Source organism: Amphiura filiformis, unplaced genomic scaffold (assembly GCF_039555335.1).
Source record: "Amphiura filiformis unplaced genomic scaffold, Afil_fr2py scaffold_30, whole genome shotgun sequence".
Classification (NCBI taxonomy): Eukaryota; Metazoa; Echinodermata; class Ophiuroidea; order Amphilepidida; family Amphiuridae; genus Amphiura; species Amphiura filiformis.
The window spans coordinates 224,813-1,378,245 of NW_027305494.1; the positions used below are offsets into that span (position 1 = coordinate 224,813).

At 36.9% G+C, this 1,153,433-nt stretch overlaps 15 protein-coding genes and 3 long non-coding RNA genes across 20 annotated transcripts; 11 read left to right on the forward strand and 7 right to left on the reverse strand.

The window, feature by feature from the left end:
- Positions 1–73,964: 73,964 nt before the first annotated feature.
- Positions 73,965–75,390, reverse strand: LOC140143864 (uncharacterized). Its single transcript, XR_011857805.1, has 3 exons — positions 75,333–75,390; positions 74,439–74,489; positions 73,965–74,191 (listed from the first exon to the last, which is right to left on the reverse strand). It is a non-coding gene; the product is annotated as an uncharacterized lncRNA (long non-coding RNA).
- A 13,364-nt stretch (positions 75,391–88,754) lies between these two features.
- On the reverse strand, positions 88,755–90,604 carry LOC140143874 (uncharacterized). Its single transcript, XR_011857807.1, has 3 exons — positions 90,547–90,604; positions 89,927–89,977; positions 88,755–89,333 (listed from the first exon to the last, which is right to left on the reverse strand). It is a non-coding gene; the product is annotated as an uncharacterized lncRNA (long non-coding RNA).
- A 2,553-nt stretch (positions 90,605–93,157) lies between these two features.
- Positions 93,158–112,893, reverse strand: LOC140143865 (uncharacterized). Its single transcript, XR_011857806.1, has 4 exons — positions 112,855–112,893; positions 110,765–110,883; positions 93,646–93,733; positions 93,158–93,249 (listed from the first exon to the last, which is right to left on the reverse strand). It is a non-coding gene; the product is annotated as an uncharacterized lncRNA (long non-coding RNA).
- A 23,396-nt stretch (positions 112,894–136,289) lies between these two features.
- Positions 136,290–138,443, forward strand: LOC140143863 (uncharacterized). Its single transcript, XM_072165675.1, has one exon. It carries the CDS (start codon positions 136,388–136,390, stop codon positions 137,192–137,194), a length of 807 nt encoding a protein of 268 aa, XP_072021776.1. The 5' UTR covers positions 136,290–136,387; the 3' UTR covers positions 137,195–138,443.
- Positions 138,444–146,949: 8,506 nt separating this feature from the next.
- LOC140143857 (uncharacterized) lies at positions 146,950–151,147 on the forward strand. The gene is made up of 2 exons (XM_072165670.1): positions 146,950–146,971; positions 148,452–151,147. Exons 1-2 carry the CDS (start codon positions 146,950–146,952, stop codon positions 150,032–150,034), a joined length of 1,605 nt encoding a protein of 534 aa, XP_072021771.1. The 3' UTR covers positions 150,035–151,147.
- A 4,083-nt stretch (positions 151,148–155,230) lies between these two features.
- Positions 155,231–559,721, reverse strand: LOC140143866 (dystrophin-like). The gene is made up of 63 exons (XM_072165677.1): positions 559,559–559,721; positions 557,474–557,812; positions 557,075–557,162; positions 555,545–555,786; positions 554,687–555,016; positions 553,814–554,029; positions 546,368–546,481; positions 545,749–545,910; positions 544,915–545,079; positions 543,986–544,159; positions 531,493–531,633; positions 529,559–529,711; positions 527,067–527,228; positions 524,847–524,975; positions 523,951–524,124; positions 521,627–521,959; positions 520,195–520,377; positions 512,129–512,272; positions 511,213–511,371; positions 509,755–510,390; positions 508,515–508,817; positions 472,179–472,409; positions 469,505–469,771; positions 336,137–336,315; positions 328,382–328,535; positions 326,301–326,476; positions 309,404–309,554; positions 299,196–299,345; positions 297,712–297,903; positions 295,145–295,373; positions 293,068–293,276; positions 289,640–289,747; positions 283,974–284,091; positions 282,592–282,803; positions 279,700–279,854; positions 276,904–277,093; positions 221,680–221,852; positions 217,871–218,027; positions 216,038–216,149; positions 214,448–214,480; positions 207,519–207,688; positions 203,925–204,059; positions 201,015–201,240; positions 200,333–200,393; positions 199,591–199,727; positions 198,866–199,067; positions 197,746–197,831; positions 197,057–197,214; positions 196,156–196,362; positions 195,141–195,212; positions 194,493–194,628; positions 192,252–192,378; positions 191,443–191,506; positions 190,182–190,283; positions 189,326–189,529; positions 179,287–179,400; positions 174,074–174,142; positions 173,233–173,304; positions 168,725–168,816; positions 167,853–168,096; positions 167,208–167,385; positions 164,624–164,788; positions 155,231–163,334 (listed from the first exon to the last, which is right to left on the reverse strand). Exons 1-51 carry the CDS (start codon positions 559,577–559,579, stop codon positions 194,512–194,514), a joined length of 9,135 nt encoding a protein of 3,044 aa, XP_072021778.1. The 5' UTR covers positions 559,580–559,721; the 3' UTR covers positions 155,231–163,334; positions 164,624–164,788; positions 167,208–167,385; positions 167,853–168,096; positions 168,725–168,816; positions 173,233–173,304; positions 174,074–174,142; positions 179,287–179,400; positions 189,326–189,529; positions 190,182–190,283; positions 191,443–191,506; positions 192,252–192,378; positions 194,493–194,511.
- On the forward strand, positions 476,234–477,495 carry LOC140143873 (uncharacterized). The gene has a single exon (XM_072165685.1). The coding sequence runs from the start codon at positions 476,234–476,236 to the stop codon at positions 477,467–477,469; it is 1,236 nt and encodes a 411-aa protein (XP_072021786.1). The 3' UTR covers positions 477,470–477,495.
- A 198-nt stretch (positions 559,722–559,919) lies between the features above and the next one.
- LOC140143858 (utrophin-like) lies at positions 559,920–621,144 on the reverse strand. Its single transcript, XM_072165671.1, has 11 exons — positions 621,016–621,144; positions 613,623–613,717; positions 598,101–598,181; positions 590,613–590,728; positions 574,147–574,346; positions 572,015–572,170; positions 570,050–570,231; positions 569,415–569,559; positions 568,023–568,113; positions 563,844–564,082; positions 559,920–559,934 (listed from the first exon to the last, which is right to left on the reverse strand). Exons 1-11 carry the CDS (start codon positions 621,142–621,144, stop codon positions 559,920–559,922), a joined length of 1,449 nt encoding a protein of 482 aa, XP_072021772.1.
- A 5,002-nt stretch (positions 621,145–626,146) lies between these two features.
- On the reverse strand, positions 626,147–851,109 carry LOC140143859 (spectrin beta chain, erythrocytic-like). Its single transcript, XM_072165672.1, has 5 exons — positions 850,866–851,109; positions 657,010–657,071; positions 639,152–639,244; positions 627,378–627,455; positions 626,147–626,179 (listed from the first exon to the last, which is right to left on the reverse strand). Exons 1-5 carry the CDS (start codon positions 850,972–850,974, stop codon positions 626,147–626,149), a joined length of 375 nt encoding a protein of 124 aa, XP_072021773.1. The 5' UTR covers positions 850,975–851,109.
- Positions 696,500–697,760, forward strand: LOC140143853 (piggyBac transposable element-derived protein 4-like). The gene is given in 2 exon segments (XM_072165666.1): positions 696,500–697,351; positions 697,353–697,760. Coding segments are annotated over 2 exon segments (1,260 nt in total).
- On the forward strand, positions 720,801–741,011 carry LOC140143870 (uncharacterized). The gene is made up of 6 exons (XM_072165681.1): positions 720,801–720,853; positions 722,449–722,524; positions 727,577–727,786; positions 734,948–735,356; positions 736,399–736,809; positions 740,202–741,011. The coding sequence occupies exons 2-4, from the start codon at positions 722,450–722,452 to the stop codon at positions 734,969–734,971; spliced, it is 309 nt and encodes a 102-aa protein (XP_072021782.1). The 5' UTR covers positions 720,801–720,853; position 722,449; the 3' UTR covers positions 734,972–735,356; positions 736,399–736,809; positions 740,202–741,011.
- Positions 851,110–898,002: 46,893 nt separating the features above from the next.
- LOC140143868 (uncharacterized) lies at positions 898,003–912,657 on the forward strand. Its single transcript, XM_072165679.1, has 2 exons — positions 898,003–898,137; positions 910,581–912,657. The coding sequence occupies exon 2, from the start codon at positions 910,804–910,806 to the stop codon at positions 912,421–912,423; it is 1,620 nt and encodes a 539-aa protein (XP_072021780.1). The 5' UTR covers positions 898,003–898,137; positions 910,581–910,803; the 3' UTR covers positions 912,424–912,657.
- Positions 912,658–919,812: 7,155 nt separating this feature from the next.
- Positions 919,813–922,027, forward strand: LOC140143869 (uncharacterized). Its single transcript, XM_072165680.1, has one exon. It carries the CDS (start codon positions 920,116–920,118, stop codon positions 921,367–921,369), a length of 1,254 nt encoding a protein of 417 aa, XP_072021781.1. The 5' UTR covers positions 919,813–920,115; the 3' UTR covers positions 921,370–922,027.
- An 11,269-nt stretch (positions 922,028–933,296) lies between these two features.
- On the forward strand, positions 933,297–937,170 carry LOC140143867 (uncharacterized). Its single transcript, XM_072165678.1, has 2 exons — positions 933,297–934,102; positions 935,896–937,170. The coding sequence occupies exons 1-2, from the start codon at positions 933,310–933,312 to the stop codon at positions 936,792–936,794; spliced, it is 1,692 nt and encodes a 563-aa protein (XP_072021779.1). The 5' UTR covers positions 933,297–933,309; the 3' UTR covers positions 936,795–937,170.
- Positions 937,171–1,029,490: 92,320 nt separating this feature from the next.
- Positions 1,029,491–1,029,973, forward strand: LOC140143860 (craniofacial development protein 2-like). Its single transcript, XM_072165673.1, has one exon. The coding sequence runs from the start codon at positions 1,029,491–1,029,493 to the stop codon at positions 1,029,971–1,029,973; it is 483 nt and encodes a 160-aa protein (XP_072021774.1).
- A 93,577-nt stretch (positions 1,029,974–1,123,550) lies between these two features.
- LOC140143852 (EEF1A lysine methyltransferase 4-like) lies at positions 1,123,551–1,129,233 on the forward strand. Its single transcript, XM_072165665.1, has 3 exons — positions 1,123,551–1,123,742; positions 1,127,331–1,127,614; positions 1,128,478–1,129,233. The coding sequence occupies exons 1-3, from the start codon at positions 1,123,583–1,123,585 to the stop codon at positions 1,128,778–1,128,780; spliced, it is 747 nt and encodes a 248-aa protein (XP_072021766.1). The 5' UTR covers positions 1,123,551–1,123,582; the 3' UTR covers positions 1,128,781–1,129,233.
- Positions 1,129,234–1,130,426: 1,193 nt separating this feature from the next.
- On the forward strand, positions 1,130,427–1,131,536 carry LOC140143861 (melatonin receptor type 1B-A-like). The gene has a single exon (XM_072165674.1). It carries the CDS (start codon positions 1,130,427–1,130,429, stop codon positions 1,131,534–1,131,536), a length of 1,110 nt encoding a protein of 369 aa, XP_072021775.1.
- An 8,856-nt stretch (positions 1,131,537–1,140,392) lies between these two features.
- Positions 1,140,393–1,151,329, reverse strand: LOC140143871 (kelch-like protein 32). Of its 3 annotated transcripts, none has more exons than XM_072165682.1 (4): positions 1,150,596–1,151,329; positions 1,149,617–1,149,802; positions 1,149,080–1,149,154; positions 1,140,393–1,141,943 (listed from the first exon to the last, which is right to left on the reverse strand). In XM_072165682.1, exons 1-4 carry the CDS (start codon positions 1,151,211–1,151,213, stop codon positions 1,141,005–1,141,007), a joined length of 1,818 nt encoding a protein of 605 aa, XP_072021783.1. In that variant the 5' UTR covers positions 1,151,214–1,151,329; the 3' UTR covers positions 1,140,393–1,141,004. The 3 variants fall into 3 exon arrangements, with proteins under 3 accessions (XP_072021783.1, XP_072021784.1, XP_072021785.1); XM_072165683.1 differs by lacking the exon at positions 1,140,393–1,141,943 and adding an exon at positions 1,144,412–1,145,388; XM_072165684.1 differs by lacking the exon at positions 1,140,393–1,141,943 and adding an exon at positions 1,145,395–1,148,012.
- Positions 1,151,330–1,153,433: the final 2,104 nt, after the last annotated feature.

Here is a 1,153,433-nt window from a genome sequence, read left to right on the forward strand (position 1 = left end):
ATTGTGGTTTGGAAAATTACTCCCTTAAAATATCATTGATTAATGTTTTGCTTCAACTAGTTTTAGGCACGGGTTTCATTTGTTGTCGACGGAAATAATTTACATGCTAAGAAAGATTAGTATTTCAGCTAAATGGTGGTAGGTCCCTTTACTTCAATAGGCCTGTATTTACTGATTTATGAGCGATCTTCAAAAATCCATAAAAACAGGCAGTAGCTCTTAAACAAAACAATTTTTAATTTTTCGGAAAGGCTTCACACACATATATTAAAAATGTAAACAATTTGGATAAATAAAGCATATGAGGAAATTCATTTATCGACATGGATGTTTTCTAAAATTGGCCAAATTTGAAGCGCGCCCTTTTCAATTAACTGTTATGCTTGCATGCACAGTGTAGCAGAATTATTGTGCAGCCACTGTGACATACCTACTATAAGCGTATTTATAAAAGCTGCGTTACTTTTTGTGCATACTTTAGGTCAACGCATACCACAAACCGGTTAACACCATCAGATCTTTTCTTGTCCATCACAAGACAAAACCCCGGACGCTAATAAATGTGGAGTTATATACAAAATCAGTTGCCCCGAATGCATGGACACTTATGTTGGAGAGACAACAAGAGCCCTCGCCACCAGCATGACCAGGGTCAAAGAACATACAAGAGCCACAGCCCCGCTGACAGCGGTTGGTGAACATAAATCCAATCACAAACATGACATCAGTTTGGACAATGTAGAAGTTATCGGTAGTGAGGATAACTTCTGGAATCGTAAGATCAGAGAAGCCTTAGAGATCAAGACCCAAAGACTTACACTCAACAGGGATGCCGGATGCGTAATTACTTTCTGCAACCATATGCCGGATGCGTAATTACTTTGTGCAACCATATGGGGCCGCAATAGCTTGTAATTACTAATATGAGTCATATATATGTTAATTATATACGCTAATTTAAATATACTGAATATTCATACGATGATCTGCTGACACTTGACCACCCACCGGGTGGTCAGGTGACTGGAGGAGTGTAATCACTACGCTGAATGAAAACGCCGTGATGGCGCCGCAAGCTACGGGCTTATTCCCCGATAAAGTGTTCAAGTTTGGTCTCTGGAATGACAAAATGCCAACCACGAAGAATTCATAAAAATCATTCAGAATCGTAAACTTTGATAGTTTCAGAACACAAAACAATGCATGGGTGATTTTTCAACAATACATAATTTTTGAGCAATATTACTTGTAAAAACTAACCGACTTAATATCCTTCCTTGATCAGTCATCACCTAATGTACTAAAGTTTGGTATGGTATTTGGCTTCATTTATCGCGGCGTTTTATCAGAGGGGAGTAGAATATAGGTAACGTATCTGTGACGACATGAACGTAACCCATTAATAGACCTGATTTATTTTACTATGAAACCATTGTGTTATGTACCATATATATAATATATCTATGGAACCTGCTTGATCCATCACATATGAGAACAATCATCTAGCCAATTATTTTGACAGATTGTTATCCATTAGAAATATGGTAACGTATCTGTGAACAATATTGGCGACATAGTCTCAAAGAAAAATTTAATAACCCGTGTTGTGATGTTTTATACTTTATAATCAGGGCGTGATATCAGCTAATGAAAAGTACCTATAATCCACATTATACGGGACGCACTTTGGCTGGCGACATGGAGGAAAACAATGGATATGCATAATCAGCTTTAATGATTTATACTTTCTAGGCATGTTAAAACCTCTAGCCTCACACATTTTAGAAAGCAACTCCTAAGTATTACTTTATTAAAAAAAGGTCATTTCTTTCTGACGAAACAAGTCTGAATACGACTTGAAACTATGGGCGACACAGATTTGGCATTTTGAACACTTTATCGGAGAATGTGCCTACGTCTTTGCTCTACTCAGACTCTGAAAAGGTAACTTTTTAAGCTTTTACAAAACCTTGAATGCAAATTGCGTCCACGCGTGATTTGGTTTCAGAGTTCAGTCGGTTCAATCCTTTCTGCAGATGATTGGGTGGGAAATTGCAAGGCATCTTTCTAAAGATAAAGAGTGTTGCAAAAAATTTAGGAACAGTAATTGTGGAAAAAGGTTGGTGTCGCGACAAGAAGAGTGAAATGTTGTTATTGCTGTTTCCCCCAAGGTCGTGATGGTACGCAGACACGTTGACGTTTTCACATGGAATTCCGCACCGGACGTAAATGGCTTGTTAGAAGTGCTGCAAATAACTTCAAAAACAGCTACAAGGAAATGCAGCTAATCTCATGCGTATTGAGGTCAAAGGTTACAGAAGAGAAAAAAATATATTCCGTTATTTTGGGGAAATTCTATACACGCGTACCCACACACAATACCAAAACCCTATTTCATGTTGTTTAATTCACACTGCATTCCCTAACTTGGCACATCACTATAATTTGTTAATATTCACTAGACCTTCTATGCTTGGGCATAATTAATGCTATAACAGTATTTTGTTTTCTTATTTCTAAAATACATATACAAATGCATGTTTTATGGCAAAATACACAGAGGATTCTCGCAACGACTCTCTTAAACTTAGTTTGCGAGAATCAAAATCGGTTCTCTAATAGCACCCAACCTCTCATCTCAAGGTTTTATGTCAAAAATTAACATAACTTACCAAAACGAAAACTGAAATTCACGAGCTTCAAATTATTAGTAACTAACAAAAGGCTAGAATAAAAGATTGGTCACACCTGGGAGGCTACCACTTCAGAATAACAATGACTTACAAAACCGGATACGGATACGGAAACAGAAACTGAAAAGATAAAACGACGGATAGTATAGGTTACGAGCTGCTAATAGTCGTCAAGGTCATTTTGTGATCTTTCAAATTTGCGATACCGTCTACCACTAATTATCAATCTTGGACGTGTAAGAAATTCTTACGCGTCTAAAATCTTAGGCGTCTAAGATGTCATTGGTCAATAGTTAAAAACGCTTAAGATGTTTGGTTGTTTGGAATTTCTGGCCCTGTGATTCGTTGATTCAAGTCTACCGCGAAATTCTTAGACATCTACTAGGCACCTTAGACGTCTATAGGCGTGTAAGGTTAGGCGTATTTAGAAGGTATCCGCCATCTATACGCGCACGTGTATTACGCATTATCGCGAGATCATTGAAGAGCAACAAGCGTGCCGCCGTTGCGTGGCGGAGCGCACGCTGTCTTATATCACTATCTACTATTGTGTGATAATATATACCTGAAACCCAATCAAGTTGGGTGAATTCTTTACAAGACGCACCCACTCAATAAGAATCCTTGAAGTCATTGGCTTACTTTTCAACCTGATAGTCACCTTCACATCTGGTTTATGTCGTTCCTAACCCTCATCGTTCGTGATAATGCAGTCTGGACCTGAGACTACTATAAATCACTGTCAATCTCAGGGTTCGAAGTACCGATTGGCAGCTGTTGTCATTAGCAAAGGGAGAAAAAAATGGGAAAATGGCTTATTGGCACTTCTTTTCCGGATTCATGTTATTTTATATAAAGAATATGTATGCCTTCTTGTCAAAAAAGTAATAAATTATTTTCCTCATGTCAAGGTTATTACTTTCATCGTGTCCCCTTAATAAACTGGGCTCAAAAAAGAAACTTTTACAAAATCACAAACAGGATTACTTCACTACTCTACTCTAAACACATGTCAGTAACCAAGCAGTTGTTCAACTGACACAACAGCAAAATGCACTAACATGGAACAGCTTTCTGGACCACATTCACAGGTGAATAATTGGCACCCAGCAAAAGAAATCTGCGAGAATGCATACAAGATCCTTACCCAGGTGATTATTTCAGTGGAATAGTGTGGATCGGGGCTGCTTCTGCTTTTCACACACTTTCTTCAAGAAACAGGTCATGTTCCACACTATTGCACTTACTCACAGAATTCTTGTGTTGGGTGCCAATTATTGGGCTGTGAATGTGTTCCAGGAAGCTGTTCCATGTCAGTGCATTTTGCTGTTGTGTCATCCTGTGTGCAATTTTGGCACATTTTTATGGACAGGATTTTAAGATATGACCTTGTGAAAAACAATGACACTCCGCCCGGATTAAGAAAAGTTTCTTTTTGAGCCCAGTTTATATATATTCAAACTACACTTTCTCAAGCATGGCATCTTTGATTATACATGTAATTTCCAGATTACCCGCTGGTTCATTGAGATACATTCAGAGTTATCCATCCAATTTGAAGACTTTTTAGTTTCTGGTTCCAAACGCATTCAATTTCTAATATTTTTTTCAACTAATAAATAACAGCTGTATCATCTGAATACAAGACTAACTTGCTTTTGATATTGAGTTGGGAAGACTACTAGTATTGATGAAATTAATATTAAAAAGAGCAGAGTACCCGAAATCGAGCCTTGATGCACAGTGACTGTAACAGGTCGTATGCCTCAATTGTGACATGATCTGCTCCATGGGGGCCAAAAGGAGGCATTTTGAAAATTGACTTATTATAATTACTGCCTTATACAAAGATTAGGCTATTAAATATTGAACACACCAAAGGTCTATCATACATGGTTCTAAAGTTTTGAAGTTTTGTGATGTCTATTTTCTTATGTATTTTATTGTAAGTTTTACTCAATATTTTTGCCTTTATTTCAATTTCAAATTTGCCGCCTTTGGCCCCCATGGACCAGATCGTGTCACAATTATCGTTGTTTGCTTTCGGCCTTTAAGATCATCAATCAATATTGTCATTTAGAAATCGCAAAAAACAACATACTTTAAGGCACTGGAGCTAAACAAAATCCGCTTTGGATGTGATACCTCGTAGTCCAAGACACTTCTGCATCATTACTTAAATACTTAAATAAAGACTCTCCAAATTATTAATGTTGACCAGATCTTGTTGAAAGAGTCAAAAGTTTGACTAGAAACTTGACCGGAAATTATAAAATTGCCCACGGGTGACAATTTTACACCCACCCGAACCTTATTTTGTACCACCCATAAAGCAATATTCAGCAAAGAAATAAACTTTTTTTAAAGTTAAAACTCGAAAAAGCATTTAACCCCCTTAAGATCTCCTCCAATACTTTCGCTTACAATCTAGTGGTGCTGTCATGATGGCTTCTTTCTCTATCCACTCTACATGCTCTATGAAATGAAAAGATTAGCCACGATTGCGCTGACCGGACTTCCCATGGCTGCACCGAAGATCTGGCGAAATATTTGTCCACGAAAGCTGAAATACGTGGTTGTGAGGATAAATTGTAAGAGCTCAATAATGTCTTCAGTATTTAATTTTGTTCTGTCTTTGAGGGTTTTGCCGTCCCTTGATGATGTCAAGACATTTTTTCTATGGGATTGTTAGTAAATAGAGAAACGACATCATGTGAATTAAAAATATCACCATCGTCGATGCATATCCCCGTCATCTCCTCCGCTAGAGACTTTGAATTTACCACATGGTGGTCCGTTGTTTCATGGTTTCATTGCAGCTAGTTTAGTTAGCTTGATATATTCTGTGGCAAATATCCCTGAATGATGCTTTTAAAGCATGTCGATAACGCTGATTTACGATAAAATAAATCAATGGGTTAACAGAGGCATTCAAAACCATGAATGAAAATGCAATGATTACTAGAAAAGGAGTTCGTTCGTCGCTAAAAATATATATTTTAAATAATGAATAGAAGGCATTATTTATTATATTGAAGGCAAAAATAGTAGAACATAAACTAAATACCAAACCATTTACAATCACCATAATGGATGCTTGCCGGAGAGTTCGTTCAAATTCAGCCGAAGTTTGTAATACTTTGTTACGTTTTCTTTTTGTAAGTGTTCGCAAGATTCTTATATACATGAAATAGTTGCTCACCGACAGTATAATTATCATAAAGGTAGAAGAAAGATCAGCTATCTTAATGAAAATTCCGCGATGTGAAGAATTGAGCGCTGAGAGTTGTATTGTACTTGGGTAATTTAAATACTTGAGATCTGTTGGCCACAAGACACACGCTGATTGATAATCCAGATAGTATTGCAGTGAGACCAATGATCCTCCAAAGCCTAATACTAATACCGTATAAATCAGTTTCATAGTTCGCTTCAATCCTTTAAGGAGATGGTGTCTTATTGGGTGGCAAATTGCAAGATATCTTTCTAAAGATACGAGTGTTACAAAAAACAAGGAACATGTAAAGCAAGACCAAGAGAGTATACCTGCAATAATACTGACGATGTCTCCTTTACCATAACGAACAGGATAGATGAAAACATCTGGATAAAAAATGATTGCTAGACCCACCAACATGCCGAGATCTGTACAAGCTAAAGCAGCCAGAAAGATGTATGTAGAAGTATGTAGGGAAGATACCCGTGTCACAGTCCAGATGAATATCACATTACTTGTGAAGCCTACAAAGATTATGCCTGGCCAGATAAATCTGCAAACTATTGTTTCAGCAGGATGGTAAATGTAAAATATCAAATTTGACGAATTTCGTAGATCAATTGTTGTCGCACACGTTGAATTCATGGTAAGATACTGAAACTGGCTATAACTCTCTTAATGTGAAACTGTCGTAGCACTAGTAGTGAGAAGCAATTCGAAATAAACTGATGCTACAAACAGACATACACTAGTTGGCGTTGGTGACTATAAATTTACAGAGAAAGACTATTCTTGTGAAGTTTATGTAGGTACGAAATACTGGGTCTTGAGCACGATTAATTAAGGTGTGGTACTTGCGACGTGGTAGTAACATTATTGATTATTAAATGGACATATCTCAAAGGATACAACAAACACTTACTAATGGTAAGCGTTTTGCCAATTAAGTCACACGTAATTAATCATAAATTAACTTTTAATGGAATACAAGCAAGCTAAAGAGGCCTTGGATATTTATATGTATTCTGGATGTTCTGATGTAATTTTTTTTGTTCCTCTCCTAAATGTAATTGGAAATTAGCACACTTAGAACAATTGCTTACCAGGAAGATGCAAAAGTTGTAATTTTATTCAGTTGCGGCCATTTTTAAATCTTAATTTGGCGACCAACTTGGAGGGAAATAATTTAATTTTGGCCCTTGCTCCAGATTTGTTCAATACATAAAAAGCTACAACTAAGCCAAATTTGCTGCTTTTCCGGAAAATTGTACAATACTTTTATGCTGACGGGTCTCGTTTACAGCTAGCAGCGTCCGCTATATAAGACCTTGCGGAATGAAGTTACTTTAACTTTAACTTTAACGTCTAGATTATAGAGGATTATATATTCAAAACCACTCTGCCATTAAAGCCGCTTGAAGTTAAAGTTAACGCGAGAATCTATAGTGTGCCGTAAATTATGATGAAATACGTCATACTTTAGAACAATAGTTTGCCTATTTCCTCATAGACTACATAATTACCACTTATGTATTATCTAGTTAATAGACCAATTATTGGAAATCTAATTTGGTTTGGGTAAAAAACATGCTCCATTTTGCTGAAAATTACTGATTGAATTAAATCAAAATAAATTTTGTTCCAAACGTCACACTTGATATATAATTTTGTGTGTGCTCATGACGTACACCAAATCAGCTTGCGGAACCAAGTTTTTGGCTTGACTTCAACGCCAAGGGGATTAAGTTCCCGTAAAATGGTCTGGTTTTACTTGAGCCAGCAGTGTACGATATTTCTGGAAGAGTAAAGCAGGTGCATAACATTTTTATATATAACATGTCATAGGTTGTGCCTGGTAAGAGAGAGAGAGAGAGAGAGGGGGGGTAGGGAGGAGGAGAGGGAGGGCATTGGAAGTGGACAGGGAGGTGCTTTGCTGGTAGCCAAGGGGGGGGGGGGGCTCCCCGTGGGACATCTTCTCTTCCTTCTTGACCCTTCCCTTTTGGATGCTGGCCGCCGTGATATTTTACGCTTTTAGGCCTTTTTCTGCCATTTTAAGCCCATTTTTGTAAAAACGTTTCCCTTTGAGAATCGGCCCACGCCCTCCTAACAGAAAAACCCTGACAAAATCACTGGCGAGGGGGAAACAGGAGTGCGAGTGGGTAATTATAGGAGGGTCAAGTTTGAGAGAGCGAGTACAGATAGAGGGAGAAGGAGGGAAAATAAGGAGAATGTAGGGAAGGGGAAACAGGAGGGAAGGGGAGAGAGATTCAGAAGGAGGGAAAGAAATAAAGAATATGTATTTCATTAGGCTTTGCGAAGTAAATTGGAATATGGAATTGACAAAGCTGACGAGCCTTTATTAAATAATATTATATATATATAGGCCTATAACTATCGTAAGAATATTAATTGAAACGTATAGGGCCTAGCTAGTTTCAAAATAATATGATAAGGAGATTAACGCTGGGTCCCGACATAATCCATCTCGAGTTCATTCATGTTTACTCAAACGAAGCTCTTAAGGTAGAGTCTTTTGTCTTGAAGTGGGACTAATAACCATTTGACTAAACAAAAGAGAGACATTTGGATGTAGTTGGTAACAAGCTCTTACACATGCCCTTCTTTTGAACGCACATTGATACACATGTCCCGAGTTTAAGCAACAAGACGCTGTTGGTACAGAAACCAATCTGACGTTCGCGTTGAAGTGAATTTGAGCAAGAAATCCAATCAATATTTTTGAAGTTGCCGTTAAAGTTCCAGTAACTTCATTCCGCAAACTCTCTAATGTATTGAAACGAACTCTGAACTATATAATATTTTTCATTAAAAAAATAGCGATTTTGTTGCTGTTTTAACAAAATATCATCGATATAGTAAGCAACTCATTTACATACGATTTGAGACATGCATTGACCTAAGCTGGTGAACAAAACAAAATATCCGATTTGGGGTCAAAGGTCATTAAGGGGTCGAAAACAAAAATGGAAGTTTTGCAAACTACCGTAAATTTTATGGTATGACAACAATAATGGTACTTAAAGCACTTTTATTATTATCTTTATATCTCTCCGCCTTTTGGAAATTGAATAAGCAGGGTTGACATGATTTAAATCAATTATTTAAATCAATTGATTTAAATCACGATTTAAATCAACAGATTTTTTTTTTTAATCACCGATTTTTACAGTTTTTATCATTTTTGATCAATTTAGGTTAATCACTTTCTTGAATTGACTGTTTTACGTCATTTGTAATGCTTCTACACTTTTGGATACAATTTTTTTTATATATAAATATCTGATAGGATTGTGCATAATTCCTCTGGTCTATTTTACTTTATCATGGGTATAGAAGTTCTTGGAATAAAAAAAATCGATTAAAAAAATCCGATTTAATTCAAATAAATCGATTTTTTTTTTTTAAATTAAAAAAAATCGGGGAAAAAAGCGCCAGCCCTGTGTCAATTTTCACTGTTTACACGCTACTTACCCCAGGGATTTTGACCAATTGTTCTCAACTGTTGTGGCAGGCACTCTTGTATCATGATTATTAGTTGTATTATTAGTTTGTTTTTTTCTCAAAAGCATATTAGGACAAATATTTATTCCTAACATTAAATTGTGGGAGCGGGGCAGAGATATACCAAAAGAATGGCAAAGAGTACCAACATTTTATTCCAGGATTGTCCGAGTCAAATCCCAAATATTGCATATGTTTTCTGTTTTTACTCAATAACTCTGGAACGGAATGGTGTATTAACTTACTACAAGTAAAACAGTTAGCTTGATTTAGCAATTAAGGGCATACGATGTATTGTTGGTCGAAGCAGCCAAAAAAAAGTAGTTCATAGCATCTTGCGAATTGTAGGGAGCTTTAGCAAAAATTGCATTGTTCAATTAGTAGCGAGCGTGTAGAAGAATTCAAATATCACAGATATACTTTTGTAAGTGCTGTGGTTCTTGTGTTATGTTGTAAAGAGGGTTGACACAACAACACTTTTGTAAAACTTACATAACTCATTAACAACAATAACTTAAGCAAGTTTTCAAAGTATATGATTTGTAGAATGAAATTTTGCAAAACACCAAAGTGTTATTTTTCAATAATATATTGATTCAGTTAATAAAAATCGAATTTTAACCCATTGATTTAATAAAAAAACTCTTGTACACTCACTGGTCATAAGCAGCGCACCATTATAGGTTTCAAGGAGGCGTTGCATGAAAGTGTTTTGGGGGAAAACCTTCGCCCTCTAGTGAGACTGATGAGCAAAAAAAAATCAGTTTACTCACTCAACGCTGTATAAAGGTATACTTAAAATTAACAATTAAGCAAATTACCGCCGGAGCCGGTTAAAAACAAATCCGCCCAATCCAAATTTCCATACCATACCATTCCATACTAAAAATTGCAAAAATACTCTTAACGTGATCAAATGCACTTGTAAATATGAAAGTAATAGAATACATTTTTTCAATTCAGTATAAATATCAGTTGAGTGATAATTAAGTTGAAACACGATATTCAAATCGTTTTGTTTATTCACGTGTTCAATTGTTTGATATCCCTTTGATGTTTAAAATCAAATCTTTTTGTTGCAGTGACTAATAATGCTGGGACTAATTAGTTGCACGCATGTACGTAATATCAAATTAAACGACTGTGGTAAAAATCAATTCATCAAGAAACCCATTGGTCAGTTCGGATCAGGGTGAACACCTGATTTCAGGCATCACCGGTTTACTGAGTTTATTCCAGTATTATACTGTATTTATATGTATTCAGGATGTTCTGATGTATTTTTCCTTTTGTTGTTCCTGTTTGTACCTCTCCTAAATGCAGTTGGCTTAAAAACATCCCGCACAACTAAGCGTAAAGGAACCTTCTATCCTCAGTCGCAATATCGTTTATAATGAGCCACATAAGCAATTTATCACGGAGGATTTCAGAGTTTACGCACAAACGAAACCCGGAAGAGACGCTGGCGAACTGAATACAAAGGGCCAAACAACTGGTTACTTTTATCGGGTGCGGTAAATATAATGTGCTTCGTATGTACGGGCTATTATAATTTGGTGTGTGAAAGATGAGGATAACATTGTTGCAATTTGGTATGTGATAGATGGCAAGTAAATACCTAACGCCGTTGGTATGCAAAAGATGGCAAATGAATGCTCTTCAAATTCCTCTTATTGGACATGGGACCTTTCCAACGCTTCAAGTATTGCCGACACGTTGCTTTACACTGAAAAGGATTGGATTATCTTCCAGATTATATGGCCGGCTTTCATTACAATAGGATTTTGCAGTAACATATCATTTATTTGGACAGTTCTTCGTACACCCGCTTTACACACAGATACTTTCATGTACTTGGTAAACCTGGCAAGCATAGACTTATTCTCTTTGCTGATGGTAGGTGTTCCTTTTGTTGTGGATTATCAGAATAGCAAATTGAAATACGACGTTCCACCCGGATTTATTACTGTGAGAGGTTTTCTCTTCTTGGCCTCCCTAGGTTTCGTTACTCTTGTTTCATCAGAGCGTTTTCTAGCAATGTGTTATCCAATTAAACATCATGTTTTAAAAGGTACACAACGAACAAGAAAACTTATATTTGCAGTTTGGTTGATTGCTGCTGGTCTTGCATGTCTTCTGTTTCCTATGCAAGAAATGAGAATAATATGTATTGTATGGCCAAGCGGCAGTGCTTATTCGGGCTATCCCAGTACATATCATGTTTTATTTTATAAATGGAATGCGGATTTGATCTTCAGCTTCATTTTGTTCATTGCGTTTATTTCTTCAATGATATTAAATTTATACATGTACATAAGTATATATTATGTCCTGCGAAAGCGGTCACGTAGTCACTTGAGCACATCCACTGAGTTAGAAAAGCAGCTTCGTCAAATAGTTAATATGGTGGCCTTAACTGGAGTTGTATTTTTGCTGTGCTCTAGTGTGCAAGCGGTTTTTAATCTTATTAATATTTTGTTACATTTTAACATCGAAGTTGGCGTCTTTACAGTTGATAATTTAGCCCTTAACATTATCGCAGCATCAGTGTTTGGATTAAATACGTCTATCAATCCATTTGTGTATTTCATTTTTTATAAGCGATATAGAATGGCACTGAAAGCAGCATTGGTTTGTTGTACTACAAAACACAATGACGGCCAGAGCAAAACCGTTGCAGTGATTGACATGTCTAAGATATAACTAAACTGAACAATTCTTGCTTTCAACGGATAGACATGGTCAGTACAGGCGAACAAAGTAAACCTTGTATTCATTAATCAATTTTACCAATGGACCGAAAGTTTCACTCATCATAAGACCTGATAAATATGCGTGAAGCTTTCACACAATGAATAAAAACCTATTGGGCCCATGATCAATGAGAACGCTGCACCAATTTCAAATTAAAGACTATAGGCTAATATTTTGCGGTCGTAAACTACAGCCAGACCGGTCGCGTTTTGTCATTTCTCACAGCCAACTAAGGCAGGTATTGATGGAATGAAACGTAATCCAAGTTATTTTCATTTTGGATATTAATGTGAACATCGATCAAAATAAAACACCTTGTATATTTTATGAATCCTTTTCCTACTAACGTATTTCGTTCCTAACCTCAGAACTTTCATCAAACATGCGAAACAAAGCATCATGAGTCTTGGATACCGTACCAGATAGCCAGACAACGTTGGCCCAACGTTGGCAATGGTCGGCATGGTCGCGGTCGGTAAGCCGACGCCAAGCCAACGTTGGACCAAAGTGTTATTTTTCAATAATATATTGATTCAGTTAATGAAAATCGACCAACAATACCTGGTATACCCTTAACCCTTGTTCACTCACTGGTCATAAGCAGCGCACCATTATAGGTTTCAAGGGGGAGTTGCATGAAAGTGTTTTTGGAGAAAAACCTTCGCCCACTAGTGAGACTGATGAGCAAAAAAATATCATTTTACTGACTTAACTCTGTATAAAGGTAAACTTAAAATCAAAAATTAAGCAAATTACCGCCGGTGCCTGTTAAAAACAAATCCGCCAACCCAAACTTCCATACCTCCTGAAAATAAAATGGTGCGCCACTAAAAATTGCAAAATACACTTGACGTGATCAAATACACTATTATATGAAAGTAATAGAAGACATTGAATTTAAGAGAGATTGGGACTTCGTCCTGTACAAAATGCCGGTTTGATACGTTTTTTTTAAAATTCAGTATAAATATCAGTTCAGTGATAATTAAGTTGAAACACGATATTCAAATTGTTTTGTTTATTCACGTGTCCAATTGTTTGATATCCCTTTGAGTTTCAAAATCAAATCTATTTGTTGCAGTGACTAATAATGCAGAGACTAATTAGTTGCACGCATATGTACGTAATATCAAATTAAACTACTGTTGTAAAAATCAATTCATCAAGAAACCCATTAGTCAGTTCGGATGAGGGTGAACACCTGATTTCAGGGAATAACCGGTTTACTGAGTTTATTCCAGTATTATACTGTATTTATATGTATCCAAGATGTTCTGATGGGTTTTTTTTCCTTTTTTTGTTCCTGTTTGTTCCAGTCTCAAATGTATTTGGCTTAAAAACATCACATACATCTATCAGATTATAGCGGAAAGAGACCTTCATTCCTCAATCGCAATATCATTTCTAATGGGCTATAATAAGCAATTTATTACGGAGGAATTCAGTGTTTACACACAAACGAAACCCGGAAGAGAAGCTGGTGAACTGAATACAAAGGGCCAAACAACTAGTTACTTTTATCGGGTGCGGTAAATATAATGTGCTTCGTATGAACAGGTGTGTGAAAGATGAGGATAACATCGTTGCATTTTGGTATGTGATAGGTGACAAGTGAATGCCTAACGCCGTTGGTATGCGAAAGATGGAAAATGAATGCACTTCAAATTCCTCTTACTGGACATGGGACCTTTCCAACGCTTCAAGTATTGCCGACAAGTTACTTTACACTGAAAATGAATTAGTTATCTACCAGATAATATGGCCGGCATTCATTACAATAGGATTTTGCAGTAACATATCATTTATTTGGACAGTTCTTCGTACACGCGCTTTACACACAGATACTTTCCTGTACTTGGTAAACCTGGCTATCACAGACTTATTCTCTTTGCTGATTGTAGGTGTTCCTTTTGTTGTGGATTATCAGAATAGCAAATTGAAATATGACATTCCACCAGGATTTATTACTGTGAGAGGTCTCCTCTTCTTGGCCTCCCTAGGTTTTGTTATTCTTGTTTCATCAGAGCGTTTTCTAGCTATATGTTATCCAATTAAACATCACATTTTAAAAGGTACACAACGAACAAGAAAACTCATATTAGCAGTTTGGATGATTACTGCTGGTCTTGCATGTCTTCTGTTTCCTTTGCAAGAAATAAGCAAAATATGCATTGTATGGCCCAGCGGCAGTGGCTATTCGGGCTATCCCAGTACATATGATGTTTTATTTTATAAATGGAATGCGGATTTGATCTTCAGCTTCCTTTTGTTCATTGCGTTTATTTCTTCAATGATATTAAATTTATACATGTACATAAGCATATATTATGTCCTGCGAAAGCGGTCACGAAGTCACTTCAGCACATCCACTGAGTTAGAAAAGCAACTTCGACAAATAGTTAATATGGTGGCCTTTACTGGAGTTGTATTTTTGCTGTGCGCTGGTTTGCAAGCGTTTTTTAATCTTCTTAATATATTGTTAAATTTTAACATCGAAGTTGGCGTCTTTACAGTTCATAATTTAGCCCGTGACATTATCGCAGTATCAGTGGTTGGATTAAACGCGTCTATCAATCCATTTGTGTATTTCATTTTTTATAAGCGATATAGAATGGCATTGAAAGCAGCATTGCTTTGTTGTACTGCAAAACACAATGACGGCCAGAACAAAACAGTTGCAGTGATTGACATGCCTAAGATATAACTAAACTGAGCAATTCTTGCTTTCAACGGATAGACATGGTCAGTACAGGCGAACAAAGTAAACCTTGTATTCATTAATCAATTTTACCAATGGACCAAAAGTTCCACTCATCATAAGACCTGATAAATATGCGTGAAGCTTTCACACAATGAATAAAAACCTATTGGGCCCATGATCAATGAGAACGCTGCACCAATTAAAAATTAAAGACTATAATATTTTGCGGTCGTAAACTACAGCCAGCTCGGTCGCGTTTTGTCATTTATCACAGCCAACTAAGGCAGGTATTGATGGAATGAACAGTAATTCAAATTATTTTCATTTGGGATATTATGTGAACATCGATCAAAATGAAACACTTTGTATATTTATGAATCTTTTTCCTACTAACGTATTTCGTTCCTAACCTCAGATCCTTCATCAAACATGCGAAACAAATTATACGAGTCTTGGATACCGTAATACCTCATTATCGGATGTCTTATATTCATGATATTTCTTATGGACATGTACATCGTTTTGTTTGAGTACATCCATTATGTAAAAGCTTAAAATGGTATATGCTATATTACCAAATCTATCGCTACATATATCATATGTATCTATGCCTACGTATATAACCAAGCTATAGGAGTATGTATGGCATCATGGAATCAACTATCAAGAATCAAAGATCAAAGTGGTCGAAGTCATTGAGCATGGACATGTACATCGTTTTGTTCGAGTACATCCATTATGTAAAAGCGTACATGGCGTGGTATTAGCTATATCACCAAATCTATCGCTACATACATCATCATATGTATCTATGCCTACGTATATAACCAGGCTACAGGAGTATGTATGGCATCATGGTATCAACTATCAAGAATCAAAGATCAAGGTGGTCGAAGTCATTGAGCAGAACCTTCAAGTAAAAAGTACCTGATCTTTTCCAAGAATGCATGGACAAAGAATTCTATAGCAAAGAAAAATAAATAAAAAAAAAATTCTGCCCTTACTTGTCAATTCATGGAAATCCTCCAAGTGATAACCAAAACTGTATATTCATATTTCTGACATCTGGGTATGGTTCTTTCAAAGTTTAATTGTATGCACTTTATTTCTTGAACTTAAAACTTGGTCATTATTAGGTCATATTTACTATATAAAAAAGTAATTTAACAAAACTGTGTGACTAATACTCTTCACATTATGTATAATCAGAAAGACTTTAATTAGCAAACCGACGATCTAGTGGCACAGGTCTCTTAAGTTCCTCTCGAAGACGTCTCCAAAACAAATACTGTCCATATCCATCACCTGGCCATTTTAGGCACTGCACTTTACAGAGTAATTGTCTAAATAACAGAGTCTTTCTATTATTTGGTATCTCTTCCAAGATAACAAGAATCATCACATTGCGATTCTCTTCCAGGACTCTATAATGTGCCAACTCTAATTCTTTATTACACCAGTTGTCTTCAAAAAATTGTGGTGAGAGTATAACAAGCACCTTGCGGCTTCTTTGCATGTGAAGAGATATTTCAACTAACTTTATTCTTCCAATATGCATGTCCCGACTCCTTAGGAAAAGTCTGAAAGGTTCTTCTCCTTGCTCAATATTGGGTAGAAGCTCTCCATGTACCCAATCATCAGCACTACCTTCATGGTAGGGGACATAGGCATCATATCGAGGAATGCCATTCTCATCATCATCGATATGGTCAATATTTTCAATCAGACGGTGTTGTTGGTTTCTTCTTCTGTTGAAGAGCAGGAAAAATCTGTACTTAATGTGCCACCAATAATGCACTGTCAAAATGATTAACAGAATCAGAACTATGGCGCAAGCAATACTGATTGAAATATACTTCCATAAGTGGGATTCACAATCCAAATTGATCTCTGTGATGCTAATTCCCTTTGCTGTATCAGGGGAAAAACATTGAAAATAACTGAGTTCTGATTTATCTTCTTGCAATAACTGGTTGATCAATAACAAGTTGTCTCTTCATGTGGGAAAAACTGAGTGCATTCTATTCGGGACCAGATCAAAATTGGGCAAGGTCGGTGATTTTCAGATTTCCTACAATAATCAAACTATCAAAGCTCAAACGTCCATCAAATACTTGGGAGTGACACTTGACCAATACCTCCCTGGAGACATTATGGTTAGCTCTATAATTAACAAAGTTACTGGCAAACTCAAATTTCTTTACAAACATGTTCAATACCTCAATCAGAATTTACGGAAAAATCTCTGCTCTGCTCTGTTACAATGCCATATAGACTATTGTTGCACACCATGGTATTCAGGCCTTAACAAACACTATCAACGCAAATTACAGATTATCCAAAATAAAATGGCTCGTTTCATTTTCAACTTGTCTCCCAGAGAGCATATTGGTCAGGTACACTTAGATTCCATTAAGCTTTTGAAAATCCATGATAGAGTCAAACAACTCAGACTCAATCACATGTTCAATGTTTTCTATGCAATGGGTCCCACTTATTTTGATCAATTTTTCACTAACCACTGTCACCCACACTCACCGTACCAGATCTAGCTCACATAATTTCCATGTCCCTAGAGTCAGTGGCCTTGCTTCGAACTCCTTCTTTTACCAGGGTACCCTTGACTGGAATTCTTTGCCTATTCACATCAGGTCTATCACCAACAAGAATTCCTTCAAATTCCATGTCAAAACCCATTTATCTTCAACCTCAATGAACCAGGAACTGGCTGAATATATTTAACTTATTTCTCGTTTGTCCCCTCTTTTGTGGCTCTGTTTTCATCTCCCTTTTGCAGGCACCTTTTCATTTTGGACCCCATTGGAAATAAGTTGGCATATTTAGCCAACTTTATGGGTTATCCTGGCTCTTTGACTTGGTTGTGTGTTTCTTGTGATGATGATTGATTGCTTATATTTGTTATTTTCTGTATTGTTGTCAATTTTGCCAAATAATAAATAAATAAATAAATAAATAAATAAATAAATAAATAAATAAATAAATAAATAAATAAATAAATAAATAAATAAATAAATAAATAAATAAATTAATTAATTAATTAATAAATAAATAAATAAATAAACAAGTGGAGGACAAAAGTAAAGTAAAGTAAGTTACATACCAAAATATATTTGATCAATTTTTCAGAAATATGCGAAAAAGAGGGCGCAATGAGGGGCCTCTTTTTTTTGGGGGGGGACACCCTGTACTTTTTTAGGTCCGGTGGTTCTTGAGTTATGGTGTAAAGAGGGCTGAACACTTTTATAAAGCGTACATAACTCATTAACAACATAAATCAAGCAAGTTTTCAAAGTATATGATTTTAAGAATTAACTTCTGCAAAACATCAAGGCGTTATTTTGGAATAACATATTGATTTATCGACCAACAATAATTAGTCAACCTAAGGTGTGGTATTTGCGACTTGGTAGTTTATATAGTATTGATTATTAAATGGATATGTCTAAAACGATACAACAAACACTTTTAGACATGGTAGTTTTGGTACTTACATTATTGATTATTAAATGGACGTTTTGCCAATTAAGTCACACCTTATTAATCATAAATCAACTTCTAATGAAGTGCAAGCAAGCTAAAGAGGCCTTTTAAAGAGGTAGTTATATTTATTTTCTGATGTAACTTTCCTTTTGTTTCGTGTTCCTCTGTTTGTTCCTCTTCGAAATGCTAACACCACAAACAACTAAGCATAAAGAGACTTTCTTTCCTCAGTCGCAATTCCATTTATGATGAGCCACATAAGCAATTTATCAAGGGGAATTAAGTATTTGCACACAAACGAACTGAATACAATTACAAAGGACCAAACAACTCGTTACTTTTATCGGGTGCGGTAAATGCAGAAAAGCGAATCTCGGTAAATGCAGAAAGCCAAATTACGTTACCACGATATAATTGCTTTATTCCGTGTGGTAGTAACTGCATAGTTGCCGGGCATAGTTGTCCAAGATTCTGCCCAATGCGCGGTAAATATAATGTGCCTCCGATCCGTATGAATATACTCACCCTGTTACAATTTAGTTTGTGAAAGAAGGATAACGAATTTTGTGATAGATGACTAGTGAATGCGTAACATCGTTGGCGTGTGAAAGATGGAAAAATAATGCTCATCAAATTCATCTTACTGGGACTTTTCCAACCCTTCAAGTATACCCGGCGGGTTACTTCACAATGAAAATGAATGCGTTCTCTTTCAGATTATATGGCCAGCATTCATTACAATAGGATTTTGCAGTAACATATCATTTATTTGGACAGTTCTACATACACCGTCTTTACACACAAGTACTTTCCTGTACTTGGTAAACCTGGCAATCACAGACTTATTCTCTTTGCTGATGGCAGGTATTCCTGCTGTTATGGATTATCATAATAGCCCATTGAAATATGACGTTCAACCCGGATTAAGAATATAATGAGAAGTATCCTCTTCTTAGCCTCCTTGGGATCCGTTACTCTTGTTTCATCAGAGCGCTTTCTAGCAATATGTTATCCAATTAAACATCACGTTTTAAAAGGTACACAACGAACAAGAAAACTCATATGTGACCATCCAGCACAACTGAGCCCTGAAGTCGCCAATCATCATTTTTGAGAATAAGTAGTGAAAATCAATAAAACAGTCAATAAATCCTTTGTTTCCTATTGTTTATTGTTAAGTTCAATGGAGCATATCTCTATAGTGGCACTGGCGACATCCGGGCTCAGTTGTGGTGGATGGTCACATATTTGTGGTTTGGTTGATTGCTGCTGGTCTTGCATGTCTACTGTTTCCTCTGCAAGAAATAAGCAAAATATGCTTTGTATGGCCAAGCAGCAGTAGTTATTCCGGTTATCCCAGTACATATGATGTTTCATCTTATAAAAGAAAATGCTGATTTGATCTTTCTCTTCATTTTGTTCATTGCGTTTATTTCTTCAATGATATTAAATTTATACATGTACATAAGCATATATTACTAGATTTCGCGGTTCTCGGGTTGGGCGGTTCTCGTGATAGGCTTATCTCTAATTACCCAACACCCGTTACCCATAATTCTTGTCGTGACCTTTCAAACTACTACGATATACGTCTCTCAATGATTAAGACACAACTATCAACTCTGTTTTGTAGCTGTGACGCTTACTTCGGAACCCATACTCTGAAAACCCATCGTTCGCCTCTTCCAAGCCCTGTCCTGCTACCACATCGGAGGACCCAAAAATACCCCGAAATTATAGTAGTGTCTGGATAGAGGCCGTCAATACAATCGGGAGAAATGTGAATGGTTATTAAGGCCTTGCCATAACTGATGATTTTTATGTTAATCATGTCTTTAAAATAGGCTATTGGTCCTATGAGATACACCTGTTAGTCACACTGTAATGCTTTCCGATGCGCACACCCCCGTTGATACTCCGCGATAGCACACCGCCGCGAGCACGCGATACGCACCGCGGGTACGCGATATCGTAACGCGCGAACGCGATATCACTCTGTGATTAGTATTATGATGTCCTGCGAAAGCGGTCAAGTAGTCACTTGAGCACGTCCACTGAGTTAGAAAAGCAACTTCGTCAAATAGTTACTATGGTGGTTTATACTGGAGTTGTATTTTTGCTGTGCTCTGGTGTGCAAGCGTTTTTTAATCTCCTTGACATTTTGTTAAATCTTAACATTGAACTTGGTGTCTTTGAATTTGATAATTTAGCCTCAATCATTTTCACAGTATTAGTGTTTGGATTAAACGCGTCTATCAATCCATTTGTGTATTTCATTTTTTATGAGCGATATAGAATGGCATTGAAAGCAGCATTGGTATGTTGTACTGCAAAACACAATGATGGCCCGGATGCCAAAAACATTACAGTCGGGTAGAACTTTGCTTGTGAGTGTTAAGTTGGATATGACTGACATATTTTGTTTAAATGTTGTCATCTAAGGTATAATGAATAAGAATATCGTAGAGCATTCCGAGAATTTCAGGGTCAAAGTTTACGCAGGCGTCAAAACTCCAACTTGTGTCAATTTGGTCAAATCTAATTCCAAAATATTCAAGGATTCAGAAAACATGTAGTTTGACCTACCTACAGCCAATCAGTCTTGAGTTATTGGTGATAAGGGCAAATGTTGGAATTTGGGCTACATAACAGGAGTCAAAGATTTTTAAAAAAATGGTCGCACAATGTTTATATTGTTATAATAATTCAGAAAAGAAACAGTTTGCACTAACTACGATGTCCCGTTACCATGGTAACACAGCAAAGGAGTTGCTTGCCATATGGAGTCCGATTGATGTTGACGCATTTTCCCGCGTTACTTAGGTAACGAAATGTTGCATATTTATAGTGAAAGCTATTCTTTTTCTTAATTATTATAATAAGACACACAGTTTGAGATAATTCTTATCGAAATCGTATAATTTTGTGTGTGTTTGACCAATGTTGACCAAATTTCCACCTCTTGCTATTTGCTATTATAGGCCATTGTAGGTCAAACTACATTATTTTCTGAATCATTGTGCCCTTAGGACTATTTTTGTATAGCTTTTAACCAAATCGGAGCGATTTTGAGTTTTAACCATATATAACCTTTGACCTCATATTTCTTTTATTGCTAAGGGTGCTCACTCGTCACCTGTCATTTTTGATCTCTCAAAATATTAGGAATTAACTTTAAACAAGAAAATGTTTGTCATACCCAACTTTACACTAAAATCAGACCTCTTCTCATGTCCCTGTCAGGTCAAATTGGGTTGGCATTACTTTAATGTAGTAGCCTCTGAGGACAATTGTTTTTTGCCTGGCTTCGGCCGAATAAAAAAGAAAGAAAGAAATGAAAGGAAGAAAAAAATACCCCCACATCCACCCCACCCACCCCCATGCACTACTAAAAGCCAGCTCATCAGTGTCGTGTTTGTATGATACACGCAACTATAAGGCAAGCATTGATTAAATGAATCGTGATCCAAATTATTTCCATTTGGCATTTTATGTGATCATCGATCGAAATGAAACACCCTGTATATAATTATGCATCTTTTCCCTACCAACGTATTTTGTTTCTAATAAACCTGAATCAAACATACCAAACAAAGCGTTGCGAGTCTTGGATACCGTAATACCTCATATCGAATTTCTTATATTTATAAATTCTGATATTTGTTAAGGACACGTACAACCAATATGTAAAATATATTCTGGTATCCTAGTATATTACCAGCTCATGCGTCAAATTTATCTATGACTACGTATACTAGCAGGCTATTGGAGGCCGTATGACATCAAGATATCAACTATCAATAATCAAGACACCGTTGATAAGTTGTATGAACGGATGGGTTGTTTCTTGGTCAGAACTGGATCTTTGTAACGTTTTTCAATGTGTTATCATATATTCTTTTAGTAAAAGAGAAACGATGGAAATAAGTAATACATTATTTTGATTCTGGAAAAAACAAGACGTCTTTTTTCCCTGTGACAGGGTCGACGGCTAAATACATCTCTGCTGACAGCTCTTGATCAACATGAATACAACGTGTGTGACAACGATTGATCTACGAAATGCAACGAATATATTTCACTTTGTATACCTACCAAGTGAAATAATCTTGTTCACATTTATATGGCCATTTGTTATATTTGTAGGTTTTATCGGTAACCTGATATTCATCTGGACTGTGATATGTGTATCTTCTCTTCACACGTCTACATATATTTTTCTAGCGAGTTTAGCCGGTACGGATCTTGTCATGTTGATGGGTCTCGTTATGGATTTTTATCCAGATATTTTCAGTCACCCGCTCCGTAATGGGAAAACAGACACGTTTAATGTTTTTGCCGGGACGCTATCTTGGTTTAGTTTTATTACTTCATTGTTCTTCGTAACACTCGTATCATTGGAAAGATATCTTGCAATTTGCCATCCAATAAGACACCATCTTCTCAAAGGATTGAAGAGAACGCTGAAACTGATTTGTATAGCGTTAGTTATAAGCGCAGGTATATCAACGGAGGCATTGTTTTATTATCAGGACTATTCACCAGCATGCATTTTATGGCCAGAGAACCCTGACTTTTCAAATTATCCAAATACAATACAAATACCAGCATTAAATCGCGGCATTTTCATAAAAATTACCGATTTTATTGCTGTTTTAACAATCATCATCGTTATAGTGAGCAACTGTTTCATGTATATACGAATATTTCAAGCACTTGCAAAACGAAAACGAAATAAAGTTTTGCAAACTTCAGTAAATTTGGAGAAAAACATTCGCCATGTATGTATGATGGTAATTATTAATGGTTTGATATTTTATGTGTGTTCTACTATATTTGCCATTAGTATCATTAGTACCTTCTTGTATTCAACTCTTCAAATTCATCTTTTCAGTGGCAGCCAGAGTTGGTTTTTTAAAGATATTACTTTTTCAATTTTAGTCTTGAATGCCTCTGTCAACCCATTGATTTATTTGATCGTAAATCAGCGTTATCGACATGCTTTAAAGATATCACTCAGAGTTATTTGTCACAGAAGATACCAAACTAACTAAGCTATGATTAGAAAATGACTGTATATATAGTAAAAGAATTCTTGTTATTTATCTGTTAAGCTTGATATTTTATTTTAAATGAAATGGACTATGTCGTTTACAATCCATGAAGTCACCCATTCAGGTAACCCCATTCGATATTCACAATCCCTCTGTGGATGGCTAAGGTCATTTGTTCCATGGATTTCAACTGTATATATAAAAACGTGTAAGATTATTATCCGTCTAACCTTACACGCGTAAGATTTCATCTTACACGTGTAAGATTGCATCTTATACGTATAAGATCGCATCTTATACGTCTTAGAATCTAGCGGGATGCTTAAATTGGCGAATCATATAATACAGAATCCATATTTAAACCCCAGACAACCTATCATTTTACGTGTATTCATCTTCGACCAATGAAATCTCGCCATAGCATTTACTTATACCCGTAGGAATTTTATTAGGGATAAAAGGGATGGACGGTATTCCAATTTGACTGGTACGACGAGCGCCGAATAATCTCAGCCTCGATATCGATATGTACCGCGGTAGTTATCGTAAAGATGATTATTTTACTTCCACATCTTGAAATTATACGTATAAGATGCAATCTTACGCGTAAAAGATGCAATCTTATACGCGTCAGATGCAAGTAATCTTACACGTTTATCTTACATTTTTGAACCATTTGGCCATTCATTGTAATAGCCCAATGTGTTTAGTAACTCTCTCCAATCGAGTTTCTTCCCGAATTACTTTTAGCACATAGGGGCCGATCAATTTAACGCCAGGGTGGTAGGAAATGGGAAATTAAAGAAATGTTCAGACGATCAATAGCACAATTTATCCATCTTGAGTTCACTCAAACAATCTGTACTCACACTATTTCTCACATACATTTCTTCAATACTTAAAGAAGTACATGTAGGATTTGATCTGACCGGTGTTTGTGAAATAACTATCAGCATTTTTCAGTGTTTGATTCATATTCGTATTAAAATGTTTCTATATTCAAATTTCATGTTCGCCTGTTTTTCGTGAAAATATTCTTTGTATTTCTGTTCCCACCCATCTCTTCTGGCGTAGTATACATTTTATCGTTGAAATAAACAAACAAACAAACGAACTCTTTCGAAGGTGATTTTGATTTGTAAGGTAATTTCAAAAGTGGAACCTTAAGAACTAATTTTTTTTCTGGAAGAAGTTGTTGTTTTCGTAAAAAGTTGATTTTAAGATGAAATAGACAAGCAATTAAATGATGACTTTTGAAATAAAGAAGAATGTTGTTTGTTCAACTGTATAGAGCAGAAAATTATGGACCACAAAAAAACAATTGCGGATACAGGTCGGAATCTAAAATGCAAGTGTGCCATAATACTTATGAAGAAATAGGGTTAGGGTTTGGATACGGTGTAGCAATATGTAGATAAGGAGAGGACCCAGTTTGGATCCTATAAAGAATGCTTTTGAAAAAGGCACTGTCGGTTGTTACCAAGGGATTAGCACAGCGTTTTTGCACGCGTTTTCTGTTTTGACTTGCAAATTTTCAACTTCAATAATTATATGTGGTGTGGACTCTGTTCTGCTTTCCAACAATTAAATTTGTCGGTGAGGTATATTTTTGCCGCCAAATTTCCCGCAATACACTGTGTTTGGTGCACTGTCAAAACACGATAAAAACGTGAAGCTATTATACTGACCTCAGTGACCTGCCAAGTATAAAATTATAAGACAAGGCTATTAACAGTGCACTTCGGTTATATTTATAAATGCGCTTTTATAAATACGCGTGTGACCACCTCCGAGCTGCCATAACAGATTATAGACAGTAAGTCTCGAAGTGACCTCCTACATAGCGAGTGGTCTTCCTGTGTGTTTCAATGCAAAGGCGGAACAACATGAGACTGCTGTGCAGCAAGTTTGTCTATTTTGTTGAACTTTGTGATTATATTGTAAACGTTTCCGTCGTTTAATTTGTTTCCGTCGTCAAATACTTTCAAAATGTTGTTTTTGATAACATATTACAAATTCGGAATTGCAAAATGTGTAATAATTTTGCAATTCAATTAATACTTAAATTTGATGATATTTATCTACAGAGTTCCTATCCCTTTCTGTATAGTGGTCAATGCATGAGGATTTGGTCACGCTTGCTGGTCTCGGTATGTCGTGCCCGTGGGTCACGTGCGTATTTATAAAAGCGCATTTATAAATATAACCGAAGTACACTGATTAAAGAAATAATCTCAGAATATATTTGAATAGTTCATCTCAATATGATGACGACAGATTAGTAATTAGGTTTATAATTAAAGACAGAGATAAAAACAATTTATCGCGTCTGACGTCACTGTCAATTACGATCCTTGATTGGTTTACACAGGTTAATCAGCGCGTAAAAGGAAGACCGATCTATCTGGTGCTGATCGGAGAAAAGGAATAGCAGCAAATGGCGAAAAAGTTCGTACTTTTACAAGGCAACAAGCAGCTTTTCTAGGCATTGTGGACATGGTGCCTTCACCAAAGAAAGTTTCCTAGTATAAAGACCTAACTTTTGAGATGGTTTGCATGTCGAAAGGTGCAAAATCAACAATAAGGCGCCCGGTTATAAATCCGCGTTCAGCAAGTCATCATCACGACACTTGTAAACAAACCGTGCTCGAGTTTGATTGACAGATGACGTCAGACGCGATAAATTGTCTTTATCTTTGTCTTTCATTATAGTAATAAAATTCGGTTTAGTTGTTTACAAGTTACGCATACCTTAATTTTAAGTGCTACTTTTCTTGATAAACCTGCGATAATAAACGTGGCAAATTGACGCCACGAGTGGGTACGTGTTGGTGAAATTTCAAAGACAAACAATATTAGTCAATAGTAAGCTTTTAACTTCTTTTGAAATAAAATTCGGAATAAATATCGATCGAGTGATGTAAAGTTGGTGCACGATTTTCAAATCGTTTTGTATATTCGTGTCCAATTGTTTGATAACCCTTTGAGTTTCCCAATTAAATGTATTTGCCGCAATCAAGAAGAGTTGTTAGTGCCACAACTCAACTAATAATCTGGGCTAATTAGTTGCACGCAAATTTATAAGTGAACGAGTCTGGTAACAAATTAATTCACGAATAAACCTATTAGTTCGGATCAGGGTGAACACTTGATTTCAGGCAACACCGCTATACTGATTTTTATTCCAGGCTTATACCGCGGAGATATGCTGATGGTGTGTGCTCCATCCTCGCTTTCTACTTTCTGACATTGTAATATATAAGTATAACTGCAAATCAATCTAGATAAACAGAATAGATGGATGCAATCAATAAGATCACATTAAAAAGAGACTTTTGACACTGCACCAGATACAAAGACGTTAATAACAGCAGCGGTAAGCAGGTGAGGTTACAACCATGAATACAACGTGTGTGACGACAATTGATTTACGAAACACAACTACCTTAGTTCTCTTCGTCTATCTTCCAAGTGAAATAATATTTTTCAAATTTGTCTGGCCATGTATAATCTTTATAGGTTTTACTGGTAACATATTGTTCATCTGGACTGTGAAAAGCGTATCTTCTCTACATACGTCCACATACTTGTGTCTTGTAAGTTTGGCTTGTACGGATCTCGGCACATTGATAGGTCTTGGTATCGACTTTATACCAAACGTTTTCAGTCAATCAGTTCGTCTTGGCAAACTCAACACCCTAAAGATATTTGCCGCGACACTTACATGGTTTTGTTTCACGTGCTCTTTGTTATTTGTAACACTCGTGTCATTCGAAAGATACCTTGCTATTTGCCACCCGATAAAACACCACCTTCTAAAAGGACTAAAGCGAACTTTTAAACTGATTTGTACTATCCTAGTATTGAACTTTGCAGGATCATTGGTGACATTGCAATATTATATGGATTCTTCACGAGCATGTGTTTTGTGGCCAACAGATCCTGAATTTACCAATTACCCAAATACAATTCAACTGTCAGCGCTCAATAATCAACATCGTGGAATTTTCGTTCAAATAGGGGATGTTGCTTCAATACTTCTAATTATGACACTCTCAATTTGCAACAGTTTCATGTACATAAGAATCATGCAAGTACTATGGAAAAGATCACGCAATAAAGTATTACAAACCTCCGCAGGTTTAGAAAAAATCATCCGCCAAGCATCTGTAATGGTAACTGTAAATGGTTCGATATTTTGTTCGTGTTCTACTGTCTATGCCATTACTACATTAGAGAGGGCATTTTATTCATTATTTCAAATTAGAATTTTTAATGACAGACAAAGTTCATTCATGAGAGATATTTCTTTTTCTGTCATTCTCTTTAATGCGGCTGTCAACCCATTAGTGTATTTTATCATAAATCAGCGTTATCGGCATGCTTTAAAGACAACATTGTATAATATCTGCTATAGACGATAACGAGTTAGCTACAAACCAGGATAAGTTGAATGGGTTGCCATATCCCCTGACTACCTGTGGCTCCCGGTCCCCGCACTCCGTGCATCCGCGAGTATTCATGCTCGTCGAAAATTTCGCGAAATAAGGGGTGTATTCAGATGAAGAAACGCGATTCGCGAAACACAAAAAAGGGGTATTTTTTCAAACCACGTGTTCGCGAAATTAAAAAAAAAGGGTATTTCCACCGAGCAGCCGCGACGCGTTTCTGCCAGAAAAGAGTTTATTAGAAATATCATTCGCGTTTTAGTGAAAATAGGGGTATTGTCGAAGGGCACATAATTCGCGAAATCGCTAAAAAAAGGGGTGTTTTCCCCTAAAAACTTCGCGAAATGAGATGCAAAAGGGGGTGTTTTTAAAGTTCACCGACAAGCATGAATACCCGCGGATGCACGGAGCGCGGGGACCGGGCTGTGGCTATACCACTGCTGTCGTACTAGTAGAGTGCAATTCAAATTAAACTGATAGCTTCAAACAGAAAAGCACTTGTTGGCGTTGGTACCCACACAATTACAGAGAAAGTCTAGTTTTGAGAAGTTGATGTAAGTATGAGCACTGGGTCTAGAGCACGATTGAGGCGTGGTTCTTAGTGACTTGGTAGTTACATTATTGATTATCAAATGGACATATCTCAAAGGATACAACAAACACTGACTAATGGTAAGCGTTTTGCCAATTAAGTCACACGTAATTCATCGATTAGCTTTTAATGAAGTCATCCAAAGAGGCCTTGGGTATTGTATCCTATCTGTTCTAATGTATTAATTAACTTCTGTTTGTTTATCATCTGGTTGTTCCTCTGCCCCGTCCTCTGCTAAATGTATTTGGCTAACACCACACACAACTAAACGTAAAGAGGGCTTCTTTCCTCAGTCTGAATTCCATTTACAATGAGCCGCATAGGCAATTTATCAAGGGGTGTTAAGTAACTGCACACAACGAAGCCCGGAAGAGAAACTGCAGCTGAAGCCAGTGAACTGAATGCACAGGGCCAAGCAACTGGCTATATTTATCGGGTACAGTAAATGTGTAAATGTGTATGTCTCATATGAATATACACACGCTATTACAATTTGGTGTGTGAAAGATGGATAACGAATTTGTGATGTATGACAAGTGAATGCGTAACGCCCGGGGCGTAACGCCGTTGCTATGTAAAAGATGGCAAATGAATGCTCTTCAAATTCCTCTTACTGGACATGGGACCTTTCCAACGCTTCAAGTATCCCCGACACTTTGCTTTTCACTACAAAGGAATGGGTTATCTATCAGATTATATGGCCGGTGTTCATTACAATAGGATTTTGCAGTAACATATCATTTATTTGGACAGTTCTTCGTACACCATTTTTACACACAAGTACTTTTCTGTACTTGGTAAACCTGGCAATCACAGACTTATTATCTTTGCTGATGGCAGGTATTCCTTCTGTTATGGATTATCACAATAGCCTAATGAAATATGACATTCCACCCGGATTTACAACTGTAAGAAGAATCTTCTTCTTAGCCTCCTTAGGATGCGTTACCCTTGTTTCATCAGAGCGTTTTCTAGCAATATGTTACCCAATTAAGCATCACATTTTAAAAGGTACACAACGAACAAGAAAACTCATATTTGTGGTTTGGTTAGTAGTTGCCGGTATTGCATGTATTCTGTTTCCTTTGCAAGAAATAAGCAAAATATGCATTGTATGGCCAAGCAGCAGTAGTTATTCCGGCTATCCCAGTACATATGATGTTTCATCTTATAAATGGAATGCGAATTTGATCTTCAGCTTCATTTTGCTCATTGCGTTTATTTCTTCAATGATATTAAATTTGTACATGTACATAAGCATATATTATGTCCTGCGAAAGCGGTCACGTAGTCAGTTGAGCACATCCACGGAGTTAGAAAAGCAGCTTCGTCAAATAGTTAATATGGTGGCCTTTACTGGAGTTGTATTTTTGCTGTGTTCTGGTGTGCAAGCGTATTATCATCTTCTTACTATTTTGTTAAATTTTAACATCGAAGTTAGCGTCTTTACAGTTCATAATTTAGCCCGTGACATTTTCGGAGTATCAGTGGTTGGATTAAACGCGTCTACCAATCCATTTGTGTATTTCATTTTTTATGAGCGATATAGAATGGCATTGAAAGCAGCATTGGTATGTTGTACTGCAAAACAAACGGACGGCCTGGATGCCAAAAACATTGTAGCCGGGTAGAAGAAATGGGAAAGAACAAAAGGCGTCACAAAATAAAGAAATGGGAAAGAACAAAAGGCGTCACAAAATATCACCCCAACACACAGCGTCATGTTCTAAAATCAAGTTTAGTCTCGTCATATCTGTATCGTCGGAAACTTATTGGTATTTTAACACATAAACCAAACATAACTAAATAACTGACGTGGTTGAAGAATATATCAGCTATCACATAATTTTGAGAATTAACTGCTCCGTTTTTGAAATAACAGAATTTTACGAAACTACCTCATTTTCAGCCCGTTCGGAGTCAAATATCTGTCAATGACAATAGATGCCTCATGCGCTGATGATGCGCAGTGATTAGCACTCCGAATACAGATCATCCATTGATATTTGAAACCGTAGAAATGTTTGAAAATAAGGGACTTTCGTACAATTCTTATATTTCACAAACGGTGTTAACAATTGTCGCAATTAAAAAAGTATGTGATAGCTGATTTATTCATCAATCACACCGGTTATTTTTTCTTATGTTTAGTAGTGGCATTAAAATTACCCAAACAATTAAGTTTCCGACGATACAGTACTTTCAGGCTCACCTTGTACAGGCAACTAAGGCAACTAAGGCAATGAACCGTGATCCAAATTAATTCCATTTGGCATTTTATGTGATCATCGATCGGAATGAAAAACCACGTATATAATTATGAATCTTTTCCCTACTATTTTGTGCGTATCGTAACAGACGACAAAAATAGAGCAAAACCTTAACCAAACTCCATACCAAACAGAGCATCGCAAGTCTTGGATACCGTAATACCTCATTGTCGGATTTTGCATATTTATGAAAGCGGCACGCTTTGTCTGTAATGCCTACAAGCGTGAAACCAGTGTTATTCATATCCTCCGTGAACTAGAATAAGAAAACTTGGCCACAAGACGCCAAAAACCTCGTCTCACCATCATCTTCAAAGAATTCAACTCATTGGCACCATCAAATATTACCAGCCGCAAGCTCACACTTAAAGACCAAATTGGCAGATCAACCAGAAACAATCACCCAAAAAATCTCAAGAGAATCAATGTCAACAAAGACTGTTATAAACATGCACTCTACCCATACACCATTCCGGAATGGAACCTCTTACCCGCTGACGTGAAGACAACAGAAAACCTGAAGTATTTCAGATCTCAACTTGACAATATTGACCTCGAAGAACTCTCTAGGAAGGCTCACTTTAATAAGTCAGCTGCATGCATGACAACGCTGCATGTTTAGATAGCCACACCAGGCGTTTTCGTGCAGGATAAGCATTCTGAAGGTTCTGAAGGTATATTACCAACTCCATCGCTCCATACACCATATGTCTTTATGACTACGTAATAGATCAGACTATAGGAGAACATATGGCATCATGGTGTTAACTATCAAGAATAATCAGAAAACTCTAAATAGTTGCTTGTGACACCGTAGATAAGTTGTATGAACAAGTTGTTTCTTGATCGGAACTTGCCACGGGACCATTCTGACCAATGTGTTATCATATAGTTTTTTAGTAAAAGAGACACGATGGAAATAAGTAATATTTTGATCCTGGCAATATTTCGACTTAAGGCACGTCTTTGTTCCTATGACAGGGTCGACGGCTAACTACATATCTGCAGACATTTCTTAATCAACATGAATAGAGGTTGTGCATATGACGTATCATACCGTAAATATGGCGGACTTCTCAAATGCATTCAACAAAAGCATGATTGCAATCTACAGCGAGAGTTCGTCTCACACACATATCAAAATGCACTACGATCAAATAGGTTGATGACAACATTTGATTGAATGGACTGCACTGCGCCATGATTACGGTGAAGGACACAGGTTCAAATCCTTTGTTTGGAGCCAAAAGACATGATAAACACAGCCAAATCAAAAGTCTCCAGTAGCTCCATCCCCATTTACTCAGAGTCTGATGAGTTTATGGCAAAATCATTTTTATAACAATTTTCTATACACTTTCCTTCGAAGGTTGATACCAAGTTTAATCATCGTGAGCAGAGGAACCTTTGTTTGGAAATTCGTGCAATTTTAAAAATGACACAGGGAATTGTATCACGTAGCGGAACTAGCGTGAGTGACAAGAATTACGTCGCCTGAATAGGCCGGCAGGTTAAAGGTATACCCATGCATGTCAAAATGCAAACCAAATACCCCGCTCTCTCAATTGCGCGCAGGTAAGTGTACAATGATTCCTGTACGGGTTGCTTCAGGCCACATAATAAGCTGATACCATGCATTGACTTTTGCGTGGTCAATTCGTAATTTGTCATTTTTGAAATTGCACGAATTTCCAAACCGGCTCCTATGCTCACAATGATTAAACTTTTGATATCAAATTTGGTATCAACCTTCGAAGGAAAGTGTATAGAAAATTATTATACAAATTATCTTGCCATAAACTCATCAGACTCTGATTAAATGGGGCGGAACTACTGGAGACTTTTTAATTTGGCTGTGTTTAGATAAAAGCATGCAGGGCTTCCTATATCAGTTCGGGGGCACTCATAATTCGCGGACGTCTCTGATATCAAATACTCTTGAAGCGTCATGTCACATAACAGTATCATATTTCAGAGACGTTTCATATATCACATACTCCCTAGTTTCAAAACCCAGTCGCAAACGATATTAGTAATTCTGGTTAACGTGCCGGTGCAGTGGGAATAATTTTGTGAGTAGGCCTTATCAGGTTGTAGCTAGCCCAAGTTGAGTGCCTGCTAATTTTACTATCCAATTCATGAATTTGAGCGCATGCTCGGGTACTCTTGGGATTTTTTTTTACTTCAAAACATTTTATTTTGGCCATTGCAATCTTAGTGTGTTCTGGGACCATTTGTCAGAATTTGCACAGATAGATATAATTTTTGCACATATTTGCTAAACATAGGGAAGCTTATTCTAATACACTCAGCTTCGTTCCGATGTGCTGCATCGAGTGCCCAGCTGTCAAAAAAGCTCGACGTATATCACAGACTCCCCGTATGTGAAATCACCGACCCGTCTTTGAAATCAGAGACGTCCGTGAATTACTAGTGCCCCCGAACTGATATACAACGTGTGTGACAACAATTGACCTACGAAATGCAACGAATGCATTTCACTATGTATATCTACCAAGTGAAATAATCTTGTTCACATTTATCTGGCCGAAGTTGGTTTTAAAAAATATTACTTTTTCCATTATGGTCTTGAATACCTCTATTAACCCATTGATCACCAAATCATGCCTATTTATGACCAACCACCGCAAAGTACTGCACACTCCGGAATGAGAGTAGGAGTGCCGCCAGCCCACAACGCAATGACGTCCCCCGATCGGAAGATGAGACGTCCAAAACGCGAGCAAACTACCGGACCCGCAAAACAAAATTCACCAATACTATTACATGTATAAGCACTACATATCGTCACCCTCACAACAAAACTGCCCAAGTCACTCCCACATGCCTCCCACTCGCAATCCTGACCCTCCGAGCAACAAACCCATAACCAATCAAACCCCCAGCCACCCTCCTCATCAACCCGTGGAACACATCTCTGTGATATATTCCACAAGTCAATGAAGAATGCGGCCGGAAACCCGATCAATCACGGGTCCATCACTCAGAAGATCAATACCGCAAATGAGAAACATTAAAAAATTACCCAGGCAGCCCTGTTATGAGGTTGACGATATGGAAATTGAGCAGCATGGCCTGTTGGGCAGATAGCACCCTCGGGAGGGTGGGTCGGAGCAGCAAAATTGACAGAACTAGGCGGAAAACAAGAGAACCCTGGCAGGGAAAGCCAAACAGTGACAAGAAGTCACTTTTCAAAGTGGCTAACCGTATGGCTCTCTACAAACACAAAACAACAAAAGGCCTGAAGGACCCCCCCGGACGAAAGAGCACAACTCCAACCAGGCCAGGCAGCTCATATGAACATCTAAAAATTTAAATAAAAAATTATGTAAATTATAAAAAGAACATCTTGTGTTCGCTCAAACAATCTGTACTCACACTATTTCTAGCTCACATGTATGTTTTAAATGCTTGTGCATGTACATGTAGGATTTGATTTGACCGGTATTTATTAAATATCTACAAGCATTTTTCAGTATTTGTTTTTGATATATATTCTCATTAGAATATTTATGTATTCAACATATTAAAATTTCATGTTCGACTATTTTTCCTGAAAAGCTTCCGTTTCATATGTGAACTTGATGTTGCCGGTTTCATCGATTTGGTTGATTTGCGCGGTTAATTTCTCTGCCTCAGGGGAGGATAACAAATCGGCAATAACGGATCATGTCTCCGAAGAAAACCATGTTATTTGATGGGACCAGTCAGAAATTAAGGACAGAGACAGAATAGAAAGAAAAGATATATCAAAGAAGCCATCTGGATAAGAAAGAAGGGGGCCAAAACACTCAACAGAGACGAAGGGAACCACTTTCTTCCGCACAAAGAGCTCTAAAACAAACAACCCAGCTATCCGTAACACTACGCTGTAATAATGGGCCGCAATATATCACTAACCGCATCGTCCGAGGCAAGGTTCATTATTGTCAGGGTTAGGGGTTATGGTTAGGGTCTTATGGTTATGGTTATGGTTTATGGGTTATGGGTTATGGGTTATGGGTTAGGGGTTAGGGTTAGGGTTAGGGTTAGGGTTAGGGTTAGGGTTTAGGGGTTAGGGTTTAGGGGTTAGGGTTAGGGTTTAGGGTTAGTGTTAGGGTTAGGGTTAGGGTTAGGGTTAGGGTTAGGGTTAGGGTTAGGGTTAGGGATTAGGTTCATTTGTTCATTAGTTCATTTGTTCATTTGTTCATTAGTTCATTTGTTTAGATCTTTACTCCACTAACATATTGGATATTAACGATGAATACAATTTTACAGACTAGCACAATTATACGCATTTGGTGGGAAAAGCCCGCTTATTCTTTTCACAATGACACACCATTAGACAATGTCGGCAAAATTTTTGGAAATGATTTACTAAAAAAAAAGATGAAAATTGTGCACTTTTTTTTAGATAGTTTTGGAAAAAAAAACCTTTTAAAACCAGTTTGTCATGAAATTTGGGCAATCAATAAACCAAAATTGAAGAAAATACACCCCGATTCTAAACTAAATTCTAAACTAACATCAACGTATCGTCATTTCCACTACCCACCCCGGACAGAACGTCATTTAGACTTTTAGACTCATTTATGCCGGATACACATTGACTACGCTTTACAAGTCGTCACTATACAATAGTTTCAAACCATTGAAATTTATTAAATACACTTATTATTTGTGCATCGTTATCAATTTTGTGGAAATTTATAGCTTTTGAACTGCTTTGGTCATGGTAAGTGTATCACGCGTTTCAGGTTGGGCAGAAAGTTTCTCTCTTAGATCAGTAATTAAAGATGCCAATGTATATAAATATGGGTTAATAGCTGAATTGATAGGTATTATAAACACTACGGACCAAATGTAAGCTTCTAATGGAATCACTACGAGACCCGTTTGTGAGAGCACGCTCATAATGATTACAGGAACCCAGCATAGAAAATCAGTCCCAACAATCAAAGCCATATTCTTAGCTAATCTAATTTCGTAATCGCTGTTCCCTTTTCGTCCAACTCGCCTGGCAGATTTTCTCACTTGAATGAATAGAAATACATAACAAATTAGCATTGCAATGAAGCACGTTAAATTGACACCAAGGAATATTACAATAGAAAAATACCAAGCAGGTTTTGTATCTTTTGCAACTGGCAGATAGAATGACACTTGACCAGTATCTTCTCTTTCCTCGAAATCATATCCAGCTGGTCTTGTAATGAGAGGAAGACCTACACATACGTCAGAAAGATCGTACAGATCGGAATCAGGACCTGCTTTTAAAATGGCCCAAAAACTAAAAGCTATGGTTACAGACCAAATAATGAAGGATACGATTTTGGTTGACATCAATGTTAATCTTCTCTTTATACTTAAAGGGAACCCTGCCCCAAGAAGCCTATCAAAACTGATTACTGACAAGAAAAATACCGATGCCTCACTAGATACCAAACAGAGAAACCCTGCAAATCTACAGATAACCCCGGACCGCCACGCGTCAGAATAAATGAAATATTCGTCACCAAAATACACATCGGCACTAGCTATTAACAACATGAATACACCCATCATGAGGTCAGAAAAGGCTAAATTACCAATCAGTAAATTTTGTATCGATGCAACAGTGTTAGTTTTCTTAACATTTAGCCGCCAGATTATGACAAATAGGTTACCGAAGAGGGCGCTAATGCCTAGAATCCACATAAATACTCTTAGAAGTGTATTTTGCATCATACTTCCACAGTTAAAGAGCGGTGGCTGCGGCGACAGGACAGTGCAACTTTTGAGATTGTCAAAATTGCAGCATATGCGATGATCGTCCACAAACCTGAAAAATCATTTAAAATCAAATGAACAATTTTAACCTATATTTGAAATTGTTTTTCATTAATATTTTGGGTAATAGTTTAACGATATTTTTTATTTATTTAAATTTTAAATATACACCTCTATGATGTTACGATACAAATAATAGAAATAATTTTATTGGAAAACCAAGAACCACATTCGCCTGTTACATGACACGTTAAAGGTAAGTATATCATTTTCCATGAAACTTACATAATCTCTAATGTAGTAAGTCCATCAAATGAATCGATTTCAAATGCCAAGCGGTTTTTTACTCCTATTACAAGAACGCTAAATTGGATAAACAAAATCAAACATAACGTCAAAATGCAGTCAAGATTAAAAATAATTTAAAGTAAACACGTCAAATAAAAAAATTCCGCAGTTATTTGATATTACGAGTGCATCGTTTTGTTTAGCAACTTTTGAAAATGGACCAACTTTTTATTATACTGGTATCAATCTTTCCCAATTTAGAGTGTTTGGTAGCAAATGTGGTATCAAATTGGAGCTAACACGATTTTGCACACACTCTTATTAAATAAATTGTCATAACAAGATCAGGTTTTGGTGTAGGACGTGTTACATAACTTCGGACTTTCTTTATTTGAATTGAAATGTTTATAAGATTTCTAAGAAGACATTAAATCCAGTGTATGCAGAAATCCTTTTACACAAAAATTATCATTAATCTGTCATTGCCAACGCGCACTTATCGACAGCCCGCATGTATAATATGCGCACTGACGATGACGTAGTATTGATTTCTCTGCAAGGGTCAATTGTCAATTCAAATATCATTGTCAGTGTTTGTACTGGTATTTACAATATAGTATTAGTATAAGTATTAGCATTAGTATTATTTTGAGAAATTAATAGTATTACTTTCGTTTAATGTCATCTTGTGTATTTTTTAACTTTTACCTGTCAATAACTGCGATTCATATTAACATTCTATAATTCAAACTTTCAAGCCATCAAAGATAGGTTCTTCAAGAGGGAGAGCTATAACCAATGCATTGCCCGGATGCATTGCTCACAACGCCAAACCAAAATTTGAAATAATTTCGTTCAGAATTTAATTATAGGTTAATAACTGCGCATTAGTTATTTGGAGGGCATTGTGAAAAATCTAAATCATTGTGAAAAATCTAAACATTTTGCCTTTGGAACCGAGGAATATAATAATAATTACACTTTATACTTGTGAAAAGCTAAACTTTAATCAAGAAATAAACTTACAGAGTGTGGATATTCTGCAATCCCAGGAATGCTCCACTCTTTATTACCTTAAGAGGCACGTCAGACAGAAAGCTATAAAAAGTATAAATACGTTGAGATAGTGAATTTCCGATGGCACTATCCAAAGACACATTACATTATTAGCCTTGTATCTGTACACATGGGACAACTATTAATCCCATCAAAACTTTTAAAGGATTTAGAACGAATTTGTTCTTAAATTTGACGTTACAATTTCATTTCATTTCACATAATAACTTACAGTTTTTGAAGCGCTACCATTTCAAAGAAAGTCTTTTCCCCAAGAGTTTCGATTGGATTATGAGATAGATCCCTGAATCGGACGAGAGCAAACATCATCAACAAGAAAGGTTAGATATGAAAAACAAAATGAAATCATTGCAAAAATAATTTTACAGCTATTACCTGTATGCTTTCATAAGAATTTAAACTATACATTACGTAATGAGGATAATCTACCTTGTTAACACCAGTCTGCAATAGACATACCAACTGTGATGATATTTTCTTGAAGATGTTCATCAGGACAGTTCAATATACTTAAATTTGTATAGCCCCTCATTTTTGTACATTGTAGTGCCCAGTTCCGGATGAAAATACCACTCTCTTTGCTAACAGTCTTTGCCTCAACTCAATCACATAATTATTACCCACAACTATGACAACATAATAAGTTATAGTTATCGCATACCTGAATTCCTATTGTATATACTGTCCCAGAAACATTACCGGGTAAATTAATCACCAATCTTATTCTGCATCTTATACATAATTTTATTTGAATCAGTTGACTGGTTGCGAAGAAATGAGTGATTACACAACGCATGCGTCAATTCACACACTCAACACTAGTTGTTAACATGCCAATGTACTTTATATTTTGTTTGCTGAAATCCTTTTGTTCTCCTTAAACAATATGTTTCTTGCAAAACATTAAATTAGGTTTTGTTTAAATGTGAAACACAATATTAAAAATTAAAGCCTGACAAAAACATTATAGAGTGAAAACTTTTACTTTTAGCCATTACCGATTTGTTTTCTTGGATACATTGCATGCAATTTGAGATCGTTACATATTTTTTAAAGTTAACCCTACCCTGAACCGCTTAATGGGAAAACTAAGTTCAAATACTGTCAATGATCACTAAAAACATATTTATCTATATGCAACTCGCAAAAAAGAAATAAAATTGTTCACAATCTTGGACGCGCAGTCCAAATATGCTTTTCCTGATACACACGCATGAAATCAGCAAATAATGTTGGTATTTTCATTGTTTACTGAATACCTTAAAAGCAACATAAGTATTGCAATAAAAACTTACAACCATGTAATTGATTCTAATCCCTGAAATGACAGCTGTTTAATAGCGACGATATTGTTCCGTAAAAGTGATCTGCATTGAAAACATAAAACAAAACAAAAGACAATTCATTAATAATTATTAATAGGATTGGCTTTTTGCAATGAGATGGAATAACAACAGCTACTTACAATTTAGAAAGCAAATTTATACTTCTACGCTACTCAAATTTGGTACACTCACCGGAGCGCTTTCACCGGGTCAACCGGCGTCTTCAGCGGATGTTATTTCTCTGAAGATTGTTGTTGCTAGTGATGTAGTACTAGGACACCTCCGATGACGTCACAGATGTTGATGACGTCAAACTTGAAGATGTTGCTAGTACTACATCACTAGCAACAACAATCTTCAGAGCAATAACATCCGCTGAAGACGCCGGTTGACCCGGTGAAAGCGCTCCGGTGAGTGTACCAAATTTGAGTAGCGTAGAAGTATAAATTTGCTTTCTATTTACGTTTACCGCTACGTATGAATATACATCATTATACTTACAATTTGTTTGTTCTCCCTTAAACACTGTGATGTACGGGCAAGTGTAGCTTAAGTTATTGCTACCACGATCTCGTATCTTAAAATGTATCCTAAGTAAATCTAACCCTTCGTTTACCCCTAAAATAATACAAAATGAATATACATCATTATACTTACGTATGAATATACATCATTATACTTACAATTTGTTTGTTCTCCCTTAAACACTGTGATGTACGGGCAAGTGTAGCTTAAGTTATTGCTACCACGATCTCGTATCTTAAAATGTATCCTAAGTAAATCTAACCCTTCGTTTACCCCTAAAATAATACAAAAGTAAAAGATAACTACGTGCTTGTTTTTTTTTTTCTCTCTCTTTTTCATTTACTGTGATATACTTACAATGCATTTAGGTTCCGGAAGGACTTCAAAACACCAGGCTCGAGTGATGACACATTACCACCTTCCAAGTTTCTGAATAATTAAATTATTGGTGTCAATATTTCTGTTGTTTCCTTCAACAAATGCTAATATCATACATGCATACTAACTATCATGCATATTGTAAGTTACTCGGGTCTATTTACATCCTCTGCATAATTATAGTTAAATTCTTTATCTGCTTTAACAAACAAATTGACAAAATATATCATTTTTAGCATAAAGGGTGTCTGAAACTGGTTGTTGAACAGAGTTGTGAGAGTTCACTTAAATAATCAAAACAAAATGACATAATACAAGCTTACAATGATTTGGAAATTGGTGGAACATCTGCCAATGCCACCTTTTCCCATCCATCAGCACAATCCACTTTAAAATACTCAAAAGAAGCATAGGTACATGCACAATCATCGGGACATCGCTTTTTGTCTGAAAAAAATTAATCAAATCGTTTATCAAGTAAAATCAATTTCCGGGTTTTTTTTTATTTTACAATGTTTACGTATTTATATACCGCTGACCTGTTATTAAAAGGGAGACATTTATGACACAAACACGTCATGCAAAGACTTCTTTGTTCAATTGACAAGATTAGTTTTAATTATTGGTTAATTGTGTAGTTACGCCATCATCAGTGTTAAGCGTTGTGTTTGTAAGAATTGCATGTCAAGTACCTTACACTCCATTTTCACTCTATCTCTATCTCATTCTTCATCTCTATATTCACTGCATTTGATTACGTCGCATAACATATTGTCAGTAAAATGTCCATTTGACATTATACTGATGTCACACGTTATTGTACAGCACCCACTAATACAGTTCAAACTCTATCATCCCCTGACATTGCCTGAATATCCTAATCTGTATCCCGCTAATTCTGAATGCTCCTAACTATATGCTCATGGAGACGGCTATCCGACGATTAAGCTTATAGACATGGACCTGTAATGTATCGTGGATACAATTTCGTTTCGTTTAAAACTTATTATGTCAAATATCTTAAACAAAGTCAATTGCTTTACCACAATGAGTTTCATCGTCACCATCGTAGCAATCCACATTCCCATCGCAAACTCGATTTAATGACACACACATAGCTACATTGGATAATTGCGATTCATCACAAAGATATGCCGTAGGACAGGTTACGTAAGCTGTGATGAAGTAAAACACCGTAGAGTATTTATTGACGATAATTAGTGTGATATTAACACAATCTCGTTCTGCAAGCAGACACAAACTGACTCTCTCAGTATTGCTATCTTTTTAAAGGACCTCTCCTCCTCCTAAAGTCATCGTTATCATCATCATCATGATCATCATGATCATCATCATCATCATCATCATCATCATCATCATTATCATCATCATCATCATCATCATCATCATCATCATCATCATCATCATCATCATCATCATCATATCATCATCATCATCATCATTATCATCATCATCATCATCAATCATTTATTGATCCCTATCTCTAGAAAGCGCTTACCACAATGCTTCTCCTCGGCTAAATTTAGACAGTCATTGAAACCATCACATTTAGCATCAGGGTCAATACAGATGCCTTGACCACAATCATAATCATCAGGGTCACATTGACCTTAGCAAAGAAATAAATGAATAAACAAAGGAAGATGAGTTAACCACTAAATGATAAATCCATATTTAAAAGCAATTAACTTGTTGAAGATCATAAAAAACGGTGCATTATATATTTGTTTGTGGCTGTGAATGCCCACTTTATGTCTACATTATCATGATTATATCGACAGGTCTCGAAAATGAAAGTACGTAGTTACCACAACCCAAACACTCAAAATGATTCCCCATGATTTTCCGTATTCAAAATCTGCTCCGGATCGGAATCATTTGTGTACGGTGCCACAACTTATGTCTCTTACCCAAGAGCCCATCCACTTGCATAAACATTAGTAAAAATCCGACGTCAACACCCGATCTATCTGTTTTCATCTGGAGCCACGCGTCATCATTGTAAACTACAATTGTACGGATCTTCACTTGTCCAGTTAGAGCTACAATTTGCGATTCGGGTCTTACTAGTTTGCCTCTTCCAATTTTCAGAACATCAAATCCATCTTCCATACTGAATTCAATCACATCAATCTTTACTAGTCTGAGGTTTGTAGCAGACACAATCCATAGGCAGGATAAATCGTTTGGATACATCAGAGGAAACCCTGGAGACTTGAAGGTGACTAGTTCTATATCTGATCCAATATGAAAAGATGTGGGACCACATATTCCTTCCAATAAAGAACACAAACAGTACAGTTCAATTTATTTTATATACTTCAAATACATTTGATTATATTGGTTTGTGTATTACTGCATCTAATACGAATATATGTATACTACGCACAAAAAGTATCCGTGTACTTGAAGACACTAAACTTAAATTACCAAATAAAGTAATCACTAGATGGATGATTTTGTTCTGCATAGTTTGCCACCTCACAAATATGCGACTTTATTCCCTCAGGTGTTGATACCAAATTGATTGGGAAAATAGAGCATTCCAAAAATGACATATTTCTTCCTTCAGGGTGATTCCCATTGGCTTTTGTAAAGGGCTCATTGAAGCGTGACAGGCAACCCTCACTCGCAGTGCTCGATCTTTGTCACTTTTGAAATGCTCTAACTTGGGGAAATAAATTCGCAAAGTGCCGAATGAGGTATCACAAAATGCAAACCCAAATGACCATCATATTGATTCCTTTATTTGATAATTTAAGTTGATTGACTTTGAAATATTCCTTTTGATTTACGGATACTTTTTGTATGCAGTATACATGAATCAAGTAGCGTATTGTTCATCTCGTAGAATCCTTACCGCATTCTCGCTCATCAGACCCATCAGGACAAAGTTCCTTCCCATCACATCTTTGGTATCCATGTAAACAGATCAGAGCAGAGGATGTGTTTTGACACGTGAACTCACCAGCCTGACATGAAACTTGATGTAAAAATACACAGGATAAACAATGAGCATGATGAGTAAATGTATAAAACCGCAATTTATGATTAAATATTTTTGACATTTCCATGAAATGTTCATACACTTAACTTGGATTGCGAAGATCTGACAGGGGGTTCGTGCCTCTCTTCTCCCACTGATTGGGCTATTATACTAATCTAAACAAATCCAATATTTGAAGTTGTATATATCAATAACAGTTTTGTGCTTGCTGCCGGCGAAGTGCAGGAAGTGGACACGTGGTCATTCAATTTGAGAAAGTGTTACCACGAAACTGTCATTGATCGAAGTAATGTAACATCAAATATTGGATTTGTTTAGACGAATTCTTAATATATATTAACAAGTAATTTCAAAAACAAATCCTTACCATTTTGTGGAGACGATATCATTTCGAACCAAAATCCTCTAAGATGCTCAAAGCTGTAACTCCACGAGTCAAATATTATCAGTACACTGGATGCATTAGCTGTTATTGAACTCGGCGCTGTTTCACCGGTCACAGTCATTATTGTTTCTTCGGTAATAGTGTTAAACGAAACGAAATCGTATCCATGATATAGGTCTATGTCTGTAAGCTTAATCGTCGGATAGCCGTCTTCATGAGCATATACAGTCCAGGAGCATTCAGAATTAGCAGGATACGGATTAGGATAGTCAGGGGATGATAGCGATTGGACTGTATCTGAATTTAAATTATAATCTTGTTCACCACAAACATCTGCAACATGAATTGTTTTGCAATACTGTAATTAGGATAACAAAATACGACTGGGTAGGACTTGACCTGACCTCATCCTCGTTCAGATTTGTGTTTTGTTTAATAATTGCAGATTTTGAGGGATTTGTGTTTAATGTTCCGTTTCCCGTCAGGGTATAAATGTTTAATACAGATAATCGAAGCTCAACAACATTAAGTAACTTTTTAGCTGAACTCGTCTCTGTCTTACAAACATCAATAGAAACCTGAGATATTGAAAAACATAATTAGCTTCAATAGAATATTAAACATTTGAGGACAGGGTCCATGACGTCAATTTATGTGTATATACTTATGATCCCAAGGTTGCGGGTTCGAGCCTCCGGGTCTGACAATGCCATCGTTGTGCGCACCTAAATTGTCATTACCTCGCTATTTTTATGTCTGAAATGGTCCCGATATATGTGCTGGGAACAGGTAAACAAGACTCATTGGCGAGCCAACACAAAAAGTTCTACAGAGGAGTTGGCCCAAAAGTCATGGGAAAAGACATGATCACTTCGGACTTAATTATTATTACCTACCGCATCCTCTCTCATCCGAGCCATGCAAACACTGACGTTGATTATCACATAGAAGTTGTCTATCCAGACAACCATAGCCAGATTCGCACATAAATTCTTCTGAACTACACGGCACTGTTGATTTTAGAAAAAAAATAAGAACATCACAGCTACCATGATTAAAACAGCGATAATACTGATAATACTCATCGTCATCTTCATCATATTTTCACAATTCAATTGAAATAGTAGTTTTATGATGCTAACCTAAAAGAAATTCACAAGGATTTTGAGCATCATATAGTCTGTCAGACGTGTTTAATATCCATATTAGCTCCACAATATTTACTTGACCTTGTTCAATGCATTCGGACCTTTTAACAAAACTCTAAAATTGAATGTAATATATCATAATCAATTAGTAGAAACCAAGGTTTGGTAAAATCAATACAAGGTGAGGTACAATTCATCTAAAAATTATCACATTAAATCATTACAAGAAGAATGCTCACCCCATGTTAACGATGCTTCAAATTTAATAACTATACCCCACCAGTCACCAACAGGTGCAACGAGGTTTAACCACATCGTAGAGGAATTTATAGTTAGAGTGTTTGGTGCTGTGAATCCAGTTACGTCAAAAACTTTGCTATTAGAAGAGATGTTATGTCCATAACCAATATATAGAAAATCTTCGTTAGTCACAAGGTCAATGAGAATGAAATGCACGATGATGTTAGGACTATCTATCGCCGTGATAAACCACTGACATTGCATTTTTGGGTAGTTATATGGGAATGCTGGATAGGTCTGTATTAAAGCTCCTTGGGAAGTACTGACGCTTACTTCGTCTTGGCCGCAGAAGTCTGCAATGATAAGAGAAGGAATGATTGATTTATAATGCAGTGGTTTAATTATAGAACTATGTCCAGATATGCCAGAGGGAGGGGAAGGGAAATGCGAACCTGCAGCCTGAACATTTACCATTATTAGAGAGATTGCGATGTTCCACGTACGTTAATACGGTGTTAAACACCAGAGAGCTCTGTGTATTGTGTATAGGAAAACGGACAGTAACTGCTGTATGCTTCAAAAATAGCTAAATACGTGACCTCGCTTCGATACAGGAGAGTGGTTTTGAATAGATCAACGTACGTCCGATGTCTACGTTTGGAAATCGCAATGTCTCTATTATGTCCTAAAGGACCTGACAGTCTAGTCTGTACATTATTCTACTCAGCTTGTCTTATGTCAGTTTGAATATTCTGTTAAAGCCTTAATGTACGATCTTTTTAAATTTTTAGATTTTTCTTTTTTCTTCCAAAATGATAATATGCAATCATTATGAAAGTTCCCAATACATTTGGACGCGAAAAACATTGGGAATTTGCAAAGAAGCAACATCATAAATTTCGCCTCTATCACTCGTAACATCTCGCACTATTTGGATTAGGACAGCGAATGCGTCCTCAGAGTTAGTCTCCTACGCGGCCAGTTTGGTTACGCTCCCTCCACATGTGGAGGTAGCGTAACCAAAGTAGTTTTGTAGGAGACTACGGTTTGCGATCGTGGCGGACATAAAATCATAATCTAAAAAATTATGATTTTATGTCGGACCAACAGAAAATCATCCTGTTTTACTACAAATAGGGCGAATTTGACAGTTTGCTCATAGATTTAAGTTAGAACATGTGTAAGTATTACAAATATGCCAAAAAATCGGGTTTGAAAAAATAAAGGTAAATTCTGAAAAAAGATCGTACATTAAGGCTTTAAAGGAAAGCACCGCTCCAGCTCCATGGCGAACCAATGCATGATCAAACGCTATTAGAAATCGATAGATAGATCGGGTGTTTACGTCGGACAAGCATCCTGTACCTGTTATCTAACATTTTATAGTAAAGCCAAGAATTCTCCGCGTTGCGGAAATTCCGCGAAAATCGCGGAATTCGGAGGTAAAGCGGAAAACGCATTTCTGAGAAAAAAATAAAAAAATAAGCAAAAATGACCTAGAAAAAGAAAAAAAATACAATTGAAAAGAAATAAATAAAATAGTAAATGAAATGGGTCTTCAAAATTCATCAAAATAAAGTAAAATCCGTCATAGATTTACCGTACAACGCCTGTCCTACCTCCCATTGCAGCCATGATGCCCGATCAGTTTATTCTTGGTAAGATTCTTGTGAAATTTTATTATCTCAGAAATGTACTAAAATTACAAAGCGGAGAAAAGCGGAATTTAGCATTTGTAAAGCAGAAAATTCTTGGCTTTATTTTATAGTTTCTAATAAGTGCACATCTTCATTATAGCATAAGCCTGCTTTGAGCTTACCGCAATTAACCTCATCCGAGCCATCAATACAATCTTCGTAAGTATTACAAACAAGATAATGGTCTAAACATACGTTGGTTGAATGACACTTAAAGTTCCAAGGATCACATCTCGCTAAAGAAGGATAAACGAAATAATTGAAATTATTATATAAATGCATTTATACTGGAAATAATTTATAATTTAAAACCAGGTCCACGTTTCTTCTACCATTCTTTGTTTGATTGTTTTCAAGCTATTTGACGCCCGGGTTTGACGTCACTTAACATGGCAAATACAACTTTCTTAAAATACAATGCTGTCTTGCATTTACGGTAATACCTACGACGACTTCAGACACTACGAATTAATCATTAATGATTATACTTTTGCTCAGACCCGTATGCAGGATTTCATTTGGGGGTGCTGATTTTGAAAAAGTGGACTTTTTTCCAAAGGGGGGAGGGCGATTTTGTGAAAAGTGTACCTTTTTTGTCCAAAAAGCGTAAAACACCTGATTTTTTGGCTCGCTACGTTCGCAAATTCTGACATTTTGGGACATTTTGTATACTTTTCCAAATTTGGGGGGGGGGGGGGGGGGGGGGCGCACCCCCCCACCCCCCCCTGCGTACGGGCCTGCGGTTGCTGCATTCGTTTGTTGGTTACTTCGTTTGTTTATGGGTAGGGTGTGTTTCTCACCTATTTCATTCACACATTTGATTTGTATGTTAATTCCTCGTAACACCCAAGGATCGTCATTCGACTCAAATCTTATCCACATTAGACGGTGAGGTACAGCCACCGAAACTGGGACATATATATTTGAATACCTCCTGATAATGTTTTCTTGTATCATATTATGAGTTTTGCCGATAGTGATATAATCCAACGGTACCAGCCATTGTTGGATGAAATCTATAGAATATACATTATTGATGTCCGAGGCCGTGAAATACCACGTGCAGTTCATGTTTGCTTCGTAGTAGTCGGGGTAAAAAGGTGTAGTGAGATATATAACTTCGCCAGCCGCCATATTAATCCATTTTTGGTCGCATTGTTCTGAAACTTTATAACAAATTATGATAATGTTAAGGGTACATGCCCATGAGTTTCATTCAGGGGCGTGTTTGTAAAACGGCACAGCGCATTAGTAAAAAGAATAAAAAATACTAAAATTTTCACCGGGGTTCGAACCACTGCCAATTTCACTGAATGCTAAAGATGCCTATGCTGTGCCACGGTGACTGTGGTTAACATTCGGCGATTTTCAAAGATATACATATCAACACGTTTCTAGTGTATTGAAAATCATTTTGATTTTGATTTTGGTAGGAATACGGTCATAGAAAGACATATGACTCTACTTGTCTGTTTGTTTTTCATTTAATACAAATTAATTTTGATGAATTGAACTGGTACAACTCTTAGCACTCGTGATAAACGACGATTAATTTAGTAATAATAAAATGAAAACGCTGGGTCATTCAGGACATCATTTGTAATTTATGTCAAAACCCGGGGAGGACCACACACATCCGTGCTGCATGTATACGTGCTCAATCGATACTCAATGATCCAGACAATAGCGTTTGAATATACCGCCCTGCTTGACACATCTTGTCACTTGCGGGAAGATATACTATAGGCCTACCCTAATAGCTTACAATAGATACCCCACCGTAAATAGCTCTGTTCGTTATCTCGCTGTGCTAGTTTATACACGCAGCGTACGGACTTTTGAACCATATTTTGTTCAAAAATGATAGGAAGGGACTGTTTTCAGCTAAAATGTTGGTTATCAGCAGATGCTTAATGATACCGGGAAGTGTTGCAGAAAGGTAAGCGTACTCTTTATCTATTCAAAATATGTATATCAATAAATTTAAATTTGAAATCCAAAAAGTAAATGTCAGGTCAAAATTCTCACCTTAGAATTATTGTGAAATAAAATCAAACCAAACTTAGGCTCCGCAAACAACGTCCAATTATTCCCATTGGTGTTTGCTACACGTGCATATAATAAATTATGATTTGGGGCTAATTTGAGAAGAGTTAATGCCTCGAGTTTCAAAATACACCGAGTGATGTTTTTTGATCAAAAACATCGACAATTCAAGACTCTGTAAAAACAAATCAAGAATTTTCTGGGATAAATGCAACTAAGTGCAATGAAAGTTATGATCTAAGCTACCAGATGCATCATTAATTTCCTGACTATGATATTTAGTTGTGGGAAAAGATTACTTTAATGTTTTGGCGGGATTATTTCCCGCCAAAAATTTCAACCAAAAAGAGCATGTAGCCTTAAGTACTCTTAAAGGGCAGGTCTATTGCAAAAACAAGTTTATCTCTATTCGAAGAGAATAATTATTACATTACAAATTGACACTTGTTGCAATTTTTTGTGCGTATTTCTCCTGAAAAGGGAGAAATTGTGTGGTACGTTTGAAGCGTACGTGTTCTCCCCCCGTTTGGCTGATGACGTAGGTAAATGAAGCGGGCACTTTATCATGCTCTCATCATACAATCACAATCACTTTAACAGGTTTGACATTAGCGACAATGAGTTGTACTATCACTTACCATAACAATGCTGCATAACAATATGCACACTATTGTTCTCATTTCGGGAACAACAGTATTGTCACTATGCGTTTGCTTTGTAGTACTTCATCCAACTGAAACTATAGCATTGTAATATACAGGGAAATCAGATACATGAGTTTGTGGACTTAACACGGTTTATATGCTAGTCTCAGATGAAATTCTAAGCTCAAATTATGTATTTTTTTAGGCCTAATATTTCTCATGATATTGATATACATATGAATTGTAATATCACAACTGTCTAATATATATATATTAAAAAAAAGAAGCGGCTGATTTTATCCATATGTTTAAAAACCATTAAATTTGTAATACTTAATTTGGGGTTTTTTCTGTGAACAACAACAGTATACGTTCTGTCCATTGAGAGCGTTTATAGTCCCTTTTCTCAAAGCGGGCACATCTCCTTTCATGACGTCACCGTTTTTCTAGGCCAAATCTGTCTCGTTCGAAGGAACTCACCGCTTAAGTTGGTTTTTGCAGAATATCAATTTTAAACGTCTTATTTTCTCAAAAAAGGAGTCATTTTCATTGTCCTCATTAGCTTGCCAATGATATGATGTTGTTTTTGCAATAGACCCGCCCTTTAAGTTTCACAATAGTTTAACTTTAATTAACGGTTATGACAAGATGTTGTGACACGGACATTTTTTTTTGACGAGTTGTCAGACATTAAGCCTTTATTATAGAGAAAAACACATATTCGACAACATTGTGACGCGGACTTGCCATACATTTGGTGACCTTTCAAGCACATCAGCATGTCAGCAATATATAACGTGCTTCACTTTTTTCAAGTCAGAAGAAAATATTTATGTTTTAGATGTATATAATGGACATCATGAATTATACATGTACTCACAGCATCCCCACTCATCAGACCCATCTATGCATTGCCACTGACCATCGCAGACCATGGACTGATCAACGCATCCAGATCCATACTTAGCACACCAGAAATCGTCGTTGGTACATATAACTGAACGAAAGGTTACAAACAATTGAATACATGAATACAAAACCCACCCAAGTCCATGGGAAGTGATTTTGAGAGAAAAACATGTGTATCATTTTAATTCCTTAAGTTAGATTTACCTGGTCAATATGGTAAGTTTTACGTGCAAATGAGTGGATTAAACTGTATAAAGTATGACGATTAGCATTTCAGGGACTTTGAAGGGTTCATTTTCAATTTTGGACTTGGGTGGTTTTTGAATCATATACAAAAACAACAACGTGTATCAGTAAATTGCAGGGGACAGATGGTAGCGTCATAACTGGTAACGATGCAATTTTAGAAGAAGAAGTTAATTTTTATTCTAATTTATATGCTAGTTGTAATGAACATGGTAATGAAAATATTCTTCATAAAATTGGAATCACTGAAAATGATATTCCCAAAGTGTCCAACCAGGATTCAAAAATGTGTGAAGGTATTATTTCATATGGTGAGTGTATGAACGCTATCAAATCTATGCCTAATGGGAAAAGCCCAGGATCTGATGGGTACCCCATTGAATTTTATAAAGTGTTTTGGAACCAAATTGGGTCTGTTTTAGTCAAATCCTTTAATTATTCTTTTAATTTAGGGCAATTATCTGTTAGCCACAGAAGGGGTATAATTTCACTGATTCCAAAAGATGGTAAAGATGAACTTTTGTTGAAGAATTGGAGGCCAATTTCTCTCTTAAATGTAGACTATAAAATTGCTGCTAAGATAATAGCAAATAGATTGAAAAAGGTTTTGAGCTCTGTAATTTCAAGTGACCAAACAGGGTTTTTGCCAGACAGATACATCGGTGAAAATGTCAGATTAATTCTAGACATTATTGAGCATACTGATACAAATGATATACCAAGCACACTTTTCTTTATTGATTTTGAGAAAGCGTATGATAAATTAGAGTGGAATTATGTGCAAAAGTGCCTTGATTATTTTGGCTTTGGTAATGATTTGAAAAGATGGATTAAATTATTCTATACACAAATAAGCAGCTGTGTAATAAATAATGGTTATGTTTCAAAATATTTTCAGTTGTCCCGTGGCGTTCGTCAAGGATGCCCATTGAGCTGCTATATTTTTATTTTATGCGCGGAACTGATGGGTATTGCCATCAGATCCAACGACAACATTAAAGGTATCCAAATTGGTGATGGTAACTGTGTAACAATTTCCCAATTTGCTGATGATACCACTCTTGTCTTAGATGGTTCAAATGAATCCCTTATGAATGCTATTAATGTTATTGAAAATTTTGGCTCAATTTCTGGTTTAAAATTGAATGCTTCCAAATCTGTTATTTTGAAGATTGGCTCATTACAGAATGATCAAGATCATATGCTTCCAGATAAGACCTATCAATATACAAAAGGTCCTGTAAAATTTCTTGGTATTATGATTTCACTCAACAAGGATGAGCTTATTAACATTAATTTTGAGCCTCAGTTAAAACAGTTAAGTACAATTCTTGATATATGGTCTCAGCGTGATCTTACTCCAATAGGCCGAATCACTATAATTAAGTCTTTAGCTTTGTCACAGCTGACTTACCTCTTCTTTTCCGTCTTACCGACTCCACCGAATACATTCATTAAAAAGATTGAGCAAATTTTATTTAAATTTATTTGGAATGGTAAGCCAGACAAAGTTAATAGAAATGTGTTGTACTGTAAAATAGAGGATGGTGGTATGAATATGACTAATATTTATAACTTCATTGATGCCTTAAAATGTGCTTGGGTTAAAAGGTTTTTAGATGATGAGAATAAAAGTAGTTGGAAATATTTGTTTTCAAATGAATTGTTAAAAGTTGGTGGGGATTGGATTTGGTTGTGTAATCCCAAAAGTCATATTAACTTCAGCTATGACAAAATTTGTAACACCTTTTGTGTGATGTGTTGAAATCTTGGTTTAAATTAAGGAATATGGATCATGAAAAAACAGATGAAGTTTTATGGTACAATTGTAACATAAGAATTAACCGAAAAACTTTATATTTTAAGTCCTGGAGTAGTAAAGGTGTCAATTTTGTATCTGATTTAATTATTGATGGGCATTGGATGTCATATGAAAATTTCAAAGATAAATATGATATCAAATGTAATTTCTTAAAGTATCTGAGTGTGATAAATATTATTTCAAAAGCCTTTAAAAGTCAGCTGTTGGAAAGTAAACACAACCGTGAGCTACAGCTGATGTCCCAAATCAAGAATGCAAAGAAAGTTACCTCATTTGCATATCAATTACTTTGTCATACAGTTCATCACCCAATCCCTAAAGCACAACAGAAGTGGAAGGTTGAATTTGAGGTCAATGATATGAATTGGAATTTGATTTATGCTATGCCATATAGATGTACATTGGATACCAAAACACGGTATTTACAATTTCGTTTTATTCATAGAATCCTTCCAACAAATAAGTTTCTCTATAAAATTGGCTTAATTAATGAGTATAAATGCTCCTTTTGTAAAGAGGAAGAAGAAACCATGAAGCATTTGATGTGGTCATGTAAATTTGCCAAAGCAATGTGGAGTGATATTTTGGCTGGTTGAGAGAATTAAGTATTACTGTGAATATTACCTATCGGGAAGTATGTTTTGGTACTTATGATGACAAATATGCCACTTTTTTGAACTTGATTCTATTATTGACGAAAAGATTTATTTATAAATGTAGAGTTCAAGAAATTAACCCTATCTTTAATGATTTTAAAAACTGTTTTTTTTTCATTGAAAAAGTAGAGAAGGAAATTGCAAATAAAAAAGATACTTATGGTTATCATGTAAAGAAATGGGAGCCATTATTAATATTAAGATGAGTTCTGTCCAAAAGATGTCAGAAAAAAAGGTGTTTGTAATAATTTTGGTATCGTGTTTGATGGTTGTTTGTAAACTTGTGTGTTTTATTTTATTTTGTATGCAAATAGAAATATTAAGGTACATTGTATTTACTTTATGATATTATTGCATTTGCATTTTATGTAATGTTTGTGAGTTAAAAAATAAAATAAAGACCCTCACGGGCTTTGAAAGACAAAAAAAAAAAAAAAACGTTGGAATGAGATTACCACTAGTCAGATAATACAAAATAAAGCACACAGGTATGTATAATGTTGATAAGCATTCTGCCATGTAATATAAACCACACACGTTCCTTTATTAAACCCATTTTTTTTTTCAAAAGTCACTCTCCAGCAATAAATGTGTTACAAGTGGACTTTTATACATACTGGATTTCAATCAATGTGTTACAAGACTCAAATCACGGAATTGGGTGGTTCTTTCATACATGCTATTTCTCACATGCTCAATAGACACAGATGATGAATTTGAGTTGTTCTTTCATACATATGACAGGCCTATGTATAGCAACAATTTCCCATGCTTAACTCAATTTTGCCAACGTATGGACTTGGGTGGGTTTTGTATTCATATATTCAATTATATTTACGACTTTTAGCTGAGGAGAGGAGTGGATATACTTCATTTATCTTTTGGTTTTTATAATTTAATCAATTAGAAATATCGCATTTTCTTGACCAGAGTGGTTAAACAGACGCATAGTCCGTCTCATGATCAAACTTGCGCGATACTCACCGCAACTGTGATTGCCCAAGGCACAATTTTGAGTGCATCTGAAAACTCCATCTATGCAAGCAATTCCACTTGTGCATAGAAAATTATCAGAATTACACGGAGCTGTATAAATTATAGTTAGTATAGTAAAATAAAATATTATGAATAATGTATTGCTTCTTTGATAAAAAGTTTTTGATAAATCACTTGTGTGTCAAGAGGAACGTTGTTTGTTTGATATTGAGAATGCATATTGTACCTCATCAATATCATTAATTTAATAGACTTCGTTATTTTCGTAAACAATACTAAGACATCGACAGGTTTTAAGATTTTGTTTAATGCATATGATTAGTTTGAATTGTATATCTCAGAGTGTATCGTACAATGAAATGCTTGGTGGATGATTTGATGCGTTTCTAATAAGCAAGACTTACGATTTAATGCAAGCATTTCTACTTGTATCATGAAACCTCTCTGGCGATACACGCGATCTGTTACGAACTCCATCCATATGTGTCGTTCTTCTAATGCAAACATACTACCGGATGGTAGGATACTATTTCCAAACCATACCCTCTCATCACGTGTCACATTCGGCCCTCTTCCGAAGCGGAAAACATCTCCCGTTTTCGGAAACACGATAAAGTCAAAGAAAGTTATAACAAAACTACCATCTCCATGCGACGTGAAGAACCACAGACACTGCAGGTTGTCGCTGTAGTACCTCGGATACCCTGGTGATGACATGTTTCCTGATTCTCCTGGGGCTAAGTTGAAACGTTCGGTCTTACATACTGTCAAAAGTGAATTGGAATATTAAAGTATAAGATAATCTCTAATCGAATATGTGTTCGCATCTCAACAAGAGTGCAATAAAATTAATCCTGACATGTATTATTCGGATCTGAACCACACTATCCAGTGATAGGATACAGGGTGTGTCACAAACAAATGTTACATTCGAAATTTTTTTTCAAAAACTAAAACCAGTTTAGCGTAATATCATTTCTTTATTTGATCAAGGAGAGAAACCAGTCACAGACTAACTCCTTACCAGCATGACCAGCAGCGTAGCAAGGATTTAAGTGTGTGGGGGCAAAGACAATTTTCGTTCCGATTTTTTAATTTTTTGTCCTATTTTTAGGCATTTTAAGGACACTCTACTCTTGGCCATCCTAATTTCATCCCTGAAAATTTTCTATTGCCCCTGCTCCCTACTTATTTCTTAACTGAAGGACGAAGTGCTCTCATGGATCTTACAGCCGATTCTAAATATACCACAGGGAAAGCTAGCGGAACTCTGAAATAAATCTACATTATGTTGTCAATTGAATTTACACTTTTCAATACAATATAATACAATACAATACAACACAATACAATATAAGTCGCCACCAAGAGCGAGTACTCTAAACATTGCGCAATAGTCCCAACGAAAATTGAACACTGTACACTTCTTCAGCACATGTCTTTATTTGAACATACATAAAGATGCCTGATACAATACAAGTCGCCACCAACAGCGAGTACTCTAAACATTGCGCAATAGTCCCAACGAAAATTACTCACTGTACACTTCTTCAGCACATGTCTTTATTTGAACATACATAAAGATGCCTGAAAGGCAAGATAACTTACCGCAATTTTGATCATCGGATTTATCAATACATTGTTCAAATCCATCGTATCCATGTAAATAACTAGCAAATTCACATTGAGCGCTCCAATGGACGCACTGATTGCCTGTATCACAAGCATGCTCTCCATTCTCACATGTTGACGCTGGAAGAAGGGGGAAAAATTGGTTGTTCTTTGTCAATTCTATTGAATTGAAAATTTTGAGTATAGACGAATCCAATTTCACGCATTCCTACACCTCAATGGCAGCCATTAGCCGGGTCCCCGTCGGCTCTGTCTCACCTAAAATGTGAAATGATGCGGCCTTGGAGGGTATTTTAAACTGTATTCTATCACCCGTGTTACACGTAGACAAAAGAATGATGACAGTTTACAGCACAAAGGAATTTAACGTCGAATTTACAGCGGGTTTAATCCACCCAATTGGGCACTCACAACACCTGTTTGGTGCATGCGGGGATCCAAAAATGGCCGACCAAATCCTGACCATGACTTGGCTCGTTGGATTCGTCTATACATTTCTTTACACCAATGTGCACACACAACTGAATTCAAATATCATGAAAGAGTCATATTGATTTTAACACAAAATCTGAGCCTACCATCAAGCGGTCGAAGTGTCTCAAATACTGCGCAAAGGATGACAAGCATTACTTTCAACGTCTCCATTACAATATCCAATAGACCCTTACACTATGGAGTCACCCATTTAATTGAAGCAGTATGTCTACAAGAAAGACAAAGTAATATAGGCTAACACGTATGACGACAGTGTAAAATTGCCTAGTAAAAAAATCAGAAGGGATGCACTAGCAATACAATTTATTTATTATCCAACGGAAGCACTGGGTGACTTCATACATCTGTACATGAGAGCGGAATCCATGTTAAAATGCATCAATGCGTGATCCGCATTCTGGAAATGACCGCGTAGTCATCGCGTTGTTTTTTGTTTGTTTTTTATAATGAAAGACAGAGATAAAAAGACTTCTTCGCGTCTGACGTCAGGGCAAAGGCGCGCTGTGATTGGTTGCCTCCATGCGCAGTACGGCATTTTCTGTCAGACGCGAACTATATGTGACCGTCCACGGCGAATGAGCCGTAAATTCCTCCCCGCTCAATTTTGTTTTATTTCGTGTTTAAAAAATAAACATCATAAACTTAAAAATGGTATATCATTTGACTTCAAACGATATCCAGAAGTGGGGTTATGGTTTGTTAAACTTTGCTCCTTCAACAAAATTATAGTTTTTTTCATTTCTACGTGTGTCTCTATTTCCACATTGCTGGCAATAAATATCAAACAGTCATAATTGGCGGTCATTTCAAATCATCCCCAAGTCAACGAGGTTTAAGAAGGTTCTCTCATTGTTAATTGTTGGTTATGCATACCTATACAAATAACCCACCACTTGAAAAGGATTTAGCAAAAGCAAACAAAGACCAGAGTTATTAAAAGTTCTATAGCCATCTAAGGTAGAAGCTTATTATCCACTTCAATAATAGGATTATTGATTGGTGTTGTGACTATCAAAATAAGACAGATGTCGCCGCCAGCTTTAGTGACCGATGAATACGACCTTCGTACACATTTTACACCATAACTCTGAATACAATTTAGGGAATTTACGGCTCGTTTGTGCTGCCGGGTCACATATAGTCTATATATCTACCTCGAGTCACCTTCACTAGCTTTGAAGTTTAGTGTGTTCTGCGTTAGCTTAGCAGTGATTGCCCGTAGATGTGCTGTATTCAGGAGAGTGTTTTCGCCAGCCCATTCGGGGCTGGATCTGTTTCAGGTTTGGGGTCAGTTTACTCAAGAGATTATATTTTAGTGGTATTGGAATGATTTTTTTTTTTTACTTTTTGTGGTTAAATTTTTTTAAATATTTTAATTCGATTTGTTAGGAAAAGTAAGTATGTTTTGCCGTTTCAACGAACGAAAACGAGTGAGTATTTCCAAAGTTATATTTGAATTATTTATGGCTTAAATATTATACGTTTATGCCTAAATGTAAGGATATCGTCCATGTTATACAGCATATCACCAATGACCATGATGACGTGAAAGCCTTGCACGATGAAGCTATGGCGATTGTGACGTATTAGGGAACAATCATAAAGTTGAATGACGATGTTTTATGTACGAAGGTGTTTTTGTTTATTTTGGTTTAGATTTTAATATTACACGTGTTAGGGAAGAATTTATAGTAAGCATTGTTGTTATTGGACGTCGTCGAATTGATGGTTGGTTTTAAACAATTGATGTTCGAGGCAAGTTTTTGTCCGAGGTAAGTTTTTCCTAGTCCTTCAAGAATGACTCTCGGCTTGAGAAGTTTAAAACTATACTAGTATTGAGGCAAAGCCGAGAGTCCTTCAACTTCCACATAAAACCCCCTGCTGTGAGCATCACTTCATAATCAGTGACCATCCAAAGTCAGATTTGACAAATGATGTATTACATACCAAATTTGGTCATTCTAAAATCAAACCCCGCCCTGTCTAGTGCCTGGGAACTTCTTAGACACCCCTGCTGTGAATGGCAACACACAATTGGTAGATACTGTGAACTGATGAGTGATGACCAATTATAAATGTTACAACCAAACTGAAGGTCAATAATACTACAACTTAAAAATATGATCCCTGCTAAAACGGTTTATGGAAGTAGAATTGTGAATAAATATAAAATGAAGAATTTTATTGAATATCTCTTCTTCCCGTCACAGAAACCAAACGCAAATTTATATTATTTATGTTGTAATTGTACTTTTGGAAATATCCCCCTATTTGCCCATTCATTTGCCCCCTCATGCCCCCCGTCAGAACTCTTTGCCCCTGTTTCCCCAGTAAAAAACCCTAATTACGAAAATTTCACCTTATTGCGGTAATTTGGCCCAAAATGTGTTGATTTCCCCCCTGAAATTACATTGCCCCTCAATGCCCCCCCAGAAAAAATCCTGGCACCTTAACATTTTCCGAAAGTCAGCTAGGTGCGTGCCGGGGGGGGGGGGGGCTTGAGGGCTCGAGTCCACTGTCTCCAAACTTGGAGACAGAGAGAGAAAAAAGAGGAGGAAAAAGAAAGAGTGAGATGAAAAAAATAGGAAAGAAAAAGGAGAGAAAGAAAAGAGGTAAAAAAAAAATATTGGTAATAAAATTCCTTTAAAAGGGAAAGCCAGCCTCAATGTAGAAGAGGTCTTGTAATTAGTTTTGGTCAATGTGAAAGGCATTTTTAGGATCACGGCTTACTACATCCATGTTACATGACAGTCCACCAAACCATCAACGGTGAGAAGATGTACACTGAAACTGCAGAAAACATTAACTCCTAATCTCCTGTCAACTCTTTAATTCATTATTGTTCATTATTATTAATTCATTATTGTTCTCTAAATTGTTCTGTTCTGGTTTTATTTGTCTTTTCAGCTTTTTACCCACGATATTTCAATTTCCAATTTTTAATACCATAACTTACGAACTCAATTTCTTCGCTTAGGAATGTCCGATTTTATTGGGGAAAACGGCGTTGTGGAGCAAAATAGCTCTTTATGTGAAAGCCTCCAAATTTATAAGCTGTCCAAAAGATGTCTGTTTTTGACATGATACGCCACATTTCTTAAAGACCCATTCAGTGATCTCAGTGCAAGAGTAAAAAAATTAAAATTGTTTATAAATTGCTTAAAAGAGAAGGATAGGCCTAAGTCATTCAAATTGTCATTTGGTATTTTTGAAATGCCAAATTTGAAAAAAAATGAAGAAAACAGCAGTACTGACGAAGTTCAAGCCCCGCCATTCAAATACTTGTAGCTAATTTTAGATACTGGCAGTGTCAGTATCTAAAAATACAGATTCGTGTAAAATGTCTTATTTTGTCTTAAATAGGCCTACACGGCTTTTGGCTGAACCATTCGCAGACTTAGCACATCTATGTAATAACAAAGGTACGGTACCAAAATTTTGATGATTTTACGATCGTCCGGATGAGCAAATCACTGAATGGGCCTTTAATATTAATAATAGATAAGCTGCCTTTAAAAATATTATTGACAATGTTGAGAGTAGGAATTACCTTGAAAAATGTCTCAAAAATACAACATGCCAGTTATATTCCGGTCAGACAATATTTTAAACATTAATAACATCATAAACCCAAATCGTGAAAAAATCACCCCGGGTAGATTTTTGGCTATTTCTCCATTTACGATCCTGCCCAAAAGTGTCTGCTTTCGATATACCACGTCACAAATACTACACTGCACTGACTGCAGGTTTTATTTAAAAGGGCATTTCGTGATCCACAGCATCATCCCTAACTTTTCTCAAAAAAGTTGAGATTTTTATATCACTGGAAACCTCTGGCTACATAATGTTTATGTACAAAATATTTCTTGCAGATTAATTCGTTAGCAAAGTAATCGTGAAATTTGAATTTCGTTCTGGTATACCAGAACAAAATTGCAACACATTGTGTACACATAACCATGCATAACTCGTAAAGGCAAAATCGGCATCAACTGAAATTTTTTAGAATAAGCTTTTTTGTGGATATCTACTGAAAAATGTCATAAAAGAGGATGCTAGGATCACGAAATACTCCTTAAATTCGCCATATAACATAATATAAACTCACCTTACATGTACATTTTTTATTTTAAAATAATTTGATATTAATTCGCAATGTATAGTTTACTATATGATAGATGGTGGCAAGAACATTTATAAAGGACTGATTACTCACTGCAATCTTCACTCTTGTGTGTTTTGACTGTAAGTTTATGAATCAAATAAAAAAGATAGAAAGTAGCTTCACTTATGTTATGTGTCATTTTATTTATAACATAGAAGTTATTAAATTAATAAAGTAAGACAATTTATTTATCTATAAGTGCATGTCAAATGGGTACATTGTTCAATACTATAGGCCTACATGCATAAATTATGCCCATATTATAGTTAGGCCCTAAAAACTTTATTTTGCATCGGATTTTTCCCGTTGAAAAGGCAAAACTGATGTTCATGATAGCAACTATTTCATCAATAGCATTTTGAGTCATTTTTATCCATAAAACGACACAGGATAGGATAGATAATTCCTTAATATCATGTGCTTGCCACTATCTACTTTATAGTAAACTATATACATTGCGAAATAATATAAAATTATTTTAAAATAAAATGTGCATGTAAGTTGAGTTAACATAGCGAATTAACTAACAACTGCAGTGTATTTCTTGATTTTAATAATAAGCATGGGTAAAAAGCAGTAAAGACAAAAATACAGAACAATTTGGAGTAATGAATTAAAGAGTTGACAGGAGTTATAGGAGTTAATATTTTTTGCTGTTTCAGTGTGCATGTTCTCACCATTGATGGTTTGGTGAACTGTCATGTAACATGGATGTAAGCGTGATCCTAAAAATGCCTTTCACGGTGACCCAAACTATTTACAAGACCTCTTCTGCATTGAGGCTGGCCTTCCCTTTTAAAGGGAATTTTTATTAAATACATGTACACAGCAAAAAGAATGCGTTAAAATTTCTCACCTTTGTCAGTCAGAAACAGCATTGTAACATTACACTTATAATTGCGTTATGTTTTCATTACTCCCATGTCGTCATACGGTATTTCTAGTTTGTACATTAGTTTTCAAATAATTATTATATTAGATTAGGCTACCTGGCAAAAATTTAAATGAATTTCAAATTAAAATCGAAAAAATGTCTCAATAACTTGACAACAGAAAAACACTGAAATTTGCTTTCACAATATACTGGTAAATGTGAGATATGTACCAGTTCGATGTACTGAAGGTAAAATTTTAAACTAATGTGGCTCACGCAACTTATCGTCAAAAGGGATCAAAATATATTTGAAAAATATTTACGTTCATTGGGTTCTGTTTTCTTTGGTCCAAAATATAAACGACAATGATCCCATATTAATAGCGATGCCCAGGTAAAAACAAACTTGGAAGAACGACGACAACGACAACGACGATGATGATATGATGATGATAAAACTTACTTGTTAAGTTAGTTGCAAACTCACGAAACACTCTATATCGCAATAATCACAATTAAGAGCTTCGTATTTTATGATATTTAATTTCAAAATACACGGGATTTCTACATGTTGATAAATATCTTTTATGGCTAAATTGTGTAAATTGAGGAAGCATAATTGAGGAAGCACATCATAATGAAGCATAATGCATCACATCATAATGTGATTTTACAGATTATGATTTTTATGCCGTTAATTGTTAGATCCAATCACAAATCATTCATTGAGTTTGAGAAAGTTTTAGCACTTAATGTCACATTGAAATGGACACTAAAATTTACCTGATATTATTTTTACTTTTATATTTTATTTTGTACCATTGAGTTAATTAATTATTAATGAACTAGAAATATGAAATTAATCAACAGATGTTCAGCTATAATTCAGTCTTTTTTCCCTAGTCCATACCCCCAAAAAGTCGCCACTACCGGGGATTGAACCCGGCGGGACCTCATTTTAATGACTTATCCTTATGCCGAGGATCACTGATACTAGTAGTTCCTATAGACGAATCCATTTTCACGCCTTCCTACACCTCAATGGCAGCCATAGCTGGGTCCCCCCTTAGGTCTATCCCACCTAAAATGTGAATTGATGTGGCCTTGGCGTATCCAGGATTTTTGAACCGAGGGGGGGGCATAACTTGTAAATGTAACGACGGAAATATTTTTTGCCGACAGCAGTTGTAATTTGTTGACCCAATTTTGTTTTGCATGGTAAAAAAAAGGATAATACGCAATACCAACATAAAAACAAACAATTTTTATGTAAAATTCAATTTCATTCACAATTTTTCATCATTTTGTTGATAATTCTCCCCTTTTTCCTGTCACATTCACATCTCTCATACCACATTATTAAAATATTAAAATTGTAATATTAATATTGGTATCTCAATTGTAAATTATTTGGCATTGAATTGTTACTAATTTATTACAAAATGTTTTTTTCTATATCATGTTATTTATGTGTATGCTATATTATACATTATGTATATTATATGTGTGTTGAGATGAAAATAAAACTGAACTGAACTGTCCCCCTGGGTGAATAATAGCCTATTGTTAACCTTTTTTCACCGACACCTTCCGTCTACCTACGGCCTTACATGAACCGACGGCCATGACGAGCGGGGGAACCGCCCTCCCCCCTGCCCCCCACTGGCTACGCCATTACTTGGCGGGGATATTAAACTGCATTCCATCACCCGTGTTACACGTAGACAAAAGAATGATGAAAGTTTACAACACAATACAATTCAACATCGATTTTAAGTGGATTTAATCCACGCAGTAACAACACCACCAGTTTGGTGCAGACAGGACCCAGTAATGGCCGACTGAATTCTGACCATCACTTGGCTCGTTGGATTCGTCTATAGAAGATTATTCCAACCAATGACGTAAGAGTAGTGCATTTCCAAATTACCTAAATCTAATTTCAGACTTACCAATTACATTCATTATTGGCATTATAAGTACCAACATACCTTGAACTGAGTTCAGTGACTCTTCGGATGGTCCATGGTATCGCTAGAAACAAGACATTGTAGAGTAGAAAACTAGCCAACTTGAAGGATTTACGTGTCGAGGCGACTCGTCTACAGGTGCAATATCATCACTGTGTGATTGTTATACAACTTGCAAGTTAAGGCTTTATATGGCGTAAAAATCAAATCGATAGAGGGCTTTGAACTTGAGAATATGATAGTTAGATGTTGTTCTGAGGAACTAAAATTATGTGCATTACACAATAATATTTCTACATCATCATCATGAGTCGGCTGCGGAGCAGGCGACTACAAGCTTTCTCCAATTTTTGCGATCTTGGGCAAGCGAAACAATTTTGTTTGGCTGCAGCATCCCTTCAGTATCTCCCAGGAGGTGCTGGACATACTGTAAGTACAGTGTGCGCGGCAGTCTCGGTTTCCTCTTCCGTGTGGTGGAATATAAAGGGCAATTAATATTCTTTTACATGCTCGTCATCTTCAAGACGCAGTATATGGCCGAGAAATTTGAGTTGATGAATCTTGACTCTGGCAACCAGTGGAGTGGTGTTGGTCAGATTGTAGATGGTTTCATTTGGAATCCGATCCACACGCTTGATGTTTAACATGACTCCTTGTAATATTTCTACAAGGCAGAGGCAATTTGGGGGAAATTAAAAGGTACGAAAATGTAAAATCGTTAAAGAACATACCATGATTGCGGCCACTTGATGAAAACCTGACACATTTTGCCATAGATATTAATTTTTAGACAAGATATAGCACTCAATTCAAATTAAATTTATATTTCATGTTTGCCTCTTATTTTACATTGTCATTTTCTTTGTCTTTTTCATTTGCTTTTTTTTACTCGTTTCCGTTAATCACTTTTGCTTACCAACGCAATTGAAGACCTGAGCGCAAGAAGAACGTAAGTCCACTTGACATGAAACTAGGCCAACATGAATCTCTATTACAACAAAATACCTTTACAATCTTGTTCCACCCATTAATTAACTTCCACTTTCTAAAGTGCTGAGATAATTTCTCTCTATTGTGTTTGGTTATGACTTACAACATTATTTGTACAAGTCACCAAATCGCAATAATAATTGTTTTTACAGAATTACTCTGACACCTTAGACAAATATAGTATTAAAATAATTGGCATTAGATATATTTGTAGCTTAATTAATGTTATCAAGGAACTGTACATTCTTATTACGTGTTTACATTCACAAAGGCTCATTGGTCTAATCATTTTTAATAATTATTATTTTTTTACAAATTTATCGCATGCAATAAATGTACAAATAACTGTAAAATATCACGAAGGCGTTAACAACTGATCAGACGAATAGATCTTATTTAACATTTACATAAGTGGTGTCGATTTGAGGAACTATTCTATCCTCATAAGCCGCAACTTGTTTCTTTTGATCAATGTTAACATAGTCGTGAGTTGGTTGATCTACCACAGTCTCGTGATTGACAGATGTTGCATTCAGGGTAGCATATTCTGATTGCTTTACTTCATCAAGATTGAGGTCTGCATAGGAATCCGTCCCATTGGCAGATGTGATATTTTGAGTGTCTGAAACTTGGTTGGTGTTTTGCAAAGAGGCGTACTCCTGAGATCCAATATCACGCTTGTTCAATCCAATGTAAACATCTTGGACTGTCGAATTGTCATTCTTAGTTGTCACTTGATCATTGTCATTCGTATTATTCCGTTTAAATTTGCGATAACAGAATATACCACCACATATACCGAGCAAAAATGCTATGGTAAATACGCCAACTCCTACTCCAATGACTGTGCCGATAATCGAAGCGCTCGCTTTTTCATTTTCCTCTCCTATATCTGTCACAGAGCCAATATTGTTTGTTGAAGAGACAGTAAAATATAACTTCCTTGTATGTGATGATTTTGTTGGGGCAATATTATCTGGGGTAGTGGATGAAGCATGCAGATCTTCTGAAACTTGTGTGATTGAATTTGTAGTAATCTCGAGTGGAATAACAATGAGCAGAATGTGATCTCGGATGTCATATCCTATATCAGTTATTATACAGGTTACCTGCGTGCCATTGTCGCTCATTTGCACATTTGTGATTCTTAGTAGATTTGGCTCAGGATAACCTAGTCGTGAAGGTTGAATCGCAGGGTTAGTTATCCACGTAATGCTGTGTTGTAAACCTGCAGCGCAATTTATAACAACATGAGTTCCTTCTAATACCTTGAAATGATCTTTTTGAAACAGTTTGAGATTAAGGTTACCAAAGTTGCAATGTCTTGATCTACTGTTGGAATCAATTATCTGGCATTGATAGAAATGACCTTGGTCAAAAGCCGTAACGGTAAATGCATGAATACCTTCAATTAAACTACCATTCGCATGAGATATCGCATTTGAAAGCACAAAGCCATCACGGAACAGTCTGATTGTCACGATTGGGCTTCCAGGAGTTGAAACACATTTTATGGTTGTATTGGTGAATATCAGTAGCCTAAGGTTGCCTTCTTGTGGATAACACTTCGGCCATTCCTGACTAGGAAAGTAACCAGGAGTAACAGTCCCATCTATGTTAATATATATAACTGCAGACGACACTTCAACATAATTCATAATATCACCTTGTGCAATGAGACACTTGTAAAGACCATTATGTCGGCTAGTAAAATAAGCGGTATTAAGATAAAAATGGCCATTTCCATTAGAATTAATACTATAATAGTCTCTCTCCATGTAAAATTACCTGTCATATCCAAATCAGTATATAGTCCGTTTTGGTTCCATACTATGACTCGATTCTCAAGCTTCCACAGAATACCATAGTCACGGGTAAGACGAAAACCAGTAATTACACAATCCAGTTGGAAGGGGTTGCCTTCCGTTGGAGTTGACGGTGTCACTGTGGTAATGGTTACTGATAGCTGTCCAAATGTCAACGGGAAGCGTCCGGTACAAATAAGAAATGAAATTATACCAACTCTTACTGTTACCAGAAATACGTTTCTTAGAATCATCTTGAAGCCGTTTGACTATTCGATAAAATAAGAACGATGTGGCAAATCTGCTCGACGATGTGGTTAAATTAATTTTAAAATGTCATACTCGTATAATAATATAAAAAAATGCTTCATATTTATGAACAACAAAATTAATCACCCAGTTGAAACTACATACAATTCATGCGATACCATGTCAATACAACTGAGTTTATTCATCCATTTAATGTACATTTCTTAAACTATTGAACTTTTACGATTGCCTTTCACATGTAAATATTTGTTAGTTTCCTAGGTCAAAAAAGGAAGAATTAATATTAGTTATGTACAGTTTAGGATTTGTCGTTTTGGTTTTGTTATAATAGATAGGGCCTATAGTACGTTTAAGGGACCCTTGGACTATGTTTGCCAGAAGAGAGGTAGAAGGTTAGATTTGAGGTGCATGTGCTTGGTTAGAATGTTAAATGAAAGTTTATACATGGCCTAGCACCTACGGACATGCGCAGACGTGTGACAATGTTAACCTTGCGTGCATGCTTCATTATCATACCTAATTCGTTTATTTACACACACCACATGAGAAGCATATTCGAAAGGCTAGCTTCGAGCGACGTCGCAATAGATGCTAGTAGATGCAAGTATGAATACAATATCATCCAAGAGTATAATCTCTTATCTTTAGGTCCGAGAAGTACTAAAGTTTGTTAATGATGTTCTATACACGTCAGTGGGGAATTATGCTATGCCACCGCATCCGCAGTAGGCATATATGGTACAATGTCATTAAACACTCGGACAAGTATTCAGAATCAAAGGTCTTTTGACAGCAACGGTTGAGTACGCAATCTCTAAACGCTGCATAACTATGATAGAAAGATTTGCACTACAGACCTTTAGTTCAGGCAACGCACACAGAATAATTTGTTTACTCCCCAACAGGCATTACAAACGCAGTTAATTAAACATGTTTAACGCCAATTGGAAAAATCACACAAGTACTAACCAATACTTTGTAATTCAGAACATGTTCAGAAGCACATACTGCATTAACTCTAACTTGTTCCCACAAAGTATTCTTCACACAATTGATATATTTCCCCCCGGGATTTCCCCATGCTATTATAGTTGATATCAGAGCCTTCATCAACCATCACACAGGTATTTCGTATCTTTAAACATGACAGCGAAAATATCTGTGACATTATTTCCCGCTTGAAAACTTTCTTTGATAAAGAAAAGGTGGAGGGAATCCCCATTTTGTTTTAGACTATATTTTCACTGATACAAGTTATAGGCCTATGATGTAAGGTATTAAAAGAAAAGAAATAAGTATAATATTGATCAAATCAAGAAGAAATCAGAGATTTTTTTCCTACTCGCTCATTACACACGAGGCAGGCCTGTGTTATATGATTGTAAGGCCTACGATAAAAAAAAAGATAATATGCTAGTTACGCTAAACAAGAGACTTTTCGTGCTTGGCTGATCCTCACTTGATGAAGGTCATATTGATTTATCGTCTACAAAGATGCCTCCTCTCCAGGCCAATGGTACGTTCAAATCGATCGGTTGGACGTCCAAAGGTCCCATGAACGTATTATAGTAGCGATTAGAACTACTAGTCTTGTTCTGGTGGGTTTGAGAAAAGCACTTTATGCCACATTTGAACGGTGAATAAAATGCCAGGTACTGAAGTGCTATCTGATATTTTTACTTTTATATTTGTTTATATATACACCATTGAAATGAGTTTCGATTGAATTTGTTTTATGATGATCAGTCACGTGTGCAATCTGTATAGGGAGTCTTGGTTATAAGAGGGCCGAAACTCCCCAAGACAGGTAGCAATCAACTTAAAAATCCAAAAAATTGATCTTAGTGGTAATTTATTAAACGTCGAAGTGCCTTCTTTCATTTCTGAAATTGTCAACAAAACCCACCAATCCCTTAAAAACGCTATCCGTGATGTGCTAAATCTAACAAATCATCGAAAATCAGATTTTGAATAACTGAATAATTAAGACCTAATAAACATGATAAAGGTAGCAGTGGCGTACCGTGGCCGCCAAAACCCCGGGGGCTGAAGAAAATTCAATTTTGCCGCCTCTTCCTCAAAAGCCCGAAAAGGTTGACCCAATTTTTTTTCTCGGTTGTTTGAAAAAGTGAAGAGCAAAAAAAAAAAAAAAGTTTCAGGCGCTAGCGCCCTAAAAGCAGCGTATTTTGATGTATAGTACCATTTTTTCACAAATTGTTATGCTTTATCAAATTTTTCCGCCCTTTTTTATTTACTAATTCATTTTGCCGCCCCCTTCATTTTGGCCCCCCTATTTTGGCTGCCCTTCTTCTTCCGCCGCCCTTCATTTTGGCCGCCCCTGCTTTTTATTCCAGGGGCTGGCGCCCCAAAGCCCCCCCAAAAAAAAATACGCGCATGGGTAGAAGGTCGCATTTCAGCCACCTTTTGAGGCGTTTGTTAGTACGGATACATTTTGCTACAATGCAAGCAATAGAATAGTGAATAGAGCGTCAAATTTATCAACACTTACGTTTTCTTCCCTTTTGCTAAAAGGAAATCATGATTTAGGGCACTTGATGAATATAACAAATTTTGTCATAGACATGTGATAACAACGAATGCCAATTATTGAAGAACTATCCAATCCAGGATAGCCTTCAATGCAAATTGAATTAATGTTATATGTTTGTATCTTCTTTTCCCCTTTCTTTTTCTTTTTCTCTTTCTTTTGCTTTTTCTTCTTCTGTTTCTTTGTCATTTGCCTCGTCTTTTCCATTTGCTTTTACATTTTGTCTTTCATTGTTCTGCGTCTTGTTCTTCGTCATTTGTCTTCTTCCTCTTCTTTTCTTCTTTTTCTTCTTTACTTTTTATATATTACTATTTTATTGCAATTGTACTTATTGCTATTCATTGAAACTGAAAGCGAGAATGTTTCCACTTTAAGCATTATCTTTATCAATATGACTGATATCATTTAATGATAAAAATCATAACTTTATGAATTGCCAGTACGGGTGGCTCGTATAATCAAAACAGCATTGATAAAAGAAGAAAATAATACACATAGGCCTATATTTTGCTATACTGATGTCATAAATGTTATTTTGTAATTGTTTCTACCGTATTAAACCATTGCTGTGACGTCAGTCTATTCAATAAACTGTAGATTATTTTCTACGAATCAACACTTTTCTGCACGAATCTACAGTTAAGTGTGGATTCGTACAGAGAAGTGTGGATTCGTACAAAACATGTAATCTACAGTTTATTGAATAGAATTACGGCTGTTTCTAAATTAAGTGATAGGAAAAGGAACATTATCATAATATCATGAACAAATAAAATAAAATGAACGACATTAAGTTAAGGGGGTACTACACCCCTGTGGTAAATTTGTGACTATTTTTGCATTTTTCTCAAACAATAATAACACACTAGTAACAAAAGTTATGTATATTATTGGGGCAAGGAATCCAATTACTACACTGAAATTTCAGTGACTCAAGACAAGCGGTTCAGTATATATAATAGGAAACGAGGTACATCCTGGCGGTACCTTATTTCTTATCATAAATAACAAACCGCTTGACGTGGGTCACTGAAATTCCAGTGTAGTAATTGATTCCTTGCCCCTATAATATACATAACTTTTGTTACCACTGTGTTATTAGTTTTTGAGAAAAATGCAAAAATAGACACAAATTTATCGATGGGTGTAACGTGTTAAGGAAATTATGAAACCATTTTACACTAAAAAATACAATCAATACAATACTTTATTTGTACATGCGCTGAACTTATGTTTTTCCAAAATTATATAATAGGCCTACCGAGCTTTTATAATTGTATAGGCCTACAAAATTTGTATGTAAAATAATAACGCAAATTGTGCATTTTGAGTGTAATTCGGCCATTACACTTTCATTTGTGTCATAAATATATTATTCCGCCAAGATTTGCCTAGACCTATGTTCTTCTTTTTCAACTTATTATATATTATCTTTTGTCGTTTTTTTTTTCTTTTCTGTTCTTTTTTCTTTTTCTTTCTTTTTTTATTTCAGTCGCGTACGTATTTTTTATTTAGGAAACTTTGCTACATAATAAACATTCTGTATCAATGCATTTAGGCCTATCTGTTTATTTATTTGTTTGTTTTGTGCATGTTTATTAATGATATTAGCCACCGTATATCTTTTTTCTGTTTAATTATTTATTTGTCTTTCGTGTACAAACAAACTACATTTTGTTTCATCTGGTGGTATTTTGGCATGCTTGAATATTTACCCATATCGATCAGTAGCCAGTAGGCCTATCTGATAATTAAATATTATAATGATTAAATATTATAAATATTTATTATAATTACATATTTTAATAATATGATGAGTATCATTTATTATGAAATGTAAAGCTTTGGATACTCTGAGACAGGTTTTTCTGTCTGATATTAAGTCTATTTAGAATACCACAAACTTAAGTAGGGTAGGCATAACTATGATATTTTTATTGGTATTTATGGGTGGCTGGAAGTTGAGATCGGGGCTTTTTTCCGCGTCGAAGTTTTGTTGTGGTTTCTTTTTTATTTGTTTGTTTGTTTTTTGCCGCTTAAGTTCAGGGACATGTAGGTATTATGGTTCAGACCAACCAAATAAAACGGATTCTTCCTCTGTTTACACATTTAAAATGGGACACATGCTTACCTTTGTTCGACTAATATAGAATCATGTTTTAGGTCCTTTTCCCTTTTCGAAAGACATCTTCAAAACAAATCCCGTGAATCAACAATATCCTTTGAATGATTCCATCGAATAATTGCAATTATCCAAATTGCATTTCAACGAAGATAACAAATAATTTCCATAATTGCATGGTTGTTCCTAAACCGAACACTCGATTCACGGAGAAGAGTTTCATTGCTTTGTATCCTTACTTCTGAGTAGTTTCGATAATTTCCGTATATGGCAAATAAAACAAATCATCATGAAGATCTCCAATAAAATCGTGTGTAGTAATATACAGAACGCAACACAGGTCTAGCTACCTTCAGGTGCAACGAACGCCGTAATGATTTGTTATTGACCATTTGATATGAACCCGTGACTATTATGGCAATTTTCCTTGTTATGCAAAATAGAGACCTATTAAACGCATCAGAAGTGCATGGCTATTGATTGTATAATCACTTGAAGGACATTAAAATTATTTACGAATCTACAGATATAGAAATTACAGGTATGTCCAGTCTTGCGTGCGTGAGATACCTTGTAAATGTAAATATCAATAATACGAATCAACAGATAAAGAAATTACAAATGTGGAACAATGTAATGTTTGCTTTCTCCATTTATTATTACTAGTAACTTACGAATTCACAGCTTTAGAGAATATTATTGTTAGTATAAAGCAATGGTTTAAGTCAGAGAATACACTCGAAACTGTTGATTCTTGAAAATAATCAACTCGCTCCGCTCGTTGATTATTTTTCAAGAATCAACAGTTCCTCGTGTATTCTCCTTAACTGAGGGTCATTTGTCTGCTATTTTCCTGTACATTTTTGCATTTTGATATTCATTCACCGATTTTACTCCTTTATCCCGTTCATTTACTTTGGATTCATAAATCTATAGTATTCAAAATATCCTACATACGTTAATGATATTCTCGTTTCCGTTAACGAATTATTAAATTATAGTTTTAAAATGTCTGATATTTACCAGTCCTCGAAGTAAAGCTACAATGTATAAAGCTAATGATATGTTTTTAAAGTGTATGTAGCTGGGATGAAAAGCCGATGATCAATTAAAAAATTTGCCTTTTTATATTGATGATACACATTTTCCCCCAAAAGACCTACCATAGATCTTTTTGTTGCTTTTGGGGGAAAATCCATATCTTCAATACTAAAGGTCGAAATTTTCAATTGATCATCAGCTTTTCATCCCAGCTACATAGTACATACACTTTAAGTATATATCATTACATTTATAAATACGAAATTTGGCTGATTCCAATTATGTGCAAATTGCAACATTTTAAATAATACTGAAGTTAAATTAATATTTAAAAAGATTGTAAATAGGTTTCTCTATTGTCCAAGTACCTTCCTGTGGGGTTTTTATGCAGTGGTCAATGGGGATTTGCTATTTTTTTTGTTTTTATAAATTGTAGGAAAACTGGGCATATTAGGCAAAAAAAACATGTTTGTTTCCTGCAGCAGGTCAAAAAAGTCAAATGCGAAATGCGGTTCTTTATTTTTATTTTGTTTTATAATCCATGTCTTCAAATGAAAAAAAAAACCTTTTTTGCTGCAAATTGGAATGGAAATTTATAGTGGGTCTCTCCGACACAAAAAAATCATATTTCTTCATATTCAAGAATATTTATGATCCCCTTTCAACCTGCATATTAAAAAAGGATTAAAAAAATTAGTGATGTTTTCTCCAGTACTTTTTCACTAAGCTCGTTTGTTGTGTGATGTGTAAATGTTTACTCCAATAGTGTTTTGTATTATTTTTTGCGATTGTTTCCGGGTTTTTTTGTTGTTGTTTTTTTCAAAAGTGAAAAAAAAATCTAAATGCGCAAAGAAGCCGTCAAAAACGAAATACGCGCGTGCTACAGGAAACAAACTTGTTTTTTTGGCCTTATATTACTATAGGAAACTAAATATTTGGATGGAATCCTTGCATCGAGATACATAATTTGTATTTTATTTATGTATTTTGACCCGATCGGTGGATGTAGAAAAATTTGACCTATTCAAAAGTTTGTTGATCTTTGACTTGTTTCAACGATATCTCCAAAACTAAACGGCTCAGATTATTGAAATGATTGACTTTTTCTATCAGGAGGAACATTTTGAGGTAATATTGACTTGATTTAAAGCAAATTCTTATATACTGTGTCCTCCATGGGACCCCTTTGGGCATATTTTGTTTTAATTGGAATTTCTTAACATGTTCTCCAGACTCGTACAAGTTAAAAACAATATCAAATATAAAGTGGGCACCATTTTCCATTTGAGCATAAGTCTGAGAGTGACTAGATCTTCATTCGCTGCATTGTCTTTTTTAAAGGGAGTTTTTGTTTATTTTTGCCAATTATACCCTTGTTCAACTTGAAAGGAGTATACTATTTAGTGATTCTAGCATGCTTTTATTAGGCTAAAAAAATAACCTATAAAATTGTTATGTCTCAAAGCCGCTGCATGTGTTCGTTTTTCTTTTCATGTCAGCTGAAACGGCAAGTTCATTTTTTATTTCCCTTTCTTGTTATATTTTTTGCCGCAAAATCATGAAATTCTGATATAAAATTGGATGGTTTGAACCCAATACACAAATTTATTGGTCGAGCTATAGCGAGACCAATAAATTTTGTATTGGGTGAAAAAACCATCCAATTTTATCATTATTATGTTTTCAGAATCTTTTCTTGGTCAAAAACATGACTTTTGGTAAAAAAATGTAATTTTTGGGTCAAAAATGTGATTTTTGGTCAAAAATGTGATATTTGGTCAAAAATGTGATTTTTGGCCAAAAAATTGTGGAAAACAAAATTTTTGGGTCCAAAGTTTTGAGTCCAAGTGTTGATTATATTGGACTCTTCAACTCTGTACAAAGTATAGGAAGGAATATTCTGAGAACATAATAATGAGACAAAGTCGGAAGAAAAGTTACTTGAGTGTTTTCAATGACAGAAGAATTATAAAGAAAACTAGTGCATATGTATGATGTTGATCCCTGTCAAAACCAACATATGACAATTAATAACTTCAATATGGGGAGTCACACATAGGTCTAACAATACTTTATCGGAATCCTTATTATTGGCAAAAGCTTGTTATGTTCCTGGAATTGGGTTACAATATCATCTTTCTGGGAAAGTGTCAAATACTCGGGTATGGTGTTCCCATTACTGTACGGTGTTGATTTTCTTCACTCTTCACAAATTCCGCTACACCAGGACGGTGGCTCATCCTGTCATACCACGCCTTCAATATTTTGAAGTTGTCGAGAGCAGTAGGCAACAGCTTAAATTGGACATTGATGAGGTGAAACATGTTGTAGTCCGCAAAGGAAATCTGAAAAGTTGGGTAAAATGCATTTTAAAGGATGTCTCCGGCAATCATAACATTATGTCTTATAATGTTAGAAAGATAATTATCAAGCACAAATCACATGGTTTTATTTAAAACAAACTCATATTTACCATAAAAACAGCCGGGTCTCAACACGCGAATTTCAAAATTCCCGCGCCGAAATTGTCTAGTAAGCAGGCAACAATACTAGTGCTGCAAATCGTCAAAATGTTATTTCCTATAAACTTACCGCTTCAGATGCAATAAAAGACTTCCCATCGTTGACTTTCTTCAAACAATTCTATTGGTGTACACAAACCAATTTTGATTAGTATCCAATATAGGAGAATAACTTATAGTTTTATAGTACATGTACAACCTACCCTGATACTAACCCTCAAAATCCATTTACCCCGTATGAACTCTTACAACTCCTACAGGTAGGCCTGTCAACCCGAATGGTTAAGCTATTAGATATTATAGTCACGTGTAGTTTATACAAATCATTGGAAATTAGCTTTAAAACAGCCTAAAAAAAACCGGTCATTTGTATGGTCCCAGGTTTCAATTCAGATTCTAAGCCCGTAACAAATGCTGTTTCTTGTGAAGAACCACATACTCATACTGCTTATATTTAACATTCATAAATGATACAACTAATAATAACTCCAAACAAAAATTTCCTTCAATCATGCATGTATGATATTCATATTGTGTTAAGTGGCGTCACTAGGATTTCATCGGGAGGGGGACAAGGAATATCTCTAGAGTGGTTAAAAATCCGAAAATTTGTCTAAAATTAGTCATTCTCTTTGCCTAAAATATTAAAATGTACTAATTTCTTATTTTTGCTGGGGAGAGTGGGCACTTTATCGCTACTGCATATGCAAGCTGTATCAAAATGATTGGTACCCATCTGTTTTCATTGATATAATGGATGATACTGCCACATCAAAATTCAACATAAGATCCAAATAATTTGTAGGTTAATTATATAACATGTCATAAACTATACATTCTGGACATTTCAAGAGTATCCAACATTGTATTTGGTAGAGACAGGCTTTTCAAAATTGACGGGTACAAATCATTTTGATACACCCTGTATAGATGATGGATTCTCAATAATTTACCACGTACTAACCTCATAAAAGCCCATCCACAATGGGATTTTCTTGATGTACTCCTCTTTGCCCGTTTCCTGTATAATAAAGAATGATATAGGTTCCTCTATCAGATACAAATAAATTGCATATTTTAATAATCCCTCATCATTAGTGATATTTGCTTAAAAACGCGGCTCGTTTGATGAAATAGTTTTGGAAATATGACCTTGGATGTAAAAATTGAGACATGTATCTTAAAAGGAAAATTTCTTACCAATATTAACATTTCCATTTTGATATTCTATCAGTGCTTTCTAATTCTTATCATTAGAACTTCAAATTAAAATGGTGACAACTTCAATATCTGTTGTCAATTAATTTCAACTTAGAATGTCTGCAAGAGACCTCCCTCATTCCTGAAGGCAATCCATCCATCCAATCTTGGTATCTTTACATAGTTAAAGCCTTAATGTACGATCTTTTTTAATTTTTAGATTTTTCTTTTTTCTTCCAAAATGAAAAAATAGTTAATATGCAATCATTATAAAAGGTCCCAATACATTTGGACATTTGGAAACAACATCATAAACTTCACATCACCATGATCACTCGAAATATCTCGCACTTTTTGGATTAGGACGGCGAGTGCGGCCTCAGAGCTAGTCTCCTACGGAGCCAGTTTGGTTATGCGACATCTACACATGTGGCTCCGTAGGAAACTACGATTTGCGATCGTTCCGACATATTATCATAACCTGAGAATTTATGATAATATGTCGGACCAACAGAAAATCATCCTGTTTTACTACAAATAGGGCGAATTTGACAGTTTGCTCATGGATTTTTGAAAAAAATAAAGGTATATTCTGAAAAAAGTTCGAACATTAAGGCTTTAAAGAGAACTGGGGAAAGGGAGGATGATTCAGTATGATGTTTCTGGAATTCTCGCATCAAGCGATATTGTTACAGCACTTACCCAATTGTCCCAGGCAAGCCGAACTACTGCTTCAAACAAATCCTGTACTCCATCATTAACCATATCAATATACGCAGCCTCCTTTGGACTGCTGCCGTATAGACCTGCCAATATAATATGTGGTGCTGTTTAAGCTTGTGTAATTCTCGTCTCATCAGTCTACTTAATACGCACAAAAAGTCAGTGGCATAACTTTGGGTCAGGGTGCCCGGGGTCGAAAGTAGATCGGGTGCCCTGACCAAGGGTGTGCATGGTGCAGAGCAAATCAATTTAGGTATTGAAAGCCAAAGACCTATCGGAATAACTTACAAATAGTGTTTCAGATCAAATTTGTTTCATGTTTCAATGAACTTCATATTATTTTTTTTTAATTGCCCAATACCATTAGAAAATTACACAATACCACTGGGTAAAGGCATTGTACTAATATATCCAACAAATGGACAAAAAGTACCCAATAATGTAGTAAAATAATTGTACCCAATATCATTTGGTGAAATATTTTACCCAACAAATTGGTTTGTTTTTCTGGCGTTATTTTGATCCTCAAAATGACCCAATAATATGTTTAGGCAGATGTCAATAATTAAACTCAAAATCATATTAAATTATCTGTTTGGTCGTAAGGATCACAAAAAATATATAAGTTTGTGCGGGCAAATAAATAAATGTTGATATTTTTATAGCGCTTTATGCCGTAAACAGCCTCAAAGCGCGTTACATTTATTCCGCCGTCATTAGAATATGTCGGAACCACGTTTGCAGCCTACAAATAGCGCAGGGTTCATCAATACAACGACTGTGACTACTCCTACAACTTCCCATTGCACCTGGGTGGGGTGAGGCAAGCGAGGCAAAGTGCCTTGCCCAAGGGCACAACACGGTGGTGGGACGGGAACTCGAACGGTTGTTTGATGGGATCATTTATTAGTTTTTCAAACAAAACATAATGTATCATCCAAATTTTAGGCTTAAACAGCTAAAAGCGATATCATGCTAATGTATACCGATGCTTTTGAGTCATTCGCAACTTTGATTTCCCTCTTTTACAAAATTATTCACGTTTATAGCATTTTTAAAAGCTTTTTCGGATATAAAATGTGCCTATTAATGACAAAATTGGTGGCGCTATTTAGTTACTGGAAATTACAAATACAATACAAATAATTCCTTTTATAGTTTGATCAAATATGTTTATAAAATGTCCTTGTTGCTTGTTTCACCTATTCCAGCTGTTTTAATGGCAGTATTAATCACCTACCTCTTTCAAATAGAGAAATATGATTTAGGATACATAGCGCCATCATTAGTTTGCATTTATTTAATAATGAAGCCAATTCTATATACATCAAACAACCGTGCGTCGATGCACGGTACGCCTCTAGCCCTGATAACGTACCGTGTTTTCGTCCAAGGTATCTCAAGATTGCATTGGACTGCACAAGCATGAAGTCTCCGTCATAAAACATCGGCAGCTGCTGGAAAGGCTGATACAAAATTATTAATATTAATATTAAAATGGGCAGAAGCTGGTGTTGTTCGAGACTATGATGTTTGTTTGTTCGCTGTAATTGATCCTCCCAAAGGCACTCGCGAACAATCCCATGGGTATAAGGAAAATAAATTTGTTGCTGTTTATTTCTAGTGTATTATTCAGAGGGAAATTTCAAGTATCCCTGTATAGTCCTACCCGCAGAAGATTATTATAAAAATAATTATTACTATCTGCTGAAAACAGTAATTATGTACGTAACTTGCTCTTTTCTATCTATCGAAGACCGTGAATAATTAGGCACTTTTATATTGTTGTCTACAGAAGCAGTGGCGTAGATTTCTTTTTGACACTGGGGGATGGGTTGGAAAAAATTTCTTGAACTATAGTAAATCCGGCATAAGTTTATGATACAAATGCGCGCGAAAAATGGGCTTTGGGGGCTAAAATGGCCAAATATGAGGTTAATTTAGTCATAAACCCACATACAGGTGTCAACATTGGGGGGGTGATTTTATGGACCATCCCCCTGGTAAAATATGGGGGAGATAAATACCCCATCCCCGGATCTACGCCTATGTACAGAAGAGAGTAATCATGTAATGTATTATTGTTATCCACTGAAGACAGTATTATCTAAATTACTATTTATACTATCTACTGAAGACATTAATTATTGCTATCTACGTACATCAGATGTCAATTAAATATTTAATTTTATATTGCTATCTACCAAAGATAATAATTGTATAATATTTCTATCTGGTGGAGACAATCATTATAAAATGTAGTACTTTTGTAGTAGTAATAATATAAATTAAGTATATAATTTGTCATTGCTATCTACTGAAGACACTAATTATGATGTAAATATTGCTATCTACTGAAGACAGTAATTATATAATTTTATTACTGTCTACTGAAAACAGTAAAATTTATTAATACTATCTACTGAAGATATCAATCATAAAAGCAAATTCAAATCCTTAATCGAAAAAAAAATACCCAAAACTCACAAATCAAAAGCAATATATATTTGTAACAAACAGAAAATGTGCCAAGGTCATTATTCAAACACATGAGTTGGTAGGTTGGTTCAGGCGGTGTCGGCACCAAAGCATTAGCGCCAATCCGGCTTGAAATGTGTATGGGGTGCACCCGGTCAAAATTGTTTAAAAAGTGGCTGAAAAGTATGGATGGCGGATACCTTCTTAATACGCCTAAGATAATGCGCCTAACCTTAGACGTCTAAGATGCAATCTTAGACGTCTATTGCATCTTAGACGTCTAAGGTTAGGCGTATTATCTTAGGCGTATTTAGAAGGTTTCCGCCATCATGGCGGATACCTTCAAAATGCCTAAGATAATACGCCTAACCTTAGACGTCTAAGATGCAATCTTAGGCGTCTAAGAATTTCGCGGTAGACTTAAATCAACGAATCACATGACCAGAAATCCCAAACAGTCAATCATCTTAAGCGTATTCAATTATTGACCAATGAAATCTTAGACGCCTAAGATTTTACACGCCTAAGATTTCTTACACGTCTAAGATTGATATGTTCGTGATGGACGGTATCACCAATGTGATAGCACGCCTAGCTCGCAAAGCACCCTGGAAGACAGATACCATGCGCAGTGATCGATCATAAAGTACGGCGGGATAATCAGTTCAGTTCAGTTTATGTACAGGCTTTATCAAAATGATTGGTACCCATCAGTTTTGATGGTTATTTAGAGGCCTGCTTCTTTGAAATGCAACATAGGGTCTTCTTAAAATGACCATAGTTTCTAGTTATATGACTGTTTATGACATTAATCAACAAATTATGTGAATCCTAGGTTGCATTTGATATGGTAGTCATGTCTATATCTCTGGTAACTGATGTGTACCAATCATTTTGATACAGCCTCTATAGGCCCAAGTTTCAAATATTTTATTCACTGTTATCAGGGAAGTGCCATTAAAATCCGACAGAATTATGGCATATCGCCGCCCCATTTTGTATCAGATAGTAGATTAGGTTGACCAAATAACACGACCGCCAACCACAGGCGCTATGATTGAATTTGCGATACCGTCCATCACTAGTCACGGTCAAATGGTCAATCTTGGACGTCTAAGAAAAATCTTAGTCGTGTAAAATCTTAGGCGTCTAAGATTTCATTGGTTAATAATTGAATACGCCTAAGATGATTGGTTGTTTGGGATTTCTGGTCCTGCCATTCGTTGATTTAAGTATACCGCGAAATTCTTAGACGCCTAAAATTGCATCTTAGACGTCTAAGGTTAGGCGTATTATCTTAGGCGTATTTTGAAGGTATCCGCCATCATGGCGGAAACCTTCTAAATACGCCTAAGATAAAACGTCTAACCTTACACGTCTAAGGTTAGGCGTATTATCTTAGGTGTATTTTGAAGGTATCCGCCATCCATAGAAAAGAACAAAAAACGGTTCATTTTGCCGAAAGGTAGGGGGACACATCCCCCTCCCCCGGATTGACGCCCGTGCACCAAAGGATGATGTGGGGATATTTACATGGGTTTGCGGCAAATTTTGCAGCAACAGTCGGTTGATACCGTGACGTGAGACAGTGAAATTGATCTTCGAACTTTTTTAATATTGTGTGTTATGTTTAGATCTATAATTTCTAGAACATACCAAAGTTGGCTTTAGTTCTCTCCATCTTGCACTGTCGATCGTCGGCAAATATATAACGGATTCTTCCTGATAAGACAGCCCTTGGTCTTCTAACAATAATCTGATGGCTTGAGCTCGACCTAATTATGTAAATATATACGTGTATCCAGGGTGATAAGCAAATATGAGGTCAGTTGCTTGTCACTGGATACATGCTAGCAGAACGGTAAACTGCATATCCGTCTTTACACGCTTTTCAATGGGAAATGAACTTTGCTGCTTGGATGATGTCACGAGAGGTTAGCCTTATTGAAAAGCGTGATTTCAAGACTGCCAGGATCACCCCTCTGTACAAAAAGAAAAGTAAACTGGATGTTGGTAACTACCGCCCAGTGAGTGTTCTAAATTGTGTTTCAAAGATCTTGGAAAAGAGTGTTTATGTACAGGTTAAGGATTATTTGACACATAAAGATCTTATTTATCAGTATCAGTCTGGTTTTAGATCAGGATTTTCAACAGAGACTTGCCTTATATACTTAACCGACTTTGTCAAATACCAAATTTCTCAAGGAAATTATGTTGGAATGATGTTACTGGATGTCCAGAAAGCATTCGATAGTGTCAACCATAGTATATTATGTGATAAGCTTGAAGCTATGGGCATCAGCTCTGGTTGGTTTCAGTCATATCTGTATAACAGAAAGCAACTTGTCTGCATTGATGGACTAAAATCCTCTCTCCACACTATAACTTGTGGCGTCCCTCAGGGTAGCCTGCTGGGCCCCTTGTTGTATTTGTGTTACAGCAACGACATGGAGATTTCAGTGCAGAACAAGTTGCTACTTTATGCTGACGACAGTGTTATCATTGCATATGACAAAGACCCCAAGGCTGTTGCTGATATGCTTGGCTCTGATCTTAAATCATGCAATCAGTGGTTAGTCGATAATAAACTGTCTCTTCATGTTGGCAAGACAGAATGTATTCTCTTTGGCACCAAAGCTAAGTTAAAGAAAGTTCCTGACTTCTGTGTTGCCTATGATGATCATGTTATCAAATCTCAGGAGAGTATCAAGTATCTTGGTGTTTCAATAAACAATACACTGTCTGGTGAAAGCATGGTTAACTCTGTCATCAAAAAGGCTTCAGGTCGCCTTAAGTTCCTCTACCGGCATTCTCACATTCTCAATCAAACTTTGCGTAAAAATCTTAGTTCTGCATTGATTCAGTGCCACATGGATTACTGTTGCACATCTTGGTATAGTGGCCTCACTCAGAACCACAAAAATAAACTGCAAATTACTCAAAATAAGGTTGCTCGTTACATCTTGAAACTTTCTCCCAGAGATCACATTGGGCAACATGAGCTAAACCTTGTGAATCTCTTGAAAATTTGTGACAGAGTTAAACAGCTGAGGCTTAACCATGTCTTTAACATCTACCATTGTCAAGGTGCACTTTATCTTAATCAGAATTTCACTAGAACATCAAGTGCTCACTCTTATGGAACCAGATCAAGTGAATCCAATTTCATTGTTCCTAGGGTAAAAGGTATCGCCTCAAACACATTCTACTACAAAGCCATTTTGGACTGGAATGATCTCCCATCAAACATCAAGGGATTGCCTACCAAGTCTGCATTTAAACAAAGTGTCAAACAACATCTAGCCAGCAACTCTCTCAGTCAAGAGATGTCTGATTTCACTGTGTAGGCATTTTTTTTTGGTTTCCCAGTTGTTCTCTCATCTTTTCTTGGGACCCCATCGGAAATAAGCTTGCCTTTTCTGCGGGCTTAATGGGTTATCCTGGCTTGTCATTTTTTTTGTCCGTGTGCCTTGTTCCTAAATGGCTTTGTGGCTGATTAATTTAAGCTTTAAATAATTTGTCACATTGATGTACTTTGTAATGATTTTTCTGTCTCTATAATTTGTTTTTGTATTCTAATGATATTGCCTAATAAAAAACAAACAAACAAACAGTAACGACGGATATGCAGTCGACCGGCCTCCTAGAGTCATATAGCGTATTATAAAAGGTTTATCAATCAACTGCAGGTGGTCCCAGTATGGGGTCAAAGGTTACTTGGGGTCAAATGCCAATTTCAAGATAGTCGAGTCCATTCATGTTTAATCAAACAAAGCGCCCAAGGTAGAGCTTTTTGTCTTGATATCCGGGTTTGATGTGACCAACAACCCACTTGACCAAATAAGCGGGAAACATTTTGCGGTAGTCGCTTACACATGCCCTTCTTTGATCGCCCATTGATACACATGTCCTGAGTTTAAACGACAACCCACTTGACCAAATAAGCGGGAGACATTTTGCGGCAGTCGCTTACACATGCCCTTCTTTTGATCGCCCATTGATTCACATGTCCTGAGTTTAAGAGACAAGACGCTGTTGGTGCAATAACCAATCAGACGTTCACGTTGAAGTAGATCTGAGTAAGAAATCCAATCAATATATGTGAAGTTGCCATAGAAGTTGAAGTAGATTTACAAACTTCATTTGGAAACTCTCTGTTAACAAAAAAACTCGACAAAAAATGCGAACAAAATTAACTTTCTCATCACTTCAGCCTAAATAAAAGATACACGTTCATTTAATAATTTATTGAGCTATTCCAGAAAGAAATACACACGCCCTACAGCGGAGTAAACTTTTCAATTGCAAAGAAATGTCTGGGTATCCAGATTTTCTTTCTGAAAACACCTGAAATTCCAGTTGCCAATGTTACTGCAAAAACCTTGGATATGCAATTAACATTATTAAATGAAAGTTTTTAGGTTTATTTTATCAATTTCAAGTGAAGGAACACATATTAGTGTTTTTAAGTATCAACAAATCTCTATTCAGGCTTGGACGAAAGTGCCTCTCATGTCTAGTGTACTTCGGTTATATTTATAAATGAGCTTTTATAAATACGCATGTGACTCATGTGCACGACATACCACATGTACCAAGACCAGCAAGCGTGACCAAATCCTCATGCATTGACCACTATACAGAAAAGGGTAGAAACTCTGTAGATAAATATAATCGAATTTAAGTATTAATTGAATAGCAAAATTATTACACATGGGGGGATTCCGAATTTGTAATATGTTATCAAAAACAACATTTTATAAGTATTTGACGACAGAAAAAAATATTCAACGACGGAAACGTTTACAATATAATCATAAAGTTGAACAAAATAGACAATTATGCTGCATCATGCACAGTAGTCTCATGTTGTTCCGCCTTTATGCATTCAAATGTATAGGAAACCCACCCGCTATGTAGAAAGTCACTGCCTACACGCTGTTATGGCAGCGCGGAGGTGGTCACGTGCGTATTTATAAAGCGCTGTTTTGTGTTTACAAATATAACCGGAGTACACTGATTACTCGGACTATAACGTACCTCTTACATCGAAGTAGATGAGTTTGTACGGCTCTGCCACTGCATAAATAGAAAATATTTAGTTATTGCTACGATATGTATATGAATGAAATTTATATATAAGACTGTTTCTCTGATTTTGTTAAAATTGTAATAACGTTTCAAATTTACATTTAGCTCGAGCTCTCATTAAAAACCAATACTTACTAGTTTTATGTTAATTTCAAAAATTACACTAAGAATGGATATGCAGGCTACCGCAACAAGTGCAATTCCTCCGACGTACGTGTTTACATTATCCTCCAATTCGATAAAGAAATTATATTATTTATATGATTAGTTTGATTCAAACAATAACCTTTGTACACTGTTTTCAGTAACTTGATAACTCAATATTTACAGAGGGTCACTATCGGTGGTCAAAACCACTATCTGTGGTCAAACCCGGGTGTCAAACCACTATCTGTGGTCAAACCCGGGGGTCAACCACTTCCAAACCAAAAGGTTTGTTAAAAAGTATAAACAACATGAAGCGGTATAGGCGTACTATAAATAAAAGTTACGGGTATTCGAGTTAAGGTTACAGTAACCAAATGAAAAGGGGTAAAGAATGAAGAAGGAAAGAAAGAAACTAATTAGGAAATGTAAGAAAAAGGAAGCTAAAATAAAAACTAATCAGGAAAAATAAGAAAAAAGGAAGCTAAATAGAATTAATTAAATAACATGGAAACGGGAAATCACAACCTAAGCAGCAAATATAAAAGATGGGAACAAAGTATATAGAAAAAACAAAGAAAGAAGCTAAAAGGGAAATAAAAGAACGGACAGATTAAAAAAAATAATGGGAACGAGGCCGGTTAAATAAAGAATTAACATGGAAACGGGAATCACAAGCTAAGCAGCAAATATAAAAATGAGAACAAAAAAAATGAAACAAAAAAGAAAAGAAAGAAGCTTAAAAGGAAATAAGAAGGGACAGATTTAGATAAATAGAATTTACCTTTAAAAAAAATTCTACCTGTTCAGAAATTCGTTTCTCTGAGGGTAGGGGGTCTTAATCGTGATCATTATATGGTACAGAACATATAGAGTATTCAATACGTAATGCAATACGCAGAGATGTATCGTTCGAGTCCGGACTCGGACTCGAGTCCGACTCGAGTCCACTTTTGTTGGACTCGGACTTGGCTCGGACTCGGACACAAAAAGACTCGGCTCGGCTCGGACTCGGACACAAAGGGACTCGGACTCGAAGCCGAGTCCGGTCCGAGTCCTGTCCATTAAATCCATGTAAAATGTGAAATGATAAATCTAAAAATGTCAAAATAGATCTCATATTTGTTGACCATTGTGAACATTTTCCAAATTAATTGGGGGCTGTCAAATCTGTGATCTGCCATATATCCTCAGCCCATATCCAGCAAATTATTTAGATTTATCTGTCACTTAGCAGAATCATAATTATTATTGTTATCATTAATTTAGTAATGAAATAATTGATAATTAATTAAATGCATAATTTGAATATTTGGACTATAAAAAATATCTAAGAGTTTTTTCATGGAACTTTCCAATCCATTAAAATTTAAGAGAGAAACATGCACATGCACTGGACCCTACATCTCAGCTCCCACTCAGTAAATTGGTAGGTCCATGACAGGGCTACGGTGTCTGTAGTTTGTGTGTGCTCACTACTCACAGCACATTTGTGTGGGACAATTTTGAAAAGATGTTTAGAATTAAAGGTGAATTTCTGTTAGTATGATTATTATGATGATGATATGATAAAGATGATGACGATGATGATGCAGAGATGCCAACATTAACATCCAGAAAATAGAGAGGATTCAAACAAAAATAGGGAGACTTTCAAAATTACATGCAACTTCAAGGGCACAAAATTTGCCAGAAATAGGGAGGTTGCCAAATTTGGGTGTCAAAATGGATAAATATGTTTACAATAATATGGAGCCTCCCTCTAAAATGTATTTGAATACATTGCAATTCATTTACACATCTTTATGCTTCACACAGCCTAGTGAATTTCTCTAGTCCTGAGTTTACATGTAGTGTGCCACACACACACAAATACCCCCACATGACTGCTGTCTGATACAGGTGGTCTGATACATGTAGATTTTACCTTCAGGAGTTACATGTAGCTGCTCATGGGTATGGGTCTTTGAAGTATTGTGTGCACCATGTATACGGTTGGTTGACCTGGGTTGAGTCTTTGAAATGTCAACTGTGTGGGGAGGGGTGGGTGGTGTTTGGTAGGGTGGGTGTGTATAGGGAGTGCGGTGTGTGGTGTGGTGTAGTGAGTGACCTTTGACCAATGACCTTCTCTTTCTGCAATTTATCATCAAAATGCCTTTAAATTATGCGGAAACTTTGAAATTGTCTTTTTTTCAGCAAATTTGTATTGTAAATTTTCAAATTAGAAACAAAATGTAAAATTTTGCTCCATTATTTGGAATAATGACCCATTTTTTCAAAATTTTATACAAAATGACCACCTTCTTTCAAATTTTTATACCCAATTACACTAGCTTTTTCATTTTGTTATACCCAATGACCCATTTTTATACAAATTCCTACTAAGCAATGCCAGTAGGCAGATACAGGTCACATTCAAGTTGAATGACCCCCCCCCCCACCTCCGGTCATGGACTCTGACCGAGTCCGGACTCGAGCCGGACTCGAGTCCGGACTCGGTCTTATTTTTGTTGGACTCGGACTTGGCTCGGACTCGGCACCCCGGACTTGGACTCGAGTCCGGACTCGGACACAAAAGGACTCGGACTTGGCTCGGACTCGGATACAAATGGACTCGGCTCGGCTCGGACTCGGACAAGCTGGACTCGGGTACAAGTCTGGCAATACGTGGCACTATTAAGAGAGCTCAATTATGACCCTACCCTCAGATATGTGAGGGGCCGGGAGATCATCTTTTATGCGGTTACATTAATGACTTTCCCAAACTCCCGGGATACATTGAGGACATCTATACTCACTAATGTGACGTATAGACCCAAAACACATCACGTATACAAACCCATCTCAATATGTAACTTTTTTAATAACATTTCTGGTTTACTGGTGGACACACGATAGATCGCCCAATAAAGACAGTTCCAACCAAAAAATGCGTAACTACAGGCCCTATGGAAACAACAAGTCCTTTTGTGACACGTCCATTAACCCATATAATAATAGTAATCAATGAACTAAATATCCACCACAACAGTCAGTTATCGGGTCATACGGTTTGAATAGATTGACCTTGATTTCCTTTTCACAGGACTCGCTAGTATTTTGGAGATGGCTGAAAATGGGTCTTTCAAATATTACATTTTTTTTTGTCTTTGAATGACAAATTGGTTGAAAGACCTACATGTTTCAGCAGGTAAAGGACCATTACATCTACTAGAATGCTAGCTACATCCTTACAAAATCAATTCTCGAGCTCTGCATATGACTACACTACCTGCAGCTAGTGCTACGGTACTGTGGTAGATTCGCATTGACATGATTGTGACTTGGGCAGCTCTCTTTTTGACTTATGGCTGAAGAATTTGACATGCACTAGGCTATCAACAATTCAAACCTTGAATCAGAACTTGATAATCAATCTTTTCAGATATTAATGACGTTGATTCCACACAGAATAAGGAAGTTTCAATTGTTTAAAAGATCGCTTTGACGTATAACTGCCGAATTCGACACCCGTGTCATTTCGCAAATTCACAAAGAAAACACTGCATATGAATCATTGGCAGTTCCGTTTATACTAATTTTCGATGTGTACGTAGGCCTAACTTGATAACATGAAATTCATTTTGCGCATATTCGTTTGCAGCTCACATATCTAAAAAGTACTAAAACATAGGCCTACTCACGTTTCTGAAACTGATGTTCACCACAAACGTTTGTTTATATTCTTCCTACACAATCTGCCTCGCCTTCAGTTTTCCGTTCCGCTAAATTGGAATTAGCCGAGCCATCAACGCCATCAACGGCAAAAAGGTGCCAATTATAAGAATCGTCTATAGGGCAAAGAAGCGACTGAGCAAGCGCGATAAACCAAGTTAAACTTTGTTGTTAAGTTTCTATCAAACTTATAAATGCTACATTCAATGGTCGTCACCTTATGAATCATATCGTAAAAAAGGTAAAGATAAATAAAGGAGGCGAACCTGTATAAAAACAGTGAACGGAGCGGAGTGCCCATCTTTCTTTCATTGCGATTGGGCCAAACTCCTCCATGTAATATTGCTGTAAGGGGATCGCTACACCTCCTCCACAGCGAATCTACCTTCCCGGCATTAAAGAATGCCGATACCCATTTATACACATGGGTGGAGAGGAGTAATTGAGATCAAGTACCTTTCTCAAGGGCACAACACAATGGCGTCGCCGGGGCTCGAACCCGCAACCTTCCAATTATGAGTTGGAGCCCGTTCCGCTTGGCCACCGTAGGCCTACTCCATCATGCAGTTATTTTGTGCATTTTCAACGATGTATCTACGTCGATTTCGCACGTGGACTATCTTCAAAAATAGCTAAATTTTGAATACTTCAACGTACGTCCGATGTCTACGTTTTGAAATCGCAATGTCTCTATTGTTGTCACGAAACGGTGAATACAAAGTTCATCATGCAGTTATTGGTAACTACATGTATGCACACAACACAGTGGCACTCACAATATAGGCAATTGACCCCTACTGGTAGCGCTGTGTTGTAGATATAGGATAAAAATCTTTATCGTTTCGATTTTTGCAACAAGAAATACCATATTACTTTCGGACTTGTTAATGTTATCTTAGAATATCTACCTATCTTGTTGACTTTCAAACTTTTGAAGAAAAAACACTGAAATATAAAGTCATTCCAGACATAAAAGATGAAAATTAGTTACATGATCATTTATTTGTGTCATGATTAACACTTTTATTCAGCCATTTACACAAAATATCGGTTAATACGCCATTTAGGGTACAGTTTTGGTTAAACGCCATTTAGGGGGTGATTTTGGTTAATCACGCCATTAAGGGGGTACTACACCCCTGCCCAATTTTGTGCCTATTTTTTGCATTTTTCTCAAAAATTATAGAGCATTGATGACAAGTAAGTTATGTATATTATAGGGGCAAGGACTGCAACTACTGCACTGGAAATTTTATTTCAGCACAGACAACAGTTGTGGAGTTACAGTCAAAAGCTACTTGAGCTACAGATAGGACAAACTATACTTTATCGAAATCCGGAATCCTTGTTAATAGCAAAATTTTGCTATGCATGTTTCTGGAAACGGGTAACAAAAGTATGATATCTTCCTTGGAGAGTGTCAAATGGTCGGATATGGTGTTCCCGTTACCCTACGGCGTTGATTTTCTTCACTCTTAACGAATTGCGCTAAACCAGGACGGTGGCTCATCCTGTCATACCACGCCTTCAATATTTTGAAGTTGTCGAGAGCAGTAGGCAACAGCTTAAAAAGGACATTGATGAGGTGGAACATGTTGTAGTCCGCAAAGGAAATCTGAAAAGTTGGGTAAAATGCATTTTAATTGTAATGTTAAAATTGTAGTGTATAGGTTAAGCCTGTATTATCATGCGACCCAGGAAAATGCCTGTTTGTATATAGGTAAAATTGTTTATTATTTTATTTATTTTACCATTTTTATATGCGCCAATACAATCAGTGGCGTAGCCAGTGTGTGTGTGTACGGGGGTGACCCCCTCTTCCTAGCCGCCGGTTCTTCTAAGGCCGTTGATACACGAAGGGTGTTGGTGAAAAAATTGAGTCCAACATTAGCCCAAATACAAAAAATATTTCCGTCGGTAGGCCTACATTTACAATTACGGTGTTCCCTTTCGGTTCCCAAAACCTGGCTACACCACTACATATGATCCAGGGTAGTTATGGGGTGTATGTGAGGGGGGGGGGGGTGAGTTCGATATCCCGAAGTATAAAAATGAGAAAGAGTGAGGGGAGACTGAAAAAGAAGGGAATCGAGTGTCATGTAGGGCTTAGGCCTATAACATTTTTGATCAGTAAGTAGGCAACAAGTGCTACAAATCGTCAAAATGCAATTTAATTATTATATTATTTCGTTAACCATGTTATCTTACCGTTTCAGATGCGATAAAAGACTTCCCATCGTTCACTTTCTTCAAACAATTCTATGGAATTAATACACGGTTTAGTAGAGTCATTACTACACACAAAACAATTCTGATTTAATATCCAATTGCACATAATTGTAATTATATAGTAGAAGACTTACTAGAAGTAGAATTATGTTACAACCTTTACATTGGCCTATACTGTATAGCTAACTTTATACCATCGGAACGGACTTCTATTCGCTACTTGCACGGTTCCGCCATTATGCACTATGTGCGGGGAGAGCCTCGAACTGGCAGCATACATGAATGGGAATTGAACTAGTCATAACGTTCTGTGTAAGGTTACATAATTCTTCCTTTCATGTATGCTGCCAGTTCGAGGCTCTCCCGCACATAGTGCATAATGGCGGAACCGTGCAAGTAGCGAATAGTCCACTCGCCCATCGAGCATGTAAGCTCATGTAGCTATCAAGAAACCCCCATGTATCAATTTGTGCACAAAAGGGGTTGTACATCCTGCGGGAAATGGGGGTACAGCCCTTTGGTAGCGCCACTGCAGCTGCACTGATAGGCCTATAGATGATGTGTCTCAGATTCTCAATAAAACACCACATACTACTCACCTCATAAAAGCCCATCCACAATGGGATTTTCTTGATGTACTCCTCTTTGCCCGTATCCTGTATAATGCATGAATAAAGATATAGAACCACTAAATTTACTTACGAAATTAAAAGATCAGATTATCATAACAACGAAACGGTAAATCTTGGTGGGGTTCTATGTAAACTTAACATAAAATTTTACTCTCTTTTCAGTCTTCATTTTCATTTTTTTTTAAATGTTTTTAAATGGCGTATGAAAAATTTAAATAGATACTCTACTCTTCTGTACTAAATCAATTGTGAACCAAGTGGGTATCAAAAAAAATCATAAATATTTAATTATTCCTTTACCTATCTGACATTACAGTTTTTACACAAAAAGTATTTATTTGAAAAACCTAACACTCGACTATTTTCCGGAGAGGTCACAGGACTACCGTGACCGGTGCAATAATTAGCATTAAGTCAAGTGTTTTTTTACGTATTTTAGAAACACTTGGCCAATGGCGAATGTGATAGAGCTCAGTCTTCAAATTATAGTCATATAACGACCAACACAAGTTGTAACAAAATATATTTATACAATTTAGAAAAAAAAAAACAATTATAGGCAAACATGTCACTCATTGTAAATTGTAATTATATAATATTTATTGTTACAGTGTGATGTGCCCTGAGTAATTTAATTTAATTATTTAACTTTGACACGCTGAAAGTATTTCATGAGATGGGAAACCCCCTTGCACTTGTAAGAGTTGGTCTGTAAAGTCATTCTGGGATTCCCCTTAAATTATTGTAAACAAAGTCAGATCTATGTTTGGAACTTGAAAATCCCCAGTTCAGTGTATTGCACCCGTAGTATCCCCCCCCCCCCGGATTTAATGTGAAAAGTTAATGTGTATAATTAACCTTGGGAAATCCCTTGGATTGTGAAATGGAGATCATTTTGGAAATTCCCCCAGGAAGTAAATGTGACAGAATGGTCTATTAATAGATTGGGAGTATAAAATGTGAGAGCTTGAGTTTGCTGATTACAGAATGTCATGGGAGATTGTAAAACTCCACATGTGTGTGGTGGTCTTCGTGCTTAAAAAAAGAGTACATTTTAACCAGTTTACATAGCCAATAATTGAGCTATTTTTAATACAGCAACGAAGGAGATTTCGGGTACACAAATGTGCTCTTCCTCATCAAAGGATTAAAGTTCTTCTGTCGAATTGCTGGAGTTTGCTGGATTTATGAAAACCACATATCTGTCAAATACAGCGGAGCAGTGTTAAAAAATCCTGTTCCCTGGAGAAAGAGTGATTGGTGAAAGAAACACCATTTTTGGAGAAAGCAGCGCAAGGAGATAAATATTTGGAGAAAGCGGCGCAAGGAGATATATTTTTGGAGAAAGCAGCGCAAGAGGATTTCATACGCAAGGATAATTATAAACGCATGTGTACAATGGACTTCACTGATATTCGCAGGACAAGTGAATAAGGATATACACATCAGTCGTCCAGAACATTGCAAGAACTCTAGGATCACCAACAAGAAGACCGCTGGTTAAGTACTGATAGAATAAAACTGTGATTGTGTGGTTTTATTGTATATGCAATTGTTGTTACATGTACCAATCATACTTTGTTTTCAATTAAAGACTTAGGTTTTGTTCGCTTAAAGGAAATCTGTACCATAAACTAATCAATGGCTATATAGTTGCAGTAATAATAAAAACGACAAACAGTAAAAGTCCCAAGCTTATATACGTCCAAATAAAGGAGAAATTCTTAATTCCTTACGACAATCAGCGATCAGTTTGTAATCCATGGTGGCGGCCATATTGATACCCGATGTATTTTATTACGCTGTAACGGTACCCCGATTTTGAAACCAGCGAAATCCGTGCCACCAGCCTCGTCCCTCGTGAACTTTGGTGACACGAAGCGAATACTACCAAAGTTCAGATTCAACATTCGTTCAAAAGAAAACGCGACAATTTTTACCCATAAAACTACAGAAGAACATAAAAAAATGTATTTTAAGTAATATTTATGATCAACAATGTCTTTTGAGAACGAAAAGTAAAAACAGCACTAAAAACCAAAATTCGCTGTGGGGGTCGCGAATGCCATAGCAACACACGCTCGCCGGCGCGGGTCTGTGTGAAAGGTTACACTACCGCTTGTGGCAGAAAGGATTCGCAAGCAGCTATCATGGCGGCTTCCATGAATCGCAGAAACGAAGGATTAAAAGTGTTTTTTCTTTGTTAGGAATATTCCGAAATTCATTATAGACCGTCTGGTATGTTTAATTTAGGGGTATATAACTATATTAGCCATTGATTAGTTTATGGTACAGATTTCCTTTAATCAAACAGTGTATTTGTGTTGTGCATTCGTGTGAGTTCGGGTAAAAGGTGATTTTTTGAGTCCGTACGACTCGTAACAACAGTCTGTAGATAAATGACTATCATCATTGAAGACTGTGTTTCGCAGTCTACATGCACGAGATCTCCCGCAGTCCTGATGTGAATCCATTCAGTCTAGGGCTCTTGGTATTTTTACTTTGAAAAACTAGGGAAAGAAAGGGTGTCTCCTTAGTCTATGTTTCTCAGGTGATACTGACTTACCCAATTGTCCCAGGCAAGCCGAATAACTGATTCAAGCCTATCCTGTACTCCATCATTAACCATATCAATATACGCAGCTTCCTTTGGGTTGCAACCGTATAGACCTGCCAATATAATATAGTGATGTGTGTTTTAGGAGTGTAAATGTGCTCCTTTCATTCTACGGGTGTGTGGGTGGGATGTGTGTGTGTGTGGGGGGGGGGTGGGGTGGGGGGTTGTATTGTTGACCCATTTTAAAGTTAAATTTGGCAACGCTCCCAGTAAATAAAAGTAGCGGGTCAGCGGGACGTTTAGTTACCCCCCCCCCCCCTCCCCGTCACTTCACTCTCTGGCCCCGGCATATGGGGAAGGGGGACAATTGGTCTGAATGGTCAAAAAGCGTATGAAAAGAACAACAAATGGGCCATTTATTTGCTGAAAGGTGGGAGACACGTCCCCCTGTCCCTATACCCCTGGATTAACGCCCATGAGCCCTGGTACGCCTAGCCCTGATAACATACCGTGTTTTTGTCCAAGGTATCTCAAGATTGCATTGGACTGCACTAGCATGAAGTCTCCGTCATAAAACATCGGCAACTGCTGGAAAGGCTGAAAGAATCCACAAGGCTGTTCATGATACTTGATAGCTATCATCATGTGAATGAAGTTGAAGATTTGAACTGAATTTCATAAACTATACGAATTTGTATTACAATATTGAACCATAACAAGTACATGAAGAAGGAAATACAAACCGGCCGGCCAGCGCGGCGGCTTAGACTTGAAATGCTATAGTATTAATTACTAATTTATCAATGTTCATCGAAATTTGCTAGTGGTATTGTTCACGCAAATATTGATGAACTATTTTAGCCCCAATCAAGTCTGAGCCCGCGAAAAGTTTCAATTTCATACTATTTTAACCAAAAATCAAGGTATAATACCGAATTATTGCCTATATTTTTACAGTAAGCCAACTTAGACCAGGGAAGTATTTGCTGAAACGTGTGTGTAGGGGTGTGTGGGGTGGGTGTGGCACACCGACATCGCCTGGTTAATAATTACTTGGTACAGCAGAAACACTAAAATCAATACCCGGGATCGATACACGTGGATGTGCTATGCACGATTTGATATTCAGACGATAAATCTTTGGTAGAAAATGGTGAATATTTCCCGTAAGTTTTTTTATTCTAATTCTATTTTTCCTTGCACTTGAATATATGTGTTGAAAGGATATGATAGTCGTTAGCTTGCGTATTGCGAAAGAACCGTGCGTATTGAGCTCAAAGACTGACAAAAATTCTGATTTTATATGTGCCGAACTATAGCGCAGCGTAGGCCACTCTTGGAGGCAGTCTAAAAGCAGATGACCTTATGGCGCATACCATGCTCACTCACACAAAGAGAGGTCAGTCACCGGGCTATTGTCATTAGCCTTAGTCGGATGTCCCTCAGCCCATTATGCATCTCAAAACTATTAAACAGGTCGGAACAAAATGGCCATGCGTGGCTGTGGATTCAACCTACCGTGGCGATTCCTGCCTTGAAGATATCGGGGCGATGACACTGTGTGGGGTGTGTGGGGGTGACATTTGATATTGTGTCCCCCATCCCAAAATGTGGAGAGGACATGCCCCCACCCTCGATTGACGCTCACGCTTATCATTAATAATACCACAAATAAAACGGATAAACATCACGATCAAGGTCAAGGACGTTCATCACTCGGTCAGCGATATTTGATAATTTACCATTTCGTTCTTTAAGATATACGAATTTTACGAAAATGACTCATTTTCAATCCGGTCCGTTCCACAGATTGAAATATCGACCAATACGCCTGATACGCAGTACCCCTAGCCGAAATATACAGCAAAAAGTGTATCAAAAGTGTATCAAAGTGTATTAGAACTGTATCAACTGGCAATTTGATACAGTTTTGATATACAAAGGCTGTATTGAAAATGTATCAACTACTTGGTGGTTGTACTGGCCAACACTCCTGAAAATGTATCAACTACTTGGTGGTTGTACTGGCCAACACTCCTGGCTGGAGTCAGACGGTCAGGGTGGTGTCTGCGCTTGTAGTTTTGCTTATTGGTCTTGCTTGATTGCTTGATTTCTTGTGATGCCGATACCGTAGTGTTCCTGTAATGCCGATTTGAAGACTTCTGGTTTTATGATGTTAGTGATGGGTTCTGGCAAAGAGTTCCAGCCAGCTATTGTCTTTTCGAATATTATCTTGTGTTAATTTGGTTGTCCCCCCTGTTATCAGGTATTTCAAACTTTTTCAGCAGCTGGTCTGCTCAGTGCAATTTTTTCTGTGATAGCTACTTCATTTTCATTTTTATCTATTTTTTTCAAATATTTAAATCCAATCTTCTTGCAAGCAGCTGGTCTGCTCATTATGTATTCCCCCATTTTTAAATTAAGCCCTTTTAAAACAGCTGGTATGTTCTGTGTAATCCCCATGGTCTCATTTTTGTTTGGTATTAATAATTATTTCTAATGTGCAATATTTGATGTTTTTTATGATTTAAAAATGTTTCTCGTGTGCAATTATTCTAAATGTAATTTGGTGTTTTTACAATTTCTAAATGTGTCTTTAAAATGTTATTTGATGTTTTTATACTATTTAAATCATATTGTTAAGGGCTGGGGTATGAACGTTTGGACAGTATCTATGTTGGGACATCAGAGCACATCAGACATATCGGATTGCATTCTGAATACGAAGAATGTCATTCTGATATCAAATAATTTTGATTTTTGAAATTCGCAATTTAATACACATTTTATGGCAAATCATTAAAATTGATATTTTTGATATTTAACAGTACTTGAAGTAAACTTTATAAATCTGATGATTAATACTTAAAGTGTATGTAGGTGGGATGAAAAGCCGACGATCAATTGAAAATTTTGACCTTTCGTATTGAAGATATGGATTTTTTTCCCAAAACACCAAAAAAATTAGGTCTTTTTGGGAAAAAATCCATATCTTCAATATAAAAGGTCAACATTTTCAATTGACCGTCGGCTTTTCCTCCCTGCTACATTCACTTTAAGAATATATCATTAGATTTATATAATTTACTTCGAGGACTGTTATATATATCAAAAATTTGAAAAATATCAAATTTTTATAATTTGTCATAAAATTGGTATTATATTGTGATTTTCAAAAAATGAAAATTATTTGATATCAGAAAGACATGCTTCGTATTCAGAATGCAATTCGATAGGTCCGAGGTGCTCTCATGTCCCAAAAAATACTGTCGAAACGCAATAAACGCTCATTTTAGATCCCTTAAATTCATGTAATTCAGCCATTTGGCTGCAATGTGTTTTTTTAATAAATATACTATACTATTTATATTTGTCTTAGGCACATATGAATATTTATAACAGTCTTTGCGGGTTTGTAATTTAGAGTAGAAATTTGGATGTTGGTGCCGGGAGAGACGCTGGACAGGCTGCAGGAGATTTCCGATGGGCAGAGATAGGTGACCTTGTCTTGCTTGCTGGAAAATGCATAAACGCCTGATTTTTCTTCTTGATGATAGCTCCTCGAGTGAGAGATCTTTAAGCATTTGTGTGACACATCCTCTCTGTTTGAGTAATCGCCTACTATAAAACGCGCAGCTCTTCTTTGCACGGATTCAAGTTGGTTGATGTTTTTGTTGGTATAATTCAAAGGATCCCAAACTGAAGAGGCGTACTCTGTCAATGGACGAACAAATCAACTGAAAATATAGGGTATCAAAAGTGTATCAAATTGAACGTTGTCAGTTTTTTAGTGTAGGCTATGCAAAGTGTATCAAATTGAACTTTTTGGGTAGCTAAATTTTTAGATGTATATCAAGAGTGTGCATCGTCACGCAGGTCAGACGTGTTCGTGTTTCTCTCTGGCGAAAAATCACTTTATCTCATTTCCCGGAGATATTTCACGGGCTTTTCAACCTTCTGTTTGAAAGTTTGCTGATCATCAACTACTGTGAGGTCAACTTTGAAGTTTGGAACCTCATTTTTATGCACTTTTGGACCAAAATATCATCACCTGGGTGCCGCCCATGTTGTGATACTGCCGAATTCAGAAACCTTCTGCATTGTACACCGTCAACACCAGTAGGCGTGACAACAGTACAAGTAGGCCTACCATTGATTTCTACTGTGCATGTACCAGTGTGTGTGACAACGAAGTTATCATTAGCCGGCCATCGTACCATCAAAAAAAGCACGAAATTCATCTAGCTAAAAGGTGAGATCTTTCTAATTTTATTTTCATAAAAATCCGGTGGTCATAATTGCTTCAAGAAACAAAAGTATAGTTGTTGTTGGGAGGACAGAAATTAAGTCTACGGCACACACCGTCGACGTCCTATACGATAAATATAAATTTAATACTCCGTTGGTGAGCGACGGGCGAGTGGTAGTGAGCGACAGGCGAGTGGTATTTCACTGAACGCAAGAAAAGGAGTTCTATCTGATTGGCTAGCAATCGATCGCATAGGTCGCTCAGTAGTCAACTACAAACTCATGCATTCAATTCGATTGAAATCGATTATTCTATTATTGACGAAGATAAAGAGCGTGATAGTGTGTCAATAATGTACATTGTATTGCACCTGGTTTTACCAGCATTCCTTTATAAAATAATTTTCTCAAAGAGTTGAATATTATCAAAATTTTTACTCAGGATTTCAAATTTTTTACCCGCAAATTGCAGTTAAACATATCCACAGCAAAATACCGGTCCTCACTAATTAGTACATTTAATTTCCAGTTAGTACATTTAAACGAAACCTGTGATTTACGTGACAACAAATAAAATTTTCTTACAATAGAAATATCATATGGGATACTGATATGGTAGGCCGCAACCGCCACAACGTGGAGCTGCTACGCGTAGCTGACTTTTTTTGTTCCGTGGAGCCAAATTGACCAATCATGTTAGAGTTTTTCATTACTCGGAGGTAAAACTGACCAATCAAGTACGACTTACTCATTACGTGAAGCGAATTTAGTCATTAAGAATTTGCCAGACGAGCTTCACGTAGTTGCAAGATATCCTCGGTCACGATAGTTATGATTCAAAAAGTAATTTATGAAAAGTACGAACCGACTTATTATTAAGATGGACATGCACTCACAAGAAACTCATACAGTATTGTACACAACTATATAGCTAGGCAGAGTGGTGGTAAACCATGCACACAATTCTGCGATCTGCAGTGTATCGCCGGGAGCTGATTTGTACATCTTGCGCGGCGTGGCCTGCGGAATTCGACCTTCAGCAAACCAGTTCGGATTTACTTTATATACTAGTAGTAGGCCATACATACTGTAGTTACGGTACTGCCCGTTTTCCTATACACAATACTCAGTGCGCTCACCATTGACGCGTGACCTAGTGTATGTTAGAAGTATTATGCCATTGCCTATATGACGTCACTGTGTAAAAAATAACCAGTCAATATTTAAAGTATTCTCTGAAATTCTAGAAAATATAGTTTTGTAACATTTCCTAAATTTTAGCTAATTTAGGTGTTTGGAAATATTGGTACTTTTGTGTTTTAGGAAGGATATGTAAACGACAGATAACACCAAAAATATGAACAAATTATTTCTAAACCGTGTTAAGTCTGCAAACCATTATGCTTCTCATTTTCAAGAACGCTGGTTAACAATAAGCAGACTATTGTCTCATTTCGTAAACAAAAGCCCAGACAGTATTGTTACCTTGCGTTCGCTTTATAATCATTCACCCAACTGAAACTATAATACCAGCTCATTGTTCATTGCACAGGTAAAACAGACACAAGTGCAGTGTGTATTTAACCAGAGAAGATCTGATGTAACATAGTTGAGCTGTTTTCATTGAGTGTTATCTTGGTTTAATAGCTTTTAATGGGGTTTAAGTCCTTCAAAGGTCGTGGTGAATTCTACTGTAGACATGACTGCATCATGATTATTTTAAAGTCAACAACATTCAACAATATGATCACCGTGATAGTATGACAGTATCAGTACCGTGGGTGTCAGTGATCCTGGCCTGACACAGTAGACAAACAAACAAACACGCCACACACATGGCACATGCATGCAAGGTAACATTGACTATACACTAATCAAACAATGGTATTGATCCTGTACAACTGTTTGTGGTTTATTTACATTCGATTCATTTAAAATCCACATAGTAAACATTAATTTTGGCAAGAGTTTTCTCTCTGGAACGATGATGCATCAACTGGCTCCGCGTAATGAAAAGATCTAACATGATTGGTCAATTTAGCTCCGCGAAGCGAAAAGTAAGCTACGCGTAGCAGCTCCACGTTGTGGCGGTTACGGTCAGCCATATACTGATCATGCGAAAATCGTAAAACATAGAATAGAAACAGTGTGGCCGGCTCTCAAAATCTCAAATTGTATGCATAGCCTGAGTCGCACGGCCTATCTCGAACAAAATAGCTCAAAATCACCATGCGTAGTTGTTGAAAAACGTGAGGATTTATCGTACTACCACGGCAATTTTTAACACGAAGATATAGGGATGATGACGGTGTGCGGCATCACGGATGTACCAGTCCCGTACCAGTGCGTAAAGAGGCAGACAGATATCCACCAGCAAGAAAGAAATCATCTTCCAACCAGCTTATCACAGTGCGTACCAGGCAGATAGCCACTAGCAAGAAACAACCCATCTTCCAGCCAGCTTATCAGCAAAAAAGCACGATATTCATCTAGTTAACAGGTGAGATCTTTCTAATTTTATTTTTAAGAAACTTCGAAGGACTCGAACCCAAGTCTACACCATAACAAACAATTTACGTGTACGTGATTGAATATATCAGTTCACCAAGTAGTCTACCAATTCAGCATCAAAGTGGTTACGTAATTCTCTTGGTTACCGGATCACGCTATTTTGGTATGCCTTCGAGTGCCATATACTTTGTGTGGTGATCGTTTCGATCGTGGTTCATTACTCAAGAGCGTGATCCCGTTGACATAGCAACATTACGTAACTTCGATACTGAATACAAATCAAGAAGGACTATTGATCTCTATTATCAGTGTGTGGCAGTCAGACAACCAACACAATGGGAATTGGAATTGGCTTGTGGCGTGCAAGAATAGGCTGTTTTATGTATCGCGGGAAAGCTAAGTCCATCTATTTTGGCATATTAGTCAACCATGACCGAGTCACGCTTGCATTACGCTTATGCACATTCTTTCTTTTGTGTGTTGCAATGGACGTAGAATCTAACCCAGGACCTATTACTGAATTGCGTAGCCGTAATACTACAGACATCGGAGATACTATCCTGAAAGAGTTGCGTGAATTTAGAGGTTCAACCGAAGCATCGGTAGCCACAATCAATAAGAAAATTGACGGCTTAACGGGTGACCTTAACAAATTGAAAAAAGATGTAAAGGACGCCAAAGATGAAGCGGCAGCTGCTTATGAGGAAGCCGACAGATTGCGAGAAGACGTTGAGAAACTTCGTAGCAAGGTTGACCAGCTGGAGGGCAATCCAGAAGAGAAACCTGATCTTCCACGGTGTGGAAGGAGATAAAAACGAGAGCTGGGATACTTCAGAAAACAAAGTAAGGGGTATCATAACGGACAATCTGGGCTTAGATGGCAAGGACATATCAATAGAAAGGGCACATAGACTAAAAACAAAAAAACAAAATGCACCAATAATTGTGAAATTCAGTTTTTATCCGGATAGGAACATGGTGCTCGGCGCGGCAAGCAACTTGAAGGGTAGCGTCATTTCAATACAAGAAGACTATACTACAAGGGTAAGGGATATACGCCGCAACCTGCTACCATTCTTAACAGAAGCAAAAACTGCAAAGAAAAAAGCAAAGTTAGCCTTTGATAAATTAGTTATTGATAGTCAGGTTTACAGATGGGATGAAGGTACCAAGAGACCCGTAGCCATGGAAACAGCATAGGATGCTGGCCAAAGCCCGAAGAACATGAACAATGATCATAGTTGCCAAATTTGCGCTGACAATTCTCAGTTTGATGATATGTTGTTATTTGATTCATTGTCAAACTACAGCGAAGTTAAAAAGAAAAAAAGTGTTAAAAATGATATGAAAGATGAATTGTGGGAATATAAGATGAAAGATGAGTGTGATACATGTGATGTAGAAACTGGCAGTGAGGTAAATGGGATGAAAGTAGGTGGTGAAAAAGAAATGAACGATGAGAGTAGTGGATACAATAGTGAAAATGAAGAAAGTACTGAACCATCCATTTTTTCAGCTTGTGATAAGGTTAATTGTCATGATCAAAGTGATAGTAAACAGAAGGAAAATGACACTGATCAAACCAAAGCTTCTGAGGGTGATAATAACAACAATACAGGGGATACAGGTCAGAATCTTAGTGATAATAATAATGACAATGAGACAACTGATCAAAGTAATGGTTGTAATAGCAACGTGAGTGGTGTTACAGATAATAGTGATGCTACAAGCTTCATAAAATCTCATTTTATTTTTTGGAATATCAATGGTATGTCATCAAATATTGGCGATTATGATTTTGAAGCATTTTTGCAAACGTTTGACTTTTTATGCTTTGTTGAAACATGGGCATCAATAATCAATGAATTTGATATTACAGGTTTCGACCAGGTTAGCACTATTCGAAAGAAAGCAAACAATGCAATTAGGAATTCAGGTGGAATATCATTTTATTACAGAGCTAACTTGGATATTGCTGTAGAAAAATTATCTAGTAGCTCAGATAATATCCTCTGGGTCAAAATATCATCAAATGATGGTATTGCTTTAATTGTGTGTATTGTTTACAGGTCACCCCATAACTCCCCATTTACTGTTAATGAAGATATTTATGACATTCTCGAATCTGAATACTCTAATTACCAGTCTCGTTTCAGTGAATTCAAGTTCATTATAGTCGGTGATGTTAATGGTAGAACAGGTAATGAGGACGACTTTATTGAAGGAGATGAATGCCCTGATGGTTGGCTCCCAGAGACATATGAAGAGGATGAAGAAATGTGTAAGAGAAAAAATTCTGACAGCACAATCAACAGTTTTGGTAAAGATTTGTTAAATTTTGCAAAGGAACTGGCTTCAGAATTGTGAATGGAAGAATTAATAGCCAAGCTTCCGGATTATTCACTTTTATTAGTCATCAAGGCAAGAGTGTCGTCGACTATTTACTTACCAAACCAACTATTTTCCCGCTTATTACTGATGTTGCCATTTACAACAGAATTGAGTCAGATCATATGCCCATTGTATTTAACATGCATTCTGAGAACCATTTGGACAATGAGAATGTTAACATTTCAGATAAAGAAGATGATGATGAGGCAGGCACCACCATGAATAACTTATTGAAGCGCTTTGTTTGAATACCAATTGCCTGCATTCATTTATGAAAAGATGGAAACATCCAGACTTCATCAACATGAATAACAGGTTTAGAAAGGTTTTGCGTGAACTTCATATTGACCAGGCAGTTTCAATTCTTGGTGACATGTTCTACTTTGTTGGAAAAAGTATGTTCCGACAACAAAAGCAAGTTAGAACTACTGCAAAGAAACAAGACAGCTGGTTTGATGCCGAGTGTTTGCAGCTTAAAAATACGGTTCAGCGAAAACTTAACAGGTTTAGATTGAGTCGCTCAGAAGAGGCTTTGTCAGAATATAAGATCATTAAACAGCAGTATAAAATTCTTTTAAAGAAAAAGAAATATTTATTCAGGAAAGAGAAGCAACAGGCTCTTCTTGATTCCCTCAACAGTAATGATATCAAAACTTTCTGGGCACAAATAAAGTCACCTCCTAAAAGTGTATCTGATCGTATATCAACCAATCAGTGGCTGCATCATTTTAGAAATCTTTTTATCCCAGAGAAAGATGATGCCAGTGATGATGATATTGAAATCATCGAAAGTGAGTGTCCTCCTGATAACCACTCCGAGGAGGCCAATAAAAGTGACACCGAATGGGATACGTTTCTTAACACTGAAGTAACTGAGGATGAGGTAGCTAATTCTGTGAACTCTTTGAAACAGGGCAAAGCGACTGGTATTGATGGCATACCTGCTGAATTTCTTAAACATTCGCCAAAAGTTTTGCTCGATATGCTTGTAAGTTTATTCAATGCAATATTAAGCTCTGGTTGCTTTCCCTTGCAGTGGGCCACTGGGCTGATTGTCCCCATTTTTAAAAAAGGTAAACGTGATGAGCCCAGTAATTATCGGGGAATATCACTTATTTCAGTTCTGTGTAAAGTTTTCTCGGGAGTTCTCCTGAATAGATTGAACTTCTGGGCAGACGCAGTGAATTTCTTTTGCCAAGAACAAGCTGGTTTTAGAAAAGGTTATCGCACAACAGATAATGTTTTTATTATGTATACAGTAATTAATAGATACTTGTCTCGTAAAAAGGTCGATTATATATTGCTTTCGTAGATTTTCGTAAAGCTTTTGATTCTGTGAATCACCAACTGCTCATTTCTAAACTAAAAGATGCTGGAATTACAGGTAACATCCTTGAAGTGTTGCGTTCCATGTATATGCAATTAAATGCACATGTTAAAACTCCTTATGGAGTCACAAATTCTTTTCCTTGTTTATCAGGTGTTCAGCAAGGGTCTGTATTATCACCATTTCTTTGTTCCTCAACAGCTTGAGTCAACAGCTGAATTCTGCTGACATCCAGGAAATCCAACTTGGCGACGCATATATAAACCACTTACTCTATGCTGATGATCTAGCACTGATCAGTGATACAGTATTTGGACTGCAACGACAAATAAATATTCTTGCTAACTACTGTAAAGTATGGGGTCTATCAGTCAATACTGAGAAAACAAAAATCATTGTTTTTCGTCGTGGTGGTGTATTAAAGAGATATGAAAAATGGTATTATTTAGACGAGCAAATAGACACTGTTAATTCATTTAAGTACTTAGGAGTTACATTCAGTTCGTCTGGATCATGGATCAAATCACAAGAGTATTTAAGACTAGGGGTCTGTTACCGTCAAGCAAAATTTTAAATATGTGGACAAACTCAAAAAAATAGAAATCCTTGATTCTTTTAGCATGGAAAGGGTTTAGGGGGGACATTTTAAAAATGACATTTAAAAAGTTGCATTTGGCCTGTTGGCATGGTAACGGACAAAACAAATATTAGTCGAAAATGAACAAAATTTACAATTTTCATTTTTGAAAAACGGCAAAGTTTGGTCGAATGCCACAAATATATAAGATGTGATATAATTTTTTAATTTTTTTCTTCAGATAGGAGCATGCTTTGGTAGTCCTTGCAAATGAAGAAAGAGCTTGTCACTCTTTTAAAAGATCCTTTAATTTTAAGTAGAAAAAACACATTTTTGGGCAAAAATTGTAAATGTCATTTTACCCCAACATTAAAGGGGTGTAACTGTAAAGAAGAAGTTGATATTTTGTAATTGTATGGTGGCATAGCTAGAGTGAACCCTTGCTGACAGATATATAGTTTCAAAAAATTGGGGTCTCAACTTCTAAAGAAGTTCTGGCTTTTAAAAGTACCAAGTTTTTGAAAAAATGTGTATTTTTAAGGGAATTTATGGCAAAAAAGACAAGTTTCGCTTAAAAGGATTGTGTTTAAATAACCGTAATGAAATAATTATTGAATATATTTCTATTGATGAAAAGATTAAGTGACTTCTTAAATTTGAGTCTCAGTTTTAAATGGTACAAAAAAACTATATTATACATACAGGCCTTTTAAGCATGTTAAGCAGATTAGACAGATCGCAGCGCTATTCAAATACAGATGGCAGCGCTTGGAAGACATGTTGCTTTTAGCATCAGACAGCTAGCTACCCAGTACAAACAACAGAGTTCACCAACTTTACGAGAACACCAATTAGGGGCTGTGCAATAATGATAAGCCCTGTAGGAAGGGTGAATATGGGTGGGGGAGGGGGTGTCCAAGACTTTTGGCAACCCCAAAAGGGGGGGGAGCAATTTTGGCAGGTCAAAGGGGTCAGGGGTCTAGTACATGAACCTATACCATGGTTCCTAGCCGTCGCAGAGGAGCTCATAGGGTAGTGTCAATATACCGGTAAACGACATATCTGATTTGCCCAGGTTTTTGTAAGTTTGCCACTGCTTTTAGCATCAGACAGCTAGATACCCGGTACAAACAACAGAGTTCACCAACTCTACGAGAACACCAATCAGGGGCTGTGCAATAATGATTTGCCCAGATTTTTGTTTGCCACTGCAAGCTAGGTGGTGGCAATGGACATTGGAGCACATTTACGGGGCAGACTATACTACAGACACGCTCTGATAAGGGCTTAGAAAAACAGTGCAGAAATGTTCAAATATGCCAAATTCTTTGCTCACTACGCTTGCATTATACAATGTATAATATACATGTACATCTAGACCATTATTATAAGGTTTGCAAATTGGGAACTCAAGCATATGTCATGTGCGGGGGGGGGGGGCAAAGATTTGTTGGCAGGCCGGAAGGGGCAAGCAATTCTTTTTGGCACGCCGTTTGGAAGTTTTAAGCCTAGCCCTCAACATCAGGACGCATGTAAAGTTTCATCTCCAGCAGATGGATCTTCAGGGAATTCAACATCAGAAAATGTAACCAAGAAACATTTGAAAATCATCAACATCATGAACTATGTGCTGCTTTTAACATCAGGCAGCTAATATTGCTAACCCAGTAGAATCAGCGGTGGACACCAATTCTACGAGAACACCAATCAGCAATAGGAAGTATGTGAAGCGTTATCTTCAGTAGATGAATCTACTAGCTACGGTGGATTCAAGAGGTATTGCAAATGCTATTCAGTTACCCAAGGAAACATGTACATCGACATACATAAAGCATTGAAGCATTGACGCTAGTAGCTCACATTCAGTCAGGAAAATATGACAAAATTACAAACATCAAAATTAAAAAGCCTTCTAGCCAAGATAAGAGGAAATACAAACGGACAGCAATGCATTCTTTCTGAATCAGAGATATGATTAGGTCATGAATTGGCCCTAAAGGTTATATACCACTAATAGGCCTGGGCGATACATGAAAATACGACGAGTAACTATTTGTTTGCATGGCATCTGAAAAGACTGCTTTAAAATCGCTGAAATTGACCAAGTAATATAGCCAAAAAAGTACTTTTTAGGGTTTGATGCTTCAAAATGGTATATTTTCTCTCATTATATGACATTTTTGTTGTAATAGTACCAAAATTCATACGCACGGCTACGGTTTTAGTAAATATTCGCCCTACCATATTGTTACTTTCAGCTTCGAGTGCGCACTGCCATTTTGAGGTGTTTACGGTTCAGTGCGTTAAAACAAGAAAAGTCTCAGGTCAACCTATGTTGAGTTTTTGATCATTTGGCATCTAAATCACATAGTTTCACCTGATATTAGTGGCATTTAACTGTGAGAGTTCTGAATATGAGAAACGTCCACCCGAAATTAGCCATTTTGCCATTGAAACCCGTGTAATACATAATTAGTGGTATTTAACCTATAGTCAGCAAGAAACAAACAAACCCAATTTCCAAGAAGCAGAAAGAATTTATTATTGATGGGTATGAGCATGGAGAGGTCACTGGGAATCCGGGCTGGGAATAGAGAGACCCTTCTGCTGTTGCTAAGCAAATGCGTTTTTTGGCGGATGTAAAATAGCAACAAGAGGGCATTTAGCATGTTTAGCAGGCCTACATCTGAGACGAGTATCTGACCCCACAACACACAAGTAGTTTTTTTCCGAGAGATCAATGATGAACTTGCAGATCCTGCAGATACAATGGTATATCAAGAGTGCCTAAAGGAAGCGGTGCAGAAACCAGAACTTTATCATCCCATTACTCCTATTACTTTGGGGACAAATAGATTATTTAGAGTACAAGATGACAAACTTAGCAGTGTCAGCATCAAAACTCTCACAGACATCTGTCAGGCACTGTTCATGATCTCATTAGAAAATCCCACACATGAGCGACTCTGTTTATAATTCTAACAATCTACACAAAGTATAGACTTGAGCATCACTTTATGATGGGTTGGCAATGGCTTCACCATGTCCACATTTAACTTTTAAAAAAAAACCTGTGACATTGCATTTTAAAAACAATAATTCAAGTGCATTGTCCAGTCCCCCATGTTTTTATAAACATTTTTCTATTGTTTTGTACAATGTTTGATCTTTCTTACATTTGAGATTTGTTTTCAGTATCATGCAGTCTTAGAACTAAATTTATAGATAACATTGTATAAAACAAAGAAAAATGTTACTTGGTATGTCAGTTGCTGTTGTTGCTATAAACCCCAGATAAGGTAGAAACAACTGGTAAAAAGGACTTTAATATTATAAATCCACAAAATTATCACATTCTCATTATGTTTAAACCATATTTAGATTATTGGTGAGGTATTTCAGATAAAGTCAATCAATGAGTCCAGTAGTGAATATAGACCTAAATAAGAAGTAGAAATGATTATTATACATGGAAAACCCCTAGCCTACTCCAGAGTAGTGACCAACTGAAATATAATGTGTTTTATTTGGTTTCAATAGTTATAATCGATTTATCCATTGTTTAGGAAGAGTAGAGATTATAAAAGACAGATAACCACCACCAAGAAATTAATGCCCATGGTAACCATTTTGCGCCCAACTTTGCACATGTTTCATACATTAAACCATATGGCTGGGGGAGGGGTCACTGGCAGTTTACTAAGTGAAAATTACTTAAATAAATGATAACCAATGGTTATGATGGGTCAATGAACTATTCTGGGTATGTTATTTGCAAATCACAAGCCAATAAAGGATTTTTTATACTGTGAAAGTGCTATGTAATTAGCTCATTTTATCGAAAATAGCGAACTTTCTTCAAAGTAAAACTTCGTTATGGGGTAAAGACCCCAATTTTTTTATTGGTTGGTTGATCATCCCCATTCATAGTCATTCTCATCCAACCCCTGACTTTAATCAGCAAACTTCTTCTTGAGAGTTATTGAATTTCAAAGTTATACCACTTTTACTAATGAAAAAATTGCAAAAAGAGGGATTTTGCATTGCATATTACACAATATTCTAGGTGGGTGAGAAAACTGGCAATACTATTTTTGTAATGTCTAATACATAGGTATTTATCAGCAGCAATTTAAATTGTTCCATACTTCTAGCAATTTCATTAGTGCTAGCTAGAAAAATGTGTCTTTTTCGAACTGTAAAATTGAAAAAATGAACTTTCCCTGTGGCAATCTTCAAAGAACCGTTACCATGGCAACAAGGGATTTTCGAATTTTTGATCAAGTTACAAAATCATTAGACCCAAATACCTTTCCTATCACAAGATTTAGGCAAATTCCATGAACCTTTATTTTTGGCTTTGTCCGCATATTGCTGAATTGATCCAGACCCCCAGTCTTAAGTGTACAGGCTAAGAAAGCCCTTTTTAGTGTTAAAAGCATTGCCAGTAAATTTGGTCGCCTACCTCCTGATGTAATGTGCAAAATTTTTGATACTAAAATTGCCCCAATTATGTTTTATGGCTGCGAATTATGGGGAACAGATGAATCAATGTTAATTGAAAGAGTACATTTAAGTTTCTGCAGGTACCTACTCAACATACCAAAAACAACTTCTAGTGATGGTGTGCGAGGTGAATTGGGCAGATATCCTTTGTTTATTCAAACTCTGATGAGAGTTATCAAGTATTGGCTATATATTCTTGAATTAAGTCATAAGAGAACATTATTTCAGTGCTATAAATTTCAGTACAACAAAGCCGAACGTGGCCAGGAGTGTTGGGCACTAGCTGTCAAAAACATTTTGTTTTCTAGAGGATTTGGTCACGTTTGGATTGCACAAAGTGTTGCCAATAAAAATGTTTTTATTTCACTTTTTAAGCAACGTTGTACAGACGTAGAACTACAACGTTTTGATGAGTCTATGCGTACTAATTCTAAGTTAAAATATTATTCAATCTTTAAGACTGATATCATATGTGAAAAGTATTTATTTATAATTGAAAATGTTATGATGAAGATTTTGTTGACTAAACTCCGACTGGGTAGTTTGAATTTGGAAGTAGTTTTAGGAAGATATGAAGGTATACCACGCGATGAACGTCTCTGTAAATTATGTGAGTCTGGATTGGTCGAAGATGAACTGCATTTTGTTCTAGTGTGTGATTATTTTAGGAATGAGCGGCAACGTTTTATACCTAGATACTATCGTGAAAACCCAACTGAACTGAAGTATTGCCAATTCATGCAGACTTCTGATAGCAGGATCTTGAAAAATCTGTGTAAATATCTATTTAATGCATGTAAGAAGAGAGATATATACTTTCGTCAGTAGATGTATACGTTAATATTGTTTATGTAATTTACAATGTATTTTAGGGCCGGAGGCCTTTATATACTGAATAAATTTCCCTCATTTGAGGGAATTGAATTGAATTGAATTGAATTGTGTATCAAATTGGACTTCGTCAAATGGATTTAGTTCATTTTGAGTGGCTAGAGGTGTATCAAAAGTGTATTTAATTGGACTTGCATAACTGACTTTTTGTTGTGTATCAAAAGTTTATCAAAAATGTATCAAAAGTGTATCAAATTGAAAAAATAACTGATCACATGACTAGATCATGACTCATCATTTTCAAATTTGTGGTACCAGGAGTTGCATTTGGAAGTATGCTGTATTTTAGAGCAAATTACGGTATTTTATTTATCATGACGAAAGATACATCAGGGCCTATGTTACAATGTAACTGCAATCAGGGACTGTGATCAAAAAGGAAATTTTATTAATTTTGTTCTGATACAGTAACATAATTGATATGCTTTTGATATATGCATCAAATATGTATCAAATGAAAGAATAAGAATTAGAACGCTAATTTGATACAGTGCCATATTTGATACACTTTTGATATAATTATGTATCAAATATGTATGAAATGAAAGGATAAGAATTGGAACGATGTTTTGATACATTTCATTACATACATGTATTGTGTATGAAATGAAAGGATAAGAATTGCAATGCTAATTTGATACAGTTTTAATATAATTTTGACACATAAAAGTGTATCAAATGAGTGTTCCAATCCAATTCAAATACATTTTATTTGATACATTTTTGATACGTATCTAAAATGACGTATCCAAAGTGTATTAAATTTCAGCCCGGGACTCCAGATACAGGTACGCATGGGCGTTTCCCCTCCCACATTTTGTGATGGGGACACAATATCAAATGCCCCCCCCCCCCCCCACGTTTCGGCAAATACTTCCTTGGTCTAAGTAGGCTTTATACTGTAAAAGAAACACGCAATATTCAGTATTATACCTTGATTTTTGGCTACAATAGTATGAAATTGTTTTCACCCGCAACGCTCGCCAAGTTGACCTTTTTGGCCGCCCCAGTACCCCATCCCTTTACAACTACGCCCCTGAGCAGAATCCTGGCAAATTGTATCAACAGTGGTTATGACGTTAGACAGTGTAACTGATCTTCAAACATTTTAAAATAACAATATTATTATTATTATTATTATTGGATTATGTTTACATCTATAATTTTTAAAACATACCAAAGTTGGCAGTAGTTCTCTCCATTTGGGAGTATCGAACGTCGGCAAATATGCGTAGGATTCTTCCTGATAAGACAGTCCTTGATCTTTTAGCAATAATCTGATGGCTTGACCTCGACCTAGCATGTAATGTATGTAAAAATCACTGACAATATAAAGTATTCATTAGCTATTTTGCTGAACCTATAGATGAGTTAACCTCAAAGATTATCAACAAAGGCAAGGGACTGGTATATCTATATGCTTGAGTGAATCCCGGTTGCTTAATGTATATAGAATTGGCTTCATTATCCTAAATCATATTTCTTTATTTGCAAGAGGTAGGTGATTAATACTGCCATTAAAACACCTGGAATAGGTGAAACAAGCAACAAGGAAATTTTATCAACATATTTTATCAAACAATAAAAGGAATTATTTGTAATAAAAGCTTGAAAGAGTAATTTCCAGTAATTAAATAGCGCCACCAATTTTGTTATTGATAGGCACATTTTGTATACGAAAAAGCTTTAAAAAATGCTATAAAAGTGAATAATTTTTTTAAAGAGGGGAAAATAAAGTTGCGAATGACTCAAAATCATTTGTATACATTAGCATGATATCGCTTTTAGCTGTTTAAGCCTAAAATTTGGTTGTACATTATGTTTTGTTTGAAAAACTAATAAATGATCCCATCAAACAACCGTTATATATTACCACTGCACTGTTCAATAGCCTCATTGTGATGTGGCGGGAGTTTTAAAAACACGAGCCCTAAACAAAATATGATGCGCGCGCATACTGTCAGGCAAAAAACAAAAGAAATTGTGATGATGCGTGCGCATACTGCCATTGACGTCAGAAGTCAACTCATATCTACTAGGGCCTACAGTATAAAAATAAAATGCTTATTAATCATGAAAGTAGATTGTAAACCATCAAAATGAGGTAGACTACAGTGTATTTTCAAGTAGTGCACCAGTATGCCTATATTGGAACTCTGTGCCCGTGGAAGTTCACAAAATATAGGGGTGGTGCAATAATTATGTGTACCCCCTGGATGGTGAATTATAGGGGGGGGCAAATATTTTGGCAGGCCAAAAGGGGGGGGCAAGCATTTTTTGGCAAGTAGAAAGGGGGGGGTCAAGCGATTTTTGGCAGGTCGAAAGGGGGGAGGCAAGTGATTTTTGGCACAGATCTCTTTGGCACCGTTCTCAGTTCTATATATCCCTAAAAATCGCTTGTCCCGCCTTTCGACATGCCAAAAATGCTCCCCCCGTGTTTTGACCTGCCACCCCCCTAATTCGTGGATACACAAAAATCATGTTATCTAGCGAAAGTGCCAAAAAATTGAAATTGTTTATAAATTGTCTAAAAGTGAAGGCTATTATATTGCCATTAGGTATTCTTAATAGCAGTCAAGTTAGCTCAATCGATAAGGCGTTCGACTGTGGTGCGAGAGGTTGCGGGTTCGAACCCTGGCGGTGCCTAGTACGCTCACGTGGAAAAATTGAGTTAGCTTGAAATTCCCCTGAACAAGGAACTCACTGCTAATTTGTAACCCGTACGAAACTCGGGGAGCTGATCCTGGTTGCGAAGGTTATTTGTGGAATGTATAGGGTGTGCGCTCTTGAAGCAGCAAAGTCCCTGATTTGTTGTTTAATGGTTTGTGGAATGATGTGGGGCCGTAGTGGTCAGCGACAACCTGTAAATTGTGCTGAGGCTTGTGGATCAACGTCTACTGCGCTTTTTTTTTTTTTTTTTAATGAAAAAAAAAAATAGCAAAATGAGAAAACAGCAAAGTTGAGGCACCAATCAAATACGTGTAGCTAATTTATATACTGTCAGTATATAAATTACAGATTCATGTAAATTGCCTTATTTTGTCTTAACAATTCTTAAATACACAGCTTTCGGCTGAACCACTATAAAGCAGGCTATATGTCGGCACATATCTATGACAATTGTACTAAAATCTGAATTTCTTAGATCGTCGGGATGAGCAAATCACTGAATGTTCCAATTTTGGAGTTCCATATAAATAGCGTGGTCTCATTGAAGAATTAGGGGCACAACATATTTTCACCTTTCCTTTCAATATGTTTCCATACCTTTTACATCGAAGTAGATAAGTTTGTACGACTCTGCCACTGCAAAAAATAGAACATGCAATATTTAGTAATATAGTTGTATATACAACGTTTCAAGTTTACATTTAAAGGGGCATTTCGTGATCCACAGCCTCATCCCCCACTTTTCTCAAAAAAAGTTGAGATTTTTATATCACTGGAAACCTCTGGCTACATAATGTTTATGTACAAAATATTTCTTGCAGATTAATTCGTTTAGCAAAGATATCGTGAAATTTGAATTTCGTTCTGGTGCACCAGAACGAAATTACTGGGAGCAGTGAATACACATAATCATGCATAACTCGCGAACGCAAAATCGGAATCAACTGAAATTTTGGGAATAGGTTTTTTCGTGGATATCTAATGAAAAATGACATAAATAGAGGATGCTAGGATCACGAAATACTCCTTTAAGTCCTCTCATCAAAGTATTCTAGCTAATACTTACTATTTTTATGTTATAATCTCAAAAATGATTGCGATGCATATATGTACCGCGTATAATACCGCTACAAGGTTAATTAAGTGCATTCCTCTCACGTAACGAACCATTCACGAATCGTGTGATAAGGGAGTGTTCATAATATTTTGGTGGGGTGAAAAAATTGGAACCTCGGATATCAAAAAAATAATGATCACCCTAAATAAAAATTCCTTTAAAAAAGGAATGGGGCGCCCAATGTGAGCTTGGTCGTGATGTGGTGAATTTCATGGTGTTTAGATTTGGTATTATTATCTCTTGCAAACCCGGTGACAATCACCCTAAAAAAGGACGGATTTTCTTCTGATCCCCCTTTTTACGGTCTAACATTTTTTGAACCATTATTCATATCCTAAAGAGGAAACCAACATATACGAGGGTTATTCAAAATGTTATGTTTTCACCCTAATATCTCAGCTTTTGCAAATAGTAGCCATTTCATATTTTCCATGATTATAACCTAGAACCTTATCTAGTTATTGAGGAAAGGTTTGTTTTAATTTCTGTTTCTATTTGTTTTTGGCGATTAAACCAGGATTCGGTGTCGCGAAAATGGAGAAAATCTGTACATATTTAGACAGAACAGAAGCAGGTCCGTAGCCCCCAGCCCCCAAAAACAAAATTTGATGTTTTATTGGGATGCGGTTAACCTTATTCTTCGCATCGCAAAAATCCGAAAAATCAGTAATTTATTATAGATGACCAAAAAAAAAAAAAAAAAGCGGCTTCCCCACAACAAAGGCCGTTGTTTTTTAACAAAGAAACGATAACAGCAATTAAGAACTGACTGCCACCCTGTCCGCCACCAGACCGTTTGGAGTTTCTTATTCATGTTATTATGAATGTATAAACTATAATGTTTACAAGTGTATGTGTATCATGGTATAGAAAAAACTGTATAGGGGCCTAATGTGCGCACATTTTGAGCTATTTTGTTGATTTGAAGCTTTATACCTACTTTTACCCTTGTTTTGATCTGCGATTTGATCCCCTCTCAGGGACTGAATTTTATTACCCCCTCCAGTGGCTCCGGAACCGGGGGAGGGCCCCGGGTAGACTTCTCCGTAGTCCACTTGCCAATTGTGCACTACTCTGGCTATTACATTTAAGCTTAAAACTCTGATTTATTTAATGAGTGCACAATTGATAGATTTTCACAACTGATCTTTTCAGTCACCGTACGCCCTCTGTTTGTTAGCTTCCCAAGTGGTTTTTCGGATAATAAACTGGCAGATTCTAAAATTAGAATTGTTCAGTATTGAAGTGTCATTATAATTATGCCATTATGATGTGTTGCATTCAATAATATAAGCCTACGTAGGGCCTATACTTTACTTTTACTGTCACAAATATAATTATATAGCCTAAACTTTTTCATAACCATTTTATACTAGTATTTTGATGTAGGCCTACTAAATATCAGTATAATTTCGAGTTCAACTGAATGCGTTCATCATGATTAATAACATTTTATTTATCAAAAATCGACTATGGCATAGTCTAGGCCACGGGGGAGGGCGGGGCAATAATTTTGGTCAAGCTATATAAGGACCCACAATGTTTTGACCCTCCTGAATTTTCTAACCCAAGATTATTTGAACACTCCCTAACATGCCTAAAGTAATTATTTTGAGTAACCCCATGCTATATTGTACTTTGTACTCAATTCATGATTCAATTCATGATATTCACAGAGTGAGAACAGAACCGTTGACCGGAGAACCCTCCACTCACTAGGATCCACAACATGCTCATCTATCAAGGCACAGTTCTTTAACCCCAATACATTTGTACATTCATTGAACATGTTGAATGACCTTTGAACATTTGAGTTCAAAAACTCACACTCTGCAACTTGAGGTCAAATTTTGCACCATGATTGTTTAATTGAGGTTATTGAACTATGCCATTGGGATGAGGCCATTGTGGTCCATAATGACTGTATGGTAGTCTTGGTTAAGTAAACCAACCCGGCAACACAGTACCTGATTATATTTTGACCTTTAACTAGCATGGACTTGTCAACCACATGCTCTGGCTAGGTTATAATACCACATACACATTATGATAGTCCTATACTAGACGGACTATCCTAAATCGAATCCCAAATATTTGGCATATATGTAGTGGGGCAAAGACCGTTTTTTCTGCCTCCGCAGGAGGTAGTATGCTTTGAAATTTACACCTAAAATGCCGCACATTGCGCGGCATGTAGGCCGATTGTACAAATTTATATTCTGACAAGTACTCTAATTTCCGCCCAATATCGAGAGCCCAATATATATCCCCACCTCTTTGCGCCATACATAAATTCGCCTATCGCCATTTCCGAATGTTCAAAAAGGTAATCACGCTTCCTCAGCATGTGCAATAAATAAGCATTAAAATTAATCTTATTCTATAGGGATTCTAGAAACGCCTAGCACGTGGCGCCAATGGCGTGGGTCTATCAAGTTAATGAATTATGCATTAGAATATTTTCAAACTCATATGTTGTATAATTGAAGACCGAATTAAAAAAGACTAGCTTGCGTATGCCGTCCTGTAAACCAGACCAAAATGCCATACTGCGCAGGTCAGCAACCAATCACGGCGCGCCTTTGTCATGACGTCAGACGCAAACTAGTCTTTTTTAATTCGGTCTTTAATTATAGGTTGTAGCCTCAGCGCTCATCAGCAGCCACACCACCTCAATGCCTTCGGTGTGATCAGCAGCTTTATCGTTGAAGACAAGTTGGAAAACCGTTATGCTGTGGCAATGGGAATACACCTCAAACAAGGTTTAATTTCATGATTACATGAAACCTGATTATTAATGCAAAAACTTTGGCTGGAGAAGTTGAAGCTGACGTTCATGGCGACACTTTGGATGTGATAATTTGACATCATGGATTGTTTTGTGCAAAATTGGAGGTATTTTTGTGCCACGGCGAGTCAGCAGACCGACTGGCATGCATGCTAGGCTCGACTAGGCCACAATCATGATCCGATGCATTTGAACTGCAATGTATGGTGTGATACGCCTAGCCGCGCCTATGGCCGGCTTCATTGCTGCCCGGGCATTGCTGTTCAAATACATGTACTAAAGTATTGCAATTTTATTGCGTTGATATAATTCGGAATAATTCGTTTTAAAGTATTTGCTTCCCCAATTCCCATGCGTGGTTGTGTTTTATGTTCTACTGAGTACTGTTGCAATATTTTTGCATGCATACCCATGACCGTTTCAAGACTTTGACTGAGAAATTTGCGTTTTGTTTGTTAAGATAAAAATAAAAATAAAATGCAAGAATCATCTTTCCCCACACAATACTTCTTACAAACAAGGTGTTGATATTGGCCCTTTCGATGCAAGACAAAGCACAAATGAAGGAAACAAAACAAAACAATAATGTTTTTGATTTTTATTCAATTACACATACAAAAGAGTAATGACCTATAAAAAGACCCCCTAAATATAATAATATTAATATTATTTTAGTCCTGAATACAAAATATAATAAACAAGCATTAAAAAAATCTGAAACGTTACAATCGTAATTTTCAGTCAAAAAATCCACGAGAAATGACTCTTGATACAACTTGGGCATATATGCATTTAAAAAACAGAAACGGCTGCCTGCATCTGGAACTCTTCATATCTGAAAGTTTGAAGGTCTTATTTCATACATCAGAATTATCTGCAAGATTGCAAGATGGCTTTAGGTGACCGTGGCCCTATTGGCTAATGCACAAATTTAGATTTTCTTTCTATTTAAATAATATGTTAAAGCTTATGCCCTGTAGATTACATTCGGTTCTTGAGATATGGCCTGTCAAAATGGTGCGAACCCAAAACAAAAAATTGGCAACAACTTTCTTTTTATTTTCTATATTTTGACAAGTCCAGTTGCCAGATGATTTTCTAATTACATGTATGAATTATGCAAAGTAAAGATTTCAGATACAATTAAAAGAGCTATAGTAGGCCTACTGAGGCATGGTACATGGGTAGAACACACACTGTAGACCTACTACAAAATTACGGTTGCGTTTTGGCAAATTTCAATTTGCATAATTAATTTGGGCCACTTATTAGAAAAGTTGATTAGGGCCCTAATTAATTATGCAAATGGAAATTTGCATGGAAAAAGGCATTCATGGGTTTTATATCTTATTTTGTAGCCGATCTGAACATTGGGCTATTCCAGAAAATAGATGCACACCCCCTATAGAGGAGTTCGGATATCCGGACTTTTTGTCCAGTCGTGACTGTTGGAAATCCAGACTTTTAAAGTGCCCAAAGGCAAAAAATCCGGCAGAAAAATAGTTTAAAATCAGAAATCCTCAATTTGAGAGCTCATTTTCAACATTTCCGTGATTTTTCCTTCATTTTATTGGATTTCCAAGCTTTTTCCAGTAACATTGGCAACTGGAAATCCAGTTGTTTTCAGAAAGCAGACTTGGAAATCCAGACATTTCTTTGATTGAAAAGTTACTCCTCTATAGGGGTGTGCACCTATTTTCTGAATAGCCCATTCTACTTTGTACAATTCTTGCATATATAATTAGAAAATAAGGCCTACCTGACATCATTGCATATCAAAAATAAAAGAAATTTGTTGCCAACTTCTTGGTTTCGCGCCATTTTGACAGGCCATATATTTTGGTAACCGAATATCCGATTAAAATAAAATTTTCAGTCTTGTAATCAGGAGAGAATGGACTCACATATTTCAATCAGACAAAAATCTATATCCAATAGCGTTACCTTAAAGCTAGCATTATAAGTGTCTCCTTAACTAATAACAAAAGGTGCCCACTGGTATCTTGGAGGCATTGTCTTTTTTAAAGACATTTCTTGTTTCAAGCAATTTTTTTCCAGGCCTTGTTGAGGTTGTCGCCTCCGTTCACTAGTATTACAAACGCATTTGCGATGAATTGCTTTGCGATGCCGATATATCGATTACTTTTTGCCGCAACTCAACGCAACTCGTCGCATTTCCAAGTTAAGGTCCGTTCATACTACCACCGCATTTGCGATGCGTTGCTTTGCGATGCGGTGCGTTGTCGCACCGCATCTGCTGCATTGCGATATCGCAATAAAGTTAAATACATTTTAAAGGTTCGTTCATACTACCACCGCATTTGCGATGCGTTGCTTTGCGATGCGGTGCGTTGTCGCATTGCATCATACTGCAAGTACTGCATTGCGATATCGCAATAAAGTTAAATACATTTTAACTTGTAAATGCGACGAGTTGCGTTGAGTTGCGGCAAAAGTAATCGATATATCGGCATCGCAAAGCAACGCATCGCAAATGCGGTGGTAGTATGAACGAACCTTCCTACGTGTTCGGGGCCTACATGTTGGGGTTCATACCCAGGCTACTGTCAATAAGTGATCAAACGAAAGTCGCGTGAAAGCGCCTACTGAAACGAAAAGTACCTGTTGTTACCATAAAACCCAAGGGTGTGATTGAGTAGCCGTAAGCACAAAAGGCACACATTAGCCGCTGATGTACAGTTCGTTGTCGCCCCACTGACTTTAGGTGCTTCAAGTCGTGTTCACACGGTCGGACTTAAGTCACTTAATTCCGGTAATAAGTCACTATTACCAGTTGTAAGTCGCTTATTACCGGTAATAACTCACTTATATATCCGACTGTGTGAACACTACTTCATTTAAATAAATTGAATGCGCTTGCTGAATGATTACACATCAAGGCTGTCATGTCTGCATGTCTATAGTAGCTACTATGTAATGGTAATAGCTACGTATACATGTAACATTATAATAAGTATACCGGTATAGGCCTATATATTTTATTTTAAGAAGGAGAATGTCATAAACAGTGGCGTACTGAAAGGCAGCTCTTCTGTGAGAGGTCTTGGGGGATGAGGGAGGAAGAGGTGGAGGAGGGGATATGAAGAATGAGAGGAGTGGAGGAAGAGGGAAAGAGGAAGAAATGAAGAGAAATAAATAAATAGAACATGATGCAGTCATGTCTACAGTAGAATTCACCACGACCTTTGCAGGACTTAAACCCCATTAAAAGCTATTAAACCAAGATAACACTCATTGAAAACAGCTCAACTGATTAAATCAGATCTTCTCTGGTTAAATCCACACTACACATGTTTCTGTTTTACCTGTGCAATGAGCAATGAGCTGGTATTATAGTTTCAGTTGGGTGAACGATTATAAAGCAAACGCAAGGTTACATTGGGAACAATTTGTTTACGAAATGAAACAATAGTCTGCTTATTGTTAACCAGCATTCTTGAAAATGAGAAGCATAATGGTTGCAGACTTAACACGGTTTGGGAATAATTTCTTCATATTTTTTGGTGTTATCTGTCGTTTACATATCCTTCCTAAAACACAAAAGTGCGAATATTTCCAAACACCTAAATTAGCTAAGAATTTAGGACATGTTACAAAACTATATTTTCTAGAATTTCAGAGAATACTTTAAATATTGGCCGGTTATTTTTCACAAAGTGCCGTTAACTAGGCAATTGCCTATACTTCTAACATTCACTATTTGTAGAGGTCACGCATCAATGGTGAGAGCACTGTGTATTGTGTATAGGAAACGGACAGTAACTGCAGTATGAGTAAATAAATAGAAAGGTAAGGAAAATGATAGGAATGAGAGGGGACAAAAAGTAAGAGGGGATGGAGAAGGGAAGGGAGATAAGAAGAGGGAGTGATACTTTAGCAAGGAAAGAATAAGTACAGAGAAAGGAAAAGAAAGGAATGACAAATAAATGTAGGCCTTATAATAATTATTATAGAAACAAAACACAGCCCCCACATAGGCCTAACACTAACAGCACTATAGGCAGCCATTCGACGATGTCAATGCCTTTATGCGTTACGTATTTAAAACGCCCAGTCAGATGTATTTTACACCTGCCAAGCACAAGTCACCCAATTTCGAAAATTGGACGTTGAATGTACACTCTCATGAATATTGATTGGCAACATTTTCCAATATGTTAGCGCTCAAATCGGACACAATAGAACAATAGACCATTCAGTGCGTTGCCTGTACGGCTTGCGGGGCATGTACGGCTTCCTGCATTCCATTTGAACCCGCCGGGCTATTCAGTTCCTGTTTTCCTCGAGTCGAGACGTCCATTGTTAAACACGCATTTGCGTAACACCAAGGAGAATGATTCCAAGAAGCATATGTTTGATGTGCCTCCAAGTGGTTCCAATTCAGTACCTGTAGATGATGCTGATTTTCAATCAGCTCCACAACGATCTAAACGATCCCATAAAGTGCCTACATTCTGGGATTGGAAGCTTTGGGCAGTTGTGTGTCTGTAGCAGATACCCATGAATCTAAGGGTAGTTCAGTTTACACTCAATCTCGTATTGATTTGGACAAAAGACAATCCCGTCAGAAGTGCCTTGAAGAACTTATTGCATTAAGGAAGTACCGAAATGACTTTGTTGAAAGTCAATACCAGAAAGCTCGTATTTTCAATGGTTACATAGACGCCACCGACTTGGACAAGAATCGCTCGCATCAAGAACGGCCAGCAATCTTGAACTCGACAAAACAAGTGCAACTAAAGCAGACTATGGTACTTTTGAAGTGAGATGACGTCAACAGGAGAACTTTGTTGAGTCTGAACAGGTGTATAGTTCGTGCCAGAAAGTTCATTCTAGACAACACCGACTTGGTCAAGAATCAATCGCATCAAGAAAAGTCGGCAATTTCAGACTTGACTATAGACAGCCCCATCTGGAGCAGGATTATGGTATTTCGGAAGTTGGAAGGTGTCATCAGGAGTACACCACCTAGTTTGAAGTTGTGTACAGTTCTCATCCGAAAATTCATCCTGTTATCTCCAACAATACCAATTTAGCCATGAATCAGTCGCATCAAGAAAGACAGGTAATGTTGAATTCACCAAGATAACCCCAAATGGAACAGAATTATAGCACCTCTGACGTAAGACGGTGTCATTCCTTCATTTCTAATGGTGATGTAGACAACGCCAATGGTGGAAAAAGAAATAAGGATATTCAGAAGTATTTTTAGGCCAGGCCAGCCTCCGATGCCAACAGCGACGCTGCCACGACAAACAAGCTGCCTGCAAGCTACAGTGAAGTCACCAAGTTGAAAATGGTACGTGTGAGATCGTGAGAAAAGCCGTGCCAACAGACAAAGTCAATACTCTGTTCTCAAATTGCAGCAAAGTCACCCTGTCGAATGAAGGCGGTGCTGTTACCCCCGGGGGGGGGCACTTCAATATGAAATGGATATAGGTGTAGGGCTGGCACTTTCGCACTAAGGGGCATTCGGTGAGAGCAAAACGTAAAAAATATGGGGTCATTGGGTGAGAGCATGATTTTTGGCATTCGGTGAGAGCAAAATGTAAAAAATATGGGGTCATTGGGTGAGAACATGACCTTTTTTCAAATGGAATCTTTGGGTGAGAGCCGAAACAGCGCCGCAAAAACCTCGAAAATCGAATTTCTAGTTCTAAATGGCTTCAAATTTCATTGTTTTTTCAAAATAAGTAACAAAATCAGTGATAAATGAAAGTTGCTGTTCAAATTGAACTTGTAAGGGTCTTTGGGTGACAGATCAAATGGAAAAATATGGGGTCTTCGGGTGACAGAGCATGTGTTCGTAAAAAATATGGGGTCTTTGGGTGACAGCGATGCTGAAAAGGGGGTCTTAACAGCCCTACATACGCGTCACCTCCAAAGTTGGAGTGCCCCCGGGCTGTTACCACGTTGAGTGAGATGAGAGCAGTGAAAGTCATCATGTTGTAACTATAAGTATTATCATGCATGTAAACTTATGTACCAACGAGAGGGAAGTGCAATGTAAAGGTAAAACTGTAGCTGATGTAGATGTTACACCTGATATAGCTCTTGATATTTCTGAAAACGATAGCTTCTATGATGGAATAGTATCACCAACAAAGGCTGCAACACTAAATACGCATCCAGATCACCATCGTTTTTATGGATGACAAGCCTCTGCAAGGATCGTTGGAAAGAACAAGGGGAGCGACCCAAGATGCATCGCATATCAGAATTGCAACAATAAATATCCAAAATGGCACCGGCAACATGGTCTGCCTTATTGATCTGCTTGGGGAGCATGATGTGTATGTGTACAGGAACACTGGCAATTTGAGGATTGAATCCCATAAGGGCTGTGCAATAATTATGAGCCCCACTTCGGGGTAAAATTTCCGAACGGCTCGCCAAAAATCGCTTGCCCCCCCACTCTACTCTAAACACATGTCAGTAACCAAGCAGTTGTCCAACTGACACAACAGCAAAATGCACTGACATGGAACATCTTCCGGGACCACATTCACAAGTAGAGTATCGAAGTAATCCTGTGTGCAATTTTTGTTCATTTTTATGGAGAGGATTTTAAGATATGACCTTTCTTTTTGAGGCCAGTTTATGTTACGAGCACAGCGAGCAGGAAAATTTGCATATTTAAGCGTTTCCGTAGTGTTTTCCTAAGCCTTTTTAGAGCGATTTATTTAAAAGGCACCCCATGAATGTGTGCCAAAAATCGCTTGCCCCCCTCTCAGCTTGCCAAAAATTGCTTGCCCGCCCCTTTCGGCTCGCCAAAATTTCTTGCCCCCCCAATTTTACCCTCCCCAAGGCTCATAATTATTGCACAGCCCCTAAGTGTTTTGCAAAATGTGTTGACAGCAATGATCCTATTGACCCCTCAAAACGTCCTAGGGGACATGGTGGTGTGGCCATCTGCATGGGATAGCATAGTAACAAAGCAACCTGATGGTGACTGGAGGTTTGCTGTGATTACAATCAAGGGTAAAAGAGCAAACCTCTGTATAATCTGTGCATACATGCCTTGCAGAGGAAAAGGCCACGCAAGTGCTGAAAATGAACACTACCTTGATATGCTGTGGGCAATCATCAGCAAGTACAGCTCCAAATACATTGTCATTATCTGTGGAGATCTTAATGCAAATCCTGTCAACCTTAAGGACTCGCGTGATAAGGCCCTTGCTGGCTTCTGCGGTGATCATGGCTTGGTTACCACCAAGGACTACTATTATAATAGTGGCAACTCATTTGTGCATAAATGTGGCCAGGGGGAGTCAAAAATCGATCATTTCCTTAGTCTTGCATGGCAATTAAGAGGATGTTATTGACTACGTGTATAAGGCCAACTATCCATCAAACACTTTGGACCACCAACCTATAGTTGCCATACAACGCTATGAATGGGACAAAATTGACTTGGCCAAATACAGGTGCCTTCAGGAAGAGCTCAGCGAAATCTAGGACTTACTCCTAAACACAACTAGTGAGATTGAAAGCCTTTTGATGCATGTTACAAATGCAATCAAGAAGGCAGCTGATGTGCAGAAGAGGCATAAACACAGAGTCTGGTCACCTGAAATCTCCAAATGTGTGAAGGAAAACAAAGTTGTTTTCTGGGAATTGAAGAATACCAAGACTGAAGCTGACAAAATACTTCTGAAGGCAAAGTACAAGGAGGCTAAGAGTAGACTATGTAGTGCACAGCGTAAAGAACATGCCCTGCAAAAGATTGATGATTATAACACAATCATGAAAGCGTCTTCAGAAGATGAAATACTTATGTACAAGATGATCAGAAGACATAGAAATTCAGCGAAGACTATGCAGTCTGATTTGATGGTTGATGGAGAACTTGTCACCAATCCTGATGAAGTGAGATCTGTATGGGCTAATCACTTGGCTACCCCATCACTGGATGATGCAGCTTTACAAATTCAAATCTGAGACAGATAGCAGTGTTGCTGCCATCATCATCATAGTCATTAGTACTTACTTGGCTGGGGAGACTACTACACCCTTTTCTACTGCTGAAGTTACGTCTGCTGTTTCAAAACTAGAGGAAGAAAGCGTCCGATTTAGAAAACTTGTGTGCTGAGCATATCATCATGGGAGCACACAGCGCGACTCCAGTCCGAGTTGTGCTTTTTAACTCAATCCTGGAGCTGTCTTACATCCCAACAAGCTTCAAAGAAGGAGTGGTTGTTCCAGTACCAAAGAAAGGAAATGACCATCGTCTCACGGATAATTACAGGGGTATAACCATCACATCTATCATCGGAAAAGTTCTTGAGCATGCAATCCAGCATCGTCTACGAGGGCAGATAGAACACAAGCAGAGTAAACAACAAAGAGGGTTCACCAAGGGTTTATCGTCCACTAATGCTGCTCTTATCTTGTCTAAAGCCATCGCTGAAGCAAAAGATAACAACAATGAGCTGTTTGTCGCTTCACTGGACGCCAAGAAAGCGTTTGTTGTGGTCTACCAGAATGTAATGCTACACAAGCTCTTCTTTGAAGGTTTGGACCCCAGTCTATGGAACCTGATGTATAATCAATACCAAGATGCATCAAGTAGAGTCAAGTGGAATGGTTCTTCTGTCTAGAGCCTTCAACCTGGAGCAGGGTGTAAGGCAAGGTAGTGTTCTCTCTACAGACTGTTATAAGGTTTTCATTGATGGTCTACTCAAGGCACTCGAGAAGTCTAGTGTGGGTGCAAAGATAGGCAATATAATGTGTTGGTTCTCCAACCTGTGCCGACGATGTTCTCCTCATTGCAGAGTGTATGTCTGATCTACAGTTTATGCTGCAAGTTGTGAATAATGTAAGAGCACTGCCTTGATCTACAACTCCAAGACCCCATTGAGTGTGTGGCAGAAATCGCAGCCCTTTAGACTCGGTGATAAACCCCTTGAAATCTCTACTAGCTACACTCATCTTGGAATTCTTCGCTCGACAGAGAAAGAAAACCTCCAGTTTGTCGAGGAACGTATCCAGCTGGCAAGACGAACTTCGTACGCTCTGATGGGAGTAGGCCTGCATGGTAACAATGGAGTTCCTCTCCTTTCAGCCATTAAGCTTTTGACCATCTATGTTGCTCCAAGATATCCGCATGACCTTGAAGCAGTAAACATCCACCAAGGTGACATCGCCAAGCTAGAAAAATATTATAAACGCATCCTTAAGCAGATCCAGCACTTGCCAGGCCGCACGGCAGTATACTGCTCGGCTCGCCCTGTTTGGAGCAGTAGCCAGTGGCAACAGTATCGAAAGAGAAATTTTTGCCTACAGACAGATCAGTACAAAAGACGTTAAATCTAGGCAGTTGGTTCATCATGGTCAACTCTGTTCTCTCCCGATATGGGCTTCCGGATGGTTATACTATTCTTTCCAACCCTCCAAGTAAAAATGTGTGGAAGGAAGCTTGCATCAGTGCAATAGAATCTTACTGGTATAACAAGCTTATTGAGGGTTCGAAGCACATAACATCTTTGCGTTACATCAGTTGGGATCCCAAGAGTTGCCTTAAACCCCATCATGTCGATCTGGACAACTGTAGTTCCAAACACCAAGGACGTCCAACGAGCTGCCATCAAAGCCAGGCTAATAACAAGGACGTATACCCTTCAAGAGCAGAAGGCCAGGTTACCAGGAACAGGATGCTACATGTCCTCTTTGTGAGGAGGAACCTGAATCTACCGAGCTTACAAGCCACCAGGCAAGTACATCTTCAACAAGTGCGTGAAGCAGTATCCGCCGTTATGCAGATGTACAGGGTGTCCCCCAAAAAAGAGGCCCCTCATTGCACCCTCTTTTTCTCCTGTTTCAGAAAAGTTGATCAAGTATATGTTGGTATGTAAAGAAGCCTTTACCTGTTAGCATTAATAAATCGAAACAATTATTTCAATCGGCTCATCACTTTTGCAGATATGCCCTTTTAAAGAAATATATCAGTTTTTCACTCTGTCCACGGAGGAGGTTTAGCTACTTCAAAGATTGAAAAGTACATATACCATGCATGAAAATATTCCTCGATGATAACTTTGTAAAATAACAACTTTTTTTTAGGGAATGGGCTTTACCGGTGGGCTTATGGTTATGTATTTTGTTAAGTGTCATTAATTTGGGCGCAATTGATGTGGGATGGGACCTCTTTGGCTATACTTGCAATTACTTATGTTTTTCTTGGTTATTTTATGCCTTTTTGTTTTATTATGTTTCTTACTTTCTTACTTGTTTCTTTTTATTGACAACATAAGTCATTTCTCTTTTTGGAATAAAAGGTAGCCCTGAAAAGGGCTGTTTAGTTTGTCTTTGGTTCTTTTGAAGTGAGTTTACTGTGCTGCTCTACCCTCTACCTGGTTGCCTCCTTGACGAATACAGGTTTCAGCCCTAGTCCTCATTGCATCAATTGTGTTGCGTAGCAACCTTGTGCGGCGGATACTTGCGAATATAGCAGTAATACGTTTGCAAAGATCTTGGATTTTGCCACAAATGAAGAAATCAAGTGATGTGAGGTCTGGTGATCTTGCAGGCCACTCCACAGCATGACCCATCCCAACCACTCTGTTTGCTATCCGTGGACAGAGTAAAAAACGGGTACTTGTGTTTAAAAGGACATATCTTCAAAAGTTGTGAGCTGATTGAAATAATTGATTTGGTTTATTAAAGCTAACAATTAAAGGTTTCTTTACATACCAAAATATGTTTGATCAACTTTTCAGAAATAGGCGAAAAAGAGAGCGCAATGTGGGGCCTCTTTTTTTGGGACACCCTGTAGTATGGAACACTAGTGCATGCAGACACATGACACCCTACAGCTGATCCTAGATTGCACTTTCCTAGGAGCACTGCCAACACCACCCAGCGGTACTGTCCTGAAAAGTATTGAGTGTGCAAAAAATTAACCATGAGGTTGTGCTTTACCCTGCACCACTCGCGTGAGGAGATCATGAAAGGACAGTAACATTGTCGTCGCCTATTTTGGACATATATTTTTGGCGCTTGGGTCGGCGTATATATATTGGTTTTTTTCGTCAAGCAGATGAACTTTTTTGTTGATGGACTTTTATGTTTGATGTTTCTTCGCCCAACCAATCCCCCCATCTACCATGGCAACATGGGCGCGTCTACAATAGACGGGATTTACGTGAAGATTTGAAGCAGGCGAGAGTGTCGGCTGAAATTAATTCGGGATGGCGCTGTTCAGGAGTTCGTATCTCTCAAGTTTGATATAAAATTGGATCGATTGAGCCCATATTTATTGGTCGAGCTATGAGATTTCGAATATTTCAAAACTCATAGCGAGACCAATAAATATTGGGCGTAAAGCATCCAATTTTATCATTATTATGTGTTGGATCCAATATTTTCACACACTTGGACTCATCAAAGCATAATAGTGTCTTAACTTGTCCCAAAAAATCATATTTAAATAAAAATGTAATCTTTATTAAATACACTTTGTTCGATCAAAATATTAAAAATATTGTTACATGGGGTAGAAAAACAAACTTACTTTCTTATATCTTCCCCCCCATTTTTGGGGTATGTTCCCCCGGCATTTTGAGGTGGCGGGTCTTTGGGAGCTGATGGCGTACCGGTACGGTCTTTTGGAGCTGCATACCGGGCTGCGAACAAGTAAAATGGGGTCTTTTTGAGCTGCGAACAGTCAAAATCAAGGGTCTTTCTTGACTTTTGGTTGAAAATCGCCTGAAAAAATAGAAATATGAGGATCGGAAATTTTAGGGTCTATACTTACTTGGTATACTTATACTTACTTGATATACTTGGTTGTCTAGTCCTTTATTCCTGTTGGGAGGACTCCCATGATTCTCTTAAAAGATTCCACAGTGGATGCAGAAACAGCTTGATCTGGTAACTTATTCCAATGCTTAACCACTCTATTGGAGTAGAAGTGGTTAGCAAGCTGAGTTCTGGAGCGCCTTTGGAACAGTTTCATGGAGTGACCTCTAAGATTTTTTTGGGGAGAGAGAAAAACTTGTCTGCATCAGTCTTATATAGTCCATGAAGGAACTTATATATATGTGTCAATCAAGTCAGTCTTCAATCTTCTGCTCTCCAGAGACCCCATGTAAATGTCGTTCTTACAAAGACGTAAGCATTTAGTCTGCACCTTTTCGATAGCCTCATAGGGGACTCCACACGATGCATATTCCAGCGCTGGTCGCACGAGAGACTGGTACAGGATTGAGACTTTCTTCTCATCTAGACCAGTGAAGCAGCGGCGAAACATAGCAATCTTCCTGCGGGCCTTTTTGACAATATCTTGCACATGTGTAGAAGGGGTTAGGTTATTACAAACAGTGATCCCAAGGTCTTTCTGACTTTCCACTTCCTGCAGATATACTCCGTTGAGGGAGTACTGCTAACTCAAGGCTGCTTTGATGCGAAGAACCACACATTTTGCAAACTCCAGCAACCACAGCTTGGACCATGCAGCAAGAGCATTGAGATCACTTTGTAGTGCGTCGCAATCGGCTTTAGTGTCAATACAGTTGTACACCTTGGTGTCGTCAGCAAACATTTTGGCGATGGAGGATGAGATCATATCAGGAATGTCGTTTACATACAGGAGGAAGAGCACCGGCCCCAGTATGGAACCCTGTGGTACGCCACTGGTGACTTTTTTCCAGCTGGACGCTCCATTTCTTAAAATCACTCGCTGTCTCCTACAACTCAAAAAACCTCTGATCCAGGATAAAAGGTGCCCCCGGCCACCAAGGTGCTGCAATTTATATAATAGGCCTAGGCGGGCATGAGGAAAAGGTGTCGAATGCTTTTCGAGAATCTAAATAGATAGCATCAACTCCAGTATCTTCGTCGTGTACGCTTTAGTCCAATCAAATAGGCACTCCAATAATTGGGTGACACACGAACAACGCTTTTGAAAACCATACTGATGACAAGAGATCAGGCCATTGTTCTGAATATTATCCATTATCTGATCATATATGATCCGCTCCGAAAGCTTGACTACTTGGCTGGTTTAATAAAGAAATTGGACGATAGTTTTTTTGTATTTCTGTTTTTATTGCCCTGTAAAACTGGACGATACCGGTAGTTGTTTATAGGGCTCAATCGATGATCCTTTTTCGAAGAGAGGGGTGATATTCGCATCCTTCCAATCTTGCGGAATCAGTCCAGATTTCATGGAGGAGTTGAAAAGCATGCTGAGCGGTACGTCAAAATCTAACACATTTTTAAGAATGTTCACATGGAAACCGCTTTGTTCAAGTGAAGTTTTATTTATTTAGTGGTGTGCACCCATAAGACCAGCCTTGCCCATGGTGCAGTGAGCCCTTAATTAATAGTAATCTGGATGACGAGCTATATTTACAGCATTTGAAGTTTGGGGAAGAAAATTTGCTGTTTTGTCACAATATTCTCTGGCTGTTTTGTATGCAGTTAATTTAAGGTAATTAATAACAAGAATTAGTCAATTAGATGCCTGTAGTAAATAAGGCATACTCATAATGCGAAGTACCCGTACGTATTCCTTCTAATAACGTTCGCTGTTCGTATCTTTGCACTGCTAGTCTTCTTAGTACGTTAGTTCTAGTAACTATGTCCGTAGATGTCATTATGTTTATGATAAAGACTGAAGTCTTGCTGGCAAGACTACTTAGTACGTATGCCTGCCACATCCACATACTTGTGCATAATACGGAAGGCCTGGTCGATTTGTCATTGTGCCCATTTAATGTTTAGGCCTATATGTTAAACTGTATGTTATACAAATTGTACAGCTATCATTTCTACCCTATGACGAACCGACATACCTGTAAATCAAATTGCCTGCAAAAAACTGGTCATCGCTGGTATTTTTCATAAAGAAAAACGACACTTTTTCAAAAGACGTACAAGCCTCCCCACGCATGTACATAAACAAGCCGTGATCATTGTTTAATTGTCACCTGCAGCTGTTACAAGAAAACTTTCTGCATAAAATTACCTGGGGTTATCAGGCCTGAGACACACTGGCGCTAGTTTGAGGACAGTTACAGTGAGTTACTAATGTCATGCAGAAAATGTGTGATGGGTCGCCATTTTGTGACTCGTGCAAGCTAACACAAACAAATTATTGGACTTAATAATCTTTTCAAGTTTTAATAAAACGTGCATCTATCATGATAATATTACATTTTATTATTTGAATTACATAAGCTATGTCAATTTTGTGTTCATGTTAAAGCTCCACCTAGTATCAAGGTCTTCTTCTGCGCATTGGTTGTGCGCATTAACTAGCCTCTAGCACAAATCCTGTGCACACGATGGTTGGATGGGCGGTTTACACAATAGGAATTGCGATGCATCCTAAACTGGATCGTTTCCGTGTATTCGCATTGCATGGTGGGTAATCGCCTGCCAGTTTGCGTAGCTCCACGTTCACAACAGTTTAAATTCAACACAGGTAAATCCATATAAAAATTAACATGAACACAAAATTGACATAGCTTATGTAATTCAAATATTGGGCGTAAAGCATCCAATTTTATCATTAGGGATCCAATATTTTCACACACTTGGATCCATCAAAACATAATAATGGTTAAAATTGGACTGAAAAATCCGGTGAAAGATTGGTGGCAATTTAGTATTTATAATGCATGATTACAGGACCCGTGATTGCTGGCATCGCATCACAGTGTGCTACACAAACCAGCATTGTTGCGATACAAATTGCTACACTGTATCGCACGCTTGCGATGCAAATATTTGACTGTAAAATGCTGTAATATAGGCCTAACTTTTCTGTTCAATTAAATTCACTTGCCACTTTCCAGCAACAGCACAAGAAACTTCATATAATTTCTCAAATCTTCAATATTCCAATAGCGGTCTTCGTTCGTTTCCATGTTTTGCTGTGCATGAAAATATGTAAACATGCCGGCATGCGGCAGTGCATATTTTCCATGGTATGCTCATGAGCGTGTTGCATCGTGCATGTACGATTAACTTTCACCTCCGTCCTACGTCACCTGACCTCATCTAGACTTCTGCATTTGTCGCTACAGGGGTGGCATTGCAACATTACGACTGTTTGTCAGCTAATTTGTTTATTTTCCTGTTGCTTTCTAAATATTCTGTTACCACAATAACCATAGCTTTTCGAAATTATGTGAAAAGTACTTCTAATCTAATAATATTTTCCTAAATTTTCTCGGAAGTTCTCGCTGTTTCTTTCCAAAGTTAAAATAATCTCATACCTTCAGTAGTTGGTACAAACACCCAACCTGGGTCTGTACATGCACGCTATGTCTGCTACACCTGTTATCGCTGCATAAATTATAATCATAATGAGATGTTCGACAGTTCTAAGTAATTTGAGTTTTTTGACGGCTTTTATCTTGTGGGAAAGTAGTTCGACAACAAGTCAATAACACCAATTTAATGATGATTTATGGACTTTATGATTACTTGTTGGTTAGTGTTACTATTGGTAAGACAATGACTAACATTTTTTCACATTTTTCGCAGTTTATATGTTAGTATTTGGTTGGTTTTGGTGCGAATAACTAGCACTTTTAAAGTAATTTTTTAACACAAAAATATACTTGCATTAGTCGACTTTTGGTTTTCAATAGTCGTAGTCGCGACTATCAGTAATAGTCGCGACTAACGACTATTGGCGACTTAGTCGCCCAACTCTAGTAAATAGGCAGGCCGTTATGCTAAACTGTCCATCTTAACTGTAAGTTCGGCGATGAACTGGACACATCACACAGTGACGTGTGATGTGTCCAGCCTGGATATATCTTCTTAGGTGCACTGTAGGCCTATGTGCATAGTACAACAAGTCATACCTACATTGTAGAATATTTTCTCAATTTGAATTTTATCCTTTCTAGGTATGACTGCTTTTACCGATCATGATATGTGCGCCATGTTTTTTAGGTTCTGCGATTGCCGATTACATAGGAGAGCAACTGGTAACCAGCGATCTAGCGAACCTTTGCAGTATCTGGCCCGAGGGGGGGGGGGGAGCACTTCAATATGAAAATGTGAAAAATATGGGGTCATTGGGTGAGAACATGATTTTGGGCATTCGGTGAGAGCAAAATGTTAAAAATATGGGGTCATTGGGTGAGAACATGACCTTTTTTTAAATGGAATCTTTGGGTGAGAGCCGAAACAGCGCCACAAAAACCTCTAAAATCGAATTTCTAGTTCTAAATGGCTTCAAATTTCATTGTTTTTTCAAAATAAGTACCGGTAACAAAATTAGTGAAAAATGAAAGTTGCTGTTCAAATTGAACTTGTAAGGGTCTTTGACTTTGGGTGACAGATCAAATGGAAAAATAGGGGGTCTTCGGGTGACAGAGCATGTGTTTGTAAAAAAATATTGGGTCTTTGGGTGACAGCGATGCTGAAAAGGGGTCTTAACAGCCCTACATACACGTCACCTCCAAAGTTGGAGTGCCCCGGGTATCGGGCTGCTATTCAATAAAAGATTAAAGATACATGTATGTCCATTTCAGACCAAAAGGTTAGTCAGTCTGTAAATAAGTAAGATACACTATATGTAGGCTGATACCATTTCATGGTTCAGCAAATACCATTTCATGGCCCCTGTGTGGCAAAAAAAACTGACCACCGCCCAAAATTTGACCTTTTTGCTTATAACTAAAAGAACGGTATGTTGCAGGTAGGTCAAACTATACTTTTTATGAATCCTTGCAATGAGAGGAATAATTTGGTGTGCTTGTTTATGAGATTTGAGCAACTTTGAAATTTGACCACTGTGTTGACCTTTAACCTTGAATATGGCGGGAGTGCCGAGAAATATTTTTTGTTAACATCTTGTATGTGTTATAGGACCATAAAAGGAAGCTAAAAAAGTTGGTTTGGTAGAGTCCTGGGGGGGATGCACATTAAAACCTGGTAGATAAACCGACTAAAGGGTGTCAGATATAGGCATACGTGTCAATTCACACTGATCACGTGTGCGATCAGTTTTCTGCAAAAGCGATTGAGTATAAATCCCTAGGCTAAAGGCATCTTTAGAAATGACCGACAATTGTGTTTTCTCAAGTGGATTTTATTAGCGACCTGACACACATTTGTATTGGTTCGATCAAGCATTGAAATACTTTCAACTTTTTCAAGTTTTTCAATGTAAGCAGGAATAATAGACAAAGGGATAGGCATCCTAGTCTGCTGCCCTCTTTCGAAATATGTATCCTAGGTCTCACAATAGGCGGATTAGCGGCCATTTTGTCTTCGACATGATTTTATTCATGTGTCCTTATATTTTAGTACACAAATATATAAGTTAACAGGTTTACTATTTTAAAATTATATTTTGAGTATATTCTGTAGTAAATAGATCAAATGACGATGATTGTTTAGGTATTATATGCTTGATAGAATTAAACTGTTTGACCAGCTAGTATTCTCCTCCGCCGTCAGTGTGATTCCAGTCACTCCACGTACAGTGTTGCGAAGGTGGAGGAGTCTAAAGCTGTATTGACGAACACGCATGCGTTAAAAAATATGTAGCCTAGGTCGAACAATAGCGTGACGTAGTTTCCGGCATTGTTCCTATGCACTTTCACCCTCCTGATGTAAGTGCCTGTGGCCTCTGGCCTAGTAGAAGTAAAAATGGATACTATGGCCAGATTTCTAGGGCTACCCGTACTCAAGTCCCAACTTCAGTAACAGCATTTATCATGTTTGTCATGAAACATCGATGATTGACGTCGTTCATGGCTGTAGCCCTAGAACTCTGGCCGGGCCATGATATATATGTCCTACTAACCGTTTTTTACTTTTACTAAGTCTAAAGTCAGAGACACTTTACATTTAAAAACTGGTAGAGCATGCTTGAACAATCCAGTACAAAAGTAAGTACGGTACTTCAATGCTTGATCAAACCAAATCAACCAATACAAATACAAATGTGTGCCAGGTCGCTAGTAATAATACATATAAATAAAACCCACTTGAAATTGAGAACATGCAATCGTCTGTCATATCTAGAAATTCACAGAATCGCATGCATGATCAGTGACAAAATCGCCGGCAAAGAATGATAAATGATAAAAACATTGAACGTCTATGCAAGAAAAATGGTAGGTCCTTATGCTGACCTACATGTATACAAGTAGCATGTGTAGCCCAGCATTTAGTGTTATGATACACATTAATGTTTATAAAACCTCGTCTACAAGCATATAGTGTGTTTTTGATGAAAGCTAGATTAAAACGAGACAGCCGTAAATATGCCAATACAATAGATTGGTCTTACAATAGTATTTGTTTGTATATGTTTATATCGATAATTAATTTGCTCAAACTCCATAATAATTTTGTCGATGGTTGGCGTCTGGATTAATTTATCTTTCATCAAAAGCACTCTATATGCTTGTAGACAAGGTTTTACGGTATTCCAAAATGTGGTACGTTGTCTGTCTATGCTTGTCATGCGGTATTTTGAAGTTGCATATTATAATAATTGTTCACATGGATACCAACAAGTTAGGTGAGTGACTGGTCTAAGGTCCTGTATCCATAGGCTCAATATGCTCAATCCATGATACTGCGGCATGGGTTCGAGGCCCACCTCTTCCAAATTCAATTTCCTTTTTTTTTAAATTTCATATTAGGGAAATGGGGCTGGGGGTATTTATGTATGGCGTAGGGAGGAGTGAGCGTGAAGTGAGAAAAAAGATGATTGAATAAATACACATAAATAAAAAATTCCTGGGAACAAATACAAAATGTACAATGTAGGTGTACTATGTGATATTTTGTTCCCATGATGGACAAACCTCTTACCAGTGTATGCAAATAAAAAGTTATCAATCCTAGATGTGTATGATCCATCACATTAAGGGCTCATATTGAAATTCCCTTACACAGGAAGGTGTGCGGCGCTGTGCGCCATCCTGCAGCTTTCCTGTGCTAACCTTCTTTTGTTAAAATCCTGGGCAGGGTGTATCACTGATGCATATAATCCATCCGTTTTATGACCGAGCTTTCCTGAGGCGCGCGCTTAGCGAGGGGAATCCTGTCTTCTTTCTGTGTGAAAACGTGGTAGGGTATTTCAATATGAGCCCTAAGAAATAATACTGATTGGTGGATAGGGGCAACAGGTACCAACAGCCATTTTCAAAATTTGATTGGGGGCATATCCTCTAGAGCTATAGCTGGACTAAGCTGGTGTATGTACCCCAAAGATGTTACGCATATTTTGCATTCCCAATACTTTTCCCCTACTAATTAGTTTCCAGCAACAAACTATTTTATCATGGTTAAGATCAAAGGTGGGATAAAGGTATGCTACTTGTAATTTTGGACTGCCTATATAAGCTCATATAATTATTGCAGTAAATTTTGATTTCTGTTTCAGATATTTTAACATCCAGTGATCTGCTCTTTTCACGGTTACCACAAGCAATACATATTATTACAGAGCTATACAGCTAGACACCAGTGTACCTGCTATTTCAATTGAGAACATTTAGAGCAACTGATTTATTTTCCATGGTGGTTTCTAAGCGAGTACAGAGACTTCCCTTCCAAAGCTCCAAAAAAACCTGGAATACATTTTTGTGCTGATTGTATGCTTTCGTGTAAGCTCAACTATAGCGGAAAAAAATGTACGATGGAAATCAGACAAACAAATATGAAACCGTTCAAATGCAAATTTTGTACTATCAACCTTCATTCACTTGACAGATCAAAAACTCACGTTGACAGACATATGATCAAATATGTACATGCTCATATAGGTAAAAGCTGTGTTTATTGTCAAAGAAGTTTGTCAAAAAATGGTGTTCTTCAAAGACATTTGAAAATTCACGAGATGGATGGTGACTACCAGAATGTTTCATGTGCTCCTAGTCAAATAGGTGCCAGCAAAAAGAAACTGTATCGGTGTGTGTATTGTCAGAAATGTTTTGCACAAAACAGTAATCTCTCAAATCACATTAAATCTCACACCGAAGACCTGGCACAAAAAGAGAAATCTTACCATTGTGAATATTGTCACAAATATTTTGCAACTATTAGCAGACTTAAAAGACACATCAGAAATCACACCAAGGAAAAACCAATGTGAGTATTGTCAGAAATGTTTTGGACGGAACGATAACCTCAGAGAACACAAGAGAGTCCACACCAAAGAGAAACCTTACCAATGTGAATATTGTCATAAATATTTTAGAACTGTTAGTACATTTAAAATGCACATTAGAACTCACACCAAAGAGAAACCTTATCAATGTGAGTATTGCCAGAAATGGTTTGCTGATAATAGTATACTTAAAATACACATTAGAATTCACACCAATGAGAAACCTTATCAGTGTGAGTATTGTCAGAAATGTTTTGCACAACACGGTAACTTCACAAGGCACATCAGAACACACACCAAAAAGAAACCATATCAGTGTGAATTGTGTCAGAAACATTTTGCAGATAATAGTTCACTTACAAGACACATTAGAACTCACACCAAAGAGAAACCTTACCAATGTCAATATTGTGAGAAACATTTTGCTGATAATAGTTCACTTACAAAACACATTAGAACTCACACCAAAGAGAAACCTTACCAATGTCAATATTGTGAGAAACATTTTGCGGATAATAGTTCACTTACAAGACACATTAGAACTCACACCAAAGAGAAACCTTACCAATGTCAATATTGTGAGAAACATTTTGCTGATAATAGTTCACTTACAAAACACATTAGAACTCACACCAAAGAGAAACCTTACCAATGTCAATATTGTGAGAAATATTTTGCTGTTAATAGTTCACTTATAAGACACATTAGAAGAACTCACACCAAAGAGAAACCTTACCAATGTCAATATTGCCAAAAATGTTTTGCTGAAAACGCTAGCCTCACAAAACACATTAGAACTCACACCAAAGAGAGACCTTTTAAGTGTGATTATTGCCAAAAATGTTATGCACGAAACGATGGCCTCACAAAACATATTGCAACTCATCATACGAAAGAGAAACCCTATCGGTGTTAGAACTCACACCAAAGAGAAACCTTATCAAGACTATTGTCAGAAATGTATTTGTGAAAAAAATGCTACATGAAGCTAATTCTCAATACACATCAGAACTCACACCATCAAAAATTGGATATTGCAGTTGTAATCCTGTGTAGATGATCAATGACACCTGTTCCATCTCATTCCAACTGGAATAGCCAAATATGCTATATACACACAAAGAGTAATTAAACTCAAAATATACATAACAAGAAATGTCTTTAAAAAAGACAATGCCTCCAAGATACCAGTGGGCACCTTTTGTTATTAGTTAAGGAGACACTTATAATGCTAGCTTTAAGGTAACGCTATTGGATATAGATTTTTGTTTGATTGAAATATGTGAGTCCATTCTCTCCTGCTTACAAGACTGAAAATTTTATTTTAATCGGATATATGGCCTGTCAAAATGGCACGAAACCAAGAAGTTGGCAACAAATTTCTTTCATTTTTGTTATGCAATGTTGTCAGGTAGGCCTTATTTTCTAATTATATATGCAAGAATTATACAAAGTAAAATGTTCAGATCGGCTACAAAGTAAGATATAAAACCCATGCCGCCTTTTTCCATGCAAATTTCCATTTGCATAATTAATTAGGGCCCTAATCAACTTTTCTAATAAGTGGCCCTAATTAATTATGCAAATGGAAATTTGCCAAAACGCAACCGTAATTTTGTAGTATAGTGTGTGTTCTACCCATGTACCATGCCTCAATAGGCCTACCATAGCTCTTTTAATTGTATCTGAAATCTTTACTTTGCATAATTCATGCATGTAATTAGAAATTCATCTGGCAACTGGACTTGTCAAAAATATAGAAAATAAAAAGAAAGTTGTTGCCAATTTTTTGTTTTGGTTTCGCGCCATTTTGACATGCCATATCTCAAGAACCGAATGTAATCTACAGGGCATAAGCTTTAACAAATTATTTAAATAGAAAGAAAATCTAAATTTGTGCATTAGCCAATAGGGCCACGGTCACCTAAAGCCATCTTGCAATCTTGCAATCTTGCAGATAATTCTGATGTATGAAATAAGACCTTCAAACTTTCAGATATGAAGATGTCCAGATGCAGGCAGCCGTTTCTGTTTTTTAAATATAGGCCTAAGTTGTATCAAGAGTCATTTCTCGTGGATTTTTTGACTTAAAATTACGATTGTAACGTTTCAGAGTAACAAATTTTCGTATCAGATTTTTTTATGCTTGTTTATTATATTTTGTATTCAGGACTAAAATAATATTAATACTATTATATTTAGGGGGGTCTTTTCATAGGCCATTACTCTTTTGTATGTGTAATTGAATAAAAAATCAAAAACATTATTGTTTTGTTTTGTTTCCTTCATTTGTGCTTTGCATCGAAAGGGCCAATATCAACACCTTGTTTGTAAGAAGTACTGTGTGGGGAAAGATGATTCTTGCATTTTATTTTTATTTTTATCTTAACATACAAAAAGCAAAATTCTCAGTCAAAGTCTTGAAACGGTCATGGGTATGCATGCAAAAATATTGCAACAGTACTCAGTAGAATGTAAAAAACTGACATATATACATACCACCAACGTGACCAACCACGCATGGGAATTGGGGAAGCAAATAGGCCTACTTTAAAACGAATTATTCCGAATTATATCAACGCAATAAAATTGCAATACTTTAGTACATGTATGTATTTGAACAGCAATGAAGCCGGCCATAGGCGCGGCTAGGCGTATCATACCATACATTGCAGTTCAAATGCATCATGATCATGATTGTGGCCTAGTCGAGCCTAGCATGCATGCCAGTCGGTCTGCTGACTCGCCATGCGGCACAAAAATACCTCCAATTTTGCACAAAACAATGCATGATGTCAAATTATCACATCCAAAGTGTCGCCATGAACGTCAGCTTCAACTTCTCCAGCCAAAGTTTTGCATTGATAATCAGGTTTCATGTAATCATGAAATTAAACCTTGTTTGATGTGTATTCCCATTGCCACACAGCATAACGGTTTTCCAACTTGTCTTCTACGATAATGCTGCTGATGAGCGGCGCTCATTGAGTGCTGAGGCTACAACCTATAATTAAAGACCAAATTAAAAAAAGACTAGTTTGCGTCTGACGTCATGACAAAGGCGCGCCGTGATTGGTTGCTGACCTGCGCAGTATGGCATTTTTGGTCTGGTTGACAGGACGGCATACGCAAGTTAGTCTTTTTTAATTCGGTCTTCAATTATACTACTTATGAGTTTGAAAATATTCTAATGCATAATTCATTAACTTGATAGACCCACACCATTGGCGCCACGTGCTAGGTGTTTCTAGAATCCCTATAGAATAAGATTAATTTTAATGCTAATTTATTGCACATGCTGAGGAAGCGTGATTACCTTTTTGAACATTCGGAAATGGCGATAGGCTAATTTATGTATGGCGATAGAGGTGGGGGATATATATTGGGCTCTCAATATTGGGCTAAAATTAGAGTACTTGTCAGAATATAAATTTGTATAATCGGCCTACATGCCGCGCAATGTGCGGCATTTTAGGTGTCAATTTCAAAGCAAACTACCTCCTGCGGAGGCAGAAAAACTCACATCACACAGAAACCTGGTCAGTAGTATAAGAAATGTGATATGATCTTATAGGACACAAAATCATGTCACACCCAAAAGACCAGCCGCTATCATGGATAGAGTGTACTTCCAGCGCCTTGTTAGACACACACTTGGGTCCTTATGGGACCAGGCTCAAGCAAACTGCTCAAGCCAATCTTAAAAGCTTATTATAAGCATGCTGGCCTGTATGAAGAATAAACTGAAAGAAACAGAACTAGACATTGTGCTCATAGAGCACAGCCATTAGCCAGTGATGTTGATCTTTTTATGACCTTTGACCCAGATTTGTTCATGTGACATTTGTACCACCAGCCTGTCGTACATGGCTATTTCCTGTTCAAGACATCCACACATGACGGATCTATAGTATTTGAAACATGATCAAATTGTGGATAATAGCTCAAATTGTGTAAAATAGATATACAAGTTGCATATAATTTTACCCCTCTTGATCCACTCTACTAGATTCAGTGGCGGCACCACAGGGGGGAAAATGACCCCCAGTCAGAACCCTTGCCCCCCCTGTTACAATAAATTACAATAAATACCACTTTTTGTGTCAGTTTGCGCAAAAAAAACCCTGGCGCCGCCACAACTAGATTTATTATAGTTAAGTACATGTAATTAAATATTACCATGAATAAGAAAAAGTTGAACAAGCTCAATACGATTTTGTCAAAGATCTTTTATTATTGGACTTTTACTGTGAAAGTATTTTGCCATATAGTGCTCTTGCTCTATGAAAAAGGACATTAAAACAAAATAAAAGCACTGGCACCGAAGTATGTGCTCAGTGGAAAAGAAAAAAAAAGGATATTTACCAATTACTAGTAATCACCCCCTTTTCCCCAATTTCACTCCCAGCTGGACAAGCCCATCCCATGATTAACCACAGTAGACAAGTTAAAAAAAAGAATTATTATGTAATAATGGTATATGGAATCTATTGGCACACTTTTCACACCATGCTGATAGCTCTATAATAGGGTATCAGCAGGGGATAATTCAGCTGATAATTGGAGGGATTAGTGGTTTTGATAGTTATTCCTTTTTTATAGAGCAATCAGACTATATAAATTATTGTAAATGTGCGGCTATGTGCCTAAATTTTTTAATCAGCTAGAACCACAAATGTCAGGTGGTGGCTTCTCAGTGGCGTAGGGTCATAGGGGCACGGGGGCCATTGCAAAATTTAGAAAATCCCAAAGGAAAATTGCCGAAAAATGGCTTGTGCTCCCCAATCAGACCTGGTGCCCCCCATCATGGTCGGTGCTCCCCATCATGGTCGGTGCCCCCCCAATATGATGACCCATGCTTATGCCACTGTGGCTTCTGATTTTAATGACCTATGGATGGCATGCATTTGACCCCAACCATTTAACAATTTATTAAGTAATCTCAATTAGTTGTTTTTGCATGATATGACCAATTATGGTCGTGCAATCGGGCAAACTTACACAACCTTTGACCTCCGATGACCGCATTAAGGTAGCTGCCTCGGATACAACCCGGGGTACTCAAGTTTGGTTTTGGTAGGGACGTGCGCTGAGATTTTGGAAGTAGACCCATAAATATACCAATTTTTCAAGAAATTTGGACCCATTGATATACCAAAAGTCAAAATTTTCAGACGAAATTACCCAAAATTGTCTTAGTTTTTACAAATTTTCCCAAAATTTTGGGACAATTTTGGCTAGATTAAGGAAAAATTGGGCTGTTTTCGGAAAAAAATTGGCGAAAATTTTGAAAAAAGGACCCATTCATATACCAAAATAGGCTTTGAAAAAGGGGTCATTGATATACCAGAAGGCTGAAAATGCTACCCATGTTTATGTGCACGTCCCGTATGGTCATTTGTACTGAGTACCCCTTCCGGGATACAACACCCTTGCAGAAAAATAGCTCCTGTGTCTGATCAATCAGGTCTATTCATTTAAATCTTTAACATAACAAAGAAAAGTATTTTCCCCACCTATTTTAAGAGTCTTATAAGAATTGTAACAATTCTTATGTTTTTCTTTATTTTTGAAAATTCCTTAATTTTGACAGTTTTTGATTTTTTTTTGCCCACTTAGGAAGGAGCTATGGTTACCAAACTTTCAGGGATAGTAAATAAGCTTAATATCTAAATTCTCTTGTCAGTTTTTTTGGGTAAAGTGTTTACTTTTTGAAAAAAAATATTTTTTCCATTTTTAATTTTAGGGAATGTTCAAAACACTGTAACTTAAAATAGAAACACTTAATTGGAAAAAACTGACGAGATAATTTAGATATTAATCTTATTTACCATCCCTGAAAGTTTGGTAACCATAGCACCCTTCCCTGTTGGCTAAAAAAATCCTAGAATTTAGGTAATTTAGTGTTTCTAGAAAAAATCAAAAAATCATAAAAAAGTACCAACATTTCTGTTAAATATATACTTAGGTAACACTAAGTTAGAAAACAAACTTGGTTTGTATTATTCTGTGATATATTGGCAGCAAAATGAAACTTAAAACTTAAATATACAACTGCTATAAAGGAGAGAAAAATCAGTTTTAATAAAATCTTTGTTTTCAAAAATGTTGCTATTTTGAGAAATTGGCAAAGTGCCAAAAGCCCTTCCCTGTAGTAATTCAATGGGATTTTGAGATGACAAAAAATTGCGTAACTCAAAAACGCTTTGTTGGAAAAAATTAGAACTTGGCAAGTAAGGTTTTCTCATCAATACACACATCCTATATCATTTTCAAGGAGTTCTGAGCATGACACCGTAGCCGATACAGCCACCTTAAGTGTAGTTTTTTTCATGTTCCCCCTGCGAAGGATTATTTTCACCAATTTTGGGCAAACATTAACACTTGACATCAGTATATCTCAGATAACCTTGGATTTATTTTTTCATGCTTCACTTATAATGATAATTTGCATTTTGCACCAAGTGTAGGCCCAATCAGCCAAATTTTGACATATGACCCCCATATAACATTTGACCTTAGAATTGAATTGAATTGCTTTTTTCATGTTAATGCTGGTTGTATCAAGGATTTTTTGCACCAAGTTTAAGCCTGTGAAATGCATAGCTGGACACACAGAAATGGATACAAACAAGTTCTGTATTAAGCCAAATTAAAAAAAAAAAGGTTTGTCTCAATTAAAGCTCCCGCGTGCATTAGTAAAAAAAAAATCTTCTTTTTTTTTCAGAAAAAGTAAAAAATATGATCGAAATCTTGTTTTGACAATTTTAGACACCTGCTCTTAGATTACTTCACTTCATTACAATAGCAGCATCACTTTATTGTTCAATACAAAGTATAGGACTTTGAGGTTTTTTCACATTTGAACAAAATCTGTGGAAAGAAAACAACGCGCCACATTTCGTATTGGTTTTTCAGAGTTGGAGAGTTAAAAAAAAAGGAAGGTTTTATTTCAAACTCTAATGGTGACCCGCAAGTCAAATTGCTAGAATTGTACATTAAACACAACTAAACAGACACAATGCAATTTGCAGGCAGCAGCTTAATCAGCGCCAATATTGCAACATTGAAACAAACAACTATACAAACATCCAATTCAACCCAACCCCATCCCCCAGAAGGCAATGAGGATAAAGTGCCTTGCCCAAGGACACAACAACACGTTGGCACGAGCGGGGCTCGAACTCGCAACCTATGGATTATGATTTGGGCGCCTTATCCACTCGGCCACACGTGCTCCTACAGTTGTGAGACAAACCTTTTTTTTTAAATTTAGCCTTACCAAGAAGTATGATCGTGCCGTCAGTTGAAACAAGCATTCACTAGTCCAATAAATTTGTGATAACGGTATTTAAAACCAATTTAAATAGCGCTGATCAGCCCAGTACTTAAAATCAAAGTTGCTGCCAACAAATTTATGAAGTACAAATGTTTACATAAAATTATGTTTGATCAGCATAGCAAATATTTGTGAAAATTGTGATTGGGTCCCTCCACTTTGGAGGAAAATTGAACAAGTTACCATCGACTAGTATCTAATTACAAAATTGTCAAGGCTTTTGTCCAAACTTGACATACAGTACATGGTGTGTTTATGGGATGTATGCAGGCGGTGGGGGGGGTGCCTGCTCTAGATGGTCGTTTTATTGCAAGGAAACCCAAAACGTGGGTCCTGAATTTTTGACATAAAAATGATCCCTCAACATGGGTCCCGATTTGAAAAAAAATCGTCACAAACTGTAGAATCAGCTGTTTTTAACAAAAAATCCCTAGACACATGGGTCCCGATTTGAAAAAAATCTGTTAAATCAGAAATTATGAAATGGGATATTTAATATTTTTCATATGGCCCATATGGGCCTACTAAAGAGAATAATGCCCGGGGAATAATGATCAAATGGAAAGGGCCGAAGTCTTGTAAGACTAGTTAAGCCTCAATACTACTTGTTTATTTCACTAACAAGGAGTGGTTTCGAGTAAGCAAAATAAAAAAAGCCCTTGAAATCGCTCCCTGTAAGCGAAATAACAAGTAGTGTTGAAGTTTTTTCATTATTGTGTATGCTGTGTAGTCGGGATAGGGCGACGCTAAGGTATTTTGTTAATAAGGGGCAATGTAAATGTGAAGATTATAATCAGGGGCGTGACTAGACTCAATTTTTTTGAGCCAGGGCGCTCAAGAATCTATAAATTAGGGGAGGTTTAAAGTAGTAACTATACTCAGGGCGTAAGGCCACAAAAAAAGGTTTGTCTCAAAGCTCATGACGCTCATTTGTAAAATCGTGAGATTTGGAAAAAATGAAATGCGGAATTTGTTTTTATTACATAATTTTTTTTTTTTTTAGTTTTTCCAGAAAAATTCGGCGAATAAAAAAAAAAAATCGCATTTCACATTTATTTTCAAACCACTCGTAAGCTTTGAGACAAACCATTATTTTTTTTTTTGGCCTAACTAGACCTGACCTTCCGGGGAGATTGAAAAATTTCCCAATTTCTGATCAAAAATTGTAGTATTTATGTGCGAGTGGCTTGCCGCGAAGCGTTAAACGGGTGGGGTCCATTTTACAGGCAGAAAAATAATGAATAATGAAAAAGTTACCTCACTTGTTTTCAGAAATTATGTGATGGGAAACTCAAAATTGACTGTTAGGGGCCTTATCATTACTCCCGGGGGTGCACTTAACTTTAGAAGTGACGGGGATGTGCGGACAGCAGTTCGAAAATAGGGGTCTTTCGGTGAGAGACTAGACACCAAGAAAGGGGGTCTTTTGGTGAGAAGCTCCTCAAAAAGGGGGTCTTCCAGCGAGACTGGGGAAAATCTTACCAAAAAAGGGGGTCTTTCTGTGAGACTGGGTAAAATTTGGGGTCAAAATATAAAAGTTGATACAAGAGAAAGTCATCAAAATTTGAATTTTTTTTAAATATGGAGAAAAATAATTTAAAAACGACGACCTGTCATGGAAATCACACACATCCCATGTTACAAAAATTGTCTCGAAATACAATGGTATCATTAGGAAGGTTAGACCCTTTCTTCCCCCTGATTCTTTGATCACTCTCTACAATACTCTTGTTTTCCCCTCTCTTAATTACTGTGCCATGATCTGGGCTGACAAAAACAATTCCCATCTCCATATATTTTTTTGATGCAGAAGAAAATTTTCAGAACATGTACCTATTCAGTTTGGCTCGCCCACACCGACCCCTTATTCAAGTCTCTCAGAACGCTTAAAATCCAAGACCTCTACATTTTCCAAACTGCCCAATTTATGTTCAATTACCTTCATGACCAACTACCATCTCATACTACTGACCCAGACTATTTTATAACCAACAAAGACATCCGCATCCATGGCACCCGTTTTTCGAATGACCTTAATGTAAGCCTTACCAATACCAGGCTGGCTGAAAATATCCTTCGGATTCAGGGTGCCCTGCTCTGGAACTACCTCGACCAATCATTGAAACAGTCTCCAACATTGGCTATTTTCAAACATAGACTTAAAGATTATTTAATCGAATCTTATACCACAACTGATTAAGGGTATTTTCAAACTTTCCATCTCTCTTGGGTCTGTCCCGTTCTGTCCTGTCTTGTATTGTTCAGTCTGTCCATACCCCATTAATTTATTTGGCACAATATATTTGATCCCGATCTTGTCCAAATTATCTTTATGTGAAGGAATCATACGCTTCTCCTTTCATTCAGCTTTGTGTCAAAATATGTGATTTATTATATATTTTTTTATTATTGTACTTTTGAATATCTGATTTAATGATTCCGTTAAATTAAATTTCATTTATTCTTATTTCGGCCACATGATATCATCATTGTAGTACATATTAATATTGTAGCGTAAGTTAAATTTCCATCTTGTTCAGATTGGGTGCCACAAGCTTCACGCTCCGCGTCTTTGCGGCATCCACATCTCTTCACTTCTCATGTCCTTATATTGTATTTATCATTAAAGGAGAATTTCGTGATCCTAGCATCCTCTTTTTATGACATTTTTCAGTAGATATCCACGAATAAAACTTATTTCCAAAATTTCAGTTGATTCCGATTTTGTGTTTGCGAGTTATGCATGATTATGTCTATTACACTGCTCCATAGACAATGTGCACCAGAACGAAATTCAAATTTGGCGATATTTTTGCTAAACGAATTAATCTGCAAGAAATATTTGGTACATAAACATTATGTAGCCAGAGGTATCCAGTGGTGTAAAAATCTCAACTTTTTTGGGAAAAGTGGGGGATGAGGCTGTGGATCACTTAAATGCCCTTTAAGTATTTCTTATCTTGCATTTCCATTTCTATAACTTTTTGTGAATTGAGATGAAAACAAATAAAACTTGAACTTGAACTTGAAACAGGGTCATTCAATGAGAGATTATTAGAAATTTGTCAAAAATTCTTAGGGGGTCTTTTGGTGACAGGAAAACAAAAACGGGAGTCATTGGGAGTTCAGTCAAACAAAAAAGGGGGTAATTGAGTGAGAGGGAGTTGAAAAATGGGGGTCAATGTGAAACAGGGTCATTCAATGAGAGATTATTAGAAATTTGTCAAAAATTCTTAGGGGCGGGCTTTTGGTGACAGGAAAACAAAAAAGGGGGTCATTGGGAGTTCAGTCAAACCAAAAAAGGGGGTCATTGAGTGAGAGGGAGTTGAAAAATGGGGGTCAATGTGGCCGTTAGTGAGTGCCCTCCCCGGGTCATTACTCACCACTTCCTTAATTTATATCAGTACCAGTATATATAGGTGATGAAATTTAGACATTTTTACCATGCAGCTTTGTACTACAACTGATTCCTATAGGCCTATTTCTGAAAAATGTCTTTCCAGGGGATGGAGCATATTTACATAGTCATTTGTGTTAAGTGTCTCCCCTACCCCCCGATGTAGTGATGAATTTTCAAACTGCGATTAGGGCAGATTCCTTAAGATGCTACACCTATTTTCAATCCACAAAATACATATTTATACTTTCCACCAACATGACCAATGCAGTTTAAGGTATTTTGCTAGTCTTGGAAGCAATTAATTAAATTTTGGTTTAATAATTAATCACTAAAATAATTAAAATGCTAATAAACAAAATATAAAATCAAGTCTCTTACAACATATTATGTTATTGCATCGATATGACAATGTATATTTTCCACCAATACATCAGTTTTAAGCAACAAGCTCTATATTATGGGTGTAAGATGTGTAACTAATTTAATTGTAACATTTTAGACTGTCTGATAATAAAGCCTGCTCATATAATTATTGTTGAAATTTTATTTTTTATTTCAGATACTTGTAAACATCCAGGGATCTTGCTATATATTTATGGTTACCAAGCACAACATGGATAAATAAGCTAGAAACCCTGCACGAATTGCTTTGCCTACTAAGTACTTGAATAAATGGAGAGCATTCAGAGGAACTGATTTTTTGTCTACACCTTTTAATATCTTGACACTTCCTCATTTGCTCCCCCTGTTCCTTTTTAAAGGAATTTTTTTGTGGTGGATTTGAGGTGGGCACAATTTACTTCAACCTTGTGCTTATGTTTTTAAGAATGGTTTTTGAATCTTGAGAACCAAAATGATGGAAGCCAGACATACCTATATAAAACCGTTCAATTGTAAATTTTGTACCATCAAGCTACATTCATTTGACAGATGGAAAACTCATGTCGACAGACATATCATCAAATATGTACATGCTCATAATGGCAAAAGCTGTACATTTTGTCAAAGAAGCTTGTCAAATAATGGTGTTCTTCAGAGACATTTGAAAATCCACAAAATGGATGACTTTTTAAACCACAGTATTACATGTGCTCGCAGTAATTTAGCAGATGCCATCAAAAACAAACTGTATCAGTGTGTGTATTGTCAGAAATGTTTTGCACAAAAGAATATGCTCGAAATGCATATCAGAACTCACATTGAAGAGAAACCATATCAGTGTGATTTTTGTCAGGAATGTTTTGCACGAAGCCAAAATCTCAAAACCCACATCAGAACGCACACGACAGATAAACCTTTTCAGTGTGAGCATTGTCAGAAATGTTTTGCAAAAAGATATGTCCTTAAAATACACATCAGAACACACATCAAAGAGAAACCTTATCAATGTGAATATTGTCAGACATGTTTTGCCCAAAACATTGACCTGAAAAGACACATCACAACTCACAATAAAGAGAAACTTTATCAATGTGAGTACTGTCAGAAATGTTTCAGCCCTAAAGCAAAATCTCAAAACCCACATCAGAACTCACACCAAAGAGAAACCTTATCAATGTGAATATTGTCAAAAAGTGTTTGCACAAAGTACTCAACTCAAAATCCACATCAGAACGCACACTAAAGAGAAACCTTATCAATGTGAATATTGTCAGAAATGTTTTGCAGTAAGGAGTAAACTCACAAATCACATCAGAACTCACACCAAAGAGAAACCTTATCAATGTGAATATTGTGAGAACTGCTTTGCACAAAATGATACTCTCAAAGCCCACATCAGAACGCACACCAAAGAGAAACCTTATCAGTGTGAATATTGTCAGAAATGTTTTGCACAAAAGAGTGACATCACAAGACACATCAAAACTCACACCAAAGTGAAACCTCATCAATGTGAATATTGTAAGAAATGTTTTTCTCAGAGTGGTCATCTCAAAACCCACATCAGAACGCACACAAAAGAGAAACCTTATCGGTGTGACTATTGTCAGGAATGTTTTGCATATAATAGGGACCTTAAAGTACACATCATAAGTCACACAAAAAAGACGCGGCATCAGTGTGAATATTGTCAGAAATGTTTTGCACACAAGGGTGAACTCAAAACACACATCAGAACTCACACCAAAGAGAAACCATATCAGTGTGAATATTGTAAGAAATGTTTTTCACAAAAGGGTAGCCTCGCAAGACACATGGCAAATCACACCAAAGAGAAAACTTATCGGTGTGAATATTGTGAGAAATGTTTTTCACAAAGTAGTAATCTCAAATCCCACATCAGTATGCACACAAAAGAGGAACCTTACCAGTCTGACAAAAAGACGCAGCATCAATGTGAATATTGTCAGAAATGTTTTGCATATAAGGGTACACTCAAAGACCACATCAGAACACACACCAAAGAGAAACCGTATCAGTGTGAATATTGTGCTAAATGTTTTGCACATAACACTGCCCTCACATTACACATCAGAACTCACACCAAAGAGAAACCGTATCAGTGTGAATATTGTGCTAAATGTTTTGCACGTAACACTGCCCTCACATTACACATCAGAACTCACACCAAAGAGAAACCGTATCAGTGTGAATATTGTGAGAAATGTTTTGCACGTAATACTGCCCTCATAAGACACATGATAACTCACACCAAAGAGAAACCTTTTCAATGTGAATATTGTCAGACATGTTTTGCTGAAAGGAATCAACTCCAAAACCACATCAGAACGCACACCAAAGAGAAATTTTATCAATGTGAATATTGTGAGAAATGTTTTGCACAAAGGGGCGACCTCACAAGACACATCAGAACACACACCAAAGAAAAACCTTATCAATGTGAATATTGTCAGATGCGTTTTGCAGAAAGGGGTATACTCAAAAGACACATCAGAACGCATACAAAAGAGAAGCCTTATCAGTGTGAATATTGTCAGAAATGTTTTGCACGAAAGGATTATCTCATCACCCACATCAGAACTCACACAAAGGAAATCGTGCAAGTGGGAGTGTAATCGTTAGAAGTGTTTTACACAAAATGGTGCCCTTAAAGGCTTAATGTACGATTTCCTTCAAATTTTAAATTTGTCATTATATACTCAAAATGCTGAAATAAAACTATTAATAATGATCGGGAATGGTTTCTGCCCATTTTGAGCTGAAATAACGAGGTAACGTGAAAGAAACACTGCTTGTTATTTTGGCTGTTTAACACGCAGTTCTATGGGCGGACATAAAGTCATAATTTTGAATTATGACTTTATGTCGAACTTTGCTCTGTTTACAGTACAAACACAACACATTTGGCTGATTCCATTTAGGTGCAAGTTGTGACATGTGTAAACATTACAAATATGCAAAAAAATCAGGTTTGAAAAAAAAAACCAAATTCATATTATAAGATCGTACATTATGACTTTAAGGTGCACATTAGGAACTCACACAAAAGAAAAACCATACCATTGTGGGTATTGTCAGAAATGTTTTAAATGCCCTGACCTCGGGAGACACATCAGAACTCACACCAAAGAAAAGCCTCAGAAAAAAAGTGAATGTCAGGAATATTTTGCAAAAAGATATCATATTCATGAAAATGCATACCAAAGAGAAACCTTATGATAGACTGATTCTATTTTGGAAAAATAGTGTTCCTAGCAGCAAGTTTGTGTAAAAGTTGGCAACCAGCTTATTTTTGTTAATTTAGGTATGCTGACCTTGAATCTGCTGTCTGCCAAGCAATATTTTGAGCAATAATGTATGATCTTATAATATTGACATATTTATAATGTACATGTCCCAACTTACACCTAAATGGAATCAGCCAAATTTGTTGTGTTTGTAGGTCAACAGAGCAAAGAATTATGACATTTAAATTATGTCCTCCTATAGAACTGCATGTTAAATGGCCAAATTAACCATTTCTTTCACTTAACCTTGTTATTTCAGCTCAAAATGAACAGAAACCATTCCCGATAATTATTACTAGCATTTTGAGTGTATAATAAATTTAAAATCTGAAGGAAATCATACATTAAGGCTTAATGTGATGTTTGTGCGTTTACGACCTATCATTAAGAAGTTATAAGGCACATAAGGTCACAGGTCGATTTGCTTAATGTGTATGGGTCAGAAGTTTTTTGTAAAAGTTGAGGCAAATTGTTTCGCCTATAGCTTAAAGGTTTCAGTGGGGGTTTTTGGAGTCAAGAGGTTTTAATATAGCTTGCAAATTTGGCAGACAAAATTCTTGAATACAGCATCCCGAATTAACCAAAATAATTTGGTTGCCAGTTTTTACGCGAACTTGTGCTGCTTGATGTTTTATATGTTCCAAAATAGACCAATATGTGACATGATCAAGGGGAATGAGTCACATGTCGGCCCTTTTCGAAAATGAGTTTTACACTTGTTTTTAAAGAGGACATTTAGAGCTTTCAGAAACTGAAAATCCCATGTTGATACGACTTTTCTTTGTGAAGTTACATCAATTTATCAGTCGCTGAAAACAATATAAAACAAAAGAATTGTAACACTTTCTTTGCCAATATCTCAAAATCAATATTAGCGACATCCGACTCATTTCCCTTGATCGTGTCACATATATAGATGGTCGCATGTCATAAGTTGGGTACAATTTCCATTACATGATCAAAAATGACAAAAAATGTATTTTTTGATATGTTGTATATATTGACAACATCTAACATTTACCACCACTTTTAACCTTAGCACATGCTTAATTTTTGAGATTAATACACAGGCGTCTATGTAAATCTCAATTTTCAAATGCATTTTTCTCAAATCGGACCTCAATTACGAAAATGACTAAAATTTTTATTTTACGCAAGAATGTCATCAGATTTGGAGGATATGTTCTCAATACATTACTGCTTGAAATGAACCATTTAAAATAATTGTACGTATGTTAATTACGTTGCGGAGGTCAATGACCTTTTTACGAGTAATTAGCGAGATGGTTATTCTATTATTGAGGAAATTAATATCAAGAAGAGAAATGTAGTTAGCATATTGCTAAAAATACTGAAATTCAACTATGGTTTCATTAAAAATGAAAAAAATTGAACATATAACCCTTTAAGGTGGTACTACACCCTTGATAAATTTAGTGAATATTTTTGCATTTTTTCTCAAAAAATGATATCACACTGGTAACAAAAGTTATGTACATATTATAGGGGTAAGGAATCCAGTTACTACACTGGAATTTCAGTGACTCAAGACAAGCTGTACGTTATTTATGATAAGAAAAGAGGTACCGGTACCGCTAGAATGTACCTCATTTCTTATGAACCCCTTGTCTTGAATCACTGAAATTTCAGTGAAGTAATTGGATTCCGTGCCTCTATATAATATAATATAACTTTTGTTACCAGTGTGTAGTTACTTATTTGAGAAAAATGCAAAATTAGTCACAACTCACAAAATTTATCAGGGGGTGTAGTACCACCTTAAGTAGTCAGTAATTGTTTTAGTTGTACAAATTCAACATTCAGAGCTGTCAATACATCATACCCTCACTAGATTTGAAAAAGTAACCAGTAGTTTTGACATGCTGCCATGTGAATTTTCACATAGGCCCTATTGCACACTCCTGCATCCGCCTGCTCTACATCTGCCTGCTCCTCCACCCCTGGCATTTTTCATTTCAACTGATGTGATTTTTTTACTGAATGATGTATATAATTATATGCTTCAGTAGACTATAACATTAGGCTTAAAATGAGGTATCAGTCACTGCTGTAGGATATGGGGTTACGGAAAGCCAATCAAATTTGTATCACAATTTTCAGAAAAGTGTAATCCCTCCACCCTTTTTGCATACCCAACTTATGACATGCGACCAGATATAATTCTTTGTATTTATGCATGACCCATTGAATTTAGTAATATATAGCTTGCATTAATGACAAAATAATGAGCACATCCTTCAGAAGCATTCTGTGTTCATTTATAGTGAAATCATATAAGGGCTCATATTGAAATACCCTACCACGCTTTCACACAGAAAGAAGGCAGGATTCCCCTCACTAAGCGCGTGCCTGAGGAAAGCTCGGTCATAAAACGGATTATAAAGATGGATTATATGCATCAGTGATACACCCTGCCTTTTGAAGTGGTCCAGGACGAATGGGAAGAAAACAAACTGACTATGGCTCCATGCACAACCCAGGAAAGCGCGCTCCTAATTTAAGTGGCTAATTGCAGTGTTATAATCACACAGGATTTAACAAAAGGCGGCTAGCATAGGAAAGCTGCAGGATGGCGCACACCTTCCTGTGTAAGGGAATTTCAATATGAGCCCTAAATGAATGAAGAAATGAGAATACTATATAACTGTATTTGATTCGCAATAACCTCATGAATAAATACGATGCGCGTGATCCAATCATATATTTTCAAACACAGACGGTTGCAGGTTATTGAAATTTGATATAATGACAGTATCTCATGATGTATGATACATTCATACACTTTGTGACATGTTATGCACTCTGCTTGCCATTATATCATGCACCTGTGACAGTATATGGTGATTTGACCCCCAAATGACTTTGGCATTTTTGTCTCGCTTCAGGGATCAAATCGTCGCTGTTTGGGCATAGTGTCGTATGACGATTTTTGGGCAAAATGAGTTATATAAACTTTTAAACTCTATGAATGAAACTATATATATTCACAAAGGTTTGAGACCTAAATGTAATTAGTTAATGACGTTTGGCATTAATTTAATAGTATGATACAACATGTTTTTTATGTAACACCCCCCTAAATCCTCATTCTGTGTTTTGGCACACAGTCGTATCATAGTCGTATCATGATACGTCGCGATAGGCCACCGTGTATCTGCAGTTTCCTACTGTTTCGGCATACTGTTGTATCACATGGCGAATCATATATTTTTACATCTAGGTTGTCAAATTGTGCATATTTTGGCATACTGCCATATGACTGAGTTTGCAGATTAATTACTTCTAATTAGTGAATGAATAAATAGTTTGTATTATGTTGGGAACAAAGGCAAATATATTATTCATTATATTTTTTGATAATAATAAACATATTTTACTTTGGTGCTCTCCAGTGGGTCTTCAAAAATTGGACAAACTTTAAATGCGATTTTCTCAAAACTGCATTTTTCGTCATAAGACAGTATGCCAAAACAGCGACGAAATGTTCCTGCCCACTGTGCTCGCAATGTACATCTAGACCATAAGGTTTGCAAATTGGAATCATAAAAATTTGGCATGTGATGCAACGAGGGGCTGGAAAAGGCATACAAACCAGGGGCAAGTTTCCCACGGCTCAAAATACTGTGACAAAAATTGACCAAAATTTGTAGTTTTTAATATCTTCCCGTTTTAGGCTACTTATTCTAATTTTTTTGGCCCATTTTAGCGTTAAAATTGACAATTTTTGGTGTGATTCATGCATATTTGTCCTTTTAATAGCAGGACAGAGGAACGATTTGGAAGTCTTACTCGACCTGGTTCATCCCTGGGTGAAACTCATACTAATTTGCTCATGCATATGTACATGTACACTAATCATCCTATAGTGGGAATTCCAATTGAATGAACGCATCTTTCAATAGCGCGACGATTTTTGCGTATAGACCACTTGACATCATTGTTTATCAACAAAGGCGAGGGATTGGTCTGTCGATATGCTCGAACGAATCGCTTCACTGTTCAATGGCTTTCTTGTACTATGAAATGTGGTGGGAGATTTAAAATACACATGCCCTGAGCAAACTGCGATGCGCACGCACACTGCAGGGCAAAGAACAATGGAAAGTGCCATAATGTGTGCGCATACTGCCGGGCAATGACGTCACATGTCAAGTGGTCTATACTGCGCAATGTATGCTAGCATGTGCGACTGTGCGTGAGTAAGGTCTTGCGTTCGTGTTGTTGTTTGAAATACGCGATATACGACCACATTTGGATCAGGTACAGCTGCGTTCATTCAATTGCAATTCCGACTGTAAATGTAGCCTTGGTTCAAGGCATCTGGCCTCTTGGATGGTGTTTTTTTTGTTTTTTTGTTTAAGAACTTTACAGTGTTGTGAGTATGACATAAAACTGGTTAGAAACCCAGAGCCCAGACGCCTCAAACCGAGGCTATCCTAAGTGACGCATGACAAGGAACTATTTTGACTACATCAACTAAAAACACAACTGACAACATAATCCTTTCGTTGTATGGTATATTTTTATTTTTGTTGTGGTATTGACAAATATGTTTTTGAATTTTACAAAAAGAAATCTACTGATAAGATAATGAGGGATACAAACTAACAAAAAAAAATCAAAACTCAACAGGATGGCTTTTGAATACAACTTCCCCACTCCCTCTGTAAATGAAGTGATATTGATGTTTGGAGCTCAATTTTCAAAGTAAATAAATAATAACAATATTGTACTACAATGGTCTTTGGGATTTTGTAAAGTGGAGGACTTTTGAAACCACACTCTTCCGAGGATGAATTCAGTATCTAAGAAGCCCGGGGCAGGGGGTACTCAGCACAAATGACCATATGGGGACGTGCCACACATTATGTATTACATTTTCAGGCTTCTTGTATATCAATGTCCCAAAAGGAGGTTCATTTTGCAAATTGTTCACCAAAAGAAGGTTAATTTTTCAAATTGTTCACCAGAAAAAAACCCAATTTCACCTAATTGAATTTCAAATTTTGTATAAACTTTTGTTAAAATGTGTTGAATGAGGCCAAACATCTAGCCTCGGACATAAAAATATGTCAAATTTACTTGGAAACTTGGTACAATTATGGGGTCAATGTTCAGATTCTTGGAAGTACATCCTACCCAATCCAAACTTGAGTCCCCCATGGGTGCTGTTAGTACCATGAAATAGAGAGATTCACCAATTTGATGGAGGCCAACCTCCCTTCCTTTCAGTTAAAGTGTAAAACAAAATTGTGTAAAAATTGCTTTAAAAAAGTAATTAGGCAAAAACAAGGTATTGAAGCCCTGTTCAAAAGCTAATTTCTCTACATAAATCAAGAAATTACAGATTCATGTAAAATGTCTTTTGCCTTTAATACACAGCTTTTGACTTAACCAATGTATCAGCCAAAGGAGCCAACATCTGAATTTCGATGATATGTACGATCCTCCAGATTAGCAAATCACTGAATAGCCCTTTAATACTAAATTGAGTTCAAGCAAATGAGGGTGTGGGTGAATCAATATTAACCCCATGAGAACTACCTGCTAATCAGCCAAAAAGAAGTTTTCATTATAGATTGGACCAATCAGCAACATTGTTAGAATAATTTCACCACGCAAAAAAATAAATAAAATTGGGGTGAATTATTTGCAAAACTCCATTCTGATTGGTCATTAAAGTGAAGATATCACATAATTGACCAATCGGAGGCAATGTTAGATCGGCAGGTAGTGCTCAGGGGGTTAAGCCATCTTTGTCATCAGAAAAATTTCCAAGCTCATTTTACAAAATAGCACTTCCTGTCAATCTGTCTCAATACCAGTATTTATTTGCAATGTGTAACATTGACTTGTTAAAAAACACAAGGATTTTAATTATCAAATTCAGTCAGGCATTATTATAAAATGTTTCTTTGTACAATGCTATATACACATTGTTTATACATTATTAATTTCTTAAATTCCCTTTTTTGTCTTTCAATCATACATACATGATTATAAATAATACTAAAGGTAATTGCAAGGAAAGGGTTTAGTGAATTTCAGTGAAAAATAAGTCTGAAAAATATGGGTAAAATTGTTTGTTCATCAACAAAGTTATATAAAATGCTAGCACTTTGGATTTGTGAAAAATGTTGAATAATATATTTTACATTTTTCAGCAATCAAGTAAATTACAACCAAAGAAGGTATCTTACACTTCCCACAATGCATTTCAATTTTCTCTACTGATATGCACTCTAGTGCAACATGGGTACAAAAAGTACCTGAATGAACAGTCCATCCAAATCTTGCAAAATATGTTTATTCTTGACTATCAACCCATGCCAGTTTATTCTCAACATAAAAACATGGAAATCTGTTCAAAGTCATGTGATGTAGTGAGGTAATGCATTTTATATGCATTTCATGTTGCAAAGGATTCTGGGAAGGGTAAGATATCTTCATTGAATTACATGGTATGTTTATGAATCAAACACAGAACCTTTTCTTTACAGGGTGTGTAAAAAGCAATATCTGCGGGTAGCTTAGGTTTGGTTAAGTATGACAAAATCTTCATCATATAATCAAATTCCTATCACATCTCTTAGTATACAATCGCAGCAGCTGATAGGCGTATCCCATCATGCTCTGCGGTATCATAGTAGAACTGCACATGCCATAGAAAGTGTACACAAAATCCCTCACTTCAACTTTCAATTACTCGCTTATATCAGGGGAGTTAAGACTTTTGTTTGAAAGAAAAAGATCTTTAAAGTATTGTGAAACTCCATAGCTCACAATATTTATGCCGCTCTTACTTCTATTTTGTATGTATTTGCTATGGAGCAAGCAGATAGAGTGCAATGCATGATGAGATACTCCCTTCAGCTGCTGTGATATACAATACTTGTATCACTAATGTATTTCCACTTGTATGTTTCAACATATTCAACCGTCAAATTTTTCTTAAACTCAGGAAAACAAAAATAATAATAGTTTGACAAGAATATAGAACAAAGTTACATAAATACACTATAATGCAAGTCAACATAAAATATCAACAGAATAATGGTTCATAAATAGGAAGATGGACGACACTGGGATATACATAAAATAAGCTGAATGAACTATAGAATAATTGAAACTAGGTATCACAAAGCATGAGAATAAATGATAAACATATACAATGTTCACCATAACTTCTGCATGACCATCACATTTCTGATATAGTGTAAGCTGTTACACTTAAATTACTACCAAATCAACTCATCACTGGTTTAATAAAATATAAATTGTCTGTTTTCTCTAATTAATTGGCTATACTAATAATATTTTCTTCTTGATGCTTGTCAATACAGTAGTGGAAGGAATACAATTTAGAATTCAGAATTTGTGTATGAATGTGTAATACTCTATTTCGCATTCATGATATAACCTTCCTCAGTACCATAGCTCAGTTGGAAAGAGCCCCAAAGGTTCCAGGTTCAAGTCCCTGTTCACAGCCCTAAAGGTTCCAGGTTCAAGTCCTGGCCAAAAAAAGTTTGTTTTCATTCCTTCCCTAATTTTGAGAGAAACAATAATGTGTGATCATCCAATCAGGGAGTCTATTTGGTGTTGTTGCAAGTGTAATAGTTCTGGGAATAGAAGATCACAGATCAAAGCGTCGAGTGGACCAATTTTCACGTTGCATTTCTAAGAAGCTTGCAAATCTATGAACTACATGCAAGTCAAACTGAAATTCTGGTGAACACTGCCATATTATAATAGGCCATTAAGCAGCACCATAATATTGACAATAGGGCCAACTGCTGAATATCACAGACTGCATATAGTGGAGTTAAAAAGTCTTGAACAAATATTGTAGCACCCATGGTGATTAAGCATGTCTGCTGTATTCTGCAATTTGCCCTAGATGATACATTTGACATCAACTGTCACATTCAAGAGCACAATAGATATTAATCAATCATTAAATTAGCATGTAAATATTCTAGAAACACTCTATGACGACTCTTTCTTCACACTCTATGACGACTCTTTCTTCACAGTAAATTTTCAAGGCATTTGGAAAATGTGATTATACATGTACACCCAAGAATATGGGTGACATTTTCCATAACTTAATATTGAAAGTATTTACTAACAGTAAATGCTTATGTTTGTTATTAAGAATGTCATTTTTCCATAAAGGGGAAGAACTGTCATGAGTGAAGTTATAATTTCAATATTTTTGTATAATTTGCAAGCCCATACCATTCATCTTATCATCACATGGTTTGAAGAAAGGGAATAATGCATTTACTGGTTACAAACACAAGAAATTTATTTTAATAATTTTCTTGTGTTTGTTTAAAACACCCAAGCAGGACAAGAAAAGAAAGATTATAAACATCTTGAAAAAGATTTCTACATAATGTGATTCTTAAAATATTTTAATCAAATTTTAAATGGGCGTAAATAAAGAGATGGAACTATAACATGATCTTCTATATCTATAGCAATGCAACCTAATGAAAACACAAGCTTAACCCCATGAGAACTACCTGCCGATTGGTCAAAAAGAAGTTTTCATTATTAATTGGACCAATCAGCAACATTGTTAGAATAATTTCACCACGCAAAAAAATTGGGGTGAATTATTTGCAAAGATCCATTCTGATTGGTGATTAAAAGTGAAGATATCATGTAATTGGCCAATCAGAGGCAATGTTACACCGGCAGGTAGTGCTCAGGGGGTTAATTAAAAGGACAATCAGAGATTTTCTGTACAAAATACATACACCCCCTATGGAAGACATGATCTTAATCTCCCACTCAGGGGGTGTAGACTTCAAATGCAGTCACCAATTCAGGTAACCCCATTTGAAATTCACTCTCCCTGTCTGGAAGATAAAGATCATGTCTTCGAACGGGGATGTATGGATTTCATCTGGAATAGCACCATGATCATCAAAGGAGCACATATTGGTCCATTTGATCCTATAGCTGAATGCTTATTTCATAAAGCACTGCAAACTTGGTCAGTCTTAATGGCCCTCGCTGGGTCAACCGCATTCATTCATTTTCATGCATGGGTTCTGAGTTCAGCAGCTTGAGCAAGAATATAATTAATTACACTAACTCCAACTTAAATCCAGATTTCGTCTTCATCACATTATTCCCATTTAATACGCCATTTATTTAGCATATTGTATAGCATGGTTGTTCCAAAGCCAAAATCTGAATTTTGATGAATTTCTTTTGAGGAGTATTCTGTTGCAGCAAATCATTGACTATCCCTTTAAAAACAAGCAGACTATAGGAGTAGATTACTTAAGGATTATATGCACCTTTGGATAGGTTACCATGGTAACTGGTTTGTTATGGTTACTGTTAGTCATTGACTTGATTTATTTCCTTCGTTGGACCTTTGAAACTTCACAGCCTTTGTTAAAGTTGAACTCAAACTTGAAATAAACAAATTAAAAATCTGAATAAATTAACACAATTTTGCTTATGAATACTTTATTTTCATTATTTACCCATTCTTAACACAATCATTATCCACGTTTAGACCTACTGGTCAAAAATATGGACACTATAAAATGATCATTTGAATCATCTATACAGGACTGTATTTCTAGTATCTATATCTATATCCACATTTTTACAAATTAAAAAAATGTCAATTGACGGGTTGGAAGATCACGATACAAGTTATCAGCAAATTCGTTGTGACGTTTGTATTATGGTTGGAGACACACACAAGTTTGGGTTTATCTACAATCTAGAAATGCTCTGTTTTGTTGGAATCATTAAAGGAATGTCATGTATGATTTCCTTGATAGTTGAGAACAACCTGTTGCTATGGTTTCCATTCTAATTCCATATGGGTTATATTAGTCTTATACATAGGGTAATTGTGAGCAAAATATTGAACAAACAGTCATGATTTTGGTAATTTACTCATTCATTATCCTACAATACTATGATCAGAAGCAAATCGGCAGTAACCTTTGTTACTGTCAATATCAAAATATAGACTGTGGGGCGATATCTGTCCTTTTTGTTCAAATTTTCTACCTGCAAGAAAGTATCAATAATCTTTGTTCACATTTTGTGTAACATGACAATGTGTCAGTTTTGTTCAAATTTGTGTGCAAAGAATGACAATATTTATCATTTAAAATTTGTGCAAAGAATAATAATTATAAGTAATTGTTCAAATTGTGTGCATTAAGATTGGCAATTTGTGACCTTTTTGTTGAGATTTATGTGCAACAAACAGCCAAGTTTCAAGGGCAAAATCGCAAAGAAAGGATTACAATGTTAAGGATATAGTCATTATGAATGTTATGTGGCCTGCCTATTTGGTAATGATCAGAGTATTGACTTGGTAACTTAAGCCTTTGATAGCTTCATTATTTTTATCTTATATAACTTAAAGATTCATTATTTATCACATAACAAATAAACCCCATGCCTTTCTTACAGGGTGCCTGATTGGTTCATTACATGATATTATCATCTGTGCAACCAATATCAAAATCAAGCTTGTTCTTAGAGGCTGATAATTCCGTCAATACTACCCACATGGATAAATTAACAAAATGGGAACATGTTTGAGTTCAGAAGGGCTTCTCCAATGAAGATTTGTGCATCCTTATCTAGAAATCTAATAATTTACACAGTAAGACATTTGCAGAATAAATAAATTTATCTGTATAAAGTTTGGCACCATTTTGTTCATGATCATAATGGTCTATTTCATAAGTTACTATCAAATATTATATTTACAAGAACACCATGTTTCAAAACAACATGGGTTAGCATACATGTCAAGCATGCTAGCTGTGTTCAAAACATACAAAATTTTATTAATTTTACAAGAATTTATTCGCTACTTTTGTTGAAAAAGATTTAACAAAACATTTCTTCCTCTTCAAAAGGAAAAGGGTGTTTCTAGAACTTTGACATGGAGTGTGTTGTATTGGCAAAAACCTTGTTTTTTATCTAAAAAAGTGGCTCCCTTCTACAGTTCATTTGTCATAATTAAGATGAATACCAAAATATTTTTGAATTTTTAGAGTCCAGAAACCATTCCATTATGAGGCATATTTAATGCTAACTAGCAACCACAGGTCTGTTACACTCTTAGAAAACATTTCAAAAATAGTTCTTTATTTGTTCTCTCAGGACCATTGGTGGTTCTTAAAATGAACCATACAAGGATTTTTGGAACACTCTGAGGAACTTTTCACAGTCTATGCAGAACCTGTAATGGTTATGCAAAGTGTTCTAGAATTTCCATGAACTTTTTTGAGGTCTCAAGTGCAAGGGTTCCCTCACAAGAACACTTTAGAACCATTTTCTCAGAGTGTATACCAGAAGTGACCTCTTAATGACCTTTGACCCCAAATCTGTGTACACCCCATAGGTATATTAATACAATCATTTTTCATACTTTATTAACAGCTTCTGTCAACTGCCCAAATATCAAAATATGCAATTCTACAAAAACACCTTTTTTCAATTTCAATATTTCTTTAAAATAAAATCTACTTTGTCTTTCAGTTTCACAACTTTGAGTTTGTTCAACATTGTCAGGTTTATTACAACTGCAAATTGAATGAAACAACACTTCTTATTTAACCGTTTCTTGGATCATTCATTGCAACAATTATAAAATACCCTTTTTGATTAATATCAATTGATCATCGATATTATTTTGTTTTCCAAGACTTTATTACCAAACAAACACAGATAATTGGTCCCAGGGTGAAGATACAAAAATTGACTCCTGAATTCCAGACAAAAAAACTTGAATGAATACATACATCCTCATTCCTTAGGGGCAAAGTTCAATACAAACAATAACTCCAGACATCTGGTGTGTAATAAGTAACATTTTATCCAAGTATCAAAAACATGTCATATCATTAATTTTGTTAGTATGTTAAGTAAACACACTATCAAAGGAACTCTCCCCTTTGTCAAATCAGTTACTCTATCATGACTTTACCAGGGATCTAGAACATCAAAGTTTGGTTCATCTTTCAAATTCCCTATGTATTATGATCAGTGTTGAACTCTGCCCCTAGCATGAGCTATTGTAAACTACACAGATCAGGTAGTTGAGTAAAAATGCAGCACATACTGCCATCTTATGATTGTTGCTATGCCAACAGCTGCCATGCCAACATGGATAGAAATTTGAGTTGTTTTTTCCAATCATTATTAAGTAGATTCCAAAAGGGTGTCCCACAATGCACCGCTTTCATAATAGTTTTGTTTTCAAGTTGATAGATGATGAGAAATATAAAAAGTGTGTTCAAAACACGTTCATAATGCGCACACACACTATCACATCTGTAAACATTTGCAACATCCGCATCTGCACCAAAAAAGCTTAAGCTGTTGTATATCGTTGTTGGTTCAAAGTTGTTGGGCGGATTTATAGGCAGTTCGTATAATATCGTCTGCGTAGTTTATTGACTTATTGATTATGGAAGACCTTATGGTGATGTAGTAGATTTCTCGTCTCTGTCGCTTGTTTCATCATCCGTCATTACGGTTACCAAGGTACCAACGGCTTTGCCAATATTATCAGCACAGTGGAATAAATTGCCTACTCTATTAGGACCTGGAAGGGAAAAAATGAAAAAGAGATGTGGATATTGAAAATGAGCTGTCTGTTTCTTAGTGTAATTAAAATCATTTACTAGAAATTAAACAAATTTTTAATTGCATAATAATAAAGCTTTGTTTTTTGTATAATTTATCTTATAGAAACTGAGATTTTCTGCAAAATGTTTACCTCATTTGTTGTCTTAAAATTGAGCAATAAGGTTGGATTTGACAACAATGATAGAAAAGAGTTTATTCACATAACAATCCTGCTTTAGTAAACCACAACATATCACCACCTGTTGTCTGCTCAATTTTAACCCATGAGAACTACCTGCCAATTGGTCAAAAAGAAGTTTCATTATCAATCGGACCAATCAGCAACATTGTTAGAATAATTTCCCCACACAAAAAATTGAGGTGAATTATTTTCAAAGCTACATTCTGATTGGTGATTAAAATGAAGATATGTAATTGACCAATAAGAGGCGATGTTAGATCGGCAGGTAGTGCTCAGGGGTTAAATAAAGAAGAATGTAGGCAAATGGAGACACTGGTGATGATAGAATTTCAAAAGGAGGTTAGACATGGAGAGTCTGGACAATATCCTGCCTGTGTGTGTGTTACTCCACTGACAGTACCTCTGGATTGTTTTCAAACATTAGCTTGATATAGCTTGCTGCTTTGCTATATGTGCGTGTAATACAATTGCATGCGCTAAGAGCTACATACATGTGCAAACCTGCGTGCGCTCATGCTGAAAATGAAAGATGCCCATTGTTTCATTTCGGGCCTCCAATGAAACTCAATACAGAGGTGCACTATTTTGGGGCGCCATGTGACAATCCAATATGGCTGATTTCCCAAATGACTGGGCTATTCCAGCTGAAAGCCATACACCCCCTATGGAAGACATGACTTTTAGGGGGTGTAGATTTCAAATGGAGCCACCCATTCAGGTAATCCCATTTGAAATTCACACTCCCTGTGAAGAAGACTAAGTTTATCTGTACCACAGAGGATATGTGAATTTCAACTGGAATAGCCCATCACACTGCACATGCCTATACAAGAATCCATCAAACGTTTTGGGCTTTTGGCCCTCTAGTGGTGACACCACAATTGATTTCGCATAGGAAATTTGAATGCTTGGATTTTCAAAACAGGATAATACTGAATACTATGTGTGCATGGACCTTCGTCCTTGGGACACCTCAGTCATGTCCAACTGGCTGCTGAACATTGAATCCATGTTTACAGAGTCTCCCTATAGTTTAACCTCTTTGCACTCTCTCTATACCATACCTGTAGCACCATTCTCTTCAGGGAAACTGTTCAATTCCTTGATGACCTGATCCAAGTCAACCTTTCCCCCCTGACCTCCTGACCCTGCACCGGCAGGTTCCCCTTCTTTGGGGTCATCTTTGAGGTGGGGAGGGGTGTGAGGGGAAGGCTGGGGGTGATCTTCACCTGGGGGTAAATAAAGATGCAAAACAAAAGAGGAAACACAACTTAAAATACATGCAGGAAACTATAACATAACTCAGCCAAGCGATATTTCACAGCTTTTAAACTTTCAAAATAATAAACTGAAGCACTTACGCAAAATAAGATATACAATCAAGTAACATGGGGTTACAGCATTACAAAGCTTTCAAATCAACTAGTTTGACCATAATACTTCTAGTAGATTTCTTGACATGTATATAGGCTATATTACGTGTGTGTAGGTGTGGATGTGCGTAATATATGTATGTTTGTGCTTTTGATAGTGGATGGCTGTTGGGTATGTGTGATCAATCTCTTGTGACAGCATTCTTGTGGGGTACTGTGTAAGTTGCAGCAATAGCTTGTGGGATACAACTTCTTTGTGGGCAATAAATCATGGATCCCATAAAGTAAAAATAGTTTGTCGATTGAATGCGGTTTCAGACGTCTGCGTTTGCATAGTCCTAAACTTTGTCCACGTTTGAAGGCAAACACCCATAGGGGTGGGGTGGGTATGTGCATTTGTAAAGACCTGTAAATGAGGACACACACCCAAAATACCATGATAACGGATATCCCTTTCCCTAAAGTTTCCTCAGGGCACATGCATTTTAAATTGCCCACCACATTTCATATAGTACAGCGGTTCGTTCAAGCATATCGATAGACCAGCCCCTCGCCTTTGCTGATAAACAATGATGTCAAGTGGTCTATATAAGCCAAGCAAACTTTACCAGCATATTGCAAATAAGGAAAAAATGCAAGACCATGTCTCATTTGCCTGTGTAATGTCAGGATGTTGGATAGTAAAATGTCAAGTGGGTCCATGGTTTCTTGCTCAGCTTTGGGTGTGCAACGCCCTCCGCAAGTAGGTGTGTGTGTATGTACTATTGCATGCAACTTATTAGATATAATTATAAGTCCATGTTAAACCAATATCTGAGCTAGCGTAAAAATTCACCATATCCATTTAGCAGCATTTTCATGTTATTGTAACTATATCAAGCATTCAAATTTGCAAACAATTTTTACAGCAGTAAAAAGAGTCAACTAAAACGGCATTTCGTTCCTTTGCATTTTACTTGCTGAAGAGTCATACTAAAGCAAGATACAAGCAAAATTAACTGAAAACTTTTTTTGCAAAACACGATTGTACACTGTGGGTTAGGGTTAATCTGAAACTATAATAAGAATTAAGAATGGGATATTACTGGAAGTCACAATCAGTGATTTTCTTGACAAAATAATTTGCTCCACTAATGATTAATGAAGAAAATAAAAAATAACAAGAACTGTTTTGTAAGTCAACAGGTTAATGCAAGACGACACCCCATCTGCAATAGCTGCTATCTGTCATATTCTTAGATGGTGTTCAATATACAATGCAGAACCTGCTGAATGTTTATAAGGCAGCTATTGCATATAGAGGCTCCTTGTTCTAACTCCTCAGAGTGTTGACGGTTATCACCAACATCTACTACTCGCCAAAGTTTCCGAATATTCTAACTTGGGATGAATATATTGAATGAGTCACGTGTCAAATACTATTGTTTCTAATGAGGATATTAAGAGCTTTCATAAACTGAAAACCTCATTTTGATACGACTTTTGTTTGCAAGTTACATCAATTTATCAATCACAGAAAACAATATAAAAAAAAAGAATTTTATCTTTCTTTGCCAATATCTCAAAATCAATATAACTGACATCCGACTCATTTCCCTTGATCGTGTCACATTTCTGCTTCTTCCAAAAATTTGAATTAGATGAATGCTTCATTGTTCTGGTTAATAAATCACTGATTGTTCCTCCAAAAAGGCAGGAGGGGATGGGGTAACTATTGGGATACATATCTTAAAATAATCTACAATGAGCCTCAAGAAAAAATCACCTGTAGATTTCTCTATTGAAATCTAAACCAAACGAACTTTACAGTTAATACAAAAAATACTATGAGCAAGTTGACATTTTCAGCATATATGTGATCTAACAAAATGAGCATAAAGTTGACAAAATAATGTTGTGAGATATTCCTGATTTAAAATCCTTATTTTATACCCTTTAACTTCAAACTAAACTTGTTAGGATGGCTTGTTGCTTTGGTCTTCAACAATCAATATTTCCTCCATAATTTCTTTGTTTTTTGTTTAGTTTTGTCATGTTTAATGGGTGGTCTATTCTATAGTGCCCTGGCGAATTTATGCTCATTTTTGTGGGAGCAGGTCACATTGGATAGCTTAACCACCCTTAACAGACCCATAGGAGTGGAGAGGTTAATATTGAAATAGGTTGATTTTCCATGATTCTTGCAGATTGAGGATGGGCAGTGCCCTCTGCCCCCCTCTGGCTCTGCCAAGGGGACACAGACTTATTCTACTTCATACTACATATCCATTCTTACCTGCCATATCACTGTCATAGTCACTTGTTCCCCCATTTGTTGTTGTTCTGTTTGGTTCTAAGGGTGGAACGGCTTGAGGCACTCGACGGGTACGTGGAAGAGAACTTATGGATGATGTGGGTGAGACAGCTGGGGTGGTACGCAATGATGAGGCTTGTGAGTGGCTACGATCCTGAGGCTGTTAAAAGAATTCAATTTTATAATTATGTTATACATGGTGCACTGGTTTAGACAGAAGCTCTATTGGACAGATGGAATCAAAGAATCCACTGCTTAGCATCTTGCAGTGGATAGCCAGAGTTAGAACAACATCATCAAAAGGGTCACAATGGGTTAGTCATGACCCATAGGATGATGATGCACTGTTTTACATGTAAGAGCAGGAAGGAAAAACATGTGCATACATGTGTTTGCAGACATGATTTCAAAGTGATACTATTTTGTGAGAAGTCCTCAAAGTGACCATGTCTGATCATAAAATGATTTAAAATTCTATTCCGAGCTGGAATTTTTGTTAAGCGAATATACAATTTTAGTTAGTTCCCACTCAGTTGTTGCTACATGTCTACCCAACTGATCATATGTATCCTAAATTAATTTCAGATAGGTTTTAAGACTTAAGAGATCCTTGATTTACTAGCTTACCTGTTCAAGTAGCTGTCTTAACCTCTGTAACTGAGCTTCTAACTGCCTATTGTGATCCTCAAGGATCTGCATGCGGGCCTCCAGACGACCTTTATGCTGCCTAAGAAGCTTGGCTTCTGCCACCAGCTCTGTGTCTCTGTGTCCCGGTGACCTGGTACGCTCATCTGGATACCCTGATGAATCAATCTTACTTTGATCATCTGTACGTAGCACCTTTAATCTATCCAATTCTACGAGGAGAGTTCTGTGAACAGAAAAAAAAAGTTTTGTGCATGATATTAAACGATGATGGAAGTGTACGAGTCATTTGTGTGGCTCATAATTTTCCTGCGGTTGGGTTGGTAGGTTCTGAGACTAGAGGTAGGAGAGTCATGGAAGAGATATTGATGGTCTGAGGAAGAGATGTGAAGAGATCCACCATGTTTGCATGTAGTAGCGGTGGCAGGATTTTTTTCGTGGGGGGGGGGGGACAAAGTTCTGACTGGGGGAATTTCCCCTGGATTATTTTATCATGTGCACAGGAAACTTGATCTTAATGTGTAATTCACTGTGGTTGACAATTCAAGCCAAGTTGTATCCTGTATGCTGATCCTGGTTGCGATGATCAATATAGGGTGTGCATAAGCTGCTAAGTCCCCCGGGCTGTAGTGGTCAGTGACAGACAACCTGTAAAGTATGTGGAGGCTTGTGGATCAACATCTAGGCATTGTGCCTGTACGTAGCGCACTATAAATCACAGAGGTTTTTTTAAGTGCTATGTGTGTAAACATTCTAACGCTGAAGCTTGTATGTATCGTGATAAATGGGTAATTTATTTCTCTACATATCTTAATATCCTCTTAATTACATAAAACTTTTTCTATTTTTCTTACTTGTTTTCTTCTTCCAGTTGAAGAATTTGACATTCCAAATCGGGTCTTTGTTCAGCATCAATAGCAACCACTATCTGCGCTGGACTTCTTGGCTGTAATGCAAACACAAAACACACACATAAATTATCTTCAAAATGATCTTGCAAATGAGCATCAAACTTGGTTAGTATCCCTTAGTGTGTAGTATAACAAAACCGGAAATTTATAATGCAGAGTGAATAGAATGATTAATATCAATGGTAAATTGTGCTGGAGGAGACAACTGTCGTTAAGAATCAACATGCCAGCGCTGTACTAACGCAAATGTTATTAAACAGTACTCGTGCATTTAGTCCACAATAGCAGAAAGATAAGGTGTTGTGTATTTGCTTAATGTCATGAATGTGAATATTTTCAACAGCATAGTGTGATGCCATTGTCAAAGATTTCCATATTTTGACACTAGTGAAATATGATTTGCATTGAATGATACATAAAGCAATGTGAACTTTACCAGATATGCCAGCATGTTTCATAACCGCACAGGGCCGTAACAAGCGGGGCGACCGGGGATGCCAGCCCCACTTTTTGAGGAAATTGGTATGTTTTTCTTTTATATCTCTATTTTAATTTGGGCATATATTTGTAATTTGGCTGTCGCACATTTGTGATGGCCGCCCCACATTTTTCAACCTTGCTACGGCCCTGTAACCACATGTCTACCATTCATTGTTCTATTTTTGGATAATCGAAAGACTTCCCCCATCTTATTTGACAGGAGCCTATATCCAAATATCAATATCTAGAAACACTAAGCTTCTGTGGGCAATTCTCAGATTGGGCATGGCAGTTCTTGAAGACCACAGTACCTCAGTCTTTCTACATTTTGATACTAAAGAAAAGGCCCCTTACTATATAGGTGTTGTAATAAGTAATCAGAAGTATGGATGGCAGTGGCATACCAAGCAAGGGAAGGGATGGGCAAACCACAGCTCGAAATATACTGTGACAAAATTGACTAAAATTTGTGATGTGCATTATACTTTTGGCTTGTTTAAAACCAGAAATAACTTATTTTGGCATTAAAACTGCAAACTGCTGTGAAGTCATCTGGGGAGGGGTCAGCAGTATAAATTTGCCATTTTCCTTTCGGGAATCATGACCGATACGCCACAGAATAGAGAGAAACTACAAGTTAGGTTAGTAATTTGTAACATACCATTTCCACTATAGAGTTATACTATAGTAATACCATGGTTCTCTTAATTAATGTACCTATAAAGACTAAATTAAAAACACTTCTTAAAGTCATGCAAAAAGTTTGCAAACTATTTTTTCCCAATCACTGGTTAGTAAAGTAAACTATTTTCTCTAGCATTAATCATTAACCCTATGAGAACCACCTGCCGATTGGCCAAAATGAATATTGTGTCCAAATTTGAACCAGTCAAGGAGGGTATTAATAAGATCATCTGCAAATGCAAGTTTGACCATAAGCCTAGTCATAATTGGCCATTTAAATGAGTATTTCAAGTAATCAACCAATCAGAAATGCTGTTAGATAACCAGTAGTGTCCAGGGGGTTAATACACTACAAGAAACTCAAATATAAATTTTTTCAATTTATCCAAAAAAAAGTTCCACCATTTTGACAAATCTTTTTCCCAATTAGAAGAGCTTATACTTGAGTCTACTATAACTATATACTGATAAAAGTGGTCATTTTTGCAGTCTAATTTGTTGTGTTTTGCAGATTTTAAACTACTTGCTAGTTTTTAAATTAAAAATTTTTGAGTTTTCTTACATAGACCTATAGGTCTACATGAAAGAACATATTTGTACATTTTTATTTTTGCAGTAGCTTCACTGAGTGTGAAAAACATCAAACTTAAGGTTCTGCGAAAATGTTCACTTTTACGGTATTATTATTATTATTAATACAAAATATGAAATTTCATTGAAAATACTACAAATCAAACATACAAGTTAAGTTTTGCAACTTAGTAATTAATGAACATGTTATTGTAATGCACAAAACGTTAGTCTAGTATGGTTACCAACAAAACATAGAAGCATAATAGCTATTGTTTAAAAAACAGGAGAGTAACATCAACCAGTCTACAGAATAAAGATTTTTTGTTAGAGTCAGAAGGCTGCAAGAAGAAAATGTTAGTGCAATAGCACTAAAATGATTTCACTGTGGATTTACTACATTTTTTGATCACTTGCAAAAAAGTTGCTCACAATTTGATTGATGAAAATTATACACCTCTATGTAAACTTGGATATACTTTCAAAACACTGTCAAATACTTTTTGAATACTTTATTATACTTTTTTACTGTGAGGTATATTTTATTTGAGCTCATGTAAATGAACTGACTGTAGGAGTTGCTGTAATTTATATCTTGAAACTTTTTTGCAAGTAATCTTGAACTTTAATTTGTAGGTTTATATTTAAAGTAATATAAACCAAATTAGGCTATTCCAATTGAAATCCCTACACCCTCAATATAAGGCAAGACCTTAATCTTCCACACAGGGAGTGTGAATTTCAAATGGGGCTACTTGAATGGGTGACTCCATTTGAAATCTACACTCCCTGTGTGTAAGATTAAGGTCATGTTGTCCATAGGGGGTGTATGTATTTCAACTGCAATAGCCCATTTGATTGTAAGAGCAATTTACCAGTTGTGAAACATCACCTCCTAATTGCTTACAAAAATATGTAATCAAGTCATGTTCCTCATGATACTTCAAGGAGAAATATAAAGCAAATTTGAACAAAAAAATGTCCAAAAAATACATAAAATTGTTGTTATGATAATGAATTACTGTTAAATTTGACCGCATTATGACTGTCATATTTATGAAGAAGGGTTTTGTGTGAAATGAATGAAAGCAGACTGCAATGTAGCTGAAGCCAATGAAAGGTAGTGGCCAATACTATGGACCACAATGGTCTCATCCCAATGGCATAGTTCAATAACCTCAATTAAACATCCATAGTGCAAAATTTGACCTAAAGTTTTAGAGTGAGTTTTTGTACCCAAATTTTCAAAGGTCATTCAATGAATGTACAAATGTATTGGGGTTAAAGAACTGTGTCCTGATGGATGAGAATGTTGTGGATCCTAGTGCAATCACCATTATCATAAAACACCCAAGTGAAAGGAGTAAAGGCAAAGAAACAAGATGCATAATTTAGTTGTAGTCTTTGGCAAGGTTCTTCAGCGGCAGTCTGCCAATTTGGTGCAGTTTAGTTGGGTTCTGGCTAATTAAACTGCATCATCATATCACATCTGGGGGGGGGGGGGGCACTTACATTACGTGATGGACACCAATGCTCATGTATGGACTCTTGAAACGCACCCTAAACGAGTATTACTCAGCGCGTGCAAAACATACCCTAAACAAGTATTTTGCCATTTTTTTAACACTAAGAAAGTAAAAATTCATGTTCAGGTTCTTGTTTAATATGAGTAGTTTGATGTTTCTTACCATTTTATCCTACGATGTGTTCTGATAGTAGCCAAACATAGCCTTTTTTTCACCCTTTTTATTTTGACATTAAACTTTGGTACCCTATTAAAGCAAGTATTTTGCTTGGAAAAGTATACCTTTTTTCCTGATTTTTGGCGTTTTTGACACCCTAAACAGGTACAGCGCTATACTTGTCCAATGCTGAAAAACAACCCTTTTTACTTGTTTTTTTACAAGAGCATGGTGTCCACCTTGAAATACAAGTGGCCCCTCCGGGATCACATCGACAACTCATTCACCAATCAGTCTGCATAGATAATCTGACAAAACAGATGGACTACGCTAAAGGACCTTGCCGAATACTATAAGATACTTTGCATAGTGAGTTTTGGGGCCGCTTTTGTAAACACATGAGATATCTCTGTGTTAAAGTGGATGCACAAGATGAATTCACTTAGGTTAGCTTAATGCAAGTCAAGAATAGTATTAGCAACCAACACCAGCAAAAAGAAAGATGAGAAAGCACAAGTGATTACAAAGTTAGAAATAATTTCAACAATTTCACATGATTAAAGTATTTTAGTATTTGAATTAGATGGTAACAGTAGCATAAGAAGAATGTTCCAAACATTCTAGAGGAAAGCTTAACCCCATGAGAACTACCTGCCGATTGGCCAAAAAGAAGTTTTCATTATCAATTGGCCCAATCAGCAACATTGTTAGAATAATTTCACCATGCAAAAAAATTGGGGTGAATTATTTGTAAAGCTCCATTCTGATTGGTTATTAAAGTGAAAATATCATGTAGTTGACCAATCAGAGGCAATGTTAGATTGGCAGGTAATGCTCAGGGGCTTAAAATAGGGAAACCTGAAAAAGATAAGATATTTTCAAGCAGGTAACGCTGAAAAGGTAAGTATAATGTCAAGAATTCTGAGTAAGCAGCACAAAACAGTTGGAAAGCTGGAGCAAAAGCTGAAGAAACTGGAGTATAGCAGAAAAGCTTAACATGATTTAGTTTGGGATGTCGTAAGCGTTTGACATTACCAGTTGTTGGACGTCACCGCCAAGGTTTTTACAGTTCTCAGCAATCAGATCATGCTCATCTACATCATCATGCTACAAGGGAGGGAAAACATAAAACAGAACAGCATGAACACTCAAGGATCAAGGATATCAAATCAATTACCAGACCAACATGTTTCTTTGTAAAGTGAAAAATGAAGCTTTTATGCATGTTACTCAAATTTGAATGTAAGCTATATATTCTTGTATTTGATTTTGAAACTTCATATAGATCAGGTATTTTTGAGTTTTAAAAACTCTCCATATCAAAACAGATACAAAGTTGACGAGTGGATATTCATACGTAGTGGTAGATAAAATGATTAAAGAGTTTAACTTCAACACTACACTATTTTTAGTTCACCTGGAACGTTTTCACTAGTTCGACTAGCGTCTTCAGCAGATGGTGATGCTGTGATGATATCTTGTCTACGATCTGGATATCCTTCACTGATGACGTCATATGATTGACAGAATGACGTCTATGTCGTAGACAAGATATCATCACAGTATCACCATCTGCTGAAGACGCTAGTCGAATTAGTGAAAACGTTCCAGGTGGGCGAAAAATAGTGTAGTGTTGAAGTTAAACTCTTTAATCAGATACAAAATTGTAGTTGGTTATTGGGGGAAGCAATCAGTTAAAATTTTGATCAACTAATTTATTTTTCTTACAGCTCTAAATTTATAAAAGGGCCTACTAGAACTCAGTCAATCTAACTTATCAGTTTGTAAGTAGGCTAGCTAGTTTAGTCACTATGAAGTACAGTACATTAAGATTAGCATCCGCAAGTTAGTTAATTATAACAAAGCCACTAATTACCGGTTTAGGACTTGCGTTGACAATTTCACTAGCTTTTGGAGTAATTGTTTCCTCCACTCCGTTTTGATGCTTCACATGAAAACAAACAAACAAAAAAAGCAAGACAAACATTTTAAATTGGGAATACAAAAACAAGGGAGGGAGATAGTTTTCAGCAAACATGTATCTTTCTGGTTTAATCTGCAAGTTAAATCAAGTTACAACTAACGGTTGTAGACTGAAGCAATTAAGATTAATATATTATATTATCGCCATGTGTATCACATAGTGATGGATGATAAAATTGGGTGTATCAAATAGTGACGTCAATCACAAATGCAACAAGAAATGAACATCAGGAAAACATTGAATAGGTGAATATTAATGGGCATTGAGGATAAACTAGCAATTAATATTTAGCAATTTGCATTTCTATTAAAAAGTTATTTCCAGAATATAAATTGTTGTACATGTGAAATTGTACATCTCACACATGTAATAGACTGCCATTGAAGTTATTTATCACAGTGTGAAACTTTTTTTTCAACAAATCTCAATATCCGTCACTATGGATTTTACATGATTGTTCATATCCGTCAGTATTTGATACACCCAATGATATATTTGCCTGTTTCAGTTGAAATCCAAACACCCCCTATGGAAGACATGGCCTTTATCTTCCACACAGGGAGTGTGAATTGTAAATGGGACAACCTGCATCCATTTGGAAAGCTACACCCCCTGTGTGGGAGATTAAGGTCATGTCTTTCTTATGGGGTGTATGGTTTTCAGATGGATATAGCCCATTACAGCTTTTTGTCAGGTTGGCATTTTATTTTTTACACATATAATCATTAATAAATACAGTAGATCTGAAGTCAAATTCATCACAATCCTATTAAGCCAGAAGGTTAAGAAGGTAATTTTATTAAGACATTTGACAGCTGTTACTTGCTTATTAGAGGGGCGCTAATTACATATTGATTGATCAGCTCGTAATTGGCAGGTCTTATAACATCATAGATTAATATCAATATATTTTATTTCAGGAATTTTCTTGTGACATCTTGCCAGAAGCATCACAAATTATTAATTGAAAGTCCTATACTTTGCCTATACTTCCTTAAACATTGCACAAGAGAGACCAGATAGGTCAACTTTATCACTCTTAATATGGGTCTACTTTTCAATGTACTGGTAAAAGCCTAACAATTCCTGTTGATTACACGCTGATCAAACTACAGAATATTGTAAACCAGCTGTATAATACTATGAGTAGTCTTGTACTGTAAAAGTGGTTATTTCTATGCCATTATTTGCTCAAGGTGACAATTACAACAATACAGTTAGCAGCCTGCACAACCGATTCTTTAGAAATGCTTAGTCGCGCTGAAAGTCGATCGATACATGTTAAAATCAGCACAATTCAGAGATACACCTTTTTGCTATGAAATTAATTTTCTCGGTCAAATATAAAGCAATATTTTTTTTTTCTTCAGTAATGTCAGTTAAAAACTTGGTGCTTGGATATACATTTTTTTACAAATCCTGGTGTTAAAATTAAGCATCAAATTGTGTCTTTTAGTGTGATATTTTGATTTTTATAGGCCTTCAGTTCGCACACGCCAGCTTTTTACGGAATTCATTTTTAGCGTCTCAAACTAATATAGTTTGCTAAAGAAAGATATTTCCCACCTCTGTAAAGCACATCGTGTGGGTCTATATATTATAGTTTTGTTAGAATTTCCGCTTTTATTTTACCCTTTTTCCTTCCTACTCCGAAAATGTCTAACTCAGTACTTTTATCTCGAGAGCAACCAACAGAAATAGTCGATATTTCCTCTGTTGTTTATCCAGGTCAATTTTCCATTGAAAGCAACCAGCGATTTGGTAGCCCAAATCCCCAATTGAGTGTTCTGGTTAAACATGATCAGTAGGAGCGCTTATAGGCCTGGGAATTTCTTTTGCTATATTGAAGTTCTAGCAACACTGTAGCCATGCCGGTATTCCTATTAAACCCAGGGATATCGATCCACAATGCTAGTATTAGCCTATAGATTTCACTCGTTGATTTTGAAAATGGTCAGCCGGCAGTTAAAATAGTGAAATGAAAACGCAAATTCTGACAAAACTATGATATATCGCTCACGGTGATGTGCGTTAGAAAGTTGGGAAAAATCCTTCATCAGCGAACTATCTTACTTTGAAAAGCTAAAAGGTTGATCCAAAAAAGGCTCATGGACAGAGTTTAAGCCTATCAAAATCGAAAATCTTACACTAAATGACTAAATTTCACGCCTAAGTTTAACACTAGAATTTGAAAAAAATACAGTATCAAGCACTACAATTTTTCCTGACATTTACTGAAAAAATGAAAATGATTGCTTTTCATTTGGCCGAGAAAATTAATTTTACATCGAAAAGGTGTAACTAAAAATTTAGCTCATTTCAACACCAAATTCGATCGTTTGTATTGCCTCATTAAATGACTGAGTGAGCCTTGCCAAACAAAAGAATCGGTTGTGCAGGCTGCTAACTGAATAATCTAGTTTTGAAATGAATGGACTCTTTTTGTTTCATAAATCAACACTTTGTATGTTTTTTCATAAAATTCAGGAGATCAAAAAACTGTAGCACAAAAATGTCAACTTTTACAGTAAGCTACCTATTGTTTGATTATTAAAATATATTGAAAATACAATGTCAAAAGATCTGTTAATACTGTGTACCACATAAAAATAAACAAATTTAGAGTAAAAAGTAGACAACCATATTACAATGTAAAAATGATGAGTTGACATGAAATGTGTAGTTCCCCAAGCCAAACTGATACAAGCAGACTACAGCAACTAGGATCCACAACATACTCATCTATCAGGGCACACTTCTTTAACCCCAATACATTTGTACATTCATTTGATGACCTTAGAAAATATGGGTACACAAACTCATACTCTGCAACATGAGGTCTAATTTTGCACTATGAGTGTTTAATTGAAGTTATTGGACTATGCCATTGGGATGAGGCCATTGTGGTCCACAGTGATAATCAAGACAACATGGAGGTATTAAGAAACATAACATCTACAGCCACCAAAGACTTCAGAAATGCAAATATTAGTATAAAACTCAACCAAGACAAAAGACAAGAACAATAAATGCACTGTCACCGAAGATTTTCAGAAAACAAAATTTCAACAAATTGGTTTTAATTCCAACATACTACACCAAAATGGAACTAAAAACGGTGAGATTTAAGGTGGTACTACACCCCTGGCCATTTTTTGCCTATTTTTGCATTTTTCTCAAAAATTATAGCGCGTTGGTGATAAGTAAGATATGTATATTATAGGGGCAAGGCCTAACTACTGCACTGGAATTTCAGCAACTCAAGGCAAGTAGACCCACCCCTCCAAAAATGAGTTTGAGATACTAAGACAAAATATTAGAAACATTTTAACAGCAACCAATTGCTGTAGGAATCAGAACATGTTTCAAAAACTTTCCCTTGTGGAGCTCAAAATTTCACATTTGCCCTTAAACTGTACATCAAAAATAGGTCCAACTATACTTTTTCTGAATCCTTATGATGAAAGGGATACATTGGAATAGTTTGACCAGATTTTAACTTTAAAATCTGAAACATGTACCATCAGCCATTTTATTTTTTTTTTGCAAATTATGCCCCTTTCCTCTGCAAGGATTTTTAAGACTTAGTATGGTGTTCTGGGATATTTATAGAAATGCTTTCTAGTGAAAGAAATTCTGTTACAATTAATTTCAAGTCGAGAGAAAACCCAGCTAGATTGGCTGATTATCGGGGTTAAAATTGAGGATTCAAATATATCAGCTTAACGCGGCTGTGTACTCAAGACGTTGTTTCTTTCGCAAAATTGAGCTTTTTTTAATATTTGTTACTTTGTTATGTTTTTTATAAATACAAGGAAAGAAAATCCAGATTTATAAACTCCAACTGCGCTTATTTTATGGATTTTATTTCACTATTTCATTCGTGTTTGCAATTTTAAAAGAGAGAAAATCTTTGTTGTATCAGCGGAGTGACACGCAAGCAACAACGCATCGCTACGCGATCGCGCAATTTGTTAACGCACAGATACGCTTACGCGTCGCCGACGCTTATCTGCATGCGTGGCGCATCCTTTGGAAACACTAATTTCAAGTGGTCAAATGGCTCCGCTTTAGCTGATAAAATGTGGGTTTTTTCAAGTTCTTTTCCTCGATTTGAATATCAAGTTATGAATGGATTTCGCTCAAACTTCTCAACGGGCTGTGGATTTACCCGATGTTCACATAATATAAGGTAGAAAAGCGAAAACTGCCGCATTCTCTTGTGAGATTCGATGAAAGGGCAAAATGTGACCACTTTAAACTTTAACGGCCATTATTTCAATGTTCATTTTCTCGGTAAAATGACGATTTAGGTACACGATAACTCAATAAATACAGCATCTATAGGTAAGCAAATATGATCATCGTAAAAGCATGATCGACTCAAGAAACGGTTTTCTTTTTTTTTATATTTTGGTCTATTTCCGATTTTAGGCATCATTTTGTGCAAATAGGCGTTTGTGAATTTTAAAAGTTCAATTTGATGCCTTATATGGTCAATATCTCAAAAACTAAGGCCAATATCAAAAAATAAAAAACCGTTTTGGAATGGAGCCTCAAGATTGAGCTAAAAACAAAATAAAATATTTTGGAAAGAGTGTTTTTTGTTATGATGTACCTCACAAATATTGCCAAAAACTCACTTTTTGTGATTTTCTTCATAATTGTTGTTTTTACCCCAAATCTGTATTTATATTAAGATTTATTGATGTCTTGCCTTTATAAAATGTATACTTTTATATGTCTTATGCTGAATAATTACAAAGTTATTGCACTTTTACTACATGCATGTCTGAGAGTACACAGCCACCTTAAAGCAAAATGCAACAACCAATGAGTGACAGCAAAAGAATTCAACTAGACTTTGACAAAGCAATATTAATCACAAACCACTTAGACCTAAATGTTATCGGATTATTGACCACCAAAGAAAAATCCACCAAAGAAATAATTATAAGGCATAAATGTTATTGGATTACTTATTTATAACCATCAAAGAAAAATCATATAAATAATTATGAAATGATTATCCACATCAGCAAAAGAGATTAATATTCAGACCCAATATGAGATGGTTTATGATGAAGTTTTTCAATTTGATTTACCGGTTCAGTGGAGTGGCCACTTGAATCAAGTTTTTGACAGTATTGTGCTATACGCTCATGTTCATCCTCAGCGTTAGCTAAAAGATCATGTTCATCCTGATCGTCAACTCCTTGCTTCAGGGGCGAAACAGAGAAAACAATAAACTAATAAAAACAATACGAACAAACAAAATACATCGAAGAAATGTGACAAAATATATGACATTTATCACAGATATTGAATAAAACTGCATCAACGTGGGGGATATTGATGAAAATATTACACATTATTCTTTGGATCACCTCAAGTTTGGTAGTTATGTACTTGTGTATGTCACCAGTGGAAGTATCGAATCTTGTGCATGAAGTAAATCACACAGAGTGTACACTCACACATACAAGGGTGGTTTGTTGGTATGCTTGCAGCACAAAATCATTGACGTCGCTACCGAACTTGAAGAAAACCAATGTATACGAATGGGATACTAGATGAATACTACACTAGGATCTGAAACATTCTCATCTGTAGGGCACAGTTCTTTAACCCCAACATGGTTGCACATTCACAGAATGACCTTTGAATGTGTTGGGTACAAAAACTCATCCCCCAGAACTTCAGGTCAACGTCTATGCTACGCTTGTTGTATGGAGATCATTGAACTATGCCACTGGAAATGAGACCACTTGGGCTATTCCAGTTGAAATCCATACACCCCCTAAAGAAGACATCACCTTAATCTTCCACACAGGGGGTGTAGATTTCAAATGGAGTCACCTATTCATTTGAAATTCACACTAGTACTCCCTGTGTGGACGATTAAGGTCATGTTTTCCATAGGTGTGTGGATTTCAACAGGAATAGCCCATTATGACTCCTGCAGTGCTATCTGAGAAGAAAATATAACTGTCCTTAAAATATACCAAGAATTCTTAATATCCAATAGCATTTCACAGACATGAAGAAAATACAAAGAAGTATTTGGTATAATTGAGAAGAAGCTACATGTATAAACATCATGTTAGTAATGACAATCATGATACAGACTTTCTCCAAATTCATTCTTCTGGAATACTGGAATAGTATGAAAAACTTATGCAGACAAATACTCAAAAATAATTCTGAATAAATTGCAAGACTAAAAGTAAAGGTTCCATAGTGAATACATATGATTGAAAGCTGTGGAAAAGTTTCACATGAGATAAAATAATATAATTAACTCCCAACATCATCTACATTCATAACTAAGTTTAGAGAAAACAAAACAGGCTATCCAACTTCCATGGAACATCATCATAAATCAAATATATTGAAGCATCGCTGACCCTCCTGAGTGTGAAACGCATAAATGCAAAAGACATGCTACGCGCAAAGGTGTGGCGCAAATGAAATGTTTCCGACAGAAAATTTTAACTATGTTCAGCTATCACCACCAAGTCATGGTACATGATATTTGTTTCCATGTGAAATGCATAACTCCCTGAAGCAGGCATGAGAATGATCATCCATGAAAAAACCTGAAACGTTTGAAAAGGCCTGAAAAAACGCATGAAATGAGGCCAAAAACGGGCTGAAATTAAAAGGAAGTGCAGAAATTTGGACCACAAAAAAGCAGGAAATCCAGCAAAAGCAGGAAAATTCTCATGCCTGCAGAAGATGAAAACTGTCCTAGTAACAGAATACACCATAGTGACACCCTATGTACGTAAATGTTTACAATGCATGATCGGTGGTTTCTGTGTAGGCTTGGTAAAGTGATCACTTAAAATGATAACTGCATGGTTTCTACTTCTAGAAAAGAAGTTTGCAATGAAATGATCCTATTTTCACGCATTGAAAGTGATGTAGGACATTAACGTTGAATGTATGTTTGCATAGTGTAGCTTCTATTAATTATGATATATTTTTAACGATAGTAGTATGATTGTTTCTTATTTAAGTTTTTTGAAATAAGAATGTTTGTATGTATGCACTGATGCTGGACATAATGTAGATAAACCAGGGTGTATCATGGGCTGATATGAAGTTTGCATGTGAATTTCAGCTTACTGTTTTCAAAGTTTCAGCTTGCTGTTCTTGTAATCTCTCTTCTTCCGATGATTGCAGCATGATTTGGGGAGTTTCAGTTTTCTGTTCCAGCAACCGTTCTTCAAATGTTGGCAATGTAATATCTGGAGTTTCAGCTACGGGTTGCTTTTTGTCTGCTAGTAACTGATCTTCTGTAAATGATTGCAGCATGGTTTCTGGAGTCTCGGCAGGTTGTTCCAACAATTGCTCCTCTTCCAACGACTGCAGTGTGATTTCGGTAATTTCGGCATTCTGCTGTTTCTTTGCTTCTAACAACCGCTCTTCTTCGAATGATTGCAGTGTGATTTCTTCTTCCACCAAATTGCAATAGTTTGATATAAGCAGATGCTCTGTGTTATGAATGCTTGGACCTTGCTCGTTGAGAATGTTTGATCTTTGTACAATCAGTGAGTGTTCCGTAGAGAGCTTGATGGAAAGCAAAGCAAGGAAGCAAATAAGATTTGGGAATTGCAACTAGCATTGTATGATTTTTATGTTTTTATATTTTTATCACCATTTCAATTGCATATATGTGATGGACATGTTTTTTGCATTCACTTTGATGACAAAACATTATTAAGCAAACAAAATGGTAGCAACTCAAGCAAAATGAATATCAAATTTGAAGTTGTAAAATAAAATAAAGTATTTTTTCAGATATTTAATTGCATATGTGCAATGGTATGTAACTTTTTATTTGATTTTTACAAAAATGTTGATAAATTTCTACAATTTTAACTAATAAACAAAATCAATGCATACAACATGGAATTAGAATTTTTTTATGTTTTCAAATTTAATAATGTTGGCCATGATTTGTATATGCAGTGACTCTTTACCGGTAGTTTTTCTTCTTTTTCCAGAGTTCCAGCTTGTTGCGATATCATCACATGTTCCGCTTCCATTTTAGACGTCTCCTTGGCGAGGGTTTTTGACTGCTCATTTATGATGTCATGTTCTTCATTAGCATTTTGTGACTCAAGTACTTGACAATTTTGAGCAATCATTTCATGATCTCTTGATGGCTAGTTCAAATAAAAACATCAAAATATTATTGTATTATATGAAATTAGAAATTTAACTAATGCTGATATTTCTTCAAAACTTAAAATGAAGGTGTGTTTTACATTTTATTTTGTTACAAAATTTGAAGCTTTTTAATGGCGAAATGTGAAATGTTGGTAATATAAGAACTTTTTAATGAATGTGTGATCAAATTACCAAAATTGGTCCTTCATTTTGTAATGTTTGCCAGTGCTTCACTATCAAGGCATGCTCAGATGCATGTGACTGTAAAATAAAAAGCAGATGAAAATAAGTTTTAATTTCCTTTTCTTTTTTCGTGATACATAATGGTGGTCTTGATGATAAATATGTGTGTATAAATCTTATTTATGATCAAGTTATGAGCACATTTGAAGTTGAATGCAACTAATAGTATTATTTGCGATATTTTAGATGGATTCATTTATGACTTGTGAGTAGTTTCCTTAAATATTGTTTTGAAGTGAGTGACGATAATCAAATTATTGTTACACTTGTAGTGACTTTTTGACATGATGTACGATGGAAGTTTGTAATTCAAGTTTACCGGATATTTTTCTTCAATGTCAAGCGTTTCGGCTTGCTGTGAAATAATCTTATGTTCTTCTTCCATTTTGCCTATTTCTTTCATCAGTGATTTGGACTGCTTACTAATTAGGTCATGTTCCTTGTTAGCATTTTGTGACTCCAGAGCTTGACACTTTTGTGATATTACTATGTGCTCTCTGGCAGGCTAGAAAGAAAACAAAAGGTTGTTTTATTATCCAAGGTATTGATTTATATGAAATTGTTGATGTGTAGTTTGGCATATATTACAAATGCATGGATTTTTGAAAAAATTAGATTTTATAAAATGCTGTCTGATTTAGGAATATGAAGTTCAGCATGATATTATTAGCATAAATGGTTGAATCTTCATTTTTGTTACAGTTTAAACTGTTTTAGATGATAGCAATGTAAATATATATATATATTTTGAACATTGAGTTGTGCGAGTAATACAACACATATGTTATAATATAAAGACAAGATTTAATTGATGTCCAGGAGGAAAACAATGTTGAATTTGGTCATGATGACTGATAAGATGTATTAATTTGTTACAAATGTACGATGAACCAGCATATTAGATGTCTATTATTTTAATAATTTTATTTGATGAGTACGCAATGTTTACAGCAATTTAAATTGCTGATGTAACTTTTATAATGTGTATGTTGGAATTGGGAGATTAGTAGATATTAGTAGTCTTGTTGACTTTAAAATGTAATATTTTCTCTGCATTAATATAATATTTTAACTGATGAATGTAGTGGGTTTTTATGGCGATATATTGTTTTTACCAAGTCAGAGTCTTCTTGTTCAAGTGCTTTCAAGTTATGTGCAATTAACTCATGCTCTGCTGTATTGGACTGAAAACAAAAAGTACCGCAAACATTTGATCTTAAATAATAATTTAAGTTAGCAATTATATTCTCCTCAAACAGATGGGAACATATAATGATGTATAATCATTATAACATCCACTGAAGACACTGGTTGACCTGGTGAGAGCACTCAGGTGAGTACAATGTATAAAAAATCTGAGTAGCGTAGAAGTTTAATTTTGCTTTCTATTATAGGCGGTGTAAATATTCCTTTCTATGTTTACATTCCTCCTTCATTTTTCCATTCTCTTATCCTTTCCTCACTCTCCTTTATAAGTTTTCCTCCTTTCCTCTTCTTTTCACCTCTTCATCATTGCCCAGAAATCATTTTTACATATGTTCTAAAAATAAATATTAAATTTTGGATTTATGCATACAACTACGCTTACTTGCTCCTGTGCACACATATATCACTCCTGTTTGTTTGCCTCCATTCCAAGAGCAAGAGTCAATCTCTTAGTTGCTTTCATCAACGTCTATTGACCGAAACGCAAGTTTTATTTACAGATAAGACATCGCCACAAAATTCCTTCTTACCACCTGTGCTGCTTCCGAGTTGACATTTTGTGCTTGCTGTGATATAACCACATGCTCTAGATCAGACGCTTTAGATGTTTCCTTGACAAGAAGTTTTGAATTATCTTCAATGATTTCATGTTCTGGATTAGCACTCTGAGATTCCAAGAGCTGGGCATTTTGTGCTATTGAATCGTGATTAGTTGTAGTCTAAGAAATAACAATAGATCATTATAATCATACGAAGTCTTACTTGATTTATTGAATGATTATATGATTGATTGAGTGGCTGGTTGATTATCGACGGATTCATCCGATTGAAGTTCATTGATACTTGTAGAGTAATAATATATGGGTAGTGTTTTTATTTTTTGTGAATAAAGCTTGCTGATCAAGATAAATCGATAGATCAATAGATGTTCAGTGATACTTGCAGCGATGATAATGTGTATAGGCCTACTATTTGACTGATTGATCAATTCACAAATTGATTGATTGATGTTCTTGGTAATGAATATAATGCATTTTCATATTTGAGGGCAAAGTTTTGCTGATCAATTAATTGATTGATTAGTTGATGATCAATGATGACAGTGGTATACATGATCAACTATTTTTAAGTTTCAAGTAACTCCTTGTGGTAACAGCAATGACTAAATTTCATGTGATACATGCATGCAAATGTCTCGTTCGTTTCTAAGGAATTACTCCAGTCGGAATATATTTTAGTGTATGTCCCATGTGAAACCTTTGACATGGATCCAATGAAACCATCTTTTACAACTTTTCAGGATGAAGAAATTGTTCTGGTTTTGATAGCACCAAGGAGCTATGGAATGCGGGTGAATGAGGTGACAAAATTTGAATAAGATAATCAGATTTTACCGATACGTCTTCTTGTTCAAGCGTTTTCAAGTGCTGAGCTATTAAGTTATGTTCTGCAACATTAGACTGAAATATAATCATATTATTCATATAAAGTTATCAGTCATTCATGTAAGGTCACTGGTCATTATATAAGGTCATTAATGTGGGTCAGTGTTTGAGGCAATGATCTTGGGTAAATTATGCGATATAAAAATATGTGTTGTCTTAGTTGAAGATTGGTTCCAAACATGCAAACATTTCTGAGGAAAAATAGATTTTCATGAATTTGGAACCAAAGCTAGTCCTTCAATCATAAACATAACATAATGATAAGAATATTCATTTGTTGCAAGTGATCTGTCAGGTCAGGCCAGCATAGTATTAACAAGCCAAGTCTTGAATCTGATTTTAAATCCCTTTTTGAGAAATAAACTTTAGGACAAATATACTTCATGTACATATATGATTAAAATTCTGATCTGTATTTTAGGAAGGAAAGTATATCCTTATTTTTTTCTTTTACAATGATTTCAGTGTGATGATTACTTTTGTGTGAAATGGACATGATTTTTGTTTTTACCCATTCAACAGCCTCCGTGTTGAGAATTTCAGCTTGATGCGAGATAATTTTGTGTTCTTCTTTCACTTTGCTTGTTTCCTTAATCAATGTTTTGGACTGCTCACCGATGATGTCATGTTCCTCATTAGCATTTTGAGACTCAAGAGCTTGACTATTTTGAGCAATCATTTCATGGTCTTTAGAAAGCTACAAGAGAGAATGAATAAAACTATTTTATAATGAAAAGATCATTTTTTAAATAACTAATAGTTGATAGTGATGATGTTTTAACTTCTTATATGCATGAAATGCCTCAATGATTTGGATCATCATTTTATTGAGATTTTTAAATTATTCATTTCGTATGATAATGATTGAGCGAGTGACATGAACATTTTGGTTACAAGAAGTTTGACAAATTTACCGCATTTGATCCTTCACTTTCTAAGGTTTGCGAGAGTTGCTCTATCAGGTTATGTTCTGCTGTATTGGACTGAATAATAAAGAGTTACGTTTTTAAAATGTGTCCTTGAAGTAACAAGATCACAATTTGAACATCACATTTTTTTATTCAATTTTATGGATGATGGTATCATTTAAGAAAATGTAAATTGGTACTGAACATACATGTAAGCTTGTCATCATTATGTTTTATTACTGATTTCTCACATCTTTTGGCACAAAAAGCACAATTTCGTCAGGTGTCTATTGGTATACAAAGACTAATCACTATTCAATTTTGATCAGTTTTACAGATAAGCGCCACAATTATACATATGTCTCTAACTTGCTATGGATTTAAAATATGACTCAACCCCCATGTGAAATTGGAAAGTTTGAAAATACATAGTTGTTTCAAGAATGGGAAGTCATATTGCGTCCCAGGATTTATAGAAAACGTTTTCAATATTAGTTGAATATAAAACAGACTTTAAGACTGACTTATTGGCTATATATATTCCATTTAAAATCCACACTACCCCTTTGGAAGATTTTGGAAATATGTTCCATAGAGGGAGTATGATTTCAAATGGAATACACATTATGCAGCTCCATTTGAAATGCACCCTCCCTGTGGAAGATTCAGGTTGAATCTTTCTCAGAGGGTGTAAGAAAATCAAATGGAGCTGACTAATATACTAAATCAATTGGAAATTCATACTCCCTCTGTGGAACATATTTCCAAAATCTTCCACAGGGGTAGTGTGGATTTTAAATGGAATAGCCCATTCTTTCAGTATCAAGAGAGTCAAGTCTAGACACAATGCACCTGTGCCTCATAATTTAATTCTGTGCTCTGCATACTAATTTAATAATAGTGGTTGCTTGTATCAAGCCATCCAAACAGGGAACACATACGACTCAAGATCATCTCCTTGAACTAAATTGTATACCGAGGCGAGTATATTTTCTTTACCAAATGTGTATACCGAGGCGAGTATATTTTCTTTACCAAATGTGTCATTTTCAAGATGAGCATAATTATGAAAGTGATTTGGTTATGGTTTTTAATGGGAATGTGATGGTTTACCAATTGTGTGGTTTCTATGTCGAGCACCTCTGCATGTAGTGATATCTCCTTATGCTCCTCTCTCACTTTGGATGTTTCCTTGACAAGGACTTGAGACTGCTCATTGATTATGTCATGTTCTTCATTTGCATTTTGAGACTCAAGTATTTGCGAATTCTGCGCTATCATTTCATGCTCTCTACCAGGCTACGGAAAATGAAACGCAATCATGTTAAAGATCACACTTTGACTGACCCCTGATGAATTTAATAATAATAATCTAAAATATTCTTTATTACGATATATTAAATGGAAAATGTCATAGGTTTTAATGTTACAAACTGTAATTGCTGCTATGTCTATGGATTTAATGAAACTTTTGATGATGCGATGTTTGTGTGGAAACAAGCATGATCATATTACCGAAAGCGGCACTTCAATTTCAAGTATGTGCGAGTGTCGTACAATTATCTCATGTTCGGCTGTGTTAGACTGGTCGGGTAGTGTTTCAAGTAACTGACATTTTTCTGCGATCATCTCATGGACATAGTCTGTCCCATTCTATAATGCAAGTAAAGAGGTGAATACAATATGAAACTGTTGCCGAAACCTTACAATACTGACGCACAGGAATTAGCCAGCCAGGCTGCAGCAAATGTCTCTAAAGTAGCCCAATTTCTAAGCAAAAACATCCTCCAATTGCCCCAATCTACAAATGTGGGTGTTTTTTACTGAATCAAAAAAAAGAAGCCACCCAATTGGGCAAAAGAACTTCTGTTGTTACTTGACCAATCAGTGAAATGTCCATACGACTCATTAGAATGGTAACATTACACTCAACTCCAATAAAGACTTACAAAATCATCAAAACAAATGGAAATTACCCGATTTCCAAATATGCTCCACACTTTTGACATCACACAAGTGGCCCTATTTAAAAAATGGTATGGTATAGTTTTCTTAGCCATGAAAAACATTATTTCAAGCCTTTCTGTTGTGCGACTCAACTGCAGAATTGGCAACATTAAGCTCACTGTTGTGACAGGAAAAAATTAGGTGACAAAAAAAGTGTCACACATGACATGCCTATGTCTCATGTAGCAATGCTTAACTCTCTTTTCAAGCAGGTGTCGACTGCAGACAACAACCTTCAAAATTTGTTTAAAAATTCAAAAATTTCATAAATGTAAATTTTTATGACCATATTTGGAATCAGCATGAAAAATGCATTAAATGAGTACAAACAAGCCTAGTATTGGTTCAGTAGTTCTTAAGATAGCTCTTGATATTTTGAGAAAATATTTCAAAACTTGAACTTTTTCTGTTGAAGTGCATGGCTAGCATGCAGAGCATTAAATGCACATGTTTTCATGCTATTCTTTTATTTTAATTATTCTGAAAGGAAAGATGTTGACAGAATAGCAAGATGATTCGGTCAAAGTAAAAATGTAATGCCTCAGGGTACTTAGTACAAATGACCATACGGGATGTGCCGCAAATATGGGTAGCATTTTCGGCCTTTTGGTATATCAATGACCCCTTTTTCTAAGCAAATTTTGGTATATGAATGGGTCCTTTTTTCAAAAGTTTTTGAATTTTTTCCAAAATATCCCAATTTTGCCTCAATCTAGCCAAAATTTCGAAATTTTCCAACTAAGACAATTTGGGTTAAATTTTGACTGTTGGTATATTGATGGGTCCAAATTTCTTGAAAAATTGGTACATTTATGGGTCCACTTTCAAATTCTCAGCGGCACACCCCTACCAAAATCAAACTTGAGTACCCCTCCCCTGGGTGCAATGCATACATTGAAACTTGAAATTGATTAATACATGTAAATTGATGAACTGGAATTGGAAAATATTAAAGATTAAATTAAAGGATCATTAATCTACGGGCATATGGTGAGAGTATATAATATATATCAGTCAAATGTGTCAGTCGATTTGGGATGCTTTAGCACAAGAAAAAAGTTAGTCAAATATATGAAAGATTTGGTAATAACAGTACAGAAAAGGCTAATAATGGAATAATATAAGTTAAGTAGGGGATAATTTGGATGAGGTTTTACCAAATGTGGTGGTCCGTGTGAATAAATGGAGTTCTGCAAGTACTGGGGAGGTTCTAATTCATCATTAGGCGTAAGATCTTCCGCAAAGTCTTTGTCTACCGTTTGAGATGATGATATTGCCATGTTATCTGCATCGCATGGCTGCGATGGGTATTGCGCTAGTAATGAGCACTTTTGCATGATTAGTTCATGTTCCTCGTCACACTGAACAGAAAAATATACATAGGATTATAAGAATGTGGTATCAATAGCATTTAACAATAGCCTTTCTTTTCAATTTTAACAATAGTTTGAACTAGTCCTTTCTTTTTCAAAGGTATGGTTATATCTAATTATCACTGTGAAGATCAGACCCAATGGGCTATTCCAGGCGAAATCCATAACCCCTATGGAAAACATGCCCTTAATCTCCAACACAGGGTGTAGATTTCAAATGGAGTCCCCCATTCAGGTAACCCCATTTGAAAATTGCTCCCTGTGTGAAAGATTAAGGTCATGTCTTCCATAGGGGGTGTATGGATTTCAACTGGAATTGCATATTACACTATTGAAGTCATCATTTTACAATTACAAGAAAATATGCTGCTACTAAAAAAAATTGTTTTTTATCTTTGGAATAAAATTACAGCTGAGATGAACATTTTGTGATTTCTTAGTCCTCTTTTTTATTTAAAATCACAAGCAGACTCAAAGAATCATTGCAATTTTCATTTAACAAATTCAATGGTTCGACCACGATACAATTCTTCTAATGGTAGAAGTGGTCTACAAATTTACATGTCAATTTATGTAATGGTAAAGGGATGTATGGATGGATATAGCTAGAGAGATGACAGAGGCGTAAAATAAAATTTACCAAAAGAGAAACGTCCAATTCGAGTGCCTGCGACTGTCGTACTATGACCTTCCTGTCATCCTCGAGAAATTGCGGTGCTGGGCCTACGACAGTCTCAGAGTGCTTGAACACAAGTTGAACACAGAAAACATTACATGTCAACAACAAAAAACTTAACTCAAATATTGATCTACATGTCAAAGAAAACGATGCAAAATAAAAATTGCCAATTAACAGAAGTTGATAGCTATAATTGTATGATTAGACAGGGTTTTAGCATACAGCCATACATTTTTTCTGCACTATGAGCATTTCTGAAACAACAATTAATTACGGTATAAAATTAAGTTTTAACTTCATTTGAACTTACAAAATATAAAACTAAGAGCAATTTAGACTGCTATGTTACCAAATTTCGGTAAAGCAACATACAATAGAATTCCGTCTACAAGCATATGCCTCTCAATGAGGGTTTTTTTACTAGACGAAAGGCAGACAGACACCCTCCACAAAAACATTATCTTGAGTATGAGCAACCGCTTATTACTGATACAGGCAGCTGTACAAACATGTATTATTGTCAGGAAAATCGCTTGTAATGATTCTGTGGACGGTGTCTGCCTTTTGTCTCTCTCGTCAAAAAACACTCATTTAGAGCCATATATTGAGGCGGAATTCAATGGTTCTTATACATAATATTATGGGCATTTGTGCCTAAACATCAAGAACAAAGGGCATGAAACAATATACTGACAGTCGATGAATCCAAGGTCAGGTGAACCACTCCTGTTGTAATACGTTGTAATATACATGTCAAGTGCTCAGCGCAACACTGCCTTATCTCCATTTCAGAACAATAGGTTTTTCCAGTGATAACATCCCAATAATGTCACAGAGTAGTGACACATAGCCTTATCTCCACTTACAGGCTTATGTTACTAGTCCAACACAGACTCAAGTGAGACAAGAGGTCAAAATAGGAATGAGGCAGTTTTACACCGAGTTCCTGATGCAGAAGTATCAATTGCTCTCAGTTTCTTAGTTTTAACTTACAAATTACATGATACAAAAATGAACATAATGTAATACACTGTCATATTCAAAGACACACAGAGTTACCTGAGAATGACTGTTACAGATCCTATAGATAACTGCTAGAAATGCAGGTCATTCAAAGGTCAACTTTGCACAACATGTAACCTCATACATACATCACAGTTCTTGTTAGTACCATATATGTGTCTTTGAGTATGAACTGTGGCAGAGAGATGAGTTGACTTACCACTGCTGAGACATCCCCTCCAAGGCTCTGACAGTACTGCTGAATCAGCTGGTGCTCATCATCACTGCAAAATGCACAAAGAATAAAGCATATCAAAAGCATTGTCACCCTTTCTAGTGTTGTACACAAGGACAAGGAGTACTGTAAATGTATTTTAACATTAACTTGGGCAGTTATTTATAAACCACATATTTATAATATTCGTCTTTCAGAGCTTATCATGTTTGCACAAAACAAAGACAACTTTTTAGAGCATGTTTACCTGTGTCGTTCAATCAATAGCCCATACTTTTCCCATAAAAAAGTGTGGAAAGTAGTACGGTATGTTCATCTTGTAGGAAATTTATCCAAACTTTTCACTGAACTTTCTGCCAGTGGCAGCGCTACAGGGGGGGCATGGGGAAATGCCCCGAAAAATTGGAAAAGATGGGTGAAAAGCCACTTTTTAGCCAAAATTAGGTGAAAATGCCCCTCCCCAGTCGGAGGCTCTGCCCCCTTTGCCCCCCCACAGAAAAAAAATTTCTGGCACGGCCACTGCTTTCTGCAGGTCTAATGGCTCTCATGTTGCAGATCGTGTTTTTAGTCAAAGGCTGAAGAATTGTTATTCCTGGATACTGAATGCTAGTTACACAGTTGCTCAGAAAATGTTTGAAAAGATGAATACACTACTTTTCCCAAAATACAATTTTTAAGAAAGAGAATGATCCATATCTTACTGGATTTCACTCAAATACATCTGTTATATTAAGCGTTGTGTTAATATGACCATGTCACAAGTTTTCTTCCCATCTGATAATATAAATACTTACAGATCTGGAGTTGATGCATTCAATGTGAAGGAGCCCTGTTGTTCTACCTCAGCCAAGCGACTTGCGTGAGAGCTCTAACCTGGTATGCATATCTTGATTGGCCATTACTTGCGGTGATGCCATGGGACTAAGAAACAAAACAAAATGAAAATCATCAAGTCATTTATTTCATAATATAGGCCTATGTAGGACTGAAAAGCCAGATTGGATGGTACATGAGCTATTTTTCACTATTCTCATCATTTAAAATCATTTTTTTCATACAAAATCAGGATTTTCACACTTTCCTGTACAAAAATATTGAAAGGATTCTTTAGAATTATTAGCATTCTTCAGATCTTTTATCAGTTTTAGTAAAATCAGTGCATAATATTTGAAATCAGAACTAGTTGGGAGGTCTGTATTACAGGCCTACAATTTTCATGAAAAATGTTCCATCCAAAATAGTGCCCATTGTGGCAAGTCTTTAATCCCATCACATTTGAAATCAAACGATATGATTAAATAATTGATTACAAAAATGATAACTGATACTATTTGTAAGTTTAATGACCTCTTTGCAACTAGCATGCCACAAAACAATCACTTTGAGTTGTAATTTTTGGCAAAAGAGGGTTATCATTGCAAAACAGATGAAAATGAAATAATAATATATTATTGGACAATTGCTTGGATTATAAATTGTCAAAAATATATGACTAATAATAAAATGATATAGCTCAAATATAACAGTTCAAGTAAATTCAAGTAATTGGAACAAAGCTTTTCAGACTAACTGAATGAAAAATGGAAAATCAAAAATGAATGATAAATCAAAAGTTACGGATGTGTTGTAAAATAAATTATAACCAGGTCCACGTTACTGTGTAAAATGACAACCTTACCTCTATTATATCTGTACATAACACTAACTGTGAAACTTCATATCTGTTACTCAACCAAAACAAGCAGCTTCATTCCTTGAAGATGTTACAATCTCACTATATGTGACATGATCATGGGGAATGAGTCACATGTCAGCAATTTTCAATTAGAAATTTTGTACATAATTTTCTGGCAGTTTACGAATGCTACATTTTGATGCAAACCCCATCGAAATCAGACACTGGGTTACCGAGTTAAGAGCAATTTATCAATGGCTGAAAACAATATAAAACAAAAGAATTTGAACACTGTTTTTACCAATATCTCAAATTCAATATTGGTGACATCCGACTCATTCCCCTTGATCATGTCACATATGATGGATTTCAATGTGTCACATGAAAATGGACCATTTTGCCAGTAACATGCTAATCTGTCAATACACAGTTCTTTGACACAACATCCTTGTACACTTATAAAATGACCTTTGAATGTGTTGGGTACTCATATTCCATAACTTGAGGTCATCTTTTTCAGCTATGATAGTTGACTGGATGTAATTGAACTATGTCACTTCACATGACACCATCTTGGTTTCTGGTGCAACATCAGAAGAATAACAGATTCAGAGGTTTCACAATTTTGATTAAACTACTGCAATTCCCTGCCTCAAGTCAATGATGTTGCTCTTTCATATATTCCCAGATGTGCAACTTTGTGCTTGTATGCAAGTGACCCAATCTAAACCAAGAAGACTTACATAACCAATGTTTATGAAGAGACATGTGTCAAAGTAAGATCACAAGTTTGAAACGAAAAATGATCCTTTAATTGGCAATGTCTTTACAAATGCACACGCTTGACTCTTGGTGTTTAAGAAATTAGATTAGAAGAACCCAGAATTGGCACACCCAATTCATTGTCACTCCTGGGGACCTCTGGCATTTATCTCAGATGATAATTGATGTCTTGAAACACAATCAAGTGATACAAAAGTTTGCAAGCATAGCACTTAGTGCGCATAATCAGCACATTGCATTATATGCATATTGCAAACAAACACCATGCACCATAGTTTGCTACGCTCATGGCAAAATAATCCAGGGGTGCCAAATATATTCCTCTCCATAAGCACCATATATATATTCCTCTCTAGGCATGAGCATCATACAAATATGGCAGACTTCTTCCAATCTAGTTCATCAGTCAAATTTCCAAATATTCTCCAGCAGATTTGCCTGTATTAGATCAGGTTACGATTTACCATTTCACCCAATTCTGCACCCAATCACTGACTTGAGCAAGACAAAAGCACTATCTATAGACCTGTCTAAACTAAAAGAACTAAAAAAAGCCAACCAAACGGGGAACACATACGACTCAAGATCATCTCCTTCTAGTACTGACTGGACTGGTAGATAGCCGACTCATGGATGCTTCTGATGGTACCGCTTGATTTGAATTTGTTGCGCACCACTTTGGCAAAATCTCGCACGTCTTCGCCTGAGGTTGTCTGCAGTGGGAAAGACAATGTTATTTTAAGTAATTTAATTAACAATATAGCCGGAAGGTAGAGGAAAACAACAAGAAACATGCAATTGTCATGTGAATTCTACAAAATTGTATCGATGATATAAAAGCTGCTTCAAGTCGTTTCAGTCTATTTGTTGTTTGCTTAAGGCGTGTCAGAGGGGAGCATGATCTAGCGGTGTTTGCAAATTTTGAGACACATAAAGCTTACACATAGGATGAATGGTATGGGTTCTATGAAGGAGGTCCCAAGGCTTGATACAAGGGATCTCATTTCAGCCCCACACGCATGATTTTTCTCAGGAAAATTGCATTATATGCTTATCTGACTTGAAAATGACTGGGTACTTTTATGGTACATTTGCCAAACTCATGTTTCTTTGAGAAGTTCAGTACCATAAAAAATATCTTAACTTGTGATCTTAAGTCTTCTCTCTAACCTCTTCACTGACATGTTTGACTGTTTGCGAACATATAGCGTTAAAGCCAACTTACCGTGGTACAGTATTCTTGCATAGGGTGGGCTAATTTATGATTCTTGGCTTGACGGCCAGAGAAGAAACAATTCTGTGAAATAAACACAAAATTCGAACATGTAAGATATGCATTGTCCAAATGATATGATATTGCTATAAGTCACATCCCAGCAAACACAAAAACGTTTTTAAAACGTTTTAAATAAGTTATATTTTGGGTTTTGGCTTAGGTAAAAATGTTTTAATAACATTAAAATGTCGGGTTGTATGAAAGTCATGAAATCGTTTTAAAACGTTTTGTATGAAAACACACTACAACAATATTTTTTAAATGTTTTCGAAATGACATTGTAAAATATTTTTGCAAACATTTTTGGCAAAATATTTTGTCAACACTTAAATAACATTATGTTAAAATATTTGCACCCAGCAAACACAGAAATGTTCTTAAAATGTTTTTTACAAAACGTTTTAATAACATTCAAATGTCGGGTTATATAAAGGTCGTGAAAACATTTTAAAAACGTTATTGTAAATATTTTGGGAAAACATTTTTTGCAAAATATTTTTCCAACCCCAAAATAACATTCTGTTTAGAATGATTTGTACCAAGTTTTCAAAAATGTTTTTGGAATGTTATTAAAACGTTTTTATACCCTTTTTATAACCCGACATTTAAATGTTTTCTGTAAAACATTTGTGTTTGATGTGCAGGAAATTACAAACAAATGTTATTTAATATTATGAAAACATTTTATACCAATAATGTACCCTTTATATAACCCGACATTTAAACGTTTTCTGACAACCTTTTATATTATAACCTTTTGCGAATGATGTCTAAAACGTTTTGTGTTTGCTGGGATCATCACTGTTATGGGATCAGTAACTTTTTCAACTACATTGTAAAGAGCATTGATCACTTGATTGTAATCATGATCATGCAAGTACAGGGTACATCCTTAGTAAAGTAGAAGAATAAAGCTTTTGTTTTATCTTTCACAGAGTTGAAAGTCATTGCAATGATCTCTTACCTGACAAAGGTCAAAGTTGAAGCACTTGAGGCACCGATATCTAAGACCCACAATGGGGAATTCTTTACAGATGTTGCATTTAGCCTGGTGTTTGGCGGTTTCCGAGGCAGCCAGTCTGTGTAGGATTGGCATCCAGACTAAAGACTGGGGTTCTAGTTTCATCCAGGCCAAGAACTGGGCTGGTTCTATGTGTGGCTTGCCACCATTCTGAAACACAAAGAATTATAAAAAAAAATTATTTCTATACTCAGGTCCATCAAGATGGATTCCAGAGAACAATATATAAGACATGATTCGAACAAGTAATTCAATTATCATTCCGAAATACTTGTACCCCAGACCCCAACATGACTGCTAGTTCAATTGATACTATTGTTCTGGTTGGTTTATTGCATAGGTCAGTATACCATTTTTCACCCTGATGTAGCAGTGACATCAATGCGCATTTCTTTGGGCGAGTGCTGGCGTACACACACGCTTAAAAGATGGGCACACAAAACAGTTGCCTCAACGTGTTAATGTCACTGCCACATCATGGTAACATGGTACAGTTTGTTTCTTAACCCCCTCAGCACTACCTGTCGATCTAACATTGCCTCTGATTGGTCAATTACATGATATCTTCACTTTAATCACCAACCAGAATGGAGCTTTGCAAATAATTCACCCCAATTTTTTGTGTGGTAAAATTATTCTGACAATGTTGCTGATTGGTCCAGTTGATAATGAAAACTTCTTTTTGACCAATAGGCAGGTAGTTCTCATGGGGTTAATTAAGTTATGTAATACTGACACATCTCAGCAATAGGGAACTAAGTTGTTCTTGGTATAATTGGAAACCAACGATTAACCTCCAGATGAGAAAAGCTTTAAAATCACCAATCTTTATCAAGTGACTTACCATAGTGAAACAGCTGCGTACACTGGGTTCTATATTGCTTCCCCCAAATGATGCGACCTCTCCTAGCTGACGTGGTATCTGTACACAGTCATGGAGAAGAAGTCCAAGGCCTCTCTGGTCTATGAAACCATTCTGATCAGCTACCAGACGGATAATATCTGAAATGAGGAAAAATTATAACAGCTTGATTTACTTATATTGACAGATGAAAAGACTTGATTTATTAACAGGGTGGAATGTTGCAATAATACAGTTTGAAGCATGTTTGGCTATGGATGCTTTGCAGAAAACCTGCATCATAAATGAGAGCTATGACAGGGGGTTATTGGGACTGGCTATAAGAATGCTGTAAATCAATGCAAATGCAAGATAGTTGTAAATGCATGGCAGTAACTAAACAATTACATCCAATTTGTATTCAAGTGTATTATGTTAAGATCCAGGATACTGTGCATGACACATTGTGTAGTGTTCGGGGAAATGAACTGATTTTAATCGTACATTCCCCTCCCAATCCTGACTACAGGGGCCTTATAGTATTAACACATCTGAGACCATGAGGATAGCTTAGGCTCATGGCTTAAACAAGAATAGTTGAAAGGAATCAACAAGTTGTACTGTACAAATAATAATCACTTTTATTAATTACTATATGTCGTAAAGATAGAAAAGTAAACAAATCAACTTACATCTATACTTATCCTCTAGGTGTGCTTTACACTGCATGATAATTGCAACTTTGAATGATAACACTCGTATTCTGCCACTACGAACACTGTACACAAACAAAAAAAATCAATAAATCAGTTACATGTTTTGCAATTTATGGGACTGTTTTAACAATTCAACACAGAATGGGCAAGTCATCAGCAAACCTGGAAAAAATGTTCAATTCCCAGGAATGTAGACAAATTTCCCTCCTAACATATTAGGATTTCCCATCATTTCTTATATATTTCTTTATCCAAAAAAGCATAATTTTCCTCCAGATTACCAACTTTCCCGGGAATGAGATTCCTGAATTCCCCATTTTTTCCAAGCCTGATCATCAGTGAGCAGAGACATATTCAAACTTGGAATTTGTCCATGTTTTGTTTTGGTCTCTTTCAATATCTCTCCTAATCAAATCACATAGCACATATCATTATTCAACCTCATTAGTGCTTCAGTAACCAAACTGAAGGAGGCGCTTAATACTATAATATTTTGAAAGTCAAACTGGATTGTTTTCAGTAAATAGAAAGGTATGTCATAAAACAAAAAGTCACAGCTATTGCAACTCTCAGAGATGAGTTTGCTATGATTCAACTAGCATTTTATAACCTTTTCATTCTAGGGTGCTAATTAGGCCAAATATGGTAATTGTTCAAAAAGTGCCTATATCTGACTTTCAACCAAGTTTAGGGTTGGCTGGATAACATGTTTTATTTACAAACATTGACATTAATTCCAACATTGGGTTATTCCTTTTAAAATCTACACTACCCCTGTGGCAGATTTTGGAAATATCTTCCATAGGGGGAGTATGACTTTCAAATGGAATGAACACATTAGCAGCTCCATCCCTCAGTGGAAGATTCAGGTTGAATCTTATGAAATTCAAATGGAGCTGCCTAATGTGCTTATTCCATTTCAAATTCATACTCCCCCTATGGAAGATATTTCCATAATCTTCCACAGGGGTAGTGTGGATTTTAAATGGAATAACCCTAAGTTTCATCTTGTCTTTCAGTATTCGGCATCTCCAAAGAACGCTTACTACAAGTGAACAGAGATGACTTCGCTTACAATCTTATTCAATCCACTTACGTATCATAAACATTAAGTAACCAGTTGAGGCACATGTCGACACACTGGGGAACATTTACAAGATTGGGATGATCTAGGGCCAGGTTCTCATAGATGGTTGCTAGGCAGTTAATAATCTCTGTTACATCTATGGTGCGGTCATTGGTTGTCATATCATGCTGCTCAAAGATGCTGTGTAAGGACGTCAATGGCAAGAGATCCACTGTAGCAGAGATGGAAACAAATAAAACATTAACATTATTATCTAATAGGATATAGTAAGTATTTTACAGAAAACATAAATGCAAGTTCAAATTTTTGCAGCCATTTTCCCTTTGCGACTGATGCAGGGTTGTCAAATTTATCACACCTTTATCTGCGGCGACAAATGTTAAAAAGAAGAACAAAGCTAATCAATGACTTAAGCGGAAATCACAGTCGAGCAAGAAATTAAAATCACAGCGGAGAAATCACCATTCAATTAGTATGACTTTGTGCGATAGATTCTTGCATGACATGTCATATACGTTTAAACATGCTCTATTTTGTTTTTTGAAAACAAGTTTCTGCGAATGATTATCTGAGTTTTAAGACATTGAATTAAAAATAATGCCACCATGATATTCTAAAGAAAGTTTCCTATACCTTCAACACAGAGCCATGTGCTGAGGTCACACATCAATTACAGACACACTAGTATAGGAAAATGGACAATAAGTTTAGAATGACAAGATATTCCTACTTACAACAAAGAGCCTTCTGTACCCTCCTCATCTTCATGCCAGTCCTATAGGCAGAGAACTTGACAGCATTCAGGTCTGCTAATGATTGGAAGAGCTCGGTCATCTTGGGGTGGTCCCAATGGGTGGTTTCTGTAGTATGACTGAATATAAACAGTGAAACCACTAGTAAGATAAAGAACTGAGAATCAGGTAGTTATATGTAGCAATTATTATTCTCTTTATGTAAAGAAATTATGGGACATTTTATTTTATTTTGTTTGTTTCAAAACATTGTTCATCAACATCAAAGACTCCATAACACATGCAGTTACATTATAGCAAAGACAGAGAATGAGAGAAACCAGGTCACAACTTGATAATTATATTAAGTCCCAAGTTACAAGTATTCAAATGAGGAGACACTGTCGTCATCTATTAAATATATATAATCCTCCTTTAGTCAAAATAATATTGCTAATCTGTAAAGACTATGTGTGACTAAATTCTCAACTCTCGCAGCTCATCCCTCGCTGGTCTTGTTGTTACGATATTTAATTTTTGTAAGACTGAGGTCCCAGGATTGATTCCAGTGTATCAGCTTTCGAAAAGTAGGGAAACTTAAAGTCCAAGACATTGGTTGGGTGATTTGAGGGGTTGCAATGACACTTACTAATTGACATAAATGGAAGTTCTATATGAACACCTAACCAAAAGAAAACATACAGGATGTACTTCTAAACAATTTTTCTTAGGCATGGGTACTTACTTTATGAAATAAGCCACTTTGTTGCCAGCTACAGCCCTTTCCCATGGAGGTTGTACTGAGGCTATAAAAAAAGAAGAAATGTCATTGGATTATTGTTTACTGACTCCGTTTTTTTCACACTTCATAATACTCCTACAAGAACTGCTGATGCAGGTATATACCTGCATGCTATTGCTAATGCTATTATTTAAAGCACCAGTTTGTGCACAAGTGGGCAATCATACACCTTAATGTCTACAATCGCTACTCCTGTGCAACATTTCAACCACAGTATTTCACATTGTACATGAATATTTTGTGGCAATTTAATGACGATAACCTGATGTATAATTTTATAGAAAGAATTAAGAATACAGTTAAGTACACCAAACACGTAAGGGTTAAGTTTTAGGTTTATGAATTAGGATTAGGGCCGAGATGAACAATAAGGTCAGAGTTCAACTTAAGGTCATAGTTCAAATCAGAATCAGGCAAGGTGTTACACACATCAATTATTAAAATTCATTATGAACAACCTGTAATTTTGTACAGGTGTATTATCAATTATGAGGCACTAATGCAGTAGTTCTCAGGAAAAGGGTAAGTCTCATGTTAAGACTTTTCTCTACTTCCCAAAACTCATTTTGCAATAGGTAATATTACTATTTGAACGTTCCCCCAAAAAAACAGGCTATAAGCTTACCTCTTAAGAAGTGTTGCGATTGAGGACCAAAATCCATCATGGCTTCCTGCAGCTGTCTGGACCGTTCTTCTACCGATAACTGTAACGAGCGCCACCGTCTAATCAAATCTTCAAGGCGACTTTGGTTGACGGGACTAAGCGTTACCTCCTTTGGTGGGAACTGACTAGCCAGCACGGTCATGTGATCAACATCTCTCTGTATGGGTTCTAAGCTTTCCTTATATCGCTGGAAAAAAAAAAATTTACATTACTTTTTTGAAAAATGTTTTTTCCTATTTTCAAAGAGAGAAAATTGATTAAAATCATAAAAAGGATGTAAATAAAACAATTTCAGATTTCTTGGAATACGGCAGAGCATCCATAAAATTATTAATTAATGTATAACTATCACTCTTACTTTCAGATGTGAATTATGGGAGAAAAGAGCGAGAGAGGAAGTTTCTTAAAAGCTCTTGGCATTATAGCATGCAAAGCTTAAAAATAAAACTCTTGGAGTACATTGTTGTTGAATTAAGATACTTTTCCCAGAAATCGAAAACAACATAGACAGATTTACGAGGGGCAGTCAGTATGTTTTAAGAATGGACTCGTGACGTCATATGTGGATTGTTTTCATGGTATTTCTCAATGATTACATCAACACTCTACCTTTGTCTTTCAAACAACACATGCAAAAATTATATCACACACATGATTACGTAACAGCATTAGCATAAAATCAATGGTCTAGAGTCACTGGTGAAATTGAGTCATTTTTGTTAAGTGAAATAAGAGGCTGAAATGAGGTATTGTTGTATTTTTTATATTTTCTTGGGAATTAAAGAATGGAGAATGCTGCCTTTTGGAACAGTAATAGAACACAAACTACCAGTTCATTAAACCATGTTTGTTGGGCTGTAAAGGTTTTAGTTTGTTTAAAATGCATGGTCAAATATGTCTTATTTTTGACAAAAACAAGGCTTTTCTTTCTATACAAATCTTGATATTGCCAAAAATAGCAAACGTGGAAATTTATTTTTTTTGGCCAGTTCTGTTGACTAATCTCCAAATATTAAAACGGGAGTCTCCCTAGAAAATATTTGAATCCGTGATTAAAATATAACTGTTATTCTACCATTGTTACATTTATACAAAAAGTAGTGGTACAGAGAGAGAGGCCATCGTTTGAATGAGAACTTAATTTTTAAAACTTTTCTGTTCATTTCAGGTTGAGATCATCCATAAAAATTCATATAAATATTTAAATTAAAATTTTCATAGCATTTTGTAATATTTTAGGCCCTATTTACATGGAATTTTGCCATTTTCGTGCATTTTCAGCATGTTGTATCGGTCACCCTACCTACGCATGCGCAGATTATTGTTTGATTTGCACCAGTTATCATCGCACTGAGTACTAGCTCTCACACGTGACCAGTCATTATATTTTAGTCTGTTTCATTTTGGAGATAATCAATGTCATTTGTAATAACTGCTTTTCATTAACGCCATTTTTGCAGAATAATTTTGCTTCCATTCAAGCCCTAAAGTTGTTGAAGTTTCCAGACGTCCCATTTCCACCACAGTTTAATGACAAGTTTCATATTTTACCAAATGCAAAGTGAGGACCTAATGTTTATTCCTGCCAAAAACTAGCCTTATGCCCATTGTACTTTTTCTGTTCTCGGACATTGTAAACACGTGTCTTTGCTGTAATTTAAAAGGCCCGCCTTTTTGCGTGATTTGGCAGTGTCCCTAGTATACTGATTTTATGCTAATGCTGTTACGTAATCATGTGTATGATATAATTTTTACATGTGTTGTTTGAAAGACAAAGGTATAGTGTTTATGTAATCATTGAGAAATGCCATGAAAACAATCCACATATGACGTCACGAGTCCACTCTTAAAACATACTGACTGCCCCTCGTATATCAATCTCAGATGTTTTTTAGAATTTAATTTAGAATTTGCTGAAAATATCAAATAACTAACTGGAGCTCAAATGTCCATTTTTTTTTTCATTTTTAAATTTCGTAAAATTTTTGCGAAATTATGTTAAATTTGGCCAAAAATTTGGTTAAATTTTCTTGGAATATTTTTTTATATAAATATTGGTTCACTTTCAGATTGACGGCACTTCTCTACCCAAACCAAACTTGGGAGCCTCCTCCAGAGAAAACCTGTAGTATTTATAGACCCATGACTGAGTGTGATATGCAAGTTGTTTTCCACTGGATTCACAACCCAGCTTTAGGCAAGTTGTTTTTGTGCTATATTTGGAAAATAGCACAAGGTCTTAAGTGAAAGATAATTCTCTCCTCTACGGGTAAATTTTAAATCACAAGTTCCTTACTATGTTCAACAAGTATGCATGCATAGCCATAACCACATAGGTGCATGCACATACACACCCATGAATAGAGTGTGTGCAATAAACCAACCGGAACATATAACAATTGAAATGGCAGCCATGATGGAGGACAGTTCTAAGATAACTTAAGATGACAGATGGACAGGTCTCTTGATTGATCCCACAACCATTCATACCTATCACCTGTTTTGTTGTATTATCATGCAAATTGCCACGTGGTACCTTATGGAGGACAGAATTTTATTTACATGAAGATGACTCTGTCATGAGTGACGTCGTATTGCATACCCTCTATTGTAGCTTTATTCTGTACTAATTTGCATAAAATGCATGAATACAAATCAATTAAATTTCCTTGTGGGTCTTAAGTTAGTAATGTCTTCACACTGAATGAGATCATGCATTCCTCCCCAAAAAGAAATAGCCATACACCCCTAACACTAATAAATTTATACAAAGTTGCACTGATGATTCTCCAACTCAAAACTTATTTTTTGTCATAACCATCCATTCACACCACCATTGCACACTCAACCACACCACCATTGCATTCTCACCTTCAAATCAGCTATATGTGTTGGCAAACTATCAATGATGATTTCTCCTACAGGTACCCATTTAGTTCTAAGACCTTCAGCTTCATGCAACTTGGTATTGACATCATCCATGGCTTGATGTAATCCTAACATCTTCTGCAGAACAAGAAGTGGACAAAATGATGCAAAACTATCATTCATGGAAGTTCACTGGTCGAGTTATGAAGATGAAAAGCTTAAATTCTGATCCCGGCATTTGTTCGAAAGATGAGCAAAGACTATGGTTAACCTATGCATACTGATACATTGAGAGTGTACAAAATTAGTTTAAATAAAACATCTGCAGCTTGGCTCCTCAACATCTGCAACACTATTTCTGCACATCAGCGTCTAATGATGTCTTAACAGGTTACAATCTTGGCGCATTATTGAGGAGAGGGGCAGGGAAGGTGAGTCTACACATGTGTCATTTGATTCATGAGAATTATGTTAAGTGCACTTGTCAATGTGTGCTCATTTACTGATTCTCCTGATAAATTGAATTACAAATCGGAGAAGATTCTCCTGATAAATTGATTTACAAATCTGAGAAGATTTTCCTGATAAATTGTGTTACAAATCTGAGAAGATTTTCCTGATAAATTGTTTTACAAATCTGAGATTCTCTTAATAAAATGTGTTACAACCTGAGAAGGTTTGAAAATTTTAGAGCCTGCAAATTTTAGTGAATTGTCATTATTTATAGCTACATATACTTCTTACATAATGCTTGAAGTATGACTCCTGCATATGACTTCAGAAACATTTTCTATTTTTAGGGATCAAATAATAACACAATTGGGTCAAACAAGCTATAACTACAGTAATCAACAATTTTTCATACCAAAGCTTGTTTCCAATATTAGTTCTATTATATTGGGTTCTAATTGTCCAAGTAATTTCAATATCAAAATGGAACCTAGAATTATTATCAAAGAAGGCACATTTTCATATCAAAAATTCTGATTCCTCCCTGCTTTAATATTGACTGCTCCCTTACAGTTTGCCCACAAGATTTATTCAGGGTTGCCAATGCCATCATATAAGAGCCTAATTGGCAATTTAAAAAGCTTTCTACAACAAACTATGATCACATCTGGTCCTATAGAAAACAATGGTTATGAGAAATGGTTTTTGGTTATTTTAGCAAGAAGTTAAAAATAATCGGCAATGTTTTAATAACCCTGACCATCTGTTGTAATAGTGTCTGTATCATGATATATATCAGAATGGGCTATAGTGTGAGTGTGGAATAGATAGTGATAGTTAATGTCTCTGAAGGAATCAGTTTAAAGGGGTCAGACGGTTTCAATCAAATGAGATGCAGTCAAGTGTGCATGAATAATGTTTTGAAAAAATGCTTGACTTTAAATTCACAAATTTCAAGTTTTTCATAGACTTACACACTAAATACACATTTTTCACAATTTTCGTGAGAGTTAATCAGAATGCAAAAAGCAAAACATCACACAAAATTTCTACTGTAAGTCTATTAGGAGTAACTTGGGGAAATCCTATACTACTACAAGGTGTCTAGCTATTGTCTGTTAAATATTACTTGAGAAAACTGGGTCAATATAACACTTGCAGCTTACTCAGTCTCCAACAACAGGGATTTAATATGCAATCAGAACACCTGCATAAAACTTGGCATTATCTATCAGATTTATATCCCATAAAGATAATATTGAAATGTGACCTGTCTTGGTGATTGGGTCTTTATCTAGTATTTTAGCGCATCTTCACTCACTAGGATCCACAACATGCTCATCTATCAGGCCAAAGTTCTTTAACCCCAATACATTTGTACATTCATTGAATGACCTTTGAAAATTTGGGTACAAAAACTCATACTCTGTAACTTGAGGTAAAATTTTGCACTATGGTTGTTTAATAGAAGTTATTGAACTATGCCATTGGGATGAGGCTATTGTGGTCCATAGTGACTGGACTAAAGTCGCAATTGAATTTAATGATAGTCATCAATATCAATGGATTTGACCGGATATAGTAATTGTTTTCATTTCTGCTATCAATGCACACAAGTACAGATACAAAGGAAGGGCAAATAATCAACTTCAGTCTAACATCTTGGCTGGATAATTGAAAATCTGGATAAGTGAATTATGGGTAATCATCTATAGATTGTATAGAATGTCCCTATGCATATATGATATATAATGCAGTAGTAGTAGTAAAATTGGGACAACAAAGACGAAGATTACCCAATTTGGGGCAGTAACACTAGATGGCTGTATGGAACAGAGAATTGTCCTTTTAAACGCTTCAGAGCATGAAATGATGGTGTTTTCTGATGAAGATCACATTGGTGGATAACAGAGACCCTGTTCACATTAGAAAATGTTCTTCTTTCGACGAACCACGAACGAAGATTAAAAATTGTTTTTTCCTAATGTGTACGCACTTTTCTTCCTTCGAGTAAGATTAAAATTGCTTCGTTCAACGAAGCTAAAAAGGTTGTTTCGACGAAGGAATACTTCGTTCGACAAAGCTAATTTTGTAATGTGTACACTCGCTTCGTTCAACGAAGGAAAGTGATAATGTGACAAGTGACCTTCGCCGGCTTTAATAATAGCTGGGCGTCAATGGCTTCGTTCGAGCTTCGTTAATTTTCATGAAATGTGTACAGTGCAATGTCTTCATTCGGTCTTCGTTCAGCGTAATGTGTATGCATGTTTAATTAGTTAATCAAGATTAACTTATCTTCGTCGAATGAAGAAATTGTCTAATTTCTAATTTGAACAGGGTCAGAGAGATCAATATAAGAGGTCTGGATAAGGAAGATTGGACTGTTTCATAGATTAAACAGATGCTCTACATAAGCTTGCATTTTGTTACCCATATGTCCAGGCTGTAATATAGACGAACCTGAACCAGGCCTGAACCTCTTTTCTAAATGCATCCCCATCTCCAAGTACTAAATTATTGAAGAACATATTGAGTGATAAAGTGGACCACTGATTAAGATAGCTGTAACTGGAGACAATTTTTTGAGGTGCTCGGAGAACAAGGGGTAGACACTATCATTGCACCATATAGCTATTATCGGTGCCTTGTGTAAATAAATATTAAACATATCAACAATTCATGTTACTACTGCAAATGTCTTTAAGTAACGTCTTGCAATTTATCAGTTAATTACAGACAGTGGAAGTGAGATGGGGGACATCTCCCAACTTAAGCTTTGCCAACCCTGTTAGAACAAAAAATCACGCAATATTCCACAATATTTGGGCCAAAATTGACACATTTAAGCCTTTTTCTGGGTAAATATTCAGATTGTTACCCCCTGGAAAAAAAATTGTAAAATGAAAGTTGAGTGCCCTTCCTCTGTATAAACAAGCACTAGGATCTACATCATGCTCAACGCAAAGTTCTTTAACCCCAATATATGCCTGTACACTCATAGAATGACCTTTGATTGTAACAGGTACAAAACTCATACCCCACAACCTGAGGTCAAATTTAAAGCTATGTGTATTGAATGTGGGTTATTGAACTTTGCCACAACAAATTAGAGCATTTTGATTGCTAGTGAACCCAAATTCAACTTACAGCCATGACGTCCTCCAGCTTGCGTTGCCAGTTGTCAGACTGCCCGTTCAGGTGGTTCCAATTCTCCTGCAACTTGCCGACGCTGTTCTGCAAGTCTTGGACTATCTGCCTCGTGTTCTCATCAAGCATCTCACGCTCATTATCTAGACTGCTTCCATCACTACTACTCGCTGTTGTACAAAAAAATGAGAAACCAAAAGTGTTGGCACGGGTTAGCATTCATGTTATGTTTGTTCTTAGATGTTAATGGATTTTAAGAACTCGATGATGTTTGTTGATGGGTGGAGCACCCATCCATAAGCCTACTTCCAATGATTTAATACGTGGCTAGCACAAATCGATGTCATATCCATGACCTTATCTTTGTAGTTGAAATATGAGGATGGTTAAGACTATTAAAGGTATTCTGCCTTTAAATGCCTTCCAAATTTATAGTCTCAATATCTTTTCTTCTCCCCCCTCCCTTGTGCAGGGGTGTACCATGGCCATAGAGCTGGGGGCAGACTTTAATGCTGGGACCAATTACATGCCTTCCAAATTAGTCTCTTTAAAATGCTTTGCAAATTAGTCCCTTTAAAAAAGACTTTGCTGGGTAAATGCCTTCCAAATTAGTCTAAAATATCTTTTCTTCTTCCCCCTCCCTTGTGCAGGGGTGTACTGGGGCCACCAAGCTGGGGCAGACTTTAATGCTGGGGACAATTAAATGCCTTCCAAATAGTCTCAATATCTTTTCTTCTCCCCTCCCTTGTGCAGGGGTGTGCTGGGCCACTGAGCTGAGGGAAGAATTTATTTCCAAATCGTCCTGCTAACAAGTGCAGATATTTTGAGATGGGAGAGGGCAACTAATGGACCTAAGGGATATAGTAGAAGATACAAGATTATTTTTATAAGGTACAAGATTATTTAACCTGGATCAGTAACAACGATGACACCCTGTCATTATATGATCCCCACCACCCTTTGTTTTCCATCACCCCTTTGATAAACATTATAAATAGCCACTTGAAAATCAAAATGTGTTAGCCATGTGAAGTGAATATCAGCAGTGAATAGAGGTCACATCATGACCCAAACCACAAGTTTTGATGTCCAAAGCAAGCTTTAATTGAAATGATGCCACCATGAATCCCCAGAGATTACGTTAATATACTCCCTAGTTCATTACAGAATCCAGTATAAGGCAATTAATGGCAGCGTATGAATAATTTCACAAGCATTATATCCCATCAGAGATGGACATCATGCTTAATATTTAGTCTCAATTCTTTGCCAAAGTTCACCAACATGTACTTATTAATGTATTATTTAACTTAAGATTCACAGGTATGATATTTAATACCCAAAACACTGATGGTCAATTCTGAAGTTCATTATTATTGTAAGGCACAGTGATTGTAAGATTAAGTCCGGGGGATACTCAAGTTTGGTTTTGGTATACGGGTGTGCCGCTGAGAATTTGAAAGGGGACCCATCAATATACAAATTTTTCAAGACATTTAGACCCATCGATAAACCAAAAGTCAACATTTTTGGCCAAATGTAACCCAAATTGTCTTAGTTTTTATAAATTTCCCTCAAATATTTGGCCAAATTTCAAACATTTTGGCTAGATTGAGGCAAAAATGGGCTATTTTCAGAAAAAGTAGAGAATATTTTGAAAAAGGACCCATACGTATACCAAAATTGGCCTAGAAAATGGGGACATTGATATACCAAAAGGCCGAAAATGCTACCCATGTTTGCAGCATGTCCCATATGGTCATTTGTACTGAGTACCCCCCCCCCCCACCCACCCACCCCGATTAAGTGAGCTCAGTGTAATCAAAACTATACTCATAAAAGATGAGAAATAGGTTTGAATCTCTTGACATTTTAGCCTCCTTTATTTTGAAAAATATTTTTCTATACAACTTCACACACATTCAAAAATACAATCCAATTTGTGTCAATATTTTGGTGACTCTTTTGTAAATAATATTTTTCCAATTTAAATGGACGTTTTATTTGGAGAAAGAGAAAAATAGGATATATTACATTCAGGAGAATCAGGTCATGCTGGCTACCCACACATACGGCTATTCCTGTTGAAATCCACACACCCCCTATTAAAGACATGACCTTAATCTTCTAAACAGGGGGTGTAGATTTCAAATGGAGTCACCTAAAGGTAACCCCCTTTTGAAATTCACACTCCCTGTGTGGAAGATTATGGTTACATCTTCCATAGGGGGAGTATGAATTTCAACTGGAACAGCCCGTTCAGAGTAGAAGATAAAACTGTGATAATAATCATTATAAATTTTCCTTAGCAAAATGATACTTCAGCCATATTTCCATTTTGCTTTAAATACCCATTGAGATAATTCTTTTGGTCGTTGAACTAGTTATCATCACTGTCCAAATAAAGAAATGAATTTCATATGGTCACTTGAGCATATTTTATTCTTTTTACTACAGACATTGAGAAATGAGGATTAGAAGATTCAAGTATTACACTCATTACAAGAACTTGATATGGTGTAGACAAAAAAGTGTAATTTATATGAAGCAAGAGGGCGTTTTTCCCATGGGCCTTATAGCAGAGATAAAACATGATGAGGAACGGATGCTCTATGACCTAAACATGAAGAGTTTAGATGTAAAATGTGATATATCGAAAGGCTGCCATGTGCAATTGTTGCATTGTGTTACGTAGCAAGATACCTTTGAAACCCTGGGCTTGTGTAATGGGTAATTAGGGAGAGTTTACTTGACAAATTTCCTATATTCCATGAGATATATTTCCACAACAAGGTTGTATCAATGTGTGGGCAGTTACAAATGAGGGAGAATGCTTTCCAAAGGATAATATGAACTTAGTCTACAGCTGAAAGTTTGGGTTTAACTGAAGTTATATGCACAACATGACAAAACATTGAACTTTTGGGTCACTCAAATTCTTTGAGTTTTCACTGATTGTGGCTGTTTTCTCATATTCCCTTGAAAATGTATAATTTTCATATTCCCTGATTTCCATCAGTGACAGGGAACCCTAAATGCAGTAAATATGGTATTGAAAACTGAATTCTATTCTGAAAAGAATTTATGTACACTAAAATATTTAAAAATATCTCTAAGAATAAGGTTGAGATGACACATGGCAGCAATAGCATGGTGTATCTCATTCTGCACCTGACCTCTTCATGTGCAACCTGTCCCTTGATAAAACCACAAAATATGGCCAGCATATCCCGAAAAGATGCGCTATAACCTCAAATCCCATAGGAATGTGGATATTACCTCGCAGGTTTTAATTGAGTTATCAATTATTATATAATTAACATAATCTTGTAATAATCTACTACGAAATTGGCTCAGTAATAAAAATATATAGCTGATTATATGGTTAGAAAGAAGCTTGATGTAAAGGTTTAGTAATAACATGGATTTATAACATGGATATCATGAAGATTACAGCTACCATTAGGGTATATACCGTATTTCCTCGAATAGTCGCCCCCTTCAAATAAACGCCCCCACCACTTTTTTCAACCAAGATGTTTTGTTTAAAAAATGCTGATCTTTCCATGCCATCTTGTGTAGTAAGCTTACCAAGGTGCACACATGGTGTCGGTAGTTGAATGGCGAAATCTTATCGTAAACCCGAAAGTGAAGTTCATAGTTTGTCATTTCAGTGCAAGTTTTAAGCTTATATCTTAGAATGATTTCAACGTGAATTATCGTTCTAAAAATGACCTTTAATAAACGCCCCTTTTGGAAAATGCAACACCCCCGGGGCAACTATTCAAGGAAATACAGTATATATAAAAGATAACATGTTAATACAGACATTGACAGTGAAGAAGTGGTCAAAGTACATTACTTAATTAAGCTTATAAATGTCAAGGATAAGAACAATTTGAATTTGGATAATAACAGCATCACAAAACTTATAGAAGTGAATTCAATCAATCATAAATAATAGAATATTATGATGATTAAATAGTAATACAATAGTAATACAGAGTAGTACTGCAGCACATCAATGTGTTATCGGTCATCTCAAATACACTGCTCAAAATAGGAAACCTGCCTTCATATTCAACAAAATAGGAATCAGAATTCTTCATGATAGAAAATATTATATTTGATTCAATGACCGCTTATCGTCAGTATTTCACGGTGCAATCTCCAAAGCTTGACAATAACGACATTCTGTTTGCGACATTCACCCACCACTTTTCTTTGTGTTTTCGTTCTCACACATATTTTTTTTCATCTGTAGAAATATGATGATGCATATTCTATGAGATCGCTCCTATTCAACACAACAAGGTACGGCTATGCAGGCTTTATCAAAACGATTGGTACTGACAAACTAGTCCATTTTCAGGAAGTATTCAAAATATTAAATCAATTAAAGGTGGAATTTAAATGATTACTTATAAAATTTTTGAATTAAGAAAGGTGATACCACAAACTGTTCTCTGCTATCAAGATTTACCCCATTCCCCTCTGCCAAGTAAAACAGGAACTTTTGTACTTTGCCATCATCATTATTGCCTTACTTTGCTCAAATAATATTACTAAAATGATAATAATAGGACGGTTAAAAACCGAATGTTACGCTTCCACACAATTTCCTGTCAAATCACACCATTGTAACTAGTGGGGATACTCCACCAAGCCAGTTTCAAAACATGAAAACAGGTCCTTCCTTAAAATGTAACACACAATTTCTTCACAGAATGTGGTCATAAACTAAATTCTTATTAAACTTGACACCCTCAGCATTACGAAGATTAAACCACAATTTCCAATCAGTTTGAGCAACATGCAGTGGCAGCGCCATAATTTTTTTTGGGGGGCATTGGGAGAATGTTGATTTCAGGGGGGCAATGATTTTTTTTTCTAATTTTGGGTTTTTACTGGGGGGGGGTAAGAAAAATACTTGCCCCTCTGTAGTGCCACCACTGGCAACATGATTAAGAATACTCACAAAAATGGTCAGGTACCAATCTTTTTGATACAGCCTGTATGTGTGTTTATTTGATTTCAAGCCTAGTTTTTTTTATTCAAGCTTATTTAGCTACTTTACAATTGATATATGCTTTCTATTAGATTTTCATCTTTAAAAGAAACTACTCTGCGTCTGTATGTGCATTTCAGAAATTGAATTGCTGAATAGGTTAATACTGAGAAGATGTAATAAAATCACCTTCTCTGGTTAATAGCAATGATACATGCCTCTAAGTGTTTCTAGCTTATTTCCACTCAAAATAAAAGATTGTTTTGATGTAACATTTTGTAACATAAAAAGAGGAAATACTTCATATGCAGTTTGATGTAGTTAACTCTTTCCACGCAGGTGTTAACTGCATACGACAAGTTTTAAATAAATGTTAAAATTCAATAAATTTCAGAATTGTAAATTTTCATGACCATATTCGGAATAAGCATGAAAAATGCATTAAAATGAGTACAAACAAGTCTAGTATTGGTTCAGTGGTTCTTAAGATAGTTCTTGAAATTTTGAGAAAGTATCTCAAAACTTGGTGACTTTTTATGTTGAAGCCTATGGCCAGCACACAGAGCATTAGTCAAGCACAATCTGACATGGAATTGGAATCACTTATTCATATGGTACATAAAACAAATGTTTTACAAGAAAGCATCCGTTTTAAAGTTGAATCAATTTCATGTGTTTTTTTTTTCCTTGCAATTGTTTTGTATTGTGTAAAATACAAAGTGCTTTTGAAAGCTATTATCTCACAAATTGTATGTCACATCAAATTCTTTCTTTTGAGTAATCATACTCTTCTTATGAGTACTGCACATAAATTGTTTTTGGGGGGGGCATAAGGGGGAAAGGTGAATTGCAGGGGGGACAAAATCAACCAATTTTGCGCAAAATTACCGCAAAAAAGTGAAAATTTTCATAATTTTGGGTTTTTTCTGGGGGCAACAGCGGGGGGCAAGAGAAAAAAGTTGTGTCTACCACCACACAATGAGGTGTGCAAGACGTTAATACAAGAATGTCATATGAACCATATTGAGCAATAATTGGAGCATCAAAATTAAATAATAGCCTTGCAAAATGGAAAAATGTACAAGCTGTTTTTCCCACTTACCCAATTAGTGCAAGATATAAATAGTATAATAGCAAGCATGACGTCATAATGGATAATAAATTCTCCCGAGTTATAATATTACAATTAATTGGAAAGTAAAGCTGAATAATAGCCTTTTATTTCAAAGGATGTCTTATGCTCGAGATTATGTCCTCGTTAGTGCAAGAAAATTGTATAAACCATAGCGTGACACAGTATTCTGTCAGTCCGCATGACATCACTAGCCATAGATTACTGCATCCCATTTCGCCTGTTCCATCTTGCGCCCTCGGACACCAAGAGGGCACTTACCGTTGCACTCAATGGTGGAAATCACAAAACATGTTGTAAAATAAATACCTCTTGATGAAACAATTCAAAATGTTTTGATTTCTTATCAGGGGAATAAACTCCCAATAAATTGGTGTTTTCTATGCGGAGAAAATTGACTAGAACTGAAAGGCCCTGTACAAACCAATAGGGATTTTGCAAGGGTGTCCCCTTTAACAGTCATGTGAAATGGGTAAGTGCACTGGATGGAACAACCCCAACCCAGAGAATGGCCCCATTTACACAGAGAGAAGTTGACTTCAATTGCTCCGGGCAAAATGCAGTGACCGTGTTTACACACAAAGTCGATCGAGACCAAAGTTGACTTCAGACTCTGTGAAAATGGGGTTGATGAAAGTCGTACTAATCTATGCAAATAAAAGACCAATATTTTGTTTGATTTTTTAAATTTTGAGCAGTGTTATAATATTAACTTAAAATTAGATAAAAATTAGACAAGCTTAGCATTATTCCATTCACACCAATACCAGTTCTAAAACACCAACTTACAAATATAAAGAATGGAACGTAGCAAAGGCATTGCTGCAAAAACAGAATACACACAAGAACAGTCACTACTTCCCGATTACGGAAAAATACAGCACTCATTTTTGGGATTAACAAAATATTATCCTGTTTTACCAAATAAAATATAGCTCAATCCTGATCCTTTAGTCGGATCTAACTGACAATAAAAGTCTAATTTTAATAGGGCCAAATTTTTATATATATAAAACAGGAGGGCGGGTTAGTGTAGTGGTCTTCTCACTCGCTTCTCACTCACGGTGGCCGGGTTCAATTCCATGGCGCCACATGTGAGTTTGGTTGCCGATCCATGCTCGTCCTCGCAGGTTTTTCTCCGGGTGCTCCGGTTTTCCTCCTGCATATAAAATCGGACCTCTTCCCATATCCCTGTCCCATCATATCCGGATGGCGTCCCTTAAATTTAGTAGCCTCTGAGCACTATTGGGATTAGCCTGGCTTCGGCCGAATGTTATAAATAAAAATAAACATCAATTTTTAGGGGGCTTTTGTTTCTTTGTTACAATCACTTGTGCGATATTTAATAGACATCTATGCAATCTGAATTTTTATCAAACCCATTTTTCTTTTCTTTTTGTAACCAATTATCAAATTTAGCATAAAATATAATATATTTTTAGTCTATATTCAAGATTCTTCTTAATGTTAATGTCTTAAATCCTGTGACTGTGTTTGTATGAAAAAATTAAAAATTGCAGATTGAGATTTGTTTCATTTGGTAAAACTTGATAATATTTTTTTATCTAAAAAATTAGTACTGTCTTTTTCTGAAATCAGGAGTAGCTCGTATATATGCTGTGCTTTAATTAGTTAATTAATTAAGTGATTAATTATCTGATCTAATTGAATAATATCTGAGAAAGGAAATGAGATTAGTAACTAACAATTTGTTATTTTATGCAGCTTTTTCTAAACAGTGTCTAGGTTTTGTATTATTATTCTAGAATAGAATAAATAATCAAGTTAATTATACATTCTTAAACACTTATGAAAATCTGTGCAATGTTATTGGTTCCTAGCTGTGTAATATGAGACAATATAACACAGCCAACAATGACGCACTGCTCAAAACAATCTGATATGAAACTAATAACTCTATTTGATCTCCATGTACATGTAATGAGTTTTCATCACAATCTTTGTTTAAATATTATTATTTTACCTATTATTCGATATTAGCATTGTGTTCAAGAAGGAGAATAAATGTGTTATGCCTCTATTGTCTAATATAACACAGGCCATACTATTATTTTTGAGGTAAAACAACATGTCATTCGGCCTCAATGGTCTACTTACTTATAAAAGAGGATGGCCTGACCTCATCCCCACTTTTTCTCCATCAAAATTAACATTTTGGTATCAGAGGAAACTCCATATTGTTCTCATTTCACAGTGAGAGTATTAGGGCTCAAAAATGTTGTTTGCATATTAATTTGTAAGACAAAATGTGGATTAATCCACTTTTTTCGTCAGACATTAGTCTACAGGTCCTTATAAGTACTGCACTCCATTATTTTACTGCATATTTGATGCACAGGTGGCATCTACACAACTCACCTGACATGTCAGCAGGATCTTTGTTGGCATTCTGTTCTTGCAGGTACAACCTTCCCATCTGGAGATTCCTTTCAATGGTTGGTCTCTTGTCATCAAGTTGTCTCCTGAAGGACTGTAAGTACACAAGAAAAACATGTTTGGTATCATTTTTATTCTGACCATCTCATCTGAGGTCAAATTATTAAAACTGTTGTATGGGCATGAACCTTGGTGTGTACAGTCAACATATACAGCTTAATTTTTGGAAGGTCATTTAGGGGTCATCCAGGAGTCAGCTGAGGTCAAATTAGTAAAAACTGTCAGATGGGCATGAAACTTGGTGGGTATAGTCAACATTTACAGCCAAATTTTGGGACGGTCATTAAGGGGGTCATATGAGGTCAAATAAGTAAAACCTGTCAGATGGGCATGAAACTTGGTGGGTACAGTCACCATCAGTCAAGTAATCGTGCCCAGCCGAGAACCGCCAAATATGGGTAACCACCTCGTCTCTAAATAATACCTGAACTCTGGAATGTTGAGTAGCACATACACCCAGTATGCTTTGGTTTATGTAAACTTTGCTTTAAGTGGTAATAACTTTGTGTGTATGACAGCAAGCTTAAGATTGATGACAAAAATGTGCTTAAAAATGCTCAAATTGATCTTGTTCTAAAAATAGCATTGTAAACAAAATCATTAATTTGAATCTTTTACTGTAAAACCATAAGTCCAGTTTATGGTCAAGAAAGTAGAATTGACAATCTTTTCAGTAATCAAAATTCTATTTTGAATAGCTTACTCCACTGCAGGTGATCTTCAATGGGGACTTTCAAAGAGTGACCGATGCATACACATAATATTTGTGAATGTCAAAATAGTAAGGTATTCTAATAGATTGCCATCTTTTTTTTTTAATTTTAGAAATATAATGCTCTATGAATGTATTTTTCACAAGTTAGTTTTTCCCAACATGCAGCAGAGAGAGCACACATGCAGGCCCATACGCAGGATTTTGTTTGGGGGTGCTGATTTTGAAAAAGTGGACCTTTTTTCCCAAGGGGGGGGCGATTATGTGAAAAGTGGACTTTCTTTCCAAAATTTGGACATTTTTTGACGAAAAACCCGTAAAAAACAGATTTTTTGGCTCGCTAGGCTCGCAAATTCTGAAATTTGGGGACTTTTTGAACACTTTGGCAAATTTGGGGGGGTGCGACGCACCCCCCTTGCGTACAGGCCTGCACACATGGTATAGGAACTGGGGAGCAGACCTGTTCTACTGGGTCTTTCCAATCAACTCTTGTACAAACTCGTTTTTAAAGGGGGGCCTCAAAGGAACTCAAACAGTGTTCACAACATGACTGGCAATGATGACACTTCCACAGTTCAGTTTCAACCAAATCTATAGTCATGTTCAAACAGTCATATAATTCTTGAGGATCGGCATAGTCGAGAATTGCGATTCCTAGGTCAATCCTCGAGTGCTTATCCACACAACTCAATTCAAGCCTGGAATCCTCGAGTTTCACACAGTGGCGTAACTAGGGTTAGTAGCACCCGGGGCAAGAAACAAAATTGGCGCCCCTACCCCCGCCCGAGAATATCTTGGATGCGGGGGTATGGGAATGGCATCGGCATTATAATATTAAAATAAATTGCAATCATGCAGTTTTGTCTTTTTTTTTTTTTTTTAAGTGAGGCCGATTTGGGCCCCCCTAGTGGTAGCACCCTGGGGACGTTGCCCCCCCTCCCCTAGTTACACCACTGGTTTTGCAATGCCTGATGACATCAGCTCCTGGAATTACAACCGGATGCCTACTGTGACCCATCTATTGCTATATATGCTTGACTCACTTTCTGTTCTTCATGCTGTTGTTGTACTGTGTTATAATCCCCACCAATAGGCTGTTTCGATACGAGTTGTTCCTCCCTCTGCATAATCCATGCTAATAATTCATTGATGGTTTTCAGTAGGGCACTCCATTCTTCAGCATTAGCTTCAAGTCTCCTCCTGATGTAAAAAGCACATATACATATGATAATTAGTTACTGTTTCAATAACCCATAGTGCGATGTTGGATAATTATCCCATCCCCTACACTTAAAGGAAGTGTCCGGCAATCACAACATTATGTCTTATATGTTAGAAAAATAATTATCAAGCACGAATCATATGGTTTTATTTAAAACAATGTCATATTAACCATAAAAACGAATAAAAACAGTCATCTCTCAACACGCGATATTCAAAATTCCCGCGCCAAAATTTTCTAGAGCAGTGACGTCATGGTTATTTGTGCTCATTTGTCGTCAGGCTTCATTGAACTATTAGGACGTCATTGCTCTAGAAACTTTCGGCGCGGGAATTTTGAAAATCGCGTGTTGAGAGATTGCTGTTTTTTATTCGTTTTTATGGTTAATATGACTTTGTTTTATATAAAACCATGTGATTCGTGCTTGATAATTATTTTTTTAACATATAAGACATAATGTTGTGATTGCCGGACACTTCCTTTAACTTGGAAAAAAGTTGAAATTTAAAATATAACCGGAACCATTATACGTTATACCTTACACAGTGTACTCCATGTGTGCAATTTATATCTTAGTTACAACAAGGCATCACACCCTTATGGTTCTCAGTGTGGAGGGTATTCCAGAATTGGACCAAATATCCGATTATAATCCCATGGGTTTTGCAGACATTACTGCCTCAACTTGGATGTCTGTCCCATCTGGGAAGGTCCCATGTTTTGGATTAATGTGAATCATTGGATGTCATGGATCTTAGTGCCAGAAAATAGTAAAATTGGTTTTAACACAATGGCAATACAACAGGTATAAAGGAACTGTTTACCTGCATACAAATATACTTATGTTAACAAAAGGTGGAGGGCTCGGGGTACTCAAGTTTGGTTTTGGTAGGGACGTGCCACTGAGATTTTGGAAGTGGACCCATAAATATACCAATTTTTCAAGAAATTTGGACCCATTGATATACCATAAGTCAAAATTTTCGGCCGAATTTAACCAAAATTGTCTTAGTTTTAACAAATTTTCCCAAAATTTTGGGAAAATTTTGAAAATTTTGGCTAGATTAAGGAAAAATTGGGCTGTTTTCCCATTCATATACCAAAATAGACTTTGAAAAAGGGGTCATTGATATACCAGAAGGCCCAAAATGCTACCCATGTTTGCGGCACGTCCCCGTATGGTCATTTGTACTGAGTACCCCCCCCCCCCCGGTGGAGGGTCTTAAAATCCATCAAAATATTTGACTATCATATACTTTGTACACAAATAATTGGACCATTATATACTTTGTATCATGTTAGAATACAGTGGTAATTATTTATGGACGAGTTTCTGATTTTGACTTATATGATTCAGATTACATCTGATCATAATCTCATCCCCTTCATCAGATTTTTCCAACTAAAATCCCAGTTGGACTAGAATTGGGTGATTGTGACCCAATCTGATCCACTCAGGCCAAAGTCGGAAATTTTGAAAATTGAGTTACTACCATTATTAACTTGCTCATCAGTACCTACACTTTCTGATGTTGAATCCCCAGGTCTCTCAAATACTTTGTTGCAAAGTTATGAGCCTTTTATGTGTCCATTTTCTTATGTTCTTTATTGTTTTTCTCCTCACTTTTTGCCTATATCTCAGGTTCATTATTGCCGACTTTAGCCTGATTGCATGAAATCAGGTCACAATTACAGAAAACAACAAAAACTAAACTATCTGCATGGTAAGATTGGACTGTTCCAGTTGATATCCATACACCCCTATGGAAGACATAACCTTAATCTCCCACACAGGGGCGGGTAGATTTCAAGAAGTCGCCCATTCCAGGTAACCGCATTTGGAAGTGACATGTGGAAGATTAAGGTCATATCCTCTATGATAGGGGGAGTATTGATTTCAATTGGAAGAGCCCATTTTCAACATCCTCCTACTGATTCTATAAAGCAGAAGGCACACCTACATAAAAAACCATTTAGGTCAATTTACATTGAAAATTAGAAAACTGCCACAATCCAAGCACTCACAGAAAATTAAAATATTAGCAGACAGTGCTTCCTCGTCACTCCCACACCCCATATTTTATCTAGGTTCTTTTGATAATGGCAGGAATTGAATTTTAACCAAAATTTAACTTGAATATTAAATCATAACATTTTACACATCACTGTGGATATATCATCATATTTTGCATCTGATTTTAGCTGCAACCATATCTCATCTGACTTCATCTGCATTATGCGGTTGACAACTTGCAACCCCCCCCCCCCCCCTCAAAAAAATAAGTAGTAACTTTGTATAACAAGTTGTTGTCTTGGTAATGGCTGCAATAGGCTATTCCAGAAATTAATGGCACCCCCTAAAGAAGACACATAAATTTGTACCATAATTTTTTGGGAATTCCCAGACCAAAATTTTATCCACAAAAAATGGGAATTCCCATTTTGACAATAAAGTGACTACAAAATTTTGTCCCTAAAGATGACAGGCAAAGTTTTGCCACAGTTTTTGGGAATTCTCAAGCCTAAAATAAAAAGGTGTCTTTTTCTTGGGAAATCCCATGTCTTCTTTAGGGTTGTGAAAATAATGACCATTTTGGAGGGGGGGGGGGAGATTCTCAGAGCACAAAATGGTGAAATATTTTGGGAATCCCATGTCTTCTTTAGGGGGTGCCTTTAATTTCTGGAATAGCCCAATGCAGAATAAGCTTGTGCTATGCTGTGCCAGGGGCAAATTGCTTTTAAAGCCACTATGCCCCTAAAGAAGCTGTTTTTAAGAGTTTTCATTTTGTTTGACATACTCTAGCTACGTGGATTACGGTGTCAGCTCTGACTGCAACATGTCGATTAGCTTTTAAAATAAATGCATCTGTATCGGCAGATAATTAGCTTGCTGTATACAAGTTACATCATAAATGGAGATGAAAGAGGTTTCTACGTTGTGATAAGGTTCAGAAAGGATTGAAATTGTCGGCATCAAAATATTTTTTTTCTACCTTTATAGGCTTGAGAAGCTGAAGAATATCACACTGCCGTTATGTGTACCTCTCTTGATACTTATTCTCATTTATGGACCATACCTTAATGTTCCCATTAAAAGATAAAAAATATGCACTTTTGTCGCAATTTCTTATATTTTAAAGCACACAATCGCAGAAAGCCTTATTTTATTTCTTAACTAACTTTTTTTGTTGATTTTGCTCTGTGTGGAATTGGCCTTACCCTGCATATACAAAATAAAACACAAAACTTTTTACAGAAAACATTTTAATGTCGGATTATATAAAGGCATAAACATTTTAACAAGTTCAGAAAACATTTTGGAAAACTTCATGCAAAACATTCTAACATAATGTTATTAAGTGTTGACAAAATATTTTGCACAAATGTTTGCCAAAAATATTTTGCATAACATTTTGACAAAATTTTAAAAATGTTGTTGCATTTTAAAACGTTTTTAAAATGTTTTCATGAACTTTATTTAAACCGACATTTAAATGTTGTTATAACGTTTGACCAAACCCATGTATATAGCATGTTTATAACGTTTTAAAAACATTTTTGTGTTTCCTGGGTATTTGACAAAAGTTTGCTTATTACCAGGTGCACACAATTCTTGTCCAATGTGTTTACCTGATCTCAGCTGATTTGTTCTGTAGCTTAGTCCATCTCTGGTTCATATTCTCTAGCCTATTCTGTAGATCTTCCGCTCCTTCTTTGAGCTCCCCACTCTGCAGTAATCCATCCCCTGCGTCATTCATGGAGGTGAATACACTCTGATGCGCTTCAATTTCTGCCTGAAGATCCTGCAATGATACAAGGTAAGGATGCAATTTTAACTTTGATGCTCTATTAAACATGTCACAAATGTATTTCTTAAAAGAGAAAGCCTTTATAACATACTGTATGATGGAATAAAATCCAACTACCAGCTGACAAACCCACCACTTAGATGGAAATGGGCTATTCCATTTAAAATTCACACTACCCCTGTGGAAGATTTTGGAAATATCTGCCACAGAGGGAGTATGAATTTCAAATAGAATGAACACATTAGCAGCTCCATTTATAACCCACCCTCCCTCAGTGGAAGATTCAGGTTGAATCTTATTCAGAGGGTGTATGAAATTCAAATGGAGCTGCCTAATGTGCTCATTCCATTTGAATTCATACTCCCCTGTAACAGATATTTCCAAAATCTTCCACGAGTGGGGATTTTAAATGAATAATAATGCATGGTGTCCATTGACACCTTTCAGCAAGATGCCAAGTATCTTTTCAATACTTACCACTTTCAACAACACTAAAACACACCATGGAGAGTCATTATGCACCCTTGCATGTGAGTCATAAAAGTTGAGTTGAGTAATTGAGAGTCGAGTCATTGAGGGACGAGTCATGAGTTGAGTTGAGTCATCATGAGATCAGGTTCAAAGACATGTCACAATCACTAAATATCGAGTCGGGTCAGAGTCAAATTGAGTCATAAAAGTTGAGTTGAGTAATTGAGAGTCGAGTCATTGAGGGACGAGTCATGAGTTGAGTTGAGTCATCATGAGATCAGGTTCAAAGACATGTCACAATCACTAAATATCAAGTCGGGTCAGAGTCAAATTGAGTCATAAAAGTTGAGTTGAGTAATTGAGAGTCGAGTCATTGAGGGATGAGTCATGAGTTGAGTTGAGTCATCATGAGATCAGGTTCAAAGACATGTCACAATCACTAAATATCAAGTCGGGTCAGAGTCAAATTGAGTCAAGTCAAAGAGTCATTGCAAGTCTACTCATATGCATTGAATGACACGAGATGATAGGATAGTTTTAAAGATAGAATAAAAGATATCTTGCTTCAAAAAATCAGTTGTAGTACGTCCTAGCCCTTGACTATCAAAGATTCTTACGACAAATCTAACCTACGTCCTAGCCCTTGACTACCAAAGATTCTTATAACAAATCTAACCTACATTCCCACAGAGTCTGAGCATTTGTCACTACTTAACATTATTTCTATGATTTGGTCCATTACCAATCACAACATTCAAGAATGTATTTATAACCAAAGAACTTAACAAGTTACACATTTATCACAGCGGTGGATCTGCAAGAATGTAACAATATTGTTACATGTACTGTATCTATTTTTGCTTACTGAATTGTTCATAATTTTTATGTCCCATTTTTGTGGATCTTTATTTTGTAGAACTAATTCCCATCATGCATTGCAACTGTAACCATTATTCATACTTTGGCTCAAATGCGATTATAAGGGGCTTAACAACCTAGAACTGGTACTGTTTGCAATGCTCGGTATATGAGCCAAAAGAGCAGCGATTCAGCTGAGCTTGTTGGTCATCTCAGAGAGGATCAGAATTACAAACAACATAACTTGTTACATTTGTGTATCTCACTACATTGATTCCTTTATCACATACTTCGGGTAACTCAAGACTTTTAAACTCAGTTATTATCTATACCACCTATCACTGTGAAAGAAAATAACTTTATATTCTCATGACCTTTCATATAGGACGATACTGTTAAATATCTTGACTTCACAATCATTTTAATTTAGCAAATGTCAATATCAGACACTGAAGTGCCGAAATTGTTCTTCATATCACTTATTCTATGACACAATGCCTAAAGACACACACTTTCTTATCACTAAAACGTATTCCTTTCATATCAATTTTTCTCTTGATTAAGTGTAACATTAAAATGCTCAGTCATCAGAAAAATTAGTTTTGGTTGCAAATCAAAGCTATGAGGGGAGCCTTTTGATTTTCAACATGATAAATACTATCTTTGAAATTCTAATTTCCTTTCCATTCGTTATGGAATTACAAAATGAAAAATCTGAAAAATTTTACAAAATTTAGCTTCTAAAATATCTTATTCTCACCTTTTCCACCTGTAACCATGGTAACATGTGCACACTAACTCAAAATAAAGACTTAATTAAAACAATTCCCACAAATCCTGAAGTCAATCCACAATAACCACCCTCAGATTAAATTTGTTGATAATTCTGGATTAAGTAAACATCAGGTATAGACGTAAGTAGCGTTGTTTTATTTGACCAAAATTGTAACAGCTTGGGAAGGATCTATCTAATAATAATATAGACGCATGCATCCTATGAACTGTTAGCATTCAAATTATTCATGAGCACTGCTATTTTAAATATCATGGGGATACCAAATCACATTGACCCTAACTTAATTAGCGTTAACGAAGCTTTTGACAACACACACCATAGGTGGTTTACTGCATTCCATCTATATCATATAACTTTTCCAACATGTAGAACATACTGACTTTTGCAATGACTATTAACCCTAAAACATTAAATAACATTTAATCACATATTTTTAGCATATTTTATTGGAATATGATATTTTGCATGAGATTAAAAAGGGCATTTCGTGATCCACAGCCTCATCCCCCACTTTTCTCAAAAAAGTTGAGATTTTTATATCACTGGAAACCTCTGGCTACATAATATTTATGTACAAAATATTTCTTGCAGATTAATTCGTTTAGCAAAGATATCGTGAAATTTGAATTTCGTTCTGGTGCACCAGAACGAAATTACAACGCATTGTCTATGGAGCAGTGTAATACACATAATCATGCATAACTTCATGAACGCATAAAATCGTAATCAACTGAAATTTTGGAAATAGGTTTTTTTTTCGTGGATATCTAATGAAAAATGACATAAATAGAGGATGCTAGGATCACGAAATACTCCTTTAAGGCAAACAGATCAATTAAATTATTAAATTTTTCAATGTTTTAAATCTTTGAACATCAAATAATAATATGATAATTAATGCAAGCCATGAGTATACAAACATCCCCATCATTGGGTCAGTGGTTCTTGAAATCCAGTCTTCAGGCTAGAATTTTAAGGAATATCGACACCTATATTATGATCAGCTTGTAATAGGCGGGAATTATTCGGTTGTTGTTACTGCGCGGGTCAGTCCAAACTTACACTCGCTTAAATTCACAAAAGCGTGCGTCATTCACGCAATACGCAAAACGCAGTTCGCGTAGGTGCTGTGCCCAGCTGTGTGCACGCAATTCTATATCAATCCACGATGTTATGAGTCCCGCCTATTACGAGCTGATCAGAGTATACAGACTATACTGTGTCTCAGCTCAAGTTGAGAGTAATGCCATGTTTTGTATTTTGCTATGGCAGATGCAGAAGCAGTGGGGTTCCGCGATTGCATCATCAGCATACGGACAAACCTCCTTCCAACGCATGTGTGGGCCTATATGCTACACTGGATTACATGTAGGTTACCGCACGCAACGAATCTGCCACTGCAAAATCCAACATGACGTTACTCTCAACTTGAGCCAAGACAGACTATAGACACACAGAGACAAATTAGCAAGATCACCAGTTTTTGTCAGAACTCTGGGACTAGTGTGCTGCTACAGATACGAGGCGTTAAAGCTGTCGCTGAAAACTAACTCAATTGCTGTGCTCTTGAGAAACACGTAGGCAGCTAATCATGGTGAAACGTACTTAAGTAAGGGTCATATTTGACATCTTAGCTTCTGTTCAAAAGTTAATTAACTGTTATATATCAAACACTTTGTACAGGTAATTGGCTTGAATGATACCTTTGACTTATCGAAAATTTAATATCCAAATATCTGACAACTCGATATCAGAAATGCAATAAATGGAAGAAATGTAGACAAAAATCAGCAAATCCTCATAAAAACCTGAACACACCATGTACAATTTGCAATTGTTTACACTTTGTATGTGAATTCTACAATTAAAAAGGCTGAATCATTTTGTCACTTAAACAGATATTTTGACATCATCAAATTAAAGTTTAAATTATTATAGCCCAACTTAAATGCAGCTTTATACAATTAATTGTCAGCCTGTAACAAGCTAAATCCTTGTTGAAACATCCGTCATTTCAAAATGCCAAAAAACGCTTGTCTCATTTTGTGAGATGTTATAAATATTTGAATGCACTTCAAACACCTTAAGCCCCAAGAAAATGACCATGGATGTATACACAATACATCAATTTTCTCAAATTGTAGTCTTTTCGTTAACCTTGCAGGCAACCTGACTCTTACCTCCTGAGCCAAAACTGTATCAAATATACCCAATTAATGCAAATCATATTAACATGTAAATATTCCATACACATGATAGGGTAAGCAATACGAGAGAAATAAATAAACAAAATCTGACAAAAGCGTGTGTAAACATACACCTTCAGACATAAGACAACTTGAATTGTAAATGCTGCATTTATCAACTCTTTTTTTATCAATTTATGCATGATTCCAATACCATGGGAAAACATAAACAAAAGATGATGCTTCCATAAAACATGACTGGGACTTTGTGACACAATTATCACATACAAAATGTTCTTTTTTTTCCACAGTGTTGTTATAAAGGAATAATGGGAGCAAGTGAGATACTTGCAATAGCTGCCACAAAATAAGACCTCCTTCCACATCATATTTTTCTAAATTCTCCCAATCCCTCCCACTACCCCCCACCCAAGGATTTAACAGAAATAATGAGCCCAAATTTAAAGCTGTAATATTTCAATGAAACATGACAATTGATTTTGACCGATTTGTGACTCTTTTTGCTCAATTTTATGATCAAAAGTAATGTTAATGATGCTATTAATTGGACATTTTTGGGAGGTATTATATATATGTTAGCATTGCAGTTTCGTGGTTAATTTCAAAACTGCTAATAATAAACCTCTGAAAATATGTATGACCTGCAGAGTTCTGTGTAATTATTTGCAACGACAGCTAATAAAGCCGCACAACAAAACTGTTCAAAATATCAAAATTAAGAAGAATTAATACAACAAACATATGTCATATACATAAGCTCTATAAGGCAGCTTGCTATACCTCTATAATCATCCACAGATACAGCTTTCCTGGGCTGACACATCAAGGAAGCTTCAACAAAAATACCATCGAGGACAAGGTTTGGTTAGTGTTTCAAAACAAGAGCAAAAAGCCTTGCGGACACAAAGGTTTGGTGCGTTAAATCCAGTTATCTCCAATTGCCCGGGGGTTCTAACTTAATTATTGGACGGGTTGCTGTGTTTTTTGCGTATCTTGCCAATCGCACCGTCTGGACACACATGCACTGATACATGTATCAGAGGATACTAATATTTTCATACGACATGTTTGAGAAGTCAAGTTGGGTTTAAGCATTGGATTTAAATATTATACACCATTAAGGAACAGGATTTGATGTTCAATGATTCACTGTAAATCACCTTTTTAGTGAGAAAGTGAGATTTTAAATGTGTGTTTCCAGTTATTATAATGACCAAAAAGCAAAGCTTTTTAAAAAATGAAAATCAGTTTTCTGCATTGGTCAAAAGTGGAATACTTTTTAACTGGAGAAGATACTATGTAATTACTGAGAAATGAAGTTGTAGTTCCTAAAATAAATTTACCCATAGCAAAGACAATATAAAATTCAAAGAAAATGCAAGTGAGTATATATATTCTGATATCACACTTTAACATTTGAAGTCCATTTCTGCATGTAATTTGCTTGATCAAGCCATACCGGCCGCCAAGACCAGGGACACTAAGACATGTCATACAGTTAATTAATAACCAGTCATTTATCTACAGAAACAAACACATTAATTCAACCTTATATACCCTTTAATGGCAATCAAAGGAAGTAACTAATCAATTTTGTTTCAATCTACAGTTAATTTGATACAAAAATAGCTTCATTTAATACTTTGCATGCTAGCAACAGCCTTCAACATCAAAAGTCCCAAGTTTTGACATATTTTCTCAAAAAAATATCAAGAGCTATCTTATAAACCACTGAAGCAATAATAGGCTTGTTTGTACTCATTTTAATACACTTTCCATGCTGATTCTAAATATGGTCATGAAAATTTACAATTATGAAATTTTCGAATTATAAAAAATCAAAACTTGTCGTCTGCAGTCGACACCCTCATGGAGAGAGTTAATAGCATTTCAATGTATGTATTTCTTGAATGAGAAACTAAACTATAGTATGTGACAAAGTTGTACACTGTCTAAACACTTGTTAAAAATTGGGCAAAATTTTACCCAACATTCAAAAACAGATTCCCAATGTTTGGTAAATTTTGCCCAACCATTTTATCCAACAAATTTGTTATAGCGTTCTTAGAATGTAAGACTTGCTTGGCATACAGTATCAATTTCATTCTTTACTTCATATTCTTGCCTATGTAGCATCAAGTTACAATATATGCTGAAAACTAAATCAAATTGGACTTAAAGTCCCTGAGATATTCATTGAATATTTTCGTTTTAAAATAAACATGAAACACTGGAAACAGTTCTTTTTATCACATCTGAATATTGATTTGAGCTACAAACGACCCATCTTATTGTCTCACATACATATGAAGAGTTCCAAAACATGACATATAGGCCTACCATTGTTGCCTATTTATTTTATCAATATCACAATAGCTTACATATGTGACACGATCTGGTCCATGGGGGCCAAAGGCAGCAAATTTGAAATTGAGATAAAGGCAAAAATATGGATTGAAAAAACAATAAAATACATAAGAAAATACACATCATGAAACTTTGGTGTTTTCAGTATATGATAGCCTTATGTTTATATTATGGTGATAATTATAGTAACTCAATTTTCAAAATGCCTCCTTTGCCCCCCCCGAGCAGATGATCGTGTCAAATATATTCTTTTTTGAAAGGACATAATACTTCTTATTAATTTAATTAGCACTTCAACTAATGAGAGTATATAATGAAATTGCAAAAGCACAAATGACAGCTTCAAATTAATTGAGTTTTTCAATACTTTGTACACTAAACATCTCAAAACAAGTAACTAATCCCCCTTAAATAATGGCCATTATTCAAAAGGGGGCTGTTGTATTACAAATCTGTAAAATGCGTTGGAAGCAGAATTTATTTCTGCGCATTTTGACACCTCATTTGATACGAGTCCAGAAAACAATAAAACACCAGTAAATTTAATGTAGTGAGGTCCAGATTTGAAAGTTGCACTTACATACGATACAAAAACAGTCAGATATCTTTACACAGATTTTCTTCCATTATACTGAATACAAATCAATAGAATTTACTGAAACTTTCAAATCTTGGGTTACATTGATTTAAATGTACGCTGTGACGTCAATATTTAGTCAATTGCTACAAATAAGGTGCCAAAACAGATGCCAAAACGCATTTTACAGATTTGTAATACAATCGCCCGTTTTTGAATAATGGTCATTATTTAAGGGGGGTTAGTTACTTTTTTTGAGATGTTTTTATTGTCAAAGCTTTTAATTCTATGAATTTGGCAAGTGGACATGACGGCACAAAAGTAAATTTTGCAAAATAAACAATTATGAAATTACCCTAACTTCAAAATCATGAAAAAGCCTGTACTCATAAATACTGTGTTACAAGTGGTAATTTTTGCGTACAGATATTTTCGCGATTTGGAATGAAAGAGACATTTTTGTGATTGTTATTTTCACGATTATCCAGTATTCCAGTTTTGCCCTATGCTTGCAATACATTATTACATATTCCTGAGGTGTTAATTTCACGGATGGAACTCCATGCGTGAAATTGTGAAAATAAAACCCTCACGAAAATTACCACTTATACAGTATTCAACATAATACTTGAGACTGTTTATAACAGAGTGGATGTATCGTTGATCCAGACAATTGATTCTCTAAATGAAATTTCCTCGCTTCAAATGAAATCAAAACAAAGTGTTATTACACAACTCAGGATATGATTAAATCTTTCCACTTGACCACTTGGTCATTTGTTTTGCCCCGAGCGCAATGACCTGAGGTGACCTTTTTAACATTGATTACACAATTTTGGCACGTGCTAAACAAGGTTAACAAATATGCCGACAATAAATTTACATACACATCATTGTGGAGTGCGCGAAATGAACACGACGTTTGTGGATGAATGCCAGTCAGATCTATTTGATGAAGTTTGGTGACCAACAGGGTTGCCAAACCTGCAATTGTTAGCCCAACTGGGCGAATTTTAAAGATTTTCTCTGTAACTTTTGACGAATTCCAGTCACTTAGAAACTAATGACAAATATTGGGTGACTTTTCAACATTTGCTCCCACGACTTCCGGTAGTTTCCTGTTTCATATAAACCAATGGTTAAAAGAAAATTTGGGCAACTTTTCGATTATTCGACCCAGCGTTTTGGGATGAAAATCCTTGGCAACCCTGGTGACCAGGACACCCTACTGATACCACGCAACCCGGTATGCAACATGCATCGGAGCACTCAAACAAATTAATAAAATCTCTAGACCCAAAGGCAACATTTTTATAAAAGCTTGAAATTCCAAAATCTTATTTTATTTTCTAAATATAGTGGAGTGAATAGACGAAAACTAAAATGAATTGTACTTTTGAACTCAATCTTGTAATATATTAATCGTGGGAAGTCTGTCATCAGCGGTATCATCTACTTTAAGCTTATTGAGCTCTCAGCTATGAAAGGAAATTACTGTTACTAGAATTCGGGGGTTTAAGACCAGAATGTCCTATCTGCAATAGCTGCTCTATAGGCATTTAACAATTTTCTGCATTCTATATTATAGACAATCTCAAAATAACACATTTGGCAGCTATTGCAGATAGGACCTTCTTGTCCTAAACCCCTGAATTATCTCCATGCTCGAAGTTGTTAGCACTTCATATTATTATCTTACAAAGGTATATGGCCTATGGGACATTGAATTCGCATTTTCACCACAAATAGGGAAATATTGATCCACATTTATATGAGTTGCCCAGTTAAAATAAGCAAAGGACTTTGTAACTTGACACTGAATATATTTTAACAAGTTGTAAAACACATCAAGCGCAGGCAATTTAGTCATAGTCACATGTAAATCCATGCTGATGTAAAATGGCAAACGTTGGGTATATTTCTATTTTATTTGCCAAATATTCCTGGAAAGTGACATTTTGACAGACCTCAAAATTGAGTCATCTTTTACATTATAAAAAGTTCACACTGTGAGTGTACAAACATATTGGGGGCAGTGGTGTAGACAGCACTTTTTCAGAGGGTGGGCAAGACAACTTTTAAGGGGGGAGGGCAAATTAGGGCACGGTGGCTCAGTGGTTACTGACCTTGGACTCATAATCTGAGAGCTTGCTCAGCGTGCGTGGGTTCGATTCCCGTCCCACCACCGTGTTAAGCCCTTGGGCAAGGCGCTTTGCCTCGCTTGCCTCACCCCACCCAGGTGCAATGGGAAGCTGTTAGGGGTAGTCACAGTCGTTGTACTGATGGACCCTCGCCACTTGTAGGCTGCAAGCGTGGTTCCGACATATTCTAATGACGGGCGGAATAAATGTAAAGCGCTTAGAGGCTGTTTACGGCATAAAGCGCTATATAAATGTCTACATTTTATTTTTGTTTATTTTGACGAAAATGGTCAGAAATGGGCTAAAAATACAAAAAAGGCCTAAAAGTCTTAAATATCAGAGGGTGGCAAGAGGGGGCAAGACTTCTCACAGGGGGAAGCTGCCCCCCCCCCCTTGCCCCTTGCTATGCCACTGTGTCCAGACAGATGAGCATGTTGGAAGATGTACTGTCAAAGCGTAAATTTTCGTGTGATTAATTTTTTGTGCTTTGCCAATTTTTAACGGTTTCCCTTGTTTTTAAATTCGCGATTCTAAGTTTCCTTACATTGATCTATACACAAAAGGAATATATTTGCGCCTTGTTATTTTTGCGGTAGAAGCTTGAAATGTGAAAGCACAAAAATAAATGTAGCGTGAAAATTTCTACTTTTACAGTAGTTCCCAATAATATTTTGGCAAAGTGAAAATGAGATATTAGAGAGAATTGACAACAAGAGAATTAACAATTTCTTGTGAAAAAGTACACAGATTTGCCAACATTGAACTATTCTTGAGAAATACTTCATGCTGCACACTAGTCTGTGTTACAGACCGTGTACCTATATTATCCATAGGGAGAGAAACTACTGGGAACCACACACTCTCGGAAACCATCCGCCAGCCGCGAAGCTGGCAGCTTGAATTTGCCGCTTTGCGGCTCATCGCGGCGAACATCCCCCTTGATCGCGAGTCCGACACTATCTCGAGTCAGTCTTTGACAAAGACTAGCTGCACACCAAAATTGTAGAATGAGAGCACTGCCAAAGGTATTGCAGTGATACTCCTATAATTAAAGCACTTTACTTTTTAAAGCTTTTTAAGTTGCAAATATGCTTACAGCAAAAACCTAATTCACACCATGCCTCATTTAAACAATGGACACCAATCTATATTCAACAAGTCTTCCAGACTTAGACTTCCGGATAAGTCACTTCAAATCACCAGAGGCACTGTAAAACTAATAAATATGTTAAGAAAAATAAGTTAACCTGTGTTTTAACACTCTTCAAAGGAAGCTTGAACCTGTAACACATATATTAGTACAGTTACTTGATGGTTTTACTAGTTAAAGGGGCTCTGAGAGGTTAAAAAAATCCAATGAGAAAACATTGCCTTATTTCATAGACTGAATACTGAAAGAGCATATTGAGCAATAATTTAGAAACAAAACTATGTAGCATATTGTTAGCGCTGCGTTAAGCTTATCTGCTGTTGAACTGTTTTGTAGAATGTTCTGGATCCAAAACTTACAAAATCATTAATTTTGACATAAAAGATGGTTTAGTAAGTTCAACTATTTCAGATGCATACATATCAAAACAGAACAAAATTGAGGGCGAAATCTGTGCGTAAAATCTCACAATGCCCCTTTAAATTATAACCGGCACATGCACATGAAACTTGAATTTTCAAATAGGCTAAACCATACACACACACATTCAAAATAACCAAGATACTGATCACAGATTTATCTCTTCATCATGTTCATGAACACAGTCAAGAAGATGTGAAATATCTCAGAATTATTTTGATAACATTTTGAGCAGAAATCTCTGTATTTTTAGCACACTTTCTTTCCTAGTTTTGAGGATTTTGATAACTTTTTCCAAAGACTCTCTCCCCCTAGCTCTCTTAATGTTGGCACATGTTAAGTATCAGTACTGAATTGTGTTTTTAGAGGAAACATGGAAAATCTGCACTATATTGATGTTTTGCTTTTACAGATGTATACTTGAAAGTGAAAAACTGCTGAAAAGTGGTTTTTCGTATCAAGGTCATGCACACAATTGTGGAAATGAATGTGACTGTATATTTGAATGTGACAATAGGTTACATTTACTACCTCAGAAATTCATTCATTTTATCAATGAGAAAATAGAAAATATGAAGCTTTTAACTGTGAAAACAAACAGAAATTACTTAACTCCCATTACTTAATCAAAATCTTCTGTAATAAAATTTGCTTATATTATTTCTGTTATATTAGCAAATTAAATTTTAAAAAAAACCCCATAATTCTAGACATATTTTCTTTTTACATTTGAGGATCAACCAAGGTATCAAATTTGAAGCATTTATAGATGAAATCTGTAATAAATTCACTTACATTTGTTGTGAGGAACATTCAATAAAAACAAAACAAAGTTTCATTTTTCCTACATTTGAGAACAGGTGAGTCGCAAGCAGGGCACCCATGGGTGCCACACTTTTTTGCACTTTGTGCAATTTTTGCACTGTTTTAAACTTTTTTGCAGCTTCAGGTAACTTTGAGCGCCCCACTTTTTGTCACCTTGTTTGAGAATCAATCAAGATATCATTGGCACCCTTATAGGTGAAGTATTTGAATGTTCATAAGAATTTTTTCATCTGTTTGTTTTCGTAAATGTTCATGACTGTTTGAGATCTGGTTTAAGATGAATGATCACCTTCAAACATTACAAGAACCATACTGCAAACTTTATAAAATGCATATAAAACATTAGATTTAAAATTAAATTCAATGCTCTCTATAATATCTTTACATCATTCAAATACTTGAGTAGTATGGAAAAAAATCATAATCTGTAATCATTTGAAGGACTCTGTGTGGTAACAAATTTAATAAAGATTTGCTACAAATAAATAAAAGAAAAGGAATAGCAAATGAAATTTGTCAATTTCCTGTGGAACAAGTAGATTCCTGTTTCTTCTATTGATGCATTTAAAAAACAATTTCATGTAAACAGGGGATGTTAAAATATGCTAAGATTTCATGAAATCGTATCAAATAAATATTTTGCTTCTCATCCCATCCCGCCACAATTTCTAGGATTATTCATGATTTATATATCATATATTTTGTTTAATTTTTAGATTTTTCAAAACATAATTTCCATCCAGATTGATAACTTTCTAAGGAATAAGATTCCTAAATTCCCCATTTTTTCCATGCCTGGTGAAACTGGTCTATGAAACTGGTGGGGGGTTTGAGCCCTGGCGACGCCATCGTGTTGTGCCCTTGAGTAAGGCACTTTATCTCGATTACTCCTCTCCACCCAGGTGTGAAATGGGGAGCTGTTATGAATACTGTCCATTGAGCGCCGCCCAATGAGGTATGAGCATGCCTTGGGCATTGTATGGCAGCTGACATATTCTAACGACGGCGGAATAAATGTAAAGCGCTTTGGTACATGTTCACATGTGAAAGGCGCTGTATAAATACCAACATTTATTTATTTATTTATTAAAATAATATGCAGTATCATCCGTGCAATCTATAGGCCTATACAGATACAACAGTTTTACTTGGGATAGTAGAATACCTGTTAAAGGCAAATTAGTGCAACAAGTGCCACTCTATTATAGATATCACAGGAAGGATACACTGTAATTAGTTAGGATACACCTACTTACTGTCGTGCAATAATTATCATAATTTCATCAAGACCTGGCTGTTCAATGAGCGAGTGGGTGTGATATATGGGCCAATATTTATTCAATTTTTCACACATGCATAGTTAACGAGTTTGTCTTTATTAAAGTATTGAATTTTTAATGAATTGTTTTTAGTCTCAAGACAAAGTAATTGAAATAATTTACCATAATAATAAAATTGATACACTACACTGCCAAAACATGGGTTAAAATTAACCCAGGTGAACCACATAATTGTTGGTTAAAATTTTTAACCAACAAGTTTAAACTTCTGATGACATGGGTTAAAAAGTTTAAACTTGTTGGTTAAAATTTTAACCAACATTTGTGTGGTTCACCTGGTAATCCTGTTGGTTAAAAATTTTAACCCACGTTTTGGCAGTGTAGATATATATTGTTCAAATTTTTAACAGATTCCAAAATCTTGTTATTTTTTCCTTCATAAGAAATGACTCATATCCAACCCCTTTGCATGCATTTAAGCAAATAACATGGTAAATATTATTCCTTCTAAATGAAAGTATATCAAGTAAATAAAAAACAAGACAGACAGCAAAATTGTATTATTGATCAAACATAATTATGCTTAAATGCCGAAATAAAATTCAGCAAATATTGAGTTCACTCAAAAGAGTTTGTTTTATACATTGATCAATTTCAATTGTCCCAACTTATACTTCAGCCTATTATCAAACCTACAAGTTATGTGAATTTTGAGGAGTTTTGCCAAAAAGTCGGAAATGGTTAAAAAAGGAAGAAAAATAAATGATCTCCTATACTTTTGTACAGAGGTGAAAATTTGAAATAGGAGGAATTTCTTCATATCCGTGGAGAAATCTCATCCCTGGTATGACTGTGTAAGTGCTGTAACAATTTGTAGGAGCAAATTATCATGTGAATTTTGCATCTATGCTTGTTGATGTGTATGCAGGCGTGAGACAGGAGTTTTGCCAAAATCGGAAATGGTTAAAAAAGGAGGAAAAACAAATGATCTCCTATACTTTTGTACAGAGGTGAAAATTTGAAATAGGAGGAATTTCTCTTATCCGTGAAAAAATCTCATCCCTGGTATGACTGTGTGTTTGACTGTTTGTTGTAACAATTTGTATGAGCAAACAAGAAACATCAACAAGAAATATTTCCATTCTGAGGAGAACAAATCCGAAAGAATCACTTGATATGAAATGTGAAACGTGGAATAGTAACAAGATTTAAGTTGTCAATGAACATTATTGCTTGAAGCTCTTACATATTATGAGCTCTTAAACGGCGAAGTATAGTGATATGTACCGGAGGTTGCCTGTGTGTATTCAAATGCAAAACCAAATCAACACCTGAAGTACACACAAGCAAAGAAACTATAATCTCGAAATGGGCATATTCCAACTGAGACTGGCACATACATGTACATGTACTATCCTTAATGTCCTCTCCAATTTTAGACTTGTCACCATTTTTGACTAAAAGTTTTCAGGCCTCCTCCATATTGTGATCTGCCCCTGTCAATTTTGGAAACAATAATTGCAATTTGGGCTGATTTTACTATATTTTAAGCTGAAAACGAGTTCAAAAAGCAGTATTTCCTGTGAAATTACTGACAACTTTTGCCAATTCTGTAGGCTAGCTGTGTGTACCTGAGACAGAAATATGTGTACTTCTGTCCTTTTTCTAACCTCCTCCCTGTACAGGGATCAAAACACATGTCCTCAAACAAAATGTTGCTCCCCTCCCCATCAGAATCTGAGTCATCTCACTTTTTGTTGTTGAATATTCTAATTTTGTTGTTGAGGAATCTCATTTATAACATTTATAACTACAAAATTCCAATTGGATCAAACAGTTTACACATGGATTCTCATCAACACCCTGGGATCAATATTACATTGTATTTGTACCAAATTGTCTCATCACCCGTTGCTGTTACCTCCATTCAAAAACCATTGCTCAAATTTTGACCTCAAGTTGAGGAGTATGAGTTTTTGTACCCAGAGTATTCACAGGTCATTCCATGAGTGCAAAAGTATATTGGGGTTAATGAACTGTGCACTGATAGATTGCAATGTTGTACCCTACTCAGGTATGTGTTAGCTTGACCTGGATTGCAAACCACTTGACTCACAAACACGGCACGAATGAAACATTTTCACTACGTTCAATGCATATTCCCTCTCTCATCTCGCACAAATCACTAGGATCCACAACATGCTCATCTATCATGGCACAGTTCTTAAACCCCAATACATTTGTACATTCATTGAATGACCTTCACAAAATTTGGGTACAAAAACTCATACATTGAAACTTGAGGTCAAATTTTGCACTATGATTATGTAATTGAGGTTATTGGACTATGCCATTGGGATGAGGCTCTTGTGGTCCATAGTGAATGCATATTCCCTTTCTCATCTCGCTCAAATCATGAGATAAGGGAATAAATAATTCAAATGTTACACTTATTTGAGAGCGGAAACGCCTGGAAAGCAGGATGAAAGTAGTACAATTTGGTTGTGTTTTGAAAGCACATTCAAGAGGTTTTATATCAACAGTGCCGCCGAGAGCCATTACGGGCCCGGGGGCAATGTGAACGCACGGGCCCCTTTGATCAGTGAGACGGTGCAGGACTTCATAAGGGTGTGTGTGGGGGGGGGGGGGGCACAGTGGCATAAATTTTTTTGTAGCATGGGGAGGGATGTTGGTGTAAAATCCTTGAACATATGTTGCAGCGGAGCGAAAGTAGCATGTTTAGCTGCCAATAATCAAATATGAACATTGAAGGAGAAAAAATGCGCGCGATTTGAACGGCATTTTGCTCCCAGATTAAGTTTCTCTGAACAACTTGCACGCATGCAAAAATTGCCAATTTAAAGCCAATTGAAAGCTTAACTGATCCAAGTATGAACCGGTGAATTGGACAAATGCGCGCGAAGCGCGCGAAAATTTGTAATTCGAATTAGCGACTTTAGCTCCCAGATTGGACGTATTGAAACAAACTCTTTGCGAAGCGCGGAAAAATGGCCAATTTTAAGGTAAATGATCAAATAATAAGGTGAAGGGCACAATGCGCGCGAAGCGCGCGAAAATTTGCAATTTGTGTTCCCACGATTAAGCTGCACTCCCCTGATTTCTCGAAGATTCCATTATATCGAGGATGATCATTTTGGCAAAAGCAAAGAGTAAATTCAAGTGAAATATTTATTAGAGTGTGTGCTTCAAAGGCTATCTTGTATTTTTTTTATAAAATGCACGTCTCTTTTCTTTGTTTTTTATGAGCCCTTTACTTTTGTTTGCTTTTTATGGGCCGTAAAAGAGCAAAGAAAACAGACCGTAGTGGGCCCTTAAAAAGCAAAGAAAATATACCATAGGCCCGTAAAGGAAGAGACCTTAGTGAGTATGTATAAAAGCTTAATAAACAAAGAAAAGATATATACCTTAATGGACCCATAAAAAAGAGACCTCGGATCGGAGGGCCCGTAAAAAATAAAGAAGAGATACCTTAGGCCTAAGAAAACAGACCTTTGTTTGTCGGCCCGTATAGTAAAGCAAAGAAAATATGCCTTAGTTGCAAGGTATCTATTCTGAACCTTTTACGGGCCCCTGAGGTCTGTTTTCTTTGCTTTTACTGCCCCATAGTAAAGTGTCGTTTCTTCACTTTTTACGGGCCCCCTAGGACCCCGGGCCCCGGGGTAACGCCCCCGGTTACCCCCCCTTGTCGGGCGGCACTGTATATCAATGCTTATTAAGTCACCAGGGTAGAATATTTAATCCCAGGAGTAATGAGGGTGTTCAACATAAGAGAATCAATTTGTTTGACATTTGAATTGCATCCAATGTTTGGCGTAACATTTTCAAATGATTATAAAAACAATTGGGATAATAAGCTTTGCCGGTCTCACTTCATGCTAGTTTAATGCAATTTTCAAATAAGCTTTTCTTCAATTATAGACCTACTTTCAATCCCCTCCCTTCAGAGTGTACTTTTAAGAGCATTGCCAAGTATAACAAGAAGGCCCTGCTCTCTTTTCCGATGAAATATTCAATCCAAAATATCTGATTTTTTAAAAATATTATTGTAGTTAGGGAAAAATCATTTTTGACTAAATGTTCAGTTGAAATAATTTGAATTTCAATCTTTTTAAGCAACCAAAAGGGATGATTCTCAATCTTTTAGTGATTGAAGTCAGGGACAAATTTTTGAATATTCAGTCTAAAGAATTGATTTTCATTGTTGTTCAATCTTTTACCACCTAAAGTTAGGGACAAATCCTTTGCAATCAGAGTAAGAGTGAATCCAAAAATCTTTTTTTCAATCTATTTAGATTGGTTCCTTTCGATAGTCAATTAAGAGAGTGGACTAAATCTACACCAAATTGCACTATATATGTGTCATCTGTGCATAAAGATATCACAGATCCTGGAAATGTGTGTTTGACAGAATTAGGAAAACGGCTATGGGTTCTTATTAGAGGCATTCGACATTCATAATTTTAAGTTGATGCAAGAAGAAAACACTGTTTAAAGATGAAGTGCACTTTCTATTGTGAATACTAAAACTCTACTTGCTGTTAAGTTTACATGCTGTCAAACAACATCTGTGGGCATCCAGAGAGGATATTTTATAATCCCCACAATGCATTTCTCCCATTTCAATTTTCTGTACTGATTTGCTATTTAGTGCAACCCCGGGAGTGCAACATGGGTCGATAGTGACGAAATGTACCTCAATGAACAGAGCACATCCAGATCTTGCAAAATATGTTCATTTCTTGACTAACGATCCATGTTTAGCAAGTCTATTCTCAAAATGACAAAGTAATAGGAGTAACACTTCATGAAATGAGGTGATATCATGTTGCAAAGGATTCTGGGAAGGTTAAGAAATCTTCTCTGTTGTACATTAAACTTAACATTCTTATTACTGCAACATACACTATTTGCTGTTAAATCCACTTCATTCTTGTTGCTATCTATAGTTGTCTACGTTTGTTTGTTTTTTAGGGATATAACTCCTCAAGTTTTTCACTCTCTCCATCTCCCCTTCTCGCTTCTGCATTCCCCATTTCGGTGAAAGGTAAATTGTTATTTCATGTCTTAAAAGTCAATTTGAAGCGGTTGTTGCTATGGCGACCCATCCATCCTGAATGAGATGAACATTTGCACGGTTAGCATGAGAATGTGCCAAATGTAGTGCAAAGTTATCAGAATTTTCTAAAAGCAGCGCTGATAAAATACAAATAATATTGACTTATCAAAGATAAACAACTCAAATTTATTGAACTCACTGTTGGCTGCAATAGTTATGGCTTTTAGATGCAGCTTCCATAATAAACATGAACCAACTGCTGATGTTTTTAAGACAAAATTTCACCTATCTGTTCTGCAGTAAGATGTCTAAAGCCTGGTCCTGACTCCACATCGCAGCGCGATGCGATGCTATAAAAACTGTAATCTGAGCCAGGTTTTTACGAGCTCAGCGGTGAAAATTCTCATCGCGCGGTGGAAATTTCGGTCCGCGATGGAGTTTTTCGCATCGCGCTGCGATATCCAAGCCGTGCATGCTTTTGATTGGCTGCTGGAAAATCAAGGTCGGTAGAATGACCTTAAAAAGAGATCCGTACCCACATGCTTTTAACTTATGAAATTAAAATGTACATTTTACTTTCATCGTGTGATGCTGCGATATTTGAAAAGCATCGCATCGCGCTGCGAAGTGGAGTCAGGATCGGGCTTAAGTGAGTTCAACATTTACAAGGTAAAGTCATGTTTACAAGGTTCCAGCAGATATTTTCTGGAATTGTACAAATTTGGACTACAAAATCAGATAGCAACCTCAATTTCAGACTGTAAATCTGATAGTGACCACATTACCCACCAGGCATTTGATTACAAGATACGCAAACCGACAAACAGATTAACAGACAGACAAGACATACCTTTTCAAAATTTTCCAACATCTTTTTCAGAGTGACATTGATCTCGATCATCATATCCCACAATTCGTGCACCGTCATTGCTTATATCCGAATATTATCCACAGCAACTTGCTGTAACTACTCAAAAAAAGACAACAGTATCGCCTAGATCTACAGCTCTCCGCTGTCATAAATATCCAGGATAAAATTCCATGTAAGATTGTGTCTGTAGTTTGTTTTATAATTTGACAAATTCTAGTTCGAGATGCTCACTTTTCAAATCCTGTTCCTTCATCTTTGTCATGTTACACCCCGAGTAAATCTCAGCGTATCGTGTAACATAACAACACTTAATCGGAATATCGTCTACTTTTCCTGCACCATGTTTGGTTGCCGTGGAAACCAACTTCACCATTTTTAAAAGCATCAATTTGCACAAATAGCGCTGCCATGTGACAAGGCGAGCACATTTTGTATCCATCCGGAGGTTTAGCTGCCTGCAGCATCATCTAAACTTAAATGCTCTTAGCTCAGTATCCTTGAAGCTAACATGCATCTCCTCTTGACATCAACATCACACACACACATCTTTCACATTGTTCATCAGATTTTTCTCATCGTTATTCCATTTTGAAATATTCATTGCTATCTATGAACCAAACATCTGTCTGATCATCCACGTCCATGGTCAGTTAAATGACCTTTGACCTCCACCCCAAGAGTATACTAATTTACTAATAAGATCTGTTTGACAGGCAGTCAGTGGGTTGATAAAGCTTTAAATAAAGATTTTGCCGCAGACTATGCATAAAACATGAGAGATATTTGCTCTATGTACCACGCAGAATCATAATCTCTTCCCAGGCTTAAATCCACACAAAGTAACCTGGCTCTTTAGTTTCACTGTAAGCATGTCGATTAGTATTCAAAGAAGCTTTTACGCAAAATTTTGCCGGCTTTCTTGGCTACATGTTAGTGTAATAAGCTTAACAAGTTAACACATCAAGATGACACTACTTTGTAAGCTGGGGATCCCTGAGAAGTGTATATCCATTTACATTATAAACAGTCTGAGGTTTGTTTCAAAAACATCTGGATCAGAAAACAATACTTGAGTAGATATCAAATTGTGTTTCATGAAAAAATAAACACAGTATTTCCTTTCTGCAGGTGGCATAGCTGCAGGTACCGCATTTGTTCATCGTCCAAACCAAGATCCTATTCCTCATTTAGAATTCATCGTTCCAAGAATATCACTGTAAATTGCAGTTTGCCATCTGTTCCTGTTTTCCATCGTTGTTTCCAGTTTGCTTACTCAAATGCTATTAAACTGAATTTGACAAATGTGAGTGTCTTCATCCTATTTCCTGCTTTCAAGAGCCACATAAAAGATTACTTGGTCATCCATTTCGATGAGCCCCATTAAGAATGTAAGCATCTGCACTGCTTCTCTGCACAGGTAAACTTTTAAAATCATGCTTCTCTACACAGACAATGTTTTAACACCATCGCCTCCTCATCAAAGTAGCAATGAATTGATACATTTCACAATGACATTCAAAATTATGCAAATCAGCTTCAACAATCACACATCACAACTGCAGTTCTCCCACGGTTACCAAAATATATTCCTCCGATTCAGTTATCATGGTTATCTCGGTCAGTTCAAAATAACAACATCGCCATTCCAGCATCTCTCAAGTTCTACCAGTTATTCCGAAGTTGTACGGAGTATCCTCTCTACAGTGTCACTGGATTCACAGAAATGTAGATACCCATGCCGCAAATTAGTTGTAATCCAGTACTATTCTACATCCGACCATGACATTTGCTAACCTCCCTACTCCTCCTCCTGGCCCATATGATCAATTACAACTCCATGCATCCAATAACCTCATCTCCCAGGAGATGATTCAATAACCTTTCACTACACAACACATTTACTGATGAACTTATCACCCTTTCATTGATAATGGATATGGTTGCATCGTTAGAGAACCAAGTTCATGATGATGTTGGTATAGTACAACCGATGGCATTGAACATGGATGTTGATGTTGTAAGGGTATCCCCTGTTTCCCCTAGGCTTGGCATCAACTTCAAGGCAAATCACACTATAAAATTCATCAAGTAAATTGCCCATCCAGTTCTAGAGGTAATACTTGGTACAGCTCCGCTTTGCTTTAGACAAACACAAACTAAAACATATGGTATTCTAGTGCCCTAAGTACACAGGTCTTTATCTGTTAATCAAACGGTGTTATACCAATGCAGCACTTGACATTCCAGCGGATCTCGCTGGAATTTATCCATTAAAATTATTGAAATTGATTAAAATATGCACTTTTTTCCTCTCTCAGCTCCACGTCAAGTTCACATAATAAGCCTCCTTTGGGTTAATTCGCATCTTCAGATTTTTTGCGTGCTGATTGTGTAAGTTGCGCGTAAATGTTGCATGAAGTCCCGGTCGTCGTAATATTATGAAATCTAAGCACCAACTCACAAATTGAGTTGTGATTTTATTCGGCTATTTATAACATGCCTGCATAAACTCTGCTGTTTTAAGAACCATTGGATGAAGGTGGGTTAATAAGCGAGGGGCTGGTTGGGGAGTTTTGTAACTAAGGAGTTCTTGATATGCATGACAGAAAATACTGATTACAAAAATTGTTTTAACTATGCGCTTTTAATTTGTAGCAAGATGAAACAAAAGTGACTAATTGAAAACATTTTATGTTATATTAAATATTACAGTTTTACACACAGTGGAAGGAAATTATGACTGTTTAAAAAATATAAAGTTTACAGAATATTGACTAATTAAATTATAAATAGCTATTTTGTTTGAAAATAGTGCAACTTGCAAAACATAACATTGAAGTTGATTGCAGTTAAAATTTGCTACGCAAGCACACAGCAAGCAAGTGAGTTAACAAAACATAATTTTGTGTCTTTTAGGCTCTGATGTTATTGCACGAAATATGCATTATGCAATTCTAAATTTGGAAACTCAACAACATTTGAAAAGTTAAGACACAAAATGTGATCTATGCAAAGGCTGCTGTAAGTATTTTTTTATTAATACTGTAATTGGTGACTCATCAAGGCATTCGACTATGGTGCGAGAGGTTGCGGGTTCGAACCCTGGCAGTGCCTACAGTATGCTCTCGTGGAAAATTGAGTTAGCTTGAAATTCCCCTGGACAAGGAACTTACTGCTAATTGTCTCGTTGTAACCCGTACGGGGAGTTGATCCTGGTTGCGATGGTTATTTGTGGAATGTCTAGGGTGTGCGCTCTTGAAGCAGCAAAGTCCCTGATTTGTTGTTAAATGGTTTATGGCATGATGTGGGGCCGTAGTGGTCAGCAACAACCTGTAAAGTGTGCTGAGGCTTGTGGATCAACGTCTAGGCGTTGTGCCTGTGCGTAGCGCACTATAAATCACTGCATGCGCTTTTTCATCACCTCACATATGACCACTTGTCAGCTGGCTTCATTCGCAGATAACAATGAACGGAAATAAGAAAATATAAAGAAAATATAAAGAAAATAAAAAGAAATTTGAGCTTGTTTTGCCTCATAAAACATTTTTTATGTATCTGATTGCAACAATAACCAATATCTTTGCAAAGAGATTGTATATTGTGGCTTTAATAGGTCCAGTTATTTTTAGAATAAAACTTGATTTGGTTCCCTGCTCACTCCTTCCCAAATGGTTGCATTATACAGGTTCATGATCATAATCTCGACTATTTTCTAGTTGACTCCACACCATCATCCTCTTCAAATTAGCCTGCTACAGCTAGTGTACATTTGCACTCAAGGGGGACATGTATTGGGTTATTCTATTTGAACTACTCACTCCCCCTGTGGAATATTTCCCCACCATCTTCCATAGATGGAGCATGTTTTTCACTCCCCTTGTATATAGCTTAAACTATATCTTCCACAACTGGAGTGAGTATTTCAAATGGAAGTTACCCAATTGTATATTCTATTTGAAACCCATACTCCCTGTGTGGAAAATGTAAGTTAACTCTTCCAAATGGGGAGTGTGGATTTCAAATTGAATAACCCAGTTCACTGCCTAGCAACTTTTAATTTGGGATTATTCAACGAGCTGAAAGCATCGCCAAGCAAATGTTTAACCTAAGGGGCCAAGAAAATAAAATGATTTGGTTTGCAACGTAGGTACGACAGATTAATGATTCGGGCAGAACAGGCAATTTGAGCATCATTTAGCGAGCTCCCATTTTCCTCTTAGCACTCTGAAACAGACGTACATAACGTAATTAAGACACCTAATCAAGTTAGAGCCCAGGAATTTTTAAAACGCTAACCACAATATTTTTTTTAATCACATATTTGCAAAATGAGCATACCTATACACAATTTTTTGCATGGATACAATAGGCAAATAAGGGTTACAAATTATGTGTGTGTATAAAATCTTTGCTAACAGAGTTTCATGGGTTGGCTATATTGACATCCAGAGAAAATACCTTATGAAAACAGTAATTACAAAGGTTAATAATTTAGTTATACCAAACAATTGACCCATATTTTAAGTTTGCATAAACTTCTTTGGCAAAAGTAGAATGCATAACATTAGCTCAACTAAAACTGGTTAAATGTAAACAATATGGTGGACGATATGCACTTTTAGAACTATGGTTTCTTTGTAGAGTTTATTCAATGCAAATTTTACTGACGTTTACAAGTTAAAACTTCATTTTCATAAACTTCTTTGGCAAAAGTGGAATGCATAACATTAGCTCAACTAAAACTGGTTAAATGTAAACAACATGGTGGATGATATGCACTTCAGAACCATGGTTTCTTTGTAGAGATTCAATGCAAATTTTACAAATTTTACTTCATTTTCATGTAAAGTATACATTATTCGCAGGAAATGAAGTTAAATTTCTTGTTTTGGTTATGAGTATACCAATTACTATAATAGCTATAATAAAGCTTTAATAAGTTCTATGGGACTATTATACAGTAGAAAATGCTACTACAACTAATGGCCAAGTTCCTGGCTTACCCATGTTGTACTCTGCTTACAGCCAAAGGTTGCCAGATTATATCACAACAAAATTTGTCAACAAAATGCTGCCAACTTGACTCAAATTGTGTAAATTGGTGTTTACTTTACAAATCACTAAGCACACCCTGTCAAATTCCCCAGAGACTTTATAACTTGAAATCTTCAATGCAAGTAACAATTAGTTTCGTTCATCATAGACTTTGTAAGTGTTGTGTTATAACTGTCAATCTGGCAACAGTTAGTCAGGAACTGCTCAATTTCCCCACAAGCGTGACATGGCTAAGTTTACTTGCGTCGGATACCCAGATTATGTTTATGGCCGCGTCAGTGTATGAGCAAACATGCCTGAACGCTGTGAGTGGGAACTTCCACGAGGCGGCAGCATGTTTTACCTACCTACAAAATTTTTAAAACTTCTCACACCTAAAACCTGCAACACCTTCACTAAACTTTTGAACAAGTCCATGATAGATCACAAGTTCGATTAACAAGAAATCTATGCACAAAACAAAATTATACGACTTACCTCAAATCGGACTCGTTTGCTCATATTCCTATGCGTTGCCTCTGTCGTGGCATGAGTGTTGTTGTACGGTACACGTTCCAGACAGGACATAGCGTCACACAACAAGCAAACTCTGACCCAAATGGCAACTTCCCCCCATTGCTGTTCTGACCCGTAACTTGCTAGTCAAACTTACAATGACATCATCATTTCCTCCAAAACAAAGTCTACGTTCAACCAATTGGGGGGAAGCCTACACAGTATACAAGGAAATCACTGATAAATATACAGACGCTACTCTTTCTTCCCGCCTAAACAAAGTGTGTTATGATCTCACAAAGAAGCAAAATTTTAATAAAAGCCAACTTAAATATACAGAGGTTACATCCAGGACATAATTTGTGAGCTGATTCCAAGTAATAAAGCAACAACTAATGAGGAACACTTTGCTATACCTTTTTAACTCCTTACTGCAAGATGCAGAATTTTTCACACAAACTTATCACATTACTCCTTGAATAAACTTGTGTAATTGTTTTTGTTAGTTTTTACTTCTGCTTTTCTAACCTTGATCAAATCTGGTATTTGGTTTCTGGTTTTAATAAAATTGAATGGGCAATCTTGAACTTCCCTATTGATGTAATGAATAAATTAGTAACTTTGTGCGAAAAAAACAAAATAACTGATCAAAAAGACCTACAATGTCCATTATATGCAAATCCACTTGATACCTAGGAAATTAGGCAAGTTTCAGCACTTACATCCACTAACTATATAGTCCTATACTCCGCTGGTGCTAAGGGTTGCTAGTCTTAAGGGTTGTTATTCACTAGCACCTTAACCCTAAACCTAGCCCTAACTTTTGGACTTACAAACCCTTTTTAATTTTTGGACTAGTGAACCCTTTTTTCCGGACTAGCGCACCTTGGGACAAGAGAACCTTTGCCAGTACAATGCCTTGCCTGTCATAGTAATTGTTTTGGCATTTCAAAGACATTTTAACCGGGAAAATACAATCAAAACAAAGGAATCCAGGCTACATGGTCACCTTTCTGCACCTTTTTCTCTATCATGAATTATGTTCATCACATATTATTGAATATGGTGAAGCAAAATGAGTTGTTCGCCACTAGAATTTTTGCGAGGTTTGACCAAATGTGAGTGCAATTTCTCTTATTTTAGTGTTTTCAGCAATGTAAGGAACTATATAAACCTAATTTGGGGGAGGATTTACATTGTAATTGCACAAAAATTAATGAGAAAAATGAAAAAAAAATCATGTTACAAATGACTCATTATTGCATCACACATCGAAATAATGACCCCAGTTGTAAATATTCCAGAAAAATAGTTCAAAAATGCACCATATTTAAGCTATTTTGAATGCTTTTGAGGCTTGGTCACCCACCTTTGCACAGTATTTATGTGGGATCTGAGAGCACATCAGACACACCAAACTGCATTCTGAATACGAGGAATGTCCTTATGATATCAAATAATTTTTTTGAAATTCATGATACAAATTCTATGGCAAATTATTACAAATTGACATTTAACAGTCCTCAAAGTAAACAATTTATAAATAAATTTAATGCTCGCTAAGTCAGTAAGGGCCACAGACTGTGGCTACTCCAATGTCCAGATTTTACTTTGAAGTGAAGACACCAACGAAGACTTCTACATGTATTACAGCACATAATTGGTGAGTGTTGTCAGTTACTATTCAGAAGACAAGACAATTCAGGAAATTGCAAGCTAACTGTGCCTGGTTAACATTCTGCCCTTGTTTCTTTCCCTGACCATGGTACACATGTGATATTAACATTGAACATTTCTGAGTGAGTTTTCATTTTGCTTGTGTGAATTAGTTTAAAAATTTCAAATAATTATAAACATTGTTCTGGTTAGCCACACCATGAATTTCCCTTGGTCATTTAGATTGCATGGAGAAAATGTTCTTGTAATAATGTTGGATATTCAAGTCAGTGGTGTAGCCAGGGGGTGCTTGAAAGTTGCCTCCCCCTGCCCACCCTCTGAAAAAATGGTAGCGCAGCGTTCAAAATTTTGGTTGTCCGGGACAACTAAAAAAGTCGCCGGACAACCAAAAATACTGATTTGGTTGTCCACCGGACAACCATAAATCTAGCCAAAAGTCACATTTGTAGGCCTACGGACAACCAAAAACTGAGAACCAGAAATTGTAATCTGGTTGTCCGTGGGACAACCATTTATTTTTCCTAAATTCGATCACTGCTGGCTACACCACTGATTCAAGTTTTATGGGGGAGGGATGGAGAAATTTCTCCGAAATGTAGATATATGTCTATCTCTTTTTAAAACATTCTACAACAGTAGACCGTTTTTGGCACATTTTAACAAAGTTGTACTTAACAATTTCTTAATTCTCTTTCATAATTCTTTGAATCCAATTTGAAGCTGGTGAACAACTTCAATAAAACCTTGGAAAGCTATTCTGAATCATGGAAAGCTATTCTGAATTTGCCATAATGAGTTAATTCAACACTCGGCCAAGAATCATGTTATTACTAGGATGTGACATTTGGCAATATAAACATAGTAAAGAACATACATAATGACATCAGAACAGGGTCACTATGCTCGCATCCAATAATTAATCCAAACAGATAAGGTATAACCCTTATTGCGCCCTGCAAAGTTACCATCCTACAGCACAGATGTAGTTTGATCTTCCACAAATTATTCACATTTATTTTTAGATTTGTTTGAATTAAATCTATGTTGATATTTATGAAATTGAGACACAAGTAAAGGTCACCAAAAAGTGCAGACCTACGACCATGGGCTACACATGATATGACCCGTTAAAATCATCTGATATGTAGCGAAATTTATCTTAATCAGTTGATGTTTGTGAAAAAGTAACAAAGTATTGAACCTCTGCATGTGGTCTGGATGAGTAACAGTTACAGTGTATCTATATGCTGCCCTCTGTTGTTGAAATTACACTTACAAAGATTTGCAGAGCATACAAGAGGGAGACATCTACAGTCAGATACAGATGGGAGTGGAGCAGATTTTGTGACAAATCCATGTTCAAAAGTTATCTGTTTAACGTTACCGGGGGGGGCAGGCAAATTGTATAACAGTGATTTTCAGGCGGGGGGAAAAATCAACAAATTTTGCACAAAATTGGACATTTTCGTAATTTTGGGTTTTTACTGGGGAAACAGAGTTCTGACTGGGGGGATTTGTCCCCCCCCTCCCGGCCCCATCACAGGTTTAAGCATTATCAATCAGTAGATTGTATCAGAAATAAGTAGATAAGCCTATAATAGCCTAGGTTTTTTCGGTGGGAATTCATAATAAGTAGTTATAGGTTATGTGCATTATATGACATGAAATCTAAAAATATAGGCCTACATGATTAATCAATGTTGTACAAGAAAAAAAGTTTGTTTCACCACAGTCCATGGTTTCACTGCACATCATTATTTTACCTTGCCCATAGACATATCAATTCAATGTCAAAGCTGTGAAAGCATGAATGTTTACCACCAGATGTGACATGTTATCAACATCTTTTATTGTCAATTTGTCAAAAAGGTCATCTTCAAACAAGTGTTTATTTCCAAGGCCCTATAAATCTGTTTTCAGTCATGACATATGAACATGACCTTATCATCAAAATATGACAGAGCATAATGATTTCCATGTTACAGTGGTTTTTCTTTTCGCCAGCCCATAGGGCTGGTACCTAATTCTGAGATGGCGTTTGTGTACACTAAAGATTAGCTAAGATTATAGCCTTCTTCTATTGGTATGAATTATTTTTTTTACTTCTCGTGGTGGAAATGTTTTTGATGTCTGCTAATTCGATTTGCAAGGAAAAGAAAGTATGTTTTGCCGTTTCAACGAACGAAAACGATTGAGTATTGCCAAAGTTATGTTTGAATTAATTATGACTTAAAAAGTTATCATAGGTTAGGCCTACACATATAAACATAAACTTGTTCAGCAATCAGCATATCAAAAAAATGACATGGTCAAAACGGGGGAATGATCACGAGGTCATATCAGTGGACTACTGAGCATAGCATGATGTTTGGTTGCCTGTGAGTGCATAATTGATATGTTGATAACAGATTTAATAATGTTGTAGAATCAAAATCTTCATTATATGGACCACATTGAAGTCAAAGTAATTATCTATCCTATCCTGTATCGTTTTATGGATAAAATTGACTCAAAATGTTATTGATGATATTATTGCTATATTTAACATCAGTTTTGTCTTTTCAACGGGAAAAATCCGATTGAAAATAAAGTTTTTAGGGGCTAGCTATAATATTGAACAATATATCCCATATTTTGACATGCACTTATAGAAAATAAATAAATTATTGTCTTACTTTATAAATTATAAATACTGTAAAATGACACATAACTAAAGTGAGGCCAATTTCTATCTTTTTTATTTGATTCATAAAATTACATTCAACATGTTCAACAAAATGATTGAAGACTGAGAAAACACACAATGCAGACTATTACAGAATGGAGTAGGTAAGATGCCATGTCCATAGCTTTGCAGGAGTTTGGGACTAACAATCAACACATTCAAAAAATACAATTTAAAAGTGAAGATTGTAGTGAATGATCAGTCCTTTATCATGTGCTTGCCACTATCTACTTTATAGTAAACTATACATTGCTTGAAATAATATAAAATTATTTTAAAATAAAATGTGCATGTAAGTTGAGTTAACATAGCGAATTAACTAACAACTGCAGTGTATTTCTTGATTTTAATAATAAGCATGGGTAAAAAGCAGTAAAGACAAAAATACAGAACAATTTGGAGTCATGAATTAAAGAGTTGACAGGAGTTATAGGAGTTAATGTTTTTTGCTGTTTCAGTGTGCATGTTCTCACCATTGATGGTTTGGTGAACTGTCATGTAACATGGATGTAAGCGTGATCCTAAAAAATGCCCTTCACGGTGACCCAAACTATTTACAAGACCTCTTCTGCATTGAGGCTGGCCTTCCCTTTTAAAGGGAGTTTTTATATCCAATACATGTCTTCCATCCCCAAAACCAAGTCCATTAGAACTTCATCTCCGACATTCTCATGTACAAGGGCCTCAGTTCGCTATCCTATGCGCATCCTTAGTCAAGACATATTTATTGAAATCCAATCTCATACCCTTCAATTCTGTTTCTAATTTTATTTGTATGTTTTGACATTGCAACAATGAACTGTGGCTGTGACAGTCAGAAGACAGAATTTGAGCTCAATCAATGATCTGCTCACTGAAAATTGGTCTATTTTATTTTCACTGATTGACAGTAAAGTTTTGTTTGTTCCAGAGAATCTCCATTAAAATGGAAAGCCATCTATACAAACAAGGGCTACATTTGCAACTACAACACATGTAGCCTACTAGGGAAAGTACTTTGTTTTACCAGACTGTAGAGGCAACATTCTGTCCCAGATGGGGTAAATCGGAACTTTTGTGTTTTGGTCAACATTGTCAATTGCATTCCATCATGACTTTCATTTGCTCCACATTGTATGATTCCAACAATAACATCCAGGTTTATACATCAGGTATTAATCAACAAGCCACAATTGGGATATGTATACCAACTCAATAAAATACCTGATTTTTCAAACCACAAATGTCCCAGTTCTCATTACTTGTGGCTTAACCCTCAAGTGCTTTAGTTTACAAAATGATTTCTTTCTTCTGTTGAACAAAAGGAGAAATTATTTTGGGCAATTGAGCTAGCTAATAAGCATAGACCGTTTGCACACAGCCTATAGGGACATATAATGTATCTCCAAAGGCAGAGTCCAATGGCTCCTTGTGAACTTGGGAGTTGACTTTGCAGGTTTGGGTATAAAAACTCATACCCAAACCTTGTTGGCAATTGCATGTGTACATTGGAAGTCATTGGGTGCTAGACCTGTGCCCAGGGATGCAGATTGGGGGAATGGATGAGGGAAGGGTGTGGTAGATATTAGGGATGCCATGTTGGTAATGAACTGTGACCATAATATCTAGAGGCAAGGACATCATTAGGTCAAGTTCAACAAACATAGTTTTGGAAATAAAACTAATACTGCAACTTCACACCTTTTGCAACTTTGCTACCTTGTGTCTGGAACCACCAGACTTCATCAGGCAACTGACCCACTTGAGTGGTTACATGATAGGTGGCTAGTAGGTTATGTCTTGATTAGGGGCTTGGTCAGGATATAGGCCTAGGCCTATATCCTAGGCTATAAGCCTACATAGTCCAACCAACACTAATATAGCTCCATCCCAGCAAAATCTATGAGAAAACTATGAACAGCTGATCCCTGAAACCCTAAAGCACCAAGTGTGTGCCAGAAAAATCATACAAGGTGATCCCTGGCTCCCATCTTCACAACCTGAAGTTCATTGGTAAAGTTTCAAAAAGAATGTATGTTATGTGACTACTACAGATAATATCAATAAACATTATTGGCTGGCTAGGTTATAAACACATGCTGGGAAACATGAGTTGAGTCATGAATGTAATATAATGTAATCTGTCATGTTCATGATGTTGTCCATGTCAATTGATGAAGGATGCATGGCAACTTACTTAAAATGATCTCTGATTTAGCTTCCTGTATAGGCCTACAAAACTGAGCCCTCTCAAACAAAAGAAATCTGTGACAGAAATACAATCAGTGGTGTATTGGGGTTGAGTCCTTCAGCCAAGACTGTAAGTGTAGCCACACCACGCCACCTGATGCTCTCACATGAAGTGACATTTAACATATGCCTCTGGAGAGTGTCCAGATTTCACCCCCCGACATTGCAATTATATTGTCTCCCCTCCTGCTTTCCATCCGTTTACTGACCCTATGGTATATTAAACATTAACTATATAGGCCTAAGCACAATACTATCCTAATAAAAGAGCTCTAAAGCTATGAAATTGGCTTAACTAAAGAAGATTGACCCCAGCAATATTATTTTGGTCTGAAAAAATATCCATTTCATTGAAAAGTCAGCCACAAAAAATGCTATGGTTTGGGTCCACAAAATATTGAGGCATGAATAGGCCAAAAAAGGTTATTTTGGTCCCAAAGCTTGATTATTTATTTCTTAAAATAGCTTTAATTTATTCATAGTAACTATTTTAAAGGTCAAAATAACACATCTGAAGGTAAAAAGCAGGATTGGTATTCATCACTGGTATTATGTGGTAGCAACACATTGTTGGGAAAACAAAACAACCTATTGTTTACTGAACCAATTATGTGCATTTTATAACAATGGGCTTAATACTAGCCAAGAGAGGCCTGTTTCACTTGGGGATAACAAAACAAGTTATGTAGTGTTACCTTACCATGTATAGGGTGTCACCTTAATAAACATAGGAGTTGGGTAAACCCGTTGCTATGGTAACCAAGATATGGCCTAGATGTGCAACATGGCTTGAAGTGAAAATGGGGTGAGATTTTGAAACACTGATATGAGAACTTCTTGAACTATCACATAATATGCTTCAAGCGCTTTTATGTAAACGATGAGAATCGCTTAAATTACTATACTACATAAGTGGGTGTGGAACATGTCTTGGGCCTTTTTTCCCTAGTACACATGACTACATTAACCCTAACCCTCCTAAATACTACAAAATACTACTTGATATATGCGCTGTTCGTGCATGCATCCCACGTGGTGTGATGACGCAATCGCCCTAAGTGATATATAGGCACGGTTTCATTGGCCAGCGAAGCCCAAGACCCGTGGCAAAGTGTCGCCGACCGAGTGCTTGGCATGCGAGGGTCTCGGGTTCGAATCCCACCCAGAGCAAACAACTTCTTTCCTTCTTTTCTCTCTTTATTCTTTCCTTCTTTCCCTTCCCATCGCCAAAAAGCCCTTAGGCGGTTAGGTTACCACTATCGAAACTCAGTATAGGCTTCCTTAACCCTAACCCTCCTAAATACTACAAAATACTACTTGATATATGCGCTGTTCGTACATGCATCCCACGTGGTGTGATGACGCAATCGCCCTAAGTGATATATAGGCACGGTTTCGCTGGCCAGCGAAGCCCAAGACCTGTGGCAAAGTGTCGCCGACCGAGTGCTTGGCATGCGAGGGGTCTCGGGTTCGAATCCCACCCAGAGCAAACAACTTCTTTCCTTCTTTTCTCTCTTTATTCTTTCCTTCTTTCCTTCCCGCCAAAAAGCCCTTAGGCGGTTAGGGTTAATACCTTCTTCCAAAATATCCAATAAACTGTACCATCAATGCAAGAAGCCATGAAAAAACATCAATATGTCCTTCATGGCCTATTCAAAACTTTTTGGGAAGAAGTTTTAGTAATTTTCAGTAATATATACAGTGGCAGTGCCAAGGGGGGAAATGCCTCTCAGTCAGTACTCTTGCTCCAACCAGTTCAAACCCAAAATTCCAAAAATTTCCGCTTTTTACAGTAATTTTGTGCAAAATGACTGATTTTCCCCCCTCCCCGAAAAATCATTCCAAACGCCGCCAATGGTAACAGACACACCAATTAGCACCAGATTGTTATTCCATCCAACAGAGATTTTAGCATGAAATCTGTACAACCAAAATTATTAACCAAGTTAAAATGTTTGAACTTTACATGCCCTCTGTTATTTCACACTTTCTGCAGATCTTGGCAGGCATGCTATGCTATGCTAAATGTACAACATGTTGAGACCCCTATCTGACAAAGCAAAATATCTTGAAAATCAACCCCAAATTGCAAAAAAGATCTTGGTATAGAGTACAAATGTTTTACAAGTTTTGCTAGTCATCCTCCCATCTTTTGAATTGCACCAGATTATTCATCCTGGCAAGTGTATGTTTAATAAGAACCTATCATTTTCTTTGTAGTGAATTAAAATTCCAAAGGTTGAAACTGTAATACAAGGAATTACTCAATGTCCATAAACTGTATAATATCTTTGGTCACTATAGAAGATGGACTATACAGATCGACCGCTCAGGATATTTCTCTATTGCAATAGCAAAGTATTTAAAACTTTTCATACCATCATTAACCCCTATAAATTAGCAAACAATTACTTTACAAAATGTTCAAAAATGTAAAAATTGTGACTTTTATCTTCAGTTGCTGGTATCATGTAGATGGGAGGAAACAAGGGTCATAAACAGATAAATCATCATAAATAATTGAATTCAAGGGACACTAATGATACCATCAGAGAGATAACCTAACACCTTTGACATAGTTTGCTTTGATTTATCAGGTTTATCTACATGTTTACTCATTATTTTGACATCTGAAAATGTTTTGTGATTCCCAATTTTCTATGTGTCATTATCAGAATTCATGATAAGAACATCAAAAATCTTCTCTTCACTGTTTGTGTCAGCTATTTTGGGCATTTTGTTTTGTTTACTAAAATATGAAGAAGATCATATGAGTAATGATGCAACAAGTCAGGTGGCCTGTACAGTAGCCATATAATTCTGCAGCTTTGGAATTGGGGCTTTTTACATAGGCAAAAGAATGACAAGTATCTGGTGCTACACTCTAAAATATAGAACTGGTCCAGTTCTGTGCGACCCAAATCCAAATCGGGAGCACCTTGCCAGTGGCGTAACTAGGGTTGGTAGCGCACGGGGCAAGAAACAAAACAAAAGTGTGGGAATGGCCGATTTGGTGCCCCCTAGTGGTAGCACCCGGGGCACGTTGCCCCCCTGCCCCTAGTTACACAGTCACTGCACCTAGCACAAGCATTGAGCTCTTCAGCGAGAGACCCGAGGTTCAGGCTTGACACTCTGGCTATTGATACTTGGAACAGTTGTGTTAAAACTACAGCTATCTAAAATTTTGTAGTATATTATTATTAAACTAGAAAAAATTTCTGTAATTATCGCCTTCATCCAGCAAAATGTTTTTAAATAAAGACATTGAAGGTTACATAGATCACTTCTCAGATTCTCACTGCTTTTATCTAGCTTGTGACATATTTAGAATTGATTGAAATATTCGAGTCGGATTCCATTAGTTACTGCAATCGTTTTAGACACCTGTAGCACAGTAACATTCTTTACTAATGTTGCCATCAAAATGACACTTGTATCTCAAGTATCAATTTAGGCCACATTCCATAGGCAAATATAGGCACATAAAGAAACCAGGTAAATGCTGCATATTGAAATTATAATAGGTACTTGAACACTGTAGATGAGATAGCTATCTAAACACCTGTGCAAAAGCTGTCCTCTTAAAAAATTTGGAAATTATTGTCTTGTGTATAAATACAAAATTGTGTGAATAAGACAATTTTGTTCAATTCAGATCTAAACATGATTGACCACTCTCATCACATGTCAGCAGGGATGTCAGTTAAATCAGGATAAGCTGGAGTAAATGTAAAGGCTCTGCACTAGCATAGGTTTATAAACAAATCTAAAGTAAGTAGGCCTAAACCCATATCCCTGGTAAACCTAAACCAGGAAACCTAGTGCCTAAATCTGGTTTGGGGCCCTCTCGATCTCTAATTCTCAGTACAAAAGCTCCCAAATGGTGAAAATGACTCTATTTGATGGTGTATAACTTAAGGTTGGCTTTAAGGGCCCTCTAATTACAAGAATCACAGAATCACAACCTTCCATATGCTGAATAAATCAAAAGTGAAAGAAAAAAGTGACAAAATACTTCGCCCATATTGTGACAGTATTGACAGATAAGCAAGGTACAAGTACACTCAAGTTCCACAGTGTGTATGAATACCCAACTATGTTACATGTGAACATCCTTCAGGTGTGTTAGGCCTATTGAATCTCATATCACTTGAAGTCATAAGAGGCAAACTCTTGAAGACTGTTTAGACAGGAATTGAAACCTTGTCGACTAATAACATTTAATATGTCACAGGTAACGAATTACTGACATCAACACCGATATACTACCATACTGGATTGATGTTGGACTCAAGCATCAAATGTTGTAACAATTCAGTAATACAGAATTATGAATGAATCAGTGGTGCAGCTAAAGGGCAAAGGGGGGTGTTGCTCTGCTATCTGTGAGGAGAGGTCTTGCTCCTGTTCCCTCCCTGCTGGTCTGGTCACCCTGATAGCGAGAAGATTTTAAGGCCTGTTGTGAACTTTTGGCCAATTTTAGACATTTTTGTTAAATGTTGCCTCCCTTGAAAGTTGCAATGCCCCCTCCCAAAAAAGTCCTGGCTATGCTACTGGAAGAAGTGAAACTTTCAGAATGTGTAGCAGGCTTGTATGGCTTGCAATGCTTTTCCCCTACAATTACACTGGTATTCAAGGGGAAAAGATTGTGTGTGTATGATCTGGCTGGATTTGAACTTTTGGGACATAACTTTGGCCTACATATTTCACCACACATTGGTACAACCAGAGGGGGGGGGGATTTGACTCCACCGGTCAAGAACATACCCTCTGCTCCTCCTGCCCAAATGAACTGGTAAATACAAGTGTCTATGAAGAGGTTTCCCCCTCCCCATCATACACCACATTTACAACCCCCACCCCGTCCCTAGTCGATTGTCAGGAAAGTGCAGCCAAAAAATCCCCATTTTAACAGAAACACGGAGGAAGAAAGTTGAAATAAAGCCTCACACTGTGACATCTCTGGACACAAAAACGATGAGTATTTTTTATCACAAGAATCGTAAAAATAAACAAAACTTACAGTTGTACTGCTAATACATGCAGGTGCATTAGGATTTGGCCCAATCATCCTGGACATCAACAAATTTGGAGATTCATCAAAGTACATCCGCTAACAGCATTCACAATATAGATCCTCCAAGAGCTGTGTGTAACTCTTACCACAAGAAACAAACTGACTTGTGTCCTAGAAGCCCGGGCCTAGAAGTGGCTTAGTTCAGAGACCACTGATGCAGTCTATGCTTTATGAGGGCACAGAACCACTGAACCAGGATCCTCTGCTCTCTCATAGACTTATGAAGTTATGACTAATGTCATACATTGTATCAGGGGTATCAAACATACAGCACTGAATCCGTACTGAAGGTATCCTTCTATAATTCCAGAGGCAAGATTACAGTCGGTCAATAATGTTATACTATGAAGTGATTCAATCTGGGGATTCAATAGCATCATTAGATGGATTATAGCTTGATTGATGATAACATTCTTGGCAGGTGAAGATGGACAGCAAGACTAAGAGGGCTACAATGTTAGTAAGAATCTGGTCGTTTATCAATGAAATGATGTATGTTTTTGATATGGATAACTTAATAGGTACAAAGGTTACTATTGGAAGTCCCATTTAAATTTGGATGAGATAGAGTAAAGTATACAAACACAATATCAGCTTCTTAGCATTTCAACTGAGTGATGTACAATGCTATGGTCACTCACTGGTCAGTCTAAAGCCTGGAGTGTACTTCACAGCCAATTTATCATGCAATATTAATCCATCACAGCCTTGCAAGATCAATGTGCTCCACACTATAGTATAGCCTACACATGTGGCACTATTCTCTCTACTGTCTATGGTGGCACTTGTGAAGTAAAAAATCATACAGCCCGCAATACAGGGGTACAATATCTGAAACCCCTATATTGAACTAATTTCAACTCTCTGCTACAAGTGGATATTCATTGCAGAATGAGATTTCCATCATTGAGGTCCTAAAAATCCAGCTCAAAATTCATGTTGTTCAGCCACAAACAGTTGGAATATGTGCACTGGGCATAATTATTACTTCTACTCTAGGCCCATATTGTTCTCATTCTGCCAAAAATATTGGGTCAATTAGGCCTATAAACCTATACGCTGCTTTATTCATTAACAACTCACAACCCAAAACTGTATCAATACTCTACTTTCCAAAAATATGGGTCTGTGATTTTCTTGTTTGGATTTTAAAATTCATATAAACCCCCTGTCAATTTGTCAAAAAGTTTATTTGTATCCCAAATAACTCTCAATTAGGGCACAATTGAGGCACAATAATTGTACAAACTCTTAAACCTTTTGTCAGGAATTACAAATCTATTTGATCTCCCCACCCCTCTTTTGTAAACCTAAGTGTGTGAAGTAGTAAGTCCTTTCTTGACTCCATCAGTTAGGATTTAGCTTCAAATATCTTGCCCTCTTCTTTGTCCAATCTGTGCCCTGTTGAGTAAATATTTCTAGCATTTCAAACTAAGCTCATCTGTCAGGGCACAGTTCTAAAACCCCAATATATTTGTATGTTCATATAATGACCTTTGTATGCATTAGGTACCAAAACTCATTCCCCAACTTGAGGTCAATTCTTATACTATGACTATTGAATGGATATTATTGATCTACGCATCAAGACATGGTGCTATTATTGGTTCATAGTAAATATTTTCATCAACCAAAACCAAAAAGTTTCCAAAAACATGTTTTGCTAATGCTATATGGATTTCGATAATATAGAATTACAAAAAACTGGCATAAAATGGTTTGCTGTTGGGCTAAATAGAGATTAAGCTATCTAATGGGGATTAAGGGATAAGCTGGATTACCTTTCTCAGCTTAAAGGATTTTAATTTGACTGCCTAAAATCTTACATGTTATGGCTAAATGAGATGTTTTACCAATTTTACCCATAAATGGAGTTAATTGGCTTGGGAAAGTCCCCAACGAGATTATAGGAAATGTGCAAAAGTCTGTTTTTGTACTGAATCACTCATAATGTTGTTTTTCGGAATGTCCATGTTAGCTATCCATCACTTGTCTTAACAGAATGGATTTGGTCTCTGGGAATTTTTTATTTTTTTTTTTTTTAAATATATATAAAGAAGAAACAATGTAGCCAATATCTTGTGCTTTGCTGCGCATTAAAACATAAAAGTTGATGAATAATGATAAAATATTTATATAGCTCTAGGTCAGTTTTGAAAATTTTCATGCCATAAATGTTAACATTTTCATGATAAAAGGGGATAATTTGAGAAGAATATCTGGAACATATCAGCTCTGTATTTTATGGTCTGTATTCTATGGTCATACACTATTCTTCTGTATTCATTTGTTCTAATGTTTTGGTAGGGTGTGGTGTGGAACAATGCAAGCTCCTTTGCTGTTTGTCTACTTTAACAAAGACGGAATTTGAACTTTACTTTTCTTTGCCTTATGATTCACAGAGTAAATTTGACTGGGCTAACATCAAGATTTTCTCAACACATGTTACAATATGGTGATGTTTTCCCTCCACATTTATGAGGAGTGGTATCAATCCGTCCTAAAAAGTGGGGTGACATTTGGCCTAAATTGTCAAAAATGTCAGAAAATTAACAAAAAATGGGTCATTTTGCCCAAAACAATAGATAGGGCACACCCATGTCCCCAGGCCAAAGGATTGACATGATTGATGCCACGCACATGAAACAAAATGTCCTTCTAATTGTTAATAACACTTCCCTGGAACTTCCAAGCATGCTAGTCCAAACAATTTTAATATTAGTAGTATTTTTTAGCAGTAAGTGCCAATTTACTTAGCAAAAATAACATGTGCACTTAGTTGAACCAGCATTTTTTCTCCCCAGTTGAGGAGGAATGATGGGATTTATTTTGAGAGGATGTTGAGTGTGCTGTAACCTTTCACCATAATTAAACATAGCATAATATGGCAAGGTTTCCAAAATCAGCTGAAAATGTGTGGTTTGCTTTGGAGTTGACATATCGGTCACAGCAAGGCTTCAGGCAAACAGGGAGGAGTTTTTAGGGTTGAACATTCCCTGTAAAAGTACGCCCAGCTTTTGTATGGCATTGTTGGTATTCTCTTTTTGGTGGAGCCTTGGGATGAGTAGAAAACAAGAACATCTCTGATATATTGAAAGAATATGTCACATCACTAGGATCCACAACATGCTCATCTATCAGGGCACAGTTCTTTAAACTCTAATACATTTGCACATTCACTGAATGACCTTTGAAAATTTGGGTACAAAAACTCATACTCTGCAACTTGAGGTCAAATTTTGCGCTATGATTGTTTAATTGTGGTTATTGGAGTATGCCATTGGGATGAGGCCATTGTGGTCCATAGTGATGCATGCTCCATCACAGATGTTATTTACAAGATATGGGTAGACACAATAGGGACTAGTAAACTCATTCAGTGTGAAAATAGTCCATTTATCAAACATGTGTACTTTAAAAGGTCAAAATATTTAAAATTTTCACTTGGAAGAAATTGGAATTGTTTTGTTATGATGGGTTTACCTGTAAAAACATTCAAGGTAAAATTAAATTCAGATGTAACTAACAAAGCATTATTTGATGCTAAACTACTGTACAAATATTTCAGCAAAACAACGTAATTATAGGTCTACAAATTACAACAACATCATTTTGTAATTTTTAAATCAATGACAAGATGCACAAATTGAAGGTTCTTAAAGGGAACCCTGAGAATGGTATACCCTAGGGGCTAGCCTGCAAGGGGCTGTCATTTTCTTTGGAAGGGGGAGTCATGACCCAAGTCAATTTTTTATGACCCCCTATCGCGGGCTGAAAACTACCCCCAGTAGCATATTCATGACCCCCCATTTTAAAGAAAATGACAGCCCCTAAAAAATACATAAGGGCCTAATACTCTTGTGAATGTCTAACTGGCTGTCTTGGTTTTTGAATCAAGAACTTATAAACTAAACTCATTCTTTATTATGAGGCCTAAGAGAGGACACAAGATTTTCATATATCTTTTTATTAGGTAATTTGTCAAGTCATAAAAATAGATAAAATGATGAACAGTGGCTTATGACCAATGACCCCATTTCAAAGTGTGTACATATTATATTGCTGTCCAGGGATTGTGAAAGATATAGGCCAAGGCCAAAAAAAATATTGTTGTGTTGCCCTCAAGTGGAAAAATGGGAAATTTGGGTAGGACAATCGGATTTTTTTTATATTTTTTTTTTTATTTTTTTTAAACCTTCAGTTTTTAAAAATCCCCTCAAATATTAAATAAATGCTTGTTCAATTAGGGGACATTTGTCAATTTTGACTTCTGGATACCTGTTAGACAACAATTAAAGACTAGTCTTACAATAAAATATTAATTTTAAGTGAAAAACATTCAGTTTTTGAACAAATCTGTAAAAATCGTCATTCAAAAAATAAATAAATAAATAAATTGCGACCCTGATCTTTCAGGATTTAGGGTAGGACGGTTGAGGGCAACACAACAATTTTTTTTTTTGGCCTAATGCTGATCTTTTTAGTCAGAATTTTGACTGAAGCTTTTGCATTCACTTGAATAGTCAATACAAACCTTCAGATTGATCAGATTTTAAATACAATATATCCATAACCACATCAACAGACAAGATGGTGGCAATTAGAAGACCTACCGCCATCAAACAGATATTATTTTCTTGTTTAGAACAAGTAGTTTGACCCATGAAGCGTTGATAATTCCCCCTCAGGGTCTGTGTATCTATCTTGATCAACTTGATGTTGAACAAGGCATGAACAAGGTAACCTGCAGGGTTTGGTATGCAATTCATTAATAAATAGGAACTGTTCTGACATCATGAAAATAATCATTGAGGAATAGGATCCACAACACTCTCATCTATCATGGCACAGTTTTTAAGCCCAATACATTTGTACATTCATTGGATGACCTTTGCAAATTTGGGTACAAAAACTCATACTCTGCAACTTGGAGGTCAAATTTTGCACTATGATTGTTTAATTGAGGTTATTGAACGATGTCATTGGGATGAGGCCATTGTGGTCCATAGTGGACAACCAACCCCCTCTGGCCTTGGAAACCAATTTGACTACTTCCTACAACTGCAAATTCATGATCAAACTGTCACCTGCACATCATCAATTTATCATTTCTTACCCAATATAAAATTGGCTACTTTGCATTGTATTGTCTGAATGGAGCACAATTTGTCTGGAAGGTCTATGATCAAACCCTCATTTATATGTCATATGTAATTATGGTAAAATACAATGCTCATGGCCTCTGTGGCTTACCCAAAAGAGTAGTTTTTGGTGGAATTTTAATGATGGGAAGGTTAAATTTGAGCCTAATTGACCCACCAAGTCCCACTGGCCTTGCATATAAAGCCTCTCTTTCTTTTAGGATGTTTGCTTTGAAACATGTGGTAACCCTTATTCATTTATTGCCAAAGCAAGCCAGTACAGTGGAAAGGTATTTCTGACCATGTATTTGATTTGGAATATCAATATTATGTGTCAAAATCATGAAATACCTTGCTTTTCTTGACTAATACTTGCTCCATTTTCTGCCGAACATGGCTTTGGTACTTTTTCAATGCAGTCCCTGAAGCCAGAAAGTTTAATCAACCAATATAACATTCCATGGATCATCATCATCATCATCATCATCATGAAAGATGATCACATCCAAATCCCACCAAATCTACTCTACCCATCATCACATTCACCTTTGACCCCTTCACCTAAACTATCTCTTACCCAAGTGTCATCCACATCTGGTACATCATCCTTCCATTCCCACGGATCCATAGGATCTCTCTTGTTCTCATCTGTTACAGAGGCTGTTGTCACTTCGCTACTCTTGATACAAGGGGCAAGTGGCATTTGAGAGGGGTAAACTTTAGGCGATGACGGCAGGGATACAGCCTGCTTTATCACAGGCTGAACCTGCTGTTTATCAGGCATCGATATGTTGTTGTTAGATTGTTGTTTTCGCATCAATAAGAAAGGCATTTTGATATCTTCAGAAGTTCACTCTTCAAAAATCATTCATTGGCCTTTGTTGAAGATATATGGTTGAAGTATAATACTGATCCTCACACTACAAATCTATGAAAGATTACTCCTCAAAAGTCAAATGAAAATGGCAGTATAAAATTCCACTACAGGGTGTAATATTCCAAAAATAATGGCCAAAGTTGTACAAATTCCTGAGATTATTATTCCAAGGTACTTCAATTTTCACTTCAACAGAGCTTCACTATTTAGTCCTTGAGGTAGAGAGCAGTTCATTACATGTGTCTTGGTCAAATCTTATGTCTGTAGATGAGCCTGTTACAAAACTAACAATTTATCTGTTCTTATACTCCTCCACAAATCGCCACACGGTAGGAATAAATAATATCCGAGAAATTACGAAATGTTGAGTAGTACGCCTCGACGTGGAGCAGGCCATTCACAGTAGTCAATCCCGGTTTGAAGTCAGAAAGCCTGTTCTCTCCCCATGTGGTGCGCTCTGATGTTCGCTAGTTAACTTGTAAACACTGTAGGCAATGGTAGGGTCTGCGTGTTATGTATGGGCTAAATAAGCTGACCTCTCACAACCCCCACTGCATCCATGTAGCTAGGCAAACAGACCAATGAATATTTTATCCAAATATTATGGTCACAGCAAAACTTACTCAGAGCTTTCTCTCTGTATACAAATCGCAGTCTAGATTCAATTGCTTTATTATTAAGAAGCATACACAAGGTTGGAACTTCAAAAGACTATACAAACACGAAGGTGTACACATCCACACACTACACAAGTGCCTACAGCAATAAATGAATTCAATTTTAACTAAACAAGTTTTGTTCTCATCCTCACTTCAGAAATGTATGTGTGTACAAAGTTTATATACAGCAAGTTTTGGTATGGTAAACATTTACTGGTGTAGCAATTCCCATGCTATCAGAGCCACAAATTATGAGAGTCAAATCAAAACACACCGTTTTCGTTAGATGAATACCAATATGGTGCAGAAATTCCAATGTCCTCAGCTAAAATTAATATTCCATCACCAATTTTGATCTCTGCTTCCAATTTTCTACAAGTTTGAGACTGTCATACCCACCCATGCAGCAAGAAGTGTGGCAATTCTGTAATTTGCTGCCAGTTCAGCACACCAGATACCACAGACCAGATACACACACTGTTGTTTTGGTTGTTGTGCAGTGTTTCTAGATTTTGTTATGGAGACTGTAAAAGACTTGTAAAAGGGGAAATTTTCCCTACAACGCTAATTTTGCATGCTATTCGTGCTCAATGCAGCTATTAACAAGAAAATAAAAGTGAGTGAACTGGTACTTTTTATGGAAAGGTCTATGTAAGAAAGCTCAAAATCTCAAATTTAAAAACAACTGAATCAGTGAAAATTGGCAAACAGCGAAAAAATGGCATGCAGATTTTACAGATTGCAAGTGTGTTCCCTGGGTGTTGGGTGTTCATATTAGGCTAATGAAAGTCAATGTTATGTTTAGCGTCACCCGCCCGCGTTTGGATTTTCTGGCCGCGTTTGTGATGCCAAAATCCCAAAACAGTTCATTATTTTGTATTTTGTACACAATTAGTTTCCAGTGGGGACACAAGCACAAATGCCAATGATAAATCAACCTATTCCAACATAAAAAGAACTAAAAACAAGATTCTGTTATCAAATTGAACTATAATTGGCCATTACCCCAAGGAGGGCTGGTTTGGGACCAATAATGTGGACAGTCATTTAACAATTTATGGCCTTCTAACTGGTAAGAAAGCTGGTATAAATACCTGGATGGTGAAAAATATTTTTAATTCAAATTTGTTGGTTCATATGCCTTCAAAAAAGGCATACTGTTGATTAGAGTTGTTTTAATAGAATATTGGAGGGTATATAGTGCGACAAGTGTTGATGAAGTGGCTGCTATTTTGTAATTAATGAAACGTTGCAAAATAATGAATAATGAATAATGAAAAAGTTGCCTCATTGTGGTTTGAAAAAAATGTTACGCTAAACATAACATTGACTTTCATTAGCCTTATCTGTGATCATGGTATATCACCTGCACATCACCTTCAACCCTTTATGACAAATCAACAGCAATCATGAAATTTTCATTCACACAAATATTTCATGTTTTACAGCATTCTAGGATTGTTTGGTTTCAGTCCTTAAATCTCATGAAGATAATAATATAAGTTTTATTTAGGCCAAATAAAAAAATAAACATGTTTCACGTCCCCTCCCGCTTCCTTTTTTGAGGTTTTCTCAAATAAATTTTTATTTTTGAAATTCAGTTATAACTTTTCAAAAAATATGTCTAGGAAGTTGGGATGCTTTCTATAGCCTTGTTAAGATACAAGAAACATTTTAGGAAGGTTTTGTGATCATTAGAAGGGGTGTAACTCTCAGAACAACAAATAAAAAAGGGCCTCCTCCTTTTTCCAGGCATTATTGTATGTACGGATTATGCGCTAAAACAGCTCTAAGTATGGGTATTTACACCAATTTTGCGATAAAAATAGAAAATAAAAAGCCCCCTCTTCCTCCTTTTTTTCGAAAACCCGGACGTGAAACATGTTTTATTTTTTACTTAGCCTTACACAAGTACCAAAATAAGCTCAAAATTAGCTGGAAATATTATGAAGTATTATGTCACACATGAACAGACAACAGTCAAATCAGACAAAGATGATCAATCACTTGACAATGCTGTCAAAATACTTTTTTTTATAACAAAATTGCTTTTTTATGACAAAATGGTCCCCAGGAAAATGGTATCTTTCATGCATGTGATAAACATGAAAAGACTGTAAAGCAATAAAGTAATCAATCACTTTGACAATGCTATCACCAATGATCACTCAGAAATAGCAGAGTTTTATTTTTCAACAATATTATCATTTAGAAATTTCTTTTAAAATTGGTTACTAATCTTATAATAAAACTAATCTTATTTTACCTTATTAACAAGAAATACGACCCTACATAGGAACATATTTGTAAAAATATTTAAAAACACTGTTTTTAAATTTTTTTTAATTTGTGTCAATTTTCACAACTCCATGTATTTGATATCTGTGAAACTTTTGAAGAGAATTTTGTAAATGCCGAAAGGTGTTTATGACAAAACCACATGGATACAGTGTGTTTTGTATGAAGGCTTTGTGTATGGGGTCAAATGTGAGCATAATTGGCTTGTTAAAACATCATTGTGGATTTCATTTCTTGATGTTGATGGAATAAAAAAATCCAAGGTGTCTAACTAATTTAACACTTTGTAAGGTACCTATAGCTACATGGAATCTACAGAAGAACTATGTACCAGCTTTTTAATGCATATCTCTGAAATTTATATTAAAATAAAAAGGAAATAAAGAACCAACCAACAAACTAACAAAAAAAAGCAAGCATAGAGTATAAAGCATCCATCCATCTGCTTCTGTACCAATACATTTGCTTCCATTTGTAAACGTTTTTCCCTGTTTTTACTTTGCTTTTTAATTATATTTCCCTTTTGTATGCTTTGTTTATAAGCTGACATATCCAAAATAAAAATATGATTCATATTTTTAAAATTTAGGCATCCATCATCCATGGCAAACTTTTTCCCTGTTTTTTTTAAATTATATTTCCCTATAATGCTTTGTTTATAAGCTGCTTGAACATCTGACACATCCGAAATAAAAATATGATTCATATTTCTCAAATTTAGGCATCCATCATCCATGGCAAACAAAACAAAAAGTGAAACCATCTCAGCAGCTGACACAGTGATGATACCGATGGCATCATTATCATCTTCCTCTACCGCCATCCACTTCCTCTTAATTAACAACAACAAACAATCACCTGATTATATGAAAGACAATGCTGGTTTAATTGAATCTAAATATATTAACAATTAGCCGACATTCAATCCCGACTCAAAACCAGGTGCATAGATGGGTTTCATTTACAACAACCAGCTTTGTTTTCTTCCAAAACGAGATAGGGTCCTATGTGTACTGTTTCGCAGTTTTTTAGATTGAGTCATAGGCTATCGATTTCAGATGGCGTAATTAGATTTAATAATTTTGCGTGGTCCGGTTATATGCATGCACACTGCTGGGTTTGGGCCATTTGTGCTGAATCTTTGTATCATTAGTAGTGATAATGAGGTGTTTGTTGACGTGATTTACTTGATAGAATAATGCAATTTGACGAGTGTTGATAATCGTATTAATTACCTGCTTTAAGGAGAGATAATTTATGACTTAAAAGAAATGAAGATCTGAAATGGTGATAAAATATTGTAGCAAGTCAACAACTTTAGACCATTGCTAATTATCTGTCCAGTTCTTCGCAATCAGTTATCAAATTCCTGACCACCACAAATTCTTGGCCATGTAATATATTCAGATGAAGACTGGTTCTTTTCATACAAGTTGACCATATTTGGGGATAAGAAGATACAATTTAAAAAGCAGATTTACAACTTGTGATCAATATCCAAAACAAAATAAAGATTAAGCCAAACTCAGTGTAGGAAGTACACATGATTCATTTTCAGATTTAAATTAATACGACTAGTTCCTTTGCATACTTCATTAAAAATCATGCTCAAAAGTTGACTTTTGGTATAGAAATTTAATTAAATTTCAGTATAGAAATATAAAATCACTAAAGAAACAAAATCGAAACATTTCCTTTTCCTGAGATTTTGATGCAACCGCTTTAAAATGAAATTATACTTCCTGAAAATCAAGATGCTGCATTGAGCATTACATACCACACTACCACTGACCCATATGAGTTGAAAACAATTACATAACAAACATATGCAGACAAATACTTTGTTATTATTCTCACAACAAATTTGACACCTTTGTCAAAACCTTTAATCAGGTATAAAGGTTAAAATGTCATTCATTGTTTCTTCAGTTCATCATCAACACAAAACGAAATGAATCAAAAAGTTCATAAAAGGTTCAAATATTTAAACTTGTTCCTGTTGACTTTAAACATGCTAAGTTGAAACTTTAATAAATCTGAAATAAACTGAACATGATCCAGTTTGCATCTATCCCAATCAGAAACAATGAAAGATAACAAATTAGCACTAGGTTTTTAAAAAATATCCTAACAAAAATCTAAAAATAACAGACAAAACCCAGTTTGAATTTACAGATTTGGGCCTATTTAAACAAAATCAGTGGTGAAAATTCTCATCGCGCGGTGGAAATTTCGGTCCGCGATGGAGTTGAACATATCGCAGCCGTGCACGCTTCTAATTGGCTGCTGGAAAATCAAGGTCGGTAGAATGACCTTAAAAGGAGATGCAGACCCCACATGCTTTTAAAACATCGCAACATCGCGCGATGAAATTTAAATGTACATTTTAATTTCATCGTGCGATGCTGCGATGTTTGAAAAGCATTGCAGCATCGCATCGCGCTACGAAGTGGAGTCAGGATCGGGCTTAAGTCAGTTAAGACAACATAAGTTATACTTTATTTTCATATCTCAACATAAATTTGACGGACACTCATTTTATCTATCACATTTTCCTATGTCTTCATCAGCTTTCGATTCCCTGAGAGACAATTTATAACAATTATTTCTGCAGTGACCTTGCACACGCATCCAGTGTGAAGTCAATCATCCCCCACACTTTTCACAGGGCCGGGTCACAGGGTGCATTTCTAAATAAAACACATGAAAGTTTCAGTTGTTGCAAGTCACAAAGGTGAGACACAAAGATGAGCACAGATGGAGGAGCAGATGGTGACATGCCCAAAATAAGCCCACTCTCAGTATCAGTGGTACCCTAGTCCTACAAGTAGTGCTTAATTATCCTTACCCTCAACCTGAAAACTTCATACTACTGCAGGAGTACACCAATCTTGTAGGCCTGTAGACACATAGGCTAAGGAACTGGGGGCTTGGGAGGGCTCACCCCTTCAATAATTTTGGTGAGGGGATGGAATACCTTTCACCCCCCCAATAATCCTAGGTGAAGTTAAAAATAGAGGGAAAATGGGTGTTTGTGACTCCCCTTGAGCACCCCCAGGGTGGCTCACCAAAATGTTTTTAATTTTCAGCCCTTCCCCCATGTTGAAAATCTTCCTAAGCCAATGAGACAGTATTTGCTTCCCTTCCCCATTGCCCATGCTTTCCGAAAGCGGACATTTATCCAAAAAGATCCATTTGGGATTACACAGTTTACTTTCAATGCTCCCCTACAAATTGTGACACTTGTGCTCAGATAAATGCACTCTCTTGTGGATGTTGGAGGGTGAAGATGTCTGCAAAATGGCTTTTGCACCCTTTTGGCTAAACAGTCATACAAATCAAGAAATGGAATTATGAAGCAGAATTAGTGCTGAAGTACTGTAAAAACTCGATAGTTAGCGTATCGAATGCTTCTGAAAACATGAAATTGTATCAAAGTCCGGCGCTTTACCAACTGAGCTATGAGACACAAATTTGCAGGTTTACTTGTTCGTATAATACTATGTGTATCGATGATTTGCTCAAAACTCTTTACACTATTGTGGATGGGGCTCATGGTAACTATCAAGTTTTTATGGTATTTTTGTTCACATCTACTTTCTTTCACGTGCAGCAAACTTCTCATGTCCTAAAAGAGTCTCTTCTAGCAACAAATTTTCTGAATTCAAACCCCAGGATTGAAATGAGTGAAAATCAAAATATATGGCATGTGACTAAAGTTTTGTTGTACTAATGAAGGTCTTTCAAGTCGGACTACACTCTCTGACTCATTAAACAAATAACGTAGGATCTATGCGAGCCCCTACAGCCTCACTACCAAATACAAATTAGCCGCTGTGATCATGATGATGGGGGCGACTTAGGGATGAAATTCCTAAAGATGTTTGGTGTCATCTGGTAGCATCAAAGTCACGGACATTATCAATTGGTTACTAGGAAAAGTCTCTTCTACAAACGCTGACATTGAGTTGCGATGATTATATTGTGTAATGTATTGGTAATAGTAATAGGAGATGGGTCGTAACAGATATGGGGTCGTAAAGTGGATAATAAGTTCAGTCTCCAAGGTTCAGTGGGATAGTCTATAAAGGAAGTAATTTATGGAATTGAGATAAAAACTGAATGAAAGAAAATACCAGAAATAGAAGATCCTTTTAGTTTTTCAAGGAGTATCTTGGGGATCGTATTACAATAAGCAGCAGGGGTAAAGGTTCAATTTATTCAGGTTGGAATTTGATAATTACTTGAAATAATGGTCAACTTTAATAAACGAAACATCTTTATTTTTACATTATGACGCAGGTATTAGTATATTTCAATAATGGTGACAAAGGACCTTGGATATTTGAAAGAAAATCAAAACCAAAAAGTTAAATATTTGGAAGAAATACATTGATTTGCAAAAAAAAATTGCTGTTGATCAATAAGTTGGCCTTCAGCCGCTTCCCAAAACAAAGATCCATGTTTTTGTTTAGGATCAGGAAATAGTCAACCAATATGTACTCCTACTGTTTAATCCCAGACTTTATTGTCCCTGCTACATCAATTGAATAATTTGAAACGATATAAATGACAATGGCTCACCTGTAATGCAATTGTCATGACTGACAATTGAACTAACACGATGTAACAACACCGAAAAAGCCATTTGAACTTGGTTTGACATCTGTTGGAGACGACTGATATCCTAGTGTACACAAATAGTATTGTTTGATCGTTGGCTACAAATTTGCTTGAATTTTGACTAATTCAAAAAAAATTTTTAATTAAACAAAAACTTTATTCACATGCCATGAGAATTAATTGTCAGGGAGAAACATGAAAGCATACATGGAATTGGGTAAAAACGTTTCATGTGTTGATATCAATACAAGTTACATACATTTTGGCAACACAAAGGCCTGAATTCAAGTTTAAATCTGCCAATGTTCATGACTGTAAATCATATTTCATAATCATAAATGATCAATAGGTCAAGTCATAATTACACACATAATTTGTGCATTTGTTATGAATCAATGATTTCATTGTTCAATATATGACCTTAATTTTCAACACAATTTGACAATTTACATAAAAGAATAACCACAAAAGAGCAAAATTTATTACCGATATCAAAAAATATCAAAAGGGTAATTTTATACAATGAACCGATCAAAGCACAATTGAGTATAAACCACAGGTTGAGGTACATTGCTGTACAATGGCCATACTCGTGCAGACTATTTCTCATTATTCAAAATATTAATTGTTATGGTTCTTTTGAAACTTTTTCTAAGAATTATATCTTCTTAGCTGACCAAACTTCTAGGTTGAGATTACAAACCACAACCATGATACACAATTGCTCAACTGTACCTTATACTAGTAAACATTTTGGTAATTGAATACCATAATAAGCAATTAGCATAATAATTTAGTGGTGTAATTTGCACAAATTTAACAAAGGTGTTTTTATTTTTAGTTGCTAACTTTCAGATGGGCAAGAGATAGGTCCTAGTTTTAAAACTAGACATTTTTATGATTTGTTCCTTCTAGGCTAATTGATGCGAATCTCCTTTTCCGTGATTTGCCCAAATAGAATTAACCTGTCCACTCAAATTGGGCGCCACTACAAAAATTATATTCAATAACATACATAAGCTATAAACTTAAGCTATCACAGTTAAATGGAAGTTTATACTGAACTATATACCATTGTGCACAAGTATATTTTGGCAGGGGGGGGGGACTACGCACATAATATTTAGGTTTGCAGTGCAGTTTCCTATTTTCCACTCAAAGACCCCCATTTTAAACCAAAATTGTCACCAAAAGACCACTTTATTGGCTCCATGTTTTCTCAATTCCCCTGAAAGACCCACAATTTTGAACATTTTCCTGAAAGACTTCTATGATTCACCCCTCTCGAAAGATGACCCCCCCCCCCATTGAAAGTGCAGCCACACACACACAATATGAGCACCTTCCCCATCAGTGTCTGTCAAGCAAACCCATTACCAATACCAGATACCATCCTCCATGTAAGCTCTGTCATTATCACTACTTTACAGGGCAATAGACTTCCTTTGTCCTTAATCAAAACAAAAACACAGGAATCATACAAGACACATTCCTTCACACATCACAGGTGCTTAGTCAAATATACAAAGCTTACTGTATGTGTGATCATTATGTCAAACATGTAGGGCTTTCCTTTTCAGCATTTTTCATTGTGTGTCAGGAAATAAGATATTCCCCAAACAAACTGCTTGTTTGCAAAAAGTGGACTCCCCCCTGGACAATTTTGAACACCTTTGATTGCAAATGCATAAATTAAACCTCTTGCACTGACCATGGAAGTACTTCCATGCATTGACAGAGGCATTGAGTCTACTTGTCACCAACTTGGACTTGGCCATCACTCTGATTGATTCTATGGACTTTTAGCTTGTAAATGTATGTAACAGGGCCCTCAAGTGATCGTATAAGTCCAGTGACCACCCCTGTTAAGTGACCATATCCCAGGGCCAATGTGGAAGGTCAGTGACTGCCCCTTTCCAGTGACCTGTTTCAGTGACCCACTGAGGTCAATTTCACTGGACTGTTGAGAACACGACCTCAGAGAGGGTATGTCATAGCACAGACATTGTGGTCATAGTTTACAACTTTACTGAGACTCATCTGAACTTTGAACATGAGTGCAACAGACTGGAACTTGACTTACTAACACAAGGTGGAATTGATACTAATACTTATTTGTAGAATAGTCCCAGAGAATAATTCACTCGGGGCTCCTATCATTTAACAACAATCCACAAAATGATGTCTTTGTTTGATTTCATTTCACATCATGCAATATTACTAAGGACTGGTATCATGAGAAGTCATGAGAGAGTAAAAATATGCAATGTTACATTCACAAATCCCATTTTCAAATTATATAAACAGTCAATAGTCTCTCTGCCAATGGGGGAGTTTATTCAGGTTTCTTCCTCTTCCTTTCTCTCCTCAAAAACCATTTTTTCTTAAAACTTTGAAATTGCCTGACATTATGCCTTGCCAAATACCAGCAGGAACCATGAACTTGAGAGTTATAAGCATGATTTCATGCCAAGGTGAGGTTGAACAGAAGCTGGATCTTTAACCTTGAACCAACAATTGCAGGGCATATAGATATGTATCTTGGGTTTGGCAGCTGATATGCAGATGTATCTCTAATACCATTGGTTTCTATGGGACATGATGCATTCCAACTTGTGTGGCAGATACCAAAAAGTGATATGATTTGTGTTATATTTCAATATTAAACCTAGCCGATTTCGGCAGCAAATGTAACTTGTGGCGGCCATGTTTGAACTCTGACCTCTAACATTTTTGAAGTCATGGGTCTTTTGGTGAAATGAAAGAGTATAATGTACACAAGATAGCTGAATGAAACTAGCACATTCCATACTCAGTTGGGTTTGATGCCAATCTATATAAATATCATCATAATAATTTCATACCTTTTATATCCAAGTGTTCAATCATGGTCTCAGGGACCATTCACAAACACTTGTAATGGTGGGGGGGGGGGAGCTGATCCAAAAAGAAAAATTCATATATTTTTATCAGGGTCCCACCTTTCGGGCCTAAAATTATTTTCAGGCCTCCCCCCATTTTGGCCATGAAAAAATGGCCACAAGTGTTAGTGAACAGTCCCTTACTGCCATGGTTCAATGAATCTTTGTTATGACGGATGGTGGATAACAGTTACATCTAAAGAATCTTGTGATTGTTTTTAACTTTTGAATACTTTACACAACATCATAACAAGCTGAATTCACATGCAATACTTGTTTGTTAAGTGTTGAGTTGGCATTTGAAAGATAAATGTTACAGCTATTTTTATCATACTTATATTTCATTTAAAAAATAAAGAACATTCATGGAAGAGAAAATTGACACTCCAAACCACCTACACGTTTACACTACACTCTACTGAACACACACTAATATTACTACTTGTGTCTATACAAACAATATCATATTGATTCAATAATAACAAAGTAATGATAATAATTTCTATTAATATGTCTCATCACTCGAGTGTTTACTTCTATACACACCATCACACCCCCAGACAGAGTTTGTCTGATTTCACACATTCAGTGTTTTTATTTCCATGTTTTTGATGCAACACACACACACCTACTTTCCTAAATCGGGAGATGATCCTGAATGGGGTGCTCTGCGCATTTTCCCATGAAAACCTTGTGTATTATCAAAATAATCTACTCCCCACCCCCCCCACCACCAAAATCAGTCCAGTAGGAAACAAATTTCAAAATCATTGCGATCATCAGATCATGAAGTTGTTCCGGTGGTGGTAGAAGGAATATTAAGTTTCCATTGCAACAAAAAAGATTTTACAGGTAAATTCAAAATTTGAACCATTCATATGTTATGCATTATGTATTGGGGAAATTTGATACCAAACCTTCACCAGTAGTGTGTTCAATGTGCTTCCATAATAAAGTTTTTTATTTTGAGGAGACATTTTCATAGATACTTGAAACTACATCATACACTCGTAAGTTGGTAAACATGTCTGGGATTTATCTGTTCCAAAAGTATCAAAATTGGGCCTCCTCAGCTAAAAACAAACTTGCAATTATTCTGCAAATGTCAGCATATCACTCCAAAGTCTTGCAAATTGTAAACACTTAAGGGGACAAGTTAGCTGGGCGATAAGATTGTATAGATGTTAACATGCAAGAAAGAGTCAAACGACTGCATTATCATATTGTGAAATGTCCTTCGCAGACAAGGATATTTGGTCGAAAGTCAAAATTGAAAGAATTCCTAGGACAAATCCTGATGTCTCATTTAGTGATTTCTCAACAATTTGTGTGCAGGTCCATTCATCTCTATATCTACCCTACCACTGGTCACAATGAGACTGGCAACCTATTACTAACTAAATACTTGGTTAATATGAGAGGTCACTGCTATTGGAGAAACTGCACTTCATTTATTGCTCTCCTTGGTCTCTTCGTCATTTAGATAACTTCCAACACCAACCTTCCTAGTTTAATTCTTTCAATCAAAATTTCACTCCTCTGCTAATGATGACAAGTGAAAATCAAAGTAATACTGCAGTATCAATATGGAACTACACCTTTATCTTGACAATTCATTTGCTTGCCCTATTCCTTTTAAAGGAATTTTTATTTTAAGATACAGACACATCCATTTATTTACGAAAAACAAATACAGGTGTCTTGGTCAGTCTTCACTCTCAATATAATGTGTTCATTTTTTTAAGATTTTGTCAATGGCTCAATTTAAGGGGAAAATACAATTTTTTTATTGAGAATGGCAACTCTTTTGTGCCAAATCCTATTTTTATTGTGCCAAATCATGAATTCATCAATACAGCCACTGAGTAAACACTAGTCAATATATAGAGTTGCTCATATTGGTCTTAGATATTAAGGTACCAGTCTTAATCTCAGTCCTGATCTAATAGTCACAGATAAGCTGGTCTTGGTTTGTGTGCGGGTCTAAACTACAACAAATACAGTGGCGGCGCCAGGATTTTTTTTTTTTTCCGGTGGGCATAAGGGGCAAAGTGAATTTCGAGGCAAAATCAACAACGTTTGTGCAAAATTATTTGTAATTTTGGGGATTTACTGGGAGGGCAACAGAGGGGGGAAGAGTTCTGACTGGGGGATTTGCCCCTCATGCCCCCCTCCCGTGGTGCCCCCACTGAACAAATATCCCAACAAGAAACTATGTCACTACTTACCCTGTGATTATGCGCCCACATCCGCACCTGATCCCGATCCTCCAAAGCCACTTTATTTGATGAATCCTGATATAAGGTATTTATAGGCGTCTCGATCTCAGCCAACCATGCAAGGAAATCATTGAGCTGACTATCATAGTCCTGCATCCCTCTTAGAGCTTCCTCAATCTCGTTAAGCCTCACATTCGATCTGGGATAAGTGCAAAATAAAAACGATTTATTAGTAGGTGAAAAGAAGCTTGAAATCCTTCAGCATCCTGCATCCATATGAATGAAGTCCTTCAGCATCCTATATCCATATGAATAAGTCATTTTTCAAGAATACACTTTCTGTTCACTCTCAGTTGCACTTCTTGAAGATGTTACAACCATAGTATTTTAATGTTAAGCATTGATCCTCTACCAATTCTAATGACCATTGCTTGGTATCCTTGGTACAGAAGAGAACCATCAGCATGGGAGGTCACATATCATGTCCATATTTGGAGTGAGGTTGATCTTGTTTCTCTTATGATATACTCATGTTCCTCTCACCACATATAAAACCATTCATCCTGACTCAAGTATAGTTAAATGATGTACTGCTAAAGCTTGAATCCAGAAGTGAAGATACAGATACACTATGGACCACAATAGCCTCATCCTAATGGCATAGTTCAATAACCTCAATTCAACAACCAGGGTGCAAAATTTGACCTCGTGTTGCAGAGTATGAGTTTTGGTACTCAAATTTTCAAAGGTCATTCAATGTATGTGCAAATGTATTGAGGTTAAAGAACTGTGCCGTGATAGATGAGCATGTTGTTGATCCTAGTGATACTCATGATGGGATATGTGAGATGCTAATTGTGCAACAGGTTATAAATGAAAAGCTGCCTCTTGTCAAAAATGACTTTTGATCAAAGTTTCCAATATATCGTCACTTGGGTCAGGGGTTCTTGTGTTCGGGGTTCTTGTGTTCGTCCTTCAGCAACTGTCTCTTGAAGAAACGTTTGTATACTATCAATTAAACAAAACATTACATTTGACAACTATTTTCGTAGTGGGTCAACACGTACCCTGGCTACTCAAAACCAAAAGGGAGCTTTAGGACATATTGACTGATAATGCATTGCATCCAATAAGCCAGCTTTCAATCCTGAATCCTTTTAAAATTTAAAATCCATTTTAAAACAGCCTCACCTTCACGTGCCCAATTCAAACCATCTTACACACAACCACTACTTTCCTTTGAGTTGGGTATGAGAATAATTCCCAGATGCCAAGATGGCAAATCTACCTGCACACTTCTGAATACGGACCACTGAACTGTGCATTCTGGTATGTGTGCATGCATATCTTAAGGCTTTTGTAAAAATGTTTAGCTTGAGTCTTAGTCAGAGATCCAAACATTCAAAAGGTCTCTTCTTCTTGTTTGTTGTTACAAAGCTAGGTTTGTTTGGGCTCCCATATTGACATAATGCACATACACACAGAGCTTAACTTTACTGGAGCATTCAAGAACAATTGTAGTCTTTTTGTACAGGGCAGGTTTTCAAAACAGATCATGTTTGGTTTGGCATAATATGTAAATCTTTTAATGCACTGCTTTTAATACTGTTATGTTTGACTGTACATAGACTATGAAAATCCTATGATCTTACCAAAATGTTGATGCTTAATTGACATAAGAACTGCTGCACCAATACTAAGCATGAAATCACTTTGCATGTGATTTTTACTGTGTTCATGACTTAGGTGTAGCAGAGAGTACAAAATTCATGAGAGACAACATTCCAGATGGTAGTGTCACATCACTATTAAGCTTGACATGCGCAGACAAAAAGGTGATCTTGAATCGGTAATAGCTACAATGCCCTGTAAGGCTATGAAAGGCCCATATTAGGCTTGTGGGCTGAGCTCTGTTACTTTTTGCCGGTACAAAAAGGAGATCTCCAGCAGGTTTTTGCAAGAGGGCACCCTATTGTAAGACACCACTTGCCCTATTATTTTAGTATGGCCCTTTTGGGCATCACATACACAGACCTTTCCGGTGGTACAGAAGTTGTAATCCTGTTGAATCACAATATTATGGCTAAGGTGACTCCAAATCCATAGGCAGTTTATACAGTGCCCCATGATGGAGCTCAATGGGAGGGGGTCACACAATGTCCCTGGTTGAGGATTGAAGGCGCTAGTCTTTTTTATTGGAATTTGTTTTAATTTTCCACTTGAGATAGGAGGAGGTCATGCCCCCTTGTGCTGCTATGACCAATGTCTGATAATATGATATGCCCCACCACCCCACCCCCCAAAAAAAACATGAAAAATAATTATGCCCTCAAAAGTACACACAATATTGAAATGTGAAAAAATGTGTGCAATATGCATATCAAGACCAAATTTAAAAATAATACTAAAATAAAAATATCTTATTCATGTTATGTTTCAAGGACAAGTATGCATATATTGTTTCGAAAATGGAATAAAAAAATAATTCCAATACACCAGCATATCTTCATCAACAACTTCTATTTGTATTGATCTTAGTGCACCAACACTTAACTCTCTTCATGCGGGTGTCGACTGCAGATGACATGTTTTCAAAAATTCAAAAATTTCAGAAATGTAAATTTTCATGACCATATTTGGAATCAGCATAAAAAATGCATTAAAATGAGTACAAACAAGCCTAGCATTGGTTCAGTAGTTCTTAAGATAGCTCTTGATATTTTGAGAAAATATTTCAAAACTTGGAACTTTTTCCGTTGAAGCACATGGCTAACACACAGAGCATGAAGCAAGAAATCTACCTACCTTTCACAGATTTGTGCCCATCGCTCGCCGACTCTCTGCAGAATCTGCCTGATCCGACCAGTGTCATCAGTGCTGAAGTCTGAGATTAGCCTCTCACCCGACTCGTTAACGGCTTCGATGCAAGGTTTCCATTGCTCAACTTCCTCCAAGAAGGCCTGAAAGTGTCGGGTAATGTGTGAATGGAAATAGGAGTATGAGTTGAAACTAATTATGACTGAAATTCACATTGGTAATGTATACCATACCATACCTCAAATCAGGGAAATCATTCTTGATATAAAATATCCAATTCATTGTTGCATGATTATTTTCCAAGCTTTATAAAAATTGTTTTGTCGTATGACTTTATAAAATTATCTATAATATTGTATTTCCATCGATGCAGAATAAATGTGGCATTGATTTGCAGAGTATCCTATTATATGACAAAAAAACAAAAAGTGCTAAAACAGTGTCAACTTTGCGTGAACTATTATCTGTGAGACGAAAATTGTTCAATACCAGAAACTCGAGTTATAGTCAATAAATATTCATCAACTGTTATATTAAACCAACACTAGACGAGAAAATAAAAAAATGCACACAAATTACATAAATTTAATTCATTAAGTTCAATCCTGACACACTGTAAAATCATCTTCTTCAGCAGGCATTTGGTATAGCAAGCCCATAGAGACAAGATCCAATTATTTGACACTTTGAGTATAACTTTACATAACTCATTCTCATCTTCAATGGCACAGTTCAATAACCTCCATTCACTAATTATAGCTCAAAATTTGACCTACCACTGTGATGTGTGAGTTTTCATACCAAAAACATTCAAAGGTCAATCCATGACTGTACAAATGTACTGGGCTTAAAGAACTTTGTACTAACAGATGAGAATCTTTGAGATGTTAATGACTTTAAAGTGATCACCTTTTGACAGAAACCAATTACATGGAGAAGCCCATTGGATAAGTTGGATGATCAGGATGATTTTTTTAAATTTGAACCATGAAAATGAAATAAAATAGTCTTTATACAGAATTGATTGTCATTCAGAAAACTGTTTAACCCCATGGGCATTACCGGCCAAATTATTGGCTTCTATGAACTATTTTGATTGGTTAGAAAGACAGGGACATTATCATATTAAGCCAATCGCAGATGTGGTAAGAATAGTCAGTAGGGCTGAAGGGATTAAGCTTATTATTACTAAAAGATCTAAAAGCTTTATTTTGGTTGGTTACTCAGATGATTATATCACATAATCAACCAATCAGAGAGTCTGTAAGAAAGGCAGTAGTGAGGCCTGGGGTAAACTTTAAATTGTCAACAATAAATGAAAGGGATACTGACATGTGTATCTTAGGTCAGGTTAAGGTTAAACATGATGTGCATTTAATGAAAAAAATCAAGGATATTTTGTTTGTTCCTAATCAATGACAATCCAATATGGCAAAATTTCCTATAGCATTACAAAAAGACCCTTCTCCCTTTTCGTTCTTTGGTTTCACTGTATACAATCTCAGTGCCAAACTAAATTTGGAACTGAAAGTGCAATACAAGATCTTGAACAATATAATGTGTCAAATATAGATCATCAATCGAAACCAAAATGTCAAATATAGATCATCAATCGAAACCAAAATTTGATTTATTAAAATGGTCCAGACATAACAATAATAGCTTGAAAACATAAATTACTGTACCTGTATTGACAAAAAGTATAAACAAAATGGTCCCATCTGTTGGTTACAGTCCATAACTCAATCAATTTGATAATTGGTCAAATTAACATGTAAATTAACTATTTTGGCCTACAGGTGGACAAAATCAGTTTTCTAAACTGGTATATTTTGACTGGATGGAAATGTCAGCTATAGTGGACTGAAATGTCAGCTATAGCTACACTATAAAAGTTGTAATTTTTGCACTGTTCATTTTTCATGGTATAAAAGAATTAGCATTTTGCCTTGCTTTCATTTCTGTAATTGCAAGTTTTTACACAGACTAACACACTAAATAAACAATTTCAAACACACTTACTTAGAAGAACACATATTAATTAATACACCTTGATATTTTCAACTTCCATACATAGATAGGTACCATATTTGAGCTAACAACCTATATGCAATACATTGCATCTTTTCACAGATTTGGTGCAAATTATGGGCAGAAATACTATTGCTAAAATGTTGTAATCCTGAGGCAAAAAGTTTTCAAATCGGACACACGTCTTCCTATCTTTATAGAATTTCAAGTAGAATTCCCCACTGCTCATTTTTTTTTCATTTATATCAGGATTTTTCTCCCACTCCTGAATCACTGAATGAAAATGTTCTTCAATTTCAGTATATTATCCAACTCATCCACATTTGTTTTTGCACCCCAAATCAAGATCCCCCTTCATTGTCCACTGCTGAAAATGATGTTCTGCATAGGTGTACATCAATATCATCAGGATGTACTTGTTGGCTGCTACATGTAGGTTTTTACACATAATAGCTAGGGACAAAATACCAGACTCATCTCAAGTGGAGGTCACTTCAAATCATCCCAAGTCATGTGGTTTAGGAATACAGAGAACATTCATAAACCATGTGAATTGGGGATGATTTGAGTTACTTCCACAAGAGATGAGTCTGGTGTAAAAAGAGACACATGTAGTAACTAACAAGTGCATCCTTCTGATATGGATGTACCCATATGCACTAGGATCTCACTCATGCTCATCAGGACACAGTTCTTTAACACCAATAGGCTTCTACATGCATAAAATGACCTTTGAGTGTGTTAGGTACAACATCTCATACCCCACAACTTCAGGTCAACTTTTGATCTATGATCAATGAATGGAGGTTATTGAACTTTGGCACTGAGAATAAGATCATTTGCTCATACCTTTTGTGATTCCAGTTGCCCCTGTAGCACCTCCACCTTGTCCCCTACTTTGGAGTATGTATCCAGTGTCTGCTCCATCTTGCCAAGCCAATTACATAGCTCATCGGTGAGCTCATGGAACTGCTGTGAATCTGTAAGCATGGTTTCTAGTTGCACAGATCTCTGCTCAGCTCTTCTTGATACATGGTCCCATAACTCTAGTAATTTATGTACTGGAATGAAGGAATTTCAAGAATACGATACAAATGTTAGAGTATTGGTATCAACTTCTGATGATTTGATATAAGATTTGACACTAGTCTGATAGTCAAGACAAGATGTATAGGATCATTGAAGTCGGATTTTTTTAATGAAATGTAAGATAAACAATAATCTATATTTAGGAGTGACTATATCAAGCACTTATATAGACAACAGGGCACTATATTAGTAATCCTTATGGATTTCAGTGGTTCACAGCAGCTTAGGAGAGTGACAAGAACCCTTTTCTAAATCATAATTCCGAAAGATGTATTCAGTTTCATTTCTGCAGGAAGATAACATAAGATGGTCATGATGGTAGGTTGTTGAGACCTTTCAAATGATCCAACAGACATGATGCAACAGAAAACCCCATTAGTGTTCTTGTGTTACAAAATGTACCTCGCAATAAGGTTTCCTTTCTTGGAAAGGGAAGCCTCACTGAAATTTCTACCATAAAGATTTGCCGTTAATTCAGTCCTTGTCAGCAACTGTGTTTTGTAATGCTTCTAAGTTGACTTTAGATCATTTCATTGGTACAAGTATTACATTAGTCATGGTAGCCCATTTTGATCAATATATTGGCTTAGTATAATACAAATGTAAGTGTGTTTTCTCAAAGAGAGTAGACCCAAAGAATACCAAATTTTTGCGTCGCTAATGGAGGGCAAATTATTTTGCCATGTGTCCAGCAAACTCTGATGTAAAGAGCGCTGTGCCATAGGACACGCAAATAGATATACGCAAACCTTTTAACTTTTTAACGCTCAAGGTTGATCCCACGAGTCATAGCACAGGGCAACTCTGAGTTCGGAATATTTGGGTATAATCATTGGTTTTTCTGAGTAAAGTCGCTATATTTCACTTATGAATAGAGCCACTAGTGCCCACTTGCCTCATCCCTTCAATACTGAGCCTGCCCCATCAGGACCCAAGTGTATCTCCACATGGAGTGACTGTTTAAACAAATGCAGCCCATACACATTCAATTTTTTGATCAATATCAAAGACCCTTGATACAAGAATGGATACAAAATCTACCATTGTACCCGCACAATGGTAGATTTTGTATATTCACTCCTGCATCTAGGGTCCCCAATATTGATCAATAACATTGACCGTGTATGGGCCGCATAACATACCTTTATCATGTAAGAACTGTCTATTGCCTTCACTCTGTGATTCCGCCTGTAAGCTCTTGGCCCTGCTAACCAACTCATCCAACTGAGGGTGCTTCACCTCTAGATCTGCTAGTAGATCCTGCAATCAAAAGTAACACAAAATGAGAAAGGTCATGACTTTTGAGGTCAAAGTTTAAAGGTCATATGTCAGGCAACATCCAGGCACAGGCACATTCATCTATCATACTGTACTATACAAGAGCAGCTTAAAAGAATCATACCCAAATAATATACTAATATATATACACAGTGGTGTACACAATTTGTGAATGCATAAGAAACTTGAGAAAGAAAATGTCTAAATATTACCAAAACAGATACAAAACAGAAAGGAAATCACAATAAAGGAAAGGAAGTTGCTTAGAGGCCGGGTGTAGCATTATAGACATTTGATTGAGAAGGAGCTCTAAGAAAATTGCAGGACTGACAGCTTTTGGGGGCTTTATTAGCTGTTTTAAGATTGTCGCAACTGCTTTGGATAATACTGATAAAAAACTTCTGTATGTCTATATTAGTGAATATTAAAATATTGAGGCCATATCTGAATGGGGCAACAAAATAATGTAGGGAGAATTGATTCCACGTTGTAAATGTATAATGTTATTGGAAATCAGCCATATTGGATTGCAATTCATTGGGGCCAAAATAAGGCGTGTTTCTATTGGGACCGTTTACCGGTAAAAAGACGGTAAAGGGATTATTTCTGCTCAATAGAAACTGACCTTCCCGCTATTTACCGGTAAACAGTGGCGAGTTTTTACGGTAACGCTTTCCTTCTTGAGGAAGGAAAATAGCGCGGACGCTTACCGGTAAACGTCAGTAGAAACTCACTCCGTTCCGATTGAATGCGCATTCAGGGAAGAAAACGGAAGTTGAGTCGCGAAATTGACCTCTGCATCATGAGCTAGCTTGTACCACAGATATCTGTGCTTATACCATTCCGTTCGCAAAAATTCTTAGGCCTAATCACATACAAATATTTGACTCACTTGCTATAAATAAAGTAAATGGAAGAAATATTCATAATGCATTATCCCTGCATTATACATATTATGCTAAATATTTAACATGAGTTATGATTTATGACCCTAGTAAAAGCCATGAAATAAAACAACAACAACAACAACATCAGCGGATGAATCCAGCTGTGCATGCGAGAAATCAACTCGGATCCGCGGCGGTGTGTGCTTCAGAAAATTAGAAAGATTTCATGAATTTAATACAGTATTATGTTGTCGATGTTAAATTACTATTCGCTAAAAAGAATTAACTGAAATTAAACTGTGAAAGATTAAATTCCAAGACCTATTTTTTTTGCGCGCAACAATACTGAGTACTCACGTCGATATCACTGAGGGGGATTTCCCAATGGCGTAATTTGATGTACGAGAACAAATGAAACGCTACTAAAAAAACATTATTCTTCAGTCTTCTTTTCTCATGTTCATGATGTTTGCTACCTCATTTTTAGCCAAACAATTAAGAAAATACTACAATATTAAAATCCACAATGCTTTGCGATTGACCCGGGGATTGACCCCAGTGCACGACTTTTCGCCGGCAAACTTTAAAGGTGTGTCAATTGACGCTGTTCATCGAGTGTTTACCGGTAAACAACGTGCAATGGAAACTGACCGTTATCCGCCTTTCGCCGCTATTTGACGGCGAACAGTTTTACCGGTAAAATGCAGGGGACTCAATAGAAACATGCTAATAGTGTACCTCCTTCATATTTTTAGGCTAAAATTGAACACAAAAAATGGCACTTTATCAACAAGCATGCTTCAATGTCTGCCACATGCATGACAACACAATCTTTTGAGATTAACCCCATGAGAACTACCTGCCGATTGGTCAAAAAGAAGTTTTCATTATGAATTGGACCAATCAGCAACATTGTTAGAATAAGTTCATCACACAAAAAAATTGGGGTGAATTATTTTCAAAGCTCCATTCTGATTGGTGCTTATCATGTAATTGACCAATCAGTGGCCGTGTTAGATCGGCAGGTAGGTATTTCTAGTTGGAGGTCTCAAAGGATTGGGGCATATCTGACTTCTGTTTCAACTAGTTTATGAAATATCTGTGCATATCACTGTCTACAACAAAGTCAAAAATGCATTGATAATATTAACAGTAATTGAAATAAAAATAAAAATAAGTAATCTATGCATATTATAAAGTAAGCACTCAATGAACGAATCTATAGAAGTAAAAGTAATAGTGTAGCTAAATAATACTAAGAATCAGTGTGCAAAATAAGTGGTAGTCAGGTAGTCTACTAGTGATGATATAGCACATTTATATCTAGATCAAGGTGCAGCATAGACCGTCTATGGGCACAAAAAAATAAAATCATAGACTACCAAATTTCTTACCAGACTAGGCCCTACTGCAAAATCCAAAAACAGTAGTCTGGATGGACTACCATTTTCTATTTTATTCATTTTATTTTTATCTACAGAGATAAGTCTCAATTACCACTCCCAACTTGTCACAATAATAGTCATACCCAGTGAGAAAAAACTAAATATCCTCAACTGAGAAATGAAAATTTCAAAAAATGAAAATGTTGATTATGTCCTGAAAAATCTTAACAGACTATTTCTTGTATATACACTATGGACCACATTAGCCTCATCCCAATTGCATACTCCAATAACCTCAATTAAACAATCATAGTGCAAAATTTGACCTCAAGTTGCGGAGTATGAGTTTTTGTACCCAAATTTTCAAAGGTCATTCAATGACTGTACAAATGTATAGGAGTTAAAGAACTGTGCCCCTGATAGATGAGCATGTTGTGGATCCTAGTCTGCATGACTATCAATTTCTTCCCATACTTCGCACACTGCTTAGAGTGAACATAAAACTAACTGAAAATTGCCTCGTTTTGGCAAAACTTGCTTATATATTAAGCTGCTGAAACTTAAAACAATGCAGGTTTTAAATAGTGCAACTTGGAAGAGAGAAATGAAATGAGAGGTTCATTATAAAGAAATAAATAAAAGAAGTGAAGGAAGGAAGGATTGAGATGGTCAGTGGCTGAAATAAAATATGGCATGGGTTAGAAATAAAATTAAACCAACAAAGCAACTGAAAATAATGGTTCTATTGTGCACTAGGCTCTTCCAGTTAATAAACATACACCTCCTATGGAAGACATGGCCTTAATCACCCAAACAGGGGGTGTAGATTTCAAATGAAGTCACCCATTTAGGTAATTCACACTCCCTGTGTGGAAAATTAAGATCATGTTATCAAGGGGTGTATGGATTTCAACTGGAATAGCGCATTAAATATAACACCTAAAAATATATACCAGCATTTCTGTAATTTCAGTCAATATCATATGCAAATTCTATCTATACTTGTTTAAACTTAGACCACCATATCACACCTATGTTATACATATCCTAATTTTTTCAATTAAACCAGTCCATTTCACAATAATATATTTTCTACAACTAGCAATTGCTAACATCCTGTTAATGCTATTTGTCCCAGTGCAACTAATGTTGCTACTGTCATTGTGCAAAATTTGACTACAGAATGTAGTATCTAACTGTCAAATCCCACTCCTCTCTGTGATTTCAAACTAATAGTTAGTGTTAGCACAGATCTTGGAAAGATCTCCAGTATCTGTGATATTAGTCAACTTGAGTGTTTGATCTGTTGCATAATTCTTCTTGATGCTCTTTATTTTTACTAAATCGCAATTCACTTATTAACTTCTTGAAATGCACTTCTTATCTTCTTGATATGTAAGCATTAATCAAGTAAACCAACCAGCTATCCACACATACTAATCAAAATGAAAGTTAATATTTGAATCTGAATTGCTTTTGAAGAAGCACAAAAACTGTTTCTTCTTCTCACATACAAAGCTTTGAATAGACTAGCTCTGCAGTATCTTTCCAGGTCTATTCAACTCAAATAATCAACACCTTCAACATCACATAAATAAGATAACCTTCTTCATGTTCCCATCTTTTTCCAATTCTATGGAACTCTTTGTCGTTGGACATTAGAAACTCTCAAAATGTACATATATTTAAGAAAACACTGAAGACACAGTTATTCTCAATTGCAGATTCTGAAAGCCATTGAGCAAAATATCTTGTTATGGATACTGGTCAGTGCTATACACATTTTTTGATTGATAGTATTTTATGTGGAGAGAAGCAACCTTGTATAAATATCAAGCAACAGCATTCAAACATAATTGCAATTGGAAAACAAATTAAAGACTTACAACCAAGAACATGGTTTCCACTGGAGCACCACCAGATATTGAGAAGGTGGTCAAACTTTCATCAGGTGCGACTTTGACTTCGTCCATGTCAGAGTCGCACTTGACGAAAGCCTGACACCTTTTCAATCCCACAGCACACCTGTTGAAACCTTATTGCTTATTATGGTTATAAAAGTCTCTTTACTTAAAAAACACTTTTCACAACACAAGAAAATCTTCCTTCAGCAATGATGGTCAGAGCTTCTATTTTTGCAGATTGTATAAGGGCATGCTAAATAATACGGCGTTATGGGTAGACACAGGAGTCATTATAGGAATCGGATCTGCTGCTATAAAGAGATTTGAAGTACAGAAAGAGCACACTATACAAATGAATCTGAAGTTATAACTTAAATTCATAGAATGTTACAAATTTATATTATTATGTTACAATGAAAATAATCATTTCTAATATCATATTCTTTGCATTTTCTTTTCCTTTTTTCAGCAAGTGAAGTGTTTTTACAAGGTAGAATTTTGGATCAAGTATATCTATGATGTTATTTGTCCTAGTCTGTCGGAGTCTGCCTACTTTCTCGAGTGATAGACTTGAAGTTAGTGATTTGTATGTTAAATGTACTAATTTATTAATTACATGCATGTTTATGTTGCTATTATTGGTGCAGATTAATTATTAGCATGCTTTGATTGGCTATGCTGGTTAATTAACATATTACATTAATATATGTGCATATGATTGGGAATTAATTGACCGATCATGCATGCAACATATACAACACAAGACAATATGCACTAGTCACAAGATATCATGTTCACTATAAATTATGTATCATGCAAAATTATGCGTAGTAATATATATAAATGTTTGACACAATATTATTTTACTATTGAATGTAATGACATGGAGAACTTTGATAATGGTTTCTAAGTAGCTAAAACCCATTCACAAACACCAAAAGCATGCATACGTTTGATTTAGATTTTGATTTTGACGTTTGACTTGAAACAATCATGATAAGAATTGAAATCTTTGAAGGAGAAAAAATTATTTCGTAAAATTTAATTGGTCCCACATGCTATGCCCCCATGAGTTAATTACAATCACTCAACAATGACCTTAAAACTGTTTTGGGGAAACAATCATGAAAATGATACTTTCATGTCCTTCAAAAATGCCATGGATTTTTTATTTTGTTAGAAGTGAGTAAACAATCAAAACAGATCATGCAAAATTCCATGAGATTTTGAAATTTAGAAGGAAATTCCAAATCAGATCAAGCAACCGGGTGACAAATTATTTGGAAGTAGATGACCCCTGACCCCGTATGACCCCATTGAGTGGAGAAAACATCTAGCGAACAATCAGACCGACCTCCAGTTGGACAAGCATAGTGACTATGTCAACAACCATGCCCCCTATCAACTGACGGTCGCCGGGACTGAGAGAGTAGAAAGTCGGCAACACCCCCGACCAAAATTCCTGTCAACAAGAAAAAGTTGGGAAGGAAAAAGACACACAAATACAAGCATATAGTTTATATTAAACATGAAATGATGAAAGCTATAAATGAAGCAAACATGATTTGAGCAGAAATTGTTAATACTGTACACATCAACTTGAAAATACACAGCTAATGTTTCAAGAAAGCCTGTTTTTGACCTATGAACTTGCAACCTTAGGTCAAGTACAGTTCAAAGGTCAGATGGGACTCATGTTAACCTCTTAAAATGTATGGACAAGTAAGATTAACAAGACAAAAAGGTTTGGAATAGTTTGGAATAAAAAGGTGGAGAAATAACACTTATTTCTATAATTTTCCTGTATTTTGCCATAATATATATTTGTTCATTATTAAATATCACAGCAAAGTTTTATCACTGCAATTCATGGGCATGCATTTGGAATGAACTATAATGGTACATGATAATGAAAGATTTTAGTTTACTAGTATTTCTAGACGATTTCATGAGTGTTTCTAGACAATTTCATGCAGTGTTAGTGTTGTTTTTCTATATCTATATGAAACACTAGATGACAGTGATGAGCCATCAACTACTTGTCGTAATCGAGCAATGATTGTCTACTTATTGTCCTCCCGATTCAATAATGTTCACTTCTTAAGAAGACATAGGCCCCTATATCAAGTCTCCACTTTGCCTATTGGGTTACATGTGAAAAAATTGTGATCAATTTTTCTTGACTGAATTCTAAAAACTATACCTCTTTTCGTCGGCAGAGTGCAACACCATCGTAAGTGCAGTAGAATACAATAGCTGCCATTTGCAACATTTCAATAAATATACTTATTTTTAACCAATAACACTAGAAAAAACACCCAACTACATGTAAAGGTGATATCTTGGGTTAGCTTAATTAGTGGACATCAGGAAAGTATACAGAACATCAACACTTTATATAGTGAGCATGATCACGGGATTGTGCTGCTAACAACAGGTGTTTTACAAAAGGCAGCTATTGTATTCTGCTGCACTTACGATAGTGTTGCACTCTGCAGACTAAGTGCATTTAGATCTATTATATTTACATCAAATCTATGCAGTCATTGACTATAATAAAACAAACCACACACTCTTCACTTTTTAAAAGTAAGATAGACAACAGTATAGTAACTTCCTTTAAATAGAATTCATCCATGTTTATAGTTGCCATAACAACTACAATACCATTATTACATTGTATAAGGATGTTAGTAATTAATGTTTGATCTCTTCCTGTCTAGCCTCTATTTAGGATATAATAATAGGATTCATTCCAATTGTATGCTCACTGATTAATTAGTTGCTGCTTTTAAAAACAGAATGGGCTATTTCCCTTATTTGATCTTTGACCTATAAGGGTCAAAGTTGACATTTTGATATCTGTGTTCACCAGTAATTATTTCATGTCTCCTTTTATGTTGATATTTCATATGTCAACTGTATAAGCACACCCTATCAATGGGCTATTCCATTTAAAATCCACACTACCCCTGTAGAAGATTTTAGAAATATCTGTCACAGGGGGAGTAGAAATTTCAAATGGAATGAGCACATTAGGCAGCTCCATTTGAATTTCATACACCACCTGAGAAAGATTCAACCCGAATCTTCTCCTGAGGGAGAATGAGTTTCAAATAGAGTTGTTAATTCCATTTGAAATTCATACTCTCTCTGTGGAAGATATTTCCAAAATCTTCCACAGGGGGAGTGTGGATAATGGAATAGCCCAATACACCTGTAAGATTTGTCTTGCAGGTAAATAAATGTTTTTTGTTTGTTTTTTAGTTTGCGAAGCTGGCTTCCTCCTGAAATTTGCCAAATTAAATACTTCACCACCATAGTAAGTTTACAGTGCTTAAAGTGTTCGCCTTATGATATTTGTGACACAATCAGAAGCAACCAAACCAAGGTGACATTTGTAAAATTGAGATGCAAGCCAAAATAGTGAGCAAAAAACTATAAAATACATTGTTATTATAAAAGTTTTGCAACCAAGTAGGCCTACGCTAGTGATATAAGAATGCCAGCAACAGCATACTTGGTTACTGGACAAGTTGATTGCAGTATTCCAGCTGAAATCCATGCATCCCCTATGGAAGATATGACCTTAGTCTTCCACATAGGGAGTGTGAATTTCAAATGGGGTGACATAACTTTGTGACTCCATTTGAAATTATCTTTTGTGTGGGAGATAAAGGTCATGTCTTCCATAACTAAAATTTCACAAGTTCCTGCTTTGGCCCAGTTAGATCACATTGTGGCATATTTTGGAGTTTTTAAAAGAGTTGTCAATAAGGTGATCCTTTTATATTTGATCTGCCTCCAGTAGGCCTACATATTACAGTATGTATTAAATGTTGGCCCAGCTTATTTCTAGGTACACACCACTATTTTTAAATCTGAATCAGTTATGCCAAATGAATGAGCATCTTACCATACATGATGCAATCAAGCTTAATAAGCCATTCTTCTCTCAATAGAAATTTTCCTTTTTCTCAATAAGTATTAATGAAACACATAAAAAACAATGTTCACCTTTTCTTCCGTTGTTATCTCAGAAATTGGTTTTGGTGACAAAAACTAATCTTGGTTTAGAATTGCACCACACATATACCTGGTATATCATCATGGTTTTTCAGACCGATGAATTCTACATTACTACAGTCCATTTGACTACCTGAAGAGAGAGTGACGTCAGAGCGTACACCAGTGGGTGTAGTATTAAATCACGTACATCGACCCAAAAACTAGTGTGTTTACATGCGTGATCAAAAGTGGTGCATCTGTACACGTGTAAAGTAACTGACGTCACTCTCGCTCTCAAGCGAAAAAAATGGACTATAAACCACCCCTTTGTATTAAAGCACAGGTCCTACCATGAGAATGACGTCACAATATCATCAATGAGATGCTTGATGAAGTCCGGTGGTATCGGACACAACGTAGCAAAGTGAGTTGCAAATTTTAGTTCCAGTATTAGATTAATTAAAAAAACAATGATGTTATAAATCAGTGCAAAGTCACTGCTGTTTTTTTTCCCTGCTCATGGTAAGTGGTTGGTCATGGTATTACACAGGTTATAGGGATGGTTTATAGTAAAATGATATTCATCCCTTTGAACAAATCATTAAGATATGTAATAATCAGGTAAATAATAGTGCATCTCTTATTAAATACTAGATGCAGATATATTTTGACTGTCGTTAAATACTTCACTCAATCTTTGAATTGCTAAATTTATCTACTACCAATTTTATTCATCATTGTTACACTGGTGTAACCATCCACATCAAATCCTACCTTTTGTTTAGCCAACATATCCTCCATTTCTTCCAGATCCCCAACCGTCACCGCTTGCGTCTGCAACATTCTTTCCAACAACGTCAGCCACTCGCGCAATTCAGCCACAACCTTATCGAAATCGGGCCATGGCGAATGTTGGACCACGTCCACCGGTGCGTTGGCGCGTTGTACCTCCGAACGTGTGGCGTTGATGGTTTCTGATATTACTATAGGAAAACAAGAGAGGGAAGACACCACCATTGGTGATAAGAACATGGCCATGTTAGTTCTTGGTTTTTTACAAACTTGTAGTAGGCCTAGTTTGCCACTGGCAATCTGATACAGCGTATAATATGCAGACATAGCTAGCCAAACACATATGGACAACTAGGCCATTGTTATAAAGGGGAATCCCTTCACTACCAGACTGCAGGTGATTAATATACACTTCCTGGTTTCTGGTCTAGCCACCCACCTACAATTACCACATTAAAATTATACAGGGGAAATAATGAAATTAAAATAATTGTTGCCTATAGTACTGAGGCATGCTGAAGTTCAACTATTATATCTTTTGAACTCTGGTGTAATTAAAATTGATTAATAATTAAGCTTTCCTATTATTTAATGCTGAGTGGTAAAAAGAACAAAAGTTTTAGGCCTAAGTACTGCTATTTATAATGTTGACATGTTTTAGCAGATTCATAGCAATTCATATATGTGATGCGATCAAGCAAAAGCAGTCGGAACTCAGAAATATTGATTTTGAGATATAGCCAAAGATAGGAAATATTTCCTTTTGTTTCCTGCTGTTTTGGAAACTCTATTGCTCATATCATTGGAACTGGTTGTACAATTTCAATGGGGTTTTCTGCAAAATGCAGCTTTGTAAATGCTTCTCACTACCCTATAAGAAACTGAAAAGTTAATATTTCCGAGTTCCAACTGATTTTGCTTGTTCGCATCACATATTTGCTCTCTAAATTAAATTTTGATACAGGGTGGATCAATTCCCATTTCTACCAAGTTTTGGTAAACTAATTTCCTGACATATGAAGCAAGAATAATGTTTCCCTTTTCCTTTGTATTCCCAGTGTTGCTAAATCAGGTTATGTCAGGGTGAAATGTTAGAACTGGTATTGGGAAACACTGGAAAGTTGCCCTTTATTTTCAAACATGACCATTGCTACAGCTACAGTAGGGCAAACTTGATCAAAAACTTAATCAAATTTCAAAGTGTCAGATGTTACAAATGATCTTAATTTCCCCCTAATCTTGCTTGGTTTCTTTCAACAGGGCAGGAAATAACTGTATAATTGTCTAAACTAACTCAAAGCTTTGGTAATTCTATCCTAATTATGGTCATGTGGCATATTTAAAACACCTGACATCGCTGTTAGATTAGACACTAAATTCCTTAATTGTGCAATGTAGTGGATCACATTTCACACACAAAAGCTTGGGGAGCTTATACTTTGCATGCAGGCCATAGGTTTCAACATAAAATGTCCAAGGTTTGAGATATTTTCTCAAATTAGCAAGAGCTATCTCAAGAACCAAGGAACCATTACTAGGCTTGTTTGTACTCATTTTCATGCATTTTTTATGCTGATTCCAAATATGGTCATGAAAATGTACAATTCTGAAATTTTTAGAATTTTTATGAAAAATTTAGAACTTGTCATCTGCAGTCGACACCAGTGTGGAAAGGGTTAAATTGTGGATATTCCTGTAACAAAATATTCTGAAATTTGGATCAACTGCATATCCTCTAGCATCCCCTCCATGGCAGATGGCGGTATCATGATTGCTGCCATCTAGTGACCAAATACAGCTAATTATTATCTGCAATGGCTAGTCTTCTAGTTATAATGAAAGACAGAAATAAAAAAGACTAAACCCCGTTTGACTTCAGGGCAAGAGTGTCATGATTGGTTGCCAACTTCCTCAGTACAGCATTTTCTGTCTAGTTGTCAGAATTTATGACGCGAACTAGTCTTTTGTCTCGGTCTTTCATTAAATACATGGTTTCATATAATTGTATATAAAATCTAATAAAAATTAATGGAAGTACGGTTATGACCTTTGACCTTACCTGCTTGTTGCATAGCCATTTTCCTAGCCAGGTCAGCATCTGATGTCGGTCTCAGATTACCAGCCATCTGTCTGATCTTGGTCCAATCATTGTTAAGCTTATCTACACGTTTGCGTAGTCGGTCTGGCACGCACGCCCCCATGGATTGCGCTTCTTCACGCATCTGTTGCATAGTGGTGTTGATGTTGTCGATGTTTGCCTGACGTGCTTTCAAGGCTTCTTGCATAGTCTGAAATGAATGTGAAGATACAACACATTAGAGAATAGGCCTATGATATTATTGTCACTTCAACATGTTATCCACTGATCAATGTATCAGTTTAATATTGTCATACCATTTTTCACCCTGATGTGGCAGTGACGTCAAAGCGTTGAGGCAACCGTTTCGCAAACATATCTAAGTGTCATCTTTAAGCGTGTGCAAGTATACGTCAGTGCTTTGAGTGAACACTAGGATAGCGATTTGTAGCTGTGCGCAAAGAAATTCGCACTGATATCACTGCCACATCAGGGTGGAAAATGGTATAGTAGGGGTATTTTACCACCACTGATCAAGGCATGTGAATGAATCAACCAACCTTCAGGTGTAGATATCACATAAGCTGATGACCAGAAACTGAAACTCTACATGCAAGAATGTTTGGCCCCTATGCAAATTGGGGTTATGAATATTTTTTGTAAAGTTATACAAAACCACCAAATTCTAAATAGTTTTCAGCATGAAGCACTTGTGATGTTGTTTATAAATTTCAATTTACAAAGCACTACTTATATTGAATTCTAGAGAGTTCAATGCTTCATTCTGACCACTTCAATAATGGCTGGTTAGTACTCAACTTGTACAATTGACCACAAAATTGAATTCTTGACATTAAATATCAATTTATATATCATATCAAAACAATCATTGCCCATGAGAGATAAAACAATAATAATATAAATTAATATAAGTTGAGATGTGGTCACACTCTGAGCATCATACTCTCATGCTCTGAGAGACCATAGGATGTAGCTAAAGAAGATATCTTACACTTCCCATAATGCATTTCTGCCATTTCAATTTTCTGTACCGATTTTGCAATGTGGTTCAACAGTGACAAAATGTACCGCAACGAACAGAGCATATCCAGATCTTGCAAAATATATTTTATACCTTGATAATCAACCAATGTTCAGCCAGTCTATTCTCAAAATGAAAACAAAGGGAACCTGTACAAAGTAATGGGAGTGTCATTTGATGCAATGAGGTGATGTAATATATTACAAAGGATTATGGGAAGGGTAAGATATCTTCTCTGGGTTGTAGCATCATTCTCCAAGGATTGTTTGTCTTTTAGAATAACTAATAGAGTAAACTTCAAGTTAATTTGAATTAAATGTGAATATTTCAGGAGGGAATTTGGCTTATACATAGATGGTGTGGTCAAAATCTCCTGATATTGTTGAAAAAATTATGCAACTGTTATTTGTTTCACACACATTTGCATTCTATTAAAAAGCCAGTGGCACCTCTGTATGCGTTGAAATCATAACACTTGTTGCAACCTGCTTCCTGCATATAGGTACTTTGTTATTAAGGATGCAATTCAGGTTGGTTGTAAATGTTTCACTACTTCATACATTCATGTATACATTTTGAGAGAGAAATGGTTGAAGAATCCAACTATGCCAGCTGAATTTTGCAATTGGCTTATATTAGAGAAAAATGGATTTTATCAACCTTTTGAACAACCTAAAGTTACACATGTGTTCTTCAAAATTACAAAAAAACCCAACATATCATTGATATAATTGACATGGTAAACACAAGTAGTAATTAATACTTCTGTGTGTTACCTGATATGTTGACAAGGATATATATGTATTATCCTTCCTATTGGAAACAATGGTTGCCATGAACCGGATGATCGGCAAAATGGTCCACTGGATGTGACAGATTTTGTTACATAGGGCTATTCCATTTAGAATCCACACTGCCCCTGTGGAAGATTTAGCTAGAGTCTTCCACAGAGGGAGTATGAGTTTCGAATAGAATAGAGAATTGGGTAACTCCCATTTGAAATGCTCACTCCAGTTGTGGAAAGTATAGGTCAAGCCATAATGCAGGGGGAGTATGGGTTTCAAAATGATTAACCCTGACCAATTACATTTGAAAAACATACTCCTCCTGTGGAAGAGATTTCCAAAATCTTCCACATGGGTAGTGTGGGTTTCAACTGGAATAGCCCATAAATATGTAAAAAGGCCCACCTCCATGTGACCTGTTCTGACAAAATGAGCATTAAGTCGCAATTAGGGAGTTTCGAGACATTCCAACTGTTTAGTTGCTGTTCATTGTTTGAAGATGCCTGCATAATTGGCAGTGGTGTGTCCTTTGTGAATGGGGCCAGAATTGAATACAGAGTCCAGCATATTGGAGGGTATCAAAACCGCCAATGACTTTACGCTCATTTTGTGGGTGCAGGTCACATATAAGAATGCATCTTCATAGCACATGGTTCATGAGCATAAAGATATATGCCCCGCGATATAATGTCAATATGTCAAATGATATTTTTATACCATACCGTTGGATCAACGATGACGGAATCATTATCATCACTTGATGTTGCCGAGCCAATAGGTCCTTGCTGGGTTAGCAAGAGGTCCATAGTAGCACTCATCCATACTTCTAATTCATCCAATTCTTCTAGGAAAGTTTTTGTGTTTTGAAGTCGGTCTTCTAGTCTTATATGGAAATGTGGAAGAGTTGGGGAGACCTGACAAAAAGAAGAGAGTCATCATTAGATTATTAACATATTTCTTGCACATTTTGCAATAATATCCAAGTTTTCTTGACATTTGTTCCCCATGTCATATTCAAACTCGACAATCTCTTTCAAAGACTCTTACTACAGTCAGTCTACTCTGAAGTACAAAGTACAGACGCGGACGCACACATTGTGCCGACTTTGAAGGTACGCATACCTGCAGCAGAGACGCAGCACTGCCCACTGTATACGCGCGCATTGTCACTTTGTACTTCAGAGTGGACAAACTGTAAACAGCAATGTGACGTGAATATAGTATCAATAATTGTTGACATGTGACCTACATAACCCAAACCTTTCAAATCAGTTCTTAACTTTTTGTTAATCTCTTCACTTCTGTGACCTGTACACTGCAAACTTCTTCTGTACATATATTAGAGTCTCTGTATCACATGTCACGAAGTTTGATTTATTTGAATGACCTATGACCCTTATACCCTTTGTTACTGGTTGTTTTTTCTATTCAGTTCTTCCCTGACCTCATGAGACTCTCCTCATGTGCGACTTATCAACAACATCTGGCCAATTGATTGACCTATGACCTATGACCCTTACCCTTTGGTACTGGTTGCTCATTCTATTCACTTCTCTTAATTCTCTTAATCTGACTTCTGTATAAGACTCTTCTAACATGTCATCAAAAGCAAACCTATTTGATAGACCTATGACCTTTACCCTATGGCACTGGTTGTTCATGGTATTCATCCCTCTCCTGTATAAGATTCTCCTATCATCCATTTGGCTTTCTCATGACAGTAGCGTCTGTGTGTGATATCAGGGCCGTAGCAAGCGGGGCGGCCGGGGATGCCATGGCCGCCCCACTTTTTGAGAAATTTGTTATGTTTTTCTTTATATCTTAATTTCTATTTGGGCATATATTTGTATTTTATGGCCGCCCCACATTTATCATGGCCGCCCCACATTTTACAACCTTGCTACGGCCCTGTGTGATATACGTGCAGCCAAAGATGGTGCATCTGTAGTGCGCGATGTGGCGTGAAGCAACTGTGCCCTACAGATACACTGTGGACACACCTGTCTTGAGGAAGCCAAATGGACTGTAACATGTCACCTGCCACAAAATCAATGACCTTTAACCCTTACCCTTTGATACTGGTTGTTCATGGTATTCATCCGTCTCCTGTATAAGATTATCCTATAATCTATTTGGCTTTCTCGGAAGCCAAATGGACTATAATAACAAAAATTAATTTGATTGACCTATGGCCTATGACCCTTACCCTTTGATACTGGTTGTTCATTCTATTCAGTTCTCTCCTGACCTCCTCTGTATGAGACTCCCCTAGCGTGTCACCTGTCAGCAAAATCTGACCCATCTCATTAATTCTTCTGCATACATCGCTGCGGGACGGAAGTTCAGCTTGACGATCCTGTGATAAGAATGAAGAAGGGTAGAAATATAAAGTTACTTCTAAACACAATACCTTGAACATCAAATATTAAACATGGTAAAGCGCTGCTGTGAATATATCACAAAACAAGCATGATATGTATTAGAAGATTGTATAACCAATAACAGCTGCAATTGTGTGTGGATATCCAGCAAACACAAAACGTTTTCAACATTATTCACAAAAGGTTTGTAACACATTAAAATGTAGGGTAAATAAAGGGTATAAAACGTTTTCATAACACTCAAAAACATATTTCTTTGAAAACTTACTGCAAATAATCTAACACAATTTTATTTTAAGTGTTGACAAAATATTTGGCCAAAATATTTGCAAAAATATATTTTTAACTTAGATAAGATGCACCTTTTTTCGATTAACAATACATACATAAGCTTCCCTTATTGCCTGTTTGGAAAAACATATAGCTCCCGATTTTCTAAACAAACAATTTCAACAAATCAGTCAAAGACAAATAACATCTTGGGTACAAATATAGCACACCCTGTACTGATGTCGATGTGAATATACATTACAATACAAATTACATTCTATTTTTCTGAACTTGTAACAACAAATGTTTGATATTTTCCTATACTCCTATTGATATGAGAAAAACAAAATTATATTCAGGGTGAAAAATCACCCTAGTTATATCATGTCACCCTGTACGGTATGTCACAAATTTATCTTCAAATGATGAAATCTTAAAAGCATAATACGCTCACACAGAAACAAACTTTTTAGTCACTGTTTGTTCAAATACCACCTTATAAAACACCTCTTTGATCAAATACCACCCTACAATTTACAAACACCTCTTTTTACCTATCACTATAGGATCCACATCCTCATCTATCAGGGCATAGTTCTTTAAACCCCAATGCATTTGACAATTCATTGAATGACCTTTGACAATTTGGGTACAAAAACTCATACTCTGCAACTTGAGGTTAAATTTTGCACTACCGGTACTTAATAAGGTTACTGAACTATGTCATTGGGATGAGGCCATTGTGGTCCATAGTGCTAAGAGCGTGACCATGGCAATCTTTACATGTTTCATCTCCTCTCATAACTCCTCTACAAACCAGGTCATATTTAGATACACTTTGAGACACTTATAAGTGTCTCTATACTGCCTCTATACTTTAATGTCATATTTCTCGACAGCTCTCGATAAACACTTTTCAGAACTGGCCAGAGAACATCAACCACTTATATCCGCATGGCTTGGATGTGTTAAAGTGCACTGGGTAATAATAACATATATGATCACAGTAAAACACTAGGATCCACAACATGCTCATCTATCAAGGCACAGTTCTTTAACCCCAATACATTACACATTCATTTTATGACCTTTGAAAATTTGGGTACAAAAACTCATACTCTGAAACTTGAGGTCAAATTTTGCACTATGATTGTTTAATTTAGGTTATTGAACTATGCCATTGGGATGAGGCCATTGTGGTCCATAGTGAAAGATGCAAAGCTACAGGGAAATATTTCATCAAATGTATCTAAAGAAGAGCTTGACATACTCCTTATGACCATATCATCAACTGAAAATGATTTATTGAAGACACACTTATTTCTGAGAGTCAACATTTGTAAAAAAATATTCCATAATTTAAATGAGTTCTGCTACGATAAAGTGATAAGGGTAGCAAAAAAGTGCCACTGACAGGAAAGCACCTTCGAGGGACTATTTGGTGTGTTTTTTAAAGATCACATGAAAATGTACAGGGAGCACCCAAAGAGGCACATTTCTTTCATTATGCTACTGGGAATATTTTTTAATTACCAAAATGATCAATACCATTACATCAAATCACTTGATTGTTTCCGTTTTCATGAAACCATAGAGTAGGCAACTTAATTTAGAACCCTGAGTATCTAGACCAGCACACTTACCAAGACAGGTGTTTTGAATCAGCCTGTTCCCCAAGTAAAATACAATGCAGTATGTAAGCAACATGACAGATACAGTGCTTTGATTTGGGATGATTGAAGATAATATTTGTCATATTTTGTATTAGTCTCAGAGAAGATACCATACCCTTCCCAGAATCCTTTGCAACATGAGATGTTACCTCATTACATCAAATGACACTCCTATTACTTTGTACAGGTTCCCTTTCTTGCAAGATCTAGATGTGCTCTGTTCACTGATGTACATTGTGTCACTATCGACCCATGTTGCACTAAATAGCAAATCAGTACAGAAAATTGAAGAGTGAGAAATGCATTATGGGAAGCGTTAATATCTTCTCTGGATCAACTGTTTGAAATTCAAGACATCAAATTGCTTTTTCAATGAAGACTAAAATTGTTGTTAACATCATGAAAGAGGAACAGATTGCTAAAATCGACAGAGCTATCACAGGATGTATTTTATGAGCTATACTTCCGAAATATGGTTCTAACAATTGCTTAGCACAGTTCTCAATAACATCTAAAGTATGAACAATATACAGTTAACATGGTTAATGAATTGCTTATAAATATCTCAAAAAAAGTAACCGACCCCCCTTAAATAATGACCATTATTCAAAAACGGGTGATTTTATTACAAATCTGTAACATTCATTGGAAGCAGAATATATTTCTGCACATTTTGACACCTCATTTGTAGCAATTGACTAAATATTGACGTCACAGCGCACATTTAAATCAATGTAGCCCAAGATCTGAAAGTTGCAGTAAATTCTATTGATTTTGCATTCAGTGTAATGGAAGGAAATCTGTGTAATGATATCTGAGTGCTTTTGTATTGTAAAAATTTGTATGTAAGTGCAACTTTCAAATCTGGACCTCGATACATTAAATTGACCGGTGTTTTACTGTTTTCTAGGCTATCGTATCAAATGAATTGTCAAAATGCGCAGAAATAAATTCTGCTTCCAACACATTTTTCAGATTTGCAATACAATAGCTCCTTTTTGAATAATGGCCATTGTTTAAGGGGGTTAGTTACTTTTTTTGAGGTGTTTGTATTCATAAGCAGTACAAAGAAATTTTGATTGATCTATCTTGTCATTTCTTGAGATTATGACTTACATAATGTATTAATTTTTCAATATGGTTATTAATAATATATTTCATTCTAGTTACCTCAGAATACATTTAGTACTTTGTTGGTTTTGTTTTGATACGGCATCTCTCTCCATGCAGGTGTCGACTGCAGACGACAAGTTTCAATTTTTTTTAATTCGAAAATTTCAGAATTGTAAATTTTCATGACCATATTTGAAATCAGCAAGAAAAATGATTTAAAATAAGTACAAACAAGCCTAGCATTGGTTCAGTGGTTTTTGAGATAGCTCTTGATGTTTAGGCAATGGAAACATAATATTTTGATCTTTCGATCGAACATCGATGCTTGGTCGATCCTTATTATTTGTGGAATCAGTTAATTAACCATTGTTAATTGTTATAACTTATGAATATATGCCTGAATTGATATTGACAACTATAAATTTAGAAATAATTTTGATTAATTAGTGGTTAGATCATTAATAACAAGTATCGAAGCAGCATCGACGGTCGATACAAAGATTGAACAAATTTGTTTCTGGTGCCTTAGAGAAAATTTATCAAAACTTGTGACTTTCTATGTTGAAGCCTATGGTTAGCATGCAGAGCATTAAGAATTGCAGGTGTCATCATTTACTTGATACATCAGGGTTGTTTATACATCTTCCATTTTTCATTCAAACCTGCTTTATCTATCGTCAATTCCTAGTGGGATGCACCCTTAACCAACAAAAAAGAAAAAGACTTAAATTACTTGGGGAAAAGACTCTGCACTTTTCACTCATTGACTGCAGCAAATTAACACCATCAAACTTGTTGAAAATTGACAAATGAAAACAAGAGTATAGACGCTTTTCATTCATGCTATTTGATACTATTGAACTCATGCCAGACTATGTATGTCTGTCTAGCCCACACTACGGGCTATTCCAGTTGCAATTCTTGCACCCTCTATGGAAGATATGACCTTAATCTCCCACACAGGGGGTGTAGATTTCAAATGGAGTCACCCATTAAGACAACCCATTTGAAATTCACACCCCCTGTGTGGAAGATTAAGGGCATATCTTCCATAGGCATGATAGGGGGTGTATGGATTTCAACTGGAAGAGCCTAATTTAAAGATGATGGCCAATTGACATGAACAAATTACCCATGATTCAATGCCCTTAGTTATATTCAAACAGACAGACAGATAGACATCCCGACAGATATAACCTGGGGGAAAAGAGACCAAAAATGATAGTCAAATTCAAAATTTGCTCAAGATATTACTGCACTTCATTTGAATTGTACAAAACAGACACAAAAATACGGGCAACAAACACAGATAGAAACTATCCATCGTAGTGGGATAGCTCAAGTTTGATTTGGATAGGGAGGTGCTGTAGTGAATCTAAAAGTGATATCATCACTATACTGATTTTTTTCAAGATTTTTGACCCATTGTTATACTAAAAGTCCAAACTTTCAGCCAAATTTAACACAAATTAACACAGTGAGGCCAAATAAAACTATTTTCCTGTAACAAAATTGAGACAACTTTGAGAAATGACCCATCCATGTACCAAAATTGGCATAGAAAAATGGGTCATTTGATGTACCAAACGGCCGAAACATGTTGGTGGCACATCACTTTAAGGTCATTTATACTGAGTACCACTCCCTCCCAGTTTAGACTTTACTCTGCACCATGGTTATCTCACACAATATCATTTTTTAGTTCCTCACCATGACAACCAAGTGATGACCTATACAAGAAATCAATGTCCTTCATCCAGACTGCAATACAGACAGACAGACAGACAGACAGACAGAAGAACAGAAAGACAGAAACCCTGTCCATCATAGACCTCACCCTGCATCGTGTCTGTCTCACATGATTTATCATCATGACAACCAAGATTCAGCAACAGTCATCTAATATGAGGATGCAATGTATTTGAGAAATGGCCTGTAAGTAAATCAATGTCCTTCATCCAGACTACAATAAAGACTGACAGATGGAAAGACAGACAAAAAGAAGAGCCTTCTACCACAGGCCTCTCTCTGCACCTTGTCCTACACAATTCAATGACAACAACAAGCTTTATTAGCCCCAAATAGTCTCACCCTCCATTTGTGTAGTTCAGTCACTTCCATTTAAGAAGCATAGCTCCATATTTAGACCGTAAGTTAAGGAGTATGAGTTTTTATACCCAACATATTCAAAGGTCATTCTGTCATGCACAAATATATTGGGGTTAAAGAACTGTGTCCCAACAGTTGATGATATTTGAGATGCTAGTGAAATGATAACCTGTTCATACTGTCCATGAAATCGATGCCCTCTATTGAGATGAACAATATCATTCAGCGTGTTTATACTGAGCGTACGGCTTTTTGACCCGCTATTTTCCAGGCACAAAATACCGATCCTAAAACGGCCACCGTTACCCAGCTTGTTTCTACTGAGACCAGAAAGCCGTGTCTCGCAAGATGCACGGCATTTTTTTCCTGTAAACCGGAAGTACGGAAAACAGATTTGACGGTTGTATCCTAAATTTAAATGTCTACGAATGGCAGCTCATGGCATATGACCTACAATCACAATTTAGTGTTTTCAGTAAAATACAAATTGCATTAATTTACCAGTGGATCTAGTAATTGGCTATTATGATAATTAATTTACAGCCAAAATATAACCAACTCATTAACTATAAAGAAGTAGGCCTAGACTAAGTAAAGTCATATCCATTTTACTTCATCAAGTTCATGCGAGCCACACAATCATGCCAGTGTATATAATATCAGAAAGAAGGAACCTACTACATTATAGGCCTAGGCTAGACTATACAAGTAGAATATAAATCGCGTTATTTTTGCAATAAGCATGACCTCGACCCGGCAACCGATGACACGGCTCGTTTCTACTGCGCGGATTACACGCTTTGACCCGGCATGATCCACCTCAAGAGGTGGATCACGAAAGGCGAGCACATGACCCGGCATGACCCGGCAACCGATTACCCAGATCGTTTCTACTGGGCTTGTTACCGGTATGACCCGGCACGCGCACGGCATGGCACGAATTTGGCCCTCAGTAGAAACACGCAGATTGTGTGGATGCTAGCAACAGGTACTAGTATCTATACATGAGAAAGTAATAGCTACCATATAGCCTACACTCATTCAACTTAACCAAAGTTTGCAGGGAATTGCCCAGAAAATAAGTAACCATTTGGGATTGCATGGATGATCCTGGAATAATGCTTCCAGGCCTATCACCAGACCCGGTCACCAGATTCTTATAAATATGGTAATGAGAACAGCCGTCATGGCCATACCAAGTCCTATACAATGGTGATATTATTGCCAGATCAAGACAGAGATTTAAAATTGCAATGAACAAAAATGAACAAAATTAATAGAAAAAACATTTGCAACTTTTGTCAACTTAATTTAAAAAAATAAATTGCACAAAGGACTTAAAATTGTGTGGAAAAAGACAAATTGGCCTATCCAGAAGTGTCGCAAATTTTGGGCCTCAAAAAATCATTAGCCTAGCCTAAAAAGCATTACTGATGCATCCTCGGATAAATGGCTTTCTGAAAAGGCCGCTATCACTTTCTTCTGTAGACGTCTTTTATGAATTCACATGACGAAAAGCCAAGCCGTTGCTAGACCAGCCACCTAGAGTGGAATATCAATAATCCAAGGGCCACAAAGGCATCACACTACATGCCTCAAAATGGGTCAAATCTGAGCAGCTTTGTAACAAGGGACCTAAACAGTAGGCGGTTATTAGCAAACAACCTCATCTAACAAGACACAGTTTTTTAGCACCAATACGTATGTACATTAATGTATTGAATTATTGGGTACAAAAACTCATACTCCACAACTACAGGTCAAATGTTCCCCTATGATTGTTGAATAGATGGGACTGAATTGTGGCATCTGCTATGAAACTATCCGGTCTCATTGTGAGTCAGACACTTTGATGGATACTTTACTACAAGCAATTGACCTACATGTAAAAATCAAAGCAATTTGTAGTATTCAGTATGGATAGGGGAGTTACATGGTGAGTTTGGCAACTTAAGGGTGTCATGGGAACTTCTGTCACATGGTCACATAATGCACTTTTAGCAGCGCAGGCCGGGAGCAGAGGAGGAAACCTGTTGCATAAACTTTTGACTTGCATATAGCGCTTCCTAGCTTGATCTGCATCAACAAACAAACAAAATGTCAATTTCAGTACAGAGAGAAATTCTTAGTGCAACAAGGTAAAGATGGATTCATTGCTTCAGTGGAGCAACTCCAAGGAGCAACTTGAACACTACTGTGTCTTTGTACCATTTGTACTATCTGTGAGATAAATAGTGTAGGGCGTATTGCATGATATGCCCAACCCCGAACCGTCCCACCACATCAGCTGCAAAACATCCAGTATAACTCCTCATGGAACATGGTGTATTTGAGCAAGTGATATCGCAAATTTGTTTATTTTGCAAATTTAACAAGTATCTTTGTGGTGGTAATTTTACAAAAAGGTCTCTTCATAAAGCGATACAATGTTTCAAGTCAGTGCAGATGCTCCTATGAAGTTTGTCAGTGAAAAGTTCAGCACTATCAATAAGAACTCTTTTATGTTTTTGCAGGAAAAAAGTAAATAAAATGGTATAATCATCTTGATTTCATAAAAAGTGGATGTTTTTAATTTACAGAAAAACAAGTGGGTTATTTTTATGCTTTAATTCATGATAAGGGTGTTTTTCCCCACAAGCATGTGTACCTGACAAGAGTGATGGTGCCTGTGTGCAGGCCCGTACGCAGGATTTTTTTGGGGAGGGATTTTGAAAAAGTGGACCTTTTTACCAAGGGGGGGGGGCGATTTTGTAAAAAGTGGACTTTTCCGCAAAAATTTGGACCTTTTTTGGCCAAAAAGCATACAAACCCAGATTTTTTTGCTCGCTACGCTCGCGAATTGTCATATTTTAGGACTTTTTTGTATACTTTGACACATACGGGCCTGCCTGTGTGGGCTCTAGCTCTTTTAATGTTCAGCTCAGCCAAAATTTGGCTTATTTACTCTACAGGTCAAATAGTCTCATTTTCCTTGAATTCCAGTCAAACAATTGACATTTCCGAATGCATGATGTTCTTTACACATCTGACGACCGCATCATGTACTAAATTGCTGGCAACATCAGCTGAATCTATGGCTCAACATGCACGACTGTAATTTCTTAAATAAATATAAACCTCCAAGGTGAAACCGCGCAGCACATATCTTACAGACTTCACGTTATTGCATATCCAAGATGGAACCCCATACTCCAATCATGCCTGATACACAAACCTATATAAAGTGTAGTATTTGTCACATTCACTACAAGTACATCCAATCTGCACTAAATTATCATCACAGGGCAAGGGCATTTCAACCTACTATCAAGTACATATATCCAAACAGCCATGAAGTAGTATCATCCTCAGGACATAGTACAATGACCTATACCCACCTATCATGGATCTGACTTTGACCTGGGGGTGAGTTTTCATCATCCATAGCCATATTGCTTAATCAAACTTACATTTAATGCTCTGCGTGCTAGCCATGCGCTTCAACGTAAAAAGTTCAAGTTTTTAAATATTTTCTCAAAATATCAAGAGCTATCTTAAGAACTACTGAACCAATACTAGGCTTGTTTGTACTCATTTTAATGCATTTTTCATGCCAATTCCAAATATGGTCATGAAAATTTACATTTCTGAAATCTTTGATTTAAAAAAAAAAATTGAAACTTGTCGTCTGCAGTCAACACCCGCGTGAAGGGAGTTAAAGTGAACTGTGTATGGGGAGGATCAATGAAAATGGAGACTGACATGAAACAAAATCTGTCCGTCCCTTATGTTAAGCCTCTCTGGCTCAATAACTTAACCTCAAAATGACAAATTGACTCAGCCACATTTAGTCTATACCTATAAGCTTTCACACAGGAGATGCTATACAGGTGCCTTCATTAGCTGCTTGTAATATCCTTTTCAAAAATATTGTCAATTTGGCATGCCAACATGCATCCATAAAAGATAGTAGGTACGAACATATTAATAGAGGAATAAACTTATTGATAGACCTCATGCAGTAAAGTTGTACATCGGATCAAACATTTCAAATAGATTTGATCATTTTAAGAATTGCACAGGCAAATTTTCTTGCATGGATGATAGTTGAAGAAAAACTCTGAAGTGCTGGGCGTTTTCTTGACCTAACTTGAGGAAATGTTCTACATACTTTCATAGCTTCAATAATTGCTACAGATAAATTCACCTCAAAATAACTTATGATGGCAGGCCAAAGATATTTCAGATGTTCTATTCACCTCAATGGTCAATGAATGAAGGGATTTTAATGTTCTCCACATCACTGAGATGCACCTTTTTAAGTTATCAAAACTGCACACCAGTTTCTTGAAGGAGCCCTGCTAACACCATATTTTTTACGTATGCAAGTAGCAACAGATTTGAAAGCAACACCAGACTAAGATGCTAATCCAAGACAATGAAAAAGCACCCGAATATTAGGCCTTTGTGTGGCTTTTATTTCAACTGGACATTGGGTAAAGTTGCACATCGCCAACTGCTGCCTTCATAAGGTAATCACTATACCTTTGTTCTGGCCACTACAGAGATCCTCAGCAGCAGTCAGTGATCATCTACAGTAGATAGTCACCAATGCTGAAATGATCCCTTTCCAGAGTCATTCTTCAGACGCCGAAGAGCTGAAAATAAGGGGTTATGATGGTGACATTCATAAGCCATCTCACCTTAACTGTTTTACTGAATTTTTCTAGACCATGGACATCTCCAGGTACAGGTTGTAGTCCTTCCTTCAGCCCTTGGAATTCAGCAAGCTAGGACTGCAACTGCCCCCTCCCTTGCCTGGACCAGCTCTCAACACCTGCTCAGAGTGACAATACTAGCTGATCCTAACACCTGTACTAATTGCTCACCTTTATTGTTTTAATGAATTTTTCTAGTGCATGTACATCTCCAGGTACAGGTTGTGGTCCTTCCATAAGGCCTTGGCATTCTGCAAGCCAGGACTGCAACTCTTCTATCTCTTCTCTGAATCCTTCTAGCTGCTCACCACCAGCCTCAAATCTAAATTGGAAACAAAAAGAGATGAAAAATATATTATACAAATTATTTGGTGTAATATTGAAATGCTTGTTCGACTTCATTGTCTTCATTTACTGTTAATTGTGACCTGCTTCCATGAAATGAGCGTCAAGTTGCAAGTTGGGAATTTTGAGACATTCCAATTGTTGAGTTGCTGTTCTTTGTTTGAAGACACCTGTATAGTCAGTGGTATATCCTTTGTGAGTGGGGACATAATTGAATACAGAATTTCGTGGGAGCAGGCCACAATTGGAATATCAGTTTTACAATATTATTAATTTAATGTTTCATATTAAAAAAAAATAAATAAAAAAACAGTTTCTTGTGAACTCTCCAATCTGGAGTGACTCTGAAGCACAACAATATCAACTACTTTATACAAAACAAAAAGATTTGTTACCAAAGTTTCTTAGAAAATGTATCAATAATGATTTGGTTATCTTCCAGATGAATTTTGCTTATTCTAACAGGTTGTGTGGGACAATAATATGAACAATAACTATTTGAAATATCTGGTTAATATTTGATCTCTGTTGTAATTGGAAAAATAACATTTGTAACGATGTATGGTTTATTCAGAGTGATCCCTCATTATTTTTTTACAGTATTTTTGCAACCTATTGTATACTTTCATGTGCACATTAAAAAATTGTCACAATTGAAGCTTATCTTATACTTATTATGTTAAAAGCCTATCAATGTTAACATTTATGTTTACGTGGAGGTGTAGATTTCAATTGGAGTCGTCCATTCAGGTAACCCCATTTGAAATTGTGGGAGAAAGGTCATATCTTCCACAGTGGGTATATGGATTTCAGATGGAATAGCCCAATGTCCTATCCATTGATGCCACTGCATAAAAACCTCTCTGAAAAATTCAACATGGTATAATCTTGGAAGATGCATACAATGACCTTTTAAAGTAGAAAGTACACAAAATCAACCCTCGCATCATGAGGTCAATTTTTGAGCTTATACTGTTAAATGGCTTGTATGGAACCATGCATTATGAGGTGATGCTATTTCTGCTCATAGTGAATCCACACCAACCCTTCAAGCATGTTGTAATATCCTATCCACAGGTGACTCAAATTACACTTTAAAAAAAATCACAAAGTCTTTTCACTTTTTTATTCTCTTTCAAAATCGACTTAATTAACAACACCCTGATCAATTTCTCGTAAACACTGATATTCTTTCCACATTATCCATATTAAGCATCCTTTAATAAGCCTTAAGAAACAGGATAAAATCAAATTCAAAAAATCCTTTAAAAAAAACTTGATTACATTAAAACATCATGAGGGGGAATTGATACATTTTGGTAGCGCGATGACATCGCCCATTTGCCGGTTGCCGTGAGACAAGAACTTGAGAAAGAAGAGGAGTTATCGTGCGTTCAACCCCGATGTCTTTTTCTCTCTTGTAGCTGCATGATGCCTAAAGCGCTCAGGCGAGATGGAAAGTGGTTTTATTATCAATGATAACAATGGAGCATATCGTAGGTAATATATCTCCATGTCGAATATCACAGTCTTGATCTCTGGGCGTATTAGAGAGCTAAAGAATTACACATGTGAGAGGAAATTAAAGTTACAAATGGAGAGAGGAGACATAGTTATCTTGTCTATTTTCATGACGACGGGTTGCGTTTCCGTCTATTTTCATAACTGGAAGTGTGTTTTCAAAAATGTCTTGCGTTTCTTTTCATTCCTAGTCAGGTGTGTCTAGGCAGAGATGGACAGGGAGGAGTCTTCTACTCTTTAAATTTCTACCCTTCAATATGATGCCCTGTTGGTCCAAAAATAATTTTTTTGCACTGCAACGTGTGTATTGCAGATCTCCGTCTTCAATTTCACATATTTTTTAACAAAAATGGATTCAAGTTTTGTTCTATTTAAAATGTTAAAGCACTGGGTACAAACACAGACACATCCATGTATCACCACCTTTCGGAGGACACCAAACTGAAATGTGTGTCCACAAAAAGGTAATGTGTCATCAAACATGTCCTCACATAGCAATTCTTAAGCTCCTGGGAATAATTATGTGTGATTAACACATTAGTCGTGTTCATATTGTCGGACGTACGCCCGGCGGAACTTGGTCGGCACAAGTTGCTAGGAGTAGCGGTAGGTGCTGCCAGCAGTAGGCAGGAGTAGGTGCAGTGTGAACGATGGTCAGCGTAAGTTCCGCCAGGCGTACATCCGACGATTTACTCCTGACAAAAGTCAGGAGTAGCGAGCTGAGTGTAACCTCCGCCAGGCATAAATTGTAATGTGAACGAAGGTTACACCTGGTACCCAGTGTAAGTTTGACCTTTTGTTGGTAAGAACTAAGAAATTACTTATCTCGTGGTTGAAAAAAGGTCACAGAAACACCGGAAGTGGTAGCCATTGTTTAGGCCGACCAGAAGTGAATGCTTGGTAGAACTAGTCGGCGTAGTGCTAGAAGTAGGCTAGGTGTGGACACGCGGTAGGAGTAGGGAAAATATTTGTGGAATTTTGATCAATGTTAGCGTAAGTTTACGCCGGGTGTAACTCCAAATGTGAACATGACTACAGTCCTGGGAAGAATACAACAGGAGGGTGGGGTGTGGGGAAGGGTGTGTGCATTTATAAAGACTGGTAACGAGGATGCACAAAAATAGCATAGCAGCTGAGAACATCCACGCTTCCCTCTACCTACCAGCATAAGATAATTGTCATGTTCGTCGATGCAGGGTTATGTCTCAGTTGGACAGTAAAACTTTGTCCACTGTTTGGAACTTACCTTTGGGTGTGCAAGGACTTCAGTTAGATAGGAAAAAGTAGGTCCTTGTTTGCAAGTCTTTACAAATATGTGGGGTGTCTGTGTGTGTGTGTGTATACTATATGGACAATAGGTATTGGTCCTAAAAAACCAGAGTGCTTTCAAGTTTCAAGTCTTTAGATGTATAATAATTTTAATATGATAATCAATGCAGACACACACATAATACTTCTGCCTTGCAGCCACCCAACCATGACACAACAGGGTTGGAGGGGCCCGCCAATTTGCAAGAATTATGCTAAATCAGCCTATTTTAATCTCTCAGCCCCACCCCCTCATTATTTACAATCCAGGGTCTGTGATTGCACTTCACATGAGTGCTAAAAAGATCTCTTAACATGCAGCAGCTTTCACATTCTGTTGCACAATGCACCTGTACCCCTTTCCTTGCAATCATCACATCAACACAGCAGACAATGATGATAGCATGCTTAACAAATTAATCATTTAACATAAGGCAGCTTTCATTTTTGTGAAGCCATATTATCCCTGCATATAGACCTTTGCCTTATGCCTTGAAACCATCCAACCAAGCAGCCAGGGTATATCAGTATGTTTACTAATTTGATCATTTTACACATAGTGCATCTCTTGTTTCCATCTGGCATTGTCTTATATGAGAGACTCAGGTAGAGCACTCTAATTAACCAGGGCACATGCATAATTTGAAAACACCAGTATGTGTGGTGATGTTACTCAATTTGATTTTCTTTTTAAGATGCCAAAATGAATTATGTAAAGAATTAGACAAACTTTTTATTTTTGAATTTTTGGCTATTGAACTCGACCTACTTCTATGCCTACATTCGTTGTTTTTTGTCCCCTTCTACGTACCATCTACAATCCTCGAAAAAAGTCCTTGGAACACTTTAGGCATCTTTAATAAAAGAAATCTGGGCCTTTTAACACTTTCCCTTCCCCGCCCCCAACATTCAATGTTGCGACACTTTGGAGACACACTCAACACATTTGCACAAATGTACATCTCAACATTGCACAGGAGAGTGGGGGATTCATTTTCCCCTAAAGACAATTAGACATTTTGGGGGGATTGTAGCCTGTATTTTACTTGTTTTCCCATATCAAGTTGGTGTACCTTGCTCTTTTTCTTTCCAGTTATTTTGGAATTTATTGTAATTCCTATCATATTTTTTGATGATTATTTTAGGGGACAGGTTGTATGCACTGAGTAATTTATGCAATGTGCAATGTAATTGTGCTATGTCTTTGAAGATGAAGACAAGGATGATATTGTATATGACAATGAGGATAACTAGGAGGAGGGTAATTACTAGGACGAGGAGGAAATGATGGTGACGGTGATGCAATGACAATGATGTCAACAATGTAATGATGAAAATAAAGATGTTAAAGATGTTGATGTAGAAAATGATGACATGTTAGCAATAATGATGATGATGATGATGATGATGATGATGATGATGATGATGATGATGATGATGATGATGGTGATTAGGAGGAGGAGAGTGAGGAAGAGGAGGAAGAGGAGGAAGAGGAAGAGGAGGAGGAGAAGGAAGGAGGAGTGGGGTAATTGTGATGATGAAGATGATGTTGATGGTTGAGGAGGAGGATTTGAGGAGGAGGAGAAGGAAGGAGGAGTGGGGTAATTGTGATGATGAAGATGATGATGATGATGGTTGAGGAGGAGGATTTGAGGAGGAGGAGAAGGAAGGAGGAGTGGGGTAATTGTGATGATGAAGATGATGATGATGATGATGGTTGAGGAGGAGGAAGAGGAGGTGGAAGAGGAGCAGGAGCGGGAGCAGGGTAATTGTAATGGTGATAGATCATGTTTGAGTGCGAAATTTGAAAGTTCATCAGTGTTTGTTAAAGATAGTGATACATACCCACAATCATCAGAATATTTGAGAAACACGCCTCTTCTCTCAATTTTATCACACATACTTCAAAACGTCTCAAATTTAATCTAAGATCAGACCCCAACGTGTCTATAGATGCATGCAGTATTCATCACCGTATAATTGCTCCAATTTCACTAACTCAAAAAAAATCACTGATTTCTCTACCACTTTTGAATCCCAACTGATCAAAATTGACAAGAGCCTATGTAACTGTCATGTCACCATGCGGTAACTAACGGCAACATCACACACAGTACACAATTTATAACGGGAGAGGTGGGCAGGAAATGTTTGTCGAGTTGAAAACTCCTTATATGAAAGACAATCTTCAGAATACTTTTAAAAAGAGGAAATTTGATTGCTACAAGATGACTGTATGCCCCGTATTTCTAGGTCATAAGATTCGTGAAAAATTAACAACTGGTTTTCTTTCACTACCGCTATCTATAATTTGATGTAGTGGTATGATATCAGAGAAGACATCTTACACTTCCCACAATGCATTTCTTCCATTTCAATTTTAGTACTGATTTGCTATCTAGTGCAACATGGGTTGATAGTGACAATTGGTACCTCGATGCACAGAGCACATCCAGATTTTGCAAAATGTGTTTATTCCTTGACTATCGACCCAAGTTAAGCAAAGTCTATTTCCTCAACATGAAAACAAAGGGAACAGGACTGTCATTTGATGTTGTGAGGTGATGCATCATATTACAAAGGATTCTGGGAAGGGTACGGTATCTTCTCTGGTATGATATGCTCCTTGCATCTACTTAACCAAATACCTGCTAATCCATTTCAATCAATACCAGAAACTGCACCTTAGGCTTTATTTCAGTCTTAATCCTTACCCTGAGCCTAATCCTGAGTTTGTCTCCCAGTAGAAATAATGCTAATCCAATATCTTAATCTTAATTCTTCAGTGGATTACAACCTGGGATTACAAGTATCTGTACTTGCAGTGCTGGCATGTTGGATTGTATAAGATGCAATTTTATGCAATGCACTGATATGATCAAATAACCACTTTTAACATAATTAGGTTTACAACTTGACATATGGTTGCAGGTTCAAGCCCACTTGTGACGCCTGGGAGGTGGGAAGATTCAAAGCCCCCCCCCCCCCCATCTTGAACTATGCACCCCAGTCAATTTCCAGAATTACCCAAAGACAAATTTGCTCAGATAAAAATTCTGGTGCCACCAGTTTGTGCCCTGTTTTGAACTGCATTCACTCAAGATAGACTACCTCCCTCTACTCATTTGTATCAATGGTTACAATTTATTGCTGAACAGATACCTGTGCAAACTTGGTGCTCAGTTACTGCAAGGAGCTTGCAAGGAGTCTCAATCCAAATTCCAGAGAATATCTGACTGATGAATAGAGCCCTGGTACAACATTTGAAAGAAGTTTAGAATAGCAGGGCTGTCAGCCTTGATATTAATTTTGATAGTAAACCTCTGGGCCGATATTCATAAAGCCTTGCTAAATTAGCAACCAACTAGTGCTTAGCAAGATGCTAAATCCACTAGTTGATAGCTACGTAGCAATCAACTAATTTCTTATTCATAAAACCTTGCTAAACACTTTGCTAACTAGCTATCAACTAGAAATATTTAGCTGATAACTTATTTGGGTGTTTTGGGTGATATGGCCTTCAACAGTTGTGTAACATCTAATACAATAGGCTTATATAATACATGTCTATTATACTTGAGCTCTGAACCACAGTCAAAATGATCAAAATGTAATGACTCATTGCTGATGGTCTTCATTGAGATTTCGTTAATAAAATTACATGTGTATTTTGTAAGCTATATAGGCCTACAAGGTTGTTACGGCAAATTAAATTAAAAAGATACTCTGAACAAGTAAAGTTCATATACATGTTAAGTCCTTGGTTTGTTGTAAAAACATACTATACATACTATATTGCTTCATCAAATAGAAAACAACATGCATCCACTTAACGCTGCTCATTTAGCTTCATGAGCAACACTGTGTAAATAATATTAGATAATTTAATAGCATATGATATATCTTGCTTGTTGTCCTGACAAAAGCCAAGCATGATTTATCTTTATCAAATTGACATATAATTTGTTATTGAAAATAAGTCATGCATCTTTACCAAAGAGAACATTGGTAACATGTCTCCAAAATATATATTTTACGTATCAAACAATTGAACAGAATTGCTTCGATTGAACATATCTGCTTAACTAAAGATTACTTGCTATATCATAATCATTTTTCTTGTGCAAATTTGGTTAAACAATACTGGCTTAGTTCAATGTTTATTCATTCACCCTAAATTTGTTGTGTGTTTTTAAGACAGTTTCTTATGTGTAAAACACACTGAAGACCTCAGAAACAGAATATTCTGAGAACATTATTTTCATAATTGACAACAGTTAATATGAAATTAAAACAATAAATCATGTCAAACTTAGTTCAAAATCATTAAGACTAGTTGTCAACTAGTGACTTAGCGCTGCCCCAGATCAACTCTAAGTTTTGGCAAAATTTTAGAATGTTGCTAACTCTAACTGGGTTTTATGAATAAGAATTAGCAATCAGCTAGGCTTAGCAGCTTGCTAAAGTCAATTTTAGCTGTCAACTAGGCCTAAGCGTGGTTTTATGAATATCAGCCCTGGGCCGATATTCATAAAGCCTTGCTAAATTAGCAACCAACTAGTGCTTAGCAAGATGCTAAATCCACTAGTTGATAGCTACGTAGCAATCAACTAATTTCTTATTCATAAAACCTTGCTAAACACTTTGCTAACTAGCTATCAACTAGAAATATTTAGCTGATAACTTATTTGGGTGTTTTGGGTGATATGGCCTTCAACAGTTGTGTAACATCTAATACAATAGGCTTATATAATACATGTCTATTATACTTGAGCTCTGAACCACAGTCAAAATGATCAAAATGTAATGACTCATTGCTGATGGTCTTCATTGAGATTTCGTTAATAAAATTACATGTGTATTTTGTAAGCTATATAGGCCTACAAGGTTGTTACGCAAATTAAATTAAAAAGATACTCTGAACAAGTAAAGTTCATATACATGTTAAGTCCTTGGTTTGTTGTAAAAACATACTATACATACTATATTGCTTCATCAAATAGAAAACAACATGCATCCACTTAACGCTGCTCATTTAGCTTCATGAGCAACACTGTGTAAATAATATTAGATAATTTAATAGCATATGATATATCTTGCTTGTTGTCCTGACAAAAGCCAAGCATGATTTATCTTTATCAAATTGACATATAATTTGTTATTGAAAATAAGTCATGCATCTTTACCAAAGAGAACATTGGTAACATGTCTCCAAAATATATATTTTACGTATCAAACAATTGAACAGAATTGCTTCGATTGAACATATCTGCTTAACTAAAGATTACTTGCTATATCATAATCATTTTTCTTGTGCAAATTTGGTTAAACAATACTGGCTTAGTTCAATGTTTATTCATTCACCCTAAATTTGTTGTGTGTTTTTAAGACAGTTTCTTATGTGTAAAACACACTGAAGACCTCAGAAACAGAATATTCTGAGAACATTATTTTTCATAATTGACAACAGTTAATATGAAATTAAAACAATAAATCATGTCAAACTTAGTTCAAAATCATTAAGACTAGTTGTCAACTAGTGACTTAGCGCTGCCCCAGATCAACTCTAAGTTTTGGCAAAATTTTAGAATGTTGCTAACTCTAACTGGGTTTTATGAATAAGAATTAGCAATCAGCTAGGCTTAGCAGCTTGCTAAAGTCAATTTTAGCTGTCAACTAGGCCTAGCGTGGTTTTATGAATATCAGCCCAGGACTCAATACTGAGCCACATTATTATTTCTTAAGTCTTATCAAATTTAAAGTAAAGTTAACCTTTAGCTGTCTCTAGTAATTGTTAGTTCTCCATGTTTAAACTCGCTCCACTTAAGTCTAGAATGTAGAGAGTAGAGCAAATGGTACCAAAAACCTCATGCATCTCAGGTTTCCAACAAGACACTTGACAAATTGCATGTCCTCTTCCGTTCTATGTCGCTTTCAACGATGCATAACAGTCTCATAAATGTACATCATCGACACTACCAATTGAGTGGAACAACATGCATGCTAATGAGCCATTTTCATGCAATATATGAAGTGAGCACAGTCTAAGGTTGGTTTGCACTAAAATACTGTTTTGATGTTTTTTTTAATCTAATAGACTCATTGCAGTCTGCTTTATAATATAACAAATTAACGATTAGGCTATAAAGTATCCTCTGAAATGCCTAACAATAATTTCACGGCTGATAGTTCAGCTGACTAACCCCAACACAACAACTGTAATCTCGTCTGGCACTGTCTGGTAGGAGAGGTTTCATAGAAATCCACATAAAAGCTGTCCAAAGATGCACAACATGAAAAGTAGGAAGAGGGTGAGAGATTGAATGAGACAATGGTGGTAAATGGTAATGACAGTAACATGACTATAATGATGACTATAAAGACAATGATCATGGATGTGGTGGTGGTAGCTAGTACTAGTAATGACGCCGCCTTGCTGTTGCTGTTGCTGTTGATTGTATGCTGCTGACACAGTTGGCCATCTTACAGTTATGATAAAGAGGAGGAGGATTTTCATCAAAATGTAGAAGTGAAGAGAGCAGTTGGAGGAGAGGGAAGAAGAGACATATGAGTGTAAAGTAAGGGAAAGAAACTGACGAAGAGGAGAACTACACAAGGTGACTAAACAAATCAATGATATGAGCAGGGTCTCAGCTAAAATTGAAGTTTGCCCATCATTTGAATAAAAATGCCTGTCCTAATTGGACCAGACCTCTATAGCCCATGGGGGTTCAAAGAGTTCAAATATGTCTTGCTATGGCCCTGTTTTGCAAAACTGGTCTACTAAAATGGTCAAAAGTCTTTGTCAATACCTACAATTATAATGAAGCATCTGTCAAAGGCATTAATTTTGCTCATCCCAGGAGCAAACTCCCGGTCTAAAATGATGGCCAGACAGGTGGCTACCTAACATACTGGGTATGAGCACATAAGCGAATCACAGGCATGAGACTGCACTTTCCTAAAAAAAACCCAAAAAAACTGAAAATGCGTGTGAAATTGGGCAAAAGTACCAAAAAGATTCATGAAAATTAACAACTGGTTGAAATTAAATAAAGTTGTGGAAATTTTGACTACAAAAAAAAAATTCAGTTTAAAAACTGAAAATTCTCATTCCTGTAATCACATTCATCCTAGAATACATGAGACCCTGCCCCAGGTTCTCCACATTGACTTCTACAACACAGGCCTCTATACAAAATTCATAACAGTCTTACTCAATCCATTTACAGCTCAAACCACTTACACTTCCCATCCAGTTCACATCACAGCAGCTGATAGGTGTATCCCATCATGCTCTGCAGTACCATAGTAAAACTGCACATGCCATTTGAAGCGTACACAAAATCCCTCACTTCAACTTTTAATTACTCGCTTATATCAGGGGAGCTTAGACTTTTGTTTGAAAAAATATGATCTCTAAAGTATTGTGAAACTATCCATAGCTCTCAATATCTAAAGCAGCTCTTACTTATGTTTTGTATGTATTTGCTATGGAGCAAACAGATAGACTACAATGCATGATGGGATACTCCCTTCTGCTGCTGTGAGTTCACATACATGTACTCCTACACAACATTACTAGGCGACTAAAATACGCTGGCATTAATCGGAAATAACCATGAACATTGCCTGGATGCACAACAACTGGGGTAGGGTTCTGGTGAAAGAATATCAATTTACGTGGCTTGGTAAATTACAGATGTTCAGCAGGGTTCACGGCGGCATTTAACACACTTTCTTTTTTTCATAAGTGTCGCTGACAATTTCTTTCGTGCACATTCAATTAGGTAGTGGTTGGTGCCTTGTTGTGTAATTGATACACAGGGCTTCACTGTATATGTTACTGGGCATGAGGTGTAATATGAAAATGTGGTATTTTTCTTTCTGGTTTATTTCCTATTTTCTGGACAGATGATGAAGTTATGGTGAATAAAATAATCGAGATTGGGAAATTAGTCATAATATAGCTAGTACCATGACTGTGTTTACTTCTCTCTAGAATTTGTATGCAGTCAATTGTGCAAATTTGGCAATATATACCAATTTTCATTTTTTAAGAAAGGTAATTTGCTTGCACCATATCTCATTTTTACTACACCCATAAATAAAAATTCCTTTAAAAGGAATATGGTTGAGCAATGAAAAATTAGCCATAAGAATTTTTATACTTTTGTGATTACAGGACATTTACCTGTTGCTTCTATTAAAATAACATGGCAAAAGATGAAACCAGATTAATTAAATACAAAGAACATACAAATTATGACCACTGTGGAACAAACTATTCATAAGCAGCAAATAAGTAAGTTTTTAGACCCTTTTTGAAACCAGACAATGTATTTGATTCCCTGATGGTAGTGGGCAGATTGTTCCAAATATGTGGTGCTGAATGAACAAAAGACCTGTTTGTAGCAGTTTTCAGCAATTTGACACTGTTGATCTCAGAAAGACGTGTTGTATCAGAGGCGGATCTGAGGCCAGCTCTGGCTGGACAATACAGAGCCAGCAGATCAGTCATATAAGAGGGGGCTGATCCATTAAGGCATTTGAAAATAATCATCATGATCTTAAAAATGATCCTCTCTCTGATCCGAAGCCAATGTAAACTAGAGCGGTTACCGCACCATAGCTGAACCATGTGACTTCGACAGAATATTGTGGTATAGGCCTAGGCCGATCGGAGCAACTTCAAATCTGACCTGACCTTTGACCTCAGATGACCTTTGCAGTTTTATACTTGTGGAAGTGCCAGGGATTGTTTTCCCTGAGTTACAGCATGATCAGATCAATTTTACATTTGACCTGACCTTTGACCTTTGATGACCTTTGCAGTTTCATACTCGCTAAGTGTCAGGGATCATTTTCCCTGAGGTACAGCCCAATCGGAGCAACTTTAAATTTGACCTGACCTTTGACCTCAGATGACCTTTGCGGTTTTATACTCCCCATGTGTCAGGGATCATTTTTTCCAAGTTACAGCCCGATTGGAGCAACTCTAAATTTGACCTTCCCTTTGACCTCTGTTTACCTTTGCAGTTTCATACTCCCCCAAATGCAGCGGATTGTTTTCCCCAGTTACAGGCACATCGAGCAACTTTAAATTTGACCTGACCTTTGACCTCAGATGACCTTTGCTGTTTCATACTCCCCAAGTGCCGGGATTGTTTTCCCAGAGTTACAGCCACATCGAGCAGTTTTAACCTTTGACCTTGGATGACCTCGGATGATGTTTCATGATCCCCTTATATCAAGGATTATTTGTACTAAGTTGTAGCTCAATCGGACATATTTCAAAATGTTGGTAGCAACTATATAGCATTTACCTTGTAGCCTTAGTGTGTATGTATTGATTTTCATCAATGCATCATGGGAAGGAATAACATTTGACCACCAAGCCCCCACCGCACAAGTATTCACCATTATTGCGCAATAAGAGGCAACTATAGCATTTACCACATACCCTTAGTGTGTATTTTCATAAATGCATCATGGGACACTGTAATTTCCTGTGATCTAAATACTAACCACAAAAGGGGCTATTCCACTGGGCGATCTTAGACATGTCCAGTTTGGTCCTAACTGTGGTTTTTGACTCTGTTTTAATAATACTTTGGGAATTTCACAATATTTACTTCACTTTCTTGGAAACAATATGCTTGTTATCAAAATAGCAGACAAGCTGTCTCCCAGTGCAAATCTGTGATTTAGTAGCCCAATTAGGCGACTTCTGAATCAAAATGGACCACAACTTTAAAACTATTAGCAGTAGCACCCCTGTGTTTCTTTATTATATTCTTTAATGTTTTCTCTTCCATTTGACACCACTTGGGGGGTTACACCTTCGTGGCATTTCGAGATATGTCCATTTCAGACCAAATGGTTAGTCAGTTAGTAAGCTAGTAAGTAAGTAAGCTAGTAAGTAAGTAAGCTAGTAAGCTAGTAAGTAAGTAAGCTAGTAACATTCACTCATATAGGCTGATACCATTTCATGGTTCAGCAAAAATCTTGCAAAATATGTTTATTTTTTGACTATCAACCCATGCTAAATTGATTCTCAAAATGAAAACAAATGGAGCCTGTGCAAATGTAATGGGAGTGTCATTTGATGAAATGAGGTGATGTATCATGTTGCAAAGGATTCTGGGAAGGCTATGATATCTTCTTTGATATGTACTCTACTAAACCAGAAATCATCAATGCTAAATTCCTGCACAGCTAGATAATGACACTATTTCACTAAATTCAGTTACCGAGGAAACCGTTGCTACACAACTGCATTAACAGCTCAAATTTCACAAGATTAAAAACAAAAATCGCTCAAACGCTATGTAATATGATCTCACTGATCGGAATACAGATCAAACAATGAATGAGTGGAACTCAAAACAAGCAGTACGGTAAACACAAGAACGGACCTTTCACCTTTATGAAAAGCAAAAACATGACGTGATTCCAGCTTCAAAAATTTAGGTAGAGAGTATTAGTTGAATAACTTACACCCGGAAATTGGCCCCCAAAATATATTTTTTTTGCTGATTGCAGTTAGGGACAAATCATTTCTAACTGAATATTCAGTCAAATAATTGAATTTTCAATCCTTTTTATCAGCCAAGCAGAGTGATTCTCAATCTTTTAGGTATTGAAGTTTGGGAGAAATCTTCTACGATTGAATATTCAGTTGAAACAATTAATTTTCATTGTTTTTCATTCTTTCACCGACTGAAGTTAGAGACGTATCCTTTCCAATTGAAAAAAAAAAATTGGAAAATATTCCCTCTCAGATAACAAATTTGAAATCTCATTCCAACCACATGCAATGCATGCTATTTGCCAGTAAATTAAAAGTAGTACTTGATTGGATGATGACATTAAGTCTACAAAAAGAGAAATAGTCAATTAAATCCAAAAATTCATTTCATTCTTTATATTTTTCAATTTATCTAGATCGATTCCTATCATCAACCAGTAAAAAGATTGAAATATTTCAATTGGTCAGTTTAAGAGAGTACTCTACCAAATTTGCATGTCATCAATTGCAGGGGCAAATGATGGGTGTATTGCTTTGCCATACAGCATCCAAACTTCCAAATGGTACATTTGTGTACAAAGACCAGTATAATCCAACTATAATTTGGTTCCCTCAAGTTCGGTAGTGACGTATGTGCGTATTTCGCTCACCGCAGTATCAAATCGTGCGCGTTAAGTTAAACACGCTACGCAAGCGTACAGGGGCGGTTTGTCGGCACGCTTGTGGTGCAACCACGAAAAGCATTGACATCACTACCGAACTTGAGGTGAACCAACTTATACAGGAAGCCATTCTGAAATACTAGTATCTCAATCGTGATTCACTCCTACACTAATCCACTATGAATACCAAACATGACTTATTTTGTTTGCACCTACTAAATGATCAAATGTATTACTACTTTATCACAAAATATTAAGTTTCAAATTGTTTGCACATAGCTTGAGTAGTATAGAGCCTGAAATGTCATACCTTTCCAGTGATTTTGAATGTGATACCTTACTTTAAGCCACCTGATATTTTCTATAAAGTGAGTGAGCTATAAATTGAATAATTTTCACCTATTTATTTTTTCTTAAAGAAATACATATTTTCAATGTGTTTCAGTTGAGCAATTTGTTAATACCATAACTCTAATAATCTAAAAATATTCAAATAATTATGCTAGATGTGTAAGATAAGTTTGATTTTTAAATAGTTGGGTTATATTGATGTCACTAGGATCCGCAACATGCTCACCCATCAGTGCACAGTTCTTTAACCCCAATACATTTGTACATTCATTGAATGACCTTTGAAAATTTGAGTACAAAAACTCTGCAACTTGAGGCCACATTTTGCACTATGATTGTTTAATTGAAGTTATTGAACTATGTCACTGGAATGAGGCCATTGTGGTCCATAGTGTGTCATAAATGAACTTGCTCAAATTTCCAGTTGCATGATATTTTTGAAGGGTAAAGGATATGTAGCTTACGAGATACGATCAAATTTGTATTCCCCTGATAGGGTACGGTTTACAATTTACATCCCCAGAGTGGAGTCCCGGGTGTAGAGTATTCTGAAAACTATTCATTACCATTGGAAAAGGTATTCAATGATTACACCTACTCCCTATTCCAGAAAAATGCAGCACTAATTTTTGGGATAAAAAAATATTATCCTGTTTTGCCAAATGAAACATAGCTAAATCCTAATCCTTTAGTTAGTCCTAACTGGCAATAAAAGTAAAATTTTAATATTTGGCCAATTTTTGGAAATAAGGGCCAAAAACATGTGTTTTAGGGTGTTTTTCGTATGCTGTGACAATCAAGCTCAAAGACTTGTACTAAGACTAATTTCAGGTTATGCATTCTAGTTTTTGGAAGAGACATGTTTCATTTTTATAACCCATTATTTAATTATAGTAACACAAAAAAGTGGGAATTAGAGCAAAATTGCGGCATCTACTCAAGATTTTGAATGCTTAGACTTGTTCCAAGTCTGATTTTTGCGACTCGATCGTCAGAAAACATGACAAAAATGCATGTTTTTGGCTCTTTTTTCAAGAAATTGGCCAAATATTAAAATTTTACTTTTATTGCCAGTTAGGACTAACTAAAGGATTAGGATTTAGCTATGTTTTATTTTGCAGAACTGATCATATTTTTTTAATCCCAAAAAATTAGTGCTGTATTTATCTGGAATGGGGAGTAAATCTCTGTTTTTTTACAGGAAACCCAATCTAGCAAGATACAGTTAACCAGGGTCTGTAAGTGAACTAAAATTTATATAGTAAAAAGATGCTCTGCAACAATTAGGTTAGATTTTATCAACAAAATTTACTCAAAAAAATGTGAATAACTAACAAAATAGCTCAATTGGGTGCTAAATCTTTGAATTGGAAACCTGTTACCATTCCAAGCAAATACTATTGTGTTAGCTCAATAGCTGCCTCATGATATTGTGACATTTGATGTGATAAATACACCTTGAAGTTGCTCTTGAGAGATTACTCATCAGATGACAAGAGTTGCTTTTGAAAGCATCTCAAGCTCTGGATCTCACGAGCCACTTTTCTTTAGCCTCACCGGGAGCCTGACACATAAAGTAGCAAAACAAGGTATAATTTACAAAAGGCAGCTATTTCAGATTGTGAGTTTTTTGCACCAAAATGACAATCCAGGCTATCAATTATTCAATCTCACACTAAAGGACTTACAATAACCACAATATAGGCCATGGTATTATCTGGGGTATTATAATGAAATCCTTACGTGGAACATACGCATTGCAAAACAAAACCAATGAAAAAAAATGGGATCTTGACATTAAAATTTAACTATCATTTTCACATTTTCCTGTCACCATTTTATCCAACAATGATGCCCTAAAGCCTCCTAATTGTCAGTGGTGTTCTATTTATAATAGTTGTCATGGTACCTATAAAAGCATTGGGCTATTACTTCAATGATACATCCCCCTATGGAAGACATGACCTTAATCTTCCTAACTGGGAATGTGAATTCTGGCTCTGGGTTCTCACATGCTCCTGGCTTGTGAGTAAGCTTTTTTGTATACTCCATACATGATGAGCTTTAAAGAGGAAGCCCTGACAGAGCAGTTCTTCTGGGGTGAACCAAATCTGCCTGGTTATCAAATTAATCAATGACAAGGTTCTGAATTTGACAGGTGCTAATTGGTGCAATAACATCAATTAGCACCTGTCAAATTCAGAGATAACCTTGTCACTGATTAATTTGATAGCTAGGCAGGTTTGGTTCACCCCAGAAGAACTGGGGCTTCCTCTTTAACTTGTAAACTAAAGAATCACTATCCTCAAATGAAGCCCATCAAACACAAAATGCAATCACGAGCACCTACCGTTCTTTCCAGGATGCTACTTCGGTACAAACAGAGCGCCACCTAGCATTGAGCCCATCTAGTTTGTCCTTGAGCATGCTTCCATCTAGGGATGATGACTGTCTCACAATGTCTTCACCATTGCTGTTTAGTGAGGCTACCATGCTTTGATGATTGGCGATGCCGTCTTGTAATTTCTGTTAAGGAAAATATGCAAAAAAATATCAATATTAAACTATAGCAATAACAATTTTAATTAACCACTTACAGGTTGATAATGCAAATGCATTTGTCATTTGTCCATAAAACAAATAATTAATGTTGTAAACCTGAATTTTTACCTTAACCCTAAACTTCACACTAACCTATAACTGAAGCCTAATCCTAACCATATTCCTAAACATACCTCTGACAAAATAAAATGCCCTAAACCCTAACTTCAACCTTTTTTGGACTATTGACCCTTCAACAAATGGTGGGGAAAGGATAGCCAGAGTTTTGCAAGATTGGAACCCAAAAATGAAATTTATGTTAAATCAACTCTTTTATGACTAACTAACCCTCTGATCCAACTATATTTGTTTCTCACAAACAAACTTATTTCCCCTCAAACCTACTGTGTTGTCTTCCCCCTCCTCCTCCCCTTCCTCAACTCCCATTTCTGCCATGAGAACTCCCCCCTCCTCAACATTTTGTCTGAATTGTACAAAATCTTTTCATTTTATAAGCAACTAACCCTCTGATTCAGATATTTCTTTACACATACTGTAAAAGTGGTAATTTTCGCACATGTAATTTTTTGCACTTTGCTGATTTTGAACTACATTGCTCGTTTTTAATTTCGCAATTTTGAGTTTTCTTACATAGACCTATACATTAAAAGAACATTTCGCATGTTTTTATTTTCGCGGTATCTGTGTTGTGCGTAAAAAGTGCAAAAAATTAATGCAACACAAAAATTTCCACTTTTACAGTAAATAGATCTATTGAGCATGCTTTCCCCACTGACTTTTATTCACAAGATCTGCCATTTTGTCACAATGTGCCTGTACAATATGACAGGCTTGGTATCAGGGTTGCCAAAAGATTTCAGCCCGAATCGCGGGTCAAATATTCGAAAAGTCGCCCAATTTTTCTCTTTACCATTGGTTTCTATATAGGGGCAGGAAACTATTGGAAGTCGCGGGAGCCAATGCTGAAAAGTCGCCCACATTTTTTCTTAACCATTGGTTTCAATGGGACAGGAAATTGTCAAAAGTCGCGGGGAAATCTTTAAAAGTCGCCCAATTGGGCTACCAAATCGCGGGTTTGGCAACCCTGCTTGCTATATACTTGACATGAGAATTGATTTTCCTATGGCAGCAAACAAGATGCTGATAATGTTGTTAACTTCTCTATATTTTGCTCTAAATATTATGAATCAAAGACTTCTCCATATTAGCACTGTCTACCCCTGTGAGCCAGTAAATACCCACTCACTGCATTAAGCATGTAAACTTATACATCTGCATCATACATGTAAGCTTAAATATCAATGAATAAAACATTGTGAATGTTTATTCTCATTTTTCTATTTTGATATGATTTTGTATAACCTGCTACTTGACCTGAAATATGTTTTCAACATTGCCATACATATTATAGTAACTCAAAGATTTTCACAAGTCGCTTAAACCAACACTAGGCATGTTTGAACATGGTTTGAATGCATTTGCTTGCGAATTGTAGAAATGCCTGAATATTCTTAATTCTGAAATTTCTCGACATTTTTATAGAATTATGAAGATGTCAACAAAGTAGTACAGCCTGGGTGCCTCCCCTTTTGTGGGACAGAACAGACAACACACAGGGCACCTCTAAATATAATGACCCCTACAAAGGTCAAGGGTCAGTCTGCATCTGAGAATGACCCCCTATGAAAGATCAGTCTCCATCTTAGAATGACCCCTTACAAAAGTTCACTCCACATCTGAGAATTATCTCTATAATTCCATCTGAGAATGGCAATTGTACCCCCTACAAAATGTCAGTCTGCATCTGAAAATGCCCCCCCCCCCTACAAAAGGTCACTCTTCATCTGTATTAGAAGAGCCTAATATTACCTGCTGCATTGTTCTGGCCTTAAATACGTCCAGTCTTCCGTCATGAGTAGACTTGCAGTCCTGAATATTTCTCTCGGCCTCGCTGAGCCATGATGCCAAGTCACGCATGTCACAGTGGAACTGTCTCCATTGGTCAAAGCACCGTCGGAAACCTCTGCAGATTGACGATAAAAACATAGGAATACAAAAATGAAGATTTTGTTACAATATAGATAAGTACACATAAATACTCCGCACTTTGTTTCATATTTCTGATACATAGTGTCATCAAATTAGCTATTTTAAGCATTATCAATAAATTTGTAAAATAGGAAATAGTTTTAGGCACACATCAATATCACCTTGAATTAAGTTTCATTATGTATTCATGTACATTAACACTTCATAGTAATTCAATAAACACTACACTTTAATGGAATTGTGATAATAACACACCTAGGCAAATGAAGAAAAGTGCCTTTATGCATAACTGATATTTTTTTTAATGTTCGCCTACTTTATCTTTTCATCCCTCAATGTCATTTTCATTTTCACTTTTAGGTGTTCGTCTTTAACATACATACCAAATCTAATGGTAAATGTCTTACTCTTCCCAGAATCCTTTGCAACATGATACATCACCTCATTTCATCAAATGATACTCACACTTCTTGGTAGATCCTTCATGTAATTATTTCGTGTAAGCTAATACTAACCATAACCCTAATCCTAACCCTAAGCCTAATCCTAATCCTAACCCTAATCCTAACCTTAACCATAACCATAACCCTAACCTTAACCCTAACCCTAATTTTGTGTAAAATTACATGAAGGAATAACCCATTTCTTTGCTTTCATTTTGAGAACAGACTGGCTAAATAAACATGGGTCGGTAGTCATGAAATAAACATATTTTGCAAGATCTGGATGTGCTCTAATCACTGAGATACATTTTGTCACTATCAACCCATGTTGCACCAGATAGCAAACCAATACAGGAAATTGAAATGGAAGAAATGCATTATGGGATGCATAAATTATCTTCTCTTGGTAAAAGTTATCTTTTCACAAAAATTAATGGTGCGCAAACATTTCTGCTCTTATCCGTTTATGGTAATTAAGCACAGAGTTATAAATCTTAGAATTTTTAATCATCTTCTTAATCTACAGTCACTTATTCCCAGAGGTGAAAGATGGAGGCAAATTGCTTTTATCACTGATCATATTCAACGATGGCATATTAAATATTTTAATACCTGGCATGAAGTTAAGATACCATAGTTCGTCTTTCAATTTCATAATTTGCTGAATGTAACAAAATACCAAATATATTTTCCTTGCCTTGTAGTATTTTTAAGTATGCACGGTGGAAGAATATATTGTTTTTAGTTTGTTTGCTATTCTTTTACAATAAATGCAGATGTTTTGTCACCATCTTTATCACCATCCTCCTCCTAGTCAATCATCCATTGCCATCATCATCGTCTTCAGTCATGGTTATCATCACCATTATCATCATTAATTGGTCCTCATCATTAAAATTATCATCATCAATTCATCAGCATAACTCTTCATCATCATCATCACCATCATCCTCCTCATCATCATCATCATCATCACCATCATCATCATCATCATCATTCGCATCTTTTTCAAATCTTGCCAGAATTATATATCAAAAGTATAACAGCTGCAGTCCAATTTTACAAATCTAACATACCTAACTTGCATTATTCAATTTAAGGGGGTACTACACCCCTCGATAAATTTGTGTATATTTTTGCATTTTTCTCATAAACTAATAACACAGTGGTAACAAAAGTTATGTATATTATAGGGGCAAGGAATCCAATTACTACACTGGAATTTCAGTGACCCAAGACAAGCGGTTTGTTATTTATGATAAGAAATAAGGTACCTCATTTCATATCATATATACTGAACCGCTTGTCTTGAGTCACTGAAATTTCAGTATAGTAGTTGGATTCCTTGCCCCAATAATAAACATAACTTTTGTTACCAGTGTGTTATTATTTTTTGAGAAAAATGCAAAAAATAGTCACAAATTTAATACAGGTGTGTAGTACCCCCTTAACTGCAAGTTATAATGGATTTAAAGTTTCATGATGAACTCTACACTTATGATGCAATACATACGAAATATGGTACAATATGTACATCTAAAATGAAAAGTCGCTCATTCAAGAAAAGAATATGAATAATGTTTAAGGGGTGGGATATGAACCTTTGGACAGTATTTATTGTGGGACATTGGAGCACATCAGACATATCGAATTGCATTCTGAATACGAAAAATATCCTTCTGATATCAAATAATTTTGATTTTTTGAAATTCGCAAGGTAATACACATTTTATGGCAAATTATTAAAATTGATATTTTTGATATTTAACAGTACTCAAGTAAACTTTATAAATCTGATAATATGTACTTAAAGTGTATGTAGGTGGGATGAAAAGTCGACGATCAAATGAAAATTTTGACCTTTTGTATTGAAGATATGGATTTTTTTTCCCAAAACACCATAAAAAATTAGGTCTTTTGGGGAAAAAATCCATATCTTCAATATGAAAGGTCAAAATTTTCAATTGATCGTCGGCTTTTTCCTCCCAGCTACATACACTTTTAAGAATATATCATTAGATTTATGAAATTTACTTCGAGGACTGTTATATATCAAAAATGTGAAAAATATCAAATTTTAAAAATTTGTCATAAAATTTGTATTATATCGTGAATTTCAAAAAATGAAAATTATTTGATATCAGAAAGACATTCTTCGTATTCAGAATGCAGTTCGATATGTCTGATGTGCTCTCATGTCCCACAAAAAATACTGTCGAAACGCTCAAAACGCTCATTCCAGATCCCTTAACTCATTTATATTGCATTTATCACACTCTACAAACATATTATGGCTTTATCATTCTGATCCCATCTTGAGAACTGCCAAACATTTGGAGCTGTCAAAACGTTACCATTCACTGAATATATGAATGTTATAGCGAGTCGTTTTCCCATCAACATTCACCTAACATCTGCACTAGGTTATGAAATCCTGAATTTGACAGCCCAATTTGGGCGATTTTGGAATATTTCTGATATAATTATGTTCAGATCTGAAAACCGACTGTGATGACGAGAAATATTGAGCTATATTCTTTCAACATTTTGTGACCATTTAGTATTCCATACAAACCAACTGATCCAAGGAAAAGACTGTTTCATGATTTGCCCCATAATTCAGGCTAAAATGTTAGCAACAGTGGCGTCGCCATGGGGGGGGGGGGCATGGGGGAAAATCCCCCAGTCAGAACTCTTGCCCCCCTGTTGCCCCCCAGTAAAAACCCAAAATTTTTACAGCAAATTACTGATGTCGAATCCCCAGATCTCTTGAATACTTTTTTCAAAGTTATAAACCTTTTATACGTATGTCAATTTTCTTATGTTTATATTGGTTATTTTTCTCGCTTGTTTCAAAAATCCCTTTAAAAAGGATGTGCCAGCACAAGGTTACTTTACAACCAAGCATACTAAAGAGGCATATTGTAATAAAATCCCCTTTAAAAAGGGATGTGCCAGCGCAAGGATACTTTACAAACAAGTATGCTTCAGAGACATATTGTAATAAACTCCCTTTAAAAAGGGATGTTCCAGCGCAAGGATACTATACAACCAATATGCTACAGAGGCATAATTACAGAATAGCATGCTTGGTTACAGTGCAAGTTGATGATGAGGATGATAACTCAATTGTCAAAATTGCCTCCTTTGGCATGGTTGAATTGGATCATGTCACATGTGATTTAGTGAAGGGAATTACCCTTAGGTTTGTGTATACTACAGCTGGTAAAATGATCTTGATGCATTGCTATATATGAGCAATGGAAAGTGTCAAGAAGGTATACAGACCATTGAGTTCTGTTTTGTTTTGTTTTTTTGTGAAAATTATTGATGAAGGTCTTGGCTCGTTTGTTATAGAATATCACACACACTGTTCATCAGTTTATCACACTGCTATCTACTGCATTCTCAATTATTTAGGCTCCAGTGGAATACAGCAGCAATGAAAATCAATGCAATGTCTGCCAGTTGAAGAAGCAGACAGAACTGACTTGAAAAGCTTTGAAGGCTCAGCGGCACAAAGATGTATGTCCATTAGCTGTCTAATTAATGGTTGCATCTAGATAGTCAGGGCTCAGCAACACAAAGACATAATGTCCCTTAGCTGTTTTATGAATTACTGCATCTAGATAGCAAGAGCTCAGCGGCACAAAGATGTATGTCCATTAGCTGGCTTGCAATTTTGTAGGGCAATGAAAATGCTACTCTAAATAACTTACATGCAGTTACATCTTTGTGCTGCTGGTATCTACATGCATGCACAACTTATGGATATAAATTTCTGTGCCACTGAATCATCAAGTTATGTGTGAGAATGATGTGCCACAATTTGCTGAATATTAAAATGCAATGTGCATTTTGGAGTCAAATTGCACTGTGATATCATTAATTTTGAGGTCTATTTGTTTTCCATTGCTGGCTTATTCTCTGGCACACTAGTAAATCTATGTCACAGCGACTTGCTCAGACAAGGTGTTTAACATTTTAACACACATGATTATAGCATGTTGTTTAGAAGCTACATACCTAACATGTTCTTAAGGTGTTATGAAAACCCATGCCTAAAAGCTTGGATGACTGGGCACTTTTAAACATATTAGATACATAAACTTCTAAACACACATTTAGCTTCTAAAATCGTACCATTTAGGTTTTAGGACATACAGTCATTAACAGCATCAGTTTTGACACTGGGCTATTCCATTTAAAATCCACACTACCCCTGTGGAAGATTTTGAAAATATCTTCACAGAGGGAGCAACTCCATTTGAAACTCACTCTCCCTCAGGGGAAGATTCAGGTTGAATCTTTCTGTGGGGGTGTATGAAATTTAAAAGGAGCTGCCTAATGTGCTCATTCCATTTGAAATCATACTCCCCGGATATTTACGAAATCTCCCACAGGGGTAGTGAATAGCCTAATGCTTTGCATGCTCACCATAGCCTTAAACATAAAAAGTCAAAGTTTTGAGAAATTGTTTCAAAATATCAAGAGCTATCTTAAGAACTACCGAACCAATACTAGGCATGATTGTACTCATTTTAATGCATTTTTCATGCCGATTCCAAATATGGTCATGCAAATTTACAATTCTGAAATTTTTGAATTTAAACAAAATTGTGGTCTGCAATCGACACCCACGTGGAGAGAGTTTGAATTTTGATTCTGCCCGACAAACACTCATTTTGCTTGATCGCAGATGTGCCATTTATTCAAGGGTGCTCTATTTTACTCATATGAAGAAACTATTTTCAAGTTGAATTCAGTAGCAGGGTAAGGTGTTCAAATAACATCTTACACATACTTTCAAAATATCAATATCATGGTCTTACGTCTTGAGTGTCGAAATTGAAATGACTGTATAATCCCTTAAAATGCCACATTTAGAATCTAAATGCTCGGATGTTTATGTATTACGCATGTTAAAATGTTAAATGAATGTCTAAATGCGTCACCGTTTCGTAGATTTGTAGACTTATTAACAAATACCTCCTGCAATCTGACTTGCTACAACACAGTCTATGTTTGACAAGTCTATGTGCAGCGGCAGACTCTGCGTCCACTCCCCGTATATCTGTGTAACTACCTTGATGGTAATTCACGTTAACCGTAGCAGACCTGGGGGTACCGTATGGGGGGTATGTGCCATAGGGGTCAAGCCAAGGGGGGTAGGTACTCTCTCTACATTTGGGGGTAAAGATAGAGGTGAAAAAAGGGCAGGAAAGGAAAGGAGAAAAGAAAGAAGAGAGAAAAGGACAGAAAAGGGGAGTATAAAGTTAAAGAATGGAATTGAAATGAATGATACAACCAATATGAATCTACATGCATGCTCAATATTGCTTGTGGAGTTGGTTTATGATCTATTAACCCCCTGAGCACTACCTGCCGATCTAACATTGCCTTTGATTGGTCAATTACATGATATCTTCACTTTAATCACCAATCAAAATGGAGCTTTGCAAATAATTCACCCCAATTTTTATGTGTGATGAAATTATTCTAACAATGTTGCTGATTGGTCGAATTGATAATGAAAACTTTTTGACCAATCGGCAGGTAGTTCTCATGGGGTTAACTCAATTGGAATTTTCAACTTTGGATGTGGGTTTGTAGGCAATGCCATCAATTCTCTATTCTTAGGCACAACTTAATAGGCTCCATCTAGTGTTTTGTCTGCATCTGAGGTAACAAACACTGAATAGTTGAGCACCACTTTACACAGATTCAAATTTACTCCACAGAGTATTTATATGACCCAAAATGTTCTCTCCTTTCAGGCTCCAAGTGTTTTTCATCATACAAAATCAGCAGAATTATGATCACTTGGAGTCTGTAGTTTTCATACACAAAGTTTACCATCGATAAGAATCATTAGCGAATAAACTCATCTTATGTTTATCCATCTGTTTGGAGAGCACCATTTTGAAGTTGTTGTTCTTAATGTTTTTTCGTAATAACACACTTCTACCTTAGAAACACATGCATAAACACATGCCGGGTCCTCCACAATGTCTACATTTCCTATACTTGAATATATTTCGTTAGCATAATTTGTTTCTTGTAATAAATATTTTGGTTTCTCTTAAAAATGATACGCAGAGTTAATAACTCTGGCGCCATATGATAGATAACAGGATGTGCTTCTCATGATCAGATCTCAGTCTTGAGATTATTCGAGAATTAGGCTATGTGGCATGGTTAGGTTAGCCTTGGTTTAGTAATAGTTAACCATGGTCAGTCATAGTTAACCATGGTTAGTCATAGTTAACCATGGTTAGTCATGGTTAACCATGGTTAGTCATAGTTAACCATGGTTAGTCATAGTTAACCATGGTTAGTCATAGTTATCAGTGTTCTAATCATTGGGCTTCATTTTGGAAAGCATGGATAGCCAGGGTTATAGTCATTTTAAACAGTGCTCTAACCATATGACTTCATCATGAAGAGCATAGTTGACAATTCCTGCAAAGTGTGCTGAGGCTTGCAGGTTATTGTCTGTACTGTGCTTTTCAATGGTTAAATATGGCTAAACAATGGTTACCGGTGCCATACAATAAAAAAATATACAGAGGACCTCTTGCATGTGTATACATACAGGCCTATCAATTTTCAAACTCTAGACCTTCAACTAATGTCTTCACTGCAATCTGATATTGTTGTGTGCAATATTTGAATCTGCTTTAAGTATACAATTCTTCAAGGGATGAACATAGGAAAAGTTCAACACCCTTCTAAACTTAGTTTCACCTCAAGTTCGATGTCACTGCTTTAATACGGTTGAGCCGCTTTCATGCCAACAAACCTTTCTTGCATACGCGCGGGTATGAACCCTCTAAAGAGTACCATGTGGATTTGAACCCAGCTCCCTCTCCCTGTCTTTGTGACTACATCTATGGGCCATACCAGTTGAAATCCATACACCCAATATAGAAGACATGACATCTATCTTATACACAGGAAGTGTGGATTTCAACTTGAACAGGTGTTTCTATTTGAAATCTGCACCCCCTGTGTGGGAGATTAAGGTCATGTCTTCCATAGCAGGGTGTATGGATTTCAACTGGCATGGCCCAATATCACAGATTTTTTTATGGGATTGTCTTTTTTAAAGACAGTTCTTGTTCCTACTTACCCGTGTCTATCGTCATAGTCACGGTTGACTCTGTCCCAGTCTGAGTTAAATCTAGCCATCACCTCCCCGATCTGACTACGCTCCGATTGGTTGTCGCCCGCCTGCGCCAACACCGCATTCTGTCGGCTGCTGATGGAATCAACGTCAGGGCGTAGACTGTCTAGGCTTTCCTGGATGGTCTGTAAGATATAACAAGACAAAACGATTGAGAATATGAAAAGAAACTTACACAAAAACAGTTGTTATCACTTTTATGAGCTTTAATAGTGTCATTTTCCTATGGCATATCTCAATAACTTCCATTCAACATTACACTGCAAATAATGTTGGTCAAAAAAATGACCAACAGTTTGGTCTATATACAACACATGAAACAGTTGGTCAAAATTTGACCAACAAGAGTTGTACAAAAATTATGACCAACAGTTGGTTTACAAACAAAAACTTGCTCAAATATTGGGCAAAGTATTTACCCAACACAGTTGGGCAATTTGTTTTACCAATTATTGTTCAAAATTTGAACAAACTGTTGGGCATTTTTATATGTTATTGGTTCATATGTTGGTTTATTTTTGCATAACTGTTAAGCAAAATATTTGACCAACATAGTTGGGTAAATATTTTTCACTAATTGTTGGGCAATATTTAATAAAACTGTTGGGCAAATAGTTGATTGTACCAATTGTTGGACAAAATTTGATTAAACTGTTGGGCATTTTACACATTATTGGTTCATATGTTGGTTTATTTTTTGCTTAATTATTAAGCAAAATATTTGCCAAATTAGTTGGCAAATATTTTTCAATTGTGAGGTGAGTTTTCTCTAAATTAATTATAAATACATACAATATTACACGGTGTTCATTCTGACCACTGTGTATGAAAAAATACTGAGAAATTTAGTGAAGTTATTTTCAAATACTTGATTGATTAATAAAAAACTGATACGTAAGCTTATATTAACTGCTCAGTACAGACTGCCATCATGCATGCATGGCTATGCGTGCATATCACGAGTGTCTGACTCGTACATGTCGTAAAACAACTTCACTAAATTTCTCAGTATTTTTTCATACACAGTGGTCAGAATGAAATGAGGCAAGTAACACCGTGTAATAATGTATGTATTTATAATTAATTTAGAGAAAACTCACCTTTAAATGTGTCAATTAGCTGTGCCAACCCCCACTCTGCCAGCACCCATGTCATCCGCCATTTTACGATAAGATCGAAAATGTGCTTTCCAGAATCGAACCGCGCGAATGTTGACCAACTGTTGTTCAATGAAAAATGTTACAGACTACAAGTTTTTTGTACCAATTACATTTAAAGGTCATTCTATAACTGTAGACTACGTATGTGCGATATCGGGATCGACAATGATATCACAATATATTTTTATATCGCAATTTTTTTAAAGCTTCCTACGATGTGTCTGCGATATGGCAAAATCTCCTAGTGCTGCACAATGCATTACTGGGAGATTTTCCATAATGTAATTCAGACTCCATTTTTGACAATTAAATTTTGTGTATTTTGGCACTGTTATGAGCTCAAATTTACCAATATCTCACTTAATGACCCCTAGTTGTTGTATCATTGTCTCCCCCCCCCCTGTTACTCAAGGGGTAAAGTATGCAATTTTGTACCCACTGCAATTAATTCATCCCACATTATATGTACAAACATATTGCAGTCAATGAACTGTGTCCTTACAGATGAGTATGTCTTACACAGAGGATATCTTATACTTCCCATAATGCATTTCATCAATTTCAATTTTCTGTACTGATTTGCCATCAAGTGCATCATGGGTTGGTAGTGACAAAATTTACCTCAATGAACAGAGCACATCCAGATCTTGCAAAATATGATTATTTCTTGACTATCGACCCATGTTCAGTTAGTTTATCCCCCGGTTTATCATCAAAATGAAAGCAAGGGAACCTGTACAGAGTAATAGTGTTGTCATTTTTTATATTGAGGTGTTGCATCATGTTGCAAAGGATTCTGGGAAGGGTTACGATATCTTCTCTACAGATGCCCTAACCTTGACAAATCTGCAATATGTTATATGTGAAGCAATCTCATTAGACAATTATTACAATTGCTTTGTTATTTTGCCTTAAAATAATCTAATTTGGTAAGGCAACTAATCTTATAAAGGGTTTTACAGACCGGTTCTTATCATCTGTAAGTAAATTGGTTACACAGAAAGAATGGACTGTTCAACCAATGTTTTGCTAGCTATTTGTAGAGGATGAAAATTTCATTTGGATGAATCAAAAATGTTAAAATAATGCTACAAGAAAAAAATGTTCCTTGTACACAAAGTGTAGAAGGCCTGTGGTTGAGACTTAATTTTGGGTGGTTATAGTGACATTTTACTGTTCATTTGCAGGATAATCATTTCTATTTCTATTTCACTGCTGCACCTCTGGGGTACCCAACTAGCGAAGGATCACCCATTAACAAACAAATCGCACCACTTGAGATAAACAGAGGTAACAGGGGCATAGCAAGAGCATCAGGGGCCCATGGACAAGGAGCAGCAAATGCCCTTTTAACCAAGGCGGGGGATTTACCTTTTGGGGGCCCTGGGCCAGGCCAAAATTTGGAGGCCCCGAACTCACGTGCTGAACAAGACATGTGCAATCAAGTCAGTGGCCAAGTTTTGGTTTACGTATATGCGGATGCATTAAGATACTAACATATTTTGTTGCGATGTTAATTGGACATTTGCGCGCAAAGCACATGAAATTCAGACTATTTTAGATCCAAATCAACATGAATTTTGCTATTTGAAATTTTACTATTTTGGCCAAAAAACAAGCTGAGTGTTTATATTGGGGTTAAAAGAAAGATGCATTGGGCAATTTTTGGGGCCCTGGACCTGGGCCCATATGGCCCAATGGTAAATCCGGCCCTGCTTTTAACATCTCCATTATCAGCCCTTATTTAATTTTCGCTTTAGTACTCAGGGCCCCTGAACCCTCGGGCCCATGGACTTCGTCCACCCTGTCCCCTGAGAGGTACGCTCCTACTCTTTTCAGAACTGACTGTAGTTACCATGGACAGCTTTCTTAATGCTCCTTTGAAGGATGGAGTACTTGCATGGTTCATTTACTTGTGGTGGGATGAGTGCAGTCTGCAGTTAACCTACATGTAGGGCTGCTAAGAATACACAATTGCGTTATTTACTGCACAAATCGCATATTTTGGCTCCAAATGTCATCTTTGACATTATGTTTTAAGATTTTGCGTTTTTGGTGGGAAATCACATATTTGTGTATTAGGTGTGTATTTTGGCCTACAAGCAGGCGTAAGTTAATCTATATGTGTTACCAATTAAGTTCACTTTTCCCTCAAAGCCAACATCTCCAAGCGCAAGTTGGCACCACAAGGATCGAACCCCAGCATTGAACACAGAACCTCATATACCAGAGCTATATAAGTGCCCTAACCATAAATAAGCCACACTTCGCCCATCTCTATCATGTCAGACAGGTTGAAAGTGGCACCTTGTCAACATGATTATTATGAAAACATGTTTGAAAATAACTAAGGAATTCATCAACATAATGGGCTTTGCATGACGAAGTTCTACTATTGTTGTTAATTAATATCATGTTTAACTGTATAATTAGGGTTTTATCAACCATGCAGAGTCGCCAAAAGTAATTGTTATTTCATAATTAGTCTCACCATAAGTTACTTCAAATTGAGTTGATGAGTATTCAATAAATGAACAAGATGTCTAATGTACTATCATGTCATGTGTGACTAATAGCACATGATTACATTATTTTAAAAGTTTTTCCTTAATTGATAATCACAGACATGTATAATTGTTATGCGTATTATTGTACATGATCAATAGGCAAGTCATTCTAGTAATAAACATCTCAAAAAAAGTAACTAACCCCCCTAAAATAATGACCATTATTCAAAAACGGGTGATTGTATTACAAATCTGTAAAATGCAGTGGAAACAGAATTTATTTCTGCACATTTTGACACCCCTTTTGCAGCAATTGACAAAATATTGACGTCACAGCGTACGTTTAAATCAATGTAACCCAAGATTTGAAAGTTGCAGTAATTTGTATTGATTTTGTATTCAGTGTAATGGAAGGAAATCTGTGTAATGATATCCGAGTGTTTTTGTATTGTAAAAATTTGTATGTAAGTGCAACTTTCAAATCTGGACCTCACTACATTAAATTGACCGGTGTTTTATTGTTTTCTGGGCTATCGTATCAAATGAGATGTCAAAATGCGCAGAAATAAATTCTGCTTCCAACCCTTTTTACAGATTTGTAATACAGTAGCCCCTTTTTGAATAATGGCCATTATTTAAGGGGGGTTAGTTACGTTTTTTGAGATGTTTATAAAGTGGACAAACACACCCCACCTACTGGTAAAGACTTGCAAATGAGGACTTTTCCCTATATAACCGAGGACCCAAAACTATAGCTTCAAACAGTGGACCCACTTGAGTTTTTACTATCCACCAGTTACCTGACTTTATAATGACAAAACGAGACATGATCTTACATGTATATGCATTTTTTCACTGCTTGCAATACACTGGTAGAAAGAGGGAACCATGGACATCCTCAAGTGTCCTCAGTTACTCTGCAATTTTCTGGTTTGCTTCCTCATGTGTAGGTCTTTACATATGCACACACACACACCCACCCCTTCACACAAACAAACACTCCTGGGCCCTATCCCCCCCTAAACTTTGACTATGTGCATAATAATGTATAAGTATGCCAAATTTTATATGAAGGAAGATTACACGACACTGTATTGTAAGCTTACACATTAAATAACCCAGTGCAACTTTCACAACCTTCACAAACGAACCCAGTGCAACAGCAACCTAGCCAGCAAGGCCCCATAAGATTCTTCCCCTTCCTAATTCTTCCCCTTCCTAAAGGTACATGTACTTACTTCCCCTACTTCCATGCTTACACTATGCATTAACGACATAACTCAGTCACAGAGTACACTTAACCAGTTCACCTCATCAGGATTAAAGCACGTTTCCAAACGGAATGACCACTTATATAAAAACACCTTAAAAACCACAAGTTGTATGTCAAGTATATCTCGTAACACATGCCCTCCACATTGACTTTTAGTTTAAAGTGTAGGTCAGCATGTCATACACAGGAAATATGAACTATGATCAGCTATACGAAATGATTCACTATTACTGTACTAGCTAGCTTGCTGTCCCGGGCTTACCGTACTAGTTCACAACTATGTTAGGAAGACATGTGAGATTCTAAATTAGTATAACTACTCATTACTGCACATTGGGACTAAATCAAATGAATGATTATGTTTGTTCCTGTTGAATGTGTTAGAATACTACTATAAATAAGTTGAACTAAAAATAAAGGGTATTCAATTGGAAAAGGGGAGTTTCGGGGGAGGGTGCGAAGAGTGGGGGTTTTCTGAATAAGACTTTTTATATATTATTCAATGGCAAATACTTTTGACAAGTATTCATAATTCAATCTTTTTCAAGTCATTTTCATCTTGTAACAAATATTTGGTGGCAAATGTATAATTTCTACATTTAGATGCAAAAAAATTCTGAAACTTGTGCCTTATCATCTGCATGTCTTTTTTGCTGAACCATGAAATGGTATCAGCCTATATTATCTAACTTACTTACTCACTCGCTTTTTGGCCTGAAATGGGCATTATCTCCCTAACCAAGTGGTGTCAAATGATAGAGAAAAAAGTCAAGAATATAATAAAAATATTTTCCCACCCAGGGGTGACACTCCTCATAAGACCCTGGTCAATAGTCTGATTTTGGGTCCTTTTCATATATATCAACCCGCTGTAATTGTGAGTAATGAACATAAAGTAGTTGCACTCCCTGCTGAAAAATATAGTCTGTAAGCTAAGTATATAAAACTAGGACCATTCCGATTTTGGGTCCTTTTCATATATATCAACCCGCTGTAATTGTGAGTAATGAACATAAAGTAGTTGCACTCCCTGCTGAAAAATATAGTCTGTAAGCTAAGTATATAAAACTAGGACCATTCCGAATTCCCCAACCATTGTCTAGACAAATGTGACAAAATTTTTCGGCTTGAAAAATCCTTTGTTATTATACATGCAACTACCTGCCAAATCCTAAAGATGTAGAATTTCCACACACAAAAATGATACCATTGGACAAGATGCTACGATAGTCCTGTTCAGACGGTCATACAATTCTCAAGGATTGGCGTGCTTGAGAATTACAATTCCTAAGTTAATCCCTGCAGTCAATCCCCACGATTGACCACACAGGTGACCACGCAACTCAATTGAACCATGGAATCCTTGAGTTTCGCAATGGCTGATGACGTCAAGTCTGGAATTACAAAAAGAAGCTTACCCATCTAGTAGCGTGCCAAATTGAGTCGTATTAAATATAATTATAAGTCAGCACTCAAGAATGGCAAAATATATCGTTCACATATGATGGTAGCACTTGAGCACTATAATCGAAGATCACTTGGGGAAATCGTGAAATCCCCTAAATTTCTTGAAAATCCTTGAGACAGTCACACAGCAGATTCCCCCAAGTTTTTGCTCGAGAACCGCATTGCTTAAGCAGTAATCCCTTCATGTGGATGTGCCAACTGTATCCCCTTAAGTGCAATTTGAGTAACATTATCACTAAGTACAAGTGACCATTGGGTGAAATCTATCTGAATGGTCCAGGAAAGTCAACAATATGAGTGTTTAGTTTGACTTGGCTTGAGTACACTGAACTAGGACTAGGGTTACCATGAATATAGTGAAGAATTCATAAAGTACTTGAGCAAAAATGGGCAAAAAGGAAGTTAATCTATCTCTTCATTTAATATGCTTACATTTGTGGAGCTTTTGAAAGTGAAGCATCTTGATTGTCAGTTTAAAGGGGCATGTCACGATTCTAACATTCTATTCTTAAGGTATGGTTCAATACCTATGGATGATCCACAAAAAATCTGATTTCCCAAATTCTAGTTGATTTGGACATTGCATTACTCGTTGACTGCCGATAAACGTCCCAATAAATCGGACTTAGTCACCGGTCAGTTCTCATGATAGATATCCATGGCTAACGATGGTTAACTATGAAAACATGTTAAAGGACATCAAGAAAATTTTCTAAGTTATTTATTTTGAGCTCTTTCGAGTATCGACGAGTAATGGATATATTCTGTAGATTTAGGTTTTGTCTGTGACTGCTAATGTGAGGCCGTCGTAGGTCGTACGGGGCTCAAACTCGGTGGGTGGGTGTAGTTCTGTCCTGGCAAGAAGATGTTTATGTTCGTTAAGTCGTCCGACCCCGGGGCTCCCTCCCAGGGGTCATTTGAGGTCAAATGACTAAAAACTGTCATATGGGCATGAAACTAGGTCCTACGGGCTCAAACTCGGTGGGTGGGTGTAGTTCTGTCCTGGCAAGAAGATGTCTATGTTCGTTAAGTCATCCGACCACGGGTCCCCTCCCAGGGGTCATCTAAGGTCAAATTACTAAAAAGTGTCATATGGGCATGAAACTTGGTAGGTACAGTCAACATTTAGAGTTATAAGTTTAGGTCATTTTGGGGTCATCCAATGTCACCCTGGGGTCATCTGAGGTCAAATTAGTAAAAATTGTCATATGGGCATGTCACCATCAGCCTGGTAATCGCGCCCAGCCGAGAACCGCCAAATATGGGTAACCGCCTAGTCTATTTTAAAACTGATGCATCAATGACTATGTTCATCATGTCATATAGAGGCCTTGCATGCGACGTATCATCCCGTAAATATGGCGGACTACTCAAATGCATTCAACAAAAGCATGATTGCAATCTACCGTGACAGTTCGTCTCACACACATAATCCTGCACTACGATCAAATAGGTTGATGACAACATTTGATTGAATGGACTGCACTCCGCCATAACTACGGTGAAGGACACGGTTGAAAACCTTTGTTTGGAGCCAATCAATAATTTCATGCAGGGCCTCTATTGTATCATTCTCACATAGATATAGAAATACTACATTCGTTCACTATCTATATTTTTACTTCTAGTAGAGCTCCAATCTAAGGGTTAAAGTTATGTTTTAGGTTAGGTTAGGATTTTTTTAAAGTACCCAGTACAGTGAACCTTATGGTACAAATGCGCGCGAAAATTTTAGCATAGGCCTATTGAAACTAAACTGGTGGAATATGGGACAAAAGTGGAATAAAGTCGCGCAAAGCGCTAAAAATGGCATTCTGTGGCTATAAAATGGCCAAATATGAGGTTAATTTCGACACAAACCAATACACAGGCGTCAATATTGGGGGTGATTATATTGACCATCCCCTGGCAAAATATTGTGGCATTTATCCCCCCGATCTACGCCTATGTAATTTAGAGCCCTGTGACTCCATCGGTCTCCCTCTCCATCTCTCTCCTTCCCCCCCTCCTTCCTTTTTTTCTTCCTCCCCTTGGCGGAAACTCTAATAGGCACAAAGGACCAATATGCGATACGTAATCTATTTCCTCTTCTTTCTATATCTAACCTCCTTGGGCCTACATATTAGTACTGATATATCATACCCTGGCGAAATTACGTAATTAATCGGATTAATTAACATACTGAGCAATAGGTGAAAACAATTTTGACAAAAGGAGTTGTCCTTGTCAATTTGTAGACATGTACTTTTGATTATTTACATAGCTTCTTCTCCAATCACTGTGTAAAACATCCATCCAAAAATCTGATTGCTATTATTATATGGATGAATGGACATATCACAAAAGGATTGCTTATCTCAATAGGGCATGTACTTAAGCATTTTTTTTTAACTGACCGGCGTTATTGCGTTTTATCGGAGGTCACCGAGTAATGCCGAAGATCAAAATCGATTTTATGTATTGTGTATGTATCATAGGACGCTTTCAGATTAATTGTCTCTATGCGCTTGAGAATTCAACAATATAAATAATGGTAGCTCTATTATAATACACATTAATGTTTTAAGCAGATAAAATTCCAAAATATAATACGTTTTCTGCCTTTGCTTGTCACGTGGTAGGCCTATGTTGAAGTTGCGCTTATATTTTTAAATAAGTTTCAGCTGAATAACAAAAAGACAAGTGGCCTAGTGGTCTAAGGCGCTAGGCTCATAGAGTACTAAGCGTTGCGCCGTGAGTTCGAACCCCGCCTCTGCCAAACTTTAAAAGAAGTAAATTAAAATTTGACTTTTTTTAATTTCATATTTGGGAAATGTGACTGGGAGAATTTATGTATGGTGTGGAGTGGTGTGATAGGGCATGTACTTTAACTGGCCGGCGCGGTCCGGTGACTAAGTCTTTATTGGGCGTTTTATCGGCAGTCAACGAGTAATGGAATTTGTGAGTTTCGCATAACTGGTTGCATTAGAGTGCTCCACTGGCACTATTATTAAGCCACTGTACTGGAATTTCTGTCTGCTGCTGATAAACAGAAAATACAGAAATTATAAACTGAACAACCAGTTGCTTAAAATATTTAAATAGCTTGTTTAATAATTAATGTGAAACAACCTGTTAACTATATTTAAGCAAACTGGTTTATTTAAACTTTCAAACATCATTCTAATACTAGTGCACCCTGCACATGGCAAAATCATTGAAAGGATAAGAGTATCAATCCTTACATGTATACACAATTTTTTTAGCGGCCTAATTGCTAAAATGTTGAGGGCCTGCAAAATTTACACCCAGTGGGACCCCCTGAATGGCTCTTGAAAATTTTGGCTTAATATTTCAAAAGCCTGCAATTAAAGGAGTGTTTCGTGATCCTAGCATCCTCTTTTTATGACATTTTTCAGTACATATCCACGAAAAAAGCCTATTCCCAAAATTTCAGTTGATTCCGATTTTTGCGTTTATTTATGCATGATTATGTGTATTACACTGCTTCATAGACAATACGTTGTAATTTCGCTCTGGTGCACCAGAACGAAATTCAAATTTCACGATATCTTTGCAAAACAAATTAATCTGCAAGAAATATTTTGTACATAAACATTATGTAGCCAGAGGTTTCCAGTGATATAAAAATCTCAACTTTTTTTGAGAAAAGTGGGGGATGAGGCTGTGGATCACTGAAATGCCCCTTTAAGTACTTTAAAATTACTTATCTGACCAAAATGAATTAATGGAGCTATAGAATCCTGTACCACCTGACTCCAGAAATTCATATTCAGATATTTTTGTTGTATTAATATTTGTGAACAGTTAGTTTTACATGTTCTTTTATCATTGTTTATTTGTAGTTTCAAAACAGTTACAATTAATTAAAGTCTATGGGTCAGAAATATTTTCACGGGCTCTTAACCCCATGAGAACTACCTGCCTATTGGTCAAAAAGAAGTTTTCATCATCAATTGGTCCAATCAGCAACATTATTAGAATAATTTCACCATGCAAAAAAATTGGGGTGAATTATTTGCAAAGCTCCATTCTGATTGGTGATTAAAGTGTAGATATCATGTAATTGACCAATCTAAGGCAATGTTAGATCGGTAGGTAGTGCTCAGGGGGTTAAATTTGCGGTTCTGAAATCTGCAAAAAGTGTAAAATAAAAAACTCACAAATATTTTCTGCAATACAGTAATGTAATATTCACAACATCTTATTGGAAATTTGAGCAAGATTCGCCATATGACAAATATTGATGCAGAAAATAACATTATTTATAACTCAATTTTATCCTGCGATTCAGAATAAACTCTTCTATTCAGAAATTGATGTTGAACTTTTAAAATTCATGGAATTCATAAATAACTTGCATGAAAATATACAGTTTTTTGGTTTTCTCTGTCTAAGGGTAATAGACAGTTTTTATAGAAGTTTCATCTAGCACAGGCATTACAAGGCATTTGTGCTCCCTATGCATGCATTGACACAGGAAAGAAAAGTCGTAAAAAATGTCACATTGAAAACATTGCTCCCTTGCTCCATTCACCTTAAATTTTGATGCTCCTTAAGGGGGTACTACACCCTTGCCCCAATTTTGTGCCTATTTTTGCATTTTTCTCAAAATTTATAGCGCATTGGTGAGATAGCAAGATATGTATATTATAGGGGCAAGGACTACAACTACTGCACTGGAAATTTTTATTTCAGCACAGACAACAGTTGTGGAGTTACAGTCAAAAATGAGGAAAAACCAATATTTGATCAATAAATCAATAACTACTTGCCTTGAGTTGCTGAATTTTCAGGACAGTAGTTGTAGTCCTTGCCCCTATAATATACATATCTTACTTGTCACCAATGCGCTATAATTTTTGAGAAAAATACAAAAATAGGCACAAAATTGGCCAGGGGTGTAATACCCCCTTAAATGGATTTGAAAACCGGTAAAGCATGTTAATGTTGTGTTGAAACGGGTGTGATCCTTGCTGAGGTCACATGTCCCCAAACACGTCTATTAGGGATGCACCATTAGATTCTCAGGGTGGGGGTAGGAAGTTTAAAAAAAAAAAACTTCACCCATTACATGAGCAAAAAAAAAAAAAACATCCACCACCAACACTAAAAAAAAAAAAAAAACTTCCCCACATAACTGTGTATAAATGCATGAAATAAAAAAAAAAACTTGCCGCCTTCGGCGCCAAAAAAAAAAAATTCTTTCCCCGACCCCAACTTCCTACCCCCCCCCCCCGAGTATCAAATGGTGCGTCCCTTAATTGTGTTTTTCTCAGTCAAGTTATCAAGTTACTGGGCTAGTTACCAGCTAGTGATATTCAGTAGACCATCTTTTAAGGATTCTTCAACCAATTCAATAAATATTACATGTTTCATCCCTAGTATTTATAACAAATACCACATGAAAGTTTGATCATATTTACTATCTTGTTTTATCATTTGAAAATCCCTGAATAAATTCACTTCTGAGCTGCAAAAATCCTCAATAGATATAAACAAGAAGCAAAATGAGTTCTAATAATATCACTTGAGTTCATACCAATTCAATAAATATTACATATTTCATCCCTAGTATTTATAACAAATACCACATAAAAGTTTGATCATATTTACCATCTTGTTTTATCATTTGAAAATCCCTGAATAAATTCACTTCTGAGCTGCAAAAATCCTCAATAGATATAAACAAGATATAAATAAGCAAAATGAGTTCTAATATCACTCATGTTCACCAACATTGTTTTAGAGATGCTTGTTTTAAAATTCTTTTGTATTTTTCTGTTTCAACTTCAGAAATTTAAAGTCCACTTTAGATGGAATTTATTTAAATGGGTGACAATATCAGATAAAAATATTCAAATTGATCTTGTTTGTCATAATTATCATATATTGTTTCCTCAATTAAGTCGTATTGCTAACATTATCAGTCCTATCCCATTCCCATACATCTACAATATATACTTAAATGTTACCCACTTAAATCTAAACATGCGCATGTTTATGCATATACCGGTATCTCTGTGGAGTGCACTGTGCATAATGCATAAAAGGAGGGTTTATCACTATGCTAAGTTCCTTTGTTGGGGGACGACGTAGGGTCCCAATGCAGATAACATTCAATCATTACTCCGCACACTAAATAAGCTTGATTTCTTGAAATAAATGAGTGAGAGAAATTCAATCTGTTATCTGTTAGCCATCAACGTAGAGATCCCGATACACTCCCTGTAAGGAATCCTCAAATTCGCTATATTTTCCCCTTTAAATTATTGATCTTCATGACTGCTGAAAATTGGTTCGGATTGTAAATTTAATATATTTCCCCCTCCTGAGGTTAGTGTATTGGTGTTCAAATCATGTTGAATCCCTTCTTGCTTTTTTCATGATTTACACTTTGCTGTAGTTCTGATCAGCCTCTTTACATTCATGGAATACCACCAAACATGTTGACTTATTTACTGTCTTATACTTCTATTATTCAGTTCTGATTTATTGTACTAGTTTTTATTCTAACTGGCCACTGGCAAATCAACAACATTCTAGCACTTGTTCATTGCATAGGACCATGACAGGTCCTCTCTGATATTACAAAATTCACCAGTCCTAGCCTAACCGCTGCGCGCCATGTTGGGCGCTTTGCACGCACCCGGGGGGGGGGGCACTCAACACAAATGACCATACGGATATGCTCCCCGGAAAGACCCCTTTTGGGTTTCGCAGCTCGAAGACCCCTATATTTGACCAAAATACAGCTCCGAAAGACCCTTGATTTTGATAATTTCAGCTCTAAAAGACCCCAAAATTGCTCATTCCTCATATTTCTTGTTTTTTCAGGCGATTTTCAACCAAAAAGCCAAGAAAGACCCTTGATTTTGACTTTTCGCAGCTCCAAAAGACCCCATTTTACTTGTTCACAGCCCGGTTCGCAGCTCCGACAGACCCCCTTTTACCGGTACGCCGGCAGCTCCCAAAGACCCACCACCTCAAAATTCCGGGGGAGCATACCCACCAAAAATTTTTGATGTGCCCCCCCCGGGCACGCACCCACCCCTCGAGGAACTAGAACTACATGTAGTTCTACAACATTCAGCAATGTGAGCCAATGGTTATTTACTCAAATATTAAACCCTTAAAAAGTGAAAAATAAACTACATGCTAAATTTATAAAAATATTTAGTAGTATCATCAACATGCCACTTAAAACTACACAATAATAAAATTATTATTTCTTAGATACAACAAATATAACTTTTAAATCAAATTGTTGAATAATTTCTATTTAGTGTTAAAATGGAGTAAACTTAAAAATGCAGAATTTATTAATTGGTTTGAATTTGTCACATATTAAAATGTCAACTACTTCTAGTTCCAAAATGTTGATTTATATAAACATCATCAACAACAACAACAACAACAACATATTGATCTTATCCATCATCGCCAACATCATCATCATCAATACTATGCATCATCATCATCATCATCATTAGTCCTCTTCATCATCATCCTCCTCTTCTTCTTCATCACTACCATCTCATCAAACAAGCCTCATCTCAACAAGAAAGTACACAACATCCGCAAACAAGCCTTGGTGATTTCCTGTCATCAATTAAGCCATCCCATCATTAAGACGATATCACACTCCTTGTTAAACTCTCCGTTGGATCCGATAAAAGTAATTGAGACGGCAGATAAAACGAGGTGCGGTGAGACAAGTGGTGCTTAACGAAGAAGTCAGATGGAGTATCATTTGGTAGATGGTATAGGTTAAGGTTAGGTAAAGGCCATGAACATCATACTTTACTTAAGATGGATTGCCCATCATTTTTAGGTTTGGGCTAGACTGCGGTAATATTATGTTATGTCTGGGAGAGATACTTGAATTATTTCTGACCGGGTGTACAGTGCGAACCTCAAAACCTAGCCAATTTCCACAGGTAAATCTTACTCAAAAACTAAAGTTTTTTTAGGATGAGGTATTGTACCCAATAAATTCAAATGTCATTCTTTGAATGTATAACATATTGGGGTTAAAGAACTGTGTACTGACAGATGAGCATGTGTGAGAAATAATTATCCATAGGGCCTAGTAGAGAACATACCGACTGCTCTGTGCCAGAAGTGGGTAAGTGCAATAGCTGCCCTGTGAACATTTGGCAATTTACACACAGTATATTGTACTCATCTACATGTACACAGGGCAGCTTCTCACAACAGCTATTGCACTTGCCCACTTCTGGCACTGAGAAGTCTGGAGCAACATAAAACATTGCACTTGATGGAGTTGCACTACATGTACTGTACAACTTACTTAAGACATACAGATCTTAACTAATCAATTACCACTATACATTGCAGTAGCGTGTCCAGGGGGGAGCTTTGGGTGCTGAAGCCCCCCGCACTTTGTTAAAAATCATGTAAAATCAGCCGTTTTTTGGCGATTTTAGCCATAAAGCCCCCCGCATAAATCTGAAAAAGGGGCTTAGCCCCCCGCAGGAAAAGATCCTGGACACGCCGGTGCATTGTATCTAACATTCATGTACTGAAGTTAAAATATCTTTCACAAGCCTCCATACAAGCTGACACAGTTTTAACTCTCTCAGTCAATCAAGATGCCAACATTGCAAGCCACAACATTCACTCAGTGAATATTTGGACCAGAACAACCCAAAACAATTTGTCAAAATTGTCACTTGCATGTTTGAAACAAGTGTGTGTTGCAAATTATAAATATGAAAATGTAATTATGAAGACAAAATCTGAAGTTTGATTAAAAGTATGAAGCACACAAGGTTATTGAATTTGGAATCCATGCTTTAACATGGATGCAAGGAGGACGCAGCAAATCATAAATAGAGAGCAATTTTCAAACGCAGGTATCAAATGCCTGTGCATTTATTCAAAATCACTCTCATGTGACATGATTTTGAATAAATGCACGGGCGTTTGATACGTACGTTTGTATATCACAAGCGCTCTAATATTTCCAGAAGATGGCACTTGGAAGTGTTTTTTAAACATAGCATGAACTATATATGAGCTATTCACCAGCAAAATGGTTATGCAATTCCAAAGGAACCGGATCACACACCTTTCAGAATAGTAGGCCTAAATGCAGTAGACTTTGTGTGGCAATCGTTTTGATCATGGTTCAGTACTCAAAAGCATGATCCCATTGACATAGTGATAATCGGATTACACATACCACTTTGATGATGAATTATGATGTAAATTTATTCTAACTGATCAATTTGTTGAGGAGTTTGACAAAATAATTTTTGCACAATCTGTTCGGACACTACACTGCAAAATTCCTGGCGAGAGAGTGACTACATCGCACTGGAACTCTGAAGTCACTACCGCCGTCACTTCAGAATAACCTACCCTATGGTGGCCGACAGAGTCACTACAGGAGAGTGACTACATCGGAAACAAGGCAGTAGGGTACTATGCAGCAGTGTCATCACGTAGTGACTACAACTGCTAGCCTCCAATGTGTTACCTGCTCGATGCCGCATCGGCGACTCATGATGTACACCACCGACTAGATTCCGACAGTGGTCCATATCTTGTAGTCACATCAAAGTGACTTCCGTAGCCAGTGTCCCATGCGTCGCCTGCTCGGTGCCCAGTCGGTGAACTTCAAGGTGACTACGCTGCCGAAAGGTCGTTGACCGAACCCTGTTATGAGTTCGAACACTCTGGGGACGCGCGCGTATATCTACCAAATACGCGCTGATGATGAAAAATACGCGTATCATGCTTGTTAACTGCTTGTATACGCTCATGAATGGAATGAGTTGGTTTTATAATTAATTGATTGATGCATGCTGTACAGTGGGTCCGTGGCTGTAGGCTACTGCCGTCTTTGTGGTTTTTTTATCGTGCTTTTGCATTCTTTATCATTTATATTTCAACTGTGAGACTTCCGATTCATTTTGTTTCATTAATTTATTGTTCTCTTTTCTAATATTTTAATTCTTTTCGTGCTGCCTGTTTAATAATCTCATCAACTGTGTGTGTTATTTGCAGTTCTTGTTCTTGGTTTATTTGTTTGTTTCATTTCAAACGTTTTTATTTTGTTTATTTGTTTGCTTGTTTTCCCAAAAAACTTATATCATTGCTTTGTTTACTTCGATCAGTGGTAAGATGACATGTTTTGCTATCAAATTAGGCCTATTTTTTCATATTTTGCATGATAACGTTATATAGGCCTATTGAAACGTTTTTTTATTTAAAACGAATTGTGTTTTTAAATGTTTTAAAAGAGATTTTCAGCCGAAGTTCGCAAAGTAGGCCTATGCCTATTATAGGCCTAGCATTTTCAATTTATACATTTTGATTTGCCAAAAACTTTACTTATTTGAAGCAAGAATTTTTCTGTTATATTTAAAATTGATTTATAGGCCTAGCATGCATTTTGTTTTACTTCTTGTCACTTTCCTGAAAGGTCTACTGCAAAGTTATACTTTTACTGCCGTAAGTTTATGCAAAACTTTGGCTTGTGCTATTTTCTTTTTCCGTTTTTCAATTTGGTGTTTTTATAGGCCTATTAGTTTGATTTGTTTTTCATGTTGATTTTCTTACGTTATCAAATTATGCCTATAAATCGGTGTCACATCAATATAGGCCTATTGCAGTGTTTGTTTGAAATTGTGTCTTATTTTTTATCACGCAAATATTAATGCTTGTTATGAATTATTATTGTTATAATTATTTATTTTACACATTTAATATTTCAATTCATCAATAGGCCTACATGCTTCTTATAATATTCCTACTTTTAACTTTTTATTTGCAATTTGCAATTGTTTTCTTTCGAAGTGTTTCTTTGTTTCTTCCATTCTTCGTTTATTGGTTTCTTCCTGCTTATTTATTTCTTAATTTGTTATTTATTTAGTTATTCAAATAACCACCAATTAACAAAAATGTATTTTATTCATCATATTAGTTTATTGAATTATACTTTGTTTACTGATCATGTTTATTTCTTTTATTAACAAATTTATTTTATTCATCTAATATTTCCCTTATTTTTAAAGTCCAGTTTGCAATTTCCCCTCCCTAATCCCTAAAAAAAAGCAAGAAATAAAGAATATTATTTGAATAAATCAAGAGAATATAAAAAATATGGCAATAGGCCTAAAAGCAAAACCGGCAACCCAAAACGCCGGTACCGAGCACCCAGGTCCAGTCGCGTAGTCACACCAGTGTGACTCTCCTGCGAAGTCACCGCGCCGCGAAGTCACTCTGTAGAAACCTAGGAGGCTGGCTACCCGGCTATTTCGGACCGGCGATATGGAAAACCGAGGTGTAGTTTCCGATGCAGTGACATTGATGTGACATCGGCGTCACACAGATGAGAATCTTGCAGTGTACCTTTAGACACTACATTATATACAAAATCTGAATTGGAAGAAATAAATGAAGAGTAATATTCATGTAGGCCTACTATTAAAGTGGACATTTTCACAGTACATTAATTTTCACTCTTTTCACACTCAATGCAACTACCGCAAAAATAAAAATGCACAAATATGTCATATATTTATGGAAGAAAACTCAAAATCCCAAATTCAAAAACAAGTGACGTAGTTCAAATTTGGCAAAGCATGGAAAATTACACACACAAAAATTAGCATTCTTGCAGTATCTCATACTGGGTGAATTGTAACACATTACCTCTCACTTCTCCCCATTGATCTTCAAATCCTATAGTGTCCATCAATTACTAAACAATTCAATCACATTCAAGTTGACGAGAATAATCAGAAAAAAGGCAATTTACGTAGTGATGTGTTATGGAATGCTTAAAGTTGCCACGTTGTGGATACAGATATACATTTGTTTAAAATAACTTATTTTTCGTAGTTGAGGATGTTGAAGAAAAGGATAAGGAGGTTTATATGGGTGAAAGGTCATCTATCTTCTTCTTGTCCAAATGTCCTAGTAACCCAATTATTTGAAATCCCTTTTTTGGGTTCCAAATCCACAGAATTGGCAACAACTCACACAATAGTCATAGTAAGGAACTTCAAAGCATTACATTTTTGTGCCTAAAAATATTATGCAAATTGTTAATTGTGGAAACTGGCAAGGATTTGAAAATATTAGGCATGCAAATATTTTAATTCATACTGGGCAATGAAGTAATCTATAATAAATTACTGAGTTTGGCGAATTTGTAAGGCTAAAAACTTCTACGTTTTACATTATTTCGGAAAACAGATTTTTGCGTTGCGTAGAGTACAGTTGTCCGCACCCCAATAAAACGTCCAATTTTGTTTTTGTTTACGTTAAGGGTGTCAAATTATGTTAATTAGTTTCAAAGGCAGGGCAAAGGCAGAGGAAGCGCACCTGCTACATGCTACAACTTTTCACGCCAACACAATACACTAATGTTGACATAGCCTGAATTTATAGGCCTTCTATCCTGTCATCCTTGTGAGGATATTAGGGACGCACCATTTGATACTCAGGGGGGGTAGGAAGTTAGGGTCGGGGAAGAATTTTTTTGCCACCGAGAAGGCGCTGAAAGTTTGTTTTTTTCACCGCCAAGCGCAAGTTATTTTTTTTAAATTTCATGCATTACACACAGTTAGGTGGGGAAGGTTTTTTTGGTTTTTTTTAGTGTTGGTGGGGAAAGTTTTTTTTTTTGCTCATGTAGTGGGTGAAGTTTTTTTTTTTTGAAAAACTTCCTACCCCCACCCTGAGAATCTAATGGTGCGTCCCTTATGCCTGTAGTCTCAACTATTACATGACACAGTAGAAGCAACTATTACATGACACAGTAGAAACTCAATTAACATCTATTGTTTATTCAACTAATTGATCAACATTAGCATGTATTCTGTGTTCTTATGGAGAACTTTTGAAGGACAAATTAATCAGGGTTGCCAAACCACACCATGAATAGGCCTACTCTGCTTTGTGGTAGTGCTATGTTTATCAGGTATGATCATAACTTTATATGAAATAGAGTGTAAGGAAATGTGAATAAAATTGTTTCAGCTGCACAGTGGTATAGCCAGGACTTTTTCAGAGAGAGAGAGAGAGAGAGAGAGGGGGGGGGGCGAGGCAAATTTCATGGGGGGGATTGTCACAAATGGGCTAAAGAGTACGACAAATTTATCCAAAATGGGCTAAGAAATAAAAAGTACAACAAATGCATAGAAATCTAAAATATCAGATCAGCCAGCAGGCCACAGGGGGCCAAGAGGGATGTGAATAAAATTGTGTTCATCTGCTCAGTGATGTAGCCAGGACTTTTGCAGGAGGCGGGGACAGAAGGTACATTTCAAGGTGGGGGACAAACTTGGATGACAATGATAAAAAATGAGCTAAAAGGTACAACAAATTTGTCCAAAATGGGCTAAAAAATACTGTAGAAACAAATGCATAAAAATCTTGGAATTCTTAAATATCAGAGCGACCAGCATCCCACAGGGGCAAGACATGATCTAATTGCAATTTCAAGCCATTGATTTATATGGAAAAGATACTAAATATTATACTTCTAAGTTCTAAATGATCATCTCCTCTCATACCATTAATCACATTAAATAAAACATTTACATGTACACAAAATGTACAAAATTTACCAACCGCGAAAGACCCCGACCGCGAAAGACGGGTGACCGCTAGTTTTACAAATTTATAAAAATGTTATTCATTTATATAATTATGTGGTTTCTATAACAATCATATGAACAATTTACACCACAAAATGTTGTACTTTGGACCCTCTGTCAAACAGACAGTGGAGTAGAATACCACATAAAATGATGAATGAGATAATTGAACTAATCTATGGTGATTGAGTGATCATCATCATCATTGTGTGGTGGCAGATGAAAATGAACTTGTAAATATGTTAATTGAGACAAGCAATTTGTGGTTTACAGGTACTAGCAACTTTTTTTTAATGACTAGGATAGATTACTGTAGAAATGGTGCCAAAAATAAAAGTCTGCATGATATACTCGTCTATATGATGAAATGTATTTATGTATCATTATATATATACCTTTTTCCATGTTTTGTTTGTTTAATTGTTCGGTTTTTAGTTATGATTCTTAATCAACAATACTTGTGACCAGGTCAAATACAAACTCTGAAAATACAAGCTGTAACAAAATGATTGTTCTCCGTCTGTATATTGGTGATTTGAAAAAGCCTGCCTCTTCTAAACACACCACACAGTTTAAAATCCCCGCTCTTCACATTTTAGGTGTGATGGAGTCGCCGGGGACCCAGCTATGGCTGCCATTGAGGTGCAGGAATGTGTGAAATTGGCTTCGTTTATAAGTTACTGCCTTTGGGAACTTATTGATTCAAAAGCTTAAAAAGCAGTGTTATTGCACTAAAATATTGAGACAAATAAAGCTGACACACAAGAGGAATGGTATGGGTTCTATAAAGGAGATCCCAAGGCTTTATATATTGGGTGTCATTTCCGCCCCATTTGCGTGATTTTTCTTGGGAGGGGAAACATCAACATTTTTGTTTATTGGCCTTAACTCAAGAACCACAAGACCTATGGACATATAAATGTCATTATTGGCTTCCTTGACTCATTTCCTATAGGGTAAGTGTATTAATATATGACACGATCAAGGGAAATGAGTTGGATATCGCTAATATTGATTTTGAGATATTGGCAAAGAAAGTGTTAAAATTCTTGTTTCATATTGTTTTCTGCAATTGATAAATTGATGTAACTTCGCAAAAACAAGTTGTATCAACATGGGGTTTTCAGTTTCTGAAAGCTCTAAATGTGCTCTTTAGAAGCATATGTAAAAGTTATTTTCGACAAGGGTCGACATGTGACTCATTCCCCTTGATCATGTCAAATATTAAGAAGTACACTGCACTTCGTTAGTTAAATGGCTAATAATGGAAAAATATGGTTCCTGCTATCCCACTCATCTTGTATCGAAACATGGGTGCTATTTAACTGCTAGACACCAATGCTTAGCAATGGTATCTTTCAGTAACCTAGATAGTTACATTATACTGTTAAAGCCCCCACATCGGGCGCCAATATATCATCATAGGCTAAGCTTCCCATACTAAGCATAGTATTTAAATTTGATTACATGTTCCCTGGTATAGAGCTGTATGATATAAATGTCATGTCATGTGTCTTCTAATATGTGACAGAATCTGATCCAAGCAGACCTAAGTCAGCAATAATAAAATTGAGACGTACTATACATGTGGACAAAGATAAGCAGCAAAAACAGCAAAAAAAGTTACAAAACTAATGGAATAAGAATTCCCAGTTTCTTATTTCTCGACCCAAGGGCTAAGAGCAAAATTGTACAATTGATTTGTTGGGAGTGGCCTTTCTTTTCCTGGCTATTTTTCTTCATTCTGTTTCTGTCTAGTTTTCTCTTTATACAGACCAGCATACTTAAAAGCATTCAAGCTTGACTTGAGCATTTTGATTGAGCCTGGTCCCATCTGGACCCAAGTGTGTGTCCACCCGGACCGACTGGTTAAACAAACAAACAAACAAACAAACAAGAGGTCCTAACTTTGCAAGAAAGTATACCACGGATGTGGAAATTTCAACATTAATAGTAAGCAGTAGTCAGCAAATAGTAAGCAAATTTAAGAGGAACTATCTGTTATTTTTGAGAATATAATTGCCACGGTCAAAAATAGATTTTCTTTATACTTTCATATTTGATGGACCTTGACCTCAAACTAACACACATGGGATAAATTTCGGAAAAATATCCCCGTTGCCATGGTAACAGGCAAATTTCAATTTTAGGCCTATTTTCGCAATTTTTGCATTTTTCAGCAGTCAAATTGTCAAGTTTTGAAGCCAGTGTTACTAATATACACAATATAAATATGATTTTTTCTTTATAAGGTATGAATAGGTCAAACCTTAGATGCCGCAATGAAAGTATAAAAATAATCACCAGATGTCAGGGTGGGTTATACCATTTATTTGAAATATGGGTGTTTTTCAATTTTTTCAAAGTATGAAAATATACCAACTTTGTATAGCTCATAAACCATATGGTAGTGTTCCGATTTCAACATCGACCACAGCATGTTGAGATGATACATTGGTCTTATGAAAAAATTACATTTGAAATTGAGGAAAACACACCTGTATATACAGTGTTGCCAGACATTTTCCTATTTTTCAAATTCAACACAAATCTCACCTTAAGTTAAATGATGTGAAAATGAAACATCATCCTTTCAAGGAACATTTATTGGAAGAGAGTTTTTATTCATATCAAATTTGATCAGTTATAATGGTCAGTGTTGTTCTAAACCACATGGGTGTTGCCATAATTGGGGTTTAATTGTGATTTGTGGATATTTTCAACTTTTTACAAGTCATAGAAATACCAAAATGCATTTCTATAATAAAGAAAGAAACATCGACCTCTTCATGTTGAGATGATATATTGGCCTTATGAAAAAGTTATTTTGATCTGGGGGGCGGGGTAAGACATCGGTTTATACAGTGTTGCCAGATAAACCACATGGGTGTTGCCATAATTGGGGTTTAATTGTGAGGTGTGGATATTTTCAACTTTTTACAAGTCATAAAAATACCAAAATGCATTTCTATAATAAAGAAAGAAACATCGACCTCGTCATGTTGAGATGATACATTGGCCTTATGAAAAAGTTATTTTGATCGGGGGGGGGAACATCAGTTTATACAGTGTTGCCAGATATTTTCCTATTTTTTCAAAATTCAACACAAGTCTCGCCCTAAGTTAAAAGATATGAAAATGAAACTTCACCTTCATACGGAACATATCTTTTTAGAAAGAAAGTTAATTTCATATTCAATTTGATCATCTGGGATGGTCAGTGTTATTTCTAAGCCATATGGGTGTTGCCATAGCTGGCGTTTAATATGACAATTTAGATATTTCCAGCTTTTTACAAGTCTTAAAAATAGTACACATCCTTAAAATTATTGTGGAATGAACGCAATATTAAGGTTAAAAATTACCCTAAGAACACTTAGTATGTGAATTTAAATGTTAAATTTGAGTTCGGAAAATATTTCCTTCTATACAGTATTGCCAGTTATTATCACATATATTCAAAATTCAACGTATGTCTCACTTTAGGATTTATATTGTTTAAATCGCTGCCATGAATAAACCACATGGATGATGCCACTATAAATGGAGTTAATAGTGAAATGTGGATACATTATCAATTTTAAAATGACACCTTATTAAAGTTACAGCTATAGTATTCCAATTTTTCACAAAAAAAACCCAAAAAGCACACAAATGTGTCCTAATTTGGCGCTTTTATGGGCACTTTTGCCTTAATGCACCCAATTTGTTGTCTTGTCTCCACTGCAAACCCACCAATCGACATACCAAAATTGCTAAGGTACCCCCAAAAGCGTGGCACTTCCCCGTATACCTTTAACCAGGGAGAACCCCCTCCGGGGTCATGTCATAGGTATACTGTGCCCAGTAGTCCTCTTTTTCTACTTGAAACGGATATTTCCTCACACAACTTTTATCAACATTTGGTGATTTTTTATTTTGCTTTAACCCTGCAAGTATCTGCAAAAGTGTTCATATAAATCTCCTTCAGTCTTGAAAGCTTAATTTTAGTTGCTTCCTTTTTACAAGCTCATACAAATTCATGTCATCAATGAGCAGGGGATGCTTGAATGACAGAGAATTAGCAACAATATCATCCAACATTTCAATGGTCATTTCTTCTTCATACTTTCGACTCTCCTGCGAGCTCGTCTCGGGAAAGGTAACTGGACATTAATCTGTGAAAAGGTTCTGTGCGTTATTGTCTTTGACTATTCTCATATCTTTCGAGACATTTGCTGGATCTATATAGTTTTTTGCCAATTTCTTCCCCATATCTGTTTTGCAAGTATAGTTGGGATGTGTGCTTTAATAATATGGGGTAGGCGTAATTTAAACATTATCTTACTCTTATATGCATCTTTTTGGAATGTAACAATCTTATGTTATTTTAATTTATTTTAGCCCAGCTAGTATGTGTATATTGGTAAAAACATTATGGCTTTTATGTATATTTTAAAGTATACATGTTTGATGTTTTCTGTGTTGTATTTTAAGGGGTTGGTCACCCACCTTTGCACAGTATTTTTGTCGGACCTGAGAGCACATCAGACATACCAAATTGCATTTTGAATACGAGGAATGTCCTTCTGATATAAAATAATTTTGATTTTTTTTTTTTTTTTGATACAATAAAAATTTTAGGGTAAATTATGCATATTGAATTTTTTTATTTTTTGACATATTGCAGTTGATTTAATAAATCTAATGATGTGTACTTAAAGTGTATGTAGCTGGGATAAAAAGCCGACCACTAATCCATTAATTAATGTTAATTGAAAAATTTGACCATTCACAGTGAAGATATAGATTTTCCCCAAAAAGACCTTAGGTGTGAAAAAATATCTTCAATATGAAAGGTCAAATTTTTCATATGGACGGCTTTTCATTCCAGCTACATACACTTTAAGTACATATCACTAGATTCATACAATTTACTTTTGAGATCTGTTAAATTTCAAAAATATCAATTTTTAATCATTTGCCATAAAATTTGTATTATATCGCAAATTTCAATATATGTCTGATGTGCTCTCAGGGCCACAAAAAATATGTGAAAACGTCGCTATTTGAACCCTTATGACTTATAAAAATATCGACATCTCACCATTAAACCCTAATTATGGCAACACCTATGTGGTTTGGAACAACACTGACCATTTATACAACTGATCAAATTTAATATGAAAGTAAATTTCATTTTAATAAACTTTCCTTGTTAAGGTGAAGTTTCATTTTTGCATCATTTAACTTAAGGTGAGACTTGTGTTAAAAAATAGGAAAATATCTGGCAACACTGTATAAACATATGTTTTCCCCAAGCTTAAGTGTAAATTTTTCATAAGACCAATTATGTATCATTTCAACATGGTGAAGTTGATGTTTCACTTCCACATATTTTTTAAGGAATGCATACCATGGTATTTTGGTATTTTTAAAACTTGTAAAATGTTCAAAATAATCTCGCTATTTAACCCTAATTATGGCAACACCCATGTGGTTTGGAACAACACTGACCATTTATACAACTGATCAAATTTAATATGAAAGTAAATTTATTTCAAAAAAAAAAAAAAAAAAAGGTTTGTCTCAAAGCTGACGAGAAATTTAAAAAAAAATGAGAAATGAGATTTTTTTTTTTTTTTTTTTTAACGCCTCAAAATACGATAATAATAAAAAAAATAAAAATAAAAATAAATATTGCCTACCTGGCCCTCTTTTGATCAGATCAATGTTTAGATTGTCATGTAATTTGTGAACAACTCACTGTCACTGAACTGCCGGCCGTCGAAGAAAAAGTGACAAAAATTTGACCATGAATTATGTTTTATAGTCAAAATATTCCACTAATTCGATTAATATAATGATATTTGGCCTAAACTTGAACTTATTTGAAATGAAATGTCAGTTTTTATTGAGTTTTTACACTCATCCATGTGCTTGCAATGCTGCTGAATTCTGCACTTTGGCGATGTCGGAACTGCATTTTATTGAATTCGGCGAACTTTTATGGCATAAAGCAACATTTTTATAGTAAGTGCACTGCTTGGAAACTTTCTTAAAAAGCGAGATAGTTGGTTTAGAATCACGGCGAGAAACTTTTGAGAAAAAAGTCTGATTTTCGCAGATTTTTTCACGAAAAAACTAAAAAAAAAAAATTTTTGAAATAAAAAAATTTCCGCATTTGTTTTTTTTTTTAATTTTTGTATTTTACAAACTTTTGAGACGAACCTTTTTTTTTTTTGGCCTAATAAACTTTCATTTTCAACCTAAGGTGAAACTAGTGCTGAATTTTGAAAAAATAGGAAAATATCTGGCAACACTGTATAAACAGATGTTTTTCCCCAAGCTCAAATGTAAATTTTTCATAAGACCGATGTATCATCTCAACATGATGAGGTCGATGTTTCATTTTCACATCTTTATTTTAGGAATGCATGCCATTGTATTTTGGCATTTTTAAGACTGAAAATAGCTGAAAAGGCTGATAAAAAGCTGAAAAAAGCTCAACATACGTTGAATTTTGAATTATGTGATAATAACTGGCAATACTGTATAGAAGGAAATATTTTCCGATCTCAAATTTAACATTTAAATTCACATACTAAGTGTTCTTATGGTAATTTTTAACCTTAATACTGCGTTCATTCCGCAATAATTTTATTTTAAGACTTGTAAAAAGCTGGAAATATCTAAATATTGTCATATTAAAAGCCAGCTATGGCAACACCCATATGGCTTAGAATAACACTGACCATCCCAGATGATCAAATTGAATATGAAATTAACTTTCTTTCTAAAAAGATATGTTCCATATGAAGGTGAAGTTTCATTTTCATATCTTTTAACTTATGGCGAGACTTGTGTTGAATTTTGGAAAAATAGGAAAATATCTGGCAACACTGTATAAACTGATGTTCCCCCCCACCGATCAAAATAACTTTTCATAAGGCCAATGTATCATCTCAACATGACGAGGTCGATGTTTCTTTCTTTATTATAGAAATGCATTTTGGTATTTTTATAACTTTTAAAAAGTTGAAAATATCCACATATCACAATAAAACCCCAATTATGGCAACACCCATGTGGTTTAGAACAATACTGACCATTATAACTGATCAAATTTGATATGAATAAAAACTCTCTTTCTAATAAATGTTCCTTGAAAGGATGATGTTTCATTTTCACATCATTTAACTTAAGGTGAGATTTGTGTTGAATTTGAAAAATAGGAAAATGTCTGGCAACACTGCATATACAGATGTGTTTTCCCCAAGCTCAAATGTAACTTTTTCATAAGACCAATGTATCATCTCAACATGCTGTGGTCGATGTTGAAATCCGAGCACTACCATATGGTTTATGAGCTATACAAAGTTGGTATATTTTCATACTTTGAAAAAATTGAAAAACACCCTATTTCAAAATAAATGGTATAACCCACCCCGACATCTGGTGATTATTTTTATACTTTCAATGCGGCATCTAAGGTTTGACCTATTCATACCTTATAAAGAAAACAGTATATATAAACTCCTCAACAAAAGTTTGGAAAGTTTTTTCAAGCATCTGTATCTCAAAGTATTTGTGACATATTCATATCGTGTTGTATATCAATGGTTAGCTACAATACTCCGCTTTACAATGACACCACATGTGAAACAATAACATTTTTCACGGCTGATTACACGCCTTGTAAATGTAGTGGGGTCTCAAACAGAATTTGCCAAATTGACCACTATTCTATGCCGCAAGCAGCAATCCAATATCTTTACAATCTGAGACCTAATGTAATCCTCCAAGATGGCACCGCTCGCCCCAAAGAGCCACGGTAGTCAACGAATACCTTCAGAACATGGGAGTAGAGCCAAAATGACCTGCCATCAGGTCAGACCCGGGGGCCAGACCTCAACCCGTCTGTACACTTGTGGGACCAGCTTGATCGTGCTGTGCGTGCCAGAGAAGCCCATATGCAACCACATTGAATGACCTGCGACGAATCCTTGTTGAAGAATGGAATGCCAACCCACAGTAACGTGTAATCAGGTCGGTGAGCAGCATGAGGAGAAGGTGCCTGACCAGTGGCTGCCTGTGGTTTTTCCACCCGCTATTGAGGTTAGTGGCTAGGGTTGTTTGAGCACAGAATAATGGTCAATTTGGCCAATTCTGTTTGAGACCTCACTGCATTCACATGGCGTGTACTCAGCCGTGAAAAATGTTATTGTTTCACATGTGGTGTCATTGTAAAGCGGAGTATTGTAGCTAACCATTGATATACAACACGATATGAATATGTCACAAATACTTTGAGATACAGATGCTTGAAAAAACTTTCCAAACTTTTGTTGAGGAGTTTATATTGTGTATATTAGTAACACTGGCTTCAAAACTTGACCAATTGACTGCTGAAAAATGCAAAAATTGTGAAAATATGCCTAAAATGAAAATTTGGCTGTTACCATGGCAACGGGGATATTTTTCCCAAATTTATTTCATGTGTGTTTGTTTCAGGTCAAGGTCCATCAAATATGAAAGTTTGAAGGAAATCCATTTTTTGACCGTGGCAAACATTTAAAAAAAATTCTCCAAAATAACAGATAATGCCTCTTAAGTAGTGAGCAAGTAAGAATGGTACTCAATTTTCAAAATGCCTCACTTTGGACCTAGTGGATCAAATCATGTCATATATTGTACTGTATAACCAAGATGATATAATACTAAATCATCGTTTATCACTAAATGTTCTTGCTTTATTTGCAGTCCAACTTTGAAAATTATGAGCAAGACGAAATTTAATTTGGAGTTTGAATCATGCAAATAATAAATATCAAAGAATTAGCAGGCATCAAAACTCATTTTTAAGGGTATTCATTTACAAAGCTAGTGAGCTTGAAGGCTATTATACTGAAGCAAACTTTGAAATTGAAGGCACCAAGGATAATGGTCCAAACTGTTGATCGCAACCTTTTTCTGAGTCGCAGCCTCTTCCATTAAGGGGTTGGGGAACTTGTTGGAAAAAATAAGCAAAATGCATCGCCAAGTGCAAGGTTAAATTGTAATGGTCATTTAACCCCAATTTTTACCTATTTCAGCATCAAAATTTGTCCCAGTTAAGTCACTCTGGCAGATGGTCAGTGGGACAACTTGGTAATTACGCCCTTACCTTTCCACGTACATACACCTCCATTTTGTTGGGGAAATATGGGGTGAGACGACAAATCCTACCATGCCCCTTTAACCTCTTGATTAATCTATGTAATCTCCCATCCCTTGGGGTAATCCAAATAATTTCGCCAGCCAGCCGGCTGACTGACTGGGTGCTAGGCTCTAAGCAGATAACATCATCTGTGTGATTATACCACCTTCCTCTTAGATGCACTTGAATCTTAATCATGCTAATCTGTAAGGACAAAGTTCCGTAACTCCAATATGCTTGTACATGCATAGAATGACCTTTAGATGTGTTGAGTACACAATCTCATACTCAATACCTTTAGGTCAACTGTTGAGCTATAGGGCTTGCTGATCGAACTGTGACATTGGATATGAGAGTATTTTTAGCTGATAGTGATGGCAATAGATAAATAGATTGATACATATATTCATTTGTCTTCAGCCCTTGGGTGAAATAGAAATATACAAAAGTGTAACAGTGTTTTGGCCATGCTTTAGTTACACTTTGTAAGTGTGTTGAGATGGGGTGCCCATAATATTGAGGAGTGGAGCTTTACACAGAGCCATGTGTCTTTTGAATCTTTTCCTTTTAACCCTATGAACACTACTAGTCATTTAACAGCATTTCTGATTGGTTGATAACTTGAAATTGCCAATTATGATTAGGCTTTAAACTATTTATGGTAAAACTTTCATTTACAGATGATCTTATTAATACCCTCCTTGATTGGTTCAAAATTGGACAGAATATTCATTTTGGCCAATCGGCAGGTAGTTCTCATGTGTATGTAATTCTTGATCATGACTACCTCATAATTTGTAATTTTTAGTACAAAATAACATTTGTAGTTAATTCCAAACAATCTTAGAATTTCTGGAAATGGTGTAAGGCATTGAACATTTACCAGGGTTGCCAAACCTGCGATTTGGTAGCCCAATTGGGCGACATTTGAAGATTTTTCCCGCAACTTTTGACAATTTCTGGTCCCATAGAAACCAATGGTTAAGAACAAAATTGGGCGACTTTTCAACATTGGCTCCCGCGACTTCCACTAGTTTCCTGCCCCATAGAAACCAATGGTAAAGAGAAAAATTGGGTGACTTTTCGATTATTTGACCCGCGATTCGGGCTGAAATCTTTTGGCAACCCTACCTGAAAGTGGGACCAGAATTATAAGTGCTATCTTCAGTAGCATGATAGAGCTGGTACATAGTGTGTGGGTCATGAGCTCTTCTATTAATAATATTTAAAGAAATACAGTTCTCTAAAAACACCCTCTATATATACTTATATTAATAGGCGACAAGAAAGCTTACCACACACAATAAGCGCATCAACCTTCCACGTTAACCCATCGTCTGACCCCTATTCTTATACTCCCCTAGAACGAAATACACTATTTGTTCAACACAGACAGCCTTAAACTTCACCATGGCTTCCAAACCATACAAAACTCATCCTATTAAGCAGACAGAAATCAAGTTAGTGAGATAGTGATATCACTACAGATACAGCTATGCACTTGTGTGTGCAGCACGTGGGTGACCGGTGACCCCTATATATGTGTTGCCTTTTGCAGAGCATATAAATGGGATAAACTGCATACAGCGAGTGACAAGGAATATATAATTGAACCAAATTCCACCAGCAACTGCAGACCAAATTCTTGAAAAACCTCCAACATGCCTCTCGATGGGAATATTCTTTTACAAACACACTTTTATTTAAACATCAGAGCCAGTAGCACTTTTCTGGTTTCAATACTGTAAATTTGAGCATTCCGTTGCATCCAGAGTAGTTATTGACTGGTGTGCAATGTAAGCCAATTATAGGGTAGCAAAAATAAACTTTTGTATAATGTAATCCTTAGATTATATATATATATATATCCTGTTTTGGCAGGGTACTACTTGGGCAAAAGCCTACCATTTCTTTATACTTCTTAAGAAAGAAGAACATCAGTACCATTGATATTATAATGGTACCTGTCTTCAGAAGATAGCACAATTCACAACGTCAGTGGACATGGTGGATAGCTATAGTCTTTGCCATTTCCAAATTAAAGCCATATTATAACATTTGCTGAGGAGAACGCCCTCAAAAAAATGTTAAATTCTGTTTTTTACATGATTGTAATGTACTTTAGTCAATAAAGATACTCTGCAAAAATCAAGACTCTAGGTGCTGTAGTTTTGTCAAAATCCAAGATTTGGCTTTAAGATGAAAATATTTAATATCTTTTAAACCATAAGTGCAGTCTTGATGGATTTTTCAGCAGATTATAGCCATGAACAAGAATATTACATCAGAAGATGACTCAAACAATGAAGCTGAATGACTGCTTATACACCAAACTTTCAGTCTGCTTAAAAACTTTCAGTCTCAAGGTGCAGGTCTTGCAAACCTAAGGTCCTGGGTTCGATCCCTGATTGGAATCACTTTTCCTGTTTCCTAAACAGATGTTAAAACAGCAGAACTGTTAAGACTTTCTGAAATATGTTGATTCCTGTCGTTAAAGCCTCCGTTTTATTTAAAAGATGCGTATATCATGCGACAAATAACTCGTTTAGCTTGCCTGTGTCATATATCACTTGCATGTTTCATTTAGTGAGGTGTGAAACTTGATTTGCATGCCTAATTGACCCCACAAGTCTCCCCTGTTATTGCCACTGTAAACATTCTATACATTAATTGGATTAGATACACAGCATTACGCCCAACACTAGTAGGTCCATCCAAACGCTCATGGATATATTGCATTGCCCCTTCTGACTTTACAAAAGGTTTCCACATCTGCGATTTGGTTGCCCAATTAGGGGGTTTTAAATTATCATCGTGCAACTTGAAAATGAGCAAGGAAACTTTGAGACATTTTGGTGTTTCAGTGAAATTTACTTCAAAAATCAACAAATCCTGAAGATTTTGAGATGATTTTTGGATTAAAATTTACTGAAAATAATACAAGTTGAAACTAATTCTTTAGTCTTGAAATGTCCTCTAAAACTGATTTGTAGTGACAAATTATTATTATTTTGGACTAATTTTAGTAAATTTGTGAGAAATTTCAATGCAATGCCTGCAAATAGGCCAAAAGTTAAAAAAATGTAGCAATCCTAACTTTACTACCAAAGTGTCCCTGGCTGTACATGACAAGCAACAGTAAAGAAAACGTACAACTTACTCCAGCTTTGGAAAAAATTTTTACTCATCAATATCATTCCAGATAAATACTACAGTAGATGTACATATGGGTTACAGAACTGTGTCTTGAGATTTGAATATTTCCGATCTAAGTGTATCATCCTGATCATAAAAGCTAGCACACAATAAATAAAGATATCATTTTACATACAAGCTCATATAGTTGGTCACTGATATTACAACCAAAGAGTATCGGCCCAGTCAATCAATGAAAATTGATACATGAAGCAACTTACAAACCCAGCATTGGCTGTTCCGTTTGATATCCATACACCCCTGTTGAAGACATGGCCATAATCTCCCACACAGGGGGTATAGATTTCAAAATGGATTCACCCATATTCAGGTAACCCCATATGAAATTCATATCCCCGGTGTGGAAGATTAAGGTCACATCTTCCATAAGGGGTGTAAGGATTTCAATCGGAATAGCCAAATATGATCAAAAAACTATACAAACATGTCGAAGTCATCTAGGTCGGGATATGAATAAGATGTAGAGAACGGAATTGAATAGAAATGGGTCGTTGTGAGAAACTGTAGAAATCGTCAGCCTTTGGGATGCAGGTTTGATGGTTTGATTTGCAAACATTAGTGCAGAATACGATCCAATGGCTACATGAAATGATACACTGACATCGGACTTTAAGATCAATATTTCATGAGGACTCCCTAGATTGGGTGTCACTGCCAACTTGTATCAACTTAGCCATTCCATGCTAAGATTGTTGAAGCATTATCAGATGAAACATTTTATAACAATGGACAAAGTAAAACAATGTCATTGTGAAATTTGCAACAAGAATCGGTAACTGGTCCTGTGTCACAACCTGGGGTACCTTTGTGTTACTTAGTAAAACAATTAAATGGTTCAAACATTTTACCTACACATCTCATTTGAAGTGGTTCATCCTCCTGAGCATTTTGACACCTTTTTTATGGAAATCGGTTAAAAAAAGAGAGAGTGCGGGCAAAAACAATCACAAAGTAGGGAGGATGTAACCCCACCTATTTTGTCCACATTTACAATCATTCTGAGCAAGTATTGGTCTTTTAAATGAACTTCTGTATTTATTTACTTAGTTTAGATGTCTGGGAGTCCATTTAGACATTTTTTTACTGGATTCAAATTTTTAATGGGGGTTTTAAATCAAATTTACGATATGAATCCCTCCCCCTAATCCTCAGCCACCCTTGGCACATTTCATGCCAAACGTCATAAGAAAATAATTAAAAAATATTTTTAAACAGGATAAAAACATGAGCAATCTAGAATAAATTAGCCTCAATTTAAGACCTAATTGAATCTTTTAAGTGAAGGAATACTCAAGAGACAGTGTTTTGAAATCCAAGCTGCACATCAAAATGTAACAAAGCCACCTTTTTGGGTACCCCGGTATATGACACAGGATCAACTACGCAAATCAACAGGCTCATAGAGTATTTTCTTTGCTAATCCTGATCTGCTGATGAAAGCAACCGATGATATAATTTATACAAACCATCAACAAGCATGGAAGATGATGGGAGGATGATGTGGGATGATGCTAGCCTGGATGTTGCTAAGGGCCAGGTGATGTATACAATGGACAGGTGAAGTAAGGATGAGATGGGATGAGGCAATCAAGATGAGAGACAACAAGATAAAACAGCAGATAACCACTATTAAAGGGTTTGCTAATAAGGCGGAACTGATTATCGGATCGGATCGTTACTGATACACTATGTGCGTCATCAGTAAAATATCGGATCGGTAAAACAATTTCCATGTTTTTTCTAATCGGATGGGATCGGATCGGATATCGGCCGATTAGAGAGAGATGCAGACTTTATAAGAACTAAATGAGAAAAGTTTTGTTTGTTTGTTTTGACCGCAAGAGAGAGATTTTACTATAATAATAGTAAAATAATTTACTCTATTATTAGAAGATGTATATTCAAGAAATAACAGCTACATTAAAAAACCTTTAAATCTAAATACGACCCACAAATGCGTTTTACTTAAATAAACTGGTTAGCATTCAATAGCTCCAATCATGACTAGGAATTCATGAATAACTTAATGAGAGCTACTTGGGGCTGACACAGACAGACTGACTGATGACCATTATGTAAATGCTTACACTTCACCTGGCTGAGCATCTGGACATGTTTGTCATATAATCTTACAAGGGTTCAACCTTCCTAACTTTATTCTATTCAACTCTTCAAAAGAAGGTATATTTCATGATTTGAACATCCTCTTTTTAGGGTATAGATATCCAAATTTGCAAGTTACATGTATGCATAATAATCATAATACATTGAATTACAGTGCCCCAACAGCCTATAATACTCATTGTGTTGTAATTTTGGGCTGTTGACAGCCCAAATATAGAAATTGGATGATATCTTTGTCAAATGATCAAATCTGCAAAAAACCTTATGCACACAATCACAATGCAGTCCTAGATTTCTGATCGTATTCAAATCTAAACTTTTTTTTGGAGTAAGTTTCATAACATCTAAATAATGTGAATTGTGATGCAATTCCAGCAAAAATATTTTGAATACTTTCATTCCATTTTCCGTGTATTTTAGAGAGAAATATCAAAATTCGCTTGTGAAGTCTGCACTTGAAGGAAGGAAAGAAGGGAGGAAGGAAGGAAATGTGCCCCAAATATTTGGTATGAGAAACATTTCCCATCTGTACAATTCGACCTATTGCACTTCCCATCAAACATGGCCCAAATCCACCTTACCTGTTTACCAATAGAAGCCCTGTATGTAATCCTCTCTTGCTGTGGATGATACAATTGTGCAGATGACATGCTGATGAAGATCAGTGTGGTAAGACCCAAATCAACTTTTTGACAGCAAATCTTGTATGATATCAGCAGAATTTTAACTGTCAAAATTTTAATCTAGCAAGATGGATAAAATTTTAGCTGGTTTATTTTACAGCAACTATATAAAGCAGTACTAGTAACCAATTTCAGCCACTGAAAGTCTATTCCTACATTTAACCACATAGCAGACAAACTCTCCAACCAGTCTTCAGAACAAATCAATCAACCACTGTTTAACTTTTTATTTTTACAGGGTTTAATTTTTCAAACTTCAAAATTCCAACCATTACAATTTTAACTTTCTTAATTCCCAATTATTTTTTGCCTTTTAGTAACCTTTCCACTTGAGTAATAATAATTAATAGTAATGATTTAAATTTCACACAGACTGGGAAATATGAAGATATCATGAAGATTTAATAGGCGTAAAAAATGACCCATTTCTAGTGTTTGTTGTCATACCTTTCCAATGGTCTCATACACAAACTATTTCAATAGGCCAAGTTTACCATATAGACCATTGCATTGTTATGTGGTGACAACACACTTTAAACCATTCAACTTTATCCCTTTTCCCTTTTATATCACTTAAGTGAGTGGCATATGCATTTTGATCATTATGTCCCTTGGTACATGGTGCCCACACACAATGTTAATCTCTATAGATTTCGTTAAAGTTGAGCTTCAATAAAAGTTTAAAAGAACATATTTAATCCTGATCCTTTTTTAAATCCTTTTTTGATTAATAATCCACTCTATGCAGGGCCGGCGCAACCTATGCGACAGGTCAGGCGATCGCCGCACCAGTTTTGAGCAAAGCAAAAAAAAAAAAAGAGAGAGAGAGAGAAAGGAAGAAAGAAAGAAAGAAAGAAAGAAAGAGAGAAAGAAAGGAAAAAGTATGCACAAATCGGGCGAATTGAGTTCAGAAATGCAAAATTTCCCTAGGCAAGGGGACGCTGCCCCTTCCAACACACTGGACCCCCGTATTGGTCATAACTTTACAGCAGGCGCGACGGTTTAGGGGCGGGCCCTCCTCCCCCCACACAAAAGAGGAAATGAGAGAAGAGAAAGGGGGAAAAAGCTATAAAAAAGGAGAAAGGGAGGAGAGAAAAAGTTAAATTGCACGTAATTGAGTAGGTCCATGCCTAAAAGACCGCTTTGTCGATCGGAAGTAGGCCCTATAATATAGGCCTGATTATTTTAGGCATTACTTGAAGACGGGTCCTCGTACCAAAAGCATGTGCAAATTACATTTTGTCACCAAAGTCACTAGACGACAATAATAGGGAAAACTTGTTCACGAAAGGCTTCATATGGACGGGCCGTCATTCACAAATATTTTCGGCTTTTTCAACATGTTCTAACTAAAATTTTACATATACTAATATAGTGCCAAAATGGTCCACCAAATCGCTTCAATTAGGTCTTCATTTTGCAAAAGTTTCTTACTTCTCAGGGGGGCACATCCCCCCTCAGACACCCCCCTGCGATACGATGCTCGCTTCACGTAGGATACATTTTTTTACATTTACGATATTTTATTTTAAAGCACCCCGGGGAAGCAGTCCTGGATCCGCCCTTGACACCTTGTATATATTGATGGGTCTACTTTCAAATTCTCAGCGGCACCCCCCTCCCGGGTTTTATAATGTGAAGTTCTTAATCTGCATATTTACCATTGCAAATTGGGGGAAATTATAATAGAGTGATTTTTTTTTCGTGATTCTCGCGCAACCGGGACCTAGTATTTTGGTGTTAACTTAAGTCTAGAATATCCACAATTTTGTTTAAAAAACAACAGGAAATGGCCTCTAAGCGCATCCAGAAACAAAAAAAATTTCAGGGGCCCTTTAGCGGGCCCCTGCACCCCACGCCGTTACACGCTCCGCTCGCGTCGCTCACTACGCTCGAATTGGATAGTAGGCCTATATTTCTAGCGCCGCACCACTTATAAATCCCTTGCGCCGGGCCTGCTATGACCACACTCCTTTAAATTTGATCTTTTTTTCTTTTCACAAATTTATTGATATAGAAATGTTCCCTATACTTAAGTTTAAAATGCAAGGAAATTTATTTATGTCAAAATTTCAAAACTTTTGAAACCAAAAAACACATCTTCAAGTTCCTACACAGCATGCTCAGTTAAATACCCAAATTAAATGTTAACTTTTTCTTTGAGAAAGCAAATAAAATTTTCTTTCCATGATTTGTGTTCAGTTTCTTCAAACATGTCTGTATGTTCTTTTTCCCTTCCACCAGGCCCAAGTACAGGTGAATAAAAATGGAAAAAATTAAAATAATAAGAATTTGTGAATGTATTTTATTTTGTACCACCATGAAATATATTGTAGTTCATCACACAGTGGTAAAATGACCAAATTCCATGCAATGTCAGTAAGAGTTTTAAAACCTTCAGACACACCAGGTTCATTTGACACCAAAGCAAACTTTGAATAAATAACATACTATGAAGTTGGGAAAAAGTTTTCAACAGCTAGTATTTGTTTAACTCTCTGAGCATCTGAAGCATTTGAACTTGAAAAAAAAAGGTTTGCCAAAAATTTCCAGCTCAAATCGTGAGCCAGATTGCCCACAAGTATTACAGTTCCACTTTGTTCCTTAATCACAGTGGCGCCGCCACAGGGAGGCATGAGGGGGGAAAATGCCCCCTGTTGCCCCCCAGTGAAAACCCAAAATTACGAAAATTCCCACTTTTTATGGTATTTTTGCGCAAAATTTGTTGATTTTGCTCCCCTGAATTTCACTTTTCCCCCTCAATGCCCCCACCCCAGACAAAAAATAGTAATAAAAATTTGAAGTAAAATGATTGAATAACTTAAAATATGGGTTGTCACCCCTATCAAGTATCATGCACTGCGGAATTTTATACAGAATGCTAAATCTTAAACAAAACACTTTTTTTCTGACTTAAATTGTTATTCTGTATATTTCCTGTTTTGTATGCACTGCTGTATAAGAACATTTGCATAATTGAAGTTTTGAATTCAGCCCCCCCAAAAAAAACACACCACAAAATGTGGTGTTGTTTTTAATTTGATGACAATGTACATCTACTTTAGAACTTCTGGGAACCATAAAATCCACACACCAAAATTCAAACTGAGTGTATCAGCCATAAGGAGTAGCCCAATTGGGTGTGATAATGATGACACTGGCAACACAGCACCTGATTAGATTGGTAACCCAACAGGTACCTGCTGTAGGGTGGTTGGCTGAAAATGGTTAATAAACTGACAACAACACCAGGGTTGCCAAACCCAGCGATTTGGTAGCCCAATTGGGCGACTTTTGAAGATTTTCCCGACTTTTGACAATTTCCTGTCCCATAGAAACCAATGGTTAAGAAAAAATTTGGGCGACTTTTCAACATTGGCTCCTGCGACTTCCGATAGTTTCCTGTCCCATAGAAACCAATGGTAAAGAGAAAAATTGGGCAACTTTTCGATTATTTGACCCGCGATTCGGGCTGAAATCTTTTGGCAACCCTGAACAACACTGATAGACTCAAGCAAAAATTGAAATATGTAATTAACTTCATTTGACAATATTCTTTGTAGCCTAAGGAAAGGAGCAGCTTGACCTTTCTGTTTTTTATTCAGTTATTAAAATAACTGGTAAATAAATGCCAAAATAACAGTTAATATTTCTAGCACACATTTGGCCTGCAAGTTATAACATGTTATCTATAAATTGGCACTCTTTGACCCACCTTTCCCTAGCCTCGGTTCGAGGTGTTAGCATGGTTAGGGCACCTAGGATAGTGTTTCTTTTCTTTTTTTTTTTGCTTCTCAATTTATTTTTTATTCTGAGCTCTGCAAGTCTTGTCCACCTACTGCTGCTGTTAGTATATCAGATCGCTAGTGGGATAAACCAGAGAAAATTGCTGATTCCAATTTTTCTAAACCATTACCGGCAGGGCCACCAGCGATCTGATAGACTAACAGCAGCAGTAGGTGGACAAGACTTACAGAGATCAGAATAAAAATAAATTGAGAAGCAAAAAAAACACACTATCCCTGGTGCCCTAACGCCTTGAACCAAGGGTAACCTTTCCCTATATCGGGTTGTATTTGAGCTGTGTTAAATATTTTCAAAAACAGTGCCTACAGCATTTATTTATATGTGATGATTCTTGCATTATTATTTTACTTAATAAACTACTTACAATGAGATTGAACCATATACAAAAGCTAAATGGCAGCTTGTTAGCTGAGCCTACAGTTTTGGCAAAACAAACAAGAAATGATAATATTAAAATAATCGGCTGTAAAATCTTCAATTTCAATTTTATTTTGATATTTTCAAATACCCAAAATTGGCATTGTTCAATTTATAAAAAAAATTTTAAAATGCATTTTTGGCCTAAAGATTACAAAACTAGAATGCTACAGTAAATCCATAAACATCATACATATAAAAAATCATAGATTTTATATTTAAAATCTATGATAAAATACTATTTCAACATACTGTTTGACTTCATAAAATATCCAAACTCATGAACTAGTTAACATAATTCTATTTGTGTCAAAATATGCCAATCTTTGTCATATAATCCTTGTAGTCAATTGTGGCAGAATTCATAAGCATACAACAAGTGTGCTTACATGAATGTAATGTATAGGCCTATATGATAGTGTTTCAAACAAAATCAACGCTTATTGGAAAGTGGAATTTTTTCGTGGTACTTTAATTTTCATGGTTTGTGTGTCAATTTATTCAGGCAACATAAGAAACATAAATGTAATTCAAAAGGTGTAAGTCTACAAAGATTGCAAAATGAAATGAGAACAATTACATCTGAAATTAATGAAAAAAGAACTTCATTTGAAATGGATTGTGCATGAAGAATAAGAACTATTTAAAACTGATACTCTGTTGCATGTGTAATATATCTATACTTGTTCCAGGCGTTAAACATACATTATAGCTAGGGTTTCAACAGAATAATATGCAGAATACATGACCAAATAGTAGTGAACTCGCATTTTCAAGGCCTACCAAGTATTACTATTAGTATTACTATCTACTGTAGATAGCATTTGTGCATTCAGTTGTAGGCCTATATATCTGATGAATTATAGCATTTTCAAGTAAAGATACCATTAATATTATACAAGCTGTATCAAAATGATTGGTACCCATCAGTTAAGTTAGCTCAATCGATAAGGCGTTCGACTATGGTGCGAGAGGTTGCGAGTTCGAACCCTGGTGGTGCCTAGTATGCTCTCGTGGAAAAATTGAGTTAGCTTGAAATTCCCTTGGACAAGGAACTCACTGCTAATTTGTCTCGTTGTAACCCGTACGAAACTTGGGGAGCTGATCCTGGTTGCGATGGTTATTTGTGGAATGTCTAGGGTGTGCGCTCTTGAAGCAGCAAAGTCCCTGATTTGTTGTATGGTTTATGGAATGATGTGGGGCCATAGTGGTCAGCGACAACCTGTAAAGTGTGCTGAGGCTTGTGGATCAACGTCTAGGCGTTGTGCCTGTGCGTAGCGCACTATAAATCACTGCGCTTTTTTTTTTTTTTTTTTTTTTCTTTTTATGATATTGAAAAGTCTGATGCTTCCAAATGTAACCTTTGATACTTTTGAAATTATCACAAATTTTGTGATACAACTTTTTAATCTACAATCTAGCTTTTATGTTGCATTTTGTTGTGCATATGGCATTGGGTTATTCCAGTTGAAATCCATACACCCCCTATGGAAGACATGACATTAATCTTCCACACAGGGAGTGTGAATTTCAAATGGGGTTACATGGACTCCATTTGAAATTCACATTCCCTGTATATGAGATTAAGGTCATGTCTTCCATAGGGGTGTATGGGTATCAACTGGAATAGCCCAAGCAAACCTGCCCTCCCCAGGTAAAAATGTGGTACCTGTTCTGCTTAGTGCTAGCAGATACAACCATTGACTTAGAGGGCAATATCATTCAAGATGCCCGACTCCTAGGTAAAAAGCAGTATCTGCTGTGTTGTATACTTGTAGATACAGCATTTTCACTTTAAGAGCAGACTGGTTCAATAACACTTGTCTCTTTAATAAACCCTCTCTGGAGTATCGCTCCAGACGACAAGTTCCAAATTTTCTTTAAAAATTCAAAAATGCCAGAATTGTATATTTTCATGACCATATTTGGAATCAGCATGAAAAATGCATTAAAATGAGTACAAACAAGCCAAGTATCGGTTCAGTATTTTTTGAGATAGCTCTTAATATTTTAAGAAAACATCTCGAAACTTGGACTTTTTATGTTGAAGCTTATAACTAGCATGCGAAGCATAAAGTGGAAAGGCAGTACATGTTTTGTAATACATTTGCAGATATTGCATTTTGACTTGGGAGGGCAGATACCACATACAGTAACAAGACCTATACAGCCAAATCAAATCCTATGTGGTCTACCTACAATATTAGGTTCTTAGGGGTATTTGGCCTGAAAATTAAACCACCGTTTAAGACGGGCACGATATCCATTGCAAGCCTTAAGACCACATAGCCATCTTGTAAGCAGGCATGGCTTTGATCTTAGGGAGCTTGATCAGTTCATCCGAGGTCTAGTCATGAGTATGATATCCGCTGGATTGTGCAGTCCATGTTGGTGTAACTTAAGATGTAGTGTAAAGTTTTGGAGGGCAAAATGGCTTAATGGGCAATTCCAGTTGAAATGCATACACCCCCTATGGAAGATGTGATCTTAATTTACTATACCTCATAAATATTTATTAGGTAATCCAGACATCTTATTGGTTAATAACGCCAGCGTCCGAGTATGGTATTTTGACTACTTCCCCGCCTGTGCAATTACGCGCACGCGAAAGTAGGAAAACTTCCGCACCCTACTACCACACGGTGTATCGACCCAGCACACGTTCCTTTTGACGATATCGTTATGCTACATAACGGCGATTCTGCAGATGCATTTATCGTGAAAATGGCGTCTGCTGCAGTTATTTTGCCGAGATACCGATGGAAAATAACACACAAATTTGACGTTTTATGAAACAAATTGTTATTTATGGAATGTTAAAAAGAAAATTCGAATAATATAGGTCAAAATGTAGATTGATTGAACAGAAATCCTCCAATAAAATCAGGTAGGCCTAAGCCAAAATATTAAGCTTATTTACCATGCCGGCATGCACATTGACTGGTGTGTGTTTTGACTTTTGTTTACGATTTTACCGTGATAGTGAAAATATTTATGAGGTATAGTAAAACAAATACAACATGTTTTATTTCGGGAAAGTAGTCAAAACTACTGGTCCCTCGGTGTTGGATGATTTGACTATACTTCCCTCCGCTGGCCGTCGGGAAGTAGTCAAATCATCCAACACCTCGGGACCAGTAGTTTTGACTACTTCCCCTCAAAACATGTTGTATTTGTATACTCCCACACAGGGGGTGTCGGTTTCAAATGGAGCCACCCATTCAGGTAACCCTATTTCAAATTCACACTCCTTGTGTGGAAGATTAAGGTCATGTCTTCCATAGGGGGTGTATGGATTTCAGCTGGAATAGCCCAATGGATGTGATGTTTTCAGGCAAGGAGATGCAACATAATTTGTATCATGGTTTCCATATTAATTCTCTTGTTTGTAGGATTTGGAAACTGCCTGATAAAAGTAGGGTATAGGGTATTCATTGGAAACCACACAACATTGCTAAGGAGTTCATTTTGGATGATTCTGAGAAATGTACACAAAACATCACAGATTTGGTGCTTAACCTTTTGGATAATAAGAACCCAATAATAATTGAATATAAGGAATGTGTGCAAACTTTGAAATGAAAGCTACATCGACCTCTAATGTAGAAACAGGGTCTTTGAAAGAACAGATAGCTAAACAAGCATTCGATGTCGTTATGTTGTGTTTTTTACATTATCAATGAACAGCTATGTAAGGGTTTTAGGGAATTATTTTAGTACATACAACTTCATTAGGTGGATCAAAAGAACAGATTACTAAAAAAATAATCCTCAAAAATTAAAACCTAAAAAGGTGCATCAGTTACAGTCAAAAAAATCTATTTACACCAAATTTTTGCTTATATTTAGATACGTTGACAGTTGACACTTTGCATTTCCTAAAATGTATACTTTTATGTGTCATGCATGAATAATCAAGAAGTTATGGCACTTTTATTACATGCGTAATTCTGAGAGTGTATTGAACCAAGAGTTACAAACAATCAGACATTTTTGCCCCAAAATGTGTAAAAATCACAATTTTTTGGATGACCTATATTTTCTTTGAATATTTATAAAAATTTCTTAATTTAGGTATAATACAGTGCAGAAAAAGATGTCAAAAAATCTGTTAAACAGATTTCCAATAAATTGTTCCATTTTCCATTTAGGGTTAAATACTCAATTTTCATGCGCCGGGATATTTGAAACATAAAATGAAAACATGTCCATTGCACTTTTTCCTGGAGATATACTATAATATCAAGGTTACGGATATATTATAATCCCTTCTTATCTTCACTGATCCATCAGATACCTATTGTTATGAATGATCAATGTAAAGGTTCAGAACTGGGCTACTAATGGTCTGTCAAGTATCTATAGTTATTTTCATGACTGTGTCAACTCAAAAATCATGAAAGGTTGAATGTAGGAAAAGTATGATCAGTTGAGCTGTATGTGAAATTAGAAAAGGGGAAGTACCTTCAAAGTTCCCAAGATGAGATAATAATGCAATTTATACATAATTATAGGTTAACAGCATGGTCTATCATTATTAAATAGCATTACATACAATTTTCCAAGTTTACAACACTGATTGGATAGAATGTCAATTACATGTAAAGTGCAAACTGAACTGCTGGTCCATACTAGTTAATCTCCCAAGAAGCTATTCCAGTTGAAATCCATACACACCCCTATGGAAGACATTAGCTTAATCTTCCACACAATTAGGAGTGTAAATTTCAAATGGGTGACCTGAATGGGTGACTCCATTTGAAATCTACACCCCCTGTGTGGAAAATTATGGTAATGTCTTCCATAGGGGGTGTATGAATTTCAACTGGAATGGCCCAATTTATGAGTGTGTCAAGATTACACAATTTCTACATAAATAGAATCATAATGAATGAATAAAATACAGGTATTGATATAATTTATGAACAATAAAGGAGCGTGTTATCTACAGTAGATAGCACTGCATATGGACAGAAGTTGCCATCATGACTAAAGTGTCAAATTCTACTCTCTTTACATCACTTTTAGTCTTATCATTTGCAGGGTATTATGTGTTAGCCCAAAATCTATGCTATAATACAGCTAACAAAAAATGCCAAAATCTTGATGATTTTTAGATTTTCTGATTTTGCAAATCTTAATGGTTTCTTTAAGTAGCTGAATACCATAGATGCTATCTACAGTAGATAGCAATACAATGACTGAATGTAAAGTGGGTGCTTTCTGTAAAAGATAGCATCAACAATGTATATCTTCAATACAAAATGTCAACATTTTTAATTGATGGTCGCTTTTTCCTCACAGTAAGATACACTTTAAATACATGTCATATGATTTATAAAGTTTACTTTAAGGACTATTAAATGTCAAAAATATTTAATAATTTGCCATAAAATTTGTATTATATTGCGAATTTCAAAAAATCAAAATCTATTTGATATCAGGACATTCCTTGTATTCAGAATGTAGCTTGGTATGTTTGATATGCTCTCAGGTCCCACAAAAATACCACAATAAGATAACCTGTACTTAAAATATTTTTGCACGTCTTGAGGCGAGCGATCGCTCTCGCTCGCCACAACTCAATTTCTAGCGAGCGATTTTACACTCGCCATAGACACTAAATATCGCTCACAGCGAATCACCATTTTACCCAATTTGTATTTAAGGTTCAGCACTTCAATTTATTCATTCGGTATATTGTAAAGGATTAGCCTTAATTCCTGAAAACGAAAGAGAGGTTATTCAACACCCGTAAGTATTTCATATTGATATGAACGATCTTTAAGACTTGGAGAGTGATTCGACCACATACATACTACTTGAGAGTGATTTGACCACTCGCCTAGCATCATGCTAGCGAGCGATTGACCACTCGCTTTTAAAATCTAAACGGCAAGGCCTGGTTTGCATGAGAACTCATAATCTTTACATTCATTTTGTACACATTGAGAAAACTTATATTAACAATCATAGCCATTATTCAAATATGACAGACTAGTCTTTTTCTCAACCATGAATCTTCACAAACAGCTTTACAACAATAATGTCTATACTTCATATCGACTATCTAAATATATGCGTCGCTTCAGTTCCTCTCTCAGTCGTTGCCAGAATATGCCCTGTCCACATTCATCACCTGGCCATTTAAAGCACTGCACACGATGAAATAATTGTCTTAACATCAGTGTCATCTCGTTGTCTGGAATCTCCTCCAGGAGGATCAGGATCAGGACATTGTCATTTTCTTCCAGTAATCTCTGATGAGCCAAGGCAAGTTCAAATTTACACTTATTACGGCCACGATCTTCTATATAGTGAGGAGAGAGAACAACTACAACTTTACGACTTCTTTTCATGTATAATGATATAGATTCCAAAATAGGTTTGTTAGCGGGGATGTCTCGTCCTCTGATGCAGAGCCTAAGAGGTTCCTCTCCTCCTTCAATTATAGGATCCAATTCATCACATATCCAATCTTCATCTTCATTACAGTATGACACATAGGCATCATATCGTGGGATACCATTCTCATCCTCATCATCATGGTCATCGTCATTTACTAGGTAATTCACTTGGTCTATTCTTCTATTAAACAACAAGAATAGTCTATTCTTGATATTCCAATGATATAGAGCTACTAAGAAACCCCCAATTATTAGAAACACTGTACCAATGATGCCTATTGAGATATAGAGCCATAGATATGACTTACAGTCCAAATCAATCTCTGTTATACTTGATCCCTTTCTTGCATCAGGCGAAACACAACAATAGTTGCATTTGCTACTTTCACGATTGAAAGTCTTGTAAGGATATTGAAGATGTGCTCTTGTATCTGTTATTATCCAGGTTTTAAAGGCTTCAATATTGCAGTCACATATTAATGAATTATCTGATAGATCTAGTGTATTCATGGACTTAGTGAAAAGTGTGCTAGGAATAGTAGTAATTTTATTTCTGCTCAAATCCAATGTTACAATGTTGACAAAGAACTGCATATAGTCAAAAGATGTCAGTGTATTGTTTGCTAAGTTGAGGTATGTTAGATTACCAAACAATATAGCATCTTCTTTGGTTATAACCGATATCTGGTTACTACTTAGATCAAGATATCTCAGTTTTGGTGCATTGAAGTTGTGTATCACATCAATAACCTTTCCATCATCTAGAAGTGCTTTGTTTAGATATAGTTCTTCCAAACGTGGCATATCAAATGAAGAAAGTACTGAACCACCCCAGGGTGAACCACTAATGTGGCATTCAGACAAATCAAGAGTCAACAGATTTGGACAACTGATGAGAGGTGATAGATATGTCCCAGTAAAAACACTTGTTCCACTGATATCTAATTTCTGCAATTTTGGTGCCATATTGCAGGTCGTAAATAAATAAAATGGAAATTTCTGTTCGAGTTTTCGGGCCACAAGTGTTTGCAATTGAGGGAATTTACAAGGCATATTAGACATAATATCAAAGACGCATGTGTTGTGTGAGAATTCTAAATACTCAACAGATTGAATCTGGCATAGCTCATCACTCCAATCTGAGTCAATGATCAGCATATTATTACTGGCAAGATTCACCGTTTTGAGTAAATTCTTCCCATAAAACACATGCAAAGCACCAGATGCCAAAATGTCAGTATTGTGAATATTTAAATGTAGTTCTTGTAAACTTTCTAAGCCTTTGAAGGTGGATTCAGACAATGGCGTAGGTAAGCCGCTCTCTATCACTAGCCTTTGAAGTTTAGGAAACCATTTGAATGGTGACCCTTTTATTTCAATATGATGTAGCTGTGAACTGATTTTAAGCCCTTCCAAGGATGCATTCATCTTGTTCAGTGGTTCAAAGGTTGTGGCATTGAAGACTGGTGGCACAGATGCAAACTGATAAATAAGAGTTAAGTTTTGAAGTGGGGAATTTAACCCCTGCAATGTCTGGATGCTACCACCTCCATAGTATCCATCGAAAGAGAGAGTAAGGCTTGTGAGATTATTCAGCTTTTCATATGCTTGAGTTATGTTGTGTACATCCTCTGGATAGATGGATAAAGATTTCAATGGTAGTGATGCAGGACATTTATCACCAATACTGAATACACCCTTTTCAAGATATAAAGTCTGAAGTGATGTAAGTAAATCAATACATACATCTATGTTAGTACCAAAATCAACATATTTCAGTTTGGTGAGTCCAATCCAATCTGAAGGATGACATCCAAGCTTTATATAAGAGCCTCTTCCATAAATACTCAGCCAAACCAGAGATGGAAGTTTGTGAGAGACATTCCCGATAATGTCCATGGTTAGTATAGAAAGATATAAGTTCAAGTCCACCAGATGTTTGAGTCCAGTAAATAATGCATTTCCTAAAGCATTTGTAGTACCTTCATAAGGGAATGATAGCACTTTCAACGAAACAAGATCTTGGAATGGAGAACCAAAAACAGATTTCAGGGGGTTATATAAGTCAATGCAAGAAACTGAAGTTTACTAAGTCCACTGAAGGTATAGTTTCCAATAACAGATATCTGATTGAAACCCAGGTACAAGTTAAGAAGGTTTTGAAACTCACTGAATGAATTGTCTGGCAAAACACGGATAATATTATGTTGCAGGTCCAAGACCTCCACTGATGCAGCATGTGGTAAATATGGGATGCAAGTCAAGAATCTACGAGCACAATCCACATTGGTTTGGTTCCATGTTTTACAAACAATACTTCCTTTTGGGTAGGTACATGGTGGCTGCTCTGTAGGAAGAACTGTGGCCGACTCTGTAGAAAGCACACTGGTTGATACTTGTTCTGTATATTCAAGGCAAGTCAAGTATTTGGGTTGATGAAGAAGCAGCAGCAAGCCAGTGACTATCCAGTGAAATACCATGGTAGCGGTACTAAAGTTGAAACTTTCATACAATATCTTAAAGTCACAGATATGCTAACACTAACAGTATAATTATTTTGTCTGTATCCAGTAGCAATAATTTTACAAACAATACTTCATGTTGGCTGCTCTGTAGGAAGAATTATGGTTGGAACACTGAAAAGGTAAGCTGAGATTTTGGGTTGATGAAAAAGAAGGAAGCTGGTGATTGTCCACTATGTGATCTCTAAAAACTTTGATAAATTTTAAGAACACTGATAGTGTGGCTGGTAGTCCAGTCTGCACAAGGGCTTTCAATAATACAGCACAAATTTGGCATATGCATGCACTTGCTTTATTGTGATTCATTCATTTATTCATTTTGATTTACGCCTACCTGTTGGTACCCATTGTATTGACGTCACAATCATAACACTATCAATTAATATTGAAGTTCAAAATTCACAACAAATTTTAAGCAGAAATATTTTAAAGACATAAAGCCAAGAAAATCTCACAAACATTTGCCAAAAAGGCTAAGTGCTACGAGTGATATATAATATATATTTTTAGTGAAGATTACGCTAATGCTATTTTTTTTCCAGTCGGCGAATGCTATTTTTTTGCAATAGACTTGTTTGCATGCTTGATTGCTTGTGCCGCATATATGCTACACTACAAGTATGAGGATATATGCAAAGTGGTGCAATCGACTAGGCATTGAACCAGCCTGGCTTTGTAAATTTTTTTTGTTAATGCTCGATGGGTGTTTTTAAAATTGTTGTAAAAGAAACTAGGCCCACATGGAATCCAAAATGAAAAAAAAAATCCTTTAAAAAAAGCAGTGACATATAGGCTAATGCACAGGTTCGTGAGACAAACCTTCCTTTTTGGGGGGCCTAAACATCAGAAGGTTCCTTGGGCAGAAAGAGGTCTGTCTCTGAATAAAATAGAAATAACTCTAAGCGGTTAATGCAATTATGATTTTTTAGTGCATTTTACTGCATTTTGGACAATTTTTCTCACTCTCTTTTTATTTTTTGCTGCTCCCAAAAAGCAATGCAAAATGTGCAATTTCTTTTGTTATAGCAGTTTGGGGCCACTTTGTTGGTCACTTTGGTCACATAGTGGTTAGTTGGTCAGTGACCATCTCCCTCCATAGGCCTAACCTGTATAGAAATTTCCATTGTAAAATATGGATAGAAAGTGATGCCTCTCAAATAATAAAAGACAGGACATATTTTTGAATCAAATAAACTTATTTAATGTCTGACTGTTTATGTACAGCGTATGGTCATTTCAATGTGTGACATGGAGCGACAGAGTGTACCAAGCATTCCAAGGACTTTTTCATAGATTGTAGTGGTGTTTGAACGTCTGAGGTTGGAATCCCGGGGTACAAGTGACTTCTTTGTTCATCTCCTCTCCATTTTTGTTTCTTCTTTCCCTTCTGATAGCAAAAAAACCATGGGTTCTGTTAGGGTTAGGCAAAATTACAACTCACCTTCACAAACTTGATCAAAAGCTAAACAGACCTCTAACATAGAAACAAGGTCTTTGAAAGAAGAGATGGTTAATCAAGAATTCTATGTCATTACATTGTGTTTCTTGCCTATCATCAAACTTGTTTTTGTTAAGGCTTTTTTACCTATAGTCTATATATCTACCTCGAGTCACCGGCACTAGCTTTGAAGTTCAGCATGTGCTGCGTTGGCTTAGCGTGGTTTCTTGCGTGTTCATGTGCGGCACGTTGATTGCGCGCGTAAAAGTATGTACATGAACCAAGTAACACTAAGCTACAGCAAAAGCTAGTGCCGATGACTCGAGGTAGATTATAGCCTTAATTGTACAAGTACCCCAGGGGTCATTTGGTAGAGGTTAAGAGGCAGGGATTTTCATTAGTAGAGAATCACAGAACTGCTTTACTTTTCGGGCACAAAATCTGTCCAGCCCTTTGGGCTGGCGTCGGGCTACACACGTCCATGAGGGCCACAGACTACAGCACCGCTATGCAACTGAATGGGATTATTCAGTAAAAAAATGTCCAAAACAGACTTCTTAAATAAAATAGTCATTGAAACTTTTAAAAACTTAAACAAATTCAGGTGGTACAGTAGAAAATGGGATGATTTCAACAAAAATGGCTTGGAAAAAAGTCACACTTTTGATATAATCTTGGAATGGGGTTCTCAAATGTCAGGATTTTTTTTTAATTACAGTTAAGTATCAAGTAGTATCATTCCTTTGTTTATTAATTTACCATTTACAATTAATGTATAATTCAACAATTATTGTAAAAAAGTCAAAATAGAATATGGCCAATGCAAGTTGATTCAGGGGCTGTGCAATAATTATGATTGTACCCAGGAAGGATCAGATTTCCAAAGGCTATGCCAACAATTGCATGCCCCCTCCTAGGTGTGCCAAAAATACTTGCACCTCCCCCACCCTTGCCCTGGTAATCTCACATTGCAACATGAACCCCCTGACTGTACTAGATATAGCTGTTGTAAGCTCTGTGATAAAAATTGCTTACCCCCCCCCCCCTTCCTTTGTTAACCTGCCAAAAATAACCTGCCCCATTTTTGGGCTGACAAAATATTGCCCCTTTATTATTTTACCCTCCCAAGGCCCATAATTATTGCATCTTCCCTCATTTTACTTGACTGAATTACAAATTACAGTATCACCGACATAGTTATTTTGTTTGTGAAATGTGGACATGGATCTTTCAAAGCACAGAGTCCATATTTAACAGAAATATCCTGGGGGATGATGTGCGATGATATAATATAAGTCAGACCCAGACAATAAGATGAGGCCTAAAGTAATATCTTTTAGCCCTGGGACAATATCCTCACCATCAGATAATTTCTCATCATACAGGATGATTGGATAGTGTTGGGGCTCCTGTTTGATACATTATTATGTTTTGATGGATCCAAGTTGTGATAATATTGGATCCAAAACATAATAATGATAAAATTGGATGCTTTACGCCCAATATTTATTGGTCTCGCTATCTTGGACTATGCAACTCAAATACTGCACAAGGTACCAGTTATGTTCACCCCTGTATATCCTAAACAAATATGTCAATATTAAAACCAGCAGCCAATAGCTGCATCTAGTGTTAGCTAGGATTTAAGACCTCATTTGTTGAAAATCAGTAAAGAAATGAAGACACCATGATTTTTTGGTGTGTTTTCCGCATTTAATCTCTTTCATAACATGTGATAAATTTTCAATCACTTTGTTTATTTAGCTCCATAAGTTTTAATTACTTTCATGAAAATTCTCTGAAAATGTGTTATTTTTTGTGTGTACATATGGTCCAACACCTTGGTTATCACTTGGTAGTCTTCTTATGGCAGCACCCATGGCCACCTGACAAATTTTCAAATACAAATCTATAAATTCAGTGTTACATACTGTTTAACCTCTACTTGAATTTAAGCTTTAAAATGATACCAGTATAATTATACAAGTGTAATTTCATAATTTTCTTATTAACTTCAAACTTTAATCAACATTATTTAAGAACTAGGAACTTTTAATATGAGATATTAAATATATCAGCATTTTTTTTTTAGTTTGTGAAAAAAATCACACTTTATGAAGTTTCCTTTACAATCAAAGTTTTCCAATATGGTAAAAATATTTTACGATATATACAGTACATCCTCATATTTGTAAATCCCCTGCTAAGGTATAATGAAAATCTATTGGCTTGCAGGAAACTCAAATACTTCCTCAAATAAGCAAACAATGAAAGCAATTCTTTCCCACACACAGATTCGAATTAGTCTAAGTTGCCATATCACATACTAGTAGCCTATTCCTCTCTAGACACATATTTATATTTAGAAGCCATAACACACACACACCCCCACCCCCCTACACACAAATAACTAATTGTCATAACACAAAACAATTAACTATTTGACCTAAAAACCATGATTCAATTAATTTATAAAGGTGGTTCTTGAACCACTAATCTTGTGCCTGCATTTGCAATCAATACCTCCCCTACCCACACTATTCCAATCCAAACCCATCCCTTACCCTATCCATCTTCAAACCTACCCCTAGGGCCCCTAGCCTTACCCAACCCCTACCATTACCCCACCCTACCACTACATCTACCTTGCCGCTGCTCTGCTATCTCCTACCATGGCTTCTGAATTCAAAGTCTCGCTTGCATACACATATTTATACGTTAATGAACACATATTTCTTATTGGGAGAGAAATTAGACAAACTAATGCACACGCGCTGATGTTGATGCGTCTAGTGCACGAGCCCCAAAGGGGGGAGTGCATTAGATGCATCAACATCAGCGCAAGTGCATTATTTTGTCTAATTTCTCAAGCAATAAGTAATACAAGTTTATTAATCTATTTCATACGAGAAGAAAAAAAATGTGATTTTTACTTTTTTATATAACAAATTATCACAAAAAATGTTGGAAAACAGAACCAAATATAAATGCATCAACCCGCCCGAAAAATGAATCAATCCTACGCGAAGCGAACGCGCACAAAACACTGCGCGTAGTATGCGGAGTGCACAATATACACAATCAATGCATGTTTCATACTTTTCTAACACTATACAGCTTTTCAAATTGGCTGCTTTGATATAGGAGTGTATGAAAAGTACATAAAGCCTACATCATATTAATAGGCCTACATATTTATCCTTCCTTCATATTTAATAACAGATTTTGTATTTACGGTAATACCCCTTTTTCACAATTGTCATTTGCACAGTGAAAATCTAAATTTGCATAAAGTTGAGATAATCTACATACGAAGCAAATTTATACATCATTGCTACTCAACATATAGTTTAGCAATTCACTGATTATCCATTAGTTGTTCGTAAATTATACAACACAGCTCAACAACACTAGGCAAAAAAAAAAAATTGTTTGTTTGTCCTCCACAGCTTTGAAAGAGGACATGCGAGCAGGGGGATTTTTAGTTTAAAAAAAACAAAGTTCGGATTTGGCGCATTCCTGGACCTAGCTAGAGCTAAATGCTACAATCATTCATGGTGACTTAAAAAAACCTACATTTTGTTTCTTAAATATGCAGGTTTAAGTTATAGTTTGTGTTCATGTCATAGTCTTTTAATGATTTCAAATCCAATGTATTTTGAAGTCACTAAAAATAATAGACTATGACATGAACACAAGTTATAACTGTGCATATTGAAGACATAAAATGTTTTTGGGGGGCTTTTTTAATTTTCAACCAAGAAAGATCTTAGTATTTAGCTCTAGCTAGGTCCAGAGATACTCCAAATCTGAGAAAAATTTAATTTTACTTATTTTTATTTTTTTTTTAAAATAGAAAAAAAAAATATTGGTCAGGTCTTAATCTGAGGAACCGGCGGTGGAGGACAAACAAACAACTTTTTTTTTTTTGGTCCTAGCTACATGTACATTGTACTGTCACACCTGTTCTGTTCATTATCAAAAATTGGGAGTTTAGTTGAAGCTATCTAATATCAGTAACACAACCCAGTTTCACAACATAGTTTCACCACTTGAAATGTCTAAACCTCATAGCGACCATCTAGAAGTATGCGTCTCTTTAGTTCCTCTCTCAGACGTTGCCAGAATATGCCCTGACTACATTCATCACCTGGCCATTTCAGGCACTGCACACGATGAAATAATTGTCTCAACATCAGTGTCATCTTGTTGTCTGGAATCTCCTCCAGGAGGATCAGGATCAGGACATTGTCATTTTCTTCTAGCAATCTCTGATGAGCCAAAGCAAGTTCAAATTTACACTTATTACGGCCCGATCTTCCATATAGCGAGGAGAGAGAATAACTACAACTTTACGACTTCTTTTCATGTATAATGATATAGATTCCAATATAGGTTTGTTAGCGGGGATGTCTCTTCCTCTGATGCACAGCCTGAGTGGTTCCTCTCCTCCTTCAATCATAGGATCCAATTCATCACATATCCAATCTTCATCTTCATTACAGTATGACACATAAGCATCGTATCTAGGGATGCCATTCTCATCCTCATCATCATGGTCATCATCATTAACTAGGTAATTTACAGGGTCACTTCTTCTATTAAACAACAAGAATAGTCTATTCTTGATATTCCAATGATACAGTGCTACTATGAAACCTACAATCATTAGAAGTACTGCACCAATGATGCCTATTGATATATAGAGCCATAGATATGACTTGCAGTCCAAATCAATCTCTGTTATACTTAATCCCTTTCTTGCATCAGGCGAAACACAACAATAGTTGCATTTATCACTTTGAACATCAGGCTGCTGAAGATGTACTCTTGTATCTGTCATTATCCAGGTTTTAAAGGCTTCAATATTGCAGTCACATATGAATGAATTGTATGACAGATCTAGTACATTCATGGACTCAGTAAAGAATGTGCTGGGAATTGTAGTAAATTTATTTCTGCTCAAATCCATTGTTTCAATGTTGACGAGGTACTGCATAAAGTCAAAAGAAGTCAGTGTATTACTTGCTAAGTTGAGGTATCTTAGCATGGTTAGATTACCCAACAATATAGCATCTTCTTTGGTTATAACCGATATCTGGTTAGAACTTAGATCAAGATGTCTCAGATTAGGTGCATTGAAGCCGTGTACCACATCCATAACCGTTACCACCTCTATAAGTACTTCCTTTAGATATAGTTCTTCCAAACATGACATATCAAATGATAAAGATGCTAAAGGAAAAAGACGAATGTAGCATTCAGACAAATCAAAAATCAACAGATTTGAACATCTGATGAGAGGTTTCCGAGTAGAAACATGACTTCCACTGATAATTAATTTCTGCAATTTTGGTGCCACATAGCAGATCTCAGATAAGAGCCATGGGAAACCCTGGTCAAGTTGTTGTGCCACAAGTGTTTGCAAATGAGGGAATTTGCAAGTCCGAGGCAAAGATAAATACGGATCTTTGCCTGGGTTGTGTGAGAATTCTAAATACTCAACAAATTTATTAATCTGACATAGTTCATCCCAATTCAAGATATTGAACACTATATTATTAGTGGCAAGGTTCAACCTTATGAGAGAATTCTTCCCATAAAACACTAGCAAAGCACCAGATGTCAAAATTTTAGGATTGTGAGTGTTTAAATGTAGTTCTTGTAAACTTTCTAAGCCTTTGAAGGTGAATTCAGACAATGTTGCAAGGGAGTTACTCTGTATCACTAGCTTTTGAAGTTTAGGAAACCATATGAATGGTGACCCATCTATTTCAATATGCGATTCATGTGCAGTTATTGTAAGCCCTTGCAAGGATGCATTCATCATGGCCAGTGGTTCAAAGGTTGTGGCATTAAAGACTGGTGGCACAGTTGCAAACTGAAAAATAAGAGTCAAGTTTTGAAGTGGGGAATTTAACCTCTGCAATGTCTGGATGCCACCACCTCCATAATTTCCATTGAAAGAGAGAGTAAGGCTTGTGAGATTATTCAACTTTTCATATGCTTGAGTTACGTTGTATACCTGCTCTGGATAGATGAATAAAGATTTCAATGGTAGTGTTGTAGGACATTCATCACCAACACTGAATCCACCCGTTTCTAAATGTAAATTCTGAAGTGCTGTAAGTGAACAAAAATCAATACATGCATCCATACCAGTATGAAATGCAAGAGATTTCAGTTTGGTGAATCCAACCCAAGCTGATGGATTACATCTAAGCTTACTACCTCCATAAAAAGTTAGCGATACCATGGATGAAAGTTTGTGAGAGGCTTTCTCAATAAAGTCCACAGTTACACCAGAAAAATACAATTTCTCCAGATGTTTGAGTCCAGCAAATAATGCTTCTCCAAAAGCATTTGTACCTTCATAATCAAAATATAGCTCATTCAAAGAAACAAGATCTTGGAATGGAGAACCAGAAAAAGTCTTCACGGGGTTTACATACAAGTCAAGAATCCTAAGTTTACTAAGTCCACTGAAGGTATAGCTTCCAATAGAAGATATAGAATTGTACCGCAGGTCCAAGCTAAGAAGGTTATGAAACTGGCTGAATGAATTGTCTGACAAAATACTGATACAATTGTGTCGAAGATCAAGGAGCTCCACTGATGCAGCGTTTGGTAAATGTGGGATGCAAGTCAAGAATCTACGAGCACAGTCCACATTGGTTTCGTTCCATGTTTTACAAACAATACTTCCTTTTGGGTAGGTACACGGTGGTTGCTCCGTAGGAAGAATTTTGACTGACTCTGTAGAAAGAACATCGGATGAAACTTGGTCTGTAGTTTCAAAGCAAGCCAAATATTTGGGTTGATGAAGAAATAGCAGCAAGCTGGCGATCATCCACTGAAATAATATGGTAGCCATATTTAAGTTAAGCGGTCACCTCATCTTAAAGTCACAGGAATACTAATAAAAGTATTTGCCTGTAGGCCTACTCAGAGTTGGGAGCAAAAGTTTATATAACAGGTGTATGAAGGTATAATGTGTTTTAAAAGCATTCAAAAATATTTTGAATAAGTCCTTGAAAAGTTTGCATTATGACGAAGCGCTTGCGACGGATATGGTACAGTCATACATTTTGCATACTTTTCTTGGAACTAACATTCACAAAGCAAAGGGAAAATCCCTGAAAAGTTCCTATTATGAGGAAATGAATGAGACAGATATGGTACAATGACATTATTGACCCCTCGAAACAAACTACTGTAGGTCCGTGACAATCTCCCTCCATAACCTGTATAGATATTTCCATTGTAAAATATGAATAGAAAGTGATGCCTCTCAAATAAAAAATGACAAGATACATTTTTATATCAAAACTGATGCTATCTGCTTGTGTTGTTCATTTCTGTTAATTACAAACTTTTGTCTATTTATGTCTGACTTTCTTGAATGCTTAACAAGCTGTTGTTAGTAACAGCTCTGCACGGTCAACAGTCCGGTCCGACTGCCTGATCAGGAAGTACTGCCGAATCAGGCCGCATGTTGCCGAGTCAGGCAGTATGGTATCCCACAATGCAATACTCTATTTCAAATATAGCATCTTTTAATATACCGTTATTTCTTGGTTTAGAGTAAAGAAGTAGGTAAAATATATTAAATTATCAATGAATGTACAATTAGTAGTAATTTTTCATCAATTTTAGTTAAAATAAAGTTAATTTGCATATTTAAATCACATTTTCAAAAAACCGTTAGAAATTGTTTTGTTATTTAAATTATTTTTCTCCGGTGGAATTTTTTTTTAGCCCGGTGAAAAATTGTCAACTTACATGTAGCTCATGTGTGTCAAAGGAAATTTTCCACCGATCTTTTATAAAATCACCATGAACAATTTAGTCCTTAGTCTGTTGAATTTGGAAGGGTTACCAAAGCCTGTGTTGCCTAACTCGGCAACATGCTGCCTGATTCGGCAGTACTTCCTGATCAGGCAGTCAGACAGGACTGGTCAATGTGTGGCATGAGTTGGAAGAAAGAGGAAATGTTGCTATCAATCTCCATGCATACAGGCTAAAAACTGTGTTACAAATACAAATAAACAATTTCAACTTCTTTTAAATGAAATGCCTGGCTAATTGCTATAAAATAACCTTAAATGCAGACTGATTGGCTTTCTGAAAAAATACACATGGACATTTTTTTTTTAGTCATCAGCGGGACTAGGTGAAAGGTACTCATCATTACTATGTATGTGTATTAATGGATGTATTTCTCCAACATTATTAATTGTTACATTATTGTATGACCCTTTAGATTGAACCACAAAGGATATATTGGCAGTGGTAGTGCCAGGCAATGGGGGAGGGGGCAAAGTTATACATTGAGGGGAGTCAAAATTTGAAAAAAATTCTTAAACTTGGGCAATTTGGGCCCAAGATAGTGGATTTTTGGCGATTTTTTGTCCTGATGGGGAAAACTGGGGGAGAGAATAAAATGGAGGGACCATTTTCCCTCTGCTCTCCCTGGTGCCACCCCTAGATATTGGTCCAGAGCCATTTAACATGTCTATTGGTAATTCTTTCATTGAAAAAATAGCCCATTTAAAGAACTGGGTTTAGTTATAGAACTTTGACAGTCAATGATAAAATAACAGCCTGCCTGGGCTTCACGATTCAAACTTCTTCATGCATCCTTTTAAAACTATAGTACAGAACTGCCTTTGAGGAATAAAAAAAAAAAAAAGCACAAAAATGGTTGCCAGGAATACCTGGTGCATAATTCAACAGCCACTTCATCGTACAAACCAACGGCTAACTACTGAATAGACCACTTTACTTTCTAACGTTTGACCTAGAAAAATCATCACACTCACTATGAATCACTTAATGCGTGCCTGTATGTTAAGTATGTATTTATGCATACCCTAGTGTGAGCTATTACACGCACCTTGCCAGGACGATGTTCTAATATGGAGTTGTACCCTCTAAAATGTTTCTCAGATTGCACTGTTAAAACTGTGACATCAGGTCCATAACTAGGGGAGGGGCGTGGACATCCCCCAATCGCGAAAGGCCAAAAAGGTCCCCTTTTGACCCAAAAGTCCCATTGCAAACGAAAAAATAGAGGTTTTTATACCTTTTTGGTCAAAAAAAAAGGTCCAAATCTGCCCCCATCCACTTTTTCAAATAAATCCTGGTTACGGGCCTGTGTCGCATTAATTCTGAATGCGGCTGAAATCTTGGATGGATATTTCAGATTTCAAATTATACAGACAGATATGTCTTTAAAGTCTTACAAATATTATTAGGTCCGCTTCATCATCAAACATTTATCCGTCAAATATACTAAGGCAACAAAAAAAAAACCTATTCTACTGGCCCGACCAGCCCAGATTTTGCGTTTTATAGATTTTTATTAGCTGATGCAAAATTGATTTTGACTGAAAATGTTCAAAATATGTTTGCAAAAAGTTTCATTTCAAGCTTTCAGGGATTTGTTAGGGTCATTCAACCTCTTCCACACCCTACTTGGTAAGTCAATCCAAAGGGGGGGGGGCAGAGGGCCATGGCCCCCCCACTTTTGTTGGTCATTCGGGGGATTCGGGGAAACATTCAAAGCATCAAAATTTGCTCCTAATCAGACTCTATTCGGGGGAACTGAACAACCTGCCCCCCCCCCCCCACTTTCAATGTGCTGCGCACGCCACTGAGTCCATCCTCCATAAAACAGGGTTTCATTTTTTGTCACCTATAAAGTAAAACATATTTGAAAGGAAATGTTTACAATTTTTACACTTACCTGAGTCATTATCATCAAAAGAGCAAGGCAAGAGACAAACATCATCAAAGAATCATATGAAAGAAAAAGAAACAAATATTGTAAATTAGTCTAAATATATATGTGAAATGCTATATTTCATGCTAGAGTGCTAGAATTTGGGCAAGATCAGTGAATCAATTCTCACAAAGATTCTCAACAATCAAAGTTGCTTCTCACAACTGATGTGACACTGAACAAGGCTGGGGTGGGGGAAGTGGGGTTTTCGTCCAATTCTGGGTGGGGTGAATTTGAGGGGTTGTTCATATTGTCTGGTCCTATAGCATTTCTGTCTCTTGTGTTCTATAACCTATATGATGGGGAAGGGGGAAATCATGCATCACCTGGTGAAGAAAATTATATGATTACATTGTTAGAATAGATGTGTGTCCATACACAGATATTTCCAAAAATGCAGTACGAGTTTAAAAGCCATACTGACCAGCTCGACACACGCAAAATGCATATAATCATCATAAAGCATAGCTAAAATCCTAAAAAAATGTGTTGGGACACTTGCTGCATCATCCATCATGCACATTGTTTTCCACGTCATTCACATATTTTGAAAACAATGTTGTGCATGGAGCTTTTGCACCCTCCTTGAAGCCATTTTCCTCCCCAAGATTTTTACAGCATTGTAGCTTTAACTACCAGCGTGTCCAGGATCTTTTCCTGCGGGGGCTCAGAGGAACTTTCAGAGTTATGCGGGGGGCTTAATGGCTCAAATCGCCAAAAAAAAGGGCGATTTTACATGATTTTTAACCAAGTGCAGGGGTTCAGCACCCCCATACACACCACTGTTAACATACACCCTTCTATTAGATCTTGACACTATATGCCATAATTATCTTCTCATAGCTCAAAAGATCATTCAATGAAATATATACTTAGTGCTAGCTATACCCTGACGCGACACAGCTCCCATGTGGTCCTCCATTAGAAACCAGGTCACCTACACAACAACTTTTAAATAATCAATTTCATGTTTATCCATGCTGATACTCTTTTTAACGCAGTACGGCATAAAAAGGGCTGAAGTGGGTGGAAGGTACCCTGTAGGCATATCATTGATTGTGTGTATGTATGTGTGTATATATACACGTTTGTATGCGCTTAGATACTTGTTAACCTTTTTTAAAACAACAGAATTCTGCTCCCTGAGCTTTGGCAGAATTAGGTCATGCTGTTGTTTTGTGTTTTCATATTTTGCAATGAATAGCCACAAGGGTGGAGTGAGTGGTAACATATAAAAGCATTTACAGTTGTAAATACCAAATTTTGTTATTCCACCTTTGGTGTATGGATGTTGAGGACTTTTTTATAGTTTTTAATAGAGAAAAGAATCCAAAGGTATTAAATAGAGGATAATAATTAAATTACTTATCCAACAGAATTTAATGTCTGCCTATATCTCAATTTCATTATTGCCAACTTTGGTCTGATTGGATCAGATTATGTTACACAGGTCTGTAACCTAGAGGTCTGGGGACGGATCCCCCCCCCATTCCAAAATGGCCAAAAGTCCTATTTGCAAGCATAGCGAGTGAAAAAGTTGGGGCTGTTAATGCCTTTTTGGTCAAAAATCCATCCCCCTAGTCCAAAAAGGCCCAAATTTTGAAAAAAAAGTCCACTTTTTCAAAATCTACCCCCCCATCCAAAAGGTCAAAATCTGAAAAAGGTCCACTTTTTCAAAATCAGCCCCCCAAAAAAAAAACATTCTGGTTATGGGCCTGATGTTACATAATGTCAATAAAATAATGCATCTTTTAAATTTATTGAAAAATGTTTCAAATTGCTTGTCAGATTTGAAGGCAGGGCACGAAAAGATGCAATAAATAAAGGAGCAACAATCACTGAGAAAATACACCCGCAAGGCACAGCACGTTCATATACTGCAGTGACCACAACCTGCTCTCACAGACCCACATTTTGTATTAAGGTTATACATCAATATAGTACAACAACTTTATTTCCATTGGATTCAAAAAATGGCAAAATATCAGAAAGCCTCAAGCAAAAGTTATTTTATTTGCTGAGAAGAAAGCTAAAAGGTCAGAAGCAGTTATTTATATGAAAATTGTACTAAAATTAAACCGGACAATAAGTACAGAACCTAAAAAAATATTTCCTAATAATACAATTTTCATTTTATTTATACATTGTCCCAGAATTTAGATGATGTATAAACCCTGAGATGTCCGATTCAATCGACCAATCAAATTTTCCTTCCATATATGGAAAATGACTGTTTCTCTTAGTGGCAATTGAGATTGAATTCAGGGATTCCTTTCTCTTGACCCAAAGGCTGGAAGCAAAACAGTTCACAACATATCCTTGGTACTATTAGCCCCGGGGTACTCAGTACAAATGACCATACGGGGGCGTGCATAAACATGGGTAGCATTTTCAGCCTTCTGGTATATCAATGACCCTTTTTCAAAGCCTATTTTGGTATATGAATGGGTCCTTTTTCAAATTTTCTCATTTTTTCGGAAAACAGCCCAATTTTTCCTTAATCTAGCCAAAATTTTCAAAATTTTCCAAAAATTTTTGTAAAAACTAAGACAATTTTGGGTAAATTCGGCCGAAAATTTTGACTTTTGGTATATCAATGGGTCCAAATTTCTTGAAAAATTGGTATATTTATGGGTCTACTTCCAAAATCTCAGCGACACGTCCCTACCAAAACCAAACTTGAGTACCCCGGTATGCGCCAATGGCACGGTCATCTCCAAATGGGGTTCTACCCGCAAATTGCATGCTGTGTGTGCGTATGCCTGTCAAAAGCCTTCTGGCACGTTGCTAGAAAAACACCATAGTTAAAAATTTGACCTCAAACTGTGGAGTATGAGTTTTTGTACCCAACACAATTAAAGGTCATTCTATGAGTGTAGAAGCATATTGGGGTTAAAGAACTGTGCCCTGATAGATGAGCATGTTTGAGCTGGTGTCACATGATGACTGCTGCCTTTTGGATGGGGAACAATTTATTGCAATTGGGATTGATTTGTGCAAACTCATCTGACAAGAATTGATACTTTATAACTTACTGTGTGCAGAATATGCACAATCTTTGGAGAGAGAATCAACTTTGATTCTCGCAACCGATTTTACTTGCCGATTCTTGCTCAGTTTGAATCCTTATGCTTCCGGAATAGCAAAGACATATTCATTAGTCAGTATTACATCTTCACCAAGTGATACTGAACGAACTTGAAATCATCTTAACCCATTAGTTGATTTCTATAACCTACTTATTCTTCCATTTGCTCAAGGCAATTATAGCAAGCCCTCTTAAGGGCACGTCTACCCTCAGGATACATAACTGCAACAATTATGTTAAAGGGGCATTTCGTGATCCACAGCCTCATCCCCCCACTTTTCTCAAAAAAAGTTGAGATTTTTATATCACTAGAAACCTCTGGCTACATAATGTTTATGTACAAAATATTTCTTGCAGATTAATTCGTTTAGCAAAGATATCGCAATATTTGAATTTCGTTCTGGTGCACCAGAACGAAATTACAACGTATTGGCTATGGAATCAACTGAAATGGAATCAACTGAAAAATGGTGAATATGCTTTTTTGTGGATATGTACTGAAAAATGTCATAAAAAGAGGATGCTAGGATCACGAAATACTCCTTTAACCCTGCACAAAATCAACTTCTTTGATATGCTTTACAAAAATATGGCACATTTTGCTCGCTAAATAATTATTCCAAAAACCAAGATTAAATATTTGTTTAATCTGAAATTTTGTTCATGTCAAGAAACAATAGATCAACCCTATAAATGTAATGATCTAATTGTCTTTCTTTTAGGATTCTGCTTAAAATAACAGGTACAGCTTAGGGCTATTGCTTAATGCTAGCACGGATGCTTCTGACGTTCCTTACATCAACTCAAAAGTGTATTTACAATCATATTCAGCAGTGCCTAAATTGATTCCAACCCTATCATAACAATCATGAAAGCATTTTCAGGCTAGTCAAAAAGTTCTTAGATGCTGCTGACTTCAAGCCCAAATTATGATCATTAACACATCATCATGTGCTGAACATTTGGGCCCAAAATGGTAGTTAATTAAATGTTGTACAACTTTACTGTAGTCATATGAGATTGGCTGATGTGTATTAAGGTAAAGGTAATTGGGTGGGCATACTTTTCAGTGCATCACAGCGAGCTCATCTCCCTTGTAATAGGGCCTAACTTCTTCTGCAATATTGCTGTGGGTAGGCCCGGGGGGCCACTCGAAAGTTGAAGGGGGGTATCAGGCGCGTCCGTAAATTCACGTAAAAAGGGTATTTTTTCAGACTAGGGCACATTACGTGCGTAACGCGAATAGGGTATCAAATCCATGTAAAATTGGTGTAAAAGGGTATGTTTTTGGAGCTCTTACGTTACTTAGGGTAGTTTTGCCCGGGTTTTGCCAACGGACTCAATTCTTTCGACGCTAGACACTTAACCCATACCAAACTGGCAAAAATATACATTTTTTCTCCTGACTTTCGTTGATGCATGCACATTAAAAAATTATTTAATAGGCCTATGGAAACCATCTTGTTGTAGCCTACAACAAGATGGTTTCCGAAATAATTTTCTCCTGCACATTAATATTTTACTTAACCATCTGATGCTATGTCTTCTGAAGGTATTCAGCTAACTATTTAGCTCTATTGGTGCAATAGAATAAGCCTACAAGATGGTTTCCGACTGCGTTATTCTCCCGACTTTCGCATGATGCATGCACATTAAAAAATTATATGGCTAGGCCTACAAGATGGTTTCCGAAATAATGTTCTTCCGACTTGCTGATTTTTCATGCACATTAATATTTTACTCAACCATCTAATGCTATGTCTTCTGAAGGTATTTAGTTAACTATTTAGCTCTATCGGTGCAAAAAAAATAAGCCTACAAGATGGTTTCGGACTTTGTTTTTCTCCCGACTTTCGCATGATGCATGCACATTAAAAAAACTATATAGGCCTACAAGATGGTTTCCGAAATGATTTTCTTCCAACTTGCCGATTTTTCATGCACATTAATATTTTTTATTAACTATCTAACTGCTACACATGCTTTGTCTTCAGAAGGTATTTAGTTAACTATTTAGGTCTATTTGTGCAAAAGAATAAGCCCACAAGATGGTTTTCGACTTTGTTTTGTCATGACTTTCTCATGGTGCAGCATGGGCACATTAATATATTTTCTTTAACCATGCATAGACAACTGCTTATCATAGTATTCTAATTGACATTGACACTTGACTGTTTTAATGATGTATTGATCAATGATTTTCTGAAATTAGTGGGTTGCCAGTCTTATTAATTTAAATTAATAATTGATAAATACCAAAAAACGATGTTTGACCACTTTACTGATGTCCTATTAACTCCAAATTCAAAACCTGGTTGTTTGTTTTTTCGCAATTTAGCCAGTTGCCAAATTGAATAAATTAATAAATTTAGGACTTACTTTTTTAGGGATTTTGCAAACTCAAATTTTGAGAAAACATAGTTGTGCATCCTTAAACTATTGTTTTAATGGAGGCTACTACTAGTACTATAGGTAAGCTCTGTGAATAAGTGACTTGTGATTAAAAAGCAAGCTCTTGGAAACCTTAAATTTCTCTGTCAGACGGCGGAGCTCTGTCCAATTTTTTCAGAAAAGCTTTATTTTAAAGAGCTCTATCTCTTGATACAGTTCATTTGTACGTAGGGGGCTCAGTTTTCAAGTTATGAATCTTTGAAGTTGACACTTTCAACATGTTCAAGCTTTTCATAACATGCATTTATTTAATAAAGGAAGCAAAAACACGTTTTTGGTCAAGTTATTTCCAAAATTGACCAAGGCAACAGCTTCTTACTTATTTTATGGTTACAAGCACCTGTTTCTTAGGGGTAATAATTGCATCAATTGTTTAGGGGTAGAGAAAAGACAACTACTTGTTTAGGGCTAGCAAATCACGCTACTTATACATGTTTAGGGGTGCAAATTTCAGTCTCAGCAATACTTGTTTAGGGTGCTTTTTGTGAGTCCACGGACGCGCCTGATACCCCCTTCACCATTACAGTGGCACCCCCGGGTGGGTAGGTCACAAGTCCACAGCTCAACAAGTTTGTTTTAACTTCTCAGCAAATACATCTGGGTAAAGAGCAGTGTTGTTAAGTGTTAAGTGTCTCGCTCAAGGACACAAGATTCAAACCATAGACCATAATTTACAGTCTATGTTCAAACCCGCGATCTTACAATGATGAGTCCTCATTTACCTCATCTACCGTTTATATCTTGATTCATGATTATTCTGTTTTTATATCATTTGTATAAACTATCACACAGACACATTAAATTTATTTACATTAAAAGCATGGTCTGTAGAAATTTATTCTACAGTCCATGATTAAGGGATGGGGTATGAACGTTTGGGCAGTATTTATTGTGGGACATTAGAGCACATCAGACATATCGAATTGCATTCTGAATACGAAGAATGTCATTCTGATATCAAATAATTTTGATTTTTTGAAATTAGCAATTTAATACACATTTTATGGCAAATCATTAAAATTGATATTTTTGATATTTAACAGTACTTGAAGTAAACTTTATAAATCTGATGATTTATACTTAAAGTGTATGTAGGTGGGATGAAAAGCCGACGATCAATTGAAAATTTTGACCTTTTCAGTATTGAAGATATGGATTTTTTTTCCCAAAACACCAAAAAAATGTAGGTCTTTTTGGAAAAAATCCATATCTTCAATATGAAAGGTCAAAATTTTCAATTGACCGTCGGCTTTTCCTCCCTGCTACATACACTTTAAGAATATGTCATTAGATTTATATAATTTACTTCGAGGACTGTTATATATCAAAATTTGAAAAATATCAAATTTTTATAATTTGTCATAAAATTTGTATTATATTGTGATTTTCAAAAATGAAAATTATTTGATATCAGAAAGACATGCTTCGTGTTCAGAATGCAATCGATAGGTCTGAGGTGCTCTCATGTCCCACAAAAACACTGTCGAAATGCAATAAACGCTCATAAGCAATCGCAAAACTCCCCAATCTGGCAACACCGACGATGCTTTCAGTAAATGAATTTTCATGTGCAATCTTTCATATCTACTGATGCCTGTCTGTAGACAAGAACCCTAGATCACAAGCAAATTCATAAGAGCACCTGAAACTCAATCTATTAGGAGAACACACACAGGAATTCTGGTATTGTGGCATTGAATGAGCAAACCCATCAATAGATAGAATAACAAACGCAACAAGCGAGCCATTAGTCGTGTTCACATTTTGAGTTACACCCGGCGTAAACTTACGCTAACATTGATCAAAATTCCACAAATATTTTCCCTACTCCTACCGCGTGTCCACACCTAGCCTACTCCTAGCACTGCGCCAATTAGTTCCACCAAGCATTCACTTCTGGTCGGCGTAAACATTGGATACCACTTCCGGTGTTTCTGTGACCTTTATCAACCGCGCGATATGTAATTTCTTACTTCCTTCTAACAAAAGGTCATGTACTTACACCTGGTGCCAGGAGTAGCAGCGTTCACATTGCAACTTACGCCTAGCGGAGGTTACACCCAGCACGCTACTCCTGACTTTTGTCAGGAGTAAATTGTCAGACGTACGCCTGGCGGAACTTACACTGACCATCGTTCACACTGCACCTACTCTTAGCAGCGGCTACTGCTACTCCTAGAAACTTACGCCGATCAAGTTCCACCGGGCGTACGTCCGACAATGTGAACACGACTATTGCTGAAAGGATTTCTGTAAGTGTGTTTGTTTTGACTTGAGTAATATCAAGCTGAAATTGAAGTATTATATTGCAGAAATCAAGGATGTTATTGTTCTTTTTTTTCTTCTTTTTTTTGGGGGGGGGGGCTGTGAAATTTGTTTGTTATATCATGCTAAGGGAGTGGTCATTATTTACACCAGAGGGTGAATGGCTGATTTTAGGGGAATGCGAAATTTTTTGGTGAGCAAGAGAGGGGAATGCAATTTTTTTGCCAGTAAAGAGGGGGGAATGTTAAGTTTTAAATGGAGACATTTCATAAAATAAGGGGCGAATACGGAATTTTTGAACAGAAGCGTAGGTAGAACGTGAAATTTGATGTCAAACAAAAATTGCAATTCTCCATTCCCCCTGGCGTAAATAGTGACCAGTCCCTAATGGGGGTTTCTTTGGAAGAAAACAAAGTAGAAGAGACGGGATACGACAAAATATTTATGAAACTTATTATGTTTGATTTCATCTGATCATCGTTGAATTTTGCAAAAAGTTAACATCAATTTACAAGAGACGCATGTAATTTTGACCTAATTGCATAAAATTAATAATACTTAAAATTGTTTGACACATTTTACTAGTTTCTGTTGTTGAAATTGGGTTTATAAAGTAACTGGTGACACTCTGAAGTTAAGATTAAAGTTAATATTTTACAGAAAGTTAACATTTACATGCATTTGACAATATGTAATTTTGTCTTATTTACAATGATAAAATAAGTACTTTGAATATTGTTTCAATTGCACATTTTGCTGCTTCCTATAGTAGAAATTAGGCTTATAGAAAAAACTGCCAATATTCTGAAGTCAAACTGTCTGAATTGAGCAGAAAGTTCACATCATTTAACATGTGTAATATTGTCTGAGTGTTTGCATCATTTACATCAGATAATATATGTCATTTTGTCCGATTTACGTAAGTAATATAATATTGAACATTTTGCTGCTTTCTGTATAACTTTAGCTTTCGAAGATATTGGCGACACTTTGAAGCCAAATTGTGTTTTTTCTGCAAATTGTGGTTTTTCTGTAATACTATTTATTTTGATAAAACATTAAGGTAATTGTGAATTTGAATTTTTGGAACAAAATTTAAATTATCAAAGAGTGCAAATGTTGAATGTTATTCTACATCATATGCATGAATTACATGTCTCTTGACTGGCTCCAAATTCTGTCATCATTATTCTTATTATTTAAAGGGAAATTATGCAAAACATTTGAATAACCTGTACTGTAACACTCCTTGTTAATTTTTTTTAAAATATGGCCCGGTCCCCCCCATTCCCAATAAAAAAGATTACTCATACAGCTTTTTAACTAAAAATAATTTGATGACATTTGAGTCCTTGTACTTGATCACAGTGCACAAACCCCTCCCACACCCCAACCAGGGCCGTCGCTAGAGGGGGTATGGGGTGTGTGACACCCCAATACACAATTTTGTCGGCAAAATTTGATTGCTGTCGGCAAAATCATGTGACTGTCGGCAAATGTAGTCAAAGGTATGTATGATTGTCGGCAAATTGTGAGAGCCATATAACAGATTAATCATGTGTTACGTGATTGTGTTGTTTTAACGTAATAGACCTACAGTGAATGGTATAGTAGTTACTAGTACAAAAAAATTGTTTTGAAATTTTTTTTGGCTCTCCCCCCCCCCACTTTTTAGATTTCTGAGCGCCGTCCTGGCTAAAAAATTTTGGGTCAACAAATTACACATAATTTCCGTCGGCAAACCATACTGTACACCCCCCAAATCATATTGGTCTAGCGACGCCCCTGACCCCAACACAAAAATACAACTACATTTCTTGCTAGACTCATCTATATATTTGTGTTAATTATCTCTAAAAATTCTTAGCTCTCCAAAGACGTGTACTTTCCCCGGATGTGGTACTCGGAAGCCAGAAGAGGATTAAGCTTAACAAAACATAAAATTTTAATCAAATGATACGGATACCCCATGGGGAATTAAAGTTGTTGACCAACTAAATTGATATGATGACATTATCTCATATTTAGCCTTCGGTGAAGGATCAGTCGCCTCCCTGCTCGCCCCGTCGTCATCATCATCGTTGTCCTACTCATCGGCAAATACCGCTGATTATTTTTCGGGTCAATCCCCAGGAATTTAGACAGTAGTTAATGTGTATGCTCATGCTCATGCACAAGGACCAATTAAACTACTCATTGCGTTTGTTTTTATAAAAGATATCATCATACTAAAATCACAGTTAGGGGATTCTCACATGCGTTGGGCTGTTCCATTTAAAATACATAAACCCCAGTAGAAGATTTCACTACCATCGCAATCTAGTTGCACCTTATAGACAATCTAGCTGGAAATATTTGCCAGTTTTAATGTGAAAAGTCTTGACATTTATAAAATCCAATTGAATCTTGCACAATTTGGAGTAAAATTTGACAATTTTATTTGAATGAAAATGATGTAGAATAAGTTTAGCTTGAATTTGGTTATAATTTCAAAATCTCCCACAGTGGGAGTGTGGTTTTAAAATACAACAGCCCAGATATGGAGAAACCGACTGCATATTAAAGATGCAAGCAGTTCAAATATAAAGAAAAGATATGACAGATATTACAAGATGGGGATAAGAGACATATTGAGGGACTGGGGAAATATTTTCAATATTTGCACAAAAAGAGACAATGTGTGGCCTACACTCAGGGGATTTACATTTTTTATTCAATGCCTGTTGTGATAGATGAGAATTGAATCAATCATAAAATGAAGGTATGGGTATGCGTATGTATGGGTATGGGAGGGGGAAATTGGGGTTTACACCTATTATTATATGTATCAGTGAAACAAAGACAGCAGCTAAAATGACAAACATAATTATGTTGACATGATGCACAGAAGTCAAATTTGTTTCAGAAGAAACAGCTCATATTTTCAAAATAAAGAGCGGTGCGCACCAACTCTCACCTGTACCTCAAAGTACCTCCAAGAAACAACCCAAATCATTTGATGTATATGGCACGGCCCTACACTTCTCATATCGCCTTGATAAGAGTTCGAAGCCCTGTCAACAACAGAGGGCAGTAATCCCGCGGTAAAGATGTCTGATGAACCGCGCTAATGAGCTGGTCAGTAACCATAGAAAAAGCTCGTTTCCGGTAAAAATATACAGGTAACAAATTTCTAGATACAGTTACTAGAAGGTTGTGCGATGCTAATCCAACCATTTGTTAACCATTTTTTTCTTGAGGAAGCAATAATTACTCCTCATTAATATTACTGTCATGTTGATGACATCATAGTTACTCGCATTTTGTTCATTTTGACGTTTTGAAACATTTAACGCTCAAATAGCACACAAAATCAATCAGAAATATATTTCTTTATTTCACCTGAATTTCCTTGCCGAAATTTTAGCATCAGAGCATTTTCCTTTTAAAGATACAGCTTTTATAAGTGTTATATGTCACTTCTGTTTAATTGTTATAATTTGTATTATGAATACAAATAGTGATGTCCGTTTGTGCTGTATTTTTGATAGTTTTCCATATCCGATTTTAATGATAAAACATATTCCCTGCAGAAAAAACGAAATAGCAAAACATGCAACAATTTGTAACATTCTCCATGAACTTGACCATCTATTGTTTGGATTGTGATGTAATTAACGTGTGTAATGAGATTCTCTCTTTCTGAATCTGACAAGTAAAATTTTATTTTTCATCACGATTTCGCATCAAATTCATACATTTCTGGGTCAAATAGCATATAAAACATTTTGAAATATTAAAATGTGGTTTATAAATAACGCTAATAAAATCATTGGAGTTCATCAAGCAATCGCTTTTATGATTTTCAAGGCAATATGCATAAATGATGATTCTGCATGTACACATTTTTTCACTTCAGTAAGCTCATCTTTTGACCAACGTTCATTATTGATCCAGGTTTCTATTGTTTGCAGTTGACATCAAAGAATCCCATGTGTATGAGCTTGTGCATTGAATTGGATTACTCGTGTGTTATTTAGCTTATTGATCGCTTAGATGGAAGCGAACATGATACATATTACGTAGGATTCCATGCATGTGCGGGGAGTTGAACCCAAGCGACCAGAACTATGAACACTTTGAAGTGTAGCACCTTGCAGGGCCGTGATGGGAAGGTCTTTGACTGTTAAACGACAAACAGAGGAAGAGGCTTACGCATCATACACTGGAACATGGAAACATTCAAACATTACAAACTAGCATACAAGATCAAATTAATGATGCTTAAAGGAGTATTTCGTGATCCTAGCATCCTCTTGTTATGACATTTTCAGTACATATCCACGAAAAAAGCATATTCCCAAAATTTCAGTTGATTCCGATTTTGCGCTTATGAGTTATGCATGATAATGTGTATTACACTGCTCCATAGACAATACGTTGTAATTTCGCGATATCTTTGCTAAACGAATTAATCTGCAAGAAATATTTTGTACATAAACATTATGTAGCCAGAGTATTCCAGTGATATAAAATCTCAACTTTTTTTGAGAAAAGTGGGGGATGAGGCTGTGGATCACGAAATGCCCTTTAATCATTATTCTTAATATATCAATATACAGGGGAAAGAAGAATTTACGCATCGCACACTAGCACATTTAACAGTAAGTGATCACTTAAAAAAAAACTTTTTAATTAAAATCATTTGTTTCGAGCAAGTCTATAATTGTTCTTAATTCAAACTCTGTACAGCTGGTGAGGGAAGGCACTGCTGCAATGCTTGCACCATACTTTGTAGGCTGCCTACATAATTATTTACTCAATAATTATTTCAAAATTGTCCCCTGAATTGAAATAAAAATTCCCTTTAAAAGGGAAAGCCAGCCCCAGTTGAGAAGGGATCTTGATCAAGCCATGTATTGTTATTTCTAGTGTCATGCAATGTAAATCTTAAGCATCATAGTCACACTTTTAAGGCGTGTTTCCGTCATGACAAAAATGTGCTGCAGTAACCAAAGAGCCGAGAACCAAGAACTTTACGACACAGGCAAGAACAAAGCTTATCATTTTTAAAGTGGAGAACCAAAAAACTCCTGCTAAGAACTGAAAATGACAGAGGAGTACAGAAGTACAGAAAAAGCAGTACCTTTGTTATAGAAATAGTACACAAAACATTGGAATAGAAGCAGCAAACAAGACGCCAATGTAAATGTAATTATACATCCTAGTTCAGCTGAACATGAACGACTTCAGCCATTCAGGCCCATCACAAATGGGAAAAGCTACATTGAACACTCCTAAAAGGACATTGTCATTTAAGGTGTATCATTGATACCTATTATTCTTAAGCTTATTTTTCATGTTTGACTGAATAGCAATCTTTCTAGTCAAAAGAGCCAACCTTAAGATGGAGATCACATAAGTATAATATTGGTTTCCTTAGGGGGCTGGCATTTTCTTCGGAAGGGGGGGGGTCACAAATATGTCGGTGACCGGAGTCAATTTTTTATGACCCCCCTATCGCTGGCAAATTTTTTACGACCCCCCTATCAATGGGTCGAAAAATTTTATGACCCCCCTTCCAACTACACAGACTCAAGAAAAATTATTCATTGCCTGAACTAAGGCGCGAGCGCCGTCAAAACTTAAAAGTGAAGAAAGTGTGTGGAGCGTGTTAAAATTTTTATTGTAAGTGTAAAGAAGGCGCGCATGCGTGTAAAAAATTTGCACAGATTGTATGCACATTTCGATTACAAATTTAAATAATGCCCTTAATAATTATTCTATACCCCCCCTATTTTGGGTGTTAAAAAATTATAACCCCCCCTATTTTTGGTCTGAAAATTCTATGACCCCCCAGTATTTTTGGGACCCCCCCCCTTCCGCAGAAAATGCCAGCCCCCTTAATACATCAAGATAATAATATCATCGGTAAGCTGCGTTAAATCAACATGGCCGATACTTGAGGACATATGACTTACTATTCTGTAATTCATTATGATCGATGAAATAAGCATATAATCCACATGATGTATGGAGTAGAGGGCTAGATAGTATGTTTGAGATTCTGTCAACAACATGTGCCCCAGGAGCACAACTAGTTTGCTCACCTCATAATGGTACTATTCCAGGAGGTTCTTGATTTTGGATTGCATACAGATGTGCTGCTGGATTCCAAAAATACGCCCCAAAATAAACCAAATTTGATGAAACAGAAATTTTCTAATATTTCTGTTCAAAATTATGGCAAATCTAATATTTCTGTTCAAAATTATGGCAAATTTGCCCAATTCTTGACAATCTTCACAAATTTGGCTGTATAGTTGTGCTCCAGGGGCACATATTGTAGACAGATCTGAAATATGTGGTTTAGATAGACAGGTCATCGTTGATTAAAGCAAACATAATATCATACTTGATTGAGCAATAATTCATCATCAGTGATCATTGCTTTGCAAGGTTATTATTGAATATCAATTATGGATGCTGCAACATCATTGCATAGGCATGCTACCTAAAACTTTGGCTTTGACCTTGCTATACACTGAGATTCCAAACATTTCCTTCCAAATATCCTGATGTGGCACAAGACACATTGACATAATCAGTGGCGGCACTACTGGTGGGGGAATCATTTTTCCCCACCCCCAAATATTTTTCTTTCCCCTGCAGTAAAAACCCCAAATTACTTAAATTTGTTGTTTTGCCCCCCCCAAATTCACTCTTCCTCCCATGCTGCCACAACCACCCCCACCCATTTGGCTGGATTTGGCTATTTTGTTTGCCAGAACAAGATAATATTTTAGTGCTGTATTCTTCTAAAATCGGAAGTAAATATGCTACCTATAACTTAGGCTTTGACCTCGCTACACACCGACAACGTTCAAACACCAAACATTTCCTTGCAATATCCTGCTGTAGCACAACACACATTGACCCAATGTGTGTATTGATTTGAAAGTATTTTCATGCTTTTTCCGCTTTTGCACTCAACACAGGTACCTCAAAAATAAAATGCGCCAAATATGTATGTTTATGCGTAAGGAAAACTCGGGGGAAAACTCACAATTTAAGAACAATTGAAGTAGTTCAAAATTGTTGAAGTGTGAAAAATTACACGCATGAAAATTACCACTTTTACAGTCACTGTACATTTGAATGAAGAAGATGACAATTCAAAACTTCATAATTATTTTGCTATTCCTGTGATTAGATTACTGCATACTATGTCTGCAACTAAGCTTTTCAGTTTTGTGAACATTTTAAGAATTTAGATTTAAAAAAAAATATTGCATTCAATATTTCACAATACACCTCAAAACCAAATGCCATAGAATAATGCAGTGGGATCAACTGTATTCATAGCACACATTCTGTGAGTGTTGGCAACAATAAAGGTGTGTTAAGGTAAATCTGATCATAATTCTACCTAATTTTTACAATTCAATTTCAAAACATTTTTTTAAATGTATTAATATCAACTTAAAAGTCACCTACATTATTGGGTGTCTAAGGCATAAAATCACTATCAATAGCCCACTCCCATTGTTAATGTGTTTCTCCCCTAAATGTCAACCAACAATTTCAAACCTACAATTGTGTTGGTTTATTTTTAGCTGATGTAAATGAAATGACATAGCGACAGAAATAAATGGAGAGCTTTCTATCTATATTAAAGCATATTGCAATGTTTTGTGATCATAATGTGATCACTATAACGGACAGAGTTGCCACAACCACATATTAATAACAAATTGGGCTATGTTTTGGCCAATTTGTGATACATCATATGTCCCAAATCAATAGTTAACACTGGTTAAGGTACAATTATTGAGTGCGTGGTCATGGCCAATATTGACAGATTCTAGTAAATAGAGTCTAATAAATAATGTATGAAAACTATAAAATGTTGTCATTTTCTTAAATTAAATGTGAAACCCAACCCTTGGTGATGGCAAGTTTTGGTAACACTGATGGCTGCCTTCTTCGTAAGTGGCCATTGTTACCTTTCATTGTTACAAATAAATAAAAAAAAAATTTGCCATTTCTAGAATTTGCCATATTAAAAAAACAATATTGTATTCTCATCTACAAATGTTTTATAAGCTTACATTAATTTCCAATTTGAGGATGTGCGTAAGTGTGTGTTTGTGTATGTAGGGCAGACTTTGTATATGTATGGACCGTCAAAAATTGAACTTTTTCCTCCTGTGACTAACAGTGGACATATAACCAATTGTGGATGTCCACAGTATGTTTATCAACTCACGGTATTGTAAAAAGCCTGTGTGAGGTGTATCAAATGTGGACTTTACCTGTTGCATTCCGATAAATTATTATGGACACACAACCAACCTTGGATGTCCATGTTCTGCCATCTACCTCAGAAGATCACAAAAATCCTACAAAATGCACTTAACATTGAGTCTAATATACGGGGTTACGGTGTCAGTCTTAATATTGAGTCTAATATGGTCAGTCCACAATTCGCTGGGTGTGTCATGATTGGGACCATGGTTTGATAATAACTTTGGAATAACATTTGCTGCCATTTTTGTGTGTCCACAGTTGACACATCTTACCAGTAAGGATGGGTGGGTGGGTTGTTTGGGTGGGTGGGGGTGTTCATGTGTGGGGGTGGGGAGGGGGTGGTGCGGGTGCGGGTGCATGTGTAAAGACCTACAAACTTGGACCTTTAATGGACTTGTTCCTACCTAAATGGGGACACACCTGCAACCGAGGACATCCACTGTTATCAGAATCAGCCAAATTGCAAAGCAGCAGCAACAATGTCCACATTTGTTAGGGTACGAGGACCCCTTCCCCCTTGGAACGTAAAAGGTCTCCTTGGTTGGGTCGTTCATTTTGGTCCATGGGAGTCTACGGTTGGCTGGGTACTTTCTGGTCAAAAAAGTCCATGGTTGCAGGTCTCTACGGGGTGTGCGTATGAGTCAATGTGCGTGCTCATATTTGTGTGAATAAACACAAATCCGTCTCAGGTGCAAGCGCTGACCAATGGTCTAAACAACTGCAACGTAAAGTGTCATTATGCCTTCTCAGCAACACCTACAATTTCTATGAAAGTGGCACAAATCATAAACATAACACTTACTCCAGACATCAGTCTTATATACCCCTCCTGCAAATCACACCTGAGTTATAACAAATGTCCTCAAAGGAGAAATCTCATCAAACATATCTACCAATCCCGTAGAAAACCCAACATTTATTCCCCTAAATATTTATCGTTATTGTTTACACCTGGCGTGACCTGTTAAAGAGTTGTATATATGGCTAGATTCTGTCGCAGTCTCAAATTTGAAGACATCTTTTCCTACATATTTGTAATAAAATGCATGATGCATGTGTAGAAGTCTACAAAGGTCAAATAAATACTTCCCCTTCCCTGCTAAATATAAGCCAAGAGGATGTGAACTTGATTAGACTCCATGCGCAGGAATCCCACACTATACCCCAGAGTAAAAGGATACTATATAGTGTCTTTGTTAAAGCCTACATAGTAACACTAACTGTATCCAGTTCAATGGTCTGTGTTCATAGTAATCCCAACCCAAAAAGGTGGTTTTATTTTTTTTGGGGGGGTGGAAATATATCTGATCAGCCAATTTTGGGCACCCTAAAGATGAAAATCTTCCCAATCAAAGGCTAACATAATCATACAATAGGTGGGGCTGTATTTTCGTCATTCACAGAGATTTGATATTAAGTTAACTGGTGAATAGTATGTGAAGAAATTTACACAATTTACAAAAAAAATATGCACATAAATTATACATAATTCAATACTGTGCAATTCCTAAAATACATATTTTTGGAAGGAGAAGTGATCATTTCAGCAAACTAAGAATGAGCATGGAAAGAGAACACATTGAATAGTATTATAGCTCTATAATAGTAATAGCTCTAATAGTATAATATCGGTATATTACTATTACAGACCAGTGATAGCAATGCGTAATAATAGTGTCTGCAGTAAATGCAATTATCCAATGAACTTAACGATGCAAAACTACCTGACTTTTTTTCTTTAATTATACAAAAATTCATAATGCCCTCAAAATATGAAATTTGCAATTCATCAACAGCCCGAAAATACCACCTCTAACACTAACTGTAAACATTACCTAATTTACAGCAGTAAGTTTATATTGAAGTGTTAGATTATGCTCCCTGGCAGAGATCCCCACTTGACCTATAAACCGATCACTATCCCAAATATCCAAAACTAAACTAATTTGAAAATCCACATCCATTCCAAAACCACACTGATAAACGAAACATCTTACGATAAAAAATTGTGACAAACTTACATTTTAGTTTCCATAGTAATTGAAAAAATGAAAAGAAATCAAGGTATATGATCCACGATATAAGTCCTAGCTATGCGCAAGCATGCATCGTAACAGTCACATACACTTTACTCTTAGAATTTAAACAGCAGTTGTAGTAAACCGGCAAGCGAGATCAATTACCGTACTTGCCCAGCCTTACACTACACTTAAGCTTTTTTTCCTCCTTCCACGTGAGTTGATGAGAAATGGTTCAATATCATAGGCAGGCCTCCCCTCTGAATAATGGATTCTCCCTAGAGGGAGGCATGTGATAGGATGAGGATAAGCCATTATGATATGGAGGGGTGTTGCAGATAATTACCCATCATAATTCTCCCCTCATCTATGTCATTGTCATCATTAAGATTCATCGGAACGATAAATTGTTACTTTAATATTAGGGCATCTCATAATTTATAATGAAAAAAACATTTTGAGTGTTCGACTAAATCTTTGTGATTGATTGATAACAATTAACAATAATGACATCTCATTGAACTTCATTTAATTACAGCAACTAGTCCAATAAATGCTTTATAATTGACCGATCACACAACCACATAGTAATTGCTAACGTCTTGTCCGCTAGACGCTAATAAATTGACCGATCACACAAATGATGGTCGCAACTCCATCCAAATCAATGCAAAGAGGAGAATTTAGGAGGACCGATTACCATCGCAAACACAATTTACACCGGCTGTCAACGGATAGATCGATCACCAAATTGACCTATTAAGTGTCATGAACCATCGGCTGAACAGTAATTTCACCCAGTGGATGAAGTGATCTGATGTGCGAAATAGGCAGACTGATCTGAGCAGCTAGTCTGGGGCACCTTCCTTGCATCTGTGCGGAAGTGTGTGTATGTGAATGCGCGTGTTACTTGGCAATTTTATCAATGTTTTCACCTTGGGCTTAAAGAGGGTGTTCTTACTACAAAGTATTTGTTTTGCATGCCTGCGTCGTACATACTGCAGGGGACATAGTGGGTAAAAGGCTCCGGTACATGATAACATGCCATATCACAGCCTGTGTCGTACATACTACAGGGGACATATGTGAGTAAAAGGCTCGAGTACATGATAACTTGCCCTATCACTTGCGTAATTTTAGCACATGCTACATGCAGAACCAGAACCACAATGCACTCTGAATCAAAGTTTGCTGGGTGCATAGAGAAATCATCTGAAGATATGCACTATGGACCACAATGGCCTCATCCCAATGGCATAATTCAATAACCTGAATTAAACAATCATAGTGCAAAATTTGACCTCAAGTTGCATAGTATGAGTTTTAATACCCAAATTTTCAAAGGTCATTCAATGAATGTACAAATATATTGGGGTTAAAGAACTGTGCCCCTGATAGATGAGCATGTTGTGGATCCTAGTGTTGGCAGAGTCGGTACTCTTTGATTCTACCTCATTGGATAGATCACAGACCCCATGTTCACAGATATGACAATTATTGGTCTATTCCAGAAAATAAGTGCACATCATCTACAGAGGAGTAAATTTTCAATAAAAGAAATGTCTGGATTTCGAGGTTTGCTTCCTGAAAACACCTTGCAATTCCAGTTGCCAATGTTACTGGAAAAAGCTTAAAAATGCACTTAAACATAAACAAAATCAGAGACTAGTCTGAGATCCTCATATTTACAATTTTTGATTGTGAATTATTTTTTGCTAGATGTTTTTGTATTTAGACACTTTGAAAGTCTGGATTTTCAGCAATCATAACTAGTTCCGAAATCAGAACTCCTCTATACAGTCTGTCCACATAGAAGTACAAAGTAAATAGACCTCGGTAACCAATTTTGCCGCCCCTTCCCCAACAGCCTGAAAAGAAAAAAGGATTTTAGGCGCAAGCGTCCTAAAAGCAACACATTTTGATGTATAGTACAATTTTTTCAAATTTTTTTATACTTTTTCAAATTTTTCAGCCCTTTTTTCTTTACTAATTCTTTTTTGCCGCCCTTCGCTTTTGCCCCCGCTTTTTGCCGCCTTCTTCTTCTGCCGCCCTTCGTTTTGGCCCAGGGGCTGGCACCCCAAAGCCCCCAAAATACGGCCATGGTAACTGGAGAATAGTTATTTCAGTGCAATGCTTCTTTGGTGCGCCAACTGCTGCACGTGCGATTTGAACTTGCCGAGCGCACCATGTTCTTTTCACGTCGCGTCACATTCGTGTGTGACACAAAGCATCTATCCCCGATGCCACAGATTTGGTTTGTACTTCTATGTGGACAGACTGTAGGGGCTGTGCATCTATTTTCTGGAGTCACCCATTGTCAGTGTTCTAAGAACATCCAAATGATCAGTTACACATCTCAAACCTACTAATGAATCTGAATCTGAATCTACTACCAGAAACCTGTATTCAAAACACAATTATCGTAATTTGGCAAAATGACAGATTATGCGCTGGATATAATGGCCCAGAAATAAGGCATGATGGGAAGCTGTGATCCTCAGTCGTAAAATGCCATAATAATTCACCTGCTCATACAAAATGCAAGATATGATGTACATATTGAGCTGCATGTTAATTCAAAAAGTTTAAACAATCGCTAACAAACCTTATAGACAAAAGTCTATACTCACTTGCATTTGCATGTTACAAATTTACAATTGCTGCACACATTTTAAACAAAAATCTACTCACTTGTGCATGTCACAAATAGACATTATTTTTACAAATCTTTTATCTTACCATAATTATTCTCATTATTTTTAGCAGGTATTAATTTTCATGGTATTCGTCTCACCTTCTAACAATGGGCTATTCCCGTTGAAATCCATACACCCCCTATGGAACTACGGGAAGATGTGATCAAATCTCAAAAAAGAGGAAGATTTCAAATGGAGTCATCCATTCTGGTAACTCCATTTAAAATTCACACTCCCTGTGTGAAAGACTAAGGTCATGTCTTCCATTATATTGGGGTGTATGGATTTCAACTGGAATAGCCTTACGCAACTTGCCGTTTTTCAGACTTGTTGACAACCAAGAACATTTGACAACCAATCATAGATGCACAGATTGAGTGCTACGTTCTCATCGTCATGGTTACCTAACATTTCGTCAAGCACTTGACTCCTACCAATTAAGAACTTTGACGCTAATTGCTGTTTTACAAACTGAATAACTCAGCTCTGCCGACAACACACTTTTAATTCCTCTCTCCCTCTATAAGCCTCACTGTCTCTTCCCAGTATTTATCTTTCAAAACATAAATATCCGTCTTTGCCTCCTTATACTTTCTTCCTTTTACAAAACTTTTCATATTTCTTATAATACAAAAATAACAGAATTCAAATACATGAAACAACGTTCACATACATCCACAGTGTTTTTATTATGTCACGACAGCTTTCAATGGCCCATCTAACGCAAAACTATTTAAAGTTTGAATTATGCATAAATGCCGGTGTTTTCATTATAGCTCATGTTATTAGTACCGGTGTAAAACCTTAGTCGGCTGGGAGGCCCAGCCCATCGCTAACAAAACAAACTGATACATTGAAATGTCAGTTCAAACAGAGGCCCCAGCACAATTTCCTTACTTCAACTTTTGATGCAACTGCCTCTTGAAATGCTGAAAGAGACAAATGCGAGGTTTGAAATTATCAAAATATTTTTCTGAAAGCTTTTGAACTTCTTTGCACTACATTATAAGTTAGAATGTGAAGCTAAATCTGGAATAACTCAAATATTCTTCTCGCTATTCGTAATCATAACCCAGCGCAAACAATAAGGGGGCAACCCAAAAGATTCATGGCGTCCTTTCTACCTAACTAGCTATGAAACTAAACTGGAAGTGGGTCAAACTAACATCAACATTTTTAAGAGCATAGGAGAAATGTAATTTCTCTCTCTCCTATAAAATGTGATGTGTCATGTCAAAAGGAGACACTTTTGGGCAGGATCGTAAATGGAGAAATAGTCAAAAATCTGACCGGGGGTGATTTTTTCACAATTTGGGTTTGTTGCGAATTTGTGGTGTTATTAATGTTAAAAATATTGTCTGATAGTTTCAGACCGGAATATAACTGGCATCCTGTATTTTTTGAGGCATTTCTCAAGGTAATTCCTACTCTCAACATTGTCAATAATATTTTTAAAGCCCCATATCTCAATTTCCTATTTTATAATACCACAACTTACGAGCTCAGTATCTTCGCTTAGGAATGTCCAATTTCATTGGGGAAAACGGCGTTGTGGAGTAAAATATCTCCTTATTTCAAATATCTAAAAACCTCAAAATTGACAACCTGCCCAAAAGTGTCTCCTTTTGACATGACACGTCACAAATGATCCCTATAAAGTTGGATCCTATATCTTTAATTACTCTTATATACACTTTGACTTAGACATCTGTTTTGATGTACTAGAATGCTGGCAGAATTGCAACTTTTAGAATAAATTTGCAGTGCAGAAATTATTTTCAGTGTGCGAAAATTCTTGTTTCAAATTTAGAATATTAGCAAGCCACAAAGGATGTCTCTTATTTATTAAAAGCCAACACCATCTTGGAATATTTTGAGTTGCAATAACAGCATGGCAAAATTAGCTTCACTGCAATTACATTCTTACTTATGATGTGGATAATGGGCTATTACATTTTAAAATCCACACTCCCCATGTGGAAGAGTTTGGAAATATCTTCCACAGGGGGAGTATGAATTTCATATGGAATGTACACATTAGCAGCTCCGTTTATAACTCACCCTCCCTCAGTGAAAGAGTCCGGTTGAATCTTTCTCAGAGGGTGTATAATATTCAAATGGAGCAGCCTAAATGAGTTCATTCCATTTGACATTCATACTCCCTCTGGGAAAGCTATTTCCAAAATCTTCCACAGGGTGTGTGTGGAATAGCCCAATATATCACACTCTAAACAGGGGTGCATAGGGTCTTCAAGAGTAATGCCTCAAATCAGAATCTTTACCTTATTTTAGCATACCAGTGATAACACCACCTGGAAAATGAGGAGAAGGGACTTGCAGGTTTGTCACCATCATATACACCGGCGTGTCCAGGATCTTTTCCTGCGGGGGGCTCAGAGGGGCATTCAGAGTTATGCGGGGGCTTAATGGCTAAAATCACAAAAAAAAACAGGCTGATTTTATATGCTTCTTAACAAAGGGTGGGGGGGGGGGGGCTTCAGCACCCAAAGCCACCCCGGATACGCCACTGATATACAAAAGTTATCATACAGTTCACTGAGCAAGAATAGTAAGAAATGAAAAGAACATAGAAACAAACAAACAAAAACAACGAAACACACACAAAACTTATACTTTATGTAGGTTACTTTCTCTTTTTCATACAACAAAAACAAACTCGGTCAATATGCCCGGACAACTTGTTTTGCTGTCATTGTTGATGTTTGGAGAGGAAGCTTCCATTTAGTATACCTTGTAAGTTACACCCTGTAACAACATCTCTGAAGTCATCAATCACATCTCCATCATCAACCCCCAAAGATGCAACAGCATGATGGACCAATTGCATCTTGACAGTTGCAGGCAAGAAGGCAGCAAGTACTTCATTATTATCATGCACTTGCACTTTATCACATTAAGTGGTAATTTTAGTAGGTGTCATTTTTCACGCTTTGCCAAGTTTGAACTCCGGTTTGAACTAATTTGCTTGTTTTTAAATTCACAATTTTGAATATTCTTCCATATACATATAACTATACATAAAAGAATATTATATTTGCATGCTTTTATTTTCACAGTAGCTGTGTCTGAGAGCAAAAATCACGAAAATTAATGTTCCGCAAAAATTTCACTTTTACAGAATCTTTTGACAGCTCACTTGAGGATGCACACAAGTAGGTCATCCGTCAAGCGAGGGAGCCCCTCCCACCTAATCATCCTGATATTCATTATGTAATTATTGCTATACTCATATCACACAACCCAAGGGCAATGTAGCACTAAATTCTGCCAAGTACAACAAAACAATTGAAATGAGTGATCAGTCAGCAGGTCCCTGTCATGGTTACATGTCTCTGTCAAGTGGTAAGTGCAGAGTACCTGTACTGTGCTACAGTGATGCCGCTTGATGCCAAATATCGCACATTTGGGCTAATTTTACTAAACGCACCATGCTCGGTATGTAAATGACCACATCCTGGGATGAGCATACAGGGATTGCTGCAAATATGGATCCCATTCAGGTATAAAAATGGGTCCAATTGGAAAATTAGTAAAATTCTCAGAGGCATAAGCCCTCTACCCAAATCAAATTTGAGTACTGATCAGGTAGCGCCCGGGGGTAGCGCATGCTAAACATTGGGCTACTTTTGCCATTTTCCTTTCATTTACCAAACTTTGCAGCATTTGTGCTTCAAAACGTTTAATTTCACTTTTCAAGTGTTGTGATTGCCACTTTTTAGGCCCCCAAAAAAATTGTTTGTTTGTCCACGTCTGACCGACCGTGTACCCTGGTCCCGACCGTGTCTTTTTTTTTTTTTTTTTTGCGTTGAATGTGCTAGTAAAACAGTGGTTAGTATAAATTTAAAGAAAGAACATGTAAATAAAATGAACAGTATAACATGCAAAACCATCTCAAGAGTTAAACCAGTAAAGTGCTGTGTGTTTGACTTATTTACCAGTCTTCAAATTGTCAGTTTCAAGTGCAATATCTGTTTAAAAAAAAAAAAAATAAATAATCCGACCTACCGACCCAACTGTTTCACAAGCCTCTATGGACAAACAAACTTTTTTTTTTGCCCTATATCGATCTATCACTGTGTAAAGGAAGTGCATCCAATGAAGTGGTTATCTGTCCAATTTAGTGACTTATAACTGAGACTGAAAGGCCAAAATTTTGCTATTTAGCATGCTTTTTCCTCGGACTGAAAAATTGGGCTACTTGAGTGTTGCCCGTCGCCATCTCAAGGGAGAGCTTGCCATGCCTTTGTACTGAAATATTATGGCAACCCAGTATACAAATGACATCAGAGTGACATGTATACAGTTGCCAAGCCTGGGGCTGACAATTGTAAATGCACTGATGGTAAAACAAATCCAAATTCAATTTGCCAAATTGATGACCAATTTTGAAAAAATTTACCTCAAACCAATTTCCATTTTGGAAGACAAAAATATTAATTTTGCAGGTGTTTCAATTTCAACATTATTAGGTGTCAAACTTGCATGTAAAGACAAAACTTTAATCTTTTCCTTAGCATTATGTGTTGATGGGTGTGACAACAGATCAGGTGGTATCAGGTAGCCCGTTGCAATACCCTATTTATCACTGTATGCAGTGGCGGATACCACCTGTGACGGATACCATAGGGTGCAGCGGGTACCACCAACACGGAAAATCTGCATAATTCATGCAAATTCACCCTATTGATCCATTCAGTATTATCTTTCTTTCTAGGTAAATGTACTTACTTGAAGATTTTCTACCATCTACATTTAACACATTCTGTTCTTTTCCCTCCTCTTCTCCCCCCTCCTCCACTTCCCCAACCCTCTTTCTCCTCCTCATGGTCATAAACATATATAAAAATAAGTACCTGGTCAAGATGCTTTACCCTTTTCTGCCTCACTCCACCATAGTGTTGTGGGAGCTCAATAGGGTATAGTCATTAAGTAGAAGGGGTAGCTGCACTTGTTGAAGCAAAGAGACTCATATTACCTCAAGCACTAAGGCAGTGAAAGAAATTATTGCAAAGTGAAGAATTACCAATTTGTAGAAAAAACACTTCTGGCTCAAAATGTCTGCATATAAAATTACTTTTACACAAAGAACACAAGAAGCACAGCCTGTTGACAATATAGAAATGGATGTGTAACAGCAAACTATTATTCTAGGGAAGAAAGTGTTGCACACAATCAATTTGGTGCAGTTCATTTTCATCTTGCTCAAGCATCAATGATGCCAAAATAAATTTTACATGCATGAAATTTAACAAAATAATGCACATGATAAGGGTTTGCGAAATATTCATTCTCGCTGATATATATTTTTATTATAATAATTTCAAGGAAATTAATTATTTTCACCAACAATTTCATTCCACATATATTAGGAGTCTTTCCAAATTGCGAACAATTTGTGATGCAAAAAATATTATTCTTAAGCATTAATAGCAAGGCAAACCAACAAAATCAGCACATCAAAAGTGTTGTTTAAAAACCTATTAGAAATTGATGCTCATTGTTAAAACAAAGTCAAGAGCTTATGTATGTTTAAAAATCACTTGAGCAAGGGTGACGCTGGAATTGGCCATTAGAATTGGTCTCATAGCCAGTCTGATGTCACTATTACAGTGCATGCTGCTTATTGCAATCCTAAATTATAAGATTCTTTAAAAATCTGATCTCCAGATTCTTTAGATCAAAACTAGGCATGTTCGTACTCAATTAAGTGCAATTTCTATGTAAATTTTTAAACTGCTCATTTTTTTTATTATTTCAACAATTTTCGGGGTAAAAATCAAATTATTGGTTAAGTTGAGAACACTCCACATCACCACAAATATGGTTATCCTACAAGCTGGCTTATAAGACAATTGAGTTAACATAACATACTACAGTTCCATTTAAACACATTATGTTATTATTCGAAGTCATCAATCGATGCAATTGAAGTTCAGCTACCCATTAAGTACATCTAATATGCTGAATTAGCTAGTGCAATTACAATGTTTACATTTGCTATGAGAAACGATAATTTTACCACAAATGTCAGCAATAACGATTTACCCTCCCACTTAATAGCTATATTAAATATAATATTTAAAAGACTTAATAAAAATATTGACTTTACATTATGACATTTTCAACACTAATTTAAATCTTAATGACCACTAAAGCAGTTAGCATTCGGTAATAAAAACTACTATCATCAATATTTAATCAGAATCCTCACACGGATAATTGTTAATTAATAATATATATTATATAATGCCTAGCAGTGTGATCAATGCCACTTATGAACATTACACTGCTCTTTTTAACGTCACTGGCTGTACTACAATGTGCACAATACATTGTGAGTATTATGCCAGTTATTTAGGGGAATGTCAGAGGTTGTGGATTGGGAATAATTATTGTATTGTTTAACTAAAGTATTTGGGAAACATGGTGTAAATGAAAGCAAAGATTTCCTGAAATTGTCTTTTTGACCCTGGTGCTACCAATGGCCTACTCAACAGAGGTCCAGGAGTAGGGGTGCTACACCAAACCAATGTTGCCCCCCCCCCCCAGTCAGGGAAATTAATCACACCTATGTTCTTATTGGCTTGTTAGGTACTTTATACTATTTTCAAAAAAGACATAACCAACTTGTAATACCCTGCAGATGTAGCTGGGTGCTGCCCTTTGACCTCTACCCATTCTAAACACAATGGGTAAAACTAACAATGAGGAATCGTGTATGAAAAATATTCATTTTAATTTATATTAATTTTCATGTTATGAAAATATCTTTTTCATTTACTGCCAGAATGTCACACAAATCCTGAAATTAAAATTATGACAAAATGTATGAGACTATTAACTTATTAAGAGATACACACAAATTAATGGAGCCATTTGCCTAATCTTATATGTATTCGTGACTCATTATAGTATGATTATAAGATGCACAACAGCTTCCAAAGATGAATTATGGAGTTTAATTAAGCAGAAAATTAGCTACTTGATCTTTCGGCAGGATAATACATTCTGTTTTATATGGCTATATTCACAGATATGGTATAAAGCTTTCATTGCAAATGGGCGATCATTAACTCTCTTCATGCGGGCGTCGACTGCAGACGACATGGTTATATATTTTTTTAATTCAAAAATTTCAGAAATGTAACTTTTCATGACCATATTTGGAATCAGCATGAAAAATGCATTAAAATGAGTACAAACAAGCCTAGTATTGGTTCAGTGGTTCTTAAGATAGCTCTTGATATTTTGAGAAAATATGTCAAAACTTCAACTTTTTCAGTTGAAGCGCATGGCTAGCACGCAGAGCATTAACGGAATATAGATCAAATATTACGATCAGTCCATCATTATTCTACATGCCGTAAGTATTTAAACAAAATATAAAAGAGCTTAATGTGAAGTAAATTATGATTTTAATTTGTATAATTAATAATACTTACCAATTGTTCATTAATTTCAAAGTGAAAACCATTGCTAATCTAATCACCTATATCTGAATAGACAATAACATGTGATATGTTGTAGGTGACATAGCATGTAATTGGTTGCAGGTGGGTGATATTTTGCAGTCCTATTGTAAACACTTTTGTTCCTTCGTGACAAATTGATACTCCAACCATACATTCAAAATTGAGCTCTTGCTCTTTATTTAAAGCTTACGCATTATGATATAGACTTCAAGGGGGAACTGGAAGTTGAATAATTTTTTTAAAAGAACAAAGCAACACCCATTAAATGAGAAGAACAAAAATGCCCCTGAAACAGGAAATTCAGCACAAGTACTCAAACCTGTGCAAATTAGCAAGATATAGATAATTTACCATCAAAAAACCACTATTCAAAAGTAGCCCCATCTTAGGCAAGGTGAGATGTTGTTTACCGATGTATGGTAAACATTTTCAAAGTAGCACCAAATGTGCCTAGTATTAATGACCAAACTGATCCATTTATAGTAATTACAAATGGGAGCAAAAATTAAATTAGGCCAAAGTTGGATTTGAACCAACAACCTCTATCAAGTGCTCTACTTTCTAAGTTAATCCAGCATATGATGGGTGACGATCCTAAAATCGAACCACACAACAGTCAAAGTGTCTTTGCTTCCTTACTTTATTTACCCACCTAGCCAAATGCCTCAAGCATTCACATTAGCTCATGTGCCTGTCGTCAAGACTTAATGTAAAAACTCAATCAGTTGAAACAGTTTTATCTTTGAGTGTATTACCAATCATCGTTCTCATGAGGCCATGTTGATATATAAGGTAATTAGTAACGTTCATCATGAAGACATAAGACGGAGTATTCACTCCATTAAGAAACCATTCAGACGTACTTAACTTGCAATTAAATGTCCATTTCTAAAGATTAATAAGCATGGCTCTTCACGTTAACCCATTACCTTTCTATAACAGTATCCCTGATTGGTTAATTACATTATATAATCATCTGAGTAACCAATCAAAATAGAGCTTTTATATAGGTCTCTGAGCAATTTTAAGCTTATTCCTACCATGTCTCTGATTGGCTCATTACATGATATACCCCTCTTTGTGACCAATGAAAATAGTTCTTAAATGCTGAAAATTTGGTTGGTAGTATGGGCCGGGGTGAAGAATACATTCAATAGTGTTAATTTTAAATAGATCATGCTGAATAGGCTATGGGTAGAGATGGTGCTTCCTAGGGATCAACAAAGAAAAATATACAAGATTAGTTCAGCCAGTAGGGTGAAATCATATTGACTTTCTTCATTACTTTGTAGCAAAACTGGCATGTTCCACTTAAAAGGGCATTTCGTGATCCACAGCCTCATCCCCCCAATTTACTCAAAAAAAAGTTGAGATTTTTATATCACTGGAAACCTCTGGCTACATAATGTTTATGTACAAAATATTTCTTGCAGATTAATTCGTTTAGCAAAGATATCGTGAAATTTGAATTTTGTTCTGGTGCACCAGAACGAAATTACAACGTACTGTCTATGGAGCAGTGTAATACACATAATCATGTATAACTCGCAAAGCGCAATATCGGAATCAACTGAAATTTTGGGAATATGCTTTTTTCGTGGATATGTACTGAAAAATGTCATAAAAAGAGGATGCTAGGATCACGAAATACTCCTTTAAGTTCACATAAAAATCAAGTATCAATGGGTATTTCTTACTTCCATTTTGGACAAGCCCAATTTCACCAAAATACCCCCAATCTGATGACCATCCCTCACAACTTGAGGTTTGCTCCACGGTCAAGCACATTAGAAATCAATGAGCATGCAATGAGCATGAGTGAGAGCACAGACCTTTCCCTTGCTTAGCAGAGTGCACTACACTTCTCCATGTCTTATACATTTACATAGCATTCAAGCTCCTATAATTCTCAAGATGGCTGCTCCCTGGCCACACACAAGTGTTAATGTCAACTGCTTTTCTCTTATATAAGGGACCGTTCACAAACACTTGTAAGGGAGGGGGGCCTGATGCAAAAAAAATTTATCATGAAAATTTTTTTGGCCCCCCCCCCCCCTTTACAGACCTCAGGGCCCCCCTTTTTGACATGAAAATTATCGGTCAACCCCATAGAAAAGCATATAAACTCAATTTTCCCAGAAAAATTTGTGGCCATTTTTTTCAGGGCCCCCCTTTTTGTATTATTCCCCTCCTTACAAGTGTTTGTGAACGGTTCCTAAGGTATCTCTGGTCATTTGGACTATTCCAGTTGAAATCCATACACCCCTCTATTGAAGACATTACATAAATCTTCCACACACAGGGTGTATATTTCAAATGGAGTCACCCATCCAGGTAACATCATTTGAATTTCACACTCCCTGTGTAGGAGATTATGTTTATGTCTTCCATAGGGAGTAAGGATTTCAACTGGAATAGTCTAGTTGTCAGGCCCCTTAAAAGAACACACTCATGCTATGACTGTACATGTCACCATCATTTATAGCCTTACACAATCAAGCCATACCTTGGCTGGTTGGTCGGCGCAAGCCCTGCCTGGACTTACCCATAACAACGATTGTCACCCAGTAAGGCGATGTTACCACGGTAACCCAAGAACACTTGGTATCACCTGAACCGACAAATGAAGAATGCGACTAGCATACATTGTGGTAACTTTATGCTTGCATATAATAGTAGGACAGTTGACAACAATATAAAAATGGCTTAGTACATTTTCAAACTCAGAAATGTTCTATGTGATTAGATTTGGGACAGATTTTTGGTAAGGGCCAAAAGGTCTGCAGATGCCTATGTTGAAAAGACCTCTTGGTATCAGATTCAAGGCACATAGAAGAACCACCAATGCCCCCTCACAGCAGTTGGTGCACATGTATCACAACACAAACACAACATCTGTGCAGACAATGCCTTCCCCCTATACTGATGACACATTTTCATCAACACTGAAGATTCCTGAAATCAATTGGGAAGAATCGTGTATGTGAACCCATCATGACAAAAGAAAACATCACACTACCAGAAACAAACAGTGGTTTCTCAAAAACATTCATCACCTCTAAGTAGTGAAACACTGAATTGCCCTAAATTCCAGACAGGTTCTTTACACAGGTTAAGGTACAGGTGAGATCTAATATTCACATTTTCCTGCTGAACCGCTCCTGCTCTAGAAGCTATTTATCAAGTCAATTACTGCACCACATTGAGTGGGGCTGCACACTTGATATAGGCCGCTTGAATAACAATGTTCAAAAGGTGATAACATGGGACGAGGGACAAATCAGTACTGGTTTAATGTAAAACCATTTGGAATGGGCTAAATAATAGACCTAATATTCATGTTTTCCTTCAAAAACTGTTCCTGCTCTAGAAGCCATTTAACAAGTCAATTATGGCACCAGTTTGAGAATGTAATTATGACACTTGAACAACAATATTCATAAAGTGATGAACATGGAATGAGGTCAAATATTCTTAGAACCTTAATATGGAGCTGCTTGTAAGGTGAAGAAAGACAGACAATGAGATTTATTCAGCGTTTATAACTGAATAAATGTTTTATTACTGATAGTCACATTGCAATTTTATTGAAAAATATGCAATGGTGACACTTGCCTATTGTTCTCAAGATGACCATGTTTAATATTGACAAAACAATTTTTTGCAAGTTTTTGGAACCAAGTCAAATCAGGTTAAAACATTTTAGCAGTGTACTTATATCTAGATCTGTACATAAAAGACAGAAATTGTCTTTCATAAAATATTATCAGGATGATATTATTTAGATCCTTGTTCCATCTGACCACTTTCCCAAATTTAGCATGTCTGCGATGCTTATTGCATCAGTTTCATGTTACAGATGCAATGAAACATAATACGGTCAGATTCAAAGTTGGTCAGTCACATTGATAAGCAAAATGTATTCTTCATCAGACTTCTGGGAAAACCACAACTAGGCAGTATCAAATGTATCATATCAAATTATTCTATATTTATTACATGATTTACCCAATAGATAACCACATACAATATAATGGGCTATTAGGACGTTTACAGCAACTTGCTTTGGTGGTTATGGCATTGATGACGAATATCCAAGTTATGCGTTAACTTAGAATGGACATTCGACTGTAACCAATGTTTTATGTCTCCCCCTTCCATTTTCACCCAATCTACATCTATTTCTGTGACCCCAAGCCAGATGATGATTGTTGCCCCTAGTTTCTAAAACTCTTGTTCCATCTGACCACTTTCCCAAATTTAGCATGTCTGCGATGCTTATTGCATCAGTTTCATGTTACCGATGCAATGAAACATAATACGGTCAGATTCAAAGTTGGTCAGTCACATTGATAAGCAAAATGTATTCTTCATCAGACTTCTGGGAAAACCACAACTAGACAGTATCAAATGTATCATATCAAATTATTCTTTATTTATTACATGATTTACCCAATAGATAACCACAGACTATATAATGGTCTATTAGGAATGCTCACAGCGACTTGCTTCGGTGGTAACGATATCGCCGGGGAATAAATATGTTATGCGTTACTTAGTGGACATTCGACTGTAACTTGTTTAAAATGAGCTAACAAAAACAACAACAAGAGTAGACTATTCCATGCTCTATTTGTTAAGATAATATCATCCGATTCAGTGAACTGGTTATTATATTTTCATGGCACACTCCAATTTAAAGCCATAATGTATGATTTCCATCTAATTTTTATTTTGTAATTCTTTACTCCAAATGTTGACAGCAGAAATAATGAGGTAAAGTGAACGAAACCCCTGGCTATTTTGGCCGTTTAACATGGAGTTCTAAGGGAGACTTGAAATGTTAATTCATTATAACATTGGGCTATTCCAGTTAAAATCCACACTACCCCTGTGGACGATTTTGGAAATATATTCACAGGGGGAGTATGTTTAATCATTTTGAAATCTATACTCCCCCTGTATTGTGGCTTTACCTATATCTTCCACAACTGGAGTAAGTATTTCAAATGGAAGTTACCCAACTGCCTATTCTATTCCAAACTCATACTCCCTCTGTGGGAGACTTTAGCTAAATCCTCTACAGGGGTAGTGTGAATTTTAACTGGAATAGCCCATGTTGGAAACTGATCTGTTGACCTACAAACACAAACAATTTGGATGATTCCATTTAGGTGTAAGTTGGGACATGTGTAAACATTACAAAATATAGCAAAAAATCATGTTTACAAAAATTTAACCAATTTCATATTACGAGCGTACATAATGGCTTAAAGTTTTGTCAATTTAAGCTTCTCCAAACAAATTAAAAATCCACCTTTTAGTTACCTACATAATATGTTAAAATTAAATTACAAACTTATAAACAAGGATATACAGACAGACTATCTGATGTTTCGCATAAATAACATACCCATTTCTAAATGTCGTTGTATCCCACAGGTAAATTATCCGGGTCAAAGTTCAAATTAAACCAATTAACCTACTTCACGTTTTGGTCAAGGGAATTATCGGTACCCGCTACATAATAAACAACATTAATGACTTGTCCCTATTGTATGTATTGCAGTGTCATCCTTACTTGTTTCCTCATCCATGTTTTCTTCCCTTGGTGGTATATTTAAGATGTTTGAAACATATGCACACTGTTTTTTTTTTTGTTTTTTTTGAAAATGCGACTATTCATACAGAAAGATGTGGATATGTGGGTTAAGAATCTAAGGAAACCAATCATCAAACACAAGTTTTTTGATGGGAATTCAAAAACAAGAAACAGCAATTATTTTCATTTTCTATGATTATTTGCACAGTCTTCATAGTGTGATAGCTTTAAAAAAAAAGCAGTCAAGTTAGCTCAATCGATAAGGAGTTTGACTATGGTGCAAGAGGTTGCGGGTTTGAACCCTGTCGGTGCCTATTACGCTCTCGTGGAAAAATTGAGTTAGCTTGAAATTCCTCTGAACAAGAAACTTACTGCTAATTGTCTCAAAGTAACCCGTACGAAACTCGGGGAGCTGATCCTGGTTGCGAAGGTTATTTGTGGAATGTCTAGGGTGTGCGCTCTTGAAGCAGCAAAGTCCATGAATTGTTGTTAAATGGTTTATGGAATGATGTGGGGCTGTAGTGGTCAATGACAACCTGTAAAGTGTGCTGAGGCTTGTGGATCAACATCTAGGTGCTGTGCCTGTGCGTAGCGCACTATAAATCACTGCGCTTTTTTTTAAGCTTTTTTCTCTGGAATGAATAAAGAGGGGGAATCATCCCTCCCTTATTACGCATAAAATATAAGAACCCACCCCTGGAGAGACGGGGAGTGGTCAATTAAGGTCACAATCCTGACCAACCACATTTTATTTTGTATTTATTTGTTGGTTTTCTCTCCATTAGGAAACACATGAATTGTTTTCTTGGCATTATATACACAGGATTAGGATTTGTGTGGTTATTCCTTGCTCAAAGTTGTTCCTAATCATAATTAACTTATGACTCATATGAGAAATCAATCTGAGGGTATCTTATGGCATTCTCTAAACAGAGGGAAGAAACAGTCATGCAAATCTCAATCTGGAAAAGCGAAACTCAAGATCCCCACCAGAGTGCACTGAGATGCTATGTACACCATGTGTGGTATATAAATATGCACATCATTTTCGACTCTGGATGCTTGAAAATTTGGTGTAAAATTTCTTATGGTAATTAGGTAAAACTAACAAGAATGTTATAGAAAACATCATATGAAGATAACAATTTGGTACTTTTCATTAATGCAAGCTTTGCTATCTACTGAAGATAACAATTTGGTTCTTTTTTATTAAAACTAACATGAATGTTATAGAAAACATCACATGTGATATGATCAAGTAAAATCAGTTGGAACTATGCAATCCTAGTTTTGAGATATGGGTCAAATAATGTGTGTAGGGGTGGAAAAATCAAAATTGACTTGTTTGCAAAAATGGAAGGGAAAAACATTCTTCTTTCACATGAAAATGAAATTCCAAAGGAAAAATGTTAAAAATGACTTTTTTGACCCCCCCCCATCCAACTTTGATAATAATTTGTCAAAAATCACGAAATTATTCCAAAAGAAGCTCGGATTTAGTGTTTTGTTATGCCAAATTTCTTAAACCAAAGGTATCGCTAAGTTGACTATGTATTTAGATGTATTTTATGTGTGCTAAAAATGACTCTTGATTTTCTCTGTTTCTTTATTTTTAATATACCAGTGTTCAAATTGTTGTAACTTTGTAACCAATGGTCATATTGACATGGGGTTTTCACTATTGTGGAGCTTTGAATACGCTGAAAATGAAAATGTAAGAACCCCAAAATTGACTCGGGCCTACTGCAGATTGATTTTGCTTGATCGCATGCAGGGTTGTAGCTAGGACATTTGTAGTGCTGGGTGGCATTTGATGAAAATCTTGCATATTTGGCAATTTGTTGTCAAAATTGATCAAATTATTGACTAATTGTGAAATTTTGGACTGGTGGTAGGCATTAATGCCAAAATAACAGCCGAGTGGTGGGCTCCAAAACTGAGTGGTGGGCTCTGTCACCCACCACCACCCACTGTAGCTACAACCCTGATCGCATCACATAGGTAAATATGTGACATCATTAAGTTAACCAGTACTCACCTGTGTAAATGGCACATCATGCACAGAAACCAATAGCAGGACAGATGAATTGGAAGATGAAACATGTGGAAGAAAAACAAAAAAACAAGGCATTGATTAGATCACAAATGTTAAGAGAAGCATACTGAATTGGTAGGAATGACATTAATCTAGTTACCAATGTCCACATGTTACTTGGATTCTCGTTATAAATCAAATTCAAAATAATTATATGTACATTTGTGGGTCATGCATACAAAGTAATTAATGTTGTCTCAAACGTTCTGTTGCCTGTGTGCATTGTCTGTTGTCTATTATGAAACAATGACGAATTGCAAAATACATTACTGCATAAAATAATCAAATACACCTGGTGGTAAGATTTACTTCTACAACCCCAGAAAATAATAATGGAACATATGTACATAGTCTTTTATAAGATGACCGGAGGCTTGAGTACCCTCCCCAATGAACAAAGAGAAAAGCAAAACAACAAATAACAACAAAGAAAACATCCTGAAGATAGCAATTGGTACTTTTTATTAGTGCAAGCCTTGCTATCTACTGAAGATAGCATTTTATACTTTTTATACTTTTTCATTAATGCAAAGTTTGCTATCTACTGAAGATAACAATTTGGTACTTTACATTAATACAAGCTTTGCTATCTACTGAAGATAGCAATTTGGTGCCTTTCATTAATACAAGCTTTATTTGGTACCTTTCATTAATACAAGCTTTGCTATCTACTGAAGATAGCAATTTGGTACTTTTCATTAATATAAGCTTTGCTATCTTCTGAAGATAGCAATTTGGTACTTTTTCATTAATGCAAGGTTTGCTATCTACTGAAGATAACAATTTGGTTTTTTATTAATGCAATCTTTGCTATCTACTGAAGATAACAATTTGGTACTTTTCATTAATACAAGCTTTGCTTTCTACTGAAGATAGCAATTTGGTACCTTTCATTAATACAAGCTTTGCTATCTACTGAAGATAGCAATTTGGTACCTTTCATTAATACAAGCTTTGCTATCTACTGAAGATAGCAATTTGGTACTTTTCATTAATATAAGCTTTGCTATCTTCTGAAGATAGCAATTTGGTACTTTTCATTAATGCAAGGTTTGCTATCTACTGAAGATAACAATTTGGTACTTTTCATTAATACAAGCTTTGCTATCTGCTGAAGATAACAATTTGGTACTATTCATTAATACAGGCTTTGCTATCTACTGAAGATAACAATTTGGTACTTTTCATTAATACAAGCTTTGCTATCTACTGAAGATAGCAATTTGGTACTTTTCATTAATATAAGCTTTGCTATCTACTGAAGATAGCAATTTGGTACTTTTCATTAATGCAAAGTTTGCTATCTACTGAAGATAACAATTTGGTACTTTTCATTAATACAAGCTTTGCTATCTACTGAAGATAGCAATTTGGTACCTTTCATTAATACAAGCTCTGCTATCTACTGAAAATAGCAATTTGGTAATTTGGTACCTTTCATTATGCTATCTACTGAAGATAGCATTTTATACTATTTATTAATGCAATCTTTGCTATCTACTGAAGATAACAATTTTGTACTTTTCATTAATACAAGCTTTGCTATCTACTGAAGATAGCAATTTGGTACCTTTCATTAATACAGACTTTGCTATCTACTGAAGATAGCATTTTATACTTTTTATTAATGCACTCTTTGCTATCTACTGAAGATAACAATTTGGTACTTTTCATTAATACAAGCTTTGCTATCTACTGAAGATAGCAATTTGGTACTTTTCATTAATACATGTACAAGCTGTGCTATCTACTGAAGATAGCAATTTGGTACCTTTCATTAATACAAGCTTTGCTATCTACTGAAGAGAGCAATTTGGTACATTTTATTAATATAAGCTTTGCTATCTACAGAAGATAACAATTTGGTACTTTTCATTAATACACGCTTTGCTATCTACTGAAGATAGCAATTTGGTACTTTAAAAAAATGCAAGGTTGCTATCTACTGATATTAATGCAATCTTTGCTATCTACCGAAGATAGCAATTTGGTACTTTTATTAATGCACGGTTTGCTACTGAAGATAGCAATTTAGTACTTTTCATTAATGCAAGCTGTACTATCTACTGAAGATAGCAATTTGGTACTTTTTATTAATTAATACAAGCTGCTTCTGAACTACAATGCATTGTGGGTACATCTTGAATCCACCTGTGATAAACAAGTGTTAATAGATCACATAAATGTATGCTAAATAGTCGCATGAGGATTCCATAGCTTTCACATTCCAATTTTGTCAAATTATCCCCTTGCTTCAAACAAATTGCACCTTTGTGCAGGAAACGATGGAAGTAATGGCTGCCATTGTTTTTAATACATTGCGCAAAGCTAAAGTTTCCTTATAAAAACATCAGACTATTCTCCTATCAGAGAAATATAATGGTTTAACTGGTGCAAACAAGCAAATACCGGGCACGTGGTCCAATTGATAATGAAAACTTCTTTTTGTCCAATCGGCAGGTAGCTCTCATAGGGTTAAAATTCACCTTCCAGACATCTCAGTTCTGCTAAAAATTATACAAGATGAAAAAACAATCTATGATAAATAAGAACACCATTAACCCATTTTGATTACATTTTCAGATGCTCTGAAAAATAATATCATAACATTATTCATAAATCCATTTATAGATTTACCGATTTTCATTAACATGAACAAATTTCAATTAATTTTAAAATAAAAATGAGATACAGATTATTAAGGATGTCGTGTGGTTTATTAAGTTTGGCAACTGTTATGTTTTAGAAGAAATACAATTCTATCGTTATTATCATCACAGAATGTCAGGGGAAATTGTATCCTTAAATCATCACAAACCATCAAATGCCTACTTATATTTATCCTAATAAAAGGCAAACATTTCAGCCATTCACACGCCCACAAAATGCTCATATAAATGCCACACATTCTCAATTTCGTCTCAATTCCACTTTACTCTGCCAATTTCACATATCATATCCAAAATCCTTCATTTCAATAAATATTTACCAAGGCAGTATAAATAGCCTCAACCAACCCTGTTAAATTTGGCACCTCCTCTTACCCACCCCAGCACCCAATATAATTATTCTACCCGATTAACTACTAGAATGGATACGCGGTATGAACTATATGCCTAGCGGCCATTTTTGTTCCAGGAGCACACCTGGATTTGTAGCGGAATTCAATCGAAGACCACTTTTAAGCTTAGCTAAGCAATTTTGCACGGCACTAAATGTTGCTCTGTACATGTGCATCACCTCTGCATATCAAATGTTCTCACATGAAGAAGAAGAAAAAAGCAATTGGAATTTAGTTACACTCCCATGCTCACAAACAAAACTATGATCCTTCACTCTTAGAAAAAAAGGGTTCTTCAGCTGTCCTATGTGTAGGACTCTTGCAATAACTTGGTTCTTTCTGTATGTTCTAGCAGTACAGAACATTTTTCAGGTCTTTGTTTATATTTCTGGCCTTTGCAAAACCCTTTTGAGTTCTTCATAGAAGTTCTGCATAAAACAATTTAAATTCTACATACATTATATACATGACAGCTCAAAAACCTTTGTAGGTTCTACGTCGAACCTTTTTCTTGGAGTCCTGCGGTGAAAGAACAGGAACTACTAAATAGGTAATTAAATCAAAGTTGTAAAAAATGTTCCAGAACAAGGTGGAAAATATCCCTATTTTGAAAATATATCGAAAATCCCAGAAACGGTGCCACAATCGTCTTTCTGCAAATTTCCTGGAAATGGTAATAATTCATTTATCATTTTTTTTTTATCACACACAGCAACCAGTACCTTTAAGGTGGCTGTATCGGCTACGGTGTCATGCTCAGAACTCCTTGAAAATGATATAGGATGTGTGTATTGATGAGAAAACCTTACTTGCCAAGTTTTAATTTTTTCCAACAAAGCGTTTTTGAGTTACGCAATTTTTTGTCATCTCAAAATCCCATTGAATTATAACAGGGAAGGGCTTTTGGCACTTTGCCAATTTCTCAAAATAGCAACATTTTTGAAAACAAAGATTTTATTAAAACTGATTTTTCTCTCCTTTATAGCAGTTGTATATAAAAGTTTTAAGTTTCATTTTTCTGCCAATATATCACAGAATAATACAAACCAAGTTTATTTTCTTACTTGGTGTTACTAAAGTATATATTTAAAAGGAATGTTGGTACTTTTTTATGTTTTTTTCGATTTTTTTCTAGAAACACTAAATTACCTAAATTCTAGGATTTTTTTAGCCAACAGGAAGGGTGCTATGGTTTACCAAACTTTCAGGGATGGTAAATAAGATTAATATCTAAATTCTCTCGTCAGTTTTTCCAATTAAGTGTTTCTATTTTAAGCACAGTGTTTCTAACATTCCCTAAAATTAAAAATGGAAAAAATAATTTTTTTCAAAAAGTAAACACTTTATTCAAAAAAACTGACGAGAGAATTTAGATATTAAGCTTATTTACCATCCCTGAAAGTTTGGTAATCATGGCTCCTTCCTAAGTGGGCAAAAAACTGTCAAAATTAAGGAATTTTCAAAAATAAAGAAAAACATAAGAATTCTTACAATTCTTATAAGACTCTTAAAATAGGTGGGGAAAATACTTTTCTTTGTTATGTTAAAGATTTAAATGAATAGACCTGATTGATCTGACACAGGAGCTATTTTTCTGCAAGGGTGTTGTATCCGAGGCAGCTACCTTAAGAGCATGTGAATCTCACCAAAAATGGGCTATTCCATTTAAAATCCACACTACCCCTGTGGAAGATTTTGGAAATATGTTCCATAGGGGGAGTATGTTTTTCAAATATATTTGGTCAGGGTTAATCATTTTGAATGATTAAAATATATAATGGCTGTATAATGGCTTTACCTTTATCTTCCACAGCTGGAGTGAGTATTTCAAATAGAAGCTACCTAATTGTCTATTCTATTCGAAACTCACACTCCCTCCGTGGAAGCCTTTAGCTAAATCTTCAACAGGGGTAGTGTGGATTTTAAAGGGAATAGTCCAATTCCAAGAACCTCTTGGACAAATCATGCAACAATGTTCCCTCTTAGGCTATATAGCTCAATATCAGACCAGCATGTGAAGAAATGGTCCTACGGAACTAGAGAACGACAACAAAAATAATAACAAAATAGAATCTCTAAATTACACTAAGGCACCAGAACCAAATTTGTTTGATCTTTGGATTGACCGTCGATGCTGCTTCGATGCTTGTTATTAAATTTATATTGGTCAATATCAATAGATACTAAGATTCATATGTTATCACAATTAACAATAGTCAATTAATTAATTTCAAAAATAATAAGGATCAACTAAGCATTGATGGTCGATCGAAAGATCAAACTAATTTGTTTCAATTGCCTAAGATAAATAACTATATTGAACTTAGCTGGAACATTTCAATGTAGCACTTAGTTACAACCATTACCAAGCTCCTTTGTGTCTTACTGAAACAGTTGCAATGACTTTACAATTACATTACACTTTCAAGCCAGACACAGGACAGTAGCCATATTGTATGATATACAGCACGTATTAACTCTCTTCACGCGGGTGTCGACTGCAGACGACAAGTTTCAAATTTTGTTTAAAAATTCAATAAATTTCAGATATGTAATTTTTTATGACCATATTTGGAATCAGCATGAAAAATGCATTAAAATGAGTACAAACAAGCCTAGTATTGGTTCAGTAGTTCTTAAGATAGCTCTTGATATTTTGAGAAAATAAACTTGAACTTAATCCGTTGAAGTACATGGCTAGCATGCAGAGCATTAATGTTCTAATGTAATAAACATTGCAGCATGCAACTCAACACCTAATACTGTACCCCATGTCCACCGACCTCAATACTCAACTTCCACAAATTGACTCCGCTAGCTAACCTGCCCCGGCTCAACTATGAATATCTGCCACGCAATATTATCACTCACGACTCCTCTGCCATAGGGTCCGCTGGTACATGCAGGACTTCTAAACAATATCTGCTGTGCAATATATTCGGTACAGTTCTCTCCACACGTATACTTAATACAAACCAATTGAGTCTTGCATAGACGCAATTGTTGATGCATGTACCAGACTGTGACCAACGTAGAAGGTAGTCAAATGAAATTATTTTGTTGGTTGTCATTCTTTTAAATTTTAAGACACACATGACATACTTAATGCTCTGCGTGCTAGCCATGCGCTTCAATGGAAAAAGTTCAAGTTTTGAAATATTTTCTCAAAATACCAAGAGCTATCTTAAGAAGTACTGGATCAATACTAGGCGTGTTTGTACTCATTTTAATGCATTTTTCATGCAGATTCCAAATATGGTCATGAAAATTTACATTTCTGAAATTTTTGAATTTAAAAAAAAAATTGAAACTTGTCGTCTGCAGTCGACACCCGCGTGAAGAGAGTTAAATCTCATGGCAGAACTACATGTAACTACATGTGAACTGTTATTTTAATCACAGCTAAAATTGTTTGTTGAGTATGCAAGCACATCTTAAGAGGTGTGCCTAGAAACCAGCTATCCCCATAGGGCTCAGAGTGCACCTAGGGGCTAGAGTGGCAAATGTGCCCAAACTGGCCTGATTTTGCATGCTTTTTCAGAAACCCAATGGCTGGCCCCCCATTATTCATCCTCTTGATCTTAAGAACAATGACACATGTACAATCATTAAGATGATCTTGCAATTTGATATCCAAATAGATGCACATTAATTTATAATGGTCATTCTGTCCCCCAGTTTTCATCCTTTAAGCCCACCCTGGCTTTAATATTTTGTTGTCAAAACCTGGTCTCACCAGGATTGAAGTGTGTTTGTGCATGGAACGACCATTTAAAACAAACAAAAAGTAAAAAGACAATTGGCACCAGCCATAGTTGAAACTAAGTCCTAACACTAGGATCCACAACATGCTCATCTATCAAGGCACAGTTCTTTAACCCCAATACATTTGCACATTCATTGAATGACCTTTGAAAATTTGGGTACAAAAACTCATACTATGAAACTTGAGGTCAAATTTTGTACTATGAATGTTTAATTGAGGTTATTGAACTATGCCATTGGGATGATGCCATTGTGGTCCATAGTGTAACTGATGAACAAATATCACAAAATCATTGATATTAAACCCTTTTTTATTTTATTTTTTGTTCTGAAAGAATTATCTTAAAGTTTCAATCAATTTCATTATGAAACCATGAAACAAATAGCTGTCATGTACATCCGCAAAAGACGACAAACCAGCTCATTACTGCTCCACACAGTACTAATGTTACTAGAACATGACATTACCTACAATACAGAAATACATCTGCTAAAGTAGTTAGCATATCAGGTATATATAAATCATACAGAATAGGAATCATAATTGTAATACAAGAAGCGAATGTGAATCGGAAATGTAATGAAGAAGGTATTATCTCTGACATTTAAGATTTCTCTTGTTAAAGGTGTATATTTTGCCAATTGTGCAATTCCATTTAAAATCCACACTACCCCTGTGGGAGATTTGGCTAAAGTCTTCTACAAAGGGAGTATAAGTTTCAAATAGAATAGACAATTGGGTGTCTTTCATTTGAAATACTTACTCCAGTTGTGGAAGATATAGGTAAGGCCATAATACAGGGGGTGTATGGGTTTCAAAACGATTAACCCTGACCAGTTACATTTGAAAAATTAACTCCCCTGTCTACAGGTGTTTCCAAAATCTTCCACAGGGGTAGTGTGAATTTCAAGTGGAATAGCCCATTTGATGATTATTGTATTGAGTATAAGCTACATTCTATATATTATGTGATGCGCTAAGCAATACGAGTCACCTGTCGAACAAAAACAAAATTCAGTTTTCAATTTCAATGCATGTGCCCTCTTTCAGAGCTTTATTTTGGTACCTCCAAATCAATATTACCAAAAAGGACTAGCTTGATCACATCACACATAACTGACAAAAAAATTGCATTTTCTCAAAAATGTACTCAAAAATCAAGCCACCATGGCCTTAAATCAAGTTGAAAGTCAATATTTAATTCAAAAGAAATGTAACACAAAAAGTACATCATGCCTTGTGCATTATCCTTATCAAAGTAGCAAGTGTATCCTACTACATGCTATTATATTTATAGCTGATTATGGTGTGAAGAAATAACATTGAATGTTATGCAACTATTAAAGCCATAATGTATGATATGAAATTAGGTTTTTTTTTGGCATATTTGTAATGTTTACACATGTCCCAACATATAAACACCTATGTTGGATCAGCCAAATTTGTTGTGTTTGCAAGTCAACAGAGCAATTTTGACATGAAGTCATAATTATGACTTTAAGTCCTCCATAGAACTCCATGTTAAACAGCCAAAGTTTCTTTCACTTTACCTTGTTTATTTCAGCTTAAATGGACAACAAACACTTCTCTGCAGTTATTCTAATATTATTTCAGCATTTTGGGTAAAGAATAACAAAATTGAAATTTGACAGAAATCATACATTTATGACTTAAATCTATTTGCACCTAATGCAGTATTGGGTATGGTTGAATTTGTGTATAAAGATGTTTTGGGTTAAGGGTTAGAATTATGGGTAGTGTTTAAAAAAATGTTCAAAGGGAATTATGGGGTTATTCTGCACAACAAACATATTTTAATATGACAAACAAATTACACATCAGTTGCAGGAAAATTAGTTATTTAAGTCATTCATTTGGTGGATTATTATTTTGTTTGGGCAAACAGTAAAAATACTGACAGGAAAATTGATACAGGTATTATAAAATGTTCTTATACACAAATTTAATCTATAACCTCTGTCCTACATTACTAGACATATGTAAGTGGTATTCTATTAGTGGACATTTATGGATGAAGTGACATGAAGTATGTGACTGGACATTAATACAATGGACCTCAAGAGCCATTGGGCCAAATAAGGCACATGACAAGGTATAGACACCTGTTTTCCATCTCGGCCATCAGAGTCAACCCCATAAGAACTATCTGCCGATTGGCCAAAATGAATATTGTGTCCAATTTTGAACCAATCAAGGATGGTATAAATAAGATCATCTAGCTGCAAATGTAAGTTTGACCATAAATAGTTTCAAGCCTAGTCATGATTGGTAATTGAAATGAGCATTTCAAGTTATCAACCAATCAGAAATGCTGTTAGACGACCAGTAGTGTCCAGGGGGTTAACAAACAAAATGACCCATGCAATAGGGACAAAATACTAAATTAAACTAAGTTGAAATATAAATAAAAACAAACACACAATGAAGTGCATTGAACGGGGGCAGCATTATGCTCTAACAACTATTTTGATTGGTTTCAAGGAGGGCTTTGTCATGAATTGAGCCAATCAAAGACATGGTAAGAAACTAAGAATAGTCAGTAGGGTTGAAGGGGATTAAGCTTAAAATTGCTAAGAGATCTAAAAGCTCCATTTTGATTGGTAAATGAGATGAGTATATCATGTAATTGACCAATCAGGAGCAATTTAAGAAAGGCAGTAGTGCCCATGGGGTTAACAGCTATGCAGCAAGAAAATTGGAATCCAATTTTCAAACAGAGACAGAGAGATAACAGAGACAGAGAGATGTGGTGCCGTCAATCAAAATGGATCTTTTGTCCCGTAAAACCAATTTTCTGTTTGTACTTTAATAATAGCGCCTATTTTCTAGTCTACAATATGCCGAAAAATCCATGAAAATTGGACATATACTTCTTAAGATATAATACATTCTATGCTGCTCAAAAACAATGAAATACAATAGAGAGGAGCTACTTTTATTGCTTGTATCTCAAAATCAATTTGACCGATATACGACTCATTTTGCGCCATCGCATCACAACGGTCTAATTTAAAACAAATCAGCAAATGCTATGAGATTTCTGTAGTTGAAATTCAAAGCTTAGCATTTAGATGAATATCGATTGTAACTGGCTTATAAGGTGATGTCCTTTGTGACTTGGATTCACAGTTTTATATTTCTTTGTTTTATTTTGATCCGATTCTTACATTTCTATTCTGACTTTGCAGCTTAGTTTTTATTTCTTTGTTTTATTTTGAAATGATTTTCACATTTTCGTGCTTAGATCTTTGTATATTCTTTGTTTTATTTGAAACTGATTCCCATTTCTCACATAATTTGTTTAACCCATATGCAGGGAAACCCAAGAAAACAAGAAGATATTGTGCACTGGCTGCTCTGGGTACAGATTAAAATTTGTTTATCCTATCAACCCAGAGAACTAAAAATATACCGTAATTTTCAAGATATTGACTTGTTTATTCCATTTGAAATTCACACTCCCCCTGTGGAAGATATTTCCAAAATCTTCCATAGGGGTAGTATGGATTTTATACGGAATAGCCCATTTTGACTCCCATATTTCTTGGCCAGTTTGATATCCAATCATAATGGGCTATTCCATTTAAAGTCCACACTACCCCTGTGGAAGATTTAGTTAAAAGTCCTCCGCAGAGGGAGTATGAGTTTTGAATACAATAGACAATTGGGTAACTTCCATTTAAAATACTCATACCAGTTGTGGAAGATATAGGCAATGCCATAATACAGGGGGAGTATAGGTTTCAAAATTATTAACCCTGACCAGTTACATTTGAAAAACATACTCCCTCTGCATGTGGAAGATATTTCTAAAATCTTCCACAGGGGTAGTGTGGATTTCAACTGGAATAGCCCAATGGCAACCTAATTCTAATATTGCAGTTCCAATCACATTTCAATTCACAAAAGTGCAGACAAATTAGGCTCCTGAAGAGAGCAAAAGAAAGGTTAGATGTTTAAACTAACATGCAAAAACTTGTTGAGGGAGATGCAGGTCGCATCTGGCTAGGGTCACTGTATTAACACAAAGTACTGCGCACCTATCATTGTTTCTTACGGTAAAACAATTCCTTTAGTCAACTTTCAATTGGTTTTCAACAGTTACACAACGCTCTGGACCTGTATACTATACAAAATCTCCTTATATAGGGCCCATTTTGCAGTAGTTCTCCTTCCAACTTGAAACACCTCATAAATGTCACAAAATTGAAATCCTCACAAAATGAACAACTTTTAAAGTGGAAATCGTGTAATATTTATACAAATCTGGCCCGAATGTAACACCTTTTAAGTGCCTAATCCATAACATAAGCTCTTCAAACAACATCCATGACGTTTTATCAAGTACCCGACACTTTGTACAAAAACACCCTTTTCTAAACATCAATTCACCGAGTGACAGTCTCAAAATTAGTATGTTGTGTGCAGCTGTAATATATGGCTACTTGTGGATAAGTCAGAAAATTTTGTAATTTTCCCTAAATTAAGCTCGTCTCCCTACAGAATGACTGAAAAAATACTAGGCATGTTTGTACTCATTTGAATGCATTTTTCAAGTCGAATCTAAAAATTGTAATGAAAATAGCAAATTCTGAAACTTTCAAAATTTTGTATGAAAATACATTTTTGTCTTGAATTCCTTACTTGGGATGAGGGGTTAAAGTTTGCATTTCAAGGGTCCTCTTTCTGGTTATATCCTATCGCTTCATTCACCTGCCATAGTTATGCACTTTTTTTTTCTCGCCCGCTGAACCTTTTTATCCTGAAAATTAATCCGTTACCCACCATGCTCGGGAGGCAAACGTTGGTATATCTTAACCCTGTTGCCATGACGATCCACCTACCCTAGTTACATCTTATCTTTTTCGTAAGACCGATATTATTGAATTAAAATAATCAAGCGCTGATTGTGCCCTATTAGTGTTATAGAAAAAGAGCATCCGGGAGAAAGAATAGCTACATGGCGCAACATTAATCCCCTAGAGCGTGTTCCCCCCAAAAGGCTGACATTTCCATGCGAGGTCATCGCCGACAAATCCAATTTCTCTTCCTAAAACCCCTCTTACGTTGTTGTATCACAGACTGCCTGCAGTCACCAACCCTACCACAAAGTCTGGCAAATGCACTATACAAAAAAAGAATTACTCCATGATTGGTCGACCCCTGTATTCTCTTCAATTTATTATCTATTAATTTGCTCGAGTCTCTGACTTGCACATCCGGCAAGCTCCTCATGTGAAGGAACGTAATTTTTAATTTTGCAAAATTTTTGTAAATGCTTGTAGCTCATAAAATGTACATGCAACAAATTGTGCAATGCATTCACTGTATATATATAGCTTTAAAGGGGGTAGCTTAAATGAGTAAGAACCTCTTGCTGGTAAAATTTTAAATGTTTTTGCAATTCATTAAAGAAAATTGCTGCAAATATGAATATATTCCCCTATAATTGTAGCAGTATATCGCGAGCCGTGTCTCCTGATTTAACGATGTCAAAATTTTGACAATCAGTCGATTCACTAATCTACGAGAGTCTTGCCTGCAGTCCAAATTCCTTGCAATAACATACAGACTCATATCCGTAGTATTTTCACCTCACAAGTGCATTGACCTCATTAGTAATAGTAGTAGTAGATAGTGAACTTTGCTTTCTGAAGAGCATGCTTTGATGTATTTAACACCGTCAAACAAAATTAGTATGAAGACATTTACAATTATTTAAATGTCATTTACCCTCTGTATGACATCTTCCGTTTTTGTTTTTGGATCTACATTAGTTTTACTCCATCTACTTTTCCTGCATTTGCCAAAAAGAAATCTCTGGACAAAAACTGGCTTTGAAATCAAAGAAGTTACTCCAAAGTTGTAAAATGCAATTCAAAAGTTTGATATTTGAAATATTCTTTATATTTACAAAGTGCAGATAGCATGAATATATAGACAACCGTAATTTAACTTAATTTAATGTATTGGTGCTGATGTGGTATCACTTTGATAAAAATCTGCGGTCTAGGACGGATTTCAATGATTCCCTTTAAAATGTAAGAGTTAAAGGTTATAAAATAGTGTCATAAATCTGCCATAATACACTCAATCATTTAAATTGCTGCTCAAAATTGCACTAATTTCAAAATCGTCTTCATCTGTGAATCTTCATTACAAATTACTACAACTCTACAAGACAAAGTTCACTCATCTAATGTTAAATCATATGTGATGTGAAGACTTTGGTACAGGGTATAGTGATGTGTTAATTAAGCTTTGACACTCTTGTCAGTAGGGAGGTTCAAAATGCTCAATCATGCAGGCTAAAACAAAAGGTCAATTAGAGTTCAAATAACAACACACAACTAATATCTTGTAACAATTTTCTTGTTATCATCAGTAGACAAGAAATTTCAAAATATTTTCTTGGGTTATTGCTATCGACATCACACAACCTTCTGCTATGTAGATTACAAATTACACTTCCGCCTTTCATTCTTTTTCAGTAGATATGAAATTATACACTTTCATTTTTTGCTATCTTTGATAAACAGAAGTACATTCTCACCTCTTGCTATCTTCAGTGGATAGCGCTACACATTGTGCTTTTACTATCTTCAGTAGATAGCACTACACTTGCACCTTTTGCCATATTCAATTCAGCACTATCCTTTCATGCTATTTCTCACCTTTTTTTTTGCTATTGTTGTCTACATACCAATAGGCTATCATTTTGTTATCTTCAGTAGATAGAACTATGCTTTAACCCTTCTGCAATCTTCAGTAGATAGCACTGTAAGTTTATCCTTTCTAGAACACACTCTTGTCCTTTCTGCTATCTTCAGTAGATAGCACAACACTTTCACTCCTTTGCTATCCTCAGTAGGTGAACTACACATTTTGCTATCTTCAGTAGATAACAAAATACTTAAACATATTGCTATTTTCAGTTGATAGCAATACACTTTCACATATTGCAATCTTCAGTAGCTAGCAATATACTTTCACATATTGCAATCTTCAGTAGATAGCAATACACTTTCACCTATTGCTATCTTCAGTAGATAGCAATACACTTTCACATATTGCAATCTTCAGTAGATAGCAATACACTTTAACATTGCAATCTTCAGTAGATAGCAATACACTTTCACATATTGCTTTCTTTAGTAGATAGCAATGTTTTTCTCTTTGCTATCTTCAGTAGATAGCAATATGCATTCCCATTTGTGATCTTCTGTAGAATGTTTCTATTACTTCTGTAAATATTTTCACCTTTTCATATCTTTGGCAGATAGCTATAGTTTTCTCCTGACGATAGCACTATTATATGCTTTCTTCTTTTAATGTCTTCAGTAGAGAGCAATACACTTCCATCTTTTTGGAATTCTTCAGTAGATAGCAATACACTCCCACCTTTTTGCTGTAGCAACATACTTTCACAGTTTGAGTATCTTTTGTATAGATAGTAATACACTTTGACCTTTTGATATCTTTGGCAGATAGCAATGCACTTCACCTTTTTGCCACACCTTTTCATTTTACTATCTTCAGTAGACAGCATTATACATCCACTTGTTTATTATTACCAGTACATTAGATGGCACTATACTTTGTCATTTTACTATCTTTAGTAGATAGCAATGTGCATTTTTCATTTCTTCTCATTGCCGTCTGTCTATTTTTGCTACGTTCAATAGGTATTCATAAGACCCACCTTTCATTTGATCCACCTCAACTTGTTTGTACATCTGACTAGACCATTAAATTCCGCCCCTCCCAAACACTCAAGAAAAATTTCTTCTCTATCAAATTCTAAATAAATAACCTTTCAATCACACCATACCCTTCATCTTTAAAGATCCAATAAAACCTCCTGACTCCATTTCTGGGTCAAATAAATGTGACAAACCCATGTCAGCCCATTCCTGATGTCACATCACATCGCCATAGCAACCCTAACAATATTATTGTAGCAATTTCATATTTGCTAAAGCTTTTTAGGAGCCTGGCAATCCCATCACTTGAGCACATTTAATTGACACCCTGGGGGTGACTACTCCAAAGTCAATGCCTTTAGTGCTACAGTCGTCATGTTTAAGCAGGATTCCTTGTATTTAAAGAAGGATGTCTCCATTGGAAAGAATCCTCATCCCATTTTTTGCCAAACAACATGGATTTTGTACCAGTGGGATCCTCATATGTTGAATGAACTTTATGATTTAATTAAGAGCTAAAATTAAATTAGTTTCAAAGATATCTATAAACTTCTGTTCTGTGCTAGGCAAACCACATTAGTAAATGTATAATTATATAGGTCATTGGCTCATTATCAATGCATAGTTTTATTGTAAAATTTGAAGATATGCAAGATAAACTTGAGACAAATATTTTTCACTCTAAATGTTAAAGATTAAAACAGAATCTGAGACGATTGTGAACTGAGTGCAAAACAGTTGTAGATTTATTTAATCCAAGACCCCAAAATATCATAACCTAACCTACCCTAAATATACTGCTGAGTGCTGACGCTAAATTTTTTATTTATTTTGATGGCAGAAAAAAGGCCATTTAAATTTGATATATTATGGGAAGAAAATGGAACAAACTATTTTGTGACCTTTTGAAATTAAAAGAAATGCATTTTCATTGCCTCATGATATCCTGCATGTATCGTCATCTTTAAGGTTATTAATTATTTTAAACTGTTGTGATTTGGTAGTTCACAGCATCCCAGCAAACACAAAACGTTTTCGACATCATTCGCAAAAGGTTATAAAAGGTTGTCAGAAAACATTTAAATGTCGGGTTATTTAAAGGGTATATTAAGAGTATAAAACGTTTTCATAAGCTTAAAAACATTTTTGATAATCTACTGCTCAGCAAACAAAAATGTTTTACAGAAAACGCTTAAATGTCGGGTTATATAAAGGGTATAAAAACGTTTTAATAACATTCCAAAAACATTCTTGAAAATCTTGATACAAAACATTCTAAACAGAATGTTATTTTGGGGTTGAAAAATATTTTAAGTAAAAATGTTTGCCCAAAATATTTTCAATAACGTTTTAAAAACGTTTTCATGACCTTTATATAACCCGACATTTAAATGTTATTGAAAGGTTTTGAAAAAACATTTTAAGAACATTTCTGTGTTTGCTGGGTTCAAATATTTTAACATAATGTTATTTAAGTATTGACACAATATTTGGCAAAAATGTTTGCAAAAATAGTTGACAATAACATTTTTTGAAAACATTTAAAAATATTGTTGTAGTGTGTTTTCATACAAAACGTTTTAAAATGTTATCATGACCTTTATATAACCCGACATTTTAATGTTATTAAAACGTTTTTACTTAAACCAAAAGCCAAAATATAACTTATTTAAAACGCTTTTAAAACGTTTTTGTGTTTGCTGGGATCTTACGAATGGTAGTGAGCTTTGGCAAAAACTGCATTGCTCAATTCATAGCGAGTGTGTAGAAGAATTAGAGTCACGCGGTAGCCGTGACCAGCAAGTTTAAAAAAAAAAAAGACTGATAAAGAAGACTAATAACAGATGCTTCCGCGAGCCTATATTTACACCTAACATTAAAACACTTGACTTCTATTGTTCGATGTTATTTTTCGCTGGGTACAAAATGTATCTAAAACCATGCTAAATGTTATTTACAGTCCCAGGTGTAATATCTTGACAACTCATTAATTCCAAAAGGGCCACCAATCCTACAGTCAATCATTGTTCGTAATAAACAAATATTTTTGCTTCCATTTCACGCGGTATTTCATAGCGAAAATTAGTTGCAAATCATACTGATCCAGAATTTTTAGACACTGCTACAGGTCTACCTGGTTATCACCTTCACACTACTTTTTCAGATTCACTTCCAAATATACCCTAGCAGTTTCTGAGATACCCTACATACAAATTCTGAGCCCCATTCGCCAAAACAATCAAGTTTTTCACAATTCTTTTGTTCTTATCGGACGACGCATCCATTTATATAATAAATGCTGTATTGCGACACAGTTATTTTACAGCAGAGGCCCGTGGCCTAATGGTTAGGGCGCTTGACTCCAGATACGCTATCCCGAGTTCGAAACCCGGTGACCAACTGATTTTTTTTTCAATGTTTTATTAAACAATTTATTGTCATTAAGGGATCTAAAATGAGCGTTTATTGCGTTTCGACAGTATTTTTTGTGGGACATGAAAGCACCTCAGACCTATCGAATTGCATTCTGAATACGAAGCATGTCTTTCTGATATCAAATAATTTTCATTTTTAGAAAATCACAATATAATACAAATTTTATGACAAATTATAAAAATTTGATATTTTTCAAATTTTTGATATATAACAGTCCTCGAAGTAAGTTATATAGATCTAATGATATATTCTTAAAGTGTATGTAGCAGGGGAGGAAAAGCCGACGGTCAATTGAAAATTTTGACCTTTCATATTGAAGATATGGATTTTTTCCCAAAAGGCCTAATTTTTTTTTTTTTTTGGTGTTTTGGGAAAAAATCCATATCTTCAATTCGAAAGGTTAAAATTTCCAATTGATCGTCTGCTTTTCATCTCACCTACATACACTTTAAATATAAATCATCAGATTTATAAAGTTTACTTCAAGTACTGTTAAATATCAAAAATATCAATTTTAATGATTTGCCATAAAATGTGTATTAAATTGCGAATTTCAAAATCAAAATTATTTGATATCAGAATGACATTCTTCGTATTCAGAATGCAATTCGATATGTGTGATGTGCTCTAATGTCCCAAAATAAATACTGTCCAAACGTTCATACCCCTTCCCTTAATCAAGGATAACATAATTTTAAACATCCAGTGCTATTGTGATATTATTTTTTTTATTAAAGCAAGTTTTTTGATTCTCAGGGAAATTGTTTATTGTGTTAAGGGCCTATTTAAAAACACAGCATAGTGTGATACAACACCATCAAGGATCAAAAGAAATCTGAATAACACAAGAAACTAGATCAGGTATTATAGGGTATGCAATACGACGTTACTCATTGTTATTCTCATTTAAATATATTTTGTCCTACCACGGGCAAATTCGCATGATAATATGACAATAAAACATGATTGTGATATGTATGAATGGTTGTTGAATCGATTTAGAGACCTGACTCTCTGTCATGCTGTCATCTTCAGCTATCGTAGAACATGACAATTGTCATACCGTCCCGGTAGGTTGATTACAAACACTCTGAAGGTGTGGAAAATTGTTCCGCTAGTATGGAAGGCCAGCAGGAAAAAAAATATCCAAATAACATTTATCAAGCATATATAGTACGGAAGCGTCTATGTGACACAACTTGACAAGATAATTATCTTGCCATGTCGACTTATTATCAGCATTATGTCAACATGAAGATATAAAATATCTCGCCAAGACAACTGAACAAACAAGTCAACATCGCAAGATAAATTATCATGCTAAGTCGACATACCAAAAATGGATGTCGTCTTCGCGAAATAAATTATTATGCCAAGTCAATTTAGTAACAAATTAATTTCTACATGGCAGGATATTTTGTCACGTCCAGTTGACTTAACAAACAATATAAGTCAACATGTTAAGATAAATTATCATACCAAGGAATAATAATTTTTGACACCGTATAATTTAAATTATTGAAAAGCATCCTCGTGATGTAGAGGAGGGGGCGGCCCGAAATTAAGGGGAAAATTAAATCGCAAAAGACCGCTGACAACCGCCGCTCAATAGGGATATCCAACTAGACTGCCCTGCAGGGCTGCAAAGAACCACAAACCGCGAAATTTGGATATCCAGCTAGATTGCCCCGCAGGACTCAGGAACCACAAATCTTGAAATATGGATATCCTACAAATTCAAACCGCGAACAACTGCCGCTCAATAGAAATATTCAACTATATTACCCGCTTTTAGGGCTACAAAGAACCACAAACCGCGAAATTTGGATATCCAACTAGATTGCCAAGAGGGCTATAAAGAACCATACACCGCGAAATATTGATGTCCAACAAGTTTTAACTATAAATTAGCCCTCGATAGAGGGCAAGGCTTGAAGGATTAGGGAAATTATAACCACGAACCGCGAAAGTTGCCTTAACAAACAATATAAGTCAACATGGTAAGATAAATTATCATACCAAGTAATAGTAATTTTTGACACCGTATAATTTAAATTATTGAAAACCATCCTCGGAATGTAGAGGAGGGGGCGGCCCGAAATTAAAGGGAAAATTTAAACCACAAATCTCAAAAGACCGCCGACAACCGCCGCTAATAGGGATATCCAACTAGAAAGAACCACAAACCGCGAAATTTGGATATCCAGCTAGATTGCCCCGCAGGACTCAGGAACCACTAATCTTGAAATATGGATATCCTACAAATTAAAACCACAAACCGCGAAAAACCGCCAACAACTGCCGCTCAATAGAAATATCCAACTAGATTGCCCCGCAGGGCTATAAAGAACCGCACACCGCGAAATATGGATGTCCAACAAGTTTTAACTATGAATTAGCCCTCGATAGGGCAAGGCTTGAAGGATAAGGAAAATTATAACCACGAACCGCGAAAGACATCCAACAACCACCTCAATAGAGATATCCAACTAGATTGCCTGCAGGGCTACAAAGAACCACAAACGGCGAAATTTGGAAATCCAACCAGATTGCCCCGCAGGGCTACAAAGAACCACACACCGCGAAATATGGATATCAAACAAGCTTAAACAATAAATTATAATAATAATAATAATCTTTCTTTATTGAGGGTAATTCCACTTCAGTGTCAAGCACTGCTTTCCAAGCAGGCCCTCATACAATTATAAATAATGTAAAGTACATAAATTGATAAACGGTAAATACACATGATAAATTAAAAGCATAATATTGGTTACATATGGCAAAGAGTATACAAAATACAAACTAAAGTTAAGATGTCCTTATAAATGTACAATTTATAAGGGAATAGAAGTACAAGTTATTTAGCAGAAATATTTGTTTGCACTTTAAATTGATACAAAGACATATTATTCTTTGCGGATTTGAGATGCAATTCCATTCCAAGTATTAACAGCTCTGACATGGAATGTACGCTTGCCTGAATTTGAATTACATTTTGGTACAACCAAAGTGCTTGATGTATGATTCCTGGTAATATGCATATGACTATCATGAACAAATTCAAATTGGGACGATAGATAAGATGGCCCTATCTTTCTTAAACACTTAAAAACTTAAACGAGAAGTTGATTTTGCCATCTATCATTTAGTTTTATCCACTTTAGTGCACTCATTAAGTTACTTATTGGTGTTCTAATATCTGCAGATAAAATTGTCCTGGCTAGCTGATTTTGTAACACTTGCAGCCTTGTTTGAAATTCACTAGAAAAATTACTCCATACAGAACTTCCATAATCAAATTGAGGCATAACAAGTGCATTTGATAACATAACAATGGTTTGACGAGGCAGGAAGTATTTAACACGCCTAATGACACCAATTTTGTTAGAAACATTTTTACATAATTAGCCCCGATAGAGGACAGGGCTTGAAGAATAAAGGAATACCACGAACCGCGAAAGACCGCCAACAATCGCCGCTCAATAGAGATATCCAACTAGATTGCCTGCAGGGCTACAAAGAACCACAAACGGCGAAATTTGGATATCCAACTAGATTGAACCACGTACATTTTAGTTATACATGTAGGTATAGCTACATATACTCGTATTTTTTATTGTCATAAATCAAGGATAATATTATTCAAACTTCTATTTTTCGCTTTATTCGTCTTATGGAGTACTTCGTAACCTGATGACTTTTCAAGCTTGGAGATACTCGGCTTCATTCATAAAAAGAAAGGAAATCTACAAAAAAAACGTTGACAACGTAAAGAAAGCAGCAAGTTTAAAAAGCCCCACCTCGCTCACTTTTTGAAACTTGGTCCCATTTTGAACATCAACAGCAAAATCGGCGCTTTTATTTTAGTTTTTAAAACAAAATACAGCGTTTCCAACAAGTTATAACGTTTTAATAATAGCATGACTGGCATTATATGCCTACTTGTTATTCATTTAATTCGATCATCAATCATGAAATTAATATTATAAAACAAAACATATAGGATGTTGGGTTACCATGCAAGAGCAAGATTATAACCTTTCTGATCTTACAAATTAATATCGCATCGGCACATTAAAGACACATAACACATCTGGAAATGTTTGAAGTTCATAATAATTATTATGATAAAGTTTAAATCAGTCCCAGGAAATCAGTACGTTTTACAAATGGGACCAAGTTTCAAAAAGTGAGCCGAGGTGGGGCTTTTTAAACTTGCTGCTTTCTTTACGTTGTCAACGTTTTTTTTTTGTAGATTAAATTATCACAGCTATACTTTTATAAGTGCTGCGGTTCTTGAGTTACGCTGTAAAGAGGGCTGAAACAACAACACTTTTGTAAAACGTACATAACTCATTAACAACAATAAATTAAGCAAGTTTGCAAAGTATACGATTTGTAGAATGAACTTTTGCAAATCAAGGTGTTATTTTTCAATAATATATTGATCTAGATAATGAAAATTGATTTTTAGGTTGCTTCGACCAAAAATACCTCGTCTACCCTTAAGTGTTTTTGAAAACAGGTAAGATTTAGTAATTTAGTAATAAAAAATTATATATAAAAAAAATAACGTTCAAAAAAATCCTGACTTACCTATCCTAATTTTTTATGTTACACCAATCAAACAACTTTTTAGGCCTAATGCATTTTAATATATATTGATCGGATTTATGACTTCACCCGAATCCTGACCAGACAGACATGACATAATCCTATCGCGAGTCTGAAACTCTGAGCTCATAGTTAAATCCACCGAAATAATGAGATGTTATTAATGATTCACAAATATGCATTCATTTCCTTGACATACATTTATTTGAGATGTCATTGACACCATGGTTTATTCAAGTGAGGGCACTATATCTATAATACTGCTAAGCAAATATGGTACAATGATCGTCAAAAGTGTTGGGACACTTTGGTCATGTTAAGATTAGCCAACTATTTTAAACTGTTGCGATTTGGTAGTTTACATCATCTTGGGAATGGTAGTGAGATTTGGCAAAAATTGCATTGATCATATTATAGCAAGTGTGTAGAAGAATTCAAATATTACAGATATAGTTTTGTAGTTCCTGTGGTTCTTGAGTTATGTTGTAAAGAGGGCTGAAACAACAACACTTTTATAACACATACATAACTCATTAACAATAATAAATCAAGCAAGATTTCAAAGTACATAATTTGTAGAATGAACTTTTGCAAAACATCAAAGTGTTATTTTCAATAATATATTAATTTAGAATAATTATTTTGGCTGCTTCGACCAACAATACCGTATCGACCCTTAATGAGTCCTTCATTCCCCCAATCATTGCTGAATTCTATATTTGTTCTCATGCCCACCCAGCATCACCCAACATAATTTGATTGGTGGGGAAGGGAAGATGTGAAGTTGTAAGCAAGGGGAGCTTTTGATGGTAACATATTTATTTTTGCTTAATAAAATAGTTTATAGTTATTAAAATAATATGTACCCAACCATAAAATATTGAACCTGCCTGTCGTCTATCACACCGTAGAGGATAATAAAAATAAAAATTTATATCGTTTATTCTCTAATAGGGCCCAAATTAATTACCTTACAATTGAATAGCAACACGCTTCATCTGAAAATTGCCGATATAAAAACAAAACCATCATCAATTTCTGATCTTGCATCAGCAATAATTCATGACACAGGGGATTTGTAAGCCATACATAAACTATCCATAATCGCTCAACAAAATGGCTTTCAAAGTATATGCATTCAGTTAGGAATAAGGCCACATTGTGAACTCTATGCAGTAGGGACATCAAGTACAACTTAAGAACATAACTGAAAATGACTCTAATGTAGTACCACCTGACATCTCTCACTTGAAGTGATCATAATTTGAAAATAGGGCCACTTAATTAAGTCCTCCAGATAAAGCTATACCTTTTTTTTAGAAAATTGTGCTTTTTCATAAAATTGTTGTAAAATAACATTGTGGATTTCTTATTATTGGAAAAGACCATAATAAGGAGGTATTAATGGCTTTGTGTCAAAATAAATTTGAGTAGTAGTATCTCAGAAGCACTCTAGTCTGTGATATTTGTGTGACTTGGACAAGCATCTGAATTGAAGTTAAGAGAAACTTTTTTATTAAATAATTTCTTTCACATGTGAAGTTTGGAAATGTCTGCTAAGGGACTGTTCAAGATTTACACCAGGGGGAATGGGAGTTTTGAGGGGGGAAATCCCTATTTTTTCTTCTCTTTTTGAAGAGAAAATCTGAACCATGAAAAGGGAATGTTCAGTTTAAATGGAGAAAATTGGAAATACATGGGGGAGGGGGATCCTAAAACTTCAAGCGACCACAAAAGGGGGGGGGGTTGTGTCAAATCTTCAATTCCCTCGGTCCCTTAAAGGAGTTCCTTGTGCAAATAATAATTTTACCTTTGAAACATCCTACAAAATGGAATCATTAAAACTTGATTGGGGGATAGGAATGGGTGCAAAAAGGTTGCCAGGGGTCAATTTCACTAACTGTTGTGACATATTGTGAAGTCCTTTAACCCATCGTCAGTCCAAACCCAGTTGCAGCGTAAATTCCATATTGCTGAGGTCTTTATTGTTACACGGAGGCTTAGTGTTTTTCTTTTTTGTTAGTAACTGTGCATCATACTTGTGTTTTGTAGGCCTTGTCTTTTAAAATATCCAGGAGTGCAACAAATTGCACTCCTTAAGACATTTAGGAGTGCCATAGCAGTGCTAAAAATCACAGTCTTCAACACATTAACACAATTTTTTTAGGAGTGTGATCAATCACACTCCTTGGGGTCATTTACGGAGTGCGGAGGGGTGCAATCGCACTCGCACTCCTCATAAAACAAGGCTTGGTTTTGGCAAACAAATAAGTTTGATTAGGTCACATGCATCGCCTTTATATTTGTAAGGTTATAGCCACTTTCCCTCTCCTTAGAATGTTGTCATGGATAATTTCATAATGGTGTAGCTATCAAAAAGACAGCAATCATATCTGATGGTTGCATCACACAATGATCTATCTCAAGTGACACAATAAAATAAAATTTATTGAGCAAAAATCAATGTTCATTTTGTCACTTGTCATTTTCAGTCGCCCATTTAGTAAGCTACAGTCTGCTGGAAAAATAAATGATTTTTTTTAATATAAATGAAATTTGACTTATGGGTTTTGATTTTTTATAAAGTTGCTGAAAGCACCAACAAATTGACACCGTTCTTATGAACTGTTCACATATATATGGGGCTGTAACATGCAGAATAGTCTAGTATTATTAAACTAAATCAAAATCTCATTTCTACAATTACACCTATATAGGGCAAATAAATGTTAAATAGTGTTCATAATCATCCCATATCAATTCTGTTTTATAGCTAGTATATTGCATCTCCTACGTGTCAACTAGTATGTTGTCATGGTTGATTTCCTGACTCAATAAGGAAGATTTTATATTACATGTATATTCATCATGTAACTGTGGGTACAACATTGACAACAACTGTATACGACCAGATAAAATACAATTGAGCAAAATCAATGTTCATTTTTTCATTTGACATTTTTAGTTGCCCATAGTATGTTACAAAATTGAAAATTGTAACAAAATTGAAAATGTTACTGATAAAAGAACTAACACACTTATTTAAGTCTTCTATAGGAGCACACATACATTGGTGCTTTTAAGAACTTCACATATAGGGCATTGTAATGGGCTTTTCAAGTTCAAATCCACATTAAGTCCGGTTCTTACTCCACATCGCAGCGCGATGCGATGCTGCGATGCTATAAAAACTGTAATCTGAGCCAGGTTTTTACGAGCTCAGCGGTCCGCTATGGAGTTGGATTTTGTTCAACTGCGATATCGCAGCCGTGCACGCTTGTGATTGGCTGCTGGAAAATCAAGGTCGGCAGAATGACCATAAAAGGAGGTGCAGACCCCACATGCTTTTAAAACATTGCAGCATCGCGCGATGAAATTAAAATGTACATTTTAATTTCATCGCACGATGCTGCGATGTTCTAAAAGCATCGCAGCATCGCATCGCGCTGCGATGTGGAGTAAGAATCAGACTTTACCCCTATGGAAGATTTTGGAAATATATTTCACAGGAGGAGTATGTTTTTCAAATATAATTGGTCAGAGTTAATCATTTTGAAACACCTACTCCCCCTGTATTATGGCTTTACCTATATCTTCCACAACTGGAGTAGGTATTTCAAATGGAAGTTATCCAATGTGTATTCTATTCAAATTCATACTACCTCTGTGGAAGACTTTAGCTAAATCTTCCACAGGGGTAGTGGGGATTTTAAATGGAACTAAATTCATCAGGTCTGTAGTATGTCCATAATATTAAAAATGTCATTACATCAAGGCCAGTCAAAACTTATGTGCTTTGTAATATTGATCCGGTAACTCTTGGAGTTGAAGCAGCATCATTCCCTGTGTCAACGTTCTTATGCAACACAGGATCGTACAGATATGAGTTGGTAGGCCCCTCATCTCTGTTTACGGGCTTTTGTTTAGATGCCTTCTTTTACATGTGTTCAGATAACATGGTCCTTAATTGTCTACTGGCCTCACCAATATAAGACTTGTCACATGATTGACACGGGAAATGTACCTTGTCTTTGGGGTGGACTAGGAGGTTGCGTCGAATACAATGGGGTCTCACAGCAGTGGCAACATTGTGTTTTCGCAGAAATCTCTGTACCTGCTCCGATACACCAGCTACGTATGATTTAACTATCATACCCTTGGTCTTATTGGGGTTGTCTTTCTTTGGTTTGTGAACAGTTTGTTGGCAAACTTTGTCCATAGACCACTTTGGATACCCGTGGGCACAGGTAATGATATCACACAGCACTTCAAAACAACATCACTGCTACTGAAACGTCCAGAAAGATAAGTTTTGACTGGTCTGGATATGATGAAATTCTCTATATCAAGTCATTGCATCATTAACTAAGTCAAAATATCATTCTTGCATATCTGCAAAAAAGTGTTAACTAATACAGGTACCTGGCCATATCATCTCATATCAACACTGCTCACAACCATCTCCACATTTACTAGTACATTGTCATTGTTAATTTCCTGATTGTATACATGGTATAAGGCAGATCCTACATAACATCTTATTAACTGTGTGGGTACAAAATTGACAGCAATCTTATGTGACATGATGAGATACAATTGAGTCATTTGCTGAACGAAATCAATTTTCAATTTCATCCACTTGACATTCTTGCTCAGTTAGTTTGACTTATCGTTCCTCAGTTATGATTACTTTCATGTTGCTGATAGCAATAATATATTACAGAACTGACACACTTCTTCGGGCCTTATCTCAACATCAATGTTAGCGACAGGCAACTCATTTGGTCACATGTATAACATCATTTATAGGCTAAACTCGGTATCACAAATGTTCAGAGTTCCGGTACGCCCTGTGATCACAAATGCGTGCCCTGGGTGTGACGTACATGCACAACACGGCCGTACATGACTTATAATAAGAAACCCTGTTGTACATGCAAAAGGTCAAAAAGTTGCATCCAAACATGGATGCTGTATACTTAACACAAGCCAAATATATTTGTGATAGTCAGTTTAGTGTATTTCATAGTAACATTCACAGAACTATGTCATATTTCACAATTACAGCCTTTGTACATGAATCAGATTGCATAACATACATGTATACTTGCAACCATCTGCAGTGGTGGCATCAGGGTGGCATTTAGAGCATTCCCCCTCTTCATTTTGAGCTTTCCCCACCGGTTTCCCCCAGTCTGAGTAAATCCCACTTTATGGGTCCAAAAATGCCATAGTTCAGATTTACCCCCATTACCCCTCACCACCCCGGAAAAATATCCTGTTGCTGTCAATGTCCATCTGTAATGGTACTCATCCTGATTATGCTTTTTTAAACTGTCCTTTTCCCCAGATATATTTGAAAACATTACAAGTTTGAATGAAACAGATGCAAGTCTTAGAATTCTTTCAAACATCATGCTTTACATCTTTGGCCCTGTCTCCGTTTGATCAGATTTCCTACTCGGATGAGAACAATTTTACCGTAAGTGACAGGAAATGGCTAAATATATAAGACTACTAAGATATCTTTTGATAACATTACAAATTACAATCAAATAGGCATTGAAGCATCATTTGTTATATCTTTTACCCAGTACTAGTTTGATCAGATTTCTTACTCAGACAAGACAAAATTTACAAAGTGACAGGAAACGGCCAAATAAAGACGACCACTGAATGTAAAACCCTTAAGATTACCATCATTCCACACAACTTATATATTACAAAGAACACACTAGAGATAAAATGCCTCCACATATACTCGCACTGTAAAAAAATGTACATCCCATGGAACACAAAGCTAAAATGGTGTCATACAATCGCCAAGGTTCAGTGACATCTCGCAAAACAGCTGCCGACGTTGATCTATTTCAACTGAGCGTCTGAGAAATGATAGAAAGCTGCAATACTGCCCTTAAGGCCAATAAGGGAAAAAGTAGAAACGTACACTATGCGTGCATTATATACATTCATCAAGGCAATATGCTGACTCTATATATATCTATATAAAAAGAAATATGATGTTAATTTTTATATTGTATATGTTATTTGTATCCTCCTTGCATCAATCATGTATTTAAACATTGTACAATGAACTGAATTGTCATCTACATGTAGCACAAATGGTTTTGTACGAGCTCAATGGAACGGTGCAGTTTTAATAATGTGCTTTTGAAAAGAACTGTGGAATGGTTATTTAGATATTCAAAAGAATTTTCCTGCCCATCTTTATGTCTCTAGGATTTTCCCAAGGTCCTTAATTACCAATGTTACTTATTATGCTGATATAATTTACTTTGAGAGATGAACAAGTACTAGTGTTACTTATAGATCATTGTCTTATTCAAATCAATAACATTATGAAATGAAGTCAGATAGGACGTTCTTAAGGAGGGCGTATGTATAGCACCAACGTGCAAAGGTGGAGCTTGGCAACTTATATTTAAGTAAAAATAGGAACTTGAAAGATAAATTTTTGATGAAGTGTACACAATAGATTATTACAACTGTATCATTTTAAAGATATTATACAGGTACTAGGTTTACACACATAAGGCTTAGAAAAGTAGATGTAGAATTTCCCCATCACATACATTTTGCAGAGTGATTACTCATCATTATTTTTAAACAATCATTATTTCACACATATCAGGCTTTAATGGTAAGAAAATGACGGGTCAATATATTATCGCACATTTCGTATGTTGAACTCTATGCAGGAGGTATTTGTTTATGTAAGACATTATCAAAAGTAGAAAACAGATTGAAATATTAAATTAAGTTTTAAATAAAATGGCAAAATATGAATTACTTTTTGCAAAATGACTTTCTGACGTGGCATAAAAAATGTGATGTGTGCTGGTAACAAGAAACTCACAATAAAATACCATTAGACTTAAGGGTAACTCATCCCTTTCATCAACGTTTTTGCCTTGCTAACAAAGAAAACATGACACAAAACCAATGTTGAACACATTAAGACCACTCCGTAATTATCTGTCACTGTCAGTCAACTAAAAGAAGGTAAATGTTTGCTGCTTAAAAGGTTAACAACACTGACTTTCTGCCTACTTATAAACTCTCTCCACGCGAGTACAAGTGATGACTGCAGACGACAAGTTTAAAAACAAAATTCAAAAATTTCAGAATTGTAAATTGTCATGACCATATTTGGAATCAGCATGTAAAATGCATTAAAATGAGTACAAACAAGCATGGTATTGGTTCAGTGGTTCTTGAGAGAGCTCTTGATATTTTGTTTAAATATCTCAAAATGTGGACGCTTGTGGCTACATGTAGCACGCAGAGCATTAAGTTTTACATCCATGTTGCATTTGAAAAGCACTTTACCCCAATAGCAACAGACATGTAAGGGTCAGTGAAATTAGGCCAAATTACAGCCAAACTATCCTGCCAGTACCATTGCCCATAAGGCTTAGACTTCGCTAGATTAGAAAAAGTCAAACCATCATGACGGCTTACTAAAGCTTACCTTTGAAGCAGAATTAAACAAGTTTAGACAAAGCTTTGGTCACAAACGTCAGATAACTGTTTTGTTTTAAGAATATTGCTATGGACCTCTGTTCCCATTACTTGATTTAGGCCTATTGTGAGATGATATTAAGTTTTAAGTATTAGTAAAGAAAAAAATAATTGACAAAATCTTAAAATGTCTAGAAACACTGTCATTTTAGGAATTCAGACGTGGCTCTTGCAGTCGTTGTGTTCACGGCAGCCTCATGGTTATGTTTGTACAGTTGCCTCATCAGATAATACAAGTCTATCTTGCTGTCAATAAAAGTATCCAACGGCAACAGCATGATAGGAGGATATATCACGCCTGCATTTCTATTCCCAAAATACCATTTTACTTTCCTGTATTTCTTTACGCAACATAATCGCAATTCTAAGCCAATTTCATGACTGTTGACTTAAAATGATTAGTTATCTGCCAAATTTAATGTCGTATTTCACATTACTCCAATATGACAATTTTAGGATAAGCAATTACCATGGTAATGAATTTGATCTATTTTTTGTCTAGAAAAGGATCTAGAAAAAAAAAAAAAAGCCAATATTGATGCTGTATCGCATGAAAAAGCGATTCAATAAAATGTCTTCATAAATGGAATATTATCCAGTCTCGGCATAAAAATCAAAAGTACTTGCTGTGTGGAGGTACCTCTCTTTTTTTAAGATATATATCACGTGCGATTATCTAGCTTTCAAAACTTCCCTGATGTTACCTCAACATAATTATACTTCATGTAATATCAAGAGCGTTCACAATAATTTTTGAATTGAGTAAGTTTCAATCTTACCTGTGGAATATGGAAGGTCACAACACTTGTAAATCTGAACATACTTTTAACCTCAACACACCGCTGCAATCATTCCTTTTTTTATAATCCACACTCGTTGTCGTAATCCAACTCGTGCAAACCACACCATGCCAGTCTGACCATACAACTAAACAACAACAAAAATCTATCCAGTCCGAAATCGAAAAAAGAGAACATCGATATCAGTTGTAATTTGAGAAAAAGACCTTGGAGCTAGCGTGAACCTCCTGGAATGCTGTAGCCACAGCATGTAGGCAGACAAAGATATACAGCCAAACTACCATCAGTCAACGCTTTTTCCTCTTTTTTTCCTCCTCGCAGATAGCAACCACCAGTTTGGAACACCGGCATTGATTGATTCTTAAATGGTCCTTTTAGTTCTTGTTTGTTCGCAAACTATTCCGTAGCAGCTCAGGAGACTAGTCAAAGGAATTCTTAACTAGATTGATGAGCAAACCCAAGAGAATTACCCCATTGATTTTGCCTCAGATGGTGTAATTTGCAGAGGGTAAATACTTGAAGGGAATTTGTTACAACTGCGCTGAATTCGGCAGACGATAAACAGTTAATGCTGGTGATATCTCCTGATATTTCATAATTTTGATTAAGACAGTGCATTGGGAAGACATTTCTTGCATACTAAGTGTCATGGATCGGAGGATTTTTGATTTATTATAAATGTGAAGACTCTGATGGTGAGAGATGGGGTGACTGTTTCAGCTTTGCATATATTCCATTATGTATAGGCATACATCTATTTGGCTGAGTCTATCATGTAATTGAAGAAGTTTATGATCATTATGATCTTACACGGCACGATTGTGCTATAGAATCATTGAAAACTGAAGTTCTGGATAATATTGTGCATTTTTCAATATACAAAACAGTATAATTTTAAAATAGTTGACAAGACAAAAACAGTCTATCAACTTTACATAAAAACTCAAAATGGCTCAAGAACTTTTGCATAGACTAACAACAAACAAGTACACAAACAAACAAATAATAATCAAAAGCACACACAAACAAACTAAAGGGTTCACAAGTTCTAAGTTCCCCCTAGGACTTTTTAGAATAAATCATTTTTTTTTTTTTTAATTTGACACAACTGATTTACACACATCGTTTATATCACTATAACTTCACACTTCTGCAATCTTCAGCAAACCAGCACTGTAAGTTTATCCTTTCTAGAACACACTCTTTTTCTTTTTGCTATCTTCTGTAGACAGCACCATACCTTTACCCCTTTGTTATCCCCAGTAGGTAAAACGTTGTTGCGATTGGTCACACAATGGCTCATATGTAAGAAAACTAGCAGTTTTGAAAGTGGAAAACTCTAAAACAATGGACTAGGCCTGATCACCTGTAGCTTACAATGTCTGCATTCTTAATGATGAGCTACTGTGATCGATGAGTGACAATGAAAATTGGACCAGGCCTGTAAAACATAATAGGCTGCTGATAATTTTTATTATTTTCTTACTTTGGAAAAACTTTCTGAGTTATTTTTAAAAGTCTTTGGGGAAAAGATATAGAACTTGAGAAACCTTAATAATATTAGGCATCAGATATTCTCAAAAGAAACACATCAGTTGAAAGCAAAGTGCCTTTTCACTGACCTTTCTTTTAACTAATGTTGCCCACTATTCGCCATAGAAGTGATGATGTAACAGGATAACTACCATAGCAATGGGTTGAAACCAGGGGTAGCGCGAGCACAAAATATCAACGGGTCCAATTTTATTTTTCTGGACCCTTTGGTACCTACAAAACCAACATTTAAGGGGTCCAATGAGAATTTAAGGAGTCAACCTGTCCGAAATTCTAAACTTTGGAACTTGTCAAATATTCCAGTGAAACTATTAGTGTCGTTGACCAATGGTAATTTGGAAGATTTACAGATCTTTTTATTTTTTTACTGTTGATCGACAATTTTCATACTGATTTATGCCTCCGTGCATCGTAAAACTAAGGAGTCCATACAGTTTTTATCCGACACTTTGGTCACTTTCAACTTGTGATTAAAGGAGTCCAAAATGGCCAAAATCAAAAAATAAGGAGTCCCTGGACGTGCAAACTCCTTAAATGCGACCCCTGGTTGAAACAATTTTTGAATATATCGCCCTGAACTATAAGCAGGTTGCACTCGTCACCTGTGTATGTCTGCAATCATAGATTTAATAAAATACCACTCTTTTCAATGGTACTAATTTTACAGGTGTGAGTGATCAGCATAATATGAACATTCTATAGAATTATGATCCAGGTCTTTATCCCTGTTCTTTGAGATCTATGGTTCAATGCAGAGGTACTGTGTGAACGTACTAGTGCAGTGCAATATATTCAAAAATTACTATTGCTATGGTAGTTAATCCTGTTACATCATCACTTCTACAGCAAATATTTCATATGACCATACTGATTATCGTCATCATCATGCGCATATTTTTTTGGGGGGGCTTTGGGGTGCCAGCCCCCCGGGGTCAAAGCAGGGGGCGGCCAAAACGAAGGGGCGGCGGGAAAAAGAAGGGGCGGTAAAAAAAAAAAAAAAAAAAAGAATTAGTAAAGAAAAAAAAAGAGCAAAATGTGTTGCTTTTGGGGGTGGTAGCGCCTATAAATCCTTTTTTTTTTCTTCACTTTTCAAATGACCGTAAAAAAATTGGGGCAACCTTTTCGGGCTGTTGAGGAAGGGGCGGCAAAATTGGATTTTCTTCAGCCTCCCGGGGAAGGGGCGGCCACGGTACGCCACTGATCATAGTAGTTCATCCACACTTCCTCACACATCATTCAGCAGAAATCAGTCGTGACAAGTCCACAATGCTAAAAAAAGTGTTCAATTTATCCTAAAGTGACTTTTCTAATTCAATTGATGCATTTCAACATGGTTGACATGGTAACTGGTGTATTTTTATCACTATGACAATGTGACATTTTAAGAGTTAAGGGAGGAGAATTCCTAAACATGTTGTTTGCCAATAAGCAGCAGGCTATTCCAGTTGAAATCCAAACAACCCTTCTGGAAGACATAACCTAAATCTCCCTGTAGATTTCAAACGGAATCACCCATTCAGGCATACATATTTGAAATTAACACCCCTATGTGGAAGATTAAAGTCTTGTCTTCCATAGGGGGTGTATGGTTTCAACTGGAATAGCCCATTCTCATCCTACATCAAAATCAAAAATCGCTCAAAAATAGCAGGTACTCTCAATCATGCTCAGTGCCCACTCCCCCCCCCCCCATCCCCATCCCCATCAGAGCTCACGCTATACCACTATCTGAACCATTATTCTCTTAAGAATTTACCATAAGAATCTTTTAATATCACCCACTGAAACTAGGCAAAAAAAACAGGTCTAAAAAAACTTCCTTATGGATGCATAAAATGATTCATATTCCATTGTCATTGTCTTTTAAGACTGCATAATTCAACAGCCTACATTCATCAGTATCCCCATCTGCATCTGTGACGTTCACTCATCATCTGTGCTCATCATCACCACCTTGGCAACACACACATGAATATCACAAATCACGTACCTCACCGCCAAGAAACTTATATGCTCCCCAGATAAAAGTCCTAAGTACACCTCTAATCTCTTACACAGTCCCACTACTCACACTAATCTCCTTAACAGTTACACTCAAACACTTACCTACCTGTGAGGGGGAGATATCACTTTTGTCCTATTCACCCGCACTTAAAACTCAAATCTACGGAGCGGTTTAATCACACCTTCACTCTTTTAACATTTCCGACAAAATTGATAAGTAACATCACGAAAAACACCAGCTGATGATACAGATGTAGTCCCGTAAGAGATGCAGACCGCATTTTTGTATTTTTGTGCATCACATGGTTAAAGTCCCATGATATCCTTTAATGGAACGACCCACGAGTGAGTGAAGTATGTGTGTGAATGTGTGAACCTACGCTCCAAGTACTCTAATCTTTCACACAGGCATCTATATTGTAATATTGATTTGAATTATGCACGGTCTTGGGTGGAGACTACATTAGAGGTAGAAACAACCCTCTAGGTTTAGTGGGGCAAGTGAGAGGTTCGCTGATTACCTGTTACTTTACCATTTCATGCTGTAATCAATTATGTTACCATACTAATGGAGCTCATTGACATCCTGAACCGAGCCACATCCTATACTTCACACTCACAGTCTATGGCAATTTGTAAGCAAGTGTCTTTATTGTGAAATTAGATTGTACCAACGGGAGGGAGTAGCTACTAACTGTCATGCCCAGTTTACTGCCAGAGGGGGTATGTCAATGAGGAGGCCCCCTAGAGAGTGCATCTGTCCAATGCAGGGGAACCTATTATGCTATCAGGATTGAAGAAAAACCGAACCAACCAGTCGAGGGTTGTACTTAAAATATCCACGGGTAATCTTGATGCTCCATAGACTAGCAGTTACATGTTATGAATGAGGAACATTATCTAGTTAACACTCTGTGGAAGTCATAATTTGCCTCATGAATGAACCAAAGTCGTATCACTAAAGGCTGCCTTATGCCAAGTTTGAATTCATACACATACCACATACATTGCACATGATTTAACTATAAGTGCTGCCTTATGTTAAAATTTGAATTCATACATATTGCATATTGTGAATAAACTAAAATCCTACTAAATAAAGGCTGCCTTATGCTTAATTAAAAATCATACATATAAATTACATGTGCCTATAAAATGTTCTTGTAGTCACATGATCAATATGATAATAAGATAAAAATATCATATCTATTGGATAATTAGCAACTAAATCATAAAATACGACCTTGGTGAAAATTTCAGCAACATTAAATATTTATCTAACCAAAATAATAAAATACTTATGAAAATTGACATTTTTAAGATTCATAAATGAAAGATTTTCAGAAATAGAATGCTTGGTTTTATTTTAATATTGTATATGCAAGTTGATGATGATATTAACTACTAAAATTGCTTCCTTTTAGTTAGAGGCCTGGTTGAATCAGATCAAGTAACAAAAATAACTCCTCCAAGTAAAAAATGATTTCACAGCTGACAATCACTAGCTCCCAGTGACTTCACAACTCATATCGCACATAAACATTAATCCATAACAACCCGAAAACGGCATTTCACTGGTTATGCTGTCATGCATTCTAGAGTACCTGTTATGTATGCAATCCCATTGCTACCTTCATCAGATGCATCACAGGGATGCTATATGAATTTCCTCTTTTCAATCTATACACCGTTTCAACCTCATACAGTATCTGCAATGTTATTTACTAGTAGGTACTGCCTTTATGTGCTTTTAGGCTGCTCACAAGGTAAAAACACAATATAATCTATGTTGTTTACAGCTTGATACTGTGTTTTAGCTTGGGGTAAACATTTAACGACATGACACCTTGTTACAAATAAACTAAAGGCATAATATGTGAAAATGTAATACCTGCCATATGTACTATGATCCATAACATTGAGGAGCCATGTTCCTTGTCTGGGTTGGTCCATCGATCGTACTTAACAATTTTACACCTTTGTCAAAGCGGACACCATCTCAAAAGAAATATAATAATTTGCCTTATCTTCAAAAGTAATTTGCCCAATCTTATTGGAAATTGATTCCCCTCATAAATGACATGTTTGGTGATTTCTCCCACTGAGTGCAACAGTAAGTGTCCTGCTCATGTCAGAGGGCACAAGATGGAACAGCCAAAAATGAGAATGAAGCAAGCTAGTGCAAGTAATAGCATGTTGACCAAGAGAGTGCAGTAGAATTATGCCACAGTGTTTTGACTTTCAAGTCGCTCAATTTGTAAGCTGCCAAAAAGCACTAAAAATGTTGTAAATTGTGAAATTTAGTGAGTGAAATTTGTATGCGCATGAGATTACATTACCCATGGCAGCTATATCATCTGATCGCACATACATCCTTGTTGCCACCCCCTGATGCTGTATATTGCACAACTTTCCCCCATGGACATGACAGAGTACACCAACGTGACATCTGTACCATGTTTGTGTTACAATTCTAATTTCCTGACTAAATTTGTTGCCAGTGTTGTCAGAAAAATGATAAAACAAATAAGAGTATGGCTTCGACAGTTAACACCCTATGTGACAGTAGCGGAATACTGTGTTTATTTGTGTTGCATATGGATGAATAAATTGTTGTATGGATAAATAAATGGGTTTTGTTTCTGTAGATATGATATTATTTAAGAACTGCTGTTCCAATTTTAATTTTTTTTTTTTTAATTTTTTTTTTTAATTTTTAATTTTTTTATTTTTTTATGGTTGAACAAACACTCAATCAAATCTACATACCCAGGGTTTTTTAACAAATAACAACAACAGACCCATCCCCAGACAAGAACCCTCCCAAAACAGAACAAAACAGAGAGACAAATATTTATACATAACAACAATTCTGATCAATACAACCATGCTTTATGTAATTTGCCCTTCAAGCCATGTTCAAAATCAAATATTATTATTTTTTATGTCGATCATATCTAGGCATGAGCAGCTGAAATCTAGGAGATAACACTGACAAACCTTTGGCCAGGCACAAGTGACCTGGAGAAGGGGTCGCCGTAGATAGCTGGTCAGGGTATTTTTACAGGATAGGAAATTGTAGCTGACAATCGGGCATTACCCTGAATGGAACCGACTGTAACAAGGTCTTTTATCATGGATCATCTCCCCCGTCATTACCAGATGTACCATGGGGAGGGCAGAGATTGTTTTTTGGTCCTGCGGGGAATTGAACCCCATCTCTCGCACCAAAGGGAAAGACCTTAACCATTGTGCCACGCTGCTCCGCTATTATTATATAGTAAATCATCTCAGGAAGTTGTGTTCAGCCCTTCACAACCATACACCACCTGAGATTTTTTTTACTTTGATTCAATGGCCAACTAGGCTAGTAATTCCAATCTCACCCCTACTCCAAAACAAAACAGTTTGGATAACCTAACTCTCACTTGAATTGGTGATGCTCTTTTTAATGTTATAATAGAATATGCAAATGAAACTAAATTAGCATATTTTTTCAAACATAGACTAGTTGGATGGGAGGGACACCTTTGTCTCTACCTCACAAGTTTCATTACCTTATATGCATTGCTAATTTGGAGAATATTTTCCTGTTAGAAAATGCATATCATAATGCACTAAATATCATAGATGAGACAGCTGAAGCAAGCTGAAAACTAGTTGATGAAAACATGAGCATGCTTTGAAAAATGATTATAAACTCACAAATCTGGACACATTCACACTGCACTCGCCGCACCGACCTCCCTAGCGGCAGTCTGTGGCGCTCAGACTTTGACTGAGCATGTCACACAAGGGGTCGCTAACATAACACTCCCTTTTCCTCCTTGTCTCCTTTATTATCCTTGTCCCACTTTTTCTCCTTGTCTCCTTTATTATTTGCGACGGCGAACCTGGTGAAAATTAATGTTTATTTATATAATTCCCGTCGATCATGCCACTGTTTTTCCGTGTTATAACACTCCCTCTTTGCCAAAAGTAGTGCTACGCAACACAACTTTAGAATCTGGAACGCCACCCGTTATACAACCTCTGATTATGAGAATGGTGCATCCTCACCGAATAAAGCGCAGCTCATAGGTGGCGTACCTTTGTACAACCTAGTCGCATACATTTGCCCACTTTACATAGCTAGTGTCTCTAACCCCACTCCAAGCCTTCCCTATACACCGTACCATCATCCCCACAAAACCTACCTTAAGCTTATCATCCTGCTCTGACAAGTTATCAAAAGCTCCTCCATTTAACTCCTTTGATTTAAATTCCTCCTGAATCTCAGCGATCTTCTCAGTCATCTTCTTAACCTCCTCCACAAAATCAGTGACATTATGCTCCTCCTCCTCCTTGATGGCATCAGCGGGAGTAGGTGGCTGGTCCGGTTCCTGTTCCTCTTGTTTGACGGATTCCTTTTGGATGACTTCTTCTTCTACTGGCTGTGGCTGGCTCTCTGATGGCATTGACTCCTGAAACGGAAAAGAAAATTGAACATATATGGAATGACCAGGTAAAACATTTTAGTTAAAAACGATAATGAACATAAATATATTGTGCTCCAAGTGTCCCAAACTCCCCTAAATAAAGTTAGCAGGACTAAAAAAGGTCATAGTTTTAAAGTTCAATTCATTTCTTATTATTTAAAAGGACATAAATTTGAAGTTCAATTTATTATTCATTATTTAGTCTCCCTTTATTGAGTACCAATAATTTGGTACTATCAAGGACTTTAGATGTCATCTAATGGTAAATTTCAATAAACACTAAACAAATAACTAATTAATTGTACCATCTATCCATCAATCAATCAATCAATCAACAAAAATGCCAAATTATTCAATCAATCAAGAAAAATACTAGGCCCTAAGTGAACAAACACTTCCTCTATAAATGAAAAATAAAATTGGATTTTTTTTTGGTAAGATAGCCAGACCATATAATTGCATTAACACACTTGTTATTTCCTTTGTTTTATTCATAAAAACCAAATGGCTTCCTTTTCTTTTAAAATTCACAAAAATCGAAGCAATCAAATTTGGTCAAGTTTTCACACACACAAACACAGGCAGCAAGCAGGTGCACTGGATGGGTATTGCCATCCCACATCCAAACTGTAGAGGGCAGTATTATATGTTCCAAAACACTGCCCACTATGACAGTGAATGTTATCTTCTGAAGATAGCAAAAGATATAATTATTCCAGCACGCTCAACTATATGATTGTGCTCCAGGCCAGGGTAGAGTATAGCTCTTTTGGATGCTATTTTGTTCTGGGTGTGTGGCTAGGATGAGGGGTATGGTAAGGGTAAGGCTAGGGTTACGGTAAACTTTCAACACTATTTAAGGTATTCTAAAGATATTTGGAAGTTCAATTCAATCAATTAAATTTTATTTAAAATAATATCGTGGCCCACCGGCCATATTGCTGCCATTTTTTTCAATATTAAAATATTAAAACATCAAAAAATTGCAACCAAATTAATACACATAAATGATTAAAATAGCATTAATTAAGAAAAGAGATAAATATTGCACAATATAGAAGTTTATTCTGTCGGTCCGTGTCACGTCACTTCCGGTTGATGATGTTCGAGTGAAAACAAGTCCCTGATTCGATTTTTGTTGATGATTTCTGTCATTGGTGTCATGTAAATTTTGATCGCAAATAGTCAGTGGAAACAAACAACCGTTTCTAAGTCTTCAGAGTGGAAGAAACTTACTTGATTTCCGTTATATACTGACAAACTTAAAATTAAATTCCATGGTCGAAAGTGTCGTTTTTCCGAAATTGAATGTCACTCCAACAACATCACTATGTATAGCCTCCTTCACAGCCGGTTTCTGTTGTTCATAACAAACCGTGAGCCACATGCAGATTGGGCCCGAGACTAGAGATAGCCCGGATGTTGGACCGACAGAATAATAATGAATATTATTGCTTCAATAATGCTATTGGGGTACTCAAGTTTTGTTGCCTCTAATCTGAAAGTGGTCTTTTATACCAACTTTCCAACACATTTGGAAATTTGGGCTCCATTTTGATTAAATTGTGGTACTTTGTTTTCAAAATATTTAAAACCTATTTTTTTACCATGTATGGTCATTTTGACTGAGTAACCATTAAAAAATTCACAATCGGCCAATGTGGTATATTCATACACTCGTAGATAGTGAGAACCAATTGGAGGAGCAAATGTTAGAAAGTGTATTAATTGTATATACATAATGCACGGGCGTGTACTCTCCATACATCATGCAGTGCTTTCGAATGCGTTCATTTTTCTTGCGGATTGATGCATTTATATTTGCTCGCATTTTCTCACATTTTTAGTAACAATTTTGCTATAAAAAAGCAAAAATGATGGAAATATTTTCTTAGGTTAATAATGCATATCACTTGTTGCTCAAGAAATTGTACAAAATAGTGCACTTGTGCTGAGATAAGTTGATGTGTCTAATGTATTCCCATCTGCGGGGTTTGTGCATTAGATGCATCAACGTCTCAGTACATGTGCATAATTTTGTACAATTTCATTTCCATCAAGTGATACACATTTCTTTACCTATAAATGTAGATATGTATATTATTAGTAACTTTGATGATATTTGTCTTACAAGTTCCTGTTTGCATATTGTGTCCATCACCTTATCACTTGGTGGTCTTGGTATGGTGATGCCCATGGGTCATATAGTGATTTTATAAATTCGCTTTTATAAAATAGCCTAAGCTCGCTGATAGCATTTCCCCTTGTAGATGCTAATAAAACCTAGTCAATAAAAATTGCAGTAAGTGTCAGCGAGCCACCGATAGGCATAGCATTAAGGCCCAAACTTAATGTTATCCCTTAAAATCACAAATGGAAAACAAAAGCCTACCTGGAAATTAAATGTTGCTTCAACGACAGTGACGGTCCTTTCTACAAATGTCTCCTCGTGGACTGGTTTGCGATACTGTAGGAAATCAGACTCAATTTCATGCCAATGGGAGTTGAGCTGGATGAGATTAGGCTCCACGACAGGTCTAGCGCCATCCTGAGATAAGCGTCGGCCATCGTCATTGAGTTTATCAAGTTGCTTGCGGTGACTTGCAAGTTCATCTTGGAGTGCCTGTAGAGTTTTTTAAAAAAGATAATAAAATGTTATTTATTTATTTTTGCATGAAGGATTTGACAAAACTTTGATAATTTAGTAAGTCTGTTAAAAAATAACCACATGAATATTATGAGGAATTGAAGTGCTGCCTCAAAGGTTGGCCCCAAAACACCTTTTTTGGGGGATATTTATATTCCGATGATCCTGGATGTATATTCACAGGGAGATGCTACTAGGGGCAGCTGGTCACCCAATAAAAAAAAGCGCAGTGATTTATAGTGCGCTACGCACAGACAACAACAATCATGCCATAACTGCGGACAGTCAGCAACACTGCCCTGGCCCACAGCTCCTGCCAGTACCCCTCAACACACCTGCCGTGCATCTGCTTTTGCCCCTTGTGACACACACCATCCAACATTCCTAACCAACCTCAGTCCAACAAAACCCCCAACAGCTTGGGTTGGGTGCCTACCCTTCAGTGGGCCAGGCAACACAGGGCACCTGCAACCAAACCACCCTGGGAGAGCTAGGGTTATAAAAAAACACCAAAATATAGCGAACAAGGTTCTTGAGATATAGCTGTTTTATATTGCATTCAATGAAATACAAAATAATTTGACCTCTACTTTTGGCCATATATCAAGTTCAATCTCGGCCACAAATGACTTGTCTTGCTTAATCAAATCACATTACATTTATAATGGAAGCGGACATCAACTTTAATGTTTAGTTTGGTGTAACTGACCTGTGTCGTACCGTGCTTAGCAGGAACCTAAGTATACAATCAGTTTTAAATACCTCTGCACCTGCAGACGTGATATTACTGCACCCCATGTCATCATTATTTTATGTATTATACTAAATGTTATTAAATTCAAAATGAAATTGAAATGTCAATGAAACACACTCAATTTAAAAGGCTCATCAGTAATGAGCCTTATTCCTATGAATCCTATCATAACGATATATAAGTACAATTGTCATTAAGAACTTTATTTCATTTTAATCATTGTAATATTCCCAATATCAAAAGCATACGCAAGCAAAATTTTCATTACATAATGCATTTCTTGAAATTTTATTAAAATCTTAGTAATCAGACATGATAATACACATTCATGAGAAGGTCTGGAAATTGTTTTTAAAAAGTTGGAACAGCATGTAAAAGTGGACAAAAACACCTGAAAATGGGTTGAAAATAAAACAACATTTCAGGAATTTTGACATCACAAAAGTGTTCTGACCGGAAATTCTAATGCCCGAGTATATCCCGTAAAAATGTTCATATTATTCATATTCATATTTATCTCGATTACTCCTCTCCACCCAGGTGTATAAATGGGTACCGGTGTTCTTAAATGCTGGGAAGGACACAGACTCGCTGTGGAGTAAGTGTAGCGATCCCCCAATAGCAACATTACATGGAGGAGTCTGGCCCAATCACCAATGAAAGAGAGATGGGCACTCCAATCACTGTTTATACTAAACAGCAGTATTTTCCAAATGAAAATGCTGGTGATTTCAAATTAATATTATTGTGGCTCTGTAGTCTACAATGTAATTAAATTTTAAAAGCTGTTCACATTTTAATAAAATATTGGTTCATAACCTAATGACCCAACATTGTAAATGAGTAACATGTGATGGGGTAATGGACTGAGTGAATTTTGGAAAACATCAAAACAAAACATTCTTCATATACCCAGACATTTTTTATCCATTCTTAATGTCATTGACATTGCTACCTGCCATGCAACAAGTAGTCATTTACTATTATGAAATTAGTCCTTTACTGAGTACATGTTCACAATTTCCATCCAACTGATAGGGATCAATTGAATGATGGCATCATTTTATTGCTAATTTGTCTGCTATGGGAACATCAATTTGCCTACTATGGTATCATGCTGATGAGAACAATGCTAACTGAAGCAAAATGTTACTTCCACAAGAATGGACTATTCAGTTTAACTCTCTTCACGATGGTGTCGACTGCAGACGACAAGTTTCAATTTTTTTTCAAAAATGTCAGAAATGTGAATTTTCATGACCATATTTGGAATCAGCATGAAAAATGCATTAAAATGAGTACAAACAAGCCTAGTATTGGTTCAGTGGTTCTTGAGATAGCTCTTGATATTTTAAGAAAATATCTCAAACTTGCTACTTCTTATGTTGAAGCCTATGGCTAGCATGCAGAGCATTAAAATCCACACTACCCCAATGGAAGATCTAGCTAAGTCTTCCACAGAGGGAGTATGATTTTTGAATAGAATAGAGAACTCAGTAACTTCCATTTGAAATGCTCACTCCAGTTGTGGAAGATATAGGTAAAGCCATAATATAGGGGGTGTATGGGTTTCAAAATGATTAACCATGACCAATTAGATTTGAAAAACATACTCCTCCTGTGGAAAATATTTCCAAAATCTTCCACAGAGGTAGTGTGGATTTCAACTGGAACAGCCCAATATTGACATCAAGCCTGTGATCATACAGCTGCATTACTGCAGGTGGATTTCAATGTATTATCTTCGCATTTGATATTTCAAATGGTCATTAAAGGGAAATTATTAATGGCACTATCAGCGAAAGTATAGAAATATTTGAAATATGTGGGAAAAGTTGGAAAGTGAAGGATATTATAACATTCTAACCAGGTATTTTGTCATGAAACTGACAAAGAGGATGATAACAGCAGTGAGGATATTAAAAGCTCCATTCAATTAGACCAGGGATATGAGACAACTTGTCTCATATCCCTGATTGGACTACACTTGCGCCCTCTGACATGAACTGGACACTACACTGGCTATCCAGGATTGTGCATTTTTATTGTATGAGCTTGGAACAGTCCATGTATTTTCCATGGATTAGCATGTGTCCCTCACGGACCAATCTGGGTAAACAAACAAACAAACAAACAAACAAACAAACAAAAATGTGTGTTGCTGTACTGTGTCAGTACAGACTGAAACTTCTAACATTTGACTAGATTGGTCGGTTATCCTTATTTGTAAGATCGCTTTTGGTCTTATCACTTTCAAATAGTGTACAGTATGCTTATTTTTGTGAGGGTTTTATTTTGGTGAATTTCATGAGTGGATGTGCAAGCATAAAAATAACAACACACAAAAATACTCACATAATTTTCAAAATCACCAAATTGCAAAAAATTCTGTATATGGAAATACAGTACAGTATATGTTAGCACACAAAGGGCTATGATTTTCTGCCTATATATCATGATTGTTTTGCATGATTAAATAAATTTTTTACTGTCATGAATTTTTTACATTACTAACCAACTAACCTAAATCCAATAAACATGTGAAAGTTAAACCCCTTGTATGATCATGTGATGATCAAAGCTTTGGGTAAACGGACTTTCTATACATAGCTGGCTACACCTTACTCCTTATATGGGCAATCAACCAAACAGGCATGGTTTGATGAGCATTGGAAAAACACAACAAGTCACATGCTTGTGGGTATTCCCCAATCCTTGAATCTATTGGAAAAAACCTGTCTAGCATCTAGTGATAATTGTTCCAAATTATTGCAGGCTCTAGTAACAAAGATCAATAATATTAAAATTTTCACGCCCACTGGAATATATGTTGTCGGTATCTAATTGGCATGCATGGCAATGGCACATTGACGGAAATAAATATAATGCCGCAAGCTAGAGGATTTGAAACATTGATGTATTATGTTATTCTGCAATCAAAAGCCATGGAAGTCAGTTTCTTCACACCAATTTGACAGATAAATTTGTGTCACAAACTAGAGGATGTAAAACATTGACATTATATGTTATTCTGCAATCAAAAGCCATGGAAGTCAACAGTTTCTTTACACCAATTTGGCTCATTGTGTTGGCCAGTTTTGCTGTGGCTAGTACTACTGGTGCTACTGGTAATGTTTTCACATATCCTAAGGAAAGCTTAGCATGCAAGGAGTATGATGGCATTATCCTGGACTGCAGCTACAGAAAGCTTACAGGGGTACCAACATTTAATAGTAACTACACCAAAACACTTGATCTGAATTATAATTCCCTCAAAACCATCACCGATAGGCCATTTAGAAATCTGTTATCTTTGCGGTATCTTTACCTTGCGGACAACCAAATTTCTGTTATTAACAATGATGCATTCTATGGACTTTCTCAACTGGAATCACTTTACCTACAGAATAACGTCAACTATCTCCACATCATTGGCGCACCATTTGAGCAAACTCCATCCCTTGTGCAACTTGATCTCAGCAACAACAGAATCCACGATCTCTCCTCTACTACATTCAATGGTCTTTGGAATTTACAAACTTTAGATCTTTCACACAATTTGATCCAGACTATGCCCGGTGGTATTTTCAACCATCTGCAGCACTTGCGACTTTTGGACCTGAGCGAAAATTTCATGAAAATTATCCCGAGCCATGCCATTGCGTCACTGCATTCACTGCGGACATTCGATATGAACTGGAGTTTGATAACACTCCCGTATTTCGGACAAGAATTCAGCACCTTGCACAACCTCACTGAAATAATGTTCGCAGTCTCCAACGATTCTGTCCCTACCATATTAACCGAGGACACATTTAGACACTTAGGTGATACACAATTGAAACATCTTGTTTTTGTGTTCCCATGGAATGCAGTGATTGATAAAGAGATATTCAACCCATTGAAATACATCAGTGACCTAGAAATAACCGGTACTGCGGACTCAATACTTGCATTGCAATCGCTGAATACCGAGCTAGAAAATTTAACTTTGGATGACTTAAGCTTAACTACTATCAATGCTACCACTTTTATTCCTATGTGGAACTTGAAATCCTTAAAGATCCTGGGAAAACGATACAAACTTGAGCAATCATTGCAGAGAATAGAAGATGCCTCGTTTCAATGGTTTCCGAGCTTAAAGGAACTGAGCTTGAAAGGAAACCAGTTGGAATACATAGACATGAATGCATTTGCTGGACTAAACCAGTTGGACAAACTTGATCTATCTGAAAACAGTTTGGCAACACTGCCTGTTGCTGCTCTCACGCAGATTTTCTGAATTTGGTTCTTTAATCCATCTTGACTTGAGTGCCAACAAGTTTGACGGTAAGCAAAGTGAATGTTCGTATTTGGATGATGTGGCAGACATTGCATCTTTAAAACATCTCCATCTTGGGAGGAACTCCTTCAATGCCATTGATATACGCATTTTATCAAATATCTCTCATTTGTACTTGGATGATTTGAAAAATGATGGCCTGTTTGACATCAGGTTTGACTTCGCTAAACTTCCTTCCTTGACGATTCTTGATCTTAGACGCCACAATCCTGGCTATCTATTCTTGCATCATGATGTCACAATCTGCCAGAAATCTGTCAACCTGATGTACCTTGATCTTTCAAACTGGGTATTCCTTGAATCTGCTCCCCTGATTGACTTCATAGGTCATGAATGCAGATACTTGCAAACCCTGGATATTACAGGAACAATAGATGAATGGGATGGCACCGTTAATTATACAATCCATACTCCACATTTGCACACACTGAAAATGGCTAAGAACAAGATGACATTGGTATCGCAAATGCTGTTTCTTGAAGCACCCCATCTGAGATACTTGGATTTAAGTTCAAATGACATTCAAACTGTAGATATCAACTTTGCCCAACTATTCCCAGAATTAGCAACGCTCAACCTACAGAACAATAGAATCAAGTCAATGGACATGTTTCACTTTCTCGCACCGATTTCTGACTTAAACATTGCACAGAATTCTTTGACTCAACTCCCAGCACAATGGCTGTCAAATACTTTGCATTCAGGTCTGACACGCCTTAATGTCGGTGACAATCTGTTTGACTGCACCTGTACAATAGACTGCAGTTGCACAATAGAGCCCTTTCGCCGATGGATACGTTCAGATACACAAACGTTCCTTGATCCACGCCTTACATATCAGTGCAAATCTCCCAGCAACTTGACCGGTATCAGCATATCAGATATCCGCATTGATTGTTCATTCAACTATTGGCTTTACATAGTTTTACCTTCAGTAGGTGGGGTCATCCTCATTGGAATTTTAATCGTACTGTGTTGTTACAGAAAGCATATTGAGTATAAACTCTTCTTGATGTATCGTCGACAATGCTGTCAGAATTATCAGAAACTGAAGGATGAAGAAATCAGAGAATTTGGTGCACATGTAATCTACGCCCAGGAATGCCAGGTTGCAAGAAACTGGGTATATGATGAACTTGTCCAAAACTTGGAGGAAGGAGTGGCACCAACATTTAACCTGACAATTCCGGAAAGACAAGCTCGTAGCGGATATTTGCTCTCATCTCTGTGCTACGGTATTGAAAACAGTCATAAAACAATAGCAGTACTGACGGAAGAATTTCTCAATGATGGACTCTGCCATTTTCAACTTCAAGTATCACAGATGCGACTGATTGATGAAGACAACAAAGTGTTGATTCTTATACTTTTGCATCCACTACCGAATGACAAGAAAAGTTTGTTGCTACGGAAACTACTTTGTGATACGGTTTGCCTTGAATGGTTGCCAGACAAGAGTGGCCAAAACCTTTTTTGGGAAAGACTGAAAGAAGAACTGGTCAAACCATCAAAAGTAGATAGACGATATGAAGAAAAAAACATTTGTTAGCAATAATATTAGTATTATTAAAGCCACTAGTATTGGTCCCGGTATTGGTTTGCCAAACCAAAAGACACCGATTCGCTAAATCAGAAAATCTCAAAAAACATACAAAATCAATTTTTTTTGTAAAGCAAATGGGTGTGCTAACATACCCTGCAAGTGACGTCACAGTTTGGTCGATGTTGGGGGATTATTGTCCATACAGACACTAATGTAGCTACATGCATTTGAATGTGTTTCATATTTATTAACACTGCACTTTTTTATGATGTTGCCAAATTTGAATCATAAACAAACCCAAAAAAGCCTAATGACAATTTGATTGACTTATCTGACACTTCTAAGCAATCCCTGCACATTTTGATTATTTTCTGGACTCATTGATAGTGAATTTAATTTGGTTTATGGTATTTTAGGAACAAGTATACTTGCTATGATTGTACTAATAAACTGGAAAAAGTGAAAGCAATATTATAAATCAAAATGAAATTTTACATGAAGTTACTAACTTACAGACTTGTGATCAAGGCAGTAGAATTTGGAAACTATACATAATCATAAGAACGTACATGAATGTCGATGATGTGATAAATATTTACATTTATATTTGTGTTGAACATGATCTATTCTGATAAAATGACATATGTGGGCTAATTTAATTAACCTATTCGTATAGCAGATGGCTAAAATGACATATGTGGGCTAATTTAATTAACCTATTCGTATAGCAGATGGCTAAAATGATTTTATGCAGAAAATCACTGAGAATGACTTTCAATGAATCACAAATTTTGATGGAGATATGTTTGAATATCTATACAAAAAACCTTTTTTTTAAATGTTTTTTTACTAATTACTTTTTTACTAATTATTTTTTACTAATTATATACAACAACTTATCTGTTTTGATGGGGATAATTGCAATAATTATAATTTCTACCCCCTTTAAAGTTACAAGACTTTAAACAATAACAGTCTTGAATTACATAATGTTGAAATTATTGTGTGAAATTTCTGGAAAAGCATAAATATTACAACTTTTGAATGTTTCTTTCCCCGTGTCTATGTGTTGTTTATTTTTGTTGCATGTAATGCATTTTCTTTTTAATTTGATATATATTGCATTTTTTAAATATATGCCTATTTATTTCACTGGTTTATTTATGAGTTATCCAATTCTTATAATTGTTACAAAAAGTTACAAATGTTACCAAAAAAACACCATGTACTGCCTTATGTATTTTGTCAATACTGTTATTTTCAATTTTAGTGTATTTTGTTTAAATAAATGGACATGGGCATGTTTTAATATTTATAATATTAAAATATCATATTAACACCCTAATAGCGTTTTATAAGATCTCTTGTACTAAGTGATTGTTGCACCTCTGTCATTACCGATTCTTAGGTCGGTGGGAGTGGTCTAGTTCGTAGACACATTTCTGATTGGACAATCGCATGATTTCGGGTGCCGTCTATCAGGCCGTAGACGACCCCACGTCATGATGCGTCTTGATAATGCGTAACACGCGTGTAGAGGTGCGTGTAGGTATCGCACTGGATGCGTAGACTAGTGCGGAATACGCGAACGCACTAGCAATACGCGCAACAGAATACGTGAAGTTGTAAACAAGTTTCGTTCATTTTATAATGAGGGAGTTTTTATGACGGTAACTTAGTTTTTGCTTAAAAAATTTGTTTACAGTTATTAAAATAATATTTAACTGATTAAGAATGAGAATAAGCGATAGGAATTTTTATTTTGCCTATCCTCTACCTATGATGAGCGACAGGCAGGTCCAATATTTTTATCGTAGTGGATACGCCTGCGCCCGCATCCACTACTCAAAATATTGGACCTGCCTGTCGCCTATCACACGATAGAGGATAGGCAAAATAAAAATTCCTATCATTTATTCTCTAATTACAAGTGTATCTCATTAGATACAATAACAATATTGTAAAATGAAATATAGTAAAATCACACGAGACAGCCTTTGGCATCACATTTGCAATTAAATTCAATTAGGATTTTGCATCACATTTGTATTAAGGGGTCGACTAAGTACTGTTGGTCGAGGCAGCCAAAAAGACCAATTTTCATTGTTTAAATCAATATATTATTGAAAAATAACACCTTGATATTTTGCAAAAGTTCAGTCTACAAATCATTTACTTTTTATTTATTGTTGTTAATGAGTTATGTACGTTTTACAAAAGTGATGTAGTTTCAGCCCTCTTTACAACTTAACTCAAGAACCACAGGATCTACGAAAGTATGCCTGTGATATTTGAACCCTTCTAGATGCTCGCTATGAAATGATAAATGCAGTTTTTGCCAAAGCCCACTATATCATTAATTTGCAGTATGCTGTGAATGACCAAATTGCAACAGTTGAAAATAGTTAATATAACCTTAAAACTACATGTATGAAATGTAAACTGTACCTTAAACTCAGGAAAATGTTGAAACTGTAAATATGTACTATATATAAGAGGATAGTTAATGATCAACTAATTGATTAGACAGTGTCATTCAATGGTGGAGTGTGAGTCATCCTATGGGATTTTCTAAATTTTCAAATCAATGGGGTGGGACACATGCTCCCCTGCTCATGCAACTGGTGTCATGGATGCTGGCTTCATTTAAATTGCGATAACTAAATCTTTTTTTTTTTTCCTTTCTTATTTATTTTACAATCTAAATTATTTTATTAAAACCTTATAAATGTTCAAATATAAGTACCTCAATTATATATAGGGCCTACATTGTAAAGTTTAAGAAGTAAATGTGCACAATTTGCAAATAATCAGCCTTTAGATATAAGGCCTAAAAATTGTATTGCCCTTAAAGCTCCAAAGTAGGGGTCAGTTGGGTGGTAATTTAAAAAATATTTTGCCACATACAATATTAACATGCAAGTTCACAATAAAATACAATGGTACACAACAATTTATATGGTTTGTCAGGCTCCTGTTTTAATGTATTAGAGTTGCACGGTACAAATTTACAAACAGGCAAGTGTTTTCAGTACTAAATGATAGCCTAATGTAAATGTAATAATTATAGCAACTAAATTGTCAATGGGCAGTCTTCAGTGAACGGCTCTTTTGAAAGCCACCAAACCTTTAAATTTAGCAGATAGATGAGGTCTGCTTGTTTTCTGTAGACAAGGGGCAGTCTTCAGTGAACGGCTCTTTTCAGAGCCACCAAACCTTTCAATTTAGCAGATAGATGAGGTTTGCTTGTTTTCTGTTGACAAGGGGCAGTCTTCAGTGAACGGCTCTTTTCAGAGCCACCAAACCTTTCAATTTAGCAGATAGGCGAGGTCTGCTTGTTTTCTGTAGACAAGGGGCAGTCTTCAGTGAACGGCTCTTTTCAGAGCTACCAAACCTTTAAAATCAGCAGATAGGCGAGGTCTGCTTGTTTCTGTAGACTAGGGGCAGTCTTCAGTGAACGACTCTTTTCAGAGCCACCAAAACCTTTTAAATTGTTCTCTGTTGACAAGGGGCAGTCTCAGTGAACGGCTCTTTTCAGAGCCATCAGTAGGCAAGGGGCGGTCTACATGTCTCATGTCTCTACTTTGTCCTGAAGAAGTCAGAGCTACTCCTGACGAAAGCTTGACAGTTCTAAACTTGTCCGACGGCGAACCCACTAAAAACCCACTAATTAAAAGTGCCTCCTTTGGCCTCCATGGACCAGATCACATCACAAATTTTTATGTATTTTTAAACATGTTCCCGGTTTCGTGGAAACAGGTCACATGAAATTCACTCATTACTTGCTAATAATACTTGCAAAACCTGTTTTAAAAATAATAGCTACTTACAATTCTCCACATGGTCATGTACATAGCAAAGGCATCAACTTCCATTCTCAAAAAATTCCATAGCCATACAACAATACATGTACCTTAGCTGTTCTTTTATAACTTGACTAAAATTGTTAGAACACTCTGACGTTGAAGCTCAACTGCTGTTTTCCCATTCCTTCACAATCATGTTGAACCTACGCACCATTATAAACCCTGGGTCAAGTGTGATCTGTTCCATGAAAAGGATGGTGAGGTAGCCTTAATATTTCTTGCAACAGGTTCAGAGATTACCGAAATGGTCTCTGTTATTTTCACTTCAAGTTTCACATTTCAAATCTTAATTCCCAAGCAACAAGCAATAAAGAGAAATAATCTAGCAAATCAACCAGAAATTAAAGCTGGCAATCAGAAGAGTGCATGTCCAGGAATGCATGTTAACGTTTCATACCCATCACAAGTGTTCAGACTCTTCTTCAGCAATTACCGGCTTTTGTTGAACATGGTAGTCTCCAACATTGATTGGTAGGAAGAGGGAAGACTCGAGGAGTAAAGTCAGCAAACAGTGCTTGAGCAGTCCGTAATTTCCTTCAAAGAACGAAATTCACTTTAACGAGAGAGCTTTTCCACAGGTGTCCCAACCAAGTTTTGGCCAATAAATGCGCTGCAGAATTTACACTTCCACACTACAGACAGACACCAAGAGTTAAAGACACCAATCCAAACCTTGTACTTTATCTCCCTGACATGTCAGTAAACATGTGACTAGTCAAAATCCATTCTATCAGCAGGTTCACATATGAGTTATTTGGATAATTTCCACTCCAAACAAACCAACATTAGAACAAATCACTGTGTAAATGTGACAAAGTCACTCAAATCTCCTTCAACAACTTATTTTTTTGTAGTATTAATTTTTAAGACTACGAAACTGTCAACAAATTATTATATAGAGAGTCAGTGGCTCTTAAGTAACCATGGTAACACACCAGGGTAATACAAAAAGGCCCATGCAACAAAATGTGGATTTGTATCATTTTGTTGCCGAATTCTAAGAAATGACACCCAAAAGTGGGTCACTTTTCTTATCTCTATGCACCATATGTATCCAATTGATATCCACAACAATATTTTAAAGAAAGATTTACCTTATACATTCAAAATATACCTTCTGGAAAAATACTTGCCGAAAAACTATAGAATTGGGTCAGCCAAAAGGAGTCTAATCTTGTCTTTTGGGGGATCCTAAAAGTGTTTAGGTGAAACTGTGTAATTGGTGTAGTAGCAACGGTTCATAGGGTTTAAGCCTTTTCAAAGGCGGTCTGATATAGAATTACATGCAACATAAATGAGACTTGTTCTCGCAAACTGAGCAGAAAGTCGCCAGCGAAGAAAAGAGATATGGTACATTGCCCAAGTCTTAAAACAATAAAAAACAAAACAATTCTCCAGTGAAATATTGACCTTTGAAGACCAAGTGAGGGAGCAACACTGACAAGTTCTATATCATTTTAAGGATTATGATCCAGAGAATATGAATTTGGACATAACTCAAAATAAAAATGTGCAACTTTACTCTCATTTGATACGAACAGGTCTCAAATGAGACTACGTCAAGGTATGTTGAGGGCTGTTTCGATGTATTTTTGCCTTGGCCATTGTTTATTTATGATTGGTATGCTTTGATAAGAGAATTTTGGTTTATTGTTGATTTTGTGATTTTGGTTTATGTTTATTTGGAATAGTGTAACTGTATGAGGGTGTTAAAAGAAAACACACCTAAGAAAAGCAAACAACAATAAATCCCCAAAAACATTCAAACAATACCAACACATTCAGAGAACATTGTTATACTACACTTGCTGGCTAGAGAACAATTTTGAGAGATTTGAATTTAAATATATTTTGAGAAAGAACCAGATAATTGACTCCTTTCTTGACCATCTGTTGCATTGGCATAGTGCATTGAGTAGCCCAGTCAGTAGGCATAGATGTAGCTTGGCCAAACATAATATAACATCTTGTTGATCACAGAATCACATGAACACAGTTGAGAGCAGCACACTAGTTGCAAGTTGCCTATAAATGCATGAAAGGCGCCCACTAAGTGAATTTGATGCGCGCAGTAACAAAAAACAAATAATTTTTGCCAATTATAAGCCTAACAAATTTTACTCCTTGTCCTGGAACTTTGAAGCAGTAAATATGTGACCATCTTTTCAATTTGCAAATAAAAATAAAAATAAGTATGTCAATAAGCTTAACACATGCAATCGTATACTACAAGATTAGATTAGAAGGTAACGCTATGATATTCAAGGGGCAAGTATGTTACAGTTTGATCGATTTTCAAATATATACGTCCACAAGCTCAGTGGCGTAGCCAGTGGGGGGGGGGGGGCCGTCGGTCATTGTAAGGCCGTTGGTAGATGGAAGGTGTTGTTGAATAGAACAACAGACCACCCAGGGTGACAGAAAAAAGGGGAGAATTGTAAAAAAAATGATGAAAAATTGTGAATTAAATTGAATTATACATAAAAATTTTGTGTTTTTGTGTTGGTACATGAGACGAATAGGGCCCTATACCTATAGGCCTATATGTCTGAGGTTGGTACCGCCTATTATCCTTTTTTTTTTTTTTTTGCTCTTCACTTTTTCAAACCATGCACTAAAATTTTGGGTCAACAAATCACAACTTCCGTCGGCAAAAAATATTTCTGTCAGTACATTTACAAGTTGTCCTCTCCCCCCGGTTCCAAAACAAAATCCTGGCTACGCCACTGCACAAGCAGAATGGATGTACACTACAAAGGTAGATAAGTAACAAGAAGAGTCTTTCAAAAAGACACAGTTCACGGATCAGGTGTATAGAAATTTGTTCTTCCATTTTCATATCTAACCTACTCTGCACTGATCTTACAATAAATTAGTGATTTGAGGCATAATGACTCCTACATCCTCTCTCCATCCAGCCAGCAAGAAACTCATTATCACTATCATAGGCTTATTGAAATTCAATTAATATACCATGCAGATAATAACCTACTTGGCCCAATAATTATTTGGGATTCAATTAAGATATGCAAACATTACTGGGTAGATAACAGGAATTAAGTTTTGTCAGTTGGAAGGAATTGAGTAAATCGCCTGTATCAAAATTAGTGTATTTTTCATATATGCAGTAATATGCTCAGCCTTATCACAAAATAAACAATAGCATTGACCTTACCCACCAATCAGTAAAGCCTATTATAATCATGTGATGGCTCAATCCAATAGTAAACATGCTTAGAAAAAAGGCAAAAAAATAGTCCTGGCTGCCATTGTCTCAATACAAGATAAGATGTGCTAAAAAGTCCTTGTCATGTGGGGCCGGATTTATAAAGGGATACAAACTGGGTATGAGGCACTAGGAATTATTTCCTAGCCTCATAATCACAAGGTTGATGGGCTACAATAGTTATTCAAGACACAGTGTATGTAAGGGATAAACTGTGCATATGAGATATGGGTTCAAGTGGGGGAAATGTTCACTGCCGTGAACAAAAATATTCAAGCAGCAAATATGTTTCCATTTTATCAATTTGCAAAAATAAATAGATATAGGTCAGCAGCCCATGCTTGTCTCCCGATTCCCAACATGCTATTATAACATGGATAACATTTGTCAACTTTTCATATTGGCTAAATTGTAATCTCTGATTCTCTAAATATTTTGTTGGCTCAGTATTCCAACTATGTGGATGGATACCTAGAGGGGATTTGAACGCGCTATAAGCTCACAGAAGTAATTCTTGTGTGTTATAGCTAACACAGTGATAACTTGGTGATATAGCTGAATGCGTCTGTGGGATGATATTTTTGTAAGGAAGAGTATGGCTTTTAGATACAACAATTACGCTAATCTGAATGCTTACAATACAATACAATACAATTGTATCACATCTGAAATATTTTATGTTCCAACTAAACACCATTGCAATGCTCTTTCAACAGGTACGGCAAACCCCAATTTTTGAAAATTGGCGAAAAGTTTTTTCATGTGATACCAACCCAAATTTCTGAAATTTCAAAACATTTTACTTGGTTCTGCAATTGATCATTTGAAATCATTCTTCATAAAAAGGGCCGATATGGCTACATATACATCATAAATATATGAAAGTTATTGTGTTCAGGAATGGGTTTAAAGAAAAACAGAATACCACAGTCCACCCCTAAAACTGGGTTTCCTAATTTATCACCCATATGTTTCTATTGCCATCTTTACATTGTGTGTGTGTCAGGCCCACCATTGCAAACTGGAACAAAGTTTCTCAGGCCAACTGTTTTCCTGCTATGATTTCTTAATCACATTTTCAGAATCATTTGGTGACAGAATCGGCTTAGCATGATGTTCTTCAACAACATCATCATATGGGATGTATATATGAGGCAGACCTCACATGCCTATCATAGCATAACTGATATGGATCATGACCTGTGTCAGGTTTAGAATCTGATGGCTTCTAACTACTCAACACATGACACAGTGTATGTGGTGTAGAGGTGGAGGTTTTGTATTCACTACCAGTCAAAATGACTAATTTACACAGACACCAGGGATAACGTCATGCAACGGCAGGAATATTGGGGGGGGGGGCAAAGAGAATTTCAGGGCGGTAAAATCAACAAATTGCCACAAAAAGTGGAAATAGGCTATTTGTAATTTTGAGTTCTTACTGGGGCAATGGAGGAAAGAGTTGACCAAATCCCACCCCTTCCCCGGCCGCCATAGCGTAGTGTAAGTTATTTCCTTGTTTTGCATTACCGAGGTCCCTGGTTCAAGCTCTGTCAGTTCCCACATGATTTTATGTGCATTTGATATCAAGTCTATTTTTACTCTCAAAGAATTTCTCTGGGTATATGAGTGTTGTGGGCCAGACCAAAACTCATGGCCAGGAGTATTGCATATAATTGGTCGAGCCAGGCAAGCACAACAACCATGGCTTGCATAATCCTCGAGGGGTCAGTGACTCACAACTGGACCGAAGCAGATAACTCGTCATCTTCTTCCTTCCTTCTTTCCTTTCCTTTCGCCAAAAAAACCGAAAATGCATTAGCGGAGGACTAAAACAGACTTACAGATGGTGGAGGCAGAACTTTTGAATGCCTTCATATACAAAACTATCATATCACATACACATGAGAAGACCAACTAAGAATGCACTTGTAATTAGTTCTGGGCTACCATGCAGACTGTGCAGGCTTCAGATGAAGTTAAATATCATCAATGGAATGACGAATACTACGTGTAATATTATGTAGTGCAATTTGATGAACTTTAAGTCAGCATGGTGCTTAGTTCTACTATTGCAAGGAAGGGCCCATGATAAGGTTTTATAATATTATAGTAAATAGTACCAGGATAAAAACTTATATTTGCTAATGTTCTCAAAACCTGTTTCATTAAAACTAGTGTTGGCCGATCCAACCCAAGATCGGATCTGCCGATCTCCGATCTGAAAATTAGCAGATCGGGCCGATCCGATCCCATTCAGATTCCTTAAATGTTATTCTACAACCAGTACAAGTTCATTCAAGTCGGGCCCCAGTAATGTTAACGGTCAAAGCTTAATTCCCAAACCTGTAACTATGTAATATGATGACCGTTTTAGAGGTTTTTCATGTCAATATCAACCCAAATAAAATACCATTTTACACCCCAAGTCCCAGCGTTACTCACTCAGTGCCTCCGATTGTCGGAAGTTTAATCATTAATCCATTTCTCTTGATTGTTTTATTCTTCTTTCTTCTCCGCGAATCAACTTTGATTTGTGTGTGTACCAAGTTAGGCGAATCACTGCGCGAATTGATTCGATGACCCTGCAGCTAAATCAGCTCCATCGATATTATAATAATTTATGCATATGACGTATTGGGGAATACCGCGGAATTCCCATATTTATTGGTTGTGCAGATTTGTTTACAGAAAGAATTCACGTGTTCGGAGATTAAGAGATGAAATCGTCAGTGTGAGGAGGAATAGCGAGAATGTGCGCGATTCTAAAAATAACATGCCCTCAAATTCACCTTGGGAAACCCGACATTGAAGGGCGCAGGGACTTCACGTGTCGAGTGTTAAAGTGTTTACAAATTTTTCCCAGGGACGCACTGTACAGTCGGGAGTGTTGTCACTGAGTGGATAATATTATAAAATACAGTATGAAACGACATGATTCTTGCGGTGGTAACAACGTTTTTGGAAATATATTGGCATTAAATAGTAGTAATGTTACATAAGAAAGTAATGGTAAGCTTAAAGAATTGTTGTGTACTTTTATTACTGTCAAGTTCAGAGATCGATAAGCTAGATCGGCAGCTGATAGCTCATCTGCCGATTCAGATTCAAGGCCGATGCAGTCCATATCGGCACCGATCTCCGATTCACAGATCGGGTATCGGCCAACATTAATTAAAACACAAAGAGTTTTCCCCTACTTTTTGGTAATGACAAAAATATTAATTGTAAAACAAAATGAATACATGTCTATAGCTGAACAAAATTACGACAATAAAAATTTTTTGTCAGCTACATGTTGCCAAACATGAAAACTGCTGTCAGCATTAAAATAAATTTAAGATGTAATTATGAACTATCCAGAAAAAAACACTGCTTCCAACATAATTTCTAAAAAGAAGTACCTTCCATATAATTTTGTAGTTAACTAAATGTCTTAAAATAGTGTGTCTCGTCTCAAGTCGAGAAAAATGCCCTGTTCGTTCGCATGCACTGGCCTAACCTTGCAGGGTGAACATACGCTCGTAGAGGAGCAATTTGTCCATACGCTGGTGATGCAATTACTTACACCCACTGATCCATTCTCTACATACAGCTCATCTGTCTTTTGGAATTTGCAGGAGAGCATTAAATAGCTCTTCTGAAGCCTTCAAGGAGAGCTGTTTAGAGCATTTATAATAGAATGCAAAGAGAGAATGGACAATTAAGGAAAGCAAAAATCACTCTCCTGTTTCAGATTTAAGGAGAGTAGTATGGAGAGTCATTTGCTCTCGCTCTGCTCAAAAGGCAGTCCCTGGCTCATACCTTGAGACAAGACACAGTACATCCACAATTTGTACCAGTGATTTCTTTATATGACATCGGTTTATAAAGACATTATGCATGATGTAATGTATATAAGTTCATATGATACAGGTATGTATGACACATAATTATACATCATGTCGTTATTATGGTCCACATGTGTGTGACAAACTTAGTAAGCTTATAATATGATCCAAATCCAATTAACAAATTAGTTATCTCATAACTACTGGATACCATTGTAAATACCAGAGTAGAACATGTCCTACTGCAAGTATACAACATGAACATGGTAACATAATGTGCTTACTTGAGATATAGCCTCAATTTAACATGTTGGACAAATAATTCCTGAATTTTAAAAGCATGCCTTTTTTCTTAAAGTTAAAGTGATCCAAAAATAAAAGTGTTTTTTCACAATTTTTTTGCCACTTTCTATGAAAAGCTGTCTTAAATCTACATAAATGCTTTCACTGGTTGGGAAATTTGAACAGAATGAGTGATTTTTGGTATTTTTAAAGATGATGATGAAAAAACAGAAAACAATAATTGTCAACAAAACTAACTTATGTAGGAAATTTCACTGGAGGGGAATACAACAATGCTTTTTTCCATGCCTCAAATACACAATCCAAAGCAAAGCTCTTTCATGTCCCAATTATGTGTTACTCCCTCTTCTCTTCCCCAGATATATCCAGATATAATACCATTTTGTTAGTACCTGTGAACTCTCTGAGTACAATTGTCTGGTTTTGGTTACAATTATATGTGAGCATCAATGGGCTATTCCATTTAAATTCCACACTACCCCTGTGGAAGATTTTGGAAATATCTTCCACAGGGGAGTATGTTTTTCAAATATAAGTGGTCAGAGTTAACTTTGAAACCCATACTCCCCTGTATTATGGTTTTACCAATATCTTCCACAACTGGAGTAAGTATTTTAAATGAAAGTTATCCAATTGTGTATTCTATTCAACATTGATACTCCCTCTGTGGAAGACTTTAGCCAAATTTTCCACAGGGGTAGTGAGGAATTTAAATGGAATAGCCCAATATCGTCACCCATCAACATTTACCTTTTCAAAAATCAAAATCATACAGATGAAATAAATGATGGACATCACCGTGTGCCGACACCAAGCAATGAGAACGGGGGAGTTTCTAGGTAATTTGTCTGGTTTTGGTTACAATCATACAATACCTATGAGCTAAAAATCATTAAATCATAACAGGCTATCATTAGATACCTGTTTTTCACTACCATTTGTTAATACGGGGGCGTTCCTGAGTAAATTTGTCTGATTTTGGTTACAATATAATATAATATCTGTGAGCAACAAAAAATCTTTCATTATAACAGGCCCCATCATCATTGGTCTTTTTTCCTTCTTCAAAATTATACATACAGATGAAATAATTGATGGAAATACTATCCACTCTTTGCCAGACACCAAGCAATGAATTCTATTCTAATTGCACAAAACACCTGAAAGACGGGAAACGATGTCTGTGCATATGAGACGTTTATCCCACCAGTATTATAGTCCCTGTGTGTATTGGGTCACTGACTGTCAGCTCATGCAAGACTTAAAGGTACACACAGCCACTTGATTTTGACCCAAAAAAATTTCAATCAAAGAAATTGAGACCCGGGGGGGGGGGGGGGGGGGACCCCAACTTTGGAGGTGGCGCGTATGTAGGGCTGTTAAGACCCCCTTTTTCAGCGTCGCTGTCACCCAAAGACCCCATTTTTTTACGAACACATGCTCTGTCACCCTAAGACCCCCTATTTTTCCATTTGATCTGTCACCCAAAGACCCTTACAAGTTCAATTTGAACAGCAACTTTCATTTATCACTGATTTTGTTACTTATTTTGAAAAAACAAGGAAATTTGAAGCCATATAGAACTAGAAATATGATTTTCGAGGTTTCCGTGGCGCTGTTTCGGCTCTCACAAAGATTCCATTTAAAAAAAGGTCATGTTCTCACTCAATGACCCCATATTTTTTACATTTTGCTCTCACCGAATGCCAAAAATCATGCTCTCACCCAATGACCCCATATTTTTCACATTTTGCTCTCACCAAAGGCCCGTGGTGCGAAAGTGCCAGCCCTATACCTATATCCATTTCATATTGAAGTGCCCCCCCCCCCTCCCTCCCCCCCGGAATTGAGATTTTGAAAGAATTTATGTAAGACGCCATCACTCGATCAATTTTTAAATCCATACCTTTTATTTCATCCAATTACATTTTGGTTTTGAAAATAAGATCCCTTTGTATATATTGCATTAGGTCAATGACTGCTTGCAGTAGGTTATGAGTCTAAGATCAGGGAATAAATAAGATTGGGAAGGGTCACAACACTACCGCGATTTCTACCGGCTGCATCGAGTCCATGCTCCGTGTTAAAGTAATAAAATTACCCGTAAAAATCACGGCTTGCTGCAACCAAGGTTAGACTTGTTCAAGCCTGCTACAGTGTATTTTTTTCAAATGTTGAACAGCTGTTTTTAATACTTTTAATAATATTTTTAGCGCATCCATGAACTTAATTTATTTAATACAATCCCACTATCCAGACCAAGATTTATACAAGAAAAATACTGTTTCAATCACAAAAATTAACCTTAATTTTGCACCTACACGTAAGACTTGGCGATAGTCTATTCAGATATCGTTGTCAAGCTCGAGGTGATTAACCCCCGATGATTGACAGTCGGGAACGCGAACTGTTACACGTAGTCATGGTGCTGGGCGCGTTCGGGGGTGCTGGCGTCCGTCAAGTCGACGGTCGCCAGCACCCCCTTTTCCCAAGATGGCGGCGCCCATGCTGGTACCAAATTTGGAGAATCGGCGAATCACTGTCAACCCCTTGCTAAGATGCAAGTACATAGTTGTATGATTGTTTATCTTCTTTACCCCCCCCCCCCATTCAAAATAGGACACTGGAGAAATTTCCCAATTTTGATACCTACCAAGGTTACAGGTCTCACTTGCAAATCCATGCTCCTGCTTATCCATATTGCAACAACCAGAGAAAAACAAGCCAAAACATAGGCTAACAAAATGATTAAGCCCATCATGGCGGATGCTAGTCTCTGTCAAAATCTTACTGCAGCAAAATGATATGTACTTCAGCACTAGAATGATGGCACATCCAAGATTTCACCCACTCAAATTGTGGTCATTCCAGACTGCGGAGGAGATAAGGCTACAACAGCCCTCAATCTTTCAACTATACAGATAAGACACAAACCATAGCAAAAAGATGAAAATATACACATAAATAACAAGTTTGATCCAACATTAACAAGTAATACAGTAACTTATTCCAAAGTAGCAACATGAGATTGTGGAGGAGGCTAACAGATGTAACATTCACACGTCTGATATATAATGAGTAGTCTCCTTCCAAGCCATTTGATTTATAATTTCCAGGAGGGCAGCATGAGAATTACACACAGTTGTGGCAAAAATATTCCAACTTGTTACACCATTATTCCATATTTGCTTGCATTATTCCATAAACATTTTTGATCCAATCGCATTCCAGGTCTTCTCGTTATCACACCACACAGCTTAAAGCCCTACATTATGATGGCTTTCCTTAGCATTGCAATCCTTTCCTTAATTCCCAGTAGCTTATGTCGTTCAAACTTTCCAAACAAAATCTTGATCCTCCCTCTACATTCGACATCACTGTTACCAAGATACTATTCTGCAGTTATACAAGATGACGTCAGTATACAAACTGAAAACTATCTCCCCCATATCTGCTTGTTAAGCTTCCATGTCCCAAACGTACGTGATTTGCTTTGACTTGAGGCTATCTTCCCATTAGCATTATTAGCTAGCCACGCCAACTTAGTCCGCTCGCACTGAATCTGATATCAGCACATTGCTTTTCCGAAGTTTATTTTTAAAACACAGGCGAGCTTAGGTTAAATGTTGAAACAACTATCCATCTTGACCCTTGCTCCACATCCCCTAACCGACCCCAGGGAGCCGGTCGCCAGGAGGAGGAGGGGGTTTTCTTGTGAAGTTGATACACCAGTTTAGTTTTCCGTTGTCATTGCGTCCATGTTTGGATGACCAGCGGGTATCGCTAGATAGATGTTGTATACGCCACAGCAAGGGGTGTTGTAATAACCCCGGAGGCAACCTTGGCCCGTAACACTACGCCTCTGCAACTTTATCATCGCCAAATTGGACGCACACGCATGCCTGATTTGATAGCTGGCTTGATGTCGGACTCACAACTCAAATAACAGTTTACTTTTCAGGTTTACACATTTTCGGGTCTAAATGAGTTACTAAGCATCTCAATTACAAGACTTAAATTCCTAATGACTATACCACCTACGTAGACACAAACAAATAAACTATAAATCCAAACACAGATTCAAATTCTCTGTTACAAGTTTCCGAAAACGCCACTTGAATAACTTTGGAATAAAAGCTTTTCAGCATGCAGAGGGATAAATATGCAAACTTCACTATCTCTCTCCATGAACCGTAGCTACATTTGTTTGTGACAATCACAGCGGTCCAGTGCTAATAGATAGTGACAGAATTCTATACATTTGACGAAAGATAAACGCACAAGATTTTTTCACATCAGATGAAAGCGACTTTTTAATAATTGCACAGAAAAAATAAGAGCATGTCGCAGATTGATTTGTTAAAAATTCACGTTAAAATAATTTAAGTGAAGTTTAACTTTGACTTGGTTACATCCCATCATCGAGTGTGTGCAATTGGTAAGATATTGGATGCGCTCACCTGGAGCGACCTTTTGACATTTTCAGTGACAATTAGAGACAGAATGTGACATCAAAACAAATTTACTTCTATATCCTAGTGATCACTGGTCATGCTGTTTAACCCAATGAGAACTACCTGCCTATTGGTCAAAAAGAAGTTTTCATTATCAATTGGACCAATCAGCAACATTGTTAGAATAATTTCACCACACAAAACAATAGGGGTGAATTATTTGCAAAGCTCCATTCTGATTGGAGATTAAAATGAAGATATCATGTAATTGACCAATCAGAGGCAATGTTACATCGGCAGGTAGTGCTCAGGGGGTTAAAACTTATGATTAATTTGAAGAAACAAATTGTTTGGATATGAAAATATTTCAATATATTGCAATTTTGTACAGTCTTATGAATTATACGGAATTGGAGAACATGATTTAAATAATAAAATTTGATATTGTTTTTAGATTAAGTTGTAAAGCATTTTGGATGTAGAAAAAATAAAAAAATATAAACCTACAGCTTTTCACTGTTTAATATCTTCCATAAGTGAACTCTGTAACCTAAGGGTTTGGACCATCAAGAAGCCATCACAACTGTTTACAATACTAACACATGCTTGCCAATGGAGCATACTATCATAAATGACACATATGATGCTGACGAGCAACGCTTATTACGAGAATGGAATCTCCTTCCGGCTGCTACAAGGAATAGTAGCTGATAGTAGCTAGCCATCACTATATGAGTGAGATAGCAGGATCCATTATGATCAAAAACCTCATCTGTCAGGACAAAGTTCTTTAACCCTACATATATGTGCATGAAAAGAATGACCTTTGAGTGTGTTGGGTACAAAAACTCATACTGGTAACTTGAGGTCAATTTTTGAGCTATGTTTGTTGAATGGCGGTTAAGGGCTCAGATAGTGACATTTTCACATATTTTTTGTGGGACTTGAGAGCACATCAGACATATTGAATTACATTTTGAATATGAGGAATGTCATTCTGATATCAAATAATTTTGATTTTTTAAAAATATAACAGTCCTCGAAGTAATGCCATTTGATATGTCGGTAATGCTCTAAGGTACCACAAAAAACATGTGAAAACATTGCTATCCGATTCCTTAATGAACTTTGTCATTGGAATGAGGCCATTTTTAGCTCACACTTGATCTGTGATTTAATAGGAGGAGTTATAGGAACCTCATTTGTCAACATCCATCAAAGTGTGATTCGCCAGATTTCTTGCCGCATGTGTTAATATTCAAGCATCATGGTACTAGAAATATATCGTAAACATTCACATTACATCAGTACTTCCTTCCGATGACTTATAGTAGTACCTGATGGCAAATGGGTCAATACACTGGTGTAAGATTTGTGATCAGTGGTGGATGAAAAACATGTTTGTCAACATCTATTTGCTTGCACTATACTGCTTTAACCTATATATAAGTACAAACCAAATCTGTGGCATCGGGGGTCGATGCTTTGCGTCTCATGCAATGTGACGCATAAAGAGCGTTTTGCGCTCAGCAAGTACAAATCGCGCAGTAGTTGGTGCGCTATTCATGGGGGATCATGGTTTGGTGCTTGTGTTCCCCTAATCGCGAGTAGTCTTTGACAAAGACTACAATCAGAGGGAACCTATTTTGGGCTATTCTTACCACTGCGCAAACAGGATTGCCACTATGCACCCTGTGGACTAAGGTTTCTGGGTATGCCCCTGGTGGCTGAAATGTACATGTACAGAGAGAGAGGAAGGTCTAGGTGACAAGGGGAAATCTTGAATGAACATCCAAATAGTTGTACCGGTCTGAAGATTGCTCAATGAAGATCTACAACTGAATCAGTTCCATTGGATCATGATGCCCTTGGTGGTAAGCGTGAAGTGAGGAACAAAGCTCTGCATCAGATGGTTAGTATAGGCTAAGGCAGACATCCTACGGACTGCACTTGCTAAAATTCTGATTATCCACACAACTAGATGTGATCAATCATCCTATTATGCATAAGTTGTTTACAAACACATAGTTTGTTTACTCGAGCACCCAACTTATTTTCACTGGCATTTGATAGTTATGACATCGTCCCAACGTCACCTTGCTGTAGTCTTTAATACTATAGAGCTTTGAAGATTCAAGTTCTTTTCTCCCTGTATATAGTTCCCATTGAAAGGTTTGCTCTAGTCCCAAACACTGCATATCAAATGTCACCATTTTTGTTGCACAGACATATTAATCAACTGAAATTGTCAACACTGAAATACCTTACTTTCCCCAACAAGGATCTCTCGCAGATGAAAAACAACATCAGGTAAAAATGGAAAACTTTATTTTTCCAGCAAAATCTTTACATAATCATACCTAAAATGAAACCTGAATGCCTACTGCAAAACGGAAGGGGGAGGCGAATCCATATTTCTCAATTCTGGGATGATTCCTTTTAGTACTGAGTTTCCACTCTTGAATGTCAGCCTTCAGACTAGACACCTCACTTTAAACTGACCCCCTCAAGAAGCCCCGTAGAATCTTTATTCAATGAATCAAATTTCACAAATGCATTTAAAAAAGTTTGGACGGAATCTATATGCCATGCTCATGCATATAATACACCTAATGAAAACAATTTAACAGCAATGACGTAGAAGGAATATTGCTGTGTATTTAGTTGGTTCACTATAATATTCCCTATTTGCATGTTCTCCTACTTGATTACTCACTCACTACTCGCTTATCACTCATTTACTCATCACTCACACAAACGCCCACTCTTCTCTCACTCACTCAATCCATCAATCGTGACATAGGTCTCAAATATTTCTAAGAAGAAAAACACAGAAAAAAGGTGGACTCTAAAATATCCATACCCATATTACACAGGCTAATTAAAAAAAAAATGTTTCCCTTGAAACTTGGACAGCAAAATTAAAAACAAACAAAATTTTGAACACATGTTGCAACATGAAACTTTATGCACACAAATATTACCACTTACGATAAGTGACAGTTGCTAAACATCCACCTATTTCAAATGCCCTGGCCCCTATATCTAACATCTTCAGTTTAATTTCAAACCTCCCGTTTCAAGATGCTAAACAAAACAAAACGGAAGATTGGTATTCATTGTGCAAAGTCCTGGAGCAACCAACAAGCAATTTCCTCCCTTGATGGAATTGGGCTGTTCCAGTTAAATTCATTCACCCCCAATGGAAGACATGACCTTAATCTCCCACACAAAGGGTGTAGATTTAAAATGGAGTCACCCATTCAGGTAATCCCATCTGAAATTCACACTCCCTGTGTGGAAGATTAAGGTCATGTCTTGCACAGAGGGACTATGGATTTCAACTGAAATAGCCCATTTTCTCCCTTGATGGAAAATCTGGTGTTAAACAACTTCCTTTTAATGTCTCAAGACTTATTGGCAAAGATATTATCTTATGTTATTGTCTTATTCATTCGAAACTATATCATGACAATGTTAATATAAATAAAGAAAAAGACCATAAGTGTGTCACCAGACAGTTATATCTCCCATATGCCTCTATGTTCCCATACACCTGTGTAACTCAATAAGAATATAAATCTAAGAATAAGAAAAAACAAAGATTTTGTCTCTTTGGAAGATTCAGACACTTAAAATATAAAAACTTCATCCTCTAGCTTGGATTATCAGCATATAGGACCTCGACCCACATTGGGCTATTCAGTTGAAATCCACACTACCCCTGTGGAAGATTTTGGAAATATCTTCCACAGGGGAATATATGTTTTTCAAATGTAATTGATCAGAGTTAACCATTTTGAAACCCATATTCCCCCTATATCATGGCTTTACCCTTTTCTTCTACAACTATAGAGTACATATTTCAAATGGAAGTTACCCAATTGTCTATAGGCCTACTATTTGAAACTTATACTCCCTCTGTGGAAAACTTCAGCTAAATCTTCCACAGGGGTAGTGTGGATTTTAAATGGAATAGCACATTACAAATACATAATGTTTATCTGACAGTGTTTATATGAAAAAAATATTTGTGACCTATTTTGTACAGTAGGCCATGTAAGTCATTTAGAGCTCACCTATAACTTTAAGACAACATGATTTCAAAAAGCATTAGGCTACCTGTAAGTTGTGCATGGATCCCATATTCACAACCTCCAAGTATACTAAGTTGACTTAGTTGCTACAGGTAACTAAATTATGTGATATTTTGGTAAAATATCCAGGGTATTATATTTCTACAAATTGTTTGAACATGTAGTTCTGATCTAATCTATTTGGTACCCAACTCTGGTTATTTTACATAATAGTTTATCACCAAATTCACCAAATTTGGGTAATATTCATGCAGCTTGCTTACATTTAGTTCTGATCTGGTCTGCACTGCTTTTTTTGTGTATGCATCTGATCCACATAGCAACCTCTCAGCAAAATCAACTCAATGCTCAGTGCGAGAAGTGGGTAAGTGCAATAGCTGCCATGTGTAGATGAGTACAATATACTGTGAGTTCACAGGGCATATGTTGCCAAATGTTCACAGGGCAGCTATTGCACTTACCAACTTCTGGCACTGAGCAGTCAATATGAACTTTGGAAAGAGATCCATTTAAAGTAATAGTGATCTTAATGGTACCAACCCCTTAAGCTTAACCCTAGCTCTAACTTAATGTGAGTGACCTCCGTTAGATCACTTGGGTTCATCTATAGGACCAGATTCCTCTGGTACAATATTGGTTCCCCGGGGGGGCCACTCAAATATGAGAGTGTACGCATGCGTGACCAAATTTTTTTCGAACACCCCTAAACAAGTTTTCCTCTGTGAGCAAAATGACCCCCTAAACAAGTTTTTATACGCTTTCCCCAAAAATTTGACCCCTAAACAGGTTTTTGTCTAATTTTGACCCCCTAAACAAGTTTTTGTCTAATTTTGACCCCCTAAACAAGTTTTTGTCTAAATTTGACCCACGTTACAAGTTTTGATGGATTTTGACAAATTGAACAAATTTGTAGGCCTACTAAGTTAGTAACTTTTCATTGAACACTAAAACTGAGTCCACCTCCTGGATATAGGCCTACCCCCCCTCCGGTATACCATACCGTACCACTTTAAAATATAAATAATTCAGATTCGTAGCTTGTTACATGAATCTGATTGGATTCTCGTAAAAGTAGTTTTGTGAGAATATACCAATATTCAGCGTAATTTATCATCATAGTTTATCCAGACAACGTTAAAGCAGTTTTCACATCGTATTTGGTTCCGAATTCGGCACCTAAAGTTGATTATCGTGTCCTGATATCAGCGGCCCTTTTCATGCTTTCTACTGCATATATAATTTCCTAAAGTAATCCAGAGAAGGGGAAGCTCGCAAATCTACCAGCAGGAGTAGTGAATAATGTGAGGAATCTATAAAGGTCCTAAAAATCTTTTTGAAATACATATGATATTTTCATTCCGGATTTTCGTCTCCCCGTTTTGTCCACTGAACTATATACCCATCATCATAATCATGACGTCATTAATTAATATGCACGTTTTTAATCTAAACGGTATTTTACATAGAAGTACGAGGCCATGGTTAAATCACATGTAACACGTCATGAAATATATTTGCATAACATAGTGCTTTAAACATTTATACGACACTGGAATAAACTTTTTTGAATCGGAGTTTCAGCAGATTTGAAAAGCGGATTAAAATGGTACCTAAATGCGTTACAAACGATTTTAAAACAACCCCTTTTCATGAAAAGTCAGTTCTTTGAGGCCGTTGAAGCGTTAAGAACAGAACGTGACCAACCAAAAAAAACACCCCTTTTCACGCGTTTTTTTGGTCATGCTTACATCATTATATTTGAGTGGCCCCCCCCGGATTGGTTCCTGGTGTAACACCATTTCACTCCTTGACATGTTCTATGGGTTAAATAATATTGCATGTGATAACAAGCAAGTCAGCAACCTCTGTGACTATCCTTAGATATAAGAAAATGCTAATAAATGATAGTAAGGTGATGACACACTTAGTACGTTATCACTTCAAATTAATTCTTTGACATATTAAGAAGAAATTATAATGAGATCAAGTACCTTTCCAACAACATCATGAATACAATCTGAAATCAGGATTTTTAAGTTTAGGATGTCTTTGATCTTAAGATAAAAACACTCTTTTAGATTATTCGTGAGGTCAGGAATTGGAGTCAAAATTCAATTTTGATAAATAAGCCTGTAAGCCTGATTCATTTAACATCATGCCTCTATATTCATTTTCTACCTTGTTTAACTGCACCCAAAAGTATCCATACACTCAAATAAGAAATAATATCTTGTACAGAAAACATTAAGTCACATTTTGACAAGTGAGATTTATGAATGAACAAATCAGATTCATGTATCCATACAACTATAACATTTCTTCATAAAATTACCACCATTTAAGTGTAACAATACCTTCTGTGTGCAGTTAATTTGAAGTAGCAAACACAAGTCAAAATATGGTGACAGTGCAATTTCATCCCTGATACTTCACATAAACTATAATTTAATATAATTACCCATAATCCCTTGCTTGTAACCATCTTTCACCTCTTAAACTAAACACACCAAGCAACTAGCAAACCTGACGCTACCATGCTAGCTGATGGTGGTATATTCAATTTACTGAGAACAAATTACGACAACTTTTTTTTCCAGGGGTCCCTCCTAGGCTCACCATGAAATTTCAATTTGTTACTTTGTTGCCATGAGCAGAAAGGCAATTGAAATGGAGATAGCGCTAACCTGGCAGACAAAAAATGCAAATTGAAACGAAAAAAAAACGCAGGCAATTTTTAAACTTAAAATGTGAATGGACAATTAGTGTTATTGATCTAATTCTTCTAGAACACCTTCGCTGTATATAGGTAAGCTGTAGGATGTTACTGAAATAATACCCTTATTCTGATTCGAAATGCAGCAACCTTTTTAATATTATTGTTGACTACGTTGAGATCGTCTAGGATGTTAAGTCCATAGGGCTATTAGTTGATACATTTTATATTGGAAGCCATCTCAATGTAAAGCTATGAATGTGACTTGGAGTATGTTGTACCAAACCCAAAATGGCCTCCGCACTTATTGATAAGTTAGAAATCATTACAAATTTGTTAGTTATTTCAATCCTCAATTAATTAATTGATTGATTACCAAAGTTTCACTATGGACCACAATGGCCTCATTCCAGTGGCATAGTTCAATAACCTCAATTAAACAATCATGATGCAATTTTGACCTCAAGTTGCAGAGTATGAGTTTTTGTACCCAAATTTTCAAAGGTCATTCAATAAATGTACAAATGTACTGGGGTTAAAGAACTGTGCCTCTAATAGATGAGCATGTTATGGATCCTGGTATAAATGGTATGGTATAAATGACACCCCTTATATCAAGTATTGGGATCTCCTTTATAGAACTTATATCAATCCTCCTTTGTAGCAGATTTATTTGTCTCAACATTTGAGTGCAAACATCGCTAGGTTATGCTCCAGTCCAACCCGCCTTAAAGAAGTCTGCATTAATGTGATAAATTATCATTATATTATATATTTGTTTCCTGAATAAGGAGTATATAAACATTATCGCAATGAGACCTCCCGACTTCACCATCACGCCTGTCGGAACACTGACATTTAAGTTATCTTTAAGTGAGCAACGTTATCTCTATGACGATAAGCAGCTGGCGCGAGGAGAGAGATGGTAATTTTCAATTCTCGTTAGATTGTATATTAATTAACGTTGCTCGTAGGGAGTACAACCTAACACAGTTTATCTTTGTGACTTATACATTGCTCACAGTCAGGCTTGTAGGGCTACTAGACTTAGTTATAGTTTAGGTTTGCAAGTGGCTTATATTATAATTGATGAAGTCAACACGAATGAACTCCTTGGGGTTATCAGTTGTTACTCTTTCAACTGGGTGTCATTTATTCTCAACTCTGAGAAACAGAGAGGACAGAAATTAGTAGTCGCAGGAATAGCATTTGCGCTAATTACCAATCCAGTAGTTGTAATTAAATCTACTAACGATTTATATGATTAATCCCCGGGGATTAATCATTTTATTTTTTATAACAGACAAGCGTATACACTATGGCCACAATGGCCTCATCCCAATAGCACAGTTCAATAACCTCAATTAAACAATCATAGTGAAAAATTTGGTGGAGTATGAGTTTTTGTACCCACATTTTCAAAGGTTGTTCAATGAATGTACAGATGTATTGGGGTTAATGAATTGTGCCCTGACAGATGAGCATGTTGTGGATCCTAGTGATACAAGTGATGGAAAGGTCAAAGAAATGAAAACCTCTGAGCAACTTCTCATGTTTTCTTGGCAACAATTTCAACTATGTCCTAATTAATTGATGCGATATAGCTCTCTCCTATGTAATTGGTTTATACCATGTGTGGAATGTAATTGACCAGGGGGTGTAGGTATATACTCTCATCTCACAAGTCAAAGTTTTGCACATACAATAGGTTAATGTTACATGTTAAATGTCAGCCACTGTGTAAAGAGATTGGCACTCTCACACCTGTGACAAAGTCCTGTACATGTAATTGGTTATGTAATGTGTGGAATTTCAGTCCAGTGACCAGGTGTTGAGATTAATACTCTCACACCTGTCTCAAAGTCCGGTACACTTATAATTAGTTATACTAAGTGTGGAATGTTTGCCACCAGGTGTTGAGATTGATACTCTCATCTCCTGTGTCAAAGTTCTATACATATTATATGTTTGCCTCATGTGTGGAATGTCGGCGACCAGGCGTAGGAATTGATACTCTCATATCCTCCATCAAAGTTCTGAGAAGTAAATTGGTTTTGTGCTATGTGGAATGTCACCAACTAGTGTGGAAATTGAGACTGGTACTCTAGTATGTTTGAGGTCCTGCTATAATTAAAGACAAAGATAAAAAGACTAGTTTGCATCTGACGTCACTGTCAATCAAATTCGCTACGATCCTTGATTGGCTAATAGTGCGTATAAGGAAGGTCGATTCATCTGGCTGGTGCCGATCGGAGAAAAGGAATAGCAGTGAATGGCTAAAATTACGTACTCTTACAAGGCAAAAAGACATGGTGCCTTCACCAAAGAAAGTTTCCTACTATTAAGACCTAACTTTTGAGATGGTTTGTATGTTTGATGGTGCAAAATTAACAATAAGGCGCCCGGTTTTACGGCCGTGTTCAGCAACTCATATTGTCACGACACTTGTAAACAAACCGTGCTCTGAGTTTGATTAACAGATGACGTCAGACGCAAACTAGTCTTTTTATCTTTGTCTTTCATTATATTTTGTGGCTCCACTTCTGATTCTTTGATAAGGTGTATAATGTAAATATTCTTCATTTTTCACCAACATCTTCCGATAAAATGTGCATTTAACTGCCTCCCTTTACTGGCCTCAACAAAACTTTCAAGAGTGCCTCCCTTAAATTGGCCTCAACAGTAACTTGCAATCATTACAACACAACATAGGTCAAACTTCCAACCGGTATAACTCATAGTTCCAAACCCTACCCAGGGGTTAAATCCCAACCCAGGGGGGCTAGTAACTTTACTTCAAGAATCTAAATCATTCGTGCATATGTCATGAACTAATCACAGTTGGCAAGACGCCAACAGATGGGGACGCTCCTCCTCGCGAGTAGGAAGGTGAACGTATCGATATCATCACTTGATCATGTCATCCAAACTTTTATTTCAATCTATTTATAATTGGTAGTAATAAAGATCTAGTGGCCAAGTATGAGACTACTTCAAAGAGATTATACCCAAAGAGTACTGACTCAGAATTAAAACTCGACTGCCATCTTGATACACGCATGGGACAAAAATTGGGGGTATTCATGTTTTGCTTAAAATGAACCCGAAACTAATCACGATACTAAACAAGCTTCATGGTGCGTCACACTGGCTGCGTCTAGGAGCAATACAATTCGTTAGGCCTATAGTGTGATGATCATGCAGAATTGTTTTCGTGTACTGACGGCAAGGATCCAAATACCCCCAATTTTCCCCATAACTTACTGCGCTATTGCACAAGGCGGTATAGGAAGTCCTGGTTCTATAGTTTTAATTCTGTGGTACCAACTCAGAATTGCATGTGTGTTATAAATGCTATTGTAAATCTGCCATCTTGGTTTATCATGCATGGGGGCCAAAATAGTGTACCTTCAGTCTTTGAGCTTGATTTAATCACCACTGTTTGCATATGTAGCACTTGATGTGTGTTATTGGCACAATGCTCTACTCACAAAATGCAAACAATTGTGCCCTTTAAATCAAAGTTTACCACTGCATTGCAAAATAATCGGGAGATACACTATACTTTGCCCTCTATGAGTGACTCACAAACATGGCAGAGTTGATACTCTTTGGGTCTAGTGTCTTTGGGCTGCTTACATACTGGAGGGTTTTCTCTACTTTGAATAATTTCCCTAATAATCATCACTGACACTAAAAGAAGCTCTACTTTGGATCTGCATCAGATAAATGTATCAATATTGCACCATCAGGAATCCTCTTTCTTGCCCATCCCCTCTATAAACATCTCCAACATTGATCAAATGTTAACGCTGCATGAGTACCACGTTGTGCCACAGTTTGCTCCCTTGCATGTGTGCTAGGTCATCGGATATGTAAGCACACATTTATTTCACCCTTGCCATCTATAATTGTCCCTTCCAAGTCACATTCACAGATTGTGGGCAGAGATACACAGGGTTGCCAAACCTGCGATTTGGTAGCCCAATTGGGCAACTTTTGAAGATTTTTCCTGCGACTTTTGACAACTTCCTGTCCCATAGAAACCAATGGTTAAAAAAAATTGGGCGACTTTTCAACATTGGCTCCTGCGACTTCCGATAGTTTCCTGCCCCATAGAAACCAATGGTAAAGAGAAAAATTGAGCGACTTTTCAATTATTTGACCCGCGATTCGGGCTGAAATCTTTTGGCAACCCTGGAGATACATTTTCATTCACATGAGTATCTTTGACTTGACTTGACTTTTGAAGACCCCTGCTAAGGGAGTGTTTCTAGTTTTTGGGTGTTTTTTTTCAGGCTGATTTTATTTGTTTATTCTATTCTTTGATTCACTTGTGACCCCCTTAACACACATATTAGACAAGGGCTCTATTGCACTTAACTTTGCGAAGCTTTGTAGGTCTCAAAATCAATTGCGACTTCGACTCATCGTAAAATCAATTTCACTGGAATGACTTGGTACCCTTTGTAAGTAATAGGGATTTACTACAGGGGCCCATCCTAAAATCAATTTCACCAAATTGACTTGGTACCCTTCATAAGTAATAGGGATTTACTACAGGAACCCTTCATAAGGTTACGTTTATTAAAAGGGTATTTGCAACTTACAAACAGTTACTTGAGTTAAGAAGGGTTAAAAGTTAAGTGAAATACACCCAGTACACCTTAAATCACATTTACAAAGGTATTGTATATATATTTCAAAATAACCAAGAATTTCACAAACCATTTAAATTGCATTAAAATTTGTCAACTTATTCTTGTCAGAAAATCAATGTCTTTTGCTTTAAATCAAATCTATTGCTAGCACTGCATGCTTGCAGGTATTTGGTTGAAGAAGCTCCGTGCACTCATGTATGAGGCTGTGTCATCGTAACTCTTATTTCACAGTCATACATCCCAACTATAATTGTCCCTAACATTAATCCAATGTTATCACTGCGTGAGTGCAGAGCCCTAACAAATCAAGATTCATTTGTGTCTCCACATGAAACTGTTTTCATTACCAATGTGTGTGTTACTGTAAAAACAGAAATTTATGCACAATTAATTTTTCACGCTTTGCCAATTTTGAACTGTTTGCCTTGTTTGTAAAGTAGTGATTCTATGTTTCCTTACATAGACCTGCACACAAATGAAATATATTTGTGTGTTGTTATTATCATGATCCCGGAGGGGGGGTACTCAGTACAAATGACCATACTGGGGGCGTGCATTAAACATGGGTAGCATTTTCAGCCTTCTGGTATATCAATGACCCCTTTTTCAAAGCCTATTTTGGTATACTAATGGGTCCTTTTTTCAAAATTTTCTCAATTTTTTCGGAAAACAGCCCAATTTTTCCGTAATCTAGCCAAAATTTTCCCAAAAGTTTGGGAAAATTTGTAAAAACTAAGACAATTTTGGTTAAATTCGGCCGAAAATTTTGACTTTTGGTATATCAATGGGTCCAAATTTCTTGAAAAATTGGTATATTTATGGGTCCACTTCCAAAATCCCAGCGGCCCGCCCCTACCAAAACCAAACTTGAGTTCCCCCCCCCCCCCGGATCACGATATCAGCTTGGAATGCAAAAAGCGTGAAAATAAATGGAGCACAAAAATTTCCAATTTACCAGTACCTTTTGGCTATATTTGAATGTGTCACATACATACACTGATTTAATGTAAAGTGTTATAGTCACGTCTGACATTTATAACGGATATACCATTTATTGATATAACATTAAACTGCTTATTTATCTGATACAAACCATTTATGCAGTTAATTACATAAGCAAATAGTCAAAGAGTTATCAACTGAACAAGAAAGAACAAAAAAATGCAGGTCATGTGGATCAACTGCTCAAAATCTTAACCCCATGAAAACTTCCTGCCGATTGGCCAAAAGAAGTTTTCATTATCAATTGGACCAATCAGCAACATTGTTAGAATAATTTCACTACCCAAAAAAATTGGGGTGAATTATTTTCAAAGCTCCATTCTGATTGGTGATTAAAGTGAAGATATCATGTAATTGACCAATCAGAGGCAATGTTCTGATTGGCCCAAAAGAAGTTTTCATTATCAATTGGACCAATCAGCAACATTGTTAGAATAATTTCACCTCCCAAAAAAATTGGGGTGAATTATTTGCAAAGCTCCATTCTGATTGGCGATTAAAGTGAAGAAATCATGTAATTGACCAATTAGAGGGAATGTTAAATTGGCAGGGGGTTAACTTTTGTCCTGCTTGATAATGATGGACTTGTATCAGTTTGATGACTTGTGGCAAAAAGAATTACTTGGCCAAATTCATATTCAATTGAAGTGATTAATATTTCTTAATTTGTATACAACTTCACATAAAACTAGCATATAGCATAAGGTTCATCATGTTTTATCACCCTATCAACTTTGCAGTTCACTGTTTATTGCATTAGGGTTGATATTATACTCAACCACACATCGCACCGATGAGCAACTAAATTATGATCATAGCTAGAATAACAGATCCAGCTAGTTGGTCAAAGTCACAACTGGGTGAGGATAGTAAATCAGTAAACATCTCCTCATGACATCATTGTATAACTCATATGACGTCACAATTGATAATCCTAACCGTACCAACCATCAAAATACCTCAATTCAAAAAGCGTAGGCACAAACAGGTATCCCACATGATGCGATTGCAGCATCATGCGAACAGTTGGCCAAACTACACCCCTGTGGCAAGGTAGGCCTGTGGCACACGAGGCGTCAGGGGTTCAAAACCGCACCCAAGAAAAAAAGTTTTATCTTCTTCTTTCTTTCTTCCTTCCTTCTTTCCTTCCCCCAACTAGGGCATTAGGGACAAGACACGCTCTGCTGAGCACCCGAACTATAGTCCATCTAGCAAAAACACTTCAGGTGAGTGCACAGTGTGCCGTATTGAAGTAAAATCTCTTAAACCAATATACCAATAGTTTCTTACCTTCAATTTGTCATCATCATCAGCCTCTTGGAGACGACCTTTGACATCATCCATCCATTTGTCAAGCTCTTCACTCTCCTTCTCAAACTCATGCCATTTGGGTACTACATCCCGTATTACTCCCTTGCGGCTATCCGCGTCCAGTTCCAGGGCATTCCATCGTGTCCTTAGGATGGTCAGCTTGCTCTGAAGAATGATCGCCTCGTCGGGATCTTCCACTTTCATTTTGGCCAAGAGGTGTTCTCCATTCTCGATAAGCTGTTCAACATCTGGACGGAGGTTGTCAAGGGCTTCAGTGGTCTCCTGAAAAATAAACACACAAGTATAGTTAAAAAACTGAAGATGGTATAACACATGGATAATTTTTCCACAGATGTACCTAGTACTAATAGCAAATAAAAGACTGGAAAGTTCTCTAGCTTATTACAACCAGAGAGGATAACACCTCTCTGGCTGTTTTAAGCCCCCATTTCACAATTTTTAGTTCTTTTATACCTGTCTGAATAAGTATCCGGTTAACAAACACAAACTTATTACAAAAGATTTATTAAAGAAAAATCTCTGTGGTAGCGCACTAACATAAAGTGATCACTGCAGCTAATACAGAGTGCTTAGAGTTAACAACCGTGAGGAGGGACTGTGTGGACAAGTTTCAGTGTTAAATGATGACCTTGCACTACCTCTGTGTTACACTAAGGCTGAGGTAAGCTCCCGTCTGAACAAGGCTTTTGAAACCGCTTTTCCATAAATCACGGCTTCTAGTTCTTAAATCTTTCATTTCAAATCAGTTCCTTAAAGGTGGCAATTTCATCACATTCTGTTCCCCCTTGGTTGAATGCAAGCCTGAAAACTGTTATCGAAAAAAAAAAAACACTGAAAAGTGTTGACTTATGCAAAGTGTAGCAAGTGGAGCTTCCGTGGATCACAACCAGGTTTCCAGGGGCCCACTTAAGGATCCCAGGTGATAAATTATCACCACCTATCAACACTTATGTTGGTGAATGTTTAAAAATTTTAATTGGAAAAAGTGGGGATGAGGATGTTGATCGGAATATCCTCAGTTGTCACTGAAGACCCACATTCTGCTTGAAAACAGTTAAAACCACATTCTTTATTTTGCCAAAGATTAACTATTGTATTTAGCGCTAAAACAGTTTGAAATTGATAAAGAGCAATGCAAATTGACATTACTCAACATGTTTCCCTCAATAAATGCAATTGCTTGAAGCCAATAATTTACCTGCACATTTTCTTCCACATCTTTGTCAAAATCCTCTTCCCTAAGATCACTGCCATCAACCAGCCTATGATCACACAAATCAATGGCAGTGTACGTCTGCTCCAATATCAAATTAATCTCAGCCATGCTTCGTTCTCTCTCCTCCTCCTCTTCTGTCTTTGGCACTCGATTCTTTTCCGCATCCGATTTCAACTTTTCGAACATCTCATCCAGGTTCACGGATGACTCTTCAGTTTCTACGATCATCTGTTCGCATTTTTCATCGACAATTTCTTCTTGGACGGGCGCAAGGTGTTCAAGATGTGTGAAGTCCGGGGCAGAATGAACCGGAATCACGATCTGTTGATCCATGGGTTCCTCAATCACCTCAACAGGACTGGGTTCACGAGCAATATCCTCAAATTCCATTTCCAGTTCGCTTCTGCACACCAGAGCTTCGTCTGAGATCGAGTCTATTTCCTCGCTTGTTTCCGCTTCCATCACTGGAGGCGCAGACTCTTCTAGTTTAACAACTTGTTGTTGAATTTGTTCTTCCTCGGCTATTTTTTGTTTATTTGCTGCTGCTTCTGCTTCCTCTTTGCGGCGTTTTTCAATCTCAATCGCTCCGGAAATCCTTTTTTGTTCTGCTTGTCTTTGCTGTACATTATGAAATAAAGAAAGGAAAATGCTTGGTATTTGGTATTTCAAAAGGAAAATGTAATGAGTGAAGAGTAGTTTTACCATCGAATGCAAGAAGGTCATAAGTACAAAATAATTACAAAGCCCTTACAGCCTTTTTGCACGTAACTGTCGAGATATGTAATACATACAAAATGATAAATGCACCAACTTCATATTCCATCTTTCACTGTAAATTTAATTATAATAAAAGCCGGAAATTTAGAAATTTAGAAACTAGTTTGTGACTGCCAATCCTGCCAATCAAACACGTCAGTTTGTGATTGGTTAGTATCACTTAGCTAGGGAAGGCACTGGCTTAACACCACCCTAGTTACACAATACCAACCAATACCGGGCTGTGCTGGAGTTTGTGTGAACTAGTTTTGTTATTCCTGAAATTCCTGAATTTTTGCATAAATTATGCAAATTACTCAATTTGCATATTAAAACACTGAAAATCATATTGATATTCTTCCATTCATTCAGTTATGAATAACAAATCTTGACAAATGGCTAGGAACGGATGTACAGACGGGTGGATGTAAACATGATTACAGAGTCTCTTCCTATAACCCCATGAGAACTACCTGCTGATTGGCCAAAAAGAAGTTTTCATTATCAGCAACATTGTTAGAATAATTTCACCACACAAAAAACTTGGGGTGACTTATTTGCAAAGCTCCATTCTGATTGGTGATTAAAGTGAAGATATCATGTAATTGACCAATCAGAGGCAATGTTAGATCGGCAGGTAGTGCTCGGGGGTTAAACATATAAAACAAAAGTCAATAACTATACCTTAATTCTCAAGGACACATCTTCCCATCTCTGGTTGAGGCTAATCAGATCAGGCTCTGTAGATCGACGACAATCACCTCCTAGTCTCATCAACTCAAGGGCTTGGTCGCGGATTTCTTCCACGCGAGGGGACATGTCATCCGCTTCCTCTTGAAGCTTCTGTTGGTAGTAAGCAGTAACATCATAGAAACAGATTGAAGAAGAAGATTAAGAACAACTCGGTAGATTTTGAGTTGAATCAGTATTCAAAATTCTCGCTCAAACAATAGAAATTGAATTGTCTGCTAGGATAATTGTTTTAAAGCTGTTCCAAGTAAATCAGTTCAATGTTGCCATTGTTGAATGAAGCTTCGATAGCCAAGTGGATTCGACACACTGAGTTTTGCACTAATTTTATAAAATCTTCACATGTGCCCAACCAAAAGAACACAATTTTCATACTAAAATGTCAGCTGGAGTCAGAATTACATGTCTCAAGAACCCAACATACACTTTTTGCAAAAAATGTCGTCATATAAAATTGATAAGCTTATATTCATGTGACTTCCATTATTTGTAATTCATACATCCATTATCAACAGTATCTCAAGTGTTTCTATTTGCAACATATCTTATTGTAAACAATGCAAACAATATTCATCTGAATTTCAATTTGTGCTTAAAAATGGTCATCGATCCAATGCGAGAAGCAATTCAGGTAAACATACCTCGTACATTTCCATGGCATCCCGAAAGCTATGCATTTTGAGCAGACATGAATAAGTTTACAAAGCAGATTTCTTCCTGTCCTCATTGTTCTAAGTCATAACATTACACACTTTATATCACATACCCACCTATGCCCTGCCCCTAGCAACAGATGACAGTCTCTTCCCTATGATACGCAACTATCACTACTTAACACCTAACACCTTACCTGGTATTTCTGTATCTCTTCCTCGGAAATCTGGTCATCCTGAGGCAGCCTTGCTGAGGCATCAAGCTTCTTCTCTGCATCACTTAGCCAGGGTTTCACCTCCCCAAGGTTGCTGCGGTAGGCCTCCATCTGTTCCGCATACTTCTGCAAGAGCACCAGAGGAAAGAAAATTTCAAAAGAGTGAAGATTTTGTTACTTTCATGACATCTAAAGAGGAAATCAACAATGTGTACTCATACATGCCATTTGCAATGGAGATTACCACACTGACAGTGCTTAAGCTTAACGTCAATGTCTTAAAGGTCTATAGAGAGGACCATTAATGATATGCAGACAATTAAGGGTTCAACAACCAATCAGAGGGTTATCTAAGACAAATAATCAAATATGATAACATTGGGCTATTCCATTTAAAATCCACACTACCCCTGCGGAAGATTTAGCTAAAGTCTTCCACAGAGGGAGTATAAGTTTTGAATAGAATATATAATTGGGTAACTTCCATTTGAAATACTCACTCCAGTTGTGGAAGATATACATGTAGGTAAAGCCATTACACAGGGGGAGTATGGGTTTCAAAATGATGACCAATTACATTTGAAAAACATACTCCCCCTATGGAATATATTTCCAAACTCTTCCACAGGGGTAGTGTGGATTTTAACTGGAATAGCCCATTTTATGATCCAGCTGTCCATAGTAAGACAGGAATGTCCTCCTGGTGATGCCGGTAGCAACATCCAACATGGTCTCATTCATCATGACAATTATCTTGCAGCTGGCTTAAGTACATCCAAATTAAATCACATCCTAAGCACACTATGGTATATAAACACACACTATGAAACATTTTGAAAACATACTAGCATCTTAATACACGCACATTAACATTGGTCATTGACTGTGAACCTGTACAGTCACCACACTGAGTAAGGTCTCCTCCTAATAGCCTATAATGGCCCACCTTGATACAAAGTGCTTCTGATAGCAGTAGACAACCCTTTTAAGACTGAGGCATCGTTTGGACGGATGGACGGACGGAAGAACTGCATTTGTTTTGGTACGTACCTCTCACAATGTACACATAGTGAATTTCATCTGTCTGCCCTACATATTGTAAGAGCTGATGATGTACACACAAACTTATTAGAACTATGTATGATGATGTGATCGAGACTTCACAAATACAAGTCACAGATATTTTCTCAAAATCCAATCAAACTATACAACTAGGCATATTAGTACTCATTCTAATGCAATTTTCATGAAGATTTTAAGTCTACACCCAGAAAATCCCTAAAAAATCTGAAAAATGTAGATGATTTAAGAGAATTAAAAGGGAAAAAAATATGACTCAGGATTTGAAATGTACATCAGCACAGAGATGCTTTAATGATGCACGCACCAATTTCCCTGATCCAATCTGAAGGACTACTATAACCCTATACAATACACTGTATATTTGTACTTTGCCATTCAAATGCATTTTTTATGCAGATTTCAAATCTGGTGAAAAAAATTCTGAAAAAAAAAAATTGATTTATTAATTTTGATATTTGTTTAATTATGACTGGGAATTTGCCATCCACATGAGCATTGAATTGCTTAATGATGATGCATGCACCAAGTTATTAATGTTGTGTCTGGAGGGTCCCATCTAATAGCCTAGATGACCTTTTTATATGGGATGGATGAATGCTAAGATAAATGGATACACACAAACTTGATAATAATGGAATGAAAAAATAGCCATCACACATGACAGATTTGGGTTACTTGGCATTATGTCATCAGGGTCAGTTTTAAACTTGAAAAAACGGTGGCATGATCGACAGGAATTATGTATAATAAACATAATTTTTCACCAGGTTCGCCGTCGCAAATAATAAAGGAGATAAGTAGAAAAAGTGATCTGGCCTGGGAATTGAACCCAGGACCTCAGGTTTACAAGACCTGTCCCTTAACCACTTGGCCACGGGAGCTTTGTGATTAGGTTGGTTGCAATTCAAACCTATAAGCGGTTTCTTAAACTTTTAAAGTTAAAATGAATCATGAATAATTACAATATTGTTACATCTTCATGTTTTACCATATCTTTGGAGCTAATTATAAAAAAAAAAAAAATTAAAAAAATCCTATCTCAACTTTTATCACAATCATGCCTGAGAAAAAATTTGGCACCAATTAGAAACCAATCAATATTTATGCCAGGGAGGAATGGGGGTAATTTTGGGGGAAATTTGGTTCAGGAAAATATGGAAACACACTATTTAGAAATTTAAAATGATGAAAGTTGACAAATCATGAGACACAACAGAGAGGGTGACAGGGAATATAAAATTTTGCAGCCAAAAAATTGTGAACTTCCCATTCCCCTTTCCCGCATCAAAATTGATCGGTCCCATACCATGTAAAAGAGCATCTAAAAGAACACGCTAGAGATGAAAAGACAGCATTATGATAACAGATCCTCCTTACACATACAAGCCTCAAGGCTCTGTCCGATTGCCATTATCGCACTCATAATACCCTTATCTACCTAGCTATTTACATGACCACTACAGAGGCTGAGGATAACCAGCATTAACCCCCTGAGCACTACCTGCCGATCTAACATTGCCTCTGATTGGTCAATTACATGATATCTTAACTTTATTCACCAATCAGAATGGAGCTTTGCAAATAAGTCACCCCATTTTTTTTGTGTAGGGAAATTATTCTAACAATGTTGTTGATTGGTCCAATTGATAATGAAAACTTCTTTTTGGCCAATCAGCAGGTAGTTCTCATGCCTGGGGTTAAAGCATTAGTGTGGAGCGAACGGCAGATGATATATTCTATCCCCATATTAATGCTCAAATGATACAGTTCACATACTGCTTAGCATCATTCCTGGAAAAATTAGAATTTCCCAGGTAGAGTGGCACAAAGGTTCTCCACTCTATAATAGCTATAGCAACTCCGCTATAAAGGGGTACATTTGTGTCACAAAAATATATGCGAAAAGGGATGTTTTTTTTGTGAAAGCATCTGGAACGTGCAAACATCAATTTTCAAAAAAGGGGCATCAAAGTGTTACAAGCTAGTTGAATGTGTAAACCTGTGTTGGGGTCATAATTGATGTAAAATGGGGGCAAAAAGACTAACTTTTTCAGAGGGTATTTTGAAAACAGCTGGTCACAGATAGGTATACTATTTGATTAGTGCCCTCTCCACCCCTAAAAACACTCAATAATTGGGATGGACATGACCACCCCTGGCCCCCAGGTTGCTTCAGACCTACTGATCTCCCTTAAACATGACACTGAAAACCACATACACACGGTGTTAGATGCTAGACGAGTACAATTGATTCCATATAATTTGATGAGGATAATTCCTATACGACTGTGAAATCTCAATGGCGGATATTGAACAAGCCTGTTATGCTTGGCAAATTGATTATTATACAACTAGGAAAAGTGGACCCCAGGGAAAATGCATCGGAATCTATATAGAGGCTTCCTTTGCACATGCAGGTATTAGGTTCAGGTAAACTTGGGCTGGAGCATTATAGAGTTAACACTTATATGTGTGGGAGTATGAAGAATTGAATTATCATGTTCAAAAACTTGTTGCATTTTATTGTAAAGTATTTCAGAAATAACTGATTATTTTGGAATTGAAATAATAGAAAATATTTGTGGTTGTTGCCATTTATCATGTCACTGTTGTTGTTATTGTTGTTGATACTGGTATTGATGTTGCTGTTGTTTTTTGTTAACTGCTCAATGGCAGCAGAAACATTAAAATTGAGAGGGGGCAAGTATGTTTTGTTTCTGCTTAATTTTGCTTTTGGATTTTGCAATTTGATGGGTCAGTGGGCAAAATTGTACCCTATTTTGGCCCAAAACACAGCTTTTTTTAGCAAAGAAGGAAAATGAAAAGGGCAATTATTGCTTCACCTTTTATTCTAATATGATTTTTAGGGAGGATATACCACATGGAAAAATGGGGGTGGGGGGTGGGGGCGATGTGTCCCCATTCTCCCCCCAATTATACTGCCTATGTTGTGGCCAAAGTGGTTGTGGTGGTGTTGTTACTGCTATTGTCTCATTGGTGGATGGGGTTGCTGTTATTTACACCAATGCAGTCATGGGACATGGCGTTGTTGCTGCTATTGTTATTGTTGTTAATAGTGTTGTTGCTGTTGTTGTTACAGCTATTGTATTTTGCTACTGCAGTGGAGCTACTGTTGCTGCTGCCATTGGTGTAGATCTGGGGATGGGGATGTATCCCCCAATATTTTGATAAGAGGGGTAAATTTGTTCAAATTAATGTCATATTTAGCCATTTTAGCTTAAAATGGCAACATTTTTCATCCTCAGTTGTACCAAGAGACTAAATTTTTTCTGCTTCAGAATTTTTTCACAAATCCCATCCCCAAAAAAGAAATCTATGCCACTGGCTGCTGCTACTGTTGCTGTTGTTGGTGCGGGTGTTATCGCTGTTGTTGTTAGGATTGAAAGATTTGAGCCAGGTATACCAACTTGATGTGGAGAATAAGACAAAGACAAGATAAAAACTAATGCAGTATGTAAACCATGGTGGTATACACTAACACTGCACTAGTAAAAAAGGATAGTCAATGAGTAAACAAAAACACAAGTGACATTTCGAGCAGATAAACTGCCCTTCCTCAGGGACAAATAAAAAATATATTACAACACAGTGATTGAGCTAGCTATATGTAGGTAACAAGCATCAAAATTTAATCAAATTTACTGCAAATAATATAACTTAGGAGCAAGCAAAATATCAAAATCACAGAGCCAAAAAAGTAGCATCTCTACAGAAAGAGACCTATCTTGCTACTAAGCAAAACAGGAAATGTATTAAATAAAGTTGTTAGGATTGTTGTTGCAATGTCAAAAAGAAATCTATGTCACTGGCTATTGTTGGTTGATGTTATTGCTGTTGATATTAGGTTTGTTCTTGCTGGTGTTGCTTTTGTTGTTGTTATTGTACAATATCTAATATATCTTTGACATAATAATATATCATGCATCACTATCCAGGTTCTGCAGATCAAAACACTATATCCATACAAAGTCCACACACAACATCAACAGGTATCATATTAAATGCACTACTCAATAATCTTTCACCATATGATAAAAACATATTCACATCATGCCTCATAAAATATAAATATTTCACCAATGTACACACACAAAACCCTTTGCAGAATAAAACATCAAGAGTACCACAAAGGCTGGCTAGAGGATGGGATGCTCCTGCCATGTTGCCACACTTGTCATTTTAAAGCCCATTTGGGTGACTTTTAAACATTTTAAAATATTTAAAAGTCCCATTCTCTATCCCATACAAAATGGCTCCAATATAGACCTTTTAGAAAAAATCCCAAAAGCCTTGTGATTGAATTCCTGCAACTTTTTAACTTAAAGTGTGTCTAAGAGCACTTAATAAAAAATAATGCACTGAGCAAAAACATCTAATTAGGCCATAATACAAAGGTTTGTCTGTCGAAAGCTTGCGCGTGTATTTGTAAAATCGCACGTTTTGAAAAAAAAAAGAAATGCGAACATTTTTTTATTTTAATCAAATTTTTTTTAAAGTTTTTTCCAGAAAAAGTCGGCGAAAATCAGACATTTTTCTCAAAATACCACAAAAATACCAAGTCGGGAATTTAAAAAAAAAAAATTGCATTTCGCATTTGTTTTCAAACCACTCGTGAGCTTTGAGACAAACCTTTTTTTATTTGGCCTTATCCAGGAAATTTGAAACGCTGGTGGGTCAGGTGCGAACCGCAGCAACTGGTCTATCCGGCCACGTGGCAAGTTTTAAAAAAGTTGATTAAAAATCCACTTCAATTCAACTTGGGTGACTTTTTGTCTGTGTTCCCCCTGAATTGATCTTGAAATGTTTGGCAACTCTGTGTTGTGTTTATAATGACATTATGAGGCCATCATTAAAATCAGCCCTCCAGGAACAACATCTGGAACTCTTAACATCTCAAGTATATCTATTTCTGTAACATTTCTTCCAGCGCTTGAACTTGAAGGGTAACCTTCTTCATGCAAACATCACAAGCAGACAACATGTAACAATTTTTATTAAATTTTAAACAAAATGTCATACTTTGCTGGCCATTTTGGTGGCGGACAACTTGTGACAATTTTTATCAAATTTCGAACACAATTTCATATTTTGGTAGCAGACAACATGTGACAATTTTTAATAAATTTTGAACAAAATTTCATATTTTGCTGGCAATTATGGTGGCAGACAACATGTGACAATTTTTATTAAATTTTAAACAAAATTTCATATCTTGGTGGCAGACAACTTGTGACAATTTTTATTAAATTTTGAACAAAATTTCATATTTTGGTGGCAGGCAACATGTGACAATTTTTATTAAATTTAGTGAACAAAATTTCATATTTTGGTGACAATTTTTGAAATCTACATGCAAACCCATCAACATTTATTACAAACATGACTAGCATTAGTTCAACAGTTTTATCTCAAGTATATCTGTTTCTGTAACATTTCTCCAAAAGCTTAACCCCATGAGAATTACCTGCTGATTGACAAAAAGAAGTTTTCATTATCAATTGGCCCAATCAGCAACATTGTTAGAATAATTTCACCATGCAAAAAACAATTGGGGTGAATTATTTGCAAAACTCCATTCTGATTGGTGATTAAAGTGAAGATATCATGTAATTGACCAATCGGAGGCAATGTTAGATCGGCAGGTAGTGCTCAGGGGGTTAGACTTGCAGAGTATCCTTGTTCATGCAGACGACACCCACAACATTTTTTATTAAATTTTAAACGCAATTTGGAATTTCACATTTTTGTGTCAATAGTTGAAATCTACATGAAAGATGCACCCAAATGAGCATTAATATGCTTAGTACTGTTTCATAAATCCAAATTAAAACCCTCATAATTTGGAAATATTCTTGATCATATTGATGTTTTACATCTTGTAAACTATTGCCACCTGCAATAACTCTAACCTCCTTGCTAATATAGTCTTGGGTACACTTGAGTCAATACTTGAAGTGACCTCTTACTTGACAATTTAACTTATTTGAATTTTTATTTCAAATAATTCCCAAGGAGGTTTCAAGTGAGCACAATGAATTTGCTACAAGAATGTTAAGTAGGCCACTTCACTTCTTTCAGTGAGGTGATAGTGATTTTGGTCCAGAGAGATGATTATTCAGTACCCTAGATATAGTCTGTTTTGCCTCAAGTTGAGACTAATGCCAAGTTGGATTTTGCAGCGGTAGATTTAAACCAAGCGGGCTGACTTAATACACAGGGCGTACACATACGCGTTAAAATACAAGATAAGATAATTTATTTCCCAACAAATCACATAAATATAAATTAGTATAAATTTTAAAAACAAATAAACAAAGGCAATATCAAACAAAACAAATTATGGAGGGGATGACCAGAAGGTCAGTAAGGCCAGAGAAAGTCACCCCTTAACAACAAAGAACTGTTCCCATTAAAAGAAGTAAGAAATACACATTTGTCCGTACGCTAGCGATGCACCGATTGCCACTACAAATTGGTGTTACTCTCAACTTGAGACAAGACAGACTATAGTCAACCACCAGATTGTAGCATTCTTTTCAACTTGATTCATGACTTGATTGTATACTAAACCTACCAAAGTTTCCACAAATGAAGCTTAGCTGTGATTATGAAGTTAAGGTATGTTTTAGGTGACAATTAATCTCAGCAGCTTTGAAAGTTTTTTTTGCTCCCTTTATATTGGTTTTTGTTACTTCACCAAAATTGTCTGATTTTCCCCCCTTAAAATTGTCTGATTTTTCCCCCTTACAGCTCAAAAAACATCCTTGAAACATGGAGAAAAATCAAAATGCGCTAAACCTACCATTCTAAAAGCTATATACACGCTCTTCTGCGACAAACCTCTTTTTTTGCCTCATGCAACATTTTATCACACTATTTAAAACTTGTTGACAAACTTGTAACCAAATCAGCAAAATGAGAAACAAAAAGCCTTTATCCGTTACCTGCATAGTTTGTTTCCTCTCTTCTATCTTAGCACCAAGTTCTTCAAGGTTTTGTCTTGTCTTGTCCACATCCTCCCTCACTGATTTCAAGGCCTCTTTGTCCCCAAGGTTGATCATTGTGTCCGCCATCTTGCCTGTGTCCTCCAGGGTGCATTTCTTCTTATTAAGGTCACGATTATGTTTCTGTTGAAAACAAGAATATTTGGATTAAATAAATAAATACAGGGATTTATGATGTGCAACTTATATCCACCAAGAGGATCTCAAGGTGCGGTTGTGAAGTGTGCAATTTAATGCAGTTATATATGTGCCCATCCACCACAAACTGGTCGTAAAGTCGGCATTTTCCATTTTGAGATACAATCAAAAACAGTAATTGGATTTCTACGTTGAATATACTAGGAATTTGACCTTTGATGAATTATAACTTCACTTCCAGATGTCCGATGAAGCTGGTTGAGGTGTCATTTTGAAGCTGAAAGTAAATCCTTTCAAAATCTGCAATAAACAGAAAATGATCTAGAGCCGACTTTACTACCACTTCGTGGTGGATGGTCACATATGAGGTGTACCAAATGAGATGTGACAGTAATATAACTACAATATTTGAAATGTTACCAACATTCACATATGAAAAGCATTTGCAAAACCCCCAAAACAATCACTGATATATGGGGGTTTGCAACAAAAGCAGTTTTTGGCAGGATGCTTGGGTAGGATGAGCATTCCGCCAAAAACCACTTTTGTTGAAAAACCAAGTCATATCAGTGATATTTTGATGATTTTTTGATGTGTTATTAAAATTGGGCAAGTGGATGAAAGAGGGTTTGCAACAAAGCTATTTATATACTTGTTGAATTACTAAATTCCTAGTTTAATATAATAAGACTTTTGTAACTTTTAAAAAGTGTGCAATCAATTTTGATATATTTAGTTACATTACTGTGAGATGAATAATCAGTCAAATTAATATATAATGGAGAAGGAGGCGGCCTATATGCTTCACCCTAGCAGGGCATAAGACAATGCGAGACACAATCAGAGAGTTATCATGGGGACGTAAGTAGAGATTGCCCGAGTGCCAACTATGAACTCGGGTAGTGCAGTGGTAAGACTCGGGACCGGTAATCCAGCGACCGGGGTTCAATCCCCACTGAGTCTCTCTCAATATTTTCATATGTCAGTTTGCTCAAGTCCCAAACACGACAATTAATACATGTTAAATCTATGTACAAATTAAACATCCATTCACTTGCCCATGATACGAATACAATTATTCAACATGGGAACTTAATCATGGCTACATTCATATCCAAAATACTGGTGTAATATTATTAACATTTTCCTTAGCAGAGGGTAGGGTCTAATCCATCAACTAGTGTGGTGCATCTACAAACGCTTGTGGCTCATGACTATTTTCGTTAAGACTTACCGAGCACCAGTCCAATTCTTGATTAATACTCTGTGGCGCATTCCCATTGTCAGCTGCTTCTCTCTTCAAAATTTCATTTTCTGTTTCTTGGATCCACTCTTTCTGCGCCACCAGCTCCTTCTTTACTTTCCGAGACAACTTCAGTCCTTTCTCGAGGGCGCTCTTCCCATCTGTGACTCGTTTTCCTAATGTATTGTACTGTTGTTTCAGCTGATTGAGGCGTTCTGTCAGCTCAGCTGGATTGTCAAGCTGTCGTTGTTCTACGATGCCGCGTCCAGTTTTGATGACAAATTCTACCTCTGGTTTGACTTCACTTAAAGTTTTGTAAAAGCCCTGTAACAAGGAAAAACACGATAGTCAACTACACTTCAGACCAGTTTTTGTTCAGCAGGTTTTAACATGATAACCGAAGGTAAATTAAGTAATTCTTGGCCAAGCTTGAACACTATGAACGTTAGTGGCTCTGCGACAAACACATGCGCACATAGCGCGGTACAGAAGAAAGCATACACATGCCTTACATTTTGTACTCGCTTAGTACGTTACATGGATGCAACACCCATGTTCAAGCTTGGCCAAGAATTACTTAATTTACCTGTAAACAGTTACAGCATTCCTACTTTTTTCTGTCCATTGAACTACTGACATAACATTGTCAGTGGCAAAATGGTCCACTTTTTGTGACACATTATTTTTGATGAAATAACTTTTCTTGCGACATCATAACACTGAGAATCAATGTTGCGATATATTTTTAAGACATTCTGGACCAAATCTGTAAATGTGACTCAGAGCAGAACAGGTTGATGATGGTAATTGTAGCAATCAGACTCGGAAGTAAAATTTTACTTGAGGTACTGTGATTTTCATTATATCATATAAAGAGAAACCCAGCAAACACAAAACGTTCAACAAAAAATGTTTTATTATCGGGTTGTATAAAGGGTATAAAACATTTTAATAACGTTTCAATAACATTGAAAACTAGATGCAAAACATTTTAACATAATGTCATTAAAGATTTGACAAAATCTTCTGACAAAAAAAATTGCAAAAAAATATTCTGAAATAACATTTTGACCAAATTTTTGAAATGTGATATTTTTGCTGAACCATGAAATGGTCAGCCTATAGTAGTGTATGTTGCTTGCTTGCTTGCTTGCTTGCTTGCTTGCTTGCTATCTTTAAATGCCACAAAGGTATGACCCCATGAGTGGTGTCATATGAAAGAGGAAAACATAAAGAATATAATAAAAATATTTCTAAACATCAGAGGTCATCCAGGGGTCACAGGGGTCAAAAAAGGTCATTTTAACCGAAAATGCTCCGATTGAGCTGAAATTTATATGCAATGATCCTTGTGACATTCTTAACATGTTTAAAACATTTTCAAATTTATTTAAGGTCATTAAGGGGTCATAAAGGGGTCAAAGGTGAAGTTTTTCAAAATGCTCCAATTGAGCTGAAATTTAAATGTAATGATCCTTATGACATTCTAAACATTAAAAAAAAAATCATTTAAGGTCATTATGGGGTCATAAAGGGGTCAAAGGTCAAGTTTTCCAAAATGCTCCAATTGAGCTGAAATTTATATGCAATGATCCGTATGACATTCTAAACATTTTAAAAACATTTTAAGATTCATTTAAGGTCATTAAGGGGCAATAAAGGGGTCAAAGGTCAAGTTTTGAAAATGCTTCAATTGAGCTGAAATTTAAATGCAATGATCCTTATGACATTCTTAACATGTATATTTTAAAATTCATTTAAGGTCATTAAGGGGGTCATACAGAGGTCAAAATTCAAGTTTTCAAAATGCCAGCTTTAAACGATCAAGGTATATTAAAACGGCAATTAATGAAACAGTCTTATTAAAATTAATACTATCCAGCACAGTATTGCTGCTTTAACAGTTGCTCTAGTTTATTTTATATTCTTTACTTTTCCTCTTTCTTTAACACCATTCGGCCGGTCATACCTTCGTAACATTTCGAGATAATGTCCATTACGGACTCCGGGTGACAGTGGTATAGGCCTACTACAATATACTGCCGAAGCCACATGGTTCAGCTATGGTGCGGTTATCGCTCTTGTTTTACATGAAACATTTAAAAAATATTTTCATGACCTTTATATAACCCGACATTTTAAATGTTATTAAAACATTTTAAATAAAACCAAAATGTGTTTATGACACATTTATAATGTTTTAAGACCATTTTTGTGTTTGCTGGGAAGGTAATATTTTTTTAATTTATGATATCGTTACAGAGAGTAGCCATTACTCAGTGCTCAAAATTCACCCTAAATAGTGCTTTTCTTACCATGCATGCATCCAATTGTGTCTGTATAACTTCAGGTTCCCCATTCTTTAAATCAAGCACACCAACACCTTCCTTCACATTCTCTAGAATACCTCTCACATGCGCCATCTTTGGTTCAAAGTCCGCCGGTTTCTGAAACTTACGGAACTTGTGCTCAAGATCATCAAGATTTTTCTGTAAAAAGAGAGATGGTTAACAATAAGTACGGGTTTATCCACACAGGATGTGTTAAACCACCTGGGAATTAAACTTAAAGGAAAATAATGATAATATTAAGAACTAGTAGGAATGCTTTAATTAAAGAAATCATTTCATATAACATCATTATCTCAGTAGAGATGAGTCTGATGGCCGAATTGTAAATGTCAAAAGACATTCTTTAACTCTTTTGATAAAAAATAATGTTACTGCATATTGAGATGACAGATGTCGCACAGGCTAAAAAATATACCTTACTTTCATTCTTTAACACTTTTGATCAAGTAAGATCTAATATCAGTGAAAATATATATAAAGGTAAATTCTAATATTTGGCCATAGAATTACTAGGACTGTGATTTGATAAGTCTTGTTGGCTCAGTCTGCTAATGTGATTAGGTAGCGCATCAGATAATGAGCATCCTGATGATATATGTGTGGTATTATATACTTTCAGTATGAGTATAATAAATTCAATTTGAATGATCAAAACCAAGAACTTATGAACTTCCCATTAAGAATATAATAAATTCAACTTGAATGATTACAACCATGATCTTATGAACTTTCCATTAAAATTCAATTTGAATGATCACAACCAAGAACTTATGAACTTCCCATTAAGAGTATAATAAATTCAACTTGAACTCAGAACTTCCCATTAAGAGAGGAACACAAGTCTACTTGCTAATACATACCCTTAGGATTTCTACTTGTTGTTTGAGTCTTTGGTTTGATGATGTGGCTGTCTGCTCCATCAAGGCTTTGGCACGGATGTCAATATCACTCAGATCTCTCTCATGAGTCTCAAACTCACCCTTCAATTGCTGTGACAAAGAAATATATACAATAATGACTTTGTGTCAGTACAGTGGTAAATTGAAAAAATTTGATATTGAAAACGGGAAAAAAAGTCACAAGAGCATGTGTACATTGTACAAAGTAAAATTATTCCGTGAGCAACAAATCACTGTAATATCATTACTCATCAGTCTTAGCTGAATTGAATATTGAAAAACTGCGCTGTATCTAAGAAAATTTGCTTCCATGTAGATGCTGCATCACATCCTGGACAGATACAGTTAATTAATCAATTTTTTTAGTCCTGGCAGATGCCATGGTCCAACAACTCAGTTCCCATTGTATTTGTGACCTGCTACCATGAAATGAGCGTAAAATTGCAAGTTGGTAGTTTCAAGACATTCTGGTTGCTGAGTTGATGTTCTTTGTTAGCCACACACATCTGTACAAGCTATTGTCTGTCCAAATAACTTAGACACCCGGTTTTTAGGATATATTTCGAAAAGTTTTTACTTTGGCAAAAAGTCATGAAAGAAAAGTTGCTAAACACGGTCAGACCTAACAGAAATTATTAGTAAAGCGTTGAAAAAAATTCTTCCTTGTCTACTTTTATTCAATTTTGACCGATTTACAGCAAGATATCTGGGTCCAGCCGAATATTCCTAATGACTTGAAACTTTTGATGGGATAATCTATTTACAGTAAGGGGTGTTTGAACATTGTAATCATGCATATTGATCAGTGATGCCACCCTTTTTTCTTTGATCCTTTTACTAATTCACAATAATGGCGGTCTACTCAAATGCATTCAACAAAAGCATGTTTGCAATCTACCGCGAGAGGTCGTCACACGCATAACAAATACACTACGATCAAATAGGTTGATGACAATATTTGATTGAATGGACTGCACTGTGCCATGATTTCGGTGAAGGACACCGGTTCAAATCCTTTGTTTGGAGCCAATCAATAATTTCATGCATAAGCTCTATAACTCAAAAGATGTCAGTTGGTGCATTATATGATAGGGCAAGTTACTATGCGTCTGGAGTGTATTGTGAATTATACTCCTCACCAATAACATCAGAACATTCATAGGGCATACACTTTGTATTTTCTTGGAATTGGGCCAAGCCAAAAGCATGCACAGAACAAGATTCAAATACCGCGCCCCGAATTGTAATTGGTTGAGGGACAGCTGGGATCACTGAGTTAATACACTAAGAATAAATATGCCAATTAGAAACACGGTCTGCATTTTATGAACTGAATTATATTTTTCATTTTTATAAAATGTTTTTGGTGAGGAGTATAATTAATTTACTATCCATCCATTCACTATCCAAAATCACAATACCTACAAATCTGTATAATGAGACCTTCCAAAATAGTGGTACCCAACTTCTACCGGCTTATTTTTAAAGTGTTGAGAAAAACCTTCCAATTTCAATAGAATTTCTGGTAAACTCTCACTCAATGCTTTGGAAACACAAAAATCCCGTTAGGTCTCAGCGAATGTTAACACTTTTCTTTCATGAATTTCTTTGAAAGTGGATATTTTTTCAAATAAGTAACAAAAACTGGGTGTCTAAGTTAATTGGACAGACAATAGTAGCATGTACTTTGTGAATGGTCTATTGTGCCCCCATTCACAAAGGACATACAGACATACCATTAATTAAGTGACCTGTCATATTCACTCATGTAATGGGGGGGGGTACTCATCAAATATTCACTGGATATATCACCTGCACAAATATGAGAGGTGATTCTAATATTGAGTGTCCTGTCTACTGCTGAGATCCAGTGACTCAATACTGACTCAAAGTACATACCGTAAACGTTTGCCTAATGGCGCACCTGGGCTCTTTTGCCTTGGGGGAAATTTCATGTACAAATAGAGAGCTCCCTGCTCTAAAAATACCAACAAGAATTAAGGGTACATGCCCTTATTTGCTGGTGGGATTTTTATGGGAAGGCACTTTTAGTTTGTGTCTAAAATTCCAGTTAGTCAAGGGATCCCATAGCGCCATTAGGAGAACGTTTACGGTAACAGACTTGGTTACTCATAATAACTACTCAATACATATCCGACTCAGTTACTCATACTAACTCACCTCATACTCATCAGGTACATCTCCTGCACAAATACGAGCGGTGAGTCTACTGTTAAGTGTCCTGTCTACTGCTGAGATCCAACTACTCAAAGTGAGCATATCCCTTTCAAGTTGCTGGAGAATCTGGACATTGTGCTCAAGTCTGGCCTGACGGGCTTTGGCCTAAAAGAAGAAACAACAAGATTAAATAAATAGAGTAACTAATGCTACATCTTTGCACCCTTACATTGCTTTCAACAGTCAAGATTAATAATTACATTTTCACAGGAAAATTTTCTGGACACATGACCAATGCATATCAATGTGAGTGTAACTTCGAGCCTGATCCCTGACCCCCGGCGGTGACCGCGCTATTCAAGTCTTAGTAATTTTGAATTGAATAGTATTTTTGGCCGCAGTTTTGATAGAAATTCATGCATTGCAAAATTATTGAAAATTATGCAATCTTAATTTCTTCACAATATCATCAAAACGTATTTTCAAAAATATTTACCTACGGAAAAAATATTTACCTACGGAAACTCTTGTTATAACATTATTGACTTCCGACAAGTAACTTATTTTGCATCCAAGGAGAAATTATTCCTATTCAAATACATTGGAAGACCACCTGCTGTGCTCGGGGTCACATTCCATAATGCTAATATGTCTGCGCCCATGGGTGTCACGTGTCCAGAAATTTTTCCTGTGAAAATTTTCCTATTAATCTTGACTGTTCAAGTTCAGCCTGATGGGGTTTGGCCTAAACCTTTGGCCTTCAACTTCTTTCTACAGCTTTTACCCTTCATTTTCTACTGTCAATAGCAAACATCAAAATATGGTATATCACTGAGCTGCACACCTTACATACAGATTTCACACCACCAAATAGAATTATATGGTTGTGCGCCCTTAATTTCACTTCTTAGAAAAACCCATGGATTCTCAATTTAAGCATTAAAATGAGCAGTTATTTTCATAATTTTAGCCAAATTTGGATTGGTCATGATTAGTAATACTATTTCCTGCAAGTGTACCACAGATGGGCGAGATCAAATAACTTTTAATGATTTTAAGCAGCCTTTTCTTTACAGAAACACTGGCATGGTTTTGCCTGTAAAATAGGCAATTCCCAGACATCGTGACTTCGAGGGCCAGTCGTAAAAAATAATGACGGTCAACCTATATTTTTCCCAGCCAGAGGGATCAGGCAAGGGCTGATTTCAACCATCATAGCTGTCGCTAAAACTGAGTCGCTCCTGTGAAGAAAAAATGACGTTTTCTTAAGGCAAATTTAGCACATATCTCTATGGGACTCTGATTTGGTGGTGTGAGATCTGAACAGATTTCACACCACCAAATATAATTATATGGTTGTGCGCCCTTAATTTCACTTCTTAGAAAAACCCATGGATTCTCAATTTAAGCATTAAAATGAGCAGAAATTTGCATAATTTTAGCCAAATTTGGATTGGTCATGATTAGTAATACTATTTCCTGCAAGTGTACCACAGATGGGCGAGATCAAATAACTTTTAATGATTTTAAGCAGCCTTTTCTTTACAGAAACACTGGCATGGTTTTGCCTGTAAAATAGGCAATTCCCAGACATCGTGAGACTTCGAGGGCCAGTCGTAAAAAATAATGACGGTCAACCTATATTTTTTCCCAGCCAGAGGGATCAGGCAAGGGCTGATTTCAACCATCATAGCTGTCGCTTAAAACTGAGTCGCTCCTGTGAAGAAAAAATGACGTTTTCTTAAGGCAAATTTAGCACATATCTCTATGGGACTCTGATTTGGTGGTGTGAGATCTGAACAGATTTCACACCACCAAATATAATTATATGGTTGTGCGCCCTTAATTTCACTTCTTAGAAAAACCCATGGATTCTCAATTTAAGCATTAAAATGAGCAGAAATTTGCATAATTTTAGCCAAATTTGGATTGGTCATGATTAGTAATACTATTTCCTGCAAGTGTACCACAGATGGGCGAGATCAAATAACTTTTAATGATTTTAAGCAGCCTTTTCTTTACAGAAACACTGGCATGGTTTTGCCTGTAAAATAGGCAATTCCCAGACATCGTAGACTTCGAGGGCCAGTCGTAAAAAAATAATGACGGTCAACCTATATTTTTCCCAGCCAGAGGGATCAGGCAAGGGCTGATTTCAACCATCATAGCTGTCGCTTAAAACTGAGTCGCTCCTGTGAAGAAAAAATGATGTTTTCTTAAGGCAAATTTAGCACATATCTCTATGGGACTCTGATATTCAAAAGTGTTATGTAAACTTTCAATAGGCATTGCATCCCAACTTATGAGACACAATCTGCACCATATAATAAATGCTTCTTTTGTGAATGTCTGTGCACCAGCAGCTCTCAGGTTTAACTCCTGATACGCCAATGAGTGTTTTTTCACCTACTGCATGATCACTGCAAAAAGGATGTTACATGTTCATATTTTGCCTACTTCTCTCTTCTAATATCAATAAATTCCAATAGACCCACCTGTACTGCTACTTCATCAGCTCTTTGGTTAAATAGCTTAGCTTCTCTCTCTACTGCTGTCACCATGATGCTGTTACTAATCAGATTCTGGGCGACTTCATTGATCTGCTCACGATGATCTACAACATGCTTCTGGACTGCAGACTCCAGAGCCTGGGTAGAGATGAAAACAGTAATATGGTTAGGTCCAGAGGATGTTTAAAGACATTCCCACAACCCAATGGGGTTTCTGACCTTGTGTGTCTGGCTTTTGTACACATATGGTACAGTTGATCATACCTTGCATTGGGATTGTGTTCAAATATCTGGTGTTTTCATCCTATTATTTAATATTCAAAACATCGAGACTTAGGAATAAAATTAATTCAGTGGGACAATATTAATGTTTCCTGTAAGAAAATCAAATATCAGTCATAAGTCTCAACTATTAACTCGTTGGCTGCAGTTTTAAAATTGCCATTTTGTGTGTGTGGCAATGGGGACTTTGCCTTTAAAATTAGGTTATATTGATCAAATTTCCCAATCATACTGCATTGTAGGAATGCCTTTAAGCCTCCTCTGGGTTAGGTCAATACAATTTTTTTACATATACAAGCTGTATCAAAATGGTTGGTACCCATCATTTTCATTGATAATGTATGCATCTGACACATCAAAATTCAACATAAGATCCAAATAATTTGTAGATTAATTGTAAAACAAGTCATAAACTATTTATTTTGGACATTTCAAGAGTATCCAATGATGTATTTGGATGAGGCAGGCTTTTCAATAAACATCAAAATTGATGGGTACCAATCATTTTGATACACCCTGTACAAAATACTAGTTAATGTGCAAAAGAAGATATGGTACACATCAATTGTTCAAAGCAATAATGTTTATGTAAGTGATGGCGCTATACCAAAAAATATTATAGATATTTTCATACATTGCAAGAAGTTAATTGTGCTTCATAGAAATTTTGATAATCATAGCTGGTCAGAGCACCCCATTAGAGCATTGAATATTAAAGCAACAAAATAATACAAACTTCCATTTCCCAAATATATAAAGTTAAACCATACAAGATACCAGTTAACATGGTTAATATGCAAAAAATGATATGGTACACATCACTTGTTCAAAGCAATAGTTTTTAATGAAGTGATGGCACTATACCAACAAATATTAAAGATATTTTCACACATTGCAAGAAGTTGTTGTGCTTCATAAAAATGTTGATGATCATCAAAGCTACAAATTACATAACTTCCATTTCTCAAATATATAAACCATGCAGTCAGAACTTTCTCAATTTTTGCCTGGTAGAAACTGGGAGAACCACTACTAATTCAGTTTCCAAGGAAATTAATTAAAGAGTTTGCCAAATCCACCATTACTCTAACAAATATTGCATCAAACTTAGTTGATCTGACCATCATTGGTATGTCAGAGCAAACATTCATGTGTGTAATGACTGTCTCATGTAATTTTTAAATTGCACCCAATATGATCTACATAATTGTCCAATATTAAACTCCAAATTGTGTGCCATTGTGCCCAATTTTCCAAGAAGTATTTACTGAATCCTTAACCCCATGTTTTAACATCTTTGAGATCTTTATGATGATAGGCCTACATGTTTAAATTACAAAAGGTTACAATTGAATACCTGAGTGGAAGAAGGGCCCAACTCCATCAACACTTTTTTTGAGATTAACAAAAAACACACTACTTGGAAAAGTTTTAAGAGACAGACTGTTTTCATCTTGAGGGGACCTTCAGTACTTGTACATGAATATACATACATGTTAAATGATTATGTTGCAATGACAATGGTACATATCTTTTAAAATATGATAAACTCATTTGTGTAAAGTGCAGTTGGGCTCTTCTTCACACTAAGGTATTCAATTGGAAAATACACAACATGGACAATGCAATATTCTTACATCAATTTCTTCAGATATTTCCTCCGCATCCAGGCTAGCAGGAGGGTTGTTAAGCTTCTGATCAAAGCCATCCATCCAGATGGTCTCCTCTCCCAGGAGATGACGCAGCATCTTCCAATTATCAGCACCATCTGATACCACCTGCAAGAAGGAGAAGAAATTAATTTGGTACATTCATCAAATTTGTCAGTAATTGTACATTCTTGTTTACAGGGGGGCATGGTGGCACAACAGTACGGGCTCTGACTCGTAATCAAACGGTTGTGGGTTCGAGTCCTGGCAGAGGTGTGTGATCATGTTGTGCCCCCAGACAAGGTTCTTAACCTCTATCATCTTTCTCCATCCAGGAGTTGGGAAAGTAAACAGATTAGTTGTGTGGGAAGAGAAGCAGACCTCCCCTCCCCACCCCCCCACAACAACATTATTAACGGCGGAGTCTGGCTCCAAGTTCCTTCAAAAGAGAGATGTGCACACTCCAGCCTGTAAAATACAGGCATGAACCTTAAAGGGAGTCTCCGGCAATCATAACATTATGCCTTATATGTTAGAAAAATAATTATCAAACATGAATCATGTGGTTTTATTTAAAACAAACTCATAGTGACCATAAAAACGAATAAAAACAGTCGGCTCTCAACACGCGATATATTCAAAATTCCCGCGCCGAAATTGTCTAAGTGCAATGACGTAATGGTTATTTGTGCTCCATTGTCGTCAGTCTTCATTGTATTACTGAGACGTCATTGCACTCGACAATTTCGGAGCCCGGGAATTTTGAATATCGCGTGCTGAGAGTCGGATGTTGTTATGGTCACTATGAGTTTGTTTTAAATAAAACCACGTATTTCGTGCTTGATAATTATTTTTCTTACATATAAGGCATAATGTTGTGATTGCCGGAGACTTCCTTTAAATTGATAAGCATAAGTAAATCTGTATGCATTGTAAAAAAACAGCACATCTTTGCGTAATGTGTGACTGGTGCACATTTATGTGAGTGCAAGTTTGGATTTTATTCACATGTGTAGAAAAAAACACTATAACAAAATTTTTAAAATGTTGTCAAAATGTATTGTAAAATATTTTTGGCAAACAGTTTCCTGCATTTCTCCTTGGTAGAACTACCCAGTGAAAAAAGGGCCCCCTCATAGGACTACCCAGTGAAATGAGGCTTCCTCTGAATCTGATAAGACTTTAAAAAAAACCAGGTAGGACTAAACAGTAAAACAAATGTTCTCATGGAGACTACTCAGTGAAAACATATTCCCTCTCATAGGACTATTAAACATAATAGTCCTATGACTACCCATACCCCACCCACCCCACATGATGTACCATACTCCTACCTCCCATACTCTTATCTCCTTACCCCACCCATCTCCAATCTCACTCCTACCCCTACCCAATACCCACCACATCAAACCCTACCCTACCACTAACACACACTACATTCTTATTGAAAATGAATATTCAGTAGAATATACACTGACCAAGTCTTTGTACATGTTCTGGAAATTGTTTGTTCTTGTACCACAACAAGCAAATAGACAAATGACAAATAAAAGTCATTTTTCACAAAAAAATAAAGTAATTTAAATTTCACTTTCAAATTTTATTCATAGTGATTGCTACTTTAAAGGATACTGACTGAACTATGGGGATTCCCGTTTGTTTTCCCTCTGAAAATAAGACTAATGTTTCTATCACTAGGATTCACAACTTGCTCATCTATCAAGGGCACAGTTCTTTAACCCCAATACATTTGTACAGTCATTGAATGACCTTTGAAATTTTGAGTACAAAAACTCATACTCTTCAACTCCAGGTCAAATTTTGCACTATGATTATTTAATTGAGGTTATAGAATTATGCTACTGGGATGAGGCCATTGTGGTCCATAGTGTATGACCTTGTTATACATGCTTGAATGCTTTAAAGCTTTCCAAGTCTTGAATTTGAACAATACTAGCTATAACGAAACTAACTAAACAATTGCAAACATTGTTATGTGTAAGGTGGAATAAACTTACACTACAATAATTATCAATTCTGAATTGAGTTATTATTTTGCACTCAGCTCTTCTTGTTGTTACGACTAAATCAGAGCCACAACAACTTTTAGAACTTGTTCCTACAATGAAGTTTGAATAAAACTGTTTCTTACTGTATGTATGAATGACCATCATCATGAAAGACAGATGCATTTTCTACTTAAGCCTTCAATTCCTTTTAGGAATTACAAGCCTGCCAATTGGCCACAGTGCAGATATCAGTGGTGACTTGATTTGTTCTACAGACACCTCTTCATGCAGTGCAAATGCACAAATTTCTGACATCGATGAGACATTATCGCTGGACACTTCCTCATCCTGTGGTGCCTGTGTACTCAAACTGAACACTACAAGCCAACATGGAATCTACCTGGATATTGAGTCCCTTACAAACTGGAAACAATATCATCAATTCTACATCACATATGCTAGAGGAAAAACCATCAGCTTCACAGGAACCGCCACTCCATGTAGCACACTGTTTCCGACAAACAAGCTTGAAATCCATTTTAAGATGGACGCTAACTTTGTGATCAGAAGAGAGTTTTTAAACTTGGAGGATCAATGCACTGACTTCAACACCAGTGCATGTAATATTACCACCGATTGCAATGGGTTACTTATTTCAGACAATGTATGGGAAGTGATATACCAACAACAGAACACAATGTATGAAACCGATTATTTTCATAATAATCTGATCAGGTGGATTGGAGCTACTAATGTAAAGGGTGATTTACCTATATGTCCAACTTACTGTGTATGCAGTTTGAAATACCAACAATTTGTAACACAATGTAGAGACAAAATGACTTGGACATTGTTGTTGCACCAAGACCTTGTACCCCGACTTTTCTTTTATCAACCCATCAGAGTTTTGGATGCATCAAACCGGCAACTTGAAAGCATAGATATGACATCATTTCAAGATTTGAGATATGTAAATCGGCTCAGTTTGAACAAGAATCTACTGACACGTATTGAATCTGGAACATTTGGCTGGTATCAATTACATCTCCTAGAACTAGCAGATAACAAGCTCACTGAATTGCAATCCGATCTTTTCACTGGCCTGGTTTTTTTAATAGTGGTGGACCTCCATGGCAACCAACTTACTAGTCTTCACCCAAATCTATTCTTCAATCAGCAAGGTTCACTTCTTGCATTGGAATTAAGCCGCAATAATATCGGAAGTCTGTCTCCTGATACCTTTAGGCGTCTAGGCAGGTTACGAGTTCTCATTTTGGACAAAAATAACATCACTAGTCTTCAGCCGGGAACATTCCAGGATTTGGACAGTCTCTGGTGGCTGTATATAGATGATAATAAGCTTACCACCATCGTACCGGACACATTCAGAGGACTCGACTTGTTATTCAGACTACATCTCAGTGGCAACAAACTGACAGCTATTGATCCTGATATGTTCATAGGGGCAGAGAAAGTCAAGGAACTTCTGATTTCTAGAAATGAATTCACTTCTCTTCCACAAGACGTGTTTTGGCGCACACCTGATTTGCTGCAGTTGTCTTTGAACGATAATCAGTTTGAACAGATGGATCTCACACCTTTCACTAGTCTTCAACAAATGTTGATTTTTAACATATCTGGAAATGATATTAAATTTCTTCGCTACGGCTTGCAAAAATCAAGTAATAATACTCTTGATAACAATGTAACAAGCATATTTCCTAAACTGGGAGTCTTTGAAGTAAATAACAATAACATAGAAAGAATTGATGCAAATATTTTTCAAGAAATGCCATTAATTTCAGCTATTGAATTAAGGGGAAATCCATTGAAAAGAGTAGATAAGAGTACCTTTAAGCCACTCGTTACAAATGATACATATGTATTAGTTGATGAACCAGCTACATGCTGTTTTATAGAAACAGCCCAATGCAGAGCCCAAAACACCAGAGAGCCATATCTAACGTGTCTGCGTCTTCTGCCTTTTACATCTGTCAGAGCTTTCATGTGGATTTTTGGATTGTTTGCTTTAGTTGGAAACATGTCTGTGTTGCTATGGCGATGTGTTAAGCATGGTAGAGAAAACATCATCCAAGTCCTCTTAATTGAGAACCTTGCTGCTTCTGACTTGCTAATGGGCGTATATATGTTGATCATCGCATCTGCAGATGCTTACTATCAACAGTATTTTCCATCCGAATCTGACAACTGGAGGAATGGACCCATCTGCAAGTTGGCAGGGACACTCTCTGTGTTATCCAGTGAAGCTTCTGTGTTCTTCATCACTCTCATCAGCATTGATAGATTCTTAGCCATCAAGTACCCCACAGGAACAAAAAAACTCACCAAGAAATCAGCCATGATAACTCTCTTCTGTCTTTGGTGTCTTGCCATATTTCTCAGCATCATTCCAACCAGTTTCAGTGGTACAAACCCCGACTTCTATGATGTCTCCGAGGTCTGCATTGGCTTGCCATTTGTCAGGGCTCCTATCTTTCTCAACAAAACCTTCACAGCTGCAAAATTTGATTTAGAAAATTACAACTCCATTTCTTCTGGAAAAGAGAGCATACTGGAAGAAGACTACATCTATCCTGTAACTGGAGATGAGCCAGGACTCTACTTCTCTATAGTTCTCTTCTTAGGCATCAATCTCTTATGTTTCCTTATCATAGCCATCAGCTATATTTGTATCTTTGTCCTCTACAAGCAAGCAACAGGAAGAGCAGGTACATCTCGGAAAGACGAAGAGATAAGTTTGGCCATCAGAATGGGTGCTATCGTTCTGACAGATTTCATGTGCTGGGTACCGATCGTGGTGATCGGAATCTTAGTCCAGTCAGCCACCGTGACTATATCCCCTGTGATTTATGTCTATATTGTGACATTTATTCTACCGATCAATTCAGCCCTCAATCCATATATTTACACCATAGCAATTATAATAAAGGATTACAAAGCTAGGCCTAGAGCTAAGAAAGATAAGGTGTTGGGTGTGAGAAAGAAGGAAACCGGTGACAGTGGACCATCGAGAAAGACATCAAATACAGCATCAACCTCATTATCCCATCAGCCAAACAGTTCATCAGAGGTACATTAAACATCAACCCCATTATCCCATCAGCCAAACAGTTCATCAGAGGCACATTCAACATCAACCTCGTTATCCCATCAGCCAAACAGTTCATCAGAGGCACACTCAACATCAACCCCATTATCCCATCAGCCAAACAGTTCATCAGAGGCACATTCAACATCAACCTCGTTATCCCATCAGCCAAACAGTTCATCAGAGGCACATTCAACATCAACCCCATTATCCCATCAGCCAAACAGTTCATCAGAGGCACATTCAACATCAACCTCATTATCCCATCAGCCAAACAGTTCATCAGAGGCACACTCAACATCAACCTCGTTATCCCATCAGCCAAACAGTTCATCAGAGGCACACTCAACATCAACCCCATTATCCCATCAGCCAAACAGTTCATCTGAGGCAAACTCAACATCAACCCCATTATCCCATCAGCCAAACCGTTCATCTGAGGCACATTCAACATCAACCCCATTATCCCATCAGCCAAACAGTTCATCAGAGGCACACTCAACATCAACCCCATTATCCCATCAGCCAAACAGTTCATCTGAGGCACATTCAACATCAACCTCGTTATCCCATCAGCCAAACAGTTCATCAGAGGCACATTCAACATCAACCCCATTATCCCATCAGCCAAACAGTTCATCAGAGGCACATTCAACATCAACCTCATTATCCCATCAGCCAAACAGTTCATCAGAGGCACACTCAACATCAACCCCATTATCCCATCAGCCAAACAGTTCATCTGAGGCAAACTCAACATCAACCCCATTATCCCATCAGCCAAACCGTTCATCTGAGGCACATTCAACATCAACCCCATTATCCCATCAGCCAAACCGTGCATCCGAGGCACATTCAACATCAACCCCATTATCCCATCAGCCAAACCGCTCATCTGAGGCACATTCAACATCAACCCCATTATCCCATCAGCCAAACAGTTCATCTGAGGCACATTCAACATCAACCCCATTATCCCATCAGCCAAACCGTTCATCTGAGGCACATTCAACATCAACCCCATTATCCCATCAGCCAAACCGCTCATCTGAGGCACATTCAACATCAACCCCATTATCCCATCAGCCAAACCATCTGAGGCACATTCAACATCAACCCCATTATCCCATCAGCCAAACCGTTCATCTGAGGCACATTCAACATCAACCCCATTATCCCATCAGCCAAACCGTTCATCTGAGGCACATTCAACATCAACCCCATTATCCCATCAGCCAAACCGTTCATCTGAGGCACATTCAACATCAACCCCATTATCCCATCAGCCAAACAGTTCATCTGAGGCAAACTCAACATCAACCCCATTATCCCATCAGCCAAACCGCTCATCTGAGGCACATTCAACATCAACCCCATTATCCCATCAGCCAAACCGCTCATCTGAGGCACATTCAACATCAACCCCATTATCCCATCAGCCAAACAGTTACTCTGAGGCACATTCAACATCAACCCCATTATCCCATCAGCCAAACCGTTCATCTGAGGCACATTCAACATCAACCCCATCCCATCAGCCAAACAGTTCATTAGAGGCATATTCAGAGCCACAACATTCAGAAGTAAATAAAGCAAGTGCACAGGAACCTGGCACAGAGATACATCTTCATAGTGCTTGATATTGACCTACTTTTGTGATGCAAGCCAACAGGTTGTAAGGTATATCTTTGGATATGATATGATTCAATGAGGTGATACAATGAAATGTGAGCTTATCCTTTGTGCAAAACTGCACAAAATTAGCCTAGCACAGAAATCTTCTATTGAAGGATTATACAGCTTTATTCTGTATGCTGCATCATTTCTCAATGGAGTCTTTCCACTAATATCTTGTGATTTGCCATACAACATGCTGCTGCTGCTCTTTTCCACTTCAGTTGACTTCAACTTGTCTGAAACTTTCTCAACTGGACTAATCATGTACCTTTTCTTATGGTGATACCTTAATTAAAGAGGGCCTCTTCCTGCCTCACTCCGATGTGAAACTTTATTTCCCCTTATTTGTTACCTTCTCTCCCTTTGTTGGCAGATACTGAGCATGCTGCTTTTGACCTTAAAAGAGTTTGTTGTTAATCCCTGATTCATGCCATTTATGTGGCAGCTGTCATACTTCCACTGGCCACTTCTTAATATCATCAGTCCATGTTGTTGCTGTTATATGCAAGGATAAAAATAAACTTTTTCTTTGTCCTGCTGATCAGGCTGGTAACTTTCAAAAGTTGACTGTTCCAGCATAAATATTTTCGCTATATGTGAAGAACTTCACTATTCTAGTGGTTAGACATCTATGCATGTTGTCCCTGCCTTTTGCACAAAATCTTAGGTATGCTCAGTCACCAAGTCAGCAACAGGGTTGCCAAACGATTTCAGCCCGAATCACAGGTCAAATAATCGAAAAGTTGCCCAATTTTTCTCTTTACCATTCATTTCTATGGGGCAGGAAACTATCGGAAGTCGCGGGAGCCAATGTTGAAAAGTCGCCCAATTTTTTTTGTAACCATTGGTTTCTATGGGACAGGAAATTGTCCAAAGTCGCTGGAAAAATCTTCAAAAGTCGCCCAATTGGGCTACCAAATCGCGGGTTTGGTAACCCTGGTCAGCAACAGAGGACATGCTGCCAGACTGCATACTGTTTAAAATGGATTTTGTCATTCAAATTGTGTGAAAAGTGGAGCTCTGCATTTATGGGTCTTCAAAGATTAATTTCATGAAAATTTGTGTTTTTCTAAGCTAGTTGAATGTGTAAACCTGTTTTACGGGTTCATGTTTTGGTTTAAACTTGTTAAGGAGGTCAAATTTGGTGTGAGATCCTTGTTTTAGGAGCCAGTTTGGTGAAGAGATCAAAACTTATTCAAGTGGTATTTCAAAAATAGTTGGTCATAAACTATACACTATTATGGTTAAGTGGCCCGGAATATTTTATCTATAACAGGTACTTTAGAAAGTGGTAATTTCCATGCAATTTATTGTACATGCTAAAACCAGTATCAAAACATTTCGCTTGTTTATAAGTTGATCATATCATGTTTGTACACAGACTTGCATGCTTTATTGTCATGTATGCATAGAGGGTTCATTTTCTACATGACTGGCTTGTTTTAGCTGGTCCTTTTATAGGTTTCCTCCAGTATGCTTTTTCTTGTTATTTTTGCCTATTTGGTAGAAATGAATTCTCACCCCTTCCAATTTGCAGGCATGTGAGTAACCACACACAAGAGGAAAATGCTTTAGTCCGTATACTTTCCTCGAGTCGGTAAAGTAAAATCAAATTTTGAGGTTTTCTCCAAAACTGTTAATTTTTGCAGGAATCTGTTATGCTAGTTGGATTCATTGCATCCTTTCCTTTCTGAAAATGTATCCTTTTATGTACTTCTCATCATTACATTTAGAGATACAATAAAAACAATATCTAAATTACTGACTTGAGGCAGGTATACAGACTATAAAAAAGCTGAACGTTCAAAAGCCCCTATACTCTGTAGCGAGCAAGTGCACAAAAAAAAAAATATCCAAAATCAAAACAATAACGAGGAAATCAGCTGAAAAGAGGAACTCTCACATGCCTGAATTGTCTATTACATTGTCTGCTATCATCCGTGTAACATTATGTTTCGATTGATTTTCTATGTATAATGTTTTCATGTGTTGCCATTGTAATTTTGTGTCATAGTGTAGTGAGGTGGATACTGGCACTTAATAAGTTTTCATTATTATTATTATATACACAGTGTTGCATGTTTGTTTGGTGTGTTTTTTAAATTCGGTATAAAGCTACTTAATCCATAAGATAAATAGCCGTATATGACCAATACCGGATTAAGGGTTCCTCTACCGGAAGTCAATTTGTGCCGAAATTCCTTCCCACAATGCAATATGCGTATTGCATAACAAAGAATATTGATTAAGGGAAGGGGTATGAACGTTTGGACAGTATTTATTGTGGGACATTAGAGCACATCAGACATATCGAATTGCATTCTGAATACTGAAGAATGTCCTTCTGATATCAAATAATTTTGATTTTTGAAATTCGCAATGTAATACACATTTTATGGTAAATCATTAAAAATTGATATTTTTGATATTTAACAGTACTTGAAGTAAACTTTATCAATCTGATGATTTATACTTAAAGTGTATGTAGGTGGGATGAAAAGCCGACGATCAATTGAAAATTTTGACCTTTCGTATTGGAGATATGGATTTTTTTTCCCAAAACAAAAAAAAAAAATTAGGTCTTTTTGGGAAAAAAATCCATATCTTCAATATGAAATGTCAAAATTTTCAATTGACCATCGGCATTTCCTCCCAGCTACATACACTTTAAGAATATATCATTAGACTTATATAATTTACTTCGAGGACTGTTATATATCAAAAATTTGAAAAATATCAAATTTTTATAATTTGTCATAAAATTTGTATTATATTGTGATTTTCAAAAATGAAAATTATTTGATATCAGAAAGACATGCTTCAGATTCAGAATACAATTCGATATGAGGTGCTCTCATGTCCCACAAAAAATACTGTAGAAACGCAATAAACGCTCATTCTAGATCCCTTAACCTCAGAACTGTATCTATTGTTATGCAAAACGCTTATTGCATTGTGGGAAGGAATTTCGGCACAAATTGACTTCCGGTAGAGAAACCCTAAATCCACATATTGGTTCTATACTCCATAAAGTTTTAAGCTATAATCTTGTAATGTGACCTTTTTTCAAACCTGATTTTTTGGCATATTCGAAATGTTTACATATGTCCAAAGAAATCAGCCAAATTTGTTGCGTTTATCAGGTCAACAGAGCAATTTTGACAGAATGTCGTATTCAGACATAATGTTATACCCCACACTAGAACTACATGTTAAAAGGCCACAAATAGCCAGTGGGGTTTCTTTCACTTTTCCTTGTTATCTTGGCTTAAAATGGACAGAAACATTTCCTGACCATTAGTACTTATATTAATTCAGCATTTTGAGAAAAGAATAACAAATTTGATGGAAATCGTACATTATGGCTTGATATCTATAGACAAAACAGACGAGCCATATTCCAACACCTCACCGTCGGCCATAGCTGGGGGCTATGATCCATTTTACACGACGCCAGTATCATAGGCGTGCAGTGTTTACCATCCCCGTGACACAGCGCAAGTGCTACACGCTACGATGCGCTCCCGATAGTGGGCGTCTTGGATCACAATCCAAACGAACTAAGCTAGTTTGGCGCGGACGGCCCCCAGCTATGGCTGACCATCACTTAGCTCGTCGGATTTGTCTATATATTCATTTGCACCTTAACATCACTCTCACTTAGAGTGGCAAGTTTTCCGTGTCACGGAAAAACGGACAAATTCACGGAATTTAAGAAAAAAACCGAAAACACAAAAATTCGCGGAAAACACATTTTTTTTCCCTAAGAAAAATAAAAATGAAGAAAAAATAATGAGATGTGAGGTAGAAATATGAAAATGAAGTCAGTCTTCAAAGATATCAGGCTTAAAACAACTAAAAAGATAATACAAGTAACTTCTTTTTACCCCGAATGTGAACACGGAATTGAAATTAAATCACAGAATTTAGTATTTAAAACCACGCACAGAAAATCGCGGAATTCGGTGTTTTAAATCACGGAAAACTTGCCATTCTACTCTCACTCATTGAATGACTAATACCTGTAATTACACTGTCCTTCATGTTGATATGTTTATTTACACAGTTGTATAAAAGACCTCTTATAAAATTATTGTTCTAGTATATGTCTATGTAAAACGGGAACATATATGGGGTAAAATGGAGAAGAATATCAAGGCATTGGTGCCACACTGCCTCATCTCCGGTGAAAATTTATGTCCATTTTTAATCCCACTAAAGCCACAGATCAGTGACACATAGAGTTATCTCCATTTACAAGGTTCGCAGGTTTTTGCCACAGGTGGAAAAAGTCATGGTTTTAACCACAGTTCTAACTGCTTGGTAAAAACAGTTTTTGACAGTTTTTGCCAGCAAAAATGGCAAAAACTAAAAAGTGATGAATAGTTTACTTTTTTCATCCCAAAACAAATTATTAAGTTACAAAAATACTTTTCTGAGTGTAACAAAGCCAGATTTTGTAAATATAAGCAAAATATTAAGAAATAAAAGGCAAGGGTTTTCATTGCTCACTACTGCATTTATCTGAAACATTAAATTGAAACTTTTTCATTTTAAGGACTTGATGAGACAAAAAATATGTTGAATGATTCATTGAAAGTTGTGTGTTACAGTTTATGAGCTTTCTGTGTTAATTTTTAATATTTGACTAACTATACATGAGTTTTTTTCATTTTTCGCCCTTTTTACCGATTTAAACCAACTTGCCGGGAAAAAACAGGTTTTTGCTGGCAAAAACGAACCCCGTTCATTAACAGGCCTAAGATGCTAGTGCAACACAGATTCAAGTGGGAAATGGGGCCAAAGTGGCCAACATGGAGTTGAGGCAGTGTTACACTGAGCATTTGAATTATATTGTGAGGAAATAATCATGAGGATATATGTAAAAATATAAAGGACTGTAAAGTTTAAAATGTATAAAAGAATAATTTGCCAATAAGGAATCCAATTCCTTCAGTGTTGTCTCCAATGCATATCACACTATACACCCCACCTCCACAACCAAATATATAAACACACCACTCTACAAATTGCGTATCAACCAGGAACCCATGTGTTTTTTTAATCGAATGAGGGGTTGCTCCCTATTGGTTGATAAAAACAAGGCAGTTCTTGCACCACAGATTCATGGTTAGACTTGGTTAGTAACACATTCCACAAAGTTTGTAGCATTTGGACACACAGACAGGCAGATAGATGGACTGACAAAAAGGTGACCACAAAGTATCTTCCTGAACATAGTTCAGGCACCGTGATACCCTTTGATCAACTATGACATCCATTGACTCACCATGACACCCTTTAACCCACCTTGACATCTCTTGACACACCATGACACTTTTCCAGAACAACACATAGGTGTAATGTTCAGCCTTCAATTTCCACCTATAATATTTGTAGCAAACCTTTGATGAGAGCATATTTTAAATGTACACCGCATATTTACTGCGTTGAAATACACTTGTCTCTGATTAGCTACTGAAGCAATCTGTTGTTGCCGAGTGGAAATATATGAATGAACTTTACCCCGTACGGGTTCTTAGCGCTGACTTAATTTGCAACATCACGGTAGTACGCGCTCATCAAAGGCTTACTGCAAAATATAGTAGTATAATACTTTGCACAAAGGTGTTTCTCATATCATATCATTTAATCCAGTAATAGCATCTCATTCTCTAACACCTACCTTATGTGTAGCATTGAGTTTATCTTGTAACTCTGTCCATTTAGTGTGCAGATCACCTGTCTCCTTCTTTATAGCCTCTATCCCAGCAGGGGTGGCCTTGCTTTCAATATCTTTGCCTGTTTCTAGCACACTGGTAACTTTGGGTTCCTTCTCTTTTAATTCCTCTACAGCTTTCTGTAAAATAAAAAAGTGGATTAGGTTAAGAAAAGTTGATAAACAGTTTCAATCACTAGCAAGATCTTATGTCACATTTTCATCTTTTAAATTTTAAAACAAAATACAATTTTAATTTTAATTTATCAAATAGCTGATTACAGAGATACCGCCAGCGACCAATTACACTAGCGCGCAATCATACTATCTCCAAATATGGCGGCCAGCTTCCGGCCAGCATCACGCAAAGCAGTCGTTGTAAAGCACACTTTTGTTACGTCACAAGACACAGTCATTATACATTTTCAATAACTGCATTTAACTCTCATTGGCCGAAACCCGATGCCAATCGTGCTGCCCTGGAAACTCCAGGGAAAAATACGATCTGACAAAGCATGACCCGGGGGTGTCTCTGCTTGAGGTTAAAAGGGTTGTAAAAACTTTATTATCTATAATTGGAATAACCATGTCACAAATATTCATGAGGCTATAAATATGGGTTAGATTCATGGTTATGACACAATTAGCAATTCAAAAATAATGACTGCTACCAGCATTCAAAATAAAATTTGCTCCATAAAATTTGTCTGTTACGATACAACATTGAAAGTGTTGTGCAAAATTGCGATACCACATTCCACTGACTTTATGAATTCATTTTCTAACACTGCACTTCAAATTGCTCTTCATCAGATTAAATTGCACCATAACTTTCAAAATGGCATGCAAATGTGCACCCAAGGAAAAAAATAATTCAAAGACTAACTGCTACTGACCTTGAGTTGCTTGTTTCTACTGTGTATATCGGCAGCATCTTGTATTGTAGTTTCTTTGGCTAAGTACTCATTGTCCATACTATCCATCCAATCACTGAGCTCCTTCACATCATCTTTAAGCTTCTTCACTTGTTCATGACCACTCTCAAGGTTGGCTCTTTGTTCCTAAAGAGACAAAAGATCAGAATACATATAAAATGTGCATATTGAAGAAGATCATCCGCATCTGTTGTGTTGGCTATCACAATGACTTTTCATAGGAGTAACATTTCAAAAATTCTGATATTCCAAGCAGCAGACCTGAAACAGGGTCTTTATAAAAAAAGAGAAAAAAAGCTGAAAATGCTCTAAAAATGCTGAAAAACAGCATAAAATTGGGGTAAAATGGATCAAATTGGGCTGAAAATTTAAAAAAAATATGTACATTTCAGGAATAAAAAAAGAGGAAATCAGTTGAAAAGAGGAAATGTTTCAAGTCTGAAGCAGTTTTTGCCTACTAATCTGCAGGCATCATCTCACTGCAGAGGGCCTGTTCCTCCAGAACATATAACCTGTTCTATTTTTTTCACATTGGGGAGTCAGTGCACATTTCATTGGGTACAGTTTTACATTGTGAGTGCTTCACCAAAATTAAAAACTGTACAGTCTGCATTGCTTGATGGTGGAAAATAATCAATATTTGTGGGAAAGAAAATCTGAAATACAATTATCTTCCAGCAAATGAATAAAATTCAGCACATCTGCATGATGTTTCCACCATCACTAAATTTTACCCTTGACAAAATGGATTTGGTTTGCAGTATGCATGTACACCCGAAAATAACAACTCCTTACCAAGGCTAGATTTGTGACTTGCTCCCATTTTGTGCTCAGCTCCTTCAATTCATTGGTCACTCTGGCTGTAAACGTTGGTTCCCCTTGTTTGATCAGACGTTGTCCAGTCTCCTGGATATTCTTCAGATTTTGTTGCAAAGTGGCTACATCATCTTTCAAAGCCTAAAAAGGAAGATGTTTAATATGTAGAATGTTAGTTCATACAGTGTGAATGAGATTTAAGAACAAAATTTGTTCAGAAAATAATGCATTTTATTTTTCCCCAAACCTGATCCTTTAAGACATTTTAAAATTATTACCTATCCATTTTTTCTCACTCAGGCAACAAACAAAACAGGCCTGACCAAAAGACCCTACTTAGAGGTCTCCGTCAGTAAAATGTTGATCTAATATGGAACTATACACAAGTACTTAAACAATATTGACCTTTGCGGTAAATCCCATAAGCCTTTGCGAGTACATCTGAAATGTTGTCATTTGATGTCACACAGACTTGCAATACGCAGCAACGATGTGTGCATCGGCCTGACGCGTATTAATGTCAAATGACAACATCTCAGATGCACTCGCAAAGGCTTATGGGATTTACCGAAAAGGTTAATTACAAACTAAGACTTACTTTGCTCTGGTCCAACTGTGCAGTCAACACCCCAAGATCACCAATAGCAACTTCTTCTGCATGGAGGAAAGTGTCAACTTCTTCCATCCAACTCTTCAAGCCAGCAACCTCATCCTATAAACGAGACAAAGGTGATAAGTCAACATACATGTCATGGACTGAGTCACGATATCAAATAGAAAACTATCTTGATATTTTGAGTCATCAAGCAGTGGTTTCGAATTAGCAAACAAGGAATCAGTCAATATTCTAAACTCCCGATGTCTACGCTAGAGTATCTGTGTTGCTCAGCCTTATATACACAAATGCACTATAGCTAATGGACATATGTCTTTGTGCCGCTGAGCCTTGGGATATCTATTCATATGCAAAGGAAGATACGTCTTTGTGCCGCTGAGTACTGGGTTATATAGATGCAATCATTCATATGGCAGCTAATGGAGATATGTCATTGTGCTGCTGAGTACTAGGTTATATAGATGCATGGTAGCTAATGGAGTGGAGATATATCTGTGTGTCGCTGAGTACTGGGCTATGTAGATGCAATCATTCATATGGTAGCTAAATGAAGTGGCGATACATCTTTGTGCCACCGAGTACTGGGCTATGTAGATGCAATCATTCATATGGCAGCTAGTGGAGATACATCTTTGTGTCACTGAGTACTGGGCTATGTAGATGCAATCATTCATATGGCAGCTAATGGAGATACGTCTTTGTGTCGCTGAGTACTGGGCTATGTAGATGCAATCATTCACATGGTAGCTAATGGAGATATGTCTTTGTGTCACTGAGTACTGGGCTATGTAGATGCAATCATTCATATGGCAGCTAATGGAGATATGTCTTTGTGTCGCTGAGTACTGGGCTATGTAGATGCAATCATTCATATGGTAGCTAATGGAGATATGTCTTTGTGTCACTGAGTACTGGGCTATGTAGATGCAATCATTCATATGGCAGCTAGTGGAGATACATCTTTGTGCCGCTGAGTACTGGGCTATGTAGATGCAATCATTCATATGGCAGCTAATGGAGATACATCTTTGTGTCGCTGAGTACTGGGCTATGTAGATGCAATCATTCATATGGCAGCTAATGGAGATACATCTTTGTGCCGCTGAGTATTGGGCTATGTAGATGCAATCATTCATATGGCAGCTAATGAAGATACATCTTTGTGTCGCTGAGTACTGGGCTATGTAGATGCAATCATTCATATGGTAGCTAATGGACATACATCTTTGTGCCGCTGAGTACTGGGCTATGTAGATGCAATCATTCATATGGCAGCTAATGGAGATACATCTTTGTGCCGCTGAGTACTGGGCTATGTAGATGCAATCATTCATATGGCAGCTAGTGGAGATACATCTTTGTGCCGCTGAGTACTGGGCTATGTAGATGCAATCATTCATATGGCAGCTAATGGAGATACATCTTTGTGCCGCTGAGTATTGGGCTATGTAGATGCAATCATTCATATGGCAGCTAATGAAGATACATCTTTGTGTCGCTGAGTACTGGGCTATGTAGATGCAATCATTCATATGGTAGCTAATGGACATACATCTTTGTGCCGCTGAGTACTGGGCTATGTAGATGCAATCATTCATATGGCAGCTAATGGAGATACATCTTTGTGTCACTGAGTACTGGGCTATGTAGATGCAATCATTCATATGGTAGCTAATGGAGATATATCTTTGTGTCGCTGAGTACTGGGCTATGTAGATGCAATCATTCATATGGTAGCTAATGGAGATACATCTTTGTGTCACTGAGTACTGGGCTATGTAGATGCAATTATTCATATGGTAGCTAATGGAGATACATCTTTGTGCCACTGAGTACTGGGCTATGTAGATGCAATCATTCATATGGCAGCTAATGGAGATACATCTTTGTGTCACTGAGTACTGTGCTATATAGATGCAATCATTCATATGGTAGCTAATGGAGTGGAGATACATCTTTGTGTCGCTGAGTACTGTGCTATGTAGATGCAATCATTCATATGGCAGCTAATGGAGATACATCTTTGTGTCGCTGAGTACTGGGCTATGTAGATGCAATCATTCATATGGCAGCTAATGGAGATACATCTTTGTGTCGCTGAGTACTGTGCTATATAGATGGAATCATTCATATGGCAGCTAATGGAGATACATCTTTGTGTCGCTGAGTACTGGGCTATATAGATGCAATCATTCATATGGCAGCTAATGGAGATACATCTTTGTGTCGCTGAGTACTGGGCTATATAGATGCAATCATTCATATGGCAGCTAATGGAGATACATCTTTGTGTCGCTGAGTACTGGGCTATATAGATGCAATCATTCATATGGTAGCTAATGGAGATACATCTTTGTGCCACTGAGTACTGGGCTATGTAGATGCAATCATTCATATGGCAGCTAATGGAGATATGTCTTTGTGTCACTGAGTACTGGGCTATGTAGATGCAATCATTCATATGGCAGCTAATGGAGATATGTCTTTGTGTCACTGAGTACTGGGCTATGTAGATGCAATCATTCATATGGCAGCTAATGGAGATATGTCTTTGTGCCGCTGAGTACTGGGCTATGTAGATGCAATCATTCATATGGCAGCTAATGGAGATATGTCTTTGTGCCACTGAGTACTGGGCTATGTAGATGCAATCATTCATATGGCAGCTAATGGAGATACATCTTTGTGTCGCTGAGTACTGGGCTATGTAGATGCAATCATTCATATGGTAGCTAATGGAGATATATCTTTGTGCCGCTGAGTACTGGGCTATGTAGATGCAATCATTCATATGGCAGCTAATGGAGATACGTCTTTGTGTCACTGAGTACTGGGCTATGTAGATGCAATCATTCATATGGTAGCTAATGGAGATACGTCTTTGTGCCACTGAGTACTGGGCTATGTAGATGCAATCATTCATATGGCAGCTAATGGAGATATGTGTTTGTGTCACTGAGTACTGGGCTATGTAGGTGCAATCATTCATATGGCAGCTAATGGAGATATGTCTTTGTGCAACTGAGTATTGGGCTATGTAGATGCAATCATTCCTATGGCAGCTAATGGAGATACGTCTTTGTGTCACTGAGTACTGGGCTATGTAGATGCAATCATTCATATGGTAGCTAATGGAGATACGTCTTTGTGTCACTGAGTACTGGGCTATGTAGATGCAATCATTCATATGGCAGCTAGTGGAGATACATCTTTGTGTCGCTGAGTACTGGGCTATGTAGATGCAATCACTCATATGGCAGCTAATGGAGATACGTCTTTGTGTCGCTGAGTACTGGGCTATGTAGATGCAATCATTCATATGGCAGCTAATGGAGATACATCTTTGCGTCACTGAGTACTGGGCTATGTAGATGCAATCATTCATATTGCAGGTAATGGAGATACATCTTTGTGCCTCTAAGTAATGGGCTATGTAGATGCAATCATTCATATGGCAGCTAATGGAGATAGGTCTTTGTGCCACTGAGTATTGGGCTATGTAGATGCAATCATTCATATGGCAGCTAATGGAGATACGTCTTTGTGTCGCTGAGTATTGGGCTATGTAGATGCAATCATTCATATGGCAGCTAATGGAGATATATCTTTATGTCACTGAGTACTGGGCTATGTAGATGCAATCACTCATATGGCAGCTAATGGAGATATGTCTTTGTGCCGCTGAGTACTGGGCTATGTAGATGCAATCATTCATATGGTAGCTAATGGAGATATATCTTTGTGTCACTGAGTACTGGGCTATGTAGATGCAATCATTCATATGGTAGCTAATGGAGATACGTCTTTGTGTCGCTGAGTACTGGGCTATGTAGATGCAATCATTCATATGGTAGCTAATGGAGATACGTCTTTGTGTCGCTGAGTACTGGGCTATGTAGATGCAATCATTCATATGGCAGCTAATGGAGATACGTCTTTGTGTCGCTGAGTACTGGGCTATGTAGATGCAATCATTCATATGGCAGCTAATGGAGATACGTCTTTGTGTCGCTGAGTATTGGGCTATGTAGATGCAATCATTCATATGGCAGCTAATGGAGATACGTCTTTGTGCCGCTGAGTACTGGGCTATGTAGATGCAATCATTCATATGGTAGCTAATGGAGATATATCTTTGTGTCACTGAGTACTGGGCTATGTAGATGCAATCATTCATATGGTAGCTAATGGAGATATATCTTTGTGTCACTGAGTACTGGGCTATGTAGATGCAATCATTCATATGGTAGCTAATGGAGATATATCTTTGTGTCACTGAGTACTGGGCTATGTAGATGCAATCATTCCTATGGCAGCTAATGGAGATATGTCTTTGTGTCACTGAGTACTGGGCTATGTAGATGCAATCATTCATATGGTAGCTAATGGAGATATATCTTTGTGTCGCTGAGTACTGGGCTATGTAGATGCAATCATTCATATGGTAGCTAATGGAGATACATCTTTGTGTTGCTGAGTATTGGGCTATGTAGATGCAATCATTCATATGGCAGCTAATGGAGATATGTCTTTGTGTCACTGAGTACTGGGCTATGTAGATGCAATCATTCATATGGTAGCTAATGGAGATACGTCTTTGTGTCGCTGAGTACTGGGCCATGTAGATGCAATCATTCATATGGCAGCTAATGGAGATACATCTTTGTGTCGCTGAGTACTGGGCTATGTAGATGCAATCATTCATATGGCAGCTAATGGAGATATATCTTTGTGTCACTGAGTACTGGGCTATGTAGATGCAATCATTCATATGGCAGCTAATGGAGATATGTCTTTGTGTCACTGAGTACTGGGCTATGTAGATGCAATCATTCATATGGCAGCTAATGGAGATACATCTTTGTGTCCCTGAGTACTGGGCTATGTAGATGCAATCATTCATATGGCAGCTAATGGAGATACGTCTTTGTGTCACTGAGTACTGGGCTATGTAGATGCAATCATTCATATGGCAGCTAATGGAGATACGCCTTTGTGTCACTGAGTACTGGGCTATGTAGATGCAATCATTCATATGGCAGCTAATGGAGATACGTCTTTGTGCCGCTGAGTACTGGGCTATGTAGATGCAATCATTCATATGGCAGCTAATGGAGATACATCTTTGCGTCACTGAGTACTGGGCTATGTAGATGCAATCATTCATATGGCAGCTAATGGAGATATATCTTTGTGTCACTGAGTACTGGGCTATGTAGATGCAATCATTCATATGGCAGCTAATGGAGATATGTCTTTGTGTCACTGAGTACTGGGCTATGTAGATGCAATCATTCATATGGCAGCTAATGGAGATACATCTTTGTGTCCCTGAGTACTGGGCTATGTAGATGCAATCATTCATATGGCAGCTAATGGAGATACGTCTTTGTGTCACTGAGTACTGGGCTATGTAGATGCAATCATTCATATGGCAGCTAATGGAGATACGTCTTTCTGTCACTGAGTACTGGGCTATGTAGATGCAATCATTCATATGGCAGCTAATGGAGATACGTCTTTGTGTCGCTGAGTATTGGGCTATGTAGATGCAATCATTCATATGGTAGCTAATGGAGATATATCTTTGTGTCACTGAGTACTGGGCTATGTAGATGCAATCATTCATATGGTAGCTAATGGAGATACATCTTTGTGTCACTGAGTACTGGGCTATGTAGATGCAATCATTCATATGGCAGCTAATGGAGATACATCTTTGTGTCACTGAGTACTGGGCTATGTAGATGCAATCATTCATATGGCAGCTAATGGAGATACATCTTTGTGTCGCTGAGTACTGGGCTATGTAGATGCAATCATTCATATGGTAGCTAATGGAGATACATCTTTGTGCCGCTGAGTATTGGGCTATGTAGATGCAATCATTCATATGGCAGCTAATGGAGATACCTCTTTGTGTCACTGAGTACTGGGCTATGTAGATGCAATCATTCATATGGCAGCTAATGGAGATACGTCTTTGTGTCGCTGAGTATTGGGCTATGTAGATGCAATCATTCATATGGTAGCTAATGGAGATATGTCTTTGTGCCGCTGAGTACTGGGCTATGTAGATGAAATAGATACATCTTTGTGCCGCTAAGTACTGGGATATGTAGCAATGGGCTACCTTGACGCAATCTCTTGAAATATTTCCACTACACAGAATTGATAGCAACTATGATTCACTACTGAATCACAATGGTAAGCACAATGATACGATTTTTGTCCAATAATCTATAATAAATTACTGAGTTTGGCGACTTGGTAAGGCTAAAAACTTCTCGCTTTACATTATTTCGAAAACGGATTTTTGCGCTATGTAGAGTAAAGTTGTCCGCACCCCAATAAAACGTCCAATTTTGTTTTTGTTTACGTTAAGGGTGTCAAATTATGTTAATTAGTTTCAAAGCCACTACCAGAGCACCTGCATCCTAAAACTTTTCACGCCAACACAATACACTAATGGTGACATAGCCTCATGTGTGAGGATATTATGCCTGTAGTCTCAACTATTACATGACACAGTAGAAGTATGCCTGTAGTCTCAACTATTACATGACACAGTAGAAACTCAATTAATTATTCAACTAATTTATCAACATCAGCATGTATTCTGTGTTTTTATGGAGAACCTATAGTCAACAGTAGAGTGTTTGTTTATTGAATTAGTTTGTAAGTGAAACTTTTGAAGGACAAATTAATCAGGGTTGCCAAACCTGTTGGTAACCCAAATGGGTGACTTTTGAACAATTTCACTGAGACTTCCCATATGAACAGATCATGGTTAAGAAAAACACAGCTGCACAGTGGTAAGAGTACGACAAATTTATCCAAAATGGGCTAACAAATAAAAAGTACAACAAATGCATAGAAATCTAAAATATCAGATCACCCAGCAGACCACAGGGGGCCAAGAGGGATGTGAATAAAATTGTGTTAATCTGCTCAGTGATGTAGCCAGGACTTTTGCATGAGGCGGGGCAGCAAGGTACATTTCAAGGTGGGGACAAACTTGGATGAAAATTATAAAAAATGAGCTAAAAGGTACAACAAATTTGTCCAAAATGGGCTCAAAAGTACTGTAGAAACAAATGCATAAAAATCTTAAATATCAGAGCCGCCAGCATCCCACAGGGGCAAGACTTCTCACAGTGGATATGATATGGTGACAAGAAGACTTGCTTCGATCATGATCTAATTGCAATTTCAAGCCATTGATTTATATTGAAAATATACTAAATATTATACTTCTAAGTTCTAAATGATAATCTCCTCTCATACCTTTAATCACATTAAATAAAACATTTACATGTACACAAAATATACAACATTTACCAACCGCGGAAGACTCTGACCGCGAAAGACGGGTGACCGCTAGTCTATTTAATTTTTCAATACTTATTTTCCATGTTAGTAACCTACCTGCCATGGACCCAGTTCAGCAATAGCCTTCTCTGCTTGTGCTTTTCTCTCCTCACAGAGGACTGTCACATCATTCCAGCTCTTGCTAAGATGCGTCAGATCTTGCTCAAGTTTCTCGGCTTGCTCTGGTATGGTAGCGTTGCTTGCAAGTTCTTTGCCGGTCTTGTTGACATAGTCGTAATTAGGCGTCTGATCCTTGATGGTCTTTTGAAGATCCTGAAACGGTAATAATAAATATCAAATTAAATCTCAAAATGCTGCATACAAACAGATTACATAGGGGCCTACATCAATTTGTAAAGCGACTTTTACCTTGACTACAAGTATCACCGTTTTTGGTGGATATCAGAATCAGTTCACTTCATATGGTGCATACCATGTCTGTACTTACGATTTGGACAGTCAGAGGTTAGTACCCTGTTCTTCAAACCTGAGCTACTTGTACAGGTATAACTTTCTGTACATGGGACCTACAGTTTTGATTTTTGATTTTATATGTCAAGCATAACTAGGCATTAACAGCCGAATTCTAGGAGCTAATACTGCTGACACTTCGACAAGTGACCTGGTGATGGGGGTTGCCATAGATAGCTAGTCGGGACATATTTACAGGACAGGCAAGTGTAGCCAACAAAGGCTTATTATGCTTATCGGAATCGACTTTGATCATGGGTCATCTGCCCTGTCTTTTAGTGAGCCATGGGGAGAGCGTATTTTCATTGGGGAGGGGGGGGAGTCCTGCAGGGAATTGAACCTAAAGGCAAAGAACTTAACTAGTGTGCCATGTTGCTCCTTGAAAGTCCCTTCAGAAGGATGGGGCACTCACTGTATAGTGGAATAGTGGAAATCTGAGTTCAATCTATAATATTTTACCTTAAATTCTTGCAACTGTTCCTCCAGATCATCCAGCTCAGTGACAAAGAACTCTTCCGATTTCAGCACCTCTTCCACCTTCTCCAGCCATTCTGTTAATGCCTTCATGGCATCCAAGTATTGCTTTGGAGGAGCATTCTCTAAGGCTTTATTCAGCATCTTCTCTCTTTCAGCAAGACTTTCGTGGATATTATCCCATGATTCATGGATGTTCTTGAGGTCTTTCTGAGCAGTACGAGATATGGTGGCATCATCACCTTGGACTTCCCTGGCGAGTGGGGCAAGTCGTTCCAGTCGGCTACTGTGTGGATTCAGTTCTGTTTGCTTAGCCTGTGCGAGTACAAGGAGATACATTGTAAGTGGTATGCAGTTGCCCATTTTCCATATATTAAGTCAGTAAAAGTGACAAATATCTTTTCAAAAGCAACCAATCACAAAGTACATTTTGGGTTCATACCCCATGTGTCACACTATGGTACATCTGTGATCTTGGTGTGTCAGGCATGCAAACCAAAGTAGTGTACTTTCAGCATTTATTTTATCCGCAAGAGCTCAAAATTTAATGATAACTTGCATCTTTGAGCTTGAGCTTTATGACAGTTTGCAAATGTACAGCTTACCATGCGCTATCAGCTTAATGATTTATACACACGAAACACAAACAAGCGCTCACTTTATATCAGTTTATAACTTTATAAGTTTGCTGGTTGCATGGTGAAATAATCTGCACAATTTTATCCTCCATATGCAACAGGCAATCATGATGGAGTCCTCTTTAGGTCTAATCTCTTTGATAAATTCTGATTTATTAATAATCCAATCCTCTTTATAAGTAGATCAATAAAAATAACCAAATACCTTGCACTGATCAAGTTGCTCTGTGATTCCTTGAATATCTTCACTAACTGGCTCTTGCTCGGCTAGCCACTTCTCAACACCACCAACAACATCCTGAAGTCGCTTCAACTCGTCCGCAAATTCCTTACGTAATGTGGCGTGATTCAGGGTACGTTTACGTTCATCCAGGAGTACGCGTACATCCTCCCAGCGTTCTTTTAGATTGCTCAGTGTTGATTGGATAGGTTCTGATGAATCCCCATCTGTACAATGAAATGAATGAAGCAGTTTGTGTTACCCAAGAGATAATATAATCAGAGCCAGAAACAAAAAATACTCCAATACAAGATTCCTATTGCGGCCCCTGCACAGGTACACCATCGCCAAGGTACCGGGCTGGTACACACACAGTACCTACACAGTACCAACACAGTACCAATGCTGCTACAGCACAAGATCATCAGCAACGGTACTGCACTGGTACTACACTGGCACTCCCCTGGTACTGCACAGTACCAGCTAAATACCTTGGCAAAGGTGTACCTGTGCAGGCAGCCCAAATAGGAATCTGGTAGTGCAGTTTCGTCTTGATATCCCCTGTCAATGAAACTCTGCAATGATTAGTATATAATTTGTTGTGATGATTAAAATTTCTGAATGCAATGGTAAAACAGCGTACCCTATGGTTATAGGTTTGCACCTTCAAACATACAAGCTGTCTCAAAAGTCAGGTCTTAGTGATATGAAACTTTCTTTCCTGAAGGCATCATGTCAACAGTGCCTAAAAGAGTTGATTTTTTTCCCTTGTAAAAGTACCATCATATTTCACCATTTTCTGCAATACCTTTTCTCAGATGAATGGAGCAGATGAATCAACCATCCTTTTGTGCGCTACTAACCAAGCACAGGCTGTGTGGAGTTGATAGTCAGATACAAACTAGTCATTTCAATTCAGTCTCTGATTATACACACACATGTGATATGATCAAGCAAAATATATCAGTCCTCTATTTCTAAGTTGTTTGTTTTTGATGTGACTAAACAATGCATATTTTTGCATTGTTTCCAACACATGTAAATAACCATTGTTGACAACATTGCAAAACACATTTTTGCTTCTAATATCAAAGCCACTAGTGCAGTTTATCTCCAAACTTGTGAATTATTTTGGTACATGTCTCAATGTGAGGTATAAAAAACAATAATTATGAAAAAATCTGACCACCACCTTTAAACAGCTTACAGTATTTTACAGGGATGGGTAATTGCGTAATTTCCTGACAATTGAACTGGCCCTTTGCTGAGCTCTTATGGGTGGCATCAAACAATTTGGGAGCTTGCCCAGGGAATAGGTTATCACCACCTCGCTAAAAAATGTTGTTGCTCTTTTTATGACAAAATACCAACATCCAATTCCGAATATGTAAAAAATGTGATGTTTTTAGGTTTTTTTATTTACATTTCCGAAATTTTTTTATATGGCCAAATTTCAGGAACTCTGGAAATTTCTGGAAAACTTGCATCCCTGATTTTAAATTCAAAATGTCTCACCTGTTTGGGTAATGTTGATCAGCTTGTCACCCAGCTCTGATACATTCTTCACCCTGGTCTGTCTTTCCTGGAGATCTCTTTCTAGAGTCTGTTAATACAAAAGACAACAAAGTTCATTTCTGGCACTAGATAAAGTTTGTTTGACTTATCGTTGGCGAAAATATTCGGTTTTTGTTACTGTGCATGTCAAAAGAGTCCCAAAAAAAAAAACCCATTTGTATCCATCATGGAAGATACTCATCATGTATGTAGCATATACAGTGAAAGACACAGTTTACTTGATAATGTTATCCAAAAGAACAATTTGACAGTTTTCCAACTGTCTGTTTGTGTTGCTGCACACATACCGAGTGTTGCACGATGGATACAAATTAGATTAAATACCAGTAGTTTACTTACACTGTAAGTTTTCATCTGTTCCTCTAGGTTAGGATCATCAGGGGACGGATCTTGTGTTGACAATAACTTCTTCTCAGTATCCTCCATCCATGCCACCAGACTACCCAGCTCACCATCAAACTGCTTCTTCAATGGACTATCCTCATGAGGGCGCTTCTGTGCAGCCGACTCGGTTGGTGCCGACTCGGTGGGTGACATATGGACGGTTTTGTGGATTGTTTTAGCGATGACTGTCTCTGTGACCTTGTGGCCACCTTGTTCAAAGGTAGTTGTTGTTGTGTTGGTTTTGATGGATTCGGTGACAGGAACTGCGCTGATGTTGATTCCTGCATCAGCAATCTGAAATCAAGGAAAAGTGTGAAGCAATTAAAAATGGGATTCATGTAATTTTATGAAAGATTTATTTTGCACAAAGTTGAAACTTTTACTCACTATTGATAGTTTGGCCTATCATGGTTGGCAGGCATAATCAGAATGATGGTTGTATATCCTTACTTCCAATTATACGTATCCCAACTGAAAAGGACATATTATCAGCCAGGGAGAATCATACACATGATTTAGGAAGTGGGCCTCCTCTCTGTTCATGACATTTGGTCAACAACCCATTCTGATGATGCCTACTGACCATGATAAACAAAACTGCCAATAGTGAGTAAAAGTTTTGGTTTTGAAAAAAAGAAAAGAAATTTTTTATAATGTTTACCAACAAACCTGATGAATCTATTTTAAATTGTTTTTAATCACTGTTTAAGAATCTTGTACTTTTTGCTGCAGGACCTCCTTGGAAATCAGTGTATTAACATTGAAGGGGCTACCCAGCCTAAAGAAAGAATAAATAAATAAATAAATAAATAAAATCTATTTAGGGATTCTTGTAACTCTTGTGCAGTTTTAGATTCAAATCTGTGTTGTTGTAGAATATAAATCTTTGAAATAAATACAAATTACAGAGTGAACAAGTCCTGTAAATCCTGTAATTTTCCTCTTCCTTGTACTAAGACTTACTTGTTAAGTATTTAGCAAATAGCATATCTATCTAAACAGATATTCCATCATTGTAAACAAGAGGACCTAGCTCCCAACTGAATGATTTGGGGTTAGGATGTGGGTTCAGGTTAGGCAATAGAAACAAATTAGTTCAATCTTTCGATCAACCATCGATGCTTGGTCAATCCTTATTATTCATAAAATCAATTAATTGGCCATTATTAATTATGATAACATACAAATATTTGCCTGTATTGATATTGAAAAGTATAAATTCAGCATTAATTCTGATTAATTATAGTCCTTATTTCATTAATAACAAGCATTGAAGCAACATCGATGGTCGATTCAAAGATCAAACAAATTTGTTTCTGGTGCCTTATGGGCAGAATTATGGTTTTTGGACCATGTTCATGGACACATTTACTTGACTTGGGTGCTGAGCCTAATAAGTTACATAACAATTGGGAGTGGTATCATTTATTGGTATTGTTGTTGTAACATCTCAAAAAAGTAACTAACCCCCTTAAATAATGGCCATTAATTAAAAACAGGCAATTGTATTACAAATCTGTAAAATGTGTTGGAAGCAGAATTTCTGCACATTTTGACACCTCATTTGTAGCAATTGACTAAATATAGACGTCACAGCGTACATTTAAATCAATGTAACCCAGGATTTGAAAGTTGCAGTAATTTCTATTGATTTGTATTCGGTATAATGGAAGTAAATCTGTGCAATGATATCTGAGTGTTTTTGTAATGTTGTAAGTACAGCTTTCAAATCTGGACCTCACTACATTAAATTCACCGGTGTTTTATTGTTTTCTGGGCTATCATATCAAATGAGGTGTCAAAATGCGCAGAAATAAATTCTGCCTCCAACGCATTTTACAGATTTGTAATACAATAGCCCGTTTTTGAATAATGGCCATTATTTAAGGGGGATTAGTTACTTATTTTGAGATATTTACTTTGCAGATACAGGTAGTAAGTTCATGAGTTACCCATAGTTCTTATCACTGTAAGTTTTGAGATATCAAATTTGATACAATATGATTTTAGTAAGAATTTCAATTTTGCTAGATTACTCACTGCTTTAGAATGTGCCTCCATCTGCTGTACAATACTATCCCACCTCTGTGAGAACTCGTCCAACCTGCTCCTGATGTCGTCAATGGCTAGGTTATCCTGATCAAGATGTGTCACCAGATTCTGTGCGCTGCCGTTAAGCTTACCAAATTCCTTATGCTGCAACTCCAACTCTTGCTCCAGTAGCTGAAGTAAATGTAAACAAAAAGATGTGATTTGAATCTTAAATCCAACAAATATGATGTAAGGTTTGATAACATATCAACTCTGACCTACTAGGGTGACCTACTTAAACATTCACATCTATTTATATCCTATTTGTAAGTAGCTTATGGAGATATTCATTTGGCACATAGATGTGTCTTTAGTCTTTGGTTGACTTTAAGAAAACATGAAAAGTTCAGATGTAAAATGCCATATATTCAAAAGCTGTCTTATGTATTCTTTGTATTGATAATTATTTTATTTGACATATTTGTAATCAGCAATTAGGTTGGTCCACTAATTAAGGTAAATACAATACTGTAAGCTAATGACTATTCAAAACAGATATGTATGCTAAAATGTAAATACTAGATCAATATTAAAGAGGAAGCCCTATCACAGCAGTTCTTCTGAGGTGAATTAAACCTGCCTGGTTATCAAATTAATCAGTGACAAGGTTATTTCTAACTTTGACATGTGCTAATTGATGTTTTAATGATATTGCATCAATTAGCACCTGTAAAATTCAGAGATAACCTTGTCACTGATTAATTTGATAACCAGACAGGTTTAGTTTACCCCAGAAGAACTGCTCTGGTGGGCTTCCTCTTTAAAGTAAATAAATTAACACTGGGCAGCACATGATATATATCACATTGGACTACTGAACTCTTCTAACATAATTTATCCTCCATTTGAGAGTGATAATTGTTTCAATTCAAGTGATAAAACCAAGTGTGCATACATTTCAACAAAATGCATATGTAATTATCTCAGAGAATATATTACCATAAAAACGCATGCATTATAAATGTTGTGATGAAAGAAATTTAAACATGCCCAAGAAGTTGGAACTATCCCTGCTTCAAGCTTAGATACTTGTGTTACCCCCACCCCCCTCCATAATAATTCTATTATATTTAATCACCTCAGGATCCAGCAATTATCAACATATCAAAACTGCCAAGCCCAAACCACTGTTAGAAGATGAATTATTTAATACTTTGCTGTATTAAGTGGCAGCATTAAAACTGTGTTCTGAAATCAACCACACGGCTGGGGGTATTCTGGGATTTCAACCTGTGATACGATTAAGAGGCTGCTGGGCCAAAACCGCAACACTGATTAACTTGCCATTTGTTGTGTGTTTATATTGCAACACATCAATCATGATTGATTTCTTATGGATTGTGTTCTGTCAAAGACATGTGGCATCCCGACTGACAATATTCTTTATTCTTTCTGTAGCATTTCATAGTGTCAATATGATATTTACAGGCCAAATATAATGTTTCCAGTTAGGAATAGTGAGAGGATTTACTATCATTTCACTTTTTTAATCGTCCATATTTCTGATGCCCAATATTTGTTTCCCAACTGATGGTGCAGATGACAGTGAAAATCTGTATTACATCCAAAGAGATGGAAAAGCATGGATACAGATATTGTACTCTGTCATATTTGATATTTACTCAAAAGTTCCCTTTTCAGAGTCTTGATTAGCAGCAACGTAGCTTGCGACATCATCACAGTGTCTTCATTCAGCGTAGTGATGTTTACAATCCTCCAGTCACATCGGGTGGTCAAGTGTCAGCCATAGAGATAAAGACACTAAAACCTACCGTACTCTAAACAGGGACGCCAGATATGACCTGCCCACCATCAACAATGATCTGCTGATGGGTGGTCATGTGACCGGAGGATTGTAAACATCACTACACTGAATGAAGACGCCGTGATGGTGTCGCAAGCTAGATCGCTGCTATAAGACTCTAAAAAAAGGTCACTTTTGAATTTGAAGCAAACATCGGTAGATGTTGGAATTCTCAGATCATATCCATGAATTACATTTGAAGACATAGCAGTGTGTGTAAAAACAATCACCTTATTCAGTAACAATTCAAAGCTCAAGAAAAAAAAAGCATCCAGAAAATAAATCACATGCAAGATTAATATGCATTTAAGGTCAAAGGTCAAAAGTGCTGGATAATGAGCAAGATGCAAACTAATGCACAATAACATGATTACCCTCTGTTGTCTACTTTGTTGTCTTTCTAGCATATATAACTGGAAAGGAAAAGCAAGATAGTGCAAATCACATATTGGGGCTACCTTCACACACACTATGGACTGGCCATAAATGGGGTGATCCATTTGAAATAAACACTCCCCCTGTAGAAGATTTGGAAATATCTTCCACATGGGGAGTATGAATTTCAAATGGAATTAGCACATTAACCAGCTCTATTTGAAACTCACACTCCCTCTGTGGAAGATATTGGGGCTACCTTCACACACACTATGGACCAACCATAAATGGGGTAATCCATTTGAAATGCACACTCCCCCTGTAGAAGATTTGGAAATATCTGCCACAGGGGGAGTATGAATTTCAAATGGAATTTGCACATTAACAAACTCTATTTGAAACTCACCCTCTCTCTGTGGAAGATTCAAGTTGAATCTTTCTCAGAGGGTGTATGAAATTCAAATGGAACAGCACAATGTGTTCATTCCTTTTGAAATGTATACTTCCAAAATCTTCCCCAGGGGAGTGTGTATTTCAACTGGAATAGGCCAATGGTCTCATTCCCAATCACAGGCCATTAACGTTCATTTAAAAATCTTTGACTAAAATTTGGCCTTTGGCTGTTGAGTATGAGTTTTTGTACCCAACACACTCAAAGGTCATTCTATGAGTGCATAAAGGGATTGGGGTTAAAGAACTGTGTCCTGGTAGATGAGTTCATCAGACCCACTTAGGTCCAGATCTGGTACATGTCTTACGCAATATGTAGCTTGGTATGTAAGGTGATTTAGTTAAGCATTTTCTTGAAAATTAGGAAATGCTCTGAGCAGATTAATAGAGTAATAAAGTATGCTGATCAACATGTCTTTTTTTATTGAAATAAATTGGACATCAGTATTCAGTTGACATTTTTCTTTGTATCCTATTGTTTTTTCCACTTGAGAAAAGAGACCGGTTACTAAACATGCATTTTGTAAGTATAAAGTCTACCTTACTCTTCTCAGCCCAGCCTAACCAGACCTGGATTCGCTTTCATCAATATCAATGAGATATTTTACAATCACTTGCAATGCACATAGCCCACATAAATACACTAGATGAAGGTTGGACAATGATATGAAAATGGATGACATGCATCAACTTTGCACATAACATCTAATGATATAAATACATCTTTTCTAAAATGCACAGCATTAATGTACTATAACTTCACAACTTCAAATTGAGAGAGAGAAGCAGAGGAGAGAATGCAAGAGAAGAGAGCATTTATGTGAGTGAGGAGAAAAAGTAAGATAGATATAACATGAGCGAGTGAAAGCATCAGAAAGAGGCAGTGAGATACAGCGACAGTATGGGCCATTCCATTTGAAACCACACCCCCCTCCGGAAAACATAACCTTAATATATACCAATCAGGGTGTGTTGATTCCAAATGGAGTCACCCATTCAGGTAACCCCATTTAAAATTCACACTCCCCCTGTGGAAGATTAAGGCCATGTCTTCCATAGGGGTGTATGGTTTTCGACTGGAATAGCCCTGCAAGAGAGAGAAGAGCAGTGAGTAAGAGCAGTGAGTAAGAGTGAGAGATATAATGTGAGCATTTGGCTTCTTCAAAATAGTGCCGTTGGTGCGTGCTCTTGTGGGCATGTTGACTGAACAAATTTGCATGTTTATGCGTGATCAAATGCAGTGCATCTGTACATGTATGAAGTAACTGCAGCAAAATACTGATGTCACTGCCTTGAGGAACCCAAATAGGCTACAGTGAGAGAATGAGAGAGAAGGGGAGAGACAGTAAGTCAGAGAGAGAAAGAGAGCGAGTGGGAGAGAGATGAGAAGAGAGACAGAAAGGGTGAGGACTGAAAACATTCATTCACTAAACAAGGTTGCATACTATACTCTCTAGCTTCGTGATTTCATAAACAAATAGATAAAAGTCCATGTCTATACTAACTAGTTTATACAGATAGCCTATTGAACTCACTATCAACTATATATTAGGTAGGGCCCTCACACCTCCAAAATAGACCACACATCTTGAAAAATAATCTTACCTTCAGCTGTTTAATCCTTTCCATGGCCTCATCAGTGTTTGTGATATCCTGTAATCTCATCTTAGCTAAGACGTTCTCTTTTTCTGCCAGCCAGTCGTCAAACTTGACCTGCTCCTGTGAGAAGGTCTGCCAGTGAACGAGAACCTCTTGCAGCATGGCCCATCTCTGCTCTGTCCATTGGCAGACATTAGCCCATCGCTCACCCAGGTTGGTGAGTTGCTCTTCAAGGACTTCTGTGGCTGATGTGATGGAAGAAAAAAAATAAAGGTTGGCTTTATATTATTTTAATTCTTTGTCATAAATATACAACCAGTTCCAATGTGGAATACAGTAACATTTAATAGTTTAAATATTTGTTTTCTTTTATGTTGTCCTGATGATTTATGAAATCAAATGGAAGAAAAGAAATTTATATACGAATTATATAAAACAAATTGAGTGTTTTTATTCCTTCAAAGTAAATATTTTCATTCAGTGAATATGAACTGTTCCTTTCAACTCTGCAAAGCCTTATTGAATGGAACAGTCCATATTTCACTTTATGAAAATATTCTTACCATTGTACTCATAAACATTCAATATTTGTATAATAAGAGCATCACAACAAATGACTCTAAAAGCCAAGTTCAAAAGTTTGACAAAATAAGTTCATAGTACTATCTTATAGTGCCCTTTTATCTCAAAATTATGTCTACCAACATTTTCTTGATAAAGTCGCTGGTAAGTACTTTTGAATGTAAACTTACAAGTAGTGCCGTCTAAACGCACTCGCATGTAGCTACATGCAAGTTACTTTCAATGATTTTACATGTAAGATATCTTACATGTAGCGAACTACATTAGAATGTAAGGGCAGTGTGAACAATACTTGCATGTATCTCACATGTAAGCATGACCTTGATGATCCAATCCTATTGTGATTGTGCATAATCATGGTATAATTTACCAGTGAAGGTCACTCTTACTTTTGAGTTGGCTTACAAGTAAGTCCTGTGTGGACACACACTCGCTTGTAGCATAATTCAATTGCTGGCTCGCTTGTAAGTTACATTCGAAAGTAGGCTACCATCTAAACACACCTAATGGTTTGTTAAACTCACTTGTCAACTGGAATGTAGTAGGTGATTATTTCATTCCAACTGCAACTACCATACACCATAAATTACGTACATGATATAATTAGGCCTAGAGCCTATATTTTTTCAGTTTATCATTTCTATTTTCAGCTCAATTTGTCAAACAAGTCATTTCTCAAACCACAAGTTTCAACCAATGACCCTTGTTGGTGAGGTTCCAACTATTAATCAACTTGACTTCAAATGTTCTTCTGCAGTGACTTTGACATCACCACTGATGAAGGCTTCCTTCATTATAGTTATTTTTGCCAAAGTGAGATGAGACAAACCAATTTGACACTTTCAACTGGTTTGACAAGTTTATCCAAAACGACCTTTGACATCAGTATGCACCTTCAGACACCAATATCATATGCAGGCCCCTAGCAAGATTTCCAAAAAATAAATTCATTTAAATGCAAAATATGTACTGAAAATGGTTGTTTCCGGCTATCTTGAAAAGTTAAACATGAAAAAGTGGTTGCTTCATTAATTTTTCTTTCTAATTTGGACCTTCTTGAGCTTGGAATATTTTTTCTCTGAAAAGTGTACCTTTTTGCAAGGGGGAAGGGCGGCTGACCGCCCCACCTCCTGGTGATATATGCATATGATGTGATATTTCCTTCTGGTATCAAATATCCAGGATTGGGGAATTTTGACCAATCAAAAGCAGTAATTTGCATAAGCAAAAACAGATGGAGCACAAATCCTAGTTTTTGTCTGCAGAATAGCACTTAGAGGAATCCTAGAGCAAATAATGTTTTATTGAATAAACACATTCACTGACATCTCAAACATGCTCATCCATAAGTGCACAGTTCTTTAACCCTATGAGAACTACCTGCCTATTGGTCCAAAAGAAGTTTTCATTATCAATTGGACCAATCACCAACATTGTTAGAATAATTTCTCCACACAAAAAAAATTGGGGTGAATTATTTGCAAAGCTCCATTCTGATTGGTGATTAAAGTGAAGATATCACATAAATGACCAATCAAAGGCAATGTTAGATTGGCAGGTAGTACTCAGGGGGTTAACCTTAATACATTCATACACTCAGCAAATGACCTTTGAATATGTTGGATACAAAAACTCATCCCCCACAACATCAAGTCAAATTATGAGCTGTGCTTTTCAAATGGAGCTTATCGAACTACACCATTGCGGATGAGAGTATTTTGGTTAATAATGATTCTATAAACACCTCTTCAACGGGCTACAAATCAAACTCTCTAAGAAAATAAGTACTGTAGATTATACATAATTCATAGCTAGTCTAGTAGTTGACTTTATATACACACAGGCACAAGAGGTTTACCTAATGTAAACAGAACATTTATAACATAGTTTCTGTGTAAAGGGAAGCTACATACCACAGATAACTTCTAAGAGATGTTTTGTAAACAGTGTAATAGGTTGTAGGAAGGAGGGTGCTGGAATTTTATCTACACCAGGCACAAAAAGAAACTTGTCAGTTATATTCATCCTTGCTGTTCAATAACTTGATAATTTTGGATTATTCTGAAATATACATTTTGTTAATTGGACTTTTCTTTCACATTTGACACCCTGTTCGTGAACATTGAGCAAGAATTGACCAAGATATGCGCCTCCAAACTCTCAAACCCCAAAATGAAAAGTTGCAATTTTAACGATTCAATTGTGCCTGTTACACTGTGTACTTTATTGATTGGCCCGTGGTGCTTGTGTGCAATACAACGATGCGTTCCCATTGAAAATCGTTGAAAATGCAACTTTTGATTTTGGGGTTTGAGACTTTGGAGGCGCATATCTTGGTCAATTCTTGTTCATTTTTCACAAACAGGGTGTCAAATAAGAAAGCAAAGTTCAATTAACAAAATGTATATTTCAGAATAATCCAAACTTATCAAGTTTTTGAACAACAAGGATGAATATAACTGACGAGTTTCTTTTTGTGCCTGGTGTATTATAGATTGATATCATTCGGTTATGTATACATCTTGTGTGGTGAAATCATGTGGCAATAGTTGCTGTTAAGGTTTGAATTCTAAATTTTATGCAGAAAAAATATCAACCAGAATGATATCCTCTAATGAAAAGTATAATTAACACACCAAAAGATTAATGGAACCTTTCAAACAAAACTAAGACTTCCAGGGAATCAAAATGGTGATTATGTTTTGTTATAGTCCCCCTTTGGTTTCATTACAGATGGGGAAGATAGAGTACCAACCTAATGCTGGTTTCATACTTTCCTGCCGCTTTGCCACTCTGAAGATGATTTTATCTGAACCGCAGCAAGCCGATCTATCGATCACTCTACCGCTTTGCCGCCGCGGCAGCACCGCTGGGAGTTGAATTAAAGTCAACTCGGAGCGGTGCCACTCTCACGTATGAGAACAAAATACGATTTTGGAGCGGAGCTGAGCGGCAAGAATGGCTTTCAGAGTCATGCCGCTGCCGCTCAGCGGTGTGCCGCTCCGCTTGCACTTGTCTGCATCATGCCACTGAGCAGCAAGCGGCTAAAAGTATGAAACCAGCATAAGTTAGTGTATAGGGCTTCATCAATCTTTTTGGTTTGTTACCACATCATCCTTCATTAACAGAACTACAAACCAGGTCAAACATAGTTAAAACATTTGTGTAGAAGTAGGACTGTTTTAAACCTTATTTCTGTTGCACTTTACAAACTAAAATTTTGCTTACTTTGGTGTTAAGTCTGAACCGTTTCCTGAACACCACACTGAGGAAGATTTTGGAATTCCAGCCAAATTTTTAGTTTTAGCCATTTTAGCTAACAGTTTAAGTCATTTCAAACCCAACCATTTTCAGCTAAATCCAATTTAAAAGGTACAGAAAATGTTGGAATTTCAAACAAACTTCCCTAAATAGGAGACACATTCTGTAAAATCCAATTGGATTTCAAAATTGTCCATTTTTGTGATGGATTTAGACATAAAACATAAAAACTGTCATCTGCATTGATCATATGGTTCAACTGGAATTGACAATTCAGTGTCAACTTCCGCAGGGGGAAAGGGGTGCAAGTTTTAATTGTAATAGCCTATTTCAAAGACTTACTATTTTCAGGGCTGTTTTCATCAACTACTACCACCATATGAGTCAAGGAGTTGACCTGCATTTGTTGTGTCTCTAGATCCTCTTGAAGTCTCTACAAAATTGAAAACACAAACTCAACAAGTCACAAACAATGTAAATGCTCTTCCTTTTACTTTCTTATTTAACCTGGTCATCTAACCATTAAGGGGTACTACACCCCTGGTCAATTTTTGGTCTATTTTGCATTTTTCTCAAAATTATAGCACATTGGTGACAAGTAAGATATGTATATTATAGGGCAAGGACTACAACTACTGTACTGAAAATTCAGCAACTCAAAGCAAGTAGTTATTGATTTATTGATCAAATATTGGTTTTCCGTCATTTTTGACTGTAATGTAACGCCACAACTGTTGTCTGTGCTGAAATGAAATTTCCAGTGCAGTAGTTGTAGTCCTTGCCCCTATAATATACATATCTTACTTGTCCCCAATGAGCTATAATTTTTGAGAAAAATGCAAAAATAGGTACAAAATTGGGCAGGGGTGTAGTACCCCCTTAAGTGTTCTTGTTCAGAAGCTATTTTACATTATGCCTAAGGCAAGCAACATTGAGATCTAAAAAAGACCAATTTATCAGGATACATTTTTTTTAAATCCTAAATAGACTTGTGCACTCATGGAATACCTGTGAATACTTTGGGTACAAAAACTCATACTCCATAACTTGAGGTCAACATTTGCACTCTGGTTATTGAATGGAGGTTATCAAACTGTGCCATTGGCAATGAGACCAGTTGCCTTGTAATACGGATGCGCAAACAACAAGGTCTTGCCATGTAGCACCCCTGGTAGGAGCGGTCACGGTACGCCACTGTTGGCGCACCACCTACGCAAATCTCTCTTTGCGTATTGCTTGACTGATGCACACTTTTGTGAACTTAAGCAGGTGTAAGTAGGGACTTTATTGACATGCACAATACCAAAAACCAAATAATTCTTGCCTATTACGAGCTGATCTTAGTATAGGCCTATAACTTCACTGGTCCTATAACTGAAAGCTTTCATGTATGTATCTGATGGGCAACAATTTTCTAGGGAAACCACTAGTCCACCAAACCATACACCATAAAGTTGATCAAACTGTGCTTTATCAATTTTTCTCAGTCTTTTGTATTCCTAATCTAAACGTTCAAGTAGACAAATTTGGTGTTTCTGAGCCACATTTGAGGGAAATATGTCAAGTGCGTTTTGGGAACTGAATTAACAGGTATGCTCTACCATAAGCTGGTCATGTTCCCTAATAACATCTTGTTGGAAACAAGTTTCAATGTGAACTTATTCAAAACGTAACTTGTACTCTGATCTGAGCCATATCTGTAGTAAACAAACCTCATTCTATACTACACCCTACCTTGTGTTCATCCACTTGTTCTCTGATCTGTGCCAGATCTGAGCCAAGTGATTCCTGTGTGGCTATTCTCTCTTCTGTCTTGGCCAACCATTCTCCCAAGTCATCCAGCTGCTTCTGCTGAAGAGTCATCAAGACTTCATGTAACCTGGAGGGTGATGAGACAAGAGGGTAAACATTCATATCTTTTAGCAGGACTGTGCCTTATCACCCCAAACCCATCCAACAGGAAAGGGGCCTCACTTGTCTGATGGATAAAAATTATTTTCGATCAACACATGTATGAGCATACCATGGAGAATAGGGCTTAGCCCATGCAGATTGACAATTCAGCCCGGTTCCATCCGGTTTCTATTGTTCTAAACAATGGAAACCTGGATGGAACCGGCACTCAACTGTCGGGTGAGTTTTGATTTCATCCCTTATGTATTAGCGAATTGAAAGTAACAACAACCATTCGGGATCCAGAAAAGTTGCTAGATGTGAACAAGGCACAGGCATCAGCTGACATGGAGTTTTCACAAATCATAGAATACTGCTGTGCAAAACTTACAGAACATAACATGTTCTTGCTATATGTATAACTTCCAGCATGACAATTTTGAGCAAAATTATACAAAGAGACCCTCATGACATACTTAGCCTGTCTGTCCATAGCAGATATTCTCAAGTTCTCCCATCTGGTATTCAATAAGATCATCTGTTCTCGGACCTCATTCTCCTCTTCTTCAGACACTTTGTTTTCAATGATAAGATAGTTGCCTTCCTGGAGTGCATTGCCGACACTGTTCTGATGTGCTGTCAGCTCCATCATAAAATCCTGAGGATATCACAAATCAAATCAGAGTAATTAACATTCAGATTGGCTACTTAGTAGATAAAGATGGACTAGACCTTGGTTTTGTATAGGCATCACAGAATTAGAGAAGGAAAACCAGGACTCGACCACCTTCTTGACACAGACATGGAGCAGAAATTGGGGGTATTCAGTTTCCCTCAGAATGCACTTGAGGCATTTGTTGTCATGGTAGCACGACATCGCATAATGGGCGCATCTGAGAGGCACACTTGGTGCGACCTGCATGCGATACAAAGATGCTAAAGATGAGACGCAGAATTGTTTTCTTTCGTCTCCGCGCACCTTCGGCAATGACCCGAATACCACAATTTTTATCCCCACAGCTGACGGCGCGATTATACATGGCGGTATAGGAAGTCACAGTTCTCCTCTAATTCTGTGGTAGACATTCGTGTCATGTTTCAGGTTATAGAAAATATGTTTCAAGTTTGATCTGAATCAAGCTAATTGTTTAATCTTTTCAGATATAAATATAAGGGTCCTGGTGAAGGTTTAATCTACTTCGAACTACTCTTTATTGAGCCACCATTTTAAAGGACGATACAGGGCAAACTAATTTGAAGACTCTTTTCAGAGTCATACATTCTTCAGTGCCCACAAAGAACAACTGAAGGCAAAGAGCCCATGTTTAACATTGCTAAGCTGTCCTGACACAGTCAGATCTAAACCTTACCAATCTGGTACCTATCTAACAGAAAAGCTGTTAGAACCCTTCAATATCAATGATGTTGTCTTCATGCATTTGCACGTGTACATTTTAATAAGCACTGTTTAATGTTGGTTACACTGGAAATTCAGTCCAGTCACTACCATGAGGAAGTGAAAAATGATATGTAACACAACCTGATATAAATGAGACATATTTAAAAATTGAGTTATTTTCATCATTAACTTCCCCAATTACCAAGCATGCCATTATTATAGCTGGGTTCTTTACATCCTTATGCACTTGTCAACTAGAACCCTGGTCCCTGGGTAGCCAGGGATGGCTGGGGACTTGGACCCACATTTGAACGGAGAGTTGACACAAATTTTATCCCAGCAGGGCCAGAAATGTGCTGGGCCTTGTTAAGGAAGTTGACCACGTCCAAAGAGCTGAATGGAAGCACAAGGCAAATATTCTCATTTGCAAGTCCCAGCCATCCATGGGCCAGGACAACAACTGACAAGTGAATTAGTATGAGCTTTACAACACAATGTAATGTAATTTATTGTGTTTTACCCCCTGCTTTTACCAGTATCTCAATTTCACATTTGGATTGGATTGGATTGAATCATGTCGCATATAGAAGTGTAATTACTACACTGCAAAACTTTGTATTCAGTGTTAGGCAAATTTTAACCACTATTCTGTCTTGATGAAATCCAAGTTTGTGAAACTATTGGATCCAAAACATAATAATGATAATGATAAAATTGGATGCTTTAAGCACAATATTTATTGGTCTCGCTATGAGTTTTAAACTTGACTAGTAATGACTACATCTCATCCAATACTTTACAACTCATAGCTTGACCAATAAAATATGTGCTCAATCAATCTAACTTTATATCAAACATTGTCACTGGTCTAATATCAACAGTCAAAATTATTGGGCAAAATTTAACCAATTTTGGTTTAAATTTGCCAAACACTGCATAAAACTGCATAAATTTTGTGCCCATTAACTTGAACAATTGATATTAGACCCAATATTAGGTAATATGTTCCCCAATTCTTTTTGCAGTGTATCTTATGTCTTACCTCATGAATATGGAACTGTTCTTTGACTTCGTCCACATTACCAGAAATAGGCTCCTGGTTTTCAAGGTGACCCTCTGCCTCTAGCAACCAGGTTAGGACGTTCTCCATGTTGCCTTGGTAACTCTCTATGTCTATCTCGCTCATGTCTGACAAGGACTGGGGAAAAAGAACAAGAAACAGGAATATCAACACTTGAAACTAATTCATCAGGATCGTTCATAGTTCAATAAAGTAGAAAAGGTTCTTTTTCAGATCCAAATAATCTGGTACTTCAATTTCTATCAATTTCATCAAACATCTAGAAACACCACAACAGAGTGATCAAGATTCCTGATAGCAATTGAAATATTTCTAAGCGAGATCTGAAAAAGAATCTTTTCTACTTTAAGGAATATCAACAACAGGTTCCACAATCATTCTCATATATGGGGGAATGAAGGTATTAATCTACCACACACGTATGGGCTCACATGTCAAAAATACAAGAAATAATGAAAAATTTCATTTTGAAATTTCACTAATCACATCTTTTTCCAACTGACTCATTTCATGTATGAATACAATGTATGTTACATTGTTTTATTGTACTGCAACATATGCTAATTTACCTTTATATTTCTCACTTTGTTAATTTTGCTAAGTGCACTGGGATCTTGCAATGAGTTATTCCAGTTAGAATCCAAACACCCCTTATGGAAGACATGACCTTAATCTTCCACAAAGGGAGTGTAAATTTCAAATGGGGTTACCTGAATGGGCGATTCATTTGAAATTCTACACCCTGTGTGGGAGATTAAGGTCACATCTTTCATAGGGGTGTATGAATTTCAACTGGAATAGTCCAATGACATGTACTCATGAAGCAAGTTCTATAATTTCTTAATTTCTGCTTCGGTTGCAAACAGCACTTAGGATATTTTTATATCTCCTCAAACCTCCTCTCCTTTTCACCAATGATCATGATGTCAATGTGTAGCCTTAAAAGGAAAGAAGCCATCTGGGAACAGTTATAGCAGCTGACGTTCAGTAAGAAAGGAAGGGTCTGAATTCTGCTGCTGAACACCTACAATCTCAGAAAAAAAACTTGTTCAAACACTTTGAAGCCAAATTGGAAATGGCCTCCTTCTACTCCCATCCAATATTGGAATGTAAAATACATGCTCATCAGAATATATTTTCCCAACATTGATTTGTGGAGAAAGGGGAAGGCATATGTGGAAGAGGACCACAGAGGCAATGCTACTGTAATTCTTAGTTTCAATTACTCAAATAGTATGTGCAGTAGACCCCCCCCTCTAACATGCGTGGATGAAAACTAATGGACTGGATGTTATGAATTTGGGAATGGCCATGCAGGACGGAAGGATTTGGTGTGCTGTTTTAGTTCCAGGACACCACATATTTTAAGCAAGTATGTGCAGTGTGGTAAGAACAGGGGAGGGGGTAAGAAGATTACAAGTAGTGCAAGTGTTCAAACATGCTTTCCCTGAGTTTAGGCTATTCCATTTTAAATCCACACTACCCCTGTGGAAGATTTACAGTTTTTGTCAGAGAAGAACGACAGTTGTTTTAATTTTGAGAGCGTGCAGAACATAAACACGGAAGTGGGGTTCTGATTGGCTGAATCAATCATCTGATAATCATAGCAACAGACCGATAATCTGATTGGCCGATTGTGCATCAAAACGTTGGTCGGCGCAAACCATGGCCTTGAAGGGAACACAAAGCTCCACGTATGTCACTCATTAACAGGGCGCTCACGTCAATCCGAGCAAGGGACTGCCGTTCTTCTCTGAAACCCAGTGTAGCTATAGTCTGCCACAGAAGGAGTATCACTTTTGAATAAAATACACAATTGGGTAACTTTCATTTGATTCATTTCACTCCAGTTGTGGAAAATATAATTCCATAATAAAGGGGAATATGGGTTTCAAAATGATTAACTCTGACCAATTATAATTGAAAAACAACCTCCCCCTGTGGAAGATATTTCCAATATTTCCAAAATCTTCCACAGGGATAGTGTGGATTTCAGCTGGAATAGCCCATAATTTGTAAGATTCAACTTTGAAACATCTTCCTCTTGCAGTGTATTTGGACACCACAAGATCATGCCATACCATGCTACTTACAGGTTCAGAGGACGGAGTAATAGATCCAAATTCTAGTGGTGTTGACGCTTTGCTGGCAGCGCCCTCAAGGTTTAATGGTACCCTAGACTCCTCCACAGGTTGTTGCTCTTCTATGACAGGAGGTTGCTTTGGTAACGCTTTGTATAACATCATCATGTACATGACGATTGACTTCTTGTCAGGGTGCTCCATATTTACATCTGTAAAAAACACACAAAAGTAGACAATGTTATAAAGTGATGAATTCTAAAGGAAGATTTGTATTCTGTCATGTTTTCTTGTCACCTATTGAGGGGATAGTTTGTCTTAGAGAGAGCATATTACTACTTTTTGATAACCATATCTCTCTGTTTTAAAAAATTAGGTGCACATTTCATTAAATAACGGTATCATTTTCTATTTGTGATATTCTTGATTTAAAGCAGTGTTCTTTATGTAAGACTCTGCCAATAGTGGCCATTGCAGGCACTATATATAACCTCAGTTTCTGATTTGTTTTAAGAGAGAAAACTTTGTGGTGGCAGAATTAAGTATAGACTATTCTTGTGTAATGGTTACATTTGTTGGTAGTGGTAAACTTTGAGCGGTCTGTAACCCCATAACCCTCACAGACTTCGCAAGTGTGAAGCGCGAGAGTCCACAGTGCGAGGCCACCTCTAGCAACAGAGCCCGAAAGTAGGGCTAGGGGCCATGACAATATTTGGTCATACAGGCGTTCATTGTAACATTAACCGAGTACCTCATCCCACCCACCCCAAATATCATATAGCAGGTACTAGGGTATACAAATTCCTTAATTTTCCTGTAGATCATTTGAATTTTAAAGGCAATTGAATTCAAGATTATGGGCCTAAAAATCCACAAGCCATGACACAGATATTTCATGTCAACATTAGTTTGTCTACGTGGTCTACGAGATATCTCATATTCGGGCTGACTGCCAAGTTGATGTACTAAATGTGTCAAAAACAACACATCACTGATTTGATTTATTTAAGACTATACCCATTTTCATCCTATACAGATAAAATTTCATTCACACAGATGTACGAACGACGTCGAACGTGACATATTTTCAGTAATGTACGTAGTAAACTTTCAAACAACATTCTTGGTAATGGTTGGAGGATAAAACGTGCTAACTTCTAATAATGAGAACCGCACTGTTGAATCCGATGAAAGAACTTCTAAAATATGAGATTGTGTAAGTAACTTGCATGATGTTGTATCCATTGCTTAATTATTTTCTACCATCATCTAATTATAAGTTACAGGATATAATTCATGGTAGGCCTATATTGAAGTTTATACATTGTTGTATTACTGACAGGGGCGGATTTAGGGGGCCCGCGCAGCCTCTATTTTTTGACTAGCAAAGGGCGCCGGTAACTTAAAAATACAAAAATTGTAAGAAATTTAAAAAAAAAAAAGGAACAAATTCGCCATGAACAGCAAACAATTGGGCCAAAACCGTTGAGTTTTCGAGGGGTAACCCCTTTAACACATTTTTTCGTCGTCACCAAAAGGCGCCCCTTTATCAAAAAAATTCCTGGATCCGACCCTGACTGAAGTAATTTCTATCATGTATTGATTCACTTAACATTGTTTACCCATCAGTTTTTATTCAGAGGCTGCATGTCACAATTTTGGCCCAGTGAAAATCATTTTTTGCCGTACACAAATATGCAATGCTGTATTACAATTAGTCAATTTTAGGAATTACTGAGCTAAAATTGTGCCAATTTGGGCAATTTTGATATAAAATTGGATCGATTGAGCCCATGTTTATTGGTTGAGCTATCCATGACTTTTGAAATATTGGACGAGACATAGTCGACTCGAGTCCCAATATTTTAAAACTCATAGCGAGACCAATAAATATTGGGCGTAAAGCATCCAATTTTATCATTATATGTGTTGTATCCAATATTTTTACACACTTGGATTAATCAAAACATAATAATAGCAGAAATTGGTGCATTCAATTTCCTGAGAGAGTAAACACTGGTACCCATAAAAATATACTCGGAAAAAGCAACACAAATTTCTTTTTGGCACCTTTTTCTCAACTGCAATTTCTTTGTTTTTCCTAACAAATACAATGACTGGTCCCTAATGACTGCAATTCCGCGATGTTAGAACATTAGCCCAATTCCATCATGACTTGATAATACCTTCAAGATAAGTGTTCTTGAGCATCAATATGTCAGCTAACCTAAATAGTATATACCCTCAGAGACAACTTGAGCAATAACCTCCCCTCCGTAAATATGCTCCTTGAAATAAACATGAATATCCCATGTTTATTTGAAAAAGTTGTTTCGGAATAAAAAGACACTAATATGAATGTTTGCTACAATGTGAGCCACTGCCTTTTCAGCCGACAAATGAATACATTTACCTCCTTGATCCTTAGACAACACAAGACATGGGGTTACCATGGTTACTGTTCCAAACTCAGGATGAGAAATGCACTAAAATGCAAATATTAAGAGCTTTGTGTGCCAAACAGTGCGATCATATGTGACAACAATGTTTGTTGCCTTACAGGAACTCCTATTTTACGACATAAAACTTGCAATAACAGTAACAACAAACTACACCATACTGTAAGGAATCACCTCCAAATGCAACACTCATCAAAACCCAACTCCCTCCCATGGTATGTAATGTGTTTGAAAACATGCGCTTGAGTTGTATCAGCTTTAAAAACCGGGCTCCCTCGCTATATGATGATAATAGTCGTGTTCACATTTTAGAGTTACACCCGGCGTAAACTTACACTAACATTGATAAAAATTCCTGAAATATTTTCTCCACTCCTACCACGTGTCCACACCTAGCTTACTCCTAGCACTACGCCAACCAGTTCCACCAAACATTCACTTCTGGTCGGCGTAAAAATCAGCTTCCACTTCCGGTGTTTCAGTGATCTTCTTCAATCACACGATATGTAATTTCTTAAGTTCCGACCAAAAAATGTTAAACTTACACCAGGTGCCAACGTAACAGCGTTCACATTGCAACTTACACCTGGCAGAGATTACACCCAGCTCGCTACTCCTGACTTTGGTCGGGAGTAAATCGTCGGACGTACACCTGGCCTGGACGCCTGGCAGAACTTATGCTGACCATCGCTCATACTGCTCAAAGCGCCTACCGCTACTCCTAGCAACTCACGCCAACCAAGTTCCGCTGAGCGTACGTCCGACAATGTGAACACAGCTAATGTGTGAAAACATGGGCTTGTATGTCAAGGTGAGGTCACTTCATTCACACCTGATTCCTGCCTGGATAACTCACCTTAACCTCAGTATTAATTACAAGAAAAATATTCCACTTTTTTTTTTGCACTTGACATTTTTTCATGGCTAAGAAACAAAACGCAGAGTACAGATTGAAGTGAACAGAGATAATTTTGTGTTAATTTTGATTTCTGCACCAAGAAGAAATTACATGCAATGCACATGCTTAAAAAAATCTGAGCCCGTACACAGGATTATTTTTGGGGTGCTGTTTTTTTTTTCCTGTGGGAAGGGCGATTTTGTAAAAAGTGGACCTTCTTCCCAAAATTTAGAACTTTTTTGGGGGGTAAATTGGTGGGGACAAGAATTTTTTAGCAACCCAAAACGGGAGGCAAGCAATTTTGGAAGGATGAAAAAACAAGGGGTGGGCAAGCAATTTTTGGCACATATTTATATTGCACATTCAAAACGCTCTAAAAAGGCTTAGGAAAATAGTATGGAAACATTCAAATAATCCGAAATTTCCTGCTCACAACGCTTGCATTTATATATCAACATGTAGTTGAGTTCCCCAAAATTTGGCAAGGGGGGGGCAAAGATTTTTGGGCAAGCCAAGAGGGAGGGCAAGCAGTTTTTTGGCATGCTGTTTGTAAATTGCATAATTGCTGCACAGCCCCTTATTCAAACCTGTTTCCTCATATTTATGTGACTAATCCCTGATGACTATGATTTTGTGATGTTGACTTAGAGTAGTGAGCATAGGCCAATTCCATGACTTGATTATAACCTCAAGATAAGTATTCTACAGCATTCAAATGTCAGCTAACCTAAATATTATATGCCTAAGGAGACATCTTGTGCAATATACTCAACAAATATCCTCCTTGAAAACAACATTTTGATGTTCGTTGTTTTCTCGCTCAGCTTTTTTGATCCTCTTTCCTCCCCTAAAACTTAGTAGTACTGGAGATAAACATTGAAAAATGATGCCTTCAGTGTACTTTTAGTATTGCAGACTATCCTTTTTGCCAACAGGTTAAAAATATTTATCTTCTTGTCAAGAAGGCCTAACTTTGCTTAGAGAGAATCCACCATTGTCATCATCATCATCATCATCATCATCATCTTTGAAATCACACTCTTAGAAAAAAGGCTTCTTGGCTCACCTGTATGCAGAACCCTCAAGAGAAAAGGGTTCTAGAAAATTTATGGTTCTTTCTGGCCTTTCCAAAACCCTTTTTAGGTATAAGATGGTTCTTTCTGACCTTTCCAGAACCCTTTTCAGGTCTGAAATGGTTCTCTTCTTTGTAGAACCATTTAAGTTTCCACATACAGGGCAGCTCAAGAACCATTTTGGGATCTACTTAGAACCGTTTTTTCTAAAGAATTCATGATCCTCTTGTCCATCATCATTGTCCGCTCTTTCTCCATAATTGTCAATAGGGAGTTTTCAATTTCCAGGACAGATGGTTCTGCGACGGTAAAACACTTAATGTTACCATAGTTGCCATGACGGTTGTCATATTCTTCACATGTTGTAGAATTTGGACGACGATGCATTACAAAGTCAATGACGATAACTTTTGGTGTTTTACTGTCCCAGAACCATCTGTTGTGGAAATCAAAAACTCCCTATGTCACTGTCACTATTTTTGTCACACCAAATCCCACAATACTCTTGCCGATTTATCATTTCTGGGCATTATGATTTTCTCAATGCAATTCATGTGCTTTCAGTACAGCAGTATAAACAGTTCACTTCTTCAGTTTTGATTAAGTCAATTTCTATCAGCCTTGATGTTGAGAAGTCATCATTGAGCAAGCCCTTCATCACCCGATCACTGTCGCTATGTATTTTCATATCCTTTTCAATACACATGTACAACTAAATCCCATCAAATGTCCAAAGAAAATTACCCTCTTAACCTGGCTTAGGATTGTGATGATTTGGACTTCCAAATTTTGACTCTCATCTCACTCCCCGAAAAGTGACTAACTTCAATAATATGTGACCGTCCACGGCGATTGAGCCGTAAATTCCTCCCCGTCAATTTTGTTTTATTTCGTGTTTAAAAATAAACATCATAAACTTAAAATGGTATATCATTTGACTTCAAACGATATCCAGAAGCGGGGTTATGGTTTGTTAAACTTTGCTCCTTCAACAAAATTATAGCTTTTTACATTTTTACATGTGTCTCTTTTTCCACATTGCTGGCAATAAATATCAAACAGTCATAATTGGCGGTCATTTCAAATCATCCCCAAGTCAACGAGGTTTAAGAAAGACTAGTTCTCTCATTGTTAATTGTTGGTTATACATACCTGTACAAAATACAATGCCTGGTAACCCACCACTTGAACAGGATGTAGCAAAAGCAAACAAAGACCAGAGCTATTAAAAGTTCTATAGCCATCTAAGGTAGAAGCTTATTATCCACTTCAACAATAGGATTATTGATTAGTTTCTGGCTATCAAAATAGGTCAGATGTTGGGCCAGCTTAAGTTACCGATGAATACGAACTTCGTACACATTTTACACCACAACTCAGAAGACAATTTAGGGCATTTACGGCTCATTTGTGCTGCCAGGTCACATATGGTACTTGAGTTTACTCACATCTCTACACAATTTGACACAATGTGGTATTTTGACATGATACCCATACAATGTGTCACTTACGTTCACAGCATTTCCTATGATTTCTTGCAATTCCCTGTGAAATTATCAATTTTTTTCCACATTTTGGCAATTCCGCCATACAATTTATTGCCTTCATCCCTGGATATCATTGAGCCCTACTCATCACCTGGGCATCTGACAGAGTCAACCCATTTTCCCTCTCATCACTATTAGCTACACCATGAGGACACTAGAAAGCAAATTACACAAGAAAGCTGTCAGTCCAGCGAGTCTTAATTAGACTTGAGGTATACTCTGGGTGAACCATAATAAAGTATCAACTGGTAAAATGGTATTACACTACACTGCAAAAAAGTTGGTCAAATCTTTCTACCTATTTGGTTGGGCAAACTCTTTTACTTATTTGTTGGTCACGGCTTGCCCAATAATAGTTAAATCTAAATTTTATTGGGCAACTTCTCATTTTGACCATTTATTTATCTTTATTTTACTACGAGAGGAGTAAAGTTGGTTAAGTTTTTGGCCACGTAATTTATATACGACTGTTGTGCAAAATAAATCGCATCAGTTGGGCAACTTTGTAGTAAATTGCGTGAATTACAAGTTGTTGGGCAAAAAGATGTAATATGTTGAGCAAAGTTTTCGATCATGTGCACTGTTGTCTTTTCATTGAACAACAGTTGGTCAACATTCGCGCGGTTCGGTTCTGGAAAGCACATTTTCGATCTTATCGTAAACTGGCGGATGACATGGGTGCTGGCAGAGTGGGGCTGGCACAGCTAATTGACACCTTTAAAGATGAGTTTTCTCTAAATTAATTATAAATACATACATTATTACACGGTGTTACTTGCCTCATTTCATTCTGACCACTGTGTATGAAAAAATACTGAGAAATTTAGTGAAGTTGTTTTACGACATGTACGAGTCAGACACTCGTGATGTGCACGCATAGCCATGCATGCATGATGGCAGTCAGTACTGAGCAGTTAATAAGCTTACGTATCAGTTTTTTCTTAATCAATCAAGTATTTGAAAATAACTTCACTAAATTTCTCAGTATTTTTCATACACAGTGGTCAGAATGAAATGAGGCAAGTAACACCGTGTAATATTGTATGTATTTATAATTAATTTAGAGAAAACTCACCTCACAATTGAAAAATATTTGCCCAACTAATTTGGCAAATATTTTGCTTAATAATTAAGCAAAAAATAAACCAACATATGAACCAATAATGTGTAAAATGCCCAACAGTTTAATCAAATTTTGTCCAACAATTGGTACAATCAACTATTTGCCCAACAGTTTTATTAAATATTGCCCAACAATTAGTGAAAAATATTTACCCAACTATGTTGGTCAAATATTTTGCTTAACAGTTATGCAAAAATAAACCAACATATGAACCAATACCGTATAAAAATGCCCAACAGTTTGTTCAAATTTTGAACAATAATTGGTAAAACAAATTGCCCAACTGTGTTGGGTAAATACTTTGCCCAATATTTGAGCAAGTTTTTGTAAACCAACTGTTGGTCATAATTTTTGTGCAACTCTTGTTGGTCAAATTTTGACCAACTGTTTCATGTGTTGTATATAGACCAAACTGTTGGTCATTTTTTTGACCAACATTATTTGCAGTGTAGGCTCATCATGTAACTAGGGTTGACCGAGTTTATGTAAGCTTATAGAGCTAAAATTAGGACTAAGCTTTGTTCTGGTAAGACTAAAAGAATGAATAACGGTCATATTCCCCATCAGACTGAGACAAAGAAAAAACATAGAATGCAAATATATTTTGGCTATGCTTATTGGCCATCAGGGTAGACAATCAATTTATTTAATTGTAACTCAACATTAAAAAAATCTTCCTGTCTACCGATTGCTAACCAAATATGCAATGACCAAAATTCTTTATCTGTGTGACCTAGCGCCTAAGTAAGGACATCTCTCATTGGTCAAAACCACGATGCCACAACAACACCATGGCAACACCCAGGAAAATATGACCTGAAAGGGGTCAAAGTGTTGTCTTACAGTTGCACATCAGAAAACTTTGAATAGTGCACTTTTAACATTAACATCCTTAAATATTTTTTACTATTTAAATGCCTAATGTTTCCATATGTCATATTGTGGTGGCATTTACATAAAAAATAAAGCTGATTAGCAGTCCTTGATCATGTTGCGAAAATCTGAGAATTTACTTTTCAGAACCTTGTCCTCATTTTTCTTTATTGGGTCACAAACACAGAAGATATCTTACACTTCCCACAATGCATTTCTTCTATTTCAATTTTGTACTGATTTCCTTTTCTATAGGCAAAATAAACAATTCTCGATCATGAGAGGTCGTGCCTTTTGCCTATGGTTGCGTCAGCGTACTTTTCGAGGAACAACCCAATTGCGCGATCTCAGACTATGATGGTCAATTCTCAAAATATGTGCTTGCTCCATAAGCATGTGGTCTGGCGTAGTACGCTTGACGCAAATATCAGTGCGTACCCATGTTGGCTCTCATGATCGAAAATTAAATATCATGCCTATAGTGAAACATGGGTCGATAGTGACAAAACGTACCTTAATGAACAGAGAACATCCAGATTCTACAAAATGTGTTTTTTCCTGACTAAACAGTACAAAGTAATTGGAGTGTTATTTAATGTAGTGAGGTGATGCGGCATGTTGCACAGGATTCTGGGAAGGGTAAGCTATCCTCTCTGGGTCACACACCAACTAAAGCTTATAAATCCAGAGTCTTGTATAACACATTCCTATTAGGTATTCTCATCTATCTAAGGTAGATAGCTATCTTTCACCATGTCATTAATCAGAGAAAACAAGGGCCCAGGATAACGAAACCATGTCATCAGTAAGCATACTATAGGTTGGTTTAGGAGCATCCTATAGAACACAGTAGTTGATGCATGGTTTCTATATTGACACATATATGCCCTCTCTCGATGACAATGTGGTATCTAGTTGGTTAATTGCTAGCATATACTTTCTATTACTTTGGGAGCAGACCTATTCAAAAACTACCTAAAAAAGCAAGCAGGCATTGGGAGCAAATTTGCACTTGTAAAGCCACCAATTGCTCCTGGTCTTTTTAAAATTCACATGAACCAGGAGCAATGTTGTCAAACAAATTGCTCCTTGTTCCAGTTGCTGGTATGCTGTATCCCTGTATTGTATATGCAGAAAAGGATTTACTATTTGAAAATTGCTCCTGTTTCCTCAGAAATTACTCCTGGTTCTTGTGAAATCCCAGTGAACCAGGAGCAGTGTTCAAAAACAATTTGGTCCTGGTTCCAGTCCACGTATTTCAAGGCTTGTTTGGAGCAGACTTTGGAAGCAGGTCTTCTAAAAGAAAAAAAACAAGTCATAAGGCAGTGTCTGTATGAAAGTTTATTTAAAGATAAAGCATTTTTACTTGTAAGAGCAGATATAGTTCTAGTATTTTTGCTCTTGATAAGCAAAATTAACAACAAAAGGGCAGAATTTTAAAAAAATTTGGTGGATGACAGAATCTGACACATTTAGATGTGAATATATTGGATGCAGTCCAGTGTTTCTGATAGCAATTCTGATAGTGATAACATCTCAAAATATTGCAGCTATGCAGTATGATAAACTTGTACAGGTTGGCAGAGTGCCTCTCCCAGGATAAACCAACATGACATTATAACGCTGCAAAATCCTCGTCAAAAAACGCATCATCTTATAAGATTATACACCTGTCTCATCAAAATACAAGCAACATTCAAGCCATTTTACATCATCGTCTTAGTACCTCAAGGAAAATTATCTCTTCCGTTCATCACACGAGCAACCGTGAGCACGCAACCTGCTCGCGTGAACACAACACTGCCTCAAGAGGCACGTATGGTATTGACACGTTTCCACTCATTTAGGCACATGATGCCAGCCTACATTACAACACCTTGCCTGCTTACTACCATAAGTATGCCATACACTAGGATCCACTATATGCTCATCTATCATGGTATAGTTCTTTAACCTCAATACATTTGTACATACATTGAATGACCTATGAAAATTTGGGTACAAAAACTCATACCCTGCAACATGAGGTCAAATTTTGCACTATGGTTGTTTAATTGAGGTTATTGAACTATGCCATTGGGATGAGGCTTTTGTGGTCCATAGTGAAGATGCGCTCCCCAAATTGTCTATGTTAATCTCAAGAACCACTGTATCAATACTAGGCATGTTTGTACTCATTTAAATGCATTTTTCAAATACATTTCAAATAAGATGATTAAGATGATGAATTCTGAAATTTTTGTAACAAAATAACCTTTGGTTACATTCTCAATAGAAGGTTAAATTTGTGATGCAATTCATAACTTCTAAAACATGAATTGTTAGTTATGGTGTTTTCAAAACATGGCTCCAAGCAGCTAGACTCTCTAACAGGATTAGTGTTAAATTGAACACTGAAGTTAAGATTTGTATCCCCAAATCTTGTTGGAGACTAAATGACACAGGTGATAAAATGACAACTTTCAGGTGGTTTCCCTTTTGTTAGGAATGGATGTATTTCAATATTATGTAGCTCAATTTGAGCAAAGATAAATAACTTCATATATATATATACACTAAGCCAAAAAAGAAACTTATAATTTTTCACAAGGTCATATCTTAAAATCCTGTCTATCAAAATTAACCAAAATTACACACAGGATTGCCTCAATACTCTACTCTAAACACATGTCACTAACTATGCAGTTGTGCAACTGACACAAAGCAAAATGCACTGACATGCAACACCTTCCTGGACCACATTCACAGCGCAACAGATTTCTTTGGCTGGGATCCAATTATTCGCCTGTGAATGTGATCCCGGAAGCTGTTCCGTGTCAGTGCATTTTACTATTGTGTCAGTTGGACAACTGCTTGGTTACTGACATGTCTTTAGAGTAGAGTATTGAAGTAATCCTGTGTGTAAGTTTTGTTCATGTACAGGCGAATAATTGGAACCCAGCCAAAGAAATATGTTGCGCTGTGAATGTGGTCCAGGAAGGTGTTGCATGTCAGTGCATTTTGCTGTTGTGTCAGTTGGACAACTGTTTGGTTTACTGACCAGTGTTTAGAGTAGAGTATTGAAGTAATCCTGTGTGGAATTTTTGTTCATTTTTATGGAGAGGATTTTAAGATATGACCTTGTAAAAAATTATAAGTTTCTTTTTTGGCTTAGTGTACATGAATAATGAATAAATTGCATTCACCAACATCATTTTGTGTACATTACGGTCAGGACAGCATTTGTTTCTGGTTTGCTTCTTATTATATATTCTTGCTTTCTAGAAAATGAAACATTGCAAGGACCTGATTAATAACCTCTGGCAATTTGCAAATTGTTTGTGTCTCATTTTGATATTGAAATGTGTCTGTGAGACCAACACTATTCCACTGATATAACATACTGTTGAAACTATCAACCAAAATATCTTGTCATCCACCAACATACATGATATATTGGGATCGGATAGCGACGTTTTCACATATTTTTTGTGGGACCTGAAAGCACATCAGACATATCGAAATACATTTTGAATATGAGGAATATCCTTCAGATATCAAATAATTTAGATTTTTTGAAATTTGCAATATTATGGCAAATGATTAAAAATTGATATTTTTGAAATTTAACAGTCCTCAAAGTAAATTGTATAAATCTAATGATATGTACTTAAAGTGTATGTATCATTAGATTTATAAAGTTTAATTCGAGTATATCAAATTTTAATAATTTGCCATAAAATTTCTATTATACCACTGATTTCAAAAAATTATTTGATATCAGAAGGGTATTCCATTCAAAATGCAATTTGATATGTCTGATGTGCTCTCAGGTCCCACACAAAATACTGTGCAAATGTTGCTTTCCGATTCCTTAACCCTATAAAGCTAAGCCTAAACCTAATTTGGCACAACTAAATCACATTTCTATTCCAACCACAAGTAAAATTTCATTTGTTTTTGCAGTTAGATCAATATGCAGTAAGATCAATATGATCACCCCTTCCTCTAAAACCTAGGTAAGCACAGATCAATATGGTCACCACTTATTCTAACACCCGCACAATTACAGAACTGATCACACAGTACTAAATTACTAACTGTAAAGCAAGTGCCATTTCATTTTAAATGTCACCTCTGATATCATAAAAAATCCATTTGTGTGGCACTAAACCATATGTGAAATTGACTGCCTCCATCCTATAAACCTGTGAGCTCCTGTGCAATACAACATTTTAAATTGATATATTTTTTTATTGTAATTAGTTGTGGTGTGGAGGAGGGGGAAGGGGGAAATCCCCCAATTAGCACTCTTTCCCCCAGTAAAAACCCAAAATTACAAAAATATCCACTTTTTGCAGCAATTTTGAGCAAAATTTGTTGAGCCCCCCTGAAATTCACTTTTCCCCAGTGGCAGTTGAGATTGGATTAAGTACTTCCTTTCTCTTGACCCAAAGGCTGACAGTAAAATTGTTAACTTGATTGTTGGGAGTGGCCTTCTTTTCCTTGTTCTTTGTCTTCAAATATGTTTCTCACTTCTCTTTCCATACAGGCCAGCATGCTTATATAGGCTTTTTAGCCTGGCTTGAGCATCTTTGTTTGAGCCTGGTCCTGGTCCCATCAGGACCCAAGCGTGTCTCCACAGAAAGCAACCGTTTAAACAAACAAACAAACCCCACCCTCTCCCCAAAAAGAGATTCCTGGTGCCCACTGATTGGAATCAAAATATCAAACAAAATAATCAGGTTATGGTAAACTCATGTACCAGCACTAACAGCTATACCACATACAAATAATGTTCACCGTATTTGGTCACAAAAGTTCAATGTAATAAATTGTGGTAGATTATAATTACTTCTGAATTCAAGTCAATTATAGGAGACACTAGAAGCCAAAATGGTCTCATTTTGAAAGCCCAAGTTCAATAATGAAAGCTAAAAAGTTGACTCCATATTGTGGGTATGAGGTTTTGTACCCAACACATTCCAAGGTCATTCTAAGAAAATACAAAGCATATTGAGGTTATGTAACTTAGCCCAGAGAGATTGACATGTTTGAGATCATCATGTAGACCAATTATGAAGACCATAATAGCCATGTTCAGACGGTCATAGAATCCACTAGGATCATCGTACTTGAGAATTGCCATTCCTAAGTCAATTCCTGACTGTGTGTCCACACATCTGCATCGTAAGCTGTAATCCATGAATTTTGCGATACCTGATGATGTCAGCTATGGAATTTTATACAACCGCAAGCCGACTGTGACCTCTCTAATGACACACCGAATTAGACCATATTGAATATAATTAAACCAAGGTCAAAGGTTAAGCTCAGCATTAGCACTTGAGGATCGCTTGGGGTTCGCACATGTTATGTTACGCATACGCTCGCAGGTTAGGACTACATAGGGATTACGGAAAATATTATCTGCCTGCATATTAATGAGGAGTATGCAGGTACTACAGATTTTATATCCAAGTGGAGTTTGACCAATGAGATTACAGAATTCTTATCAACTAAATGATAATACGATATCCCCTAAATTGGAGGACAAATTTAGGGATCGGAATCCTCAAGATAGTTCGCAGTTCTTGCTCAAGAACAGGAATTCTTAAGCATAAACCCCTTCGTGTGGACGCACCAAATGGGAGACTGATTCTAGCCGACCAGAGTGTAAACATGGCTGGTTAATATATAGTGACATTTCAATAGTGGTGTTTTGTGATGTCACTTTTGATTTGAAAGATCGTTGTTTAGTTTGCGTTACATACGTGACCTGTATCAATGCATTGGATCACGGAACTGTTACAGACCAAGAGAATCTAAGTAAATATGACTAGCAATTATGAAGGAAATTACAAGTTCATCAGGATGAGTCTTAAATTTAATTAATACTTAAAATGTCATTTGATACAGGATACATATGCCTATTGAATAAACTCAACCGGAACGGTATAACAATTGAAATGGCAGACATGTTAGTTCTAAGTTCTAAGTGACAGAGGGACAGGTCTCTAGTTCGATTCCACAGCCATTTGTACCTATCACCTGTTTTATTGTATTATCATGCAAATTGCCCTGTGGTACCTTACGGAGGGTAGAATTTTATTCATGTGAGGACAAGTGACGTAGTATTTGATAGGGTCTATTAGGGTTACACTTTATAACAAGCCTATTTGCCAAAGCAGAGTAATTATAAATTTGATATCAGAAAACATTTCCATATTTGCCTGAGTTACTTTATGGATCTCTGCTCATCTTCAGTTGTAGAATTCTTTGTGTCAATTAATTAAAACCTGAAGAACTCCGATACTAGTCCCTCCCTTTTCATCTCATTTGGTTTCTGTCATATTTTCATTATTGGTAACAGTAGACTTATTGGATCAGACTGAGCCACATATCCATGGCTCAGCGGCACAAAGACATAAGTTTGTGGGCATAGAAATTAGAGCAATTCTGTCACTGATGACTGAAATGAAGCTATATCTTTGTGCCGCTGAGCAATACATGAATGCATAGTGGCAAATGGACATACATCTTTGTGCCACTCAGGCCTGAGCTATCAGGATGCAGTGCTTCATATGTCACCTAATGGACATATGTTTTTGTGCCTCTGAGCCCTGTCCTATCTAGATCAATCATTCCTATTCAAGCTACTTGCAGTTCCGCCATTATGCACTATGTGGGGGAGAGCCTCGAACTGGCAGCATACATGAAAGGAAGAATTATGTAACCTTACACAGAACGTTATGACTAGTTCAATTCCCATTCATGTATGCTGCCAGTTCGAGGCTCTCCCACATAGTGCATAATGGCGAACTGCAAGTAGCTAATGGCAGCTAATGGACAAACATCTTTCTGCTGCTGAGCCCTGTTCTGTCAGGATACAATCATTCACATGGCAGCTAATGGACATACGTCTTTGTGCCACTGAGCCATATAGGCTATTTAGATCGACCAATCCTATGGCAGCTAATGGAGATACAAAATTTGAGCTACTGGCCCATTCAGCATGTCAACTTGGGATGTGCACCCTTTAGAAAAGTATGTATCCACCTCTTCAGAAAACTTTTTTTTACTTTTCTGTGTGGTGGTAGATATTGATGAGAAAGTTCCTGAAATTTGAGCTTCATAGAGTTTGCCATTTTTGATTTTCCATGTATAATTTGAAATTTCATGTATCAACTCTATGAAATGTGCATAGCCTTGAAACTGAAGGCAAACCTTGCTAATGTGTTGAAGCCATCAAGAACTTTTAAAGCTTTAAAAATATCTCTCAGAAATGTTGTCCAAGAACATATCTTCAACATACCTGGAGTTGGTAGTTGGGCAAATTGTCTGACATTGGTTTTCAGGGGGTCAAAATGTAAAAAAGTGGTTTTGCATGGGTAATATCTCAGCTAAATGTATTCTAATATGCTCAATATTGATAAGAGTAATGTCCTACCAAAGGGCTCTGACTGGCAAAAAAATTGACGCTTAAAATTATTTTTACTTTTGGAGTTCTGACCCCCCAAAGTTGGTCCTGGTTGGACGGTTGCATTTTGAGGGCCCTATATCTTTTAAAGTAAAGGAGTTACAAGTTTTCTGATAGCAGATTTGAATTCTACACCAAAAAGTACCCCCGGATACATACCTTTCACAGCTTTAAACGGTTCCCTTTATACATTTATGGACCTCCAAACATCGCTCAAGGCTATGTACACATTTTTACGCTGACCCTCTAAATTTCAAATTGATGCCACGGAAAACGAAATGGAGTATGAAGCTCAAATTTTCAGGATTTTACTTTCTCATCAATATCTACCACCACACAGAAAAAGAAAAAATTGAAGAGGTGCTGCGTGCACATCCCTGAGTTGATGGAATGGGCCTACTGTAGTTTGGCACAATGGGACTGCAGAAGTCCATACTAGGCATTTCAATTGAATGAATACAGCTTTCAACAACTGTATTCGATTCAACCACAATCGTATTTTGCGAATTTCAAAATAAAACATGAATGCATGACCTTGGATACAATAATAACCAATCACAAATGCGTTGGCATGGTTGGATAACTTGGATTCACTTCCGCACACACAGTCGCAGACGATGGTGTACATCACACAGTGTACGCAAAATATCATCACACTATATCAGGCTGTGTCAATTGAAATTTCCACTATAATCGTAAACAAACATGAATGACCTGACCAGGTTAGTGTCAAGACAATAGATGGTAACAATAACCCAGGGGCGAGATCCCGGGCGAGATGCAACAGGCATTATTCCTAACTTTAATCCTGTGTCTTATCTTCTGGATGCAGTATCTTCTCTTCTCTATGGTACTCATGTACAAACCTGTTCATGCTCTAGCTGAATCTATACTCAGATGCTTAGGGATGAGCAAATCGATTTTACCCAATGGCAGAAAGTGCTCTTCCTCATTGGTAAAAAATACAATCGCTCATCGTTCAGTAACCAAGTGTAAATTCAGCTATATTTGGTCCATTTCATCCTACATCTACCACTAAGCCTTACCTTCTGGATCTAGGAGCCGCTCCACTGCAAGATGCTCATGTGCCACTCTGAATGCATGCTCTAGTCTGGCTTCTGGCTGCTCCTTAGATACATTATTAAAATCAAATAGGTCAGGTCTGCAAAGAAGAAACAAAAATGATATGTTAATGATTAGGCCTACTGTTTTATTAGGAAATCAAAGAGATTATACATTGATTCGCTTCAATTTCAGTAGTTACGTTAATACTTGAAATTGCCCTTGAACGCATGTGAGTAAGCTCTGCACAAGTAACTTTACACACACGATTTAACATACTACCAGCGAGATACGCACATACGTCACTGCCGAACTTGAAATGAACAAATTAGGTCCATATGCACAAAAGAGTTAGACTGGGTCTAAAGTTAGACCTGGTCTAAGTGGAATTTAATACCAGGAGAAAGGACATTTTCCTTTACATTTTCTCAAGTTCTTTTGTATTATTTTTGAACTTTGCATTTAAATCTTTAAAATTTGCTAGCTACTTTAGGAAGGAAATAAGAGTAAAGGTCCATTCCTGGTGGAACTAAATTCTGCTTAGACCAGGTCTAACTTTAGACCCGGTCTGACTCTTTTGTGCATATGGACCAAAGAGTCCCCACTCTGAATTGCTCCCTGTGGTAAATCAGCCAGCTTGGTTTGTATAATGCATGGAAACAAAAACAATGTACCTCCATCATCTATTTAATATCTCAAGCACAATATCACACAAAAACTTGCATCTCTGGTTTACCCTTAGTGTAAGAGAGCACGAAATACTAATAGGATTAGAGTTAGAGTTAGGGTTAGGATTTAGGGTTAGGGTTAGAATTAGGGTAAGGGTTAAGGTAGGATTAGGGTTAGGTTAGGATTAGAGTTGTGATTTGTTTGGTATTCTCTTACACGAAGGATACACCGCATCTCTAAGAATGAGTATTACAAAGATTTGCGCACATAGTGCTTACCGTGCATCATCAGCACAACCCATTACAAGCAGAATGCAAAGGAGCATGCACTTTAAATCAAAATAATCTGGAGGTACACAATTTTGCACTCTAGGAGCGACACCAAACATGGCAGTGTTGGTACTCTTTGGGTCTAATCTCTTTGGTGACAATACAGTATTATAAAAAATTCTTTAACACTTGTGAACGTTCTTTCAATCTTATTGGTTCTTACCCATGTAATATGACAGAATATAACACACTTTAGCATGTGTGTCGACGTGATACTCATACATGCTATTTGAACCAATCAGAGGTGCATTGGAGCAACTGGACTGATCGATTCTAAGCCCTAGGTAATTTCTTGTAAAATGTAGGATTTAATTTGATTAACATTTGGTATGTGCTTATGATTGATATATTTATGTGATGTTTAAGAATGAGAATAAAGGTATTGCTTGTAGCCGCTATCATGCTTGTAGCCGCTATCATGCATCTATCGTCTCACATAACACACGATATCATTATTTTTGGTGTAAAACAACTCGGCGATAATGATGTTGCCTGTCTTACTTGAGATGAAAGATGCACAACAGTGGCTACAACAATACCTTTATTCTCTAATTAACCAACTGATAAAAGATATAAAAACAGGTCCTTTCATTCATAACATATAAAAATCTAAAAATATGTATGATACCTGAAGCATTTTTGCTGTAAATAACATTGCAAATACTTTACCTAATCTAACCAAAATCAGACCTATGTGACATTGCAGCATTGGGAATAAGACTGATATAGCCCATGCATGTTACACAAAGACAAAACCTAATTATATGTTACATTTCTTCCTGTTGTTCACGCTGTCTTTTCAAATGCCATCACGCAATTCACAAATACTTCACCTAACCTTCATGTTACACTTATGATTTTCCTACCAATTCCAAAATACAGAAATAAACAACTCCCCAGGCAATTCATCTCTACCTCGATCTACACCAAGGCTTTCATACATCAGTCATTTTGACAAGATCTCACTCAATTCAATATCTGTGTAAGAGACTGTATCTTCCTTGTTCAAGAACAAATAAACAAACCTTAGGAACAGAGCCATCTTCAGGGGGTGAGTGTCATGACTTTAGTGAACTTGGCTGATCCGTAAAATAAATACGGGTAATGGAATCAGTATGTTAGCTTTCTTCTGCTTGATAGTAATGGTGCACATCCCAGCGAGAAGCAGCACATTGACAGCGCATAGCAACATCTCTTTAGGGCCTTTGTAATGCTATGCAATATTTTGACAATGTTTTGGCATGGGGATTTTTCCAGTATGGGGCACATTGAACACAAATTAACACTGAGAATTACACAATGGTTGTATCAGGCTCTCTCCAGGGCTTGAAATCACTATGCCATAGTTTCAAAATGTCTTACATGAGAAACATGACAGGCACAGTTCTTATCCCTAAAAATATTACAATATGACATGATTTTGTTCATATATTTTCCCACTGAACGATGACACTATCAGAGGGTTGGCACTATATGCATACATGTATAGCCCATGAACTACTCAGAATGGGGGTACAGTTCAGTCATACAGATGATGTCCTCGTTTGAGAACAGGAATCTTCATGTGTTCATGAAATACTAATGGCAGATGGTGACTGATACCTTTACGAGGAAAAAACACAAAACTTTTCTAGGCATTATTGACAGGGTCTTTGAAAAAGAAAGTTAATTTCCTATTACTTAAAGCCAACTTTTTATATGTCGACTTGAAGGTGAAAAACTAATGATGGGGCATACAGTTTTTCACTGTTGGCATTCATTTTGGAAATATCAAAAACTTAGTAAACACTAATCTCTTTCACAGATGTGTTCTACATCGCTCCATAACCAAATCACTCATGTATTTAGACTAATTCCAATCAGCCGTCTACACTTCGCATGTACAGTGTATGCTTCGTAGTGACGACTGATTATCTTACAGGCCATATCATGACGGACTTCTGAAAACTATCCAATGCGACTTTGGTTGTGCGCCGTGAGCGCGACTGACTAGCGGCGCCCGTGTACCGCGTCGCCGAAACGCGCCGCTGTGACAAGATCGCGCTCTGAACTTCTAAAAACAACAAACTCGGTCAAAAGGTCAATTTGGACACAACTGCGCATGCTCTATGCCACAAGAATCCTGTTGCAAAATCCGTCACTTTTTTTTTCCACGTAGTTTTCTCAGTCGTCAATCCAGACGGTTGACGACTGAGGGCAGCAGTCTATCATGTATTCAATAATTACATATGTGTAAAAGTGAAGGATAAGTTAATAAAATTAAAGGTGTTTTTCATGTGAAAAAAAATTGGCAAAAAAGAAGAAACCGGCAATGTTGATAAATACGAAGCTCCATGCAATTGCAAACTTCTCCAACACTGACTACAATTTATTAGGTCATGTTCAGTCTTATCACTGGAAGGGTATGTTAGCTAGCACACCTATATATGTTTCAAAAATGCACAAATCTTATTTTCAATGATTTTAAAAAGTTTTTAATTTAGCGATGCCTGTGTTAATTTTCACACTGTTAATTTGATTTGCCATATGCACATAACATGCCTATAACATACCCCTCAAAATTTCTTGTTTCCCTTATTCCTTGTCTCTGTGTCTAGAAACACTCCGGAACCAAATGTGCAAATTACACATTCTCAAAATCACATCCTATGTTTATCACAGTCGCAAGTAGTAATTCCCAAGGCCCCCGGTCACGAAACACAACATGATTGTCGCATACCACAGGGCTTAGCTCATGTTATTTAGACTAATCATCCCCTTGGAGGGGTTTGCTTGTTTCAGTAGATGGAGCCTTGTATGTTCTTCAACATCAAGTTCAAGTTTTGATTGTGTTATTCCATTTAAAATCCACACTACCCCTGTGGAAGATTTAGCTAGTGTCTTCCACAGTGGGAGTATGAGTTTTGAATAGAACTGACAATTAGGTAACTTCCATTTGAAATACTCACTCCAGTTGTGGAAGATAGGTAAAGCCATAATACAGGGGGAGTATGGGTTTCAAAATGATTAACCCTGACCAATTACATTTAAAAGACACTCCCCCTATGGAAGATATTTCCAAAATCTTCCACAGGGGTAGTGTGGGTTTGAACTGGAATAGCCCATTTTGGCAATTCCATCCACATCCTATTATCATCATCATTTTTCCATGTATCCAAATGGAGATTTTGGTTACTGGTGTTCAAGCATTTTTCTCACTATAATTTGGTTCATCTCATCTCAAGTTTGGTAGTGACATATGTGCGTACTTCCCATGCCGCAGTATCAAACGCACGCGTATAGTTAAATGCCCTAAGTGTGCAAGCACGGGTACATGAGCATTTTGTTGGCACGCTTGCAGCGCAACTGTGAAGAAGCATCGACTTGAGGTGAACCAAATTATATATGCAAAATAATCTCTGAGCCTGAAATATGTTTTGGTGTGTTATCTTGCTTTATTCTTTTCATCTTCTTTCATATACACTATTCAAAATATTTAACAAATAAGAAACTCACAACACTGAATTGAATTATTTCTTTTTTTCTCTCTCTTGGGGTGATCAAAGTGATTTTCAGTGTCATGGGACTTCAGTATTCAGGTAGTGCAAATTAATGAATGAAATGACACTCATCTGATTTACAATGTTGAAGTTGTTTCTGAAAAATACTAATAAATATGTCTTACATGACACATTAATGAGCTCCCTGCAAAACATATAAAGATGGCAAGTTTGGGAAGAGTGCAATAGTAGACATGATCATGCCTTTATCCTCCTAGTTTCAAGTCCATTTCTACCAAGTTTCGAGATTCCATGTGTAAATTAACTATGCAAAATGCATAACTATGCAAATATTCTGCCATAGAATGATACAGCATTGTAACTCATCATGATTTATCACCCTGCTAAATTCCAAGGAGCCCTTAGAAAAAAAATATAAACGTAAACTCAGGACAGAAAAGATGAAAAATAGTGTCAGATCACCTACAGTTTCCTCTCTGACAGGGACTGACTTCTCCAGGCTCATGCTTCTTGAAATTGCTAACATGGTCATATGCCTGGACTACATCAACCCAGGGCCGTAGCAAGGTTGTAAAATGTGGGGTGGCCATGACAAATGTGGGGTGGCCAAAATACAAATAAATGCCCAAATTGAAATAAAGATGTAAAGAAAAACATAATAAATTTCTCAAAAAGTGGGGCGGCCATGGCATCCCCAGCCGCCCCGCTTACTACGGCCCTGCATCAACCCATCCTATCTTCGTGTCTGTCCAATCACTTTCATATTTTGTAACATTCAAGACTTGTTTTATCTACAAGATCAAGATTTTGCTGGAAGTCAACACTCAACAGTGATTTTAGAACCATGTAAACCTAAACTATAAAGTAACTATCCAGTCAACTGTACACCAATGTTATGAATTGCATCCATCTTCTACACATGTACCATCTTAGAAATCACACTGCAGACCTGTGAAAGTAATACCACATGTGCCACCAGATGATATCACTTCCGAGCAGTTAACCTATGTTTTATCTTGTCTCAGCAGAGCATCATGATCTATATTTGATTTACCTATGACAAATATAGGTCTCAATGCCACTGTGGTCATCTAAAATAGACTCTACAATAATACTCTTCAGTATTTTCTTTGCAGATAGCATGAACTTTGTCAAAGATGATCCACATCATTTTGATTTTTTCTTTGAATGCATCAGAATTCAATAGCAATAGTACACATGTTGAATACATTAACCCCCTGTGCACTATCTGCCGATCTAACATTGCCTCCGATTGGTTAATTACATGGTATCATTACTTTAATCACCAATCAGAATGGAGCTTTGCAAATATTTCACCCCAATGTTTTTGTGTGGTGAAATTATTCTAACAACGTTGACGATTGGTACAATTGATAATGAAAACTTCTTTTTGGCCAATCGGCAGGTAGTTCTCATGGGGTTAAGCTAATGCTTGGATCACTTTCTTTGAAATAACAAATGTATGTTTTTCTTGTCTTGTTTTTCTTCCAATTGAAATCCATACACCCCTATGGAACACAGGGGTGTAGACTTCAAATGGAGTCACCCATTATTCAGATAACCCTATCTGAAATTCTCACTCCTTGTGTGGAAGATTTAGGTCAAGTATTCAAAAGGGGGTATATGGATTTCAAATGGAATAGCTCTATTGACTTCCTTTACCTACCATTAAAGGTCCGGTCATTATACTATGCCGCAATTGCTTTGCGGTGTGGTGCATTGCCGATATATCAATGACTTTTTGCCGCAACTTAACGTAACTCATCGCATTTCCAAGTTACAATGTATTTAACTTTATTGCGATACCGCAATGCAGTACGATGCAGTGCGGCAACGCACCGCATTGCAAAGCAATTGCGGCGTAGTATGAACGGACCTTAAGGTTAGAATGTAATTTGAATTTGTGTGTACATTGTCCATTGCAACATAATGAAAAGAACAACAAAGCCCCATACATTTATATATATACTAGTCACTTGTGCTAAAATCACAGCTGAGAACCAAATATTGCGGCGAACTGAAAATTGATGTGTGGAATCAAAAATGCAATGTCAGTCATAACAGAATATACTGGCCTTATTACACTGTGTGTCAATTCGGTTCACATCTGTGTGACACTAAGGCTAGAAAATTAGTGACAAATCATTTTCCACTGTATATTCAGTCAGGCGATTTGAATTTTCAAACTTTTTTTTCAATCAAAAGGAGTGATTCTTAATCATTTAGCGATTAAAGTTATGGGCAAATCTTTTTCAAATGAATTTTCAGTAGAAATGATTGATCTTCATTATTGTTTTTCAATCTTTTGCCATCCTGAATTAGGGACAAATTCTTTCCAGTTGAAAGAAAGATTGAACAAATCACTCTAAAAAGGCTTAAAATTTCATTCCAAACATATGCAACAAATGCCATTTGGCAGCACATTAGGAGTAACACATGATTGGATAGTGAAATCAGTCTACAAAAAGAGTTAGCGTCAAACCAAAAAAACATTTCAATCTATTTCTCAATCTATTTAGATTGATTCCTATCATCAATCGTTAAAAGATTGAAATATTTCAAACGGTCCATTTAAGAGAGTAGTGTGTCAAATTGGTTCACGTCTATGTGACACTAATGTTACTGGGGACTATCTCCAAACCATGTCACCATCATTCCACAGAGCTCTATGATGCAAAAAAAGTATCATCACACTTCAGGTATAAACTTGACCAGAGGCCCATTTTAAAACGATGCACAATCCATCTTTCATTTTGATTTATCACAATGTAACATTTTATGAAATCAAATGCGAGGTAGATTGTAAGTGAAATGAGCTCCTGGATGCAAGAGGACCATGAAAAATAATTGGATATCATTTGTAACTTATTTACTAATTAAAGCCCTAGAATAGAACCACTAATATAAAGCTGCAAAGAGTGGACATTGTACAAATTTTTACTCCTGTACTTACCTATATCTATGAATAAGGGCGTTGAAGGCTAGACCATCCCTCCAACTTGTGGTAAAATTCCTTACATCTACATTCCTATATCTGTTGACAAGAAAAAAAGATTTTGTTTAAATGAAAATATTTAAAAATGAAAATATTAAAAATAATAACACAACATGATAGCCATATTACAAATTACAGACCTTATTTATGACTGGGAATCTGGAATCTTTAAAGAAAATCTTAAAAGATATTCAAATTAAACTGGTCAATCCTCTGCAGTAAGCAGGCTTTCTGGAACATTGGCCTGCAAGCCCAAGTTTCAGGCATGAGAATGGCTTGTTTGAAAACTGCCTGAAAAAGCGTGTGAAATGGGTCTTAAAAGGCCCAAAACAGGCTAAAGATTTTTTTAAATGTGTAAATTTGGACAACAAAACTGCCTGAATTCAGGCAAAAGCCTGAAAATTCTCATGCCTGAAATTTGGCCCACACATTTGCAAAATGTAGAGTGGTGCTCAAGATATGTAACAATTGATTTCCTAAAATTTGGGGTAAATTTGATGAACAAAAATTACAATTATATGACACTAGATGTTGAAATAATATGCATACAAATGTATTTGTACCTTTCAAGTCACACATTGAAGTTGCAAACATTTTAATTAAGGGCATTTCGTGATCCACAGCCTCATCCCCCCACTTTTCTCAAAAAAGGTTGAGATTTTTATACCACTGGAAACCTCTGGCTACATGATGTTTTTGTACCAAAAATTTCTTGCAGATTAATTCATATAGCATATGATCAAATTTAAATTTTGTTCTGGTATACCAGAAAGAAATTACAACAGTGGCCTAGTTAAAGTGGGTTTTGACTCACCACTAATTGCAACAGAATTTTTTTCACTGCTATAAATGTCAGAGATGTCCCCTGAACAGCATACAAAAAGTATACTAAAATATACTTGGTGGAAAGCAGGTGGTGTATGACGTGCATTCCCTAAATTCAGTAAATTTTCATCGTCAACCGTGTAATTGAATGGGATTATTTTGAAATTTTAAAACGCTTGAAATATCACAAACAAATAGGCCTATGTTGATAAATAATATAAATACAAGCTAAAACCGTTGGGGTTCGATAATGAACCCCACAAAACTAACCGAGTATATGGAAAATGCCATACGGCCGGGCGGTTTCACGAGTTGCCGGCTCGATCGTGTCATCCGCCGCCTGGTGGAAAGGTAGTTTTTGGCGGGAAAAGGTAATACAGGGGTCAAATTTCAAAATCGATCCAATCATTTTAACAACTATACCGAATTATTCCTCTAGTCATAAGGATTCAGAAAAAGTATAGTTTGCTATATCTGTGATGTACGGTTCTTGAGTTATAACCGAAAATGTCAAAGGTCAAATGTCAAAGGTTCAACAGAGGTCAAAAAACTAAAAATTGTCTGATTTTAACCAAAAGGGTCTCAAATTGTTCGGCTTGCAAACATAATTCATTTAAAGAATATTTGCACTGTTTAGGTTGTTTAATTAAATGCGTAACATCGAAAACTAGGTCGGGGTCAATAGAGGTCAATGGTCAATGACCTCTTTTACCCTGCTACCTAGGTAACGAAACGTCCAAGATATGGCAAACTATTCTTATTTTGGAGTGTTTTTAAAGGATGAACACATTGAGACCATTTTTAAGGAGATCGGAGCATTTTTTTGAAGTTGACCCACGTGGAGCCCAAAATTTGACCTTTGACCTTTTTGCTTATAACTTGAGAATGATACATCACAGATATGACAAACTATACTTTTTCTGAATCCTTAAGAGTAGAGGAATGCTTTGGTATAGTTTTTAATAAGATTAGAGCTATTTTGAAATTTGACCCCTGTATGACCTTTTCCCGCCAAAAACTATCTTTCCACCAAGTATATTTTAGTATATTTTTGGTATGATGTTCAGGGGACATCTCTAAAATGTATAAAAGTGAAAAAAATTCTGTTGCAATTAGTGGTGGGTGACACCACTAATTTGTTTAGATTGACTGGAGCAGTGTAATACACATGATCATGTATAACTCGCAAAAGCAAAATCGGAATCAACTGAAATTTTGGGAATAAGCTTTTTTCGTGGATATCTACTGAAAAATATCAAACAAAATAGGATGATAGGATCACGAAATACTCCTTTAAATGGCAGGTGGCAACTAGCTACTACCCGCTTACACTTGCAGTCATTTTAGAAACAGAACATTGTGAGATACGATAACCCAGCAAACGCAAAACGTTTCACAAAACATTTCAATGTCAGGTTAAATAAAGGTATACACATACATGTAATAACATTCAGAAAACAATTTTGAATAAGTAAGGGCCATGTGGATCAGAAAGCGGGGGAACAATGTCACCAATCGTGATGAAGGAACTTATTCTTTTAGTCATTTATACGATCAGCTACTGCAAACAACTACACACCCTGGGGATGAGAGTAGGAGGACCAGAGGTGGTGCAGCGGCTGTATCGGCGCATTACTGATGAAATCTTCCCCAACGGAAGATGAAACGTCTAAAACGTGAGTAAATTTCTGCACTTGTACAGCAAAATTTGATATTTAACATCAGAAAACATTTTTGAAAACTTGTTGCAAAACATTCTAACATATTACCGTAACCACTCGGGTATAAGCCCACCCCCCTAGATGGCAGATTTCACTTCAAAAATGGAGGTGGGCTTATAACCGGGGAAGGGCGTGTGCTTGAATTTAAAAATAAGAACAATCACCTCCATTTGTATATGCCCAATGTACCAGTATTTTCTATCTTCTATGTCAATTTCTTAAAATTATAAATGTTAATTATCAAATGATATGTTTTATAATTTGTTCTTAAATATGTGAGCAAAGCATTGATTTGATTTAAGAACTTAGCCAAAATTTAGTACTGGGCTTATACCTGTGTGCACCCTTGTTCCCAGAATGCTTTGAAAAATAGGGGGTGGGCTTATAGCTGAAGGTGGGCTTATACCCGGGTGGTTACGGTATGCCCTGACAAAATATTTTGCAATGAACATTCACCCATTTTGCAAAAATGTTTGCTAAAAAATATTTTGCAATAACATTTTGACACATTTAAGGTTATTAATTATTTTAAACTGTTGTTATTTGGTAGTTCACAGCATCTTACGAATGGTAGTGAGCTTTGGCAAAAACTGCATTGCTCAATTTATAGCGAGTGTGTAGAAGAATTAAAATACCACAGATATACTTTTATAGGTGCTGCGGTTCTTGAGTTACGTTGTAAAGAGGGCTGAAACAACAACACTTTTGTAAAATGTACATAAATCATTAACAACAATAAATTAAGCAAGTTTGCAGAGTATACGATTTGTAGAATGAACTTTTGCAAAACATCAAAGGTGTTATTTTTCAATAATATATTGATCTAGATAATGAAAATCGATTTTTAGGTTGCTTCGACCAACAATAACTCATCTACCCTTAAAAAATGTTGTTGTAGTGTTCTCTCATATAAAACATGTTATCAATATTTTCATGACCTTAACCTGACATTTACATATTCTTAAAACATTTTGACCAAAACCAATGTGTTTATAATGCATTTATAATGTTGTAAACACATTTTTGTGTTTGCTGGGAAGGCTAAGCAAAATTTGGAAATAAGGTCAATTTTGACTTTCAAAGGACCATTTAAGTGTAGTCTTGGTACATATCATGTCTGTACTTGGATTGCATATCCAAACATCACCAGGATGGTTTGGAAGAACCATGGGTTAATTCCCTACTCTTTTTGAAACTGACTGTGAGTTGTACAAGCATGCTCTCTGTACATGGAACCTGCTTAACAACCCATCTGAAGGACAGAGTAGTCTCATGGTACAATTTTAATTCTAAATGTACTATGGAGAGGGACTACTATAGCAAAAGTTTAAAACAATTTTGAATATATTGTACTGCACTAGTACGTTCACAAGTTACCTCTGCATTGAACTTTAGATGTTCAGGAGAGCGATTAAAAGCTCCCTTGCAAATTTCAAACAGCAAATCCGGCTGCATCTTTCAATGGCTGCTTTCCCTCAAAAACAAACATGATGATCTCTAGCATACTTCTTGTGAATAACAAATCTCAGCCACTGCTTTGATGAATTTCAAATTCATTGGAGATTCACTGTCATTCAAATGCCAGGATCAAATGGGTTTCTTTTCCCCCCAAAAGTATCAAAACAAAATTACCATTAAACAAGAAAACAATCAGCTATAAATGATCGCACCAAATGCTACATCATCAATATTTACCGATGTCTACAGACAGCAAAGCTCTGTTTAAATCAAAAGTAAACTACATTTTATAGATTATGTAAAACGGCGAGACACAGAGATCTAGATCCTCAGATAAATTCACATTTAAAATGCACTCTCAATAATGGGCCACAATAGCCTCATCCCAATGGCATAGTCCAATAACCTTAATTAAACAATCATAGTGCAAAATTTGACCTCAAGTTGCAGAGTATGAGTTTTTATACCCAAATTTTCAAAGGTTATTCAGTGAATGTACCAATGTATTGGGGTTAAAGAACTGTGCACTAATAGATGAGCATGTTGTGGATCCTAGTGATATACATAAATCATTTGAGCCCCACTACTCCTTTCAACAACTCAAATTTCAATACTATCATCTCTTGTTTTATACAGTTCTTCATACGCATACGCCATGTTTTCCTCGCATACAATCCACTTTTTTATCCACAACATTAAAAGCAATTTCATTCCACGAAATGTTTTATGATCTCACCTCGGGCAAAGATGTTAGTTGCGTAGCAGTATAGTGGAATAAACCTAATGCGACAGATAGGACATGCCTATGTTATTACTGATAGGTCGCTTGGGGTCACAACGACGATGATCAGTCAACAAAAATAGGGTACGCATGATTAGATCTATGTACACCGACGTGATTGGTCCGTATAATCAAATCATGTTTATCGCACTGTCTGGCTTTGTGTGATTTTATCTTTTTTTTTTCCAAATTGGGGTTGAACATGAATGTTCTGGCACAGTTTTTGATTTATGCGGTACAAGCCTTAGAGGATTCTAAATACAGAAGCTAGATAATGGTGTTTAATGGAAAAATAATGGGTCCGATTGCCCTGAAGTGATACTTGGATTAGATGGAGTGCCGTTTCTTAAGGAAGTTGAAATCCGTCAAAAAGGGGCTCGGAGCTCTAGTATTATAGAAATGTTAGATTTTGGTTGTAAAAAGACATTTTGTGGTCTATCGTTCTTTCTTAAGGAAGTTGAAATCCGTAAAAAAGGGGCTCGGAGCTCTAGTATTCAGAAATGTTAGATTTTGGTTGTAAAAAGACATTTTGTGGTCTATATCCTTCCACGAATTGTTGATGATTATACGCAGCAATTTGCTAACACATCCTACAAAAACGTATTTTACCAGATAAAAATTCCCTTTAAAAGGGAAAGCCAGCCTCAATGTAGAAGAGGTCTTGTAATTAGTTTTGGTCAATGTGAAAGGCATTTTTAGGATCACGCTTACATCTACATGACAGTCCACCAAACCATCAACGATGAGAACATGCACACTGAAACAGCAGAAAACATTAATTCCTAATCTCATGTCAACTCTTTTAATTCATTACATGTATACTCCAAATTGTTCTGGTCTGTTTGTTTTGTTGTTGTTGTTGTTGTTGTTGTCGTTGGGTTTTTTGTCTTTTCAGCTTTTTACCCACGATATCTCAATTTCCAATTTTGTAATACCAGAACTTACGAACTCAATATCTTCGCTTAGGAATGTCCGATTTCACTGCTTTCGATATATACACTGCGGTTTGAGTTAACTTACATGTACATTTTATTTTAAAATAACTTAATTAATTACGCAATGTATAGTTTAAGCCTACTATATTATAATAGATAGTGGCCAGCACATTTATAAAGGACTGGTTACTCACTACAATCTTCACTCTTAAACTGTGTTTTTCTGAATGTGCTGATCATGTTGATTGCTAGTCGGAAACTCCTGCGAAGCTATGGACATGGCATCTTACATACTCCATTCTATAACAGTCTGCCTAGTGCCTTGTGTGTTTTCTCTTCAATCATTTTGTTGAATGTAATTTTATGAATCAAATAGTTGTGTCATTTTATTTATAATAAAGAAGTTATTAAATTAATAAAGTAAGACAATTTATTTATCTATAAGTGCATGTCAAATGGGGTACATTGTTCAATACTATATGCATAAATTATGCCCATATTATAGCTAGGCCCTAAAAACTTTATTTTGCATCGGATTTTTCCCGTTGAAAAGACAAAACTGATGTTTATGATAGCAACCATTTCATCAATAACATTTTGAGTCATTTTTATCCATAAAACGACACAGGATATGATAAATAACTACTTTCACATCAATATGGCCCATATGATCACAGATTGTTGAGAATCTGTGATATGATCCGGATATGATGAAGATTTTGATTCTATAGATCTGTTATCAACATGATATCACGCTGTTCAGTGGTCAAGGAGTAAGGACCCCGGTCAAGGACACTGATATGACATCATAGGTGATGTCAGATTTTCTTCTGCTGACCATATGATGCTATATATATTAACTATTTATTGTTACATTTAGGCCTTTAAACTTTTAAAGTCATAATTAATTAGTTCAAACATAACTTTGGTAATACTCACTGTTTTAGTTCGTTGAAACGGCAAAACATACTTACTTTTCCTAACAAATCGAATTAAAATATTTAAAAAAAATTTAACCACAAAAAGAAAAAAAAAAAAATCATTCCAATACCACTAAAATATAATCTCTTGAGTAAACTGACCCCAAACCTGAAACAGGTACCAGCCCCGAATGGGCTGGCGAAAAGCTGGTGTTTATCAGAGGAAGGCATTTCAAACTGGCTTGTCCTTGTTTTAACTATTTGCCATAAATCAAAATAGATAATTGCTGATAATAAATGGTGCATTAATTAATTTCTCAAAGAGTATAGGACATGTTATTTTTGGTATTGTACAGATTGGTATCGGATTGGCCTATTTATAAGCAAAATGATTGGTGATAGGCAGATTCAAATCAAGGGTGCAGGCCCGTAACCAGGATTAATTTTGGGGGGGCTGATTTTTTAAAAAGTGGATCTTTTTCAAAATTTGGACCTTTTTGGACTAGGGGGTGGATTTTGAAAAACTGGACTTTTTTTCCAAAATTTTGAACTTTTTTGACCAAAAAGGCATAAAAAACCCAAATTTGTTCGTTCGCTACGCTCACAAATGGGACTTTTTGGCTAAAAAAAAGGACACTTTTTGGTCATTTTGGGATTTGGGGGCCGGGGGGCATCAGTTCATCACAAGTCACAACTTAAAACACTAACTTATCATCCAAAAGGATAAGCATTGCTTTGGTGAACATTTGTATGCCACTAAAATCCAGGGGGTACTCAATACAAATGACCATATGGATGTGCCGTAAACATGAGTAGCATTTTCTGCCATTTGGTGTATCAATGGTCAATTCTAGATCAATTTTGGTAAATGGAAGGGTCCTTTTTTCAAACTTCTCTCAATTTGTTTCCCGAAAATAGCACAATTTTGCCTCACTGTGGCCACAATTTTGAATATTTCCCCAAAACTTGGAGAAAAGTCGTAAAAACCAAGACAATCTGTGTAAAATTTGGCTGAAAATTGTGACTTTTGGTATATCAATGGGTCCAAATATCTTGAAAAATTGGTTTATTGATGGGTTCACTTTCAAATTCTTAGCAGCACACCTACTGCCCAAACCAAATCTGAGTACCCCCCCCCCCACGCATGCTCTAAAATGAACCACACAACCTGAAAAGTTTATACAGAATTATCACTAGGATCCACAACATGCTCCTCTCTCAGGGGCACAGTTCTTAAACCCCAATACATTTGTACATTCATTGAATGACCTTTGGAAAATTTGGGTATAGAAACTCATATTCTGCAACTTGAGGACAAATTTTGCACTATGATGCGGTTATTGGACTATGCAATTGGGATGAGGCTATTGTGATCCATAGTGTATGGAAAGAGGTGTGATTTTACAATGGAGTAAAACCAGAGTACCTGAAGGAAAAATATGGCAGCCATGCTCGCTTACGAATCGTCAGGGAGTCGAACCCAGGCCACAGTGGTGAGAGACTAGCATAATTTATGGCTAATTATTATACCCTAGTCTGCCTCATAGTAACTGGATTCGGGACTTGATTGCAAGAAGTGGGCATTGAACTTCAATCATACTGATACTGTCCCAACGCGACATGACATGACATAGCAAGTTTTGGTACGGTACTAATCATTTTGACAGTCAATATTGCACTGTAAGTGCCATAACTATATAGACAAGTTGCAAAGGAGCAACTTGTAAATTAGCAATAGCACAAGAAGATGTCCACAAATTGATATCATTATAATTGATTCAATTTTATCCCTCGTAACATTTGAACCCGACATGAAAACAAGCAATGATTTTGTGTATCATTTGACCTAGTATGTTGCCATGGGGCCTGCATAGTTTCATTAGAGATACATGGGTGGTAACGCTACACAAATATCACCATGGTTACTATCGTCATGGTAATTTGTATACCTAAAAATAACGCTACGATAAAGAAATATGGCTATCATTGAATTTTCCAATCCAAGTTTTCATAATGTGTTGCTAATAACATGGACTCATATATTGTGTCATATGATGGTTCATGTGATTGTTTGTGAAATGGTCATATGACCAATTCATATGACCAATCCAAAATATGGTCGAGACAGCTAAAAAGATTGATTTTCATTGTCTAAATCAACATATTATTGAAAAATAACACCTTGATGTTTTGCAGAAGCTAAGTCTACAAATCATATACTTTGAAAACTTGCTTGATTTATTGTTAATGAGTTATGTAGGTTTTACAAAGATGGTGTGGTTTCAGCTCTCTTTACAACATAACTCTAGAAGCACAGGACCTACAAAAGTATATCTGTGATATTTGAATCCTTCTACACACTACGCTATGAAATGATCAATGCAATTTTTGCCAAAGCTCACTGCCATTCGCAAGATGCTGTGAACTACCAAATTGCAACAGTTGAAAATAGTTATTAACCTTAATGACTGTATACAGTGCAATCTCCTTCTTTATCTGATCATGATTTGATGATGGGACCGAGTATTGACTTGAAAAGTGGAAATCCTGATTTTATAAGTGAATTTTGTATATAATTCTGCATTGAAGGCCTAAGTGCCGAAATTGGGACAAAAGATAACTTTTACTAAATATGCCCTTCTAAATACTTCAGAGAATGAAATTAAAGTGTTAAAGCATATTAAAACATATTTTTCTTTGAAATTCAAAACACCTGAATAACAGAGAGGTCTGTAGAAAAGAGATAAGGAAGACTGGACATTACTTTGCAATACAACTGTCAGCCTTATACAGAAGTTTCTCATATCACAAGGAAGTTGAGATTGCATTAAGAGTTTCCTTTTAAGCTTGACCCAGAGGCTGACAGTAAAATTGTGTCTTTTGATTTGTTGGGAGTAGCTGTCTTTTCTTTGATCTTTATCTCTATATCTCTTCTTTTTCACATATAGGTCAACATGCTTCTACGGTATTTTAGCCTGGCTTGAGCATTGTGTTTGAGCCTGGTGCCATTCGGAGCAAAGGTTTTAACAAACAAACATACCATTTATATACAACTCTTACATCTTCTCCTACAAACTTGCAACCTGCAATGAAGCTCTTCATAGCTACATAGCACTTCATATTAGAACTTTCTAGCTACAAAGAAGTCCTGAATAATTATGTCAAGTGCTACTAACAGTATTTCTCATTTCAACCTTCTGTCTTTTACCTGGGTCTTTTATCAACCAACTTGATATGCAATGTTTAATAAAGTTCTTCATATAGCTACATCACATGTCATATTACAACTCTACCTTCAAAGAAGTCATTTTAATAGCTACATGGCACTTCATATTTCATATCTTTTATTCGGACATCCCTCTTAATATACAAATACAAAGCAATATTGAATTCTTCCCCATCCAGACATATAATACTTTAATTCTTCTGACCTCTGCATATCTATCTCTGTGGATATCTCTTCCTAAATATTTCAACTTTCAAGTCAGACTAAGGACAGCCGTCTCCTAGCAACAACGGCACCAGCAGACACAGAGGATGTAGGGTAATCGTACCTTGGTGGCCATATTTACTGTTGATGGAATAATTTCTTTGACCATATCTTGGACCGATATGTAAAGATACAGACTTAAGTGTGATTTCCTAACCCGACGTTATGACTGCAGGTATAAAAATATTACCATAGCAAAAATTTCAATGACAACTTTTTGAAGTCTTCTAACTCTTCAGTGCACTTTCACATCTTTTGTTTAAAAGATGATAGCAGAGAGGATGGTTGACTTGGCAGTAGCATCCGAACTCCAGCCCTAATTGTGGCTACACGCAGCAAATAAATAAGGCTGTAAATTTACATAGTAGCAAGAGGGCATGAATCTGTTAAAAATAATTAGAGTAACCAACTTTTCACAATTTTAACAAGTACTTTTGTTAATATTTGTTTGTTTGTTTTGCTGTTTTTCCCTTCTTTTTTGCTTATTCGTTTTGCTTCAAACACTAGCTGTCACCCAAAGATCCCATATTTTTTGAGCACATGCTCTGTCACCCAAAGACCCCAAATTTTTGTTTCCATCTGTCACCCAAAGACCCTTATATTTCCATTTGAACAGCAACAAGTCATCTATCACTGATTTTGTTACTTCTTTGTAAATAACAAAGCCATTTGAAGCCATTTAGAACTAGAAATTCAATTTTCAAGGCTTCTCACCCAAAGACCCCATTTTAAAAAGATCATATCCTCACCCCATGCCCACCTAATTTAGATCCAAATGGTCTGTCTTTCACCCAATAACCCAATATTATATACATTTTGCTCTCACTGAACGCCAAAAAACATGCTCTCACCTAATGACTCCATATTTTTTTTATTTTGCTCTCACCGGATGCCCCTTACTGCAAAACTACCAGCCCTACACCTATATCCATTTCATATTGAAGTGCCCCCCCCCCTGGATCCTACCTAATTCAAAGCAAGTCAAATAATTGTTACCTCAAACTAATTCAAACCCAACCATGGCTCTCATATTGAGCCCTCATCTGTTATCACCATCAGGTAGCCAGTAACCATTTCTGGTGAGATTTCTGGTCCAGTGATTTTAGGAAACACCAACACAGTCTGATGGATGCGCCTGCAGATATTTAGGACTTCACTTCTCACACTTTCAACTCTTTACTTGTTACATAAATCTGTCACTTTGTAATTGTCATCAATTTCCCCGCTCTGTGATTGCTAAGAGATAGTAAGAAATGTTTTTTTCAATATTTGCAAGATATATCAAGTTTATAGATAGGTATCAGCTTGAAATAAAACAAGTCTTGTGCCAAAAGATCAGTGGCGGTGCCACAGGGGGGGGGGCAAATTCAAATCCCCAGTCAGAACTCTTGCCCCCCACCCCTGTTGCCCTCCCAGTAAAAACCCAAAATTACGAAACTTTCCACTTTTTGAGGCAATTTTGCGCAAAATTGGTTGATTTTGCCCCCTGATTGCCCCCCTGAAATTTACTTTGCCCCCTGCAATGCAACCCCCCGTGCCGCCACTGTAAAAGATGTGCAAATCACTGTGGGCCCACCAATTTGCTACCCAGTTGGCTCACACAGCCCATGAAATTCTGGGTGTATCCTTGGTGTAAGATATTCATTGAGTTGACTAGTGTACAGATTCCATTGAGAAATTGAGCAGCTAAAAAAATAAGCCATATAATATCTTGGTGAAGATCATTCATCCAGTAGTTCAAAACATTTTGCAACTCACTTCGCTATATATGTTGCGTCCGTTTTTGACTTCATCAGGCATCTGATTGATGATGGTGTGACGTCAAACAGTGAGGAATGACATTCACTTAAGTTATTGTGGCACATACAGTGGCAATCTTGTTGCGAAGAAGAATGAAGTCATAAACAAATCAATCGTTAGATGGCAAATCGCTCTGCAGAACCAAACATTGCAGCACAGAACCAAAAATGCTGAAACACTCAAATATCTGGCTATATAATGTCTCTAACAATCTGCTTCCTGACACCATAATTGCCTGGCTCCACATAATATCATGATAGATCTTATAAGAACATTCCTTTGGTTGGACAACATGCTAGATCCTCATAACAAACATGTTAAATACCGTATTGTTTGTAATAAATGCTCCCTTCTAATACCCCCACCCCCCCCAAACGCCCTTCTTTCGGCAAAAATTGACAAAAATGCAAACATTTCCATGCCATTTTGTGTGAGTAAGCTTAAAATTTGCATCATTCATGTCAGTCATGTCAGTGACGATCACTAAATTGCATGGATGAAACCTACTACTCAAACTTCCATCCATTTCATGGCCTAATTATGGTAGAATTTCACCAGATTATTGCTTGTTGATGCACTTACGGGTGTAATTTTGTTGTATTTACCATGAAAATGTCATTTTCCACTCGATTTCCGTCGGCAGCACCATGGTAGTAGCATTAGTATAGTTGTAAATCCCTACTTTCTACAGGAGCACCATCGGGAAATTGAACCAGATTTTAAAGTTTTTTTTCATTGACAATTCATTTCCAATAAACGCCCCCTTTTGGAAAAATGCCACGCCCCCACGGCATTTATTACAATATGGTACATCTGTTGGGAAATTACTTTGTTTGGTCCAAGAAGTCTGTTACCCTTTCTACATGTGAAAATAATGATTTAAGTTTATCAAAAATGGATCTTGTGCAGTGTTAAGTTATAAGGAAAAGGGAACCTTATCTTGATGGTCCAAGCAAAACTGAGAAATGTCATGGATGGAAACTCTTATGAGAACTTTACACTTTGGCACACCCTGTATTTTGGAAAATGTTTATAGTACATTAGTGTTATAGCTGTCACATATTTTGAATCTGAAATCCATAAAATAGAAATTTAAAAGATATTTCTAGAGAAAAAATATCGACATTCTGATAATGGTAAAAGTGCTTTAGGGGGGCAAGCCTTTTATAATTGGCCTATTTCCTTTCATTCTGACAAGATGATTGAATACTATCGCTATGGTTACCATGGACACAAATGTTTTGCAAGTTACTCCAATTGAAAGCACTGTATTGCCTAGTTTATAGTTTGTTCAGCTTATCATTGGTGAAAAAATGAGACTCATAACTTACTCCATTCAATGGTGTGCACGCAGTTGGTTGCAGCACTTACGCTAGTTTTGCATTGCGTAATACCTGACTGGAACTCACCTACCGATTTCCTCGAATAGTTGTCCCCTTCAATTAAATGCCCCCAGCCCCCCACCACATTTTTCAACCAAGATGCTTCAAAAATGCTGATATTTCCATGCTATCTTGTGTAGTAAGCTTACCAAGGTTCACACATGTTCGCTATTGGCGTCGGTAGTTAGCAAATATCTGGTTGTAAACCCGGTAGTGAACTGGCAGTCATCGTTCCTAAATTCATAGTTCGTCATATCAGCGTGAGTTTTAACCATACCTTTTTAATATGAATTATCGTTCTAAAAATGCCCCCTTTTGGAAAATGCAATGCCCCCGGGGGCTAATATTCGAGGAAATATGGTATGTGAATTCATATGTGTAAGTTGGTATTTTATTGACTCGTGTAGTAACAAAAACTGCATAATTGTCGCCAATTATAAGGCTAACAAACCATAGAACTGGTTTTTATGCTGTATTTGGTACTCTCTAACATCTTGGACGGAGGCTTGCTCAAGATAACTGCCCTCTTGATGGCAGCTATCTTGAGAAAGTGAAGTGCTCAAACCCCGAACCGGGAATGAGCTACGTTATGTTGAAACGGTCTATTGAGCTTTGGCAATGTCTTTTTAACAGTTATTGCTTGTTTTTGAGATCACCCACCACTAAACTGGTCTTGCAAGTGTCCCCCATCGTTCCACCAGCCTTGTGGTAAGGTCCCGGGTAAGGTGCATATAACTTCGGAACATCTTTCATATGATGCATACAGTTATTTTCACAAAATGTCAATAGATTTTGATCGAAACGAATGTAGTTCAGGATAGGGAAACAAACCTATGTGACGTAAAGTTCATCTTAAAAATAAACTTGAGGCCCTATGTTGTATAGTGCTAGAATCTCACAACATGCTTCAACAACAAGCAATGTCCCTTGCTTTGTATGCTGAGAATTTTCGCATATTCATGTGAGGGCTGATCGTTCAATTGTGCATGTTTAAAAAATTCACACCAGTGTTGCGTGCCTTTGTGCTATGCAGTTTTGCCTCTCGCACTTCATGGAACAATTGGCCCTCATTAACAGGTGATGCTGAGTCTTTACCTGTTGCCGATTGGGTTGTATACTTTCTCATCTGCAGTGTTGTGTTCCTTACGATTCATATTGTACAAATTGAGGTCAAAGTTTGCACCGGGATTGACCCTATAGGTAAATCTTATAGGCCTTAGCGGGTAGACTTGTGATGTCGTCATGCCAATGTGAACATCGGTACTGCACACTTCATGGCTTTGAAATGTGCTGAAACAGTGCTTGCTAAACGATGTGCATATTGGCATGACATCAAATGACGACATCTCAGGTCTACCCGCAAAGGCTTATGGGATTTAACGAAAAGGTCAGCAGTCCGTGACATAAAATTACTATTCTTTGGTTCACCTCAAGTTCTGTAGTGACATCAATTATTTTTCACGGTTGCGACAAACACACGCATGTACGCTCTGCGCGATTAACTTTATGGGCACGAATTACGCACCTACGTCACTACTGAACTTGAGGTAAACCTATGTTTCAAACAAGTCAATACAGTCTCATTTCCAATGGCAAAGTTCAATAACCTCAATCCAAAAATCATTACTCAAATGTTGACCTCAAACTGTGGTGTGTGAGGTTTTTGTACCCAACTCATTTAGGGGGTATGTTATGAGCATGAAAGGATATTGAGGTTAATGAACTGAGTCCTGGTAGATGAGTTATTTGGGATCATATTCTCCATTTAATCTCAAGTTTGGTAGGAACTGACATGCTTGTTTCGCTGGTCGCAGGAGCATGCTAAGCTAATCCTGCAAAGCGTATACACATATTACACACGGGTACAAGTGGCAGTTTGTCATCATGCTTTTGCAGCAACCGTTTAAAAGCACTAATGTTACTAACAAACTTAAGGTGAAACCATGTATTGTGATAGCTATTCTTTGGTTTACCTTAAGTTCAGAAGTAACATCGATGCTTTTACGCAGTTGCGTTGCAAGCGTGCCGACAAACACCTATGTACGAGTGTGTGATATGCTATACGCAATTTACAGTCGCGACTGGACACTGTGACCAGCAAATTACACAAGTCACAACCAAAATTGAGGCAAAACCAATGTATAAATACTTATAGTACATCTACTCACCCCTGTGTGGACTCCTTACACCAATTCAACACTGTCTTCTCTAAGTTTTGTCCCTCATCCATGGTTGTGGTTGCTTCTTTTAATACTTCTTTAACCTAACAGTAGAGACAACAAGGATGTAGGAATCATTAATAAAAGCCATCTCACATGTTATACTACTCCATATATCGGTAATTTTAATCCATTTCTTGATTACATCTACAGTATATTCCACATGTATATATTTGTCTGTACATATAGCGTTCCTCAACCCTAGCCCCGCTGATGAAAACACAGCATGGCAAAGGACTGGTGCCCAATATGTACCACGCTCCGCTATATCAATTACACGCTATCACGGTATCAATTGGTACCGCCAAACAAGAATGCATCTCTATTTCACTCAAGGAACTGGCAACACCTTTATTTTGCCAATGGGTGATGGAGACTCTTACACGCTCAATATCGAGTGCTATGTCTCGGTGTAAATGCTTAGAGTGAGGAAGATATGACGGTGTAAGAGTTCTATAAACAAACGTAGTCCTCTGAGTGACAGTATCTGATTGCAGGGCACTTTAGTGTGGACAAAAAATATACACATACCTGGTCAGGAAAAACATACGGAGAGTAAAAATAATCATATCATTGTTTTGACCAGCAGTTGCCATGTTATGATTATCATATTTTCAAAACACTACTTAATATAATTATTATGTAAACCAGATCAATAAAACATTTATATATTCAACTAGCATATTTGTGGTCTTCAGATACATTACTGTATGACATCTGTTCATCTCTTGTTCAAAATTAAATCATCCCTGATTAAATAAAAGAAACCTCTGACAGTTCGTGTTATAATTACTGAAATTGTACTTACTCTGGCATTTTAATACTCACTATGAACCACAATAGTCTCACCCCAATGGCATAGTTCAATAACCTCAATTAAACAATCATAGTGCAAAATTTGATCTCAAGTTGCAGAGTATGAGTTTTAGTACCCAAATTTCCAAAGGTCATTCAATGAAATGTACAAATGTATTGGGGTTAAAGAACTGTGCCCTGATAGATGAGCATGTTGTGGATCTTAGTGACTTTCACAAATAGACTAAGAGTATCATAATGGCAGATACACTTGTTTATACTATAGAATAGCATCTACAGATACAACTCCTATGAGATGAGGAATACAAGTACTACTTGTAATCGCATACACTTACCATACCAAAACAAATACAAAGTTTGGACAACTTTCACCTCACATTCAACCTGCTGTTGTTTTGTTTAAAGCAATACCTACTGGCAGACTCCCAACCTGTCATCGGCTCCTACATCAACACAGACAACAGACCTAGATGGAAACCAGCTAATATGCGTGGCATGACAGGAATGCCCACTGAGTATCTTCGGGAGATAGCTGTTATTGATGAATGGCAGTGTTGCCACAGGCATCACAATCTAGCCCAAAATCAAACGTAGCTTGTACAATTTAAAGTGACAACTCCTACATCAATGAACTGCTGGATGTTGTGTGTTTGGGAGACTTGTATACTTACCCAAAATTCGCTGGCAACTTTGGCTACAGTATCCATATATTGAGACTGGAATAATTCTTGTATACCCTGCACACAAGTATAACCCTAACCCAAATCTTAACCATAAACCTCACCCCAACAATAACCCTAACCCTAAAATACAGAGCGTACAAGGTAAACCAGAATTGTTGTACTTAAAACAGAGGGTGTGCAGGGTAAACCAGAATTGTACCTTTGAGACTTTGTAGACAAGTTTATGAATTTGGAGTATACTGTATTTTTAAGGGGGTACTACACCCCTCGATAAATTTGTGTCTATTTTTGCATATTTCTCAAAAACTATAACACACTGGTAACAAAATTTATGTATATTATTGGGGCAAGGAATCCAATTACTACACTGGAATTTCAGTGACCCAAGTCAAGCGGTTTGTTATTCATGATATAAGGTACCGATAGGATGTACCTCATTTCTTATCATAAATAACGAACCGCTTGTCTTGAATCACTGAAATTTCAGTGTAGTAATTGGATTCCTTGTTCCAATAATATACATAACTTTTGTTGCCAGTGTGTTATTATTTTTTGAGAAAAATACAAAAATAGTAACAAATTTACCACAGGGGTGTAGTACCCCCTTAAATGATGATAATGATTTGTAAGTATGCATGAGCCTGAAGAAATAAATGGCCATCTGATTGACTGAATGCACTTTTCATGCTTATATGTAGTATTTTGTATTAAAAAGAACCTATGTTATCATTACAATTAGTTATAGCATACACCTGTCTTTGAGAGAATATTCCCAGCATTTCAGCAATGTCACCAACTAATCACCATCTTTTTGTTCAAAAAGAGTTTTATTCAATATAAAGTTACCATCTAGTTCAGCTTTGTATTATACTTATAAGTGATGAATTTGATCATTTTCAATAGTCTGATTATCATAGTTTTTAATTAATAAAAAGCCGACTTTTTTTAAATTTTTATTAAATCAGAATTTATTATAGAATACAATAGTCAGACTTTCATACACTCCTATATCAAAGCAGCCAATCAGAAAACCTGTTAGAAAAATATGCGGAGTGCATTGACTGTGTGTAATAGCACTCCGTGTACTATGTGTAGTGTTTTTGCGTTCATTCGCATCGCGTAGGATTGATTCGTTTTTCGGGTGGGTTGATGCATTTATATTTGGTCTGATTTTCCAACATTTTGAGTGATAAGTTTGTTATAAAAACAGCAAAAATCACATGTTTTTTCCTTGTGTGTGAAATAGGTTAATAAATGCGTATTACTTGTTGCTTGAGAAATTGTACAAAATAATGCACTTGTACTGAGATGTTGATGTGTCTAAGTAATGCACTTGCCACATCACGCATCAACATCCCAGTACGCGTGCATTATTTTGTACAATTCACTCCCAACAAGTGATACAAATTTCTTGAATAAATGTCAGCATATTAGCAATATCGCCAACTAGTCACCATATTTTTGTTCAAAAAGAGTTTTTATCAATAAAAAGTTACCATCGGGTCAAAGATTTGAATTTATGAATTGGTATTAAATCTTCAATAGTCTATTTTTCTAAGTTTTTAATAAACAAAAGGGGCCTTTGATCAAACTTTGTATTGTACTCAATTAATAATTGTCTTCAATAGTGATCTATTAAACTGTTGCATTTCATCCATTCTGATTGTCTTGTTAAATAAATAATAAATAAAATAAATTATTTGTTACCATGGTTACAAAGGTGGTGACCTTAAATCAGGTTAATACCTCTCCATGTCCACTATTATCACACAGTGCCCTCAAAGGATGACCACCCTAAAAGTCTCTGTCCTTTTTTAGCCATGGTCACTTCCACTCATTACTGGTCAAGCAAAATGATACAATGATCAAATTAATTCTAGTGATGGTCTGGTGCGAAATCAATCGTATCGTGGTGACCTGCTGATAAATGACTTAAACTGAGGATGAAAATTGGGTTAAAATTGGGCACGAGTTTAGTGCCTAGGGCATCATTTGCTGTGGAGGAATGTGTGATGTGCTTTGCATTTTTGAGATTCGCAAAAAAGATTTGAACAGATTCTGGAATGCCTGTGCCGACTACTACAAGCAACTTGAACCAGGCTCAACACACAGGACAAATTTTGACAACAAAATCGCCTTCTATTACGCCTATTCCGGACCAAAATTGTCAGTACCTATGGCCCAAACAAGTGTAAAATTTTGGGTGAGCTCATGCAGATTTGTGCAGTCAAAGTCATTTTGAGAGTGGTTCAGCAGATAATTTTTGCATGGTTCCTCTGTATGCCACTGCTTTTATTCTCACATTTATACAAGGAGGAATGACTTGTGCGGTTATTATCTTGGTCTCACATATCGTCAAGGAGCAGCAGAAGAGAGAATCAAATAACATTTTATATAACAAATAAAACAAAATGTTAAAATTCAGTTTATGGCTTATTTTTCTCATAATCATGGACGTTATTCAAGGTTAATATGATATCAAAGAAGATATCTTACATTTCCCATAATGCATTTCTCCCATTTCAATTTTCTGATTTGCTATCTAGTGCAACATGGGTAGACCCCTAGATAGTAATCTACCGCTGCAATGAACATTGAACAAAGCACATCCAGATTTTGCAAAATTTGTTTATTTCTTGACTATCGATCAATGTTCAGCCAGTCTATTCTCAAAATGAAAACAAAGGAAAGCTGTGCAAAGTAATGGGAGTGTCATTTGGTATAATAAAGTGATGTATCATGTTGCAAAGGATTCTGGGAAGGGTACGATACCTTGTCTGATATGATATTATGCATGATGGTCACCATTAATTGACTTTCCTTTTACATATTGCAGTCACATTATATGATTCCATTTGTCAGGCATTATTAAGCACCCATTTGACCAGATAGTGGATGACGGTCTGATGCACTGCTTGCAATGTTACAATATTTGAATAGATCCTGAACAAAATATGATTTATTCAAATGCTGCCTGGTGTATTTGAACTATTTTTGCATTCGTATTTTTATGCAGTGAGATACTTTGTAATTGCTAATTGGGGGTACTAATTTGTGTGAGTATGGTATTGAAATCTTGTGATCGTTTATATATATAAACACACAAATGAACCACTAAAATCAAAACTGTAAAAAAAATAAGTAGGCCTAACCAGTATTGTTTCATGGAGTTGTGTAGATTTTACAAATGAAGACTTTTCAAGAGAAGGTCTTTTCAGGAACATACAACATTGAGATAGGGATACTGCAACATTCTTTTTCAATTGAGAAAAAAAATTTTTGACACCACATTAATTTGATTTATCTATTCTCAAGAATATATCAGCATGATTCACAGGACTTATTCAAATATGGATTCATAATGCATAAGACTATTCTTCTCAAACCCATATGAAAATAAATACTAACAGCTCCCTGCTTTAGAAATTTCAGTGAACTACCAAAAATTTCAAATGATTTGCATATAGAGTCAAAAGCGAGGTCAAAATTCAAGTGACCAAAGGGCCAACAACTTTCCTCATTTTTTTTTGACCTATTGTATTTGTTCTCTAATGTTTTTAAACATATGTTACACTACCCCAACAGGTCATGGGTCATAGGTCAGTTGACCCCCACAGGAGTAATGACTACATTCTACATTTCAAAACATATTTCATATGTCCAATATTTTGTGTAGCTGCTGGCTAGTGTTTGAATAGGCCACACTACCTGCTACCAATAGGGTTCACTTCACCAATGCCATGCCCATAGCTATGTTTATTGTAACCACGGTAACATAGACAAGAAGGAAAGGCAATGGCTGCTGCATTGTTGTTTTTTGATTGTTTATTTTTTTGCCCATTTTAATTAGATGTAAATGTAATACAATTTACCAGTCCTCGGTATATAGACCTACAACATAACTTTGGTTTTACCTAATCAGTTGCCACAGATTACAATGCATATTCATGATATTATAAAGAGAATATTTTCTCCTCTTCATCTGATATTTAACATGTTCTTTATTTATATGATGTTGAATTATATTTACAAATGGCAGCCATCTTACTTACCACCCTCTCACCATTACACAGCCATTTCAGAACGCACAGTATGCTAACTTGGAACATATTGATTGGGTAAATACTATCTGGTTTCAGATGACACTTGTCCCTCTGTCCAGAAATTGTCTCTGTAAATTCATCTCATAATAAATAGATATATATGCCAGGACTTTGAGGAGATGTACTTGCTTACAGCGGATGATTGCTCTCTGTGTGCCACCATAATGCTCGGAAATTGCAACTGGTGACTTTATCCTGTTGTATGTTTAATCCTTTCAATTTACAATTTCAGTTATCAAAGAGTGTAGAAAATGGACGTAGACAAGCCTTGAAATATTAAAGCAGGCATCATAAAGCCATCAATTATTGCTCCTGGTCCTTGTAAAATTCACATGAACCAGGAACAATTTTCTCAAACAAATTGCTAATGGTTCCAGTTTTGAACTTCATGCATTAGTGCTGGTATGCTGTATTGTATATGCAGAAAAGGATTTACTATTCGAAAATTGCCTGTTTCTTCAGAAATTGCTCCTGATTCTTGTAAAATCCCAGTGAACCAGGACAAATGTTTAAAAACAAATTGCTCCTAGTTCCAGTCCACTTATTTCAAGGCTTGGATGTAGATATCAGGTTATTATGCATACAAAAGTTAAAGCTCCAATAATTGCGATTCAAATGGCTGGTAATGTGGTTAAAGATTCTTTCTATTCAGGTCAAAATTATACAGCAGGATTCTAGGAGGTATGTGTAATATTATTCTACTTGTGAACTCCCAAAATACTCATCTCTCAATGTGAAATGATACACATTGATCCTAATATATGTGCTTACAATTGCCAAAGTTCCAAGGACCTAAATAAGATTATTGAGGAACACCCTGTAATAACACTCTCACCTATGAGAAGATGCTCCACATCAAAGCGTCTATATCAGGCCTTCTCAACTGGCGGCGCACGCGCCACTTGTGGCGCTTGGAGTTAGTCGAAGTGGCGCACGATAAATTAACTAATTTTTTTTGCATAAATTTTTAACAAAAAAGGGTTGAAATACCACATCTGAGCCAGTTTAGCAAGCCCTAAAATCGCGGCCGGGGCTTTCACACTGGATCCCTTCCAGGGGCCAGAAGGCAGGCCACTGGACCCCGGACCCCACCCGCTATGCGGTCGGTCGAGCACGCGCTCCCTCGCCAAATCCTCCCTTAACATGTTGGCACTTCATGATCACTAAGATTTCCCAGTTGGCACTTCAAATAAACTAGTTGAGAAGGCCTGGTCTATATAGCTTGGGTTGCCACTTAGTGTTACAGGACCTAAACAAGATCCTTGAGGAACACCCTCATTAAGTACACAAACTCACTTGCCAAAAATGAGATGATATTCCACACCAGACCTAGTGTAAGTTTGCAATTTAATGTTACAGGACCTAAACAAGATCCTCGAGGAACACCCTCTAATTACACTCTCACCTGTGAGAAGATGCTCCACATCAAAGTGTCTATATAGCTTGGGTTGTCACTTAGTGTTACAGGACTGCAACAAGATCCTTGAGGAACACCCTCATTAATTACACATACTTGCTTGCCAACATGAGATGATACTCCACACCAGACCTAGTGTTAGTTTGCAATTTAATGTTACAGGACCTAAACAAGATCCTTGAGGAACACCCTCATTAATTACACAAACTCACTTGCCAACATGAGATGATATTCCACACCAGACCTAGTGTAAGTTTGCAATTTAATGTTACAGGACCTAAACAAGATCCTTGAGGAACACCATAATTAATAAACGCACTCACCTGCCAATGTGAGATGATACTCCACACCAACCCTAGTGTAAGCTTGACGTTGCCATCTACAATATCGTTATTACTAATATTCACCAATTTAACCTGCGAGAAAACAACATCCCAGATTATAGAGACCATCGGATAACAACACAAAATACCTACTTGACCATTATATGAGGTTTGGCTAACAGGTGGATTCAGTATCGTAGAAAATCCCATAGGAAAATTGTTGAAAAAGGGCTTGTGACCCCAAACAGGCCCAGTGCCCCCCCACACCATATGATGACCCATGCTACGCCAAGAAAAAAAAGAAGTTATAGGCCCTAAATTACTTGTTATTCAAGGTTGGAAACCAGATAAATATTGCTACTTAATAAAAGGCTTTTTTTTCAAAGTTGGATAAAGTTGTACATTTTAATAACTTTTGCTTCTATTGAACAGCTAGCAAGTAGCAATTCATACTAATTCAATGTGTCCCTACCTGTTCAATTTGTCCCTGCCTGTTCAAATTGAAGCAAAAGTAATTAAAATGTACAACTTGATCCCAACTTTGAAAAAGAAATTAGCCTTTTTTTTTAAGAAGCAATATTTCTTCTTAAAGCAATTTTTTATCTTTTATAGCAGTATTTCTCCGGTTTCCAACCTTGAATAACAAGTAACTTAGGGCCTACATAACTTCCTTTTATTTCTACAATTTTTGTTAAAAGAATTTCGGGTACCCGGATTCCCGCCCGAAAATTCAATCGGGTACCTGAGTACATAATTACGAGTTCATTAGCAGGGTCTTAGCTAGGAATTGAGGTTTGCCCAGTCTTTTGAATAAAATTGTCTGTCCTAATTTGACCTTTAAAACATTTACCAGACTTCTGCAGCCCATTGAGGATTCAAAGAGTTCAAATATGTATTGCTATAGCCTTGTTTTGCAAATCTGGTCTACTGAAAAGGTCAATAGCCTTTCACAACACCTACAATTATAATGTAGCATCTGTCAAAGGCATTAATTTTGCCTGTCCCAGGAGCTATTTCCCCATCTGAATGACGGGCAGACGGGTGGCTAGCTAAGACATTAGTGAGAGCCCAAAACTACACATCCCCCTCTTAGCTAAACCTCGTAAATATTAAACTGCACTTCAAATCTCATATCAAGGGCTCAGTGCCACACTGCCTTATCTCCATTAGCTCTGCTAGGTAATATTATTCATAAGACAATGGCATTTATGCACAACATTATCCAGAGTAGCTAGTGGAGATAAGGCTTTGTTGCACTGAGTACTCCATATGTACAGGTATTTTGTTATTATCTTATTGTCCCTAATGTTAAAACAACATTAACACAATTGCTCCCATTTCACTTCTTCAAGCATCACAACTTGAATTGATCCGGGAAAAATATATGAAAAACAACAATGAAGTTTAATATTGAATTTCACGTAACATTTATCAAAAGGAATTTGGTCTCAAAGTTCAAACACTATTCAAAGTAATTAAATATGATTTTGCTTGTGAAATTACACATATTGAAAATATACTCTATGCTAGAATTGCTGCACATTCTCAACTTGTTTTACGCACCTGATTTTAAAACAATACAAAATAGAAATAAAATTGGCAAAATATGTTTTGTGAAAGCAAAATTGGGTAAACCAAAATAATAAAATATAAAATGAATCATGCAAATTTTAATGGTAACAAAATTTATTGAGCAAATTTGCATGGGTTATAATGAAATTGTTCAATAAATTTGAAATGAAAGGCAACAATGAGTTAATGATGATTATTATGGGATGGGGCAGGATAAATTTGTAAATAAGAGTTTTGTAATGATATGCAGATAGCGGATGAAGGATGGGAATTGGAAAAAAAGAAAGAAAGAAAAGAGAACTTGGTTAGTAAGTTATAATCATGTTTATGTTCATTAAATTAATAAAATTATGTATACGACAATGCATTTTCACACCTATTCAAAACACACAAGAAAATGAGACACCTTGGCCTTGCAAACCTGAAGTTAGACTCCAAACAATGGAACCATCTGACTTTTTACTATCCAAAACAAACCACCGGCAAATGAAACATGGTCTTATATGCATTTTAGAAAACGATTGCTCTCACTCTCCTCAAAAGGCAGTCCCTGGTTATCATTATTATGGAGTATCTCTACAAAACCTGAACGAAGAATTAATTTTGGTGTAATCAGAAAATAATAAGACTTCCCTATTTGCATTTTGTTTGAAAATATGCATCTTGGCTAGCATTCCACTCTTTACAGTGTCACTCCATCACACATTGCTATGATTAAAGTTCAGTCACCCCTCCATCCCTCCCTCCCTCCCTAAGTTTCCCCTTCCCCCTGATTATTTCCACATACACTGGTGTAACCAAAATGAGCTCATAGCCAATGGCATGGTTTGTTAACCTCCATTCAACAATCATATCTCAAAAGATGACCTTTAATTGTGGAGTATAATTTTATGTACCCAACACATTCAAAGGTCATTCTGTGCATGTACAATCATACAGGGGTTAAAGAACTGAGCCTGACACAGTGAGGTTCTAGTGATCCTTCAGTTCCAAGATGGAACCAATCTAACTTGACAAGCTGGTATGACAATTGCATGGAATAAATAAGACATTCCAGCCTACCTCCTCCTTGTCAGAATCATATCAATTTAATTCAACATCAAAAGTGATGCGGGGAGAGAGTGAGAGGAGGATGGAAGCAACAGGGATGATGAATTCAATGGGGGAGAGAGGAATGCAAACTTTAAAACCGGAAATTGAACTTGAAATACACTTCAAAAGTTGATGTACGTAAAAGTTAACTTGAACAATGTAGAGTGCTGATTAGGAGTATGTTGATTTTGGAGTCACTACCTTACTGCCCATTCAATCAGCACTACTTTTGTTTGCTTGTTCGTTTGTTTTGTTTTGTTTGTTTTTGCCTGCTTATTTATTTATTAGTACATATGTTTGTTTGCCTGTTTATTTCACCAATAAAATATTGTTATGATTTGTCAGTTGAAAACTCGAACTCAATCATAATTGTTTAATGTTTAGTAAGTACGATCTATTAATAATACTTTAATCATTGGGGTTGTGTCCTGATAGTTGAATATGATTTAGATATCTGGATGATACACACAAGAGTGGGCTGGGTAATCTCAAATGTAAACTGAATAGGTAGGATAAAATGTGTTTTATGTACACTTCTGGTGTGATAAGGTGGGTGACTTCTTCAATTTGTTGCCTAGAAACAATTATGTTGCCTAGTAACAGTTGATAACGAAAAACGTCCTTGCTCAAATGCCACCACAAAGTGATAACGTCTAAATTATAATTACCCGATACAAAATGCTCCAAAATACTTTTAAAAATGGTATCAAATTATAAAATTGCTGATAAAACTTTTATAGTAACTAGAGGTATACCCGTATGGCCGTATGCTACGGAGCCTTTTACCCTTCAAAACCCACAGTGGAAGACATTGGCTTAATATAGATTTTACCAAGTTCAAGTACATGAATCAGAATGCATCAGAGCTATTTATAGAACACAGGCAGCAAGTGCAATTGTTTATACCATGGTCACTGACTTGTGAAAATGCACATTTTCGCGGATTTTGAGCCCAATCCTTTACCGATCGCAACCAAATGTGATCCCTGCATTCGACCGAAAGTAGCTTAGGACACTCCGCATATTTTCCTTGATCTCTCGTATAAATTACAGCCCAATCGGACCAAGTTTAAAAATTGACCTTTGACCTTCGACCTCCGATTTCGACCGAAGGTAGTGTAGGACACTCCCCATATTTTCCTTGATCTCCCATATGAATTACAGCCCAATCGGACCAAGTTTAAAATTTGACCTTTGACCTTCGACCTCCGATTTCGACCGAAGGTAGGGTAGGACACTCCCCATATTTTCCTTGATCTCCCGTATGAATTACAGCCCAATCGGACCAAGTTTAAAATTTGACCTTTGACCTTCGACCTCCGATTTTGACCGAAGGTAGCTTACTACACTCCTCATATTTTTCTGCACCCCCTGTGCGAATTACAGCCCAATCGGACCAAGTTTAAAATTTGACCTTTGACCTTCGACCTCCGATTGCGACCGAAGGTAGCTTACGACACTCCCGTATTTTCTGCATCCCCGTGCGAATTTGGCGAGGCTGGGATGAAAACTGACGGAGCCTTTTACACACATACATACATACATACAACATTAGGCAAATTATAGTAAGATTATCCTAAATTAAGATGTTTTTAGACTGTCAAGTTCATCAACCGAAAGACTTTAAACCCCAATACCAAAGTGCAAAATGTTAAGACTGTCTCAAAATCTTCTGTGGTTAGCATAATTGGCCTATTTCAAATTTGTGATTGAAAAACATTCCCAACAGTGAAATTCAGCTACTATTCAGCCAATCCTAAATGAGCACACATTGTGGCAATTTAATTTAGTGATCTAAAATCTCTTTAAAAAAAATCAGGAAAATGAAAATTGCTTATAAAATTAAGTCATTTTTGAAAATATTTGTCCATAATAGTGCCCGGGGTCAATGATTCCTATGATAAACATCCCAGTCCATCACCCAAATAGTCTCTCTTAATTTTACACTCATTAGACTGTAATTGGTCAGATGGTATGGTTTGCATAGGACCCAGCGTGATGGCTGGGGCTGGGGTCAAAAGTCACCTAATTTTTCCCCTAGCCACACAATGGCAGTATGTTTTAAGAAAAGGCCGGGGATTTAACGGTGAATTTAAAGTAGCACTGTTTGGAATAAACGTTAAGTTGAGAGATCTCAAAAGAAAAGGACATTAATATATTGATAGCGATTAGTGTATTCATCAGGGGAATCTGTGGGATGGCTCACTCAATGTTGGTTTCCATGGTAACATAATGCCCTAAAAACATATTCAATTTCTTTTTGTATTTTATTATTTGCTTCAACGTAAAAAAGAACATCCCCCAGGCACAGATGGAATTTTCAGCAGATGGTAATGTGTAAGGCAAGCAAACTAGATTAGAATATGAAAATTAATTTTGAATCACAAAGGACTCATTTTGCGCGATTGCGTCATATATTTTTTGCTATTTTTTCATCAAGGATTGCCAATACTTCATCTAGACACTTTCAATGAAGGAGAAGACCATTGTTGCTGAGCAGCTGCAAGTGGAAAAAGATTCCATGTGTTCAGCTGAACTGTCTACATTCAACCAGCAGACATAGTTTTGGGGCATCCTCTTTGATAAATTATATTAGGATAGCTGGGTTTAAGTAAGTAAAACTAAAGCCCTATGTATACTCTACAATCATCCATTATGTTCAGCTGAACCATCTACATTCAACCAACAGACCGAGTTTAGGGCATCCTCTTTGATGAAACATATTTATTAGGATGATGGGTAGGTTAGTCAGTAAAGCCCAATGTATACTCCACTCTCACTTTATACTGCAATCAGTTTTCATCACATTATGAAATTGAAATATACTGCTAAACTGTTAAAACATGATCAGCATTGTTTTACTGTCATCGATTGGTTAACCAATCAGATATTTCAATGCGAATCAAACTAGATTTTTCAAGAATCTTTGGGTTCCGAGATTTACTTAAAACTAACTAGGTGGACACAAAGGCCTAGCTTAAACTTCAGCAAAGCAATGATCTGGTATGAACATTTGGACAGTATTTTTTGTGGGACATGAGAACACATCAGACATATCAAATTGACTTCCGAATACGAGGAATGTCCTTCTGATATGAAATAATTTAGATTTTTTGAAATTTGCGATACAAATTTTATGACAAATTATTGAAATTTGATATTTTACAAATTTTTGATATTAAACAGTCCTAGAAGCAAACTTTCTAAATCTAATGATATGTACTTACAGTGTTTGTGGCTGGGATGAAAAGCTGATGATCAATTGAAAATTTTGACCTTTCATATTGCAGATATACAATTTTTTCCCAAAAGACCTAATTTTTTTTGTGTGTTTTGGGGAAAAATCCATATCTTCAATACGAACGGTTAAAATTTTCCAGTGATTGTTGGCTTTTCATCCCAGCTACATACACTTTAAGTACATATCATTAGATTTATATAGTTTACTCTGAGGACCATAAAATATGTATTATAGCACAAATTTTTAAAAAAAATCAAAATTATTTGATATCAGAAGGACATTCTTCGTATTCAGAATTCAAGTTGATATGTCTGATGTGCTCTCATGTCCCACAAAAAATACTGTCCAAACGTTCACACCCATTAAATGATTGGTCAAGTTTGTCAAGTCAATTTTTTGACATTTTTCCCAGGTATCTTGATGAGTACAAAGAATAAGAAAGTTGAGATGATCTTACCTTATTTTGATCTAGTACTTGTATAGCTCTGTTGACATTATTGAGATGATGTAATCGCATATGACCCCTCTCTCGTTTCTGTACCAATGAAAACCGAATAAAAAAACAACAACATATGGTTTGATTATACATAATATGGTAGGACTATTACATGGTTTGATAACATTGAAATGATAGAATAACATGAATGTAATCAGTGTTCCATAAAACCTGAAAAGTGTGAAACATGTGTGCGAGTACAATGTGGTGTTTGTTCAGCAGAATCAATGTTCATTTTTCCATTTATGCTGAAATTCCCATCCAACTTGGATTTTAAGAGATAGTTTATGTGCCATTTGGTAGCTGTTTTTTCTCTTTTACAAGTACCTGTGTGTCGTTATTACCATTATTATCTAGATGAATAAGTATTTTGTTATAATAAACGCTATAGAAATTGCCCAATCTTTGGACAGTATCTTAATATGTGATGGGATCAAGCAAAATCAATCGTAACTTGGAAATATTAAATTTTCAGTTTCTTATAGGATAGTAAACGGTATTTACAAAAATGCATTTTGAAGAAAACCCCATTGAAATTAAACAAACAGTTCAAGATATGAGCAATTAAAGAGTTTCCAAAACAACAGGAAACCTTTGTTTGGCTATATCTCAAAATCAATATTTCAGAGTTCCGACTAATTTTGCTTGATCGCATCACATATGTTTCAGTGACCAAGACTTAGCATAAACATTGTATATGTATAATACAATCATTCAAAATATTTAAAGACAAGAAAATGTTGCTGCAAATGAGTAATCAAATGAAACTAAAATATTCACTTAACAAGATGTAAAAAGAGCTTAATAGCTTCAAAGAATTCAATTTGAAGTGTTCTGACCTCGCATAATGTACACATTCAAAATAAACATTTAAAGAGATTTACTTTTTCAAGAGTTTACTCACAAACACAAATGCTACCTAACATCCCCACCTACTTGCACACAGAAATACATCATGTCAAACCAAAAATGTTGTATACAGGAAAGGATGCTGGTTGTTTTTTGTTTTTTGTACAATATTAATTAAAAGAATGCTGAAGAAAACCAGGAGAAGACAAGAAATTTTTAAGTCCCTAGTCTCAGTTAATCCACAAAGATGCAATACCTTCTAAAAAGAGCATCCTTTTTCAAAAGATGTCACCACCGCTGTGATGTTGAGAACAGCATTATATATGTGACACCTTTTACCTGCACACAAGTGTGTAGCAGTGGCGTAGCGTCATTAGGGGCACGGGGGGCACGTGTCCCCCCCCCCCAATCGATTGCAAAAATTAGAAAATCCCATCGGAAAATTGCCGATCAGACCCGGTTCCCCCAATCATGGTCGGTGCCCCTCCCAATGTGATGACCCACGGTACGCCACTGGTGTGTAGCCAGTTATTAGGATGACACCCCAAAGCTCTCTGATAGCAGGTCTCACTGACTAATCCCCAGCACTGACTGAGGAGTAAACTGGGAGCAGATGAATGAGATGGGGACAGTGTTCGAATTTAGGAAAAATAAATGGTTGTCCCACGGACAACCAGATTACAATTTCTGGTTGTCTGTCTAAGTTTTTGGTTGTCCGTAGGGCCTACAAATGTGACTTTTGGCTAGATTTATGGTTGTCCGGCGGACAACCGAATCAGTATTTTTGGTTGTCCGGCGACTTTTTTAGTTGTCCCGGGCAACCGGACAACCAAAATTTCGAACGCTGGATGGGGAAGGGGGAAGAAAGTGGATTCTGTTCCAATTACTGATGGAAAAGTATGGTTTCCAGTACTCCTTTTAGATTCAAGACATATGGCATCATTGTGTTGAAGACAAGAAAAGACTTTTTCACACACCAATTCATCAGGGGTAAAATATTGGAACCAAATTTGTACCTGAAACTTAACGGAATACATATAACATACACATAATTCTGTAACCAGAGCTTACCATTCCCAATCAAATATTGCGTTTCGTAATATTGTTAGATAGTTCATGCTAAGCACTACCAACAAATTAGCCAGCTAGCAGAGACAATTTACCAACTCAATCACTCATGTCTCCATATTTCTATGCTCCATTTCATTTATCTGTTTGGATCATTTGGTATAATAATTCAGTCACAATGAACCCAACAATACATAGGAAGTTATGGTTTAGTAAACATCTACTTTGGGTGACAATATGTAGCCTACATAAGTCACTTTCAATATTAATGTTTCCATTTTTCACTGGACTATCTATGATAATGATAGTCATAATGGCAATGTGCCAGCATTTCAATAAAAGCATACTGTTAAAGTGCATATTTTTACGCTTAGACTTCTTTTTTTCTTTTTTTTTTTTTGCGCTTTTCAAGCAATTTCATTTCTTTGTGTGATCTACATGTATATACTAGTAGGTCAATGTATAGGGAAGCTTTGTGAATTTTGAAAATTAGCAAAAGCACAAAAAAATAGTACTACATTTCTTTAATGATTTGTTAATTCCAAAATGATACACAAGTATGCAACAAAAATTACAAAACCTAACAATTTGGTAATAACAGAGGATAGTATTGCAAATTATAATAACCAATTTAAGCTTAATAACTGTTTACTTAATTAACAATTACTCTAAAATTACTCTTCGAATGATTAATTCCTTTGAATAAGCAGGCCTATAGATGTCATTGACTGGACGCAGATTGTCAATTTCATAAACAGCTGAATTAATTGATTTAATTGATTCATTAACACGTTTGTCCAATTGACTGCTGAGTGGCTTATTAATGCAAATTGACTGATGCTGGCATCAGGCTTTACAATCATTTCCTCATCTTCATCACAGATCTATCTGATTTGCAAATGGCGCCAGTTCTATGGTGCGGTCTGCAAATGTCACATAAACACCATCACCACAATCTACGAAAAAAGTCCTTGGAACGCTTGGTACACTCTGTCGAAATTCCGTGCAGAATCTCATATGATAATGGAAATGACGTATATTTTGCCTGGGAACAAGCATGACATCTACAACAATGATTTACCCTTCCCTCTCCCCATCAATCAATGTTGGAACACATTGGGAAACCGCTGAAGACTTTGGTATTTCTCAATTTTTCTGTTATTTACACGCAAGCGTTCCAAGACTTTTTTCGTTGATTGTAGGATCCACATCATTCTCATCTATCAAGGCACAGTTCTTTAACCCCAATACATCTGCACAATCATTGAATGACCTTTGAAAATTTGGGTACAAAAACTCATACTCTGAAATATGAGGTCAAATTGTTACCATTGTTAAATTAAGCTTATTGAACTATGCCATTGGGATGAGGCCATTGTGGTCCATAGTGCACAGATCCTGGAAATAAACCAAAATTGTATAATTCCCAATGGCAGATTTCAATGACCTCTATTCAATAACCAAATCTCAAAATGTGACCTTAACTTGTGGGGGGATGAGTTTTGTACCAATACATTCAGAAATCATTTTACAAGTATAGAAATATATTTGGGTAGAACTGGGCCCTGGCGATGATGTTGTTTGAGATCAAACAAGTTTTGTTTGAAATTCAAGGCATATACTATTGAAATAACCACTAGACCACAATTTAGGCAAATTTGTAATAATTTGAAAACACATTACGTGCAGAATTCAAAGATAGGTACAGAAGCTTAAAATTTTGAATATTTTTGACAATTTTCCTTACATGTAATTTTGAAAATAATTTTGTGGTCAAATTCTGCAAGTGATGTTGGTATGGATAAGGTTATAGTATTTAAGGTAACTGTGATGTCTTGTTGTGATGTGGTATGTTGTTTAAAAGTGCAAACATCTTGGGTATCATCACATGCAAGGCGACCATAACTACATCATGCCAACAATAAGAGAACATAAAGAGCTCACACATGCAGCCATAGCTGCCTTATGCAACAGATATACCGGTACTGCAGATGCACCTTTGCCCAACTAGGTACATGTTGAGTCAAATATCAACAGTCAATAATTGGGCAAAATTTAGCCAACTTTGGTTCAAATTTTCCAAATTTACATATTTTTTATGTTTTAAGGAGAAAATTCCCTCCATACTGTTTTGTTCAATAATTAACACAACTAATATTTGAAACAATTAATGTTTGGGTCGCTCCACATAAGATAAATTCAGGTTTAAAATTTCGGTTTCCCATGGGTGAAGAGGTGCCAAAGATTTGTTTGGCATATTGAAAGGGTAATCAAAGATATTTTGGCATGTCGAAAAGGGGGGAAATCTATTTTCGCACACAATTCTGAGAATTCCCCTCCTGGATACACAAAATTACTGCACAGCCTCTAGGGACAACTCTTTCCGAAAAGAATGAATTTTTATTTTATACTTTCAAAGGGGCAAACTTGTAAAAAATGGGCCAATAAAGGCCTCAAACTTTTTAATATCAGGGCAGCTAGCATCCCTGGTGGGGGGGGGGGACTTTTCACAGAGGGCCAGCTTCCCCCTTGTCTCCCTTGGCTCCCTTGGCTATGCCACTGGGTGGGGATAGTCTACCCTTTTGAGAGTAAATAACCTTACTTTCACATTTTCGAGTAAACTTTTACCACTGTAAAAGATTTGTCCAGGGCTCATTTCACTCTTTCTACTTTATAAGAGAGCACTGTAGAGTGTGTAGACACAAAATGAAGGCATAGAATTCTCCCTTTAATTTCACATGCTGAACTCTGCGACTGAACTCTGATTAAAATTTATTGTTTGTAGGGATGGGATGAGATGGTGTCAACAAATTTGTCATTCCAATTTCATGACATTCAATCTTATGAAAATTGTGAAGAAGATTACTTAATTGCCCGAGTCAAACCTTTAAACCTTATTGATTCAAAATATCCAAATCATTACAGAGTATAGGCTACATGTACATATATAGTGGTGGGGTTTATTTTTGAGGAGGGGGTGGGGTGGGTAAGGAGTCAAATACACTCACTGTCAGGATAAAAATAACTTGCCTGACTACAATTTAGTGGCCTGGACATTTTGATTTTTCACACTGATTTAAAATTGATTTACTCAATCCACAGATATGCTGACGCTACTGGTATACTTTTTAAATTTGACCCCCAACATTTGTGAAGATTATCATCAGTAGAGCTGATGATGCATCCAGGATCGAACATGAAAATTTCCCAAAAACGTAAGTCCAATTGACTAGATTGTAGTTCAAATATTATTATTATTTACCCCCAACAACAAACTTACCCCACGGCAGGCCTGGGTAAGTTACTCACCATACCCAAATTATGAGCAATCCTATTCTGTAAGACCCACAATGACTGAATAACATTGCTATGAACACGCAATACACATCATATTCCCATCATACCCAATGAGCAATCATAATTGGAAAATAATGAAGCCTGAGTAACATCAATGCAAACAACACAAAATACACTGCTTGCGAGCATTCAACATACATATTGCCCCAAACCATTAAAAAAGTTATGTTTGTTTTCAAGCGTAAATCCACTGTCTATAAATTGCATGACCTACATTGCAGCATAGCACATCTTCAGAGTCTATGATTGCAGTTAACTCATCTAACAGGACAAAGTTCTTTAACCCTAATATATTCCTACATTTACATTTATGACCTTTGACTGCATTGGGTACAAAAACTCATACTCTATAACTTGAGATCAAATATCGAGCTATGAGGTTAAATAGGGGTTAATTAACTATGCCATTGGATATGAGACTATTTTGTCTCGGAGTATACGGTAAAAGTATAAATTTTTGTGAAACATTAATTTTTGCGCTTTTCAGGTTAAGAAAATAAAATAAAGCTAAAAAATAGGCCAAAAAAAAAATTTGTTGTGTTGCCCTCAACCGTCCGACCCTAAATCCTGAAAAATCAGGGTCGCAATTTTTTTTTTTTTGAATGATGATTTTTACAGATTTGTTCAAAAAATCAATGTTTTTCACTTTACATTAATATTATATTGAAAGACTAGTCTCTAATTGATGTCTAACAGGTATCCAGAAGTCAAAATTGACAAATATCCCCTAATTGAAGAAGCATTATTTAATATTTGAGGGGATTTTTAAAAACTGAAGGTTTTAAAAAAAAAAGAAGAAAAAAAAAAATCCGACCGTCAACCCAACTTTCCTATTTTTCCACTTGAGGGCAACACAACAATATTTTTTTTGGCCTTATGTATAAGTCTGTCAAAAATCTCAAAATCACAAATTTAAAAATAAGCAAATTGGTTAAAAATCAGCAAAGCGCTGAAAATTACCACTTTTACAGTCTACAAAAGAGGATGCGCCCACCGGCCCCAAGGCAGCAATAGACTAGACAGGTAACCACATTAATGTTGTATGCTATCATACCCAGCCTCTTCCTAATCAGCACCAGCATTCCCTTCAATTATCTAGCCTGTATCTTTGAATTGACAATTTCCACCTGGGTAGGAAGCAAAAACATACTTTCACTTTTTTTCCCTTTCAAATCTTAACTTTTCTTTTGAAATTTGAGATTTAAAGTACATTCTTTCAAATTTTTCTTTGAAAGTTTGACTTTTATCTTGTAATGTGAGATTGAGAGTAGCTCTAAATACACTAGGATCCACTACATGCTCATCTATCAGGGCACAGTTCTTTAACCCCAATACATTTGTATATTCATTGAATAACCTTTGAAAATCTGGGTACAAAAACTCATACTCTGCAACTTGAGGTCAAATGTTGCACTATGATTGTTTAATTGAGGTTATTGAACTATGCCATTGGGAAGAGGCCATTGAGAGTAGCTCTAAATATAAGCCACTGTTGACCTGTTTGTCAGATAGCATTTCTTGCAAGTACTTGGAAGTATTGACATTTCAATGTGTTGATGTTTGAATGAATCCAAGTAAATATGTATGGTCATTGACTCTACATGACGTTTTTGAGTGAACCAATTTTACAAAAGCATTGTGCTAACCTGATAACTTTTTTCACTGTCGCTATCCATGTAAAGCTGAATTTATACTCAATCGCTTTTACAGAAAAGCGTTTTTCACGCATGCTCAATGTTTACTTATACATTTTCAGAGCATCAAGCCGATCAATCAATTCAAATCGCCGAGGCAAAAACGATGTCGCTTTTGCAAGTTGAAGAAATCTCAACTTCCCTGCGATATCGCTTGGCACGTGAATGTGTCAACCAATCATATACAACCATCTGAATCTATTATTTTGCTAATTAATTTACCTTTCTCGATTATTAACTTTTGGTGATGAATTAATTCAAAGCAATAATTATTGACAGCAACTGATGTATTAAAAATGTATTTTGTGGCATTTAGAATATTTTAATTGTCGTCTGCAATCGCTATCGCCGTGATAAGTATAAATGCAAAAGCGACGAGCGATGCATCGCAAAATTCGGCGATTGCCCATCGCTTTTCAAAAGCGTTTAATCGCAATCGCTCGGCGATCGAGTATAAATTCAGCTTAACTGACATAGGTGGGAAACCTTCAACTGAACTACAAACAATACAATTATCGGTCTATAAGCACTATTTTGATTGGTTACAAAGAGGGCTATATCATGTATTGAGCCAATCAGAGATATGGTAAGAATAGTCAGTACAGCTATTGACTGGGGTATATTGATTGTCCCAGGAGCTTTATTTTTATTGGTTACTCAGATGAATTTATGACCTAATTAACCAAACACAGACACTGTAAGAAAGGCAGTAGTACCCATGGGGTTAGTTGGTGTGCTATCTACTGCTGATAAAGGTCTGGATGACATAGCTCTTCTAGGTGTATTTGTATATGTATGTATGCATAATTATTGCATTATTAAGCTCACTTGTATTACATGTATTGTATGTGTTGTAAATACTATGCAAATTAAAGATATGTATGTATGACATATAGACGAATCCAATTTCATGCATTCCTACACCTCAATGGCAGCCAAAGCTGGGTCCCTGTCGGCTCCATCTCACTTAAAATGTGAAAAGATGCAGCCTTGGAGGGATTTTAAACTGCATTCTATCACCTGTGTTACATGTAGACAAAAGAATGATGACAGTTTACAACACAAAAGAATCTAACATCGAATTTTAAGCGGCTTTAATCCACCCAATTGGGCAGACACAACACCAGGTTGGTGCTGCGGGGACCCAATAATGGCCGACCAAATCCTGACCATGACTTGGCTCGTTGGATTTGTCTATATGTAGGTTAAATTAGAACCATATTTCAAATTTGATTGATCTTTAGAAAGAATGGGGTCAGGAAGAATGAGGGAGAGGTGAACTTACATAAAACAATGTGCTTATCTATGAACCACCTTTTCCAGGCCATTCTCAGTAACAATATATCATACATGAACTGCCCCTTTAACATACCGACTCCAATCATAATACAAATGTGTTAGGTGACTCCACACATGTTGACATATTGTCAGGGTGCAGAATTTGACTCCTTGCAATATCTGCAATGATGTTGGTACACAGAGGGTGTCAAATTATTCCCCACATGGAACAGAGCTCTCTGCCAGCAACATATTTGCAAGTCTTGAAAACGAGCCAACGCTAACAGGACATATATCAGGCACCAACAAACGTGCTGTCTATTGTCTATTATATTTTTTGTAAACTTTAATTCACACCCTCACACTTTGTTTCTTCACAGCATGCTAAATACTTAGAAAATGAAAAATATAGTCTTCCTATACATTTTGCACCAGCAAAATCCATGCACACAATCTGTGATGTACATGTATAATTTGGTTTATAACTGTAATGACTGTATTATGGCAAATGAAAAGAACATTTTAGCCAGTACATAAAGTTTGATGATGTCCTATAAACAAAAGTCATTTCATTGATGGGAGGGGTCAAAAAAAGTGATTTTATATTTGTAAAAACTAAAAACTGGTCAAAGTTGGCCTTTCCGGTTGCGATTTTCAACATTTCACACTTTCATTTCATGGAGGGAAGGACAGGGTCAACTGGAATTTTGTTTATAGGATGTCATCAAACTTTGTTCCCTTATTAAATAAATGTATAGCGTCAATTTTCATCCAATTATATTTTCTACAATAATCCAAATTCATTTTTGACACCTGATGTATCAAACTACAGCTAACACATGAAGAATTCAGAGTAACCATTTAAGCAGCAAATTTTTTTATGTGTGTATTGATAATTTGAGTCCTGATGACAACAATCGAATATGGTATATTTTCATATAAATGACCATGCAAAATACTTAAATCACCATTATAATTCCTCTAACTTTCAACATAGTACAATTTCACATACCTCTTTTGCAAAATATGAATGAATACTTTGACAACACAGACCTTCCAACAAGCACAAATGTTGAATGCTAAATGCCAATGTGAATGGCTTAATATTTAGTTATAACCAGTGAAAGCTAGTTTTCAATTCAACTGAACTTGAAATATGGCATGATTACATGTACTCACAAATGATTTATATTATTTGATTTGATAGAACCAAATGTATTATATAAATACTTCTGGTTGACCATCATTCCTCCATCCTGCTGACATTACCAGCAATTACAGTCTAATTGAATTTGCGACCCCTGCTTCAAGGATTCATCTTTATCAAAGATCATAACCCAAGATGATATTTCAACTCACCAGGAGCCCATAACACCAGGACATGCTCATCTCTAGTACACAGTTCTTTAACCCCAATAGGCTTCCACATGCATAGAATGACCTTTGAATGTATCGAGTACTAAAACTTGTATTATACAACTTGAGGTTAACCTTTGAGATGCCTGTTGAATGAAGTTTAATTGAATTTCGCCTTCGGAGATGAGATCATATTGGCTTATGTAATGCCGGGGATGCAATGTAGTACAAAGTCTCAATGTCAAGGGTCAGTTCATTACTCTGCATCCACATTTGTATTATTTTAATCTTTGAAAGGGATGGTGTTTATTACACACTTTGCTCGCAAGTTCACATTAACGGATCTTAGAAAACCACACAGACAAAAGTTACTGAACTTGGTCTTTAGGATATTGTACAGCAGTGGTAATCCCAGCAACCTTACTCCTTGATTTGACATTTGACCTTTAACCTGATGGGCAGTGACAGATGCGACACTGAGCGTGCTCAGATGACAAGGTTATAGGGAATTATGATATTTGATAGTTGGACCAAGAATTATTTGTTTTCTTAAATAAGATAACTCTTGCCAATGGGTCAAAAAGTTAAATGATTCTATGGACTGATGATATCTCTGTTTCAAAATGGAAGCATTAGAGTTCCACAAAATAAATAGCGTCATATTTGAGACAAACTGCTGTGCGTGTGTGTTATGAACAGATATGGACATAGAGTTAGATTACTTGCAATATTTAAACAAAGTAAAAGTCAGCTAAAACACTTCATCTATCGTCTTGGAATAGACCAGGAGAGAAAGTGATTTGAAATCAAAAAGGTTACACTTTAAAAAGAGTCCAAACTCCAAAGAGCCCAGTGCAAAACGCTGCTGTCAAGATGGAGACCCTAATAGTGTAATTGCAGCATTTATTGCCAAAGCCCAAAATGAACAATAATAGGTGTCTTTAAGCTTGTGTGCTGCAAAGGGCTGCGCAGAAAGTGATTAGCGCAAGCATTACACCTCCAGGGGACACTCCAACTTTGGAGGTGACGCGTATGTAGGGCTGTTAAGACCCCCTTTTTCAGCATCACTCTCACCCAAAGACCCCATCTTTTTTTACGAACACATGCTCTGTCACCCGAAGACCCCTTATTTTTTCCATTTGATCTGTCACCCAAAGACCCTTACAAGTTCAATTTGAGAATTGGCCTGGAAAAGGTGGTTCATACTTATTTTGAAAAAACAAAGAAATTTAAAGCCATTTAGAGCTAGAAATTCGATTTTCGAGGTTTCTGTGGCGCTGTTTCGGTTCTCACCCAAAGATTCCATTCAAAAAAAAAAAGGTCATGTTCTCACCCAATGACCCCATATTTTGTACATTTTGCTCTCACCGAATGCCAAAAATCATGCTCTCACCCAATGACCCCATATTTTTTACATTTTGCTCTCACCGAATGCCCCCGAGTGCGAAAGTGCCAGCCCTACACCTATATCCATTTCAAATTGAAGTGCCCCCCCCTAGAACCACAACATGTACACACTGTCACACTTTGGATCAAAGTTTGTCGGGCGAATGATGAAAAAAAAAAAAAAATTTGCCCTCCTTGGTTTGATTCCAACATTGCTTTCTTCTTGACCATTTGCTGCGGCACATTTTTGCAGAAAACTGTGCGGCAAAATTGCTGCTATACAAAACACACTCAAGACCACAAAATTAAGTTACCAGTTATTTTCAGCCCTGTATACGCTAAACAAAGACATAGGTATTATATGTCATAATTAGAACCAGCAGCCAGTAGGTGTATTATTTAGCTCGGAAATCGGTCAAGAAATAAAGACAATAATTCAAAATCCCAAGGAAGTGCAAATTTGTTCACAAAGTGTTCTTAAACAAGAGAACTAGCACCATGATTTCCGTTGATTAGAACATTAAAATGCAAGTTTTGATTTTATTCCTTCCTTGGATTTCTTTAATTCTCAACCGATTTCAGCAAATAAGATCTTAAATCAGAGCTGAAGGGTACATATACTGGCTGCTGGTTTTAATTTTGACATACTTTTCTTTCTTAGGATAGGGGTGAACATAACTGGTACCTTAACTATTTTGTGGTCTTTATTATACTGGCCCTAAGATATAATACAAAATGATTACTTACAAGTTTTTGGTTAACTAGGATCTCTAGTAGACTTAGTAGATGGTTGCCGTCTCTTAGATCTCGGAATAAATCTTTCACACAGCCTTTATTTTCCTGAAAAATTGTATAAAAGGAAACAAAAAACATATTCATTAGTATCAAAAAATCATAATTTCAAGTGGCAAGTAAGTTTTTTAACTAAAACTCATGCTAACCTTCATACTGTACCTCATCATCAAAATGTCTTAATCCTTACCCTAATCCAAATTGTAACCTTAATCCTAAAACACAAACCATAATCTATTGCAAACTTTTATTTTGCTATGTAAGAAACTCTAAAGTCCCACCATCCCTTTCCCCCATATCTGACCAGTGACCACATGCATCATGATAAGACACTATAATGAAGGTGCTGGGTGCCACTCTTGTCCTTAGACGGACCCACAAATTGCAAGAGCATAGTATAGTGCACGTAGCAACATCTGCAACAAGCAAGAGTCAAAACTTCCACAGCAGCAGATTTTGTTGCCTTGACATCACATTTAAACTCTTAAGTTCTTAACTTCCATCACATACAGGTGAAGTACAAACAATTTATATTTATGATGTCATCACTATTTATGAGCCAGCATTAGTAGTTAGCATTGGTAGTGAAGGCGGATGAGTTACGACCTCCAAAGTCAACGCCAGTGGAAGGATGAACAGAGGAGAAGGGGAATGGTGCATGGTGGTCCACCCTGTAGAAGGCTACAGTATTAGCCTAGAGGTAGAGGGTGGTCATGTAGTTTGGTGTGCTAGGCTATCAGTCGGAAGGTTGTAAGATCATGAGCTTTCTCATTTATCCTCTATCCCACTCATTGTGGTCCTAAACTGTGCCGTGGTTCAGAGAGTCACATAAAATGGTGGTCCCATGTACCAGAAGAGCAATATCTGGACATGTAAAAGTTGCAGGCCTTTTCGTAAAGAGCAGGGGATCAGCCCGGGCCTGTTGTCTGTCACACTCAGCATTGAGGTCAACTTGCACTGCCCTTAGGGGCTTGGCAGCATATCGACACATGGCACGCTTCGAGGGATCTGAGTATCCAGAAAGCGTGATTAAATGCCCTTTTATTATTATTATCATATCATAATTTTGACATCACATCAAAACATAGCAGCTGTCTTCGAACATATACATTTAAATTTCTTAAACCAATTAATGGCCTGTTTTTTGATGCTGGATATAAAATCAGAGGATGATTTAAGCACTACCCAACACGCCACTGTGTTGACTTGCGGTTAGCACAGCTGTGTGAGTGAACATGACACCACTGCTCGCACACTGCATGCACACTGCATAGACGTGCATGGTTAAATTTGAATTTGGACCGATATATTTACAATAAAAAACATTCAAAATGCTGGTCAATTTCACATTTTATGTTATCTACAGAAGGTGTGAATTATCCTTTATGCATACATCACTTTTGTTCTGAAATCGACCAAGCAATAATGACACACACACAATTCTTAAACAACATCTTTTGCACAGAATTCAATGGGATTTGAAAAGTAAAGTGGCAGTTGAAACTCTAGTGATAACACTTTTCCAGTGCATGATGGGGCTTCCTTAAATCATCCTCTGATATAAAATAATGTTACTAAGGTACAAATTTCTTATTATTTTCTTTATTTGTTCATTATAAGTGTATGTTTATTATTATCTTTAAATGTGTGTTTCCGACAATGCCATGTTATATTGCGATAGGCCACATCATTTAATCACTTTCGTAAGCATAGCAAGTATCCTCTTTTGCGTATAAGACCTGTCAGGAGTAATATAGCCATTTCAAGTTGTCCTTCATAAGGGCTCATATTGAAATACCCTACCACGTTTTCACACAGAAAGAAGGCAGTCATAAAACGGATGGATTATATGCATCAGTGATACACCCTGCCCAGGATTTTAACAAAAGAAGGCTAGCACAGGAAAGCTGCAGGATGGCGCACACCTTCCTGTGTAAGGGAATTTCAATATGAGCCCTAAAACAAGAATGATGTAAATGGAGTCCTCTCGACCTAGCTAGATAGCTACCTGCCCACCTAACACCTACCTTGGTTCCCTCAAATGGGATGTTAATTGTTATTCATCAATAATACTACAGCTAGTAATTCTGTGATATCTTTACAAGTTGTTATTTCTACAACGAAAAACCAAGATTTAACTGGGTGAAGTACCTGTTTTCCATATAAGCACAATGAAGTTTACTTGTAGGCAATACTGATTTATAACAAATGCATGGCCTGGGATGCACAGTTGTCTAACTAGTAGAAAAAAAGAAAGGATTTAAATTTTCATCCTAAAGATGCATGACTGCATTTTATGATGAAAAAGATAATCTTTCAAACATTTATAAGTGATTTTGATACTGTAATAGTGTATCGCTCATTCTACAAAATCCGGTGCCAATAGCCTTTTTTCCATTCTTTGGTCCACAAACACTTTGTCGAGCATTTAGGGCACCAAATATGTTGTTTTTCTGGTAGAACTCAACGAGATCTACACGGACATATATAGTTTTCCATACTTTAAATGCTTTCTTCAGCCTGATTAACCCTTGCAAAGGCTCAAAAATCGCTAAAAATGCGTTTCCACTGCTCAAGTGTCACATCTAACCCTGAATATTTTCTTTGAATAAATGCGATTTCTTTACATATTTGTTGTTTTTTAATTAGATAACGCACCATCATATTGTTTATCAACATTATTTTTTAGTGATTAAAGCGTTTTTGTGTAATTCTAAAATAAATTGCACTTTCCACCAAAACGCTGTGAGCTACGTTACCCCTTTTTAACACACGTTATTGGAAAGAAGTAAAACAGAGGTATCAATGTAATTTGCGGTTTTTGAAAGGAAACACTCATAGGTTTTTAAAATCACAGTAAAAATCGTGATGCTGTAGCATTTTTGGCATAGAAATGTTGTAAACATTGAAATTTCGACCGACCATGTTAAGATTGGTGAGCTACGTTACCAGGATTCTATAGTATGCACTTGTATTACATGTACTTCCTAATAATATGTGAAAGCTACCAGTGGTCGAACCCTATTTATATTAGAATTAACCGACATAACATTCTAACGTTCGCAAATCACATTAAAAACATTAAAACCAGTGAACTACGTTACTGTGAGCTACGTTACACACTCATTTACGCATCTTCAAAACTTCTATGAAATGGTGAAATCTGTTTTACATTTCACTCAAGTGATCTTTAGTTTGCTTTTTATGACCTTGGATTGAGTAAAACCAGCCCATTTTGTAGTCGGTAACGTAGCTCACATTACATTGAGTTTTAGTGTTAAAAAACATCATGACTTCCTGAAAGAAAAATATGCAAGTGGTGTTGGCAATTTTTTACATCTGAAAGTAGTGATACATTTACTCTTAAAAACACAAAAAGCAGGTCTTTTTGAACAACTTTTATTTTTTCAATTTTTATAGTGGATTGGCACCGGATTTTGTAGAATGAGCGGTATACAGGGATGCAAATTGTGCGGGAGCAGGGAGCACCGCTCCTAGGAAATGAGAGTCAAATTTGAGGAAATAATGCCATGAGAAGAAAAAAGAAAGAGAGGAAAAAGGAGGGAGAGAGAATAAAAGAAAAGATAAGATAAGAGGAAGAGGGAAAAGAGGAAAGAAAAGAAGAAGAGTGAGGTACAAGATAATAGGGATGGCTGTGAGGAAGTGAAGCTACTGAATGGAACAGAGGAAACACTGGTTGTGCAAAATTTGGAAGAATTCACATTATTGTTCAAGAAATAAGAGCAAAAAAGAGGAAGGTATTGGTGTTAGAATATGAAAATTTACAATTCATCACCATAGGAGGTATTCCATGTTATTTAACAGGAAAAAAAGAAGTTGGATGAAGACAGGTGGAAACAGGGCTCATATCTGAGGAAATTTAGAGAGGCGACAATCATACCTGAGGAAATTTATAGAGAGGCAGCAATGAGGATTTTCCGGGAACAAAAGTCATGAAAGAATTCAGTGTACTTAGTAACAATACTAATGCCACTGAGAAGAGAACAAACTGGAAAATATTGAGGAAATTTAAAAAGAAGAACCATATAAAGCACTAAACAAGCTGTGCTCCTCTGACAAAAAATGAAAGAGGAAAGGGGGTAAAGGAAAATAAAAGGGGAAAGGAGCCTCTGTCCGACCAAAATTGACCCCAAACTAGTGTAAAATACCAAATTTTTGCGGCTTCACGCACACATTGTCATCATAAAGCCTTTTTGGAAGCTCAAAGACCTAACATACAGTCGCCTTAAAAATTCACGGTATGTTAACATTCTCATCTTTTGAAGTGCAGAATAAAGCTATTTTATGCATGGTATGATTGAGGAAATCTTGAGCCTAAAAACCTTGCTCCTGAGGAAGAAATCATAATTTGCACCCCTGAGTGTATATAATGCTAAGGCCACCTGATCTTGATAAAAATAAAATTATATGAAACTTAACTTAAGACATCCATGATACTCAATGCATATGACAACTTAACTGGAGCATATACTTCTTGAAAAATGATTCCGAAAAAAGGGCAAAAATGCTAAAAATTAAAATTAAAAATTAAAATTAAAAATCACCAAAAAATGAAAGAGTTTCATATCATCTACTTTTACACATGACATCATCATTTCAGACCTGGTTGAACACATTCACACATTATTCATATAGTATGATGCCAATGTTACATATTACATTAGTATAATGTCATAAAGGATGTTTCCACACATCTCTCTTTGTAAACACATATTCCATGCATGAATACTGCGAGATGTGCTATGATGCGTAACTATGATGACAGGATTCCTGTCAAAGTCTGCAAGTCGGCAGGCATGAACAGAACAGTTATGTATCACATTACAATGTACTACATGAGCGGATGTATGGGGTGTCATTTGTTGGGCATTTTATTTTCAATTCATGTTCACTCTTGCCCATTTTATGAGCAACAATTATGCTGACTTCTGGACTTCAGGCTGTATTATAGAAAATTTAGCTATAGCAAAGGAGCATTACTCGTTGACTGCCGATAAAACGCCCAATAAAGACTTAGTCACCGGACCGCGCCGGCCAGTTAAAGTACATGCCCTATCACACCACTCCACACCATACATAAATTCTCCCAGTCACATTTCCCAAATATGAAATTAAAAAAGTCAAATTTTAATTTACTTCTTTTAAAGTTTGGCAGAGGCGGGTTCGAACTCACGGCGCAACGCTTAGTACTCTATGAGCCTAGCGCCTTTAGACCACTAGGCCACTTGTCTTCTTGTTATTCAGCTGAAACTTATTTAAAAATATAATCGCAACTTCAACATAGGCCTACCACGTGACAAGCAAAGGCAGAAAACGTATTATATTTTGGAATTTTATCTGCTTAAAACATTAATGTGTATTATAATAGAGCTACCATTATTTATATTGTTGAATTCTCAAGCGCATAGAGACAATTAATACGCGCGTCCTATGATACATACACAATACATAAAATCGATTTTGATCTTCGCCATTACTCGGTGACCTCCGATAAAACGCCTAAGAACTCCGTTCAGTTAAAAAATATGCTTAAGTACATGCCCTATTGAGATAAGCAATCCTTTTGTGATATGTCCATTCATCCATATAATAATAGCAATCAGATTTTTGGATGGATGTTTTACACAGTGATTGGAGAAGAAGCTATGTAAATAATCAAAAGTACATGTCTACAAATTGACAAGGACAACTCCTTTTGTCAAAATTGTTTTCACCTATTGCTCAGTATGTTAATTAATCCGATTAATTACGTAATTTCGCCAGCGTATGATATATCAGTACTAATATGTAGGCCCAAGGAGGTTAGATATAGAAAGAAGAGGAAATAGATTACGTATCGCATATTGGTCCTTTGTGCCTATTAGAGTTTCCGCCAAGGGAGGAAGAAAAAAAAGGAAGGAGGGGGAGGAGAGAGAGAGAGAGGAGACCGATGGAGTCACAGGGCTCTAAATTACATAGGCGTAGATCGGGGGGATAAATGCCACAATATTTTGCCAGGGGATGGTCAATATAATCACCCCCCAATATTGACGCCTGTGTATTGGTTTGTGTCGAAATCAACCTCATATTTGGCCATTTTATAGCCACAGAATGCCATTTTAGCGCTTTCTGCGTAATTTATTCCACTTTTGTCCCATATTTCACCAGTTTAGTTTCAATAGGCCTATGCTAAAATTTTCAGCAGCATTTGTACCATAAGGTTCACTGTACTGGGTACTTTAAAACTAAAACATAACTTTAACCCTTAGATTGGAGCTCTACTAGAAGTAAAAATATAGATAGTGAACGAATTTAGTATTTCTATATCTATGTGAGAATGATACAATAGAGGCCCTGCATGAAATTATTGATTGGCTCCAAACAAAGGTTTTCAACCGTGTCCTTCACCGTAGTTATGGCGGAGTGCAGTCCATTCAATCAAATGTTGTCATCAACCTATTTGATCGTAGTGCAGGATTATGTGTGTGAGACGAACTGTCACGGTAGATTGCAATCATGCTTTTGTTGAATGCATTTGAGTAGTCCGCCATATTTACGGGATGATACGTCGCATGCAAGGCCTCTATATGACATGATGAACATAGTCATTGATGCATCAGTTTTAAAATAGACTAGGCGGTTACCCATATTTGGCGGTTCTCGGCTGGGCGCGATTACCAGGCTGATTGTGACATGCCCATATGACCATTTTTACTATTTTGACCTCAGATGACCCCAGGGTGACATTGGATGACCCCAAAATGACCTAAACTTATAACTCTAAATGTTGACTGTACCTACCAAGTTTCATGCCCATATATGAGCTTTTACTAATTTGACCTCAGATGACCCGTGGTGACCTTGGATGACCCCAAAATGACCTTCAAAAAATGCTGCTTTAAATGTTGACTGTACCTACCAAGTTTCATGCCCATACGACACTTTTTAGTAATTTGACCTTAGATGACCCCTGGGAGGGGACCCGTGGTTGGATGACTTAACAAACATAGACATCTTCTTGCCAGGATAGAACTACACCCACCCACATCGTCTCAGTCCCGCAGGACCTAGCTTCATGCCCATAGACAATTTGTAGTCATTTGACCTCAAATGACCCCTGGGAGGGAGCCCCGGGGTCGGACGACTTAACGAACATAAACATCTTCTTGCCAGGACAGAACTACACCCACCCACCGAGTTTGAGTCCCGTGCGACCTAGTTTCATGCCCATATGACAGTTTGTAGTCATTTGACCTCAAATGACCCCTGGGAGGGGGCCCCGGGTCGGATGACTTAACGAACATAAACATCTTCTTGCCAGGACAGAACGTCACCCACCCACCGAGTTTGAGACGCGCACCGCCTAGGTTCAGGCCCAAGTTCCCGGTGTTAGCCGTTTGACTAAAATGACCCCTGGGAGGGGGCCCCAGGGTCGGATGACTTAACGAACATAAACTTCTTCTTGCCAGGACAGAGCTACACCCACCCACCGAGTTTGAGCCCGTGACGACCTCGACGGCCTCACATTAGCAGTCACAGACAAAACCTAAATCTACAGAATATATCCATTACTCGTCGATACTCGAAAGAGCTCAAAATAAATAACTTAGAAAATTTTCTTGATGTCCTTTAACATGTTTTCATAGTTAACCATCGTTAGCCATGGATATCTATCATGAGAACTGACCGGTGACTAAGTCCGATTTATTGGGACGTTTATCGGCAGTCAACGAGTAATGATTCATACTGCATCAGCCCATTTTAGACCCAATTTCCATTCTGACAGAGGCAATGGCATTAGCATGTTGCCCAGGTAATAAGGTAACCACCAAGTTTGTTACACACTCCGACTTTAGTACCAGAGATACTTATTATCATCTTGTTGCTGAAAATAGTGAAACATAATTTAAGAATTGAAGTTAGTGGCCAAGCTAAAATAATTTTAGCATATAAACGTGTATTCAAAGTTTATAGGGCACCAGACACTGCGATACTTGACTTACATGTTCAGATGAATACAGAACTTTCAAAATGCTGACCTTTTTAGGTGAAAGTGGGCTTGTAAGTTGCAATTTCTATGTAAAAAGTTGACTTTGCCCCTAAAAAGTTTTGAGTTTTTCCTTTTTGTTATTAAGCCTAACATTTTCACTCAAAATGTATTTTATATTTAAAGGACTCATTTTTGCATATCCAGGCATGTTGCACTACCCTCCATGCAGGCTCCAAGAACCTGAAGAACTCCTTAAAGACCCTAGAGCTTACTCTGACATAGCTGCAGTCTGTGGCCCTCACAGACTTAGCGAGCGCGTAGCGCGAGGCGTTCTGAATCGAGCGCGTCACGCAACCTCTCTGGATAGTATACTAATAGCAACAGAGCCCGAAAGTAGTGCTAACTCTGACACTGCTTCCCCTTAACATTTCAGGTTCTACCACAGATACTTGGTTGATACTCCATGATTCAGGCCATCTCCTGAATACAAGCATACCATTTCCATCCCTTTTTACATATTGCTGTATGTGACTTGAGTCAATAATGCATTTGTTCTTAACACATAAAAGGCGAGACACAAATTAGTGCAGCAAACCTATTTGTGCCATTTTCAAGTGATTTTTCCTACAGCATACATTATGCTTGATATTACCACATATGAGCATTCTCGAATGTGTTTTGACACAATATCACCTTTTAAGTGTATTTCAGTTTAAATTTTTAATTTAAAATGCGATGGGTTGATATAAATACGTTTATGTGTCAGTGATCCCTCGTAATCAAAGGAATGCACCAAAAGGGATGCAAAGGAGCAATGTAGGGTACCAAATATCACATCTATTCTAGCATATTTTGTCATTTTTAGGAAAATAATGCAACGTTTCAGGAACCCCATATGGCTCAAATTTGGTGACATTTGCTATGGACTCTCAATTTAGTAACATAAAGACAAACACAATTACATACAACATACCAAGTATCTATTTACTAACCATGCTAACTACATGTACCAACCTACATAACATGCCAAGCTTCAGACTGATTAATTGCATAATTTCGGTCTAATAAATGTAATCTTGCTCAAATACAGCAATTTGTCGCAGCAATCGATCATTGACTCTAGCCAATGCACAACTATAGTGTGGTACCCGACTTGTGTCAATAGTCTGTGGTTCAATAGTCGCAGACCATTTATGTAAAGGTATGACTGGCACTGACCACTTACACAGCCGATTATCAACATTTGTATTAAAGTAAAGTCACGGTTCTTGCTGGAGTAATTATATTAATCCTGGGCTGTTTTCAATCATACATTAACATCTCGGATTGCATTGGTTAATCATTGAAAACCAACCTAAGCATTCACTTGCAATTTTGATTTTTGAGTTTTGAGTTTTGATGCAATTTCATTCTTCCAATGAAGTAAACACTCAACTCCTGGTTTCGCACGCGCTACACACGCCTGCATTGCAACTGTTGACTTCAGAAGTGATGGTGATGTGTGGACACCAATTTGAAACTAGGGGTCATTTGGTGACAACTTTGACACCAAACAATGGGTTCATTCAGTGAGAAGGCCAGTTAAAAAGGGGGGTCTTTCCGTGAGACTGGGTAAATTTTGCCTAAAATGAGACTGGGAACATTTTTGGTCAAATTATTAAATTTGACAAATTTTTGATAAAAAAGATCATCAAAATTTGACAAATTTCTGACAATCTCTCATGATGACCCTATTTTTTCCTCAATTCTTGGAAAAAATGGGATCTTTTTGGTGACCTGAAATCAAAAAATGATGTCATTGGGTGAGAGAGAGAGAGTTCAGTAAAAAAAAAAAGGGGGGTCACTGGGTTAGTCAGAATTGAAATATGGGGGTCAATGTGGCTGCACATCCCTGTTACTTATTTTTAGTGAGTGCCCCCTCCCCTGAACTGGTTTCCCCCCTCCCTTAAGTCAGAACAAAAAAAGTTAGAGAATCCCACTATTTTGTGCCAAAAAATGCAATATTTTAAACAAATTTTCCGATTTTCTACTCCCCCATTGCCCCAAAAGAAAAATACTGGTGCTGCCACTGGATAATGAAGATGAAGATGAAGATGAAGATGAAGATGAAGATGAAGATGAAGATGAAGATGAAGATGAAGAAGATGGAGATGGAGATGGAGATGGAGATGGAGATGGAGATGGAGATGGAGATGGTGATGGTGAGGGTGAGGGTGAGGGTGAGGGTGAGGATGAGGATGAGGATGAAGGTGAAGGTGAAGGCGAAGGCGATGGCGATGGCGAGACGAAGACAAAGACAAAGACAAAGACAAAGACGGAGACGGAGACGGAGAAGAAGATGAAGGGATGAGAAGGTGAAGGTGAAGGTGGGGGTGAGGGTGAGGGATGAGGATGAGGATGAGGATGAGGATGAGGATGAGGATGAGGAAATATATAGACACCGCCATATCAACTAAACACACAATCAATCAATCTATTATCTCACAGTTATAAATATTGCATTGCACGTCATTCCCAAAATATACAGTAAGACAACCAGATTTACAAGAGAGGATGGGTTCAGAGTCAGACCACTCTAAGGTAACTCTAAAAGAAATTTAACTCTAAAATACAGGTTCGTACTGAGGGTGGCTTTGGGCTATGGGTTCATAATGACAAATCATCCAATTTGGGTAATTTAGGCCACTCAGTACCCAGGGCGTGTTCCCTACACCCACCACCCTCTGGCCCATAGCCAGGATTTTTTCATGGGGGTGCAGATTTTCCAAATGCAGATCTTTTCAAGAGAAATCTTCATTCTTGCCAAAAGCAGACATTTATCCCCTCTACAATCGGGTTTTGATTGAGCCAACTTCAATCAAAACAAAAATTGTCATTGGCGTAATAAGCCCTGGGTTGTTGAAAAGGGTTTCATTGTCCTGTAGATCAATAAAAGGTGGAGCTATGCGTGTTGTGACATCAGGCCGACACCTGTTGTGCATCCATGCCCTGGGTCGAGTCGCGTGCCAGTAGCCAATCATAGGCAGCGGTTCTGGGGGCGTGGCCGTTTTCTCAGAAAATATTGCCGGGAAAATTCATAAGCTGTTTTGATACCATCCGAAGAGGTCAGGAAAATTTTAAAATTTGGAGCCTATATTTTAGACAAATTTCAAAAAAAGATCATGATTTGGGTTATATTTATCTAAAGTTTGACATTTATGGCCAAATTTTGCTATTTTTTACAGAAAAAGCAATCCTTTTGCCTATTTATGGGGGTGTATTGCACCCCTAGCTATGGGCCTGCTCCTCACCCTCAACTGGGTTCAAGGTTTCTGACTATGCCAGGAGTGATCTGTGTGATAACTTGGAGCTATACAAATTATGATACCTACATGGAGTATTAACCTCTTAAAAGGGCATTTCATGATCCACAGCCATACCACTTTTCTCAAAAAATTTTTTATACCACTGGTAACCTCTGGCTACATGATGTTTTTGTATATACCAAAACTTCTTGCAGATTAATTTGTATAGCAAAATAATATCGTCAAATTTGAATTTCGTTCTGGTGTCAAACTGAATCAACTGAAATTTTGGGAATAAGCTTTTTTCGTGGGTATCTACTGAAAAATATCATTAAAAAAAATTCCCTTTAAAGGGAAAGCCAGCTTCAATGCAGAAGATGCCTTGTAATAAGTTTGGGTGGTGGCATTTTTAGGATCACTCTTTTTATGATCCATCATGTTTCATGACAGTCCACCAAACCATCAATGATGAGAACATGCACACAGAAACAGCAAACCAAACAACTCCTATAACTTCCTGTCAATTAATTACTCCAAATTGTTCTGTCTTTTTGTCTTTTCTGCCTTTTAGGCTACCCTTAGCTCATTATTAATATAAAGAAATGCAGTTTTTAGTTAATTGGCTAAAAACTGCCATCCTACTTGCCTTATACATGCACATTAATTTTATATAAATTCGCAATTTATACGTAATATAGCACATTATAAAATGTATAAAGACTGATATTGTTCAATTATAATAGGCCTACATGTATATAAATTATACCCATATCAAAAATAGGCCCTGAAATTGCATCGAATTTTTCCCGTTGAAAAGACAAAACTGATGTTTAAGATAAATTATTTCATAAATGACATTTTGAGTCATTTTTATCCATAAAACGATACAGGATATAGGATATTTTTACTTTGACTTTTACGTCCATAAAGGTTTTAATCATGTTATCAATACACTCACATCTCATGCTGTGCTGATCTCCAGGAGGTCTGCTAATGTAAATCTAAGAACGCCTGATAACAAGGATTCTATAATTTTCTTTTCGTTGATATGCTGTGGAAACTATTATAGGCCTGGCATGAACTTTTAATGTCATATTTCCTTCAAACCATAACTTTTGAAATTCTCACTCGTATTCATTCGTTGAAACGGCAAAACATACTTTCTTTTTCTTACAAATCCAATAACAGGTCTATTATATATTTTCACCATAAAAAGTTCCGCAAAGTAATTCAAACCAATGCTAGTACCCGTAATCTCTTTAGCAAACAAAGACGATCTCCGAATTAGATCATAGCCAGCTAACGCTGGCGAAAAGGATGCTAGGATTACGAAATCCTCCTTTAAGTCTAATGTATACTTCAGTATTTGCAATGCCTTTTTTATCACATTATATTGAACGATGAAATTAACATACATGTACACGTACTCCACACGGTATATCACAGGTATTATTTCTCAGCTGCTTGAGAGTGAACAACACTTGCAACTACTTACAAACCAGACAGTTACTTCACATCTCTACTTGATAAAGTACTGTGTACTTACGCTGCTATTTGTTTCAAGAAACGCTTTTGCACTTAATTTGGTAATTTACCATTGACATCTCGCTAACTTTTGCACAGACATGTATCTGTGTTAAATTAATTGAGTTTTATGACTATCATGCTATTAGGTTAAGTCGGAGGTAAAGCTCTCGCCTGATCGTGACTAGAGAACATCCCTGGGAAAACATCTTGATGAAGTGCAAAACATCATGGCCCAGGCTTCCCCTCCTGATAAATCAGTTACGACATTAGCGCATCTTTGCTTACTGTGTCAGCTATTACGCAGGGGAAATTTTGTCATTGTGTATTTTTGTGTCAGACTTGACTATATACAGGTCATCCTCATGTACGTTCATGATGAGCTGCAACATGACCCTGATGTCATACCCATAGAACTAATTCACTGATGTATTGCACGTTAGTATCCATTGGTTACTGGTTCAAGCCTAGACTTGTGCACCTATTCCGAATTATGATATGCTATAGGCTTTGTGTTGTGATCATTTCGATCGTAAAAAAGGTAAAGGTAAAGGAGGCGATCCTGTACATAAACAGTGATCAGAGTGCTCATCTCTCTTTCATTAGCGATTGGGCCTGTTCCTCCATGTAATGTTGCTGCAGGGGGATCGCTACACTTCCTCCACAGTGAGTCTGTTACCTTCCCAGCATTTAAGAATACCGGTACCCATTTATACACCTGGGTGGAGAGGAGCAATCGAGATAAAGTGCCTTACTCAAGGGAACAACACAATGGCGTTGATGGGGCTCGAACCCGTAACCTTCAAGTTCTTAGCATGCAGGGTGATCTGGGTTCAAATCCAGAGGGAAACAGACAAATTCTTTGTTCATCTTCTCTCTTTTTATTTCTTTATTCTTTCCTTTGCCATAGCCAAAAAGCACGGTGGAAGTTAGGGTTAGAACCCAAGGTTGACAATGGAAATGCAAAAATATTTCCTTAATCTTTACAATGTTTACAAATGTATACAGCCATTATCAAAATCTCAATTTTGAGACATTTGCCGCGTTTATGTTTACATATTATTTACTACTACTACATCTCTCATTCAATATCTGACATCCGCCTCTTTTTATCTTATTGCAAATTTGAGACAAGATACACATCTTCTCTCTAGAGGAGCTATAACGACATCTGAAGGCTTTTGAATATCTGATGTTACCTCATCAACAACAAACTACGATATTTATCTCTGCTGTAAACATCTGCCTATTTTCTTTGTCACTGTTACTAAACAAACACCGATCTATCGTGGCAATTAAAATTTATGAATGACCATTGAATCTGTGCTGAAATGATCTAAAAGGCGAAAATTGCGGGTAGGTTCTTGGATTGAGGCACATATTCCCTGCCTTCATTGAAGCAAGTCTCTGTATACAGGCCTACTTCATATGTAAGGTACACTATGGACCACAATGACCTCATCCCAATGGCATAGTTCAATAACCTCAATTAAACAATCATACTGGAAAATTTGACCTCAAGTTGTAGAGTATGAGTTTTCATACCCAAATTTTTAAAGGTCATTCAATGAATGTACAAATGTATTGGGGTTAAAGAACTGTGCCTTGATAGATGAGCATATTGTGGATCCTAGTGGTACATACTCTACACAGCGAGGCATCACACTCAAGAACATACATGCTTGGAAATCGCATCATCTCTAAAATATACCCAGCTTATATTGAACGCAATTCGGTTATATAACAGTGTAGCTTGCACTGAACACAATATTATTACCGTACTCCGGCTAATATGGGCCAGTCATTATTGGTTTGCCATAGAATCCCTGGTTGAGCAGGTGTTAGTAAACTAATGCATACATGCGACCTACAACTGCACACATGCACCAAACATACTATTTGTTTGCCTTGACTTGATACCCTTTTGGCAACATCACCAGCGAGATGCATGTTATATTTGCTTGCATGTTTGTTTGTTTGTTTGTTTGTTTTCCCCTTATATGTTATAGGGGCATACATGGTCTGATTTGTTCATGTTCTGTTTTCAATCTTACATTGAGGCCTGCCATCAAAACATTTAGTTTCCAAATTTTGAGTTGTATAATTTTTAGCAATTTGCTCCAGCGGTTGTGCCTTTCCATGTTCCATAGGATAGATATATTGCTCCTGATGTGGTTACCACAATTCACCACATTTTTGTTCACACCATCTAAACCAAAAATATCTCAGGCATTAAATTTTACTGGGGTAATGATAAAATATGAGCTTTCTACAGATAACAAATCTCAGTCTTGATGAAGGAAATCGGGGATAAGGCTGCCGATCATGATACCCTTTAAGTATAAAAAACTATAATACATTCTCCCTAAAACTATCTGAATTGGCAATCGTTTGATATACACTTTTGGCAACATATGTGACACGATCAAGGGAAATGAGTCGTATGTCGCTGATATTGTTTTTGAGATATTGGCAAACAAAGCGTTAAAATTCTTTTGTTTTATGTTGTTTTCAACGGTTGATAAATTGACATAACATTGTAAAGAAAAGTCGTATCAACACAGGGTTTTCAGTTTCTGAAAGCTCTAAATGGCTTCTATAGACAAATATGTAAAACTCATTTTCGACCAGGGTCGACATGTGACTCATTCTCCTTGATCATGTCACATATATAGTATCAGAAGTTATTTTCTTGTTTGTGTTTGTTTGCTTGTGCAGTTTTCTATATTTGTTTATGTCCATCTTTCTTTTGTTTATTTATTTTTTGACTACAGCAAACATTCCATCATATATGATATACAGATGTGTAAAGATTTGATACATGAATACAAAATCCAGCAAAGGCCATAACCTTAACTTTAATTAACCTATAGGTACGAGGGGGTATCAAAAAGTTTTAGAAATCGCCCAGAAGTGAAAGAGCTATATCAATGAAATTTTGTCAGTGCAATTACTGGTCCTTATGTACACTATGATGCAAAAATGGTCTCATAAGAATGTTTACTTTTTATACAGGTGCTAGATGTCAGTACCTGCCTATGTAACCGCATAACCAGCAAAATTGAGAAAATTGAGGCATGTAGCATGATTAAGTTCCATTTTAAGGGTTACAGTGCCCAAAAAATCAGTGATGAAATAAAAATTCATTTTTCAAAAAGCAACAGTGACAATATCACAATCACCACCGAAGATAACTTTCATTTCATCATCGATTTTCTAGGCACTGCAACCCTTCAAATGCAGGATCTTAATAACGCTGCTTGCCTCAATTTTCTCAATCTTGCAGTTTATGCGCAGTAACTGGGGCAGCAGGTTATTAGCATCTAGCGTCGCCTGTAAAAAAAGTAAACATACTGATGAGACCATTTTTGCACCATAGTGTACATAAGGACCAGTGATTGCACTGACAAAATTTCATTGATATAGCTGGCTCACTTCTGGGCGATTTCTAAAACTTTTTGATACCCCCTCGTATAAGCCTCAAAATATTCTTTAACCCAAATGTATAACCTTCCCCAACCAGTAAGGACATTCAACAAATCATTTTACAAATGTATAAAATGCTACCTCCTGCAGTCCTCTTTGCTTCGATATCAACATGGTGCTCACATCCACGCATGCATTTCATCATCTCACACACTGTATGTATCGGCACAATTCATCTCATTTTTTAAATCTACCATACTTATGCTCCTCATTTATGTACAATGCGTGTAAGTCAATGTGATTAAACGAGAGCAACTGGCATTTACTGTTTAGCTAAAGACTGTCAATTTCTACAAAGGTCAAATTTAATTGAGGTTTTTATGCTCTGTATCACCAACATAGCGAATTATGAAATCATGGTTTGACTTCCACCAGCGAGCTGACATTTCGATTTTGCAAGGGTGCGATCGGAACAATTATGTGGAGCTTTAGTTACATGACACATATCAATGCAGTTCGTTTCACCACTTGTATCGCTTTCATATCAGCTAGCAGAGATACAGAGACAACTTTACCATCTTTTTTAAGACTAGGATCCACAACATGCTCATCTATCAGGGCACATTTCTTTAAACCCAATACATTTGTACATTCATTGAATGACCTTTGAAAATTTGGGTACAAAAACTCATACTCTGTAACTTGAGGTCAAGTTTAGCACTATGATTGTTTAATTGAGGTTATTAAACTATGCCATTGGGATGAGGCCATTGTGGTCCATAGTGTAAGGGAACTGAATAGAAATTTTATGGTTTACTAAAGTGTTGTAGGGTTAAATGGAGAGAAGGTACTAAAGACCTGATATGCATGGAAATTTGGCAACTTTGTTTCCCAAAAAGTGACAAGTTTGACAGGTTCAGGCCAAAAAGTAGATTCTTTTACATTTTCTTGTTTTTATTGAAAAGAGCCAAAGCTTGATTCTGAGGTGCTGTAAAAATGACCTAACATCTAATCACAGCACCGCCACCAACATGACTGCACAATCTACTATCTTCTGATTATCCTAAGTATATTACCTTGGTATGGACATGGTGACAACTCTCTAGTTCGAAGGTTCCCTAGTCCAAAGGCTCCTTAGTCCGAAGGTTCGCTACTCCGAACACGTAATTTATCATTCGCTAGTCCAAATTCTGAAAAAGGTTTGCTAGTCCAAATATCGGGTTCTCTAGTCCGAGGGTTCACTAGTCCGAATAATGAATAAGGTTCTCTAGTCCGAATATAGAATAAGACTCGCTTACCCTAACCCTTATCCCTAACCCTTATTCTATATTCGGACTAGAAAACCTTCGGATCAGCAAACTTAATTTGGTTTTCTGATTAGCAACCCTTCGGACTAGAGAACCTTCGGACAAGCAACCCTTTGGACTAGAGAACCATTCGGACTAGAGAGAAGTCACGATGGACATGACTTACACCATCCATTAATTACTACTCAATGTAGTTCCATACAGAAGTCAGTGGCTCTGAAAAGAGCTGTTCACTGTATGCAAACATAATCAGTACCTGTAGATTCCATGTAAAAATCTTACCTTGGCTAACTGTGCATTCACCCACTTTGTGAAAGTTTTCTTCTGGATATCTTCCCTTTCGTCTGCAAGTAAACAAAGAGGAAAAGAGTTCATAAGATAGCATTCAAAGCTTTGAGTACAAATATCATAGAACATTTGAGCATGTGTACAAATAATCAAGGTAAATAGCTTTCATAAGCTTTGACATTGCTGTTGCTGTCAACTGTCAATGTATAATTGTCATTGTTGACATCACAAACATTGTACATAGATGAGTTGTTGACTTGTCATCCTCCTTCTCATCCTCCACATTATTACCTCATCATCATCATCTTTCTCAATGTCATCATTATCATCAACATCAGTTTCATTGTCATCTGTCTCAGTCATCATCAGCATGATCATCAACATACCCTTATCATCATCATCAGAATTATGGTCATCATGATTGTCATAGTCACCATCATGGTCATCATGAAGGTCCTTGTTGTTGACATCATCATAAAGAATCAAGCATAGAAGAAATACTAATCAATTAAGGGATCTGGAATGAGCGTTTTAAGCGTTTCGACAGTATTTTTTGTGGGACATGAGAGCACATCAGACATATCAAATTGCATTCTGAATACGCAGAATGTCTTTCTGATATCAAATAATTTTCATTTTTTGAAATTCACAATATAATACAACTTTTATGACAAATTATTAAAATTTGATATTTTTCACATTTTTGATATATAACAGTCCTCGAAGTAAATTTTATAAATCTAATGATATATTCTTAAAGTGTATGTAGCTGGGAGGAAAAGCCGACGATCAATTGAAAATTTTGACCTTTCATATTGAAGATATGGATTTTTTCCCAAAAAGACCTAATTTTTTTTGGTGTTTTGGGAAAAAAATCCATATCTTCAATACTGAAAGGTCAAAATTTTCAATTGATCGTCGCCATTTGTCGGCTTTTCATCCCACCTACATACACTTCAAGTATAAATCATCAAATTTATAAAGTTTACTCCGAGTACTGTTAAATATCAAAAATATCAATTTTTAATGATTTGCCATAAAATGTATATTACATTGCGAATTTCAAAAAATCAAAATTATTTGATATCAGAAGGACATTCTTCGTATTCATAATGCAATTCGATATGTCTGATGTGCTCTAATGTCCCAAAATAAATACTGTCCAAACGTTCATACCCCACCCCTTAATGTACCATCTCAATTTTTGACAAGAACTTCCATCATCATCATCATCACTGATATTAATTTTGACAATGAGAAGTAATAACACAAACGAATAACAGTGTAGCAAAAAAATCAAGCAAAACTGACAACAAGACAACAAACCAATGACATGAATCAACTTGCTTCTATCCATCTCCTTGCAAGGAGAACATGTCAAACTTAGTTTTTCGCCAGGTGGGATAGCATGTGCATTGTTTTCATAATCATCATTATCATCATCATCATCATCATCACCCTCCTTATAGATATCTGGTCTTCACCATGGTCATCATGATTGTCAAGGTAATCATGATCATCATGGTACTTATCATCATTGTCATCATCATTGTCATCTTCAACGTCATCATCATTATCAACATCGTCATCATTATCATCATCATCATAATTATCATCGTCATCATAATTATCATCGTCATCATAATTATCATCGTCATCATAATTATCATCTTCATCATAATTATCATCGACATAGTCATCATAATTATCATCATCATCAAGAATCAAAATAAATAGAATACAAAATAACAGAATGTTTCATTTCAATTCATAACAACATGAACTTCAAATCATCCTCATCTTTAATATCATCACTAGCGGTGATTTTGATCATGAAAAGCAATCACACATCATAGTGTAGCGAAGAAATTAAGCAAAGCCGACAGCAACAACAACAAGACAACAAACCAGTGACATGATTCAACTTGTTTTCATCCATCGCAAGGAGGACATGTCAAATCTACTGTTTCACCAGGTGGGATGGCATGGGCATTGTTTTCTTTCATCAATTTTCTTCCGACACACAATAAACATGCACTTGTAACCCAGTTTTCTATATATTGCTCTAATTTTTCTACAGCAAAATACACCACAAGCTGTTTCAAAGATCATATAAGCGCAAAAGATGCTGTTAATGTTATGAGTTTTTTAATTATTTACTATCATCATGTATAATCTAATATCTTGTTTGTGTGAAAATGAAGACAAATTTTCCTGTGCGTTGAACATTGGTACATATTTCCCTGGGCATATTTCATTGTGAAAGGCATATAGCAGTTGCAGCTATTAAAAATTGCTATAATCAAACACTGGTAGTATTTTCACAATCTCTACTAGTGTCCAGTAATGACTTGTGATGTATTGACAAAGTTGCCTTCAAGTCAACTTCTTGCGATTTGATGCTAGGGCATGCTAGCAACTAAAGCAGTATACAGACTTTTTATTGTATACGTAAAATATTGTATGTACAATATGTACATTATTTAATCTATTGCCATTCTATTTCCAGTAATGTTTAAGTTCTAACGAATGTTTGATGACGTAAAATCGATAATATATTTCTGCTACATATTGTATGTAACATATTATCGATTTTTCGTCATCAAACATTCGTAGAACTTAAACATTACTGGAAATAGAATGGCAATAGATTAAATAACGAGATATGTTGCATACAATATTGTACGTACAATACTCGGAGTCTGTGGAGCGCTTTATTGATCACATATCGGTATTCGGCAATTGCTTTTCCAATAAGCAACAAAGGTTATGTGCTTGTTATTGCGCATGATATAGCTTTAGAATTAATTGCTTATTGTCAGACAATTATTGAGCAATTTGCTGTATAAGATGTTCTGATGAGTTTGATATGTTTTGTTGCATACAGCTGCAGAGAATCAACAACTTTTCTCCACAACTTTTCTGAATAAGGTCTGATCAAGAACATGAACAATGTGGCAATAACATTAATGCTTGCCTTGTTCATATTCCTAAGGTTTGTTACTCCAAAAGGTCTTTATTCAGAAGGGTCAATACTCCAAAGGTTTGTCACTCGGTAGGGTCATTACTCTAACCCTAAACGCACCCCTAAACCCTAACTTTAACCATAAACCCTTGTCCTAACCCTAACCCCAATCCCAAACAAACCCTATCTCAAATCTGAACCCTAACCTAAAACACACTGCAGATGGTTGTTTATGCCCAACATTAAATCTAGATTTGTTTTGCTATACTATCAAGATTTGTTTGGCAACAGTCCACTCCATCCCCATATCTACCAATGTTTTAATTTCAAATATTTATAATCATAACACAATTTCATAAACTTATCTTGAAATGAGAAATCTAATTGACACATGGCACCTTTGAAGAAAGGTTAGCTCGGCCAGTTATCCTTTCTTATCGGAGAACCTGCACAGCAAAGCTATCACATTGCCAATGGAGCTATTCACATGGGGTACTAAACCGCATCAATGCAGTGCTTCTGAAATCTAGATCAATGTAGTGCACTTTGAGACGGTCTATATGATGCAAATATCACACACTTATATTGTGAATGTCGCACACAAAGTAGCCTAACTACACTTTGCAATCAAGGTGGAATCAGGGAGATATCTGCCGGGGGAGAGGTGGAGGGGGGAATGGGAATCTAAATACTGATCCTCTATTGAAGCATATGTTCAAACAGACAACTTATTGGGGGATGCAGGGAGAAGGAGGGGGGAGGGGGATCCCTCCCTGTCCCCTGTTAATTACACCACTGCTGTTTAACGTTTAGACATATGCTGTAGTGTGCAAGTGCATGCCATGCACCAGCGTGTCCAGGATCTTTTCCTGCGGGGGTTCAGAGGGCCTTTCAAAGTTACGCGGCGGGCTTAGTGGCTAAAATCGCCAATAAACGGCTGATTTTACATGATTTTTAACAAAGTGTGGGGGACTTCAGCTCCCCCCCACCCGGACATGTCACATATAACAGAAGTGTGTCAGGTAATGCTTCTACAAGTTGCACTGGGAAAGTAACACTGTTATACATCCACAGCAATTACGGTATATAGTGTATGGTACGCCTGCTTAGATGCAACACAGACCACAAAAGTATACATTGATACGTGCTAATGCAGTTCTCCTGTCCTATGTAGATTTCCCCCATGTTAGCTTATAGTACAGGGAATTAACTTAATCAGCGATTTAATAACACGAAATATTACACCGCACTGAGATGCCATTCAAAAGAGTCGGCAGTACGTTCTCCTTCCAGCAACTCGCAGATAATCAGTTTAAGTAGAAACAGCATAGCATAATTATCTTAGCTTTGGCTGTGTGGATGATCAATTTGGAATTTGCTTGGCCACATTAAAATGGAATTAAAGCGGAATTTAGATGAATCATTCACAAACAATGCCTATAGTCTATATTCTGAACTGACTTAAGTTTGTTTACTCTGATTACAATTTAAGTATTTTCTGATGGTAGTGATTCTACAGCTAGTTCCTTTTAAAGTTCACTGCGTCAAAACGGTCCGATTTCCAATGACATAATTAAATGACCTACATTTAACAATCATAGCTTTAAAAAATATTGTTGACATTTTAATTTTAATGCATCATTTAATATTTCCGATTCCAATAGTTTAAACAAATGCTAAAAAGTCAATTTTCCGCTCTCTTATTAGACTATGCCATAGTCGAATTTTATTAAAAATATGTTATTATTAGTCATGATGAACCCATTTCGTTGTACTCAAAATTATACTGATGTTTATTAAAATTAAAGTATTCAATAGTAAAATGGTCATAAAGAATTAAGAATATCAGATGATTAGTGACAATAAAAGTAATTGAATGCAACATTATCTTGCATAATTATAATGGCTCACTTTAATACTGAACAATTCTGATTTTGGAATCTACCAGTTTATTGATAGCGAACCACGCGAAAAATATTTACTATGGACTTTGAATTTTAAGCAGAACTTTGCCCCGGACTTTGCTCTCTAAAAACACACTGTCAAGCATACTTGTTTATCAGTCCATTAACCACAAGTACTAAGCATGGTATAGTACAAGACGCGCTAGATGTCTGATGAGAGATTAACTTTCACGTCAACACAAAAGCGCCGCAAATACCACAGATAGTTGTGTACGGTGTAGTTAATGGTAATGGCGCGGGCCCGGAAGATTTAAACCATAGCGAGATATGGGCGACCAATCACAAGGCAGATTCATTTAAAGATGCATTACAATTTTAATTAGGCCAGAAATTGGCCTAACTCTCCATAGAGTCCCGTGTTAAAAATCTTAACCAGTAGTCCACTTGGGAAGCTAACAAACAGAGGGAGTAGGGTGACTGAAAAGATCAGATACAGATGTGAAAATCTATCAGTTGCACACAAATCAATATAAATCTTTTATGCTTAAATGTAATAACCAGAGTATGCAAAATGGGCAAGTGGACTACGGAGAAGTGTACTCTCTTATTGACATTTTAATTTTAATACATCTTAATTATTTCAGATTCATATAGTTTAAACAAATGCTAAAAAGTCAATTTTCCCCTCTCTAGGAAGAATTTTTTTAAAGGAACAAATGTTTTCATTTCAGGTGTACCTATCTGTTTATTTCCCCTTCAAATAAGATTCCTCAAATTTACTGACAGTCTGTTCATTTACAACCAGCAGCACCGCGTCGTTGGGCAGGAAAAACCTCCTATGTGTCATTGGCCCCTGAACATGTTTAAAAGTAAAACCTCCTATGCAACCAGTTGGTAGTTTTGTTTTAAACATGTTCAGGGGCCACAAACACATAGGAGGTTTTTCCTGCTCAACGACGCACCGGTAGTAATATATGCCTCCATCTGCAGCTAGCACCATACACTTAAAGTCTCTTTAACTTAGAGAATTCACCTCACATGTAATTGATAAATGTTTAATGAATTAGATTCCTCCGACAGACATACAAGCCGCCTGGTTAGGTACCATTAATTTGAAGACGTACAATGTGGGGCATGCATCGTACTATCTGTTAGGTAATATGGTGAAAAAATAACATGTTTGTTTCCTGTAATACCACAAACCAAAATGTGAGACACATTTTTCTTTTTTCAACTAAGTTGACACAGTTGAACTTGTATTTTTAAGTTTGATGGTAAAAGTTAAAATCAAATTACTATCATCAATATGGTCAAATTACATGTAGTTACAAAATAGTTAAGACGTAAAACAACAAATTGTTGGTCAGTGTCATTGATTTCAACTGGCTTTTAAACAAACACAATATTTTGAAACATTTTCCTCCAATAAAATTTATTCTTCAGGATTTCTTTTAAAATGAAATGTGGCAAAATTGCTCTCAAAAATTAAAATATGCAGCCCTTGCTGCTCTTCATACAAGTATGACATATTCCAAAGCACAATGGCTAGATTCCCAGCAAACACAACACGTTTTACAAAACGTTTAAAAGTTGGGTTATATAAAGGGTTTTAATAACATTTAGAAAACTTTTTTGAAAATTCAATGCAAAATATTCTAACAAAATGCTAAAAATGCTTGACAAAAAATATTTTGCAATAACATTTTTTAAATGTTGTTATATAACCTGATATTTATCATACACAAAAATTGTGTTTTGAAATTATGTGTACATGTATGTGAAGAAAAGAATGCATTTTATGCAACCTTTACTATAAATCGCAATTAGACCCCATATGACGTATTACCGATGCGCAAATCTTTACTCCGTAATTCATTGATGTGTACAAAAGTTGAACATTCTTCAATTGTGCAGTAAAGATGTCCGCATCAATGGCATACATTGTACATCATGGATCTAATCGCAGTGACTTTTTTGATTCACTGAAAAGGTGACTAGTGCATGATGGGATATATACATGTATTTACGGAAAGGGGTCTATGAAAAGTGACACTGTTGAATAGAATTCCTTCATCACAATACATTGTAGGTGACATCACCATCAGCATTGCGCTCTTCCAATTGAAATCCATACACCCCCTATGGAAGACATGACCTTAATCTCCCCAAACAAGGGGTGTACATGTAGATTTCAAATGGAGTCAGCCATTCAGGTAACCCCATTTGAAATTCACACCCCCTGTGTGGAAGATTAAGGTCATGTTTTCCATAGGGGGTGTATGGATTTCAACTGGAATAGCCAAGCAATGGTACTTCAAATGTTGTACAGATCTGTCAAGTATTGCGCACATATCATGTCACATTGGTGAAATAAAAGGAGCGTTCACAGGAAATACTGCGTCTGAAATGTAGGAATGGGAGGAAACACATGTGTCTGTACCTAGGACTTTGACAGAATATGTATAGACTGCAGTGTCTATTACCATGGGATCTGTTACAGGTGACACAAAGACGAACATGACGAACGGTCACATTGATTGATAATTATTGTTGCACATTAAACGAGTATTTTGTGATCCTAACATCCCCATGACATTATTCCAGGCCTTGCCGTCCTAGATTTTAAAGGCGTAGTGGTTAATCACTGCTAGCATGACTCTAGGCGAGTTCGAGAGGTTGAATTTTCACAAATATATCTCTTATTTGGGCATAATCATGTAGAGCTTCGGTCTTAATACGGTTTATGTATTTACGTTGAAATGTTTTGACTTTCTACGCTTGGCCTTGGAAGGGGCACAGAATCGATTAGGCCTAAATGCTGAAATGCATGAATGGCTGATTTTGGAAGATTCGCAGCGAGTGATATTTAGTGTCTTTGGCGAGTAGAAAATCGCTCACTAGAAATCGAGTTTGGGCAAGCGGTGGCGAGCGAGAGCGATCGCTCGCCTCAAACGGCAAGGCCTGTTATTCAGTAGATATCCCTAAAAAAACTTATTCCCAAAATTTGAGTTCATTCCGATTTTGTGTCTGCGAGTCATGCATGATTGTGTGAATTACACTGCTCCATAGACAATGTGTTGTAATCTTGTTATGGTGTACCAGAACGTAATTCAAATTTCATGATATTTTTGCTAAACAAAATTACCGGTAATCTGCAAGAAATATTTTGTACATAAACATTAATGTAGTCAGAGGAGGTTTCCAGCAGTATAAAAAACTCAACTCTTTTTGAGAAAAGTGGGGGGATGATGCTGTGGATCACAAAATGCCCTTATAATTATTACCTCTGATTTTGGGGTACGTCTACCATTATTATTTTTTGACGAGGTGTATTACCGAGCTTCAAAACTATCCCATTTGGGGTAATTTTTACCTAAAATTGTCGTCTTACGGGGCTTCTTGTTTCTTTTCTTTTTTTTATAAACATGGGCCCATGTCTAAAGATTTTCTGTGAAAAATTGCCATTTTTGGATGACTTTCACAGCAAGGATTCGTTCGTATGAGTTTAATACCCATTAGGCCTAAACATACCATGTTTTACACAATTTCCCTACAAAAATTACCCTAAAAAAAAAGCAGCAATCTGGGAAATTTGCTATTTTTTCCCACTCAAATCACTGGACCCTGCTCAACACTATATAATCTTTACAGATGACTGAAGACTGCGGCATTCAGGTTTATCAATGATGGAACTTTGCACAATAATTTCCCCTTTTTAAAATACTACACTGCTGAAATACACAAGTAAGGCGTACTACAGTGGCGAGCATCTGACTTTCTATATTAAAGATATGCAAGTGGTCTGTGTTGACTGCTAAACTGACAAAACGATTATGTACTGCAATTGTACTTAATGCCTTTTGCAGGTGACTCTAAGATCAATATTCTGGTTAATGAATGATTAAATACAACACAGTACAATGTAGATCGAAGTGGAAGTCGCATCAAACACAAAGAAGGAAAATAAATTTACAACACATAATTCTTAAAACAAATGAATGCATTCATATTTTCAACATTCTGATTTTTACATTTCACAATTAAGTGCTTTATTTATGACCTGTCTATGTCATTTACTTCAATCCGCCCAAATATTAGTTGAACCCGTACGCGATGTTCATAACACTGTACATACATGGTGTACGCGATGTTCATAACACTGTACATACATGTACATGGTGTACGGGATATTTATAACATCACCTCAGTCATGGACAACAAAGTGACACACATTGGCGACACTTGCGCTGGAATTAATTAATGATTTTCTTCGTTTTACCTCTCAAAATTAAAAGGGGGAATTTGTGACAGTGAAATTGTGAAAACAAACATTTTGTAGATAGAAATTTACAAATCTACTTTTTATGGATATGTTACGTAATATTGCTTTAACCAATTGATGTAAACACGGGAAACAGATCCTCCAATTATATTTTATTCTACTTCGGGTCACAGATGCCAAGTTACCAAATGTATTACAATCTGCTCTGAGTGCTCTCTTTTCATCAAAACAAATACTTCTTTATCATGTTTATCATACACTGTATATTAATACATGTGTACATCTTATCCCATTACTCCAAAATGATTTTATCTTCATATTTTACCCCACACTTGTTAGGTATGAGTCACACAGTATAAACAAAATCCTTGATATTAATAAGGGAAAACCCCAGCATACTACATATACATGCAGTCAATCTGTTGTTCATGCATACACGCTCATGCTCACCCCAGTTCAATCACATCTCCACTAACGACGCGTCTTTTGATGCAAGAGCATGATCCTCTATTATTCCGATCTACGATATAGTCAATGCAATTCTGCTATTCTCATTACTGCAGAATTCAACGTGTTCAAAATAAAAGATGTGTCTTTCTTCCCTCTCAAATTTGTATTCTCTCATTTTATCATTACCATGGTTACCAAGTTATTAATACTATGATAAAACAATTGCGGGGCTCATGAGAAGCTCACATAATGTTCTCGCAGAATTTGTTTTGCAGCATACGCAATTTTAGTTTTGATGTTGTTGAGTCGGCAGACAGCAAGACGACTCGAATACAAATTACCATTATCGTACCGCAGGGGAAACTATCTGTCCTAGTGATTCATAGGAATTTTAATGCTGGGATTCAAAATTGAAGAGGAAAAAAGATGATTCTAAATGGATGAAAACAGATTAGGTAATAATTTGAAATCGAGAAGGGGATGCCCCTGAAAGTCATTGCTTCTGATACTAAGTGGTTATTTTGTTTTGTAATTTTGATTGGAAAAGATATCAGTATTTTATGATTGTGCTACTAAAAATTGAAGTGATTCTATACATATCCCATAAATGACTATAAATGACTAGACTGGAAATACATTTTTGCACGTTTAGGAAGTGCCAACTTTGACACTTACATATCATGCTTGGATAGATCTAGAGGGATATGTTAAGCATCAAGACATTCACTGCTATTTACAATGTACCTGTTGGTAACTTCAAAGGATATCGCAATAGCAGGCTTTAAAATGGCATTTTACACACATTAAGTTTCATCAATTTAGTCCAACCCTTATCTGGACCTCTTTTATACAGATCACACTGCTATTCAGCAGTGTGATCTTAACCACAATGATCTTCAAAAGAAAATAAATTTGTAATGCTTTGACAACTTCATTTCATACTCAGACAACTTAATTTCATGCAATATAGATGTGTCTCAAAAAAGTCTTAAAACACATTTATATTGCACACAACGCTCAAATGCCATCCTTCAGTGTTGTTACTCAATATTGAAAAATCTGTTGTTGTCCCAATTTTAGCACTTCAGACATTCAACATGTTCAATGCTAAATTACACATAATTCACTTAAATCCAGATTTTTCAGTCAATGCTTGATCCCATAGCTGGTTAAGAGAGGTTGGACTGATTGTATTTTCACTTCCTACACTCGCATATGTCCAGTGGTATAGCGTCATAGGGGCAGGGATATGCCCCCAATTGATTTGAAAATTTAGGAAATCCCATAAGAGAATTGCTGAAACACAGGCTGTGCCCCCCCAATCAAACCATGTGCCCCCAATCATGGTCAGTGCATGCCCCCCATAGGATGACTTACATGTACGCTACGCCATAATTTGCATATGTCAGAAGCAATGGGTTGTATATTTATAGCTATATAGTGTACATTGTATCATCATGATAATTTCTACAACTGGTATAGCCTTGCTGGCCACTTAAAGTAAACTCACGTAACTAGTAGCTATATTTAAATTATTCAGAAAATAAATATGTGCTTGGAATTGGGAGAGCACACAAAGCACTGGAATCTTAACGAATCCAAATTGAATCAACTTGTTGTAACCAGCACTCAATGCTTGAACATTCAGTGTGTTTCCGCAGATGACACGCCATTGCACACTTTTTTATCTGCTTTTTTTTACAGAAATTCCAAAATCCGTTACCCTGCATGTCTCCACTGAGAGCAAAAATTGCCTGAATTTTTCAATGCACAGCTTTTTACCAAAAACCCAGAAGTCCAGAAAGCAATTTGGGCAAAACTGGTTATAATCTCTGCTACACAGTTAGTTTGCGTACTTCCGGTACCTGGAAAATTGTTACCCTGCTTATTTCCACAGTGAATATCAAATGTATCGTCCACCTTTCATCTCTCATAGTTTTACTCTGGTTAAGATGAAGAATTTTATTGACATTTGCGACTTTAACAGCTATTTTTATTATGACGATGTGAGACCCAAGATTTTTGTGCGATAGAGTTAAAATTTACTAAATCCTGCAGGAATAACACAGTAAAAACAGGCGATTTTACTAATGCGCTTGGACTGGAGCTTTGAGACTAACAATTAAATTAAGGGGGTACTACACCCCTACCCAATTTTGTGCCTATTTTTGCAGTTTTCTCCAAAATTATAGCGCATTGGGGACAAGTAAGATATGTATATTATAGGGCAAGGACTACAACTACTGCACTGGAAATTTTATTTCAGCACAGACAACAGTTGTGGAGTTACAGTCAAAAATGAGGAAAACCAATATTTGATCAATAAATCAATGAACTACTTGCTTTGAGTTGCTGAATTTTCAGTACAGTAGTTGTAGTCCTTGCCCTATAATATACATATCTAACTTGTCACCAATGTGTTATAATTTTTTAGAAAAATGCAAAAATAGGCACAAAATTGGCCAGGGGTGTAGTACCCCCTTAAGATGGCCTTATATCTCGCTGTATTTTTGTTTGTTGAGTTTTTTTATTTTGTTTGTTTGCAAGTTTATTTTACTTTAATGATGTACAAAAAAACACATTTAAAAGTAAAAGATTTGCACATGAAAACAAAGTGTTCACAACCCCAACTGTTCCGTCAACATGTTAACACTATGTTTTTGTCATAACAAAACAGTTTACAAAATGTAGTATTTTTACATCCTTGTTTTATATCAATGACATAACCGAATTATATTTCCCAAAAATCAAATAATGCCTTTAGTTCTGTCTACTAAGGTGTTTATATTGGGCCAAAGTATATTTTCTGCTTGATTTCTTCCTATGTTCAGCTCTATTTATTTTACAGAAGTTGAAATTGACACTATTGTACAGCATTGGAACAAATCAACTAATGTGTATGTATGTATATGCCATGGGAAGATGTGTCTTCTCATAGCAGTCTCATCTCATCTTTTTGTGTTATAATATTTTCCTGTAAACTTTTGACAAGAGCGTACTTGAAGCATACATCAATTGTTGATGTTTGCTTTGGTATGTTATATTTTTGCATGGAATGGAACTTTTTACCTTAAAATTAACCACAGGGGTGTAGCCAGTTTTTAGCGTGTGTGTGTGTGGGGGGGGGGGCAAAGGCAAATTGTCATCCTCATTTGTCAATTTTTTGTCCCATTTTCAGACACTTTACTCTTTGCTGTCCCATTTTATATGTGAACAAATTCTGTGGGGGGAATTGCCCCTCCAGCTCCTAAGGGTGGGTGGGCATCACCAGGGTATTCCATCTAGCAACAAAATTTTTCAAATTCATGATGTCATCTTATTTATGATAAAACAAATTCCTGAAAAAATATGAACTTGGACCTTGCAATTTGAGCATATTAGAGGTTGTGCATAATAGTCCCAAACAAAAATGTTTGGTAGACTCATAACCGGTGCGATCTTACCTTTCCGATGTTGATTAAGATACTTCTTGCATCGATCCCGAGATGCGGAAAAACCAATAGTCATTTTGTCCCACATAAATGAATAAATAACAAAACCCCCGATCCCCGGTGGACTCACCCAAAAGGTGACGTCACACCATATGATCGCCTTTATCCGACTTGGGATCCCTACTCGGACCAAACTTGTAGGGGTGGCGGGGTCGGGATAATCAACATCGAAAGGTAAGATCGCACGGTTATGAGTCTACCAAACATTTTGTTTGGGACTAGACTCAGTACACCGGTCGATCTTACCGCTTCGATGTTGATTAAGATACTTCTTGCATCAACATCTGAAAGATCGATCTAGCAAGTAACCGACGGATGGAGGTACAAGATTGGTCAGCATCTGATCAGGGATCGGGGGCGGGTAACGATGGTTTTCGCGAGGTCAGAAAAAATTTTCCCCCAACGGTCGGGAAACAAAAAGGACCACGCGATCACAGACATAAACCTCCTTACTTAATAAGTTTGGTGGTTAAGAATAGCGACACTGGTTCTTACCATGCTGAGTATTCTGTATAGTCTGAAAACCTGGTACCCGTACACCACCGTATTATGTTCGCCAACAATGTCCCGTAAACCTCCCGCCTGTCTCTGATTACTAACGTAACGGAAGTATCGAGAGAAGGCGAAGGTGGCTTCCGGGACACCGCCTGCTAGATCTCCTCAAGGGACAACCGAACGGTATACCCAAGATGACGAGATAGCTCGTGTGGAGTGGGCCGTGGAACTCGAAACCTTCGCGATCCCCCGGACCCCACCAACACCTGGACCAGCCATTGCGACAGCGGCTGGACCGAAAGGCTCTGTAAGGGTGATGAATGCGGTCGTGAGTCCCTCGCAAGGCTTGTGTTCGGAAGAAATAGTGCTGCAGCGCCTTATCGGACACCCCAGCCTATCTTTGGCTTCAGCCGAACCTTGCCCAACCCTGGGGATTGGAGAGGGACGAATGTCGGTATGCACCGCGCCCGCTCAGAGTCACGAGAACAGAGCGCCCGAAACAGTGTCGCTCCAGTGTTTGTGAACACGGAAGCTAACCTCGAGACCGTGTGCAACTCAGCACCGCCGTCCCAAGCCAACGCCAAACCGGAAAGCCATCTTGAGAGTTACGTATTTAAGCGTCGCTTTCGACGGAAGGTCGAAAGGGTGACCCTTAAGGTAATCTAAGACTGTGTTGGGATCCCTTAGGAGGATCACTTTCCTTTTTGGTAGACACTCGTTGAACATACCGTCGAGGCGTAGACTAATAAGGTAACCATCGGCTATGATAGTCGACCCGTCTCGAAACCTCGGTGAATGGAGAGGACAGCTGACTTATAGCTGGCCCCAGTGGCCCGCTGAAGTCTTGCTTGGAACTTTTCTGTCAGAAACTCCGGAACTAGCAGCACAGAGGCTCTAGCGGGAGAGCTATTTGTCTCATTGCACCAAGCGTAGTATGGAGCCAGACTCTGGCTATATCGCACGGAGGGTAGACTTCCGCCTAGCCCCGGCGATGAGAAAACAGCTTCTGATGAAAAGTATCCCTCCGCTGCGTGTTCCCTGGCAAGGGCCATGCAGCTCACTGCAGGTGCTCTAGTGGTCGCCTGGGTACCTCCGCTCCGGGCATCCGGAGTAGATCTGGTACTGGGAGTGCCAGCGGCCTTGCCGCTAGCAGAATGACAATGCAGTCTTCCCACCCGATCTTGGCCACCACCCTCATGAGTAGTGAGATCGGAGGGACTGCATAAGCTGTCATGCCTCCCCAGTCTATGGACAGAGCGTCCACGGTGAATGCTTGGGGGTCCGCGACCCTTGAGCAGTACACCGGCAGTGGATAGACTGGGGCGGGAGAGATGCGAACAGATCTTTCGAGGGGTGGTACATCCCCTTGAAGATCGTCTGAGCGACCTGCGGAGCAAGGGACCATTCTGCTGGTCCCGACACCCTTCCTCGTGACAGATTGTGCGCGAGGATGCTGGTGACGCCCGCGATGTGTATCGCTCTCATCGTAATCTGCCTGAACTTGCACCACCCTATCAGGTGTCGTGCATGCAGGCTCAATCGTGGTGGCCCGGAGTCCCCTTGTCTGTTGGGGTAGGCTACCACGGTTGTGCTATCCGTCAGGACAACGGTATGTGATTCCACGATCACCTCCTCGTAAGCGAGGGAGGTTGATGTGAAACTCTGTCTCTATGGCCCCATAGGCCCGAGACGGAGTCTCCGTGGATGTGGACCCCCAGCCCGCTTTTGACGCTATGGTTGTCACCACGTGACATACCGGGTGCAGGAAACCTGACACCCTGGGTCAAATTGGGCTGATGGGTCCACCACCAGAGTTCTCTCGCGCGATCTCCGACAACGGAACCGCGAGGGATATTGGTGATTTACTGGGCCTGCAAGCAGGCTAGAAGGTGTAGGGGTAAGCCTAACGTAGAAACGGCAGTACAGTACGAGGTCTACCATACTGGCCATTAGGCCTACCACCTTCATCCATGCCACAGCGGGTTTTGCCCGAGACTCGCCAAGAGTCAGGCACACCGCACCATGTTCGCACCCGCCGGGTGAGAGCACCGCGAACCCCTCCGTGAGGGTGATCCGGTCCCTACAAATAGTGGTGTTCGCGTCGGGACCACGCTGGACTTTTTGAGCTGATCAAAAATCCAGGGTCCCGCACCCTCACGGACTATCAACCCCATGAGACCCGTAGTCTTCAGTGGAGTGCGTCCGTGATATGAGCCAAACGTCCAGGTAGCAACTGATGTTGACACCCCTGTGCTTCAGGTACGCTGCCACCGCTTCTGACCAAGAGTGTTAAACACCCTGGGAGAGATGGACAGTCCGGATGGCCGGTATCAAAACTGGTAATTTTGATCCTGTACCTAGAAGCGCAGATGCCTCCGATCTTGAGAGGCGATTGGCATATGCAGATAGGCGTCCGAGAGATCTAGCGATGCTGTGCCCATGCCCCTGATGGGGCAGGCTAGCACCGAGGCGAGAGTCCCCATTCTGAACCTTTTGGGCCTGAAGAACGTGTTCAACAGCCTGCGGTTCCGGATGGGGCTCCCGTCGCCGTCTTCCTTGGAGCCAATGGCTCCAAGATCACCCGAGAACGGGGGTAGACCGGGACAATCGCCCGCTTGTGAGAAGCTGTGTGATCCCTGTCAGTAGTGCCCGACGCTGGGGGCCGTCTGACGGTACTACTGTGGACCTCTGAAATGTGCAGACGAATGTGGGGAGACTGGGTTGCCAGTCTGTAACCCCCACTCACCACTGACCATACCCAGGCGCTCAGAGAGATGGTTTCCCACCTCTGGGTGAAAGCCATAAGCGGTCGCCCACTGGGAGATCCCCTGTGGAAAAACCGCTGAGCCCCCAGGAATGCTCTGCCTAGCTTCCCTTGGAAGAGCGCTTGCTCTTCTTCGGGCTTGCCAGCTGATCCTGTGCTACCCTTGCGCCTCCCAGAAATGGGTGCTGCAGAGGTAGTGGGCTCGGGTACTGTTGGTGGTGCACGGCCTGCTGAAGTCGGAGCTCCTACCCATGGTAAGGGCAGTTTCCGACCTCTTCAGAGTGCTCCTGCTGGTAGCTTATTTGCACGGTCCTCCACCGTGCGCAGAAGCATCCAAAGAGAAAAAGGACCCTGCCTTTCCATCGCGTTGAGCGATTGGAGTGGCAGGCCCCTCCCCCCGGCGCTGAGTGGACACCCTATGGGCTAGGCCCATGGAGCTCTCGTTGAGGCTAGCTGTTAGCACCGCTAATAGGCTCACCTCGCGGAAGAGCTCAGCTGTTGTCTGAGCGTGATACGCTTGACGACATCTGGGTCCCTCTCGGATCCCCTCAGGTAGGTCCCGTGGTCCGCCCGCGTTACACGCAGAGGAAGCGTGCAAGCACGCAGCGCCATAGCTCTACTGAGCTCGACAGCCCCACGATATCTACCCGTGAGGTTTGCCGGAATGAGAGTGCAGGCGTCCCCAGTGAGGAAGCAGCAGCTGAGCATCCTACTGAAAGGATCCCTGGTCCTCCTCCATGGACTCCCCCTTAGGGGTGTCCGGAGGAAGATCAGTGCTGTTGTTGCTCCCCTCAAGGGCAGCGGGGAAGGAGACTGTAGTGATGTCACTACCGGACTCAGCTTCCGACTCCTTTCCTCGCCCACAGTATCCGTGATCATGCTCCGATGATGACGGTAACTGAGGACGGGCATCTGAAAGCGGGTAAGAAGGCATAACCACTGTGTGGCTCGCCGACTACCTGCCAGCAGAAGAGGGAGTACTCCCGCAAGACCCTGAGGTATCCGCCATGGCACCACTGGGTCCGCATGCTCTCGCAGCCGCCGTCCCTAGCGCTTAGCAGCACGGGCCTACCCTGATCAAGATCTGGGTTAGCTCCATGCCGGCTGGCCTGGTCAACAGCTGATGTTGGTACTGCTTGGCCATCGCTAGGCGACACTTGCCACGGTGCTAGGCCGTGGAAGAAACACCCTGCGGCGGGTACCACGGGGCATACCCAGCCGGCAGCTGACCCTGAAAGGATCCGCCACCAGGGTAACCCCATGGTACTGCAGTACCAGCACCGCCTCCCCCTTGTTGCCACAGAGACTGTGGCGACTAAGGCGGTGCTGCGGTACCGGTGCGGTATCAGCGTGGTACCGTGAGGGTTCCCAACTGTGGACCGCTGTACCCTCGCCACACTGCGTTCCCTGTTTGGGGATCAAGCTGTGTGCTGGCGTGGTACCGGGCGCGGTACTAGCGTAGGTGCCCGTGAGGGCTCCGGCTGTGTACCACTGTACCCATGCCTCACTGCGTTCCCCGCAAGGGGATCAAGCCGCAGGTGTATGGGTACCCGCTATACCGGCTGTCCCTTGGCTAGAGGGAGCTTGCCTAGTACCACGGGTAGCTGAGCGTGCAGATACCCCGATCAATCACCTCGCCACCTGAATAGGCAGCGCCAATCAATGGAGCTATGCCCTGTTGATTTGACAGTGATCGATCAAGAGAGGGTAATTGACCCATTGACGGTAATGGATCACCCACGCTCCGCTGGCTCTCGAGGACATAAGTGGGTTGTTGATCAGCTAGGCTGTTCAAGCTACTTACTGTACCCTCTAGATCTTCGCCCAAGGTCGCTGTGTGTGGCGGACCACTCACGGCAGCTATGGGCGGGTGCATAGCGGCTACCACTGAAGTCAAGCCGTAGCTCGCCTTTGTAGCTGCCACCGAATGCACCTGGGTCGCTGTCCCGTGAGAGACTGCGAGCCCAACCCCTGAATAATCGCCAGCCAGTCCCTGTGGACAGCCAGCAGCTATTCTAGGGCCCAGGGTATCACTCGGCGGTCCCGCCATGGAACGCGCTGCCGTGTGACAACCCCAGTTGGTTCTGCTAAGACTACACCCACAGCGTTAGCCGCGGTATCGCCTCTCTGCTGAACCCATGCATGCTAGGGTTCAACCCAGGCAAGCCCGGGTACCCTTGCATGCTGCCCGTCCGCTGGCTACTACTGTGGCTGTGTGAGCCCGTAGAGATGCCTGCAACAGACGGGTGTCCGCCTGCTAAGGACCCGTGAGGATGTTCGCTAGAGGACTGGTATCCTCCTGCTACAAACCCGCTTAGGGTTTTCGCTGGTGGTTACCGCTCTGCTGCCTGCTACTTTGCTCCGACGTATAGTCAGTGCTTTCGCTGGCTGCTGAGCCTTTGGACGCGCTTAGCAGTCCCCGAAGGAACCGCCTGCTTGTCCGGGACCGGAGCCCCTTAAGCAGACCTGCCATGACCCATAGGGGCTGTCACAGCAGAATCTACCGTGATCGACTGGTATCCTCCTGCTGCAAAACCCGCTTAGGGTTTTCGCTGGTGGTTACCGCTCTGCTGCCTGCTACTTTGCTCCGACGTATAGTCAGTGCTTTCGCTGGCTGCTGAGCCTTTGGACGCTTAGCAGTCCCTCGAAGGAACCGCTTGCTTGTCCGGGGACCGAGCCCCTTAAGCAGACCTGCCATGACCCATAGGGGCTGTCACAGCAGAATCCACCGTGACGACCTTACCAGTGCCCTTGGTAGATTTCTTCTTCGCCTTATGGCGATGGCGACGGAGCCTATCCAAATCGTCAAGCTGGAACTCGGAGAGTCCTAAGCAAAAGAAAGACATCTAGAAGATCATGAGCACTCCCTGTGGGTGAAACAGAGCGGGTGTGGGTCCCGCTCCGTCACCAGGGAAGGGCAAGCCCGACAGGGCCGAGGCGAGCGAGAGAAAGGGAGGGGGCACTACCCCCCCAACACGCCACTCAAGCCCAGTAAGCAAACCTGAGCACGGAGGCTGTTCGCTAACGTTAGTGGTAAAGTAAGGACTGGCTAACTTTATTACTAAAATGTCAGACGGGTCCCTACCAATCCCCACCGTATGAATATCTGATTAACTCGTCTTTATTGGACGGTAATGAAGACATAACGATAGAGTAATCACCCTAACATAGCAACAATAACCTACCGTACATGAAATACAATGTGTATGTACAAACATCTATTGTAACTTACAGGCTGCAATGGTTGTTTACGTGGGAAACAAAATGAATGGCGCCAACGAGCGGCCATTTTGAATTGCTCGTGTGTCCCGTGATACAAACGGAGGCACGATATGTAGCTAAGTTTTGGATCGTTTTTGTCACTTTTTCGTCAGAAAATGCCGTCAAAACTATCCTCAGCCGAACAATACCGGTTTGGTTTTACCTAAGGTGTGAAACTACAACCGTATATCTCGCTTTGGTCGAGAAATTGATACACAGTGCTATGAACAATCGATAGGCACGCCTGTGTCAGTCGGAGACCAAGGAGGATAAGGGCGATCATATGGTGTGACGTCACCTTTTGGGTGAGTCCACCGGGGATCGGGGGTTTTGTTATTTATTCATTTATGTGGGACAAAATGACTATTGGTTTTTTCCGCATCTCGGGATCGATGCAAGAAGTATCTTAATCAACATCGGAAACGGTAAGATCGACCGGTGTACTGAGTCTGACATATCATATATACCATACATTGTAAATATGGCAGACTACTCAAATACATTCAACAAAAACATGCTTGCACTACCGCGACAGTTCGTCTCACACACATTATAACAAATGCACTACAATCAAATTGGTTGATGACAACATTTGATTGAATGGACTGCACTGCGCCATGATTACGGTTAAGGACATCGGTTCAAATCCTTTGTTTGGAGCCAATCGATAAAAGCATGCAGGGTCTCTATTATGCACCTTTGCATAATGGAATACAGATATGTATAGTAAAAATTGTGAAAATGTTAATAACGTCCCAATCAATGTTACATGTATACCCGACATGACAAAGATCTATCTCAATTTTATGAACTACATTTTGGAGGAGAAAATTGTGTATTTACGTTGTCCATATTCACAAAAGAGCTGCACTGTCCAAAGCAAATACATGGCCATGTTAATAGCCAGTAAATCACAGGCCTGAGATGACATAAATACTACCCTATCTCTAAAGTGCAAACACTTGCGACAAAGGTCACAGGGTCAACGGGAAAACTTATCAACTTCCTCAAGAATCCTCCAACCATTTAAAACATCTTCAGTTGCAGACCACACATGAATATTTGCCCTTTATGTACTGATGCTATCTGTCAATGGAGAAGTTCTTATAAAAATTTTAAAATGGTAAAAATGACAGTGGCTTTAAATAAATGAGTACAAACATACCTACTCATAGTACTCATCAGTGTTCACTATAAACTAAAAATTGTCGCATTCTAATATGTCATTGTTCATTTACCTCTATTCAAATATCATACAAAATTTGAACTCAAGTTGTGCACTAGTAGGAGTTTTTGAGCCCATCACCATGATCATTCTCCGCAGACTGGAGCTTGGTGGAAAGGTGGGTAGAGAACAGGGATGTGTGACAGGTTTGGGTGCATTTTTTTGCTTTTTGGATAACTTTTACTCTCAAATTTCAGAAAACTGGTTTAGAGATGTGGTGTCTTTTTTTTTCCGAAATGTTTTCCAAATATCTGGAAAATGTGGAAATTCATCATTGTTTTTTCAGTCCTGAAATAATGAATTCAAACAAAAATAATGTGATTTTGCCAAACCTATGCATTGTCTGGCAAAAATCCACCAACTCAAAATGTATGCATGTTCACAAACAAAATTGAGGCTAGTAAAGAACAATCAATTGTTCTGATGATTTCTTCTTTCAATATAAGCACAGATTCTTGTCCTCAATTTTAAAATCATTAATATATTTTGGGTCTCTTTTTCATCTTTTGGTATATTTTGGGTACCGGTATGTTTACAGAATCTCAACCGCACATCGGTACCCAATCCAAAATCCATTGGTTCAAAGGTCATTCTATGAATGCAAGTCTAATGTCCAAGTTCAAACTTAATGAGGTTAAAAGAACTGTGTCCTGACAGATGAGCATCAGAGAAGATATCTTACTCTTCCCAGAATCCTTTGCAACATTATGCGTCACCTCAGTTCATCAAATGACACTTTTAATACTTTTTACAGTTCTGGTTCTGGTTCTTTACAGTTCAACACCCCAAGTGGGGAAAGTGAACCGGTTGCGGTGTGTGTGCTTTTTGTTGCTTATTTACTTGAACAGCTGCTGTAGTTGAGCTTTGAATGCGATTGGGTCAGATATGGTTATTGTGTGCTTCTGGTAGTGAGTTCCACTCCGTGAACGGATCGTGGTATGAAGGAATATTTGTAGCAGTCCTTGGATGGTTGTGGTTGAATAAATGACTTGCTGTGTGACTTGCGAGTAAAGCGCGTTACGGGTGCAGTAGGGTTCGAACTGGGACGGCTAGGTGACCTTCGTGTGCTTTCTGGAATAGGCTTAGACGAGATATCTTCCGTCTGGTAGCAAGTAGCGGCCAGTCCAGGTCTTGTAGCATGTCGGTGACACTGCTGCGCTTGTCATAGTTGTTTTTGACAAAGCGGGCGGCTCTGCGCTGCACAGCTTCAAGATGGTAGATTTGGTCCACGGTGTAAGGGTCCCATATTGCAGCGCAGTATTCCAGCGAAGGTCTAACGAGTGATTTGTAGGCAATGTTCTTGATTTCCTCAGTACATCCCCGTAAGTTACGTTTGATAAAACCCAGCGATCTGTTAGCTTTTGCAGCTGTGCGATTGATGTGACAATTCCATTTCAAATTGCTAGCAATATCAACACCAAGGTATGTATGTGAGTTTGTTTCTTCAAGGAATGTACCGTTTAATGAGTATTTGTGTTGATTGGGGTGTTTGGAGTTTGTGATCTTTAAAACAAAACACTTGTCAGTGTTAAACGCCATACACCATGTCTGCTCCCAGCTACAAAGTCGGTCATGGTCACGTTGAAGTAGGTCTGCGTCGCTGCTGACGGGTCTGTAAATTACACAGTCGTCAGCAAAAAGTCGGACGGTGGAGGTGATCTGGTCTGGTAGGTCATTGATATATAATAAAAAGAGCAACGGACCGAGCACTGTGCCCTGCGGAACGCCTGATTGGACACGCACCCAGTCCGAAGCATCACCTCCAAGAACAACCTTTTGCTTTCTATGCATCAGGAAGTTGGTAATCCATGTGTGAGTCGGTCCCTGTATACCATAATGGGCAAGTTTCAGCAAAAGCCTTTGATGTGCTACCACATCAAATGCCTTGCTGAAATCCATTATGATAGCGCTCTGTCTGTCGCCCTTGTCGAGGGATTTGGCGAAGTCATTAATGGTCAAAATCAGTTGAGATTAAGATGATCGATTTCGGCGAAAGCCATGTTGGTGGTCATTCAATATATCATATTTGTCTAGATGGTTCATGACACTCGAATGGATGACATGTTCCATCACCTTGCAACATATTAGTCCCAAACAAAAATGTTTGGTAGACTCATAACCGGTGCGATCTTACCTTTCCGATGTTGATTAAGATACTTCTTGCATCGATCCCGAGATGCGGAAAAACCAATAGTCATTTTGTCCCACATAAATGAATAAATAACAAAACCCCCGATCCCCGGTGGACTCACCCAAAAGGTGACGCCACACATATGATCGCCCTTATCCGACTTGGGATCCCCTACTCGGACCAAACTTGTAGGGGTGGCAGGGGTCCGGATAATCAACATCGGAAAGGTAAGATCGCGACCGGTTATGAGTCTACCAAACATTTTTGTTTGGGACTAGACTCAGTACACCGGTCGATCTTACCGCTTCCGATGTTGATTAAGATACTTCTTGCATCAACATCTGAAAGATCGATCTAGCAAGTAACCGACGGATGGAGGTACAAGATTGGTCAGCATCTGATCAGGGATCGGGGGCGGGTAACGATGGTTTTCGCGAGGTCAGAAAATATTTTCCCCCAACGGTCGGGAAACAAAAAGGACCACGCGATCACAGACATAAACCTCCTTACTTAATAAGTTTGGTGGTTAAGAATAGCGACACTGGTTCTTACCATGCTGAGTATTCTGTATAGTCTGAAAACCTGGTACCCGTACACCACCGTATTATGTTCGCCCGAACAATGTCCCGGTAAACCTCCCGCCCCGTCTCTGATTACTAACGTAAACGGAAGTATCGTAGAGAAGGGCGAAGGTGGCTTCCGGGACACCGCCTGCTAGATCTCCTCAAGGGACAACCGAACGGTATACCCAAGATGATGAGATAGCTCAGGTGTCGAGTGGGTCGTGGGACGCGAAACCTTCGCGATCCCCGGACCCCACCAACACCTGGACCAGCCATTGCGACAGCGGCTGGACCGAAAGGCTCTGTAAGGGTGATGAATGCGGTCGTGAGTCCTCGCAAGGCTTGTGTTCGGAAGAAATAGTGCTGCAGCGCCTTATCGGACACCCCAGCCTATCTTTGGCTTCAGCCGAACCTTGCCCAACCCTGGGGATTGGAGAGGGACGAATGTCGGTATGCACCGCGCCCGCTCAGTAGTCACGAGAACAGAGCGCCGAAACAGTGTCGCTCCAGTGTTTGTGAACACGGCAGCTAACCTCGAGACCGTGTGCAACTCAGCACCGCCGTCCCGAAGCCAACGCCAAACCGGAAAGCCATCTTGAGAGTTACGTATTTAAGCGTCGCTTTCGACGGAAGGTCGAAAGGGTGACCCTTAAGGTAATCTAAGACTGTGTTGGGATCCCTTAGGAGGATCACTTTCCTTTTGGTAGACACTCGCTGAACATACCGTCGAGGCGTAGACTAATAAGGTAACCATCGGCTATGATAGTCGACCGCCTCGAAACCTCGGTGAATGGAGAGGACAGCTGACTTATAGCTGGCCCCAGTGGCCCGCTGAAGTCTTGCTTGGAACTTTTCTGTCAGAAACTCCGGAACTAGCAGCACAGAGGTTCTAGCGGAGAGCTATTTGTCTCATTGCACCAAGCGTAGTATGGAGCCAGACTCTGGCTATACGTGACGGAGGGTAGACTTCCGCTAGCCCCGGCGATGAGAAAAACAGCTTCTGATGAAAAGTATCCTCCGCTGCGTGTTCCCTGGTAAGGGCCATGCAGCTAACTGCAGGTGCTCTAGTGATAGACTGGTACCTCCGCTCCGGGCATCCGGAGTAGATCTGGTACTGGGAGTGCCAGCGGCCTTGCCGCTAGCAGAATGACAATGCAGTCTTCCCACCCGATCTTGGCCACCACCCTCATGAGTAGTGAGATCGGAGGGACTGCATAAGCTGTCATCCTCCCCAGTCTATGGACAGAGCGCCCACGGTGAATGCTTGGGGTCCGCGACCCTTGAGCAGTACACCGGCAGTGGATGATTGCGATGAGATGCGAACAGATCTTTCGAGGGTGGTACATCCCTTGAAGATCGCCTGAGCGACCTGCGGAGCAAGGGACCATTCTGCTGGTCCCGACACCCTTCCTCGTGACAGATTGTGCGCGAGGATGCTGGTGACGCCCGCGATGTGTATCGCTCTCATCGTAATCTGCCTGAACTTGCACCACCCTATCAGGTGTCGTGCATGCAGGCTCAATCGTGGTGGCCCGAGTCCCTTGTCTGTTGGGGTAGGCTACCACGGTTGTGCTATCCGTCAGGACAACGGTATGTGATTCCACGATCACCTCCTCGTAAGCGAGGAGGTTGATGTGAAACTCTGTCTCTATGGCCCCCATAGGCCCGAGACGGAGTCTCCGTGGATGTGGACCCCCCAGCCCCGTTTTCACGCTATGGTTGTCACTACGTGACATACCGGGGTGCAGGAAACCTGACACCCTGGGTCAAATTGGGCTGATGGGTCCACCACCAGAGTTCTCTCGCGATCTCCGACAACGGAACCGCGAGGGATATTGGTGATGACGACTGGGCCTGCAAGCAGGCTAGAAGGTGTAGTTGGGTAAGCCTAACGTAGAAACGGCAGTACAGTACGAGGTCTACCATACTGGCCATTAGGCCTACCACCTTCATCCATGCCACAGCGGGTTTTGCCCGAGACTCGCCAAGAGTCAGGCACACCGCACCATGTTCGCCACCCGCCGGGTGAGAGCACCGCGAACCCCTCCGTGAGGGTGATCCGGTCCCTACAAATAGTGGTGTTCATGCGTGGGACCACGCTGGACTTTTTGAGCTGATCAAAAATCCAGGGTCCCGCACCCTACGGACTATCAACCCCATGAGACCCGTAGTCTTCAGTGGAGTGCGTCCGTGATATATGAGCCAAACGTCCAGGTAGCAACTGATGTTGACACCCCTGTGCTTCAGGTGCGCTGCCACCGCTTCTGACCAAGAGTGTTAAACACCCTGGGAGAGATGGACAGGCGGATGGCGGTATCAAAACTGGTAATTTTGATCCTGTACCTAGAAGCGCAGATGCCTCCGATCTTGAGAGGCGATTGGCATATGCAGATAGGCGTCCGAGAGATCTAGCGAGGCTGTTCCCATGCCCCTGATGGGGCAGGCTAGCACCGAGGCGAGAGTCCCCATTCTGAACCTTTTGGGCCTGAAGAACGTGTTCAACGGCCTGCGGTTCCGGATGGGGCTCCCGTCGCCGGTCTTCCTTGGAGCCAATGGCTCCAAGATCACCCGTAGAACGGGGGGTAGACCGGGACAATCGCCCGCTTCGTGAGAAGCTGTGTGATCCCTGTCAGTAGTGCCCGACGCTGGGGGCCGTCTGACGGTACTACTGTGGACCTCTGAAATGTGCAGACGAATGTGGGGAGACTGGGTTGCCAGTCTGTAACCCCCACTCACCACTGACCATACCCAGGCGCTCAGAGAGATGGTTTCCCACCTCTGGGTGAAAGCCATAAGCGGTCGCCACTGGGAGATCCCCTGTGGAAAAACCGCTGAGCCCCCCAGGAATGCTCTGCCTAGCTTCCCTTGGAAGAGCGCTTGCTCTGCTTCGGGGCTTGCCCGCTGATCCTGTGCTACCCTTGCGCCTCCCAGAAATGGGTGCTGCAGAGGTAGTGGGCTCGGGTACTGTTGGTGGTGCACGGCCTGCTGAAGTCGGAGCTCCTACCCATGGTAAGGGCAGTTTCCGACCTCTTCAGAGTGCTCCCGTTGGTAGCTTATTTGCACGGTCCTCCACCGTGGCGCAGAAGCATCCAAAGAGAAAAGGACCCTGCCTTTCCATCGCTTGAGCGATTGGAGTGGCAGGCCCTCCCCGGCGCTGAGTGGACACCCTATGGGCTAGGCCCATGGAGCTCTCGTTGAGGCTAGCTGTTAGCACCGCTAATAGGCTCACCTCGCGGAAGAGCTCAGCTGTTGTCTGAGCGTGATACGCTTGACGACATCTGGGTCCCTCTCGGATCCCCTCAGGTAGGTCCCGTGGTCCTCCCGTTACACGCAGAGGAAGCGCAGCAAGCACGCGGCGCGCATAGCTCTACTGAGCTCGACAGCCCCACGATATCTACCCGTGAGGTTTGCCGGGAATGAGAGTGCAGGCGTCCCCAGTGAGGAAGCAGCAGCTGAGCATCCTACTGAAAGGATCCCTGGTCCTCCTCCATGGACTCCCCTTAGGGGGTGTCCGGAGGAAGATCAGTGCTGTTGCTCCCCCTCGCGGGCAGCGGGGAAGGAGACTGTAGTGATGTCACTACGGGACTCAGCTTCCGACTCCTTTCCCTCGCCCACAGTATCCGTGATCATGCTCCGATGATGACGGTAACTGAGGACGGGCATCTGAAAGCGGGTAAGAAGGCATAACCACTGTGTGGCTCGCCGACTACCTGCCAGCAGAAGAGGGAGTACTCCCGCAAGACCCTGAGGTATCCGCCATGGCACCACTGGGTCCGCATGCTCTCGCAGCCGTCGTCCTAGCGCTAGCAGCACGGGGCCTACCCTGATCAAGATCTGGGTTAGCTCCATGCCGGCTGGCCTGGTCAACAGCTGATGTTGGTACTGCTTGGCCATCGCTAGGCGACACTTGCCACGGTGCTAGGCCGTGGAAGAAACACCCTGCGGCGGGTACCACGGGGCATACCCAGCCGGCAGCTGACCCTGAAAGGATCCGCCACCAGGGTAACCCCATGGTACTGCAGTACCAGCACCGCCTCCCCTTGTTGCCACAGAGACTGTGGCGACTAAGGCGAGTGCTGCGGTACCGGTGCGGTATCAGCGTGGGTACCGTGAGGGTTCCCAACTGTGGACCGCTGTACCCTCGCCACACTGCGCTCCCTGTTTGGGGATCAAGCTGTGTGCTGGCGTGGTACCGGCGCGGTACTAGCGTAGGTGCCCGTGAGGGCTCCGGCTGTGTACCACTGTACCCATGCCTCACTGCGTTCCCCGCAAGGGATCAAGCCGCAGTGTATGGGTACCCCGCTATACCGGCTGTCCCTTGGCTAGAGGGAGCTTGCCTAGTACCACGGGTAGCTGAGCGTGCCTACCCCCGATCAATCACCTCGCCACCTGAATAGGCAGCGTCAATCAATGGAGCTATGCCCTGTTGATTTGACAGTGATCGATCAAGAGAGGGTAATTGACCCATTGACGGTAATGGATCACCCACGCTCCGCTGGCTCTCGAGGACATAAGTGGGTTGTTGATCAGCTAGGCTGTTCAAGCTACTTACTGTACCCTCTAGAGTTTCGCCCAAGGTCGCTGTGTGTGGCGGACCACTCACGGCAGCTATGGGCGAGTGCATAGCGGCTACCACTGAAGTCAAGCCGTAGCTCGTCTTTGTAGCTGCCACCGAATGCACCTGGGTCGCTGTCCCGTGAGAGACTGCGAGCCCAACCCCTGAATAATCGCCAGCCAGCCCCTGTGGACAGCCACCAGCTATTCTAGGGCCCAGGGTATCACTCGGCGTCCCGCCATGGAACGCTGCCGCAGGACAACCCCAGTTGGTTCTGCTAAGACTACACCCACAGCGTTAGTCAGCGTATCGTCTCTGCTGAACCCATGCATGCTAGGGTTCAACCCAGGCGAGCCCGGGGTACCTTTGCATGCTGCCCGTCGCTGGCTACTACTGTGGCTGTTTGAGCCTGTAGATATGCCTGCAACAGACGGGTGTCCTCCTGCTAAAAACCCGTGAGGATTTTCGCTAGAGGACTGGTATCCTCCTGCTACAAACCCGCTTAGGGTTTTCGCTGGTGGTTACCGCTCTGCTGCCTGCTACTTTGCTCCGACGTATAGTCAGTGCTTTCGCTGGCTGCTGAGCCTTTGGACGCCAGCTTAGCAGTCCCGAAGGAACCGCCTGCTTGTCCGGGGACCGGAGCCCCTTAGCAGACCTGCCATGACCCATAGGGGCTGTCACAGCAGAATCTACCGTGTCGACTGGTATCCTCCTGCTGCAAAACCCGCTAGGGTTTTCGCTGGTGGTTACCGCTCTGCTGCCTGCTACTTTGCTCCGACGTATAGTCAGTGCTTTCGCTGGCTGCTGAGCCTTTGGACGCTTAGCAGTCCCGAAGGAACCGCTTGCTTGTCCGGGGACCGGAGCCCCTTAAGCAGACCTGCCATGACCCATAGGGGCTGTCACAGCAGAATCCACCGTGTCGACCTTACCAGTGCCCTTGGTAGATTTCTTCTTCGCCTTATGGCGATGGCGACGGAGCCTATCCAAATCGTCAAGCTGGAACTCGGAGAGTCCTAAGCAAAAGAAAGACATCTAGAAGATCATGAGCACTCCCTGGGTGAAACAGAGCGGGTGTGGGTCCCGCTCCGTCACCAGGAAGGGCAAGCCCGACAGGGCCGAGGCGAAGCGAGGAGAAAAGGGAGGGGGGCACGACCCCCCCCAACACGCGACTCAAGCCCAGTAAGCAAACCTGAGCACGGAGGCTGTTCGCTAACGTTAGTGGTAAAGTAAGGACTGGCTAACTTTATTACTAAAATGTCAGACGGGTCCCTACCAATCCCCACCGTATGAATATCTGATTAACTCGCCTTTATTGGACGGTAATGAAGACATAACGATAGAGTAATCACCCTAACATAGCAACAATAACCTACCGTACATGAAATACAATGTGTATGTACAAACATCTATTGTAACTTACAGGCTGCAATGGTTGTTTACGTGGGAAACAACATGAATGGCGTCAACGCGCGGCCCCTTTGAATTGCTCGTGTGTCCCGTATACAAACGGCGGCACGATATGTAGCTAAGTTTTGGATCGTTTTTTTTTTTGTCACTTTTTCGTCAGAAAATGCCGTCAAAACTATCCTCAGCCGAACCAGACCGGCTTGGTTTTACCTAAGGTGTGAAACTACAACCGATATCTCGCCTTTGGTCGAGAAATTGATACACAGTGCTATGAACAATCGATAGGCACGCCTGTGTCAGTCGGAGACCAAGGAGGATAAGGGTCGATCATATGGTGTGACGTCACCTTTTGGGTGAGTCCACCGGGGGATCGGGGGTTTTTGTTATTTATTCATTTATGTGGGACAAAATGACTATTGGTTTTTTTCCGCATCTCGGGATCGATGCAAGAAGTATCTTAATCAACATCGGAAACGGTAAGATCGACCGGTGTACTGAGTCAGAGGTAAGCGATACCGGCCTATAGTTGGAGGGTTTAGTGCGATCTCCTTTTTTGGCGCCCTCTACGGAGGCGCCAAAATATAGGCATGACTTTGTGATTCTTTGTGAAAAGCTTCTAATTTCACTCTTGCTAGATTGACTTCGCAATTGTTTTGCTAAAATTATGCCCAGCTCAGAAATAAAACCACAATTTGCTTGGATTTTATTTTATTATTGTTTTCTGATATGCACAGGATAAAATGGTGAGCGTATATTCTTTGTTTAAAATACAAAATTAGGATTTATAAAAACACCAAATAAATCCTGACCTTTGTATGGGTTCAACCAGTTTACCGTGGTGCCTTAGAAACCCGATAGACGCGTGACATTTGACCATACACTAGGATCCACAACATGCTCATCTATCATGGGAACAGTTCTTAAGCCCTAATACATTTGTAGGCCTACTTTCATCCTTTGAAAATTTGGGTACACAAACTCATACTCTGCAACTTGAGGTCAAATTTTGCACTATGATTATGTAATTGAGGTTATTGGACTATGCCATTGGGATGAGACTATTGTGGTCCATAGTGATAAGATCAATTAACGAGGACTCTACTGATGGCTTTTGTTTGCTAATTACCATAGAATCTATATAGCGGTTATTGCCAAAGTTGCAATATGGTGGCACAATTGGGCGGAAAACTGTATGCAAACAACACGGCATATTAATTATACATGTTCTACATTGTTGTATTTTAAAACACTGAAGACCAAAATTGACGTTATTGCCATGATTGGATCATGGAGGTAGTAAGCCTACTACAACTCTGGCGGAAATTTGTTGCCACACCAGGGCCATACCAGCACGCTTCTGGTGTTAAAAGCACGCAATCGAAGCTAAATATGGGATAGTTCCGTATTATTTTTGTATAATAGTTGCAAATGCACATTCAGATTACACTTGCCCCTTCCCCACCCCCACCCCCACCCCCCATTTTCCAATGTTGGGAGACTGTAATGTAGAAATGATGACGATTTTGTCCAAATCAACATTGCAATAGGGGAGCGGGAAGGATGTTGGCCAATTAACGCTCAGGTGTGGCAACATTTTTCGCCAAGGTTGTAGCTATACTACCTCCATGATTGGATTAAGTAAATAACTAAATCCTGTTATCTACCCAGCAATGTTTGCTTATCATAATAATTGTAACAAACTGTAGACAGAAAAGGCAAACAGACAGAAATTTAGAGTTTTAAATTAGAGAGTTGACAGGAAGTTGTAAGAGTTAAATTGTTATGGATATGATTGGTGTAAGAACGAAAAAGTTGAATGTCAGATCAAAGTCATCCGAGGTGAATTAAGTAATGTCAATCACAAATTGTTACAGGTCATTTGAGGTGGACTAAGTTTATATTTGGATTGTCAGAACACCTTCCCCAATCAGACACATTTCTCTTGTTTGGCTTGACTTTGCAAAGAGCGCCTAATTTCGGTCTTGCTAGATTTACTTCGCAACTGTTTTGCTTAAAAGTATGCCCAGCTTAGAAATAAAACCACAATTTGCTTGGATTTTATTTTATTATTGTTTTCTGATTTGTTCGGGATAAAATGTTGTGCGTATATTCTTTGTTTAAAATACAAAATGAATGGACTTCTTTCTATGCTAATATTACATTATTGTTTTAAAGAGAAAAAAAAGTATCCAAACAGTTGGGCGCCCATTCCTTTTTTAAAGGAATTTTTATTGAAGATTGGAGTAACATTGGCACTCCTCCAATCTTCAGGCAAATTTCCTGTCTCGAGTGATTTCCGAAAGATGGTCGCCAGGGCTGGCGCAATCTCCTTTGCCCCCATCTTAAGGATACGTGCAGGCACGCCAGTCAGGTCCTGTCGCTTTGTTTGGGTCAAGATCGGTCAGTAGCTTTGTGATACCATTTGTGGATATGTGTATGTCAGGCATGCATGGAAACTTTGGGCCTGGTATGTGTGGGAGATTATCAACTATTTCCTGTTGAAAGACCGACTCAAATTGTTGGTTTAGAATGTCAGCCTTTTTGACATTCTCAGAGATAAGTGTACCATCACTTTTTAAAGTTGGGACACCAAAGGAGTCTCTTTTTAGACTCTTAATGAAGGAATAGAATTTCTTCATTGACTCTGAACATGTATCTCTGACATACTGACGATAGTTCGACGCCGATTGCCGGTTCAATTCTTTATGTAAGTGATCGAAAGATCTCCCAGTCATCGGTGTTATTTGAGTGTTTGGCCTTAATAAAAGCTTTTTTCTTTTTCCTGTATATCCGTGATACATTACGATTGAACCACGTGTGGCTTTTGTGAGGAGTAACTACCTTGGTAGGGATGTTTTTATCCATGGTACCTTTGACCCTAGTGCAGAAGTCATCCACTGTGACCATATCTGAACAGATATCTTGAAAGTCACTGCTTATGTCTGTGAGATCTTCTTTAATGGCTGACCAATCTGCCTTGTGATAAAGGTGAATTCTCCTAGGTTTGGACCTATTTACTTTAGGACGGGTGTTAATTGTGACCAGTGGGATACCAGTATGGTCACTCATCCCAGGTAAAATCCTCACTCTGTCCATCAAGGTAGGGTTTGACATAAAGAAGAGGTCTAGTATATTAGTTCCATTTGTTTCCAAGTTGAAAAGACTAGCTAAGCATGGATCAATAGTCATGAAACAAACATAATTTGCAAGGTCTTGATGTACTCTGTTCAATGCAGTAAATTTGATCATTATCTACCCATGTTGCACTAGATAGCAAATCAGTACAGTAAAATTGAAATGGACGCAATGCATTGTGGGAAGTGTAAGATATCTTCTGTGGATGAGCATTATTGAGGTTAAAATGAACTTAAAATATGTGCTCCTGGAAACCTTATCCTGAAATGTAGACCATGTAAATGATGCTAAGAGTCCTTGGTATAGCAAGTGCAAGCTCAAGAAAAGAAGCGTCGTTATCGTAGGATGTCTATCACCAGATCCTAATCAAGAGGATGCCTGGATGCTTTGTACACATCCACTGAGCTTTTAAGCATCGTGACACGCTCACTGTGGCCATGATCTAAGTGTCTTGTGAAAAGCATGACAAACTTCTCCATTTATCGGTTTGTAATGAGATGTGCAGTCTATAATCTGGTTCAGTTTACAAGTTGAATCACACTCTATTATTTTCATTCAAATCAGTTCTTACAAGAAATGCCCCAAAAAGGAAAATGTTGAAACTTTAATGTATTGCTGCTAGCTGCAAGTGACTTACTTGAACAAGTTGCTGGCACTGAGCTTTATTTAAAATGGATGATCATGAAATTGGCACAAAAATATAATAAGGTTATCTGAAATATAGCAAAAAGGCTATGATGTTATGTAAATTATTTTTTAATATCAAGAGAAAAAATACAGTTTGCACCACCTTGCCCATTTTGCCCCTTCCTATACATTTATTTTTACCATTTCCATTGTATGCATCAACATCACTCAAAGAAAGACCCCTTTTATATCTGTGTAGAATGTGTGACCCACAAAGATTCAAATTTGAAAAAACAAAACCAATCACTGAAATAATTTTTTGGGCAACAACATTTAAAAGAACACAAAGAATGATATGCTTTCACCCCTCCACAAAAAAAAATTAAAATAAAATAAAATGTGCAATTATTACCCTCTCCCATACAATTGGGAACATAGATTGTCAAACAATTGTTTACTGATTTTAAAAGAATATAGAGCATTCAAATAACATTTTTTAAAGAATTTGGTAATGAAAATGTCAATAGAATTTGGCAACCATTATTACCCGCGCAGCCAAATGCGATTACACAATGGTCAAAATCTCTAGTCTGATCCCTAATCATAACATGCATGTATTGATATTAGGATTAAATGTTAAACTTTTGCCCTTGTAACGCCTTGTATACTGTATCTTATCTTATCTACGATTTTACGATAATAAGAGAAGTGTCAATTAGGACAAACATTTGGGGTTTTTTTTAGATAATACATGGTAATTGTTTTGTTACAATTTAGGTGGTGAAAAAGTTTACAAACTGTATGTTAGAAAATACCAAAAATATTTTCAACATGTCATAAGAACATACAAGTAAATAAAAATTCCTTTAAAAAAAGGAATGGGGCGCCCAATGGGAGCTGTGCTGACTCCCACTTTGGACGTGACGCGTATGTAGGGCCCTTTTCACCATCGCTGTCATCCAAAGACCCCATTACCAGCACATGCTCTGTCACCCAAAGACCCCATTTTTTTCCTTTACATCTGTCACCCAAAGACCCCATTAGATCTGTCACCCTAATATACAATACAATACAACCAAGCATTTATATAGCGCCCTCCAAGGACCACAGTGCTTTCCAGAAACAATATTTCCATCTGAACAGCAATGAGTCGTCTATCACTGATTTTCGAGGCTTCTTTTGGCTCTCACCCAAAGACCTAATTAAAAAAAGTTAAAAAAGATAAAAGAACTTCCAGGAAGAATATGTTAACATACCACAGTGCCAAGAGTTAACAGCATTGGCAAGCTATTAAAGTAGCCAAGTTATTATGTTCTGTACACAAATTCTGTATGCATTCATGTATTATTCATCGAATAAGGATCTATGTGATCTAAAATATTAAAATCTGAGCAAGAACTGCTAAGAAGTTACTAAGTATACATATGCGGCCAACCCTTTCAAACAAGTTGTATATTTAGCACTACATTGTGTGACTGACTCAGCTTTTGAATTTTCGAGTACTGTATGTTACAATATTTGCCTAAGTTTCATAATCCTTGAGCCAAGCTCCTAATACAATACACTAACTTAAAGTTAGGCTTCGACTTGACAAAATTTGTCCAAAGATTTGGAGAGAAATATTCAGACAATTCATTGACCGAGTATGTAATTTGTAGATGCTGCAGTCAACTGGTCAACCCAATAATCAAGAAGCACATACATGTGTACTCTAGTAAACTAATGGTCATAGCTCATGCTATATTGATGGAGTTTCATGAAACATTGGCTTTTAGCGGTTGTACGGACTCATGATTGGAAGGTTGCATGTTCGCACCCTGGCAGTGGTGCTATGTTTTGTGCCCATATAGACAAGGCCCTTAACCTCTATTGTCTCTCTCTACCCAGGTGTATAAATGGGTACCTGTATCCGCATATATAGTGCTAGGAAGGTAAAACAGGTCACTCATTGAGTGAGTGCTAGTTAATTTGGGCCAAACGCCAAGGAAAAGGAGATGGGAATTTCGGCTTTTGAACATTGCTCTATTTGCTCCACCATGACTTTTACCTGACCTCAAGGTTTTAGGATTAGGGTATAGTTAGGATTAAAAAAATAGCTAGAATAAGGATTATGGATCAATGGGGTTGTTGACCACTATTCTATAGAGCTGTGTTCACATTTGCTGACGAACATCCAGCGGAATTTGATCGCTGAAGTTGCTAGTAGTGATAGGCGCTGCCAGGAATAGTGGTAGTGTGAAGCGTAAGTTCCATTAGGCTTATGTTCGATGATTTACTTCTGACAAAAGTCAGGAGTAACGAGCTAGGCGCAATCTCCGCCAGGCGTATGTTGCAATGTGAACGCTGCTACACTTGGCACCTTGTGTAAGTTTGACCTTTTTATGGGCAGAAGCTAAGAAATTACATTTCGCGTGGTTGACAAAGGTCACAGAAACACCGGAAGTGGTAGCCGATGTTACGCCGACCAGAAGTGAATGCTTTGTGGAAATGGTCGGTGTAGTACTAGGAGTATAGGCAGTAGGCTAGGTGCTGACATGCAGTAGGAAGAGGGAAAATATTTGTGGGGTTTTTATCAATGTTAGCATAAGTTTTCGCCGGGTGAAACTCAAAATGTGAACATGCCTTATCGTATTTGAAGTGTTTTGCCCTTTAACCCTAACTTCCTACCTGGTTTTTCACAGTAGCCACCAGGGCAGACAAAACAATACAATACAATTTCACTTAAACTCTACACCATACAAAAGCATACAAATTTGCTTACAGACTTGCAACAAATTATAACCACTACACCATACAAAAGCATACAGGCATTTAAGTGGGAAACTACTACACCATACAAAACCATACAGGCATTAGAAGTAGTAAACTACTGCACCATACAAAACCATACAGGCATACAGGCCTAAAAATGATAACCACTACACCATACAAAACCATACAGGCATTTATAAACTAGTAAACTACTACACCATACAAAACAACACAGACATTCACCTAGTAACTACTACACCATACAAAACCATACAAAGGTATTCCAGTAAGTAACTACTACACCATACAAAACCACACAGCTGAATTGAGCTGATGCAAAACCATGCAGGGATTCCTAATGGTAACTACTACACCATACAAAACAATACAAAGGCTAACCCCTACAGTAGCAATATCCCTAGCCATTTTCTTTCTACTGTAATGTGTAGCTGATAAGCCACGCGCAATTAGGGTCATATTTATACCGTAATGTCTAGCTGATAAGCCACAGTGCAACTAGGGTCATATATTATACTGTAATGTCTAGCTGATAAACCACAGCGCAACTAGTTGTAAATACTATGTAGGCCTACTGTGTCAGTGAAATAAGCTGCAGGACTTTTGATGTTTTATGTTAATTATTTGTGTGTGTGTGTTTTTTTTTTTGGGGGGGGGGGGTAATTAATTTGTAATTAATTCAAATTTAATACGTAATACTGTATCTAAAAGTTTATTATGCTCCATTTTTATTTTGTAAATTGTTTTTGTAGCCCCAACCTGAAAATTTGAACCAGAATTACTATTTTTGGATTTGTTTGACCTATAAAACAATTTATTTTGGTAGAATCGGCAAGTTCATTATACTTCCTTCTGACATCCTCATTGTTATACTAAGTACACCAAATTCTAGTGTAGTAAATCGTTCAGGTGTTATAATGGTATTAGTGACCACTAACTTACATACTAGTATTTTGTAAGAAGGGAAAGAACAGCATCTCAATAATAAGATGTAATCTTCTCTGGTTAAATCCAGATCTTAAAAGTCTTGCTTCCTTCAAAAGAAAGATTATGATTTATTCAGTGATTATGATTTAAATTTTACAGTCTAATTATTTTGCATTATGTTTTTGACATGTAGGCCTAAATCTATAGACCTAAATTATATTTACACTAGGAAATCCCCTTCATGTTTGTTTACACTAAAAAGAAGACAATTGTAATTTAACTGCTCCCAATTGTAGAGTGTCAACATATTTAATATAAGCATACATGGCTTTAGAGGCAAAAGGACTGAAACCTTAAGCTCTCTCATTCAAAAGGCTAGTGGGAGGGGTGGTTTTTTTTTTTTTTTTTTTTTTTGATTTTTTTTGTGTTTTTTTTTTTTCCAAATCTTTGTTTTTCAAAAGTTTAAACATTATGCTGCCTTGAGCTTAAATGTTCATGCCTGTGCCTGTGTCAGCGCCAGCATAAAAACATCTTGCAAACCGCACATCCCATTAGGGTGAGCACTAGACCCCCATGTTCCAAGCATAGGACACAAGGATGAGGCCTTCTAAACGTGAAGCCTCAATCCGCTTTGTATCGCTGGGGAACTTATGTCTTCCATGTGCAGGGTGTGCGGCTGGCACTTGCTCGCTGTGGGCGTCCCATGATAAAATGATTTCCACTATATATTTTCCACTGTTTATATAGGCATTTCTCCTGCCATATGCTAATTTTCAAGTCATGTGATGTGTAGCATAAAAGAGTAGACCCTTTCCCACTATGCTAATTTTCAAGTCACCTGATGTATTCAATTCAATGTTATTCTGTAAAATGAAAGAGGAGAGCGTGGCCTAGCGGTTAAGGCATAGGACTGTGAACCCAAGGGTCAAGGGTTCGAATCCCAGGTCCGGCTCTTTGTGTCCTTGAGCAAGACACTTCACTCTACTTGCTTAGTGCTTCGGAGGGCACTTTAAGCTGTCGGTCCTGTACATGCATATTTTCTCACATTAATGTAGTGTGCACGCGTTAAAGAACGCCACAGGCTATTCGAAAAGAGCAGGGATCATCCCGGTCATGTTGACTGTACTTCAAAATACACTCATCTACTCTAGGTTCCAGAGTAAAAAATAAGTACAGCTTGTCTGTACGCAGTGCGACAATACTCATACATATGAGGGAGGCACTTATAAGGAAGAAGAAGAAGAAGAAGAAAGACCCATTCCAGCCTTATGCTAATTTTCTTCAAGTTACATGATTTATTCAATTGAAAACATGTAAATTCAAATTCTTCACTGAATTCAATCTATCATGTGACTTGGAATGGCGGCAATGATTACATAACCATTGCCGCCATTCCACGTCACATGATACATTGATGATTTACATGTTTAAAGCAGATTTACATGTTAAAGAACAATGTTATTTAATTATCATCCCAATTTGCATATAGCGGGAAAATAGTCCAATAGCAATGCAGGATACATCATGTGACTTAAAATGGCGGGGAAAAAAGTATATATATAGGGGTCCCAAGCTCAAAATCATTCCCTTTCTTCGTGACTCTCATCCAGTCAAGATGTCTGCACGCGAGCTTAGAGACTTGCAATCAAACTTGCATGACAACGAGCAGGAGATATTCCTGGATGAAGTTCTAAAAAAAAAGCGAGAGAAGAGAGTGAAGAGAAGTCGAGAGGAAAGGGCAATGGAAGATGTGAGCGAAGAGGAAGAAGCTTCTCAGGTGGAGAAGAGGAAAAAGAAGAAGAAGAAGCAGGAGGCATGCTCACCGCTCACAAAATCAAAGATCCATGGGATCATAGAGACTGCGAAGTCTAAAGAAGATCAGGAGGAGGAGGATCGTAGAAGAAGTGCTGCAAATTGGGCAGCCATTAGGAGATACAACGATTCTGTCCCTGGTGAGAGTTCAATGGCTAAGAAGCTTAAGAAGAAGACAAAGAAGATGAAGAAGACGAACCGGCCAGCCACAGAGTCTGAAACTGAAGAGCTGGATCTGCCTGCTAAGAAGGCTAAGAAGAAAACAAAGAAGACGAACCGGCCAGCCACAGACTATGAGAGTGAAGAGGTGGATCTCCCTGCTACAAATATTCCTCTGCGAACACAACCGAAGCCAAAAAAGAAAAGAGTTGTTCCACCAGCATCTTCTGTCCACGTTAGTGATGACGATGACTGGACGGCAGAAGGGAGCCATGTGAAGGTCGAGGACTTTGATGGGCCGACACCAAGGGGACCAACCTTCAAAATCACCCCTACATCTTCACCAGCAGAGCTTTTTTAAGATTTTTTCATCTTGGCTATTTATAGAGATAGCCAAGTGGACCTCCAAGCTGCTGAAGAGGGCCGGGTTCAGACCTACAACAGAACCCGAGGTTCGAGCTTATTTTGGCCTGAGAATTGTGATGGGCTTGGTTAAAGTCCCAACACAAAAGACTACTGGTCTACACACCCAGCCTACCACAACCAGCTGGTTTCGAGGACTATGACTAAGACAAGGTTCGAGAGAATCTCACAATGTCTGGCGTGCCAGGTTCCAGATGAGTCCCCTGACAATATAGAAGATAAATCTCACCGCTACTGCAGTAAGGCTCATCCTCTTTTTCATATTCAGAATGTCTGGGACGAGGTGAACAGAAACTGCCTACGTCGCTTCAATCCGGCATCAGACCTCGCTCTGGATGAGGCCATGGTTAAATATAAGGGGTTTCTTGCATGGTGTAAGAAGTTTTTTATGCCTTTGAAGCCTATTAGAGCTGGATTTAAGCTGTATGCGATCTGCGAGTCGGCATCTGGATACATGTGTAATTTCATGATCCATCCAACATCTCCAACCAATACAGCAGTGACGATGAAGGAGATTGTTATGGAGGTAACAAGTCCATATCTGGACGTCTTCCATCGATTTTACACAGACAAGCTGTACACTAGCGTGGCTGTGGCTGAAGAGCTTCTACAAAAGAAGACATACATCACTGGCGCTGTGAAATCGAACAGCAAGGGGCTGCCACTGGCTCTATCCAACAGTGTCAAGAACCCAGACCACAAGACCATCGCCGCCATGGCAAAGGCAGATCGGGGTCTCTTCTATGGCAGACAGAAAGGACAGCTGACCTGCGTGATATGGAAAGACAGCAAGGTGGTGCAGTTTCTGTCAACTGCTCATCAACTATATGGCCAACCTTCGGACACCCTGACACGAAAGGTAAAGGAAGCTGGGCAACAGAAACGAGTACAGAAGGCGATTCATGCACCTCGACAAGCAATTAGTTACACAAAAAACATGGGTGGAGTTGATCGGCATGATCAACTGAGATCGTACTACACATGCGCCCGCAAAGTCGCAGAAATGGTGGAAGCAACTTTTATTCTTCCTCATGGATGCAGCCCGAGTGAATGCCTACATCTGTTTTAAGTTGAGCAGAGAGGCTGCAGAGGCAGCTGCTGCAACAAGGCGCACACAACCAGCAGGGACTTCTAGAAGTTGTAACGCCCATCTAGAGCTAACAGTTCTAGAGATGGATAACGACTCTGATTCCGTCAGCATTGATTCTCAGGCCTCATCAGGTGATTCATCGGACAGCGATGACGATGATTTCGGGAGCTCATCTCATGCTGACTTCACACTTGATCTTGCGGTTGGGCTGATCGCTGGATTTGCCGAGGGCATGCCTCAAAAACAACAGCGGCATCCTCTGTTGCACCAGTTGCAGCTGCAAATGCTCACGGTGGTCATGGTGGTTTAGTAAAGATGGACGCCGAGTATCCGAAGAGATGCTGCTGGTGCAAAAAGGTGGGCAAGACGACCAAATCAGGAAATCCTATAGTCTCACGATTTGGTTGTGCTGTTTGCAATGTGCATTTCTGCAAGGGAACACAATGCTACCAGCTCCATCATGATGCTCCTTGGCTGGATGTTGAGACTACCTCTGAAGAGTCAGATTAAATGTGATGGAAGAGTTAAGAGGGTCAGTCATTCCACAGTGCCTACTGGTTAAATGTGGACTGCTCCAGGACTGAGCATTGTGTGTCAGGTCGTCTCAGTGGGAGGAGACAGGTCAGCTAATCTTTCCTTTTACTTGTTCTCATTTCTTCACCAAATCAACTCCAGTTGGCAAGGGTTAGTTGTGATTCCAGAGCTACATGGTAGGGTTAGAGGCGCTGGATGCTGTCAACTTACTACAGACTAGTTTGGTCATTTGGATCTTCCATTTGACGTTGACCGGCGTATCCCCATATGGGCAAAGTGTCTTGCTTTGTCAATTTATAACCTAGTATGGGTGCCAACTGGTGCTTGATCTTCTTTTATTAGCTGACCTGTCTGGTGCATCCTTCATCTTTAGGCCATAGTCATGCCACAATTTGTATTTTTGGCCACTTCTTTTCTGTATTTGGCAAAATAATGTGCTGTTTTTTCATAGCTTACTGTGGCATGCATGTATACCCGGTATTTAAAAAAGGTTATTAATTGTCTTGGGGGACTTAGATGTGCGTTCGTCTTGCCTAAGCGCCAAGACAGTTCTTAGCTAAAAAAAAATAAAAAAATAAAAAAATGTGCAAGTGATAGATTGTCCTGGGGGACTTGGATGTGGTACCCTTGCCTAAGCGCCAGGACAGTCTTGATGCCACCAAAAAAGCACAAAAAAATAAAAATTCAAAAGATGGGGATCAAGGTAGAAGCGTTCCCGCTCGTGGTTCCCGAGAAGTTCATAAGGAAGTATAATGAACTTGCCGATTCTACCCCAAAATTAATTGATTAAAAAAAAAATCAAACAATTATCCAAAAATAGTATTCTGGTTAAAATTTTCGGGTTGGTGGCTGCAAAAACAATTGACAAAAAGTGAAGCATAATTTACTTTTTAATATAATAAAAGAATTAATTACGAATTAATTACCACCCCTCCAAAAAAAACACAAATAATTATATGACATTTTTTATAACATCAAAAGTCCTTCGTAGCTTATTTCAATGACATTGCATAGTATTCTAGTTGCACTGTGGTTCATCCGCTAGACATTACAGTAAAATATATGACCCTAGTTGCACTGTGGTTTATCAGCTGCACATTGCAGTATAATATATGACACTAGTTGCACCCTGGTTTATCAGCTAGACATTACGGTATAATATATATGAAACTAGTTGAGCTGTGGCTTATCAGCTAGACAATACAGTATAATAAATATGTCCCTAGTTGTGCTGTGGTTTATCAGCTAGATATATTGGTGTAACCCAACCTGACCCTAAAATTAGGCCCGACCCTAGAGGGTTTTTTTTTTTTTCATTTTTATTCAATTCAATTTATTATTTTTTTATTTTTTATTTTTAGGCGTAATATATGATCCTACATATAGTATTACCACACCATACAAATCATACAATTGGTGAACTTGTTTGTTACTGGACCATACAAAATCATACAGTTTGATTTGTGCAGAGTACTACACCATACAAAACAATACACAACTTTCACTATTTTCTGTTGTATTGTTTTGTATGGTGTAGTGGTTACTGCATGGGTCCATATCAATACACACAGAGCCAAATATCATTTCAGTACTACACCATACAAAACAACACAACAGTGAAACATCTGGTTCTATACCATGGCCTACAAAACAAGACACAGCTAATATATGTTAAACACTACACCATACAAAACCATACGGTTGGTGAACATGTAACTACTAGACCATACAAAAGCATACAGTTATCTATGCCCGTGTTAACGGGGCATAGATATTGTATTTGTTGTGTTTAGTCTTCGGCTTCTCCTTATCTGCCCGTGCTAACGGGCATAGATATTCTGCTTATGCTCTTTATTCTTCTCCTCCTCTTTATCTATGCCCGTGTTAACGGGGCATAGATATTCTGCTTATGCTCTTTATTCTTCTCCTCCTCTTTATCTATGCCCGTGTTAACGGGGCATAGATATTCTGCTTATGCTCTTTATTCTTCTCCTCCTCTTTCGTCTTCTTCTTCTCCTCCTCAAGATCAGTCCTTTGCACTCCTCTAGCTCAAGAACTAAAGTAGCCTCGGGGCCCATACTTGGTATAATGATGGCCCATGACCCTAGAAACATCCTTTGGTACACCTGACCCCAGAGGTCAAAGGTCATGGGCTACAGGGGGCAATATGTGTAAAATTTGAAACATCTCTAGCTCAAGAACTATAGCGCCCTCAGGGTTCATACTTAGTATAATTATGACCCATGACCTCTAAAAGTATTTTATGCTAGCAATGACCCCAGAGGTCAAAGTTCATAGGCTACAGGGAGCAATATGTGTATATTTAGGAATTTAGGTACATAGGATGTCAACCTTGAAGGTATGTAGGATGTTAGCCTTATGCTCATCGCGCTATTGCCAAGGATAATTAAATCAGGATGTGACAATAGCTTATTAGCATGTGTCCAATTGATTCTTATGTATATGTATTGTTATAGAGCTATTCCAGATGGAGTATGTAAATTCAATGGAACAGCCATTAAAGGGACACTCCGTTTTAGGATTAAAGGGGTATTCAGATTTTTTGATTTTTTTTTTTTTTTTTTTTTTGATTTTTTTTTGCATGGAACATGTTTATTGATTTATTTAAGGAGGAGCGCCCTCAAGCGCTTACACAGCAAATGCAATTAAAGGTGCATTCCTTGATTTTCAAGTTAATATTTTAATATTTTAGTCAGTATACTGATAGCCCTTTTAGAATCAAAAATATTACAGAGTGTCAGGGTGGATTAAAGGTGTCATGGTAAGTTAAGGGCCGACGGGGTGATGGAACAACCATTAAAGGGCCACTCCGTTTTAGGATTAAAGGGGTATTCAGATTTTTTTTTTAAATTTAAATTTTTTTTTTTTTTTTTAGCATGGAACATGTTTATTGATTTATTTAAGGAGGAGCGCCCTTACACAGCAAATGCAATTAAAGGAGCATTCCTTGATTTTCAAGTTAATATTTTAGTCGGTATACTGATAGCCCTTTAGAATCAAAAATATTACGGGCTGTCAGGGTGGATTAAAGGTGTCATGGTAAGTTAAGTGCCGAGGGGGTGATGGAACAGCCATTAAAGGGATAATCCGTTTTGGAATTAAAGGGGTATTTAGATTTTTTTTTGATTTTTTTTAAAAATTTTTTGTTTGGAACATGTTTGTTGCATTATTTAAGGAGGAGCGCCCTCAAGCGTTTACACAGCAAATGCAATTAAAGGGGTATTGTTTGATTTTTAATTAATTAATTTTAATTCTTTTCGTTGGTATACTGATAGCCCTTTTAGAATACGGGGTGTAATGGTGGATTAAGAGTGTCATGGTGGGTTAGGGTGGGAAACACGGGCATAGATATTCGTGTTTGGTCAAACACAACTGTGCCATCTAGTTCTTCTTTATCTATGCCCGTGGAACGGTGGCATAGATATTGTATTTGTTCTGTTTAGTCTTCTCCTTATCTATGCCCGTGGAACGGTGGCATAGATATTGTATTTGTTCTGTTTAGTCTTCTCCTTTTCCTTCTCCTCCTTCTCCTTCTTCTTCTTAAGACCACTTTTTGCACTCCTCTAGCTCAAGAACCACAATAGCCTCGGGGCCCATACTTGGTATAGTGATGGCCCATGACCCCTAGCATCATCCTAGGGTACTCCCAACCCCAGAGGTCAAAGGTCATGGGCTACAGGGGGCAATATGTGTAAAATTTCAAACAGCTCTAGCTCAAGAATTATAGCGCCCTCAGGGTTCATACTTAGTTTAATGATGGCCCATGATCCTAGAAGTAACTTATGGTAGCCTCGACCCCAGAGGTCAAAGGTCACAGGCTACAGGGGGCAATATATGTAAATTTTTAAAACCGCTTTAGCTAAAGAACTATAGCGCCCTCAGGTTTCATGCTTGGTACAATGATGGCCCATGACCCTTAGATATTTCCTGAATTAACATCGACCCCAGAGGTCAAAGGTCATGGGCTACAGGGAGCAATATGTGTAAATTTCAAATAGCTCTAGTTCAAGAACTACAGCGCCCTCAGGGTTCATACTTGGTACAATGATGGCCCATGACCCCAGATGTATTCTGTGGTAGCCGCAACCCCAGATTTCAAAGTTCAAAGGCTTTAAAAGCAAACTAGGTACAACCTATTAACACAGTGTAGCGCAATAGGTAGCGTTTTGTTAGCTACATGTGTTTGCAATGGTAACGGCCCGAATCGCACGTCATGGAAATTGATCACTTGACAAAAATTCCCTTAAAAGGGAATGTGTAAGCATTTTGATATTGGTGCCTTGGACCACCTCAAAAGGCTGTCATTGTGGGACATGGCGTATGGTTGGTTAATGGGTGTTAGGAGGGTTAAGGGTTGTCACGGTTTGTAAGGGGTGACCAAGGGGTGGTCACCAGTTTTTTAGATTTTTATTTTAAGTGCTATGAGGATGATACTTATATCAATTAAAGCTTATAAAAAGGGCTTCCACATAATGGTCACCAACTTTTGATTTGGCGCCAATTGGGCGCTTTTTTATTTTAGGTGCTATGAGGATGATACTTATATCAAATAAAGTTTATAACAAGGGCTTTCACATGATGGTCACTAATTTTTGCATTTGGCGCCCAATTGGGCTTTTTTTTTTTTTTAGGTGCTATGATAATGATACTTATATCATTTAAAGCTTATACCAAGGGGTATAAGTTTTCGTGTTGTGAATAGGGGAAGGGGCGTTGGGTGTGGTCACGGGCATAGATATTCGTGTTTGGTCAAACACAACTGTGGTTTCTAGTTTTCCTTCTCCTCCTTCTCCTTCTTCTTCTTAAGACCACTTTTTGCACTCCTCTAGCTCAAGAACCACAGTAGCCTCGGGGCCCAAACTTGGTATAGTGATGGCCCATGACCCCTAGCATCATCCTAGGGTACTCCCGACCCCAGAGGTCAAAGGTCATGGGCTACAGGGGGCAATATGTGTAAAATTTCAAACAGCTCTAGCTCAAGAATTATAGCGCCCTCAGGGTTCATACTTAGCTTAATGATGGCCCATGATCCTAGAAGTAACTTATGGTAGCCTCGATCCCAGAGGTCAAAGGTCACAGGCTACAGGGGGCAACATATGTAAATTTTTAAAACCGCTTTAGCTAAAGAACTATAGCGCCCTCAGGTTTCATGCTTGGTACAATGATGGCCCATGACCCTTAGATATTTCCTGAATTAACATCGACCCCAGAGGTCAAAGGTCATGGGCTACAGGGAGCAATATGTGTAAAATTTCAAATAGCTCTAGTTCAAGAACTAGAGCGCCTCTCAGGGTTCATACTTGGTACAATGATGGCCCATGACCCCAGATGTATTCTGTGGTAGCCGCAACCCCAGAGGTCAAAGTTCAAAGGCTTTAAAAGTAAACTAGGTACAACCTATTAACACAGTGTAGCGCAATAGGTAGCGCTTTGTTAGCTACATGTGTTTGCAATGATAACGGCCCGCATCGTACGTCATGGAAATTGATCACTTGACAAAATTCCTTAAAGGGAATGTGTAAGCATTTTGATATTGGTGCCTTGGACCACCTCAAAAGGCTGTCATTGTGGGACATGGCGTATGGTTGGTTAATGGGTGTTAGGAGGGTTAAGGGTTGTCACGGTTTGTAAGGGGTGACCAAGGGGGTGGTCACCAGTTTTTTTAGATTTGGCGCCCAATTGGGCGCTTTTTTATTTTAAGTGCTATGAGGATGATACTTATATCAATTAAAGCTTATAACAAGGGCTTTCACATGATGGTCACTAACTTTTGCATTTGGCGCCCAATTGGGCGTTTTTTTATTTTAGGTGCTATGATAATGATACTTATATCATTTAAAGCTTATACCAAGGGGTATAAGTTTTCGTTTTGTGAATAGGGGAAGGGGGCGTTGGGTGTGGTCACGGGCATAGATATTCGTGTTTGGTCAAACACAACTGTGGTTTCTAGTCTTCTTCTTCTCCTCCTCAAGATCAGTCCTTTGCACTCCTCTAGCTTAAGAACTAAAGTAGCCTCGGGGCCCATACTTGGTATAATGATGGCCCATGACCCCTAGAAACATCCTTTGGTACACCTGACCCCAGAGGTCAAAGGTCATGGGCTACAGGGGGCAATATGTGTAAAATTTGAAACATCTCTAGCTCAAGAACTATAGCGCCCTTAGGGTTCATACTTAGTATAATTATGACCCATGACCCCTAAAAGTATTATATGCTAGCAATGACCCCAGAGGTCAAAGTTCATAGGCTACAGGGAGCAATATGTGTATATTTAGGGATTTAGGTACATAGGATGTCAACCTTGAGGGTATATAGGATGTTAGCCTTGTGCTCATCGCGCTATTGCCAAGGATACTTAAATCAGGATATGACAATAGCTTATTAGCATGTGTCCAATTGATTCTTATGTATATAGGTATTGTTATAAAGCTATTCCAGATGGAGTATGTAAATTCAATGGAACAGCTATTAAAGGGACACTCCGTTTTAGGATTAAAGGGTATTCAGATTTTTAATTTTTTTTTTTTTTTTTGATTTTTTTTTGCATGGAACATGTTTATTAATTTATTTAAGGAGGAGCGCCTCAAGCGTTTACACAGCAAATGCAATTAAAGGTGCATTCCTTAATTTTCAAGTTAATATTTTAGTCAGTATACTGATAGCCCTTTTAGAATCACAAATATTACGGGGTGTCAGGGTGGATTAAAGGTGTCATGGTGAGTTAAGGGCGAGGGGTGTTAGGGTGATGGAACAGCCATTAAAGGGACAATCCGTTTTGGAACATGTTTGTTGCTTTATTTAAGGAGGAGCGCCCTCACAGCATGGAACAGCCATTAAAGGGACACTCCGTTTTAGGATTAAAGGGTATTCAGATTTTTAAAAAATTTTGATTTTTTTTTTTTGCATGGAACATGTTTATTAATTTATTTAAGGAGGAGCGCCCTCATGCGTTTACACAGCAAATGCAATTAAAGGTGCATTCCTTGATTTTCAAGTTAATAATTTAGTCAGTATACTGATAGCCCTTTCAGAATCACAAATATTACGGGGTGTCAGGGTGGATTGAAGGTGTCATGGTAAGTTAAGGGCGAGGGGGTGTTAGGGTGATGGAACAGCCATTAAAGGGACAATCCGTTTTGGAATTAAAGGGGTATTTAGATATTGTTTTTTATTTTTTTTGTATGGAACATGTTTGTTGCATTATTTAAGGAGGAGCGCCCTCAAGCATTTACGCAGCAAATGCAATTAAAGGGGTATTATTTGATTTTTAATTTATTTATTTTAACTTTTTTCGTTGGTATACTGATAGCCCTTTTAGAATATGGGGTGTCATGATGGATTAAGAGTGTCATGATGGATTAAGAGTGTCATGGTGGGTTAAGGGGGTTAGGGTGGGAAACACGGGCATAGATATTCGTGTTTGGTCAAACACAACTGTGCCATCTAGTTATCTATGCCCGTGTAACGGGCATAGATATTGTATTTGTTGTGTTTAGTCTTCTCCTTCTCCTTCTCCTTCTCCTTCTCCTCCTTCTCCTTCTCCTTCTCAAGATCAGTCCTTTGCACTCCTCTAGCTCAAGAACCAAAGAAGCCTCGGGCCCATACTTGGTACAATGATGGCCCATGACCCCTAGAAACATCCTAGGGTATCCCCGACCCCAGAGGTCAAAGGTCATGGGCTACAGGGGGCAATATGTGTAATTGGTCTCCCATCCACTCAGGAGGCCATGACCGACGAAATGTTCAATGTGTATGAGGGCAGCAGTGGTCTCCCATCCACTCAGCAGGCCAGGACCAACGAAATGTTCAATGTGTATGAGGGCAGCAGTGGTCTCCCATCCACTCAGGAGGCCACGATCGACCAACGAGATGTTCAATGTTCATGCAATGCAAAATAGCGGCAAATGGTTGAATTCATACTGTTTTTAATAACGCTTGGATATAAAGAAGCTGTTTTGAACGATGGCAGTGGATTGAAGTATGTTTTGTACTTGTTTATTTGTATACTTGATGCTTCACTGTTTGCCGGGCCGCTTTTGCACCCGTGAGGCCTATACTTTTGAACTTCTGATATGGCATGCATGCATGTATTGATAAAAATATCGTCGAGAGAGTGTGGGCCAGTCTGGTGGTGTTTTAGAGAGAGAGTGCGTGTATAGTGGAGTATAAGAGAGAGTTAAGGCTTGGTGGGGTATTAGAGAGAGTATGGGTCAACCTGGTGGTGTTTTAGAGCGAGTGAGTGTCTGGTGGAGTATAAGAGAGAGTGAGGGTCTGGTGGGGTATTAGAGAGTGTGGTCCAGTCTGGTGGTGTTTTAGAGAGAGTGATGGTCTGGTGGAGTATAAGAGAGAGTGATGGTCTGGTGGGGTATTAGAGTGAGTGTGGTCCAGTCTGGTGGTGTTTTAGAGAGAGTGATGGTCTGGTGGAGTATAAGAGACAGTGAGGGTCTGGTGGGGTAGTAGAGAGAGTGTGGTCCAGTCTGGTGGTGTTTTAGAGAGATTGATGGTCTGATGGGATATAAGAGAGAGTGAAGGCTTGGTAGGGTATAAGAGAGTATGGGCCAGTCTGGTGGTGTTTGAGAGAGAGAGAGAGAGAGTGTATAGTGGAGTATAAGAGAGAGTGAAGGCTTGGTGGGGTATTAGAGAGAGTATGGGTCAGCCTGGTGGTGTTTTAGAGCGAGTGAGTTTCTGGTGGAGTATAAGAGAGAGTGAGGGTCTGGTGGGGTATCAGAGAGAGTGTGGTCCAGTCTGGTGGTGTTTTAGAGAGAGTGAGGGTCTGGTGGGGTATAAATGAGAGTGAAGGCTTGGTAGGGTATTAGAGAGAGTGTGGGCCAGTCTAGTGTTATGAGCATTACATGTATATCAAATAAAATTTAAAACAAGGGGTTTCACATGGTGCTCACCAAGTTTTCGCTTTGTAAATAGGGGAAGGGGTTAGGTGTGGTCATCACGGGCATAGATATTCGTGTTTGGTCAAACACAACTGTGGAGTTTTAGTTATCTATGCCCGTGAAACGGTGGCATAGATATTGTATTTGTTGTGTTTAGTCTTCTCCTTCTCCGTCTTCTCCTTCTTCTCCTTCTCCTTCTCCTTCTCAAGATCAGTCCTTTGCACCCCTCTAGCTCAGGAACTAAAGTAGCCCCTGGGCCCATACTTGGTACAATGATGGCCCATGACCCCTAGATACATCCTAGGGTACCCCCGACCCCAAAGGTCAAAGGTCATGGGCTACAGGGGGCAATATGTGTAATTGGTCTCCCATCCACTAGGAGGCCATGACCGACGAAATGTTCAATGTGTATGAGGGCAGCAGTGGTCTCCCATCCACTCAGCAGGCCATGATCAACGAAATGTTCAATGTGTATGAGGGCAGCAGTCTGAATGCGTGAATGAGTTGCATTATCAATCATGATTATCATGATGACTGCACGCCGGTTTAAGCTCTCATGTTTACAAGTGGACCTGGATAATATAATTGTAATACTTGGATTTATGTGGATGAATAGTTCTACCATTAGGGTTTACACCGTAAGTAGGTTTTATAGGTTTTATAAATGTGATTACAATTTTATTGCCTTAAAATCAGAATTTTCTCTTGACCCACCAAAGGCTGACAATACCGTGCATCGGTGGCTGACAGTAAAAATAGAGCTCTAATTTTCCTTGCACTGTATCTTCAAATCTGTAGGCCCTATTTTTCCATATTGGCCAGCATGCTATATCATCATGATTACTCTTACTAAGTTTTTTAGCCTGGCTTGAGCATTTTGTTTAAGCCGGGCATTGCTGGTCAATATCAGGACCCAACCAAGCATCATGCATCATGAGCGCGAGCATGCAAGTGTCTCTGCACGGCGCGACCGTTTTAACCGGGCCGGCCGCTTACCGAGGACCGGTTAAACAAACTTGCAGAATGATCCGAGAATAGAATGGAACGATGCTCTAAAAATGAATTTAAAAACAGTTCCAGGTTTAAATTACCTAACCCGAGGTAGCCTACTCACATCGTCACACCTCCGTCTACTACGATGACTGATTTCCTATGGTGAGGAACAACAAATGCTAGGCCTAGCTAGCATGCTAGGCCCCTGTGCCATGATGTTTCGCTACATGATATTTGTTAAAGTCTTAGTCAGATTCCTTTTACAAATTAAGCGCATTGCTAGCCGTCCAGCGCGTATTATTTGCACAAGGTCCAATGCACACGCTTGACGTCGCGCGCGTCCCGCGATGGTTAAGCTGTCAAATGAAATCTGAGGGAACAACAAATGCTAGGCCTAGCTAGCATGCTAGGCCCCCTGTGCCATGATGTTTCGGCTACATGATATTTGTTAAAGTCTTAGTCAGATTCCCTTTACAAATTAAGCGTATTGCTAGCCGTCCAGCGCCAGTATTATTTGCACAAGGTCCAATGCACACGCTTGACGTCGCTCGCGTCCGCGATGGTTAAGCTGTCAAATGAAATCTGAATAAGGCCTACCATTTACAAAATGATTGTGAATAAATACCTGAAGAAATTCATTGTTTATATTGTGAGGAACATAAGAAAGAACAACCAGCATGCCCGGCCAGCATGACTATTATAGGGCCATGAATTTGAGCTTCAAATTACCATACAAAATAATAAATAGGCATACTCAGTAATTGGTACCATAATGTGGCAAATTTTATGAGCAACAACGTATAGGCGATTTATTTTTTCATTGGACGCTTCTGTTTTGAGTTATATGCAAATGAGCTAATTAGCATAAAAATGCTACAGGGGACAATATGTGTAAAATTTCAAACAGCTCTAGGTCGAAAACTACAGCGCCTCAGGGTTCATATGTGGTACAATGATGGGCCGTGGCCGAAGAAGTATCCTATGGTAGCCGCAATCCCAGAGGTCAAAGTTCATAGTCTAAATGAAGGAAAAACCATCACCATTCTGCATTTTACGCAACAGGAGATTGCGTATTCCTCTACTCTAAACGGCATTCACGGGGTAGCAGGTCGATTCGGACTCAAATCAATTCAGCCACATACCAATTCGGCCACATGCCAATTCGGTCTCAAACCTATTCGGTCACATGCTTATTATTAAAAGACGAAATAAATGAGGACAATAAGGAGATACCGATATGCCAAAAGTAAAGAAACTGTAGTCAAAGGTGCCCAGTTTAATGCATAAGCATAATTTTAAGAAGTATAGGCCTAATAATGGAATAGGCCTTCATTTTGCAATTTTTTTAATATTACACTGACACTTTATAGGTCTAAGACCTTAGATGCCGTGGATTGATGTTGAATTGAAGTCAGCATGGAGTCCGTCTCAATAGGCCTACTGACTTTGGCAAATGTGACGGGCCCTGCACATATCGGCGGGCCCGCAGTAATTTTCACATGCGGGCAAAGGACCCTCGTTCGAGCAATGCCTAAAATGATCACAGGCCTATAGATTGACCTGACTACGTGTAATTTAACTTTTGCCTTCTCCTTTTTTTCCCTTTTCTCTTCTTTTTTTTCCTCCTTGTTTTCTTTCTCTTCTCTTCTCTCCTTTCCTCTTTATTTTTTTTGGGGGGGGGGGGGGGGGGAGGGCGCCGCAACATGGTATGATTTACTGAACTGAGCCTTTCTACTTGAATCCCTATGTTTTAATAAGAGTAGGCCTAAACTCAGGAGAGTGATTAACAGAGGTCCTGCAATTTTATCAAATGAAGGCCTGGTGCTAAGGTGTTGGGTTGTTACTGCGGTGTGGTAGGCCCTAATAAGGTCCCGGGTGCGATTTTTTTTCGTACATCATAAAATTGTTTGTAAACTTGGGGTTTTATTTTTTCGTTTTCATGATCAAACAAGGAATAAAGCAGAACTCACTGAAAAATAAGATTTTCTGACAATTGCAAACCTTAAATGGCCTAGATGTAGGCCTAGGCCTATGTTGCGAGCGGAGCGAGCAGGACAATTTGCATAGGCCTATTTAAGCGTTTCCGTACTGTTTTCCTAAGCCTTTAGAGTGTTTTAAAATGGCGCCCCATGAATGCATGCCAAAAATCGCTTGCCCTGCCCGTCTCGACTTGCCAAAAATTGCTTGCCCCCCTTTTCGATCGCCAAAAATCCCCCCCCCCCATTTAACCCTCCCCCAGGGCTCATACGGTAATTATTGCACAGCCCAAAGTCCCCCAAAGTATAATCGTGTACGGTAGTAAAAACCAGAATTTAAAAAAATTTTGAGGGTGTTCTCCTTAGAAAATGTTATAGGCCTAATATGGATTAAAGTTTAAGAGAGGCACCAGCGCCGAATGGCATGGGTCCGAATTGACTGGGGGCCGAGTTGAAGTGGGACTGGTCACGTCAAATCAACACGCTATCCATCAAGTGATATAAAAAATCCGTTAAAAATATAATGTCTTTTTTATCAAAAACTGAACCCTGTTGGGTGGTCAGGGCACCGACCATTATTGGGGGCACGGGGTCTGATTGAGGTACGTACAGACCATTTTTTTGGCAATTTTCCTATGCCTGGGATTTTCTATATTTTCAGATCGATGGAGGGGACATGTGCCCCCACCACCCAGGGGCGTAGCCAGCCCTCTTTGCCAGGGTGGGCAAGGCTCCAAAATTTCCCCAAATAAATAAATAGAGCGAAGCGAGCATAGCGAGTGGAGCGACCACTGGCGTGGGGTCCAGGGGCCCGCTTTAGGGCCCCTGGTGGGGGACCAGGGGGCGAAGCCCCCGGAAGCTCATAGGTTTGGGGCATTTTACACCATGAGGGGAAGCCTCATTGCATACATTTGTAACGTTTTTATGTGAAAAGTTTGCTATGTAAAAAATGTAAAGTTTTGATTTTAGAAATATCTGAAAGGGCCCGCTTTAGGGCCACGGAAACTCATTAATTTTGGGCATTTTAATACCATGAGGAGAAGCATCCTTGCATACATTTATAACGTTATTATGTGAAGATTTTGCCATGTAAAAATGTAAAGTTTTGATTCTAGAATGATCTCAAAGGAAACAAAAATGAATTTACAAAGTAAGAACAATGCAATAATACAATACTGATATTCTTGAGTTGATTTAACAAGTTGTTACATTCACTATTACATTCACTTAAATTATTTCCCCCTTCTCCCCTTCGTTCTCTTTCCTTCTTCTTTACATTCTTCAATTTCCTCCCTTTCTCTCATTCCTTCCCCCTTCCATTAAATTACTTTCCAATCACTTCCCCTTCTGTCCAAAGTTTCCATTCTTTCTCTTTCCATCTTCTTCATATTCTTCAGTTTCTTCCCCTTTCTCTCATTCCTTCCCCCTTCCATTACACTCACTTAAATTATTTCCCTTTATTTTCCTTCAGTTTCCTTCCTTTCTCTCCGTTTTTTTTTTTTTTTTTTTCAATTTCTTCCCTTTCATACACTCCTTCCCCTGTGCATGAATTGCTTCCCCACAAGAAACAAGCAAGTTGTTGTTTTTCCTCTCTTTCCCTCTTTCGCTCCCCTTTCCTTTCCTTCCCCATAGACCCTCTTAGGCTTCCCCCTTTTTTCATTTCCCTCTTTTTTATTTATTCAGGTTTCCTCTCTGTTGCTTTTCCTTCCCTCTTGACCCTTTCTTTCCCCATTCCCTCTTCTTTCCTTTCCCCTTCTTTCTGTTTTTTCGTTCCTTTTCCCTTCTTTTTCCCTTCTTTCCTATTTTCTTCCCCTTTCCTTTCTCTTTCTTTCCCTTGTCTCTCCAAAATTTTCCCCCAGATTTTTCCAGGGTGGGCGAGCCGCCCACCCTGCCCACCCCTAGCTACGCCACTGCCACCACCCCATGCCCCCACCACCCTGTGCCCGTATGATGCCACGCCACTGATGCAAACAGACGAGACTCGGGACCATTACATTCCTATTAGACATTGTTGTCTAGATACAATCATGTCAGTGAAATTAATATTGCCAGCCCAAATTAAACATAGAGCGTACTGCTACTTGTTCGTCCTCACCATGAGGGTCAAAATTTTTTTTTGTTTGCTTGCCCTCCACCGACCAACCCAAAATTGGCCAAAATTAGGGTTGACCGGCCATTTAAAAAGTTTTTTTTAGTTTTTATGGTTTAAAATTTTTATGCCACCACCAGAGGTATTATGTTTCCTGGTTGTCCGTCACTCTGTCATTCTGTCCATCTGTCCGTCCGAGCAGTAACAAACAATGCAGATTCAAAATGAAACACTCTAATTTAGATAGTGCGAAGATGATAATTAACCCGGGGGGAGGCACTCAAGATTCACAGTGTACACATGCATGACCAGAAAATGCGAATTAAGGGTCCTTGAGAATCAGAGAATGCACATGAATTGCGAGAATCTCGTTTAGGGGGTCAAAAATGCCTGTTTTCAGGAAAAAGGGTTGTTTCTAAACTTCTAATTGTGCCCAGGCCCGTGCGCAAATTAGCAAAAGTATGCAAAAGTCCCAGAATATCACAATTTGCAGCATAGCGAGCAAAAAATCAGGTGTTTTACGCTTTTTGGTCAAAAATGGTCCAAATTTTGGGAAGAAAGTCCACTTTTCTCAAAATTGCCCCCCCCCCTCTTGAAAAAGTCCACTTTTTAATAATCGGCACCCCCCAAAAAAATAATTTTGCGTACGGGCCTGGTTGTGCCTAGGGCCATTTTAATGATCCCACTATTTCACAAAGTGTGTTTCCTCTGCTAGACTTTTTCAGGGGATTCCCTGACAATCATAAACAAAAACATGTACTACTAGAAGGGTTTATTTTATCAAAAACCTGTAAAGCTGGTACTTTCAGATAAAATCCTGCTTAAGGGCCTATAGGGCTTAACACACTATAGCACACTTCAACATCAGGAGTCACCGGGAGGAATGTAGCCAGGAAAGTATATTGGTAAAGCTGTGTGAATCTTTTTAAATTTAAACATCCGAATTCCTACAGTTTGGATTGAAAATTAAAAGATTTTTTGCTCCTCTTTAGATGAGAAATAATACACCACTCCTATTCAGTTTAAATTTGTGAGCACCTAGTAAATAAGATGGCTCAATAACAAATACTTACCAAAAAGAAATAATAAAATAAAATAAAACATGAGTGACTGTGTGAGTTACTTTTTTCTTTTCAGCCTTCATGGTAAGTATTCAAACTCAGTAAGTACATGTAGAATGTACATTTAATATGGATGTCCTTACTAATTTTTAACTTTTTATATACATGAACTATTTCCATTAAGCCACTATTTATGATATTTGCCCTTTTCTTTTTAGCATTAATTTGAACAATAATTGTTTCAAAGTCAGTCATTTCAAACAAAAATTCTTTGAATGTTGTTCATATCACATGTACCCAGCTCAAATTATTCACATGAGTTCTACTGGTTCTTTCATCCCACTCCTCAATCTGCAGTGGGTAACATTACATTTGTGGATGGAGGGTCATAAATTATGGTGTAGGAAAGTATGATCACCAATATACCGAGTTGTACTGTGCAAATTTTGAACATAACACTCTGTTCTCATAACTTCAAAAGTTGTAGAATGTTCTGTGCAAGTGACCCCAGAATTTAAGTTTGCTTTTCAAATTGTATATATCTATATAGTAATGGGTATTTTCACACAACGCGGGTGGTGAGTAGTCACAAAGAAATAAGGGGATGGGGTAATGTTATGCAGTCTTGCTATAGGTCATGCCACTGCCTAATAGTCTTGGGAAAAAGGAGTCATTCAGTGAGGCTGGGAACATTTTTGGGTCAAAATAATGAAAAAAATGGGGCCATTCAGTGAGAGATTATCAGACATTTTTAAAAAAAGGGGGGCCTTGGTGACAGGTAAACAAAAAAGGGGTCATTGGGTGAGAGGGAGTTCAGTAAAACAAAAAGGGGCCATGGGGGAGAGGGAGTTGAAAATGGCAGTAAATGTGGCTGCACATCCTCGTCACCCATTTTTAGTGAGTGCCCCCTGGCATTATGTAATAACCGAAAAACCATAAAAGGGGGTCTTTTGTGACAGGAAAACAAAAATGGGGTCATTGGGTGAGAGGGGTTCAGTAAAACAAAAAGGGGTCATTGGGTGAGAGGGAGTTCAGTAAAAGAAAAAAGGGGTCATTGGGTGAGAGGGAGTTGAAAAGTGCCCCCACAGGACCTTTTCAGTGATTTTGGTATCGATGGGTGGGTTTTAACTTTCTAGTGGAGACCAACGTGGCCAATTGGGCGTATATTTGAGCAAATGTGCCCCTAACAGAGCCCAAATAGGGCAAATTTGGGTGCTTTTGGGTCTTTGGGGAAAATTGTTTGTGAATACTGATAGATGGGCAGCAAAAACAGCAAAATGTTGGTAAATTTGAATTGTAAGTTGATACTAATTGAGTGCAATTCTCTTTTCTACTTCTTTCATATGCCAACTTCTGGATAACCCCTGGATATCTGCATGTAACCAAACTTCTACTTGGTGTGGAACATATAAACTACTCATGATGTCAACCTTCAATGCTGAATAACCAACCTTATCTGCACACAATAGGTACACATTCAAATTAAGCTAGAGTTCCAAGTTATTGCTTCTTGGTAGATAAGCGTTGACATTTCTTGAAACACATATTAAAGCCATATTATAACATTTGCTAAGGAGGACACCCTCAATATTTTTCAAAATTCTGTTTTTTACATGATTATTTTGTACTTTATTAAACTAACATACTAATCTGCAAAAATCAAGCTCATACAGTGGTGGGCGGGACGGATATACACATCAAAGGATAGTACTGTAAGCATGGTAAGACAACCGACGGAGTAATACACATTAGCAACATCAGCTCTGGTAGTAAATTCCAATTTTCTCTGCTTTAACCCTAACATTTTATGGCAAAGAAATACCAGGGATATGAGAAATACTAATATCTATTTTGTAAGGAAATGTTATAATATGGCTTTAAATATTCTGTCAATATTTTGATGATCCAGCTCTATCTTTGGTAAAACATTTCACAATAGATATTTTGTTAATTTTCTTTTTTAAAACCTTGAAATCTTAGTTACCCATATCACACATCCAGTTACAGATTTACAAAGACCAGTAAGTCCTTCATAAAAATCAGACATGTCAATTTCTACGGAACGCACATGTATGGCAAAAGAATTGCATTAATATCTTACTATATAGTTTGCCGACTTGATGTGAAATGAACCATTGTAGCAGCTGGCAAGTGCATTATTTTGATATGGATGTGCACATTTGTATTATACCGTATATGAAACTTGGTAAATAGCCCCAGTTAGTGTTACCTTTTAAGCAATTTTGGTGTTTAGTGGAGACCAATGTGCCCGATTGGGCGCATTTGGGCAAATGTGCCCCAAATAGAGCCCAATGAGGGCAAATTTGGGTGCTTTTTGTGGTGTCAATCAATTCAGCCACATACCAATTCGGCCACATGCCAATTCGGTCTCAAACCTATTCGGTCACATGCTTATTATTAAAAGACGAAATAAATGAGGACAATAAGGGAGATACCGTATATGCCAAAAGTAAAGAAACTGTAGTCAAAGGTGCCCAGTTTAATGCATAAGCATAATTTTAAGAAGTATAGGCCTAATAATGGAATAGGCCTTCATTTTGCAATTTTTTAATATTACACTGACACTTTATAGGTCTAAGACCTTAGATGCCGTGGATTGATGTTGAATTGAAGTCAGCATGGAGTCCGTCTCAATAGGCCTACTGACTTTGGCAAATGTGACGGGCCCTGCACATATCGGCGGGCCCAAGCAGTAATTTTCACATGCGGGCAAAGGACCTCGCTCGAGCAATGCCTAAAATGATCACAGGCCTATAGATTGACCTGACTACGTGTAATTTAACTTTTGCCTTCTCCTTTTTTTTCCCTTTTCTCTTCTTTTTTTCCTCCTTTTTTCTCTTTCTCTTCTCTTCTCTCCTTTCCTCTTTATTTTTTTTTTTTTGGGGGGGCGCGCAACATGGTATGATTTACTGAACTGAGCCTTTCTACTTGAATCCCTATGTTTTAATAAGAGTAGGCCTAAACTCAGGAGAGTGATTAACAGAGGTCCTGCAATTTTATCAAATGAAGGCCTGGTGCTAAGGTGTTGGGTTGTTACTGCGGTGGGGTAGGCCCTAATAAGGTCCCGGGTGCGATTTTTTTTCGTACATCATAAAATTGTTTGTAAACTTGGGGTTTTATTTTTTCGTTTTTCATGATCAAACAAGGAATAAAGCAGAACTCACTGAAAAAATAAGATTTTCTGACAATTGCAAACCTTAAATGGCCTAGATGTAGGCCTAGGCCTATGTTGCGAGCGGAGCGAGCACTGAGGACAATTTGCATAGGCCTATTTAAGCGTTTCCGTACTGTTTTCCTAAGCCTTTAGAGTGTTTTAAAATGGCGCCCATGAATGCATGCCAAAAATCGCTTGCCCCCCCCGTCTCGACTTGCCAAAAATTGCTTGCCCCCCCCCTTTTCGCTCGCCAAAAACCCCCCCCCCCCCATTTAACCCTCCCCCAGGGCTCATACGGTAATTATTGCACAGCCCAAAGTCCCCCAAAGTATAATCGTGTACGGTAGTAAAAACCAGAATTTAAAAAAATTTTGAGGGTGTTCTCCTTAGAAAATGTTATAGGCCTAATATGGATTAAAGTTTAAGAGAGGCACCAGCGCCGAATGGCATGGGTCCGAATTGACTGGGGGCCGAGTTGAAGTGGGACTGGTCACGTCAAATCAACACGCTATCCATCAGGTGAGTGTAGTGTACTTTATTTCGTCATTTTATTTTAGTGAATATTACTGAATTTTGGTGAATCAAATAATGATGTTATATTTGAAAACATTTTCGACGTATTGTGGATGATATTGGATCAGTGTAATGTAGCTTGAACATTGTTAAATGCATTAAAATGTACGTTTTTACTTGTCACCGTGCATAGTCAGATGTCATGGACGTGGCCATACATGTCATGCATGCCATACAATGGCATTGTGTCAATCACGTATTGTACGGTACCGGTACTAGATACTGGGTTCCTACAGTCACACATTCGACTGGGTGTACGTACATCGTACATGCATAGACATAGTTATGATAGTATAGGATGTCAAGTGAATTCAAATTTGCCATCAAACTGCCTCATTTTATATACGGTAACAAATTTAAAGCCCCTGAGCCAAAAGTGAAAACCTTTTTGCCATACATGCATGTAGCGCTAGCCAGGCCAGGCCCGTACGCAGGATTTTTTTTGGGGGGGTGCTGATTTTGAAAAGGTGGACTTTTTTTCCAACGGGTGGGGCGATTTTGTGAAAAGTGGACTTTCTTCCCCAAATTTGGATCTTTTTTGAACAAAAAAAGCGTAAAAAAATTGATTTTTTTGCTCGCTACACTTGCAAAATCTGACATTTTGGGACTTTTTGTATACTTTTGCAAATTTGGGGAGGTGCGGTCGCACCCAAGACTTCCATGCGTACAGGCCTGCATGTAGCACTTTCTGTAGCAAAGTTACATCTTGTCAAAGATCAAAAAGAAAACAAAACATCATTTCGGTGGTGTTTCTAGATCTTAGTCTCATGATGATAGCAGCTTTTCTATGTGGAACTGCTATCAAAATCCCTCTAAAATTCCATGTACGAGTGTCTCATCACCATAAAAAATCATATATTTGGGTCAATTGAAATATAGACAACATATTTATAGGTTTCCTTGACCTACCTGTTCTTTTAAATTTCTATGTAAATATGTATTGTGTTCTTGGCGAATTTGGCTGACTAGCAAATGTGTTAAAGGTTTGCCTGGCATACCTACATAGTAGGCCTACATGCATGTAGGATCACACACGGATATACTCTGATCAGATTGTATATTTTGTTATATGGCGATAATTGGTCATATTGGGGGGGCAGCCGGGTTCGCAGGTTTTGCATGCAGGTGGAAAGATGGTTTTAACTGTGGCTTTTTCGGCTGGACGAAAACAGGTTTTACCAGCAAAAACTAAAAAGTGATATAAAAAATCCGTTAAAAATATAATGTCTTTTTTATCAAAAACTGAACCCTGTTGGGTGGTCAGGGCACCGACCATTATTGGGGGCACGGGGTCTGATTGAGGTACGTACAGACCATTTTTTTGGCAATTTTCCTATGCCTGGGATTTTCTATATTTTCAGATCGATGGAGGGGACATGTGCCCCCACCACCCCATGCCCCCACCACCCTGTGCCCGTATGATGCCACGCCACTGATGCAAACAGACGAGACTCGGGACCATTACATTCCTATTAGACATTGTTGTCTAGATACAATCATGTCAGTGAAATTAATATTGCCAGCCCAAATTAAACATAGAGCGTACTGCTACTTGTTCGTCCTCACCATGAGGGTCAAAATTTTTTTTTGTTTGCTTGCCCTCCACCGACCAACCCAAAATTGGCCAAAATTAGGGTTGACCGGCCATTTAAAAAGTTTTTTTTAGTTTTTATGGTTTAAAATTTTTATGCCACCACCAGAGGTATTATGTTTCCTGGTTGTCCGTCACTCTGTCATTCTGTCCATCTGTCCGTCCGAGCAGTAACAAACAATGCAGATTCAAAATGAAACACTCTAATTTAGATAGTGCGAAGATGATAATTAACCCGGGGGGAGGCACTCAAGATTCACAGTGTACACATGCATGACCAGAAAATGCGAATTAAGGGTCCTTGAGAATCAGAGAATGCACATGAATTGCGAGAATCTCGTTTAGGGGGTCAAAATGCCTGTTTTCAGGAAAAAGGGTTGTTTCTAAACTTCTAATTGTGCCCAGGCCCGTACGCAAATTAGCAAAAGTATGCAAAAAGTCCCAGAATATCACAATTTGCAGCATAGCGAGCAAAAAATCAGGTGTTTTACGCTTTTTTGGTCAAAAATGGTCCAAATTTTGGGAAGAAAGTCCACTTTTCTCAAAATTGCCCCCCCCCCCCTCTTGAAAAAGTCCACTTTTTAATAATCGGCACCCCCCAAAAAAAATAATTTTGCGTACGGGCCTGGTTGTGCCTAGGGCCATTTTAATGATCCCACTATTTCACAAAGTGTGTTTCCTCTGCTAGACTGTTTCAGGGGATTCCCTGACAATCATAAACAAAAACATGTACTACTAGAAGGGTTTATTTTATCAAAAACCTGTAAAGCTGGTACTTTCAGATAAAATCCTGCTTAAGGGCCTATAGGGCTTAACACACTATAGCACACTTCAACATCAGGAGTCACCGGGAGGAATGTAGCCAGGAAAGTATATTGGTAAAGCTGTGTGAATCTTTTTAAATTTAAACATCCGAATTCCTACAGTTTGGATTGAAAATTAAAAGATTTTTTGCTCCTCTTTAGATGAGAAATAATACACCACTCCTATTCAGTTTAAATTTGTGAGCACCTAGTAAATAAGATGGCTCAATAACAAATACTTACCAAAAAGAAATAATAAAATAAAATAAAACATGAGTGACTGTGTGAGTTACTTTTTTCTTTTCAGCCTTCATGGTAAGTATTCAAACTCAGTAAGTACATGTAGAATGTACATTTAATATGGATGTCCTTACTAATTTTTAACTTTTTATATACATGAACTATTTCCATTAAGCCACTATTTATGATATTTGCCCTTTTCTTTTTAGCATTAATTTGAACAATAATTGTTTCAAAGTCAGTCATTTCAAACAAAAAATTCTTTGAATGTTGTTCATATCACATGTACCCAGCTCAAATTATTCACATGAGTTCTACGGTTCTTTCATCCCACTCCTCAATCTGCAGTGGGTAACATTACATTTGTGGATGGAGGGTCATAAATTATGGTGTAGGAAAGTATGATCACCAATATACCGAGTTGTACTGTGCAAATTTTGAACATAACACTCTGTTCTCATAACTTCAAAAGTTGTAGAATGTTCTGTGCAAGTGACCCCAGAATTTAAGTTTGCTTTTCAAATTGTATATATCTATATAGTAATGGGTATTTTCACACAACGCGGGTGGTGAGTAGTCACAAAGAAATAAGGGGATGGGGTAATGTTATGCAGTCTTGCTATAGGTCATGCCACTGCCTAATAGTCTTGGGAAAAAGGAGTCATTCAGTGAGGCTGGGAACATTTTTGGGTCAAAATAATGAAAAAAATGGGGCCATTCAGTGAGAGATTATCAGACATTTTTAAAAAAAGGGGGGCCTTGGTGACAGGTAAACAAAAAAGGGGTCATTGGGTGAGAGGGAGTTCAGTAAAACAAAAAGGGGCCATGGGGGAGAGGGAGTTGAAAATGGCAGTAAATGTGGCTGCACATCCTCGTCACCCAGTGAGTGCCCCCTGGCATTATGTAATAACCGAAAAACCATAAAAGGGGGTCTTTTGTGACAGGAAAACAAAAATGGGGTCATTGGGTGAGAGGGGGTTCAGTAAAACAAAAAAGGGGTCATTGGGTGAGAGGGAGTTCAGTAAAAGAAAAAAGGGGTCATTGGGTGAGAGGGAGTTGAAAAAGTGCCCCCACAGGACCTTTTCAGTGATTTTGGTATCGATGGGTGGGTTTTAACTTTCTAGTGGAGACCAACGTGGCCAATTGGGCGTATATTTGAGCAAATGTGCCCCTAACAGAGCCCAAATAGGGCAAATTTGGGTGCTTTTTGGGTCTTTGGGGGAAAATTGTTTGTGAATACTGATAGATGGGCAGCAAAAACAGCAAAATGTTGGTAAATTTGAATTGTAAGTTGATACTAATTGAGTGCAATTCTCTTTTCTACTTCTTTCATATGCCAACTTCTGGATAACCCCTGTATATCTGCATGTAACCAAACTTCTACTTGGTGTGGAACATATAAACTACTCATGATGTCAACCTTCAATGCTGAATAACCAACCTTATCTGCACACAATAGGTACACATTCAAATTAAGCTAGAGTTCCAAGTTATTGCTTCTTGGTAGATAAGCGTTGACATTTCTTGAAACACATATTAAAGCCATATTATAACATTTGCTAAGGAGGACACCCTCAATATTTTTCAAAATTCTGTTTTTTACATGATTATTTTGTACTTTATTAAACTAACATACTAATCTGCAAAAATCAAGCTCATACAGTGGTGGGCGGGACGGATATACACATCAAAGGATAGTACTGTAAGCATGGTAAGACAACCGACGGAGTAATACACATTAGCAACATCAGCTCTGGTAGTAAATTCCAATTTTCTCTGCTTTAACCCTAACATTTTATGGCAAAGAAATACCAGGGATATGAGAAATACTAATATCTATTTTGTAAGGAAATGTTATAATATGGCTTTAAATATTCTGTCAATATTTTGATGATCCAGCTCTATCTTTGGTAAAACATTTCACAATAGATATTTTGTTAATTTTCTTTTTTAAAACCTTGAAATCTTAGTTACCCATATCACACATCCAGTTACAGATTTACAAAGACCAGTAAGTCCTTCATAAAAATCAGACATGTCAATTTCTCACGAACGCACATGTATGGCAAAAGAATTGCATTAATATCTTACTATATAGTTTGCCGACTTGATGTGAAATGAACCATTGTAGCAGCTGGCAAGTGCATTATTTTGATATGGATGTGCACATTTGTATTATACCGGTATATGAAACTTGGTAAATAGCCCCAGTTAGTGTTACCTTTTAAGCAATTTTGGTGTTTAGTGGAGACCAATGTGCCCGATTGGGCGCATTTGGGCAAATGTGCCCCAAATAGAGCCCAATGAGGGCAAATTTGGGTGCTTTTTGTGGTGTTTTTTTTGTTGTGAAAAATTGGTATGTGATGGGTAGCAAAAACAGGAAAAAGTTGGTATAGAGAAAGTCAGCAACCAGTCCTGTACAATGATTTTATATAGTCAATAATATATTATCGAGTAGAGCTCATGGAGGCAGCCATTATAGCAGACCACCCATTGTCAGATGGCTGGATGATTTTCAGCTACACACACAAATGAATAGGAGAATTTTGAAAATGAATCATGACTTTTTGATAACCCGCTTACGGCAAAAATTCTGAGCACTGGGGGATTCTAAATTTCATATACAATGCAAAACAATATTTGTAAAATCTTTGTCGAGAGATTTAAAAAGTTATCGAGAGAATTTAGTATAATATTGTTTTAAATTCGCACAAAATACAATTTTCTAAGCAGAAAAATGGCCACAGTTCCTATCTTGCCATTGAAAACTACAGGAAGACCACACGCAGAGCTTCAAGCCACATGCCAGACATCCTGGCGCCAACTGCAAATGGCTGCGCCCATGTGTTGTAAGTCGATAATATAATATCGACTTTATAAAATCATTGTACAGGACTGGCAACCTAAAGTCTACGTGGCACATCCCCATACAAATTTTCTTGAAGACCCCCTGCCCTCTCCTGGGTAAAGAGGGTAAAATTTGTTTTTAATTCTGTATTAAATAAAATTGTGAAATGCAAAATTGTAATTTCTTTAAATAATTTTTTGATACAGAATGCCATCTAAAGAGCAGAAGAAGAAAGAAGCGAGAAAGAGGAGGTATGAGGAGGAGAAGGCTAAGAAGCAGCAGGTAAGTCATTTAAACAATGGGCTTAGGGCTCATCGTTCAGTTTTGTGGTCATTTGCACAATATGAGAACTTGATTAATATTATATGAGAATAAGTATCATCACCCTCGTAACCAAAGTACCTAAGTCATTACATGTTTCTCATTTGCAATTTTGATTTTCTGAGTAATTAGCCCATAATTGATAAAATTTCCAGCCGCATTCTTCATTAACTTGTGGAATACATCAAAAGAGATGAATTCGGCTGGAAATTTGATTAATTATGGGTTAATTACTCAGAAAATCAAAATTGCAAATGAGAAACATGTAATAATGACTTAGGCACTTTGGTTATGAGGGTGACGGTATGTAAATGGCCTTCCTACACCTAAAACTATGTAAAGTAGATACGAAAAGGCATTTGGGCAATTCCATGAGATTGTGTTCACAGCCAAAAACTGAAATCGGCAAGAACATTACAAGTTTGGCATCAAAATGATAAAATCAAAATTATCTTTCATTTGAGTCTTGGCGTGACATTTTCTACATATTAATTGAAGAAAAATATTTTTTTCAAAATTTGGGTTTTCATTTTTGTGAAATTTACTCACTTTGGGATTCATTTTCAAACACCAAACTTGTATAAAACAAGATTTTTTTTTCTCTCTATAACTATTGATATTAGGTTACAAATTAAAAATGGAAACACATTTGTCAAGAAAAAAAGCTGACAGTACAGAAAATACAGGGCTCAACTTAGGGTGTCAATTTTGTTATAAAAATGTTACGCAAGTTATACCTATTTTGGTCAATTGCACCTTGTGTGAAAAAAGAAGTTTGTCAAACCTTCCAGTATAGAAAATGAGGCAAAATTTACAAACTGGAGGTGCTTAAAAGAGTAATGTGAGTAACATGGAATCCTAAATGTGACTTGACAAAATTCCCTTAAAACTAGAAAATAAAGGTCAGAATCGGCCTCCCCTTGTATGTCGTTATTTGGCTGGCACTGTCTCAACTGGCCGATTTCAATAAAATTGGTGTCATATTACTTGGAATAACAAGCTGCATCAAATAAGCCGCTACTCTATTAGCTGTCTCAAACATCATACAGCCTACCACTGTTCCTAATTTGGCTGGCAATGACTGCTCTATAGGATATGTCAATTACCATGTATCACTTACTGTAAAGGAAGAATTCTGGCTACATTTCATTAGTATGCATGCTAAGTCCCTTGCCTTTTACCCATTCCCATCTAATAATGATTTTGAGGGGAAAATGGAAATGGGCGATTCCATGGTTACTCACATTACACCTTTTCGCGTCCTCAGATAATCGGAGTACTGTGGATTTTTTTATTAGTTAGCCTTGTTGTTGGTAACAAACCCAACATTCAAGGCTTTGACCTAATTGTATTAAAAGAACTGAATGTTCTCTACTTTGAGCATGACACTGATGAGAAAATCAGTTACTGACATACACACAAAGGACTTGCCTAAAATGGGCATAATTTCAATTCAAAAGTTTCATCAAGCAGAAAGTGGTATATCTAGTTGAGTTTGTGTAGCAGGTAGGCCTATATACTGTATAAATTTAGAGTGATAGAAAATATGGAGCCGCTTCACATGTATAGATAGTGAGGAAAAGTCTATTTACTTGCATTACGGTTTCTCGCATTACATTTTGTCTGCTAAAAAGATGTGAACAAATTGAGATAATAATACAGAAGAAAAACAAATATCATGAAACACATTATGGAATGTCCGACCTTATTACTCCTGAACTAAGCACAGTAGAAAAATATGACCTTTTTATTCCCTGTGATGAGAGAAACAACTTGAGATACATTACAACATGGTGCGACTAATTATAAGTTTTGGCCCCACTGTGACCTTCCATCCTTCATGTGAACCACAGGGTTCATAGAAAAAATGGAACCAATCAAATTGTTATCATTTCAGGATTAAGGGGGTACTACAACCCTGCCCAATTTTGTGCCTATTTTAGCATTTTTCTCAAAAATTATAGCGCAATGGTGACAAGTAAGATGTGTATATTATAGGGGCAAGGACTACATGTACAACTACTGCACTGGAAATTTTATTCCAACACAGACAACAGTTGTGGAGGGAAAACCAATAATTATTTGATCAATAAATCAATAACTACTTACCTTGAGTTGCTGAATTTTCAGTGCAGTAGTTGTAGTCCTTGCCCCTATAATAATGGCTGGCCATACTATTAGGTAATACACACAAAGATCAAGGGAGCTTTTTTCTGCTTTGCATATGCTTTGACTATGTTCAGCAAATTGTAATTTGATACTAATTATGTGGAATTTTCTTTTCTGTTTCTTTCATATGCCAACCTCTGGATAACCCCTGGATATCTGCTTGTAACCAAACTTCTCTTTATGATCTACTTGGTGTGGAACATACAACTACTCATATCAACCTTGGATGCTGAATAACCAATCCTGTCTCCATGACATGCTTGATGTTAAACCCATGACTTCGCTTACATTCCTTTCACTTCCCTTCACTTCACTTAAATTGCATTCGCTTCCATTGCATTCCCTTCCATTGCTTTCCATTCCATTGCATTACATTGCATTACCTTCCATTCCATTCCATTCCATTCCATTCCATTCCATTCCATCCCTTCCATTCCATTCCCTTCCCTTCCCTTCCGTTCACTTACCCCTTACATTCCCTTCCATTCCCTTACCTTCCCTTCCCTTCCATTCCCTTACCTTCCCTTCCATTCCCTTCCTTTCCTTCCATTCCATTGCATTCTCTTCCATTGCTTTCCCTTCCATTGCATTACCTTCCATTCCATTCCATTCCATTCCATCCCTTCCATTCCATTCCCTTACCTTCGCTTCCATTCACTTGCCCTTACCTTCCCTTCCATTCCCTTACCTTCCCTTCCATTCCTTTCCCTTCCATTCCCTTCTCTTCTATTCAATTGCATTGCATTGTATTTCCATCCATTCCATTCCATCCCCTTCTCTCCCATTCCCTTTCCTTCCCTTGCATTCCATTCCCTCCCATTCGCTTCCATTCTCTTCCCTTCCCTTCCCTTCGTTTCCCTTCCCTTCCATCCCCTTCCCTTCCACTCCCTTCCCTTCCCTTTCACTCCATTCCCTTTATTTCACTTCCATTCCCTTCCTTTCCCCCATTCCATTCCCATTCCTTACCATTCCCTTCCTTTCCATTCTCTTTCGTTCCTCTCTCTCTTACCTTCCATTCCCTTCCATTCCATTATTCCATTCTCTTACTTTCTATTCCCTTCCATTCCCTTCCATTCCCTACCATTCCGTTCACTTCCTTTCCATTCAATTCCATTCCATCCAATTGTATTGCAATCCCTTCCATTACATACCATTCCACCCCTTCCATTCCCTTCCTTTCCCTTCCATTCCCTTACCTTCCCTTCCATTCCATTCCCTTCCATTCCCCCTCATTTCCATTCTCTTCTATCCAATTGCATTGCATTGTATTTCCATCCACTCCATTCCATCCCATCCCATCCCATCCCCTTCCCTCCCATTCCCTTTGCTGCCCTTGCATTGCATTCCCTCCCATTCCCTTCCATTCTCTTTTCTTCCCTTCCCTTCGTTTCCCTTCCATTCCCTTCCCTTCCACTCCCTTCCCTTCCATTCCCTTTATTTCACTTCCATTCCCTTCCTTTCCCCCATTCCATTCCCATTCCTTACCATTCCCTTCCTGTCCATTCTCTTTCGTTCCTCTCTTCTATTCCCTTCCATTCCATTCTCTTACTTTCTATTCCCTTCCATTCCATTCCCTTCAATTCCCTTCCCTTCTATTCCCTTCCATTCCATTCACTTCCTTTCCTTTCCATTCCATCCAATTGTATTGCAATCCCTTCTATTACATACCATTCCACCCCTTCCATCCCCTTCCTTTCCCTTCCATTCTATTCCCCTTATTTACATACCCTTCCATTGCTTTCCCTTTCCTTCCATTCATTTCCATTCCCTTCCTTTCCATTTCCTTCCTTTCCATTCCTTCCATTTCCTTCCATTCCATTTCATTCACTTCCTTTCCTTTCCATTTAATTGCATACCATTGCATTCCCTTTTTCTCCCCTCTCCTACCTTTCTTATCTCTGCCTCCGTCATCCTGCTGTTACCTCCCTCTGCTCTCCTATTGATGTTAAACACAACCTCCATTCCCTTTCCTTCCCCTCCTACCCCCTCTCCTCTTTACTTCCCTTGTCTTTTCTCCTCCCCTCCTGTCCCCTTCTCTCCGGGCTCCTCTTCTCTCCCCTCCCTATCCTCTGCTTCCATCCCCTCTTGATGTTAAAACCACAACTTTTTTCCCTTCCCTTCCCTTCTCCTCCACTCCCCTCCTCTCTTCCTTTACTTCTCTATTTTCCTTCTCTCATCCTTTCATCTCTTTTCTTTCTTCTCCCCCTCCCCTCTCTCCTTATCTCTCCTCTCCCTTTCTTTTCTCTTTCATCTCCTCTCCTCTCCTCTCGTCTTGTCTTGTCTTCTCTCCTCTCCTCATCCCACATTTATCCTGCTGTTCCCTCCACTCTGCTCTGCTCTCCTTTTCTCTTCATGTTAAACCCAACTTCCCTTCCATTCCTGTCCCCTTCCTCTTCACTTCACTTCCCTCCTCTCTTCTCTTCTTCCCCATCCTCTCTTCTCGTCCTCCCCCATCCGCTCCTCTGCTCTCATTCCTTTGATGTTAAACCCATGACTTATATTCCCTTCCCCCCCCCTCCTCTCCCGTCATTTCTCCTCTCATTTTCTTCTCTGCCCTGTCATCTATTCTCTCTTTCCTGTTTTCTCCTCTCACCTCCCTTTCCATCTCCTCTCTCCTCTCCTTTGTTCTCACCCTTTTCTCTCTTCTCTGCTCTCCCCTCCCCCTCCTCTCTCCTTTCCTCCACACCCATCCTCTCCTGTCCTCTCTGTCTGTCTCTCTCCTCTTCTCTCTCCTCTCCTCTTCTCCCTCCTCTCCTCTTCTTCCTCTCCTGCCTATTCTATTCTACCCCCTTCTGGCATTTCTACTTTTGCCACCTTTCATTCCACCTGCTGCTCATGCAACAGGGTCTTCTGACATGTCTCGAACGGGGTACTAATCCCCCGGGAGAGGCATGTATATGCCAAAATCCATGCCAAAATCCATGCCAAAATCCAAGCCAAAGACGAAGAGATGAACATGAAAGTGCAGACCACGAACCACAATCAACTGCTATGACCACTGCAGAACCATGTCAACTTGTGAATGATGGTGGATTTCAAAGTGCCGATGAAATTGTAAGTCAAAATTTAGAATCTCAACATGAATCTAATCAAACTATGATCAGTGCATGTAGCAATCAGAATTTGTCAACCATTCCACAGACTCAATCCACATCTGCTTTATATGAATCAGATAGCTGCAATGATAATGATCAGCCAGGGTGTTCTTTTTGGTCCAAAGATGATAGTCGCAAAGCAAAAGTTCAAGCTAGAAACAAGAAATACTATGCTAAAATCAAAGAAAGTGTATGTGCTAAGAAGAAAGCTACCTATACTGCGGATAAACACAACATATTGAAGCAAAGATCAGACCACTATGTAAGGAACAGGAATGTTGTATTAGACCACAAGAGAGACCACTATGTGAAAAATAGGAATGTTCTATTAGACCACAGGAGAGACCACTATGTAAGGAACAGGAATGATGTATTAGACCACAAGAGAGACCACTATGTGAAGAATAGGAATGGTGTATTAGATGACAGGAGAGACCACTATGAAAAGAATAGAAATGTTGTATTAGACCACAAGAGAGACCACTATGTGAAGAACAGGAATGTTGTATTAGACCACAGGAGAGACCACTATGTGAAGAATAGGAATGGTGTATTAGATGACAGGAGAGACCACTATGAAAAGAATAGAAATGTTGTATTAGACCACAAGAGAGACCACTATGTGAAGAACAGGAATGTTGTATTAGACCACAGGAGAGACCACTATGTGAAGAATAGGAATGCTCTATTGCACCAAAGATCAGAACACTATGCAAGGAATAGGAATGTTGAATTAAACCGAAAGAAAGACCACTATGTAAGGAATAGACCTGAACTTTTGATGAAACAAAACAAACGATATCTTGAAAACAAACCGTCAATATTGATGAGAAAGAAATTGGACTATAAAAGACACAGAGCTTTGCTACTGATTAAAAGAAGTATCAATTACATGAGAAACAAAAGACGGATTTTGAACAGAAAGAAAGCAACCTACCAAGATCCTCAAAGAAGAGCTAGACAAATCCAACAGGCAACATCTTCACGCAAATCTTCTAAAAGTGACATCAATAAAGTTATCATGAAATTCAAGACAGAAATACAAGAAGAGAAACCCATACACAACTGCATTATATGCAACCGCTTATTCTTCCGAGACCAAGTTGTTCAGTTCAAGAAACTAAAGTATGGTAAGCCTAGTCTCTTAGCAGCTATGCCAATAAACACAGATTATGATAATTTGCCAACTATTGCCTGGATTTGCAAAACCTGTCATAACAACATAAAGGACCATAAAGTACCAACATTGTCACAAGCCAACAAGCTAGAACTGTGCCCACAACCTCCAGAACTGTCAGAACTGAACATTCTTGAAAGACACTTGATAGCACCTGTCATTCCTTTCATGAAACTTGTTCCTCTGTACAAAGGTTGTCAAAAAGGTATTCATGGCCAAGTAGTGTGTGTAAAAGCAGATGTTCAAAGTACAGCTGAAACATTGCCACGTCTTCCTACTGATGATAGCATTGTCCGAGTGAAATTGAAACGTGCATTAAAGTACAAAGGTCATGTCATGTACAAACAAGTGTGTCCTAGCAAGATTAGAAGTGCTCTTGATGTCCTCAAGCAAACAAATCCAGTGTTTAAAGACATTGAAGTAAACACTGAACAACTAGATGCTGTTCATGAAGATCCTATTGTTGCTAATGAACATGTTGATCAAAGTTCTGAATCAGAACCTGAAGATATTGAAACAGAGCCAGCTCATAGTTCCGATTTGGTAGATGAACAAAACCTAGTTGAAACTGTAAACATAGAAAACTCAAAACAGACTTCTTGTGATAATGAGAACGATGTTAGTAATGCTAACAAATCTGGTCCTGTTAATGCTAGTAGTGAACACATTGACCAATACCAAGATACTGATATGGAAACCATTTCAGAATTCATAGATGAACAACTATCTGATATAGTAAACTCTGATGTTGAATCTGATTATGAAGTTCATGCTGATGATGAACAAAATCCTGAAATTCCAAATGAAGACAACCCTGAAACAAACCAAGATGATAATGATGATGTTGATGATGATGATGATATTACTAATACATCTGCCCCACTCATGTCATTCTTGCAGCCAGTAGACTTAGCACAATATCTTGCAGATCACTGTGATGATTCTATACTTAGTCTTGCACCTGCAGAAGGCAATAGACCAGTCAATGTTCTCAATGTAGAATCAGAAGCATTCCCAGCTCAATTTCCTGATGCCAAGAATACAAACACTGAACAAAGAGACATAAAAGTTTCCCCAAGCAGATATTTCAATGCAAGACTCTTTTCTTCTGATAGTCGTTTTGCTAGTGACCCACAGTATATTTTCTTTGCTCAGTATGCAACCGAAGTGAACATGATAACTTCCCAGATATCAATTGCCATGAGACAAGGTCATACCAAAACTCCTGATGGAAAAGCTATCACGCCAGAAATGCTTGCAGACAAAGAACAAGTCAAACAAATGATTGAGAGAGATTCAGGATTTCGATATCTGAGACAGATAAGAGGAACACCATCATACTGGGATGCGACACTGAAAGATTTATTTGCAATGATTCGTCAAATTGGCATTCCAACATGGTTTCTAACGTTTAGTGCTGCTGACCGTAGATGGATTGAAATTGATAATGCAATTCTTGAACAGCAAGGCAAGCCACCACTTACACCTGAAGAGCACAAAGACATGAACTGGGAAACACATTGCGAACACATATATTCAAACACAGTAACCCCAACTAGAATGTTTGAGCACAGAGTGAAAAAGTATATCAAAGATGTCATTAAATCACCTGCTGAACCCATTGGCAAAGTTGTTGACTATTTCTATCGCACAGAATTCCAACAGAGAGGTTGGCCACACATTCATATGTTAGTTTGGGTAGAAGATGCTCCTGATGTGTATAATGTATCAGATTGTGACATTGTTGAATTTGTTGACAAATATGTTACATGTGAACTACCATCTGAAGATGATGATCCAGAACTCCATGAAATTGTCAAATCATGTCAAATGCATAGCAAGAATCATACCAAGTCGTGACGCAAAACAGGCAAAACATGTCGCTTCAACTTTCCCAAACCACCTTCAAAACGAACTTTCATAGCTAGAAACTTAGATACATATGATGATTCGGATGATGATGAAACTGATGATGACATTCCTGATGAATTACATGTACTTGATGACCAAGGTGAGGCAGATGCACAAATTGAAGCTAAAACTGTTATCCAGAAAATACATGATTCTCTAACTGATCCAGATACAGAAATATCAGAAAGTACTTCTGTTACTGAAATCTTTGATGCTGCAAATGTTTCTCAAGCAGACCTAGAAATGGCACTTATAACACTCGCATCACGATCCACAATCTATCTGAAAAGAAAACCTGCAGAAGTGTTAATCAATAACTACAACCCCCACTTAATCCGAGCATGGAATGGCAATATGGACATTCAAATTGTACTTGATGCTTATAGTTGTATCAAATATATCATGTCATATTTAACCAAATGTGAACGTCAAGTAGGTGATCTATTGAGAAATGCACAGAAAGAGGCTAGACAAGACAATAGTGATGCTGTTACAGAGCTCAGAAAAATTGGAAATGTCTATCTGCACAGTCGAGAGTTGAGTGTTATGGAGAGTATATACAGAGTATGTAGCATGCACTTGAAAGATTGTACAAGAGATGTAGTTTTTGTACAGACAGATCCAGATGGTCAGAGAATATCACTACCATTATCTTTGATGCAGAACAAAGACCCCACAGATCAAGTATGGATGACAAATTTGCTTGAAAAGTACTATGGCAGACCAGATATACCCAAATTCAGTGATATGTGCTTAGCAACATTCAGTATCCAAGTTCCGCTTTACATCCAAAACTGTAAACAGAGCTACAACTGATGAATCTGATGATGAAGAAAGTTCAAGAAGTACAAGCCAGAGCTATGATCTTGAATATCTTGGTAGAGATCTTGGGAATGCAAAAGAACGTGTAGGCAAACCTGCCATCATACGCTATCCAAAGATAAAGCTTGAAAAAGATCCAGAAAAGTACTACATGAACATCTTACGTATGTACCTGCCACACCGTCACATTGAGCTCAAACCAGAAGATTTTGCCAGTTTTGCATTGTACTATCATACTGGTTATGTCAGAACAGAGAATGGTGTGAAATCAGTTAAAGTGGTAGTGAAAGACAACATGAAACAGTATGAGCCTATCAATGACAAAATAGATACTGCATGGAATGAAATGCAAAATGCAAATGGTAATCTTGAAGATGCATGGGCTGCATTAGCACCACAAGCTGAACAAGAACGTCTTGATGGTCTTGAAGACAAAATCATGTTAAGCAATGAATCTGACGATGATTTCAATGAAATTGAAATTCCTGAACTGCAAGCAAAAACATCCAATAAATGCAATGAAAACTCGTATCGATCACCAGTTGAGACTATAAGATCAGTTCCTTCAGATGACCAAGTTGCAACAATGATCAGAGCTCTCAATGATAAACAGCTACAACTTTTCAAGTATGTTCACCAATGGTGTATGAAAAAAATGAACGGTGAAAATCCAGAACCTTTCAGAATATTTCTCACTGGTGGAGCTGGCACAGGCAAATCTCATGTAACAAGATGTATCAGATATCATGCAGAGAAAATCTTTGACACCTTGCGTGAAACACAACAAGAAAAGACAGTACTAGTTGTTGCACACACTGGCACAGCTGCTTTCAATGTTGAAGGAGAAACAATTTGTTCTGCTCTGAATATCAGTATCCATGCGACTAAAGATTACAAACCACTAAGAGAAGAGTCACTTAATACTATGCATACAAAGTTGAAACACCTGCAGTTATTAATCATAGACGAAATCTCAATGGTTAGCAAAAAGCAGTTGCAATATATACATGGTAGACTACAGCAAATAAAGCGAGCTTCAGATCGTTCATTCTTTGGGAATATTCCAGTACTAGCTGTTGGAGATTTCTATCAAATCCCACCCATCAATCCAAGCACTCCACTGTGTGTTCCAGATGAGAATCCATTGAACATGTTGAATGATATGTGGACTGACAACTTCCAAATTTGTGAACTTAAACAAATCATGCGTCAGCAAGATGATCTTGAATTTGCTCAGCTACTCAATCGGTTACGTGTACGAAAACAAAGTGATGCTATGAATCCTTCTGATGAGGAAAAGCTCATATCACGAACTGTTGGTTCCAGAACAGATCTGATACCACCAAAAGAAGCACTTCATATCTATGCAACCAATGTAGATGTTGACAGTCATAACCAAGCAATGCTACAATCTCTACCAAGTCAAAAAATCATTATCCTTGCTCTTGATATGAAACAAACTGGAGGACAAAGTCAAATCAGAAAAGTCCCATACAAGTCTGAACAAATTGGTAAAACAGTGCTGCAATCTCAACTATGCTTAGCAGATGAAGCTAGAGTAATGCTTACAACAAATCTAGATGTACCTGATGGTCTTTGCAATGGAGTCACTGGCACAGTCAAATCTATCCTACCTAATGACGCAAACGATCAACCAAGTGCTATCTATGTACAATTTGATAATGCAAAGTGTGGTGCAAATGCAAGGCAAAAAGTCCACTACCAAATGAATATGCTAACTGTGTTGTCATCAAACCACATCAAGAAAGCATTGAAATCCAAGATGAATCGGGACATCAAACTAGAACACGTAAGCAATATCCATTGAAACTAGCCTGGGCAATCACTATGCACAAAGTTCAAGGACAAACGACAGATCAAGCAGTAGTCTCATTGAAAGGAACCAGAGCATGCATGGCCTATGTAGCAATTAGTCGTGTCACACATCTCGGGGGTCTGTATCTGAAAAACTACAATGCGAAGAGAATCTTCTGTAGTGAAAAGGTTCACCAGTGCGTATCCGAGATGTTACCATGTGATCTTTCAGTTGCTAACCAGATTCTGCATACAAATCAGAGAGAGCATTTCATAATTGTCCATCACAATGTACAAAGTCTTGCCAAACACATTGATGATATCAAAAGTGACTTTGAAATTAGCAAAGCTCATGTCATAGCTCTGTCAGAAACATGGCTCAGTACTGTTCATAACAAAGCTAACTATGAAATACCAGGATATGAACTTGTTGCCATGACAAAACCATCTGAACAAGCTAGAGGCAGAGGTACTGCAATGTATGTCCATGAGAGTGTTCCATTTACTGCACTACCACTTGAAGTAGATGAATGTGATATCCTTGCTATAAGAACCAATGGCAATCCATCTATGGTTATCATGACAGTCTACAAGCCAGTTAGTACAAGCATTACTGTGATTTCCAATGTGCTGAACAACTTGTGCACCCAGATAGAGATGCTAGATGTTGATTATGTTGTTATTCTTGGCGATTTCAATCACGATCTTCTCAAGAAACCACCAATTGAAGCATTGCAGAGATATCACCAATTGATAACCACTCCTACCACTGCTAAAGGAACTCTTTTGGATCATGTTTACATCAAGCCAATCCCTGCAGAATATCACGCATCAGTATTAGCCTCGCATTTCAGCTACCATGAGCCAGTTTCCTCTCTATTAAATTGTAGATTTAAAACCAATGTACTATACTCTTCACATTAATGTAGACTAAAGCCTGAAGTTTTCAATGTTGCAGATTTCCATAAATAAAGCAGAATTAGGATGAAAAGCAGAAAAGGCAGTTTTCATAAAAAGATAATAAAAAACATCAGAACTCCACAAAAAATGAAAATAATGAACAATCTTATCAATAAAATAATATAAATATTAAAATCGACTTCAAAATGTAACATAATAAAGAATGTTTTACCATGAAATATTCCGGTGAAATATGGACTATACATCAGGCCAAAATCGTAAAATTAACTTTTTGTGAACAATGTAATATTTTGAAAATTGCAAAATTTACAGAGCAGAAGAAAGCAGAATGTATAAAGCAGATAAATTGTTGGCTTTAATGTAGACCAAATGTACCAAATCACATGTAATGTATCATATGATCCCTTTAATAAATGTTTTAGCTATACGCATAGCCAACTTGTCACTTATATTTATATCAAATTTGCTACTCAGATCAAAGATATATTGAAGAATTGAGAACCACATCAACACTCACTTGAAACTGTAAGTGACCATAGAGCATACCAGCCATAATCTGCCTTTCAAGCCAAGTTCTACGAGTACCAAATATGCATCAGCTTACAACCATCATAGCAGACTTGAATCTCCAAGCATATCAAACTGTAAGTGACCATAGCGCATACCAGCCATAATCTGCCTTTCAAGCCAAGTTCTACGAGTACCAAATATGCATCAGCTTGCAACCATCATAGCAGACTTGAATCTCCAAGCATATCAAGCTGTAAGTGACCATAGAGCATACCAGCCAAAATCTGCCTTTCAAGCCAAGTTCTACGAGTACCAAATATGCATCAGCTTGCAACCATCATAGCAGACTTGAATCTCCAAGCATATCATTAAGGTAATAAGCAAATTGTTTATGCTGAGTGTTGAGCCAAACCCACCCAAAGTTAGTTTTAAACTAAGTGGCAAGCAAATCAGAACAATTGTTATGCTGAGTGTTGAGCCAAACCCCAGATACACTATTAAGTATGCCACAATGTAAAAGTTTAAATAGTTTAGACCTTAATTAGTGGCAAGCAAATTGCAACAATTATAATGCCAAGTGCTGAGTCTAAACCCAAGCACACTGTTAGCATTCAACAATGCCAAAGTTAAAAAAGTTTTGAAGCTTTTATATTGGCAAGCAAATTTCAAGAATCATGCCCAACCCTGAGCCATACCCAAGAAAACAGTTAAAGATAGCACAGTTCCAAAGATGATGAGAATTTAAAGCTTAGTACAAGAAATATGTTACCTTCATGAATATTGTTATGAAAATAGCAATCGCAGTTTCTTCAGCAAAATTTTAATATCAAGCCCATTTTACAGTTTGTTACCTTAATGCTATTTGGCGGAATTAAACATGTTTAGCAGAATATCACTGAATTATACACTTACTAAACACATTCTTCGGGGAAGGTGAGTATCTGCTTTTCATTATTAATTTTTATCCCCCTCACTTTAGCCATAAAAGGAATATTGCAATCCCGGGATTGCAATAATGTAATAGTGTATCCCTTCTGTGTAATAGGACTGGGGAGGTTATATCAGCTTTTGCATTTTATAAGTTGTTGCAATAGAGCACTAGGCATACACCTGCCATTTCTATAATGCTCTATATAGTAACACAGTTAAAAGAGTTTCCAAAATTTGCATCACTCCCTCTATACATGTAGCTATGGTCTCCTCCTGTTGTTCTTTTTAATTTAAATACATTTCCATGAGAGGGAAGCTATGAAGGAGACGTTGTCTCATCAAAGCCAATTACAACATTTCTCTAAAGCTTAGTACCAAGCAAACAGAATATAAAGCTTATTTCAATACAGAAAATGCCTATAGTGTATTTTGATATAAGACATATGCTAACTTTTTTTACATTATCAATTTTTATTTCTGTACAGAATATGAACAGACGGAAGGCCTATGGAGAATATGAACAGAATATCAAACCTATTTGTTCAATATCAACTAATATGATGCAAAATGCAAGCACTTGAAATCTCCAAGCTCATAATGTCACACCTGTCGTCAGAATGATGAACTGTATGAATTCACAAATCCATGCAGTCATCAATGTCAGTATACATTTAAGATACACTGCAGCATTTCAGGTGCACTACATGAACAAGTGCAACTTCATGCCAACCTAACATCTGCAACCAATGATATCAACTACATCTCTACAAATCATATACTGACCAAAACCAAATATATCTGTTGCACTACATGCAAGTCTAAAGTGCTGCTTCAAATTCAACTGTGAAGTACCAACTTCATTACTGAACCTTTTCAACCAGTTTCCTTTTCACAACGTAAGTATATAATATAGTTTCCATCTTTTTTAATCCACCTAACTTTGCTTTAGGGGCTGTGCAATAATTATGAGGGTAAAATTGTGGGGGGGGGGCAAGAAATTTTTGGCAAGCCAAAAGGGAGGGAGAAGCAATTTTTGGAAAACCGAGAGGGAGGCCAAGCGATTTTTGGCACACATTCATGGGGCTCCTTTTTAATAAAACACTCTAAATAGGCTTAGGAAAACAGTACAGAAACGCTAAAATATGCAAATTTTCCTGCTCGCTGTATTCGCAACAGGTATAATAGACCATTTAAGGTTTGTAAATTGGGATCCCAAAAATTCGACATGCGCAAGGGGGAGCAAAAGAATTTTTATGGGCCTAGAGGGGGGGTGCGATTTTTGGCAGGCCGAGAGGGGGGGCAAGCGATTTTTGGCGAGCCGTTTGGAAATTTTACCCCCCCCCCGGGCTCATAATTATTGCACAGCCCCTTAGCCATTTGGGAGGTTACAATCATTTTTTCTGTCTGTGTATAAATATGTCTGTCCATGTACATCAAGGTCATCTGAGGTCAAGTAACTCCCCAGGGAATTACTTGTGTTTATGAACTGCTCTATTTGTTAGTTGAAAATAATTGAAATGGTCAAACAAATAGATCCAAATTGCTCCCCCCATTACTATATTTATCCTTTTAGGGACTGTTGAATATTTACCTGGGAGTGCAATTTTTTGGATACTCCCGCCCTTACCTAAAAAACTAGCATTCCCTAGCCACTCACTAGGCATTCCATTGAATGGTAAAGAACCGGTAATGAATGCCTAAATGGTGAATGCTTCCAATACTATAACATTGAGTTAATAGGCGGTTGTTAGCACTCAACCGCCTGTTTGTTAGCCCTCAACCGCTTATAGCGGTTCATAAGTGGTTCATAAGCCCTCCTCAGAGGCGAAATATGTAAATGAGCTAAGCACTCGAACCACTAAGGAGGCATTCGAACCACCAAGGAGGCATTCAAACCGCCTAGCATTTAAACCACCTAGGAAGCATTCGAACCGCTTGGGAAGCATTCCAACCGCCTAGGAAGAATTCCAACCGCTAGGAAGCATTCCAACCGCTAGGAAGCATTCCAACCGCTAGGAAGCATTCCAACCGCCTACAGGTTAGCACTCGAACCACTTATTTAGCCCTCAACCGCTACTAGTGGTTCGTAAGTGGTTCATAAGCCCTCCTCAGAGGCGAAATATGTAAATGAGCTAGGCCCTCGAACCACCTAGTGGCATTCCAACCGCCTATGAAGCACTCCAACCGCCAATGAAATTTCCAATCGCCTCAGAAGCATTCCAACCGCCTATAGGCATTCCAACCGCTTATAGGTATTCCAACCACTTACAGGTGAAGCACTTGAACCACTATATAATTATATAGCTATATGCTGGCTAAGCAATTATACGAGAGTGACGAATAGGAATATATATAATATAATGCACTGCAGAAAATTGCACATGGTAAGCCCAGAATGTACTCCATTTTTTATCCATTGTGACAGACGCAGAGGCATTTTAGTTCAGTATCAGTACATCGTCTGTCTTTGTTTAGTCTATGATATTTTTAGTGTAGACACTAGCGGAGATCAGCTTAGAATTCAGTATTGACATAAGTTGAGTGAACGCAAAGATGTAACATCTGGTGGCTAAATCACATCCGATGGATAAATCACTGCGTCTTTTGTCTATGGAAAAAAGTGAGTAAATTTGAGGCTTGGGCCTTCCAATTCAAATGCAAACTATGCTTCAATGAATTCCCATCACATAAAGGTAGTTGCTTTAGCCCTCTAATCACACGGTTGTATTAGCCCTTGAACGAATATATCAGAATCAAAGGATACAATTATTATTGTCTCAATTAACACGCAAACCATATGCAAACACCAGAAAGCTGGCCACTGCTATGGTTGTTATATATCTTTTTTATTCTTTGATGTAATTATCCAAATTGACTCCTGGAAACAAATTAAATAATTCTTATCAACAACTGTGGAGGTCTAAACTATTCCCTTCATAATAAATGATGTCAAAAGTGAAAAAAAGACAATTTCCCTAATTTTGTGCCATATGAGTGCTTTTTAGTGAATTTGTGCGTGGTATAAATGTACACAATTATTATTAATGTAATAATAATGCCCCAAATGCTAACTAGCTCCTCCTTCCTAACACTAGACCATTCCATATTTCAAGAAACTGTCTACATAAAAACCTATATTCAAAGTTACATCTAGTCATATTTAAGCTTACCTATACTTACACCATCCATATTGTGGCATATTATTGCACACAAAGATAAATATACATGGATCCCATACATGTATGTTGTTGTCCACATAATATGGCATTGTCATGTAACATCCCAAATGTAAAGAGTGAAAAATAAGGCCTATAATAAAGCAGGAAACATGAAAGGATTAAGAAACCATCATCTCTGCATTCACACCAGTTCAAAATGGCAGTTAGAAATATATTCCCATCATGCACCTGTTTGACCCTTGGGTCAACCACTAAGGAATGCTAGTCAAGGCTATTAGCAGAATGCCTAATGGAATGCCTATTACTTAGAAATTTTTTAACCAAATGCCTAATACTTAGAAATTTTTCAGTGGAATGCCTATTACTTTAAAAAATTTTAACCGAATGCCTAATACTTAGAAATTTTTCAGTGGAATGCCTATTACTTAAGATTTTTTTTAACCGAATGCCTATGACTTATCCGAATGCCACTGAGTGCCTATAGCAAACCGCCTAATCCTAGAACCACTTAGTTATGAATGCTTAGGAATGCCTAAGTTAATAGTATTGAACTTTATTGAGGGCTTAATGAGTAAATAGGCATTCGAAGCATTCTTGTGAGGCATTCGGAATGCCTGTGAACCAGCTCTATAGGCATTCATTAGCTGCTGAGTGCTAGTGACCACCTAGTACCGCTATCCTTGGCACTCGAGGGCTTGGCGAATACCTACAGAATGCCAAATAGGCATTCATGTTTGGTAAGGGCGGTAATTGTTTTCCCTCAAAAAATAACATTTCCCCCTGAAAACTCCCACTCTCCCCTCTGGTGTATATATTGAACGGTCCCCTATATCTGACTGCATCTGTAGCCATTACTGTATAAGTGGCATTTTCTGTGTACTGTTGAATTTGGAGTGAGTTATGTTAGCAGTTGTAATTTTTACGATTACCTAGTTTTGCCCTACAATTGTAATACATTATTACGTCACAAGGTGTTTTACGGATGCAACTTGATTCATGAAATCAGCAAAAATAAAACCCTCGCCAAAAATGACCACTTGTACAGTATATTGCATATTTCACTAAAACACGACTAAATTTCATTTTTCTATTTACCTTTTTTGCCACAGGCAACATTGCAAGAGAGACCTCATTCCACTCTCACTGCTGACTTCAGAGACTTTGAACCTAACCAAGTTCCACCAAACAGGCATAATTTGCATGTATTTCCAATGGAAGCACATATTTAGCTAGTCTACAAATTACAGCTGAGGACACCTGTAACAACATACAATTTGACTTCATTGCATTAATTAAGACTGATATATTGATAACTGACTTTTTGAAGCGTCCATCTTCATTTTAATGTTTGCGTAGAGTCAAATCATCCCTGTAAAAACAGTGAAGTTATATCCTAAATTATTTTTGGATATCAGAATTACTGTTACATAAATATTTCGAATGAACATTAAGGAAATATTGTTTTATATTTTCTTTGCTTCATAGAAGCAAATAAGAACTCTTTTGTTTTGTGTTTTTTTAAAGGATGTTATGAAGGAGAATCAATCACCATATGTTTTAAAGTATCATGCAGTGGTGCATTATCTAATCTCCTATCCAATACTGATGCCCAAACATACTGATGGTTACAGTTTGTTTCAATTTCAGGGAGGTAAATATTAACAAATACAAAATTATCCACTCTCTCCATTACTGTATTTGAATTCAGGGGCAGATTCAGTGGATGACAAAGACCTGACAGCCAGTTCTGATCAAGGTAATGCCTGGCTGTCTTTAGAGTCTAGACTGACCACCATGGACGAACACCATTTCACATTTATTCACCCAGAATAAATAAATTTTGTATAAAAGATTGCAAATCATCAATCTTATACATAGGTTTTAATAAATGTTTTCCTGAAATTTGATGTGAACATAATTGTCTGTGGAGTTGTCATCAATTTATAGATGTGTTTAAAAACTGCCCTTTTGTTTACAAGTAACTTTAGTTTCTTCAATAATCATTCAATGTCAAATAATGCCTGGCTACCAGGGTAGGTTGGATGTTCTGGTGGGTTAAACATTGTCATGGTGGTATAGGGATGTTAAGTTGCGTTACAGTTGAGTGGTGGTACTGTGAGTTAAGGAGAGCTTAATTAGCTAATTAGCATAAAAATGCTCAAATTTGGTCCATTGGTACCAAAATGTGGCAAATTTCATGAGCAACATCCGGTAGACGATTTATTTTTTCATTGGACGCTTCTGTTTTGAGTTATATGCAAATTAGTAAATTAGCATAAAAATGCTCAAATTTGGTCCCAAGTGTATCGTCATTGGTACCAAAATGTGGCAAATTTCATGAGCAACAAACTATAGGCGATTAATTTTTTTCATTGGACGCTTCTGTTTTAAGCTATATGCAAATTAGCTACTTAGCATAAAAATTGTCAAACTCTTGTCCTTCGTTAAGGGGATACCTTGGTGGATCGGGGATGTCATGGTGGTTTAAGAAGTATCAGGGTAGGTTTAGGTGGTGAAGGGTGCTAGGGTTGATTAATTAGTGTCATGGTGGGTTAAGGTTTGTTAGGGCGGAAAACACGGGCATAGATATTCGTGTTTGGTCAAACACAACTGTGGTTTCTAGTTCTTCTTCTTCTTCTTCTCCTTCTCAAGACGCTTCCTTTGCACTCCTCTAGCTCAAGAACTAAAGTAGCCTCGGGGCCCATACTTTGTATAATGATGGCCCATGACCCCTAGATGCATCCTAGGGTCCCCCCGACCCCAAAGGTCAAAGGTCATGGGCTACAGGGGGCAATATGTGTAAAATTTGAAACATCTCTAGCTCAAGAACTATAGCGCCCTCAGGGTTCATACTTAGTATAATTATGACCCATGACCCCTAAAAGTATTATATGTTAGCAGTGACCCCAGAGGTCAAAGGTCATAGGCTACAGGGAGCAATATGTGTATATTTAGGAATGTCACCATCTCTACGTAAGAGGTATATAGGATGTCAACCTTGAAGGTATATAGGATGTTAGCCTTGTGCTCATCGCGCTATTGCCAAGGATACTTAAATCAGGATGTGACAATAGCTTATTAGCATGTGTCCAATTGATTCTTATGTAAATAGGTATTGTTATAAAGCTATTCCAGATGGAGTATGTAAATTCAATGGAACAGCCATTAAAGGGACACTCGGTTTTAGGATTAAAGGGGTATTCAGATTTTTTGATTTTTTTTTTTGATTTTTTTTTTGCATGGAATATGTTTATTGATTTATTTAAGGAGGAGCGCCTCAAGCGTTTACACAGCAAATGCAATTAAAGGTGCATTCCTTGTTTTTCAAGTTAATATTTTAATATTTTAGTCAGTATACTGATAGCCCTTTTAGAATCAAAGATATTACAGAGTGTCAGGGTGGATTAAAGGTGTCATGGTAAGTTAAGGGCCGAGGGGGTGATGGAACAGCCATTAAAGGGACAATCCGTTTTGGAATTAAAGGGGTATTTAGATTTTTTTTGATTTTTTTTTGTTGATTTTTTGTTTGGAACATGTTTGTTGCATTATTTAAGGAGGAGCGCCCTCAAGCGTTTACACAGCAAATGCAATTAAAGGGTATTATTTGATTTTTAATTAATTAATTTTAATTTTTTGATGTTGGTATACTGATAGCCCTTTTAGAATACGGGGTGTCATGATGGATTAAGAGTGTTAGGGTGGGAAACACGGGCATAGATATTCGTGTTTGGTCAAACACAACTGTGCCATCTAGTCTAGTCTTCTCCTTCTCCTCCTCCTTCTTCTTCTTCTTCTCAAGATCACTTTTTGCACTCCTCTAGCTCAAGAACCAAAGTAGCCTCGGGGCCCAAACTTGGTATAGTGATGGCCCGTGACCCCTAGCATCATCCTAGGGTACCCTCGATCCCAGAGGTCAAAGGTCGTGGGCTACAGGGGGCAATATGTGTAAAATTTCAAACGGCTCTAGCTCAAGAACTATAGCGCCCTCTGGGTTCATACTTAGTATAATGAAGGCCCATGACCCCTAGATGTAACTTAATGTAGCCTCGACCCCATAGGTCAAAGGTCACAGGCTACAGGGGGCAATATGTGTAAATTTTTGGTACTGCTCTAGCTCAAGAACTATAGCGCCCTCAGGGTTCATGCTTGGTACAATGATGACCCATGACACTAAGACATTTCCTGCAGTAACATCGACCCCAGAGGTCAAAGGTCATGGGCTACAGTGAGCAATATGTGTAAAATTTCAAACAGCTGTAGCTCAAGAACTACAGCACCTCAGGGTTCATATTTGGTACAATGATGACCCATGACCCTTCATGTATTCTATATTAGCCGCATCCCCCAGAGGTCAAAGTCTAAAGACTTTAAAATGCAAAATTGGTACGACATATTAACACAACACAGTGTAGCGCAATAGGTAGTATTTTGTTAGCTACCTGTGTTTGCAATGATAACGGTCTGAATCGTACGCCAAGAAAACTGATCACTTGACAAAACTCCCTTAAAAGGGAATGTGTAGGCATTTTGATTTTGGTTCCTTGGACCACTTCAAAAGGTTTTCATGATGGGACAAGGGGGGTGCTTGGTTAAGGGGTGGGATCACGGGCATAGATATTCGTGTTTGGTCAAACACAACTGTGGTTTCTAGTTATCTATGTCCGTGTAACGGGGCATAGATATTGTATTTGTTGTGTTTAGTCTTCGACTTCTCCTTCTCCTTCTCCTCCTTCTCCTTCTCCTCCTTCTCAAGATCAGTCCTTTGCACTCCTCTAGCTTAAGAACTAAAGTAGCCTCGGGGCCCATACTTGGTATAATGATGTCCCATGACCCCTAGAAACATCCTAAGGTACCCCCGACCCCAGAGGTCAAAGGTCATGGGCTACAGGGGGCAATATGTGTTAAATTTCAAACAGCTCTAGCTCGAAAACTACAGCGCCCTCAGGGTTCATATTTAGTACGATGATGGGCCACGGCCCTAGAAGTATACTATGGTAGCTGCAATCCCAGAGGTCAAAGTTCATAGTCTAAATGAAGGAATATGACCATCACCATGCTGCATTTACGCAACAGGATATTGCGTATTCCTATACTCTAGGGACATTCTCCGATAAAGTGTTCAAAATGCCAAATCTGTGTCGCCCATAGTTTCAAGTCGTATTCAGACTTGTTTCGTCAGAAAGAAATAACTTTTATTAATATAACTTATACTTAGGAGTTGCTTTCTAAAATGTGTGAGGCTAGAGGTTGTAACGTGCCTAGAAATAAAACAATAAAGCTGATTATGCATGTCCATTGTTTTCCTCCATGTCGCCAGCCAAGGTGTGTTCCGTATAATATGTCCCTGTTTCTAAACATGCGCGCATATAATGGATTATAGGTACTTTTCATTAGCTGGTATCATGCCCTAATTATAAAGTATAAAATATCACAACACAGATTATTAAATTTTTCCAACAGGACTTTGAGGACTGTCGCCAATATTGTTCACAAGCTTTCGCAGATACGTTACCATATTTCTAATGGATAACAATCTGTGAAAATAATTGGCTAGATGAATGTTCTCATATGTGATGGATCAAGCAGGCTCCATAGTTATATTATATATATGGAACATATACACAATGGTTTAGTAAAAAAATCAGGTCTATTAACTTCGGCAAAAAGTCCTGACGTTATGTTCATGTCGTCACAGATACGTTACCTAAATTCTACTCCCTTCGGAAAAAACGCTGTGATAAATGAAGCCAAATACCATACCAGACTTTAGTACATTGGGCAGGGTTCGGTTTTTGCCGGAAGGGTGCCAAAAACTGTTTTTATGCCTGGTTTAAACCGCAAAATGGCAAAAACTGGCAAAAACTCACTTATAGTCAGTCAAATATTAAAAAGTACTACAGAAAGCTCATAAACAGTAACACACAACTTTTAATGATTCATTCAACTTATTTTTTTTCTCATCAATTCCTTAAAATGAAAAAGTTTTGAATTTGATATATGTCACATTTCGGTTAAATGCACTTGAACAATGAAAATGCATGCCTTTAATTTTAATTAATGTTACTTATAATTACAAAATCTGGCCTTGTTACACTCAGGAAATTATTTTTGTAACTTAATAATTTGTTTTGAGATGAAAAAACTGAATTACAAATCACAAAAACTGGCAAAAACTGTTTTTGCCAAGTGGTTAAAACCACGGTTAAAACCGCTATAGTCAGTCAAATATTAAAAAGTACTACAGAAAGCTCATAAACAGTAACACACAACTTTTAATGATTCATTCAACTTATTTTTTTTCTCATCAATTCCTTAAAATGAAAAAGTTTTGAATTTGATATATGTCACATTTCGGTTAAATGCACTTGAACAATGAAAATGCATGCCTTTAATTTTACTTAATGTTACTTATAATTACAAAATCTGGCCTTGTTACACTCAGGAAATTATTTTTGTAACTTAATAATTTGTTTTGAGATGAAAAAACTGAATTACAAATCACAAAAACTGGCAAAAACTGTTTTTGCCAAGTGGTTAAAACCACGGTTAAAACCGCGGTTTTTTCCACCTGCGGCAAAAACCTGCGAACCCTGACATTGGGTGATGACTGATCAAGTATGGGTATTAAGTCGGTCAGTTTACACTTGCACGATAAAGACGGTGGGAAAGGGCTTCACAGATACGTTACCACAGATACGTTACCCCCAATACGTACAAGTAATATTGCTCAAAAATGAAGTATTGATGAAAAATCACCCATGCATTGTTTTGTGTTCTTAACGGGGTTCTTAAACTATTGAAGTTTACGATTCTGAATGAATTTTATGAATTCTTCGTGGTTGGCGATTTTGTCATTCCTGAGACCAAACTTGAACGCTTTATCGGAGAATGGACCTCTAAACGGCATTCACGGGGTAGCAGGTCGACTCGACCCAAACCAACTCGCCACATACCAATTCGCCACATGCCAATTCGGGTCCCAAACCAATTCGGTCACATGCTTAATATTAAAAGACGAAATTAATGAGGACAATAAGGGAGATATGCCAAAATTAAAGAAAGTGTAGTCACAGGTGCCCGGTTTAATGCATAAGCATAATTTTAAGAAGTATAGGCCTAATAATAATTTATGGAATAGGCCTTCATTTTGCAATTTTTTTAATATTAGGCCTACACTGACACTTTTATAGGTCTAAGACCTTAGATGCCGTATATCGATGTTGAATTGAAGTCAGCATGGAGTCCGTCACAATAGGCCTACTGACTTTGGCAAATGTGACAGGCCCTGCATATATCAGCGAGCCCACAGTAATTTTCACATGCTTTTAGGCAAAGGACCCTCGTTCAAGCAATGCCTAAAATGATCACAGGCCTATAGATTGACCCGACTTTTAACTTTTCCCCTTCTCTTTCTCCCCTTTTCTCTTCTCTTCTCTTCTCTTTTCTCTTCTCTTCTCTTCTCTTCTCTTCTCTTCTCTTCTCTTCTCTTCTCTTCTCTTCTCTTCTCTTCTCTTCTCTTCTCTTCTCTTCTCTTCTCTTCTCTTCTCTTGTCTTGTCTTGTCTTGTCTTGTCTTGTCTTGTCTTCTCTCCTCTCCTCTTTTTTTTTTTTTATGGTACAAAAGTGGAATAAATGCGCTCGAAAATTTGTCCTCATATAATTTTCAGGCTAAAATGGACAAATATAAGTTTAATTTGGTCAGAAACATATATTCAGGCGTTTACATTGGGGGATAATTGTATGGAGCATCCCCTAGCAAAATATTGAGGATAAATCCCCCCACCATCTACGCCTATGCCTAAAACTATCAAATTTTAAATTGTCATACATTTAAGAAATAAAAGGTGATGCATTATAGTCATACGGTAGCATAACCAGCAAGTTTTAAAGAACCACAAACTATATTACGACTAATTACCACACCTTAAGTACTCGGATAGCGACGTCTTCACGTATTTTTTGTAGAACCTCAGAGCACATCACACTGACATATCAATTCACACTTTGAAAACGAGGAATGTCATTCTAATACTATCTAATAATTTTTGATTTTTCAAATTTGCGATTAAATACACATTTTATGGCAAATAATTACAATAAATATTAATAAGTCAACAAGTTACCACAAAAAATATCCCCAAATCGCTAAAAAAGAAATTTGTTTTTCATTTTAAGTTCACAAAATCAGATATCATCAATATTCAATATTTAAATTTTAAACACTATTCTCAACAATAAATATGAAATTGCACCAAACATTTTTCTAAACACATTTTCATTCTAAAGATGGAGTATAAGAGCGAGTGATGGCTGGGTGAGGTATTAGAGAGAGTTGGGGTCAGCCTGGTGGTGTTTTAGAGCGAGTGAGTGTCTGGTGGAGTATAAGAGAGAGTGAAGGCTTGGTGGGGTATTATTAGAGAGTATGGATCAGCCTGTTGGTGTTTTAGAGCGAGTGAGTGTCTGGTGGAGTATAAGAGAGAGTGAAGGCTTGGTGGGGTATTAGAGAGAGTATGGGTCAGCCTGTTGGTGTTTTAAAGCGAGTGAGTGTCTGGTGGAGTATAAGAGAGAGTGAAGGCTTGGTGGGGTATTAGAGAGAGTATGGGTCAGCCTGTTGGTGTTTTAGAGCGAGTGAGTGTCTGGTGGAGTATAAGAGAGAGTGATGGCTGGGTGGGGTATTAGAGACAGTTTGGATCAGCCTGGTGGTGTTTTAGAGCGAGTGAGTGTCTGGTGGCGTATAAGAGAGAGTGAGGGTCTGGTGGGGTATTAGAAAGAGTGTGTGCCAGTCTGGTGGTGTTTTAGAGCTAGTGAGTGTCTGGTGGAGTATAAGAGAGAGTGATGGCTTGGTGGGGTATTAGAGAGAGTTTGGGTCAGCCTGGTGGTGTTTTAGAGCGAGTGAGTGTCTGGTGGCGTATAAGAGAGAGGGTCTGGTGGGGTATTAGAGAGAATGTGGTCCAGTCTGGTGGTGTTTTAGAGAGATTGATGGTTTGATGAGGTATAAGAGAGAGTGAAGGCTTGGTAGGGTATTAGAGAGAGTATGGGTCAGCCTGGTGGTGTTTTAGAGCGAGTGAGTGTATAGTGGAGTATAAGAGAGAGTGAAGGCTTAGTGGGGTATTAGAGAGAGTATGGGTCAGCCTGTTGGTGTTTTAGAGCGTGTCTGGTGGAGTATAAGAGAGAGTGGGGGTCTGGTGGGGCATTAGAGAAAGTATGGGTCAGCCTGATGGTGTTTTAGAGCGAGTGAGTGTCTGGTGGAGTATAAGAGAGAGTGAGGGTCTGGTGGGGTATTAGAGAGATTGTGGTCCAGTCTGGTGGTGTTTTAGAGCGAGTGAGTGTCTGGTGGAGTATAAGAGAGTGATGGTCTGGTGGGGTGTTAGAGAGAGTGTGGGCCACGGGCATAGATATTCGTGTTTGGTCAAACACAACTGTGGTTTCTAGTTCTCCTCCTTCTCCTTCTCCTTCTCAAGATCAGTCCTTTGCACTCCTCTAGCTTAAGAACTAAAGTAGCCTTGGGGCCCATACTTGGTACAATGATGGCCCATGACCCCTAGATACATCCTAGGGTACCCCCGACCCCAAAGGTCAAAGGTCATGGGCTACAGGGGGCAATATGTGGAAAACTTAAAACATATCTAGCTCAAGAACTATAGGGCCCTCAGGGTTCATACTTGGTACAATGATGGCCTATGACCCTAGAAGTATACTATGCTAGCCACAACCCCAGAGGTCAAAGTTCATATGCTTTAAAAAGCAAAATAGGTACGACCGTTAACACAGTGTATCGCAATAGGTAGCATTTTGGTAGCTACCTGTATTTGCAATGATGAAGGTTTCAAATATACGTCAAGACGTACAATGGGGTTAAGAGGTTAACCGCTTAAAGAAACACACTGTTTTGGGACTAAAGGGGTATTCTCCAGTCTGGTGGTGTTTCAGAGAGAGTGGGGGTCTGATGGAGTATAAGAGAGAGTGATGGCTTGGTGGGGTATTAGAGAGAGTTTGGGCCAGCCTGGGGGTGTTTTAGAGCGAGTGAGTGTCTGGTGGATTATAAGAGAGAGTGAGGTTCTGGTGAGGTATTAGAGAGAGTGTGCGCCAGTCTGGTGGTGTTTCAGTGAGTGTCTGGTGGAGTATAAGAGAGAGTGAGGGTCTGATGGGGTATTAGAGAGAGTGTGGTCCAGTCTGGTGGTGTTTTAGAGCTAGTGAGTGTTTGGTGGAGTATAAGAGAGAGTGATGGCTGGGTGGGGTATTAGAGAGAGTTTGGGTCAGCCTGGTGGTGTTTTAGAGCGAGTGAGTGTCTGGTGGAGTATAAGAGAGAGTGAAGGCTTGGTGGGGTATTAGAGAGAGTATGGGTCAGCCTGTTGGTGTTTTAGAGCGAGTGAGTGTCTGGTGGAGTATAAGAGAGAGTGAAGGCTTGGTGGGGTATTAGAGAGAGTATGGGTCAGCCTGTTGGTGTTTTAGAGCGAGTGAGTGTCTGGTGGAGTATAAGAGAGAGTGAATGCTTGGTGGGGTATTAGAGAGAGTATGGGTCAGCCTGTTGGTGTTTTAGAGCGAGTGAGTGTCTGGTGGAGTATAAGAGAGAGTGAGGGTCTGGTGGGGTATTAGAGAGAGTGTGGGCCAGTCTGGTGGTGTTTTAGAGCAAGTGAGTGTCTGGTGGAGTATAAGAGAGAGTGATGACTGGGTGGGATATTAGAGAGAATTTGGATCAGCCTGGTGGTGTTTTAGAGCGAGTGAGTGTCTGGTGGAGTATAAGAGAGAGTGAGGGTCTGGTGGGGTATTAGAGAGAGTGTGGTCCAGTCTGGTGGCGTTTTAGAGAGAGTGATGGTCTGGTGGAGTATAAGAGAGAGTAAGGGTCTGATGGGGTATTAGAGAGAGTGTGGGCCAGTCTGGTGGTGTTTTAGAGCGAGTGAGTGTCTGGTGGAGTATAAGAGAGCGTGAGGGTCTGGTGGGGTATTAGAGAGAGTGTGGTCCAGTCTGGTGGTGTTTTAGAGAGATTGATGGTCTGATGGGGTATAAGAGAGAGTGAAGGCTTGGTAGGGTATAAGAGAGTGTGGGGGCCAGTCTGGGGTGTTTTAGAGAGAGTGAGTGTATAGTGGAGTATAAGAGAGAGTGAAGGCTTGGTGGGGTATTAGAGAGACTATGGGTTAGCCTGGTGGTGTTTTAGAGCGAGTGAGTTTCTGGTGGAGTATAAGAGAGAGTGATGGTCTGGTGGGGTATCAGAGAGAGTGTGGTCCAGTCTGGTGGTGTTTTAGAGAGAGTGATGGTCTGGTGGGGTATAAATGAGAGTGAAGGCTTGGTAGGGTATTGAGTGTGGGCCAGTCTAGTGTTATGAGCATTACATGTAGGCCTATATCAAATGAAAGTTTAAAACAAGGGGTTTCACATGGTGCTCATCAAGTTTTCGCTTTGTGAATAGGGGAAGGGGTTAGGTGTGGTCATCACGGGCATAGATATTCGTGTTTGGTCAAACACAACTGTGGTTTCTAGTTTAATTTGTGTGTGTAGGATACTACACCATACAAAACCATACACTATTTTCTGCTGTATGGTTTTGTATGGTGTAGTGGGGTTAGGGTTAAAGGCTTAGCCTACAAGGAAGAAGCATCAAAAATCTTAATGTTGACATATCCGATACATGATTTAGTATTAAATAATTAAGATATGTGACAAACACTTCCTTTGATACAGGAAACATATTTTTTCCAGACTATTAACCCCATGAAAACTACCTGCCGATTGGCCAAAATGAATATTGTGTCCAATTGTGAACCAATCAAGGAGGGTATTAATAAGATCATCTGCAAATGCAAGTGTGACCATAAATAGTTTAAAGCCTAGTCATAATTGGCAATTGAAATGAGCATTACAAGTTATCAACCAATCAGAAATGCTGTTAGATGACTAGCAGTGTCCAGGGGGTTAACAAAAAAAGAAGATCTGCCTCTGTGTGATCTGTCATAATGCATTTGTGGTTACTTTAGTCATTTTCTTACTGGGAAAAATTCCAAGCAAACATACTAATCACTTCATTGGTAAGAAAGGTTGAAGATTCAGAGCACAACAACAGGTTCCAATCTCAGAATAATATCAAATTAGCATCATTTTTAACTGAAATATAATTGAAATTTATATATCCCTGTCCCGCCATATCCCAGTCCTGTCATATCCGGATGCATCCATTAAATTTAGTAGCCTCTGAGCACTATTGGGCTTAATCTGGCTTCGGCCGAATGTTATAAATAAATAAATAAATTTTGGATTATATTTTGATCTCCAACCAAAGAAACCCTAACATGTCAAAATTATGTCTAATCCATCAGTATGGTTCATCATGGATGACATACATAGAGTCTGCACAAAAAGTAACACAGGTGTTATACATGTAAATCTGCCTATAGCTTCAGAACTAATAATTGTTTTCACAATATTTCAACATAGAAAGAGCTTGGGTGATTTATAATTTACGCACATTGTGATCCCCATTTGTCAAATGTCGTTCAATATTAACAACACAGTAGTGCTTTTAAAAGAAAAATACCCAGATTTAAAAGTTGCAATTACAGTGATCAATAGTTATTACGCAGCATTGTGGCACATAAAACCCACCATTATCTTTGCGCTGACTTCAAAATCAATACAAATAGCTGCAACTTTTTAATTCAGGTATTTTTCTCTAACAAACCCAAATGTTGCAATGCATATTGGGTGGGTAATCAGGTCACTGCTTGAACTTTTCCAGGTTTGGCAACTCTCAAATCCTGAAGAGCAGATTGGCAATCTTATCAAGGTATTTTAATGATCCAAAATGATGCCTAAATTGGGAGTTTTATGGTGGTTAAAATTGGTTGGATTGATGTGTCATGCAGTACATAGGTCATTGATGATGATGAGTTCAGATTGAACATAAAGACTGCACAAAAAGTAACGCAGCTGTTATAAATACACCTATATTATAACTTCAGAACTGTTTTCACAATATTGCAACATACATTGTAGAAAGAAGGATGATTTATTTACGCGTATTTTGATACCCCATTCGTCCAGTTTCGTTCAATATTAACAACACGACAGTGTCTTTAAAGAAGCAAAACTGTTTTGAAGGTGAAACAAGAATAAGGGAAGTTTGTAAAAAAGTTATTTTCATTGCAATAAAAATAGCAGCAGTAACATGCCCCCCAACAAAAAATGAAATGGAGAAAATCAGAAAGCAAAGGAAAAGGAAAGGGGGAAAGCCTGTTTTCCACTAATATTCACCCTGATCATGAGTCAAAATAGTGTAAAATACCAAATTTTGGCACAATAAGTGCACATTAGGGTGGGCCAAAAAAACACTTTTTTTCTCGGATCGACTTGGAACTCTCGGAGAATTTTACTGGGGTATATACTAGTATTGTGCTGAAATATCAGTAATATCCAGACATGTTTACCGGCAGTAGATTTTCACAAAATCCCTACTTTTTGCTATTTCTTACTGTATAACTCTATATAGAGAAATCAGTAGAAACAATCTGGGAAAAGTAGGCATTCAGATGCCATCTAACCAATATTAAACACTTTGGGTAGTTTGTTTGGACCCTCTAGAACATCACCAAATAGCAAGCCGTCTCAATTGGTTACCATTATTTTTGCTAAAGACACGCATGTAAGTCAAATATTAATGATATTTGAGTTGCTATTTTAAGGGGTAGGGGTAGCATTATGGAGAATTTCCCCAGTTCTACTCGGTCCAATTTCCCAAATGCGGTATTGTTGCACAGATATGAACTGCAGCATTGCCAAAAATAAATGCTATATGATTTTCGGTTATCCATGTTTTGACCAGAGGTCAAAAGGTCACACAGCCTTGAAAATTACTACAAATTAGGCGTCACATGACCCTTTAACCCCTGGTCATGTCAGAGCTGCTCTAAATTCATATCTCATGTATTGTTTGTACTTTTGCAGTTCATATCTACCCAACAAGACCAAGATTGTGAAATTTGACTCAGTAGAACTGGGGAAATGCTCCATAATGCTACCCCTACCCCTTAATTTAGCAACTCAAATATCATCAATATTTAACTAAATACAGGTCTCTAGCAAAAATAATGGTAACCAATTGGAGACTGCTTGCTATTTGGTGATGTTCTGGAGGGTCTAAACAAACTACCAACATTGTTTAATATTGGCTATTATGTCATCTCAATGCCTACCTTTCCCAGGTTGTTTCTACTGATTTCTCTATATAGAGTTATACAGTAAGAAATGGTGAATAAGTAGGGATTTTGTGAAAATCTACTGCCTGGGCGAAACATGCTCCGAACTTACTGATATTTTAGCACAATAGTAGTATGTACCCTAGTAAAATTCTCCGAGAGTTCCAAGTCGATCCGAGAAAAAAGGTGTTTTTCGGCCCACCCTAGTGCACATTGACCCAATAAAGCCCTTTTTTGGAAGCTCGATGGCTTTACAATGCACAGCCTCTCTAAAAAACTGTAGGACTACATCCCACAAAATGATGCCCCAACATTTTTATTTTGTCCACCCCCAAAAGAAAGCTGGCTACGCCCCTGGTAGAGAGTGGTATAACGGGTGGGTGCCCGGGGGGAGGGGGGGGCATTTGTTCAAGCCATTTGTATGAGATATCATGCTTGTGTATGCACTTTAAAAACTGACCCTAAACACATTCTTCCTACATGTGTACATGTAGGCTTCCATACGGTTCATACCCTATTTTGGTCATGTTTTACTACCCTAGTGAAAAACTATCATTATTCAGCCATTTTTTGATGTTTCATGTTCAAAGTCCTGTCAAACATGTATAAAATTACGATTTGGATGTTTTGACACCTTTTGCAATGTACGCTCTCAAATCTCTGTACGCTCTTTACATGTACGTCACTTGCCCATGAAAAACTACACTTTTTACACATTTTTATCTGCACAAAAAAATATCCACCTTGGAAAGTGACCGTCCCCCTCTGAAGGGTAATTGTGAGGGACTAAGTCCCAGTAGACAGGAGATGCTTTACAAAATTGAAATTAGGGTTGTAAAGGGGTGGAAAGTTTCCGGGAATTTTTTAAGGGGCCGGGAATATTGGGAATTTTGGGAAATCTGCCCCTTCCTAGTCCAAAAAGGCCCCAATTTTGAAAAAAAGTCCACTTTTTCAAAATCACCCCCCCCCCAAATAAATCCTGGTTACGGGCCTGCACACCGACTGACCCTACTGAAAGGCTGGTCGCATCCTCCCATAGAACAGGGTTGTTGTTTTTCGTTGCCTTATCCTAAATAAATAACTAAATAAATAGCTAAAAATCATAAAATAAATTACACTATTGAGCAGAATTGGTGAAGATGAAACTACTATAAAATTTTTGGTTAAAAATGAGGAAATGTAAAAAATGACTACTTGTGAAAAGTGGTTATTTTCACGCCATCCTTTTTCACACTTCAAGATTTTTCGCTTTACGTTTTTTCCTGATTTTGAACTACTTCACTTGTTTTTTAATTCATGATTTTGAACATCACATGATTTGGCTATCTTTTAGAATACCCTACCATTTTTGACATTCACAGTGTATGTGTATGGGTCGTTCATAAAAGACCCCCATTGAAAATCTACAGTGGTAGGGTATTCTAAAAGAAATCCCATGATTTTATTTTCATGGTAGCTGCATTGAGTGGAAAACGCGCAAAAATTCATGTTCCGTGAAAATTTCTACTTTATATCATGGACATGGTACTTGATTGTGTACATGACACCAGTGATATTCTGATGACAGGTGTCATGTGCTATACATGTGCAGCGGGATGTACAGTTAATAGGCCTAAAAAATATTGTTTGATTGGCGTAACATAAAAAAATAATTAGGGCTAAAAATATTGTTTGATTGGCGTAACATAAAAAAATAATTAGGGTAGGTCGGCAATTGGTGGTTTTTTTTACACACATTTTGAGCTGTAAATTGCATATATGATAAAGGCTTAGTAATGTTTTTTTCTTCTTTTTTTATAATTTAATTTTTTTATTTACTTTTTTATTATTTTTTAGGGTCAGGCCTATTTTTAGGGTTGGCCGGGTTATGCCAATCAAACAATTTTTTAGGCCTTATTAGAGGATCGACACAAACAATAGGACCAAATTATGTAAAGCATCAGTACCATGAAAACTGCAATAAGACTTTATAGAACCTAAAACAGTCAATCCGGTTTGTTTCATACTAATATTTAAATGCTCTGAACATATAATTGATATGCTCTAGATAGTTAAGCTTAAAATTATTAAAACATACCGTACATTTGACTCAATTGACCAATATGTGTCACATCCCTCACTATGTAGCAACAATGTTTCATCACATACACACAGTTGCCAAGAATAGAAACCTACTCCTAAATACGTACAACAGCTAGTATCAATGATGCTGTATAAACATACTCGTCCAGTTGTGTAACACAATGTTCACATCCATACTGTACACATCATCATATAGTGACATTTTATACACTGGTACCAACTCACTTTGTACAGCAGGTACTGAGGGGTTACATCAGGGCATGTACAGGTACACATGTTGACTGATTGACATGAGTGGTGACTGCAGGCTCCACTACGAACCATGGACTCAAGCAACAACATCGTATCTCACTATCATGACTATACCGGTATTGCCCTATCCCCCATCACTAAATCTTCCTGTAACTCATCTCATGATATAAATAAATAAACCAAATCAACTAACCAAATCAGATTCTGACTGTGCGAATCATTATATCCGTTCCTCCGTTCATCAAGATATTAATAAAATCCACAGCGTATATCCTGGCTATTCATTCAGTCATCAAACTGATCAAGGTAACAATATGTGTGTGCTCACTGTAGTGTACCAGTATACAACCCATTCAGGTACACACACAACAAATGGGACTGGGATTAATAATTGTCCTGTATTATCTTGGGTACACCATGCATGCATGTGGCAGATAGGCAGTGTTTCTAGATTCTGTTGCTAAACACCATAATATAGCCCACTGCACAAATCCCAAATCGAGATAATTAGCTAACTTGCACCTTGAAAGAAGACACTGTTGTTGTACCTAGACTATGAAATTAATTGATACAAATATTGAATAAATTTTCTCCTTCTTATTCAATTCTTTTATTCATTTTTCAATAGTGTCAAGATTCTACAAGTAGAAGTATTTTTATTTTTAGTAGCGCAATTATTTGTTTAATTACGCACACATTGATAATTGCGAAATATATTTGCTTTACTTCTTATGCTATCAAATATAATCTAATTTAAAAAACAAGTGCAACTGCAACTAGGCCTATATAATTTTCCTATAAAGTGTTCACAGCTTTAATACTCCAATAAAAATCTTCCTACACATTTCACAGTCCATTCACAAAGTGTTTACCATTGTTTACAAAAGGAACAATGCTAATAATAACATTCCTTTTGAAATATTCAAGGTCACTCTTCATGTCAAACTAAACATACTATAATGATAAAATGTAATACAAACAGGTCAACTCAAAAGAGACAGAATTATAGAGCATTTATAAGGTGACAAGTTGCCCTTGGCAAATGTATTATTTTTCTCATTTATACCCATTATGTTATTCATTCAAGAGTTCTGCTCTGGTAAATTTCCTTTATATCCTTTCCTACTGACTGAATGCACTTTGTTTCCCAAGTTATAATGTTTAAATTGGTGTCCTTGCTTATAAATGGCTGAACAGATTTCATATAAAATAAAGCTGGAAGAATGAAAAATAATTTTCAGAAAAGTAAAAAAACCAATAAAATTAATATGTTTTAGGTCAAATCCTCATATCAATAAAATAGTGTTGCAATAGAAGAATAAAAACTCATGTTCATATGAGTTCTAGCTATTTACCAGAGCTATTACAAGACTGCACCTATTATAGTCATGCTTGTGATATTAATAAGATGTGAAAAAGGATAAAATATGGTATCACAAAATGACCTATAAAATATCACTGGAAGCTTGAAAAATCTGGCAAAATTTGATTTGAAAAATATTGCAAATATTTTCTGAATTTTGTTCAAAATTTTCAGTCAAACTCAATAAATTTTGAACAAAAATGGCTTATTTTACATGATTTTAGCAAAATAAAAAGTCTGCCAAAACACAAAATCTGGGTCAGCCAGCATGTAAAACAGGCTGTTTTTGTTTTTGTTTGTAAAAAGAATATACTTTCCAGTGTCAACATTTTTTAATTCAGATTTCACAAATTTGAATCACTAACAATAAACTGATAACAAATAAACAAACACGAGTTGAACTAAACAAACAAATAATGCACTTCTTTTTTATTATCGTACTGTCAAAAATTCATCCACACAATTCCTGTTGTAGAGAGAGAATGAGAATCTCAAGAGCTAATATTATTCATCTAATAATCAATAATAAGTATACATAAATATGCAGTATTCTCTGAGAATGGGGATATTCTGAAAAATGACTCGCAAATCAGTTTGATTTTAATATCATTATGCACATTATATTAAAGCAGAGGGCCCCTGAACAAGCATTGATCATCATGTCTACATGTGACACATGGTGAATGATTTATGAAACTGATGTACGTAGATGTTCATAGCATACATTAATACATAGCATCACCAGCTCAAAAACAGTTATGTTAAAGGGGTATTTCCTGATTTGAGCATTCTCTTTTTAGATGGCTCAATAAGTATCAACATAAAACACTAAATTCCAAAATTCAGTTGATTCGAACATTGAATTGACAAGTTACGCATAATTAGCCTATATTATGTATTATTACACTTTACAGCAAGTGCTCCATTTTGGACTGTTGACACTGCTGGAAAATACACATTTTACGATATCTTTGTCAAACGACCGAATCTACATGAAAGTTTATGAACAAAAATTGCGTAGTTCTGATGGTATACAAAATCTCAACTTTTTTTAAAGAAAATGAGTTGGGGGTACGGAACATGAAGTGCCCCTTTAAAAGCTTCATGGTCATCAATGGATTTTGAATACAGTAACTCAGGATGTCCAATATGTTCCATCCCCGGTTCCACCCCCCTCCCCAGCCGAGGAAGCACCCAGTGGTATTTTGTAGTATATTTGGCCAGATATTTGGTATATGTAGGGTAAATAAGTGGCAGCACCAGGGATTCAGGTTGAATGGTATGGGGGTAAGTGAAATCTGGAAGGAAATAATCTGAAATGTTTGAATATCTGCCTAAAAAGGTGGGATTTGTTTGGGGCAACAAGGGGGAAAGCTCATGGGGGAAATGCCCTATGCCCCCCCCATTCAGTGGTCACAGTCACTGCCATTAAGCATCCACAAACATAATTAAAAGATTCTTTTTTTTTTCTCTCGTTATTTTCAGACAGGTTTTTGACCTAATGGATGTTTCTGAATAACAAAATCTCTCTATGTTTATCTGACTTTGATGCTTAAAGTTACAACAGCATTAAAATACCAATGTGTGTCTGGTGTTGCCATGCTATCTAACAATAAAAAACACCTAAATTTTACTTTAACCATTTGGTTTCAGAGAAGATATCTTACCCTTCCCAGAATCCTTTGCAACATAATGCATCACTTCATTACAGCAAACGACACACCTAATACTATGTACAGGTTCCCTTTGTTTTCATGTTGAGAATAGACTGGCTAAACATGGGTCGATATTCAAGAAATAAACATATTTTGCAAGATCGGGATGCTAAGTTAACTGAGGTACTTTTTGTCACTCTCGACCCATGTTACATTAGGTAGCAAATCAGTACAGAAAAATGAAATGGAAGAAATGCATTGTGGGAAGTGTAAGATATCTGGTTTTTTTGAGACACCACTTGAATGTGACAGTGAACATGATAAAATTTTTGTTGTTAATGTGGACTTTTCTGTTTTGTGCGAGGAAACATAGCTCCATCTAAATCATTTAGTGTGACCTTAAACAGGAAGCCCGCTTGGCCACAGTGGTGTAGCATCATAGGGGCACGAGGGGGGATCTGAAATTTTACAAAATCCCCTCAATCAGACCCGGTGCCCCCCAATCATGGTATGATAACCCATGCTACGCCACTTCTTGGCCAGTTCACCACATTGAATATATATAGAACCGCAATTTTGATTCTCAGTTAGGCCTGCGTTGAATTACAGGATCAGGATTGGCTGTTTCTATGTTTCATCTGCCAAAAAAAGATAGCAATTTCTTTAATTTAGAAAAAAAGTTTGGTATCTTTCTAGAATTAAGAGTAAATCTTTAAATCAGATACCCTAATTGGGTGCTTTTGCTGCATTTCTAGCAACACCACCCCATTATGAGCGCCTAAAGCGGTATTGTCTCAAGCATGTACTAACCCTGACCCTAAACAGACTAAACAGTATAAACATGGCTAAGGGATATATTGACTGACGATAAGAAACTTCGTACATTTGACATGTGGCAAGTGGCAATTTCATTCGCTGAAGATATAAATGTACATCAAAAATTGCAACATGCTAAGTTCGTATTTTCTATAGTGCAAATGTTAATACCAAGTATCAGAGTGCCTGGATGCTCTACCCCCCCCCCCCACACACACACACACACACACACACTCACATAGGGCCATAGGAAAATGCCTATTTTAGGCACAGTTAAGCCTCACCCTCCCTGGTGACTCTCCTTCCAAGGTTTCTTGGTACATTCTTGAATGATGACTACCTTGTGTTCGGTTTGTACTCCTTGTACTTTTAGCAACTCCCAATATAAACCTGATGCTTGGACCTTAATTCTGCCAAAAATTCCTCTTAAGACACGGTTCGAAATGTCACCCCAGTTTGACCGACAAATTTGCCAAAAAGTAAAGTTATTGCTAAAACAATAAAATACACTTTTTCTGTAGTGAAATTTTGTGCAGAATCTGAATCTGAAGTCAAAAATACCTACAGTGCTTTCTTTTCAAAATCCAAAATTCCTATGGCAATTTCCTATACTGAAAAAGTGTGTCCAGGGCTCTAAAATGGGCATATCAGATTGTTAAAAAAATCCAGGCTTTTTTTGATATAGACAGTGAGCACCAATAACTCAAACTTGTTATAGCCAAGTATCTTGGGCACATCAAGTTTGAATTTTAAGTCCATAGGTTGATTATTAAAAAAGCCTGGATTTTTTTAATAAACGCATGTATTTTTTTCACGCCCTTGAAAATTAAGGGGTAGGGGTTACATTTTGTGATTTTTCTGAATATTTATAAACAATAATAAATACAAAATTATTATCAGCATTTAGCTTGTTAAATGCTGAATAGAATGAGGGGTAAATCTTCTTTGTAGTACCTTCTGATCAAATTTTATGAATGTTACAAGCCGTTTGTCGTCCGGAAATTGAGTTTTTTCGTGAATCTTTTGTCATGGCAAATGTCAATTTCCAGTGACCATTACAAGAAAAATAAATGATCAATATGGAAAATAATGGTTTTGACTGAAAAGTACTACCCTAAATTAATGAATAAAGGTGATAAATGGATCATCATTAAAGGTTAAATGGGTATAATCAGTGATTCTAAATGAATCCAAAATTTTGTCACGCGAAAATGGTGTTTTTCGGACAAAAATCAGTGACCCAAAATCAATATTTTTCTCAAAAACTATACTAGATACAAGGTTTCAAGTGGTAAAATTAGAAACTACAGACAATTTTACCCCAGAAATGACCTATAAGCATATGTTTTATTGTTATTTTCACCCTCAAATATTTTTTTCACGCCCGTGTCAGTCAAATCGGGGTGAGTTCTTGAATGCTGTCTTAATTAAGATGAAAGCCCTAAACCCTAACCCTAATCCTAACCTTAATGCCATAGTAGACCTACAGATATAGCCTTAAAACCCAAGGTGTTGGCCTCACAGCTGAAACTAAAAACAAATTATATCTGCTTAAAGGAGGATTTCATGATCCTAGCATCCTCTTTTTATGACATTTGTGATGTGTCATGTCAAAAGCAGACACTTTTGGGCCGGTTATCAATTTTGAGGTTTTACATATCTTAAATATAGAGATATTTTGCTCCACAACGCCGCTTTTCTCAATGAAATCAGACATTCCTAAGCGAAGATATTGAGTTCATAAGTTATGGCATTATAAAGTTGGAAATTGAGATATCGGCCTTAAAAAATATTATTGACAATGTTGAGGGTAAGAATTACCTTGAAAAAATGTCTCAAAAATACAAGATGCCAGTTATATTCCGGTCTGAAATTATCAGACAATATTTTTAACAATATCACAAATTCGCAACAAACCCAAATTGTGAAAAAATCACCCCCTGGCAGATTTTTGGCTATTTCTCCATTCACGATCCTGCCCAAAAGTGTCTGCTTTTGACATGACACGTCACATTTTTCAGTAGATATCCATGAAAAAAGCTTATTCCCAAAATATCAGTTGATTTCGATTTTGCGTTTCCGAGTTGTGCATGATTATCTGTATTACACTGCTCCATAGGCCACTGGCCACTATTGTAATTTTGTTCTGGTACACCAGAATGAAAATTCAAATTTGACGATATTTTTGCTAAACGAATTAATATGCAAGAAATTTTTGGTACATAAACATTATGTAGCCAGAAGTTTCCAGTGATTTAAAAATCTCAACTTTTTTTGAAAAAAGTGGGGGATGAGGCGGTGGATCACGAAATGCCCTTTTAAATTATAACTTCATCACAAGCCAAATATAGCCTATACATGCTGGTTAGACCCTTTAAAGGGGTATTTCGTGATCCTAGCATCCTCTTTTTATGACATTTTTCAGTACATATCCACGAAAAAAGCATATTCCAAAAATTTCAGTTGATTCCGATATTGCGTTTGCGAGTTAGGCATGATTATGTGTATTACACTGCTCCATAGACAATACGTTGTAATTTCGTTCTGGTGCACCAGAACGAAATTCAAATTTCACGATATCTTTGCTAAATGAATTAATCTGCAAGAAATTTTTGGGACATAAACATTATGTAGCCAGAAGTTTCCAGTGATTTAAAAATCTCAACTTTTTTTTTTTTTTTTTTGGGGGATGAGGCGGTGGATCACGAAATGCCCTTTTAAATTATAACTTCATCACAAGCCAAATATAGCCTATACATGCTGGTTAGACCCTTTAATTTACAACTTTTACTTCTCTACAGAATATGATCCCTATACACATCTCACCTGAGGCGTTTTACCTATGACGAAGACATACGATGGATACACCGGCATAACTTAATAACGATGTCCTCTCGTGTACGCTCATTAAGCATCTCTCGGTCAACCCATCCTAACCTTATGACCGACATTTGGTTGATTCACAGAGCTAAATCAGTTAGCAATTATTAGTAAACATCCCGAGGATACCACCATGTTTACCCCACCTCCTATTACTCGCATTCGAGCGCTAATTTCTGTGAAAACACGCTGGTTACCGTTTCTTGCCCCATGGTCATGACTGCCCGCATGACTGGTTGGTCAGACAACACTGGGTTTGGCTGGAATTGGCTATTCCATTTGAAACCAACACACCCTCTGTGGAAGGTTTTGGAAACTTATTCCACAGAGGGAGTATGAATTTTGAATGGAATTAGCATATTAGGCAGCTCCATTTGAAACTCATACTCCCTCTGTGGAAAATTCAGGTTGAAACTTGCTCAGAGGGTGTATTAAATTCAAATGGAGCTGCTTATCTTTAATTCCATTTAAAATTCATACTCCTCTGTGGAATATATTTCAAAATCTTCCACAGGGGTAGTGTGATTTTAAATGGAATAGCCCAATTGGTCTAGAAAGCGAGACATGAACTTGAGAAGACTGAGAGAGATATTTGAAACTGTCTCGGAAAATAAACAAGTATTTTGTTGCCCATCAGCATACTAAATTACAATAGTATATGCAAAAGAATCCTGGGTCTCATTTCACACAACAAAATAACCAAGCTCTGTAATTATCTCTGCTTAATGGTCTTTCCAACCAAAGCAGCAAGGGGTTGTTCTATGCTATGGTAAGGGTGAGAAGGAGAACAAACTAGGATGCCCCTCTCCAATCTGGCAAATTGGTACATCACCTCCTACCTCCAGTTTTTACCAAAATTTCCTCCTCCTTCTAAGATGTGACCCCCTGAACATGAAACATTTTAACATTTGTGTGCACAACAATTAGATTTGGACACTCAAATTAAACACTGTAAATATGTACAATTTTAACCCCCGGGTTTTAACCTCACTAGGTAATCTTGAATGGGTCCAACCCTCAATTCCCACATTAACATCAACCCCATATGAGGACCAAAATTCTGCTCACCCCTCACAATGAATTGGCCACATCATAACAACTGTCCTATATCTGTACATATATAGTATTGTATCCAAGACACAGTTGTGTAGCCAGCACTTTTTCAGAGGGTGGTCAAAGGGGGGGGGGCTTGGCAACTTTAAAGGGGGCAAACTTTGACGAAAATGGGCTAAAAAGATACACTCTGAAATATCAGGGTGGCCAGCATTCCACAAGGGGGGGAAGACTTCTCACAGGGGGCAGCTTCCCCCTCCTCCCCCCCCCTTTGGCTACATCACTGCCAAGACATAATCATGATTACTGTTGATGAATCCCCAATCAAGTATTATGCATTAATTCATTTTCAACTGTCCATTTTATTCCCACCATGTATTACACTACGCACAGCTCATTTAACTCACTGACTCGTTATATCAGTGCATTAATTAAAACACCTATCAGTTTACATATTGATGGTCATTCAGATGGATGACTCCATCTAATAGCATCTTCATTAAGGTAATAGCCATGGGACAAGTAGCGTAATTAATTACAGATACAAAGTTGCACTTCACTTGATTAGAGAGATAAATGATTGGCTTCTCATGAAGCCTGATATTCAATTAATGACCATAATATAAAATAATTATTACTTTTACTATTGAATATGATCTTCAATTGACAGTATTCAATTAATAAATATAATACAAAATAATTATAACTTTTGCTATTATGAATATGATCTTCAATTGACAGTTTTAACAATATTTTTAAATATAAATGACCCAAGATAACATACTCTCTAAATGTAAAAGAGTGAAAAACCACTCTGAATTTCAGAGTGAATTTAAGTTAGCTCTAAAAGAGTGGGTTTTAGCTCTAAAAGAGTGAAAACAGTACACATAATTTCACTCGCTATTTCGAGTGAGCCTCACTCGCTCAAAAGTGGCGCAAAATCTCACTCTTTCTTGGAGTGAACTGTCAGCCAATCAGAAGCGCCAAAAATCGGCCGATGTTTGTTGAACTTGTGTAACAAAATGGCGAACAGTGTGTGAATGAATGGCGAAAAGAAAGCGGATTTGATGAAGAAATAGACAGCATACTCAATAGTGATTACATTTATGTGTAGGTCATAACTCGTAGCAAGTATACACTTGGTCTGGAGACAACGGCGACAGTAAGCTTAAGTCATATGTGAGCAGTTTGTTACCGGCCCAGTGCCCCCTAGCAGAAATTCTATACAGCAAGAAGTGTATCAAAAGTGTATCAAAGTGTATTAAAACTGTATCAAACAGCAATTTAATACAGTTTTGATATACAAAGGGTGTATTGAAAATGTATCAACTGAAAATATAAGGTATCAAAACTGTATCAAATACCACCTAACTGTATCAAAAATGTATCAAAAGTGTATCGAATTTGAACTTAGTTAATTTTGGCCATGCTTGTGGTGTATCAAAAGTGTATCAAATTGAACTTTGCAGTTTTTCAGTGTATGTAAAGTGTATCAAAGTGAACTTTTTGGTGCTAGATGTATATCAAAAGTGTATCAAATTGGACTTAGTCAAATTCTGGCTGCATACAGTGTATCAAAAGTGTATCAAATTGGACTTTGCCTGTTTTTTAGTGTATGTAAAGTGTATCAAATTGAACTTAGTTAATTTTTGGTGGCTAGAGGTATATCAAAAGTGTATCAAATTGGACTTGGTCAAATTCTGGCTGCCTATAGTGTATCAAAAGCGTATTAAATTGGACTTAGTTTATTTTGGGTGGCTAGAGGTATATCAAAAGTGTATCAAATTGGGCTTTCATAAACTGACCTTTTGTAGTGTATCAAAACTGTATCAATAACTGATCACATGTCTAGATAATGACTCATCATTTTCAAATTTGCCCATGTGGCATGTATGCAGTTAACACCAGGATTTGCATTTGGAAATGTACTGTATTTTAGAGCAAATTATGGTGTTTTATTTATCATGATGAAGATACAAACATGCTTGTAGACTGCACATTAGGTTACAATGTAGTTGTAATCAGGGACTGATTAAAGAGGAAATATCTGACTTTGTTCTGATAAGGTAAGCTTACTATATATTATATATAGGGCCTCAATGTATATGTATTAAGCATGAATATAGCACATGCCTGTATAGTAGATGTTATTGGTAGCCTTTTTGTCTCTTTATTGAGGGTAACAACTTCAGTGACAAGCACTGCATTCCAAAGCAGGCCCTCTGATGTATGTATGTTCCATTTTGGTTGGGTTTTGCAAGACTTTCTCACACATTTATCCTATTGTGTTGTAATTTTGAACGTTGATAGGGGAAAGTGCATTGAGCTGCTCCGTGATGGGGGAAAGTGCTAGAGGTCAGCATTAGCAGTAGAGGGCAGTGTTGAATTTGAGCTTGATTAGACTAATTTCAAAATTTGACCTTTGACCCCTTCACTTTGGGGTCATTATTGTTTGCAAATATGTTTAGATCATGTAAGGATAATTCTTGTTGAATTTGAGCTTGATTGGACCAATTTTGAAATTTGAAAAACTGTATCAAAAGTGTATAAAAAACTGTATCAAAACTGTATCAAAAGTGTGTATAAAAACTGTATCAAAAGTGTATCAAAAAACTATCAAAAGTGTATCAAAAAAACTATCAAAAGTGTATAAAAAACTGTATCAAAAGTGTATCAAAAAACTATATCAAAAGTGTATCAAATGGCATGTATCAAAAATAGGGCGGTCCCGCTGGCCAGCATTAGAATTGGAACGCTGATTTGATACAGTGACATATTTGATACACTTTTGATATAATTATGTATAAAATTTGTATAAAATGAAAGGATAAGAATTTCAATGCTAATTTGATACAGTTTAAATTGGAACGCTGATTTCATACAGTGACATATTTGATACACTTTTGATATAATTATGTATGAAATGTGTATGAAATGAAAGGATCAAAATTTCAACGCTAATTTGATACAGTTTAAATTGGAACGCTGATTTGATACAGTAACATATTCGATACACTTTTGATATAAATTATGTATGAAATGTGTATGAAATGAAAGGATAAAAATTTCAACGCTAATTTGATACAGTTTAAATTGGAACCCTGATTTGATACAGTTACATATTTCATACACTTTTGATATAATTATGTATGAAATGTGTATGAAATGAAAGGATAAAATTTGAACGCTAATTTGATAGTTTAAATTGGAACACTGATTTGATACAGTTACATATTTCATACACTTTTGATATAATTATGTATGAAATGTGTATGAAATGAAAGGATAAAAATTTCAACGCTAATTTTATACAGTTTAAATTGGAACCCTCATTTGATACAGTAACATATTCGATACACTTTTGATATAAATTATGTATGAAATGCGTATGAAATGAAAGGATAAAAATTTGAACGCTAATTTGATACAGTTTAAATTGGAACCCTGATTTGATACAGTTACTTATTTGATACACTTTTGATATAATTATGTATGGAATGTGTATGAAATGAAAGGATAAAAATTTCAATGCTAATTTGATACAGTTTAAATTGGAACCCTCATTTGATACAGTCACATATTCGATACACTTTTGATATAAATGATGTATGAAATGTGTATGAAATGAAAGGATAAAAATTTGAATGTTAATTTGATACAGTTTAAATTGGAACCCTGATTTGATACAGTAACATATTCAATACACTTTTGATTGATATAAATGATGTATGAAATGTGTATGAAATGAAAGGATAAAAATTTCAATGCTAATTTGATACAGTTTAAATTGGAACCCTCATTTGATACAGTCACATATTCGATACACTTTTGATATAAATGATGTATGAAATGTGTATGAAATGAAAGGATAAAAATTTGAATATTAATTTGATACAGTTTAAATTGGAACCCTGATTTAATACAGTAACATATTCAATACACTTTTGATATAAATGATGTATGAAATGTGTATGAAATGAAAGGATAAAAATTTGAACGCAAATTTGATACAGTTTAAATTGGAACCCTCATTTGATACAGTAACATATTCGATACACTTTTGATATAAATTATGTATGAAATGTGTATGAAATGAAAGGATAAAAATTTGAGCATAAATTTGATACAGTTTAAATTGGAACCCTCATTTAATACAGTAACATATTCGATACACTTTTGATATAAATTATGTATGAAATGTGTATGAAATGAAAGGATAAAAATTTGAACGCAAATTTGATACAGTTTAAATTGCAACCCTCATTTGATACAGTAACATATTCAATACACTTTTGATATAAATTATGTATGAAATGTGTATGAAATGAAAGGATACAAATTTCAACGAAAATTTGATACAGTTTAAATTGGAACCCTCATTTGATACAGTAACATATTCGATACACTTTTGATATAAATTGTGTATGAAATGAAAGGATAAAAATTTCAATGCTAATTTGATACAGTTTAAATTGGAACCCACATTTGATACAGTAACATATTCGATACACATTTGATATAAATGATGTATGAAATGTGTATGAAATGAAAGGATAAAAATTTGAACGCTAATTTGATACAGTTTAAATTGGAACCCTCATTTGATACAGTAACATATTCGATACACTTTTGATATAAATTATGTATGAAATGTGTATGAAATGAAAGGATAAAAATTTGAACGCTAATTTGATACAGTTTAAATTGGAACCCTGATTTGATACAGTTACTTATTTGATACACTTTTGATATAATTATGTATCAAATATGTATGAAATGAAAGGATACATTTCATTTGATACTTTTTTGATACATTATCTTGGCATTTGATACACTTTTGATATGTATAAAATGTGTATGCAATGTTAATTTGATACAGTTTTGATACATAAAAGTGTATGAAATGAGGGTTCCAATTCAAAGCCTTTTATTTCATACATTTTTCATACGTATCAAAAGTGTATCAAATTTCAGCCAGGGCCGGTTTACATGTACGCATATGTAAGCTTATGTAGGTTACGCTGCATCACGCTTCTCCAGACTGTGACCGTAAACATGGTATTTGCCAAGTGTTATGTCCTACACCTAAGTGTACTCACCATTGAACAGTTTGACTATTAGCTTCACTAAATCCATAGTTTTTCATCATTCATCCCACACTGCAGTTCGACACATTGTGTATGTGCTTAAGCTTTAGACCAGTTCAATATTCCTAGACCGGGCCCTACCCTAACCTGGGGCCTAGCCTCACAATTTAAAGCACATAGTAGCTGTTATGAACTGCTGTGATATTCTTGTATATAAAATAGGCCTAAATGAATAAATAAATAAATAAATGCTCTTTTCTGATTCACTCTTTTCCGGAGTGAATTTTTTCACTCTTTCTTGAGAGTGAGCTTCACTCTAAAAGAGTTGTCACTCAGATGGCTCTTTGAAAGAGTGAGATTTCACTCTTTTTGAGTGATTTTTCATTCTTTCACATTTAGAGAGTACAAATACATACAAAATGAAGAAAGACTTCCAGACCAGGCTCCCTCAAATGGATTTGTTGAAGCGCCACGTGAAATAAAAGAAAACTGCAAAGCGCCACTCAATGGCTGCGAAGTCGCTGGATGGAGTCAGGGGGGGGGGTGTCCCCCCTGTAAAGCTATTGATTTTTTGAAATTTGAGGTGCAAATGATGCCATTTGGTGCAACATTTTGTACTATTTTAGCCTGTCTTTACAAGGATAACATGGGAATCGCATTGTTTAATGTTGAAATATAGAATATTGGAGATATTAAGTTTGATCAAAGGGTTTGATTTTTGTTTTAAATCTAAACGGCGCCGTGCGCCACACACTAAAAACTACGGGGTTATATTTTCCGTGGTCATTTTGAATTGACCACGTTTGGGGTTGTTTTGACCCTTCAAGGGGTTGTACTGTTTTAATTTGACCACATTCACGAGGTCATTTTAGCCACGACGAACGTGGTCAAAAACTTAGTGGTCATTTTGCCGATACCATCGCGCATTGATATCAGTTTCAATCTTCCGCTTTGAAAATCTCAATTCATAAATGAGTTTAAACATGAGCTGCAATTAATGTTTGTTGATTAATAAATAAAACTAATTTTTTGACCGAAGTTACCCAATTTGTCAACTTTATAATGACTTGCATTGCGGAACTATTTGCACACACGGTGTGCATCGGCTCACGTGGTCACATCAGCGCCATATTTGTTCTGATTGTGCAGCTCAGCGGATTGTCGTGTGTGCTTGTCTGCATGATGGAATATGAAAAGTTAGTTGAAAAGTGAGACTGCAAGGATGCATAGACCCTTGTCTATGCACGCAGATTCATTCCAATTTCATGCTGTCGTGGCTGGTGTCTTGGCTGCAGTTGTTATAAGCTTATATCATGTAAGCTTATAATATGTGAACTGATGACTGACTGTGTGTGAGTGTGATACACAGATGCATTTTGCAGTTTGCTGTTTATGTAATGCTTTCTCTGTGCAGAAACACACTTATGTCCTGGTGGGACCAGCATGACCATAGGCCTACTAAAAAAATCCAAACAACCCCTAAATGTGGTTATTGAGTAACCCTATAAAACAACCCTTTCAAAAAACAACCCTTTCAAATGGGTCATTTCATTTGACCCTGAAATGAGGTCATTAAGTAACCCAATAAGGCAACCCTTTTGAAGGGGTCATTTCATTTGACCCCGAAATGTGGTAATATTTTGACCCCAATGGGGTTACTATTTGACCCAAATACGTAGTCATTGCAATGACCCCGACCAATGGGGTCAAAATGACCCGTTAGTGGTATGGTGTTTAGTTGATAACTATGCTGGGGTCAAAAATGACCCCGTTTGGGTCATTTTTTGACCCCGTAGTTTTAAGTGTGCACTCGGGAAGCCACGGCGCGCCACATGTGGCGCGTGCGCCGCTATTTGCGGACCCCTGTTCTAGACCATGGTCAATTTATTGAAAGGTTTGGATGAGGTGACAAAACTTTTAAAAGAACAAATCATATGTGAGGTTTTAAGATTACTCCAGTGAGATGATATTGTAAGATTACTCCTGATTCCAGTAAATTTCCTCAATTTTTTAAACCTGTACAATACTTACAGCTATCATATTAATATACACATATATTTTTCAGCGGTTTTTAACACAGATTTTCCAATAAATTCTTTATCAAATTTTTCATCTTTTTCTGCCTTTTGTGGTAATTTTTATTATAAATTTTGAAATGGAGGCTCCAAAACAACTCTTTAGTAAGACTCAATCCAACTGGCATTCAATGTGTTCATGATTCAGCATTTTGAGAAAAGGTCCTCATAGTTCAGATTCTCCAGACAGCTTTAGCTAAATACTTCATTTTGCATTTTGAGTTTGCTATAAAATCTGCATGATCAGAGCTGTTATCATCATGGATTTGAATCAATTGACATCATTTGGAGTGTTACAGGATGTTTTGGAGGATGTATTTATCTCATCTTATTGGCAATTCAGGAAGTTGTTGTTCAAAGTTCTCTCAACATGAACTAAAACATTTTACCTGAAAAATCATCACTGCAATTTATTGTTATTCACAAAAAAAATAGTAAAGTGAAAAATAAGGATTACAAAGAATTTTGCTGAGCTAGTATAGTTTAATTAATGCTTTCAGATTAATTAACTAGAGCGATAACCGCACCATAGCTGAACCATGTGGCTTCGGCAGTATATTGTGGTAAATGAATCTTAAAATGTTTTTAAAATGTTTAGAATGTCATAAGGATCATTGCATATCAGGGTTCGAATTCAGTCAATTTTTTTGCATAGCAGTTTGTGCGATGCAAAACACATGTTTGTATAGCAGTTTCCAAATTTTGCATAGCAGTTATTTTGCTATGCAAAAAACGATGCAATATTTATATTTGCGTAGCAGATCTACAACTTCTGTCATTGTCATCAAATCTCGACTATAAAGCCTCCAGACGATCACATGTCACGCTCGAGGGCAGAGTTTGAGGGCAATTAGCAAATATAATTATATGCACGAAGCAGGATCATAGCATTTGAAAAAAGGGTAGGCCTATACTTTTACCGTGAGGAATGAGCATTGAAAAATAATGTTGCAATTTTGCAAACCTGGTAAAGTCGCTCCACGACCATAAAGAACAGCAAAAATACCACAGATAAAAAAACCTTCAAAAACGATAAAACCAGATTAGGTCTTCAGTAAACTTTTCACCTAATTTTTGTTTGACATTATCTCATCCCCGTAAAAAAAAAACCCGATAAAACCAGATTAGGTCTTCAGTAAACTTTTCACCTAATTTTTGTTCAACATTATCTCGACATTATCTCATCCCCGTAAAAATATTGCAAGCTTCCGAAAGTCGCTGATCTTATGGTTTTGGTAACTCCTTCACCAGGAACATGTGTTATGATTTTGTGTATAGTTAGTGCGTGCAATGGCGACATTCTCTCGCATAATTGGGGGTGTGGGAGTAACGCTAGTAAACATAAGCATGACATAAGCAATCAACCACGACAGATTCCGCAATATGGTACCCAACATTGCTTTGTCTTATTTTTGCAAATACCGACTGGGCGATGTTTTTGATTTTCGGGGAATTCCAGATCATCAAGATGTGTTTTGAGGTAAATGCGACGTGTCGCGGAATTTGGCTCGCAAATAGCGATGCATTGGGGGACTTTTGAGGCAAATGCGACGTGAAATTTAGCTCAAATTTATGTATAGCACTTTTAGCGATGCATTTTGGAAAAGTGCATAGCAGTTGATGGAAATTGCGATGCGATACCATCGAAATTCGACCGCTGTTGCATATAAATTTCAGCTCAATTGGAGCATTTTGAAAAACTTGACATTTGACCCCTTTATGACCCCCTTAATGACCTTAAATGAATTTTAAAATATTTTTTAAATGTTTAGAATGTCATAAGGATCATTGCATTTCAATTTCAGCTCAATTGGAACATTTTCAGAACCTTGACCTTTGACCCCTTTATGACCCCTTAATGACCTTAAATTAATTTTAAAATGTTTTAAACATGTTTAGAATGTCATAAGGATCATTGCATTTAAATTTAAGCTCAATCGAGCATTTTCGGTTAAAATGACCTTTTTGACCCCTGTGACCCCTGGATGACCTCCGACGTTTGGAAATATTTTTATTATATTCTTTATATTTTCCTCTTTCATATGACACCACTCATGGGGTCATACCTTCGTGGCATTTAGAGATATGTCCATTTCAGACCAAATGGTTAGTAACATTCACTCATATAGGCTGATACCATTTCATGGTTCAGCAAAAATAATACTAGTAATACTAGCAAATCCAAAACATGCTTTAATTGAAAGTTGAAATACATACACTTGGTGACTTATACTGCTTGTGTTTTTCATAAAATTGCAAAGCATCCAGGATTGACCACGGTGTGGAAAATTTAAAGAGAATTTGTATATGTTCCGTAACTTCTAAACGAGTCTGTCATTCTTAAGAGTCTGATATCGGATTGGTCACCATTGAGAATCATTTTGAAAGGCAGAAACTTAACAGTTCACATTTTAAAATATTCATATTTTGGCAGCCAAATCATTGATTTTGGCAACAAACTACTTAGTTTCCTAGATGGTGTTTAATATTTTAGCTATGTGTAAAGCAAAGTCATCATCATCAGTTAGCTGTGGAACAGGCAACTACAAGCTTTCTCCAAATACCATTAAGACATCCCAAGATATTACAAATTAGAATAACATCTCTTCGATAATGTTACAAAAAGTAATGACGAACAAGAAAAATAACTGATACATATGGTCGAATCCAACCAAAAGTGTACACGGCATGTTCAGGGCCATAACTTAAAAGTGTTAATCAATTGGCATTCGTTTTTGTATTGTGTTTATTCGCCTTGATCATACGCTTATACCATATATAATAATACCCCTTCTGTGAAAAAACGTGAGACACAGAGACCCCAAAACATGCTATTTTTACCCATTTTTCAAAATATTTCTTAAAGTATTTTTAAAACATCTAAATCAGTTATGAAAAGAAGTCATTGGATTGAATCTAAATTGATTTCCTGAAAGGTGTGTATTCAAAGATTGCCTGTTCAATTTTTCACATATTTGTACATAATTATGAATTTTTTGTGATAATTTTTTGAGTGGTATTTTTTACATTACCTACTTAATACAATTTTTCATAGCAGTAGATATATCTTTAAAAATGGAAATCACTAATAAATGCTAATTTATACAAGCTTTGATATGTCCAATACTGAAATGCATTGCATTCGGACATCTTTATTATCTTGTTTAGCTGCCAGAAATTCTAAATGGCACAAAGGTAGGTTTGGTAAAAAATATGCATTACCTCCGAATACATGTTAAAAGCTGTGTCATTTCCACAAACTGAGAGAATAGTAAACAATAGTTAAGCAATAGGTGCAGGGTAATACACTCTTTATTTCTACCCAGTTTCAATAGCCTGCGTTTAAATATTTCTGAGATGTCAACAATAAAAGCAAGTATTCAGAGGTAAATTTCGGTAACCGAATGTTACCTCTTTAATACAATTTGACATCATGACGGTATTGTGAAACACCGCCATTCATGCCAATGCCCATATTGGTACATAACGAAGGCCTGTATGTTTGCTATCAAATCATATGTCAATGAAAGTTGCGAATTCACATACATGCCCACCATACAAAACTGAATACGGCTTAATTGTTGAAAAATATGTACTGAAATAGACGAAGGTCTGCTCATTTGAAAGAAAAATCAGATTCAAGAAGATTAGAAGGGATAAATACTTGGATTTGTCAACTGTCATGTGTGCTTCATTTTAAATGTTTACCGACCTTCTGGTTTCTGAGTAATTTGTGTCCAAATTGATTTATTCAAGGTAACTTTTGACGTTTTTACGCTAAGGTTACCTACTGAATACCATGGAAAAAAACGACTGTTCTCATTGTCTCATGATCTAGACAACACAGTGATGGACCCTGGTATAAAGCTAATTGTAGTTGCCTTCAAACGAAAGGCCACAAGACGTAATTGACTCCAAGATGGACTTCACAAGTCTGCAATAACGGTTTAAAGCAATTTGTGTGCAATTAAGCAAATTAAAGTCACTTTAGTGCCTTTGTTTCTTACTTCAATCCTCTTTCAACCGCTGTGAACCGACATTATTAATACATGATAGGGTCTAAAGTATCAATAAACGCACATAAAAAAAATAATACATTCAAAGTGCTTTATATAATGAAGTTTTGATTGCGATATCAACCAAAAGTCTAATTCTTACCTACAAATACCCAAATGTTACTTACGAATACAACATAATACATGACATGTGTAATGAAGTGTCCCTACCAATGGAAATTAATTGTCAAAAACTTTAAGCGGTACCCCAGGACACTATTATTACCCATATACGGATTCATTCAACAATTATTTATTATGTAAAATGGCTGATTAACTACTTGTATATCAAAATGAAGTGGTCAAAATCTTGCTAAAAGCATCAAAAAATTTTGATCTAAGGTAATAGCATTTATTCATTTGGACGTACCATTTGAAAGACATCTAAAAACTACCATTTTATTAATTCATTACCATAATAGCAAAATTTAAACCTCTAAACTCAATATAGATATTGTTAAATCGCTCATGTTACCTACTTAATACCGGGTTTCTTCACCTTTTCATTGTATAAAGCGTTAGGTGTATGCGTATAATTCCTAATATTCTTGAAAACATATATCCTACTCGTTCTTATACAATGTGTAAATTGATTCATACTCATTTGATAAATAAAATACAGAAACTTACCTAAACTTCATTTTCAAAAATAAACTAGCATAAATTGACTAAGATTATAATGATCGCGTTATAAAAATAAAAACAAATATTTTCTGGTTGAGCTAGCATTTACCTGACACCCTGTGGTCTACATTACACGAAAAAAGCGTTAATGGGAATATTCCATTTGTTTTAGGTTGATTAGTATTGCGATAGTGAAAGCATCCTAGTGGTATTCGTAGGTAACATTGGGTTTTGACATCACATTTACTATCACACGTCCTGGATTTATTTTTCAAGATTAGTAATGGCACTTTTGGTTCCTATAAGGCCAATATGTCATCAATCAATGGGCAAAAGGAAAAAATTGTGGAGACATTTTATTACGGACTTTTATTTTTGGCCCGTGGACACTTTTGGTTGGATTCGACCATATATCCGTCGTCCCATCCTAACTAATGAAACCCTATTCCCATATACCTGGTTCCTATCCTATTAGTGTGAATTACTACGATACTCAGCATTCTAAATACACTTTGCCTGTATTTAATACGATGCATAATGCTTGCTAAGGTTGGCATATTTCATCACATAAAGTGGGTCGAATTTTGTTAAATTTAACACTTTCTGATGCATATGCAAGTCAGATCTGTGAATTTCTAATGCTACGATTCCAGATGACAGTTTTTACTGTTACTTTATTGGTAATGAGATGATCTTATACATTCAGGCCTGTGATGGGAAAAGAATATAGCTGAATGTATTGCTTTTTCTTTAAAAAAAAAGATATGCACTCTTTTCCAAAAACAGGGCAACATATTTTAAAGTACTTATAATAGCTATTAGCTAGTGATCACAGATGCAAGTAGACTATGCCATAGTCGATTTTTGATAAATAAAACATGTTATTAGTCATGATGAAAGCATTCAGTTGAACTCGAAATTATACTGATATTTATTACATCAAAATACTAGTATAAAATTGTTATGAAAAAGTTTATATAATTATATTAATGACAGTAAAAGTAAAGTATACATAGGCTTATATTATTGCATGCAACATCATAATGTCATTATATAAGCACTTCAATACTGAACAATTCTAATTTTAGAATCTGCCAGTTTATTATGCGAGTTAAAAATCGACTATGGACTTTCACTTTTACCCCGGGACTTCGTTCTCTAAAACACACTGTCAATCATACTTGCTTATCAATCAAACACTTTTTAGGCCTTATTATGTAATGTTCTGTAGCTTGTATTAGAAACGTCCAAATTTTTGAGAAAGCTAAATATTATGTAGAACTTAGAAATCAAAACAATACAACCAATAGTAATGCTATTCATACCTAAAAAATGTATCTTTCCAGGTATCAACCATTCTCGAACACCCTGTAGCAGACACTGCAATGACTGCATTTTGTCTTGTGTGGGGAAGATGACTTCCATGATAAGCAAATGAATAGATAAGTATGTTATAGGATGAGTACCTGCAATAGAGGGTCACTGTCCGAATTAATTATGTTGTTAACGAGGATGAGACAATGAGTCTGTGATGGAATGATGTTGACTGCGAGAGTGATTTGGAATCATCATGGCTATTGCCTCAGGCAGCAGAATCCTTATAAGCATCTTCTTTTACAGCATCTTCTTTTGCACTATTTTAGGATTTGTCAGGTTTGGTACTATAGTATAACATTTTGGCTGATAGGTGCTCAGATAACATATCAGGGTTAGCTTATGGGGGGGACTCCCAGATGGCATCATTTTGGCCCGCTTTTACAAGGACAATTCCACACAAAGCACACACAGAGTTTCAATACACTTTTTTAACCAAAATCAATGTGAAATTTTATGTTTACAGAGCCATTTTACAACTTTGCAATGTTATACATTAGCCCCAGATTAAGGTGTTTACCGGGCTAAAAAGAAGATTCACATGGCAATTCTGGTCGGTAGATAAAGTTGGCCAGCTCAGTTAAAGCCATCTGAAAACTGCCTGAAAAAGCGTGTGAATTCGGCCTTAAAAGGCCCAAAACAGGCTGAAAATATTGCTATGCTACATCTCTGTTAGTCACAGTGTGTCAGTCAAGTAGGAAGCAACTTTCCCTTGCCAAGCATCTATCTAGCTCCAATGAAGGTTGATACACCATGGACTAAAAATTTCTTCCTCCCTGCCCCCCCCAGTAATACATCACTGGACACTGGTAATCTAAGAAACATGGCCTGAACTTTCACTGGCCATAATAGCTATCTATCAGTTAATTACATTACAGATGTACCTGACAGATGTACAGTATTTAATACATCTGTAATTGAACATTTTGCTGGCCGGTACGCACCTGCCACAATTCACTATCACATTGCTAATCAGAATTATAACCTCTAGCTCTATAAACATCAAGTGTAAAGGTGCAAAATTTTATTTTGAAAATCAATTTTTTTTTTAAATTTTAACTTTTGAAAAATGCATTCAACTGAGAACAAGCATGTCTCATATAATTCATGTTGAGCAGTTTTTGGTGAGATCAGTCACAATTTTAATCTAGTATTTTTTGGTGATGATCATCGAATACAAAATTTGCGCTGGTATTAATGAGGTTACATCTTTGACTCTTGGATGCTGTCCAGAATTATGCGGTTAATTTGTTGGAATGATGGGATGTGTTGGAATGCGTAACCTTTTGTCCTTAATGTGTCATCATGGTAAATCAACTTTAACCTTACTCACATGTTTCAAATGCCTGACGAAAAAGAAAGTAATGCATAATGAGTAATTTTTATGACCAGAGGGGTTAGGATTTAGTGAAAATGTGATATTGGCCTGCATGTCATACGCTCTTCTCCCGATTCCCTACTTGTGTAGTTGTATGTAGCTTATTCAGGGGGAAGACCCATGATTTGAAGAGGGCATAAGGTGTGATTTAGCAGAGAGTCAGGGGTGGGGCATGGGGGTACTGATTGGTATGGGTGATGGGGCTGCTGGAATCTGTGTGTCTTTTCACTTAGAGGCTGACGGTGCAATAATTATGAGCCGACCCCCTCTCGGGGAAAATTTCCAAACGGTGTGCAAATAATTACTCTCCCTCCCCCCCTCACCTCGGCCTGCCAAAAATTCCCCCCCCCCCTACTCTTGGCCTACTATTAGTACTATTTATTGTCAGATCAGTATATATTAGGTTCAGGAAAATCATAAATTGATTTTCATAGGATCTTCAGTGATTTCATATTGCTTGTAAGCAAAATGTATGACAAAAACAAAAAGAATCTTGAAAGAAAAACATTTGTCAAGAATGTAATTTTTTCTGGATTTCTCAAATAAAATAAAATAAAATAAAATTACTAAAAAAACCAAAAAATGCATGTTGCCAGGAAAAAATAACTCTCTTCTTTACCCTTTAGGGTACGACAGCAAGCTGCAAATGTCTATTTTGACTACGTCTATTTATTCGTATCCAATTTAGCAAGCTTACCTGTTTATTGGTATAAAATGCAAATCCAGCAAGAATATTCTCCAAAACTACACTGATAATATTATAATATTCCACGCAAAATCCTAGAATAGACCTAAAAACATTCCAAACACACAGCAGATGGTGATAACTTATAGCAGCTTGTGATAATGACACTGATGTTCCGGAATAACTCACTCACACTCCAAACACAGCAAAGTATCGGCTATATCCTTTAGCTGCAAAAAGCAACTTGTAAACAATGAATATGTTTAATATATTTTGCTCAAACAACTGTACTCCTTAGCTATTTATATTCACTTGGAGTTGGTAAAGTTCACCAAAGTTGTCAGGGTATGTTGCTTGTTTACACAGAATTTACCCCAAAGTCTAAGTTGTCTCAACACCGGTATAACATCTAATTCCAGGATCCACTGGTAGGGTTTATCCTAGACCACAAAAAATAAATTCCAATGAACTAAATAAACTGTAGCTATAGTCCACAGCCCACACACGCACATGCGACCTGACTGACTGCATAGTCTTGTGTTGTCAACCAGGTACAATTATCGCTAGATACGACGCCAATCTGGAATAGCATTTGAGTTTATCCCTACCAGGGGGTAACTACGACCATGCTAAACACCGGAGTGTTGATACACGGGAGGCACGCTCCATCTAACTTACAGTACCGGTATTAGAAGTCCTTGGTCTGTTTGCGGCCTCAGACAGATCAAGATTGCCAAATGTCAACCCTCTGCACTGTTGATTTCCTGGGTTGATATACACAGGCAGTGTTTTCTTTGATATAAAGATGGTTGGTTGTGCCCTTTGGGGCCATAGTTTGCAGGCACAAGATATCACTTATGCCTTATATGAAGTGCATTCCTTCATGATAAAAAAGCAACAAAAAAAGCGCAGTATACGCACTGGCACAACACCTAGACATTGTCCACAAGCCTCAGTATTAAGCCTGCAGCATCCTCAATTGTACAAATTCATTGATAAAACTAAATCAACACTTCAATGTGCTTCTTTCCAAATTCCATGTATAAAAACATAAAAGTACAGGAGGTTTACACAGACACACCCCCAAATTTGCAAAAGTATAGAAATCTAAATTTTCTTTTCTCAACATCAGGCCTTTTTTATGCCTTTTTAGTCAAAAATGGTCCAAATTTTGGGAAGTCCATGTTTTCAAAATCCTCAACCCCACCCCAGGGGGGGGTCACTCCATTGTGGCCTGTACACCATCCGCGATAATCAACTTTTGAAAAGCACCATAAACAAGGATTTAACCCTTGGCTACTAAACGACACCCTAAACAGGGATTTCATTCCTAACATCAAATTTCATACCCTAAATTTCATTTCCGCGATTTAGAAATTGCAATTTTGCTACCCTTTTTTCCAATTTTTCATGTTTTTGACACCCTAAACGCGATACTCGCGTATCGTGCCTACCCACGAAAAAACAAACATACCAACTTTTTACGCGTTTTCATTATCGCGGATGGTGTACAGGCCACAATGGGAGTGACCCCCCCCGGGCCCACCCCACAAAAATCCTGCATACAGGCCTGCACAGGTCATCATCCCTGTATCACAAATCTTTTCTTTCTGCATTTTTGGAATCAGTGGCAGCACTACCAGGAGGTGGGCAAGGAGGGGGCATTTACCCCCAAATATTTTTCTTGCCCCCTAGTTTGCCCCACCCCCCACTTTTGAGGAAAAAACCCAAATATGTGTAAATTTCCACTTTTTGCGGCAATTTTACGCAAAATTTGTTGCTTACAAGCAGGGGTGTACTAGTATGTGTGTGTGCCTGTTGAAATTGATGGAAATTATTTCTTTAGGTATGTTGGAAGATCAGGAAAGCAAGTTGTTTCGATCAATACAGATCGTACAAATTTTCTCAGCAAAAATAAATCCATAAAGAAACTTGATAAATTTGACATTGCTTTCAACACCGCACATATTGACTCACTTTGGCAACACTACCATATGATTTGATTGGCCCTTTTGACCCCAGCAATCTTTATCATTCCATTTCATGGCAATCTTGAGTATTTTAAGTCATGAACCCTCACCTACGATGCTATCCCATAACAACCCCATCTGGCTCTGTAAGTCTGTATCAGGGACTATTTTGGTTCATCATTGTGAGTGTGCTCTACTGGTCTTTAGTATGATGCAGTTCTAGAAAAATGTGTGATGCATTCTACCATCATCATCATCACTGTCACCATGACAGCTCATCACCATCTGCATGGTTGTGGTTGGTTGGGGTAATAACTGAAGTGTCAAATCAAGGGATCATTGCACTATAGTATAGCAGAGGAACACTAACCACACTGGCATTAGAAGCCACCAATCTAAAGCAGGGTCGCATTCTTGTGCATCTGTGCATCCTGGACCCCTTACTTTTTGTTTTGGACTCCTTAAATTACAAGTTGAAAACTGACCAACAGGTCCGATCAAAACTTCATGGACCCCTTAAATTTTACAGCGATGCATGGAAGGTTTTGCTGAATTGTTCATAAAATTTTTGCCATTGTCAATACAAAAAAGGAACCAAATAGAGCATTCAAAAATCATGAAAATAATCAGTCAATACAATAACATAAACTTTGACAAGTTACCACATATTCCTATTTGTGCATGCGTACCCCTTGTTTCTCATTGGACCCCTAAATTTGGATTTTGCAGGGTTTAAAGGGTCCAGAAAAAATCAACTGGACCCTTAACATTATTGCACTCGTGCTACCCCTGCACCCTCGATGATGACCATTTACAATCAGTGAAGCCTCAAAGATCCCCTTTTCAGTTTGCTTTGGTTCTCATATGCCCAGTATTCTGCAATATTCTTGTGTCCTTTTGATGCCAAGTGTGGTATACCCCAATATCCCATCATATTTGACAAAGAGTACAACATTTTCAAAATCTGGATTTTATTTTTTGGGGGGAGGTCAGTTTGCCCCACCCCCAGAAAAATCCTAGTACCACTGGGTACTTCAGTGGCACCCCTCACCAATCCCTACTCACCTGGGCCATAAAGAATGAATCAATTTCCTTTTTTTCCTACTTTTAAAATTAAACAAATAATTACGCAAGCAAAATTACCATTTCCAAGGGTTTCACTTGTTTTTTAAAATAAATGATTGACTTCTCTGCCTAGCCTAGGGGTCGCAGGTTTTTGCCGCAGGTGGAAAGAAATTGTGATTTTAACCACAGTTTTTACCACTTGGCAAAAACAGTTTTTGTCAGTGTTTGCCAGCAAAAATTGCAAAAAATGATAAATAGTTCACTTTTTTCATCTCAAAACAAATTATTAAGTTACAAAAATTATTTCCTGAGTGTAAGGCCAGATTTGAAAATTCTAACTTTCCAAGTTAATATGATATTAAGAAATTAAAAGCATGAGGTTTCATTGCTCACATTTAACTGAAATGTGGCTTATCAAATTCAAAACTTTTTCATTTTAACAACTTGACAAGACAAAAAATGTGTTCAATGATTGATCAAAATGTGTGCATTATTGTTTATGAGCTTTCTGTGTTAATTTTAATATTTGACTGACTACATATATTATTTAGACCTACTCTGAACTTAAAAATAAGTTGACTGCTTCAGCTTTGACTTGATATCAAAAATTTATCACGGACTGCAGAAAGCCTGCCCTCTTCTGTTCTGGCAATAATAATATGTTGTGTAGTATTGGACAGAGGGTGATGGCCCTATTGGACTGCATATATACGACAAATGAGGGCAGACAAGGCAATGAAAGTCACTTCTTCAGTTTCCCATCACATATTTTTAAGGAAAATATCTTATTCATTCATTTAAAATATTGGAGATGTCCTCACAAAAGTAACTTAATTTTTCTAGAATAAACAGTTTTACTTTGCAAATTATACTTAAACTGAATAAGAATGGGTATAAAAGATAAGATTTTGTCTTTTGTCTATCCAGTATCCGGGATCCAATATTGTGTCATATGGATATCCAATATTTTTATCGTAGTGGATGCCGCTGCATCCACTATGACATGATATTGAATAGGCAAAAGACAACATCCTATCTTTTATTTGTATGTACATACAATATTGTTGCCAAAAATTGTTTAGTTGTCCATGCATGCACCATGACAAATTTTGAGCTATCCAGACAAATGAGGTATCAAAATTTGCAGAATTAAACTGGGGTTCTGTTTGCTGTTTTACATTTTTTAATGAGATACATAGATTTTGATTTATTGTCTCATAATTAAGTGGGGTATTAAATTGCTTTTTTGTGATGTATTTATTTTTGTTTATCTTCATCATAATTGTAATACATTTCTCATCTTTGTCTTTATTGTAAAACCATGTATACGATTGCTGTAAATATTGTTAAATACCCATCAATGCATGCATCTTGTGATGAAAGTAAAATTAAACTGAATCTGAATCAATTTAGTGTCAAGTGAAGCAGACATCCTTCCTCATGACCAGAGCGGAAAGGACTAATTGACGATGATCAATACATCCATATTAATAACTGATTTATACCGAACCAATAAAACCAGATATTGATGAAGTAACTTCCTTAATACAAATTGAGTAACAAGTGAATTACAATTGGATGTGGTGTGTGTGGTCCGTTGCTTTTTGCCACAAAAATTACATAAGCAATACGATGACATACAACAATTCTATTGACAACAAATACAAATATGTTTTACAATCCATTGTAAATGAATGTCATTTTCTAAAAGGAACAGGTGGCACCAGGAATTTTTTCGGGGGAATTGGGGTGGCAAAGTGAATAGTGGAAATTTTCATAATTTTGGGTTTTTACTGGGGGAAATAGGACGGGGGAAAGAGTTCTGACTGGGGGAATTTGCACCCCGCTGGCACTGCCACTAAAGCATTTTAAAACTTTTGTTGTACTATGCTATTTTCATAATTAAGGAGGAAATAGAGTTACGCATCGTGAACCAGAACAAACAAACACATTGGGGATCAATGATACAAGAGGAAACTGAATATAACCATAGCAAGAGAAAGGGACACTTTGAGCCTCCTCCATATCTTAAGTTACACTTAAAAATTACAACAAACAATTTGTTTATGAAAAGTTTTGTTTCATCTGCCATAAGATAACAATTGTAAGATATCAGCAGTGTCCCCCCAAAAAAAATCCAAATTTACCATTTGCAATTTTGTGAAAATTTTCGCAAAAATAATTCTGGTGCCGCCACTGAGCATCGGGTTGGTAAGGCTGCCCTTTTCTCTTATTTTACTAATGTTTAAAAATGTTATTGTAAAATGTAATTTGATAAACAGTGATAAAATCAAAATGGGTATTTGAATGTTTTATCATGATTATGCTACCAACATTTTGTGACAATTTTATATTAAGTAACATTTCAGAAAAAAACATTCACATTTAATGATTACAGGCAATTTTACTTTATATTATTTCGATTTATTACTTATTTTAATATCATTAAAATTGATGTTAAATTGCTGCTTATACATAGAATCAATTTGAATATAAAATGAGGTTTTCATAACATAACGTTAGTACACAACCACATATCCTGGAAAGATGTGCATGCATTAATGCACTGAATATCAATTCAATGCAAGACCTTGATAGTTTATTCCTAAGTCTAGTGGCCAAATCTGCCCCTATTTAGCCTGAGGTAAAGGGATGATAACGTATGGCTGCTAACAAGATTGACCAATTATCACTGCGACATCAGTGCTATTCGTATTATCCTTTACCGTACCTACTCTGTAAACACATCCATCTATTTGGAAAAGAAAGAAAGAAAGAAAGAAAGAAAGAAAGAAAGAAAGAAAGAAAGAAAGAAAAAGAAAGAAAGAAAGAAAGAAAGAAAGAAAGAAAGAAAGAAAGAAAGAAAGAAAGAAGGAAGGAAAGGGAAGGAAAGGAAAGGAAAGAAGGAAAGGAAAGGAAAGGAAAGGAAAGGAAAGGAAAGGAAAGGAAAGGAAAGGAAAGGAAAGAAAAAGAAAGAAAGAAAGAAAGAAAGAAAGAAAGAAAGAAAGAAAGAAAGAAAGAAAGAAAGAAAGAAAGAAAGAAAGAAAGAAAGAAAAGAAAGGAAGAAGGAAAGAAAGTACGAAAGGAAGAAAAAGAAAGAATGAAAGAAAGAAAGAAAGGAAGGAAGAAGGAAAAGAAGGAAAGGAAAAAGGAAAGAAAGAAAGAAAAGAAAGAAAGAAAGAAAGAAAGAAAGAAAGAAAGAGAAAGAACGCGAGAAAGAATGAGACTGATGAAAGAACAGAGGTACAGAGCGATAAACACATTATAGAGGCATAATGACAGACAGACAGACACGCTGATGGACAGACGTGACAAACAGGTTGAAAGAGCAACCGCCATTAATTTTATGTCAATTCAAAATTTATTTTGGTTTATTTTCTCTATTTTTATATACTTGATATTCAGTTTGCTCCTTCTTGGTTATAATATAAACTGAGTTTGTTGACCATAAAATTAGTAATAAAAAAAAGTTCAAAAATAAATTCACTACTGCTTGCTCTATCACAATACTATAAAAAAAATGCTAAAAAAAATACATTCAAGTTTGCTGTTAAAAATGTCACCCAACTGACCCGATGAAGATTATTACGTTAGCCTTAAGCTATATCTGCATGGCTGGAAACGGTGTGGATGATCTAATAGGTGGTTATATCTAGCCACTATCATTTTGGATGGACAGCACTTTTTACATTTAAATAAATCTGTGTTCCAATGTTTAAGCCATATTTTAATATATCTAATTGTGACACATTTTGTGTTTGCTAAGTTGTTAAAATCTCAAGCTTTTGACAAAATGTCATGCAATATCATATTACGACAACATTTTTGTTGTGTGCAGTTTTTGTCCTAATATTTAAATGTTTATTGTCAAAAATACCACTATTGTTTTAAACCAATGTAAATTATAATGTTGGAAATCAGTGTACAAACTAATGTCGGAGCAACATTTTTGCCACATTCATGGACAGTGGCGTAACTAGGGGGCAGGGGGGCAACATGCCCCGGGCGCTACTGTTAGGGGGCGCCAAATTGACCAATTCAGCATCGATTATGCGCCCCTCCAAGTGATGAAAGTCAAAAATTCTAGTAACCAAAATTAATTAGTGGTAGGTCTTAATTGTCCAAAATTTCTTTGAAGAATAACAAAATTCTCGGGGGTAGGGCGCCAATTTTGTTTCTTACCCCGGCGCTACCAACCCTAGTTACGCCACTGTTCATGGACAAACAAATCTCAAGCTAAGCTGTTGACTACCCTATAGGTCTATACTAATGGGCTATTCCAGTTGAAGCCCATACACCTATGGAAGACATGACCGTAATCTCCCACACAGGGAGTGTAGATTCCAAATGGAATCACCCATTCAATTGCATGAACTTCGCACTTCCTGTGTGAGGCCCCATGACACAAGGGAAAAAGCGGTAAAACGAGCAATATCGCTCAAAAACGCTAAGATCGCCAAAATTTCCCACAATTTCTGTTAAGTAAGTTTATAATCTGAAAAAGAGGAGAGATTCTGCAAATAATGTGCAAATAATGTGAAATAATGTGCGATTTACGCTTTTTCCCTTGTGACATGGGGGCTTCTTACTTGCAGATGATTTTACATGCAGAACTCAAACAGGTGATTAAACCATTGGGCTATTCCAGTTAAAATCCATACACCCCTATGGAAGACATGCCCTTAATCTTCCACACAGGGAGTGTGAATTTCAAATGAAGTTACCTGAATAGGCGATTCCATTTGATATCTACACCCCTGTCTTGCGCTGATTGAGGTCATGACCTCCATCTAGGGGTGTATGCATGTCAAATGGAATAGCCCATTGGCTGCAAGAGTGTGGCAGTCAAATTTCACTGTATCAGCTACACATTGAGTATGTACAGTACACAGCCAGCCTGTGCAGCAAAATATCGATTTCATTTTTTGCGGCTTTCTTTTTTTTTTTTTTTTTTTTTTTTTTTTTTTATCTCGAAAGCCCTAAGTAATATGCGCGTTCTCGTTGTGAAACTTTGATCCGGAACCAATTCTAATTTTTTGACGCCAGAGGAAAAAAGCACTTGGAGTTCCAGAAAATGCATTTGAAGTTTTAATTTTACATGGAACCCTATGCAAAATATACAAGTTGGAGTCCAAATTGAGCTATGTGCTACACATTGGCTGCCTTGAGATTCCAGTGGTTAAAAATATGAGTGATTTTGAGCGTTTCAAATTTTCAGCCCCCCCCTCAGCTACCCCCCCCTGCAGATTTTTTTTTTTTTTTAAAGGCGAGTGAATTCAAATGTAAAATCATGATCTGGAACAGACTTAAATATTGAAATCCTTCAAATCCTACAAAAAAAGAAATGCTGGGCTATTCCATTTGAATTCCATACTCCCCACTCGGCAAGACAGCTTCCACGCAGGGAGTGTGAATATCAAATGGTGTTGTTTAATGGGTGACCATATTTGATATCTACACTCCTGTGTGCAAGATTGACGTCATGACCTCCATCTAGAGGGTGTAAGCTTTTTAACTGGAACAGCCCGTTAAGCATTGGCTGCATTTAACACATCGGACATACAAGGTAGGCTGGTAAATCACTGAGTGTAAGCACATTGTGTACTTTGGAACCTGTGGAGCAAATTTGATTTAAATTTCCGCTTCTTTCGAAAGCCCTAAGTAATATCTTGCGCGTTCTCGTTCGAAACTTTGATCCGAATCAATTCTAATTTTTTTGACGCCAGAGGAAAAAAGCACTTGAAATTCGGAAAAAGCCATTTAAAGTTTGAATTCTCCCATTGAACCCTGTGGTAAAGCCACATTTTGGAATTCAAATTGGACAATATTCTATATATTGACTGCCTTAAAATTGCAGGGGTTGAAAGTATGGGCAATTTCAAACATTTTATTTTTTTGACCCCCCCAACACCCCCCAATGCATTTTTTTCCCTTCAAAAATTTGGTGTATGGCGGGTGATACAGGCCCCATGACACAAGGGAAAAAGCGGTAAAACGAGCAATATCGCTCAAAAAAGCGCTAAGATCGCCAAAAATTTCCCACAATTTCTGTTAAGTAAGTTTATAATCTGAAAAAAGAGGAGAGATTCTGCAAATAATGTGCAAATAATGTGAAATAATGTGCGATTTACCGCTTTTTCCCTTGTGACATGGGGGCTTGTGTGGTAGACTAAGGTTATGTCTTCCATAGGGGTGTATGGATTTCAACTGGAATAAAGCAGTATTCAGACTTTTTATTGTACGTAAAATATTGTATGCAACATATCTACGTTGTTTAATCTATTGCCATTCTATTTCCAGTAATGTTTAAGTTCTAACGAATGTTTGATGACGTAAAATCGATAATATATTTCTACTAGATATTGTATGTAACATCCCAGCAAACACAAAAACGTTTTTAAAACGTTTTAAATAAGTTATATTTTGGGTTTTGCTTTAGGTAAAAACGTTTTAATAACATTAAAATGTCGGGTTATATAAAGGTCATGAAATCGTTTTAAAACGTTTTGTATGAAAACACACTACAAAAAATATTTTTAAAATGTTTTCAAATGTAATTGTAAACTAGTTTTGCAAACATTTTTTGCAAAATATTTTGTCAACACTTAAATAACATTATGTTAAAATATTTGCACCAGGCAAACACAGAAATGTTCTTAAAATGTGTTTTACAAAACGTTTTAATAACATTTAAATGTCGGGTTATATAAAGGTCATGAAGACATTTTAAAAATGTTATTGTAAATATTTTGGGCAAACATTTTTTACAAAATATTTTTTCAACCCCAAAATAACATTCTGTTTAGAATGATTTGCACCAAGTTTTCAAAAATGTTTTTGGAATGTTATTAAAACGTTTTTATACCAATTATATAACCCGACATTTAAACGTTTTCTGACAACCTTTTATAACCTTTTGCGAATGATGTCGAAAACGTTTTGTGTTTACTGGGATATTATAGATTTTTCGTCATCAAACATTCATTAGAACTTAAACATTCCTGGAAATAGAATGGCAATAGATTAAATAACGTAGATATGTTGCATACAATATTGTACGTACAATACTCGGAGTCTGTGGAGCGCTTTACCCAATGCCCAAGATGTCAGACAATCAGGCCACCCCAATGCCTAACTGGAACTAAGTAGACTAAAATAGGCTAAAAGCTTAAAATGCAATTTCTTTTGAGTCCCCAAAGCCATCCCCATGATACATAAACTGCATGTAGACAATTACTTTAAGCATCCACAATGTCTGTATTTAACACCTTGGTCTGGGGCGGACATTTTAAAAATGAATTTAGAAGAGCAGCAACGACATCACTTGCATTACATTCCAGATGTTAAATCTACATCATATACAAAATTTGAGGAAATTCGCACGAGTCCATTTTATTTTAGGGCCATTTGTCTATAACTGGTCTTTACATGTAGCCCTATGGAGAGAGTGCCCGTTGAGGCGCTTATAACCCCATTTTAGGAACAAAATGTGATTTAAAAAAAAAGCGGACTCGTCTGAATTTTCTAAAATTTTCAGAGTATGTAGTATGAACATGTAGAAATATAATCAAGTAGTTGCCCTACCTGCTCTTCTCCGAAAAAATAAAAAGTCCTATACCTCAATGATAAGGAAACTTAGGTGTTAACCACATACATTTGAAATTTTACTTTTACATCATTACAATATTTACTCAAATTTACTCCAAATAAATGTGACCCCAAAATATATAATTTATGCAGCTCCTTTCTAAGAAAATAATATACTAGTATGGACTGTGTCCTTCCTATGGTAATTTCCACCTTTTTTACCAATCGGCCTTTAGCTGTTTGTCTAACAAAAAATTGTACAAATCCATTTCCTCATTTGCCGGAATTGAAAATTCATTTGTGCGAAAACATTCCTCTCTATCACCCATCACCTGCTGGCCTGTGGCGGTGCAAGCGTGCGCGCATCATCGACAAGAAGCAAATGATTCGGCTATCAATAAAAATTCACAATGTCCCTAACGCAGCGCATCAAATTTAATATCAAATGTTGCAGCAACAATCAAAGATAGTTATTTGTCGCGCAAATCAATTTTTAAGATTTTAATTTTACATTATTGGTCAATTAATAGGAGAAAATAGGAGAAAAAATTCATCAAAAAAAGACTTGCGATTCATGAGATATGACAAATTTTATGTTACTGAAAATAATGAACTACAAAATGATTTGACCACTACTTTTGACAATAATCTCAAAAATCATTGTTTCCGACATGCGACTCAATTGCTTGATCGCATCACTAATGTATATGGAAGTATAAATCTGAATGTCAAAATGGTCCAGTCACAATGACAGATATTCTTATGAAATTCTAATCAATACATATAAAATGGTATGCTATTATTAAGCACTGAGTGAAATATAGCATGGTTTACCATGTTTACTCCTCACACTATGCATTAAAATGGTCTCATACACAGAGACATAGTTCAATCATCTCTATTCAACTATGGAGTGTATGAGTTTTTGTACCCAATACATGCAAAGGTCATCCTATCAATGTATAAGTATATTGGTGTTTATGAACTTGGTATTGCCAGATGAGAATGTTTGAGATGCTAGTATCGATGAGAGCATGTCACAATATTTGTGTATGTAGTATGTGGAATATATAGCGTAAACATTACACATTTTAAGATGAGTGATCTTTTGTTAAAAATTGATTTTAAGTTACTATACTACCAAAAGAAGCATTCCTTCTTGTATTTTATAGTTGTCTGAAACAAGAAAAATTAGAAATTTCATGTGATTTAGAGAGAGAGAGTCACAATAGAGCGGTATGGTGAGCATGAGAGAGGACCCCATGAGAGGGGCCCCTGTGGTAGTGATGCTTTCAAAATTTCATCAGGCGATTAGAAGGACCATTATGCTTCATTCCAACAATAGGTTTCACCACCATACACCTTACCAGTTCCAAGAAATCATGCTCACAAGTTTTTGAGTTATGTAAATGAGCTACCTAATTAGAGAGACTGTCAAATTATTGCCACCCCTTATCATCTATGCTATACTTTTGTTTATCCAATCACAATCTGTATTGAAAATCCCAAATTGACTACTTTATTCAATAAATACATTGAATTATTTTGGGTCAAGATTAGCATTTCAAATGTCACAAGTTTGCAATGACAATGACATTTAGTTTTCCAACCAATCAAAGTCAATTAACTATAATATTTGGGTGGGTGGTAGCATTTGGCATTTAAAGAAGGTAGGCCTGATATTATGGTTCTATGGTATTGGTGATATTTCAGACAAAGGAGTACAGAGGTAAACTAACTGTTACGATATCACTAGTAAACCTGTTGCATTCTTCCTTATCATACTAATACAAAACATGGGTGTGATTTTGAGAAAATTGCTGTCTTCAGTAGACAGCAGATGTTATCTTTGATGAAATGAAGTTTGATATTCTCTATGTATGTAATAAAATACTATGCTATTTTCAGTAGACAATGCATGCTCTATCTGTAATAGATAGAAAAGTATAACACATGAATCACAAATGCCATCTTCTATAGATAGCAAACTATATCCTCAGTAGAGGATGACAGATATCAATACATATCACAAACCTTTCAAAGATCCAGATAAATATATTAATGTTAATGGCCAGCCATGATCTGATATAGGAACCAATCTAAATAGATTGAAAAATAGATTGAAACAGATTCCTGGATTACTCTTTTTGTAGACTAAAATTTCACAATCAACATGATCAAGTCAAGTGTTACTCCTAATGTACTACCAAATGACATGCTATAGAGAGCAAATGCTACACTATAAGTGGATAACATTACTATCTTCAGTAGATAGCAAATGCTACTTCTTACCACAAGCTGCATCAGTAACTTATAGCCAAAAGGATCTTGCATAGATGAGGTTGACCTACTTGGTTGTTTTAATTGTGTGATATTATGTAGCACCTGTAAGCAAGTTTGGTGACATGTTTGATATTATTTGATTTATGACACAAACACTTCCTCTGTGTAGACTATAATGGTCTTTTGCCCTGCAGTTTTTATCTTGGACCAACAGAGAGTGTACAAATATAAACACACATCAACTCATCTCTGGGTCAAAATAAAATTATCACTGACAAAGATTTATAGAATTCACCTGCTTTCAGTAGTAGATAGGCACCACATCAAATTGGGTCCTATAGCACTATCGGTGCTAGGACTTAGGTACTGATTCTTTCTATCACACCCTGATAATGCAATAGATGGCACCAAGAATAATAATTAACATATTTGCATTGTATAAAATTGAATATTAATACGTAGTGGTATAATATTAAATTAGAAGAATTTTTTGACTTCAGCACTACTTCAAATTTGATCGCTTACCGGGAGCGCTTTCATTTGCATAGTGTTATCATATTTCATTTAAATAAAATGCAAAAGAACAGTGCAAATGTTCAGGGTATGATAGAAGGAGCCATCAGTACCCATCAAACACTACATGTATAGGACCAAATAAGATGTGCCTAACATACTGTGCTTTCTTCAGTACTCTCTAAATGTAAAAGAGTGAAAAACCACTCTGAATTTCAGAGTGAATTTAAGTTAGCTCTAAAAGAGTGGGTTTTTGCTCTAAAAGAGTGAAAACAGTACACATAATTTCACTCGCGATTTCGAGTGAGCCTCACTCGCTCAAAAGTGGAGCAAAATCTCACTCTTTCTTGGAGTGAACTGTCAGCCAATCAAAAGCGCCGAAAATCAGCCGATGTTTGTTGAACTTGTGTAACAAAATGGCGAACAGTGTGTGAATGAATGGCGAAAAGAAAGCGGATTTGATTAAGAAATAGACAACATACACAATAGTGATTACATTTATGTGTAGGTCATAACTCGTAGCAAGTATACACATGGTCTGGAGACAGCGGCGGCAGTAAGCTTAAGTCATATGTGAGCAGTTTGTTACCGGCACAGTGCCGGTTTACATGTACGCATAATGTAAGCTTATGTAGGTTACGCCGCATCACGCTTCTCCAGACTGTGACCGTAAACATGGTATTTGCCAAGTGTTATGTCCTACACCTAAGTGTACTCACCATTGAACAGTTTGACTATTAGCTTCACTAAATCCATAGTTTTTCATCATTCATCCCACACTGAAGTTCGACACATTGTGTATGTGCTTAAGCTTTAGACCAGTTCAATATTCCTAGACCGGCCCTACCTAACCTGGGGCCTAGCCTCACAACAATTTAAAGCACATAGTAGCTGTTATGAACTGCTGTGATATTCTTGTATAAAATAGGCCTAAATGAGTAAATAAATAAATAAATGCTCTTTTCTGATTCACTCTTTTCCGGAGTGAATTTTTTCACTCTTTCTTGAGAGTGAGCTTCACTCTAAAAGAGTTGTCAATCAGATGGCTCTTTGAAAGAGTGAGATTTCACTCTTTTGAGTGATTTTCACTCTTTCACATTTAGAGAGTAGATAGCAAATTATGATATCATCAGGAAATGTCTAGCTTCTATAGTAGATTATTAAAGGATTAGTTATCTTGTGCAATTTCACTTGAAATACATCCACCTCTTTGAGCATACAGATTTATACACTTAATGTTCTACAAAACTGAAATATTTTTGTGTCTCAATTTTAAAGCTTTTATGCATGCATCTGCTGACTTATTATTTAACCAAACAGACGCGTATTTGCTCAGCGTTATTTGAAGTCCTGACACAGAAATTAAATTTTCTTCAAATGAAAAAAGGTATGTAAAAATACCTTGGATCAACAATAGCAAGAACAGTACCACACAATGATAATACATTGTCACTTACAATTCCATAAATGTTATCATAACATTGACTTGAGACAGATACAGCAAATAGGTGGAAATGTTCACATTGCATTATGTTCACACTGTTTGTGCTCTGTTCTACAGGAATGAGAATAAATTTCAATGAAAAAAAGGAAAATTCTGAAAAAAAGGGAAAAGTGTGTAAAATCAGGGCAAAAATGCTCAAAAAGGGCTAAAAAGAAATAAAAACGCGGAAATGTAGGCAACACAAAAAAAGGAATTCCTTTTAAAAAAGGAAAATTCTTATGCCTGGTTCTAAGCAGTGCAAAATTTAAATCACATAACAGTTTGTTTCAAGTGTAAGTCTATATATCACAATTAATATAATTTGGTTCACCTCAAATTCGGTAGTGACATCAATGCTTTTTCGTGGTTGCGCTGTAAGCGTGCTGACAAACTGCCCCTGTACGCATGTGTGTACGCTCAGTGCGTTTACTACTGAACTAGAGCTGAACCAAATTGTAGTGATATGAGCACCATTAAACATGAGTAAAAATGATTCAAATTGTGAAAAATGAATCACACAAAATTTTGTGCATTTTGAGAGATATTCTGATAATTGAATAGATGTCATTACTCCCTCTTCTTTATCTCTTAATTCATCCTTCAATATGTCAATGATTAGGGCATCTTCACACTTCAATCTGACAAGGGTTGCCAGAACTACAACTTAGTAGCCCAATTGGGCCAGTTTTAAAAATGTTCATTTATTTATCCTGTCCCATGCAAAGCAATGAGTAACAAACAAATTGGGTGACAAATTTCTGAAATTGGCAACCACGTTTGCCACTAGTTTACCTTTGATGTCCCATAGAAAACAATGGTTAAGAGAAAATTTGGGAGACTTTTCAATGATTTGCCCCACAATTTTGGTGCAACATTTTTAGCAACCCTGCATCTGACACATTTTCTCCTTGAAGCAGTTAGAATCAAGACATATCTGTGCTGTTTTGATAATCTGCTAAGTGAGACACTTGTGAATATATCTTCAATTGTTCTCTATTTGACTCTACATGTAGTTCATATGTTTGCCTCTTCATCAACAGGGAGAATGTCAAATGAACACAGCGTGCCATTTTAGATGTACGCGTAATTACACATGCGTCTACTGCATCTAGTAGGTGCATTGTCATGGTCGAGTGGTGGGAACATGGGTGCTCGCCACGCTTTGTTCATTCATTTCAAATTCTCACTATGATATGAAGAGTCCAGATGCAAAAACCAATAGAGGCCGTCAGCGTGACGTCATATGCCGCCATCTTGTGGGTACACGCTGTGATGGTCGTTCAATCTCCTTGCGTGAACAGCAAAATCACCACGTTGATGCGCGATAACAGCTGCGTGGCAAGCTGCGCCCTGCGCCTAGTGTCCGACGCATGAACACACAGATCATTTGTACCGACAAGATGGCGAAAGGCTGACGGCCTCTATTATAGCCAATATTCTCCATTTGAGATATATGCAAATTTAACAAAAAATATGTGATCATATTTGGAATTTTTTAAAGAGGGGCATTATATGGCACAAGTTGGTGGTGGCCTTCTCTCAACAAGTTTGAAAATGGTGTTTACCACATTTTGTAATTAGCACTTGTTCAGTACCGAGGGGACTGTAACAGGCCTTCTATGACACTACAAATTTCCTTCAGTTCTCCTCTCACATTGCATGCTCAAAGGCTGCTTCACGGCTACCTGCTTTACAGCAATGAGCAGCAAGGAACTGGAATCATATCTAGTTTTGCATCTAAACTCTGCAAGAAGCTGAATCTTGGTCTATCCCTAAATGTTTATCATGTAATGAAATATGGAATAAATCATAAATATGTAGGGGATGGAGGTTATTGCCTGAACTCTTTTACATTTAAAAGTCTAAGTTTATTGTGTCTTTAACAAAAGGCTGACATTTTGAAAGATAGTTTTATGAACAGAACCCACAAATAATAATCTGTCACCAACAGGCCCGTACGCAGGGGGGAGGGGGTAAAGTATACAAAAAGTCCCAAAATCTCAGAATTTGCAAGCGTATGTAGCGAGCAAAAAAAATCAGGTTTTTACTTTTATTTTGGGAAGAAAGTCCACTTTTCACAAAATTGCCCCCCAAATGAAATCCTGCGTACGGGCCTGGTCACTAATATCACACTCTAGATTTTCGACACAGTTTAACTTGTCCTATATCCTAATATTCATAGTTATTCTGTGAATCTCCAATTAGGATATGTGACACCGCGCCTTTAGCAATTCCACATCTAATTATCTATATTCATTTCACTGCACTTTAAAGATGACCAGGAGAATTCATTAGTTGTGTTCAGATGAGTATTAAGGTGTCAACCACTTAAGGGTAGACGCAGTATTGTTGGTCGAAGCAGCCAAAAGATTGATATTCATTATCTAAATCAATATATTATTGAGAAATAATATTTTGATGTTTTGCAAAAGTTCATTCTACAAATCATATACGTACTTTGATAACTTGCTTGATTTATTGCTGTTAATGAGTTATGTACGTTTTACAAAAGTGTTGTTGTTTCAGCCCTCTTTGCAACATAACTCAAGAACCACAGGACCTATAAAAATATATATTATATTTATTATTATTTATATAAGTAAATATTGATTCTTGTACACACTCATTATGAAATGATCAGTGCAATTTTTGCCAAAGCTCACTACCATTCGCAAGATGCTGTGAACTACCAAATTCCAACAGATTAAAATAGCTGCTAACCTTAAGCTTAAGGTGTCATAAGCCAACACCATACACCCAAAGTTGCCACAATGTGTTCACTTGAAGGTTTTATCCACTGAAACACTGACTCACATCCGAAGTCAGTACTTGGCTTATGCTGTAAACAAGACGTACCGGAATAAGCTTGGAAGTCCTTGATTGATCAATTCTGTGCAATTAAATTCCAATGAATTTTGTTAATAATTCTGTTGAGTTTGAGAAGAGTGCTGTCAAGATTATCACATGTGATTTGATTGACACAGGCAGTTCAAAACACACCACAATTTTTTGACCCAGGTCATGTGTGCAGGCTGATATCGGCTATTCCAAAACCTCAAGTGAATTGTCACTAAAAGCAAACTCATCGTTTCGGGGACATTTCAGCATTAACACCTTAAATTTTCAGCTTCCGTGTGAACATGACTTTTCTGTGTACAGTATACATGAACCAATTCAAGCCTGTGGTTGACAGGTGCGTGAATGAGTGTCGATACCTCAACCCTGTACCTGCCTTGTCAATCCATAGACCCTCCGGACAGGTCTATGGTCAAGCCAGCTTTGGGTGAAGGTCTCCTTGAATGACAATGACATGATATCTGTGCAATGACGATAAAACACTTTTTTCTCTTCTTGTTAACCACTTTATACTTTACTTTTTTTACAATCAGCCTCGCCATCTTACTCCTTCTCACATTCACTTCTCTTCCTCCTTCTCCCTTGATGTTCCTTCTCTCTCTCTCCCCCTTCCCTTCTCATCTCTTTCTCTCACTCTCTCTCTGTATTTTTATTCTATTGACAAATTTCTGACTCCATCACATATCTTTAACCTCTGCTTTCTCTCTATACTTGCCATACACAAGTCATCTCTGTCTACATCACATATCTTTAACCTCTGCTTTCTCTCTATACTGGCCATATCTTCCTAGTTGACACAAGTCATCTCTCTCTCTCTCTCTTCCCTCACTGTGCCAGTTTCTTGCTACTTGACCGTTTTGAAACCTCTGCTTGCATTCTCGCTTTCTCTCTTTTTCTCTCCTCTTCTTCCATCTCTTTCAAGCTCTGCCTGCCACATCAGCACATGATATCTCCATTTTCTTTCCAAATATTTCAAGTAAACATGGCTTACACTATAGAATGTCAAATACATGCTATACTTGCTCAGTTTCCTCACTCTCTCTCCCTCTGCCATCTCTCTCTCTCTCTTTCTACCGCCACGTTATATCTCTATTTTCTTGCCATATCTTTGTAGTTGACATAGTGTCAAACCCATGCCATGCTTACTCTCCTCTCATCTCATCTCCTTGCCTTAGTCCTGTTTACATTGTATCTTGTTATTAGAGCAGCATTGGGTTATTCCATTCAAAATCCACACTCCCTCTGTGGAAGATTTTGGAAATATCATCCACAGGGGGAGTATGACTTTTGAATAGAATAGACAATTGGGTAACTTCTATTTGAAATACTTACTCCAGTTGTGGAAGATATAGGTAATATATAATTATATTTGAAAAACACACTCCCCCCTGTGGAAGATATTTCCTAAATCTTCCACAGGGGGGGGTGGATTCTAAATTGAATAGCCCTCTCACTGAATACAGCTTCCTCCTCATCACAAATCATGATAAATTACAGATTGCGGTCAAAACATCACTTTATTTGCGTTTGACTCGGCATCAGTTGTGTGATGAGAGCTATCTAGGCTAGCCAAACATGCGTTGTTTAGCTGTATGTTCGTTAGGTGATACCTTGGGTGGAATAATCGCGATTTATGCTTGTAATAATTTAAGAAGTCTGAGTTTTTACGACTGTTAACAAATTAGCATGAAGTCGTTTATTGCAGACTAGTGATGAATTTTGAACCTGTGTACACATCTATGGAGACAAAAATAGACAATTTGCAGACAATATTTCTGTAGATTTATACTTGCAGACAACATTTCAGATTTTTTTTTCATTTTGGCTCTGGGCTAGGAAAACATGCATTGTTCCACCTTGGGTGAAATCGCTGCAATTTATGCATAACAAAATATCTTAAGAAGCTGGTGTTTTTAAGGCTGATAACTCTCTGAGCACTACCTGCCTATCTAACATTGCCTCTGATTAGTCAATTACATGGTATCTTCACTTTAATCACCAATCAGAATGGAGCTTTGCAAATAATTCATCCAAATTTGTTTGTGTGGTGAAATTATTCTAACAATGTTGCTGATTGGTCCAACTGATAATGAAAACTTCTTTTTGGCCAATCGGCAGGTAGTTTTCATGGGGTTAACATATTCAGTTTATTACAGACTACTGATGAATTCAGAGCCTGTGTACACATCTGTGGAGATAGGTTAAAGCAATAATGTGTGATTTGCATAAAGAATAGATTCTTATTTAAATGTTTGTTTTCACTGATCACATTATCCCCTTTTAATTTTGAGCCAAACGAATGAGGTATAACAAAGAAAATTACAATTCATTCCTACGCCTACAATGCGTGTACTACGCTCGCTGATCGTATTACATGTAATTGCACGGAGCATCGCGCTCGATGTGTGTACATACAAGCTGACATCCACCGCACATGTTAGCAAGTACTGGATCAGTTGAACTCTGAATAAAACCGGGTCGACCCGTTTTTAATACAAAAAGTTAAATTTTACTGTTATTAAAGCACTTCAGTCTTAGTCTTTTACGTGGTATTTTAGTATACCACTGGGCATTATAATTATGCAAAAAGTAGAAATCCGAGTAAAATTGAGGGCGTCGCTGTAATGCAAATCACACATTATGGCTTTAACAGACACATTGAAAAACAAATACGTGAGTTCACTCTTCTTAGGTTGCAATGTCCTCAAGATTTACAGGAAAAATTAATTTCTACACAAGTGAAAAATATAATGCTAACCAAATCCGCCTTTAAAATCCTCCCAATCTTTTTCTGTGTCAAGTATAAATGCATTATCCGACAACTTGAGGATTACCAGGAAGTACTTTCAATAAAAATCGTAAATTTCCCCGCAAAAAGGAAGCACACTTTGGCACTTAAAGGGCAATAAGATATTTCTGTACAGAATATTGACATCCAAATCCTCCTCATCTTTTCTGCTTCAAGTATAGAGGCATCATTTGACAACTCAATGCTTACCCGGAAGTAATTTCAATAAGATTTAAAATGTCTGGGTTCCCTCCTCATTTCCCCCCAAAGAAAAGTTAATTTTTGGCACTTTAAGAGACATTCAGAAAAAATATATCGACACCTAAATCCATCTTATCTTTCTGTGTCGAGTATATAGGTATTATGATAACTCAAGGTTTACCGGTAAGTACTTTTATAAGAATCGCAATGTTTGAGCTCCCCCTCATTTCCTTGCCAACTCGTGGCCACTTTAACTAGTCACAATGTGACACAAAATCCATGGTATGAAATGCGAAGAGAAAATTTAAACAATAATCTGTAGGAACATTCATAGAAAGAGGCTTATTTTGGCACTTTGGTAAACTTGACCCATAATACTGTATTTCCTCGAATAGTTGCCCCCCCCCCCTCGAATAAACGCCCCCACCACTTTTTCCCAACCAAGATGTTTCAAAAATGCCAATATTTCCATGCTATCTTGTGTAGTAAGCTTACCAAGTTGCACACATGGTCGATAATAGCGTCGATAATCGGCGAAAATCTGGTCGGAAAACCGGAAGTGAACCAGAAGTCATTTCGAAATGTGCTATACCAGGAAAGACTCATACGTACGTACAAAGATAAAAGTACAAAGTGGGGGTGTTTAATTGAAGGGGGCAACTATTCATGGAAATACGGGTAGTTGTTTCTCACAAAAATCAATTCTGAGACACCTGCCTATAAAAAAAATGTCAATTGATTTGTATTTTATTGTTTTCTGCTAAAATAAATAATCATAACTCAAGAAATGTACATCAAATTTCAATAGAATATTCAATTATTCATCATATTGTGGCTTGACAAGATTATTACTTGAAAAGATGTATGTTGGTTTTGCACATATCAAATGGTGTTACCATTTCATAAGATCACGGTACAATTCTTCCTGTGGTTTTTTTTTTTTCTAAAACAAAAGCTTAATATTTGTAGTCTATTCACAACATATGGCAGTAAGAATACTCCATTCTTTAGTGTTATTCTAAGAAAACTCAAGGTGAATGCAAATCATTTCAAAGCTTTTGAAGTACGTCTATGCTATAGAAAGCATGTATTCTCATGAAACATTCAAAATTTACTACGTCAATAAATGACTTGCTCATAGGTGGTTTACATTGAAATAAGGCCCTACTACAATATCAACAAGACAGTCTGTCTGGGTTTGCACACACATCTATAAAAAAAACTACTTCATTTGGCAAGGTATTTTATTTCACATGTTTTGTGAGGAGCTCAAAATACACAAATTTATATAAGCCCTACTGACAAATGTGTACATGTAGGGGTGTGTATGTATGTTATACAGACTTGGAACTTTACATCAAATTTCTAGATTTACGAAGGCAATTAGTCCACTGAAACATATAAGTTAAATGGAGTATTTTGTGATCCTACCATCCTCTTTTTATGACATTTGTCAGTAGATATCCACGAAAAAAGCTTGTTCCCAAAATTCAGTTGATTTCGATTTTGCATTGCGAGTTATGTATGATTATGCATATACACTGCTCCATAGACAAGTGATGTAATTTCATTCTGGTGTACCAGAACATAATTCAAATATCACGATATTTTTGCTAAACAAATTAATCTGCAAGAAATTTTTTGTACATAAACATTATGTACAATGTAGCCAGAGGTTTCCAGTGGTATAAAAATCTGAACTTTTTTTGAGAAAAGTGGGGGGATGATCACGAAATGCCCTTTTAATGGCAATTCCCAGTGCCATATATCGACTTTACAGCATCACATATAAGGCAAACAATTCTTGCATATTTGTTGTATTAAATGGTGAGTCATTATGGTAAAACAATGGTCTGATACAGAAAATTTGAAGTTAGCTAATAAAAAGGATGATTGGCCATTAATTACAAGAATCAAGATTGAGTGTGATTTTGAATATTACAAGCTAACAAGATATGATCAATAATTATGTTGTTAAAATGATTGTTTACAACTTTATTTTATCGAGTTGAATAATATCATCAGTAAATGCTGCTGAACTGCTATCTTCAGTAGATAGCAATTGGGGTCTTATGTTCAAAACATAAAAATAATGTTCAGTTATTGTCTGAGCTATCTTCAGCAGATAGCAAAAAAAATCAATCTAGATAGTATAACAACAAACATTAAACTACAATTATGGGTATAGCTATCTTCAGTAGATAGTAATCGGTATGTTGACACAACTTAAGTACCATACAATGATTAACCTGAACTATCTTCAGTAGATAGCAAAAAAAAAATCAATCTAGATAGTATTTCAACAAACATTAAACTACAATAGCTATCTTCAGTAGAAAGTAATCGGTATGTTGATACAACCAAGTACTACATAGTGATTAACCTGAACTATCTTCAGTAGATAGCAAAGTAAATAAATCTAGATAGTATTTCAACAAACATTTAACTACAATTATGATATAGCTATCTTCAGTAGATAGTAATCAGTATATTGATACAACTTAAGTACCATACAATGATTAACCTGAGCTATCTTCAGTAGATAGCAAAAAAATACAAAAAAAAAACTCGATAGTATTTCAACAAATTAATAGTACATTTATGGTAAAGCTATCTTCAGTAGATAGTAAATTGGTATGTTGATATATAACATCAGTAAAATACAGTAGTTGCCTGAGCTATCTTCAGTAGACGGTCAAATATACTACCGGTATTTAACAGGCAAGGTAGCTGGTAGGGTTGTTTGTTGTATTTTGGGGGGTTGCAGATATCTTTAGTACTAGTAGATAGTACATGTAGACTACATTTACATGTATTTTAGTATTGCATGTTTACAGCACTTAGAGGAAAATGTCAAAATGATTGGAACCCGACCATTATCCAGTGATTATTAACACAACTGCCACATCAAATTAATTTATAAATGAATGTAATAAAAGGCCATCAAACCAATCATTTTGATACAGCCCAGTTAAGATTGATCAAAGATGTATGGAACATTCATCTACTATAAAATGTCTTTCAGAACACTCTACAGTATGTTTTCAAAAATACTATTCAAACATCAGCAAACAACTACAGCTTATGGGAGCTCTGAGGAAAATCATTTTATCAACAACAACATGTTTCATGGAAACTTGCTGCATAAAACGGTATTAACTCGACAAGCTTATCAAAGCCACACTGAATTTGACATAGCAGATAAATTGTGTGCATTAGCCTATGCGGAAATTTCTGAATTTCATGCTTCAACTACGTTTTATCTTTATCAAATGAAGAGTTACTATGCAGAACCTGATATCTCCAAAGGCTGCCTTGGGTCTTTTTTGTATCAAACCTCTACAAGTGGGTGTCAACTGCAGATGACAAATTTCAATTTTTCTTTAAAAATTCAAAAATTTCAGAATTGTACAATTTCATTACTATATTTGGAATCAGCATGAAAAATGCATTAAAATGAGTACAAACAAGCCTGGTATTGGTTCAGTGGTTCTTGAGATAGGTCTTGATATTTTGAAAAAATATCTCAAAACTCTTGACTTTTAATGTTGAAGCCCATGGCTAGCCTGCAGAGCATTAACAGTGTTATTTCATGTATTGAGATATCATCACAAATTACTGTCCATTTGGCTTCCTCGAGAGAGTGATGGCTCCTCGAGAGAGTGATGGCAGTACTTTTTCGGAGTTATTTCGAGCGTGTTCAGATATACCATCTTTGATCACACATGTGAACATGCCAGTTCTTTGAGTCAATATGTGTGGTTTATTACTATGTGCGCTGAAGCACCATTCAAAAATAATGTGACAATAAGGCGATAAAAAACAAAAAAAAACCTCTTCTACGGGTGGACAGACATATAAAGTACAGTCAGTGGGTGGGGCAATTGTTTTTTCTGGAGGCTATAATCCGGGGAGGTACTTGGATTATTTTTCGACGTGGATGTGCGGCCTGAGCTTCCAAACCCATACCCATTTCTAAGGGTAAATACCCATATCAAAGGATTTACAGGAAATAAGGACCTATATCTAAGGATTTGAGCTTGAAAATAGTAAAAGCAACATGTTTTTCTGCATGTTTTTCACACACAGCACGGAAAATCTAAAAGGGAGACCTGGTACCCATGTCTAAGGATTTTTTCAGGTTGTTTTGTTTTTCTATAACAATGATGACAAGATGCCACACCAGGCAGCACATGTCACAATGCACTTTGCACATGCAAACTTAAAATATTAGCATTATGTGAATGTGATATATATTTTGCAGGAGAAATTCTCCCTTTATACTTCTCTTTCAAGCCATTTTTATTATATACTTAGATACATCTATGCACTTTGTGTAAATGTCATATTTTGCACTTTCTTTGAATAGTGAGAGTGAAAGGGAAGGCAGACAAAAAGACCTTTCTTGCAACATATTTTTCCAAACCAATTTTGATCCATTCTTGCTTGTCACTGACATGTACTACAGCAATTTACCACATGGATGAAATTTTACATTTTAGTTGCCACGGTTACCAGGACCGCTGCTTAATTTAGCTATAATTCAGGGCGTATTTGTTGCATCTTGCCAATTTGAAAGGAAGAATTTGTCATTTGATATAATTTGTGTCAACTATAATGCAATTCATTAGAAATATCAGATGTGGGTCGAAAGTTACGTAAACTTAATGCATGTGATAAAATGTTTTATGTTAGTTGCATCTGTTTTTCAAAGCATTTATTGGAAGTGCTGTGAACCAAATAATTATTCAGGTCTATATTTGAATTACATGACTGCAGCAAAGTAATTTTTTAAACCATGTTGTTTGTTCAACCTCTTTTGCCAAATGTAATGATTGAACAGAACACACAAGGACATTAATTACAATAATTGCATAATGTTAGATTTTTTGGTAAAGTACATTGGTCTTGTTCATATAATGCATAATTGATGTTTTTTTTTTCTAAAACAAGACTGATGTAGCATGTAAATATGGCCAAACAACATATTTTAGAGAAAAAATAAATGTAAGAGCCGTTGTCAAACCACAAATTCGCCATTTTCACATTTCTATATGGTATACTGTGAAGGGAATTTAAAAGTGTGTGCTTTCAGACTTTTTTTAAAAGGCATTGCCAAATGCACATGTCCACCTGCCTGGCTGTTTCTATTTCTGATGTGATCAAGTTATATGAGTTGTTTGTCTCTAATATTGATTTTATTGTTCTGAGCAACACTTGAATGACCATAACTTTAGATCTTTCAATCCAACTGTAATGGAGTTATCATTCACCGCAAAAACTGTGTCTAGGGATTGAACAGTTTTTGGTCCTCAATTTGTAAACACATGTAAAATCCAAACACCAGTGTCAAACATCAAGTGTTTAATATCTAAACACAAGGCATCAAATTTCTAAACATGTTTAGCATTTAAACATGTTTACAAATCAAGGACAAGGTGGTGTCCAGAATAGTGTGTCATGCTGTCTGTATGTCTGGGGTGTTCTCACAAAGCTATGCTTGTGTGCCTTTTTTGAATACAAAACTAGCTTGTGTGTCGATTTTTTCTTGTGTGTCTAGGCACAGAAGCAAGATCTTGCAGGGGGTGAATAGAGGGGGTATAGAGCTCATTTTTGAAGGTTTTAAAACAGGCACACAAGCAACAACCAGTGACATCAACAAAAAAGACACACAAGATGGAAAAAAAAGACACACAAGAGGTCCGTCAGGCGTCCATCACATGTTGGGTCAAAAAGACACACAAGAAAAGTCACACAAGTCACACAGACACACAAGTATACCTGCGTGAGTATGGATGTTTGTATGTCTGTCTGTTCCAAGACAAAATTATTTAATCAAATTCTTACCTGTTTATTGCAATTAAGTCACCAGGTCCCACAAATAGCAGGTTCATGAAAAGGAAAAGGAGAGAAAAAGATAAATATATAAATGACCATTTGCTCAATTATATTCCATATAGCACAATTTTAACCATAACATACCAAAAACAGCAGAAAAGGCAGACAAAGAGTGTTGCTTTCTTCAGTAGATAGCACATTTAATACATGAAACAAACTGAGTTAATTTGCTATCTTCATAGGCTTGAAGACACAATTTTGCTATCTTCAGAAGACAAGATTTAATGCATAAAAAGCTTAATTAATTTTGCTATCTACAGTAGATAGCACATATTAAATACTAAAATAGTTTATAAGATGAGACATATAACTCACATACCAAATATTTTAGTATCTTCAGTAGCTATTGCATCCAATGCAAAAAAACATATTGCTATCTTCAGTAGATAGCATATTTTAAATACAATACTTGTTAAAATAATAATGAGCATTGCATTGAATATTCATTTATGAAATAAAGAGTAATACAGTATCATTTACGTAAATAATGCTGAACCCATTATTTCAACCTTTTTACTGCCGAGGACACATTATTTGGGTGTAAAGAATAATCCTACACCCTTTATTTTTATTCTACTAAAACAAAATAGTTTGATTTAAAGAAAAATATGACTTTTTTTGTCAAAATATTTTAAATTGTTTACTTCAAGGTGGAGTGCATACGCATAAGTTAAAATAAGGCCTATTTTTCCAGGGCGTAGCTAAGATTTGTTTGGGGCAGATTTTGAAAAGGTGGACCTTTCCCCAAAATATTGGACTTTTTTGACCAAAAAAGTTTTAAAACCTGTTTTTTCCAGTTCGCAAATGCCAAAACATGGTGTTTTTTCACTCGCTAAGTGGAATTGTTTGGCCTTTGCCAATTCTTTTTTTGGGGGGGGGGGTGCCCAGCCCCCTGGCAACATCCTATATGTTTCTTTTGTATGCTATACATATCTGGGAATCCAGAAGCCCAATTGTGTTGACTTTTCAACAAATAATGGACATTTAAGTAATCAGAAATATTAAATGATGAAAAGTAAATTGATTTTGCAAGACAAATGACTCATATTGCTGAATCGTGTCATATTTATGCTTTCAAACCATATGCCCAGACAAAAATACCATTAAAAGGTACGTGCATTACAGCTCAGAAAATGCAGTACTTGAAATCGTTCAGATTAAAAGCCAAAAGCTTGAAGACACTATACTTCAAGGTATTCTCATCTTCAGTGGCAGAGTTAAATAACTCCCATTCAATAATGAAGGCTAAAAATGAACCCTTGTTGTAGAGTATGAGTTTTTGTACCCTGCACATTCAGAGGTTATTCAAAGTGAATATGCATTGGGAGTTCATGAGCTTTGTCCTTCTAGATTGGCATGTTTAACTCTCTTCACTCAGGTGTCGACTGCAAAGTTTTCGAATTTTCTTTAAATGATGAAAATTTTCAGAATTGTACATTATTATGACCATATTTGGAATCACCATGAAAAATGCATTAAAATGAGTACAAACAAGCCTAGTATTGGTTCAGTGGTTCTAAAGATTGCTCTTGATATTTTTAAAAGATATCTCAAAACTTGGGACTTTTTATGTTGAAGCCTATGACTAGCATGCAGAGCATTAATATTCTGGTAAGAATTGCATGCAAGAAAAAACCTACAGGCATGGCACATTTAAGGAGTCAATAAAATAGAGGAATAAAGCCCTGAATATTCTGTATTTGCCTTGTGTCAAGGTTAGTAAGCTCAAATGCATGTTTGAATCCATTCATCATCTAGATTATGAGGGTCATTCAATAAGTTCTGCCTCTACCCTTATATCTCTGTTTTTAAATAATGATTCATATTATACAAATATTGACTGCTATGAGGGGCATGGTTCAGATTATAGGCCCAAGGTGATCTCAAAACCATGCTATGACCCGAGGGGCAGCCGAGGGTCATAGCATGGTTTTGAGATCTCCGCAGACCTATAATCTTAACCATGTCCCGAATATAGCAGTCAATATTTGTTTTATATACCGAATGGATACGTGGATGCTGCGATTGCGCAGTTTGATCGGGATGCACGTGACCGGTCCATAGTTCATTTCGATGGACCGGTCCATAGTTCATTTTGCGGGCCTAGTTAATTCAATGACTGCACTTTCAACCAATCGGATGACAGGAATTTATATATGAGGTATATAATGATCAATACTTGATCATTCAAGATGAATAGAAAGTGCACACAAAAGTGTGTGTCGGTCATGCAATGCATGCGCAAAGCGCAGTTCACATAGGTACTGCATCCAGCTGGGCCATGATGTTATGAGTCCCGCCTATTAGGAGCTGATCAGAGTATAGGACTAAAAATATCATTATTTAGTGACCTTCATAAGCTTCACTTACATTCATTGCAATTCTCAATTAGACCTTTTTGAATATAAGCAAGCATTCACATTTGTAACATATGTAATTATGTTTCAATAGCAGGTTATCCTCCTTTGTATTTACAGGTGCATGTACATTAATGGCGAGAAGCTGAGGCAGCTACCTTGCATAGAATTGAACTTTTTGAATGACCCTCCTATTTCATAGACACGTTTTGCGCCTTTGTATCAGACAGTGACAAAATCATTCTTTACTAGGAGCATAAAGGCTTTGGGCTACTAAATAAATGTATTGACATGAAAAAAAGAATATATCACATCAAAAAAAAAATATTGGTTGGTTTTCAAAATCCATGCATGCCCAATAAAAACTGTCAAATTCAGCACCTATAGCTGATCTCTCTTGGAATGACATGTGAAAAGCGGCACATTAATAACTCTAACTCTCTGAGCATGCAACAGAGCGAACCTGGTGACATATAAGAGTGTGCATTCAGGGCTGTGACACTCGTATTCAATCCCTGTATAAAAAGTGAAGTCACTTCGCCAGCAGTTTGACGGTTGTTAGGGCATTTGAGTGCGGGTTGCTATGCAATCCAGTGCGTAGCCTAAAACTTACGTACTTGTGAACGGCTATGATGCGCATTTGGTCAAAAGGACTTATCCTGTATTTGATTGACAGTTGCTAGGGCATTTGAGTGCGCAAAATTTGATTGGTTAATCGTCAGGTTAAAATCTCCTCAATCTTGAACGACTGTCAAGGAAGTCTATTTCGAGCTATTTTTCCAAGATGGCGCGCATCGACTGCCAATTATTCGGACCCTTTCCGGCAAAAATACAGCTTATTTAGCCAGTCTCATCATGGGGTCATCGGTTATAATATTTTCCTAGCATATTAAGGTAACTCCTCAGCTACTTGGTTTTTCAAAATATGATAGTAATGCAAAGAAACGACAAATTGTTCGCCATTTTTCGCCATTTAATTTTTTTTGAAACGATGACGTAAACATGCACCAACTCTTCCACAAAAAATATACTCCTACACAGCGCGTGCAATCACATGCATGATCGTGCATTGGCTGTGTGACTGACTTCATTTGCGCAAACGAGTGGCTTATCCTACAGTATATTAGTACTCGAGAATCCTTGGTGCATTTCACAGACATTACTGAAAATGGAATTTTATGCCACTAGATAAGAATTATTCTTAATGCAAACTGATGGTGGTGTTTTGACCTTTTTTTCAAGAGAATTATAAACTACTGCTTTCAATCGTGATTTTTAGACTGATTAGTCACTTTATACTCAATGACCATGTTTACCAGAAAATGAAAGTATTTTCAGAACTCATTTATTATTATAATTATTATTTATCATTCCCTTTGATTAAGGTCAACTTTATCTGCTTAAAGTTCAAGTCAATTACCTTTATGTTTTTAAATTAAGTTGAAAAACCAGTAATTTTTTATTCTAGACTATCAAACTGGTTAAAATGTCAAGGAAATGAACTATTGTGTTCTAGTCTATTATAGTCCCTCAATTATAAAGCAGCCAAAGCATAACTTCTATGCTATGCTATGTTATGCCACGCCATGCCATGCTATATGAAGTGGCGTAGCATGGGTCATCATAGGGGGGGGGCACTGACCATGATTGGGGGGCACTGGGTCAGTCTGATTGGGCGGAAGCTGTTTTCCGCAAATTTTCCTATTGGATTTTCTAAATTTTGCAATCAATCGGGGGCATGTACCCCAATGACGTTACGCCACTGGCTATATGCTGTGCTGTGCTGTGCTGTGATGTGCTGTGTCAGCTCAGCTCAGCTTTGCTACATGAATGTTACATCTCTAACATTATTAAGGCTTAACATAATGTACAGAGAACATAATTCAGTGAAAATAATTCATGCCACTATTACAACATTATTAGTAAAAAAGTAAATTTATCCATCTGGGGCAATGTAAACTAAGGGCAAAGGTTCCAAATTCCTCATCCAAATAACAAACACAAACTTCCTACCCACTCTCTTTCAATCTATTGTAGCTAAACTCACTGTTGACTTTTTAAACACACCCTGTATTTAGCACTACCCTGTTCTTCTTGTTTCCTTATTTGGTTTGCGATATGACCTCAAACATGCTCATCTGTCTGGACAAAGTTCTTTAACCTCAATACATCTATGCATGAACAGAATGACACTGAAGGATATGGGTACAAAATCTCATACCCTAAACACCAAAGGTCAAATTTTGAGTTATGGTTGTAATATGGAGGGTAGTGAATGTAGCATTTGATAATGAGGCTATTAATACCCTTTCAAGTCTGTCATTATGTGTTAGGAAGTCAAGAGATTAATACGGGCTGATTCCATTCATGGTTTATATGCAGTTTAGTTTAATTTCTAACCTGAATATAAAAGGGAATTTATCATGCAAACTATGACTTTCACATGTATTCACTCCCATGGGGCTCCATCAAGTACACACAAAAAAAAACGTAGTATGTAATCACGATGAATGGGATATGGTTAACCATATATTTTAAATAAGGGTTAACTGAAGTGAAAATGTTAGAATGAAAGCAATCAAACGCTTCAGTCAACTTTTATTTTTTTCCTTCTTTTTCTTGTTGTCATGATACCTATGAGAAACAAAATTTTCACATGTATTCACTCCCATGGGGATAAAAATAGTACACAAAAAACGTAGTATGTAATCACGACGAATGGTGTAATGGTTAACCATAAAGATTTTAAATAAAATCTATGGGTTAACTCATAGTGAAAATGGCACTGCAAAAACAAGTGTTAATAGATTAACACTATTTGAGTAACACTTTTAAACCGTTAATGTGTTAAAACATTTGTGTTAAAATATTAACAATTGTATGTTAAAATCTTAACACTTTCACACTTTTATTAACACATTAACACTAATGATTAAGTGAGGATGTTCATTTTAAATGCTTTAACACATGAACAACACTCTCCAAAAACAAGTGTTAATAGATTTGAGTAACTTTTTAAACATGTTAAACCGTTAATTTGTTCATATATTAACATTTGTGTTTATAATTTAACACACAATTGTTAATATTTTGACATAAATGTGAATACATTAATGGGTTAACATGTTTAAAAAAAAGTGTTACTCAAATAGTGTTAATTTATTAACACTTGCTTTTTACAGTGTTGAAAGCAATCAAATGCCAGTAACTTTCTTTTTTTCCTTTTTTTTGTTGTTGTCCGGATACCTATAGGAAACAAAAGTTTTCTTTTAATATCCTTGAGACAAAAAAAGTTACTAAAAGCTGGAACTCCTTGTAAACATATCACAATCAATGGACTGACCTATGGATAACTGCATCACATCACACAGATTGCATGTTAAAAACCTGTTTTCAAATTCACCAATGGATTTATTTACAACATGCAAATGCCTATGGCCAGTGACATTCAGTAATTGCTTTGCTGTTACCCTTACCCACCAGTAATGTAGTGTTAACTGAGTTCAAACTACAAATAACCAATGTTTCTACATCTATGCTTCGGGCTGTACTACCAATGTACCATGCTTTTGGCTACTTCAGACTTCCATGGCGGCCAAGCAAGTAGATTTTGAGTTTCCTGTCCAATTTAGTTTGGGGCGGCAGAGTGAAACACCTATTTCATTATTCATTATTCATGTAGATAAAATTTAGTGAAATGTCATGGCCAGGTGTGGCCGTTTCCTTAGTCTGTGTTACAGACTGGGAAATTGATTACTATCCATGAGCTACTAACATGTGCAGGAGTAAAACTGCAGGAGCAGATTCTTTTTGCCATCGCTGCTCGGGCTTCGGCTACATTTTGTGCCTTTGGCTCAGAGCCCCTCCTGAGCTTGCATTTTGGTGTCCCCAAAATGTCTTTGACAAAGACAAGCCATTTCCTGGCTTGATCTGCATCAACTTTTTTAGGACATGTAGTTTTGAGCTACTTGTTATAGCTATGTACAAATATAATTACAAAGATATACAAAAGCATATGATCATACCTTGCACTATACAACATGTAGGCCAGAGATTTGAGTTTCTGTATACGCATGGTAGAGACCTTACTTCCATGGTAAAAAGGATGATGTGACTATACATCATTATTCATTTTTACATGAAGTGTTGAGGCATTGTACAGTATGGTACCATAAAGTGGAATTATGAATTATATTATCTATCATGTCTTTCTGTACCAATTCAAATATCTTTCAATTTTCAGCCTTAATATTCACAGGAACTTTCACAAACACATATAGCTACCAACAAATTGGAAACACTTCCCATTTACAAACTAGAGATTGGTCAAAAGGCATAAAGTAATTATACTACAAAAGTACCAACATGATTGACAAAATAAAATAAAACTGAAATTTTGTCCCGGAGACTCGATGTGAATGTGGTTTGAGACCTCTGAAGCCAACTTTAAGTGTGGCAAACACAATCGGGCTGCTCAGCCGTCACTACTTTAGATCACCCTTGGTGTTCACAAGAGCACAAGTGTAGCATCAAGGTTTCTGAGAATCAAAACAACAATTGCCATCAAATTCACAGATATGGTGAAAGGAGAGGGGCCTCCAAAATTAAAGTATTTTCCCCTTTTCTTGTTTCTTGTAATTCACAAGGAACCTATGAATGTACAAATAGTGTCCTTTGTGGCAGCAATAAACATGATAAATACAAAATAAAAACAAAATCCATCAAAAATCATCACATGTAGTACAATTAGGTGTGAAAATCACATCCTAGGCAATATCCAGAGCTATCCAGTAAAGACGCATACAGCATAACATCCTAAAGTTCTTTGACACGAAAAAGTCAATCACATTTGATTTTAAAAAGCTTACAACTCATGCTGAACAAATCAATTCCACATCCCTGAAGCAATTCATGACAAAAACACCACAATAACTTCCGATATTTCTTGTGTATTTTCATATTTTTCTGGAAAAAAGTCATGGAGAAAAGCTGTCACTTATTTCATACATATCCATATTCTCATATTAAAACAACACATAAAACTTGTTTATTATGTTATACATTGGCAAGAACACATTTTCTTGTTATTTCATATTTTACAATTGAAGATGATTATTTGATATGTAAAGCCTGCTAAGGAATGTCCAGTCCAAATGTGTTTGAGTTTGAGCTGTGGATTTCCAATTCTGAATAAACTTTAATAAATTTTAATTCTTCTCAGTACAAATTCCTTATAACTTGAGTTTTGCGGTAATCATTTGCTATGGGATCCTAGATGTTATAATTTGAGATTTCTTTACAACTATTGATTTCTTGTACATAATTTCAAGCAAGTCTGAGATGAGTCATTTTTGTCAGTAAAATCAATTTTGAAATGTGATTGGAAGAAGTGCTAAATTTTGTTTATATTATTGTCTGCAATATTCATCTCTCATGAACTGTAAAAGTGCAATGCAAATGTTATCATACTGTACATTATACACATAGTCGGATGAAATGAACATCAACATCATCCAAAAAATCATGTAGCTTGAGCGTGTCACATTATGTTGAGCGACCATAATTTTTGATCACAAAAGCAGCTTCTTGCATACAAAATCTTTCTTTTGGCATCATATTCTAATGGGGGGGGCTTAAGAAATACACTGTACATGTGTAATGATCAGTGGCAGCCCCATGTGGGGCATGGGGCCCCTAGTCAGAACTCATGCCCCCGGTCCCCCCCCCCCCCCTCAGTAAAAACACAAAATTATAAAAAATTCCACTCTTTGCAGCAATTTTGTGCAGAAAATGTTGATTTTGCCCCTCCTGAAATTCACTTTGCCCAAATTTTTCTACCTTTTGCAAACAATGTCGAAAATGTTTTGTGTTTGCTGGGGTGCCAAGACAAAATTTGGTTGTGCATGGAATGTGTACATATTCTACTTCCAAGAGTGCCCCCCTCCTCGGCATACATATAATCTGTATATCCTGTGAACAGATTCCCCAGAACAGCCATATGCTGTGAGATAAATTTGACATACATTAGAGAATGGCAAGAAGAGTGATGCTCATTTGCTCCTCCTTGCTACAAACCTGTCATTAACTACCCACTGAAACATCTTGATAAATATGGCTAAAGAAAGCTATTCCAGTTGAAATCCGCACTACCCCTGTGGAAGATTTTGGAAATATCTTGCACAGGGGGAGCATGTTTTTCAAATGTAACTGGTCAGGGTTAATCATTTAGAAACCCATACTCCCCCTGTATTATGGCTTTACCTATATCTTCCACAACTGGAGTATAAAAGTATCTCAAATGAAAGTTATCCAATTGTGTATTCTATTCAAAATTGATATTCCCTCTGTGGCAGACTTTAGCTAAATCTTCCACAAGGGTAGTGTGGATTTTAAATGGAATAGCCCAATGCATGTCACATCTTTTAGTTTTATTGCAAAAACGTGGTTTATCTTGAGAGGTAAGATGTTCATCATGATGCATTGTGATAGATGGCATGCTTTATACTCGCTAATGAATTGTGCCCAGATGTCTGATTACACTCATCAAGGTTAGGTCAGATGATTTGCTATTTTTAAATTTAAATCCTCTTTTCTATTGACATAAATGCTCCGCATAAGTGGCTAGATATTACGGTAAGAAATTGTTCATATTTTACAAAGTTTCTGATATGCAATCTAGCCACTGGTAAAATGGTCAGTTCTGCCCAAGTTTTGTCAAAATATTTGAAGACGTTTGCTCTGAACAAAATAATGTAAGGCAACAGAGGAGTAAATGGCGTATTATAAATGTATATTGTTAAATATACATTTATGCCATTTCAGTAAGAAAGAAATCACATGAGAAATGAGCCATATTTATACTGCACTTCAATGTTTGTCAGTTTGTTTATTTCCTTGTTGGTTACTTAAATACTTCTTTATTCATTCATTCATTCAATCATTCGTTCGTTCGCTGGTTTGTTCATTTGCTGGTTCATTTGTTTATTCATTCATTAGCTATTTGTTTAATAAAGCTTTTCCAAAGCTGGGCCAAGGCCTATACAATGTAATGCTGTATATATTGTACTGTTTCAGTGTCCAAATTTGTTAGTTTGTTAGTTCTTTCGTTCATTCGTTTATTCGTTCATTTATTCATTCATAAGTTGTTGATTTACATTAAACACTTTTCTAAAACTGGGGCAAGGCTTACAGAATATAAAGTTGTAGATATTGTACTGTTGTGCAAGTTGATAAGTTGCAACAAGGCTGTATTTACTATTCATTTATTCATTCATAAGTTGTTCATTTCAAATGAACACTTTTCTAAAACTGGGGCAAGGCTGACAGAATATAAAGCTGTAGATATTGTAGCCTCTGTTGTACATGTTGGTATTTTTTCAACAAGGCCGAATCTATTTTATGTCACGAAACTTATTTGATAAGAACCACTGAATATTCATCATCATCATGTTTGCAATTATGAATATTCATTAAACTCTTCATCAATCGTATTCTCCAATCAACCTATTCTTCAAACTATTCGTTGCTACAATACAAAGTAGTAAAAAACATTATGTAACCTTTATCAAAACATGTACAGTTTTAAATTTAACCAAAATCTAGGCTAATGTATATGCAATTATACATTGATAACATTTATTTGAATAAGTGCCAAATCCATACAATTACGGACTATATGTAAACTCATAAATTAGTAACAATGCTCTGATTACATATTCTCAAGATGATACTGCCCCTAGAGGCTTTTACATACAAAAAAGAAACAGCATAAATTTGTCTCTATCTTATTCTTAGGCATATTTCAAAATAGCACAGTTCAATAGCATCCATTCAACAGACATAGTTCAGTTTCCTACCTTAAGGGATGTGGCTATAGGAACAAAGACCAAACAAACATATTCTTGTTTACGCCGTAATATTGTAGTATTTCAACCATTTTACAACTTCAGCTGTGTAACTTGCAAAAATTCCCGCTAAAAAGTGGTTCTTTGAATTTTTTAAATTACATTAAAAATCGCATTGGACTTTTCGTACTGATTATACTATAATGATTACCTGCCTATAATGTTCTGATCACACTATAGACTGGGATTATATGTGACCCCATTGCCAGGCAATTTGTTCCTATTGTTCCTTGTCTGGAAAAATTCAGGGACCGTGCTTTTAAATAACCCGCCAGAACACAATAAGGCCATTGACCTGTGTAGTGGTCATACGTTGTTCATTCGACCATAAAAGATTTCTAGTCCCTCAGCAACTCATTAAAAATGCGTTGCATCAGGTCAGGGATTCTATTATAATAATTCTAATCCTTTCTTTGAGGTGAATAGATAAAAGAGAGTTCTTGAAAAACAGGTGTGATGTTGTAGATAATATATTATCATCAAAGTTGCTGGCATATAGGACATTTCGTGGAAGTGGCGCTTATTATATATTTCTTGTAAACACAATCTAATGTGGTACTCGCTACATGGAGAAGGTCGGTCTGCAAATGTCCAGTGCATGAAGCTATATAGTAGAGATATTATAGCTTCATGTTCAGTGTAAATCAATTAAAATACTATAGCTGGATACCAAAAAATCGTGATGCATTCCTTCTTGTTATGGACGATATTAATTTTGATATTATTGTGACAAAATCCATTCCCTTCTCAATTGATTAGGCTCCAGTCTTAGGCTTTCTTTTCTAAAAATAAATCATAGGGCCTAAAGGCAATTAAATATGGGCTAAACCCATATTCGGTATGCGGAAAGTTTTCATAGTCATCTATTACCTATACCAGGGGTCCGCAAATAGCGTGGCTTCCCGAGTGGCGCGAGGCGCCGCTTAGATTTAAAATAAATAAATAAATTCCCATGTTCTCCGTGTAAAGACAGGCTAAAATAGTGCAAAATATTGCACCAAATGGCGTCATTTGCACCTCAACTTAAAAAACAAACAAACGATAACTTCACAGGGGGGCACCCCTCTGACTCCCGGCCGTGCTAAAGCACCGCGAAAGCTGCTTCACAGCCATTGAGTGGCGCTTTTCAGTCTTTTATTTCATGTGGTGCTTCAACAAACCTATTTGAGGAAGCCTGACCTATACCAGTTTTCACCCCGATGTGGCAGTGACGCCAACGCGTTGAAGCAGCTGTTTCGCTCGCGCATCTATGCGGCGCCTTTAAGCGCGTCTTGCGAGTGTACACCAGCGCTTTGATCGAACGCTAGGGAGTGTAATGAAATTCATACAGTGCTGATGTCACTGCCATATCAGTAGCCTGAATCCTTCTGGCCTCTAATGACGGCGTCTTTTATTTACCCACAATCCGTCACGTTGCCTTATTCACCAACAGCACAACCCGATGACCGTATGCGTAGTTGTTGAAAAACTGAAGGATCCAGTCTACCACATCAGGGTGAAAATGGTATAGCTTATCGCAAACCAGCCAAATTTGTATATGTTTGAATAGCTATAGAATACCCGTGAATATAGTGTCAGAAACTCTCACACATCTTGGGATAACCTTGTCAACCTTGTCATTAATGTGAGACCGAAAGCAACGCCATTTTGGGGATATATTTGAACATTGCGAGGGAAAACATTGCGGTAAAAGTAAGTTAATCATGAAAATCGTTTAATTCTAATAATATCAACCAGTAACGGACACTTAGCCAAGACTATGTGAGAAGTTTGGGGTATGTAAAGCATTTTCTTGTTATAAAAAACAAGGAAAAAGCAGTCCAAAATTAAACAACTCGATATTTTAAAAAAGTACATTTTGAAAAGGCCTACGCTGGTTCTTTTTAATTCTAGTTCAAAATCTGTTCATCACCTGCAGTCCGATTTGGTATCTATGGTTTCATAAAAGTATTGGGAACTCTTTTGGATGGTATTTTGGTTTAAAAAACCGATACTGTTAAAAATATCGGTATTTATGCCAGCGACATTTCTATTATGTAAAATGCATTGAAAATTGTCGGCTAAAAAGTGCATAAATTAAAATCGCGAACAGTAATAGCAACAACAACTATCTACATTCCAAGCGGAAACGCTTTTCAAAAACATACCACCTTTTTCGGGCAATCGCTGAAACCGAAATATGAAATTCTAGGCCATCTGTAAAAAAGTGCGTGAGCAGAAATGACCATGAACTTGGGTCACAGAAATAAGTGTTTATATTGGTGTCAGGCCTTTCATAGTGATCACAACAATTAGCCCCTAAGAATGGCTTTCATTTGAACCGTTATTTGTTAAACTGCGATTTTTACTTTTTGAGAAATCAATGAATGTATCAAAAAACTTTTCGAAAGTCGATTTAAAATGGCCTAACCCGTTAAGTATGAGATTTTGTACCCAGCGCATTCAAAGGTCATACAAATATACTGGGGTTAAAGAACAGTGTCCCTAAAGATGAGCATGCTGAGATCCTAGAGATCAGTGGCGGTGAAGGGGGGGCATGAGGGGAAAAATTCCCCTGCCCAGTCAGAACTCTTGCCCCCCTGTTGCCCCCCAAAACCCAAAATTTCCACTTTTTGTTTTTGCTGTAATTTTGCGCAAAATTTGTTGATTTTTCCCCCCTGAAATTCACTTTGCCCCCTAACGCCCCGAATAAAATTATGGCGCCCCCACTGCCCCTCGGGATATACCCATTACATAATCCAACATTTAAACATTTTCTGTGAAACATTTTGTGTTTGCTGGGTACATGTAGATAGCACATTGGCCTCCTATATTGTCACAAAAGGCAGCATAGAAAACAAGCATCAACCACTATCGTGATGATATGCAAGTTAATGTTTAATTGAAAAACCTAATTTGTCAAAACCGCTATTATCATCATGATTATCAATTTACCTACACAACCGACTTTTAAATGTCACTTTTACACTAATTACCGATATTTTCACTAGAATCTGAAACATTCTCATTCATCAGGACACAGTTCTTTAACCCAAATATATTTATACATTCATACAATGACCTTTAACTTGGGTACAAAAACTCATACTCCACAACTTGAGGTCATATCTGGAGTTAGTGTTGTTAAATATAAGTTATTGAACTCTGCAATTTGGAAGTGAGACTAATTTAGCTCATAATGTTTGATTCGCAAATAGGTCAACCATTGTATCTGGTTAAGGGCTGGGGTATGAACGTTTGGACAGTATTTATTTTGGGACATTAGAGCACATCAGACATATCGAATTGCATTCTGAATACGAAGAATGTCCTTATGATATCAAATAATTTTGATTTTTGAAATTGCAATTTAATACACATTTTATGGCAAATCATTAAAATTGATATTTTTGATATTTAACAGTACTGGTAAACTTTATAAATCTGATGATTTATACTTGAAGTGTATGTAGGTGGGATGAAAAACCGACGATCAATTGAAAATTTTGACCTATCGTATTAAATATATGGATTTTTTTTCCAAAAACACCAAAAAAAATTAGGTCTTTTTGGGAAAAAATCCATATCTTCAATATGAAAGGTCAAAATTTTCAATTGACCGTCGGCTTTTCCTCCCAGCTACATACACTTTAAGAATATATCATTAGATTTATATAATTTACTTCGAGGACTGTTATATATCAAAAATTTGAAAAATATCAATTTTTATAATTTGTCATAAAATTTGTATTATATTGTGATTTTCAAAAATGAAAATTATTTGATATCATAAAGACATGCTTCAGATTCAGAATGCAATTCGATAGGTCTGAGGTGCTCTCATGTCCCACAAAAAATACTGTCGAAACGCAATAAACGCTCATTCTAGATCCCTTAAGTTTTGCATACCTGTGATGAATGTTTCTTAGCATTGAATTAGCCTGCATAGCAGATGCAGTTTCCTAATTGACTACCTACACACTAAAAACTACGGGGTTATATTTTCCGTGGTCATTTTGAATTGACCACGTTTGGGGTTGTTTTGACCCTTCAAGGGGTTGTACTGTTTTAATTTGACCACATTCACGAGGTCATTTTAGCCACGACGAACGTGGTCAAAAACTTAGTGGTCATTTTGCCGATACCGTCGCGCATTGATATCAGTTTCAATCTTCCGCTTTGAAAATCTCAATTCATAAATGAGTTTAAACATGAGCTGCAATTAATGTTTGTTGATTAATAAATAAAACTAATTTTTTGACAGAAGTTACCCAATTTGTCAACTTTATAATGACTTGCATTTCGGAACTATTTGCACACACGGTGTGCATCGGCTCACGTGGTCACATCAGCGCCATATTTGTTCTGATTGTGCAGCTCAGCGTCGTGTGTGCTTGTCTGCATGATGGAATATGAAAAGTTAGTTGAAAAGTGAGACTGCAAGGATGCATAGACCCTTGTCTATGCACGCAGATTCATTCCAATTTCATGTTGTCGGCTGGTGTCTTGGCTGCAGTTGTTATAAGCTTATATCATGTAAGCTTATAATACGTGAACTGTCATAGGCGATGACTGACTGTGTGTGAGTGTGATACACAGGTGCATTTTGCAGTTTGCTGTTTATGTAATACTTTCTCTGTGCAGAAACACACTTATGTCCTGGTGGGACCAGCATGACCATAGGCCTACTAAAAAAATCCAAACAACCCCTAAATGTGGTTATTGAGTAACCCTATAAAAAACCCTTTCAAATGGGTCATTTCATTTGACCCCGAAATGAGGTCATTAAGTAACCCAATAAGGCAACCCTTTTGAAGGGGTCATTTAATTTGAGCCCGAAATGTGGTAATATTTTGACCCCAATGGGGTTACTATTTGACCCAAATACGTAGTCATTGCAATGACCCGACCAATGGGGTCAAAATGACCCCGTTAGTGGTATGGTGTTTAGTGGATAACTATGCTGGGGTCAAAGATGACCCCGTTTGGGTCATTTTTTGACCCCGTAGTTTTAAGTGTGTAGCAACTTATATGAAGCGTGTAAACTATTCCAGTTTAGCACAGCTGACTGCGTTCTCAAGTGATGTTAAAGTTGTAATTTCGCGTGATTGATTTTTTGTGCTCACAATTTTAAAATAAGATGTGATCACGCTAAATGAGTCGCTTGTCGCTAACATTGATTTGAGATATAATGACAACCCTAAACGTCATAGGTTACCCTTAAAAGGTACCCTTTTCCCTAAATATGGCGTCTACGTCAGCAGGTCAAAATTCAACCTTTTTTCGACGTTTTTTGTGACAAGCATGCATACCAAATAATATCCCAAGTGAACCCCCCGGGATAATTATAACATCTTTGGAATCGTAAATCCAATTGTACTGGGTTTTCATCAAAATAAAATTCTGGAAATTGCACAGGTATACAATAAAATTGAAAACTGAATATTGATTTTGCTCAAGAAAAGACTCGATTTGATTGATCGCATTACAAATTGTCTTTTTTTTGCTAATATCACAGTATCTATGTAGACTAATAGATTTACACTCTAAAATAATGGTTTTGTGTCTTTTTAATTTCGCACAAACTTATGAACAGAATGCAAAAATGTGAAAATATTGTCAGGTGAAAACCTGTGTCAGCGCAGTTCAGTATTCGGTTTCTTGTTAATAGGTGAATTACTGAACATAGTTTTAATGATTAACCTAAAATTGATTTAACATCGCTGTATAAAATAACAAAGCTGATGTGTTCCAATTAGAGCAAATGTGACACTGGCATCTTATTCAATTTTCTTTGCAATAAGGGGGCTATCACTTTCTTCAGAAGTGGGGTCCCAAATATACAGGGGGTCATAAATTTTTGTAAAGAAAATAGGGGGGTCATAAAATTGTTGATGATCAAAATGTCATAAGATGACCACAGATAGTATGTTTATTTTATTCACAGGGTAAGGTGTATCGGTGGTGGTGGGAGGGTCAGAAATTTTTGTTGCTGAAATAGGGAGGGGGGGTCTCAATTTTATAGACGTCAACTTTTGGAAAATTTGGGACCCCCCTTTCTGAAGAAAATGATAGCCTCTAACAAAATTTTTGACCAAAAACAAATGTGTTTATGACACATTATAACATTTTTGTGTTTGCTGTGCATGGTATGGATTAGTTGTGCCATATAGTAGGCCTATAGCTTTTAACCCAGTTGAAAAATATGCATATGTGACACGTTCTGGTCCATGGGGGCCAAAGGCGGCAAATTTGAAACTGAGATAAAAGCAAAAATATGCAGTAAAAAACAATAAAATACATAAGAAAATACACATCATAAAACCTCATAACTTAAGAACCAAGTGTGCTAGATCTTTGGTGTTTTCAGTATATGATAGCCTAATTTTACTACAAGGTAATAATTATAGTAACTTGATTTTCAAAAATGCCTCCTTTGGCCCCCATGGAGCAGATCGTGTCACATATAGACCCTTCGCTACTATCTTGTTAGCCAAACGAGGTTCTCTATGCAACGCATGGATTTTAAATAAATGTGCCTTCTACTCATTGCAACATAACATGCCTTCACAATAATGATTTCTCATTTGTGCATGGCATACTACAAATGTGCCATTTTGACTTTCTTGTGTGCTATTAAAATATGAGAGGAACTAACTCATATATGCCTATATGTCAAGTTTGGAGCCTAGGTTTGGAGCCCATGTCTTTTAAAATAGGTTTATATGCATGAGCAAAAATACAAACAGGCCTTTCACCCCCTTATATCCCTAGTATCTGTGGGCAATTTAGTGTACTGAATGGAAATCTTAGACAGGGTTAAGCCCTTAAAATTGGGGGTTGAAATCAAAACAAAACTCCCAATCATAAACACATTTTCATTGTTTATTATGACCAATAAGTAGGTCAGAAGGTTCATCTAAGGTCACATGCCATATGGCAGGTGTTAAGACCTCACTCCTCTATAACTTATAGCTCTAATATAAGAGCCATGTGTGGAGAGATTTGTGACAGCCCTGCTGATAAGTAATCCTGTAGGGATTGTTTCTACATGGTTAATCCCATACAAGGTGTCTTAAGCCATCATCAGCCAATTATCCAATTAGTGACATTGATAGATGGGACAATTATGAAAGTATACAAACACTGGGAGCATCATAATAATGTATGATTTCATAGCAAGTGGCTAGATCTAGATGGCGAAATTTAAAGAAGCAGGAGTGAAGGGAATAGATGGGGGATGAAGAAAATCAGAAATGTCTTCTTGGAAGGACTGTGAAATACTTAGGCCCTACATGTATGTGCCCAGTATAGGCCTACTTGGCTTAATAGACCTATGCTTTGCACCCCAACTGCAGGTACCAGTACATGTACTTGAAATAATGCCATGGACATGGATAACTATGGACATTATGAACCTTTGGTGCTGTACAACCTGTGTCTCACCCCATACACTATAGTGTGTCTTGTCTCAAGTTGAGAGTAACACCATGTTGGATTTTGCAGTTGCAGATTCAAATCAATTTGTTTATGTGGTTGTGCAGCGTAGGGACAAATCACCCTTCTACACATTTGTATAGGCCAGTGGCATAGCTTGGGTCATCATATTGGGGGGGGGGGGACCAACCATAACTAATTGGGGGGGGGGGCACCAAGTCTGATTGTGGGCACAAGATGTTTTTCAACAATTTTCCTATTTGATATTCTCGATTTTGTAATCGATTGGGGGCATGTGCCCCCCCCCCCCTATGACACTCGCCATAGGCATTGCGGATTAGGTTAGCACTAGTGATTGGAATCTGTCGATGCAAACTTCAACTCTCCAACTTGAGATGAGACAAACTATAGTAGGGAAGTGTATACAATCCCATGCATGCCACACCAGATGGATTTGTCCTCACCCTAAGGTTAAAGGGCCGTATTGACCACCCCAACTACATACACCAGGGAGGTGTTCATAATTGGATAATGGCATTTTTTACGATCTAGTATAAGGAATTTGACAACTTGTAAACAGGTTTGAATCTTGGAAATAGAAAAAAGGTCAATAAGGTCAAATTTTATGGGTGCTATTGGTGACAGATATGGTGCTTGGCTGGCCTGGTCACCAATTACGGCCCTTTAAGAACAGGTTATCTGACAACTTGATTAATAGCTTTCCAAATAGTAACATGCCCTTTTGTAACTCACCCCAAAAAATAGTCACTCCAAAAAGTGATGGTATACCTATTACTCCTAAGGTAATCCTAATGCATTATGGGTATGAGGTGCCAATGAATGAAACTAAACAAGTTTGATTTGTGTTGACATGAGAAAGAAATCAGTTTTGTTCTTTTCTCTTCAACTATGTGACTTTTGACTGCTACATTTTAGTCACTATCATCATCATCAATTGACTGCCAATTTGTTTTAATTTCTAAGGAAGATTAGGTTTGTTTCACAATTTGAGACAAAGGATTTGGTTCTATGGGTCTTTTGTGACAAGTGACCACACAGCATTCAATTTAAAGGGTTTCAACATGTTCAAAGCTGAGATGGGACCTTATTACTGAACCAAGGGGTAATATCGAAGAATTGGCACCTCACTCCAAAGGTGCTGGATCCATATGGATTTGGTCCACAGTGTATAGGATATTGCAGCTGCAATGAAATTTGAGCTAGGTTTTTACAAGCTCGGGCGGAATTTTCATCGGCAAAGAGAGTTGAATTTTGTTCAGCTTTTTCGCTCTCTCTTGTGAAGTTCGATATATACTCCACTTCGCCACTTCGCGAGAAGCTATGATGAAAAATTAATTTGCAGCTTCGTGCAAAGGCATTCATGTATACTGTAATATTGCAGAGTATCGTGAAGAATTGTTGCCCGCCCTGTGCTTTCTTATAGAAACTTTGCTGGCCTACCCCCCAAAAGTTGAACCAAATCCAACTCTCCGCGAAGCAAAGAAACCTGCTCCGCGAAGGAAATTCCTTCACAGAAGTCATAAAATTTCAGCTCAAATTTCTTCGCAACGCGAAGTGGAGTATACATCGGACTTGATATTGCGGTGGTGCACGTTTGTGATTGGCTGGTGGAAAATCAAGTTTAGCAGAATGACCTTAATGCCCAATGCAGAACCTACATCGCGGCCATGATAATGCAATATAATGCTTGCAGTACATTTAAATTTCATTGTGCAATACTGCGGTGTAAAAAGGTAGATCACACATTCATGATGTGGAGGTGGACTCTGAATGCATAGTTTTATTCATGTCAATTTGTTTTGTCTTCTTCCCTGGTGATAAGGGGTGCAAACTCAACCAAAAATTCATGGTAATAAAATTCTGTGCAAAACTGTAAATAATTTGTTTGTACAGTTTTGTTTTGTTTTCACTTTTAAGGCGTATACAGACTCCGAGTATTGTACGTACAATATTGTATGTACGATATGTACGTTATTTAATCTATTGCCATTCTATTTCAGTAATGTTTAAGTTCTAACGAATGTTTGATGACGAAAAATCGATAATATGTTACATACAATATCTAGCAGAAATATATTATCGATTTTATATCATCAAACATTCGTTAGAACTTAAACATTACTGGAAATAGAATGGCAATAGATTAAATAACGTATATATTGTACATACAATATTGTACGCATAATAAAAAGTCTGTATACTGCTTTACATGAATATCCTGAAACAAAAGAAGTATTATTGTGAACAGAAATTGCAGCAACCTGAGAAAACTTTCACAAGCTTTAGATCTGTAAATAGCAAAATACCCTTTTCCAACTAAACTCAAATCACATTCCCTCTGTTTCAACTTTACCCCTAAAAATCAAAATACAATTGCATTTCAATCTGTTTACTATTGACTTTTGACATTTTCCATGTTGTCAAGGGTCACATTGCATGACAAATTTGTTCAGTTTCAATACCAACTGGAAGTTTGATGGTATAAATGGGCTTTGAAATGAGTGACTTTTTCTGGATTTGTTTTTTCAAGGAGGAGGGATACATCTACATGTGGCATATGCTGCTCAAATGAGTAGTTCCTATCCTGCAAGTCTCAGTTTTGTAGAAAGAAATCTCTAGATATGTGTCTCACTGAATTGAATTATTTTACCACCCTACTCACAACAAAACCAGTTATACAAGAGCTACTTAAACTTGACTTGTGATAAGACGGAAAGTAAATGTGACATTCAACATATAGATGAGACAATGCTACAGACTTTGTTTGGGGGGTAGGGGACTCAGTACAAATGATCATGCAGGGATGTGCTGCAAACATGGGTCTCACTTTGCAACCATTTTACCCTTTTTGCTAGACCAAAAATCCCACCAAAATTTGGCAATTTGCATTATTAAGTTTACTTTTGGTATAGCAGTGGGTCCAAATTTTGTGACAAATTGGTATATGGATTTGTCCACTTTCACATTCTCAGCAAATCCCTACCCAAGCCAAACTTGAGTGTACCCCCTGGTTCTTTGTTTGTCTGTCTTTGATTTTTAATATTCGCCAACTTAGCTCAGAACTGTGATCCTAAACACTACTTCCATAAAATATTATTCAGTTATTCAGTTTTTCAGCTCAAAATGGGTTGCCAAAAGTCACGACATATTTATAAATGGTCACAGACCTAATTGCTTACATCTAAACGTTTATGCTGTATTTACAGCAATGAATGGGAAGTGATTATATCCAATTCTTCAGAGTTTCATGTATGTGTCACGACTGTTGATCAGCCAATCGACATGATCGTTTACCACCTCTGCGTTCATTGCTCGTATAGCACATAATACTGAACAATTAGGAAATTTACTTTAATCAATCATTGTTTTGAATGTAAACAGATACTCTCCTAATTGGCCTACAATCAAGTTAAAATAATTGCATGTCAGTAATATTGAAGTTGGATTTATTCATTTGAAACTTGTGTTTACAATAGTCTAAAATTATCTTATTTCTGAAAGAAATGGACTTTAGCCCTCTCATATCCTTATTCCTGTTTCATGAGTTATATTGCATCTATTGAAAATGTTGTCACTTATTTTTCCTCTCAAAAAACTTATGTACCTAAAAATTATAAATGCAAATGCAAGCCCAACTACTGAACTAGGCTCAGGCCAGGGCTTAATTGATTTTGAACTTTGGTAAACTGCAAATGGTAAAAAATAATATTTTTTGAATAGTCTAACAATTCACTTTTCATTCCTCATGTTAACTAATACTTTAAAAGTATTCTAAAAATAACTCATGAAAAATAAACATGCATTAACCATGCATCTAAGTTGCTCTCCATGAGGCATGCACAATTCCATGTAGTATTCAAAAATCAATTTCTTACATTTCATATCTCACCCAGTCAATGAACCAAGTCATTTATTGCTGTCAATTCAACATAAATGGAACATCCATACAAATTATATTGGCGTGTTTGACAGCGATGATGTCAACCAATAGCTATGTTTACCTGATGAAAAATGTAATCCGCTTTTGAGGCTTTTTGATCAATGGAAACTAATAATGGAATTATTGAATAAAATTTGACATTGTTGAGAATGATGACAGGGCTGTGACCACTTTATATATTTGAGAATTTAGCATTTATATGTTCAATAAAAAAAGATGCGGCTGTTTAATGTTGCTGCTGCCTCTGATGATGATCGATGATGAATTGATGATAATGAAGATGCTGCTGTTGCTGTTGTTGTTGCTGCTGCTGCTGACGATGATGACGATGACGATGATGATGATGATGATGATGATGATGATGGTGGTAATGATGATTCTGATGATGATAATGAAGATGCTGCTGTTGCTGCTGCTGCTGATGATGATGCAGATGCTGTTGCTGATGATGATGACAATGATGAAGATGAAGATGAGAATGACGATGATGACGAGCAAAGACAATGACACCAGTGATGAGGATGATGAAAATTCATTTCATCCGTCTTCAAAATGAAATATGATTTTTAAATTTGAACAGATTTAAATTTGATAATGAAAATCAAATCATAATGTACTTCCAGAAATGTCACATTTTGATTTATGAAACCACAAGGCTGACATTCCTATGGGGAAAATAAAATGACAGAAACACCTTTACTGCACACAGGTGATATTTTATGTATTCACAATTAATTTCTATTACTATATTTAATGGCTGCCTATACTTTAATATATGCCTTTTAAATACTGATCCAGAAATAAGTCTAGATCCAGATCATGAACTATCAAATCATACACTAGGATCCAAAACATTCTCATCTATTATTGCACAGTTCTTTAACCCCAATGCATTTGTACATTCATTGAATGACCTTTGAAACTTTGGGTACAAAAACTCATACTCTGCAACCTGAGTCCAAATTTTTCACTATGATTGTTAAATTGAGGATATTGGACTATGCCATTGGGATGAGGCCATTGTGGTCCATAGTGATAGACTCTGAAGCAGACCAAAGTGAAACCTCATGTATTCAGCTTTGGTGATCAATTTTTGTCAAGATCCACTGAAATAGAATCTCATGATCTCTGTGAGAAAAAAAAATATGATGATGCAAGAAAATAAGTAAATTGAAGTAGAATGTTGAAATGATCCCATTTATTGCAGTTGTCAATATATTTTTCAGTTGGTGGTGTAATTTCTGTTATTGGTCTCAAAGTAGAAACAATTTGTTTCCAGCGGCAGCGCCACAGGGGGGAATGCCCCCAGTCAGAACTCTTGCCCGGTTTCCACCCCCTGTTGCCCCCCCCCAGTAAAAACCCAAAATTGCAAATAATTCCACTTTTTACAGCAATTTTGCATAACATTTGTTGATTCACACCCCCCCTGAAATTCACTTTCCCCCCATGCACCCCCCAAATAGTGCCACTACTGTTTGTTTCATATGCAGATTGTTTCTACTTTACTTAGTTTCTTGATCTCGTTAAATTATCTGACCCCCTATATATAATCCAATATAATTTCACAAGTTTCACAGTATTTTCTTTCAGAGCATTAAACATTTAATAGACATTTACAACCTACCTAAAAGTGCACAGTCATATAGCCTCCCCAGATTTCAGCATAAACTGAGGTTGTCTCGGGTCACAAGATAAGAACATTACCAACTGGTGGCTAAGCTTTAGGTAAAAAATAAATGCAAAAAACATTGACATTCCAACATGTCTCTGCACATATTATTCATAAATAATATCTCATGATTTATAGTCTAGCTTAATATGTATAGAAACTTTTGTTCAAGAAGTTCTATTGGATTTCATTTGACAAATTTTCATAACTTTCTGTGTTCAGTCTTTAATTTATTTGATCTTTAACTTCAAAGGAAAAGTTGAAGTAAAAGTTACTGTAAAATTCAACTACCATCCAGTTCAGTTCAGGGCTAAATTATAGAAGTCGAATATACCACATGACAAGAAGTTACACCTAACAACCCCACTTTTAGGTTTGGCTACCCAAATGACCCCCTTTTTTCTTGAATTTTGATCATCAAAATGCCATAAAATAATGCAGAAACTTTCAGATTTTCTCATTTCAGAAAATTTGCATTGTAAAATTGAATTTTACTCCATATTTTAAATATTTTCTACCCATGCAATCACCCCTTTTTTAATTACAAACCAAATGATCCCTCTTTTTTTCAAAATTTAATACCCGATGACCCTGTTTGTCATTTCGTTAAACTTTAAGACCCTCTCTTTAAAAAAACATTTTATACCGATAGGTCCCTACTTCCTGATGTTGTTAGGCACACACTCATCACCTGGAAAATTGCATGTCCAGGTACATTTATTACAGACACTACAATGAGCATAACTTAATTTTTGCTCAGTTTTCACATGGCCAGAGTTGTCTGAAAAATATAAATTTAGCAACAAAGCTGTAAAAAAAATAATACAAATCCAACGAAAATACTGAAAAAAAAGAGGAAGGAAAAAACACAGTTGGAAAACCCAGCATCATTTTATCATGCTTATATGTCACAAGTTGACAATCTGCCATCAAATCATATCAAAACATTGAACATTCACCTTACTCATCGAAAGTTCAACTATATTTGCCATAAGTGTCATTCTATGAAATCTTAATTGACATGTACAAATCCTAATGATCTGTAGTAATTCATCATGCTGCCATGCAAAGTCATGTTAAGCACATAGTAGATATGTTAACAAGTCATGTTCCACCACTAATGAAGTTTATTTAAACCAGGGATTTACATACCCATATTCCAAACAAATGCTAGTCTATGTTTCATCAGGTAAGCTGATGTTGGGAGCTCGTATTTATAAAGTCCCATTTTGCTACCATATGTGCAGGCGCGTATACAGAACTTCAGCAACCGGCGGATTTCTTGGTGAGCTTAGAAAGGATCATGAAATGTGTAAATATAACATATATATTGAAGCTTAAATGGAACAAATTCGTGTGAAATGTGCCTAAATTTGCTTTTTGAAAGCTGAAATGGTCAAATATGAGATTAATTTCGTCAAAATCATATGCACACAGGCATTTCTCTTCTTTTTCTCCAATTTCTCTTCTTTTTTTTTTTTAAACGAGGGTGGAGGTTAAAAGGGCTGTATACCCTATTGATGTGATTCTGTCTAGCATCAGTCAGACGACACCAGGACTATAGAATTCATAGAGTTGAATTTTAAGAAATACAAATTTCCATGTTTAATGAAGCTGAGATATACCATTCATAAAAATCCATTATATTTCAAATAAGTTAAAAAATCTGACATTATTTCACCTTGAGTGCAATTATTTTGTCCTTTATATTCTTAAATCTGATTTTAGTCTATTCATATTCTATAACTTCTTTTTTACCATTAAAAAAATGATTGCTATAGTCTGACAACATGATGATTACAATAAATAAAATAGCCTTCCATTTTTGTCTTATTCCTATTGTCCTTTATTTTCTTGTCATCTTTAACCATATTATTTTTAGCTAGTCAAAATATATAACATTCAGTTCCACAAAACAATTCTAAAAAGCATTGAAGCCACAAATTACAATGGTTACTTCCCCATTAAGCCCAAGCTTTACCTTGCATCCCAGTGTATGTTCAATAGATATGTAAAAAAATATTGTTTTTATAATAACTTAATGGTTAAAGATATACACTTATGTATCTATAGGTTTTTATCATGATATGGCCTTGTATGTCCATCAATCGTAAATGTAATGAAATATTCAATGAATTAGCATCAAGATTATGTTATTTTTCAATAGGGCTGGGCAGGTGTATTTAGAAGTCTTTGAAAATAAGTCAATATTCCTGCTCTTTTGCTACTTAATCACTTTCTCCGACCAACGAACGAACGCTGCATGCTATTTTAAAATGTGACTGATGATATTAACCTTAGGTGATCAATTTTCATTTTCTGCGGGGTGAAGAAAATAAGTCATTGCCATATGGGTATAATACACTAATAACTATTTTCAAATTGGGTTTAGTTAATTCACTGATCAATCTATCACTAATCAATCCAGCAAACAATCTTTATAAATTTATTTTCAGCCAATCAATCTATCATAATGAAGCAATTAATTGATTAAGTCAATGATTGAAAAATTGAGCCACCCACCAATTGACTGATTGATCAGACAATTTGATTATCAAACAAGCAATTAACAAATTGGTCAATCAATCAACCAACATGTAGCAATCTATTGTGCAAAATCACTCCTAAAATGTGTTAAATTAAATCAATTCTTCAACCAAACAGATAATTAATCAATCAATTGATTAAATCAACTTTACTACTAGTAGAGCTCCTAAACACAGCGACCCACACACAGCATAATACAAATGCGCGCTCTTAGAAACTCTTATCAGCGGCGTAATGGGCAAAATTTCCAAAGGGGCACAATTTCAAAGTCGTCATGCTGACCGGTTGCCAGAATGATTTTACTGGGACAAATGCGTGTGCGCTAAAATTCACAATTATAAAAATGCCAAAATGGAGTTACATTACCAGTACACTGAAGGTCCTGCGACCCCTTTTGGAAGAGGTTGTGACCTCCCAAAGGGTCGCGATCTACAGTGTCGGAACCGCTGTCCTAAAATATAAGGCATTGTACCTTTATGCATGTACATTTTGTTTACATTTTAGCACTGATATTTTTTTCCCTTTCTTAACCTTTTTTCTAGAGCTGTGAAGAATGAACAACAAACTTTTTAAAAAGTTTCTACAAATGTTTTTTTTAATATTCCTGATCATCTTTTAAAAAAATGAAAATATATGAATATGAAGACAATACAAACAACACATTTCATTGGGCTTGTAAGAAGTTCACTTACAGGCTCTAACACCTTAAAATTTACTTATATGTTGCATGTATTTGAAATCCATAGATAAACAGCCCAACACCATATGCATGCATAGTATTAATTTCATTTTCATGCCATTGGGCTATTCCACTTGAAATCCACCCACCCACTATGTAAGACATGACTTTTATCTCTCACATAAGGGGTGCAGATTTCAGATGGAGTCACCCATGCAGGTAACCCTATCTAAAATTCACACTCCCTGTGTGGAAGATTAAGGTCATATTTTCCATGGGGGTGTATGGATTTCAACTGGAATAGCCTGTTTATCTTCCCTTTCAAACACTAGAACACCTGTAAGATATTGCGTATATAACAGCTTTGTTTTTTAATAAAAGTCCTCCACTTTGGCAAACAATGACGAATCGGCTTTCTAATCTGAGCTGAAAAGCGTGCAACCGTTCCCAGAAGCCAAACTCGTTTGGCAATGCACTCATAGACAATATGTTACATAAAACGCAAAATATCGTACTCAGCTCATCGTGATGTGATGCATTAAATTCAATCAGGGGAATAAGATGGAATATAAAGAATAAAAAGAACTCTTCATTTAGGGTATGTTACCATTGTGTTAAAACTTTTTGTTCATTTTTCACTGCCACCCATCTTAATATTCCTCAGGTTAATTTACCACATAGTTTTCAAATGAAAAAAGTTAAATGTCATCTATTAATACTATAATATATTTGATTAAAACATATATAACAGCTGCACACAGAGACTTTGAACTAAGACATTTCTAAAAGAAAATTGTCAAAATGTGTCCAAACAGGATTCTGAAAATTATATGTTCATATTTACCCAAGTTAAAGTATTAATGAATTAAGTACCGGTTGTACCACCCATCAATTGTGATGCAAACCCCATGAAATATGATCATCTGGTTACCAAGTTGTTGCCTAGGCAAAAAATATCAGTTGCTTTAAACAATAGAAAACAAAAGATATTATCAGAGCACCATATGTGACACGATCAAGGGAAATGAGTCGGGTGTCGCTAATATTGATTTTGAGATATTGGCAAAGAAAGTGTTAAAATTCTTTTGTTTATATTGTTTTCAGCGATTGACAAATTGATGTAAATTTGCAAAGAAAAGTCGTATCAACATGGGGTTTTCAGTTTCAGAAAGCTCTAAATGTTCTCTATAGAAACATGTGTAAAATTCATTTTCGACCAGGGCCGACATGTGACTCATTCCCTTGATCATGTCACATATCTGCTTATACCTTAAAATCAATACTGGCTTCATTAGATTCATACCCCTTAATCACATCACATTTATTAATTTTTGGAGTAGTTCAAAAGGTAAACTATTTTGTACACAATACATGTCCCTTTAATATACCCCTTCAAATTTGAAGTGCTCCGAGTTTGACATGTATGCATAAGAACAATGGTGCGACAGGTACGATGTATAAAACATACACTCTTCAAGGGTCTTCCAGGTCTATTGCAAACCAATTGTCATGACTCACCAGAATCTGTGGCGAGACAGAGACGGACAACAATGTACATCGGGTAGATGTGACATTCTCTCTTGTTCCGTGCCGCGGGCTAAGCAGAGCAACAAGCAATACTGCTACCTGTAATTTCATCCCAGTATTTTGTTTATAAATAAACTAATCTTGTTTGTTTGTTTCTTTGTGCCTATTTGTCTGTCTGCTTGTTAAAAAATTGTAATATAAGATACATTTATCTGGGAATTTATACATAAGCTATGTATTTCATGGCAAGTGGGTGGTTATTAATGTTTGTTGGATTATTTATATACATAACTTTGTTAATTCATAATAATAGTGGAAAACTTAAAGTTTTCCACTTAAAATTACCCAAAGTACAATGTATGATACTTTATAGCACAATTATGACCATTGTGTTTTTATAAATCCAAGTGTGGATCCAAAACATAACAATAATAAAATTGGATACTTTACGCCCAATATTTAAAGGTGCTATGAGTTTAAATATATTGGACTTGACTATATCTAGTCCAATATTTTGAAACTCATAGCTCGACCAATGAATATGAGCTCAATCTATCCAATTTTATATCAGTATTTTCAATCATTCTCCAAAAATTTCATGTTGCCTTGAGAATTACATGAAAAATTATTAAAGTACCTTGTGAAATAACTAAAAAACATGACATTCTACTGAATGTATCAAAGTGCCCAGTAGTTTGTAAAATCTTGTTTTATCAAGTTACATGTACTGTAAATTGCTTCTCAACATTCAAACTCCACTAGCTACAACCCTATTTTATGGCAATTCACATGTTTCAATAAAAAGCCATGTTAGTTTCTCCGTTACCGTGTACATATTACTGTATCCATCAAGCTATTTAACTACATGCTAAGGTATCCCGATCTATATTCCTCAATGCAGCTCAATATAATCTTGTCCTATTTTCTTAACAAGTGCAAGTCTGTGCCTATTTATGTATGTCTTCCTTCGAAGCCCAAAATTTAAACTTAAGTGTATAAAAAATCCTAGAAACACCTGGCTCTTAGCGTGTAAACAAAATAAGGAAAGCGACCCGTACTAGCTGCGTGCGTGAGTAATGCAACATTGCTGCAGTTTCTTCTCACCGTATGAAACACGGGACATAATGAGATTTTTGCAACACAGCCAGGACGAGTGAGACTGAAAAATACATCAGAATCCTTCATTTTGAATTCTGTGCATGTAGAGGTGGTTAAACAGAGATGAAAGGCTGTCAATTCCAGTTCTTGTTGATAGTAGTATGGATGGTTACATGAAGACTATATTGACAGTAATATATCGCAGAAATAGAGCATCTCTTCCATTGTAAAGAGACGTGCTTAACATGCCCCTTTTTTTCAGATGTGGGAAATGCGCAAAGAGACATTTTGGGAGTAAATACTATAAATTCTCACTAAATCAGTAAAGTTTTTCATTTTCTTATAATGCATTTTTTACTATATGAAATTTTATTTCAATAGAGCTTCGACAGCGACACATCTCAATTTTCCTGTGATATGCTTTAAGTAAAAAAGTTTTTTATTTATTATTTTAGCGTAATTCTGTTTCATGATTCAACAACTGTACCACTAAAATTATACTAAGATTTCAAAATACAAGTTAATTAAATAATTAAAACATGTTTCTCACATCTCTCAGACACATCACTTGTTTCAGCAAAATTGATTGCGTTGTCATTGATTTTTAATGGTACAGCAAACTTGTGGAGAAAACAATTGTCAAAACAAACAAATAAACAAACGAGAAACTTTTCCAGTATCAACTTATCAGGTCAATGGCCAACCAGGTAGCCAGGCCTAGCTAAGTTGGGCAGTGCCTAGGAACATTTACAATCTCTGTAGATTACACATTGATTTTATGTTTGTAATTTGATCTCCTTTCCATTTTTTCTTCTCTCTCACTCTCTCTCCATCTTTCTTTTTGAAACTTGACTCACATTGATCGATATTTTGTTCTAAATAGGCAAGTTTTTGTACGCCATATGACAGGATGTTTGGTTAATATGATATCTCATTTTTGTTGACTTTCTCGTAAACTAGATTTTCGTACAATTTTTAATACAATTATAAGGAATTTAAATCAATACACTGTCATGAATGTTATATTGGTGGTAATTTTTGCTTGTTTGTCATGTTTGTTTGCATGTCTGTCAGGCTGTCAGTAATAAACTATAAATACCAATCCATAAATATGCAAATAATTTCATTAGGATTGTCAGTAAACAATTATTTCTGAATTTTTTCATACAAATCCAAAATGATGTTCCATCAGAGTTGGCACTTTCTCAAATTGACTGACCAGTTATCGCACATCGTCGGCTGTTTCCTGTCGGCGCTGACATATATGGTGCTGTAAGGCCTTGTCATATAATATATGTCAACAGAGACGAAGGGAACTACATTCTTCTGCATGTTTATGACCAAGTCATTCCAGTGCCATCTAAGTCAGATCCAACAAGAAGCAGCCGACTGATGTGTGGGAATTTGTCAAGTCAATTTGAGAAAGTGCTTTAAAGTCTTAGTAAAAAAAGTGTCATTGAGGTACAATACATCAACCTAAATTTGAATAAGGCCAAGTAAAAAATTAACATGTATATCGTCCGGACTTTTGTAAAATTTGGTGAGGGAGATCCATATTATTTGTTATTATGTTATTTTTTGACCATTCATTTTTGTGTAAAATTGCAATTGCAAAGTGTTTGTCAACACATCATAAATCGGGGAGACCCCTTAATATTTTTGTTATTTCCCCAAAGCCCTACCCCTAGCTTGAAGAAAGTGTTTTCAATGTGTTTATAAATGATAACCAAGAACTTCTTAACATATCTTTTCATCACAACAGTTTTAGAAACAAAGTAAGGAAGCAAATAGGAAAAATAACAAAAATATTTGAAAATCTCCAAAAATTGGTGAGGGTGGGGACGATATATACATGTTATTTATTTTACTTGGCCTAAAAACATTTTGAAATTATTATAAATACCACTAATTAAGAAATCTGGATATTACATGAAGCAGCACATGTCATAATTCACGTTTTGCAACTGAACTCATCATACAATACTCGCAGATTATGAAAACCTTAATATCCAACCTCTATCTGGTTATCAGTGCCGTATAAGCTTACGGCAAACTTTCAGGCTATGTACCGATTTGCACAGCGGCATGCAGGCAACCAAATTTATTTTCCATTCTTACAAATCTGATATTGAGGGTATAGCTAAGTGATCAGGATTCAGTGTGAAGGCAAGATCTAGATTAAGTACACAAAGCCAGAAATACATCAATTTCAAGTTTTGTCTCTCAATTTTAGATGGAGGATAGTATTTCAAGGATGGACCATAGCTGCCTCAGCTCAACTTGGGATCCTTCCAGAGGATGATTTAAGGAAGCCCCACCATGCACTGCGAAAGTGTTATCACTAGAGTTTCAACTGCCATTACTTTTCAAATCCCATTGAACTCTGTGCAAAAGATGTTGTTTTAGAATTGTGCGTGTGTCATTATTACTTGGTCAATTACAGAACAAAAGTGATGTGTGTTTAAAGGATAATTCACACCTTCTGTAGATAACATAAAATGTGAAATGACCAGCATCTTCACAACCTTTGTAATGTAAATATAACTGTACAAATTAAAATTTAACCATGCACTTCTATGCAGCATAGCAAAGCAGTGGTGTCATGTTACTCACACTGATTGCCTGCGGCACAGTTAACCCAGTGGGGTGGTGGGTAGTACTTAAATCATCCTCTGGGATCCTTCATCATTGCTTATGTGGAACCATTATGCAATTGTGTCCATATCCCACTAAATCCAGAATAGGAGCAGGCCACAAATCTACAATATTTCACATCAATTCAAACTAATGTAGACCAAAATGTCTTGTGTAGCTATCCTCATTGCCTCTTTGACACTTGAGTTAATGCCAGTGACCCATTTAACTGAATCAATGTTATGTACCAGCACACAACCCATCAGTATGTAAACTAAGGCAAACATGAATGCTATCAGCAGTAGATAGCAACCAATTTCCCTTTTGAGCGCTGTGCATAGTTCATACAAGAAGTCATCTAAATCAAAAGCTTAACAAAAAAATTAGCAAGGTACCTAAGAACAACTGTCCCAATACAGGGATTGTTTGAACTAATTTTATTACATTTGAATGCTAATATCACAATATGAAAAGAAAACAATCAACATTTTGAATTTTTTTTCTTGAAAATTCTTTAAATTGTCAACAAAAAACTGTACTTAGTTGTCACCAGCAGATGACATCTGCACATAGTGGCCTAGTCTGCCCTCCACGTTAAAACACAGTATGCTTTCTATGTTCTGCATGCTGGCCATAGGCTTCAACATAAAAAGTTTTGAAATATCAAGAGCTTTCTTAAGAACCACTGAACCAATACTAGGCTTGTTTGTACTCATTTTAATGCTTTTTTTTCATGCCGATTCCAAGTATGGTCATGAAAATTTACAATTCTGAAATTTGTTAATTCATAAAAAAAATTGAAACTTGTCTTCTGCAGTCAACATCCACACAGAGTCAGAGTTAATTACAAGGCGATACCACCTTGTACTTTGGGAGTATGTTGATTCAAAATAGTTGGCTACCAAATTTATAAACAGTATCTGATATGTCATTTACATGTAGATACAGCATTTTGACTTTGTGTGCAGACTATATAAAAAACACTTGCCTCTCACGTATAAAAGCAGTATCTGAGTTGTAATTTGTTCGCAAGTACTGCGTTCATACCAGGCAGGGCAATTGTATGCACATGCCTGGGAGGTAGTGACAGTATTGAGCTGACATGGCTCAAAACAATCAGTGTCACAAATCATTATTGATCACTTTTGCTTATCTACTTATTTAAATCTAATAATATGCATGCTAAGGGAAGTAGTAGTACCTGGTAGGGCATAACCTTGTGATGCTTGGTGTGTGACGCAGAGATGGATGGCATATCACTGGTAAGGCATAAGCTTGTGATGCTTGGTGTGTGACGCAGAGATGGATGGCATCACTGGTAAGGCATAAGCTTGTGATGCTTGGTGTGTGACGAGAGATGGATGGCATCACTGGTAAGGCATAAGCTTGTGATGCTTGGTGTGTGACGCAGAGATGGATGGCATCAACAGTCAAATCAACATTGAACACTTCTTCGATATTGTATGAAATTTTACGTTTTGGAGAAAAAACAACTAAGATGTGACCTAGAGATGTTTGAAATTGGCATCAACAGTTAAACTAATTAACTAACAGCAAATTATTACAAAGTTGTAAGAATTTTTTACAATTTTGGGAAAAATACAAATCTTGCAATGTTTGATGTGACATTATACACTGTACTGAAATTTTTTACAAAATGTTATAAACAATTTGAGAGATACAAAATTTTTAATATTTTTTTTGGGGGGGTTACAGGCAGGATATGATCTTGCAATATTTGATATACATAACGATGACTCAAAGATGGCATCAAAAGTCAAACCAGCAGAGCAAATTTCAACAACATTTTATTAATTTTTGTTTTTGGGGAGGTAAATTACAGGCATAATGATCTTGCAGTGTTTGACATCATCAATGACATGACTCAAAGTTGGCATCACCATGATCACCAGTCAAACTAACAACACATTTCTACAACATTTGAGAAAATTTTACATTGGGGGAAAACTGGCATGTCAAATTTAAAACATTTATACATGTATACATGTCTAAAGGCCTAGAGGTAATGTGTGTTATTAATGCTCAAACTATTACCAACTTGACCATAACAGAGTAAATGTCACATGTGGCTAATGTTGACAGCCAAGCTACATTTGTAACTTGATCATCAGATTTGTACTTAAGCACCTTATAGAAAAACACATTTATGAAAAATTTATTTTAAAGAGTCAAACATACTGTTTTCTTGAGATACCATAAATGTTCACCTAATGGTGCACCTGGGCTCCTTTACCTTGGGGTAAATTTCATGTACAAATAGAGAGCTCCCTCCTCTAAAATTCCCAACAAGAAATAAGGATATGTGCCCTTATTTGCTGCTGGGGGTTTTATGGGAGGGCACTTTTAGTTTGTGTCTAAAATTCCAGTTATGACAAGGGAGCCCATAGCGCCATTAGGCGAACATTTAGAGTACATTGTAGCTTAATTTATTATTAACATAGCAGTTGTCAGTATTTAGTATGTGATCTATTTTAAATGTGCTTTGTCTCCACCTGCTGCTGAAAGCAATTAATTAAAAACTACTCCAAAGTGCAATTGACATGTTGCTTTTTCTTAATGTTTAATTAAGTTCTACCATTAAGTAAATATATAGTACATAGCGTATGTTACTTCAGTGCAAACAGGTACAGATCCACATGTAAAATATGCAGATCTTAAACAGTCGACTTTAAATATTAGGTTAAAGATGTTGTGGTTAAATTCTGTTCAGTGCTATCTACTGAAGATAGCATGACTTACAAAAAAGCTTTCTTGAGAAATTATGAAAATATTTCATACTCTGATTTCTGATATACGGTATATATATATTATACCCTGAAATTGATAGTTGACAGAACATTTTACATATTTATTTGGGAAAATTACAAGCTGGATAAGATCTTGCAATGTTTGATATGACTCAAAAATGGCATCAATAGTCCAACCAACAACAATTTTTTACAACATTGGAGGAAACTTCAGTTTTATGAAGAAAAAAATCCACAAGTTCAGCAAATACAGTTTTATTTAGCTTGTCTAAATAGAACCAATTTACCTCAGCAGAGAATGATTGAGCCCATTCTCATTGTTGTTATGGTTTTGTTTTCATTGCAAATGTATGTAAAAATCTATGTGTAAAACATTTGTAATGTTGTATTCAGACTCTTGTCAGTGCTATCTACTGAAGATAGCATGGATTGTTACACACAAAAAAGCAATGTTCAACAATCATAGGAAATATTGCAGCTATTTTACATGCATTTGATTTGACAAAGTTATCTACAGAAAGAATCGCTGATTTGAAACAAGCAGGTTTATATTTTTTCAAAATTTTTGTAAAAAACAATAAAATGTTCATTTTTGTAAGACTATAGATCAGCCTTGACTACCTAATGTACACATACATTGATTAAAAATACACATTTTGCTCACAAAAAAAAATATACATAAGATAGGATTGATGAAAAAGGAAGTAAATTAATGTCTTCACGAGATTCATGTAAAGATTTTATCAGTAAAATGTAAATTTTAATTTACAGTGCTCTACTGAAGATATTAACTACATTGTACAAGCACATTTTATGACAAAGATGCGTCTGTGTAATATGCAAGATTTGCAAATCCTTGACTACAGGAAATTCTTTATTCAAATTATTAGTTTTTGTAAAATTTAATCCTGAAGTGACATGCTTTTTAGAAATCTTTTGAAGATAACATTATTATTTCTAACAACCAAACAGGTATAAAATTAATTATTTGCAAAATGACCTTTTTTTGTAATTTGCAAAGAAAGTTTTGTTAAGTTTAATCTTAGAAATTCTTGATATGAATTGATGTATTTATTTACCATGATATCTACTTAAGATAGCATTGATTAAAGATGCAAATACAGTTTTTAATTAATTTTTGTACACATTAATCCTTGAAAATATCGACAGCGATTTAAATTTACAGTGCTATCTACTCAAGATAACATTACCTGAAAAAAAAGAAAGTATTTTAATGAAACTTTTTTTTTTTGTACTTTACTAAAGATTTATCAAGATTGAAATACTCTTTTTATTGAGAAATATTTGTTATGAAACTACAATTTGCTGCAAATATAATACAATCTTAGTTCTTACCAAAGTATCCACAGTACTTAGATAATTTTGGTCAAAGGTTGAAATTTTGTGGTTAAAACAATTTTTTCTGTTAGTTTTTCTTTTGTCTATTCTTTAAGCACCTGGCTATTAACCATTAACTATGCATAGCAGTAGCAATTAAAGTCATTCCCACAAATACATCATAATCCAACACTTCCCTCGTACATTCCCAACAAGACAATAGAAATAAATCATAACTATGCTGAAAATATTCAACAAAAGAAATCACATTTTGTGACAAGCCCTAAAATTTTCTTTTTTTGACGGTCATGGCCATCATGGCTGTTGCCTGAGGCTTATCAAAATAACTATATATCTTTGCAGCATTGTCTCAAACGTGTATGTGTGCTATAGAAAATGAAATCACACAGCGTTTCAAATTATAAGGCATCGTGAGACATAATGGTTTCCCAGAGGGAACAGGTGGACAAGACTGTACAAGACTTCATTAAATCATTGAAATACATCTTCCTAGCTCTTTGGTTTAAGATTTTTTTTTTTCAAATTGCAAATATGTCTGCTTATTTTGGATGTAAAAGTATCATATGATAAGGCGACAAAAAAAGAAAACTGTATTCTACGGGCCCGACCGACCCAGATTTTGAAAAAATTGGCAAACAAATTTTCCTGTACAAATGAATGCTGACCAAATTTAAAATTTCAATTGTTTTTGTGTATTTTCTCAAATTGCAAATAAATAAATAAATAAATAAATAAATAAATAAATAAATAAATAAATAAATAAATAAATAAATAAATAAATAAATAAATAAATAAATAAATAAATAAATAAATAAATAAATAAATAAATAAATAAATAAATAAAAAAAATAAAAAATAATTAACACAAAAAAAAAAAAAAAAGATAAACAAAGGCAAAAACCTGTTTGGTAAAAGCTCTAAAATTCTGGTTACTTGGCAGAAAATTTAATGCTACAGTCTGTAAATATTATCTCTACAAAAAATCAATGTCAGCAGTAGACAGCAATATCCTGCTTCTATTTTCCCGGTTTTTGAAAGAAATAGACTTTTCATTTCACTTAAAGTACAAAATAAGGTTATTTAGATGGTATGGTAAAATATCACACTTGATGGTACATAAATGTCTTATCAGATGTTTATGAGCACTATTTTGTTCACTACAAGTACAGTTATCTCCTGAGACAAAAAGCAAAATGAACTAAGAAAACTTGAAAAAGAACTTCAAGGGGATAATCAGTGCTTAATTTTTAAAATGTATCATGGATTTTCCAAATATATGTTTGGCATTTTTCCTCATGCAGATGTGCTAATTTTTTTTTGGTGTTATTAATTTGTTTTCAAATTAGAGATTGTAAGCTTCCAAATATCGACCTATTCAAAAGGAAAATATTTGCATTTTGTTATTTTTGGGGTACACATGGCTGCTCGGAATGCAAAAAGGGCCAAAATTATTGAAAAAAAAATTCAAGTCATTCTGTAAAACCCAGTATCAACATTATCATCATCCCTGAGGCACAGTTCATTGGCTATATTATACCTATTTGAGTAGCATTAAATCATAAGCCTTCTGATGTGTACTTAAGGGATGAAGTTGGGTCAGCTATATTATCCATGGCTTTGGATTTTTCTAGAAAAGTACACAAAGATTTAAATGCATACTCATTTATTTGCTTGAGGTAGACCGCTGTATATTTTCCTAGTTCAAAAGATGTCAAGTTCATAAATGACAATTTTGCTGTGCATAGTACTGCACTAAGTCATCGATCTGAAATTACATTATTTAAAATTAAATTGGTTTGAAAATGGTCACAAATTGATTAATGTTCAGTGATGTATCACATGAAAAGTTATGCCATTCTATACAAGTAGGTTGTACTTATGCCTTACGGCTATCTCCCTTATAATATATTTTGTTGTTAATTATGACCTTGAAACATGTGCTTTTTGATCAATTATGGAAATAAAGTTTCATAACTGTAAATTATCAGAAATTATAGACTACATGTACATACATGTACTATATAGACATGTTTGCAATGAAAAGCCTCAAATTTGATCATTTTGCTTTTAAATAGAAACATTGATGTTTTTCACCTAGATTTAGAATGCATCACTTGGGAGACTGCGAGACTACTTGAAATGCCAATAACATCACCCTAAGGGTCAGTGCGGACTTCACAAACAAAACAAAAGACGTTTGCTATGTAGAGTTGCCAACAAATCAGCCCAAATCATGGATCAAATCACTGAAATGTTGCCCAATTTTCCTTTAACCATTGGTTTCTATGGCAAATGAAAATTGTGGGGTAATGTCGATAAGTCACCAAATGTTTTTCTTAACCATTAGTTTTTATGGGACAAGAAATTATCAAAAGTCGCGGAAATATCTTCAAAAGTCGTCCGATTGGGCTACTAAATCACAGGTTTGGCAACCCTGTACTATGATGAGATAGCTTTGATTACATTTTACTGTTTACTATCACTAGGATCGCAAACATGTCCATCTTTCAGGGCTCGGTTTTTAACCCCCAATATGCCAGTGCACACATGTGACCTTTAATAATATGTTGGATACAAAAACTCATCCCCACTAGTTAAGGTCAAGTTTTCAGCATTGCTTGTTGAATGGAGGTTACTGAACTATGCAATTGGGATATGAGCTCATTATGGCTCATTTCAGGCTTTTCGTGAGACAACCTCAGTTGCAGCAGAATGTTCCTTGTAAACAAAAGTAAATGAAAATAAGAGAGTAAAACTAGTGGCAAATGATGGTGGTCATAGACCACAAACCTAGCTGGGCGTGTTGGTGTTGTGGAGGTGTCTGACCCCTGCAAAATGTTCCAAAAATGTTCTCCTGGTTATGAGGTTTGTTGTCACCGAGTTTGAGTCCCGTACTCCTTACAGATGTCCAGATAATGAAATTCTAAGATTTGGCCCCAGGTGACCTTTGACCTGACCCCTGCAAAGTGTTCCAAAATGTTCCCCTTGGCATTAAGCCCCGTACCCCTTACAGATGTCCAGAAAATGCATTTCTAAAATTTGACCTCTGCATGACCTTTGACCTGACCCCTGCAAAATGTTCCCCTGGTCATGAGATTTGTTGTCAATGAGTTTGAGCCCCATACTTCTTACAGATGTCCAGAAAATAAAATTAAAAGGTTTGACCCCAGATAACCTATGACCTGACCCCGCAAAATTTTCCAAAATGTTCCCTTGGTCATTAAGTTTGTTGTAAGCGAGTTTGAACCTCATACCCCTTACAGATGTCCAGAAAATGCATTTCTAAAATTTGACCTCTGCATGACCTTTGACCTGATGCCTGCAAAATGTTCCCCTGGTCATGAGATTTGTTGTCACTGATTTTAAGCCCCATACCCCTTACAGGTGTCCATATAATGCAATTGCAAGATTTTACCCCCTTAATGACCTTTGACCCCAATTCTGTGTGCAAGTGATGGGCGCTGGGTAAAGCCGATGCACATGTGTAAGTGACGTCATTGTGCTATGTAATATGTGGCAGAAGAAGCATTTTGAAGGTATTTGGTTATATACCAAATATGCCCCTTTAATGACCTTTGATCCCAATTCTGTTTGCAACCTATGGGCACCGGATATAGCCGATACATATGTGCAAGTTACGTAATTGTAGGGTGTAACATGTAGGAGGAGAAGCATTTTGAAGTTATTGCCAGAAAGAAGAAGAAGCAGAAAGATCCGATAGCAAAACAGTACCTAGCTTGGGGGGTTGGAAACCCCCCAGCTAGGTAAAGAGTAACAAGTTAGAATTTCTTGTTAATTATTATTAATAATATTAGCTACTCACACCAACAGTGACCAATAAATAAAACTAGAATGGGAATAAGAGCAGCTTACTGCTCCGATGTTTAACTCTCTCCACACAGGTGTCGACTGCAGATGACAAGTTTCAAATTTTGTTTTATAAATTCAAAAATTTCAGAATTATAAATTATCATTACCATATTTGGAATCAGTGTGAATCATACATTAAAATGAGTACAAACAAGCCTAGTATTGGTTTGGCAGTTCTTAAGATAGCTCTTGATATTTTGAGAAAATATCTCAAAACTTGGACTTTTCCTGTTGAAGCCTATGGTCAGCATGCAGAGCATTAAATACCTCAACAATTTATTTGCATGATGTTGTGGATTGTATTGACATTGTACGAAGCATCTCTTTTTTAATAGCTTAAATTGACCATCCACATCAAGATTGTACTCTACCTAACAACCTCTCTGGAATTCAACGACCACGAAACAGCTATTTAAAGTGCTCTCTTTAACTACCTTAAGTCCCAATCCCACATACATCTAGCATTATCAAAATAATTGGCCAAGAACCGGAGTATTGATCCAATTTAGTGCATAAATAAACATTGCTACCTAGAGAAGGAATCTGGACATTGAAAATGAGTTTGAACAAGTACTGGGAGAATGGTCCCAAATCACTTGGAAAAACAAGTCTTTTATGCAATAATAGGCTATTCCACTTGAGCAATCAGTGGCTGGACTCTTAATTTATCACGTAAACGATGACAGTAGATGACTCACTGTGCAGGGAAACTACCAGACACATGGTTACGCTTTGTCCCATATTTTGTTTCGATTCACAATCTTGAGTGAAGCAGACTTACATAGGGTTGGCACAATCTGAATTATTTTGGACGGGATGTGCTACCTGAGCTTTCAAACCCTACCCCATTTCTACGGGTAATTTTACTCTGAAAAACAGCACATTTTACTCTTTTATGGCAATTGTGTTCGATATACGGATTACGGTCCCATGTCTAAGTATTTTCTGTAAAAAAACTACCCCAGTTTTGGTGTTCTTGGATGATTTTTCAAAATATAGATTGGACCCAAAATGCATTATGCAATGTTAGCCATCTTTGCAGTCAATGGAAAGGCCACTCAACATATGAACTTATTATCAGAGGCGGTGCTACGGGGACAATGGGGAGCTTTTCCCCCCAAATATTTTTCTTTCCCCCCAGTTTGCTCATCCCCCACTTTTGAGGCGAAATCCCCCAAATTACGAATATTTCCACTTTTTGCAGATTTTTGAAATTCACTCTGCCCTCCAATGACCCCCGAAAAAAAAATCCTGGTGCCGCTACTGCTTATTATATGATCCTAAAACTGCATATTGAAGGAATCACCCAATTGGGTAGACTGTTATTTGATTGAGTAAATTCACATTGTACTTCCAAATCGATCAATGAAATGGTTACAGAAAACACTTGATATGGGCAATTAAGCACAAAAATCAGTAAAAATCACTGAAATACAATGTAAAAGGAAAGTTAATTCTGACAAACAATTATTCTGAGGCAGGGTAAACCATTTGAAAGTTGGCAAGTTGGGCTAATCCATTTATGCCTTCCCCCCCTCTTGAGGAAGATTTGGAATTCCAATCAAATTTAACACTAAAAATATTTCATTCATTTTATAAATTTCAACACTTTTCACTACATAAAACTAGCGACGGTTTCCAGATGGATTGAACATAAGATTCAACCGTATTGATGACAGTGAAATCTTCCACAGGCGTTGTGTGGATTTTAAATGGAATCTCACCGTGCAGCTATCTTACACTTCTATACCTACTCATGTACAGCAGCTCTGATTCCCAAGAGGTACCTTTTCTCCCTCAAATGCAATAACATGACTTCCAATCCAAACAAGGAGACCCTTCCGATGAAACCCCTTGATTTGCATTTCGAAAAGGATCAAATTACCACCAATCTAAATGTCCTTCCTACATATAAAATGTCTATCTTACAAGATATATTACAATATATTTTCTCTTCAAATAAATTGGTTGTAATTATTAATTGGATGAATGCAGATATTCATAGATCTGTTTTGTTTCTGTATTTTCAAGCATTTTTAATTTTATCAACATTACATTAAATGGAATTGATCTGTCTGTTCGATGTGACAAGCCAATGTATTCATTTCATTTGTTAATTGTTGTAATTAAGTTGTTTTACCAATTTTGATGTATTTTGTTAATTTAATATTGTCTAATTTTGATGTATGTATTTATTTGTATTGAAATAAAAACGATGAATGATTGAAAAATGAATGAATTTCGTTGACACTTTGTTTGAATGTCAAACATTCTGCACTTAAACATATTTTCAATATATTTTTACTATCATATCCCTGATCATATCAAGTACTATTGGTTAATGTATGTACATGCAGCATTGCTGTATACTTCTTATAGATTATGTCAAATTGGAAGGAGCTGTTGGAAACTGCTTCTCATAAATGATCTCACATCATTCTTTCATTGGTGAAATGTGTGTCATACGTTTGAGCATCCGAGTCAGAATATTGTCTGTTCATTTTGGTTGAAATGTTACCAATTGGCAATATATTTTTAATGATAGAGTTATAGAAATCCACAAAAAAGATTTGAATCCCTCAAATTATGTTCACCAATATCATTATAGAACTCAAAACCTACTCATGTTGACAGTATTACATAGAGAATTCACAGTCCCTGGCCATGCATATCCACGCTGCATTATTACGCCAATTGTACCCTAAGCTATGAATTGATATTGATAAAGAACTCTAGAAATTTATGTCAAAGCTCTATACGATAAAGCTATTCATATACTGTAGATCTGTGTGAACTTGCTCTGTGTACTGATAATGATTATGATACGAATTGACAATATTACTAATTAATTCAATAAAATCGGATAGAACTTGACCTGAACGACCGCTAGTTCAAATTCACATATCTGTAATTTATTTGTTTTGTACTTGCTGCGACAGATTAATAATTATACATTGGGAGTACTTCGTGAACCATATTGTTGACCGATACTTAGTTAAATTTCAGCTATGAATGAAATAAATATGGATCAAATTGTTATTTTTGTTACTTAGGTTGTTGTACTCTACAATGATAACAACAACAAAAGTTCAACAATAAGCAATTTGTACTTTTGAAGATACAGAACAAAATGTAATTTCCTTGTAATATCAGCATTTTCTGGTCATTTTGCATTGTTATTTTGTTTATTATTTTCTCCATTAACAGTTAACTAATGTCCTAGCTTAGACTGTATATAATTTTCCACAAAGTTTGCATTTATATTGCATTTATAAGGACAAATAGTCTTCCAAAAGAAGTACAATCTATTTTAAAACCATTGCTTCAAGGTAATGCTATAGGAAAAAAAAAAACCTTGAATAAATGTCTTTTTAACCAATTACTCCCCTAAATATATATTAATAGCCTCAATAGGTATTGTACATTTGTACAGTTTTCATACAATTAGAAATTTATCACAGATATTTCAATTATCAGCCCTAATTGAAACCTACTCCAAGTACAATATGACCCTGGCGCACACTATGTCATTTAAGATCCATCAGTTTTCGCAGTACTGGCTCCAAATCTAACACCTTGCACAGCTATAAGGTGTCATTCAAAATGCCTGCCCTCGCTGAGCTCCTGGAGTACCGCATCATTTATGCCTTGCGCATATTTTTTGTCCCCGTAGGTTTTTTGTTAACCCTGTTAACTGCAGTGTGTGTCACATGGGTTTCAACATGGCTGCTCGATTTGTAGTCAAAAGGAACAGGGAAATCATTCATACAATTAACTTTTACATGCTTGATGGTTACGGAATGCTACTCTGACCTACATAGCTAGTCTTTAATAAAAAATAAGCCGAGACTGTAAAAATAGAATGATATAAAAGTCAAGAATTTATCCACCGACAGAAAATTAATGCCGGCCAAGAGTGTTAAACGCCTTAGAATTGTGAGTGGAATTAATCACTTACGCATGTAAGCACACGTAAACACATGTTCAGAAGATGTGTCAAGCTTGATTAATCTACGACTAATCAATTGAAGCGTTGATATTCAGCTCTTTCAATCATTCATGAAGTATGTCCTGTATTTCTAAGCCTAGACGTTTACCATGCAGACTACTTAAGCCCATGAGAACTACAGGTCTGCTGATCTAACCCGGGATCTAACATTGTCACTGATTGGTCAATTACATGATATCTTCACTCTAATCACCAATCAGAATGAAGCTTTTCAAATAATTCACCCCAAATTTTTTGTGTGGTGAAATTATTCTAACAATGTCGATGATTGGTCCAATTGATAATGAAAACTTCTTTTTGGCCAATCGGCAGGTGGTTCTCATGGGGTTAATTCTGCACTGCATCACAACATATAATAGGTTGTCAAAAGCCTTATTTTTAATGCGCATACATTTCAAGGAAGAATTTGAAAATGGAAATGTGAATTGCATGATAATATCAGAATAAGACTAATTAAAATCCATGTTTCAGTAAAAAACAATCATTTGATAAAAATAATTCTGTGGCACTGGGCTCTTTTTTCTGTTGAATAAATGTTTGCTTTCTGTTTGTAAGTGGTGCCATTTTTTGCTTCTTAAAAGCAACAAAAAAAACACCCTGTTCTACAGGCCCGATCGATCCACATTTTGAATTTTAGGATTTTTTATGCTGCTGTTTTGGGCAGAGATGGATTGACTTTGACTAAAATGTTCAAAATATCTTATTCAGATTTTTGTCAGATTTAAGGTGGTACTACACCCCTTGATAAATTTGCGACTATTTTTGCATTTTTCTCAAAAAATAATAACACACTGGTAACAAAAGTTATGCATATTATAGGGGCAAGTAATCCAGTTACTACACTGGAATATCAGTGACTCAAGACAAGCAATACATTATTTGTGATAAGAAAAGAGGTACTGCTAGAATGTACCTCATTTCTTGACATATATAATAAACCACTTATCTTGAATCACTGAAATTTCAGTGAAGTAATTGGATTCCTTTCCCCTATAATATAAATAACTTTTGTTACCAGTGTGTAGTTATTTTTTGAGAAAAATGAAAAATTTATCACAAAATTTATCAGGGGAACCACCTTACACCTTTGCATTTTTCACTGTATAATAGCGTTTGCAGGTATTAGCATATGTACATATCGCCATGTTTCTGTTCCATAATATACACCATGCATTTCTCATGAGATTTCTGCAACATTGCAAGTTTCTCAGTACCCGGCGCAGTACAGGGAAGTTGACATAAGATTGGAGATTGGAGATAAAACATTATTCCATTGAATATTATCCTTTAAACCATTTTTCTGCTTCAATCACAACAATATTGAACATTTTAGACTTTCATTATTTGGGCCAATTTCATCTGAATGAAAAAACAATTTTCAAATTTTGGATTAAATTTTACAAGGTCCAAAAATGATCTCAAGACATCTATCAATGCATAAAATACTTTATAAAGGATTTTATTCAATAGAATAACAAAAATCTAATGTACAACAAGAACAACAACCTGTGCATACAGACAACTTAGCAGTGACCTTTCAAATTCTCTTGAAGTAACAATCAAATTTGGATGATAGTGCCATGTTAAAAATGTACACATACAAATCCCAAGCAAGAGTTAGTAATTTTATTCAGTGACACATCGTCAGATGCTAACAGGCGCTTGCTAAAGGAAAAACATGTACACCTACATGGGCATGCAGCTCAATTCACCCTTGAAATTTAACCTAACGAGGCAAGGGAGGAAAATGTATGCAAATTTGCCTAACCTGATCTTGTTTTAATAATCCTTCCAAATTCGGCGGCTTCCAGCGCATCTTGCTCGGCGTCAAATGCCGTCATTCTGGTGAAACCTGGACTGTGAGGACTTGTTGCCATGGTGACAAAGGTAATAATCCAAGTAGCATCCACAGAAATTTGAATTCAAGAAATGTTAGCGTCGTCTTTTGCCGTTATATAAATCCATAAAATCCTTTGGAATCGGAGAGCTATTAGAGCTCAAACTGGGTTGGTAAAAATCTGAAAAGAGAATGAACGAGAAACCATAGGAGTCAACGATTATTGGATTTCGGTTTCAAGTACCGATTCATAGGTGAAATCAGTCTTATGGGTGTTTGCATGCACAAACATGTGCACATTTATATTGTGAAATAAGTCCTTGGGTGCCTTACACACAAACATACAAATGCACCCCGATTCACCCCCCCCCCCCCACACACCCACACACACACCCCTGCACTTACAACATGTTCCTCAAATATGGACATTGGGTAAAACCTACAATCCTACACTGAGGACTGTCACTATCTGAATCCATCAAATCCATTGCAGCTATGAAAAAGAAGGATGCCGTGGTATGTGCAGGGGGGGAGGCATATTCCCCCACCTTTGTCAGTCATTTGGGAAAATGCACCAATCGGGTGGAAATTGGGGAATTTGCTATTACAGCGAGGCTGACAAGGCCTTAAAAGTGTGGGGGGGGGGAAACTGGGGGGAAAATTTGGGGGGAAAATGCCACCCTTACCCCCATATAGCTGCCACTGGGTGCGTGTCCTCATTTAGGACCATAAACAAACGCACACACCCCAACAGAAACTGATACATTCATTTACAAAGAGCTAGCTATGTGTATTTTATCTAAACACCCCAAAAAAAAAAAATTTGGGTAATACTCCCCACCAAAATGAACAGACAATATTCTGATTCAGATGATCTAAGATAAGACACACATTTCACCAAAAAGAACGATCTGAGATGATTAATTAGTAGTGCAAATCTACATGTAATAATAACATTGAGAAACATCAGTACCATTAGTACAAACATAGTTCAAATATATTGAAAAAATCAAGTGGCAGAATGTTTGACATTCAAACAAAATGTCAATGTAACAATAACATAGTCTTGTCACATCCAACAGACAGATCAATTCAATTTCTGGAGAAATACAGTGTTGCCAGGCTGTGCATTTGATAGATGCTGAAATTGGGCTACTTGGAATTTGATTGCCTTAAATATTTTAAAATGTTGTTGTAATATATATTATTTGGCAAACATTTTTTGCAAATTCGTTGTCAATATTTAAATAACATGTTCAAATGTTTTGGCAGCAAGTTTTCAAAAATATTTTTGAATATTATTAAAATGTTTACTTACCGTTTATATATACTGTACCCTTTATCGATATTGAAATGTCTTTTGTAAAAGGTTTTGTGTTTGCTTGGTTATTAGTAGGCTGCGGCTGTTGCTCTTTGGCTTACTAAATATTTTAGGGGTGATTTTGAACCATGTGTGCAGCTAACATGTACCCAAATTTGGCAAATTAGTGTCATTCAGTGCAGCACTAAATTTTGGGCTACCCGGTACTTTAGATCATATTGTGCTCTTTATGAGCTGGATTAGTTACGGTAATGCTAACGAAAGTCAGTTAACTAATTGCCTTTTAGCCCAATTGGGTGATTTCAAGCAGAGTGCAGCTAAAATGCACCCAAATTTGGGAAACCAGTATCATTCAGTGTAGCATTAAATTTTGGGTTTCTTGACAGCTATTTCTGTACATTGCCACAACATTGTATTGAAAATGTTTGGCAACTGAAAAAAAAAACCACTTGAAAACGCACATATCTTATTTCTGTTTGCCTGGTGGTATTACATTTTGTCATGAATTAAAAGAATTCCTACCACTCCTGCTATGCTAAAACCTGCTAATAACATGATGGTATCACTTGCCAGAAGACATTGCAAACTTAAAACATGAAGAAATTGGATGATACCTATCCCAAGTAACATCTCATTACTTGTAACTTGTAAGTAATTATATATATATTGCTTCATTTTCATTTTTACAACAAGGATGATGATAACTTTTAGTACAGTATACATCTCTTGTCTGAAATCATTTTGACTTGAACATTTAGAGAACGAATGCTGCTGAATAGAGATTGATTGATTCTTGGAAAATGTGGAAGTTTTGTTTGACTTATATGATTTCTGGGGTGTATGATTATTCATCAGTGCTATATCCAGTGGGGAAGGGGAAGAGGGCAGTGAGGGGGTCCCGGGTCCATGCCCCCCAGGCTGGGCTTAGGGTGGATCATAGGCGTAGATCCTGGGGGGATGGGGAATAAATCCACCCAATATTTTGCCAGGGGGAGATGGTCCATACAATCATCCCCCCAATGTTGACGCCTGTATGTGAGTTTCTGACCCAATTAACCTCATATTTGACCGTTTTAGCCCCCAAAGTGTAAATTTATTCCACCATATTTCATCAGTTTAGCTTCAATATGGCAAAAGTTTTTGTGCGCATTTGTACCATAACTTTTTTCTGTCGCCAAAAGGTGCTGGATTCACTATACTTCAAGAAATTTTTTAGGGTGGACCATAGGCGTAGATCCTGGGGGGATGAGGAATAAATCCGCCCAATATTTTGCCAGGGGGAGATGGTCCATACAATCATCCCCAATGTTGACGCCTGTATGTGGGTTTTTGACCCAATTAACCTCATATTTGAACGTTTTAGCCCCAGAAGTGTAAATTTATTCCACCATATTTCATCAGTTTAGCTTCAATATGGCAAAAGTTTTTGTGCGCTTTGTGCACATTTGTACCATAACTTTTTTCTGTCACCAAAAGGTGCTGGATTCACTATACTTCAAGAAATTTTTTTCCAACCCCATCCCCCCAATGTCAAAAAGAAATCTACATGTACGCCACTGGGGTGGGCCATGGTTGCGAGATATAAAAGCATTTAAGGGATCTGGAATGAGCGTTTTGAGCGACAGTATTTTTTGTGGGACATGAGAGCACATCAGACATATCGAATTGCATTCTGAATACGAAGAATGTCTTTCTGATATCAAATAAATTTCATTTTTTGAAATTCACAATATAATACAAATTTTATAACAAATTATTAAAATTTGATATTTTTCACATTTTTGATATATAGCAGTCCTCAAAGTAAATTTTATAAATCTAATGATATATTCTTAAAGTGTATGTAGCTGGGAGGAAAAGCCGACGATCAATTGAAAATTTTGACCTTTCATATTGAAGATATGGATTTTCCCCCCAAAAGACCTAATTTTTTTTTCTGTTATCAATTTTTAATCATTTGCCATAAAATGCGTATTACATTGCAAATTTCAAAAAAAATCAAAATTATTTGATATCAGAAGGACAGTCTTCATATTCAGAATGCAATTCAATATGTCTGATGTGCTCTAATGTCCCACAATAAATACTGTCCAAACGTTCATACCCCATCCCTTAAGTTAGCCCATTTGACATTTTGGAAGGTCTCTATCACTTTGGTGGAATAAAATATTTTTTCATTTAAATTTAAAAAAATAGGGCCCTGATTTTTCTCTGCATATTCACCAGAAAGTTTCAATACCAATTTGCTCTAGTGTAGAGAGCTCTACAGCAGGAAAAGTGTCTGCTTGTTCCTCTCCCCTTTCCGTCCCTCTTCCCATCTTTGCTAACAGGGATCGCAACTTTCTAGAGATGCTCTCTCTCTCTTGACAATTTTAAGAGAAACCATAGAACGATCCCGGGAGTGCGATAAGAGAAACAGCTTTCATCTTCCTCTACTGGCTCTAGTCAAGAAAAATAAATCTTCTTTTTTTTTTCAGCTTGAATTTTAGAAAGAAGAAAAAAAGAATATTATTACTTCTGGCTTTTCTTGGAGTGCAAAATGCCAAAGCCTAAAAGAAAAAATGCTGTAGTTTTTATTGGCACACTTTGGGATCATTACCTCTGCCTTATAACCATTTTGAAGATTATAACACGTCACATACTTCTACACATTAGTGTTGTAACCCATTTTCCCTCCCCATGCATAGTTCTCAGTTGTCGATAATTGGCCCACATGCTTGCATCCTAATTCACTGTATCAATATATTCCACATACATCGTCATGGAAATGCAAGAACGCTATATTGCCGATGACTGCCTTGGGTTACATTTTCCAAACAAGTATTAAGCCATACAAGGAGCCAGTTGCATAATCCAAGTAGGGCAGGGGGCATTTTACCCCCATCCAAACTCTCTCTCCTATCCTTGATGCCCCATGAACTGGCAACTTTAATACATACCGTAAAACCTCGTTTACAAGCATATAGAGTGATTTTGATGAAGGCAATATAAAACGAATCAGCCAGAAATATCCCAATGCAATAGATTGGTCTTACAATAGTACTTGTTTGTATATGCTTGAATCGGTAATTTATTTGCTAAACTCCATAATGTTCTAATTTTTTTGATGGATGGCGGCTGGATTAATTTAGCTTTCATCAAAAGCACTACATGTATATATGCTTGTAGACGAGGTTTTATGGTAGGTTATAACATAGTGTCTATGAAAAATTACCATATTTTCTCCCATCAAACATGACCTTACAGGAACAAGGATGAGTGACAGACCACATTGACCACACCCTCTTTTTGTTTTGCTATCACCCAATGACCCCGAAGTTAAACTAGTTATGAACAGTGTTTAAATAAGCTCTCACCGAATGAACCCCTTTTTTTTCTCAAATAAAATGACCAGAATTTTGTAATTTGTTCCCGGAGGGGGTTCTTCCTGGTTGAAGGTATACGGGGATGTGCCACGGTTTTGGGGTACCTTTTCAGCGATTTTGGTATATCAATGGGTGGGTTTTCAGTGGAGACCAATGCCTAATTAGGCGATTTTGAAAAAAGTGCACTTAAAGCGCCCAATTATGGCAAATTGGGGTGCTTTTTGGGTGCTTTTTCTTGAAAATTGGTATACTGATGGGTAGCAAAAACAGCAAAAAGTAGGTATAGAGAAAGTCAGCATCCGAAAGTCTGCTTGGCACACCCCGCATAAAATTTTTCAAGAACCCCCGAATTTGTTCCTCAAATTGTACTCAATTTGTAGACCTACTTTTTTTTGACATTAGTATTTTGGCAGTTATGGCCATAGCCCAACATTGTCTAGGTCAACAGGCTTACCGAATGACCCTTATTTTGAAGGGTTTCTCACCCAATTACCCCCCTTTTTAGCATCAAATCTCTCACTGAAAGACCCTAGTTTTGTATTGCTGTCCACACACTCCTGTCACTTTGAAAGTCACTTCCCCCTCCACCTGGACAGGAACAAACACAATGTCCATCCTGTATCTCTTGACATCTTCAGCACAGGCCTATTACAAAAATACATCTAGCAGCTTTTCTAAGTGGACCTGACTCTACCGTTTTCACATTAATAACATTTACTAGTTAACTCCACAGTTAGTCTCACCTTAGCTGCCCTACTTTATTTTATTGGATTAGCTTTGTTTGTTTCTACAACAAGAACAAACTTCATATATTTTTTACATCTTTATTATTTTCATATTTTTCGCAGAGCAACTCTTTATTTTCAAAATTGCACAAACAGTCAAAAGTGTTGTATTTATTTCTGAACAAAGATTGCGATTAAAAGTTTATCCCCACACTCCTTGAATTGTTTTTTTCAGCAAGGTACAGACTGTGAAGGGAGTTACTAAATGAGGAAATGTAATATTGAATAAGTTTAGAAAATTACAATAATATTTATGTACTCCTTCCTATCACGTTTATAGATGAACAACTCTTCCTGCAAATCTTTTATAAACTCTCAAAAGTCTCAGTAAATGTCTTTTTGCTGCTATTTCCTTTGCACCTTCAACCCTTCCTCTCCCAACTCTGCCAAATTTAATGTCCACTTTCCACAAATTCAACTTGGCAAATTTGGCAGTTTTATTTTATCCACTTGAATTTTGTGATATGAATTTTATAGGTCCAATGGCAATAGGTCTGTGAAAACCAGGAACCTTTACAATCATCGAATCATGTAAAAGGGGCAAGTCCATCACAACATCTTAGGACTTCTTCTGATGAAGATGTGTGTCACACATCGAAAATTCAATGTTAGTGCTGCAATTTTTGTGCTGAAAGTCAGAACTTTTGGAATTTTTTTACAATGCACGTAATCCATATCCTAGATCATACAACACAGAATCTACATTTAAACTTGTGAAACTATTTATGGCCACAGATTTCACTACCGGCATGTTTTTATACACAACACAAACATCCACACTTTCTTCTGAATAACACAAGATCACCAATTGTGTTGGGTAATTCCTGCTCTTTAATGCTCTGCGTGCTAGCCATTATAAGCTTCAACATAAAAAGTCCAAGTTTTGAGATATTTTCTCAAAATATCAAGAGCTATCTAAAGAACCACTGAACCAATACTAGGCTTGTTTGTACTCATTTTAATGCATTTTTCATGTTGATTCCAAATATGGTAATGAAGATTTACAATTCTGAAATTTTTGAGATTTTGAATTTTTTTTTAAACTTGTCGTCTGCAGTCGACACCCGCGTGGAGAGAGTTAATCTATGTCAAAACCCAGCACTGCCTCTGGCTTTATTTGGAACCAGAAAATTACAATTCAAAAAGGCATTTCTAATCTTAACACAGACTGCTTGGTCACTTTCTCCATTTACGGCACAAAATTGCAAAAAATATCACCCTTCAAAAATAACCCTTAATTTTGAAACCATGTGGGCTTGTTCCAAATTGAAAGGGGAATTAGTGGGTCAAATGGTCACAAAGTATCCTGGGGTAAGGTGTAGATTGTGTTGCATGCAGTGGGTAATACAAATTGTAATGGTTTATATCCCACTGGTTTATTTTTTTATATAAAAAAATGCAACATTTGTCCTTGAATTTCAGGGGATGGATAAATGGTGAGTTAAGTTTTAGGGAGTTGTTGAGTTATTTTTGGTAGGAGAGAGTTCTGAAAGTGTAGAGAGAATACTTCTCAACAACAGATAAAGGCCAAGTGAGAAAGTTGGTTACAATTAATAAGGAACAAACCAAAAGTTAGGAGGCTAACCACCACCCTCAGTCTTCCCTTCCTGCAAATTGTAGTAAGTGTAAAATGTTGAAAATTCCAAACTAAAAAATGAAAAGATCAACTTTGACCAATATTTCAATTAGATTTTTTACAAACATTTAGTCATACTTTTTGACCCCCTACCTCTAACGGAAGGATTTTTGTTTATGTCCCATTTAAACGGTTTGTTCCATATGACACTTGCAAGAAGCAATTTATGGCAATAGGTCCTTGCTTCTGGATATAGCCCACATCCAAGTATTGTGCACACACTTTAAAGACTCAATCATAACAAAAATCTATGTTGTACAATATATCCCGTCAGGGCCTTGTAATATTAACCTTCATCCCATTGTCCTAACTCTCTCTCTCTCTATCTCTCATTAGCTAACTCCCTACTCAATAACTCTAGATTTACCTGTTGCCTGAATTTCAATGGCAAGACTTTGGAATGTTCTTGTTTCTGAACAAGGAGTCCCATTTGGCCTGCCACTTTGATACATTTTCTAGGTGTCTTGATCTAGCTACAAGTTCACTGTCCTACTTCCCATAATTGTGATATTATTTAAAATGGCACTATGGATAGGACTCTTGATCCAGTTTGCAAGGGCTCTTACTCCATTTCAAAACAGGTTTCTGGCAGTGGTAGCGCTGGGGGCGGGGGGGGGGGGGGCAAGGGAGCATTTGCACCCCCAAATATTTTTCTTGCCCCCCACTTTTGAGGCAAAAACCCCCAAATTACGTACATTTCCACTTTTTGCGACAATTTTGCGCAAAATTTGTCGATTTTCCCCCCCTAAAATTCTCTTTGCCCCCCCCATGCCCCCGAAAAATTTTTCTGGTGCCGCCACTGGTTTCTGGGAATCTTTACAGCATTGAAGGGTCTGTGAGGGTGTTAAATGCCAGGGGTGGGGGTTCTTCCTGGAAGGTGCATGTACAGAGATGTGCCATGGTTTTGGCCCAGGTTTTGGGGTATCTTTTCATCAATTTTGGTATATCGATGGGTGGGTTTTCAGTGGAGACTGACCGATGCACCCAATTGGGCACATTTGGGTAAAAGTGCCCTTAAAAGCACCCAATTTGGGCAAATTTTGGTGCCTTTTGTGAAAATTTATATACTGAGTGATGGGTTTCAAAAACAGCAAAAAGTAGGTATAGAGAAAATCCACATCCAAAAGTCTGTGTGGCACATCCCTGTTCAAATATTTTTGAAGACCCCGGCTAAATGACAATTACAGTCCAACATCACTTATCTGGGGGGGGGGGGGCAAATTTTTGCCTGATGAGGGGACCCCATAACCATCTATATGAAAGATAAAATATTGCACAGGGCACCTGATTAATGGATGCCTTCAAGAGGTGTTTGCAATATGCTCCTACCGCTTCTTGGACTTACTTTTCTCTTAATTTTGCCCCGACTCCTTTTGTGTTTGAAACAGGAAGATGGCACAAGGACTGTCCTAGCAAACAAGTTCAAAACATACTCAAGACTAAGAGATGTATGTAGTACATGATGAAGTAGTATACATGTATTTGTATATTTCTTCCATCAACTATGCATCTACTTGCACATTATCATGACTCACTCTTTACTTGATACAGTTGACATGGTTGGAATGATTCACACCAGAAACCAAGAGCACAAAGATATGAATACCGGCTAAAAGGTATGACAGGGGAACAGTTGACTTAAAATCTAGAAGCTGATCGAGGAGGATATCTAATCGAGGAATTCTATGAGGGATGTAGGGAGGAAGAAGCTTAGGGTAGGGTTATTATTGGTAAAGTGGGTGATTATAATAAAAAGGTATCACACTTTTCAATGACCCCCTTGGAAAATTGGCCTGGTAGGCATACACTACCCTTTGCTTTTTTCTGCATATCAGGTGCATTGTTGTGGTAGACTATTTTCACTACAGGTATGTAAGCTTAAGCTTGGAATGTACTGGATTTAAGGCTGTGATTATGTGGGTTTAGAAGACATTAGCTGGGGACATTAGTAGGGGTTTATCCCCCGGGTCAGACCCCTGGGGGTCAGACAACTGGGTGATGACAATTATACAAACAACAGTGTAATATGGACTTGATGTATAGATGCAATGATGAAAGAAAAACTGTTCTACAAGCCCAACCGACTCACATTTTGCATTATGGGCATTTTGTCAGCTGTTTATAAAATTAAAACAGCCATTTTTTTTGCCAAAGTTGATTTATTTTGCCTTTTCTGTAAAAAAGTAAATTAAAAAAATTCCTGACCCACAGACAATGGTAAATAACATAATGTATTGTATGCTGTTCTGCAGAAAACTTTAATGATATCTTCATCCATTAAAAGCTTACCATGAATCATTCAATTGGGGGGGGGGGGAGCAGGCACCACGACCAGACTAATTCAGGCCTTTATTAAAGGTTAAAAACTGTTTAATATGTACAACAACATCCAAAATTTAGGTTAAAAAGACAAAACAACCGACGTTTAGGGAGCATAAAAACATCCTTTTACAAGGTAATAAAAACAAGTAGCACTGATTTATCTCTTGCAGTGCTAGCTACTTGTTTTATTACCTTGTAAAAGGGATGTTTTATGCTCCCAAACGTCGGTTGTTTTGTCTTTTAACCTAAATTTTGATGTTGTACATATTAAACAGTTTTTAACATTTATTTTCCTTGGTTATGTACACTACTTGAATCTTTTTAAGATCCATTCAAAGTTTCCCTGCTGGTCAGTTGGTACTGTTTTAGTTTGCTTTTTTGTTCTTTATTAAAGGCCCTGGCCTGGGGAGGATCAATACAACCAACACACTATACGACACATTACCACAATGATGAAACCGACAGGGAATTCCTCCCTACATCAAATGCTATGCAGTGGTCAAACACGCAGGCTATATTTTATATTCAATATTTTTCAATAGGAATTCAATATCTACAATAATTTATAGCAATTTCTTACAACTTATCATAAACAGTCTGTGATGTTCTTATACACGTTGGCCCTACATATTCAGAGATATAGCATGGAAGAACTTCCACTCATAGCAGGTCTGTGATGATCCGATGATGCAGGAAGAGGAGTTGCCTGGAAAGAGCTAGAGGATGCGCTACAACTGGAATCCAGCAGTGGAGTCAATCTCTATCCCCGTGCTCCATCTCATCTACCTTGGTTGCAAATTGCATTTCAAGCTATTTCATTTAGAACTTTTTTGAACAGCTTGTATAAAAGCTCAGTGCATTCGAATGACTGTCATTTTCGTATTTGAAATTCAAAATATTATAAATACTACACACGACTTGCACGTGCAACTTTAGCATGCCAGGTCTTGCTGTCAAAACACGGAAAACATCAACACACAAGTCCAAATATCAATTCACGCCCCCTGCTATATGTAAATTTCATAATTATTTACTAAAATCTGGAAAAATGTTGCATAAATAACTTACCCGAATATCAAAGTAATTTTCCGAAATGCAATAAATCCTACAGGTGGCAAGTAGTATATCCATAAAAGTGAAAGCGTTAGGAATTGATGTGCATTTGTCAATAACAACTGCACACACTGAATATAACTGTACTACTACTACTACTCACTCAATGCGTTAGTGTACGGTGCCTTATTCTGAACTCATATATGCCGGATTGCCGGATTTTCAATAATAAATTCACCCACTAGCCTCCCAATCTGTCAGCCGTCACTGTGGAAATAGTGGGATTAGCGCGAGACTTGTTATTGATCTAGCACCCAATAATGGGCGTAAAGTTGTCAGTTTCCCGCGGTATTGTATTTTAGGTCATGCAATTGAAATTCAGTCGACTAAACCAGCCACACGCGCCTTTGTTATGGTTTTGGCAACGAATTTGAGGGGTTTTCATTCAACATAATATTGAATTACCGGATTGTCTTTAAATGGATTCACCCAAGCTAATTAAAAGATAGAAAAAGAAAGAAAGAAATATCCGAATAACAAATTGTAAAAAAAATCATTTTAATTCAATATTTCTGATATGGCTTTTCCTCTGGGCCTTTCTCATTTTACTCCCATAACATCTTTGTATATTTGTTTGCTTTTTGTTTTGTATGTTACGTTTTATTTGTTTATATTTCAAGTTTGGTTATATAATTTCCCTTGTAGGCCTATATATTCCCAAATATAGATTGAAATAACTCAAAAACAAAAATTAGGAGAGAAAGTAAGGAAGAAATCAAGAAAGAAAGAAAGAAAAAAACAAACAAAAAACAACGGTAAGACCTCAAGAAATAAAGAACTCAAGAAACGACAAAATCAAGAAACCATTATGTAAGGAAGAACTCAAAAAAGAAAGAAAGAAAAAACAAACAAGACAAAAACAACGGTAAGACCTCAAGAAATAAAGAACTCAAGAAAAGAACTCAAGAAAGAATTCAAGAATTTTAGAAAGAAATGAAAGAAAGAAAGAAAATAAAAAGAAAGAAAGAAAGAAAGAAAGAAAATAAAAAGAAAGAAAGAAAGAAAGAAAGAAAGAAAGAAAGAAAGAAAGAAAGAAAGAAAGAAAGAAAGAAAGAAAAAAGAAATAAATAAAGAGCGAACGAACGAACGAAAGAGTGAAAGAAAGAGACAGAGAAAGAAAGAACTGAGAAAGAAAGAAAGAAAGAAAGAAAGAAAGAGAAAGAAAGAAGGAAGAAAGGACATAAAGAAAGAACTTCACAGAAAGAACTTAAAAGAATGAAAGGAATACTACGAAGGTTCTAAAAAGGTTCTAAAGTTGTCCTCGCAGGAGAACCCTTAGAGGTTCTCTAAAGAACCAAAAATGGTTCCAAAAAATCCACAACCGTCAAAAATGGCCCAAAAATGTGATACAGAACCGTTTTCGGTTCTTTAGATAAAGGTTCTCCGAAATTAAAGAATCTTTTTGAGAAGTTCAAGAGGGAGGGTTCTCCTGAGAGGACACTGTTCTATTTAGAACCTTTATTTCTCTCTCTATATAGCTGAATGGATAGGTTTGCAAATGTTTTATAGACCCCTAACAGTATAGGGGCCAGCCCCCTGAAATTTCCGTGTCGTTGGACAGATGTTTCAAATGGACGAATCATAGGCCTATATCAAAATGTTCAGAAGAATCTGGAGAATCTTTTCTGCCATGTTGCCAAATTTGTCACCCGCGTGTTCTATTACGTTTCCATGGCAACGGTCACGCTATAGGCCTATAAGCATTCTTATTGTTTTTTTACCTAAAAATGACATATTTTAACTTGCTATTTCTTGGAAACTAAATAGAGTAGAAACTTTATATTTGGTGTGCAGAACACATGCCAAAAGGATATTTAAAATATGCGAACAAAATCATCATTTAATTTATGGGTAAAAATGCCATTTTTTGGTAATTTTTGTTCAGTTTTGACCAAAAAATGTAATTTTTACATGGGACAAATTTAAAAAAAATGACATATGCATCTTGAAAAGTGTATCAATTTACTAAGATGGATGTCTGGATCAAAAAAAAGTCAATCACAACATTTTTCTGTGACCTATGGTTTTTGACCTATGAACTCTTAGAATTCATAGGTAGGCCTGAAACGCACGATTCATTTAGTGATTTTGGTCATTTTGACTGGTTCAGTATAACATCACGTTACATCACGACCGTCGGGGTCTACTCTTGATTGATATGTATATTTTCTATTGAATTTGATAAATCAATAAAACAAATAAAAGTACGGATAAAAAGGTTTGACCGATATAAGTGTTGATGAAGTAGCTATCTACTGCTGATGTGGGTGTTGATGAAGTAGCTATCTGCTGCTGATATGCGTATTGATGAAGTAGCTATCTAATGCTGATATGGGTGTTGATGAAGTAGCTACCTACTGCTGATGTAGGTGTCGATGGATAAGCTCTCTACTGCTGATATCAGTGTTGATGAAGCAGCTACTTATAATGAGGGTGTTAATGAAGAATATATTTACTGTTGACATCAGTGTTGATGAAGTAGCTATCTACTGCTGATGTGGGTGTTGATGAAGAAGCTATCTACTGCTGATATCAGTGTTGATGAAGCAGCTATCTACTGCTGATATCAGTGTTGATGAAGAAGCTATTTACTGCTGATGTAGGTGTTGATAGATAAGCTCTCTACTGCTGATATCAGTGCTGATGAAGTAGCTATCTACTGCTGATATTGATGTTGATGAAGTAGCTATCTACTGCTGATATGGGTGTTGATGAAGAAGCTATCTACTGACTGCTGATATCAGTGTTGATGAAGAAGCTATTTACTGCTGATATGAGTGTTGATGAAGTAGCTATCTACTGCTGATATGAGTGTTGATGAAGTAGCTTTCTACTGCTGATATTGGTTTTGATGAAGTAGCTATCTACTGCTGATATGAGTGTTGATGAAGAAGCTATTTACTGCTGATCATATGAGTGTTGATGAGTTAGCTATTTACTGCTGATATTTAGAAGAGTAGAAACGGCAACACTTGCATTGCATTCCAGTTGTTAAATCTACATTTATGCAAAATTTGAGGCAAAAAGAATCGGGCCTATTTTAGAGCAGATTTCTATAACTGGTCTTTACATGTAGTCCTAGGGACAGAGTGCCCGTTGAGGGTGCTATAACCTCCATTTTAGTAACAAAAATGCATTTAAAAATGACATTTTAGGAGTATGTAGTATGAACATGTAGAAATATAATTAAGTAGTTGCCCTACCTGCTCTTCTCCGAAAAAATAAAAAGTCCCATACCTCAATGATAATGAAACCTAGTGAGCTACCTACTGTTAATATGAACTGTGCCATTTTTATATTGTCGAGGCCAAAAAAAAAAAAAAAAAAAAACATGTTTCTTTCCTGTAGCATGCAGGTCAAAAAAGGCTAATGCGAAATGCGGTTTTTTGTTTTTATTTTTTTTAAATAATCAGGTCTTCAAATGAAAAAAAAAATACATTTTTTGCTGCAAATTGGAATGGAAATTTACAGTGGGTCTCTCCGACACAAAAAAAAATCATATTTCTTCATATTCAAGAATATTTATGATCCCCTCCTTACAACCTGCAGATTTAAAAAGTATTAAAAAAATGTGTGATGTTTTCTCCAGTAGTTTTTCACTAAGCTCGTTTGTTGTGTGATGTGTAAATGTTTACTCCAGTAGTGTTTTAAATTATTTTTTGCGATTTTTTACTGTTTTTTTTTTTTTTTTTTCAAAAGTGAAAAAAAAAAATGCGCAAAAAAGTCGTCAAAACGAAATGCGCGCGCTACAGGAAACAAACTTATAAATGTCGACAGCACCAAACAAAACACAAAATTATGAAATTACAACTCATTACCGGTGCAGTACGGTGATGTAGCTAGCATTTTTCAGGGGTGGGCAAGGGGGGGGGGGCAAGACAATTTTTAAGGTGGCAACATTGACGAAAATGATCAAAAATGGGCTAAAAAGTACAATCTTAAATATTCGAGTGGCCACCATCCCACGTGGGGGAGGGGGGGGATAATATGATAATAATTATGTGTGTTGATGAAGAAGCTATCTATTGCTGATGTGGGTCTTGATGAAGTACCCAGCAAACACAAAACGTTTTCGACATCATTCGCAAAAGGTTATAAAAGGTTGTCAGAAAACGTTTAAATGTCGGGTTATATAAAGGGTATATTAAGAGTATAAAACGTTTTCATAACCTTAAAAAACATTTTTGATAATCTACTGCTCAGCAAACAAAAATGTAATAAAAAAACCCGTTTAAATGTCGGGTTATATAAAGGGTATAAAAACGTTTTAATAACATTCCAAAAACATTCTTGAAAACTTGATACAAAACATTCTAAACAGAATGTTATTTTGGGGAGTTGAAAAAATATTTTGCGAAAATGTTTTCCCAAAATATTTGCAATAACGTTTTAAAAACGTTTTCATGACCTTTATATAACCCGACATTTAAATGTTATTAAAAGGTTTTCAAAATAACATTTTAAGAACATTTCTGTGTTTGCTGGGTTCATATATTTTAACATAATGTTATTTAAGTACTGACAAAATATTTGGCAAAAATGTTTCACAAAATAGTTTAAAATAACATTTTTGAAAACATTTAAAAATATTGTTGTAGTGTGTTTTCATACAAAACGTTTTAAAACGTTATCATGACCTTTATATAACCCGACATTTTAATGTTATTAAAACGTTTTTACCTAAACCAAAAGCCAAAATATAACTTATTTAAAACGTTTTTGTGTTTGCTGGGTAGCTATTTAATGCTGATATTGGTGTTGATGAAGTAGCTACCTACTGCTGATGTAGGTGTTGATCAGTAGCGTAGCCAGCGGGGGGCATGAAAGAAAAAAGTGCCCCTCGGACCAAAAATCAAAGAGAAAATTGGAAGGACAAATGAAAAGAAACAGGACAAGGAGGCCCTTTTCCACCAAAATTCACCCCAATCATGGGCTAAAATTGTGTAAAATGCAACAAATTTTCGCGCTGCTCGCATACATTGACGTAATAAAGCCCTTTTTATCCTGATAATGGTCGAAAATAGTGTAAAATACAAAATTTTTCCACGCTACGCGCGCACATTACACAAATAAAGCCTTTTAGGAAGCTCGAAGACATGTACAATCTTTATCAAAAACAAAAACAACATATATTTGTATGACACTACTACATTTTTTATCGTCTGTGCCCCCGAAATTGTATTTTGCCACCCCTGACCAAGAAAGCTGGCAACGCCCCTGGTGTTGATGAAGAAGCTCTCTACCAGGTGGTGAATGACATGCATTCTCTAAATTCAGTAAATTTCCATCGTCAACCATGTAATTGAATGGGATTATTTTGAAATTTTAAAACGCTTGAAATATCACAAACAAATAGGCCTATGTTAATAAATAATATAAATACAAGCTAAAACCGTTGGGGTTCGATAATGAACCCCACAAAACTAACCGAGTATATGGAAAATGTCATACAGCCGGGCGGTTTCACAAGTTGCCGGCTCTATCATGCCACTCGCCGTCTGCTCTCTACTGCTGATATCAGTGTTGATGACGTTACCTACGAGGGACGGTCAATATGTTCCCGTAACTATTATTTATTTAAGCTCAAGCATGACATTGATGACTTTGATGACTCAGGGGCGTCGCTAGACCAATATGATTCGGGGGGTGTACAGTATGGTTTGCATTTTTTTTGTAATTTGTTGACCCAAAATTTTTTAAGCCAGGACGGCGCTCAGAAATCTAAAAAGTGTGGGGGGGATAATTTTTTCAAATAATTTTTTTAACTAGTAACTACTATACCATTAACAGTAGGTCTATTACGTTACAACAACACAATTTCGTAACACATTAATCTTTTATATGGCTCTCACAATTTGCCGACAATCACACATACCTTTGACTACATTTGCCGACAGTCACATGGTTTTGACGACAGCAGTCAAATTTTGCCGACAAAATTGTGTATTGGGGGGTGTCACACCCCCATACCCCCTCTAGCGACGGCCCTGCTGTTACTTATGATAAATACAAGTTATAATTGGTTATTGTTAGAATACTTTGAATTACGTAATCTCATTTGCACAATTGTCAACATTGGCGGGAAATTTGAATTACAGTTAAGGAACGTGTAATAAAAAGAAGCAGATGTAAGTACCAACGCAGTTTGCAAGCCTTTTTGTTTTTGGCAGGAGGTAATCTAAGTATATCTACTTGATAATTGTGAAAGAAGAAATGTATCCATTAACAGACGAGGAAAGTGACCATCTTTGAAACAAAAATTGTGTAAAAATCGTGAAAACGATCACACAAGGTATATAGAAACAAGAATCAAAATGATATCCAAAATGAAACAAAAAACAAATATGATTTTTGGTATGATATGAGAGATCATAGTCAGGACAATTGAAATTGTTGCAATAAATATATAAATATGCGCATGTGTTCACGGTATGCATGATTAAAAGTACCAATATGTATGAAAAAAATGAAAATTCAGGTAAAAATGCTCTATAAATATGACTAAATAAAATGATGCGGAACAGTAGCCGTGTGAGTGAGTTGCTATAGGTGTCATGCTAAAAGTAAACGAACCTTTTAAAATTCAAATTTCTTATTTAATTCAGAGCCTGTGTGCTACTCTGATTACATTAACATGACCTTTTGAAAACAAAGGGTTCGGCAAGGAAGAAATGTTTGCAACTTCACCACCAGGACCTCCCTTTTTGATAATCAGCAGTTACCCAACCGACACAGGTACAATTTGATCAATTATGCGTTGATTAATTTTCATCAGTCATTAAATTCATGCTTGAGTGGAGAAAAATAATAGTTGCGGGAACATAATCCAATGTGGGTGTTGATGAAGAAGCTATCTACTGCTGATATCAAGTTTGATATTTATGGTTTTTTTAGGTTAAAATGACCAGATATGAGGTTAATTAATAACTCTCAGAAGTAGGCCTACTTTAACTTTTTTTCATTTGGGGGGGCAAACAGGGGCATGGGTTCAAAATGGGGAGGGGAGGTGTTGATGAAGTAGCTATCTGCTGCTGATGTGGGTGTTGATGAAGTAGCTATCTAGCCTACTTCTGATATCAGTGTTGATGAAGAAGCTATCTACTGCTGATATCAGTGTTGATGAAACAGCTATTTACTGCTGATATTGGTGTTGATGAAGTAGGAATCTATTACTGATATCGGTATTGATGAAGTAGTTATCTACTGCTTATATCGGTGTTGATGAAGTAGCTATCTACTGCTTATATTGGTGTTGATGAAACAGCTATTTACTGCTGATATTGGTGTTGATGAAGTAGCTATCTACTGCTGATATTGGTGCTGATGAAACAGCTATTTACTGCTGATATTGGTGTTGATGAAGTAGGAATCTATTACTGATATCAGTCGGCGAGGTAGCTATCTACTGTTGGTATGAGTTTTGATGAAGTTGCAATCTATTGCTGATACCAGTATCGATGAAGTAGCCGTCTACTAGTGATATGAGTGTTGATGAAGTAGCTATCTACTGCTGCTATGGGTGGTGTTGAGGAAGCAGCAGGCTGCTGTTGATATCAGTGTCAAAAAGGCAGCTATGTACTGCTGATGTCGGTATTGATGAAGCATGTACCGACTGTTGATGTGGGTTTTAATGAAGTATAGCAATCTATTGTTGATATAAATATCTGCTGCTGACATCAGTGTTGATGAAGTATATAGTTATCTACTGCTGATATTGGTGTTGATGAATTAGCTACCTACTGCTGATATTGGTGATAGTTATCTACTGCTGATATTGGTGTTGATGAAGTAGCTACCTACTGCTGATATTGGTATTGATGAAGTAGCTACCTACTGCTGATATTGGTGTTGATGAAGTAGCTATCTACTGCTGATATTGGTGTTGATGACGTAGTTATCTACTGCTGATATGATATTGGTGTTGATGAATCAGCTACTTACTGCTGATATTGGTGTTGATGAAGTAGCTATCTACTGCTGATATTGGTGTTGATGACGTAGTTATCTACTGCTGATATGATATTGGTGTTGATGAATCAGCTACTTACTGCTGATATTGGTGTTGATGAAGTAGCTATCTACTGCTAATAATATTGGTATTGATGACGTAGTTATCTGCTGCTGATATTGGTGTTGATGAATTAGCTATTTACGGCTGATATTGGTGTTGATGAAGTAGCTTTCTACTGCTCATATTAGTGTTGATGGAGTAGCCATCTACTGCTGATATTGTTGTTGATGAAGAAGTTATCTACTGCTGATATTGGTTTTGACGAAGTAGCCATCATCTACTGCTGTTATTGGTGTTGAGGAATTAGCTATCTACTGCTGATATTGGTGTTGATGAAGTAGTTATCTACTGCTGATATTGGTTTTGACGAAGTAGCCATCATCTACTGCTGATATTGGTGTTGAGGAATTAGCTATCTACTGCTGATATTGGTGTTGATGAAGTAGTTATCTACTGCTGATATTGGTTTTGACGAAGTAGCCATCATCTACTGCTGATATTGGTGTTGATGAAATAGCCATCTACTGCTGATATTGGTGTTGATGAATTAGCTATCTACTGCTGATATTGCTGTTGATGAAGTAGTTACCTATTGCTGATACTGGTGTTGATGAAATACCCATCTACTGCTGATATTGGTGTTGATGAAATACCTATCTACTGCTGATATTGGTGCGGATGAAGTAGCTATCTACTGCTGATATTGGTGTTGATGAATCGGCTACTTACTGCTGATATTGGTATTGATGAAGTAGCTATCTGCTGCTGATATTGGTGTTGATGAATTAGCTATTTACTGCTCAGTGATATTGGTGTTGATGAAGTAGCTTTCTACTGCTGATATTAGTGTTGATGGAGTAGACATCATCTACTATACTGCTGATATTGGTGTTGATGAAGTTGTTATCTACTGCTGATATTGGTGTTAATGAATTAGATATCTACTGCTGATATCGGTATTGATTAAGTAGTTATCTACTGCTGATATTAGTATTGATGAAGTAGGTATCTACTGCTGATATTGGTGTTGATGAAGTAGCTTTCTACTGCTGATATTGTGTTGATGAAGTAGTTATTTACTGCTGATATTGGTCTTGATGAATTAGATATCTACTGCTGATATATCGGTATTGATGAAGTAGTTATCTACTGCTGATACTAGTATTGATGAAGTAGGTATCTACTGCTGATATTGGTGTTGATGAAGTAGCTATCTGCTGCTGATATTGGTGTTGATGAAGTAGCCATCTACTGCTGATATTGGTGTTGATGTAGTAGTTAGCTACTGCTGATATTGGTGTTGATGAAGTGGCTATCTACTGCTGATATTGGTGTTGATGAATCAGCTATTTACTGCTGATATTGGTGTTGACGAAGTAGCCATCATCTACTATACTGCTGATATTGGTGTTGAGGAATTAGCTATCCACTGCTGATATTGGTGTTGATGAAGTAGTTATCTACTACTGATATTGGTGTTGATGAAGTAGCCATCTACTGCTGATATTGGTGTTGATGAAGTAGCCATCTACTGCTGATATTGGTGTTGATGAAGTAGCCATCTACTGCTGATATTGGTGTTGATGAAGTAGCCATCTACTGCTGATATTGGTGTTGATGAAGTACCTATCTAATGCTGATATTGGTATTGATGCAGTAGCTATCTACTGCTGATATTGGTGTTGATGAAGAGCTATCTACTGTTTGATATTGGTGTTGATGCAGTAGCTGCTGATATTGGTGTTGATGAATTAGCTATCTACTGCTGATATCGGTATTGATGAAGTAGGTTTTTTTGTATATCATGCCCGAAAACGAGCCTTTATTCAAATAATTTCATTCGTTGCAAATAAAACAGTACAATAATAATACAAACACAAAAAGAATACAGACACAAAAACATACAATATAGACAAATGCCAGAGGGGTAAAGGGCTCTACAGACTTCAGATTGGATGCAGAACACTTGGAGTCTACAGTGAGCTTTAGTCAAAAATTATATAAAATCTCAATATAATATTCACTACCGGGCTGAGATGAGCATATATAAATGGGATCATGAGATTAAGGTGAATATAAAAATCCAGCACAATGTTATGGATTTATCATGATAATAATACAATAAAACTAAGATATATCTAAGATATAATACCTCAAATCAAACTGAGAAAGGGAACCCAATTTTTAAAATGAAAATCCAGCTTCAATTTTCTTTGTGCACAAAAATGTTCAAGCTTCAAGGTATCAAGAGCAACATGTTTGAAACCATTAAAAGAGAGCTTTGACTGCTCACATCTACAGTTGTAAATATATCTTCTAGCAATAAGCTTAATTTGGTTAATACTTGTAAGTAATTAACATTTGTATTCAGTAAACCAAATACTTCACTAAACTCATCAAACTCAGGTATGAAATCAAAATGAGTCCGAATACTTTGCCAGAAAGAATTCACAATAGGCCTATAACAACTAGCAAAAAGATGAACCATGGTTTCCTTCTCTGTTTTACAAAAAACACATTTATCATTGTTAACTAAACCAACTTTGTACAGCCAATCATTAGTTGGCGATATGATGATATTGGTGTTGATGAAGTAGTTATCTACTGCTGATATTGGTATTGATGAAGTAGTTATCTACTGCTGATATTGGTGTTGATGAAGTAGCTATCTACTGCTGATATTGGTGTTGATGAAGTAGCTTTCTACTGCTGATATTGTGTTGATGAAGTAGTTATTTACTGCTGATATTGGTCTTGATGAATTAGATATCTACTGCTGATATATCGGTATTGATGAAGTAGTTATCTACTGCTGATACTAGTATTGATGAAGTAGGTATCTACTGCTGATATTGGTGTTGATGAAGTAGCTTTCTACTGCTGATATTGGTGTTGATGAAGTAGCCATCTACTGCTGATATTGGTGTTGATGTAGTAGTTAGCTACTGCTGATATTGGTGTTGATGAAGTGGCTATCTACTGCTGATATTGGTGTTGATGAATCAGCTATTTACTGCTGATATTGGTGTTGACGAAGTAGCCATCATCTACTATACTGCTGATATTGGTGTTGAGGAATTAGCTATCCACTGCTGATATTGGTGTTGATGAAGTAGTTATCTACTACTGATATTGGTGTTGATGAAGTAGCCATCTACTGCTGATATTGGTGTTGATGAAGTAGCCATCTACTGCTGATATTGGTGTTGATGAAGTAGCCATCTACTGCTGATATTGGTGTTGATGAAGTAGCCATCTACTGCTGATATTGGTGTTGATGAAGTACCCATCTAATGCTGATATTGGTATTGATGCAGTAGCTATCTACTGCTGATATTGGTGTTGATGAAGAGCTATCTACTGTTTGATATTGGTGTTGATGCAGTAGCTGCTGATATTGGTGTTGATGAATTAGCTATCTACTGCTGATATCGGTATTGATGAAGTAGGTTTTTTTTGTATATCATGCCCGAAAACGAGCCTTTATTCAAATAATTTCATTCGTTGCAAATAAAACAGTACAATAATAATACAAACACAAAAAAGAATACAGACACAAAAACATACAATATAGACAAATGCCAGAGGGGTAAAGGGCTCTACAGACTTCAGATTGGATGCAGAACACTTGGAGTCTACAGTGAGCTTTAGTCAAAAATTATATAAAATCTCAATATAATATTCACTACCGGGCTGAGATGAGCATATATAAATGGGATCATGAGATTAAGGTGAATATAAAAATCCAGCACAATGTTATGGATTTATCATGATAATAATACAATAAAACTAAGATATATCTAAGATATAATACCTGAAATCAAACTGAGAAAGGGAACCCAATTTTTAAAATGAAAATCCAGCTTCAATTTTCTTTGTGCACAAAAATGTTCAAGCTTCAAGGTATCAAGAGCAACATGTTTGAAACCATTAAAAGAGAGCTTTGACTGCTCACATCTACAGTTGTAAATATATCTTCTAGCAATAAGCTTAATTTGGTTAATACTTGTAAGTAATTAACATTTGTATTCAGTAAACCAAATACTTCACTAAACTCATCAAACTCAGGTATGAAATCAAAATGAGTCCGAATACTTTGCCAGAAAGAATTCACAATAGGCCTATAACAACTAGCAAAAAGATGAACCATGGTTTCCTTCTCTGTTTTACAAAAAACACATTTATCATTGTTAACTAAACCAACTTTGTACAGCCAATCAATAGTTGGCGATATGATGATATTGGTGTTGATGAAGTAGTTATCTACTGCTGATATTGGTATTGATGAAGTAGTTATCTACTGCTGATATTGGTGTTGATGAAGTAGCTATCTACTGCTGATATTGATATTGATGAAATAGCTTTCTACTGCTGATATTGGTATTGATGAAGTAGCCATCTACTGCTGATATTGGGGTTGATGATGTAGCTATTTACTGCTGATATTGGTGTTGATGAAGTAACTTTCTACTGCTGATAATAGTGATATTGGTTTTGATGAAATAGGTATCTACTGTTGATATTGGCATCGATGAAGTGGCTATCTACTGCTGATATTGATGAAATAGCTTTCTACTGCTGATATTGGTATTGATAAAGTAGCTATCTACTGTTGATATTGGTATTGATGAAGTAGCTATCTACTGCTGATATTGGTGTTGATGAAGTAGCTATCTACTGCTGGTATTGGTATTGATGAAGTAGCAATCTACTGCTGATATTGGTGTTGATGAAGTAGCTATCTACTGCTGATATTGGTGTTGATGAAGTAGCTATCTACTGATATTGGTGTTGATGAATTAGCTATCTACTGCTAATATTGGTGTTGAAGTAGCTATCACCTACTGATATTGGTGTTGATGAAGTAGCTATCTACTACTGATATTGGTGTTGATGAAGTAGCTATCTACTACTGATATTGGTGTTGATGAATTAGCTATCTACTGCTGATATTGGTGTTGATGAATTAGCTATCTACTGCTGATATTGGTGTTGATGAAGTAGCTATCTACTACTGATATTGGTGTTGATGAATTAGCTATCTACTGCTGATATTGGTGTTGATGAATTAGCTATCTACTGCTGATATTGGTGTTGATGAAGTAGCTATCTACTGCTGATATTGGTGTTGATGAAGTAGCTATCTACTGCTGATATTGGTGTTGATGAAGTAGCTATCTACTGCTAATATTGGTGTTGATGAAGTAGCTATCACCTACTGATATTGGTGTTGATGAAGTAGCTATCTACTACTGATATTGGTGTTGATGAAGTAGCTACCTACTACTGATATTGGTGTTGATGAATTAGCTATCTACTGTTGATATTGGTGTTGATGAATTAGCTATCTACTGCTGATATTGATGTTGATGAAATAGCTATCTACTACTGATATTGGTGTTGATGAATTAGCTATCTACTGCTGATATTGGTGTTGATGAAGTAGCTGTCTACTATTGATATTGGTGTTGATGAATTAGCTATCTACTGCTGATATTGGTGTTGATGAATTAGCTATCTACTGCTGATATTGGTGTTGATGAAGTAGCTATCTACTGCTGATATTGGTGTTGATGAATTAGCTATCTACTGCTGATATTGGTGTTGATGAAGTAGCTATCTACTACTGATATTGGTGTTGATGAATTATCTATCTACTGCTGATATTGGTGTTGATGAATTATCTATCTACTGCTGATATTGGTGTTGATGAAGTACACTAATATTTAATATTATGGCAACATCATATTAGTTAGCTACTTCATCAATACCAATATCAGCAGTACATAGGTGCTTTCGAATATGAATAGCTAAATACTGCTGACGTGGGTATTGATGAGGTGGCTACTGGCTACTGCTGATTGCTGAAGTGGTAATCTTCTTCTGTTATTCATGTTGGCATGGGTGTTAGTGAAGTAGCTATCTACTGCTGATATTGGTGTTGATGAAGTAGCTATTTACTAACAAGGGAAGAGGCTCACATTTTGTACAATGGAACAAATAAACGTTCAAACATTAAAAACTAGTGCACGAGATCAAATGAACGATGCTTAAAGCCATACATTTCTATAAAAAAAAATATCACTTTAAATCTCGTGCAGTGCTAGTTACTAACTGAGGGATGTTTTTATGCTCCCGAAACGTCAGTTGTTTTGTATTTTTAACCTAAATTTTGGATGGTGTTGTACATACTAAATAGTTTTTATCATTTAAAAAAAAATAGATTAGATAAAATGTTAGCTTTTACTCTCAGATATGTCCCCGTTTAATTTTGAGCCGAACAACTGAGGTGAAGCAAAGAAAATTGGAATTTACTACCAGCGCTAATGCGTGTTACTCCGTCGGTCGTGCTACGGTACGATCCTTTGACTTGACTTCAATATTAGGCAAAAAAAAAAAAAGATTATTTGCTTGTCCTCCACCGACCGACCCTAATCTGGAAAATCTGGAATTTTTTTTTTTTTTTTAGTGTACAAATGAATACCGACCCTAATTTTGGAAATTCCAGTTTTTTTTACAGTTTCTACACACTTCTAAATTGTTTTAAAACATGAATGAAGTGGTATATAGTAGAAAAATATCCCAATTCATAACCATTTGGGCTATTTATTAAGCTAATTAAAGGCATATAGTCATGTTTTGGCTATGAACTTTAAAAAAAAAATCCAGACCGACCGATCCAATTCTGAAAAAGTTGTGGAGGACAAACAAACAATCTTTGTTTTTTTGGCCTAAACCTACATTCAACAATCCACAGCTCAATATACTGATGAAACTGAAGGTTAATATTAAGTCTTGGGGGATGAGGTTTTGTACCCAACACAAGGAAGGTCATTATATGAATGTAGAAATCAATTGGGGTTAAGGAACTGTGCCCTGTCAGATGTGATGTTGGAGATGCTAACACTTGGTCTCATTATACTGGATTTACCTTTTCATAAGGTGTTATAAACTACAAACTGACAAACGATTTTTCAGGGACGATCTGAGATTTAATGGTATGAAGCGACACGTACTCCACACTGTTATTCACTGATTTGCCATCATAAGTCAGGCAATTTGTGTTTTTAGCACTAACAGAGTGAAGGGGCATGGAGGCAACACAATTGTTCCCAGTGTTGCAGGGAAGTGAAACTTGGGTTTTTTTAAAATTATTTTTATTATTTCTTTTTTTTTTTGGACCCCAGTGTCAGAATAAAAATCACTGAAAATATCTAAAATTATACATTTTCGGTTCTTTCGCTTATTCCACCTCCCTCCTCACTTTTTTTTTCAAGTTTCATATTAAATTAAAAGGAGTTATATTTCGTAGTATTTGCATCCTCCTTTTATGACATTTTTGAGTAGATGGTAGATAACCACGTAAAAAGCTTATTTCAAAAATTTCAGTTGATTACCGATTTTGCGTTTGCAAGTTATGCATGATTATGTGTATTACCATGATATTCTAAATCTAAATCTAAACAAATACTCAATAAAATCGCAAAAGCGACATCTAATTGAGAAGAAAAATGGCCTACGACGAAAACACAAATACTTTTAGAGAATACAGATTAAACATTAAGTTACATTACATTATTACATAGTGCAGTTTTGAAGTGTTGAATACTACAAGACTCTAGAGCAGATGATGGTAGGTTATTCCATTCTGATATGGTATTTGGAAAGAAACTGTATTTGTACACATTTGATGATACTTTCATGGACCGGAACTTCAGAGGATGATATTGTCTGGTGCTTGTGACGGTTTGCCTGTGAATATAATCAGGAATTGGAATTGCTATATCTTCTGATTGGATTTTATACATAGTTGCAAGACGGATATTTTTTCGGCGTTCTTGTAGTGTGGGCCAATTTAACTCATTTAGAATGCTAGTTACGGTACCTTCGGTTCTTTTATAGTTATTAACCACAAACCTAGCCGCTCTGCGCTGCACCATTTCTATTTTTTGGATATCAGATGTTGTATATGGATCCCATACAGGCTAGCGCAGGCAAATTCTAAATGAGGACGAACAAGAGCTATGTACATTTGTTGTTTGATGGACTTGGGACAACGGTGTAAATTTCTACGTATAAACCATAGGGCTCTGTTCGCCTTGGCGACAATATTATTTATATGCAGTGACCATTTTAAATTATGAGATATTTCGACGCCCAAGTATGCATGATGCGTCACACCTTCAAGAATTTCATTTCCCATACTATAAGTACATACAATTGGATGACGCTTTGTGGTGACTCTAAGTGTTTTACATTTGGAGATATTGAAACTCATTTGCCATTTGTTTGACCATTTGTACAGTGATGTAAGGTCAGTTTGCAGGATGTCGTTATCATTAGGTGTTCTGATAACCCTATAAAGGAGGCAATCATCTGCAAAAAGACGAATACGGGTTGAACTGTCTATGTGGGAGGCAATGTCGTTTATGTAAACCAAAAACATCAACGGGTCTAACACCGTACCCTGCGGGACACCAGATAGAACTTGGGCCGGTTGGGCTGATTCTGCGTTCTATTCATTAACCAATTTTGTATCCATTTCCAGATTGAACCCCTTATACCATAATGTTCTAGCTTCTTAAGCAGTCGTTGATGCGGGACGGTGTCGAAGGCCTTTTGAAAATCGAGAATTTGTAGATCTGTTTGCAAGCTATTATCAAGATTTCGTGCAAGGTCTTCTATGGTAATTATCAATTGAGATTCACAGCTATGGTTTGATCTAAATCCATGTTGAAAGTCAGAAAGAATATTGTATTTTTCTAAATGAGACATTATATGACGAAAGAGAATGTGCTCCATGATTTTGCATGTGACTGACGTGAGGGACACTGGCCTGTAATTGGCCGGATTGTTTTTCGGCCCCTTTTTAAAAATTGCCGTAATATTGGCAGTAAGCCAGTCACAGGGGATGTCACCTGTTTCAAGTGATTGGGAAAATATAAACTTGATAATGGGAGCCAGTTCCTGATTGAACTCTTTCAGTATATATGAAGATACTCCATCAGGTCCGGAGGCTTTCTTTGGATTTATGTCCTCAAGGAGTTTTCTCACTCCTTCTGTATCTATTGTCAAATTATTGATAGTGGGGAAAGGATCACCTTCCATTTTGGGTATTTCCGTGGTGTCTTCAATTGTAAAGACACTCGAATACTGGTAACTGAGGGCTTCTGCCTTACTTTTGCTGCTGGATATTTCAACTCCATCCACATTAAGTGTTGCAACTCCACAACTCTCACGCCGGATTGTTTTGACGTGGGACCAGAATCTTTTCCCAACAGTTGTACTCCCTGTGTTGGGCGATTCATCTACCAGACCCCTCAGATAATCATTTTTGGATTTGGTCATTTCTCTATGAACAGTTTTTCTAATTTTTCTGAAATGTTCCCATAGAACATCAGATTACACTGCTCTGTGTAATTATCACTGTTGTAATTTCGTTCTGATATTTTTGCTAAACGAATTAATCTGCAAGAATTTGTTTGTACATAAATATCATGTAGCCAGAGGTTTGGTTTACAGTGGTATAAAAATGACGTAAAGGTGTGTGTGTGTGTGTGGGGGCGATCACGGTAATTTTGCGCAAAATTGGTTGATTTTGCCCACCCCCCCCTGAAATTCACTTTGCCCCCCTTATGCCCCGAAAAAATTTCCCGGCGCCGCCACTGATCACGATATGCCTAAGGGTTGACTAAGTATTATCGAAGCAGCCAAAAAGATCGATTTTCATTATTTAAATCAATATATTATTGAAAAATAACACCTTGATGTTTGCAGATGTTCAGTCTACAAATCGCCCGGGACAAATCGTGTACATTGTACTTTGAAAACATGTTGTTGGTTTAACGTACATAACTCATTAAAATGAGTTATGTACGTTTTATAAAGGTGATGTGGTTGCAGCCCTCTTTACAACATAACTCAAGAACCACAGGATGTACAAAAGTATATCTGCGATATTTGAATTCTTTTTGCCAAAGCTCATTACCATTTGCAGAATGCTGCGCGTAATATGACCAAATCGCAATTTTAATACTTTCAAGTGTTTTTGTGGGACTCTTCACGCGGGTGTCGACTGCAGACGACAAGTTTCAAATTTTTTTAAAAATTCAAAAATTTCAGTAATGTAATTTCTCATGACCATATTTGGAATAAGAATGAAAAATGCATTAAAATGAGTTCCAACAAGCCTAGTTTTGGTCCAATAGTTCTTAAGATAGCCCTTGATATTTTAAGAATATATTTCAAAACTTCAACTTTTTTCGTTGAAGCGCATGACTAGCACGCAGAGCATTAAGGGTCTAATCGCGTCACTGAAGTTCGTCATCAAATTGTGCATTAACAAAATGTCATTTGTTCAAATCTGCCTCCAGAAAGCATGATGCGTGAATAAAGCACAAAAAGAAATCACCAGTTGAAGTGATATTGATTGACTGATACATGACTACCAATCAGTTGGACTGGGCGCTGTACTGGTCCACTTCAGTTTCAAGTAGGCCCCTATCACGGCCCGGGTATCACGGCCACTGCATATAGAATTAGAACTCATAAAATGCCTTCGATGAATAATCTATGTATCGACAATCTCAGTTGCTACATGTAGAGCCACTAATAAGGGATTCCAGTATTTCAAACATCTTAAAAAAATCAAAATAAGAGTTTTCCTTTGGAAATATTCTGCAGGCCTATGTGCTTTGAGAGGCCATAACTTTGGGCAGAATCAACTTAAGGGCTCTGGATCTGGTCAACGTTTGGACAGCAGTTTTATGGGATATGAGATCACTGAATACGAAGAATGTCCTTCTGATATCAAATAATTTTGATTTTTCGCGATATAATACACATTTTATGGCAAAGTATTTTAATATATTTAAAAATATTGATATGTTTGATATTTAACAGTCCTCGAAGTAAACTTTATAAATCGAATGTAATTAAAGTGTATGTAGCTGGGATGAAAAGCCGACGATCAATTTAAAATGTTGACCTTTCATCCCCGATACACTTGAAGTACATATCAGTAGATTCAAGTTTACTCCGGGGACGGTTAAATATCAAAAAATTTAAAAATATCAAATTTTAATAATTTGTCATAGAATTTGTACTATATCACGAATTTCAAAAAATCAAAACTTATTTGATATCAGAAGGACATTCCTCGTATTCAGAATGTAATTCGATATGTCTGGTGTACTCTCAGCTCCCGCAAAATACTGTGGTAACGTTAATATCCGAGAGTTCTCCAGTAAAAGAGGCGTGGTCCCATGTTGGTTCTATCTATTATCTTAGACTGGGGCCTACAATTAAAACAATGTGTTTTCAAATTTTGAGTTATGTTGCTCCAGCGGTTTTCATATGAGAAGCAAAAACGTGTATAACAGTACCCCATACAATGCCATAGGATGATCGTTTCTGGTTTGGTTACTACAAATCATTATGTTTTAGTAGAAGTAAAAACGGTTACTATGGCCACAGAGTTCTAAGGCTAGTTCACACTAACAAAAAATGTATATTGGGTAATGCGTAAAATGCGCGCTTTCTGATACCAAAATGGCTGTCGATCGGGTACTCCCACCGCCAGTTAAAACTCTTTTTGGAGTATTTAGGAGGAGAACCAAGCAAATACCAAGTACCTTTAATTTCTCGATCAATCGAAATGTCAAGTTTGGCATACCGCAGCGAACTAAATGATCCACACTGTCATATCAGTTTTATTGCTTTAAGTAAGTGGGGACTTTCTTTTAATTCTTTATTGATAAATTTTGGTCGTTTGATACTTTTAATGATTCTCTATCGATAGCACACTTCATTCAGATCAGATCAATACTATTCGTAGCAATACTGGGGAATGTGACTGAGCTTGCTTCTGTTTGAAAGCAAGTTTGGTATTATCAAGTCTGGTCTGCTGTGCTGATTCGCACCACAGGATTCGCACCATGCATTAGGGACCGTCTGTAATTCAATTGAATTTGATGCCCATGCCTGACCATAAATTGCTGATGTGAAGTGCATTGATCGATTCCAGAACCATTCATACTATACTGTTTTATTGTATTATCATGGGACATTCACCATGGGGGCCTCCTGAAGGACATAATTTTATTTTAATATGAAGATGACTGAGTGTCATGAGTGTCGTTGTATTGCATACCCTCTATAATGTGGAATATTCACGAGTACAGACATAAACAATCCCCCCAATTTGACACAAAATATTATGGGCAATTTCAAACTTTGGATCCTTTCCCCGGGTGATGATGGTCGAATGACAATTATTTTATATTATAAATCAATCACACCTGGGCATTTTAATGGCGTTTTAAGAAACTCCAGCCCCAGATAACTCTGCGATAAAATGTGTTTTTTGTTTTCCAATTTGACGAAAATTACCTCAGCTCAGATTGAACTTGGCAAACTGTTGCGTCTCCGAAATAGTCCGGATTCATCAAGAAAATGTCAAAATTGTAGCTAATGTGAGTCTGTAATTTCAGATATAGCATCCCGAGCACATCAAAAGTCGAATATGATTATTATTCTATTCACTATTATAAAGACCATATTTTTGTTTACTTATTGTAGGTTTACATCATACATGCATGAAATTTCATGAATGGCTCAATGAACTGTGATAGTATATAGGAATTCGATAGCTTATTGCATAATACACCGATCCTAAGAACTTTTGTTGTGAAAGTCTATATAGTTTGATCCAGTGAGATTGATCGTACTTTCTGGTGGACAAAGAAACATTCATGCTCATTAGTACGTGTTTATCGCTCGTCGCTGAATACTGGAGTATAAAACAAGCACAAAGGGGGAGTAAAGTGGGTGTGACCAATCAGCATTCAGAACGTGCTGATCTCCATTTAGTTTTAAGTGAAATCATACACTCCTAGAAGTACACCCTCTGTTGTCGAGCTCGTTCGACACGAATAGAGGGCGAAAACATTTTTCATCGACGGTATCTTATTTTTAGTCACTTTAAGGTGATACTCCCCTACTTTGAGTCAAAAAAATTACTTTTCGTTTTGACACTATGGATTATATATTCGTACTTTTTGGTGACTATATAAGCAAGTTGTGATTAGAACTTTAAATGTGGTGCTAAAGTGCAAGCCTTTCCTCACATCGATGAGTAAGAAAGGTGGCCGGGTTTAGGGTTCCCGGCTGTAAAACGTCCCCTAGCAATCACAACTCATTATTAAGGAAATCAAAGTCCGAATGATTTGTGAATTTTTTTTCCTCCCGGGTCATTATTATAGGGGGTGCTTTTACAAAATCGTAGGCAGTAACACAGGCTGCAGTTTCATAGGTTTGTCAGAACTATAATTATGCAAATGAAGTCATATATTTCCATCATGTTGCTCAGATTGCTCTTTAATTCATATAAAAAACGGGGACATCCTTGTATATGTACCGAAACTCTTGCTGTTTATAGTGAGACAGAGAGCATGTTTATAGTGGGAGCAGATGTGCGGTACTATTGCGGTATAATTTCTATCCGGTCAGAAATTATCAAGATACTTGCCATAAACACTAGCAGTATGTATCGGGGTATGTATGTACGGTACATCGATATCCTTCTCAACCGAAGGATATTATCGCGAGATATTTGCACTATAAACACACCAGTATAAATTGTGTGCGGTATTACTGGAAGTAGGAGCTTCTTCATGATGCGTAGGATGCGCGCAGGACATTCGGAACGATTCTCACCCCAAGAGTTATCAAAACAGAAGCTACATGTTCACCGCCATGATCATATTGTTGAATTGGCTGTCTATAGCTCACGCCACAATATTTAGGCCTCCGACGGGTCCGATGATTGCTATATTATCGTACATTTGCAATGACCCCGAGGTTACATGGGGAATGTGTAACAATAGTATTGTGGCGCGGGCTATGAACAGCTCATTCAACAGTATGAACATGTAGCTTCTGTTTTGATACCTCTTGGAGGGTGAGAAGGGTTCCGAATGTCCTGCGTGCATAGTACGCATCATAAAGAAGCTGCTACAGCACACAATTTATCCTCCTGTGTTTATAGTGCAAATATCTCGTGCCAATATCATTCGGTTGAGAAGGATATCGATGTACGGTACATACAAATACGGCTAGTGTTTATAGTGAGCAAGTTTCCAGATAATTTCTGACCGGATAGAAATTATACCGCAATGTACCACACATCTGCTCCCACGCTGAAGTCTAATGACCTGCTCTCAATATAGGCTATATAATAGTGGAGACCAGCTCTAATCATAAAAAGCAAGGGATAAAAAGCTGCATTGACTCGAACATTGATCAAGCAGCAGAACATAAAAGAAATCTAAATAACAGTGGAGGCTTGAGTGGGTTAGGACAGGTGTGAAAAACTATAACGGCAACCAAGTATATGGAGAGCCAAATGAGAAAAAAGAAACATATGGATGGCCAAGCAGATCACAAAGAGGGGAAACTCGACAAGGGGAGGGAAAATTGAAAATAACCAAACAATCTCATTTTCTTCAGAGGGGGCCAAATATCCTGGAGGGGTCATACATTTGAGAATTCCGACAGTTCCAAAGATCTGACACACCAGGGGCTTCTGTAGATGGGATCTTGAGGAATGATTTATTCCATCTATAAAAAGAATGACGTCATTTGCAACTTTGTGACCCATGAAACGAGCAGCAACAAGTTCGAATTAATGGACGCACCATTTGATTTCCAGGGATGTAGACTATGCCATAGTCGATTTTTGATAAATAAAAATGTTATTAATCATGATGAACGCATTCAGTTGAACTCGAAATTATACTGATATTTAGTACATCAAAATACTAGTATAAAATGGTTATGAAAAAGTTTAGGCTATATAATTATATTTGTGACAGTAAAAGTAAAGTATAGGCCCTACGTAGGCTTATATTATTGAATGCAACATATCATAATGGCATAATTATAATGACACTTCAATACTGAACAATTCTAATTTTAGAATCTTCCAGTTTATTATCCGAAAAACCGACTATGGACTTTCACTTTTAAGCAGAACTTTACCCCGGGACTCACACACTGTCAATCATACTTGTTTATCAATAAAATCTAACCACAAGACTAAGCATGGTGGTACAATACGCGCTAGATGCATGCGTTCATCCACCAGCACAAAAGCGCCGCATTCCCTAGATAGTTGTGTACCATGTATAGTTATAATGGTACCAGTACGCGACGGGAGGATTTAAACAATAACGAGATCTGGGCGACCAATCACAAGCCAGATTCATTTTTAAAGATGCATTACATCATGACCAATTTTAGTTAGGCCTAACTCTCAATCCAAAGTCAGTAGTCCACTTGGGAAGCTAACAAACAGAGGGCGTACGGTGACTGAAAAGATCAGTTGTGAAAATCTATCAATTGTGCACTCATTAAGCTTAAATGTTTTAAGCTTAAATGTAATAGCCAGAGTAGTGCACAATTGGCAAGTGGACTACGGAGAAGTCTACCAGGGATGGGGCTGGAGGTTTTTTGAAAAAATACAAATATTCACTAAAAAAAATTAAAATATTTTCCTCACCTATTAAACTGTGGAATACAAATGCATGAATAGTACATGGATCTATACGATGATTTTTATTTTTGGGTGGATCATCTAGAAGGATAAAATTCAAATTAAGTTGAGAAAATATTCTAGGTGAAAATATTAAACAAAACATACCCGGGCAATGCCGTAAAACTGAAATGGGGTAACTTTGGGCACTTTTCAGAAAATTTTAAACCACTGCTTTGCAACAAAATCAATTATATTTCTAATTAACTCTTTTTATGACATTAGGGTTCCCTTCTACACCTTGAATTTGAAGAAGATGTTTTTATAATTTTTTAAGGGTGCCCTAGGGGTTAAAAATAGCCTGACCAAAGTTACCCCTCATTTGGGGTAAATTTGGTCAGAGTATTACATTCCATGAAGGGGAAAAAAATAATAATAATCAAGCACACATCCTTGTTCACAAATATCGATTTTATTTTTCCTGAAAAAAATGTACAAAAATGCTCATTTTTGGTCAAAAATCCCACAAATTTCATCCATTTCGAGGAAATTGGACATGAGAGACTATTATTTCTTCCAAACATTAACACCAAATATGACTATAATGTAAAAACAATTTTGCTGTTCGGGAATTATGACCATTTATAAAAAAATATTTGATCGACCAAAGTTACCCCGCTGACTAAAGTTACCCCATTTTTCGGTAGGCTACTACGTAAAAGAAAATCTTCGCTCAAACCCCTATAGAGCTCTCCACAGCTGAGTTGTTTTCTTTCGTTTTATTTCATTATTTCGACTTTAAATGATCAGAAAACCTCCTTGACAATTGTTACTAATATAATGTTATTATTTTTGACAGATTAACAAAATTAAAGTTTAACCGAAATCATACCGGTACATTTTGGGTTCAGTTTGGGACAGAAAAGAAGGTGTGTTGCTAATCTTCGAGTATCGAGTTTCGAGTTCGAGTATCGAGTTTCGAGTTGCAATTTTCGAGTATCGAGTTGCAATTTTCGAGTATCGAGTTGAAATTTTCGAGTATCGAGTTGAAATTTTCGAGTATCGAGTTGAAATTTTCGAGTATCGAGTTGAAATTTTCGAGTATCGAGTTGAAATTTTCGAGTATCGAGTTGAAATTTTCGAGTATCGAGTTGAAATTTTCGAGTATCGAGTTGAAATTTTCGAGTATCGAGTTGAAATTTTCGAGTATCGAGTTGAAATTTTCGAGTATCGAGTTGAAATTTTCGAGTATCGAGTTGAAATTTTCGAGTATCGAGTTGCAATTGTCGAGTATCGAGTTGAAATCTTCGAGTATCGAGTTGAAATTTTCGAGTATCGAGTTGCAATTTTCGAGTATCGAGTTGCAATTTTCGAGTATCGAGTTGAAATTTTCGAGTATCGAGTTGAAATTTTCGAGTATCGAGTTGAAATCTTCGAGTATCGAGTTGCAATTTTCGAGTATCGAGTTGCAATTTTCGAGTATCGAGTTGAAATTTTCGAGTATCGAGTTGAAATTTTCGAGTATCGAGTTGAAATTTTCGAGTATCGAGTTGAAATTTTCGAGTATCGAGTTGAAATTTTCGAGTATCGAGTTGAAATTTTCGAGTATCGAGTTGAAATTTTCGAGTATCGAGTTGAAATTTTCGAGTATCGAGTTGAAATTTTCGAGTATCGAGTTGAAATTTTCGAGTATCGAGTTGAAATTTTCGAGTATCGAGTTGAAATTTTCGAGTATCGAGTTGAAATTTTCGAGTATCGAGTTGCAATTGTCGAGTATCGAGTTGAAATCTTCGAGTATCGAGTTGCAATTTTCGAGTATCGAGTTGCAATTTTCGAGTATCGAGTTGAAATTTTCGAGTATCGAGTTGAAATTTTCGAGTATCGAGTTGCAATTTTCGAGTATCGAGTTGCAATTTTCGAGTATCGAGTTGAAATTTTCGAGTATCGAGTTGAAATTTTCGAGTATCGAGTTGAAATCTTCGAGTATCGAGTTGCAATTTTCGAGTATCGAGTTGCAATTTTCGAGTATCGAGTTGAAATTTTCGAGTATCGAGTTGAAATTTTCGAGTATCGAGTTGAAATTTTCGAGTATCGAGTTGAAATTTTCGAGTATCGAGTTGCAATTGTCGAGTATCGAGTTGAAATCTTCGAGTATCGAGTTGCAATTTTCGAGTATCGAGTTGAAATCTTCGAGTATCGAGTTCAATTTTCGAGTATCGAGTTGCAATTTTAATTTTCAATCTGCTTTTGAAGTAGGTTATAGGATGTCCCCTCTCCGACATGAAGAGAAAGCACAAATGTTTAACCCTTCTCTATCCAATTTGTTATTACGTTCTCCACGGAATTCGTAAAAGCCCCGGTAAAAGCACACTAGTTGTTCATAAAAAGGGTAGGCCTACTAGTGGATAGGTATTAACCTCGGGGTATTACCCTCCCGAGTAGGCCTACATTGATACCAGAATGACTAAAATTAGACTAGGGTTAACTTATATATATACCGGGATAAATACACGTTACCATTATATTAAGGGCTCGTGAAAAAAAAGAAAAAAGGAAAATCTGCATCAGAAAATTCAAACTAGAAAATCGTTCATTTTAGCATACTTCAAGTTTCAAACTCGAAAACCTGCAAAATGAGCCTACTTCGAGTTTTATACTCGAAAATCTGTAAAATGTTTAATTTTAGAGTTTCATTTATACCTATTATAATGAAAAGCAAACTACTTCACATCATATTAGATTAACCCTACTCTAACGCAGGGGGTGCATGGTACCGTGGTATCCAACTCCCCTTACGGATGACTTTAACGTAACCCTAAAACGCTTTTATTTAGTTTTAGCACCCTCTACTTTTTATATAGCTCGAAAATCGTTCATTTTGGCATACGTCGAGTTTCAAACTCGAAAACCTTTAACATGAGCCTACTTCGAGTTTTAAATTCGAGAATCTGCAAAATTTTAAATGTTCGAGTTTCATTCATACCTCATAATGTAAGGTAAACTAAATTTACTTCAGATCATTAGATTAACCATATAGTCCAACGAAGGGGTGGTATCGTGGTATCCAGCCCGGGATCCAACACCCCAACAGATAAGTTTACCGTAACCCAAAACGCTTTTATTTAAGCTTTAGCACACATTTCTTTTGTGCATGCGCATGTGCGAAAAATGTATCATTTGTAACAGGAAAGTTTAACTCGAACTTCGTTCATTTGAGCGCATTTCGAGTTACAAACTCGAAAACCTGCAAAATGAGCGTTCTTCGAGTTAAAAATTCGAAAACCTGCAAAATGATTAATATTCGAGTCTCGTCCATATTTACTATATATGAAAGGCAAAATACTTCAGATCAATCTAGATTAACATTTGGCCTAATAATATGTGTTTACCACTTTGATTAAGGGCCGCATGTGCGACAAATGCATCATTTGCAACAGAAACGTTTAACTCGAACTTCGTTCATTTGAGCGCATTTCGAGTAACAAACTCGAAAACTTGCAAAATGAGCGTACTTCGAATTAAAAACTCGAAAACCTGCAAAATGATCAATATTCGAGTGAAATCCATATTTACTATATACAGTATATGAAAGGCAAAATACTTCAGATCAATCTAGATTAACCTTTGGCCTAATAATATGTGTTTACCACTTTGATTAAGGGCCGCGTGTGCGAAAAATGTATCATTTGCAACAGGAAAGTTAAACTCGAACTTCGTTCATTTGAACGCATTTCGAGTAACAAACTCGAAAACCTGCAAAATGAGCGTACATCGAGTTAAAAACTCGAAAACCTGCAAAATGATCAATATTCGAGTGAAATCCATATTTACTGTATACAGTATATGAAAGGCAAAATACTTCAGATCAATCTAGATTAACATTTGGCCTAATAATATGTGTTTACCACTTTGATTAAGGGCCGCATGTGCGAAAAGTGTATCATTTGTAACAGGAAAGTTAAACTCGAACTTCGTTCATTTGAGCGCATTTCGAGTAACAAACTCGAAAACCTGCACAATGAGCGTACTTCGAGTTAAAACTCAAAACCTGCAAAATATCCAATATTCGAGTGAAATCCATATTTACTGTATATGAAAGGCAAAATACTTCGCAAGTGTGGGGTGCTTTATAACGAATTCCCGAGGGGGGTGGTAACCACCCCCCCCCCCCTTGTTAAGATACGTAGTAAAAAAGGCTTGGTAGGACGAGGGTTAATAAGGGCCGCATGCCTAAAAATGTATCATTTGCAACAGGAAAGTTTAACTCGAATTTCGTTCATTTGAGCGCATTTCGAGTAACAAACTCGAAAACCTACGAAATAAGCGCTGATATGAGCCTACTCGAGTTTCAAACTGAAACATGCAAAATGATTAATATTCGAGTCTCATCCATATTTACTATATATGAAAGGCAACATAGGCCTACTTCAGATCAATTTAGATTAATTTGCAAAATATGCGCGACAAATGTACTATTCCGAAAACATATATAGGCCTACTTAGACACTAACAACACAACCATGATCATATCATCGTATTCTAAATTTAGTACTTGTATACAGTTCCTATTTTGGAGTCATTTGTCGAATTTTTTCTCGTTTAGCATCCAAGGTGTCCCAAACTATTCTTTTTCTTATACCAAATGACAAGACGAACATTTTGCGACCATTTTGAAGAAAATCCGAGCAACTTTAATTTCTGACCCCTGTACAAGACCTCTGACCTTTAAAGGACCCTATCTTGAGAACCATAGGTCGCATTGAGAAAAGAAATGCATTTCTGTAAACCTTGGAGTACCCGAAGTAATTTGATATGCTGCATACTGACATTTTGACTCTTTTAATTTTTCACCCTATTTACCCGTGTACAAACTTTACCCCCTTATATCAAGGTCATGTGGGAAAGAAACATTTTGGCAGACAATAGATTCGGAATCTCTATACCCAAAAGGACAAAATAAAGGTGGTTGCCAGCCTTTACGCGAATTTGCGTCTAGCTGAACGATTTTTCCATTTTCGCACCAGACTATACGTTTTCAACGATCAGATCGCGAAGTACTGTAGTCTAAATCCCAGCCGTCGACAAAAGTAAAAAGATTGCGGCAGCCGCCTGCTTGACGATATCAAAATAAAAATGCTTGACGAGAAAAAATTCGACAAATGACTCCAAAATATAGGAACTGTATACCAGTACTAAAGTTAGAATACGATGATATGATCATGGTTGTGTTGTTAGTGTCTAAGTAGGCCTATATATGTTTTCGGAATAGTACATTTGTCGCGCATATTTAGGCAAATTAATCTAAATTGATCTGAAGTAGGCCTGCCTATGTTGCCTTTCATATATAGTAAATATGGATGAGACTCGAATATTAATCATTTTGCATGTTTCAGTTTGAAACTCGAGTAGGCTCATATCAGCGCTTATTTCGTAGGTTTTCGAGTTTGTAACTCGAAATGCGCTCAAATGAACGAAGTTCGAGTTAAACTTTCCTGTTACAAATGATACATTTTTCGCACATGCGCATGCACAAAAGAAATGTGTGCTAAAGCTTAAATAAAAGCGTTTTGGGTAACTTACGGTAAACTTATCTGTTGGGTGTTGATCCCGGCTGGATACCACGATACCACCCCTTCGTTGGACTATATGGTTAATCTAATGATCTGAAGTAAATTTAGTTTACCTTACATTATGAGGTATGAATGAAACTCGAACATTTAAAATTTTGCAGATTCTCGAATTTAAAACTCGAAGTAGGCTCATGTTAAAGGTTTTCGAGTTTGAAACTCGACGTATGCCAAAATGAACGATTTTCGAGCTATATAAAAAGTAGAGGGTGCTAAAACTAAATAAAAGCGTTTTAGGGTTACGTTAAAGTCATCCGTAAGGGGAGTTGGATACCACGATACCATGCACCCCCTGCGTTAGAGTAGGGTTAATCTAATATGATGTGAAGTAGTTTGCTTTTCATTATAATAGGTATAAATGAAACTCTAAAATTAAACATTTTACAGATTTTCGAGTATAAAACTCGAAGTAGGCTCATTTTGCAGGTTTTCGAGTTTGAAACTTGAAGTATGCTAAAATGAACGATTTTCTAGTTTGAATTTTCTGATGCAGATTTTCCTTTTTTTTCGTTATTTACGAGCCCTTAATATAATGGTAACGTGTATATATCCCGGTATATATATAAGTTAACCCTAGTCTAATTTTAGTCATTCTGGTATCAATGTAGGCCTACTCGGGAGGGTAATACCCCGAGGTTAATACCTATCCACTAGTAGGCCTACCCCTTTTTTTTTACAACTAGTGTGCTTTTACCGGGGCTTTTACGAATTCCGTGGAGAACGTAATAACAAATTGGATAGAGAAGGGTTAAACATTTGTGCTTTCTCTTCATGTCGGAGAGGGGACATCCTATAGCCTACTTCAAAAGCAGATTGAAAATTAAAATTGCAACTCGATACTCGAAAATTGAACTCGATACTCGAAGATTTCAACTCGATACTCGAAAATTGCAACTCGATACTCGAAGATTTCAACTCGATACTCGACAATTGCAACTCGATACTCGAAAATTTCAACTCGATACTCGAAAATTTCAACTCGATACTCGAAAATTTCAACTCGATACTCGACAATTGCAACTCGATACTCGAAAATTTCAACTCGATACTCGAAAATTTCAACTCGATACTCGAAAATTTCAACTCGATACTCGACAATTGCAACTCGATACTCGAAAATTTCAACTCGATACTCGAAAATTTCAACTCGATACTCGAAAATTTCAACTCGATACTCGAAAATTTCAACTCGATACTCGAAAATTTCAACTCGATACTCGAAAATTTCAACTCGATACTCGACAATTGCAACTCGATACTCGAAAATTTCAACTCGATACTCGAAAATTTCAACTCGATACTCGAAAATTTCAACTCGATACTCGACAATTGCAACTCGATACTCGAAAATTTCAACTCGATACTCGAAAATTTCAACTCGATACTCGAAAATTTCAACTCGATACTCGACAATTGCAACTCGATACTCGAAAATTTCAACTCGATACTCGAAAATTTCAACTCGATACTCGAAAATTTCAACTCGATACTCGAAAATTTCAACTCGATACTCGAAAATTTCAACTCGATACTCGAAAATTTCAACTCGATACTCGACAATTGCAACTCGATACTCGAAAATTTCAACTCGATACTCGAAAATTTCAACTCGATACTCGAAAATTTCAACTCGATACTCGAAAATTTCAACTCGATACTCGAAAATTTCAACTCGATACTCCCAAATCGCAACTCGATACTCGCAGATCTCAACTCGAAACTCGAAAATCGCTACTCGAAAATTTCAACTCGATACTCGAAAATTTCAACTCGATACTCGAAAATTTCAACTCGATACTCGAAAATTTCAACTCGATACTCGAAAATTTCAACTCGATACTCGAAAATTTCAACTCGATACTCGAAAATTTCAACTCGATACTCGAAAATTTCAACTCGATACTCGAAAATTTCAACTCGATACTCGAAAATTTCAACTCGATACTCGAAAATTTCAACTCGATACTCGAAAATTTCAACTCGATACTCGAAAATTTCAACTCGATACTCGAAAATTTCAACTCGATACTCGAAAATTTCAACTCGATACTCGAAAATTTCAACTCGATACTCGAAAATTTCAACTCGATACTCGAAAATTGCAACTCGATACTCGAAAATTTCAACTCGATACTCGAAAATTTCAACTCGATACTCGAAAATTTCAACTCGATACTCGAAAATTTCAACTCGATACTCGAAAATTTCAACTCGATACTCGAAAATTTCAACTCGATACTCGAAAATTTCAACTCGATACTCGAAAATTTCAACTCGATACTCGAAAATTGCAACTCGATACTCGAAAATTTCAACTCGATACTCGAAAATTTCAACTCGATACTCGAAAATTTCAACTCGATACTCGAAAATTTCAACTCGATACTCGAAAATTGCAACTCGATACTCGAAAATTGCAACTCGAAACTCGATACTCGAACTCGAAACTCGATACTCGAAGATTAGCAACACTCGAAAAGAAGCTTGTCGCAAACCGACTGAAACCGAAACTAACGCCACATGCTCACCACGAACTTATTTTCGACAATTAATAAAAGTACTGCCATCAACCACTGAACCAAAGTCACCAGTGCTTCTGATATATAGACCAATAAAGCTTCCCGGTATAAAGCTTACATAAATTGACAGAAAATAAATAATTATCAAGATCCAAAGTGGCTTTTGAGCACCTATGACAAGTGATAAGTGAGAAAGTATATATTCATACTGACTTTGAAGGAACTACCATAGTAAGAATTTGTTTTAAAAGGCGCAAATTCCAATGTGCCTTGTGTCATATTTTTTTTTATACATTTTAATATTTTCAAGTTTAGATGACATTTAACAATTGGAATGGATATGTTTGTATATAACTCTGACTTATTTCCTAACTATTTCAACATCATTTCGTCCCCTAAAAATTCTCTCTCCAGTGGAAAGTTTTTAAATGGCTGCCATTGGATTTCGCTCCTTTTGGAACAAAACAAAAATCTTTTATGTTTATTATTTTCTTCTTCACACGTGGGTGTTTAAAGAGATTTGAATTTTTTTAAAGACCAAAAAATAGTTATTTTCTAGTGATCCAATTATCGAGGTTGCTGCTACTCTTTGGAATATCTTACACAAAGCAGCCTTTGCAGTTAGCGCCTTTTGGAACACTTCATAATACAGAACCAACGTTATAAAAGTGGAGGTAGAACTTATTGAATGACCCTTGTATGCGCACCCCCTTTGAAACCCCTCTTTTGGGATCATTCTAAGCGCAAAATGTAAGTTTGAAATGAGATCTGAAATGCTGTCCTTATTTGATGTCTTTGTGCTAAAATAAATAATACTTCTTTCATATGGTATCAAAGTCAAACCCATTTAACCGATGAGCATTAGGCCTATGCACCCTTTAGTAGTTTTGGGTTGCCCCCCCCCCCAGCCTAGCTCTGTCCTCATGGGTTTCTGGGATATCTTCTCTAAGGACCGGATGTAAGTAGAACTAGCAAAGGGTGAGTTTGTTTCTGAGGTTGCTGTATTTTTTACCTAAGTCTATTAGGCCTATAGGTTGAGTCGCCCGGCGATTCTGACGAAAGTGAAAGACTAATGGAGCCATTTGGTGCAACAGTTTTACACTTTTATTGGTTATTTACGGAGCATATTTTTAACATATTTCCAACTATAGGCCTAAAGCCACGAATTTTAGTAGCCTATATGAAGAGCTCTGTTTCAAAAGCCCTTACATCCACTTTGGGCTGAAATTGAGTTATTGACATGACATTATAGTGTGGGTAAAATACACATTTTGGCGGTTGTTTGACCTTCATACCACTTTCCCCTCCGGAAATGTCGTATATTTCCCGTTTGGGAAATCTTAGGGAATTTCCGGAACTCTGAACTTAAAATGAACGATTTTGGGGTCACTACCCGGGGGTCACTATGTTTGAAAAAAATCATTGTAATTAACGAAAGCTGTAGCTTCGAAATGCTCAAAACATCATTTTCCCGGATTTAATTAAAAATTCATAATTAAAAAAGTAAATGAGATTATTCAATTTTTCAAGTTACATAAAGTCATGAAAGTAGTGCAAACAAATGGGCTCAAATTTGATTGTAAAGGTGGTTTCTATAGAAAAGGGGAAATTCATTTTGTTGCAAAAACTCCGGGCAAAAACCCTTACATCCACAAAAGGCGTGATGTTAAAGAAATAATAAAATAAATAGGAAGGCTTGAAAATTGTACCAAAACTATTCTTTTAGTTTCTATTCATTTTGATTCACTTTATCCGAACCCAAATTGAATCAAATCGAACAAGTAACAATTAAAAAAGCTGTTTTTCTCAAAAAGTCGAAAGTAGATGTAATGTACCTGGGGGGCACTCAACTTTGGAGGTGACGCTTTGGAGGTGACGCGTATGTAGGGCTGTTAAGACCCCCCTTTTCAGCATCGCTGTCACCCAAAGACCCCATATTTTTTTACGAACACATGCTCTGTCGCCCGAAGACCCTTATTTTTCCATTTGATCTGTCACCCAAAGACCCTTACAAGTTCAATTTGAACAGCAACTTTCATTTATCACTGATTTTGTTACTTATTTTGAAAAAACAAAGAAATTTGAAGCCATTTAGAACTAGAAATTCGATTTTCGAGGTTTCTGTAGAGCATATGGAAAAGTAGTCTCTTTTGCTCAAATAAAAGGGGTCCCACCATGATGCAGTCATGGTCCATGGCAAAGGCGATTCGACCTTTGTGGCATTAAACCCAGTTAACAGGAAATTAATCCAGTAAATCGATTCAGTAAAGCAAATAAGCTCATGCATTCGATCACTAACGGCAACAAGCTTCGGTCGATTACCCCAGCTGCAGCGTGTGTAAACTCTAATTTGCATAGAGGCTGTACGTGAAATTATTGATTGGCTCCAAACAAAGGATTTGAACCGGTGCACGTAATCATGGCGCAGTGCAGTCCATTCAATCAAATGTTGTCATCAACCTATTTGATCGCAGTGCATTGTTATGTGTGTGAGACGAACTGTCGCGGTTGATTGCAATCAAACAAACAATGTCTTATGTATTACTTTGTTCCGTGATGAAAATCGTGATGTTTTATTCAATCACTCTTGAAAAATGTATTTCCTTTGTAGGCCTATTACTTTGTTTTTTGTTTTATATCGTGATGTTTTATTTCATCACGCTCTAAACAATAATTATAGTTACATGCATTTCAAGAAAAAATCTTATTAAAACGGTAGGCCCTATGTTGTTTAGAAAAAATGTAGAAAGTGATGATGATGATGATGTCGATGATGATGATGATGATGATGATGATGATGATGATGATGATGATGTCTCCAAAAGTATCCCGGTTTGTTTTTCTTGCCCTAAATCGTGCGTATCTATTAATAAGGCACTTCAATAATCAATAATCAGTCACGTGACGGCCTCCACTAACTAGCTACTAACTTGGGTTTATGGGCGCTGATATTTCATGTTCACTGTCACTTATTTATCAGAAAAGTGCGACCATTTGTCAATCACCTACAGTACCCAATTTCGGCATACTATATCAGAAACTCATCATGATGATTGCCAGAGAATAGTTAAAATGTAGCTTGTACCGTTTTTTGTGGCATCCTTCAGAAGTGAGCGGTCCGATACCAATATTTTCGGTCAAATCTCCATTCAATTAACACGGGGAGTTGGCTAGCTATGCCTTGCCCTCACTCATATTTTACAAAAGTGCGACTATTTCTGAACATCTAACCTAGCTGTAATTTTAGGTCATGTTAGAGAAATATATTTGCTAGAAGTTTGGAGAATACCTAACATATTGACTGGTTATTTTTCACACAGTGATGTTAACTAGCCAAGTGCCCATTCTTCCAACGTAGATCATTTGTAGGGGTCACGCGTCAATGGTGAGAGCACTGTGTATTGTGTATAGGAAAACGGACAGTAACTGCAGTATGCAGTTAAGCAATGGGAGAAAATTGTCTTTTTTCAGTTTCAACTTCAATTATTATAAAGGGAAAGTCTTTTATTTTTTGGCTCACTCTTAATTGTCCCATGTAGGCCTATATATTAAAATATACTTTCCCCGATTTTTAAGGAAATCTGATGCAAGACCTCGCCGTACAGGAGCACTAAACACTGCAAGGTATTCCCAAAATCTCACTCGATTTACGGCGAAATACACTGACATGCACCCCGTGTGATTAAAGTAGCGTGCTATAGACGGCCCTCACTTGATAGTCAGTCCGATTGACTTGGCTCAAATGGTATTTACTAGAAATAGATTCTGCTCTCTAAAAAGGAATTTGATTGGTTACAAAATGCCGTCGTACCGGAGGAAAAACCATACCCTCTTCCAGTACAGCCCTGCTTAGTGTGTTGTGTGGTAATGTATGCATTGTGCATTGACCTCGAACGCCTCTGTACACACAGCGTGCACACACTGGAGTCGAGTATAATTTATTTAAAGAGACTTTCATAGGAAAACTTTTCCATATGTTTTTCGGCTCTCACCCAAAGATTCCATTTAAAAAAAAGGTCATGTTCTCACCCAATGACCCCATATTTTTAACATTTTGCTCTCACCGAATGCCAAAAATCATGCTCTCACCCAATGACCCCATATTTTTAACATTTTGCTCTCACCGAATGCCCCTGGGTGCGAAAGTGTCAGCCCTACACCTAGGCCTATTTCCATTTCAAATTGAAGTGCCCCCCCCCCCCCGTCGGATTCACTCCAAATTCGGAAATAATTGCGTTTGAACACCTGATGCACGGAATGGTGTCACTTCAACCTGTTGTAGTTCTCATCTCATTAAATTTTTCATTAAAAAAGTTGATCTCTGCATGGAGGAAGGTCCTCTCTATTTACTGACCAATCAGGAAAAAGTTTGGTTAATGTTTTCCGGTAGAATCAGGAATTTCTTGAAACACCCTGATATAGGCCTACATTTGGATCAAAAACAAGTATGTACGCCATTTAACAGGCCTGGGATTTCTTGTATCGATCAGTTTCTCCATAGACAATACGTGTGTGAGTGCACGCACACAGTAAATGAAAAATCGTTCTAGTGGAAACTGTATGGACAGTGGGCATTCCTAATAATAGTTTCTCATGCTTTACTGTATAAACTGCAGTCTGCAGATATACTGCTCTCTTTTCAGTATGATTCTATTATAAAGTTGTAATTTATTGGTTTCATTTTCTCCCAAATCATTTTTCGGGGGCGCTATTTCAAAAGCATAAGTGGTAACACAGGCTGTCTCGATCTCACAAATGGACCACAGGCTACGCGGCACATGCGCACTACGAAATTGCGTAACTTGTCCGCCATCCTATTGCCATTGTTATATATAAATGTGCATTGCAATCTGATCGATCTGGCGTGTATTTTTACAATTATATTCCAGATCACAGTTTTCTCGCTGCAGAAGTAACATTTCATCAACGTGAGCAAGTCAAACCGTATGTAGTTGTCATATCAGATTATCAGGTAACGTTATACGTTTTGCACGGGTAGATTAGGGGTGTTGCAATTTTTATTATAATTATTATGATTGTAGGTATGCTAGGTGAATTCAAATTTGCCATCAAACTGCATCATTTTACATATCAAATTAAAGCCCTTGAGTAAAGAAAGCCAAAACTGAAAACATTTTTGTCATTTTTCTTTCCGTAACAAAGTTACATCTTGTCGAAGATTGACTTTCATCAAAAAGATTCTGCTAGCAAAATTCCCCAAAACAGCATTTAGTTAGACATGTCCACATTGCTTATTATAGAGGGCGACATTCAATCCAAAAAGTTGTGTCCACAGTAGCTCACAGTCGATGGCTTAACTGTGTAATCCCCATAGGGAAATACAAAAATTTGAAATTTGGACACCAGAAACTTGACGACGTAGTCTAAAAAGTGCTGGTATTTTATCCTTGATACAGAAGTCAGCATGCAGTGAAAGTTAGATTTCATAAAATAAAATCGCCTTTGTGTAAAATGGATCATCGTGGTAAAAAATGGTGCATTACATGCTTTTTTGTACAGTAAGTCAGTGTATTGGCATTGTCAATGATGGGCGCAAAAAAGTGCAGTTTTTTAAAAACAGACATTTGCCCATAACTTCGCTAATTTTTGACCTACAGACATGGTTGACCCCTCATTTTTTAAGTTAAATAATCACCTTTTTAAACAAAATAATTTCAATGTGAAATATCCTACTTGAAAATTTTGTGAACATGCCTGATTTAGTAGGTATGCTAGGTGAATTCAAATTTGCCATCAAACTGCATCATTTTACATACCAAATTAAAGCCCTTGAGTAAAGAAAGCCAAAACCGAAAACATTTTTGTCATAGCACTTTCCGTAACAAAGTTACATCTTGTCAAAGATTGACTTTCATCAAAAAGATTCTGCTAACAAAATTCCCCAAAACGGCATATAGGGGTGTTTCTAGATCTTAGTCTCATGGCGATAGCAGCTTTTTTTAATGGAACTGCTATCAAAATCCTCTAAAATTCCATGTGCGACTTGATTATCACCATAAAAATCATATATTTGGGTCAAGTGAAGTATAGAAAACATATTTATGTAGGTTTCCTTCACCGACCTATTTTCGAAAAAAATTCAAATTTCTATGTAAATATGCATTGTGTTTGGGCCCGGTCTCGGCGAATTTCGCTGACTAGCAAATGTGTTAACTAAGGTTTGCCTGGGATACCTACATTTAGGGGTGTTTCTAGATCTTAGCATAGATGAACTCCTGGATGGGGCAGCTAAATTTAATTAGCATGAGGCCACATTGATATGTAAATAGCGTATTGTTATTTAAATTTGTGCCCAGACGTATTGAGGGCGACAGTCATGTTATCCAGACGGAGAATGGCTGCATATGCCGGGCATGTCAATTTGCTGAGTGAAGGCTGATAATCGCCTTTCTGTATAGGTAATAAGCTAGTATATTTCGTGTACCAGTTGGTTATAACAAAAAATTAGTATCATATTAAATATATTAAATGTATAAACTTTGAAATTTACATGAATTTGAAGAGCAGAGCTTGAAATCTAGCTAAGTCAGGTGATGTGAAATTCTGCTGCGTGACCTCCTCTGCGTGGTAGAATTATATTCATAAAACATTGAATTTAACAGATATCATGGGCAGCCAACCACGATTTATCAGCATTTAAAATATATGTTTTTTTTAACAAAGATAAATAATAAATGGCAATTAACTATCCTGAAATCTTAAAATGTTGCCACGTGATTTTCCGACCACATGATATGTCAACATGTGACCACTATTCAGATTTACCGTAAATATTTAGAGTATTGTTGCACGGCTTGCACATACACTGTGCATTTCTTTACCTCCGTATAAAATCAATAATTCATGCTGGGAGCCAAGTAACATTCTGTCTGCTCAGTGCAGATTGGTATTTTATTTTACTTGAGAGCATAATAGAAATACATAAAACGAATGGGCCGCCATGATCGAAGGTCAGGTCGGGTATCAAATATTATAACTTGAATACTACTTACATTTCACACCTTGCCTCTGTCACATATTTCCTTCATATTATTGACAGCAAGTCCTAATTTTGACTTTGCTATTGCAAAATGTCATTTCATATTAAATTAGTAGACTTTCTTTGAAAAAACATATCACTGGTGCCTGATGGGAATACCCGTCCGCCATTTCATTAAACTGGATCGTTTTAGCCTGGTTTGTGCCCAGATGTATTGGGGGCACGCTATAGTCTCATTGAACAGGCAAAGTTCGCAAAACTAACAACGTTGTTATTTGCCAAACTCAATTAACATGATCCAAGGGGTCGAACATGAATTATTCATAACGAGCTATAACGGATCGATAACTGGCCTCACTTTCTAGCTAGTAAACCAGCTGAATTTTTCATAGATTTTATGCTAATAGAACAACCGTGAATTTAGTGTCACCCCTTGATCTTAGTCTCATGGCGATAGCAGCTTTTTTAATGGAACTGCTATCAAAATCCTCTAAAATTCCATGTGCGACTAGCTCATCACCATAAAAAATCATATATTTGGGTCAAACTCAAGTGAAGTATAGAAAACATATTTATGTAGGTTTCCTTCACCGACCTGTTCTCGAAAAAAATGTAAATATGCATTGTGTTTGGGCCCCGGTCTAGGCGAATTTCGCTGACTAGCAAATGTGTTAACTAAGGTTTGCCTTGGATACCTATATTGTGTATTGTGTACCCCAGTCTGGTGAATTACATGTATACCATAGATGAACTCCTGGATGGGGCAGCTTTAATTAGCATGAGGCCGCATTGATATGTAAATAGCGTATTGTTATTTAAATTTGCGCCCAGACGTATTGAGGCGACAGTCATGTTATCCAGACGGAGAATGGCTGCATATGCCGGGCATGTCAATTTGCTGAGTGAAGGCTGATAATCACCTTTCTGTATAGGTAATAAGCTAGTATATTTCGTGTACCAGTTGGTTATAACAAAAAATTAGTATCATATTAAATATATTAAATGTATAAACTTTGCAATTTACATGAATTTGAAGAGCAGAGCTTCGAAATGGTAAAGTCAGGTGATATGAAATTCTGCTGCGTGACCCCTCTGCGTGGTAGAATTATATTCATAAAACATTGAATTTAACAGATATCATGGGTAGCCAACCACGATTTATCAGCATTTAAAATATATGTTAATTAACAAAGATAAATAATAAAGAGTACAAATGGCAATTAACTAGTAAACAAGCCTGAAATCTTAAAATGTTGCCACGTGATTTCCCGAACACATGATATGTTAACATGTGACCACTATTCAGATTTACCGTAAATATTTGGAGTATACTTGCACATCATGCACATACACTGTGCATTTCTTTACTCGTATAAAATCAATAATTCATGCTGGGAGCCAAGTAACATTGTCTGCTCAGAGCAGATTGGTATTTTATTTTACTTGAGAGCATAATAGAAATACATAAAGACGAATAAGGCGCCATGATGGAAGGTCCATTAGAAAGGCATATTGGAAAAAACCTCGAATTAATTATATCTCATGAGCGAGCACCAAGCCACTAGTTCTCGCAGCATAAAGACATAGATTAGCTTATTTGCTTTGAACCCCAAACATGTTCAATTATCAGACAAATTCGCAAAAGCATGTCACCAAAAGACTACTCAGCATAATCTACCCCCCCCAGGTATCAGTTGGCAGTATTCTCCAATTAAATCAAGAGAAAAAAAACGTTTTTTGTATGAAATACGTTTTTTTGACCAGTTCAATATGATTCAAAAACACAACTGGGAAAATGTAGAAAAGAAGAAGAAGAAAAAAAAAATTCCGGAGAGGAGACTTGGGTGGGGTTCGAACCTACATGTAGATTAAGAGACGCATGCAATATACGCCTGATATAAAAATTACGATACAGCGCGCTAATCGATTGCGCCACACAGGCAAGATATATATTTGAGGTAAAAAGACAAATTTAATGAACAAGAAGTCGAAATTGTTTATAAAACTAATTTATATCTCTCATCTGTGTTTTATTTGCAGTGATTAACAACAGAAATCAAACTAAATCCATATTTAAGCACACAAAATACAAAACAAAGGCAATTTAAAGTCCCTCTTTTTTTTTTTAAGTGGGGGGGTGTATGAAACAAGACGCAGCCGCGAGGCGTACATAAAAATAACATTTCTTGAAAACAATGCGCCATGTTTATGCACGATATATCATGTCCGACTGCCTTAGGATTGTTCAACTTTTGTATGTTACCCTAAAATGATGCAATACAAATATTTGTCTTGAAATGCAAGCATATTATGCTCATTTTTAGGGTTTTAGAGACCTTTAGTGACGTTGCCCTTCCGGTCCGTTGGAAGTGATTTGCCTCCATGTAACTTGATACTAAATCAGACAGTGTCTGACACGATTTTAATTTTTTCTGTTCTGGTGTGATTTTCTATTTTTTTTAAGCAAATTTCATGGGGGGGGGCAGGGCGGGTGAATGACTTTAACTCTTTGGCTTTTTCCCAAAATGATTTCCTAATGATAGTATCAAAGAAACTTATCTTAACCGTATAGGCCTATTTGCTGAAAAATTAAACAAATGTACTAATTTTCAAAATTTCTACTTAAAGCCAGGGGGGGGGTGTTTTGCAACATGAATATTATAGGCCTACTAATAAAACGCAGATATTTTTCCACAGAAATTCCTTGACCAGAATCTTTTTTCTAGAATGCTCAAAACTTGGGGGGGGGTGTAGAACATGGATTTTGTTCATTTTTTCATTTTTATCTCATTTCCTGTTGTATACCAATAGGCGCGAGATTCAAACATTCTAATAATAGGCCTATTCACCAAAGGCAGTGATGCTCACAACTCTATTGTAATATATAACTCTTGGTTTTCTCCATGATCACTTTGCAATGCAGGTCGGGTATCAAAGGTTATTATAACTCAAATACTACTTGTATTTCCCACCTTGCCTCTGTCACATATTTCCTTCATATTATTGACAGCAAGTCCTAATTTTGACTTTGCTATTGCAAAATGTCATTTCATATCAAATTAGTAGACTTTCTTTGAAAAAACATATCACTGGTGCCTGATGGGAATACCCGTCCGCCATTTCATTAAACTGGATCGTTTTCGCCTGTTTTGTGCCCAGATGTATTGGGGGGGGGGCGCTATACTCTCATTGAACAGGCAAAGTTCGCAAAACTAACAACGTTGTTATTTGCCAAACTCAATTAACATGATCCAAGGGGTCGAACATGAATTATTCATAACGAACTATAACGGATCAATAACTGGCCTCACTTTCTAGCTAGTAAACCAGCTGAATTTTTCATAGATTTTGCGTTGCTAATAGAACAACCGTGAAAGCGTCATCATCCCTATATCTTCGTGTCAAAAATAGTATAGTACAGCGAATCCTCTCGAATGTCTATTTTTGGCAGGGCGAAAGGGGGGGGGAAGCGATTTTTGGCACAGATATTTCGGACACCATTTCTATATTACACTCTAAAAAGGTGTAGGAATACGTTAAAGAACACCGTCATTAAAATATGCAAATTTTCCTGCTCACTGTGCTCGCATTATATGATAACACAATTTAAGGGTTTACATGGTTTAAATTCGGGTTCCCCAAAATCTTGCATGGGGGGCAAAGATTTTTGGCACGTCAAAGGGGGGCAAGGTTTTTGGCACGTCAAAAGGGAGCAAAGATTTTTTGGCACTGTCAAAGGGGTGGGGGCAAGCGATTTTTGGCAGACCATTTTGTAAATTCACCACCCCAGGAGTACACATTATTATTGCACAGCCCCTTAGGGTCGACCATGGGTCTTCTTCTTCTTTCCGTTACTGTGCATAAACCTCCTACGAGTAAAGTTGAGTATACTCGCACAAATGGTGGCAGGCTCTCACACATAACAGGCATGAGACTCAAAGGCATAAAAAGATACAAGTTAAAAACAGACTGGAAGGTGGCTTAGGCAAGGCCGTAGCAAGGTTGAAAAATGTGGGGCGGCCATCACAAATGTGGGGCGGCCAAATTACAAATATATGCCCAAATTGAAATAAAGATATAAAGAAAAATATCAAATTTCTCATATTTGAGACTAATTAGGCAATTTTTTGATGATATATTCGGAAATACACTGAGTTGGAAATTCTAATTTCATTATGTTTATAGAGGGCCTTTCCCTTGAGATCAATATATTTCATGATCATGATGATTATCATTACCGTAATAAAAACACTGTAGACTACCAATATCATGCTGTATATTATTTATGTCAGTAATTCCATTAGGAATTAGTCACATTACAAAAAACATTACATTGTACATGTTCTTTTTGCATGATTGCTTGAAAGGGTTGACATTTTATGTTATACATAAGTTTTAAAGAATTTGATTTTCCAAATATATCAGGTCACCTTCCATCAATGATATCAAAATGCATTCAAATTAGATGCTTCACATTCGAGGCTAGAGAACATTGCATTCGAAGCATGATACGGTGTAAAACAATGGAAGTTCAGAAGTAAACACAGCCGATCACGACAGGCGATCGTATCAAAAATGTTGCTAAAATTGCACCCCAACAAATATATAAAGAGGTGAAAAAGATGTTTCAATCAGGGTTCAGTTTTTATTGGGACACACTGTATACAAGACATAGATGTTATCAGCATGCATAAACAAACTTTGTTAAGGGGGCACTATACCCCTGCCCAGTTTTGTGCCTATTTTTGTATTTTTCTCAAAAATTATAACGCATTGGTGACAAGTAAGATATGTATATTATAGGGGCAATTTTATTTCAACACAGGCAACAGTTGTGGAGTTACAGTCAAAAATGAGGGAAAACCAATATTTGATCAATAAATCAATAGCTACTTGCCTTGAGTTGCTGAATTTTCAGTGCAGTAGTTGTAGTCATTGCCCCTATACTATACATATCTTACTTGTCACCAATGCGCAATAATTTTTGAGAAAAATGCAAAAATAGGCACAAAATTGGCCAGGGGTGTAGTACCCCCCTTACATGTAAGTCTTGCAATGAGTGAAGTTACAATGTAACTTCACTCATTGCAAGACAATTTAAATAAACACCTCAAATAAAGAAAGTCCGCAGTAATGTAACCCGTCCTACACCAAAACCTGATCTTGTTATGACAATTTGATCGAAAAGGTCGTGTGCAGAATCTTGTTAGGTGCAATTTGATACCAAATTTGGTACCAAAACTCTAGATTCACAGAGATTGATACCAGTTTATGAAATTTGGTGCATTTTCAAAAGTTGCAAATTAAAAACGGACCACGCGGACATGTAACTTAGGTGAATGGCAGAGCGCGACCATTGACATAGCCCGAAACAACCGCTAGGTCATATCGATCGCATCGTGCCCTAGTATTCATCAGTAAAGCACTGTAGCAATCCATGCGTTTTAAATTAACAATTGAATAAAGCGCGCACTTGGGATAGTCGACAGGGGCCATCGTGGGCAAGCAAGCTTGACCATATTGCCACGCTAAGCTATTTCGACCGTGGGCTTCGTTCTGATTTGCAACTTTTGAAAATGAACCAAATGCCATAAACTGGTATCAATCTTTGTCACCTTTGAGTGTTTGGTAGCAAATTTGGTATCAAATTGGAGCTAACAAGATTCTGCATACGACCGTATCAATCAAATTGTCATAACAAGATCAGATTTTGGTGTAGGACGGGTTACATGACTGCGGACTTTCTTTATTTGAGCATTTTATATTTGCATTAACAGAGATATATATCAATGGCTATCCAGTGGTATTTTGTTTCATGCTGCAAGAATCCACTTGGATTTTGGCAACAGCATTGTACAAGAATCTTTTGTTTAGATTCACTCAAATCAGTTTTGGAGAATCTCTGCAAGATAGAGTCTTGGATTTTCTACAAATTTCTGAGCCTGTTATCAGATTCTGATAAACATAAGAAATCTATTGCCTTACAAAAATTATGATTTTTCCATGTTCCCCATCAAAACAAATCTGGTGGTGGAATCCTATATCTAGTACTTTTAAAATGCAAGTTCATTTCAAATCCTTTGTTGGGATCTTACTTTTTAAGGCCACATTACTCCAGTAAAACTTGTCATTATCTAAGGTATCAGGGCATAATATAACCGGTATCACATCGCATTTTGCTACACAATCTAGCCAAATTGCTATGCAATCACACAAACATATGTCATTGCTATACATAATTATTGCTATACAAATGAAACTTTGTCACAATTTTGCTATGCAAAATTCTGACACTATTCATTTATTTCATTTATTCATTCATTCATTTATTTTTTTCACTCATCAAATAGCAAAAAAATAGGATACATACAAAATCATAATACAAGTGAGAGTGAAGGAATCACAGGAAAGGCCAAGAAGAGGCCTGAAAGTCTGTGATCCCTTGATTGGTTAATTCATCATTTGACATGGCAGCAGATTGTCATTTCAATAAAGAAGCAACAGTAAGCTGTCATATCTCGATATGAATTAACCTAAATACATGAAAAATAACAGTAAACAATAGTAAATAAGAAAATGCACAATACAAGTAAGTAATATAAAATATAAATATCCAATGTGGTCATATAAAGCAGATACAATAAGAATTAATAGTAACTATGCATAAGATATTTTTTAAATACTTGGCAGAATTATGCCCTGTAAGGTATACTTTGATAAGTTTTCCAACTATGTTTTACAAATGATGTAATTGTTTGTTTCTTTGTGTTGTTTCCCTTTTGTTGAACTTGATTGTTTCTGTATATCCGAAAGATTTCGGAGCGTCATTGTATTTGTCGGCTGCTGCATTGAATATATCCTCATTTGCCGGGATATTCTTGCTTATTATAGGGGGTGGTTGGATTTGGTGTTGATGTAAACTGGTGGGTTGTTAGGTTTGTAATGTGGCTTTAATATGAGACTCCCATCCATGAGACCAAGAAAGTTTACCGATTTTAGGTTAGTTTCTACTTTTATTTTGAGTCCGAATTGGTGAAATTGCTTAGTGATTTGCTTTCTTATTCTGTCCGCTTTACTTCTGGAGAATACCGCAAGGCCGTCAACTCGGCATAATCCGACACTTTCTATGCCTTTTCTATGCCCAAGTTGGTTTCTAGTTTGCGGAGTATGTACAAGCTCACATATTTCTGCTCCATCGTACACGCCCATTGCCACATTGATTGTGTTGTTGGTTACCCGTTTCATCTACATTTGTATACTCTGCCATAGTTGTCAAGGAGCAGGGTCTTCTTAGCATGCATAATTGTATCATATTTAAATTCTGTTATTTTCATGAACCCTTTGGCCTGTTCTAGTGTCTTCTTGAGGAGGTTCTCGGAAATTGACGGATAGTAGTCTACAATGTCAAAAGTGATGAAGGATAGTGTACTCTTTTCTGGTAGATTCATGAATCAGTCTAGGACAGCATCTGTGTTCCTCCATTGTTTCACTTTTGTTTTTTGTCTAATCTCATTGTTGATACGGTCCAACATTATCTTGCTTGCTCTGCCAATTTCGCAATTTGTTGGGTTAGTATTTGTTCGCTTAGTATTGTAGCATGTGTGGCAGAGTGGATAAGGCGCCCGACTCATAATCCATAGGTTGCGAGTTCGAGCCCCGCTTGTGCCAACGTGTTGTGTCCTTGGGCAAGGCACTTTATCCTCATTGCCTACTGGGGGTTGGGTTGGATTGGATGTTTGTATAGTTGTTTCTTAATGTTGCAATATTGGCGCTGATTAAGCTGCTGCCTGCAAATTGCATTGTGTCTGTTTAGGTGTGTTTAACGTACAATTCTAGCAATTTGACCTGCTGGTCACCATTAGAGTTTGTAATAAAACCTTCTGGTGGGTTGTTAGGTTTGTAATATGGCTTTAATATGAGACTCCCATCCATGAGACCAAGAAAGTTTACCGATTTTAGGTTAGTTTCTACTTTTATTTTGAGTCCGAATTGGTGAAATTGCTTAGTGATTTGCTTTTATTCTGTCCGCTTTACTTCTGGAGAATACCGCCAGGCCGTCAACTCGGCATAATCCGACACTTTCTATGCCCTTTCTATGCCCAAGTTGGTTTCTAGTTTGTGGAGTATGTACAAGCTCACATATTTCTGCTCCATCGTACACGCCCATTGCCACATTGATTGTGTTGTTGGTTACCCGTTTCATCTACATTTGTATACTCTGCCATAGTTGTCAAGGAGCAGGGTCTTCTTAGCATGCATAATTGTATCATATTTAAATTCTGTTATTTTCATGAACCCTTTGGCCTGTTCTAGTGTCTTCTTGAGGAGGTTCTCGGAAATTGACGGATAGTAGTCTACAATGTCAAAAGTGATGAAGGATAGTGTACTCTTTTCTGGTAGATTCATGAATCAGTCTAGGACAGCATCTGTGTTCCTCCATTGTTTCACTTTTGTTTTTTGTCTATATCTCATTGTTGATACGGTCCAACATTATCTTGCTTGCTCTGCCAATTTCGCAATTTGTTGGGTTAGTATTTGTTCGCTTAGTATTGTAGCATGTGTGGCAGAGTGGATAAGGCGCCCGACTCATAATCCATAGGTTGCGAGTTCGAGCCCCGCTTGTGCCAACGTGTTGTGTCCTTGGGCAAGGCACTTTATCCTCATTGCCTACTGGGGTTGGGTTGGATTGGATGTTTGTATAGTTGTTTCTTACTGTTGCAATCTTGGCGCTGATTAAGCTGCTGCCTGCAAATTGCATTGTGTCTGTTTAGGTGTGTTTAACGTACAATTCTAGCAATTTGACCTGCTGGTCACCATTAGAGTTTGTAATAAAACCTTCTGGTGGGTTGTTAGGTTTGTAATATGGCTTTAATATGAGACTCCCATCCATGAGACCAAGAAAGTTTACCGATTTTAGGTTAGTTTCTACTTTTATTTTGAGTCCGAATTGGTGAAATTGCTTAGTGATTTGCTTTCTTATTCTGTCCGCTTTACTTCTGGAGAATACCGCAAGCCCGGGGACCGCAAGGCCGTCAACTCGGCATAATCCGACACTTTCTATGCCCTTTCTATGCCCAAGTTGGTTTCTAGTTTGTGGAGTATGTTCAAGCTCACATATTTCTGCTCCATCGTACACGCCTATGGCCACATTGATTGTGTTGTTGGTTACCCGTTTAATCTATACTCGGCGATAGTTGTCAAAGAGCAGGGTCTTCTTAGCATGCATAATTGTGTCATATTTAAGTTCTGTTATTTTCTGCGCTAGTCCGAATTTGAATTGGGGGAAACACTGCGTTAGTCTGATATTCGGACTAGCGCAGTCAGTGTTTTTCAGATTCGGACTAGCGTGGTAGTTTTCAGTTTCGGACTAGCGCCATGGTTTTCAGTTTCGGACTAGCGCAGGGTCGGACTGAAGAAGTGTTTTCCAAATTTGGATTAGCACAGTGTATTTCGGATTTGGACTAGCGGCGTGGCGGACTGAAAACTGTGTTTTCAGATTTGGACTAGCGGCATGTCGGACTGTTGCAGTGGTTTTCATTTTTGGATTAGCACATGCTTTTTTCGGACTAGCGCCATGCTTCATTTTTGGACTGACGCACCTCTAAGTTTAGGGAATTTGTGTTGTCGGACTAGCGGCGTGTCAGACTTGCGGCCTGTCAGACTGAGCGGTGCACCCCCATTATCTCGCTTGCTCTGCAAATTTCGTAATTTGTTGGGTTAATAAGTCTATACTTAGTAAGTATTGTTCTCAAATTTGTCCTTATGATTTTGTAATGTTGCCTGTATTCATTCATTGCTATCCATCTTGTAAATGTTTTGTGATTTGTAAGCATTCACAAAAATCTTGTCAGATGAGTTGATATTGTACACGTCCCGTAAAAGCTTGGTTTGAAAACTGTTGTTCATTTCTTTGAATTGTTTTCAGTCTACATTGTATCATCTCGAACATGGCCCTTTCAAAGTCCTCCATTTCATCTTTTGGCGGTGGTGTGTTTTTGGATTTGAAGTTCCCATATAAGTTCTCATTATATGTCTCACTATCACTACTTACGGAGGTCGTTTTCATCTTTGTTAAGGAAGAAGTGGGCCTTCCACCTCATTCTTTTCACCACGCTCTCTACCTTTTCCAGAGTTGGGCATATAAATACTTGTTATTATTTTATGTTATGTTATGTTACATAACATTAATTAAAGAGTTATATTGGAGAAAGTGGTGTTTTTCAGATATAAGAAACAATACTCACTCAAGAAAAATATAAAATTGGATTTATGATCATCTTTTAATTGGGATTGGGATATTTCAGTGCGAGTACCTGTTTTGCATCTGAATATTTTCTGCTACATTGTATATGAATATATGAACGACCCAGATTGATGTGTTTTAAGTGTTAATAAATGTTTTCTTAACATTCCAGTTCTTATGGTCCAGAGATATATGGTGTGAAAACTACTACCAGGATTAAAAGAAGCCAGCCAGGTTCCTGGTTACATTGTGCTTGGTGCTCTTCAGGACAGCGTTTGCAAGAATTGGCTCCTGTGGTTATCTCAACGTGTGCATGACAACTTGAACTAAATCATTTATTGATGGACTCTTCTGACTGAAGTTCACAAGTCAACTGCATACTATTACAGGTGACAATGAAACTTTTGAGATCATTTTCTTGTACATATTGTGGAATCAACCATTATTCCTTAGACAAACTTAAGGCCCATGTTAACAGACATATCAAGAAATATGTGCGGGCTCAAAATCACCAAAAAAATGTGTTTTGCCTGAAATATTTTATTCATAAAGGTAACCTGACAAAAGACACCAAAAAGAAGCCATATCAGTGTGAATATTGTCAGAGATGCTTTGCGTACAAATGTGACCTGAAAATACACATCAGAATTCACACCAAAGAGAAGCCATTTCAGTGTGAATATTGTCAGAGATGGTTTGCATACAATAGTAACCTGTTAGTACACATCAGAATTATTCATACTAAAGAAAAACCTTACCAATGTGAATATTGTCAGAAATGCTTTGCCGTAAAGCAGTATCTCCAAAAGCACAAGATTACTCACACCAAAGAGAAACCCGGGGAGAAACCATATCACTGTGAGTTTTGTCAGAGATGCTTTGCGCAAAAAAGTATCCTGACAAAACACATCAGAACTCACACCAAAGAGAAGCCATATCAGTGTGAATATTGTCAGAGATGCTTTTCGATTAAGAGTAACCTGTCAGTACACATCAGAACTCATACTAAAGAGAAACCGTACCAATGTGAATATTGTCAGAAATGCTTTTCCTCAAAGCATTATCTTCAAACTCACAGGAATACTCACACCAATACTCACACTAAAGAGAGACCATATCACTGTGAGTATTGCCCAAAAGGTTTTGCAAATAAGAGTAGCCTTAGAATACACAGGAGAATTCACACCAAAGAGAAACCATATCAGTGTGAGGACTGCCAGGAATGCTTTGCTTACAAAAATAGCCTCAGAAACCATGTCAGAACTCACAACAAAGAGATGCAACCATATCACACCGAAGAGAAGCAACATCATTGTGATTATTGCCAGAAAGATTTTACACAAAAGGGTCACCTTAAAAGTCACATCAAAAGAGTTCATCTCAAAGAGAAACCATATGAGTGTGAATATTGTCAGAAATGTTTCTCTGAAAAACATCATCTTGAAACCCATGTCAGAACTCACACAAAAGAGAAACCTTTTCAGTGTGAATACTGCTTAAAGTATTTTACTCATAAATGGTATCTTAAAAGTCATGTCAGAATTCACACCAAAGAAAAACCATATCAGTGTGAGGACTGCCACAAATGCTTTACTCACAAAAATAGCCTCATAAACCATGTCGGAACTCACACCAAAGACAAACAACCAATTCACACCGAAGAGAAACAATATCACTGTGATTATTGCCAGAAAGTTTTTACAGCTAAGAGTAGCCTTAAAAGTCACATCAAAAGAATTCACACCAAAGAGAAACAACCATATCAGTGTGAATATTGTCAGAAATATTTTACTCAAAAAGGTAATCTTGAATACCATGTTAGAAGTCATACGAAAGAAAAACCCTACCAGTGTGATTTTTGCCAAAAAGATTTCGCAAGTAAAGGTACCCTTAAAATACACCTCAGAATTCACACCAAAGAGAAACCTTTTCAGTGTGAATATTGCTTTAAGTATTTTACTCAAAAGGGTAATCTTAAAAAACATGTCAGAACTCACACCAAAGAGAAACCATAACTGTCAGTGTATGGACTGCCATAAATGTTTTGCTCACCATTTGATATGAACAACATTATAATAACATTCTAAAAATGGTGTAAAATTGTTAATTGTAAAATAACGTTATGTTAGAATATTTGCTGCTATTTAAAAAAAGATTTTTTAATGTTATTAAAATGCTTACGTAACATTTAAACGTTTTGTGCAAAACATTTTGTGTTTGCTGGGTTGTCATTGTTAATACTCTCAGAACAGGGGCGTAGCCAGCTTTCTTGATCGGGGGGGGGGGTTCAAAATAAAATTTCGGGGGCACAGACGAAAACAATTGCAGTTGCATCATACGATACATAGAGACTGTATGTCTTCGAGTTTTTCGAAAAAAGGCTTTATTGGGATGATGTGCACTATTTTACACTATTTTCGCCCATTATCCGGCTGAAAAGGGTTATATTCTTACAATGTATTTCACACTATTTTGGCCCTGAATTTTGCTAGAAAAGGGGCTCCTTGCCCTTCTTCTTTTGCTTTGCCCTCCAGATTTTCTCTTTCATTTTTTGTCAGGGGCACTTTTTCTTTCATTTTTTGTCAGGGGGGCACTCTGCCCCACGCTGGCTACGCTACTGTCTCAGAAATTTTTTGCAATATCTGGTAATCGTTAAAGTCACCTTAGGGCCCACACCACAACCAGTGGGGGTGCCACAGGTGGGGGGGGGGGGGGTCAGAATTCTTACCCCCAGTAAAAACCCAAAATTACAAACCATTTACTTTTTGCAGTAATTGTGTGCAAAATTTGTTGATTTTACTCCCCAGAAATTCACTTTTCCCCATGCCCCCCCCACTGACCATGCCTTACTATATACCTTGATAAATGAAGGATGGTCATTTCTGCAAAGTCAATATGCATATTGCAACTGTTATCTCAATCCTGAGTCAAAGCAACCATGTTAAGGGCTGGGGTATGAACGTTTGGACAGTATTTATTATGGGACATTAGAGCACATCAGACATATCGAATTGCATTCTGAATATGAAAAATGTCCTGATATCAAATAAATTTGATTTTTTGAAATTCGCAATGTAATGGCAAATGATTAAAAATTGATATTTTTGATATTTAACAGTACTCGAAGTAAACTTTATAAATCTGATGAGGTGGGATGAAAAGCCGACGATCAATTGAAAATTTTGACCTTTCGTATTGAAGATATGGAAAAAAAATTTTTTGGGGAAAAAAATCCATATCTTCAATATGAAAGGTCAAAATTGTCAATTGATCGTCGGCTTTTCCTTCCAGCTACATACACTTTAAGAATATATCATTAGATTTATAAAATTTACTTCGAGGACTGTTATATCAAAAATGTGGAAAATATCCAATTTTAATAATATGTCATAAAATTTGTATTATATCGTGAATTTCAAATAATTAAAATTATTTGATATCAGAAAAACATTCTTCGTATTTAGAATGCAATTCGATATGTCTGGTGTGCTCTCATGTCCCACAAAAAATACTGTCGAAACGCTCAAAACGCTCATTCCAGATCCCTTAATTTTTCAATCTTATGTTATGCATTGGTTTATAGACACTGGAATAAAAGCATAATGGGAATTCAAGATTATCTGCTGTGAATCCACACCAAAGAAAAACCCTATCAGTGTGAGTATAGTCAGAAATGATATTGGTGTTTTAAAAACGATGCATTACAAATGCAATAAAGAGAAATCTTTTTTTATTGTGAGAATTGTGAGAAATGTTGTGAATGAAGTTACTTAGTCCCATCCAGTATTGGTGTACATATATATAACTTGTTGAAATGGTATTTAAAGAAATGGTTATATCGACTAGAAGTGCCAGAAGTGGGTAAGTGAATTTTTACATGTTACTCATTTCGGCAACAAACGGACAGTTATCCATGGTAAATGCAAGTGATTTTGGGTATATGCATGGTCACTTAAGGTTGGTCTGAACCCTGGAATTATGGAAACTTTCGGGCCTCATAACTGCTAAATTGTTGTTCTAAAGTATATAAAAGTATACATATTTAGAATGGCAAAGACTTGATAAGTTCATCTGTGAGGTCAAATTTGGGCCAAAATGCCATTTTTGGCCCACTTCTTTTTCGTGGAACGTAACAAAAAACTTCTTCTGCCAAAATTTTTTTAAAATAATTTTTAAAAACTAGATACAAATATCTAGGAGCCGTTTTTTCATTTTTTTTTAATTTCGACCAACTTCGAGAAATTGAGGCCCGAAAGTTTCCATAATTCCAGGGTTCAGACCAACCTTAAAAGGCACAACATCTTATTTGGTCCTATAGCGCTATCGCTGCCCGAATAGGTACCGATGGTACCCTGAACATCTGTATAGTGCATTGGCTTTTTAAAATTTAAATAAAAAAAGCAACTGTCAATTATTGTGCTTGATAAAATTTACTACATCTCCAGGGAGTGATGTTAAGAGCCATTGGTACCTAGCGGGACACCGATAGTTTTATAGGACCAAATTCGATGTGGTGCCTTAAACAGGTAGTTAGACGCAAGTGACTATGCTTAGGGACCGTTCACAAACACTTGTAAAGGGGGGCCTGATGCAAAAAAATTCATCGCAAAAATTTTTGGGGCCCCCCTTTACAGACCTCAAAAATTTCAGGGCCCCCCCTTTTTGACATGAAAATTATGGGTCAACCCCATAGAAAAGCATATAAACTCAATTTTTCCAGGAAAATTTGTGGTCATATTTTTCAGGGTTTCCCCTTAGGAGGGTCAAAAATTTTCAGGGCCCCCTTTTTTGCATCAGGCCCCCCTTAAAAGTGTTTGTGAACGGTCCCTTAGACCCCAAAGTCACTCAAATAACTGTCCATTTGTTGCAGAAATGAGTTACATGTAAATATGCACTTACCTACTCCTGAAGCTTGCCACAATGCTGTCAGGGGGCTGGTCCTCCCACTGCTCGATTAAGCAAACTCTCTGTTGCTGGGCGCACGTTTTGTAGATCTAAAGCGTTTACAGTGTCTAAAAACAACAACATGCCCATGGAGATCTGTGAAGCAGAGTCTGTGTCTACAGTCTTGTTTCAAGTGTATCTTGAAAACATCTTTATTCCCATGTGGGGGGGGGGGGCAAAATCAACAAATTTTCCATAAAATTGCAGCAAAAAGTGGAAATTTTTGTAATTTTGTTTTTTACTGGGGGGGGCAAGAGTTCTGATGGGGGGCATTTTCTCCCTCATGCCCCCTGTAGCGCCGCCACTGTTCCCATGTTGATTTTTGTTGCTCACTTTTCTTTTTGTGCTTTGATTAGTATATATTATGTTTTTCATTGATTTGTATATATTAGGTTTATCATTGTAAAGCATTATGTTCTCAGTAGAGCGCTTAATGAATCTTTGTATGGATATAGTAATTTTTAGTCCAAAAGTGGCCTATTTTGTCAAAAAAATCTTCCTAGAATGGAGTTTCTAGATTACAGAAACACACAAAAGCCTGATATGTGGGCCTTATAAATTGTATGTCTAAAGTATATTAATGTATACCATATCAGAATGGCAAAGACTTGATGAATCCATACGTGAGATCAAATTTGGGCAAATATTCTCAGGTTTGGTGAAGTGATGCAAAAATGAATTAAAAAAATCGGTACTAGATATTTATATCTAGTTTGTTAAAAAATTTACTCAAGAATTTTTTTTACGTTTCCCCAAAAAATCTAGTGTTTTTGGGATTTTCTCAAAAATTTAGCATTTTTGCCCAAATTTGACTTCGCAGATGGATTTTCTAAATCTGCCCATTCTAAATATGTAAGGTTTTATAGACTTTAATAGACCAACAATGTTGCAGATATGAGGCCCACAAATTTCCATAATTCCAGGGTTTACGACAAACCTTAAGTAATTTTTGATAACATGGTCATTCAGTTGAACTTTAATTGGATATTTTCTTGTTTTGAGAGGTAGGTCTCTAATAACCTAAATTTAAACTTTCGATTCAAATGTTTGATTAAAGTGGGTAATAAACGCCACCATTCCTTAAACATTCCTTACTTTGGCATCTACATTGTAACAGTTGATATCCTAAGTTTAAAAATTGCACTTCAGCTGCAAATGAACTCAAAGAAATACCCAATATTTGTGTGGTTTAAATGGTGTTAAAGCCATATTATAACATTTCTGTAAAAATAGATAAGTATTTATTTTCCATAAAATTTAATAGCTTTTACTGTCAGATATGTCCCCTTTTAATTTTGAGCCGAACAAGTGAGGTAAAGCATAGAAAATTGGAATTTACTACTAGCGCCCATGCATGTTACTCGAACTTACTTCCGTGGTTGTAATACTTTACGATCATAAGGGTGTCTGTGTATGTGTATCCGGCACGCCGTATACGTACTGTGCATACGTGTTCGACTAATATTTCCATTGTAATAATAAAACGCCGGTTCCATCGTTTTATTCAAAATCTCGGATTTTGACAAAACTACAGCACCTAAAGTCTTGATTTTTGTAGAGTATCTTTATTGACTAAAGTGTAATCGTGTACAATCGTGTAAAAACCAGAATTAAACATTTTTTTGAGGGCGTTCTCCTCAGCAAATGTTATAATGTGGCTTTAAAGCTTTCAATGAAAAAAAACTATGCAAAGTTTAGTATCAGAATAATTGTACAAGTTTTTTTTTAATGTATTTGGAATTTCCATAGGAGCTTTCATTTCCTTCAGAACCTTCAGAAGGGGGGATTCCCAAAATATGGGGGTGGGGGTCATAAATTTTTGGAAAGAAAAGTAGGGGAGGTCATAAAATTTTTAAATACCAAAATGTAGGGAGTCACAAACGGAACATCCCTCTATATCTAAGGACCGCTATCTCTAAGGTTCGCTCTCTTTAAGGTTCGCTATCACTAATATGTAGAGTCTATGGAGATGAGAATCCTGCTATCTCTAATAGCGCTACTTCTAAGATTCGATATCACTATTTCAGAATAAGGTTCGCTAGTTCTAAGGTTCGATATTACTAATTTCAAATAAGGCTCGCTATCACTAATTTTAAATAAGGTTTGTTATCACTAATTTTGAATAAGGTTTGCTATCAATAATTTATTGAAGGTTCGCTATCTCTAAGGTTCGCTATCACTAATTGCAATAAAGGTCCGCTATACCTAAGGTTCGCTATCACTAATTTAATTAAGGTTCGCTATCACTAAGTAATTAAGGTTCGCTATCTCTAAAGTTTGCTGTCACTAATTTTGATTAAGGTTCGCTATACCTTAGGTTCGTTATCACTAATTTTAAATAAGGCCCACTATCTCTAATTTTAAATAAGGCCCCCTATCTCTAATTTTGAATAAGGGCCACTATCTCTAATTTTACATAAGGTTCGGTATCTCTAATCTAAAGTGAGGCCCGCTATCTCTAATTTTCAATAAGGTTCGCTATCTCTAATTTAATATAGCATATAGGCATATAGCGGGTCTTATTTTAAATTAGAGGTAGGCTTTATTTTAAATTAGAGATAGCAAACCTGCAAACCTTATTTTAAATTAGAGATAGTGGGCTTTATTTTAAATTGGAGATAGCGAACTTTATTTTAAATTAGAGATTACAGATAGCGAGCCTTTTTTTAAAATTAGAGTTAGTTGACCTTATTTAAATAAGAGATAGCGAACCTTATTTAAAATTAGTGATATCGAACCTTAGAGATAGCGAATCTTAGGTAGCGGGCCTTTTTTCAAATTAGAGATAACTAACCTTGGGGATACTGGGCTAGGATACTAGGATACTAGGGATACTAGAAATTGCTGGCCTTATTTAAAATTAGTGATAGCAAACCTTAGATATAGCGTACCTTCAATAAATTAGTGATAGCTATAATATTAGTGATAGCGAACGTTATTTAAAATTAGTGATTTCGAACCTTAGAAATACTAAACCTTATTTCAAATTAGTGATATCGAACCTTAGGTATAGTGGACCTTATTTGTAATTAGTGATAGCGAACCTTAGAGATAGCAAACCTTTGAGATGGCGGTCCTTAGAGATAGCAATCCGGCGCTGTCACAAGATGACCACAGATAGTGTGTTTATTTTATTCAAAAAGACTGATTTCAATACAATTTTATCCTGTTTAGGGGTAAGGTGTATCAGTGGTGGTGGTGGGGGGGGTCATAAATTGTTTGTTGCTGAAATAGGGGGGTCTCAATTGTATTGATGCAGACTTTTGGAAAATTAGGGACACCTTCCAAAGAAAATGATAATCCCTGTATGATATTACTTGTGAGAGATACGATCATACAGTGGTTCAAAATGGTAAAGACACTTTTGAGACACATACCCTGTATTTACAGGGTGTCCCAAAAAAAAGAGGCCCCTCATTGCGCCCTCTTTTTCTCCTATTTCTGTATTAATTTGATTAAATATATTTTGGTATGCAAAGAAACCTTTAATCGTTAGCTTTAATAAACCAAAACAATTGTTTCAATCGGCTCACAACTTTTGAAGATATGCCCTTTTGAATAAAAGTACCCGTTTTTTACTCTGTCCACGGATAGCAAACAGAGTGGTTGGGATGGCTCATGCTGTGGAGTGGCCTGCACGATCACCAGACCTCACACCTCTTGATTTTTTTCTTTGTGGCAAAATCCAAGATCTTCGCAAGCGTTTTACTGAATGCATTACATAAGTATCCGGCGCACAAGGATGGTGCATAGCATAATTGATGCAATGAGGATCAGGGCTGAAACCTGTATTCGCCAAGGAGGCAACCAGGTAGAGAGCAGAGCAGCCCAGTAAACACACTTCAGAAGAACCAAAGACAAACCAAACAGCCTTTTAGGGCTACCTTATATCCTAAAAAGAGAAATGACTATGTTGTAAATAAAAAAAAAAGAAAGTAAGAAACAACAAAGTAAGAAAGTAAGAAACATAAGAAAACAAAAAGGCATAAATAACCAAGAAAAAATAAGTAATTGCAAGTAAAGCGAAAGAAGTCCCATTCGGCATCCATTTTACCCACAAATTAATGACACTATTTAACAAAATCCATTGCCCTAAACCCACCGGTAAAGCCCATTCCATAAATAAAGTTATTTTATAAAGTTATAATTGAGGAATGTATGTGTATTCCTTTTCAATCTTTGAAGTAGCCAAACCTTCTCCGTGGACAGAATGAAAAACGGGTACATTTCTTTAAAAGAGCATATCTTCAAAAGTTGTGAGCTGATTGATATAATTGTTTTGGTTTATTAAAGCTAACGACTCAAGGTTTTTTTACATACCAAAATATATTTGATCAACTTTTCAGAAATAGGAGAAAAAAGGGCGCAATGAGGGGCCTCTTTTTTTTGGGACACCCTGTAGATTCTTGAGCTAATGTCCTTTCCAAAAATGTATACTTTTCTATATCTTGCAGTGATTTATCTGTGGTGTGAAAGCTACAAAATACTACCAGGAAAAAGAAGAAGCCAGTTGGGGTCCATCGTCTTTTGCTTCCAGAAGGGCATATTTTCCAAGAATTGGCTTCCGTGGTTGGTTTGTGGTGTGCATAATAACTTGAACTAGGTACATCATTTACTGCTGTTGGAGTCTTCTTAAGTTCACAAGAATTGACTCCTAAAGTTCGTGTGAGGAGCTAGGAGTGCATGATAAACTTCAACTACATCTTTTGTTTCATTCTTCTAAAGTTTACAAGTTATCAGCAGACTTGCTATTGCAGGTGACAATGAAACTTTTGAGATCATTTTCTTGTAGATATTGTGGAATCGACCATTATTCCTGGGACAAATTGAAGGCCCATGTTAACAGGCATCGGATAAAATATGTACGGGCTCAACAACGCAAAACGTGTGTGTTTTGTCAGAAAATTATACCAAAAACTGGTGACCTGCAAGAACATTTGAATATAAACTGCAGGAATAACAAATGTGAAAACTGTTTGAAAAGTTTTTCAAATTATTGGGACTTACTTAACCACAGACTATTGTGTACTTCTGGTGGTATTAAAACCAATGTCAAAATTGGCTCCGGAAGGAAATGGCATCAGTGTGAATACTGCCCGAAGTACTTCAATCATAGAGGTGACCTCAAGAAACACACCAGAATTCACACCAAAGAGAAGCCATATCAGTGTGAATATTGTCAGAAATGCTTCACCCGAAAAGATCATCTTGAAATCCACATTAGAACTCACACGAAAGAGAAACCCTATCAGTGTGAGTATTGCCCAATAGCTTTTGCAGGTAAAAGTAACCTTAAAGAGCACCTCAGAATTCACACCAAAGAGAAACCTTTTCAGTGTGACTATTGCTTGAAGTGTTTTACTGTGAAATCTACTCTTCAAAGCCATATCAGAATTCACACCAAAGAGAAACCATATCAGTGTGAGTATTGCCAAAAGGATTTTACAACTAATAGTAACCTTAAACTACACCTCAATAGTCACACCAAAGAGAAAACATTTCAGTGTGAATATTGCTTCAAGTATTTTAATCAAAAGGGTAGTCTTAAAAGTCATGTCAGAACTCACACCAAAGATAAACCGTATCAGTGTGAGGACTGCCAGAAATGCTTTGCTCAGAAATCTCATCTTCAAAGCCACATCAGAATTCACACCAAAGAGAAACCTTACCAATGTGAGTATTGCCAAAATGATTTTGTAAGTAAGAGTAGCCTTAAACTACACCTCAGAATTCACACCAAAGAGAAATGTTACCAATGTGAGTATTGCCAAAATGATTTTATAAGTAAGAGTAGCCTTAAAATACACCTCAGAATTCACACCAAAGAGAAACCTTTTCAGTGTGAATATTGCTTCAAGTTTTTTGCTCAAAAGGGTAATCTTAAAAAACATGTCAGAACTCACACCAAAGAGAAACCGTATCAGTGTGAGGATTGCCAGAAATGCTTTGCTCAGAAATGCTCTCTCACAGCCCACATCAGAATTCACACCAAAAAGAAATGGTTATCAAGTGTTTAATTCAGAACACCAATCTCAGGGGACTGATGCACTTTGTGAACATAGTATCCAAAATAACCTTGGATAATATCTGTTCATACTAAGGATGAGCTATTTGGGGTTGTGTAATAATTATGAGTCAGGGTAGTGGGTGGAAATTGCAAAGCAAAAAATGCTTACCACACTCTTGGCTTACCCAAAACTGCTTGCTTCCCCCATGGCCTGTTATAAAACTTCTCTTTGGATGTTTACTGAGGTATGGAGAGTGTGGCCTTCAACACATAAAATTGGGAAGGGTATTTAGCATAACAAAGGGTTACTTCCCAACACACAGTGGAGCCAGGAAAGTGCCGGTTATTTGCATAGTAAATACACTATTTTAAAAATCCTTTTCTAATGCACTCGTGTATAAATGATATGACATGCTCCCCTCCTTTTAGCTGGGCAAAAACTTATTTCACCCTCTCCCAGGGCTCATAATTATTGCACAGCCCCTTCAGGGCTCTGGTAACAACATTTGCACAGTATTTTTGGTGGGACATGGGAGCACATCGGACATATCAAATTGTACTGTGAATACAAAGGAATGTCCAAATAATTTAGATTTTTTTAAATTGGCGATATAATACAAATTTTATGGCAAATTATTAAAAATATGTTTTCATTTTTTTCATGTTTAACAGTCCTTGAATTCAAATTTATGAATCTGTAATGATATGTATACTTGAAGTGTATGTAGCTGGGAGGAAAAGCCGACGATCATTTGAAAATTTTGACGTTTCGTATTGAAGATACACATTTTGGGGACAAAATCTAGATCTTCAATATGAAAGGTCAACATTTTCAAATGATTATCGGCTTTTCCTCCCAGCTACACACACTTTAAGTAAATATTACTTGATTTATAAATTTTACTTCAAGGACTGTTTTAAAATGTAAAAAATATCAATATTTAATAATTTGCCTTAAAATTTGTAATTTTCAAAAAATCTTAAATTATTTGACATTATGAGGACATTCTTCATATTCGGAATGTAATTCAATATGATTGATGTGCTCTTGTATCCCACAAAAATACTGTGCAAACGTTGTTACCAGAACCCAATAAAGGGCGATCTTTTCTTTTAGGCCACCCGAGCTATATAAGGTTAAAATTATGAATTTATCTAATTAAACTTTCGCATCAAGGTTAAACATGTTCTTAGCTATACAAACATACCTTTTATTTCTTAGAACAAGCTTTATTTTGTTCCAAAATCCACGTTTTTATCGCAGTTTTTGACGTAAAAGAGCTGAATGCACAGCCGGTGATGCAAACATCAAAACATTCGCGTAGCACGAGCGCTTGATTTACGCTCATTTTGACGATGATTCATGCTCGCGTATAAAGTATTTAAAAGCGCGTTTGACAGGTTTTTACTGCGTGATGCAATTTTGCATTATTAAAGATGGCGAATTTCTTCAAAAACGTGCTGTAGGCCTATTTTTCTTTTAAAAAATCCCTCATTTCACAAATTGTTTGCCATTTTCCACTCACCTGATCATCTTTTTATGTGACGGAAGTGATGCTGATTTAACGAAGATATGTTTCTTGCTTTTCCGATAGTTTTTAAATGTTTTTTGAGACAAAAGCTGCCTAGCAGAATACCCGTTTTTACTTGTTTTCAAAAAGTTGTTTTAACCTTGTTTTTTACCCCATAATTTCCCCCATTTATCGAAGCCCTGCCCTCCTTCCAATACATTAAACCTTGACTTCAAAGTGTTTGGCGACTGTTTAACCTTGATGCAAAATTAAACCTTGATGCAAAAGTAATAATTTAGTCCCTATATAGCGAGGGTGGTCTAAAGGAAAAGATCGCCCAATAAAGCTATTCTGAGGAGGGTGTCCACATTTATTTTTTTTACATGATTGTGATGTACTTTAATAAACTAACATATCATGCAAAAACATGACTCTAGTCTAGGTGCTGTATGTGTCCCGTCGTTTTATTCATACAGGTAACACAACTTCTAAGTTCCCCCCTAATACTTTTTAAAATAAGTTAAAAAATATTTTACAGAATGTAAAAATGTAAAAAGATATGTATAGCCCTGTTTGTTTTACCCCTGTGGACCAATTTATAGCGTCACACATCATTGCGTTCAGTCACAATGGTTAATTATGTAAGAAAAGAGACCGTTTTAAAAGTTGCACCTGAGCCCATAGCACAAGTTTTAAGTTCACCCTAAATACTTTTTTTTAATAAATCGAAAATGTTTAACGAAACGCAAACTTGTAAAAAGAAATGTGTAGCCTTATTTGTATTACACCTATGGAACAAATTATAGCGTCACACGTCATTGCGTTCAGTCACAATGGTTCATTATGTAAAAAAGAGACCGTTTTAAACTGTGTTAAAAACCTGCATCTGAGTCCATAGGATCCAACTCTCAAACAATTCAGTAGGCCAGGCCTATTCATGTGTTTGTTCAACAACTTTTTCTATACCTTTGTACAGGCGCTAAGTTGTTAATCCGTGATGAATCCACAATTTGCCAGTAGCGTATACGTGAATGCAAGTTAATGGAAGCGCGTATAGCGATACACGTCAGAAACATGCCATACCTGGAACTTGTGTGCGCCACATGTTGTTTTCATTATTTTTGAGGAAGCGGCTAAATATTGCCCTTTTATTCTGTAGTTCTTTTCCTGCTATCAACAGGAAAGCATCGATCTTCTTGTGTTTAGTGGCAATGACTAAACTGGTCATCCTCATGAAATAATCGTGTGAATTGGACGATCTTTAGCTTGTTTTCGTTGTTGAAAAGGATTCAATCATGTTTTAGCATTGTTCATCATCGATTAACGACTCGCGTCTGGCGCGTCTGCGTGGTTTACTTTGCGAGGGCAGCTAAAGCTAAAGGTTAAACTGTCCTCGCGAAGTAAACCACGCAGACGACGCAGACGCATCGTTGTTAGTCAGTGATGAACAACGGTGAAACATGATTGAATCCCTTATTACAGAAAACCTGACTGCTATGGGATCAGGTGCAACTTTTAAACGGCCTCTTTTCTTACATAATTAGCCATTGTGACTGAACGCAATGATGTGTGACGCTATAAATTGGTCCACATGGGTAAAACGAACAGGGCTATACATTTCATTTTACATTTTTACATTTCGTAAAATATTTTTCGACTTACTTTAAAAAGTATTAGGGGGAACTTAGAAGTTGTGTTACCTGTACAATCGAAATATTAATCTACTAGATACGTGCTGTTGATAACACTCTGTGTACATGGCATATGAGCCCGGGGGGGGGGGTACTCAGTACAAATGACCATACGGGGACGTGCCGCAAATATGGGTAGCATTTTCAGCCTTCTGGTATATCAATGACCCCTTTTTCAAAGCCTATTTTGGTATATGAATGGGTCCTTTTTTCAAAATTTTCTCGATTTTTTCGGAAAATAGCCCAATTTTTCCTTAATCTAGCCAAAATTTTCAAAATTTTCCCAAAATTTTGGGAAAATTTGTAAAAAACTAAGACAATTTTGGTTAAATTCGGCCGAAAATTTTGACTTTTGGTATATCAATGGGTCCAATTTTTTGAAAAATTGGTATATGAGATGGTCATAACACATCAACAGGATTGACCTCAGTCACAACCAACAGTGACAAGCATCGGCAATATAAACGCTGGAATTAAATTGTGATTTTCTTTACTTCGTTCAGTTGTTCAGCTCAAAATTTAAAGGGGACATATCTGACATTAAAAACTAACATGTTGTGGAAAAGAAATAAAAATCTATTTTTATGGAAATGTTACAGTATGGCTTTTAAAGTAGAGCCATAAGATTGCTGTGATACGGAAAATGCCAAATTTAAGGGTATACGAGGTATTGTTGGTTGAAGCAGCCAAAAAAAAACAAAACTTGAAAACTTGCTTAATTTATTGTTGTAAATGAGTTATGTACGTTTTACAAAAGTGTTGTTGTTTCAGCCCTCTTTACAACATAACTCAAGAACCACAGGACCTACAAAAGTATATCTGTGATATTTGAATTCTTCTACATGCTTTTTTTACTGCTGCTTTGACCAACAATATGTAGTAATCGTATGTAGCAAACAGAAAATAAGATTGAAATATTTAAAAAAGTGAATAAAATACAGAATTTGCAATAAAATAAAGTTTGTAATATATCTTTATTAAACTTCTTGTAAAACGTACAAAACATGGTAAAATACTCAAAACATGGAAAGCTACAAGAAAACAGAGTAAAAAGCACAGAAAGTGACATTGACAAAGCAGAATTTCAAAAGTTGAAATTAAGGCTTTGCTTTTAAGGTCAGGGCAAGTTGCAACATTGGGCTATTCCAGTTAAAATCCACACTACCCTTGTGGAAGATTCTGGAAATATCTTCCACAGGGGGAGTATGTTTTTCAAATGTAATTGATCAGTCGATCATTTTGAAAACCATAGTCCCCCTGTATTATGGCTTTAGCTATATCGTCCACAACTGGAGTGAGTATTACAAATGGAAGTTACCCAATTATCTATTCTATTCACTGAAAACTATTGGAAGACTTTAAAAACTATTGGAAGACTTTAACAGGGTAGTGTGGATTTTAAATGGAATAGCCCATTTGGGCCATCACTTTGACCATATGTATAGCTCTTCATCCATGGAGATAAATAAGGATAATTTACTGGATGGGCAATCTAATTTATTTTTGCCCCCCAAATTAGGGAAAATAATTTACTGGGTGGGCATCGGTAATTAATGGTCTCCAGGCGTTTGGATTTTCATAAATTTGTGTAGAATTTGGCTTTGATGTTAACAGTGGACTTCACCCATAAGTGCATCTTATGCTGATATTAGTTTATTCATGTAGCAACGTCCAAGAAACATTGTATACTGTATTATATTTCATTATATTTAAATTAAATTGTCCACCCAGTAAATAATCCTTATTTACCTCAATGGATGAAGTTGCTACTTACTGCTGATACGTCAATCACAATATTTTTCTGTGACCTTTGGTTTTTGACCTATGAACTCTTAGAATTCATAGGTAGGCCTGAAATGCACGATTTTAGTGATTTTGGTCATTTTGGCTGGTTCAGTTACATTAAGACCTTCGGGGTCTACTCTTAATTAATATATTTCTATTGAATTTGATAAATCAATAAAACAAATAAAAGTACGGATAAAAAGGTTTGATGAAGTAGCTATCTACTGCTGATGTGGGTGTTGATGAAGTAGCTATCTACTGCTGTTATGGGCTTTGATGAAGTAGCTATCTACTGCTGATGTAAGTGTTAACGAAGTGGATATCTACTGCAGATATGGGTTTTGATGAAATAACAATCTACGGCTGTAGCTATTGTTCCCAGCTATTGTTCCCATGAACCCAGATGATTGTGTCCCTAGTACAAAATATTGTCCCATGAGTAGGGGAAAGGCAGGGCCGTTACTAGGGATTTTGCCGCCTTAAGGGATCCAAAATGAGCGTTTATTGCGTTTCGACAGTATTTTTTGTGGGACATGAGAGCACCTCAGACCTATCGAATTGCATTCTGAATACGAAGCATGTCTTTCTGATATCAAATAATTTTCATTTTTTAAAATCACAATATAATACAAATTTTATGACAAATTATAAAAATTTGATATTTTTCACATTTTAGATATATAACAGTCCTCGAAGTAAATTATATAAATCTAATGATATATTCTTAAAGTGTATGTAGCAGGGAGGAAAAGCCGACGGTCAATTGAAAATTTTGACCTTTCATATTGAAGATATGGATTTTTTCCCAAAAAGACCTTTTTTTTTTGGTGTTTTGGGGAAAAAATCCATATCTTCAATACGAAAGGTCAAAATTTTCAATTGATCGTCGGCTTTTCATCCCACCTACATACACTTTAAGTATAAATCATCAGATTTATAAAGTTTACTTCAAGTACTGTTAAATATCAAAAATATCAATTTTAATGATTTGCCATAAAATGTGTATTAAATTGCGAATTTAAAAAAATCAAAATTATTTGAAATCAGAATGACATTTTTCGTATGCAGAATGCAATTCGATATGTCTGATGTGCTCTAATGTCCCAAAATAAATACTGTCCAAACGTTCATACCCCAGCCCTTAAGAAAAGCCTTATATTAATGTTCACGTGGGTGTTAGTGAAGTAGGAATCTACTGCTGATATTAGTGTTGATGGAGTAGCTATCTACTGCTGATATAGGTGTTGATGGAGTAGCTATTTACTGCTGATATTAGTGTTGGTGGAGCAGCTATCTACTGCATATAGGTGTTGATGAAGTAGCTATTTACTCCTGATATTGGTGTTTGATGAAGTAGCTATCTACTGCTGATATTAGTGTTGATGGAGTAGCTATCTACTGCTGATATAAGTGTTGATGAAGTAGCTATATACTGTTGATATTTTTGTTGATGATGTAGCTATCTACTAGTATTGATGAAGTCGCGATCTACTGCTGACATAGGTGTTGATGAAGTAGCTATAATACTGCTGATATTGGTGTTTGATGAAGTAGCTATCTACTGCTGATATTATTGTTGATGGAGTAGCTATCTACTGCTGATATAGGTGTTGATGAAGTAGCTATATACTGTTGATATTTTTGTTGATGATGTAGCTACCTACTGGTGTTGATGAAGTAGCTATACTGCTGATATTGGTGTTTGATGAAGTAGCTATCTACTGCTGATATTAGTGTTGATGGAGTAGCTATCTACTGCTGATATAGGTGTTGATGAAGTAGCTATCTACTGTTGATATTTTTGTTGATGTAGCTACCTACTGGTATTGATGAAGTAGCGATCTACTGCTGACATAGGTATTGATAAAGTAGCTATACTGCTGACGTAGGTATTAATGAAGTAGCCATCTACTATTGATAATGGTATTGATGAAGTAGCTACTTACTGCTGATACGTAGCGCCATAGGGGAGGGGTGTGGGAAGGGGGGGGGACGTCCCCCCAATTTATACCACAGGAAAATGGTCGAAAAACGGCTTGTGCCCCCCCCAATCAGACCCGGTGCCTCCCATCATGGTCGGTGCCCTCCCGCCCAATGGGCTATTCCAGATAAATTATGCCCTCCCCCCATAGAGGAGCTCGGATTTCCAGTTTTTTCAGCAAAAATAAAATAAATAAATAAAAAAAACAGTCAGGAATTCCGAGTTTTCTAGACAATTTCCAATGTTTTTTAAAATATTGCACCCACAGAGGAGTTTGGAAATCCGGTTACTTTTTTGATTGTTATCCACAATCTTGGAAATCTGGACTTTTCCTCATTCTGATGACATCCTCTATGGGTTGATGGCATATTTGTATCTGGAATTCCATACTTTTTTTACTTTCATCAATGGAAATCCATACTTTTTTACTGTAGAGATCTATCTCCTCAGTCCCTGTGAATTTAAATGGGCACTTGGAATTCCAGACTTTATTGATGGTTGACGTAGGATTTTCAGATTTTTGAAGTGTTGGAAGTTGACATCCTCTATGGGGGGAGGGCATATTTTATCTGGAATAGCCCAATATGATGACCCACGCTACGCCACTGGATATTGGTATTGACAAAGTAGTTACCCACCGCTGATATTGGTATTGATGAAGTTGCAATCTACTGCTGATATTGGTTTTGATGAAGTAGTTATCCATTGCTGATATTGGTTTTGATGAAGTTGCAATCTACTGCTGATATTGGTATTGACGAAGTAGTTATCCACCGCTGATATTGGTTTTGATGAAGTTGCAATCTATTGCTGATATTGGTTTTGATGAAGTTGCAATCTACTGCTGATATTGGTTTTGATGAAGTTGCAATCTACTGCTGATATTGGTTTTGATGAAGTTGCAATCTACTGCTGATATTGGTTTTGATGAAGTTGCAATCTACTGCTGATATTGGTTTTGATGAAGTTGCAATCTACTGCTGATATTGGTATTGATGAAGTTGCAATCTACTGCTGATATTGGTATTGATGAAGTTGCAATCTACTGCTGATATTGGTTTTGATGAAGTTGCAATCTACTGCTGATATTGGTATTGATGAAGTTGCAATCTACTGCTGATATTGGTATTGATGAAGTTGCAATCTACTGCTGATATTGGTTTTGATGAAGTTGCAATCTACTGCTGATATTGGTTTTGATGAAGTTGCAATCTACTGCTGATATTGGTATTGATGAAGTTGCAATCTACTGCTGATATTGGTATTGATGAAGTTGCAATCTACTGCTGATATTGGTTTTGATGAAGTTGCAATCTACTGCTGATATTGGTATTGATGAAGTTGCAATCTACTGCTGATATTGGTATTGATGAAGTAGCTATCCACCGCTGATATTGGTATTGATGAAGTAGCAATCTACTGCTGAAATGGGTTTTGATGAAGTAGCTATCCATTGCTGTTATGGGTATTGATGAAGTAGATATCCACTGATGATATTGGTATCGATGAAGTAGCAATCTATTGCTATTGCTATATGGGTATTGGTGAAGTAGCTATCCACCACTGACGTAGGTATTGATGAAGTAACTATCTACTGCTAATATTGGTATTGATGAAGTAGCAATCTACTGCTAATATTGGTATTGATGAAGTAGCAATCTACTGCTGATATGGGTTTTGATGAAGTAGCTATCCATTGCTGTTATGGGTATCGATGAAGTAGATATCCACTGTACTGATGATATTGGTATTGATGGAGTTGCAATCTACTGCTAATATCCATGCTATCGGTGTTGATGAAGTAGCAATCTACAGTTGATATTAATATTGGTAAAGTAGTTATCCGTACTAGATACTGAGTATAGATTTCTACTGCCTGTGTTTGTGTTAATAAATTGTGTGGCTTTGCTGAAAATACTATCGAGTGTGCAGCTAACTATTGCTGATACTGGTGTAATAATACACATCAAACATATGCTTTAATAAATGATTAATGTCACTTGGCCTAAAAATACATAATGTCAGCCTCAGGTAGGCATAAGCAGGCAATACCTCCTTACTATAGCCCGTAAAAAGTGTTACAAATTTGCAATGCTAGTATGGGCGAGAGTAAAGTAAATAAAACATGGTATTGTCAGGAGTCTGAACTTGCCAGTAACAAGTTTAATTCATTGTAAAACAACAAAATAAGCAACAAAAATGAAGAGGAATGCACGATAAATTACAAGGGGAATGGATTTCACAGGATACATTTCAATGGATACCACATATGTAACAAATGTTATAAAATGGGAATAAAAGTGCCATAACAAGTGATTTTTCTTTTTTTCTTCCAAAATGATAATAATGTCATCATTTATGAAAGTTCCCAATACATTTAGACGCGAAAAACATTGGGAATTTGCAAAGAAATAACATCATAAACTTCACCTCTATCACTCGAAATATTTCGCACTATTTGGATTAGGACGGCGAGTGTGGCCTAAGAGTTAGTCTCCTACGCAGCCAGTTTGGTTACGCTCCCTCCACATGTGGAAGGAGCGTAACCAAACTGGCTTCGTAGGAGACTATGATTTGCGATCGTTCTGACATATTATCATCATCTAAAAATTATGATAATATGTCGGACCAACAGAAAATCATCCCGTTTTACTACAAATTGGGCGAATTTGACAGTTTGCTCATAGATTTAAGTTGGAACATGTGTAAGTATTACAAATATGCCCCCCCCCAAAAAAAATCGGTTTTGAAAAAAATAAAGGTATATTCTGAAAAAAGATCGTACATTATGGCTTGAAGCAGAGGATGATTTAAGCACATCCCAACATTCCACTATGTTACTTGCGGTTAGCATAGCTGTGTGAGCGAACATGTCACCACTACTCGCCCACTGCATATAAATGTACTGCACGTGCATGGTTTAATTTGAATTTGTACAGTTATATTTACATAAAAAACGCTGTGAAGATGCTAGTCGATTTCACATTTTGTGTTAACTACAGAAGGTGTGACTTATCCTTTAAACACACATCACTTTTGTTCTGAAATCGACCAAGTAATAATGACACACGCACAATTCTAAAACATCATGTTTTGCACAGAGTTCAATGGGATTTGGAAAGTAACGTGGCAGTTGAAACTCTAGTGATAACACTTTTGCAGTGCATGATGGGGCTTCCTTAAATCATCCTCTGGGCTTGAAGTGAGATATTTCCATTAGCCTTTTTTTCTATTTCCACTCGTTAATGTTAATGGCGAATATGCATGAATTTGCCTTATATTGGTATAAATGTACAACATTGCTCTGTCAGGAAGGAAATTTGTAAAATGTCAAGAAATGTTGCCGTTTTTCAGCAACTTGGGCTCCTTTGCGACATAATGGTCTCACCCTGTACCCTGAACAAAAGTAACGTACAGATGTGCTTGAAAAGTATTTTTATATTTTCCAAAAAAAATATTATAACTACAACCCGAAGTGACGTTTTGTCATGTTTGTGTCGATTTGGTTACACATGCGACATGCGCACTCAATTGGGGTGACGTCACTGTTGTTGAAGTGCGCATCATCAGACATGTGTCTTTGTGAAGCCCATTTGTATCTCCTCCACCCTAACCATGGCTGATTATTAGTGCTAAATTGTACCAATCGAACGTGACTGATTCCGTTACCCACAGTACAAAAGATACATGTAAGCACACATTCCTTTTTAAAGGGAATATTTATTAGCATTGGGGTATACTCGCATGTGTATCGTGATCATACACGGAAAGCAGATCATCAGCATAGTAAGTCTTGTTTTTTTCCAAATCATATTTCATATGAAATTTCCCCGGGAAAGTGTACGCTTTAGAGCTCATAATTCTAAATAATAGGTTTACGCTCGTTTGAATTATACGCACGTTATAAACGTTTTGTTTGTTTGATTAAACAAAATATGAATTTTGCCTACGCTGAAACTAGTAGGCCCTACGCTTACACTCATTAATGCTTGTCATTGACACTATATCCGCTAGAGGCTAGATGTTACCAGTCATAACGTAGTCATCAACATATCCTGTGGGCCTGTCAGGCAATGGCCGGCAATTGATCCTTGTAGTTTCCTGCATGTTTCCTGCAATCCATTAAAGACAATTTTGCAGTGATATTGTCAATTTAAAGCTCGAAAATTAAAAACATTTAGAAGCCGATTTTGTGCAGGATTTAGTTGGATATAAATTATTTACTGCCCTTCTTAAACATCCAAAAAGTTAACACCTGGTGAGATAGTAATGAGGTATACTTATGTTCGGTCTATTGGCGGTGGCGTAGCTGCCGGGGGGGCAGGGGGGCAAATTTGCCTTTTGGGCCCCCGCCCCTAGTGCAAGGAAAAAAGAGGAAAAAGGGGCGAGACAGAGGAAAGAAGAGAGGAGGAGAGAGGGAGAAGAGGGGCAGAGAGATGGAAAATCCATACGATATGCAATAACATACGATTATTATCAATAAGCCTGGCTAAAATTGTATATTTGGGCCCCCGCCCCCTCTCCCCCCCAAGTGCAGGGAAATTTGGGGGATTTGGGCCCCCGCCCCATACAGGCTTGCCCCCCTGGAAAAAAGCTACGCCGCTGTCTATTGGGATCCCCTTGGCCACGAATGATGGTGACAATTAGGATGTATTTTAACATGAACCATTTTTTGATTTACTCTCAATATGGGCATAAAAATCTATAGAAACGAATGTAAATAAATTTAAATTAATACTAATTAATCAAGTTTTCACTTTATACGCACCTTATAAATTATAAACGGCTCTTTTCAGAACCACCATCTTAAGTAGATAACTACTAGGTAACAACTTCTGGTATTATCAGTGCAGTGGCAAGGGATCTCATGATACTCTGTCTCTAATTTCCAATTAAATAGGTTTGTCCTGAAAAGGTCAAGACAGTACTACAATGTCGGTGTGTAACTTTTTTTCAAATCTTTCAGAATGAGCGAAGAAACAATGGAAAGCAAAATTGATTTCACCAACCTTCAGTTTCACGAGTCTCTCGGTGAAGGTGGCTTCGGATCGGTCAATCGTGTAACCTTCAAAACACCCTATAACGGATACACGGAGGCAGCAGCGAAAAGCGTGATTGATTTCAGGAAAGAAGAAGTTGAAATACTAGCCAAACTTTCTCATCCTCACGTTGTTAATTTGATAGGATTTTATCAGAATGGTCCGGTCAAGATTATCTTTCTTGAGTACGCAACGGGTGGATCCCTTCATGGCTATCTATCAGATGAATCCAAACCCTTACCAGATGACCTGAAAAGGAAATGGATATGGGAAGCAGCACTCGGGATCCAGTACCTTCATGCAAATAAGTGTTTACACAGAGACATTAAAGCAAATAATTGTTTGCTATTTGAAGACAACGTCTTGAAATTGTGTGATTTTGGATTTGCCCGAGAGACCGATCATTCAGTTACTATGTCAAGCCAGAAAGGGACCTACCAATACATGGCTCCAGAGTTGATAAATACATCCGACAGCAATCTAGCAGTCTACTCCAGATATGCAGATATTTATGCGTATGGGATGTTGGTACTTGAAATATGCACACGCAAACGCCCCTTCCATGGAATGGAGTATGCGTATGTTGTCTTTCAAGTAGGCGAGGGCAAGTTACAACCTCGTATTCCACGGGATTGCCCCACTGATCTTGCTGTCTTGATGAGGCAGTGTTGGCATCTTAACCCAAGACAACGTCCGAGCATTGACATAGTGTTAGAAGTTTTGGAATCTTTGCAAGGTATTTATCCATTTTAGGATGGGGTGTTCCCCATACAAAAATTTGGAGGGGGGGGGGGCGTGTCCCCTTTGTTCACAGCTTCCACCGCATATGCCAACAATATGCCTATGTCCATCATTACAATTGAGGTATCGATGTGATCATATAAAATGCATTATGTGTTTATCAAGTACAAAAAAGATGTTGGAAAATTGCCTATATCCAAAAACAATAAGAGTGGGCTGTAGCATTTTTAATGTTAATTTGGTTTTAAATCCTGGCAGAATCTAATTGACCTTTTCGGTAAATCCCATAAGCCTTTGGGGTAGACCTGAGATGTCGTCATTTGACGTCACACCGATGTGCACATCATTTAAAGAACATCGTTACCGCGAATTTCAAAGCTGTCAAGTGCGCAGTAACGATGTGACGACATCACTGGTCTACCTGCAAATGGGATTTACCGAAATGTTAATTCCCAGAATTCTTGTCAAAGAAAACAAGACGACTTCATTGTCGATGCACGCTTGGCCATAGTCACCTCCGCCGCCAGTTTTATTCCACTCACTGCGTTTGTGTGGAGAGCGAGCGGACATAAGAAACTTATTCTATGGGACACATTGCACCGTTTTCCAGTTCAGTGGTTTAGAGAAAGTAGTCATATGACCAGTCACACTGAGGACAGTGTTGCTGACTATGCAGCCTTTACGCCCAAGGTCAGAACTTGAGAGCTTGAGCTGCTGTATTTAAAGAGGATGGTCTTTACGCCGTACGCCGAACCCTGCCTTATATTAAATATTATGGGTTGAAATCAATGAAATGATGAACTATCCTGTTCTTATTCATAAGTATATCAAACATTCTTATGTAATTGACACCACAAACTAACTGCATATACTTACATTATTGTTACCAAAAAACTTAGTGGCATTATCTCAAAGCGGAAACCATTTTTTATACTGTGGAATTTAGGCATACCAACATTGTATATTTTCATTGAGAGACGTTAGAATTGTCAAAAGATTTGCTTCTTGCATAATTAGAAAGAGTGGGCACCATTACTCACTAAAGTACCAAAAGGTTTACATTTGAAGAAGTATTGATTATGAGGAAAAGCAGAGTATCAAGTTAAATTTGCCATAGTAAAACTGTAGTGCGTCCAATTAAGTATGCATGTATAAATGCAATGAATAAGTTTGAAATTCAAAGTTCGCGGTTCGCATCAACCACGGGCATCGGCAATGACGTAGTTTGCGTTTTATGCAAATGTTTCTGGAAATTACCGAGAAGGTAAATTGCGGTGTTTGACAATATAAATCTATATAATCAAAATGTGTGATAGTTCTCTTTTGGTTGTTTGATGGCATGTAGAATTATAGTAATTTTAACTAAATGTGAACACTGATGGCACTATTGATCCTCAATCTTATTTGCATATTTGCCAGGGGTATAGACTCTTGAACATCAGACAAATTAGTTACAAATAGCAAGGAAATTAAAAACAACTATTGATCACGAAATTAAAGGAATTAAAATGTATGCACATAGCACCCTCAATTTTCACACAAATAATACAGTTTATAGAAAAAATATTACCACAAAAAGCAGAAAAAATGAATAATTTTATAATGAAAGGAAAATCGATATCAAAAATAGTTCAAAAATATGTGTATATTACTTTAGTGTGAAAGCTGTTGGTATTGCCCTGTTCTAGAATTACATTATCTTTTGTTAGAAAAATAATCGCATCAAACAACAACTTGATCTCTCCATGCCTTTATAAATGTCTCTTTTACACATTTTACTTATCGTAGGCTTATCGAACGAAACATCATCTCACCAATCGCCATCAAGCAGATCAAGAGTTGGCTATCGAGATGAAGCTGTTTTGACAACTCAGCCTCTGCAAGACCCTGTGAAAGCTAAAAGAATAGCTTGCTGTCCTAATGGCGACGTAGTGATCGGGGCTTTGAGTAAGGTCTACATACTCAGCGGAGAAAGTAATCAAACAGCGCGTGTTACATGTATAATACCAGTGGCGCCGACCATTTGGAGTATAGCTGTTTCTCCACAAGGCCATATCGTAACTGTAGACGGATCCAGAAAAGTGAAGGTGTTTGACAAGAGAGGGGAAGTCTTGCATGATTTATCTACTTTGCTGGGCGATGAGGATCGTAGATCACAAGTTGAGCCGACTTGCATTGCCGTAGATAAAGAAGGTCGTATATTAGTGGCAGATAGCTGGAAGGATGTTCTAACTGTTCATTCGTTTCCTGGTGGCGACGTTATGAGTAAGATCAAGCGTCGTATACATTCAATTCATAGTACTATAGCAGTGAACAGCAGAAGTCAAATCCTGCACCACTTTCGTTCAACCGGTTCTGTATACAGTCAAGTAGCTGCAATAGATTACTCAGGCCATGAGGTGTTCAGCTTCACACCCAAGATAGATGAGGAGCTTACCATGGGTAAGAAGGTCAGACCACGGGGAATCGTTTGCGATGCATATGACAATATATACATTATTGTGAAGGTAGTAGTGGGGTTCGAAAGTTTTGAGAACACAGGCCACCTGCACAAGTACAGTCCGACGGGTGGGTATCTGGGCTGTTTAACCAAAGGTTTATATAAACCATGTGGTTTGGCGATAACCACTGATGGTTCAGCTTTGAAAATTGCTGACCATAAATCAATACTCACCTACAGTTTGTGAGCGAGGAGGCTACTTGATAAACCCAACATTATGTTGGCTATAAAAGTAGAATGGCTGGGTGACAAAGTAAAATCGTGCAAGTGGCAAGAGGTTCTTGATAACAAAGAATGCAGATGATACAATAAATTCCCTTTAACTTCTGTCAATGTGTTGTATAGATATATGTACCACTGGAGATAGCTGGAAGGCTGTTCTTCTATTAATTTCCTCACTGATGGCGAAGTTATGAGTAAGATCAAGTGTCGTGTATATTCAATTCTTAAACAACTGCATATAATGTTGGCATGTGATTGGCATATCTTCATCTCTGAGCTGTGTCTACAGAATTAATAAGGAGCCAGGGCTCGCACGTGCAACAGCGCGGTCAATTATTGGGGACAATGGTGTGTGTGTGTGTGTGTTAGGAGGGGTGGGATGGGGTGGGGTGGGGTGGGGTGGTGTGAGGGTATCAGAGGCCTTGCCGACGGTACGCGTAAACGAACGAAAACAATTCGTTTGCGTGTTAATCACACTAAGAACAGTCAGTGTGTCGCGCCATGCAGCGTATTGTCCGGGCAGTTTATTTGATGATTGCCATTTATCATTCTTACCATCAGCCTCTCCATTCCGTATGAGTTTTTACCATCACAGAGCTGGGCCCAAGTACGCGTATGCCATGCCAATCATCTGACTCTTAGACTCGCCGATTTAGTTACGGGGTAGACCCCAAAATGTGTGCGCGCGGCAAAAAAAGGCAAAAGAATGCGGTATTTTAATGTTTATTTGAGTGATATAAAAAATATTAACTGTCTTAAATTTGTGCAGTAGTCGAAATATAATCACTCGGTGAAAGATTTATTGTTTCATTCCACTCGGTGTAATAATCCATCTTTCACCTCGTGATTATAATTCAACAGCACACTCATAGACAAAAATTAAAATATTTGTATAATATTTTGCGTTCGCGTGCGTGAACGAAGACTCAGTGGATTCGCCAACTTCATGCACGGGAGTGAAAAGTGAACATAAATTGCATCCAAACATAATTTTAGGGTTGATCTGATTTTTTGATATTCGCGATACAACATTCTTCGAAGTAAACTTTAAATATAAATATAATAATATGTACTCAAAGTGTATGTGGCTGCGAGGAAAAGCCGTCCATCATTGGAAAAGCTTTACCTTTCGTATTGAAGACATACATTCCCCCCCCAAAAAAAGACCTAACAATTTTAGGTCGGGGGGGGGGGGGGAATGCATATCTTCTATACAAAAGGTCAAACAATTTTAAATGATGGACGGCTTTTCCTGCCAGCTACATACACTTATCATTATGTTTATAAAGTTTACTCGAGGACTGTTAAATATCAAAAATATTTAAAAAATATCAATTTTTAATAATTTACATAAAATTTGTACTATATCGCGAATGTCAAAAAATCAAAATTATTTGACATCATCAGGACATTCCTCGCATTCAGAATGAAATTTGATGTGTCTGATGTGCTCTCAGAGAGAGGGAGTGGAGGGAGGGAGCGAGCGAGAGGGGGCAGAGGAGGTAGAGAGGGAGATAGATCTTTAAAGATGGTTCAATTTGTGAAATATGCGACTTATTATTAAAGATATCTCGGGTCAATTTTGGGTGTGTAAATATTTTAATATTTTATTTAATTAATATTAAAATACAGGCCCGAACCAGGAAGTTATAAATAAAAGGAATATTTTCCGGTGTATGGTCTTAATTTGTACGAATGAATCGCAATGCGTTTATTGCACCAAAATGACGACTTATTTAAAAATCGGGAAAAATTAAATAAATTTGTTTGCAAAGAAAATGTAAATGTTTTTACTTTGTCTTTATTTGTCAATGTCATCTGGGGTTATCCCAAAAAATATAAAATCAACAAATATTTTAACCAATATATTAATCTGAATTGATTGCCAAGCTTTAATTTTAACATTTTCCCGAAATGTTAATACAATAAGTCTTTAAAAAAATAATATATGCTGACTATTATTGTGATAAACTCATACTAATGAGTACCAAAAGCTAAAAACAAAATACTAAAAACCGTAAATATACAACCCGTGAAGTGCCTTACGCCATTCGAAAAGCTCGGGTATCGAGCCTAACACCGCCATCTACAGTCAGTTTAGTGCAAAGGGACTGTTTATAGTTATCCGGATTTCATCAGTATTAGAAAGTCACAATGAGCACACCTGTGTCGATATGCTCTACTGAATAGTATTTTATAACAGGAAGATCTTGCCACCCAAATGTTACGGGTTGTATAGGGGCTCATACAACCTGGCCAGCAGCCAGGATTGGGGTGCGGAATTTTCAAAATTGTCCCCCAAAAATATTGCTTACACCCTAAAGGTATACTTAAAGTGACATTTTTTTGTGTTATTTTGAACAGTTTGACATGGTGCTCTTGTAAATTTGTCTTTGTTGTTTCGATCTTTTGGGTTCATTTTAACATTTGTACCTTAAAAAGTGGAACGCATGCCCCGGCTACGATCCTGCATATTACAGCTTATTTTGAAGCGTAGCAAAGCAAAGATCTCTCAACTCAACAAGTGAAATAGTTCAATAAGAAAGATATATCTTCTATTAACCCGCCCGGGCTAAATTCAAAAAGGTAACAGTAAATAGACCCGTGGCAATAGAGAAGACAAAGTTTGGGTTCATAGTACGGGTCGTTCGGTATGTAAACAAAAGCAGTTTTGTTATCTAGTGAGTTTTGGCAGTGGACGGCATTCTCATAATTATTATGTGTATCGTGATGCTACTTGGAAATCTGGTAAGTATTGTCGTTCCTCATTAAAGTTTTATCTTCAAATATGAAATTTAACGTAACTAAAAGGTCCTTGACCCCATCGACAGCCTCATCTCCTCCCATTAATCTCATGTTTATGAGATTTTGGTATAATTTTATACTGTAGGGCCTTTCCATCCTGATATTTGACGTCCCAAATCGATGTATAAATTGTGAAAAAACTGGCGATTTGTTGTATACCACGGCCACGCTAACGCAAGATTCAAACTCTCATTTGCATTGTGGGTAAACCCAGCAAATTTCACTTCGATGATTAAATATTAGAGAGCTTGCGAAATGAAGTTACTTTAACTTTAACTTTAACGTCCAGAGGATTATAGAGGATTATGTATTCAAAACCAAGGTGGTTTTGAATACATAATCCTCTATGATCCTCTAGACGTTAAAGTTAAAGTTAAAGTTAAAGTAACTTCATTTCGCAAGCTCTCTATTGGCGTCATGCTACACGTACGTGCACGCTTTCTATAATATAAGTGAACCGTATATTGCGCGTACCAACGTATTGGGTTGCTTGCTAATTGTGGTAATGAATCACATTTGCGCTGAAAACGTTCTCGTTCTCGTTTTTTTACATGGTCGCGCATAAAGGGGACAATATTTCACATGTACGTAAGTTTGAAGAAAATCCATATCTTAAACCAATATGGTTACCCCCTCTAAAGCCACATTGTAATATTTACTGATTTTGGGCTTGCCAGAGAGACCGATCATTCAGTGACTATGTCAAGCCAGAAAGGGACATATCAATACATGGCTCCAGAGCTGATAAATACATCCGACAGCAATCTAGCATTTTACTCCAGATATGCAGATATTTATGCGTATGGGATGTTGGTACTTGAAATATGTACGCGTAAACGCCCTTCCATGGGATGGAGTATGCGTATGTTGTATTTCAAGTAGGCGAGGGCAAGTTACAACCTACTATTCCGCAAGATTGCCCCACTGATCTTGCTGTTTTGATGAGGCAATGTTGGCATCATCACCCAAGACAACGCCCGACCATCGACCGAGTATTGGAGGTTATGGAATATATGCCAGGTACTAATATCCTACATTAATTTTTCTTGTTCATCATGTTAATGTTATTGTTGCTTGTTGCTTGATGCCCTCAATGTTTTTCAAAATTCAGATTTTTACATGATTGTAATGTAATTAACTTACTCTGGAAAAATCAAGTTGTGACAAAATTTGAGATTTTGGAAAAAACAACAAGAAAACAAAAACAAACAAACAAAACAAAAACAGTAGATCGCGAACGGGATGAACACACTATAAATAAAAGCGTGCGGTAAGGTCATAACACATCAAAAGGACAGACCCACTCATCACGATCGACAGCGTTGTAAAAGGTGTGGGGAATGAATTGACGTATAGATGTTGAAGCCCATATTGGGATATGCAAAGCGTGCAGCGCGAGCCTGTCAGCATGGGGTCCAGGGGCCCGCTTAAGGTTGGACTTAACCCTGGAATTATGTAAACCTTTGGACCTCATAACTAAATTGTTGGTATCAAGTATATAAAAGTATAGATATTTAGAATGGCAAAGGCTTGACGAATCCATCTGTGAGCTCGAATTTTGGCAACAAAATAATCCCCCCAACTTGTTTTTTATCCAAATATTTGTGGGAAACATAACAAAGAAATTCTTCAGTAAAAAATATTTTTATTAGTTTTTAAAAACAAGCTGTAAATATCTATGAAACGTTGTTTTTTACCAATTTGTTTTTTCAAAATTGAGAATTTTTCAACCATATCAAATAGGAATATTTGCTAGGTCATAAATTTCTTGCAGTTGACTGACTCAAACTTAAGCCACGACACGACTTCATGGCTAAAATGGAAAACATAGGTAAACATATTGAATTTATTTCAAAGACAGACTTACCTATATTTATCTATCTATCTATTAATACAATCTTTATAAAGGTTCCTTGCATTTCTGAGGTATATTGAGCAGTGTAAAGTTCTTTTTTATTTTATCGCAGACACGTGTTTTAGGGGTACTTTTGTGCCATATGCTGGTACATTTTAATGAAGATACGCTAATTTCGCTAACATTATTTCTTAAGTAGGATAGGGGGCAATCTAGTTGTATATCGGTGGGTAAGGTGCAGCCCACTAAGATGATAATCGGTATATTTTATCTTTCAGAATCTTTCAGAATGAGCTATAAGAAACAATGGAACGCAAAGTAGACTTCTCCAACCTTCAGTTTCACGAGTCTCTGGGTGAAGGCGGCTTCGGATCGGTTAACCGTGTAACCTTCAAAACGCCCTATAACGGATACACGGAGGCGGCAGCAAAGAGCGTTGTTGATTTTAGGAAAGAAGAGGTTGAAATACTAGCCAAACTGTCTCATCCGCACGTGATTCGCTTGATAGGATTTTATCGAAATGGTCCGGTAAAGATTATCCTTCTTGAGTACGCGACTCGTGGATCCCTTCATGGCTATCTATCAGATGAATCAAGACCCTTACCAGATGACCTGAAGCGAAAATGGATACGGGAAGCAGCAGTCGGGATCCAGTACCTTCATGCAAATAAGTGTTTACACAGAGACATTAAAGCAAATAATTGTTTGCTATTTGAAGACAACGTCTTGAAACTGTGTGATTTTGGGCTTGCCAGAGAGACCGATCATTCAGTGACTATGTCAAGCCAGAAAGGGACATATCAATACATGGCTCCAGAGCTGATAAATACATCCGACAGCAATCTAGCATTTTACTCCAGATATGCAGATATTTATGCGTATGGGATGTTGGTACTTGAAATATGTACGCGTAAACGCCCCTTCCATGGGATGGAGTATGCGTATGTTGTATTTCAAGTAGGCGAGGGCAAGTTACAACCTACTATTCCGCAAGATTGCCCCACTGATCTTGCTGTTTTGATGAGGCAATGTTGGCATCATCACCCAAGACAACGCCCGACCATCGACCGAGTATTGGAGGTTATGGAATATATGCCAGGTACTAATATCCTACATTAATTTTTCTTGTTCATCATGTTAATGTTATTGTTGCTTGTTGTTGTTCATCATGTTAATGTTATTGTTGCTTAATATTTTTTGCATTGGCCACTGATGTTATTATATAATTACGAAACTTTTCGATATTTTCATTTGGTTATCTTCACGTGTATCAAGTAAAAAAGAGCTATCTGAAAATTGCCCATATTCAAAACAATAGGATGGGCAATAAAATGTTTTAGTTAATTAAGCTAAGCTTTCATTCCTGGCAGAATAATCCTCAAAAGCAAATTCGTGGTTTATTATATTATGTTAACACTCACCAGCACATTTTAATCCTTTCCAAAATCTTTCCAAATGGCAAATTTATAATATTATGTTTCCAATCTCACCAGCAACATCGCTTTTGAAACTCTTCGTGAAGTCACCTTTTCTGTAATTCCCATAATCATTTTCATATAGAAAACTAAACAATGCAATCATCTATAAGCACACCGTCACTGCGCATGCACGAACGTTCACAGTGACGATGTGCGCATCGACGTTCACCACCGAGCACCACTAATGGACGTTGACGTAGTCTGCGTTTTTTTAAGGCGTCTGGGAATTATAGAGGTTGTGCAATAATAATGCATACGCAGGGGGAGTGAATTATCAAATTGTCTGCCAAAAATCGAGTGCCCTCCGTACGACGTGCCACCCCAAAAATATTTGGACCTCTTTTTGACGTGTAAGAAAAATATTGTAACCCTTTTACGTGCCAGATTTTTGGGAACTGAAGTTCATAACTTTACATTATCTTATTATGTAGAGCGACATGTAATGGGTATTTTTGCATTGAATATGTTCCTGCTACTTTTTACGCCTTTTAGGTCGTAATATCGAAAAGGTGTCACAAAACTCTGTGCCATAAATCGCTTGCCCATCTTTTGACATGTCAGGAAATGCTTGCTCTCTCTGAAACTGCTCCCCCCTATAATACACCGGGAGAGGGGGAAGGGAAAAGATGAATTGCAATTTCATAGATACCGATATAAATCTATGTGACGATTTTTCTTTCACCTCTCTCCCACATTCCTTAATTTCTCTTTCATCCGTTTACTTGCAGTATCAGACGAAACTTCATCTCATCAATCGCCATCGAAACAGATCCATAGAGATGAAGCCATGATAACAACTCAGCCTCTGCAAGACCCTATGAAAGCTAAAAGAATAGCATGCTGTCCGAATGGCGACATAGTGATCGGCGCTGAAAGTGAGGTCTACATACTTGGCGGAAAAGGCAATCGAGAAACATGTGTTACAGCATCAGTGACGCCGCGTATTTGGAGCATAGCTGTCTCTCCACAAGGTCATATCTTAACTGTCGACGGAACCAGGAAGGCGAAGGTATTCGACGAGAGATGGACATTCTCCCACGATATTTCTACTTTGATGGGCGACGAGGATCCTAGATCACAAGTTGAACCGACTTGCATGACCGTAGATAAGGAAGGCCGTATATTAGTGGGGGATTTCTGGAAGGACATTCTAACTGTCCATTCATTTCCTGATGGTGAGGTTATGATTAAGATCAAGTGTCGTATACATTCAATTCATAGCACTATAGCGGTAAATAGCAGAAGTCAAATCTTGCAGCACTTTCGCTCACACGGTTCTGTATACAGTCAAGTAGCTGCAATAGATTACTTAGGCCATGAGGTGTTCAGCTTCACACCCAAGATAGACGAGGATCTTAGTATAGGTAATAACGTTAGACCACGGGGAATAGTTTGTGATACATATGACAATATATACATTATTATGAAAGCGGCGAAGGGGTTCAAAAGTTTTGAGAACACAGGCCACTTGCACAAGTACAGTCCGACGGGTGGGTTTCTGGGCTGTTTAGCTAAAGGTTTATATAAGCCATGTGGTTTGGCAATAACCACCGATGGATCAGCTTTAAAAATTGCTGACCATAACTCAATACTGACTTACAGTTTGTGAGCGTGTAGGCTACTTGCTCAATCAAAAATTACATTACGGATGTGCATAGAAGAATCGTGCAAGAATCGTGCAAGTGGCAAGAGTGTCTTCATAACAAAGAATTCAAATGATCAACCTATCATCCTATATTACCAATGGGACATTTGAAACGTGTAAATAGGGGTGTGGGTGTGATGGTGTGTGATAGGAATACTATAAAACAATGTAATGTCCAAGTAACCGAAAATTTCAATGATTAAAATACATATTAAAATAATACTTTGTAAAAGCAAAATTATTTTACCCAAAATTTGAATATATCCAAAATATTATGAGACAAACATTGCAAATAATAAATAGTATAATTCGGTACAAAAAAGCACGAGCGTATGAGAGGAAGAGATGTAAAGAAGATTTCATGGCCTCTGTATTTATTAATTATCAAAATGTATATTATAATATAGCCTAGTTATTAACCTTGAATAAATATATGGCATAAATATCGTAAAGATAATGACAGGTGGTTTGTATATGCAATTAATTGTGAAATGGATATTACAAAGAATATTTAGAAATTCAACTAAAAACGTGTGTATAATAATATTGATTACTTTATGAACAGACAAGTTTGGAAGCATTATCACTTGGTGTTATCCCAGAAAATGTTTTACCAAAACAATATTCTCAATTGATCATCAAGCTTTTAATCTTAACATCTTTCAGCAAATTTCACATTGACAAGTCTTTACTTAAGCGATAACACCGTCCGTATAATACTCATCTCTTCAGTACTAAATTACAAATCAGTTATTTTCTGTTGAAACATTATTTTCTGGTCTAATCGCTCGACGTAATACAATTGTTATGTGGAAAAACAATCATACAGCTTGATTCAAAAACTATTTACATATGTTTCACATACCTCTTGTGAATCAGAACTGTATTTGTGGTGTTTCACAAGGATCGATATTGGGCCCAGTACTGTTTATACGTTATGTAAAGGATATAACTTGTACATGTACGTCAGTTACTGTACTTTGAATATTCCTATTTTGATATTGATACCATGTAACTATATACTCACATTAATTATTGAAGCAAAATAAGAAGTTTATGAGGAGTTTGAAGAAGTACACAACTGGTTTAAAACAGTAAATTATAGAATGTAAATTGAAGGTTTTGTTAAGCACAATACGATTTCAATATTATTTTGGATTATACAAAAGGGAACATTACACGACACCATCAATAACTACTGGTTTAACAAGCTGAAACATTAACCAGATCTTATATTGTTTAATCTTTACTGTACTGTACTTTGATCTTACCTTACACATCTCCAATAATGGGGAACAAGAACTTCAAATATTAAAAATACAAAATATATCACAAATAAATAGAACCTTTAAGATAGTCACTATAATTTTACAGAATATACTTCACCATTGTGTAAACTTATATATTCCAAATGAAGATATGTACATACACTCTAGATGTGTTTCTAATAGTCACTTTACTAATGAGCTCTCTACCACTGTATTTTAAAGTTTACATTACGAAACATTCTGAAGTACCAAACATGATATGTTGATGATTTCAATTTAGAATAGAAAAATAACACGCCATCGTATCTTAAAATCAGTGAAAAGACTTACGTAACCAATCTAAACTATTAAGCACTATCTAAAATACCAATGAGTACAATAAAATATTCTTATTTTGGAGAGTCTGTTTCTTGTTGTTTTTAAAATTTAATTTATACGCCTTATTGCTCTTTGTTGTTTTGAAAGTATAATTTTGTTTCACGGAAAAGTCATTATTGGCCATCCACATCCAGTCTTGTACTTCATGATATTCGTGTTCATTGTTTTTTCATTATCTTGATGTTGTACGTTAGTATTACGTACTTTCGAATATAAATAAATAAATAAAGGGAGGGGCGCTTTCATGACCTTTTGTTTAATAACCCGACATATGTCACTAAAACGTTTTTACCAAATGCAAATATAACCTGTTTTAAAAACGGTTTTTGTCTGCTGGGATTATAATAATATTAATGTAGGTTTACCAGGACCTTGGTTACATTGATAGCATTATTGTAATTTTACCAGGACCCTGTTACATTGCATGATAGATAATTTAATGTAGTTTTTCCATAACCAGGATAATATGGCTTGATAACATTAATACAGTCTTACCACAACCTGAGTTATATTGCATGAGAACTGCGCCCAATTGGGCAGTCCATGAAAAAATACCGTAGATTTCCATCTATAAGCATATGCTTCTAAATTAGTGTTTTTCTTTGATAAAGAAACGAAAGCTAGACACCCTGCACAAAAATAATATTTGGAATTTGAGCTACTATATTCGATACAGGCGGCTGTACAAACATGTATTATTGTATTAAAGACCAATCTATTGTAATGTTTTGTGGAGGTTGTCTGCCTTTCGTCTCTTTCGTAGGAAACAAACCACATACTTGGATGCATGTGTGCTTGTAAATGGAATTCAGCGGTATTCATATTCAGTTTGCATTCAAAACATCATTGCATAATAATTCAATGTGAAAGGTAGCTTAAAAATATGATAATCAAAACTACTGAAGAAAGTATACAGCCTGAAGCGTTTCTCACGATGGTGCATGCCCTAAATACGAAATGGTTGAATTTGAATACTATAATAGCATCAATATAGACTCACCATAACATGAACTGAGTTGCTTAAGAGAAGTAAGGTATAGTTAGTTTTACAACAATCATGATTACAATAAAATACCAAGATTCTGATTACACTGGCTCTATTCAAACCATGGCCTCATTAAAGGGATCGTAAGATTTGACAACAATAGCGCCCTCAATTGTGGTCAAAGTCCAGGTTTTGGTATACAATCAGCACCTGAAAGAAACTTAATCCAGCGTTTTCCATTTACAATTTCACGATTTTGTATTAAAGTTCAAGATCCAGAACTTTATTACACAGCACAGTTTAATAGCAGATTAAGCTTAAAGCGGCGCTCACGATATGTCTCTTCTTTTCAGTATTACATATTTTGTCTCTAACTGGTCGATTAGCCCTTTAATCTACCAAAATAATTTAAAATAAAATATATACGCCTATCGTATTCCATTTTCCACAACGTAGTCCAAGTGTAGTTTCTCCGGGATACTCTCTTAATGCTCCGATTAGTAGGGGCAAATCGTTTTTGACTGAATATTCAGTCGAATGATTTGAATTTTCAATTATTTTAACAATGATTCTCAATCTTTAAAAGATTGAAGTTTAAATATACAGTCAAAATTAGTTATTTTCTCAATCTATGGGCAACTGAAGCAAGGCACAAACTAATTCCAATTGACTAAAAAAGAAGATAATATTCACTCTTTGGGAATATATAAGAGTAACAGTTGATTAGATGGTGAAATCAGAATCCAAATATCCATTTTAATCAATTTAGATTGATTCCTATCGTCAACCTTTAAAATATTGAAGAACAGAGCGACCGGAAAACGTCATAAAAATCCACTATACTTGTACTGAGTGCTGAGTATGCTACGCTACGATCATTAGGGCCAAGCAAATTTTGTCGGGCCCATTTTCCGGTCAATAAAGTCACTCTTCACGAAGTCTTTAAATCTTCAAATATGTTTGAATGTTGACCATGTGTACCTCAGCAGTACCATGTGAACGTCTGCTATCAGCGGGATGTTTCGGATTTATACCTACTTCTTACAATTGTACATTTTCGTACGTTGCGAAGGATCTCAAATATGCACGGGCAGATTCGTAACAGAAGACATACTGCTCCTGTAAAGAAAACAGTTCATACCATCGTGAGTTTCGCATACGGACAAATACCAGATTACTATCATATAAACCGCCCATATATAACTCGTGAAGTGCTAACGCGATCGCGAAGCACGGAGAGCGACCATGGCCAAAATGGCAAAAATGTTAACATGGTTAATGTCACCTTCCCGTACAGTAAGTGTAACGGTTTATAGTTACTTGGGCTTTACCGAAAAGGAGAATACAATTTATCTGCAATTACAAGTTTGTTTATAGTACATAGCACAGCTATTATAATAGATAATGCCTGTTTCACATGTTACTGCCCCAAAGTAAGACAAAGTATCTGCAAAATATCTGTAAAGTAAATGAGATAATAAACGTATTGAGTGGTGTATACATACTTTTGAGCCAAGCATTTCGTAGCGAAAACGTTTTAGGCGTTTTACTGCTTGAAATACGTTCAAGTGTTGTGTCTCCTTCATTTCGTCAATGACAGACTTGACGGCACAGAAAACACTGCAACGACTGACGCCATCTCTATAATATGTAACAAAACAAATAAATCAATGAATGAAATTAAGGTTAGCAACTATTTTACACTGTTACGATTTGGTAGTTCACAGCATCTTGCGAATGGTAGTAAACAGGAGTGCCATATTTCTAATAACTATCTACCACTATGGTATTCCAGAGCCGTTGGTCAATACTATAGGTGTACTTAACAACAACTCCAACAGTGCTGATATCCTGGGCTGTTATGGTAGATGGCAACATCTGAGAACCATTTCCGGTACTGCAGAGATGTATTCTGGCCCATACTTGTTCACTGTACTCATCATGCTCATAGACTACCTGATGAAGAATGCAACTGAGACTACCGAATTTTGTCGATACCCATCCAAGATTATAAATGGATCCCATCTGGATTTTGCTGACAACCTGAGCAACAGTAGGCGTAGCAAAAATATCTTGGTCTCATCAACAGTGTACCCAAAATGAGTACATGACTCTGACAGTCAACTGCAAACCACAACCGCTGCCAGCACTTCAAGTGCATGGAGAGCATATCAAGCACGCAGCCAACTTTTAAAAATCTGGGATCAATGATGGTCTCTAGTACCAGTGATCTAATCAGGAGGAAAACACTTGCTGCTTGGACTGCTTTTTGGAAGTTAGATCACCTTTGGAGAAGGCCGTCAATCTCCATATATCTGGTGACATAAAGTCGGCACAAAAAGAAACTCAGCTGTTATAAACACGACTATAGCTTCAAAACTAATAATTGTTTTCACAATATTTCAACATAGAGGGAAGGATGAATTATTTACACGCATTTTGAGACCACATTTGTCAAATGTTGTTCAATATTAACAACACAGTAGTGTTTTTAAAGAAAAATACCCGAATTTAAAAGTTGCAGTTTCAGCGATCAATGGTTATTATGCCAGCACGGTAGCACGTAAAGCCCGCCATTATCTTCACGCTTACTTCAAAATCAATACAAATAGCTGCAACTTTTAAATTCAGCTATTTTTCTTCCAAAACACTGCTGTATTGTTAATATTGAACAAAATTGGACAAATTGGGTATCAAAATGCGTGTAAATAAACCATCCTTCTTTTTATGTTAAAATAATGTGAAAACAATTATTATTTCTGAAGCTATAGGCGTGTTTGTAACAGCTGAGTTTCATTTTGTGCAGACTTTAGATAAATGAATTCAACACATCATGCAATAGGATTATGCTCAACATCAAGCGCCTTGACTGTGTGAGTGACGCCTGGATCTATATAATGACTGACACACAGCCTTTCATCAACCAAGTAAGGCAGTCCTGAGGATGCCAATGGTGGAGCTATGCAGAAGGTGTGCTCTTTATGTCCCTTCACATGGCGAAAGGAGACCAGGGCGACAATGGGCAAGCTATAATGACTTATATACAGACGCTGTTAAGGATAGCGACTGCGATTTACAATTAGATGCTATTGTCTCGATTGTGGTACTTGAAAGAAAATTTGTAGTTGCCTGCTCCGCAGTTGAAAGAAATGAATAAATTAATCTTTAATTAATATACATTTGTTAACAAACCTCCACACAATGAATATTAGTGTTAAAAAAGATTGGTGAGTTTACAAAATTCGAACTCTATATGTTACGTTTATGTTAAACTAGTAGTACAGTATTCGGTGACTTACAAACAAACGACTGCAATTTTCTGATCTTCGGTGTCACTCGAGTTATTGTCTGTCACATGTTTGATCTTGGTGACGAGATTAGCAAACGAATCAGATGAATGTGGGATATTGCTACCACTCTTCCAGCCTTTGTACTGGAAATGTTTGATCTGTAGAGCATCATTCTGGTGAAGAAGAATTAGAACATATTAAGTTATAATATTATCCAATTATTCTTATTTACAAACATACAAAATGCTCATGCCATACCGGGATTAGTGAGTCAAGCACGTTTGGCATGTTTTGTCATTATTAAATCTGCATTTTTAGGCGGGTGACCTTGAAACTAATGAACGAGTAAAAAGCCAAAAAACAAAAGTCAATTTGGTTCTTAGAATAAGGTATAAATATTTGCCAAAATTGCACATTTGATTTTGGATCAATTTTGACCGTTTTGTTGGATTATTATTTTTATCTTTGAAGTCAAAGTAAATATGTGCAACACCCATTTAAACGTCAATGCCCATAGCAGAGAGTATTCAACTATGAGTTTATTATTGCTCATCGTATTAGGGATGAAATCAAAACTCGACCCCGGTTGACCGGCGGTTACCGGCGGTTGAACCGCATTCAAGTGTTTAGAACAAAAGAAACCGGCTCCAACCGGATGGAACCGCCCAGAACAGGTGGTCGAATTTTGATTCCATCTCTGATAGATGCTCGTAAATAGTTACACCATATGTGACCTGCTCCTACGAAATGTGGTAAAATTGTTGCAACATTACCTTGTTGGTCTGGTAAAGACGCAATGTAGTTTCAGTAATATTGTCGTCTTCTTGTTCATAGACGTACTCCACAGTGAATTGACCGTATACTGCTGACCCTTCATGAGGAACATATATTCCACAGCTCTGAAAATTAGAAGAGTATTAAATATAGTTACAATATTTATCAGAGATGATCCGCACTATTTGCTTATGTGCACTGCTTTTAAAACACGGACATGGGTTTATGACCTGGTGTGACCTGGTTCTTTTACGCGATAAACGGGGCGCACGAGTAGGCAAGTGCCGATATCGATTTCAACTGCATATTCGAGCGCGTGTGAGACCATGCTGTGAATTAAAATATCTCATTCGCTGAGCAAGCTCCGTCGCATAACATGGTTCTTGTTCACGCATAATCATAACGCGCGCGTCGGCGAGTGCGATTGGACTCTGATGGTAGAGCTATATTTAGGATACTTATACTACAGTATTGCCAAAGAGGGTCGTCTTTTTAAACTACGACCTTAGAGTAAAAGAGTAAGATGATGTCCTTTTAAAAGCTTCAACCGCGAAACTGTTCATTCTACAAGAAAGCGAAATAAGGCTTAATTGTTTACTTCTTCAACCTGGTCAGGATCATTGAGAGCAACTATAACTGAGCACTGGTAGTCATAAATCATACACCACATATCACAAACTGTCTCTGGAAGAGGTACTTGTGTTGTTATGTAGGCACTGTCTATGCGATATCCCTGTGATGTGAACAAAAGGTAAATCGGTGAAAATGTATGAAATCAGCAGGTGATACAAATCAAGATGGCATCAATATAAGATTTCTGACAAATTTCGATTTTTAATATTTGTTCAAAAAATTTATTAAAAAAATGATACTAATTTCAACTATCAGAAATGTTTTCATTTTGTCACAATTAAAGCACATTAATATGTCTTGTTTTTCACAAGGTATTTGAGTTCATCAAAGTACATTACAATAGTATGAAGATCACAATTTTTAGGGAGACCGAGGGCCTCCCCTGGCAAAATACCTATAGCGACATACGCTACATATTTTAGGTACAGTAATAAACGAGATTATACCTACATTGCCGAATGATGCGTTGATGTAATTGCTTTGGCTTTCGTCATCACTAGTTGCCATTAGATATGGGCGACAAAAATCAGCTACAAATGATACAAAAATATATAAATATATGAGTTCTAATTGCCTAGAATAGTTTAGTTTTATGTGTAATCATTTTTTGTGTTTACTATGTAAGTGAGTTCTAATTGTCTATAAAAGTATATATTTTATGTGAAAATTAGTTTTTGTCTTATGTTAATTCCTTTTTGTTCATAGTAAACACACAAATGGTCTGCATTTGCATAAGAAGTACTCCCCACACATACCAACCATACCCCTACCCATACCGTACACACCAGCATACCCCTTGTATTACGCATATTTACGAGGACCCGAAAAATGACGAACAGTTTCAAAGTCGTTACCATGTTAACCATGTTAACCATAATTAGCTACAGAGGGGTTTCCCGAAGACTAAGGTTTCGAAGACGCATGTCTTGGTGACCTTCATCGCGTACGAGGTCCTCGTTGTGTGGGTGTGTTGTTCAGTTGGTGTCCTCTTAAGGTTACACGAAGAAACGTATAAAAAACGTATAAAAGACGTATAAAGTTGTTCTCTAAAACCGCGTTTTCTCAGCAATCAAATATCGCAGTGAGTCAAATGTTGGTGCATGGATGTATCTTAACATTATTCTTGTGTGTTTATACAATTTTTTAGAATCCGTTTGAAAATCCTTCGTTTAAATCATTTTTACGCACCATGTTCACAAGATCAAAAACACGTTCCATGCAGTTTTTTTCAAATATTCGCTCCGTATAAAACTACCCCGAGTAATTGTTTTCTCCTTTTTTGTATTGTACTACAAATCGACCAAAGAAATAATGTTGCCATGGGGAAGAACCAAAAACAGTACCGATTAAATTTTATTAGCCCGTTTTTGGGAACAATTTTCGAGAATCTTATGCCACAAAACACTGTTATGTTACATTATCGATATCTGGATTGTGGAACATTAATTTTGATTTCTAACTGCCTACATTATTTTTCAAAAGTATGTCGATTCCTTTACCATTTGAATTTCACTCCAAATTTAAGCTACTTTTGCAAAAATCAAGGTTTTTCGCCATCGATACCTCCGACATTTACAGCGGTGATGAGATTGTTTATCATAAGAGCCTGGTATGCACTATTCCATAATAGTCAGTTTGAGATCAATCGATTTCACAGATCACTGAGTAGCTCAATCGGTTAGCGCGCTGGACTCACGTTTGACTATATTATAATACTATAGTTTTGAGCTGGAAAACTTTGGTACGTGTTCGAGTCCCTATGTGGTCCATTCCATCTATTTTATTTTATTTTTCTCTCACTTTTTTCTTTTTTCTTGTTCGGTTCTTTCTTTCTTTCTGACTGCAGCGATTGATTGTTTTTGCCCGTTGTTTTTTCATTATATAATTCAGGAATTTTTAGGCTATACTAGTCTAATAGGCGCGGCCTATCAATATATTTTTACAAATTAGATTAACAAAATATTGGTTGTTGGTTTTGTTACTGTTGTTGTAGTTATTGTTGTAGGAAAAAAAAGGCATAATCAGGGTATAAATAGGCATATACTAGGCCTATGACAGATATCATCCAGGATAATTTTAAAAATTGAAAATTTAGAAAATCCAAAGGAAAATTGCCGAAAACGGCTGCCCACAATCAACCCCCCCCCCATCAGCCCATATGGTCCTATCATGGTCGCCCCTTCCCTATTCCTGCAACATATAGGATGACTCACGAGCCGCGGTTTGTCCGTGGCCCTATTGTACGCGTGAGTTCATTCTTTTCTGCATGGCTGTTTCCATTATTAACTGGAATCATGCCTTGAAAATCAATTAAGGGGACTCGATCTTTTGTGCGTAATTATAGAGGGCCAGGGATTCACTCTATCATTTAAAAAAATATTTGAAGAAGTTAAAGAGCCCTAAGAATAATAAACTGTAGTGTAATTCACGCCAGACACAATTTCTTTATATGACAAAAAATAATTTTTGTAATCGATCAAAAAACAAACGTTTTATATCAATTTTAAATTTAGCCTGAATCGGTAAATATGGTACCTCTCGCCCTTTTTTAGGTCAATGCTGTTTTTACCATTATGCAGCGAACCATTGTTGAAGCTATTTCACATACATGTACAAAACATTCTAGAGAAAGAATGAGGCCATATACTGTTTAAATATCTTTTGTTGATTTCGAATGATAATGTCATGAAGTCGTAAATTTTAAGGTCACATTCCTAAAACCAAAACAAAACATTGCGACGCAGATATTTCCCGACTTACGCAATTTCATCACATCAGTGTCTTTATTATTTGTTTGAAACCTTTCCCAAACGTTCGTGCTCTTTATGCATAAAACGGCTAATCTATCTTTACAAAACGCGTCTTTTTAGTAAACAAAAGGCTAAAGATGGCATTATGAGATTTATCATTTATCATTACACTCCTCTACTCAACTGCCACCGTGGACGAGCGGTAAAGCGCTAGACGCATAATCAAAGGAAGTTCCGAATCGCTGGTTCGAATCCCAACGAAGTCTGTGGAAACTTTTTTTTCTTCAAAATTCATGATCGCATTCCGAAATGAGTCACTTGTCGGTAAATCATGTATCGTATCCTTAAGTAATGCGAGGCAAACGCAAACGCACAAACACAGCAATCATATCTACCTCGTACATACACACCACCCTCCGTTTTGTTTTATTAGACTTACGTGGTATAATGTCTTGATAACGATTCTTGCCGACATTTTCTGACATTTGTCCTCCTCGATACCGTGTTTTTGCGATTGGAGGAAATATGCTGTCTAATGTCTACAAAACAAAATATACATATTAGTATATAACGCACGTTTAGTTTCGATTCACTAACAAGAAGAAGCACATCATGGTATTTAGTCCGTATGCAAAACCATAGAATTTTCCCGGAGAATTTTGAATCATCATGTTGTGTTTAAAATAGCACGAAGTACCGGTATTAAAATATAGATATATGGGACTAGAGGGCCATTGTAATATAACGTTCTTAGTACTTTCTCACACAACATAGCAAACAAACATGACCTTATTTCGTGCCATATACACACCTCTAAGACCGACCGCGCGCATGTTAGTTGGGGTTTGGTGTATATAGGGTGACTTTAAGTAGTCATCATGGAAGCATCCAAAACCTTTTCATTTTTTAAGAATCGGGTATGAATATCTACTTATAAATGCTATGTAAACCAACGTAAGTACAACCTTGAACTCCTGACGAAGTCGATCATTTTGCTCGTCCTTGCTGGTCGTCATTTTAGTCCAAACTTGCTCCAGATCAGTGGTTGCAATTGTAGTATTGCGGCAAAATAGGGCCTCTAAAATTGCATCATGAATGAATATATACTGCGGCTAAAATAAAATATAAACACATACAAAATTTAATCAGTGACAGATTTGCAAATTGTTTTTGTAAATTTTTTATGATTTATTTTCGCCCATGTATACTTCATCGTCATTAACAAAACACCATGACGACATAAGGGACCGTTCACAAACACTTGTAAGGGGGGGGGGGGCCTGATGCAAAAAAAATTTATCGCGAACATTTTTCAGGGCCCCCCTTACAGACCTCGAAAATTTCAGGGCCCCCCCTTTTTGACATGAAAATTATCGGTCAACCCCATAGAAAAGCATATAAACTCAATTTTCCCAGATAAATTTGTGGCCATTTTTTTCAGGGCCCCCTTAGGAGGGTCAAACATTTTCAGGGCCCCCCTTTTTGTATCAGGCCCCCCCTTACAAGTGTTTGTGAACGGTCCCTAACATAACAACAAAAAAAACCACACACACACACACACACAAAACACCTCCCCTCTCAAACAATCAAAAATTAGTGCTCATGTCGAGTTCAACTGCCATGAACTCGAAGTTGTTACGTCTAGTGTGGCGTTCCGCAAAATAGCCGGGAAATGAATCAAATATTTTGACTATCTTTGAAGTAAGCTCCTAAAGCATCGGATAGCAACGTTTTGAAATTGGCGATATAATACAAATTTTATGTTAAATTATTAAAATTTGATATTTTTCATATTTAACAGTCCTCGAAGTAAAATTAATAAATCTAATGATTTGTACTTAAAGTGTATGTAGTTGGGAGGAAAAGCCGACGATGCCTTTTTAGTATTAAAAATTTACAATTTTGCCACCAAATCCCTAAACAATGAGGTAATTATCACGTAGTTTGTCAATGCTTACCTCAGTTTGCACCATATGCACACGATTGTTTCTCATCTGACGAATAAAGTTGTATACATCAACTTGTCCTTCTGCTCTTGCCATTTTCAACATCACGTCGATTGTAATAATGCATCCGGTTCGACCAACTCCAGCACTTTATACAAAAATTAGGAAGAGATTTGTAATTGTTTATTTGCGATTAATTATAATTTGCTTCTAACCGATCATCGAGACACTTCATCTTTAGTATGAATACGTAAAAGCTTACAAAGCAATTTTACCTGCAGTGTATAGTTATGGGTCCAGCATCCTCAGGGTTCGAATCATTTATCTCATCTATAAAATTTAAAAGCGGTGCTGCAAATTCCATCACCCCCATATCAGGCCAAGTAATGAAGTGAAACTGCTTGATATGACGAATATCATCAGTATTCCTATCTGCTGTTTGGTTTGAGTTGGTTTCGTTCTGAAACGGTTTGTCAATGCCATTTTTAATCATTAATTGATACGTACGTACAGGCTGTATCAAAATGATTGGTACCCATCAGTTTTAAGTGATTCTGGACATAACTGCCGCATCAAAATACAATAATAAGATTCACTTCATTTGTAGATAAATGGTGTGAAAGGGTGTAATCTAAAGCCAAGATTTTTCTGCTTTACAAATGCTTAATTCCGCTTTTCTCCGCTTTGTAATTTTAGCACATTTCTGGCACAATAAAATTTCAAAGTTGGGATGGGTGATTGGGTATCATGCCTGCAATGGGAGGTAGGACAGGCGTTGTACGGTAAACCTATGACGGATTGTACTTTATTTTGATGAATTTTGAAGACCCATTTCATTTAGTATTTTATTTATTTCTTTTCAATTGTATTTTTTTCTTTTTCTAGGTCATTTTTGCTTATTTTTTAAATTTTTTTCTCAGAAATGCGTTTTTCGCTTTACCGCCGAATTCCGCGATTTTCGCGGAATTTCCGCAACGCGGAGAATTCTTGGCTTTAGTGTAATCTCTAAATTGTTGGAGTTTTAAAATGATTTAATGTTGCATTGAGAGGCAACAGGCTTGTCAATAAACATGAAATCTGATGGGTACCAATCATTTTGATACAGCCTGTATTCCCTAGACATGCCGAACTTTGGGTTTACAATACCTTAAGCATTCCGTTTTAGGGTTATAGTCATGGTTAGGTTTGGGGGAAAATATTTATTCCAAGTCTTCTGTTTGATACAATTTTGGGATGTCACAGATTTGGCCACAGATATAATTCTTTACTCTGGCCTATACATTAGGCCTCACAATTAAAGCTAGAAGCAATGTATTGCCTCTTTGGTTGAAAGTTGTGAAAACTTTAACACATTTCACAATATGAAGGACTTTCAATTTTAAAAGATCTAAAGTCTTTTAAAGAGACAGTTCATTCAAAGTTCTTTATAATTTCCGTTGTTTGAATTCAACTTTAAATTTAAAAATTATGGTAACATGGTTTTTAAATCTTATATTTTTTGACACACTGTTACATACCTTTGAGATTTGTAGGCGACGAATAACAAAATTGCCGTGGTCTTCTTCGACTTCGTTGAAAACATATACGCCGCCATATGATTGTCCATGTCCAACTTCCGGCCAATATTTGTCGCATTTTTTCTTATTAAAAATGGTAACAAAAGTCAAACCTTTCATTAATTGAAACAAGCAGACAAACAAGCAAACAATCAGGTAATACAAATCGATACGTTTAAATTCATTGCAATTGACGGCCTACTTAAGGGGGTACTACACCCCTGCCCATTTTTGTGCCTATTTTTGCATTTTTCTCAAAAATATAGCGCATTAGTGACAAGTACGATATGTATATTATAGGGGCACGGACTACAACTACTGCACTGCAAATTTTATTTCAACACAGACAACAGTTGTGGAGTTACAGTCAAAAATGAGGGAAAACCAATATTTGATCAATAAATCAATAACTACTTACGTTGAGTTGCTCAATTTTCAGTGCAGTAGTTGTAGTACTTGCCCCTATAATATACAAATCTTACTTGTCACCAATGCGCTATCATTTTTGAGAAAAATGCAAAAAATAGGTGCAAAATTGGCCAGGGGTGTAGTACCCCCTTAACTTAGGTGTATAAAACCATTACTTAGGGGACTACTTATGTGTATTAAACTACCGCACTTAGAGCTTTGCTTAGGGGAAATATACAAAGTACCTTTCCTCCTTCAACCAGACTGGTCGCCATAACAACCGTACGTGAATTTTCTTGCCAAATCATTCTCCACATGTCATCAATTGTTTTTGGTTTTGGTCCTATAAAATTTGAGAAAATTATACAAATATACTTATTAATTATTTTGATTAATGAAGTAACGTTGTTTGATATTCAAGCAATGTGCCGGATAGGACTCACTGGGCTCGGGAACAGGGGCCACGATCTTGAGGAGGTGAGCAAAGAGGGAAAACAATTAAAAAAAAATATAAATAAAATAAAAAAGGAAGAGGAAGTCGGAATAAGTTGGAATGCGCATCTTACTTTGACCCGGTTTTAGGCCACAATTCTCCTATCTTTGAACAAATTCATTTGGAATATTAGATTTAACTGTTAACGTGGCTCGTTGTGAACAATTCCAGTGGAAAACGATGTTGACACTCACATTTTTAATGACATTTCACCACTACACTAGTGACTAGTGGTTTCTTCAGACTGGCAACTCATCACATCTGATTGCTTCCTTTTATAGGCAACAGGAACAGTTGAGGGCATGATTAGTCGGTCAAAGATGTTGCCGAAAATCATCTATAATCATTCACAAGTCAGCTATCACCGACCACGTGGCCCCTTCTAATCATTCCATCATTAGAGAGGACTCAAATGTTATTGACAGGGAAGCTGACAAGACCACTATAGATGGCTAAAAGAGGCCATCTGGATACGCCAAAAAGGAAAAGACTCTTATCAAGGACGAGGGGCCTATTCACTCAACAACCTTTGGCCAGCCTCAGTAACGTCTAGTGCAGGGCAATACCTTCAAAAATAGTGTAGACCCATCGATATGGTAATTGATCCTGTTACATCACTACTTCAACATTAATAAGTAAATACAAATACCTTGTGCTGCAATATATGCCTTCTCCTTTTTATAACCCTGTAAAAAAGAGGTAAACCATTATTAGCAACTTTATTACAAGCAATCTCAGGGTAGTTTATACTAGCCATGCGTTTTTTCACGTTGAGTTTTCCGTTTTCCATTGCAACTTTTCTCATATTCTGCGTGAAGCCAATCCGCCAAAAGAGTCACTCAATGCGGATAGTACCAAATGGTAATATGGTATGCTGGTTATTCTGTCCTCTTTAGTACAGCATCACATATTAATTATATTATTTATTCCGCAGAAAATACTAGTATATAAGATATTTTTCGCATAATATTAAGCATAGGGTGCCTGCGAAGTTGTAATATATACCGATTGCTTCAAAAACATGCTTGAAAAACTTGTCAGTGGAAATTGCAGCAATGGATGACTCCATTTGAAATCTATGCCCCCTGTGTGGGAGATTAGGTTCATTTCTATCATAGGGGTGTACAGATTGCAACTTGAATAGCCCATTTAACTGCAGAATTGCCATTTAAGTTCGAGGCTTCTTTAACTTACTTGTAGCGAGAGAAGTTGAAGAGGGGGCTGGTATCTTCACCTAGATGCACACCAAAGCGGTGCGGCGGGGTGTGCACTATACATGACTTAAACTGAAAGAATTCTGATATTCAGAACAGTTCGGGTAGATGGCAGACGATACCTCTCGGTCAAGGATGGGGTGGTCAGTGATTGAGGTTACACCCCTCACTACCCCCATAAATGTACAATGCGATGATATAATGTTATAAATGCTAACCAAGAAAATTTTAAAACTTTCAACGGAAACTGAAGGCAAATAAATAAATATTTACCTGCTAATATTTTCGGTAACTAACAGTGCCATCCTCAGGCAGTAATGACTGGCTGACTGTCTTCTTCACACTTGGATGATTTTGGTGTTTCTAGAAGACAGTCGTAAATTCTTGGAAGATCCCGGCCCCCGTCTCTGTTGAGCTTGACTTGTTTTTCCTGTCTGATGGCTATGGACTCCTTTATCTTCCGATTTAGGAACTTGCTTTCCTTCTTAACAATCTTGATATTGGGGGAGTCTAATTTGTGACCTGTATTCTTAAGATGTTCTGCGACAGCAGAACTTTTGATCGCACTTCACGACTGTCTTCTAGAAAGACCAAAATCATCCAAGTGTGAAGAAGACGGTCAGCCAGTCATTACTGCCTGAGGATGGTAACTGTTAGTTACCGAAAATATTAGCAGGTAAATATTTATTTATTTGCCTTCAGTTTCCGTTGAAAGTTTTAACATTTTCTTGGTTATTTTAAATACCGGAACGTATGAGCCTACATAGCCGTTATAAATGCTGTTTTTATTATGTATGGCATTTTAGCAAACTGGGAAGCAAGGGAGAAAATAAACAAACAAATATTATTATCATTGCCAACAACATACGTCGATATAGGATGCGTTTATATAATCCGAGTTGGGTTTCCCGTCTAACTCTTCAAGAATTACTCTCGAATGATCATCTGAAATGTATAACAAAATCGTGTTTATGACACTAACGGTAAATGAAAGAACATATGAAGACAGAATTAAAGTAAGAAAAACAAAACAAAACAAAAATGAACGAGAAAGAAAGGCACGTCTCACACATAATTGGAGTGAACGATATAGCAGATAAAAATCACATTTATTTTACTATCTTCATCATCATCATCATCATCATCATCATCATCATCATTATTATTATTATTATTATTATTATTATTATTATTATTGTTAGTGTTAGTGTTATTATTATTATTATTAGTGTTATTATTTTTACTAGTGTTATTGTTATCGTTATTATTATTATTATTATTGTTATTATTATTATTATTATTATTATTATTATTGTTGTTGTTATTGTTATTGTTATTGTTATTATTATTATTATTATTATTATTATTATTATTATTATTATTATTGTTGTTATTGTTATTGTTATTATTATTATTATTATTATTATTATTATTAGTGTTATTGTTATTGTTATTGTTATTGTTATTGTTATTATTATTATTATTATTATTATTATTATTATTATTATTATTATTAGTGTTGTTATTATTATTAGTGCAAGGCGATCCCAAGACTTGACACAAGGGGTGTCATTTCAACCTGAATTTTTTGTTAGGAAGAAAACGCCCGAAATTTTTGTTTTGACTTGACTCATTTCCTGTAAAATAAGTTTAATAAATTAAGAAATACACTGCCCTTGTTTTTTTTTCGTTAAATGGGTAAATCGGGAGCAATATGGTTCATGCCATCTCACTGGTACTGTGAATTTAACTTTCTAAAATAATGAAATTAACGTACATGTTATAATGTTCTTGTATCTATTCTTCGGCAGGTTTTCCTTTTGTTTAGATGCTTCAGCAGGTCTTGCATTTGACGATGGTAATGTCTAATGACAATGACAAAATAACAAACGGATTGAAATTAATATCACCTATCCATAATTGTTGGATTGTCAAACTGTACAAGGTCATTTGATGTAAACTGATCAATGATAGTCGGATAAACATGGGGTGCAATTAAGCGCCAAAATTGGCCATGATGTAATGCATCTTTAAATGGATCTGCCTTGTGATTGGTCGCCCATATCTCGCTATGGTTGAAATCTTCTGGGCACGCGCCATTACCATTAACTACACCGTGCATAACTGTCTGTGGTATTTGCGGCGCTTTTGTGTTGACGCGAAAATTAATCTCTCATCAAACATCTAGCGCGTCCATGCTTAGCACTTGTGGTTAATGGACTGATAAACAATTATGCTTGACAGTGTGTTTTTAGAGAGCAAAGTCCAGGGGGTAAAGTTCTGCTTACAATTCAAAGTTCATAGACGAATTTTCGGGGTTCGCTATCAATAAACTGGTAGATTCCAAAATCAGAATTGTTCAGTATTAAAGTGAGCCATTATAATTATGCAAGATAATGTTGCATTCAATTACTTTTATTGTCACTAATCATCTGATATTTAAAAAAAAATATTATGACCATTTTACTATTGAATACTTTAATTTTAATAAACATCAGTATAGTTTTGAGTTCAACGAAATGGGTTCATCATGACTAAATAATAACATATTTTTAATAAAATTCGACTATGGCATACTCTAGCTTTCAACATGAAATTTCGCGAGTATTTCACTGTATATTCCCAGTGTATCATTTGTGGTATTTACCAATAAGTCCGATATTTCCCAACCGGTTATTTATTCCACATACACACATTACCAGCATTCCTAGTACTTGCTAATCTGATGAAACACAATATTCATCCATGGCGTTGTCTTTTAAAAGGCAGTTTTGTTTCTATTAAGGGATCTAAAATGAGCGTTTATTGCGTTTCGACAGTATAAATCATCAGATTTATAAAGTTTACTTCAAGTACTGTTAAATATCAAAAATATCAATTTTAATGATTTGCCATAAAATGTGTATTAAATTGCGAATTTCAAAAATCAAAATTATTTGATATCAGAATGACATTTTTCGTATTCAGAATGCAATTCGATATGTCTGATGTGCTCTAATGTCCCACAATAAATACTGTCCAAACGTTCATACCCCAGCCCTTAAGTAAGTAAGTGTAATTGAGAATATCAAGAAAGTACCTCAAAATCTCGTGAAAACTCATCATCTGGAATATTTCTCTTCTTTCGTTTTACATATTCAAATAAATCGGCAACGAGTACAGGTTCATGTTCAGTGTGAGATGTTGGCTTGATTGCTATGATTGGTTTAGAATTAACTTCAGGTTTGGTTTGCTGAGATGTCATGGATGGGGTTCTTTCTATCGGTTCTTTCGCAGCATCTGTACTTTGGCCACTTGGGGTATCCATATCAAGGTCTGCTATTACAGCTGAAAATGGAAATTTAAACGTTTTCTTTCAGGTTCATGCATGTAGCATAATGTGGCGAATTCATTACCTTATTTAGAGAATAAACGATAGGAATTTTTGTTTTGAATATCCTCTACCGTGTGATAGACGACAGACAGGTGCAATAATTTCAGTAGTGGATGCTGGTCAGTAACATTTTATTTACTACTTACAAGGATTACTTTCTTCATTTTCGTCAATTTTCACTATAGTCAATCTCTTCTTTTCCATTTCTAAATCTGTTTTGTTCCTGTGCAGGCGCCTGTTAAAGTTAAGTAATTTGAAAAATTCAAGTCAATGCTGCTGTGGAAACGTAAATTATGCAGACCCTTTAATAGCAGTAGGTGAAATTAATTCAGGGGTTTTCTATCAGCAACGCAAACATATAAAAATTTCCGTTGGTTTGGAAGCCAGAAAGTGAAGCAAGATATTGATTGTGTATGCTAATTTATACTCGGCCCTTTACGATTTCCGATCAATTTTAATTTGGTTATTATTTATACCCATAATCCTGAAATAATATTGGTAATAATTGTCAGGAAGGGTTTCTGTCCATTTAAAACCCAGATAAAGTGAAAGAAACTCAACAGGCTATTTTGCCTGTTTAACGTGGAGATCCAAAGGGGCTTTAGGGTGTAATACGACTTTATGTAGAAATTGCTCTGTTGTCCGAATTTGAATAACTCTATGTACTTAGGTGTAAGTTCAGGTATAAATTAGAAATACAATATAGCAAAATAATCAGGTTTGTAAAAAAATAACCAATTTCATACTATACGATGCATTATGGCCTTAATGTTCATTTAAAATGAAACTAGCATTAGAAAAACCCTATTCTACGGGCCCGATCGATCGAGATTTTGGGTTCTATGGATTGTTTACATCTGTTTTTGCCCAAACTGGATTGGTTATATGTGACCCCTCGGCACAACTGAGCCCGGATGTCGCCAGTGCCACTATTGAGATATGCTCCATCGAACTTAACAATAAACAATAGGAAACAAAGGATTTATTGATTGTTTTATTGATTTTTCACTACTAAAATGTCAAGTACTATAGACATGATATACATCATTTTAAAGCTAATTTCAAGCAGAATATTTTGGTTGAATATCTCAAAAATGATGATTGGCGACTTCAGGGCTCAGTTGTGCCGAGGGGTCACATATTTGAAATATTTTAAAAACACTTATTCAGAAAATGTTCAGGCTTTTGGTGATTTTGAGTCTATTTCCGACCAACCGAGGGACCGACCGTATACTACTTGTTAACGTGTTTTTCGTCGCCTAAGCACGATTAATCTATCCTTTATTTTACCTTTTTCTTAGCACCACTGTCACCAGCAAGATTACAATTACCGCCAAAACAAGTGATGAAGTTACAGCAATAACCAAAGTAGTAGTATCTATAAACAAGTGAATAATATTATGTCATTATCAATGCTTGTCAAGTAAAATTTAAGTGAAATTGATTTTGGTACGCCGAAATTTAGGTACCCAGCAAACACAAAAACGTTTTAAATAAGTTATATTTTGGCTTTTGGTTTAGGTAAAAACGTTTTAATAACATTAAAATGTCGGGTTATATAAAGGTTATAATAACGTTTTAAAAAGTTTTGTATGAAAACACACTACAACAATATTTTTAAATGTTTTCAAAAATGTTATTCTAAACTATTTTTGCAAACATTTTTGCAAAATATTGTGTTAATACTTAAATAACATTATGTTAAAATATTTGAACCCAGGAAACACAGAAATATGTTCTTAAAATGTTTTTTTTTCAAAACCTTTTAATAACATTTAAATGTCTGGTTATATAAAGGTCATGAAAACGTTTTTAAAACGTTATTGAAAATATTTTGGGCAAACGTTTTTCGCAAAATATTTTTTCAACCCCAAAATAACATTCTGTTTAGAATGTTTTGTATCAGGTTTTCAAGAATGTTTTTGGAATGTTATTAAAACGTTTTTATACCCTTTATATAACCCGACATTTAAACGTTTTCGGTAAAACATTTTTGTTTGCTGAGCAGTAGATTATCAAAAAATGTTTTTTAAGGTTATGAAAACGTTTTATACTTTTAATATACCCTTTATATAACCCGACATTTAAACGTTTTTTGACAACCTTTTATAACCTTTTGCGAATGATGTCGTAAACGTTTTGTGTTTGCTGGGTAGTTTATTTAAAGTTGCAAAATATGTCTTATAAATGATTGTGGCTGGCACAGTGCACATTAATTAAATAGTCATTTCAATTGTGTAAATTCTGTTTTTGAACAGTTTGATTATTAAAAAAAGAAATATATTGAAATTAAAAAGGTGATAATCATGATAATAGCGTTTATATTACCATTTAAACCGCCAGTTTCATGCGGTAATGTTGAAGCACTTTTCGTCTGAGACCAGGGACCTTCCCCTCCATTTGTTACTGCTTTTACCTATAAAAGACAGACGTATTAGGAGTTATTATGAGTTGTTCCAAGAATTCATCTTCTTCAAGGTTTGTTCCAGTTCAACATCATATTTGTGCGCATTTCTTCAAGGAAAGTTATTCTGGGAGCAAAAAACGCTCTATTCACTCTGCTTTAAGGACTCACCGATCTCCGTCCTCCAATGTCAAAACGAAGTATATCCCACTGAATGTTATCGCATTTCCAAGCTTTTGCCACGTCTCAGGAACAGTGGCAATGACCTTTGACGCCGATGCGCACATCGTTACTGCGCATTGCAAGTCGGCGTGACGTCAAATGACGATATTTCGGGTATAACCGCAAGGAATTATGGAAATTGCCCAAAATGTCAATTGGAATTCCGGTCGTTTGCAGCCTGGAGCCCTTGGGGTAAGAATTACGTAAGGGAGTTTAGCCAAAGTGGTTTCACTGACGGTTTCAGCTTCGCTAGAGCTTTCGATACAAGCAAGCGAAACAAACAAGTGGCGTGGTTATAAACTCGGGTCGATGCCACAACCATAATCAGTTTCCTTTGTGTTTAGTAAGTACATAACGACCCCCACTTATCAAATAGGGTCGTTGTATGCGGTCAATAGAAAGTCAATTATTAGGTAAAATAGATCTGTTCAATGTTTGGTGGACAGTGGTATCAGAGAGGTATGTGTAAATTCAGCGAAGCCTGTCAGTTTTCTACAGGCTTTTATGGGCGTGGACTTTGCCAAAAGCTACATACCCCTTCGCTAGAATGCGTTACCGAAGGCAGCGAAGCTTGGCTGAGCTTAGTGAACTATTTTGGCTGTCCTCCCTAAGTTGCACACCCATCGTAAACCATTGGATTTTTATGTTAGGTTTTTGTACTCACGATGGGTTGAAGGAGTGACGATACGTCGTAATTGTCACTGAAATCCATCCCAGATAAATTACCCGTCCAGAGGGTGTGTACATATGATCAGTGGAAAAGTCCAATGTATAATATCTTACCTTAAATGAGTACTGAGTCTCAGCCATCAAATACGCCACATTCATTTTAATAGTCTGTCTTGTAAGATCGTCACTTATTTCAATGGAAGTTTTATTTTCAAAAATTGCGTTAAACACCTCTAACACGTAGCGTATCATTTCACCGTTGACAGCTTCTGGAATGTCCCATTGTATTTCAATTTCGTTAATGAATCTGTTAAGAATCTCAACATTTTGAGGTTCGTCTGGAGCTATTTGTAGAAAATAAGACACAAATAAGATATCATGACATCATTAAAAAAGTTTGTCTTTGGTGACTTCATACGTATAATAACAACCTCATTTCCACCTCCGTTTATCACAAAAATAACATACAATGATAATTAGCATCTGGCTTCTTCATGTTGATACCTTGGTAATCACCAACAAGGCACCAACATATATTTTACAAATACGAGAAATATATTTACAGCATCAAGCACCAATTTTTGGGATTAAATACATCATCATGTTTTGACAAACGACATACCGCAATCTTAATCCTTCAATATGAAAAACCAGGAAGATAAAATTAATGTTCAATGACTATTTGCGGAAAAGGGCAAACAGCAGATGCTGTACTCCACAGACATGGCAGAATAACCAGTATTCTATGCTTATTATTGTGTGATCTTACCTATTATTGGGTGCAGTGGACACTAAAGAAGGTGAATTGCATAATCTGAATAACCATCCTCACACTGTCATAAGGTCATACCATACTAGCAGTTGTAGCGTACGATTCAAATGCTGATATAGAGTTTGGACAATCGCTACCAGTGTTCATTCGTAACTAGTGACGTAGCGACAAAGTTGCCTTCAAGTTATCTTTGAGATTTGACACTAAAGTATCGATCAGATATCGGCAATCGCTTTTCCAATAAGAGACGGAAGTTACGCGTCACGTCCCAGAAATCCTACGATCCTTGCAATTACTCAATGTGAAATGAGCATAATGGTTCATCTTAATACTGGTAAAACTTACCTCCCTCTTGAGTCCTGTGACCGATTATGTCAGTAAATGGTCCCGCTCCTTGTGATGTGTTGGCTCGAATTTGAAATTCATACCAAGTATAATACGATAATTTCGAAAAGGTAACGTAAGTTTCCTTTGTTGAGCCAAACGTGAATATTCCTTTGACAATATTATGTGTAAATCTATATTCATATGTGATCTCTCCTCCACGTTCTGTGCAATTTAATGGGTCCCAGTTGTATGTTAATTGTAGGTCTGCTAGAGATTCAACAGTAACACTCTCAGGTCTCCCACTTGGAGCTGGAAGTGTTAGAAGAAGAAGAAAACCATGTTTTAAAAGTCCACAACCACATGTTTCTCATTTACTTGTGTGATACAATCACAATTACTTCGACAAGTTTGATATTAGCAACAATGAGTTGTACCACCATCAAGCCATTATTTACCACAACAATGCTGCTTAACAATATGCAGACTATTGTTCTCATTTGGGAAGCAAAGGCCCCACACAGTATTGTCACTCTGCATTCATCCACTGTTTGCTTTGCAATGGTGCATCCAACTGAAATTACTATACCTATAGCATCACAACCCATTGCAATATCGCACAGGTAAATCAGAAACATGCGTTTATGGACTTAACATGGTTTGGAACCAAGCTCTTCAATTTTAGAATAAAGGTAGAAATATTGATTCATTGTACAATATTATTTCACCAAGATGTCATTTAGGCCTAATCTTATACAATTTAATAATATTATGCCTACAGGCATTGCTGTGTTTGGATACAAGTATGTTTTGTGGACGTATTCTTATAGTGAAGGAGTGTGCGCGTTTGCTACATATTACATCCGAGGACTCCAACTAAACAACACACCAACACAACGTGGACCTCGTGCATGCACACTGAGGACCTAGACACGCGTCCTCGAACGGTAAGTTATCTGTTAACGTCGAAACGGGATTCTATACCCTACTACCACTCCCATTACCAGCGCACGACTAGAGTTTACCTTGTGAGGACTTTTTAAGGATTTGGCAACACAGCGACAAACGGCAGATTTCTGGACTTCAAATGTTTCCGTTAGTTTTCGGGGCCTTAATATAATAAAAATATATGTAATACAATGGTGTGTGTGTGCGCGGGGAGGGGTGAATGTGCGGGTCATACCTCTTTCTTCAGTCATTATGCATTCATATTCTAAAGGTCCACTTTCAGTTCCCGATCTTGCCCAAACAGATATGACGTAAGTTGAATAATATTCTACGCCGATTAAATCGACACTGGTTTCGTTAACTTCAATCTCTGTATATTCATCCATTTCTAGGCATTGGTCTAACAGTGTAAGATTGTAACCCACAACGTAACTTGTAATGTCACATTGACTCTCGTTGGGCTTGGTCCATTCGATTGTGATCACACCTGGTGCAGAGTTTTTAGTATCCAGTGAATCTACTTTATCTGGTGCTGTAATAATAATAATAATAATAATAATAATAATAATAATAATAATAATAATAATACAACCCATTCTCTACAAATTATGTGTATATAACGCACAATGCAACGTGGAATATTTTGTGTTATATTTGCATTTTAAAGCTCAACTCAGTAGTGACCAAAACAAGAGTTCAACTGCGCATAACATGTGACAGGCCTATCATCCTAACCCTAACCCTAAACCCTAATCCCTAACCCTAAACCCAACTCTCCTTTTTTATACTTTTTACCCCATAATTTCCCTCATACTTCTATGAGGGGCTAATTTATAGTTTCAGCTTGTTTGATATCCATATTTCGCGGTTAGTGCTTCTTTGTAGCCCTGCGGGGCAAACAAGTTGAATATATCCACATTTCGCGGTTATTGGTTCTTTTTTAACATTGCTGCTACACACTCGATTATGCAATAACAAAACTTATAATATTGTATTAAATGTATAATCAATGATTTACTAAACCAGAACACCTTAAAACAAAAACCTCTGTATTTTTTGAACAATCAATAGTGTGCTTATATTAAGCCGTGAAAGCAATCTACAATTTTTTATACAAAATCTTTGATTGTCCCTTTAAATAATAACAACGACAATGGCAATATACTATTATTACCAAAATGAAGAAAAAAAAACCCCACTTTTTATTAAAAAACAAAATAGGCAAATAAAATTAGACATACGGACAGTAAGGGTAGAGACAGATACAGACGGGCTTAGAATGCCATCGGCGTCCTTATTGCTGGCTTGAATCTGAAACGTATACTCTGTGCATGGTTGTAGAGAAGTAATTGTAGTTGATAAATTAGTCACTGGGATTTTGATCTTCTTCAATGTGCCTAGTTCCTGGTAACTTATGATGAATCCATTGAGAGAAGAACATTGTTGCCATTCATCATCGTCTGGTATCTGTGGAATAAGATCATTACAGGTAAGATCATAAATCAAACTTTCATGAGCGGAAAGCACTTTGTTGTGATTAAAATCAGAGGTTATTTAATTGAGAAAAAATCCTTTACATTTACTCATTTCCATTCAAAATAGAAAAATGCTAGAAATAATTGGTAAACAATCAAACAAATAGAACATTACCTCCCATTGTAATCTGACAGAAGAACTACTAATTGCAACAACTTCTGTAAAGCTGGGATGCTTCGTTGGCGCTGCAAAAATAACATAATAACACAGATACTGTTTCCGAACGAAAGTTCATACGTGGTGGTTGATTCATATACTAAACAGTTTATGGAAGCTTATAGTACAAATTTGCATAAATATCTTGTTATTTCGGTTGTTAACTACAGTCCTCATCAAAAGTCCAGTAATGTTGTTGTGGATGCTTCCATCGATGTTTCTACAAGAACAAGAGGGCTGTAGTTTATAAAATATACAGATATTTATCCAAATTTGTGGTAAAATCTTGCTAAAACTGTTTAGTACAGATACTACGGTTGTTCTTGGTTTTATCAATTTTTAAAAGAACTTTTCTGCGACTAAACACCATAATGATGATCTTAATCATGACATCATGAATGTCGTGAAATGCACCAGTTTGTGTTTATAATAGCTTAATTTTAAAAATCGTCAGAATTTTTGATGAGTTACTATGTACCTAAGCAATGTGTAGTCCCATATACCACCTCTCCTGTCACCCCTTTGGCTGCTTCTCCGTCCACGTTTTTGACAACAGCGATAGAAAATGTATACGTAGCATCAGGCTGTAAAGCTGTTATGGATACATTGGATACTTTCACGCTCTTCATGTCGTTAAAGTTTCCATTCATACCGTAGTATACATTGTATTCAACCACCGGGCCATTTCCGTAGTCAACCATTTGATCCCAATCATCCCAGTCCAATTCAACGTTGACACCAACAACTTGTACAATTCGAGGAGCGTTATACAATGCCGGTAACGCTAGAAGAAAACAAAATGGATTATACAGGGTGTCTCTGAAAAATTTGTACCGGATATGGATTGGATTCCTGTACTTACTTCCAAGGATAAATATCCAAAATGAAACTCAGAAACACATGGGCTTTTACCAATAGTATCCTTTTTAAATCACCGAATTTATGTATGTTGCTTAGAAAATACAGCAATTACTGTCAGAATTCTTTTTCAGGAATTTTGGGAAATCGCTGTAAAAACAACATAAGTAAATTTGATGATTTAAAAGGATACTATTGGTAAATCCCGTACTTTGTGTTTCTGAGTTCCAATTTACTTGCTTATTTCGCTAAAAACAATAGCTTCTACATTATGTAAAGAGTGGTCTACCAGGGTTTCTTGTTCCATGTTTGGGTGTCTAATTTAACAGATTGGCGACAGGATCGCTCTTACTCCTTTCTCTGATCTTTTCTGAAAGTCTTGGAAGGTCTTCATACAGCTCTTTGTTGCTTATGTGCTGCTTCCATTGGATGCTGTACACTGCCCTAAACATTCGGGTGTAACAGCCGTCCAGCTCTTTAGATAGTTATGTTATGGTCCAGGCTTCGCATTAAGTTATCACAGACTTCACTGTTGCACCGAAGACTCACAATTTGAATTTCTTTGGTAGAGCAGACTTCCAGATCTTGCTTAGGCTGTTGCATGTTCTCCAAGCCGCTGCCTAACGTGTTTTGCCATCATGCTCTGCACTAGCCATCCATGGTCCGAGATATTTGAAGTCTTTCACCTCATCTAGCTTTGTGCCATTATTTGTGCTGATATTAACCGGCTGGTCTTGGTTAAAAGACATGAACTCCTTCTTGGTGGCATTTATCATTATGCCGACTCTTCCGATTGTTGTTGCGACCCTTTGAAGCAGTTCCTGAGCTTGTTTTATTCCTTCTGACAGGAGGGCGATGTCATCATGAAGTCCAGGTCCGTTACCACTTCTTACAAGTAAAGCAAAGGAACTCAAAACTATCTCCGGTACAAATCTTTCAGAGACACCCTTGTATTGTACAATATCAATGCAAAGACCCCCCAACACGAGCCAACACACAGACCCCACACACAGATTAATATACATTACACACCCACACTCACCCCTACACCATCACCAATAAGGAGGATGTAATTTTCTTCTGAAGGGGGGAGGGGTCTTGAATATGTCGGTGACCGGGGTCAATTTTTTTATAACCCCCTATCGCGGGCTAAATTGTTTATGACCCCCTATCTCAGGTCGAATTTTTTTAATGACCCTCTTCCGCCTATACAGACTCAAGACAAATTATTCTTTGCCGGAACTAAGCCACGGAGCGCGTAAAAACTTAATTGTGAAGGAAGTGTGCGGAGCGTATTAAAATTTGGATCGTAAGTGTAAAGAAGGCACGGGGAGCGCTCAGGTGCGTAGCCAGCAATGCCAGTCCGGGGGAGAACGTCAGTATCGTCCCTATTTCCCCCTCTCCTGTTTCCCCTTCCCCTTCTCTTTCTCCTCTCCTTCTCCTTCCCCTTTGCCTTCTCTTTCTCCCTCTCCTCCTCTTTTTTCTTTTTCCCTCTCCTTCCCCTTCTTTCTCTCTTTCCCCTTCTTCTCACTGGGAGCGTTCTCTTTCCCCCCTTCTTCTCACTGGGAGCGTTCAAATATTTTGCATTATATAGCTAAAGATTGTGCGCAAATTTTGATTGTAATTTAATAGAATGAGCACGCAGCGCTCGCAATTTTGAGTCACTTTTGTATGCCTATTTATGCATTTCTTACCTACCTTGTATTCGTTTGTTTTAAATTTGAAATAAAGTTGAGAGTTAAATTTGAAGTTTGGAGCAGCTTATTACCTTGTTGGCAATCATTACTACCAGCCCATCCTTCCTCACACTCGTTGCTGCATGTTCCGGTAATTCGATTGCATTTTGCACCGTTAGAACAATGACAATGATATTCACATTGTTCCCCAAAGAAGCCATCGTCACATACAAGTTTACCTTTAAAAATATATGAAAAGATATAATGGGGCAAGTCTTTTCTTTTCATGAGAATGCTATTGGTACCTAGTTATGGTATCCCTATTGAAAAACATGACAATCTTAAATGGTCCATTACAAAACAACAACAACAATGTAACTTTGAATAACAAATTGCACATAATATGTAGCTTACTATAAATTACGTATTACATAGCCTGTATTTTTACTTTTTTACCTTGTAGAAAAGTGTATTGTTACATGGATATGTAATTCCTGAAGAAACAATAACCTGTGCAAGGATTCTGTACACAAAGGATATATATTACGAAAGTCTACTGGGGACTCTGCTGGATAAGTTTCCTTTCGGTTCGAGGCGTTAGGGCACTAGGATAGTATTTTATTTTTTGCTTCTCGATTTATTTTTATTCTGATCTCTGTAACTTGTAAGTGTTGTCCAGCTACCTCTGCTCTAAAGTATATCCAATCGCCAGCGGTCCTGCTTGTCATGATTTAAACAAGTAGGGATGTGACTACAACAAATAGAGAAAATTGCTGATCCCAACTTTCAACACTTAACTGCTCAATAACAACAAGTTCTTAATCTATTACAGGCTCCGTTAGTGATTTTTCTGGCTGCCTGATTGAGACAGCCACAAACATCACTAGTGGAGCCTGTAATAGACTGAGAACTTGTTGTTATTGAGCAGTTTTAACAGCAAAATTTAACAACAAAATTGCAAACTTTTCAACACTTAAAAGTGTTGAAAAGTTTGCAATTTTGTTATAGTCACATCCCTGCCTGTTTTTATCATGACAAGCAGGACCGCTGGCGATTTGATATACTTTAGAGCAGAGGTAGGTGGACAACACTAACAGAGATCAGAATAAAAATAAATCAAGAAGCAAAAAAAAAAAAACACCTAACGCCCTAACGCCTCGAACCGAGGCTACACAATGATGTCCAATGATACCCTCTTTCCGTTGTATACATTATGTATATTAATGATTAATGAACCCCTAAATTAATAATAACACCTGTACAAAAACAAATGACAAAAATGATTGTGGGTTTAATATTGTTTTCTTGTTTACTTCCTTCATCTAGACAATTTACCTTGACAGTTGTTTACCCCGTAATCTTCATCACATGTACCTCTACATCCATTTGCCGCCTGACAATCTACATCATTACAGTGACATTCTCGGTCACAGTTAGCGCCGTATCTTCCGGGTGGACATGCTGTATGATACATAAGACAGTAAATTATGTTTTGGTTTGGTTATCAGTTTGTGATTGTCCGATGGTAAACCATTCACACATTTGTACTTTTCGTTAAAATTACATGACCATGGGGCCACTTACAATGCTAGCGCCCTATGTAGGCTCCCATTTGCCCCTAAAGTTTGTATGTTTTGAGCATTTTTACCACCCAGCGAATCTCGCCAACTGTAGCAACAACCTAGTATAGCCCTTTTTATTCATTACAATAAAGATCATCTTTCTCCCGCATCATTGAATACGCCAGTACTACAACACACCGTACACACCATCCACCCACATCCCATACACACGCCATACCCCACACCGTCTTATTCCTGCCTGGTTTCTTTCCTCTCTATAACTTTCCACTTTTCATTCCGGTGGTTTCGTTCACTAGTTTGTTTCTTTTTGCCCCTTCTGAAATATACACATCTTTGCTACCACTTTGGCAGAAACTATCTCATACAGAATACCTAAAGAAACTAAGAACTGTCCCTGTCATACCTTTCAAGCAGTCAAGTCCCATGTAGCCTGTTATACAGGAGCATCCTATAGGGCCAGGACCACAAATGAGGTTTCCTCTGCAATCACCAAGGCCAAAATCACAATCCAGAAAGCAGGTGGCTCCACACGTGTTGCTGTCTTTACAGCCTGTTTAGATAACAATAGATGAATGTAAGGAAATAATATTTATATATATATAAATATATATTATAAATTCACATGCCGATTATCGGCATTTTCCTACGGGATTTTTAAAAACTTTCAGATCGATGGGTGGGGGGGGCACAGGGGCCACTATGAAGCTACGCCACTGTATACCAGATCGAATTTGAACAAACCAAACTGATTTTATTACATGTAAAACTCTCCTTTTCAATTTAATTACTTTAAATTGCTTCAGAACATGAAAAACATTTTTTTTTTGCATTTTCTAATGCGTTTTTTTGTCATTTTGGAACGTTATGATTTGCTACCAACCGCAACGTGACCGTTACGGAAAGTCTACGATTGACCAATTCACAATGGATTACACCCTCTAGAGGGCACACTAACTGATTTTGGACTAGAGTAACACGTGGTTCCAGTTCCGATTTTACGTAAAATCAGCAATCTCTCTAATATTAGAGAGGTAACTAGGTAATATGGTAGTGTCAAAAAAACAAAACAAAAAAGAATAGTCGAACAATTACATTGAGTCGTTTAGCGGTTTGTATGAGAGTCTGAAGACGACAGGAAACCCCGGAGCGGGCTGTATACACTCCATCCCATCCCCGTTAGTTAGATGAAATTGGATGCCCTACCCTACCCCCGGTAAGGTGGTAGCGTCAAAGAAGAAGAAATTGAAAAAAAGGTTGGACAATTACATGGAGCCATTTGGCGGTTTGCATGAGCGTTTGAAGGCGACAAGAAGACCCCGGAGCGGGCTGTATATACTCCATCCCCGATCGTTAGATGAATTTGGATGCCCTGCCCCCGGTAAGGTGGTAGCGTTTGGCACACTACAAGAAGAAGAAGAAAAACAAAAAAAAAAAAAAGAAGAAGAAGAAGAAAAAAAGAAAAAGAAGAAAAACGAATGATCGGACAATTACATGGAGCCGTTTGGTGGTGTGTATGAGCGTTTGAAGACGACAAGAAAACCCCGGAGCGGGATATATACACTCCACCACATCCCCGTTCGTTAGATAAAGTTGGATGCCCTACCCTACCCCCGGTAAGGTGGTAGCGTCAAAGAAGAAGACAAACGAATGGTTGGACAATTACATGGAGCCGTTAAGCGGTTTGTTTAAGCGTTTGAGCGGGTTGCATCCACCCCTCGTTCGTTAGATGAGGGTTGAAGTACAGGGTGAGTCAAAAAAAGTGCAATAGAGCAACGAATCGATATTTATGTAAGAACCAAGTTGAACTGTCTATAAATGCCACACTCAATAGTCACCTTCTGTGAAAAAATGAAGTGACTCGCCTTTACTTTTATGAGTCCTTTTGCTGCGATACCCAATTTCATTAGTTGTCCACAAGGTACCGTGTATTTTGAATGGGAGCACACAATGCACGATAAATGCACCAGCTCTGAAACTGACTTTAACTTAAATAAGGTTGATTTTTGCGTTATTTTTATTTCTTTTTTTTCTGTTCAAGCAAACTTTCTAACATTACTTTATGTCCTTCATACCTCACTCGACTCCAACTCCAGATTTTTTAATCCCAATATGTCCAACTTACTGGATGTTTTGTAATTCACTCCACTCCAATTTGCGCGCATTTCATTTCGACATTTGAAAAACCCGCCTACAAATTATATGGTTTTGATCTTTATAATAAAGGGAAAATGAAAATAACAACAAATAATGTTTCTTCTCCTTAAATAAGACCAAGGGCAATAACACTTTAGGGGGGTTGAGGGTGTAAGGCCATAGGCGGTGCAAGCGGGGATGTGGACCGTATTTTAAAAAGTGGGTCAAAATTAAATAGATCTTCTATAGCGATATGAAAAATCTTTCTTTCATTGCGATATAAAAAATATTTCCTTACTCATAATCAATTAGCATCTTAAGTTGAAGTTTATTAAGTTTATTAAATGCATAAAAGTTTTTGCTTGACAGTTTGTTACTTACGTCCGCCACATAAAGCACCTTGAAAACCTGGCTGGCATAAACATTTACCGTCGTCTGCGGCACATATTCCTCCATTCCAACAAGTTTCACAATTTTGTGAGCAATTTATTCCATACTTTGGAGCAGGACACTCTAAAGATAAACCAACAACAACGCAAATAACGATTAAATTGAATGATGATTAAATTGAATGTTAAGTAAAACGGAAATAAAACAAAACAACAACAAGCAATAACTAAGGTAAATCACTCGATACATATCAATTGATAACTTTGACTTTGCATAACCAGATTGTGGTCCGATTGTGGTGCTTTCTACCTTACATTGAGGCCATTCACCTAAACATCGTTTTTCAAGTTTTGAGTTAAATTGCTCTAAAAATCAAATGTCGCACAGGGTTCAAAATTTAAAACTTTGTCCGATTGGGTTAAAACTTGATATGAGGGAAACCTGTAGAAATCAACATCGATGTCATTCAAGGTCAAATGTCATGTAGGGGCCAAATGTTAAAGTATGCCCAATTGGGGTTAAACTTGGTCAGTCCTGTACAATGATTTTATATAGTCGATAATATATTATCGAGTAGAGCTCATGGAGGCAGCCATTACCAGACCACCCATTGTCAGATGGCTGAATGATTTTCAGCTGCACACATAAATGAATATGGGAATTTTGAAAATGAATCATGACTTTGTGATAAACCGCTTACGGCAAAAATTCTGAGCACTGGGTGATTCTAAATTTCACATACAATGCACAAAACAATATCGAGAGATTTAAAAAGTTATCGATAGAATTTTCTGTAATATTGTTTTAAATTAGCACAAAATACAATTTTCTAAGCAGAAAAATGGCCGCAGTTCCTATTTTGCCATTGAAAACTATACAGGAAGATCACCCGCAGAGCTTCAAGCCACATGCCAGACAACCTGGCGCCAACTGCAAATGGCTGCGCCCATGTGATGTAAGTTGATAATATATTATCGACTTTATAAAATCATTGTACAGGACTGTTGGTGAAGAAACTGATCTTCAATATGAGGGGAATATGAAGAAATCAATCTGAGGTCATCAAACGTCCTATGGAGTCAATACAAACGTTACATTTTGCCCAAAAGAATCTTCAATATGAGTAGATCATATCAAGGGTCATCAGCGGTCAATAATAAAAACATAAATTATAGATCCTTGTGCAAGACTTCGAAACGTACGACGCTGTTCGGTACGATGGCTTTTAGTTCACCAAATGTATGCCAACTTACGCCAAAGCCAACACAAATAATAATAAAAAATAACAGAGTTCAAATACCATTACATGTCCCCTCTGCCACTTGTATGAAGGGTCTTGGAAGGTTTCCCGGGGAAGGTTGGCGCGTCAGAGGGGGGTTTCTATATAACTGAAACTTTTTAAGTAACTGGGGCTACTTGAGCCTTGCCTTCGTTATCCCAACGAGGGGCCAAGGGCGGATGGGACGTCTCCCTTTCAAAGCCTGGATCCACCAGTGCTACAAGCCACGGGTTTTCTGGTCTATGAGGCCAGCGTTGGTTTGCCTGGATTTTCGGTGCACCTTTATAAGTAACTGCGAGGGCTCTGCTCTAAAATTAACTATTTATACCTCGAACTATCAGCCTCATGATAGCATGTCTTCCCATCTGTCTTTGTCCTTCTTCATAACATTCATATGTACCAGCATCAGCTATACGCACATTGGTTATCGTAATGTTAGTTTGGCCATTCCATTTAACTATTTCACTCCCATTGTTGTGAACCCAACGTAATTTAATAACGCTAGTGACGTCGACTGTATTCACGTATATGGTTACGCTCTCTCCTATGCTAGACGTATAAGTGTATTTGAATGGAGTGACGTATGCTAGGATAAAGAAACAGTAGGCTTTTAAAGTGTGTTAAAAGTGATTGGACGATGCATATGACACTATAAAATGCAACGTGAAACACCAGACATCAAAACCCGCAGGACCGGCACAACAATTAAGTGAACCAGGGTGGGTGGGCTAGGGCGTCAGGCTCTGGAGGCGCATAGAATGTGAAGAAAAACGAATTGATTAAAATCAAATACATCAATCGATTTAGCGTCCCCTCCAAACGGTTTAAGTAAATAAAAAACACACACCAAAAAACACAACAAAAACCCAAAAGAAAACAAACACACCCACCCACCCCCATACACCCCCACACACAAACCGGTGAAAGTAAAAAAATGCTTTATTTTATATTCTCTGCAAATATGATGTAATATTGACTGAAGCCTCCTTTTGTAAATGAAGAAAAGCAATGATAGGGGCGGGTTTTGTTTTGAAAATGGCCGCCAAAATGACTCTTAGGGCGAATTTCTCGACGGGTGGCTTAGCAATTGGCTTGTCTAGCCTCAAGGCTTAAGAGGTCGTAAGACCAGGCTTAACTGAAAACGTATTTCCCGAAGCACGGCTACCATAGCCTCGAGGCTTCGTTAGCCCGTGGGCCAGGCTTGTAGGATTAGCTCCAGGCTTCAGTAAAATTTGCATTTCTCGAAACCAGTCTTCTGTAGCCGTAGTCTACGCAAGCCTGTTAGACCAGGCTTACAGCGGCTTTTCTTGGCCCTGCCTCAAAGCAGGTCTTAGGTCGTAAGCCTTGGTCTATTTCAATTTACAAATTATTGAAATTGTAACGCAAAGTTTATCTTTCATATTTTTGACGGTCTTTCAATTAACATGAGTAAGCAGTCGCGTAACTGGGGTGGGGGGGGCGGGGGAGCGGTGGAGCTCTTGCCACCCCTCCCCCCACATGAAAAAGGTAAATTAGGCCTACTTCTGAGAGTTATTAATTAACCTCATATTTGGCCATTTTAACCTTAAAAACTCAATTTTTAAGGTTAAATAAATTGCATTTATCCCACTTTTGTACCATTGGTCTATATGTCACCAACTTTAAGAGCTTAAATATGGCATTTGTACCATAATTATTTTTCAATTCCACCTCCACCCCCATGTCAAAAAGAAATCTACGCCAATGTTCCGTGGACACATTCCAAGCAGATCCCATAACTCCTCAGACCCACTCCACCCCTTACAAACCCAAACAGCATGAACGATGCCTGCCCCTCATTTATTATGTTTGCCCCCGCTTTCCCCCACCTCACCCCCAAATGAAAATGTCTAGTTACGCCACTGTGGGTAAGTAATTGTTCGATTTAGTTAAACATTTCAGCATTTTATTTTAGTGTTCATTTGAGTTAGTTGAATTTTTTTAAGTAGCTGTTGCTATCATCATAGACCTACTCATTTTGAATGATTTTTTAACAACGAATATAATTTTAAAAAATTCTTTCATCATCATCATCATCATCATCATCATCATCATCATCATCATCATCATCATCATCATCATCATCATCATCATCATCATCATCATCATCATCATCATCATGAAGACCTATATGATACCACCTGTCCCTATCCAAGCCTTAATAAGTAGGCCTATTACAATATTATTTTGGAGTGCCTATATTATACCAGGTTGGACATCAATTTAATACAATAGAAGAAGGACAAAATTGGTAAAGATATAGTAAATATTTGACACGAAACAATAATGCATGCAGTATTAAAACTGAATTTACGGATAAGATGCATATAATATTGCTATATCTTCTACTTAAATAATTATAAATATTGTACCAACAATGTGAGATCTGAGAAGACTACTGATATCAGCAGTAGATAGCACGTTGGTTGCTTTCCTTTTTAGGGGAATCACAGATTCCTTTCCATTAGGCTTACAGTTTTACCCTTTTTTGGATGCAAAAAAAAATCACGAGTATAAAGCATAGACGTATCATTCATACAAGTTGGACTCATAAAAAGCCAAGTGGAAATAAAATAATACATAAAAATAGACACAATATTCTTGCATCAAGTTGTGTACGGTATAAGCCCAAGCACAAGACCGCGGGTCCAGGCTAGTCTTTGCGCCGGGAACATCGCGATAATGAGACGGCAACCTTGTTAGTACGGTAAACCGTGAGGACCGCAGCTTATGTACATCTACCTCCAACAGCCTATACAATTAAGTCGCTGGTTGAAAGGGACGAGGTTGTCAAGCGTTAAGCCTGGAAGGCCACTAAGACTAGCTTGAATTTGCGTTGAAGAAATCCGGCTAGAGTTAAGACTCGGGCTTCGAGAGCGGGCTAGACTTAGTAGCCTCAAGGCCACCTTAAGACTACGGCTTAATAAGACTCCTGTCGGGAAACTCGCCCTTAATGTCTAAAAATGTACTACAAATAGCCAATCAATTTAATAAAGCTATTACTAGGCCTGTAGCTTTTGAGTAATCTCGAACAGGGTTCCATAGTAACCCAAGTCATTTTCTGTTTTAAAAATGTTTTCCAAGAGTGTCTTCTCTTGGAATATCTTTCTCGTTTTCTTTGAATATTGTTTTATTACTTGACAGTGGCGTAGCATAAGTTCATCCTAGGGGGGGGGGGGATAACCGACCATGAATTGCACCGGACCTGATGGGGGGAGCACAAGCCGTATTCGACAATTTTCTAATGTTATTTTTAACATTTTCAAATCGAGGGGTGGGGGCACGTGCTCCCGTGCCCATAATTTATTATGCCTATCACGATTCGCCACTTTTACTTTTCCATTAATCCCTCCTATTATTCTTAAATTTTCTTGACATACCTGTCTCTGACATTTTGATCGTGGTCATCGTGTGCGACGTCGTTTTTCCTCTCGTCACATTAGAGTAAAATATCCCAATTCGTTCTGTATCCGACGTGGCGGGGAACACAACATTCAACTGAAGTGACTTGGGTTCATTGAGCTGTGTGTCTGTCGTCGTATTGATAGGTAAACCACTTCCTGCTGGAACTATCTTATTGCCACCTTCAGGATTTCTATGCCCATTCCCCACTTCTCCAGTGCCTGTATCTTCATATCTTCCGATTCTATCAAACTTTGCATTTCTGGCATTGTTGTAAAAGATGTATGTTCTATATTCTTCAGCGCTATTATTTCCCACAAGGGGACTAGGATCGACTGTTATTACATCAAGACTTTTGTAAACTGAAAAAAGAAATGGCAGAAAATAACCACTGGTGATAGGTGTAATCATGGAGCTATTAAAAATGGAGAGGCAATAGATTATGTAACGCATTGTAAACTTGTGCCGATTTGAAATCTGACAAGCTATTCATCGAAAGGTACCTTTTGTTTGGGACAAAGGGCTTCCGCCATTAAATCGCTAAGCTGACCCGACAGTGTATTAACGCTTGATCTAGCAGGCTACTCTCAATAAGTGATCAAACGAAAGTCGTGTGAAAGCGCTTACTGGAACGAAAAGTACCCTTTGTTACCATAACACTCAAGGGTGTGATTGAGTAGCCGTAAGCACAAAAGGCACACATTAGCAGCTGATGTACAGTTCGTTGTCACCCCACTGACTGTAGGTGCTTCATTTAAATAAATTGAATGCGCTTGCTGAATGATTACACATCAAGGCTGCCATGTCTACATGTCTATAGTACTGTATAATGGTAATAGCTACGTATACATGTAACATATAATAAGTATACCGGTATAGGCCTATATAAAAGTTGTTTCATTCACAAATTGACATTTTATTTTATTTTAAGAAGGAGAATGTCATAAACATTGGCGTACTGAAGGGGGCAGCTCTTTTGTGAGAGGTCTTGGGAGAGGATGAGGGAGAAATAAATAAATAGAAGTAAATGAATAGAAAGGTAAGGAAAATGATAGGAATGAGATCGAGAGGGGACAAAAAGTATGAGGGGATGGAGAAGGGAAGGGAGATAAGAAGAGGGAGTGATACTTTAGCAAGGAAAGAATAAGTACAGAAAAAGGAAAAGAAAGGAATGACAAATAAATGTAGGCCTTATAATAATTATTATAGAAACTAAACATAGCCCCCCACATAGGCCTAACACTAACACCACTATAGGCAGCCATTCGATGATGTCAATGCCTAGTCAGATGTATTTTACACCTGCCAATCACAAGTCACCCAATTTCGAAAATTGGACGTTGAATGTACACTCTCATGAATATTGATTGGCAACATTTTCCAACATGTCAGCGCTCAAATCGGACACAATAGAACAATAGACCATTCAGTGCGCTGGGTGTAATTGTTTGACTGTGAGTAAATGTAAAGGGTGTAAACTAGACACGTTTGACTTTCTGCCATGCTTGCCATGTTTTATATCCAGCAAATATTGGGTTAAATAAAGGGTATACAAAGGGTATAAAACGTTTCAATAACCATAATATCAGTCAAAAAAATAATTTGAAAACTTTCTCCAAAACATTCTAAAAATAATGATATTTTTATATAACACTTAAAAGTGTTAACAAAATATTTTGCAAAAATGTTTGCCGACAAATCTGTTACAGGAGCATTTTGAAAGTTAGATTTTTTTAAATTAAAAGTTTGAACAACGTGTTCATGACGTTGTATAACCTGGCATATAAAACGTTAATAAATCGTTTTACCCAAAACCAAAACCACGTTTATAACGCATTTATACCGTTTTAAAATATGTTGTGCTTGCTTAATTTTTGCGTTTGCTCCATCCCACACCTACCCCACACAACATATAAATTATTTTATACCATTATCATGAACCATGGAAGAAAAGCCAAGAAAGCTAAGGGCTGTGGAAGCTATATGTAGGAGCCTAATCTGGATCACTAGAAGCATAATTTATGCGAATAATGTGTCACATTATTACTTTTACAGAGAGGTCAATCATGAAATTTCGTTGATTAATACATTTTACCGTGTAGTGGTTAAAATTAATCCTGTTCTCGCATCGTTTTTCATATGCCATTTAATTGTTTCAATAAAGGCAATCACTCACCAGCACCACTAGCCCGCAATACAGATCCATGCAATATCACAAATATCATAACATTTGTACATTTGACGCGTAAATCCATATTTCCGTACTTTTTAACTGAAGTGAAATATCCACATGAGATGCTATGTAGATTTTGTTGTATAGACTTGAACGTAACCTATATATCATTGAGTAAATACGGAACTAAACGATACAATATTTGCTTAGGTATGACATGGCTTAATATAATACAGTGTAATCAAAGTGAAAAATAGCTCCCGGAGTTTTGGTAACTGTTAATTAATCGTGTTATGAGGAAATACACATGAGTCCTGATGGTTTCACGATAGTAAATGCTAGTTCTAAAGAGATGTGTACAAAAGTCTCCTTGAGAAAACATAATTGTTTCTTCGCAGGAGCTTCTCAGTTCTTAGCGGCAGCTATGATGGTGGAAATCAGCCCTTGCCGGATATCTTTGACTGGGTTAACATCATCATTTTCTTACGACTGGACCCGGGGACTGGACCCGGAAGTCAATGATGTCTGGGACCCGCATACCTTTTATGAAAGATCATGCTAGAGTTTCTGAACAGAAAACAGCAGATAAATACTGTGGTAGACACTGCTAATCATGACTAATCTACATTTTAGACAAAATCATGCAATTTGATGCACATTTTAATCTTAATTCAGGTGAAGAGAACTGTTTAAAACACTTTTATAAACATGTTTAGAGTATTGATGGATAATGTTTAGCCATTGAACATTGATGTTTAAACAATGTATAGCGTCTAAACATGTTTACAAAGTGAAGGCGATGTGTTCAATGGCTAAACACAGTATTTGGAATGTATCGATTGTTCTATTCGGTGTGGAATCCGACAAAACGTATAGTCAAAGAAAAGAGCCGCATGACTGTGAAGTTGTGTACTGATGTAATTTTCTTGCTTTAAGACGGCGCGATCTTTTGTTGGTCGAAGTAACCAAAATAAAATCGATTTTCATTGTCTAAATCAATATATTATTGAAAAATAACAGTTTAATAACAGTCTTCAAATCATATATTTTGAAAACTTGTTTGATTAATTTTTGTTAATGAGTTATGTACGTTTTACAAAAGTGTTGTTGTTTCAGCCCTTTTTACAACATAACTCAAGAACCACAGGACTTACAAAAGTATATCTGTGATATTTGAATTCTTCCACACGCTCGCTATGAAATGATCAATGCAATTTTTGCTCACTACCATTCGCAAGATGCTGTGAACTACCAAATCGCAATAGTTTAAAATAGTTGCTAACCTTAAGTAACAACCAGGGGTCGGTAAATTCAGAATCTGCCGGAAGCCACGAGGGCACACTTGAGCAAATTGAGTTATTGAGGTCAAGTGTCACACCGTAAGGGGATACATTTAAAAAAAATGCTTCAATGAAGTTATCAATATAAAATATCTTCCTCGGGTCTCAAGGAGTACAAAGGTCAATGGTCACATATCTCTAGAATGTCTAAAAGGGTAAAAGCAAAATTGTTCACGGGTCAAATTTTCAAAATGCTCCAATTGTCTCAAATTATCTGTCTGGACAGGAGCAAACACAAAATGTATAGTTTGCCATATCTACGGAGTCTAGATTTCAGTTTATGACCTATGAACTGCTAAAGTTACATTATACTCTATAGAATAGGTTGTTGAACTATGACCCTACATTCTAGAATAAGATGACTTTTCAGATATAGCAAACTATATCTTGTTTTATTAACTTGTAAAGGCGAATAATTTTATACTATTTTTATTCAATTTGGAGCATTTTAAAAATTTCACCTATGTACGTTGTTATTAATACCCTTTGACCTAAAGTCTGCACAAAAAGAAACTCAGCTGGTATATATACGCCTATAGATTCAAAACTAATAATTGTTTTCACAATATTTCAACATAAAAAGAATGGTGATTTATTTACGCGCATTTTGATACCCCATTTGTCCAATTTTGTTCAATATTGACAATACAGCAGTGTTTTGAAAGAAAAATACCCCAATTTAAAGTTGCAGTTATTTGTATTGATTTGAAGTAAGCGCGAAGATACGTGTTTACAGTGCTGGCATTATAACCATTGATCGCTGTAAACTGCAACTTTTAAATTCGGGTATTTTTCTGTAAAAGCATTACTGTGTTGTTAATATTGAACGACATTTGACGAATGGGGTATCAAAATGCGTGTAAATAAATCATCATTCTCTCTTTGTTGAAATATTGTGAAAACAATTATTTGTTCTGAATCTATAGGCGTATTTATAACAGCTGAGTTACTCTTTGTGCAGACTTTATTTTGATTAACATATTACCTCATTAGCTAGGCATCCTGGAGATACACGTCCATTGACTTTTTAATTCTCTGGGACCAAAGGAACAGCATATGTGATGCGATCAAGCAAAATCCGTCGGAACTCGGAAATATCGATTTTGAGATATAGCCCAACAAGGCAATATTTCCTTTTGTTTCCTTCTGTTTTGGAAACTCTTTAATTGCTAATATCTTTGGATCAGGTTGTTCAGTTTCAATGGGGTTTTCTGCAAAATGCAGCTTCGCAAATGCTTATTACTATCATATAAGAAACTGAAAATTTAATATTTCCGAGTTCCGACTGATTTTGCTTGATCGCATCACATATGATATTATAACTTGATTAAAGCATTTCAAAAATTGTGTGACCTTTGACCTCAAGAACTCAATTGTGGCTCCCGGTGGAATCTAAAACTGCACACCCTCCTCTATTACTTAAAAGAAAAAAATGTACGCAACTTCACGGGTCATACTGGGTTATCAATAAGCCTTTTTGAAGTATGGCGGGCACAAAAGGAGAGGGCGTACTTTGGTTTGAGTAAAATTTTGTCAGCTGAGAAAGCATACAAAGGCTTATAATCTCTATCCTCGACTAGTAATAGTATGGAGACACTTGAAAAGAGCTTCATGTACAGAAGATGAAACAGCATAGCGGACATGAGATAATCATGTTGACCTTTACTGAAAAGATAGAATGGATTGACTTTTTCAGTAAATCCCATAAGCCTTTGCGAGTACACCTGAGAACTCGTCATTATAGGCCTACGTCACGCCGATCTGCGCCGATGCGCACATCGTTTATCGAACATGTCGAACATCGTTACTGCGGATTGCAAGTCGGAATGACGTAAAATGACGAGTTCTCAGGTGTACTCACAAAGGCTTATGGGATTTACCGAAAAGGTCAAAAAGAGAAAGAAAATAATAATCTATAAATGACCACTCCCAAGATATTAAGTAAACAATTTTAATATCTCGGTCTCTAAATCCAATCAGCATCGAAACTTTTATTCAGATAAGTGTTTTAGGAGTCGTCTAACCACACTGTACGTGTTTGTATATTAATATGAAACTGTATTTGTATTATGATAAATTCGATATGTATAGTTTCAAAATTATATTAGGTCAACGATAAACAACATGCAACTGTCGTCGGTAAAAATAAGGGAATTTCCTTTTATCAAAATTAGTTTCAGTGTAAATTTGGTTTTCCGCAATCCCGAATTAAATGGTGAGGTATTGAATATCACACAAATGGGAAAAGACTGATGTGATTTGTTAAACTGAAAGTTTTATTTTGTTTTTCAATACCTACCAGGGTATACAAAATGTTTACAATTAAATGAGGAACAGTAAAAGCAAGGTTGCACATAATAAAAAATAGAAATAAACTTAAGGGGGTACTCTTTTCATTTTTTGCATTTTTCTCAAATATTATAGCGCATTGGTGACAAGTAAGATATGTATATTATAGGGGCAAGGACTACAACTACTGCACTGGCAATTTTATTTCAGCACAGACAACAGCTGTGGAGTTACAGTCAAAAATGAGGGAAATCCAATATTTGATCAATAAATCAATAACTACTTGCCTTGAGTTGCTGAATTTTCAGTGCAGTAGTTGTAGTCCTTGCCCCTATAATATACATATCTTACTTGTCACCAATGCACTATAATATTTGAGAAAAATGCAAAAATAGGCACAAAATTGGCCAGGGGTGTAGTACCCCTTGAGAATGTAAAAGTTATAGCCAACCATTAAACCATAGCATAACAGTAAAAAAACTGAAAGTACAGACAACAAATATGTCATACTCATAATTAGAACAAGCAACAAATAGCTGCATCCTTTAGCTCAGATTCGAGACCTCATTCGTTGAATTTGGTCAAGAAATAAAGACACAGTGATCCAAACTCCCAAGGAAGATGCAAATTCAAAAGTTGCAGAGTGCTCCATTGTATACCAAGCGTTCTCGAACAATTACGCACCACGTTTTTCATTGATTAGACCATTAAAATGCAACTTTTGATTTCGTTCCTTAATTCCTTGGGTTTTTGATCAACATTTGTTTAATTCTCAAACAATTTCAATGAATGATGTCTTAAATCAGAGCCTAAGGATATAGGTAATTTTAAGTAAATGTAAGTAAATTTATTCTTGTAGAATATGAATATCAATGTTAAATAATTCACCCTTAAACCACCCTATAGCCTAAACCCCTTCGCAAGATAGTATTAGGTATGTAATATTTTACACGTTTTTATAACATCACATCTTTTTGAGATATTTGCTGACAATTTACTTACATGTTCTGACCAAGACATTAAAGAATCAAAAATAACACCAATGTATTTAAATTGATTAATACGCTCAATATGACCATTGTTGTAATAAATTTATCAAGAATGTGACGTGTACCAAACACCGTGATTTTAGTTTTCTCTACATTTAAAGTAAGATTGTTATTAGTATAGTTTGATTGAAGCTCAAATTCAAGAATAGTTGGATTTTCAAAGAAGAGTTGTGTCATCTGCGTACATAGTACATATACAGGTTACATTGTTAGGAAGACTGTTTACAAATATGATGAAAAGAAGTGGCCCAAGTATTAACCCTTGAGTAATGCCAATTATATACTTTTAACATCAGAAATACATATAGAATTGTAGATTAATACGTAGTGGTAATAACAATGAAAATTATTAATTTAGACTTCAACACTACTTGTTTATTTCGCTTACCGGGAGCGCTTTCGATGTTGTTAGCTCTGATGTTTTCTTGGAAACGGCTAGAGACCAACCTAATCAGGTGACATCACACTTGATGACGTCACCGAAGTCTATAAGTTTACTGCCCCTTTACTTTCTCCAGTACTGGACACAGCAGGTGTGCCTACCGCATTTAAACCCCATCAGACATTACGTCAGACCTTGGTCTCCCCGAAAGACAAGGTAGACAAGTTGAAACAGTCGGAAACAGTCTACAAAATTGCATGTGCTGATTGTCACGCGACATACATCGGAGAGTCGGGCAGGAAGCTAGAAAAGCGACTTGCAGAACATAAGTCGAAAGCGGCTGGCTCTAAATCGGCTGTACGAGGGGGTATCCAAAAGTTTTTGACATCACTCAGAAGGAAAAGAGCTATATTGATGAAATTTTGTCAGTGTAATCACTGGTCCTTATGTACATTATGGTCCAAAAATGGTCTCCTAAGTATGTTTAATTTTTTACAGGTGGCGCTATGATGGGCAATAGGCGCATAACCATTTCATGATAAGATCCTCCACTTTTTTGAGTTTCTTCACTGTCTGTGGCCGCATCATCCGTAAATGATTGACGTCCACTTCTTGGCTCATCTGTAAGGGACATGCGGCCAGTTTGGAAATTCCTTTTTCAAAAAGCAATAGTGCCATATGATGGGCAATCATCACCGCAGATAGCTTTCATTTCATCATAGATTTTCTGAGCATTGTAGGCCTAACCCTCCAAATGCAGGAACTTAATAAATCTGCGTGCCTCAATTTTCACCATCTTACAGGTTATGCGCCTACTGCCCATCTAGCGCCACCTGTAAAGAAAGTAAACATACTTAGGAGACCATTTTTGGACCATAATGTACATAAGGACCAGTGATTACACTGACAAAATTTCATCAATATAGCTCTTTTCCTTCTGGGTGATGTCAAAAACTTTTGGATACCATGTAAAAGCGAGCAAGAACACGCACCAAATAGACTAGAACAACGTATCCAGATTAAGCAGCAGGGACTTTCATTGAACCGAGACACAGGATTGGAACTAGATCCTGTGTGGGACAACCTGATCAAACCCAGCGGCACCAGGGGCAGGAAACTTCCGACTTCGGTGACGTCATCAAGTGTGATGTCACCTGATCAGGTTGGTCTCTAGCCGTTTCCAAGAAAACATCAGAGCTAACAACATCGGCTGATGACGAGGAATTTCCTCGAAAGCGCTCCCGGTAAGCAAAATAAACAAATAGTGTTGAAGTCTAAATTAATAATTTTCACAATAAATTAATATTTACAACCTGTGATCTTCCGCTAAGATATGATTTAAACTACTCTATTGAAGATCCGGTAATACCATAATTACAAAGTTTATCAAGCAGAAGGGCATGATAAGTACAGTCGAAGGCTTAATACTTAAATCAAGAACAATTTACATGTTGCAAGTCCTTGAATCATATATTGTTCAAAATGTAATCTTCAACATCAAGTAAAGGAGATGTAGAAGAATGATATTCCCAACATTTTGAAAAAGGCTAGAATTACCTTACCTTATTATCTTTAAGGGGGTACTACACCCCTGGCCAATTTTGTGCCTATTTTTGCATTTTTCTCAAAAATTATAGCGCATTGGTGAAAAGTAAGATATGTATATTATAGGGGCAAGGACTACAACTACTGCACTGACAATTCAGAAACTCAAGGCAAGTAGTTATTGATTTATTGATCAAATATTGGTTTTCCCTCATTTTTGACTGTAACTCCACAACTGTTGTCTGTGTTGAAATAAAATTTCCAGTGCAGTAGTTGTAGTCCTTGCCCCTATAATATACATATATTACTTGTCACCAATGCGCTATAATTTTTGAGAAAATGCAAAAATAGGCACACAATTGGGCAGGGGTGTAGTACCCCCTTAACGCTAGTGATAAATCTGATGTATGAAACTACAGGCCAATTTCTGTTCTACCAAATGTTTCTAATTTATTGAAAGAGCTGTTCACAATCAACTTTATTCTTATTTTACCAATAATGGTCTTCTCTCCGTTTATCAGGCTGGGTTTCCTGCCAATCATTCTACTACGTATACGTAGACAAAGATACCATTTCAACCAAAGAGAACGAAAGTAAAACCTGGTCTACGTTAAGTATAAGCTCTTCCACTATACACTTCTCAATTCTACGTATGTCCACCAAATGCACTTGCCACATTGAGATAATAATCTGGGTTTGCTGCAACCTCTCCGTCACTTGCAGGCCACCTCCACACCCACTAAAACTCGCCTAATACTCTAGGCCCTTCCACTCATTGTCAGTACCCATTATATAATCTTTCAGACAGCAGTGTCACAAGCACTTTCCTTTTTATAGGTTTTTTATTTTATATTTTTGACTGATTGATTACCTGGATCTGTTCAATGATAATAAAATTATTCATATAACGACAACTCGTTCGGTAGTGTTATTGTTTTATTTTCCCTGCTTGCCCATGTTCATTTGCTTCACATTGACGTATGTGGTTTGTGAATTGTCATGTAAAGGTTGACCAAGTTCTTGATATACATGATCCTTAATGCTGGTATCTTCGCCAATATCCTCATACGTAGAAGACGATGGGCCCTGGTTAAGCTGGTTATGGCTTTGAGATTGTGGTTCTTGATATACTTGCTCACGTGTTCGTTGATCAAGTTCCATGTACGTTTGTACGGCGGCTGGTCCTGCTATGCCTGGTGACGCAGTGTTTCTTAAGCTTGTAAGTAAATAAATAAATAGTAAATAACTAATCAGTTAATTGATTAATTAATCAATTGGATACAAAATATCTTACAAAATAAAACAGTCTTAAAGTATACTCACAACAACAGACGGGATAATACTATACCACGATTTGTAGGTTTTGTCTACCCACAAATCACAGTGCAACGCTGCCCCATCTGTTTTTCCACATAGAAGTGTTGTTCCTAAAATATTCCAGCAAATATGCAGTACGAAGAACAATCAAATTAAATCTAACTGTATGGTCATCAAGAATACCGATTAAATCTTCTTTCATGGTGAGATTACTCATGTTAAGGATTCTGGATTAAATATCCTGCCAAAATTATAGCCTAGTTGCTGAATATCTTCAACCTTGTCATTACAGAAGGTACGTAATTCCCTAGCCGTAGAAGTCACCACAAAACCAACTTCGCAAGCTGCTTTTTATGCCATGCCATAGATTTCATGGCAGAGTGGTTTTGAATAGATAATCCTCCAGACCTCTTCGTAGTTTGTGTTACAAAAATTTGCTCAATACGCTGGCGAAGTTACGTAATTAATAGAATTAATTACCATAGCAATAGGTGAAAACAGTTTTGAACATATCGCACTGCACTACAAGCAGGTTATCTTTTCAAAGATACTAATCTTACAGGTGCTAGTGATCAGCATGATATGGTTCAATGCAGAGGTACCGCGTGAACGTATCAGTGCAGCGCGGTATATTCAAAAATTGTTTTCATCTATTGCTATGGTAGTTAATCCGATCATTACGTAACTTCGCCAGCGTATAGGACGAGGGTTAATAAATTTGGTACAGCAGATTAATCAATTTTGATGCCACAATTGAGCCCAAAATGATACAAGTAATTGGTATACTCTCCTTATTCATGTTAGTAGAATAAAATACATTAGCCAACGTTAGTCCTTTGTGCAATCCCAGAATTCCGAGGTCAAAGTTCATAGTTCAAAGTTGCTCCAATATTGTTAAACCTTATTCCAAAATATTCCTCAGGTCATAAGGATTCAGAAAATGTGTAATCTACGTCTTGTAATAAAAATCAAGAAAAAGAATAGTTTGCACTATCTAGGACATTTGGTTACCTGCAAATACAGTGAATTAGGTCACAGTCAGTAGGACTGATTGAATATCAACCGCTTCACTATGTTACCCAGGCAATAAAACATCTCCGTTGATTTTGAATTAACTTCAGATGCTACATCTTTCAATGGCGAGTGAGTGACTGTATCATGTCGTGATCTTTTTGGCCTTTGACTTGAATAAGAGACTCATAGACTCTTTGAACCGCCTCCATCTTTGTTGAGAGATGGTTGGTTGGCTTTGATTTGAACTGCTTCTTTGACTCCACGTTGGAACCACCTGATGTCCCTGTCAAGTATCTGAGCTTTGTCCAAGTCCACGAAATGTCCAGGAGACTCGATGTGAATAATGGTTTGAGGCCTCTGATGCTGTACTACCACTACTAGGCCTCTTATGTTCATAAAACCGTGTTTTCAAAGAGTGTAAAGTTTAACCAATATAAGATTATTTGCACTATCCGGTTACAGTTTTGCACTGGCACGGGATGTAATATACCGGACCTGTATAAATGCCTTTCTTATCTGTCTTGTCCTTGGGTGACACAAGGATTTGTCTTAGTGTGCGCGTGGGTTTAAAGAACACGTAATTGCTAAAGGTCCTTATCTTCAGAGAGGGCTCTGATGCATGTAGGGTAGCACTACGTGGCCTTTATTTGCGCTTTTATCGCCCACATCACTCGTTTTGTGAGCTTTTGGTTGAGTGAGAATGTCTAGAAACGGCAGCGAGTTATTTTCCTCTCCTTCGGTTGTGAATTAAATGTCCTTATCCAGCGAATTGAGGTGGTCGGTACATTCTTGAGAGTGACACTTCGTAAGTATACAATGGGTGTCATCCACATAGCGAAAACACCAAAGGTGGGGGGGGGGGGGCGCTGTCTCAATAATTCTCTGTTCAAGATCTTCCATATAGATGTCGCACAGTATCGGAGAAAGCGGAAGACACATGACCGTACCGTTTTACGAGTCTAACTATCTGGTCAGGTGATAATTCAGTTCTATTGCCGAGGGTGCTGTCCTGTTTTAGGCGAGAGCGTTCAATCCGATGTGCTTTGTCAACTGAGACAGATGTGAATAAAGCACTGACATCATATGATCTCAACTCTTTATCCTCCTCCACTCTTTGGTCTTTGATAAGTTCGACAAATTGCTGCGAATTGGAAATGTGATGTTTATCGCACAGGAGGTGATAAAATGTCCGCTACTAATTTGAAACAGTAGGTGATGGAGCCAATTCAAAGGAGTTTTGGGTTTGTGCACCTTAGGTAGTCCATAAACCGTTGGGGGGGTTCAACAGTTTGATACAACTTGCGATACTCGACTCTGTTTATGGCACCGTCATTTTCAATGTCCTGCAGTACTGACACAAGATTTTTCTTGTATCTGGAGGTAGGATTCCGTTTTCCTAACTTTTTGTATGTGCTGGTATCCCCAAGCAAAGCTTCACACTTTTGGTGATATTCAGTGGTGTCCAAAATCACACGTAAACACCATTTGTCGGCAAGTAAAATGCGACGATTTTGATATTTCCTTTGTTCCTGAAGCGCTTTCCTTTTGTTTATACTAATGTTAGAATCAATTTTCTTAGGTTTACTCACGAGATTCACAACTTTGGAACGCAATTCGTTCGCTTGGTCATATTTTGCTAAAACGGGTTTGCCGGCTAAATTTTCAACACAGTGTTACGTAACACCGTGCTCAACATCCTGCAATGATTTTTTGTCGAACAAAAGAGGTAATAAATTTGGCGTCGTACTGTTACTATCCTGGTAGAAGGGTCCTAGACCCTTTAGATAATCTGATATACCTTTCGAACCAGAGCATTAAATGAAACCAACCTGGTCCTAAAAAGCTCTAAAAGTAGCCTAAACATTACTAATAAACTGCATTGATTATTATGTCGTTGCGCTCTGTTGCTCTTTATTTTAACCTGTAGGCCGTTGCGTTTATTGTTCTCCGATGCTATATTGTCGGTTCTCCGGGCGTCTTTGGTTGCGATTTGCTGTTCAAATTAGGTTAGTTTGAGGATTTTTGTCTGCTTTTCGAATTTTACTGCGGCAAAATGGCCGCTACGTATGTCGACCTATATTAAGGCCTTTAATGTTTTAATAATAACTCCGTAAATAGCTTACTTACATCAAACTAGAATCATTCTTATTATCTGAAAAGAAATAAATTCGATGAGATGTTACACTAATTAAAACATACATATTTTAGAAATATGAATAAAAAATCATAACTTCAAACATTAAACAGGCACATTTTGAGGAAACAAAACACATTAAGATCACAATAACTACCAGGATGTCCCTTTGGATCTTTTCTTGACCTCCACAGTACAATGATGATGAAAACGATTGACCCTGCTGCTAATGGGAACCTGTACACATCAAGAATTTGTTCTCAAATTGCCCCCCGGAATTGGAATCTGAATTGCAATGGCTAAAATAATGTGGATCCTCATAAATGACTATAGTTGGTTCTCCTCTTGGATTTGAATAACACTTTATAATTGTAACTGTACCCATTTGAAATTATACCAACTAGAAAGTTACCACCCACAGTGAAGGATATGGCGCATATACAAGATAAATTTACAGACCTTGGCTGACCTTGTAGATTTCCAGGTTCAGCCAAACTGACCACAAAAGGAGGTGAGATTAACCCAGTGCAGCTACTGGCCTAGGAGGGCATTATTATGCAATACTCATGTTCCATATTTGTCTTCTGGACTGCTATATTTGGTGCCAACTAGTCACAGCTGTAGTCAATTTTATCTAAGTGGAATTCATACAACTCTACTCGATATTAAGAAAGCTTTTAATGCGATCAAAACAATTTTACTTATTCTTTTCTCACCTTTTTTTTAATTACAAGGAAATAAACAAGAACGGCAATGATGATGGCAACTACGATTAGAACAATAATGACGCCTACAACGATACCAACGACATTCGCACCGCCGGCACCTGGAAAGAAGGAGAGAGAATGCCGGGACATACGCAATTGGTAGTCATAGTAAGACATAGGACTCTACTTGTCTGTTTGTTTTTCATTTAATACAAATTAATTTTGATGAATTGAACTGGTATGACTCTTAGGACTCGTCTGTGGCGTAACTAGGGTTGGTAGCGCCCGGGGCAAGAAACAAAATAGGTACCCCACCCGATATCTTAAACGCGGGCAGTGGCGTAGTATGGGGTTGTGGCGCCCAGGGCTAAGGATACATAATGCCCTCCCCCAATTCTTGAAACAATTGGGCGTGGAGCGCGCAAAATGTTGGACAAATAAGGTCTACCACTAATTAATTTTGGTTACTAGAAGTTGAATATCGCTCTTAATGAATCAATGCTGAAGTGGCCAATTTGGCGCCCCTAAGGGTGGCGCCCGGGGCACGATGCTCCCCCCGCCCCCCTAGTTACGTCACTGGGACTCGTAATAAAGGCGATTCATTTTCTAATAAATAAAATAAAAACGCTGGGTCATTCACGACGTCATTGTAATTTATGTCAATACCCGGGGATCGGCAACGCACACATACTTGTATAGGCCTACTTGCGCGATCGATACTGAATGATCCAGACAATAGCATTTGAATATACCTCCCTTATGTATGCATCTGCTTGACATGTCTCGTATACTATACCATAATAGCTTACAATAGATACCCCACCGTAAATAGCCCTCTTCACTTCCTCGCTGTGCCAATATATCCGCGTAATCTACGTAATTTGGAGAAATTTTTGTTCAAAAATGATAGGAAGGGACTGTTTTTAGCCAAAATGTTGGCTATCCGCAGATGCGCAATAGTACCGGGAAGTGTTGCAGAAAGGTAAATATCAAATATTAATTAATTCGGATTTGAAATCCAAAAAGGGATTGACAGGTCAAAATTCTCACCCTAGAAATATTGTGAAATAAAATAAAATCAAATTTAGGCTCCGTAAACAACGTTCAATTATTCCCATTGGTGTTTGCTATACGTGTATATAATAAATTATGATTTGGGGCTAATTTGAGAAGAGATGGCCTCGAGTTTCAAAGTACACCGAGTGACGGTTTTTGATCAAAAAAGTCGACAATTCAAGACTCTGTAAAAACAAATCAAGAATTATCTGGGATCATTGCAACTAAATATATGAAAGTTATGATCTCAGCTACCAGATGCATCATTAATTTCTTGACTAGGATATTTAGTTGTGGGAAAAGATTCCTTTATATTTTGGCGGGATTATTTCCTGCCAAAAATTTCAACTAAAAAGAGCATGTAGCCTTAAGAAGTCTCCTTCTGTTCACAGGTGAAGGCCGGAAACGAATGATATTGAGCTTGGGTTGGAAGCCAAGCTGAAAGCCCACCTGACCTTCAGGGATGTAGGTTGGAGAATTCATTCTAAATTTGATCCATGCATCAGATATGATGAACCATCTTTCATGAAAGCGTTAATTCTTCTATCACATTTCCCAGTGTTTCTAGATGAAAATTGCCTAATTTTGCCGATTTGGACACTTTTTGCATGAAACCAAACTATGTATAGCTTATTTCTAGTTGAAAACTCGACATTGATTCTGTTTATGATACTTACAATTCATCACCATCTAAAGGTTCCTCTATTTTTTTCATTTTATATTTTTCATGAAATTTACCTAAATTTATGTCAATTTAAAATCGTGATTTCTCTCGAGTCAAGCAAATTAGAATGAAATATACCGCAAAAATTGGCCAATAATTATTGATTCCGACCCTCCTTTTTCAAACTTGTCTGGCTCATTTTACCCGGAGTATCAGAGTTAAAATCTAGACAAAGAGGCCCGTAGGCAGGCTTGTTTTTGCGAAAGAAGGGGTGAGAAATTTGTGGACCTTTCCTATAAAAACTCACTTTAATGCAAAAAGTGGACTACATCAATCTAAAAATGAACTTTTGTGGGATATTTTGAATATGATAGCATGAAAAGTGGCCCCTTTGTTAATTTGATTTTACTTTGGATCTTCTTTCACATTTTTACTCTGAAAAGTGCATTTTGTTTTGTAGATTAGAGTGGTGGGAGATGGGTGCCTCGCACTACCTACCCCTACCACCCACCCCTCCCTTTTGGTGGTTTAGGGTCCCACCCCATACAGACTTGCCCGCGGCAAATATTCCAGCTACGCCCGATTTTTTTGCAAAATATAAACGATTTTGAATAGCTTGCAAATTAATTAAATAATCATTTTAACTGGGTTAATTATGTTTTTGGACAGTTTAAATGTTAAGAAAGAAATAGTGGCTATCTTACCCTTTTCATGTGATAATGTTGAAGCACTTTTAGTCCGAGACCAGGGACCTTCCCCTCCATTTGTTACTGCTTTTACCTATAAATGACAGACGTATTAGGAGTTATATATTTAATTTTTTTCAAGAATTCATCTTCTGAAAGGGGCGTTGTGAGATTTCACACATAGTTGTTCCGGTTCAACATTATATTTGACCATTTTACCTTCAAAATGGCAATTTTTTCTTCCGAGAAAGTTATTCTGGGAGCAACAGACGGTTATAATGCACTCATCTTCACGAATTGGATTTCCAAGCTTTTTCCACGTCTCAAGAACAGTCAATTGACCTTCGGTAAATCCCATAATTCCTTGTGGTTAGACCCGAGATGTCGTCATTTTAAGTCACGCCGATGCGAGCATCGTTTAGCGAACATCGTTACTGCGCATTGCAAGTCGGCGTGACGTCAAATGACGACATCTCGGGTCTAACCGCAAGGAATTATGGGATTTACCGAAAAAGTCAATTGGAATTCCGGTCCTTTGCCGCTTGGAACTCCATGGGGTAAATTTCACCAAGAATTACGACATAAACGTAAGTTGCAAACCCAAGATGCCATCAGAAGTTGCAAACCCATCGTTAACCTTCCATTGGATTTTTATGTTATGTTTTTGAAGCAGCGCCCGCAGGCGATGCTTCCCTATTTAATTTCACCGAAATGACTTGCATACGATAGGTGATATGCCTCAACTTTTGTTGATACACCATTCAAAATACATACGATAATCGAGCTCAAATGAGATCGAAAATTGTAGGTTAAGCGCCCCCCAATATTCAAAATCTTCCGGAGCCTCTGAGTTCACACAGTATTCAGTGGAATAAACGAATTGGAGTCGACAATAATTGTGGTCATGAATAGCGATTGAGCGCCACATAAACTTGTTCTGCATAAATTGTTGTCAATTAGACCTATAGCAAACAAATGCCTTCGAATCGATTGGCAAAGCATTCTTCAATCTTCGGATGATTGATCATAGGGTGCCCATGACGGGGCTCATGATTGTAGTTTGATGGAGACGATGGGGTCAAAAACTAGGGTGAAAATGTTATTTTTTCGTGCCGCCAGTTCATGTCATGTCATGATTATACTTTGATAGAGGACGGGAGTAAAAAACTTTGATTAAAAAGTGTTATAAGCATAAGGAAAAGCAAGGTTATCGTAAATATTGAATTATTTTCATGATCATACACGATACAAAATATACGTGGGGAGGTATACGGGGATGTGCCACGGTTTTAGGGTACCGTACCTTTTCAGCGATTTTGGTATATGATTATGGGTGGGTTTTAAGTGCATTGGACCAATATTTAAATGATAAATCCTTGGCGCTGCTTAAGGGGGTTCGAAACGATGTTTCTGGAAAACAGAAACTGAATTTAGAACCATTTGAATAGATTGAATAAGTTACGCTAAATACATTGAGCAAAATAGTTTTTGTTTGAAGGAAATCGGACATACGGTTGTCAAGATATACATGTTTTTAGTTTCTTTGTATTCTATTGTTTTTGCCAATATATTGATGATGGAAAATGGGCATAATGTGCTCATGAATATTCATGTTTGCCAATATTATACCAATATCTTATGAATAAACCTTCATACTACTTTTATTTTATATGATTTTGACATGAAACTTTGCCAATGTGTTTCTAAAACATTAACATGTGATTTTCCCGCCCATCTAATTTGCATATTTGCATAATTAATTAGCATTATACTTAAAGCTAATTAATTATGCAAATATGCAAATTAGATGAGCGGGAAAATCACATGTTAAAGGTTTAGGTCATAGAGACACATTGGCAAAGTTTCAGATCAAAATTCTTAAAGGTAAAAGTAGTATGAAGGTTTATTCATAAAATATTGGGAAAATATTGGCAAAAATTAATATTAATGAGCACATTTTGCCAATTTTCCTCATTAACTTCATCAATATATTGGCAAAAACAATAGAATACAAAGAATCTTTCAACAGCAATATCTCAAAAACCGTTTGTCCGATTTAGCTCAAATTTTGGAATTAAGATTATTTTGCATATCTCTCTGCAACAAGTCTATTTTAATCTCAATCAGAGCAACTTGATTTTGCCTTTCGTACCACCTTAACCCTTTAAAAGGTTTTTTTTATTGTACTTACGATGGGTTGAAGGACTTCCGATGAATCATCGTAATGCTCACTGAAATGCACCCAAATAAATTACCCGTTTATCAGAGGGTGTGTACTCATTTTCTGGAACAGTCCATTGTAGTGATATCTTACCTTAAATGAGTACTGAGTTTCAGCCATCAAATACGCCACATTCATTTTAATAGTCTGTCTGGTAAGATCGTCTTTTATTTCAATGGAAGTTTTGTTTTCAAAATCTGCGCTAAACACCTCTAACACGTAACGCGTCAATTCACCGTTGACAGCTTCTGGAATATCCCACTGTATTTCAATTTCGTTAATGAATACGTTGAGAATCTCAACATTCCGTGGTTCGTCTGGAGCTATTTGTACAAAAAATAGACAGAAATAATAACGTATAAAACGTGTTAAAACAGCCCGATCGGCAACTTCATTTTCACCTCTGTTAACCACAACTGAAAGTAGAGACTGATTTAAAATACAACGATTAGTATAACATATGGCTTAGCCATGTTGGTGCCTTAGTGGCAGTAGTGTAGCCAGGAATTTAGTGAGAGGGGGCAAAGCCAAATTTTCATCCCTTTTTCCCCCCATTTTATCCCTGAAAAATGTCTGCGGGGTAACATTTGCCCCCCCCCCCCCGGCTTCCCCGGCTAAACCCCTGCTTGATGGTGATTAAACACCATAAATATATTTACAAGACCAATTTTTTGGGTTACAATTATTACCCTGTTTTGCGAAACGAAATGGTTTAATCTTAATCCCTTAATAGGACAAAATCTGGAAAAAAGTTAATATTTAGTCATTATTTGCGAAAAAGGGCAGAATAACCAATATCCCCGTGCTTGTTATCATGTAATCCTTAATGGTTCATCTTGCTTGTAAAAATTACCTCCCTCTTGCGTCCTATGACCGATTGTATCAGTAATTGGCCCCGCTCCTTGTGATGTGTTAGCGTGAATTTGAAATTCATACCAGGTGTAATAAGTTAATTTCGAAAAGTTAATGTAAGTTTCCTTAGTTGATCCAATTGTGAATATTCCTTCGACAATATTATGTCCAAATCTATATTCATATATGATCTCTCCTCCACGTTCTGTGCAATTTACTGGGTCCCAGTTGTATGACAATTGTAGGTCTACTAGAGATTCAACAGTGACCCTGTTAGGTCTTCCAATTGGAACTGAAAGTGTTAGAAGAAGAAAACATACATAAATAATTATAGAATGAAGGTAGAAAAATTGTAAATTGTACAATATCATTTTATACACTAAGGGTGTTATTTAATCTAATACTATTTATCAATATTACGCCTACATGCATTGGTGCTGTGTTTGAATACAAGTATGTTTTGTGGACGTATTCGTATAGTGAAGGGGGTGTGTGCGTTTGCTTCACATTACATACGAGAAGTTCAACTGAACAACACACCCACATAACGTGGACCTCGTACATGCACAAAGAGGACCTAGACACGCGTCCTCGAACGGTAAGTTCTCGGAAAACTTCCAAAATGGGATTCTATAAACCTACTACCACTCCTATTACCAACGACTAACGTCCACTGAGCGTTTACCAGCAACAAACAGAGGACTTTTCGTTGTTTTTTGGCCTCAATATATAAAAATCTATGTAAATATAAAGTGGTGTGCGTGCGCGGGGAGAGGGTGAATGTGCGGGTCATACCTTTTTCTTCAGTCATTATGCATTCATATTCTAAAGGTCCACTTTCAGTTCCCGATCTTGCCCAAACAGATATGACGTAAGTTGAATAATATTCTACGCCGTCTAAAGTGACACTGGTTTCGTTAACTTCAATCTCTGTATATTCCTCCATTTCTAGGCATTGGTCTAACAGTGTAAGATTGTAACCCACAACGTAGCTTGTGATACACTGACTCTGGTTGGGCTTGGTCCATTCAATTGTGACCACACCTGGTGCAGAGGTTTTAGTGTCCAGTGATTCTACCTTACCTGGTGCTGCAATAATAATAATACATACCGGGACGCTAGATACTTTGAAAGGGGTGTGAAGGAGTCAATTTACATCAGTGTCAGCCAACCATCTCTCAGCCGCGACGGGGGCCGATACAAGTTACCAAGAGTGTACGACTGGGTTTTGGGGTTAAGTGTCCAAAAGGTCACTGATCCCAAACTTGGGTTGCCAGTCTCCAGATGAAGGTCAAAGTTGTGACCGAAAATTTGAGGTACGTCTTAATTCTGTGTTGAGATCATAAGCTTAAATTTCCAGTTATAATAATAAATTTATTGGACTGTTATATTGTCAGAGCCTTGTGATGAGCAACACCATAACGCTTGTGACATCATCAACGCGTGTACAAAAATGTATACAGAAAGTCTTTGATTGTCATTTAAAAAAAACCCAAATTATTAACAAAATGAACTGAACGTCTTATTCAAAAAACAATACATACGGACAGTAAGGGTAGAGACAGAAACAGGTGGGCTAAGAATTCCATCGGCATGTTTATTTCTGGCTTGAATCTGAAACTCATACACTGTGCATGGTAGCAGAGAAGTGACTGTAGTTGATAAATTAGTCAATGGGATTTGGATTTCCTTCGATATGTTTTCTTCCTGGTAATGTATGGTAAATCCATCAAGGGAAGAACATTGTTGCCATTCATCACCGTCTGGTATCTGTGGGATAAGATAATTACCGGCAAGATCATCAATGAAAAATTTTAGAAGTGGAAAGCACTTTGTTTTGTATAGGCTTTTTGAAAAAAGTCTTTCCCAAATATTAGAAAAAAAAAAAATTCTTTAGATTTATTCATTTTTATTTAAGGATAAAAAAAATCCTACAAAAAATACTGTACACACGTGGTTATCAGAGCCCTTAATTGAGAAAAAATTCTTTAGATTTATTCATTTCCATTTAAGGATTAACAAAGAGTCCCACAAAAATACTGTGCACACGTTGTTATCAGAGCCCTTAATTGAGAAAAAAATCCTTTAGATTTGTTCATTTCCATTCAAGAAATAAATAGAATAATACTAAATAATTAGCAAACAAGCAAATACAACATTACCTCCCACTGTAATCTGACAGAAGAACTACCAATTGCAACAACTTCTGTAAAACTGGGATGCTTCGTTGGTGCTGCAAAATATAACATAGAACACAGATATTGAAAAGTTCATACGTGGTGTGGATTCATATACTAAACAGTTTAAGCATGCTTTCAGCACAAATTTGTATAAATATCTTGTTATCTAGCTATTATCTACATTATCTGTTGACGAGAATTTATAAAGAAAGAACAATTTTATTTCTTTATAAATCTTTCTTTATATATTTTAAAAATAAAGATTGATTAAATTAATAATCGTCAGAGTTTTTGATGAGTTATTAGTTATTAGAGAGATTTCGATTTCCAAACGTCGCGGCGCGCCGTGTTCGTACGCCCGTCGATCTATTCAAAACCACTCTTGCAAGTTTGCGTATTATTTTGCACGTTTAAAATGAATGTGGAGACATCGTTGAAAATGCATGAAAGTTGTCCATTTTATAATATGTTAAAGCAGTCAAGGTTAATGAACATACGAAGGAAAGTCTAATTATTATTATGATCCTTTTTGTTTGTAACAAATCATTATAATAAAACTACAGCGTTGTATTAAAAATTTACTTTAGGTTGGCCATTGAAATATGTGTGTAATATTTTCAGTATAAAAATGACATTGCGATTTCACATTTTGGATACCAACATCGTATACATCGACATTTTGACAGCATGTCGAGGTTCGTGCAACGTGCCTAATTTTCACTACAAATAATCTCATTTTGATATAAAATTAATTTTAATGAGCACGTTAAGCTTAATTTTTAGTCGAAATCAAAAGAATGCTGTATAAAAGTATATAGGCAGAGTAATCGGTGACCGTTAAATTTTCAATCGCATCACCCTCTACCGACCAGATCAGATGTTAGTCTTTGTTCTAGCCGCCTTGATAATCTTTGTGACGAATGAGCATATTGCAGCTTGGAACCGAGACTAGCAATATTTAATGCCGTTTTGAACGTCGTATAAACGCACGGTCTACGCACCACGTATGTAACATCGCAATATCTCTATTATGTACCTAAGCAATGTGTAGTCCCATGCACGATCTCTCCTTTTATCCCTTCGGCTGCTTCTCCGTCCACGTTTTTAACTACAGTGATAGAAAATCCATACTTAGTATCCGGTTGTAAACATGCTATGGATATATTGGATACTATGACGCTCTTCATATTGGCAATCTTTCCATTAATACCGTAGTACACCTCGTATCCAACCACTGGGCCATTTCCGTAGTCTACCATTTGATCCCAATCATCCCAATCCAATTCAATGATAACACCAACAACTTGTACAATTCTAGGAGCGTTGTATAATGCAGGCAATGCTAGAAGAAAACAAATGGATCATACGGGGTGTCTCTGAAAGATTAATACCGAAAGCAGTTTTGATTCCTTTGTTTGTACTTGCAAGGGTAAATATCCAAAGGAAAATCAGAAACACAGAGTATGGGGTTTTACAATTAGTATCCTTTTTTAAATCACCCAATTTACTTATATTACTTAGAAAATAATAGGCAATTACTATAGCAGTAAATTATTCATGGGCAGAATTCTTTTTCATGAATTTTGGGAAGTAAATTTGATGATTTAAAAAGGATACTATTGGTAAACCCCACACTTTGTGTTTCCGAGTTCCAATTTAGATCCTTGCAAGTGTTTGCTTACTTGCTTATTTTGGGTTGTTTTCGCGAAAAACAATAGCTTTCCATATCATGTTCTCAGGTCAGATGCTTCCAGTCCAGTGTTCTGCTTGAGTACATCTACATATGTAAGGAGTGGTCTACCAGGGTTTCTTGTTCCATGTTGGGTGTTCAATTATCAGATTGGCGACAGGTTCGCTCTTACTCCAGAAGCAATGGCTAGCGAAGTGTGTCCTTCTTTCTCTGACCTTCTCTGAAAGTCTTGGAAGGTCTTCATACAGCTCTTTGTTGTTTATGTGCTGCTTCCAATGGGTGCTGTACACTGCCCTAAGCATTCGAGTGTAACAGCCGCCTTGCTCTTTAGTTTTGGAGTTATGGTCCAGTCTTCGTATCCATATGTTAACACAGACTCCAGTGTTGCACTGAAGACCCGCAATTTGAATTTATTTTGTAGAGTAGACTTCCAGATCCTGCTTAGGCTATTACATGCTATCCATGTTTGCCATTATTTGTGCTGATGTTGACCGGCTGGCCTTGGTTAAAAGGGATGAACTTCGTCTTGGTGGCATTTATCATTAAGTCGATTCTTCGGACTGTAGTTTCGACCCTTTGAAGCAGTTCCTGAGCTTGGTTTATTTCTTCTGACAGGAGGGCGATGTCATCAAGAAGTCTAGGTCCGTTACCACTTCTTACAAGTAAAGCAAAGGAATCTTCGGTACCAATCTTTCAGAGACACCATTGTATTGTACAATATCAATTCAAACACAGACCTACACATCCCACACACAAACCCCACACACTTATTAACATACATGACACACCACACAACCACACCATCACCAATAAGGGGGATGTCATTTTCTTCGGAAGGGGAGTCATGAATATGTCGGTGACCGGAGTCAATTTTTTATGACCCACCTATCTCGGGCTAAAATTTTTATGACCCCCTATCTCAAGTCGACATTTTATGACCCCCCATTCCACCTACACAGACTCAAGACAAATTATTCTTTGCCGGAACTAAGGCGCGGAGAGCGTAAAAACTTAATTGTGAAGAAATTGCGCGGAGCGTATTAAAATTTGGATCGTTAGTGTAAAGAAGGAGCGGGGAGTGCGCAAAAATTTACCATTGTATAGACGAATCCAACGAGCCAAGTGATGATCAGAATTCATTCGGCCATTACTGGGTCCCGTCTGCACCAAACTGATGTTGTTACTGCCCAATTGGGTGGATTAAATCCGCTTAAAAATCGATGTTGAATTGTATTGTGTTGTAAAATTTCATCATTCTTTTGTCTACGTGTAACACCGGTGATGGAATGCAGTTTAATATCCCCGCCAAGGCCACATCATTTCGTGGGATAGACCTAAGGGGGATCCCAGCTATGGCTGCACTTGAGGTGTACGAATGCGTGAAAATGGATTAGTTTATAGCTAAAGATTGTGCGTAAATTTTGATTGTAATTTAAAAGTTTGGAGCAGCTTATTATTACCTTGTTGGCAATCAGTACTACCAGCCCATCCTTCCTCACACTCGTTGCTGCATGTTCCGGTAATTCTATCGCATTTTGCACCGTTAGAACAATGACAATGATATTCACATTGTTCCCCAAAGAAGCCATCGTCACATAAAAGTTTTCCTTGAAAAATAGATGAAAAGATACAATGGGGCATTTCAAGTTTTTCAAGAATGCTAGTGGTATCTGTTTATTGTATCCTTTTTGAGAAACCTGACAAGCTTAAATGGTCCGTTACCAACCGAGAACAAAAATGTAACTTTGAATTACAAATTGCACATAATGTGTAACTTACTATAAATTACATATTACATATATTTTAACTTTTTTACCTTGTCGAAAAGCATTTTGTTACATGGATGCATACTTCTTGAAGAAAGTAAGTGAATGGTAAAAGCAGCACCATTTTAGAAATGATAACCTGTACACAAAGGATATAAAGTCTACTGGGGAATGTGCTGGGCAAGTTTGAATCAGGATAGACCAGTCGTCCAGAACATGAGTGCAACAAAACTTAATAATCGACAACAAGAAGACGACTGCCGGATAATTAAATAGTATTAATCATAGTGATTCAAGCAAGAATATTGTCCAATCAAGTCATACTTTTCATTAAATATTCATATTTTGTTAACTTATAAAAACAGTGTGTTTTGTTGTTCATTCTGAAATGAACTTGGGTAACCTGTAACATTACGAACTGAAGTGCGTAATATTTACATTAATTTATGTTGTAAAGTGCTTTTCAGCAACTGTTGGGGTCCTGAAATAGGGATTTTTGAGTTTTGAGAGCTAAATTGATGTGCTATATTAGTGAGTAGGGCAGGTAACCCACGCACGAAATCTTTGTACTAAGCACTCCTCTACCTCCAGTAGTTTTATGCATACCACCCTAAAGTTTGACCTTATAAAACATGTGGCTCAAAAACCACATGATCAGTATGATATGAGTTATTGGTCAGTGTGTGTGTTTCAGTTCTTGTTTTTGAGTTTATATGATTTAATATAGATCACATCTTAATAAATGAGACTCTTCTTATATCGGATTGTCTGATTGCATTTCATGTGTGTATATTTTGTCTGCGTGAAACCCAACAATATTTTAAACACTTTAGTAAAGAGATTGGGTTGGACAGCCAAGACTATCACCATCAGAATGGAAAGAACAGTAATGCCCTTTCGGGAAAGTATACAGCGCTAGGCAGACCGGAATAGAGACGGATGACATTTAGGAGAACATCAAACTCGGAGGACACCGGCAGCGTCATAAATATGCACCAGGGCAGTATAAAGTCAACACAATAATATCCAATGTTACCCTCTTTGTGTTGTATACTTAAAATATCAATGAACCTCTAAATTAATAATAACACCTGTACAAAAACAATGTTAAAACAAATGACACAAATGATTGTGGGTTTAATATTGTTTTCTTGTTTACTTCCTTCATCTAGACGATTTACCTTGACAGTAGTTTACCCCATATCCTTCATCACATGTACCTCTACATCCATTTGTCGCCTGACAATCTACATCATTGCAGTGACATTCTCGGTCACAGTTGGCGCCGTATCTTCCGGGTGGACATGCTGTATGATGCATAAGACAGTAAATTATGTTTTGGTTTGGTTATCAGTCTGTGATTGTCCGATGGTAAACAATTCACACATTTTTACTTCTCGTTATATTTATATGAGCAGGGCCCGGGGAGCAGGGGGTCACGTGCTTCAACACGTTGTTCCACCATAGATGGTTCCACTTACAACGCTAGCACCCTAGGTAGGCTCCCATTTGCCCGGGCATTTGCCGCACTTCATAAGTTTGTTTATATGTTTTGAACATTTTACCGCCCGGCACACCTAGCCATCTGTAGCAACAACCTAGTATAGCCGTTGCACGGGCCCTTTTAATTCATTACAATAAAGACAATTTTCTTAGAAACATTCCCAATCATTTTCCTCCCATATCATTGAATACGCCTGTACTACAACAAGCTACAACACACCCTACACACCATCTACCAAAACCCACATCTCATACACTCGCCCTACCCCACCTCACATAAACATTTTTTCCCTCCACACCGTCTTATTCCTGCGTGGTTTTTATCCTCTTTCCCATTTTCATTCCGGTTGTTTTGGTTTACTAGTTTGTTCTTTTTGCTCCTTCTGAAATATACACATGCTTGCTTCTCATTCCACTTTGGCAGAAACAATATCACATACAGAATACCTAAAGAAACAAAGGACTGTCCCTGACATACCTTCCAAGCAGTCAAGTCCCGTGTAACCTGTTATACAGGAGCATCCTATAGGACCAGGACCACAAATCAGGTTTCCTCTGCAATCACCATGGCCAAAATCACAATTCAAAAAACAAGTTTCTCCACACTTGTTATCTCCACAAGCTGTATAGATAAACATAGAAGGTAATTAAATGTGATCCAATCCTGCACAGTTAACATATCAACCCGGAGCCGTTTGAAAACAGGGGATATAGGTCACGTACTTTTAAATGTATTTTGGGGGTCATTCGCACCTGCTTTTAGACTAGGGATGGTTCCGGATTAATATGTTTTTTTTTATATTTTAATGTTAATGTGTGCAATGTTTAAAAATTTTAAAGGACCCCTTTGGAAATAAGCCCTTTTTAGGGCTTAAAGGGTTATCCAATGCATATTTGCAATTGTATTGTATATTGTAATTTTAAATGTAATTTTAATGTCTTTTTTATATTCTATGTTTTTTAATGTGAACTCTGTAAATTGAATGATATGCATGAACAAACTCAAATCAAATCAAATACCGTATGTCGCCGGTTGAAATATGAGATTTAATGTGCGTGCCCTGGTTTGTACACACATCCTTCACATGATTAAGAAATAAAACTACCTTATACACTGTAAAAATCGGTGACGTGTGACGCGTTTAGAAACCAATATAGAAACTAAACACTATAGTGTTTAGTTGAGCTGGACACTATAGTGTTTAGTTTCTAAACACGTTGTTGACTGTTATAGAAACTAAACACTGTGACATGTTTAGAAAATAAATACTGTGACACGTTTCATAATTGTTACAAAAAGGTGTTAAGAATCTAAACACTTGAAGAATTTTGCAGTGTAAAAGTAAGCATGTAAAGAAATTTGTACAGAATGGTTCCTCGGTCAGCCTGGTAATATCACACTATTTTCTTTTAGCAGTGGTGGCGGAAACATTAATATTGTTAATTTCAGACTATTTTTGATTTTGGTATTAATGGACCAGTGTACACAAACTGTGGAAAATATGGCAATTTAACCCTATTTTGAACGTTGCAAAAATACGATGTTTGGGGCAATTATTAGTTTATTGTTTTCTTCGGTTAGGATTTTAGAAGAGAGTCCCCCAATGTAAAACTTTAAGGGGTTGCCACCCCCGCTTCCGCTGCCCACCAAGACCTTATTACTTAGAACGTATTACACTATGGCCTTACTACTAACCATCGTGTAACTGATGTTTTTTGTAACAAGTCTAACAAAAGGGGTGAGGTGACAACCCCTCTACATTTTCCCTATACAATGCCCGATGATTTTGATACCAATGGATATATATTTGTCTCTTCTTTTATTTTATATCAAACCCACATGCCCAGATTGACGTCACAATGATGTCGCCTAATTGACCAAAACTTTGAAAATCACAGATCATAGAAACTTAAGAATTTTGCAGTATCTATCATTGGAAATTATTGAAGGTTTTATGTCCATAATATCAAAATATCTTACAAATATGGACAAAAATGTGTACATTGGACATCAACAGTCCCCCTCGATGTTGGACGGCCTACCATACCCACGGGAAAGGCGGTAGTGTCAAAAGAGCAACAAAAAAAAACAAAGAATGGTCGGACAACTGAATACCTGAATACAAAACCCACCAAGTCCATACTTTGGTCAAATTGAATTAAGCATGGAAAATTGTTGCTTATACATAGGCATATCATGTGTATAAAAGAACAAAACAAATCCACCCTCTACGTGCGTCTATTTAGCATGTGAAATCCAAAAACCACCCGAGTTCAGGACTTGGGTGGTTTTTGCACACATATTATAGTGCTGACGTGCTAATTTGAGGTGATAGCAACAGTGATGACGAAATGCTAATCGTCATACCTAATAGGTTAAATACCACGAATTAGTGCTGGGCAGTGCGTGAAAATAATAGAGGGACTTTTTTCCTGCATGGCATCCTTAAAAGGTGCTTAAAATCACTGAAAAATACCAAGCTGTATTGTAAAAAAAGTGCAAATTTCAGAGTAACATGCAGGAAAGGCATGTTTTCTACCATTATTTTACAGTTTTGATGAAAAGTTCCCCGAAATTCATCCACTGCAGATCGATCTTTCCCCCAACCAGTTGGCTAAAATCTGTTCACAAAAAAGGAGGGCGCACTGTAAAATTGTGGCCTTTCCACTTCAGTGCTTTAAAACAAACAAAAATCTCAGGTCATCATATGTTGAAATTTTGGTCATTTGGGGATTCATCCTTCTACTCTTAATTGAGAATAATGTCATTTTACTGTGAGAGTTCCTTATATGAGAAAATCGTGCTTATAATCACCTATTTTTCCATTGAAACCCAGGCGGCGGATGACATGATCGAGCCGGCAACTCGTGAAACCGCCCGGCCGTATGGCATTTTCCATATACTCGGTTAGTTTTGTGGGGTTCATTATCGAACCCCAACGGTTTTAGCTTGTATTTATATTATTTATCAACATAGGCCTATTTGTTTGTGATATTTCAAGCGTTTTAAAATTTCAAAATAATCCCATTCAATTACACGGTTGACGATGAAAATTTACTGAATTTAGGGACTGCACGTCATACACCACCTGTTGAAACCTGTGTTGTAGATAATTAGTGGTACTTAACCTAATACAGTTTAACCAACTCATTTATCAGGTATATTTAATTGAAGGAATTTAAATGATAATTATACAGTTTTTTTTTTCTTCAATTTTTCTCAAAATCACTTTCCATGGACTTGGATGGGTTTTGTATTCATGTATTCAATTTCTTGGAGCCGTTTGGCGGTTTGTTTGAGCGTTTTAAGGCGACAGGAAAACACGGAGCGGGTCGAATCCACTCCACCCCGTCCATTAGATGAAGTTTGACGGCATACCCTGCCTCCGGTAAGGTGGTAGCGTCAAAGAAGGAGAAGAGGAAAAACGAATGGTCGGACAATTATATTGAGCCGTTTGGCGGTTTCTTTGAGTGTTTGAAGGCGGCAAAAAAAATCTTGAGCGGTTGCATCCACTCCATCCCCGTTCGTCAGATGAAGTTGGACGCTCGACTCTACCCCGGTAAGGTGGTAGCGGCAAAGAAGAAGAAGAAAAAAAACCCGAATGGTCGAACAACTACATTGAGCCGTTTGGCGGTTTGTATGAGTGTTTGAAGACGACAAGAAAACCCCGGAGCGGGATGCTTACACTCCACACCATCCCCGTTCGTTAGAAAAAGTTGGATGCCCTAGCCTACCTCCGGTAAGGTGGTAGCGTCAAAGAAGAAGAAGAAGAAATAACGAATGGTCGGACAATTACATGGAGCCGTTTGGCGGTTTGTTTGAGCATTTGCAGGCGACAGAAAATTCCTGAGCGGGTTGCATACACCCCTCGTTCGCTAGATGAGGGTTGAAGTAAATCAATATAAGTACGAAAGGCAATTCTTATCCATTATGCCTGCTCTTGTAGATACCTGAATATAGCTAGTTTTTAGTGTCTATTTAATTTGCAAAGAAAAAGGAGAAGTGACAGCGTCTTACATTTGTGTAACTTATGACTAGTTCTCATAGTTTAACAGATTAATAAAAACAATGACCCAATATTAGCTGAAGAATATGTCAAGTGTCTCGTTTGCTGTGACGTCTCAGGGGGGGTTGAGGGTGTAAGGCCATAGGCGGTGCAAGCGGGGATGTGGACCGTATTTTAAAAAGTGGGTCAAAATTAAATAGATCTTCTATAGCGATATGAAAAATCTTTCTTTCATTGCGATATAAAAATATTTCCTTACTCATAATCAATTAGCATCTTAAGTTGAAGTTTATTAAATGCATAAAAGTTTTTGCTTGACAGTTTGTTACTTACGTCCGCCACATAAAGCACCTTGAAAACCTGGCTGGCATAAACATTTACCGTCGTCTGCGGCACATATTCCTCCATTCCAACAAGTTTCACAATTTTGTGAGCAATTTATTCCATACTTTGGAGCAGGACACTCTAAAGATAAACCAACAACAACGCAAATAACGATGAAATTGAATGATGATTAAATTGAATGTTAAGTAAAAAGGAAATAAAACAAAACAACAACAACCAATAACTAAGGTAAATCACTCGATACATATCAATTGATAACTTTGACTTTGCATAACTAGATTGTGGTCCGATTGTGGTGCTTTCTACCTTACATTGAGGCCATTCACCCAAACATCGTTTTTCAAGTTTTGAGTTAAATTGCTCTAAAAATCAAAGGTCGCAGAGGGTTCAAAATTTAAAACTTTGTCCGATTGGGTTAAAACTTGATATGAGGGAAACCTGTAGAAATCAACATCGATGTCATTCAAGGTCAAATGTCATGTAGGGGCCAAATGTTAAAGTATGCCCAATTGGGGTTAAACTTGGTCAGTCCTGTACAATGATTTTATATAGTCGATAATATATTATCGAGTAGAGCTCATGGAGGCAGCCATTAGCAGACCACCCATTGTCAGATGGATGAATGATTTTCAGCTGCACACACAAATGAAGATGGGAATTTTGAAAATGAATCATGACTTTGTGATAAACCGCTTACGGCAAAAATTCTGAGCACTGTGCGATTCTAAATTTCACATACAATGCACAAAACAATATCGAGAGATTTAAAAAGTTATTGAGAGAATTTTCTGTAATATTGTTTTAAATTAGCACAAAATACAATTTTCTAAGCAGAAAAATGGCCGCAGTTCCTATTTTGCCATTGAAAACTAATGGAAGATCACCCGCAGAGCTTCAAGCCACATGCCAGACAACCTGGCGCCAACTGCAAATGGCTGCGCCCATGTGATGTAAGTTGATAATATATTATCGACTTTATAAAATCATTGTACAGGACTGTTGGTGAAGAAATTGATCTTCAATATGAGGGGAATATGAAGAAATCAATCTGAGGTCATCAAACGTTACAGTTTGCCCAAAAGAATCTTCAATATGAGTAGATCATGTCAAGGGTCATCAGCGGTCAATCGCTACGATGTTATTATGCTGCTGGTACTTTCACAATAAAATGGACTCTTGCAATAATAATAAAAACAGAAATTATAGGTCCTTGTGCAAGACTTCGAAACGTACGACGCTGTTCGGTACGATGGCTTTTAGTTCACCAAATTTATGCCAAACTTACGCCAAAGCCAACACAAAATAATAATAATAAAAATAATAACAGAGTTCAAATACCATTACATGTCCCCTCTGCCACTTTTCTGAAGGGTCTTGGAAGGTTGCCCGGGGAAGGTTGGCGCGTCAGAGGGGGTTTCTATATAACTGAAACTTTTCAAGTAACTGGGGCTACTTGAGCCTTGCCTTCGTTATCCCAACGAGGGGCCAAGGGCGGATGGGACGTCTCCCTTTTAAAGCCTGGATCCATCAGTGCTACAAGTCACGGGTTTTCTGGTCCAAGAGGCCAGTGTTGCTTTGCCTGGATTTTCGGTGCACCTTTATAAGTAACTGCGAGGGCTCTGCTCTAAAATTAACTATTTATACCTCGAACTATAAGCCTCATGATAGCATGTCTTCCCATCTGTCTTTGTCCTTCTTCATAACATTCATATGTACCAGCATCAGCTATACGCACATTGGTTATCGTAATGTTATTTTGGCCATTCCATTTAACTATTTCACTCCCATTGTTGTGAACCCAACGTAATTTAATAACGCTAGTGATGTCGACTGTATTCACGTATATGGTTACGCTCTCTCCTACGCTAGACGTATAAGTGTATTTGAATGGAGTGACGTATGCTAGAATAAAAAAAAACAATAGGCGTTTAGGGTGTGTTAAAAAGTGATTGGACGATGCTTATGACATTATAAAATGCAACGTGAAAAAAAAAAAAGATATCAGAGAGATTGCGATGTTCCATACGCAGCACACGGACCGCACGTTCTAACTTACTTTTTTACGTACGTTAATACGGTGTTAAATATTGCTAGTCTCGGTTCCAAACTGGATTGTGCTCATTCGTCACGAAGGAGAACAAGTCGCCTGGAAAAAGGTCCGAAAAAAAGGACTATAAAGCTACTACTATAATATCTGATGTATCTTTTATTTTTGTGCTCCCCAAATATTATAGTTACCCAAAAACATATATTTTGGTATATGAAGGATCACTACATCCATATATCATGACTTTACTTTCAAAATGAGAATTTTTCGTCCTGAAAATTGGGCGCGTTGCATGAACTTCAACATGAGGTAAAATCAGCATATTTCAACGTAGCACCTGCGTTTTATTCCACGTTGGAATCCAAAATGTGAAATCGCAATGTAATTTTTTATACGCAAAGTATCACGCACATTTCAATGGGCAATCTCTGCGTATGGACATCGCGTATATAAATTTAGTCATTTTTTAAACATCGCTGCACCTTTATTATAATGATTTCTTACAAACAAAAAGGATCATAATAACAATTAGTCTTTCCTTCGTATGTTCATTATCATTGACTGTCTATAACATATTGTAAAATGGAAAAATTCTGTGCATTTTCAAAGATGTATCTACTTTTGGTTTTGGTTTTGAATAGATCAACGTACGTCCGATACCTACGTTTGGAAATCGCAATCTCTCTATCAACACCCGCATGACCATTAGGTGAACCAGACGGTGGGCTACGGCCCCAGGCTCTGGAGGCTTATAGCATATCAATTTGTAAGCGCTCTTTTTTAAAATTCATATTTCATTGAATTAAAAACCGTATGACAAAACAGGCGAAAATAGTAACTTTTTGCACAAGATTTGCAATTTAAAGAGAATTGACCATTGCTCATTCTAGTGACTTTAGTATATGGACAATATAAATGTGCTTTTTCATTTAATGACATAACATTTGAAAAATATTGTAAGGAACACCTTCATTTTGGTCAAATAATGTACATGGATAGGTAGTTTTCAACAGATTTTCCACATTCGTCTTGCTATAACATTAAATTGTGTTATCTGTTGACCTAGTGACTAAAAGTGTTTTTAGGAGGAAGTGTTAGCTTTCGTATGATATAAAAAATTCTGATTGGATGAAGAGAACACTTGCGGTTTCGACAAAGACAATCAAAGAGGCCCATATTTTAGCTAGATGCTTCACAGCTCCTACATTGCTATGCACTCAACCATGCAGTGTAATCAAAGACTGGTGGGGACATTCACTGCTTGTTGTTCTCTGCTTGGAAGGTCTTGAGACGAAAATGTGTGCTCAGGTGTATCGAGGTGGAAACGTCATATACATCAATCGATTTAGCGTCCCCTCCAAACGGTTAAAGTAAAAAACAAAAACAAAACAAACACACACGCACCCCCACCTCACCCCAACACACAACCCGGTGAAAGTAAAAAAAAAGCTTTATTTTATATTCTCTGCAAATATAATGTAATATTGACTTAAGCCTCCTTTTGTGAATGAAGAAAAGCAATGACAGGGGCGTTTTTTTTCAAAATGGCCGCCAAAATGACTCTTAATGTCTAAGATGTACTACAAATAGCCAATTTAATAAGCTATTACTGTAGCTTTTGAGTAATTTCGTACAGGGTTCCATAGTAATCCAAGTCATTATTCGTTTTCAAAATGTTTTCCAAGTGTGTTTGATCTTGGACTATCTTTCGCTTTTTCTTTGACTATTGTTTTATTACTTGTCAGTGGCGTAGCGTGAGTCATCCTAGGGAGGGGGTGAACCGACCATGACTTGCACTGGGCGTGATGGGGGGGACACAAGCCGTATTCGGCAATTTTCCTATGTTATTTTCAACATTTTCAAATCGATGGGGGGGGGGAGGGCACGTGCTAACGTGTCCATATCATGCCTATGACGATTTACCTCCTATCATTCTTACATTTTCTTGACATACCTGTATCTGACATTTTGATCGTGGTCATCGTGTGCGACGTCGTTTTTCCTCTCGTCACATCAGAGTAAAATATCCCAATACGTTCTGTATCCGACGTGGCGGGGAACACAACATTCAACTGGAGTGACTCGGGTTCATTGAGCTGAATGTCTGTCGTCGTATTGATAGGTAAACCACTTCCTGCTGGAACAGTCTTATTGCCACCTTCAGGATTTCTATGCCCATTCCCCACTTCTCCAGTGCCTGTATCTTCATATCTTCCGATTCTATCAAACTTTGCATTTCTGGCATTGTTGTAAAAGATGTATGTTCTATATTCTTCACAGCTGTTATATCCCACAAGGGGACTAGGATCGACTGTTATTACATCAAGACTTTTGTAAACTGAAAAAGGAAATGGCAGAAAATAACCACTGGTGAACAGGTGTTATTGTTTGACTGTGTGTAAATGGAATTATTGACTCGATCTAAATTCTGGACTTTCTGACATGTTCATGTCTACCCATTGCACAATCATTAGTGCCCCAAAGCTCCACACCCATTCCCCCACATGCCACACACCACATATAAATTATTTGATATTATTATCATGAACCATGGACACAGTCAAGAAAGCCTAAGGTCCGTATGCACAAAAGAGTTAGACCGGGTCTTAAGTTAGACCTGGTCTAAGTGGAATTTAGTTCCATCAGGAATGGTCCTTTAATCTCCTTCCTAGAGTAGCTAGCAAATTCTAAAGATTAAAATGCAATGTTTCACTTAGACCAGGTCTATCTTTAGACCCGGTATAACCCCTTTGTGCACACGGACCTAAAAGGCTGTGGAAGCTATCTGAACAGAAGCAGATTTTTTGGCGACTGTTATGTTGTATCACAATTTTTACAGTGAGGTAATTCATGAAATTTTAGACATTTTACCGTGGCTAAAATTACTCCTGTTCTTGCATCGTTTTAATTTGACATTGAATTGTTTCAATAAAGCCAATCACTCACCAGCACCACTAGCCAGCAATACAAATCCGTGTAATAACACAAATATTATAACAGTTGTATATTTGAAGCGTAAATCCATGTTTCTGTACTTTTAAACTGAAGTGCAACTTTAACATCAGATGATATTTAGGTTTTTTCGTATAAACTTGAACCTATATCATTGAGTAAACACGGAACTAGACGATACAATATTTGCTTAGGTATGACATGGCTTAATTATAATACAGTGTAATCAAAGTGAATAATACCTCACGCGGGGTTTTGTTACCTTTATAATTGATCGTGTTATGCGGAAATACACTTGAGTCCTCATGATTCCACGATAGTAAATGCCAGCCCAAAGAAATGTGCAAAAACTCGCCTTATGAAAATATTCAGTTTTGAACGGCAGTGTAGATGGTTGGAATTACCCCTTGCCTGAACTCCCTGACTGGGTTGACCATCATTATTTTCTAACGAAATGGACCTGAAGTCAACGATGTCTGGGATTCGCATTTACCTTTTATGAAAGATCATGCTAGAATTTCTGGACAGAAAACAGAAGAAAAAATACTGTGGTAGACTCTGCTAATCACGACTAATCTAATTTTAGCCAAAATCGTGCAATTTGTTGGCCATTGTAATCTTAATTCAGGTGGAGAACCGTTCAAAACACTTTTCTAAACACATTCTTGCCTTCACTTTATAAACGTGTTTAAATACTAAACATGTTTAGAGTATTGGTAGATAATGTTTAGCCATTGATGTTTAGGAATTTGTTAAGTACTGTCAGAACCCTAATTTTCTCACGTCTTGATTACCGTAACATTTTGCTCAATGGAATTACAAAGACAGATCTCTCCAGACTATAGAAATTACAGAACAAATGTGCCAAGCTGATATATCGCAAGCCCAGGTCTGATCATGTGAGCCCACTCTTAAGAGATCTTCATTGGCTACCAGTTCATGAGAGAATCAATTTCAAGACACTCACGCTTGTGTATAAGTCCCTGAATGGGCTCTCTCCTCAGTACATTTCCAACTGTCTCATGGTCTCACGGTCAAGAGCTCCATACATGCTATGAGCACTAGGTCCAGTGAGAGTGATAATTTTTTCATTCCTCGCACCAGGAAATGTGCTGTGCTGGAGGAAATGTGCTGAGGCTTTTCAGTGACTGCTCCAAAGTTTTGGAATGACTTACCATCTACAATCAAGAATGCTATCAGCCTGGACTCATTTAAGTCATTGATCAAAACTTACTTATTTCCTTATTTTTAATGCCATTGCTTTCTGTATTTTTGTTTAAATTTTTTTGGTTTTCTTTTCTCTTGCGCCTTGAATCCCTAGGCAAAGGCGCATATAAATACTTGTTGTTATGTTATGTTAAGTAATGTTTAGCTTCTAAGCATGTTTCGATTGTGCTTGACTAGATTTCAACTAGGGAACAACCCAAAAGTTCGATGAAGCCCTATAAATGAAAGTCCTTTCGTTATAAAGCTAACCCCCTCCCCCCTCCCCTGAAAACGTAAGTGTCAAATATCGAAAATTCCAACCCGTATTCATTGGGCACAGGGCCGTCGCTATGGTCGATGTGGTTGTGGAGGGTGCGACATAGCTAGGATATTGATCACGTTTAAGAAACAATAATATTATTTTATTTTTGAAATATTTTTCTTCATAAAAAATTAGGACTTACAAGTTGCAGGTTGCGAGTACTGCACTCTGTATTTATTTGAAATAATTTTGAAGCAACCACTGTAAAATGTTAATATCGTACTTCAGAAAATACTAAAATTTTACAATTATAATAAATCCTTAAAAAAAGATCAACTTTGACCGATGTTTTAACTACTTCTTTACAAACGTAATCGGACTTTTTGACCCCCTCCCTCCCTAACGAAAGGACTTTCGTTTATAGGGCTTCATCGAACTTTTGGGTTGTTCCCTTAGCACCGCAGATTAATCAATGTTGGTGCCAAATTGAGCTCAAGGTGATACAAGTAACAAAATTGGCATACATATTATACTTTCCCTGTGTGTCACTAATTAGCAACAATATGTTGTCAAACGTTAGCTCTTTTTTCAAACCCAGAATTCAGAGGTCAAAGTTTATACAGGAGTCAAATGTCAAAATTTTGATAAAACCTATTCCAAAATATTCCTCAGGGCATAAGGATTCAGAGAATCTATGGTTTGACCTATACGGTGTATCGTTTCGGAGTTATGAGCAAACAGGTCGGAGGTCAATATGTGGGCTACACATGTGTCAAAACAGACAATTTCTCACATTTTTTGTAATAGCAATCAAGAAAAAGGAAATGTCACATAGGAAACACAGGCATATATGTTTCTATGTAACCTAGGTAACAAAACATCTCAGGTATTGCAAACTATTCCTTACTGAAATTGTTACAACAAGTCAAACATTTTGAGACCATTTTCATCAATATCGGAGGAAATGTTCTGTTTTGACCCATGTGGAGCCCCAATGTTGACCTTCGACCTTTTTATTCATAACTCTGGAGCAATAAGTGGTAAATAGATCAAACTATATATTTTCTTAATCCGTATGACCACAGAAATATTTTGTAATTGGTTTTAACAAAATTTGAACAACATAAAATATTGACCCTGTATAAACTTTGACCTTGAAATTATGGGATTGCACAAATGGCTAGCGTATTTTTCCGAATAAGTGTACCACTAGGAGAGTATAACTATAGTATATATAAGATTCCTGGCCAATTCTGTTGCTTATATATTACCTAGGGCTCAAATTGATTATTTGGTGTGGAATCCGATAGGACTAGACTAAGGTAACTTGCCAAAACAATGATGGCTTACATGAAGGTAGTAAACGAAGACGGTGAGATGGCACAACATTACAAGACGTATGGAAAGTCTTAAAGAGGGCTTCATGTACAGAAGATGAAACAGCACGGCGGACATAAGATAATCATGTTGACCTTTTCGGTAAATCCCATAAGCCTTTGCGAGTACACCTGAGAACTCGTCATTTTGCGTCACGCCGATCTGCGCCGATGCGCACATCGTTTATCGAACATCGTTATTGCGCATTGCAAGTCGGCGTGACGTACATGTAAAATGAGGTGTACTCGCAAAGGCTTATGGGATTTACCAAAAAGGTAAATAAGAGAAAGAAAATAATAATCTGTATATGGCCACTACCAAGATATTAAGTAAACAATTTTAACATCTCGGCTTTTGGGGCCAAGAGAAATGGAGCTCTATAAAATCCGATCGGCATCGAAACCTTTTTTCAGATAAGTGTTTTAGGAGTAGCGTAAGCACATGATACCATGTTTGCGTATTGATAGGAAACTGTACTTGTACTGGTACGTATTGTTCGATATGTATAGTTTCGATACTTAATGTTCAAAATTATATTAGTGCAAAGATAAACAACGGTTTAATTATCGCCGGTAAAAATAAGGGAATTTCCTCTTATCATAATAGTTTCAGTGTAAATTATCCCAAATTAAACGAAATTAAATTTTGTCGCTATGCTTAACCCTGAAATATAACCACATCACAAGCGAACAGCAGTAAATTAAAGGTACTATCATTCATTCGCTGAATAAGAAAATCTAAACAATCTAAACAATCATGACAAATCAGAATTTTAACAAAAAAAATTTGCAAACAGTATAAGTGTGCTAACATAATCGCAAGTACAGCGATAATACCACCTATTAATAAGGATAAAATTTGACATTTTTAGCAAATATTGGAAGCCTTTGTATGTACGGTCACTAACTTTTCTTCGCTTTTATTTTAGCACTAGCGTTTGAACTTTTTATGGAAATGCATTTGGGTGTGAATGAAATATTTTCCATTGACATCTTCACAAAACGCGTGTAATGCTCTCAGTAAATTTGAATATAATTAAAGACAGAGATAAAAACAATTTATCGCGTCTGATGCCACTGTCAATTACGATCCTTGATTGGTTTACACAGGTTAATCAGCGCGTAAAGGAAGACCGATCTATCTGGTGCTGATCGGAGAAAAGGAATAGCAGCAAATGGCGAAAAAATTACGTACTTTTACAAGGCAAAAAGCAGCTTTTCTAGGCATTGTGGACATGGTGTGTTCGCCAAAGAAAGTTTCCTACTATAAAGACCTAACTTTTGAGATGGTTTGCATGTCGAAAGGTGCAAAATTAACAATAAGGCGTCCGGTATCCGCGTTCAGCAAGTCATCATCACGACACTTGTAAACAAACCGTGCTCGAATTTGATTGACAGATGACGTCAGCGGCGATAAATTGTTTTTATCTCTGTCTTTAATTATAGCCGTTTGAATGCAATTGTCTATTGGGTTTGGTGTCAAAAGTATTATTGGATTAATAGCATGAATATAGTAACACAAACACCCAGTTGTAGTTGTTTTAGAACCTGGTTTACACCCAGATAACATATACTTATTGGGCCAATATTGGCAAAAAGTTGCATTGTCATTACATCAGTATATAATACTGGGCCAATATTGGCTCACCATTCATTGGCAGCTGATCTCGGGCCAATAATAAACCAATCATTGGTTTAATGTTGGCCTTTTATATATCGTTTGATTGGCATTACATCAGTATATAATATTGGGCCAATCTTAGCTTTCAATTGGCAATTATTACATTGGCATCATGTTGGCAGCCAATATAGGTTATCACACCAATTTCGGTAACAAATTGGGTAACAATATGGTAACAAATAATTATTGTGATGAGTACTAGTGTTTGGAAGACTTTATTTAAATCCTAAATATTATACTAAGTTGAAATAATAGGAAACAAAACCACGGATGATAAAACGCAGGGCAAACGCTATTTAACACCACGGATTATTTATTTTAAAGAAAATACACAAGAATTTTCGGCGATTTCAATTCTAAGACCATACTTTTAAAGATAATTTCTAAAGTACGTGTCACCATGCTATCAAATACTCTTGATGGCTATTGATGAGTCGTAGTGTTCCTCTCTTACCGCGAAGCGGGCAAGAGATGATACATATCGTCTTTTCCCGAGCCAATAACGTCCAATAATTTAAGTAATCCATTGCATCAATATTGGCCCAATACTAAAATTACATATTGTTAAAACATTGGCAGCCAATTGTTTGCCAATGAGAAATAGGTACAGGCCCAATGTTGGTTCAATAACTGTGACAAGGTTTGGGCCAAGCTGGGGCCAACATTGGCCCAAGCCCAATATTGAGCCAACCTTTGGGCCCATGAGCAAAACATGATTGGCCCAATACTGTCAGCCAATGTTGGGCCAATTGAACTCAAACATTGGCCCTTCATTGGGCCACCATTGCCATGCTATATGGGCACTTTGTTATAGCATTAGTTTTCAGAACCTGGGTTACATTGCATAGCATTAATGTAGTTTTACCAGGACCTGGGTTGCACTGCATTATAACACTATGTAATTTTACTTGGACTCGGGTTGTATTGCATTATAGCATTAATGTAGTTTTACTTGGACACGGTTTGTATCGCGTTATAGCATTAATGCAGTTTTACTCGGACTCGGGTTGCATTGCATTCTAGTATTAATGTAGTTTTACTCGGACTCGGGTTGCATTGCATTCTAGTATTAATGTAGTTTTACTTGGACTCGGTTTGCATTGCATTACAGCATTAATGTAGTTTTACCAGGACTCGGATTGCATTGCATTATAGCATTAATGTAGTTTTACCAGGACTGGGATTGCATTGCATTATAGCATTAATGCAGTTTTACTTGGACTCGGTTTGCATTGCATTATAGCATTAATTAAGTTTTACCAGGACTCGGATTGCATCGCATTATAGCATTAATGTAGTTTTACCAGGACTCGGTTTGCATTGCATTATAGCATTAATGTAGTTTTACTTGGACTCGGTTTGCATTGCATTACAGCATTAATGTAGTTTTACCAGGACTCGGTTTGCATTGCATTATAGCATTACTATAGTTGTCTATTGATTTTGGTGTCAAAAGTATTATTGGATTAATAACATGAATGTAGTTACACAAGCACCCATGCAGTTGAAGTTGTTGCAGAAGCTGTTTTACACTTTGTTATAGCATTAGTTTTCAGAACCTGGGTTATATTGCATTATAGCATTAATGTAGTTTTACTTGGAGTCGGTTGTATCGCATTCTAGCATTAATATAGTTTTACCAAGACTCGGATTGCATTGCATTATATCATTAATGTAGTTTTACCAGGACTGGGATTGCATCGCATTATAGCATTAATGTAGTTTTACCAGGACTCGGATTGCATCGCATTATAGCATTAATGTAGTTTTACCAGGACTCGGATTGCATCGCATTCTAGCATTAATGTAGTTTTACCAGGACTCGGGTTGCATCGCATTATATCATTAATGTAGTTTTACCAGGACTCGGATTGCATCGCATTATAGCATTAATGTAGTTTTACCAGAACTCGGATTGCATCGCATTCTAGCATTAATGTAGTTTTACCAGGACTCGGATTGCATCGCATTCTAGCATTAATATAGTTTTACCAGGACTCGGATTGCATTGCATTATATCATTAATGTAGTTTTACCAGGACTGGGATTGCATCGCATTATAGCATTAATGTAGTTTTACCAGGACTCGGATTGCATCGCATTATAGCATTAATGTAGTTTTACCAGGACTCGGATTGCATCGCATTCTAGCATTAATGTAGTTTTACCAGGACTCGGGTTGCATCGCATTATATCATTAATGTAGTTTTACCAGGACTCGGATTGCATCGCATTATAGCATTAATGTAGTTTTACCAGGACTCGGATTGCATCGCATTCTAGCATTAATGTAGTTTTACCAGGACTCGGATTGCATCGCATTCTAGCATTAATATAGTTTTACCAGGACTCGGATTGCATTGCATTATATCATTAATGTAGTTTTACCAGGACTGGGATTGCATCGCATTATAGCATTAATGTAGTTTTACTTGGACTCGGATTGCATCGCATTATAGCATTAATGTAGTTTTACTTGGACTCGGATTGCATCGCATTATAGCATTAATGTAGTTTTACCAGGACTCGGATTGCATCGCATTCTAGCATTAATGTAGTTTTACCAGGACTCGGATTGCATCGCATTCTAGCATTAATATAGTTTTACCAGGACTCGGATTGCATCGCATTATAGCATTAATGTAGTTTTACCAGGACTCGGATTGCATTGCATTATATCATTAATGTAGTTTTACCAGGACTGGGATTGCATCGCATTATAGCATTAATGTAGTTTTACTTGGACTCGGATTGCATCGCATTATAGCATTAATGTAGTTTTACTTGGACTCGGATTGCATCGCATTATAGCATTAATGTAGTTTTACCAGGACTCGGATTGCATCGCATTCTAGCATTAATGTAGTTTTACCAGGACTCGGATTGCATCGCATTCTAGCATTAATGTAGTTTTACCAGGACTCGGATTGCATCGCATTCTAGCATTAATGTAGTTTTACCAGAACTCGGATTGCATCGCATTCTAGCATTAATGTAGTTTTACCAGGACTCGGATTGCATTGCATTATAGCATTAATGTAGTTTTACCAGGACTCGGATTGCATCGCATTCTAGCATTAATGTAGTTTTACCAGAACTCGGATTGCATCGCATTCTAGCATTAATGTAGTTTTACCAGGACTCGGATTGCATTGCATTATAGCATTAATGTAGTTTTACCAGGACTCGGGTTGCATTGCATTATAGCATTAATGTAGTTTTACTCGGATGCGGGTTGTATTGCATCATAGCATTAATGCAGTTTTACCAGAACCTGGGTTGTATTGCATTATATCATTTGCGTAGTTTTACCAGGACCCTGGTTGTATTGCAGTATATCATTAATATGGTTTAATAGGACCCGGGTTACATTACATTATAGTATTAATGTAGTTTTAACAAGACTCAGGTTGCATTGTATTATAGCATTAATATAGTTTTACCAGGACCCGGGTTGAATTGCATTGTAGCATTAATGTAGTTTTACTAGGACTCTGGTTGCATTGCATTATAGCATTAATATAGTTTTTTCCAGGACCAGGAAAGTCTGACGACGGCATTATATTACAAATGGATAGAGTTTCTTTGAAATATGTCATTTGGACCCTCTGTGTACCCTCTGTGCCCCAGTCTCTTTTAAGGTCCGGATAATGCGGCTCCATTACATAATAATCTTGCTTGACTCATGGCAGAGTCAAATGTTTATCACTATTTTCTTGGTATTTGTGTTCATCGTTATACCACAAATGGTATAAAGGTAAAAATAAATCAGATACATTATATAGAAAGTTGGACTAGAAGTATTATTGTTTTAAGTTGATATGAATTATGAACAGGATGCCCTCTTATTTTATACTTTATGAGAAATGCAATGGGACAAAAAAAATCAAGGAAACCATAAAAAAATGTTGCCACGCGCCACTCTTTTATTGTCATGGCTTGGATGATGATGGCGCTGCAAATCTGGAAATTCCCTTTTCTGTTGCAACAAGTTGAAATGTGTTAATTCACAGTAGCTTGCATTTGACCTTCATAATCATTGTTGCGCTCGGGGTTACGCCTAACAATCGTAACCATCACATAGCATTCATTTGTACAGCGAAAGAGAATATACTGAATATAGTATGAGTGAGTTGTACTAGTCGTGGCAAGCGGATAATCGATATTGGAAAATATTTTGCATGGATAGAGTATATTATTGGAATGATAAACACTAGGGATAGCATACATGTAGACCTGCTTTATATCAACGTGACATATTGGGGCTAATATAATACTTGTAGTGTAATAATATGATATTATTTCAAAGCCATTTGTTTTTTATTCACTATAATCCGGGACTATAATAGAAGGTACCACGGACCTTTCATTCGGTGAGTTGACTATTATTTTGATTTGCGAATTTATTTTTCTAATATATTTTAGGACCAAACTCTTAACATGCCCAAACAACACAAAGAAAGCATAGACAACTGCCATCAAGCAATGGAAGAAGTTTGCCGGAAAGCAGTACCATGCATCACAAATTGCATCAGAAAATGGCAACAGAAGAATGTTCCTACGTTACATACTTGTACCACTGGTACTTGTCCTACAGGAGGCAAACCAAAAGCCAGCAAAGGATCATGTCCGTCATGTGTCAACTGGGGTCAGGCTTTAGAAGCAGAGATATATCCACCAGGAGTACCAGGAGGGCAATTACAATGGGGCAAAGTGAATCCAACTCTGATTTGCACAGATCCTTTTGAGGTGGCCAAAGCTTTTGTGTTATGAATGAAATCCGGCAAAAACTTTACTGTGTTTGGTGACTTTGATTCGGCGAGTCTCCTCAAGGTTATGAAGGGATTCAAAGAATTTCATCAGAGCAATGCAACTTTCTATGGTGTGATCGACAAGGTAAGAGAAACAAAGGGAGAGAGGGAGTGAGATAGAACGAAATTAGAGAAGATTGGGGGAGGATTTAAAGACGGATGGAGAGAGATTGAATTGGGTCGTGTCGAGGGTGAGCTGGCCGAGTGGTTAATACGATCGGCGTGAGTTCGAGCCTTTGGCTTGCCTTATAGGTGATAGATGCAGACATTCTCTATTTGTCATTTTGATCAAGTACTCTCGTACGAGACGTCAGTTCAGTCTTCTTTATTCATTATGCCTATATTCTTTTCCTCTCCCAAAATGTTCCTATAAGGTCGGAAATCCTGCAATTATGTACAGTTACTCTACAGAATATAATTTCTTCTTACCCCCATACACAGCTTAGCACGTGCAGATATAAGTAGTGTATGTGCGTCATCGTGGTTCGGAAGTCACGTAAAGCCATTGGTCCCATGTACAGGAAGAGCCAAACCCTGTGCACGTTCAGTGTTAGAGCTATACGAAAAGAGAAGGGGTTCATCCCTGGTTCTGATATCTGCAATCAATCCTAGGTTCCAGGATCATGCATAAGTAAACCGTGCGATAATACTCAAAATTGAGGTACAGCAGGAAGGAAGGGAGGAATAATCTGATAGAGGTACAATTGATGCAAATAAAGGCACATATAAGTATTTATAGAATTGGCCTTCTAGTACTAGTAGTAGATTCAATTAAAATATGATATAATTATACGAATAATCATTGAGATATCATGTTGATACAGAAATAGTCTTCTTATTTTGGTAGTAATTAATATCGTGACGTACATTTTCTCATGCAGGTTTTTAAAATACGGAACGATCTCTCCCATACACCTGTTGACACCAAGCGCCATCTTAGCAACACAAAACGAAATCAGTATTTTGACGACATCAAGAAGCTGGTAGACTATTTACATCAGTTTAATCCCACATCATTTACATCAGAGACAGTTGATGAATTAAAGGACGAAATAGAAAATGTGACTTGAATACCTTTACAAACAATTACATTGAATATGTAAATAAACATCAAAAGTAACATAAAAGTAACATAAATAAAAACAGATCCTGTCTGGGTGACCAACACACAGTGTCATCGGCCCGATATCTTCATGGCAGAAAATGCCATGGTAGGTTGAATCCACAGCCACGGATGGCCATTGTATTCCCACCTGTTTAATAGTTTTTAAATGCATAGTGGGTTGAAGGACATCCGACTAAGGCTAATGACATTAGCCTGTGACTGACCTCTGTACGGTCAGCGAGCATACATTCGCCATTGTCATATGCTTATAGACTGTCTCTACGATAGTCTCCTACACAGCCAGTTTATGTCAGTCGGTCTGACACTCGTCGATCCTGTATGTTCGTGATAGCCACATATAGTCTGGCCTGAGACTACCTCCACGAGGTTCTACGCTGCGCTATTTAAAATCTTGAATTTTGGTCACTTTTTCAGCTCAAGACGCAAGCTACTCTCTCAAAGCGCAAACTAACGACTATCATATCTGTTCAACACGTATTTTCAAGTGTATGAGACCACATCTGGTTTCTTGAGAAAAAATCATTTACGGGAGATATTCATCATTTTCCAACCCGGTATCCGAAGATTTTCGTCTGATATCAAATTCGTGCATAGCAATTTACGTGTATCGATCCCGTGTATTTATTTTAATATCTCTGCTGCATCAAATAATTATTAGCCAGGCGATGTCGGTGTGGAACAGTGACCGAGCTACTTAACAATGACATTAACGTAGCACTCATCAACCCGCAACAGTGGCCAGCGTGACGAGTTAGGGCCACAACCCCCAACTAATATGGCAGCACAAAGTATGAAACGGCCCTCAGTCCCCAGCAGCTCTCAAGTCCCTGACCACGGGAGCGGTTATGGTGAGGCGAGAGTAGAGGGTGCTAAGAATCACTGGGAAAGGACAGGCTCCCTAAAGGAATTGACTATTTGCACATATAATGTGCGAACCCTCCTTAGCGAACCAAAACTTCATGAGTTGGAAAAGAACTTGATCATATCACATGGGATATCCTCGGCCTATGCGAAGTTAGACGTCGTGGGGAAAATCTTCTGGAACTCAAGAGTGGACACATGCTTTACACAAGGGGTAAAGATAATAGCAGCACTGGAGGAGTCGGCTTCCTAATACGAAAAGACTTGGCATCAAATGTTGTAAGCTACAAAAACCAGTCGGACAGAGTAGCACAAGTCATCATCAAAATCTCCAAAAGACAGACCTTGAAAATCATTCAAGTGTATTTGCCAACAACCATCTACCCAGATGAAGATGTAGATGCAGTCTACGAAGAAATTAACGAACTGCTCAACCAAGACAAAGCAAATCACACAATCATTATGGGAGACTTTAATACTAAAGTAGGAAAGAAAACAAACTCAAATGAAACCATGCTAGGAAAATATGGTGTGGGAGAGCGAAATGAAAGGGGAGACAGGCTTCTAGAATTCACCGAAAGCAAGAACTTAAAAATCATGAATACCTTCTTCAAGAAAAAAGAAAGTGGACATGGCGAAGCCCAAATGGATTGTACCGAAATGAAATTGACTTCATCTTGACAAGCGAACCAAAAAATGTGAAAGATGTCTCAGTTCTAATCCGCTTCAACACTGGAAGTGACCACAGGCTAGTAAGAGCAAGGATCTCCATCAACTTAAAACTGGAAAGATACAAACTCGTGCAAAAAAGAAGGATGCAGGTCAATCTGGATAAGCTACAACAGAACAAAGAAGAATTCCAGATGAAGCTGCAAAACAAGTTTGATCTCCTGAAGGATGAAGCAGAAGACCTAGATGTAATTGATGTCTGTGAAAGACTTACAAACACAATCCTAGATTGTGCTTTGAAGAAAAAAAAAAAAAAAGACCCACAGAAGATAGACAAGATTTCAAAGGAAACTTTTGAAATGATGAAAAGGAGACGGGAAATGAAGAACACGATTGGAATCCAACATATCGAGTATACAGAATTATGCAAAACCATAAGGAAGCGAATGACAAATGAAATCCGAGCACACAACACAAAGATGATTCAGAAAACTCTTGAAGATAACAAAAGCTACAAGAAAACAAAGCAAGGACTTGCCACTGGAAAATCTCAAATAATAGCACTGAAGGGGGAAGACGGAAACATAATCTCAGACAGAGAATTAGTCATCAAGCGGGTAGAAGAGTTCTACCAAGATCTCTACTCCAGCAAAGTCCAAATAACCCCACCAATTATAGACGTTGAAAGTGCAGAAGAGAATATACCACCAATTGGAGAGGATGAAGTTGACAAATGTCTCAATGACATGAAAAGAGGTAAAGCACCAGGAGAAGATGGAGTGCTAGTCGACATTCTCAAGGATGGAGGCAGCGCAGTAAAGGCAGAGCTTGCAAAGCTATTCACACTATGTATCCAGACTAACCAGGCACCGGACAGTTGGAATAATGCCCTTATAATTCTCATCCACAAGAAAGGGGACATCAAAGACTTGAAGAACTACAGACTTACTATCAGCTTACTCTCAAACACATACAAACTTTTCACCAAAGTTCTTACAAATCGGATTACCAACATCCTTGACTTCAACCAACCCAGGGAACAGGCGGGGTTCCGGAGCGGTTATTCAACCATGGATCACCTTCATGTCATCAACCAAATTGTCGAAAAGATGGGTGAATATAGACAGCCACTATGCCTTGGATTCATTGACTACGAAAAAGCTTTTGATAGCATTGAGAGCAAGGCGTCCATCCTGGATACATCCAGATAATAGATACTATCTGCAGCAAGGGCACTTCAACAATCCGCCTCCACAAGGACAGTCATAAGATATCTATCCAACGAGGGGATACCATTTCACCTAAACTGTTTAATGCGGCACTTCAAGAAATTATACGTCACCTAGACTGGGAAAGTAAGGGCATTAGCATAAACGGAGACAACCTGAGTCACCTTCGCTTCGCAGATGACATAGTCATAATAACAGACAATGCTAAAGACCTAAGAGAAATGATCAATGATCTCAACCAGAGAAGCAATCAAGTGGGACTAAAGATAAACATGAAAAAGACAAAAGTCATGTTCAACCAGTTCGCCACAGAACAGCTGGTCATGGTAGGGAATACAGAAATAGAAAAAGTAAGATGTCAACTTGTCTGAAACGAAAGGTTTTCAACCAATGTGGAATACCAGCCATGACCTATGGAGCTGAAACATGGTCACTTACTAAGAGGATGGAGCAAAAACTGAAAACTGCACAGCATAGCATGGAAAGATGTATGCTGGGCTACACCAAAAGGGACAGGAAAACAGTGGCATGGATCAGGAGCCAAACAGAAGTTACAGACATAATCCACACAATAAAGATGAAGAAGTGGCATTGGGCTGGCCATCTTGCAAGATCAACAGATAATAGATGGACAAAGAATGTCACAGAATGGAGGCATTGGCTGGGCTCAAGACACCAAGGCAGACAGAAAGTCAGATGGAGGGATGAGATAGCAAGTTTCACAGGGATCAGGTGGATGGCAAAAGCAAATGACAGGAAACTTTGGTGCCAACTTAGGGAGGCTTTCGCCCTGCAGTGGGCTGAATACGGCTGATGATGATGATGATGATGATGAAATAAAAACAGGACAAACAAACAAATAAAAAACAAACAACAACAAAAAATAAATAAATAAATAAACTAGAGCGATAACCGCACCATAGCTGAACCATGTGGCTTCGGCAGTATTGCATTTAAATTTCAGCTCAATTGAAGCATTTTGAAAACTTGACATTTGACCTCTTTATTGCCCCTTAATGACCTTAAATGAATTTTAAAATATTTTAAACATGTTTAGAATGTCATAAGGATCATTGCATATAAATTTCAGCTCAATTGGAGCATTTTGAAAAACTTGACCTTTGACCCTTTATGACCCCTTAATGACCTTAAATGAATTTTAAAATAGTTTTTAAATGTTTAGAATGTCATAAGGATCATTGCATTTAAATTTAAGCTCAATCGGAGCATTTTTGGTTAAAATGACCTTTTTGACCCCTGTGACCCCTGGATGACCTCTGACGTTTGGAAATATTTTTATTATATTCTTTATGTTTTCCTCTTTCATATGACACCACTCATGGGGTCATACCTTCGTGGCATTTAGAGATACGTCCATTTCAGACCAAAAGGTTGCCGAGTAAGGAAGTAAGGGAGTAAGGAAGTAAGTAAGGAAGTAACATAGACTACTATAGGCTGAGACCATTTCATGGTTCAGCAAAAACACCCCCAAAACAGGTACACTGGAATAAGGGACCGTTCACAAACACTTGTAAGGGGGGGGGGGCTGATGCAAAATAATTTCATCGCGAAAATTTTTCGGGCCCCCCTTTACAGACCTCAAAAATTTCAGGGCCCCCCTTTTTGACATGAAAATTACGGGTCAACCCCTAGAAAAGCATATAAACTCAATTTTTCCAGGAAAATTTGTGGTCATTTTTTCAGGGCCCCCCTTTAGGAGGGTCAAAAATTTTCAGGGCCCTCCTTTTTGCATCAGCCCCCCCTTACAAGTGTTGTGTACGGTCCCTAAAGGAAAAGAGAAGAAAAAGGTAGTTGGAACCCGGATGTGATCACCATTAAAACAAACAAACAAACAAAAAACAGACTAAAACTTAAAGTAGAAGAACAACGATCTGACAATATTGATTTACTTTGAATGTTCTCTTTTGAGTTTCCGAAGCAGTGAAAGTTAACGCTTATTTTGCTTATTTTTCTCCTTGCATTTAGCTACGGAAAGCATCTACCCATGTAGAGCCAAGACCATCTGGTGTTAATAATTGGCAGTTAATTTCGTTGATATCATCATTCGTATGTCTCATCGGTCTTTTCTGTTATGTCATCGGTAAGCCCACATTCTAGGCGTGTGATAAAGCATGAAAGAAACATTGTAGCTGATATCAGCTCATTTATAGAACCTTTTTTTTGTAAATATGTTATGACCTTCAATATGTTATGACCTTCAATTAATGAATTAATTTCGTTTTTGAAAACCGCATTTGGTATGTACGTACAGACTTGACATGAAGTATGGAATATTTTTTCGGTCTGCATAAACCGCACGGGCTAAATATTGATTGGGGTGTGTCGGGAGATGGCATAAAAATTGTTGAAAATATGCTTTCCATTAATATGGACTTATGGTGCTCATAATTGAGTGAATTACCCTAAAATTTCTGAATTTGAGTAACATTATTCTGATATTATAAAATTGATTGAAGTTTGAGGTGATATTTACTGAACCTAAATATATACAATAAGCGTTCGTTAGAACTGAAATGCACAAGTTTTGAAAGTGAGAGGAGCTTTTAAAAATATGGTTCTTAAAATGGTACACACTCAGAAAGTTTAAATGTCCCCTGGGGCCAAATGTTATAAACTTAACTGTTCACAAAGAAAGTGCGTGAGCTAGGGTCTATGGCGTGAGTTCATTGGACTACCAGGAATCCACGCAGTTGTTTTTGTACCGTAAGTTTATAACATTTGACCCCCCCCCCGGGGATTTAAACTTTCTGAGTACGTACCACTTTTAAAAGCTAAATTTTTAAACTCCTCCCATTTTCAAAATATTGGTGCATTGCAAATGCATTTCAGCTGCGACGAATGCCAATTCCTGACGAAGTTTAGGAAATATCACCTGAAACCCCTATAAATTTGATAATAAGGGACCGTTCACAAACACTTGTTGGGGGGGGGGGCCTGATGCGAAAAGGGGCCCTGAAAAGTGTTGACCCTCCTAAAGGAAAATTGAGTTTATATGCTTTTCTATGGGGTTGACCCATAATTTTCAAAATGTCAAAAAGGGGGGTGGGCCTGAAATTTTTGAGATATGTAAAGGGGGGCCCGAAAATTTTTCGTGATGAATTTTTTTTGCATCAGGCCCCCAACAACAAGTGTTTGTGAATGGTCCCTAACAGAACAATGTTGCATTAAGTCCGAAATTGTGTCCCCTACAAAGTTCAAATTCAGCATCCCTTAATCCGCCATTTTAGGCAAATTCGCTACATTATGAGCAATGTAAACTTATGGAAAGCACAGTTTCTATCAAACAATTATTTTGCACCATCTCCCGACACACCCCAATTAGTATGTAGCCCGTGCGGTTTATGCAGACTCCGTCCAGATCAGTCGTGGAATTTTGCGAAAAAATATTTCATACTTAAGTCTGTACTTAAACTTGGTTACTTTTTATTTTTAACAACCTTTCGTATTGTTCTGTTGTCCAGTTTGGGGTTACTGTGGCTTTACTTCATGCAACCACGGTGTTTGTGTTAATCTCATACCGTAAAACCCCGTCTACAAGGATATACCTAAGAAACGCCCTCAATAAAATTGGTTGCTTGTTGTATTTGGAGTTTGAGCAAATATATACTGGCACTGGGTGGCTATGCATTCCATCTAAGTATGTTGTAACACCAATCAATTGTATTGACATAATAACGACTGTTTCGTATATCAGGATCGTATAGCTCAATTGATAGAGCGTCAGACTTTGGAACTGAAGACATGCTGAAGAGAGCATGGTCCGGGCACCGGTTCCGTTTTTTCATTCTCGTTTAATTTTAACTTTTTGACATGTTCTTTTTATCTTTCTTCAAATCTTCCTTTCTTCTTTTAATTTTAGGTGTGTTTTTTGTGTTTTTTTTGTGTGTTTTTTAGTTTTTTATAGTTTTTTTAGTAATTTTGTGGTTTTATAGAAACTAGTAAAAGCATTTATTCTAAATAATAGCGAAACCCACGGTTAGACAGATGTGTTGTAACTACTTGTCTGTCCTCGTCTTTGCAATAAAAACCTATGTTGCACCTTTGTGCCATCCCAATTCTTGAGGAATGGTAGGTAGGGTGCGTTTTTTTTTTTTTTACGATTTTGTTTCTACTTGAAATGAAATCAAAATAAATATTGTTCTGTTGCCACAATTGCAGTTTTTTCAATAAAAAAAAAATAGATGAGGAATAATAATTATTCCATATTTGAATCTATTGTCCCATCAAGAATAGAGTGTCTTCAAAAACTTCAATCAATTCATCTGACAAAGGAAACTATTCTGGTCATTCAATTTTGTTTCGCTTGCACCTGTTATATCACAGGCGTTGGTAGAGAAGGCACACTTCTCTTGTCTTCACCGAAGTAGTGATGTAAACACTAACATGATTAATTACCATAGCTAGCAATGGACATACACTATTTTTTGTTCCACTTGAACCCATACTATAGGCTATTCGCTGTCGATGTGACGTAATTAATCGGATTAACTACCATAGCAATTGATGAATACAATTTCGAATATATAGCCCTGCACTTCATCGTTCACGTGGCACCTATGCATTAAACCATAGTTGTCAAAGAAATGCTAATCACTCGCCATGTAAGATTAGTATTTATGAAAAGAGTGGTATTCAATCTATGTTTGGTGACATACGCGGGTGATTAGTGCAATCTGCTTGATGGTAGTTATTGCGATTATTACGTCACTTCGACAGCGAATTGTAGTATAGACGAATCCAACAAGCCAAGTGATGGTCAGAATTTATTCGGCCATTATACGCTGGTGAAGTTGCGTAATTAATCGGATTAATTACCATAGCAATAGGTGAAAACAATTTTGAACATATCGCGCTGCGCTACAAGCAGGTTACACTCATCACCTGTATACTGTGTATGTCTGCAATCATAGATTGAATACAATACTGGTCTTTTCAAAGATCTTACAGGTGCAGCATGATATGGTTCAATGAAGAGGTACCGCCTGAACGTATCAGTGTATAACGCGGTATATTCAAAATTGTTTTCACCTATTGCTATGGTAGTTAATCCGATTATTACGTAACTTCGCCAGCGTATTGGAATAAAACAGGAGGATGTGAGTTCATAAGGGCAATGTCGGGGATTATAGGTCACAATCGATGTGGAGAGATGAGAGGTCCGACCAACAGCCATAGCGAATGGTTCATGTTCAACTAATTCCAGCGGACGGTCTGTGGCTAGTAAGGAATCGTCTTTGACCACATGCGCAGATCTGTCTCGTCAGGAAGATATTTAATATCCCGAATTTATAATAGGCCTATGCCTACCAGTTCCATCGTATAACCGATCTGCCAGAGAATATTTGTTACCATGTTTAATAAATTCGTATTTATCGTATAATAAAATGTAGCCAAATGTATATTATGTGTCACACGGTTTTCTGCTGAACCACTAGCAGGCTATGTTACCACATCTATGACAATGACAAAGGTGAATTTTGATGATTTTTACGATCGTCCGGATGAGCAAATCACTGAATGGGTCTTTAGTTCCCTCCTCTCCTTATCCTGCCAATATTATATGAATCAAAGAAAATAAAGAAAAAATAAAATTAAACAAAAAAAAAAGACAAAGAAAAGAAACAATAAAAGAAAAACAATAGAATAAATTAAACTAAATATGAAAAAAAAATTATCACGAAAGGAGTCTTTAGAAAATGCAAGAAAATATAAATGAAAAGTTTGAACAATATTTTGTTTATAAAAGTTTGTGTGACCGTGATGAGGCTCGAACTCACCATCTTCCGATCTAAAGAACCAAAGTCTTATGCCTTGCCAAGTGAGCTATGCTCGTGAGATGCGAAATAAAGATAAAATAATACATTGTATACCTGCTTGTGTCGGTAAATGATTTGCTCAAATTCCATAATGATATAATATTGTGGAGGGCGCTAGCGTGAAATATGCTATCATCACAGTCGCTTCTATTCCTTATAGACGGGTTTCTACGGTATATGATTACGAATGTAGATGTGACTTGGGGTACCATGGAAAGCGTTGTGAAATAGGTAAGACACATATTGCTGATCCAGCAAAAAGGTCCGATGAGCAGTTAGCCGAAACCGACTCGTTTTGAAACATTTTAATTTTAAAAACCATCTATTATAAATTAGGCAATTTGGCGATTTTGTAACGCTAAAAACTTTTCCAGTCTACATTATTTCTGGAAGAAGCTTTTGTTTTTTTGTTTTTGTTTACGTTAAGGGGTTCAAATTAAGTATAATTGAAGGCAAAGATAAAAAGACTAGTTTGCGCCTGACTCATCTGTTAATCAAACTCGAACACGGTTTGTTTACAATTGTCGTGATGATGAGTTGCTGAACGCGGCGGTAAAACCGGACGCCTTATTGTTAATTTTGCACCTTCAAACACACAAACTATCTCAAAAGTTAGGTCTTTATAGTAGGAATCTTACTTTCCCGCACGCGTAATTTCTTTCTGTAACCACAATGGGCCGCAATGCGATAACACATAGTACATACATGTAATTATAGGCCTATGAGGCTAGATATAACACGAGTTTATTACCATTATTATTTCCTCTTACGAGGGGCAGTCAGTATGTTTTAAGAGTTGACTCGTGACGTCACTTGTGGATCGTTTTCATGGCATTTCTCAATGATTACATAAACACTGTACCTTTGTCTTTCAAACAACACATGCAAAAATTATATCACACACATGATTACGTTACAGCATTAGCATAAAATCAATGGTCTAGAGTCACTTGGTGAAATTGAGTAGTTTTTGTTAAGGGAAATAAGAGGCCGAAATGAGGTATTGTTGTATTTTCTATATTTTCTCCGGAATTAAAGAATGGAGAATGCTGCCGTTTGGAACAGTAATAGAACACAAACTACTAGTTCAGTAAACCATGTTTGTTGCGCTGGAAAGGTTTTAGTTTATTAAAAATGCGTGGTCAAATATGTCTTATTTTTGACAAAAACAAGGCTTTTCTTTCTTTAAAAATCTTGATATTGCCAAAAATAGCAAACGTGGAATTTTTTTTTTGCCAGTTCTGTTGACTAATCTCTAAACATTTAAACGGGAGTCTCCCTAGAAAATATTTGAATCCGTGATTAAAATATAACTCTTATTCTACCATTGTTACATTTATACAAAAAGTAGTGGTACAAAGAGAGAGACCATCGTTTGAATGAGAAATTAATTTTTATTTTTTTTCTGTTCATTTCAGGTTGAGATCATCCATACAAATTCATATGAATATTTAAATTACAATTTTCATAGCATTTTGTAATATTTTAGGCCCTATTTACATGGAATTTTGCAATTTTCGTGCATTTCCACCATGTTGTATCGGTCATCCCACCTACGCATGCGCAGATTGTTGTTTGATTTGCACCAGTTATCATCGCACTGAGTACCAGTTCTCACACGTGACCAGTCATTATATTTTAGTATGTTTAATTTTTGAGATAATTGATGTCATTTGTAATAACTGCTTTTTAATTTTCGCCATTTTTGCAGAATAATTTCGCTTCCATTCAAGCCTTAAAGTTGTTGAAGTTTCCAGACGTCCCATTACCACCAAAGTTTAATGGCAAGTCTCATATTTTACCAAATGCAAACTGAGGATCTAGTGTTTATTCCTGCCCAAAACTAGCCATATGCACCTTGTACTTTTGCTGTTCTCGGACATTGTAAACACGTGTTTTTTCTGTAATTTAAAAGGCCCGCAAAATTTGGCAGTGTCCCTAGACTATTGATTTTATGCTAATGCTGTTACGTAATCATGTGTATGATATAATTTTTACATGTGTTGTATGAAAGACAAAGGTACAGTGTTTATGTAATCATTGAGAAATGCCATGAAAACAATCCACAAATGACGTCACGAGTCAACTCTTAAAACATACTGACTGCCCCTCGTACTTAAAATAAAAAGAAATCGATAGAATTAACATTCTACAAAGGTTTACCTGGGGTTCGAACTCACAACCTATGTATCCATAGTCTAATGCCTACACGACTGTGCTATAATTCGTTGTGCCTGAAAGGTGTTTGTTTATGATACTTATTGATTACAGAATAAAGTGTATACACACAATATACTATTACTAGTATATTAGTACTAATAAATACGAATATAATCCTAACCCTAACCCTAACCCTAACACTAACCCTAACCCTAACCCTAACCCTAACCCTAACCCTAACCCTAACCCTAACCCTAACCATAACCATAACCCCTAACCCTAACCCTTACCCTAACCCTAACCAAAGACCCTAACCCTAAGACCCTAACCCCGACAATAATGAACCTTGCCTCGGACTATGCGGTTAGTGATATATTGCGGCTCATTATGGTTGCAGAAAGAAATTAATCGTGCGGCACCATGTCAACAATGCCTAGAGTTGCCAGTTTGCCTTGTAAAAGTACGTAATTTTTCTGCTATTCCTTTTCTCCGATCGGCACCAGATAAATCGACCTTCCAAAAACAGTGCTGTTTTGCATATTTTCTTCAAGAAACGGGCATTGTTCCACTCTGTTTCTATTTACATTTTCATATGTTTTGTTTCATAAACCAGAGTTCAGCAAGTCGATAGAAGAATATATTCCCTTTTACATGTTTTATGAAAGATGCCCTCGTTGGCGTAGCCTGAATCTTCTTCGTTGCCGCTGGATTAATAGCACATTATTGGCTATACAAATTGACTGGCTCACTATACCGTTCTTACTGCAGAGCACAATACTTCCATAAATAAAATCTGCCATCTGTCACGAAATCATTTACATTTTGTTATAATAGGGAAAGTCCCCATTATATTAACAGCACACTGCTTCACATCCACATTAAGCAACAGGTTTTTGTCATATGGTGCACTGACTTTGTTATTGTGATTTACGTCAGAGGGGATTCCCATCTTTCATTAAATAGCTTAAATGTTAACAAAGTTTAATGATCAGAAGTAAAATACTCAGGACACATTACTTTGTTCTAATTGAAAAAATAAGGGCATCTGGTTGACAGATTGAATGAAAAAATTAGGGGGTGCTTAGGTAACATCGATGCTGAAAAGCGGATTCTTATTATAGGTCCCACAACGCGTTACCTCCACAATGGGAGTGACCTTTGGGACCACCCAAATCAGCCTGCCGGTTGCTAAGGAATTTTTTGTGAAGTTGATTTTTATTTTGAATGGCAAGCTCTTAGGATAGCCGTTACACGATGTATAAACAAAGACAACAATGCCACATACATTTTCAATATCTTGACACTTTTCTGTGAACGAAACCCCTGGGACATAACCAGACCTAGTAACCAGGAAATTTACGTCGTGTGTTGGATTATTACTGGGTCTATATATTGTATAAATGATAGTAAAAAGTGCTTCGGTTTCACTCATAGATACCGATCATCGTGCAATTTTCTGTGAATATCTAGAAAATATGTTTCAACCTAAATCTGAAATTTGGAGGAGTTTAATTAAAGAGAAAGTGACTTTTGAGCGTTACTTTCACTGTTTCTATGCCCGAATTGAACAGGGTCTATATATATAAGGCATGGCGACTCTGAATGTCTATAAAATATGTCTCAACTTAAATCTGAAATCTGGAGGAGTATAGTTAAAGAGAAAGTGACTTTCGAGCGATTATATGCCTGAATTGAACAGGGTCTATGATAATCCATAGCGATAGTAAAAAGTGTTTCTCTTTCCATCAGAAATACCTATCGGGATGCAATTTTCTGTGAATGTCTAGAAAATATGTCTCAACCTAAATCTGAAATCTGGAGCAGTATAATTAAAGAGAAAGTGACACAGCTGAAGTTCTGAAAGTATTGAAAGACTACAATATCAAAGTAAAACAAGTTACAGAGTTTCACCAGTACGCCTCGGTTATCACAATACGTGGAGCCGGTCACTGTGTGAGTGCTGAGTGCTTTCGTCAGACGTGGCTCGGACTTCATCAGGACTCTCAGTCCTGATGAGTCCTGATGAGTCCTGATGAAGTCCTGATGAAGTCAGAGTCACGTCTGATAAAAGCTTGGCCACTTACACAGTGACCGGTTGCAACGATACTGTGATAACCGACTGTGTTAACCGATGGCATACTCGTTTAAACTCTGTATTGTGAATTGCCGTAGACATGGTAGAGAAAGCCTATCTACTTACAACCACAAGAATATTACTTGTCATTGGGGATTACAGTACTGAACCCTTTGCTCTGTTTTGCAATATTATACGTATAACCGCCTTTGGGTGATGAATGCTTTCAACGATTATAAAAGATCGCCACAACAAAAGTAATACCAAAAAATAGCTCTGGTGAAAACAACTTCAGTCAGTTCAGTTTGAAGTTATAGGTATAATAAGCGCTGAAAGATTAGCACAGATTCTGTATTGGGACTCTGACACCTGTATGATGATCTAATTCCAACAATAGTACTTTCTCGCTATTCGAGGGGCGTCGGAGTTTGCGAACGGGTCCATTTCCATGAAAGACATGAAAAATTATGTGAAATTGAAAAATTATGTGAAATTATAAAGTATGTGACATTGAAGAGTTATTGAAAACTTATTTCATATTTTATCTGATATCCATTTAGATGATGCATGCAATTCTTCACCGTGTCAGCACCAGGGTACTTGTCATGACATTGACGGCAACGGTTATAAATGTTCATGTATTGACGGATTCACTGGGGGAAATTGTGAAACAAGTAAGATAATATCAGTAAACAAAGTTCGTCGTATCTGATCCAGAAAATGTACTTAGTTATGCACGTTTCAGCAAACACTTTGCTGTCAACACTTGATGAGTGATGCTATTGGCATGGCAACCGATGTTGATTTTCCATTCGGGTTTTTTCTTGCTTGATCCCAGTTTTAGAAACTAATCGGAAATGTGAGATAGTTGATACTGTCCTTCATCTCTGTTTATGGTGGGTGCCCTTACTCTTTCTTATTTCTATGGCCTCCTTTACGCTGGATCCAGTGATCCATTTTCAATGAGTTTCTAAAACTGGGATCAAGAAAATCCCCAGATGGAAAATCAAATGGCAACACCAAGACCTGCGCTGGTGTCACATCTAGCGTCGGGTATACAGTAGCAATCATTCATCATCAAGTGTTGATAAAAGCAACAGTGTTTGCTGAAACGTATACAAGTAAGTGCATTTTCAGATACAACGAACTTAGTTTACTGAGTTTACTCCGTCGATCATGAGGAATTTGTTCAACCAAGTAAGATAATGCAAGATTCAGTCAAGAAGTGATAAGCTGAAGTGCTATTAAGCAAATCATAAGTTTTGTTAAGCTACTATATAGGTCCTGTCTTTGGTTTCTAAACACAGTTAATTTGATATATAGATCTTATACGAATGTGAAGGTTCTATTCAGGGACCGCGAATAATTATTCATACTTCATAGTCACGTATTTCTGAGATATATACAGGGTGTCCCATAAAAAATTACCGAGTGAATAAAATTGAACGTAAGTCGAGAAATATACATCAAAATCAAAAAGTTTAAAATGTAGCGCATAGCTCATTTTATTATGCATCACATACGAAAATTTTATTTGATTCAGTTGACTGGTTGCGAAGAAATTAACAATTACATAATGTGTGTACCAATGCAGTTCATTCCAAGTTTAAGGGGGAATAATACCCTGATTTTCATCAGTACCCTCTTCTTTTTTTTCTTGCAAATTTATGAAGTACATAAACATGTTCATCATCTCATGTCCTGAACTTAAGAAATATCTCTACTTACAAAGTGCTTTTAAACCATTTTAGTATATCATTTTTGCCCTATATACCTTTTTGTTTACCTGTTACTATGGGATTATAGTAACTCAGTATGTGTGCCTCACTCATAACAAAACATAATTTATTCTATTCAAGTAGTACTTGAATAGAATAAATTATATCCTTTGTTATACCATCTTCAGACTGTGATCAACTAGGCATGCTAGAATATCTCCTCCTCAATGAATGGTATAGCAAATTTAATACAATTTAGCCTCTATCATGTGTTGTTTGGAAAAGAGATTTCTATAAGGATATAGGTCATCATAGGTCAGGTTATAATCACCTGGTTGGGGTAAAATTTAGGCAACCATTTTGAAATACATGTGATATATCAACATAGCTATAATGAGGCATCAATTTTGATATTTGGTCTAGTTTGTCTTTTTACTGGATATATAATGCTATGATGGACATAATAACATTTCTTGGGAATGGATGTAAATGGTGAGTACATTTTAAATTGTCTAGTTGAAATGGATTGGGCAAACCAAAGGTAAAATTGGTACCAAAATCACAAAAATGAAGCTTACGAAAAACTACCTAATATGGTGGTATAGGTGAAGAGAAATACAATTTTGTTCAACATAACTGTAGTTTGGTTGTGGAAACTTTTTACCTATGGCTTAATTAGGTTTCAGTGAAATAATGTCGCTAGTTAAAAATACAAAATATAGCTTATCATTGAAAATAGAAGCATTTTAACCAGTTCGTTTGTTGATAGGTGTGGAGCACTGAAAATCACCAACTTCATGAAGTCATCAAGAACCACTTATTTCCATTTTACATATCAACATTATTTCTCTAATGCGTTAGCAACATGTATCCAAAATTTTAACGAAATCCGTTGACAGTAAGCTTTCCAAAATGAAGTGAATTTAAAACATCGGTGATGTACCACGTTTTGGCATCTACCTGTAAAAGCATGTAAGCTACATTGATACCGATGCCACCAATAGAACGAGGAGATTTGCCCCTTCATTTTGCATACTACTTTGTCCAACTTTTTTCTCATTTCTTCACAAAATGCAAAAAAATGCACAAAAAAATGCAATGGGTGTAGTACCCCCTTAATCAACTGGCGCTTTTTTCATATTCGCTCACCGCTTCTTCAAGTTTGTGTATCTCATTAAATTTAGTCCACATTATCTATTTTATAATCCGACGGTGTTATGTTATTCATGCTTTCACTAAAGATGAATAACAGTTTGTCCGAGAAAACTTTGATTTCTGCAATTGGAAGCTTTCCAACTTTAATTCTAAGGCTGTGCAAATATGTTATATTTTAAATTTCCATAGAACATGTGAGCCAAGAATGACAATGATCAAGTGTTTACAGCTTTACGTGTGATTTTTGATACCCTGCAACATCAGTGTTGAAGTTTTAAAACATTTAAACTTTGCATTACATTTTCTTGGAAATATTCCAAAAATATTAATGTGTGTGAGAAATTTTTTAAGCCAGTTGGAATTCTTTATGCAATAATTCTTGATGTAACATCTATATCAACATTAACGAAAAAGATATTTACAAGTACCGAGCATCATCTTACATGCAAGCTTTCATTCAAATTTGAAAACAACCTAATTTAATGTTTTGCGAGAAACAGACTGTTTAAAAAGAACGAACAGGATTTCACAAAACAAAATATGTAGACCATTGACAGTTAACCACAGGGCACATTGTGTTAAATGGTCTTTCTTTCAAACTTGGAATGAAGTGAATTGACGCATGCGTTATGTAATTGCTCATTTCTTCGCAATCACTCAACCGATTCCAATAAAATTTTGGATTCTGATATCTATTTCTCGACTTACGTCCAAATTCATTCGTCCGGTAATTTTTTTCTGGGACACCCTGTATATAGAGTAGGGTTATTTTGGGTTATAGTGTGAGAATATAAATTATGTCTTCATCTTGAAAAACGGAGTATACAATATTTCAATTATGATTTACGGTACGGGACATTTTTGTAAAAATAAATCCCATGCCCTATGTATATACGTTTTAAGCTGAAATAGCAACCTGTCCTTTGAATACATAGAAGTGCTTTGTCAATCACTCGTCTGTGGAAAATCTTTTATTGCCTTTAATTGAAACCCCATATTAACATTACTCTTTTTTATATTGCAAGTTTTTTAAACAACATGTTTAAAGTACGCCTTTTGCCTTAACCATGTTAACTGTCTACAGATTTTTGGTGTGGATATTTCGTAAATAATTAAGCAGTGAAACTTTATCTTTGCATGTTGGTTCTGGGGTCTTTGAGAGCTAAGCGCTTTTAAAATTACGCACATTCGGTTGTTTTGTGGTTTTTATTTTACAGAAGAAGACCCGTTTGATGTAAAGTCAATTCAAAACCACCTTCGCTCTTTTTATGAAGACAAGCGAGGTAAGATCCCTATTCTTCCTGGTGTACCAGAGAGTTTCGCTGACATGCATGAGTTCTTCATCAATCTGGAGCTTGAAGAAGATAAACGCGGACAACGTGGAACAGTAAGTCGACCATTAGATTCACACCAAGAACTTGTGACGCTTAAATCATCAAGTGGTCGAGATGCAAGACGTCTACTTTTAAACGGCATAGCTGGAATTGGAAAGTCGACATTGGTCTCAAAATTAGCTTTCGATTGGGCTATGAAGAAAGAGTATCTATCAAGCTATGAGATGTTATTTGCGTTGGAATTCTGCTGGATGAAGCCTTCTATCATGGATCTCATAGATGTAATTCAAAATCAGCTTATAAGTAGCCTTTCAAGACATGGTATGCTTAATTATCTTACAGCTAATGCCTCCAAAGTATTTTTCATTTTCGATGGTTATGACGAGGGTTCACAGCTATTCCTACACGATACTTGTAAGAACATAAATGCTCTGTTTCAAAACAAATGGTTGCTAGAAAGTATGGTTATGGTCACGACGAGGCCACACAAAGTTGTCGAGTTTACCGGACTGTTTGGTGTCTATGCTAGAATAAAACTCACAGGTTTCTCACCAGAAAATATTTTGCAATACGTCACAAAGTTTCAACGTGCTGAAAATATGGCCCTAGAAGATCAAGAAATGTTTCGGGCATTTGTATGGAAACATGATTTATCCTCAATACCAATAATGTAGTCAATGATTTTGATTGTTTGGAAGAAATCCGGTGAAGTACCAGATAGAGTCACTCCTCTATATGACAGTGCATTGAGATTTCTGGCAGATCATAAAGGTTTTGCTGACAATGACAACTTTCATGAATTGGTAACTCCTGTTGTTCTTGAATTAGGAAAACCTGCCCTAAATCATTTGTTAGGGGCAGAAGATGAATTGATATTCAATATTGAGGAATTCAATGCTTCAATTCTTGAGCAAGCTTATTGCATAGGGTTGGTTTTTAGGGAAAGACACATTTTCGAAAGCTCACGTGAACATGTTTTGTTTATCCACAAAACATTCCAAGAATATTGTGCAGCAGTGTATTGGGTTTCTTTGCTAGAGACAGATCAAGAAATCTTTTATGACTATTTGAACAATATCAGTAAGAGAAATCCAAATCATTATGAGTATTTATTTAGATTTTCTTGTGGAGTGAGCAGCGATGCTGCTTTCAATATAATTTCTCGCTTAGTTTCATTATACCCACCACCATCACAGCTTTTATTTTATCCTGTTGATGTATCACTTGACTTCCAACTTATCATTAATTTACTTTATGACGCACATAGCTGTAAATTTCTCACAATATTACAACCAATGTTTTATCATGTTGAAGAAATTGCCTTGCCTATTTTTGCTTCAAATGCGTATTCAGGTTCAGAACCGATTAATAAAATATATTGGTCTGCGTTAGATTATTTCCTATCATGTGTTCTACAGAACCAGGATGGATCTTGCGATACCATGCTTAGTAGTGTAACAAAGGCCTATTTGACGTTTGATAATAAGACGGTAGATTACTTGAACATTCTGACATGTATGTGGGGTTTACAGGAGTTTCAATTAGAATACTACTGTTCAGCTGTAGAATTACAACTACTATATACACATCAATCAAATAAGTCATTACCACATTTAACACTGAAATCTCAACAGAGCGAATGGGAGATTGACAAAACACCTATCACAAACTGTTTGATGTCTTTAACAAGTGTTATCCGTGATGTTTTTGCTAAATGGGGATTCACAGAACAAATGCCAATTCATGAGCTAATATTCAGCAATGTGAATTTTCAAGTTGATGACATAATCAATACTTTATTTACAGATGCAAGACCAGTTCTTACACATCTCGAATTAAACAATAACAATCTCAATGGAAATGATGTTAAGAAACTGTTGAATACACTTCAGTATAGTGACTTACAAATGGTAGACATTCGTAAGAATATATTTACAGACGTGAAATACATAAAACCATTTTTATTTAATCTCCAAATCTTAACGTTACAAAATGTACATTTGGGTCCACACATCTGGAAAAGTCTGTTTAAGATTATCTACGATGTTGAAGCGTACAAAATAGCACACATGCACAAAAATAATGTTAATGAATGTAGGCATTATTTACAGTTGGAGCAATTTGACGTATCTCATAATAATATATCTAGAAACATCTATAACTTACTTGCTATTCTGGACTGTATGCCACGCCTAAGAGTGTTAAACCTACGTAATGCAAGTTTATATGAGCGGGATATTAGAGAGTTAAGTATACAACTTGGAATGCCGAGCAAAAACTCGATGACTTGGACTTGTTCGAGACAGCTTACATTACAAGAGCTTGATTTGTCCGAGAACGATCTATCCGGAGGATTTGATTGGTTAGTTGCAGCCCTCAATTGCATGCCGAACTTGCGTGTTTTAAATTTAGCGCGAACTAATATGAATGAAACTGATATGCTTATGTTTGAAGTTAATCTCTCAGGAAACTATTTTTCTGTGGCATTTCATTGGCTTGCTAATGTTCAAAAACAGTATTCTCATTTTTGCAGGGTGAATTTGGTACTGGAAGAACTTGATCTCTCCGAAAATCATTTTTCTGGAGCGTTTAATAGACTTGCCAAAGCGTTAAAGTGTATGCCATTTTTGCGAGTTCTTAATATTGCAGACGGGCGGGTTTTCCCCCGGTTTATTCGACATGTGAAAACTGATGACGTGAAACAGATATGCTTGGGGTTTAGAAACGCTCCTATGTTAGAAGAGCTCGATCTAAGTTTTATTAACACTATTGATGGTGCAGCGGTAGAATTATCTGAAACAATTTTAAACCACAACCATCTCCACGCATTACGCCTAGACAGTACTGAATTAGAGCGAGAATTCGTTCTGAGTTTTCATTTTGAATTGTGTACACGTTACCAAGATTATTATGTCCTCTTGTGTCTATACATAAAATCTCTACCAAAGTTTGTATTTTGTAGTAAATGTTCTTCTGTCGCAGGTATGGCGATTAATCACGACGAGAATGATTTTGATGATTCGATGGTGCGAAAAAATGACTTACCAAAAACGGATAGACTAAAATTCTACACAGATATAGGGCCCATTACATATCTACTTGGAAGAAATGACGATAGCTTCATATGTGATACAGAGGGAATTGATGAGTACAGGAATTGCAAGGTTAAAGACGGCAACCAAAAAGCCATGACAATTTGTAGAAACTTGGCACGAGCATTATATATCAAAATTTAACAAACATTATAATTTCCTGCTACAAATTACTACAAGCCCTTTGGTTTTGTAATATTTCAGGATTTCAAAGTGCAATTTGTAGGTATCTTACAAGTGCAAATCCACTGAGGTCCAAAACGTTCTTTTTGTTTAAATATGTTTTGTTTTCCTTTTAATTTTCCCTCCCAGTTTTGCCTTTCTTCTGTCTTTGGACCTCATGGAAATAAGCCTGTAACATGATTTTCATATTAGTTATCCAAGCTTTTATCAACTTATTATTGTTTTTAAATAGAATTTAAAATGTTACCATGTTTTTTATAAAATTGTAAATTGTATATATTTGATCTATCTTGTCATTGTATATTGTATGTTGTAAAACCAATCGAATAAAATCAATCAATTAATAATGACAGATGTTATACGGTGGTATGTTTAATATCCCAGGTCTACATAATAATTATTATTTTGTTCAACTAAAACGTTACCGCTTTCACAACTCCGATTTATCATTAACTGTTTTAGTTTAAAACTGAGGGAAACATATGTGTCTTTTGTGGTTGTTTTTTGAGTTCACTACGAAAGAACGTTTCATAAGAAGATATGTGCAAAGAGATTCTATTGCGAAACAATGTCTAACGCTAAAATAAATTATGAAATCAAACACATTCGTTCAAAGTTTGTTACATCCTTTGTTGAACTTTTAGCTGAAATCGTAGATAAATTTTTGTATGATACGAAAGAACTTTAAATTGATTTAAAATATTCACTCATTGATCATGTTGATATACCAAGTAGATACTGGTGTATAAATATAAACCACAAGTACAAACATAGGTAGCATTAATGCAGATATAGCTTTTAGTAATTTATATTATTGTAGTTTTACCAAGACACGGGTTACATTGCAAGATGGCATTAATGTAGTTTTACCAGGACACGGGTTACATTGCAAGATGGCATTAATGTAGTTTTACCAGGACACGGGTTACATTGCATGATGGCATTAATGTAGTTTTACCAGGACACGGGTTACATTGCAAGATAGCATTAATGTAGTGTTACCAGGACACGGGTTACATTGCATGATGGCATTAATGTAGTTTTACCAGGACACGGGTTACATTGCATGATGGCATCAATGTAGTTTTACCAGGACACGGGTTACATTGCAAGATGGCATTAATGTAGTTTTACCGGGACACGGGTTACATTGCATGATGGCATTAATGTAGTTTTACCAGGACACGGGTTACATTACAAGATGATGGCATTAATGTAATTTTACGGGATCCCTTTAACAGCCCGGAAACTTTTGAAACAGATTCATCAGGATCGTTCATGGTTCATAAGATTGATAAAGGTTCTTGTTCAGATCCAATAAACTGATACTACTCACTCAGAAATATTTCAATTCCTATCAGGAATCTTGTTCACTCTGGTACTGGTGTTTCTAGATGTTTTTAGAACCGGCAACACTTCTGTCTGGTTTTGATGACGTCACCAAACTTTCTTGTTGCCGAGAATTTATGACCTGGTGAAGCAAAGAGCTTCACCAGGTCACAAAGAAAAGCATCAGCTTCAGAAATCCACAAATCGGCCATTGCAGAACATGTTGCACACCAAAATCATGTGATTGGGTGGGATGAGGCTCAGGTTATTGATCAAGAATCAGACAAAACAACACGCTGGCTAAAGGAAGCAATTTGGATCAGAAGTAGAGGAAAAGACACCATGAACAAGGACGAGGGGGCTTACAGACTGGACAAAATTTATGACCAGGTCATAAATTCTCGGCAACAAGAAAGTTTGGTGACGTCATCAAAACCAGACAGAAGTGTTGCCGGTTCTAAAAACATCTAGAAATACCAGTACCAGAGTGAACAAGATTCCTGATAGGAATTGAAATATTTCTGAGTGAGTAGTATCAGTTTATTGGATCTGAACAAGAACCTTTATCAATCTTATTAGCCCGGAAACTTGTTTACAATGGTTTAAAAGAGAGAGAGAGAGAGAGAGAGAGAGAGAAAAAAAACCCAACAACAACAACAACAACAACAAAAAACCCACGTTTTTGACAATTTCCCTCTTTTTTTTCTTGGTAATTCTTTTTGCCTCTCCTTCTTCTTCTGTCACCAATTCTTTTTTGCCGCGCCATGCTTTTACCATGGGGGCTCTCGCCCTCAAAGCCCACCACCCAATACGAGCATGCATGCCTTTCTACCAGCTTCTACCATGTCGTGTTGGCTACTAAGTACTATGCTGTAGATGGCGCTGCCAAACTGGAAATCCCCTTTGAATACAGAACACAACATTCTGTATAATGACTCATAGCAGTATAGCACAGTGCAATGTCAAGTCCATCTGACCTTTGTAGAAAATTGTATGTTGTATAGGTAAGAACGCGTTCAAACGTATTCATTCTGTTTTATATTTATAAATATAATATTAATATTATATGTAGGTCTACATCATCAGTTGTTGTAAATGCCGGGAGTCATCTTATCAACCATAGCGTCGAGTTAGATGCAGTGCTGGATAATATTTAGCTATATTTTTCATGGTAAGACTAAGAGTCACACTCAACGTGAAATGACTGGTGAACGTATACTTATTATTTTATATCAGTTGTAGTTGTATGTTGGGCCGATACGTCTATTACGTGACAAGCTGGATGTACGGTAGCGAATAATGGGGGAGGGTAAGTGGTCCACTTAAGCTAAAAATCACGGAATAGGCCTAAGCCTGGAATGTCTTGTTTGCTTTACTGTTACTGTTGATGGTAAATTTAGCAAATTACATAATAGCCTATCGCTAGACCATTATATAAGCTTATATAGACCATAAGGTTTGGAAATCGGTAACCCAAAATTTGGCATGTGGCCATGCGTTTTGAACTGGGCCAGTATTGTGTTAGGCCTACCTGCTTTTAGTTCAGATAAAAGCTGATAAAATGTGAATTATGTGGATATCTGAGAAAAGCAAAGTTTATTAGAAAAAACAGGTTTATCAGAAATACAAAGTATAAATCATAGTCTGTTAAAAGTGAAAATCATAGTTTTCAGATAAACTTAATTAATCATCTAATAAACCAAGTTTATCAGGTAAACTAGTTTTAACTTGCATCATATGATCCTTGTGGGTCACCTTTATTCTAGTATTTATTCGAATATATTCTAGTGGTAAACTCTCAAGAAATGGACTCTGCAATATGTTCCTTTAATTTAGATTAACTCCAAAGTTGCAAATTCCCCTTTAAACAAGTCAATCAACTAGTTTAGAATCCATTAAAGGGCAGGTCTATTTCAAAAACAACATCATATCATTGGCAAGCTAATATTGTAAGGACAATGAAAATTACTCCTTTTTTGAGAAAATAAGACATTGATATTCCGCAAAAACCAACTTAAGCGGTGAGTTCCTCCGAACGAGACAGATTTGGCCTAGAAAAAAGGTGACGTTATGAAATGAGATGTGCCCGCTTTGAGAAAAGCTGTTGTTGTTCACAGAAAAAAATCAAAATTAAGTATTACAAATTTAATGGTTTTTAAACATGTGGATAAAATCAGCCGCTTCTTTTTTTTTTTTATATATTAGTAGATTGTGATATTACAATTCATATGTATATCAATATCATGAGAAATATTAGGCCTAAAAAATAAATAAATAATTCGAGCTTAGAATTTCATCGTGATCAATCTGAAACTAGCATATAAACCGTGTTAAGTCCACAAACTCATGTATCTGATTTCCTGTGCGATATTCTGTTGGATGAAATATTACAAAGCAAACACATAGTAACAATACTGTGTGAGCTTTGTTTCCGAAATGAGAACAATAGTCTGCATATTGTTATTCAGCATTGTTATGGTAAATAATAGTACAACTCATTGTTGCTAATGTCAAACTTGTCACACAAGTAAATGAGAGCATGATATAGTGTCCGCTTCATTTACCTACGTCATAGCCCGCTGCCTTGAAAATTAATTTCGCTTCAAACGGGGGAAGAACACGCACGAGTCCGAATTTACCCACACAATTTGTCTTTTTTCAGGAGAAATACGCATAAAAAAATTGCAACGAGTGTCAACTTGTAAACTAATGTAATAATTATTCTCTTCGAATAGAGATAAACTTGTTTTTGCAATAGACCTGACCTTTAAGTAACCAGTTACTGAACGAATACCAATCAGTAATCAGTCAGTCACAAACCATTCAGTATCAGCTCCTGACCGATCATTAATCAGCTACTACCTATTCAATAATTGGATACTGGAAAAATCAGTAATCAGCTACTTAGACAATAACAACTGCGCACCATCTATTTTGAGGTCATTGTGTGAAATTGGAAGGTTTTGTTTTGGGCCGAGGTATTTTCCGAGTGCGCGTCAGCGCCCGAGGAAAATACCGAGGCCCAAAACAAAACCCGACAATTTCACACAATGACCTCAAAATAATAGATGGTGCAAATTTATTATTGTCATTCATTACCGTTTTGTGTACAAAATACTATCTTTCCTTCGTATTATTTGCTGGAAATTGTTCGAATTTGTCAATTTAGTTAGACGTCATCCCTCATTAATAACTACATGTGGCCTAGTGGGCAAAGTTTTTTTGTCTCACTAGTGGGCGAGATATTTTCCATAGGCGCTGACGCGCCCTCGGAAAATACCTCGGCCCAAAACAAAACCCTCCAATTTCACACAATGACCTCAAAATAGATGGTGCGCAGTTATTATTGTCTAAATAAACGCGTATCACTTGTTGGGAGTGAAATTGTACAAAATAATGCACGCGTACTGAGATGTTTTAACATCAAATGGGGGAGTGCATTAGACGCATTTCATACACGACTAAAAATCCAGTGATTTTTGTAATTTTTATAACAAAATTGTCATTAAAATGTTGGAAAATGCAAACAAATATAGTGAGCTTTAGTGAGACTCAGTTGGGTTAGGGTTAAAGCTGGCTCTAAAGTTACACATACCCCGTATGTTGACCGTGATACTATTCGGCCTAAATATCCCCTAGATATAAATTTTGCCAATTTTGGCCCAGATATCCAAGATCAAGAATTTCCGGGCAGAGCCGGATTTACCATTGGACCAGATGGGTCAGGGCCCTGGGCTCCCAAATTTTTTTGGCCCCTAAAATTGCCCTTACATCTTCCTTTTTGGCCAGAAAAACACCAAGTTTTGGGCCAAAATAGGGTAAAATTGCATAATTTTGCGCGCTTCGCACGCACTGACCAGTTATATAGCAAAATTCACCTTCATTTTGGGCTAAATTCAAATTTTTTGGAACAAGTGTCTTGCTAAAATCTATGTTCATCTCCCCCTAAATTGTAATGCTCCTGCCGCCACCGACGATCTATACCTAAGGCAAGCATTGGCCACTTGAGTGCACATGTCTTCCTCACGGTGAGTTTGGGCCTCCAAATTTTGGCCTGGCCCAGGGCCCCAAAAAGGTAAATCCGGCGTTGTTCCCGGGGGCCCAAATGTCAAAACAAATTGCCAGTCGTTTCTCAATAACTATTCATGAGCTTCAAAGGTCAGATATTATAGTCCCCCTTGGCCCTTTGTTTTAACATTTGCGGCCCTCTGCTCCAGGGCCTAAAATGTTAAAACAAAGTAATATAAAGTAAATATAACAGCTCACGGTTCTGAGTTGGTGCACCCATAGCACTTGGGCAATGTACCGTTACATGGGTACATGAGCCTATAATGTCAAATATTATGGGCTATATGGCCAAATTGTTAAAACAAAGGGCTAGCCGCTTTTTATTCAATGGAATGAATATTTGCGCACTGCGAGCACATATCTCATAACATTGGGCCGAACTAATGCGCACTGGTCATTTTTTTCTTGCCATCCTCCAGACAAAAAGTTCAGACACGCTCCTGATTTCAACTCTTTACTAATTGGCCCCAGGATATTTTGCTGACAGGGCCATTTTCCTTAAATCCGCCTCTGTTAGGGCCTGTGTGTTTTGACCCGGGGTTTTGACAAGTTTCGTTTCCTTCCTATTATTTATTACCGTATATTCTAGGGGTAAACTCTTAGTATGGCTAAACAACACAAAGAAACCATAGACAACTACCATCAAGCAATTGAAGAGGTTTGTCGGAAAGCAGTACCGTGCATCACAAATTGCATCAGAAAATGGCAACAGAAGAATATCCCTACATTACAGACTTGTACCACTGGTACTTGTCCTACCGGAGGCAAACCAAAAGCCAGTAAAGGATCATGTCCGTCATGTGTCAACTGGAGTCAGGCTTTAGAAGCAGAGATTTACCCATCAGGAGGGCAAATAGAATGGAGAAATGTGAATCCAACTCTGATTTGCACGGATCCCTTGGAAGTGGCCAAAGCTTTTGTGCTACGACTGAAATCCGGCAAAACTTTTTCTGTGTTTGGTGACTTTGATTCGGTGAGCCTCCTCATGGTTATGAAGGGATTCAAAGAATTTCATCAAAGCAATGCAGCTTTTTATGTTGTGATCAACAAGGTAAGAGAGAGAGAAAAAAAGAGGTATAGGCTATAAACAAAGCCGCGGATTTATAGTTCTATTTTTAAGAGATTGTGCTTTACAAGAATCTGTCGACCACTTAGAACAGCTAGGTTTAGAAATTATAAAAACTATCTTCGGGTCGAAAAAAAACATGAACCAGAGTATAGGCCTATATCTTCTCCATATTAAGGGGACTATCCCTTCACGTTTTTCACGTTTTCCGATCAAATAATGTCATAGCCACTTTACGCATTTGTTTTACAGATGATCATTTTCTATATTTCTACATTTGGCTCCAGACGATTGCCGGGAAAAGGCGATAAATTTTTGTAAAGCGTTTCCGTTTACAATATAGAAATTTATTTTGGATATTATTGTTCCTGATTTTAATTTTGAGCTCTTTTATCCGACAAAAGGATAAGATCTGGATTTTTTCCCTCAAAACACCTAAAAAATTGAGGTCTTTTGAGGACAAAAAAACAACAACTCCAATACGAAATGTCAAAATTTTCAAATGATCGTAGGCTTTTCCTCCCAGCTACATTCACTTCAAGTAAATATTATTAGATTTATAAACTTTACTTAGAGGACTGTTAAATGTCAAAAATATCAATTTTTAAATATCGCGAATTAAAAAAAAATTTGATATCAGAAGGATATTCTTCGCACTCAGAATGTAATTCGATATGTCTGATGTGCCCTCATGTCCCACAAAAAATACTGTTACCAGAGCCCTTAACGAAGCATAACAATATGATTTGTAGCTCTATTTCAGGCTGTATTTACTTGTTTTCCTAGTGATAAAATGTCAATGACACGCGCAAAAGGGACGCCCTCCTCTTCTACCCTGTCTGCCTCTGCTTGGAGGTATCAGTTGGGGGTTATGGGGTGCATCGAACAGTGTCATCGCCCCGATATCTTCATGGCAGAAATCGCCATGGTAGGTTGAATCCACCGCCACGCATGGCCATTTTGTTCCGACCTGTTTAATAGTTTGAGACGCATAAACGGGACGAAGGACATCAGACTAAGGCTACTGACAATAGCCCGGTGAGTGGCGGTGACTGACCTCGCTAGTGTGTGAGTGACCATGGGACGCCATATGTCATCTGTTTTTAGACTGCCTTCACGATTGGCCTATACACTGCGCTATATAGTCGGCACATCAGTATAAAATTAGAATTATTGTCAATTTTTGAGTTCAAGACGCAAGCTTCTTTCTCAAGACGCTAGCTAACGACTATCATATCTATTCAAAATATATATTCAAGTGCAAGGACAAAATCATTTACGGGCGATATTAATCATTTTCTACCCATCCAAAGATTTTCGTCTCATATCAAACATGTGCATAGGACATTCACGTGTATCGATCCCGGGTATTGATTTTAGTATCTCTGATGCACCAAGTAATTATTAACCAGGCGATGTCGGTGTGCATCGTCTGTAAAGATCGACGCTCCGTGCTCGGATCGACAAGTCGGAGATCGAGGTTGATATATCCGAATAATATCATCGGTCTAATATTTTGTTTTCTCATGCAGGTTATTCAGATACGGAATAATCTCTCCCATATGAGTGTTAACACCAAACGGAATTTAACCAACACAAAACGAAATCAGTATTTCGATGACATCAGGAAGCTGGTAGACTATTTACATCAGCTCTATCCAACTTATTTCACATCAGAGACGGTTGACGAATTGAAGGAAGAAATTGAAAAGGTGAGTTGCCGAGTTTCATTTTAAAAATAAAACATAAGCAAAGTATAGAATCATTGAGATCAACACTATAACAGAAAAGGGAATATATGAAGAAGAAGAAAAAGACAGGAAAATAAAGAAGAAAAAAAGAAAGAAAAACAACAGAAATAAAACGGAAACAAAGATTGAATTTTTATTCAAACATACAAATGCAAAGGAATAAAGAAGTTAACAAATATCGAAGACTACTGGGGCCTTTATTTTTTTCTGTTTTTATTGTCCTGTACTTGGAACTGGTGGGTGCAGGCATCGCGTGAACGAAATACATATTACACAAACACCAGGGGCGTAGCCAGCCCTCTCTGCCAGGGTGGGTACGGGGGTGGGTAAGGATCCAAAATCTCCCCCAAGTTGATTAAGAAATAGATCAAAGGGAGTGAGCGTGACCTTTACTGGCGTGGGGTCCAGGGGCCCGCATTAGGGTCCTGGTGGGGGTCTAGGGGGTGAAGCCGCCCGAAGCTCATGGGTTTTGGGCATTTCTATACCATGAGGAGAAGCCTCCTTGCATGAATTTGTAATAGGGGTAGGTTAAACAGCCTTTTAAAAAGGGTGATGTTTCAAATTTCTTAGGGAACCGGCTTATTTGATGCGGCATGATCTCCTGAGCAATTTGACACCTTTTTCATCCAAATCGGCCAAAAATGAGAAGGTGCCGGCCAAAACAAGTATTTGGACAGGGGGGTCTGTTGGGGGTCTTAAAATCAATATTTTCATTAATAATCATTATTTTATGCCTAATTCTATTAAAGTTGGTGTTGGTTTGCATGTAATTGATGTCTAGAATTCCATTTTTGAAAGTTGCATAAAAATTGGAGTTGTCGTTTTCTTAAAATGGCCGTTTTACGTCCAAATAAGGATGTGAGGGCGCTTTGCATAAAACATGCACACGTTCTTTTCACATGAAATTTTAATGATGTCAGTAGGCCTATGAAGATAATCACATGTGACATATCCTCAAGAAATTTGGGCATTATATTTCTTTCCGTTTGACCGTGGCACCATTTTTCGTATTCTCAGGAAGCCTTCCATTGAAACGTACACATTTTAAAGTGCATTGACCCCTGTACAGTTGAATGGCAGCGTTCTATGAAATATTCAAATGGCTGCCAAAATCAAACCGTACAATGTAAATCGCTCAAATTTCTTGAGCAGGTACTACCTATGATTATCTTCATACATACACCATTGAAATTTCCGTTTTAAAGATCGTTTGCAAGTTAAATGCGAAGCGCCCTCATATCCTTATTTTGACGTAAAATGGCCATTTTAAGAAAACAACAACTCAATTTTTTATGCAACTTTCAAAAATGGAATTCTAAACATCAATTACATACAAATCAATACCAACTTTCACAGAATCAGGCATATAATAATGATTGTCGATGAAAATATTGATTTTCAGACCCCCCCTGTCCAAATACTTGTTTTGGCCGGCACCTTCTCATTTTTTGGCCGATTTGGATGAAAAAGGTGTCAAAATGCTCAGGAGATCATACTGCATCAAATAAGCTGGTTCCCTAAGAAATTTGAAGCATCATCATTCTATAACCCACCACTATTTGTAACGTTTTTATGTGAACATTTTACCATGTAAAAAATGTAAGGTTTCTTCAGTTTCTTTCCCCTTTCTCTCATTCCTTCCCCTTCCATTAAATTACTCCCCCCTAAATTACTTCCCCTTCTCTTCCTAAGTTCCCCTTCCTTCTCTTTCCGTCTTCTTCATATTCTTCCCCTTTCTCTCATTCCTTCCCCCTTCCATTACACTCACTTAAATTACTTCCCCCTCAAATCACTTTCCGTTCCCTCCCTTAAATTTCCTTTCATTCTTCATATTCAATTTCTTCCCCTTTCTTACACTCCTTCCCCTTGCTTCCCCACAATAAACATGCAAGTTGTTTTCTTTACCTCTCTTTCCCCTTTCATCCCCCTTTCCCTATTCCTTCCCATCCCTCTTAGGCTTCCCCTTTGTTTGTTTTTTCATTTCCCTCTTTTTTATTTATTCTCGTTTCCTCTCTGTTGCCTTTCCTTCCCTCTAGATCCTTTCTTTTCCCCATTCCATCTTCCCTTTCTCTTCTTTCCTTCTCCTTTCTTTCTTTTTTCCTTTCCTTTTCCCTTCTTTTCTTTTTCTTTCCCTCTTTCCTTTCTCTTTTCCCCCTTGCCTCTCCAAAATTTTCACCCAGATTTTTCCAGGGTGGGCGACTGCCCACCCCAAGCTACGCCACTGACAAACACAAATATTAAAACACCTAAAAAATATATAAAAATATTTATGTATATAATAGTTAAAATAGTAATAAGAATAACTATACCAAATTTATAATAGTAATCTGGATACTTCCTATACGTTACTAACGCACTGAGGCTTATTGGGTTTATTAATTCCTTCCATTTATTGCATTCAGTTGCAGAAATCATCTATCCTGGTACAGCCTAAAACCTCTGTTTTTGGTTGGCTGTTGGCTGTATTCGTATGTATCATCGGCGTTTGCATTTATGCTATCAGCATGATCAGTAAGCACCTACATAATTTGAGCGGTTTTGACATAATTAATGTGATTAACGAAAACTGTAACAAACAATATCTTCGTCTATGCATATTCTGAAAGAAACACATTACTTGTAGAAATCGTTGACCTTCGTCCCTCATATTTTTGTATAGTTAATATTTTGTATATTCTCTGTTCTTATACCCGCATGCGAAGCATGAACGGGTATATTTATACCCGCATGCGAAGCATGGACGGGTATATTGTTATCCTTTGGTTTCTTCTCCTTATGTCAGGCGGATTTATCCGCCTGATATACTGTGAAGCTCCTAAATCTTCTTCTTTAAGTTAGGCGTGCAGCCTAACTTATTTTTTTCTTAAGTTAGGCGGGCAGCCTAACTTATTTCTTTCTTGCCATTTCTTTCTTCTTAAGTTAGGCGGGCAGCCTAACTTATTTCTTTCTTGCCATTTCTTTCTTTCCTCTTTCTTCTTTCTCACAATTTGCTACTACTGCCACATGCTTGATCGGATTTCGACCAAACTCAGTCACAAGCAGTATTGGGTAGCTGGCTACAAAAGTTATGGGTTGTTTAACGTCAGAGGTCATCCAAGAGGTCACAGGGGTCAAAAAAGGTCATTTTAACCGAAAATGCTCTGATTGAGCTGAAATTTAAATGCAATGCTCCTTATGACATTCTAAACATGTTTAAAACATTTTAGAACTCATTGAAGGTCATTAAGGGGTCATAAAGGGGGTCAAAGGTCAAGTTTTTCAAAATGCTCCAATTGAGCTGAAATTTAAATGCAATGATCCTTATGACATTCTAAACATGTTGAAAACATTTTAAAATGCATTTAAGGTCATTTAAGGGCAATAAAGGGGTCAAAGGTCAACTTTTCAAAATGCTTCAATTGAGCTGAAATTTAAATTCAATTAGCCTTATGACATTCTAAACATGTTGAAAATATTTTAAAATTCATTTCAGGTCATTAAGGGGCAATAAAGGGGTCAAAGGCCAAGTTTTCAAAATGCTTCAATTGAGCTGAAATCTAAATGCAATGATCCTTATAACATTCTTAACATGTTTTAAATATTTTGAAATTCATTTAAGGTCATTAAGGGGTCAAAGGTCAAGTTGTCAAAATGCCAGCTTTCCACGATCAAGGTATATTAAAACGGCAATTAATGAAACAGTCTTATTAAAATTAATACTATCCAGCACAGTATTGCTGCTTGATCAGATCGTCACAATCATCCGCCTAACTTACCTCGTGCCCTTGCAAAGGGCACAGTTGTTTAGTTCTTTAAGTTAGGCGGGCAGCCTAACTTATTTCTTTCTTTGCATTTCTTTCTTTCTTTCTTTCTTCTTTCTTTCTTCACAATTTGCTACTACTTCCACATCCTTGATCGGATTTCGACCAAACTCAGTCACAAGCAGTATTGGGTAGCTGGCTACAAAAGGTATGGGTTGTTTAACATCAGAGGTCATCCAAGGGGTCACAGGGGTCAAAAAAGGTCATTTTAACCGAAAATGCTCCGATTGAGCTGAAATTTAAATGCAATGATCCTAATGACATTCTAAACATGTTTAAAATATTTTCAAATTTATTTAAGGTCATTAAGGGGCCATAAAGGGTCAAAGGTCAAGTGTACCAGATGGGTCGGTTGGGCTGAAATTTAAATGCAATAATCCTTATGACATTCTAAACATGTTAAAATATTTTAAAATTCATTTCAGCTCATTAAGGGGCAATAAAGGGGTCAAAGGTCAAGTTTTCAAAATGCTTCAATTGAGCTGAAATTTAAATGCAATGATCCGTATGACATTCTTTACATGTTTTAAATATTTCAAAATTCATTTAAAGTCATTAAGGGGGTCATACAGAGGTCAAAGGTCAAGTTTTCAAAATGCCAGCTTTCCACGATCAAGGTATATTAAAACGGCAATTAATGAAACAGTCTTATTAAAATCAATACCATCCAGCACCCAGCACAGTATTGCTGCTTGATCAGATCGTCACAATCATCCGCCTAACTTACCTCGTGCCCTTGCAAAGGGCACAGTTGCTCTAGTTCTTTCTTTCTTTCTTCTTTCTTCTCACAATTTGCTACTACTTCCACATCCTTGATCGGATTTCGACCAAACTCAGTCACAAGCAGTATTGGGTAGCTGGCTACAAAAGTTATGGGTTGTTTAAAGTCAGAGGTCATCCAAGGGGTCACAGGGGTCAAAAAAGGTCATTTTAACCCAAAATACTCCAATCGAGCTGAAATTTATATGCAATGATCCTTATGACATTCTAAACATGTTTAAAATATTTTAAAATTTATTTAAGGTCATTAAGGGGTCATAAAGGGGTCAAAGGTCAAGTTTTTCAAAATGCTCCAATTAAGCTGAAATTTAAATGCAATGATCCTTATCACATTCTAAACATTTCAAAAATATTTTAAAATTCATTTAAGGTCATTAAGGGGTCATAAAGGGGTCAAAGGTCAAGTTTTTAAAATGCTTCAATTGAGCTGAAATTTAAATGCAATGATCCTTATGACATTCTAAACATGTTGAAAATATTTTGAAATTCATTTAAGGTCATTAAGGGGCAATAAGGGGGTCAAAGGTCAAGTTTTCAAAATGTTTTTAATTGAGCTGAAATTTAAATGCAATGATCCTTATGACATTCTTAACATGTTTTAAATATTTTAAAATTCATTTAAGGTCATTAAGGATGTCATACAGAGGTCAAAGGTCAAGTTTTCAAAATACCAGCTTTCCACGATCAAGGTATATTAAAACGGCAATTAATGAAACAGTCTTATTAAAACTAATACTATCCATTCAGCACAGTGTTGCTGCTGGATCAGATCGTCACAGTCATCCGCCTAACTTACCTCGTGCCCTTGCAAAGGGCACAGTTGCTCTAGTTTCTTCTTTCTTTCTTTCTTTCTTCTCACAATTTGCTACTACTTCCACATCCTTGATCGGATTTCGACTAAACTCAGTCACAAGCAGTATTGGGTAGCTGGCTACAAAAGTTATGGGTTGTTTAATGTCGGAGGTCATCCAAGGGGTCACAGGGGTTATAATATGTCATGTTAACCGAAAATACTCCAATTGAGCTGAAATTTATATGCAATGATCCTTATGACATTCTAAACATGCTTAAAATATTTTAATATTCATTTAATGTCATTAAGGGTCATAAAGGGGTCAAAGGTCAAGTTTTTGAAAATGCTCCAATTGAGCTGGAATTTAAATGCTATGATCCTTATGACATTCTAAACAATTTAAACATATTTTTAATTCATTTAAGGTCATTAATGGGACAAAGGGGTCAAAGGTCAAGATTTTCAAAATGCTCCAATTGAGCTGAAATTTAAATGCAATGATCCTTATGACATTCTAAACATGTTTAAAATAGTTTAAGATTCATTTAAGGTCATTAGGGGGCAATAAAGGGGTCAAAGGTCAAGTTTTCAAAATGCTTCAATTGAGCTGAAATTTAAATGCAATGATCCTTATCTTATCCAGCACAGTATTGCTGCTTCATCAGATCATCACAATCATCCGCCTAACTTACCTCGTGCCCTTGCAAAGGGCACAGTTGCTCTAGTTGCTGTTTGTTTCTTTCTTTAAGTTAGGCGGGCAGCCTAACTTATTTCTTTCTTTGCATTTCTTTCTTTAAGTTAGGCGTGCAGCCTAACTTATTTCTTTCTTGCCATTTCTTTGTTTCTTCTTCTTCTTCTTTCTCACAATTTGCTACTACTCCCACATCCTTGATCGGATTTCGACCAAACTCAGTCACAAGCAGTATTGGGTAGCTGGCTACAAAAGTTATGGATTTGTTTAACGTCCGAGGTCATCCAGGGGTCACAGGGGTCAAAAAAGGTCATTTTAACCGAAAATGCTCCGATTGAGCTGAAATATTTAAATGCAATGATCCTTATGACATTCTAACCATGTTTAAAACATTTATAATTTATTTAAGGTCATTAAGGGGCCATAAAGGGGTCAAAGGTCAAGTTTTTCAAAATGCTCCAATTGAGCTGAAATTTAAATGCAATGATCCTTATGACATTCTCAAGATATAAAAAATATTTTAAAATTCATTTAAGGTCATTAAGGGGTCATAAAGGGGTCAAAGGTCAAGTTTTTCAAAATGCTTCAATTCTCGCGATTCCAAATACAGCGCGCCACCAACGACGGCAGTGAAAATTGGCGTTTCCCGTGTCTGGGGTCGGCATCCTTTTTCATCAACCATAGCTGACCATGTTTGTGATTATTACTCTAAAAACACAATGTTTTGTAGTACTTTTTGAAATTTTTTGAGATTTTCTGTGTTGAAGTGAAATATTGCACTTTGATATTCACATATGTCTTTTTCTAAAACCCGCAAACTTGATGTTGATACTAGGTGTTAACTAGATGCTTTTCAGCCCGATACGCGCGAGCTAGTCAATGCGAAGTATAGGCCTAGGCCTGTCCTTTTTTAATGGAAAACGCATAGGTTTTATTTTGGCTATTAGAATAAATTGTTTTAATTCTTTCTGAATTTATTGTTTGTTCAATACGATAATAATATAACACCAGCATACTTAAGAACATCCATACTATAGGTGTTGCGTTTTTGTAATCGGCCTACATTTTCTAAAAATGATGGTTTTTTTGCACGAAGGCGCTTAGCGGCCCGCCGCGCGGGATAGGCCTACAGCAAAGAAATTCAAGTAAATTTTAAAAAGATTCTTAATACTCATTACTTATAAACATGCATCACATTGGTTTGCCGTTTTTGTTATTTGTAATTGTTTGATTTGTCCTTATTTTATTTTAATTTTTAGCCTAAATTTGTATTTTTAATTATATTACTATCAAACATTTAAAAAATTACGATCGCAATAAAAAAAACTTTGTAGGCATAGCCTACCGCATAAAAATAACATTTATTTTTTATTAATATTTCAATTTGAGACTTTAATGCATAAGTTCAACAATACCTCATAGAGTTCTAGCATAATAATAAAGATGAAGAAAGTTTCAAACTGCAAAAGAGTACATGAATTTTAAAAGATCATTATTTTAAGGCATATCAAGAAAATATGCATGAAAAAACTTCATAACTTTAGAACCAAGTATTCTAGACCTTTGGTGTTTTCAGTTTAAAATGATAGCCTATTGTACGTGTAATGGTTACACAATTTTCAAAAATGCCTCCTTTGGCCCCCATGAACCAGATCGTGTCACAATTAAGGTTTAAATTTGACAATTGTCATGTCCGATTTTAATATTAATTCATGTTTCTTTTAATTTTTCATATTTTATTTTTACTTCCGCTTTCTTGCATGTCATGATACCATCTTTATTTCATCTTTCCCCTTAATAATTCATAACCCAAGAAATTTACTCTTAATGTAGGCCTAGGCCTACTCCCAAATAGCACACGTTGGTTGGAATGAGTTTCTTTTTGCATATTATCGGTCGGCACAACATTGAAAAATCAAAACCTTTACGACTAATTCAATTGGACAATTTTAAACACCTAGGCCTAGGCCTATACATGTTTTTTTAAAAGAAAAAGAAAATGGAAACGATTAAAATCTTTCCCATTTTCCCATTATTTTCTCATGAAATTATAAGTCAACACTGTGAAAAGAACTGAACTGTAGTGTAGCCCATCCTTTACGGCACTGACTTTGGCCAAATTGGAAAGGTTTAAATTCGGAGGGTCGACATTTCTTGCATATTAAATAATGGATCAGGCACATGGATCAAGGACTCAACCTACAAAGTAAAGAGGTCAAATCTGGGGATGGACTTTATTGGAGGGGTGAACGCATTGTTTAGGCCTGCTTCATTTGAGACTGAAGGGGCGAACCGGGACACCCCCCCCCCCCCCACACACACACACCGATTTACGGTGAAGGATATACTGTACAATAAGGGACAATTTGCAGTTGATGTTTTTGACACAAACAAGATAACTTAACATGCTTAACAATGTAGTTCGGAGGCCATTATAGGCCTATATGAAAATGAAAACGTGCCTATTCACACAGACAAAAGGGTAGGTCTATTCGAGCCCCCGCACCAAATTTATTGAGCGGGCTGAGCCTATGTAATTTTGTTGACAGAACTGCACCACGAGAGTTTATTTTAAAAATTAACAGGTTTATTTGTTTAGTGCAAGTATATATTTTCTCCCGACATTATACATTGGGGCCAAAGTGTTTTGTTTATAGGGCTATATATCGAAGGAAATGGCTTCTAAATCTACGACCTTTCGTGGTCATACAGTAGGCCTACATCATGCTACAAAGAGTGTTTCATACGTCACTCGAAAAATGCTTTAAAACAATTAATTCATATCTATTCAAGTTTGTAAAAAGGTTATAAATGTAAAACATCAATAGGCCTAGGTTAGGAAAAAAAAAATAAGACAAGCGTTCAAAACATTTTTGAAAACCAAAAGCTTTTATCTTAATCATGTATCGCGCATGGTAATAATTATGGGAAAAGTTATCCAAACAAGAAATAAAAAAGGTACGAATTTGCGTTTTAGATTAAATTTTCTGTTTGAAATTGTCTTGCATCAAAAGCATTTGCTATTATAGGCCTACAATGTACCCAAACTCGAAAATTGACATTTTGACATCGGGTTTATAGGCCTAGATGGTCGATCAGCATCAGAGACATCAACATTTTTGACATCGAGTTTTAACCGTAGATGGTTGAATAGGAGTACATTTGAAATTCGAAAACGTTTTAATCGTATTAAAAAAATAAATGCTTTACGCTGTCCATGCTGTTAAAATATGCATTGAATATTTCGTTATTCTAAATATTGAGAATTAGGCCTACTTTACTTAAAACAAACAAGGTTTAAAAATTGTGGGTATTTTAAGGATATATTCATGAGGGTCTATCCCCAATATTTTTCAGTGTTTTCTTTTCTTGTAAACGAGAGCCTAATTTTCCCAAGAGCCTCGGATCGGGTTCGGAAAAGTTTGAAAATAAGGGTTTAATTGATGCCCATTATTTTGTGTGGGAATAGGCCTAACACTCTGAACATTCACAGAGGTAAGCCTAAACCATGACTGTCGAAATAAACTTTATAAAGGAGGCAGAAAAAAACCATATTAAAAAAATAAATGCTTTACGCTGTTCATGCTGTTAAAATATGTATTGAATATTTCGTTATTCTAAATATTGAGAATTAGGCCTACTTTACTTAAAACAAACAAGGTTTAAATTTTTTTAAGGATAGGCCTATATATGCATGAAGTAGGCCTATCCCCTATCATATTTTTTAATCAAGTCTATTATAGGCCTACTTACAACAAAGCTTAAAGACTTGAAAGTGTTTTCTTTTCTTGTAAACGAGAGCCTAAAGTATTTTCCCAAGCGCCCGGAAAGTTCGGAAAAGTTTGAAAATAAGGTTGTGTGGAAATAGGCATTTAACACTCTGAACAGAGGTAGGCCTAAACCATGACTGTCGAAATTAACTTTAAAAAGGAGACAGGAATGAAAAAAAACCGTCGGAGGGTTGAATCAACAGCTGATCATCATCAACGTAAATAAGCATATTTGAGTAATCGATAGCAACACTCGTTTCTGTTTCCAGGGTCGATGGTTCATCGTCGACGCGACGACTCATGGATGTCGACTTTTACCCATGATGCTCTGCGCGAAGTAGATCAGCCAGGCGTGATCGTAGGTGGCGCGCTGTATTTGGAATCGCGTCAATTGAGCTGATATTTATATGCAATGATCCTTATGACATTCTATACATTTTAAAAATATTTTAAGATTTATTTAAGGTCATTAAGGGGTCATAAAGGGATCAAAGGTCAAGTTTTCCAAAATGCTCAGATTGAGCTGAAATTTAAATGTAATTAGCCTTATGACATTCTAAACATGTTGAAAATATTTTGAAATTCATTTCAGGTCATTAAGGGGCAATAAAGGGGTCAAAGGTCAAGTTTTCAAAATGCTTCAATTGAGCTGAAATGTAAATGCAATGATCCTTATGACATTCTTAACATGTTTTAAATATTTTGAAATTCATTTAAGGTCATTAAGGGGTCAAAGGTCAAGTTTTCAAAATGCCAGCTTTCCACGATCAAGGTATATTAAAACGGCAATTAATGAAACAGTCTTATTAAAATTAATACTATCCAGCACAGTATTGCTGCTTGATCAGATCGTCACAATCATCCGCCTAACTTACCTCGTGCCCTTGCAAAGGGCACAGTTGCTCTAGTTCTTTCTTTCTTTCTTCTTCTTTCTTCTCACAATTTGCTACTACTTCCACATCCTTGGTTGGATTTCGACCAAACTCAGTCACAAGCAGTATTGGGTAGCTGGCTACAAAAGTTATGGGTTGTTTAACGTCAGGGGTCATCCAAGGGGTCACAGGGGTCAAAAAAGGTCATTTAAGCTGAAAATGCTCCGATTGAGCTGAAATTTAAATGCAATGATCCTTATGACATTGTAAACATGTTTAAAATATTGTAAAATTTATTTAAGGTCATTAAGGGGTCATAAAGGGGTCAAAGGTCAAATTTTTCAAAATGCTCCAATTGAGCTGAAATTTAAATGCAATAATGCTTATGACATTTGAAACATTTCAAAAATATTTTAAAATTCATTTAAGGTCATTAAGGGGTCATAAAGGGGTCAAAGGTCAAGTTATTAAAATGCTCCAATTGAGCTGAAATTTCAATGCAATGATCTTTATGACATTCTAAACATTTTAAAAAGATTTTAAAATTCATTTAAGGTCATTAAAGGGCAATAAAGGGGTCAAAGGTCAAGTTTTCAAAATGCTTCAATTGAGCTGAAATTTAAATGCAATGATCCTTATGACATTCTTAACATGTTTTAAATATTTTAAAATTCATGTCAGGGGGTCATACAGAGGTCAAAGGTCAAGTTTCCAAAATGCCAGCTTTCCACGATTAATGTTTATTAAAACAATCTTATTAAAATTAATACTATCCAGCACAGTGTTGCTGCTTGATCAGATCATCACAGTCATCCGCCTAACTTACCTCGTGCCCTTGCAAAGGGCACAGTTGCTCTAGTTCTTTCTTTCTTTCTTTCTTTCTCACAATTGACTACTAGTGCTACATCCGTGATCGGATGTGGACCAAACGCATAGCCAAGCCGTATTGGGTACGTGGCTACAAAAGTCTTAAAATGTTTTAATATCGGAGGTCATCCAGGGCCTACAGGGGTAAAAGAGGGTCATTTTTGCAACATACGTGCTGCTCCCCCATTATAATTAGGGGCAAAACATGGAGACATCTAGTCTAGTGTTTTGATAAACAAGCAATGGTTCTGCTGTCTGTGCTTCAAAACGTGTAAAACTTCGTCTGGATTCGTCTATTGCCAGGTGGTGAGTGCCGTGCATTCTCTAAATTCAGTATATTTCCATCGTCAACCGTGTGGAAAATGTCATACGGCCGGGCGGTTTCACAAGTTGCCGGCTCTATCATACCAGTCGCTGCCTGGCTATTGCAGCTGCAATCCATACATCAAAACGTGTAAATTTTGGCTATTCCAACTGCAATCCATACACCCTTCATGCAAGACATGACTGGAATCGTCCACACAGGGAGTGAATATTACAAATGGAGTCACCCATTGAGGTAGGCCCATTCGAAATTCACACGCCCTGTGTGGGAGATTAAGATAATGTCTTCCGGAGAGGTTGTATGAATTTCAACTGGAACAGCCCAGTTGGGGTGTATGAAACCCCAAGTGGGCGATTCACACGAAATAAACTGAGGTATGTTCAGATGCCAATTTTGTTACATATCTTGAGTGTAACTTGTGATGTGATGCCTGTATGCTACATATAAACAGCTACATCATTTCCACTGATGGCTATAGGGTGGGGTGGGGGGGGTGTGTGTGTGTGTGTGGGGGGTGATATCTTGGTTATAACTGCATCACGCCTTCCCATGATGCATTTATGAAAATCAATAATCCCACTATATAGTTTCTACAGATGACGCAATAATGGTGAATAAGGGGGTGAGGGGTAAGTAAAATGTTGAAATATGACCGCATGAAACCACAAAGGTCATGTGAGGTCAAAGGTCAGGTCAAATTTAAAGTTGCTCCGATTGGGCTGTAACTCGGGGAAAATGATCCCTGACACTTGGGGAGTATGAAACCGCAAAGGTCATGTGAGGTCAAAGGTCAGGTCAAATTACAAGTTGCTCCGATTGGGCTGTAACTCGGGGAAAATGATCCCTGACACTTAGGGAGTATAAAACCACAAAGGTCAAGTGAGGTCAAAGGTCAGGTCAAATTTGAAGTTGCTCCAATTAGGCTGTAAGTCGGGGAAAATGATCCCTGACACTTTGGGAGTATAAAACCACAAAGGTCATGTGAGGTCAAAGGTCAGGTCAAATTTAAAGTTGCTCCAATTGGGCTGTAAGTCGGGGAAAATGATCCCTGACACGTGGGGAGTATAAAACCACAAAGGTCAAGTGAGGTCAAAGGTCAGGTCAAATTTGAAGTTGCTCCAATTAGGCTGTAAGTCGGGGAAAATGATCCCTGACACTTTGGGAGTATAAAACCGCAAAGGTCATGTGAGGTCAAAGGTCAGGTCAAATTTAAAGTTGCTCCAATTGGGCTGTAAGTCGGGGGAAATGATCCCTGACACGTGGGGAGTATAAAACCACAAAGGTCAAGTGAGGTCAAAGGTCAGGTCAAATTTGAAGTTGCTCCAATTAGGCTGTAAGTCGGGGAAAATGATCCCTGACACTTTGGGAGTATAAAACCACAAAGGTCATGCGAGGTCAAAGGTCAGGTCAAATTTGAAGTTGCTCCAATGAGGCTGTAAGTCGGGGAAAATGATCCCTGACACTTTGGGAGTATAAAACTACAAAGGTCATGTGAGGTCAAAGGTCAGGTCAAATTTGAAGTTGCTCCAATTGGGCTGTCAGTCGGGGAAAATGATCCCTGACACGTGGGGAGTATAAAACCACAAAGGTCAAGTGAGGTCAAAGGTCAGGTCAAATTTGAAGTTGCTCCAATTAGGCTGTAAGTCGGGGAAAATGATCCCTGACACTTTGGGAGTATAAAACCACAAAGGTCATGCGAGGTCAAAGGTCAGGTCAAATTTGAAGTTGCTCCAATGAGGCTGTAAGTCGGGGAAAATGATCCCTGACACTTTGGGAGTATAAAACCACAAAGGTCATGTGAGGTCAAAGGTCAGGTCAAATTTGAAGTTGCTCCAATGAGGCTGTAAGGCGGGGAAAATGATCCCTGACACTTTGGGAGTATAAAACCACAAAGGTCAAGTGAGGTCAAAGGTCAGGTCAATTTTGAAGTTGCTCCAATTAGGCTGTAAGTCGGGGAAATGATCCCTGACACTTTGGGAGTATAAAACCACAAAGGTCAAGTGAGGTCAAAGGTCAGGTCAAATTTGAAGTTGCTCCAATTAGGCTGTAAGTCGGGGAAAATGATCCCTGACACTTTGGGAGTATAAAACCACAAAGTGCATGTGAGGTCAAAGGTCAGGTCAAATTACAAGTTGCTCCGATTGGGCTGTAACTCGGGGAAAATGATCCCTGACACTTGGGGAGTATAACACCACAAAGGTCAAGTGAGGTCAAAGGTCAGGTCAAATTGGAAGTTGCTCCAATTAGGCTGTAAGTCGGGGAAAATGATCCCTGACACTTGAGGAGTATAAAACCACAAAGGTCATGTGAGGTCAAAGGTCAGGTCAAATTTAAAGTTGCTCTAATTGGGCTGTAAGTCGGGGAAATGATCCCTGACACTTGAGAAGTATGAAACTGGAAAGGTCATCCAAGTTCAAAGGTCAGGTCAAATTTAAAGTTGCTCCGATCAGGCTGCAACTTGCGGCAAATGATCCCTAACACTTGGGGAGTGTAAAACCGAAAAGGTCATCCGAGGTCAAATTTAACGTTGCTCAGAATATGAAACCGAAAAGGTCAACCGAAGACAAAGGTCGGGTCAAATTTAACGTTGCACAGTATTGCTGCGTGATGATGTCATCACAGTCATACGCCTAACTTACCTCGTGCCCTTGCAAAGGGCACAGTTGCTCTAGTGTTTCTTTCTTTCTTTCTTTCTTTCTTTCTCACAATTGACTACTAGTGCTACATCCGTGATCGGATGTAGACCAAACGCATAGCCAAGCCGTATTGGGTAAGTGGCTACAAAAGTCTTAAAATGTTTTAATATCGGAGGTCATCCAGGGGGTCACGGGGGTCAAAAATGGTCATTTTTGCCTCATATGTGCCGCACCCCCATTATAATTAGGGGCAAAACATGGAGACATCTAGTCTAGTGTTTTGATAAACAAGAGATAACCACAGGCAATGGTTCTGCTGTCTGTGCTTCAAAACGTGTAAAATTTCGTCTGGATTCGTCTACTGCCAGGTGGTGAGTGCCGTGGATTCTCTAAATTCAGTACATTTCCATCGTCAACCGTGTGGAAAATGTCATACGGCCGGGCGGTTTCACAAGTTGCCGGCTCTATCATACCAGTCGCTGCCTGGCTATTGCAGTTGCAATCCATACATCAAAACGTGTAAATTTTGGCTATTCCAACTGCAATCCATACACCCTTCATGCAAGACATGACTGGAATCGTCCACACAGGGAGTAAATATTACAAACGGAGTCACCCATTGAGGAAGGCCCATTCGAAATTCACATGCCCTGTGTGGGAGATTAAGATAATGTCTTCCGGAGAGGTTGTATGAATTTCAACTGGAACAGCCCAGTTGGGGTGTATGAAACCCCAAGTGGGCGATTCACACGAAACAAACTGAGGCATGTTCAGATGCCAATTTTGTTACATATCTTGAGTGTAACTTGTGATGTGATGCCTGTATGCTAGATATAAACAGCTACATCATTTCCACTGATGGCTGTAGGGTGTGGGTGGGGGTGTGTGTGTGTGTGTGTGGGGGGGGGGGTGATATCTTGGCTAAAACTGCATCACGCCTTCCCATGATGCATTTATGAAAATCAATAATCCCACTATATAGTTTCTACAGATGACGCAATAATGGTGAATAAGGGGTGAGGGGTAAGTAAATGTTGAAATATGACCGCATTAAACCACAAAGGTCATGTGAGGTCAAAGGTCAGGTCAAATTTAAAGTTGCTCCGATTGGGCTGTAACTCGGGGAAAATGATCCCTGACACTTGGGGAGTATGAAACCGCAAAGGTCATGTGAGGTCAAAGGTCAGGTCAAATTACAAGTTGCTCCGATTGGGCTGTAACTCGGGAAAATGATCCCTGACACTTAGGGAGTATAAAACCGCAAAGGTCAAGTGAGGTCAAAGGTCAGGTCAAATTTGAAGTTGCTCCAATTAGGCTGTAAGTCGGGGAAAATGATCCCTGACACTTTGGGAGTATAAAACCACAAAGGTCATGTGAGGTCAAAGGTCAGGTCAAATTTAAAGTTGCTCCAATTGGGCTGTAAGTCGGGGAAAATGATCCCTGACACTTTGGGAGTATAAAACCACAAAGGTCAAGTGAGGTCAAAGGTCAGGTCAAATTTGAAGTTGCTCCAATTAGGCTGTAAGTCGGGGAAAATGATCCCTGACACTTTGGGAGTATAAAACCACAAAGGTCATGTGAGGTCAAAGGTCAGGTCAAATTACAAGTTGCTCCGATTGGGCTGTAACTCGGGGAAAATGATCCCTGACACAATAAAACCACAAAGGTCAAGTGAGGTCAAAGGTCAGGTCAAATTTGAAGTTGCTCCAATTAGGCTGTAACTCGGGGAAAATGATCCCTGACACTTGGGGAGTATAAAACCACAAAGGTCATGTGAGGTCAAAGGTCAGGTCAAATTTAAAGTTGCTCCAATTGGGCTGTAAGTCGGGGAAATGATCCCTGACACTTGGGAAGTATTAAACCGCAAAGGTCATCCGAGGTCAAAGGTCAGGTAAAATTTAAAGTTGCTCTGATTGGGCTGCAATTCGGGGAAATAATCCCTGACACTTGAGAAGTATGAAACTGGAAAGGTCATCCAAGTTCAAAGGTCAGGTCAAATTTAAAGTTGCTCTGATCAGGCTGCAACTTGCGGCAAATGATCCCTAACACTTGGGGAGTGTAAAACCGAAAAGGTCATCCGAGGTCAAATTTAACGTTGCTCAGAATATGAAACCGAAAAGGTCAACCGAAGACAAAGGTCGGGTCAAATTTAACGTTGCACAGTATTGCTGCGTGATGATGTCATCACAGTCATACGCCTAACTTACCTCGTGCCCTTGCAAAGGGCACAGTTGCTCTAGTTCTTTCTTTCTTTCTTTCTTTCTTCTTTAGTAGAACCAAAAATTGCTCTAGTGCCAGACGCTTGGACCAATGTTGACCAAACTTGGCCACAAGAAGCACTGACCCAAGCTTAATATAACTTCTACACAGATAGGGGTCAAAGGTCATGTAAGGGTTATTAGGGGTCATTTTGTGAAAATCTTAAAAATGCTACTGCTCCTTTAAATGACATGCTATGACCACCAAACATGGTCAGCAAGAACCGCTGGCCCAAGCTTCAAATAAGTTGTACCACAGATTGGGGTCAAAGTTCATGTAAGGCTTAATAGGGTCATTTTGTGAAAATATTTGCGTGAAATGTAATGAAGCAGCTATCATTAGAGGCAGCAACCTTGTGCAGGGAAACAGCTATTTGATAACAAGAGATAAGCATATAGTTTCGTTGCATGCTTGGGCATGTCTACTGGTGTGGTTTTAAGTTACCAGGAAAATTAACAGTAAATATTGTGCTGCTATTTTGATAATAAAAGAGGTTAGAGTTGTTAGGTTTGGAAATTATGCTATCCCATGATGCATTTATGAAAATTCACACTAAAGGTTTGGAAATGATGCTATCCCATGATGCATTTATGAAAATACACACTAAAGGTATGTGATAAATGCTATATAGTTGCTTGTGCGGTGGGGATGGTGGTCAAATTATATTCCTTCCCATGATCCATTTATGAAAATCAATACATACACACTAAGGCTAGGGCCTATATGGTAAATGCTATATAGCAATAATGGTGAATACCAGTACTCGGGTTTGTGGGGGGGGCAAATTTTGAAATTTGTCCGATTGGGCTAAAACTTATATATAATAATCATAAGGGGATCATGAAACATCAGCTATGGTCATCCAAGGTCAAATGTTACAGCTGCTCCGATCTTGCAGTAACTCTGGGGAAATGATCCCTGACACTTGGGGAGTATGTAACCGCAAAGGTCATGTGAGGTTAAAGGGCAGGTCAAATTTAAAGTTGCTCCGATAGTGCTGTAACTTCAGGAAAATGATCCCTGACAATTGGGGAGTATGAAACCACAAAGGTCATGCGAGGTCAAAGGTCAGGTAAAATTTAAAGTTGCTCCGATCAGGCTGTAACTTGGAAAAATGATCCCTGGCAATTGGGGAGTATGAAACCGCAAAGGTCATGTGAGGTCAAAGGTCAGGTCAAATTTAAAGTTGCTCTGATAGGGCTGTAACTTCGGGAAAATGATCCCTGACAATTGGGGAGTATAAAACCGCAAAGGTCGTGTGAGGTCAAAGGTCAGGTCAAATTGTAAGTTGCTTCGATTGGGCTGTAACTCGGGGTAAATGATCCCTGACACTTGAGGAGTATAAAACCGCAAAGGTCAACTGAGGTCAAAGGTCAGGTCAAATTTAAAGTTGCTCCGATTGGCCTGTAACTCAGGGAAACCAATTTCTGACACTTCATGAGTATAAAACTAAAAAGGTCATGCAAGGTCAAAGGTCAGGTCAAATTTAAAGTTGCTCCGATTGGGCTGTAACTTAGGGAAAATGATCCCCGGCACTTGGGGAGTATGAAACCATAAAGGTCATCTGAGGTCAAAGGTCAGGTCAAAATAAATATTGCTCCGATCAGGCTGTAACAACTTGCGGAAATGATCCCTGACACTTGGGGAGTATAAAACCGTAAAGGTCATCCAAGGTTACAGGACAGGAAAGGTCAAATGAGGTCAAATGTTAAAATTTGATGCAAATTATCCTTGATTTGAGATAGCATGAGTAGTCAACTCACGTTTACCCGAGGTCACAGGTCAAATGAGGTCAATCAGAAGTCATCGCCTGACATTCGTGGCTCGTGAGCCACAGTAGCTCTAGTTCTTCTTCTTCTCCTCCTCCTTCTCCTTCTCCATCAAACACATCATTCTGTCAAGGCTAGCGCTAAAACTACAAAGGCCCTGGGGCCCATATGTGGTACACTTATGGCCCCTACCCCGTAGAAGTGCCTTTTGCCCATCTTGGCCCCAGAGGTCAAAGGTCACGGGCCCCAGGGGCCCAAATGTGAAAATACAAAGCACGCCGTTTCTCATCAAATGAAGCAGCCTCAGGGCCCTCAGTTGGTACACTGATAGCCCTAGGGCACTTTATATTTACAAATATACAAGAGCCCCATATGTTATATATTATGGGCCCCAGGGGCCCAAATGTTACAATATGGTGCAACAGATTGACAAGCCTAGCTCTAAAAGTACAAGATCACTAGGGCTCATACATGGCATATGTATGGGCCCTAAGTTGTAGATGTGCCTTTTGCCCGTTTTGGCCCCAGATTTACAAGGCTAGGGGCCCCAGGGGCCAAAATGTTAAAACAAAGGGCCGGCCTTTTCTCAGCAAATAAAGTAGCTACAGGGTTCAGATTTGGTACACAGGTAGGTCTTTAGTATTGTATTGTCAAATGTATGTATAACCCCATATGTCACATAATATGGGCCCCAAGGCCCCAAACGCTAAAACATAGGGCCGGCCGTTACTCAGTAAATAAAGCAGCTACAATGCCCAGCTTGAGTTTACTGATAGCACTTGAGAATTATACTTCAACATATGTACATGAGCCTCATAAGTAAAAACATATGGGGCCCAGGGCCCCACATGTTAAAACAAAGGGCCGGCCGTTTCTCATCAGTTAAAGCAGCTTTAGGGCTCAGAGTTTGTACACAGATTGCACCTGAGAATTTCATTGTTATATGTACATATGAGCCCCATATACCACATAATATGGGCCCCAGGGCCCCAAATGCTAAAACATAGGGCCAGCCATTGCTCAGTGAATTAAGCAGCTACAGGGTTCAGATTTGGTACACAGATAGGTCTTTAGTATTATATTGTCATATGTATATATAATCCCCATATGTCACATAATATGGGCCCCAGGGCCCCAAACGCTAAAACATAGGGCCGGCCGTTACTCAGTATATAAAGCAGCTACAATGCCCAGCTTGAGTCTACTGATAGCACTTGAGAATCATACTTTAACATATGTACATGAGCCCCATAAGTCATATATATTGGGCCCCAGGGCCCCAAATGTTAAAACAAAGGGCCGGCCGTTTCTCATCAAAGAAAGCAGCTTCCGGGCTCAGAATATGTACACAGATAGCACCTGAGAAGTATATTTTTACTAACACCCACACGCCCATCCACCCCACACACGTAGGACTAAACAGACAGATCGTATTATCATAATTGGAAATACCAGCGTGAAGCGTTGAGGCTGTTCAGTTAAATTACATACCCATTGGCTGTTCCATTTAATTTACATACTCCCTCTGAAATGGCCCCCAAAAGGCTGTTCCGTATAATTTACATACTCCCTCTGAAATGGCTGTTCCATTTAATTTACATACTCCCTCTGGAATAGTTTCCCTGAATCATATTGCATAGCCTCACTGTGAGTAAGAGAGACTGACAACAGCACCCTATGGAGAATAAGAGAGACGACTCCCCTGTGAGGGGACTTTTTACAATTTCTTTATTTTAAGTGCTACGACAGTGCAACCTACATTCAATTAAAGCTTGTGACTTTGACTTTCACTTTTTACACATTTTCTGCCCAATTGGGCGACTTTTTACAATTTCTTTATTTTAAGTCCTCAGCAAATAAGGACTGTAAGTTTGGGTACATGCGGGTATAGCCGTATTTGTGTACAAATATATAGCTTTCTAGTGCCATTCTGTGGTTTCATCTCCTCCTCCTCCTTCTCCTATCAAACACATCATTCTGTCAAGGCTAGCGCTAAAACTACAAGGGCCCCAGGGCCCATATGTGGTATACTTATGGGCCCTACCCCGTAGAAGTGCCTTTTGCCCATCTTGGCCCCAGAGGTCAAAGGTCACGGGCCCCAGGGGCCCAAATGTGAAAATACAAAGCACGCCATTTCTCATCAAATGAAGCAGCCTCAGGGCCCTGAGTTGGTCCAGTGATAGCCCAAGGGGTACTCTATATTTACAAATATCCAAGCGCCCCATATGTTATATATTATGGGCCCCAGGGGCCCAAATGTTAAAATATGGTGCAACAGATTGACAAGCCTAGCTCTAAAAGTACAAGATCACTGGGGCTCATATATGGCTTATGTATGGGCCCTAAGTTGTAGATGTGCCTTTTGCCCATTTTGGCCCCAGATTTACAAGGCTAGGGGCCACAGGGGCCCAAATGTTAAAACAAAGGGCCGGCCGTTTCTCAGCAAATAAAGTAGCTACAGGGTTCAGATTTGGTACACAGATAGGTCTTTAGTATCATATTGTCATATGTATATATAACCTCCATATGTCACATAGTATGGGCCCCAGGGCCCAAACGCTAAAACATAGGGCCGGCCGTTACTCAGTGAATAAAGCAGCTACAATCATCCCAGCTTGAGTTTACTGATAGCACTTGAAAATTGAATATATGAATACAAAAGCCACCTAAGTCCATACTTTGGCCAAATTGAGTTAAGCATGGGAAATTGTTGCTATACATAGGCCTGTCATATGCATGAAAGAACAACTCAAATTCATTCTCTGTGTCTATTGGGCATGTGAAAAATAGCATGTATGAAAGAATCACCCAATTCCATGATTTGAGTCTTGTAACACATTGATTGAAATCCAGTATGTATAAAAGTCCACTTGTAACACATTCATTGCTAGAGAATGACTTTTGAACAAAAATGGGTTTAATAAAGGAAAGTGTGTGGTTTATATTACATGGCAGAATGCTTATCAACATTATACATACCAGTGTGCTTTATTTTGTATTATCTTACTAGTGGTAATCTCATTCTAACATTGTTGTCTTTGTATATGATTCAAAAAACCACCTAAGTCCAAAATTTAAAATGAACCCCACGAAGTCCCTGAAATGCTAATCGTCATACCTAATACAGGTTAATCCACTCATTTGCACGTAAAACTTACCATATTGACCAGGTAAATCTAACTGAAGGAATTAAAATGATACACGGGTTTTTCTCTCAAAATAACTTCGCATGGACTTAGGTGGCTTTTGTATTCATGTATTCAATTATACTTCAACATATGTACATGAGCCCCATAAGTCAAATATTATTGGCCCCAGGGCCCCAAATGTTAAAACAAAAGGCCGGTCGTTTCTCATCAAATAAAAGCAGCTTCAGGGCTCAGAGTTTGTACACAGATTGCACCTGAGAATTATATTGTTATATGTACATATGAGCCCCATATGTCACATAATATGGGCCCCAGGGCCCCGAACGCTAAAATATAGGGCCGGCCATTACTCAGTAAATAAACCAGCTACAGTGCCCAGCTTGAGTCTACTGAGAGCACCTGAGAATTATACTTCAATATATGTTCATGAGCCTCATAAATCAAATACTATGGGCCCCAGGGCCCCAAATGTTAAACCAAAGGGCCGATTGTTTCTCATCAAATAAAGCAGCTTCAGGGCTCAGAGTTTGTACACAGATTGCACCTGAGAATTATATTGTTACTAACACCCACCCCATACACATAGGACTAAACAGATCCACAGAGATTAGTGTAATTATAATATAGATGACATCACCGTTAAGGCTGTTCCAGTTAAATTACATACCCATTGGCTGTTCCATTTAATTTACATACTCCCTCTGAAATGGCCACAAAATAGGCTGTTCCATTTAATTTACATACTCCCTCTGAAATGGATGTTCTTTATTTTAAGTGGTACGAGAGTGCAACCTACATTAAAATAAAGCTTGTGAATTGGACTTTCAATTTTTCCACATTTTTCACCCAATTGGGCTACTTTTTACAATTTCTTTATTTTAAGTGCTACGAGGGTGCAACCTACATTAAATTAAAGCTTGTGACTTGGGCTTTCACTTTTTACACATTTTCCGCCCAATTTGGCGACTTTGTACAATTTCTTCATTTTATGTCCTCAGCAAATAAGAACTATAAGTTTGTCTATACCGATAACATGCGGGTATAGCCGCATTCTCCTCCTCCTCCTCCTTCTCCTATCAAACACATCATTCTGTCAAGGCTAGCGCTAAAACTACAAGGGCCCCAGGGCCCAGGGGCAACAGATTGACAAGCCTAGCTCTAAAGCTACAAGGGCACTAGGGCTCATATGTTGCACATGTATAAGCCCTAAATTGTAGATGTGCCATTTGCCCATTTTGGCCCCAGATGTACAAGCCTAGAGGCCCCAGGGGCCCAAAGGTTAAAACAAAGGGCCGGCCGTTTCTCAGCAAATAAAGTAGCTACAGGGCTCAGATTTGGTACACAGATAGGTCTTCAGTATTATATTTTTATATGTATATATGAACCCCATATGTCACATAATATGGGCCCCTGGGCCCCAAACGCTAAAACATAGGGCCGGCCGTTACTCTGTAAATAAAGCAGCTTTAGGTCTCAGAGTTAGTACACATATTGCATCTTAAAATCACATTGTTATATGTACATGTGAGCCCCATATATCACATTATATGGGCCCAGGGCCCCAAATCGCTAAAACATAGGGCCGGCCGTTACTCAGTAAATAAAGCAGCTACAGTGCCCAGCTTGAGTCTACTGATAGCACTAGAGAATTAAACTTCAACATATGTCCATGGACCTCATAAGTCAAATATTATGGGCCCCAGGGCCCCAAATGTTAAAACAAAGGGCCGGCCGTTTCTCATCAAATAAAGCAGCTTCCGGGCTCAGAATTTGTACACAGTAGCACCTGAGAATTATATTGTTACTAACACCCCAATACCCCCCCTCCCCACACACGTAGGACTAAACAGACATATCCGTATTATAATTATTAATATAATAATTGGAAATACCAGCGTGAAGCCTTAAGGCTGTTCCAGTTAAATTACATACCCATTGGCTGTTCCATTTAATTTACATACTCCCTCTGAAATGGTCCCAAAATAGGCTGTTCCGTTTAATTTACATACTCCCTCTGAAATTGCGGTTCCATTTAATTTACATACTCCCTCTGGAATAGTTTTCCCCTAATCATATTGTATAGCCTCACTGTGAATAAGAGAGACTGACAACGGCAATCTATGGAGAGACAACTCTCCTGGGAGGGGACTTTTTACAAGTTCTTTATTTGCACGAGAGTGCAGCAAATAAGGACTGTAAGTTTGGGTACACCGATAACATGCGGGTATAGCCGTATTTGTGTACAAATATATAGCCTTCTAGTTATTAATTCTATTTGAGCTTCTCACGAACTTTTCAAAGAATAAACTACTGCGTAAAATGCATGAATTAAAAATCGCGCCAGATATCCGCCGTCGAAGTGATAATAATCGGATTATCTACCATAGCAATAGGGTAAATCAATTTTTGATTATATCGCGCTGCACTAGTACGTTCACGCGGTACCTCTGTATTGGACCATATCATGCTGATCACTCACACCTGTAAGATTAGTATCTTTTCAATCTATGATTGCAGACATACGCAGGTGATTAGTGCAACCTGATTGTAGTGCAGCGCGATATATTCAAAAATTGTTTTCACAGTTAATCCGATTATTACATCACTTCGAGGGCAAATAAAAGTGCAGATGGCTATAATTGGTCCTGACAAAAATAATTTGTTCGCGTGCATTAACATCTTATTATCTGACATATTTTTATATAGATGAGTCCCGTGCATGCAGTTCATCTCCGTGCTATCATCAGGGTACTTGTCGGGACGTTGACGGTGGTTATCAGTGTGTCTGTAGTGATGGATTCACCGGGAAACGTTGTGAAATAAGTAAGTCATGCTAAGTAGGTCGTCCAACAGTTATTTTATCGAAAATTCCAATTTGTCGAATTCCATGTGGTTTTGTGGTTTTGTGATTTTCTCCAAACCTGACTGTTGTTTCCCAATGTTTTGTTTACCAAGGAAAAGCGAAGGAAATAAAGCGAAAGAAAATTAAATATAATTGGCATTTTTAACGTGTTACTTTTGTTTTTCAGTAGTAGTACTCAAATGTTTCTGATATAGTCTGATATATTTATTTTCCTCAGCGGAGGACCCATTTGATGTACAGTCAATTCAGAACCACCTCCGCTCTTATTATGAAGACAAGCGAGGTAAGATCCCTATTTTTCCTGGCGTACCAGAGAGTTTTGCTGACATGCACGAGTTCTTCATCGATCTGGAGCTTGAAGAAGACAGGCGTGGACAAGTTGGCGAGACAGAGAGTCGACCATTAGATTCACACCGAGAACTTGTGACGCTTAAATCTACAAGTGGTCATCGTGCCAGACGTTTACTTGCAAGTGGTATAGCTGGAATTGGTAAGACGACATTGGTCTCAAAATTAGCTTTTGATTGGGCTACTGAGAAAGAGTATCTATCAAGCTATGAGGTGTTATTTGCGTTGGATATCCGCTGGATGAAGCCTTCTATGGATCTCATAGATGTAATTCAAAATCAGCTTATAAGTAGACTTTCTAGACAGGGCATGCTTAATTATCTTAGTTCAAACTCTTCCAAAGTAGTTTTCATTTTCGATGGTTATGACGAAGGCTCTCATTTGTTCCTACACGATGATTATAAAGACATAAAGGAACTTTTTCAGAATAAATGGTTGCAAGAAAGCATAGTAATGATTACGACAAGGCCACATAAAGTTGCAGAGTTCATTAAACTGTTTGGCGTTTATACTAGGATCAAATTAAGGGGTTTCTCGTCAGATAATATCGATAAATACGTCAACAAATTTCAGCAAAGTAATAATATGGCACCAGAAGATCAAGAAGCACTAGATGAGTTTAAGAAATTTGTATCGACACAAGGTCATACAAGAGATTTATCTTCGGTACCAATTATGTTGTCGATGATTTGCCTTGTTTGGAAGAAATCACGTGATATACCAGATCGAGTCACTCCTCTATATGAGAGTGCGTTAAGGTTTCTTGCAGAACATAAAGGCTATGATGTCTATGCTGACAGTGACAACTTTCGTAAAAAGGTGACTGATGTTGTCCTGGAATTGGGAAAGCCAGCGCTTAAACATTTGTTAGATCCAGAAGATGAATTGATATTCAACATTAACGAATTCAATGCTTCAATTCTTAAGCAAGCTTATCGCATAGGGTTGGTTTTTAAGGAGAGACACATTTTCGAAAGCTCACGTGAACATGTTTTGTTTATCCACAAAACATTCCAAGAATATTGTGCAGCAGTATATTGGGTTTCTTTGCTAGAGACAGATCAAGAATTCTTTTATGACTATTTGAACAATATCAGTAAGAGAAATCCAAATCATTATGAGTATTTATTTAAATTTTCGTGTGGAGTGAGCAGCGATGCTGCTTTCAATATAATTTCTCGCTTAGTTTCATTATACCCACCACCATCACAGCTTTTATTTTATCCTGTTGATGTATCACTTGACTTCCAACTTATCATTAACTTACTTTATGACGTACATAGCTGTGAATTTATCACGATTTTACAACCAATGTTTTATCATGTTGATGAAATTGCCTTGCATATTTTTGCTTCACATAGCTTTTCAAGTTCAGAAGGACCAAGTAATAGAAAATATTGGTCTGCGTTAGATTATTTCCTATCATGTGTTCTACAGAACCAGGATGGATCTTGCGATACCATGCTTAGTAGTGTAACAAAAGCTTATTTGACGTTTGATAATAAGACGGTAGATTACTTGAACATTCTGACATGTATGTGGGGTTTACATGAGTTTCAATTAGAATACTACTGTTCGGCTGTAGAATTACAACTACTATATACACATCAATCAAATAAGTCATTACCACATTTAACACTGAAATCTCAACAGAGCGAACGGGGGATTGATAAAAGACCTATCACAAACTGTTTGATGTCTTTAACAAGTGTTATCCGTATTGTTTTTACTAAATGGGGATTCACAGAACAAATACCAATTCATGAGCTAATATTCAGCAATGTGAATTTTCAAGTTGATGACATAATCAATACTTTATTTACAGATACAAGACCAGTACTTAAACATCTCGAATTAAACAATAACAACCTCAATGGAAATGATGTTGAGAAACTGTTGAATACACTTCAGTATAGTGACTTACAAATAGTAGATATTCGTAAGAATATATTTACAGACGTAAAATACATGAAACCCTTTTTAGTAAGTCTCCAAACCTTGACGTTACAGAATGTACATTTGACTTCACACATCTGGAAAAGTCTGTTTAAGATTATCTACGAAGTTGAAGCGTACAATATAGCACATATGCGTAAAGCTAATTTTCATGAATGTAGGCAGTATCTACAGTTGGAGCAATTTGATGTATCTCATAATAATATATCTAGAAACATGGATAACTTACTTGCTATTCTGGACTATATGCCACGCTTAAGAGTATTAAAGCTACGTAATGCAAGTTTAGATGACCGGGATATTAAAGAGTTAAGTCTACAACTTAGAATGCGGAGCAAAAACTCGATGACTTGGACTTGTTCTAGACATCTAACATTACAAGAGCTTGATTTGTCCGAGAACGATCTATCCGGAGGATTTGATTGGTTAGTTGCAGCCCTCAATTGCATGCCGAACTTGCGTGTTTTAAAACTAGCGCGAACTAATATGAATGAAACTGATATGCTTATGTTTGAAGTTAATCTCTCAGGAAACTATTTTTCTGTGGCATTTCATTGGCTTGCTAAAGCGTTTACATGGTTAATAGGTATGGTGTTATCATCGAATGGTCAAAACCAGTATTCTCGTTTTTGCAGGGTGAATTTGGTACTGGAAGAACTTGATCTCTCCGAAAATCATTTTTCTGGAGCGTTTAATAGACTTGCCATAGCGTTAAAGTGTATGCCATTTATGCGAGTTCTTAATATTGCAGACGGGCGGGTTTTCCCCCGGTTTATTCGACAGGTGAAAACTGATGACGTGAAACAGATATGCTTGGGGTTTAGAAACGCTCCTATGTTAGAAGAGCTCGATCTAAGTTTTATTAACACTATTGATGGTGCAGCGGTAGAATTATCTGAAGCAATTTTAAACCACGACCATCTCCACGCATTACGCCTAGACAGTACTGAATTAGAGCGAGAATTCGTTCTGAGTTTTCATTTTGAATTGTGTACACGTTACCAAGATTATTATGTCCTCTTGTGTCTATACATAAAATCTCTACCAAAGTTTGTATTTTGTAGTAAATGTTCTTCTGTCGCAGGTACGGCGATTAATCACGACGAGAATGATTTTGATGATTCGATGGTGCGAAAAAATGACTTACCAAAAACTGATAGACTAAAATTCTACACAGATATAGGGCCCATTACATATCTACTTGGAAGAAATGACGATAGATTCATATGTGATACAGAGGGAATTGATGAGTACAGGAATTGCAAGGTTAAAGACGGCAACCAAAAAGCCACGACAATTTGTAGAAACTTGGCACGAGCATTAAATATCAAAATTTAACAAACATTATAATTTCCTGCTACAAATTACTACAAGCCCTTTGGTTTTTGTAATATTTCAGGATTTCAAAGTGCGATTCGTGGGTATCTTATATAAGTGGCAAATCCAATGAGGTCCAAAATGTTCTTTTTGTTGAAAATATGTTTTGTTTTACCTTTGATTAAATGAAATTATTTTCCCTTCCGTTTTTGCCTTCAAAATTTATGTTTTGCAAACCTTTGGACCTCACTGGAAATAAGCATGTAATATGGTTTTCATGAGTTATCCAGGTTTTTATCAACTTATTACTGGTTTTAAATGCAATTGAAAATTTTACCATGTTTTTATAAAGATGTAAATTTTATTTATTTTGTAATTTTTGTATATTGTATGTTGTAGATATAAATCGAATAAAATCAATCAATCAGTCAATCAATAATGACAGATGTTATACGTTGTTATGTTTTAATTAATAATCCAGAGGTCTACATCAAATAATAATAATATAAATAACTAAAACGTTACCACTTTCACAACTCCGATTTATCATTAACTGTTTTCGTTTAAAACAGAGGGAAACATAATGTGTATTTTGTGGTTGTTTTTCGAGTTCACTAACAAAGAACGTTTCATAAGAAGAAATGTGTAAATAGATCTTCTGTTGCAAAACAATGGCTAACGCTAAAATAAATTGTGAAATCAAAATACATCTAATATTTCCACTCGTATATCCACTCGTATATCTAATATTTCGTTCAAAGTTTGATAATTTTTTTTTATGATACGAAGGAACTTTAAATACATTTTAAATATTCACTCTTTGATATACCAAGTACAAACATAGGGTAACCATTAATGCAGATATAGCTTTTAATAATATTTATATTAATGTATAGTTTTACCAGGACACGGGTTACATTGCAACATAGCATTAATGTAGTTTTATTAGGACACGGGTTACATTGCAAGATGGCATTAATGTAGTTTTACAGGACACGGGTTACATTGTATGATAGCATTAATGTAGTTTTATTAGGACACGGGTTACATTGCAAGATGACATTAATGTAGTTTTACCAGCTAGGACACGGGTTACATCGCATATGTAGTTTTCCAGGACACGGGTTACATTGCATGATGGCATTAATGTAGTTTTACCAGGACACGGGTTTCATTGCTAGATGGCATTAATGTAGTTTTACCAGGACACGGGTTACATTGCATGATAGCATTAATTTAATTTTACCAGGACATAGGTTACATTGCAAGATGGCATTAATGTAGTTTTACCGGCCAGGACATGGGTTACATTGCAAGATAGCATTAATGTAGTTTTACCAGGACACGGGTTACATTGCATGATAGCATTAATGTAGTTTTACCAGGACTCGGGTTACATTGCATGATAGCATTAATGTAGTTTTACCAGGACACGGGTTACATTGCAAGATAGCATTAATGTAGTTTTTCCAGGACTCGGGTTACATTGCATGATAGCATTAATGTTGTTTTACCAGGACACGGGTTACATTGCTAGATGGCATTAATGTAGTTTTACCAGGACACGGGTTACATTGCATGATAGCATTAATGTAGTTTTACCTGGACTCGGGTTACATTGCATGATAGTATTAATGTAGTTTTACCAGGACACGGGTTACATTGTGTGATAGCATTAATGTTGTTTTACCAGGACACGGGTTACATTGCTAGATGGCATTAATGTAGTTTTACCGGGACACGGGTTACATTGCATGATAGCATTAATGTAGTTTTACCAGGACTCGGGTTACATTGCATGATAGTATTAATGTAGTTTTACCAGGACACGGGTTACATTGCAAGATAGCATTAATGTAGTTTTACCAGGACTCGGGTTACATTGCATGATAGCATTAATGTTGTTTTACTAGGACACGGGTTACATTGCAAGATAGCATTAATGTAGTTTTACCAGGACACGGGTTACATTGCATGATAGCATTAATGTAGTTTTACCAGGACACGGGTTTATATTGGAAGATGGCAGTAATGTAGTTTTACCAGGACACGGGTTATATTGGAAGATAGCATTAATGTAGTTTTACCGGGACACGGGTTTATATTGGAAGATAGCATTAATGTAGCTTTACCAGGACATGGGTTACATTGCATGATAGCATTAATGTAGTTTTACCAGGACACGGGTTACATTGCATGATGACATTAATGTATTTTTTACCAGGACTCGGGTTACATTGCAAGATAGCATTAATGTAGTTTTACCAGGACACGGGTTACATTGCAAGATGGCATTAATGTAGTTTTACCAGGACACGGGTTACATTACAAGATAGCATTAATGTAGTTTTACCTGGACACGGGTTACATTGTGTGATAGCATTAATGTAGTTTTACCAGGATACGGGTTACATTGCATGATAGCATTAATGTAGTATTACCAGGACACGGGTTGCATTGCATGATGGCATTAATGTAGTTTTACCAGGACACGGGTTACATTGCAAGATAGCATTAATGTAGTTTTACCAGGACACGGGTTACATTGCAAGATGGCATTAATGTGTACGAGTGGATATTCATACGTAGTGGTAGATAAAATGATTAAAGAGTTTAACTTCAACACTACACTATTTTTCGCTCACCTGGAACGTTTTCACTAGTTCGACTAGCGTCTTCAGCAGATGGTGATGCTCTGATGGTATCTTGTCTACGATCGGGATAACCTTCACTCAATCATATGACGTCATCAGTGAAGGTTATCCCGATCGTAGACAAGATACCATCACAGCGTCACCATCTGCTGAAGACGCTAGTCGAACTAGTGAAAACGTTCCAGGTGAGCGAAAAATAGTGTAGAGTTGAAGTTAAACTCTTTAATCACGGCATTAATGTAGTTTTACCAGGACACGGGTTACATTACAAGATAGCATTAATGTAGTTTTACCTGGACACGGGTTACATTGTGTGATAGCATTAATGTAGTTTTACCAGGATACGGGTTACATTGCATGATAGCATTAATGTAGTATTACCAGGACATGGGTTACATTGCAAGATGGCATTAATGTAGTTTTACCAGGACACGGGTTTCATTGCTAGATAGCATCAATGTAGTTTTACCAGGACCCGGGTTATATTGCATGATAGCATTAATGTAGTTTTACCAGGACACGGGTTACATTGTAAGATAGCATCAATGTAGTTTTACCAGGACACGGATTACATTGCAAGATAGCATTAATGTTGTTTTACCTGGACACGGGTTACATTGTAAGATGGCATTAATGTAGTTTTACAGGATCCGGGTTATATTGCAAGATGGCATTAATGTAGTTTTACCAGGATACGGGTTACATTGCAAGATAGCATCAATGTAGTTTTACAAGGACCCGGGTTATATTGCATGATAGCATCAATGTAGTTTTACCAGGACACGGATTACATTGCAAGATAGCATTAATGTTGTTTTACCTGGACACGGGTTACATTGTAAGATGGCATTAATGTAGTTTTACAGGATCCGGGTTATATTGCAAGATGACATTAATGTAGTTTTACCGGGAGACGGGTTACATTGCAAGATAGCATCAATGTAGTTTTACCAGGACCCGGGTTACATTACAAGATGGCATTAATGTAGTTTTACCTGGACACGGGTTACATTGTAAGATGGCATTAATGTAGTTTTACAGGATCCGGGTTATATTGCAAGATGACATTAATGTAGTTTTACCAGGACACGGGTTACATTGCATGATGGCATTTATGTAGTTTTACCGGGAGACGGGTTACATTGCAAGATGACATTAATGTTGTTTTACCGGGAGACGGGTTACATTGCAAGATGACATTAATGTTGTTTTACCGGGAGACGGGTTACATTGCAAGATAGCATCAATGTAGTTTTACCAGGACACGGGTTACATTGCAAGATAGCATCAATGTAGTTTTACCAGGACACGGGTTACATTACAAGATGACATCAATGTAGTTTTACCAGGACACGGGTTACATTGCAAGATGGCATTAATGTACTTTTACCTGGACACGGGTTACATTGCATGATAGCATTAATGTAGTTTTACCAGGACACGGGTTACATTGCAAGATAGCATCAATGTAGTTTTACCAGGACACGGGTTACATTACAAGATGACATCAATGTAGTTTTACCAGGACACGGGTTACATTGCAAGATGGCATTAATGTAGTTTTACCAGGACACGGGTTATATTGCAAGATGGCATTAATGTAGTTTTACCAGGACACGGGTTACATTACAAGATGACATCAATGTAGTTTTACCAGGACACGGGTTACATTGCAAGATGGCATTAATGTAGTTTTACCAGGACACGGGTTACATTACAAGATGACATCAATGTAGTTTTACCAGGACACGGGTTACATTGCATGATAGCATTAATGTAGTTTTACCAGGACACGGGTTACATTGCAAGATAGCATCAATGTAGTTTTACCAGGACACGGGTTACATTACAAGATAGCATCAATGAAGTTTTACCAGGACACGGGTTACATTGCAAGATGGCATTAATGTAGTTTTACCAGGACACGGGTTACATTGCAAGATAGCATCAGTGTAGTTTTACCAGGGCACGGGTTACATTGTATGATAGCATCAATGTAGTTTTACCAGGACACGGGTTACATTGCAAGATGGCATTAATGTAGTTTTACCAGGACACGAGTTACATTGCAAGATGACATTAATGTAGTTTTACCAGGACACGGGTTACATTGCAAGATGGCATTAATGTAGTTTTACCAGGACACGGGTTACATTGCAAGATAGCATCAATGTAGTTTTACCAGGGCACGGGTTACATTGTATGATAGCATCAATGTAGTTTTACCAGGACACGGGTTACATTGCAAGATGGCATTAATGTAGTTTTACCAGGACACGAGTTACATTGCAAGATGACATTAATGTAGTTTTACCAGGACACGGGTTACATTGCAAGATGGCATTAATGTAGTTTTACCAGGACACGGGTTACATTGCAAGATGACATTAATGTAGTTTTACCAGGACATGGGTTACATTGTATGATGGCATTAATGTAGTTTTACCAGGACATGGGTTACATTGTATGATGGCATTAATGTAGTTTTACCAGGACATGGGTTACATTGTATGATGGCATTAATGTAGTTTTACCAGGACATGGGTTACATTGTATGATGGCATTAATGTAGTTTTACCAGGACACGGGTTACATTGCAAGATGGCATTAATGTAGTTTTACCAGGACACGGGTTACATTGTATGATGGCATTAATGTAGTTTTACCAGGACACGGGTTACATTGCAAGATGGCATTAATGTAGTTTTACCAGGACACGGGTTACATTGCAAGATGGCATTAATGTAGTTTTACCAGGACACGGGTTACATTGTAAGATGGCATTAACGTAGTTTTACCAGGACACGGGTTACATTGCAAGATGGCATTAATGTAGTTTTACCAGGACACGGGTTACATTGCAAGATGGCATTAATGTAGTTTTACCAGGACACGGGTTACATTGTAAGATGGCATTAATGTAGTTTTACCAGGACACGGGTTACATTGCAAGATGGCATTAATGTAGTTTTACCAGGACACGGGTTACATTGCAAGATGGCATTAATGTAGTTTTACCAGGACACGGGTTACATTGTAAGATGGCATTAATGTAGTTTTACCAGGACACGGGTTACATTGCAAGATGGCATTAATGTAGTTTTACCAGGACACGGGTTACATTGTAAGATGGCATTAATGTAGTTTTACCAGGACACGGGTTACATTGCAAGATGGCATTAATGTAGTTTTACCGGGACACGGGTTACATTGCAAGATAGCATTAATGTAGTTTTACCAGGACACGGGTTACATTGCAAGATAGCATTAATGTAGTTTTACCAGGACACGGGTTACATTGCAAGATAGCATTAATGTAGTTTTACCGGGACACGGGTTACATTGCAAGATAGCATTAATGTAGTTTTACAGGACACGGGTTACATTGCAAGATGGCATTAATGTAGTCTTACCATGACACGGGTTACATTGCAAGATAGCATTAATGTAGTTTTACAGGACACGGGTTACATTGCAAGATAGCATTAATGTAGTTTCATCAGCATACAGGTAACATTGGGCTATTCCAGTTGAAACCTACACTACCCCTGTGGAAGATTTTGGAAATAGCTTTCACAGGGGGAGTATGTTTTTCAAATGTAATTGGTCAGGGTTAATCATTTTTAAAGCCTGTATTATGGCTTTACCAGTATCTTTCACAACAGGATTGAGTACTTCAAATGGAAGTTACCCAACTGTATGTTTTATTTGAAACTTAAACTACCTCTGTGGATGACCACAGGGGTAGTGTGGATTTTAAATGGAATAGCCCATTGCAAGATAGCGTTAATCTAGTTTTCCAAGACACGGGTAACATTGCAAGATATAGACTAATCCAACGAGCTAAGTCATGGTCAGGAATTGGTCGGCCATTACCGAGTCCCCGCAGCACCAAACTGGTGTTGTGACTGCCCAATTGGGTGGATTAAAGCCGCTTAAAATTCGATGTTAGATTCTTTTGTGTTGTAAACTGTCATCGTTCTTTTGTCTACGTGTTACACGGGTGATAGAATGCAGTTTAAAATACCCTCCAAGGTCGCATCATTTCACATTTTAGGTGGGATGGAGCCATCGATAAACCAGGTTTTTCAAATCGATAAACCTGATTTCTTGATCAAAAAACCAGGTTTCTCGGCCCAGAAACCAAGTTGTTGAAAATACTTTGCTTCTCAAATCGAGAAACTTGGTTTTTCGAATCGAGAAATCAAGCTTATCGATCGAAAAACTTGGTTTATCACCGAAAAAACAGGGTTCTCTATTTCATACGTGCCTTAGACAACTGGTATACCAAACAATCACAAACACCATCTAAAAATAAAACTCATACACACCGCAAATTCTTATTTCAATGAACAAGTTTAATAAACTTTTGAATAAAAGTATGCATGAAAAAGTACATTTCAATCTTTCCTACTCTCTAAATGTAAAAGAGTGAAAAAATGATCTCAAAAAAGAGTGAACTGTGTTTTGTAACTTTAAAACCACTCTAAAAAGAGTGAAAACCACTCTAAAAGAGTGAATTTTAACTATTTCAAGGGTTAAATGAAGGAACAACTCTACAGATTTATTCATTTATTTATTTATTTATTTATTTATTTATTTATTTATTTATAACATTCGACGAAACGCCAGGCAAAACCCAATATTGACCATGTTGACAAACAATAAATTGAAGGGATGCCTATACATGAATAACATCAAAAACAAACAGAGAATAAATAAAAACACAAAGGTGCCAAAACATGCCAAACAGACAAAAGAAGCAAAAGGAAATAGCAGGGGAAATACACAAGGAGGCTAAAAGAGGTGGGATTGGACAGCCTGAAGGGAAGTGGACTTGACAATGGCTTCCGGTAAGTAATTCCAAAGCGAGGGAGCGTATGGGTAGAATGATCGCTTAGAAAGAGTTTGGCGGCAAAAAGGGGGATCAACAGCGCAGGAATTTAGGTGACAAATGTGTTGTCCTTCGTTTAAATCCTTGAACGAGTTGAAATTCACTCTTTTAGAGTGTTTTTCACTCTTTTTGAGTGGTTTTAAAGTTAAAAAAAACCACATTTCACTCTTTTTTTGAGTGGTTTTATAAGTGAATCAGTCTTTTGGGGAGTGAGTTTTAATGTGCCATGAAGGCCTCGATGGTAAATAACATCCAAGCGGAAAACACATTTATTCGTATAGGTCTGTTTTATTTTTTAAAACAAGATAGTTTTCAATTGAGCTGTGCTCTAATTATTTTTTAAAATCAAATTCGAATGGGTTTGTTACAACCAGATCATTATTATACATGGAAAATTTCAAGTTGATCTGTCACGAGTGAATTCATACATTTCAAGTTTTGCTGGTCTTTATCACGGTACTGATTGTGTAAGCACGGTACACAAAATAACTTACATGTATAATGTTTATGTTTGTAATATGACATGGAAATAAATTTGATTTGATTTGATTTTGATTTGGTACCGGTACATTCATGCTGAATTTTAACCAAACTTTTTGAGCAATTTCTTTGATTGAAACTTTGTTTGCCTCCTAGGGTTTTGGATATAAATAGTATCATCCCTTACAGACATTACAGAGAATAAAAGGGCGTAGCTAGTTATTCTTTGAAACCCAACAAACACAAAGTGTTAATGTTTTAAAAACGTTTTAAACAGATTACATTTTTGGGCTTTGGTTATAATAACATTAAATGTTGGATTATAAAGGTCATGAAAATGTTTTGTGTGAAAGCATACTACAAAAATATTTTTTAAATGTTACTAGTAAAATATTTTTTGCAAACATTTGCCAAATATTTTGTCAACGCTTAAATAACACTATGTTAGAATATTTGCAGTCAGTTATCAAAAAATGTTTTTGAATGATATGAAAATGTTTTGTGCCCTTTATACCCTTTATATAACCCAACATTTAAATGTTTTCCGGCAACATTTTATAACCCTTTGCGAATGATGTCAAAATCGTTTTGTGTTTGCTGGGAAATGACATAACTATTGACAACGTAGTTACAAGCTGTTCCAATTAAAATTAAATATTTCCTTTCAATCTTATTTTGGTCTATAAGCTTGTTATTATAATGGTATAATTAGCGGGATAATTAGCTCGAGACACTCTATCTGAAATGCATGTTTACATTTATTATTTGACATTTTCTTACTTGATAATCAAAGTCAACACAAAATGATCAAAGTCGTTAAAGTATAGTAATATTTATATATATATATATATTAGATAATTCGTCATTGTTTGCCTGCGCTGTTTTGACAATGGTAAAGCATTCTTGCGGAGTCCATTATGCCATATTGATGCGATCAAGCCAAATCAGTCGGAACTCAGAAATATTAATTTTGAGATATAGCCAAACAAAGGAAATTTTTACTTTTGTTTCCTGTTGTTTTGGAAACTCTTTAATTGCACATATCTTTGGAACGGGTTGTTCAATTTTAATGGGATTTTCTGCAAAATCCAGCTTTATAAATGCTTTTTACCATTCTTTAGGAAACTGAAAATGTATTATTGCCGAGTTCCGACTGATTTTGCTTGATCGCATCACATATAAGGATACCATAACTTAAGGGTTCGGAATCGGATAGCAACGTTTGCATAGTATTTTTTCTGGGACATGAGAGCACATCAGGCATATCTAATTGCATTCTGAATACGAGGGATTTCTTTCTGATATCAAATAATTTAAATTTTGATTTTAAAATTCGCGATATAGGCCTAATACAAATTTCATGGCAAATTATTAAAAATTGATATTTAACAGTCCTCGTAGTAAACTGAAATGGCCTATGTACTTAAGGGGGTACTATACACCCCTCGATAAATTTGTGTCTATTTTTGCATTTTTCTCAAAAACTAATAACACAGTGGTAGCAAAACTTATGTATATTATAGGGGCAAGGAATCCAATTACTATACTGGAATATCAGTGACCCACGACAAGCGGTTCGTGTTTTATGATAAGAAATATTAAAGGTACCGCTAGGATGTACCTCATACCCTATATAGGATATGAGGTACATCCTAGCGGTACCTTTATATCATATATACTGAACCGCTTGTCACGAGTCACCGAAATTTCAGTGTAGTAATTGGAATCCTTGCCCCAATAATATACATAACTTTTGCTACCAGTGTGTTATTCTTTTTTGAGAAAAATGAAAAAATAGTCACAAATTTATCGCAGGGGTGTAGTACCCTGTGGTAGTACCACCTTAAAGTGTACGGTCGCTGGGAGGAAACGCCGACGATCATTTAAAAATTTCGACCTTTCGTATTGAAGATGATACACATAATTAAAATAATCTAAATTATTTGATATCAGAAGGACATTCCTCGTATTCAGAATGTAATTCGATATGTCTCATGTGCTCTCATGTTCCAGAACAAATACTGTGCAAACGTTGTTATCCGATCCCTTAAGGTGGTACTACACCCCGTGATAAATTTGTCACGACTTTTGCATTTTTCTCAAAAAATAATAACACACTGGTAAGGCCGTATAAAATTAATGTTTTGGTTCTCGTCCAGAGGATTTTCATGAATTGATGAGGGAGGGAGGTGTTTTTTTTATTTTTTTTTTTCCAATGTAAAATTAGCATTGTCAGTAGTTTTCGGTCTTCTCCAACAGTGCTCGAGGAAACGATGAGGCCCTTTTTTTTTTTTTTTTCAAATGTGAGATTCTGAGGGATAAACCCCCTAGAGTACCACAAAAAGACTTGGAAGTGAAGCTTGTTCTCTAATAAACTTATTTATATGTATGAAGATTTCATAAATCATTCCAAAGTCTAAAAAATTGAAAAATCTAAAAAAAAAAAATCTGACAAATCCCAGAAATTGAGGAGGGAGGGACGAGAACCAAAATATTAATTTTACACGGCCTAACAAAAGTTATGTATATTGATTGGGGCAAGGAATCCAGTTACTACACTGGAATTTCAGTGACTCAAAACAAGCGGTATGTTATTTGTGATAAGAAAAGAGGTAGGCATACCGCTAGAATGTAGGCTACCTCATTTACATAACGACCCACTTGTCTTGAATCACTGAAATTTCAGTGAAGTAATTGGATTCCTTGCCCCTATAATATACATAACTTTTGTTACCAGTGTGTATAAGTACGTTATATTTTGAGAAAAATGCAAAATTAGTCACACAAGTATTAATACTAAAGAAATTCAATATAGTATTTAGTATTGATTTATGACTGTAAACTTACGCAATAATAGGCCTACAGATATTGATGTTTATCCCGGAAGTAACACTGCTCCATACCGATGAATAAAATCCCCCGCAAACACAGAACCGGAGGGTTGTTTTCAAAATGTACACAACCACCCCAGCCCCGTCCATGTGGGGGGCCATCCGATATCCAACCACCCCGCTCGCACCCGCAAAACAGGTGACTGCGCGGTCGTCATGGGCGGTTTTCAATCATCAGGCCGATGACAAAATGGCCGTAGGTTAAATAATTGGTTGAATCCGAAGACTCGAAAGTGGGGTTGGGCCGCCGAGAAACTGCGATCCCAGGTACGGGACACTAAGAAGTGTACCCGTACCGAAGTAGACGTTACCTAATAGGCACAGCTATTGGAACTTGAGTCGATGTAGACGGTGAGAATGCCGCGATACGCCACCCGGCCATAGTAGCGATATTTCACAGCACCTCTGTGGTGACACACTGCAGAAAATGTGTGACGTGGACCTGGTGACAAGCCTTTTTATATCCGCAAGAATGCTTCCGTTGTCAAAATATCACAGGCAAACAATGACGAATAATCTAAATATAGAAATTACTTACCTGTTGATTGTCACCAACGGACTTCGATCATTTGTGCTGACTTTGACATTATGATAATATATGTACCATCATAATTACAAGCTATTATACCAAAACAATATTTTAAAATAAATATTTAATTTTAATTGACATCTACGTGACAATGAGCTTGTTTAAACTAAAAAGGGGTTATCATCATCAAGGCTTGATGATGATGTTATAAACTGATGTGACTTTTTCAATTATGTACTGCTGTACATGGGTATATAAAATTATTTATATATTTTCATAGAGCCTATTATCTGGTATTGATTTCCTATGAAACCACACTAGCACTAGGATCCATAACGTGCTCATCTATCAGGGCACAGTTCTTTAACCACAATACATTTGTACATTCATTGAATGACCTTTGAAAATTTGGGCACAAAAACCCATACTCTACTTAAAGAAAAGTGACCGGCCTAATATAATTTATTTGACTCGAATTCTTAAAAACTTAAACGTAATAACATGTCGTCCCTTTCAAACATTCGTGCAAAAAGAACACGTAAATGTTCCTTGTAAATATGATTCCCTATGGATTTACTGACATTTAATACAGCGTGATACTGGTAACCATACAGTGTTTTTATTAATGATAGTCATCATGATCATGTAATAAATTTATATCAAATGAGAGATCCTATTTTTCTCATTAACATATTAGGAGTTCCAAATCGGTGTATTTCCGAAGATTTCATCAAAAAGCTGTTGAATGAGTCTAAAACGTGATATACCACATTCGAGGGCTATTATTAAATTCGATAGTTTTTTTGTTGATTTTTCCGGAAATTACCGATTTGGACCGCCTAATATCAATATGTTAAAGAGAAAAATATGAGCTTTCACCTGAATCAGCATGATGGGGTAAAGTGGGGGATGAGGCTGTCAATGAGGTTACCCACCTTTAAGTAGAGTTTTACAGATTCATGTATTATGTCTAGTGTGTTTTATGTACGGCTTTCGGGTTAAACCACTAGCAGGATATATAATAGGACATCGATGACATTAATAAAGGTGCCAAAATCTGAACTTTGATGATGATTTTTACAATCCTCCGAATGAGCAAATCACTGAATGGGCCTTTAAGATGTCTTTCTTTACATGAAAAATGCATATATTCTGGCTTATTTATTGTAGGGGCTTTGGCAGTGACGGAAGTTCCGAATCAATATCCCTTTAACATGTTTAATTGCACAACGTTTACGTAAGCATGGTAAGACACGATCTTGGTAGTCCTTCAAGGAGGACCACGCTCCATTTAGTACGATAGTCCACGCCGTCAGGCGTGGGTCCTTCTACATTAGACATATCCTTCCCGGAAAGTCGGGGGAAATGTCAAACTGATTAACCACGCCTACTGATTAGCTACTAGTGATATTCAGCCAATCCGATTGACTGAATATCATCAATAGCTGTCAGTAGGTGTGGCTTGCCTACCTGCTACCAGAACACTAGCTTCTAGCTTGGGATTGACACAAGTATTGCGTAACGAAATTGATTATTAATCCTCTTCAGTTGATATGTGTTAATGATATTATAATACTCGGTTTTCTTCTTACCCTCAGTTCACTGACCTGTAGGTTGCACACAATCAATTCCTTTTGTTTGTCATCACTACATTTAATATTGTCCTGGTTAACCACGATTCGTTACTATTTTTGTATAGAGATTGTGCTTGAAATTAGTGATTGGCTACAAACAAAGGATTTGAACCGGTGTCCTTCACCGTAATCATGGGCCAGTGCAGTCCATTTAATCAAATGTTGTAATCAACCTATTTGATCGTAGTGCATTTGTTATGTATGTGAGACGAACTGTCTCGGTAGATTGCACTCATGCTTTTGTTGAATGGATTTGAGTAGTCCGCCATATTTACGGTATATGATACATCATATGCACAACCTCTATTAACTGTGATAGTTGGCCTATTCGTTTAACATGTTTAAGAAAAATATAGAATTGGAGGACACACGCTTCATAAAAACTTTGGGTTTCACTCATAAAAGAAAGAAAGAAAGAAAGAAAGAAGAAACAACGAAAGAAAGAAAGAAAGAAAGAAAGAAAGAAAGAAAGAAAGAAAGAAAGAAGGAAAGAAGGAAAGAAAGAAAGAAAGAAAAAAGGAAGGAAGGAAAGAAAGAAAGAAAGAAAAAAGGAAGGAAGGAAAGAAAGAAAGAACTTGCTGAACTTATTATTTTCAAGAAAAGGAATTAACCTAATGTGTATTCATTAATTATTCGTTAATATATATATTTATTTCTATTCATCAGTATTGGTTTTATTATTCATTTATTTATTTTCTATTCATTTATTGATTTATATATTGCCATTTATCAGGCTTATGGTTGTTATTTATTTTATTCGAATTATTTGTTGATTTATTTATCCATTTATTTATAGAAAGAAAATATTTATTTATTTACATTAAATTTATATTATTTTATTAAATCATCAATTCATTTTTCGATTGATCAATTAAAAGTGGTGAATCCCATGCCCTCGGTTAAAACGAGAGGACCATGTTGTTTTTTAAAGAGTTGAGTGCTGAGTTGATATTAAAATAGTTTAAATCAAAACCCTAAATTCAAATAGTAATCACAGGCCCTTTCATGCCTTCGGGATTAAAGAAATATACTGTAATTTTTCCGTTCCTTTTTTCTTCACATGCATTTGAAATATCAACAGTACTTGCGAGTTGTATCGCCTCTTGTTTTATTTTACTCACTCTATTATTTCCAGTTAGGTGTTAAAGGCTTAATGTACGATTTCCTTCAAATTTTAAATTTGTCATTATATATTCAAAATGCTGAAATAATACCAGTAATAGGCCCTAATTATCGGGAATGGTTTCTGTCCATTTTGAGCGGAAATAACGAGGTAAACACTGCTTGTTATTTTGGCCGTTTAACACGCAGTTCTATAGGAGGACATAAAGTCATAATTCTTGAATTATGACTTTATGTCAAACTTTGCTCTGTTTACATACAAACACAACAAATTTGGCTGATTCCATTCAGGTGGAAGTTGTGACATGTGTATACATTACAAATATGCCAAAAAAATCAGGTTTGAAAAAAAAAAATAACCAAATTCATATTTATATAAGATCGTACATTATGACTTTCAGACTTTAATAAATCAAAGTTCAGTTCCAAATAAACGGTGTGTAGAATTAATGTTCTTTTAGCTTTTTTAATTGTATCACGGTTAGGCCTATCGACAAATGTGACAATTTTAAATAAAAAAGAAAACAAACCTAGAATCATATAAATGACTTTTTGTTAACACTGATTATGCCTACATTATCTCTGCACTGATATAGCAACAAAAAACTTTCATTTAATTCATACTAGCCCGATTTACACTGGTCATGGAAATAGTAGATATCAATGAGCGTGTTTATAGTGGTGTACGGCATTTATCCCAGAACAACGCCAAATATGGATTAAAAGACCTTTGACCTTGGATGTACAACAGCATGTTATGATCTAATGGGAAACTGTGCACATCAACAAACACCATTTCTATCAAAAGGCAACGTCTGATATAATTTGAAACCACATAAATTACTAGAGTTGGTTCTTCTCTTGGATTTGGACCAAGCTTTAGAATATCGAATGTTGCGTTTTGAAATAAAACAAACCAGAAATTTATCACCCATTGTAAAAGATATGACACATGTACCGAATACATGTACATACATTGGCTGACCTTGTGGATTTCCTGGCCCAGCCATGCTATAACCACATAAGGAGATTATACGATTAACCTAGTGCAGCTATTGTCATAGCAGGGTATTATTATGTAATACTCCTGATCCATATTTGGCGTTCTCTTGGACTGTTTATACGGTATCCTTATACGCATATGGGATTAGGATGGAATGTGACTTATCCGTTATCTCGGCTGTTTATAGTGGCAACCAATAGCGCTATTCTGAATCCGAGGTGGTTGAACTCTGCGTGTTCGAGGTCACCGCAATGCAATGTGGGAGGCACAAATATTTTCACAGTTTCAAATAGTTTGCCGTCGCAACGATACCGGCCTATTTTTTAACATTTTTGCTACAGTACTGTACCATATTTGTAGGTGATGTGTTATTACGGTGATAAATTTGAGCTGGGAGAGTTATACAACCATGTTCCACTTCCCTGAATAACGGTATCGTTAATCCCTGTCTGTTTATAGTGGCCGTATACGGAATAAATATACTGCAATATCCATCGATATCGAAGGATATCAGTTCCGTATAATATGTGCGGCAAATAGCGCTATTGGTCTGTTTATAGTGGCGACTAATACCGTATAAGATGTACTTATACTCTAAATACCGGATAATCTGGCTCACTATAAACACGCTCTACTATGCACTGGTAAGCGACCTCAAAAGTTTGTATTGCTTTTATTGCATTATCAAAATCAATCGATTGAGATACCAAGTACTAGAGATGACTTGAGAGTCCCAGTTATGTAATAGATGCGGTTGAATGATGGCCCGAATGGTGGGCGGGGCTATTTTCCATATTTGGATTCATGACGTAACTCATCGAGTGGTTTGGTTTTGGTCACTGTTTATTATAATGAGGGTGCACTGCTGGGGGTAGCGACCCAATGTGTAAGGACCAACGCCTGACGGCGTTGATTATGGTGCTAAATATTCCGTTGGTCCTGTATGGACTAGATCTTGGTGGTGCAATGATAGAATAATGTAAAGCACTGAAATGAATCATAGCTGTTTAAGGTACCGATGACCAGGTTGGAAAGCTACCCTATATTCGAGCTATTCTGTTCACACAAACTTGAATTGTATATTTAGCTTCTGATTTTTCTCGTGCTTCGCGCATCTGTACCATAATACTTAGGGGTGGTGCAATTTTAATCACGTGTACCCCTGGGTGGTAACATATGGGGGGGGGTTGGCAGGCCGAAAAATGGGGAGCAAACCTTTTGGGCAGGTTGATGGGGGAGGGGGTGGACAAGGGATTTTTGGCATGTCAGAAAAGGGGGGGACAAAGGTTTTTGGCACGTCGAGGGAGGGGGGGGGCAAAGATTTTTTGACACGGCCAGGGGGGACGATTTTGGCAGACCATTTTGAGAATTCATCACCCCTAGATCTATACACAGTATTGCACTTCCCCTTATCTGCGATTTACTATACTTCAAAAAATTACCCCGCATGTCAAAATAGAAATATGCGACATTGTTCGTACGGGTTAACGGGACAATTAGTACTAGTAGTGAGTTCCTTGTTCAGCATGTTCAGGGGAATTTCAAGATATTTTTATTGCAATAATTATGTGTACCCCGGGGTGGTGAATTCTCAAAGTGGTCTGCCAAAAATCGCTTGATCCCCGGCCCTTTCGACCTGCCAAACTGCTTGCCCTCCCCCTTTGGCCTGCCAAAAAATCTTTGCCCCCTATAATTCAACACCCCGGGGGTACACTACACATAATGCACCACCCCCGACTCGTAACCTTTCGCACCGTCATCGTGGTTTGCACTAAAGTACTAACACGACATATTTTGCAAATCTTGGTAATTGTGCACTTGAAAACTAACCAATAAAATTATTGGTCGTAAATGGCGTATTAAAGAATATAACATTAGGAAACGAATTTGGAGAAAACCTTCTGTTAATAAAATACTATGCTGAGCCACCAGCCTGGGAGGCTCACGCTCCAGTAATTTCAGATGATTGAGCTCAGTAATACATCAAAGAATGTCTTCCAATTCATTAAAACAAATAGATAATCAGCTTATCGGATTAAAAGCTTAGAGGGAAGGTCTTGCTGCTCAGAGACTGTTTGTAATTATCAGAAGGTTTTCTCCAAATTCTCTAATGATTATACTGTGAGGAAAAATCCACCCATTTATACAGCGTCACCTTAACGTGCATGCTGTAATTCACAATGAAAGGGCGTGAAAACACCGTCTAAAGAGTCCAAATGGTATGCATGTATTAATACACCTTCAAATGATATACATCGGTATACTCTAGTATATAAATAAATATTAATAATATAAATATTTAATATTGCTCCATAGACAATGTGTTGTAATATTCAAATTTCAGAATATTTTTGCTAAACTATTAAATTAATCTGCAAGAAAATTCTTGTACATGAACATTACATGTATGTAGCCAGAGGTTTCCAGTGTTATAAAAATCTCAACTTTTGTTGTTGTTTTTGTTGAGAAAAGTGGGGGTGGGGGGAATGATGCTGTAGATCACGAAATGCCCTTTTAATAAGTTATATTCATCTTTTCGTATGTATTAAATTTACTTCCTCATATTATTTCATTTCATTTTATTCATTTAGAAATAATAATGATCGATGCAATTGGCTTATTATAAAATCATGAATAGTTTTGATTATATTACCTCTGTGAACAACTGCATGGAATATTCTAGAATGTAAAATGACGCGTGTCATCCACACAGACGTAAAAAAGTGACATCTTTTCTTTCAATGGTATGTTGGCAATATACATCCAGTTCATTTACCGTGTCCAGTGTTTTTTGTATATAATTAATTTTTACTGCACTGCAAAGTTCATGAAAACGTTATTGCTAAGGTTGACGTTCAGATGTGCAATAAGCATAATAATGACATAATGTAATCACCGTTATTATAATGTTAATAAAAAAAATCAACATAAACATTCCCTGGAATAATTATGTCAGTAAAAATGAATTGTTTTTCTTCTTCCGCAGCGTTAGGGACCGTTCACAAACACTTGTAGGGGGGGGGGTGATGCAAAAAATATTTCACCGCGAAATTTTTTCGTAAAGCATATAAACTTTCCAGGAAAAATTGTGGTCATTTTTTTCAGGGCCCCCCTTAGGAGGGTCAAAAATTTTCAGGGACCCCTTTTTGCCTCAGGCACCCCCTAACAAGTGTTTGTGAACGACCCCTTAAGGCAATAGGCTTATTTAATTCCGCGGGATTCCAGTTGGTATTGCTTTGTATCCTGCAATATATTTAGGCATTCAACAGAGGAACGTGGAAAATTATCAAAATATTTGCCCAGCAAACACAAAACGTTTAAATGTCGAGTTATATAAAGGGTATAAAGACGTGTTAACATGGTTAATAACATTCAAAAAACATTTTTGCAAACAGAAATGTTATTTATGTGTTTAAAAAATATGTTATTTATGTGTTGAAAAAATATTTTGCAAAAATATTTGCCCAAACTAGTTCACAGTAACGTTTTAAAAACGTTTTCATGACCTTTATATAACTCGACATGTAAATGTTATTAAAACGTTTTAAGAACATGTTTGTGTTTGCTAGGTTGATACTTAAAAAATGTCCGTCTTTCGTTCTTGAACATAAATACAACTAACTGAAGTAAACACCATACGTGTGTTGGAAAGATCTAGAAATGAGTCATTGGCTGGTCATGATCATCGACCTTTTAAATAGCTGATGCAAACAATATCGGAAGCGTTATAATACGTGTCAGAAAAATCTAGAAAACCTCAGCTGAAAGCTATATAAAGACCAGCAGAATCCAACTTTGGTCACCGCTCTCGTTGGTCACCGCTCACGTCGTTCACACCGTCTTTTTTCCCAAAGCTTTCCCGTCGGTTTTCACACCGATGGACCGGGCTGGCAGTAACAAGGTCTATAATGATCATGTCTACTGTTAGTTCCACCACTCTTGTGCACGTTTACACTGCACCCTAACCCTGGTGCGCTGCCTGGTATAAGCTCTGATCGAGGCGAGCTTTCTAGCTAGCCAACCAGGTCGTGTAGCACTCCAGTCTTTTAGCATCTCTCCCTTTTTTGCCTCACCATTTTTTCGGCTCTCCTACTGAAGACTGTGAAATCACATACCGACGGCGCCATCACTTGATTGGTTACTCCAGTTTTGTGCTAGCCGGTGATTGGTCAGAAGTTCGAGGGCCCCCACTTGGCACATGACTGATATGCAGTGAGATTAACTGTCGTTTTGAGCCTGTAATTTATTATCGGTTTGATTTGGTAGTTATTCTAGTTGAAAATCTCATATCGGTTGCGTGCCGCATGTGGAGGCCTATCGATAATTTCATCACTGACCTACAAGGACTACTCCCGGGGACTACCGAAGACTTTGGTGCAACATGGATGGACACATGTCATTTTGAACGAGCCGTTTACTGGACCAGATGATGCCTCTAGGATATGCTAAATTCTAAGAATGATACTTTAATAAGTTCTATGGACTCAAAACAAGACCAGACAAATAAATCATGGCTACAGTAACATAGTTTTTGAAGTGACCGAACTCACAGTTAGGTGCACGGTCTGGTTTTATGCCCGGGTTTATGTTTCCAGTGTGATGTTTTGGACAGATAGTTTGGTGGAAATAACAGGCACTCCTTTAACTATAAGAGTAAGACCCTGGGGTGGGCATTTAAAACACCAGTTATCCGGCCATGCATTCCTACAGTCTGACAAAATGGAAAATCACACTATTTAAGGGGCATACCCAGGAAAAAATAATCAGTCAATGTCTTTACATATCAGGCCAGTCAAAATATGATATCACCCACCATTAATTGAAATAGAATCCATTTCACATGCTTCCATCTCCCAAACAAATATCGAAAATCGCCGAAAATCCAAGTGGTGGAACAGTGGCTAATTTGCATAAATCCAAAATGGCCGCTTATCCACGGTGTGAAATTTCAGAGCTGGTCAAATCTTGTTAAAAACAATACTAATGTATTCCTCTCGTCATAAGAAAAAGTATAGTTTAACATATCTGACGATATTCAGTTCTTGAGTTATGCGAAAAGGTCAAATTCCAGGGGACAAAAATTGAAATATTATCTGATTTTAAAAGAAAAAAAAAATGGTCTCAAATTGCTCCGCTTGCAAACAACATTTCAATAAAAGAATAGCTTGACATATCTCAGATGGTTTGGTACCTTGGTAACATGGCCAAAAAGATCAAAATCCATTGAGCCCAACTGGGGGGTGTCTGAGGGGATGTGCCCCATCATATAAGTGAGAAACCTTTGCAAAATGATGATCTAATTGAAGCCATTTGGTAAACAATTTTGGCAATATTATTGTTTAAAAGATTGGTTTGAAAAGGCCGAACATTTCTGAAACGACAGCACATATGCCCGGCACATATGAAGCCTTTCGTGGACAAGATTTCCCTATTATCATGATTTTATTATTGTAGGACGTTGGTGTGTTGAACTTTAAGTGGCGGGTGTCAAAACCACTTGTTTAGGCCCTTATCCACTACACAGGACGTGTGACACGTGTCTGAAAAAGTGAGAAACTTTTGCAAAATGAAGTCCTAATTGAAGCCATTTGGTGGGCCATTTGGGCACTATTATTGTGTAAAATGTTAGTTTGAAAACCCCAAAAATTCAATTTGCAACATTTTAAATGTGGTCCACTGGTCTACTGACACATGATTGCATGAGACTCACGATTAGTGATATTTTTCGAATTACATGAACAAACAGGGGATTAACTGATAATATGATCCACAATATAAATATTGACCCAGGTCTTACGAGAAGTGTCACCCCGGTGGGGAAATATTTTTAAAATATATTCTTTACTTTCTCCTCTTTCATTTGACACCACTCGGGGGTCATATCTTATTGGAATTTCGAGATATGAAAAGGATCCAAAATAGGATTATTGACCTGGGTCTTATGAGGAATGTCATCCCCGGTGGGGGGAAAACAATTTTGATACATTCTTTACTTCTTTCTTGTTCATTTGACACCACTCAGGGTTCATACCTTCTTGGCATTTTGAGATATGAATTATGAAAAGGACTCAAAATATGAATACTGACCCAGGTTTTATGAGAAGTGTTACCCCTGGTGAGGAAATTATTATTTAAAAAAAAATTATGCACAGTGCAGTGTGCATTTTTTATAATATTATTTATTTTTATTGCTCTGCAAATTCATGATAACGTTATAAAGGTTGGCGTTCATAATGTGATCACCGTTATTTAATTTCAATCAAAATATCTTATTGTAGGCCTATACCCTAGTTATGTGAGTAAAAAAAATAATTGTTTTTCTTCTTCCGCAGCGTTAGGGCTAGGCTATAGGCTTATTTAAGTTTATCCTGTAAAATATATTTAGGCATTTAATTTCACAGAGGAACGTGGAACATTAAACAAAATATTTGCCCAGCAAACACAAAACGTTTTGAATAAAAATGTCGGGTTATAGGGTATAAAGACGTTTTAATAACATTTAAAAAACATTTTTGCAATCTTGATGCAAAACATTCTAAAACAGAATGGTTTTTATGTGTTGAAAAAATATTTTGCAAAAATGTTTGCCCGAAATATTTTACAATAACGTTTTAAAAACGTTTTCATGACATTTGTATTACCCGACATTTAAATGTTATTAAAACGTTTTAAGAACATTAATTTTTTGTTTTCTCTGGGTTGATACTTAAAAATATATTTTTGTCTTGAACGTGAAAATGGTTCAATTGTTGTACACATGCGATAATACGTGTTAGAAAGATCGAGAAATGAGTCATCGGCTGGTCATGATCATCGACCTTTACTCACATAGATGATGCAAATAATATCGGAAGCGTTTGTTAATACGTGTCAGAAAAATCTAGAAAACCTCGGCTGAAAGCTATATAAAGACCAGCAGAAGCCAATTTTGGTTACACCGCTCTCGTCGTTCACACCGTCTTTTTTCCCAAAGCTTTCCCGTCGGTTTTCACACCGATGGACCGGGCTGGCAGTAACAAGGTCTATGATCATGTCTACTGTTAGTTCCAACACTCTTGTGCACGTTCCTAGAACTGCACCATAACCCTGGTGCGCGGCCTGGTATAAGCTTTGATCGAGGCGAGCTTTCTAGCTAGCCAACCAGGTTGTGTAGCACTCCAGGCTTTAGCAACTCACCGTTTTTTGCCTCACCTTTTTTCCGGCTCTCCTACTGAAGACTGTGAAATCACATACCGACGGCGCCATCACTTGATTGGTTACTCCAGTTTTGTGCTAGCCGGTGATTGGTCAGAAGTTCGAGGGCCCCCACTTGGCACATGACTGATATGCAGTGAGATTAACTGTCGTTTTGAGCCTGTAATTTATTATCGGTTTGATTTGGTAGTTATTCTAGTTGAAAATCTCATATCTGTTTCGTGCCGCATGTGGAGGCCTATCGATAATTTCATCACTGACCTACAAGGACTACCGAAGACTTTGGTACACCATGGATGGACACGTCATTTTGACCGAGCAGTTTACTGGACCAGATGATGCCTCTAGGATATGCTAAATTCTAAGAATGATACTTTAATAAGTTCTATGGACTCAAAACAAGACCAGACTAATAAATCAAGGCTACAGTAACATAGTTTTTGAACTGACTGAACCTACAGCTAGATGCACGGTCTGGTTTTATGTTTCCAGTGTGATGTTTTGGACAGAGAGTTTGGTGGAAATAACAGGCACTCCCTTTAACTATAAGAGTAAGACCCTGGGGTGGGCATTTAAACACCAGCTATCCGGCCATGCTTTCCTACAGTCTGACAAAATGGGAAATCACACTATTTAGGGGGCATACCCCCGGAAAAAATAATCAGTAAATGTCTTTACATATCAGGCCAGTCAAACTATGATATCACCCACCACTAATTGAAATAGAATCCATTTCACATGCGTCCATCTCCCAAAAACCATATCAAAAGTCACCGAAAATCCAAGTAGTGAAACAGTGGCTAATTTATGTGTATACCCACACACATAGTCAGTCAGTCAGTCACAACATTTCCCTATTTATTTATTTATTTATTTATTTATTTATTTATTTATTTATTTATTTATTTATTTATTTATTTATTTATTTATTTATTTATTTATTTGTTGAAAAATATTTTGCAAAATGTTTGCCCAAAATATATTACAATAACGTTTTAAAACGTTTTCATGACCTTTATATAACTCGACATTTAAATGTTATTAAAACGTTTTGAATAAAGGTTTTAAGAACATTTTTGTGTTTGCTGGGTTGACACTAAAAAATGTCTGTCTTCCTTTCTTGAACCATACGTATGTTAGAAAGATCTAGAAATGAGTCATCAGTTGGTCATGATCATCGAGCTGATGCAACTAATATCGGAAGCGTTATAGGCTAATACGTGTCAGAAAAATCTAGAAAACCTCAGCTAAAAGCTATATAAAGACAAGCAGAAGCCAACTGTGGTTACACCGCTCCCGTCGTTCACACCGTCTTTTTTCCCAAAGCTTTCCAGTCGGTTTTCACACCGATGGACCGGGCTGGCAGTAACAAGGTCTATGATCATGTCTACTGTTAGTTCCACAACTCTTGTGCACGTTCCTAGGACTGCACCATAACCCTGGTGCGCGGCCTGGTATAAGCTTTGATCGAGGCGAGCTTTCTAGCTAGCCGACCAGGTCGTGTAGCACTCCAGGCTTTTAGCAACTCACCCTTTTTTGCCTCACCCTTTTTCGGCTCTCCTACTGAAGACTGTGAAATCACATACCGACGGCGCCATCACTTGATTGGTTACTCCAGTTTTGTGCTAGCCGGTGATTGGTCAGAAGTTCGAGGGCCCCCACTTGACACATGACTGATATGCATTGAGATTAACTGTCGTTTTGAGCCTGTAATTTATTATCGGTTTGATTTGGTAGTTATTCTAGTTGAAAATCTCATATCTGTTGAGTGCCGCATGTGGAGGCCTATCGATAATTTCATCACTGACCTACAAGGACTACCGAAGACTTTGGTGCACCATGGATGGACCCGTCATTTTGCGAGCAGTTTACTGGACCAGATGATGCCTCTGGATATGCTAAATTCTAAGACTGATACTTTAATAAGTTCTATGGACTCAAAACAAGACCAGACTAATAAATCAAGGCTACAGTAATATATTTTTTGAACTGACTGAACTCACAGCCCGGACTCACAGATACAATCCAGGAAAAAAATAGTTGGCACACTTGCACTAAACAATGGAAATGCGTGCCCTATCAAAATTGGAGAGGCGAGTGAAACATGCATGCAACATAGGGCCTATGTGAAGTACAGACTCCCCCTATATATCTCACCCTTCCCCACTCCCCATCTTTCAATGTTGGAGGGTCTCACGGACCTGTTGACAACATGGCTTGGTCCAATATTGAATTGGGGGCAGGGGAGAGATATACCAAAAGACAGGCAAAGTGTGCCAACCTTTTTTCCTTGATAGTAGGTGCACGGTCTGGTTTCCAGTGTGATGTTTTGGACAGAGAGTTTGGTGGAAATAACAGGCACTCCCTTTAACTATAAGAGTAAGACCCTGGGGTGGGCATTTAAACACCAGCTATCCGGCCATGCTTTCCTACAGTCTGACAAAATGGAAAATCACACTATTTAGGGGGCATACCCCCGGAAAAAATGATCAGTAAATGTGACGTGTCATGTCAAAAGGAGACACTTTTGGGGAAGGTTAGCAATTTTGAGGTTTTTACATATCTTAAATACGGAGATATTTTGCTCCATAACGCCGTTTTCCCCAATGAAATTGGACATTCCTAAGCAAAGATATTGAGTTCGTAAGCTATGGTATTATAAAATTGGAAATGGAGATATCGGCCTTTAAATATTTTATTGACAATGTTGAGAGTAGGAATTACCTTGAAAATGTCTGAAAAAATACAAGATGCCAGTTATATTCCGGTCTGAAACTATCAGACAATAATTTTAACATTACTAACATCACAAATTCGCAACAAATCCAAATTGTGAAAAAATCAACCCCGCGCCCCGGGCAGATTTTTGGCTATTTCTCCATTTACGATCCTGCCCAAAAGTGTCTGATTTAGACATGACACATCACAAATGTCTTTACATATCAGGCCAGTCAAAATATGATATCACCCACCATTAATTGAAATAGAATCCATGTCACATGCGTCCATCTCCCAAAAACCATATCAAAAGTCACCGAAAATCCAAGTAGTGGAACAGTGGCTAATTTGCATAAATCCAAAATGGCCGTTTATGCACGGGGTGAAATTTCAGAGCTGGTCAAATCTAGTTAAAAACCATACCAATGTATTCCTCTCGTCATAAGAAAAAGTATAGTTTAACATATCTGACGATATACAGTTCTTGAGTTATGGAAAAAGGTCAAATGTTAAAATTTGGATTCCAGAGGAAAAAAAAAAAAAATTATTTGATTTTAATTTTTTTAAATGGTCTCAGATATTGCTCCGCTTGCAAACAACATTTCAATAAAAGAATAGCTTGACATATCTCAGGTGGTTTGTTACCGGATACCTTGGTAACATGGCCAAAAAGATCAAAATCCATTGAGCCCTATTGTTGACCTTGACCTAGCCATTTGGTGGACCATTTTAGCAATATTATTGTTTAAAAGTTTGGTTTGAAAAAACCGAACGTTTCTGAAACGACAGCCTTGTGTGATACGACCTAAAACCAGTGATATTTTTCGTATTGCATGAACAAACAGGGGATAACTAATAATATGAAAAGGATCCACAATATAAATATTGACCCAGGTCTTACGAGAGGTGTCACCCCGGTGGGGAAATTATTATTTTTTTATTATATTCTTTACTTCTTTCTCTTTCATTTGACACCACTCGGGGGAATTATTATTTTATAATGCACAGTGCAGTGTGCATTATTTATATTATTAATTTTTATTGCTCTGCACAGTTCATGAAAACGTTATATTGCTAATGTTGACGTTCATAATGTGATCACCGTTATTTATAATTTTAGTCAAAATAATTATGTTATTGTAGGCCTACCCTGGAATAATTATGTGAATAAAAATTACTAGTAATTGTTTTAAAACAGAATGATATTTATGTGTTGAAAAAATATTTGCCAAAATGTGTGCCCAAAATATATTACAATAACGTTTTAAAACGTTTTCATGACCTTTACATAACTCGACATTTAATGTTATTAAAACGTTTTGAATAAAGGTTTTGAAAACGTTTTGTGTTTGCTGGGTTGATACTAAAAATGTCTGTCTTTCTTTCTTGAACCATAAGTATGTTAGAAAGATCTAGAAATGAGTCATCGGCTGGTCATGATCATCGACCTTTTACATAGCTGATGCAAACAATATCGGAAGCGTTATAATACGTGTCAGAAAAATCTAGAAAACCTCAGCTGAAAGCTATATATAAAGACCAGCAGAATCCAACTTTGGTCACACCGCTCTCGTCGTCCACATCGTCTTTTTTCCAAAGCTTACCCGTCGGTTTTCACACCGATGGACCCTCACCGGGCTGGCAGTAACAAGGTCTATACTGATCATGTTTACTGTTTGTTTCACTACTCTTGTGCATGTTCCTAACACTGCACCATAACCCTGGTGCGCGGCCTGGCGCTTTGATCGAGGCCCGGTATCGAGGCGATCGGCGAGTTTTCTAGCTAGCCAACCAGGTCGTGTAGCACTCCTTTTTTCGGCTCTCCTACTGAAGACTGTGAAATCACATACCGACGGCGCCATCACTTTATTGGTTACTTCAGTTTTGTGCTAGCCGGTGATTGGTCAGAAGTTCGAGGGCCCCACTTGGCACATGGCTGATATGCAGTGAGATTAACTGTCGTTTTGAGCCTGTAATTTATTATCGGTTTGATTTGAAAGTTATTCTAGTTTAAAATCTCATATCTGTTGCGTGCCGCCTGTGGAGGCCTATCGATAATTTCATCACTGACCTACAAGGACTACCGAAGACTTTGGTACACCATGGATGGACACGTCATTTTGACCGAGCAGTTTACTGGACCAGATGATGCCTCTAGGATATGCTAAATTCTAAGAATGATACTTTAATAAGTTCTATGGACTCAAAACAAGACCAGACTAATAAATCAAGGCTACAGTAACATAGTTTTTGAACTGACTGAACCTACAGCTAGATGCACGGTCTGGTTTTATGTTTCCAGTGTGATGTTTTGGACAGAGAGTTTGGTGGAAATAACAGGCACTCCCTTTAACTATAAGAGTAAGACCCTGGGGTGGGCATTTAAACACCAGCTATCCGGCCATGCTTTCCTACAGTCTGACAAAATGGAAAATCACACTATTTAGGGGCATACCCCGGAAAAATAATCAGTAAATGTCTTTACATATCGGGCCAGTCAAACTATGATATCACCCACCACTAATTGAAATAGAATCCATTTCACATGCGTCCATCTCCCAAAAATCATATCAAACGTCACCGAAAATCCAAGTAGTGAAACAGTGGCTAATTTATGTGTATACCCACACACATAGTCAGTCAGTCAGTCACAACATTTCCTATTTATTTATTTATTTATTTATTTATTTATTTATTTATTTATTTGTTGAAAAAATATTTTGCAAAAATGTTTGCCCAAAATATATTACAATAACGTTTTAAAACGTTTTCATGACCTTTATATAACTCGACATTTAAATGTTATTAAAACGTTTTGAATAAAGGTTTTAAGAACATTTTGTGTTTGCTGGGTTGACACTAAAAATGTCTGTCTTCCTTTCTTGAACCATACGTATGTTAGAAAGATCTAGAAATGAGTCATCAGTTGGTCATGATCATCGACCTTTACTCACATAGCTGATGCAACTAATATCGGAAGCGTTATAGGCTAATACGTGCCAGAAAAATCTAGAAAACGTCAGCTAAAAGCTATATAAAGACAAGCAGAAGCCAACTTTGGTTACACCGCTCCCGTCGTTCACACCGTCTTTTTTCCCAAAGCTTTCCAGTCGGTTTTCACACCGATGGACCGGGCTGGCAGTAATAAGGTCTATGATCATGTCTACTGTTAGTTCCACAACTCTTGTGCACGTTCCTAGGACTGCACCATAACCCTGGTGCGCGGCCTGGTATAAGCTTTGATCGAGGCGAGCTTTCTAGCTAGCCGACCAGGTCGTGTAGCACTCCAGGCTTTTAGCAACTCACCCTTTTTGCCTCACCCTTTTCGGCTCTCCTACTGAAGACTGTGAAATCACATACCGACGGCGCCATCACTTGATTGGTTACTCCAGTTTTGTGCTAGCCGGTGATTGGTCAGAAGTTCGAGGGCCCCCACTTGGCACATGACTGATATGCAGTGAGATTAACTGTCGTTTTGAGCCTGTAATTTATTATCGGTTTGATTTGGTAGTTATTCTAGTTGAAAATCTCATATCTGTTGAGTGCCGCATGTGGAGGCCTATCGATAATTTCATCACTGACCTACAAGGACTACCGAAGACTTTGGTGCACCATGGATGGACCCGTCATTTTGCGAGCAGTTTACTGGACCAGATGATGCCTCTGGATATGCTAAATTCTAAGACTGATACTTTAATAAGTTCTATGGACTCAAAACAAGACCAGACTAATAAATCAAGGCTACAGTAATATATTTTTTGAACTGACTGAACTCACAGCCCGGACTCACAGCTACAATCCAGGAAAAAAATAGTTGGCACACTTGCACTAAACAATGGAAATGCGTGCCCTATCAAAATTGGAGAGGCGAGTGAAACATGCATGCAACATAGGGCCTATGTGAAGTACAGACTCCCCCTATATATCTCACCCTTCCCCACTCCCCATCTTTCAATGTTGGAGGGTCTCACGGACCTGTTGACAACATGGCTTGGTCCAATATTGAATTGGGGGAGCGGGGGCAGAGATATACCAAAAGACAGGCAAAGTGTGCCAACCTTTTTTTCCTTGATAGTAGGTGCACGGTCTGGTTTCCAGTGTGATGTTTTGGACAGAGAGTTTGGTGGAAATAACAGGCACTCCCTTTAACTATAAGAGTAAGACCCTGGGGTGGGCATTTAAACACCAGCTATCCGGCCATGCTTTCCTACAGTCTGACAAAATGGAAAATCACACTATTTAGGGGGCATGCCCCCGGAAAAAATGATCAGTAAATGTGACGTGTCATGTCAAAAGGAGACACTTTTGGGGAAGGTTAGCAATTTTGAGGTTTTTACATATCTTAAATACGGAGATATTTTGCTCCATAACGCCGTTTTCCCCAATGAAATTGGACATTCCTAAGCAAAGATATTGAGTTCGTAAGCTATGGTATTATAAAATTGGAAATGGAGATATCGGCCTTTAAATATTTTATTGACAATGTTGAGAGTAGGAATTACCTTGAAAAATGTCTGAAAAAATACAAGATGCCAGTTATATTCCGGTCTGAAACTATCAGACAATAATTTTAACATTACTAACATCACAAATTCGCAACAAATCCAAATTGTGAAAAATCAACCCGCGCCCCGGGCAGATTTTTGGCTATTTCTCCATTTACGATCCTGCCCAAAAGTGTCTGATTTAGACATGACACATCACAAATGTCTTTACATATCAGGCCAGTCAAAATATGATATCACCCACCATTAATTGAAATAGAATCCATGTCACATGCGTCCATCTCCCAAAAACCATATCAAAAGTCACCGAAAATCCAAGTAGTGGAACAGTGGCTAATTTGCATAAATCCAAAATGGCCGTTTATGCACGGGGTGAAATTTCAGAGCTGGTCAAATCTAGTTAAAAACCATACCAATGTATTCCTCTCGTCATAAGAAAAAGTATAGTTTAACATATCTGACGATATACAGTTCTTGAGTTATGGAAAAAGGTCAAATGTTAAAATTTGGATTCCTGGGGACAAAAATTGAAAAATTATTTGATTTTAATTTTTTTTAAATTGTCTCAGATATTGCTCCGCTTGCAAACAACATTTCAATAAAAGAATAGCTTGACATATCTCAGGTGGTTTGTTACCGGATAACTTAGTAACATGGCAAAAAAGATCAAAATCCATTGAGCAATATTGTTGACCTTGACCTAGCCATTTGGTGGACCATTTTAGCAATATTATTGTTTAAAAGTTTGGTTTGAAAAAACCGAACGTTTCTGAAACGACAGCCTTGTGTGATACGACCTAAAACCAGTGATATTTTTCGTATTGCATGAACAAACAGGGGATAACTAATAATATGAAAAGGATCCACAATATAAATATTGACCCAGGTCTTACGAGAGGTGTCACCCCGGTGGGGAAATTATTATTTTTTTATTATATTCTTTACTTCTTTCTCTTTCATTTGACACCACTCGGGGGAATTATTATTTTATAATGCACAGTGCAGTGTGCATTTTTATATTATTAATTTTATTGCTCTGCACAGTTCATGAAAACGTTATATTGCTAATGTTGACGTTCATAATGTGATCACCGTTATTTATAATTTTAGTCAAAATAATTATGTTATTGTAGGCCTACCCTGGAATAATTATGTGAATAAAAATTACTAGTAATTGTTTTAAAACAGAATGATATTTATGTGTTGAAAAAATATTTGCCAAAAATGTGTGCCCAAAATATATTACAATAACGTTTTAAAACGTTTTCATGACCTTTACATAACTCGACATTTAATGTTATTAAAACGTTTTGAATAAAGGTTTTAAGAACATTTTGTGTTTGCTGGGTTGATACTAAAAATGTCTGTCTTTCTTTCTTGAACCATAAGTATGTTAGAAAGATCTAGAAATGAGTCATCGGCTGGTCATGATCATCGACCTTTTACATAGCTGATGCAAACAATATCGGAAGCGTTATAATACGTGTCAGAAAAATCTAGAAAACCTCAGCTGAAAGCTATATATAAAGACCAGCAGAATCCAACTTTGGTCACACCGCTCTCGTCGTCCACATCGTCTTTTTCCAAAGCTTACCCGTCGGTTTTCACACCGATGGACCCTCACCGGGCTGGCAGTAACAAGGTCTATACTGATCATGTTTACTGTTTGTTTCACTACTCTTGTGCATGTTCCTAACACTGCACCATAACCCTGGTGCGCGGCCTGGCGCTTTGATCGAGGCCCGGGATCGAGGCGATCGGCGAGTTTTCTAGCTAGCCAACCAGGTCGTGTAGCACTCCTTTTTTCGGCTCTCCTACTGAAGACTGTGAAATCACATACCGACGGCGCCATCACTTGATTGGTTACTCCAGCTTTGTGCTAGCCGGTGATTGGTCAGAAGTTCGAGGGCCCCCACTTGGCACATGGCTGATATGCAGTGAGATTAACTGTCGTTTTGAGCCTGTAATTTATTATCGGTTTGATTTGAAAGTTATTCTAGTTTAAAATCTCATATCTGTTGCGTGCCGCCTGTGGAGGCCTATCGATAATTTCATCACTGACCTACAAGGACTACCGAAGACTTTGGTACACCATGGATGGACACGTCATTTTGACCGAGCAGTTTACTGGACCAGATGATGCCTCTAGGATATGCTAAATTCTAAGAATGATACTTTAATAAGTTCTATGGACTCAAAACAAGACCAGACTAATAAATCAAGGCTACAGTAACATAGTTTTTGAACTGACTGAACCTACAGCTAGATGCACGGTCTGGTTTTATGTTTCCAGTGTGATGTTTTGGACAGAGAGTTTGGTGGAAATAACAGGCACTCCCTTTAACTATAAGAGTAAGACCCTGGGGTGGGCATTTAAACACCAGCTATCCGGCCATGCTTTCCTACAGTCTGACAAAATGGAAAATCACACTATTTAGGGGGCATACCCCGGAAAAAATAATCAGTAAATGTCTTTACATATCAGGCCAGTCAAACTATGATATCACCCACCACTAATTGAAATAGAATCCATTTCACATGCGTCCATCTCCCAAAAATCATATCAAACGTCACCGAAAATCCAAGTAGTGAAACAGTGGCTAATTTATGTGTATACCCACACACATAGTCAGTCAGTCAGTCACAACATTTCCCTATTTATTTATTTATTTATTTATTTATTTATTTATTTATTTATTTGTTGAAAAAATATTTTGCAAAAATGTTTGCCCAAAATATATTACAATAACGTTTTAAAACGTTTTCATGACCTTTATATAACTCGACATTTAAATGTTATTAAAACGTTTTGAATAAAGGTTTTAAGAACATTTTTGTGTTTGCTGGGTTGACACTAAAAAATGTCTGTCTTCCTTTCTTGAACCATACGTATGTTAGAAAGATCTAGAAATGAGTCATCAGTTGGTCATGATCATCGACCTTTACTCACATAGCTGATGCAACTAATATCGGAAGCGTTATAGGCTAATACGTGCCAGAAAAATCTAGAAAACGTCAGCTAAAAGCTATATAAAGACAAGCAGAAGCCAACTTTGGTTACACCGCTCCCGTCGTTCACACCGTCTTTTTTCCCAAAGCTTTCCAGTCGGTTTTCACACCGATGGACCGGGCTGGCAGTAACAAGGTCTATGCTCATGTCTACTGTTAGTTCCACAACTCTTGCACGTTCCTAGGACTGCACCATAACCCTGGTGCGCGGCCTGGTATAAGCTTTGATCGAGGCGAGCTTTCTAGCTAGCCGACCAGGTCGTGTAGCACTCCAGGCTTTTAGCAACTCCCCCTTGTTTGCCTCACCCTTTTTCGGCTCTCCTACTGAAGACTGTGAAATCACATACCGACGGCGCCATCACTTGATTGGTTACTCCAGTTTTGTGCTAGCCGGTGATTGGTCAGAAGTTCGAGGGCCCCCACTTGGCACATGACTGATATGCAGTGAGATTAACTGTCGTTTTGAGCCTGTAATTTATTATCGGTTTGATTTGGTAGTTATTCTAGTTGAAAATCTCATATCTGTTGAGTGCCGCATGTGGAGGCCTATCGATAATTTCATCACTGACCTACAAGGACTACCGAAGACTTTGGTGCACCATGGATGGACCCGTCATTTTGCGAGCAGTTTACTGGACCAGATGATGCCTCTGGATATGCTAAATTCTAAGACTGATACTTTAATAAGTTCTATGGACTCAAAACAAGACCAGACTAATAAATCAAGGCTACAGTAATATATTTTTTTGAACTGACTGAACTCACAGCCCGGACTCACAGCTACAATCCAGGAAAAAAATAGTTGGCACACTTGCACTAAACAATGGAAATGCGTGCCCTATCAAAATTGGAGAGGCGAGTGAAACATGCATGCAACATAGGGCCTATGTGAAGTACAGACTCCCCTATATATCTCACCTTCCCCACTCCCCATCTTTCAATGTTGGAGGGTCTCACGGACCTGTTGACAACATGGCTTGGTCCAATATTGAATTGGGGGAGCGGGGGCAGAGATATACCAAAAGACAGGCAAAGTGTGCCAACCTTTTTTTCCTTGATAGTAGGTGCACGGTCTGGTTTCCAGTGTGATGTTTTGGACAGAGAGTTTGGTGGAAATAACAGGCACTCCCTTTAACTATCCGGCCATGCTTTCCTACAGTCTGACAAAATGGAAAATCACACTATTTAGGGGGCATACCCCCGGAAAAAATGATCAGTAAATGTGACGTGTCATGTCAAAAGGAGACACTTTTGGGCAGGTTAGCAATTTTGAGGTTTTTACATATTTTAAATACGGAGATATTTTGCTCCATAACGCCGTTTTCCCCAATGAAATTGGACATTCCTAAGCAAAGATATTGAGTTCGTAAGCTATGGTATTGTAAAATTGGAAATGGAGATATCGGCCTTTAAAAATTTTATTGACAATGTTGAGAGTAGGAATTACCTTGAAAAATGTCTGAAAAAATACAAGATGCCAGTTATATTCCGGTCTGAAACTATCAGACAATAATTTTAACATTACTAACATCACAAATTCGCAACAAATCCAAATTGTGAAAAAATCAACCCCGCGCCCGGGCAGATTTTTGGCTATTTCTCCATTTACGATCCTGCCCAAAAGTGTCTGATTTAGACATGACACATCACAAATGTCTTTACATATCAGGCCAGTCAAAATATGGTATCACCCACCATTAATTGAAATAGAATCCATGTCACATGCGTCCATCTCCCAAAAACCATATCAAAAGTCACCGAAAATCCAAGTAGTGGAACAGTGGCTAATTTGCATAAATCCAAAATGGCCGTTTATGCACGGGGTGAAATTTCAGAGCTGGTCAAATCTAGCATGTCTAGTTAAAAACCATACCAATGTATTCCTCTCGTCATAAGAAAAAGTATAGTTTAACATATCTGACGATATACAGTTCTTGAGTTATGGAAAAAGGTCAAATGTTAAAATTTGGATTCCAGGGGACAAAAATTGAAAAATTATTTGATTTTAATTTTTTTTTAAATGGTCTCAGATATTGCTCCGCTTGCAAACAACATTTCAATAAAAGAATAGCTTGACATATCTCAGGTGGTTTGTTACCGGATACCTTGGTAACATGGCCAAAAAGATCAAAATCCATTGAGCCCTATTGTTGACCTTGACCTAGCCATTTGGTGGACCATTTTAGCAATATTATTGTTTAAAAGTTTGGTTTGAAAAAAACCGAACGTTTCTGAAACGACAGCCTTGTGTGATACGACCTAAAACCAGTGATATTTTTCGTATTGCATGAACAAACAGGGGATAACTAATAATATGAAAAGGATCCACAATATAAATATTGACCCAGGTCTTACGAGAGGTGTCACCCCGGTGGGGAAAATATTATTTTTTTATTATATTCTTTACTTCTTTCTCTTTCATTTGACACCACTCGGGGAATTATTATTTTATAATGCACAGTGCAGTGTGCATTTTTTATATTATTAATTTTTATTGCTCTGCACAGTTCATGAAAACGTTATATTGCTAATGTTGACGTTCATAATGTGATCACCGTTATTTATAATTTTAGTCAAAATAATTATGTTATTGTAGGCCTACCCTGGAATAATTATGTGAATAAAAATTACTAGTAATTGTTTTAAAACAGAATGATATTTGTGTTGAAAAAATATTTGCCAAAAATGTGTGCCCAAAATATATTACAATAACGTTTTAAAACGTTTTCATGACCTTTACATAACTCGACATTTAATGTTATTAAAACGTTTTGAATAAAGGTTTTAAGAACATTTTTGTGTTTGCTGGGTTGATACTAAAAAATGTCTGTCTTTCTTTCTTGAACCATAAGTATGTTAGAAAGATCTAGAAATGAGTCATCGGCTGGTCATGATCATCGACCTTTTACATAGCTGATGCAAACAATATCGGAAGCGTTATAATACGTGTCAGAAAAATCTAGAAAACCTCAGCTGAAAGCTATATATAAAGACCAGCAGAATCCAACTTTGGTCACACCGCTCTCGTCGTCCACATCGTCTTTTTTCCAAAGCTTACCCGTCGGTTTTCACACCGATGGACCCTCACCGGGCTGGCAGTAACAAGGTCTATACTGATCATGTTTACTGTTTGTTTCACTACTCTTGTGCATGTTCCTAACACTGCACCATAACCCTGGTGCGCGGCCTGGCGCTTTGATCGAGGCCCGGGATGGAGGCGATCGGCGAGTTGTCTAGCTAGCCAACCAGGTCGTGTAGCACTCCTTTTTTCGGCTCTCCTACTGAAGACTGTGAAATCACATACCGACGGCGCCATCACTTGATTGGTTACTCCAGTTTTGTGCTAGCCGGTGATTGGTCAGAAGTTCGAGGGCCCCCACTTGGCACATGGCTGATATGCAGTGAGATTAACTGTCGTTTTGAGCCTGTAATTTATTATCGGTTTGATTTGAAAGTTATTCTAGTTTAAAATCTCATAGGCCTATCTGTTGCGTGCCGCCTGTGGAGGCCTATCGACAATTTCATCACTGACCTACAAGGACTACCGAAGACTTTGGTGCACCATGGATGGACCCGTCATTTTGAACGAGCAGTTTACTGGATGGACCAGATGAGCTCAGATGATGCCTCTAGGATATGCTAAATTCTAAGAATGATACTTAAAAGTTCTATGGACTGAAATGAAAAATTCACATTTTTTTTCAGGGCCCCACTTTCGAACCTAAAATTATTTCCAGCCCCTCCCCTTTTTGGCAATGAAAATTGTACGTCAACCCCATAGAAAATACAGTAAGCCAAAAAATTAAGGTACCAGTTATGTTCACCCCTTGCATATCCTAAACAAAGACAGATATGTCATAATTGGAACCAGCAGCCAATATCTGCATCTTTTAGCTCGAATTTAAGACCTCGTTTGTTGAAATTGTTCAAGAAATAAAGACACGACGATCCAAAAATCCATGGAAGATTCCAATGTAAAAGTTGCAGTTTGCTACATTGCGTGCCCTATTGATTTGCACACAATGCGTTCACGAACAAGAGAACCAGCGCCGTGCTTCCATTGATTACCACGTTAAAATTAGCGTCGTGCTTTCATTGATTAGAACACGAAAGTGCAAGTTTTGATTTCGTTTCTTTATTAGGTTTTAGACCACCGTTTCTTTAATTTTCAACCAATTTCAACAAATGAGGTCTTAAATCAGAGCTAAAGAGTACAGGTATTGGCTGTTTGTTTTAATTTTGACACATTTTCTTTATATAGGATATACAGGGGTGAACACAACTGGTACCTTAATTTTTTGGCTTACTGTAGTGTAAACTCATGTTCTACAGAAAAATTAAGCTGATTTTTTTTAAAGGCCCCAAAGGCGTAGTTCGGGGGGGGATAAATCAGGCCCAATATTTTGTCAGGTGGGATGGTCCATCATTGGTAGTTCACAGCATCTTACGAATGGTAGTGAGCTTTGGCAAAAATTGCATTGCTCAATTCATAGCGAGCGTGTAGAAGAATTAAAATATCACAGATAGGCCTATACTTTTATAGGTGCTGCGGTTCTTGAGTTACGTTGTGAAGAGGGCTGAAACAACAACACTTTTGTAAAACGTACATAACTAATTAACAACAATAAATTAAGCAAGTTTGCAGAGTATACGATTTGTAGAATGAACTTTCGCAAAACATCAAGGTGTTAATTTTCAATACTATATTGATCTAGATAATGAAACTCGATTTTTAGGTTGCTTCGACCAACAATACCTCGTGTAGCCTGTTACATAAAAAAATATTCAATTAATGATACAGATTGTACAAAGTGTTTGGACATACTCAGTAACTAATAGATTTTGAAAACAAGATATGAAGATAAATATAAATTGGTGAAAAAATAAGGGGAGACCAGGCTGGGCCTCGCCTTAGCAAATTTGATAATATAGGCCTATCATGATAAGTGTGAGATCAATCGTGAATCGGTCAAACAAAGAAATAAATTATTTTGTGGTTTTAAATATTACATTTGTATAAGTCATAAAATTTAGAATTAATGATCAGTATACCTGTAACCTACTCATGATGTGCCCGATGAAAGCTGATTTGCAGCAGGGTTCGGTTTTTGCCGGTAAAAACCTGTTTTTGCCGGCAAAGTGGCAACAATTGGCAATAAAACTGTTTTTGCCAGTTTTAAACCGGCAACAATGGCAAAAACTCACATGTAGTCAGTCAAATATTAAAAAGTAACACAGACAGCTCATAAACAATAGGCCCTAAACTGATACCATAAGGTATTATGGTCTCAGGCCCTAACACCCCGGCCTAACACACAACTTTTGATTAATCATACAACACGGTATTTTTTGTCTCGTCAAGTCCTTAAAATGAAAAAGTTTTTAATTTGATATGCCACATTACAATTAAATGCACTAGTGAGCAATGAAAACCCACTGTGTTTAATTTCTTACTTATAATTACCAAATCTGGCCTTGTTAGGCCTACACTCAGGAAATTATCTATTTTTGTAACTTAAATAATTTGTTTTGAGATGACTATTTGTCACTTTTTAATTTTTGCCATTTTTGCTGCCAAAAACTGTTTTTGCCAAGAGGTTAAAACCGCGTTTTTTTCACCTGCGGCAAAAACCTGCGAACCCTGAGTTGCAGTTTTTTTCTGCAACATCACCATGCGACATGTCCTATACAACTGGCATGGAGCTTGTCCTTTTTTAAGGACTCTTCTTGTTGAAGGCATGTACTGTTTTAAAGGTCAAAACCAGGTCAAAACGATGTAAACAAAAACGTACACAGAATGGACAGTAAGATGCCTCAAAATAACGCCGAATATGGTGGTGTTGAGTATTGGGATGATCGTTATGAATCAGAGGAGAGTTATGACTGGTTAGCGAGTGTCAAATTTACTGATCTTATTATGCAATATCTGAAGACATCTCATCGAATTCTTATACTCGGTTAGTACATGGTTTAGTAAGCTTAGAATTACAACAAGTTACATACTATTACTATAGCTAGGTATGAGAGGGAAACGTCAGTTAACACATTTGCTAGTCAGCCAAAATGGCCTAAACCGGCAATACAAATTTACATTGAAATTTAAAAGAACCGCTTGCTCAAGGAAACCTACGGCTACATAAATATGTTGTCTATTCTATACTTCACTTGACCCAAATATATTCATGATTTTTTTTGGTGATGAGAGACTCGCACATGGAATTTCAGAGGGATTTTGATAGCAGTTCCATTAAAAAAAGCTGCTATCGTCATAAGATCTAGAAACACCCCCGAAATGCTTTTTTTTGGGGAATTTTGCTAGCTGAATCTTTTTGATGAAAGTCAATCTTTGACTAGATGTAACTTTGCTACGGAAAGTGCTATGACAAAAAGGTTTTCAGTGTTGGCTTTCTTTACTCAAGGGCTTTAATTTGATATATAAAATGATGCAGTTTGATGGCAAATTTGAATTCACCTGGCATACCTACATTATAACATACTACATAGTAGATACATAAGGGACTCAATTATATTTCACCGTTGTTCATCACCGTTTAACAACGATGCATCTGCATCGTCTACTTCGTGAGGGCAGGTTAGCTGCCCTAGCGAACTAAACCCCGGGAGTAAACCCCGCAGATGCGCCGGATGCGAGTTCTTAAACGGTGATGAACAACGGTGATGAACAATGGTGAAACATGATTTGATTGAATCCCTTTCAACAATGAAACAAGCTAAAGACCGTATAATTCAAAGGATTATTTCATGAGGAATGTCAATTAATCATTGCCACTCAGCCTTACAAAAAGATCGGCGGTGATTTCAGCAATAAAACTACAGAATAAAGTGGCATTGTTTAGCCGCCAGCTCTAAAAGATACAGAATTCAACTTGTAAGTGTGTAGGCATGACGAATTTACGCGCTCACACATATTCGCGTAGACGCTATTGTATAAGTGTACGTGGATTCATCACGGATTAACAATGGTTGACTCCTGTACAAAGGTACCGGTATAGGAAGAGTTGTTGAAAGACATAGTAGAACCGTCTCACCGGGGTGATATTAGTTTTATTGATAAACATTTGCAAAGGGACTACATAGTCAGAGGCAAGGTTCATATTGATCGGATAATAAGTATTTATTTAGACAATAATAGCTATTTTGAGGCAATTATGGGAAATTGGATGGTTTTGTTTTGGGCCGAGGTATTTTTCTGAGGGCGTGGTAAGTGCCGACAACAAGAGATACCAATCACAAAAGCGGGTTTGGTTTTGGGCCTCGGGAAATAAATACCTCGGCCCAAAACAAAACACTCCAATTTCACACAATGACCTCAAAATAGATGGTACCGTACATAGTTATTATTGTCTAATTAGTGACCATGCAATAAGTGTGCGGTCAGGCAATCAATTTCTTTTGATTGGATCACAGGCTTTGCGTATATACATGAGGTTATGAATACAGTAGTATTTACAAATGTATAAGTAATAGAGTTAGTACGTATTATTGTGCTGGGATATTTGGTCAATACAATCTGTAAATAAGGGAGTGTTCAGAAATACTTTGGTGGGGGGGGCTGGAAAAATTTTTTTTTCATGTAGAAATTTTTTAACACCCCTCTTCAAAACCCAAAACTTTGACCCCCCCTCTTAATGGACCTAAAACTTTTTGACCCCCCTCATATAGGTTCAAAACTATTTTGACCTCCCCCATCATAATGTACCATTCTACTAATTCAATTCTACTACCATTCAAATGGCATTAATGATACTAAAATTTGTATTCAAGTGCAATGAAATTGGACCCATGTCATTGATATAAAATATGTGGAATTTTGGAAATGTTTTAAAGTAGCACGCTAAAAGGGGATTAAATACGTGCGAAGCGCGCAAAATGTTGTACTTTGGGAGCTAAAATGGCCAAATTTGGTCAGAAACACACATACAGGCGTCAACAATGGGGGGATGATTGTATGGGCCACCCCCCCGCCTACATGTATGTTTACTGGGACTTTTTGTTGCGGCGCAGCGCGCAAAAACAAGACTATTTTAGCCCAAAATACAGGGCGTAGCCAGTTTTCTTGGTCGGGGGTGAATAAAATTTCGGGGCACAGACGAAAAAAGAAATTGCAGTTGCAAATACATATACCGGTTTTGTTTTTTAGAGAGACTGTACATGTATTTGAGCTTCCAAAAAGGCTTTATTGGGACAAAACGCGTGCAAAAATTGTGTATTTCGCCCATGATGGGATGAAAATGATGTTATTGTGACAATGTGCGCACACAGCGTGCAAACATTTTGTATTTTATTTTGGCCCATGATCGGGTTGAATTTATATGGAAAAGGGTCTCCTTGCTCCTTTTCTTTGCCCTCCAGATTTTCTCTTTCATTTTTTGTCAGAGGGCACTTTTCTCTTTCATTTTTTGTCAGGGGCCCGTCCGCCCTGTCTACACTACTGCCGAAATGGTGTGTTTTGCTATTAAATTGATGGCCAGTTCGCGTGATCGCGAAGCGCAAAATTGTGCAATTTTACCCTATTTGGGCCCAAAACATGGTGCTTTTCGATGTGCTAAAAAAGTTGCACATGGCAATTGAATTATTGCTTTATTTTTTCTTCTTTAAGGATTTTTAGGGGATGTCCCCCATGGAAAAAATTAAGGGGGGGGGGGGGACGTGTACCCCGGTTTTCTAAGCTTCCTCCGCCAACATGATTTTTTATATCAGTGATAATAAATTAATAATTTGTACTACATGAAACATTATTGTAAACATTGTCAACACTAAAGAAGAGCAAAGATATTGCAGCTTTTAGTGATTTAAACAGCTTTACCAGAAAGAACTGACACAAAGCTCAAAATTAAGTTGTGACAATTTTTAACACTGGATCGAATGTACTTTTGTTCTGCTTTAATATGGGAACATTTGTGCGCACAGTGCGCGAAAATTTTTTACACCCCCCCTCTATGTGCCGAAAAACTTTTTAACCCCTCCTGTTCATACACCCAAAACTTTTTTAAATCCCCCTATTCAGAACTCATAAAATTTTATGACCCCTACATATTTTCCAGCCCCCCACCAGAGTATTTCTGAACACTCCCTAAATTTAAAAGTGTGCAAACAGAGGTCCTCAAAAGTAAAGGTAATTTGAAATTCAAATTGTAAATTGCTCCGATTGACTAAAAGTTGCGGAAATAACTGAGGATGGGAATAGAAATCAACAATTTGCACAAAACTTTTTGTGTACTTATTTTCGAGTTCCAAGTCAAATTTTTGAGTTTGAATTCAATTCAGGTATTGCTTTTACAGTAAAACCTCATTATAACGAAATCTGATACAAGAAAAACCCTGTTATAAAGAAGTATTTTTCCAGAACCAAGATACAAAATTCTTTTGTTATTTATTGTTTTTACAACCTTGATATAACGAAATTTGGATATAAAGAACTAATTTCTTTGTCCCTGACAACTTCGTTATAATGAGTTTCCACTGTATAATATTGGTGGTAACAAAATTTAATACTTGTACTCAAAATTTTTATTTTATCCTAGGTTGTGGCAATAGCAAGATGGGTGAAGAGTTGTACAACAAAGGTTACGTACACATCACAAATATAGACTACTCACAGGTGTGCATCAACAAAATGGTTGCCAAACATAAACACTGCCCTCACATGACATGGGAGTTTATGGACATGCGCAATTTGGATTATGCAAATGAGATGTTTGATGTTGTGTTGGAAAAAGCTACCCTGGATGTCTTAATGGTGGAAGAAAAACACCCGCATAATTTATCACAGGAATGCTTGGACAACATGGACAAAGTTCTATCAGAGGTATGAACCTTTTTCTCAGGCTGAGTTCACATGAGTATACTGTATATGGTATACAATAATTAAAAAATATGCTCATTCGATCAGGCTGAGTTCACATAGTATACTCCTATGTAAACTCAGCCTGATCGAATGAGTGTATACTATAGCGAATACCGTATGCAATGCATTATATTCCTACATGTATGCGAACTCATCAGCCTAATGAAAGATAATATTGGATGAAAAGAAAAAGTACATTCATGAGAATCATTCATATTTTTTAGCAGTTTCTAGCTGTTTCAGGCTTTTAAAGTGGTACTTAGTGGCATATCTGCTATACTGTTTTAGTTACCCCAGCTACACGTGTATGCTGATATGCTCTCTATTCACCATCGAAGTGGTTACGTAATTATATTGGTTACCGGATCACACTATTTTGGTATGCCTTCGAGTGTCATATACTTTGTGTGGTGATTGTTTCGACCATGGTTCAATACTCAGGCGTGTGATTTAATTGACATGGTAACATTGCGGAACTTTGCTGGCAAATAAGGGTCGATCCTTCATGTAATTATTTTGTGTAATCTAATCCTAACTCTAACCCTAATCCTAATCACAACCCTAATCCTAACCCTAAACTAACCCTAACCTTAACCCTAATTTCGTGTAAAATTACATGAAGGAATATAAGCCTTCTATGAAACATGTATAACACTGCCCAGTGGGGCATCACAGTTTTTAGATGAGTTCAGTTCTTGTTCTGAACTTACATCATTGTGAGATGAGTTGAAATTTCAAAAAGTGGCTATGAAGGAGACTACATTCCACTACCCCTGCATAGAAAATTCTTATAAAATTCATATTATTTCCTATTCATTTTGCAGGTTTCCAGAGTCTTATCTCCAGAAGGCATCTTCATCTCTTTCACATTTGCACAGCCTTACTTTAGAAAACCTCTGTATGCAAGGTCAAAGTTCAACTGGTCTGTAAATCACAGGACATTTGGTGAAACGTTCCATTATTTTTTATACATCATGCAGAAAGGGCAAAGTTTGAGCCAAGAGGACTTGGCAAAAGAAAAATTGCGGACTAGTGAACCACAGGAGAATGACAATTTGCAACGTAACTTTGGTGATGTTAACGAACTACCTGAAGATGAAAACTATTTGCTAAATATTGATTTATGATAGTGGTTAGATCAGGGTTCAAAATATACGGGGGCCCAAAGGTGATGGAGATGTTCAGCCTTACGACATATGTGTATGGGAGTACCTAAGTGCATTTCAGTCTCAGATACTGAAATTGAAATTTTAGCTTTTATGATGTTTTATATACCGGTAGTGAAAGTAGTAAAACATTCATATTTTTTTTAAAGAAAATGGCTAATTTTATTTTTAAAATGGAGTCAAATCACTACTTAGCAGGATATGTGCAATTTTCTCTCTTTTCAGACAAATTTTCTGTTTAATTATGCTTACTTCAAACTACAGATTTGATTTCCACATGCAAGCATAAGATCAGTTGCTTTGACTAGTGATTTGACCAACCAGATGCCTTAAATGTCATACAAACTCAGATTTTGGCAGGCATGAAAACAAGGTAAACCAGAAAAACCAAATATCAAAAAAGTGAATTATTTTACTTTTTGCCCGGGGCACTAAACTTTAAAGGGACCAGAGAAAACATTTTTGAATAACATTTTGTGCCAAAAATATTTTCAATTTAAAAAATGTTTGCATGACCTTCATATAGCATTGTGTATAGCCTGTCATTATAAGGGAATTTCGTGATCCACAGCATCATCCCCTCACTTTCCTCAAAAAAAATTTCTTGCAGATTAATTCATTTCTAAGCAAAAATATCGTGAAATTTGAATTTTGTTCTGGTATTCCAGAATGAAATTACAACACATTGTCAATGGAGCAGTGTAATACACATAATCATGCATATCACGTTAACACAAAATCGGAATCAACTGAAATTATGGGAATAAGTTTTTTTGTGGATATCTACTGACAAATTTCATAAAAAGAGAATGCTAGGATCACAAAATACTCCTTTAAATGAACAAAACCAAAACATGTTTATAACATTTTAAAAACATTGCCTTTGTTGGAATATAACAAAAGTTACACAGTGAAAGTTGTGTAATATATGGCCAATTGAAATGAAATACGATAATAATACAAAACTCTCTGTAGTTTCTGTTTGACTAGCACAATGTAGACTTGTATTATATTCGTATCATAATCAGATACCGTATTATACTGAGTCGCAAATTGTGCAATCTGTAGAAACACATTGCCAATAAAATAATTTTGTTCATAGCTAACCAAAGACTTGTACAAAGATTAGTATAGACTAAGGTACTGATATTATAATAATATGAACACTTAAAAAAAAGTAAGTTCCCCTTTCTATTTGGCATGATATCTGTAAAACTAATAATTCAATTAAAATGGGTCTTGGTAGTGGATCACATCACACTAACTGAGAATTAATTGTTGGTACAATGTTCTTGATGTGTGTGCCAAAATCAATTTCAATCAAAAAATTTGCTTTGAAGATATAATTCCAAATTGAAAGGGGAACTTACCTTTTTTGAAGGAAGAGCATGTAGAAACATTGTTTACATTTCAGTTTTGAAATGGTATTAATTTTCATTCGCAATGAAACAGAAATTCACCAACAAATTGCTTTCAAGTTTCGTATGAAGAAATTAACCTAGTACCTGATCTGATCTTAACACGAAAATGATGAAATCAATACCCAACCAAAGAAGTTGGTATTCAGGTAGCTATAATGAGAGTGTCATTTGAATACCATGTACACCATGGAAACAGTCAATGCAACCACTAATGGCTCTATCAATTTTCCCATGAGTGTGAATTACTGGGAGCAAATTTTTACAGCCATCCTTACTTTGCTTATCTCCGTAACTGGTATCATTGGGAACACACTAATTATTTTAGCAGTGGCCTTCTGCCAGAAACTACAAACCTCTACAAATGCTTTTGTGACAAGTTTAGCAGTGGCTGACTTGTTGACATCCATATTCCTGATCTGGTTTTCTGTTAGCATTCTTGGTCATAATGAATGGCCTATTCCTAATGCTATATGGTTGTGCGATATAACGGGGTTTACAATATACGCTTGTAGAGGTACGAGTCTGTACACTCTCGCAGCCATTGCAGTCAATCGTCTTATCCTGATCACCAAATCATACACGTATAGTAAGATATTCACTTCATGGAAGCTTGTCATGTTAATCGCAATTCCTTGGATCATACCATGGGTGGCTTTCATCATTCTCATACTGGCAGGAGTGGGTCAGTTTGGTTATGACATTGGTGACCTGTCGTGCTCTGCTATAGGGTCCGCCTACCTTCCTGATATAATGGCAATTTGCATTGCAGCCATTGGATTCCCTGTTCCATTGTCCTTGGTGGTCTTCAGCTACACCGGGATATATCTGTACTTGAGGAGACACTTCCATGCTAAGAAGAGTACTATACAGATTCCATCGTCTCACGGAACAGATGACACTGGATCCAATGCACTGGATCTTGACGCGAAGGACAAACAGCTGCAGGTATCAACACCAGATTTATCCGACAACGCTAATATGAACCAAACCAAACGCTATAGACAAATATCCCGAGACCAAATCAAGATCACCAAGAATCTCTTCTTGATAGTGTGCTCTGTATATGTCTGTTTTCTACCTTATTTCATATGTCTCTTGTTAATTCAGAAGTCTTATATACGTGTACATTTCTATGCTCGCATAGTAACATTTGCTAATAGTGCGATAAATTTTGCGATCCATACCAGTAAGCATCCAGATTTTAACATGGTGATAAGAAATATGGTGCGGGGCTCATATTCGAACATCCCTCAACCGTCTCGACTTTTAAGGTTTCTCTTGTCAAAGTGGAAGTAACAACTGAAACACCAAATTTGAACTTTATGTAATTTAGCATACCAAGCCAGGACACCAAGGCTATATAAATCCATGTACAGTTAAGATTAAAAAAAAATGGAACAAACTAAACAGATGGATGAACTCTACAAACAAAACAATTTCATTACAAAGTCCCTTCCCCCACCACCATTGATATATCAATAGCCACTTTTCTAGGCCAATTTTGGGATATATGGATGGGTACTATTTCCACAATTTCTTGGGAAAATAGCAGAATTTTGCCTCATTGTAGCCAAAATTGTCAAAAATTCAAGAAAAGTTTTAAATCTCAGCCAATTTATATAGATAGTTCTACGTTCAGATATTCAGCAGTAGATCCCTATCCAAACCAAACTTTACCCCAGATACAAAGCTTATAACTTCTACCTGACTATGCGAAATGAAACTGAATGACTGTTGTTTTAAGATGCAAGATATGTATGGTCATCAGCATTTTTATTAGTACCCATCCTCCCTAATGAAACAAATTGCCTATTAAAGCCATATTATAACATTTGCTGAGGATTTTAAATTCTGGTTTTTACACGATTGTAATGTACTTTAGTCAATAAAGATGTTCTGCAAAATTAAATCAAGACTTTTGTGCTGTAGTTTTGTCAAAATCCAAGATTTTGAATAAAACAATGGAACCGGCGTTTTATTATTACGATGGAAATATTAGTCGAACACGTATGCACAGTACGTACACAGCGTGTGGGATACACATACACACACCCCGAGGATCGTACCGTATTACAACCGCGGGAGTAACATGCATGGGCGCTAGTAGTAAATTCCAATTTTCTCTGCTTGACCTCACTTGTTCGGCTCAAAATTAAAAGGGGACATATCTGACAGTAAAAGCTAACATTTAATGGAAAATAAATACTAATCTACTTTTACAGAAATGTTATAATATGGCTTTAAGGGATGGGGTATGAAACGTTTGGACAGTATTTATTGTGGGACATTAGAGCACATCAGACATATCAATTGCATTCTGAATACGAAGAATGTCCTTCTGATATCAAATAATTTTGATTTTTGAAATTGCAATGTAATACACATTTTATGGCAAATGATTAAAATTGATATTTTTGATATTTAACAGTACTCGGTAAACTTTATAAATCTGATGATTTATACTTAAAGTGTATGTAAGTGGGATGAAAAGCCGACGATCAATTGAAAATGTTGACCTTTCAGTATTTTAGATATGGATTTTTTTCCCAAAACACCAAAAAAATTAGGTCTTTTTGGGAAAAAAATCCATATCTTCAATATGAAAGATCAAAATTTTCAATTGATCGTCGGCTTTTCCTCCCAGTTACATACACTTTAAGAATATATCATTAGATTTATATAATTTACTTCGAGGACTGTTATATATCAAAATGTGAAACATATCAAATATTTATAATTTGTCATAAAATTTGTATTATATCGTGAATTTCAAAAAATGAAAATTATTTGATATCAGAAAGACATTCTTCGTATTCAGAATGCAATTCGATATGGCTGATGTGCCCCGTGTCCCACAAAAATACTGTCGAAACGCTTCATTCCAGATCCCTTAAGTAGGACTTCATCTATTATCTGTTGATTATGATTTATAGGTTAATAAATGCGTATTACTTGTTGGGAGAGAAATTGGACAAAATAATGCACGCGCGCTGATGTTGATGCGTCTAATCCACGAGCCCCGATGCGTCTAATACACTGCGCGTAGTACGCGGAGTGCAATTAGACACAATCAATGCATGGTTTGGATTTTTCTAACGCTTGCTCTGATTGGTTCTCGCTATCGAAGAGTGTATGAAATACCTATAATCTCTTATGCTACTATTCCAAATCTCCTTTGTTCTAGCTGGATAGGTGCACATTATATTGGCTATGCAAAACAAATAAGTGACCGTTCACAAACACTGGTTAGGGGGCCTGATGCAAAAGGGGCACTGAAAATTTTGATCCTCCTAGGGGGGGGGCATGAAAAAATGACCACAAATTTTACTGGGAAAATTGAGTTTATATGCTTTTCTATGGGGTTGACCATAATTTTCATGTAAAAAAAGGGGGGGGGGCCTGACATTTTTGAGGTCTGTAAAGGGGGGGCCCCAAAAACATTTTTGTGATGAAATTGTTTTGCATCAGCCCCCCAACAAGTGTTTGTGAACGGTCCCTAACTGGTTCACATTAACTTCGCAAGTACCCTTCTTTAATTTGAAGGCACATACATGGTAGCTGTAATCACATTATAACAGACGAATACAAACCAAAAGCAGATGGTTATCATGTATGGATGAATGGAGAAGATATATAAGTAAAATTTGTAGTAAAATAATTTTTTATCGATATTGAGTGGCCAATATAGATATTTTTAAAAATCGACGGTCCTTAGAAAGTGCTGCTACAGACTCTGAGTATTCCATGTAGAATATTTGATGTAACATTTCTATGTTATTTAATCTAGTCCCATTCTATTTCCAGTGATGTTTATGTTGTTACAAAAGTTTGATGACGTAAAATCGATAATATGTTACATAAAATATCTGGTAGAATTATCTTACGTCATCAAACATTCGTTAGAACTTAAACATGCTGGAAATAGAATGGGAATATGTATAAATAACATAGATAATGTTACATCAAATATTTTATGTCGAATAAAAAGTCTGTAGGGTCACTGAAGGTACAAGCTAGCGTAGACTGATGAGTTTCACTTTCTTGTATGAAATCTGTATTGAAACAGTTTTGATAATTAAATGTAGGTGACTCCATGCACATACCGTATCCCAGAAAGAAAGTGTAATACAGTTGAACCTCTTTAACATGAAATCTATGGGGACACAGGTTTCAGTTTGTGTATTAAGATTTTGTATTATTATAGGTACTTTTAACTTACAAAAAGCAATGCCAGAAACTTCACTTTCAAAATCACTTTGCGTTATTAGGTTTTGTTGTGATGAGGTTCCACTGTATTGCTTTAACAAAAGTGTACATTGTATGTCCATTGGACACACAGACTACAATCATTATGAAAATGTTTAAAACTACAGTCTTTGTTAATGTTGCTTGTAAGTATTTTTAGTCCACTGTAAATATATGACTACTAGCAGTGACATACCGATCAAGGCGAACAAAAGGCGATCAAAACAGGGACAAAATTGACCACAATTTGTGCACAGCTTCCTTTAGGTTTGTCCCGGTAATTTCATTTTGGTAGCGGGTCTGTGGGATGATTTCGCAATTCCCCCCCAGACATTTTGCCTGGTATGCCACTGATAGTTGTAAAGCTATCAATATAAAGTAAAATAAATATTTAAAATGTTCATCTGGACTTACTATTTAAGTTGGCTACAGTATCACGTTTCATCCCAGACGCATCTTCAGGCCTATAAATCAGTTGGGGCTAAAATGTTGACCTGTGACCCAGCTGGAGTGATGTCAGTAGACGCCAGCCCATTAGGCCTGAAGATGCGTCTTGTATGAGAAGACTCTGGAGAAGTGATACTGTAGCCAAATAAGTCCAGATTAACAGTTTAAGTATTTTACTTTATCTATCTACACTGTACCTAGATGATTTAGAATATTCACGAATAATTATATAGTAAACAAGAAAACAAATCATGGCTATAACTTATTTTACAATATTTTCAAATTCTACCAAAACCAGCCATCCCTTGCCACCTCTGCTTGCTATGACACAAATTTTACCCAAAGGAGACTACACTAAACTGAAAAGTTCAGATGCAAACACCGATATCCATTTTTCTCAGTAAGTAATAACTGGTCAAATATAAAGCACATAATAAGAAAATATGTGCTATTTTTAATCATAGATTCAGTTTACTTGAAACTTTTGGAATAACCCTGCGAGAAAGTATATATAACCCTAACCCACCCTAATTATAACCCTAACACTAATCCTAACCCACCCTAATTATAATCATAACCTACCCTAAAATACAGGGTGTGCAGTACCAGAATTGTACCAAACTTTTAAAGTGGGGAATCAATTTACAGCATGAATTTTGCAGCAGATTTTGGTGGCCTGAGCCCCGAACTCAAACAATTTGAAAATGGCTTTTATCGTCTTTTGCATCTGAACTCTGAACAGAATTACACAATGTAGATACAATGAGTACAATACATACATGCACAAGCTCTAAAACATTTTACATTTATTGGTATAATCAAAGACAGAATTAAAAAGACTAGTTTAAGCGTCTGACATATCATCTGTCAATTAAACTCTGGCACGGTTTGTTTACTAGTGTTGTGATGACTTGAGAATCTAAACGCGGCGGTAAAAAAGTGCAACTTATGTTCACAATGCCTAGAAAGGTTGCTTTTTACCTTGTAAAGTACCGTAATTTTCTGTGATTCCCTTTTATCCGATCGACACCAGATGAATCAACCTTTTTTATGCTATTAATTAACCAATCAAGGGTCATGGTGAGTTTGATTGACTGTGACATCAGATGCAAACTAGTCTTTTTAATTTTGTCTCGGATTATGAGAATATTTTTCCTTCAGGAATGTAAATTCAGTCCTCTTTTCTAGTGTTTGTTGCTCTGTAGTGTATGGACTTTTTTAGGGGCCTTGGGTTCCCAAACTGTGCTTCATAGCTGAGTAACTTTGCAATTGCATAAATAGAACTAATGATTGACATTAGGTCGCAAGGTATGGTACTCAAGAAATGGGGTATGGCCCAAAAAAGTTAAAATCAAAACTTCTTATGACTCCTATTTGAGATATAATATACCTACATGTAGGCCTGTATATTGTTTCTATATATAGGTATAGGTGATCAGATTCTCATAGAATCAATGTCGTAACACTACAACTGTTAGTTTCGGTATCGCCCTTTTTTCCTTTCTGCAATATTGTTACTTTTGATAGAAATATTTTTTGGATGCATCATCCCCTCTTCCATACCCCGGTTCCATACATGTTCTTGCATCAGCTAATCTAGCACACCCAATGGGAATGGGACTCACATTCACATGCAATCTTTGTCATTCCTAGCTTCCGCTTGTCAAATGTGAACAATGGTTGGTCTAAACACCCCGCATATGTGCCAAATGTCTCTATCTCATCCACCCTCTCTGCAAAAGTAACAGTGGGCTCATTGTTATCAAAGTTGCAAGCAAGCCGGATCACCTTAATGTCACGTACATCCCCTTCAACATATTTGGGTACATGGACAAAGTAGCAAATCCCTTTGTGAACTAGCAAGTACTGTTTGTGGCTTCTCTCAGTAATGTATCTTACCGTTTCGTGGACGCTAACAGACACTTCAAACCATTTATTCTGCTCTGGTCTATAAAGTACAAATTGCTGAAGGAAACCTACGCACAATATGTCTCCACCAATCACTACAGCACTTTGTATGCTGAGATTCAGTTCATCTCCTGGTATACGCTCCCAAGTCTGATGGGATAAACTGTACCTCTGAATTATCTCCGTAGGTATTATTTCAAACTGCATGAATGCAATGGAGTATAAATAATCATCCAACTGAAGAAGAATCGGAAGCGACTGGACGCTAGGCATCGGTGGGAGGACTATCCACTCATTCTTATCCCAATCATACTTGAAGAAGCTATTTTCAGATGCCCACTTGATATGTTCTTCATCTTCTTCTGGGTCTATTGTTGGAGGATTATCATTTGAACCAGCAACGTATAAATGGCCTGTATCCATAACAATTGCTTTAAAACCATGCACGTAATCTGGATCTTCTTGTGAATGATAAGGACATTTGTTGGGGATGTCGGCTAGTTGAGTAAGTTTGTAGCAGCCTGTATTGGTAGTGCATTCTATAAACAATGTAGAATCCTTAACATCTTCTGTGGAAATTACAGCCTGAAAAATCAAAATGAATGGAGTTAGAGGGGAGTATATCCTCACCTAGTGGTGTTTGCATTCACATATTGAGATAAATAAAGCTGACACATATGAGGAATGGTATGGGTTCTATAAGGAGATCCCAAGGCTTGTTAAAATAAGGCCTGAAATGGGTGCCATTTCTGCCCCATGCACGATTTTTCTCAGGTGGGAAAAATTACCCAAACTTTATTGGCCGTAACTCTTAGACTGATCTGACTGATGTAAATGAACTATTACATGATTTCAAGAGTTACCTCTATTGTCTGATAAGAGTACATCACACTTGAAAACTTAATGTTTGTGATCTATAAAGTTTATATAAACAAATTTTATTCAGATTTACTCCTGATCACTTCGATACAGTACTTATACAATGTATAACAGTCTTCAATTGTTGGTTTTGATATCATATCCTAGTTAGTAAAGGTACATAGAGTGTAGACTGATGAGTTTCACTATGAAATTTGTAGTGAAACAGTTTTGATAATTAAAGGTGGGTGGCCCCATGCACATATTCTATAAAGAAAGAAAATATACAGTGGAACATCTTTAACATGAAATCTATGGGGCCACAGGTTACAGTTTGTGTTATCAAGATTTTATGTTATCAGGTACTTTAGCATACAAAAACAATGCCAGGGACTTCACTTTCACTTTCAACATCACTTTGTGTTACTGTATCAGGTTTTTTGTGTTAACAGATTTGGTTTAACGAGGTTCCACTGTATTGCTATAACAAAAGTGTAGATTTCATGTCCATATAAATTACACGGAGACTACAATCATTTTTAATATTTACGTACATGTTCAAAATAACATTCTTTGTTGCTTGTAAGTATTTTTAGTACACTGTAAATGACTACTAGCAATGACATACTACTGATCAAGGTGCAGGAGATGGGGCAAGTTGGCCCCCTGAAAATACAGGGTCAAAATTGACCACAATTTGTGTGCATCTTCCTTTTAGCAATTTAAATGAAGTAAAATAAATATTTAAAATGTTTATCTGGATTTACTATTTAGCTACAGTATCACATTTCATCCCAGACGCATCTTCAGGCCTAAATGAGTTGGCGCTGAAATGTTGACCCGTGACCCAGTTGGAATGACGTCACAGGAGAGTTGTCACAGGACATTTAGATGCCAGCTCATTAGGCTTGAAGATGCGTCTTGGACGAGAAGTAAATACTGTAGCCAGCTTAAATAGTAAGTCCAGATGAACAGTTTAATATTTTACTTATCTATCTATACCTGGATGATTCAGAATATTCACAAATAGTTATATATAGGAAAGAAGAAAACAAATCATGGCTATAACTTATTTTGAGTGGTCTGGTAATTTTACAATATTTTCAAATTCTACCAAAAACAGCCATCTCTTGCCACCTCTGCATGACACAAATTTTACCCAAAGGAGACACTAAACTGAAGAATTCAGATGCAAACACCGATATCCATTTTTTTCAGTAAGGCCAATTAATTTAACTGGTCAAATATAAAGAAAAAAATAAGAAAATATGTGCTATTTTTAATCATAGGTTCAGTTTACTTGGAACTTTTCGAATAATTCTGGAATACTCTGCACATAAGTATAATCTTAACCCCAACCCACCCTTATTATAACCCTAATTCTAACCCACCCTAATTATAATAACCCTAATCCTAACCTACTCTAAAACTCAGGGTGTGCTGTACTGTGTAAACCAGAATTGTACCAAACTTTTAAAGTGGGGTATTAATTTACAGCATGCATAATCGGGCAGATTTTGGTGGCCTCAAACAGTTTGAAAATGGTTTTTATCATCTTTTGCATCTAAACTAGAATTTTCCTTAAGTTACACATTGAAGTACAATGAGTACAATATACATACAAGCTCTAAAACATTTCACATTTATTGGTATAATCAAAGACAGAATTAAAAAAACTAGTTTGCATCAATTAAACTCAGGCATGGTTTGTTTACAAGTGTTGTGATGACGTGAGAATTGAACGTGGCGGTAAAAATTGTGACTTACATTGTATGGTTAATTTTACACCTTCAAACCTTTCTTTCCTGTTGGCACCATGTCCACAATGCCAAGAAAGGTTGCTTTTTGCGTTGTAAAGTACAGTAATTTTCAGCCATTTTCTGTGATTCCTTTTTATCCAATCAACTCCATATGAATCAACCTTCTTTTTATGGTACCAATCAAGGGTCATGGAGAGTTTGATTAACGTCAGATGCATACTAGTCTTTTTTAATTTTGTCTCGGATTGTAAGAATATTTTTCGCTTCAGGAATATCAGTTCTCTTTTCTAGTGTTTGTTGCTCTGCATGGACTTTTTGTCTCAAATACAATTTTGCCAAGCATGACTTAAAAATATGCCTTTTCAAAGGGATAAAATCAAAAATGCAACAGTCAATGCACTAGGCCAGGGGTACACAAACTGTGTGTCATAGGTGAGTAACTTTGTATTTAGAGAATAAACGATAGGAATTTTTATTTTGACTATCCTCTACCGTGTGATAGACGACAGGCAGGTCCAATACTACGATAAAAAAAAAAGAGGATAGTCGAAATAAAAATTCCTATCGTTTATTCTCATTCTTAGTCAGTTAAATATTATTTCAATAACTGGAAACTATTTTTTTAAAGCAAAAATTAAGTTACCGTCATAAAAACTTTTTCTAAAATGAACAAAACTTGTTTACAACTTCACATCTTTTGTTGCGTGCACTGTTAGCGTGTGTGAGTATTCTGCACTGCGTCTACGCATACAACGCGATACATATGCGCACCTCTACGAGCGTGTTACGCGTTGTCAACACTCATGATGATGTGGGGTCGTCTACCGCCTGATAGACGACACTCAAAATCCAATCAGATTATGTGTCTACGTAGTAGACCACTCCCACTGACTAAGAATTAATAATAATTACTATACAGTAGTTAACAGTTGACATTGGGCTTGGCCGATTGTTAAAAACAATTGATTTTGATTCTTTCTTTTTTTTAAAACCACCTATCAGTTGAAAACATTGCTTAAAAAATCTATTTGCTTAGAAAAACAATAGATTATTTTAAAAATAATTGAGTACCTGATTAAAAAAAGTAATTGATTAATGATTATTTTTGATTAATCTAAATATCGCTCAAGCCTGGTTGACATTAGGTCGCAAGGCATGGCACTCAAGAAATGGGGTATGGCCCAAAAAAGTTGGAGCCTCTCCGCTGCCATAATCAGAACTTCTTACGACATTAATTCTAAACCAATTACCAAATATAAATACCGGGTATAGTTTAGGTATGGCCCTATGGCCAGCATTGGATAGTGGCTTGGTGTTGCAAAATGCTACTCAATTTTATAAATTTACTATACAATTTTGGAACTGGATAACATTTTTATGTCATAGACTAATACACTGAAATGTGTGAAATATACAATGTACCTCGAGATATTGTGACAGCAGATTTTGTTATGCAAAAAAAACCGTTTCTTAATTCCAACATTGTGCCATTATTTTATTTTTTTCTGCGATATTGTTGCTTTTGATGGGAATATTTTTGGATGCATCATCGCCTCTTCCACACATGTGTTCTTGCATCAGTTAACACATGCTTCCATTGGAAGTGGGATTTGCATTCACATGCAATCTTTGTCATTCCTAGCTTCCGCTTGTCAAATGTGAACAATTGTCGGGCTAAACACCTCACATATGTGCCAAATGTCTCCATCTCATCCACGATCTCTGCAAAAGTAACAGTGGGCTCATCGTTATCAAAGTTGCAAGCAAGCCGGATCACTTCATTGCCACATACATCACCTTCATTATATCTAGGTATTTGGACCAAGTAGCAGATACCTTTGTGAACTTGCAAGCACTGTGTGCTGCATCTCCTGTTTTTAGTGACGTATCTTACCGTTTCATGGACACTCACAGACACTTTATACCATTTACTCTGCTCTGGTTTATACAGTACAAACTGCTGATAGAAACCTACAAACAATATGTATCCACCAATCACTACAGCACTACTTATGCTGAAATTCAGTTGATGCCCTAATAATATACGTTCCCAAGTCTGATGGGATAAACTGTACCGCTGAATTATTTGCACATGTGCAAACTCCATGAATGCAATGGAGTATAAATAATCATCCAACTGAAGAAGAATCGGAAGCAAGTGGATAGTAGGCATCGGTGGCAGGATTATCCACTCATTCTTATCCCAATCATACTTGAAGAAGTTATTTTCAGATGCCCACTTGATATGTTCTGCTTCTTCTTCTGGGTCATCTGTTGGAGGGTTTTCATTTGCACCTGCAACGTAAAGGTGGCCTGTATCTATAACAAAAACTTTAAACCCATGCACATAATCTGGATCTTCTTCTGAATGATAAGGACTCTTGTTGGGGATGTCTGCTAGTTGAGTAAGCTTGTAGCAGCCTGTATTGGTAGTGCATTCTATAAACAATGTAGAATCCTCAACATCTTCTGCGGAAATTACAGTCTGAAAAATCAAAGTGGTCGAATGGAGTTAAGGGGAATTAGAGGGTAGGGTATTTGCATTCAAATATTCAGGTAAATAAAGCTGACACATATGAGGAATGGGTCCTATATAAAGGCGATCCCATCAAAGCTTAATAAAATAAGGCTTAAAGGGGTGTCATTTCTGCACCATGCAGGATTTTTCTCAGGCGGGAAAAATTGCCCAAACATTTGTTTTAATAGATTGGCCGTAACTCGTAGATCAACTGCTCTGACTGATGTAAATGAACTATTACATGATTTCAAGAGAGTTACCTCTATTGCCTGATAAGAGTACATCACACTTGAAAACTTAATGTTTGTGATCTATAAAGTTTATTAAAACAAATTTAAATCATATTCAGATTTAATCCTGATCACTTGGATACAGTACTTATAATATAACAGTCTTCAATTGTTGGTTTTAATATTCTTATCATATCCTAGTTTGTAAAGGTATATACTGTACATGTAGTGTAGACGGATGAGTTTCACTATGAAATTTGGATGAGAAGCTTAAATAGTAAGTCCAGATTGAACAGTTTAAATATGTATTTTACATTATTTATATATCTACCTGGATGATTCAGAATATTTACAAATAGTTATACATTTTTTGTATTTTAATAGCAAAGAAGAAAACAAATCATGGCTATATAACTTATTTTGAGTGGTACTGGTAATTTTATAATATTTTCAAATTCCACCAAAACCAGCCATCCCTTGTCACCTCTGCTTGCTATGACACAAATTCTACCCAAAGTAGACTACACTAAACAGAAGAGTTCAGATCGATGCACACACCGACATCCATTTTTCTCAATTCGGCAAATTTAAATGGTCAAATAATAAGAAAATATCTGCTACTTATATAATCATAGGTTCAGTTTACTTAGAACTTTTGTATCAACTTACAGCATGCATTTTAGGGCAGATTTTGGTGGCCTTAAACTCAAATGGTTTGAAAATGGTTTTATCATCTGTTGCATCTGAACTTTCCAATTTTTACTTTACACAAGTAGCTACAATATATACAACCACTAAAACATTTCAAATTTATTGGTATAATCAAAGACAAAATTAAGAAGACCCAAGTTTGTGTTTGACGTCACCTGAAAATCAAACTCGGGCATGGTTTGTTTAAGAGTGTCGATCGTAACGACTGAGTTTCTGAACGTGGTGGTAAAACAGTGTGCCTTTTGGTTAATTTTACACCTTCAAATATACAAACCATCTTATAAGTCAGGTACATGTATCAGTAAACTTTCTTTCCTGAAGGCACTGTGTTAACAATGCCTAGAAAGTTTGCTTTTTGCCTGGTAAATGTACCATAAATTTTCGCCATTTTGTGTGATTCCTTTTCTGAGCTAGGTTTCTCCGAACGACACCAGATGAATCAATTACCTTCCTTTTATGCGCTACTAACTAATCAAGGGTCGTGGGGAGTTTGATTGACAGTGACACAAACTAGTCTTCTTAATTCTGTCTCGGGAAAAATAAGAATATTTTCCCTTCCAGAATGTAAATTCAGTTATCTTTTCTAGTGCTTTGTTGCTGTGTATGGAAACATGTTTTATCCCCGGGTTTTATCCCATACATAATTTTGTCAAGCATGGCTAAAAAATATGCTTTTTCAAAGTTTAATCAAAAATGCAACACAGTCAATGCACTAGGCTAGGGGTTCACAAACTGTGTGTCATAGGTGAGTAACGTTGCATTTAATAATAGAACTAATGATTAACAATTGACATTAGGTCGCAAGGTATGGTACTCAAGAAACGGGGTATGGCCCCAAAAAGTTGAAACCTCTGCACTACCGTATGTAAAAATCAAAACTTCTTATGGCTCCTATATGAGATATATACCTACATGTACATAGGCCTATATATTAATTGTGTCTATACAATGTAGGTAGCTAGGTTCTCATAGAATCGATGTCGTAACACTTTGAAATGCACTACAACTGTTAGTTTAGGTATTGCCATTTTTTCTGCAATATAGTTGCTTTTGATGTATTCTACATGTAGCACAATTTTGAAGTGGGATTTGCATTTACATGCAAAATATCTTTGTCATTCTTAGCTGTGCATAATGGCTCATCTAAACACCACGCAAATGTGCCAAATGTCTCTTATCTCATCAACCATCTCTGCAAATGTAATAATGGGCTCATTGTTTTCAAAGTTGCAAGCAAACTGCATGGATCACCTTCATCCTTCCTGGGCATTCTGACAAAGTAGCAGATACCTTCGTGAACTACAAAAGTCAGTGGTGGCACCAGGATTTTTTTTTCGGGGGGAAGTGAATTTCAGGGGGCAAAATCAACAAATTTTGTGCAAAAATGGCACCAAAGAGTGGAAATTTACATGATTTTGGGTTTTTTTGCATCAAAGCGGAGGGGGGGGGTACTGATTGATGTATCTTCTACTGTCATCAGTGTATACCATTTTGTTGACATATTTTTGGGTATGCATCCTGGGGAATGTATCATCCACATTCTCTTCTTGCATCAGTTATTCTAACACACCCATTGGAAGTGCAGGGTGGGACTTGCATTCACATGCAGTCCTTGTCATTCCTAGTTTCCGCTTGTCAAATGTGAACAATGGTAGGTTTAAATACCCCGCATATGTGCCAAATGTCTCCATCTCATCCACCCTCTCTGCAAATGTAACAGTGGGCTCATTGTTATTAAAGTTGCAAGCAAGCCGGATCACCTTAATGTCACATACATCCCCTTCAATATATTTGGGTATATGGACAAAGTAGCAGATCCCTTTGTGAACTAGCAAGTACTGACGTTTGTAGCTTCTCTCAGTGATGTATCTTACCGTTTCGTGGACACTCCCAGACATTTCAAACCATTTATTCTGCTCTGGTTTATAAAGTACAAATTGCTGAAGGAAACCTAAAAACAATATGTATCCACCAATCACTGCAGCACTTTGTACGACAAGATTCAGTTTATGTCCCGATATACGCTCCCAAGTCTGATGGGATAAACTGAACCTCTGAATTATCTGTGTAGGTATTATATCACACTCCATATATGCAATGGAGTATATATAATCATCCAACTGAAGAAGAATCGGAAGCGACTGGATACTAGGCATCGGTGGCAGGACTATCCACTCATTCTTATCCCAATCATACTTGAAGAAGTTATTTTCAGATACCCACTTCATATGTTCTGCTTCTTCTTCTGGGTCATCTGTTGGAGGATTTCCATTTGCACCTGCAACATACAAGTGGCCTGTATCTGTAACAAATGCTCTAAAGCCATGGTCGTAATATTCTTCATCTTCTTGTGAATGATAAGGACATTTGTTGGGGATGTCTGCTAGTTGAGTAAGCTTGAAGCAGCCTGTATTGGTAGTGCATTCTATAAATAATGCTGAATCCTCAACCTCATCTGTGTATATTAAAGCCTGAAAAAGGAAAGTGATTGGAGTTAAAGGGAGTCAGAGGGGAGCATAACCTCACCTAGCGATGTTTGCATTCAAATATTGAGATAAATAAAGCTGACACACTAGAGGAATGGTATGGGTTCTATAAAGGAGATCTCAAGGCTTGTTAAAATAAGGCCAAAAGGGGTGCCATTTCTGCCCCATGCAGGATTTTTCTCAGGCGGGAAAATGACCCAAACATATGTTTTAATAGATTATTGACCGTAACTCATAGACTGATCTTACTGATGTAAATGAACTATTACACGATTTCAAGAGAGTTACCTCTATTGCCTGATAACTGATAAGAGTACATCACACTTGAAAACTTAATGTTTGCGATCTATAAAGTTTATTAAAACAAATTTAAATTATACCATTATATTCAGATTTACTCCTGATCACTTGGATACAGTACTTATATAACAGTCTTCAATTGTTGGTTTTGATATTCTTATCATATCCTAGTTTGTAAATGTATATTGTTTAGGCAGGGATTTTCGGGCTGGCTCACAGGTGCCCGCCCAAGATTACATGACCCGGGGGTACTCACATACAAATGCTATACGGGGATGTGCCGCCCAAATGGGTAGGTTTTCCACAAAAAATCCTTAGCTATGGGTCTGTGTTTTGAAGAAAAAATCCTTTAAGGAAATCTGTACCATAAACTAATCAATGGCTATATAGTTGCAGTAATAATAAAAACGACAAACAGTAAAAGTCCCAAGCTTATATACGTCCAATTAAAGGAGAAATTCTTAATTCCTTACGACAATCAGCGATCAGTTTGTAATCCATGGTGGCGGCCATATTGATACCAATGTATTTTATTACGCTGTAACGGTACCCCGATTTTGAAACCAGCGAAATCCGTGCCACCAGCACTCGCGCTCGTGAACTTTGGTGACACGAAGAGAATACTACCAAAGTTCAGATTTAACATTCGTTCAAAAGAAAACGTGACAATTTTTACCCATAAAACTACAGAACATAAAAAAATGTATTTTTAAGTAATATTTATGATCAACAATGTCTTTTTGAGAACGAAAAGTAAAAACAGCACTAAAAACCAAAATTCGCTGTGGGGGTCGCGAATGCCATAGCAATATACACGCTCGCCGCGGGTCTGTGTGAAAGGTTACACTATACCGCTTGTGGCAGAAAGGACTCGCAAACAGCTATCATGGCGGCTTCCATGAATCGCAGAAACGAAGGATTAAAAGTGCTTTTTCTTTGTTAGGAATATTCCGAAATTCATATAGACCATCTGGTATGTTTAATTTAGGGGTATATAACTATATTAGCCATTGATTAGTTTATGGTACAGATTTCCTTTAATAGACATGGGTCTCCCTTTTAGATTTTCCATGCTATGTGTGAAAAACATGCGGGAAAACATGTTGCTTTTACTACTTTCAAGCTCAAATCCTTATATGTGGGTCCTTATTTCCTGAAAATCCTTAGGTAAAATTACCCTTAGAAATGGGTATGGGTTCTGAGCTTGGGCCACACATCCCCATCGAAATATAATCCAAGTACCCCCAGCCCCGGGTTCTATACCTATTAATTGTTTCTATAGGTATAGGTTCTCATAGAATCAATGTCGTAACACTTTGAAATGCACTACAACTGTTAGTATATTGTTGCTTTTGATGGAAATATTTTTTGGATGCATCATTGCATCTTCCACACATATTCTTGCATCAGGTATTCTAGCACATCCATTGGGAATGGGACTTGCATTCACATGCAATCTTTGTCATTCCTAGCTTCCGCTTGTCAAATGTGAACAATGGCTTGTCTAAACACTGTGCAAATGTGCCAAATGTCTCTAACTCATCCACCATCTCTACAAATGTGATAGTGGGCTCATTGTATTCAAAGTTGCAAGCAAGCCGGATCACCTCATCACTTTCATCCTTATTGGGCACTCTGACAAAGAAGCAGATACCTTTGTGAACTACCAAGTACTGTTTGATGTATCTACGGCTGTCTTCAGTATATACCATTTTGTTGACAGACACTTCAAACCATTTATTTTGGTCTGGTTTATAAAGAACAAACTTCTGATGGTCAAATCCTATGTTATAGACATCACCAACAAACAATATGTATCCATCAATCACTACAGCACTTAATATTTGGCAATTCAGTTTCTGTTCTGATATGCATTCCCAAGTCTGATGGGATAAACTGTATCTTTGAATAGGTACTCCATTCTCCAAGAATGCAATGGAGTACAAATAATCATCCACCTGAAGAATAATTGGAATGAACTGGATAATAGGCATCGGTGGCAGGACTATCCACTCATTCTTATCCCAATCATACTTGAAGAAGTTATTTTCAGATGCCCACTTGATATGATCTGCTTCTTCTTCTGGATCCAATTCTATCGGAGAACTATCGTTTGCACCTGCAACATAAAGATGGCCTGTATCCATAACAAATGCTGTAAAGCCATGCAAATAATCTTGATCTTCTTCTGAATGATAAGGACTCTTGTTGGGGATGTCGGCTAGTTGAGTAAGCTTGTAGCAGCCCGAATTGGTACTGCATTCTATAAACAATGTATAATCCTCAACATTTTTTGTGGAAATCACAGCCTGGAAAGAAATGAGTTAAGGCAGGTCAGAGGGGGAAGCATGACCTAGTTGTGTTTGCACTCAAATATTGAGCCAAAAAGCTGACACACAAGAATGGTTTGTGTTCTAGACAAGGTGTATAAAAAATGCCACTAGATCAACTAGAATTACGCTGTTGTGCCCCCACACAAAGGTGTGCAAATAAAAGGTTTGTAAATACAAATAACATGCAATGCAAATAAGTAGGCCTGCACGAATAAGTCGCCAATAGTCGCAACCTCGACTATTTGGCGACAGTTGTGACTACTACTAATGATTGCCAATTAGCGACTATTCCTGAAAGTTCAACAGCAACAAAATTGAATTAAAGGGCTCTAAAAATGAAGAACATGTGCTACCGCCTTAAAAAAGCAAAGACAACATCAAGAATGAAGTGTGTTTTATTGATTGTAATTTTTTTGAGTCATCATGGTCTTCACTTGTCAGTTGTATGTGTGTACAATAATAATGTCCCCAGCAGTGTTCTGTAATCGTCCCACTTTTTACTGCACAAAGAGTGTATATTTTTAAGTGCTGGATTCTGAACCACAAAAAAGTAAGCTTGAACTTTTGACCTTTGATAGTCACCGATAGTCATAGTCGCTACTATTTGGGTGGCGTTTAGTCGACTACTAAAAAGCCCATGTTGTGCAGTCCTACAATAATGCAAATAACATGAGTCAAAACTATCACAATACCAAGTTTGATATAAAATTGGACGGATTGAGCATGATACCTTGATCGGTTATTGCGTTTTAGCTACAGAATGCATTGATGAAAATATATGCAAATAAGCTCATTAATATTCATAAATATTCAAATAACATGACACAAAATTATACAGCACATCAAGTCACCATATCCATTCCCCATACCAAGTTTGATATAAAATTGGATGGATTGAGCATGATACACAAAGATATTGGTCAAGCTGTGCGTTTTAAAAGATTCAAAGAATTTCACAAGTCTTCCTGCAAACCTTGATGAACTAATTTGCTTCTAATGAGGCTAATGAAGTTCTGTCTGTACAAACATGCATGTGTACATACCTTTATTGTGTTTCTAGTAGCAAATAAGGCAGGATGACTAATCATCAAAGGCACCACAGCTTCCTCCATCGTAGCCTGCAATTAATAGAGATGTTCAATTGTCAAGTAGGATATTTCACATGGAAAAAGGTGATTATTTTGATTTAAGTTAATGAGGGGGTCAACCATGTCTGCCGGGAAAAAATTAACAAAGTTATGGGCAAATGTCTTTTTTCAAAATTATCCAGCCATCATTGACGTCTGTGACAAGGCTTTAGAATGCTTTACTGTACAAAAAAATCAAGAAATGCACCATTTTTCACCACACCGATCCATTTTACACGAAACACAAGCTATTTTATTTGATGAAATCTACTGAATGGTAACTTCTGTATCAAGGATAAAGTACCCAGCACTTTTTTACCTTCATCCTCTAGTTTGTGGTGTCCACATTTCAAATATTTGTATTGTATAGGGATTACACAAGCCATTTTATACTGTGGTTTCAATTTTGAGTCGAAGGAGTCCCTCTATAGTAAGCAATGTGGCCATGCCTACCTGTAACTTGACAACCTCCTCCATCATCTCCTCGCACCCTGGTTTAGCAAGTATCTCATCACCAAGGATCTCCTTGAGTCTGTCTCCTGGTATCAAGCCAAGGCGTATTTTCTTCAGGATATCAACTGTATAGCATTGACGATCCTCCCATTTATGTCTAACCCATTTGATGGTCACCTGTAAGATCTGGATGTGAACAAATTGTGGGAAAAAATAGTTAGGGGTATACTATACATACACTGTATATTCACTACACTACATGTAGGCTAGGCTTTAAAGACAGTAAAAGTAATTTCATATTTATCATTATCATCAAATCTGTAGTATATATTAATGACCTACATAGAACTACTTGGTATCATTAGCCAAGTGTAAATGACTCAAAAGTCACTAAACATCAAATAAATATATGTTCTTAAAGGAGGATTCCGTGATCATAGCATCCTCTTTTTATGATATTTTTCAGTAGATATCCACGAAAAAGCTTATTCCCAAAAATTTCAGTTGATTCTGATTTTGCGTTTACGAGTTATGCATAATTATGTGTATTACACTGCTCCATAGGCCACTGTTGTTCAAATTTCACGTTATCTTTGCTAAACGAATGAATCTGCAAGAAATATTTGGTACATAAACATTATGTAGCCAGAGGTATCCAGTGGTATAAAAATCTTAAATTTTTTTGAGAAAAGTGAGGGGATGAGGCTGTGGATCACGAAATGCCCTTCTAAGTTAAAGATGTTTCAATGATGTTCTTTCGATCGCACATGGCACATATGTTGCAGTACATGTACCAGAAACTATTTAAAACCTTATTCAGAGATAAATGATTTGTGAATTACAGAGATCTGATACTTGTCTCACTTGACATGATAATACACTTTATATAGTTGATAAGAACAAAACTGACTCAAATGCAAGATGTTCTTGCAAGTTACATTCACATGGTAATAAATGCTTAGTAAAATGTTTAACTCACCTGCTCTTCAGTACATGAATCCGTCTCAATTTCTTCATCGCAAAGTCCTTTCAAGATGAAATCTACAGGAACAGATTCCAGACACAACTCCGACTCAATGCACTTGATAAAGTTTTTCATGAGATGTTTATGATAACACTGGGCAAGGTCAGACAGCAGATCATGATCCTTTGCATGGAACCAGATCTTTAAACAGTCATCAATGGAGAATGAATCTGTCAAACTAATCAGGAAGTCAGCACATTCTTGCATGACCTCTGTGAAACCCATGTAACAAGCTAATCCCAGAATCCCTACAACTGTGTTCAGAGACACATAAAACTTTCCAGTATATGCAAAGTCTAATATTGGTTCAAAAAATTCCCCAATTCCAGGAACTTCAACCTCATTTTCTTCATTTTCTTTCCAATGACATGCGAACATGTTACGGAAGTAGCTGGTGGCGCAACTCAGAACGACTTTGTGCGCCTGGAACCTGTCATCTCCAGCTGTAATGGTGACGTCACAGAATCGACCTTCTTTTCTCAGTTCATTGAGTTCTGATGATGTGCGAGTTAAGTACGTATGATTTATCAATTGCTGTTTTGTGTCAAATTTATTTTGCCGAGATGATGCCATCTTTCTCTTCAGTCGATGTTACCTGTAAAAATGATGAAAATGTTTTGGTCTATTAGTCTACAGATCACATCAATGCTTTCAATACATACATAAGGTGGTATATAAGGAATTTTCTGGAAACAAGAAAATGGTCTGGTCTGAGCAGGTTTTAAATAGATTAAATAGGATAAATGGTAGCTCCTGGATCCTGGTCACCTCAGATTCATATCACGGATGGCGTAATGACGTCAGTATCAAGCTGCTCATTAAATATTCATGAAACCGAACCATGTGGTCACAATCGGGGAATCGATGTGGTTGGAATTAACGCGACGTGCTCGACCTTGACCAGAGATAGCGTGGCCTAGCGGTTAAGGCACTGGACTGTGAATCCAAGGGTCAAGGGTTCAAATCCCAGGTCCGCCTGAGTTTGGCTGGCTCTTTGTGAGGGTACTTTAAGCTGTCGGTCCCGTGTACATGCATATTTTCTCACATTAATGTACATTTCTTTTGTAGTGTGCACGTAAAGAACGTCACAGGCTATTAGAAAAAAGCAGGGGATCATCCTAGTACTGTTGACTGTACTTCAAAAATACACTCATCTGCTCTAGGTTCTTGAGTAAAAAATATAATATAATACTCATACATATCAGAGAGGCACTTATAAGGAAGAAGTCATGTACAGTACTACATGTATGAATCATAAGAATGGCTGCTGGCTAAACAGCGATGCGGATATAGTATTCATCACTGGGACTAGACTTCGCCGTAGTCCACTTGCCCATTTTGCATACTCTGGCCATTACATTTAAGCATAAAACTGATTTATATCGATTTGTGTGCAACTGATAGATTTTCACATCTGTATCTGATCTTTTCAGTCACTGCACTCCCTCCGTTTGTTAGCTTCCCAAGTGGACTACTGACTTTGCCTTGCGGTTAAGATTTTTAACACGGGACTCTATGGAGAGTTAGGCCAATTTCTGGCCTAACTAAAATTGGCCATGATGTAATGCATCTTTAAATGAATCTGCCTTGTGATTGGTCGCCCATATCTCGCTATTGTTTAAATCTTCCGGGCCCGCGCCATTACCATTAACTACACTGTACACAACTATCTGTGGTATTTGCGGCGCTTTTGTGTTGACGCGAAAGTTAATCTCTCATCAAACATCTAGCGCGTCTTGTACTATACCATGCTTAGTACTTGTGGTTAATGGACTGATAAACAAGTATGCTTGACTGTGTGCTTTTAGAGAGCAAAGTCCCGGGCAACCCTCGAATTAAGGATCTGAAGGGGCACAGCAACTTTTTAGGGCAAGTTGACAACTGCCTTGGATTTTCACTGAAAAGGCAAGGCAGCACAGCAGTTTGTAATATTTCAAGAGGGCATCATGGCAACTGTTGAAAATTTAAGAAGGGCACCAAGGCAATTTCTCAAAAGTGAAAAAAACACACACAAAACGTGGATGATTTTATAATGAATGGGCAGGGCTGGGGCACCGACGGCAACTTCATTAGAGGGCACGGCAAGTGACTGCCTTGGGTAAAGGACATATTTTGAGGGCATTACGGCAGTGGGGTTGGGCACCCACGGCAAAATGCCTTGGGTGCCGTGGGTTAATTCGAGGGCTGGTCCCGGGGTAAAGTTCTGCTTAAAATTCAAAGTCCATAGTCGGATTTTCGGGGTTCGCTATCAATAAAACTGGTAGATTCCAAAATCAGAATTGTTCAGTATTAAAGTGAGCCATTATAATTATGCAAGATAATGTTGCATTCAGTTACTTTTATTGTCACTAATTACATGTATCTGATATTTTTAACTCTTTATGACCATTTTACTATTGAATATTTTAATTTTAATAAACATCAGTATAATTTTGAGTTCAACGAAATGGGTTCATCATGACTAATAATAACATATTTTTAATAAAATTCGACTATGGCATAGTCTACACTGGGACTGAAAAATGCGACATTTTTGACGTTTGTACCGGGGAATTTCAGACACGGAGACTTCTACAAATTCGTCCAAGGTAACCAAAGGGTTGGGGATCGCATTTTTAACTATCACTAAATGTTTCGGAATTGAGGTAGGCCGGCTAAAAAGTAGACCATTTGATTTCGGGCCGGGATTTCAGGGACTGTAATTGGTGTAAATGTCACATTTTGAACAGTGAGCTTTAAAGTGAACAACTTGGCTTTCACTTCAGCATAGAGTCTTAGCCAGAAATCAGAAAC

Bases quoted from the DNA above. Each gene is read 5' to 3' on its own strand.
- LOC140143858 (XM_072165671.1), bottom strand. From the start codon at position 621,144: ATGGTCTCTATAATCTGGGATGTTGTTTTCTCGCAGGTTAAATTGGTG. The intron at 598,182-613,622 runs GTGAGTAGATGT...TCTTGTCAACAG, and splicing joins TGTAAGGAGTCCACACAGGG to ATATAGGAATGTAGATGTAA. The intron at 564,083-568,022 runs GTAAGTCTTTGA...CCATCACATCAG, and splicing joins TGAAAACAGCCCTGAAAATA to CCACAGAAGTCCTTGAAGAG.
- LOC140143860 (XM_072165673.1), top strand. From the start codon at position 1,029,491: ATGCTTTACACAAGGGGTAAAGATAATAGCAGCACTGGAGGAGTCGGC.
- LOC140143873 (XM_072165685.1), top strand. From the start codon at position 476,234: ATGGAAGTCAACAGTTTCTTTACACCAATTTGGCTCATTGTGTTGGCC.
- LOC140143866 (XM_072165677.1), bottom strand. From the start codon at position 559,579: ATGGAGGCACATTCTAAAGCA. The intron at 336,316-469,504 runs GTAGGTTTTGTG...TATATCTTACAG, and splicing joins AGCAGGATGATAAGCTTAAG to ACCATCCAGGAAAGCCTAGA. The intron at 309,555-326,300 runs GTAGGTGCTCGT...TTTCCAATTTAG, and splicing joins GTAGCATCCTGGAAAGAACG to ATTTGAGGCTGGTGGTGAGC.
- LOC140143869 (XM_072165680.1), top strand. From the start codon at position 920,116: ATGAAACTTTTGAGATCATTTTCTTGTAGATATTGTGGAATCGACCAT.
- LOC140143861 (XM_072165674.1), top strand. From the start codon at position 1,130,427: ATGGAAACAGTCAATGCAACCACTAATGGCTCTATCAATTTTCCCATG.
- LOC140143868 (XM_072165679.1), top strand. From the start codon at position 910,804: ATGAAACTTTTGAGATCATTTTCTTGTACATATTGTGGAATCAACCAT.
- LOC140143871 (XM_072165682.1), bottom strand. From the start codon at position 1,151,213: ATGGCATCATCTCGGCAAAATAAATTTGACACAAAACAGCAATTGATA. The intron at 1,149,803-1,150,595 runs GTGAGTTAAACA...GTTCACATCCAG, and splicing joins ATTCATGTACTGAAGAGCAG to ATCTTACAGGTGACCATCAA. The intron at 1,141,944-1,149,079 runs GTATGTACACAT...TTGATTTTTCAG, and splicing joins CTACTAGAAACACAATAAAG to ACTGTAATTTCCGCAGAAGA.
- LOC140143870 (XM_072165681.1), top strand. From the start codon at position 722,450: ATGCCATCTAAAGAGCAGAAGAAGAAAGAAGCGAGAAAGAGGAGGTAT. The intron at 722,525-727,576 runs GTAAGTCATTTA...CTCATGCAACAG, and splicing joins AGAAGGCTAAGAAGCAGCAG to GGTCTTCTGACATGTCTCGA. The intron at 727,787-734,947 runs GTAAGTCAAAAT...TTTGCTACTCAG, and splicing joins TTCAAAGTGCCGATGAAATT to ATCAAAGATATATTGAAGAA.
- LOC140143852 (XM_072165665.1), top strand. From the start codon at position 1,123,583: ATGGACAGTAAGATGCCTCAAAATAACGCCGAATATGGTGGTGTTGAG. The intron at 1,123,743-1,127,330 runs GTTAGTACATGG...ATTTTATCCTAG, and splicing joins TCATCGAATTCTTATACTCG to GTTGTGGCAATAGCAAGATG. The intron at 1,127,615-1,128,477 runs GTATGAACCTTT...TTCATTTTGCAG, and splicing joins TGGACAAAGTTCTATCAGAG to GTTTCCAGAGTCTTATCTCC.
- LOC140143859 (XM_072165672.1), bottom strand. From the start codon at position 850,974: ATGGCAACAAGTCCTCACAGTCCAGGTTTCACCAGAATGACGGCATTT. The intron at 657,072-850,865 runs GTTAGGCAAATT...GTTTACTTGCAG, and splicing joins GATTATTAAAACAAGATCAG to ACGAAAGGGAAGATATCCAG. The intron at 626,180-627,377 runs GTAAGATCATCT...TTCCACTTGCAG, and splicing joins AAGTACTAGATCAAAATAAG to CTGCTCAGCAACAATGGTCT.
- LOC140143867 (XM_072165678.1), top strand. From the start codon at position 933,310: ATGGAAAGCAAAATTGATTTCACCAACCTTCAGTTTCACGAGTCTCTC. The intron at 934,103-935,895 runs GTATTTATCCAT...TACTTATCGTAG, and splicing joins AGTTTTGGAATCTTTGCAAG to GCTTATCGAACGAAACATCA.
- LOC140143863 (XM_072165675.1), top strand. From the start codon at position 136,388: ATGCACATTAGAACTCACACCAAAGAGAAACCTTATCAATGTGAGTAT.
- LOC140143857 (XM_072165670.1), top strand. From the start codon at position 146,950: ATGGGGGTCAATGTGGCCGTTA. The intron at 146,972-148,451 runs GTGAGTGCCCTC...TGACCTGAAAAG, and splicing joins GGGGGTCAATGTGGCCGTTA to ACACATCACAACTCACAATA.